The sequence below is a fragment of the Periplaneta americana genome, chromosome 3, assembly GCF_040183065.1.
Source record: "Periplaneta americana isolate PAMFEO1 chromosome 3, P.americana_PAMFEO1_priV1, whole genome shotgun sequence".
NCBI classification, from domain to species: Eukaryota; Metazoa; Arthropoda; class Insecta; order Blattodea; family Blattidae; genus Periplaneta; species Periplaneta americana.
Window position 1 is genome coordinate 180,850,351 of NC_091119.1, and position 1,126,192 is coordinate 181,976,542.

Here is a 1,126,192-nt window from a genome sequence, read left to right on the forward strand (position 1 = left end):
TAGCGATGCTGCCCCTTATATGGTCAAAGCTGGACAAGCATTATCTGTTGTATATCCTAAATTGACTCATTTTACTTGTGTGGCGCATGCATTTCATCGTGTGGCAGAAGTGGTCAGAGACAATTTCCCTAAAGTAGATTTGTTGATTTCATCAGTGAAAAAAGTATTTCTCAAAGCTCCCAGTAGAGTTAACGTGTTGAAAGAAATGTACCCTGAAATTCCATTGCCACCAAAGCCAATTTTAACTAGATGGGGTACATGGCTAGAAGCAGTTGAATATTATGCCGAACATATAGACTCTATTAACAATGTTCTCCTTGCATTGGACTCTGAAGATGCAGTCTCAATTGATACTGCGAAAACAGTTACCTGTGACATAAGTGTGAAGAATGACTTAGCTCACATTCAGCATACATTTTCATGCATCATAAAAACGCTCAAAAGTCTCCAAAATAGGCACCTTTCACTATCTGAAAGTTTTGAAATTATAAATAGTACTGTGGAACAACTGAATCGTGGTAGAGGTAAAGTTGCAGATGCAGTAAGAGCTAAGGTGGACACTGTACTTTCAAAAAACCCTGGATATGAAGAACTACAAAAGGTTGTTGCTGTGATGAGTGGTGAATCAACAGTGAAGATTAACTTGGACTTATCCCCAGCAGACATTGTGAAATTGAATTATGTACCAGTTACTTCTTGTGACGTCGAACGCTCTTTTAGTCAGTATAAATCTATCCTCAGAGACAATAGAAGAAGATTCACTTTTCAGCACTTGAAAGAAATGTTTGTAACCTATTGTTATGGTAACAGACAATAAAAATTGTGTTTTGTTGAAACTACATTGGAAGATAAGGTACGTCCATTATATTTTTTGTTTAGTTTGATTAAAATGTACCAATATTTAACGTACATAGTCATTTTTTTATAATTTTAAGTCCATATTTAATTCCATATTTTGGTAAAAATCCATATTTAATTCCATATTTTGGTAAAAATAACTACATATATATTTACATATTTCATATATTTTTAGTCCATATAAATCCGTTCCCTGATAATAATCATCATCATCATCATCATCCTTCACGAATTAGGCCTCTGTACCCCTGTTTCGGCCCCATCTAGCAGTCTTCTAACAGGTCTTCCTGGTCGACGATGTCCTCTAGGTTTATACTGCATCACAATTTTTGGGATTCTTGAATTTTCCATTCTTCTTACATGATCTAGCCAATTTAATTTGTATCTGTTGATTTTTTCTTCTACTGACTCTACTTCTAATTGTTCTAAAATTTCTTCATTCCTTTTTCGGTCTAAAAGAGTATATCCTGCTGTCCTGAAAAATTTCATTTCCGTTGCTTTGATTCTGTTCATGTCTTTTTTTCTTTAATGTCCAAATCTCGCTTCCGTATAAAAGGGAGGGTAATGTTAGTGTATTATATATTTTTATTCTTGTAGATTTTTGTACTAATTTAGCTTTTAATGTATTGTTTATTATTCCTAGGATTTTGTGTAAATTTGGTAATTTTCTTGTTCACATCTTTTTCATTTTTTTAAGATATTTCACAACCCAGATAATTGAAATTTTGCACTTGTTCGAGGCGTTGGTTATTGTGTATTATCTTACTTCTGACTGGGTCTTGCCCTAAAAATGCCATTACTTTTGATTTTCGTGCTGAAATTTCCATCCCAAAATCTTTTAATATTTTATTAAATTGTAAATTATCCTCTGAATTGGAAATTATGACTTGATCATCGGCATAGAGTAAGGTATTTAATGTTAGAGCTATATAATAATAGTAATAATAATTCGAATGTTATAAAACTTACACATCCTGTAAATAAAGGATATTAATAATATCTGTTTAAAACTGTCATATTGGCAAAACTTATAACCACTGAACTTTCGAAACCAAAGAGTTTTGTATTACTAACTTTACAAACTCTTTGATACCTTCTGCCACCCGACAATAGGCCTAATTGACTGTTCTTCACTCAAATTTCTTTCTCCTACAATAATAAACGTGTAGCATAAAATTGTAACAGTAAAATTTGAAAATATGAAACCAAACAATTGAAAATGCTTCATGACAACTTCTATGAGAACGAGCTTAATATTTAAAATTATAAAGCTGATTGTTGGTATCGTGAAGACATGACAATATTATATTTGGAACTGTTATCTAGAATGCCTAAATTCAATAAACCATTGAAAAGTAAACTTCATGCTAACGTTAGTGAATTTGGTGCCCATGTGTTTTCAACCCATGGAACAGTTTTGTAATTTAAGGTTTGTGAAAAGACAGTTCATCACGAAAAAAAGTCTTTTTAAGTCAACATGTGTCACATACGAAGTAAATATCGCCGTTTTTCCTGCAATAACTCCTATGTGACATATTTATCGATTTTCAGATTTTTGCTCTATTAAATAACTTAAATAGTGATAGAGCAAATAATAAAATCTCCTATATGTAATCATATTTCTTTGTTTCGAAAATGTAAGAATTCACAGTCTTCTATGTACGGCTGCCATAGGATGAAGAAATGTGTTTTTTCTTCCTACTGAAAAGTTTTATATTTTGCACATAGGAGTTACTGCAGGAACAACGACGATATGTGAGTTATGCTGATATAATTTAAATTTATTACTAAAATATATTATGCCTTTTTAAAATGTATAATGCCTTTTTCGAAGATTATTGTGCCTTTTTTACGTTTTTATTACCTTTTTTGCCTGCCTGTTTTAACTATTATAAATGCCTAAACATTCGGGCTGTAATGATAATAATAATAATAATAATAATAACAATAATAATAATAATGATAATAATAATAATAACGTAGTGTGGATGTTATAATAAATTTCGAAGGAATTCTGGAGAATAACAGCAAAACGGTTACATTAAATTCTTGTCAATTCTAATTGGAATTGTCTCTGCAATTACGAAAACAATGTTGGTGTTTATTCAGTAACTTCATTAACAAGCCCTCGTCAATTTAACCCGAATGGTTTATTACAATACCACAGGCATCATTCCAATTTCCTGGAACGCCATCTTATTACTAGAACAGCTAAATTAATGGTATTTTGGTAATTGCATTTATTTATTACCGCAAAACAGATGTAAGTGTTGTATTTCATGAGAATTAATCGTTATTTCGGCAGATGAAATTGTTGATTTCCTTATAAAATTGTTAATACTATGATTTTCAGACTAATAATGAAACTTTTTATTTTAATCTGACACCTATACAGATACATTGTGTCCATAAATTCATGATAGAGATTTAAATTATCGTGTAAATGCAATGAAACACATTAGTGATGTTAAACAGGCACTAAATACTCGTAATACCGAGAGAGTTGGCGCAGACGGTAGCGTTTTGTGACTCGTACTTGGGAGTCCCGGGTTCAAACCCCATGGCCGGCCAACCTGACTGGAGGTTTTCATGGTTTTCTTAGTCGCAAAGGCAAATGCCGGATTGGAAATTCATGATTCATCACTAGAGCCTGGATTTTATGTAATATGAAAATAAGAAATAAGTACCTAGCTAAATTCTCCATTCTGGTTGGATGATCGTCCACCTCTACTTCGGCATGTGGCCATGAGGCCAGCAGCTGGCTGGTCGGTCTTGGCCCTTCATGGGCTGTAGCGCCATGGATTATTATTATTAATATTTATTTCTAACAATTGCAGCGAAGAGCACAGGTATGGCTAGTTTAAAATAAAAATTTTGGAGAAGGTGGGCACAAAGTACCTCCCCCCCCCCCGTTGGTATTGCTAGGGATTTTAGAGTTACAGTTTTCAAAAACAATGATATCGTATTAAATAAAGAAATAAAAAAGAACAAGGTTAACTATTGTTAATGTTAATTAAAACAAACGTATATTAGTATTGTAATTTTACATAAAATATAATCGATATTGAAAGTTATATATGTTTCCATCGAATCAAGAATTTGATTATTTTGTCTTCGAAAATGAAGCTGATATATTGAAATTGCAAGAATTTGTGAACCTTGATGAACTATGTGAGGAATTTTGTGATAATAACATGCTTAGTCGTACTATACTACTGTATTTTAGACGTGGCGTATCTCCACAGGAGAATGAACTCAGGACATTATGCAGCGGTATTTCATGAAATAAGGTGATTAATATTTCCAGGCCCAAGCACAGACTCATACTGCCTTAGAAGGAAAACAATGATGTTAAATATCAACAGACGTGTTTCGAAAGTAAACAAGTTTGCGTAAGTACAATGTAAACAGTAGAATGAATGTCATACAAAGTCATACATAAACTTTGTAACTTCTTGAAATCTCGCCATTGTTATAACTAACATTAAGTGGATTATTTAGCTCGCAAATATTTATACAGGCGTGATGGAAGTGTAATTCTTGACACTTATCATAATATTCGGGAAACTGCTGAAAGAGAAATTTCCCTTCCTCCTCCCATCGACTAAACTAAACTAAAGTTAATGATGACTAGAATTCAGTATGCTTACGGTCGAAAACGCACGGACTTCATTTCAATGCAAGTTGCAGGCTATCTTAACAGAACATCAAAGATCGAAGATTGACGAACAAAATTTGCCGCCGATAATTGTAAATAATACATTTTGAATCCAGCATACTATAGTCCCGTCGCTCTAATTTCCGGCAGCCAATCGCGTTGCAGATCGGCTACATTTAAACATGTGCGTCTTGTGATTCGCTGATTCATTTCTTAAGGCTCGATAAATACTTAATATAATCGCCCGCCATTTTAGCTCTTTCGTTGGCGTTCGCAGAAAGCACACGAAGACATTATTTGCCGCTGAATTATTTGCTGAATTACAATGCGTTTGATTTATTATCATAGGAGCTACGACATGATAATGTTTAACGGTGTGGCAAAATAGATTCCTCGTATGGTAGCTCGGCAACGTAAGAACAAAAATGGCGAACGATACTACCTACCTAGACTTTATAGAGCCTTCACTTTCCAAGACGTAAGCAAAGAGGAGGAGTCACGCCGGAAATAACAGCGTCGGGACTATAGCAGAGATATTTTTACGCAACATAGAACATACATACATACTCAACAATGAACACAACAAATATGCAGACAACATAATATACTGGCACAGATACGTAGACGACAAACTCATACTATACAAAGGAAACAAACTACAAATACACAAACTACACCAATACATAAACAAATTACACCCAAAACTTCCATACACACTAGAACTTGAAAACAACAACTCCATAAATTTCCTAGACATCACCATAACAAAAATCGACAACAAACACACCTACAAAATATACAGAAAATCAACCACCATCAACACACACATACACAACACATCTAACCACCCCATACAACACAAACATGCTGCATTCAGGACAATGGTACACAGATTACTCAACATACCCACGAGCCAACAATACTACAATGAAGAAGTGAACACAATCAAATACATAGCACAAACATAATAGACAACATCATAAGAAAGGCAAAACAAAAACTTAACACAAAAACACGCAAAACACAACACAAACACAAGAACACAAGAAATACATCACACTAACATACGAAAACAAAAGCACACATAAGATCGCATCTTCATTCAGAAAACAGAAATACAACATAACATACAGAACAGAAAACACACTACAAAGACATCTCAACACACAAAAAACACAAACAAATAAATACGACCACACAGGTGTATACAAACTCACATGTAATAGTTGCGATAAGTTCTACATAGGACAGACAGGCAGATCATTCCAAACACGCTACAAAGAACACATTGAAGCAATAACCAGAGGACACAATACATCTACATACGCCGATCACATAACCAATGCTAACCATACATACAATAACATAAATACGGACATGAAAATCCTACACATACAACCCAAGAACCAAAAACTCAACACACTAGAACAATACGAAATATACACACTAAAACACACCCCGATCAAATTCTCAACACGCAGATCAATTTCAGTACACACACCCTATTTGACTCCACTCTTCAACACCTTTCAACAATCAAACACACCCACATAACAGGCAGAGAAGTTCGAGATGACGTCGTGATCTAGCAGGCTCTGAGGATGGTGCGTGAAGCACCGAAACAGCTGTAAGCCGCACAAATCTTACATAATTAACACGAGTAAGTCCACTAGTTAATCAATTAATTGTAAATAATATTACTATTCCATACAGGTCGACTGTGAAGAACCTTGGCATTTATACAGATTTTCACCTGGAATGGAACAAACAAGTAAATCACACTTCTAAAACAATATTTTCGATTATTCACTCATTAAAGCGACTGAAGCACTTTCTTCCTGATAAACTAAAATTAATCCTTGTACAAACACTCGTGATGCCACACTTCGACTACTGCGATATTATATTAAATAACCTAAATGCAAAATTTGAGCACCAGGCTATAACGTATGCATAATGCATGCGTCCGTTATATTTGCAATATTCGTAAGAATGATCATGTTTCCCCGTCTTTCCAAACTCTGTCTTGGCTAAGGCTAAACGATCGACGAGCCCTGCATTCTTTTATTCTCTTATTTCAAATTCTGCGCACTGCTACCCCAATCTATTTGGCTTCTCGTTTTCAAAATCTATCCGCATATCATCAGCTAAGTACCAGGTCTCATCATAACAATTTACAAGACATCTTTATATTCTTCATCCTATACAGTTTCAGTTGTTAGAAATTGGAACTCGCTTCCGAGTGATGTAAGGGGTTGTTGGACAATAACATCATTTAGATAAAAATTACATAAATTCTTGCTTAACATTATTACTGATTCATATTTGTTACTTATAATGAAACTAACACCTGTTCATTCTTATTATTGACATTCATTTCTCTAAATAGAATACAAAACCTCTAACGGCAAAATCTCATTACATTAATATTCTCATTATACCAATATATTTTAGATTTATATTTTTCTCCCTAGCATAGTTCTACTAAATTTTTATTAAATTAATTCTCATCATTTTAACCAACTAGTTATCTCAACTTATTTATAATTCTTCACATATTGCATATAGACTGAATTGAATTAGTCTCCATGCAACTATTAGCTCATAAATTGTTATTATTTTCTCTATTAGCAAAAAAAAAAAAAAAAAAAAAAAAAAAATACGGTCTCTACTCTCAAACAGCATTGGAAGTATGGAATTAATAATTGAGATTAGTAATTTCAAGAAAAAAATTGACAGTGGAATTTTGGTTTCGAATAATTTGACGTAAATACGCCTTCTATTAAAAACACCTTTTAGCCACAGTAACCCTTTGATACAAAAGTACTTATGTCAATAAATTCTCAATAATTATTATGGTTTTTGATGTTTGTCAATCAGATTTTGAACCACAATAATCCAATACACCCTATCAAATAATTTATTACGTACCAGTACAGAATGAAGTGAGACGAATTGCATGGAAAATCACAAGAGACGACATGGAATGTTGTTACGTATGTAGCCTACAAAATGTACGCGAAAAAATTACATATACTTATTTGTTAACGTAAAAATAAAAGAAAAACTATTGTAATTATAAGAAAAGTAAACTGCATATTATTAAAGGTCATTATTTTCTTATTTTCATTGCTTTATTTTACGATACTTTATCAACTGTAATGGTTATCTGCGTCTGAATGAAATGAAGGTGATAATATTAGCGAAATGAGTCCATGGTTCAGCGCCGAAAATCCAGGCCCGCTCGTTTCACGGTCAGATATGCTATAAACGTTATTCCACAGCGGTGGATTTATTTTCTTATTATTTTATGTATCGGTTATATTATCATTACACTATCTATTCCTGAGAAATCAACAGTCACATCACATCATTCACAGAAACTTCAATTAAATCTATTCACTAGAGTATTACTGTTTTCTACATGTTAACTGGGTGTCTAGGGAACGGAATTTACGTCTAAAGTTATTCCCTGTTCTGCCACATGATTTATTTTTCCGTTTGTACTTTTTTTTTCTAAGCAAGTGAAGTCAGAATACCGTGACGGAACTCGTTGCCGTTGTTAAGCAACTGATGTCAGATGTTGAAAATTATGTAACACATTATTGTTCACTTCACACTCGAACATAAACATTTCACGTTAAAACCTCCCAGCTTCTTATCTGAGAGTTTCGCTGCTGGCTCTTGGATTTGTTCTAGTATTATTTCCAAATACCAGGTTAGGTTATGAGCCTATTGATTTATTAAGTTGGCAATGGGAAAATAAACAAATAAATAAACACATAAATAAACGAATAGATAAATATATAGGTTAAGTAAATAATAAATAAACGGTAAGTAGGCCCTATCTATAAGTACTGGTTTTGATTTTTATGAAATTAATGTTTTAAATTTTTTATTATTATTCCTAACGTGGAAACAGAAAAAGTGAGCGGAAAGCAATTGTGGTTTAGATTTTATTATGTTCACGTACTTACGAATATTGGCCGATTGGAAGTAATGGTCAGTCATTTTATGTTTGGTGTTTATAACAGGACAGGAACCGTATCGCTGTAGCGCATGCGCTGAGCTGTCATTGAGTGCTGATGTGGCGTGATTTTTACGTGAATTTATTTTCATGTGTACATTCCAGATCAAATCAAGCAGTTTCCTTCGTGCTCTGGCTACAAATTTTGCATATACGAAGGTTAGGTTTGGTTAGTTTAGGTTTTTATTAACAATTCCGCGCAAGATTCTGTCTGGAGCCGAACGTGTATAAGTCGTTGATGACGCCACATTAATTCGATATTCGATTGTTTTCATTTTCTCTATGTCACTTTGACACTAGTTCTGGTGATGGAATGTGCGTGTAGTTCTACATCTAGTTGTTTGTGTGGAGGTTGCGGTATACGTGCTACGAACTTTATATGGTTATGTAAAGATGAAGAAGAGCTGCGTGGATTTTTGTTTGATCACATTTGTGTTTTGTGTGATAAATACGCATGTGAAAATTGTGGCTCAAGTTTGAAGGCAGATTGAAAATCTGCATTATTTTTCATGGAAGTGCGAAAAATGTATCCACCTCTTCATTAATGTAAGGTAAGTGATCGTAGTTATTTACTGAACTTTATCGTCATTGATTTAGGTTAGGTTAGGTTAGATTATAATTATTAGCTTAGGAATGTTAAGTGGATCGTTATTATAAATTGAAATGTAGTTTTGAAGTTGTCTATATTTAAAGTTTTTTCTTTTTTGTATTTTGAATTTACTTGTGAAAATTGAGAGTTTTCAGATTTTTTCTCAACTATTTCGAAATTTTAACGCTTTCCGTTAATTTTTTCTGTTTTCATTTTGAGGACAAAAATCGTTTTTTTTTATTTTTTATTTATTCATTTATTTTTTTGTCGAAAGGACAGAAGCTGTACTTGTAGAGATTTCCAAATAAATGAATAAATAAATAAATTAATAATGTGTTTTGTTGAGTTCTTGGCAATAAAGTCATTAACTCCCTTTCTGTCCATAGAAGAGTGATGTAGCAAGAAGTATTACTATTTTAAAGTAGGCACCATATTTGTATGTTATAGCGGTTATACTGTATCACCTACGTGCAACTCCCAAACCGTTTGGAAGACTACACCTGGCGTTGGTTAGCGAGTCCATATGACTCATTCGGAAGGATTGTGAGACAACTCCACCGACCATATCCCCTCCTCATACTTAGGGGACGTTTATATGCATGTCAGCGTGTTGAAATGTGACTCGGTCCCTAGAGCCTCGTTTGTTAAAAACAGGTTGCACCACGGGAAGGTGAGGATGGGATTTGAGTAGGAGAGGTTATGGAATGCACTTCACTACTTGCAACCAATAAATAAATAAAATATGTAAAACTAATGAATAAATAAACAAATAGTTAATTAAATAATTGATTAATTAAACTAATAAACAATTAATTGAATAAATAATTTGCTATATAATTGAATAAATACATAATTCAATAAATAAATGAAAAACGTCACTACAGAAATTATATAGAAATATAGAATATAGAAATTAAATAGACCTTATTTAATAGATACCGTAACATACAATAAAATAAAAAGTAAATAAAATATAAATATAAATAAACAAATAAATACATAATTAAATAATTGAATAAAATCAACGAAATAAATAAATAAATAAATAAATAAAATACTCTTTAAGTATGGCTCAAGCTGTAAAGAATATACATAGGTAGAACCCAAATCCGTTGAAGTGGTAGAGAACAAAAATATTCGGGGAGACTATATAATATAGATTAAACATTAATTTTTAAACTAAAATAATTTCATAGTGATATAATATTATTCACGTGAGAATACTAATCATCAAAAATAATATCTTCGATTTATGTTTCATACCAACAATCCACATTACAGTACCAATACTAACAAAAATGAAGAATAGAGGACAGACTAGGGCGGTGAAGTAGTGCTACCATCTGTTGTGAAGTTCATTAACTCGTTGCCGTGCATTTAACAAGCCGCATAAGCTACTAGAATAGCGATGCCAACCGTATAAAAAAAGCATTAGATGTAGGAATATTACATATTTCAACAAACTAGCTACTGTATTTAAATCAATTAATTTAATCTATAGTCGTGTGTTGAGCCTCGAACGAAAGGACAGAAAAAAAAAAACTGAAGATTAGTAAATATGACTATACAATATATTCGGAATAATTACTCCTGAAGCAAACACTTTGGCTAGCTTTGTAGATGATGTTATAAATTTTATCAAGTTAAAATGAGTAATGTCTTTAATCAGAGAATCAAGACGAGTATTTTCCTGGACCAAAATACTGTACTTTCCATTGCACAAAAAAATCGGCGCATGAAAAGGAATTATTTTTACAAACTTCTGTATACAGCTGGACTTGATTTCTCGCATGGTTTTTAGCTACTAATCTGTATTCTTAAGCCGTTCCTTCTTTATAAAAATTTTTACACGAATCCTGAAGGTGTATACTGATTATCTTTCAGGAACTTTGTTCGGTACATGTTGACTATACTGTGCATAAATTTATATTCAGTGTCACCAATCCAATGGTTTTCTCGCTAGATATGATGTTTCTCTGGGTTAATTTAGCAAGTAAAATTTAGCAAATGTGTGTTTCTCATTTAGGGATTTAGCGGCTTTTTATAGCATTCACAGCCGCAAAATAATCCCATTTTATAATACATCAATTTAGCGGCTATGGGTTATTTTGAAGCGTGTTTTTTAAGAATTTAGTTGGTGACACTGTTATGTTGATATCTGTGAAACGAAGGGATATACCAGATAAACAATAGTCTGGTCTTGTTTTCGTTTTCGATCAATTATACACTACTTATAAGTATAATGGAAAATACTTATATAACATGTTTATGTTTCTTCTTAGCTGTTATAAGTGGTGTAATTTGTGTAACTAGATCGGTAAGTTATTTCGTATTATAGTCCATGCAGTATAGGTTATGTGCTGACTTGAAGCGTTATAAGCTAAAGATATACTATATTCAATGTCGACAGTATGTAAATGTGACTATAAATGGAATAAAATTGCAAGAAATGTCGTAAGGATAGTAAGATATGTGAAGAAATTTGAGCAGAATTAGATATTAGGCGTGTATTTAAAGTAACAGAATAAAGCAACAAAGAGAAAATTGGCGACAATCAGATTCCAAAACAAGCTAAACTAGAGGTGAGGTAGTTCCCTTCGTACTCTATACATTTTGCATTTACTGGTATACGAATCTGTGACATTAAGTTTGGTTGTTTAGGCTTTTATTATGTCTTGCATATAAGATCAACTGCATCGCCACAAAAAAAAAATCCCTTATAAATTGAACAATTTTCACTTCCGAGATCACAGGAACTACCTCGGCGTTAGTTTCACCCAAAACAAATTGTCGATACAACCTACAAGTAGGACGACCGTAAATAAACCAAAGAAAATTTGGGAAGCAGAGTTCAACCCTTCCATGTAACCGGAACATGCAATACGACTTAATTAATGAAAAATGATTATGACGATGAGACTGGGGGGGGGGCGACAAGGGCTGATGAATTCGGGGTATCTTTGCTATATTTGTTTTGCAAATGGCATGGGCATTCTTACGTGAAATACTTAAGTACTGTTAAATGACAACTACATAAAGTTGTCCGACAGCAGACCAATTTTATTTGGATGTACTCTTGCAATAATAAATATTCACCATATTTTAAACTTAACAGACTGTATTATAATAATTTTTCGTGTTACATTTTAAAATACTAGGTTTACTCAAAAGTAGAGTAGATATAATCTGTAAATTAATGTTCTTCTAACACAGGCTGCTTTTAAGATTTTTTCCTGCTCCTATCTTCTTGGTTAATTTCATCTTATATTAGAAAAGAAGTATTCTCATCAAATGTAATGTTTCAATAGGGCATAAAATCTCACGTAAAACTTTAATACCGATTTCCAAAAGTTACGTCATTGTGAGCCAAAGTATTTTAAACTAATAGGTTAACGTTTCAGCTTATGTGCCCAATATTACACCAAAAATCGAGTAATTAAATTAATAGGACATATTGAAGTTCGAAGTAGGGTTATATGTGTGACAATGTGAAGCATTACCACGGGATTTTCACAGATAGTTCAGAACAATGACAACATAAAATATGCGTCCGTTTCAGAATATTGTAATGTATTAATGTATTGTGTTTGAAAACATACCTTTCGAATCAGGCCTCGAAGATGCAGACGACGTTTTAACAGACAGCTCGAAGACTTGGAACATTCGATCAGCTTGATTAATGCACTTTTTAATTAAAGCATGTAAGCAATTCTAGGAGTTATTAAAATCACTCTTAAGTTCACTTAAAAGAAAGTCACATAAACTACAAGTTTTACACATAAGACAAAAATTGCAAGCAGAATAACGCTGTATTATTGTTACACAAATATGTAAACACACAGTTAGCAAATTAATCTTAGCACAAATACATTTCTTGACTCCGACAATATTTCGTATAATCCCCATGTACCTGCATGGCGTCTGAAAGGTAATACAATTTTGGTATTCAACTATTTGTCGGCAACATTCAAAATTACGCTGTAATATAAACAGCACCTGTCGGCGTATAGTTAAACTAAAACAATAGGCGGGTAATTTAAATGAACTTGTTCATTAGTTGACTGTCCGAGCCTCCTTTGTAGTTCAGTGGATAACGCGGATATCTCCATTTCACGGGACTGGGTGTTCGTCTAGTCCTGCAGTTGTTCTGTGACGTCTCTGCGGTAACCTTGCATCGTGCTGACCACATGGTTACGGAGTGCAAGTCATTAAAAATCGATAGGTGCGTAGCTTTACTATCCTGCATATATTTACGTATAACTACGTGTGGATGCGATCACCTATCGACAGGAGGATAGAAGGGTTGACGAAAGCGCTCGAAATAAGGGGTATACGAGGAGAGCAAGAGGAATGCAGGGATAACAAAGGGGATTCAAGCAGTACAAAGGAAATACGAGTACAAGGGGAATACAAGGAGAACTAGGGAAATATAGGAAGAACAAGGGTAATTCAAGGAGAACTATAGGAATACAAGAACAAGGTGAATTCAAGGAGTACAAGGGTAATGCAAGGAGTACAATGAAAACACAAGGAGATAAAGTAGAATACAAGGAGGTAAAAAGGAAAACAAAGAAAACAATGGAACTACAAGGAGAGCGAGAAGAATAGAAGAGAACTAGATGAATTCAAGAAGAATACAAGGAGAACTAGGAAAATATAGGGAGAACAAGAGTAATTCAAGGAGAATTGCAGGAATTCAAGAAGAACAAGGGGAATTCAAGGAGTACAAGGAGAATACAAGGTGTACAATGGAAACACAAGGAGTTAAAATAGAATACAAGGAGATAAATAGGAAAACAAAGAGAACAATGGAAATAAAAGGATAACAAAGGGAATACAAGGATAATAAGGGAAATATAGAAAATACAAGGGGAATTCGAGTATTACAAGAGGAATACAAGGAAATTACAAGGAGTACAAAGGGAATATAACGAGAACAAGGGGAACACATGGAGCACAAAAAGAATATAAGGATTAAAGGACTACAAGGAGAATGCAAGGAGTACAAGAGGATACAAGGAGAACAAGGCGAATAAAGAATAAGGGTAATTCAAGGAGAACAATGGAAATACAAGGAACAGAAAGGGAATACAAGGAAAATACAGGGAGAACAAGGGCATTCAAGATGTACAAGGCGAATTCAAGTAGTATAATGAGAATAAAAGGAGTACAAAAGGAATACACGAAGATAAAGAAAAATACAAGAAGAGCAAGGGAAAGAGAAAGAGAGCCAAGAGAATGCAAGGAAAACACAAGAAGATCAAGGGTACCAGTAGTTGCAGTTTTATGTGACAATTTCCAAGTTAACCTGCCCATCCTAGTGAGGAAAAAGACGTAGTTCTACGTCAATATGAGGTTAAAACAGCATAAAGAAAGAAAGAAAGAAAGAAAGAAAGAAAGAAGTTGATTATCCGCAACAATCAACAGAAAAAAGAATGAATTTGTGAGAAATGCGACATATCATCACAGCTTACAGCTAAGAAAGAGTATCAGTGTACTGTTAAATTGTAGACTGCTCCTGTAGCTCTGTCTGATACATCGCTACTCAAGACCGCAAGTGAATTTTGAATGATTTTTTTATAGCCTATCCATGTCTATGTTTGTATATAATCCTATATTATACATTGCCAGTTTATTTCTTTAGAATAGGCTAACTAATACCGAAAAGTATATGTACCTACATGTCATGTTTTGTTTTTTTACATTCAACAGTATCCAGAAAATTTTGCTCGTGCAGGCCATACTAATAATTGGGCTGTACTTGTTGATACATCAAGATTTTGGTTCAATTATCGCCATGTAGCCAATGTCCTGTCTATATATCGGAGTGTCAAAAGACTTGGAATTCCTGACAGGTTAGTAAACTGAAATCTTTGTGTTATTCTAAAGCTGCAGTAAAAGATATAATAATAATAATAATAATAATAATAATAATAATAATAATAATACTTTATTGCTAGAACATAGATACATATTGTTTTCTATATAATAATCACTCTAATTTTAAGACATTTTATAAAATGACAGAATAAAAAGTAAAAAAAAAAAAAAAAAAAAAAATGAAAAGATAAAACAAATATTACAATAATTGGAACTTTAAGTGTTCTCTCTGAACAGTAATTTTTTAATTTGTTTTTTTTTTTTTTTTAATAAGGAGCATTAGCAAATTGTATGTTTGGGAATTTAGCTATTGCCATGTTAATTTGTTATAAAGTCTTGGACAGAAGTTCCTACTGTGATTTTAAATGGCTGACATTAGAGTTATCGAAATTCATTCTATATTTCAATTTTACATCAATTGTATGTTTTCAGTGATAGTTACATATTTGCATATCAGTTACTTGAAATCTGTTCCGATTTTCATGTTTCGCGAGTTGATTATTTATCAAGTACACATTCGAGTTGGTAATTACCACTTATTAGCATTGTTAATTTTTACGTTCAAAACTATCTTGTATAGCATACAAAATTTCTATTCGTAGCATAACAAACATTATATTGAAGTGATGTGTGTAAGTACATTCTGTAAGGCAGTCCTAAGTTATGGGTAGTTGGAAAAGATTTACCGTTTATTTTCATTGAAAATAGGTGAGTCAATGAGTTACAAATTGAAATAGTAATCTACATTTTTAAGTAAGCTGTCACATCTAGATGACAGTATTATTCAGGCTTCAAGATGATGGATCTGCATTCAAGTGGCACAAGCAAAACAAAGAAACAGTAGTTGCAAGATAGCGCCACATCTGTACAAGTCTATCATTGTCGAGCAGCACTCTGTTGTGTGATTTGCTAGGCAAAAGGTCTAGCAGCAAAGAATTTTCATAAAGAAATGCTACCCGGGGTGAGCTTTTCTAACTGCAGATTATGAGTGATCCTATCAACATGGTGGCAGTTGTGTAGAAATTCACCACAGCTCAGAGTAATGCTGCAGAGATTACAGTCTAGTTTCCAACTGTTGGCACTACACTGATTAGCGTCTTGTGTCTGTTTTTTATGTTAAACTATATATAAAATTGTGTTAAAACAGATCCATATTTAATCCAATATCATTTATTCAACTGACTGTGTGTTTTGATACAGCCAAATCATTCTGATGGTGGCAGATGATATGGCTTGCAACCCCAGAAATCCACGCCCTGCAACTGTGTTCAACAATGCTAACCAACATATAAATGTGTATGGAGATGATGTGGAAGTAGACTACAGGGGTTATGAGGTAAGTTTCTGTGAGTTGTGATTTCAGATGTTGTTGTTGTTTTCTAATGCCAGGCACTTGACAATAAAGTCATTTGACCTCTTGCACTCCAATATTTTTCAAAGATATTATCATGACCAGCCAATGAAGCACAGATTTTGAGGTGTTCCGAATCCATTTCTTGGTTTGAGTTGCACAATGGGCAGTTAGGGGACTGATATATTCCAATTCTATGCAGGTGTTTAGCCAAACACTCATGGCCTGTTGCCAATCTAAATGCAGCTACAGATGATTTTCGTGGTAAATCGGGAATTAACTGCGGATTTTGATGCAGAGAGTTCCATTTTTTCCCTTGGGATTGTGTTATCATATTTTGTTTGTTGAAGTCTAAGTATGTAGATTTAATAAATCTCTTCACAGAGTAATACGTAGATTTAGTAACAGGTTTGTAAGTAGCATTGCTGCCCTTCTTTGCTAAAGCATCCACATTCTCGTTTCCCAGGATTCCACAATGGGATGGTATCCATTGGAATACAATTCTTTTATTGAGTGATATTAATTGAGAGAGCATTTTAGTTATTTCTGCTGTTTGAGATGAAGGTGTGTGTTTAGAGACAATTGATAGAATAGCTGCTTTGGAGTCTGAAAATATAACTGCTTTCCTAAATTTATTGATGTGGCATAGAAGATTCCTGAGACATTCACTTATTGCAATGATTTCACCATCAAAACTTGTTGTTCCATATCCAAGAGATCTATAAAGTGAGAAGAGACAGCACGTAACACCTGCACCGGCACCTTGTTCTCTGGAGATCAAGGATCCGTCGGTGTATAAATGAAGCCAGTTTTGTGGAGGGTACCTAATGTTAATTGTCTCTAAAGACAATTGTTTCAGTATTTCAGTGTTTACTTCTGATTTCAGTATTTCTTCTGTTAAATGTAGATTATATTCTATATTTAATAGAGTTAAAAGATTTTGTTTAATTTGTAAGTTTTCTTTTAAATTCGGGATATTGATTTTCTGTTTTAATTCTTGAACAATGGATATGAAACTTTTTTGAGTTTTCAATCTACAGAGAGGACTGTATGAATGCCAATTGTTTCCTGGTAATCTGATAAGTTTTTCATATTGAATCAGTGCTTTTTCTTCTATTGTCATTTTGATGCTGTTAATATTAGTGAGGAATCTCATAGAATCTATTGGAGTTGTTTTGATTTCACCAGTAATGAGTCTGAGAGCTTGGTTTTGAACATATTCTATATCGTTTATGAAAGGTGAAGTAATTAAAATTTCTCCGCAGTATGTCAGCACTGGCTGTATAAACATTTTGTATGTAGTGTTCAAAGTATTCCTAGAGCATCCCCATTTCTTTCCTGCTAGTTTTTTTAGAAGGGAGAATCTTTTACGAGCTTTTTCAGAAATGAATTTCAAATGGTTGCTCCATGTTAACTTACTATCGAAAATAACTCCAAGATATTTGGATTCATAAGACCTAGGAAGGTGTTGGCCATTGTATTGGATATTGAATTCTCTTTCTTTTTTACCGAGTGAAAATATTTGGTAGTTACTTTTGATTAAATTGGGTGTCATCAAATTTGATGTATTCCATTTGTGTAGTTGATTTAGAGCTTTAAGAGCAGAATTTTGAATTTTGTCTCTATGTCTGTAAGATCCGGAAGTCCACAAAACTATATCATCTGCAAATAGTACTCTTTTCATGTTTGATTCCTCTAATAGTGAGGGTAAGTCATTTATATAAATATTGAATAAAGTTGTGCTGAGGACAGCGCCCTGAGGTAGACCTCGATATGTTTGTCTGTAACTAGAAAGTGAATTATTGAATTTAGTGGCAATGAATCTTTGACTAAGGAATTCTGATATCCATCTGAACATATTGCTGGAGATATCTAATTTCTGGAGTTTTAGTAATAATTTTGATTTCATATGTTTCCTAACTTATACAAAAAAAAAAAAAAAACGCTAAATTCCTTACGAAAGACTCTTATAGTACACACACTTCTTCAGATACCTTTAGAAAATAGATTGAAGTTATATTAGGCGACCAAGTGACCATGTGATTGATCCTCCATGTCCAAACCAGTTTCATGGATGTATCACGTTCAACCACTGGTCTGGATAGGATAGAATATTACGAATTTTTCTGTTACAATACCAGCTCAACTGTTACAGGCACCCAAAGTTGACAGCATGTTGTACAGTAAGGTCTGAAAGTCTTGTATGTTGATGTGCATCCATTTTGAACATGTCATAGCAGATGTATGGCAATGGTTGATACTTTACGTTCCAGCTTGTTTAGTGATCCAGAACATTAGTATGGGATCATCATTGTCGCGGCACAAAATGATGCGGCGCCATGTCCTGTGTGAAATTTTCCGCAGGAAAGGCGGTGTGCTTTCCCTGAATGCCTCCCTAACAGCTTGCTTCAAATCTTCAAATGTCTGGTATCGATGTTTCGAGACATGCTGCTTAATTATTCCCCACAGGGAAATCACACCGCCTTTGCTGTGGAAAATTTCACATAGGACATGGCACCGCATCATTTTGTGCCGCGACAATGATGGTGCCCATACTGATGTTCTGGATCACTAAACAAGCTGGAACGTAAAGTTGTTGTTGTTGTTTTCCAATGCCAGGCGTGTGACAATAAAGTCATTTGACCTCTTGCACTCCAATATTTTTCAAAGATAGTATCAAGATTAGCCACTGAAGCACAGATTTTGAGGTGTTCCGAATCCATTTCTTGGTTTGAGTTGCACAATGGGCAGTTAGGGGACTGATATATTCCAATTCTATGCAGGTGTTTGGCCAAACAATCATGGCCTGTTGCCAATCTAAATGCAGCTACAGACGATTTTCGTGGTAAATCGGGAATTAACTGTGGATTTTGATGTGGAACGTAAAGTATCAACCATTGTCACACATCTGCTATGACATGTTTAAAATGGATGCACATCAACATACAAACAGGGGGGGGGGGACAAGACTTTCGAACCTTACTGTACAATACTATTCATTTTGATGTACTCCATCATATTGTAATTTGTTCACAGTTGAGCTTTGCTGTATGGCTTGTGTGTCTTGACTGCTCCTAAAAATCTCATAACAAATGAGCTGTTCAGAGCAGAAGTGGTGTAAGTAAAAAATGGGTAATGAGGGTTAAAGTAAATATTCTGTAAAATACAGCGCAAAGTAGCAATTAATATTCAATTTATTTAAACTATTAATAGTCAGTGGATAGCAAGAAGGACATATGAATTGCTACTTTGCGCTGTATTTTACAGAATTTTTACTTCAAACCTCATTACCCAATTCTGACTTACACCACTTCTGCTCTGAACGGCTCAAATACTGATTTGACAATGATTTGTATTTCGAAAACTAAACATCACAGCTTTTTGCGTAAGTTTTATTTTGTTAAAACTCACATTATAAAATGCTTGTGCTGGAATTTTTTACTCACTCTGTATATGTTACTCTAATTTAAAACTGAAATTCTTAATGCAGGTAACAGTGGAGAATTTTGTGCGACTTCTGACTGGTCGCTCACCACCTGGTACACCTCGCTCTAAGCAATTGCTCACAGATGAAGGAAGCAATGTGTTGGTTTATCTTACGGGTCATGGAGGTGATGGGTTTCTTAAATTTCAAGATTCAGAGGAGGTCACAAGTCAAGAGTTGGCTGACGCTGTTGAGCAGATGTGGCAGAAGCGAAGGTATACTAGTCACTGTAAAAGAGAACTCATAGGTCGATTTTTAATAGTGCTGTCGATTGATCAAAATATTTAATTGATTAACTATTTGAAGTTAATCGATTAATCGATAGATTATTGTTAAATTTAACATATGTTCAGTGATAAGCATAAGTATTAAATGTTGTATATCTGTATATATTGTATCGTTATATTACAAAACAATTATTTTATTTACTTACATATTTATTATGAGGCTTATAATTTATTGTGTCAATTTCTCCGGGAATTTTTGAGACAAACATAAATAACAAAATGTATGAAGACTCACCTAGTTAATACTGCTTCATCCATGATTTTAAACATGTGAGTGCATTCACATGCTCTAAATTAAGTGCCGCTCTACATTTGGTAACAATGTTTCCTGCATCATTAAACACGAAAAAATTTTTTTTCTGTCAAGCGCTTGTCCACGATTGTTCAATTTAAATCCAAATGTTTCACCAAGTTTACCTCTCAAATTCTCATATGACATAATGGAGTTTACACTTTTCACAGACCACAGAAAACTGATTTTTTTTTTCTTTATCAAACTAAACACACAACCTTCATATACAAACTCAGTACAGAAACTGCAACTGCAAAAGTACAGCGGTCAAAACAGAAGACTGCCCCCTATTGTAATCCGAATTACCAGATTTTAGAAAAAGAAGAAGATAGTTACGCTCTAACTTGCACACAGTGTAGACATGGCTATTTTATAAGGAATGAGGGGGACGAATCCCAGAAAAGTATCTATTTCTTATGCTAGGAAGATGAGCTGACAAAAAGGTGGAAGTTTTCTTGGAAAACCATCAAACCTAATAAGGGTTTCGCATTATGTTTCAACTTTCAATAGAGGTTGACCAGGTCACTGTCCTCATATCTCCATCCCTTTCTGAAGTGTTTGTGCAAAGATTTTCCCTATGCTATCTGGTTTACAGTTAGAAAATAACAGTACTATTGTGCTTTTACGTAAGCAATTTCCGAGAGAGAAATAATGTCGGAATTTTTAATACGAGTTTGTATTAACAAAATAATAATTAATACCAACTACATTAATTTTAATCGACTTAATTATTTGATTAAATATTTTTGATCGATTAATCTTACAGCAGAAATTGATCGATTAATCAATTAAATCCTACAACACTAATTTTTAAGCTTTTTATTTTAGAAAATAAACTGAAGCAACATTATTAAAGGACTACATAATAATTTACTATGATGAACTGAAGTACACAATATATTTCCGTGCAGGAATTCTGTGTTACATTATGATGAAGGATGGATAGAACAGAGAAAAATTCTCTCCGGCACTAGGACTCGCACCCAAGTTTTCAGCTTTACATTCTGACATTTTATACACTAAGCCACACCGGATTCTAGTTCCGATACCGGATTGGAAATTGCAAGTCTTTATCCATATAAGTATTATCACAGTATCAGGTGCCATGAGTTAAATCACGGCCCCACAGATGTTTCTGTATATTGCATATAATTGGTTAACAGTAACAACTGAAAAGCACATTTCAAGAAAGAAGAACTGTAGACTTAATGCTACTTTGTTAATTCAGTAAAGTAATGTGTTGGAATTCATTTTACAGTAATTATGATGTGCCATATAAGTTGAATTTTTTATTTAATCTCTTAATTTAAATCTGATGGTACTTTTATTGCAGATATCATGAAATATTTTTCATGATCGACACCTGCCAAGCTGCTTCTCTATATGAAAAATTCTACTCGCCGAATATTCTGTCTGTGGCTAGCAGTCTGGTGGGAGAAGATTCTCTCTCAGTATGTTATTTATTGTATAAATAATTGAAAATTCATACAATAGCACGAAGAATATTTTCAGACTTGGTTTCATTTAAAGTTTTTTTAACATTTTGATAAAGTTAGAGACTGAGTTATACAAAATAGCCTATTTTGATATAACAATATAATATATTCTGTAAATATTTTCTAAATATGTGAAAGTGGACACCTGTCCGATTATTTAAACTAGCAGTGCCCACTGAAAATCAATGGGAAATTCGCAAAATAATATATAATATGGCATTCAGTGCTAGAGCTATCTTATGAAATGAGAAGTATAAGTGAGTTATTGCATTATAGCTCACAAGATCAATATAATTTCTTTTATAAATTGAGTTTATTCTGCCGAGATTTTCAATGGCCTCAGTATCCCTCTTTTTCTTTTCAAGTGCTTCGATTGTATTGTATTGTAGTAGTCTCTCAAAATGGAAGGTTTCTGTCCTTTAGAGCCTTTTTCTATGATCTGCCATTTTCGAAGAACAAGGTGGGATAAACAGACAGACACTTATTATCAGTGAGGGAAGTGGAAAGAAACCAGAGCCGGTATGCTACCCCAAGATTTTCCTCTGCCATACCTTGATTTTAAAAAAAGGCATACCCCCTCTCTTACAACAGACATAAATGATGTATACATTAAATTGTTTCGTGCAGTCAGTAACGCGAATCTTAGAAGCTTAAGCAACACATTAAATTTCTTAATAAAATAATTTCATGTTACTTCAGTTATTTGCTAGATTATTTTGCAATGTCCATTGAGACTTATCATTTAAAATAATGTTAAAACTTCAAAGTGCCTTACTTAATTATAAATAAAAAGCGCAACAACAAAAATGACACATTCACTAAATTGGCAACAATGGCCACCACAAGCTACAGACTACAGCCTTCTATACTTGAAATACTACCGTTGTAAGCATTCCAGGGGTTGAGCTTATCATATAAACGTGTCTAAATACACGTTGATTACAGTTCCAGAAGGCTGTGGTTTAGATTTACGAAGCAAACAGATAGTACTCTTTGCTGTGAAGAAATGTATAAACAAATTTTTACGATCACATTTTTTCAGTGACAGTATGTTATTTTTCACTATAGTCGCGATGCTGTTATTCCCGGCGTGACTCCTCTTTGCTTATGCCTTCAGAAGCGAAGGCTCTATAAAGTCTAGGTAGGTAGTATCGTCCGCCATTTTTGTTCTTTCATTGCCGAGCTACCAGACGAGGAATCTATTCGCCGCACCATTAAACATTATCATGTCGCAGATCCTATGATAATAAATCAAATGCACTGTAATTGAGCAAATAATTGAGCGGCAAATAACGTCCTCGTGTGCTTTCTGTGAATGCCAACGAAAGAACAAAAATGGCGGGCGATTATATCAAGTATTTATCGAGCCTTAGGAAATGTATAACGTAATCAGCAGCGAATCACAAGACGCACGACCTGCAACGTGATTGGCTACTGGAAATAAGAGTGACGGGACTTCAACAGTATGTTTTCTGGCCATAGAAACCAGTGGTGGTATTCCATACCGTCTCACTTCCCTCACTGCTTATTATACGAGGGGGATTCAGGAAATAACGACCGTTCGCGCATACCCGCCGCGCAGCTGACTCCCCTTCCTTGTTTGAAGGTCAACTGGCTTCCTTAACATGTGTTCTCATAATATTGTGAGTACTGGTTGCAACAAGTCGCCATTGTGCATTTTGTGTTACTTCAAAATGAACGACGTGATTGATAATCCCGCCGACTGTGAGGTGAGGTGTGTGATTCGATTTTTGAATGCCCGACATTTGAAACCTGCAGAAATTTACCGGCAATTGAAAGAAGTGTATGGTGATACTGTAATGAATGAAAGAAATGTGAGAAAATGGTGCGAAATGTTCAACAATGGGCGAACAAATGTCCACGATGAAACTCGACCCGGACGCCCATCACTCATCACAGAAGACCTGAAGACTAAAGTGAACGACAGAATCTTGCAAGACAGGCGCACATCACTCGACGAATTGCATATTGCCTTTCCTGACATTTCTCGTTCTTTGCTTGGTGAAATTGTGTCGCAACATCTTGGCTACCACAAAATCTGTGCCCGCCCGCACACTGCTGCTTCAACTCGAGAATTGCTGGATCAATTCGGTTGGGAAATCTTTGATCATCCGCCCTATAGTCCAGATCTTGCTCCTAGCGATTTTCACCTTTTCACTAAGCTGAAAGACTTTCTGGGTGGTATGCGTTTTGGAAGTGATGAAGAGTTGAAGAAGATAGTGAACACCTGGCTTAATGAACTGGCGGCAAAGGAGTATAACACGGGAATTCTAAAGCTAGTGAACAGATACGACAAATGTTTAAATGTAGGTGGTGATTATGTAGAGAAGTAAAGGAAGCTTCAGTTATGTAACAGACTTTGTTCTTTCAAATAAATATTTTTTTTTTAATTATTACAACAAAACGGTCGTTATTTCCTGGATCCCCCTCGTAGATGTGAGAATAAGTTTCCAATTTTATCTGCTTTCTCGTTACCCATTATATTATAATGCGTTGGAATGCACTGGAATGATATGTTTTTAGTTTTTTTTTTCTCTATTAATGTAATATATATTTCTTTAATTCTGAAATAGTAATCAGTGGGTGTTTATGGGGCTATTAATAACATTGAGTCTGTTAGGATGCATATTTTTTTATCATATAAATGCAGCATTAATTACTAGGAACTCAAATCTAAGTTTGAATAATGGATTGCATGGGATATATAACGTTCCCCCGAGCTTTGATCATAGTATCCTGCTTATGTCTGTCTTACAAAGGTCCAATGAACGTCTGTATAAATTTTGGTATGGTTACTGTAACTGGTTTCAGTGAATATTGTAATATTTGAATTAGCATTTATTTTTCAGCACCATGTAGACCCAGCCATTGGAGTGTACATCATTGACAGATATACGTATTACGCTCTTGACTTTCTGGAAAGAGTGGAGCCAGATAGTACAAAAACGATGGGGGAATTTGTAAGTAAACATGATTTCATTTGGAAAAAGAATCTCAATATTTTAAATCTCATATTACTAGGTATGTGAATTTTTAAGTCGAAATAAATTAAGTACGATTTCAAGATAGCATACGTCATTGCTAGTCTTTGATGAATGAACATATTTATAGTTGAATCTGTTATCCAATAAGGTATAAATGGATTGGGAGGCATTACAAAAACTGCTCTTTCTATTTTGGAGTAGGTACTCTTGTGTAATGTTTTATGTTTCTTTTTTTGTTAATGACTAGATAAAATAAACTTATGCAAGTTACAGCCTGTGAGTTCAATTAAACTCAAACTGATATTGCATACTTAATTTTATTCACCATTTTCTGTATCTTTATAAAACGTCACAATACTTCAATTTGGCAACATATATCCCACATCAAGATCTACAGTGACTACAGAAGATTGCATGGAGAGCTTGGTGTGCTAATGTGAGGTGTCATACTGTCGTACATACAAGGCTCACTAGACGATGTCTCAGTCACAACAATCTGATGACAGATTGACAATAAACCATTACATCACAGAATAATCTTATTGTGTGGTGTCTTAGCAACAGCATTCTGTCAAATTTGTGCATTGCAAATTCAAAATTACTGAATCGATTAGCTTCTTTTGTAATGAAATGGAGACTTAAAAAAAAAAAAAAGTTTGTACTGCAGACTGAGGCTTATTGTGCTTTAAAATTCATTCTTTTGGAAATGGTTGTTGGAGTTCGAATGGTCATTTGCTGTATCATCACTATACATCAACTTGCCCTTTGTCCAGTCTTGGTAAGTTACAATCTTACGTAGTTGATTAAATAAAAACTTGAGTTGTGTTAGATGAATATTATTTTTATGTAGTATATTTTATTTTTTATTTATTTATTTTATTCCTAAAAAAGAAAGAGAATTCAATATCCAATACAATGGCCAACACCTTCCTAGGACTTATGAATCCAAATATCTTGGAGTTATTTTCGATAGTAAGTTAACATGGAGCAACCATTTGAAATACATTTCTGAAAAACCTCGTAAAAGATTCTCCCTTCTAAAAAGACTAGCAGGAAAGAAATGGGGATGCTCTAGGAATACTTTGAACACTACATACAAAATGTTTATACAGCCAGTGCTGACATACTGCGGAGAAATTTTAAGTACTTCACCTTTCATAAACGACATAGAATATGTTCAAAACCAAGCTCTCAGACTCATTACTGGTGGAATCAAAACAACTCCAATAGATTCTATGAGATTCCTCACTAACATTAACAGCATCAAAATGACAATAGAAGAAAAAGCACTGATTCAATATGAAAAACTTATCAGATTACCAGGAAACAATTGGCATTCATACAGTCCTCTCTGTAGATTGAAAACTCAAAAAAGTTTCATATCCATTGTTCAAGAATTAAAACAGAAAATCAATATCCCGAATTTAAAAGAAAACTTACAAATTAAACCAAACCCTTTAACTCTATTAAATATAGAATATAATCTAAATTTAACAGAAGAAATACTGAAATCAGAAGTAAACACTGAAATACTGAAACAATTGTCTTTAGAGACAATTAATATTAGGTACCCTCCACAAAACTGGCTTCATTTATACACCGATGGATCCTTGATCTCCAGAGAACAAGGTGCCGGTGCAGGTGTTACGTGCTGTCTCTTCTCACTTTATAGATCTCTTGGATATGGAACAACAAGTTTTGATGGAGAAATCATTGCAATAAGGTAAAGTCTCAGGAATCTTCTATGCCACATCAATAAATTTAGGAATGCAGTTATATTGTCAGACTCCAAAGCAGCTATTCTATCAATAGTCTCTAAACACACACCTTCATCTCAAACAGCAGAAATAACTAAAATGCTCTCTCAATTAATATCACTCAATAAAAGAATTGTATTCCAATGGATACCATCCCATTGTGGAATCCTGGGAAACGAAAATTCGGATGCACTAGCAAAGAAGGGCAGCACTGCTACTTACAGACCTGTTACTAAATCTACATATTACTCTGTGAAAAGATTTATTAAATCTACATACTTAGATTTCAACAAACAAAATTTGATAGCACAATCTCAAGGGAAAAAATGGAACTCTCTGCATCATAATCCACAGTTAATTCCCGATTTACCAAGAAAATCGTCTGTAGCTGCATTTAGTTTGGCAACAGGCCATGATTGTTTGGCCAAGCACCTGCATAGAATTGGAATATATCAGTCCTCTAACTGCCCATTGTGCAACTCTAACGAAGAAATGGATTCGGAACACCTCAAAATCTGTGTTTCATTGGCTGGTCATGATAATATCTTTGAAAAATATTGGAGTGCAAGAGGTCAAATGACTTTATTGTCAAACGCCTGGCATTAGAAAACAACCAACTTAACTTTATTCACCATTTTATTTGTCTTTATAAAACGTCACAATACTTCAATTTGGCAACATATATCCCACATCATGTTCTTATATCAAGGTCTACAGTGACTACAGAAGATTGCATGGAGAGCTTGGTGTGTTAACTGTCGTACACACAAGGCTCACTAGAAGATTCCTCAGTCACGACAATCTGATGACAGATTGACAATAAACCATTACATCACAGAATAATCTTATTCTGTGGTGTCTTAGCAACAGCATTCTGTCAAATTTGTGCATTGGAAATTCAAAATTACTGAATCGATTAGCTTCTTTTGTAGTGAAATGGAAACTTAAAAAAAAGTTTGTACTGCAGACTGAGGCACAATAGCTTTAAAATCCATACTTTTGGAAATTGTGTTTGAGTTCGGATGGTCATTTGCTGTAACTTCACTATACATCAACTTGCCCTTTGTCCAGTCTTAGTAAGTTACAATCTTACGTAGTTGATTAAATGAAAACTTGAGTTGTGTTAGATGAATACAATGAAACCTCTCATTATGGACACTCCTCAAATACGGACAGATTTTTATGTCCCAACTGAAATAATATAGAAATAATGATAAATTTAACTCTCGTTTATGGACACTCTCAGACACGGACAACTGTTTCACAGTTCTAAAGCTTGCTTTACCTCCTGACTGCGGACAGAACTTGGTTTTCAAGATGTATTACAAAATGGAAAATTTAGTTTTGAGAACTGTACAGAAATTCCTTAACATGAAAGAAGACAATAAGGGTCTCGTAGGCTACCACTAGCCCAGCCGACTACCCCTTGTTAGCTGGAAGCGGGTGGATAAACGAAGTCATCAAATTTAACCTGTCTGATGAGTCCAAGGTTTCCGCTATCGTGAAATTATATTCAACACATGACGGGGTTAGTAGGATTATTCTCTTCACTTCAATCAGTTGTTTTGTTTCGAGAGACATGGTATCTGAACGTAAAGGTTAAGTTGAAAACTGTAAATTACAGTACTGCATAACTGCAGACCTAGAATAAAATTGCATGGCACAGTACTGTATTTTCCTTTTTCGGTCTTATCTACTGTAGTTCAAAGTTGCAACGAATTTACTGTAGTATACTGTATTTAGAATTAAACTACAGTAATACAGTTCATTTAAAGCTTGAAGGGATACATGAATCATATTATAAATTTACTGTTAGATTGGGGAGCCTCCCTCCCAATAAAGGACACCTCCCAGATGCGGACAGTTGTTAAGTCCCTTCAGTGTCCGTAAATGTGAGGTTTCACTGTATTATTTTATATAGTATATTTTATTTAAAAAATACGCCCATATTTTAGGAACTGTTATACACAAAATTATGCAAATTAGTTATTGCTATCACTACTGTGTTTAGTAAACAGAGGATGTTTAGGAACTAAAAGTTAAGGATGCTACTTAGTATATTACGTTTATGTGGTATCAGTTTAGAAGGATTTCTAGGCCTGGCTTATAAATTTCCAAAATCTAATAATACACAACTGAGTCATGTACAATGAAGCATGCGTCCAGTAAACCATACGCTGACGTGTATTAGTGACAGTTAAGATAACAAGAAGATATTGTCAGTGTTTTGTTTTGATACTGTTAACGATTTTATTTGCCACATACACATCAGTTCGCGGTTTAACAGATACATGCTCCAGTCCATGTGGCTGAGGTCTCTATTGTCAGTTTTCAAAGTCTTATGAATCAGATCTAAAATCCCTCCCAATGGACACTACATCTATTCTAGTATTGTTGTTATTCCTATGGCAATATGGGCAATTAATCCATCTTCTCTCCCAGTATACTCGCATCTGTAGCAAACCCTAAGCTACATGTGATGCTAAATGAGTAAGAACGAGACTATGGCGTCTGTACTAAAAGCCAGGTTATGAACCGACTAAATAGGAAGTAGTTGCATGGGCGAGAGGAAAGTGCAGGTTAGAGGGGTAGCCTGTGCAGCGATGACACGTTGAGTGTGGGGAGTGGAGGGAAGGAGAACGGAGCTTTTCATTGGACCTCACGTGAAAATGTCGTCTGCTAACGAAAATCTGGCAACGGGATCACGGAGACAGTGTAGCCAAACTTCCCAGTTCATTTGCAATACCACGTGTATTACGAGTCGCATTGCATACCAGTGTCATTAGCTCGTGCTTTCATCAAAACAATAATTTTAATTACTAATATTATTGATAGTGTTATCGATAACTATATACAGTAGTACTATAGAGTACTGAATTCTCCCGAATGTTACGATACAAAAAGAAAGCAGATTTTTAAGTCTGGAGAGAGAGAAATTATTTTTTTTATAAATTCGTATATTTGTTTGTTGATATATATGAGAATTAATAATAATAATAATAATAATAATAATAATAATTGAATATACATGACTCAATCAGTATAAACATAAAATTAAAATTATATCCATTTAAATTATTATTATTGATGTACAAAAATAGCCAAATAGTTAATTCGATTTATAACAACAACTCAAAATAAAATAAAAATTACTATAATATATGTTGATATAAATTATATAACACTATATTGTTATCGTTATTATTATTATTATTTGAATCGAATTGTTGTTCGTTAGTTTAACTGAAATGTTTGAATTCGTTGTATAATTCTTTATTAAATTAATAATTGAATAACACAGCTACGACAGTTATTTTAAACATATTGGTGACAAACGCTGAACACGCTTTGAAACTCGCGCCACTATGTGGCAACAGAGCTCAGAAAGAGAGCAACAGAACGTTGCTTCTGGTTTAGTCGGTTCATAACCTGGCTTTCTAGTATACAAGAATGCTACAGGAGAAGCATACAAACACTGCTCTTTTAGGACAAAGAAATTACTGTACTATACTCATTGGCATTCTTAACTTTTAGTGCCTGAACTTCCGCTGCCTAGTGATTAGTTATGGTTTCATAAACTTTGTGGTAAATGTTTTGATAAAATTATCATTTTGTTTCAGCTTGCTGTTTGTCCCAAAAGGGTCTGCATCTCTACAGTCGGTGTGCGAAAGGATCTGTTTCCTCGTGACCCACATAATGTACTGATAACAGATTTCTTCGGCTCTCTGCGGCCTGTGGAACTGACAGTCTCTGGACTGAATGTGACAGCCATATCAAGAAAGCAGCATGAAACTAACAGGTCAGGAACAAGTATTGCAAATAATTTATCAACAAGTCCTTTACTTCTATAACTGTAAATGAGATTGTTTACGAGGCGCATCCAGAAAGTAAGTTTCCCGATTTTTTCCCCTTGAAAGTACGTAATTAGTCGTGTCAATTGCGCATGCATAACAGATCTATGACATATCAATCATATGCCAGCCGGACAGGTCCCACCTGGTGCCAGTAGTGTGGCAGCAGTGGTCCGAAATGGAAGCTCTTATTCCTTCTCCCGCCGCCTGTGAGGTTCGGTCAGTGATAAAGTTCTTTAATGCACAAAACATTGCGCCAATTGAAATTTATCGGCAGCTCTGTCAGGTCTATGGGCCGAACATCATGAGTAAGCAGATGGTGCGTCGCTGGTGTAGGCAGTTTTCTGAAGGTTGTCAAAGTGTCCACGATGAAGAGCGCAGTGGGCGACCGTCCCTCATCAATGATGATCGTGTTGAGCTGGTGCGGCAGTGCATCATGGAGAACTGTCGCTTCACGATTACGGAGCTGAGCAGCCATTTTCCGCAGATATCGCGATCCTTGTTGCATGAGATTGTCACTAAGCACCTGCTGTTAAAAAAAGTGTGTGCCAGGTGGGTGCCGAAAAACCTGACACCCGAACACAAAATGCAATGTTTAGAAGCAGCACTGACATTTCTGCAACAGTATCACGATGAGGGCGACGAGTTCCTCGACAGGATCGTCACGAGCGATGAGACTTGGATTTCGCACTTCACCCCGGAAACCAAGTAGCAGTCAATGCATTGGCGGCATAGTGGATCTCTGGTCAGGACGAAATTCAAATAGATGCTGTCGGTACGGAAAGTGGTGTGCACAGTGTCCTGGGACAGGAAGGGCATTCTGCTCATTGACTTCCTTCCAAGAGGTGAAACAGCGAACGCTGACCGTTATTGTGAAACACTGCGAAAATTGCGACGTGCCATTCAAAACAAGAGGCGTGGAATGCTTACTGCAGGTGTTTTACTCCTCCATGACAATGCTCGTCCACATATGGCTTGGCGCACAGCAGCTGTTTTGACGGAATTTGGCTGGGAGTTGTTTGATCATCCACCCTACAGTCCTGATCTTGCTCCCAGCGATTTTCACGTTTTCTTGCTCCTCAAGAAATTTCTGTTCTCCGGTGAGCGTTTTGGCAACGACGAAGAGCTGAAGACGTCTGTCACACGCTGGTTCCATTCACAGGCGGCGAGTTCTACGACAGAGGGATACAAAAGTTGATCCCACGATACGACAAGTGTCTCAATTCTGATAGTGGCTATGTTGAAAAATAGCTGAAACATTGCTGTACCTGTTGTCAATAAATGTTTTCCTGAAAGTGTGTGTTCTTTTTTTTTAAAAATAGGGAAACTTACTTTCTGGATGCGCCTCGTATTTCCAGTAGTGTGAAATGTATTATATATGTGGTGTGTCTAAAAAGTTCGGTGAATGGTGCCATATCTGAACAGCAACATAGCGCTGATGCACGGGCATGCACATGGCTCTTCAGAGTTGTGGCTAGAAGTGCCACGTAGCGTGGAGTACACGTGATCGGCAGGATAAACCTCCTGCAGCTAGTAGAACGTGGTCAGTGTAAGAAGAAGTGTTATGGCACAATGAGAAACGTGTGAAGATCAAGTTCTGCTACAAATTGGGGAAAACAGAGTCGCATGAAATGTGGGTGCAAGTGTACGAGAGAGAAACTGTGAGCAGAAAATGTTTTACGAGTGGTTCATTTTTTTTGTAGGCTATTTTACGACGCTTTATTGACATCTTAGGTTATTTAGCATCTGAATGAGTTGAAGGTGATAATGCCGGTGAAATGAGTCCGGGGTCCAACACTGAAAGTTACCCAGCATTTGCTCGTATTGGGTTGAGGGAAAACCCTGGAAAAGAACTTCAACCAGGTAACTTGCTCCGACCGGAAATCGAACCCGGGCCACTGGTTTCGTGGCTAGACGCGCTAACCGTTACTCCACAGGTGTGGACACGCGTGGTTCAAATGCTTCTGCAAAGGGAAGGAAATGACAGGATGAGTCACATTCGAGTCGGCTGTCGACAGTCGACAAGCAGAACCCCAGACATGATCGAGCGAGTGCAACAAATGCTGGCACAAGATCGGCGATTGACTCCACTATTGATGGTGGAGGAATTGCATATTTGTAAGGACAATAATTTGGGTGAGCGCAACATCTGTTCCCAGTTTGTGCCGCACAAGCTGGCAGATGAGCAAAAAGCAAAATGGATGGAAACGTCTGGAGAATTCATTATTGTGTGTGACCATCATCCATCTTTTTTTCGCAAACCATCGTCATGGGGGATGAGATCTGGTGCTACCAGTGTTCACCGACTTCCCTGCGACCAAATAAGAATCACCCGCAAAAGTCAAAACACTGCTGATCACACTCTTCGACTACAACAGCATCATCCATAATGAATTCGTTTCTGCAAATCAAACAGTTAACGCCGGAATCTACCAGCAATTTTTTATCCAAATGCTACAATGTATCTGTCGCGTTCGGCCAGATTTGCACATGACTGGAAAGCGGAGGCTGCGAATTCCTAGCTCAGCACCAGGTGCTTGTTCCTGAGCATACACCATACTCCCCTGACCTGGCTCTAACTTTTCCTCGATTCTGTTATAATGCACCTACGATGCCTGTATTGCAATATACTATAGGAACATAGGACATCAACAACACATCACCATCAAACTTTGTTTCTGCTCATGCATTTCACTTTTTTTCATGTTTTCCTTATCTCTGATAATTCTTCATTGTAAATGTAAGAAGTTACTGTAACCAAATTCTCGGATAAAATTACGAGTATATTCTGAAATATTACAAATGAAAACTACTTTCACATTCTTCATATAGATGCTCTAATTGTTGCTTCTCTTTTTGACAGAATAAAATTGGAAGCAGAAATTCCTGAGAGAAAACTACAATATGCTAAACAGTTTCCGAGTTTCATATTTGAAACATGAAGGTGAATTCAACATAAGGGTACGTAAACAAGTGTACATTTGAGGAGTATTAGCAGAAAAGCTTAATAAATGTTGTAAAATTCAATAAACAACAAATCATATATATGTTCATGGGATGCTATGTTTGTTTACTGGCTCTCACACTGAAATTAACAGTTAACAGCTCTTAAGCTGCATCTACACAGTTCAATTTTCCATGTGCATACGCTTGCAATTTGAGAAGAATATCGAAAAAATCAAGTTTAAAATGCGCGTTCAATTGAGATGAATGAAGATTTTGTGTCTACATGGTGTGCTGTTTTGAATGTCACCTTCGCTACATGTGTGTGTACGTATATATATATATATATATATATATATATATATATATATTGAATATCAATCTTGTCTGCATTGCTTGAATGCGAAAATGTTGAATGAAAAATTGAAGCGTGTAGATGCACCTTAAGATGAAAATATAGCTTATATTACAACACACACATATGGCAGTAAAAATTTTTAATATCGATATAAAAAATCAAACTCAAAACATAAGATTATTTAAGGCCAAATTAAAGAAATACCTAATTTCTCACGCTTTCTATTCTGTAGATTAATTTATGACATTCGACATTATTTTCAGATGGCGATGTCACCAGCATGGGTGAAATGACAGAACAAAGTTTCCATCAGCAAGATTAATCATTCCGTTTCATATTGCTGCTCTGCACGTAATTTCTGTAGTTAAATACAAACATTCTAGTCATGTAATGATTTTATAAATAAATTTGTTATTAACAGTGGACAAGAATTGTGAATTAAAATACCTTCGCAGAATCCTCGCAAACTTTTCAAGAACTTTCTGTGTCATTGTACCCAACATTTACCATATTTACAGCTGTTTTGCATCAACCTTTTAGGCCCGTAACACACTTGCAGAGTTTTCGCCAGCGAGAAATGTGTTGCGAGAAAATTAAAAAATTGATAACATGGATTCAAATGGACGTCCACACACTGGAAGAGATTCTTGCTTAAGGCAAAAACCTCGCGCCAGTTTCTCGCCGGAATCGGTAGCTCAGCGAATTTTCTTGACACATTTATCAAAGATGTTTGACATATTTTATACTCTTTATGACGATTGAATGTAGAAAAAGATATCACAGGTGGCGGTGAATTGTATTGTTTTTATTTGAAAATGAGGAAAGATGGCTGATAATTGCAGTCAGAAACTTATCGAACTTGTTTGATGTCACCCGTAGGCCTATTTATATGATACACGGGATGAAAACTATAAAAAAAAAGAAGAAATCTGGAGACAAATATCAGATTATCTGAAAATAAATAGGGCTATTATTTTATTTTGATGAGATTTAATAGTATTGATTAAACATTTGAAACAATGTATCTATATGTCTTAACAGTTTACGTAATTTTAATCAGAATATAGCAAAGAATTCTCTATCATATCATGAATGGCAAAAAAAAAAAAAAAAAAAAAAAAAAAAAAAAAAAAAAACTGTGGTCCATTGAACCTGAAATAACGCCTAAACGTATCATCATTCAAATCGAAACCAGTGCCCAAAACTCGCCCTTATTTTCGTAAGATACAATGTGATTTTCAGATATTTCTGGCTTTAATTTTAGGCCTACTTCTGCTTTTCATGTAACTCCATTTCCTCATCATCTGAATACTCACATTCAACATAGCGTTCGTATGTAATTTGTAAAGTACGACAATATACTTACAGGTTATATATTTAAGTACGACAATATACGTAAATACATAACCTATAATATTTCCCCCAACAAGTGATTACTATAATCAGATAAATGCTTTCTGCATGAAGGCAGTGCATAGATGATCATAGCGAGGTGTGATCTGTGATAGCAAGAATTCGCCAAGTGTGTGGAGGAAGGCTCTTCGCCTCTTTCTCGCAACACATTTCTCGCTAGAGAAAAACTCAAGTGTGTTATGGGCCTTGGTGTTTAATAACCTGCTCTAAAGTGAGTGGCATTAAATTCTGAAACTGATTTGATACCAAGCTCCTTATATTATGTCTTTTGTTTTGATACTGTTAACGGTTTTATCTGCCACATACACATCACTATACAGCCATCAAAAATTAAACGACTTACGATTTCAATTTGATAATGACAATGCTGTGTGAGCAATACATGTGCAAGTCTTGAGGATGGAGCACAATGGAAAATTTGGTCAGATGGAAAATTTTCATGAAAAATATAAGGCTGTTATTGGTACCAGATAGTCATAAATAAATAAATGTACTAAAAACTATAATAACTAACTATGATACTCGGGAGGAAATTAAACACAGAATAAATATGGGAAATGCCTATTATTTGGTTGAGAAGCTTTTATCATCCAGTCTGCTGTCCAAAAATCTGAAAGTTAGAATTTATAAAAAAGTTATATTACCGGTTGTTCTGTATGGTTGTGAAACTTGGACTCTCACTCTGAGAGAGGAACATAGGTTAAGGATGTTTGAGAATAAGGTGCTTAGGAAAATATTTGGGGCTAAGAGGGATGAAGTTACAGGAGAATGGAGAAAGTTACACAACGCAGAGCTGCACGCATTGTATTCTTCACCTGACATAATTAGGAACATTAAATCCAGACGTTTGCGATGGGCAGCGCATGTAGCACGTATGGGCGAATCCAGGAATGCATATAGTGTGTTAGTTGGGAGACCAGAGGGAAAAAGACCTTTGGGGAGGCCGAGACGTAGATGGGAGGATAATATTAAAATGGATTTGAGGGAGGTGGGATATGATGATAGGGACTGGATTAATCTTGCACAGGATAGGGACCAATGGCAGGCTTATGTGAGGGCGGCAATGAACCTTCGGGTTCCTTAAAAGCCATTTGTAAGTAAGTAAGTAAATCTAGACGTCTGAGATGGGCAGGGCATGTAGCACATATGGGCGAATCCAGAAATACATATAGAGTGTTAGTTGGGAGGCCGGAGGGAAAAAAGACCTTTAGTGAGGCCGAGACGTAGATGGGAAGATAATATTAAAATGGATTTGAGGAAGGTGGGATATGATGATAGAGAATGGATTAATCTTGCTCAGGATAGGGACCAATGGCGGGCTTATGTGAGGGCGGCAATGAACCTCCGGGTTCCTTAAAAGCCAGTAAGTAAGTAAAAGCTATTCCTTTATTAATGTTATTTTACAACAGCTGTACATTAAAATTTCATAAGAATCAACAATTTGTTTATGTACAATATGATTCTTTGTTTATGGCCATTCGTAAGCATTATGCAGATGAAGTTTAGCAGTGTTGTAGTGTAACTATTTATGCTGCATTATGCCACACTAAAATTAGAACCATTCATGCTGGTTAGTTATAAAATATCAGCTCAATTTCCATATGCAAGCATCTGTGAAGCCTCTGTTTTCCAGGTTTGATTCCTCACTAAGAGAGTAGCTGGCTGCCAAAGTCAGAGAGTTGTCCTTGATGTTCTTAAAGGCTTGTCTTCCTGGGTCACCAAGCAGGACAACTTTTCCCCGATGACTCATATTTTTCAACCACTTGAAAAGTAACCCGGCAAACTCAGCATCATAGAACATATCACCAAGTAAAATGCAGTCCCATTTATGACAACTCTTTCCAATAAGGTTTTCAGTGCACACGTCTATACTGACAGAATTCAGAGCAGCATTCATCTTAATTGCTGTAGCAGCAACTGTAAATATGGAACAGACAGACATAGAAATTCAAAATGAGCAGAAAAGACATTGGAAATAAAAAAAATATATATATTTAGTGGTACAATTTTAATTTTTATCAGTATAACCATTTTTCAGAGATATATTTTTTTTACATTATTTGAAATATATTATATAAATGTTTCCACATGATGAAGGTAGAAGAATTTCACTTTTTAAAAATATGCATTTTATTCATTTTATATTTATAAAAATTTTGTCATATGGATTTGTTCAGTTCTTGTTAGTTTCAGAGGTACAAATTTTTTAATATGATAAATACTAATATTATTTATTTGTTTTCGTAATTTATTCATACTTATCTCAAATATAAAGAATACAAAAAATTCATATGATAAGTTGTTGTATTTTCTGCATATATATTGAAATTTTGAAGAAAAATGCTTTGAAACTCCATCATATGGAATGTTTTACATATTGAGAAATGTATTAAAAAAAACTTCGAAAAAACAAATTTTAAATTATAACTAGTGTTTTCTACATCTGGCATACCTGTGAATACTTTAAATGGTTACTAGGACGAAAATTAAACCAGATTTAGAATATAGAGAGATTGCACTTAATAATATAAAAACAAAAAATCACATTTTTTTTAAGTTCTTGGTCAAGTTTCACCTATGCCTTCCTTTAATTGCTTTTAACCCTAAGTAGCCTCCACTGACAGCGCTAACATCGTTTCTTACCAACATTCCATCACTGAATTTAGACTCCTGGAAATGGATAATTAACATGCGTGCTTTTGGTTTAAGTTGTTAGTCCTGGAAATACATTTTAATTTTAGTTACAGAATTCTTGTTCATGTCTGTTACACTGCAATGGCTGCACATATTAAATGTGAGTAAGCTGATTTCAGAAATAGGAAGAGTAATCACCCTACAAAATGTTTCTTCAAAATACCGGAAGATAGTGAAAGATGAGTTTTCATTTACAATATATAGCAACGTTATCACATAATACTAATTTGATATATTGGTAAATTTTCCGGCAATGAACCTCCGGGTTCCTTAAAAGGCATTTGTAAGAGAGATTGGAATACTGTCGTGTTACATACTTTCAAATATTTTACCGTTTTGAGAATGGTTTGATTTAGCATGGGTATTATTCTTATAAAATTATATTTATGCTTCCAAACATTCTATTATTTGGTTATTTAACGACGCTGTTTCAACTACGAGGTTATTTAGCGTCGATGAAATTGGTGATAGTGAGAGGAGGCCAAGGATTCACCACAGATTACCTGACATTCACCTTACGGTTGGGGAAAACCTCGGAGAAAACCCAACCAGGTAATCAGCCCAAGTGGGAATTGAAACCGCGCCTGAGCGCAACTCCAGATCGGCAGACAAAGTGCCTTAGCCAACTGACCTATGCCGGTGGCTCCAAACATTCTAATGTTGTGTTGTGCCCATGGAATATTCATGCAATAACTGTATAATTCTGTATATTATTTTAATGCACCGAAGTACATATGATATTTCCATGCAGATATTCTGCATCATCATACGATGAAAGAATAATGGAACAGAGAAAAATTCTCTCCGGCGCCGGGATTTCTCCGTTCCATTACTCTTTCATCGTATGATGATGCAGAATATCTGCATGGAAATATCATATGTACTTCGGTGCATTAAAATAATATATATGATATGCGTAAATCACTTCGTGATTTAAGACGGCGCTTATTCTGTCGGATCCCGGCCAACTAGTCACTCATAACGAGTGCACCTCAGCACAGGTGTGGACTTCGGTCCTACGTTCATAGACATCTATGACATAGTGCAGAGGGCGGCCACTAGAGGGAACCCAAGAGTTGGAACTTGATCTGAGACGATTCTGTCCGACACCGAGGTGGAATCCGGTGTGGCTTAGTGGATAAAGCATCAGCACGTAGAGCTGAAAACCCGGGTTCAAATCCCAGCACCAGAGAGAATTTTTCTCTGTTCCATTACTCTTTCATTATATAATTCTGGCCAGACAGTATCTATAATGTAATATACTGACTTTATGAAAGTAAATGGCCAAATTTTTCAACCACCATCCACCACTGCTAATGAGAAAGTAAAAAGATGGAGGACTGAAAAATGTTAAATATTATTCAACAGTGGTTAAATGTTTGGAATAAGTAATCAGGATCTGATTCAACTGTCATGAATCAAATTGTTTATGTTCAAATATGACTCCGGACACTACCATTCCTGTGAAACTGCATTACTGCAAGTACCTGGATCAATGTCATTTGCTGTCACTGTGCGTGCGCCACTCTTGGCAGCAGCAATGGCACAGGCTCCACTTCCACTGCCCACATCCAATACTCGCAGGCCACATGTCACTTGTGGGTTATCCAGCAGAAATCTGCAGAGGACAGGTGAAACTTTTGTACTGCAATCTTCGTTCAAACAGTAGGCTAAATAATGCCCCCCACATTTTATGTTTCATAAATATGACGCAAAAATGTTCCAAGGGAGAAAGCCATCTGTAAGAATCAAGAACAGAGGCGGCTTTAAGGGTAGTGCCCTCATGCCATGGCACTGACTAAATAAAATGTAATAAAATCTATTAAATCTTACAGTATTTAACTTATATTCAGAGCGCTATAAGATAGCAGCATATCTTCCACACTAGAAGATAATATGCAGCTCTTACAGTGGTGGTAAACATTTGCTCATTTCTCAGAAGATATTAATTTTAGGATCCATGTTTATACTTACTGGCTTGCCGCCCTCACATAAGCCCGCCATTGATCCCTATCCTGAGCAAGATTAATCCATTCTCTATCATATCCCACCTCCCTCAAATCCATTTTAATATCATCTTCCCATCTACGTCTCGGCCTCCCAACTAACACTCTATATGCATTTCTGGATTCGCCCATACGTGCTACATGCCCTGCCCATCTCAAACGTCTGGATTTAATGTTCCTAATTATGTCAGGTGAAGAATACAATGCATGCAGTTCTGTGTTGTGTAACTTTCTCCATTCTCCTGTAACTTCATCCCTCTTAGCCCCAAATATTTTCCTAAGCACCTTATTCTCAAACACCCTTAACCTATGTTTCCAATTCCTCATAGAAGCTATCCTTTATATGGTCATCTTTCTCTTCTGTAGGGGCATGAGCATTTATAACTACGATATCGCACCATCTACCCTTAAGTACTAAATACGATAACCTATCACTGATAAATTCGACCTCTTTTACTGCTGATTTTATTCTTTTATGAATAAAGAATCCTGTTCCTAATTGGTGATTATCGTTTCCTTCCCCATAATACAACAAATAATCTCGTATTTGTGTTATGCCGTTCCCATCTAACCTAACCTCCTGTATTCCCACAAAGTCTATTCTATATCTAGCTAGTTCTTTTGCTACTAATGTTACCCCTCCTGTTCTATATAGACTTGTGACATTCCAAGTACCAAATCTCAAAATCTTATTCCTTTGCTGTGGTCGTGCCAGAGAATCAGTCTCATTCTGAAGCTTATTTGAAGGATTCGTAACAAGCTGTTTTTTACGGTGATGGGTTGTTAGCCCATCGCCCAACCCCCAAGCTGGAGGACCACCCCTCATCAGCTGTCCGCGACTGCTTATTCAATATATTCACAGCTACCCTCCATATCTGGAGGCCGTCTCCTCGATCCGCAACCTGAGGACGCGTCATGCCGTGGTAATAGGGACCCATGTTTATAGGACTTTTATTTATTGTTTTGATGCCTCTCTAAATATTGGAACCTTTTTTCAGAACACCCTGTATACTCTCTAATTACACATTTTGTGTGTATTGTAATAAATTCTTTATTTCGTTAACAATGACATTTCTATTTGTAGTTTATTTTTTTGCTGCTTTGTATAAGATTGATAGCCTTTACACTGGTTGTCATTATACCTGGCAACAGCCTGTCCCCCAGGCCAATAAAAAGCCCAAAAAGGATCTTTAAATGCAATATTGTCGGCATTTGCTGTCCAAAGTTCACATGATGGAGTAATCAAATGAAGTTTGATTTCAGGAGTCATGTGGTCTGTAGAGATCACTGTGTGCTGCTTAATAAGTCTTGAAGTGGTGAAATGCACCAATGATCCACTCGCCATAGTTTTCATACTCAGTCTTCTCAAACTAAAACCAGAAATTAAATTTAAGAACTTAGAAGTTCAAGATACAAAATTACAGCTCGACCAAGTTAAGTCTGCAAGCCAAAAGGGGAAGTAGGAGGCAGTTCTGTAGTGAAAGGAGGCGGTAACGAGAGCAGACCAGTACAGTCTCATATGACAGCAAAGTTTTCCTACTGCGCTCCAGTTCATAGAGCGGTAACAATTTAAGACACTTTGAAATAGACTGTACTTCTACTTCTGCTTGACAGTGAGATTTGGCGTTCTGATTGGCAAGCGTGGGCGTAGGAGAGAAAGTTGCATGAAGGGGGAGGCTGGAGGCAGCGTAACTGTTGCCTTTATCCGAAGACATGGACAAAAAATCCGTGCGCTCCTTGCACACATTGAAATCTGAGCGTCAAGTGACCTATGTGGCAACTGTGTTTTCCCTCTACATTCCATCTCGATATCCCCACTCGCAGACTTAACTTGGACAAGCTGTATAATCATCATATGGGGTGACTCAGGACCTCTGCATCAAACTGGAGGGATGGTAGATCTCGCATAGAGGACCATTTTTTGTCAGACAATTCATTTTCTCTGACATGTCGTTCAGGAGGCATGCACCCAGATTAAAACGCATCACTACGTACATTGGTTTGAGTGGCAATGTTTGCAAAGTTCAAGGCTAGAAATCACAAAACAAGGCCAAAACATGTCCTTGAAATTTATTGTGCAACTGACTGGAAATTATAGAATTTTACGTATTAAAACAAGACAACCAAGTCTGCCGAGTTAGCTCTGAGGTAGTGCACCTGCCTCCAGAATAGCCGCCTGGATTCGATTCCTGGTGGAGCCAGAGATTTTCATGTAAAATTTCTACCTTGGGACTGGGAGAGATGGCGGTGCACAACTTCTAATCATTAGATTATGCACTAATATACCTGTGTTAAATCCCAGTCACTCTCCAGTGCATATGAAGAGAAGGTGTATGTCACTGTTGATAGTGATTCGTCTAATGGATGGGGTCATTAAGCCTGGCGACTCCCTTAGTGCTATTCGACAGGAGTAGGCTACATGCCGACACTGGATTTCCCCTTCTCCCTTCCTCACTTTCTTCATCATCATCATCCATTCCCTACACTACACTTACACAAACACTAACACACACTCACCCTAGTACACGACATACACACCTCTTAGTTTCGGAACTGGAATCTGGTGAGGCTTAGTGGATAGTGTGTCACCACGTAGACATGGATAAATATATAATAGGATGCGAAACTGTGGTCAGCACCATCTGACGGCAGGGGGATCAAATAAGATGATCAGCGCCCAAAGTCGTAGGTGGTGGACATTAGAACTACGTGTTGGGTACATTACCCAGAGTTCTCTATTTATCTGTTCGTTCGAGACATGGCTCGAAAAGACAAGATGGCAGCCAGAAACTTGCTAATAAGTGAACATAAAGTGAGACTACGTGTGTGTATAAGCAGTGTATGTTAAACAGTGATGTTTATGGATGTTGTAAAAATAGTGTTGTTTATTGTATTGTAAGGTAATAGTAATATAAATTGAACTATCTACTTAGTAGTAGTAGTTTTTGCAGACTCTTCCACTGTGCTATACACTAAATACCCAAAGAATACAATCCCAAGTATCTAACCTTTTGCTTTATTTTCTGTCTCTGTCTGGTTATATTTTAATTGGGTAGTGTAAAATAGATCGTCCCTTTTTATCTTCCTGTTGGCTCCGGTAAGAATTTTCAGTGGAAGATGCTGTGAGGAATAAAAATGTAAATGTTTTATTTTAAATTGGGTTAGTTTGTGAATAGGAATGAGGGAGGGAGGGAATACTTTCTACATAATTTAACATTTTCATCACCAGGTGCGCTGCTAAATACATGGAGTAATTAGTTCTTCTTTTCGCTACTTGGTGCACTGCTAGATGTAATATGTTCTCCACCGGCCAACAGACGGCAGCAATATCAATTTCTACATTAGTGCCTCTAGCATATGTTATGGGAAACTCGGTAAGTTTCGCATCCTATTATATAGACGTAGAGCTGAAAACCCTGGTTCGAGTCCCAGTACCGGAGAGAATTTTTCTCTGCTCCACCCATCCATTATATGATGATGAGAATTTCTGCACGGAAATATCATATGTACTTCGGTACATCATAATAATATGACATGCGTAAATAATCACTTAGTGATTTAAGAGGCGCTCATTCCGTCGAATACTGGCCACTTAGTCACTCGTAATGAGTGCACCTCTACACATAGTGTGGTGGACATTGTGCCACTGTCACACATCTGTGACACAGTGCTTGAGGGTTGGCCACTAAAGGGAAACTAAGAGGTGGCGCTTAAACTGAGAGGATTCAATCCGGTATCCGAACTGGAATCCAGTGCGGCTTAGTGGATAAAGCGTCAGCACGTAGAGTTGAAAACCTGGGTTCGAGTCCCAGTGCTGGAGAGAATTTTTCTCTGCTCCACCCATCCATCATATGGTAATGCAGAATTCCTGCACGGAAATATCATACATACTTTGGTACAGCACAATAATATAATGCGTCATTGGCCACTCTGTATGGAATTCTAAGTCTAGCTGCTCTAAATGCATTGGTCCTATATGGATCAACAATTTTTTAAGAACCTGGCTTTTCAACTTGTATCTTCTCACATGAAAAACACTTTGACAAGAATTGTCTGTGAGCTCTTTGTGGACACATCTTCATTTGTAGGGATGAAACGAGGCAGCATCAAGCTACACAAATATTCTAGACGTTATTTTTGCTCTTGGGGAAAAGGACAGAAAAGTGAAAGACACAGTTCAAATTATGGCAGACCAGTTTATAGTGAACATAGGAAGGATATTTCTATAGACGGTTTTTCAGCACCTTAAAACTATATCATGTACTTTTATTATAGATACTTTACTTTTTGTGTGTAGGAAAGTCATAATTTAATAGTACAGTAGAACCCCTATTATCCTTGGCAATGAAGGGGATTGACTGAACAGTTAATCGAAAAAATCGGATAATCCATACCATGAAATATTTTTCCAAATTAAGTGAATAACACTGAACTTTCGTCATTTTCTCTGTGGTCTTGTGTTTAATAAGCTTGGTAGTGAATCAGAAGTTCGCTAATTTAAGTTCGGTTGTCAACAACGTGCTTTAAGGGTAAGAAAACTTCTTTTAATGGCTGTCAGTGGAAAGATAGGAATACTGTATTAAAGGTCTCATGTTGTAGATTAACATACTGTATACCCTTTATCCTTGACTTTTATTAAATCGTGCACAGTTGTAACATCAGTCTCGTATTGTGATGCGAGATGACCCACAATTTCTCTATTCCCAAACCACTTAATTATTTGCATTTTGTTCGATACTTGGCACAACACTTTTTCTTTTGACACTCATGGAATTCATTTTATATAGAAGTCGTAGAGTACGGTAACTCGAACAGTGGACCAAAACTGTGTAAGTGTAAATGCTTGTAATAACACTCTGTAGAAAAAATATGTATACTAATATAACGTATAATAGTATCTATTTCATATTATGCTTCTGTAGCAAAAGGAAAAGGAGTGAGAGAAAGACAGTCGGATAATCTGCCAATCAGTTAATAGGGTAATGGATAATCGGGGTTCTACTGTATAAATGGTTTCATAAATAAATATATCTACAGTATTTATTTGCATATTAAATTCCTGGGGTAGTATGCAACTCCCATTACAACAAATGCTGTACCTATTCATTACCAGCAGAGGGTTACAATGCCTTACATGTAATTCTGCCTTATTTATTTAAACTTATGGTACACTGGACTGCAAAAAATGTGCCGAGTCGAAGTTGCTATTGATTTGAAATATTATCGTGTTACGAGGAATTTGCTTAGGAAACAATAGAAATAGAGATACACAGAAGACATTACAATAAAATAATTATACAAACACACTTGAACTGGCCTGAATTTTCTAAAGAGTTTTTATTCCGTGCAAAGGTGAAATGTGTAGTTAAATGTTTCAATTAGATTCAATTTTCAGTTCTGTATCTGTATTTATAATAAAATTGATTCTTTTTTTTTTTAATACAATATGAAACATAACTGGGTGTATACATCAATTGTAATAATGACAGCATCTATGGATAATAAGGAAGGCTGTGGAATACCATATAAACTGCAATTTCACTATTTTCGTGTAATATTCTTATTAATATTTTAAAATAAAAGCATATGAATTTTTCAAATCAATTCATATTAAATAATAACGTGAACATGTTATTTAAAAGTCGTATTGACATGTTTTTAGAAAATTGATCTCAGGAAAACTGCTTTCCACCTTGTCATGTTTGCTACAGTTCTCGGAAAATGATACAATTTCGTATTGGCATTTCTTATGACTAATGAACATCAATATAGCCAGTGATTCTGATTTAATAAGTAGGCAGAATAGGAAGTAAGAAGCAGTCATTTATGTATACTGGCATTTATTCAGACAGTTGAGGAAAAATACTGGAGTTCTTATTAGGGTAACGGTTGTTGAGACTTAATATCAATCCAATATGCCAGTAACTGATTAACCCACTTATGCTTGGTTACAATATATTGAAACACAGTTCAGCTTAAGGGATTATTATTTTATTCCGATATTTGTTCATATTATAAAACATAAATTAGTTTCTATTTTCATGCAAGTAAAATGTAATTAAGTTACTACAAAGCAATCATACAAGTAAAATATATTTTAAAAACAATATCAGTAAGTTTTATATCAAAATACACAAATAAAATTAATCTCAAACTTTTCAAAATACTTGATACATGATGTCATTTCATTTATGAGATCAAACAGGAGTTGCTTTTAAGTACATTATACAAAATACTGAAAGACAATGTAGGCTAATACAAATTCTATTAGGACTTCTTCTAAATATTATTATTTGTGCATAAAAAAATTAACTGACCATTATTAAATATTTTTTGAGTCTAAAAAAATGGTATAAAATAAGTAGGAACTTTCGTAATATTTCAGGTACATTAATCACATAGGTTCAGAGATCACGTTACGTAACAGGTACCTGTCTGAATTTCAGAATCATGTTCTGTTTGACTTTGGTAAAATTTTAGTGTAAATCATGTCGTTCACATTAAAGCAGTAAGCCTATTGTATCTTGAGCTGCTATACTTCTTGAAAATGCCAGAATTACATTGAACACGTTTCATTTCACTTAACATAAAATAAGAAATTGTTACTACTTTGTCAGAAGTGTAAAATCCTGTACGGCGTTCACGTGATTTCCAAATTTCTTTTTTCATTTTGTGTATCACAAGGGAAGAATACACTGCAGCCGCAGCTAGGAGCGAAGGACTTCTCATGGAAAACTTTATGAATCCATAAATAATGTCTAGCAAATAATTACATGTATAATATACGTTTTCATTCTCAATGTCCATTACACAAAGATAATATGACACAAATGTTAGAGGATTGACACTGTTGATCTTGAAATCTGATATCTTCAGCAAACTAAGTTCAAAATCAAATATCTGCTCTGCTGAAAAAATCCATTCTGCAAATTCCAGGAAACATGAGATGCTAGGGACTAGAGCTTTGCTGTCACTTTTCGTGGCCAGCCATAGAGCAGTACATGCTAGTGCCTGGAGTTCAGAGGCTTTTACATACATATTGCAGAGAGCTTTATCCATCAAACTAATGGCGGTGAACAGCACCCAGCCCGGCAAGTCAAGTTTGTGCTGGACACGGATAAGCCAGTTCACTACAACAGAATGGTTTGCAGAAAACTGCCTTTCAACAGACAAAGGGACACAAGTGTCTTCCTCTATTTTCTGCAAATGCTGTATAATGTCTTCACTATATTCGGACACGTAAAGAAAATCTTTAAGTACATTCTTTGATTTGATTTCCGAACTTTTACTTTTACATTCTTCTGTATTAATATCCTTTTTGTTTTCTTTAAAAACTGTAAAGGCTGAAGAAGCTTCTTTTGCAGACTTTACAGGTTTTGGCAATATTCTCCTGTTCTGTATAACACAATCTGCAATAATTCTATTCTCTTTGCCATTTCCTTGCAGGATTGAACATTGTTGTAGGTGCAGGGGTATGTTATTATCTAGTAATGCAAGTTGACGCTGGTGTTCATTTGATTTCTTCTGAATTTCTGCTCCTCTCTTTGTTCCATCTTCGAGATGATGGGTTGTTTTAATATGTCTGTGGGTGGAAATGAAGCTGTAGAATTACTGAAACCTACAACTAATACTACTTGTGTCATGTAATGAAATGCAACATATTTAAGTACAAATCGTGAACCGTGTCATTCGTGAAAGAAGGTAAAAAGTGAAAAATTAAAATGGAGTCTAGCACACTTTGTCATTATATAACTTGCAATAATTGAAACATTTTAAAATAAATATGCAGAGTGAACAATAAGTATGGACAATTAATATTTGAGGAGAAAAATTCGCTCCGGCGCCGGGGATCGAACCCGGGTCCTTGGTTCTGCCCTAGATCATATACGTAACAGATAACTCCTCGCTACGTTAAAATCGGCAGCATTTTGAAGAGAACAACTGCCAGGATCGCCACCCGTCCGCCGTAAACGAACACGAGATGGCAGCACAGTCGCTAATGCAATTCAAATGGGTATTATGACGTGACTCCTTACGTAACAACTAGATAGCAGTGTAGTAAACCCGACAAAAGTTATTAACCTCAAAGCCTATAACCCCGACATATCTGTTACATATATGATCTAAGGTTCTGCGTACCAAGCACTCTGACCACTGAGCTACGCCGAATTCAATCCACAGCATCGGACCGAATCTTCCCCCTTCAATGTTTCCCGTTGTGGCCTGACTCCAATTTAGGCATATATGTTGACATAAATGTCCAATGTCAACTGCCATTATATTAGGAGCGCACTCAGCTGAGTGACTTGTTTGGCTGGGATTCCGCAGTTAAGTGCACAGTAATCTGTACAGACATATGCACTGCTAGCTATGAGAATATTATAAATTTATTAATTTGTCCTACAGAATGATATCTGTAATATTGACAATTGATATTTGAGAATACAAATTCGCTCCGGCACCGGGGATCGAACCCGGGCCTTGGTTCTGCGTACCAAGCGCTCTGACCACTGAGCTACGCCAAATTCAATCCACAGCACCGGACCGAATCATCCTCCTTCACTATTTCCCTTTTTGGCCTGACTCCAAGTTAGGCATATATGTTGACGTATATGTCCAATGTCAACTGCCATTATATTAGTAGCACACAGCTGAGTGACTTGTTTGGCTGGGATTTTGCAGTCAAGTGCACAGTAATCTGTAGAGCCATGTGCACTGCTAGCTATGAGAATATGCTAGATTTATTAATTTGTCCTACAGAATAATATCTGTAATATTGACAATTAATATTTGAGGAGAAAAATTCACTCTGGCACCGGCGATCGAACCTGGGTCCTTGGTTCTATGTACTGGTTCTACGGTCCGGTGCTGTGGATTGAATTCGGCGTAGCTCAGTGGTCAGAGCGCTTGGTACGTAGAATCAAGGACCCGGGTTCGATCCCCGGTGCTGGAGCGAATTTTTCTCCTCAAATATTAATTATCAATATTACAGATATTATTCTGTAGGAAAAATTAAATCTATAATAAGTATGGAATATTGTTAATAATGCATTAAATTTTAATTTTACAAAAAAAAAAAGTTTTATACAAAAACTGTTGGAGATAAACCATACAATATTATGCCAGTGTTCAAATAGAGTTATTCAGACATACAGTAAACTAATTTTTTTAAATGGTACCCTATATTAAAATTTACATGTTCCGAATCTCCATTAAATTTTATGTATGAATGCATAGAAACTTTACCTATTCACTTGTTTCATGTCTTTTAACAATTTAATAAACTTGTTTCGTGGACTTCAAATTTGAGAGAAATAAGTATATAAAACCATGTTGAGTAAGCCATAAAACTAAAGAAACACTATAACCAAACTTTATCACATAACTTATACTTGAAATGAGAACATTCACAGCCAAAAAATGTCCCAGTCTATCAAGAAAATAGTCCATTGCCTTCCTCACAGTTATAAGACTATCTGTTCCATCTCGTATCTACAATGGACTGTTTTCGTGATAGATTGGGATATTGTTTAGCTGTGAATGGTTCTCATTTTGAGCATCTGTGATGAAGTTTGGTTAGTCATAGCGTTTTGTTTAGTTTTATGGCCTATTCAACATGATTTTACATACTTATTTGTCTCAAATTTGAAGTCCACGAAACAATTTAATAAATACAGTAATTGAGAGACAAGAAATGGGACAATGAGTAAAGTTTCTGTGCATTCATATGTAAAACTTAATAGAGATTCGGAATATGTAAATTTTAATATAGGGTGCCATTTAAAAAAATAGTTTACTGTCACACCATGTATGTCTGAATAACTGTTTTCGAACACTGGAATAAAATTGTATGGTTTATCTTCAACAGTTTTGTATAAAACTTTTTTTTTTTTTGGAAAATTAAAATTTAAGAAGTTATTAATAATATTTCATACTGATTGTTCACTTCGTATAACAAATTACACGAACATGTAAATGTGAAAACTTTGCCAAAGCAGTAAATAATTATGGCCATTGCGAGTATTTTCATATTTATCTGGACCACAAGTATGACAAAGCAAAATTTTCATTAATTATGCAGGAAGCATAGACCAGGTCAGCTCATATTGTAAATTATTTATGTAGGAAAGTCTCTCTCTCTGTAATGTTAACAATGAAATTATCTTCCTTCTTGCTTCCTAATTTTTTAATGTAAGTGATTTTAGTTTCTTCCATGACTAACATATCAGCTTTCTCATTATTACCATTCAGCCCACAGTGGGCAGGGATCCATTGAAAAATGTTTTTATTTAAATTTTGAATTTGTTTTACTATGCAATGAATTTCTTTAACTTTTTCCATTTAGGCAATATAATTAAACTGATAACCTGGATTGTAGATTAGAATTAGGAAAGCTATGTTTTTGCATTTGTATTATGTAGGAAAGTATGCACTCTGGACCTCTACTGCAGGAAGTAATAATTTAAGTATACATTTTTTAGTAGGTTATTTTACGACGCTCATCTCAAGTTATTTAGCATTTGATAATGCTGCTGAAATGAGTCCGAGGTCCAGCATCGATAGTTACCCAGCATTTGCTCATATTAGATTGAGGGAAAACCCCGGGAAAAACCTCAACCAGGTAACTTACCCCGACTGGGATTCGAACCTGGGCCACCTGGTTTCACAGTCAGACGTGTTAACTGTTACTTCACAGATGTGGACTTAAAGTACACATGCTTGTGAAGTACTAATATGCAGTAGTACACACATAAATGCTTGTATATAGGAATGAGAAAGATGGCAGCCTGGTCAATGCATTGTGCATAATTACCAAATTCGTCTTAGTACAAATAATTATGACGGCTGGTAAACTGATTTTCCAAGTTTCTGTACAGACCAATGATAAAACACCAAAGTAGCTTGCCAGTCATCATAATTGTTTGTACTAAAGGCGAAGATTACCCATCTGTTAATTATAAAATAATGATAATGATCAATTGGACGGAGTTACGCAATAATAGACCAACCAACAATTCGAAAAAAATAAAAAAATCAGTCCCCTAACTGCCCATTGTGCAACTCAAACCAAGAAATGGATTCGGAACACCTCAAAATCTGTGCTTCATTGGCTGGTCATGATATCTTTGAAAAATATTGGAGTGCAAGAGGTCAAATGACTTTACTGTCAAACGCCTGGCATTGGAAAACAACAACAATAATTTGAAAAAAATTAGGAATTTGCACAAATCTGTTGCTGGCAGGCTAATTTAACTCAGAAAAAAATCAAGAATGCGATATGTGAATTTTTCTGCCATTTGTAAACAAAAATTCGTTTATTGGATAAAATTCATTTATTTATTTTGCTTTGAAATATTAATTCAACTGCTGGTTTCTTATCAAAAATCAGTTAGCATTTTTTGGTATTATTTGTGCTATTCTTTTTTTGTAATAGTATAAATGTTACAATAACTCTTGCATAAAATGTTTGATAAAAAACAGATTTATTTCAATGGCCAATATCTAGAAACAGGTTTTTGGCAATTAGTGTCTTATTGCGCAACTCTCCAATTGATAGGATTTATATGCTTAAGAGCTTCAGTATATTTTCTCTGCCTAAATATTGACTTTCCTTCTAAGATGTCGATGCTTTAAGGCAGTGATGGGAGGATAATATTAAAATAGGTTTAAAGGATGTGGGATATGATTGTAGGGACTGGATTAATCTTGCTCAGGATAGGGACTGATGGTGGGCTTATGTGAGGGTGGCAATGAATCTCCGGGTTCTTTAAAAGCAATTTGTAAGTAAGTATTTGCAAACTAGTATTTAATTATGTATGCAAAATAAGTGTCTAGGTCTATGACTATCATCAAAACAAAAGCTAGAAATTTCCTTCAAATTGAAAATGATATCAAGTGTGTGTGTGTCGAATATAAAGTTCAGACTTAAGTTACTTTCTCAAAAAATAGGCAAATTTATCGCATTAATTATTTTTTACTTTGTAACTGCCAGTACTGAAACTGGCTTTCTACTGTGTAAACTTCGTCCTCAATTCCATAGATGAAACCATAAGTGCTAAAACATAACCTTTGTCCCATGGATAGGTAGAAAGAAAGAGTTTCCATAAGGCCAAGTTATCAGTGATAGGTTATGTATGATTAGTTCAGGCTTTTGATATGCCTTGCACATACGTATTTTGGTTGGTAGGTGGGTTGGTGCTAGAACGTAACAGCTTTTGACCCGGTATTACTCCCGCCATTCTTCGCCATAAGGATGGACTGTGCAGTGCCGAATTGCCGATACGCGTTGCATTTAATGTATTTCACACTTTCCTGTACTTTTAACACGCTATTTATCAAATTTACAACAACTTCTATGGCCCTGATATTGTGTTGGGTGCAATAACATTTAAACAGTCTTTAGTTCCAACTATACTGGATTACTATGTAAACCTTTTGGGCATTTTATTTTTTAGTTCAAAATTGTTTGTTTGTAAATGTATGTTTAAGACGTTTTTCTTTTATTTTGTAAATCACCTCGAGATCCCCCTCAGCTCTTTACACGACTCTCCAAGGGTTCGCGACCAACACTTTGGGAACCACTGCTTTAAAGGTACATAATAAATGGATCAGTTTCGGTCAGTTTCTATGGGTATTTCAGATTCTCTCGAGAGTTCTATAAACGTTTCAACCTCTAGTAACAGTTTGGAAGTATAATCATTTCACATTCAAAATAAAAAAAAAAACATTTAAGTTTTCTGAAACATCACAAGCACTTCAAGTTACGTTAAGTTACATTCTAAAGGAGTTTATCTACTGTAAAATGTGTGCTGAAAGATGCTGATAGCAATTTTTTATTTATCACGTTTATAAAGAAATCATGCCTTTGCGTCGAAAGTTTACTGAAAGACTGAAGGAACTAAGCCTATTAAATCAAAACATCAACACAAAATCATTTAATTATTAGCATATATTACCTGGCCATTATAAACATTCAACTTATTTTTTCACTGTTGATGAACCTATGAACTCTCACTACCACGGCTTCCTTTCCCTAGTGCTGCAGAACTGCTGAAACGTACAGCATGTCCACCAAGATTTACAATACTTCCAAAAACACAATACTCCCAACGCCATGTGCGTGACTGCGTGTACAGAAACAAATTCAGATCAAAGTCCCAAGCCGCCAAATTCACTACTGCAGTACCTCTCACGGCGAATTAATAAACTAATATACATTATCCACGGCCGACTTGATGCTCGCTTCGCTTCAAGTCGGCCGTGTATTATCATAACCTGATATGCATGCAGAGTAAAGTAAATGCACTAAATATCTTCAATTAATTCAGAATAATTAATTTATAAATGTGAAATAACTTGACTGCGTTCCATATTCTTGCAAACCGGTCTCTAATTTGTTTTCAGAAATGTAAATTAATTTTAAGTAAACTATCGGTCGCAAAACAGACCTCTGCCGGACCGGTCTACAAACCGGATCGAGGACATACCTTACAGTTTCAACACTAGATGGCATGGCAAAAAACACTTTCATACAGTCACTGCAATCAAACCCAACGAAATAAAATGATTTGCAAAATAATAACTGAACACTCCATGAGCACTAGTGCGATAATTTTCAGGTTAAAAGGTCCACCACAACGGGTTAGAAAGTTTCTAACTCGTTGGTCCACCATCACCAAACAAAAGAATATTCACGGCCACCTGAAACAATAAGCTGCTCGCTACATAATATTGTCGAACAAAATACGCACAATATACTCACCGGCATACAGTGTGCAATTTTCTTCATCTAGCAGGCTAGCGGGCAAAATTCATTTTTCGACTTGTTGATTTCACTATATATTTTTATGAATATATGTCCCTGAATGTACGAGGCATCTTATGAAAATACTGCGCGAAAACGCTTTATTGGAAGTCGCATTAAGGGCTAGTAAACTGTGTTTCCTTTTCTTCTTTCACATTTGTAAATCCAGGTATGTACTTCAGCATAATGTATAATTTAGCTAAATAACTTAATTACTAAATTAGAGTTCACAGTAGGCTTTTATTTGATACGAAGGACATTTATAGGCCTATATTTTCCCCCAAACTTGAGTTATAAAATACTAACTGCTGTGTGCTGTCAAAACAATTTTATATTTGAGGTGAACGGAAGAAACGTTGGGGACAGAAGAAGATATCAGGTGATAGACGACATTAAGATATATGGGTCATATGAAGAGACAAAGAGGAAGGCAGAAAATAGGAAAGACTGGAGAATGCTGGGCTTGCAATGAAAGACCTGCCCTTGAACAGAACAATATGAATGAATTCCGACGTCATTACCTGTATGAAATATTGTTTGCTTGGTTGTTGCCCCTAGGCAATATTTGGTGTCCAAACTTTGTTCCCTAGTCATCACTTAGCCGAATCAGTCAATCGGAATTTTCAAGAAAGAAAGTTTGGCAGCATGAAGCAAATATTACGGAAGCAACAGTGGACAGTCTGAAACGAAAGAACTTTCTCAATAGGAAACGCGTAGCTCCAGAACTAGAATGTGAAAGTGATATATCGAAAATCCTGTAACGCAGCTGATATCATATTGTAAAAGGTACCGGTATTTGTACAGATTACAATTGTGTCTGTGTTGCATTTATACCATTGTTTCAGATCTGAACTCTGATCCTTGGTATTGATTTTTTCACATTCTGTTTGGCGGGACAGAAAATTTGGCAAATTTTAGAAGGAAAAAGTACTCGTATCTTGTGAGATTAATAAACACTTTATATATAGAAAGAAATTTTAGAATTTATTAGAGAAATAGAATTAGTAAAAGCAAAACTTTGATAAAGCTGAGAATTTGATAAGGATGTCCCCTGTTTCCTTTACTTCTTAATAATAATAATAATAATAATAATAATAATAATAATAATGATATTGATGATGATTTATTTATACTGGCAGAGTTAAGACCATAGGACCTTCTCTTACACACTACCAGGTCACAAAGTATACAAGCAGTGAAAAGTTAACAAAAAGTTAAAGAACAGAATACTAACGTATTACAAAAAAATAATAATAGCATAACTAAATCGACACTAAACAACATGAAAAAATAGAAATAAAATAATATAAAAAGAAAGTAAAATACATTGGAATATAATAAAAAGCAACTCATTTAGTACAAATAGTTAATATGGAAAACGTAAGGAAAAACATAACAAAATGGAATGTAATAAAATAATAATAAAAAGAAAGAAAAGGAAAACGAAAATTAAATAAAATCCACAATAAAAAGGGTATGATAATAAATTCATCTGGTGATCAAGAGAACAAAAAAAGGGAAAGGAAGGAAAAGAAATATATATTTTTTTACAAAACTAACGCAGAGAAAAGGGCTTATAATTGAAAGAAATTTGAATTAAAAGAGTGCAATTTTAGTTTATTTTTGAAACTAGACAATATCCGACAGTCTCTGACATGTTGTGGTAATGAAAATGGTATTAATTTTGTTTTAGAAACGTTCAAACAAAGTAAGTGAGCATCCAGCCATTCTTTAATAATGTTAATACCACTATGAGGCAAAGTAACCACTGTTGACGGTTTCTTAAGTGTCTATTATCAATTTAATATTGCATAACTCGCGATTACAAATCAAAGTCGCGCAGTAACTGCCCTCGATGCCGAGATAATACTGACAGAGGTCGCGCGGCATGGCTAATTTTATACGCAATTTCGGCGCCCTCATGCCCGTAGGGGGTGAGGAGGTGGCGATATTTAAGATGGTCACACAAGTTACATTAGTTCATGGCCTAACTACTAATAACGTTAGGATTCGGTTATGGTTCATAGTGTTACCACAGTTTAGTATATACTCGTATAGTCACGAAGTTTGAGTTGATGAGGTTGCTAGGAAGAATAGACTTGCAGGTACTATTTCACATTGTCTTTAATGCGGCGACAGTAGCGATCCTAGTGGTTAGCAACTACCTATGGATGCATATTTATTACATATTGAGCTTCGTGACTGTATATACTAGACTGTGGTGAGCATTTGAAATTCTGCCTGTTTTTGTTTCACCACGGATCCCGGAACGGGTGCCCATACTCGGTGCGAGGAAAGGCGTACCTCTACTTCAAAAGAAGAAATTTACAATAACTCGAATTAACAATTAATATTAGATACCCTCCACAAAACTGGCTTCATTTATACACTGACGGATCCTTGATCTCCAGAGAACAAGGTGCCGGTGCAGGTGTTACGTGCTGTCTCTTCTCACTTTATAGATCTCTTGGATATGGAACAACAAGTTTTGATAGTGAAATCATTGCAATAAGTGAAAGTCTCAGGAATCTTGTATGCCACATCAGTAAATTTAAAAATGCAGTTATATTGTCAGACTCCAAAGCAGCTATTCTATCAATAGTCTCTAAACACACACCTTCATCTCAAACAGGAGAAATAACTAAAATGCTCTCTCAATTAATATCACTCAATAAAAGAATTGTATTCCAATGGATACCATCCCATTGTGGAATCCTGGGAAACGAGAATGCGGATGCTTTAGCAAAGAAGGGCAGCACTGCTACTTACAGACCTGTTACTAAATCTACGTATTACTCTGTGAAAAGATTTATTAAATCTACATACTTAGACTTCAACAAACAAAATTTGATAACACAATCCCAAGGGAAAAAATGGAACTCTCTGCATCAAAATCCACAGTTAATTCCCGATTTACCACGAAAATCGTCTGTAGCTGCATTTAGATTGGTAACAGGCCATGATTGTTTGGCCAAACACCTGCATAGAATTGGAATATATCAGTCCCCTAACTGTCCATTGTGCAACTCAAACCAAGAAATGGATTCGGAACACCTCAAAATCTGTGCTTCAGTGGCTGGTCATGATAATATCTTTGAAAAATATTGGAGTGCAAGAGGTCAAATGACTTTATTGTCACACGCCTGGCATTAGAAAACAACAACAACAACAACAACAATAACTCGAAGTCGCTTCTACTATCCGAACGCGGCAGTTTCCTCCAGTTTGGTTTCTCCGAGCTCGCAATGAAAGTAGATCATATCTGACATTTTGTTCTTCCTGTCGTGCGCGTGAGAGCGTTACACTTCTGTTATTAATTTTTTCGTCATTTGTTGCGCCATCTGGGTGGGTAAGAGGTTGTTGTGCTTGACGCAATCTTCAGATAGGACCGGTGCGGTGTTACGGAGAGCACTCATTAAGCAGTACTGTTGTATTTAACGTGTCTTCAGAACAGAAAAAATTAACGTGAAATAAATTTTGTCACAGTACTTGGACTCCTTTACTGTTGCTTTAGGTGCCTTATGTGGTGTTACACAATTACAGTTAGGCTGTACAGTTCAACTTGGTTATAGCGTCATTGCAAGAACTAAAGTAGGGATCCTAAAAGTCCCGTTTTACCCGGGACAGTCCAGTTTTGGAGTTTCGTCTTGGTGTCTCAACAAAGTCTAACCGAGACGCTAAATATCCCGTTTTTCACGAAGGAGCTGACTGCTTAATATTCAAATTCCCGCCACTCTCCAGGCCTCGTAAAAGACTGTGTCTATCATTGAATGATTTTTTGAGAAGAGAGAGAGAATTTTGCCTATGTTATTTTCTTACAAAGCCAGTTTATAACATTTTCAGAAGCTATAGCAAACATTTGGTGTTGAAAGCAGTAGAAAACCTATTTCATTCACTCATAGTGTTCTGTCAAAGTGCAGGTCTTTCATTGTAAACCCAGCATTGTCCAACCTTCCCTATTTTCCGTCTTGTATGTATGTAGGCTTACGTATTTATTTACACTCCAAGTGGGCAAGCGTCCGGTGGCAGTAGTACCGGTAACTTAAATACACACAATAAAAAATAATACACAATACAATTAAAGTACACAATACAAATAATACACAATAATTACATTAATAATAATAATAATAATAATAATAATAATACATAAATGACCTAATTAATAAGTGAACCTAATTTTCTTTTAAAACCACATATGTATAGGCCTTACTTAATTTTCACATTCATAAAAGTCTTCCTCTTTGTTTCTTCATATGATCCATATATCTTAATGTCGTCTATCATCTGATATCTTCTTCTGTCCCCAACGTTTCTTCCGTTAACCATTCCTTCCAGTGCATCCTTTTGTAGGCAGTTTCTTCTCAGCTAGTGACTCAGCCAATTCCTTTTCCTCTTCCTGATCAGTTTCAGCATCATTCTTTCTTCACCCACTCTTTCCAACACAGCTTCATTTCTTATTCTGTCTGTCCATTTCACACGTTCTATTCTTCTCCATATCCACATTTCAAATGCTTCTATTCGCTTCTCTTCACTTCGTCGTAATGTCCATACAATGCCACACTCCACACAAAGCACTTCACTAGTCTCTTCCTTAGTTCTTTTTCCAGAGGTCCGCAGGAGATGCTCTTTTTTCTATTAAAAGCTTCCTTGGCCATTGGTATCCTCCTTTTGACTTCCTGGCTGCAGCTCATGTTACTGCTCATAGTACATCCCAAGTATTTGAAGCTGTCCACTTGCTCTACTGCCTCATTTAGAATTCGCAAGTTTATCTTCTGTATTTTTCTTACTATGACCATGCTCTTCGTCTTATTTGCATATACATAGTTGGGACTGAAGATGGCTCTGCCATGACATTCCTTATTTCGATCTTGAACCGTACGGAAATCCGTTTAGGATTCTCTGGCCAGAATTCTGATCGGAATCCGGTCATGCGGACAGAGGCGATACGGCCAAGTGGGCGATGCTCCTTTTAAGGGGAGGCAGAGGTGAAATTTTCGAACAAAACTGAAGAAAAAATGAAAATTTGGTTTTTTCCATTTTTATTATCTTTATTTTGGTATTCCGATGTTAGTTTTTGATTTTGTGCCCTTAAAGGTATGAAATTAAAACCAAGATAACTGTAGCCTATTACCATATTATTCCCATAATAAACTAATACTTATCATTAATTATATACCTTCTCTGAACATATAAATAAAAAGAAATATTGAAAAATTTTACAATATGGTGCATGGAGTATTTTATATCAAACGATATAAAGTTTTATAAAATTATTCTTTTGCATTTTATATCAAACGATATAAGGTTTTATAAAATTATTAATATTTACAGAACTATTGTACTTAGAAAGTTGAAACTTGGTATGTCCATTACTAATAACATACTTAGTATCCATGATCAATTTCAAACAAATCGGATAAATTTTGTGGATTTTGAAATATTCATCTCTGCCTCCCCTTAAAATAGTGCAAAGAATAAAAATCCGAACGCGGCTAACGAATTTTTTCCGGTAAGTGAGCGCCTATACTTGTTTCTTTGAAAGATGGGACCATAACGTCTTTGGATGGGACATGACAGTTAAGCGGCCGAGCTTGGAACTACAGTGCTATGTTGCTATATGGACTACCATGCTGCCAGCTGATGGAAGCTAGCAATTGACGTTAAGATGGCTGACGTTAAAATATTCATTGACAATTGACGTGTAGGTAAGAAAACAATACAAAAATCGACAGAGAATCAAACACGAAACGTACCAATGCTAACATTGTGTGCACAATAAATGTCGCCAGAAGTGCTATTAAGCACTCACCACGTGGGAACGGTAAGTTTGGCATCTCAACTGTTGTTACCATAGCAACAGGGCTACCATGCTATGTGACATTCAGTTGTTTTTCCGATCGCAACGCTCCTGTCATGTCCCATCTTTCAAAAAAACAAGTACAGTGAAACCTCGGTAAGATGCTCTTCAAGGGAACGCATAAAAATAGCGTATTAAACGGGATCGCGTACTAGCGAGAATGGGTATTTTTGGATTTTTTAAACTTTAACACAAAAGTATGAATCAGCATAAACATTTGTGGAAGAAATTTAAGGATTAAATACTGTAATTGTGCAGGATAAAAAACGTTATTTTTTTTTTTTTTCCTTTCAGAAAATGTCAGAACAAATATACTGTATTATCAAATAAAGTGCTCCTTTATTTAAAAAAGTCAAAAATTATTTTCTGTCTTGCACTTGATCCAGTATTATGAATAAATTGCATTTTCCGCACGATTTAAATCGGAAGTCACATCAGTAATTTGACTACTAGAAACATTAACGGGTCTACGAATCACAGATACCGCGGCAAGGACTTCGTTGCGAGAAGGATTTGGAACGTCTACCGCTTCCACTTCCTCTTCTTCAATTCTTCACTGACAATGCGATTAAAAAACTGTCAGCAAGAAGGACAGGCTCTGAATACAGTAGTCTTGCAGGTACTCAAGGGTCATATTCCATTCTATTGTATTCACCAAACAAAGACTTCTACAAATCCTTGAATATGAGGACGCTAGCGGTAAATGTAAAAGTCCAAGAAAATTTTCTCAGTATCCTTTAAAGTACGATATTTTCGAATTTTCAGCAGATGAACGAGTGTATTAAACGAGATGATGAGCGCATTAAGAGGTGATTTCACATGGTTTTATATAGGAATATCAAGGGACCGGACAAGAGCGTATAATGCGGGATAGCATAAAGGCTCGTTCACAATGAAAATTAAACATAACGTAAGCGTTAACTTAACGTTACAGTAAAATCAAGAAGTCATACCATCCACAGTATAAGAAGAATCAGTAGGGACAACTCTTGTCGGCACCTTTGATGTTGTTGGTACTAAATTCAAGCTCAGTAAGGTCTAGTTCTGAATGAATCCAACTATGTCGCTAATATCAAACCACTATCAAAATATTAGTAAAATATATATTTATTTATTTTATTGGTCAGTAATACGAATAATCGTGTATGTATATTATCTAGCATTAATAGTCCACACCTGTGGAGTAACGGTCAGCGCGTCTGGCTGCGAAACCAGGTGGCCCGGGTTCGAATCCCGGTCGGGGCAAGTTACCTGGTTGAGGTTTTTTCCGGGGTTTTCCCTCAACCCAATACGAGCAAATGCTGGGTAGCTTTCGGTGTTGGACCCCGGACTCATTTCACCGGCATTATCACCTTCATATCATTCAGACGCTAAATAACCTAGATGTTGATACAGCGTCGTAAAATAACCCAATAAAATAAAAAACCTAGCATTAATATTATGTCGCTAGGAAGTCAAAATACTTGTATCCATTGTTGACGTTCATGTTCGCACTTCACCGCAACGGACGCCATGATGTATTATGTTGTACTTGGATCAGTTCTACCAACATAAGCCTCAAACAGTGACTTGAACGTTAGCGTCAATTAGTGAATATTTTCATGATGATTGCATACGGAAGTAATTATTATTATGGTTATATTGCCATTCCTTTGCCTCATGTCTTTAAAATTATCAAAAGATGAGTAATAAATGTTTTCAGTTAATATTAAATTATGCCAGGCCTGTCGTAGATGGAGATCCATCTGGTGGAGGTTCCAGATAATACACCCGGTTTCGTGACATGCGCACTCAGAATTTGTTCCCACGAAATGGCTTAGGTGTCTTTACTGTATGTTTTCTATACTGTGTACCATCATTCACTATGGGAACATAAACATAACAGCAAACGTACTTGGTAACCATGGAAACATAACAACGACGCCATTTCCTCATATTCTGTCGTATACTTCAGCGCTCCACGATTGTGTTCTGTTTGCAAATCACGTAAGCATAAGCATGAATGTTTGGAGTTTGCAAACTTTCATGTTAACGTCTTACGGTAATGTTTATGTCAATGCTTATGTGAATCATTGTGAATGATCCCATTTGGTAGCCTGGGCGCAAACTTCTGTGTTTATGTTACGGTTATGTTTAATTTTCATTGTGAATGGGCCTAAACAAACGGGCGTGTATTATCGGGGTTTCACTGTATAGCTTAACTCGGAGGAAGAGGAACGCCAATTCAAAGCTATCATCGCTGGCCTCGATTAATTGGCCACTTTTCTTCAAACCCACCGGAAGTTGACGCTGTCGCCCCAGGGACCTGCGCTCCTTGGACATCCAGTCCCCTTCACGAGGTAGCAGACAGATAATCTCTGAAGGGCTTACAATTAGTTGTAAACGCGGTCAGGAAAGACGTTGAACGTCTCCTCCGCATTAAGTATTCCATGGCAATCTTACGGCTCTCTTCGAAATTGAGCTTTAAACGGCGTGAAGTGGCTTGGAGAAAGTATGTCATTCTCTTATTTGGCAGTCTTATTAACAAGACTTATGTGCACTAATTGTCCAGAACCATTTCACTCCGGCACTACATTTTTGTAAAAGATGACTTCGTGTTATTTATAAGTTACAAGGCAATGGAAGTTTTCTGGGCACGACCTGATCATTAGCGTACTGTAATTAATCCAGGTAAGAGGAGTTTCTCTTAGAGCTGTGTAGCGAGTCGGTTTCCATTACGTCAATTTTTAATTTAATCAAAATAACTACAACAAATAATTGAGGCGGTAGCCGGAAAAAGGGCCCATAAGCAAAAGTCATGTTTCGAGAAAACAGTGATTATATCTGAAATAAAAAAAATATATATTATTACAACTAGTTTGCCACTGAGAAATAGGCAAAAGCTGTTAACTTGAATTTATTTGAAGCAAAGCGTTACTGGATTATAAGGTAGGCGATGTTTGGATCCTGTGTTTCAACTCTACTAGTGGCTTGTGCATCAAATGCTGCAAACTAAGTTCATTAGACATTTTTCAGATTTATTTTCAATGAAGAATACCAGACATTCTGAAAGTTATTTGCTTCCATAATATTGAAAGATACTCTCTCTCGAGCCAATACTGAAGAGAACCACGCATATAAATATCTACACCACACCGCCATTAAATATATGAAAACGATCCAACCCAACGTGATTAATAACTATAAAAATATTTGATTTTTAATAATAATAATATTATTATCTTACTTAAGTTTTATAGCTTTCAGTAGCATATACTATATATGCTATATATAGCAAATGAAATGTAGGGAAATACTGAAGGGGAGATTGACCAAGTAACAAAAAAGGTACATAGTGTAATTGGGAGTATTTGTGTAGACGTGTACTGCAAATAATGTGTTATTGTAATAATATGTTAATGGTGGCACCGGATACAGAAATGTGAGGTACACCATTACATGTAAAGAAGTGCTGTGTAGAAATATATCATATCATATCATATCATATCATATCATATCATATCATATCATATCATATCATATCATATCATATCATATCATATCATATCATATCATATCATATCATATATCATATCGTATCATATATCATATCGTATCGTATCATATCATATCATATCATATCATATCATATCATATCATATCATATCATATCATATCATATCATATCATATCATATCATATCATATCATATCATATCATATCATATATAATATCATATATCATATCATATCATATCATATCATATAATATCATATATCATATCATATCATATCATATATCATATCATATCATATCATATCATATCATATCATATCATATCATATCATATCATATCATATATACTATATAGCCGCCACTCAGTAAAATATAGAAATCAAAATCTAATTTAAGTTATTCTCTACATCTACTTATATAACCCCAAAACGTTCCACTTTCATATCATCAATATAGCATTAATATGTATAATTAATGAAAAATAGTCACATCATGGCATTAACTACAATAATATTTAATTTCTAATAGTAATAATGTCATCAAACCACCTCAAGTTTTGTAGTTTTTAATATGCAATACAGAGCTGTACCCAGAAAATTACACACCACAGAATCGATCCTGTAAATTATTTTTAGTAAGTTAAGTTTTTAATAACCAATTTAATTTGAGCTCTAAATATGTCAGCATTCTTGCAGATCATGGCCTTCGTGTAATATTGTTTACTGTAGTGTGTGTTTTGTTGTATTCTGAAATGCAACACGGCCGACTTGATGCTCACTTCGCTTCTCCTGAATGCAATTAGCTAGTTCTCAAAACTGACGACAGATGGATTTTGGAAAATAGGAAAATTATGTAGGAAAATTGACATTTCACTGAAAACTACTATTTTTCCGAAAAACATTGGGTTCCAAGCTTCAAAATGAGGGGCCATTTATTAAAATCCGTTCAGCCATTTTCCCGTAATTTCCATTACCAGTTCAAATTATATATATAGATACTCAATTATTATCTTAGCGTGTGCTCGATTACACTAACCTCTAGCGCTTGAAAGTGGAACTAAATGCCGGCACACAGAGAAACAAAACACAGGAAAATTCGCTCAGTCTCCATTCTTTATAATCCCTATTCGCTGGTCTCCCCTTAAAGTAAGGCTCTTTCCTCCACTCTGTATGTTCCATCCTAAATGTACTGATATTTGTCAACTTTTATAGTCTGTACATATAATTCCCTCGACTGAACATCTTGACCTTTAAACTTGACTATATATTGGTCGTCTGGTAAGTCACACTGAAGCAAAACGTCGTAAATTAATACTCTTTACATAGAACCAGCTTAATGTAATGTACGAAGAACGGTAAAAGCGAAGAACAGAACCTTGAACTTTGGCAAGAACACGCATCCAATTGGCGAGTGGTCACGTTCGTCCAAACAAACTGCAGTCCGGCTGTCGATGTCGGGGCGTTCCACAGAAACATACGAGTATTTTGTAATTATTCATAAATTTCAAGTTAAACAGCTCAGGCTAAAGTCTGACAAATATTTGCTATCGAGACGGCGATTTCGCAAATATGTTGTACCTCTATGATCCAGCCACATATTTAAAATCGAAGTACAAATTATGTTGCCATTATACACCGTGTTCGGGCTAGAGGGATTAAGAAATAATTGTTCACCATTTATTAACAGAAGGATATATTATTATTATTATTATTATTATTATTATTATTATTATTATTATTATTATTATTACTACTACTACTATTACTTACTGGCTTTTAAGGAACCCGGAGGTTCATTGCCACCCTCACATAAGTCCGCAAGATTAATCCAGTCTCTGTCATTGTATCCCACCTCCCTCAAATCCATTTTAATATTACCCTCCCATCTACGCCTCGGCCTCCCCAAAGGTCTTTTTCCCTCCGGCTTCTCAACTAATGCTCTATATGCATTTCTGGATTCGCCCATACGTGCTACATGCTCTGCCCATCTCAAACGTCTGGATTTAATGTTCCTAATTATGTCAGGTGAAGAATACAATGCGTGCAGTTCTGTGTTGTGTAACTTTCTCCATTCTCCTGTAACTTCATCCCTCTTAGCCCCAAATATTTTCCTAAGCACCTTATTCTCAAACACCCTTAACCTATGTTCCTCTCTCAAAGTGAGAGTCCAAGTTTCACAACCATAAAGAACAACCGGTAATATAACTGTTTTATAAATTCTAACTTTCAAATTTTTTGACAGCAGACTGGATGATAAAAGTTTCTCAACCGAATAATAACAGACATTTCCCATATTTATTCTGTGTTTAATTTCCTCCCGAGTATCATTTATTTTTGTTACCGTTGCTCCCAGGTATTTGAATTTTTCCACCTCTTCAAAGGATAAATTTCCAATTCTTATATTTCCATTTCGTACAATATTCTCGTCACGAGAGATAATCATATACTTTGTCTTTTCGGGATTTACTTCCAAACCTATTTCTTTACTTGCTTCAAGTAAAGTTCCCGTATTTTCTCTAATCGTTTGTGAATTTTCTCCTAACATATTCACGTCATCCGCATAGACAAGCAGCTGATGTAACCCGTTCAATTCCAATTCCAACTCCTATTATTATTATTATTATTATTATTATTATTATTATTATTATTATTATTATGTTTGACACGGGATGCAGAAACTCTCCAAGATTTTATTTTTATAACAACAAAGCAAGAAAATTGAAGAAAACAAAAAGGAAACGATTTGTCAATAGTAATGTCACATGAGGTGGATTTATTTGTGAAATCTCAGACCTCGAGTGACATTTATTAGGACTATTTCGTGAATAAAATAAAAATGTAAATATTATATCCTTAAAATTCGTTCACAAAATATTAATAATTGTATATTTATGAATACTTAACCTATTCGGACATTGTGAAGTCGAAATAGATGAATAACGATTAATGCAATAAAGAAATTGAATGTTATTCAGTAATACCAATTGAGAAAAGCGAAATACAGGTTTAAAAGTGTTAATTAAATGTACTGCGCTTTTCTCTTGTTATTATAACAGAAATACGTTTTCATTATCCGCTGAAATCATAATTTACTTTAAACATTTTATAGAATAATTACAAATAACCTGGTTAATACATTAATTAAATGAACAATATTGTTATGAAGGAGTGTCATTTTCTTTAAAGACAATGAACATGGACTTAGAAGATGAAGATGTACAGTTTCCCTGGAAAAGGATGAGACGATTGAATATTCCTAAGTCTCAGATGTAAGACACTGCGCATGATCGGAGACCAGAGCACCGATACACAAGATAACGAATATTGAGTTACTTAAATTCAGGCTATTTGGTTTGTTACTAGCATCGTTCCGAAATTCAATTAAAAAACTGCAAAAAATATGATAATATTACGTAAATAAAAGATAAATATATATATAAATCGTGTAGTTAAATCGACAATGGACCTTCATGACTAGATCGACACTCCGCACAGAAAAGAAAGCTTTCATGTCGTTTCCATAGCTCAGACGGTGAGACTTCTGCGTGTTGTGTAGAAGAGTGCGAGTTCGATTCTTAGTCTACACAACATTTTTTTTTTGTCTAAATAACGTTGAAATAGCTAAGTCACGTTGAAATATAGTTTTACAAAGTCCTGAGATTAAGTGTTAATGATCGCAAACAATACAAAATTACAAGTTATAATATTATAAACGTTACTCTAATGAATGCATTTATACACACACATATATACAATGTAAATGCATATATATTAAAAACTAACAATTAAAATGAAATTAAAAAAATATATAATAATAGACAAACTTTTACAAAGGTTTAGAGTCCTTAGGCTATGTCATTTGTTGAGTAATTATTACAATAGTTTATTAATAGCTTTCCCATATGTGTAAGAAATGCACTCGCACAAAACAATTTTTGTTAAAAGTATGGCTTTGGATTATTTCATTCTCACCCCTGCAGTTAATTTTAACTATTTTATCTACGTGTTTGCATTCAATTTTATTCATGTTATGATTGAATGTATAAGCACTGTTGCAGTTATTGACTAATTACATATATTAATAATAATTATTAAATACATCTGTTAAGTAACCAATTGCAGTATCTTTTGCAAAATCTTGAATGTTTAAGTTGTCAATAATATTTCTGTACTATATACTATAATACGTTAAAAGAATTTGCAATAGATTTGGGATCCTCTACTTTATAATCATTGGTTTTAATGAAAACATATTTTCTTTCTTAGGATATCTACAAGTTTAAATTTAATAATATTACGAATAGGTTTAATTGCATTATCTGAATTTTGTACTTTTCTACTCAAATATATGCTATTTCCCTCTTTCATAATTTTTGATAAATTACACTGTACTTCTTGCAGTATTTAAGAACATGAAGATCATTACATTGCAACTCATTACATATAGATTCTTCTTTTTAATACATGAGATTTTGAAGTCCCTGCGTTATCTACATGTTTTAACTTTTGAATTTTTTCACAACATTGAGTGGAGAACATCCACTGAAGTGATTATGAAATTAAGTGAAAAATTCAATACATTTACTCTTAATATCACTAGTACAAGTATCATATATGTTTTTCCAAGATTCATTTTGTAGACATAAATGTAAATAATCACTAGATACAGCAATTACGATCCTTTCTTAGTTTTTAAATTAATATTTTGAAATTGTTCAGTGACATTGGAAACACATAGGATTTGTTTATCATGGTCAGACAAGCCATTGATTATAGGTTGTGTCGAATAGGAATTCAGTCTAATTCTGTGTACAAAACGTTTATCAATGGCTGTGTTACTTCAGCTTGTATGCTATGGGAAAATGACCCTACGAATAAGGTTTCCAGTTTCAAGGAGTGAATTTAATTTACTTTTACGGAAAAGTTCCGAGAGATAATCTATGTTTATGTCACTACAGATCACAAATTCCATATGAGATTTCTAAAGTCTTTTCTTTACAAATTCAATGTTGGCTATAAATATTAATAAATAATGTAAGAAATATGAATGATTGTAGTTATAAGTCTGATTTACATTATAAAAAGCAAGAAGTTACATCCCTCGGCAAGATTCGGACTTTCGATGTTTGGTTTTCTCGTCCAACGCACAACCACGGACCTATTCAATGCTTATGTTAATAACATAGAATTTAGCTGTAGCAATGTGGTGTCATAACTTGGGGTTTGTTTATTTAATGTAATTAGATATAATTTGATTAGTTTCGCAACAATTGGACTTCCTGTTATATACTGTTATTTAGATATTTAATTTAGGATTGATTTCTTAACTCTTACTATACAAGATGCCTCTTATTTCAATAATTCTATATCATGTTAAATAGTCATTGTCTACACTAAAGTATTATCGTCATCTCTCATTTCTCATCGTAATGGCGAACCGACGTGACATGAGACAGCGAGTTATAGCTCTAGTTGAGGCTGGATATGGGGCTAGATCTGCTGGCCGTTTGGTCGGTGTTCCTGGAAGTACAGCCGCGAGATGGGTTCATCGTTACCAAAATTTTGGGGAGGTCGAAAATCGCCCTATTCCTGGGCGTCCGCGGATTTCTTCATTGGAAGAGAATGCTCTTTTATTCGAGACAGTTCGACAGGACCCCTTTCTGACTGCTAACGAAATAAGAGCAGCATCTAACTTTCCCGGCTCTTCACAGACTGTGATCAGCAGGTTGAGGAACCGCGGTATTAGGAGCCGGAGGGCTGCGCAAATGGAAATATTGGGGGAAGCACAAGCTGTCGACCGTCTTGCCTTCGCTACCAATCCAGTGGATTTCGATTGGAGAAATGTAATTTTCTCCGACGAAACAACCATCTCGAGTGATTACGAAGGTCCTGTCCGTGTCTATCGTGAGGATGGTCTCCGACATGATCAGCGCTATGTGCACCGACGTGAAAGATCGGGGCGCTTTAGCATATCGTGTTGGGGGTGGATGTCTTACGATGGACCTGGCGTTATAAAACGCATCGATGGCCGGTTCAATGCGGAAACTTACGAGCACATTCTGGAAAATATATTCCTTCCCTCCGCCCGAGAACGTTTTCCCGAAGGAACATTGCTGTTCCAGCAGGATAACCATCCCGTGCACTATGCTGCAAGCATTCAAAGATGGTTTCAAAGGAGACCCGAGATCGAAATCATTAATTGGCCTCCGAAGTCACCTGATTTGAATGTCATCGAAAATTTATGGGCGGAATTGAAAAAGAGAAGGATAGCCACCTATGCCCACCGACGCCCTCGAAATCGAGACGAATTGTGGGATCAAGTTGTTGACACCTGCGAAGATCTCGCCGGGGATCAGAACTTATTCCACAATCTCGTGACATCCATGCCGGATCGACTTAGAGCTGTAATAGAAGCTGATGGCATGTGGACAAGATTTTAAGTTAACAGGTCTCTTTTTGTTTCTTATGATTTTTGTTTGAGGAAGAATACTTTTAACTTCCAAGTAAGATTTATTTTTTTGACGAGGTTCAGCCCACTTGTAAGACCCAGAAATTGGGCATAAATTATTCCATATTTTTCGACAAATTAGACAGTCGAGGAACTCTGAACAAATTAATTACACCTCAATAAAAAAAAGTTTTACCTGGGATCGAACACGAGACGTTTCGGTTATACAATGGAACCGGCACGCTACTATATGAGCTACCGAGACAAGACAGTGATAGCAGCAGTCCAGAATGTAGATCCCTTAGCAGGCATTTGCCATTCGGTACAGTGAAGCAATGATATTTTGGGACGCGAGCTATGTTGTGAAATCCTGGCCTTAAATGGCAGTCTTCTTCGTGATCCTTATTCTGGTCCTTGTCCTTGTTGTGGTCCTTGTAACAATTCTTGTACTATCTGTCATGTTATGTATCCCTACGTCGATATCGAGTGAACCGCGCTGTAGAACTTTAACTTCCGACGACCAAGAATCGTCTCATTCTTTTTCAGGGTAACTGTACCTAGATGTGGAAGTAAGATTTCGCACTTTATTTAGTACAATGTATTCATGCTCATTGATTTACGTGGAAACAGTTGGCGACACTGACTAAACAAAAGAATGACCATGCGATAAATTGATAGTGATAAATCGAGCTGCAGAAATTATCGCGATGTATGACTGTGATTGGTTGGAATTCAAAATTTCGTTACACTTCACTGGCCGAAAATGGAATGACGTCACATAAACGATATAGTCATTACATTGGTGCATAAGTTCGTAGTGTAAGTAAATATTTGGTTGCTATGGAAACATGGACAGCAGATGAATGAAAGTACAGAAAAACGCTACGAACTTCTACACCAATCCATTATATCACGAATTACTAACAGTCAACATGTGAAGATGTGAAGAGTTTTCGTCAATGCGTTGCAGAATTTCAGACGCAAAATTTTGTCTTAATCTTCTATCTTTCGGCTGAATGCGGTGAAAAAGCTGAAGCTTGAGTCGTTTATGAAGAACGTCATGAACAGTTGGTTTGGGAATCTGTAACTGATGACTAGCCTGCCTAATGGACTTCCTTGGGCTCCGGTTGAATGCAGTTCGTATACGATCGACCGTTTCCGCAGTTATTTTTTTTCTTGGGATGTTTGCCTGTTTGTGGAATCAAGGATCCTGTCTCTTTAAGGCCAAATTGTATAAAACTCCCTGACTAAAGATCAACTTTGATCGAAGATCGGAAAGTGAACCGTGTTCAGACACTTCTTCTATTGTATAAAACTTTTCTGGGATCAAATTACCTTGGTTCAAATGCCAAAAAGGATTTGGCAACATCGCATAAACAGGTGAAATACGTGATGTGCGGACAGGTTTGTTCAGTGTTGCCAATCTAGCGACTTTAACTCTTTTCAAACGACAATTTCTTTTAACTTTTATATTGCTTAAGTAGGGATTTAGCGACCTTTTTAGCACCCCATAGTGACAAAATTTAATCTTTCTTTGTTATTAATGAGAAATCTAGCTACTTTCCAACTACTTTTTGGCGAATTTCCGTACACTCTGTTGGAGACACTGGTTTGTTTTGTGCAATGTAAATAATGGCGAACAATAAGAAGAAGGTTGACTGTTCACCAAGTTGTTATCATGTTATGGTGTTTGATACTGCTAAACATAATAAAGCTTTATAAAACGACAATTTTCGTTTAGTAATACAGTTAATTGAAAATTTATGAATGTACCTATCATATCCATTAATAATTAATGGTTGTTATAAACGTAATATAATTATAGGTTATGTTATTTGATACTGCTGAACACGATAGAGCCTTATAAAACATAAGATTGTGTATTAAGGCAAGAAATTGAAAGAAATATATATAAATGTACCTATCATATCTATTAACATTAATAATAATGGATATTTTATTAGCACAATCTGTCACTCGTATATTTCAAACAGAAAAGAAATAACTGAACTTGGATCATCTAACTTAATCGGAGAAATTTCTTCAGTCAAAGTTGTCTTTAGTTTGAGACAAATTAATCTCAGATTAGACTTTATACAACACAAAATTCCAAGTTCAGCTAGAACGAGGATCAATTTAACCTCTGATATAAGATTAAGGGATGATTGTATAAACCATTTAATCTTAGATCAGAGGTTAAATTGATTCTCGTTCTAGCTGAACTTGGAATTTTGTGTTGTATAAAGTCTAATTTGAGATTAATTTGTCTTAAACTGAAGTCAACTTTGACTGAAGAAATTTCTCCGATTAAGTTAGATGATCCAAATTCAGTTATTTCTTTTCTGTTTGAAATATACGACTGACAGATTGTGCAAATAAAATATCCATTATTATTAATATTAATAGATATGATGCCTCAAACTAGCAAGCTGTCTCGTTCGCGCAGGCGCATAGAGCACTTCTCCCCTATCACTGTCCGCCTACTGCTGTGCACTGTGGACTAGAACGGTACAGCTCAGTTCTAATAACAGTTGAGAAGGCTGCATAGGGAGGGTACATCTTGAATACATTGTCAAGAGGTCAACTTTTCAGATAATATGACTATGCCTGGGTATCGGAGCCTAGGTGGGCCCCCTCCGTTAGCTCTACTACTTCCCCTCTCCAGGCAGCTTCCTAGTTTGAGGCATCTGTACAGTTATATATATATATATATATATATATATATATATATATATATATATATATATATATCTTTCAATTTCTTGCCTTAATACACAAACAATCTTATATTTTAAAGGCTCTATCGTGTTCAGCAGTATCAAATAACATAACCTGTTTATAACAACCATTAATTATTAATGGATATGATAGGTACATTCATAAATTTTCAATTAACTGTATTACTAAACGAAAATTGTCGTTTTATAAAGCTTTATTATGTTTAGCAGTATCAAACACCATAACATGATAACAACTTGGAGAACAGTCAACCTTCTTCTTATTGTCCGCCATTATTTACATTGCACAAAACAACCAGTGTCTCCAACAGAGTGTACGGAAAGTCGCCAAAAAGTAGTTGTAAAGTCGCTAGGTTTCTCATTATCAACAAAGAAAGATTAAATTTTGTCACTATGGGGTGCTAAAAAGGTCACTAAATCCCTATTTTAAGCAATATAAGAGTTAAAGTCGCTAGATTGGCAACACTGAACAAACCTGTATAACATGGTCCACGCATCACATATTTCACCTGAGATGTTGCCAAATCCTTTTCACGTGAACTTAGATTGCATTTGAACCAAGGTAATTTGATCGCAGAAAAGTTTTGTACAATAGAAGAAGAGTCTGAACTCGGTTCACTTTCCGATCTTCGATCAAAGTTGATCTTTAGTCAGGGAGGTTTATACAATTGGGCCTAAATGGTTTATACAATCGGCCCCCAAAGCACGAACTTCAGTAGTAAGCTATTTGGCGACTACCAAAGTGTCGGCAAATCATAGGAGTTGATGGGTGTACTTAGTGCACTGCATGAAGAAGCATGTCTCTATCTCGGCGTGTAAATGTTTTGCCACGAAGAAAATAAACAGCGAAGACGCTGCCGACACGACATTCATTTTAAAGCCGCAACATACGTGAAGAACCAACGCCGGTAAGTGATATGACAGGAACACGTCGGCAATTTGCAATTAACGGCTTCAACACTGCGTGTGGCTTATAGAAGGCTGTCCACATGTTTACTCTCTGTAATTCATGGGGAGTAATTTCGAATTTGACAATAACTAACTGGGACAGACGCGTTCTATTGGAACGAGTTATCATAGATAAACGATTTCTTTCTCCTTACACCTGCCTCTTCGTTTCCGTCAGACCTCTGTTGATAGCCAGAGTGTATGGAATTTTTATTTCTTCTGCACAGTTAGCAAATTGTAACACAGACCATTACTCGACCCAACGCTTCAATTGGACATTTTGACCATTTTACATTGAACATTATGTAACAGACCTTTGTGCGAGATCGTGCGTATTTGCTTGGTTTCCGCACAAAACCAATCCTCTGAAAGTCTAAAATTCCACATTCAGTATTCCCAACCCAACACACATAACAATTTCCCTCTTCTTACCCCTTAAGTGACATATTGATTTTACTGCTTTAGGCTTTTAACATATTATTTTTAGAGACGTTCAATATAGAAACTTACCACTGCAATTTCACCTAAATTGCACTGTTAATTATTGTTTTTAAATATTTGCAAAAATTAAGTAAACTCTACAACTCCACTAAAGTTACTGCATTCGTGATGGAAGTAACATTAAGGAAGCCGTGAAAAAATCAAAAAGATTCCAGACTCATCATGGCGGCTACTTTGAACGAAGGAGATGTGGATCTTGAAGTTGAAGAAAATAGAAAAAAACTAGTGGAAGGTGCTCCAGTGACTCTGAATAAACTGCACAAATGTAACAATTAATTTCAATGTGCAGAATTAGATGTCAAAGATATTTTCCATTTCTAAACACCTCCTTGGCCGGCAAAATTAAACTTGCCGATGTTATTACTGCAATATGTTATATAAATAATATTGTTAAAATATTCAAATGAAAAATAAATTATTACATAATCTTACCGTTTGTTTTAAGTTCGCATTTATAGACTGGGGGGAAAAAAAAGACAGACGTATATCACGGCCTGCTGGAGTGTAGTAAACACAGAAAACATTTTAAAGCAACAATGTTGAAGATAGATATTTTTGTTTTGCAAATTTGCAGTCATTGAACAGAAACCAAGATGGAGATTTCATTGCAACTAATTAGAAATTCCTCTTTCAGGTATATAATAAACGATCTTCGCACAAAATAATGTACGATACACGAGCGGTATGTTTTCTTTCAATTCTCGTTTCGCTTTTTCAAACTTTTCCTCGAACATGAAAACTTCAACATACCGCTCTTATAACGCATATTACTATTTCAGTGCAATTGACCTTTTCGTACTCTGGACATCAAAAGTATATGGACATTTTCGTATGTTGAACCTTTCTGTATTGGACATGGTCAACCTTCTTTTTTATGATGTCCAATCACTTTTGTTTGTTAACTGAATTTAACAAAACTTGGGGTAGTACACGCGTTTTCATAATACAGAGTGGACCGCTCGAATGTACCTAATTTCAATTATATGTGACTGGTGAACAGTAGAAGATAGAACCTTACAGTAACGTTTATATGAAAGGAAAACTCAACAAGTTTCGAATCCTGTCGGTAGACACGGATTCTTTTCGTAGATTGTATCGATTGTCAAAATGACGACACCGCAGATGAAAGCGCAAACTGTGTTGTGGTATGCGGAGTTTAAATCAATTGTTAGAGTTCAAAGGGAGTTTCGGCGAGTGTTTAACCATGATGCTCCAACTGCTAAAAGCATTACGAAGAGGCACGATACATTTTTAGCTACAGGATCGGTGTTGAAGAAGCATGGTGGTGGTCGTAGAACATGCGACGAAATGGTTGCAAATGTTCAAGCCGCGTATGAGCGAAGCCCGCGGAAGTCATTAAGAAGAGCTTCGCGGGAACTTCAAGTACCAAAATCAACATTGCAGCGAATTGTCCACAAACGTCTCCAACTGTACGCATACAAAGTGCAGTTAATGCAACGTCTGAGCCGGATGACAAACCCAAACGAGTGGAATTCGTCAATACGATGCTAGACTGTCTCGGCGCTGATCCTAATTTTATGTCCAAGATTTTCTTCTCGGACGAAGCCACGTTCCATGCGTCAGATAAAGTAAACCGGCATAATGTGCAGCTCTGGGGATCGCAGAATCCTCACGCTATACAAAAGCACGTTTGTGATAGTCCCAAGTTAAATATGTGGTGCGGTTTGTCAGAGCAGCAGGTCATTGGACCGTTTTTCTTCGCCGAGAAAACTGTGTGGTACCACACATCATGTTTGAGCAGTTCTTCTTTCCACAAATTGAACATCTGTAGCCTAACATCCTTTTCCAGCAAGATGGCGCTCCTCCACGCTGGTTCAATGACGTCCGTACGACTTTAGACAACGTGTTCCCTGGCCGTCGGATTGGTAGGGGAGGACCGGTCGCTTGGCCCCCGAGATCTTCGGATTTAACACCTCTCGATTTCTTTCTCTGGGGCTACGTCAAAGATAAAGTGTACGTCACCCCAGTCAGAGACCTTCGTGATCTTCGGGAGCGCATCATAGAGGCTATTGAGAGCATTCCAGAAGACATGCTCCAACATGCTTGGCAAGAAATCGTTCATCGCCTCGATATCGTCACAGTGACAGCTGGACTCACGCAGAGATATGATGATGTGCGTATCGAAACTTATTGAGTTTTCCTTTCATATAAATGTTACTGTAGGTTTCTATCTTCAACCATTTACCAGTCACATACAATTGAAATTAGGTACATTCGAGCGGTCCACTCTGTAAACTAGTTCTCTTTCTCTTTTTACAAACGACCTAGCAATTTAATGCTCACAAACTGCAATAGAGAATGGAGCACGTGTGAATGGCGCTCTAGGGGAAAAACATAGGAAATTAATCAGATATAATTAAATATAATGATAAAATATTGAAATGAGGTTAAAAGTCACAAACTATACAATAATTATCAACAATATTATGACAAATCCCTAGTTTGGAACGATTTTCTTAGTCATAAACTACAGCAGCAATTGTAAGAAACTAAACGTCTCGTCAAATAACACGTTTCAAGCGTGCAATCAACACATATCACAGGAATTTAAAGCAACCTTCAAGTAAACAAGAAACACATAATGTAGCTTTCAGATTACGAAACGCCCCGACACAGGTGTTTCCAAGTTCCATCACATATACCGAGAGGCAGTTACAAGCAATTATATACACTGAAGTCATAATGATTGGAAAGATTGTTTAGCATCGAGCCGTAAATAAATTGTATTCGAAGTTCGCTTTTCGATCTCAGGCCAAACATACGCCATTCTGTCTGAAGTTATCCTCATGGTTTTCAAGTGTACTCACTAGTAGCTGTTCTTTGGTCAAGTGTTCAGAGAGCGCGAAAGGATCACTTAGCATAAAACCGGGCAAACAAAGATGCCATACTTCTAGTCTGCCCCACAATAACATATCCAGTTCCGGTCTGCTTTGTTGAGAGATTTTTGTTGCTTACATTTAAATACAGTTAGTTCTAGGCCCTATTCTATTTTTAATATATATTAATGACTTATTAAAAATTGACTTACAACAATACAATGGTGTTCACTATTCTTATGCAGATGACACAGTTTTACTTTTTGGCGGAAAAACCTGGTATGATGCATATAATAATTCAAATAATGGACTTAAATTAATAAAAAAATGGTTTGACATAAATTATCTTTCTATCAACGAAAATAAAACCATAATTATTCCATTCTCATTATCTGAAAAATGTAACAAACCTCCATCTATATTAAGTATTAAATTATATAATTCTGATTGTTGTCTTATACAGTGTAAATGTCCGATTATTAAAGAGTCCTCTGAAGTTAAGTATTTAGGCATAATTTTCGATAATCATTTAAAATGAAACCAACACATTAATTACCTTTGTAATAAATTATGTAAAATAGTATATTATTTTGTTTTATCGAGGAATTACTTGTCAATAAGTTTATTACGCACAATATATTGAACTTTATTTCAATCGGTAATTATGTATGGAATTATAGGATGGGGTAGCTCATTTAAATCTAATTTTAATCCACTTTATTTATTACAGAAGAAAATAATTAAAATATGTCTTCATAAACCTATTGATTTTCCATCTCAAAATTTGCTTTTAGACTTTAATGTACTTAACGTAAGACAAATTTATTATATTGTATTAATAAAATTCATACATAAAAATCGAAATAATTTTGAATTGTATTCTCATAGTTATGAAACAAAAGGTATGAATTCTTTAAAATTGTTTGAACCAAAATGCAACACTGTTACAGTATTTAATCATAGTAGTAATTTAGGCCCAAAAATATATAACAAATTTATACTTAAATATCCTAATCTTGCCAATTCTAATAGTTCTAGTATTAAATTAAAAAAGTTATGTATGGAATTTATGAAAATTAAAAAATTGCAAATTTAAATGTATACATTCTAATTGCATTGTAGACATAAGACAAATTGTATTGTATAATTATTAATTTCAATTCAGGAATCCGCCCCTGAGCACGAGTTCTACTCTTTCAGGGGCGAGCTAAAGTTTTTCTGTATAGGCTATATTATATTTTATGTTACAATTATTAGCAAAATAAATAAATAAATAAATAAATAAATAAATAAATAAATAAATAAATAAATAAATAAATAAATAAATACGTTTGTTTTAACATTATTTCCGTTCTCGTTCTCGTCGTTTCCGTTCCCGGTTTATTGTGAACCAGCCTTAAATGATATTTACCTAATATAAAACTCTGTCAGTTTTACTTTGGTGAGTTGCCAGAACTACAAATTTTCCCCGAAAATGTTAGCACAACCAATATCCAAGCCGGGAATGGACACTGATAGAAGCCATTACCTCCGTCTCAACCTGTTGTTATATAATATGGAATCACGTCTGGACAGATAGTGTCGATGCTGTTTGTGGTTCGTTTGTATCGGTCCGGTGAAAGTCTGTTCGAAGCTGGAATCCGGAACTACAGTCTGGCCGAGCGAGTAAGTAACGGACGAGAATTCGAAATAAAGTACAAGTATGTAATCTAAATACGTTGCCAGGCTCTGCCCGGAATGAGGAGCGATCAGTTATGAGACGGGCTGTGTTCGACAGACACGCGCGCCGGAGATTTCGTTCGGCCACTGAGATAATAACCGAGGTGAACCTGTATAATAAATTCTGTAGTTCTCATTTTAGGTCATGTCAAAACCGACATAACCTTTTTTTGGTGAGCTACTTTCCTATCTCTGTATTAGAATTTGTACTTTCGGTGTTCCGATAAATAAGAGTTTTGTAGAAATCAAATCACCTGCCAGTCGACTCAGAAATTTGGCTGACAGGCAAAGAAATAAACAGATAGCCATGTAACGCATTCGTTGCCTGTTTGGCTTAGGTGATTTACTTACTAGAGGTCTTATTAGCTGCTAGTTTTATATTTGGTTATTTAATAACGCTGTGGCAACTATAGTCCAGATCAGCTACTTAATACCTTTTTAAATGTCATATTAAGAGTTCAGATAAATTCGTGAATTATAATATCAATAGTGTGTTTTATTTTCAGTCTATAACTTACCAAGTTATGGCAGCAGAAGTAGATTCTGTTACATAAATTACAATATATTAATATGCATCACGAATATTTTCGACTTTTTTATGTAAGTCATTTACAATTGTACTTGTTTGTTAGTAAATCACATCACCTGAAGATTACTTACATAAAAAAAGTCGAAAATATTCGTGATGCATATTAATATATTGTAATTGATGTAACAGAATCTACTTCTGCTGCCATAACTTGATAAGTGATAGACTGAAAATAAAACAAACTATTGATATTATATATTACTTAATACCGTAAGGGTGAAACCTAACCATTCCCCCCCCCCCAATTACTAAAGATACCTAGAGAAGAATAAAAAAGTGTATGTAGTATTTGTGGACTTAGAAAAGGCTTTTGACAGAGTGGATTGGAATAAACTGATGGAGATACTTAAGAAAATTGGTGTAGATTGGAAAGATAGAAGACTGTTCATAAATCTTTATATGAAACAACGAGTGAAAGTCAGGATAAGAGAAGATATGTCAGAAGGAAACGAAATTGGGAGAGGAGTACGTCAGGGATGTCCTTTATCTCATAACCCTGTTAAACATCTACTTGGAGGATTTAGTAAAGAACTGCTTTTAGAACATGTGAGGAGTGATAGTAGGAGGAAGAAAAATAAAATACATAAGATTTGCAGATGATACGGCGTTGTTAGCAGAAGAAGAGATGATACTAAAGGATATGCTACTGGATCTAAATTACAGCTATGAACTGTATGGGATGAAGATAAATGCAAATAAGACGAAGAGCATGGTCATAGGAAGAAAAATACAGAAGATAAACTTGCGAATTCTAAATGAGACAGTAGAGCAAGTGGACAGCTTTAAATACTTGGGGTCTACTATAAGCAGTAACATGAGCTGCTGCCAGGAAGTCAAAAGGAGAATAGCAATGGCCAAGGAAGCTTTTAATAGAAAAAGGAGCATCTTCCGCGGACCTCTGGAAAAAGAACTAAGGAAGAGACTAGTGAAGTGCTTTGTATGGAGTGTTGCATTATATGGGGCAGAAACATGGATATTACGACGAAGTGAAGAGAAGCGATTAGAAGCATTTGAAATATGGAGAAGAATGGAACGTGTGAAGTGGACAGACAGAATAAGAAATGAAGCTGTATTGGAAAGAGTGGGTGAAGAAAGAATGATGCTGAAACTGGTCAGAAAAAGAAAAAGGAATTGGCTAGATCACTGGTTGAGAAGAAACTGCCTTCTGAAGAATGCACTGGAAGGAATGGTAAACGGGAGAAGAGTTCGGGGCAGAAGAAGATATCAGATGATGAACAACATTAAGCTATATGGATCATATGATAAGACAAAGAGGAAAGCATAAAATAGGAAAGACTGAAAAATGCTGGGTTGCAGTGAAAGACTTGCCCTTGGGGAGAACACTATGAATGAATGAATATACATTTTTATTGGGCACTATTCTCGGATACCTTTTCAATTTGAAGAAACTAAATTTCTTAATTGTCTCTCTTTAATTAATATTTACTTACTTACTTATTGGCTTTTAAGGAACCCGGAGGTTCATTGCCGCCCTCACATAAAAGCCCGCCATTGGTCCCTATCCTGAACAAGATTAATCCAGCGTCTTTTTTTCTCTACCATCATATCCCACCTCCCTCAAATCCATTTTAATATTATCTTCCCACCTACGTCTCGACCTCTCCAAAGGTCTTTTTCCCTCTGGCCTCCCAACTAACACTCTATAGGGGTCTATGCATTTCTGGATTCGCCCATACTTGCTACATGTCCTGCCCATCTCAAACGTCTGGATTTTATGTTTCTAATTATGTCAGGTGAAGAATACAATGCTTGCAGCTCTGCGTTGTGTAACTTTCTCCATTCTCCTGTAACTTCATCCCTCTTAGCCCCAAATATTTTCCTAAGAACCTTTTTCTCATACACTCCTAACCTACTTTCCTCTCTCAAAGTGAGAGTCCAAGTTTCACAACCATACAGAACAACCGGTAATATAACTGTTTTATAAATTCTAACTTTCAGATTTTTTGACAGAAGACTAGATGACAAAAGCTTCTCAACCGAATAATAACACGCATTTCCCATATTTATTCTACGTTTAATTTCCTCCGGAGTGTCATTTATATTTGTTAATATTTACATCACTTAATACCAAGGAGTGGACGCCAACTATAGTAACAATTAAAGCGTTATTGTCTTTTTTTTTCTCCCTTTAGTTTATCACTCCTACATTCACAGAATCTTTAAGTTGTTCTTTCTGGTTGAGGAAGAAGTGCTCTTGTAAGATAACATTCCAACCAGTTCGTCTGTCCCTTCTAATAGCTTTCGGACAAACTGGTCGACTTTTATGATCCTCTGTAGGGACGTCATGTTTTTGGAAGTAACTAACCACAGAACCTCAATATCGCGTGCTTTCGCCATGACCTCATGATGACCCCATAATTAGACCTGCGAGTTCTGCAATTATTCCTAATTACAGGTTTTCTAGACACTGACTATTTAAGATAGCTTCTGTTGAGCGAAATGATACGCTGTAATGAACTGGGTTTATTAAAAATCACTTTGAAAATTATTATCTACAGTAATCTCACTAGAGATTTTGATTCATCTAGAGAAAATCAAAACTCGAGTGGTATTTAATTGCCTATTACACGATTACAAGAAAGTATATAAAGATTACTTACTTACAGGCTTTTAAGGAACCCGGAGGTTCATTGCCGCCCTCACATAAGCCCGCCATTGGTCCCTATCCTGAGCAAGAATAATCCAGTCTCTATCATTATATCCCACCTCCCTCAAATCCATTTTAATATTATCTTCCCATCTACGTCTTGGCCTACCCAAAGGTCTTTTTCCCTCCAGCCTCCCAACTAACAATCTATATCCATTTCTGGATTCGACCATACGTGCTACATCCCCTGCCCATCTCAAACGTCTGGATTAGTATATAAAGATTAGAAGAAGTAAATTACTCTAATACAATAAAATATTAATTGACTTACTAAATACCGAAGTCTTGAAAATGTATTATTGTACTATCTCATCATTACAAATATTCCGCTAGATGGCAGTAGTGTCTTATGATCTGCTGTTCTCTTGTTAACAGTTGTGCCAATTACACAATCTTCATTGAACTCCATGGACGATTACTAGTCAAGAAGGCTTTGTTGATTCAGTTTCATTTTTATTAAAACAGTTGCATTCCACTTCAATTATCAATATTACATTAAACAATCTCTTATACGTGACTATCCATAATCTCATACAGCAGAAGCTACAATATAACCTAAATCAGCGTTTCTCAAACTATGGTCCGCGGACCACCTGTGGTCCTTCAAACAAGATAGAAGAAAAAATACAATTCAAACGAATTGCGTATCACACTATAGCTTAAAATCTCTGAGTATGGAAATGACACATGGCAATCGAATTTCACTTTTTCTCCCAGTACTGACATTTTATGAAATTTATTACCCTACCTGTCTATTGACTTCCCACTCTACTCTCAGCAACAAAAGAGGGATTTAAAGTACTATACACGTGGTGTTTCTCGCCATCTTTTCCCTGCACATCTGGCGCCGCGCCTGAAACCCACCCAGTGACCACTCAAATTCATAACAGAGGAGCAAAGTACCGAAACTTAATTAAATTTTAAAATATAAGCATACTGGTATCAAAATATGCTACGAAAATGATAAATTTTCTTTCGAAGGGAACAAGAGTAAGGTGGTCCGCGGAACTGTTCTGACTTTAAAAAGTGGTCCCCACTTCAAAAAAGTTTGAGAAACGCCGACCTAAATGATATAAACAAGATAAATAATAGAAAAGTTTTAATTAAGGGTTATGAAATAGACATGAATCATTTTAAAAGGTACAATTATTGAAAGTATAATGTTGGCAAACAAAGAAAAAATGCTAGGGAGGTGATAACAAATTTGTAGGATCAGAGCCATGATTAATAGAAACATGTCGTGGCTTCGAAAAATCATTACTTACTTACTTACTTACTTATTGGCTTTTAAGGAACCCGGAGGTTCATTGCCGCCCTCACATAAGCCCGCCATTGATCCCTATCCTGAGCAAGATTAATCCAGTCTCTATCATCATATCCCACCTCCTTCAAATCAATTTTAATATTATCTTCCCATCTACGTCTCGGCCTCCCCAAAGGCCTTTTTCCCGCCGGCCTCGCAACTAACACTCTATATGCATTTCTGGATTCAACCATACGTGCTACATGCCCTGCCCATCTCAAGCGTCTGGATTTAATGTTCCTAATTATGTCAGGTGAAGAATGCAATGCGTGCAGTTCTGTGTTGTGTAACTTTCTCCATTCTCCTGTAACTTCATCCCTCTTAGCCCCAAATATTTTCCTAAGAATCTTATTCTCAAACACCCTTAATCTTTGTTCCTCTCTCAAAGTGAGAGTCCAAGTTTCACAACCATATAGAACAACCGGTAATATAGCTGTTTTATAAATTCTAACTTTCAGATTTTTTGACAGCAGACTAGATGACAAAAGCTTCTCAACCGAATAATAACAGGCATTTCCCATATTTATTCTGCGTTTAATTTCCTCCCGAGTGTCATTTATATTTGTTACTGTTGCTCCAAGATATTTGAATTTTTCCACCTCTTCGAAGGATAAATCTCCAATTTTTATATTTCCATTTCGTACAATATTCTGGTCACGAGACATAATCATATACTTAGTCTTTTCGGGATTTACTTCCAACCCTATCGCTTTACTTGCTTCAAGTAGAATTCCCGTGTTTTCCCTAATCGTTTGTGGATTTTCTCCTAACATATTCACGTCACCCGCATAGACAAGACGCTGATGTAACCCGTTCAATTCCAAACCCTCTGTGTTATCCTGAACTTTCCTAATGGCATATTCTAGACGAAAAATCATTACGCTTTTAAATTTTTCATAACTTGTCTCCGAAGTCTTCAGGCTAATGTAATTCATAGGAAAACAGATAGATTAATTTTGAAAGCTTAAATAGCTTGTGCAGTATTTAACAATAGCTTTTTATGCTACTCAAGAGCTCGCTGATAGCATTTAAAAATCCATAGAGTAGGATGGCTTTCACTATGAAGTTGGTCATCGGGGCCCCTTGAATGTATTTCTCTTACTGATGACGTCTGTGAATTCCAGTTGAGCAGGCTCGTCAAGGTGAGGTGTTGTAATAATGAGGTTCGCTGTGACGGGAATACAAAGTAACAATTACGAGGCATATGGAGCAGCCGGCAGCCATGCCTGGCACAGTTCGTTCCAACTTGTTTCTTCACAAGATTTGTATGGAATCAGTAATGTGGTAAAAAAATTCTCAGAAATCATTGATACTTTTCGATTGACCAATAAAATTATTAACCCTTGCTGAATACATATCCAGTTTTACATCCGAGTAAATAGTGATAGTGATCGTAATAGATTTGGTGCGAGATCGTGCGTATTTGCTTGGTTTCCGCACAAAACCAATCCGCGGAAAGTCTAAAATTCCACATTCAGTATTCCCAACCTAACACACATAACAATTTCCCTCTTCTTACCGCTTAAGTGACATATTGATTTTACTGCTTTAGGCTTTTAACATTAGCGCGTATGGGCGAATCCAGAAATGCATATAGAGTGTTAGTTGGGAGGCCGGAGGGAAAAAGACCTTTGGGGAGGCCGAGACGTAGGTGGGAAGATAATATTAAAATGGATTTGAGGGAGATGGGGTATGATGGTAGAGACTGGATTAATCTTGCTCGGGATAGGGACCAATGGCGGGCTTATGTGAGGGCGGCAATGAACCTCCGGGTTCCTTAAAAGCCAGTAAGTAAGTAAATAAGTAAGTAGGTAAGGCTTTTAACATATTATTTTTAGAGACGTTCAATATAGTAATAATTATAAACTGGAAACTTACCACAGCAATTTCACCTAAATTGCACTGTTAATTATTGTTTTTAAATATTTGCAAAAATATGTAAACTCTACAACTCCACTAAAGTTACTGTATTCGTGATGCAAGTAACACTAAGGAAGCCGTGAAAAAATCAACAAGATTCTAGACTCATCATAGACTGTGGGAAAAAAAAGACAGACGTATATCATGGCCTGCTGGAGTATAGTAAACACAGAAAACATTTTAAAGTCAACAATGTTGAAGATAGATAATTTTGTTTTGCAAATTTGCCGTCATTGAACAGAAACCAAGATGGAGATTTCATTGCAACTAATTAGAAATTCCTCTTTCAGGTATGTAATAAACGATTTTCGCACAAAATAATGTACGATACATGAGCGGTATGTTTTCTTTCAATTCTCGGAAATTAAAAAAGCTCAACTACGTTTCGCTTTTTCAAACTTTTCCTCGAGCATGAAAACTTCAACATACCGCTCTTGTAACGCATATTACTATATTGATATTAGTTCACAAAAGTACAAACTTAATAATTACAAAAAAAAAAAAGATCTATATACAAAAGTAGTTGTACATAATAAATATACAAATTCCTAAACTAATTAATTTATCGCAAATCTCAGTAATTCATTGTTCAAACTTGCACTTACGTCTAGTTTTAGTGCATGTTTAAACCAATCGTGATAACTTTAAAACTTATTTATCTGCTCCTTTTCACAGTTTTCTACCATGAACATTTTTAAATTATTATTTTTTTCTTTTTTTTTTACTTTAAATATCTAAATTTATTCTATAACTTTCATATTTATGTTCAATTATAGGTTCACTTATGCCTATTAACTAATTCTTCCATGTCATCATACTGTATCCAGGTTAGCAGTTGTTGACATATAGGCAGCACAACATCCCAGTAAATCGTATGAGATTAATACAGAAAATTCCTACAATTGTAATATTATTTATATCAAGAATATTGAAGCAATATTTGAACAAATGTATCTATAGATAGAGATAGAGATAGAGAGATAGAGAGAGGAAGAAAAGTGTGTGTGTATAAGTGTATGTATGTATGTATCTATGTATGTATTTTTTAATTTTAGTAGGTTATTTTACGGCGCTTTATCAACAGCTTAGGTTATTTAGCGTCTGATTGAGATGAAGGTAATAATGCCGGTGAAATGAGTCCGGGGTCCAACACCGAAAATTACCCAGCATTTGCTCATTTTGGGTTGAGGAAAAACCCCGGAAAAAAACCTCAACCAGGTAACTTGCCCCGACCGGGAATCGAACCCGGGCCATCTGGTTTCGCGGCTAGACGCGCTAACCGTTACTCCACAAGTGTGGAGTATGTATGTATGTATGTATGTATGTATGTATGTATGTATGTATGTATGTATGTACGTACGTGGCTCAGTCGGTTAAGGCGCTTGCCTGCCGGTCTGAAGTTTCGCTCGGCGCGGGTTCGATCCCCACTTGGGCTGATTACCTGGATGGGTTTTTGCCGAGATTTTCCCCAACAGTAAGGTGAATGCCAGGTAATCTATGGCTAATCCTCGGCCTCATCTCGCCAAATACCACCTCGCTATCACCAATCTCATCGACGCTAAATAACCTAGTATTTGATACAGCGTCGTTAAATAACCAACTTAAAAATGTATGTATGTGTGTATGTATGTATGTATGTATGTATGTATGTAATGCTGCGTAAGCCAAACAAAAATTGTTCTTTCTCTTAAACCAAAAGAGGTAGTTCAAAACGGATTTCAATTTTGAATAAGTCACATTTACAAGTGTATGCAATTTCATAAGTGAGCAATGCAAAAATATAGACTACACAGCAAGCACAAATATTTTCTAAAATCCATTGTCACTTTTTTTAACGTAAAAGTGAATAAAGATTTTCACTCAAGTAACACAATAATTGAACAAATTGGCGAACATTTTATCAATGAGCGTGGTTTCGCTTTGCATGAATTATACTTGCTTTCCTTAAAGATTGTGCATGTATTAGATGATTAGATTCAATGACTCATAAACGTTTCTTTGATAATAACGGAGCAGTAAATTCTTTCGCTCAAGGCGGTGGACAGATGCTGGGGACTTTACACAATATTCCGCCGAAGGCATCGCCAATATTAACGATTGGAATGGAAATGCACTTTACTTTATGTAACCGGAAAGCGAACTCTGTAATTATTGCTTCTGTAATACAGGATATGCTATCGGTTACTAAGAAACAGATCAACCGGAAAAGAAAGGAATTTGCGGTGACTTCAATATCGCTATACACGTAACACTGCCCGAAGCTGACGTAGAATTTAACGTATCAAACCCCCTGGCCCGTCGTTACGGTTAAGAAATGGAAATCCAGGTCTTTGTAAACCTTTCTTCAGAAATGTTTCCCCGTAAGAAAATCAAATGACAATAAAACACAACAGAATTGCTGATTAACTTTACAACTTCTTTACTGTGTTAACATTTTAGGAAATTACTTGGGTGACCAGTTTCGAAGTGTTATCCGTCGTTGTCCAAAGCCTAGTGAAGGTCCCGTGCTATCTTCTGGTTTTCTGTTGTGGTGGGGTGTGTTCATGATTGTGTCGAAAAGGGTGTGTGTTTTGAAATTGACTTGAGTGTTCAGAACACGTACTTACTTACAAATGGCTTTTAGAGAACCCGGAGATTTATTGCCGCCCTCACATAAGCCCGCCATTGGTCCCTATCCTGAGCAAGATTAATCCATTCTCTAAAATCATATTCCACGTCCCTCAAATCCATTTTAATATTATCTTCCCATCTATGTCTCGGCCTCCCCAGAGGTCTTTTTCCCTCCGGCCTCCCAACTAACACTCTATATGCATTTCTGGATTCGCCCATACTTGCTACATGTCCTGCCCATCTCAAACGTCTGGATTTTATGTTCCTAATTATGTCAGGTGAAGTATACAATGCGTGCAGCTCTGCGTTGTGTAACTTTCTCCATTCTCCTGTAACTTCATCCCTCTTAGCCCCAAATATTTTCCTAAGAACCTTATTCTCAAACACCCTTAATCTCTGTTCCTCTCTCAAAGTGGAAGTCCAAGTTTCGCAATCATACAGAACAACCGGTAATATAACTGTTTTATAAATTCTAACTTTCAGATTTTTTGACAGCAGGCTAGAAGATAAAAGCTTCTCAACCGAATAATAGCAGGCATTTCCCATATTTATTCTGCGTTTAATTTCCTCCCGAGTGTCATTTATATTTGTTACTGTTGCTCCAAGATATTTGAATTTTTCCACCTCTTCGAAGGATAAATCTCCAATTTTTATAGTTCCATTTCGTACAATTAATACTACTACAACTAATACTACTAATACCACTACTACTACTAATACCACCACCACCACCACTACTACTAAATTTTGTGTTCTAACTTACGAATAAATTTCTTTCAAAGGTCTCAAACGGTAAGCAAGGTAGTGAGTGCACTGCGTGTGAGAGGTATCTGAGAAAGTGTAGAAAAACCATACATATCACAAGTGTATGAAGATTGAGGTTGTCAGCGTTTTAAATACCCAAAACAGAACAGAGGTAAGAGCATGAAATCACATGTCATCTGCATCCGAAAAGAATATAAATTACCTATTGCATAAGTACTGTAAGAAGAATGGAAAGCTGAGGACCTGAAAATAAAATTCACAGCACGTTCACCAACTAACGCTTGTTCATGCGCACTCTTGTTGGGAAGGAAAAAACTGTACCATTAAGACTCAACACTATAAATAATGCAGAACTTCCCCACCCTGTTGTCGCAAGGAACCTTTGACAATGTGCTGAATAATGACACGCTGCTTAATTTACATGTAATGTGTTCAATAGCGTAAGTACACAAAAGCGGTTCGCTTACTTGCGCGTCTGTTACGTCTTGAGAGCATAAAGGGAACTATCTTTTTTTTCGTCCCATTCTAGCAATTCGTTTCCACTCTATTACATATGGTCGTGAGATTTTGGCTTGCGAACTGTTTGTGGAAACGGCTTGGAGAGTGAAAGTTCTTGCGATGACGTTACACAATTCATATTTGAACCCTTCTACATACCTAAGCAAGAATGAATTACCGTCCTTGAGCTCTGATTTATAGCCCAACACTAAGCGCAAAGAAAATAAAATCTGTGTGTAACGTGTGTTGGCAGATATTTTGCAGGCATACGTTATGGTAAAATTCGCTACGTAGCTGTCGTTAATGTGGATGCCATAGGCGAAATCGTGGCTGTTCAGTTTTACGAACGGAGGTTACGTTGCCAAGATTTGTTCATATAACTCCGTTTGTGAAGGTGATAGATTCATGCCAAGTGGTCACCTTGTACTCTTAATGAGGCAATGGAGTAGATTGTAAAAGTCTGGAGGAGACATTTCCTTTCCTGCTTCCTTTTTCACAGTGAACGGTCGTTTTGACCAGAGAAAGAGATGCTCAATGGCAGAATTAATTATAGTAAGAGAGCGTAATACTATTGAGACTACTGGCTATGTGTCATATAGTCAACTACCTTCTTTTTTATAGCTACGTACAGGGTGATTCAGTGACTATGTTACAAAATTTTACGGGTGATAAAGGTCATCAACTTTCATATAGGAACTTATAGTTCGACAACTTCAAGTGAAACCCCGGAAAACACGCCAACTTCTGGAATCTCTCTCTTTCTTTCTTCTCTCTCCCTCGCTCCTCGTCATTCAGTCACCAATCACCACGTAAATATCTGAGAGGGTGTGTGTGGGCATCGCGACCAATAGAAGAACCGCTCTCCAGTATTACCACAATAACGGATTCTTCATTTTTGCCTCGACTGTCGGCTAGGAAGGTTCCATTACGCTAGCATTGCAGGCAACTAGTCAACCTTTTAATGCTTTTGTTAGCAGGTTTGACAAACTGTGAGTGGACCTGCAAGTACATAGTGCATAGTGCTCTCTCCCTTCCCCCCGTGCTTTCTCACTTGCTCCTCCCCAAGACAGCCAGCGCTCACGTGGTAACTCGGTCAGGGCTTCAGTTCGATTTGTCAATCTATATGTCCGGAAACGTTCCGTTTCGTAGTTACAAGTGTAGATATGTTAGTCAATATAGCCAGCTAGAATCAAACTGAAGGCCATCCTTTTGAAGTTTGCTTGCAGACGACCTGTTCCTGCAAACATAGGTGATTTCTCATAAACATGATATAAGTTAGTCGGCATAGTAAATGATATTTTGACCGTTGAAACCTTGCAAATTTCTTCCATTTACTTTTAGCCTAGATCATATATGTAATAGATAGGTCATAGCTATGTTAAAATCGTTTGCACTTTGAAGAGAACAACCGCCAGATCGCCACCCGTCCGCCGTAAACGAACACGAGATGTCACTACAGTCGCTAATGCAATTCAAATGGGAATTATGACGTGACTCCTTATGTAACAACTAGATGGCAGCATAGTAAACTTGACAAAAGTTAACTAATATTTTAGGAGAAAAATTCGCTCCGGCGCCGGGGATGGAACCCGGGTCCTTGGTTCTACGTACCAAGCGCTCTGACCACTGAGCTACGCCGAATTCAATCCACAGCACCGGATCGAATCTTCCTCCTTCAGTGTTTTCCTTTTGTGGTCTGACTCCAAATTAGGCATATATGTTGACGTATATGTCTAGTGTCAACTGCCATTATACTAGGAGCGCACTGAGCTGAGTGACTTGTTTGGCCGGGATTCCGCAGTTATGATGCACTGCTAGCTATGAGAATATTATTGATATATTAATTTGTCCTACAGAATAATCTCTGTAATGCTGACAATTAATATTTTAGGAGAAAAATTCGCTCCGGCGCCGGGGATCGAACCCGGGTCCTTGGTTCTACGTACCAAGTGCTCTGACCATTGAGCTACCGCCGAATTCAATCCACAGGCCAAAAAGGGAAACACTGAATGAGGAAGATTCGATCCGGTGCTGTGGATTGAATTCGGCGTAGCTCAGTGGTCAGAGCGCTTGGTACATAGAACTAAGGACTCGGGTTCGATCCCCGGCGCCCGCCCGAGCGAATTTTTCTCCTAAAATATTAATTGTAAACATTACAGAGATTATTCTGTACGACAAGTTAATATATCCATAAAAGTTGTTAACGTCAAAGCCTATAAGGCCAACATATCTGGGGTATAGGCTATATTATGATCTAGGCTTTTAGTTAGTTAGTTAATTAGTTAGTTAGTGGGGTTTAAAAAGAGCGCGTCAGCTACTATGGCTATTTGCGCCCTTATCTAAAATCCTTCACAAAACAGAAACACAATACAATAATCAGAATACTTAAAAGAACTAAAAAGCGTTGTCACGTTTAAAACGAGATTCACAAATGCAGTTTCAACAGGGTGATGCATAAAAATCATAAAAGTGAGCAGTTCTCAGACCCTAGTTAGTACCTAAAAGGAAATAATAAAATAATAAAACAAATGCCACCAGAAATAAATAATTATCTGGTGCATTTCTAAAATACTCCGATGTATAAGATCCGAATGTTAAGTTTATTAGAAACATATACGAGTACTAAACAACAAATGTAACCTCCGGATGTAAAGGGTCCGGAGGATAAGTAAAACGAGTCAAAAAAAAAAAACTAAATCATCCTGTCAAGTCTTGTATTCGATAAAAATCTCAGAACTGCATTTGTACAATTAAAATCATTTCCAAGAGCGTCACGTAGAGTCGGCCGAATTCCGTATTGCCTAAGGACTCGGTCATATTTTCTACAATGCAACTATTTCCTTTTGCTCTTCCATAAATGAAATGCATATCAGCAAGTTTCAAGGTTTAATCAATCAAAATATCATTTACGATGCCAACTAGCTTATACCATGTTTATGAGAATTCATCATCATTTACAGGAACAAGTCGCCTGCAACCAAACTTCAAAAGGATGGCCTTAAGTTCGAATCTAGCTGGTTACATTGACTAATATATCTTGGCTTTTTACTACCAAAGAAACGTTTTCGGACATAGGTTCCTATAAGAAGGTTGTTCATAATTATCTCCTCTATCATTGCTAAAAGTTTGTAACATAGTCACTGGATCATTCTGTATATCTTTCGGGTTATGTAGATCATATGAGTAGACAAAGAGGAAAGCAGAAAATAGGAAAGATTGGAGAAAGCTGGGTTTGCAGTGAAAGACCTGCTCTTGGGCAGAACACTGAATGAATGAATGAATCTTTCGTGTTGGTTATTCCTTGGAATTTATTCTTACGCACATAATTAAAGTCCGGTTTAATTTAATATAATTATTTTAATGTACCGAAGTACATATGATATTTCCATGCAGATATTCTGCGTCATCATATGATGAAAGAGTAATGGAACGGAGAAAAATTCTCTCCGGCGCCGGGATTTGAACCCGGGTTTTCAGGTCTACGTGCTGATGCTTTATCCACTAAGCCACACCGGATACCACCCCGGCGTCGGACAGAATCGTTTCAGATTAAGTTCCAACTCTTGGGTTCCCTCTAGTGGCCGCCCTCTGCACTACGTCATAGATGTCTATGAACGTAGGACCGAAGTCCACACATGTGCTGAGGTGCACTCGTTATGAGTGACTAGTTGGCCGGGATCCGACGGAATAAGCGCCGTCTTAAATTCGTTCCATTACTCTTTCATCGTATGATGACGCAGAATATCTGCATGGAAATATCATATGTACTTCGGTACATTAAAATAATTATATGATATGCGTAAATCACTTCGTGATTTAAGACGGCGCTTATTCCGTCGGATCCCGGCCAACTAGTCACTGATAACGAGTGCACCTCAGCACATGTGTGGACTTCGGTCCTACGTTCATAGACATCTATGACGTAGTGTAGAGGGCGGCCACTAGAGGGAGCCCAAGAGTTGGAGCTTAATCTGAGACGATTCTGTCCGACGCCGGGGTGGTATCCGGTGTGGCTTAGTGGATAAAGCATCAGCACGTAGAGCTGAAAACCCGGGTTCAAATCCCGGCGCCGGAGAGAATTTTTCTCCGTTCCATTACTCTTTCATCCGGTTTAATTATTTTTATCTTTCCTTTCAATTTATATATAAATTATCCCACAGTACAGTGACATTATTAATTATTATTATTGTTGTTATAATGCCAAGAAATATAACAAGTTCAGGACTGTCAGCCTGATATCACACTCGGTGAAGACTCTTCTGCAAATAGTGAATTGAGGTTTATATTCTAAGATGGAAGAACAGTTGGAAGAAGAGCAGTCTGGCTTCGGGAAGGGAAAAGGTAGGAGAGATGCAATTGGACTGCTACGAACAATCGGCGAAAGATACCTAGAGAAAAATAAAGACGTGTATATAGTATTTGTGAACCTATAAAAGACGTTTGACAGAGTGGATTGGAATAAACTGATGGAGATCCTAAAGAAAATTGGCGTGGATTGGAAAGAGAGGAGGCTGTTCAATAACCTTTATATGAAACAACAAGTCAAAGTCAGGAGAGGGGAAGGAATGTAGAAGGAAGCGAAATAGAGAGATGAGTAACTCAAGGATGCCCTTTATCACCTATACTGTTCAACATCTACTTGGAGGATTTAGTGAATAACTGTTTTCAGAACATGGGAGGAGTGATAGTAGGCGGAAGAAGAATAAAGCGCATAAGATTTGCTGATGATATGGCGTTGTTAGCAGAAGAGGAGATGATACTAAGGGATATGCTACCGGGGCTAAATCACAACTGCGAGCAGTATGAGATGAAGATAAATGCCAAAAACACGAATGTTCAGTGCAGTTGCTAAGACGTGACACCTGGCAACTGTTTCTCGAAATTGCCTATCTGTACGCTATACCTGAGGAACTGCAGTCTGCTCTCTTACTACAAGCTATAAAAGTTGTCACCACTAAAAATCGCACTGTAACTAACACACATAAACACTGATGTGTCTTTTAGATTGCCTTGTGAGTTATCATAACGCTGATTCAGAAAGCAATTATAATTTCATAAACATCAGCTGTCTCTGTTTTCGTTTCGAATCATAAACATGTCTCTAGGGAGTGCATGGTATTTCTCAATGGTCAGGGCGCTCTCTTTCCGCGATAATCGTCAGTAATTTGTGATGGACAATTTGAGGTTGAATCTCATGGTGTACTGTAATTCTTCAGCAGTTGGCGAAACTGCATAATTTATACTGGCATAATGTTTATATTCACATAAAATAATTGAAACATAATTAAATATTTTTCTTTTTTATCATATATTTACCCAATTTTTAGCACATAAAAATAAAAATTTTGTGAGCTCTAATTATCACTCGTATTATTATTGGAACAGATGCATTATAGGGGCCACCCATCACACATTATACGCAAAAAAAAAGTTAGCGGAAGTAATGGATCGATTAGCGTTTTTAGCATTCGATAAGCATTTATTGCTACCAAATTAAAAAATAAATAAATAAAAAGATTTAAACAGTTTGTTACTACTGATGTGATTTTAGTCACTTTGTTTATATTTTTGGTCCAGGGGAAATTTATTTTACTATCACTGCCGTTATTTCCATTTGAAGGGTAGGCGGGAATAACGATCTAGGTCCATTTTAGAAAGTTTCGAGAAAAACGAATTTTAAACTTTAAGCACTTAATAGTTAGTTATGTGTGTATTTAATAGAAATTGACGTAGTGGAATGTCAAGAACGATGATTTCTTATTACTAGCTAGACCACATGATAGTACTTACTTTCCACTATAAGATAGCATTCACTATTAACTCAATTTCAATTTTTGATGGACCTTGATCGTTTTTCCCTTGTACCCTTCATTTTTAAGTAGGCTACAAGTCAACAATATAAAACTGACTGTTAATTTAGAAGTTGGCAACATATTTTATGTCGATTATAACAACAATACATATCGATAGTAGCATTCATACCATTCAACCAATGAGATTGGCCCCTTTAATGCATCTGTATTTACTTACTTACTTACTTACAAATGGATTTAAGGAACCCGAAGGTTCATTGCCGCCCTCACATAAGCCCGCCATCGGTCCCTATCCTGTGCAAGATTAATCCAGTCTCTATCATCATACCCCACCTCCCTCAAATCCATTTTAATATTATCCTCCCATCTACGTCTCTGCCTCCCTAAAGGTCTTTTTCCCTCCGGTCTCGCAACTAACACTCTATATGCATTTCTGGATTCGCCCATACGTGCTACATGCCCTGCCCATCTCAAACGTCTGGATTTAATGTTCCTAATTATGTCAGGTGAAGAATACAATGCGTGCAGTCCTGTGTTGTGTAACTTTCTCCATTCTCCTGTAACTTCATCCCGCTTAGCCCCAAATATTTTCCTTAGCACCTTATTCTCAAACACCCTGAACCTATGTTCCTCTCTCAGAGTGAGAGTCCAAGTTTCACAACCATACAGAAGAACCGGTAATATAACTGTTTTATAAATTCTAACTTTCAGATTTTTAGACAGCAGACTGGATGATAAGAGCTTCTCAACCGAATAATAACACGCATTTCCCATATTTATTCTGCGTTTAATTTCCTCCCGAGTGTCATTTATATTTGTTACTGTTGCTCCAAGATATTTGAATTTTTCCACCTCTTCGAAGGATAAATCTCCAATTTTTATATTTCCATTTCGTACAATATTCTGGTCACGAGACATAATCATATACTTAGTCTTTTCGGGATTTACTTCCAAACCGATCGCTCTACTTGCTTCAAGTAAAATTTCCGTGTTTTCCCTAATCGTTTGTGGATTTTCTCCTAACATATTCACGTCATCCGCATAGACAAGAAGCTGATGTAACCCGTTCAATTCCAAACCCTGCCTGTTATCCTGAACTTTCCTAATGGCATATTCTAGAGCGAAGTTAAAAAGTAAAGGTGATAGTGCATCTCCCTGCTTTAGCCCGCAGTGAATTGGAAAAGCATCAGATAGAAACTGACCTATACGGACTCTGCTGTATGTTTCACTGAGACACATTTTAATTAATCGAACTAGTTTCTTGGGAATACCAAATTCAATAAGAATATCATATAATACTTCCCTCTTAACCGAGTCATAAGCCTTTTTGAAATCTATGAATAACTGATGTACTGTACCCTTATACTCCCATTTTTTCTCCATTATCTGTCGAATACAAAAAATCTGATCAACAGACGATCTGTTGTATCTAATGCATCTGTATTATTATTATTATTATTATTATTATTATTATTATTATTATTATTATTATTATTATTATTATTAGACACTGAGTGAGTGTAAAGATGGCTGAGTCACGCTTCCAAAGCCTTGGCCTCACTGCCCGATTTTATTGACAGAAATATATTCAGTGCCTGTGCTGCAATATCGCTCTTGTACTCCATCAATACATTACATGCATGTCCTATGAATCACTTTCATCGTATTAAACCAGCCTAGGCGGAAGGCAGCCTTGGAATGCGTGTTAAGATCGTGTCGTCGTAAATCTGGGAATTACAATCAAACAGGATAATAATGGGGAACAGAGCTGCGAATTTATGGAGCAGCACGCGGCATAATACGCCCAGCTATGTGCACGTTCTCAGAACTGCGTTTACTTTAACGAAGTGCCTCGCTAATGTGCTGCTGGTCTGGATGGCGATGACATCAACAGACGTGAAACACTAGTTAGGTACTTCATTTCATACAACGTGCATATCAATACTGTAATTGTAACCCTAGGCTACATACATACATACATACATACATACATACATACATATTGTCGGACCATCGGATCTATGCCCCTTCAGCGCTGTCGTCGTTCTTGGAAAAGTTAACGCCTCTACTCACCCCATTCCACTCGTTTCTCTCCCACTACGTCAAACAGCAGGCCACGAAACTTGCCGAATAGGGATGTTGCCAAACTTCCGTCAAACAGTGTCATGTCTCTTGAATATTGCTTATAATAATGTAAGGTTAATTATTACTTATTCATAATTTAATTTAAGTAGGTGTAATGACGCTGATTGACTTATGCAAAATGCTATTACTTGCTTAATAATATTTCTTTCACCACTCCGTGCTACAGTATTCATGTTGAGTTGACAACACTGGACTGCAAGTGCAAATAAACTGTCCCGCAAGAAGGCTCAAAATTGTGAGTAGTGGGGGAGAGAAAGAGAGAGGGATAGAAAAGAGAGAAATAGGAATACAGGGGGAGAAATGAATTGCCGAGGCTGAAAAGGAATTAAGGTTCAGTTCGCATATCTTACGGGGGCACAGATCCAATGGTCGGACTTTACATACATACATACATACATACATACATACATACATACATACATTACATTAGATTTCATATCACTAAACCCCATTTCAGTTTGGTTGATAGGCTTTCCCCTCTACTCACACTCCCTACCAACAGTGAAGGGGAAGATGCTACTGTCCATCTCACAAACGTTCGACTAATTAACTTTCTACATAGAGACAAATTTTATTTCTGAAAGTGTTTACCGGTACTCTATATTTCAAAAGTCCATACTAAGCGTTTATATTGAATTTTGTTGCTGTTTATATTTACAGGCACATTAAAAAGTTACTGACAACAGAAGATAAATGTTTTCCCCACCGCTAGTTGCTACTCTACAGCATACACAATGGAACTATCTGCACTGTGTCGCTCCGCTGACTTCATATTACAAACTAACATTATTTTGTTAATGTAATTAATTATTAATTGAAAATATTGTAAGAACGACACTAAAATATACTTTAACATGTAATTGTCAAACAACTGTGACACTATATTTTATATTCACTTATGTACTTTATTTTATCTGCTAGTGTGTACAGTTTGGGGAGTGCAGATATAAGAAGTAACAGCTACCAGTCTGTCACTGACGGACTCAGGGCAAGTAGAAGGGGAAAGAAATGCCTTCGCATCCTCTCAACTTGTATGAAATATCGTTTAGGGATGGAAATTCGGACACCTAACCTATGAAGTTAACTACGTCGCGTATTATACTAGTGGTGTGGTTTACTTAAACTCAGGGCAATACAGGGACTTCTACAGAGCAAGGCTATGCTTGAATCAAAACATTGCTCATTGGCTAAAACAAATAGAGTATAGCAAACATTTACGAATGCGACTTACTTCAATCTCTTCTTTGTAGAAAATGGTGATACATTTTAAATAAAAAATATGTGAAATGTCGCTTCACCAAAAGGTATATTCATTAAAGACAAATGAGCAAAAAATTTCATATAAACATGGGTCCTATTCTCACTATTTACAGAGCAGGCAGTATAAGCTACCATCGGATATATGGATGCGGGCGCAGGCAGGACGTATCTACCCATACTGTGCGTATAATGTGAGCCGATAGCAAAATTCACGTAACATTGCTGATCAGTGACTTCAAGTTCACGATCCTTTTACAGTAGTACGAATCAAGTTTAATCTTTCGTCCACGGGACTGAGTGTTTGTTCCCTGTCGTGTTGCTCTATACTGTGCTGACCACATGGCCAGAGAGGCCCGCAATGTATTGGTATGTAATGCTATTCAAATGACAAATCCTTCCCCTACATCGTATTTGATTGTAATTTCATATGAAAGAGCGAAGCAAGACATGACAAAGGAGAAGAAAGAGATTGTACTTACTTACCTACTTACTGGCTTTTAAGGAACCCGGAGGTTCATTGCCGCCCTCACATAAGCCCGCCATTGGTCCCTAACCTGAGCAAGATTAATGCAATCTCTATCATCATATCCCACCTCCCTCAAATCCATTTTAATATTATTTTCCCATCTACGTCTCGGCCTCCCTAAAGGTCTTTTTCCCTCCGGCCTCCCAACTAACACTTTATATGCATTTCTGGATTCGCCCATAATTGTTACATGCCCTGCTCATCTCAAACGTCTGGATTTTATGTTCCTAATTATATCAGGTGAACAATACAATGCGTGCAGTTCTGTGTTGTGTAACTTTCTCCATTCTCCTGTAACTTCACCCCTCTTAGCTCCAAATATTTTCCTAAGCACCTTATTCTCAAACACTCTTAACCTATGTTCCTCTCTCAAAGTGAGAGTCCAAGATTCACAACCATAAAGAACAACCGGTAATATAACTGTTTTATAAATTCTAACTTTCAGACTTTTTGACAGCAGACTGAATGATAAAAGCTTCTCAACCGAATGATAACAGGCATTTCCCATATTTATTCTGTGTTTAATTTCCTCTCGAGTGTCATTTATATTTGTTACTGTTGCTCCAAGATATTTGAACTTCTCCACCTCTTCAAAAGATGAATTTCCAATTTTTATATTTCCATTTCGTACAATATTCTCGTCACGAGACATAATCATATACTTTCTCTTTTCGGGATTTACTTCCAAACCTATCCCTTTACTTGCTCCCAGTAAAATTCCCGTGTTTTCCCTAATCGTTTGTGGATTTTCTCCTAACATATTCACGTCATCCTCATAGACAAGAAGCTGATGTAACCCGTTCAATTCCAAACCCTCTCCGTTATCCTGGACTTTCCTAATGGCATACTCTAGAGCAAAGTTAAAATGTAAAGGTGATAGTGCATCTCCTTGCTTTAGCCCACAGTGAATTGGAAACGCATCTGACGGAAACTGACCTATACGAACTCTGCTGTATGTTTCACTTAGACACATTTTAATTAATCGAACTAGTTTCTTGGGAATACCAAATTCAATAAGAATATCATATAAAACGTCTCTCTTAACCGAGTCATATGCCTTTTTGAAATCTATGAATAACTGATGCACTGTAACCTTATACTCCCATTTTTTCTCCATTATTTGTCTAATACAAAATATCTGGTCAATAGTTGATGTATTACGCCTAAAACCACACTGATGATCCCCAATAATTTCATCTACATGTGGAGTTAATCTTCTCAAAAGAATATTGGACAAAATTTTGTACGACGTCAACGAAAGTGATTTTCCTCGAAAGTTACTGCAGTTAGTCTTGTCCCCCTTCTTAAAGAAAGATATTAAAGCCTATCTATTTCTTAGTGACAAGGATTTTCTTCTCGTAGTGTAGTTATTTGGGATAAGAGTTACAGGTTAATTTTAAAGCAGTGAGTCGCCGTGTAGGGTGTACCCACAAGGCCAGCGGTCAAGATCGTTTGCGGGGACAAATGTGTGAGCTGTACCCAGTGTGAAACGCCCAACTGCGTAATGATGCATCTTTTAATTACTGTTATTTGCTCACGTGTGTCCATTAGCCACCTGAACCTTGAATGCAATCCCACAGATGTCATGTGCACCGACTGCAGTGGGCGTGAGCACTTGAGAGGCCAAGTTTGTTCCCTGTCGTGAGATGTTCAAGTCAGGAAGCCAAGCCAGCAAGGTCTTGTTTCATACATAGCATTACACATAAATAGAAATTTTTATATTTCAAATATTTACATTGAGTTCAGTTGTGACAATAACAAAGGTAGAAAATAAACACACATTCAAACCCACGACTACAGTAACTAGGGTTGCCAGATTCGTTTTGTAAAAATTAGGAAAATTCCCTATATGTGAACAAAATTTCGGGAAACTGGTATTTTAGTCATTTTAAATTTATCGCGCTGTTTATTATACTAAATTAGGCTATTCATAAAAATTAACGTCCTACTAACTTAAAAAAGAAAATTTATCATGGAAACCGAATGGCGAGTTTCATAAAAGAAAATAATATTTTTATTATTTACTTCAGTTTGATTCATTCATTCAGTGTTCTGTCAAAGGGTAGGTCTTTTACTGCAAACCCAACATTCTCCAATCTTTCCTATTTTCTGCCTTCTTCTTTGTCCCCGCATATGATCCATATATCTTAATGTCGTCTATCATCTGATATTTTCTTCAGCCCCGAACTCATCTCCCGTTCACCATTCCTTCCAGTGCATCCTTCAGTAGGCAGTTTCTTCTCAACCAGTGACCCAGCCAATTCCTTTTCCTCTTTCTGATCAGTTTCAGCATCATTCTTTCTTCATCCGCTCTTTCCAACACAGTTTCATTTCTTACTATGTCTGCCCATTTCACACGCTCCATCCTCCTCCATATCCACTTCTCCGTATTGAAACACTTCTATTCGCTTCTCTCTACTTCGTCGTAATGTCCATGTTTCTGCCCCATGCAATGCTACACTCCACACAAAGCACTTCACTAGTCTCTTTCTTAGTTCTTTCTCCAGAAGACCGCAGAAGATGCTTCTTTTTCTATTAAAAGCTTCCTGGGTCATTGCTATCCTCCATTTGACTTCCTGGCAGCACCTCATGTTACATCTTATAGTACACCCCAAATATTTGAAGCTGTCTACTTGCTCTACTGCCTCATTTTGAATTCGCAAGTTTACCTTCTTTATTTGTATATTATTCTTTGTTACCTTTTAGCTCCTTTTATCATTTTGGTGTAACGGTTTTATTCTTTTTTAACAATACATTAAACAGGTACACATAGTTGGCGTCCGTGGTCGTGTTGTCAGCACGTCGGGTCACTGTCCGAGCCAACACAAAACAGCACAGCTTATGACAAGTAACAAACGTGTTCATAATGTGTGCATACGATTCATCTGCAATACTCGTAAATTTGACCATATAACACCTTCCCTCCAGTTACTTTCATGGGTGCGTCTGAAGGAACGAAGAACAATACATTCACTGTCTCTTCTATTTAGAATCATGCATACTTCTACTCCGAATTATCTCTTATCGCGCTTTCAATTTCTTACAACTCTTCGAAACCGGCATCAAGCACTTCTTTCTATCCCTCATCATAGAACGTCTCTATACTCATCCTCCTACACTGCAGAAATACCACGTCTCTGGAATTCGTTACCTAATGACGTCAGGGACTGCCGGACTTTATCACAATTCAAAATTAAATTGGGTATTGCTAGAAGTGTTGACTTGTGTTTTTTACTCTAGATTAAAATCGCAAGTTTCTTGTTTATGTTACTTAATTAGGATACAATTAATTATACTTAATCACTCATTTAAAGTTTGTGTGACTGCAACCTGTGTATATTTTTGTGTGACTTTACTTTGTTTATAGTGTTTTTTTCTCTCTTTATTTCTGCTATTGTATTTGTATTTCTGGTGGTGTGGAAGAGAAGCCTGATGGCCTTAACTACACCAGAATAAATAAATAAATAAATAAATAATAAATAATAAACATCCAGTCTTGCGAACGGAAAATAAATATATTTCATTGTTCACGTCAGGAACAGAACCACAGACCGCTTGGATGAGAAGCGAGTACTCTATCCCTATACCAAGGCAGCGGTTATCTTTCTTTCCTCAAGAATGAAACAGTATCAATTATAAACTTTTAGTGTAACGATTTTAAATAACTTCATTTGATTACATGTATTTCGCGTGCACAAAAAAGTAATGGAGCTGTCTGTGTAATAAACTGACGTAGGCAATAACACTAATTACAAGGTTTTACTTTCATTAAACGTTGCTTAACTGCATTAGCGTTTAACGTACAGGTGAGTTGGAACTAACGCACGGAACATCAAGCACAGATCATTATCATTCTGTCCGGCTTGATGTACGCAGCGGTTAAGGAGTGGTTTCGACACTGCGAGCAAATCAAGGTCGTTAGTGCAAATTATATCGCTATAGCGCAGTGTTTATTCTTTGCCATGTGTAAAACCCAACGTCATGATTGTCATACGTTGTAACATTTCAACCGTGTGTTCAGTTATCACTGGTATGCAACCATTTTGCTACAGAGAAACTGTTTATATTTGAGGGGGTCAGAAGCAAAGGGGTACAAGTAACATTTCGAAGAACATGAGTTAAGTGCATCTAGGGCAAGTTAAAACATTTAATATTTTAGTGGCAAAAATATACACATTTTAACCACATCACATACTAAAACTGAAATAAAAAATTTCACGGAAATCTTAAGTACTTTCAACCACATTTTCTCACAAATAACTCAAATGCACTTATAGGCCTACCCCTTTGCTTCTAACCCCCTCATTTGTCAATTCCCCACTATGGATAGTTGCAAAGCCGATATATAGGCCTAGTCTCGTTTCATCATGTTCAATTTTCTAAAAATGATGTTCTTTTCTCTTTTCGAAATTCACAAAAATGTATAAATATTGAAATTAGTATATAGCCTTTGATAAACTTCTTATTATTATTACTAGTATTATTATTATTATTATTATTATTATTATTATTATTATTATTATTATTACGTTAAAGCTGGTAATTTGGACATAATGGAATCACTAAAACAAAACAACATAAATTAAAAATTATGAACAAAGTATCCCTAAAGCTACGGTTTGGTACAGCGTACATCGCCGACAACTATAAACGTCAGGAATGTTTTCTTTATCAGCGTACATCGCTGTCAATTCTCATTTGTTTTGCTACCGTAACATGGCCTTCTCTAATATCGATTATTGAATATGTATGCGGCGATGTGCGTCCTGAATTTGCTTCAGAAGCAACCTCCAGCGATCTGCGTCGCGTCCAACGACCTACGTTGGCGATCATCGCTGTAAAGAAACCGTGCGCATTCATTTTAACTGCTAGCAACTCCAGGCGACAATCGCCAACGATGATCGCCGTAAACAAACCGCAGCTTTAATTTCATTTTTCTTCCTTAATGTTCAGTGGCGGTTCGTGCCTAAAGTGACAAGGGGTTCACTACTTTTATGATATTACGAGGCGCGTCCATAAAGTAACTTTCCCAATCGTCCCACAGCTAGCAAACCATATGTTGACGTTATGTCCATAGTCCTAGAACAGCTGACGATCAATTTCAATCGGCGCTATGCCTTGTGCATTCGAAAACTTTATCACTGATCGCACTTCACAAGCGGCGGGAGCTGGAATAGGAACGTCCATCTTCTACCAATACCATGAAGCTACTGAGAGCACTCGGGAAGTTCCGCTAGCGCATGCGCCATGCCAGGACATTATCACGTACACGCAGTCGCTTCGCGCAACATATTGTTTACTAGGTGTGGGACGAGCGGAAAAGTTACTTTATGGGCGCGCCTCGTACATAGTTTTCCAACAATTAAAACAATAGATATCTCATTTCTGAAAAATGTATGTATGTATGTACGAGGCGTGTTCTTAAAGTAAGTTCCAAAAAGGTGTAGTAAGTAAACGGGAAGATATTTACAAACCATTTTTGTTGCATTGTATTCCCCACACTTCAATTACTTCTCAACATAATCTCCACCCTTATTAAGGCATTTATCGAGTCGTGGCACAAGTCTTTCTATCCCCTCATTGTAGAATTCGCCTTCGCCCGCCCACGATGCGAACCACTCCCGCACTGCTGTTTTCACTTCATCGTCGCCATCAAAACGTTGACCACCAAGGAAACTTCTTGAAGTGCAGGAAGAGATGAAAGTCACTTGGACCCAAATCCGGGCTGTTGGGGAGATGGTCACACACAGCTCGTGACACCCAAAATCTCATCTCGAAATTTGGCTGGGAACAAATTAACCATCCCCCTACAGGCCAGATTTGGCTGGCTCCAAGTGACTTTCATCTCTTCCTGCACCTCAAGAAGTTCCTCGGTGGTCAACGTTTTGATGGCAATGATGAAGTGAAAACAGCAGTGCGGGAGTAGTTCGCATCGCAAGCGGGCGAATTCTACAATGAGGGGATAGAAAGACTTGTGCCACGACTCGATAAATGCCTCAATAATTGTGGAGATTATGTTGAGAAGTAATTGAAGTGTGGGGAATACAATGCAACAAAAATTGTTTATAAATATCTTCCCGTTTACTTGCTACACCCTTTTGAAACTTACTTTAAGAACACGCCTAGTATGTATGTATGTATGTATGTATGTATGTATGTATGTATGTATGTATGTATGTATGTATGTATGCCTTTTTTTGAGCAGCATGTTCCATTACAAATGGAAAGTAATACTACATGCCTAGGTTTACCTTCAAGTACATAATCCATTTACATTATATATTATTATGTTGCCATTCTAGATTAAATATGGACTAGTGTAGTTCATCTACTATGTGTAACTGCCAAGATAATATTGGTACTTCTTAATCTAACTTATTTTCCTATTCCTAACCTATGAAGTACAAGAATCTATTTACATATTCTAGCATTTAAATATTTACAGTATTTACATATTTACTATCTCTTGATCAGCCTATTTTCAGATAAATTATACCCTCTAATACTGTAGCTTATTTACAGAATGTAATCTATTTTTGACCCTCATCACTTAATTCTGACTTTTAACCTATCTTCCCAAATAACTTATCCTTATATACTAGCCAGCCTACTGTAGTTGTTCAAAGTCTATACTATTTGCAAACTTTATAAAATATTTTACATAACTTTTCACTAATTTTGTCTTGTCCACAGGCCACTTTCCACCACATTTATGTATAGACTGGATTAGTGTTCTTCTTTCCTTTCCTAATTTCGTACAGTCATAAATGATATGATCCACTGTCTGATCCCCATCCCCACAGACACATGTCGCACTATTCTTGATTTTAAATCGATGAAAATATGCGTTGAGTCTTCCGTGTCCGGTCAACAGAGTCGTCAAGTTAGGAGTTACTTCTATCTTCAATTTCAATCTATCTTGGACACTAGGGAAGAACGCCTTGGTTAGAGTACCTTTGGAAGTAGTTGACCATTCACTTTCCCATTTTCCTTTGGATATGACCGCTAGCTGGTTCCTTACTTCACTCATCGGGACCTTGTCGTAACAGATCTGTAGATCGACGTCACTCGCTGCCTGCTTCGCTAGACGATCTGCCAGTTCGTTACCGTAGTTCCCCACATGAGCCTTGACCCATCCGAAGTCCACTAGCCATCTGTCGTTCTCCACCAGCCGTAGATTCGTTCGGATGCCTTCAATTAGGTTGTTGTGGTTGCTTCCATTCCTTAGAGAGTCCAGAGTAATTTTACTATCAGTGTAGATGGCTATTCGTCTTTCGTCTAATGGTCTTTCACCTATTGTTCTTAGTCGTTTTATATTGTCTAACGCTTTCATGATAGCAAGTTGTTCAGCTTGGTTATTTGAGCATTTATTGTCTAATCTGAATCTTAGTTGTTGGATTAGTTCATTACTCTGAAATATTGCTACTCCTGCTCCAACTCCACGTTCACTTTTACTGTATGTATGTATGTATGTATGTATGTATGTATGTATGTATGTATGTATGTATGTATGTATGTATGTATGTATGTATGTATGTATGTGTGCATGCATGTCTATATGTATTACTGGTATATATACAGTATATATATATATATATATATATATATATATATATATATATATATACACAGTAAGAGTTTTCTATTCTCCTTATACTATGCTATACTTCATACACGATCATGATATAAGATGTAATACACGCAGACATCCGACGTATTGTAGAATATACGTGTATTTGTGTCCTAACTGTAACCAGCAAAATTTTTTCAGCATTTTCCCTCATTTCGGTGTCTTTTTTTTTTGAAGTGTAGAATTATATTGAACTTTAAAAATAAGAGAAGAAATGCCTCAGGACTCTGGAGGCTATACATGCATATAACCTAGTTCCCGGTCATGAACTGCTTGTATAAAGTCGCTTTGCTTTTAATTGCCATCCCACAACTCACAATTCTGGAACGAATTCAAGTGAAATAGTTTAATTTACATATAGCTTTCAGTATTCGTTTTCCTCCAGGCTCTCTGTGCAACACCTCGGATCCATTTAATCTACTCTCGTGTGCTCTGAAGGACTGGCAACTGTGAGACTGCTTGATAGAGTGGCCTCCAGGGCTCTTTCCAGCAGGACTGCAATTGTTATGTATGCAATTAAATGGCTGTATACTGCAGTCTTAGCTACGGTAGCCTAAGTAATAACAGCTCGCCGAATTGGAGACATTACATCTTCGGAGTTATTTGATGAAGCGGAGAGGTCTAATTGGAGGACAAAGAGTGTAAACAAACCACGTCTTTCCTCACCCAACAGCCTTGATTTGTACCAATTATTTCAACAGATGGTTCCGTAGAGAGTAGTAATAAAACAATGATGCTGCAGAAACTTCGAAGAAAAACTTTCAAAGAAACCTCTTGACGAGGTCACGAAACAAAAAAGATTTACATTCTTGCAAGGCATTGTCGTTCACTATTTAAAATGCGAGGCTGCAAATCCAGGTGACTGGGGTTAGATTTCTGTTGCAGATTTACTTTCCTGTCAATCTCAGGGATTGAATGTGTGTTCCTTGCTTGTATTTCGTCCTGCAACGTCATAATTGCTAGCCTTGAGCTATTCTGGACACACGTCTAGGAACTTCCGCTGTAGTTGTGCATATCTAACGTGCTGTACTTGTCCTCACGGAAATGAGAACAGAGCGAAGCGAAGGGGTCCAGTCCTTCAAAGATGATTGTGATTGTGACAAAGTTAAGGATGACGAAGATGAGATGATGAGAGCGAGACTATGAGGATAATGAACATGACAGCCAAAACTATGAGGAAAACGAATATGAAAGTAATGACAATGAGGAGGATGATGACGATGACTGTCAGGAAAACGACTGTGAGAGTTATCACCTTGAGGACAAAGACAGTGAGAGAAATAACTATAAGAATTACTATGAAAGCAATGAATATGACGACAATGAGAGAGATGACTATCAGAACAACAAATATGAAAGCGACAACAATGAGAAAGTCGATGAGAGCGATGACCATGAGGACAACAATGAAAGAGATAACTATGTGGACAACGAATATGAGAGCCACAACTATGAGGAAGTCGATGAGAGCGAGGAATATGAGGACAGCGACAATGAGAGAAATGGCCATGAGGACGACAATGAGAGAGATGACCATGAGAACAACAAACGACAATGAGAGAGATGACTACAAGAACAATGAGAGAGATGACTATGAGGACAAAGAATATGAAAGTCGCAACTATGAGGATGTCGATGAAAGCGATGATTATGGGGACGACAACGAGAGATATGACTATGAGGATTACAAATATAAAAGCGACAACTATGAGGAAGTCGAACAGAGAGATGACTATGAGGACGACAATGAGAGAGGTGACTATGGGGACAACGAGTATGAAAGAAGACGATGAGAGCGATGACTATGCGGACGACTATGAGAGAGATGACTATGAGGACAAGGAGAATGAGAGCTATAACTATGAGAACAAGGAGAATGAGCGAGATGACTATGAGGAAAATGATAAGAGAGATGACTATGACGACATTGAGGGCGATAACTATGAGGACGATGAGGAGAACGGTGAGTATGAAAAACATAACTATAAGGTCCCTGAGCCAAGTAACGCCATGTATATCTTTAACGCCACCCTATTAAAATCTGTTAACGACACAAGTTTTCGGTAGTGCACTACTGTAGCCTGCATTCGCTTGCAATCTAGTGATGAAATGAGTTACTAGCTGCCCGCTGATATTTACGAGTGACATTATATTCCATCATTTTCCTGTTGTGTGTTGATAGTGAATGGCTGTTCTTATATCAAGGTAAGAGGCAATATTTTATTTTGTGTGTTGAGCAAATAATAACTATATTAAACTATATATTTTCGTGATCCTTAAACATTCTTCTATGTATAGAAAGTATTTGCCATCTATAAAATTTGAAAATGTTAGAGAAACAGGCATGTCATGTTATCAAGTACTCAGTAGCGCTTTAACGCCATGTGGCGTTAAAGTTCTACAGACAAAATTTTAGGTTATGTTAGTACTAAGGCTGACAGTACAGCATCAGTGTGAAAACATCAGGAAAATCACTAAGCTTTCAACTTACAAATGTTCAGAATGTGCAGTGATGATATTAGTTCAATTGCTTATCGAAATTTTTTTATTTTATTTTACATAACTTAATTTTTTTGTTTTACTTATTGGAAAACATTCATATTAAACTAAGGTAAATGCTTTTGTGTTTAATAACTTTCTACTGTGTCACATTGTCTCTTTTTTTAAAGTAAGGAGTCACTGGAAAATATGTTTTCCTAATCCATCTGGTGTTTCAGTTTCAGATCAAGAATCTTTCATTAGTATTGAGTGATTTTGTATCTTTTATTAACAGAAACTCAAATTTAGTCGCTTAGTTCTATGTGTGTTGCTTAGGAAAAATAGTTCATTAACAATTATAAGTGTATAGGTTACTAGAAAATAGGTGGCGTTAATTGGACGACCTGTTCCTAATAAAGCCAGTTTACAAAGTTTTCCTATTTGAGTTCTAATTCTTGTTCGGTATATAATGTATCCATTTTCATTGTGCTATTTTGTAAATATAAGATTACAGTTTCTATTTCATAATTTTCGTGTTTGTACATAACTTATTTCCAGAGCAAAAGTGACTGAAGTGTTAAGGTGGCGTTATTTGGTACGTGTACCTTACTATGAGGACGACGAAGACGAGAGCGACGACTATGAGGACGACTAAAATAAGAATGATGACTATGAGAACCACAATTATGGAGAGAGTTTACTATTAAGACGGAAATAATAAAGATGATCATGTTGACGAGGACGATGACAAGGGACGACTATGAGTACAATGACTACAAGAGCAATGACTATGAGGACTACAATGAGAACGATGACGATGACGACGATTATGAGAGAGATGACTATGAAGACGACAATGGCAATATTAAGAAGACATCAAAGATGAATGCTACGACAATAACGATGAAAAAAATGATGTTGAATTTGTTTTTCTTACAATATAACACCATTGTTGGTGTGGTCGTTAACAATCTCATCATCATCATCATCATCATCATCATCATCATTATCATCTCAGGGATCTCAACTAAAAAGGGACTTTCGGACGCAAGCCATTAAGATGGACTGTAATACAATACATGTACGTACTTTCTCTGGTAGAACTTTTAACTCAACCAGTTGCAGAAGATGTGACAAGCAAGAAACGCTTCCTCACGTCTTGGGTTTCTGCCATCATGGAGAATTGCTCCGAATCAACAGACATAATACGGTTCGTTCTCTCATCGCATCTTCAATCCGTCAGAATGCTTGCTATGAGGTTTATGAGGAGGTTGGGTGCGTCTCTTCTGATGGCTCTACTAGACGTGCTGATATCATCATAATTGATCGGCAGAAGGATAAGGGTGTCATTCTTGATCCCACAATCCGTTTCGAGATGCATGGGCAACAGCCATAAGAGGTGTGGCGTGAAAAACAAGTCATATATGAGGCTTGTTGTCAGCATCTCGGAGTACAATACCACATCATACACTGGACAGTTTTTGGGCTCATGTTCGGTACCAGTGGCACGATCCCTCTAGAAACTTTAAATAAAACTTAAACAATTTAAAATTTCTGTTGCAACGATTGATGCCATAGGATCTCATTTGTTAAAATCATCCTTAGCTAGAATTAGTAATCATTTATACCAAAGAAACTTTTATTGTAAATGATTTCCTATCTTTTCTCATTATTTATCTTATAATGTTTTTTTTTTTTCAAATTATTGTTCTCTTTTTATCTTGTCACATACCTAAGTGCTGAACTTTCTCAAAAACTTCAACGTGCACATAATGTCTGCGTCCGATTTATTTTCAATATCCGCCGACATGATCATATATCGGGATATTTTCTACGACTCTCCTGGCTCCGCTTGCAAGATCGACGTTTAGTGCATTCTCTTTGCCTGCTATATCGAATTATACATTATTCCACACCCAACTACCTTTCCTCTCGGTTTACTCTCCTAACTTCACATCATAATCGTAATACACGTTCACAGCACAATCTGTTGCTATCAATACCACGCCATCAGACATATCTGTACTCAAGTTCTTTCTCAATAGCCATGGCCCGCTCATGGAATTCGCTGCCGCTGGAAATCAGGGGTAGTCTTAGTCCTCAGTTGTTTAAAATTAGGTTGTTTAGAAATATGTTAAATGCACAGAATTAGTTTTTTTAGGTATAATTTTTATTTATTATTATTATTATTATTATTATTATTATTATTATTATTTTACACAGTCATTACTTTATTTTTCCATTAACACTTATATCTAGGTAATTGTCATTGTCTCAATGTAACACGTGCTATGCTGATCATACTAAATCTACTATTCCTTTAGTTGTTGTGAGATCATATGTATTACAGTGAAACCTCTCCTTACGGACACCCCCAAGATACGGACACTCCTCATATACGGACAGATTTTTATGTCCCAACTGAAATAATATAGAAATAATGATAAATTAAACTCTCGTTTACGGACACTCTCAGACAGGGACACGGACAGCTGTTTCACAGTCCTAAAGCTTGCTTTACCTCCTGACTGCGGACAGAACTTGGATTTCAAGACCTAATGTGTTACAAAAATGGAAAATTTAGTTTTGAGAACTGTACAGAAATTCCTCAACATGAAACATAACATAACAAAAGGTTCCGTAGGCTACCACTAGCCCAGCCGGCTACCCCTTGCTGGAAGCGGGTGGATAAAAAAAAAAGTCATAAAAGGGTTCAAGGTTTCCGCAATCGTGAAATTGTATTCGACACATGATAGGGTTAGTAGGATTATTCTCTTCACTTCATTCAGTTGTTTTTTCGAAAGACCTGGCACCTGAACGTAAAGGTTAAGTTGAAAACTGTAAATTACAGTACTGCGTAACTGTAGACCTAGAATAAAATTGCACGGCACAGAACTGTATTTTCCTTTTTCGGCCTCATCTACTGTAGTTCAAAGTTGCAAAGAATTTACTGTAGTATACTGTATTTAGAATTAAACTACAGCAATACATTTCATTTAAAGCGTGAAGGGATACATAATGTATATTATACATTTACTGTTAGATTGGGGAGCCTCCCTCCCAATAAAGGACACCTCCCAGATGCGGACAGATTGTTACGTCCCTTCGATGTCCGTAAATGAGAGGTTTCACTGTAATTCTTTCTTTTTTTTTTTTTTAAGTTAACGCTGTATACTAGAATGTATTTTCCTGTTTGTGATTTTGTATTCAGTATCTTTTTTATTATATATTTTTTATTATTGTTATTTTAAAGTTAATACTGATTGTTTATGTGTATTCAATCTCTCTTTTTTACTTAATTATGTTTATTATTATTTTTAAGTTAATATTTGTATACCGGTATGTATTTTTCTGTATGTGATTTGATCCTGGTTGAGTGGAAGAGAAGGCCTGATGGCCGTAACTCTGCCAGGGAAAATAAAACTATTATTATTATTATTATTATTATTATTATTGTTTTTAATCATTGTTCATTGTGAATGGATTAGTATGCCGATCTTTGAACCCTTATTTAGGGCGGCTTTTGTTGTTTTTTTTATTTTTTTTTTTATTTTATTGGGTTATTTTACGACGCTATTGATCAGATTTTTTGCATTCGACAGATAATGGAGAAAAAATGGGAGTATAAGGGTACAGTACATCAGTTATTCAGACTTCAAAAAGGCATATGACTCGGTTAAGAGGGAAGTATTATATGATATTCTTATTGAATTTGGTATTCCCAAGAAACTAGTTCGATTAATTAAAATGTGTCTCAGTGAAACATACAGCAGAGTCCGTATAGGTCAGTTTCTATCTGATGCTTTTCCAATTCACTGCGGGCTAAAGCAGGGAGATGCACTATCACCTTTACTTTTAACTTCGCTTTAGAATATGCCATTAGGAAAGTTCAGGATAACAGGCAGGGTTTGGAATTGAACGGGTTACATCAGCTTCTTGTCTATGCGGATAACGTGAATATGTTAGGAGAAAATACACAAACGATTAGGGAAAACACGGAAATTTTACTTGAAGCAAGTAAAGCGATCGGTTTGGAAGTAAATCCCGAAAAGACAAAGTATATGATTATGTCTCGTGACCAAAATATTGTACGAAATGGAAATATAGAAATTGGAGATTTATCCTTCGAAGAGGTGGAAAAATTCAAATATCTCGGAGCAACAGTAACAAATATAAATGACACTCGGGAGGAAATTAAACGCAGAATAAATATGGGAAATGCGTGTTACTATTCGGTTGAGAAGCTCTTATCATCCAGTCTGCTGTCCAAAAATCTGAAAGTTAGAATTTATAAAACAGTTATATTACCGATTCTTCTGTATGGTTGTGAAACTTGGATTCTCACTCTGAGAGAGGAACATAGGTTAAGGGTGTTTGAGAATAAGGTGCTTATGAAAATATTTGGGGCTAAGAGGGATGAAGATACAGGAGAATGGAGAAAGTTACACAACGCAGAACTGCACGCATTGTATTCTTCACCTGACATAATTAGGAACATTAAATCCAGACGTTTGAGATGGGCAGGGCATGTAGCACGTATGGGCGAATCCAGAAATGCATATAGAGTGTTAGTTGGGAGACCGGAGGGAAAAAGACCTTTAGGGAGGTCGAGGCGTAGATGGGAGGATAATATTAAAATGGATTTGAGGGAGATGGGATATGATGATAGAGACTGGATTAATCTTGCACAGGATAGGGACCGATGGCGGGCTTATGTGAGGGCGGCAATGGATCTTCGGGTTCCTTAAAAGCCATTTGTAAGTAAGTATCAACATCTAGGTTATTTAGCGTCTGAATGATATGAAGGTGATAATGCCGGTGAAATGAGTCCGGGGTCCAGCACCGAAAGTTACCCAGCATTTGCTCGTATTGGGTTGAGGGAAAACCCCGGAAAAAACCTCAACCAGGTAACTTGCTCCGACCGGGATTCGAACCCGGGCCACCTGGTTTCGCGGCCAGACGCGCTGACCGTTACTCCACAGGTGTGGACTTTTGTTGTTAATAAACAAATTTCTCCCCCAGGAGTGTTACAAGAATAATGAACAGGATTGGCTAACTGCAGACGTAATGGTTCTGATTTGGCTGATTTGTGAAACCGTGGTTCCAAATGCCTGTAAGGAGGACGCACGTCCCGCTTGCCAGCTCACTTCTCAGAGTTTCTCTCCGCAATGCGTCGTCGAATATAAAGGATTATGTGCAATATTTACTCGTAACTATCAAGTGTTCAAGCCTCGGGGAAAGGTCGATTGCCTTTGCTACATCACCAGACACAATAAATTGACGCTTTATCAGTAATAATCTCCCACTTTCAACGCCGTTAGTAAGCAAGTAACTTGCAAGCGGCACTTTCTTAAGAAGACCCATTGGAAAGCATTGTCTAGCCAGGTCAGCAGCGATGATTATGAAGGCGCATTGATGATGGTATTCCGACACTCCCCTATTTCTTCACACGTATTCTTGAATTGAAATTGCCTTATAGGAGCCGGAATTCAGGTTTCGAGGTTGCAATGCGTTGTGCATCGAGCCGACCAAAGCTCCTTTACCAAGGCGTAGTGTGTGAGTATTTACGAATATCTGAGCTACGTCCAACTCCTATGTGAAAGTGTCGCATATTAAATAAATTGGCAAGAGGAAACCTTGGCCCTCTGTACCCCTTCCAACCCATGATGAACTAGGGCGTGGATTCTTGACAAATAAAAGCGTGTTAACTAATATTTGGAAACAGGGACGTTGATAAATTTTTTTATAACGTAATAGTAATATACGTTACAAGAGCGGTATGTTGACGTTTTCATGATCGAGGAAAAGATTGAAAAAGCGAAACGTAGTTGAGCTTTTTTAATTTCCGAGAACATTTTCAAATTTTTAAAATTTCAATTTTATTTACAATTTACATTTGAATTGAATACATATGAATAGATACCCGAAATGAGCATAATGCTCGAGCTCGGGTACAGTCCAGTAGTCTACATAAATTTTACAGGGTTCAAATAATAATGCTGATGATATAAATAATAGTAACAACAACAATAATAATAATAATAATAATAATAATAATAATAATAATAATAATAATAATAATAATAATAATTGTGATAGAAATGATACAAAGATTGTAATAAAAATAATTCATTAATAATAATAACAATAATAATAATAATAATAGTAATAATAATAATAATAATAATAGTGATAAAACAAAAATATTTACAATAATAAAATAAATACTAAGACGGATAAAATAAAATATAAAACCACTAGCGAGAGTTAACACAACTTAAATAAGCATATAATAACCGGAAAAAATGCCAAACTCGAAAATCAACAGAAAAGTTCGTTGTATCGCAGACGACAGCAACCGCCGTATTGACATTGTGTTGTGCATTAATGGTAGTAGTGGGGAGCTGAAAGTCTACGTAACTGCCGTTCTCTTCGAATGTTCTCGTAAAATCATGGGAAGTTAATGCTGAAAAAACAAAATGTGTACGAGTCAAATTGTTCATTATTACCAGAATAAATATAAATAATACTGAAATATATTAATTGAGTTTCAGTTATAGATCTCTCCTTTTGTGCAAGAGGTATCATATCAAAATATTTTATGAATGGCGGGGAAAATATAAATTTCAATAACTTTCTAGTGACAAGTACAATCAAGTGTATCTGTGGCGATGCTAAGGAATCATTTATTGGAGATATACACTGTTATTAATTAAGAACATGAAAACAAACATACCGCTCGTGTATCGTACATTATTTTGTGCGAAGGTCGTTCATTACATACCTGAAAGGCGAATTTCTAATTAGTTGCAATGAAATCTCCATGTTGGTTTCTGTTTAATGACGCCAACTTCGGGACACCAAAATATCTTTCTTCAACATTGTTGCTGTAAAATGTTTTCTGTGTTTACTATACTCCAGCAGGCCGTGATATACGTCTGTCTTTTTTTCCCCCAGTCTATGCGAACTTAAAACAAACGGTAAGGTTATGTAATGATTTATTTTTCATTTAAATATTTTAACAATATTATTTATATAACATATTGCAGTAATAACATCGGCATCTGGAATCTCGTTGATTTTTTCACGACTTCCCTAATGTTACTTGTATCAGGAATGCAATAAGTTTCGTGGCGTAGTAGACTTTACTTAATTTTTGCAAATATTTAAAAACAATAATTAACATTGCAATTTAGGTGAAATTGCAGTGGTAAGTTTCCAATTTATAATTATTACTGTGTTAAACGTCTCTAAAAATAATATGTTAAAAGCCTAAAGCAGTAAAATGAATGTCGCGCTTAAGCGGTAAGAAGAGGGAAATTGTTATGTGTGTTACGTTGGGAATACTGAATGTGGTATTTCACACTTACCGCGTATTGGTTCTGTGCGGAAAACAAGCAAATACGCACGATCTCGCACAAAATACATTTTCCTTATTGGCTGTGTTCACCGAATATTTAATTTAAATTAAATCAAAGAGTTTAAAAAATAATATTTTCAATTTTGTTCGTTTAACGTAAAATAACTTACTTACTTACTGGCTTTTCAGGAACCCGGAGGTTCATTGCCGCCCTCACATAAGCCCGCCATTGGTCCCTATCCTAAGCAAGGTTAATCCATTCTCTATCATCATATCCCACCTCCCTCAAATCCATTTTAATATTATCCTCCCCATCTACGTCTCGGCCTCCCCAAAGGTCTTTTTCCCTCCTGCCTCCCAACTAACACTCTACATGCATTTCTGGATTCGCCCACACGTGCTACATGCCCTGCCCATCTCAAACGTCTGGATTTAATGTTCCTAATTATGTCAGGTGAAGAATACAATGCGTGCAGTTCTGTGTTGTGTAACTTTCTCCATTCTCCTGTAACTTCATCCCTCTTAGTCCCAAATATTTTCCTAAGCACCTTATTCTCAAACACCCTTAACCTATGTTCCTCTCTCAAAGTGAGAGTTCAAGTTTCACAACCATACATAACAACCAGTAATATAACTGTTTTATAAATTCTAACTTTCAGATTTTTCAACAGCAGACTGGATGATAAACGTTTCACAACCGAATAATAACAGGCATTTCCCACATTTATTCTGTGTTTAATTTCCTCCCGAGTATAATTTATATTTGTTACTGTTGCTCCCAGATATTTGAACTTCTCTACCTCTTCAAAAGATAAATTTCCAATTTTTATATTTCCATTTCGTACAATTTTCTCGTCACGAGACATAATCATATACTTTGTCTTTTCGGGATTTACTTCCAAACCTATCTCTTTACTTGCTTCCAGTAAAATTCCCGTGTTTTCCTTAATCGTTTGTGGATTTTCTCCTAACATATTCACGTCATCCGCATAGACAAGCAGCTGATGTAACTCGTTCAATTCCAAACCCTGTCTGTTATCCTGGACTTTCCTAATGGCATACTCTAGAGCAAAGTTAATATTATATATCACAAATAGTTTCTGAGAAAATTGTTCCTAAACTATAGTGATTTAACATTGCTTGTATAGGACGTACAGTCTTCCCTTAAAATTTTATAACTTGAAATAAGCATCATTATTGTTTACCTTCTCTAGAATATTCAATTGAAATGGGAATGTAGAAATATTTCTTAACATTTACAATTTACTTTGAAATAAGCGTAGGCTATCTTATTTTCTGTGTTCTTCGAACATTTAATTAAAATTAGGTTAGGTTACAGAGTTTATTTTAAATTTTCCAAGATTTGATTTAACGTGAAATGAGTGGTGTTAATTCTCAGCTCTCTAACACACTTCCAACACAAAAAGGGCATATCATCTGTATCTTCTCTTACGAGTTCAAAAACAATGTACCATGAAAATGACCTTCAACTTCCCTATTCAAAACAAGCCAGATGAAAGGGTTATTCAGAGCAACACAACCTAATGTGTACTCCCTACTGATTACAGCGTTGCACAATATCATAATTAATGTATTTTAAAATGCACATTTTTCTGTAAAACTATTCAAAACACAGCAAAATGTTATTTTACTTTTTTGTTGCTCTTTACCAAAGGAATCATCCACCAAAATTAATGGCATTACTTACTGTTCACTCTATATAATATAATCTGATTGGATTTATAGGTTACTAGCCGTACCCGTGCGGTCCGCTGCACATGTTACAAATAAATATAAAGTAATGACACAATTAAAATAGGACGTTTGATCCAGGGAACATTCGTGTTTGATAGAAGGATAAACCGTTTAATATGTTACTTAATTTAAATTGTATTTAAATAATTAAAATGCGGTCATTTTGGTCCAGAGCAAACTTTGGTGCAATGACAATTCCTTTAACATGTTTCTTAATTGTTATTACATGCAACCATAGTTTAATGAAGATTGACATATCATTTAGTTTTAATGTAAATACTTTATATTACTTGCTATATGTTTCAGAAGTTACTGTAATAACATTGTAGAAAATTATGTCCCTCTAGGAAATATACACTTTCCAATGGTGAAATAATAATTAAACAATTAATTAGCTTCCGATATTACTTCATACAAACACAGAAACATTCTCTTAGGCTATGTTTAATAGCTTTCGATTGTTGTTGTCCAAGGCCCCTTATAGACGAAGTCATTTGTTTTTATTTCAGTACAGCGCCTTAGATGGCGTTGTTATCGTAATTTTAAAACTCATTTATCTCATTAAATATCAGTCCTATAAAAATTTTGTGTAGAATAAAACTTATCGGAAATTATTTTTAAAGAAACTTTTGTTATGTAACTTTTTCATGAAAATCAATAATAAGGGAGACATTTCGATTTATTTAATTCAAGCCCCCTTATAACCCCCCTTTTAAATAAAGTATTTTGAATGCCATATAGTCTAAAATCTAACTTAATTTATATTCCAATTTTCATCGAAATCCGTTCAGTCATTATCGCGTGAAAAGGTAACAAATATCCAGACAGACAGACATACATACATACATACATACATACATACATACATACATACATACATACATACATACATACATACATACATACATACATACATACATACATACATACATACAAACAAAAATATCAAAAAAGCGATTTTCGGTTTCAGTATGGTTAATTATACATGTTAACACTAATTATTTTTGGAAAATCGAAAATTACCAGAAAAATTTTGGCTACAGATTTATTATTAGCAAAGATTAAGAACATGTCAGTTAGTTTGGTTAGACTCTGACATGCTTATAATTTTTAATAATCAACTTAGTAAATAATCAGATGATGCCTAGCAATATAAGGGGGAAAATCTTTTTTTAATTAAACATTACGTATTAATGATATGTTATTTGACGGAAACGTATTGTACACACAAGTCAATAATAAACATTACATCATACTGTCATATTTTCGAAAGTCTGAACTGCCTAGAACAATTTAAAAATCGGTGAATAAAATTCTTTCACTGTCATAGTGTGAGTCTGTCAAAATAAAATTTAGTGTTTGTGACTATTACAGTACACCTCAAGAAAACTGTGAATTCCTTCAATACTGACGATTTATTACCCAGATACAATTGAAGTTTACTCAAAGCTTGTGACCTATTAAGGCCTACATTCTGCATTCTCTCTAAGTAAACTATTGCACTTTATGCCACCATCTGACTTAATTATCAGGTAAATTTATTTCTTCCATATTGTAAGCCTGCGCATTACATAATTCCACTGTTGTAAGCTTTTGTTGTGAACCAGAACGCAGATTTACAATTGACAATGAGTCTGGAAGGAGGCAAGGAGATCTGGTTTATATAATTGTGTCAGGGAGGGGAAGCGTCTCGACTACATTTCATCATGTTCAGCGGAATGTCTCACATGCATTGTTTTTAACTAGTATGGCGTGTTTCTTACTCAAAAGGTTCATATGAGATCACTGGTAAAGCTTATACACAAGCAATCTTGTTACTACCCTACTTTCAAGAATAACAACACTCTTAACATTTTATATGCTAATAAAAAGACTGTTTCACACGTCTTCGTATGTGCAACATGCTTGCAAAAAGGAATACATGTGCATATACTGATGTTATAAGTGAGTTATTTTAATTCTAAGGCCCCCCTCCCTTTTGATTGATTCCACAATCTATAAAATAGGACACGAACATAACATTAAACTAGATTATACTATACTAGTGGCTTGTGCAGCAAATGCTGCAAACTAAGTTCTTTAGACGTTCAAATAAACATTTTTCAGATTTATTTTCAATGAAGAATACCAGACATTCTGAAAGTTATTTGCTTCCATAATAATGAAAGATACTCTCTCTCTCGAGCCAATACTGAAGAGAACCACGCATATAAATATCTACACCACACCGCCATTAAATATATGAAAAAGACCCAACCCCACTTGATTAATAATTATAAAAATATTTGATTTTTAATAATATTATTATCTTACGTAACTTTTATAGCTTTCAGTAACATATACTATATATATACTATATAGCCGCCACTCAGTAAAATATAGAAATCAAAATCTAATTTAAGTTATTCTCTACATCTACTTATATAACCCCAAAACGTTTCACTTTCATATCATCAATATAGCATTAATATGTATAATTAATGACAAATAGTCACATCACGGCATTAACTACAATAATATTTCATTTCTAATAGTAATAATGTCATCAAACCACTTCAAGTTTTGTAGTTTTTAATATCCAATACACAGCTGTACCCAGAAAATTACACACCACAGAATCGAACCTGTAAATTATTTTTAGTAAGTTAAGTTTTTAATAACCAACCTACAAGAAAATATAATCGACCGTTTGGAACGAAGACAACTACAATGGCTTGGACACGTGCAACGGATGTCAGATGAGAGGTGGCCCAAGAAAGTATTGAATTGGTCTCCACCTGGAAGAAGAAAAAGAGGACGGCCTAGATATATGTGGAGGGGAAGAATTATAGAAGCAATGAGAGCTAGAGGTCTGGAAGATGGATCCTGGAATAACAGAGAAGAATGGAAAAAGGGAATCCAAGGCAACCGCTTATAAAGTGGAGAAGCCTTTAAAAGTAAAAGAAAAAGTAAGTAATTTGAGCTCTAAATATGTCAGCATTCTTGCAGATCATGGCCTTCGTGTAATATTGTTTACTGTAGTGTGTGTTTTGTTTTATTCTGAAATGCAACACGGCCGACTTGATGCTCGCTTCGCTTCTCCTGAATGCAATTAGCTAGTTTTCAAAACTGACGACAGATGGATTTTGGAAAATAGGAAAATTATGTAGGAAAATTGGCATTTCACTGAAAACTACTATTTTTCCAAAAAACTTTGGGTTCCAAGCTTCAAAATGAGGGGCCATTTATTAAAATCCGTTCAGCCGTTTTCCAGTAATTTCCATTACCAGTTCAAATTATATGTATAGATTACGGTACTTTATAGCCTATTCCATAGATCTCTCGTCAGCACTAGCTTCGTGATGTGGAATAATTAAAAAAATTAAAAATATATAACTTATATACATATATTTGATGTGCAATGTCTCTGCTTACTCTGTGGTATTCGCTGATGACGCCACTTTCTTGACAAGTCATAGTGATATTAATGAATTGACAACAAATGAAGGCTGAAACATGTACTTCAAAGTACCACAAATGTTATTAACTCGCGAAATAAATCCTCTCGCGCTACGTGTCATCTCTAAGCCTACGATTTTAGGTTGCTAAATAAAAGTTCTTTTAGAACAACTAGGCCAAATTTCTCCTCTTTCGCATCCTAGTAATACCTCAGTTGCATACTAGGCGACTTTTGATACGATAAGCTTACCACTTGCCTCTCTGCTCCTGTCAGCAAATAAGAGTGACTAAATTTTACTGAAACTTCCATCAGGGGGTACCTATACTCTGATATTGGAACGATGTGTTAAATACATAGGCCACATACAAATATAAGTTTCTCTCTCTACCAACAGATTACGTGTCTGTCCTTTCTCCTGCTTGTCCTGTGTTGTCTTTAGCGGTGATTTACACCATGCTGACGACATAATCAAGGATTCTCAATAATTGTATTGAATATCTAGCGATGATTCTGTCCTCAAAAGAGCGGCAATGAATAGTCCGTGCGTCTTGGAGCCTTGGCCACCGAGTGAGGCATGGCCAACTGCATCGCATTATACCAACAAAAATATTAATTACATATTTAAATAGCCTACAAAGCGTGAAGAGGTTCGTAGCTCTGTGAATCCCTTTGTGTTTGGTTACGTCATTAATTGCTGTCTTGTGGAGTGATGCACACTGATGTTTCTTGGAAGGACATTAATGTTGCCCTTGCCTTATTCGTACCCATCACCCTGTGCATGTACTGTGAGTCATACGAAGTCTTCCAGTGGGCAGGCGAGCTTTCACTTGGGTGTCCTTTGGGATTTCGTAGGCCTCTATGTGAACGAAAATACAGTAATTAGATTAACAGATAAGCAACAACATAGTGAGTGAACTAATGTGTAGACACTAATCTGTATTCTCAATTTCTACTTTATTTCAGCATAAGATTTTGTCATTCTCAGAACATTTCTTTCCAAATTGTACTGGAGAAATCGGTGATATAGATATATATATATATATATATATATATATATATATATATATATATATATATAGGAAAAGGAAGAATAATATAAATAAATTTTGGTTCTCACCACTATTGCCAATTCACAGCTGTGAAGTAACAGTTAGCATGTCTGACCTTGAAACGAGCGGACCCGGATTCAAATCTTGGTTGGGATAAGTTATCTGGTTGAGGTTTTTTCCGGGATTTTCCTTCAACCCATTAAGAGAAAATGCTGAGTAACTTTCGGCGCTGGACCCTGGCCTCATTTCGCTCATTTCACCTCAGTTCCAGTCCCATCAGATGCAAATAGAAAGGATACAGAAAAGATTTTTACGTTATTTATATTTTTAAAAACATCACGTGTCGTCTTATTACAAGCAAATTTCATATAATCAGTTACTTTTTGAATTTAATTATAAAACTTTAAAATCTCGACGATTAATAAATAGCCAAATTTTACTCTATAAGACTGTTAACGGTGTATTGAATAACTGTGATTTTCTTAAATTCCTTCAGTTCAATATAAAAAGAACAGAATTACGTCATAGGCAACGTTTTATTATTCCTATTCCTAGAACTGTTTTCTTCAAGAACTCTCCATTGTTTGTTATGTGTAATACTTACAACTCTCTGTCTTTAAACTGTGATTCTCAATTGGATTTCAGTTTAACAATTGAAAAATTTCATACAATATTAAAAAGAATAGTATTTCCTTAGATATTTAAATTATGAAGAAGTGTACTGTAATGTTTTTACTCTAGTTTTTAAATAATTTTGCATCATTATATTGACATTTGGCACTATATTAACTGTAATATTATATTCTAGCATCTATTACCATTATGTGTTTTCTTTCTTTGGTTTGCGTTGTTTGTTTTGTTGTTTTTTTCTCTTATTATGTATTTTGTGTATATATCTATGTAAGCCACCTGTAATTGGAAGCCTGCTTCTGTTGGTGGTGGATTTACAATAAAAATAAAAAATTATCACCTTCGTCTCAATCAGAACCTAGATAACCATAGCAGTTGATAAAGCGTCGCAAAATAACCGATTAAAAAACTAATGGTGTTGCGCATTCAACCTCACATAAAAACTTAGTAACCATGGATTATGATACCAGGTTTAAGAGTAGATTAACTAGCTTATACTACCAATTATTTATTTATTTATTTATTTTATTTATTTATTTAACTAGTTAGCTAGTGAGTACAAATTAAATTTATAAAACAAAATTGTTTCTAGCCACTACCGTAATTTTTTTACTTGGTTATTTAACGACGCTGTATCAACTACTAGGTTATTTAGCGTCCATGGGATTGGTGTTAGCGAGATATTACTTGGCGAGATGAGGCCGAGGATTCGTCATAGATTACCTGACATTCACCTTATGGTTGGGAAAAACCTTGGAAAAACACAACCAGGTAATCAGCCAAGGGAGGATCGAACCCGCACCCAAGCGAAACTCCGGATCGGAACCGCCAATGATAAATTTGCATATTTAATGACTACTGAAGATGTACTATTGAAATGTTTAGAAGATTATGATACAAAGTGTCTATACTGACATAGATTTATCAAGAAATACGAATTGTGAGAAAGGTTTTGGTTTTTAATAATGTTGATTATATTTTGTTATTTTTATCTTTTTTTTTCGATAATACTGATATAGGCATATATCACTTAATGTGCCTCCACTTCATTATTGTATTATTGTCAGCATATGTTTAAAATTTCATCCTTCTACTATTTATAGTTCCTGAGAAAATGGAGTATTTGTATAAAAGTAACAAAATAAAATCAACATTATTAAAAACATTCAGAACTTTTTTTACAACTGTAAAACATCATAAATCTGCATAATCTTGCTTAGAAACATTATTATCTTTATCCTGTAAAAATTGCATTATGGTACTTTCAGTAGTTCCTGACATAATTGATAATTTTAAATAAGCAAATTTAACATTGACGCATTGGTGATTTAGGGTAGCTAATCGCCCCTTAAAAAGTAAACGTGGTTAAAATGTAATTTCGATGCACCATTTATAATCACCGGTTACTTACACATGTTTAACTGACACCTCATATAACCAGGGTAAAATCTGTGATGGTACACTGTTTCTGCAAAGTGACAGAAGGAGAGCATCCATATTTCTGTAAAGCTGAGTCAACGTCTGAAAACGACTATTCTTATTCTGTTCTACATCGAAAAGGGTATTCTATATTTCCATGTTACATATGGTTGCGCTGTTATGTCTCCGAGTTGCGTTAATTCAATGATTTCAATACTGTTAGGCTAAAATCTTACAAAATGAAAAATAAGAAGTGAAAATGATTATATCCCAATGTGAGTTTCATACAGGGTGAGTAAAAAGTATGGAATAATGCTTGTAAATTTCTTATTTCTAATTTTATGGAGAAACTATTTAAACAAAAGTCGTAGGGTATCAAAGAAGGAATATTTTGAACATGTTTTCAAATACTATACTTTTGATTTATAAAGGGTGTGCCAACGAGTATGTTTTTTTTAAATAGCACCATGTACTTATTTTTCCATTTTTGGGTTCTCCAGGTCTCAATACGTACAAAATCATACGTTTTTTTTGCCATTTATAAATTATTCTTTTGTAAAAATTACCTCTTTTGATGGCAATGCATGTGTACTCAACGAAGGAAAATTTTAATGCTTCAGTACATCAATTTGGGGAGGTTTTGGATTAAACAATTGCAGACAAAAGCTAATAGAAACAAGTGAAAAAACTAAATAACAATATTAATATTATTTAAACTTATAATTTAAAAAAAGACACTTTGTAAAATATGCAACATTGAATTTTAACTGTAATAGTAATGCAATACAGTACTTGGATTTTAAAGCAAGAAAACCCACTAAAATCAAAATTAGTATTGTTGTGTTGTATCACATGTTGATTTCAGTTCAAAAAAAGTGCACAAAATGGACCCTCTTTACTGCCAAAAATTCATAGGTAAATGTGTCTTTGAAATTGTTTAATTTTTAACCATTGTTATTCAATTGTTTTCTAGCTTTATTCACTTGTTTCTATTAGTTTTTGTCTGCAATTGTTTAATTCAAAGCCTCCTCAAATTCGTGTACTGAAACCTTAAAATTTTCCTTCATTCAGTACACATGCATTGCCATCAAAAGAGGTAATTTTTACAAAATAATGGCAAAAAAAGATATGATTTTGTACGTACTGAGACCTGGAGAATCCAAAAAATGGAGAAATAAGTACATGGTGCCATTTATAAAAACACTCATTAGCACACACTTTATAAATGAAAAGCATAGTACTTGAAAATGTGTTCAAAATATTCCCCCTTTGATATTCTACAACTTTTGTATGGACAGTTTCTTCATAAAATTATAAATAAGAAAGTTACAAGCATTGTTCCATACTTTTTATTCACCCCGTATATTGATACAATAAGTATATAATAGGAAATAAAAGAGAAAAGATGGATTATCCATAAAAGAAAAAGGAGAAAGCATAGACCACCAGAAGGTTAATAGGAATGAGTGTGGCATGTTAGAAAGTATAGTATTCCATCTTTTATTTTCACCTGATATGATGAACAGTTTTCGTGGAACTGTGCTACAAAATAATCTCTATATATTCGTAGATGTCAATATAATCGATTATTTCCTCGATTCGCTTTATATCCGCATTAGAGATACATGACGTCTTCAATTCAAAAATAAAAGCTTGTAAGTAAGTAAATATATCGCTCAATAAACTCCGAATATCATAAACTTGATAATAAGTGGTTCACCTCTTATAAAAAGCATTTCTTCTATTTAAAAAGTGTTATAAGTGTACATAAATATTAAAACTGTTGTTCAGATCCCTTCACGGCAAGAATTAAGTAACTAAATAATAATTAGCTTCGCTCGAGCAGCAACTGTTGCTTCGTATCTTGCTAATTCAGTTAATGTCAAACATAAACATTTCAAGTAACGGGGAAGTCATTCTGCATCCTGCTGGTGCCGGATCATTGCGCCCCACATGTTTAATGACTCGACCGTCACAGATCTCGAGCGATTGGTGCACCAGTAAGCCACACGTAATCCTCGGATTCGGGATAATGTTAGGTCAGAACTGGTCTCGTCAAGGTATTTAGTTCTCTAGGACACAGAGTGACAAACCGTGAAGTAGGCGGCAAGAATTATGACAAGGGGGTTTATTATTATAATTATGACCAACAAGGATTAGGACAAAGTCCTGTTTAGTCTGCTTTAACCTTTCCAATGGAGGACTAATGGCCTTTAGATCGAAGGACATATTAATAATTTTAACATCTTCATGACAGTTTAAAGCAAAGGAGACTCATGTCCTTTGCCTTGGAGCAATTGTGAATTAAAGCAGTGGCCCGGGAGATAGAATTCCCGCTCCCCGAATTCCCCCCCCCCCCGGAGATTTCAGACTTTTTTACTAAAGAATATAATTTATATAACATTATATTTTAATTTGATATTGGTTTGATTCAGTAACTAAAATGAACTCTATTATGTAGATTTTCAGGTAACTGTTTCCTTCCGATCTTGAGATCGGGACTGAAGCCGGATGGGCTATGGCGAGTCCTTGGCATCAACCCCCTTGATTAGATTACCCCTCTTTGATTTGATTACCTGGTTGGGTTTTTCCGAGGTTTTCCCCAACCAAAAGGCAAATGCCGGGTAATATTTTGGCGAATCCTCGGACCTCACCTCATCTCACTACATCTCGCCAAAATATTGTAAAAAATTGTAGAAAATTACTAAATTGTAAAACTATAAAAATTTGTAAAAATTGTAATTGTAATATTGTAAAATTTTGACTTGTTCCACATCTTAAAGCTTCATTGCTCATGTAAGATCTATGGAATAAAATAAATGAATGAATGAATGAGAAGCTCATTCCGTCGGATCCCGGCCACTTAGTCACTCGTAATGAGTGCACCTCTGCACATAGTGTGTTGGACATTGTGCCACTGTCACACATCTGCGACACAGTGCACGAGGGTTGACCACCAAAGGGAAACTAAGAGTGGAACTTAAACTGAGAGGATTCAATCCGGCATCAGAGCTGGAATCCGATATAGCTTAGTGGATAAAGCGTCAGCACGTAGAGCTGAAAACCCGGGTTCCTGTTCCGGTGACCGAGAGAATTTTTTTCCGCTCCATCCCTCCTTCATCACATGATAATGCAGGATTCCTGCACAGAAATATCATATGTACAGTACTTCAGTACATCACAATAATATGAACTATAAATGATTGGAATGCCCTACCTGCAGCGGTCTTTGAGGGCCGTCCTTCCTTAAGGAAATTCAGAAATAACTTTAAAAGTTTTGTATAAAGTGTACATTAAAAAAATATGTTACATTACTTAAGGTATTTATTTAGCGTGACGAGTTATTCCCTTGTTTTGAGTTGTAAATTAGTTTAAAATATTTGTAAGAGGGTCTTAGGCTAGAAATTTGTAGTTTAATGTAGTTCTATTTATAAGTATGATTCTACGGAACAGTAAAGGTGTAATTGTTTGTCCTATTTGAACTGCTGTAATAGTGAAGCGAGGTGAGTCAGTGAAGTTATGGTTTACTGTGACAGTGAATAGTTTCGATCAGTGATAATTTATAGTGTCAATGAAATGTGTTCTATAATGTCAGTGAAATGTGTTGTATAGTGTCAGAGAAGTGTGTTATAAAGTGTCAGTGCTTCTTTCTCTATTAGAATCTAACTACTATTTTTTGAGTTATTATTAAGTATAAAAAATGCGAAATATTCTACTGCATTGAAAGTCTACGTGAGCAACGCCTTCTCTGGGTTGCGTTTATCATGCGATGGATTGGTTAACAATTAGGAAGGAGGAGCTGAATAGTATATTGTATCACTCTTTAACATTGACGCATGCGCAGACCAACGGACTTTTGTAAGTTGTTCCCCTATAACAGTGGTCGTCAGCACTCGCTGAAATGTGCAAAGGGTAAGAGGAGCCGTCCCGTGTGCCCCGTCGTGCAGCAGGAAGAGGTAGAGAGCATACCCGCTAGCAGCTACGAGTGCATCATGGTGCCCATTTACAAGAGAAATTAGCTGAGCGATTTTGTCACGATTGAAAGCTTTTCTATTCAAGATATTGCTAATATAAATAGTACGGGTACATCTTGCGCCATGTTACAACAATTTTGTAGAAATTATGTTTTCATTTAATAGCCTCAAGTACGGATTTCTTCAGAGCTTTTAACTTTAGTTGAAGATTAACTCTACTAGAAGACGTCAATGTTGTGTCTCGAGGAACATCTTCCCACTTTCCAGAGAGATATGTCACTAAGTCTGTCAGTCGTAATTGGATTAGAAAGCAATGCACCTGCAGCCCAGCCTATTCATCTCTGCTACAGTTGCTTACTTCGAGCTAGTAAACTCCACGCCTTTCATCCAGATGGTCTTCGAAATTAGAACCGTTGCATCTTACCAAATGGACAGTCATTTGGGTTGCGTTCAACATGCGATGGATGCTTTCTCTCACTAAACCATACGTTTGTAACGGAGCATTTTATCTGAATGTCAGTAACTGCTTCCAGAAATTAAAAGCAGTGATAAGAAATCTATCTGCTGGTTCAGAACTACAATCTGGTTCCACGCTTGCGATTTGGTTTGCTTGAAATGTATCTTAATTGCTGTCTCTCACGTTAATGAACATTTTGGATAGAAAATTACCTGGTTTCTATTATCTTTTAGGTGTTATTTCTTGATTTGACTAGTGCTTCTTAAATGAAGTCATTTCTATTACAGGTCATAAAACCCAATAGTATAAAGTGAGGGATTATAAAAAAAAATAAGAATAACAAACTAAGTGCTCTGAGGATATGACCAAGGAGTCCTAGACGCTATATTACGCTGCTACATAGGTCGGCAGGCATTAACTATAAGAATACAAATTGGGAAACATATTTGTGCTCATTAGTTGGAAGATAGTATGACAGAATTTATTTATTTATTTATTTATTTGTTTATTTAATTAAATTAATTAATTAATTTAATTTATTTATTAATTTAATTAATTAATTAATTTATTTATTTATTTAATTTTATTTATTTAATTTATTTATTTATTTATTTATTTATTCTGGTGTAGTTAAGACCATCAGGCCTTCTCTTCCACAACACCAGGAATACAAATACAATAATAGAAATAAACAGAAAAAAATACACTTACAAAGTAAAACTACACAAGAAATAAAGAGAGAGAGAGAAAAAACACTATAAACAAAGTAAAGCCACACAATAGTAATATGCGTTGCAAGAGCGGCATGTTGAAGTTTTCATGTTCGAGAAAAAGTTTGAAAAAGCGAAACGTAGTTGAGCTTTTTTAATTTCCGAGAATTGAAAGAAAACATACCGCTCGTGTATCGTACATTATTTTGTGCGAAGATCGTTTATTACATACCTGAAAGAGGAATTTCTAATTAGTTGCAATGAAATCTCCATCTTGGTTTCTGTTCAATGACGGCAAATTTGCAAAACAAAAATATCTATCTTCAACATTGTTGCTTTAAAATGTTTTCTGTGTTTACTATACTCCAGCAGGCCGTGATATACGTGTCTTAATGAGTCTGGAATCTTGTTGATTTTTTCACGGCTTCCTTAATGTTACTTGCATCACGAATGCAGTAACTTTAGTGGAGTTGTAGAGTTTACTTAATTTTTGCACATTTTTAAAAACAATAATTAACAGTGCAATTTAGGTGAAATTGCAGTGGTAAGTTTGCAATTTATAATTATTACTATATTGAACGTCTCTGAAAATAATATGTTAAAAACCTAAAGCAGTAAAATCAATATGTCACTTAAGCGGTAAGAAGAGGGAAATTGTTATGTGTGTTAGGTTGGGATAAACTGAATGTGGAATTTTAGACTTTCCGCGGATTGGTTTTGTGCGGAAACCAAGCAAATACGCACGATCTCGCACAAAAATATATACAGGTTGCAGTCACACAAAGTTTAAATGAGTGATTAAGTATCATAATTAATTGTATCTTAACTAATTAACTAACATAAACAAGAAACTTGCAATTTTAATCTAGATTAAAGAAAAAGAAAAAGAAAAAAAAACACAAATCAATACTTCCAGTAATACCTAAAAAACATTAACTAAGACAAAATTTTCCAATTTAATTTTGAATTGTGATTAAGTCCGGCAGTCCCTGACGTCATTAGGTAACGAATTCCAGAGGCGAGGTATTTCAACAGTATAGGAAGATGAGTATAAAGACGTTCTGTGATGAGGGATAGAAAGAAGTGCTTGATGTCTGTTTCGAAGAGTTGTAAGAAATTGAAAGCGCGATAACAGATAATTCGGAGTAGAAATATGCATGATTCTAAATAGAAGAGACAGTGAATGTATTGTTCTTCTATACTATAAGGGAAGAGAATACAGGAGAAATACAAAATGAAGTGTTAAAGTAATAGTAATGTAAATGTAAGTAAATGTGGTGATGACACCGTAAGTTATACAGAAATATGAAGGCCATCACTACATGAAGATATTATATGAAACAGCTGTTGACATTCATATTCATAAACCATTATAAGAATTCTAAGATTACTGACAGTTAAGAGATCACAATGGTTTGAAGTTCTTCCCAGAACTCCTTGATTCACGTTGTTTGCGAGATCTTCGCAGAATCAGAGATCCTGGTGGTTCAATTACTTTATTGAGCACGACGACATTCCTGCAAATAAGCTGCCAAGTTCTATCGAAGGTCAACTACTACAGTAGAAATTGCGTTATTGAATATTACCAGTGCTGCCACAATATAAATTAACTCCTACCTCCGTACCCTGTAATCAATGGAGATATTGGATTTCAAGACACACTTTTGTTTAGCGAAATACAAAGCACGTAACTCCTTATTTAGATTTGGACCGCATACCAAAGAATGGTTTCTTCTCAAGCAGAACTAATGGTGAACACAAATTTGCTGGCTGTGCTTGAATAATGCAAATATTTTCACCTTAATGTACCATGATGCCATTCCATCTCCACGTCTAACCTTTCACAAATTAACATTATTTCAATATTTCGACTTCACCATAGTGTCTTCTGTAGTCCTACACTTTTTCTTCCATAATCTTTACATGAAACAACGAGACAAAGTCAGGATAGGAGAAGAAATATCAGAAGGAAGTGAAATAGGGAGAGGAGTACGTCAAGATGCCCTTTATCATCTACCCCAGTGGTCGTCAGCACTCACTGTCGTGCAACAGGGAGAGATAGAGAGCATACCCGCTAGCAGCTACGAGAGCCCTATAATGCACTGCGTTTTCCGCGGGTAAGAGAGGCTAGCCCCAGCGTGCTCTGTGCTGACGACCCCTGGTCTACCCTGTTCAACATCTACTTGAAGGATTTAGTGAAGAACTGCTTTCAGAGCATGGGGGAGTGATAGTAGGAGGAATAAGGATAAAGTGCATAAGATTTGTTGACATGGCGTTGTTAACAGAAGAGGAAATGATACTAAAGGATATTCTACTACAGCTAAATGAGAGCTGTGAGCAGTATGGATGAAGATAATGCAAACAAGACGAAGACCATGGTTATCGGAAGAAAAATAAAGAAGGTAAACTTGCGAATCCTAAATGCGGCAGTAGAGCAAGTGGACAGTTTAAAAAACTTGGGGCGTAATTAAAGCAGTAACATGAGCTGCAGACAGGAAGTCAAAAGGAGGATACCAATGGCAAAGGAAGCTTTTAATAGGAAAAAGAGCATCTTCTGCGGAACTCTGGAAAAAGAACTAAGAAAGAGAATAGTGAAGTCCTTTGTGTGGAGTGTAGCATTTTATGGGGCAGGAACATGGACAATAAACGAAGTGAAGATAAGCATTACAAGGATTTGAAATGTGGATATGGAAAAGAATTGAGCGTGTGATATGGACAGACAAAATAAGGAATGAAGCTGTGTTGAAAAGAATGGGCGAAGAAAGAATAATGCTGAAACTGATCAGGAAGAGAAAAAAGGAGGTTGGGTGACTGGTTGAGAAGAAACTGCCTACTGAAGGATGCACTGGAAGGAATGGTGAACCGGAGAAGAGTTGGGGGCAGAAGAAGACATCAGATGACAGACGACATTAAGATATATGGTTTCTTATGCGGAGACAAAGAGGAAGGCAGAAAATGGGAAATATTGGAGAAAGCTGGGTTTGCAGTGAAACACCTCTCCTTGGGTAGAACATTATGTATGTAGGTATGTAGCATAATTATCCATGCAAATATAAGAATCATATACTGTACTAAATTCTTCCCGAATTATTTGTAAATGCCTGTGGAAAATTTCACAATGATAGATTTAATACTTTTTGAAATGAGTGTAGGCCTACCTAAAATACAAAAAAATTTGTCATGAGAAATAAGCTTTTATAATCTGGCGTGGCATTTAAAGGGCCTTGAAACGCAGTCATTTAAAGACAACCAGGGACATTTAGAAATGTCGGAACGTATGAAGGGGTCAGAAGCAAAGGGGTAGTAGTCATGAGAAACAAGTTTTTTTTATAATCTGGCGTGGCATTTAAAGATCCTTGGCACGCAGACATTTAAAGACAACCAGGGGCATTTAAAAATGTCGGAACATATGAGGGAGTCAAAAGCAAAGGGGTAGTAGGCATGAGAAACAAGTTTTTTATAATCTGGCGTGGCTTTAAAGAACCTTGGCAGCAGACATTTAAAGACAACCAGGGGCATTTAAAAATGTCGGAACATATGAGGGAGTCAGAAGCAAAGGGGTAGTAGGAATGAGAAACAAGTTTTTTATAATCTGGCGTGGCATTTAAAGATCCTTGGCACGCAGACGTTTAAAGACAACCAGGGGCATTTAAAAATGTCGGAACATATGAGGGAGTCAGAAGCAAAGGGGTAGTAGGCATGAGAAACAAGTTTTTATAATCTGGCGTGGCATTTAAAGGTCCTTGGCACGCAGACATTTAAAGACAACCAGGGGCATTTAAAAATGTCGGAACATATGAGGGAGTCAGAAGCAAAGGGGTAGTAGGCATGAGAAACACGTTTTTTTATAATCTGGCGTGGCATTTAAAGATCCTTGGCACGCAAACATTTAAAGACAACCAGGGGCATTTAAAAATGTCGGAACATATGAGGGAGTCAGAAGCAAAGGGGTAGTAGGCATGAGAAACAAGTTTTTTATAATTTGGCGTGGCATTTAAAGATCCTTGGCACGCAGACATTTAAAGACAACCAGGGACATTTAAAAATGTCGGAACATATGAGGGAGTCAGAAGCAAAGGGGTAGTAGGCATGAGAAACAAGTTTTTATAATCTGGCGTGGCATTTAAAGATCCTTGGCACGCAGACATTTAAAGACAACCAGGGACATTTAAAAATGTCGGAACATATGAGGGAGTCAGAAGCAAAGGGGTAGTAGGCATGAGAAACAAGTTTTTATAATCTGGCGTGGCATTTAAAGATCCTTGGCACGCAGACATTTAAAGACAACCAGGGGCATTTAAAAATGTCGGAACATATGAGGGAGTCAGAAGCAAAGGGGTAGTAGGCATGAGAAACAAGTTTTTTTATAATCAGGCGTGGCATTTAAAGATCCTTGGCACGCAGACATTTAAAGACAACCAGGGGCATTTAAAAATGTCGGAACATATGAGGGAGTCAGAAGCAAAGGGGTAGAAGGCATGAGAAACACGTTTTTTATAATCTGGCGTGGCATTTAAAGATCCTTGGCACGCAGACATTTAAAGACAACCAGGGACATTTAAAAATGTCGGAACATATGAGGGAGTCAGAAGCAAAGGGGTAGTAGGCATGAGAAACAAGTTTTTTTATAATCAGGCGTGGCATTTAAAGATCCTTGGCACGCAGACATTTAAAGACAACCAGGGGCATTTAAAAATGTCGGAACATATGAGGGAGTCAGAAGCAAAGGGGTAGAAGGCATGAGAAACACGTTTTTTTATAATCTGGCGTGGCATTTAAAGATCCTTGGCACGCAGACATTTAAAGACCACCAGGGGCATTTAAAAATGTCGGAACATATGAGGGAGTCAGAAGCAAAGGGGTAGTAGGCATGAGAAACACGTTTTTTATACTCTGGCGTGGCATTTAAAGATCCTTGGCACGCAAACATTTAAAGACAACCAGAGGCATTTAAAAATGTCGGAACATATGAGGGAGTCAGAAGCAAAGGGGCACAAGTGACATTTCTAAGAACAAGAGTAAATGCGTCTAGGGGAAGCTAAAACATTTAAAATTTTTGTGGCAAAGGGATACATCTTTTAGCCACACTACACACTAAAATTGAAATAAAACATTTGACGGAATTTACGAAATTTTAAGTAGCCTACTTTCAACCACATTTTCTCACAATTACTTAAGTGAACTTATACCACTTTGCTTCTGACTCCAACGCATATACGTATAAAGCTGCTCAAAGTTTAATGGAAAATCTCATTTTATGGAATTCTGAGAAATGATATTTTGGTCAAACGGGCTGGCCAGTAAACTATGTTATCAACTAGACGGTGCTCCAGTACATTTCAAACTTCCAGTACGCCAATGGGTAGATCACCATTTTTCAGGTAGATGGACTGGAAAGGGTGGTCCCATTGCCTGGCCAGCCCGGTCTCCAGACCTAACACCATTGAACTTCTTTCTCTGGGGCTACATGAAGGAGAACGTGTACCAAACGGAGATAGCAAGCAGGGAAGAGCTTGTTGCAAAGATTAACACGGCTGAAATGGAGATACACCAGCATGGATTGGATAATGTGCAGCGAGAGGTCAGACGGCGTGCTGAAGCGTGTGTTCGTGCGAGAGGGGGACATTTTGAGCATCTGCTCTAGACAACTGAAAATCATTTTTGGAGGGGAATCCTTAGGTTGGCTTATTTACCGTAACTACAGTAATTTTAAGTTAATTTAAGTGTGATAAATTGTATTTATATAAATAAGAGGTTCGCTCAATTCAGATTATTGTGAAAGGGGTTCGCGAGTCTCAAAAGTTTGGGAACCACTGTTCTAGAACGATAAAATTCTGAGCATAGTTTCCTCCGGTGGTGAGGGACTGAAAATGGGAATCCTGTATAATGGATTTACGGAGCGTAAAAGAATTCCATCTCTGATGAAAGACACCAGTAAAATTAATTGGCCATTTCTCGCCCATGTTGAATTCCAACGCTGAAATAGAACATCTGCAGTTGAAAGCTGTGTTCAATGAAACACTACCTACCTAGCAGATCTGTCACCGAAACATGACCTTCCAGATCCGCCGCTGCCGCTGCCTTGGCAGATGAGGTTGGAGGCTTGTTTGTGTTTTGGAATAACTGCGACTTGTTGGTCGGTAGGAGCCTCCGGGCAGCGCATAACTGCAGCCTGAGTCAGCCCTCATTGAACCGCCTGCCGCAGAGGCTAATGAGCCAATTTGGCCACGCAGTAGCTACAATGTTTTGTGTTATTACAGATAATAGGCTTTCCCTAAATTGCAATGCAAGCCCGGTAGCAGTTCACGGTGACAATTCCAAGCGAAGTGACAGTCTCAAAGAAACTGAGCGGTTGGAGTACTGTGTGAAAGAGATTCAAGGTTCGAACACTGATGTGGTTTTTTTCATTAATCTTTGGCCTTTCTAACATGTTTTATATCCGCTAGGCTGTTCACATCAAGTTAAAAATCGGAACCCAATTCTAAGTTCTCGGCACTAATTTTGAAAATAAATACGGGGAAAAATGTTAGATTTGGTTGACCACCACTTGTCGAAAAAATATGTAGGAAACGAATTTCTAGTTCCATATCTATTTTGTTTCCTACGTCCTAGACGTACTAACCGGTATTTTTATTTTAAATATACGAAAAAGGCATTTTTCATCCACAAACATAGTTTTTAGGTATATGTTGGAATTTAAGGTTCACTTAGGCGTTTTAGGTCCTATAGAATTTTAATAGGAGAATCCTGTGTACATGAAACGTAGAGATATCTTAATAACATTCTCCATTTTCCCTTCTTCCTCTGGTCTTTCCTATTTTTCGTCCTCCGCTTCTTCCTCGCTTTCTTCCTACTCCTTTCTCTTCCTCATTTTTCTTCTCCTTTCGTCGCCTTCCCCATTTTTCTTCCTCTTCCATTGTTTTCTCTAATTTACTTCCTACTACGTTGCTTAACCACTTTTCTTCTTCCTTCGTCGCTTTCTCAATTTTCTCCCTCCTTCGTTATGTTACCCATTTTTCTTTCCCGTCTTCTCAATTTTCTTCCTCCTTCGTTGTCTTACCCATTTTTTCCCCTCCCATCGTCTTCTCAATTCTCTACCTCTTTCGTTGTCTTATCCATTTTTTTTCCCTCTCATTGTCTTCTCAATTTTTGTTCCTCCTTTGTTGTCTTACTCATTTTTCTTTCCCGTCTTCTCAATTTTCTTCCTCCTTCATTATCTTACCAATTTTTCTTCCTTTCTCATTATTTTCTTAATTTTCTTCCTCCTTCGTTGTCTTACCCATTTTTCTTTCCCGTCTCCTCAATTTTCTTCCTCCTTCGTTGTCTTATCAATTTTTCTTCTCCTCTTATTAACTTCTCAACTTCCTTCTTACTTCGTTGTCTTGTATGTATGTATGTATTTATTTACACTGCAAGTGGGCAAGCACCCGGTGGCAGTGGTATATACAATATTAACAATACACAGTTAAAATGATAAGCAATACACAGTAAAATCTACAATACATAATAAAATTTACAACACATATACAATTTTATACACAATACAATAAGAATACACAATACAATTTAATACAATAATAATAAAACATAAAATAAAACACCTAATTTTACAACACAACCTACATAATTATGTATAGGTCCTACATAATTTTCAATAGTCTTTCACTTTACTCTCATCTCATTCCCTGTAGTGGCACTATGACGCATTTCACTGACACTTTAGCACACATTTCACTGACACTCTGTAACACATTTCACTGACACTATAGAACACATTTCATTGACGCTATAAATTATCACTGATCGGAACTGTTCACTGCACTGTAAAACCATAACTTCACTGACTCACCTCGCTTCACTGATACAACAGTTCAAATAAGTCAAATAATTGCATTCTTATGCATACTTATAAACAGAACTACATTTAAACTAAACATTTCTAGTCTAAGGCCCTCTTACACGCTATTTTTAAATAATTTACAATTCAAACCAAGGAAGTAAACTCGTCAGGCTAGATAAATACATGCCACCTTAAAAAATTAAATGTTGAATGTCACTTTAATTTTAATTTTCACTTTATACACAACTCTTTAAATTATTCTTGAATCTCCTTAAGGAAGGACAGCCCTCAAAGACCGCTGCAGGTAGGTCATTCCAATCATTTATAGTTCTATTTAAAAATGAGAATTTACCTACATCCGTTTTCTGTTTCCTACATTTGATTTTAAAAACATGATCGTTCCTACCATAGTACGTTGGCTTTTCTAACCGAGCCGTTATGTCTACCCATGCTTTCTGACCTAGATGTGCTCTATACAATGATGTTATTCTAGTTTTCCTACGTCTGTTTTCCAAAGTTTCCCATTTAAGTTCTTTTATCGTATCGTTCCCATCTTCTCTTTTACCTTTAACAAATTTAGCTGCCCTATACTGGATTCTTTCTAAGGAATTTATCTGATATATTCTATAGGGATCCCAACACGTAGTTCCGTATTCCATTAACGGTCGCACTAATGTTAGATATGCTATTTCCCTCGATTTGGGGCTAGCCTTTCTCAAGATTCTCATAATAAAGTGAAGTGCCCTCCATGCTTTGCCTGTAACATTATCAACATGCTCTCCCCAAGAAAGTTTGGAGTTTAAATACACTCCTAGGTATTTACAACATTGTTCTTGCGGAATTACAACACCACTGAATTCGTAATTAAGACTAGTTTCCTCTCGGGTTTTACAAAATGTTATAGATTTACTTTTAGAACCATTTATTTTCATCCTATGCTTTAACGCCCAGTTGTAAATGTTATTCAAGTCTGTTTGAATAGCATCTACATCTGAATTATTTCTAATCTTTCTATAGATAATGCAGTCGTCTGCAAATAGCCTCACATTTGATGTAATATCCTGGCATAGGTCATTTACGTATATTATAAAGAGTAATGGACCCAGAACGCTGCCCTGTGGCACCCCTGAACTTATATTTCCAATTTGCGATATTTCATGACCTACTCTAACTCTCTGGGTTCTACCTTTTAAGAATTCTTGGATCCATAGCACCACTCTTTTATCTATTCCTAGCCTACTTAACTTATCTATTAATATGTCATGTGGCACCAAATCAAATGCTTTCGAAAAGTCAATCACAACTGCATCGATTCTTCCGCCTCTATCTACCTCTTCAGCTAGATCCTGAACCAGCGACGTAATTTGACTATCGCATGAGAAGCCTTCCCTAAAACCATGCTGGCGGTTGTAAAACCAGTCTTTCGCATTTAGAACATGACGAATATAATCCGATATCAAATGCTCCATGACTTTACATACGACAGATGTAAGGCTAATCGGTCTGTAGTTTCCGACATCTAATTTATTTCCACCTTTATGTATGGGTACCACTATAGCTGATTTCCAGTCACATGGAATAGCTGCATTGTTTATGGAAACATGAAATATACGCATTAAGTATGGAATTATGGCCTCGGAACCTAATTTAAGAATCTCTGTAGCAATACTATCTGGTCCTCGAGACTTCCGATTTTTTAATTTCGTTATTCTCTCTCTAACCCCTTTGGAAGTTATTTTGAAAGTCGAATTTGGTTCACATTCACGGTCTGTGACACAACCACTCCTATCAGCGGGATTATTATTATTATTATTATTATTATTATTATTATTATTATTATTATTATTATTATTATTATTGAAAACCGAAATGAAATAGGAATTTAATAAGTCGGCCTTTTCTTTGTCATCAGTTATACTTTCTCCGTTCTGATTTCGTAAAAGCACTACTCCTTCATTTTTCCCTTTTCTCCTGCGTACATAATTATAAAACTGTCTCCAATTGTTACTTTCATCTTCTTTTAAAATAGTTTTCAGAAAATTTTCCTGAGCTAACCTTTTTTCACACTCAAGTTTCTTAATTAATTCAACATATTTTTCCCAATGCTCATGGCTCCGTTTACGTTTGCTAAATGCGCGCCTTGTCTTTTTCTTTAAGTAGCGAATATAATTAGTGTAATATTCTGGGTCCGGATTTTTCTTAATTATTTTAGAAGGTACACATTTTACTAATGCCTCGAAAATTATACACTTAAATTTATGCCACACATTTTCCATATTTCCTTCAGTCCTTAGAAAGTCATCATGCTTTTGTCGTAGAAACGTTTGTAATTCATGGACATCGGTTTTGTTAAAATTCCAGACAGACACTGGACTTAACCTCGGATTTACTGTGTTTTCCCATAAGATTTCTAATAAGACGCTATTGTGATCACTTATTTTATGAAGACTTTCAGAGTTGACAAAGAGAGAGACAGGTCTTAGTAGGTAAACATCTAAGAGGGCATTGTCACGCGTCGGACCATTTACTACCTGCTTGAAATCTTTACGCCAGATCAATTCATTAACAAGGGACTGTGCATCTGAATTTGTACCTGAAATCCCGTTCCAGTTAATTTTCGGGAGGTTTAGATCCCCAGCAATTACTACGTTTCGGTCTTCTGATACTGTATTAAGATATTCATTTAGTTTGTGCAAAGTTAAATTGTTTAATTCACTGGGTGGTCTGTAACATGCTATTACGTCTAAGGTTGCCAGCCCATTTCTTATCTGAACATTCAATATTTCAACTTCCTCATGTATCCACAGAAGATTGCTACTTATTTCTATCTTAGTACAAACGAAAACTCCCCCTCCATTTTCACTTCTATCCTTTCTGAAGACTCTATAATCCGACCTAAAAATTTCCGAGTCATTTATGTCTTCCCTAAGCCATGATTCCGTCCCAATTATTACATCTGGATTATAAACATCGACCAAGTTCCAAAACGGAATAAGTTTATTTCTAATACTTCGGCAATTATCCCCGCTCTAACTGTTTTCTCAATTTTCTTCCTCCTTCTTTGTCTTACCAATTTTTCTTCTCTTCACATTGTTTTCTCAATTTTATTCCTCCTTCGTTGCCTTACGCATTTTTCTTCCCTATCATTGTCTTTTCAATTCTCTTCCTCTTCGTTGTCTTCCACAATTTTCTTCCTCTTCCGTTGTCTTTCCAACTTTTCTTCCTCCCTCATTGTCTTTCTTCTATGTCATCTTCTTTTTTCTTCGTCTTCATTTTCTCTGTATTTTTGTCGTTTTCCTCCTTTCCCTTCATTCTTCGTCGTTTTTGTCTCTTGTTTATTTTTAGTTTCTTGTTCCTTCTTTATGTTCCTCCTCTTCTACTTCATACTTCTCCTTCCATCCTCCTTCTCCTTCCTCTTTTACATCCACGCAGATATTGTCATTCGTACTCTCAGATGTGACTAATTGACAACCCCAGTTTTCAGTGAGAATCACAATAATTCGTGTCTAAATTATGTCAGTACCCAAGTGATTTAGCGCACGCACGCACGTACACATACACATTTGCCTTTCGATAGTTGCAGCCAGTGTGAGCTCGTTCAGATGACATATCTGGAACACAAGAGAAGTATTTCCCGGACGCGATCTCATTACCTTCCAGCCATGTGACAATGCAGTAATTGTGGGAAAGTCGTATGATTGAATTTCAAAAGAAATGAAAGGGAACGGACTTGGCCAAACGGAAATGCAAGACGCCAGGAGGTTATAGGATATCATCATCATCATCGTCATCATTTTATATTGTATTATGAAGTCATAGCCCTCAGCATTCAGCTTAGCTACCCTCCAGGAACACACGTGTCGGACATGCTTGTATGGTCAGCCTAGCTTGCGTTATTATCGATCTGTAACCTCCTGTGTACTTTTGCTCGTATAATTTCGATGAAAAATAGCATGCACACAGATATATTTTTTTTATAAGTTGTTCAAAGTGGTGTCCGTCTGCATATACACATTCCCAAGGTTTTTTTCTTTTCATGAAATTGTTATTCACATACAAAACTTCTAAGCATTTCCGAAATACTTTCAATTTCTCTTTTTATATTATTTCTGAGTTCGTATAGTTATTCCTGCATATTATATTTTTAGGGTTTCTTAAGGTGTACTTTTATTGCTCCGCGCAATTTTTAAGTATTGCTCCATATTTTCAATCTGACTACTTTCCTGAACCACGACCAACTTGATGCTCGCTTCGCTTCTCCTATACCAGGCCTGTACAAACGGCGCTCATTGAGCGCGACCGCTCCCCTGGAGCGGGAGAGCCGTCCAAACAGCTCGCCGGAAAAATACGTCGGAATGACATGCCTGCTATACTGGGTGTTCAGTTCAAAATGTGTCTTGGCTCGCTGTATGCCGTCATGTGGCTAGCTGATGAGCCTAGAGAATTCAATCTTCCTACACTTCCGCAGCTCAGGTGTATAATCTAAGAGGCAGAGAAGTTGGCTAGCAAGTACGGCGTTCATTCTGAAGAGTACGTGCCGATACGTACGGTAACGCCGGTAGTGGCAGGAATGTGAACTGTTTGGAAATACGTACTGTCGGGATATGGGGAGAGGGTTAAGACGATTACTTACGTATTTGTTGACATTAACTTCGACGGTCAACATGGACACGGAGCATTTGATTTGTGTTGTGGAATGTTACCGTACGCAACCGATGATAACAAATACCCTGCGTACGACTTGCCGGCGCAAAACACAGTTCGAAAGAGGTTATGGTAGCACACAGACCGTACAGACCGCCATCTGTTGCTACGACGTTCAAGTTATACCGTACACGTTCTCAAGTCAGATTGAAGAACGCCTTAAATAATAGGCAACTTCTCTAACATATAAACTGAAACTCGCTTCAAATCGGTGACCCAACAACAGTGACGTCATGACACACTTTGAAATGAACACCCAGTAGGTAGAGGACAGTCCACGCAGCTATCTGGTGTAGTGTGTATGATCAGTAGCTATTTCACTTTGCCTATCTACGGCTACATAATGAAGGAATCTAAAAGACGAAAAAATGATCATCAGGCAAATTCTTTCAATATTGCATGGGAAAATGATAATTTTTTCACAGCAAACGAAATCAATACTTATCTGCCACAAAAGTTTCAAAGAAAGAGGAAAACATAATATAATGCGTCATTACTAGTCCACACATAGAGATACAATGGTTTTGTTGGTTAAGATCGCAGTAAAAATGTTGAAGAGTTGAAAGTTGCTTTATTTCATGAGATAGGGTACGTTAGAATTTATTAATCTTCAACAATTTAAATATCTCTCTTCAGGAAAAAGGCCAGCTCATTGTTGATATGTTGAATAAATTACGGGATTTCAGTCGTAAACTTACACTTTTCGTAACTCAGTTTCGGGAAGGTAATATGGCTCACTTCCGAACGATAGAAACTGCTCGTGATGAAGCCATTTTAAGCGATTATGTGCAAATATTAATTGAAATTCAAAATGAATTTAATTCTAGGTTCCAAGATCTTGTCTTAATTGGAAAGAAGTTTAAAGTTATTATAATAAATTCCTTCAACACCAGATGAAACAGTGTCATACATAACATTTAATTGTGCTTAAATGCGACAGACTCAAAATTCCGGCACACGGGCGACGCTGATATAATCTCGGCAGTTGCGAGCGTCGTTAAATAAAACATAACATTTAACGATTTACACCTTGAACTTATTGATCTTCAATGTGACCTAAGGGCTAAAGACCGCTTGAATAATATACTGGTTGAGTTTTACAAGACTAAACCTTAGCAATAATATCCATGACTACATAGGCTGGCTGTGAAAGTGATTGCTATGTTTGGCTTAACATATATATTTGTGAGCAACTGTTTTCTATAATCAGCAATAATAAAGGCAGGCATCGAACATCTGTAACTGATGATTCATTGCGATCAGTAGGCCTACTGTTCCTTTCAGCTGCCAACAGCATAAAACTCCGTTTTCATATCCTGATAAATAAAAATATAACAAAATGATATTGTGCATTTAGGTAGCTATAGAATTTCTATTACTGTATTTCTGTAAAATAAATATTTTTTATTAATTAATAATAGTCCAAGATAGTTTTGGAAAGACTGAACGGGAATTCATTTCATGGACACCTTGTATACATTTTGTACGAGATCACCCCTTCTTCCAGTCCACCCTTATACAGAGCGCAGCCAATATCTGGATTCCGCTCATGACCTGTGAGCCGGCTCGGAGAGCGCAAACCTTGTGCAGGCCTGCCCTAGACTTTAAGTAAATTTCAAAGAGTGCGTGACTCCTTATGCCGAAGGGCAGAGGAATGCATTGCCATGAATGGACGTCACATTGACCACCTCCTATGAACAAGTGTTCAGTTCTCAGAAAGTATGTGTTGTAGGATCCATGTTTATTAGACATTTTTTCTTATTTTGATGCATACTAGCACCTCCTAAAATATTGGATACTTTTTTTAAAACCCTGTATGTTTTAGGATAGTCTCCGTATTTGGCATGTTGTAATTCAAACAAATATCGTAATTAAGAGATTGAGGAAGTGGCTTGGAGCACCTGAAAGCCGCTTTAATGACGCGGACTGCAAAGTGAATCACGGCTATAACCGTCTATGCTGTCTTAAGCCAACACGCCCACGGAAGTGGGGGCATCACAAAGGAATTATGACGACACTAATTAAACTCCGCGGTACCGCTCAAGTGTGCCTGCACGATATTAAGGCGGGAGCGGCAGGTCGTAATTCGTTTCCTTAACTTTGTTTTATATTTATTTCCATAGGCTACTGAGAGTGACCATTCTATCAAGACGATTCTGTTTACCTTTTAAATATCGGAACCCCAATATATAGACTGACAGTCTTACTAATAAACCGTGTATAGATTTTATACGAGACTTATGCAGAGTTGAGACAGAAAAGTTACTAATAAACCGTGAATAAGCTATGGACGTATAAACAGGTTGCAACTATACAATGGGAATTGCTTTGCAGTAGTTATACAGAGTGTTTCAAAAATACGGGGCATAATTTCAGGTATATATTTCCCACATGTAGACAATCAAAATAGTTCATTACAACATGTGTCCGGAAATGCTTTATTTCCGAGTTATGGCTTTCACAACATTGAAATTCACCGGAACATTTTTCTTTCCGCAGGTCGTTGCCGTCAAAGGAGACATTAAGAGGGCACTCTGACAGTTCATTCCGAGGCGAAGGTTACATTCAGTGTTGTGTAGGCGTTAGACTGTGCGACATGTATTCAAATCAAACAGACTTACGGGGCAGGCGTACACAAACTTCCTGGAAAACACCATACCTCATGTTTTAGAAGACACTCCACTGATCAATCGTCAACACATTCACTTCTTGCATGATGGCGCTCCTGCACACTTCAGTCGTACGGCTCGCCGGTACTTGGATCGAAGGTTTCCTGATCGATGGATAGGTAGAGGTGGCCCAATTGCTTGGCCTCCACGCTCACCTGATCTGAACCCTCTCGATTTCTACTTGTGGGGCCATTAAAATCATTGCTTTATTCGTCTCCGGTGCCTGATTTGGAATTCCTTCGGAATCGAATTGAGGCATGTTCTGAGGACATACGCAATACTCCTGGAGTTTGGGATCGTATTCGCAGGTCAATGAGACATCGATGTGAGGTCTGTATTCAAGCAGGAGGTGGACATTTTGAACATCTTCTGTAATGACAACGACCTGCGGAAAGAAAAACGTTCCGGTGAATTTCAATGTTGTGAAGGCCATAACTCGGAAATGAAGCATTTCCGGACACATGTTGTAATGAACTATTTTGATTGTCTACATGTGGGAAATACATACCTGAAATTATGCCCCGTATTTTTTTAACACTCTGTATACACGAAACCCCTTGTTTAAGAGTTGTATATAGGGAAAAAATGGCCGCCCCTTTAACAGCTGTTCGTATCGACTGTCATTTTATGATGATGTTTACCTTGTAACCACAGAAGAACAAAACAAAGATCATAGAATTATTCGAATAATATTGCTGTAGCTTGTACTCTTTGACCAAAATGTAGTGTGGTAATCGATTAGAGCCAGTTGTACTATCGATATTTAACACGCCACACTAGAGCGCTCTACCGGATCCAGTAGAGAACTTCAGATATTCTATTACCTTTCGTAACGAAGTAATGACGAAACTATGACGTAGCTGTGTAGCAGTTATACTGTTATACACGACGTATGTAGTGATTATTAGTAAGGAATTTACACACGACGTATAAACGAGCTACTCATTGTATAAGTATAAGACAGTTAAATGTCTGTATATAGAGTTTTTATTAGTAAGACCGTGAAAGTTTGTGAGGTCCCAGTAGTTCAGTATCGTTCTTCGTGTACCGTATACTGTGTGTTTCTTAACACAGCATCGAAATGTAAAGGAGAAACATTTTATTGTCTGCCAGTTCGTGTGTTGGTTTCTCCAGTCTCGCAGAAACGGGCTCCTGGACCGCCGTTTCTGCAATTCTATTTATTGCCACAGAGTGGCCGCATATGGCCATGGCATGCAGAATTGTGCCTGGCGGGACTTGGAAAGAAATGCGGCCAACAGACACGTCGTGTGTTTCGAGAGATACGGTATTCGTTCAACATTTCGTTTTACATTGGCGTATTTCAGTGCTTGGAATTCATTTAGGCAATCATTCTTTTTAATTATATTTCATTCTCAATAGAGGCACATTTCGTTCAATGGGTGGGTAAGAAATGGTTCCCGAATGTCCCAATTTACAACAAAGATTATCGTAATATAGGCTTAAATATTGTATTAAAAGTGGTACCTATGTCACACCTATACCGATGTTTTTAAGTTAAAATTTTACATAAAAGATTATCGTAATATAGGCTTAAATATTGTATTAAGGGGTTAGGTACAGCTTACAACAGTGCAATTTTTGGAAATATTAAACATTTTTCCTCCGTTATTGTATCTTATAGAATAATGAGAATTGGTATGTGTAAAACATTTATTTATTTATTTATTTATTTATTTATTTATTTATTTATTTATTTATTTATTTATTTATTTATTTATTTATTTATTTATTTATTTATTTATTTATTTATTCATTTATTCATTTATTCATTTATTTATTTATTTATTCTGGTGTAGTTAAGGCCATCAGGCCTTCTCTTCCACAACACCAGGAATACAAATACAATAATAGAAATAAACAGGAAAAAAATATTATGTACAAAGTAAAGCTACACAAGAAATAAGAGAGAGAGAGAAAAAAAACACTATAAACAAAGAAAAAGCCACACAAAAATATCCACAGGTTGCAGTCACACAAACATTGTCCTTCTGCTATATGAAAAAAAGTATTCTTACGATTAAGAAAAAACTATTTATATATATTTTTTAAATTCAAAATGATGCCAGTTTACTGTCCAGTGATGAAGAAACGTTTCCCTCATAACTCATAAACTTGTTAACTTTTTCATGTTCTCTCTCTTTTATTTTATTGCTGAAACTCATGTTTACAATATCATGTTCTTTCAACTACATTCCTTAATAAATAATATATATATTTTTTATTTTGTGTTAAAAGAAAATACTGCTGTTTGACTATTTTTAAATGAATTTATTTTTTATCAGACAACCTATCAAAGGTGAGAAGTGATCTTGCATCATATTGTAGATATGACATGCATAAATACACACAAACAATTTCAACACAGAATGATGGATAGTTTTTGAATTATGTGGGAAAATCTTCATCACTGCACAGTGAACTGAGTTTTGAAAAAAAAAATGTAAATAATTTTTTTTAAATCGTAAAACTATTTTTTTTCATATAGCAGAAGGACGGTGTTTTACACATACCAATTTTCATTATTGTACAAGATACAGTAATGAAGGAAAAAATGTTGAATATTTCCAAAATTTTACTGCTGTAAGCTGTATACTCTATTTTTTTCATGGACTACAGTTTCATAGAAAGGACTTTGCCGACAGACCTTCTACTGCCCCCTACTAATTGGTTGTCATAAAGAAATGTCTTTCTTACTGTAACGGAAATCTTGTCTTCTCCTGTCAGTAACCAATCACAACCCTTGTTCAGAAAAATTGATAGGCTCCCGTCAAATCCACGTGGAGGCAGAGTTGATGCATCTTTTCCGAATTCCAAGAATCCCGTCAGTCTTATTTCGAGGGTCACCAGGATTGTGGCAACTGTGCAATGTTGGGACGAGGGGGCAGGCTGGAATTGTCAGAGGTGTTTGTGTAGAAAGTCATAAATCTGTAAGTGGGTGTTCAAAGGAGCCACCGAATTGCACTCCTTGAAATAAAATAGAGTATACCTAACCCCTTATCTCGCATTAGCTGTATACCGCAACCTCCTTTAAAACCACTTTGAGCACTGCATTACACTGATGGAAATTGTCATACCGAATCAGTGCTGCTCATCGGAGTGACTACTACCGCGGAGGAATCGGAGATTACGAATAAAGCTCTCCACCGGTGATCTCCGGTACTACCGTAGGTGGAACAGGGGACATACGGAGGGATGCGGGTGTTCGGAGCGAAGCGACAGTTAGCTCAAGGACGACCGGCTCGTACGGACTCACGGTAGTTGTGAGTGGAATAAAATGGCAACAAATCGGATATCCGTCGCATGGAAATTCTTTAATTTAGTTGAAGGTAATAATAAAGTCGCACACTGTAAACTCTGTGGGCGAATTTACTCTAAGGGTGGTGGAACTTCGAATTTGTTAGACCATTTGAAGCGATCGCACAATCGCGAACTTGATGAAAACAATTACGCAAAACATTTGATACGATTTCTTTTTAAATTGTTTTAGTGCTATTGTTCCCAAAGGCTCACAGTCTAGGAAAGTCTTGAAATTTCTATAAAACTTAACTTTCGAGGCAATAAAAAACATATGAAATATTTACAAGACGACTTGAGTTATATTTTGTTGTTTAGACAACTTGAGTTATATTTTACTGTTTGGATGAAAATACTTCTGAATGAAGCTAAAGAAACATGTGGTAATAATATAATTACAATTATTCTTAAATTGATATCCGCTTATATTTATATTACAGAGAAAGAGTGGCGCGTTTTAGAAGAGGCAATTCAAATACTGACACCCTTTATCGCAATGATCACAATCCCGTCCGGTGAAGAATCTGAAAAAATTATGTTGGACAGTAAACTTTAACCCACTGATAGCCCACGTTTCTTTTGTTCCATTCTGAAGCTCCCTTAATATATTTTATGTTAAACTAAACCGATTAGAATAATAACTGACAAAACCTGTTTGCGATTAAACGAGAGTTTCTAGGAGAATTAAAGTATAAATGTTTACATTACCTACTGAAAAGCTTTACTTCTGCGTTAGTTTTGCAGTTAGATTGAATGTTATTAATTTGATCAATGACATAAAACTAATACGTCTTTCCACATATACTATGAATTTCAAAACTAGAAAAAAATCTGTCAGTTAACGTAGCACTTTAAGCAACACAAAAAAAGAGCCGAAGAAAGAGAGAGAGATTAACATAAAAGAGGGAATATACAACAACAAATTACAACTTATTTTAAAAGATACGCGGACGTCAGCGGACTCGAATCACTACCTGATCCGATTAAAGGAATGCTTAGCGGAAAGTGTATGTCTGCGCCACAGCACATATACAACCTGCGCGGCATCAATCGGAGGTAACCGGAGGTCTCCGATTGAAAGCGCGCAAACAACCGCTCCGGAGAAAACCTAATCATAAGCAGCAGCACTACACCGAATCCAGTTGTTTCGAACTCTGATTCCTCTGCCGAGCTAATGCTTGTCTAAGTTACACTACTATTTCGTAACTGCATAATTTCCAGTAGAAATAAGGAAAGTAGGCTACCTGCGACGGGCACTTGGTATGCATGCTTCTGACTTTGACATAATGAGAACCTCCTGGAGAACACGACAAATCACGTTGTTAGTACAAGACACAGAGGCCGTGTCTCCCTCACAGAATTATATACCTCAATTTAATTATTCAGATCGTGGCCACCAAGTCGAAGCCTCTCGTGACTGCTGTGGCAGTGGAATGTTTGACAGTCATGACGATGTCGCCTCACGCCCGTCCTTACTGAGGGTGCTGCACTTTCTATTTCGTGTCATACCCGCCAATTAAACGTTTTGTACAACCATAACCGTGTGTTATTATTTACTAAACACTGTGTAGGGTCCCTGCAGCTAGTTTCGTTTCCGATGACTACATATTGCACGACCTGGGTTTCATTCCTGGAAACAGCTGAAGGGAAGTCTGTACGCCGAATTTCGACACAAAATGAAATTTTGGTTTTCATCGTTTTTCGGTAGTTAATATGTTTAAAATGACTATTACACTTTTACTACGTCACACTACTTTTGACCAATAAAACGGTACGAAAGTACGTCTTTCAACCAATCATGGCTGCTTATCGCACAATTTTATCACGTCCCTAGCATTTGTTTAATTTTATCGCGTCCCTAGCATTTGTTTATTTTTATCACTACCCTAGCATTTGTTTCTTTGTTTGCCAACATTTCATACTGCACTGGTCTGGACGTCAAAAAAAACAGAAAATTACAAACTACTCCAGTCCATGCACAGCACTTTCAAATATGACTCGCATTGGCATTCAAGAACAAGAATTAATAAAGATCACTGGCCATAGCTATGCATCTTCCCTGAAACACTATTTAAAAATAAATGAAGAGCACCATTCGGAAATCCTGAATAAGTTGAGGAATAGACCATGTACATCACCGAGTTCACTTCTTTTACGCACACGTCCAATATAACATCAACTGAAGCACCAACCACTAAAACATTCAAATTTGAAAATTGTACCTACTTTCAATAATTGTTTCTTTTAAAATTATTCATGTTTATTTTTTTATTTCATCATCATTAATTAAAATGTTTCTTGTTTATTTCATCGTCCCTAATTGAAACTTTTCTAACACTCGTTTATATTATTTAGGTTATGTTATAGCTTCTGCTATATGATATTATGAATAGTCATGTATCAGAGATTGTTTAATACTAAGATTTATTGAAAATCATCTGTCAAGTGACGTTGATTACTGGGATCGGGATAATTGAAGTGGAATGCAACTGTTTTAATAAAAATGAAACTGAATTAACAAAGCCTTCTTGACCAGTAGCCGTCCACAGAGTTCAATGAAGATTCCATCGTTGGCATAACTGAATAACTGATAACAAGAAGACAGTTCATCATAACACACTACTGCCATCTACTAGCGTAATATTTATAATGTTGAGATGGTACAAATTTGAAGACAGTTTTGTATTTTCGTAACTCAATATTTTATTGTATTGGAGTACTTCGTTACTTCTTATATACTTTCTTCTAATCGTGTAATAGTCAATTAAATCCCACTCAAGTTTTGATTTTCTCTAGATAAATCAAAACCTCTAGTGAGATTACTGTTGATAATATGATTTTATTTCTTCTATTTTTCATCTTTTAGCCCTATCTTCAGCAAAAATATTCCAGTAATTTTAATGCAAAAAATGTTACAAATGATTTTTTTTTGTTAACTGCTGAGTGGAATTTTTAATCTATTTAACCGATTTTATACATATGCCCTATTTTTCCTATATTTCGTCGTTGTTCCTGCAATAACTTCTATGTGCAAAATATACAATTTTTCAGTAGAAGAAAAAACACATTTATTCATCCTATGGCAGCCGTACATAGGAGACTATGAATCCTTACATTTTCGAAACAAAGAAATATAATCACATATAGGAGATTTCATTATTTGTTGTTATTTAATAGAGCAAAAATCTGAAAATCGATAAATATGTCACATTGAAGTTATTGCAGGAACAACGACGATTTGTATCTTTTATCACTCCTGAGAAAAGTGCTCCAAAAAATGAGGGATGTAACAACTTCGACACCATATTTCTGCACTTTCATATTTTTGTGATATTGGTACACTTTTCTCAGAAAGTACTGTACAGAAGGCTGAAATTAATGCATAATATCAATGTGATGGCATTTCACACAGTAGGTTAAACAAATTAAGATTATTTCAATCTTCAGCAAAAATAAAAAATAATTTGTAGTAATTCTTCATCCAAAAATGTTATCAATGACATTTTTTTTTTGTTTTGAGAACCGCTCAGTGGAATTTTAAATGTATTTAACTGGTTGTATGCATAAAAATATGTTACGTATGCCCTATTTTTTCTACATTTGTACCTTTCATAATTTCTGAGAAAAGTGCACCAAAAATTGAGGAATTTAACATTGTAAGATATGGAAGTATAGACTCCCCTTAAGGGGACACTCAACTGAAAATCATTAAAATTAAAAAAAAATGTATTGGCTATTTCACTTCTTTATAATGTATATATTTCATACCTCAAATGAATTTAGTTCAATTCTAACCGAGAGAGGTGGATCATGCGTCCGCCAGAACTTTAAATATATCACGCAAATGCACCACCGTCTGAGCTATGCCGGTGGCATGTAAACTATTAAGACCATTGCTGCAGAAATCGAATATGCAACTACCATACGTCCATGTAGTAATTCATATTTTAAACATTTTGCAATATTGGAAGGTCACTGAACCCAATTCAAAATATTTACGATATCCATTGAACTGCCCAAGGATCAACGTACCGTTGCAACACAAATTAACGTCAAAAACAAGAAAGTAGGTGTATACATACGTGCATAATATAATGCTAGAGTGGACGATTAATCCTCTAGTTAAAGCCGCCATACTTGTAAATGTTTACGGTTTCCGTCGAAATGTTTGAAAATCAATGTTGCGTTGCAGCACTCCTGTAAATGTCATCGACAGTGGAGTGTGGCTATTTGAAATGCATACATATTGCAATGCAACCGGATGCTGCTATAATGACGTTGCGACATCTTTTAAGTCATTATAAAGACAAATAAAACGAAACAAGCAGGTATTTACATGAGATCATCAGTGCATATTTCAGTGTTGACACTTGTTTCTCTTAGAAACAGTTTACGTAAGGATTCAAGTGTAGGAGACTGAGGACAAAACTTCATAAACAGAAGAAAGAGAACCTTCCCTCAGCAGGAACCTGCCAGTTATTCACAACAGTGTTGCCAACTCAGAATTCCATTTACCGCTGCACAAGCTTAAAAAAACCACTAAACTGTAGTTAAAAAACTCCAGATTTTTCTTAACACATCATTTCCAAATTTGAAATACAAACTATATAGTTTTAGAAAATGGAGAATTTTAAGTTTTAAATTTAAAAAAAATTCTAATATTTATAATAGGCCTACTCTGGACATTGAAATAACACTCACCTCTGCCCAGAAGCTTGTTGTGAATGGCAATATTATGTTGTCGAGCAACAGGAAAACACTCGCTACTCTTTTTGTGTGCATAATTATCAGCATGGGTAATTAAATCTGAATATTTTGCATTTAATATCACCTTACACCATTTACACAGAGCTTTCGAACTATCACCGGTAACTTCTTCTACCCAATCTTTCAACACATTGTTTTTTTTAACACATCTCTAAAGTTTTGTACGTATGTAGTTTTATGCGGCACATTTCTTCAAAATTTAATGAAGTAGATCAAGAATCAGGGCCGCCGAGAAGGGGGGGGCAAAGGGGTCGAGTGCATATGGGCCCGTGAGCAATAAGGGCCCGTCAGATTAAGTGAGTCATTACTTTTTATTATCACGAATAATTATTCGTAGATACATACCGGTACTATAAAATTTTGTAAGAATATTTGTTACATAAATTTGACATATTAACTCAACGATAGTAGAATTAAAACAAATTACCACTTCATATGTAAATAATTGACTTTTGTATAATAGAATATCGGTTTCCCGCATTAACGTTCACCGACACGAGGGGCCCGGCATTTGCCTGAACTATGTTCCCGTCGCTTGTACTGAACACGTTCAATTCTTTATTGACTTGTCCTTTTTAACTACCAAACCCCCGCAGGCCCACCACAATATGCTAGTGGACTCTCTCAAACCGAAGTCGCAGGATGCGTTTCTCTTTCAGTACATTGTATGTTTCGTGTGGAAACTTTCGTCTTTTCATTATCGTTTGTCTAGTAAATTCTATTCATCAGTGTTACCGGTTATAGTTCAACTGCACGATGGACAAGTACAGACATAAGTCGGGAGCTGAGAAGCACAAGGAGAGACAGAAAAAATTGGAAGATATTAATATGGATGCTAAAATTAGTGAAAAATATTATGATGGCATTAACAAAGAGATCAGTGATGAGCCGAAATATTTAAAATCAATTCATGCCTCTAATGTAGGGCCAACCCCACTCAAACCTATGAATCTCCTAAATAGTCTGAGGGAATTAAAACTGGATACTTTATTTCCAAATATTTGTATAACCATTAGAATATTCTATACAATTCCTGTGACAGTTGCTGATGAAGAAAGATCCTTCAGCAAAGTGAAGGAAATAAAAAATGTATTCAGATAAACAATGTGTCAAGAACGTGAGTAACCTTGATTCTTTAGTCCAGAGAGAGATCTTGCTAGGTCTTTAAATTTTGATGACATTATTGATGATTTTGCATCATTGAAGTCAAGGAGAGTTGTCTGTTAATGTTGGATTGCAAGTTAGAAATTACAGGTGTTTAGGAATAATGTTTTATAAATGTAATATATTCTGCTAATGTGAAGTGTTGCTAAAAGTTTTCAACGTAATAAAAATGTATATTTTTAAGTTCGTATCTGTGTATGGGGTTATCTTTTATTTATTTTGCAAATAATTATTATGGTTAGAATAACTGGTAACTTGTAATTGTTACTTTTTTCAACGGGGGTCCGAGTACAGTATTGCATAGGGGCCCATAAATTCTGTCGGCGGCCCTGTCAAGAATATACTGGACACTTCGGAAATAATCACATTCACAATCACACCAGTCGGTTCGAAGTCGGATTTTACATTGAACTGGAGACGTGTCTGCTAACAATGAGTCTGGTTTTAAGTTATATGTATATCTGTGTCACATATATACAGAGTGTTCCGCTTATAAGTATAACAAAAGAAATAGCTATAACTTCTGAATTAATACAAGTATATAGTTGAAACCAACTGCTACAAAGAATGAAAACTGGGAATTTTTGTTACCTTATGTTCCATAAACCTCAACATGGCTTCCATTGGTGGCACGGGAAATATCCAACCGGTATTCAACCTCGACCCAAGTGTTATGAAGCATCTGTGGTGTAACATTGTTGACAGCAGCATAAATTCTTTCTTGTAAGTCTGCCAAATCACGTACTGGCGTCCTGTAGACCTGGTCCTTAACAAACCCCCACAGGAAAAAATCAGGTGGTGTTAGATCTGGTGATCTGGCAGGCCATGTGATGTACGGTGATCCTCTTCCGATCCATCTTGCAGGGAATTGTTCGTCTAAGAATGTGCGAACCATGTTGGCAAAGTGTGGTGGAGCCCCATCTTGCTGGAAAATTGCTCCATCTGGGAGTTGTGGCAAAGCATACAGTTGCAACATATCCAGGTACGTGTTTGCAGTGACTGTCTTTTCAGCAAAGAAATAGGGACCAATGATTCTGTCACGCATGATCCCACACCAAACATTCCATTTAGGGGAATCCCGTTGGTGTTCAATTACGACACATGCTGACTGACTAAAGATACGATACGAATTCTCTTATTTAATGATCTGCGCATGCGTGAGTCTTCTAAAAATAAGTAACAACAATGGATTAAAACTTCCCAATTTCCTCTTTACAATGGTACCAATCTTAACCCATTTGCATGCATTGTTATGAAATTATAACTATTTCTTTTATTATACTTATAAGCGGAACACGGTGTATATATATATATATATATATATATATATATATACATATATAATTTTAACTGGTAATGGAAATTACGGGAAAACGGCTGAACGGATATTAATAAATGGCCCCTCATTTTGAAGCTTGGAACCCAAAGTTTTTCGGAAAAGTAGTAGTTTTCAGTGAAATGTCAATTTTCCTACATAATTTTCCTATTTTCCAAAATCCATCTGTTGCCAGTTTTGAGAACTAATTTTATCGAATCACGGCCGACTTGATTGAATTTCAGAACAAAACACAAACTACAATAAACAACAGGCTATCACACGAAGGCCATGACCTGCAGGATTGCCGACATATTTAGAGCTCATTTCAATTTGTTATTAAAAACTGATTCTGCAGTGTATTAACAATTTTTTGAGTACAGCTGTGTATTGGATATTCAAATCTACGAAACTTGAGGTGGTTTGATGACATTATTATCATTAGAAATTAAATATTATTATAGTTAATATCATGATGCATCTATTTTTCATTAATTGTGCATAATATTGATGCTATATTGATGACATGAAAGTGAAACGTTTTGAGGTTATGTAAGTAAATGTAGCGAATATCTTAATTTAGATTTTCATTTCTATAATTTACTGAGTGGCTGCTATATATAACTACAAAACTTAAGTAAGATAATAATATTGTTATTAAAAATAAAATATTTTTATACTTATTAGCCCAGTGGGGTTGGGTCTTTTTCATTTACTTAATGGCGGTGTAGTGTAGATATTGATATGTGTCATTGTCTTCAGTATTGGCTCGACAGAGCGCAAAAATTACAGTTCCTAAGGAAAGATCAAAAGTTATTACTTACTGATAAAATAAGAGGCCTAGAAAATTTTGTAGTCTCCAGATCATTTCAGCAAGAACTCTTAGTAGGATAAAATGATTTTACGCTCTACATTTCAAGTTCTACATGCAGCAGCTATACGAAAATGCTATTGTTCGAAAGCTTAGCAAACCTGACATTTTTTTAACTTTCGCCTACATTCCACAATGACCTGAAATAGCTACTGCTATCGTCCCGACATTGATACTTGCGTTTTCGCGTTGAAACTCAAAAACTGAAGTTGGATAGGTTCAAGAGAAAGTATTTGGCCTAAAAAAAATCCATTCAGAGGGAGTATGTTTCATTATTATGGTAGCAAATAACTATTAAAAAGACAAGTATTCTTCATTGAAAATAAATCTGAAAAATGGTTATTTGAACGTCTAACGAACTTAGTTTGCAGCAGCATTTGCTGCACAAGCCACTAGTAAACTATAATGCGGAATGATAAATTAAGTAATAACCTATATCATATATCATAAATGAAAAATAATAATAATTCAGTTCATTATCTATTCTTTATGATTAAATACATCAATTCGTTTACAAAAACACTGCATACATTAGATTAAGAGGTTAACGAATGCGGAATACCTATTTGTACAACAACAAAGGATGAGGAATGAAATGGACGTGGTTGCACCAAATGGAGTTAACATAAAACGTTGATATTGTATACTCGCACAATGAAAAAGTGTGATAATACCATACTAAGCTCTGGTTTATGGTTAACTAACATTGTCCGCAAGTACATATAAAAAAATTATAACATCTTTACAGAAAAAGACTTAAAAATATCATCTCTCTCTGCCTGGAATCATAAAAAACGCCAAGTAAATAGCTAGCCGCTGACGGTAAAATTCTGTAGCTGACTATAGTCCTGAAAACACCAGATTTAGCTACAAAACCGCTGACTTGGCAGCACTGATTCACAATGTAACATTTATTCTAACATTATTAATATGTTCTTTATTGTTACAATTTCATATTCTTAACCCTTAAATTCGCAAAGAATCGTATAGGATACAACAGGTTAACAGGCTATATGCTATAATTTTAATGGAACAATAGAAAAAAATTGGTAGGAAAATTAAAATTTCACAATACTATAATATTGTACGACATATAAAATATGAACATTGCAATAGTTGTTTTCTTTACAGTCCGACACGGTTTAATAAACTGGTGTGAAAAATGAAGTTTTGCCAATTTAAGGGTTATTGACCTGTTAAAGTCTAATTAACTGTTAAAGTCATTTCTGATGCAACGATTGATGCCATAGGATCTCATGTGTTAAAATCATCCTTAGCTATAATTAGTAATCCTTTGTATCCAACAAACGTTTATTGTAAACTAGCCGTACCCGTGCGCTCCGCTGCACCCGTCAGAAATAAATATAAAGTAATTACATAATTAAAATAGGACATTTGATCCAGGGAACATTTGTGTTTGATAGAAGGATAAATCGTTTAATATGTTACTTAATTTAAATTGCATCCAAATAATTAAAATGCGATCATTTTGGTCCAGAGACCACTCATTGGTGCAATGACAATTCCTTTAATATGTTTCTAATTTTTATTACATGCAACCATAGTTTAATGAACATTGACATCATTTATATTTAATGTGTAATACTTTATTTTACTTGTTATAGGTTTCCATTGAATTATGGTAATATCTTAATTTTAACCCTTGTTTTCTACGTATTCAGTAAATGGCGTTTGGCCCACTGTGGTTCTGAACCCTTCAAATAACTTAAATTATATTATATAATATTACATTACATATATTATATTATAATATATTATATTATATTATATTATATTATATTATATTATATTATATTATATTATATTATATTATATTATATTATATTATATTATATTATATAAGAAGTTACTGTAATAACATTATAGCATTATGCCCATCTAGAGAAACTACACTTTCCAATGGTGAAATAATAATTAATTATACAAATCGGTTAATTTAGCTTCCGATATTACTTCATACAAACACAGAAACATTCTCTGTAGGCTATCTTTCATAGCTTTCGATTGTTGTTGTCCAAGGTCCCTTATAGACGAAGTCATCTGTTTTTATTTCATTACACGGCCTTAGATGGCAGTATTTTAATTTTAAAACTCATTTATCTCATTAAATATCAGTCCTATAAAACTTTTCAAACAATAAAACTTATCGGAAATAATTTTTAAAGAAACTTTTGTTATGTAACATTTTTCACGAAAATCAATAATAAGCGAGATATTTCGATTCATTTAATTCAGGCCGCCTTATAACCCCCCTTTTAAATAATGTATTTTGAATGCCATATAGCCTAAAATCTAAGTTACAACGAACATAATTTATATTCCAATTTTCATCGAAATCCGTTCAGCCATTATCGCGTGAAAAGTTAACAAACATACAGACAGACAGACAGACAGACATACAAACAAAAATTTCAAAAAAGCGATTTTCGATTTCAGGGTGGTTAATTATATATGTTAGGACCAATTATTTTTGGAAAATCGAAAATTACCAGAAAAATTTCGGCTACAGATTTATTATTAGTATAGATGATTTCCTATGTTTTCGTATAATTTATCTTAATGTTTTCTTTTTTCTTTCAAATTGTCACACAATTGGTTTTAATGATTATTCTTTATGAATTGGTTAATAGGCCGATCTATTCGAACCCTTATTTAGGGCAGCTTTTTTTTTTGTTACAAAAATCTTAAAATCTTAACAAGATTTAACAAAGATGTCTCATCAACTTCAGTGAAGGTTAGGCCTAACTACTGTTAAAATCTCCCGTTAATTTAAGTGCTGTACTTAAATTTAAATTACTGTTTAAAATGGCGGCTGGAGAACGTAGTTTCCAACCACGATTCAAAACATGAATTGAGAAACATCCCAAGTCCATTGAAGTAAATTGTTCAGGACAGCAAATAAATCATATAGACTTGTAACAGCTATAAGAATATTCAAAGCCATATTTGTATGATTTAAAAATATAAGTTAGACTTAGAGTTGGACTTAGAATATTCGTTTTACAGGATGATAGTCTATGCAAAACACAACATTGTCAGATAGGAAGTCAAATTTGATAAATTTTGGACTTAGAATGTTTGTCAATTCAGGTCTTCATTATTGTTATGTGCTGGTTATTTAAAGAAGGAATTGTGCCAAGAAGAAATTTTGTTAGTTTATATGAACAAAAGTTTTTGGAGAGATTTAGAATATATAAAATGGTTGCAGAAAGAGTTACAAGAAACAGAAAAAAGTGGAACAGAAACTAACAGAAACCTACCACTAACTTCAAAGCAACAATATTGCTCATTTGGTTTAAGATTTTATGCTTCAGGCTCATTTCAGCTTACTGCTGTTTTTCTGCGTACCATCCGACAAGAATAATAAAATTGTAACAAGTGACACTGCCCTAAAAGGAATTACATCGATGCCACCCGCAATGCATTTATTGGTTGAAAGCTTCATTTGTTTATTCATGGCTCAGGTTATGCGTCTACTTCAATATTGATCAAATGGAATCCGTAACCTTTAATTATTATATTGGCGGATCCACCTTATTTGTTTTTATATTTTAAGAGGTTATGTGCATCACAGGATTTCCTGAAATAAACCACTCAACCATCCGGGATGTCGTCCCTTTATATAGGTAATTTGAACATCAAAACATATTGATTAAAAAATGAATAACGTATTTCGATGCTCCTTTATTTCATTGATTTTTATCTTCATATAAGAGGCCGTGCTAAAGCAGTTGCTGTATAGATTTCGGCATCATGTGGAGTTGGAAAAAATTCACAAGAAACGTTTTTAACGTGTGAAGCCTAACGAAATAGTGAGGGGGAGGTACACCTTTCGCTAGCTATTACTTTATTAGTAATAATTCAACTTTTTTTTCCTAAGAATCTACTGCCCGTGTCTCACGTCCTGAACCGAGAGTTCCCTAGTGCTTATAACCACGCCTCTTAGGTCTGCTCGGACCGGCACGGGAGCTGCAGCGTGACGGCACGGCAGCATATTACATGTTCTGAAAACATTATCCTATGCCATCGCAGGGATCTTTAATGGTTATAATACTGGATACTCTAACCATGGTTACCACTATCGCTGTTATATCTGATGGCGATTTCCTAAAATGTGTGTACACACTAGGCCACTCTTTGTTCAGTCTGGACAACTGCTGCATTACCATAGAGCAGCATTTCTCAAAGTATGTTCTGGGGTTCCGTGAGACCTATATGATTTTAAATGTTATTTTAAGCTTTTTCACCCTTGGTTATTTAACGACATTGTATCAACTAAAAGGTTATTTTGCATCGATGGGATTGATGATAGCGAAATGGTATTTGGCGAGATGAAGTCGGTGATTCGCCAAGGATTACCTGACATTCGCCTTACGGTTGGGGAAAACCTCGGGAAAAAATCCAACCAGGTAAACACCCCAAGCGGGAATCAAACCCGCGCTCGAGCGCAACTCTGGATCGATAGGCAAGCGCCTTAGCCGACTAGGCTGCTCCGGTGGCTATTTTATACTTAGTGGATACTATAAAAATATATAAATGTTACGAACATATGAATCAATAATAACATGAAACCACCGATAATAGTAGTAGCAGTAATAATAATAATAATAATAGGCCTAATAATCTAAGAATATGCGTAATAATAATATTCCAATAATATGCGTAATAATAATATGTTTAATGAACATCTAAAACGGAAAATACCCATAATATTTATCACTTTCATCACTGGATTCTTTGCGAATGTGTTCACTAAAACAAAATATCGAAAAGACAAAATGCAGAAGTACAGTAGAAATGAGACTACAACTTTCCGCCATAAAACCAGATTGCAGGCTTAAAAACCAAATACTTTCGTCCCATTGAACAGAATTATTGAAATACTAGCTTTCACTTGTCTGTTAATTATTAAACACTAATAAAATATTACAAGGATTCCGCAGTTACACTTTAGATTAAAAGGGGTTTCGCGGTGGAAAAAGTTTGAGAAACACTGCCATAGAGGAAAGAGTTTACGGACGTGTACACATGACAACCGTAATCGCGATTAGGTCTATAATCTCGAGTAGACACTATAGTCTATAACTGGTATTAGTGTTTAGTTACAGGAATTGATGAGAAGAACATAATTTGTTTTGTGAGGGGATAGCTTATACATTCGCTTGTCCATGGCTGATCTTGCTCCATAGCTGACGAAAGGAATCCTGAAAAGGCCGATGTGTTGAACGTAGGGTAGTAGGCACATGCGGTACCCAGGACCTCCTACTCTCCCTCTCTGCGTCCCGCCCCGCTAAGAAACAGCTCAGGAAGTGAGGCACGGGCAGTATAGATCCTTCAGAAATAAAAATTTGCATACTTAATTACGAACAATTATGGAGTAGGCCTATTTTGTTCAGCCGGACGGCTTCTACATGACAACTAAAAAAGCACTAAGATAATTTAATGGAACTTCGCATACATGTATAATAGTTCCATGTGAAAGTACGGTACTCTGAAATCTTTACTGTAGAATGTATAGCTTGCTTTAAAAAAACAATATTAATCATTTTTAATTTAGTATGAAATCAATATTATTATTATGTCTCTCTATAATATCTAAGACAATGCAACCAGAAGTGGCCTACCTCAATGCATAATCCAGTAAAGCTTTGTGAATACAAGGTAACAGATTTTCCTTATTCCTCAGTGATAAAAAAAATATGTACATTATAAATTATACTACACAACAGTATATAATATATTATATAATTATGTATGAAATTTGTTTAATATCTACATAACTTAATATCTAAGGTTTTACTTACACAATTTTCTAGTTATTCAATGCTATCAAATCATTACACATTTAATTATTTATAATGAGACTAAATAAAGATTTTATGGTTTTTAGGCAAAATGGTAATAATATTGTTACTTACTTACTACTTATTTACTGGCTTTAAGGAACCCGGAGGTTCATTGCCGCCCTCACGTAAGCCCGCCATTGATCCCTATCCTGAGCAAGATTAATTATTTGAAGGATTCATAACAAGCTGTTTTTTTTTACAGTGATGGGTTGTTAGCCCTTCGCCCAACCCCCAAGCTTGAGGACCACCCCTTATCGGCTGTCCACGACTGCTTATTCAATATAATTTTGTTGGAGAGAAAAAAAGGATTTAGTGTTTAATCGATCCAGCTATTAGTATTGTTGTATTTAGTATTAAAAAATATTTTATTTATTTATTAAAGATATCAGCTCAAAGAATTGAGTGACCAAAAGGGTCCTGAATACAATAAACATATACGTTATATAATGTGATTTGAAACATTAAAGAAAAAAGAAAGTTAACTGCAGTAAAAGTGGATTAATTGAAATAGAGAAGATTTTTTTTTCAAAATTCAATTCAAAACTGTGCCAGTTCACTGTGCAGTGATGAAGCTTTTCCCTCGTAACTCATAAACTTAACTTTTTCATGCTCTCTCTCTCTCTCTCTCTCTCTCTCTATTTTATTTCATTGCTGAAACTCATGTTTACAATATCATGCTCTTTCAACTTTATTCCTTGATAAATAGTATTTTTTTTTTTATTTTCAGTATTATTATCTAATTATATTTTCTGTCGTATGCAGCACTAATATTTTGCAGAGCGCTAATTTGGAAGTTTTAGTGCGTTTATGTGGTTAAAAAGTAGCTGGACAGACCATTTCAATTTAGTAGCATTCCCACTTACAGTTGTCATGATCCATTATTATTATGTACTGAACTATACCTTTCGTAGCGTCCTGACGTAAGCATTTAGCGCCAGAGTTTGAACTCTGAATGGCCAGGATGTACTAACCGATAACTTCCCTAACTTGTTTGGGAACGAAAATGCGCTGTCTGTTGATAACGCTGACTCTCCTCTTCGATTACAATATAGTAGTTTAACGACACATTTCGGAAGATTTATGCACATACCACATCGATGACCTCAATGCCCATCCTTTAGCCGAGCTTTACTAAATTGACAAGGTTATACAGCCAAGTTTGGTCAATAACCGGTTTCTACGCACGAGCACACGTCCTTTCTTACACCTTACAATAAGAAGCGAGAGGAACAGGGATGTCCAAATATACAGTGGGTGATCCTATTATTATTAGGAACATCTGATATAAAATTAGGTTTTGTCAGTGGAGAGTCTAAAATTAGACTCGATTGATTCCAATTGTTGTCCTTTTCTTACTACGAGGGGGATCCAGGAAATAACGACCGTTTTGTTGTAATAATTAAAAAAATATATTTATTTGAAAAAACAAAGTCTGTTACATAACTGAAGCTTCCTTTACTTCTCTACATAATCACCACCTACATTTAAACATTTGTCGTATCTGTTCACTAGCTTTAGAATTCCCGTGTTATACTCCTCTGCTGCCAGTTCATTAAGCCAGGTGTTCACTGTCATCTTCAACTCTTCATCACTTCCAAAACGCGTACCACCCAGAAAGTCTTTCAGCATAGTGAAAAGGTGAAAATCGCTAGGAGCAAGGTGTGGACTATAGGGCGGATGATCAAAGATTTCCCAACCGAATTGATCCAGCAATTCTCGAGTTGAAGCAGCAGTGTGCGGGCAGGCGTTGTCGTGAAGAATCACAACTCCTCTCGGAAGCATTCCTCGCCTCTTGTTTTGGATGGCTCGCCGTAGTTTTCGTAAAGTCTCACAATAACGATTTGCATTGATCGTAGTGACTTTTGGCATGAAATCCAGCAAAAGAACAACTTTGCTATCCCAAAAGACAGTAGCCATGACTTTTTGTGTTGAGAGAGTCTGTTTGAATTTTCTCGGTTTCTTGGGTGATGAGGGATGATGCCACTGACGTGATTGGCGCTTGGTGTCTGGAGTGTTGTGAGACACCCAGGTCTCATCACCAGTCACAATTTGATCGAGAAAGGCGTCTCCATATGTGTGATATCGCATCAAGAATGTCAATGCTGAGGCCATTCTCTGAGTTTTGTGTTGGTCACTCAGTTGCCGTGGAACCCATCGTGCACGGATTTTGTGGTAGCCAAGATGTTGCGACACAATTTCACCAAGCAAAGAACGAGAAATGTCAGGAAAGGCAATATGCAATTCGTCGAGTGATGTGCGCCTGTCTTGCAAGATTCTGTCGTTCACTTTAGTCTTCAGATCTTCTGTGATGAGTGATGGGCGTCCGGGTCGAGTTTCATCGTGGACATTTGTTCGCCCATTGTTGAACATTTCGCACCATTTTCTCACATTTCTTTCATTCATTACAGTATCACCATACACTTCTTTCAATTGCCGGCAAATTTCTGCAGGTTTCAAATGTCGGGCATTCAAAAATCGAATCACACTCCTCACCTCACAGTCGGCGGGATTATCAATCACGTCGTTCATTTTGAAGTAACACAAAATGCACAATGGCGACTTGTTCCAACCAGTACTCACAACATTATGAGAACACATGTTAAGGAAGCCAGTTGACCTTCAAACAAGGAAGAGGAGTCAGCTGCGCGGCGGGTATGCGCGAACGGTCGTTATTTCCTGGATCCCCCTCGTAATTTCGGGTACTTGACTGTCCCATATGAAATAAGTTGTATACTCGTAGGACAGAGTCATTGACCAGAGTGCGCTACAAGAGGCTGGTCTACGCTACATCCACCATGAGATGATGATGATGATGGAAATATGTTGGGATGTTACAGGGGAACCGAACCTCCCGGAGACAACCCCTATGTTACCTGAACCATGAGATTGCCCAAGTTATAAATCGGGTATAGGCCTACAAGCTCAGCAACTGTGTTGGGCGACAGTAAAACAAAAATAATGTCAAATAGAACGCCAACACCAATCCCAGTACTAGGAACAGAGGCAGAACACGTGGACGATTACATCTACCTAGGGCAGGCTGTCTCACTTAACCAAGGGATGGAGAAAGAAATACAAAGGAGAATAACACAATCCTGGAAAGCCTTCTGGGCGCTAAAATTTATACTCCTTGACAGGTCCATAAACCGCAGACTCAGACTAGAGGCTCTTAACTCCTGTGTATTCCCGGTGCTAACATTCGGTTGCCAAACCTGGGCCCTCACAGAGAGGCAAAACGAACATCGAAATATGCCAAAGGAAAATGGAGAGGAAGATAGTTGGCGCTTCACTGAAAGACAAGGTCTCCAACACGGCACTGCAGAAAATTACAGCTTCTGAGAACATCACACAAAAAGCCCTCATAACGAAGTGGAAGTGGGGTGGTCATATAGCAAGGCAGCAACAAGGCAGATGGGCGCGAGAAACCACCATGTGGGACCCGTACATAGGAAGGAGAACACAAGGCAGGCCAAGAAAAAGATGGGCAGATATTCAAGCAGCAGCTGGGAGGGAACTGGTCAACCATCGCCCGCAACAGGAACGAGTGGAGAACAAACTCATATAGAACTAAAATTTGACAAACTCTAGTGTATTTCACATAGTGACTGTGAATGTAAATATTGTTCACGTGAAATAGCTCATCATGTGAACCACACCAACCGAGCTTCCCCTCCTGTAGGAGGCCCTAGCCCTTCATGGGACACAGTGGCTTCATTCATTCATTCATTCATAGGCCTACAACGGTGATCGAACTCGAGTTCACAGGTTTATAAGTTCAGCGTTCTAGCCACTAGATCACGATGACGGCTTGTTTCCAATTGTTAAAAGCGACATATCATTACTGAAATGTGTACTTCATGATATCCAATTAAAATAGGCAACATAATGCTATTGCCAATACTACTATCGGAAGATAAATTTTCTGATTTTCATCAAGTGGGCCTAATAATATGATCACCCACTGTATTCCTCATTGCGTCGTGAGTCGAGTTCCTCAGAAGAAACGATACGAGTAGGAGGTTGAGGTTATGTACAACGTAGGAACATAACTATCTGTAAAATAATATGACCAAAATGGCAAGCTATTTTCAATAATTGAGGCGTTCCCTGGAATAACATTATAACGTAAGTTATGTCGTTTTTCCTCTTCCAGTGTATCGTAGTTAATTTTATGAAACCTCCTATGTGACAGTACAGAGCATAATTTTTTTCAGGAGGAAGAAAAAAGTAATTAAATATCAATAGGCATACAGAAGAATATTAGACTATTTCGTTTATATGACGTCATTCCATTTTCGACCAATGAGGTGCAATGAAATTTTGAATTCCAACAGTCACATTTTGCGATAATTTTTGCAGCTAGATTTATCGCTATCAATTTATCGCATGGTCGTTCTTTTGTTTAGTCGTTGTCGCCAACTGTTCCCCCGTAAATTGATGATCATGAATATATTAAGATGCAACTACACGGTTAAACTTTTCTTTCAACTTTAAAGCAATGAATGCAAGATTGATATTTAATATTAATTAATATATTTACGCAGTGAAGACGACGTTCAAAACGGCGCACCATGTAGACACAAAATCTTCATGCATCTTAATTGAAAGTACCTTTTAAACTTGATTCTTTCAATATTCTTCCCAAATTGCACGCATACGCGATTGGAATATTGAAATGTGTAGATGCAGCTTTAGTTCCGTTACACACTACAGCGAGAATGCGTTTGTCGAGCTATAAAAAATGCTTTCGTGTAGCACTGATTGTGAGTAACGGTCGAAATAACGCACAGCTGACATTGGTCCTGCTCCCACAGGTAAGTTAACCTATATTTGTAACCTATAACATTTATATTTTGTGAATGAAATTAAAGAATTAATAGAAAGTCAGATGTTAAGATTTATGTAACATCATCACATATCAAACTCAAAGATCTTACATAGTAATAATAAGGTCTTTGATCAAACTGCCTTCCGTATGTCGTAATAAAACTCGTGTTTTAATTAGGCCTATCTATACAGAGATGACTTCACTGTGTAGTAACATGTCTCGCTGTGAATACATAAGCATTGGTATATAGCTGTCCCCACTGTTACTGTTAAATTAAATTATGATTTCAGCAGATAATGAAAATGTATTTATGTTATAATAATAAGAGAAAAGTGCAGTACATGTAATTAACATTGTTAAACCTGTATTTTGCTTTTCGCAATTGACATTACTGAATAATAACATCGAATTTCTTTATTGCAGTAATCGATATTCATCTACGAGTATTTCAACTTCACAATTTTGTGATCGAATTTTAGGGATGTATTATTTACATTTTTATTTTATTCACGAAGTAGTCCTAATAAATGCCACTCGAGGTCTGAGATTTCCCAGATGAATCTCAGACCTCTCGTGACATTACTACAGAGAATTCGGTAGTAAACGTTGGTGAATATGATGATATCATCGAGGATCAGTGTACGCCTGTTGAATTATAATTAATTCTTTCTTCCTCCTGAAAAATTATGCTCTGTAATGTCACATAGAAGGTTTCATAAAATCAAGGCAATATATTGAATTCTTAATGACACATCTCCCTCCTGACGAAATATATTTCCCCCCAACAAACACAGCACACTTCAAAAACATCCGATTGTCATTCTGTACCACACTCTTATACCGGATCTTAAATAATTGATGATCTGTATCTCAAATTCAAGATTTTGTAAATAAGTTCTTGTTCCAGAGAAAGTCTTAATTTATTTTTCACGAATTAAAAGAAAAGATGTTATGTAATTTTAAGCCTAGATTCTACAAATTATCTGTCAGAACTTTGGTATACCATAGCAAGGTCATTTTCTCTGGAATATTAACAGAAGTTTCTTACATATTACTTTTTAACAGTTCGGTCTACTCGTGATTAAGTCTTGTACTTCTAGCTTACAAAAACTGAAATTAATTTTTTCTGTGAATCACACTGTATTTTTTTTATTTTAATGGGTTATTTTACGACGCTGTATCAACATCTAGATTATTTAGCGTCTGAATGAAATGAAGGTGATAATGCCGGTGAAATGAGTCCGGGTCCGTCACCGAAAGTTACCTAGCATTTGCTCGTATTGGGTTGAGAGAAAACCCTGGAAAAATCCTCAACCAGGTGACTTGCCCCGACCGGGATTCGAACCCGGGCCACCTGGTTTCGCGGCCAGACGCGCTGACTGTTACTCCACAGGTGTATTGTTCGAATTGTCGTACTGTGTACCTTCTCTATGAAATGTTTTCTACGGATGTCAAAAGAACACTCATTTTGCTAAGAAATTAAAAAAAAAAGTGTTAATAATTGAGTGGTTTGGGGAAAGATGAACCGTGGCTCATCTCGCATCAGAATACTAGATTGGAGTGTAGAAAGTATACAAATCTATAACACGAGACCTCCAATACTGATATCTTTCCACAGACAGCCATTGTAAGGAGTTTCCTTGCCCCTTAAAAACCCATCGTTGATAACCAGACTTAAATTAGTGAACGTCTGATCCGCTATCTAGCATGTTAACGCAACACCAGCAAAACCACGAAGGGAATTACGAAAGTCTAAGTATTATTCACTAAATTTTCGAAAATCTTTCATGGTACGGATTATCCGACTTTTTCGATCAACCGTTTAGCCCACCCCCTTCATTACCACGGATAATAGAGGTTCTACTGTATTCTGAAAAAGTAAAAACTAATACAAATATTATATGATATGAAATATTACTGAAAAGCAGCCCCAGAGAAGGCAAGGCAAAAACATTTATTTGTGAGAATTTAGGATGCAGTCTTCGTCTCTGTCCGTGTTGCATCTTCTGCACAGAACTAGGTGGGATACAGTGAAGTGCAGTATTAGGAAATCACATGGAAGACGCTGAACACCAAGTCTTTATTTACTGCCGTACTCAAGCGCTGCACTGGATTTTACTATTACGACATCAATTCGTTAATGACGTAACTGTGTTTCCAGACGAGCGATCCACATGTTTATCATACAGAGCAACATAATAATTGTCTAATCTTTAAATCGAAGGGTATTCAAACCTGTTACCAGTAGGTGTGTCATCAACTTTCCTAGTTGCTTAATGAGGCAACGAATGTAATGTTTTGATTAGATCTTATGTTGATAATGTATGTTTACTTCTGAAATTCTAAATAACAGTTATTTACAGTACTGATTGTAACTTACGCTCGTGGCCTGTCAGTTACAGGAAACATATCGCAACGTGAGGCACCAAAACTTTTCCTTGAACAAATACACGAGAACTGTGAAGTCTGAAAGCAAAGCGGAGAAATGGCTGTGTATCAGTGATGGATTTAGGGAGTGGCCAGGAGAGGAAAATTCCCCCCCCCCTCGAATTCGAGGATATCTCCTCCCGGATATTTCAGACTTTTTAAACCACGAAAATATAATTTACATAATATAGGGCTCCTACAATAAAATAAACTAGCAGCATTTTACAACATAAATGCATAGAAACATTCATCTACGTCATAAATACTTGCAGTCATAATGTCATTCAGGTTGATTAATATTTGGTATAAAAAGTTGATGTATTCCTGGTGTTGTGGAAGAGAAGGCCTGATGGCCTTAACTACACCAGAATAAATAAATAAATAAATAAATAAATAAATAAATGTTGAACCAAGAAAAATAAACTTGGGGGAAAATTTATTCTCTTCCGCTACATTCATCAACTAACTTCAGGGAGCCAACTTTTGAACAAAAAGTTACTAGATTTATAATCAGAAATTTGTAAAGAATAATTCTCTGTTGAAAAAATTATTTAGACAGCTCTTTAAATGTCATGCCCCCTAACAGCTTTAATTTTAAAAACATTTTTTAACATTTTTGTAATCAGAATTGAACTAAATCCATTTGGGGTATGAAAACATACATTCTAAAGACAAGAAATGCCCAATAATATATATATATATATATATATATATTTTTTAAATTTTCATGATATCAGTGGAGTCTCTCTTTAACACACCATTTCTCTGCTCGGCGCTTTTCTGAGATCTGTGAACAGTAACACACTCCGAGGCTTCAGAAGGCATTTTTGTCGAATGCTGCATGCAGAACATGTAATTGTAGGGGAGAGTCGGGTAGTATCGGACATCGGGTAATATCGGACAGTGAGTTTCTTTCATCTACCACACGATGATAGTACCTGATTGACATGGTTACGTTTCTGTGATGTCGCATAGAGAAACGTAACCATGTCATTCAGGTAATACCATATGGTGGTAGATGAAAGAAACGCACTGTCCGATACTACCCGACTCTCCCCTATGCAGTATCTAACTTGGTTAGATTTAAACTAAATATGGCAGTATTTAACATTTTCGCGGAAAATAAAACGAAAAAATAAAGGAAAATAAAATAAAATAATAATAATAATAATAATAATAATAATAATAATAATAATAATAATACTTACTTATTGGCTTTTAAGGAACTCGGAGGTTCATTGCCGCCCTCACATAAGCCCGCCATTGGTCCCTATCCTGAGCAAGATTAATCCATTCTCTATCATCATATCCCACCTCCCTCAAATCCATTTTAATATTATCTTCCCATCTACGTCTCGGCCTCCCTAAAGGTCTTTTTCCCTCCGGCCTCCCAACTAACACTCCATATGCATTTCTGGATTCGCCCATACGTGCTACATGCCCTGCCCATCTCAAACGTCTGGATTTAATGTTCAATAATAGTAATAATAATAATAATAATAATAATAATAATAATAATAATAATAATAATAATAATACTTTAATTTATAGAGTGCATGTTTTTAAAAATAACAGGACATGTAGTGCTCTGAATATTCGCTGTAGAAGAATCGTAGCTTTAAATTTGAACATCTGTTAGTACTAAATTCGATGTGAGAAATGCTTTACTCAAAGATCTCTCTCACAGTCTGCAAAGTAAACTGCCTCAAGGCATTTGACAATTATGCCACTGTGGTCTTGCAATAGCTCCAGCCACACCTGAATCATGCAGTCGTCATTCACACAACATTAACAGGGATTATTTTCGCTTGAATTCACAGCGCGATATCCACGAAGAAAATAATACATCTGAGATTTTATTCACGGCCTCCTTGATATTTGCGTCAATTGTAGAAGCTATTATGCTTGGATATCATAACAATACGGTCGTTACTCGAAAAAAAAAAATCCCGCTTGTTATAGGAGAACCATTTTCTTCAGATTTTATATTCTGTTTCCTGCAATGTTCTATACTTTATATTTCCTGTTTTTCTCTTTATCGCTTTGGATGCTGTCCAGAAAAATAGTTGTTAATCCCTTATCAACCGATTATTTACTAGCCTAACTCCCCCAAGTAATGTATCTACTTTCAAAATAAGCTTTTATGGTCTATGACTAGGATATTGACATTTTTCTAGAAACGCAGTGGGGTGTGGTTACTTATCGTGCAGCGTTGTAAAACAGCTTCGAATAAAACAGCTTTCTATAAATTGCTCGAGAGTTAAGAAAAATATGTCTCTATAGACTGGTTAACGTGACAATTCTTGAGGTATTTCACAAGATCTGGAAGTATTCCTCGATGTAGATGGCTGATTTTACCCATAAATAATACAGTATGTCCCACTCTCTACCGAACCCGGAATTTATTTTAATAATTCCAATACTAATGGAGATATTGATCACTGCTGTGTGGTGCAACTCAGTGTTGCCACGACCTACTCACGAAAATCAGGAGAAAATCATCGAAAAAAAACAGGAGATTACAGTAGATTAATTAAACATGAATTTCCTCTTTGTATTATAATATTAATTATAAAACGGTGTACTGTAAGAAAGATGATACTGTTATATTACAATATGGCACATCCTTAACAAATCAAATGGAACAATTTTGCTAAATATAATTACTGTCATCTATACTCAGCATATGTAACTAAAGTCATGAAGTTTTGTTTTTACACAGTAATGTCTTATTGACAATGTTTCGCATTAATATATTAATCAGGAATTTTTCGTGTATTCACAAAATATTTTCGATACAACGAGATTTATTTTAAAGATTATATTAAATACAGTATTGAATTAGCTGCGACTATAACAGACGAAAAATTACCCCCTTTCTTGCTTTTACACAACTATCCTTTAAACTGTTCATCATTTTCCCACTCTGATTTATAATATTCTGGGAGTATTTACTTTTCTTTCTTTCTGGGACACTTTCACTCATTTTAAAAGATCACTGTGCAAGATATGAAACACAAAAATGCCATTACCTCTCACTGTTTCACGTGCACACAATCAGAAACAAACTTCACTACTGAATAAGTTTCGTTCTTCCTCTGTTCCCCGGGTCCCCAAAACAATAATAAAATAACTTAATTCTAAAAATCGCAAAAAAATTATAACAGACTTAAAATATTAACATTTTCATGGATCCTGAATGTATGTATGTATCCATAGTGATCTAATTAGAAAATATATATATATATATATATATATATATATATATATATATATATATATATGAACATTTTAATTTAACTTATAGTTTTTGCGATTTTCCAACACTTTATTTTCGACATGTCCCCTTTTTCAATTGTGTGTGTGTGTGTGTGTGTGTGTGTGTGTGTGCGTGCGTCCGTCTCTTCTCCCCCCCCCCCCTCTCCTTCCGTGGTAAGGTTTCAAACATTTGTTCTCTATCATTCTGTAATTACGTTTAGATTATCGAGTGGATTGGAGAGACCCATAACTCTGAGCTATGTGTCTAAAACATGTTCTTTATCTGCAGTGTGCTGATATCATAATCCGCCGCTGGCTCCAGGCGAGAGGCGACTCTTTGCTTCTTGTAAGCATAATTGTGGCGACGTGTTAAGAGCAGGGAGACAAATGAAAACATTGTTTGACTTGTGTATAAGATTAAAAAATTAGACATGAGTTGAAAATCCGAGAATAGAACTAGGTGACTGCAGCATGCCAAAAAGCCAGGAGAAATTCGGGCTTTTGACAAAAAATCAGTAGAGCAGTATATTCAATGGAAAAATAGGAAATCTTCTGCTAAATCAGTAGGTATGGCAACACTGGTGCAACTTGGAGTAGCAACAATGCGCTTGTCCGCTGGCTTATTTGTGATTGTTGCGTCGAGTATGTAATCATTGATTGTTGATTGTGTTTATTCGTAATTCGAGTGTAGTGGAAAACAGACTCAATACAGTTCAGTTCGTAGAAACACAAGTAGTGCAGTTGAAATGAATCGATATACTCTAGAAGAGCGTGTTTATTATTCGAGAGTATTGGAAGACAGACAGTTTATAAGAACAAACCACGAACCATAGACGCTTTGAAAGAAAACATCACCACAGAGATCCAGGCAATAAACGCGGACATCCTAGTGAAGCCATCCGATAATATGCTCCGGAGAATTCAGTCTTGCCTGGATGTAAATGGCGAGCACTTACAGCATCTAATATGTCACCATATTTCTCGCAGAATGAGGTAAATCGTAATTCCGGGTTCGGTAGCGAACTGTATAAACAATCCGGGTTCGGTAGCGAACTGTATAAACAATGTGAATCAAAATAATGCAACTTCTGTTCGAAGTTCACGAATTTATTATTGTAAGCTTATATCCAAGATGGGGAATTCTATGTTACCTGAAGGTATATTAGGATTATAATAAATATATTGTTGCAATTATTGTATAAAAAAGGTACACCAAACCCCATTACAGGTCAAATCGAGTCAGAGGGTGGGGTGAGGTTACTGTCAATCGGCATTAATGGTAGTAGGGATGTCAATCCTATGTGCCCGCCGCCTTTACTCCCAAGAAAAAGCCCCTGGTACTCATTTCTATTGGTGGCTAAGTAAATCTCAGGATCATAATGCGGCCGGAAAGATTAAATCAATGGAGAAAATCTATAATCCCATCGGGAATCGAACCCCCAGCCTCCTTGGCTTGCTACCGCGCGCATCCATTTTTTTTTGTGTATTATTACATAATGTTGTGTAGTCAACTGTGCGAAGACAAATCTGAACCACACACTTGAGACCAGTAAGACACCACTTGTGAGGCAAATAAGCCAGGAGATAATGGGCCACGGTGGTCAGTTCCTTCCCTCTATTATATAGTAATGAAATAAATTAAACCTATTATATGTGAGTATAATAATTTAGAAATAAGAATATATAATCATTTACTAAAACTATAAAAACAAAGCACTAAATTGCTATGTACACTTAATTGAATTGATACACTGGAGTTCTACACACATTGAACTGACCCACTGAAATTATTGTATGCACTGAATTTATCCACTCATGTTCTTTATAAGTAGACATCGGATTTTTAGGCACTAAAAATTGCAGTTTTAGGCGCCTAAAATAAGCAAAAAATTTGTAAAATTAGGCTCTATTTTAATGAAAATAGGCATTTTAGGCACATCAAGGTATCATACTTATTTCTTTCACTGAAATTTTTAGTTATACACTAAAATACGCACAAAAAAGTATGTTTAAACATTAAAAAAGAATACTATATTATATTTACAAACAGAGCTGCACAAATTTAATACATTGAAACTAATGAAATAATGATTATTGATATCAAGATTACTCATTTTAAGTTATTGAAATTCAGTTCCATGCTCAGACTTTATTATAATTATCTGCACAGTACACCACCAGAATTTTTTTCTAAATTCTCCACAGTTAACCTTTGCCTTTTGTCACTGAGAATCATTTTGAAAGCAGAAAAACTTCTTTCAACCGAAACTGATGTGAGAGGCGCAAATTTTAAATTAGGTACAATAGAAACATCAATACTTACTGGAACATTTACACTTTCCCCCGATATCACTCTTGATAGTATAGTATAGTATAGTATAGTATAGTATAGTATAGTATAGTATAGTGAAGCAAACTTTCCACTTTTTAAATGCCTTAAATTTCGCAGTGAATGCATGTATAAATTATAAAAAGTAAGAGTAAAATGCGAAACTTTACAGTGAGTTAGGCATTTTTAGGCGAATATTAACAAATTAGGCTCTAATAACCGTTTTAGGGCATTTTAGGGCACTATAAAACTCTTTGAATACCTTTCAATTTCCATGAAACACAAATATTAATAATTATTTTTACTTTTCTCCTAAAGAAATAAAATAGGCATTTGCCCTAGAATCCGATGTCTGTTTATAAGTTATACCAAATCGATCCATCTAAGTTATTCTACATTACACTAATCTTTCATGTACTAACGTACGCTGAATTTATTCACTAATATAAATGGAACTAATAAACAATCGGAAATTACTCTTGTAAAAAAATCCCCAGACGTACAGCATTTTAAAAACCAGAATAATTATTTGTTTGCTCGATTTCAAACAAAACAGTGTTCAATCGTGAGTACAATAAAGGCGTTACCTGGAATAACAACTTAACGTACATTACGTCATTTTTCCGTTTCCAGCATATATTGAATTCTTAATAACACATCTCCCTTTTTACAAAGTTATTTCCCTCCACGGATTCTGTTTCCCTCCAACAAAGAGAGCCCTCTAGAAACATTTGAATATCGTCCTGCGCAATTCCGTTTAATTATATATAAAATGTTTGAGGCTATCTAAAATTCAAGATTTTGCAGTTAACTTCTTTTACATTGTAGGTTACTTGGACAATATTTAACTTTGTAAATTAAAGCATCAGTTTGTTGTTAGTGTTTATGCAAAACAGACACTTTCAACAAATGTATCCAAGATCTAGAAAGGAAAGTGTTTCTTATTTTATTGATGGAACGACTGCAATTTGTTTTAGTATGCTAAACCATGTAAACGAGTTGCAATAAAATAATAAAAATATCTCAGTACTCAGAATGCAGTAAGTAAAATAGAAAGTATTTCGCTGAAACATTTATACGTCTTGTCGAACATCATTTCAGCAACTTTTTTCTACTACCCATATGTGGATAAAAAAAATCCTTTTAAAAGCAGGAATCGGTTTAATTTGTGAATGCCTTAACTAGGAAGAATTACTTCTGAGTCTCTCTAATTTTTCTGAAAATGTGGTTGCATATCATCATCATCATCACCATCATCATCATCGTCGTCGTCTTCACAGTCGTCGTCATCATCAAGGTAGGCCATTAAGGCCTATTCCACCTCAAAATAATTCAGAATAATATCGCAGTTTGAGTCTTTCAACATCACGACGTTTTTGCGGCGAGTATTGATGTATTTTTTGTTTACAACTTTCTATAGTTAAAAACGTTAAAAGTGTTAAAAATTTTAAAAGAAGGTACTGTACCTTTATGACAGACAGGTCCCGTTTCAACACAAGTGTAGTGTAATTTTCAGTGTCCTTCGAACTACTGTTTCTCTAACTGGTTTTGATCTCCAGCGTTTGCTTTCGTCATTGGTGAGGGTTGGAGTGTATAATTGTTTTTATAAATTCTAACTTTCAAGTTTTTGACAGCAGACTAGATGATAAAAGCTTCTCAACCGAATAATAACACGTATTTTCCATATTTATTCTGCGTTTAATTTCCTCCCGAGTGGCATTTATATTTGTTACTGTTGCTCCAAGATATTTGAATTTCTCCACCTCTTCGAAGGATAAATCTCCAATTTTTATATTCACATTTCGTACAATATTTTGGTCACGAGACATAATCATATACTTTGTCTTTTCGGGATTTACTTCCAAACCTATCGCTTTACTTTCTTCAAGTAAAATTGCCATGTTTTCCCTAATCGTTTGTGGATTTTCTCCTAATATATTCACGTCATCCGCATAGACAAGCAGCTGATGTAACCCGTTGAATTACAAACCCTGTCTGTTATCCTGGACTTTCCTAATGGCATATTCTAGAGCGAAGTTAAAAAGTAAAGGTGATAGTGCATCTCCTTGCTTTAGCCCGCAGTGAATTGGAAAAGCATCAGTTAAGAACTGCCCTATACGGACACTGAGACATTTTAATTAATCGAACTAGTTTCTTGGGAATACCAAATTCATTAAGAATGTTAGGCCTATATAAAACTTCTCTCTTAACCGAGTCATATGCCTTTTTGAAATCTATGAATAACTGATGTATTAATATAATACTGATATTAATTAATTATATTAGTATGTTCGAATTTCACTAGTTTCCAGTAATCGATTCAGAAATCTAGAACAATTTCAATTTTCAGAATTTGCACTGCCGGCAACAGCTGTTCCTGCTGCCAACATAATAATTATAAAATCACTACCAGTTCTAGTATTTCTCAGTATCGAAATTCGAAACGAAGTTGGCAAAAAAAATTCAATCTTCAAACTAGAAAATCACCATAATCCATTAGCATATGTAGTAATGAGGAAAAAAATGGTTAGGTTTCACCCTTAGGATATTAAGTAAGCTGATCCGGACTTTGTAAACCCTCTTGTTTCTTTCTTTCGTAAGGCACTGTGACTTTTATACTCGATTTTGTCACTATCTAGATTATTATTCAGAAATTTAAGAAACGCAACCGAATCGCTTCTATTTTTGGTTTTGGACAGTCCTGTGAGAGAACGTAAGAACATATTGCAATGATGAGTGTAGCCGATAGAAGGGTTGGGAACATTCTTACACTTTTCATTCTCTCTCTCCCTTCCTCTCATTCTCTCCCTCGCGCACTGAGCAGAGGAATGTCGGACCCTCGAGGCGATGTTCCAGCAGGATAACAGGTGTGCTCAACTTCTCTCCGTGTCTACTGCGCATGCGTACAAGTTCTCCCAAGACACCGAGAGTCCACTTTGGCGCCAGTCTTGTATGGAGTGTTGTGGTGAGGTGTTGGTGTGATAGTGGCTGTAGTGTTTCCGTAACCGAGAAATAGTGTTATAATTGTGAAGCAATCACTGAAGGATATTAACAAGAAAGGGGAGAAGCTACAAACCTTCAGGTAAGCCAACAACTTTGTATTGTCATTGTTTTCTAGCGGTGCAAATCGAAACACGAGTGCCAGATGTGCTATTCTTCGCGAAGGAGATTGTGTACCTGCGCGGCTGAGGTTATGTCGGCGAGAAGACAGACGTCAGACCGCATGGGTGACGTTTCTAAAGCCGGGAAAGATATGTTTTGTGCTCAGTAATTTGTGTGGAAGCGTATTTATGGCAGATATTTAGATATTTGGATAATTTTACTTACATTGTAGGTGAATAATATTGTATGTTTAATTTGTAACTGAAATTTATAGACAAGACAGTATGGTGATCTTATGTTTTAGAGGTGTAAATTGTGGGAGGTGTTTTGATATGCACAAAATCACCTTAATACGTGAGAAATCACCCAGAAGAATTAAATGTGGCAAAAAGCAATAGAAATACTTTTCGCATAGCCTAATTCTAATACTTACACTCTAGATGTGTCACTTCTGAGTAACTTTGTATTACGTAAAAAATGGCTTCAATGCAACGGAAATTACTGAGAAAAATAAAAATAGGCAAAAAAAATAAGGCATAAATGTTCTTAATATAATTGTAACGGTTATTTTAGTGGTGTGAATTCTAAGAGACGTTTTGGTAGGATATTTTTCAGAACACGGATTCCTTCCTTTCCCTCTTACTTCAAAATTCCAACCTTGTGCACACAAAATAAATTATTGGCACTGAAAAGTGCCTTTTCGTAAGTAGAATGATGCGCATTCGACAACCGCAGACAAATCTGCTCCTTTTAGTATTTTAAGATATAATTGTCAGTGAGGAATCCGTATACTGAACTTTACCCTTTTCGTGACGATGAAGTTTAACATTTAAGGCATTATACTTAAGTGAGCCACGGCAATATTTTCATGAAATACGATTTTTTCCTGGACCAAGAATACAATGCAAATGGAGTAAAATGGGTGTTTTTCCCTGGAAAAGATTAATGAAAATGGAGTATTTCCCTATAATATTTGTACTGAAACGGTTATTTTTATTATTTTGGTCCGCGATAAAATACTTTTCACTCCATTTGTATTGTTTTTTTTTTATCCAGGGAAAATACTTGTTTTTATAAAATTCACAGGCATTATTTTGGTCCGCGATAAAATACTAATTTTTACTCCATTTGTATTGGTTTTTCTTTATCCAGGGAAAATATTCGTATTTTACAAAATTCACAGCCATAAGTGACAAACATGTCTCACCGAAGGATAGCGATTATTTTAGCGAAGTCACTAAAAATACTGTTTGCTTACATGATAAGTAAATGTGTAATATTAAATAAAATAATTCATTTGAAAACAGTAAACAATGCTCTTTATTTAGTCTTGGATTCATAGTTTTCAATTGCTTCTTTTGTCTTCTGTACGTCTCCGGTGAAGTTGTTACATATTGTAATACAAGAATGCGCTTTACGAAATACAGAAATATGAAACAGCTGCATCAGCGTCTTTATGAATTATGCTATGATTTCATAATAAATTATGATTTCCCATGATGATTTTGTGCGTGTTTTTTTAGTAGTTAGGGTAGAGTAGCATAAATCGCACCGCTTCCTAAATGGCACCACTGCTAGTTTAAAACAAGTTACTGTAGTAATGTAGCATCTAGTGGTATTGTTACAATCTACCATATGAACTTCCACCACAGTCTACTATATACAGTCGCGAAGCTTGAGGTGTTTTTTTGCAAATCTCGTGATAAAGCGCTCCAAGCGGTTAGCAACTAGAAACAATAGACTGTCCATGGTCGACTTTGGACTGTGTCGTATTTCTATCGAGTGCTAGCTCGTTGCGTATTTCACATTGATGCTTGTGAAATGTTCGTTATTGGTTATAATGAAAATGTTAATGGCTAAAATATAATAATTGGAATAATAATATGGGACAAGGAGGAGACGTTTGTAGTGCTATAAATTGTAGCAACAGTAAGAGAAAGAGGCCAGAGTTATCCTTTTTCCGATTTCCGAAAGATTCAGAAAGGTTCCTGGGTTTCCACAAGAATGCTGTGCAGAAACAAAACTGTTAATTTGAAGTTCTTTGTGACTGTTAGAATACATTATATCCTTAAATTTCACAATGAAATGTTTCAGTCTAACCGAAAGGACATTAGATACCGGTTAAAGTTGTCACTTAGGCTGCTAAATTTCCAGAGAAATAAAGGTTAGGTCTACTTTTGTTTTTCAGAGGATATATTTTTAATTGTAGCTGTTAATTTTGTTATTATTTTTATGTGTTATTTTACTAAAGATGTAGAAAAATTAAGTTTGTTTTAACGAACTTTATTGATCACGTTTTATTTTCAATTCTGGTGGGATTATTATTGCTTAGGCCTACTTTTTTCTTCAAAGGATATGTTTTTTTAATTATAGCTGTTAATTTTGTTGTTATTTTTATTTATCGCTTTACTAGAGACGTAGAAAAAGTCTGTTACAATAAAATTTATTGATCACGTTTTATTTCCAATTCTGGTGTGATTATTATTGCTTAACCTCATCCAACTTTGTTAACTACGTAAGCCTACGCTACAAGTACCGGTACACGTAAGTTACTCCATTAATTCATATTTCCATTATTATTGTTGTAAAGAGAAATGCAAATTAATATTTATAGGTTTCATAGTTAATTATCGCTATAATCTTGAATGAGTGAAGCTATTATAGCAAATTTCAGTTCGTTTTGCACAAACAAAAATTATATTAACTTATTTCTTGCAGGTATCTTCGAGTTTATGGCGGAATTTAATATACTTCATTAAAATAATAAATTAACTTTATGCATTTAATATTTCAATAATGGAAGGAAGGTGTTAATTTTTCCAAAAGAACACGACAACGAAAGTGTAACATATTTTGTCGGCTGCTAGGAGAGAGATCTGCGATGATGAGGCGATAGTAGCGATCCTAGTGGTGGGCAACTACCCATTTTTGCATTTTTACTACATATTGAGCTTCGCGACTGTATATAGTAGACTGTGCTTCCACCATGTCACTTGATTTCTGCCACTTCTTTGTGCTAGCAACGTGGTGATAGAGTATTTAATATAATCGCTCAGGTGGATGTAAATTTAGCTAACATTTTGTAACTAAATAACGGATTTGTATGCAAAGGAATCCATAATCTTAAGATGTTATTGGTTAAAAGAAATATTAAAGAACATTTAACTTAGTACGATTTTCGAACATGTGGTGATTATAGGCTAGAATGAAGGAAATAATAACATATGACGTAGTTTCTTAATTCGCACCGGTGCGATATGAGCAACTGTAGCAATTCTAGCCATACAAAAGAAAGCCCAAAAATTTTAACTGAACGAGGAATGCATCAGGCGGGTGCAATATCAAGTGGTGAAAAGGGCGTTAATACAACCAATGTGTGTTGTACAAGCGCATCCAGATATTTTGTGCCACCTATGAAAAATTTTAAACGTCAAATACATTATCAGCTGGTGTTCTTCCAGGATCGTTATTTGTTTGCTCTGATTCAGGTTACATCAACAGTGAACTATTTGTCGAATAGCTCAAACATTTTATTTGCCACTCAAACCTGCCATAGAAAAAAGTGCTGCTTCTGTATGTCCACCTATACGAACCATTCCAAAAATTTAGAAGCTAGATTATCTCGGGAAAATGATGTGTTCCTATTTCAGTTTCCTCGTCATAATACTCAGAAGCCCAGCCTTTAGATGTTTCTATCTTCAAACCTTTCAGACAGCTAAATCATGAAGCAGTTCTTAGGTGGCTTCGAGATAATCGTGGAGAAAATGTGACGCAGTTTACAGTTTGAACTGCCTGGAGAAGCACATGGCAAATGTGTAGCAATAAAGAACGCATTCAGGAAGTTTAAATGTTAGGTAATTTATGCTCTATTTTTTAAATTTCATTTGAAGATGCGTTACTCTCTTTCATTAATTTCAATAAACTTGTAATTTGCATTTATTACATTATTCATATTAAATACTGTTCAATATGTTTAATATTAAAAGCTTTCCTTCATCATGTTCCCTGCAGTTAAAGAGGTGCGATTTAAGAAACCGCAGGTGCTATTTAAGAAACTAGTTGCCTAAATGGCACCACTGATAAGTGTTTCGAAAATGTCATTCTACTTCAAAAATATTAAATCAAAGTTAAGGATTCTTTTTTACATTAAAGGTAAATGTTCTGGGAATGTATTTCTTTAAAGGAATGCAGAAAATAAAAATTGTATTGTTCAATAAAAATTGTAAATGCTAAAGTGGTGCGATATACGGAACCTTACCCTACTTTGTCTTATAGGCTATAATACAGATGAGAAAAATGGATCTACGTCGCACATTGGAAATAAGAACTAAAATGTCTCCAAGAATATGCGGCCTACCCCTAAATCGCAAATGATTGTCAGAAACCAGTTAAATAATGATTCTAAGGTTTGAGGGAACATTCAAAATGGAGAGCTAAAACGTGTTTAAATTACGATGTTTTACCGTTCAAGTTTATATTTCTAAATTTTAATTCCTTGTAGGACTTTGTGTTTAATGAAATTTGTACTGTTAGTAGTAGTAGTAAACTGCTCCCCCCATTGAGGGTGGCCCTTACGGACTCAGTATATCCTCAAAAAATTATTATACATATGTAAACATAGATATTAAATTTTAAAGAAGGGAAACAAAGAAAATGGTGCGAAAAATTACAATTTCTATTAATGTGGCACCATATGATTAATTAGGATTTGGCAGGATTTTTTTAACACAATTATCACAATGTCATCCCTCAGAGATGTTGGCAGAGCAAACTGCCGTCGAAATTCTTCGAAAAAAGCTGGTGTAGTCCCTCGAGCACCTATGAGCAAGCCGAATATCTCAACGTGAATTAAGGCATATTTCAGCTTGAAATAGTTGACTGTAGGCTCATAGATCGACTTCTTCTCAAGGTGGACCTCGGCTGACTGATGACATTCTACTTCAAAACGTATCGTGGGGTCCACAATGATGCCCTGTTTAGTGTCAGCATTGTACGCTAAAATATCTACTCGTCTCGTTGACCCATTTTCAGCTAGACAGGAGATTTCTTCTTCTACTATCCAGCCCTTATTTCTTAATGCGGCAGCAATTTTGGGTCTTACAAGATGATGTCTAGAGTTCCTCAAGAGCAATCCCTGTTCACAGAATCCCAAGACGTGTGCTAAAGTTTCAATCTCCGGGCAGCCATGTCTGCACCGGGTACCGTCGAGAGATCTGCCGGGAACGGAACGAACAGCTGCTAAATTTGCTGTCATTTTCAGGCTAGGTATCCATTCACTAGTCGAAAGTCCTTTCTTGTTTGCAATCCAACTGTTGGCGGCTGTTACTTCGCTATACATCTCAACACCGGGAACCATTTATTGACAGATTTGTCAGTAACCAGTTAATTTATAGCACTCAGGCTGAATAAACATGCAATATGAAATTAATGTGTTCTTTTGGTCTATATTTCTCAATTTAAATTCGTGGTACACAATTTCATTTTAAAGATACCTGTATTTATCACATGTACCGTTAAAGTATGTAAGTTAAAGTTTTTTTTTATCAGTAATGAATTAAATAATAATTTGGAGATTGAAGAAATGTTTAAATCTTGCAGTTTGGAAGTTTTTTCTAGTACAATTCGTGGTACAACATTGTTTCATTTATACTTATTACACGAACTGTTAAAGAAACTGTTTGTAAACAGATCTAAGTTAAAGGCTGTCACTAACCATTTAATATTTTAAATGAAAAGAAACGTGCAAAATAAAAATGGATATGCATTTTGGGATGTTTTACTACCTACCCTAATACACATTTCTCAATTTCAATTCGCAGTACAAAGTTGCGTTTTTAGTCATTAATATCTGAGGAGAAAAATTCTCTCCGGCGCCGGGGATCGAACCCGGGTCCTTGGTTCTACGTACCAAGCGCTCTGACCACTGAGCTACGCCGAATTCAATTCACAGCACCGGATCGAACCTTCCTCCTTCAGTGTGGATTGGAGTCGGAGCCGGAGCGAATTTTTCTCCTCAAATATTAATTGTCAACATTACAGAGACTATTCTGTGGGACAAATTAATAAATCCATAATATGTGTTTTTAGTATATATTTTTATTGTTATGTCGAAAAGTAACATCTGCAACAAATGTCATTGTATTGTGTCCACTATATTTCACTATTGCTAACTCTACAAATAAAAGCGTGCCGGATTTTGTCTGTATTTGGGAATATCCAACCTCACATGATAGATACTGTTCAACACAACGCATAATATTAAAGATAAAAGGTTTTCAAAGTGAACTGAAACTAAAAAAAAAAAGTTTTTATGTACACAGATACCTGATTCAATTGTTAATAATTGCATGATAGAAGCTCTTTCCAAGATTTGAGCGCTACTGTCTCGATAATTCCAAGCGGGCGCCATACAGCCAATCAACCAGCTCATTGACACTCGACTGACCTATAAGAATCGGATTATACTGACTGTTACACTTCTACTACGTCATACTACTTTTGACCAATGAAACGGTACGAAAGGACGTCTATCAACCAATCATGGCTCCTTAACGCACAATTTTATCACTTCCCTAGTATTTGTTTGTTTTTATCACTTCCATAGCATTTGTTTCTTTGTCAATATTTAAAACTGCAATTTCTTTACGGTACTATAAAACATGCTTTGCGATCGTCATTTGTTTCCCGCCTAGATAGTCGACTGGTATAGATAGGTGGCTCCGTTCAAACGTTGGTGAAGGTAACATTAGTGAAATAGAATTTTAGAAAGTCAATTAATATCTACAGTATATTATTGTATCAGAGTACTTTATTTCTTCTAATCTTTATACTTTTTTTCTGTTTTTATCACCTCTCTACCATTTGTTTCTTTGTTTGCCAAAATTTAAACTACAAATTCTTTATGGTACTATGAAACATACTTTGCAATCGTCATTTGTTTACCTCATAGGCAGTCAACTGGAAATGGCGACTCCGTTCAAACGTTTTGGTGAAGCTAACATTAGTGAAATAGAATTTTAGTAAATCAATTAATGTTTTATTTTATTAGAGTAATTTATTTCTTCTAATCTTTATATACTTTCTTCTAATCGTGTAATAGTCGATTAAATCCCACTCGAGTTTTGATTTTCTCTAGATAAATCAAAATCTCTAGTGAGATTATTGTTGATAGCATGGTGATTTAAAATTAATAATAACCGATAACTTTTTTCTCTTACGTTCATTTGTTTATCCTACTTTTATTCTTTTTACCATCATCTCTGCTTCGATAGTAAGACTATACTCATGCATATTCCTGTTCAAGAAAATATCAGCAATCAAACGCTAACATATAACTCTCAACATGGAAGAGTTATTAATTACAATCAATTGTACCATTTTTTTTTTTTTACAAATAAGAGTTGATGAAAAAAGAGTTAATGAAATTATTAGGTCTATAACCCTAAGTTTATTGTTAAAAACCTATACTCATGCATATGTGTATAACCTCAAATGTTTAGTTTTCTTCTATAATTCATTTGTTTTATTCCTATCATCTCTGGTTCATTCAATTACGGTGGAGAAAACATGCATTCTGCTATTGATTAATGGCGGTTCATTATGTTGCTATGACCTGAAATGTTCAGTTGCTTTTAAATAAATTAAATTTCAGATATCCTCATTGTTCTCCTTGCAATAAAGGTAATAACATGTTTTGCGAAGATGAAAGAGTTAAATCACTGCCATGAACATGAACATTATGATTATGTTATAAAAATTCCAATCAAAATGGCATCTTTCTCGCATCGGAATTATCTCACTAAATACTAGTACAATTCGTGCTTGATATTTTCTCTGTGGTAATTTAATTGAGCTTCTAAACTCATGTATATTGTTATAAGATATATATATTTTTTTCGAGCTTCGGTCTCTAAAATAAATATCAAAACAACATACATTCGTTAAGCTCAATCAAATTATCGAGAAACTATCAGCAGTCGTTGTATTATAGAAGTTAATATAAAGTGCATGTAATTCCGAAACTTGGAAGAAATATCTCAACACTCGCGAACTATTTCAACTCAACCACCAAGAAAGCTTGGAACTCATATTATAAGAGAGCTAAATTAAAATGTTTTTAGAGTTTTATAAATACATAATTATTTTCTTTAAATGCAATAATATAATATTTACCAATGGTTTGATTCAAACAAAACACACAAAGAATATTATGCTGTCGGTTTCTTAGAGTCTTGAGTGGGATTTCTCGAGGCAAAGCAGTTTTAAATAGTTCTTCTCTTATGAATATAGCGAGGTCGTGTATGTATATTTACCTCCCATCATCATAAACATTACGATTCTATGCATAGTCATCAGTGTCAGCTTTGCATTGCCTTTTAGGTCATCCAAGGCTGGCAATTCTCTTGAAGGTTAAGTTACAACACTATTTAAATCTTCTCCGAGTCTTAAGTTATTTTAATATTGGATTCATGTCTCTTTGTCTTGAATTGACTTAAGTTAAGTCGGCTTAAGATACACAAAGCATTATAACATAATTTTTTACAGAAACGGTTAAAAACTTCAAAGTTTAAGAATTTCTAAAGGTTGTTGTTTGCTTTGTACCATGAAATCATCTAAAGGAATAATTGCAATTCTTTATGAACTTGGGCCACTTTTACTTCCAATTGTTATCTTGGTCACTGAACGTTAGAGAAGAGAGATCATTTTCTGAAACGGTTGAAAATCTGCAGAAAAAAATTGTTTAATATTAGCGTACCGTGAAGGCAAGGAAAGTGAAGGGTGCAATTAGTCAAGTCGGATGTCTAAGTCAGTCTTTCAAAGAAAGAAGAGCGTTCGTCTTATGTTGGACTGATGAGGAAAGCTTTTGTTTTAATGATAAGGAAAGGTAAATTGAGGAAGATACATTAATAAAGAGGTGACTCACGACTATAAAATCAGATGCAATCAGGATGTGATGATTCATAAAGATAAACGCAGAATACTGTTTCGCAAGCATTTCTAAAAGTATTTCTGGAATTCTTCTTGAAGATTTAAGTCACATTCCTTTGCTTTTCTTTTATAATAACAAGATATAGAGTCCACCGCTGTGGAGTAACATTTAGCATGTTTGACCGTGAAACCAGCGGGCCCGGGTTCAAAACCTCGTTGGGACAAGTTAAGAACAAATGCTGAGTAACTTTCGGCGCTGGACCCTGGACTCATTTCACTTTCATCTCATTCAGACGCTAGATAACCATACTGTTGATAAAGCGTCTTAAAATAACCAATTAAAAAAAAGACATAGTGAATGACAGTCAACTCCCATTATAATAATAAACTGGGAGCGACAACCCACGAAGGACCAAGGCCAACTGACAGACTGTGGCCTCACGTCCACATGCATCAGCAGAGGTGAACGATTACTCAACCAGTACAGGGTTGTCGTTTGATAAGCATAATGATCCCCCCGGTCGTTATAACTGGTTTTCTAAACCGGATTTCGCTGCCTAGTCTAGCTTCTCGAATTCATCAAGATGCTAGATGGGATCGGCCTCATACACTGAAAAAAAAAAATTCTTCACGCATCAAGAATCGAACCAGCGCTCATTTCGTAACATGAATCTAGGCCCGTCAACTTAGACCAGACGCTAAGAGGCGGGCCCAACTGGCTAAGGCCGACCAACAAACGCTGGTCTCACGTCTACATGCCTCAGCAGAGGTGAACGATCATCTAATGAGTATGGGGCTGTCGTGTGGTTAGCACGGTGATCCCCTCAGTAGTTATAGCTGGTTCGGGGAACCGAATTTCCATGGCAAGTTCTTGCTTCCTCTTAACTTTCATATTGTCCCAACGTTTTTTAATTTCATCTGCATTCCTCTGAAACAAACCCGTTAAAATTAAAAAATGACGCACTCACCCTACTTTCTAAACTAATTAAATGTATTTTCATAACATCTTTACTGATAATTATTTATGAAATTATGTAGACTAACCTTTTTGTATGTTGAGCATGATTATTGAATTAATCTGTTATTTCTTGACATATCCTTTTCTTTGACGCCACAGAAAAAATGCCAGATTTTTTTATTTTTCACTATTTCTTTGTATTTCAATACTAACTCTTTAATAAATATATTATCTTCAGCAGTAAAGAGAACTATTTTTTTCGTATCTACCATCGTATGCAGCTCTAAACAATAGTACCTACCACAGTCTAGTATATAAAGTCACGAAGCTTGAGGTGATGAGAGTACCAGGAACAATAGACTGTGCCGGTACTATTTCACATTGTCTGTGATGAGGCGATAGTAGCGATTCTAGTGGTTAGCAACTATCTGTGGATGCATATCCCCTACGTATTGAGGTTCGTTACTGTATGTATTAGACTGTGGTACCTACAACTATATTTCATAACAAACCACCGCCTTCTGGAAACGTACGCATGTATTTTGAAATATGTTACCAGAAGTTTGAGTAAGAAATAATCACAAAATAAATAAAACATGTAAACAAAGTTAACTATTTTTTTTCCACATATTGCTTTTGCATCAGTGTACTTAGCAAAGTATAAGATAAATAAAGTATAAGGAACGTCTATGAATACGGCCTACAATATTTTTAAATTATACCTTGTAGGCCTAATTTTTTAATATCTGAAACAACATATTTTTTCGGTATGCAATACTTCATTTGTTCTATACAGAGGCACTGTGGTTATGGTTATTGTGGTAACAATTTAGCTGTTGATATCTTGATGGAGAAATATATTTTTTTTAACGAAACTAATCCAAACCGGCGATCTACTTCTCAGGTAGAATAAAAGCAAAATTTAGGGAACATGGGCACGACACCAAATCCTATCACTAGGATCTCAATTCTCTCATTTTCTGTTAACATAATTTTTTATGTTGATTTCATCAATAGAATTGCTTTCATGACATATGGCTAACAAAATGTATCAAGAATTAAATTGCTACCATAGCAACCATAAAACAAATGTATTGCATAGCGATACAATAGTAATATGCTTTACAAGAGCGAAATTTTCATGTTCGAGGAAAAGTTTGAAAAAGCGAAACGTAGTTGAGCTTTTTTTAATTTCCGAGAATTGAAAGAAAACATACCGCTCGTGTATCGTACATTATTTTGTGCGAAGATCGTTTATTACATACCTGAAAGAGGAATTTCTGATTAGTTGCAATGAAATCTCCATCTTGGTTTCTGTTCAATGACGGCAAATTTGCAAAACAAAAATATCTATCTTCAACATTGTTGCTTTAAAATGTTTTCTGTGTTTACTATACTCCAGCAGGCCGTGATATACGTCTGTCTTCCCCCCCCCCCCCAGTCTATAGATGCGAACTTAAAACAAACGGTAAGGTTATGTAATGATTTATTTTTCATTTTAATATTTTAACAATATTATTTATATAACATATTGCAGTAATAACATCAGCGTCTGGAATGTTGTTGATTTTTTCACGGCTTCCTTAATGTTACTTGCATCACGAATGCAGTAACTTTAGTGGAGTTGTAGAGTTTACTTAATTTTTGCAAATATTTAAAAACAATAATTAACAGTGCAATTTAGGTGAAACTGCAGTGATAAGTTTCCAATTTATAGACTAATTATTACTATATTGAACGTCTGTAAAAATAATATGTTAAAAGCCCAAAGCAGTAAAATCAATATGTCACTTAAGCGGTAAGAAAAGGGAAATTGTTATGTGTGTTTGGTTGGGAATACTGAATGTGGAATTTTAGACTTTCCGCGGATTGGTTTTGTGCGGAAACCAAGCAAATACGCACGATCTCGCACAAAAATAATTATGCTCTTTCAGATTATGTTAAAACATGTACTATAGAGTGTCACTTAAAAACGCTTGCGGTGACGTCATAACTCGCACAACAATTCTTTTGTTTCCATATAGGCCTACTCGTAATATTCCTTCCTAAATATAAAGTTTGACGAGTCTCAGATTTTTGTTCAAAATTCTTTCATTAAATTTTAATTTAATTGCATTTACGCATTGCTTTTTGAAAAGCCACTCAATCAATTGGACCTAAAAATCCCCTGTCCTTTTTATTTACATTTTTTTTTTTTAATTTTGCGTAATATCATAATTTTCTTTCCCCCCCCCCCCCTCAAGTATGGCTGGTAATCCTCTGCTGAAATTTAAAATTATTCGCTATTGAGAAAAACATTCGGAATAATAACAGCCGGAAGGTTAGTACTATAGGTACATTTTGTGTATTTACATTATGAGAAAGCCGAGTGCTCATGTTTGTATTTGCTGTGCGGGTCTTGACAATCAGTAGCACATTGAGCTTCTCTGCCCAGCGGTGCCCCACAGTGCAGGTGTATTTCTTACACGGTGCTTGGTCACCGGGGAGAGCGTACTGATAATTCAAGTGTAAATATACATCATAAAACAAACTCGCAGTTGCGAGATTCTTTTCAGCGTTTCGAAGGCGTCTCGCTTTCACGTTGCTGTTTATGTAAATCTGCGCGCCAACTCTCTATCTCGTACCGAGGCCCAATTATGGTGATCATGCGTGGTGGGGTGGAGCCCCGTTCGGCTTTTACTACAATTCCGACGTCTCACCCTGTTATTCACTTTAAACTGTAATGCTAGCGGTGAAATATTTCAAATAGCTCAGGAGAAAATGCTGTACACGACTGAAGTTCCACACCGAAAATAAATTTTGTGCGAGATCGTGCGTATTTGCTTGTTTTCCGCACAGGACCAATACGCGGTAAGTGTGAAATACCACATTCAGTATTCCCAACATAACACACATAACAATTTCCCTCTTCTTACCGCTTAAGCGCGACATTCATTTTACTGCTTTAGGCTTTTAACATATTATTTATAGAGACGTTTAACATAGTAATAATTATAAATTGGAAACTTACCACTGCAATTTCACCTAAATTGCACTGTTAATTATTGTTTTTAAATATTTGCAAAAGTTAAGTAAAGTCTACTACTCCACGAAACTTATTGCATTTCTGATACAAGTAACATTAAGGAAGCCGTGAAAAAATCAACAAGATTCCAGATGCCGATGTTATTACTGCAATATGTTATATAAATAATATTGTTAAAATATTAAAATGAAAAATAAATAATTACATAACCTTACCGTTTGTTTTAAGTTCGCATTTATAGACTGGGAGAAAAAAGACAGACGTATATCACGGCCTGCTGGAGTATAGTAAACACAGAAAACATTTTATAGCAACAATGTTGAAGATAGATATATTTGTTTTCCAAAGTTGCCCTCATTGAACAGAAACCAAGATGGAGATTTCATTGCAACTAATTAGAAATTCGTCTTTCAGGTATGTAATAAACGATCTTCGCACAAAATAATGTACGATACACGAGCGGTATGTTTGTTTTCATGTTCTCGGAAATTAAAAAAGCTCAACTACGTTTCGCTTTTTCAATCTTTTCCTCGAACATGAAAACGTCAACGTACCGCTCTTGTAACGCATATTACTGTTCCAATGGACGGACAAACATGTGTTTCTGAGAATGTTAACGAACAAATTATTTAGTTGTGGCTCGATTGTAGTGATGGGAAAATTCCTGGGAACATTGTCATTGGGATTATTTACAGGAATATTCCCCGGATAATTTTCTCACCAAAATGAAAAGATTGTTAAAATTAAGTGGTATTATTGAAATCATACTGAGAATTTTGTTAGCTACAGACGTTTCTCAGATTATGTAAAACACAGGACACCATTAAGGAAATATTCACTTAACTTTCTCATTATTAATTGAAGACCTACCCGGAAAAGGATGCACGAATAATTTGAAATTAATTAAATATGTGACAGGTGGAAATAGTAATATGCGTTACAAGAGCGGTATGTTGAACTTTCATGTCCGAGGAAAAATTTGAAAAAGAGAAACGTAGTTGAGCTTTTTTAATTTCCGAGAATTGAAAGAAAACATACCGCTCGTGTATCGTACATTATTTTGTGCGAAGGTCGTTTATTACATACCTGAAAGAGGAATTTCTAATTAGTTGCAATGAAATCTCCTTCTTGGTTTCTGTTCAATGACGGCAAATTTGCAAAACAAAAATATCTATCTTCAACATTGTTGTTTTAAAATGTTTTCTGTGTTTACTATACTCCAGCAGGCCGTGATATACGTCTGTCTTTTTTTCCCCCCAGTTTATGATGAGTCTGGAATCTTGTTGATTTTTTCACGGCTTCCTTAATGTTACTTGCATCACGAATGCAGTAACTTTAGTGGAGTTGTAGAGTTTACTTAATTTTTGCAAATATTTAAAAACAATAACTAACAGTGCAATTTAGGTGAAATTGCAGTGGTAAGTTTCCAATTGATAATTATTGCTATATTGAACGTCTCTAAAAATAATATGTTAAAAGCCTAAAGCAGTAAAATCAATACGTCACTTAAGCGGTAAGAAGGGGGAAATTGTTATGTGTGTTAGGTTGGGAATACTGAATGTGGAATTTTAGACTTTCCGCGCATTGGTTTTGTGCGGAAACCAAGCAAATACGCACGATCTCGCACAAAAGTTATTTTGAAGCATTCATTTATAACAATTCAATAGCTGAATGAACTTGTATCCTTGATTAGTCAAATGGCTCTGCTATAAATATAGGTCTAACGAAATACGCCACTGAAATTATTTTCCTTTCTCCTGAAATCTGTATTTATATTGTTGGTTATATCCTTATTCTGGAGAGGTGTTCAATTGTTTAACAACTTAACAAAAATGTTCTTTTCTCAAGATTAGCAATTTTATTTCTACTTCAGGTTGAACTTAAAATACGCGGAGTAATACATAAAATAATATAGAGATCATTCTAAAAGATCTCTCAACAATAATAAACATGTTCAATATAATATATTATTACGATGTACCGAAGTACATACGATATTTCCGTGCAGAAATTCTGCGTCATCATATGATGAAAGATGAATGGAACAGACACCGACACCGGGATTTGAACCCGGGTTTTCAGCTCTACGTACTGACGCTCTATTCACTAAGCCACACCGAATTCCCGATGTCGGATTGAATCCTCTCCGGCGCTTACTCCGTCGGATCTCGGCCACTTAGTCACTCATAACGAGTGCATCTCCGCACATATGTGGACATTGTGCCACTGTCATACATCTATGACGCAGTGCATGAGGGTAGGCCACTAGAGGGAACCCAAGATGTGAGACTTAAACTGAGAGGATTCAATCCGACATCGGGATGGAAATCCGGTGTGGTTTAGTGGATAGAGATTCAGCACGTAGAGCTGAAAACCCGGGTTCAAATCCCGGTGCTGGAGAGAATTTTTCTCCGTTCCACTCATCTTTCATCATATGTTCAGTACACGTTCAAATTATGATGGATGGTTCATATTACAGAAGCAAATCTTGAGGTAGTTTTGGTCGAAGAAGAGAACTAGATTTTTTGCCAGTAACTTCATGAAGAAATCCACAGAATTGTTTCACTAAGCAGAATATGTATTCAGAAACAGGTTGAACCCCTAATTCTTCACGTAGCTGATTATTTCTAATAAACCAAGGGGCGTTTACAGCGAAAAAATGTGCTGTTCTGATGATAAATACTACTACTACTACTACTACTACTGCTAATAATAATAATAATAATAATAATAATAATAATAATAATAATAATGAATTTTCAACAGTTCAAAAATCTCTTGTTGGAACGCGGAAATAATTTATTATATTTGTCTTTGTTGTTCATTTTAACAGTTATATTAATATATTACAAAACTTCCTTCAAATTAAACGTTAAAGTGTTAAAAAATGTTAAAAAGGTAATATACCTTAATGACAGACGGGCCTATTTCAACACCTTTCGAGACACAGATGATGACACCAAACCGGTATTGAAACGAGCCCGTCTATCATTAAGGTATATTACCTCTTTGACATTTTTTTAAACACTTCTAACGTTTAATTTCAAGAAAGTTTTATAAAATAATTATGTGATTGTAGTCAATACTCACTACATTCTAAGTTTCCCTTGAGTTGTAACTTGTAACATTTGCTAAAGCAAAGAACATTAAGATATTTATAGAAGTAATAACTAAAGAATACACACTTGCACGAACAAATTATATCGATCACTGTCGATTAGTAGGGGTCAGCTATCTTTGAACGCTAGTGTACATGCTTAACTCAAGTTAGTAAATGATATGAAAATGATTTTTAAAAATGTAAATAATAGTATAAGACTTCTCACGCTAGTATAAGACTTCTTTAAATATTAAAATAAAAAAAAAAATGCAAAGAGTTGGTATGGGTGGTGATAACTCTCCACTTATCTGATGGAGAATTTACATAGAATACGATATGGTCGTCACTGGAGAAAAAAAAATTGTAATAATGACAAGTAATTAAAAATCCAACAGTGACAAATTAATCGCATTTAAAATTGGTGTCTCGTTATAAAAAGTAAGGCAACCATAAACGTCACTTGTTCACTTATTGTACAGCGTAACAGCTATTTAAATTAGTGCGATATGAAAGTATTCCCGGCTTTGACAACAAGTCGACGTTTAAATTATCTGTAGCGGAAATTCTGTTCGTTATGCACCGTGGCACATAGATTCCACGTTGAAGAAAATACTGCGGACATTTTAAACACTTCTTTCGTAGACAACGAATAATATGGAATAACTTACATAGGCCGTATCACAAACTAACACCAGTCAGCGAACAAGTTTATGATAGATAATGTCGAAAGAGGTATTCATTTTATCGACGGATTTACGAAAAAAAACCTTGGTTGCGAATAAAAATCAAAACATCCGACTGACGTTTTATTAGGACCATTTTTGCAAATAGAATAATTAAAAAGATAACGCTTATTATTTAATAAGATATTTATTTACTAATCTATTATATTTCATTGGCTGTCATGGTCTACTATATTCTTTAAAAAATAGTGAAAATATTTATTTAAAAACGTGACCAGAGCTGACTGTTTTTATTCAATAGTGCTAACTAACCCAACTAACTAGGCATACAGCTAATCAGAAGAAAAAGAATGAACAATGGAAATACTATAAACACAACGAAATTATTGTATAAACGCTATGAGATTAATGCATAGATATTATTTAAATACTTCCGCGTTTGTAAAAAAATTAATTTTACTTACAACTAGGCATGGCCTTCTAAATTTTTTTACGTAAGGAAAATAATTGCCAAGAACTAGCGATAAAAATCGATAATTTAAAACAATAATATTACAGTGATAGGTGGCTCTGATTGGTTGAGTCCAACAGAATCCGTGGATACCCTGAGAAGCGCAAACAGCTATAGGTATCCAACAAGGAATACTCAGTGCGCAGAAACCAGCGGGTGTGACTGTCTCGCGCAGATGACGTATGCTCACGATCCCAGCATGCTCTTACGCCTACCGCAGGGGAGTAAGAGGGGTATAGCATGCGCGCCGCGAGGAGTCCGAGCTGAGTTTTGTTTGTAGGATACCTATAGTCGGTCACCATTGTTATTCCAATTTCAACATGCTTAGATAAGAACATTTAAAATAAAACTCAATTTAGGCCATTGTCCGTGGCTCATAAAATTAAAAGTATTTGACTCTGATTTAGGCTACATCCATGCTCTATACAACTGTATATGGCAAATAGCGCGCGCTGGAATAACAATGACTGATTTGTCGACATTTCCGGTGCAAACGATTGCAGTACTCTGGATATCCACGGACTCTGGAATCCAACAGATTCTTACACTTCACTGGTGACTAGGTACAAGGAGAAAAAGGAATGCAACGAGGACAAGGAGAACAAGGGGACGACAAGAAAAATAACGGAAATATAAAGAAAACAATGAAATACAAAGAGAACAAGGGAAAGACAAGTAGAACGTGGTAAATACAAGAACAAGGGGACGACAAGGAAAACTATATTTCGTTCCATAATGTCTGACAGGAGAAGTAAACATTACCGGCAGAGGAAATATTGCTATTCAACCAATGGCATAGGTCTCATTCCACGCTTCTCTTGAAGTTGGGCGGATAGAACGCTTCAGACCGACAACTTCAAGTGAAGCGTGGAATGAGACCTCTACCATTGGTTGAACAGCAATTATACTTCTCTCCTCCTCTGTCGGTATTGTTTACATCTTCTGTCAGACAATATGAAACGAAGTATAGTAGATGACAAACAAAATAACGGAAATACAAAATTTGATCCATTCCGAATTGAATGTTTTTAGAATTGACCAAATTTATAAATACTCTTTAATGAAATTCTATCATAAAAATAGAATGAAATTTGTAGCTCAGCCACATGCTCATAATAAAAGACGAAATGAAATTCTTAAATTAGTTGAACCTAAATATTTCACATCTGCTGCTTTAATACACAGTACAAATTATGGTCCACGTCTATATAATTCGATAATAAAATTTCATCCAGAATTGACTACTTTGAGCAATGAAATTTTCAGATGCAGAATTAAAAAAATTATATGACAGTCTTCCCTGCATTATATTATGTACCATATACTGTAAAACAAGTTTATTTCTATCCTAAGTATATTTTTTCTATCTTATCTTGGTTACTATATTAACGTGACCTGTACTAATTATACTACTAAAATAATTTAATATTAATCCACCAAACTCAACATCGTCTCTTTTTTCACTTAGTTATTACTAGTATTATTATTTACTAAATTTATTATCGTCTTTATGTGACCTTTTTTCTTAAGTATTTTGTCTATAAATTATGTATATCTATGTAACGGAACTGTCCCCGAACACGAGCTTTGCTCTTTCGGGGTATTTTAATGTAACGTTTTTATGTATATCTTATTATTAAATAAATAAATAAATAAAAATAAACAAAGAGAACAAAGGTAAGACAAGGGAGAGCAAAGGAAATACAAGAAAAACAAGAGGAAGGGGAATATAAGAAGAGTAAGGAGGAATAAAGGTGAGAGAGAACTGTGAATTCCAAAGTTACTTTCCTTCCCCGATACTAAGTGAGGATGAAGTCGTATTTCTACGATAAAAAAAAGTTATAAATTTTCAATAAAATGTAGGCTATAAGTTTAGGTTACAATTGAATTACATAACTGAAACGCTGAATGAGCAAATTCAGGGTCACTGTATTCTTCCGTGGAAGATTCCAGTCGTCTGTACTACCTCAGACGTTTTATTTGATCAAAATGCTACTGTTCACATAATCTGCTTGAACCGTAAGTAGTATTTATACTAAACGAAGACAAATGTCTTACTTTTTGGAAAATAATAATTTTTGTGACCAATACAGAAAACGAAAGCATATGTTGCAATTTTGGTGAAAGTAGACTAAATGATTTTCGGAATATGTATGATAAGAACTTTCTTGTGTTAAATTTTAACGTACCTTGTTAACATGTTTCGACCTATTTTGGGTCATCTTCAGAACTGGTCGTTGTTGGTCTTGGCGCCTCTTGTTTCCTGTGAGGGTGCGTTCGTAGTGTAGAGTCAAAGAGTGTATGTGTTTTGAAATTGAGTTGTGTGTTGAGAATATCGTTGGGGTGTGTTTTCGTGTTATCAATTTCAAAACACATACACTCTTTGACTCTACACTACGAACGCACCCTCACAGGAAACAAGAGGCGCCAAGACCAACAACGACCAGTTCTGAAGATGACCCAAAATAGGTCGAAACATGTTAACAAGGTACGTTAAAATTTAACACAAGAAAGTTCTTATTATACATATTCCGAAGTGATACAGTGTTAAAAGTTGTGTAATCAAGATGTATAAATGATTTTATTTATGTATAGATAATTGAATCGTCTAGTATCAAAGTCAGATACATCCACTTTTTTTTAAATTGAGTTAATGCTGTATTTGCGACCTCTGTAAGTTTTTCTATAGATCTGTGAAGAGTTAAGTTGCAGAATGTGTATAATTCCGTTTAAATTGAGGGTTGATGTTCCCGGTTAGGTGCAGAGTCAGCTACATCCATTACATCCATATATGAAGATTTTCTGTGAGTTTTAAAGAAGTAAATTTGTATTTTTCTTTTCTTAAATTTAATTACTTGTATTGAACAAGTTTGTATTATCCATATGTTGTTTCACTTGAAATAATTAAGTAACTAGACTAGACGGCAATTCGGAAGGCGGACGGCTACTAGATGCGCCGTAGCCTGTATGGCATGTGACGTCACAAGCTTGAACAGGAGAACCAATCAGAATCAGTCAATAACAAGTGCTTCTCGAGTTACTTTGTTCACGTGTGAGTGTTTTAAAACATCGAATAAGTAAAACTAACATATACTGTGTATGTGTAAGATAAATAAATGGAAGGAGATACTATAAAAAGACAAGTACTGCACAGGCAGGCGCGGGAAATAGTGTTTAAGGTGTATAATTATTTTAAAAACATTAACGAACAGAACTCTGCCGGGCATCATGGTGCTGGCCGCAACTTTGCCAACGTGCAGGAGACGACTGCAGAAGCATGTGGTGTGGGTTTGCGAACCGTGCAAAGAATTGTTAGTGAAGGAAACAAATCTTTTAATGTGAGCGGAACTGCCACGTTCTCCTGGAAAACATCCTCGTCGTGAAAAATCAGTCTCTGAATTAGATGATTTTAATAAAAGTGTGCTGCGACGTACAGTATTAGATATGTACCTTCGAGAAGCCGACTCTGAAGAATCTGACGGGATTATGGGGGAATCAGCGACTTCGATTGAAACCAGGTACTGAATATTTATTAAATCGTAATTTATATTAAATTTATATTAAATGTGACAATATAACATGGTACTCGTAGTTATTGTTTTAGGGTATTTAAGTAGCTAAAATAATTTGCGCCTAGAAATAGACCTAAATACAATTTCTACTTAAATAAAGGATAATAGTTTGACATTTTGTGCATAATTACATTTTATCATTGCAAAAACAGCTAAATCCACAATGGGGGGGGGGGTTCAAAGCCAGCTACATCCAAATAAAAAAAATGTGTTTCCCGCCAAAAATCAGAAAGCTAGCAAATTCAAATTTCCGATATATGTTTGTCTATATCGTAACTTTATGGTGCCAAAGTAACGAAACTGTTTACGTAAAAGACGTTGTTAAAATTAGTTTTTTGTTTCTCCTGTAAAATTTTATAAAGTGGATGTAAGACTTTGATACTAGACAACTCATTATATCGTTTGAAAGTAATTCAAAGTAATAAACTGCAAACAGTAGTATCATTGGTAACATGATGAAGGATCTACATTGTTACGAAACGTGTCAAATATTTAATGAGAAAGTATATGTCATGTTCGTGACACTCATTTCATTCTCTGCAATCTTAGCTGGTCTCGAATTATCATTCTGTCAACATTCTCTGTTTAGAACAGATGTCCATGTCGCGCTCATTTCTTAAAATCTCGAATTATTCATCCTGTCAACATAATCTGTTGGCAACAATTGTGCATCTGGTACTCATTTTTCGAAATCTTTTCTGTAAACAAATGAACTGCTAGCGTCGTTTCTTATTCTACCCAAGAGTTTTTTTTTTCAGCAGTCGTTCGGAGAACCGTCAATCCGCAGGTTATTATTAAATAATTAAATACTTCTCGTTTTATTTTGTTCAATCTTGTTTTTGTACGCATATTATTCATGGTCGCATATACGTCTTCTATATTTCTACCTTCCTGATGATTTCATACGCTTATTAACTTTTAGTATTAGGCCTACATGTCTAAAATAGTTAGAAACAAAATATGTATCCACCGTGTTTCAAAATGTTGGTAACACTCATACATACTTATTACTAAGTAAGTATTAATGAAAAATTAATATGGTACACGTCATTTGATAGTCAAACTTTCAAAGTTTCAAATTTTAAATTTCGGAAAATGTATTATTTCTGTTTCTATGGAGAAACTGTTGAAAAATGGTAACTCCACAACAAATCGTTTTCCGTTTTGCAGTTTGCGAAAACAAATTTAGTAGCAATGGTATCAAACGTTACTGATCGTCTAGACCCATATCACTGGATTGGACGTGCTACCGCCGCTGAGCTAGCCTATCGCCCTTGGCCTCCTAGGTCACCAGACTTGACACCAAGTGATTTTTTCTTTGGGAATATGTGTATAATTAAATTTATGTATGGCCTCTATCTCAAAATCTTGAATAAGTAAGATATCGCATCATTATTGTCATTGCATAGACAGGTCTGAATCTCACAAGTGATACCAAGAAGGCAACACTTATGAGGCAACTAGGCCAGGAGATAATCGGATAGGGTGGCCAGTTCCTTTCCCCTTCCGTTGCATACATCGCCGACTAGCTACTTATTACACTAGTCAGACTTCAGATGCAGACAAACAATTGTTCTTTTTCTGACACATATCGTCAAGGAGATGTACTGCCTGATAATAGAGGTACATATCAGCCAGAATCTCAATCAGAGGACCGTTTCCAATTAAGTTTTCAAAAATGTATAATAGATCCGTTTCCAGCATGGTGCGAATTAAGATTTCTGATGAGGGAGGGATAGAGAATACCATACATAAAAATTATTATTATTATTATTATTATTATTATTATTATTATTATTATTATCATTATTATTGCTGTTGACATTACTGCGATGAAATGTAAACATTGGAAGTTAGAATAATAAAGTAATGAATAAACTCACCAATGTATCACGACTGGATCACACTTTTACGACTAAACGCTTCGTTGATTTTCTTGCATCTTGATCATAATAATAATTATGTCCATGAGCAGACTTAAGATAAAATGTGTAATTCCTAAGTTATTGATTTGTAAAGTATACTCGTATTAAAACAATTATATTTTGTGAGGGGGATAGAAGTTATCTCTGGCAGGGATGTTAATATGAATTTATGAGAGGAGAATAACTTTCCACCAGTGGGGGAAATCCTCCCCTCCCCTCCTCCGTTAATTCGCACTCTGGTTTTCAGACTTTGTACTAATTAACTTAGCGTTCTAAGCGTCATAGAAGTTCTTTGTCCTGCAGGCTATAGGATGGGATTCAGATACATGCATTCGTTTATTATGCGGAGTCACCTTGTATGGAATGAAGATTAGGCCTACATGTGGAGAATAATTTGATAAGAAAGAGTTTATTTTATTTTGAATACTGTTTTATTTCTCAGGAGACTAGTCTCATATTATAATTCATTCCAATCCTCTCCCCAACACGGAGTACGTTCCCCATATCCCGGAGGAAAACGTCTGAATTTAACATCGTTCATAATAAATTACCATCACCAATTATTCAACAATCTCAGTTTGCTGTCCTTAACAGGAGCCAAGATAGAAACTGGTTCTTTCGAAAGGATCAAACGGACAGAATTCGTGATTCAAGATCAGTGTGTGAGAGGCGGGTATCACAGATTCGTGCCACACACCGTTTTATGGCTGCTTCACCTCGCTGCAACGGATTATCCTTACTTGGAGGCCAGCTGTGAGGAGAGCGGCGAACACACGCTCGATCCGAGGAACGAAATATGTGAGAAAGTCAGCCCTACCAGTAATATATACACATGCAAGCGCATGTTCCTTTCTGTTTGCAGTGTTCGATCACTGACATATATTTCCTTATTGTGCGGGGTTTTTGTGTTGATTGTGCTTTTCTACACATTTCAAGGACGTATACTAAGTATAGAAATGATGCGAATTGGATACAGAATTTTCGAAACTTTTATGAAAGTAAATCTTATATTTTACCATCAGAATTGTTCTTCTGATGAGCAGAGATGAGATTCCATCTCCAATATTACTGCATTGTTACAGGACTCCTACACAAGACCGAGATTTTCATGTTCTATCTGCTTGTTATCTATTTTATATATTTATTTAGATAGAAAAGTGAGTACCTACAAATTAAATTTATAAAACAAAAATGCTTCCAGCCACTACCGTAAGAGCCAGGCTCGTGTATGGTGTGGTCTTAGCCAATAATATAACATAAAATTTTCAAAGACAGTTTACTAAATACAGTAACTTAATTCAAACCAGTAAATAACACACAAGGGCAAAAAAAAAGAACAAAGAGAAAAAGAGAGAAAAAACACATTTAATATAAACTAGCCGTACCCGTGCGCTCCGCTGTACCCGTTAGAAATAAATATAAAGTAATTACATATTTAAAATAGGACGTTTGATCCAGGGAACATTCGTGTTTGATAGAAGGATAAATCGTTTAATATGTTACTTAATTTAAATTGCATCCAAATAATTAAAATGCGATCATTTTGGTCCAGAGACACCCATTTGGTGCAATGACAATTCCTTTAACATGTTTCTTAATTTTTATTACATGCAACCATAGCTTAATGAAGATTGACATCATTTAGATTTAATGTGTATATTTTATTTTACTTGTTATAGGTTTCCATTGAATTATGGTAATAACTTAATTTTAACCCCTGTGTTTCTACGTATTCAGTAAATGGCGCTTGGCCCACTATGGTTGTGAACCCTTCAAATAACTTAAATTATATTGTATAATATTACATATTATATTATATTATATTATATTATATTATATTATATTATATTATATTATATTATATTATATTATATCAGAAGTTACTGTAATAACATTATAGCATTATGTCCATCTAGAGAAACTACACTTTCCAATGGTGAAATAATAATTAATTATACAAATCGGTTAATTTAGCTTCCGATATTACTTCATACAAACACAGAAACATTCTTTGTAGGCTATCTTTCATAGCTTTCGATTGTTGCTGTCCAAGGCCCCTTATAGACGAAGTCATTTGTTTTTTAATTCATTACACGGCCTTAGTTATTTTAATTTTTAAACTCATTTATCTCATTAAATATCAGTTCTATCAAAATTTTTCATGGAGTAAAACTTATCGCAAATTATTTTTAAAGAAACTTTTGTTATGTAACATTTTTCACAAAAATCAATAATAAGCGAGATATTTCGATTTATTTAATTCAGGCCCCCTTATAACCCCCCCCCCCTTTCAAATAATGTATTTTGAATGCCATATAGCCTAAAATCTAAGTTACAATGAACTTAATTTATATTCCAATTTTCATCGAAATCCGTTCAGCCATTATCGCGTGAAAATGTAACAAACATACAGACAGACAGACAGACAGACATACAAAGAAAAATTTCAAAAAAGCGATTTTTGGTTTCAGGGTAGTTAATTACATATGTTAGGACCAATTATTTTTGGAAAATCGAAAATTACCAGAAAAATTTCGGCTACAGATTTATTATTAGGGGAGAGTCGGGTAGTATCGGACATCGGGTAGTATCGGACAGTGCGTTTCTTTCATCTACCACCATATGGTAGTACCTGAATGACATGGTTACGTTTCTCTATGCGACATCACAGAAACGTAACCATGTCAATCAGGTACTATCACCGTGTGGTAGATGAAAGAAACTCACTGTCCGATATTACCCGATGTCCGATATTACCCGATTCTCCCTTAGTATAGATTCACAATCAGACAGAAGCTAGTGACATTCAATAAAACATGAATACAGTCGACAGAAATAGAAAGGTAAAAAATATACACATTTGTTAGTATTATATATCATTAATAATTTTATAAATTTCTTTTTCAAAAGGTTCAATTTTAAAATATTTCAAATTTGGAAAATGGTTTGTAATTTTATTATAAAGTCTTGGGCCGAAACTAGTACCATGTTCAAGAGTTGCAGTTGTATGATATTTAGGCTCAATTAATGGGAAAGTAGGCTTTTGTCTTCTAGTACGATATTCATGTCAATTAGATTTATGTTTTATTTTATTTCTGTGGTAGTAAGTTAGTAAACTATATTTATAAATTCCTTCAATAGTTAACACATTAAAATCTGTATAAGTTAAATTTGTTGGGTAATCCACATTTTTCGTCAGACAAATTTTTATTAATCTTCTGTGTAATAAAATTAATGGATTAAGTACAGATGATGCTACTCCACCCCAACGTATTATATCTTATTGCAAAAATGATTGTACTAAAGCTAAGAACATTATTCTCAGTGCCTCCTTAGTGATAAAATTTGGACGTATTATGAATTTATAAATTGTCTTTCTTATACTTGTACACATAAAATCAATTTATTTATCCCAACGTAAATGCTGATCAATAATAATTTCTAAATATTTGACTTGTGTGGAAGGTGTTAGATGTGGACAATTACAATAATTATTTGTTCATTTATTACATTAAATATTATGTATTACTAAGTGATAATAATTATTCATAGGTGGAGGTAAACCTTTCATTGTTATAGAAAATGGAATATAGGTAGTTTTATTATTATTTACGGAAAGGAAATTAGAGTCAAACTAATTTTTTCACTATGTTAATTTCATTGGTAGCATTTAAATAAATGTTATTCCAATTTTCCCCATTAAATGTTAGTACAGTATCATCTGCAAAAGAAAATATATTACCACCATATTTGTTTAGTAGTATTGGATTATAACTGTTTAAGTTTAAATTACCATTATAATATGTATTACTACTGCTATTATTACTATTCTCTACTCTGTAATTACATTTTTGAGCGGATTAAATAAATAAATAAATAAATAAATGGGCGGAAGAAGTATTGTTACATGTAATCTGCTATGAATGGTATCTGGCAAAGGGCTCTAAGACAGATGGCTTGTTTACCTAAGACTGAAGCAGCCTCTCCTGCTACTCGTAACTACAAATAAATATGTTAACATTACAAGGCATAGTAAAGTTACTGTATATTTCAATATTTCGCTGTCCAGTCCAAGCCGTTACAATGAGTAAAACAAGGCCACTGTGATGCTCTACTGAGTCCAGCTGACGCTGCCACCAAGTACCTGCAGTGTCGAAAATCGCTTAATCCGCAATAACGCCATCTTGCTGGAGATAATGGTGACAGTTGAAAGTGGATTCATGGCCTACTATTATAGAACGTGATGAATGGGAAAAGCTACTAGCTAAGAATTGAATAGCAGGAGTTTGATACTAGATTTTCTCCATCCTGCAACATCTGTGGACAATCTTGTATTTTATTTATTCTCTCTGCTTTACTGTCATATCGTACTATAGCATAAACGAAGTTATAATATATTCAATTTTTAACGCACAAATTTTGGCTTACTTTGACGGTGAACATGTTGTATTTCCCATCTATATTGTGGCGTTGAGATTTATTGCCAGTCTTATTTATTATATTTGCTTCGTGTATTGCAATTTCAAATGCTTTAAAATAATAGGCTTTATTGTAAATAAGTAAATAAATAAATAAATAAATAAATAAATAAATAAATAAATAAATAAATAAATAAATAAATAAGCAGCCAAGTAAATAATAATAAATCAATAACATAAAAAATGAATAAATCTTAGATTTATTGAGATATTTTTGGTAGAGCAGCTGGCTACGCACTGGAAGGTCCGGGGTTCGATCTCAGGTGGTGACAGGATTTTCTCTCGTTGCCAAACTTTCAAAACGGCCCCGAGGTCCACTCAGCCTCCTATAAAACTGAGTACCGGGTCTTTCCCGGGGGTAAAAGGCGGCCAGAGCGTGGTGCCGACCACACCACCTCATTCTAGTGCCGAGGTCATGGAAAGCATGGGGCTCTACCTCCATGCCTCCCAAATGCCTTCATGGCATGTTACGGGGATACCTTTACCTTTTACCTTTTTATTGAGATATTTTACACAAACTTTAACATTAAATGATTTATAATTAGCTCACAACCGGAAAAGCCAAAGTTTGTGCTCGAGATGTTCTTGGAAACTTAAAAAATAAAAATTATATACCTACAAGAGGCACATTAAGATAATATACAAATATGTATAAAACATCGTACACTACAAAACTAAATAACATTAATAATTATAGTGTAAAAATGCAGGAAATATTCCTAAGAGTCCATATTTAGGAAATATTTCTGACTGTCTTTCTAATACATAAAAGTTTACAAAAGTAATTTGTACACTTCCTTTGTAAAACAAATTATTAATGATACATCAGAATAATAATTATGAATAAAAGAAGTGTATAGTCTTGGGCCGAAATTACAGCTATGTCTCAGACCAGATTCGGTATTACACTTGGGTTCAATTAGTGGGAGAGATAGCGTTTCTTCTTGCAGAGTAAGTATGATAATTTGACGAGTACTTAGTTTTATTTTTGTGCTAATATGCTAATAATATATATTTGTAATTCATTTTAACGTCTAAAACTTGGAAATTTTTATATTTGAGATTTGTTGGATAATCTAAATGTTTGTTTAAACAAATTTTAGGGGGAAAGAAAATAGCCACCCTACCCCAGTATCTCCTGGTCTAGTTGCCTCATAAGTGGTGCCTTCTTGGCATCACTTGTGAGGTTCAGACCTGTCTTCGGACAGTTGACAAAACAACAACAACAAAGAAATTTAATTATTTTCTTATTAAGCTGATTCAGGGGGAACAAAACAGATTTTTCTATACTTCTCCAACCTATTATTCCATACTAAATAACCGACTGGACTAAGCTAAACGAGTATTAAATATCAGAAGAGATCGTAGCCGATAAAAATTTATATCTCAGTTTTCTTAATTTAGAGCATAGTTTTTGTTGTTTAGTGAACTGTCAGAAGACAGGTCTGAACCTCAGAAGTGATACCAACAAGGCGCTACTTACGAGGTAACTAGGTCAGCAGATAATGGGATAGGGTGACCATAAAAGTATTAATAATATAGAATAATGCCATTAATATGTGGGGGTTATTCTTTAAGATATTTCAAGCAAAAATGTTTAATACAATTTTGCTCCTTTATTTGTCTGTCTATTTATTTATTTATTTATTTATTTATCTATTTATTTATTTTTAGCATGAGTTCCTAATACAACGAAAACAATTCAACAACCTTAAAGATTAATTATTGTAAGTGTTTCTAGATTTATCTATAAACAAATACGTGTCAAGCACACGACGCATGCTCCGTCAAGATGTAGTAAGTTTTACAAGTTTAGCAACAACGCAATTCCTTTATCACGTTGAAAATAATATTATTATTCATAGTTTAGTACCTAGAAGACTGACCTTCGACCGACAAAGGGGAACTGAGGGCATAACAACTTTATATTTTGCTATGTTATTTCCAAATATTGTAATACTAAGTCAAAATCTATCATAAGACATATTCACATCAAAACCTCGAAGTTGAATACTTACTGTAGTAGAAGAAAGAGGCTACAAAAATGCCAGCGCTGTTACTCCAACATTATTGACTGGTTGGACGATCGATTACCACAAATTGCTCTATGTTATAGACCTAACGGTTTGGTGTCAAGGCAACAGTTGTAATGTCCGTGTGTTGAGTGACTCCCAACCGCATCTAAGTCATAAAGGACAAATACAATCGCAAATATCAGAGCAAAACTGGTGCAGCGTCCAAACTAAGGGTGCGTAGGCAGTCTGGTAACATCGGCACTGGAAGAACTGGCCGCGTGGCTAAATATGCTTTAACTTCCGAAGCGCAGACCGCTACGACAAATTCTTCATACCATACGTGAAAAATACACTCAGAAAAATTGCTATCAAAACTTGGAACGAACATCAGGGGACCTATACGAACGACTCTACAACATGAAGGTTTTTTTTTATAACCACGACAGCAGTTTCTGTCTGATCGTTAAAATATTATAGGATACTTTGAAAGATTCAAAATTAAAGTAGAAAATCATGGAATCTATAAATATGAGGCATCACCAGAGACTGTGGAATACATGCTTTTTCAGTGTTCAATGAATGGACGAAAAAGATACTCGTACAACTTAAAGGCATCACATTGTGCAGACTGTAGAGTGTAATTTCATCTACTGGGTGTTTATTTCAAAGTGTGTCATGACGTCACTGTTGATGAGTCAGCGATTTGAAGCGAGTTTCAGCTTTTATGTCAGAGAAGTTGCCTATTATTCAAGGCGTTCAATCTGAACTTGAGAACGTGTACGGTATAACTTGAACATCGTAGCAACAGATGGCGGTCTGTACGGTCTATGTGATACCATAACCTCTTTCGAACTGTGTTTTGCACGGGGAAGTCCTACGCAGGGTATTTGTTATCATCGGTTGCGTACGGCAACATTCCACAATACAAATCAAATGCTCCGTGTCCATGTTGACCGTCGAAGTTAATGTCAACAAATACGTAAGTAATCGTCTTAACCCTCTCCCCATATCCCGACAGTAAGAAAAAAGTCATCTCAGTACATGTTTCGAAACAGTTCACATTCCTGCCACTACCGGCGTTACCGTACGTATCGGTAAGAACTCTTTAGAACGAACGCCGTACTTGCTAGGCATATTCTCTGGCACATAGGTAATACACCTCTGCGGAAGTGTAGGAAGATTGAATTCTCTAGGCTCATCGACTAGCCACATGACGGCATACAGCGAGCCATGACACACTTTGAACTGAACACCCAGTACTGTTCTCTGCCTCGTCAAGTATTCAACAGAAACAGTTAAAGATACTTTTTTGAATTTCATATGTATTCAAACAGTTGCGAATACGATGTAACACATTTCGTGTTAGATTTTAAGTTGATTCCTAATTTATTAAATATAATCCTAGTATACACTTTGTAAAATAGGGTTATTAATATATTATCGGATATGCAATAATAATAATGCTTATGGCCTTTAAGGAATCCGGAGGTTCATTGCCGCCCCCACATAAGCCCGCCATCGGTCCCTATCCTGAGCAAGATAAATCCAGTCTCTACAATCATATCCCACCTCCCTCAAATCCATTTTTATATTATCCTCCCATCTACGCCTCGGCCTCCCCAAAGGTCTTTTCCCCTCCGGCCTCCAACTAACACTCTATATGTATTTATGGATTCGTCCATACGTGCTACATGCCCTGCCCATCTCAAACGTCTGAATTTAATGTTCCTGATTATATCACATGATTTTTTAGTTGGTTTTTAACGACGCTGTATCACTACTAGGTTATTTAGCGTCGATGAGATTAGTGATAGCGAGATGAGGCCGAGGATTCGCCATAGATTACCTGGAATTCACCTTGCGGTTGGGAAAACCTCGGAAAAAACCCAATCAGGTAATCAGCCCAAGCGGGGATCGAACCCGCGCCCGATCGCAACTTCAGACCGGCAGGCAAGCGCCTTAACCGACTGAGCCACGCCGATGGCTTATATCAGGTGAAGAATACAGTGCGTGCAGTTCTGTGTCGTGTAACTTTCTCCATTCTCCTGTAACTTCATCCTTCTTAGCCCCAAATATTTTCCTAAGCACCTTATTCTCAAACACCCTTACCATCTATCCTCTCTCGAAGTTTCACAATCATACAGAACAACTGGTATTATTGTTATTATTATTATTATTATTATTATTATTATTATTATTACTACGAGGAGTAGGAGGAAACAAATTGTAGAGTTTTATGGGTATGCACCGTATTTTTTGGTAAAATAAAATGGGTGATTTCGGTGTTAATCCAGCTACCATTTAGGTGGGTATTTCGTGAAATAAGTTGTCAATTGAACGTATTATGTTGTGTTTAAATAAATAAATAAATAAATAAACAAATAAATAAATATATCATATAATATAAAACTTCTTGTTACTTTCTTTTTTGTTTGTTTACACTTATCACATACCAGCATCGTCAAAATATAAACTAAGCATGATTTCTACTTTGTACGCATGAAATTTTCTATAATACACAACACTCTTTAATCTTTGCTGCAGAGATAGTAAAGTGAGTGTACACAATATACATAGAGAAAATACAGAAATAGTGGCGTTACCAAGTTACTGACAAATTGAGTGAAACAAAAGTTACAAACGGTTAGATAAAATTATTTTTGGTGCATATTTCGTAGTTTATCCTGTAGAGGCCGTATACTTCGTAGTTATTAACATATTTCGTACAATGATCCAAATTTCGCGTTATTTCGTGAGATTGTTTTGCTTAAATATGATATTTTAGATATCTGGAAGAGTAAATGTAACAAAGAAAGATACTATTATGTTGATTTGAATAACAATAGTTACTTCGATGTAATGTTAAATATTTCAGTCACTTCAGGATAATTTATCAGCATATCAATAACAACCTCATAAAATTACTTACAAAAAAACACTCCCAAAAATAATATACACTTATGAAAAAAAATAAATTAAAAATTATTTGACTTCACCGTTACAATTACACATATATAAAAACTAAATATGAACATTTACATAGAGATAATAAATTTTACGGAGAAAAAGTTCGTCCAAAGGGCTGGACTCTGGAAGAGTACCCAAAACGCTCATTGCATTTCCGCGTTGAATAGCAATACATAAGCGTTGACGCTTTTGGAACTACCAGGTACAGTATTAGTCGCGCGGATGGTAAACGACCCGATGGTCTCACCTTAATTCCATGGTCTAGAGGAAAATCTTTAATTTGGGACTCCACTTGCGTTGACACTCTAGCTCCATCTCACTTGCCGAATACCTCCAGACGCGCAGCATCTGCTGCTGAATTAGCCGTGAAGAAGAAAGTCAATAATTATGCTCATCTTTTAGAGGACAAAGAAAGTAATTATGGTATATTTCGTGAGTATCGCTATTACCAAAAAATAGGGTCCCTCTTTATGGGTCGGTGCTAAACAGTCATGACAACAACAATGACGGTGACGGTGACGATGACGATGACAGCGATGATGACAGAATTAGGCCTACTGCATTTAATCCGCTTTCCACACGTACCCGAGGTATACGTCCTTCACTGAAGGTAACATTCTTACTGAAACGTGGGATGGGCTTCCTGTGTGTGACGTTCTTAATATTTCCACATTTTACGTGGGTTTGGTATGTCGATATGGATGCGAGGAAATTATAATGCTGACGTCTGCACCTTATGAGAGATACGTTGTTCGTGTAATATTAATATCGTGATTTCACTAGACGGCTTTCAAGTTATTTCTCACTACAAGAAACATCGCAGTGTCTGGTCTTAGTGCAGTTCATTGTATTACATTCATCGCCATCAGCTTTCGGATATTCTATCAAAGTAAGTATTTTATTTTATGAACTGGTGATGTAGTGATCAATGCCTGCTGAATCGTATCTTATGGCTGCGTAACTGCCTGCTCATTCCTCTTTCTTAGCATTGAGTTTCGGGTGGAACATTGTTGTCAAGATTCGACGCTAGAGCGCGGCAAGTAATTGCCGTTGTTTTGGCTGTGCTAATTGTGCAGAGTAAATTATAATATTTTAAATTTGAAATATTAGAAGTAATTACAGTATATGCAAGTGATTGTTTATGAATTGTGTGTTTTTTTAATATACTGAAAGCAAGAAATACTCGAGTAAAAGTACGTTTCATTTAATGTTGTTTTCTAAACAAGATTTTTTTGTAGAAGATATAGAACTTGGATTCCTAAACATAACAATATTTATTATAATATATTTACAATGGTGTAACTTTTTTTCGTATTAAGATCTTAATTAAGCTAATTTCTTGTCATTTTAAGTGTAGCTTACCTGTCATCCATGATATTACAGCAACAAGAAGTGGAAAAGATCAGAATACAATATCTCGTAAAACACATTGAATTGTAACTCAATATTTCCAAAGGTATGGGGTAAATTATTTGTTTGCAGTATTTTACTCAGCATTTCTTTTCGGGAGGGGGGGGGAGAGGATTTTTTTTTTTTTTTTTTGATGAGCGCATAATTTATCACACTTCGAATGAGCCTTTTTGAATACAGTGGTTACTTGCTGGCAATATTGAACTTAATAAAACAGTAGGCCTTGGATGTGTTTGGATGTAGTATCGCTTAGATTATCGACCTAATTGCGATCGTGGTTATAGTGTGTCACCGTCCCGATCGCGGTCAGGAGCTAAATCCTGTTTCCAGAACTAGATAATTGCGCTGAGACACGGCCCATTTGACGAAAGTAACATTTTAGTAATCTTTGGTTTCGAATCACCTTGATTTATATTATTTAGGACGTCGTAATAGCTTCTGCTGTGGAATTTTCTTGCCTATTCCATTGTATTATATGAAAGAGAAACTAAAATGAATGGTTAGAAAACTACATTTGGCTGCTATTAGACGTATTGGAGAAATTTAATGCAGATGTGAGAAACATAAAAGGAAATATATTAACAAATGCCAGACGAATTATTCATATATAGAGGGCAATAGAAGGCTGCTGAAAGATGTTTCATTTCAATTAATAATGGATTACAAACTGGAACTGAGTTCTTTGTCAGATTTTTTATTTCAGTCTCCATTACGACGATATAATTGAGGTTAGGGATCATTTTAAAAATATGTTTTATTACAAAATAATATAAATCTTAGGCTTAATGATATAAATTATACAGGTTATAAAATATCTTTCCAGAATAATATAAATAGTAATTGTATAAATTGTGTCAGTTTACATTATAAAACATGTACAAATTTTAACAAATGAAGAGGTCGCGGGAAAAACGATGAATGTCACAGTTTTGTTAAGGTTGATGTCATTATCTGATTCAATGGATCACTACGAAATTTAATGTTGTTCTTATGAAAAATGGTAAAAAGGAGAATTATCACCACGAATACAGTAATCCTTTCCTTTATTTTCTATAGAAACAGCACTACATCTTGCAGTTATAGACTCAGATCATTACCTAATCCTTGATGCCGACCATGCCACCTCATTTTAGTGCCTACTTTATGTAAGCATGGATATCCACCTCCACGCCTCCATGCGTCTTCAAGGCTTCTAAAGAGGATACCTTTACCTTCTTTACACTTACAGAATACAAGACACTTATAGAATGCAATAGACATAATGTAGCCAGTGATGTCAATATAATATAAGTTATGATCTTTTTTTGATTTATTTTATTTTACGACGCTTAATCAACTGCGATGTTTATCTAGCGCCTGACTGAAATAAGGGTGATAATGCCAACGAAGTGAGTCCAGGCTCCAGCGCCGAAAGTTCCTAGTATTTGCTCTTAATGGGTTGAGGGAAAATCCCGGAAAAATCTTCATCCAAGTAACTTGCTTCAACCGGGATTTGAATCCGTTCTCGCTCGTTCACGGTCAGACATGCTAACCCTTATATATTATTATAATATACCGAAGTACATATGATATTTCCATGCAGATATTCTGCGTCATCATACGATGAAAGAGTAATGGAACGGAGAAAAATTCTCTCCGGCCCCGGGATTTGAACCCGGGTTTTCAGCTCTACGTGCTGACGCTTTATCCACTAAGCCACACCGGATTCCACCCCTGCGTCGGAAGAATCGTCTCAGTTTTAAGTTCCAAGTGCTCTACGTGCTGACGCTTTATCCACTAAGCCACACCGGATTCCACCCCGGCGTCGGAAGAATCGTCTCAGTTTTAAGTTCCAACTTGGAATCCGGTGTGGCTTAGTGGATAAAGCGTCAGCACGTAGAGCTGAAAACCCGGGTTCAAATCCCGGCGCCGGAGAGAATTTTTCTCCGTTCCATTACTCTTTCATCGTATGATGACGCAGAATATCTGCATGGAAATATCATATGTACTTCGGTACATTATAATAATATATATGATATGCGTAAATCACTTTGTGATTTAAGACGGCGCTTATTCCGTCGGATCCCGGCCAACTAGTCACTCATTACGAGTGCACCTCAGCACATGTGACATTCATCGTTTTTCCCGCAAACTCTTCAAATAATTTCCCATATCAAGCTGATGACCACTCGGAACCAAGCGTGACCTAGTGTGTCCACACATTTTCGGTAACCGTGATTGGAGATAATCGCGATTAGGTCCCGGGATAGCTCAGTTGGCAAGAGCGCTCAGTGCGCAAAGCTGAAAGGTTCCGGGTTCGATTCCCGGTGCCTGAACAAATTTTTTGGCCGGCCCGGATGGCTCAAGCGGTAGGGGCACGGCATGTCTCTATCGCTTGGTCCGAAGGGTTGTGGGTTCGAGTCCCGCCTCGGGCATGGGTGTTGTGTTTGTATTAGTGTAAGTAAAACAAAGGAAACAAATGAAAAACGAAAACAGAAAACAAAGATAACTTTGGTAAACTGTCTCTGGCCGGTCTAAATTAAAAAAAAAAAAATAGCGACTGTAGTCTGTCACTAGTATAACATTATAACATTATTCAGGATTAAAAATTCAAACATAACTTATCGTAATGATATGAAATGCAGCTGAAACCAACTGAAGTCCACGCTATGACCCAAAATGCTTACATGTGATGCTACATCTCCGGCTGGAACCGTATAGAGTGCAGTAAGCAGCCCACATACAGTATTTCTCAACAGAATCCGACTTCTGAACTGCACGCCACGCGTCCGCCTCGTAATTCATCCCGCGTTGTCAGCATTTCGGTAAGAGAAGGCTTCACTTCACTTCACGTAACAGCGGTCACGAATTTCTGCAGTTCATTATAATTCGCCAACTGCCCGTGCAATATTAAAGTTTACTTTGACGTCCACACAACTCGTTAGAAAATAATGATTTTATTCCTTTATTGTGAATAAAGTCAAGAATATAGGCCTATTATTTTTCTCGTGTCTAGACTTTCACACCAAAAGAGGAATACACCATACAAAATCACGGAACTACTAAAGACCAGCTGCTGCCATTATGTTCCGGGGCGAGTCCTGAGTCATTTCAGCCGTGCCTGGTAGGAGCAGGATCCTAGAGGTTCAAGAGTGTTTGTCAGCGTTCAAAGTCTTATGGCGAAGTGTATCAACATCGGTTAAAAACGCAGTAATCATAGATTACAAAACGACGGTTAAACAGTAACAGAGGTTAAAATGTAATTTCTGTGCACCATTCATAATCACCGATTACTTAAACATGGCTAGCTGACACCTCATTTAACCAGAGTAAAGTCTATGATGGTACACTGTTTCTACAAAATAACTAAAAGAAAGCATCCATACCGCTGCAAAGATAATAGTCAACGTCTAAAAACGATTGCGCTCACTCCGTTCTGCATCGAAATGAACGTATCCTACATTTTCGCTTTGCATTTGTTTGCCTTTGGGCGCTGTTATATTTGCGAGTTGCATTTGTTTGCTTTTCATGAATCTCCCTAATTAACAATTACATCTCTCCCCCCTCTTCGCAATTGAGCCATCATATAGCCAAATGGCTGGTCTCGAAATTGAGACAGATCAACAAGGCTCATGACCTCCTACATAATAGCCAAATTGGCTAGTCTCTTATATGAGACAACTCATCCTGCCTAAGGTATTCCGTGGTTTTCCTCAGGCGTAAGACAAATGTCGGGATGAGCCCTATAAGAAATGGGCCACGGACCTATATGCCCTTCCCCATATATACTCCACCTTTATTATAAATTATGTATGCCCTAGTTCAGATAATATTAATAGTCTATTAAACATACGAGGTCACTCAATAAGTCGCAAATTGAAAGGACAGGGACCTCTCAAATTGCAGCTTAGATTTCACGGCGCTTCTTCCGACGGCCTTCACCTGCTTGTCATCGAACAACAGATGACGGCGTCTTGCCATCCTAACGGCAAACACCAGCCAACTCCACCTCGCCCCGTTCAGTGATCAATTGATCAATCTCAGCCCCCCTCGCATATGTGGTACCTAAGAGGTTACGTCCAATTTCGGCTTCCCCTTCAAACTTTTCTAGAGCTCCTTCAGGGGAGCAGCGTAACCCGGAGTGAGACTAGTGGCCAACAGGCTTGGAGCTCACATATTTAGTTTTGTACAGCCCCCAACCCCTTGCAAGGACGCGTTTTGCGTACCTTTTAAATTTTCCTCCCAATTCTCCTTCGATTTTTCGATTTTTCGATGTTTGCTTTTCAGTGCTGTTAGGTTAAAATCGTACAAAATAGAAAATTGAATGCAAAAATGATTATATCCCAATGTGAGGTTGAAGTATCGATAGACTTAATTACTAGATTTGAATATATTATATATAAAAAGATGGAATATCTATAAAGGAGAAGGATGCAGAAGATTAGTAGGAATGTGTATACGATCCAGGACCCCATTTACACGAGGGAACTGTTCATTATCCTAAGATCCATCCATAACCTCTCTTTGTTCAGCCAGTGACATAGAGAAAGAGATATTAGAATATTCCCCCTTTTAGTACAGAAAATAACAGTTACATAGAATCGTAATATAAGCAGCCGATCCATAGGAGAAATATGACTTTTTGTGTTGATCCATTTGTAGATTTTGATAAACGAAATCCCTCCTGAAATTTTCTGTCACCCAATTCCTCGTAAGAATTCTCTCTTTCCACTAAAGAAACTTCACCATCATCTCTATCCAAGTAATTCAAGTACTGTACAATAATTATCGTCTTCGAAATAAACATCTGTGGCTTTGGCCGCCATTTTGCTTTACTTGCACTACTAATCACTGGTTATCTCCTTTAACCGCTCGAATATGGCCGGTTAGAGATTACTGTGGTTAACCTCCTATTTAAGTCGTAACCGAGATCGATACACTGTAAAAATGCTTAACCAGGGTTTAGGTGACAATTTTAACCGGTGATTACACTAACCGACGTTGATGCACGTGGGCATTAAACTTCAAGTGTTTACAATTATTATACTTCACACTCTACAGTGAGGAAGCTACGAAGAATTAAAGACGTTATTTGATTGTAATTTATAAATAACACTCGACAGGAAATTAAACGCACAATTAACATGAGAAATGCCTGCTATTATTCGGTTGAGAAGCTTCTGTCATCGAGTCTGCTCTCAAAAAACATGAAGTTATAATTTATAACATTTATAATATCGGTTGTCCTGTAGGATTGTGAAACTTTGACTCTCAATTTGAGAGAGGAACAGAGGTTAAGAGTGTTCGCGAATAAGGTGGTTAGGAAAATATTTGGGGCTAAGAGGGATGAAGTTACAGAAGTACGGGAAAAGTTACACAACGCAGAATTGCACGCTTTATATTTTTATCTAACATAATTAGGAACATTAAATTCAGACGTTTGATATGGGCAGAGCATATAGAGTGTTAGTTAGGAAACCTGAAGGATAAAGATCTTTGGAGATGATCGAGACGTAGATGGGAGGATAATATTAAAATGGATTTGAGTGAGTTGGGCTATGATAGTAGGGTGCTGGGCCCCGGACTCATTTCACCAGCATTATCACCTTCATCTCATTCAGAAGCTAAATAACCTAAGATGTTGATAAAGCGTCGTAAAATAACCTACTAAAATGTGATGCCAGGAGAGATCTTAAACCTAAACTTAACTTAATTTCCAGACCATGGACGAACACAGGAACATTCCCCTTTAAGGAAAAATTTCTGTTTTGTAACTGGGAATCGAACCCGGGACCACATGAACTGTAACCAGAAGCTCTGACCACTAGACCATGAAACTGGCCCTGTTATTATTATTATTATTATTATTATTATTATTATTATTATTATTATTATTATTATTATTATTATTATTATTATTGAAACTTAAATACATTATGAAATATGAAAAAAATTGCGACAATATAATTCTACACATCGTGCATTTTGAAAATCCTTGTTCCCATGTCGCTAGCAGGAATGGTTTAGAATATGAAATATTTAATATTTTGCCCGCCAGTAGTTAGATGGGCCGATAAACGTTACGCCAAAAATCACTTGTTCTGTATGAGGAATGTCGTAAACATAGTTCCTTGAAATTCTCGAAATAACTGTTTGCAACATTATGGTACTTTCTCTTTGCACTCCATGAAGAGAGAAAGTACAGACCACCTTTCTGGGTTCCGAGTTGTTTCATTTGGAAGAAGGGATGGGCTGCCGTGACGTAGGCACAAAATGCCTTCGTGTAATGGTACATGCGTCAACGAACCCAACAACGTACACAAAATGATTAGTGGTTTGCTTTCGTCAAGTGTTGGAGCGGACATGACTAGCGCGGTGTTACATTGTGCGTAAACTGCTGCAGGAAAGGTAGACTGTATCCAGTTCTGCGGTATCATATAAATGAAGGAAATACGTGTCGTCATCACAGAAGAAATAGAATTTCCCCAAACTTGCATTCTGCACTTCACTTTTTCTGAAGAATAGAGTTGTTATAATCAGGTTATTTCGCAGAAACAAATGTCGACATATTTCATGAGGTTTGCTAACCACACAGTAATAAAAGGGCGACCACATAGGTTACTTGGTAAATAAATTTCAAGTGATAACAAATTTTCCTTGTTGCCGAAGCTTCCAGAACAGCTCCTATGTTATGCCGCATTTCGATTATTGTGACGTTTTGTTAAGTGACCTAAGTTTTGAACTGTCAGTCAAGTTACAGCGAGTTCAGAATATGTGCGTCAGATACGTATGCATCATCCGGCGATACGATCACATATCACCGTCCTTCGCAAGTCTTTCGTGGCTCCGACTTAAAGAACGTAGAACCACAGTCTACTGTATACAGTCACGAAGCTTGAGTTTTGAGGGTGCTAGAAACAATAGACTGTAACGGTACTATTTTGCATTGCCTGTAATGAGGCGGTATTAGCGATCCTAGTGGTGAGCAACTATCTAATGTTTGCATATTTACTACGTATTGAGTTTCGCGACTGTATATACTAGACTGTGGTAGAACTTTACACTCCTTGTCATTGCTCTTTCGAATTCTGCACACTTCAACACCAAATTACCTTTCGTCTCGTTTCTCTTATCTACACTCTAACCACGACGTAAATACCAGATCACTTATCTGTGGCACGCTAAGTATACCTCTTCATAGAACATCTCGTTATTCATCATCTTTTACAGTATCCACCTAGCGACAATGGAATTCCCTGTCACAAAGCATTAGGGGCTGCAAGACAATAATCACTTTTAAAAACAGCTTAAAAGATAACCTTCTTAGCATTTCACTCCAATCATAGTGACTTGAACTATCACTGACTACATTGTTACACCTTCCTTTAGACATGCATCCTGATAGTGCTGTATTTTTAAATTGTCTCATAATAATCTCTTTCTATTATCTAACATTATTTGAAATATATTAACATTCTATGTACTTTAGCTTAATTCTGCTACATAATTTGTATTTCAGTGTTTAATTAATAGTTCATGGTATTCTGTTGTTTAATTCGTAAATAATTCTTGTATATATGTAACTCTTATCTAAATCAAATTGTTGAATTCTTTGTAAGTTGATACATGTATATGTATACTTTTTGCTGGTTGAGTGGAAGAGAAGGCCTTACGGCCTTAACTCTGCCAGCTAAAATAAACAATTATTATTATTATTATTATCATTATTATTATTATCATTATGTTCACTCAGATCCCTAACAAATTAAGTACCATATCTTTCCCCGTGGTAAAAGGCGGTCGGAGCGTGGTGCTGTCCACACCACCTTCACAGGGTTGCTAGATGTCCTGCATTTCCCAGGATTCTTATGGATTTTAATGGCGTGTCCTGTGTCGAGTTACATTTGTGCCGGAATGTCAGAAGGATTGGAAAAATCAATTTTTTTTACATAAAATTATTTTTTAAATTCCTTATTCATTTTTTCTAGACCCTTTCCAATTTATGTTCAACATCGTCGTCAACGCCACCTGGCTCTCCTTTCAGGCTCTATTGAAATATAAACGATAATAATACAGTATGTATTAGGTATTATACAGTATCTTTATTTTTCACTCTCTTTGGAAGTTGATTATTGATAAGGATTTAACCACTGTACCATGCATTTTTTCTGTAGAGATCACGCTGTGATATGGTATACGACTTTATTATTATTATTATTATTATTATTATTATTATTATTATTATTATTATTATTATTATTATTGGTTATTTTACGACGCTGTATCAACATCTCAGGTTATTTAGCGTCTGAATGAAATGAAGGTGATAATGCCGGTGAAATGAATCCGGGGTCATAGGCCCACTGCTTTCTAAGATGTTCAAAGTTTGACGAACTATTTGACAAGTTGAAATGATGACAGATTTCTATAGCTAGATATAGGTCAGGGCTGGGCACATTACGTGATTCTGAGAAATGAGCGCTGTGTGCTTTGAAGAGCGGTTCTTCTGAGAGCTGTAACGTATGCATACTGTACGTCATTCAATGTCGGTGCAGTGGTGACTCTGCAGTATGATGGCGAACTTTGAAGACGGAGCTTCCGCTCATACACTAAAGCGGTCCGCTGCTCCAAATGCTTTTAATGTATCATGGACGGAGGAGTTCTTTTTGGTAGAGAGCAATGGATTAGCAAAGTGTTTAATTTGTCATAAAGCACTCCAACTGATTAAGAAGTTCAATATCCAACGACATTATTCTTTACAACATGCTACTGAATATGACAAATATGTTGGTAATGAACGCCATAAATTAATACAACTTAAAGAAAATGTTTCTCAGGTACATTATATTAGAGTATCTATTTGATATTTACATTGCATTATAAGTTATTATACATTTAGTAATATATAATTTTAAATTATGCAAGTATTATGTTATATGATAGTATAGTATATTACAGTTTATGATATATCATATCATATAATATTATATTATATAAAGTTACATATTACATTATATTATATTACATTACATTATATATTATAGTAATCCTTTATTACATATGTCTATATTATTAATACCGTACCATTATGCCTGATTGTAATCCTTTATGTTTATATTATTAATAGTCTACCATTATGTAACCTAATTGTTAAAGCACTGTGCGTATGGGTTATGTAAATAAGCCTAATGATTTAGATGTGTGCATAGAGTGAAGTTTATTCCATTAAATTAATAAGAGTGTTATAACGTCTGTACTGTACAATGGATTGATGTAATATTCCTTATAAACTAATATGTACTGACAGACTGAATGACTAGAACAACCGTGGCTCTTGTTACATTAATGCAGGGAAGGTAGCTGTAATGTGAGTCCGCCACTGCGTGAGCGTTCTGCTCTGGCTTGCCATGCGGAGCGAGAGCAGCTCTGGCCGACTAAATGGAGCCGCTCTCATGCCCGGCCCTGATATAGGTGCTAAGAGGAAAGCTAATCCTCTGTTATGTGTCTTCTTGGGTATTACATTGGTGCTTTCAGAGGGTGAATGGAATCACTTCCGCGTCTTGATCTAACGTGAATTTCATTTCGTCTGCAAAATTCTGCTTTTACTTGGCGGAATTTTCAGTCCACAATAACTGAAAGTCGAGTACCTATATTGGCCACTGCTATAAATATTAACGAGCTACAGTGTTTCCCCTCAATATTTATCAGTAAAATTTATTAGCGGCCTCTGAAAATGCTTTTATTTGATTATTACGATGTTCTGTGAACTGTTATAACCTCAAAATTAGCCATAAAGCTACAACGTGCATTAGATTTATGTGCAACATTCGGAAATATGATCATAGTTCACCATACTTCGAACAGCTGTCGTGGCAGTAACAGACTAAATGAACACAGTACGAAGTGAAGAAGAGGAGAAGATAAGAAAAGTGGAAGGGACGTGAAGACATGTACCCACCTGCCCACGTCTAGCACAATGATTTGAAGAAAAAAAAACTTCTAAGAATAATATACCTCTGTTGAGTTCTACGAAGGGGCATTTTTTATCGAGCTTTGTTTTTTCGGCGTGGGAGTTTTCGTTTGGACACACGACTTCACAAAAAAGTTAATTGACAATTAACTCATGAAAGGAAACGAAAACAATTGTGAGTGTACAGTGAACTCTAAAGCACTGTCACAACATTATCTGTCAGCCCCTTTTGTGGCCATGACTCTTTGTGAACCTCCAAGAGTTCCGTGAAGAATGACAGATTAAGTTTGGTTACATTGCATTAGTGATCTATAATTCATTTCTTACATCTGGATTATTGTAAATACATTAAAACTAAAGTATGATAGCTGCTCGGGTGAAGACAATGTTAAGTGACATTTTCATTATTCATGAAAATAATGTTATGTCACATGCTCTTTTCAGAGCTATTTGTCTTTTGTATGTGAGACGTTTTATATTGAAGTTTCAAATATTGGTAATACATGTCAGTGCTACTTGAGCATGAGTTTTTCAAACATTAAAGTTACTGTTTTCAAAATGTAGTTTTAGTCATTTAACATTGTCTTCACCCGAGCAGCTCATATAATATAAGTCTCTAAGGCTTTACCAACAACCAAAAATGTATTTAAAATAGGCTTAAGGACTTTACTAATAGACGGTAATTATACACAGTATTTAAAGGGTGTAAATGATATTTTGTTATTGAAGTGTTGTATCAGTGAAGAATTATGTTGTGTCAGTGAAGTGTGTTGTGTAAGTGAAACGTGTTCCTGTCAGTGAAGCTTTATAGTTTATAGTGGCAGTGCAAAGTATTTGAACAGTGAAATGTTTTTGAAGTGTTAGTGAAATCAGGATAGAATCAGTGAAATGTGTCGTAGTTCCAGTGCAGTGAGTGAGTTGACAGCGAAATGAGTGTAATCTTGAAAGGTTCTTGTGCAGATATGAACATATCATACTCGTGGGTTTTAGTTCGAACTTAGGTTTAAGATACAAATTAGATGTATTTTAAATGTTATTTTAAGTGATCGTGCTTCATTTAATTTAGGATATTCCCTGTTATTATTATTATTATTATTATTATTATTATTATTATTATTATTATTATTGTTAGTATTAATGTTAATGTTATGTTTTATTTAACGACGCTCACAACTGCAGAGGTTATATCAGCGTCGCCGGATGTGCCGGAATTTTGTCCCGCAGGAGTTCTTTTACATGCCAGTAAATCTACTGACATGAGCCTGTCGCATTTAAGCACACTTAAATGCCATCGACCTGGCCCGGGATCGAACCCGCAACCTTGGGCATAGAAGGCCAGCGCTATACCAACTTGCCAACCAGGTCGACTTGTTAGTATTAATTATTAGTATTATTATTAATTGTATTTTTAATTAATAAATTTATTATTGTCATTATTGAGTGTAACTAGTTACCACTGCCACGGGTATATACCCATTGCAGTGTGAATAAATACATACACACAACACATAATCTCAAAAATCATCAACTCGTGGGAGCCTATTCGGACGCGAATTGCTTATCTTTGCAGGTAATATCCGACAATATTTGGGAGCCAATTCGGAGATGTATTTTAACTTGGGAGCCAAAGTTTTATTCAATAAGTTGTAACATACCCAAATTACCCCGAACCCTCCTCCCTATATCCTTGAAAATTTCGAAATCGATTTTTCTGTAGCATCACAATAAGTAGGCATACTTTCTAGAATAACAAAATAAAATGAATAGTTAATGAATCTTGACATGTAAATACGTACTAAATCGTAACGCATTTAAAGTCCTTCTCCTGACTGCAAGAAACGTGCTTTCCTATGGCAGTTCAGTGCTGTTTGAATTGTTGTGTGGTCAGCCCGAGTTAAGCAATGCTTATTATTTTAAACGGCTGTTGTCATGACACCAGCAACCCACACCGCATTGTTGCAACACTAGTTGCCAGTCATGTTCCACCCAAAGGCGGGGAGGGGCAGGGAGAGCCTGAACGTGGTTGTTGCAAAGTTGTATGATAGGGAATTCCACATGCGGTGATGCAGCTCTCACCACGTCTTGGAAACGAAACTCTCCGCTAATCCTTACGTAATTTTCTCCATTTACCTGTCAATTTCTTTTGTACAACTCATATCAGTACCGTCAAATAAGGTGATATCGGACATTAGTGATTTTTTGTGTTTCAGTGTTGGTAGCAGGCTGCTCCATGATGTAGATTTACTGGACTTTTGCGGGTGATTGTTGAAGTAATTGTATTTGATACGAGAACATTTTTTTTATTCTTTTTTGCCACAGAATATCCATATTGAGCGGCAAAACAAATGAGCCATTCAGAGCAAAAGTGGTGTAAGTCAAAATTGAGTAATGAGGTTTAAAGTAAAAATTCTGTAAAATACAGTGCAAAGTAGCAATTAATATGTCCTTCGTGCTATCCACTGACTACTAATAGTTTAAGTAAATTGAATATTAATTGTTACTTTGCGCTGTATTTTACAGAATGTTTACTTTAACCCTCATTACCCATTTTTGACTTACACCACTTCTGCTCTGAACGGCTCAAATCATAAAAGCCAATTATTTTAATTCTAAGAATACTTTCAAATGTGCACTCGCAAGCCAAAACACACACTTAATTTTTTGCTCTGGTATCCACATTTTACGTTCAATTAGAATGATTGATGTTGACTCTTAACAATTCGTGACATAAATCGCAATGACTATTTCGTTTATATGACGTCATTCCATTTTCGGCCAATTAAGTGTAATGAAATTTTGAATTCCAACCAATCACAGTCATACATCGCGATAATTTCTGCGACTCGATTTATCATTATCAATTTATCGCATCGTCGTTCTTTTGTTTAGTCAGTGTCGCCAACTTTTTCCTCCTAAATCGATGAGCATGAATCCATTGTACTAAATAAAGTGCGAAATCCTACTTCTACATCTACATCTTCATCTTATAATTCCATGTCCATTGTATCTAAAAAAAATGACACTCCTTCATAACAATTCTTCATTTAATTAATGTATTAATCAGGTTATTTGTAATAATGTTTAAATTAAATTATAATTTCAGCAGATAATGAAAACGTATTTCTGTTACAATAACAAGAGAAACGCGCAGTACATGTATTTAACATTTTTAAACCTGTATTTCGCTTTTCTCAATTGGCATTACTGAATAACATTCACTTTATTTATTGCAGTAATCGTTAATCATCTATTTCGACTTCACAATGTCTGAATAGGTTAAGTATTCATAAATATACAATTATTAACATTTTGTGAGCGAATTTTAGGGATATATTATTTACATTTTTATTTTATTCACGAAATAGTCCTAATAAATGTCACACGAGGTCTGAGATTTGCCGATAAATCCACGAGCGAATTGTGACATTACTATAGACAACTCGTATATATATATATTTTTTGTTTTCTTCAGTTGTCTTGCTTTGTTGTATAGATTTCTAGCATTGTTATAAAAATAAAATCTTAGAGAGTTTCTGCATCCTGTGCCAAACATTTTATATAATAGTAAAATAGCCTTCTGTTACTAAATGGTGAACAATTATATCTTGATACCTCTAGCCCGGACATGGTGCCTACTTTATCCCAATTTTGTGACGTAACAATAAAATGTTTTCATCATCTTGATTTAGCAATAAATCAGTTACATTGCAGACATAATGAATGTATTGAATACTGTATACTGTAGTTCATTAAGTAGTTTATAATTAATGAGATAATAGCAGGCAATCAAATTGATAGTTAATCGATGCGTCCTTTATGTAACTTCATGTTTTGAATTGCCCAATTACCTACCAAAAGCAGTAAAATTAACATAACCAGAATTATTGGTACTGCGCTGGGTCGTATGAATATAAAATACCCGCAAATTTGCATGATATCTCTATGATCAAATTTTAATACAGAAACGATAATGTTCATCTCATAATAAAATGTTGCATTCTTTTCAATTTTCGTCGTCTGAAGGAAAACAACTCTCGCCCTCAGAAACCGAGGGATCGTTAATGATTATATCAGCTGTTTCCACGTCCTGCCAAACAACATCATTTTTCGTACCATCGAAGACTTTTCGTCGACTAAACCTTACAGTTCATAGAACGTCAGAAAATAAAAGATTTTAGCCTCCGGCACAGCTCAGACAGTAGCGTGTTTGGCTGCTGATCCGGAGTTGAGCTCGGACATGGGTTCGATTCCCGCTTGGGTTGATTACTTTATTGGGTTATTTCCGTGGTTTTCTCCAACCTTAAGACGAATGTAAGGTAATTTATGACGAATCCTCGGCCTAATCTCGCCAACTACAATTTTGCAATCACCAATTCCATCTATACTAAATAATAATAATAATAATAATAATAATAATAATAATAATAATAATAATAATAATAATAATAATAATAATAATATGCAAATCTGGCTTTCAGGTAAAGCTCCCTGTGAAGCAGACTTTAGCACTTTCAAGAGAAAAATTGTTTCGGGGCCGGACATTGATCCCGGGACCATTGACTGAACGCACCAAAGCTTTTGAAACTGTTCAATAATAATAATAATAATAATAATAATAATAATAATAATAATAATAATAACAATAATGATAATAATAATTTTATTGCTATAATAAAGATACACATTTTCTTTTTATATATAAAATAATTCTAGTACCTCCAGAAAGAGTACATTCTCGTGATCAGGGGGCATTTCACAACATTTTAAAAACATGCATTTAATTAATTAACAAAAAATAAAAAAGTAAAAACAGAAAGAGAAAAGCACATATATTCCAGTAATTGAAACTTTATATTGTCTCCCTAAACAATAATATTTTATTGATTTTTTAAAATAAGGAGCATTAGTAAATTGAATGTTTAGTAATTTGGCTGTTATCTTGTTATAGAGCCTTGGACCGAAGTTGCTGCTATGATTATAAGCTGTAGTTGTGGTACATTTAGATTCTGTAAAGCATATGTTGTCTGATCTTCTAGTTTTATATTTATGGGAATACAAATTAAATATATTTCGGTTTTTATGTACGAAATTCAATAAGACATTGTTATAAATTTGATAGATATTATAAACTTTAAATTCAGAGTACAACAGTCCTGAGGGATAATCAAGAGGCTTATTAAGATATATTTTTATTACTCTTTTCTGTAGCAGTGTTATTGGAATGAGGGAGGTACTATAAGCACCACCCCATCCTATAATACCGTATTGCAATATAGCTTGTACTAATGCAAGGTAAATCATTCGTAAAATATAGACAGTCAAGGAATAATCCAGTAGTTGACATAGTGTCGTTAAATAATGAATTTAAAAAGTAAATAGCAGATTTAAAAATGATAGGATGAAATAAAAACAGAAAATATGATCCGGTAATCAAAATTAACAAAGGACCTATAACTTCCCTGTTTGTAGTGTTACTATGATCAGCATTGTCTTCTAAACAAGTTACCACTGTTCGTTGAATACTAAAGTGTAAAATAAATCAGTAAAATCCGAGCGCTGATAAAACATACACCACAGATCGTCAAGATGTTATCCTAGAATGTGCATAGCCTCATGACTGTGAACTCTTTCCAGGTCAAGTAGTTGGCAGTGTTTTCTGAACTGAACAGCCAGCATTTTGAGTCAGTGAACCCAAGTGTGCGCAACCCCACATTAGAGACTGATGAGTGCTTGCTGTCATAGCGGAACTGTGCACCGGGCGATACGTTTCAAGGAGCTCGCAGAAACTCCTCAATGGGTTTGTCACAAGGCTAAAGTCGTGCATGGAGTTGGGTTCAGGAACCCGAGAGGAACTTCCTGTTTCGTATTAGATAATATGCTGAGATAAGGCTAAACTAGTCCTGCGAGTAGGCAAATCAGCCTCGAGCGTCGATCAAAGATTCCTCGCGTACGATCAGTATGGAAGATGCGGTCTCTGGGGTAAATACACTCGGGATGTTTGGGACCACGTGAACATTTTGAAAATCTGAAACTTTTCAATAACGGACACCTTTCGGGAATTTACAAATGTCCGACATTGAGAAATGACCGCTACTGAGAAAATAAGAAAATGAAACTACCGTATTTTTATACATGTACCGTATTTAGTATTTTAAATTTCTTAATAATCGTGACAAGATTGACTACAGAATTTTTGTGCAGTAATACTTACATCTGAAGACATTGAATACTGTACAATATTTGCACTATGAAAAAAGAAAACCTGGCTGACGCTACAAATGGTTGTGCGGGCAAATGGCGGTCACATAGAGCATCATTTTTAATTTTGATTATCTGAAAGATTACTTATTATTATTATTATTATTATTATTATTATTATTATTATTATTATTAATTTTACCAACATTCAGTTTCTGCATTTTGAAGTAATAAATTGTCTTCAAAAACCACATTTTTCGCTTCATTGTATATTGAACTAACATAAGATTTTAATTGAGCCTCAGAAAAAAAAAAACATAATAAAAAGTCCTGCTCATCTTTAAAGTCTACTCTTTCCAACAGTGTATTCATTATAAATTAATGTTATGTATTTCCGAAAATAGAATATTTCTAATTTTGTGCATTTTATGGCCCACTGTGTATATAAGGATGAAATGTGTTTATCCCCTTAATACCGATATTTTAACATTCTGTGAACGGCAGGAAGAACTTTACAACTTTAAACAATGCCGCAATTATTTAATTTAAGAACGCAGCATTAGATCTGCAGGTTTAAAAGAGCAACAAGAAAAGTTGATCGCCTATGTGTCTCCCATGTGGAAATTCATCTGTGCTGGTTTGCCATCGTCGTCGTCGTCGGCTATTCATTGCACCTTACAAGAGCCTCCCTTAGAACAATGGAATTCCTTGCAATGTCATGTCAGCATACAAGAATTCCAGTGAGTCAGACATTTCTAATCAATTAGCAAGCAATACATAGACCTAAATCTGATTTAAGCTAAGAACGAAATATTCTATCTATATCCTTTTCGTTTTTAAGTCTATCTTCTCGATTTTCATGCATCTGATGACCGCCGCGTGTTTATCACGTTTTCCACAGCAGCGTTACTCGAAAGCGTACTGGTTTAGTTCTGTTTCTTTACATAAGCGTCAAAACAATAAGCCGGAAGTCTTTGGTAGGTTAGTTCTTTATTTTCTTGCAGACTTATCAAAGCGGTGAAATATTGGTGAGCAAAGAATTACAGAAGGCGGGGCGCTAGGAGGTCATGTCCTGAATGCTTTGTCAGGTGTGGCTTGGAATGCTTTTCCAATTTGCAGCTTCCAAAAGTGGGGAAAATGTAATGTAACAGTTATTCAAAGCACTGATTAGGCTACGTGCTAGGCTCGTAAAATTCCATCTTATGTACACAACATGCTGCTTTGTAATTACTACTTACATGTAAGCCTACTATATTATTATTATTATTATTATTATTATTATTATTATTATTATTATTATTATTATTATTATTCACAGATTTCAAAAAGGCATATGATTCGGTTCAGAGACAAGTTTTATATGATATTCTCATTGAATTTGGTATTCCCAAGAAATTAGTTCGATTAATTAAAATGTGTCTCAGTGAAACGTGCAGCAGAGTCCGTATAGGACAGTTTCTGTCAGATGCGTTTCCAATTCACTGCGGGCTAAATCATAGAGATGCACTATCACCTTTACTTTTTAACTTTGCTCTAGAGTATTCCATTAGGAAAGTCCAGGATAACAGAGAGGGTTTGGAATTGAACTGGTTACATCAGCTGCTTGTCTATGCGGATGGCGTGAATATGTTAGGAGAAAATCCACAAACGATTAGGGAAAACGCGGGAATTTTACTTGAAGCAAGTAAAGAGATAGGTTTGGAAGTAAATCCCGAAAAGACAAAGGATATGATTATGTGTCGTGACGAGAATATTGTACGAAATGGGAATATAAAAATTGGAAATTTATCCTTTGAAGAGATGGAAAAATTCAAATACATGGGAGCAACAGTAACAAATATAAATTATACTGGGGAGGAAATTAAACACAGAATAAATATGGGAAATGCCTGTTATTATTCGGTTGAGAAGATTTTATCATCCAGTCTGCTGTCGAAAAATCTGAAAGTTAGAATTTATAAAACAGTTATATTACCGGTTGTTCTGTATGGTTGTGAAACTTGGACTCTCACTTTGAGAGAGGAACATAGGTTGAGATAAGGTGCTTAGGAAAATATTTAGGGCTAAAAGGGATGAAGTTACAGGAGAATGGAGAAAGTTACACAACACAGAACTGCACGTATTGTATTCATCACATGACATAATTAGGAACATTAAATCCAGACGTTTGAGATGGGTAGGGCATGTAGCACATATGGGCGAATCCAGAAATACATGTAGAGTGTTAGTTGGGAGGCCGGAGGAAATAAGACCTTTGGGGAGGCCGAGGCGTAAACGGGAAGATAATATTAAAATGGATTTGAGGGAGGTGGGATATGATGATAGAGAATGGATTAATCTTGCTCAGGATAGGGACCAATGGCGGGCTTATGTGAGGGCGGCAATGAACCTCCGGGTTCCTTAAAAGCCAATAAGTAATTATTATTATTATTATTATTATTATTATTATTATTATTATTATTATTATTATTATTATACTTTAAGCAAGTTAAGAAATTGGTTTCGAAGTAAATCCCGAAAAGACAAAGTATATGATTATGTCTCGTGACCAGAATATTGTACGAAATGGAAATACGAGTATAAAAAATGGAAATTTATCCTTTGAAGAGGTGGAAAAATTCAAGTATCTTGGAGCAACAGTAACAAATATAAATTACACTCAGGAGAAATAAATATGGGAAATGCCTGTTATTATTCGGTTGACAAGCTTTTATCATCCAGTCTACTCTGAAAGTTAGAGTTTATAAAACAGTTACATTACCGGTTGTTCTGTATGGTTGTGGAACTTGGACTCTCACTTTGAGAGAGGAATAGAGGTTAAGGGTGTTTGAGAATGAGGCGCTTAGGAAAATATTTGGGGCTAAGAGAGATGAAGTTACAGGAGAATGAAGAAAGTTACACAACGCAGAACTGCAAGCATTGTATTCTTCACCTAACATAATTAGAAACATTAAATCCAGACGTTTGAGATGGGCAGGGTAGCAAGTATTGATGAATCCAGAAATGCATATAGAGTGTTAGTTGGAAGACCTGAGGGGACAAGATGTTTGAGGAGGCCGAGACGTAGATTGGAGGATAATATTAAAATGGATTTGAGGGAGGTGAGATATGATAGTAGAGACTGGATTAATCTTGCTTAGGATAGGGACCGATGGCGGGCTTGTGTGAGGACTGCAATGAAGCTCCGGGTTCCTTAAAAGCCATTTGTAATTAAGTATTATTGTTATTATTATTATTATTATTATTATTATTATTATTATTATTATTATTCATTAATCACATACAGTTGTGAATCTAAATATTTTATTATGTGTAAAGTGCAGCTTAAATAGCCACATACCTCTGTAATTAATTACGAAACTAAAGAAAGTTTTGTTGAACTCTGTAGCGTTGTGCGCTCATTTGTACTATCCTAGACTTTAATTAACTTTGGGCTTATTTTTATAATATTAAGTTACATTAGTATGTCAAGGCAACGCGTATAATTTTAAACTGAGACACCATTCTTCAAGTGAACAGGGCCATAATAAGGTAGTAGGAGTTATTAGCATGCTTTGAAACTGAATGTAATATAACTTCTGACCGTTTATAAACTGGGTAATATAATACAATTATTTATTTATCTTTGAGGATTTTACGTTACACTTCCATGCCCAAGGGCAAAACTAGAATTTGCAATATTTCCTATTTTATGCCTTCCTCTAAATCTCCGTATGCCTATATGTTTAATTATCTCAAAGTCTATCTAATATCTTCTTCTCCTGTTCATCATTCCTTGCAGTGCATCCTTTAGTAGACAGTTTTTTTACAGCCAGTGACAACTAATTCCTTTTTCTGATCAGTTTCAGCATAATTGTTTCTTCACCCACTCTTTCCAACACAGCTTCATTTCTTATTCTGTCAATTTCACAGGCTTTTCCATTATTCTCCATATCCACATTTCAAATGCTTCTAGTTTATTCTATACAATGTCTATACAATGCCACACTCCACACAAACCACTTCATTAGTTTCTTCCTTAGTTCTTTTTCCAGAGGTCCGAAGAAGAAGCTTCTTTTAATAATAACGGAAGTGCGCACAATGTGCAGGATAATATATTATTTTAGCTTTCGCTGCTGCAGAACTTGGTCAGTGAAACTAATCGGTTTTTACACTCCATCACATGGTATCTTCCACATAGTTCGTCACAAAGTAAACACATGCACTCTTCGTTCGGGTCGTGAAAGCTGGTGTTGCGGCATATTTTGAAGTGGAAGCCGTGGGTCGCGAATCTGGTCACCAGGTGTCTCTGTAGGTAGTTGGCCTCCTTCCAGTCCTCTCTGGCCATGGCGTCCGTGACGTAGAATTCCTCCCATATTTCTGCTTTCTTACGTTGGTGTTCGAAAGAAGCTTCTTTTGCCATTGCTATCCTCCTTTTGACTTTCTGGCAGCAGCTCATGTTACTGCTTATGGAAAACCAAGTATTTGAAGCTGTCCACTTGTTCTACTGCCTCATTTAGAATTTGCACGTTTGCCTTCTTTAATTTTCTTGCGATAACCATGGTCTTCGCCTTGTTTGCGCAAGGATAAACTATACTTACTTACTTACTTACTGGCTTTTAAGGAACCCGGAGGTTTATTGCCGCCCTCACATAAGCCCGCCATTGGTCCCTATCCTGAGCAAGATTAATCCAGTCTCTACCATCATGTCCCACCTCCCTCAAATCCATTTTAATATTATCTTCCCATCTACGTCTCGGCCTCCCCAAAGGTCTTTTTCCCTCCGGCCTCCCAACTAACACTCTATATGCATTTCTGGATTCGCCCATACGTGCTACATGTCCTGTCCATCTCAAACGTCTGGATGTAATGTTCCTAATTATGTCAGGTCAAGAATACAATCCGTGCAGTTCTGTATTGTGTAACTTTCTCCATTCTCCTGTAACTTCATCCATCTTAGCCCCAAATATTTTCCTAAGCACCTTATTCTCAAACACCCTTAACCTATGTTCCTTTCTCAAAGTGAGAGTCCAAGTTTCACAACCATACAGAACAACCGGTAATATAACTGTTTTATAAATTCTAACTTTCAGATTTTTCGACAGCAGACTGGATGATAAAAGTTTCTCAACCGAATAATAACAGACATTTCCTATGTTTATTCTGTGCTTAATTCCCTCCCGAGTATCGCTTATATTTGTTACTGTTGCTCCCAGATATTTGAACTTCTCCACCTCTTCAAAAGATAAATTTCCAATTTTTATATTCCCATTTCGTACAATATTCTATATAAACTATACAATTTTTAAATTAATTTGAAGAAGGTACAAAAAGAATATTTGAAAATAAAAGTGCTAAACAAATCGAGTCTTATGGAAATAATCAGGAGTAAGAAAGACTTGAACGCTGACCGCAGACGAAGGGCTTCCAGGCAATTAGCTGCCAGATGCAACTCAAACACATTAAACGAAGAACCTTGGTAGTTGTAGTTCTCCTCCAAGCCGAGCACCCACTAAGCAGTTATTTTCCATGTGACCGAATTCCGCCGTGGTTCGGAAACTTCTGTACCGTACAGTTGTGCCAGCGCTTACTCAAACCACAGGTGGAACAATGTTAAACGGGTGTGCAGTAAAACAACAGTTAACGCTACCTTGTGGAAGCGTGCGTTGCATTGTATAGGTGTTCTGCGCATGCAATGTTGTAACGAAGTGAACTTGCGAGCTTTACTGGCAAGTCCCTCATTTCTAAGATCTAAGAAAGTGACAGGGCGACGTCATTTTGCATTCGATCATAAACGTTGATGAAAAAAAAAAAGAGGGATCATTATTTGAAATCATAAACACATTTTTTTTTATTTAACACATGCCACATTTACAACCTGTCTACAAAGACAATAAGTAAATATTATAAAAGAATATGACATGAGTGGAGATGTTATCCCATGACAACACTCCAAAAGAAAAATAACAATGTTTCAAATAGCTGTATTAAAAATGAATGGAAGGTCAAGAGCATTGGTCCTTTTAAGTCTTCTTATGTTTGACTATTATCCAGTAAATTTAATGCATGATGATTGGGATGTTGATTTAATCGGTGCAGGTATTTTTACTGAATTTAGAGATTTCTTCTTTCACAGTTGAAATGTTGAGGTCACGATGAATGACATCATTACGTACATACCATGGTGCAGTGACAATGGAACGTAAAGTTTCAGACTGATACCTCTGCAGTATTTGAATGTTTGAGTTGCTAGCAGTTCCCCACAGTTGGATGCCGTATGTCCAGATTTGTTTTAGTATGACTTTATAAACAAGAAGTTATAAACACAATGGTGCTCAATTTATTTGAGCCATCGTCAAATGATTTTCTTCATGATTTGTCTATTAGCCTTACATAGAAGAAACTGATAAATAAGACGGATTACTTACAATCCTGCCTAGGACTCGCGTTACGGAATGCGCGCTGGTTCGAGTCCTCCTGGGGGAAGAAATTTTCTCATGAAATTTTGGCCAGTGTATGGGACCGGTGCCTACCCAGCATCGTGATGCACTTGAGGAGCTATGATAGGTAGCGAAAATCCGGTTTCGCAAACCAGCTATAACGGCTGGGGGGGATTATCGTGCTAACCACGCGATATTTCCATTCTGGTTGGATGACCGTCCACCTCTGCCTCGGCATGTGGACTTGAGGCCAGCAGTCGGCTGGTCGGCCTTGGCTGTAATGCCACGGATTTACTTTATTTTTACTCACATTGAACGAAAAAAATCTGTCTTCCTCATTACTACCATAAATAGAAATCATTTTATGTATGTATGTATGTATGTATGTATGTATGTATGTATGTATGTATGTATGTATTAACACTGCAATTGTGTATACACCCGGTGGCAGTGATATACTGTGTAACATACAATAACATTACAATAATTACAGCAATAAGTAATAGTAATATGCGTTACAAGAGCGGTATGTTGAAGTTTTGATGTTCGAGGAAAAGTTTGAAAAAGCGAAACGTAGTTGAGCTTTTTTAATGTCCGAGAATTGAAAGAAAACATACTGCTCGTGTATCGTACATTATTTTGTGCGAAGATCGTTTATTACGTACCTGAAAGAGGAATTTATAATTAGTTGCAATAAAATCTCCTTCTTGGTTTCTGTTCAATGACGGCAAATTTGCAAAACAAAAATATCTATCTTCAACATTGTTGCTTCAAAATGTTTTCTGTGTTTACTATACTCCAGCAGGCCGTGATATACGTCTATCTTTTTTTCCTCCCAGTCTATGATGAGTCTGGAATCTTGTTGATTTTTTCACGGCTTCCTTAATGTTACTTGCATCACGAATGCAGTAACTTTAGTGGAGTTGTAGAGTTTACTTAATTTTTGCAAATATTTAAAAACAATAATTAACAGTGCAATTTAGGTGAAATTGCAGTGGTAAGTTTCCAATTTATAATTATTACTATATTGAACGTCTCTAAAAATAATATGTTAAAAGCCTAAAGCAGTAAAATCAATATGTCACTTAAGCGGTAAGAAGAGGGAAATTGTTATGTGTGTTAGGTTGGGAATATTGAATGTGTAATGTTAGACTTTCCGCGGATTGGTTTTGTGCGGAAACAAAGCAAATACGCACCATCTCGCACACAAATGTTACATATGGTCCGTCCCATGATTCTGTAGAGTAGAAAGCCAAACCAAGTCCTGTGCGCAAGGTAGTATGTTGGAGGGCTCGGACCAATGGTCGCTCTGGGGGGGGGGGAGGTTTTGGTTGAAAGAAGCTAGCAATCGCTTGCAAGGAATGGATCATTTATACTCTACTTCTACCACAAGCATCTTACCCCTTAGCGGCCTCGAGCTGATGCTACCCGCAATGCATTCCGACACAGATAGACTCCGCCCCCATATGGGTGAAGTTACTCCACAGAATCCTGGGACGGACCATAGATAAATTAAACGTAAAATTAATTCTAACTATAAATATGTATATATCGGTACTATAAATAAATAAATGTAATAAACCTAGGACTATAAATAAAGACTATGTTATAAATAACGCCTACTATAAGCATACCTAAGCGAAAGTAAAGCTAACTTATAAGCATTTCTACAGAGTGATTTATATAGAACTGACACATTTCTTTCATTAATTGTTTCAAAACGAATTGTGCTAGCGATAACTTATTATACCTAAAATGTTGAAGGAATTTTGGGAGATTATTTACCTCTATAGCAAATGTTGAAAATGTCCTCCATCCTGCATAAGGCACAACTCAACACGTCGTTCCATGTTACTGGCCACTCGTTGGAGGACTCTGTTGTTAGCTTGAATCTCCTGTGTGATGTTGTGCTTCAGATCGTTCAATGTCTGGGGACGTATGGCGTAAACGCTGTCTTTTAAGTAACACCATAGAAAGAAGTCCGGCGTTGTCAAATCCGGAGAGCTCGGTGGCCACAGGTTCCTGGAAATTATTCGGTCGTCACATAACCGGATAAATGGAAGCATGCTTCATCTGTGAACCATGTAATGGACAATATGGCAGGATTTTGCACAATGAACGTCTGAAACCAACGACAATAATTCAATCTTTTATCCTTATTTGGTTCCTATAGCTGATGAACAACTGTAACCCTATATGGCTTTAGGCTCTCTGACACATTGAGTGGGTATACCCTGTCTCCCGCGACAAACGTCTTAATGATTTTTTGGGTGATTGCTCCAGTCGTGCTCTTACGTCAACAACAACCGTGGGAAGCCTAGATGAACGATGCTTGCCCTTTTCACTCACCAGAGATCCAGTTGTTTCCAATTTGTTTACCAGTCCCAGTATTGTGTTTCTTTTGGGAGGATTGCGAACACCAAATTTTCTCTGGTATGCCCTTTGAGTAGCTGTAATTGAATTCGTAATCCGGTATTGCTTCACAAGGAAGAGTCGTTGATTTCATGTGTACTGCATTTTCACGTTGACACAAAATGTCGAAAACAGCTGCCAACAATAGGAATAAAACATAAACATCTGCGCATCTAGTGCTGCCAACAGTAGGAATAAAACATAAACATCTGCGCATCTAGTGACAAGGAATCGAAACTCCAGAACATTCTGCTTAATTTCGTGCTAAAATTGGGTCATTGAATGAATTTACAACGGAAAAATTAAAGAAAGAAATGTGTCAGTTCTATATAAATCACTCTGTATTTTCATTTTCATTGTCCTACTCAAGGGCATATCTTTCACTGCAAACCCAGCATTCTCCAATCTTTCCTATTTTCTGCCTTAGTCTCCGCATATGATTTATATAGCCCATCTTAATGTCTTCTATTATCTGACATCTTCCTCTGCCCCGAACTCTTCTCCTGTTTACTATTCCTTCCAGTGCATTACATCTATCCTCAACAATGTTCAAGACATAATCAATCCCCCCCTACCTAAAAGCCAAATTGGCTAGTCTCTTATATGAGACAACTCATTCTGCCTAAGGTATTCCGTGGTTTTCCTAAGGCGTTAAGACAAATGTTGGGATGAGCCAGAGAAGAAATGGACCACGGACCTATATGCCCTTCCCCATTCCCCCTTTTTCTAACAAACGACGTAATGCCCTAGTTCAGAACCTATAAATAGCATATTTAATTTGCGAGGTCACTCATTTAGTCGCAATGCGAAAGGACAGGGAATCTTTCAATTTTGCAGATTCAGAATTCACGGCGTCTCTCCTAGCGGTCTTCACCTGCCTTGTCATCGAACAACAGACGACAGAGTCTTCTCGACTCCTCCTGCACTGCGAAATGACACAGTTCATTTCAATATGCAGATTTACACCAGCCATTTCTTCCTCGTCCCGTCCCGTGATCACTTTGATCACATTTCCGTTCCCTCGCGTTTGTGGTACCTAAGAGATTACGTCCATTTTCGGTTTTTTCCCCTTCAACATTTTCTAGAAATCCTTCAGTGGAGCAGCGTAACTCGGAGTGAGACTAGTGGCCAACAGGCTTGGAGCTCACATATTTCGTTTCTTACAGCCCCGAACCCCTTGCAAGGACGCGTTTTGCGTACATTTTAAATTTGTCCTCCAAATTCTCCTCTTTCAATTCAATTCAATTCAATTCCCCTTCCAGTGCCTCCTTCAGAAGCCAGTTTCTTCTCAACCAGTGACCCAGCCAATTCTTTTTCCTCTTCCTGATCTGTTTCAGCATAATTCTTTCTTCACCCATTCTTTCCAACACAACTTCGTTTCTTATTCTGTCTGTCCATTTTACACGCTCCATCCTTCTCCACATCCACATTTCAAATGCTTCTAGTCGCTTCATATAAATGTTTATTTTGCATCCGTACAGTATCAAAAAAAGAAGTCCAACAAGATAATTAGAGGAAACACCGACAAACGAAAGAAAACTCTAATCTTAATCAGTCGTTGGTGACTGTCATGATTTCAGAAGTATTCAAGCATCTCTGATTACGGCACAACAGTGTGGACCTGTTAATCTTTGTCTTGATGTTATTTGTCTTTGTCTTGCGCCGTTTCCATCAAATCCGTACTTAATGACATCTTGCTTGTTAATCACCGCCTTTCCTTTCGGTGCTGTACAATTACGTTCCACACTTCACACAATCAGCGGTAACATGTCCACTTTTTACCTGAATTGAATAAGCCGGTAAATTAACTAAGAAATTACTATTGTGTCAATGCGCACCGGTTCTTACTGCTTGTCCACATTATAAGATACAATGAGCTTTGAGTAATTCATGAGACTTTTTAGGGCTCCTTTGGGTAATTTAAGATGTCCGTGGGATTTCACTTTGGAAAAATTAAAATGAGAACATTATCGTAACTCATTTTCCTGGGAGAGAGGAAATGGGTTTTACAAACGAGCTTTTTATGCGTCAATTGTTTATTCTGTTCGTCTTAAAATTATTTATACGTTCAGGAGCCCTTTTTACAATGTTAACAAATTACAAATTAACAATTTACAAATCACAAGTAAAAGGTTACAAATGCTTGTAAACTGTCTTTCACAATGCAGTCTTATTAATTAATCTTTGCGACGTTTTATTCAGTGATCTCAGGATTGATTCCGCTCAGAAACTACAGCGTGTTCATAACGCGTGCGTCCGCTTCATTTGCAATGTTCGATATTACGATCATATCTCACCTTCTTTCGAGAAGTTATCATGGCTTAGGTTACATGAGAGGAGAAATCTGCACTCACTTTCTCTCTTATATCGAATTATGCACACTTCATCCCCTATTATTTATTCGCTCGTTTTCATACTCTCTCTCGCTATCATAATATTAATACTCGATCACAACGCGATAACACGCTAGAAATTCTACTTCACACATCATCTCTGTATTCCTCATCTTTCACTGTTGCTACCTCTCGCCACTGGAACTCTCTGCCGCCTGAAGTCAAGGGCTGCCGAATATTGAAATCTTTCAAATCCAAGTTAGAAAATTATCTTATGACGAGTTGCCAAACTAACTTACTATTACGACAAGTGTTGTATTGCATGTTTCCACGTATTCACATTTTGTTATGTTCTAGTGATATTTAACTTATTTTATATTTTTGTTTTCATATTTTCCGATAATGGTATATCTATAATGTGATAAGTTGAGCTATATATAATCATAATTTTCCTTACTGTGTGTACTTAAAATATTGTATTCATTGTATGCTTTGTACTGCGCTATTTTATTACTATTATTATTATTATTATTATTATTATTATTATTATTATTATTATCATTATTGTTACTAATATTCTTATTTTTTATCATTGTTATTATTATTATTATTAATTGTCTTATTATTTTTTTATACTTTATACTTTGTATGTCTAATTTATTTTGACCTGCTGTTCACATTTTATTATGCTTTTTTCTTTCTTTCTGTATGTTATATATTATACCTGATTTCTACTTACTTGTTGTTTACATTTTATTATTATTATCTTATTCAGTTTTGTGTGTAAAATTGTAGTGTACTTTGTAAATTTGTAGTGTTTTTTGTAACGCAGTTTTACTCCTGGTTGAGTGTTAGAGAAGGCAGTATGGCTTTAACTCTGCCAGGTTAAATAAATTATTATTATTATTATTATTATTATTATTATTAATTTGTAAAGTTTAACGGACTTTACAAAATCAGTTGAAGAAATTGCAAATAAGCATTATTGGTTAAGCAATATCGCCAACGACAGTTTACAAAAATATCATTAAGGAACAAAGTTAAAGTCGCTACATTTTTACCACTATTGGTAGACATGTTTATATTTATCCTAAAATTGATTATTATAAGCTTGCCGAATCATATTTCACCAAGAGAAAATATAAAATATTGTTAAGAAAAATTAAAAGTATCTAGATTTTTCTATATTGGCGACAAGGGAGTTTCGTTGGTGTGATTGGTCAAGTATATCAATTCGTTGATTGGCCTACAACTTAAATAACGACAGAAAGCGCCAAATTCAGTCAAATAACGGATTTAGTCCACGTGCAAACATGCAATTGATAGAATGGTTGCCATGTCTATCCACAAAATCAGCTTAATTTTGTGTTGGTCAATCAATATTTAGGCTAGTAACGTTCCATCCACAACCCCACAAAAATTAAGGAACCCAGCAACAGCATAAAAATCCTGTGCCACAGTAAGTACGTATATTTGGTCACTAGAACGGCTAAATAACATTACAACTGATTTAGTTTAATTGTTAATGGTATACAATTACTCAAATGTTAATTTAAGAAATGCATATTTAATTTGTTTATTCAGAATTTGTTTCAATATTAAACTTTACACAGCTAAGAACTATTGTAAGAAATGTATCACCTTTACAAGGAAAGATTACACATTTGTAAAATTACTCCTTGACTGTGAAACAAAACGCTTGTAAAGTGATCAAAATTTCATTTATAAATTAATATTTAAGGAGAAAAATTCGCTCCGGCGCCGGGGATCGAACCCAGGTCCTTGGTTCTACGTACCAAGCGCTCTGACCACTGAGCTACGCCGAATTCAATTAACAGCACCGGACCGAATCTTCCTCCTTCAATGTTTCCCTTTGTGGCCTGACTCCAAGTTAGGCATAGCCTAATGTTGACGTATATGTCCAATGTCAACTGCCATGTCCGGTGCTGTGGATTGAATTCGGCGTAGCTCAGTGATCAGAGCGCTTGGCACGTAGAACCAAGGACCCTGGTTCGATTTCGGTACCGGAGCGAATTTTTCTCCTTAAATATTAATTGTCAATATTACAGATATTATTCTGTAGGACAAATTAATAAATCTATAATATTCATTTATAAAGATTCGATTTTATTTGTAAAGTTCAACATTACAAACAAAGATTGTGAAACAGAAGTTTAGAATTTACAAACAAAGTTTACAGTTTACAAAGATTGTAAACATTGTGAAACGGGCCCATGGTCTGCCGCATTATGTCTTCACTTATTGTACTTTCCTGCGAGAAAGTCAAAACATAAAGAAGAAAACGATGGAGCAATGCACGCATGCACAAAATAAATTTTCACTCTCACTAATTTTTTTGCAAGAGTACATGAAGTTATGTCCTGCTTAGATAGTGATCCATACGTCATTAAAAATTTTTTTTTTCTCCCTTTCTGAGGAGGACCCGAACTCTTACACCGCAGCCTGAGGCTTATTATGCGGAACTCCTTATTGTGGGATGATTATTGAAGACCCTAGGATCGCATTCCTGTGAGTACGTGATTCACTGCTTGGTGCCACCTTATCGATTCAGCTACGGCATCTAGGTCTGATGAAGTCTCCCTATTGATATTCCGCAGCACAGATGGCATTATCGCGATTCACTGTGGTCTGCGTAGGGAAGCGTGCACGGGCCGGTTCGTACGCCGGCATACAACCGCTCGCCCACCCGACAACGTATTTTGTTAGGTATGCTTTGGAGTGGGTATATGATTATGTCTCGTGACGAGAATATTATACGAAATGGAAATATAAAAATTAGAAATTTATCTTTTGAAGAGGTGGAGCAATTCAAATATCTTGGAGCAACAGTAATAAATATAAATGATACTCGGGAGGAAATTAGACACAGAATAAATATGGGAAATGCCTGTTATTATTCGGTTGAGAAGCTTTTATCATCCAGTCTGCTGTCAAAAAATCTGAAAGTTAGAATTTATAAAATGGTTATATTACCGATTGTTCTTTATGGTTGTGAAACTTGGACTCTCACTTTGAGAGAGGAACATAGGTTAAGGGTGTTTGAGAATAAGGTGCTTAGGAAAATATTTGGGGCTAAAAGGGATGAAGTTACAGGAGAATGGAGAAAGTTACACAACACAGAACTGCACGCATTGTATTCTTCACCTGACATAATTAGGAACATTAAATCCAGAGGTTTGAGATGGGCAGGGCATGTAGCACGTATGGACGAATCCAGAAATGCATATAGATTGTTAGTTGGGAGGCCGGAGGGAAAAAGACGTTTGGGAAGGCCAAGACGTAGATGGGAAGATAATATTAAAATGGATTTGAGGGAGGTGGGATATGATAGAGAATGGATTAATCTCGTTCAGGATAGGGACCAATGGCGGGCTTATGTGAGGGCGGCAATGAACCTCCGGGTTCCTTAAAAGCCAGTAAGAAAGTATGGTTTGGAATGGGACCGATCTGCATGGGAACTCTCTGTATTTCTAAATACCTTGATGCTTCTTGGTTGAAAAAAATGAACTGTAAACAGTAGTATCGCCCGCACATGATAAAATAACTGAACTGTAATGGAATGCATAAAATGTACCAGAAAGTGTCATCTTCGTAACTTTCCCCCCTCCCCCCGAAAATCTTCTGTATGGACTTGTAATTCGCTAACGACCCGCGTTACAGCTTTGTCAGAGAAGTTGCCGATGCCACAGGATACTCGTGTGCTATGTGCCCAAATCGTCAGCAACGTTGTGCGTTGGCGGTGAACAGGTCGTTCCAGCACGTAGGTCGGCCTATAACACGCGAGATATTTCTGGTTTTCTTACACTTTACGACCGCAAGAAAACGACTTGGACAGGCCACATAACCCACCGAGTTTTAAGCTGGTCATGACATTAACTTATACAATCAATTTGCCTTCAATTCATCTTTGTCTTAAAATAGGTGATTGAATTTCTGCAATATTCATCAATCACGCTACTATTACGATGGTTAAAACTGGAAAGTTACTTTCTATATAATATACTATATACTATATTAACACTTTCAGCAGATGATGATGCTAATAATAAAAACAGTAATAAACAAATCTATTTATATACTAATATCGAAATATTTAAATTACAGTAGAGCTGCAATTGAGGACCTAACATTCTAAATATGCTAAGTGCCAAAAACAACTTCCTGGGATATTGAAGAAAAGGAATGTGAAATGCATGTTGAGATACCTACAACATCGTCTTTTGTCGCACGAATGAATCACTTACAGTTGAGCTACGACAAAGACAATTTAATATGATATTCTCATATGAATGTTCCGCCCTTAGATTGAATAAAATGAAGTTTGAAAAATTGCCACTCAGCACATTTAGAATGTTAGATCTTCAACTATCCTGACTGATACGATGACGTTCAGGTAAAGGGGGTTAAGTCATTTTTGTTCTGCAAATGAGTTTTGTTCCTCAGGTGAATACACAAGTTAATGTTAAGTTTTATTTAACGACACTCGCAACTACCAAGGTTATATTAGCGTCGCCAGTGTGCCGGAATTTTGTCCCACAGGAGTTCTTTTACATGCCAGTAAATCTACTGACATGAACATGTTGCATTTAAGCACACTTAAATGCCATCGATCTGTTCAATACGTTTCGACTGTGCGAACAATTAAAATTAATTTGTAATGTTGGCATGATTCGCTCCATTATATATTTTTACGCTCACCGTAGGCCTACTGCACAGCCACTTATGCAATAAGCGCCAGACATTAGAACTCCTTCCGTACAAGGCTATATTCCTCGTTAAATTCAGCGTGATAAAAATGCGAACCCAGCTTATCACAGTAGCAACTGCGGTCCAAGGTTCTATAACAAGATAACAGCTAAATTACCAACATTCAATTTACTAATTCCCCTTATTAAAAAAAACAATTACAAATTCTTGTTTACGGAGACAATATAAAGTTTCAATTACTGTAACATCCGTATTTTCCTTTTTCTCTTTTTACTTTTTATTTTTTGTTAATTAATTAAATACTTGTTTAATTTTTTTTTAATGCCTCCTGAGCACAAGTATATAGTCTTTCTGGGGATGCTAGGGTGATTTTTATATATGAAAAAAACAGTATGTACCTTTATTCTAGCACTAAAGGATTGTTATTATTATTATTATTATTATTATTATTATTATTATTATTATTATGTCTTTTTTATACTCTGTGTAAGTAGTCAGTCGTGGACGATATTGTTGAATAAACAAAAAGCTATATTTTTCTCTGTAAAACAGCAACTTTGCATGACTGAAGGATAATGCGTAACTGTACACTGTATTATAACTTCCCGTTGTTCAGAGAAAGGGAATATCATGAGATACAACTTATTTACCGTTCAAAGGAGTTCAAATACTGTACGTCGTGATAACCTGGGGATCGTCTGCGGGTGGATATTGCATTTACGTGCATTACCCGAAATCCGTAAAGTTTTATACAGAATCTTACACTAATTGGAGACTTATCGATGACACACGCATCATTTTTTTAATTGACTAGTATTCTGAAGTTAAAAATTTGTCGTGAATTACATAGTTGCTTCCTACAGATTTTTTTTTTCGATTTTTAACTACAAAATTACATTAATCTTACGCACTTATCACAACTGTTCCAAATCGTCTTGTCAACTCTTGAAGACTATTGCCCACGTGCATCAACGTCGGTTAGTGTAACCATCGCTTAAAATTGTCACCTAACCCCCGATTAAGCATTTTTACGGTGGATCGACCTCGGTTACGACTTAAATAGGAGGTTAACCATAGTAATCTCTAACCGGCCAAATATGAGCGGTTAAAGGATATAACCAGCGATTAGTAGAGCAAGTAAAGCAAAATGGCGGCCAGAACCACAGGTGATTATTTCGAAGACGATTATTATTGTACAGTACTTGAATTACTTGGATAGAGCGTGAGCGTGAAGGTTCTTTAGTGGAAAGAGAGAATTCTTACGAGGAATTAGGTGACAGAAAATTTCAGGAGGGATTTCGTTTATCAAAATCTACAAATGGATCAACACAAAAAGTAATATTTCTCCTATGGATCGGCTGCTTATATTACGATTCTATGTAACTGTTATTTTCTGTATTTTAAGAGAGAATACTCGAATACCGGTATCTCTTTCTCTATGTCACTGGCTGAACAAAGAGAGGTTATGGATGGATCTTAGGAAATGGGGTCCAAGATCGTACACACATTGCTACCAATTTTCTGCATTCTTTTCCTTTATGGATATTCCATCTTTTTATATAATACATTTAAATCTAGTAATTAAGTCTATCGATACTTCAACCTAACATTGGGATATAATCATTTTTGAATTCAATTTTCCATTTTGTACGATTTTAACCTAACAGTACTGAAAAACAAAGAAATGGAACTCACAAATATAACAGCGCCCAAAGGCAAACAAATGCAACGCGAAAATGTAGGATACGTTCATTTCGATGTAGAACATAGTGAGCGCAGACGTTTTTAGACGTTGACTGTTATCTTTGCAGCGGTATAGATGCTTTCCTTTCGTTATTTTGTAGAAACAGTGTACCATCATAGACTTTACTCTGGTTAAATGAGGTGTCAGCTAGCCATGTTTTAGTAATCGGTGATTATGAATGGTGCACATAAATTACATTTTAACCACGGCTATGTTTAACCGTCGTTTCGTAATCTATGATTACTGCGTTTTTAATCAATGTTGATGCACTTCGCCATATATATTAGAATACAAACTTGAACTGTAAAGAATCAAGTTCCTTGAAGTGATGTAATTTGTAACAATTGTTGTTTTAATTGCGTAAGAATAATGTAATTTCTAGTTAAACATTGAAGAAAAATGTACGAAGCAACTAAGGAATTAACAACACATTTTTAGCTTCAGAATAATAGCCAGTTAAAGAAATGATACTTCTGATTAGTTCATTCCAGGGTTTAAGCCACATTCGCATTTGTCGTATTTTGCTACTCGACTTCTAAAAATGCAACAAACTTTGAATGTAAATGTGCAAAAATGCTAAAACCATATTAGACTTCAGAAGCGAAGATGGTAATGGAGGAAATGAAATCAGAGATGTGTTTGTACTAATCTGAATTTAAATGAAATGCTAATGGCATGAGCAATGTTAGAAAAGGTATTGAGCAATAGATGTTCAGGAATTGATTTAAAAAATTTCGTGCAATTTATGTAAGTTAAGTGAACAATTTCTTCTAATTGATTTATATAATTCCATCGCGTACTGTAAATTGTGAGCGAGGATTTAGTTGCATGAATCTTGTAAAAACTGGAATTAGAAACCGTCTTTCAGTAAAAGAGTTAGCACTCTGCTAACAATAAATCTTGAAGGGCCTACTAGTAAAGAATTTCAATGTTTAGAGTGCCCATAAAACAACGCATTTTAATCTGATGTAAATTCAGCAGTAATTATTGATACTTATATAAGTATATCTAGAGTGTGATGAGATGCATTAAAAGTAATAAAACTTCAAGAAACAAATTACATAACTTTTTGTTTCTGCATACTTTATTAATTTTATCTTTCTGCACAATCATTTATAATGTTCCACAAGCATTTCGCAATTTGCACAAATATAATTTTTTTCGACAATGATTTATTTAATAATTTAAACCCTGGTTCATTATCTATTTGAAATATTCTTTTACCCTTAAAACTAAAGAAAAAATATATTTCATAAACAATTCCAAATTAGTGTAACTCTGAAAATGTTGGGAATAGGACCTATGTTTATTTGGCAGTTTTTGCTTAGAATGTCTTCGGAAATAAGCTGCGTAAGTAGCCGTAACTCCTCGTGACTCACTCTATATATACATAGGCTACTGTAATAATAATAATAATAATAATAATAATAATAATATTAATAATTTATTTATTTATTTATTTAATAATATTTAATGTACTGTACAAGAGTCTAGGGCCAATAACAGTTCAGCACAAGATAAAGTTAGCACAAGATTTACAGTGTACAAGGAATAACAAAAGTGCATACAAATAATTATGAAAATTACAGACCAATACAAATAAACAATAATGACAAAATGAATAGATAACAAAAACAATGCACACAAATAATTATTAAAATTAGTACAATGAGATAATTGAAATAATGGCAATTAAATAAAATGAATTACAAATGAATCAATGAAATCATATAAATGAAGACTGGAATCATATAAGTAGTATTACAAAGATATGCAATGAGAATCTTATGATACATATCTAAAAAAATAGCATAAGTTAATAAAACTGAGATAAAAACTCAAAAAGTATATAGTATAATAATAATAATAATAATAATAATAATAATAATAATAGTAATAATAATAATCATAATAATAGTAATAATAATATTAATAATAATAAGAGTAATAATATTAATAATAATAGTAATAACAATAATAATGAGTAATAATAATATTATTAATAATAATAGTAATAATAATAGGAGGAGTAGTAATAATAATAGCAATAATAATAGGAGTAGTAATAATAATAATAATAATAATAGTAATAATAAGAGTAATAATAATATTAATAATAATAGTAATAATAATAGTAATAATAATAGTAGTGTTAGTAGTAATAATAATAATAGTAATTATTTATTTACTAATATTTAATGTGCTGTACAACAGCCTGGGGCCAATAACAGTTCAGCACAAGATAATAATAATAATAATAATAATAATAATAATATTAATAATAATAATTAATTTATTTACTAATATTTAATGTGCTGTACAACAGCCTGGGGCCAATAACAGTTCAGCACAAGGTAATAATAATAATAATAATAATAATAATATTAATAATAATTATTATTTATTTATTTACTAATATTTAATGTGCTGTACAACAGCCTGGGGCCAATAACAGTTCAGCACAAGATAATAATAATAATAATAATAATAATAATAATAATAATATTAATAATTATTATTATTTATTTATTTACTAATATTTAATGTGCTGTACAACAGCCTGGGGCCAATAACAGTTCAGCACAAGATAATAATAATAATAATAATAATAATAATAATAATAATAATAATAATAATAATAACAATAACAATAATAGTAATAATAATAATAATATTAACAATAATAGTAATAATAATAATAATAATAATAGTAATTGGCGCAGCGCCCATCTTACACATTTTTGTGTATTACACTTCGTCTCCAGAGACCCTTCAAAAATGCTGCTGCAGAGTACAACGTAACAAAATTAACAGTCAAAGTTGAATGTCAAGAACCGGAAGAAAGTGGCATCATCTTCATAGAGTAGTCAAGCAAACAGACGTAAGGTCCTACGCACCTGCGGACTGAATAATATCAGGAAGGCCACGAATGCATAATTCATTTACTGTATATTGGGGGCAAAAAAAGTCGCCAGTCCTCATCGCGATGAGTTTACATGACTCTCCTGGGCACTGGGCCGCCCGCATAGCAGTGATGTCACCCACGACACCTGAAGGGTCGCCTACTCAAGTCTGACTACCGGCACAGCTCAAGAGAAATCAATGTGACGAGAGACGTGGCGGCGGAATTGATTAATAATCGATATTGAGACCCGTCACAGGCCGTCCTGCGGGATCGGAGTAGGCAGTGACGTGTTATGACGCAAACTGACCAGCTCAACACGGGCGGCGCGGCGGGCGCAGACTCCTCTCTGAATGCGGAAGTTGCGCGCATGTGAAGCGCTTCGTGACTCGTGCGCATGAGTTACAGGTGGTGCTCAGTCTGGAGATCGCGTACCTCTACAACTCCTTCCGCATTTCATGCTACACTTGATACATCAACCATTATAAACTATAATGTAGAGACTGAATATCGTCGTTGTTCCTGCAATAACTCCTATGTGACATATTTATCAATTTTCAGATTTTTGCTCTATTAAATAACTTAAATATGTCACAAATATGTCAAAATGGAGAAGGGACATGGTGAGGAGATAGTAAAAGATTTAGGGTGGAAACCTCTCAAGTCAAGGCGACGGAAAACCAGACTCACCTCATTGTTTAAGGCACAAATGGGGCACAAAGCATGGACCGATATCAATGCTAGATTAGCAACACCATCATACTTAGGGAGGATTGATCATATTAGGAAGTTTAAATGTAGAAAACAAAGAACGGACGTGGCAAAATTTTCCTTTGTTAACCGCACGATAGTAGACTGGAACAGCTTACCTGCGGCAATCTTTCAGGGTGGTCCTCTTAAAATCAATACATTTAAAGAAAGGTTGAGAAGATTAGACTGAAAATATAATTGGAGGTACAGTGTAATTATTTAAGTTATGTCATGTAACTAATTGAGTTGATATATAATTAATTAAGTTGATATGTAATTAATTAAGATGCTATGTAATTTAGTTGATATGTAAATAAATTAGGGTGATATGTAATTAAGTTGGTGTGTAAATAAATTAAGGTGATATGTAATTATTTAAATTGGTAATAGTTGGGTGAAATAGAAGTACTTATAAGTTAGATTTACGTTTGCTTATCGTAGGCGTTATTATAGAATAGTTTTTATTTATAGTCCTAGGTTTATTGCAACTAATATTTATAGATTTACGTTTATTTTATTTTATTTCATTTACGTTTATTTATTTTAATTCATGTAATTGTAATTATTGTATATTATATATCACTGCCACCGGGTGTATACCCAATTGTAGTGTTAATAAATACATACATACAAATAGCGATACAGCAAATAATACAATCTACTATATGTATTTATATTTCTTTGTTTCGAAAATGTAAGAATTCATAGTCTCCTATGTACGGCTGCCATAGGATGAATAAATGTGTTTTTTCTTCCTACTGAAAAAATTTATATTTTGCACATAGGAGTTACTGCAGAAACGACGACAATATTTAAAGCGTTGGGCCGAATAATGGTCTATGTTACAATTTTTCAAAATCGAGTTTTTAATGGAATAATGCTCTGTATAGTCTTTCCACTTTTGAAGAATTGGACATATTGAAAATTAATAAATACACAAGAACTATGGGCATTATAAATAGTGTGATGAAATCATCCTTGGTTCAGAAACACACTCGCATACGTCCCTACAACACATTGGCACGACCGATGCTCAGCTATGGCAGCAAAGCATGGACACTGAGGAAAGCAGATAAAAGCAGAATAACGGCTTGTGAACTGCGATTCATGCGAAGAACAGCGGGCTATACTGAATGGGATCTGAAAAGAAATTGTGAAATTTTAAAGGATATAAAAACTTAATCAGTTTTAGATTACATTGTTCAATATCAGTCTAATTGGAAACATCATTTGGAAAGAATGAGTAATAGTAAACTCCCAAAGGCAATTTATGATTATGTACCACATGGCCAAAGATCTGTTGGTCGTCTTGCTAAGAGATGGCGTGAAAATTTTATGTGAGGCCGTAACAGGCCTTGTGGCCTAACACTTGTCAGGCAGAAGAAGAAGATGCTCTGTATAGTCTTACACAGCTGTAACAAAAATTGTTTTTCAATATCTGTATCAGAGGCGCTTCTATACGAGTTACAACCACGAATTTCTTGGTTGGAACAACGGTCTATGTCACTAGTCAGTTCTAGCGTATCCAGTTGTTTACATCGTATCGCAATTTATTGCACGGGAGTTTGTTCTCTTTACGAATACTGGGTACTTGAACTCTGTGTATCAGGTTTTGATTGATCTATTGCGTAAAATGGTCGACTGCAAGACAGTGACGATTTCTACGGTAGATATTGACCGGCTAAATAAATCTAAAAAGGATCCAGAGAAATTAATATTAATTAGTGGAAAGATGTGTCACGAAAGTCGCTGAGAGGTAGTGGTCTTGAGTATACAACAAGGAAGACGAAGTCGCAAGTTAGTACGAAAGATCCCCGAAGTAATGTAGGTTCCTGTCTGTTATTTTGGAAGTATTTTATTAATTGCATTTTAATTTACACTTTCCCTAGTGTTAGTCGGTCTATGTTATGTATTGCCACTATAGTTTATCTTAGAACTTTATCACGGTATTTCGTTTCAGGAAAAGATTTGTGTAAATTCTTATAAGGAGATGTGCTCACAGCTTGCTCTTGATGTCAGGAAGGAGCTGTTTAAAATGTATTACTCTCTTACAGTCAGAATTTAAAAACTGTGATTGTTATTGTCTTCATTATTAATAAAATTTATACTTAACAGATAAGCCATTCTGTTGAGATGGATACTGTATATTCGGGACAGGGGTTCAAATTCCATCTCCCAACAATTTCTCAACTGTAATATTTAATTTTCTTTATTCATTTGTTATTGTTACAACTTTCATTAATTTAATGGTGCCTACATCGCAATAATGCACGTTATTTTTAATAATAGTGTTATTATGTCATCAATATTACGAGTATATGTTTATTCATAATATAAATTACATGGTGTTAATTCATATTATCTTGGAGCAACAGTAACAAATATAAATGACACTCGGGAGGAAATTAAACGCAGAATAAATATGGGAAATTCCTGTTATTATTCGGTTGAGAAGCTTTTGTCATCTAGTATGCTGTCAAAAAATCTGAAAGTTGGAATTTATAAAACAGTTATATTACCGGTTGTTCTGTATGGTTGTGAAACTTGGACTCTCACTTTGAGAGAGGAACAGAGATTGAGGGTTTTTGAGAATAAGGTTCTTAGGAAAATATTTGGGGCTAAGAGGGATGAAGTTACAGGAGAATGGAGAAAGTTACACAACGCAGAGCTGCACGCATTGTATTCTTCACCTGACATAATTAGGAGCATAAAATCCAGACGTTTGAGATGGGCAGGACATGCAGCACGTATGGGCGAGTCCAGAAATGCATAGAGTGTATTAGTTGAGAGGCCAGAGGGGAAAAGACCTTTGGGGAGGCCGAGACGTAGATGGGAAGATAATATTAAAAAGGATTTGAGGGAGGTGGGATATGATGGTAGAGACAGGATTAATCTTGCTCAGAACAGGGACCAATGGCGGGCTTATGTGAGGGCGGCAATGAACCTCCGGGTTCCTTAAAAGCCAGTAAGTAAGTTAATTCATATTAATATATAGCATTTAAAAATAAATGTCAAACATTTTGTTCATAATTTAACCATTTTATTGATTTTTTATATTTCATAATATTCTGATTGTATAAATCTCTTTATTTTCTGTATTCCCCAGTAGCATTTCTGTGGAGTTAAAAATATTACAAACTTCTATGATGTGTAATATGACTTTCAATAACATACAATCATATACTGCGCTTAGTGTACAAAACATATTGATGGAATAACGGTCTATGTTGCCCGTCCGATAGTAAATTTATGAGCGGAATTACGATGTAACATTTTTGTTCCTCCTGCACAGTTAGCAGATTGTAACATAGACCGTTATTCGGCCCAACGCTTCATTTATTAACTGCGAATGGATTTTCATCCAGTGGGAGTTACAGATAACAAAAACAGTTAAATAAATATAAGAATAAAAATAGCATACAAATCTAACAACTAATAAGTAACTCCAACTCCAGTTCTGTATAAAATCCTTCACAGAAAGAGCCAGCCTCTTTTGGTTCACCAAGGTTGCAGCGATTCAGGCGCACTAGAAAAAGATCCGGGGCAGGGCATGGTTGCGCGCCACGGTCAAGTAAGATGCAGCAGATAAAAAAGGGTCCCTGTTTTGTGGGCATAGTTGCGCCCCGTTCCAATCAGGTAGAGAAAAGGGGATGGCATAGTTGCGCCCCGATGAAATAGATAGAGAAAGCGACATTACGGGAACTCGACACTAGTAATCAACCAACCTTACTGATTTCTTATTCGATTTAATATTCATTATCGATACCGTTAAAATGAACACCATGAAGTTGGCAGTACTTTATTAACTGTTTTTCTACTGTCTATGCAGTGATTATCAATAGCCTACTGTTAAAATGAAAACCATGAAGTAGGCAGTACTTTATTAACTGACATAATTATTCAAATAAGTGAGCCGTTGGAATATGGGACCTTAGCAGTCTTGACATTTTATTAGTGATTTTCACACCGTCTGCGGCGTAGAGTGAAGTTAATTTAAAATGAATGTTAAGTTTAGTGAAAAGGGTAAAGAGTTAATAATTCACAATGGTTCTAAGTTTCGATTTTCGAAACCCTGTTCCGCAGGGTTAAGATATCGGTGAACAAACAAAAAATGCAGTTCACTTATTGTGTGTGCTCGATAAAAAAGAGTGTTATTTTAAATAGCAAAATTGATCATATGCTACCTGATTTCAGTGCAGCTACCACTATAATATTTTAAAGTAATTATTTATTTTATGACAATCACTTTCGTGTGTACTATGCCCATCGGGGCGCAACTATGCCATGTCCATTCTGCTACCTGATTCTTCGGGGCGCAACTATGCCATGTCCATTCTGCTACCTGATTTCTTCGGGGCGCAACTATGCCATGTCCATTCTGCTACCTGATTTCTTCGGGGCGCAACTATGCCATGTCCATTCTGCTACCTGATTTCTTCGGGGCGCAACTATGCCATGCCTAGGCCTCCCAATTGACCGCGGGGCGCAACTATGCCATACCGAAAGATCCATAATCACGACAGTACTACAAATAAGTACGGAGTGTTTTATAATGTAACATTTCGATGGTGTTGAACAGCAACGTCGTATGTAAATAGTACATTATGCAACGAGCCTATAATGAAGGTAATTAAGAAGTGAGTATGGATATTTATGAAACGAGCGCAAGTGAGTTTCATGATTTTCATACGAGCTTCTTAATTACCATTATAGGCGAGTTTCATACGACTTTTTATGCTCGACCATATTTCTAACTTGATATTATTAATTTTAATTGTATCTGACCTTCAGCAATGTTCTGTATGTTGTGAGTTGTGCGCAGACGCGAACGTATTGATTTTTTCCGAGGAACAGATATCCACATTGACCTTGCTAGGCCATAAGAACCTACAGAGATAACATTGAAATTAAATTAGACATTGAAAAACGAGATGACAAATTGAATTTATTTGAATATTATTTACAATTAACGCTAATTATTATAGTAACAGAACATAACCTTCTGCGACAGTATTGGATTTCCAGCCTCCGTGACTTTTCGCTAATTCTCTTTCGATTGCATATCCGAGAATAATCGATACTTGCGGTTTTATAACGGTAGAAAGCTGACCTGTCATTGGCTGAACAGTTGTAACCTGAGTCGTCATTGGCTGAAAGACCTGACCTTTAATGAGTAGGTGTACTTTAATGACATGCTTTAAAGGTCTGCTACCAGGTGTATAATTACTACGTTTCGGCATTGTCGAGCATAAAAAAATTAACACAATAAGATTTCACTTGATTTTAATTAAAGAAATTTTCCCGAAGCATCTGCAAACACATCGTAAGTCGAAGCATGGATAGAAACCAATAAGTCCGGGAATTCCGTATACCCGTATGTCTTACTAGTTTCTTATTAGTAGGGGCGGATGTTGATGAAAAGTCATCTTCTTATTTTTCGCATTAGGATGATGCCTATTAATATGAAAATTCGTTCTATGTTTATATCAACGTAATAGATTGGCATTAAGAACAGTTAGCAAGGGTCTTCTTCAACCTCCAACCATCACTCGAACTTGAAATACCGAGGGGGTCATGTCTCCCCCCCCCCACACTAGCACTTCCACCACTTTTAATTTGGGACGGTGCATTCGGATAAGCAGGACTTAACAAAGATGGAAAAACCTTTTCTGTGCCTCACATTATTTAAATTATTATGGGTGTGGGTTATTGCTAGTCAAGGTATGCGCCCGCATAGGCATATCCCATCCTTCACCTATTTTCCAACACTTCATCATTTACTAATCAAGGACAATTTTTATAATATTAAATATTAAATTTTTGTACTGATTAAGATATACGGAGTGATTCACGATAATTTGCCATCCGTCGATATAGGAGAAAGTCAATGTCTATCTACTCGTACATAGATATAACACGCGGAACAAGTCCTCTGCAATCGGCAACATCATGGTTAGGTACAGCTTAAAATCCTGGAATATTATGGACAATAAAAAATCGATCAAGCAGAAATGGATATTTAAGGGAAGACTCCACTGAAAATCATGAAAATTTTTCCAAATTTTTTTTTAGCTATTTCACTTATTCAGAATTAATATTTTCAAACCCTAAATGGATTCAGCTCAATTCTCATTACAAATACTCGTATTTTTACACTTTTTAAATTAAGGCTGGAAGGGGGCGTGGAATTTAAAGAGCTGTCAAAGTTGTTTTTCATCGAAGAATTCTTTTTTAAAATTTCTGGTTACAAATCTAGTAACTTTTTGTTGGCTCCCTGAAGTTACTAGATGAATGTAGCGGAGGAGAATATTAATTTACATATTTTTCTTAATGCTGCTAATTTATTTTATTAATATTTTTCTTAAGAAAAATATTAATAAAATAAATTAGCAGCATTTCTCACAAAATAAATGCATAGAAACATGCAGCTACCTCATAAATACTTGCAGTAAAAATGTCATCCAGATTGATTAATATTTGGCATAAGAAAGTTGGTGTTGAATCAATAAAAATGAAAACAGAAAAATAGATTTGAAAATAAAATGAATGTTTATGTAAATTAATATTCTCCTCCGCTACATTCATGTAGTAACTTAAGGGAGCCAACAAAAAGTTACTAGATTTGTAATCAGAAATTTTAAAAAAGAATTCTTCGATGAAAAACAATATTGACAGCTCTTTAAATTCCACGCCCCTTTCCAGCCTTAATTTAAAAAGTGTAAACATACGAGTATTTGAAATCAGAATTGAGCTGAATCCATTTGGGGTATGATAATATAAATTCTGAATAAGTGAAATAGCTAAAAAAAAATTGAAAAAATTTTCATGATTTTCAGTGGAGTCTTCCCTTAAGAGTTGTTAATTTATTACAAAAAGTGAATCTGATACAAAGTCAATACAGATTAAATTTGCTTCCTAGAATAATCTACCCATAAAATGCAATAATAATTAATGACTAAATAAATAAATAATAAATCAGGAAAGAACTAAATAAATAAATGAATGTCATTTACAGGCCTAGTTGTTACTGTTGTTCCAAAGTATTTCAATTTTTCCACCTTTTGAAACGATAAATTTCCAATTTTGATATTTCCATTTCGTATTACTATGTTCTGGTCACGAGACATCATATACTTTGTTTTTCGGGGTTTACGTTCCAAATTTATCTCCTTACTTGCTTCAAGTAAAATTCTCGTGCTTTTCTTAATCGTTTGTGGATTTTCTCCTAACATATTCACATCATTCGCATAAACAAGCACCTGAGGAAAGCTTACTTGCTTACTTACTTACAAATGGCTTTTAAGGAACCCGCAGGTTCATTGCCGCCCTCACATAAGCCCGCCATCGATCCCTCGATCCCTATCCTGTGCAAGATTAATCCACTTTCTATCATCATATCCCACTTCTCTGAAATCCATTTTAACATTATCCTACCATCTACGTCTCGGCCTCCCCAAAGGTCTTTTTCCCTCCGGTCTCCCAACTAAAACTCTAGGCCTGTATGCATTTCTGGATTCCCCCATGCGTGCAGTTCTGCGTTGTGTAACTTTCTCCATTCTTCTGTAACTTCATTCCTCTTAGCCCCAAATATTTTCCTAAGAACCTTGTTCTCAAACACCCTTAATCTCTGTTCCTCTCTCAAAGTGAGAGTCCAAGTTTCACAACCATACAGAACAACCGGTAATATAACTGTTTTATAAATTCTAACTTTAAGATTTTTTGACAGCAGACTAGATGACAAAAGCTTCTCAACCGACTAATAACAGGCATTTCCTATATTTATTCTGCGTTTAATTTCCTCCAGAGTGTCATTTATATTTGAAGAGTCCACTGCAAGAATGATGGATGTCATTTGGAATAAATTTTGCAGGAGAAGCAATTGAAAGTTTGAAATGCTTAGTGCTCAAAGCTTAACTGTGATTTTCCCATCATTACTGGACAATGACTATCAGTGTTAATGACATATAACTCTCTATGTACATTCTATATGTCTTAAGCTATGCACTGACAGTCTTGGTTCATTTTCGACAAGAAAGTGACATCCATCATTCTTGCAGTGGACTCTTCATTTGTTACTGTTGCTTCAAGATATTTGAATTTTTCCACCTCTTCAAAGGATAAATCTCCAATTTTTTATGTTTCCATTTCTGGTCACGAGACATAATCATATACTTTGTCTTTTCGGGATTTACTTCCAAACCTATCTCTTTACTTGCTTCAAATAAAATTTCCGTGTTTCCTCTAATCGTTGTGGATTTTCTCCTAACATATTCACGTCATCCGCATAGACAAGCAGCTGAGGAAAGCTACACTTGAAAATTAATGCCTCATGCTATTGCTTAATAACTCTCTGAGAAAGTACGCAAAGGAATCATTCATAAGCCACGGTACTGAAACTGAAAGTGTTGTCGTAGGAGGGACGGCAGAAGAGCTGAACGCCCTTCTTTGTTGCTGGAATCTAGATGTCGGCGGCCGCCTCTAGGGTTTGACGGTCGTTGACTCTGATTTCTCCCAAGACCAGCAGGGCCGGGCCCGACCTCTATTGAGTTATGTACCGCAACGGCAATGAGACAGGTGAAATCTCCGCGCGGTTTTCTTGATGCTGTCCCCATTGCTTGAAAGTTACGCCTCTGGCGCTTTGGATGGAAAACAATGTCTGTAAGGTGTGGCGATGCTACTCTGCCTGTCCGACGTGAGTCGAGATCCAAAATACTGCTGACATGCCTGTGAAGAATAGTCTGATGAATTTTAAGGGTGTTAACATCACTGCCGTGAGCTTAACATCGCCATCTAAAAGCATTTTTCTCTTTCTGCATCAAGGCAGAGCTTATAGTATTTATTGAGTTCTGTAGGCGAAATGAATTTTTATATCTCATTTTAGATCACTAAGCTTCATCTGATGCTGTGTATACCCATAGTATTTTTTTTTATTGCTCGAAGTAAACGTTCTTAGCATCCCCAATACACAACATTGATCTATACAGAATGAAAGATTTGAAAGACTTGCTGAAATGGGTATCGGGAGTATATCGGAATATATACAGTGATACAGAAGGGAGAGGGAGAAAGCATCCATAGCTGCACCAACTGTACCAATCAGTAGCTGCATTTGCCGCACCGTTAAACATTATCATGTCGCAGTTCCTATGATAGTCAATCAATCGCGCTGTAATTTTTAGGATTAATAGATAAATGCCTAAGGAAAGCATAGAAAAAAAATCGAAATCAAATTCGTTTTTGGTAATTGAAAGAAAGAAGTACTAACTTCGAAGTGACCTGTTCAAAATAGATATTGACACCCACAAAAGTTGATAAGCGGCAAACTTTTTTATTTTACACTTTAGATGGGAGGTCAAAGCGACAGAAATGTTTAGGAAAAATGAAAATTAATTTTAAAAGTGGTTCCTATTCAAAACCTTTACTATTTTCCGTGTTACGGCGAGTTAAACAAAGTATTTTCACCTGGGAGACTTCCGTATGCAGAGTGACTAAACTTTTGTCTGTTAGAACTGTGGATTCTCATGGCAATCATCGCGGTGATTTCAAATTTGTTTCCGAAATGTTTCCATTGCTTAAAATTTCCGAGTTAATCGTGAGTTTTGAAATTTAATAAAAATAATTCTATTGTATAAATAATACTTAAGCTCATTAAATTCCAGTATGGCATACTTTAAAATTCAGAAAAATGTCTTGTTTCAGTTTCCTGCCCTAGCACAAGAGCCATTCCACTTCAGACTCCTCAAGATTTCATATTGCGATCTCCAATTTTTTTTCGGGCACTTTAACTCTGAAATAAATTTGATCCGTGTATATTTTTTTTCTAGAAATCGATTTCGGCAGATATTAAATTACGGAATGTTCGAAAAACCGTTTGTACCAATTCCTGGAATCTATCTCCGACTCTAATCATTCATATTACAGTACATTTTAGTCTTGGGCTCAGATGAGAGGTAAAAATCCCAGTAAAATAATAATGTATTCTACGTATCATGATTTGTGGGTTGTCCACTTCTTTCACTGGACTCCTCAATAATTTCAGAACGAGATCTGTATTTTTAGGTTATTGCCATTATAATCGAGCATGCTGAATATTTATTAATTATATAAAACATGCTTATTTTAATGCATATGTAAACACGGCGTGCTTCATTAAACTATTATTGCCGACGCAATTTCTGGCACGAACGAAACCCTACCACTGGAATACTGTATATCCGCCAGCAACTATGGATGCACTAGCGTGTGCATCTCTTACCCGCGGGTGAGAGACGCTGCCCGAGAGTGTAATGTGCTGATGACCGCTGTCCTAGAGTAAATCCTAAGATAAAAGGAACAAATTTTTTTCCTTTTCCATTTTGCGTTAATTCTCCTTATTTTAGTTGAAAATCGACTTTGTTTCTAGAACTGATTATTATTATTATTATTATTATCATTATTATTATATTGCGCTGTTTTACAAAAGTTTGAAATCACAGAGATTCCAATTCGGGAGCTCCAGTTCCCTTGTGGCATCCAAAAAAATCTCTATCATCATCTCATTTCATCGCGGGTGTAGCGTAGACCAGCCTCCGATGTCGCACCCTGGGCAATTACTATTGGTAAATGGTCTGCACAACAGGCTTCTTATGGATGAATGACGAACAGTCAAGAGTTCGCCAATAGAAAAAAATAATTAGCTCTCAAATTTACATAACAAAGCTAAATTATACCGCAGTCATTAAAATATCATTTTTCTTTTTTTGCGAAAATCTCAATTAAAAGTTATACACAATAGGCCTACATCTTGATTACACAACTTCTAACACTATATCACTTCGGAAAACGTATTATGTGTCTTTCTTGTGCTAGATTTACATTACCTCGTTAACACGTTTCAACCAAAAAGCCAGAAATTAAACACACTAGAACAATACGAAATATATAGACACACAAAAACACATCCAAATAAAATTCTCAACACACAACTCAATTTCAGAATACACACACTCTTTGACTCCACATTACACTACACAAACACACCCCCACAGGAAAAACAAACAAAAGGCGCCAAGACTAGCAACAACCAGTTCTGAAGATGGCCGATAAAAGGCTGAAACATGTTAACGAGGTAATGTAAATTTAACACGAGAAAGACACACAATAGGTTTTCCGGCGTTATTCATAATGTTAAACATATACCGGTGTACTAGCATTTATATCGAGACTCCTCCATTTAAGTTTACGTCTTTAAGATCTTGCTTCAGGGATAGTAAATCCTTGGACAATGAACCAATCCACCCTGTTCTCCGCTACATCTGATCTGATTTATTTTAGCCTCAGGCTTTGAAAATAGACTGAATTCGCAATACGAGTATGTGCTTAGTAATAGAAGGGATGATATGAACAGGTAAGAATGAGATAGTCCAAAGCCACACTTTTAACAAAAATGTTTTTTTTTTGTGGGAGTTCATTTCTTACACATATGAGGAAGCTACTCTTAATATAATATAACAATTACTCAACAAATGACGTAAGTATACACCTAATAGCATTGGACTCTAAATCTTTAATACGCTGCCCTGTAAAATTTTGTCTGTGTGGTTTAGGACTACGTATATCATTCTCAACTCTTCAATTGGTTTCTGTTAGGAAAAGTTTTAAAGTCGATCGCCATTTTATCTTTTTGATTCAAAAGAGAGCCCCATTACTTTTTATAAAAGTTATATTTTATGTGCAAATTCCTGGATAAATTGACTCTTATACACTGAATATGAACAGAGACCGACCAATCTATAAGTAAATATACAATTTCCCAAAGATTGATATTTATGTAAAAAATATTGAATTTAATGTTCAAACCATATTTGAATATACAAAATTTTGAATGTACGGGTAATATTCAAACCTAATTTCGAGTGATTTCATTTTTAAATATAAAATAGAAATAACCTGAATATTAGGCCTAGTTTATGTTATCCACACACAGGATTGGAGACCGTTATAGAAATTCTCTACACAACATGTAAGCACCGATAGAAAAAACTGTAAGTATTGTTAAAATTTATAAAGTTGATGATACAGTCTTTGTACAAATAGTCCTTATACAGTAATGCATTTTGCACGACTAGAGTTAAAAAGTAATGTTTTTAAATGTGAAATAACACGAATTTATACTTTTTTGTGCGAAATAACAACGAAATTAAACAATTTTTTTTACCGAAATTTAAGATTTTCATTCACCGTAAAATAGAATCCCAATCTAAGAAATCGTTGTACACAGACGGGCTGTCCTGAAGCACTTTTCCGTTATCCTAGATGTTGAAAATGGGATTTTTACGCGATCAAATAACTTTCTCTAATACACTAATGAGAAAATAAAAGTTTTTTATGCTCGACCATGCCGAAACGTAGTAATTATACACCTGGTAGCAGACCTTTAATGCATGTCATTAAAGTACACCTACTCATTAAAGGTCAGGTCTTTCAGCCAATGACGACTCAGGTTACAACTGTTCAGCCAATGACAGGTCAGCTTTCTACCGTTATAAAACCGCAAGTATCGATTATTGTAGGATATGCAATCGAAAGAGAATTAGCAAAAAGTCACGGAGGCTGGAAATCCAATACTGTCGCAGAAGGTTATGTTCTGTTACTATAATAATTAGCGTTAATTGTAAATAATATTCAAATAAATTCAATTTGTCATCTCGTTTTTCAATGTCTAATTTAATTTCAATGTTATCTCTGTAGGTTCTTATGGCCTAGCAAGGTCAATGTGGACATCTGTTCCTCGGAAAAAATCAATACTTTCGCGTCTGCGCACATCTCACAACATACGGAACATTGCTGAAGGTCAGATGCAATTAAAATTAATAATATCAAGTTAGAAATATGGTCGAGCATAAAAAGTCGTATGAAACTCGCCTATAATGGTAATTAAGAAGCTCGTATGAAAATCATGAAACTCACTTGCGCTCGTTTCATAAATATCCATACTCACTTCTTAATTACCTTCATTATAGGCTCGTTGCATAATGTACTATTATGTGCAACATGAAAACCGAAAGCTCGTGATACTATTTGGGCGATTTATTTATTTTTGTTGCTTTTAAATGATAGCTCAATAAAATAAACTAATAAGAGTAGACATATTATTTACAAATTAAACAACTCAACATGTGAAACTTATGACGTGTCACTGGCATGACACCGCTTTTTATGCGTGTGTTAGGCCGCTGTTGCTCTCAGGTACACAGTTATCGAATTTCCTTAATGTTGTTTTTATGTCGACAGATGGGCACGTGTCAAGCATGAACCTTAACCAACGCTGTGAGGCCGTTCAAGGACACAAGCGTTTATTTAATTTACTCTTGTATGGTGCTAGCCGAAAATGACCTTTTGTAAACAAAAGACACTTCTTCTGACATTTCCGTCCTCGCTATCATACTTGTTTTCTAGAAACATCGATGTGAAACAAAACATGTGATTTTCTTCAAGAAATAAAATAAATTGGATTCCTGGAATTTGATTATATAATCAGTGTGGAAATATCAAACGTGATGGACATTGGACGTCGTTCACGGCAAACGAGAAAAGCTGACGGGAAGGAGTTGAGGAAGATGCGCTTCTTGAAGTGTTGAAATGCCTTACATATGTTTTTATTTTAATAAGAGGCTTATTCAGTGTGAAACCATGCTTCATTTCTGCCGCAGTAACGGTAACGGGTGTTTCAACTGCTTGGAACTAGTTTCACATCTAATTTAATAAACGTACGCTAAATTCTGCGATTAATTTCTGAGCCCGCAAATTCGTCATGTAGCGGTGTTGGGGGATTAAAACGCGAGCGGTCAGGCGGACACGAGCGCCAAATATGGCGATCCTCATTTAGGCGCATGAGGTTGCCTGCAGCCAGGTTTACTTGCAGTTATAGTTCGAAGATAGGATGACAGCTTGTGTGTACATCGTTAAACAGGATGGGTTAGTTTCAAGAGCATTTCGCGCCAACGTGAATCTAGCGGGACAAAATTAATATAATAACTTATATTTTTATGAAACTTTGTACATTAGTTGCAGGTAGTTTGTTTTGTATACAAATTCTCACTGTGTTTGTGTAAAAGAAACTACCCCATTATAGGTGGTGAATTTAGACTAAATTATCAACTTTTCTCCTATCTAACAGATTTTCATCAAACTTTATACCAGGCCTGCACAAGATTTGCGCTCTCCGAGCCGGCTCACAGCTCATGAGCGGAATGTAGATATTAGCTGCGCTCTATATAAGGGTGGACTGGAAGAAGAGGCGGATCTCGTACAAAATATACATACAAGAAAGTACCATTACGAGTGCTTATGAAATGAATTCCCGTTCAGTGTTTGAAAAACTATCTTGGACAATTATTAATTAGTAAACAAATATTTATTTTACAGAAGTAGCCTAATAGAAATTCTATAGCTACTTAAATGTACAATATCATTTTGTTATATTTTTATTTATCAGGACATCAAAACGAGGTTTTATGCTGTTGGCATCTAAAAGGTACAGTAGCCTACTGATCATAATGAAACATCAGTTACAAATGTTCGATGTCTGCCTTTATTAAAGTTGATTATAGAAAACACTTGCTCACAAATATAAATGTTGAGCCAAACATAGCAATCACAGCCAGCCTGTGTAGACGTGGATATTATTGCTAATGTTTAGTCTTGTAAAACTCAACCAGGCTAGTAATATTATTCAAACGATCTTTAGCCCTTAGGTCACATTGAAGATCAATAAGTTCGAGCTGTAAATCGTTAAATGTTATGTTCCGTCTTTTAGATTCCTCCATACTGTACTGTAGCAGTAGATAAGCAACGTGAAACAGTTACTGAGAATAGGCCTACACACTGCACTCCACTAGATAACTGAGTGGTCGTTTCCCTCTCCTCTACCTATAGCAAGTCTATGTCATTCTGACGTATCTCCCTCTCCGTTTCGGCGAGCGGTATAGGGAAGACCAGGTAACTTGATACCCTAAGGGTGAAACCTAACCATTTTTCCCCCATTACTACAAATGCTAGTGGATTATGGTGATTTTCTAGTTTGAAGGTTGAATTTTCTTTTGCCAACTTCGTTTCGAATTTCGATACTGACAAATACTATAAATGGTAGTGATTTTGTAACCGGTATGTTGGCAGCTGAGGCAAATATCGACAATATTTGCCGGTACTGGAGTTCCATGAAATTAAAATTGTACTAGATTTCTCAGCCGGTTACTGGAAGATAGTGAAATTCGAACTTATTAATAATTAATTAATATTAGTATTAATATTAATACATAATAGTTATGTTATGTGTTGCGTTGTGGTTATAATTCAAGAATAGTCAGATAAGTACGAATGAATATAATATACTTGGGCGTGATAATGCACGTGGGTAATGGATAGAAATATTATTTCAAATTTTAATGAATTTCTTTCGTGTTTAGATTTTTATTACTATGTCAAAAAAATGAAATAGTGTTGCAGTGACTCCTCCAAGGAAGAAAATGTGTGGCATTCAGAGTACGCTTCAGAAATCTGTAGTTCACGTGTATAATGAGTTGAAGAAAGAAGATAATGAAGAAGGAATTATGCTAACGGAGACAGCAATTACAACCAGAATAGGACAATTATTAGGAGTAAGTATTCTTAAGCATACATTTCAAAGTGGTATTCAGTTTTAGGAGTTTGCACTAATAATTTCATGATTGTGGTCAAACAAAACAAATTTTTAGGTTAGGCCTAATGTTTAATCAAGTCAGTGATTTTCATATTGCCAAACTAAATACATTTAAGATACTGTAATACTGCAGTAGGTGATAGCTTAAATACATTTACAAATTAGACGAACAAGTACGGTAATCAAACAGCACGAAAGTAAATTTCCAGTTTTCTCTTTTGGTATTAAATTAACCGTTCAGATCACAATTTACATGCCACATCGGCCGAAGAAAATACAAGTCATATTGTAATTATTAACTTGATATTGCAGCAAATATTACATGAATGTTGGCCTGTTATGGTGCTTAAAAATAATTCAGTTTTATATAATAACTATATAACATACTCTATAAAGCATAGGAACGTTGACTCTGGCTGAATAATTTATTCATGACTGGTCTAAGTAATATTAAATATGGTGTTTCTTCAGAAAAGCTACCCCACCCAAAGTACTTGTTAAGATATAACACTCGAGAGGACGAGGACGCACTACTGGGAAACTAACCATTTCTCTTCGTCCTGGACCTCTCGCATGTTATATTGGTAATTAGTAACAAGTTTGAGGGAGGGACTACAACAATGCATTAGAATATACAGGTAAGTGTCAAAGGATTTTTGTGCTGAAAGTATTTGTGGCTGTGCACTAAAACCACGTGTTCATCACTATGTAAATATCACAGAAATCAATTAAACAAAATAAAATTATGCCTTCTTTGGTGTAGCTTTTCTGGAGAATTACCTAAATATTAGCCTACTTAAACCTATCGTAGACCCAACCTAACATGTTGATCATTTTCTATTCATATAGCTGTAAATGTTGGTATTATGCATGAATTTTATGATATAACAATTTTTAGAAGTATTATGTTATTGTTTGTTATTACAGCTTGGCTTAACTACAGCCACGAAAGTGATAAATTCACACAAGGGGACCCCACTCGTGACACCAGGAAAACATAGACTACGTAAACATCCAGTGACTGATGCTGATGATTTTACGAAAGATGCAATTGCGAGATTTATTTATGACAAGTTACATAAAGGTAGGGAAGTTACAGGAATTATTGTGTTGATTTATGCAATGTAATTCTGATATTAGTCATAGGCCTATGTATAAAAATATGGCATAATTTTCATTTACTGTTACAGGGGAAGTACTAACAGCAGCAAAAGTTCTGAAACATATGAATGATGATTATGAAACATATTTATTTAGAGTATCCTTATCATCGGTGAAAAAAATTTTGAAAGAGATGAAATTTCTATGGAGCAAAGGGGATCCTTATACACATGTATGAGAAAGTGATGTTATTCGTTTTTAAGAGAATATATAAGAAATGTGGAGCGTGAGAACCCTAAACCCGTAGTATTCTTGGATGAGACTTGGATTTTTATGAATGGTAAATTTCAATGTATTGTGAGACATTGAGTGATTGAATTTTTTACTAACAAATAGATTAACACTTATGTGGAATATGAAATTGCAATTAATATAGGCTACTAGTAATGAATTCAGGTGGGAACAACATGTTTTGCAATTAATAGTTTCATATTATAACTAGAGGTCAGTTATAAAATTCTTGAACGGTTTTCCTGTCTTTAAAATTTTTGTGTCTCTTAGAGTGTCAATGTGAATTGCTTTTCTCTCTCTGTTTTTTTAAGTATGATCACCCACTTATTCATGAAATAAACCAGGTGAAGTTTCCAGTGACATGAATGGTGTTATTCATAGACCAACAAATGAGGGTGGAAGATTAGATGCCGGAACGAAAGGTGGATTTATACTCGGTAAGTTATATTGATTTATATTTTACATAAATTTGGCAAGAGTAATTTTTTAAATCAGGGTACAAAAATATAAAAATTGGTGACTAAATAAAAACGTGGGAAAGCCTTTCACCAAAGAGGATCTCATGTCATGTCATGTCATGTTATGTTATGTTATGTTTTATTTTCTTTATTTAAATGCTGTGAATTCATGTGACGTAATTATATGCCCAGGTATAATTTTTATTGCAGGTGCTGATTTAATTTTTTCATGCAATTGAAAGAAAAGTCAGGACTACCATAGTGCTATGAATAGCCCTGTAGTTGAGAAGTGGGTGCAAACACAGTTGTTGACCTGAGAACATTAGGGCAATGCGTTATTGTCATGGATAGTGCTGCATATCATAGCAGACTTGTGAAAAATCAGCCAACAACAAAATGGAGGAAAGAACAGCTACTGGTGATTGCAACTGAATATAATAGATTTGTGGTACTAAATGATAAGAGTTGTACTAAATGATAAGAGTTGATGGTGTGAAATCACCTTTTGATATTACATTGCAATATTAATTTCCATACTTTACAGTCATTATTATTATTATTATTATTATTATTATTATTATTATTATTATTATTATTATCTTTACTACTACTACTACTTATAGATGCTACTTTTTTCTTTCAGGTGAAATTGAATCTACATAAGAATCCTAAAACAACAGAGCCTTGCCAATTACTGTTCTGAAGCGGCCTTGTCTTATGTGTTGTGTCTATATACAATTAATTCTTTCAGTTTTTTTTCCCCTTTAATGTAATGAAGTTGTTGGTTGATTGATACCAAGTGTTCAGCAGTTGATGTCATTTATTATCTTGCACTCCAATATTTAACCAGATGATTGAAAGCTGTGTAAAGTTAAACAGTCAAGACAATGATCCATATCTTCATTGAGATTTCAGAAATGGCATGGGGAGATTGTGAAATATCAGTTCTTTGTAAATATTTGAGACAATCATGGCCTGTGATAATATGAGTACTGCCACTGTAGATTTTCATAGAAGTTCAGTTATTAAATTAGGTGTATTATTTTTACTATGTATTGTACTATATTTTTGTTTCGCTTAATTGATGAATTATATATGCTGTAAATTGAATAGTAGACTGTAGGTCTATAGCTTAACTGATGAATTGTATGTGCTGTAAATTAAATAGTAGGCTGTATACCACAAGTGATGAATTGTTTATGCTTGTAATGTGAAGTAATTTGCATGATATTTATTATCAGTTTCTGTATATTTCAACTGATTGAATTGTTTATACTTTTAAATTGAATTAACTTGCTTGCTATGTATTATATTTTATAGCTTAACTGATGAATAATTGTTTAGGTTTGTCAATTTAATAATCTGAGTGCCATGTACTTCATATTTTTAGTGGAGCCACCAATGTAGCTTAGTCGGTAGACTCGTTGGCCTGCAAATTCAGAGCTGCACTCGAGGGTAGTTTGGATCCCCCATTTGGTCTGATTAGTTGGTTTCTTCTGAGGATTTTCCTCCATCGTGGAGCAGATGCCGGATGGCCTATTGCAATTTTTTCATTTGCTTTAGAATCATTCCGATTTTTGTTACCACATTGTCATGTACTGATCTTGTTATTCTTTTAACAGTGTGGTAAGATGCAGGTATAGATAACCTTACAGTAATTTTGCTACCTTTCAGCTACCTCATTACCTCCCACTCCATAAAGTTCATGGATCCACGGAAGTACCAGTCGTCGATGTAATTCGACCATTTTGCTTAAAATATTAAAACACTGTAAAATATTGAGATTTCATGCTGTTACGTCCATTACTGCAGCAAGAACATCTGATTTTGAATCTGATAGTATGACAGCCTTCTCAGATTTATGAAGTCGATACTGGAGATTTTGTAAGCTTAAAAGTGTATCTAAATTTTCACTATCAAAATTAGTCAGTGTTTGAAGTTAGTTAGTTAGTTAGTTAGTTAGTGGCGTTTAAAAAGGGTGCGTCAGCTACTATGGCTATTTGCGCCCTTATCTAAAATCTTTCACTAAACACAATACAATAACCAGAATGTTTAAAAAGCTAAAAAGCGTTGTCACGGTTAAAATGGGGCAAACAAGTGTTTGAATATAATTCCCTGTAAAAGGGAATATACTGGTATTGTACTACAACACCACTACATCTATGGCTTGGTAAACAGGATCCATCTATAAAAAATACTGTATGTAGTCACTCACTGACCAGATCATTTATCGTTTCTAATGATTTTTAAAATGTCTGGAGAAGTATCACATTTCTTAACATCATCTGTTAAAGTTAACTTATATACTATTCATTTTGAAATAACTTGGGATTGTGTTTTATTAGTAAAGTTTCCCTTAATTGAGCAAGTTTGAGTTCTCCAAGTAGAGTCAAAAAGTCTGTTGGGATTTTGGCTCAGTTTATTAATATTTGTGGACTGTGATTTTTTGTTCTAGACAACCATATTATCTGCAAATGATGAGATTATCATAAGATCTATTTCTTTAGTTAGACCATCGACATTAATATTGGAAAATGTATTCCTGAAAACAACAATGTGGGAAGCCCAGATGAATCTGTCTCTATTTACATATTTGTGACAATGAATCAAATAATCAAGTCACTGACCCAGTGTAACACTTTATCATGGACACCCTAAGTTTGCAATTTCTTAAGTGATTTATATCTACAGAGCCATATGATCCTTGAAAATAAATTAAAATTGTTAAGTTGTTTTGTTTTCTGTTTAAAATATCTTTAATATCTTGACTAAAATTTAAAATCTGTCCATTTGTTGAATGCAATTCTCTAAAGTCAACCCAATAAAATGAAAGTTAGTTACTAGATTCCAGGAACCAATTCAATCTATGAAATCATCTCTTCCATAATTTTGGCTATCATACTAGTAAGTGGTATCTGTCGATAACTCGAAAAGATATTAGTTGAATAATTGCTTTTCAAAATTGATGTTATGATAGATTTTCTCCAGACAGATATTGTATTTTAGATGAGATTACAAGATAAAAGTAGTGAGTTTGCTTGTTTGCCAACATGTTTAAGAAAATCAGCATGTGTATTGTCTGGACTTGGAGATGTTTTGGGTCTTATGTTATTAAATTAATAGTAATATTCAGTTCTTGATTAAATATTGTTATATAAAGTAGATAGTAGATTTAATATTTCTTTCAGTTTTTCCTTAATAGTCTGACGTACACAGATAAAACTAACAACCACACCACCAACTAATCTAATAGAAATTAAAATATAATTAAATGTAGAAAAAGTAATTAAAATTATAAATACACGTAATAAACCATAACCCCCTAATTTCAACAATATACTATTTTATTCCCTTTTACAGCTTGTAGATAATTATTAATTATAGTTATTACTTATTAGCATAATATTTATTGAACTTATTGGCTATTTCACTTCGTTTGAAAGATGTTATTGTGTACAAAAAGCATTTTTTGATGACCGTTTCATGCTGTATGTTGTGTATAAATCTATGATTTCTGGCCATCTGTTCTGTGTAATCCATCTTTTGTATAGAATTAATAAAATATTCTTTTGGTAGTAATTATTTTATTAATTGAGTATTTAATTTTCACCAGCTCACATTTCTTGAATCATTTGTTTTTTCTTATTTAAATTTAGGACACAAGAGCCAAAAAGAGACTTCACAGTTATGTATCATACATTTTTTCAATGACAGACGTGGAGTTGCAGAAATAATAAGTGTAAGTGTAGCATTATTAAGCAATTTACAAACAAATGAAATCTTTAAAAAGGTATCTAGAAGTGAAATTACTTATGGCTTTTAAGGACCAAAATTATTTTTGTAAGTTGATTTATTATTATTTCAGTTTTAGCCTAGTTGTATTATCCATTTCCTTACTAATTTCAAAAGATAATCAGAAGTTCATTCGAATTCCAACCAAAAGTCAATTGGTTATTAATTTATCTACCTTTAGGAAGTACAGTATATGTACGCTGGAATCTTTGAAGTGAAGTGACAATAATTTAATTGGTCTTGGAACAGATTTGATTCTTGAATATTATATACTATACTTTGTTGTATATTTACGTCTAGTAACCTATTAATGCTAACACTAATAATAATGTAAAGGAATAAAAGAATAGAACATAGCAATACATTTCTCATTATTATTGAAACTATTTAGAATAACCTTCCAACATTAAGGTAAAGTACGGTGAGTAAAGAAGTCATTCAGTACATAGGATCGTGATTTTACTACATGTGGTGATATCTGGTAACAGTTGGCAACACTGACAAGGCGGAAATATTTGCTGTTTGGGAACTGAACTTACGTGATCCTCACTATAAACACCGTTCTCCCGCTCCGAAGGAGCGCGCGCGCTCGTCGAGCGCTGTTTGTGCAGGCCTGCTTCATACAGTAGTTACTAGTACAGATTTGTTTCCTATAAAACTCCCGTTATATTTGTGTAGAAGGACCTACACCATTATACAGAGTGAATGTAGAAAAAATTGTCAACTTTCTCCTATCTAACAGATTTTCTTGAAACTTTATACACTGGTTATAAATAACACATTGTAGTTATTAGAGGAGAAAAATTCGCTCCGGCGCGGCGTCGGGGATCGAACACGGGTTCTTGGTTCTACGTACCAATCGCTCTAACCACTGAGCTACGCCGAAGTTCAATCCACAACACCGGATCGAATCCCCCTCCTCTAATGTTTTTACCTTTGTCAGTAACGTCATTTAATCTATACTAATAATAAAACTGTAGCCAAAATTTTTCTGGTAATTTTCGATTTTCCAAAAATAATTGGTGTTAACATGTATAATTAACCACCCTGAAACCGAAAATCGCTTTTTTGAAATTTTTGTTTCTATATCTGTCTGTCTGTCTGTCTGTCTGGATGTTTGTTACCTTTTCACGCGATAATGGCTGAACCGATTTATATGAAAATTGGAATATAAATTAAGTTCGTTGTAACTTAGATTTTAGGCTATATGGCATTCAAAATACTTTATTTAAAAGGGGGGGTTATAAGGGGGCCTGAATTAAATAAATCGAAATATCTCGCTTATTATTGATTTTCATGAAAAATATTACATACCAAAAGTTTCTTTAAAAATAATTTCCGATAAGCTTTATTCTATACAAAATTTTGATAGGGCTGATATTTAATGAGATAAATTAGTTTTGAAATTACAATAACAACGCCATCTAAGGCGCTGTACTGAAATAAAAACAAATGACTTCGTCTATAAGGGGCCTTGGACAACAACAATCGAAAGCTATTAAACATAGCCTAAGAGAATGTTTCTGTGTTTGAATGAAGTAATATCGGAAGCTAATTAATTGTTTAATTATTATTTCACCATTGGAAAGTGTAGTTTCTCTAGATGGACATAATTCTACAATGTTATTACAGTAACTTCTGAAACATATAGCAAGTAATACAAAGTATACACATTAAAACTAAATGATATGTCAATCTTCATTAAACTATGGTTGCATGTAATAACAATTTAAGAAACATGTTAAAGGAATTGTCATTGCACCAAATGATTGCTCTCTGGACCAAAATGACCGCATTTTAATTATTTAAATACAATTTAAATTAAGTAACATATTAAACGATTTATCCTTCTATCAAACACGAATGTTCCCTGGATCAATCGTCCTATTTTAATTATGTAATTACTTTATATTTATTTCTAACAGGTGCAGCGGAGCGCACGGGTACGGTTAGTATTAATAATAATTTGTGGTCTGTTTCATTCTGTTGGGAATGCTGGAAAATGGAAATATACTTACATTAGAGCAGACTGTTTTCTTAAGAAATTGGCGAATCATTTGAAGGATATTTTCATACCATTTCCGTTATGTTTCCAACGTTATATACGTAAGTTTACAAATTAGTTTATTGCGCCTACATCCGGTTTCAGTTCTCATACGTAACACTTGTCTTGAATGAGAGCGTCTCATACAACACGTACTGTCTTTGCAAGTTATCTTGAACCTTACATCCCCTAAGTCTGTCTTTGGAACTGCTCGGTACGGCGTGTACTCATCAACGTAACGACACGGCAAGGATGCCCCTCCCTCGGGTAACGTGACTCTTTTCAAAAAACGTTGGTTCTTTTACTTTACGGCTCTCTACTGTAAAAGAACTTGGTTCAATACAGACATCAACTTCTCTCGATACTCCGGTTTTGAGAGGAGAACATAGTTTCGTAGCAAGCTTTAATTAACCTGTAATAAGTAAGTATTTAAAATATAATCGTGTGTACACTCTTCTCTCATCCGGGCTGAGGACCGGCATTGGAGGAGTTACTACAGCTACTTCTATACATTATATAGGCCTGCATGACTTACACCTTCAGCTAATATGTACATATTCTTATAACAATATTTTACAGGCTTATTATTCGAATTTACATTAATTTACAATCATACACAATCCATATCCCTATCATTGCTGCCATCATCGCTTGTTCCAAAATTAACTATTTCGTCAATGGCATCATCCATTCGGAATTATCTTCTTAATCGTAGGTACTACTTTCTGAATACGATAGAATTCTTCGATTGTATCCCGAATAACATGTTGATCGAAGTCGTCCACTTCAACTTTACATAAGTCTAATTCTGTAATGAAATAATATGTTTAGTAGAACTATAAGAAAATAATAACTTGCAACAGTAATTCATTATGTCGCTCTCAATACACACACTATTGTACATAACTATTATAGCAATAATTTCTAAACATTACATACCTATTCTTTCCCGGAGTAGTGTGAGGTTCACTCGGTTGTAATTCAATATTATTTTTAATCCTCTTCACGGAACTAATACTTTTGCCAGAATATTTAGCCGCTCTCTCATATTCCTTAGCAAGAGGTTCCAGCAAATATTTGTTTAATTTTTCCTCCTCGCAATGCTTAATTTTATTATATTTGCGATAATTTCTCTTTCTCGGCTATGGATAACAGCGTTACTTTTTCTCCGCGGTGGTGTGATTTCACCATAATTACTACCCTGTGGTTGCTGCTCCATGGTAACACTACTGGTACGCAGTGAAGGAAATAGTACAATGTTTCTTGACAAGAGATTATGCTGCGGAGCATGCGCAAACAACTCAGTCGGCTCCACCCACGTTACGCGCTTCCTTCCCTCTGCCCCTCTGTCCTCGCTCAGAAGGTTCAAGATAACTTACAATATCAGTACGCCCACTCTGATGTCAAGGCCAGGTTGTACATAAGATATTATTTTACTTTCTCATTATCTGAAGAACATTAGTTACCGGTGCTTTTATTTTTACGAGATTAACCTGGGTTGAATTTCTGAATTTCTGATTAATGGGGGTAACAAAAAGGATCTTGTAATATGAAATGCAATATGATGCCATAATTCTCGCCTTTCTTATAGATGTTTAAGTTATGGCGTTCCTCATTGTTTTGTGAGAACAATTTCGAATCATCAACGGCAAGACAAAAGTAACAACATGAAATCGACTATATTGCAGTGACGCTGACTGGTTGAAATTCAACGCACTCCTGCACTGCAGTGGTAAACTGGTAATAATCGCCCAAATGAGCATTTTCATTCTTCCTTTCTCTACTTTCTTTTTCTCTCTCGGCTGTTTTCATCAATCTTAACAAAAACAAGTTGACGAATGTCAACTTTTTAACGTTCGACGAAGAACTTCTCATTTCATTCATGTCAATGTTGACAAGTTCAGTAAAGGAATTTTCCCTCCAAACATTTAAACATTTCCAATCTTAATAAATAGAAAAAATTATCACTATTTCAAAAGCAGAATTCTATTATTATTATTATTATTATTATTATTATTATTATTATTATTATTATTATTATTCATTAAATATGTAACAATATAATAAGTTTCTTTGAAGATAATGGCCTAATAGAGCAGTAAATTCTCTAAAAATCATCAACAATATAACAATTGAGGCATTGACATGGGAAAGGTCGTAACTGCCAAAAATTCGAATTTTTAGGTTTTTCATTGAGGAGGTAGTAAATGGCCATGCCAATGGCACAGAGAAGGTAGTATGTCCGTATGTAATGAAACGAAATTGGAAACGTAGTCACTAGATGTTGTAAGTTGTATGTGCACAGCTGTTGGCGCGGAGAAGGTAGTAACTCCTTTTACAACATCAGAGTGTGTCTAGACAAAAATGGGCTGATAACTGTGCAGGGCAGAATAAGAATCGGATGATTCTAATGGTCCTGATTTACATTATTGCCAAGAAACATTTTGATTCAGTGGACTTGAAATTCCTGGTTTCAGAACATTCCTACATGCCATGTGATAGGGAATTCGGCATCATAGAGAAAAGAAAAAAAAAAAAGATGCAAGACCATGGTTCCAGAAGAGGTAAGGCCTAATAATGTAATAATGATGAAGGATGAGGATTTCTTCGACCTTTCTGCAGAATGTGACAAGTTTTTTAATACAACTCCTATCAAAATTAGCACCCTCAACTGGATTAGACTCTCAAGAGCTGATTTTCCTCTAATAAAAACAAGACAGTCATTTAATGACCTTGAAATGTGGACGGAGCACAGGATTTTTAAGAAAGGACAGTTATTCACGTCAATCACTAACTTGCAGTGCTTGCAACGCCTTGAAAGAAGACCAGTCGTTCCTGATGCCAAAAAGAGAGACTTGTTATCTATGTTAGACTTCCTCGATGAAAAGTATCATGCATTTTACCGAAAAATTTGTGCATAATGTATAAATAACGTTAATTCTCAGTTTGGCTAAGGAGTGATTTCAATGTTGTATTTTCATAAAATAGTATTTCACAGTTAAATCTGTGCCAGACATTTCAAATTTCATATGTAACACAAACATGAGTGTATGCCTTTCATTTAAAGCAGTTTCTGTAATAATGTAAGTGAGAAAGTGTTCATAAATTTGTTTTTTGCTTCCCCTGAAAAATTTTGTTTTTGGCAGTTACTACCTTTCCCATGTCAGCGCCTCAATTATTCTCCTTCAAAATACTGTTCAGAAGACGTCTAAAATCACTGACGTGAGTACAATTTTTAATTGTGCCGTTCAGAGCAAAAGTGGTGTAAGTCAAAATTGGGTAATGAGGTTTAAAGTAAAAATTCTGTAAAATACAGCGTAAAGTAGCAATTAATATGTCCTTCTTGCTATCCACTGGCTACTAATAGTTTAAATAAATTGAATATTAATGGTTACTTTGCGCTGTATTTTACAGAATGTTTACTTTAACCCTTATTATTAATTTTTGACTTACACCACTTCTGCTCTGAACGGCTTAATTCTTGAAGTAATTTATTGTGAATTTTCACATCTAAGAAAACGTGACCTTTAAAGATTTCGGCGACATACAAAATTACCAATTTTCGTTGACCTCTATGATCCTAATATAGTCACATAAAATATTCTATCAATATTCTGCTAGTTATATCAACGTCATTCATTTACTAACAGTTCACTAATCTATACTAATAATAAATCTGTAGCCGAAATTTTTCTGGTAATTTTCGATTTTCCAAAAATAATTGGTTCTAACATATAAAATTAACCACCCTGAAACCGAAAATCGCTTTTTTTTAATTTTTGTTTGTATGTCTGTCTGTCTGTCTATGTTTGTTACCTTTTCACGCGATAATGGCTGAACCGATTTACATGAAAATTGAAATATAAATTAAGTTCGTTGTAACTTAGATTTTAGGGTATATGGCATTCAAAATACATTATTTAAAAGGGGGGCCTGAATTAAATAAATCGAAATATCTAGCTTATTATTGATTTTTATGAAAAATGTTACATAACAAAAGTTTCTTTAAAAATAATTTCCGATAAGTTTTATTCCTTGAAAAATTTTGATAGGACTGATATTTAATGAGATAAATGAGTTTTAAAATTAAAATAACTGCCATCTAAGGCGGTATAATGAAATAAAAACCAAATGACTTCGTCTATAAGGGGCCTTGGTCAACAACAATCGAAAGCTATGAAAGATAGCCTACAGAGAATGTTTCTGTGTTTGTATGAAGTAATATCGGAAGCTAAATTAACCGATTTGTATAATTAATTATTATTTCACCATTGGAAAGTGTAGTTTCTCTAGATGTACATAATGCTATAATGTTATTACAGTAACTTCTGATATAATGTAATGTAATATAATATAATATATAATGTAATGTAATATTATATAATATAATTTAAGTTATTTGAAGGGTTCAGAACCATAGTGGGCCAAGCGCCATTTACTGAATACGTAGAAAACAAGGGTTAAAATGAAGTTATTACCATAATTAAATGGAAACATATAACAAGTAAAATAAAGTATACTATACACATTAAATCTAAATGATGTCAATGTTCATTAAACTATGGTTGCATGTAATAAAAATTAAGAAACATGTTAAAGGAATTGTCATTGCACCAAAATAAATGAGTGGTCTCTGGACAAAAATGATCGCATTTTAATTATTTGGATGCAATTTAAATTAAGTAACATATTAAACGATTTATCCTTCTATCAAACACGAATGTTCACTGGATCAAATGTTCTATTTTAATTATGTAATTACTTTATATTTATTTCTAACGGGTGCAGCGGAGCGCACGGGTACGGCTATTGTCGTAATATTTGTAATTAGTATTGCGAAATTCCGTAGATATTAAAAAGCATACTGAAGTGGCGAGGGTAAATTAGAAAAATGTTTTCACATTATTTGTTATTAATATTCAAAAGAATTGTGAAATAACAGTAAATATGCGCTTAGTAATTCAATAGAATATTTCCCGTTTTTTTTTAAATAAAAAATTCCATTTTCTCTCCAGGAATATGCATTTCCCGTTTTCCGAGAAATTTCCCTCCACTTGACAACACTGATTCATGTTCGTAATCTCTGACATCGATAAAAATCGTTGGAGAACATTACACGTTACAAATTTCGGTCATACGGCTTCCTCCCTTTTTTTTATTTGCCTTTGAAATCGTTATATAAGAACTATAATAAAAAATTAAGGAAAGCTGCGTGTAACATGTAGTTTCGGGACACTGCACAAGGCTAGGATCCCCCATTTCATGCATTGCAGTTCAGATAATCGGTGTGCTGCCTTGAAAAGAGTCGTTAAAGATCTAGCTAGAGCTTCATTGTTGTTTAGCCGTCAGAGGTACACGTCGCTAGCCGCGCAAACGAAAAGACGTTACCTGTGGAATTATGGCTGGGAGAAAGCGGCGTGGGAAAGAAATGTAACTTTCTTTGTTAATTTAATGCAAGAATATTCTTCTATAACATTTTTCACTGCCCCAGGTGGTACTGATTCTTGTTAAATTGTGATAAATTCAAGAAAATTGAACAACCCATAGGTAGCCTACATGCTGTCTCACGATCACATATAATCAGCAGTACAACGGAATATGTTTTTTATTGCAGCATTTATTATATATTTTTTGGAAATTTATCCTTCAAAGAGGTGGAAAAATTCAAATATCTTGGAGCAACAGTAACAAATATAAATGACACCCGGGAGGAAATTAAACGCAGAATAAATATGGGAAATGCCTGCTATTACTCGGTTGAGAAGCTTTTGTCATCCAATCTGCTGTCAAAAAGTCTGAAAGTTAGAATTTATAAAACAGTTATATTACCGGTTGTTCTGTATGGTTGTGAAATTTCGATTCACACTTTGAGAGGAGAACAGAGATTAAGGGTGTTTGAGAACAAGGTTCTTAGGAAAATATTTGGGGATAAGAGGGATAAAGTTACAGAAGAATGGAGAAAGTTACACAACACAGAACTGCACGCATTGTATTCTTTACCTGACATAATTAGGAACATAAAATCAAGACGTTTGAGGTAGACAGGGCATGTAGCACGTATGAGCAAATCCAGAAATGCATATAAGAGTGTTAGTCGGGAGGCCGGAAGGAGAAAGGCCGAGACGTAGATGGGAGGATAATATTAAAATGGATTTGAGGGAGGTGGGATATGATAGAGACTGGATTAATCTTGCTCAGGATAGGGACCGATGGCGGGCTTATGTGAAGGCGGCAATGAACCTTCGGGTTCCTTAAAAGCCGTAAGTAAGTAAGCATTTATTAATTATATTTTGGAACTTACTTACAAATATGAGAAATTCAATATGGGAAGTTTTAATGTGTAATTTTCTGTTTAGTTTCTTCAACTGAATTTATGAAACAATTATTCAGAGTTTCTGCAGACAGTAGAACTACAGGTTTGTTACTATCAGTATTTTTTAGTTTGTTTATTAACGACCAGGTAGTTCTACTTTTGTTACTAGAATTTTCTATCAGACTGATATTTTTATTAATTTTAGATTCGTTTACTTTCTCTCCATATACTAGTTTTCTTTGGACATAATACCTCAGCTTAGCACTTTCTGACAGTTTTTTTATACACATCGTAACTTAACCTAAGCATAATTCTGCTGATTAGATGCGTGTAGATTCACTCCCCTTTCCCCTGATTCGCGAGTTAAATTCACAGCAGAGAGTCTTGGGTTTACTTTGCTTTTTATAAGGAATTCTTAACATGAATCACAATGAAAGCTAAAAGAAATAAAATGCATTGTAAAATGATGATGCAGATGCATATGCAATTCCTGTTGTGCTGTAGCTCTTGGTACAGCAACGATGCAGACATGACTGCCGGAAGAACGCAACTTTCGAAGCTCGAAACCTTGCTCCTCGAGTCCGAAGTCCTTTACACAGCCGCGCTGGAAACGGGACGGGTTCGGGGTATGGAAATACTGCTGATCCGGGAGTGTCAAGTTCAACAGCCACTTAGCTGGTCTGGCGGGTTCTGAGCGCGGAGAGTTCCGGACATCACGCTGCAATTAACGCCCACCTGTGCGCTACAGCGCTCTAATTCTCGGCATCTGCGATCGATTTACAGTATTTACTGTTGGTAATATCATATATACTGTATCTTGGGCCAAGTACGAGTATGTTTAGTCTGTTACAGTCGAACTTCGATATCTCGAAATACTTTCGGAAATGGATAATGCTTCGAGGTATCGAATTAGAATTACAGGAGATGTAGCCTACTAAAAGGTCTCTATTATTATTATTATTATTATTATTATTATTATTATTATTATTATTATTATTATTAGTATTATTATTATTATTAAAGACAAAGTATATGATTATGTCTCGTGACCAGAATATTGTACGAAATGGAAATAAAAAAATTGGAGATTTATCCTTCCAAGAGGTGGAAAAATTCAAATATCTTGGAGCAACAGTAACAAATATAAATGACACTCGGGAGGAAATTAAACGCAGAATAAATATGGGAAATGCGTGTTATTATTCGGTTGAGAAGCTTTTATCATCCAATCTGCTGTCGAAAAATCTGAAAGTTAGAATTTATAAAACAGTTATATTAACCGGTTGTTCTTTATGGTTGTGAAACTTGGACTCTCACTCTGAGAGAGGAACAGAGATTAAGGGTGTTTGAGAATAAGGTTCCTAGGAAAATATTTGGGGCTAAGAGGGATGAAGTTACAGGAGAATGGAGAAAGTTACACAACGCAGAGCTGCACGCATTGTATTCTTCACCTCACATAATTAGGAACAGACGTTTAAGATGGGCAGGGCATGTAGCACGTATGGGCGAATCCAGAAATGCATGTAGAGTGTTAGTTGGTAGACCGGAGAGAAAAAGACCTTTAGGGAGGCCGAAACGTAGATGGGAGGATAATATTAAAAGGGATTTGAGGGAGGTGGGATATGATGATAGAGAATGGATTAATCTTGCACAGGATAGGGACCGATGGCGGGCTTATGTGAGGGCGGGAATGAACCTTCGGGTTCCTTAAAAGCCATTTGTAAGTAAGTAAGTATTATTATTATTCCATTGTTTTCTGTGTGGAAGAAGGAACAAAGTCAGACTTTTAAATGTTCTTTGGTCTACTATAACATAAAAATATTAATATAGTGGAATGTTTTTTGCTTCTCCTGAAAAGTTGTGAAAAGTGACTTAGTTTCTTTTAGCTCCGACTGATTCAATTATAGGAGTACAATATTATACAACTTAATAAACCTTAACAGGCTGAAAATTTATAATATTATCAAATTTAGCGATCCTAGACCAGCCTCCTCTGTGCATCACCAGCTGGTGATCAGAGGCTGCTATTTTATGGTAATAGAATAGAGATCGGAACACTGGGAAACTGAAAAACCTCGAGAAAAACAACTGTGTTCTTGTCTGTCGCTAGTGTTACATGGATTTTTCAATGAAAAACCTCAGACCTCACCTGGACTTGGACCGCCTGCGTAACAGGCTAATGGTCTAGACCAGGAAGTCACCGTAGGACAGAAAATATGCTAGATAAGACTTAAACATTAGTTCTTCGTTACATTACTAGAATTCTTACAAAACAATTCAAGTAATTTATAGGAGTTTTATCTCTTGAACACTATCTGAAGGCTGCACAAGTGAAACCAAGAGCATGCACCCTGGTGCATACAGCTACAGACCGTGGCTAAGGAGACGCTTGGCCGGACACGGGCAGTGCTGGCAACTTCATGCCTTCGCGGCCATACGTAACTAGTATGCATTCAAAGATGAGAGATGCATAACTGTGAGTGCTTATGCATTCGTAACGAGAAGACGCCGACTGAACACATCTATCAAACTTTCACTTCATTTGAAGATCTCGGAGTTACTCATGCGCTGCGACGATTCAAAGAAAAGTAGGGTCAATCAGACAGACGTTTACCGTCACGGTTCTTTAATTGAAATATTCTGTATTTTCACAATTAATTGTGAAGTATCGTTCTCGGTGATGTTCACTCTTGGATCCGATGTTAGCGTCTTCAGACTCGCGATACATTTTTAAGGATGACTATTACCTACACTTTTACTACGTCATACTACTTTTAACCAATAAAACGGTACGGAACAAAGTGTTTCATCCAATCATGAATGCTTATCCTACAAATTTTATCACCTCCCTAGCATTTAGTTTTTATCACCTCCCTACCATTTGTTTTTATCACCTCCCTAGCATTTGTTTGTTTGTCAACATTGTACGTTCATTAATTGTACACTAGTGACAAGAAAAATCGGACCGACGGAATAATCAAAGTCCCCGAAATGAGTCACTGCGCATGCCACGCCCATATTCACAAGATAGCGAGTAATCTATTGAAATTGTTGTAGTGTCGACTGCTGACGTAGCCCATTTCGAAAGCCATTAGAAAATAAATTGGTAAAATTCATGTTCTGGGAATAATAAGTTAATTAATAAAATATAGCTGCAATTGGGAATAAATTTGAATAAGGAACAAAAAGAAGTTTCCTTCCCAGGCATGATTCGAACCACGAAAGTCTTAGTTACCAGTCTATCGTGCTGTCACTGTGAACAAGGCTCTGAAATCAGCTGCAAGGGTCGGTCCGGTTTTTTTTTTTTTGTCGCTACTGTACCTTTTAAAATGATCCATGTTTAATTTCATCATCCTTAATTAAAACTTCTTTCATTTACCTTGTTTACATTAATTAGGTTATGTTATACACAATGATTTATATAGAACTAACACATTTCTTTCTTTTTTTATTTCAAAACGAATCTAGCCACAATTTGTTATACCTCAAATGTAGAGTATCTTTGGGAGATTACAGTACTAACCTCTATAGCAAATATTGAAAATTATTTATTTATTCGGCTGTCAATTCACTTAATGAGCAGTTTTAACGTCAAATTAAGCAGGAGTTTTGATTCCCTGTCACGAGATGCGCAGATGTTTATTCTTTATTCTGTATATTTATTGTCATAAAAATTATAATTCTTTTAGAGATGCAGTTGTTTCCAATTTGTTTACCAGTCCCAGTATTATGTTTCTTTGGGGGGCATTAGGAACATCAAATTCTCTCTGGTATGCCCTTTGAGTAGCTGTAATTGAATTCGTAATTCAGTAATGCTTCACAAGGAAGGGCCGTTGATTTAATGTGTAGAGTAAGGTTGCCTAATTCCGTGACATATTTAATAAAGTCTAAATTTATGCCAAAATTATAATAAAAATGTTCAAATAACACCTAAATGACGTTATTTGGACCTTCAGCTACAGTTTTTACAACATTCAGTGTCAACAGTTTCACAAGTTTGGAATATAATACTGTATATGATTCTTTATTGTTATACAGTGGCTCCTAAATGCGTGACAGGGGTCCATATTCCGTGATAGTGGTTTCCTAATTCCATGATACTAAAATAATCCTCATTAACTGCTCAAAAAACGAACGTGTATTTGGAAGAACACATTAAAGTCATGGTAGATTGTTTTAATATGGATTAAGCAAGAAATTACAACATAGAAAAAGGGCCTGAGTGACAAATTTCATAGAAAATACTTGTATAACTACAGGAATACATATTACGTGTTAATATATTATAAACAAAATAAACTGAAAGTTAAATTCAATACAAAATTAAGTTTGAATAAATTGAATTACAACACAATTACTTCTCATTATTTATATTCCTAACAACAACAGCAGTAATTAAGTTAAATATATGCCCTATTATTTTATTATAATTATAATTGATGCTTTCTATAACTTATTTCTGTTATTATTTCCACGAACTGTTTTCTTCCATAGACATTAATTTTCACAATTTAGCGTTGTCATCACTGGTCGAGTGGACTAGGAAGGAGAAATATGAAACTAAATCCGAAAATGGGAAAGCTCCTGTAGCACTGTTATTGTGTTATAATGTTTAAATATCATACACATTGATTCAACTGACTATAATCTAATTCTATAGTAATATATCATTTTTTTAAATGCTATATTGATTCTTACTTCAAATATAAAATGTTTCTTCAGGAGCGGTCACTAGAAAAAGAAAAAACTTACTGGTCAACCACCTTTCACTGAACAAAAGCTTCTGCAGTCGACTGCTTCTATTCAAAAGGCGGGTAGTCAATAGAATTGAAAAGATGATATCTCCTGGCATCTGTTAGGTATTTAAAAAACTTAAAAGTCAGAGACCACAACTCCATGGCAGTCAATTGAAATTTTATCACGGGATTAGGGATATCACGGAATTAGGCACCTTTACCCTACTGCATTTTCAGTGACTAAAACAAAATGTCGAAAACAGCTGCCAACGATAAGGAATAAAGAATCTTTGAATACTTTCTGTTTTAAGTTATACGATACCACAAGACATCTTTATATTCTTCATCTTATACAGTTTCAGTTGCTAGAAATTGGAACTCGCTTCGAGTGATGTAAGGGGTTGTTGGACAATAACTTCATTTAGGTCAAAATTACATAAATTCTTACTTAACAGATTAATTGCTGATTAATATTTGTTACTTATAATGAAACTAACATCTGTCCATTCTTATTATTATCATTAATTTCTCTAAATAGATTTAAAAAACCTCTCATGGCATTTACATTAATATTCTCATTATAGAAATATATTTTAGATTTATATATTTTTTTTCTCCCTGTAACATAGTCCTAGTAAGCGTATATTAAATTAATTTTCATCTTTTACTAGCTATCTCAAATATTAAATTAATTATAATTGATTTAATTAAATTAGCTCATAAATTAAGTTACTACTTTACCTTATAGGTTTATCTAAATTTAAATAAATATGTAGTCTACTAGTCGTTAAAACTGAAGAATATTGCTGGAGAACCTTTTAAGTGTAGTGTAAATATTTGTAATTTAAATATGTATTGTAGTGATTAAGGCAGGTTGAGTGGAAGAGAAGGCCTTATGGCCTTAACTCTGCCAGCGAAAATAAAACATTATTATTATTATTATTATTATTATTATTATTATTATTATACTTTGCGAAGCAGGGAAGTAAGAAAAGCAGCAATTCAAAGCAGCAGCATGAAGAGACCGAGGTCGAGCTCGGAAAAGATGGCCCACAGATACGAATTCTGAACAGGCTACAGCTCAAACCAAGCAGCAAAGAAGAAGAAAACAGTACCAAATTGGTACCTAATATTGCTCTCAGAGTTTTCGTTCTTGCATACAGAAGGAAAACGAATCTACAAATACGCTTTTTTTTTGTGACTATATTTACTTTAATAAAAACAACCAAATCATGAGTTTCAAGTCTAAAGCCTGTACACACCATGACATAACAAGACACAACTGAGAAGTTTCACACAGGGATCGATTTCGAGATACCTGATCCGTTTACATACAGTCCAAGAGTACATTGTGCTCTCAGGGAATGCCTGTCTACATACAATAAGTTGGTAAAGTTGCGATCGGCTCGATTTGAAAAGGTTGAGGTCCGTTCGCGTTAATAAAACGATTAAGACCACCTCTGTGGTGTTGGGGTCAACATACTGGTCTCTTACGCAGAGGGCCCGGGTTCGATTCCCAGTTGGGTTGAATTTCCTGGTTGAGGTTTTTCAGGGTTTTTCCTCAACCGTAAGGCAAATGCCAGGAAATTCGGGCCACAACATCCCTGAAAATCACCGGCCTCATTCATCACCGAAATCATATTCATAACAAATCAGTAATATATATATATATATATATATATATATATATATACACTCGCCATCTAGTTCAAAACAATAGAACCAGTCTCAGCAATGGTATACAGTGAAACCCCGATAATACACGCCCGTTTGTTACGCTATCTCGCATTATACGCTCTTTTCGTCCGGTTCCTTGATATCCCTATATAAATCCATGTAAAACCCACCTCCTAATGCGCTCATCATCCCGTTTAATACACTCTTTCATCTGCTGAAAATTCGAAAATATCGTACTTTAAAGGATACTGAGAAAATTTTCTTGGACTTCTACATTTACCGCTAGCGCCCTCATATTCAAGGATTTGTAGAAGTCTTTGTTTGGTGAACACAATAGAATGGAATATGACCCTCGAGTACCTGCAAGACTACTGTATTCAGAGCCTGTCCTTCTTGCTGGCACTTTTTTAATCGCATTGTCAGTGAAGAATTGACGATGAAGTGGAAGCGGTAGACGTTCAAAATCTTTCTCGCAACGAAGCCCTTGCCGCGGTATCTGTGATTCGTAGATCCCTTAATATTTCTAGTCAAATTACTGACGTGACTTCCGATTTAAATCGTTCGGAAAATGCAATTTATTCATAATACTGGATCAAGTGCAAGACAGAAAATAATTTTTGACTTTTTTAATAAAGGGGCACTTTATTTGATAAGACAGTGTATTTGTTCTGACATATTCTGAAAGGAAAGAAAATAAAATAACGTTTTTTATCCTACATAATTACAGTATTTAATTAATACTTAAATTTCTTCCACAAATGTTTATGCTGATTCATACTTTTGTGTTAAGGTTTAAAAAATCCAAAAATACCCATTCTGGCTAGTTCGCGATCCCGTTTAATACGTTATTTTTATGCGTTCCCTTGAAGAGTGTCTTACCAAGGTTTCACTGTATAGGCCTTCGGATTTCATAGTACAAATATATATATATATATATATATATATATATATATATATTTGTACTATATTACTAGACCTATCTATCGGATTTCAACCAAAGATTAACTCGCGATATGACCAAAGATGTTAAAGCGAGTATAAATAACAGCGGGGGGGGGGGGAGAGATAGAATCGTCAACCTGAAAAGCAGAGATGCTGTCTATAAACTTGAATTTCCATTGTTCCAAAATATATCGTAAGTTGTTTTCTTCTTTTGCCAATGTTAACTTTATTACACAATGTTACCGTATTTATCTCCCCTCCCCCACCCCAAAAAACTACAAACGTGGCATAAAACGAAGATCATGGTTATTGGAAGAAATGAAAAGAAATATAAAAATTTTATTTCAAATCCCAAACATCCCTACAATCCCAACCATGCTCACAATAAAGGCTCATTCACAATGAAAATTAAACATAACGTAAGCGTTAACTTAATAATATAAACGTTACGGTAAAATTAAGATCATTCACGATGGGAACATAAACATAACAGCAAACATACTTGGTAACCATGGAAACATAACAACGACGCCATTTCCTCATATTCTGTCGTATACTTTAGCGCTCCATGATTGTGTTCTGTTTACAAATCACGTAAGCATAAGCATGGAAGTTTGGAGTTTGAAAAGTTTCATGTTAACGTCTTACGGTAATGTTTATGTCAATGCTTATGTGAATCATTGTGAATGATTCCATTTGGTAGCCTGTTTATGTTACGGTTATGTTTAATTTTCATTGTGAATAGGCCTTAACTGAACAATTTCAAGGGAAAAATTGTTCCGGGGCCGGGTATCGATCCCGGGACCTCTGGTTGAACGTACCAGCGCTCTGCCAACTGAGCTACCCGGGAACTCCACCCGCCACCGTCTCAACCCTTCCCTTTATATCCACACAACTCGCGTGGGCTGACGAAACGCCAGAGACCCACATCGAGTGCACACAATCTCTGTGTGACTTGGAATTGTAGTTTTCTGTTAACGTACACAGTGACGTATATATTATGCAATCTAGTCTTTCAGGTAAGGCTCCCTGTAAAGCAGATTTGAATAATTTCAAGGGAAAAATTGTTCCGGGGCCGGGTATCTGAAAGACTAGATTTGCATAATATATACGTCACTGTGTACGTTAACAGAAAACCACAATTCCAAGTCACACAGAGATTGTATGCACTCGATGTGGGTCTCTGGCGTTTCGTCAGCCCACGCGAGTTGTGTGGATATAAAGGGAAGGGTTGAGACGGTGGCGGGTGGAGTTCCCGGGTAGCTCAGTTGGCAGAGCGCTGGTACGTTCAACCAGAGGTCCCGGGATCGATACCCGGCCCCGGAACAATTTTTCCCTTGAAATTATTCAAATCTGCTTTACAGGGAGCTTCACCTGAAAGACTAGATTTGCAGGCCTTAAGTGTCGCGAACAGCATAAACCTTTCACACAATTATAGAGATTCTATGAATAATATTTTAGTATTCAGTAATAACTTTCTGTGCTTTAGAAAGTGAAAGCAAAGCATTGCATCGCTGATTTGTTTGAAGGTGATAAAACTGCATAAGCCAGCCACAGAATGAACCTGTGGAATGCAGGCACGAGAGATGATGCGTTCTGAGCCACGTTCCTTGTTCTGTTGCAGTTGCCTGTGAAACCCCATGACGTAGTTACGTGTACAGTGACATGGCGCAGTGTTACCGGACGCTCTTGTTGGTGTCGTTGGCGTTGTGTGGTGTCGCACGAGCCCACGTTGCTCTGACGTATCCACCGGCGAGGAAATATGACCTCGACTTTCTGGACAACTCCAGGACCAAAGGACCTTGCGGCATGCCGAAAGGTAAGCCATGTGAAAGATATTGAAAACACGGCCACAATGATTTATTTTTTGTACTTCACCAAATGTTTAAAATCATCTCGATATTTTCACTTAATTAGAAAAACCAACGTTTCGAAGATTGGATATACTTTCGCCTTTAGGTGAACAAAATGGTGAGAAGGGTCGTTTCTCCATCTGAAATTCCTAAATTCAGTGACAATAATGCAAAACATGACTGCGTTATTTCGCCCGAAGTACCTACTCCAGAAAAGTCATACGAAAACTCTTCACAACTTATCTCGGTTATGTAAACCTGAACGTTCAAATACGAAAACAATAGTACTCCGCTCTCTTCAGGTTCCTTATATCATGGATCTATAAAATTCTTGTCATCTGAAACTTATGAATTCAGAGAAAATATTGTAATTTTACCTGGAGTGTTCGAGGAAAGCCTTATAAAATCTCATCGCAACTTGCCTGTTGTATATGAATCTGGAACTTTTCAAATATGGAACCAGTAGAATTCAGCTCTCTTTAGACCTCTTATTTTATGAATCTATAAAATTCTTGCTATCTCGGATTCATAAATTCAGTGCAAATATTAAAAAAATATGATTGCTTCATTTTGCCTGGAGTATTCAAGTAAATTTACGCAAAATCTTCGCACAATTTGTCTTGGTACGTATACCTATGAAATCAGACTTTTCAATACAATACCAATAGAACATAGTTCTCATTGGATTCCTCACATCATGGCTCTACGAAATTTTTGCCATCTGGAGCAACTAAGAGGTGGAATTTAAACTGAGAGGATTCAATCCGGCATCGGAACTGGAATCCGGAGTAGCTTATTAGATAAAGCGTCAGCACGTAGAGCTGAAAACCCGGGTTCGAGTCCCGGTGCCGGAGAGAATTTTTCTCCGCTCCACCCATCCTTTATCATATGGTAATGCAGAATTCTTGCACCGAAATATATGTAATTCGGTACATCACAGTAATATGATATGCGTATATAATCACTTAGTGATTTAAGACGGTGCATATTCCGTCAGATCCCGGCCACTTAATCACTCGTAATGAGTGCACCTCTGCACATAGTGTGTTGGACATTGTGCCACTGTCACACATCTGTGACACAGTGCTTGAGGGTTGGCCACTAAGGGAAACTAAGAGGTGGAACTTAAACTGAGAGGATTAATCCGGCATCGGAACTGGAATCCGATGTGGCTTAGTGGATAAAGCGTCAGCACTTAGAACTGAAAACCCGGGTTCGAGTCCCGGTGCCGGAGAGAATTTTTCTCCGTTCTACCCGTTCTTCACCCTATGGTAATGCACGGAAATATCATATGTGCTTCGATACATCTTAGTAATATTTTTGTTTGAAATATCTTAAAGAGCAACCCCCTGAAATTAATGACTAGGGACCGGATCTTTATGTAATATCAAGGTGTAAAATATGTACATATTTATGTAAGAAAAATAAGCTGAATATGTACCAAAATATGTAAAATCATGAAAATATTTAATATCAATATCTACGCTGGTTTGTATTGTTAAGCCTAGATATTTGTAGTCTGGTACAATTTTTAATTTTCTGTTCTTCATGACGATTTCTACTGTTTCTGGCGCTCTTCCGCGGTTTCTGAGTATCATCATTTCTGTCTTGTCCACATTTATATCAAATTTATTTCTATTTCACCATTTTACCATGTTGTTTATTGTTTCTTGTAACTTTGTAAGGTCTTTAGACCCTATTACTATATCGTCCGCTCATGCGTATGAGATTATTCCCTCCTTGATTTTTACAATACAACGTAGTTGTACGAGAAAGGTTGTTCACTCATATTTACAGTGGGCGGTAAGGGGTGAGTGCCTCTTTTACTTCCTGGAACTAAGATGTTATGTTTCGTCCCGAAATATATTCTTTCTCGAGTAGGTAAAAAGGCTTTTTAAATCTGTGTATTTCAAATTGTAAACTTCCCCAGTAGAAGTTTTCTTTTTCCTTTTAAAGAAGTAAAATGAATAAAACCCCTAAATATGTAGATTTATGTAATACCAAGCCATAATATGTAATGTGAGGTAAATATGTAAAAATATTTAGTATCAAATTTTAATATATTAATGGTAATTACAAGATTCGCAAAGATTTGTTATTTATATACGGTTAGGTTGAAAGGAATATAATATGTAATTACATAAAAATCCGGTCCCTATTAATGACATTACTTAAGATTCACCTTGTATGAATCCGAACTTTTCAAATACGAAGCCAGTAGGACATAGCTCTCTTTAGATCCCTTATAACACGAATCTTTAAAATCCTTGTCATCTGGAAGAAACAAGAAACTGCAACACGCAGAGTCCTATATATTGCAGCACAGTTTGTGAACCACATGTCATTGTTTTTAATGTTGCCGCAGCGTTTTACTAATAAAGCACCATTATGCGCCATGTAGGATGCTGGTTCAGAGCTAAAACGAACGACCCGTTACATGAGGGTATTTGCAACTTATGTTGCAAAAATTTACGATTAGTCCTAACGCAAGTTGCAGCTAGCTGGTCGCTCAAGACAACCGGTATTTAATATTGCTACAACAAGCGAGCGGTACTTCGCCTCAGCTGTCGTCGAAATATGATGCGGCGCCGTGAACTTCCTTGTTTTAAGTTCTTGAATAAATACTCCACCTCAATGGCGACTTGTCGTTATGAGTGTCTGAATGTTAGAACAACGTTAGTCAGTTCATATTTATATTTGTATTTATTTACATTTCCATAGTATTCGTACATTGCTTCAAAGCTGGAATATGGAACTTGTCAAAAAATCTTAATAGTAGGGGAGACTGTTGTACCTTTAGCATAGTGTACCTTTGAACATTTTTTGTTTTTTAATTTTTGCTGCTACCTAGAGGACTCAAAATGAAGTAGATTGTAGAGAAAGCCGCTAAATAGCTCTGTTCGTAGTTTCGGTTTGATTTACTGCAAAGTGTGAGTTCCGTGGACAAAAGAATTTTTTTAATACTAAAAGTAAACATTTCGTTCATTGATATATGTTTTATAACACAAAACCAGGTTGTATTTGTTAATATCTTTCAAGTACAGTGTGTTCCCTATATCTGGTGAGTAACTAATAACATATTTTAATTTCCATGATTTATTTGACTCTCTTAGTTTTCGGAGCCATATTTGTTTAAACGTGCACCCTCTTGTACCTTTGAACACAAAACATCTTGTACCATGGAACATGTTCCAAATTACACGATACTATCGGTTTTTGTTTTTCTTTTATTTTAAGGTCATATCACGAAGTAAGTCTGGAATTAAAGAGGTACCCAATTGATTCGGATGCCTTGAAGAAATATTGCTTCTCCAGGAAATAAAATCTAAATCAGAGAAGCCTGCTCTGGTTTTTGATTGCAAATACATTTTAAATATGATTGTCAGTTTTTACAGCTATATTCCCACCTATATTCCATGTGTTCCAACATACAGGAGTGTATGTTCCAAGGTTCATGATCCTGTTGTACCTTTGAACACATTACATATCCCTTCATTTTATTTTTTCCATCCTTAATAGATCTGTAAAACAGGAAAATACATACAGGAAGTTGAAAAGGAATCTTCAATAATTATTTCAAGCCTTTTTGTCATTTAAAAAATTTCATTTCCCAAAATTTAAAAAAATAAAACGTGAAAAGTGTTTAAAGGTACAACAGTCTCCCCTACTATAAAGTCTTAATTCATAGTCACTATCTAGTTGAAATATCCTGGAAATGAAATAGTCCTATAGATTGAAAGAGACGATGGAGTACACTTAAATGAGTAGATAACACTGCGTAACAAATTTTAACTTCTTTTTTGCGCTGGGCATGTGATACGTACATGTTTTCTATATAATTCGAACCTCCTGAATACGAATATGACAATAAAAAACAGTTGTTGGTTACGGTTTTTGAGAAATTTTCGAATTTATATCTATTCAAAATACTGCTTTAAGTAATGACAATAAACGATGAAGGATGAATGGAACGGAGAAAAATTCTTTCCGGCACCGGAATTTGAACCCGGGTTTTCAGCTCTACGTGCTGACGCTCTATCCACTAAGCCACACCGGATTCCCATCCCGTTGTCTCAGTTTAAGTTCCACCTCTTGGGTTCCCTCTAGTGGCCTACCCTCATGCACTGCCTCATAGATGTACAGTATGACAGTGGTACAATGTCCATACATGTGCAGGGCTGCTCTCGTCATGAGTGAGTAAGTGGCCGGGATCCGACGGAATAAGCGCAGTCTTAGATCACTGAGTGATTATTTTTCGCATATCATATATTATGTACTTCGGTACATTGTAATAATAAATGACAATAAAGTTAAATACTCACTTTCTTTTTTCTGCATTTTCTTTTATACTGGCCATCAGGTACATCACGATCTAAAGTTCAACAAGGTCTGACGTCTTCTGCTAAATAATTGTAACCTTTAGTCTGAAGGCTAATAGTTCAGCTTTAGATTTACTAAGCTCCAGATCTCTAACTAAATCGTTTAGACGAATCTGTTTCTCCCCCTCCAAATAGAATCGGAAAGGGCAATAAAACAATTTTCGCTTCTAGAAGTGGTTTTGACAGGGTGGTCTATTGCAAAATATAAACAAAATGGAGATACCATGTGAATGGGATGGAAGATGGTAGATTTCCCAAGTTAACTCTACAGTAGCAGCACAAAGGAAGACGGAAGCAGGGAAGATCAATAAAAAGATGGAGCCGGAACTGATTTAAAAGTGCAAACCGTAAAGAAGAAGAAGAAAATCACTTGTCTTCGGCTGGATTTGAACCCATGTGCTAAGGCCAGTATGGTAACCGCGAGACCATCTATTATTATTATTATTATTATTATTATTATTATTATTATTACCAGATGGTGAAGTCACTTTTTAATATGTTCCAAAAATGGGTGAAAACTAAAGAGGTTTAATTGAAGACAAGAGACATCCGTCATCACGTCCGTGCGCTACCGGTTGACACGCAGTCTTTATCTAGCGTGCAGACGAAAATTTTATCACTTGTCAAATGAACTCGTAGACTCATTCTATCCAATTTGAAAGTGAGAAATGAGCTTTGAGGTTTCGGTGAAAGTCAAGTCTGTGTAATTTTCGGTATTTAAACCGTATTGTTGTGAGGGATGTTTATGACTTCTCAGAAATCCATACAAGTTTCATCAACATAATGCACTGTATGGTCTCAGGGGTGTTGGCCTATTGCCAGCTTCAAGAGAAATCATACTCCCACCTATGTAGAAGCGCCCGAGATACACTGATGTCCTCTGCGTTTGTAATTTGCAAGGAAGGATTGCTTGTGGGAAGCGTCATGTTTTAATAGAATCCACATCAAGTTGTATTGTATAGAGAATAAATTAATTCCAACGTACTTACATTAAAATTTTATAGGGTTAATAAAAAGTCATGAAAGATTTTCAAGTCCTCTAACTTTGTTACTACTGTATGTAAGTTTACAGAAAAGTAATAATACAGTTTTGTTCATAAAAGAGAGGAGTTTTATTCAGGTACCCTGTAAGAACTAAAAGCGATGTGAGTTAAAACCAGGGTGCGAATTACGATTTCTGATGAGGGTGGGATAGAATCCTAGGTAGAGAATACCATACATAACATTATTATTATCCTCATTCGATTCGGCTCAACGCTTGGTCGCACTGAGTTGCTTGTCTTGCATCTTGATTATAATAATAATTATATCCACGAGCAAGCTTAAGATAAGATGTGTAATTCCTAAGTTATTGATTGTTGTCAGCTTGCCGGTGATGATAATACATCAATATTATTTTCTTTGCTTGCTTTATACTTTGTAAAATATACTCCAATTAAAACAATAAAATTATACAGTGTGATCCAAAAGTCCCTCCGCAGTTCAATTAGTTCTAGTAACCCTAGAATATAATCCTGTAGAAAGTTGGCACTCCCCCAATCATTCCGGTTTGACAACATCACACCTCTAGTCCATCATATGCTTAGCGGACAGTGCTGCCACTTGAATTCTCTACCAAATACACTTGAATTTTCTGCCTGGTGGATTCTCGGCTATACAAGCACTGCGGAGAGACTTCTCGATCGCACTGTATTCTGTGAGGGGGGATAGAAGTTATCCCTGACAGGGATGTTAATATGAATTTATGAGAGGGGGATAACTTTCCAACAGGGGGAAATTCTCCATCCCCCCCCCCCGTTAATCCGCATCCTGGTTAAAACACAGTAACCATAGGTTATGAAACCACGGTTAAACAATAACCATGATTAAATTCTGTAGTGCTCGGGAAAAGTGACACAAGTCAGTTTCCACAAACCTTGTTTGATAATTTATTGACAACTTACGGAACATCTGCTCGCATGGAAAAAAAAAAATACATAAGTATTTCTCCCATTACAATAATTCATTCAGAAAAAAAAATCAAATCGACATAAACCAGTGTAAGTTGTCAATAAATTATCAAAAAAGGTTTGTGAAAACTGACTTATGTCACTTTTCCCAAGCACTGCAGAATTGTTATTTCTGTGCACTATTCATAATTATTGGTTACTGAAATATGATTAGCTGTCTGTTATGATATACTGTTTCTACACAACGACGAAATGAAAGATAATATAGTCAAACGTCTAAAAACGACTGCACTTACCCCGTTCTACATAGAAACGAACGTATCCTGTATTTTCGAGTTGCATTTGTTTGCCTGTAGTAAGGTATTTCTTATTATGTTTGTTTGTGGGTTGTATTTCTATGTTTTTCAGTGCTGCAAGGTTAAAATCTTACAAAATGGAAAGTAAAATGCGAAAATGATTATATCCAAATACGAGTTTGAATAATGATAGACTTAATTATTAGATTTAAATATAGGGCCTATTATATAAATGGAATATCAATAAAGCAAAAAGATGAAGAAGATTAATATGTGTGTACAATCGAGGGCACCAAATACACCAAATACACTAGGATAGTATGCAATATGCATAATTTCTCTTCGTTTAGTCTGCGACGTAGGAAAAGAGATACTCGAGTGTTTTCTCTTAAAATACTGATAATATTAGTTACATAGAATCGTAATACAAGCAGCCGATTCATAGGAGAAATTAAAACTGTTCATGGGTTATGCCAAATGATCGATTTGTTGCAGCAGAAATGGCACGGTAGATTTTGATAAACGAAATTTCTCCTGAAATTGTCTGTCACCAAATTCCTCGTAAGAATTCTCTCTTTTCACTAATGAAACTTCACGCTCACCAATCATCCCTATCCAAGTAATCCAATGCAATAATAATTACTTACTTATGGCTTTTAAAGAACCCGGGTTTCATTGCCGCCTCGAATAAACCCGCCATCGGTCTCTATCCTAATCCAGTCCCTACCATCATATCCCATCTCCATCAAATCCATTTTAATATTATCCTCCCAACTACATCTCGGCCTCCCCAAAGGTTTTTTGCCCTCCGGCCTCCCAACTAACACTCTATATGCACTTCTGGATTCTCCCATACGTGCTACATGCCCTACCCATCTCAAACCTCTGGATTTAACGTTCCTAATTATGTCAGGTGAAGAATACAGTATATGCAGTTCTGCGTTGTGTAACTTTCTCCATTCTCCTGTAACTTCATTCTTCTTAGCCCCAAATATTTTCCTAAGCACCTTATTCTCAAACACCCTTAATATCTGTTCCTCTCTCGAAGTGAGAGTCCAAGTTTCACAACCATACAGAACAACCGGTATTATAACTGTCTTATAATTTCTAACTTTCAGATTTTTTGACAGCAGACTAGATGACAAAAGCTTCTCAACCGAATAATAACACGCATTTCCCATATTTATTCTGCGTTTAATTTCCTCCCGAGTGTCATTTATATTTGTTACTGTTGCTCCAAAATATTTGAATTTTTCCACCTCTTCGAAGGATAAATCTCCAATTTCTATGTTTCCATTTCTTACAATATTCTGGTCACGAGACATAGTCATATACTTTATCTTTTCGGGATTTACTTCCAAACCTATGACTTTACTTGCTTCAAGTAAAATTCCCGCGTTTTCCCTAATCGTTCGTGAATTTTCTACTATCATATTCACATCATCCGCATAGACAAGAAGCTGATGTAACTAGTTCAATTCCAAACCCTGTCTGTTATCCTGAACTTTTCTAATGGCATATTCTAGAGCACCTCTTTGCCCCAAATATTTTCCTAAGCACCTTATTCTCAAATACCCTTAATCTCTGTTTCTCTCTCAAAGTGTTTGCAGCAAAGATCTGTGCCCGGCATTACATCCCATAAGAAATATAATCGCGCAACGACAATATTGGTGGTAGAGTTTGCAAGTACAGTACAAGCGTTACTTATTTGTCTCTAGTTTTGCGCGGAAAATATGAATTCTCCTTTTCTCTCTTGTTTTTTTTTTAGTAGATTATTTTACGATGCTTTATCAACAACTTAGGTTATTTAGCGTCTGATTGAGATGAAGGTGATAATGCCGGTGAGGTGAGTCCGGGGTCCAGCACCGAAAGTTACCCAGCATTTGCTCATATTGGGTTGAGGGAAAACCCCGGAAAAAACCTCAACCAGGTAACTTGCCCCAACCGGGAATCGAACCCGGGCCACCTGGTTTCGCGGCCAGACGTGCTAACCGTTACTCCACAGGTGTGGACTTCTCTCTTGTGTTCTGGTAATGCCATGACACGATGGCACTGCCTCTAAAGCCGCCCCTGAAAAGCAGCGTACGTAATTACGTCACATTATTCTTTGTCAATGGTTTCAGTTCCAGAGTCCTTCCATCAAGATCGCTGCTGCGCTGTTTCCAAGGCCAGGGACGGCTGACACACGACCTCTTTGCAAGGCATTCCACTTTTTCTCCACGCCTAAAAAGAGACTAAAAATTGGCACGGCATTTAAAGTGACATGTTTTGTTTCCATTCTGTTTCTGCCACGTTCTTCGGTCCGCTTTCTGTTGTCGTTAATTTCACAAACTCTTGTTGTTTCATGGCTTACTGATTTGTTTATTTGTTTCTTTTTGTAGCAGACTCTACAGAATTGTTTTCTCAGTAAAAGTGCATCTGCACGCATGTACACCACGCCACGACACCCGTATTATTACTGAAGTCGAAGTGAAAGGCACTTACCGTCTTCACAGCTGTTACAATCTGTGCAGACTTATGGTTACAGATTGTAATTCTTAGGGCTTAATAGAAGCCCGTATTCCAATTATCTTTTATTTTGGAATAGTGGTGATTCATCTTAGGAAGCAGTGAAGGATGTATCCCCTAGGAGACTTAAGCCCTCTTAATTTAAAAAATCGAAATTAAATATAAAAACTCGTATACCTTTAATGGGTGCATGAAATTGTAATATACATTCTTTCGTTTGATTCTCGTTTACTTTTAGTTTAGCATTGTTTTTTCTAGTGCCATCAGGTTGTTTTTCGACATTTCTGGTTTTCCCTTCTGACAGTGGTTTGGGTGTAACCCACTTCTGAGGTTGGAGCTCCTGGAAGGCGGAGTTACACTACCCTGATGATATGATAGGATGATCATGATTATGTGGCGCCAGGAGAGGTCTTAAATCTAAACTTAACCTAAATTCCAGACCATGAACACACGACTATCCCTTTAAGGAAAAAATCCTGTTCTCTAACCGAGAATCCAGCTTATTATTATTATTATTATTATTATTATTATTATTATTATTGTACATGACATTGTGATTTTACTGTCTTTGGTCATATCTGGTATTAGTTGGCAACACTGAAGAGACGGCCAAATTAGCCTTTTAGGAACTGGTCTTACATGATCCTCACTGTAGTTTTTTTGCTTCGTTATTTAACTACGCTATATCAACTACTGGGTTGTTTAGCACTGATTTAAATGATGACAGCGAGATGGTATTTTGACGAGATGAGGCCGAGATTTCTCCATAGATTACCTGAAATTCGTCTTACGGTAGAGGAAAACCTCAGAAAAAGCCCAATCAGGTAATCAGCCTAAGCGGGAATCGAACCCACGCCCGAGCGCAACTCCGGAACAGGAGACAAACGCGCTACCGCCTGAGCCACGTCGGTGGCTGTTAGGTGTTCTTAGATCTGAAGCTACTCGCTAAGCCGACTCTTAACATTGACGCCGGGATACGCCACTGCACAGGGAGCAGTACACTACCTCCTTAAATCAAAGTAACTTACTTGTTAAAATAGAAATGACCTAATTTATTATATTAACGATAACACTGTTCAGTAGCATCTGGATGTTTTAAAAGGCATTCACTGTTGATGCCTGTAACATATGTTATCCGTTGTACACATGAGTACACAACAGTGCGTCACTACAGAGCAAGCGACGTTGTAATGAATGATGTTCCAAATTGCATGAAGAGGACAGAAACGCATAAGACTTGGAATACAGAAGACACTGTTTCCCTCAGTATTTTCTGCGCATATGTCTGTCTGTATCTTCATCAAGCTCTAGTCCAGGCATGTCAATTGATGCCCACAGGAGCAAGTGCGCGCTTTAGAGCCCAGGAGAGCCTGAGCGCTTTACAGCGGAAAGGAGAGAGACAGACGAAAGAGGTAGTATATGCCGCTTGGTCGAGGTATATTCAGGGATGCCCAGCACTGATTCAATAGATAAAGGGAAGAGAACTTATTAAAACTGTATCCATGTTAATTTTTAGATTTGCCTGAGAAGTATAAGTGCATTATAAGAATGTAAGTTTTAATTTTAATGCTCACGTTTCACAAATGTGATTTTTTTATTCAAAAGAAATATTTAATTAACTTTTCGTATAGAAAAGTGAAATTTTCAGGTATAGGCCTATTTATTTAGTAGCCTTACAGAATGTTTTCGTAAATTTAATATACCGTATATGCGTATTACTGAAGCTGGTGTATTGAAAATTTTAAAAATATTCGCATGGAAATTGTTTCTAAGGAAATGAATTAACAAAGCAACTACTGTTACATCATAAGCAAAAGATACGTGCCCATGTGTTTTTAAAATGTCAGCTCTATAGCTTCAGCAGATTTCGAGAAAATAATTTAATATTCTGATGATAGGAAGTTGCTCACAAATATCACCTTAAAAGCATAATGCGATAAGAGTTTTGTTATGTAATATTAGTTAGACTTAAAACAGATACAGTACCTAGGTAACCTTGCTTTGTACTGTAATATTGTTTTGATTAGTTTATTGATTACTTTTGTAAGGCTAAAGATACCATCAATATAAATTCCAACTTATCATGTCATACTCAATCTCTTTCTTTGGAATATCACTTTCTTTATGAATGATGTGTTTCATCCACTTAATACAATATATTATACTACTATGGAATTTAAGTGAATATTCCTTCTTTACTCTCTATTATGTTATTAAGATTTAAAACACAAGTGCAATATTAAGAAATCAGTGTTAGTACTTTTGTTTTACAGACAATATAGATAATATTAAACAGAAAGAAGCCATATAAAAATAACGACATAAAATGTCACGTTCCGTTTGAAGTTTGTGCATCACCGTTTTCTTAATCCAACAGGTTGCTTATTCATATACACAACCCTTCCTCTTTCCATACTTAGCGCTTGCTGCCCGCGCACGACGTCAACGTCAGAAAAATGCGCTTGCTTTGACATCACTGCTCTAGTCATTCAATATTGTCCTTGCTATGTAGTCGAATGTACACCTCTGTTTAGCATCTTTCAGAGATTAAATCCTTGAATAGTTTCAAATTGGAATTGAAAACTACGAGTAACGCAGGCAAAGAAGCGACTTCTGACGTCCCTAGTGAAGTGTGTGGAAGATACACAATCTGCCGCCTGTGGTACTAGAAAGGCGAGTGACGAAATCAGTTTCTGTTGGTTGCCCCAGGAGGGCAGTGGATAGAAAGGGATTCAAAAATAGACGTCTTGGAACTATTAGATGTTGGTCCTTTGTTTGCGTTAGCTTTAAGATCGGACACAATAAGACTGAAGCCGGATCATGATGTAAGCGAGAAGAAGACTATCAATTTAAAATTACATAAAACAAACGAAACAAAATACATAGGCTTACATCTAGTTCTTAAAAATTTCTGTATAACGCGGATTCATAAATCCAAACTGCAGGTCGTAAAGAACACTTTAATAATAATAATAATAATAATAATAATAATAATAATAATAATAATAATGATAAATATTCTTTATCAAATACGAACGTGTAAAACTTTCAGCTCATTTTTTATTTGTTCTCGAGACCTGGCTCGGGACCTCGAAGAATAAGAGTGATTGTTGAGTACTGGTGGAATGATGACAATACTGTGAAGGGAAACGGAAGACTCAAGGAAAACTCTCGCTCCCCCTTGGTCTACCACAAGTTCCTTCATGATCTAGACGGGAATCGAACCCTGGTCGCTATAATGGAAGGCAGAGGGGCTAGCCACTCGGTTACGGGCGAGCTTAATAATAATAAATTATTAATTTATTATCAACAGTAATCTCACAAGAGGTTTTGATTTATCTAGAGAAAATCAAAACTCGAGTGGGATTTAATTGACTATTACACGATTAGAAGAAAGTATATAAAGATTAGAAGAAATAAAGTACTCTAACAATAAAATAGATATTAATTGACTTACTATAATTCTATTTCACTAATGTTACCTTCACCAAAATGTTTGAACGGAGCCGCCATTTTCAGTCGACTATCTATGCGGGAAACAAATGACGATCGCAAAGCATGTTTTATAGTACCGTAAAGAATTTGCACTTTGAAATGTTGGCAAACAAAGAAACAAATGCTAGGGTAGTGACAAATATAAACAAATGCTAGGGAAGCGATAAAATTAAACAAATGCTAGGGAAGCGATAAAATTGTGCGATACACAGCCATGATTGGTTGAAAGACGTCCTTTCGTACCGTTTTATTGGTCAAAAGTAGTATGACATAGTAAAAGCGTAATATTCACTATAAACTGTAGTAAACTTATGAACGTGCCATATGCGGAGTGATCCGTAAGTGATGTTATTAATTTCGGGGGTTATTCTGCGAGGTATTTCAAACAAGAAGTTCAATACAATTTTGCTCGTTTTTGCTTCCTTTTCAAAATAAAATTGTTTTATGTTTTTGGACAGTTGACTAAACAACAATGAAATATTTCATAGCGTGTTTTGGTTATAGGCCCGGTTTCTTCAACCTTTGTTAAATTATAACAGTGTGTTATTCCATTTTAATTGTAAAATTAACAGCTGAAGAATTTCTTCAACTACTGTTAGTACTAATAGGCCGTTAAAACCCATGTTAATTTAACTGCTTAATTTCATGCAGTTAAATCATCTAACTCTTTGTTAGCATAGAAGTAGGCTATTCAATATGGCTGGTGCGTTAGATGCTGAACTCTTATATCTGGATTATTTAGAAAATGATATCCATGAATACATAAACAGAGCGGATGATTTCTGTGATTTGATAGACCAGAAGTTCATACAAAGCTAGTCTATAGGCTATTTTATGCCAAGCATCACTTTTCGCTTTCAACGTAGATCCGTTCGTTTATTTATTCTCAATAATTGGTTTATACTGCGAAATTGTTTCCAGTAGAAGGCTTCTCTCGAAGGAAGAGAAATAGTCCCATGGTTTCTTTTTGTTCCAGTTTTTTCCATTTCACAACAGCAATACCAACACGACAATACGCCGCTCCATTCTATTGTGATACAGACGATGGAAAGAAACATAAGTCAAACCTAAGAGAATAGAAAGACTTCTATCCTCTCTGAATCAAACAACGGAAACAAGCGAGAATCCCAACTGTCAGAGTTCAGAAAACAGAATTGGGTCTATACTTGGTTATAGGTTATGGTTAAATTCGAGAATCTCTGGTCCTAACAGAGTGTTAACAAACAATGTTAAAATGTGAAATGTAAAGTTGAAGAAATGCAATATTTTTAACAGCAATTTATACTTTTAACTTACAGTTAATTAACGCTATGTTAGGTGCATTTTAACAAAGGTTGAAGAAACCGGGCCATAGTTATATAAAGGATTTTATTGTGTGATATCAAAAAACATGGACAAATTGCTCTTAATCACGTCTCTGTTTTTGAAAGTGCTTCCGGGTTAGAAGTTGGAACCTGCCCAATTCCACGCATGATTGATAATTACGATACCAAAGTGTTCCAATACTCAAGGTCAGTTTTGTTCTCGGGGAAGGAAAAGAGATGCAGGGACCACTAGATGGACCTTAGGGCCTCCTATGCCCGGGTCAATAACACGTTAACTGACTTGTTGGCAACTAGCACCGGACCGGTACCTTCTTGCGATGCTTAATTCTAACGGAGCCTCTTCATCTTAGGACAAAACCAGATTCTTGAGGCCAGAAGCCTGCATACCGACCAATCCATGCATGCAAGTGTCCAACTCTGAGGTCAAAAGCATTCAAATCAGAAATCTCCTTCTGTTCCTCTTTCACCTCGTCTTTTTCTACTACTCTTCCTCCAGTTCTGTGTTAGATGAAACACCTGTTACGATTTCCACAAGTCGAACAGGCTTTCATTATGCACATTTAGCAAAGGGGTGAAGATGATTCAGATCAGGAATATAGTGCTTAGCTATACCATTCTTTAAACTCTGTGTGACAGGTGGAGCCTTAAATCCGGCAAAAATTGTCTTTATGTTACGTCTCATAGTTAGCGTTAAGGCTCATTCACAATGAAAATTAAATATAACGTAAGCGTTAACTTAAGAATGTAAACGTTACGGTAAAATCAAGAAGTCATACCATCATTCACGATGGGAACATAAACATAACAGCAAATATACTTGGTAACCATGGAAACATAACAACGACGCCATTTCCTCATATTCTGTCGTATACTTCAGCGCTCCACGATTGTGTTCTGTTTGCAAATCACGTAAGCATAAGCATGAAAGTTTGGAGTTTGCAAACTTTCATGTTAGGCCTAACGTCTTACGGTAATGTTTATGTCAATGCTTATGTGAATCGTTGTGAATGATCCCATTTGGTAGCCTGGGCGCAAACTTCTGTGTTTATGTTTAATTTTCATTGTGAATGGGCCTTTACTCAGAATCCGAAGAAAGACCTCCCAGTCAACAGCTCATAGTTTGTTTGCTGCATAATGAAAACACAATGCTATGATTGGTTACTTCCAAACATTTATTATTATTCACAGTTTTCTGCCAAGGGCAGGTCTTTCACTGCAGACCCAGCTTTCTCCATTCTTTCCTAATTTCTGCTTTCCTCTTAGTCTCCGCATGTAATCCATATATCTTAATGCCGTCTATCATCTGATATCGTCTTCTGCCCCGAACTCTTCTTCCGTTCACAATTTCTTCCAGTGCATCCCTCAGCAGGCAGTTCCTTCTCAGCCAGTGGCCCAGTCAATTCCCTTTTCTCTTCCTGATCAGTTTCAGCATCATTCTTTCTTTATCCACTCTTTCCAACACAGCTTCGTTTCTTATTCTGTCTATCCATTTCACATACTCCATTCTTCTCCATATTCACATTTCAAATGCTTCTAGTCACTTCTCTTCACTTCGTACTGTCCGCTTTTCACGAGAAGAACCGCGCAAGGAATTGGAGTTTTTCCCCCACTCTTATAACCTACCCCCACACGGAACCGGCCGGCCATTGACTGAGTCTTGTTTGTCCCAGCCGGCAATGACACCACCCCCATCCACCTGCTCCTTCAAGAACACTGAGTTACTGGCTTACTCTCTCCTCTTACCCCGCAAGGACCATACTCCCCTCGCAAGGATCCTGTCGTGAAATTTGGACAGTAATAATGTTCATGTTTCTGCCCACAAAGCACTTCACTAGTCTCTTCCTTAGTTCTTTTTCCAGAGGTCTGCAGAAGATGCTCGTTTTTCTATTAAAAGCTTCAATTAGCATTGCTATCCTTCTTTTGACTTCCTGGCAGCAGCTCATGTTAATGCTTGTAATACACCGCAAGTATTTGAAGCCGTCTACTTGCTCTACTGCCTCATTTAGAATTCGCAAATTTACCTTCTATAATTTTCTTTCTATGACCATGGTGTTCGTCTTATTTACATTTATCTTCATCCCATACTGCTCACAGCTGTCATTTAGCTCCAGTAGCATATTCCTTAGTATCATCTCCTCTTCTACTAACAACGCCATAACATGGACTTTATTCTTCTTCCTTCTACTATCACTCCTTCCATGTTCTGAAACCAGTTCTTCACTAAATCCTCCAAGTAGATGTTGTACAGGGTAGGTTATAAGGGGCTTCCTTGACGTACTCCTCTCCCTATTTCGCCTCCATCTGACATTTCTTCTTCTATCACCACTCTGATTTGTTGTTTCACATAAAGATTGCTGATCAAGTGATCAGCCACTATGTACAATGTGTGTTTTCACTCTCGACACAAATTTAGATTGCTCACAAATGAACGTGTTAATACGTACTATAAGAACAATGTAAAGCAGTTCTCTCACATTTGTTTCTTCCAGTATTATTTTCTTTTGCAATTTCTCTCCCTCTCATTTTTTTAAACACTCTTGTTATCCTTCGTCTAGTATAAAATTATGAGAGATCGTGTTACAAAAATGTTTCTATGGTCCCTGCAGGTCTGCTAATGGATTCTTTGCTTCACTGGTACCTTCTTATTCAAGAAACAAATACAGACTTTCCGTTAGGTTTTTTCTGTGAAAGAATCGCCTTTTTGTTCCATTCACAATGATAGCCGTTTTTCGAAAAGCTTAAAATACAGTTATTCTGGGCTGGTGATTGTCAATGGTTGAACTTTTACCTGCAGTATTTTAAAATATTTTTGATCGTATGGATAAGTCACATTCCTGAAAAACATGTATGTATCAGAGATAAAGAAAATGTTTTCCAATTTACCAAACAGCTTTAATGCGGTGGAAAGATAACATTTGCAATAATAATGCACTTAAGTACCTATATCGAAATCCTTAGATATCGAGGTGCCGGAAGTATTCGGACTAAATTCACTTTTGGAAGAAAATTTTATAGGAAGCGAAACATCCTTCATACATTTTATAAGGTTTCAAATGTTTTACAATTATTGTTTCTGTCTAGTGCAGATGGACTATGGCGGAAGGACAAACGCGTGTATAGCCAAGCATTATAACCGCAAAGCTGAAGGCGAGTAACCTACTAGTCCATCTTATCGCTTGGGACACTCATAGCAGTCCACCTTGCAGCAAGGTCGAAATCTCTTGGGTCATTAACACGGGTCGGGGTTTCCTCTGAACAACTCACTTGTCACATCTCTGCTCCTAATTGCACATCGAGATTGAAGCCCTGAAGGAATGAAGGGGCGAAGAGGGGAATTACGAATTTTCTGAACTCCCGCACGAAATGGTGATGAGTAGTTCATGATGCTCGTCTTCTAACTTATCATTTGATGTCCATTCAACTACATATTTTAGCTCTTTGGAACAAGTTGGATTATTTCAGATGAATTTAAACTATTTTAATCTCTTAATATAAACTTGGTGCAGTTAAGTCATTCTACCTCCTTATGACAAGTCTTAACACATTTCAGGTGCATTCAAGCTATTTTAACTGTTTATAACAAATCTAAAATATTTTAGGTGCACTTAAACTATTTTAGCTGTTTATGACAAATCTGAAACATCCCTGGTGCATTTAAACTATTTAAACTGTTTATGACAAATCTGAAACATTTTAGGTGCATTTAAACTATGTTAGCTGTTTATTACAAATCTGAAACATTCCAGGTACATTTAGACTACTTTAGCTGTTTACGATAAATTTGAAACATTACAGGTGTATTTAAACTATTTTAGCTGTTTATGACAAATCTGAAACATTTTAGGTGCATTTAAACTATGTTAGCTGTTTATTACAAATCTGAAACATTCCGGGTGCATTTAGACTACTTTAGCTGTTTACGATAAATTTCAAACATTACAGGTGTATTTAAACTATTTTAGCTGTTTATGACAAATCTGAAACATTCGAGGAGCATTTAGACTACTTTAGCTGTTTACGATACATTTGAAACATTACAGGTGTATTTAAACTATTTTAGCTGTTTATGACAAATCTGAAACATTGTAGGTGCATTAAAAATATTTTAGCTGATATGACAAATCTGAAACATACCAGGTGCATTTCGTCGTTGTTCCTGCAATAACTCCTATGTGACATATTTATCGATTTTCAGATTTTTGCTGTATTAAATAACTTAAATAGTGATACAGCAAATAATAAAATCTCTTATATGTAATTATATTTCTTTCTTTCGAAAATGTAAGAATTCACAGTCTCCTATGTACGGCTGCCATAGGATGAATAAATGCGTTTTTTTCCTCCTACTGAAAAATTGTATATTTTGCACGTAAGAGTTATTGCAGGAACAACGACGACTTGAACTATTTTAATTGTTTATGACAAATCTGACACATACCAGGTGCATTTAAACTACTTTAGCTGTTTATGACAAATCTGACACATACCAGGTGAATTTAAACTGTTTTAGTTGTTTATGACAAATCTGACACATTTCAGGTGCATTTAAACTACTTTAGCTGTTTATGACAAATCTGAAACATTCCACGTGCATTTAAACTATTTTAGCTCTTTTGACAAATCTAACATAATATTTCATGTGTTTTTAACTGTTTTAGCTGTTTATGACGTCTAACATTAAAATTTCAGATCCATTTAAGCTATTTTAGTTGTTTAACATAACGCAACATTTCAAGTATATTTCAACCATTCCAACTCTTTATAACACATCTAACATAACATTTTAAGTGCATTTAAAATAGTTCTGTTCTTTATGGGAAGTGTAACATAACATTTCAAGTTCATCTGAAGCAGTTTAAATCTTTATGACAAGTCTAATATAACATTTAAGGAGTATTTAAGAATTTATTTTAGCTCTTAATAAGAAATTTGTCATAAAATTGAATTAAAAATGAACAAATCCCTTATTTTCAGTCACATAATATAGAAGAACCGAACAATATTAACTTTCTTCCTTAGATAAAAATCTCTGCCGTACAGTGTTGCTAATTTAGCGACTTTGTCGCTAAATCTGGCGAATGTTAACTGTTTTTCGGCGACAATTTTTTTTAACTTTTCCATTACTCAAATAGGGATTTTGCAGCAACCTCTAGCGGTAAAAATAAAACTTCCTCTATTGATAATAAGGAATCTAGCAATTTTTGAATTCCTGTTTGACTTCTTTACAACACTTCAGTTGGCAACACTGTTGCCGTAGAAATAAAAAGTATGTAGATACTAATGAAGGCTATATCTTTAGTTAATTTACCTTTTCAACTTCAATAATGAAACGGTCTATCTTTGGCAAAGCGTGATATATAATATTAGGTGCGTATTTTTGTAATAATTACCATTGTAAATTGACAATAATGACTTTACTTGACTTCAGCAAAGCCTTCGATTCTGTAGACATTGACTTATTAATATGTAAACTCAGAAGACTACACCTAGAAGAGCACGTTGTCCTGTGGTTTGACTCTTACCTTAATGGCCGCCAACAAAGTGTGATAGCTGGAAATCGTTCTTCCCCTTGGCAGGCCGTAAGGTCAGGGATCCCACAGGGATCAGTTCTTGGCCCTTTACTATTTACAATTTATATCAACGACATATCAGAATCTCTAAAGTACTGCCGACACCATCTCTATGCAGACGACCTTCAAATATACATAAAATTCCACACTGACGAAATAAACGATGCAATAACTAAAATTAATGACGACCTGAACTCAATCTGCACATGGATACGGAAATTCCGACTTAAACTAAATCCAGAAAAATCACAGTCAATCATTGTGGGCCATTCACGTTTGTTAAGCACTATTACCATACCAAATTTGTCCCCGATTAAAATACACGGCACCGAAATTCCGTTCAGTGAATCAGTAAAGAATCTAGGTATTTATATGGATAAAAGTTTAAATTGGAACATTCAAGTTGCAGAAACCTGCAAAAAGGTATTTTCATTAATCCACTCGTTCAGACGATTGAAGAATTTTCTACCCCTTTCCATGAAAAAAATGTTAGTGCAAACACTCGTGATGCCCCACTTCGATTACTGTGATATTCTGCTTACTGACCTAAGCGTTACTTCGGCGCAGAGACTACAACGTGTTCATAATATGTGCGTCCGTTTCGTCTGCAATATTCGCCGGGCTGATCACGTAACACCATCCCTCGAAATGTTGTCCTGGCTCCGTCTAGAAGATCGTAGGAAAATCCACTGTCTTTCCCTTCTCTTTCACATATTACATTTCTCCACTCCTGTCTATCTTGCGTCTCGTTTTCAAAATTTATCCACCCATCATAACCTAGACACACGATCACAACACTCCTCAATATTATCCATTCCCTCCCACCGAACATCCTCATATTCATCTTCTTTCACTGTGGCTGTTCCTCGACTTTGGAATTCCCTACCGAGTAATGTCAGGGACTGTCAGACATCAAATCAATTTAAGAATAGGTTAACGAGATATTTTTCTAACAATTATTGTCAACAATAATAGCTGTTTCAGGTTTCTCAGTGTTTAATGGTTATATATATCACAGATAAATATATAAATTATCTCATTATTATTATTATTATTATTACTATTATAATTACCATTATTGTTATTATTATTATTGTTATTATTATTATTATCATTATTATTATAACTATTTCTTACCAGTGTTTATTATTGTCACACTAACATTAGTTATCCAATTTTCATCATTTACTTTCATGTTGTTTTATGATCTAGATATTAATGTAATAACTATGTAAGCAAATGTATTTAATTAGAATTAGAGTCTGGCTGGGCGGAAGATAAGGCCTACTGGCCTTAGCTCTGCCAGATTAAATAAATAAATTATTATTATTATTAACTTACTTACTTACTTACTTACTTACTGGCTTTTAAGCAGCCTGGAGGTTCATTGCCGCCCTCACATAAGCCCGCCATCGGTCCCTATCCTGAGCAAGATTAATCCAGCCTCTGTCATCATATCCCACCTCCCTCAAATCCATTTTAATATTATCTTCCCATCTAAGTCTCGGCCTCCCTAAAGGTCTTTTTCCCTCCGGCCTCCCAACTAACACTCTATATGCATTTCTGGTTTCGCCCATGCCCCGCCCATCTCAAACGTCTGGATTTAATGTTCCTAATTATGTCAGGTGAAGAATACAATGCGTGCAGTTCTGTGTTGTGTAACTTAATTACCATAACAGTAGTAGTAGTAGTAGTAGTAGTAGTAGTAGTAGTAGTAGTAGTAGTAGTAGTAGTAGTAGTAGTAGTAGTAGTAGTAATAATAATAATAATAATAATAATAATAATAATAATAATAATAATAATAATTGCCCTAATGAAAATGCAAATTATTTGTATGTACATCGCATGCCATCCAATGCCTTTTTGGTATTTTACTCCTAAAACATTATTTTATTCGAAAGTGCTCATAAATTCTACTAACAAAGAATAATAGAATAGCCATTATGCTTCGAATTACTCGCAAATGATGTAATCATCCACGCTTTGGCAACACTGGTAAGGACATGGCGGACCAAATGATTCAATCCTTAAGTATGTCATGGTATTGATGGTTACTTATGAGATGACTGAAAGACAATTTTAAGGAACATCAGTTAACAATAATTAATAAATTTGTGCTAAGAGATACTCAACGATGTTTTAGAGGTCATTTCTATGTGTTCCTTATAATACTTTAACTTCATTACTCATATCAACGAATGACACGAGTGGATGGAGAGAGTAAATTAGTCACAATTCATTAGTCATGTGTTATGCGGGATATAATAATAGGAGATGCTAATGGTTCTTGGGCGATAAGCGTAATGTCTAAACACTTTGTCTCTCAGGTCTTGTATTTTAAATCGTACGTCCTTCCTAGCAACGATTCTTTCATTAAGAATCTTCATCAAGTAGGCCGCGTCCTCGTACCCAAAACCTCAGCAATTAGCATGTTATCATTATCAACTATTGTATTTGTGAGGCATGCATGTATTAGCCACTTGCCTGGCACCACCCTTTCACTGTATGCTGATATTTCGGGTACTTGTTCGGAACGAAACAAACTATTGTGTTCATATTGTAGTGAACGGATACTTTTACGTTGAAACAAAGTGATTTCTCAGCGCTTTCCACAGGAAGTGGTGAGTCAGACCTTGCCCGAGACTGCAGCGGTAGAAGGGATATTAAAATATTAGCTACAGCCGATGGTCGTTTGCCTGCTGTTGTGAATGTAATACTGGTGACAGACTACAGTCACTAATCGCGATCGGGTTTGTAGTGTGTCACCGTCCCGATCGCGATCAGGAGCTACGAGTAAATCCTGTTTTCAGAACAAGATAATCGCGCTGAGGCACGGCCCAGTGGACGAAAGTAACATCTTAGTAATCTTTGGTTTCGAATCACCTTGATTTATATTATTTAGGAAGTCGTGATAGCTTCTGCTGTTGAATTTTGTTACCCCTTCCATTGTATTATATATGAAATAGAAACGAAAATGAATGGCTAGAAAATTAATTTGGCCCCTATTAGACGTAGTGGAGAAATTTAATGCAGATGTGAGAAAAGTAAAAAGAAATATATTAACAAATGACAGACGAATTATTCATATGTCATATATATAGAGAGCAATAGAAGGCTGCTGAAAGATCTTTCATTTCAGTAAATAATGGATTACAAACTGGAACTGGTTTCTTTTTCAGATTTGCAATTTTAGTCTCCATTACGACGCTATCGTTGAGGTTAGGCTTGATTTTTAAAATATGTTTTATTACAAAATAATATACATTTTTGGCATGATGATATTAATTTTATAGGTTATAAAATCTCTTTTCAAAATAATATAAATAGTAATGATATAAATTGTATCAGTTTACATTGTTAAGCATATAACAATTTTAACAAATAAATTCCCATATCAAGCTACACAAAAAAAAAAAAAAAAAAAAGAGGAAAGAAACAATGAACAAACATCAAAAGAAAGTATGAACTTATAAAGTAGGTGTTGTCCAGGAGGAAAACAAACATATACGTTTGTACATAGAGAAAATTGTTTCCTCTATGGTAATTCAGCTGTTGACCAGACGGGACCAAGCGTGACCTAGTGTGTCACCACATTTTCGGTAATCGCGATCGGATCTGATCGCTATAAATGCTAATCGCGATTAGTACTGTAGCCTGTCACCAGTATAACGGCTAAAGCTTTGAAGTTAAGGTATATCGACTCTAGAAATATCATATCTCTTCAAAATTCTAGTAGGCCTAAATAATATTTTTTCCTCATCTGGAAGCTCATTTCTTCTAGTTTTCAAAAAGATATAATTGTACGCATTATATCAGTAATTTCATAATTATTTGGACATGAGCGTATTATACTGCTATACTTTACGCGGCTTACGCCATCTTTAGTGTCTATTTTGTCCTATTTTACATTTTCCGACATTTATTATCCTTTCGACGGACAAAAAGTAGACTTCCATTTGGGCAAAAGACTTCAATTAGGTACCAAATTACTGTAAACATTAAACATATGGCTATGTTGTAAACTAAAATTATTATTTTCAATTGATTATAAATATTTTACCTAAAAAATATACAAATATACTTTTTTTTAAGTACTTATAAAATGTGGCATTCCTTTCGAATGGTTCAAAATAAATAAATAATTTTAGTATGTAACATTCACCCACCATATGTAAGAAATCATTTTGGTGAAAGACGTTTTTATCCTAGGCCAATTTCTTATGTAGTTCGGTCCAAAACTGTATTAATTTTTTTTCTGTCCTCCAAATTTGAGTTTCAAGTTTGAATTATATAAATTGCTTAGTTTACTCCCAAGAGTCATGTCAGCAATGTTTGAAAGACATTAAGGAAGAAATGTGCATTTTTATCCTAAGGGTCGATGTATACCTTAAAGTGCGTTAAATTTGACAACACAACTGTACAAACATATGAGTTTTGTTCATAGGCTGTCAGTGGTTGGGTTAACAATGACAGTGACAATAATGAAGTTCCAATATATGATTAAACCATTCACTGATGTAATAACAATGATTCACCGATGTAATTTCATTGTTTTTACTTTGAATAAGTAAAATATTAAAAGTTGTTTAGAGATTAAAATAAATTTGTACAGTAGCTATAGATGTTAGTTAACAATGACAATGACAATGAAGTTTCAATGTATGATGAAACCATTCACTGATGTAATAACAATGATACACTGATGTAATTTCATTGTTTTTACTTTGAATAAGTAAAATATTAAAAGTTGTTTGAAGTTTAAAATAATATTTGTAACTGTAGACGTTAGTTAACAATGAAAATGACAACAATGAAGTTTGAATGTATAATGAAACCATTCACTGATGTAATAACAATGATTCACTGATATAATTCCATTGTTTTCACTATGATTAAAAGTTGTTTAAGGTTTAAAATGACTTGTAACTGTAGATGTTAAGTTTTGAAGAAAACTCTTAGTTTTCATTAATTTTTTTTCTGACAATATATCAGACCAAACTAATTTTTCTTATTATATGTAACACATCTATATAATAATAATAATAATAATAATAATAATAATAATAATAATAATAATAATAATAATAATAAAATATATTTTTTTATGTTTCAAAAACACAAAACTTGCTTAATTTTGTAGTTGAGTTTTGTAAAACCGGTCCTCGATTACTTCTCTTATTATAGACAAATAATCTCCAAATGTAAACTGGAATAAAAATAAAGTATACAAACAACACAACTGTAGTTTCATTCCCGAAACTAGGTGACGTATTCTACGTGCCGGTGTCTGATACAGCGCAGTTTTTTTTTTTTTTTTTTTTTTTGGGTGTTATTTCAGGATCTGGGCTCTGCGTTTGGTACACGTAAGAGGACCTCAGTGCATGCCGCTTCCAAACAAGTTCCAAGAACGGCACTGCCTGTCTTTGCACCACGAAGTGTGGGAACTTATTAAACTCTAGTTGAAGCCGCTCATTAACTGTACCCTCAGGAGTTCCAAGTTGTCCTCAAATTCTATAATAATCACTTGTTTGAAAGTAGTTTTATGTTTTTAATTTATCGTAACGTTAAAATAATCACGCAGAGCCAGGCAGAACGAAGACCTGATATCATCGTCACCCATTATATCCCGTTGCTGTAAATTAATATAAAAACTGCGTCTTATTTGGCGTTTTTATAGATATGGCTAGTTTCTAAAGTAGTCGCATGTTTTGCTATAGCCTACTGTACAATAATTTGTTGATTCATTTTCTTTATTTTCTCTGATAGTAATCCCGAAACAGTGGCATCGCTGAGGATAGAGACTGCCTTCGGAATGTTGCAAAAAGTGCTGCAGTTTCGAACTTAAATTTGAGCTATATTTATTTTATTGGGTTATTTTACGACGCTGTATCAACATCTAGGTTATTTAGCGTCTGAATGATATGAAGGTGATAATGCCGGTGAAACGAGTCCGGGGTCCAGCACCGAAAGTTACCCAGCATTTGCTCGTATTGGGTTGAGGGAAAACCCCGGAAAAAACCTCAACCAGGTAACTTGCCCCGACCGGGATTCGAACCCGGGCCACCTGGTTACACAGCCAGACGCGCTGACCGTTACTCCACAGGTGTGGACAAATTTGAGCTGTAGTCTATGTCCTTATTCATATGCAAAAAGAAAAATAATAAATAGGTGGAACAATCAGTGGCTGTGCAGTACAAAGGGTTCAGTTACGTGAGAAATATTCTTTCCTAGCGTCGACACTCGCTTAAATAGAAACCAAATTATACCAGATTTTATATTAACACAATTTTTGTCGGGTCATGGAAAATTTGGGACTTATCTAGAACGATTTAAATTGCATAAGGACAATGGCTATTTATGTATCTGTGAGGAAGAGCAAACTGTGGATCACCTTCTGTTTCATTGTCCAGTGTTCGAAAACAAAAGATTTATTTTGGTCGGACATTTACATTTTTGTAATATAATACATGACAAACCACTATTCAATTTGTTCGCAAAAACGTGCTGCTATAAAGAGTTTTGTAATTTTATATGTAATATATTTAAGAACTTGTAAATAATTCAGATTGTTGTAGTAGATATAAGTGTTAATTTTAAGTAGCAAGACTGGGTTAGCCACGTCAATGTAAGTCTATATGTAATATTTTTAAGAATTTGTAAAGAACTCAAATTATTGTAGTATATATAAGTGTTAGTTTTAAGTAGCAAGACTGGGTTACCCACGTCAATGTAATTTTATATGTAATTAATTTAAGAACTTGTAAATAATTCAAATTATTGTAGTTGATATAAGTGTCAATTTTAAGTAGCAAGACTGGGTTACCCACGTCAAATGAATTCTCATCTATACTAATAATAAATCTGTAGCCGAAATTTTTCTGTAATTTTCGATTTTCCAAAAATAATTGGTACTAACATATATAATTAACCACCCTGAAACCGAAAATCGCTTTTTTGAAATTTTTGTTTGTATGTATGTCTGTCTGTCTGTCTATCTGTCTGTATGTTTGTTACCTTTTCACGCGATAATGGCTGAACCGATTTCGATGAAAATTGGAATAAAAATTAAGTTCGTTGTAACTTAGATTTTAGGGTATATGGCTTTCAAAATACATTATTTAAAAGGGGGGTTAAATAAATCAAAATATCTCGCTTATTATTGTTTTTTGTGAAAAATGTTACATAACAAAAATTTCTTTAAAAATCATTTCCGATAAGTTTTATTCTTTGAAAAATTTTGATAGGACTGATATTTAATGAGATAAACGAGTTTCAAAATTAAAATAACTGCCATCTAAGGCAGTGTAATGAAATAAACAAATGAATTCGTCTATAAGGGGCCTTGGTCAACAACAATTGAAAGCTATGAATCATAGCTCTGTAGAGAATGTTTCTGTGTTTGTATGAAGTAATATCAGAAGCTAAATTAACCGATTTGTGTAATTAATTATTATTTCACCATTGGAAAGTGTAGTTTCTCTAGGACATAATGCTATAATGTTATTACCAGGGAAAGGATTTATATGTAAATACATATTTACTTATAAAGCTAATATAATTTATATTTTGCATTATCTTTATGTTTCACAATGTGTAGGGTTGAAAAATCCTACTTTTATTTTCCATATTTTTCCATATTTTAGAGTTTAGTACATATTTTCGTTAATTTCCATATATTTTCCATATTTCATATAAAACAGTCCATATTATATTAGGTTTAACAATAAAACAAAACAAAATTCCATTAACTTTTAAAAATACATTTCAACAATAGAGATTTAAACACATGTTCAGTAATCCCTTTAACATCAGAGTTATTTGAAAATTAGCAGTCCTATCAACAATGGGAAAGTAAGTTACAAAACTGTATTAATTTAATTTAAAATTTTTAACAGACTTCAGTTGTGCAGCTCAACAGTTAAATGCCAGTCAGAGTACACATAGGTTCAGTTTTGTAAATCATACTATAAAGACGGTAAATATGCCAAAAGTACGTCATTCAGTCAATTTAAAATCAAAACTAACAAGTTACATTTCAGAATTTAAAGAAGATGGTTTATCAACTGACAATAAAATATTATTTTGTAATTTGTGTCAGTGTGCAGTATCATCTACACAAAAGTTCCTGGTGCAACAACACATTACAACTAGTAAACATCAGGCCAACAAACAACTAAATTCCAAGCAGAGACAATTGTTTTTAACACAACCAACAACATCGAATGTAAGATCTGAGTTTAACATCGACCTGTGCCGTTCTCTCATCTCTGCTGATATTCCTCTCTACAAACTAAAGAATAAGGTCTTCAGGGAATTCCTTGAAAAATATACTCAACATACAATCCCGGATGAGTCAACACTTAGGAAGACGTATGCTCCATCCATCTACGATGAGACAATACAGAAGATAAGAGATGAAATTAAAGATAGTTCAATTTGGGTTTCCATTGATGAGACTCCCGACAAAGAAGGTAGACTTGTTGGTAATGTAGTTATCGGTTTGTTAAGTGAACAATATTCTGAACGAATTCTTTTACATTGTGATGTTCTAGAAAAGTGCAATAACAAAACTATAGTTAAACTGTTCAACGAAGCTATGGGTATCCTGTGGCCAAAGGGTATTATGTACGATAATGTGTTATTCTTTATTAGCGATGCTGCCCCTTATATGGTCAAAGCTGGACAAGCATTATCTGTGTATATCCTAAATTGACTCATTTTACTTTTGTGGCGCATGCATTTCATCGTGTGGCAGAAGTGGTCAGAGACAATTTCCCTAAAGTAGATTTGTTGATTTCATCAGTGAAAAAAGTATTTCTCAAAGCTCCCAGTAGAGTTAACGTGTTGAAAGAAATGTACCCTGAAATTCCATTGCCACCAAAGCCAATTTTAACTAGATGGGGTACATGGCTAGAAGCAGTTGAATATTATGCCGAACATATAGACTCTATTAACAATGTTCTCCTTGCATTGGACTCTGAAGATGCAGTCTCAATTGATACTGCGAAAACAGTTACCTGTGACATAAGTGTGAAGAATGACTTAGCTCACATTCAGCATACATTTTCATGCATCATAAAAACGCTCAAAAGTCTCCAAAATAGGCACCTTTCACTATCTGAAAGTTTTGAAATTATAAATAGTACTGTGGAACAACTGAATCGTGGTAGAGGTAAAGTTGCAGATGCAGTAAGAGCTAAGGTGGACACTGTACTTTCAAAAAACCCTGGATATGAAGAACTACAAAAGGTTGTTGCTGTGATGAGTGGTGAATCAACAGTGAAGATTAACTTGGACTTATCCCCAGCAGACATTGTGAAATTGAATTATGTACCAGTTACTTCTTGTGACGTCGAACGCTCTTTTAGTCAGTATAAATCTATCCTCAGAGACAATAGAAGAAGATTCACTTTTCAGCACTTGAAAGAAATGTTTGTAACCTATTGTTATGGTAACAGACAATAAAAATTGTGTTTTGTTGAAACTACATTGGAAGATAAGGTACGTCCATTATATTTTTTGTTTAGTTTGATTAAAATGTACCAATATTTAACGTACATAGTCATTTTTTTATAATTTTAAGTCCATATTTAATTCCATATTTTGGTAAAAATCCATATTTAATTCCATATTTTGGTAAAAATAACTACATATATATTTACATATTTCATATATTTTTAGTCCATATAAATCCGTTCCCTGGTTATTACAGTAACTTCGGAGTGAATTGAGGACAGGTAAGATTAAAATAGCTTCTTATGCACAAACAACTTGATAGGCTATTCTGTGTATTCGTTTCCTGTATTTCTTAAAATAATGTTTATCTCAGAGAATTAACGAACCACAAGAGTGTAATGATTTAGTATGCAGTAATAATATGTTAGTTTAGCAATCCATTATTTTATAATCCAAATTTTAACTATGTTCAATTGAATCGTCTTAAATACATAAAATACATATGCATTAAATGCAATGCAAAAAAATTGGGTAATGAGCCAAGCAGATTATGTTGCGCTGTTGTAAAATAAAATTTGTTCCTCCTGAGATTCAAGAGCCCCCATAACAAATTAAAATCTTACTTATCGGTGTACATCCGTTATCAACACATTTTTATATAATATAATATAATATAATATAATATAATATAATATAATATAATATAATATAATATAATATAATATAATTTAAGTTATTTAGGTTATTTGAAGGGTTCACAACCATAGTGGCCCAAGCGCCATTTACTGAATACGTAGAAAACAAGGGTTAAAATTAAGTTATTACCATAATTCAATGGAAACATATATCAAGTAAAATAAAGTATACACATTAAATCTAAGTGATATGTCAGTCTTCATTAAAGTATGGATGCATGTAATAAAAATTAAGAAACATGTTAAAGGAATTGTCATTGCACCAAATGAGTGGTCTCTGGACCAAAATGATCGCATTTTAATTATTTAAATACAATTTAAATTAAGTAACATATTAAACGATTTATCCTTCTATCAAACATGAATCTTCCCTGGGTCAAACGCCCTATTTTAATTATGTAATTACTTTATGTTTATTTCTAACGGGTGCAGCGGAGCGCACGGGTACGGCTAGTTATAATAATATAAACTCAGGCTATAACTATAACCCTAATGTACTTTCGGGTAAAACAGGGTTCAAGAAAATGTATATTCAAATAAATAAAAGAATTTCGCATCCCTCAGAAATTAAGTACAGTCTACTAAGAAATGTTTTATTGAGCAGAACTAGACTCTTGCGGAACTTTCTAAATAATTTTAAATGACCAAGTTATTTTTTCTCCACTCTCTTCCCTTTTCCCCCCTTTTTATTATCTTGATATATTACTTAATCGTTTATATCTGTATGCTATATAGTACGATTTTGCTATTCAACTTTTTTATGTCTTTTAACCCACATGTATTCTCCTATTAGTATATTAACTGTATATTATATCTCAAGTATAATAAAGAAAGTGGGAATGGAAATGTAATGAAACTGTAGAAACTACTGCGTCTGAAAATATAAACATTAAATTAATGGGAATAAGTGGTCAGTGAACGTTAGTGATTCAAGTGAATAGATAAGTCAACAACTAAGGAAGAGTTCAACTTATGTAAACAGCGTTGGGAACAATTTATAAGGAATTGAGAGAAGTGATTGTTTGGTTAAATGAGATTAGTACGAATAAGATAGATAACTGGGAAAGGGAGGGGTAAATAGAAAAAGAAGGGAGGGAAACAGTGGTGAGAGAAGTGATAGAAAAGCGGTATGTAATAGCCGGATGTTTAAAAAAATATAAGCAGAATATTATTTATCCAAGGGAGTGATTGCACTGTATGCAGAAATGTAAAGGGCCATCACGACCGATGTAAGCTGGTGGAATAAATATATCATATCATATCATATCATATCATATCATATCATATCATATCATATATCATATCATATCATATCATATATCACATCATATCATATATCATATATCACATCATATCATATCATATCATATATCACATATATCATATATCATATCATATCATATATCACATCATATCATATATCATATCATATAATATCATATCATATATCACATCATATCATATCCATATCATCATTATCATTATCATATATCACATCATATCATATCATATATATCATATCATATATCACATATCATATCATATCACATCATATCATATATCCATATCATATCATATCATATATCATATCATATCATATATCATATATCATATCATATAATATATCATATCATATCATATATCACATATATCATATCATATCATATCCATATCATATATCATATCATATATCACATCATATAATATCATATCATAATCATATTTCATATATCACATATCATATCATATCATATCATATCACATCATATCATATCCATATCATATCCATATCATATATCATATCATATATCATATCATATCCATATCATATATCATATCATATATCACATAAGTTATATCATATCATATCACATCATATCATATCATATATCACATCATATAATATCATATATCATAATCATATCATTTCATATATCACATATCATATCATATCATATCCATATCATATATCATATCATATATCACATCATATAATATCATATCATATCATATATCACATATCATATCATATCATATAATATCATATATCATATCATATCATATATCATATCATATCGTATATCACATCATATCATATCATATCATAATCATATCTTATCATACAGCTCAAGTAAATTAATCGTAGAGTTTATCTCGAGCAGTTTGTGTCTTATAAATTGTAGCCTATATATTCCCCTTATATTATGTAACTGATTTTGATTATATGTAATTTTCTACTTTATTTTATATTCTCCTTTATTATGTAACTGATCTTGACTATTTGTAATTTTCTACTATGTTTCATGGAATCTCTAAGGTATTTTCTTTTGTGTTGTTTTGTATTGTTACATAATTTTGTATTTCATGTATATTATTAAAACCTGGTTGGGTGGAAGAGAAGGTCTTATGGCCTTAACTCTGCCAAGCAAAATAAAACTATTTACTACATTGGCCGATATTTCGCAAGAAATGTGTTCCTCCATCAGGACTGCGCTCTTCTCGCACCCCTAGTTGAAGGCACGACCCTTCGACCACGCTGCTACGTCGTGGAACGTGTTTTTCTATAATTAGCAAATATTATTAGCTTTAAAATCGAAGTTTTGAAATAACTAAACAGAAATGATTCGGAAGGAAACTATACAAAGACCTCACACTGTGAAAACAATCGCCACGGCAACATCTGGGATAGAATTCCGTCGTCTGCGATTAAAGCGGCAAACCGCCCATCTGCAACGCGCAACAAAGTAGTCCATCTGTTAATTGTTACACACATTCCTGACTTGCAACATGAGTCTGATTTCATTCTGCGAGGTCTCCAAACCTGCGTGACTTCAGTTAATTGGGATCTGCGATTCTAGAAATGATACGGTTGCCGTGATGTCTAAAAACAATTTGAAGCATCCTCGCAAGGCCACCGACTGCCTGAAGGATGTAAATGCACGATGCAGAGAAAGACGTTAAAATATGGCCGCTTCAGCCAACGAAGGTTTTTCAAGGATATCTGCAATACATTTAGTGGGCAGGTTTCTTGTTTACAGCATCGTATAAAAATGTGGTGAGATACCAGGAAGATGAGCATTTACATAAACATAATGGATTATTGCTCTTGTCAGCCTTGTGGGGACCACGTTTTAAATCCTACGCCTTGTACAGGTTGCCTAGGAAACTGACTTCACTCCGATCTCCTGCGTTTAATGGAAGGGAATTGTTTAATAAGCTATTGCTAGCACTGCCCATTAATAAATCAACGGGAAATTCGAGAACAAATAATACGCAACATGCCATTCTGCGTGGTAAGATTTCTGGGAGTAGTTAGGGTTTGGAGAGAAGCGATACCTCCACTTTATTTGAAGCATTGGTAGTGGACATTATTTCTGCAGTGCTCGGGAAAAGTGGCATAAGTCAGTTTCCACAAACCTTTTTTGATAATTTATTGGCAACTTACACTGGTTTATGTCGATTTGATTTTTTTCTGTAAGAATTATTGTAATGGGAAGAATACTTATGTATTTTTTTCCGAAGCGAGCAGGTGTTCCGTAAGTTGTCAATAAATTATCAAGAAAGGTTTGTGGAAACAACTGACTTGTGTCACTTTTGCCAAGCACTGCAGATTTATTGACATAAAACTACGCGTTTCTCCTCATTAGGGTATAGGGAATAACTTGGAAATTAACTGTCCCATAAAAAATCAACCCCATTTGTTTTGCTTGTATTACCCTTGTCTTTCTCATGTTTTTCTAGTATACTCCTCATTGCATTTTCCTTACATTTCCCATGTCCTCCTTGTATTCCCATTTTCGCCATGCATAGCTCTTGTTCTACCCGTTTCCCATTTTTCTCCTCGCATTCTCAGTGTTCTACGTGCATTACTCTTATTTTCATTGTCTTACCCTTGTATTCCCCACGTTCTCCTTGTTTTTCCCTCGTTTTACTTGTATTCTCCTTCTTCTCCTTTCCTTTTTTCTTGCATTCCTCTTTTTTGTATTTCCCTTGTTCTCATTTTATTCCGCTTTGTTCTCCTTGCATTCCCATTTTTCCTTCAGTTTCCATTTTTCTCGCAGTATTCACATTTTTCTTCTTACATTCCCTTTGTTCCCTCTGTATTTTATTTTGTTCTTCTTGTATTTTCCCTTACTCTCCTTGCATTTCCTTTGTTCTGTTTGCATTCCACCTGTTCTCTTTGTATTCCGCTTCTTTCCCATATTTTCCTTGTATTTGGCTTGTTCTCCTTGTATTGTCATTGTTGTCATTGTATTCACATTATTCTCCCTACATTCCTCCTTTTCCCCTCCTTGTCCCCTTGTTCTCCTTGTATTCCGCTTGTCTTTCCCATATTTTCCTTGTATTTTGCTTGTTCTCCTTGTATTGTCATTGTTCTCATTGAATTCGCATTATTCTCCCTGCATTCCTTTTCCCCTTCTTGTATTACCCTTGTTCTCCTTGTACTTTCCTTGTTCTGTTTCTATTCCCCTTGTCCTCCTTGTAGTCTATTTGTTCTCCTTGTATTCCGCTTGTCTTTCCCATATTTTCCTTGTATTTTGCTTGTTCTCCTTGTATTGTCATTGTTCTCATTGAATTCGCATTATTCTCCCTGTATTCCTCATTTCCCCATCTTGTATTTCCCTTGTTCTCCTTGTACTTTTCTTGTTCTGTTTGTATCCCCCTTGTCCTCCTTGTAGTCCCCTTGTTCTCCTTGTATTCCGCTTATCTTTCCCATATTTTCCTTGTATTTTGCTTGTTCTCTTTGTATTGTCATTGTTCTCATTGAATTCGCATTATTCTCCCTGTATTTCTTTCGCCGCCTTGTATTCCCCTTGCTCTCCTTGTGTTCCCCTTTATTTTTTTTTTGTTTCCCTTGCTCTCCTTGTATTCGCCTTTTACTCCTTGTATTCCCCCTGTTCTTGTATTTTGTTTGATCTCCTTGCACTGTCCTTGTATTCCCATTGCTCTCCTAGCATTCTCTTGCTCTCCCTCTATTTCTTCTGCTCTTCTTGTATTCCCCTTACTCTCCTTGTATTCTTCTTGTTTTCTTGTATTCTCCTTGTTCACCCAGTATTCCCCTTGCTCTTTTTGTATCCTCTTTGTATTCCTCAGATAGGCCTACTCCTTGAATTCATCTTGTTCTCCTTGTATTCCCCTTGTTCTACTTGTATTCCCCTTATTCCCCCCTATATTCCCATTGTTCTTGTTCCACGTGCTGTTAGTGAATCTTTCTACGTAAAGATATGCAGCATAAAACATGAAGCTTCCACCTGTCAATTTTTTTTAAATGATGCGTTTATTGCAACTAAACATAATAGTGACTAAAGCCTTGGTTTTTTCAGAACAGACGCATGCGACGTGGGAGATGCCAAGCCCGCCTCGCACAAATCTGGACTATAGTGACAGTCACATAAGAACAGTTCCTAAACAGCAAATATTGCCGTCTTGTCAGTGTTGCCAACTGTTACCAGATATCACACGATCCTACGTAATAATTGACTTATTTACTTACTGTACTTTATGTTGGAAGGTTATTCTAAATAATTCAATAATGTGTAACACATTTTCGTAGGCAAACTACACGGGAAAGGGATCAATATGTCAAGTATTTTGTCTGGCAATACGAAATTCATTGGTTTGACTAAACAATTGGCTCACGAGACCTAACCTAAAAATGTATTTTTTTTTTTGACCACATGAAATTATTAGTACTAACTCCGAAAACTTACCTGATTATAGTCTTGAATTATAACCACAACGCAACACATAAAATAACTATTATGTATTAATATTAATACTGATATTAATTAATTATTAGTATGTTCAAATTTCATTAGCTTTCAGTAACCGGCTCAGAAATCTAGTACAATTTTAATTTCATGGAACTCCAGTACCGACAAATATTGTCGATATTTGTTTCAGCTGCCAACATACCAGTTACAAAATCACTACCATTTGTAGTATTTGTCAGTATCGAAATTCGAAACGGAGTTGGCAAAAGAAAACTCAACCTGTAAAATAGAAAATCACCACAATCCACTAGCATATGTAGTAATGGGGGAAAAATGGTTAGGTTTCACCCTTAGGGTATGAAGTAAGCTGACCCGGACTATACACGAGAGATAGTGAGTGGTTTCTACAGTTGCGAGGTGCGCAGACCTCGCATCTCGAAGCTATAGAAACCACTCACCATCTCTCGTCCGGATTTGTGCGAGGCGGGCCTCGCATCTCGCACGTCGCATGCGTCTGTCGGTTCAGAAAAACCAAGGCTCTAAAGAAAGAATTTATACACTCCGTTCTGAAACTCTACGACCTCCACAGAGGCACGTAATTATTAAACAAGTCTGCGCCCAACTACTAAAAGATATCCTCAATTTGGATTCAGTATCCGGGTTCAATGCAAAGTTACGAGCAATTGCGACATTCTTGGCGCGCTCGAGTCGTTACATTCCGAACTCAGCAGGTCTAATGGGAGGCGAGCCCGCGTCACATTCCTCCGTCTGCAACGGTTCACGGCGTCACCAATATCAGACATGACTGTCGGGCTAGATCCCGAAAACGAAGCAAGCGGTCCGAAATAAGCACTATCCGACACAAGTCGCATTCATATCAGCAGACTTACGCTGAGTGGCCAGCCCTTCGGCCTATCATACAGGCGATCCGGGTTCGAGTCCCGGTCAAGCCAGAAAAAATCCAGTGATACTTGCGGCAGACAAGGTCGCAGTTGGGGTTCTTCTCGGAGCTCTCCCGTTTCTCCATATTAAGGCTGGTTCACAATAAACCGGGAACGGGAACCAGAATGAAAACGAGAAGCAGAGGACGTGAATATGAACATTTTTGATTCACAATAAACCGAGAACGTAGACGACTATGCATATCGATATGCATGTCAATGATGATATGTAAAGTCGATATTACGCATTCTGATGTTATTTGTGTATAATTGACCAATGACGTTCTCTCATGAGTACAAGGCAGCCAACATAAACACAGGTTAACCAACTTCGAAATTTCAACTGAAACATTTCATTATGTACGGTACTATAAATATGCCCATGCATCTTTATTATCGCAAACTATTTTAAGTCTACCATAACGTAAAATAATTAGAGAAGAAACATTTGTAATAGAACAAAAATGAACACAACAGTAGTTATTGAATTGAAGCATGAATATGTAGTGTGTAATACAACCAATACAGTAATAAAATATGATTCGCTTCCGATCGGTGTTCAAAGATGCAGCTATTGAAAGAGACGTATTCTCCTTCATTTTCTCATCTTTATACGAGGCGCGCCGCTTATCGCAAACGTGAGGATTTTCCTCAACACTCAATATTAGAATCTCATCAAATAAAACTTGCTCCATGATGCACAGCACAGAACAAAATAATGCATAGGTTATGTCACGGTCTTCTTGCTACAAAATATACGACGACAAAATAGCTTTTAAATGACAATAGAATGAATCAATCTAATGGGCTGTGATCGGAAACGTGAACGCCAAAGTTGCTTTTCGTTAATTGTGAATGGTTACATTTAAATGTACACATTTTAACAATTTTACCGTTTTCGTTTTCATTCCGATTCTCGTTTCCGGTTTATTGTGAACCAGCCTTTAGGCTCTATTTCCATTTCGTCATCATTCCATAGCATTGCCCGAATGCCGGTTGGCGACGCACGCAGGGGGCTGGCCTAGGGTCGAGTGACGTTGCCTGCTCGCAGCGAATCTAATCTGGTTCACAATAAACAGGGAACGGAAAGGACAACGAGAACGAGAACGGAAATATTGTTAAAATTAATGTATTTAAATTCGAGCGTTCACAATAGTTAGTTGTGAACGCTCACATTTAAATACATTTTAACAATATTTCCGTTCTCGTTCTCGTTGTCGTTTTCATGTCCGGTTTATTGTGAACCAGCCTTTAGTGTAGTCAGCCGGTGTGGGTTTGGAAATGCACCTCGCTTGAGGATTAGCGCAATAGATCTTGAAAGATCGCAGTGTTGTGTCGTAGTGACCCTTCTCTCGGAATTCAATTCAGTTCAAAACTTAGGCCTAAACACGTGGACTGAATTCTTTTTTGTCTTAGGAATGAAACTGCATGGAAATAAATGCACATAGCATTACACCCTGTATTAATGATCGTCTATCATATTTTGTTTAAACGTAAAATTTAGAAGTTGTGTGCAATAACAGCGTTAGCCTGTTAACGCTCTTATTGCATACATAGGCCCTATCTGTTCTTAAATATTATCAATCAATCAATCAATCAAACTCCTGTATCTCATGAAGAGCATAGGGCATTCACAAAGTGCCTCCATCGGACCCTATTTGTAGCCAACTTCTTCACTTCGCTCCATGTTTTCCCCTCCCTAGCAATTTCCTCCAAGACTGTTCTCTTTGGCCTTCCTCTTGTTCTACTACCCTGGGGGTTCCAATCCAAAGCCATTCTTTCTACTGCTCCATCTTCTTTCCTGATTGTGTGCCCTATCCAATGCCACTTTCGTCTTTTGATTTCTATTGTGATTTCTTTCTGATTTGTTATCTTTCATAGTTCTGAGTTTGTGATTATATCTGGCCATCTAATTTTTAAAATTCTTCGTAATCATCTATTAACAAATATTTGCAGTTTATTTTGTATAATTTTACTATTATACATAATAAAATCCCTAATTTTATTAATATATAACACATTAACATAAGATTAATTATTACCACATGTAAAGACCTCGTTCCTAACAATTATAAAATTTCGATCTAATTTTAGTCAAAAGTGATTTTTGATATTAACACTGTTCTTGCACACAATTAAGAGGTAAATTTCCTATCGTGTCATTGAAGCAAGACCGTTCTACCTCTGTGAAATAACGGTTAGCATGTATGACAGTGAAACGAGTGTGCCTGAGTTCAAATCCTGGTTTAGGTTTCTTTCCGGGATTTTTTCTCAAACTAAACAGAGCAAATGCCGAGTAACTTTCGGTGCTGGATCCTGGACTCATCTCGCTGGCATTATCACCTTCAGCTCATTCAGACTCCAGTTAACCATAGGAATTATTAAAGCGTCGTAAAATAAGCCATTAAAAATAAATGAATGACGAGATATAAAAAATAAAAGAATGATCAAGATAAGAATTCTGGCCAAACAAAACTATTTTTATCACTGGGAAGGTTCGGAATGTTAAGTAACAGAAATAGGCTTTAGAAATGAAGACCAAATAAGACAAACAAGGACAATGTAACTTACATATCGATGCATTCCCGCTAACAAGCCTGAACAGGTAAGGCTAGAAGGCCGACCTTCGAAATACATAGCAAACCAGAGATTTTGAAGAGCGGTATAAGCGACAGCTAAATAATGTTACCTTTTTGTGGATAAGCTTATACAGGGACATCATTTTATTTTTACTTGCATTTTTATTGTACCTGCATTTCTGAATGTACTTCATTCCCACTCCTTCACTAATGTCCATGCTCCTGTCAGACACACAAACTTACGGCCGCTGTTGCATTCGAAGTCTTCAAGCAGTGAAGTAAACACTGCAGTGTATAGTGTGTTTCAGAAATATGGTTCCGTTTTCTATAGAAGAAAGAACCTATATTAATAATATCGTACTAACAAATTATATTCAAGAAACGATAAATTCAATTTCAGAGAATATGCTTCAAAATGTTTTTAATAATATGCGTACTGAATTGAAGCCTGTATTGTAATGAACGGCAACCATTTTCAGCAACTTGTTTAAAAATTCAGATTAGCTTTTTTTGAATTGCGGTGGCTAGAAGCAAAGGAATGCTAGTGACATTTGTAATAACAAGAGTTAAGTGCATCCAGTTTAAGCTAAAGTATCTAAAATTTTAGTGGCAAAGGGATATTTTAATCGCATCACACATTAAAATTTAAATAAAAAATTTCACCGATTTTACGAAAGCTTAAATATTTAAACCCCATTTTCTCAAAAGTAACTTAAGTGCACTTACAGCCCTTTACTTATGACCCCCTCAATTTAAATGCACTCTCTATATTGTATGATAACATCAATAATTAATATGCTAAATAAAGTAGACATTACATAACGAACATAGCCGCCTGAAAAGTTGAGTTTTTGAAAAAAAAAATGTTACTACTCTACTGTATTTTGATAAATTCCGTAAAAGTGATGATCAAACTAAAAATCGTAATATCGTATTTCCCTACAACATAAATGGATACACTACTTTTCTCTCCTATAGCTAGTAAAATGATTTGTTTACATATTGCACTAGTAATACCAAACTCCTGTAATGGAAGGGGGCAACAGTGTTTCCGAGTATAGCCAGGTTAATGTTAAAAATGTTGCTAGAAATAAAGTGATGTCCCTGTATTTTTATACAGCGTACTGTTATAGGCAATTTGCGGATCGTATAACAACGTATTGTACGGTGTACATACTGTATATGTATTATACTCATTTCACTTTCTGTTATGAGTCATTACAGAAACGCTGAAAACCTCAAGTTCAGATATACTGCTAAAATACAAGATCCACATTTGAACTTTTCTATTCTTTGCAGAGAAATCTGTACAGTTATGTTGTACTTTTTTCAGTAAAATTGGATAGTAAATTAATTTATTTTATTTATGTTTTACAGTATTTAAAGTATATGATCATGTCTCGTGACCAGAACATAGTACGAAATGGAAATATAAAAACTGGAAATTTATCCTTTCAAAAGGTGTCAACCTTCAAGTACTTCGTAGCAACAGTAACAAATGAGCCGTTCAGAGCAAGAGTGGTGTAAGTCAAAAATGAGTAATGAGGATTAAAGTAAACATTCTGTAAAATACAGCGCAAAGTAGCAATTAATATTCAATTTATTTAAACTATTAGTAGCTAGTGAATAGCAAGAATACCATGTTAATTGTTACTTTGCACTGTATTTTACAGAATTTTTACTTTAAACCTCATTACCCAATTTTGACTTACACAACTTTTGCTCTGAACAGCTCAAATATAAACGACACTCGAGAGGAAATTAAACGCAGAATGAACATAGGAAATGCCTGTTATTATTCGGTTGGGAAGCTTTTATCGTCTTTTTTAATCTTCTCCGCTCCACCCATCCATCATATGATAATGCAGAATTCCTGCACGGAAGTAGCATATGTACTTCGGTACATCGCAATAATATGATATGCGTAAATAATCACTAGGGGGGGATGTTGATGACCTAAAAATCTACTTAAAATGATCATTAAAATTCCCTTATACTAAAGGAAAAATGACATGAAATTAAAAGAAAATGACATTTAAATATTATTCAAAGCACTCGCACCACAACTTCTTAAAAATTAATCACCTTGTTTCAAGGACTGCCCTGCAAATGCCAGAGAAAGGAGGCAACTTTCTGGAATTTGGCTAAGATAAAGGAAAGGGGCATGGAAAAAAATGAAGGCTTTAAGGGAAAACTATAGATTTTAATGAGGATTTACAGTGTGTTTCAATCAGTGGTGATCCATGTCATGCCTTCATTCTCCGCCCCCTCCTACGTCCGTTCTTCACTTTTGTTACCAGATCTTCCAGATGGGGGAGTGTGAATGACAAAACAAATTATGGGTGCAGCTTGCATTCTTGCAATTTTTGTGTTAAAAATACTGCCCCTTTCGTTCCATGGGGACACAACGTCCTGTCCAGTAACGGTGAAAGTTTCCCCCCTTCCAAACATAAATTCTAAAGACACCCTCGCACTAACAAAAGAACAGTAGCGGTCAAAGTCCTCACTTAAACTAAGCTCTTGTCAAGCATTTTATATTATTTCCTTGGTGTGAAGTGAAGCCTTCAAGTGTAATGAGGGATGGTCTTTGCAGTTTGTTTCAAACTATAAAACTCAAACTTCACTGTTATTCACTTATTCAGTAGGTAATTACTACTGACCTAATTGCTTAGAAAAAGATTTAACAGACCTATCGGTAAAGAAGAAAGTAAAATGCATTCCAAATTATCTGTAAGTTCTTCAAAGTATTAAAAATGACCAAAAATTACCAAAAATGCCGAAAAAAATATAAAAATGACCTATTAGTTAAAAACACAGAAAAAATGCAAATAAGAAATTAAATTTTTACGTTGACTATTACACTTTTACTACGTCACACTACTTTCGACCAATAAAACGGTACGAAAGGACGTCTTTCAACCAATCATGGCTGCTTATCGCACAATTTTATCGCGTCCCTAGCATTTGTTTAATTTTATCGCGTCCCTAGCATTTGTTTATTTTTATCACTACCCTAGCATTTGTTTCTTTGTTTGCCAACATTTCAAACTGCACTAGTCTGGACGTCAAAAAACAGAAAATTACAAACCACTCCAGTCGATGCACAGCACTTTCAAATATGACTCGCATTGGCATTCAAGAACAAGAATTAATAAAGGTCACTGGTCATATATGAAGAGCACCATTCGGGAATCCTGAATAAGTTGAGGGATACACCATGTACAACAACGAGTTCATTTCTTTTACGCACACGTCCAATATAACATCAACTGAACCACCAACCACTAAAACATTCAAATTTGAAAATTGTACTTTTAATAATTGTTTCCTTTAAAATTATTCATGTTTATTTTTTATTTCATCATCGTTAATTAAAACGTTTCTTGTTTATTTCATCATCCCTAATTAAAACTTTTCTAACACGTGTTTATATTATTTAGGTTATGTTTGTTATAGCTTCTGCTATATGATATTATGGATAGTCACGTATGAGAGACTGTTTGTTTAATACTAAGATTTATTGAAAATCATCTGTCAAGTGACGTTGATTACTGGGATCCGGATGATTGAAGTGCAGTGCAAATGTTTTAATAAAAATGAAACTGAATCAACAAAGCCTTCTTGACTAGTAACAGTCCACAGAGTTCAATGATGATTCCATAGTTGGCACAACTGATACCGGTAACAAGAAAACATAATCATAAAACACTACTGCCATCTAGCGTAATGTTGAGATGGTACAATAATACATTTGAAGACAGTTGTGTTTTCGTAAGCCAATTAAAATTTTATTGTATTGGAGTACTTTCTTACTTCTAATCTTTATATACTTTCTTCTAATCGTGTAATAGTCAATTAAATCCCGCTCGAGTTTTGATTTTCTCTAGATAAATCAAAACCTCTAGTGAGATTACTGTTGATAATAACATAGAAAGGATTTCTATATTAATAGGCATCGTCCTAATGTGAATAGCCTAATAAGATGATGGCTTTTATCAACATCCGCCCGCTAATAATCACTTAGGGCGCTATTCATAGACATTTCGCAGCACGCGCTACGAGCGTACTAAGCTAGCCCCGGCTATCCACTGGTTACTAGTACAGAATTCAAATCATATCCTATCGCTAACACTGGTTTATGAATACGAAAAACGCTGATAAGCTACCGAAAGCCCGCGCTAAAATGTCTATGAATACGGCCCTTAGTGGTTTAAGACTGCGCTCATTCCGTCTGATCCCGGCCACTTAGTCACTCGTAATGAGTGCACCTCTGCACATAGTGTGTTTGACATTGTGCCACTGTCACACATCTGTGACACAGTGCATGAGGGTTGACCACAGAAGGGAAACTGAGAGGTGGAACTTAAACTGAGAGGATTCAATCCGGCATCGGAACTGGAATCCGGTGTGGCTTAGTGGATAAAGCGTCAGCACGTAGAGCTGAAAACCCGGGTTCGAGTACCGGTGCCGGAGAGATTTTTCTCCATCCTTCATCATATGGTAAAGCAGAATTCCTGCACGGAAATATCATATGTACTCCGGTACATCACAATAAAATGAATGAATGCTTACACAAAGATACATAGGTACTGCATTCCGTTCTCGTAACCTAAAGGTACGTGTAAGAACTAACTACTGGGTGTTCAGTTCAAAGTGTGTCATGACGTCACTGTTGTGAGTCAGCGATTTGAAGCGAGTTTCAGCTTTTATGTAAGAGAAGTTGCCTATTAATCAATGCGTTCAATCTGAACTGGAGAAGGTGTATGGTATAACTTGAACGTCGTAGCAACAGATGGCGGTCTGTAAAGTCTGTGTGCTACCATAACCTCTTTCGAACTGTGTTTTGCGCGGACAAGTCGTACGCAGGGTATTTGTTATCATCGGTTGCGTACGGCAACATTCCACAACACAAATCAAATGCTCCGTGTCCATGTTGAACGTCGAAATTAATGTCAACAAATACGTAAGTAATCATCTTAACCCTCTCCACATATCCCGACAGTAAGAAAAAACTCACCTCAGTACATGTTTCCAAACAGTTCACATTCCTGCCACTACCGGGGTTACCATAAGTACTCTTCAGAATGAACGCCGAATTTGCTAGGCAACTTCTCTGGCATATACGTAATACGCATCTGTGGAAGTGTAGGAAGATTGAATTCTCTAGGCTCAACGACTAGCCACATGACAGCATACAGCGAGTAATGAAACACTTTGAACTGAACACGCAGTAGTAAATAATGTTTACACAAAATACTGAAACCCCTTAGTATTACGCAACCAGAGATGGAGATACGCTCAGCAGGTTGCAGTAATTCGAAGCATTTAATACAGAAAAGGAATGAGTCAAAACTGTTATGGGGAAAACTCGCTGCTTTCAACGCTATGTAGCTTTGTACTGGAGCGTCGGCGGATATGGGTTTATAAGGAAAAGTTGTTCCATTTGACACCACGTATCACATCTCAAAGCTTATCACACACACTCACCCGAACACTCTGTATAGTAATAGGTTTAATTTTGATGCCAAGGTAGAGTCGTTTTAATACAGAACCTGACATTTAACATTATTCAGCTTTAATTCTGGAACTAAGGTCACTTTATCATCTTTTTAACAATGTAAATTTAGCATGCTATTCTTTGTTGTAGGCTATAGGCTATATGAAAAACGATTAATATAAAGTATTTTCTTAAAAACACTGTACCAAATGTCATGAATAAAATCGGATTTCTCTTAGTTTATTTCTACCGCAAATCGCGAACGGAAGCCATTATGGTTTTACTAGTAATCTTGTGGGAATACATCACAGATTTCTAATCCTTTGAGTGAGTTCAGTGGAGCAAATCATGTAGCTTACCACTGATTGATTGATCGTTGTTAGGAGAAATACGAGACTTGGTTAAAGAATCGGCTCTTTTCTGCGAAAACTGTGCGAGATTTTCTCATACTCTGCGAGGAAACGTTGAGATTGTTCCCTAACTCTTTCTGGACCATTAGTTTCAACATAATGCCTGATTGTTAAAGCTAGGCACTAAAAAATAACTGTAAGTCCTATTTACCCAGCAACAACAAATTAGTACGGTTGAATGTTGTGTCAGGGAAAGGTACGAATTCAATCCGGGTAGGGGGAAAAGGGACTTCTGGACGTCCTACGAAAAAAAGGGATTTGGTGAGTATTTAATAATCGTGTCATGACAATATGATCTGCGTCCTAGCTGTATGGTCTAAGTCGTCATGCTTTGGACTATCGCACAGTAGTTCAAATCAGCAATTGGGCGGCCAAAAATCGATTTTCTGACCTACTCATAAAACTAAATAATTGTGCTGGCTATACTGCCCATTCTTCAGACTTCATAAAAACAAACAAGAAAAGATCTTGTGTTGCTTTGGCAGAACGTGATGATAGCATAAACATAGGGAAACTAACAGTGCAGCATGTTGAACAGGGTAGGAGATATAGGATATCCTTGTCGTACTCCTCCTCCTATTCCACTTCTCTTAAATATTTCTTCTCCTATACTGACTTTGACTCGTTGTTTGTATCAAGATTACTGAATACCTTCTTCTCTTCCAAATCCACACCAATTTTTTTCAGGATCCCCACAAATTTATTCCAATCCACTCTGTCAAAAGCTTTTTCCAGATCCACAAACACTACACACAATTCTATGGACCAGAAAAGAAGTACAGAGATAAGACAACAATTAAATATTTTAAAATTGACTGATAAAATAGAAACATGAAGCCAAAATTGGTACAAACACTTATTGAGAATGACAGATGACAGAATTCTCAAAAAAAAAAAACTTTTAACTACACACCAATAGGTTGTAGAAGGCAAGGAAGAGAGAGGCCTAAGCCTTGATGCAGATGATGATGATGATGATGATGATGATGATAAAGTTAATTAATTACATAGGCCTATGCAACACAATTATTATTTCTACTTTCAATTTTTCTATGCCTGTTATTATTCGGTTGAGAAGGTTTTATCATCCAGTCTGCTGTCAAAAAATCTGGAAGTTAGAATTTATAAAACAGTTATATTACCGGTTGTTCTTTATGGTTGTAAAACTTGGACTCTCACTTTGAGAGAGGAACATAGGTTAAGGATGTTTGAGAATAAGGTGCTTAGGAAAATATTTGGGGCTAAGAGGGATGAAGTTACAGGAGAATGGAGAAAGTTACACAACATAGAACTGCATGCATTGCATTCTTCCCCTGACATAATTAGGAACATTAAATCCAGACGTTTGAGGTGGGCAGGGCATGTAGCACATATGGGCGAATCCATAAATGCATACAGAGTGTTAGTTGGAAGGCCGGAGGGAAAAGACCTTTAGGGAGGCCGAGACGTAGATGGGAAGATACTATTAAAATGGATTTGAGAGAGGTGGGATATGGTAATAGAGAATAGATTAATCTTGCTCAGGATAGGGACCGATAGCGGGCTTATGTGAGTGCGGCAATGAACCTCCGAGTTCCTTAAAAGCCAGCAAGTAAGTAAGTACTTTCAATTTTTCTACTCGGCATATAATACAAAAATGCTGGCCACATATCTAATAGCAAAATCATCCATTTAAATGTCTGGTAAACCCGAAGTCACCTTATTGTAGCAAAACTAATACGGTTGTTACACAAAGGTAACTTGCAGCGTAACCGGTATTGCTTTTTCCACAGGTTCGTGACTTCCTACGCGTGAGATCCCTTTGTAATCCGAGAGCACACCCATCCCTTCCGTGCTTCGAGCAACACTTTCCCTGTATACAAAGACCACATCCACGTCTAGTTCCCGTGTAGGAAATCCTACGAGTGTCTTCATATCCCTTCAATAGCCCCACTTTGTCCATTACGTGTTTGTTTTCCTTGAAAGTAATCAAATAAATACACAGACCTTTCATATCCTTAGTACACCGCTCCTTCCTTCTGCGAGCATTACAAAATAATTTAGAAGAAAGCATAACTGAGTTCATAAGGGATAACCGTTGCTTATTGGATTTCCTGAGTATTTATAAATATTTACTAGAATTTATGTGGTAAGTAGCCTACGCACCATTCTTCAAAAGACGGGAAAACTTTCATATTATGCTTATTATAAAGTAAATATTAATGCTACAATGACGTGGCGCAAATAAATTGTTACAAAAACTCAAAATTTCTGTTTTATTGACGCGTTCCTACTTATGTCACCTGGGGAGACGGTGTGGCAAAATGGCGAATGCACAGCAGAAACATCTTCAAAACTAATATACTCTATTTCTGTAAAAAATTAAAAAAAAAGTCCCTATTCTCGGTTTTATCGCAGAAATGAAACAACAAATATTCGCGAAGATTCGCGGCAAATATACTGCCATAAATCAGTCACATTTATGATAGGCCTAAAACTTGCACGTACTTCTTGGTGAATCTCTGTGACAACATTCACTGCTAATAACAAAACAAGAAAGAAAGAAACCCTGCCCTGTAGCATTTATAACGAATGCGATAGTTATACTCAACATAAAGCAATGTTCAATAGATTAAAAATAGTTATATCTTATAAATAACTAGTGGCTTGTGTAGCAAATGCTGCAAACTAAGTTCATTAGACGTTCAAATAAACATTTTTCAGTTTTATTTTCAATGAGGAATATCAGACTTTCTGAAAGTTATTTGCTTCCATAATAATGAAACATACTCCCTCTGAATGGTTTTTTATGCCAAATACTTTTTCTTGAACCTATACACCTTCAGTTTTTTTAGTTTGAACGCGAAAACGCAAGTAACAATGTCAGGACGATCAGTCGGTTTTTCATGTGGGAGTAAAGCAATAACTATTTCAGATCATTGCGGATTGTAGGTGAAAGTTAAAAAAAAAAATGTCAGGTTTGCTATGCTTTCGAACAATAGACTTAGCATCTTGGTATAGCTGCTGCATGTTTCGTAAACTATCTTGAAATATAGAGGATAAAATAATTTTATCCTGCTAAGAGATCTTGCTGAAATGATCGCGAGACTACAAAATCTTGTAGGCCTCATATTTTATCAGTAAGTAATACCGTTTGGTCTTTTTTTAGGAACTCTAATTTTTACGCTCTCTCCAGCCAATAGCCTACTGAAGAGAATCACACATATAAATCGACACCACACCGCCATTAAATATTTGAAAAAGACCCAAACCCACTTGATTAATAACTACAAAAATATTTGATTTTTAATAACAATATTATCTTACGTGAGTTTTATAGTTTTAAATAACATATACTATATAGCCGCCACTCAGAAAATTATATAAATCAAGATCTAATTTAAGATATTCTCTACATCTACTTATATAACCCCAAAATGTTTCACTTTCATATCATCAATATAGCATTAATAGTATAATTAATGAAAAACAGTCACAGCATGGCATTAACTATAATAATATTTCATTTTTAATGGTAATAATGTCATCAAAGCACCTCAAGTTTTGTAGTTCTTAATATCCAATATACAGCTGTACTCAGAAAATTATACACCACAGAATCAGACGTGTAAATTAATTTTAGTAAGTCAATAACCAATTTAATTTGAGCTCTAAATATGTCAGCATTCTTGCAGATCATGGCCTTCGTGTAATATTGTTTAGTGTGTGTGTGTTTTGTTTTTATTCTGAAGTGCAATTAGTTAGTGACGACAGATGGATTTTAGAAAATAGGAAAATTATGTTGAAAAATTGACATTCCACTCAAAACTACAATTTTTCTGAAAAACTTTGGGTTCCAAGCTTCAGAATGAGGGGTCATTTATTAAAATCCGATCAGCCGTTTTCCCGTAATTTCCATTACCAGTTCAAATTATATATATAGATATCTCTGCATGTTGTTACATAGGCCTAAAAAATTGCATTTACACGAACTTCTGTGCCCTAGTGATAAATGTACGCTGCCACACGAGTTACAACGAAGAACGCAGACCATTTTAGTGAACGAAGTACTTGCTCTTCTTTGAAAGGGTACAACCGCCTCCGCAGGTCGTACCTTGACAACTTCCAACGGTTATGTTGCTCGAACCGGTATACCACGAGCCGCGCGTCTGCGGTCTCCGTAATCTGAATACTCCTACGAAATGGGAGTACTTACGGCACGGTGACAGAGTGAGTCACGATCGGGCCTTGGAGCAACACCTGCAGTGCCACGCGTGTTGCCTACCCGGAGCTGTGAGTCGTCATCAAGCATGCGTTGCCCTGGTTTATGGTTCTCCTATTCGCCGCTGGTGCCCAATTCCTCAAGGACGCTTATTAAAATTATACAGAACGCCAGAGAAATAAGTGAAAATATGTGTTTCACCTAAGAGCGCAAATTATAAGAAAAAAAATTCTGCGTTGTACAGTAAAATGTAATTACAGTAGAACCTCTATTATTCGTGGTAATGAAGGAGATGAACTGAACGGTTAATCGGAAAAATCGGATAATCCGTACCATAAAAGATTTTCGTGAATTAAGTCAATAATACTTACACTTTCGTAATTTCCTCCGTGGTCTTGTATTTAACACACTCGTTAGTGGATCAGAAGTTCTTCAAAGTAAATCTGATTGTCAACGACGGGTTGTCAAAGGCCAAACAAAGTCCTTGTTATGGTTGTCTGTGGTAAGATAGGAATAGTGGAGGTCTCATATTGTGAATTTATGTACTTTGAACACTTTATTCTGGATTATTCTCGAGCACAGAACAACTCTAATCTCATATTCTGATGCGGAATGAGCCACAGTTTCTCTTTCCAAATCACTCAATTATTTGCACTTTTTTCAATACTTACCACAACACGTTTTGTTTTAACATCCGTGGAAGACATTTTATATAGAAGTTGTAGCCTACAGTACGGCAACTCGAACAGTAGACCATATTGTGTAAGGGTTAGGACTTGTAATGACTAATAAATTAATAACACCCTCTACAAAAAATTACGTACTAATATAAAGTGTCATAGTACTTCATATACTGTATTTCTGTAGAAAAAAAAGAAGCGAAAGACAGTCGGATAATCCGCTAATCGGTTAATGGAGTGACGGATAATCGGGGTTCTACTGTATAACGAACGTCAGTATTACGAAACTATTTTTCTGTTCCCTTTCTCCCACATTATTTAGTGTTAAAATACAGTATTTCATTTAACAAATTCCTTATTTACAAAAAAAAGTAGTATAATGAAATAAAATTTTACTCCTTTGTCGAAAAAATCTACATTCTTAACGAAAAATATTTTAAATTTAAAGTACACTTCGTTAGCAAGTAGGAGCATATTTTATACTATAATAGTATTGCAATTGCATACTGACCACATGATCATTAAATAGGCTATCTGGCTGATGTAGGAGATGTCTCTGATTTTTAGTAGACTATTTTATGACGCTTTATCAACATCTTAGGTTATTTTAGTGTTTGAATGAGATGGTGATAATGCCGATGAAATAGTCCGGGATCCAGCACCGAAAGTTACCCAGCATTTGCTCATATTGGATTGAGGGAAAACCCCGGAAAAAACCTCAGTGAGATAACTTGCCCCGACCGAAAATCGAACGCGGGCCACCTGGTTTCGCGGCCAGACGCGCTAGCCGTTACTCAACGATGTCTCTGAATTTTGATCATTTTTTTTTTGTAGTTGATAGTTTTTTCATGCAGTTGTTCTCTTGTTCTACCAGTTTAGTTTCTTTCTGCCAATCACAGTTCACTAATCTCTCAACATGGCACCTCCAATCACAGCTCACTAATCTTACAACATGGCTTCCCAAACAACATTGCACCTCTTGTCCTACAAAATGTTGCATAAAACTTGAATTCTGTACCTTTCCTATGCCTTTCTTCAAACTTTTTCTTTTCAAATTCATTACAAGTTCAGCTTTTTGTTTTATTTAGGGATATCTTCCAGACCTAAATGCAAAATATGAGGAATTTACGGCGTAAGTCGAGATAAATGAACAGGCATGCTTGTTTTCTTTAGAAAAATAACTTATTTCGATATAGCGACATTTCACTATAGGCTAACTAAGTAATTTCAGAAAACCCTGGTATTTTACCGTATCAGGAATACACCGACAAGTAGAATACGTCACAGAGTGTATGGAATGAAACTACAGTTTTGCTGGTTTGGATGTCTTATTTTAGTTCCATCGCGATTACAAATCAAACGAGTGGTCGCACAAATCTGCAGTTGCTCTCGATGCCGAAATATTACTGACAGGCCGCGCGGCAGGCTAATTTTATACACAACTTCGGCGCCCTCATTCCCGTAGCGATGGGAGGTGTAATTGTGCGTAGACACACAAGTTACAGTGGTTTAGGGCCTAGTTACTAATAATATTAGCATTCGTGTGTGGGTCATATTCTTGTTACAAGAATTTTTTTTAGTGGGTTATTTTACGACGCTTTATCAACAGCTTAGGTTATTTAGCGTCTGAATGAGATGAAGGTGATAATGCCGGTGAAATGAGTCCGGGGTCCAGCACCGAAAGTTACCCAGCATTTGCTCATATTGGGTTGAGGGAAAACCCCGGAAAAAACCTCAACCAGGTAACTTGCCCCGACCGGGAGTCGAACCCGGGCCACCTGGTTTCTCGGCCAGACGCGCTAGCCGTTACTCCACAGGTGTGGACTGTTACAAGGAGCATTTTAATTTTGTCATTTTTATTTCACCACGAATCCCGGAACATGTGCCAGTACTCTGTGCAGGGAAAGACGTTTTATACATAGGCTAAACAGAACTCCTGATTCAGTTTAATTAATACATATCAAAATTCTAATATATTTTAACTGAAAAATTATTACTATATGTTGGAGTGCAGAAAGTTACACAACGCAGAACTGCACGCATTGTATTCTTCACCTAACATAATTAGGAACATTAAATCCAGATGTTTGAGGTGGGCAGAGCATGTAGCACGTTGGGTGAATCCAGAAATACATATATGTAGAGCATTTGTTGGGAGACCGAGGAAAAAGACCTTTGGGGAGGCCAAGACGTAGATGGGATGATAATATTAAAGTGGATTTGAGGGAGTTGGGATATGTCTGTAGGGACTAGATTAATCTTGCACGGGATAGGGACCGATGGCGGGCTTATGTGAGGGCGGCAATGAACCTCCGGGTTCCCTAAAAGTCATTATGTAGGGTAAAGGTTGGTAATATTGTGATATTAATAATATAATTATAGTTCTTTTTTAGAATTCTTTACAATTTTACTGAGCGAGAGGAAGATTTTTTTTGCGTCAACGTATTAAGGGAATGTTCGTGAACAAGTTTCTGCACAAAACCGGTCCTCTCGATCAGTAAAACTGTAAAAATTCTTAAAAAAATACTATCATAATATTAACAGTATCGTAATATTAGACCAACTTTTACCCTATATTACCATATGTTGACATGCCAGATACATGAACTGGGAAGGTTGATTCAGTGAAGGTCTTCAAAAGCCAGAAATCATTCCGTTTTTCTACAGGCAGGTTGATCTTGCTAGTGTTTACATGAAGAAAACGATGCTAACTTCATATACTCCAATGAAATCTATTATTATTATTATTATTATTATTATTATTATTATTATTATTATTATTATTATTATTATCATCATAGATACTTTTAAAATTCAAACAAAATCGCTAAAACAGCATCTTTTATGCTGTAATTTGATTGCATATACCTACTCACAGAATGCTCATCCTCTCTCATAATCTCATATAATAATATGCAGTCGTCTAAGACGCGTGGCCAATTTGTTTTCATTTGTTGCCATTACTTAAATTAACTGAATAAGTTTTAAGACTTAAGCCGGTTATCTTTGGAAATGTTTGCTTATAACTTAACCGACGTTTTGTCATTCAGAATTCCACTTGAACTATTTACGCCCTTCAGTTACGCAACGAAGCTGTACGACATATTATTCTTGGACGTAATGTAATAAAGAGTAGAAATTACCGGATGTTTTTCTTTGTTTGAATATGAAGGCTGAATTTTCTTTACGGATCGACGACTAGGTCTTTTCAAGCTTCTTCAGAGTTTGCTGGCTATGAAAATAGAAACTTCATTGTTCCTATAAAAGAGATTGACAACTTCCGTTTTGAATACACAAACACATTGACGGTATGCGAATTCGGAACGGATGCAGCTAACTTGGTCCAGGCAGCCTCTACCCATGACGTCACTTGCAAGGTATGGTGGTTGCTGAGGTGGGAGAGGAGGTCACCTTGAGTGGGCAATGAGGCGCCGAGCCTAGTGCGTGGGATGCTCATGTTACCTTGCTAAGGTCCCGTCTTCTACGACAAATAAATGCCGAAGCATCTGTGAGTTCAGGGACGGGATCAGACATCGTCCTGCTCGAGAAGTGGCAAATATTTGGCAATATTGGTAGCCAGTGCCAAAGAAGAACACCTAGTTCAGAATTATGGCGCTTCTATAAGAAATGCTTAGATATCCATGTTATTTTCGGAAACATAATAGAATATGGCATTTTAAATCTGATTTTCATTCATAGTTTTCTACCCAAAGGCAGGTCGTCTTTGACCGGTATAGCATAGTTGCGCCCCGCGGTCAATTGGGAGACCTAGGCATGGCATAATTGCGCCCCGAAGAAATCAGGTAGCAGAAGGGACATGGCATAGTTGCGCCCCGAAGAAATCAGGTAGCAGAATGGACATGGCATAGTTGCGCCCCGATGGGCATAGTACACACGAAAGTGACGGTCATAAAATAAATAAATTACTTAAAAATATTACAGTGATAGCTGCATTAAAATCAGGTAGGCCTAGCATATGATCAATTCTGCTATTTAAAATAACACTTTTTTATTGATAACACACAATAAATGAACTGCATTTTTTGTTTGTACACCGATATCTTAACCCTACGGTACAGGGTTTCGAAAATTGAAACTTAGAACCATTGTGAATTATTAACTGTTTACCCCTTTCACTAAACTTAACATTCATTTTAAATTAACCTCACTATACGCCACAGACGGTGTGAAAATCACTAATAAAATGTCAAGACTGCTAAGGTCCCATATTCCAACGGCTCACTTATTTGAATAATTATGTCAGTTAATAGAGTACTGCCAACTTCATGGTTTTCATTTTAACAGTAGGCTATTGATAATCATTGCATAAACAGTAGAAAAACAGTTAATAAAGTACTGCCAACTTCATGGTGTTCATTTTAATAAATATTAAATCTAATAAGAAATCAATAAGGTTGGTTGATTATGAGACTCGAGTTTCCGTAGTGTCTTTTTCTCTACCTATTTCATCGGGGCGCATCTATGCCATGCTCCTTTCTCTACCTGATGGGAACTGGGCGCAACTATGCCCACAAAACAGGGACCCTTTTTTATCTGCTGCATCTTATCTGACCGTGGAGCGCAACTATGCCCTGCCCGTCTTTGACTACAAACCCAGCATTCTTCATTTTTTTTTCTATTTTCTGTCTTTCTTTTAGTTTCCGCATATGATCCATGTATCTTAATGTCGTCTATCATCTGATATCTTCTTCTGCCCTGAACTTTCATGCCGTTCACCATTCCTTCCAGTGTATCCTTCAGTAGGCAGTCTCTGTTCAGCCAGTGGCCCTGCCAATAACACTGAACAACAAGAATTTTGTCCGACTTAAAACAATGCGTCTCTTATGGTTTGATGTTCGCTGAATCCGAAAATGCATCTCTTTTCTTCGTATCACGTAAGGTTTTTAAGATATAATATGATTTCACTTTTCGATAAGCGCTCCCCCAGGAAACATCTGGCGCGGGTTGGGGGTATAAACCAGAACAAAAGCTAATGCATTTTATGAGTTTATGACTTATTTCCGGTTTCTTATGATTGTTGGCAAGTTATTTAGTACTTCTAATAAATAAACAGATATTTGTCCCTCCTATTAAGTAAATTTCATAACAGTTCAAAGTGAGGTCTATGCAATGAACAAGCAAGGGTGTAGTTTTCAGTATTTAAAGGAAAAGTTTACCAGTTTGAGTGAAACAAAATTAAAAGAGGGCATTTTCATCGGTCCACAAATTCACAAATTAATGGCTGACCCTTTGTTTGAGAAAAAACTTTCCGTTACAGAAAGAATGGCATAGCGCGTTTTCAAAAAACGTTTGCTCAAATATCCTTCGAAATTCTAGGGTAGATAACTACATAGAACTGTTGTGGAAACCATGTTAAGTGCATGAGAAAATGGAGTGTAATATGTCTCTCAAAATATACTTTTTACATTCTTATTTGGATTATTTTCTTTCCTCCTAACTTTGGAGCAGTAAGCGACGAGTATGGGGAAAGATTTCATCAAGAAATATCTGAAATGGAAAGGCGAGATAAAGGAAGACCATCATTCAACATGCTTGCAGACTATTGTTGGTTGCTTGTAAAATACAGTTATAAACAAAAGACATCCAGAAAATTATTTTAAATGTGAGTTCAAATTCAGAGATTTTTCTCATTATACGCATGAAATACTTTTATTGTTTCTGTGTTTTAAACTATGTAACATCATTTTTGTATCCAGTACATATTTTTCAAGTATTACGAGGCATTTTGAATCTGTGGTGTGTTGTAATTTTATCAGTAGCAGTGAAAAATTAAAAACAAACAAGTTCTTTCATAAACAATTCAATTCATTTTCTCCGGAAAATGGTACGTGATGGGGCAATTTGGATTTTAAATTCAGATTTAGGCCACACATATTAGTAATATTCACCTATTTTTTATTTCGGCGCAAGACAAAAAGTAAAAATTTGTTGTTCAGTGTAATCGATGAAAATATTTTCAAGGATTTGTTTTTAAAATTCCTTTAACTATGATTAATGTATGATTTAAGGACGGGTAAGAGAGTTCAAGGACTTCGAGAATACCCACTTAGAAGATGAAGCAGTAATTTAATAAAATGTAATTAACAAATTTATTATTTCACGACGAGATCTCGATTTTAATCGTTTATAAATTTAAAAACAAATTCTAAAATTATGCATCTATGACTGAAAATCCATCAAAAACAGAAGTCGTTACTTAAAAATTATCTTCATTCTGTGTGATTAGAGCCTTTCACTGCTTTGAACGTGCAACTATACAATAGCGGTCTTATTAATAAAAACTCTATATACAGACGTTTAACTGTCTTATACTTATACAATGAGTAGCTCGTTTATACGTCGTGTGTAAATTCCTAACTAATAATCACTACATACGTCGTGTATAACAATATAACTGTTACACAGCTACGTCATAGTTTCGTCATTACTTCATTACGAAAGGTAATAGAATATCTGAGGTTCTCTATTGCATCCGGTAGAGCGCTTTAGTGTGCCGTGTTAAGTATCGATAGTAGAACTGGCTCTGATCGATTACCACATATTTTGATCAAAGAGTACAAGCTACAGCAATATTATTCTACTTATTCTGTGCTCTTTGGTTTGTTCCTCTGTGGTTACAAAGCATCCATCATCATAAAATGACAGTCGATACGAACAGCTGTTAGAGGGGCGGCCATTTTTTCTCTATATACAACGCTTAAACTAGGGGTTTCGTGTATATAACTACTGCAAAGCAATTCCCATTGTATAGTTACAGATTGTTTATACATCCATCGCTTATGCTTGGTTTATTAGTAACGTTTTCTGTCTCAACGCTGCATAAGTCTCGTATAAAAACTATACACGGTTTATTAGTAACCGTAGGAGGATATTTAAACAGGGAACACAATGTCTGGTTAACCACAGATTAAATTTCTCCTATCAAGACTTTTTCTCACTCAGACAATACATTCGACATTGGTCACATTGTTTCAGATCTCTCATTCTTTCATTTGCGTAATTTTATCTTTCATATCTTCTTCAGTAACCTGCGGCGTTGTACAAATTATAAATTCTCCTTCCATCGCGAACTTTATTGGCATGTGCAGAATTTGTCACAAGTAATAAAATATTACGAGACGATCTCAGATTAGTGGCAAATTTACGAGTGTAGAGATTGAAATTATCTAGGAAGCTTAGATCACAGTAGAATGGTATTTATTAGGACTACTTAGCCACCGGCGTAGCTCAGTCGGCTAAGGTGCTTGCCTGCCGATCCGGAGTTTCGAATAACCAACTAAAAAATTATGACTATATTAATATAGTACACAAACTTCAAACTCACAGTTATCAATGTTTAATCAGGCATTGCGATGAAAATCGATTCCTACAATTCGATTCACTCATCGATGCCAATTGAGGAAAACAAATTTGATGTACCTAATATATAATGATAATGAAATATATTTTGTTAGTTTGGATGATAATTGCGGAAAATATAATTTTCTAGTTCTTCAGCGCATGATTTTATTCGCTTATTACTTTGTATTTAGTTGGAATATTTTTGTGTTGGCAATTCCATCTTTACTTCCAGATCCACTGCAGACCCGGTTTTTTAAAGAATCTATACAGAAAAGTTCAGAATTGTTGAAGCACTGATTTTTTTTCTACGTAGACGAGCACGGATTCAAAAAATTGTATTCATCATACTCATTCTGTTCCTAGATTTTGTTTCAACATGGTTTAGCTGACGTATTTCGGCTTATGAATTCCACCAAGGAAGAACCAAACTCGACATTACAAATTCTGGTGAGTTAAATGAACCTTTAGCGGTTAAATTCTGTTTACATTTGTAATTTATATAGTTGAATATTACTAAAACACTACATTTGGACCTCTGTCACTGGCATCACGATAAATAAATAACTCATACCAAATCTGACACAATTGTTATTTAAATCAAAACAAAGAAATAATTATTTCAATTCAACAGCATTTTAGAGATGGTAGATTTCCCACTATCAATTAATAATAACAATAATAATAACTTACTTACTGGCTTTAAGGAACCCGGAGGTTCATTGCCGCCCTCACATAAGCCCGCCAACGGTCCCTATCTTGTGCAGGATTAATCCAGTCTCTATCATCATATCCCACCTTCCTCAAATCCATTTTAATATTATGCTCCCATCTACGACTCGGTCTCCCCAAAGTCTTTTTTCACTCCGGCCTCCCAACTAACACTCTATATGCATTTCTGGATTCGCCCATACGTGCTACATGCCCTGCCCATCTCAAACGTCTGGATTTAATGTTCCTAATTATGTCAGGTGAAGAATACAATTCGTGCAGTTCTGTGTTGTGTAACTTTCTCCATTCTCCTGTAACTTCATCCCTCTTAGCCCCAAATATTTTCCTAAGCACCTTATTCTCAAACACTCTTAACCTATGTTCCTCTCTAAAAGTGACAGTCCAAGTTTCACAACCATAAAGAACAACCGGTAATATAAATGTTTTATAAATTCTAACTTTCAGATTTTTTGACAGCAGACTGAATGACAAAAGCTTCTCAACCGAATAATAACAGACATTTCCCATATTTATTCTGTGTTTAATTTCTTCCCGAGTATCATTTATATTTGTTACTGTTGCTCCAAGATATTTGAACTTCTCCACCTCTTCAAAAGATAAATTTCCTATTTTAATAATAATAATAATAATAATAATAATAATAATACTTTATTGCTAGAAAAAAGATATATCGATTGCTTTTTTATATAAAACACTCTAGCAACTCCAGAAAGAGTAAGTTAATACTCGTGCTTAGGGGCATTCCACATAATGTTAAGACATTTTATTAAATAAAAAGTAGAAATTAAAAAAAAAGAAGAAAAACACATATCAGAATAATTGAATTTTAAGTTTTCTCTCTAAACAGCAAATTTTTTATTGATTTTTTAAAATAAGGAGCATTAGCAAATTGTATATTTGAGAATTTAGCTATTACATTGTTATAAAGCCTTAGACCGAAGTTGCTACTGTGATTATATGCTATAGTTGTGGTACATATAGGTTCTGTCAAGCATAATATGTTGTCTTTATATTATATTATTGTCGGACCATCGGATCTGTGCCCCCGTAAGATATGCGAACTTAACCGTAATTCCTTCTCAGCCTCGGTAATTCATTTCTCTCCCTGCATTCCTATCTCTCTCCCTTTCTCTCCCCCACTATTCACAATTTTGAGCCTTCTTGCGGGACAGTTTATTTGCACTTGCAGTCCAGTGTTGTCAACTTAACATGAATACTGTAGCACGGAGTGGTGAAAAAAATATTTTTAAGCAAATAATAGCATTTTGCGATGAAGAGAAAGAAACAGGTCAATATCTCTTTCCTATAAATATGGCAACGATAAAAGCAGCTGGGATCACTAGTAGGCTTATTTTATTTCAATTGATTACGTATTAAAATTACTTACTTAACTAATACTAATACAATATGTTATGTAGGTAATTTATATAGGCAGGTCATAGCGCCTAATAAAGAAAATCAGGAGAGAGGGAGTCTGTGCAGGAGAGATGAAAAGTTAGAATCACCAGGGAAGAACAGACCAAGGGAACCTTTAATTCTTGTAGATCATATAAACCGATGTATATTTTAAGAAAAAAGATACAAAAATTTTATACCTTGCAGAAAGAAGTTCCGACATTGAAGAAATTACTGAAGGTTGCGAGAGAAGCAATAATTTCCAAGGTTAGAGAGAAACGCTACGGAAAGTGATTCGAGACATGCGATTTAGGTTTAAAAAATGTAGAAATACAAGATGCATTTTGATTGAACGAAATGATATTGCAGCATGGAGGACCAGTTATGATAACCTTTGACGGAAGTTTGGCAACATCCCTATTCGGCAAAGGTTCGTGGTCTGCTGTTTGACGTGGTGGGAGGAAAGCAGGTGGAATGGAGTGAGTACAGGCGTTAACTTTTTCAAGAAAGAAGACAGCGCTGAAGGGGCACAGATCCGATGGTCCGACAATAAATAGCTATTTTCCCCAACTGAACCGTCATTTAAAGAAACAGATTTAGTAAGAAAATAAAATTGGCAACACTGAGTAAAGAGCGGCGTAACACAAACACATTTTATGGTAAAACAATTTGATACCGTTATTTATTATGCATTTTGTCCTTGACATATACACAGGAAAGGAATTTCTCACTGCCGAAACATGAGATCATACAAGTCGTGATTGCAGTTTGATGGCTAGGATTACACACGATGGACTCTGCCGGCAGCTGCTGTCATTGTGGTGATGACTGTATTATCGATGTCACAGTGTGCTAGAAAGCTGCGGGCGTCTTTCATAGTCAGTTCTCTATTAAGTACCCCTGCATTCAAATTATTTTCCGGTTTGTCCTCTCGCGTATATTGAAATAAACTTGTCGCGATGTTCTAATTCTTGTCGTAAGTGCTTCTGGACCCGATCACTGCGGATTCAAACCGTTATTTATGTTATATTGAATCGATCCATAATGTAGAACTTAATACAAAATAATGTATCCGATATCACATTTCACATGTTATAGTTACCTGATGATAAAATTTGTTTTCTTTAATACAAATTCAATACTGTCTTTCGATAATTTATTTACTTGCAAGAATCCATCACTGTCGAGTAACGGTTAGCATGCCTGACCGTGGAATGAGCGGACCCGGGTTCAAATCCTGGTTGACAATTTACCTGGTTGTGGTTTTTCCGGAGTTTTCCCCCAACCTTACTTACTTACTTACTTACTGGTTTTCAAGGAACCCGGAGGTTCATTGCCGCCCTCACATAAGCCCGCCATTGGTCCCTATCCTGAGCAAGATTAATCCAGTCTCTACCATCATATCCAACCTCCCTCAAATCCATTTTAATATTATCTTCCCATCTACGTCTCGGCCTCCCCAAAGGTCTTTTTACCGCCAGCCTCCCAACTAACACTCTATATGTATTTCTGGATTCGTCCATACGTGCCACATGCCCTGCCCATCTCAAACGTCTGGATTTAATGTTCCTAATTATGTCAGGTGAAGAGTACAATGCGTGCAGCTCTGCGTTGTGTAACTTTCTCCATTCTCCTGTAACTTCATCCCTCTTAGCCCCAAATATTTTCCTAAGAACCTTATTCTCAAACAACCTTAATCTCTGTTCCTCTCTCAGAGTGAGAGTCCAAGTTTCACAACCATACAGAACAACCGGTAATATAACTGTTTTATAAATTCTAACTTTCAGATTTTTTGACAGCAGACTAGATGACAAAAGCTTCTCAACCGAATAATAACAGGCATTTCCCATATTTATTCTGCATTTAATTTCCTCCCGCGTGTCATTTATATTTGCTCGCAGATATTTGAATTTTTCCACCTCTTCGAAGGTTAAATCTCCAACTTTTATAGTTCCATTTCGTACAATATTCTGGTCACGAGACATGATCATATACTTAGTCTTTTCGGGATTTACTTTCAACCCTATCGCTTTACTTACTTCAAGTAGAATTTTCGTGTTTTCCCTAATCGATTGTGGATTTTCTGCTAACATATTCACGTCATCCGGTTTCCCTCAACCTATTAAGAAGAAATGCTGGGTAACTTCTGGCGCTGGATCCTGGACTCATTTCGCCGGAATTATCACCTTCATCTCACTCAGGCGCTAGATAACCAAAGTAGTTGAAAAATTACATGCAAGAAGATTTTCCCCCATAAATTCTAAGAAAATAACACTAAAATACCAAAATCCTTTAAATATATCATAGTGTCACCAAGAACCTGTGAAAATGTCACAGAAGTCTTTAAAAAAATAAAAAAATTATTGAAAAATAACGCAAAATCGTTTAAGAGTAATTACTGGGTATGCTGTCAACAGTATTTAAATAAATATAAAAAATAAATACATATGAATATATGATTTTTTCCCCTGTTTCTGTCAAACACAGACTAATGTCCTTTGCTCCGTGTGAGAAACAAATGTTGCATAATATATACGTCACTGTAGGTACGTTAATAGAAAACCACAATTCAAGTCACACAGAGTTGGGTTTCTGGCGCCTTGTCAGCCCATTTGAATTGTGTAGATATAAAGGGAAAAAAACTGAGACGGTGTCGGGTGTAGTTCCTGGGTAGCTCAGTCGGTAGAGCATTCGTGCGCTAAGCGAAGGGTACCGGGATCGATACCCGGACCCGGAACAATTTTTCCGTTTAAGTTATTCAAATGTTGGTGAGTTGTGACCAGCTACAGAAACAAATTATCTTCCATTGCTTTAATACAAGAATGGCACAAAAAAGAGTGTGGGAAAAGTAATAATTTTATTGTTCTAAATTCAGGAACTATTTACTCAGTAACTACTTAAGATAAAGGGCTGGAATTTTGTATGCTAATGTAAACTGTACAGTTCTTCAAAATTAGTGTACCGCTATTTTAAAATTTTTAGTTCAAGTAGTGAAAATGTGAAGAGATATGTCATATTTTTATAAGACAAAATAAACAAATGTATGAAGAAGTACTATTTTTATTCCACTCACTGTCTCAAATAATATATTCTTGACATGGGGGGGGGGTATTTGAAAATTGTGAGATTAAAACGTTTTCTAACAAATGTTCCTAACTGTTCACAATCGCAAAACTTTTTTTTTCAATAGACTTTTCTTTCTGCCAAGCCTATATTAAAACAATGAAAGATAATTTGTTTCTGTGGCCAGCTCACAACTCACCAACATTTATCATACGGTGCAAAGGACATTAGTCTGTGTTTGATAGAAACAGAAGAAAAGAAATATTTTATATGTCCATATTTATAAGCGAAAATACTGCAAACAGCACTATCTAGTAGGGTAAACATTGGTAATTTCGTGGCAGTGGTTATTTCGTGATACTTTTTCTTTGCTCTTTTGTGAATTAACCAATGGTGTTACGAGATCCAAATTTCCGCCAAGGGATTGCATATATGTTGTCCAGTTTCCAGAAACATACAGCTAAGCTTTGTGTGACTATTGTAGTTGCTTCAGTGAGCTTTTATGTTTGGAGAGAGCAAGTTTGCGTCGTCTTCTCAGGCATACAAATTTTGTGGATGTTTGTAATTACATTACAGGCTTATTACTAAAGGTAAGCATATGATATTTGGTACAAAGATTTATTGTATCTTCATGAAATTTTAGGAAATGTTTTTGGAAGTTTAGATACATCTGTAGTCGCCATATAGGCTTAGCTTTACTGATAGAAATCTTAGCTGTTTGAGGCGAAATTTTGTTGAGCATTAAGTGTTACAATTTTTAAAATAGTATAAAATGTATTACAATAGGAATTTTAGAAATCTAAAGATAAGATGTGATAACAAAAAAGAAAACGGAGACGCAATGGGTTCAGTGTAGCTTCTGTTGGATTTGTTATCATGCTAACTGTCAATGATAGGTGCTAGACGACTTGCAAGAATTGTGACAGAAGATGGAACATGGCTCCACCATTTTGGACCGGAGACAGAGGCAGTGGCATCATGCAAATTCACCAAAGAAATAGAAATTCAAAAGTACACCTCCGGCAGGAAACGTTATGGCTACTGTGTTTTTCGATTCAGAAGGACTCTTGCTTGTGGGCATCATGCCACACGGAACTACCATTAATTCTGACGGGAATGTTGCAACTCTCAAGAAATTTCAAGTTCGACTGAGTCGTGTTAGAGACATCGGGAGAAGCAGGATGGTCTGTTATTGCACGGCAACGCACAGCCATATGTCAGTCACAAGACCACAGACCAGATCAGAAAATTCGGATAGACAACACTGAAACACCCGCCTTACAGTCCTGAACTGGCACCGTGCGATTACCATCTCTTTAGTAAACTGAAGGATCCCTTCGCGGAACGAGGTTAGAAGATGACTCCCTTGTGCACGCTGCTAAAGAGTGGCTCAGACGTGTTGGTCCAGACTTTTATCGTGCTGATCTACAGGCCCTCGTTCCTAGGTTACGTAAGGCAGTTGAAAGGAACAGGGATTATGTGGAAAAGTGACATTTTGTTCCTTAAGGATGCATTTACATTCTGTGAAAATAGCAAAGCTGTAGAATAAAAATATAATTTTTAAACAAACGTTATGCATTACTTTTGGAGTTACCCTAGTAATATAGGCTATAGTAAAATCCGTAATAAAAGTGTTCACCCTTTCAGGGCAAAGAAGATCCCTTTTCAATATCAATTTTATTTTGATTTAGTTCTTATTATGTGTTGATATGTATTTCTAGGTTTTCTTGCTATGAATATTAGACGGAATTACTATGTTTGAAGTCTTGTAACAATAAATGAGAATTTCATTTGACTTTAATGAATTTTTCCACAATTCTTCTACCTCTCACGAAATTATCAATGCAATATCACGAAATTACCAAGGTTATCACGAAATAACCAACCTTTCAGCTTAAGTTGTAAAAGTGGTTTTTGGCACATATTCTGGAACGTATCCAATCTTTTATGTCTCCATATTTGTACAGCAAGTTATCGTCTTTTAAATGAAAAAATCGGAATAAGGATATATTTACACATTTGCATTTTAAATTAGTTTTCATGAAATTATCACGAAATTACCAATGTTTACCCTACACTTAAAAGTAACATCGATTTTCACTAAAAAAAAAAAAAAAAACAAAACAAAACGAAAAACGCAGGCAAGTCCCTAGGTATAATAAATCAACACTGCTAAATGATGCTAGTATGTTTTACATGGACGACCAATTTCGTTTATGTTCCTTATAACATTTTATTCCCTTAAACATTTCAACCATCTGTGTACTATAGTTAAGTTTATTGAAGTCAACAGAGTCTTCTGCAAGTTTGCTCTACTTGCAAAATAATTGCTTGGGATTTTAATTTTAGGTTCTGAAAGCTACATAAATGGAGACACAATTTACAAATGGTTGGATGCACGTTGCATATTCACGAATACTGAATTGAACTTTCTTGCTATTCCATATATGGCGAGGCATTCATTACTGCAATTAAATTCTTGGATATATGAAGTGTAACATGAAGTATACGAACCGACAGTTCTCGGAAGAAGCATGACTCCTACTTACAGTTAAGCGAATTCGAACAGACAGCAATGCCGCGCTATTTTAAGTTTATAGTCACGTAATGAGGATATCGACCTAATTTCATTCCTCAACACAGATACACAAGCAACATACCTATGTGAACGAAGTTGAAGCTAGAAACTCTTTCAGGTTTCTGTAAAACCTCTATTCGCACCACATCACGCCAACATTAGTTAATGATCATATAAATTTGTTCCTAGTTGTTTCTTCCTTCCTCTATGTCTGTCTGTGTGTCTATCTCTGTCTCACAATTCCTCTCACTAATTTTATTTCTCATCTTTCCCATCCCAGTATAAACAAAACAGAATTTCACATTCTTTGCTGCTTGTTGTGAAGTCATACATTTGTGTACTTTTGGTGATGAAAATCGGGAAAATATTTACTTTTTGTGTGCTGAAACTCGAGAAAATATGTGACAAAAAAGGAAAAATATTTCATTATGCTTCAATTACTTCATATGAACACATCTGATTTATAAAATAAAATCATCTACCCTTCAATAAGGGTGACTACAAGGATCCAGAAAACAAATACATATATAAACGTTTACAATGAAACATTGAAAATAGTCTACATACAATAAATTTCAAAATAAAATTGCAATCAATCATATTATTTGAAATAGAGATGAAATTGCAAAATTTGAATTAAGTCCTTTAGAATTTCTCTAAGGATTTTCTCAAAATTGTAAAATGTGAATCTCTTTGATTTTAAAAGATTATAGGTGTATTTGGAGATGGTACCACGTATTCCAAAAAGAAGTCCGTGTGCTGACAATATGCTGTACTCATCAGTATAAATTATGCTGTCTCGCCAACTGCTGAAATCCAACTGCTCCCATAAACGCAACTTCGTAGGTTCAAGTCTCCTCGCCTCCCAAAAGGTAAATTATTACAAATATTTTCTAGAGCTCCTTCAGTGGAGCAGCGTAACCCGGAATGAGACAAGTGGCCAACAGGCTTGGAGCTCACATATTTAGTTTCTTTCAGCCCCGAAACCCTTGCAAGGACGCGTTTTGCGTACCTTTTAAATTTATCCTCCCAATTCTCGTTCAATTCAATTCAACTGCTGAAGAATTACAGTACACAATGAGATTCACCCTCAAGTTGTCCGTCACAGATATGACTGACGATTATCGGGGAACACTGCCTTGTACTGGGAAAAAGAGCGCCATGGTCATTAAGAAACAAATGGACTTCCTAGAGATATGTTTATAATTGGAAACGAAAACAGAGACAGCTGATGTTTATGAAATTATAATTGCTTCCTGAATCAGCGTTATGGTAACTTACAAGGCACTCCTAAATGACACATCAATGTTTATGTGTGTTAGTTACAGTACAATTTTTAGTGGTGACAACTCTTATCGCTTGTGGCGAGAGAGTAGAATACAGTTCCATAGGTCCACAGATAGGCAATTTCGAAAAACAATTGCCAGCTGTCACGTATAAGAAACTGCACTGAACGTTCGTATAATGATTAATCTGAAATGGGGCTTTTGTCCAAAATTATTTGTTGAAAACTTAATTTCTATGTGTTTTATGTGAATGTTTGAAAATATGTATTTACCTAAAAAATTCAAAATATGTGTTTTTATGTAAAATAAAATTTAAAATATATGATCAGGTGACCTTGTCCGAAACTTAAAACACAATTACGAGTTTCTATTACAGTGCAAATAAAATATTTATTTACCTAAGAATCTTAGCCCTAGTGACGTACAATTCCACCAAGTAACACTACCACGTGACTGCATGCGCAGAAACGCTGCAAAATGAATCATTCCTCCAATGTGATGGACAGAACATCACGAGTTGAGGACGTAATAATGGCGGACCTGAGATGATTTTGCCTTTATTCACAAAAAATGTCATGAACAATGAAATCTTTCACATGCAGTAGATATACTATTTGGAGACAACGACGGTACTGTTTCATCTGATGGAAGCCGCACTTCAGATGTTTCTCCTATTAAAAGTCCATCGACCTCTACACTTATCGAACCAGTATATCATAGGTCTAACGACGTTTTAGAGTTTCCAGTTTCTAAGTCAATCAACCTATCTAGTTATCGAACTCGCGTACCATGAGCCCAGAAGCAAACACGACGGCCATTAGACCATAGACAACAACTTCTCTAAGGAACGTTTTCTTGGCTGGTTTTTAACACGCTTTACCTTGCTGAGTAAGTTAACTGTTCGATCACGTCTCTTTTATCGCTACCACAACCTCCAGATTTTAAGTCGAAGGGTTTTCTCTTTGTGGTTTCGTGAAGGACACTGGCGTACAAATAAGAAATCATTTAGATCCATTGAAGCAAGAAATTTCAGTAAGAGATTGACGTCAGCAAACTGTAGTTAAAATTGTGAGCAATGTTAAAATACGACTGTCTGAGACCTTCGACAATAAAGGTGTACCAATAAGAGGAAATCGTGACCGAAGAAAGTGATGTGATATTAAATGAAACCAATAATTAATTAATTAATTAATTCTGGGTAAGAGAGCCAACGGCGCACCTGAGCCATTCATTCATAGTGTTCTGTCCAAGGGTGGGTCTTTCACTGCGAACTTAGCTTTCTCCAGTCTTTTCTATTTTCTGCCTTCCTTTTAGTCTTCACATATGATCCATATATGTTAATGTCATCTATCGCCTGATATCTTCTTCTGCCCCGAATTCTTCTCTCGCTCACCATTCCTTTCAGTGCATGCCTCAATAGGCAGTTTCTTTTCAGCCAGTGACCCAACAATTACTTTTTCTCTTTCTGATCACCTTCAGCATCATCCTCATTATTTTTTTACTGCACACATAGGTAATATCGTTATTTAATTCGAGAAAAATTCGTTCCGGCACCGGGAATCGTACCCGGGACCTCTCAGCTCTGCGCTGAGTGCTCTTTCCAACTGAGCTATGCCGGGACACGATCCACGGCGCCGGCCGAACTCCTCTCGTTGTAATGTTTTACGGCCTTACTACCTGCACTTTAGACAATGTAAGTCATACATGCAGGAGCGCATTTTTAAATGACTTTATGGCCATATTCAACCTCAGTTTGTGACAACTGCTAACAGTTAATACATCACATATTCATTATATATGAGGTCTCGCCTACCTCATTGAATATTACACGACTACTATGAAGTAGCCAATGTGTATTATCATCATTTAATTCGAGAAAAATTCGTTCCGGCACCGGAAATCGAACCCGGGACCTCTTAGCTCTGCGCGCTGAGTGCTTTTTCCAACTGAGCTATGCGGGACGCGATCCACGACACCGGCCGAACTCGGGTTCGATTCCCGGTGCCGGAACGAATTTTTCTCGAATTAAATGATGATAATACACATTGGCTACTTCATAATAGTCGTGTAATATTCAATGGCGAGACCTCATATATAATGAATATGTGATGTACACATAGGTAAATTTATTTCATGTTGGCAATACATCCGTTTTAAGATTGGAGATAACAAAAATATGATTTCTCATTTTAAACATGATTTGACGCATTTCATTTGCAACTCTGGTAAATAAAGAGCAATAATTCTAAAATCATGGGGGTTGGAGAATTCTGTGGTATTTGGTCAAAACATGATAGCTCCAGAAAACCTGTTCTGAGATACAAGCATTTTTATTTTCACTTTTCCTATACAAATCATAATTCCAGTTTACATACAAATGTGAATGAAAATAACATAAGATTAGATGGAGATATCACGGCTGTATCAAACGAAAGAGAACTGTTTTTTTATATAGGGCTGCGCTTTCAGCTAAGAAAAGGCCATTTTTGAAGTTATCATGTTCTGACCAGACACCACAGAAGTGATAAATTAACAAAAACACGGCGGCCAAATTACCAAGTCAAAAATTCAAATGCAAGTACAGATTGAGAATGGTCCATTTACCCCAAAATTCTGGACAACTGAGCCGCCGAAGTAATGGGGAAGGGGAAAGAGTGAAATGTTAAGATAGTCAATGTCATATCCCCCTGTACATGATTAGAAGTAGAATATTGTTCCAATGTTCCTTGATAAGTATTCCAAACATCTCCAATACGATATTCCCATAAGAACCCAATATTAGTAGCTGTAACCAGTCTAACACTATCAGTAATCAAAACATCTCCAGCCAATGCGTCACCTATTCCTTCCGAAGTTGCCAATGTATCCATCCACCCTAAGGTTCATACATCCTCGTCCTTTTATTATTTATTTAAACAAACGAATAGCCATTTCTCGATATGGAATCACAACAACACTGTCAACATCCGTGACCCACTGTGAATTATCAATAAATATAATAATAATAATAATAATAATAATAATAATAATAATAATGATGATGATGATGATGATGATGATGATGATGATGATGATAATAATAATAATAATAATAATAATAATAATAATAATATGGGACAAGGACGAGATGTTTGCAGTGCTATAAATTGTAAGAAAAAGAGGTCAGAGTTATTCTTTTTCCGAAAGATCCAGCAAGATGAGTTTATAAAATATACTATGCACTTCAAGAAAATAATAAATAAATCTTATGTTTTTAATATTTCAATAATGGAAGGAAAGTGTTAATTTTTCCAAAAGAACACGATAACAGAAGTATAATACATTCTGTCGTCTGCTAGGGAAGGGTTTGTGATGAGGCGATAGTAGCGATCCTAGCGGCTAGTAACTAAGTACCAAATTCAACTGTCAATGGATGCATATCCCCTACGTATTGAGCTTCGTGACTGTATGTACTAGACTGTGATATTACTGTTGATAGTAGGTACTGTACTTAGTTTGTGGTGAGATCTTTGGACAGTGCAGTTATGGAAAGTATGATACCATAAGGACCTACTCTAATTTCTTCCGTCGTAATTAAATTTTGGACAACATTTACCTGGTTCTAATTACATCATGTTATTTATGGCATATTGTTATTTCATACTGTTAAGTTTACGGAACTGATTGCTATTTAGATATAGTCCGAATGTGTTGTAATTAGTTTCGAAATGTAATTAAATTCAACGACGAAAATTACCAGACTATGTTCAGAATCTCCCTGTGTGGAAACGCATGAGTGACTTACCTTTCATGTCAAGTGCTATGAAACATTTGCACAACCCTTGCACTGTATAATTTGGAGTTCTTCCACATTGGTTGCCTAAGCCAATTTATCTATCCCTATGATTTTCAGACATTTATTTCACATTGAAACCATAATTTAATTATACACTTTAGTACATTAAATAATTTTACAGTCGCGCTGATCCCATTATAAATAAATAGTTCGTTACTTGAGAACCATTAGTTCACTGTATCTCTCTTTCTTCACAGCTTTATTGATTTTAAATATAGGTATTTGTGAATGACTTCAGGCGAAACAATTCACTAGAAACTAAATTCTTTCACAAATATTCACGGCCAGCTCATAAGACGTTTTGACTTATCTAGAGGAAATCAAAGCTCGAGTGGGATTTAATTGACTATTACACGATTAGAAGTAAATATATAAAGATTAGAAGAAATAAAGTACTCTAATATAATAAAATATTAATTGATTTACTAAAATACTAAACTCTTGAAAATGTATTATTGTACAGTGCGATCCATAAGTCTCTCCGCAGTGGTTGTGTAGCCGAGAATCCAATAGTCAGAGAATTATTCAAGTGTATTTGGTGGAGAATTCAAGTGGCAGCACTGGCCGCTAAGCATATGATTGACTGGGGATGTGAGGTTGTCAAACCGGAATGAATAGGGGAGTGCCAACTTTCTACTGGGTTGTATTCTGGAGTTACTAGAACTAGTAGAGCTGCGGAGAGACTTTTCGATCGCACTGTACTATCTCATCATTACAAATATTCCGCTAGATGACAATAGTATGTTATGATAAACTATTCTCTTGTTACAAGTTGTGCCAACTCTACAATCTTCATTGAACTCTATGGACGATTACTAGTCAAGAAGGCTTTGTTGATTCAGTTTCATGTTTATTAAAACAGTTGAAATAGTCACAGGTAATATTTGTAGATGATGCAAGTGTGATTACTTCAAGTAAACAATGTGATCTCTAGAGTTCTGCGTTTGAATACGAGTTAGGTTTACGTCGATCATACTAGCTTCGCTTGGTATGGAGAGCAAGTTGCGAGTCAACAGTTCACGTACGATCCGGTACTGTGTTTACATCTTTGCCGATCATGGTTTTTACGTTCGAATGAAGCTAACTTTATTTTGCATAAATGCATATTTTGAAGGTTTTTCCATTTTAAATGCAGCTATATTTTTATTTTGCATATTTAAATGCATATATTAACATCTTTCCTTGTTTTGTCCGATTTATTATCTAATTTCAAAACTTTTCTGTGATAAAACTAATAATAATTTCCAAGTTTTATAACGATTATGTGAAAAAAGAAGCCCTGCGACGAGCTCTCTTATGTGGCTGCCAACTTCTGCATGATAGAGAGCAGCATCATTATGGTGGAAAACATGGGTACTGCCCTAACAGTTGTGCAAAAGATAATGACTCACTGGAAGCAGTTCCTGGATCACAAGGTAAAGCACTAGCTGCAAAATTTAAGCGTGTGTTAGAGAATAATCCTGGTTATAAAGAAATTATCCAAATCGTTGTCATTGCCAGTGGAAAATGTGAAACAGTCAATGAAATTCGGAACATTTCTGCTTACAAAAGTGTAGGCCTAGCTGTCACATCATGTGTTGTAGAGAGATCGTTCTCGGCATTCAACTAATTCTGACAGATAAGAGATGTTTCACAGTAGAGAACCTGGAGAAATCGTTCGTTGTTTACTGCCATAATAATTACATGAATGGCAAAGAAAGTTTAAAAAAAAGTTGGAAATTTAATAATTTACCAGTTCAAGTACGTATGTATATAAAATTAGTAATTAATACATTTATGGAAAAAAATAGATATGATAAAAATTATTATGGTTTGATGACAATTATTAATTTAAATTATTTTCATTGATATCATATTATTAAACCAAGTAGATACCTAAAGTGTAATTTTTACTCCATATATTTATATTTTTAGCAGATATTTCAACAGTTTTTACTGCATAGTTGCATGCATATTTTCAGGTTTTTTACGGTCTTACTAACAAAAACTCTATATACAGACGTTTAACTGTCTTATACGTATACAATGAGTAGCTCGTTTATAAGTCGTGTGTAAATTCCTTACTAATAGTCACTACATACGTCGTCTATAAAAGTATAACTGTTACACAGCTACGTCATAATTTCGTCATTACTTCATTACGAAAGCTAATAGAATACCTGAGGTTCTTTATTGCATTCGGTAGAGCGCTCTAGTGTGGCGTGTTAAGTATCGATAGTACAACTAGGTCTGATCGATTACCATACTATATTTTGGTCAAAGAGTACAAGTTACAGCAATAGGCCTATTATTTTAATTATTTTATGCTCTTTGGTTAGTTCTTCTGTGGTTACAAGGCAACCATCATCATAAAATGGCAGTCGATACGAACAGCTGTTAGAGGGGCGGCCATTTTTTCTCTATATACAACGTTTAAACAAGGGGTTTCGTGTATATAACTACTGCAAAGTAATTCCCATTGTATAATTAAAGGCTGTTTATACATCCATCGCTTATTCACGGTTTATTAGTAAAGTTTTCTTTCTCAACTCTGCATAAAGTCTCGTATAAAAACTGTACACAGTTTATTAGTAAGACTTTTAGTGTTTAAAGTTCCGTGGTCTAGTGATAAAATAAGGTATTAATTAGGTAGAATTCGAACACGCGACCAGTCATATAGGCTAATATGCTCGTCTTGGCTATTGCTTACAATGCGATGGACCAGAAAAAAAGACGATATAATTATATTTTAAAATAATTATTGTTTTTTAATAAGTCGTAATTTAAGTCCTCTGGGTTTGCTGAAAGAACATTTTTAAATTAGGAAGATCGAACGTCTATGATTTAATTTGTCCAGGGCCAACAAAACACTTCTCTTTCATATCCTGATGCTTGAAAGACGCCCATAAAACTTTTCTGTCTCTCTTCAGAATCACACAACTTCTCTTCATTTGCAATTCTGGTTTGTGGCAGCATGTACTGAACGTGTTTAACAACGTGCTGCGTTCTCCAGTTCGCAGACCATTTCCTTAAATTGGCCGGATTTCCTCAAATTAAGCTTCGCCCAAGAGATGGCTAGCATTCAGATGTCTGAAGATACAGCCGTCAGACAATTGAATCGCGGCAAGTCTGTAAGTAGGTAAGCGGAAAGACAAGTGAATGAGTTGCTATTGGATTCAGCACGCACGTGCGTGGACATGGCTGAGAGAAAGTCGCGAAGGCCGTTTCTGGTTTTATTGACCATGTCTTTTATTTCATTTTGTTACGAGGTAGACTACCACCGTCCGTGTTGTATCCACTGCTACAAATAAATAGCGCAAACTGTGACGCAACAGGTCAGTGACATGCAAGAAGGAACTAAATGATTGTGTGCAGTCTGTGAAAGTTGAGATGGATACTTGTGGTAAGAAGAAACTATTTCATTCTTAACTTGCCCAACTATTAATAAAAATTAAGCGATATATATATTTTTTCAATTAACTAATTTAATTTTAACTCGTCTAATTTAATAAGAGTTGAGGCATATTTTTTTTTTCTAAATTAACTTATTCAATCTGTAACTCGTCCAAATTTTAATAAAAGTTAAAGAACACCTTTTTATGTAAACTAATTAATCGATCGTTAAATCTTCCAATTCCAATTGATAACAAACGTTAAGCAATATTTCTGCAGTGCTTGGGAAAAGTGACATAAGTCAGTTTCCACAAACCTTTTTTGATAATTTATTGACAACTTACACTGGTTTATGTCGATTTGATTTTTTTCTGTATGAATTATTGTAATGGGAGAAATACTTATGTCTCTTTTTCCAAGCGAGCAGATGTTCCGTAAGTTGTCAATAAATTATCAAAAAAGGTTTGTGGAAACTGATTTGTGTCACTTTTCCCGAGCACTACAGATTTTTCTTTAATTAATCCTATCTTTTTAAAAAATTTAACTAATATAGGAAATTTTTTTATTTAACTAATCCAAAGCCATCTTCCCAATTGTTAATAAACGTTAAGTAATATCTCTCTTTTAAATTAACTAATTCAACGTTAACTCTCCAACTGTTGATAAAAGTTAACCAATATTTTTTAATTAACTAATCCAGTCTTAACTTCTTAACTCACCCAATTTCTAATACAAGTTAAGCAGTTTTTTTCTAAATTAACTAATCCAATTCTTAACTCATCTAACTCTTGATAAAAGCTAAGCAATACATTTTTAATTAACTATTCCTTTTTTAACTCGCCCAACTGTTAATAAAAATCAAGCGATTTTTTTTTTCAGTTAACTAATCCAATCTTAACTTCTCCAATTGTTAATGAGAGTTAAGGAATATTTTTCTAAATTAACTAATTCAATCTTAACTCTTGTAGTTCAATTTGGTAATAAAAGTTATGCAATATTTTTCCTTAATTAATACTATCTTTTTTTTTAAGTTAAGTAATATATATTTTTATTTCACTAATTCAATCTCAACTCGCCCAACTGTTAATAAAAGTTAAGCAATTTTTTCATCTAAATTAACTAATTCAACGTTAACACTGCAACTGTTGATTAAACATTTTTTTTTTCTAAATTAACTAACCCGATCTTAATTCGTCCAAGTTAAGGAATATTTTTCCCAAAATTAACTAATCCGTTGAGCAATATTTTTTTTTATAAAGTAACTAATCCAATTTCGACTCTTCCAGCTGTTAATAGAAGTTAAGCAATATTTTCACATCATTTATTCAGCGTGGCGAATCCAGAAATGCATATAGAGTGTTAGTTGGGAGGCCAGAGGGGAAGAGACCTTTGGGGAGGCCGAGACGTAGATGGGAAGATAATATTAAAATGGATTTGAGGGAGGTGGGATATGTTGAAAGAGACTGGATTAATCTTGCTCAGGATAGGGACCAATGGCGGGCTTATGTGAGGGCGGCAACGAACCTCCGGGTTCCTTAAAAGCCAGTAAGTAAGTATTTATTCAGCGTAAGAAATATTGAACGAACGTCATAAAACTCCATAACAGGCTTGCAGAACTGGGCACCAATTACAGCGTTACGTCACTCATCGGAATAAGTCACTCACCCCTTCCTTCCACCCCCGCGTCATTGACTTGGTAAGGGAGGGGATTTGTATTCAGCGTCTGTCTTATGTGATTGCATAAGGTCCACAGACACGTCATTCAACGCAGCTGGACTGTGGATGGGAACCAACGCTTTCCCCATGCTTTCCACCCCTCTCTCGCCAGTTCTGTATCCCTGCTCCATACAATCCAAACTAAACCAGTCCAGGCTAATCTATAGCAACTAAGAAAGTCCTTGTTTGATTAAATTTATTTCTCACAATAATATTGATTTCATGCTCTATAATCTACGTTAAACGAAGCTATTGCTGTTGTTTCTTCTTCTTCTTCTTCTTCTTCTTCCATGGCGTGGCGCTACTGCCCAAATTGTGTCTTGGCCTCCTTGATGCTTCGTCTCCAGAAATCTCTGTCCTTTCTGACTTTTAGTAGGCTTTTTTTACTTCGTCTTCCCACCTGGCTTTCCGTTGTCCCATTCTCCTTTTACCATACTGTGTTTGCTCAAATGCCTTCTTTGGCTCTCGTCCATTCTAATCACATGACCAGCCCATTGCAACCTTTGTATCTTAATAAATGTTGTAACTTTCATTTATTTATACATTTTATAAATTTCTTCATTAGCCTATATCTGTTTCTCCATCTATCCCCATCTAATTTTGACCAGAAATTCTTCTCAAGAGTTTTCTTTCAAACTTATCCAGCATATCCATTTCTTTCTTTGCTAGCTAAACGAAGCTAGGATACTTCAAATTAATGAATAAATGTTAATTAAATTTGTAGAGATTTTGTAGATTTTGCAAAGATTTAACTAATGTTCGTAATGTAAGTTGTATATTTTTATTTTGTGATAAATTTGCCTTCAGAAGAGAAACTAATAGAGATGAAACAAGAATCTGTTTAATTCGAAGGGCGCGTCTTAACCATTAATTACATACCGATAATTGTCGATTAAACTAATAAAGACAAACTCTCAGGTTAAATGTCTCGCATCTAAAATAACGTCATGAGGTCAGCGACTATTTGCTAATACAAGAGGCCATTCATTTTCTACACATTTTTGAAATAGGTAAACAACATAAATCAAGGAACGAAATACTGAATTTCATGAGTTCACAATTATTTATAACTATAAGCCCGTATGGTATCAAAATGACATTGTCTTGACTTCAACCACAACAACATTATAGAATTTCATGAAAAAGGCATGCTGATGTTCTTTCACAGAACAACACAAATTTTCTGCATAGGCCTACTTGTTTTCCAGTAAAGATAAAAGCTTTGTGGAATCGTTCAAGCAGAACAAACATTTTTACCTGTGCAGATGTCTGCAGACGAGCTTTGTTCTTCTCCAGAATCGCTTCTTGTTTCACTGGCAGCCTTGGAAGTTACCTCGCGGTGGTTAATCTGCATGTTGGTCAGGTGTGACCCTCCAGGCACTCGTGGCCATCATCTGCGTGTTACAAAATTCATGTCAGATCTAACCCACAAATCAGTATTTTCTTTTATTTTTGGGGTTTAATCCAAGAGGTAAACCGTATTGAATGCAGTTTGTGCATTTAAATTACCTCGTACAACATATTGCCACAGTCTAGTCACGAAGCTTGAGTTTTGAGGGTGCTAGAAACAATAGACTGTGGCGGTACTATTTTGCATTGCCTGTAATGAGGCGATATTAGCGATCCTAGTGGTGAGCAACTATCTAATGTTTGCATATTTACTACGTATTGAGCTTCGCGACTGTATATACTAGACTGTGATATTACGTAGTTTTGTTTGATGAACATATTTTGTCTGAAGGTAAGGTTATTTTTGTTTTCCAAGAGAAAGCTCCAAGAATAATGACTAGGGACCGGATTTTTATGTAATATCAAGGTGTGAAATATGTACATATTTATGTAAGAAAAATAAGCTGAATATGTACCAAAACATGTAAAATCAGACAACATAACAGGTTGGTACAATATATATACATTTTTTTTTTCATAGTCAAGGGTTATAAACTTGCTCCTTTCAAATGTTACAGCGTTTTAATTCGTTTTATTCCTGAAATAAGAAACAAGAATGTGATATACTGTATCTGTAATATTAGAATATTATAAGCGCTTTCACCTATTTATGTAATAATATTAGCGTTATAAATGTATGACATTGAAGGTTGCCTTAATTTTATAAGACCACAGAAGTGCCAATACTTTTTATTTTTTGTGTATTAATTAAATATTTAACTTACCTGTAAAGGCGTGGTAGTCTTTATGACAAGAATAATGACGTCGAACACTGTTCTTATATACCTCATTTAACATTTACAACTAATGAAGCACCTAACATTTTCCCCATCAGCACGAAAGAAAAAAATTGCCTTCCATGCTTCTTGAAATATACGTTTTAGCGTATTTGTTTTCTGTCTTGAAAGAGACTTTACGAAACACACTATCCAACACACAGTAAGAATCTATTACAAGTGGACGTCCGCTGCTGATGTCAGCCTGCTTTGCATCTAACGAGGTGAAGGGGGTAAGCAAAGGGTGGGAGTATGATGTCATAAGTCAGTCGAAACACAACTTCTGGCGATTACTGAATTTTAAAGACACTAACCTACAATGAATTTAATGAATTTGATATCGTCATTGGCAGAATTTTGTCTTGACTTGAATTTCGGCGAATGTAGTCTATGCACAGACTATTCACATGAAATCATTTGACGAACGCATAATATTTTTATCTCGTTATATTAGCTCTCCGATTGTTGCTAGTAGAACTACTAGATATCTACTATCAGCGCTATCTTTTTGGCATTCAACAGTACAATAAAGTATTTTTCTAGTTTCGTAATTCTTGTATCTTGTTCCCATCACTCCTTCACGCTTCTCTAACAAAAGCTTTGAGATTCCATTGACTAATCCATATGATAGTAACAAAGCAACAGTGGTTGTCGGGGAGAGGATCTTTTACGTGCATTAAACTGAAACCATGTAAATAATTTTCTTTTACGTGCCGTAAACTGAAACCATGTAAATAATTTTATTTTACGTGCCGTAAACTGAAACCATGTAAAGAATTTTCTTTTGCGTGCCGTAAACTGAAACCATGTAAAGAATTTTCTTTTACGTGCCGTAAACTGAAACAAACTAAAAAAATTTCTTCTACGTGCCATAAACTGAAAACATGTCAAGAATTTTCTTGTACGTGTCGTAAACTGAAAACATGTAGGCTAAACAATTTTATTTTACGTGTCGTGAACTGTAACCATGTAAATAATTTTCCTTTACGTGCCGTAAACTGAAACCATGTACAGAATTTTCTTTTACATGCCGCAAACTGAAACAATGTAAAGAATTTTCTTTTATGTAGGCCTACCTTAAACCGGAACCATGTAAATAATTTTCTTTTACGTGCCGTAAACTGAAACCATGTAAATAATTGTCTTTCACGTGCCGTAAACTGAAACAATGTAAAAAAAAATAGCAACTAAAAATCCATCGTCTTCCCTCGTGTTACGCACTCGAACCCATTGGTTAAAATCGTAACTAATAGATCGCCGAAAACGGCATACAAGACAATCATTTTTCTTTTTTTATTAAATCAGTTTTCAGTCGTTCTTTTACTGTGAAATAGCTATGTTTGTAATACAGGGGTTCCCAAACTTTTTTTAGACCATGCCGTCTTTGACACATTTTTTTCCCGTGCGACGACTCTGTACCCAAAATTTAAAAAATGCCTAAATTCGATTTGACTGTATTTTTTTTTTAATAAAATAGTCATTTACACTACTAACTTGCATTCCTTTAAGTGTAAGAATACAAAATTATAATACAATTAGGCTATAGACTTGAATGAATTTTATTTTATTGGGTTATTTTACGACGCTGTATCAACATCTAGGTTATTTAGCGTCTGAATGATATGAAGGTGATAATGCCGTTGAAATGAGTCTGGAGTCCAGCACCGAAAGCTACCCAGCATTTGCTCGTATTGGGTTGAGGGAAAACCCCGGAAGAAACCTCAACCAAGTAACTTGCCCCGACCGGGATTCGAACCCGGGCCACCTGGTTTCGCGGCCAGATGCGCTGACCGTTACTCCACAGGTGTGGACAATTGAATGGATAAGAAGAAACTGATGAAGTAGGCATATTTTTCTCGTACATGACCTCTTGTGTAGAGTTTGTTCATAATGGCTAAACATCTCATCCTGTATTTTATGATGTATAAGTACAAGCGTCCTCAAGTCATTGTGTTCTATGGGTCTTGACAGAACGACCGATGTGTTTGAAGGAACATTGTAAGTGAGATGTGAACCGCTTTTGCATTGAAGCTACACAGGCTAACTAATGCACGTCTTCAATGCCGTGGGCTTCTTAGTACAATTGCTACATACACATTTGCCACACGAGCACTGTCCCGATGATTTACAACCCAATGAACGAAGGTCTCGATCAAAGGCCCCGCTCACAGAAGGACCTGCGGTGATAAAAAGCTGACAAGCCCCGACGAGAAGGGGCAATTAGCATGAGTTGTTGCTTTGTTCTTAATTCTGTTAAGTAGATGTAGAACTAGCCCGCCGTTGCATCTAGGTCTTCCTCGTCCTTGTTGACCTGTGGGTCAAACGAGGGATTTCCTTAATGAGTGGGAAACATAATTACGAGGTAGCGTACTTTTATGTACTGAAATTAAACTTTAGATACCTAAAATGCGCATTTAGGGTTTAGGGCTTTAGTCTGTGCAATATTGTACATACTCATTAACTTTAATATTTTCAATTTATTTATTTATTTATTTATTTATTTATTTATTTATTTATTTATTTGTTCTGCTGGAGTTAAGGACATCAGGCCTTCTCTTCCATACCACCAGAAATGTCTTCTTAAAATAGTGAAATATTAGGAAAAAATGTTCCTTTTTCATTGTCTAGTTGAAGAATTAGTCTACGCCTAATTTCTTGTTCTTCTCCAGTTGAAATTGCTCAAGTCAATGCATTTTAGGACTTTAGGGTAGTCCTTTTGTCTGTATTTCTAAATTACGTACAGTATGTTATGCTCCAAAGCTTCAGGAAGGGAAAAGGTACGAGAGATGCAATTGGACTGCTACGAACAATCGGCGAAAGATACCTAGAGAAGAATAAAGAAGTGTATGTGATATTTGTAGACTTTGAAAAGGCGTTTGATAGAGTGGATTGGAATAAACTGATGGGGCACGGAAGAAAATTGGCGTGGATTGAAAAGAGAGGAGGCTGTTCAGTAACCTTTATATGAAACAAATGTGAACACGCCCTGCCACGTAAGCGCAGCGGTCCTGTTTTACGAGTTATTTCCGCCGTTAATTGAATGTCGTTTAAAAGTCCATATTCTGGCCAGCAGGCAACCAATCTGCAAGCGATAGTAATGCCTGTTATTATTCGGTTGAGAAGCTTTTGTCATCTAGTCTGCTGTCAAAAAATCTGGAAGTTAGAATTTATAAAACAGTTATATTACCGGTTGTTCTATATGGTTGTGAAACTTGGACTCTCATTTTGAGAGAGGGTGTTTGAGAATAAGGTGCTTAGGAAACTATTTGGGGCCAAGAGGAATAAAGTGCCAGGAGAATGGAGAAAGTTACACAACACAGAACTGCACGCATTGTATTCTTCACCTGACATAATTAGGAACATTAAATCCAGATATTTGAGATGGGCAGGGCATGTAGCACGTATGGGCGAATCCAGAAATGCACATAGAGTGTTAGTTGGGAGGACGGAGGGAAAGAGACCTTTGGGAAGGCCTAGTCGGAGATGGGAAGATAATATTAAAATGGATTTGAGGGAGGTGGGATATGATGATATAGAGACTGGATTAATCTTGCACAGGATAGGGACCGATGGCGGGCTTATGTGAGAGCGGCAATGAATCTCCGGGTTCCTAAAAAGCCATTTGTAAGTAAATAAGGAAAAATGTAACAAAATTAAAAGTTTAGGCCCTATATAAATAATAGAAATACATAAAACGAATAAAATAAGCTGTATTGCAAACTGAATTAATTCAAATGTGTAGTCATATTAAGCTACGCAGTATCATAACCTGTCCTGATGACAAAATCTGGCAACCCTGTGTCAGAGTTACTGGAACCATGTAGACTTATTTCCAGGAAAACGTCAAAGTAGATTTTTCGTAGGATCACAATACTTCATTAACTATACTTGACGTACTGAGAAGTACATACATACACGCAGAGCAATTTTTTTGTGTCAGGAACTGCTCACCTGCTTTGCTTATTGAAGAGGAAGGGAATGACTTTTACATGAGATGTTTCCGTGTCCGAAATTCTTATGCATAGCTGACTAACGTTTCATTAAAACATGTCTAACCATGTTTCTGTAGTCACGGTCCATAAAATGGCAGCACGCAATTAGTACGTTTAATGAACTCTTGAGACTTCAACAGTGATGGATGTTTACTCATTGAAACACTTCTAGCAGAACATCTATGTAACCTACATTTTCTGCGCAGTCACACCTCGTTTGAAAGAAGCATCATAAACTCTGCAAATGTGGAAGCCATGTGATAAACCACCATTTATTTATTTTAAAAATTATACAAGGTGTATCTAAATTGGTGTCAAATATTTCGGGGATGTGTTCGTAACACAAAAACATTACAAAAGGTTCATATGAACATTGGTCTCAAAATAATTTATTTCAGAGTTACAAGACAAAATTTAATGTTACAAAAATTGCGCGAAATGGCTTCCTCCTGATTCGATGTATCTCCTAAACCTGCGATACATGCTCTGTCATACTCTGTTGAAAATTCCTGGAGTGTTTCGTATTTCGTGAAATCCATTTGTATACGTTCTCAGAATATCAGCATTAAGTACAGGAGTCGCATAAACCAGGGACTTCAAATGTCCCCAGACGAAGAAATCCATTGAATTCAAATCAGGCGATCGAGCAGGCCATGCAATGAATCCCCTTCGACCAATCCATCTTTGGGGAAATAGATCATTAAAAAAATTACGAACTATCAGACTGAAATGAGCTGGAGCAGCATCGTGTTAAAACACATTCGTTGGATGACGTCCAGAAGCACATCATCAATTAAATGATGCAAATTATTTCGTTCTGTTCACTCACAGAATACATTTTCTTCTGATTTCTTTGCTCTACAAAATACAAACAAACAAAAAACCATCAAACAAACAGCGGTCAATTAAGAGACAAATCCTTTAATAACTCCCTAACGAATGGATTTCAGATCCATGTTCATATTAACTTTTTTAATTGTTTTGATGTTAAGAACACGTCCCCGTAATATATGACACCAATTTAGATACACCCAGTATATAATTTAATGTAATAAAGCGAATAGATATAAATCCAGTACTTATTCTGGAGAAACCAGCAGCATCATCATAAAACTTAACCATGACAGACAGTCATAATCAATAAAGAAGATATAAACGAGGTGTCTTCAACGAAATTCCCTAATTTTATAGTGTACTCTTAGAAAGTAAGCAATAAATACAGGGTGTTAAAAATATCCAATATTTTAGGAGGTGATAGTATGCATCAAAACAAGAAAAAAAATTCTAATAAACATGGGTCCTACAACTCATACTTTCTGAGATCTGAACACTTGTTCATAGGAGGTGCTCAATGTGACGTCCATTTATGGCAATGCATTCCTCTGCCCTACAATACAGCAGACTGCCAGATAATCATACCGTAGTTGACAACCTTGGCATTGAATACTGATACGTCGCAAGGAATACTGAAAACAAAAGTGTGGTTGCGGATATGAGCTGGGTTCAGCAGAGATGGTGTTGTGAATTTTCGTAATCAGCATGTGTGGGCTGATGAAAATTCCCATGCACTTGAAGAAACAAGGCATCAGCACCGATTCTCAATCAACGTATGGGCAGGCGTTCTTTGCGATAGATTAAGGGCCATACGTGCTTCCACGGAGATTAACAGGGGCTCGTTATCAGGATTTTCTTATTAACGTATTGCCTACCTTGCTGGAGTATGTGCCATGTGAGCAAAGACTACAGATGTGGTTCATGTATAATTGCACACCAGCACATTTTTTCCGCAGTGAGCATGAACATCTGACGCTGACATTTCAGGACCGCTGGATGGCCCTACACCTTGGCTTGTTCGTTCCTTAAATCTAAATCTCCTAGACTTTTGGTTATCATGAACAACCAGGTCAATTTCAGAGTGCGTGATTCCTTACGCCGAAGGACAGAGGAATGCATTGCCATGAATGGACGTCACATTGAGCATTTCCTATGAATAAGTGTTCAGACCTCAGAAAGTATATGTTGTAGGACCCATTTTTATTAGACATTTTGTCTTGTTTTGATGCATACTAGCACCTCCTAAAATATTGGATAGTTTTTTCTTAACACCCTGTATATGAAAGCTGTATTAAGATACAATGGGTGCATCAATAGACTTGTATCGATAACATCATTCGATTATCTAACAAAATGAGTATTATTATCGGTTACAAACTTAGGTTAAGTTGTTGGATTGTACCTTGAAACGCGTTAAACATAAACTTTCATTATGTTCTGTCATTAATACTAAAAAACTAAGGATTTTCGGACATTACAGTATGTTTATATGAACTTTTTTTCTGGTTTTGGTGTGAGGAACATTTCCCCAAGGTTTGTCAAAGTATTTCTGAAACACCCTGTACACGGATTAATTGTTCTCCTGATGCACTCTCGTGTATTTACCTCCATGAGCATACATCAAGTGCAGGTTGTACGTCGATTCAGAGTGGAATCTTTCAGGACCATTGCGAGTGGATTGTGGAAGCTGTTCAAATGCTCACTTGCAGAAATGTTACAGCGAGCGTGGACAAATCGAATTTTAACTGGATATCCTAATTCCCATCTAATTAGTACAGTTATAGAACTCTACTGGGTGTTCATTTCAAAGTGTGTCATGACGTCACTATTGTGAGTCAGCGATTTGATGCGAGTTTCAGCTTTTATGTCAGAGAAGTTGCCTATTAATCAAGGCGTTCAATCTGAACTTGAGAACGTGTACGGTATAACTTGAACGTCGTAGCAGCAGATGGCTGTCTGTACGGTCTGTGTGTTACCATAACCTCTTTCGAACTATGTTTTGCGCGGGCAAGTCGTACGCAGGGTATTTGTTATCATCGATTGCGTACGGCAATATTTCACAACACAAATCAAATGCTCCATGTCCATGTTGACAATCGAAGTTAATGTCAACAAATACTGTACCTACGTAAGTAATCGTCTTAACCCTCTCCCCATATCCCGACAGTAAGAAAAAATCTCACTCCAGTACATGTTTCCAAACAGTTCACATTCCTGCCACTACTGGAGTTACCGTATGTATCGGTAAGTACTCTTCAGAATGAACGCCGTATTTGCTAGGCAACTTCTCTGGCACATTGGTAATACACCTCTGCGGAAGTGTAGGAAGATTGAATTGTCTAGGCTCATCGGCTAGCCACATGACGTCATACAGCGAGCCATGACACATTTTGAACTGAACACGCAGTATTGATTTTTTTAAAATTATACTGCTGTGTACTGGCCCCAAGATTTCACCCCAGTCCTTACCTATCGCAGATGAGAGGTGAAATGAGGGAGAGGTGGAGTTTGTTGCAATGAGAGAGGGAAACGGGAGTATTCAGAGAAAACATCTCTACAAAGTCTGCTTTGTCCATCACAAATTTCATCACGACCTAACCGGGGATCAAACCCGAGGCACCTGGAAGGAAGACCAACGCGAGACCGTCTCTGAACCACAGATGCGGGCATGGCGGAAACATTGATGCGGGGATGCGGCCTTTTATCTCGTACTCTCATCTTTTCCGGTCATGTTGTCATTGCATTACTATTTACGTTACATAATCTTAACAGATGGTACAAGGTCGACTATGGATCGTTTAAAGGAAAAGCGACATTAGTCATTAACCTTAGAATCTCTTAACCTAAATCGAATACACAGCACTGTCTTACTTGCCCATAAATCGAGTGTGTGAGAGGTGAGCAAGAGACCTGCCAGTGGGTCGAGGATATTCATAGTGTTTACTGCTTAGAACAGATTGTGGAGTGAACGCAACCCAGTTACGAAGCCAAGATTCCACCAATAATTTTAAATATATTCAATTTGGTAACAAACTTATAGTCGTGTAGTAACATTAAGGCCTGATTGTATAAACCATTTAATCTTAGATCAGAGGTTAAATTGATCCTTGTTTCAGCTGAACTTGGAATTTTGTGTTGTATAAAGTCTAATCTGAGATTAATTTGTCTCAAACTAAAGTCAACTTTGACTGAAGAAATTTCTCCGATTAAGTTAGATGATCCAAGTTCAGTTATTTCTTTTCTGTTTGAAATATACGAGTGACAGATTGTGCAAATAAAATATCTATTATTATTAATATTAATAGATATGATAGGTACATTTATATATATTTATTTCAATTTCTTGCCTTAATACACAAACAATCTTATATTTTATAAGGCTCTATCGTGTTCAGCAGTATCAAATAACATAACCTATAATTATATTATGTTTATAACAACCATTAATTATTAACGGATATGATAGGTACATTCATAAATTTTCAATTAACTGTATTACTAAACGAAAATTGTCGTTTTATAAAGCTTTATTATGTTTAGCAGTATCAAACACCATAACATGATAACAACTCGGAGAACAGTAACCTTCTTCTTATTGTCCGCCATTATTTACATTGCACAAAAAACCAGTGTCTCCAACACAGTGTACGGTAGTTGTAAAGTCGCTAGATTTCTCATTATCGACAAAGAAAGATTAAATTTTGTCACTATGGGGTGCTAAAAAGGTCGCTAAATTCCTATTTAAGCAATATAAAAGTTGAAAGAAATTGTTGTTGAAAAAGAGTTAAAGTCGCTAGATTGGCAACACTGAACAAACCTGTCCGCGCATCACGGATGCGATGTTGCCAAATCCTTTTCACGTGAACTTAGATTGCATTTGAACCAAGGTAATTTGATCGCAGGAAAGTTTTATACAATAGAAGAAGTGTCTGAACTCGGTTCACTTTTCGATCTTCGATCAAAGTTGATCTTTAGTCAGGGAGATTTATACAATTGGGCCTAACAGTTCTATCGCGAATGTTCCTATTTCTATACTAGGGTCAGAACATGTAGCCCAGTGATGTCAAAGCAAGTGCATTTTTCTGACCTTGATGTCGTGCGCGGGCACGACGGTTATTTTTATATGGCTTCTTTCTGTTTAATATTATCTATATTGTCTGTAAAACAAAAGTACTAACACTGATTTCTTAATATTGCACTTGTGTTTTAAATCTTAATAATATAATATAGAGTTAAGAAGGAATATTCACTTAAATTCCATAGTAGTATAATAGTATACTGTATTAAGTGGATGAAACACATCATTCATAAAGAAAGTGATATTCCAAAGAGATTGAGTATGACATGATAAGTTGGAATTTATATTGATGGTATCTTTAGCCTTACAAAAGTAATCAAAACAATATTACAGTACAAAGCAAAATTACCTAGGTACTGTATCTGTTTTAAGTGTAACTAATATTACATAACAAAACTCTTATCGCATTATGCTTTTAAGGTGATATTTGTGAGCAACTTCCTATCATCAGAATATTAAATTATTTTCTCAAAATCTACTCAACCTATAGAGCTGATATTTTTACAACACGTGGGCACATATCTTTTGCTTATGATGTAACAGTAGTTGCTTTGTTAATTCATTTCCTTACAAACAATTTCCATGCGAATATTTTCAAAATTTTCAATACATATATTCAGTAATACGTATATACGATATATTAGATTTACGAAAACATTCTGTAAGGCGTATACTTGAAAATTTCACTTTTCTATACGAAAAGTTAAGAAAATATTTCTTTTGAATAAAAAAATCGAACTTGTGAAAAATGAGCATTGAAATTAAAACTTACATTCTTATAATGCACTTATACTTCTCAGGCAAATCTAAAAATTAACATGGATACAGTTTTAATAAGTTCTCTTCCCTTTATCTATTGAATCAGTGCTGGCCATCCCTGAATATAGCTCGACCAAGCGGCATATACCACCTCTTTCGTCTGTCTCTTTCCTTTCCGCTGTAAAGCGCTCAGGCTCTCCTGGGCTCTAAAGCGCGCGCTTGTTCCTGTGGGCATCAATTGATATGCCTGATGTAGCCTATACTGTTCGCAAGCAAACCGGGTACACTGGATTCTGGTAGACCTCAAATATATTTTACCGTTATGCTAACATTTACGTGACAATTGGGGAAGTGTTTAAATGATATAAAATACACAAACATTTGCAAGTGTTATTTAAACACCATTTCCGGTTTAACCGGAAATTATCCTAACTTTCTTATTTATTAGCACATATTTTTGTCCCTCCCTAAAGAATTCAAATACATACAGTCTGATTCCGTTTGGGTATGGATAATATTAATTTATTTCTTCCTGGTTATATTATGATTGAAAGATGAAAGTTTCTATATATGACAATCAACAATGCATAATCTGAAAGGACAAATGGAAATCGTAGATGATTAAAATGGCTACTACAAATCAACAGCGAGCACAATGTTTTCTTTGGTATGCTGAATTTGAGAGTGTTAAAAGAGTTCAAAGGGAATTTCGATGTGAGTATGGTGTGTGTTATGCACCTAAATACGATTCCATAGTATTGTGGTAGTGAACATTTGTAGAAACAGGTTCTGTGTTAAAAATAACACGCAGGAGATCGCGGGCGAAACCCAGTATGAGAACTACTATCTTTTGGCTTGGCCCCCAAACTCCTCAGATCTAACCTCTCCTGACTTCTTCGTATGGGGTTTTGTTAAAGACATTGTCTATTCACAGAAATCCAGGGACATTGATGATCTGAGAGTAAAAATTACTCAAACTCTTCAACAAATCACCCCTCATATATTACAAGAGACATGGGCTGAATTGATCATCGTTATGAGTTGTGCATGGTGTGCAATGGGGGTCATGTTGAGCCCTGAGGAATCTCCCATCTTTCAGTGTTATGCACACAAAGTTTCAACAAATAAAGTTCAGAGGTAAATGTTTTACCATGTTTTTATTTTACCCATATCCAAACGGATCATCCTGTTTGAAGAAGATTTGAAGTGATAGTCTTTTGTTTAATTCAACAAACTGCAATACTCGTTACTATGGAATAACATTAAAACAAAACTTACATAGATTTTTAATATTAGGCCTAATTTATTGATACTTGAGTTCTTTACAAACAGCGAAAAAGATTTCAAAATAGTAATCCGGATAATCCAAAACTTCATGCGTGTTGCTCAAAATGTCCAAATGGATTTACCAAACTTTCCTTTGTTTCCAATCACAATCTTTCATAACGAGTATTGCAGGATACTGAATTAAACAAAAGATTCTCTCTTCAAATCTGGACATGTTATAGGCTACATCTTTGGATTTCTAATTTAGAGAGGGACAAAAATATGTACTAATATACAGGTTGTTCCATTTGAAATAAGAAAGTTAGGGTAATTTCCGGTTAAACGGGATATTGTATTTAAATAAAACTTGCAAATGTTTGTGTATTTTATATCACTTAAACACTTTCCAAAGTGTCACGAAAATGGTAGCATAACTGTAAAATATATTTGGGGTCTACCAGAATCCAGTTACACTCAATATAGTGGAACCAAGCTGTCAGTAGTATTGACGAATACTGAATTAAACGCCTTGACATCCTTTTTGGAATTGAACGGGTTACATCAGCTGCTTGTCTATGTGGATGATGTGAATATGTTAGGAGAAAATCCACAAACGATTAGGGAAAATATGGGAATTCTACTGGAAGCAAGTAAAGAGATAGGTTTGGAAATAAATCCCGAAAAGACTATGTATATGATTATGTCTCGTGACGAGAATATTGTACGAAATGGAAATATAAAAATTGGAAATTTATCTTTTGAAGAGGTGGAGAAGTTCAAATATCTTGGAGCAACAGTAACAAATATAAATTATGCTCGGGAGGAAATTAAACACAGAATAAATATGGGAAATGGCTGCTATTATTCGGTAGAGAATCTTTTATCATCCAGTCTGCTGTCAAAAAATCTGAAAGTTAGAATTTATAAAACAGTTATATTACCGGTTGTTCTTTATGGTTGTGAAACTTGGACTCTCACTTTCAGAGAGGAACATAGGTTAAGGGTGTTTGAGAATAAGGTGCTTAGGAAAATGTTTGGGGCTAAGAAGGATGAAGTTACAGGAGAATGGAGAAAGTTACACAACACAGAACTGCACGCATTGTATTCTTCACCTGACATAATTAGGAACATTAAATCCAGACGTCTGAGATGGGCAGGGTACGTAGCACGTATGGGCGAATCCAGAAATGCATATAGAGTGTTAGTTGGAAGGCCGGAGGGAAAAAAACCTTTAGGGAGGCCGAGACGAAGATGGGAAGATAATATTAAAATGGATTTGAGGGAGGTAGGATATGATGATAGAGAATAGATTAATCTTGCTCAGAATAGGGACCAATGGCGGGCTTATGTGAGGGCGGCAATGAACCTCCGGGTTCCTTAAAAGCCAGCAAGTAAGTAAGTAACGTCTTTTTGACAATCACAGAGTGTATGTGCAGAGGAGAAAACCTATTTGATCCATTACCAAGAGCTGTTCTTTCTCTGCTTTTTCTGATGATTACTGTGCCGATACATAACCCCGAAACATTGCATATATCTACATCTATGACGCGATGCAAACATCCAAAAATCTCGCAACCTTGGCTCCTTTGTTGAGAGTTTGGTGGGAATGGAGTTGGGACAAGAAGATGTAAACATGTGGCATTCCAGGATTTCGCACAGGTCGGCCTTGGGGACGGCGCCAGTACGCCTGCGTGCAGAATTCGCGACTCCAACAAATCGCACAGAGAGGCTTTAGCAGTACAGCTGAGAATCATTAATTACAGAGCCTAGAACGGTGCCGCGCTCCTGTGACACAGATTCCTTGACCGGTCGTTCACTGATGCAGTCTACATCACAAACAGCTCACGTTTCGGATATTTCCTCCAAAAATTCATGTGCCACTTGCTAGACGTCTGTTTTCACTTTCAACAGTTTCATTAATCGGAATTTATTCTCTTGTCTTGCTTTCGCCGTATCGTTTTCTTAGCCGTAAAATGCTGGATGAGCCGTGGCCATATTTTACTAGTCGCTGACTGTAGAATTGTCATTGTGAGGCAAGGGCATCGCTGTTCTCGTTAATATTTTCAGTAATAGGAGAACACTGAGCAGTGGAAAATAAATAAGTTGTAAGATACGTGCTTTTTTTACAGCTCTGTTCCGGTATCACCAGTTTTTTTCGCCAGATTTTAGGCGATTTTTTTTTCAAATTTTTCGTGAAAAATGAATAAGATATTGTATCTACTTGTAGTTAAAAATATGGCAGTAGTTTCGTGAAAATTTCGTGGTTATTTTTTTCCGCCATGTAATGTTATACACTCGTACACTAGCGTTCAAAGACATCTGACCTACGATGTTATTATGATCGTGTAAGCGAACTTTCCAACCTCGGGATAAGTCAGAACCAAAGATATAAAAAATTGACAAACTTTGAAATAGTTCTGCTAGTTCTCAATAGGCGGCACCATTATTGAGGCGGTTAAAAAGTGTCAGGAAAAAGATTATGTAAATTAAGTATAAATTATTCTCACATTGACAAAATCATCGGTTTCCAGCTAAACCCAGTGTTGTTTTACAATGAGTAGAGTGGTATGAAAAATTCAATTCTATAATGCGGGTATATTTATGTACAATTGGCAACACTGACTATTGTCTTCGCCATCTATTCATAGAAGTCATAATTAAAGAAGCCACACATCAACAAATTATCAATCACTATCGAGTTTTTATTTTATTTTATTGGGTTATTTTACGACGCTTTTTCAACATCTAGGTTATTTAGCGTGTGAAATGAAGGTGATAATGCCGGTGAAATGAGTCCGGGGTCCCGTAAAAAACCTCAACCAGGTAACTTGCCCCGACCGGGATTCGAACCCGGGCCACTTGGTTTCGCGGCCAGACGCGCTGACCGTTACTCCACAGGTGTGGACTTCACTATCGATTAGTAATGTCAATGATCTTATTTTGCAATGATCTCATACATGGCATAGTATTTGCAACATCCATGGCGAAATACAGTTGTTAATAATAATAATAATAATAATAATAATAATAATAATAATAATAATAATAATAATAATAACTGTAGCCTTTGTAAATTAGCCTTATTGTTACTTTAAACAGTTTTGTATTAAAACCTAGTCGTCAGTAGTCCTGCATAGAAAGAGAATAATAGAATTCCCTATCATTTGTGTCTTTATTCTTTTGCAGCTAACATTTTAAAACTAATATACAGTAGTGTATTGCTTTAAATTTAATTAAAAGGAACACTCTTTTTCGCTTTTATTGCATAAATGAATATTTTTCGCAGAAACAGTCAATTTTTGCAAAAATTCGCAACAAATTTACTTCATTTATACTTTTATACTTTTTGGCGCATCTCTGTCATATTTCGCGTTTGTCGCTAATAATAAAGGAACCAGATCCTGTATGTCACTGATGTACTTGAATAAAGTATTTTAAAACATTATTTGTACTATACTTTCTTATATAGACTATACCTTTCTGTAACAATGTAATATATATTTTGAACTACACTGGCATTCAAAGCTACCCCACTAATCGATGTGTGGCTTCTTTAGTTATTACTTCTACGAATAGATGGCGAAGATAAGTCAGGGTTGCCAATAGTATATAAATATACCCACATTATAGAATTCAAAATTTCATCCCTCTCTAATGATTATAAAAAGCTCTAGATTTAGCGAGAAACCGCTGATACTGTCAATTATAAGAATAATTTATACTTAATCTACATCATTTTCCCCCAACACTTTTTTACATGTTCCAATAATAATGTCATCTATTGGGAACTAGCGGAACTATTTCAAATTTTGTAAATTATATCTTTGGTTCTGATATCCCGTTCGCTTACAAGATCAGAAAATTCTAGGTCAGATATCTCTGAGCGCCAGTGTACAATGTATTCATCTGTGGAAATAGACCTAAGACTTATAATGGTTTGAAAACAATCTCATGTTATGGAACAATACATTTTCGCGGCACGTTAACAACTTTGCAGAAATCTTTCTACCAGTGTCAACGATATTTGTTTGTAAATAAGGACACGTGAATTCGCTGATATCAGAATTAAAAATGTAGTGAAGAGACTGTAGGTCTATACGCTTGGCTGGAAAACATCCACTTGAGTCAGAGCAGGGATCCATTAGGCCCGTAACACACTTGCAGAGTTTTCGCCAGCGAGAAATGTGTTGCGAGAAAATTAAAACGTTGATAACATGGATTCAAATGGACGTCCACACACTGGAAGAGATTCTCGCTCGAGGCAAAACCTCGCGCGAGTTTCTCGCTGGAATCGGTAGCTCAGCGAATTTATGTTTGTCATTTATACTCTTTATGACGATTAAATGTAGAAAAAGACATCACAGGTGGCGATGAATTGTATTGTTTTATTTTAAAATGAGGAAAGATGGCTGATAATTGCAGTCAGAAACTTATCGAACTTGTACGATGTCACCCGCAGGCCTATTTATATGATACACGGGATGAAAACTATAAAAACACGAAACTTAAAGAAGAAATCTGGAGATTATCTGAAAATAAATAGGGCTATATTTTATTTTGATGGGATTTAATAGTATTAATTAAACAGTTGAAATAATGCATCTATATGTCTTAACAGTTTACATAATTTTAATCACAACATAGCAAAGAATCCTCTATCATATCATGAATGGCAAAAAAACTGTGGTCCATTGAACCTGAAATAACGCCTAAACGTATCATCATTCAAATCGAAACCAGTGTCTAAAACTCGCCCTTATTTTCGTTAGATACAATGTGATTTTCAGATATTTCTGCCTTTAATTTTAGGCCTACTTTTTCTTTTCATTAACAAAAATGTTCATGTAACTCCATTTCCTCATCACCTGAATACTCAGATTCAACATAGCGTTCGTACGTAATTTGTAAAGTACGACAATATACTTCCAGGTTATATATTTAAGTACGACAATATACGTAAATACATAACCTATAATATTTCCCCCAACGAGTCATTACTATAATCAGAGAACTGCTTTCTGCATGAAGGCAGTGCATAGATGATCATAGCGAGGTGTGATCTGTGATAGCGAGAACTCGCCAAGTGTGTGGAGGAAGGCTCTTCGCCTCTTTCTCGCAACACATTTCTCGCTGGCGAAAACTCTGCAAGTGTGTTACGGGCCTTAGATTCCTTCCTTGTCGTTCTATTCGGCCGCTCGACCCAACATTCCTACCCCATACCTTGTTTCGGTTCGCGCCGTGTTTTTTATGCTGCTGGACGCAGTTGATAAGTACCGGTATATAAAACTGTTTTTATAGGCTTTGTTCCGATTTCTCCTCCAGCTCGGTTGCTAGGAGTGGTCATGAACAGCATTGCTGTGCTTGCTGAAGCGTGGTGATAGAGTTGATTTCATAATTGCTTCGAGTCAACAGAAATAATTTCTTTGCACCTAAATAACAAGACGACGAATCACGGAGTAAAATTGTTGATTTTTGTAAAAATCTTCGCGATACACTTCAACTCTCTTCAATGCATTTTCTTGGAACTGCCTTCAGTCTAGTCTTCACTCTCGAAAAACTAAGCAAGAAAAGACATCGAATGGGATTTCGGGAGGGGGCGTACGATCCAGTACTGCGACATTTCAGGATCTGTTGCGCTAATCCTAAAGCTAGGCGCATTCCCAAACCCACACTGGCTGACTACACGAAGGTTCGCTACGCATCCAGGATTCGAGTAGGCAATCCCCATCCGAGAACCCCGGCTGACAGTAACATTATATTCCTATTACAAAAAAGAGCAATTAGAATAATAGTAGGTGCCAAATCTAGGGGATCTCGTAGAACTATTTCCAAAAAACCACAAATAATGCCCACGGCTTGTCAGTATATCTTTTCATTAATAATCTTCCTCTTATGTAATCGTGAACACTTTGTAACTAATTCAACAATTCATAGCATAAATACACGTCAAAAATGACTTCCATACTCCATCGGCAAGTCTATCGTGCTATCAAAAAGGAGTGCGTTATATGGCAGTAAAATTTTTAATAGCCTCCCTATCGATATAAAAAATGAAACTCAAAACATAAGATTATTTAGGGGCAAATTAAAGAAGTACCTAATTTCTCACGCCTTCTATTCTGTAGGTGAATTCATGACATTCAATAACGCTTCATGAAATTGATACTAAAACTGTGTGTTGTACTAGTAGACTATATTGTAAATCTCTTCTGTATATATTTCATCTAGACCAGTCATGTCCATTAATGCCCACAGGAGCAAGCGCGCGCTTTAGAGCTCAGGAGAGCGGAGAGGAAAGGGACAGACGAAGGAGATAGTATATGCCGCTTGGTCGAGTTATATTCAGGGATGGCCATTACTGATTCAATGGATAAAGAGAAGAGAACTTACTGTATCCATGTTAATTTTTAAATTTGTCTGAGAAGTATAAGTACATTATAAGAATGTAAGTTTTAATAACTTTAATGCTCATTTTTCACAAGTTTGATATTTTTTATCAAATGAAATATTTTCTCAACTTTTTTTTATAGAAAAGTGAAATTTTCAGATATAGTCTATTTATTTAGTAGCCTTACAGAATGTTTTCGTAAATCTAATATACCGTAAATACGTATTACTGAAGATAGTGTATTGAAAATTTTGAAAATATTCGCATGGAAATTGTTTGTCAGGAAATGAATTAACAAAGCAACTACTGTTGCATCATAAGCAAAAGATACGTGTCCATGTGTTGTAAAAATGTCAGCTCTATAGCTTCAGCAGATTTCGAGAAAATAATTTAATATTCTGATGGTAGGAAGTTACTCACCAATATCACCTTAAAAGCATAATGCGATAAGAGTTTTGTTATGGAATATTAGCTACAATTAAAACATATACAGCACCTACGTAACTTTGCTTTGTACTGTAATATTGTTTTGATTGATTATTTTTATAAGACTAAAGGTACCATCAATATCAATTCCAACTTATCATGTCATACTCAATCTCTTTTTTGAGATTTCACTTTCTTTATGAATGATGTGTTTCATCCATTCAGTACAGTATAGTTGTTCTACTATGGAATTTATGTGAATATTCCTTCTTAACTCTCTATTATGTTATTAACATTTAAAACACAACTTCAATATTAAGAAATTGGATTAGTTCTTTTGTTTTACTGACAATATAGATAGTATCAAACAGAAAGAAGCCATATAAAAATAACAACATAAAATTTCACGTTCCGCCTGAAGTTTGTGCACCACTTTTTTCTTAATCCAACAGGCTGCTTATTCATATACACAATCCTTCCTCTTTCCATACTTAGCGCTTGATGCCCGCGCACGACGTCAAGGTCAGAAAAATGCGCTTGCTTTGACATCACTGATCTAGACTTTATAATAGTATTAAGTTTTTTGGCTTGTTCCATATTCTAGCTGTGAAGCAATGTATGAATACCATGGAATGTTAATAAATACAATACAATACATTTCACTCTATATTGAAATTTAGCAAGTGCTACTTTGGAAAGCACGGTAGCTTTCTGCCTTGACCATGAATCTAGATTCGCATGCTTAGTGAGTAAAAACTAGAACCGAAAAAAAGGCAATTCAGACGCTCAGCAGGAAGCCTCACGAATTGTAAATTACCTCCCAGGTGTCGGAATTTCGGACCGATTATGAGGCAGTTTTTGTGAACATAGAATAGAGAAAAGAGCGGACGGTTTCTTTTAAGAACGAGTGCTCCACCCTATTATAAAATAAAATAAAAATGATAATAAATGTAAAGCGGCGTTTCTCAGCAAGAGGAAAGTGAAGCACGCGTGATTCAGAGATGAATTACAGTAATCCCTCACACACCATTCGTTCCACTTGATACGTCAGATGTGGAACGCAGCCGCTATCGAGGGCAAGGAGGCGATGTGTTTTTCTCGCACTCTCGAAAACCAAGGTTCGAGTCTAAATCCTGTAACTGCCTTTTTACTTTCTCGTGTAAGCTATGTGTAGAGGATATATCCCACTCACTCTCAAACCCGAGTCACACGGGGATAGTTTACAGGAGTCAAGTGCTTGAAGTCTCTGAACTTGATGTTATATTTTGTGATCACACGAAGACATTAAACTTGAAACCATGCTTGAAAAAAAGCGCGCGCTGAATGTTGTATTCGTAGTGGTGTTTGAATGCTTGTATTCTGTTATAGCTAATAAAAATCAATAGTGAACTGGCATTTTTTGTTTGGTGAAACTGAAGATGCCACCAGCACATATTCAAGCCGAGCCCCTACCACGCTGTAGCGGAGAACTGAGAAGTATGTTCCCAAATTGAAGCAGCAGAAAGCCGCCATTTGTTTGTTAGAAAACGCGCGGGATTTCGAAACCGCTATTTCAATACGTGTTGTATTGCGTATCCGAAAGCTAAATGTTTTTGTTTAAAGGAACAATACTTCCTTTGCGATATATCTTTAATAACGTGTGTCTCCTGTCAGCAGAGTTGCTAGGTTTTCTGCGAGGGAGATCGGGATATCAGAAGCTAACTTAAGACATTATATTTATCATCACTTTATCAAAGAGATTTATAGTTGTTTTCTGCAAAGTAGTATTCGCGTGCTTTTAATGTAATATTCGCCTCCCTGAGAAACACTAAAATACGAAAGACACACAGTAGGCTACAGTGAATACTACAGGCTAATCGTTTTTTCTTTTATTAACCATGAATATGTTTTAACCATTCGCTACTAAATTAACTTTGCAACTTTTCTTTTACGGAACCGGTACTGCAACAGTACATCGACGATGAGTCCATGTTTAAACATAGTTCACTGCACTACAAAACGCAGCAATTGTATGTGTATGTTATTAGTGTAAAATACAATATCAAAACGCTCTTTTTTTTTTTTTTTTTTGGCACTCAACGCACCTAAAATACATAATGTTGATTACTTGCGAGAACAGCAACTAGGTACCGAAACGGATTAATCAACAATGTGGTAGAACTAGGGGAACTATTATCTTGCGAGTAGAGTTACCTTACGGCAATCAGCTGGGTTACCTCACAGACTTACTAAATTTCCGCGGGTTACCTCTATGTTTACAATGTAACCATCTGAGTCAATATATAAATAAAAATATCGGATAATAGGAAATGCAGACTAACTTGTTTAAATTGCGTTCTAGGCTATTATCCCTCAAATCGGGATTTTTATCAATCTCGATCCGCTTTATCGGGATTCAACCAGGCTGTCAGACTTGCATCATTTTCATAGGAACTCCGAATGTGAATATTCATAACCAAGGTTAATAATGTTTACTTTTTAATTTAATCTGTAGGTTAAACTGTTGTATAAAATCAAAAAGCATTATTATTTATTATTATTATTATTATTATTATTATTATTATTAGTAGTAGTAGTAGTAGTAACAGCAGTAGCAGTAGCAGCAGCAGTAGCAGCAGCAGCAGCAGCAGTAGTAGCAGTAGCAGCAGCAGTAGCAGTAGTATAAAAACTGTTTCATTAATCAGTAACTAAGACAAGAGTTACTTTCAATCAGGGATATTAAAAAATTAACTTTTTGTAGTTCATACAGTTTCTGTTGAGTTGTCCAAAGGAACAATGGTGTGAAAATTCCTTCCTCTAACAGGCTATGTGGCCTAATACTTGTTCTGGGAGATGAATTTGAAATGTGTTATACCATTACTTAATGAGTGGTTAGTACATGCAGTATTAATGAACATGTTTCAGCTTTTAGGCTCTGAAATTTGTTTATATATATTTTTTAAACAGGATCTATTTCTACCGTCCCGCGCCGTGGCCTGGTGGTCTAAGGCATACTGCCTAGGACTCGCATTACGGAATGCGCGCTGGTTCGAGTCCTCATGGGGAAGAAATTTTGTCATGAAATTTCGGCCAGTGTATGGGACCGGTGCCCATCCAGAATCGTGATGCACTTGGGGAGCTACGATAGGTAGCAAAATCCGGTTGCGAAAGCCAGCTGTAAAGGCTGGGGGGATCATCGTGCTAACCACACGATACCTCTATTCTGGTTGGATGATCGTCCACGTCTGCTTCGGCATGTGGGCGTGAGGCCAGCAGCCGGCTGGTCGGTCTGGGGCCTTCACGGACTGTAGCGCCACGGATTATTATTATTATTATTATTATTATTATTATTATTATTATTAATTCTGTACCTTCGAATTCGGCGAATAATTTTATTATTCATGTATGCACTGAAACAACAGCTGTTTGAAGAAAGGGAAGGATATGGAGTGGATGAAGGACAATAACAATGTATACGGTAATAACGTAGTTTGAGAGGTAACAACTATCTTCGAAATGAGTTGAAACACTGAATGATTCATTGTAGGGTAGAAATTCTCTCTGCGGATTGCACCTATCCATTTTCGGTTAGGGGAATCTTTACTCAGAGGAAATCTGAAGCACAAACAGCCGTATAAGTACAATAGTTTGTCTTCTGTAACATAATACGGGCCAAAAATATTGTAGAAATTAAAGATTAACTAATCAGTGAAATGTAACATTCCTTCCTTCTTTATCTTTACATCTGTGTGCATTGCTGCAATTAAAAATAGCACACGAACTAAACCTGTACTTATTCATCTCAACCAAGCAAATGGCCGCCCGTCGGCTGTCCAATTTGGGAGCATAACACTAGCGCCAGTGAGCGGTCTAGCGGTTATTTAGTAAGTCTATGATTCAAGCATGTGTGCAGCTAATTGGAGCCTTGTTATTGTATTAATTGCAAAATATTCTTGAAAAAAAGGAAAAGAGAACATGGGTTAAGAAATGGATTCGTAGAAGAATTGTGCACGGTGCATCTAATTACCTTGTTGAAAGAATTAGCTGAAGAAGATCCTGCAGAATACAGGAAACACCTCAGATTGAGTCCTGTTTTAAGGGTTTTTAACTTTTTTCGAACCACTTCTACGTCTATGTTTTCGAAACCTTGTTCCATGAGTTCACTGACTGGTTTCTGGAATAATAATTCCCGCTTGTTTTTATTGAGGTCATCTTTGTCACGTATATTCCATACAAGTTCATACTTCACATACACTTCCAAAAACTTTATGATATCGTTGGAATTCCACTTAGGGGCGCTCATTATTAATAATTATTAATTTACTTCGACAGTAGGCCTAAAACTACAAACTTTCTACTTGCCAAGTTGCTACAAGTTCGCATTCACATGCGGGAAGTGGTGGAGTCAAATTGGTCACGTGACGGGAAAGTGGACACAAAAGTTGACGTGTCGTCAACTCAAATTCTGCTTGACCGCCAAGTCACAACTTGACTGTCTCGACCATATCACACGGGGAAAGTTGAAGGAAAGTCGACTTGCTCCAAGAACTTGGTTCCTGTAAACTATCCCCCGTGTGAATTAGCCTTCAGATTAATTACTGGCAGACACGACGTCAAAATGTCCTGGCGAGAGTAGTAGTTTTTCTTTGTGAAGGAGGGGTTCAATGACTAGCACTGCAGCTCCGAATGGACTGTAGTGCTTTATCATTCCTTATGTTTATTTTAGTAGGAATTGTTTTTGAAGTCCGAGCGATCGTTTTCTTTGTAGATATCGTAATCAGCTATGTGATGCCATCTGTCGATTCAGCCATATAGGCTTAAGGTTCCGATGAAATCCCTGTAGTCTCTCCTCTAACGCCCCTTCGAAAGCGCAGTGTGGTTGCAGTCAAAAGTTTAACGTCGGCAACTCTTCGATACTCAAGTTTACACCGTTCATCGCGTGTTTAGCAATTTCTCACAAATAAATTATGAAACTTTAATTGATATGTTTCCAGTCATCCTGCCCTGTACGATATCAGTTCCAAAAAATACACAGATATCCATAAAAAGTAAATGTTATGGAAGGAACTGTAAGCAAGATTGACAAAGTATCTGTATTGCAACACAGGTTAATTCTATATGTATTCCAATACATTAGGAAAATAATAATTAAAATAATATCTATTTTTAAAAACAGTACTTATAAAAAAACTGAATTTAGTGTTGTTAGAGCAGGGACGTTTATACAGAATGTCCCATTTATCTTGTGCACCTATTATAACTTTTTTTTTTGGACAGGCATTGGAATTTTTGTTTTTGAGCGTTATGTTAGAACGAGGGCTAACAAGAGTGTGGAGATTTGGTGTATGTAACTACATTATGGTACAAGATACACGTGACATTTATAGTTGAAAATGTTTGTACCGTTGGCAACTCTGTTCTCGGCAGTAGCTGCTAGGCAAGTGGTGTAATTGGCGCTCGCTTCAGTTGATTAAACGTCATTCATCTCTATGGAAACAAGCGATAGCTGCAAGCACACATGGCTTATTAGAAGCTGGCATTAACGATCAATTTAAATTCCTGTGTGTAGAAAGTGCGTAGACCTGCAGTGGTGTACCAAGCACTGCGGACTGTTAGCGGCGGGGTTCGCTTTCACAGCGGCCGGGCCTCCAGCTTGAACTTTCACTTCATTTGGCGGAGTATAACACACAGCATTTCGTTTGTAACAGATAAACGTGTTCTGCAGTACACGGTATTAATTCCTTTGTATACTTTACCAACTGTTTTCTGAACATAAGAAAGTCGATATTACGTAGGAGGACGAAGAATGAAATGCATAAGATCTGCTGACGGTGTGGACTTGTTAGCAGAAGAGGAGACGATACTAAGGGATGTGCTAGTGGAGCTAAATGACAGCTATGAGCAGTACGGGATGAAGATAAATGCAAACAAGACGAAGACCGTGGTTATCGTAAGAAAAATAAAAAAGGTAAATGTACGAATTCGAAATGAGGCAGTAAAACTGAACTTCAGATACTTGGGTTGTACTATAAATAGTAACTTGAGCTACTACCTGGAAACCAAAAGTAAGATAGCAATAACAGGGGAAACTTTTAATAAAAAAAAGGAACACCTTCTGTCGACCTCTGAAAAAAAGAACTAAGGAAAAGACCAGTGAAGTTCTTTGTGTGGTATTGTATAGGATAGAAACATGGGCATTACGATGAAGTGGAGAGAAACGTCTAGAAGCATTTGAAATGTGGATATGGAGAAGAATGGAGTGTGTGAAATAAAAAAAATAAAATGACAAATGAAGCTGTGTTGGTAAGAGTGGGTGAAGAAAGAATGATGCTGAAACTGATCAGGAAGAGAAAAAGAAATTGGCTGGGTCTCTAGCTGAGAAGAAACTGCCTACTGAAGGATGCACTCAAAAGAATGGTGAACGGGGAAAGAGTTCGGGACAGAAGAAGGTATCAGATGATAGACGACATTAAGATATGGATCTTATTATAAGACTAAGTGAAAGCCGAAAAATAGAGAAGATTGGAGAGTGCTGGATTTGCAGTGAAAACCTACCCTTGGGCAGAAAATTATTAATATTTTACCGTTACCTGACAAGTGTAATATGTAGCTAGTCGGTGATGTATGAAATGGAGGGGGAAAGGAACTGGCCACACTACCCCATTATCTCATGGCCTAGTTGCCTCATAAGTGGTGCCTTATTGGTATCACTTGTGAGGTTCAGACCTGTCTTCGGACAGTGACTAAACAACAATCTAAACTTAGCCATTTTTCTCCTCTTGTCTATTTCAGTCATAAGTAGGGTGCCATTCGTGATTGAATTTCGAAGACAATCCTTTCCATTTTACTTCCATACTTTTGCCAGAGAATTACTGGAAGCATTTGAAATACTTAAGTAAATATAAAGAAAACATAGCAATAAAACAGTTGAAGTATTTAGGCTGATAAAAATGGGAGCGGCTATAACTAAGCAGGCGAAGAAAAGGATTCTTCAAACGGTAGTGTCAAATATACAGAGTGCATTAAATTTAATGGGTGGTAAATAAAGGTTTTTTTCTGACAGCTTAGGGTCAGTGTTGATTTCGACTAGCTGTATAATAACATTTAATGGAAGATCCATGACTTGAAACTTAAAAATTCTTGTAACAGTCTCGTAGCAATGTTTTAATGAGCAATATGGTACCTAGCAAAGGAAATACAGAAAGTAAGAAATGAAAATACTCCATTGTTTGTCCAACGTGGTGTTTCTTTTTCTTTCTACTATCTAAATTACTACAATTCTCACAACGCTTCAAAGTATGAAGTGACTTTTGAATTACTTATAGCCTATGAAGAGCATCATTTCAAATCGTACTATGTCCAAGGAACAAGTTTTTTTACATAAATTACGAAAAACTGAATAACTCGTAAACCGGACAAGTTTTCATTATTGCACACCCAAAAATATTTAAGCACTTATTTCGTCGTTTACAAATATGTCGACTTGAAACGAATAGACTTCACATCATGAAAGCTAAAGTAAAACAAGGCATCAAATTCAATTTTTTCCACCGATGGACTTCATACGTTTAGAAACGATATTCCTCACTGGGAGTAGGAAATCAGTCAACCAATAAATTCAGTTGGGTATATTACTATATATTAATATGAAGATCATGACTCGAAGGACTTTCGCGGCTGTGGCTTTGTGAATGGGGCGTGCGCTTCTCTGCCAAGTGGTCCGTACCGGTAGTTCGATTCTCAGAGTGGGCGACATTCATTTATATTCTATGGGACTGGTAATTCGTCCCTTATCTTGTACTTGTCCTGTGACGTCTTCGCGGTGGGTCTACCTTCGTATCGTGCTGACCACATGATAAGGAAGACTCGCAATTTAAGAAAATATAGTATTGGTCTAAAGATATATTCTCTCCTGCACCGCATTGGAGTGTAAATTGGTCCAGAAGAACGACAAATACTGATTTGTACCAGCATATATAGATAAAAACAAAGCATTATGTTTTCACTGAATAACGTAATCTAAACCATTTCTCAATTTCACTTCCTTACGAAAGCAGCTGTTGTTGTTCTTGCCGTTCCCAAGAAGATATGAATTTTGCTCTGATTAAATAACTTTAAATACGTTACAGATATGGCATGAGATCAGTTTGTTGCGTAAATAGAAAGTTCTGTGACAAGCATGGACATCATAGCTGATCTCTCACGGCTTAAATTGCACAAGAAAGTCGCTTAATGAATGACTTTGTTGCGTAACTCAGAAGAAAGTCCACAGCTGAATAAATGTGGGAAATACGCCATATCTGCTAATTACTGTAATTAAAGATGATTGTCAGAAAATAATTCTCAGGCCGACTTCGAGAAAGTGCAATTCTTGCGACAATTAAAAGTGGCAGATTTATTTATTCCTCGTGGTCATTGTGAACATCTGCAATCCGCATCTGGCAAGTCTAGGCAGCACGACCCCGTCACGAAGGCGCTGACGCCAAACTTAGAATTTTGAAACAATTTTTAACCAGCAGAAGTGCCAACTATTACGAATTCCCCCCCCCCCATTAGAGACATTGTTATTTTATTTTTCCGTAAATTTAGGCCTATTGCACTGGTCCAGAGCTTTATTTCCTTTCTGAAAGAAGACATGCCAAGAATTTGTAACTCCCTTAAAAATCCTTCATCAATCTGCCAATCTCTGATTGAAGACAAGCACGATAGCCACGTACAATTAAAGTGTTGTGCTATTATAAAGTATTTCAAGCAGTGGAAAACTGTAATGAAGTCTCTCTTCGTTATATGACCGTGCTTTCTCAATTCTGAGGAATATGAAGTGGTATGTACCTTTGTGTATATTATTTATTCAGTTAATTAAGTTCTTTATTCATTTCATTTATGTATTTATTCGTCTTATTTCTTTGTTCATTCATCTTATTTATTTATTCATTCATCTTATTTATTTATTTATTTATTTATTTACTAGCCGAATCCGTGCGCTCCGCTGCACCTGTTAGAAATAAATATAAAGTAATTACATAATTAAAATAGGACGTTTGATCCAGGGAACATACGTGTTTGATAGAAGGATAAATCTTTTAATATGTTACTTGATTTAAATTGTATTTAAATAATTAAAATGCGATCATTTTGGTCCAGAGAGCATTCAGAAGTTACTGTAATAACATTATAGCATTATGTCCATCTAGAAAAACTACACTTTCCAATGGTGAAATAATAATTAATTATACAAATCAGTTAATATAGCTTTCGATATTACTTCATACAAACACAAAAACATTCTCTGTAGGCTATGTTTCATAACTTTCGATTGTTGTTGTCCAAGGCCCCTTATAGACGTAGTCATTTGTTTTCATTTCATTACACCGCCTTAGATGGTATTGTATTTTAATTTTAAAACTCATTTATCTCATTAAATATCAGTCCTATCAAAATTTTTCAAAGAATAAAACTTATCCGAAATCATTTTTAAAGAAACTTTTGTTATGTAACATATTTCACAAAAATCAATAATAAGCGAGATATTTCGATTTATTTAATTCAGGCTCCCTTATAACCCTCCTTTTAAATAACGTATTTTGAATATCATATACCCCAAAATCTAAGTTACAGCGAACTTAATTTATATTCCAATTTTCATATAAATCGGTTCAGCCATTATCGCGTAAAAAGGTAACAAACATCCAGACAGACATACAAACAAAAATATCAAAAAAGCGATTTTCGGTTTCAGGGTGGTTAATTAATTATATATGTTAGGACCAATTATTTTTGGAAAATCGAAAATTACCAGAAACATTTTGGCTACAGATTTATTATTAGTATAGATTTATTTATTTATTTACTTATTTATTTATTTTTGTTCTGGTGGAGTTAAGGCCATCAGGCCTTCTCTTGCACACCACCAGAAATGCAATATAACTGCAAGAAAAAGTTTACTTGGTGTTGAAAATCGCTTCCATGTTATTTATATCCTCACTGTTTATGTAGACAGGAAAAAGGTGTCCGCGTCTAGACAGACCGCGCGAGCATCAAATATCAAACCTTACAGCTACTATGCCACATCCTGGTGTGACTTGGGAAGGTGAATGTCACACATCCGGTCGTATGCCTGTGGTAACCCTGTAAAACAGCTGTTCTCAACCACAATTCACGACATCCCACAATATCCAATTAAATTAACACTTCCGAGGCGGTCGTAGAAACTTTTGACGAAGAACTTTTGACAGCAGTAGTATAGGAAGTAGCAGTGGTACTCATATTAACTGTACCAATAATAGTAGGTCTATTAGTAACAGTAGCATTAGCAATATTAGTATTAATAGTAGTCTAGCATTTTTTTAAGAATGGAAAGTTCAGTTAATATTCCGAAGACAGATCTGAACCTCATAAGTGTCACCAATAAGACATCGCTCATAAGTCAATTAAGCCAAGGGATAATGGTATAAGGTGGCTAGTTCCTTTCCCCCCCCCTCCATTGCATATATCGTCAACTAGCTACATATTTATAATCAGACTCGAGATGCATACAAAAAATTGTTCTTTCTCTGACATACCGCCAAGTGAGATGTACTGCCTGATAATAGATTTACTTATTATTATTATTATTATTATTATTAATTATTAATAGTTATTTATTTATTTATTTATTCATTTACTTATTTACTTATTTATTTATTTATTTATTTATTTATTTATTTATGTATTTATTTATTTAATCTGGTAGAGATAAGGCGAAGGGCTAACAACCCATCATCGTAAAAAACAGCTTGTTACGAATCCATACAATAAGGCCGAGACGTAAGTGGGAAGATAATATTAAAATGGATTTGAGGGAGGTGGGATATGATGATAGAAACTGGATTAATCTTACACAGGATAGGGACCAAATGGCGGGCGTATGTTAGGGCGGCAATGAACCTCCGGGTTCCTTAAAAGCCATTTGTAAGATAAGGCCAATAATAATAATAATAATAATAATAATAATATTATTATTATTATTATTATTAAATAGAATAATCATTAATTAGGGTCAATTAGGGATGAGAATTTCATGTTTTAAAAAATTTGTAATATTCATCTGTTCTCAAGTACCCAAATATTATGAAAAATATTGTCTGATTAATGTACTATGCGAAATAACACTGGTATCTATGGTATTAGTGTTCATAATTAATTTTCGTTTCAATTATTTGTAAACTATTGTACTTGAAATAACATTGTGAGAATTCTCCGTATTCTCTTCTGAGAGTCTTTCTATTATTTAACATGATTTTAAAGATTGAGAAAATCCTCTCCACGTCCCAAGATGTCACTGGACACATTTTTAAAATGCGATGTACTTTGTTGCTAACTCAACTTCCACTACTCTCCATGTAATATATTTCATTTCCGCAGTCGGGCAACCTAGGCACAAGATGGCACAGCGTATGCTGTTGCTTTCGTTTTACCAGTCAAATGACTCAAAAGAGCAATAACTGTTATATCATCGCGTAATCGTTACATGTGTACAATATGAGCTTTACTTCCGCCACTGAAATAACCAGATAAGCAACCGAATGAGAAATAGTAAATATATAATTAAAAATTAATAAACACACAGACAAAACACTGAAATATGCACTTAAATTCTCTAACACATCAAATATTCCTATAATGGAACTATATTCTCTATGAAATTTTATATTCTAAAGCCAGAAGTGCTGTCATTCTAAAAATCAGCAACGTATGTACTCTCAAATAATATGTTTACATGTAAAGTTTTAATCCTTAATAATAATAATAATAATAATAATAATAATAATAATAATAATAATGAGATAATATCGTACCTTCTCAACTTTGGTTCCGGAATATCTCCTGTCGATAGGTTTCTTAAACCTTTAGGTGAAACGAGGATTGAGCGGATTCCGACGATTTTGCAATACAAAATGTTCGAATTATAAAGCGAATTTGATGGAATTTTTTGTGGAGATGCATTTTAAAACTTAAGCATTCTATTGGTAATTGTTACAAGTAAAATAACTGTAGAGATATGTGGCAAATTACCTGTGAAATGAAACGTCCAACGTAATGTGAGTGCAAACGTTCTGTTTTCTAGTCAGTGAAACGATTTTAGTCACATGAAACACACGATACGATGTAATGTGAAGAACGCTGAACTGTTATTAATTCAATACGCACTGAAAAACACTCCGCTGGAGCATATAATACTACAATAAACACATAAATTTCACAACTGAACTTTCTTTCGAAGCCCGCCATTATGATACACAATGACGTCCTTCAACTGCCAACGTAAAAAACAAAAAATCACTACTTCACGACAGCCACACTCAATCGCTTGCGTTTTCGATCAAATTCGTGCATGCACCGCTTTCCGGATCAATAAAGTTGAGGCTCTGGTTCACAGTCAAATGACGGAAATTGTTAACATCCAGGCCTTCATATCCCTTCCAGCATTCCGTCATTATTGTGGTTTGAGCGGCGACATGTTTCCGAATAACACCAAGAAAAGTATCTTTGTCCCTCTTATTATTCGGACAAATCTCCAATCGCACTTCCTTCGTCTCACGATCTATCATGCCCAAAACCCGAGAACCCTCCACAATACGACCACCAGCCTAAAATTTCCTACGTCCAATCTTGCATTCATCAATTTCTACTATATGATTCGGCCCTCCAATTCTAGGTTCGTTCTTCTAACGGCGATCCACATTGTCTGAAAGAAAATAACACTTATAGCAAATAAAAGCCTACAAAAACCTAAACTAACCTAACCTAACGCATCATAAAAGTCTAAACTAACCTAACCTATTTCACTAAACTCCAAAACTAACCTAACCTGTCAATAAAACCTAAACTATCCTAACCCAACATTGCACAGTTTCGTATATGCAAAGCATAACAAAAGCCTAAACTAACCTAACCCAACTTCTCAACAAAATCCTAAACTAACCCAACCTAACCTGTCACAGATTTGCCTACACAAAGCATAAAAAAGCTAAAACTATCTAACACATAACAAAAACCTAAAATAACCTAACTTAATCTAAACCCTAAACAAACCTAACCTAACCAAAACCCTAAACTAACTTAACCTAACCAAATTTCTAACCTAACCTAACATAAACAAACCTAACTAAAACCCTAAACTAACCTAACCTAACCAAAACCCTAAACTAACCTAACCTAACCAAAATCGCAACCTAACCTAATCTAAAGAAAACCCTAACCTAACCTCACCTAACCTATCCTAAACCCTAAACTAACCTAACCCAACCAAAATCCTAAACTAACCTAACCAAATTTCTAACCTAACCTAACATAAACCTAACTAAAACCCTAAACTAACCTAACCAAAATCCTAAACTAACCTAACCTAACCAAAACCCTAAACTAACCTAACCTAACCTAACCAAAATCGTAACCTAATCTAAACTAACCTAAACTAAAGAAAACCCTAACATAACCTCACCTAACCTATCCTAACCAAAACCCTAAACTAACCTAACCTAACCAAAATCCTAAACTAACCTAACCTAACCTAATCAAAACCCTAAACTAACCTAACCTAAAACCCTAAACTAACCTAACCTAACCAAAACCCTAAACTAACCTAACCTAACCAAAATTCTAACCCAACCTAACCTAACCTAACCTAACCAAAATCCAAAACTAACCTAACCTAAACCCTAAACTAACCTAACCTGTCACAGATAATTATGCTTCGTATCATAAAAGTCTAAACTAACCTAACCTGTCACTAAAATCCTAAACTAACCTAACCTGTCACTAAAATCCTAAACTAACCTACTTGTCACTAAATCCTAAACTAACCTAATACGTAACGCATCATAAAAACCTAAGATAACGTAACCTGTCACTAAAATCCTACACTAACCTTATCTAACCTAACCTAACCTAACCAAAACCCTAAACTAACCTAACCAAAACCCTAAACTAACCTAACCTGTCACAGATAATTATGCAACGCATTATAAAAGTCTAAACTAACCTAATATGTCACTTAAATCCTAAACTAACCTAACCTGTCACTAAAATCCTAAACTAACCTAACCTGTCACTAAAATCCTAAACTAACCTAACCTATCACAAATCCTAAACTAACCTAACCTGTCACAAATAATTACGTAACGCACCATAAAAACCTAAGCTAACCTAACCTGTCAATAAAATCCTACACTAACCTTATCTATCCTAATATTATTTCAATGTACCGAAGTACATATGATATTTCCATGCAGATATTCTGCGTCATCATACGATACGTTCCATTACTCTTTCATCGTTATCTATCCTAAGCTAACCTGTCAGTAAAATCCTAAACTAACCTAACCTGTCAGTAAAATCCTAAATTAACCCAATCTGCCATAACAGTTCATTTTCTTACCTCTACACACTTCCCTCAAGTATGAAAACCAATCCGTGATCGTTGATTCCGCTACATCTGGTACATTAGTCTCATCGCACTCCCTTATTGTTTGGGAGTACGAAAACTCCCCACAAAGTGGACACTCCATATTTGCGGGAAGCAGACCTTTCTCCCGGCACCACTGTTGCGCTTCATTTTCACTATTAATAATGCTCAGCTTTCTAATATTAATACGATCACCTACTGCAGCCATTTCCACAACTACGAATTCCCGCTCGAACATTAGAAACTAGCGCGAAACATTCGTTATGTTATATCGATAGCTATGAATTTATACATTTTAAATACCCGCGTAACCATCCCGCTGCAATATTGCAAACTAGCGCGGAACGTTCGTAATGCCTCGTAAGTTATGTTGGTATGACATGTAAGATGGCTGGAAGTGCAGGAAGAGAATACGCTCAATCCTCGTTCAACCAACCTTTATTCTAATTATTCAAATAATAATAATTATAATCATTATCACCATTATTATCAGCCATTATAATTGAGTCACTAAGCTATAGGTACTGAATAACAGCGGAGTGAAAGCGATATAAAACAACACAAAACAGATACTAGCCCTATAGGCCTGTAATTAGTGAAATGACCGCTCTTAAATTGTCTACAGCGCTCCATAATCAAGGCCTATGTCCTTGTCGACCGCCACATGGATAGTCTTGTAAGGTCTACTTGTTCCCTTAATGGATATCTGACCAACATTGCGATGCCCAACCGTTCACTGAGAATGAATTGCTGTTTGTAAACGGCCAAGTCACTCCTGCCACCTTGAGTGCAAGCCAGAAACCGGAAGAACAAGGTCGCGTCGCTGGTCATGAATTACAAGCCACATTGCGGCTGTGTTCGGATGCATATGTAAACCGGGAACACTACACATACATTATCGTTTGTGCGTTCTTGCATGTTTGTTATCGTTCTTAATATATTTCATTGTAGACTATTGTGTAGAGACTTTTTTTCTCTTTTTGTGTTTGTGATTAGGCCTACTTATCATTTAGCCATTGTAACACTTAAAACTGAATACTCGATTTCTGTTTCTAATGAGTACCTACTTTAATATGGAATGTATATTGTTCATATATTGATGGAATATTTTTCTATCATACTTAGACCTATATTACCATTTATACTTATATAATACTCTACTAAAATATAATATAATATCATAACGACGAACCTATAATCTGTAATAGATTGTAGGCCTACAGGGAATAAATAAATACAATACAATCATACACATATCTGTACTAATTTGCAATTCTGTTGCATATATTTTATTCTTTTCACTGTTTAATATTTTGTGTTTGTTCTAAGTCAGGCCTGCACAAGGTCTGCGCTTTCCGAGCCGGCTCACAGCTCATGAGCGGAATGCAGATATTAGCTGCGCTCTGTATAAGGGTGGACTGGAAGAAGGGGTGAATCTCGTACAAAATAAACACAAAAGGAAGTACTATTACGAGTGCTTATGAAATGAATTCCCGTTCAGTGTGTGCAAAACTATTTTGGACTATTATTAATTAATAAAGAAATATTTATTTTACAGAAGTAATAGAAATTCAATAGCTACTTAAATGTACAATATCATTTTGTTATATTTTTATTTATCAGTACATCAAAACGAGGTTTTATGCTGTTGGCAGCTGAAAGGAACAGTAGCCTACTGATCATGATGAAACATCAGTTACAGATGTTCAATGTCTGCCTTTATTAAAGTTGATTATAGAAAACAGTTGCTCACAAATATAAATGTTGAGCCAAACATAGCAATAATTTTCACAGCCAGTCTGTGTAGTCGTGGATATTATTGCTAATGTTTAGTCTTGTAAGACTCATCCAGGCTAGTAGTATTATTCAAACGATCTTTAGCCCTTAGGTCACATTGAAGATCAATAAGTTCGAGCTGTAAATTGTTAAATGTTATGTTCCGTCTATTATATTCCTCCATATTGTACTGTAGCAGTAGGTAAGCAACGTGAAACAGTTACTGAGGATAGGCCTACACACTGCACTTCACCAGATAACTGAGTGGTCGTTTCCCTCTCTACCTACAGCAAGTCTGTATCATTCTGACGTATCTTCTCCGTTTCGGTGAGCGATAAACAGCGCCCTCCCGTGCCGAAGGAGCGCGCGCGCTCGTTGAGCGCTGTTTGTGCAGGCCTGTTCTAAGTTACGTATGAATGTCTCCGCTTATATGCTGATAATAGTGATGCCATTGGTAGACCTTATGTTTGTGTATATTATTTGTTATGGTCTGGGAAATAGTTTTGTTATTATTATTGTAAAATTTACTAGTTTCTTTATGTGGTTAAGGTGTACTGTTTTTCTTCAACATTTTGTTCCAATATAATTCGTATGTTAGTGTAGGCCTATAAGTTGATATCAATCATGCGAGTCTTGTATCATATGACACATTAATATGTTTATGTTTAATGTTCTTGACCATATCAACATTTTTGTCACCAAAAACTACAAACTTTAAACATTAACTATTGCCTTGTACAGACAGCAATTAAGAAAATTATTAATAAATTGCTAATAGGATAACCAAAGCATGTAGTATTACTGTACATCGTGTAATGGAGCATGTTGTATGATAAATAAAATACATACATACATACACACACATATAAACACATACAGTCCACACCTGTGGAGTAATGACTAGCCCGTCTGGCCGCGAAACCAGGTGGCCCGGGTTCGAATCCCAGTCGGGGCAAGTTACCTGGTTGAGGATTTTCTGGGATTATCCCTCAACTCAATATGAGCAAATGCTGGGTAACTATTGGTGCTGGACCCCGGACTCAAGTCATCGGCATTATCACCTTTACTTCATTCAGACCCTAAATAACCTGAGATGTTGATGCAGCGTCGTAAAATAACCCACTAAAATAAAAAAAATACATACAGTAGAGGGTCGATATGGTTGGCGAGTTGGTATAGCGCTGGCCTTCTATGCCCAAGGTTGCGGGTTCGATCCCGGGCCAGGTCGATGGCTTTAAGTTTGCTTAAATGTGACAGGCTCATGTCAGTAGATTTACTGGCATGTAAAAGAACTTCTGCGGGACAAAATTCCGGCACATCCAGCGACGCTGATATAACCTCTGCAGGTGAGAGCGTCGTTAAACAAAACATAACCTTAACATTACAGTAGAGGAGGCAAGACCTGTCATTGTAACCGTGGAAAGACCATGACCTACCTTATTTCGAAGAAATGAAAACATGCTGCCCCCAAGGGCCTGTGTATTATATACATAAACTGAATCATAACATTTTTAGAGCCACGGTGTATTTCAAGCTATTATAATAATTCCTTAAACTTCTATGGCTGTGTGACTCTAAATATCGTTGCTTACGAGATTATACAAGCTGGCGCATAGCACGATCGAGAGTAGGTCTCTGAGAGTCATGACCAGGGAACGGATTTATATGGACTAAAAATATATGAAATATGTAAATATATATGTAGTTATTTTTACCAAAATATGGAATTAAATATGGATTTTTACCAAAATATGGAATTAAATATGGACTTAAAATTATAAAAAAATGACTATGTACGTTAAATATTGGTACATTTTAATCAAACTAAACAAAAAATATAATGGACGTACCTTATCTTCCAATGTAGTTTCAACAAAACACAATTTTTATTGTCTGTTACCATAACAATAGGTTACAAACATTTCTTTCAAGTGCTGAAAAGTGAATCTTCTTCTATTGTCTCTGAGGATAGATTTATACTGACTAAAAGAGCGTTCGACGTCACAAGAAGTAACTGGTACATAATTCAATTTCACAATGTCTGCTGGGGATAAGTCCAAGTTAATCTTCACTGTTGATTCACCACTCATCACAGCAACAACCTTTTGTAGTTCTTCATATCCAGGGTTTTTTGAAAGTAGAGTGTCCACCTTAGCTCTTACTGCATCTGCAACTTTACCTCTACCACGATTCAGTTGTTCCACAGTACTATTTATAATTTCAAAACTTTCAGATAGTGAAAGGTGCCTATTTTGGAGACTTTTGAGCGTTTTTATGATGCATGAAAATGTATGCTGAATGTGAGCTAAGTCATTCTTCACACTTATGTCACAGGTAACTGTTTTCGCAGTATCAATTGAGACTGCATCTTCAGAGTCCAATGCAAGGAGAACATTGTTAATAGAGTCTATATGTTCGGCATAATATTCAACTGCTTCTAGCCATGTACCCCATCTAGTTAAAATTGGCTTTGGTGGCAATGGAATTTCAGGGTACATTTCTTTCAACACGTTAACTCTACTGGGAGCTTTGAGAAATACTTTTTTCACTGATGAAATCAACAAATCTACTTTAGGGAAATTGTCTCTGACCACTTCTGCCACACGATGAAATGCATGCGCCACACAAGTAAAATGAGTCAATTTAGGATATACAACAGATAATGCTTGTCCAGCTTTGACCATATAAGGGGCAGCATCGCTAATAAAGAATAACACATTATCGTACATAATACCCTTTGGCCACAGGATACCCATAGCTTCGTTGAACAGTTTAACTATAGTTTTGTTATTGCACTTTTCTAGAACATCACAATGTAAAAGAATTCGTTCAGAATATTGTTCACTTAACAAACCGATAACTACATTACCAACAAGTCTACCTTCTTTGTCGGGAGTCTCATCAATGGAAACCCAAATTGAACTATCTTTAATTTCATCTCTTATCTTCTGTATTGTCTCATCGTAGATGGATGGAGCATACGTCTTCCTAAGTGTTGACTCATCCGGGATTGTATGTTGAGTATATTTTTCAAGGAATTCCCTGAAGACCTTATTCTTTAGTTTGTAGAGAGGAATATCAGCAGAGATGAGAGAACGGCACAGGTCGATGTTAAACTCAGATCTTACATTCGATGTTGTTGGTTGTGTTAAAAACAATTGTCTCTGCTTGGAATTTAGTTGTTTGTTGGCCTGATGTTTACTAGTTGTAATGTGTTGTTGCACCAGGAACTTTTGTGTAGATGATACTGCACACTGACACAAATTACAAAATAATATTTTATTGTCAGTTGATAAACCATCTTCTTTAAATTCTGAAATGTAACTTGTTAGTTTTGATTTTAAATTGACTGAATGACGTACTTTTGGCATATTTACCGTCTTTATAGTATGATTTACAAAACTGAACCTATGTGTACTCTGACTGGCATTTAACTGTTGAGCTGCACAACTGAAGTCTGTTAAAAATTTTAAATTAAATTAATACAGTTTTGTAACTTACTTTCCCATTGTTGATAGGACTGCTAATTTTCAAATAACTCTGATGTTAAAGGGATTACTGAACATGTGTTTAAATCTCTATTGTTGAAATGTATTTTTAAAAGTTAATGGAATTTTGTTTTGTTTTATTGTTAAACCTAATATAATATGGACTGTTTTATATGAAATATGGAAAATATATGGAAATTAACGAAAATATGTACTAAACTCTAAAATATGGAAAAATATGGAAAATAAAAGTAGGATTTTTCAACCCTACACATTGTGAAACATAAAGATAATGCAAAATATAAATTATATTAGCTTTATAAGTAAATATGTATTTACATATAAATCCTTTCCCTGGTCATGACAATTTCTGCCGCTAGGTTCGCCTCGCTGTACTAAGAAATGATGAATAGTTCCATTACTAAGCATTGTGTATCGTGAAAATAGTTTGATTAATTGTGCATTATTGATCGAGTACGAAAATTATAAATATGCCAAGCTTATTACAGTCTTTTTTGAGATTTATTGATGACTTGTTAAATATCAGTATGCAGATTTTCAGCGTCATTTAATGGAATTTACAATTTTGTTTCCCGAAAGTCTGAATTTGTTGAATTAAAATTTTGCTTCCAAACTACATTGTTCATATGGTTCATTTACTTTGGCAAGTTGATTGTTTTCAGTTCCGTGTTTTTCCTTCAGATTTCGTTCCCTCTAATTTGTTATAATTGCTGAAAGTGAACTACCGGTTTCTTCTACTTTCAGAAATTATTATTATTATTATTATTATTATTATTATTATTATTATTATATTATTATTATTATTATTACTTACTTACAAATGGCTTTTAAGGAACCCGAAGGTTCATTGCCGCCCTCACATAAGCCCGCCAGCGGTCCCTATCCTGTGCAAGATCAATCCAGTCTCCATCATCATACCCCACCTCCCTCAAATCCATTTTAATATTATCCTCCCATCTACGTCTCGGCCTCCCTAAAGGTCTTTTTCCCTCCGGTCTCCCAACTAACACTCTATATGCATTTCTGGATTCGCCCATACGTGCTACATGCCCTACCCATCTCAAACGTCTGGATTTAATGTTCCTAATTATGTCAGGTGAAGAATACAATGCGTGCAGTTCTGTGTTGTGTAACTTCCTCCATTCTCCTGTAACTTCATCCCGCTTAGCCCCAAATATTTTCCTAAGCACCTTATTCTCAAACACCCTGAACCTATGTTCCTCTCTCAGAGTGAGAGTCCAAGTTTCACAACCATACAGAAGAACCGGTAATATAATATTATTATTATTATTTTATTATTATTATTATTATTATTATTATTATTATTATTATTATTATTATCATCACCAAAATCAAATTAATATAGTTCTTAGCTTGTCTTGCCTTAAGGCAATCAGTAGCGTTATTCGAGGAAAAGAGTATGATTTACCATCATTTATAGTGGCGAAATATTCCACGACAATGGTTAATTATTACTGCTGAATATTGACACATATACGATTTGCATTATTTAGGATACAACATACGCAGCAATGCGATTTTAATGTTGAGCATGCCAAGTTTAGTGTAACGTACTCCCCTCATCCTCCAAGCCAAATCAAATATAATTACGACATTACGAGTAATAAATAAATAAATAAATAATAATTACTACAATTATTCGTTGTGATAAAGTACAATTATCACTGCATGGTGTACCGAAAATTTTACTTTACGTTTTCATTAAAATGACTTGTCATGAGTGACGACAGAAAACAGCTCAGGGGAGCGAGATTCAGATATTACTAAAAATGAAATGGGGATCTGGGAGAGCAGATAGATGCCCGTGTGCCTATGATCAGCAAATTCAAAAAAATATTGTCCTTGAGATTCCTGTTTATGTTTTGGGAAATGGTCAAATTCGAAAGCCATTTTTAATCACATATATTGCAATCTAACTTCCTAATTAATTTAATTCCAACTCCTAATTTAAAAACTGTTTACACACACTAAAATATCATAGCATTTGCTATTACTATCCACTACTGAATTAATCTTGCACAGGATAGGGACCGATGGTGGCGGGCTTATGTGAGGGCGGCAATGAACCTGGGGGTCCCTTAAAAGCCATTTGTAATTAACAGGTTAATCAGCAGGCCTATTAGATATTTATTTCACCGCTGCAAGTTGTGCAAGAAAAATCGCACATTTGTACTAATCATGTATTGTGACTGCTGTTTGCTTTAGTAAAAATCATGACACTTCAACGTCAATATATTTTAAAAAAAGAAAGAGATAAGTTAGGCCTACTTACATAAATTATGAAGTCAGGGAAATGGAAGATAATACAGTACCTTAATTCATTGGAATAATAATAATAATAATAATAATAATAATAATAATAATAATAATAATAATAATAAAAAGGTAGAGGTAAAAGGTAAAGGTATCCCCGTAACATGCCATGAAGGCACTTGGGGGGCATGGAGGTAGAGCCCTATGCTTTCTATGACCTCGGCACTAGAATGAGGTGGTGTGGTCGGCACCACTCTCTGACCGCCTTTTACCCCCGGGAAAGACCCGGTACTCAATTTTATAGGAGGCTGAGTGAACCTCGGGGCCGTTCTGAAAGTTTGGCAACGAGAAAAAATCCTTAATAATAATAATAATAATAATAATAATAATAATAATAATAATAATAAATGAATACGTGAAAAGGGTAGACTACAGTGTTCATGTAAAATACATTAAGTTTCTTTCATTATTTCCGAAAAGGTACGGTGTATGAATTGAACAACAGAAAGGTAGTACCTTAGTTTATAATATGTAATATCTTTTAATAACAAGAATGACAGCCTTTTATTGTAATATAATTAAGACGTAGAAGTTTGGAAATTACGTCTATTGTCCATAAAATATTGTACGAAGCATTTAATAAGCAATGGTGAGCCCTTTAAATGTCCCAAATGTCAATGTCATTTAAGTGTTCTGCTATGAATATTTAGTATAGAACAGCGCTCCGAGCGGCGGAATTGGCATTACGAGGGAACCACTTCAGACCCGTATTTCAAGCGCTATGCGCCAGGTTGTATAATCTCGTAAGCAACGCTAAATATGCTAGATTTGGCCATAAAATGACTAAGTTGGCAACACTGAATACGGTACAGTTACTCCACATCTCTCAGGTTGTTGGTTTGGAAACTCTTACAAAAGCCGGAACTAGCAAGCGGAAATGCGAGATGTGACGAATGTAGAGCACTCAGACAAACGCGTAAACAAATTAATGTGATATAAAGCGCGCATTTCTTCAGACGTCTGTTGTGATGCAATCACACGCTCCCAAGCGTGGAGCTCTGTAAATTGACCTACTGGCCGAGACGCCTTCCCGCTTGATGCTATCTTCCTATGGTCCGTGCTTCAAATACGTGTCTGGTCATGTGTTGAAGTTGCTCTGTCATGGTAAATTGCACATGGCTGAGACTGTAAGCACTTCTTACGCAGTGTTTCGCTGGACTGGTCTATTGTATGCAGTTTTCGTAACACCGGTACTCTAGAAAGAAACTTTAACTTCTTCCTGTTATCCTCTTCGAATCTTGCATCCGGATAATAATAGCTGATGTTTCCTGCCGCTAGATCTGATGTTTCGATTGATAACAAGCGCCTTTCCATATGTGGAAATTACTCGCTTTCTCCATTTCTTAGAAGTGGAGGAGTGCGAAGAGCACGGCGTGCCTCGTTTCAAGCGGCCTTTCTTAACCTGGGGATGTCCCTTTAGGGAGCACTGAACAAAAAAAATATTTTTCATTGTATGTTGTAGACAACAGGGAGCTGATGACAACACTGAAAACCGCAACTCGAAATATCAAATAGTTCTCAATATACGAGCAAAGGAATTTTGTCCGCCACTACTGCTCACGTCACGTTGTCGAACCCGTGGCTCGCTTAACATTTCTGCGTTGCGGTACGGCAGTATGACATCACTAGGGACCGGATTTTTATGTAATTACATACCGGTATCATATTCCTTTCAACCTAACCATATATAAATAACAAATCTTTGTGAATTTTGTAATTACCATTAATATATTAAAATTTGATACTACATATTTTTACATATTTACCTCATATTACATATGGCTTGATATTGCATAAATCTACATATTTAGGGGTTTTATTCATTTTTACTTCTCTAAAAGGGAGGAAAAATTTTCTGTTGGGGAAGTAGCGTTGCCTTCTTGCGGTAGAGTGGGACGACGACGACATGATTTGTCTCAAACTATAATTGTTCTGCACACATTTTTAACAAGCCGTTCCCATGCAATTTGCAACCTTACCCACCCTCTTCCTAATCCTTCCAGGGAAAATCCGTGTCAAGTTTGACATGAGCCGCAATAAAGTAGCCGACTTTTGAAAAGAAGCTGGAGTAAAGGAACAAACTGGAAATATGTTGAAAGATTTAAATAAATAGCTTTTCAGATTATTGCTTAACATATTTACTTTAAATTTAGTAGACCTATACGGAAATGGAATTTTCCGAGGAATTAGGAAGTATGGTTCTCGGCTGGAATAATCGTGAATGAGACAGGAATGTCACTTTACAAACAACAGTTTGTAAATGCCTATAGTTCGAGGTTTTATTAGGTACAGTACTTTGTTTTTTACAGGGAGCAGCTAAAATGCATGTGTCCCTCATCTCCTCTCATTTTCTCCTAATCCAGTAAAGCGAAACAGTGCTTGCAGTACTGTTGTGTTATTCAATTCACTCAGTTCTCTAGTTTTAGTACTTACAGTATAAACTGCAAGTGAGTTTATCTACTGCTTTTAACTAAATGAAATGGTCCCTGGATCTTCAACCCTAATGACAAAATAAAATCATGGATTGCGATGGATGAAGCTTTTACTAGAAATGGAAAAATAGTAATGTACGGTAAAAAAAAGTCGGGTGCTCTATGAAATCACAACTGGAGAGTCTTACCTATCCTATAGGCCTACCTACCAGGTATTGATATTAAATATTTTCATGATTTTACATATTTTAGTACATATTCAGCTTATTTTTCTTACATAAATATGTACATATTTCACACCTTGATATTACATAAAAATCCGGTCCCTAGACATCACACGCATCGCCAGCATCCACGTTTAGAGGTACGTTACTTGGAAACAATTCGTCGTAGAAAGGTCTAGTTTGCACCATTGTGTGTATAATTAAATGCATGTTGTTTAGAATATATCATCCCAGAATGTTATTTTTAGTTCAGTACCCCTTTAAATAATTATCAGATTCCAGGGAGGCCCGAAGTCCTGAGAGGGAAAGGAAAAGAGGCGAAAGTGTAGAATATGAATGAGAAAAGAGAGCAAGATGAGAAGAAGAGATTGTGAGGAGAAGAAAGAAGAAATTAGAAATGAAAGAAGAATAGTATAATTCAGAGAAGTGGGAGAAAGAGAAAATAATAAGAAAATGAAGAAAATTAATATGATGTTGAAGGAGGAAAAAAATTAAAGCATTTTTACAGTAGAAGTCGAGTAGTAAATGTGACTGCGGTTTAAATCCTGCGTACAACCGACCATATAATATACTGGACGCTGGTCTAGATGAAACTCTTGAAACTAGCCCCTCGTTGCTGTGAGCGTAGATTGGAGTGGCAGTCAGGCTTCTAGTCGCTTCCGCACAAAATGTCGAACATGTAACTCCCACACGGGACAGGGGCAGGTTGCATGCTGCGGTGAGGCAATTTAATTACGTGTAGCGGCTGGCTCGGTTGCAGAGCGTCACCCGTCAAACCCTCTGAGAGTGCGAGATCGTGCAGTCCGTCGTGATTGACCCTATAATCCAATGAAAACGAAACGCAGACTAGCCCTCTTGCCGCTGGCCTCTTTCCTGCTCCGACCTTTGTTGTGGGAACCGCGCGGCTCCATTCGGCCTTGGCGGTGTCTACTTCATTCTTCGACGAGTCGTAAATCATGACAAATCAAAATAAACTGCACTCCTTGTCTTTTACTTTCCTTCGTTCAAGTTGTGGCTAAAGAATTGCAAGGTTTGGTTCTGATTCATTGTTTATTCAATACATTTTATTGCATTCTCTTCTCTTTTTGGTAGTATAGTGGTTTCCATGCTGGCTATTCGCTCAAAAGTTCGCGAGTTCAATTCCGGCTGAGGACGATGTATTGTTCTCGCCAAGCTTGGACGACCTCACTCACACCATATGCTGATTCCTGCCTTACCCAAAACATAATAAATCATACGGTGCATGTATGTTACTAGTTATGCAGCGTTGTCACATTATGACCCTGAATTAACCCAGCCGCTGGGCTGAGGCAAGTACGATGCTTTTTTAACAGAGAAATTAGTAGTTATCTCTTGCGGCAAGATACGCTGACCTCTCTACTCGGGCTGATACAGTCTATGTTTGGCAACGCTGTTATAAGGGTCATTCCATGCAAAAAAAAAAAAGTATATTTTTGAACCATGATGTCTCAAAAGTTAAAAATATTGTAGTAGGTTATTTTGTAGGTTCTAAATATGAATTTCACGCAATATTATATTTATGTCCTTAATAGTTTGGCAGCAATCAGCATTTAAAATATTGGTTTAACAAAGAACACGGTTTCATTCATTGAAGTTTTCTTACTATGTAAAGAAAGATGGAAAAGTCATTTTAATGCAATTCAAAAAAGGAGAGCCTTGTTTATAAATGCCCTTCAAATGAAAAAAAATATATATAATTTTTAAATAGTTACCCACCGTAAAATAATTAAAAAAACATAGAACACGAAATGCACCTCATTTTACAGACGAAAAAACATGTGTTTAATTCTTCAGGGTATATTGATTCCACTGTGAAAATTTCAGAATGTAGACTTAAATAGCATGTCAGTTTTTAATAAAAATAACTCACCGAAACAAAGGAGCTCAGCAGATAGGCTCTCCCGTCGTATAGAACATTGCGCGATCAAGGTCAGGGAGACGGTCGTTTGAGATTACTCGTAGTTACGAAGTCTCGCGAACGCTGCGATTGCCACACACAGCAAGCGATTTTCGAAACAAAGATTAATAATTTTATTAATTTAATTATTCATAGGTTTTTGAGATTATGTCATAAAACTTGGGAGATGGATTAGGAATAAGATTTTCTTTAATATGAATGAAATTCGCATGAATTTAATTTGTTGCATTCGAATATAAAACTAATTCTTTTTTTTTCAATGAGGTGTTTTATGAGCATGCCTTAATATTATTCGGATTAGTCTTTAAGGTATTAAAATATGGTTATTCAGGTTTACAATGGCGTCTGTTTAGTTTCGATGACACTTCATATAGGGTGTCTAGAATGTTATAAATGATGAATAACATGTAACTGCCACCCATTTTTCAGTCATCCGTATAACTAAAATATTAATGATATGGCGGTCATAGTTGGCAGTTTAATTTATTTTCATAATAACATTATTATATTAAAAGCCCAAAAAAATTCATGACATCGCTGGCATATTCTTAAAATTTTGCATGGAATTATCCCACAGAGCAATTCAGTTATCGGACGCGGCCAACTACATAACATAAACATCAAGAGCATGTTGATGTGATTTCTTTCCTCTAAGCTGGGATCGTCGTTTGGCGAGTACGATATTTTAAAGGGCTATAGCAGTGATGCAGAATTGGGGGGAGAGAGAGGGGGGCGGGATGGAAGCATAGGGAAAGAATTTTCTCCTTCCACAGTCCACCGGCGTTGAATAACATCTCAGTGGATAAATGATGTATTTATATGGATAAATTATGTATTTATTCATGACTAGACACTAAATACAAACCGCCTCTACCCTACCATCTCAATAACGCTTGGGATTTTAGGAAGGGATGAGTGACGTATTCCGGCCTGTGACGTCTGCCACAACTGTCGTTTAGTTCTGCGTACCTGGGCTATAAAATACTCAGCATGACTTCCTTCGGAAGGGAAGTACAGTAAAGTAGGAGTTCCGTCTCGTAGATTTACGGCTCCAGCCAACATTCGTCGGCCAATTTTCGCACACGTTAAATCTCGACGATGGAGAACCTTTGCAGTTGAATGAAATACTATTGCTAACTTACTGCTACTACTATTGCTACTACTGCTACTATCGCTATTATTGCTATTACTGCCATTATTGCTACTACTCCTATTATTGCTACTACTGCTATTATCCCTGTTGCTACTACTACCACTGCTGTTTTTACTACTGTTATTACTGCTACTGCTATTATTGCTATTATTAATAGTATTAATAATATAATTACTATTAACGAAATGAAACTTATTTCGTTACTATATATTGGATTAAATCAAATCTCAATTCGAAAAATCTTAACTTATTCTTTAATTAACCGCCATAAACATTGGGGAAAAATTATTAATATTATAATTAATATTATTTTTATTTATAATTTCAATACGATTTTTATTAATGCCATCTCGACATTATATTTTATGAAATCAATTCTGTAGTGCTCGGGGAAAAGTGGCAAATGTTAATTTTACGGGAGAAGGAAAAAAACTGTCTTCACTCGTGTTTATGTCGATATAATTTTCTTCTGTATGAATTATTGTAATGAGAGAATTACTTATGTCTCTTTTCCCAAGCGAGCAGATGTTCTGTAAATTGTCAATAAATTATTAAAAAATGTTTGTGGAAACTGACTTATGCCACTTTTCCCAAGCACTGCAGAATTATTAACAACTCTACATACAGAATTGAAAACATTACTGCTACTGCTACTACTAGTATTAGCCTACTAGTACTGGAGCTACTACTTCTACTGCTAGTACTGCACTTTTCACATCTCTCTCTTCCCCTTCCGTATGCTAGCCGAAGTTGCCGGATTCAAGCCCTCCCATATTATGGAATTAGCATATAGGCTTCTTTTTGCCGCCATGTTAATAACTTATTCGCATATATCTTTTTACGAATGACACGTGCATTTGTTGACATCACGATAAAAATGGATTGTACGGCCGCAACTTAGTCTTCTGTTTTCCGAAAACGCCAAACACTTCCCGTGGTTCTTGCAGCTCCGATATGCTAATACTGTACATCTTATAATGGAAGATTTTATTTTGTTTTATTTTTCATCTTGGCGAACAGACGAAAGCTTTCTGGCTGACTGAAATTGTGGCGGCACTGCTGTCGGAGCGTGAGTGAAAATACTGACACACATTTCCAGGTACAATACCGGCGCGAATTCAGGGATCCGTTTCGCTTTACTGCCTACGGCCCGAGTTCTGATGATTCTTTAATTAAATTCAGTGGCCAGTTATGTCTCGTGTTTGATAATTTCTTAGCCCCCGAGCTATATTCAAAATCGCAGTTTCTACTTTGTTTCATCTGGCGTAATATCATGCATGATATTTGCTGATTTAAAATCCCTAAAGGTTGAATAACTGAACACTGATTTTGTGCACAAATTATATACCAGCAATTTACTTCCTGTCATTTATCTGGGTGCATCAGACATTCTTATTAGGTTGTGCTTTAGAAGCTTTCTGTTCTTTATTGAGAAGGTCAATTTGCTAAAGCAGCACAATCATAACACCTAACACTTCCTTCTTATCATGTCGCAGCACATTCCGTCTTAAAACACAATATTCTTCCACACGTCCCGTTACTAACCACTACGTCTGTTGACCAAACAATGTTATGATAACTTATATTTTCTTGACATGAGTGTCCCTCACCTGCAAGCATATCTCTTCCCTCTTCTCCTCCTATGCACGTTTGTGATTAAATTTATTTCTTATGATCAATGGTGGGCATTCCTGCGGCATTGTCGCAGTGACGTCAGACCTCAGCGAAGCATCAAACTTACCCCCTACCTTCCCCTTCCCCCACTCCATGAAAATACTGCGCGTGTACGTGGCGGATTATACTGGACTGCTGTACTTCGGAGCTTCATTAGTGATACAATGTCTTTCGCAGAAGCATATGAATCGAGATGATATCACACTTACAAAAAAAAGGCGGTTCTTTCATTTCTCATGTTTAGGATTAGTTACAAATATTCAGGACGCGAACTTAAATATTGTGAATTTATTTCAACTCAACAATAGGATTTTATTCTTCCAACAATAATTCCTTTCTACAATTCACCTTAAACGCTCTCGTCAACAATAGGATTTTCACTCAACACAGTATTCGTTATAGCACTCCACTGACGGCAATGGCAATTTACTTGGACTATTACGAACAACAATGAACTGTTAATCTTAACTAATATTTACAAAGCACTATTTACAAATCAGAACTATCAGTTCTCAGTTCACAGTTCTTCTAGCTCAGCCACTCGAGTTCACAGTATCTCGAACCACAGACCTTCAGAGACAGTTCACTGTACTCGAACTCGGGTCCCTCCAACTGCGGTCCACTGCACTCGAACTCAGGTCCCTCCAACTGCGGTCCACTGCACTCGAACTCAGGCCTTCGGATGCTGACACAGTTGCGGACGCACACTCGAGTCGAACTCCGGTACACAAGACTGGCTTGCTTGCTCTGGCTTACTCACTGACTGGCTGACTAATCAACTGAAACTGAAAAACTGCCCGAGTTCGCTGGCGTTTCTTCTTTTATAGCACAGCGACGTAGCCTAGAAAGTTCGAATTCGCGATCTTTCCACTTCGACGGACTTCTCGAAGAGTCGGGAGGGTCCGTCCCCCTTTACTCCGCGAGTAGCAGCTGCACGCGCACTCTCCCCTCGTCGCGTTGGCCCTTTCCCCTCTCTTCTCTCCGCCGCGCGCCGTCCCTCACTGCTCCGTGGAGCCCGCGCGATCTGCTCTCTTGCGGGACGCTGGTCGTGAGTTCGAATCTCACGTCGCTGTCACAATATGTACATTCTTAAAATAGATCACCTGTTATACGAGTTCAAAGAACACAGATTCAGTGATTTTCAAAGGATGGAGAAAGATTTCAATATTTTTGCCACTCCTTTTCATGTTTAAATTGAAAAAGTTATCCCAGAATGGATTTGCAGAATGATGGTTTCTTGAAAGCAGAATGTGAAGGTCTACTGGGGGCTAAAATTTTTTAAAAGACGTCCAGTACTAGACATATCCACTGCTTAGACAGTTTGCTTCAAAAATGAGTACCGTCATTTCCCATAACTATGGTCCTGGAACATAACTATTGTCCACGATACAACTATTCAAATTTTGCACTCCATAACGTAGTACCTCGTTTATCTATATTCTTGCTGTACTGTAGTTTGAATTCAAGTCACTGCTGCTATCAACGAACGGTCTATGTTACTTCTACAATGATCTTTGAATGGTTGTATCGTGGACCATAGTTACGGGAAATGACAGTATGTATTCATCAACCTACCAGTGCGAATAGCTGTTTTCTAAAATTAAATTTATAAAGTCAAGCCACAGATCCCGCTTAAGCGATGCTCATCTCCTTGCGCAACTGAAAATATCATGCGCAGATATGAATCCCAGTTTCGAAGAAATTGCTTTGAAAAATGATTAATTAAATATCACGTGAATGGACTATTCTAATTACATATGGTAGGTAGGAGTGTAGTGGCGCAACTGTCTGTAAATCCGTCACTGCACTGTAGAGTGCAACCCCTCTCACAGTATGTAGTTGCCATTTAAATCCTGTCTTGTGGGTTGCGTTCATTTTGCCCACCACTGCTTATGATGCAACACACAGTTCGCTCACTAGCCAAACAAGCAAGGAAAAGGGCCAAAATCGTAGAATCGATTTTCTTTGTGCATGAACACAAACCATCTACAACACACACTAGAAACAGGAACTCAACAATAGTAAAAACGGCCTACTGATATATTCACATACCCTAACACGTGATATGACCACAGATGTTAAAGCGTGTAAAAAAATAGTTACCGGTAAAAGAGTTTTTCAACAAAAAGTTCTGTTTTTCCAATAAAAGGGTTTTATATTTTTCAACAAAAAAGTTTTAGGGTGCTATTCATAGACATTTCGCAGCACGCGTTACGAGCGTGCTAAACTAGCCCCGGCTATCCACTGGTTACTTGTACAGAATTCAAATCATGTCCTGTCGCTAACACTGGTTTAAGAATACGAAAAACGCTGATCATCCACCGGAAGCCCGCGCTAAGAATGTCTATGAATACGGCCCTTAGTCTTTTTAACAAAACATTTCTCATGTGTTTCAATAAGAAGTTTTCAATTTTCTTAATAAAATATTTCTTAGGTTTTTCAACAAAAAATTGTCAGATTCTTCAACTGATTACGAAAAGATTTCGTGCTAAAGTTTTGCCTATCTATAAAATATATATAAATATCCGTAAATTTGTCAACATTGCTGTTCCGAGCGTAGGTATACTACGGGCTAAAAACTACTTTCTACTCTCTTCATAGTTAGATTGGAGCTCGGCAGGGTCGTGATTCTCTACCATCTGCCCCTCATTGTGTCCCGGTCGCTTGACTTAAACTTTCATTGTGCATTATTTGGGCACAACAAGAAAGGCTATTCAGGCACGTGGGAAAGTCGTGGCGGTCGTGTTTTTAGCAACTGTGAATCATATGAAGCATTGTTTATTGTGTGGTCCGCGACATCTCCGGCAACATGCGAAGACACTGTCTGTGTCTCGTTACCATGGGAATTCAGTAAGCCTAACGTGATGAATTAACAGAGCCAATGTCCGCCACATGACACTGCTCGACACTTATGCAGTAGATGCATAGACAGAGAAGACAACAGCTTTCCATTTCATTTTATACTCAGCGCATTTCGAACTGGCGGATCAAGGTCACGTACAAACCACGCACGAGTCACTGAACTGAAAACTATGAACTGAAAGACTGATAATCCCGGCTGTCCCAGCTGACTTCAGTTGAGGAGAATGGTCCAGGAATGGGGTAAGCACGCGTGACAAATGCAGTCCATTGCTTGACCTTGATCCGCCAGTTTGAAGTGCGCTGGCAATAGTCGCATCGATTTAACAACCTGTCCCTTTATCTCTCTTTCTCTCTTTGGCGTTACAGTCCTTGGAGGGCTAAAGCATGACTTACAACTGAAGACCAGCTAGTTGTTTCTGTCTTATATTCATCTGATTCTCGCCTTTTTCCTGTCATATGCTGCAGTGGCGAAGTAAGATGTAAATACTGGGTAGTCTGAAAAAATGTGCTTACCTTGTATCTTTTTATACAGAAGATGTTTCTCGACTTTTCTATCAAATCTTTTTGTGACGCACACCACAAGAAGATGATGACCATTCATTTTCATTCCCAAACAGAATACAGATAACCTACAGTATAACAATATAACTTATTTGTCTCAGAGCACCCTGTTAGCCAAGAATATTTCTTATACCACGAAAATTGAACATTTCTATTTTGTCTTCCTCCATCCGCTATTTTAATATGTAAATGTGATGTAAGCACATTCTGTTTCATGTGTCCAACTTGAAAACGGTTTCTCTTTTAATTCTACAAATTACAACCTCAATGTTCTCTGAGTATGAGTCATTTTGCACAAAATTATTATATAACACACACAAGCATTCACTTTTGATTAAACTAATATTCAATAATACACCAATACATGTAGCGAGATGTATTGTGACAGATGGCGTCGTCGAGGTTAAGAGAGGGAAAACAGGAGTGACGGACAAGATGACCGAAGCTGAAGAGGGTGTAATGTGAGGTTATGATGAAGAATAAGGAAAACTTTTAAAATTTGAAATGTTTTCCCCTCGTTCTAGGGTTAGAGGAAACAGGGTTGAGGCGATAGAAACTTATATTTTAGAAACTCGTCCTGAGACTGAGTTACAACAACAGTACGTGACCACCGCGGCCGATCCATCGTTCGGAAATGTGAGATTTATATGATACGCCACTTGTCTAAAATATACAGGTGCTCCGTCATGTTGGAAGGACATGCCCATCCTTGTAGCCATGAGGACTACAAACAGCTGTTTCTCTACACCCGTTATGAACAATTTTGATCTCAGACGATCTCAGAAAAGCGACACGTATTATTATTTTGTACGTAGTCATTAGTACGTAATCATTTGTCGTTCCTCCATATCATTTGTGAGGCTTATTATGCGTAACATCAAACAGCTGTATCCATACACTAATTGAAAATGGGACACATGTTTATATGAACTTTTTTACTCAGAATAGTCCATACTATCACCCCTACTATTCCTCCTGAATCACTGAATCACCCTGTATATTGTGAAGACTGTGGGATTTTGCTACGATAGCGAATCAAAAAAATGTGTCTTGGCAGGAAGACAAATTATCACCAGGCCTTGGAACTTAACATTCCTTCACAATAAAAACGTCGTAGATATTCTACTGCCATCCCTTTTATATTTAATGTAATATAATTTATATTATTATTATTATTATTAGTATTATTATTAGTATTATTATTATTATTATTATTATTATTATTATTATTATTATTATCCAAATATTGAAACTTTATTTTACCCTTTGGTATACCAGGGTTGTAGTTTGTTACATGTCAAATACATTATGTAGATATAATATTAGTACATTATGCAACGAGCCTATAATGGTAGTAATTAAGACGCGAGTATGTTTATGAAACGAGCGTAAGCTCGTTTCATAATTTTTATACGAGCGTCTTAATTACCATTATAGTCAAGTTTCATACGACTTTTTATGCTCGACCATATTTATAACTTGAAAATATTCATAAGTATTCATGTTATTCTTATCTATCTGAGGAGCGGAATTGACCTTATGCAATACCTCGTAAATTGTGAGATGTGCGCAGACGCGAAAGTATTGATTTTTTCCGAGAAAAAAATGTCGCGCTAGTTGTCTTTCGATTGCATATCCTAGAATAATCGATACTTGCGCTTTCATATTGCTACAATGGTATTTTCTGATTGGTGGAACACCTGAACTTTAATGAATAGGTGTACTTTAATGAGGTCCATTAAAGGGCTGCTACCAGGTGTATAATTACTGCATTTCGGCATGGTCGAGCATAAACAATTTTAAAGAAGTAGTAGTAGGCATGAGTCATAGTTACATATAAATACATTAATTAATTGACATTAAACAATACTAAATACATTATACAAAAATTACATTCAGTTAAAAAAAAATTAAATACATACTGTAAATTAAAAATTATAAACGAAGGTGTAATTTATTTTATAAGACAGTGATCATATTATGTTTATTGTTTCAGGTTCCATTAGAACAACGCTGCTGGCTGGATCGAGTTTCAATGTGACATGGCATCTCGCCTATCCACACAGGGTGAGTTATTCCCTTTGTATCTTGCACCTTACAAAATTATTGGTTGGAAATTTGTAGCATTCCATAAATGTTTATCACTTTGAATGGAGGTAATATCAAATGATCATTATTCTTCTATAACACATCAATGCTGCAAATCATTTTACTATGGTGCATGTTGCCCATGATGCACTGTGATTGGTGGATTTAGACTACACCAGGATGATGGTCAATGAAGAAATTGTGGAATGCCTTCAGGATAAAAAGTGCTTCGCGGAAACTGTCTTTTTTCAGCAAGGTTCCTCTTTAACTTGCAAGAATTTAAACCTAGGGTTTCGACGTGGAAAACCAAGTTCTAATCATTCCGCTAATGACGCAGCAAATTTCCATAAATGTCATTTATGTTAAAATACAAGTTAATAAGGTAATATAAAAAAAAAGTTAGATAGGACCATCCAGGATATCTTTTTCTTTTTTCATGGTTACTGTTGTCATGGGCTGTTTGTTACGTGTGACTTAATAGTACATTATGCAACGAGCCTATAACAGTAGTAATTAAGACGCAAGTATGTTTGTTTATGAAACGAGCGCAAGCGAGTTTCATAATTTTCATACGAGCGTCTTAATTACCATTATATGCAAGTTTCATACGACTTTTTATCCTCGACCATATTTCTAACTTGAAACTATTCATAAGTTTTCATGTAATGGTTATGTTAAGTGACGAACGGAACTGACCTGAATTGTGAGATGTGCGCAGACGCGAAAGTATTGATTTTTTCCGAGGCACGAATATCATTGACCTTGATATAACCTAGAGAACATTAGTCTTGATATAACCTGGAAATTGATTTAGAATTGAAAAACGAGATGACAAATTGAATTTATTTGAATATTATTTACAGTTAACGCTAATTATTATAGTAACAGAACATAACCTTCTGCGACAGTATTGGATTTCCAGCCTCCGTGACATTTCCCTAGTTGTCTTTCGATTGCATATCCGAGAATAATCGAAAACCTGAACTTTAATGAATAGGTGTACTTTAATGACGTGCATTAAAGTACTGCTACCAGGTGTATAATTACTACATCTCGGCATGGTCGAGCATAAAGTCCATAAAAGTAGGCCTATATAGTTTTAGAACCTTCGTTTCAATTGCCTAAATTCATAGTACCATGATTATTTAATATTTAAGAAATACCTAAATTTATTCAAGATTGACCTCTTCGTTGTAACAATAGAAGACATTAAATCCTTGAATAATTGAAGTTCGACAACTGTTCGATTATTTCATTATTAATTACTGTTTTACATTTCATATTATTTTAAAGGCTTTTGACAGAGTTCACTAGAATAAAGTTGTGAGAATCCTGAAGAAAATTGTTGTGCATTGGAAAGAATGGAGGCTATTAAATAATATTTATATGAAATGAGTGAAAGTCAGGATAGGAGAAGTGTCGAGAGAAGTGGAATAGGGAGAGGATGCTCTTTATCACCTACTCTGTTCAACATCTATTTGGAGGATTTAATGAAGAACTGTTCGCAGGACATAGGAGAGGTGATAGTAGTAGGAATAAGACTAAAGTGAGTAAGATTTGCTGATGACATGACATTGTTAGCGAAGAGGAGATGATACTAAGGGATATGATACTGGTGTTAAATGACAGCTGTGAGCAGTATGGGATGAAGATAAATGCAAATAGGACGAAGACCATGGTTATCGGTAGAAAACTAAAGAAGGTAAAGGTGTAAATTCAAAATGAGTCACTGGAAGAAGTGGAAAGCTTCAAATACTTGGGGTGTACTATACGCAGTAATATGAGTTGCTGCCAGGAAGTCAAAGGAGGATAGCAATGGCAAAGGAAGCTTTTAATAGGAAAATATCTTTTGCGAACCTCTGAAAAATAACTAAGGAGGAGACTGGTGCAGTGCTTTGTGTGGTGTGTGGCATTGTATGGGACAGAAACATGGATATTGCGACGATGTGAAGAGAAACGACTAGAAGCATCTGAAGTGTGGATACGGAGAAGAATGGAGCGTGTGAAATGGACGGACAGAATAAGAAATGAAGCTGTGCAAGAAAGAGTATACATCTTGATTACACTACTTTTAACACTATCTCACTTCGGAATATGTATTATATGTCTTTCTCGTGTTAAAGTTTACCGTACCTGGTTAACATGTTTCGGCCTGATATTGGCCATCTTCAGAATTGGTTGTTGCTGGTCTTGGCGCTTTTTGTTTTGTTTCCTGTGGGGGTGTGTTTGTGTAGTGTAATGTGGAGTCAAAAAGTGTGTGTTCTGAAATTGAGTTGTCTGCTGAGAATTTCATTTGGATGTGTCTTTGTGTGTCTGTATATTTCGTATTGTTCTAGTGTGTTTAGTTTCTGTGTAGGCATTTGTGTTATGTTGATTTTTTTGTGTAGTGTAGGTGTTTAATGTTGTTTTGTATGTATGTTCTAAACTAAACTAAACTAAACTAAACTAAACTAAACTAAACACACTAGTAATTTAAAAGGCACGATGAGACCGATAAGCTGAATTATTAATAATAACAATCAAGGTTTTATTTCATATACCGTCTATGCTTATCCTTTTAACAAATTTATTGGTTTTTCAATACTTTGTTACATATATTTTGAATTGAACGTTTTCGGCTCTATTTTGCCATCATTAGAACCATTTATGCCCATATGCATGATAAAGGTACACATATAATGCAATACAAATAGACCCAAATAATATTAAATAACATGATTCTATGTAAAACATTAGACTAAATACAGTATATGGCGGTATTACATTACTATATAAAACTGGCTATATAAGCCATATTCAGGTGTTAAAATATTGATGTTAAAATTATTACATGATAAGCTTTAAAACTATAAAACAATTGTAGTTATCGGGTTGATGTCTATGTGGAATTCCAAATTTGATAGTGGTTAGATGCGACAAAATGTTAACGACAAACAACTCAATTTCAGAACACACACACTCTTTGACTCCACATTACACTATACAAACACACCCCCACAGGAAACAAAACAAAAAGCGCCAAGACCAGCAACAACCAGTTCTGAAGAAGGCCAATATCAGGCTGAAACATGTTAACCAGGTACGGTAAAATTTAACACGAGAAAGACATACAATACATATTCCGAAGGAAGAGTAGCTGAAGAAAGAGTGATGCTGAAACTGATCAGGAAGAGAAAGAGATGGTCATTGGCTAAGAAGAAACTGTCTATTGATGGATGCACTGGAAGGAACAGGGAAAAATTCGGGGTAGAAGAAGATAATATCAGATGATAGACAATATTAAAATATATAGGTCGTATGTGGAGACGAAGAGGAAGAAGGAAAAGATTGAAGATTGGAGAATGCTGTGTTTGCGACAGAAAACTATGAATTAATATGATTTTTACCACAAATAGCTATTATTCGGTATTCTTAGTTCATATTTTAAGATGAAAACCATTTATTAGTTTCCCCACTTGATTCGTCATTTCATTGACGACAGAAAGCACTTTAATTCTTGCCAGTTGTCAGCTGTGCTATGGCTTGTCTACTTCTTATTCAACAGATCCGAAAATGAGTTGTAAGGTCAAGGATCACAGGACGTTCCAAGAGATTCGTCAGACCTAATATTTACCAAGTAGTTGGGGTACAAATTTGCGCAACTAACAACGAAGAATGCAGGCCAAAAATGTATGGACAATTCTTCCTCAACATCGTTTTTTTTAATAAATATTTCTCAGCAGTTCGGAGGTCAGAAATGGATTAACACTGCCTTTCTATTATTATAGCCCAGAGGCTGTGTATTCCAAAACACTTTCACCTTGTTAGCCTCTGTAGCCACATACGCGTTCTTCTTGTGTTCAGTACATCGAAATTAGTCGTTGCACAAACCAATGTGAGATAAAAAGCAGTCATGTTTATAGACAGTTGGAATTTGTGTCTTCATGCCTTATTCAGTTACAGGCTTTAAAAGGCGTATCTATTTCGTGTAATGTCTGTCAGACAAAAAAGAAAAAAGATATATCAACCTTACGTTGCGTAATATAAGATAATAAGTCCTCATTAATTATACCCAAGAATGCCGCCCATTTCTCAAGCATTTTGTTATTATGACTGTTATAATGCTTGAGTTCTATTCATATTTTAATTATGGGGATTGTCACGCCATCGCATCGTTTACAGATCCTCATCAACGCGACGTGGTTACTTAGAGTTTTGAAAGCTACACGAAGAAATAAAAAGATACGAACTAATAAAATGTTATGGTTGGATTATTTAGACGTCACGCATTAGTAAAGATAATTTTCGAACATTTTACGGCAGAAAGATGATGATCTGTGAATGTATTAAACGATTCGTAACACTTTCTTGCTCGTCTCATCTAAACAACCAAATAAGTTACAAGTAAAGTATACTAACAAACACAGATGATCATTCGTCTTGATTTCCCTCTCAATATTCTTCGAGGAAGATGTCCTTCGACTTCATTGTCTGAAAGTTAGTTAGTGGGGTTTAAAAAAGGGCGCGTCAGCTACTATGGCTATTTGCGCCCTTATCTAAAATCCTACACAAAACAGAAACACAATACGATAATCAGAATGCTTAATAGTACATTATGCAACGAGCCTATAATGGTAGTAATTAAGACGCGAGTATGTTTGTTTATGAAACGAGCGTAAGCGAGTTTCATAATTTTCATACGAGCGTCTTAATTACCATTATAGGCAAATTTCATACGACTTTTTATGCTCGACCATATTTCTAACTTGAAATTATTCATAAGTATTCATGTTATGGTTATCTAAGTGAAGAGCGGAACTGACCTTCTAAATTGTGAGATGCGCGCAGACGCGAAAGTATTGATTTTTTCCGAAACACGAATGTCATTGAGAATTACATGAACATTAGGCTTGATATAACCTGGAAATTGATTTAGAATTGAAAAACGAGATGACTAATTGAATTTATTTGAATATTATTTACAATTAACGCTAATTATTATAGTAACAGAACATAACCTTCTGCGACAGTATTGGATTTCCAGCCTCCGTGACTTTTCGCTAATTTTCTTTCGATTGCATATCCGAGAATAATCAATACTTGCGATTTTATAATGGTACAATCAGTACAAAGGTGATTTCTCATTGGCTGAACAACTGAATTATAATGAATAGGTGTACTTTAATGAGGTGCATTAAAGGGCTACTACCAGGTGTATAATTACTACATTTCGGCATGGTCGAGCATAAAATATATTACAAACAGATCAAATTTTAGCTCACTTCTGAAAGAGTAGAACTCTTTCTCAGGGGAGGGTTCCTGAATTGAAATTAAGAAGTATATAATACAATTTATCTTATATGTACTACACAATAAGGATATATAAATTTAAGTTTACAATTTTTCATTGTTTATAAAAAAAATGTAATACTAGAATTATTAGAATTGACAAGATTAGGATATTTAAATATAAATTTGTTATATATTCTTGGGCCTAAATTACTACTATAATTAAATACTGCAGCAGTGTTGCATAAATGAAGGATTGTGCCTGAGATGAAGGGACAAACGGCGACTAATTTTGCCACTGAGCACTAATGGGTTTAGTGAGATGTAACAGTCCCATTCTATTCCATTAAGACAACTTATATTAACCCTAAGAAAGTTATGGAATATGGATGTTTCTTATATTTAACAAAATGCAGGCCGCTTTACAGAAATCGCGTGTATTTCAAGAACCTGAGGGTCACATGCAACTCGCCGGTCATGTGGTATGTATCCCAGGCGTTGAGAGGGACGGACTCGTCACGTTTGCCCTATAGGCAAGAATTTCCCTAGCAGACGGCGAGGTCGGAGCCGCCACTGAAATGTCATTGCATAGGGCGCCGAGGTAGTTGACCAGCCTGACCCGTCGCAGAGACCGGAGACGCCCGTGCCAGAGGAGCTTCCGCACATCGTGACCGAAGGAGTGCGTAGGTGGCTGTCCAGACTTCCGCCGCGCTGCAAATTAGATGATCCCCACAATTCGATCCTTTAAGGCTTGACGATCAGTCTGCCTATCATAGCTTACAAGGAAATCCTCAACATCAGATCGAAACTCTCTTTCAGAGTTTGTACACCTGTAAGACTACATGCACAATCATCATCATCATCATCATCATCATCATCATCATATCATCATCATCATCATCCTTGCATGTATTGGGCATAGTGGCCCGTTACGGTCTCTTGCCAACGCTTGAACGGTCTGCCCAAGGATCTCTTGCCCACAAGATGGTAATTTAAAATTTGGCGTGGAATTCTGATGACATGTGATCTCCAGTTTTGTCTGTATTTCTGTAGGTATTCCGTAATCGGTTCAATCTGCAGTTCTTTCATAATGTCAAAATGTTTAATGTGATCCATTCTCGTGTATCCCGCTGTACGACGCATAAATCTCATTTCTGCCGCCGTTAATCTTTGTGAATCAATAATACGAATCGTCCAAGCTTCACTACCAAAACAGAGTATAGGTCTGGCCAATGTTTTATAAATTCTGGTGCGCGTGTGTTTTTGTACTAAGGCTGGTTTGAATATCTGATTAATTATCCCCATTGCTCTGTTGAATTTAATAATTTTCTCATTCAAATCCTTTTCTTCTTCATATGAAATTTGGTAACCGAGATAACTAAAATTTTTGACTTGTTCGATGATCTTATTATTGATGCATATTTTGCTACGGACTGGTTCCTTTCCTAAAAAAAAAAAAGCCATCACTTTAGATTTGTCAGTTGAAATTTCCATATTGAAACTTTCTGCCATTTGATTAAAGTTGTAAACCAAACATTGTAAATTATCTTCTGAAGTTGCCATAAACACAATATCATCAGCAAATAATAAAGTATCTATTTGGGACAAACGAATTATCGGTATACTTCCATGTGGTTTCAATCTCCATTCCTTAATAATGTGATTCATGTATATTATAGGCCTAAATAATAGAGGAGATAAACTACAACCCTGTCTCACTCCTTGATTTATTCGTTTCCATTCTGAATATTTGTTTTCAATCCTAACCTGTATATGATTATTATTATAAATATTGTAAATAGCTGTTATTAATAGATCTGGAATACCATCATGTGCTAAAATATGCAATAATTTGTTTCTATCTACTCTGTCGAAGGCTTTCTTCATATCAATAAATGCCAGGTGGGTTTCAATATTAAATTCTCTATGTTTTTCGATCAAAAGTTTCAGTGTAAAAATGCACAATAATAATAATAATAATAATAATAATAATAATAATAATAATAATAATAATAATATATTATTAATATTAATTAATAATAACTATGATTATTATTATCATTATTACTACTATCATTATAGTGTAACTCCAATTCCATATAAAATTCTTCATGTCTCTACTACGTCGTAATTAGAGACAAGAATTTCATGAACTATCAAGAGAAAAATACATTAAAATATGCACTTTCATTTTTGTTCCAAATATCTTATTTCACTTGACTTTGTTTTTGCACAGTTAACAACCTAACAACATTTCTAAATTTTATTTGTTTCTATGAGATTCCTGCGCTTGTCAGTCAGTATGTTTTTGTAGGTACAGAATGACCTCTCTACATCGCAAAAAGTTATGAGTGAAAACTTGAATGACCCTTTTTCTGTTATTTAGTTTTTTTTTTCTCTTCCTTCTTCAAATCTGATTCCTGAAGCTAAAATAAGGAACATAAAAATCGAGAAACTGAGGTGCCCACTCAAAATCATTAAAACATGCATTTAAACTGAATATAATGTATATTATATCGCCGTTGTTCCTGCAATAACTCCTATGTGACATATTTATCGATTTTCAGATTTTTGCTCTATTAAATAACTTAAATAGTGATACAGTAAATAATAAAATCTCCTGTATGTAATTATATTGTTTTGTTACGAAAATGTAATGATTCACAGTCTCCTATGTACGGCTGCCATAGGATGAATAAATGTGTTTTTTCTTCCTACTGAAAGATTTTATATTTTACACATAGGAGTTATTGCAGGAACAACGACGATATGCATTTTTAAGCTAAAAATTGCTTAAATATGCATTATGCATGTTTTTATCCACAAAAAGGCCGAAACATGCAAATATGCACGGAAAAAGTACACATATTTGGAACCAGAAAGTAATGAAATGGATAAGTACTAAGTTTGAGCTATGGCCTATGTTCCTATAGAAACATGCATTTGCATGGAATTCTCATCTCTAATCATAACAATATATTTTGTAAATTTATAATAGTCTTTTTACATATTTTAATACCAAAATAGCATAAAACGTATGTAACACGTGTATAATCTTCATTATACACACTAGTGAAAATTACCGCGCTCGCTAAATATTCAGTCGTACCATAATTACTAGTTACATAAATTACTATTTTATACCCTCTGTAACTTTTGCATATAAAGTTTCTTCATAAAATACTAAACAGAAAGTTACAAGCATTGTTCCATTCTTTTTATTCAGTTGGTATATATTGAAAGGAATAATATTCCAATAATCTGGAACTTTAATTCAATAAATCTGTCTCTTATTGATTATGAAATTATTTTAAGAGCCGTTACGACTGCCTCCGTGGTCTGTTGGGGGTCCCGGGTTCGATTCCCGGGCTCGGCTCTCGGTGAATTTTTCTTGAAGAAGAGAAATTCCCTGGGTGTGTAGAGTCTGGAAATTTGTATGAATGTGAGTGTGATTGTGAGTGTGCCCGGTTAATATTAATTAACCAATCATCACAAATATAAAAAATACATCAGGACTGTCGCTGGGCAGTAACCTGAACACACGTTTCAGCGTCACATTGTTGACAAGTAACTCCATCTGTTGGAACAACCATAAAGCATCTAATAGATGCTATAGAGTTACCAACAACGAAAAAAAAAAAGCCGTTATGATATTATAAACAAGAAAAATAGAGCTGGCTATGTCTTTCAGTAGGATTAAACCAGTGTTAATCGTGTAGTTGCTCATAAGAGTGCTATGCAGATTTTCAAGTAGGGAAAGTAGCATGCAAAAAAATGAAAGTAGATGAAAGGAGCGTCAAAGTTCTAATGCCAGTGACATTTGAATGAGGCGTGCCTGCCATGTAGCCCACAGCTGATTCAGGGCCCCAGAACCTCGTGGGAGACGAAGTTCATAGTTGCACTGCACCAAGCATTTACAAGATAAAATAATGAATTTATTTTCATAATAGTTACTGAAATTAGCTCAACTCATGGAATGCCATAATGATACATCTAGCATGCTACTTAAGGGGGGAGGTTCACATTGGCCTGCGAAAATTTAGTGAAATTCATTATATATATATATATTTTTTTTTATTTTATTGGGTTATTTTACGACGCTGTATCAACATCTAGGTTATTTAGCGTCTGAATGAGATGAAGGTGATAATGCCGGTGAAATGAGTCCGGGGTCCAGCACCGAAAGTTACCCAGCATTTGCTCGTATTGAGTTGAGGGAAAACCCCGGAAAAACCTCAACCAGGTAACTTGCCCCGACCGGGATTCGAACCCGAGTCACCTGGTTTCGCGGCCAGACGCGCTGACCGTTACTCCACAGGTGTGGACTTATATACATATGCAGAGTCCGTATAGGTCAGTTTCTGTCAGATGCATTTCCAAAGCAAGGAGATGCACTATCACCTTTACATTTTAACTTTGCTCTAGACTAGAGTATGCCATTAGGAAAGTCCAGGATAATAGAGAGGGTTTGGAATTGAACGGGTTACATCAGCTTCTTGTCTATGCGGATGACGTGAATATGTTAGGAGAAAATCCACAAACGATTAGGGAAAACACGGGAATTTTACTTGAAGCAAGTAAAGAGATAGGTTTGGAAGTAAATCCCGAAAAGACAAAGTATATGATTATATCTCGTGGCGAGAATATTGTACGAAATGGAAATATAAAAATTGGATATTTATCTTTTGAAGAGGTGGAAAAATTCAAATACCTGGGAGCAACAGTAACATATATAAAGTCCACACCTGTGGAGTAACGGCTAGCGCGTCTGGCCGCGAAACCAGGTGGCCCGCGTTCGATTCCCGGTTGGGGCAAGTTGCCTGGTTGAGGTTTTTTTCCGGGGTTTTCTCTCAACCCAATATGAGGAAATGCTGGGCACCTTTCGGTGCTGGACCTCGGACTCATTTCACTGGCATTATCACCTTCAGCTCATTCAGACGCTAAATAACCTAAGCTGTTGATAAAGCGTCGTAAAATAACCTACTAAAAAAATATATATCAGAAAATGCTGGGTAACTTTCGGTGCTGGACCTCGGACTCATTTCACTAGCATAATCACTTTCATCTCATTCAGACGATAAATAACCTAAGATGTTGATAAAGCGTCGTAAAATAACCTACTAACTAACTAACAAATATAAATGATACTCGGGAGGAAATTAAATACAGAATAAATATGGGAAATGTCTGTTATTATTCGGTTGCGAAGCTGTTATCATCCAGCCCTCACGTAAGCCCGCCATAGGTCCCTATCCTGAGCAATATTAATCCAGTCTCTATCATCATATCCCACCTCCCTCAAATCCATTTTAATATTATCTTCCCATTTACGTCTCGGCCTCCCCAAAGGTATTTTTCTCTCCGGCCTCCCAACTAACACTCTATATGCATTTCTGGATTCGCCCATACGTGCTACATGCCCTGCCCATCTCAAACGTCTGGATTTAATATTCCTAATTATGTCAGGTGAACAATACAATGCGTGCAGCTCTGCGTTGTGTAACTTCCTCCATTATCCTGTAACTTCATCCCTCTTAGCCCCAAATATTTTCCTCTTAGTCTCAAACACCCTTAATTTCTGTTCCTTTCTCAAAGTGAGATTCCAAGTTCCACAACCATAAAAAAACAACCAGTAATATAACTGTTTTATATATTCCAACTTTCAGATTTTTTGACAGCAGACTGGATGATAAAATCTTCTCAACCGAATAATAACAAGCATTTCCCATATTTATTTTGCGTTTAATTTCCTTATTATACAAAAGAAATGATTCGAGTGTATGTACTATTAAAATATCTACATTGTTCTAAAACTTTGACATTGTTTTCCTCAGAACATAGGTTTTGAACTTAAACTATTATTGCACTCAGCGCCTCAATTGTACATCGAGAAAATTTAGAACCGTAAACAACAATAATTGTCTTTTGTAAAACAATTTTTATAATCTGATTATGCCCACGCAACTATTTCTGTGAAGTCATAAGTTCACTTCACATCACACGTGTCAACGTAACCAGTGATGTTTGCAAATAAAGCGTGAAGAGTGCTTTCTCCAAAATTATCTACTCATATCTCTCTCTGTTTCACTCACTCACTCTTTCTCTTCCCCGATTTGGAAATAGATGTTTCGTACTTGCTGTGCCAGTCACAAGTGAAGGTTTGCGATTCTTCCAAGAACGTCTTTAATTATGGGAATCCTACAAAGCCATACATTAAAATTAAATTAAGGCAGAAGAAGCGTTTACGAACAAAATTCTCCCACGCTTTTACGGAAACTCTCAATGCAGATATACGCCTTACATGTAGCAAAATATCATCATTATCATTATCTATCAAGGTTTAGACCTCGACCTGTTCCAGCTTCGAACAAAATTCGTCTCTTCCTGGGAGTCCTAGATACTTCTTTGGTATTTCGTTTGCATTGAAATGTAGTTTTTGATATCTTGATTCTCGCAGTACTGAAATATACAGAGTGAACGGTAAGTAATGTCACTAATTTCAGGGGGGGGGGGCTGTTCTTTGAGATATTTCGAACAAAAAAGTTTAATGCAATTTTGCTGGTTTTTGCTTCCTTTTGGAGGTAAAAATTGTTTTATATGAAACATTTCATAGCGTGTTTTGGGAAAACCATTGATTTAATTCCCTACATGCTAAGTGAGTTTAAGAGAGCAATATATTATGATAATAAACTATTGAAAGAATTTCAGTTTTGTCCCTTAAATGTGCAGAAATTTGATCCGAACAAATGTAATTTTTCGTTCTGCAAAGAAATTTTAAAATGTAGCTAACAGGAGAATGTTGGAGACGTTTCTATCTTCCAATAATGTCTTCAAAATTTGTTTGTGGTCAATCGATTTTGTTTCTTTCGGCGGCCATGTAGTTCGGGAATCTGAAGAAGTTTCAAACCAATTTGTGTTAATTTGAAGAATTATTTTCTCTTTTCTACTGGACTCCTGCCACTTATTTTTTTAATCGGAGACAAAATAAGATAGCCTCTTATTTAAATCCGAATTCATATTTTCTGGGCGTTTAGTAAGTTTCTTCCACAATGCCTTCAAGAAACATAATTTATCTTCAATTTTTTTCTTGCCAGAATTTCTTATTACATAATGCAGGGTCCGCCTTCTTAATAAAAATCATTACAGTTTGATCCTTAAGAAAAATTCAAGAAAATAATACATTTAGCTAAAAATGTAAAAATTACTGACCAACACACGCTCTAAAGAAAGTATTATGCAGCGGAATTCCACGAACATACGCAAAATTTAGTACTGTTTTAAAAACGTGATTCATTTGAGTACCATAAAAAAATAACGTTTTCGTGTAAATTTAATTTTAAAAACCCCTAAATTCAAGTCAATGCACGAACGAGCGAGTGGGAACGTCTCGGTAGAATGCAACTTACGTACGGAGACTCACCGAGTTCGTTGACCTTTTACATCTGTATCACAAGTAAAGTGAATTAGCGACGATATTGCCGGACTGCTGAAACTTCAAACTTAATTTTCTAATTAACCGTTCATTTAATCACAAAATGTAATATAGGTTTTCTATTTATTTAAGTGTACCCTATCGTCCATTTCAAGCTGCAAGGTTATTTCACTTCCACCCTGTATAAAGTTTTTGTGATTTTATTATTTTTATATATGTCATTGTGTTAATTTATGTATTTCTTGTATTGTATTGTAATGTATTTATTTACATTCCATTATATTCGTATATCGCTTCACAGCTAGAACATGGAACATGTCAAAAAAATCTTAGTAGTACTACAAAGTCTTAATTATAGTCACAGTCTAGTTGAAATATGTAGGCCTACAGAAGGATTTTACAATATACTAGTACAACACAAGGGGTTAGTATCGATACTTAAGTCCACACCTGTGGAGTAACGATTAGCTCATCTCGCCGCGAAACCAGGTGATCGGGGTTCGATTCCCGGTCGGGGCAAGTTACCTAGTTGAGGTTTTCCCTCAACCCAATATGAGCAAATGCTGGGTAACTTTCGGTGCTGGACCCCGGACTCATTTCACCGGCATTATCACCTTCATCTCATTCAGACTCTAAATAACCTAAGATGTTGATAAAGCGTCTTAAAATAACCTACTAAAATAAAAATCGATACTTAATAAAAGACAGAACTATTGATGCAGCATTGTTGAATGTCATAAATTCACCTACAGAAGAGAATACTTGAGAAATTAGGTACTTCTTTAATTTGGTCCTAAATTTGATTTCTTATGTCCATAAGTTTGATTTTTATAATACATGGAACTACACCCGAACAAGAGCTTTGTTCTTATGGGTATTCCTCGTTCTTTATATATTTTATGTAATTTAATATGTATGTATTTATTCACACTGCAATGGGTATATACCCGGTGGAAGTGGTAACTAATTATACTCAATACTGACAATAATAAACCTGTTAATTAAAAATAGACTTAATAATAATACCAATAATTAATACAAATAATTAATACTAACAATAATTTATAATAATAATAATAATAATAATAATAATAATAATAATAATAATAATAGGGAATATCCTAAATTAAATGAAGCACTATCACTTAAAATAACATTTAAAATAAATCTAATTTGTATCTTAAATCTAAGTTCGAATTAAAACCCACGAGTATGATATGTTCATATCTGCACAAGTACCTTTCCACATTACACTCATTTCGCTGTCAACTCACTCACTGCACTGGAACTACGACACATTTCACTGATTCTATCCTGATTTCACTAACACTTCAAAAACATTTCACTGTTCAAATACTTTGCACTGCCACTATAAACTATAAAGCTTCCCTGACAGGAACACGTTTCACTGACACAACACACTTCACTGACACAGCACTTCAATAACAAAATATCATTTACATCCTTTACAAACTGTGTATAATTATCGTCTATTAGTAAAGTCCTTAAGCCTATTTTTAAATACGTTTTTGGTTGTTGGTAAAGCCTTTAGTAAGTCTGCAGGTAAAGCATTCCAGTCCCTGATAGTACGATTGAGAAAAGAAAACTTTCCAGTGTCCGTCCTCTGTCTTCTTTCCCTCAATTTATGTGAGTGGTCGTTCAAAATTTCAAATGTGCGATTTTGTTTATTACTTCTAATTAAATTCAATTACCTGTTTTCTTAACTTTGTAATTATCACATTGCTTAGGACTATGTTGTTGACACAATGAAAAGTCACGAAGATCCCATTCATTGTCGTTTTCATACGTAATACAAATCAGTATCTTTTTATTGCACTGCCTATTTCCTTGTTTCTTTACACGATTTCCCCTTGTTGTACTGTGCAGCGACGACAAGCATACAGCTTTGAAACCCGCTGCAGCGTTTATCACTTTCAAATAATAACACAGGAAGTACCTACTAGAGATGGGTAAAAAATAACACAACAGTTATTTTGGAACTGTTCCGGTCTCGGAACCGTTGCAAAAATGAACAGTAGGTCGGAACCTCCTGTTCCGAAATAACAGTGTTCCGACTCCGAGCTGCTCACTTGCCCAGCTGTTGCGGGCTCGCAGTACCGCGTTGCATAAGGTATGTTCCGACTCCCTCGGAACTGTTGCAAAAATGAACAGTAGGTCGGAACCTCCTGTTCCGAAATAACAGTGTTCCGACTCCGAGCTGCTCACTTGCCCAGCTGTTGCGGGCTCGCAGTACCGCGTTGCACAAGGTATGTTCCGACTCCCTCGGAACTGTTGCAAAAATGAACAGTAGGTCGGAACCTCCTGTTCCGAAATAACAGTGTTCCGACTCCGAGTTGCTCACTTGCCCAGCTGTTGCGGGCTCGCAGTACCGCGTTGCACAAGGTATGTTCCGACTCCGAGATAACAGTCGGAACGTCGGAGCTTGTTCCGATGAACCAACGACAGCTGCAGTTACACTGTTCTCGTTGTTCTTTATGTTATACTTGGAACTTCGTTGGATGAAGTTGGTACTTGAAACTCTCACGTGGTTGGAGGGGGGCGCATGGAAATTGAAATCCTTGCGGTGGCGCGAACTTTAATATCAACATTTGTAAGACTGGCCAATCATCTGTAATGTTATAGTAAGTATTTAATAATCTGTAATATTCATTCCCGCTTTATGGTTTATTTCACCATTAGTTGACTAATTCTGTTTTATAAACATTCTACAAAGTCATAAAGTACGCATACTATTATTGATCAGCTGATTCTATACAAAGGTTAAAGTCGTAAATGGTAATGAGTGGTTTAGTTACAATGTCTGTATGTCGTTTGTTGAGGTTAAGTCTGACAAGCACAAGTTTTTGTGCTATGTTCTCTGTTATCAAAGAACGACAAAAATGTTGTAGCATTATTTGTTGGAAACTACCCATATAAGTACTGATTTGGAGAGCGAGGTTTAATGCGAAGTTTAAATTACACTTTGGTAAAGATGCGATTCCAACATTTTACTAACCCACTGCGGGGTTTCCAGGTTTCAGTACTGCCAATATATATCTTTTTTATTTATGAAATTGTAATATATTATTATTATTATTATTATTATTATTATTATTATTATAACTGCATTAAGAAAAGTAAAAATAAAAATTAATGATTTGTTTTTTTTATTATGTAATAGAGAGAACAGAAATTACATACCATATGTTTTAAATGTTATATTATTTTTTTTTAGTTGGCTACCATGTCTTTATAACTTTATGTACGAAAACAAAGTGTTGTATTCTGTCCTTGTAGTCAACAGCTGTGTAATTACTAACATTAAGCTTTTGAGTTCTGTCCGCATGCACAGCAATTTTCCAAAATCGATTCGAATGTGCATTGCAGTGCCATCTATAGATAAGAATGTGTACTATGTCATGCCTATGAGTGCTCCAGTGTGAGCAGCATGGTGAAGAGGGAGGGTACTGTACCGTTCGTTTGAACGACTCAACGACTCCGACTCATCACCACTGGTGACTGTTATTTCGGAACTGTTATTTGGAACATAGTATTTTTTCGGAACCGGAACAGTCGGAACTGTTCCGGGAAAAGAACAACTTCGCCCATCACTAGTACCTACCTACCATTGTTTCGAAATAACGAGTTGGTCACGTGATAGCGGAGTCTTGTAAGGAAGCTGTAGCGGTTGTAAAGGAATTAAAAGGTCTCATCTCGCAACAAGCAGCGCAGAGGTGAAGAGCGGGATAATTGGTTAAGGAGAGAGACGCGGTGGCCCAATTTAAGATCCGTGAAGTAACCGATAAATGTGTAGCGATTTGCATACTGCGAGTGAGATCAACGACCGAGTAGGAAGGCATCTAATTGCCCACTGCATGCATGCGTTCTGGCTGGCTGGCGGACACGTCGGCGGTGCCCAACATTCTTTGGCAGTGGCTTACCCGCGAACGTGCGTTTTGTTTCCGCACTCCTTTATCATTTTTTTCTTTCTCCTTCTTAACCATTTTCTCTCTCTCTTCTTCATATTGTAGTTGTCGCTGTCTTCAGTGTTACCTCGTTCATTTAGAACCATCGCTGGCCACGGTGTTCACAATTTCTAAGCCCGGAAACTTCAATGTTTCGCTCAAGCCATGAACCTGGTTTCGAATACCGAATTCAGTTTAGAATATGTGTCCCTTGTCAATCTGATATTTTGTGTTGCCTTAGTCATAAACCTACGCCGTGTCGTACCTACCGACCTTTTTAGTTGGTTATTTAATGACGCTGTATCAACTACTCGGTTATTTAGAGTGGGTGGGAATGTTGATAGCGAGATGATATTTGTCGAGATGAGGCCGAGGATTCGCCATAGACTACCTAACATCGCCTTACTGTTAAAGAAAACCTCGGAAAAAACCCAACCAGGTAATCAACCAAGTGGGAATCGAACTCACTCCCGAACACATCTCCGGATCGGCAGGCAGAGGTGAACGGTCATCCAACCAGAACAGATGCATCTTTACCATCCCGAGACAAAGTACGCAACAACGCTTGGATCAAGTCGCCAATGACACACTCGTGAAGAGCTGCCGCCATCTTGTAACTGCTGCTTCTTTGTTACAGTTATGCGCACATCGATAATACTGCCATTTAGTGGTGATAGCTTCAGGCGTTTCATAAAAAATGTAGATCACTACTTCAATTTGTAACTTATTGACTCTCCCTCGTACGTACGTCCTACATACATACATACACACATACATACATTCATACATACATACATACATACATACATACATACATACATACATACATACACACATTATACTACATGCAAGCTGTACTTGGGCGTGTGTTTCGAATGTCTATTGAGCAAAGTACCTGGTTGACTTTTTTCTGTAAGACAACTGCGTTGTGTCCAGGTGTGTGAGATGTTGACGGATGTTACACAATATGGAAGGTAGTATTAATATTATTATTGTTGTTATTACTTACTTACTTACTTACTGGCTTTTAAGGAACCCGGAGGTTCATTGCCGCCCTCACGTAAGCCCGCCATCGGTCCCTATCCTGAGCAAGATTAATCCAGTCTCTACTATCATGTCCCACCTCCCTCAAATCCATTTTAATATTATCTTCCCACCTACGTCTCGGCCTCCCCAAAGGTCTTTTTCCCTCCGGCCTCCCAACTAACACTCTAAATGCATTTATGGATTCACCCATACGTGCTACATGTCCTGCCCATCTCAAACGTCTGGATTTTATGCTCCTAATTATGTCAGGTGAAGAATACAATGCGTGCAGTTCTGCGTTGTGTAACTTTCTCCATTATCCTGTAACTTCATCCCTCTTAGCCCCAAATGTTTTCCTAAGCACCTTATTCTCAAACACCCTTAATCTCTGTTCCTCTCTCAAAGTGAGAGTCCAAGTTTCACAACCATACAGAACAACCGGTAATATAACTGTTTTATAAATTCTAACTTTCACATTTTTTGACAGCAGACTAGATGACAAAAGCTTCTCAACCGAATAATAACACGCATTTCCCATATTTATTCTGCGTTTAATTTCCTCCCGAGTGTCATTTATATTTGTTACTGTTACTCCAAGATATTTGAATTTTTCCACCTCGTCGAAGGATAAATCTCCAATTTTTATAGTTCCATTTCGTACAATATTCTGGTCACGAGACATAATCATATACTTTGTCTTTTCGGGATTTACTTCCAACCCTACCGCTTTACTTGTTTCAACTAGAATTTTGTTATTATTATTATTATTATTATTATTATTGTTGTTGTTTTAATTGGTTATTTTACGACGCTTTTTCAACTGCTATGGTTATATAGCGTATGAATGAGATGAAGGTGATAATGACAGCAAACTTAGTTCAGGGTCCAGCGCTGAAACTTACCCAGCACTCGCTCTTAATGGGCTGAGGGAAAACCCCGGGAAAAACCTCAACCAGGTGACTTGTCCAACCAGGATTTGAACCCGCGCTCACTCGTTTCACTGTCAGGAATGCTAACCGTTATTCCACAGCGGTGGACTGATCGTTATTATTATTATCATTATTATTGGTCTATTATTATTATTATTATTATTATTATTATTATTATTATTATTACTATTGTGAGGGTGAAGGCGAACTCTAGCGCTAGGTTCATCCGAAAGAACTACGCTGACCCTCAGCAAGGCGCATTCCCAACCCACACCAATTGACTACGCTAAGATTCGCTGTGTATAGTCCGGATCAGCTTACTTCATACCCTACGGGTGAAGCCTAACCATTTTTCCCCCATTACTACATATGCTAGTGGATTGTGGTGATTTTCTAGTTTGCAAGTTGAATTTTCTTCTGCCAACTTCGTTTCGAATTTCGCTACTGACAAATACTACAAATGGTAGTGATTTTGTAACTGGTATGTTGGCAGCTGAGACAAATATCGATAATATTTGTCGGTACTAAATTGTACTAGATTTCTGAGCCGGTTACTGGAACCTAGAGAAATTTGAACATACTAATAATTAATTAATATTAGTATTAGTATTAATACATAATAGTTATTTTATGTGTGGAATTGTGGTTATAATTCAAGATTACAGTCAGGTAAGCTTTCGTAGTTAGTACTAATAATTTCATGTGATGAAACAAAATATATTTTTAGATTAGGTCTCGTGAGTCAATTGTTCAGTCGAACCAATGAATTTCGTATTGCTAGACAAAATACTTGACATGTTGACCCCTTTCTCGTATAGTTTGCCTACGAAAATATGTTACAAATTATTTAATTATTTAGAATAACGTTCCAACATAAAGTACAGTAAATAAATAAGTTATATAGTACGTAGGATCGTGTGATATCTGGTAACAGTTGGCAACACTGACAAGACGGCAATATTTGCTGTTTAGGAACTGTGACACTCACTATACCCAGGTTTCGAGCACACAACCTCTAGGCCAGCACTCTAGGTATATCGCAATGCTTTGGCGGACGGAAAAGGAAATGGAAATCGGACGGAGTGATGTTGCCCAACGTGGGGAAACGGGCGAACTCCGAGAAAAATATAAACTGCGACCTTGCCCGCCTCAAGCGCCTCCCATCCACCGCAGGGACAGTAAGGAAGGAGTAATACTGTTCAACACGACGATCTCGTGCATCTGAGAAGTGATCCTAGAGCCCGTCTCTCCATCTGAATGACTCGCTGTTTTCAGATGTTGTAACTCCGCAACGAATTAGCTAAAGAATGTTATCCGATAATTTAATCTATTTCGTATCAGTCTGTATTACTCACTGATGAAGAATGTAGACTCAGAAATTAATCAGCAGACAAAATTCCTTCATGTTAAATTCTCATAGCGAAGGTAAGTCGTTTTTCTGTGCTTTCAGTTATACTAGATGGTATGTAATCTTTGGAACTCCTGAACCACTGGAACAGAAAATATGAGGAATTCGTTAGCAGCCCCTGTGGGAACACACGCTTGCATGATCTAACTTTCGTGTTGGCCTATTCCATGCTCGGCGGAGGAATGCCATGAACATGTGTCTAATTACCAGTAGAGAAAGTGGATCGCTTATTGCCATTCTCTGCCTTCATCTTACCAAGCAATACGCGCTCGTACTGAACTATGTTCTTACTATAGAGGAAATTGGTAGACAGCACAGTTTATCGATTCCGATACCCCTTATAGAGCGTAGATACTTGATACAACTTTAACCCTTAAATCCGCAAAGTATCCTATAGGATACAACAGGTTAATAGGCTATATGCTATAATTTTAATAGTACAATAGAAAAAAATTTGTAGGAAAATTAAAATTTCATAATACTATAATATTGTACAACATATAAAATATGAGAAAATATATACAAATAAAATTAATTGGTATAATCATATACAAAGAATGGACCATAATTCTATAACAAAACAAGTTTTAAATTACAATCCAAAAGGTAGTATGTCCGGTAACCAGTCTCTGAGTCGGAACAGGCCATGAGACAGCCTACCATGATGATGATGATGATGATGATGATGATGATGATGATGATTAGGGCTAGGATTTTGATGAAATTGCATCTTTTTTCTAGTAAGCCAGAAACATTGCTGCTTTAGTATTTATATGTTATGTGAAGCAAGTAAAGCGATCGGTTTGGAAGTAAATCCCGAAAAGACAAAGTATATGATTATGTCTCGTGACCAGAATATTGTACGAAATGGAAATATCAAAATTGGAGATTTATCCTTCGAAGAGTTATATTACCGGTTCTTCTGTATGGTTGTGAAACTTGGACTTCCACTCTGAGAGAGGAACATAGGTTAAGGGTGTTTGAGAATAAGGTGCTTAGGAAAATATCTGGGGCTAAGCGGGATGAAGTTACAGGAGAATGGAGAAAGTTACACAACACAGAACTGCACGCATTGTATTCTTCACCTGACATAATTACGAACTTAAAATCCAGAAGTTTGAGATGGGCAGGGCATGTAGCACGTATGGGCGAATCCAGAAATGCATATAGAGTGTTAGTTGGGAGACCGGAGGGAAAAAGACCTTTAGGGAGGCCGAGACGTAGATGGGAGGATAATATTAAAATGGATTTGAGGGAGGTGGGGTATGATGATAGAGACTGAATTAATCTTGCACAGGATAGGGACCGATGGCGGGCTTATGTGAGGGCAGCAATGAACCTTCGGGTTCCTTAAAAGCCATTTGTAAGTAAGTAAGTGATAAACTGAGTGTTTTAAGACATATTTGTTAGGGCATTTTTTGCCTGTTTCAAGTCATAAGAGCATCTTTTGTTTTATTAGGTCATTTTCGTTTATTTTTGGCCATAAATCCTCATTATTAATGTGAAATAATGTTTATTTCCTTTGATATTTTCTTTACATATTTTGTCCATTAATACCCATTATTTTGTATAATATTTTAATCGTTTTTCTACACAAATATTGCCATTTTAACGTAGTACACCCCATGTAATGGACCAGTCCAACCACCCCTTGAATCTAAAGTCCTCTTCAGCCTACCTGCTAATTCCGAATAAGAGTGGCCTTGTGGTAGACTACATGGAAACTAAAAGTAAAGTAAATCCATGGCGCTACAGCTCATGAATGGCCAAGACCGACCAGCTGACTGCTGACCTCACGTCCATATGTCAAAGCAGAGGTGAACGATCATACATGGAAACTACATCAGGTAAAATAATTAATTAAGGTGTACTACTTAGAAAAAATTATATAAAATTTAATTCAATCACTAGTCTAAATATTAAGTAGTACAAAACCTCTTTTCCTACTAAGCCAATTATGTAAGATCAATTTTAGGGCGTTTTTGAAAGATTTTTAGGTCATGAATGCATTGTTTTTAGGACATTTTTTCATGATTTATAGGTCATCAAAATCCTAGCCCTAATGATGATGATGATGATATAAAACATGAACATTGCGATAGGTGTTTTATTTACAGTCCGACACGGTTTAATAAACTAGTGTGAGAAATAAAGTTTTGCCAATTTAAGGGTTAAGGGCAAGTATATTTGTTTGATAATTACTTGATTGCAGTTTTCTGCACCTTTTCGGTCAATTTCGTATTCTGAGTAACAAAGATACTTTAGCAACAGCGGTTGCAATCTGTTTGTTTTCGGCATCGGATATCTACGCTTAATAACACTTTACTAATATTATTATTCCACATCTCATTTGTTATATCTTATTTAAGAAACAGTTAAGGAATTACTTGATTTTAACTAATTATTTTTATGTGTAACGCATATATTTTCCTTACATTAATAGAAAAAAATGAAAGGATTTCGTGGAACAGAAATTACAATATGGTCGCCATGGAAATACGTCATATCCGATAAAATTACAATGTGAATAAGGTCATTCTAATACATAAGGGGAGTCTGCATATACAGCCTACAGCAGCCATCGTCAACTGGCCTGCATACTAGTTCGGAGCGCCGAGACGCTGGCTGAGGAGTAGTAGTGTGCAGTGTGTCGAGCCAAGCCAACGCATCCCATCACAGAAGCCAACTTTCTGACCATAATTTACAATGTCTTCTTCGATTGTGTTCTACACGAGCATTGACATCTAACATTAACCAGTTTGTGAGGGAAAAACGAATTCAAAAATCCAAGAAACCAATGCTAATGATCAGCGATGGTAATAAAATAATTTAGGCCTACTTCAGTCTTGTAACAGAAACAATAATATGTTTCATATGTTATACATAATAACAAATAATTGGTTTTGTGATACATAGTATCAGATAAAAAATGGATAATTTTGTTTTATTAACGACACTTCAACAAAGGAATAGGATGACATGATTTAAATATCAGTAATGGATTCGATTTGTTTAATATTTTGTAACAGTGAAAATGCATTATAGGTCTGTAAGTTCTCAATTACTTTAATATGAATAAAGAAAAACTACTTGCTTTCAAAACCGTTGCAATACATAACGAAAAAGTACAAATTGTTTGTTGTCTTAAACTGAAAAGCGATTTAAAAATCCAGGAAAACCAATGTTAATGAACAGCGAAAATAATTTTTATCATTTGTTATTTACATTTTAATAAAATAATTTACTTCAATCTTCTAACAGAAAAGATAATATGTTTCATATGTTATACATAATGAGAAATAATTGGTTTTGTTATATATATATATATATATATATATATATATATATATATATATATATAAGTAAAAAGGTAAAGGTATCCCCGTAACATGCCATGAAGGCACTTGGGGGGCATGGAGGTAGAGCCCCATGCTTTCCATGACCTCGGCACTAGAATGAGGTGGTGTGGTCGGCACCACGCTCTGACCGCCTTTTACCCCCGGGAAAGACCCGGTACTCAATTTTATAGAAGGCTGAGTGAACCTTGGGGCCGTTCTGAAAGTTTGGCAACGAGAAAAAATCCTGTCACCACCTGGGATCGAACCCCGGACCTTCCAGTCCGTAGCCAGCTGCTCTACCAACTGAGCTACCCGGCCATATATATATATATATATATATATATATAAGTATTAGTATTTAAGTATTAGTATTTATTTATTTAACCTGGTAGAGGTAAGGCCGTCAGGCCTTCTCTGCCCCTCTACCAGGAGATTCCAACTATAATATGAACAATAAAATTACAATTAGTATTAAATTTATAATTACAATTACAAATAACATTACAATTAGTATTAAATTTACAATTACAATTACAATAAAATCAAAGTACGAAAAGATTACCTCACTAATTAAAGCTAGATAATTTATCATAGAGAAACAAAGAATATTTTATATTTACTGAATTACAAATTAAATCTAGAATAACAAAATTGTATAGCGATTAAATTACTGAATATTGAAATATTTTGTGATAGATTAAAGAAACTATTTACAAGAAGTCAATTACTGACCAAGTGCCTAGTAAGTTTTCGTTTGAATTCCATTTTATTTCGACAGTCCCTAATGCTAGCCGGTAGCGAATTCCAGAGTCTTGGCAGGGCTATTGTGAAAGAAGATGAGTATGAGGATGTGCGAGGGGATGGTATATAGTGTCAAATAAAAAAATGGATCATTTATTTTATTTCATTGACAACACTTGAACAAAGGAATAGGACGATATGATTTAAATATTACTAATGGATTCGATTTGTTTAATATTTTGTAACAGTGAAAATGCATTATAGGTCTGTAAGTTCTCAATTACTTTAATATGAAAAAAAAAAAAAATGTTACTTTCAAAATCGTTAAAATACATAACGGAAAAAGTACAACTGGTTTCTTGTCTTAGACTGAAAAGTGATTTACTTATTATACAGTTCCTCTTAAAATAAATTAAGTACATGCTTCTTACGTATTTATTTTCATTATAATTATTAGAGACTGATTAAAAGGGTTGAACAAGTGAACGGACGCCACTGCCATCACCCGATTCCTTCCCCCCACCTCTTGCTGCACAGTTGATGTCTAAGGGATAGAACTAAGCTAGCGAGCAAACTGTGCCTGCACCATAGTGCACTGAGATGACGACTCCTGGCCTAGAGCTTTCGACTTCGATATGTATGTACAGCGTTAAAATAATAATTGTAGTTTAATCCCAAATAACATTTTTATCAATTTGTCATTAATTCCTCCTAAAACATCCTGTACACACACACACACACACACACACACATGTGTAAAATCCGAAGAGCTGTTTGACTTGAAATACTACAAATGTATCGTATACTCTAACGATATGGACTGAGATTTGAGCCGGATATCTCGATATGCGTGAACCAGAATTATGTACTCAGACTTCGTGCTGTTGGACAAGTGATATTTGTACTGGGGAGATCATTAGCATGTATGCAGCTTTCTTTGCGTGTAGAAAATTACCAATATGGAAATCGGCGAGAACTTTTAGTTTGTATTTACTGACTTTCATGAACTGGAATTCATATCGGAATTGTGGAAAAGTTGATCACTAAATACCAATTCATTTCAATCAACTTCATTCTTGGAAAGAGTGTCACGATGACGTGCTTAATAGCGCAAACATTCGGAAGCCAGATTCCACGTTTGACCCTTTCTGTGACATCATTAATTAGGAATGCACGGCACTCCGTTACGGTGCTCTGTTTAGCCTGACGCATACGCCAGCTGGCCACTTATTAAAATGAAATCAGTGTTGAAACCACTGTTCTCCAGAAGAAATAAACAAACACATCATGCGGATGAAGGAAGGAAATTGGCTGTGTTATAATTAGAGACCTGCGTTTGGTTGCTTTGAATACAAGTTACGTGTACATCGATCATAGGCCCTACTATACAGGGTGTAACTAAAATGTATGTCAATACTGTAGGACAAGTGATGTCAACTGATGCCCATAGGAGCAAGCGCGCGCTTTAGAGCCCAGGAGAGCCTGAGCGCTTTACAGCGGAAAGGAAAGAGACAGACGAAAGAGGTACACTGGTGACCATAATTCTGGAAACTTTTTGTTTTTGTACTGAATTATTATAACATTTGTATTAATTCACAGATTTATACAATTGAAAATGTTATTCGTGACTGACCCTTACTTATGAGGTTGTAATAAAGGTATTATATTAAATCCTGAATATTTTAACAATAAATGATCATTACTATGTGGGAAATTATGTTCTTGTAGTTTAAGATCTAAATATTAATTTCAGATTTCATTATAATTTCCCATTATTTACTGTAATAAAAATTGGTCCATTGTTGAGTTTAAGATTATTGTTGATCAGTAGAAGTATTGTTGAGCACTGATAGCATAAAATACTAAGTCAATTGCTGTGTAAAACTTCCTTTATCTCTTTAGAAGATTTCCTTCGATCTTTCAATGCTAATCGACAAGTCTGCCTCACATCCCTTGGACATACTTCAGGTTTTCTACCAGTCCTAAGCTTAGTTTTACAAGATTTTGTGGATTTATACTTCTGCCATACCTTCTGGACGCCAGACAATGCAGCACCATTACCAAGTTTTCTTGCAATTTCCTTGAATGTGTATCCTTCTTCTCGAAGTGTGACTGCCCTAGAAGGTGTTCAGTTCTTTCGTGGATCCATTGTGATAAAATGATCAATAAAGCTTGTTGTAAAGCAATCAGGTGTTCACCTAACGAAATCTTAAGTCAGACTAATGATAGAAACAAATTAATAATGTCCATATTTTATGCTTCCAGTGCTCAACAATCCTTCTACCGATCAACAATAATCTTAAAATCAACAATGGATTAGTTTTTATTTACAGTAAATATTGGGAAATTATAATGAAATCTGAAATTAATATTTAGATCTTAAACGATAAGAACATAATTCCCCACATAGTAATGGTTATTTATTGTTAAAATATTCAGGATTTAATATAATATCTTTATTATAACCCCATAATTAACGAATCAGTCACGAGTAACATTTTCAATTGTATAAATCTGTGAATCAATGCAGATGTTATAATAATTCAGTACAAAAACAAAAAATTTCCAGAATTATGGCCACCAGTGTAGTACATGCCGCTTGGTCGAGCTATATACAGGGATGGCCAGCACTGATTCAATGGATAAAGGGAAGAGAACTTATTAAAACTGTATCCATGTTAATTTTTAGATTTGCCTGAGAAGTATAAGTGCGTTATAAGAATGTAAGTTTTAATTTTAATGCTCATTTTTCACAAGTTTGCTTTTTTATTAAAAAGGAATATTTTCTCAACTTTTTTACAGAAAAGTTAAATTTTCAGATATGTTTGTTTAGTAGCCTTACAGGTACTAAAACAATGTTTTCGTAAATCTAATATATCGTAAATACGTATTACTGAAGATAGTGTATTAAAATGTTTGAAAATATTCCCATGGAAATTGTTTGTAAGGAAATGAATTAACAAAGCAACTACTGTTACATCACAGATATGTGCCTATGTGTTGGTAAAACTTCAGCTCTATGGCTTCAGCAGATTTCGAGATAATTTAATATTCTGATAACAGAAAGTTGCGCACCAATATCACATAAAAGCATAATGCGATAAGAGTTTTATTATGTAATATTAGTTACAATTAAAACATATACCTAGACAACTTTGCTTTGTACTATAATATTGTTTTGATTACTTTTATAAGGCTAAAGATACCATCAATATCAATTTCAACTTATCATGTTATATTCAGTGTCTTTCTTTGGGATAACACTTTCTTTATGAATGATGTGTTTAATTCACTTAGTACAGTATAGTTGTAGTTATTATGGAATTTGTGTGAATATTTCTTTTTTACTCTTTTTTATGTTATAAACGTTTAAAACACAACTGCAATATTAGGCTAAGAAATAGGTGTTAGTACTTTTGTTTTACAGACAATATAGAAAATAACAAACAGAAAGAAGCCATATAAAAATAACGACATAAAATTTCACGTTCCGTTTGAAGTTTGTGCACCACTGTTTTCTTACTCCAACAGGCTGCTTATTCCTCCTAGCATACCTAGCGCTTAATGCCCGCGCACGACGTCAAGGTCAGAAAAATGCGCTAGCTTTGACATCACTGCTGTAGGGACATATTCCTATCATATAGACTTATAAAATGAAAAAAATATTCTATGAACATTGGTCCTTGTTACAACCCTTTTCTACAACTCTGCTTACATTGTATGATACTGTACATTATGAAATAAAAATAGCATATCACATGGAAATCTGTGCTCAAAAAGGAGCCTATTAGCACGGTTACATGCATTAACCGGTCGCACAATGTGCAATTTTCCCAGTCTAGGTGGACAAAAATCAAATCTCGACTTGTTTAGGTAGGCATAGGTGAATATGGATTCATGTTCTTTAACATTTGAAGAATGTTGTGAGAAATAGTTTTTACTATTTTATCAGCGGCAAGCTGTATTTAGAAGTGTATGAACGAGTTCTTCCATTTACTACAAAAACGAATAATTAAAATTTGTTTGAAGAAACGTTTCGATTATCCAACTAAATTAATTTATTCTGAATTTAATGTATTTAATATTGAACAAATTTATAAGTATACGCTGTTAAAATTTTATCATAAAAATCGTAATAAGTTTGTATTACAGACACAATTATGACACAAGACGAAATATTAATTCAACATTAGTAGAACCTAAATGTCTCACATCTGCTGGTCTAAAGCATAGCATAAATTTTGGCCCTCGGTTGTACAATGCTTTAACTAAATTACACCCAGAACTTCTAACATGTAACCCACTAACATATAACAAGAAAATTAGAAACGTGTTAATATCTTCAATTTGATTAAATAAATTTATAGCCTATGTGTATGAATTAATCAACCTATATTATATTTGTATTCTATAATTTTGAAATATATATTAATCCTACTTTTCACGTGCGATATTATTCTTCTCTAGTGTTAATATTATATTATATAATTCCATTGCCGCTGTAATTATATTTTAGTTCCTATTTTATTTTACTTATTTATTTTTATTATTATTATTATTTTTTATTTTAATATTATATCGGTCTCAAATTTTGTTAATACTACTGTATCTTCTTTTTATATTGCTTGTATTATTTTATTTCTATTTCTCTTGCTTGTTTTGTAATTATATTCTTTATTCTGTGTATTTAAATTTAAATAAAAAATAAATTAAAAAAATAAAAAAATAAACTTCTCCCTCCGGTTCAGTCGTAGACAGAAAGGCTCACTATGCGAGTGAAAAAGAGCCAATTCTTAGTCAATTATCGTGTTGTGAGACATGGATTCCGTTCAGATAGGTACGTTCTTACTAATGTAACTTCAATTACAAATTTTTTAAATATTTTTTTTTTCTTACAGTACGGTTTAAACATTACAACTGAAAAAAATATATATGATTTTAAAGTTCTCTAAATATAATGTGAGTTTCAATATATCCGGTCACGTCCGGTTACAACAATTATTTATTTTACCTTCTAATACAACATTATTTAGAGTGTTGAATCCTTGTTTTGAAGTTTGCGCGTTCTTGCGCATTCATCAGTAATTATTTTTTTCAGTGGTGGGGCATACGGTAACTGTTTCATGTTTGGCTTAACAGCAGAAACGAATAATGAAGTAAGGAAGTTTTTTATCACTTACGAGTGTTTTAGGCCTGCAAAATTATTCACATGACATCGAAAATCAGGTTAAAAACACATTGGACACATTTTTATCTAATCTTAACAAACGCACAGTGAATCAGAACGCAAATCACTAGCTGAACAAAATTAATAACTTCTCTACATTCTAACGAATTGTTATGAAACTTTGTGCATGCCTTACAGGTGGCATACATGTTTTCTGTACAAATTCTGATTACTTTTGCACAAGCAAAACTACCCCTTTATAGCGGCTGCATTTAAACAAAATTAATAACTTCTCTCCTAACAGATTTTATGAAACTTCATACAGAAGTTACAGGTACAATATATTCTTTGTCTACAAAGTCTGATTATATTTTATAAGAGGAACTGCCCCTTTATAGTGGTGCATTTAGACTAAATTGATAACTTCTGTCCTATATCATATATTTTTTGTGAAACTTTGTAAAACAATTACGTTACAGGTAGCATAGAGATGTAATCAGAATTTGTACACAAAAATATATGTTGCCTGTAACTCCTGTACAAAGTTTAATAAAAATCAGTTACGTAGGAGAGAAGTTAATTTTTCTTAAGTGGAACCTCTGTAAAGTGGTACTTCCTCTATGGAACCTTAAATATAGTTTGTACACAAAAAATATATTCTACCTGTAACATACGTACAGTGTTTCATTAAAATCTGTTAGGAGAGAAGTTATTATTTTAGTCTAAATCGCCCCCTATAAAGGGATAGTTTCTCGTACACAAACGTAGTCAGAGTTTGCACACAAAGAATATGTGCTATCTATAAGGTCTGTACAAAGTTTCATAACAGTCCGTTGGAATGCAGAGACGTTATTAATTTTGTCCAGCTAGATTTGCGTTATTGCACACTGTGAATCCTAGATGCGCTAATGTATCGTTAGAGAATATTGTATTGTCTCGACTTCCAAAATACGGGCTCGAAGATTCTCTTCATCTTGCACCCCACGAAAGTGATAACACGACATTGTAGAATTTATGAAAAAAAAAAAAAAAAAAAAAAAAACTCACGTTCACTGGAATTCACATTTATAGAGAGTAAATTTTGGAAAGATAGCTCACAATTACCTACAGTACATTAATAAAACAATAATTCCGGGTTCCTCCGATCACGCATTGACCTTCATGTGAGCGTGAACGTAGTTGTTTTGCAAATCAACCTTCGGTCTCTATCCTGCTAGTCACCTCGGTCCATCAAATGAACTAAACCACATCGACGTCCGTGGATAACATCAGGAAATTCTGCAGATGGAGGGAAAAAACCTACTACCGTTGTTCATTTTACTGTCAGGAGCGGACAAGAAAGATTTCAGACATGGGACGCGTACTTCGTGACTAGGAATAAGGTCTTTTTGTACGTAATACGAGCGCAACGAACCCTGTACAGGAGAAGAAGAAATAGCCCCGACAAGATGGGTGAGAAAAGAGTGGTTTCGCCATTAACCGCAGACCATCTTTGTTATATGTAAAGAAATGTTGTAACAAACAAGCAACCGTTGTTAATACACCCATAGGATTCTATCACGTATAACTAGTGCTAGGAATGAATATGTTCTATCATTGCTATCCGAAGCATGTACGTTTAGGTATGGTTAGAATGTCTGACCGTGAAACGAGTGGACCCGGATTCAAAACCTGTTTGTTCCGGAGTTTTCCATCAACACATTAAGAGCAAATGCTGAGTAACTTTCGGCGGTCCACCGCTGGTGGAGTACGGTTGGCGGGCCTGGTTTCAAATCCTGGTTGGGACAGGTTACCTGGTTGAGGTTTTTTTCGGGGTTTTCCCCTAACCCAGCGTTTCTCAAACTTTTTTGAAGTGGGGACCACTTTTTTAAGTCAGAACAGTTTCGCGGACCACCTTACTCTTTTTCCCTTCGAAATCAAATTTATCATTTTTGTAGCATATTTTAATACCAGTATATTTATATTTCACTCTGAGAGAGGAACATAGGTTAAGGGTGTTTGAGAATAAGGTGCTTAGGAAAATATTTGGGGCTAAGCGGCATTAAGTTACAGGAGAATGGAGAAAGTTACACAACGCAGAACTGCACGCATTGTATTCTTCACCTGACATAATTAGGAACATTAAATCCAGACTTTTGAGATGGGCAGGGCATGTAGCACGTATGGGCGAATCCAGAAATGCATATAGAGTGTTAATTGGGAAACCAGAGGGAAAAAGACCTTTGGGGAGGCCGAGACGTAGATGGGAGGATAATATTAAAATGGATTTGAGGGAGGTGGGGTATGATGATAGAGACTGGATTAATCTTGCATAGGATAGGGACCAATGGCGGGCTTATGTGAGGGCGGCAATGAACCTTCGGGTTCCTTAAAAGCCATTTGTAAGTAAATATATTTATATTTTAAATAGAATCAATTAATTAAAATTAATTTAATTGAATTAATTTTATATTAGTATTAACTAATTAAGTTAATGTTAATAGAAGAAAATTCATTTTAGTTTTTTTTTTTAATAACTCGAAGTATTACAGTTTAGATAATCTTTAACTCATTAACCAAAAAAAAATAAATAAATGTTGATACTCGCATTAACGAGATTCTTGCACAATTGTTCTATGCTTGGATGTACGCTGGCAAGCTTAAGTCGGAGATCGTCAAATACATCAAGTCGATTTCGGTATTTTGTTTTTATTAGAGATACTGATGAAAACCCTTTATCACACAGATACGTAGAAGCAAACTGAATTATAATCTCTAAAGCACCATTGTACAGTTCACTATATTCTCTTTTCACTTGTGATGAGGTCCAGAAATTAACCACACCTTCCGCTTCAAATTTCATTTTAAGTCCTGTGTCATTCGAGAGTTCAATTAACTATTCTCTTTCACTCTATGAAAGTTTATTTTCAATATCGCAATGAAAGGGAACACGAATCCGTGGAAATTCGTCATATTTACTTGGAAAATAAGTTTCAAATTGTGACCTCAGAGTTGTATTATTGGTATACGACGTACAGTACGTGACCATTTCAATGTGCAGACTGGGTGTCGGTAAAACTATTAAAAAAGTCATAAATACATGAAAAGATTCGGTACTTTGGTCCTCTGTTATGAATTCGGGTGGTCTCTGGCTGGGTTACAGGAGCCAGATGTGCAGGGAAAAGTTGGCGAGAAACACCACGTTCATAGTGCTTCAAAATCCTCTTTTGTTGTTGAGAGTAGAGTGGGAAGTCGGTAGACAGGTAGGGTAATAAATTTCATTAAACTCAATACTGGGAGAAAAATTGAAAGGCGATTGCCATGTGTCCTTTCGAAACTCTGAGATTTTCAGCTATAGTGAGACACGCAATTCGTTTGAATTTAATATTTTCTTCTGTCTTTTTTGAAGGACCACAAGGGCAGACCTCGAGGACCACAGGTGGTCCGCGGACCATAGTTTGAGAAACGCTGGCCTAACCCATTAAGAGCAAATGCTGGACGCTGGACGCTGGACCCTGGACTCATTTCGCTGGCATTATCACCTTCATTTCATCCAGACGCTAGATAACCATTGCGTTGTAAAATAAAGCAATTAAAATATTGTAGATTTTATACTGAACAACAATGGTAATTTTATTATCTCAACAATAACTCTTCACTCTCTACAATTTAACTTCACTTCCGTCAACAAGGGAATTTGCTCTCCGCACAGCAACACAGCTTTCGTTATTGCACTCCACAAACGACAATGACAATTTACTTGGACTATTACGAACAACAATGAACTGTTAATTTTAACTAATATTCACAAAGCACTATTTACAACACAGAACTGTCAGTTCTCAGTTCACAGCTCGTTTGTCTTGGCTAGTTCTTCTAGCTCAATCACTCGCGTTCACAGAATCTCGAATCCCAGACCTTCAGGACGATCCGCTGCACTTCGAACTCAGGTCCCCCAACTGCGGTCCACTGCACTCGAACTCCGGGCTTCAGGCTCCACAGTTATGGACACAACTCAAGTCGCGCTCTGGTCTCGAAGCTGGCTTCACTGCTACACAAGACTGCCTGGCTTGCTCTCCACTGAGTTTAACAACACTGCCTTACTGACTGACTCACTAAACTACTGAAGTTCACTCGCGTTTCTTCTTTTATAACTAAACCATAGTTACGAGAAATTTCTACGGGTGTCCAGGGATAGCTCTCTCGAATTATCTGGATATCTCCACTTTGACGGACTTCTGGACGATTCGGGAGGGTCCGTCCCCCCCTTCACTCCGCACGTAGCAGTTTGCTTCCTTCCTCACTCGCCAGTAGCAGATGCGCGCGCAACCTCCCCTCGCCGCGTTGCCGTAATACACCCCCTCTGCCCTTCCTCCGTCGGTCGTGAGATCGAACCTCACTTGGCCGTCACGTGCCGGTGTATTCTAAGTGCCGGTGTATTCCTGATACAGCGCAGTTTTTTCTTTCAAGAGACATTTCGTTCTGATGACTTTGAAAGACTCCCTTGTTACGATTTTCAAACAACCTCGGCAGGGATCCAATCCGCGTACCGTGGACCCAGGGTCAAGCACGTTAATCATATACAGGGACATCATTTTATTTTTACTTCAATTTTTATTGTACCTGAGTTTTTGAATGTACTTCACTCCCACCCCTTTTATTAAAGAAGTTCAACCGTCCTCCACACAGATCCAAGACCGCATATACAGTCACAGTAGCCTTATGGTCATAGTAAACAGTACGTTCCAAAAATATGATCGTGTTTTCCAGTGACGAAAGAGCTTTCAATATTGAATCATTTTCGCACAGGTACTGTCGTCCATTTTGCCTACGTCGTGTCCCGGTTTCCCCCACCAGCTTTTATTCGCCAGTTAGTGGTTGGGCTGTCTTAGCTCTTTTCTGAGAACATTAATTTCTGTTAGAAATTGGACGTCTACGTAATATTATACAACTGTTCAAAATAGCTTAAATAAAAGGGCCTCGTTAAGTAATTGTCACGTGATTTCCTCCCTTTCTACGACCCTACGATATAACCACTTGGACGGACAGTAGATAATATGTCTGAGTAATTTTATCTTTTCGGATCGGGCAGAAGTGAAGATTGAATTTACAGTACGTAAGGTACTCTTTTATAGAGTAGGCACAGAATTATTCCAACATGACTTACTATAGTCCCGTCGCTCTAATTTCCGGCAGCCAATCGCGTTGCAGGTCGGCTACATTTAAACGTGTGCGTCTTGTAATTCGCTGATGAAGACGTTATTCATTTCTTAAGGCTCGATAAATACTTAATATAATCGCCCGCCATTTTGGCTCTTTCGTTGGCGTTCGCAGAAAGCACACGAAGATGTTATTTGCCGCTCAGGTCTAATCACATGTTCGTATCTTAATTAAATTTCATCACAGAAATTAAAGATCAATCTCGTCTTCTGAAAGAATAGATGACACCACGCTAACGAAGATAAGAGGAAGGTAACAGTGAAGAAGGCTCGTCAGAAGCTCTGAGCTCAATTCTGGCTGTAATTGAGTTAAAATTGCGGACATAAAGAAAACAACATTTGTCAGACGCCTGGGTGTATTACTACGCCTAGCAGACTATGAGTAGGAAGCATTGAGACAATGTACAAACTGTAAAAAACCACTCTCTCTCTGCCTTAGAGCGGAGGAACGGTACGTAACCATTGTATTCGAAAAAAAAAAACCACTAAGGAAGCTGCTTGATACAATGGAGGGTGCGTGGAATTCATTAACGGAGATGCAGTACGTAAGAAGTTATTAAGATTCCGATTCTGTTTTGTTTTTGTGATTAGGTGAAAGTCGGGGGGAATATTTTTAAGCAATTTGTCATTCCAATCTACCTAGTCATCTTCGCTTGCCGTGCATCTTTTGCCCACGTCTATTGTTTTCTGCACGTACACACGCCCTTTCTATTGCTTCATACATTCGCAAAACAAACCACGAGGAGTGTGCAAGTGAGTTTAATGAATGAGGGACGAATCTGATTTGAGTCGATATTTTTTCCTCTCTACATTTAATCAGCTTGACGAATGCTCGAAGTGAAACGAAAATTATGTCTCGGTAGACAATTAGGAGAACAAAGTATATTATTATGTCTCGTGACGAGAATATTGTACGAAATGGAAAAATATAAAAATTGAAAATTTACCTTTTGAAGAGGTGGAGAAGTTCAAATATCTTGGAGCAACAGTAACAAATATAAATGATACTCAGGAGGAAATTAAACACAGAATAAATATGGGAAATGCCCGTTATTATTCTGTTGAGAAGCTTTTATCATCCAGTCTGCTGTCAAAAAATCTGAAAGTTAAAATTTATAAAACAGTTATATTACCGGTTATTCTGTATGGTTGTGAAACTTGGACTCTCACTTTGAGAGAGGAACATAGTTAAGGGTGTTTGAAAATAAGGTGCTTAGGAAAATATATGGGGCTAAGAGGGATGAAGTTACAGGAGAATGGAGAAAGTTACACAACACAGAACTGCACGCATTGTATTCTTCGCCTGACATAATTAGGAACATTAAATGCAGACGTTTGAGATGGGCAGGGCATGTAGCACGTATAGGCGAACCCAGAAATGCATATAGAGTGTTAGTTGGGAGGCCGGAGGGGAAAAGACCTTTAGGGAGGCCGAGACGTAGATGGGAAGATAATATTAAAATGGATTTGAGAGCGGTGGAATATGATGATAAAGAATGGATTAATCTTGCTCAGTATAGGGACCGATGGTGGGCTTATGTGAGGGCGGCAATGAACCTCCTGGCTCCTTAAAAGCCAGGAAATAAGTAAGTAAGACAATTAGGAGATGAGTCTGAGGATTAACCATGGCATTACCCGACATTCCTCTTGCAGTTGGAGAAAACTTACGAAAAAAATCCAAAGAGATAAACACTCAAATCGGGATTCGAAAGCAAGGAACGCGAGTCTCTCTTTCGCTATCCCTAAACAATGCCTGAGGTTTCAAGGTTTTTTACAGATAAAAATTTGTAGGCCTTTGTAATCATGAAGTTATGCCTTATTTAAAGTATGGAGGGTCGTTCAAAGAAGCTGAGAGAAGTGTCATTATCATTATAAACTTCATCTTCATCATCATCATCATCACCATCATCATCATCATCCAATTAAGCACAAAGCCCAATGGCCTGTCACAGCCTCAGTGTCGAATTTTCAGCCCAGCTCTTTTGGACTGTCAAAGGACTTTTTCGTGTGTGAACAGAAATGAAGCATGGCATTTTATATTTTAGAAGGCTATTGAAAATAACTCATAACTATCATTACAATTGAACGAGGGAATTTTGGGCTAATAGCTTAGATACATTAAACCTTGCATTTATAAAGAGATGCTTTATGGAAACAAAATGTTTTTTGCGACTATTACGGAGTATTGTGCGAGTTATGACGTCATCGAGAACATTTCTAAATGACATCCTGTATTTTTTCAAATGTAATGTATATGTGTCCAATGCCTACTCACTTCTCTTGCGTGATTCGGGCTCCACATATTGGAGTTGCTATCAAACAGCATATTTCACGGCTATCAAACAGCATAGGCCTACTTCACTGGTGTAAAAAGGAGTTGCTATCAAATAGCATACTTCACGGCTATCAAACAGCATACTTCAATGGTGTAAAAGGAGTTGCTATCAGACAGCATACTTTACTAGTGTAAAAGGGATTTCTATCAAACAGCATACTTCAATGGTGTAAAAGGAGTTGCTATCAAACAGCATACTTCAATGGTATAAAAGGAGTTGCTATCAAACAGCATACTTCACTAGTGTAAAAGGGATTTCTATCAAACAGCATACTTCAATGGTGTAAAAGGAGTTGCTATCAAATAGCATACTTCATTGGTGTAAAAGGAGTTGCTATCAAACAGCATACTTCACGGCTATCAAACAGCATACTTACTTGTGTAAAAGGAGTTGCTATCAAATAGCATACTTCATTGGTGTAAAAGAAGTTGCTATCAAACAGCATACTTCACGGCTATCAAACAGCATACTTCACTGGTGTAAAAACAATTTGCTATCAAACAGCATACTTCACTGGTGTAAAAGAAGTTGCTATCAAACAGCATACTTCACAGCTATCAAACAGCATACTTACTTGTGTAAAAGGAGTTGCTATCAAACAGCATACTTCACTGATATAAAAGGAGTTGCTATCAAACAGCATACTTCATGGCTATCAAACAGCATACTTCACTGGTGTAAAAACAAGTTGCTATCAAACAGCATACTTCACTGGTGTAAAAGAAGTTTCTATCAAACAGCATACTTCACAGCTATCAAACAGCATACTTACTTGTGTAAAAGGAGTTGCTTTCAAACAGCATACTTCGCTGGTGTAAAAGGAGTTGCTATCAAACAGCATTCTTCACGGCTATCAAACAGCATACTTCACTGGTGTAAAAGAAGTTGCTATCAAACAGCATACTTCACTGATGTAAAAGAAGTTGCTTCAAACAGCATACTTCACTGGTGTAAAAGAAGTTGCTATCAAACAGCATACTTCACTGATGTAAAAGAAGTTGCTTCAAACAGCATACTTCACTGGTGTAAAAGAAGTTGATATCAAACAGCATACTTCACTGATGTAAAAGAAGTTGCTATCAAACAGCATACTTCATTGGTGTAAAAGGAGTTGCTATCAAACAGCATGCTTCATTGGTGTAAAAGGAGTTGCTATCAAACAGCATACTTCACAGCTATCAAACAGCATACTTACTTGTGTAAAAGGAGTTGCTATCAAACAGCATACTTCGCTGGTGTAAAAGGAGTTGCTATCAAACAGCATCTTCACGGCTATCAAACAGCATACTTCACTGGTGTAAAAGAAGTTACTATCAAACAGCATACTTCAGAGCTGTCAAACAGCATACTTACTTGTGTAAAAGGAGTTGCTATCAAACAGCATTCTTCACGGCTATCAAACAGCATACTTCACTGGTGTAAAAGAAGTTGCTATCAAACAGCATATTTCACTGATGTAAAGAAGTTGCTTCAAACAGCATACTTCACTGGTGTAAAAGAAGTTGCTATCAAACAGCATACTTCACTGATGTAAAAGAAGTTGCTTCAAACAGCATACGTCACTGGTGTAAAAGAAGTTGCTATCAAACAGCATACTTCACTGATGTAAAAGAAGTTGCTTCAAACAGCATACTTCACTGGTGTAAAAGAAGTTGATATCAAACAGCATACTTCACTGGTGTAAAAGAAGTTGCTATCAAACAGCATACTTCACTGTTGTATAAGTAGTTGCTATCAAACAGTATACTTTACTGGTATAAAAGGCGTTGTTATCTCTACAGCGATGGATCTTATGGAACTTCTGTCCGTAACGAATATTTACGCATTTCTGACCCATAGTTTTCTACCTTAATATGTCTCTTTTGATCCAATCTACCACCTCACAATGTTTAAAAGCAGTTTTTCCGCACTCTGTATAATAAACAAACTAGGAAGATTCGGACTGGAAGGGCTAGTTTCAAGATAATTTTTTCATCCGAACCAAGCCAATTTATGTAGATACTGGACAGCAGTTTGCCCACCCCTAGTCCTTGTGACATGGCCGTCTCCAACCCACGTGCGAGCTTGGCATATGAATGCAGATGTAGTTGGAACGGTTCTCGCTTCGAGCACCGACGCATTGTCACTAGCATACTAAAAGCATGGCAATATTCGGGCAGAATTTCCTGTCTTCTTGCTTGCAACTTAATTACGCATGACCCTCAATGAGCGCCACAATTGGTGCGGCGTGAAGCACGGAACTACATTTCATGCGACACGCATTGAAAAAGAATCACTGTGACGTAAGTGCGAGATCAGTAATTGCTGCTGGAAGCTATTATTGCAATTATTTATCAGACAGAGGAGCCAGATATAATACGCAGAAACTTTGAAAAGCCAATGTTTTTACTCAGAACTTCAGTGATGTGGAGAGCTGCGGTATCTCCAATTAGAAGGCAAAAATGTGCAAAATACGAGAAAACTGAAGACGACATTCAGATGTATTATCCTCTGGCTAATTTATACAGTTGAGCTTTTTGTGCGAATGAACGTATAGTAGGGTTCACGTCAGATTAGTTCCTAAAATGCTACTCAGTGTTGCCAACTGGTACGATACATAACAGAATTAGGTAAAATCACAACGCTATGTATGTATTGAACATTAGCAATAATAATAATAATAATAATAATAATAATAATAATAATAATAATGACTTACTTACCTACCTACCTAATTACCTACCTACTTACCTACCTACCTACCTAATTACTTACCTATCTACCTAATTACTCACCCACTCACTCACTCACCCACCCACCCACTGATTTATTTATTTATTTATTTATTTATTTATTTATTTATTTATTTATTTATTTATTTATTTATCAATATAATTCGCTAGTATACGTGGTAATAGAGGTGAAGTGATTATTTTTCAACCTTAGGCTATAAAGTATGTATGTATGTATGCATGTATTATTTTTATTGGGTTATTCTACGACGCTGTATCAACATCTCAGGTTATTTAGTGTCTGAATGAAATAAAGGTGATAATTCCGGTGAAATGAGTCCGAGGTCCAGCACCGATAGTTACCCAGCATTTGCTCATATTGGGTTGAGGGAAAACGCCTGAAAAACCTCAACCAGGTAACTTGCCCCAACCAGGAATCGAACCCGGGCCACCGGTTTCGCGGCCAGACGCGCTAGCCTTTACTCCACAGGCGTGGACACTGTATGTTATGTATGTATGTATGTATGAATGTATGTATGTATGTATGTATGTATGTATGTATGTATGTATGTATGTATGTATGTATGTATCGTCAGGCGTCCTTTCTACCAATATGTTCACGATCTTTTATATTAATTGGCATAAAATGGGTATTTAATTGACATTAGGTACGTACAGGGTGCCTGATTCAAGCCCTTCATAAATTGTTTTAGGCATCACGCACAACACGACTAGGGGTAGACACTTTTCCAGAGTGCTGCAGAACAGCGCTTAGAACCGGTTTATATTCGACCGGTTGTAGATCAACAGGCGAGGTTGGACATTCTTTCGAATATCCGACCTTGAAGCGGTTGCGCCTGGCTAGACAGATCCACAGATAAAGAGGACAGAATACCAAGCGCATTTCATCATACAGGAACTCTGATGACATTTTGTAACTACACAAATGGAGTAACAATTGAAAGAAATTTACTTTTCCTAATTAAAAAATGTGCTAGTTTGAAATTCTTATGAAAATATTTGCCTCTAAGAGGGATGAAGTTACAGGAGAATGGAGTACGTATGGGCAAATCCAGAAATGCATATAGAGTGTTAGTTGGGAGGCCGGAGAGAAAAAAAAAACTTTGAGGAGGAAGAAAGACATAGATTGGAGAATAATATTAAAATAGATTTGAGGGAAGTGGGATATGATGATAGAGACTGGATCAATCTTGCACAGGATAGGGACCGATGGCGGGCTTATGTGAGGGCGGCAATGAACCTGCAGGTTCCTTAAAAGCCATACGTAATCTAGCTTGAAATAGGATTATAATTGATTGCACACTTTGGTACATTTATCTTCATAACTAATATATGAATCAACTAATGGACACCGGTAACAACAAAGGAAATACTGTAAGCGTAATGCATAGATGAAATCTGGCATGTAAACAAATACAAGAATAAAATAAATTACAATTACTTACAAAATACAAGAGCACATATGTACACACTTACTATTGTAACGTTCACACTTTAAACTCAAAATACGTAGGCTACCTCTGAAAGAGTAGTTGTTAATTTAGCCTATGTCTTTTAATTATTCTAAGTGAATGTAGGCCCTATTATTATTTCTCTAATAAGTCGTTTTTAGAGGGATAAAAAGTTATTAACAAAAATAAAAGCACTCTCAAATCTAATGATTGTAGTTTCATGATGCGTGCCTCAATCAATGAGGAGAGAGGAGGCAATATCAATTGAAAGGTACACGATGATAATCGCGTCCTTGAAACTATTCTTTGAACTCCTGGACAGCTCAATATTATCGTCTTTCATGATCCAGAGCCGTCCACCCGAGTGCGACTCGGACATTCGTTAAACCGAACATTAGACTACTCCGCGAGACGCAAGAGCTTCGCATACTGTCTATAGCGCCAGGCGTTCAGTAGCAATATGTTTTTTCTATCTTTCGTAACCGGTTATGCAGGACTCTACACTTTTCGTCTTTGAAATTCTCTAACTTGCAGCACTGTATTTTAGTTTTAATAACGATTTAAAACAGCTAAAATAATAAATAGATATAAACGGACTGGCTTATTAATTTATTGATTCATACAATACGTTTGAGTAAAGAAACATTAATTTCTCAAGGTAGTTAATGGCTCTCAGATAGAGTAATGGGTTCTATGAATTTTTCTACTGTCTGTGAGGTTTCCATCACGAACTGGCTGCGTGGATGGAAGGCCAGCACGCTAGCACTTGTACCACAAATCTTAATTTGCCTTTCGGAAAAAGGAGGACCGAATGCACGGGACCTACATTTGTAATCTGCAGTAATTCCACGAGTGCTGTTTCATCTTACTGATAATTTCACGAGCCCGAAGGACGAGTGAAATTATGCTAATAAAATAAAATCACGAGTGCAGTTTAATAAGATTATTCAACGAATAAAATTAAATAACTTGCAAAACCGAATTACTTACGTAAATGATAATAACTATTATAAAACACAACAATAAGACTTATGTTTCCCTGTAATGAAGTTGAAAACAAACTGCTAGTGACGGTGCGTCAATAAGAGCACAAGAGCACGTGAACACCTTGTTTCCATTAATGCACGACTAGTTTTATTATTTAATACCGTATTGGCGTATTGGGAATGTATAATATCAGGATCGAGTATTTTAAACTTTCCGCATCTTGCATAAACTTCTTATGTAAACTTGGCAACATCCGTTCACGTACAAGCCGTGCTCTTTTCAAGAAGGTTACAGAAATTTCACGCATGCGCTGGAGAAAATTGTCTTTCGCTGGCCGCTTATGACTCGTCAAGAGGACAAAGTATTAAGTGAACAGTGAATCTATCCTACAGATGTCAGGTGCGTCGATGCCTATCGTTTACGTGCTATATCTCGAGGAGAAAATTTAATAAGTCTGTATTTTAGCCTGCAGGTGTCAGCATCTCACTGTTTGAACGTTTACTTTATGTGGATGTGTGTACAGTGCTGCGGCGAGAGTGTAGTTTGTGAATTACTATACTTCAGTGTCGGCATATAGCATAGTTTGGCTTTCAAAGACGTGCTGGCTGAATGTGATGGTGGTATGAATTTAAGTATCTGTATGGTGGTGTATATTATTTAAGAATAATATTTACTGACATGTATTTATAGACTACTAATCAATCTATGCGAATGGGATTACAGTACTGGTATAAGCTATAGTGTATCAGTGTGTTGTGAATCAAAATACTGTATATTACTGAACACACGCTTTTGTAAATTGTTTTATGTATTAATTTTTAACAAACGTAAACAATGAACTCTGTTCAAGTAATTTTGAAGAGTAAAGAACTGGGTAAACTGGCTTTCCAGGAAAAACTGGAAATAAAAAGACTAAGTTTCATTATTATTATTATTATTATTATTATCATTATTATCATTATTATTATTATTATTATTATTATTATTATTATTATTATTATTATTATATGTTGTTTTGAATTTATATACGGTTTTTTTCGACAGTGAAACATTGGAATTATGACATTTCATATTAGGCTAAAAACGTACGATTTCAAATTCTCTTCGATTCTGGAACACAAAATTGTGAACACACATAATATTTTATCACGAGCCGCCACTGAACTGCTATCTATCCCGGCATACTAAATACTATTGCGAACTACTCAGAGCGGAAATACGAAACAACAATGCTTAACCTCAAAAGTAAGATAAGCTGACATACGAAAGGTTTTTACAGACATTTATTAATTGAAGTTACAGTTATTGAAAATTTTCAAAGTTAAATTCTGTTGGCATTTCTTGATTTTCTGTGATTGACACTGAAGTATTGTACGAGGCGTCCTTTCAGATAAGACGCTTGGTTATTTTAAGGCGGTTCTGAAACGTTATTGGCCAATATCGCAGATTCATCCTATAAATTGAATAGTCAGAAAAAATTAGACCTACCCCTTGATGCACAATGCACATAATATGATAAGAATACTTATCAAATGGTTTTACTGTAAATCAGAGGTTTTTTATTAAATAAATCGCAACATTCACTATAAGCAAAGGTGGTATAACCAGTGCGTTTATGTTTACAGGGAGGATTCAAATTACACGTGCTGGACACGTTGCAGCGTCCGGTGCTTGACCTTACACCAGTGACAGCCGAGTCTGAATTCGTTAAAGATGACGTAACGTAAGTATCTGCTTTATACCACAGTCCAGTACATGGTCATGAAGCTTGAGGTGATTTTTTGCATTTCTCGCGATACAATGCTCCAAGCGGTTGGCAACTGAGAATACTAGGAACAATAATAGACTGTGCGATAGTAGCGATCCTAGTGGCTAGCAACTAAAGTTCAACTGTCATTGGATGCATATTCCCTACATGTTGAGCTTCGTGACTGTATGTACTAGACTGTGTTTATACTATAAATTACTTGATATAGGCCTACTGCAGCTGTGACATTTTAGACTACTTTCAGTAGAAGGCCGGGGCGGGGGGGATGAAATAAATATTTTATTATTAGGGCTAGGATTTTCATGATTTGACATTTTTTTTTTTTTTTTTGTAAAGTCAATGAGTTGCTAAAATATACAGAAATCCATTTTATGAAAAACTAATTAATTTAAGATACTTTATTAGAGCATACTTGTGTATATTTCACAGTAAAGATGCTGGGTTCTGTAAAGATGCTGGGTATGTATTTGGATCCTAAACTAAGATGGAATAGCCATGTCAGTTATGTATGTAAAAGAATTTCTAGAGTAATTTATCTCTTGAGAAGTATCATTTACAAGATTCCCAAACATTATTTAAAACAAATTTACTATGCATTATTTGAAAGTGTTATTAGATATGGATTACTTTTATATGGAAATAGTTCTGACCTTCCAAACATTCTGTTACTGCAGAAAAAGGCAGTTCGTACTATAATAATGTCACCACCCAGACTATCATATAGATCTCTTTTCATAAATGAAAATATTATGACAGTCTACAATCTATATATTTTTGAACTTTTAATTTATGTAAACAAGAATATTACTAATTACACAAGTATAGTAGATCTGCATCGCTATGAAACAAGAAATAATGATCAATTAAATGTACCACATGTCAGGTTGCAAAAAACACAATCAAGCTATGTAATTACTGCAATAAAAGTATATAATAAGATACCTACAAATATAAAGGCACTTAATGAAACACAATTTAAATTTCAGATTAAGAGATGGCTACAAAATAATCCCTTTTATAATATGAATGAATTTTTTGAAAATGATGTAGTATTTTAGTTAAATTTTATTATTTTTTACTCTTTTAATATTTTAAATATTGACACATTGTTTTTTATATTGTCACATTGACGAGGCCTCTTGTATTCTTGTACCTTCAGGCAAATAAAGAATATGAATATGAATATGTTTTATCCTCTTAGAGCATATTTTAATGATCTATTGGTCATATTCAACATATTTTTTACATTTTGAAGTTTTTTCATACACTTTTCTATATCAAACTTCGTTCTCTGAATTTCTTAGAAGTATGATCTTTCATTTTCCTCTGGTAAAATTCTAATTTTTTCCTCCTCCCCTATTCTGTGGAATGTGCAAAATGGACATGGCCCTGAATGTTATTGTTTCGAAAAATTCAAGTGAAGTTGAATAGAACAATGAACGAACCTGAATTTTTGGGGAGACACAAAATTATTTTTAAAATATAAAAAGTTCCGAATCCAGAACATAATTATGTTATACAAAGAATTCCTCCATCAAGTTAACTGATCTGAGTCATAAAGCACACAAGATAAAGCAGTCACTAAAGGAATAATTGGTATATTATAACAGATATATGTTCTTCTTTCTAGAGCGCAATCATACTTGGTGCAGCTGCCACCTGATTTCAACTGCAGCGACTGTACGATAAGATTGCTACGACAGGCTGAGGAATGGGGTAAATCCTACCGCTTCTGGTCTTGTGCAGACGTAGACATTCGTTCCAGTAAGTGAAACTCAATTATGAATATATTTCCATTTGGACGGGTTGGCTGCCAAGGGGTGTAAGTCACAAAAATTGAAAAAATGGACTAACACCACTCATAGTTACTAGACATCCAGTTCTTTGTATCCTACAAGTAGTGTGCGTCCAAGTTCAATAGTTCGCTCATAAATAACGCAGAATGTTATTACCAGGGGCGGCTCGTCCATAAGAGCTGCGGAGCTGCAGCACTCCCTGCTTTGACAGGAAAATAAAAATAATATTTATTTTAATTTTTAGAAGAATTGTTACAGCTTTTATTGGTAAATTTCTTTATATTTCATCTGGCCGGGAATATGTACTATTATCTTATGCATAATCTTTTTGCGCGTCGACTGTATTGGAATTGACACTGCATTCAAAGTCGTCCTGGGATCTGCAGGGTGGTCAGCTCATAGAGAGTGTGTCTTGCTTGGTCAGGGGTAAGAGAGGTGAAGGAAAACAGAGGAAAACTGCCGCTGTTTAAAACTCATATCTCCTTGCAGTGGCTTGCAGAGCCAGGCAACAAGGGATCTTTCCTCTCCTCCCACACCGCTATTGTAATGCTGCGTCAAATGGATTCTCTATTCCCTTGACACTTAATGACAAAATTTTTATTTTCTTTTCACATACTTATTGTTGTAGAATCTTATCGAGTTAATATAACGAAATTAATATTCTCTTTTGCCTTATTATTACGTATATATCCAGCCTCCAGCAGAACCTAATATTTGCCTTAACTCAAAATGATTCCACGAGTAGAATCCTTTTGATATAGCACGTAAAATACGAAAGAGACTTCTTTTCCAGTTTTATAAAATTGTTGACCATCAGTATATCTGAGTGTTGCTTTGGTGTGACGTCTTAATACCGTAACTTAACCAGTGCAAATGTGCAAGCATGAGTGTGTGTGAATTACAGAATATTAATTTTATTTTTCTCAACTTTCCCTTGCGGAGAATATTGATGTAATGAAGTGAAATTAAAGGGTCGTCCATTACCCGACTTAAATCTTACTTAAGCTTCATCCAGCCGAAATAGTGCATATATGTAAGGAAGTATAACAATGAAATTTACGCTAAGCATTTGTGGTTACGTGGATGTGAACAAAAAAAATATCTGTATTTTGTTTTCCTTGCCTCCTCTTCGGTGGTGATACTGCATGGACTAGGAGTGGTGTGACAGATTTAGGACATTTGCCCCTAAAAAGCAAAATGCACGAATCTTCGCAGTCTCACTTGAAAAATGTTGTTTCATTGGCTATGTTACGCAACTCATACTGCTGTGCAATTAAGTGAAACGAACAGAACAAACATTCTCAAACATAATCAAGAAGAGTCGACCTGGTTGGCGAGTTGGTATAGCGCTAGCCTTCTATGCCCAAGGTTGCGGGTTCGATCCCGGGCCAGGTCGATGGCATTTAAGTGTGCTTAAATGCGACAGGCTCATGTCAGTAGATTTACTGGCATGTAAAAGAACTCCTGCGGGACAAAATTCCGGCACATCCGGCGACGCTGATATAACCTCTGCAGTTGCGAGCGTCGTTAAATAAAACATAACATTTAATCAAGAAGTGATAAAAAATCGTGAAATTATTTAAAAAAATTGATTGTATCAAATCTTGTGGCCAATATGAACTTCTCCTTAGGGGACATGATGAAAAAACGATTCGAAGAACCCTGATGTGTTTCGTGGGTTGCTATAGTTCGTGAGTAATCTAAACGAGCCTCTCAAAAATCATTTGGAACATGTCACTGTTTAAGGTTATTCTAAGACAATTCAGAATGAACTGGTAGATTGTAAGTTGATTGTCTGCCGATCTGAAATTCAGACTGAAATCGATGGTATTAGTTTTTCTTAGGGATTAGCAAATGGTCCTACAGACATCTCCCAACTAAGTCAGGAAGTTTTGGTTTTTCGATATATAGTGCATTTATTTTTGTCCTATACTTATTAGTAATGGTATCAAGAAGTGAAATTTGTATGTACCAAAATCTACTGCAGCTCTCCCAATCCACAAGTTCACGAGCCGCCACTGGTTATTACACTGAACGAAACTGCTGAGCGCCTTGGCAGTCAAGTGGTGTTATGTCCAGGTGCTTCTGCCAGTGTTATCAGCACACAGATTCTGTACTGTCGCCGCCTGTGAACATTGTTTACTCTGTTGTGTTCCAAACATTCTTATTATTAGGTAAGTGTTGTTCAAGAATAAAATAATGTACTTGTGTGTGAACCATTCATATTAAGTGCAAGTTGTAGTCTGTATGTGAAATGGTTAAGTTCGAAGAGCTTGACTTGAGAAAAGGTCGTGGCAGTACTGGGCTCCCGTCAATGTGCCTGACTCAGCATCAACTTCAAACGGCTTACCTTGATGGAAGATTCGTCACAGAAGCAAAGAAAAAATATATAGGGGACCTATTGCAATTTGTACCCTTGTCACCATTCTTTTTTTCTTGGCTTAAATTCTAATCCTTGAACTGCTTCCAGTGACGATGAATAAGTTGATGATATCATGATATCATATGACATCGTATGAATTTCCATTTTGTTCTTTTCAATGTTCATTTTTGTTTGTATTTCTTAACAATAAACAACAATTCTGTTTTGAGTAGGGTTTCAACTTTTTTTTGATCCCATTTTCTTTCCCAATTTATTTTTGTTTCAATTAGAGGAATGCGATTTTTTTCTAAGATCATGACTTTGAAAAGTTCACTTTTGAGGTAGTCAAAACAGTTGCAAGATAGATTTATAACTTCTAATTTGAAAGTGTGTATGATCCACTTATTTCCAAGCCATTATTTACTCAAGACATATACAATTCTGAATTTGCAGTGAATTGCAAACTTTAATTTTGCTCTCCTGAAAACATAGAAGTTTGGACGTACACCACTTGGCAGCCAACCCGCCCATTTGTAATCTACTCAAATATGCCTTCATGTTTGATTCAGTTAATAGAAATATCTTAACTCTTTAATATTATTCATTTTAATTTACAGAAAAAGAATTCAAGGAAGATTGCAGCGGCCATGGACGATATTTGCTGTCAAAATGTCGCTGTGATCGGCTGTATTACGGGCCCCGCTGTCAGTACAAGGACGAATGCTTCGAGAGCAATGATTGTGGAGACAGGGGGAAATGTATTGATATTGACGCTACCACAGCCCCTCGGAGGCAGTGTTACTGTGAATTGGGTTGGTTTGGACCAGACTGCACGAAACGTGAGTTACAACTTATTGAATTTTAACTCAATACGAAGTCTTGATATTGTGAAATATGAGTCTTGTTTGAATTATAATATTCTTACAGAAAATAAAACAGCACTCAGAAAATGACATAGAATCTTAATACTGGAGAGTTGAAAGTTAGAATAATATAAATAGTAGAGTATTGAAACCTAAGAATTCCTTCTCTGCTTCTTAACCCTTAAATTGACAAAGTATCCTATAGGATACAACAGGTTACTAGGCTATCTTCTATATATATAATTTGAACTGGTGATGGAAATTTCGGGAAAACGGCTGAACGGATTTTAATAAATGGCCCCTCATTTTGAAGCTTGGAACCCAAAGTTTTTCGGAAAAATAGTAGTTTTCAGTGAAATGTCAATTTTCCTACATAATTTTCCTATTTTCCAAAATCCATCTGTCGTCAGTTTTGAGAACTAGCTAATTGCATTCAGGAGAAGCGAAGCGGGCATCAAGTCGGCTGTGTTGCATTTCAGAATAAAACAAAACACACACTACAGTAAACAATATTACACGAAGGCCATGATCTGCAAGAATGCTGACATATTTAGAGCTCAAATTAAATTGGTTATTAAAAACTTAACTTACTAAAAATAATTTACAGGTTCGATTCTGTAGTGTGTAATTTTCTGGGTACAGCTGTGCATTGGATATTAAAAACTACAAAACTTGAGGTGGTTTGATGACATTATTACTATTAGAAATGAAATATTATTGTAGTTAATGCCGTGATGTGACTATTTTTCATTAATTATACATATTAATGCTGTATTGATGATATGAAAGTGAAACGTTTTGGGGTTATATAAGTAGATGTAGAGAATAACTTAAATTAGATTTTGATTTCTATATTTTACTGAGTGGCGGCTATATAGTACATATAGTATATGTTACTGAAAGCTATAAAACTTACGTAAGATAATAATATTATTAAAAATCAAATATTTTTATAGTTATTAATCAAGTGGGATTGGGTCTTTTTCATATATTTAATGGCGGTGTGGTGTAGATATTTATATGCGTGGTTCTCTTCAGTATTGGCTCGAGAGAGAGTATCTTTCATTATTATGGAAGCAAATAACTTTCAGAAAGTCTGGTATTCTTCATTGAAAATAAATCTGAAAAATGTTTATTTGAACGTCTAATGAACTTAGTTTGCAGCATTTGCTGCACAAGCCACTAGTATGCTATAATTTTAATAGAACAATAGAAAAAAAATTGGTAGGGAAATTAAAATTTCACAATACTATAATATTGTACAACACATAAAAATATGGACATTGCGATAGTTGTTTTCTTTACGGTCCGACAAGGTTTCATAAACTAGTGTGAGAAATGAAGCTTTGCCAAGTTAAGGGTTAAGTAAGATTGAGTCTAGTAATGTCCCAAAACACATAAATCACAATTTTTCATCACACATTTTGAACGTTAATACATTCAACATATAGCATACATTTATAACAAATTAAGCGACTTCTTCCGTCAGGGACAACACTATTCAGTACTGACCCAGAGGATCCTGGTGTTCCCTTTTGGTTAGGTATTTGTGGGTTATGCGGTTCAATACTTAAGATTTGATTAATGAGATACGGAATATATCAATAAAGTGTAACAAAGTTTCAATGCTCTTTGAAGCATTTTATTTATTTATTTATTTATCTATCTATTTATATTTTAATAAATTTCTTTATCTATTATATATTTATTAAATTTATTGATTTATTTATTGGCTGGTATCTATCTATCTATCTATCTATCTATCTATCTATCTATCTATCTATCTATCTATCTATCTATCTATCTATCTATCTATCTATCTATCTATCTATCTATCTATCTATTTATTTATTTATTTATTGTGTTTTAAGTTTTAACGTTTACAGTTCAAGTTTTGAGTACATCGAGTGTTATATTGACCCATTTGTAATAAATAGTCGTTTCATATCTTATTTATTGTAAATGAGAGATGAGGTAAATTTATTGATGTATAGGTTATTCACTTTTGCTCCAGAAAATGTATTAAGACTTACAAATAATAAGTTATTTTCTCAAAATTTCTAAACATACCAAGAGAGAAACATCTCTAATACAGCTTTCAATGATGCCTCTTTATTTGAGATAGGCATAAACCAAAGTGATGGTTCTGAGAAAATTTGAAAGAGCATTTCAGATTTTTCACCTTAGGTGCTCTAAGTTACAACAGATTATTACTTTGTACGAAATATTTTAGTTTCGCATTACCATACCAACATTTGAAGCTACACATTGATTCTACTATTAAAGTAACGGATAGCTTCCTCATTCCTTTGTTTTTGGTTTCTTTCTCTCCAGGTTCTCCAATCAGGACAACAGAACTGGACTTCACGGCTTATAGTAAACGAGCTTTGAGCAACACATTTACCATCTACTGGAGAATACTAAAGGAACAGCAGGAACTGGAAGTTGTGATGGTCGTAAATGGTACAAGCTACGTTGGCCTAGGCTGGCGACCACGTCACCTAACAGCGTCCTGTCGCAATTTCCCTCACTTGGAGGATCCAGGAAGCAAAGACGAAAAGCAGAAATCTGAATCTGGAACCGCCACACCAGAACCAGGGAGTCATCCTGAGCCTTCAGGGAAGCCAGAACCAAGCAGCGAGCCTGAACCAACCAGCGAACCAGAACCAACCAGCGAACCAGAACCAAGCAGCGAACCAGAGCCGAGTAGTGAACCACACCCCACGAGCGAGCCTGAGCCAAAACCAACAGAGAAACCCAAGCATGGCAAGGTGTCTTCTCGGGAGACCAAGGACTATGACAGCTCGCCTCAGACAGACAAAGACGTGACAGTGTCAACCAGCGTTTCTTACAGGGTCAGCTCTTCTCAAGGTACGTCATTTATTTTCATTACTACATTATAGGGTAGAAATGTCATTTTTTTAGTTTGTTATTTTAAGACGCTTTATCAACTGCTATGGTTATCTAGCGTCGGAATGAGATGAATGTGATATTGCCAGCGAAATGAGTCCAGGGTCCAGCGCCGAAAATTACCCAGCATTTTCTCTTAATGGGTTGAGGGAAAAACCTCAACCAGGTAACTTGTTCCAGCCAGGATTTGAACCCAGGCCCGCTAGTTTCATGGTCAGACGTACTAACCATTAATCCACAGTAGTGCTCCAAATGTCCTTATAAAATGAGTAGGGCTATGATTTCCATAGTTCTAAATTAACGCAAACTTCAATTTAAAAGCGTGTTCGTATTTAGAAAATTGTTAATATATCTGTTGAAATAAACTATTAATTTAAGTTACTCAACTTTTATATTACATTTATCAAATACACAGCAAAAAATATTTACTGTACTCCAACCACGAGAAAGTCTCCAGGGAATGAAGGGAAGCGGGATGATGCTGTGAATGAATGTTGATGTCATAAGATGTCATAAGGTCACACACGTGGATATTCATATCTCTATTGGCTGTCTCTCAAAGCACAAACCATAACACATTTTTATACTACCCTAGTTACAAAATTAGATCACTGTTAATCTCTTGGGGTGCTATTCATAGACATTTCGCTAGCCCTGGCTACGAGCGTGCTAAATAGGATTTATATCATATCATATCCCTAACACTGATTTATGAATAAGAAAAACGTTAGTTCGCTGATCATCCACCGAATGCCCGCGCTAAGAATGTCTATGAATAGGGCCCTTGGTCTTTTAATCCCTCCATACAGGAAATAACATATGGAGGAGAGCGCATGATTTTTAAACTGACGTTATAACCCTAATATTATCTATCTACTTCGCTCCAATAGATGACGCAGTAGTAAGCACATTCCTTTCACGGTTTATCTCCTGGTTGGAGAACAGTACAGTAGGCCTAAAGAAGAAAAACATACAAAATAATTTAAATACCGGTATCTGATAAGTATAGATAATGATTAGGACATATTATGCACTTTCTTAATTATCTATTTTTCGTTTCCATTCGCGTTTTAATTCAGATTTTATCATATTTATTATCATCTTGAACATATGAGGGATAGGAGCCTTAATGACATGTTCTGACAAGGGAAACTTTTCATCACACCCCTTTCACGTTTTAATGGAACATAGCTCATTTTGAAGCTCATGAAAACGAGGATAAGAAACAACCTTGAAAATATGTCGAAGTTGCTTCTAAAGGGCGTAAATCCTAGTTGAAAGTAACTATATCTGAAGAAACCTTAAAATTTTATTTGCATTCATTCAGCAATTTAACATCATCTTTCACATATCTGAAGCAACCTTGAAATTTGATTTGCATTCATTCAACAATTTAACATCTTCCACATATCTGAAGAAACCTTAAAATTTGATTTGCATTCATTCAGCAATTTAACATAATCTTCCATACACCTGAAGAAACCTTAAAACTTTATTTACATTCATTCAGCAATTTAACTTCTTTTACGTATCTGAAGAAACCTTAGAACTTGATTTGCATTCATTCAGCAATTTAACATCTTTCACATATCTGAAGAAATCTTAAAATTTGATTGCATTCATTCAGCAATTTAACATCTTTCACATATCTGAAGAAACCTTAAAATTTGATTTACATTCATTCAGCAATTTAACATCTTTCACATATCTGAAGAAACCTTAAAATTTGATTTGCATTCATTCAGCAATTTAACATAATCTTCCACACACCTGAAGAAACCTTAAAACTTGATTTACTTCATTCAGCAATTTAACATAATCTTCCACACACCTGAAGAAACCTTAAAACTTGATTTACTTCATTCAGCAATTTAACATAATCTTCCACACACCTGAAGAAACCTTAAAACTTGATTTACATTCATTCAGCAATTTAACATCTTTTAGATATCTGAAGAAACCTTGAAACTTGATTTACATTCATTCAGCAATTTAACATCTTTCACATATCTGAAGAAACCTTAAAAGTTGATTTGCATTCATTCAGCAATTTAACAACATCTTTCACATTTCTAAAGAAACTTTTAAAGAAAGGTTAAAATTCCTAACAAACTGTAATTCAATTTTCATAAATTCATCAGAACTTTTGTTTCTTTCTTCTATCCATATAATATTATTAATATTTTTCCCAGTGTGAACACTGGATCCTGGAATATTCGTCACTTTCGCTAACCATGCCGAAATAAATTAATATTAAACGTAATAAACAGTGCAATGTACCCCTTACGACAAAGAATAGGAAGTATGCAAGCATTGCAATTTCAGCAACTTATTTTCGAAGACAGAACTTACAGGAGCAAGAGGTGTACATGTGTATATTTTTCTTACTTATGTTATTTATCTCTTTCAGTCAAAGAATTAATTATGTATATTTTACGTTTTACAGGTCGCAGGAAAAGAGAAACTCCAAAGAGAAATGAGACTCAAAGTAAGTAAATTTATTTTCTTAAAGCTAGTTTTGTGTGTATATAAGCCTGTTCCTATTAAAACATCGGTCTTATCTGGCATGAAATGCATGTCGCGCAATGCCTTATAAGATGCAAGTGTTTTTAATGGTTATGGATAGTTATTGTAAATAATTTTTGCTCTATGCCATAAGAACTAAACATATAGAACTGCTGTTTTCGTACCGTTGATGTAGATCAGAATGTTATTGGCATGTTTAGGTGTTATTTTTATATATAATATTCAGTCTCATAAAATAAATAAAATGAAATATTGTATTTCGCTTATTTAATAAGATATGAAAAACAAAACACACAAATATTGTATTAACAAGTTGACTGTAATTTAACTCGACTTCCTGAATTCATATATAATTACTTATATAACTACAGTCTTACTAATAAACCGTGTATAGTTTTTATACGAGACTTATGCAGAGTTGAGACAGAAAACGTTACTAATAAACCGTGAATAAGCTATGGACGTATAAACAGGCTGTAACTATACAATGGGAATTGCTTTGCAGTAGTTATTTACATGAAACCCTTTGTTTAAGCGTTGTATATAGGGAAAAAAATGGCAGCCCCTCTAACAGCTGTTCGTATCGACTGTCATTTTATGATGATGTTTACCTTGTAACCACAGAAGAACAAACCAAAGATCATAGAATTATTAGAATAATATTGCCACAGTCTAATATATCTATTAGACTGTGATATTGCTGTAGCTTGTACTCTTTGACCAAATTGTAGTGTGGTAATCGATTAGAGCTAGTTCTACTATCGATATTTAACACGCCACACTGGAGCGCTCTACCGGATGCAGTAGAGAACCTCGGATATTCTATTAGTAATGACGAAACTATGACGTAGCTGTGTAACAGTTATACTGTTATACACGACGTATGTAGTGATTATTAGTAAAGAATTTACACACGACTTATAAACGAGCTACTCATTGTATAAGTATAAAACAGTTAAACGTCTGTATATAGAGTTCTTATTAGTAAGACCATTACTGTATAATATACGAAGGAGAAAGCAACTGATCTGAAATAAATAGAAGTGCATCAAGAAGTAAATTATTTTCAATTAAAATTAGCGAAACTGGCAAAATTAACAATCGTGAAAGTAATAATATGACTATATAGCACCCAATATGATTAATTTCAATATTATTTAATTAACATCCAGATTATTAAACAATAATGCCGTTTAATATTTATTTAATTTCTGAGTATAAATTCTGCTGCTCTATTCAATTTCGTTTTATAAACCACAGTAGTTCCAAAGCGTTCTGAATTCTTTTATAAATATATATTCTTCAATATTACGATTATATATATTTAAATGTGTTGTAAAATGCTGTGTGCCCGGTTGGTTTTTCTTTCTTATGTAAAGATATTTTCACTTTCGTTACATCCTGTACTTGAGATAGTCATAGTGTGGTGCATTTCTTATCTATATTTCCTTTGCAAAAATGCATACATCGATATTGTAAATACTGTGTTAATTTTCTTAAAGTCTGTAATATTGAGAATGTATCATTTCAGGATTTTATAATTTGCATGGTTAGGCCTAGACTTTATGAAGACACTCTGTTTTATAAATGACAAAAGCATGAAAATACTAATTTCAACGTTTAAGCTAAGTCATTCCCACTGAAGCAGAACAAAATATTTTTATGCAACTTGAAAATGATTGAATTATGTGAGGAGATGATAATCACAATCTAATTTCAAATTGTTAATATTTTGAAATCAGATAATAATGCCACACATTACTATAAGAGATTCCTATCAAATTTATTATTTCAGTTGATGACAATACATACCCTAATTATGTTGTTTGTTTTATTAATTTATTCAAAAGACTTTCAATTGTAATTATTGAATATATGATTTCTTAACTGTTACCATTCATTAGTGTAGGAATTAAGAACATTGTTAAGTAACCGAAGTCCAAAAAATACTTAAAAACACTTTCTGAAACACTCAAATAATTATATTTTAAGTACTTTTAGGATTTATGAATGTAATGAGCTACGTAAAAATTGACCTGATAACATTTCAGTAACAGTTTATAAAATAATTTGAATTTACTCGACTATGAAAATTTATTAATTTGCTTCTGAAATTATTCTTGCTTAAATTTAATTAAGTTATCATATTTATTAATTATTTTACATTTTAGTAAGGTAGTGATAATGAAGTATGAGTTAAAAACCTGTCTCAAAAGTTTATGAAACACAACACAGAGAGCGGAGTTATACAGTAGTAGCTCTATACTACTGAAGTTTTATATAAATGTAAAATTAAATATTTTAATGCATAGTCTTTAAAACTGCGTATCCAGTTTATTAAACTTACTGAATTACGAAATTACAAATTGTAGGCCCTTATGAAGTTCATCCCAGAATTATTTTCCATTACCCCTCTCGTAAAAATTATGTGTGTTAAAAGAGGCTGTAATAACGAAGCTACATAATGTATTCATTGGGACATCTCTATAAAATATCATCGTAACTTCCATATCCTTGTGTATTTTTCACTTACATAAATGCAGAAGTATAATATTTGATTAATTGAGCATCGACTACTTTACAAATTAAATATACATAATATTAGCGGTAATTAACGCATGAACTTCCGCTAAATATCGAAAGTCGCTAATTATCCGCAAATTTTTTTTATCATTACTTAAAAGTCCAGTAAAAGTTACTATGGCAGGTTTAATTACTAAAATACACTTCAGAATCAAGTACAAAATGTAAAACAGTGCAAAAAATTGTTAAACATTGTAATATTATACAGTGCTGCAGTGGGATATAATCTTAAGAGAAGAAATGCAAGTTTTACAAAATATCACAGCAAAAATAATCTTTTTTTTTTCCTTCTTTTTAGAGGATTGTTCATTTTTTCTAATTTTAGATCGAAAATTTCTTAAGAGGTGAGGAAAGAGCGTAAATAGAGTAAAAACGGAAATTAAAACGTTACTTCGACCCCCTCCTACCACAAAAGGGATCGCAAATTACCTGCAAAACGAATTAACCGCATGCAAATTATCGGCAGTCGATTATTTATATTTGTATTTGTATAGCAGTGGTTTTCTAATTTGAAGTTTTCAAAAAATATATAAAAAATAAAATCCGATTATCTATTTAGGCCATGGAATAAAAACCGTATTTTTTTTAACTATCTAATAGATTCTTGCAAATAATTTATTCATATATATAAAAGTTTTTTTGATGTTTCAAATGTTTCATTGTACTAAGGTTATTTTTATTTTTGAAGCAAATTCAAATTTACTGCTTCATGGTACAGACTCACAAACAAAATTTGGGCCATCTGAATTTTGTTTCTGGGTCTGTAATAATTCATATGTATATAAAGCTTCCCAATGAGACACTTACTTTTGTCAATCTAAATAACCCCTAAAACTTGCTGAAGTTTGAAAATAATAGCACTAGGTAATTTAATTAGCCTATATGCCTAATGCCACGCTACAAATATGCTTTGCTTCCCGTAATTTTAATTTAGTGACATATGCGTTAGAGCTTCTGGAATCGAAGTAAAAGATGCTTTGCTTCGTTGTGGTGCAAGTAGAAATTCATACAACAGGGTATGAAACAAAGTTTTAACAAGTGCTAAATGCAGAAGACAAAAACGGGAGGAAGGGAGAGAGCTTTATTAGCTTGTTGCATCCTTAATCTTACAAGCAAACGTTCTGATGGGGGCAGATAAAAAAGTTAAATTTTTTTCTTCCACCACGTTAATAATGTCAAAAGAAGTGCTTATACAAATTTTGGCCACTCGACAGCAACTACGAGACCGTCCAGAAAGTGATTTTCCCTGGAGCCGTTTATAGAAAAAAGCAGAATTGCATGAAAATATTTATTGAAACAGATACAGCAATTGTTACGCTATTTGTCAACATATCCCCCGCTGGAATTCAGACTTTTTTCATACCATGGGATCAATTTTTGTGTCGTAGAGGTCAGCCGCCTCAGATCGGAACCAACGTTTGACTGCGTCTGCACCTCTTTCTGTCGATCCCATGATATGAGAAATGTCTCAATTCCGATGGAAAATATGTTGAAAAATAGCTCAACAATTTCTGTATCTGATCCAATAAATTTGTCCAATGAAATCGTGTTTTTTTTTTCTGTTAACGACCCCTGGCGAACTTATTTTTACGGCCTTCTTAATAGCGGTCGAGTGGTCAAAATTTTGACATTATTAAAATGGTGGAAGAAAAAATTTTAATTTTTTTATCTACCCCCATCAGAACGTTTGCTTGTTAGCACTGGGAGGTGTACTGCCAGCGCCAGGTTCATGCTATAGCCGTTTTGTACCCTGACAAAAGATGTTTAGTGGGTAAAAAAAAACTAGACAGTTCATGCAATATTTGAAGTGTATGAAGAAAGAACATTACTCTAACCACTCACTGTGGTAATTCGGTAAAAATTTTCAGGTCTGTAAGTAGCAGATTTTTTTAAGAAACTCAAATAGAAACATTTTAAAAATTCTAAGTGTTTGTATTCGTTGCTCTTCTATGCCGAAGTTACAATTCACCAAACAATAAATGTCGTTATACCACAGTCTAGTATACACAGTCACGAAGCTTGAGTTTATGAGGATACTAGGAACAATAGACTGTGTAGTTACTATTTCGCATTGTCTGTGATTAGGCGATAGTAGCGATCCTAGTGGTTAGCTACTATCTATGGATGCATATTGACTACGTATTGAGCTTCGTGACTGTATATATACTAGACTGTGGTTATACCATATATGAGACATACAGGGTGTTTTAAAAGTAATGGTAAAAAATTTAAGGATGAGAAGTAAAATCGAAGAGAAGCAAAAAAGTTCCAGTAAACATGAGTCCATAAATATAAGTGCATAATAAATATGTGTTTAATACATGTATACAAAAATATCTAATACAGAGTGTCTGGGTTAGAGGATCCAAAAATACACACATACAGTATATCTTAACATCTATATAAGGTTTATCAAATTTTTTTCCTATACCATACAAGTATCTCAAAAAGTATTTATGTATGTTGGTACACTTCAATGTGGACATCATTTGTAGCTCGACAAATAACGAAACGATACTCAAACTTTTTCCAAGTATTTACCATAATTTGAGACCTTATTAGCACAACTTCATCCAAATCTCAACCTTTCCTCCTCTATACAACATGTTCAATAAGGCTCCGTGAAAAAAGTTCGATGCTGTCACATCCGGAGATCTATAGGGGCCAGTCAATTTGGCCCCCTTCTTCTGATCCAATTTTTATGGAAAAATCTCATTCAAAATCCTGGTAACATCTCAATGGAAGTGCAGTTGCGCAACATCTTGCTGAAATGTGAAACGTGGGGGAATCTGTGAAATAGGGAAGTTCTGCTACATGTCAAGGTAGGTACATATATCCAGTCACTAGACTCCATGGAAAAAATGGATCAATGGCGCCGTTTTCGTGCATTCCTAGCCGGACACCGACTTTTAGTCTAACTCTTTCATGTATTTACCTTGAGACAACATAATGAATATTTCTCACATTATAAGCTGTCTTTTCAAGTAAAGAGATAGGTTTGGAAGTAAATCCCGAAAAGACAAAGTATATGATTATGTCTCGTGACCAGAATATTGTACGAAATGGAAATATAAAAATTGGAAATTTATCTTTTGAAGAGGTGGAGAAGTTCAAATACCTTGGAGCAACAGTAACAAATACAAATGATACTCGGGAGGAAATTAAACACAGAATAAATATGGGAAATGCCTGTTATTATTCGGTTGAGAAGCTTTTATCATCCAGTCTGCTGTCCAAAAATCTGAAAGTTAGAATTTATAAAACAGTTATATTACCGGTTGTTCTTTATGGTTGTGAAACTGGACTCTCACTTTGAGAGAGGAACATAGGTTAAGGGTGTTTGAGAATAAGGTGCTTAGGAAAATATTTGGGGCTAAGCGGGATGAAGTTACAGGAGAATGGAGAAAGTTACACAACACAGAACTGCACGCATTGTATTCTTCACCTGACATAATTTGGAACATTAAATCCAGGCGTTTGAGATGGGCAGGGCATGTAACACTTATGGGCGAATCCAGAAATGCATATAGAGTGTTAGTTGGGAGGCCGGAGGGAAAAAGACCTTTAGGGAGGCCGAGACGTAGATGAGAAGATAATATTAAAATGGATTTGAGGGAGGTGGGATATGATGATAGGGACTGGATTAATCTTGCTCAGGATAGGGACCAATGGCGGGCTTATGTGGGGGCGGCAATGAACCTCCGGGTTCCTTAAAAGCCAGTAAGTAAGTATACGCTGTCCTTTATGTATACCTCTAGCCCGGACACTGTGTACTAACATAATATTTTAGAAACATGATTTTAACTGCAAATATATAATTGAAGCTATAATTAAAAATGGGTGTGGCCGTGTTCCCTACACTGCCACACCCATGGGTTTTACGTGAATATACAGGGTGGAAGGTAAAGTAGTACATTAATTGACAGAAGCCATAGATCTCATTATTTAAAGCAGGCCTGCAGAACCCGTAAGTAGGGGAAATATGACGTCAGCCTCACTCCACTTCTATTGGGGATGATCGACTTCTGCGTAGAGTTGTTTACATTCTCTGCCGAGCGTAACTAGAACGCTATGACCGCACTGGTAGAAAAGATGGGTGGGGTAAGAATGGGTAGTAAGGCAGTCGCTCTGAGGAGCTACAGTTTGCAGGTCTGATTTAGAGTAAGTTTTGTAGAATATAACAAATTATAGGACTTACAGATAGTGAGATAATTACAAGTGTTTCGAAAGCCCTGACGGCAATTGCAAGATGTCTCAACGCCGCATAAGTAGTACCCCACATCCCATGCCGTCAGCGGCTTGAAGGGGGTGGGTTAAGTTCAACTACCTTTCACCGTGTACCTTGCAGCAGGTGAGGGGAAGGGAGACAGCAAACAAATGTACTGAGATTCGGTGCAATACTTTGCGAGTTAATTTGGGGATAAATCTTCGCACAAAAATGACCTACGTAAACTCCGGATAGGGACATAACTGTTATTTGTTTAGTTTATGTAATTTAATGTCAGAAAATGTAAATTAATAATCCGAATGAACAAAATAGCTCGTGTTCTGGCGCAGTTCAACAATAAATACAGAATTATCAACTTACAATGCAATATACTGTCTTCCTCCGACGAATTTAGCGCTGGGACCTGAGGTATTCTTGCCATCGGTGCAGGGGGTTGCAGGTAGATTCTTTTGTTGCTACAGACAAGCCGAGCCGAGCGGAATGGGAAGTATTAATCGTCCAAAAATATGCAGTCTTCAGTCTTCTCCCTGATGTTAGCTATGTTAATATTATACGAATTACTCATTAAATAGGCCTATTTCACCGTAGTCATTTTTAAGGAAATATGCTGTGGAAAAGTTTTGGTTTTATTCTCTTGGAATTTTAGAATATGTGTGATTGGTATCGTGAAAAACAGATTCCTATAATGTCATGTGAAAATCATTTGTTGGTGATATCTTAAAATACAAAATCAAGTAGTTATACTTCTCAACTGAGTTCAGCAGTATATTTAAATTGATTACTTTACAAATTTAATTCAGTTCTACTAATTACTAAATTTTATTGTACCGGTATGATTCTTCTTTTCATTTATATTGTAGTTGTAGGCCTATTATGATTTTTCTTTTTATTTATTTTATTGTATTTGTATTTCTGGTGGTGTGATGACCTTAACTTCACCAAAATAAATAATAAATTAGTAAATAAATAAATGAATAATAATAAATAAATAAATAAAATTTTCTACAATACTTTCATTCTCTGAACACGTAAGTACGAATGGTTGTATCTCTATCTCGCCAAAAATACGTTAGAAAACTAATAGGCATACTGCTCTCGTAAATTGGACGAATGTTTTCAGTATTATTGTACTTCCTTCCAGACTGCCGCTGTCACTGTTCCCTCCCACTCCAGTACCGCGCATTCCTCTCAGCACGAAACTCCTCAGAGGATGACAGTACTAATAATTCAATACTAAGTATGGCGTAATAATTTTAATGTAAGCAAGAAATAGTACAGTAATAACAAGAAATAACGTGAAAATCAGGAAATTATATCCAAGTTAGTGAAAACACCTAGAATTGAAGTTTCAGTTACAATTAATGAAAAAAGAAAACATGTAACTTTGTGAACAAGATGTAATTAACATTACAGTTTGCTGTTTTACGAATCACCAATTCTGGGCGTTAATACTAATGAAATAAAGAGTAATAAACTCTGTAAACCACATTCCACTCACATCTTACAGATGTCCACCATTAGCGTGCGTGCAGCTTTCACATCCTCTAGTCCAATTATGACGAACTCTGGCCAGTAGTCCTTCACCGTTCCGAATTTCTTCCGCGGCCTGGATCATGTCTAAGTACTCACGATTTGTGAACTCTGGCATCTCATAGTTTTGAAACAAACTAAACTGTATCGCTGTACGTCCAACTACGCACTAGTGCAATGTAAACATCACAACAGCTGATCAGTAGGGCCGTGACATCGGTATATTTGTATTAGTCCGAGGTGAACATAAGACGCCGCGTGCCGGTCAGAATGTAGTCGACGTTTCAAGTACAGGCAGCAGAAGCGAATTTGACACACGCCTAAGCAAGCACGTTCCGTGTTTTCTATACGATTATTGCGTATTATAAATCAAGACAATACAACTATTGTGTAACTAGCCGCACCCGTGCCCTCCGCTGCACCCGTTAGAAATACATATAAAGTAATTATATAATTAAAATAGGACATTTGATCCAGGGAACATTCGTGTTTGGTAGAAGGATAAATCATTTATTATGTTACTTAATTTAAATTGTATTAAAAAAATTAAACTGCAATCATTTTGATCCAGAGACCACTCATTTGGTCATAAAAATTATTTTAGGAAACACAGGAAACGAATATACAGAAGAGCCTATTAAGTTTTCTGTGCATAAGAAGCTATTTTAATCTTACCTGTCCTCTATTCACTCAGAAGTTATTGTAATAACATTATAGGCCTAGCATTATGTCCATCTAGAGAAACTACACTTTCCAATGGTGAATTAGTAATTAATTATACAAATCGGTTAATTTAGCTTCCAATATTACTTCATACAAACACAGAAACATTCTCTGTAGGCTATGTTTCATAGCTTTCGATTGTTGTTGTCCAAGGCCCCTTATAGGCGAAAGCATTTGTTTTTTATTTCATTACAACGCCTTATTTATCTCATTAAATATCAGTCCTATCAAAATTTTGCATAGAATAAAACTTATCGGAAATCATTTTTAAAGAAACTTTTGTTATGTAACATATTTCACAAAAATCAATAATAAGCGAGATATTTCGATTTATTTAATTCATGCTCCCTTATAACCCCCTTTTTAAATAAAGTATTTTGAATGTCATATAGCCTATAATCTAAGTTACAACGAACATAATTTATATTCCAATTTTCATCGAAATCCGTTCAGCCATTACTGCGTGAAAAGGTAACAAACATCCAGACAGACAGACAGACAGATAGATAGATAGACAGACAGACATACAAACAAAAATTTCAAAAAAGCGATTTTCGGTTTCAATACATGTTAACACCAATTATTTTTGGAAAATCGAAAATTACCAGAAAAATTTTGGCTACCGGTACAGATTTATTATTAGTATAGATAAGGATTAATATTGAAAAGGTCTAAAATGCTGGAGAGGTTGAGAATAATTGTTGGAACATATTTTTTTACAAAAAAAAAAAGCCGCCCTAAATAAGGGTTCGAATAGATGGGCCTACTGATCAATTCATAAAGAATAATCATTAAAACCAATTGTGTGACAATTTGAAAGGAAAAAGAAAACATTAAGATAAATGATACGAAAACATAGGAAATCATTTACAATAAAAGTTTGTTGGGTGCAAATTAATGATTACTAATTATAGCTAAGGATGATTTTAACACATGAGATCCTATGGCATCAATCGTTGCATCAGAAATTTTAAATTAAGTTGATTTAAAGTTTCTCGTGGGAAATTGTCATGAAGTGATAAAGCATGTCTGAAAAGATGTTTTTATTATTATTATTATTATTATTATTATTATTATTATTATTATTATTATTTAGAGTTTTGCATTATAGTTTTAGAATACCGAAAACGTATATGGCGTACAATTTTGCTTTCTCTATATTTAACTGTTACATTAATTTATTTATCACATCTATTCTGTACCTTACTTTTCTTGCATGTTTTTCGCTTAGTTTCGGTTGCTGCTGCAATGAACAACAACATTTATTATCAAAGTTTCAAATGAAAATGACTGTCGAGTGTCGGATAGTATAACCTTGTATGCGGAAAAACTGCGTTCAACATCGGCTGAAATCAAGGGCGCATATGTAAAATATTTCACATCATCAATTTCATTTCTACATCAAGTTTATAACAAACTCACTTGTAATTTTGCATAATGAATTGAAACCACCGTTTTTTTATTACTGTGTGATGTAGAAATGAAATTGATAATATGAAATATTTTACATATGCGCTCAGCCGATGTTGAACCCAGTTTTTCCTCATACAAGGTTATACTATCCGACACTCGGCGGTCATTTTCATTTGAAATTTTGAAAATGAATGTTTTTTATTGCAGCAGCAACCGAAACTAAGCGAACAACATGCAAGAAAAGTAAGGTACGAAATGGATGTGATAAATAAATTAATGTAACAGTTAAATATAGAGAAAGCAAAATTGTACACCATATGCGTTTTCGGCTTTCTAAAACTGTAATGCAAAACTCTAGATATAAAAAAAAGAAAAAAAAAACATCTTTTCAGACTTATGTTTTAACACATTTGTGACAATTTAAGTATGATTTCTCAACCTCGCCAGAATTTTAGACCTTTCCAATATTAGTCCATATTATACAATAATTTGTTTTGTCTTTATTTTATAATACGCAATAATCGTATACAAAACACGGACGTGCTTGCTTAGATTTGTCAAATTCGCTTCCGTTGCCTGTACTTGAAACACGTCGCCTACATTCTGTCCGGGGCGTCGTATGTTCACCTCAGACTAATACAAATATACCGATGTCACGGCTCTACTGATCAGTTGCGAGTAATACGCAAACTATATGCCGTCCCGACAGCGATGCCAGATTTTTAGACCTTCTGTACGTGACTCGACAATCAATGTTTCTTCATTCGTTTAATTCGAAATCTGTGAATTTTCTAATTAAAATACTGCTGCAACGTGAACATAACAAACGTTCTCTTCGTTGTTATACAAGAAATTAAATCGTATTTTAAACGGTATTCGTAAAATTCGCGATCGATATGTCAGCATAAAAGTATTATTTATCCAAAAACCTCGCAAAAACGAGCAAAATGGTATTAGACTTTTTTGTTTGTTATATTTTAAGGAATCACATCCTATAATTAATGTACTACCTTACCTTCCATCCTGTATATCAACAGATCTAGACGAGATATTTTGTTTGGCATCAAAATCAGGGTGCTAGCACATCGGAATCGCGAGATATAGACCTACTGTCCGGAAATTTTTGCGCACACCCAAAATGGCCGCAAGTTGCCCTGGGCCCCCACCATGTTCATGCTCACATTGTTATAGTATACCCGATCGAATGAGATCATATTTATTTCGATCGTATTATTAGTCACGGAGTTATGGTGTCAGAATGGATCGCCCTACGAACATTACATGATTACATCGAAGTTTACGTCATGGTACCCCATATCTCGGTCTGATTTTCAAGACGTATTTACGTCAAAAACTATACTATGGTATAGTTTTTTTTTTTTTTTTTTGAACTGAAGTCGAACTGTTTCCTTGTAAAGAGTGTATTTACTGCTGTTTTGTCACAAAAATGATATAGTTCTGAGACAGAGTTTCTAACACATATATTCGTTTCACGTGTAACTTACTATCTCCTTTAAATAATACATAGGTACTTGCATTTTGAGTACTTAACACTACAAAACATCTCAGTTTTGTTTGTAGTAATATGCCAAAGCTGTTTGAAGAAGTAATTAAAGCATATTAAGAATGAAGCTCTTGCATTGCTGCTCATAGTGAACAACTTAGTTTGGTGATTGGTTTTCTCTCTCGGCTGTGGCATGGCATTGTTTCTGTGTTTCGTAGGCAAGGCATCAGCAGCTGAACCGGAGCCGAGTTCAGAACCCGAGCCCAAATCTGAGCCAGAACCAAGCTCAGAACCAGAACCAGTCTCCTCCAAACCCAGAACTACTTTACCAATTCCCAGGTCAAATTCAAAACACGAGCCTAAAGCTGAACCTGAACCAACCTCTGAACCCGAACCGACGTCTGAACCTGAACCAAGTTCTGAACCCGAGCCTAGTTCAGAACCCGAGCCTAATTCAGAACCCCAACCACAGGCAAGGCCTGAGCCAACTTCTGAACCAGAACCAAAAACTGAACCTGAACCAAATTCTGAACCCGAACCTACTTCTGAACCTGAGCCAAATTCAAAATCTCATGCTGCTCCACAAGGAACATCAAAACCTGAAGGTACTGTGAAACTGAATGTTCGGATATTGAATGTGAAATGAACTAATGTACAGCTTCGATACAATCTTAAGTTCTTCTCAAGTTTCTCTACATTCTTGAGTCTTTATAGTGTTGTACAAAATTAGCAGTTATCCTTTACTTTGCATGACTTGTATATAACCTCAATGTTCATTGTTTTTTACTATAAACTATCAAATCTCAATGTTCATTGTTTTTTTTTTTACTATAACTATCAATGTTACATTTTAAATAGGTACTTGTTCGAAATTAATAAATGTAGTCGTAATTTCGTAGATCTTTTGTATGACTACAATAATCTGCACTTACCTTCATCGTTCAGCAATATGTTAGCTAGTTTTAGACATGAGATTTAAGGTGAGTCATGCAAGTTTGTTACAGTACTTTGTACAGAGTGTCCGACAAGTTCCGCATCATAGGCAACATCATAAAATTTGTAGTGTGCGAAATTGGCTCGACGGGAACTTCCGTAATCGGTGGATAGGATGCAGAGGATCCAGAGAATGGTCTCCAAGACCACCAGACTTAAACCCCCTTGACTTTGCCTTATGGGGTTATCTGAAAGAAAATACGTACGAAGTGAAGATTCATGATCTGCAATATCTACGAACAAGGATCGAGGAAAAGTGTCGTGAAGCCACTGTTGATATGTTACACCGCATTCTCAATACCATAAGTTTCGCCTCCAGACATGTTACGAACTAGGAGGCGCTCATATCGAGCACATATTATAATTTACCCATGATGCGGGACTTGTTGGACACCCTGTATTTCAGGTATAACTTTTATTCTGAAACAAAAGCACGTTTAAATAGAGGTAATACGGTATTATAAATAATACATTACTACGAGCATTCCTTAGGATGCTGTTAATATTCTCGTCATATATATAATTTTTCAGACCCAAGTGGTGTGACTTTCACCCATCCTTATGCACCGCGTCATGATTTCAATGCAATGGATTGCACAGACATTGTTATTGGATCTGCAAGAGGGACAGCAAGCCGTATCTGGGATTATTACACCCGAGACAGGTAATGAATGACAAGGAGGAAATTATTATACAACGCATTTTTACGAAAGTAATCTTTCATGCAAAATAAGTTACAGATTCATATTTTTATTTTTAATTTCATTGCAAATAACTTCACTGCGGTATCAGAGAAGTTATACTGGCATTTACAGAGCTTATTCCTGAAGTAATTTTGAGTTTTAAAATTTAGTATGAACAGGGGTCCGACTCTGAATAATCATATGCTAATATGTCATTTTAAGAAGTACTTCACTGTAAGCAAGATTTTGTAACTCCCCGCCACCAGAGAGCTTGTTAGACGTGTGTAATGTAAATAAGAGAATCAGCTTATTGCCTTCTTATTTCTGAAGGTTATATCAAAAGGCATTATTCACACGTGTACAGCTAGAAGCATTGAAGCAAGAATTTTATGCAGAGAACAATCATTATCAGATTATCAGACACAAACACATCGTTCAAAATATTGGTTCTTTTATATTCGATGAAAAAGACAAAAAAAAAAAAAAAAAAGATCCTTTTAAAAGTACCTAAATGAAAACAAAAAACTGTTCTCTTGCAGGTTTTTTAAAAGTTATTACCAATCTGCTCTTAAAGTTACCCTGTGATCTAGTGACAACTATAGTTTACTTACTTACTTACTTATTTATTTATTTATTTAAGATGTGAACATAACAGACCAACCAATTACAATGATGTTCATTTATAACTACAATATTAATTACTGGATACAAAAATTACATACCGTATTTGCTCGCGTAATTTGCGCACTTTTTAATTAACTTTGGCCACTGAAAAATTAGGGTGCGTAAAATATGCGGATTTTTCAAATAAGAGGTCCTGTTCTGAGTTTATCTCAATTAGTATATGTATAGGTAAGTAATTTTCTATACCGGTAACTTGTCTCTACCAAGGACAAGCATTGTTAAAGTAGCGGGACTTTGGGGTTTCTTTCTGAAGCAGGTACTTCAGTTGCTGGTGAATGACCTACGATGGACTGTAGGGAAGGAAAATCCCTACTACACTGAAAAAGATATGTACGTAATCCCTACTGCACTGAAAAAAATATGTACGTAAAATGTGTGCGCAAAATACAGGGAGCAAAGATAAAGTTCAAAATAATCCCTTAAAAAGTAGGGTGCGCAAAATACGCGAGCAAATACGGTAATATGTAATATTATATATATATATATATATATATATATATATAAAGTTATGGGAACAAAGACAATCTAATGATATAAATGCAAAATATAAAAATATAAAGATATACAGGAACAGAGGTTGAAACAACAAGTTACATAATTTGCAACCAAGCATTTCTGAGCCTGGGTTTCAATTCTCAAATGACTTCTTTGTTTTTTTTTTTTTTTTTTTTTTTTTTGTAACTCCCTCTACCAGCCCTTAAAGTTTATAACTTGGTCTCTGAAACACATTGTATATTATGTTATGATTTTCTTTAATTTTAATAGCTAATAAAATTATTACTTCTCTTATTAAAATGCAAATTGTTATAATATTATTTTTACAAGATATGTTATATATTTATTAATGTAACTACTACTTTCCTTCCTATTACTGAATTGTTACAGTATCATTATTATTGAGAATTATTGCGTTTGTATGTGTATTAATATTATTACATTTATTTATTTAATCTGGCGAGGTTAATGTCATCAGGCCTTCTCTATCACGCTTTTATTCTTTACTTATAAGCTTGTAACATTTGATAATAATAATTTTCAGGTCTACTCCACGATTTGACACATTCTGGGGAGGTAAAAATGATCTCACTGGTGCCATGGGTTTTGAAAAAGACGGCATAACAACTATTCTCTTCAGGAAGAAGTTAAAAGGTATGCATTGATGAATGGTTGTAATATTTACCTTCTGCACATTATTATCATTATATACAGTGAGGTTATTTAATATATCAGTGAATATGTGGCATTTGTTCTTGACTCAAGCCTATCTCATTTGTTGGTAAACACTGCAGCGAATCTTTAATATCGAAAAGTATATAAAGTCCAAAATGTAATCTTAATATAGACACTAAACTGACCACAGCAACTGTTAAAATGTTTCATATTCTTGGCATCATTTTAAGAAGTCAATGATCCTTCTAAGTTCTTTTACAGAAATCTTTGGAATATCTGCTCTTGTATTACGTTTTAAATCATGTGTTGTATGAGGTTTGTTCAAGACGTTTTTAAGGGCATAGGTACAGCTTTCAAAAATTGACCGCCTGAAATATTTTTCTTCTCACCGTACAGACGTTTCTGGGTCTGTACATAGCTGATACACAGTTTCAGTTTAATACACAGAAACCCCCATCTTCCTTTAATATAATAAAATAATTTTCAGTTTTCTAAGATGAACTTAAATTCATAATTTAATTATTCAAAATGGTGGCTAATGGCTTTGTCGGAAATCCAGATTAAGCTAGCTCAGCCAATTTTTAGCATGTCCATGTTCTGTTATTTTTATTTTAAAACGAAAATATAGCTACACAAGACTGGCCACACTCAGATTTCAGATTTTTTAATTTATGTTTAAATTATGTAACAAGTTTTCAAGATATTTCAGTTCAAAATTATTTTTTGTAGATAAAGCATCTAACAGAGTGGCTTGATTCCAGCCATTTTTTTTGTAGTTAATCTATATGTAAACATGCGTAAAAAAAATTTCATAAAATTCTCTTTAGTAGTTTCAGAATTATCATGGAAATGGATTTTCAAAATACAGTTAGCGGGAAAAGAGTGTTAAAGATATAATATGCAACATGGTACCATGTGCAGCATCTTACGTTGTACAGTAACACGAATATCTGGATATTTTGAGGAAAACATCTTACCTCTTTTACAGATTCTGTTTTAACATACAAATCGTATCGAAAACTTTTTGTTCAGTAGTTAATTGATCATTTATGTCTTTCCATCATTATCCAACAGATAAACGCATCACACAGTAAATATGAATTCCAATAGATATAATGTATGAGTCTGAAAGTAAGTTGTTCGCTCCATGAGATGGGATTTTAATGTGTGTGCAAGTGTGTGTCAACAGAAATAATAAGAAACTGGCATAAAGTAAGATTAATTAATGGAATTTAATGTGAGTAACTTGTATACAAAATGTAAAATCTTAATTTCAGCGACTGAACCAACAGACCACTCGATAGAAGACGATCTGATGCATGTGATCTGGGCTCAGGGCCAGGAGCAAAATCGCTACATTCACAGTCCTAAATCAGGATTAGAACGGGATCGTGCATCTGTGAAAGATTTCTACCGTCAAGATGAATTGAAATATCATGGCCATGGAGCACAAAGAGGACAGACCACAATTAATTTCTTTGGTAAGCATCAATACCGCAGATAATTCATGAGAAAATGAAGCTGTCAGATGTTACTTAATATTGGCTTACTTCTAAAACCTCGTAATTGTGTTTGAGGAATTTATACAGGAGAGCAAAATAACTTTTTCTTTTCATACCTTACCTAACAACTGTTATGCATTTGTTATTTATAAAATATAAAAACCTTTGTAGACTTCAGAGGTATTATCAGCAGACGCACTTTAAAAATATACACAGATTTCAATATTTGAGAAAAACTGAACTCACGAGCTTCCAGAAGTTAGATGATGATAATATTGTTAATAATTTAATGTGCTATTTTGTCTTTACAATACAAAGAGAGTATACTGTTAACTGAAGATAGATGAGATCAAATTCCTGAAAGTTCAAATTGACTTAGTGATGAATAAAAATTTCTGGGCAAGATTTCTTGGAACATTCCCGTTATATTGCTATCATTCCTACATTATTACTTATATAAATCTTTTCTTTGATTCCTGAAGAAGGTGTAACACTATCATCCAGCTAAATATATTTAAAACTGTTTATTGTACTATCTAAAACATTTATTATTACACACCAAAATACACAATTTTGTTTAAAATACAAACATTACAGGGCAAAATGGCGTGGTTTCTTGTTTTTATATGTATTTTAGGGAGAAATATTTAATGTACATAAGTTTAAAACATTGTAATTTATAAAAATATGTTCTTTTCTTTAAATGAAAACATATAACAGCCCTCTTTCAACCATACTTAATACAATGTAATAATTTCCAAATAATTTGTACTTCTGCATATTTTCTGAAATAAAAGTAATTAATAATGCATTCATTATGGACGGGGTGGAACTTGAATATGTTAAATATTAATAATTGATTAAAAATTTGTTGAAGAATTAAACTGAATTAAAAATGTATTGTAAATACAGCAGAACAATGGCATGAAACGATTCGTGACATATACAAAGTGAATCGTAAGTACCGGTAATGTAATTAATTTCAGGATGTTATTCTTTGAGATATTTCAAACAAAAAAGTTTAATACAATCTTGCTCGTTTTTGCTTCCTTTTCGAGATAAAAATTGTTTTATATGAAACATTCCATAGCGTCTGTTGGAAAAACCATTGATTTAAATGCCAATATGCTCAGTCAGTTTAAGAGAGCAGTATGTTATGAAGAATGATTGAAAGAATTTCAGTTTTGTCCTTTAAATGTGCAAAAATTTTATCCGAACAAATGTAACATTTTAAAATTATTTTTCATAACGAAAAGTTACATTTGTTTGGAACAAATTCCTGCACATTTAAAGGACATCATCATCATCATTGGCATTACGGCCCTTGTAGTTTAGCCTTAGCCTCCCTCAGAACATCCGACCAATCATTCCTGTCTAATGCTCGTGTTCTCCATCTTTTAATTCCAACTTTTGTTAGGTCAGCCTGAACATCAACCATCTCAATTTAGGTCGTCAGACTTTCCTTCTTCCTACTGGCAATGCATCTAGTAGAGCTTTGGGTATGCGATTGTTCTCCATCCTGGCTACTTGTCCCAGCCACTCTAACCTTCTGAGTTTTACGTTAACAACAATATTAGTATCTTCATATAATTCATATAACTCAGCATTTGTTTTGATTCGCCAAAACCCTTGCTCATAAGTAGGCCCAAAGATTTTCCATAATACTTTCCTTTCCCAGGCATTTAAGATCTTTATTGCCCTTTCAGTTAAAGTCCAGGTTTCACTTCCATATACTACTATTGGTTTAATAATGCTTTTATATATTCTTATTTTAGCTTTTCTTGAGATACACCTGGACTTCATAGTTTTATTCAATGCCCAAAGACCTCGATTCCCAGCTGCAATCTTCTCTTTTATATCAGTCATAACATCATTATTGTCTTTCACCGTGGAACCCAGATACTTAAAACAGGAAACTCTATCAAAATTTGTATCATTTAAATTAATCTTATTAGTATTGTCATTATTCATATTATACATGTATTTAGTTTTAGCATTGTTAATTTCCAGACCGGCTTTGATTGCTTCAGCTTCTATTTGTTTGAGTATTTCATCCATTACATTTAAAGGACAAAACTAAAATTCTTTCAATCATTTATTATCATAATACACTACTACCTTAAACTGACTCAGCATATTGGGAATTCAAATCATTGGCTTTCCCAAAATACACTATGAAATATTTCATATAAAACTATTTTTACCTCGAAAAGGAAGCAAAAACGAGCAAAATTGTATTAAACTTTTTCGTTTGAAATATCTCAAAGAATTACCCCCTGAAATTAATGACATTACGTACATTTAACCCTGTATACTTGACACATACAAAGAGTGAAGAATAAAGTGAATCTTTGCTAATCAAATAAAGTGCATAGGCCTATTCACTCTAAGTAATAGAGATACTGAGACAAGGTTATTTCGTCATTTAGAAATCAGCCTAAAATTAAAATGGACTTAACCCCTTCTTTCAAAGTACGAAATAATTAAAACCTGCTGTATCTCTACAAGTAAAGTATTTTTCTTCATGTATTATTTTTGTTATGAAAATATTTAAAATTAAAGTTTATGATAGAAAAAAATCTAAAATTCGATCACAAGTGAATATCTCCATGCTCTGTATTGCTCATATGTGACTCACGAGTCATTTGATTTGTGTTCCACAGAAGAAGAAGTCCGCCAATCAGAGACGTCAGCTGTTGCAGACCCTACAATATGCGGAGGTCACTGGAGAACACCAAGAAACTGTGACCCAGAACAACGCAACTGTGAATATTATGCCAAATGGGAGCATCTGCATAAGAAGGATGAAGTTCGATTCACCATCCAAACCAAACACACAACTACATGGACAGGAATAGCATTCTCAGACGATATGAAGATGGTAAGTAATAGCATGGCTGCAGAAAGAGATCAGTCTGATGTCTTAGACCATCTCGCGATCCACTCAGCTCTTTACATGACCCCCCAGGGAGGTTGCGACCCCTATTTTACGAACCATTGATACAATTTGAGGATATGTCCATGGAATCAACAAAAATCGTCTTCCATATTTATCTTCTTCTTATTAACCAAGAGACCATCGAGACCTGGGAAAACCAACACAAATCCCACTCTTGTAATTGTCTTTTTTTCATTCCTTCAAAATACTGCTGTGATCCTACAAATGTTTGTGTGTTATTGCAAATTAATGGTTTGTGTCGTTGTGTATTATACATGTTAAACATTTGTTGTTTGTTAAAATTATAATTGTGTCAGTATGATATGATCATGTTCATGTTGCGATTAATTCTAATGTTAAACTTCATTACACATATATGGTCTAAATAGATTGGGTCGGTGTCGGATAGAGTTCCCGGGTAGCTCAGTTGGTAGAGCATTGGTACGTTAAACCAAAGGTCCCGGATCCGATGCCTGGCCCCAGAACAATTTTTCCCTCGAAATTATTCAAATCAACTTTACAGGGAGTTATACCTGAAATCTTGATTTGCATAATACACGTCACTGTTCGTTAACAGAAAACCACATTTTAAGTCACATGGAGTTAGTGTGCACTCGAAGTTGGTTGCTTGATGGTTGTCAGCCCACTTTGAGGTCTGTGGATATAGAGGGAAAGATTGGGTTGGTGTCGGGTAGAGTTCCTGGGTAGCTCAGTTGGTAGAGTGTTGGTACGTTAAACCAAAGGTCCCGGATTCGATGTCCGGCCCCGGAACAATTTTTCCCTCGAAATTATTCAAATCAACTTTACAGGGAGTTATACCTGAAATCTTGATTTGCGGTCTAAATAGATGTTGGAAGTGGTTCAAATAGATCCTTCAACTTGGGTTGCAAATTAATTGAATAATGCAATAATTAACGCAACTATCATTTTATTTAATTTTCATGTATTGTTTTAATATGTTTGTTTTTAGATTGTTTAATTATCTATTTAATGAATATGCCAATACTAGTAACATTTTTCAATGTACCAAGTGAGATATTTGAACTTTTCCCTGAAGATGGCGAAATTGGCGAAAACGTTAGCAACATATTATTAAATTCAATGAATTATTTATTTGTCTAATGTATAAATATTTGTTGTTTTTTTATATTGATAAGTCATTTTGACGGAAAATTATTCAATAAATGTTTTTATATTATATTTGACTTATCTGAATATCACTACAATGTTTTCTAAGATGAAACTGTATGTTTAGTCCCAAACAGATGCCATATTGGGTTGGGTGGACCCTAAGAATGGACGTGCATTCTGTATGGATACATGGATAGGTGGCTATACCTCTCCATTGCTCGACACTTCTCAGGATATATACAATATGAGTGGGCGAATTCAAGATGGTGTCACAACGCTGAGTTTCACAAGAAAAAGATTATCTTCTGATCCTAAGGTAAGTTATACTTCGCTACATTAATGCCTTTATTTACTCGTATATAACAAACTGAACACTTGCGTACATTGGAATGTATTATTTTTATGCCTCATTGCCTCATGACCATACTCGTAATGTTATATTTACTGAATTTACTAAATCAATAATTTCAACAGGTCTTCATGTGTATAATTTTATGCAATATCGCATCTGAAAAGACAAAATATGTTACAAACATATGGTGGTTGTTTTATGTTGCAGGATATTTCTTTTACTGAAGACAAGTGCTTCTATTTCATGTTCCCTGTCAGGGGAGGTATATTTAATTCCGTTAATAAGAAGATAAGGAAGCATGAGGTAACCCCCAGTATCTCTTCTGATAGAATTTGCATCAAGCCATGCATCAGAGGTATGTCAGTATGCTCAAGCTCATAAAATGAAGACTTGAAGTAAATAAAGATGTAAGTGTGGTATTTGTGAAAATTATGTTTTTACTGGAACAGTAATTTATGTACCTAGCCCTATAACTTATGTACCTATAGGTTCAACATTCCAACATATATTCGGACTCATTTTCCTCGAAAGACTGAAATTGGCACCTAAATACTTATTTACTTCAAGTTTTCAAACACGTGTGTGTGTGTGTGTGCATGTGTGCATGTGTGTGTTTTTTTTTTTTTTTTAGTCAACAGTCTGGAGACTGGTTGGAACCTCATAATTGACACTAATAAGGCATCACTCATGAGGTAATTAAGCCAGGCAAATGTATATCTAATATTTATAATATCATAAAAACTTTTATTTCTGGAAGAACACAACAACAGTAAAATGCAGTTATTTAATCATTCATATTAAATTGTAGAACATACAAGACTTTCAACTAACTACAAATAGCTCAAGGCAGGTTTGTGATTGCAAACTCCAATTTAAAGTCACTGTAGATCAGCAGATTTTGTTCATGAAGATAGTTACTTTAATTTATTATTTAACAAAACTCTGAAAATATACAGAAGGATTTCATGATCCTTCTTGGTAAATGTTTTCATTTTTAAGCATGGAAAATAGTTAAGATATATTTCATATACAATTTCTGGTACTGTTGTTCAGAGTTCCGTTCATTGAGATTTCAGTGGAGTCAGTTTCTTTAGTCAAGTTGATCTCTTGTTACAGTGTCTTTCTAAGAAGACTTCGTATTGAATAATTGAGAAATTATTGCGTTTTGAGGAGTATTTATTTCAAAAACTCTACACAAAACGAATTGTCTGTCATATGAAATATCTTAATATGGGATTTTATTATTATGCATCCCATTCGTTCTCTCATTTCATTTGTTTGAATGAACTCACTGGGTATAAAACATATAGTTTGAAGTTTTTTAAATAAATATTTTACTATATTCCTATAGACACAGAATTTTTCTGTGTCTGTATCCATATTAGAAGATATTCATTTTTTAGTTTATGATAGAGCTGTGCATTTCTCTCTCTCTCTCTTTTTTTTTAATAGATGGTAATTATGAAACTGCTTTATTCAAATTGTAAATAAACAAATATTTTATTTGTATGCGCAGATTCAAGTACAGTGTTGGCAACAACAACTGCAGCACCTCCCCGGCTGTCCTACAATGTGGAAGTGAAGCTTGTAAATCTGGGAGAGAACTTCCAGATACCACAACCTGGTTCCCCTGACTTCGACATCCTTGCCAACACAGTGACCAGCGGTTTTAGTGGTGCTTTGAGGAAACTGCCTGGCTTCTCTCAGCTTCGTGTCAACCAGTTCCAAGAGTGAGTCCCTGAATACATGCCAGATACGATATAAAATTCCTATAAGCGACAGAAATGAATTTGAGTGTGATTGCAAGCTACAGGAAAATACACAAATATAGTTATGAAATGAGAAAGAAATTCACAATTGAAGACTGGACATAAAAAAAGGCTTAAGTGCTACTGTTATTGCAAGTTATCTTGAACCTTACATCCCCTAAGTCTGTCTTTCGAACTGCTCGGTACGGCGTGTACTCATCAACGTAATGGCACGGCAAGGATGCCCCTCCCTCAGGTAACGTGACTCTTTTCAGAAAACGTTTGTTCTTCCACTTTACAGCTGTCTACTATAAAAGAACTTGGTTCAATACAGACATCATCATCTCACGACACTCTGGTTTTGAGAGGAGAACATAGCTTCGTAGGAGGTTTTAAGGAACCTATAATGAGTAATTATTTAAATATAATCGTGTGTACAGTCCTCTCTCATCCGAGCTAGGGACCGGCAATGGCAGAGTTACTACAGCTATTTCTATACATTATCTAGGCCTACATGACTTACACCTACTGCTGATATGTACATATTCTTACAACAATATTTTACAGGCTTATTATTTTAATTTACATTAATTTGCAATTATACACAATCCATTCCCTATCATTGCTGCCATCATCGCTTGGTCCAAAATTAATTATTATTTCGTCAATGGCATCATACATTCGGAATTATCTTCTTAAACGTAGGTACTACTTTCTGAACAAGATAGAATTCTTCGATTGTATCCCGAATGACATGTTGATCGAAGTGGTCCACTTCAACTTTACACAAGTCCTAATTCTAGACTGAAATAGTATCTTTTGCAGAACTATAACAAAATAATAACTTACAACAGTAATTCATTATGTCGCTCACAGTACACACACTATTGTACATAACTATTATAGCAATAATTTCTAAACATTACATACCTATTCTTTCCCGGACTAGTTCGAGGTTCATTCGGTTGTAATTCAATATTACTCTTAATTCTCTTCACGGAACTAATACTTTTGCCAGAGTATTTAGCCGCTCTCTCATATTCCTTATCAAGAGATTCCAGCAAACATTTGTTTAATTTTTCCTCCTCGCAACACTTATATTATATTTGCGATAATTTCTTTTTCTCCGCTGTGGATAACAGCGTTACTTTTTCTCCGTGGTGGTGTGATTTCACCATAACTACTACCCTGTGGTTGCTGCTCCATGTTAACACTATTGGTATACAGTGAAAGAAATAGCTCTATATTTCTTGACAAGAGATTATGCTGCAGAGCATGCGCAAACAACTCAGTTGGCTCCACCCACGTTATGCGCTTCCTTCCCTCTGCCCCTCTGTCCCTGCTCAGAAAGTTCAAGATAACTTGCAATAACAGTAATATTATAGAAAATTAGTTTTTCCAAAAAAAAAAAAATTATGTTCCTGGTTCGATCCACTGAGAAAAATGATAGGTCCCATTTTAATTTTATTTAGAGACCTAGTTTCTCCTATAGATGTGCAAAATGTATGGTATTACATTACTACTTGCACAAGAAAGCTCTATTTTTTATGGTTTGCCTCTTTGGCACTTACAGCCTTTCTTATTTCCAGTCTTCAATTATAGATACAAATTGAAACTTTGGCTCATATCTTGGGTTCATGCTCATTTGGCGAAACTCTTCGTAACAGCAGACATCACAAGATCAGGTCTGAAATCGCAACATGCCTTAAGTCCAATGGCTACACTACCTATGAAGCAGTCCATGGAATAGCGGATACTGGAAGTCATCAGTGTATTGATATTATAACATTTAAACCTGGAGAGGCAAAAGGTTATATTCTGGATCCGACCATCAGATTCGAGACACATCAGAATCAACCCGATGTGGTTAATCCTGAGAAAAGAGCAATTTATGAACCAACTATCTCTTATTACAAAACATCATATAAACTCAGGGATACAGAAGTTATTGGATTAATGGTGGGCGCTAGAGGGACCATAACAAAACAATTCGTCTCATTCTGTCATAAATTTGGAGTGCCAATAACAACAATTAAGGAAATTTCTATAATAGCTTTGAAGGGTTCTCTGCAGATTTTATGGCGACACTTGTACTTCAATTCAAATTACAGTTGAATTTTCTCATTCTATTTTATTTTTTATCAGTTTTTTATTTTACTGCAAATTTTCATTCTTGTAAAACATTATCCACTGTAATGTTCAGTTTATTGTAAACAAACTTCTTGTAAGACATTTTTAATGTCACGCCTTAAATGTTACTGTTTAACATTCTTTATCTTTGGCAACCTCACCAAGTTGAGGAAGATTAGATATTATTATTACAGAACGAGTACAATTTTGTTCAAAATTTGATAAGTTTACAGTTATGTATTTTCAGCATTTATAGTTTATAATTTTACTCTTTAATTTATACATTGTGTCCACTTCAATTTGCAAAAAAAAAAAAAAAAAAAAAAAAAAAAATCCCTGACTTCCCCTGACCAACCAGTGAACTGAATGAAGAATAATGTTAAGCTCTCTGTTCTGGATGATTTTTTTTTCTGGCAGGAGGAAGGGGGGAGGAAAAGCAAGGAAGCCCAGTCTCCACCATCCCCATAGCTGACCTAGCTCTCTTCACTTCTTAGCTTTCACTTTTCTTTTTAATTTGTTTTATATTTATTTTAAAAACTTCGTGCAAATTACAAAACGATTTTTAAGTTAAAAACCAACACAGCAAAAGCTGAATGGCTGCCAAGAAAAAGACTACAAGTAACTTTTTTCAGGAAAGTGTTAAAACATGATAGAAAACATGTGATACTATGTCACCCCAAAAGTTTTAATTCTGATTTTAATAGTAGTCATTACTGAAGAGATTAGAAACACGGTAACTGGAAAATATATACTGCTTAACCATAATGGTATTGTTTCTCAAACTTTAACAATGAAAACCTAATAAAAAATGTTGTATAACTGAAGTAGAAGAACGAGTGCATTCATAGTCAAAGTGACGACATAAATTCACTTGCGTCACACATCTGAAAAAAAGATGCTACTATAACCTGGGTTACGGTAGGTTAGAGTATAAAGTTTTCCCCTCAAGTTTCATCATTGGCAAACATTTCCCTGACTTTTCAAGAATTAGAATGATATCCATGACCTTCCATGACCAAATTTAACTTCCCTGACTACCACTGACTTTCTAGAATGTGGACATCCTGTTTAATATTTGTTCACAAGTTTGAAACGATGCTTTATTCACAAGCAATGGAAATTCATGCAATTGGTGCAGGTAAACAGACTTAATTCGCGATGTGTGAGGATAATTTGAGCTTCTTGATTTATCTTCTATTTCTGATAAAATGTATTGTTTTATGTAAATTACACACAACATTCATTGTAATTTTCTATCTTACCAACAGGAGCAAAGGCAAGGTGATTGCCAAAATGAATGTAGTCATGGATAAGGCGCAATATGAGAAAGGAAGATCCCTGAAAGAAGAATCTAATCCTGTGGAAAGGGTACTCAATGAGACAGTTGTAACTGGTAGAGTTGGAAACCTTGCAGTCGACCCGGACTACCTTCTAGTGTCAGAATCACAAGGCTGTGAGTATAAGCAACTAGAAGAGAGTACTGGAACTGTTAAAAATTATGTTTGTTCATTTGTAAATTGTGAATTTAACATAATCTGAGACATACAAATAAACTGTGAATGATTACGGTTAAGGGCTCAGAATTTGCAGGTTTCACTGGTAATGCAGTGAAATACATGATATGTAATCTACTCGCAATATTTATGCAAATACATCTTGCCGCTAACAGTGGCACTATCTTTCAGTGATGTTCAGAATGAAGGAGGTAGAGAGAAAAAAAAATTTCTCCTTCTAACAATGCCGCAGACCAATGTCATGTCCTTATGTTGGCAACATTGTGTACTTAGTTTAATTTGGTAGTAACCATAATAGCACAGTTCAAAGCTACCATAGCAAATTCTCCAGTTTAGCGAAAACTAATTATGGAGAGGATCACGTAAGAGCAGTTCCTAAAAGTCTGATTTGACCATCTCTTCAGTATTGCCAACTAATACCAGATATCACCAAAGAGGGTAAAATCACAATGCTACGTATTGAAATAATAATAATAATAATAATAATAATAATAATAATAATAATAATAATAATAATAATATAGTGTTAACAATAACAATGTCTTGCTTATTTACCACATCTCATCTTTATGTTGCGAGGTGTTTCCTAAATGGTTCAATAATTTGTTTATGAAATAGTATATTTTCCTCTTGGACTTCTCGAATATTATGTTGGTAATTGGGATTAGTATGATCTAATATTATAATTTATTTTGTCAGGCAACATAAAATTTATTGCTTTGACTAAAGAGTTTACGATTCATGAGACCTAACCTAAAAATGTATCTACTTGCTTGCATTTTCATCAGTTTGCTTTACTGTAAATCGAAATCATTGCTGCCAACATAAGTTAGAAAATAACTGCCAGTTGTAGTATTTGTCAGTACCCGAAATTCGAAACAAATTGGTAAAAGAAAATTCAACCTGAGAGCTAGAAAGTCACTATAATCCACTAGCATATGTAGTAATAGGGGAAAAATGGTTAGGTTTCACCCTTAGGGTATTAAGTAAACTGATCCAGGCTATAGATCGACTTATACATTTATGATCAAAATTCAATTTTAGGGGCTGATTTGATATTTTGTTTTATGATTAGAAAGTATAAAGAAAAATGTTGCTGCAGTTGCAATATCGAAATATGGTAACTGCAGAAGTGAGCACACATAAAGGAAGCTTATATTAAACTGTATGATGGATCATGAGTAAAAATATAATTTAATTTCTTTCTTTTAGTGACGTCAACAATTCCTGTAGACGATGATTCTCAGAAAGGAGGCTTGCTTCTGTCCGCCACAAAACTGTACATTGTGATAGGCTGCATTGCCGCTCTGGTGCTCATAGCTGTTATACAAGCCGGCTGTACCATCTACAAGACCGTGCGAAACCCTTCATCTCATCATAAGGTAGGTGGCACAACTGTTATCAAGTTATGGGCTCTACATTTTACACTGTCAACTGAAAGCTTTTTACAATTCTTATAGAACTCAACCTTCCAAAATCAACATATTTGACGACATGTATTACTTCAAGTTTAAAGTATTAATTTATTGACTGTACTAGACCAGTGAGATGAAGATTTTGAATTTTACAACCATGTGTCGAGAAATTACTTCTCCTAACATTTCAGAACAATGTACAGGTTCCATAATCAGGATCGTAACTCCCAAGACCTCAGGGCTATTCCACGAAAGCATGGAGTTATATTTTCTTTTCCATAAAATAATAAACAAGCTCAACATAACTTTTACCCTAAATCATGTAATAAAAAAGGACAACATATAAAACTATACCAAATTTCTAGGTCTTTTTATAGACTCCAGTTTAACATGGGAAAAACATATCGAATATATATGCACAAGATTATCAAGAGTTATACATTTATTAAAGAAATTAGTGACTTGTGTTTCTCAAAATTATTTAAGATGTGCCTAATTTTCGTTCTTTCAGTCAATAATTAGGTATGCCTTAATTTTCTGGGGAAATGGTAGCAAAATTGGGAGTGTCTTGATTTTGCAAAAGAAAGCCATTAGAATTCTATGTCAATCAAACTATCTTGAACATTGTCGACTTCTTTTCAAACAATCACAGATATTAAGTGTCATAAATTTATATATATACGACCTAGTCCTTTACACTCGATAAAATATAGACAATTACTCATTAATAGCCAATATACATGATCATGAAATTGGAAAGAGTGAACCAATTAATATTCCACACTGTAGATTACATAAAACTAGTACAAATTTTTCTGTCATGGGGATGAAATTATATAATAAGCTTCCCAGTCAATATTATAAGTTACCAACCAATAGTTTCAAAGCTAGATTTTATAATTGGCTTCTAATTAATCCTTTTTACTCTCTAGATGAGTTTCTTAACATAAATTCATACGGAATTGTTTTTTAATAAATAAAGTTATTTATATGTGTATTTTCAAATGTATGTTTCCCCCCCCCCCACCTTCTGTATTGTGACGAAGCCTATCACTGTATGTTTAATACTTACTTACTTACTTACAAATGGTTTTAAGGAACCCGAAGGTTCATTGCCGCCCTCACATAAGCCCGCCATCAGTCCCTATCCTGTGCAAGATTAATCCAGTCTCTATCATCATACCCCACCTCCCTCAAATCCATTTTAATATTATCCTCCCATCTACGTCTCGGCCTCCCTAAAGGTCTTTTTCCCTCCGGTCTCCCAACTAACACTCTATATGCATTTCTGGATTCGCCCATACGTGCTACATGCCCTGCCCATCTCAAACGTCTGGATTTTAAGTTCCTAATTATGTCAGGTGAAGAATACAATGCGTGCAGTTCACTGTATGTTTAATGGCTTAATAAATTGAATTGAATTTAATTGTATATTAATACAGTAAAACTTTATTTATATGATTTTATGGGGGTCTGAGAAAAATATATAACTGAAATGACATTTAATAACATCGAAAATAGCACTTGAAAAGAACAGCTGAAGTCAATTTAGTAAAACTTTCACAACAGAAATTTCGAGCTTCAGAGTTAAGCCATTTCCATAACATAGTACTCAAATTTATACACATATTCTTGAAGAATGTAAGATTTGTAGGAAATCTTAGCTGCGTAGAGTCAAAGTTGGCAGATGTATTACATTTTAAACTCTAATCCAAAAAATTTATGAAATTGAATTATCTTGCAAATCAAGATTTCAGGTATAACTAACTCCCTGTAAAGTTGATTTGAATAATTTCGAGGGAAAAATTGTTCCGGGGCCGGGCATCGAACCCGGGACCTTTGGTTTAACGTACCAACTGAGCTACCCGGGAACTCTACCCGACACCGATCCAATTTTTCCCTCTATATCCACAGACCTCAAAGTGGGCTGACAACCGTCAAGCAACCAACTTCGAGTGACTTAAGTTAAGCTTTCGGAAATCTCAAGACAATCTCTTTCATTTAACGAATTTTGTTATGATTCTTATTCATGAATAAACGTTTCCCTTGAGTAACACAGTGGTTAACAAACCTGTGTATATTATGTTGGTGACAGGAGACAAACTAATATGACAAAATAAATAATTATATTATTAATATTGGATGTGTTTAAAAATTCTGCAGGCAAGGTATTATTATTTCTGAAGTAATTGCTGAACATTTTATTATGAACTCAAGTTTCGTGGTCACAAACATTTAATGAACAATTTTCTTCTGGAGAACTTTATATCTTAATTTACTATACTCTCTTCTATTCTTATATATATATTAGCATACCTACAGATCTGTTACACTGTTTTATTTCCATTCACTCTCCAGTATGTGTAGCAGGTGGTGGTATCTCTTGAACTTTCCTTTACTAACAAAGAACACTACACTCAAATGGTGCTTAGGTTCGTTCGTTCTTTCTTTCTTTCTTAGGGCATTATTATACTGTTTTGATAGACCATGTTATGTACGGAGAAAGTGTTGTGCCTAAGGACACATTTTTTTATTTTGATTAAACTTTAAAATCGATTGTTTTCCATACTCTTGACGACATTACGTGCAAAATAATTTCTTGATCTTATTTTTACTCACTATTTTTTATTTTTGACATGTCTTTAAGTGTTCTAAGGCAAAACAGGCAAAGTAAATTAAACTATTACATGTAAAATACCAACAGAAAATGAAAATTAAAACTATCACAGCAAATATCCTATAAAAGATATGAGGGATGTGTATTTTTCTGGTTTTTACAAACGAGAACCTTTCATTAGTCTATTTCCAGTTATTACAAAGATAATGATGCTTGAGGATAAAACTAAAATTGCGGGAGTTACATCAGAGAGAAAAAATAGTCATAATACGACATTATCTCTTTTAGTCAACAATAAATTCCTTTGCATCAGCTTTCTTTTCTCCACAAATATGGCTACGTTTATAATATTTAGATTTATATTGTATTCTTTTCCATTGCAGAATCATTAGAAGTTTTCACAAATCTCAATAAGCAAGATTCTGATACCTTAAAGTATATTACTGCTTCCAAAATTGATTTTCACCATCGATTATGTATTTATGGTAACTTCTACAATTTATTTACTTGAATGTGTTATTTTTTCTTTATCATTACTCCTCAGCATACTCAAAATTTGAAACAAAGCCTGAGTTATGTAAGAGTTTGTTAGACATTGCAGAACTTCAGATGTGTCCTCAATAAAAATCCAATAAATTTAATTAAAACGAAGAAATGCCAGAAGTGGAGGACTGACAACCATATTAGAATAGAGCTGATATATTACGTAACTAACTTATAAATTTCGCATGAAATAATTTTATTAAAAGAAAAGGTAAAAATATAAATTTTTATATAAAAACTGTTCTGAGAAACTTCGTTTACAAACAATTTATGATTAAAGCATTGCTATTTATATCAAATCTGGATTCTTTCGCACTGATAAAAAGTAAATGACGTGTTCTTATGTAGTTCAACCATTCTTCCTACATATTTTCATGGGGGCTTCATGTTAAATCCTTGCTTTCATTTTAGTTGTTAACGAAACAATGATATGAAATAAAACCAAGATAAGACTTAGGGGAATTTATTTTACAAATCTCAGTATTAGAGAAAATTAATTCCAATGAATTTACAATTACTTGTGAAGATTTTACTGTTCAATTCCGCAATTTTCTGTTACTTGTAACTGCCAACATACATTCACGAGAAAAAACATAAAATTAAGTGTTATCAAAATGTGTTGGAGTAATAACTGAATGCCTCTGGGGTTTGGGTGCTACACAAATGGAACACAGACACTAATCCGGTTCTCATTTTTGGGATCTGCTCTGTTGACTGGCATGCTGTACGTAGCGGGTGTATGCGATCCCGCTTGGGACCCCAGGCAATTTCCACCCCAGTGACCCTCCTGCACCTTACCTTTACACCGGTAACTGGACTCATGCTCGCCCGGAACAGCCCGGTTTTGTCACAGCTCGGAGAAATTGGTAACTACCGGGTGAGTGAAGTCAAGTTACTTCCTAACCTAACCTAACCTTACCTAATTCTTCAATAGCTGTCTTACATTGGTTTGGTGCCTGATTCTTTAGTTTTTGCTTTCGACAACTAATATAAAATGAATTTAATAATTTATGCATCAGATTATGGTACTTTCTAACAACAGAATATGATACCATTCTTCTTCAGTGTTATTTCCTTTTAGTAAAATACATGTATCGAAACTACCTTGCTTGCCTACTATTATTAATGCCTGCTAACAACAGAAGAAAAATTCGCATAGATTTTATAATTTTAACACTATGTAGTCGCTTTAAATATTAATGTTATATTAACAAAGACCTTTTTAAAGAGAGAAAATAATGGTGGTTTGCCATTTGAAAGAAGTTTCACTAGTGTAAAATAAATAAATTTATCTTCTCACCATTCATGAGCTGCCACAAGGGACAAAGAGTACTTAACCATAGAAATTTTTACAAGTTCATGAAAAACCATTGATTTTGTTTTAACAATGAAATTCCTACAAGTACATAGCTGCAAATAATTTGTTTGAGATTAGTGGAAATATACCTATTTTTAGAAAGGTAAGTGTTACAAAAAAGTAAAGAATGCTACTGAACTTAGTTTGATTTCGAATATAGGTGATTCTTCAGGAGAGCAATTGATCCTTTCAATGCAGCTGAGGTTACAATCGGAATAATAGATGTAGGTATTCCAAGCCTCTTAAACACATCTTTCATGAAGAGAGTAGCGGTACCTCTTGCTCCAACCAGAAGTCCGATTACTTCAAGCTCTTTTACTGCTGTGAATATGTGTGAAGCCATTGGCGTAGCTCAGTTGGCTAAGGCGCTTGTCTGCCATTCCATAACTGTGCTCGGGTGTGGGTTCGATTTTTGCTTGCACTGATTACCTAGTTGGGTTTTTTCCGAGGTTTTCCCCCACCGTAAGGCGAATGTTAAGTAATCTCTGGTGAATCATCGGTTTCATCACGCCAAATACCATCTCACTATCACCAATCCCATCGACGCTAAATGACAGAGTAACTGACATAGCATCGTTAAATAATGAGCTAAAATAATGTGTGAAAACACGATTTTGCGACTCTGTTATTGCTAACTCTTGAAATCTAGTGTTTTTTAACAATTGCTATATAAAAACGATGATTTTTATAGAATATAATAAATTACCTTTTTGTCTATCTTTACACACGTACATACACAGACATCTTTATTTAATTTCTCTTCTGTTTAAAATGAATTAATGCTTGCATGAAATCTTATTTTCGAGAGGTATCATGTAACACATAACTTTCTGCATTCTAATGTGGATAGTGGTACACTATAATAGTTTCGATGGAATGCCCCAGAATAGCATTCTGGTACTTTTTTGCTGTATTTTTCATCATGGAATCGATAAATGTGTTAATAATATTATAAGTTTAACATTTTTCTTTGAACTCCGCTTAAGCATTGAAAGTCTTAAAGTTGGACGAAAAGAAGGTTAAAAATGACAAAATTCCCATGCACTAGACAGTAATCATCTCCCCATCTGTTATAATGTATTTTACACAGTGTTCCACCACCATTTTCTCCAGAAGAAAAGCACTGGTTTCATCCACTACATAACCAATAATGATTCTAAATGTCTTTCTAGTTCTATATAATAAGTTTTGTCATGTTTTGATACAAGTTTTTATACACAAATAAAAACGAATGTATTCTACCACAATTGAATTATTTAAGAGAACAACAGAAAAGTACTTCTTGGGTAGCATATGTGAAAATATCAGTTGATCACGGATGTAAGTCACTTGGGTCCAGGTATCCCATAAGGGGATATTCAGAGCAGATTTTTGGTAGGTTCTCGCGTAACACTTACATCTATCTAAATCTAACTTAAACCAAGAACAACACAAACACATACCAAGGAAAAATCCCTTGGCAAAGTCAGGAATCGACTCCAAACCTCTTGATTAGGAGCCATCATATAGAGAGACAATCAATGCCTCTAGGATAATAGTAACATGAAATCTGGTATACAGTAAAATCCCTCGTATCTGGCACCCAAATAACCGGCAATGCCAAAACAACGGCAAATTTTGCTAGACCGAAAAAAAAAAAAGTCATTCATGCGAAAGAGACGATTCAGAGGAAGATGTGAGTGGTTTTCGTGGATTGCACATGTCTCCTATTGTTTACTCTTTACATTGTTTACGTGTGAAAACATAGACAGAAAACCCCGTTATGTCTTTGGAGTAGATCGGGTAGGATCAGTAAGCCGCTACTTGGGCCTCGCAAACAATGTGCAGAGGCAATATCTTTAAATTTACTACTTGAACTTGCCCGTTTCGAAGGGGTTTGGACGAGTTCTAAATAGGAAAGTGAGAAATTCTCTGTTCCTACAGTGCATAAAAGTTTAATTTGAGTGATAGATTGTATATATAAACAAGCAGACATTAGAGGCATGTTAAACAGGTTCAAATCATCGAGCACTACTTCATCGTCTTCATAGTTGCGATATTTGCTATACTGCTCTTCACGTCATGTGGCCGCTATTTAAAATTGTCATAAGGTTACGAAAAAGTTTAGTATTTTTTTATGCTATTATGTATTACAGGCGGCCGGGTAGCTCAGTTGGTAGAGCAGCTGGCTACGGACTGGAAGGTCCGGGGTTAGATCCCAGGTGGTGACAGGATTTTTTCTCGTTGCCAAACTTTCAGAACGGTCCCAAGGTTCACTCAGCCTCCTATAAAATTGAGTACCGGGTCTTTCCCGGGGGTAAAAGGCGGTCAGAGCGTGGTGCCGACCACATCACCTCATTCTAGTGCCGAGATCATGGAAAGCATGGGGCTCTACCTCCATGCCCCCCAAGTGCCTTCATGGCATGTTACAGGGATACCTTTTTTTATTATGTATTACAATACTTATGAACTGATGAATGTAAATTATCGTATTCAGTACTAAAAATAAACATTGTACGTATTTCAAAACTTTATTTTTAAATATCTATATGAAAATTGTCCTGCGCTGTAGCGTCGTGGTCTAAGGCATCCTGCCTAGGACTCGCACTGTGGAATGCACGCTGGTTCGAGTCCTCATGGAGGAAGAAATTTTCTCATGAAATTTCGGCCAGTGTATGGGACCGGTGCCCACCCAGCATCATGATGCACTTGGGGAGTTACAATAGGTAGCGAAATCCGGTTGCAAATGCCAGCTATAACGGCTGGGGGGATCATCGTGCTAACCACACGATACCTCCATTCTGGTTGGATGATCGTCCACCTCTGCTTCGACATGTGGGCGTGAGGCCAGCAGCTGGCTGGTCGGTCTAGGCCCTTCACGGGCTGTAGCGCCACGGATTATTATTATTATATGAAAATTACTAAATTTCAACATGGAAAAAAATGTTTGTGTAATACAGTATGTCTTTACATAATCTATAAACGTATTTTCCAATTATCTGGCACTGGCTTTGTCCCACAGTTGCTGGATACGAGAAATCTACCGTAATTTATAAATACAAGTAAAAGCTCAGATCAAAAAAATTATTCTTTTTAATGTACATAAATGCAGTGAAACGAATTAATCGATCCTTATGGGTTTCTTTTTTTTATATTCTTTTTTATATTAAAGAAAAACCACTACGGTATTTAATTCTTCTTTCCACTATCTCGTTTCAATTGTTTGAACATCAAAGTTCGAATGAATTTAGTTTTCTTTCTGTTTTTATACAATTTAATTTGTTTATTGCTTGTAGGATCACCTGATACCAAATTCGGCCTGGAAAGATTATTCTGCAGCCAACACTAACTATGCCTTCGAAGCATTTGAATCTGAAGAGAAGCCAACAGGACCATCAGGGACTTTACCCAGCAACGGTTCTTCTAGGGCACCAGGCGGGCCACACAAGCCACTTTCAGTTATGGCCCACAACAACAGTGGAGGATATCAGAACAACGGAGGGCACTACGCCGACACACGATCCCTGCAACGTCCACGAGGTGGCGGAGGTTACCAGGTGCCCGGCCCCATCGAGAGGACCACGTATTCCCTCCCTAGGACGGCGCATCAAGCCGGAGGTGCCGGCCCCCCTCATAATGGGTACTACACTCAAGATCGGCATCGAGGTCCCCCACGTCCACACAGCGAGCTGCAACCGGACTTCTACTTCATGCCTTCTCAGAGGAAATACTCAGGGGAAGTGGTTAGGGTATACGTGGACTATAACAAGTAAATGACTCTAGCATCTAATTGACGGCAAGAAAGAAAAGAGAGTGCGTGATAATGAAAAGCAGGCAAATTTGAGTGGTTACCAGACTCGCAGCAGTAAATGTTTCTGGTCACAGAAGCTTGTACAGAACATGCTAGGATCTAGAACACAATTTCCAGCATGTTTCTACCTCAGAAGGTTGAGAGGAAATCTGATGATTACTATAAAGTAATCAGTATTTTTACATCGCTACATTTCAGTGTCCATTGCCTCAGTTACAGAGCTGCAGTACATTCCCGAGAAAGTGAATTAATTCTGTGACCATACCATGTTCGGATTATAGACATATTCACCGCCACATACGTCCATTGAAGTTATACCCGTGGGGAAACCACTTCTCCCTTCGAATATTCTATTTCGAAGACTACTACTAACTTACAAAATTAACATATTCATTGCCAATGACAGTTCTCTTCTACCTATACCAAAGATTACCCCAGCGAATAGGGATTATAAAGAATGGACACTTCGCGTCGGTATCTTTGATGTAGCCGGACTGATTTCAATGACCTTCAAGCCAGCTAAGCATCAGATTCTGCTTTCTCCCTAGAGTTGGCGCTGACATCACACCAGCTAGCAGTCAACACAGCGGAAATATAACACACATAATTAATACATCTAGGTACATTATGTACTCAAAATAAATTGGATCCATAGAATAATAAATCCTTCATTAACTGCAATGTCTAGACTCTAGAGTTCCTTTATAATGAGAGTTGAGACATTGGGCCCAACACCAATTAAAATATGTAATTATTTGATAGCGCTGAAAATTGAAAAACAAAACTCTTACGAGAAGTAAAACCATATACTTATATTATATTATTATACAAATATTAAACGAATTCGATACTTAATTTTATAATGTATTATATTATTTTATAATATAATGTATTATATCTGAAATATAAAATATTATTATTACAACTAGTTTGTCACTGAGAAATAAGGAAAAGCTGTTAACTTGAATTTATTTGAAGCAAAGCGTTACTGGATTATGCAATAAAGTAGGCGATTTTTGGATCCTGTGCCTTAACTCTATTATCTTAGCGTATGCTCGATTACACTACCTCTAGCGCTTGAAAGTGGAACTAGCCGCTGGCGCACAGAGAAACAAAACACAGGAAAATTCGCTCAGTGTCCATTCTTTATAATCCCTATTCGCTGATTACCCCATGCAACAATATTCAAGGGTTGAAATATGTACTCTTTTCTAGATATGATATATAATTTCTACTTTGTTTAGATGTCTGGCAGGTCTTTAAAAAACACAAATTGTGTATAATTTGTAACACTGTTACTAGATGTATACACAACTAAAATTTATATTTACTGAATTGACCCTACAATTTAAATATACATTTATTATACGTTAGCTATGGATATATGGGATAAATCTTTTTATAACGCAGGGGCGTACTCAAAGGAGGGTTACTGGGTTTGACCCCCCTTAAACTTAAAAAAAAAAAATACGTACATATTTAGATTTGAGTATTTTTTATCCATAATTATTCACCTATCATTCAGAAATAACTGTTGACTAAATTCATATATGATTATTGTGTAACTGTAATAATGACACAAGCACTTTTTATTATACACAATTAAACAGAAGTTAAAATTTGTTAAAAATTGGAATGCTGTGAAAAAATTACGTTTCAAAGATTTTATAAGGATATTCTATTAGAACATACAGTTATATTAATAAATATACAGCAACATAATAATAATAATAATAATAATAATAATAATAATAATAATATACAAAATTTAAAATACCGATAATATAAATTGTAAACAATTTTAATAATGACTCCCCACCCCTTTGACAAAATTCTGCATACGCCACTGTTATAACGAATTACTGTAAATGCACGTAACCATATATTGCTTCTAGACACAATTTCTCGAATTCATCTTCGTTTTAATGCAGTCATTTTTTTTTATTATTTCCGAATATAAATTTTCTTGCATACAATGTATGTCCACTTTGAATACAATTCGATTCTATAAGATTCTATTTAAAAAATCACATTTTGAAGAAATGCGTATTTTGAAATTGCAAGACTCTGGACGTATTTTGGAAAGTCATTTGGCAATGAATTTGTTTGAAGTTAGTGAAAATGGGACTATGCAAAGTTTGTCATCTTAAATATTTAGTGTGACGCTAGGCATATTTGCATGTAACAATCACTTCTCTCGCATACTGAAAATGAATAACATAACTACTTAAATGTAGGCTATCAATAGAATAGATTGGTCATCCAGGGGCTTACTTGTGCCTTGAAATGAGCTTCTTATAATTACATATAAATTGTTTTGAAGCTTAATTGGAAATTTGTAGACATTCCTATAAGGTTGTAATTTACTTCAGATAAACGGAACTGACGGATTATAAATCAAACTAAATCTTCAACTTTTGTTTCTTCAGTAAGTTACCACTTTTCAAGTCCTTTCCTACAATTCACAACTGACTGAAACAGAGGGTTAACTGGAGTTTTCCCTTCATCTTTTGCTCAATGTAAGTCTTAATAATTTCACGAAGTAACTGACCGCAGTAGAGAATTATGTAATCAATGTTAACTTAAAAACTTCTAGAAGTATTAAAAATATCAATATTTTCATATTCTTCATCTGCACACTACAATTCGGACAGCATTGCTTCTTATTGATATGAAAGTCAACTGGACGAAACTGTCTTCATTATGTCGCCTCAGGCATTATCTGAAAATTCGAGGGTGCCCCCCCTCCAACCCGTCATATTTTGGTTCCCCTTTGACTAATTAACAGGCTTCGAGACTTTGGACCCGATACAATAAGCTTACTGTGCATGCACTAGGTTGTTGACTCGCTGCAGGTAGATAGAGATGTGTTGAAGTAACAACGTTGCTATTTAGAGTAGAGTGCGGTAGTATAGGGAACACATGTATGTACATTCTGAAAGTAAATATGCATTACACAATGATAATGTCAAGAGAATGTGAAAAGCATTTATTCTCCTGTCTTTTATAAGCATTTGTGTTTAATTATACACAGTGTTAATGGTGGAAATAAGCATGTGGCTTTTTTCATTTATCCTATTGGTCGTTTTTAGGAAGTTCAGTTAAGTACCGAAATGCAATGTACTACAAGATACATTTTCAGTGTCTCAAACGTAAATAGTTTTCGGTTATCTGCCAAAGTTTGTACTGTAGAAAGCTGCGCTCTACGTCGCATGACATGATAGGAGCAAAACGAAAAAACCTAACATCATTGCAGTCTCTAAGAGACAGTCCTTTATTCTCGGGTGACTCTACGTCCACTAATTTGCTGTTTATGTTACACAATGTTCCATATCCGTTATTTTTACTTAAATTTGATTTCCACTTCTGTTTTACACATTCAGTAACCGGTGTACTTGATGTCTCATTAATTCTCTGCATCATTTTCTAAATTAATTTGAGGGCTTCCGGCATCTCTTGCTCTGACTTTTCTAGCCGTGTAATAGTTTCAGACACAGTTTGAAAATAGGTTTGTATAAAAACCAAATTATTCGTCAGAACCTTCAAATTCAGAGCGTCTTCCTTTGCGTATTTGTTGGCATCCATTCTACAGTACCCCCACCCACTGTACGCTTTACCACTATATTCAGTACGCCGTTATGCGGATTTCCCACTGAACTGCTTTATTGGGTCCGAAGTCTCGAAGCCTGCTAATTAACAAGTAGACACATGCAAGTCCCCTCTTGCTTGTTAGGGCTACATAAACTAATATCACTTTTAGAATACATGAAAGAAAAAAAATTAAAACAAAACCAAAATGTTTATTAAATCAGGAAATGCCAGACATTTCAGTTGCGGGGGTTATCATGATGACTTAATGTCCATACTGAATGATGTAGCAAGAATTTCACTCTTCACAATTCCATAACAGCTTTGATGTACATATTGCCTATTATAAACGAGTTCTGAAAGGTTCTTCCCCTGGGGTAAAGCAGTTGATATATGAAATTCAATGCATTCCACCATCATATGTCTGAACCAGCGAGTTCTATATAAAACTGAAGGTAAAATTAATGTCATGTCTGAAAGGCTGGAAAACTCGATTAGTTTTATCTGGAAAATAGGCTTTTCAGTGCAATCTCCCATGTAGAGAGATATCAGTGGTCTGAACCTTCTTACATTCCATTACTTTTTATTCTCAAATGAATTAATAAGAACAGAGATAAAACTGTAAAAAATTAATCATGCAAATCTTCTTCAAACTTAAACATTCCCAAATTAAATTGGCAATAATTACGTTATTAATAGTGTAAAATTATTTTCACATCTCTCATCAATATCCTAGCTTCATATTCACTCTTCCTGATAGTTAATTCGGTTTACTTTTAAGTCACTCTTTAACAAAACATGGATTATTCAAAACAATTCCTTAGAACTATCTAATCATGAATTCACATGACCCTATACGCAATACAATTGAATTTTAATACAGTTGTGCGACTCTAATCAAAATAATAATTCCTAATTGCAGTTAAGTACAGAGCGTTCGCCTACGGGTGGGGCCAGGAAAGCGGCATGTACTGATACGCCGCTTTGTGCGTGCAGTTGTTGAGACACGCTCGACAATCAAGGACATCAAGGTCGACAAGTTATCAGTTGTGAGCCAGATGTTGCAGTATTTAACACGTACAGTGCAGTTTCTTGACACAGTTGCTTAAACATTCAGCGTGTGTGTAAAATTTGTTAACAATGCAAAACGCAAAATTCACGCTTGAACAGAGAGTTTTTATGTAAGATGCATATGTGAAAACAGAGTCACGTAGAGAGGTGCATAGGCAATTTGAAGTGGAGTATTCGGGTGCTCCAATTCCGGGTAGAGAAACTGTTAGACGTCTTCTTAACAAATTAAGGACAACGGGGTCGATAAATGCTACAATTCCTAAGCGAAAACAAAGAGTATTGACGGGAGAAAAAATTGATGAAATCAGTGCATAATTTACACGCTCTCCTAATAAATCTCTAAGACGTGTTTCACAAGAAGTTAGTGTTTCAAAAACATCAGTCTTTACTGCTACTAAACTTTTAAAATTAAAACCCTACAGAGTATAGTATAGAAAGCAAAAGCTTATGGATAGATGATTCCCACATGCGACACCGCAGGCAGGCCGCTTTCCTGGCCCCACCCGTAGGCGAACGCTCTGTATTAGTTTTATTTTTCCTAATTTTTAACAGCATGATTCCTGTATGTCACTGTTATTTCAAAACCATTTTGGGCTTAACGGTTGCAAAATATCGATCCTCAATAGCTTATGAATGCTTATAGAAGAATGAACAATATATTTTCCGCAAATGACAAAATACAAAATCACGTACACTGGAATGATAGCATACCTGTTAATACAAAAACTCGCAGCACCTCCTTACACTCCATTAATATTTTTGTTCTTACTGAAAAATGTTGTTTTTTGAGTTACGAGATTTTGGAATAACAGCGATGATACGTAAAAAATTACGTCTGCATTTAGAGAATATTAAATATTCGCAGATAAAATTCTTTCTACGACCAGAACCACAAAAATGTAACACAAAGAACACAAGATCATGGTGATGGTTGTTTTTAATCAACTGTCCGAAGACAGATCTGAACCTCACAAGTGAAACCAACAAGGCACCACTCATGAGCCAACTAAGCCAGAAGATAATGGAGTAGGATGGCCAATTCCTTTCTCCCTGAGATCATGGTAATGATAATAAAATGTATTAGTATATACCGGTACTGTATGTAGGTAAACACAGGTAGCCAAAGGTGACCAATGGAAACCATGTAATTTGGAAGGTTGGAGTGTACTGTCTTAACTATTACTCTGGAATCAAATCACTGTTCTTAAACAATTATACGTACTGATGTTGGACATAGCCAAGTTATCTGAAGGCAGATTTAAAAGAAGAGGAGTACTTTCCTTTAATAACTGTGTTTTTATTTAAGTACAGACTCAGGTGCTACAATGTAAATGTGTTCCAACATTTTGACATTCTGAATATTAGAACTCAAGATATCACACTGTTTGTTTATTCTGTAAAAATATCTACAGAACTTGAATTTTTGGTGTAGATTACAAAGTAAACGATTTAATCTATTTATTTCATAGCATTCATGATACGTGTAATTACAAATTGCTGATCAGCAATAAGGTTGACTTATTTATTTGTACCTATTATCAGGGTCTAATGCCTACACAAAATTATCTCATATCCACCCTTTTGTCGAATTACGCAAGTGAAGTTGGCAAGCAATGAATACACACTCTATGTCAATATTGAAAATGCAGCTAAACTTGTTTCAGAACACTTGAACTTAATTTACTCATTATTTAAATTATTGCTACATTTAGCTCACAATTTTTTCCTTAGCAATTACTTTATAGGTTCTCTTATCACTGTGAAAAAAACAGGCAATGTCCATGTTTGGGTATGTAGTTTAAACTTTCTTATTTTTGAATATTTGCACTCAATGTTGGTTGCTTGACGATTGTCAACCCACTTTGAGGTCTGTGGATATAGAGGGAAAAGTTGGATCGGTGTCGGGTAGAGTTCCCGGGTAGCTCAGTTGGTAGAGCATTGGTACGTTTCACCAAAGATCCCGGGTTCGATACCCGGCCCCGGAACAATTTTTCCCTCAAAATTATTCAAATCAACTTTACAGGGAGTTATACCTGAAAGCATGATTTGCATTTCTTATTTTTGTTTCATTTCTGTGTAGTACATACAAAGAAAATTGAGTTTAAGCTAATCTTATTTTAATATTAGAAACATCTCTTTTACTCACTAATAATTCACTCTCAAAAAAATGTTCAATGATGTGGAGCACAAGTAACGAGGGCTACAAGTGGCAACCCCACTGTTATAACCTGGAGCTCCTTGACTCATTATCAATCAGGCACATCCAATTCACCTCTTCCTTATATCAAGCAGACTAATATAAATTCTAAGATACAACAAAGAGTGAGAAAATGTATACAAATTTGAAAATTACGAAATTATGACTTCCCCCTGCTTTGCAGGAACTACTGCATGTAACTGAGAGTTATCTATCTCCTTTTTTAAACACATTTCTGAGAGAAAAAACTTCCATCACCGAATATTATAATGAATTTAGAGTATTTAAAATATAAAGTAATACATAGGTCTACTTTATCAAATATCTAATCTCATTAGGAAAGAATATCTTTCTATCTTCGTCAAAACCATAAATTCATCTCAAGAGCTAAATGAAGTCACTTGAGACTTCTTCTACATCAGAATCTGAGTCCTCATACGACAAATTTTCCTATGTACCATCAAGTGCATTACTAATGCCACACTTCTTTAATTTAACCATTGGCGCGTAACACATATCCTGTTTTTCAGACCCATTTTAAAAGAAAAAATAATACGATAAATTCTGCCCATCTGAATGTTTCCATTTCCCAAATTAAAAATGGTGGTGCCGCCACTGCCCATTATCATGGATGAATTCCAATAACGTTGCAGAATATCTAATATGAACTTCACGATTGCTGAAAGTAAGTTTTGTAATTACACTAAGCAGAATGTTAATCTTAAGTCCTAACTTTTTGTCGGTATGTATACCTGTTAAATTTTCATGGGGCATTTATAAAACTGACATATGACTTATTTTGATTCGACAGGAGAATTTCATAGGAAATGGTGTATAGCTGTGAATATATGTGATGGGGGATTACCTTCTGACAAGTAATAAACAGTAAATTACTATCATATACAGGACTTAAAGGAAACTTAAAAATCTGTAACAGTCCTAGCAAATACTCTTTTTCTTTCCAGCATAACATAATACAAATGTCCTCCACTTTCTCGAATAGGTACTTACGCAATGAAACATAGTTTCTTGTTTGTCATTACTTTACATTAAAATGAAGTATTTTTCATTAAATATGAAGAGCAATAAATTAAATATAGTACATACAGTGGTCACAGAACATCTCCGAGCCTGATAATGTTTCCATTCCTGGAAGTGGAAAGTAAACTTGCAGAAGAAGGGACAGGTCAGACGACGTTATCTGTATGAAAACAAATCATTCACACTGCTGAAATTAAAATATCTGCTCACTGTCAAACTCAATTAGATTAGGTTAGGTTAGGTCACGGTGGCTATGGGCAGGTTAGGACGACCATTTGCACGTCGGCCATACTGAGGCTATTGTATGGGATGAATGAGAATGAGGGTGTACCAGCCCACCGGCCGCATGTGACCCCTCACCCACTCACCCAAAGGGGGCCAAACAGCACAGGATCCATTCCAACGGCCCTTCTAAGGTGTCAAAGTGCCCTTGGAAGTGCTCTTAAGGAATGAATCCTGGCAGAGATATTGCGGAAGGCTGGGAACCCAGGAACGGTTGCAGAGAGGACGCTCCCTTCCATAAATGGATGAAGACACGTGTCTTGACCTGGATATATCTATTGAATGAGCTGAGAAAGATGAATGATATGATATTAAATCTAAATTCTTTTCTACCTGGGAGGGGAAGGGAAAATGGACCGTAGCAATGAAAATTCCAACCCGAAATTTGCCTAAATAACTGTGGAAAACCACGGGAAAACCACAGTCAGGTTGGTCGATCCGGGAAACGAACCACAGACCTCCCGAATGCGAGTCCCATGTAATATGCATGAGCCAACTCGCTCGGTATGTCAAACTCAATTACTTCACTGTAATAGAAGAGCAACATGTAGAGTGGTGAGTAGCCAATGTTTTTAGTTTTAACATACATGCATAACAATCCGCACTAAAGCATAATTTCTCTTTCCTCTGTGACTTCGACCAGTTTCGGAGATATTTTGCGTCCACTGTATTTTAATTTCACAAACACTGAATTAAATATTGCTGAGAGATAACAATATTTTCTTTCTCACAAGAAAAAGTGATAATTTCCGAAGTAACTACAACACCTAAGATTAATTATATTTGCACATAAGCCCACGTTATGTACCAGTACTTAAAAACTCTTGATTTCCACAGAAACTCTCATGAACTTCTAACAAACAACTTGTTAGGTGTGTGCAGATTGAATGTTGATATATCTTGCTTCTTATTTATATATTCTCCCTCATAGCCTTACAGGTAGTCCTCCTGTCAAAGGTGTGCACTTCACATTGTTATGCGAGTTGATTGATAAGTGTGATTCTCTGTATATAATTATGTCTGTACATTGTATATGTGTGAGATATAATGAATGTTCATAAGATGATGTATATGCGAGTATGAACGAATGTGTGTATGGTTTTTGTGAAAATGTCGTTTATATAGAAAAAGCTATGTGCTCATATAAAAGTTGTATCGAACTTAAGTGCTCTATTATATGCTCAGACCGACTTTGAAAAATGTTATAGAAGTATAATCCATATTAGAAAAAGGATGGGTCAGTACAAAGGTCAAACTTAAAATACTTACAAAGCTGCTTTGAGCATGTAATAAATCCTTACTAGTTAAAAATAAAAATAAATAATAATAAAAAAACATGAAGTATATGTAATGTATTCTTTTATACCAAAATACATTTATAGTAGAAAATAACACCCATAGATATCATATAATAAGAAATCAGTTTAAAAAAAATATTAACTACACGCAGGCCATTCAAATATTTATGATCAGTATTAATTTCATTCTTTCCTCTCATAAAATAATAACAATGCAAATCTCCACACAAATATCAATGATATAAAAGGATACTATCCTTGCTGACCGTTATGCAATTAAAATCTCCAAGCCTTGTAAGTTGCAGTCCAAGCAGTTACATGGGCCCAGTCAGGGTATTTTCTCAGAAATTGTTTAAATTCTTCTGAAATGTCCCCAGGACTGTTAATATATTGACCAATTACTGCAATGTCCACAACAGAAGCAGGTGTCTCTTGTGTAACCTACAAAAACCATTCAATAAATACAAATCAATAAATATTGTCATTTGTGCGTATATTTTTTTTTAAATGAACGACCACAAAGCCTTCCCTTTCTTCCTTGTTCCTTTTGAAATAAAAATAATTAAAAATACTTACATAAAATATAAAAATATACATGTAAATAAAGATTAAAAAACTGTAACTCAAAATTAAATTTTTGGGAGTTACGACAGTATTATTCTAGAGGTGCGATATTGTCATGACTTTCTTTATTTTGATCATGGCCCATACGGAAATCTGTCTACAATATTCTCTGGATGGAATCCAGTCATGTGGGCACAGCAATACAGCCAAGTGGGCGATGCTCAATTTAAAATAGTGCAAAGAATGAAAATCTGAACATGCCAAACACATCCGTTTCTGTAAGTGAGCGTTTACCTTTATGGACCAATCATAGAGAACAGTACATATTTGGAGAAGTTGCTATAATAGAGAGCTTGATCAAATTATAAAGAGAGAGGACATAGTACAATTTGTAAAATCCTAAAGGTCACAATGGCAGAATCACAAAGAGAGGAAAGATGATACTTTCATGCCTAAAAGGATTCATTCATAATGTTCTGCCCAAGGGAAGGTTTTTCACTGCAATCTTTCCTATTTTCTATCAGGCGCGGCTCCTTAAGGTTGTAGCAAGTTTGCGCTACACCTAAAAAAAGTACGGATATTTTGGTTTAAAATACAAGTTAAGTTATTGTGGTCTAACAAGTAAGTACACGATTGGTATGATCAGCTGTAGTAAGTTTCTCATCCAACTATAATCGTTTGTAGGAGCCTCATCGTTGACTTGCCAAAGTAAACGACCGTACTTCTTATGGAGACTGGCTTGATCTTGGGTATCTCTTCGGGGAGAGGGGATGAGAGGGGTGTTGTCCAGTGTGGATTTTAAGTTGTTGATAAACGAACAGGGAGCTTTGAAAATGGAAACAGATGGCAGTAGCTCACAGAGCTACTGATGAGTGACAATGAATGAGTCCGCCCTGCGACTGCAGTTAGGCGCGAAAACAAGTTTTTTTTTTTTTTTTAGAGTAGAGGGTGAGTTTGTATTTTATTGGTGTTTTTGCTTTCCATTTCACTGCAGTTAATTGAGTCGAGTTGGTTTGAGAGCACGTGGTGGCGCGTAAGAAGCTGTTTTAATAAATTGTGTTGTGTTATTCTACTATATTAAATAGACCCTATTTAAGATGAATACAATTCAATCTTTAATAGAACATCCATTTTCATCGCGCAGCTTAGAAGAGAAGTGTGAGATTACTTGGTAGGTCGACTCCGAATCTTGAAATTTCGCAGTGCGTGGAAACCAAAACCAGTTCGTTTAACAGAAAATTCAATTCTGATGCGTACGGGAAGTTTCAGTGGTTATGTGGCTTTGAAATAAGAAAATCTTTCTCCTTTTTTCCTTGTGTTTTGTTCGGAGAAGAGAAGGGAAAGACTTTTCAGCCTCTGAAGTCGTCATAGGGATTGTTAGTAAAATTTCTAGTAATTTTGTACACTCACCGAAAGTTGAACATAAATTGTCTCTAAAAAATTCCATTAGAGACATAAAGCCTGAAATGTTTCTCGTCAGTGCCATAAATAACTGAAAGTTCAGTGCCAATATTCCTTTCATTTATGAACGGATACGCTCTAATGACACTACGAAGAGATTCTTCTGGGAAAACATTGTGGAAATAAATAGATGAGTTTTTGCAAATTTTTACGGCTGTAGCATGATAGGGCTAATATTTTGTAGTAAGAAAGTAAACGAACAAAATTTTGAAGCATCAGCCGCCACTGTTTTCTACCTTCCTCTTTGTCTCCGCACATGATCCATATAGCCTATCTTAATGTCGTCTATCATCTGATATCTTCTTGTCCCCAACTTTTCTCCTATTCACCAATCTTTCCAGTGCATCTTTCAGTAGGCAGTTTCTTCTCAGCTGATTCCTTTTCCTCTTCCTGATCAGTTTCAGTGTCATTCTTTCTTCACCCACTCTTTCCAACATGGCTTCATTTCTTATTCTGTCTGTCCATTTCACATACTCCATGAAAGCCAAAATATATTCAGAAAGAAAGACGGGAAGACCAAGATTAAGATGGATGGACTGTCTATTAGAGGATTTGGAAATAATGAAGGTGAAAGGATGGTGGGAGATGATTAAGGATAGGAAGAGTATGGAGGAAGATTGTAAAGGAGATGAAGGCTCACCAAGGGCTGTAGCATCGAGTGGAATGAAGGCGCGAAAATACAATGTGACAACATGGCTGCTAATGGTGGAAATTTAGGTGTAAGTATGTTTTACTGATAAACTTATGTTCACTCTTGCACGTAGCACAGATGTAATCCACAAATGCTGGGGAAATATACACCAAGGCTTAAAGCTGGTTCACAATAAACTGGAAACGAGAATCGGAACGAAAACGGTAAAATTGTTAAAATGTATACATTTAACTGTGAGCATTCACAATTAACGAAAGGCTTGCCGGAGCCCGGGATCGGGAACGGAGAGTTGGCCAAGTTTCAACTTTGGCGTTCACGTTTCCGAACACAGCCCACTAGATTCATTCTATTGCCATCTAAAAGCTATTTTGTCGTCGTATATTTTGTAGCAAGAAGACCGTGACATAACCTATGCATTATTTTGTTCTGTGCTGTGCATCATGGAGCAAGTTTTATTTGATGAGATTCTAATATTGAAATCCTCACATTTAAAATAAGCGGCGCGCTGCGTATAAATATGAGAAAATGAAGGAGAACACGTGGCTTTCAATAGCTGCATCTTTGAACACCAATCGGAAGCAAATCATATTTTATTACTGTATTGGTTGTATTACACACTACATATTCACGTTTCAATTTAATAACTACTGTTGTGTTCATTTTTGTTCTATTACAAATGTTTCTTCTCTAATTATTTTACGTTATGGTAGACTTAAAATAGGTTGTGATAATAAAGATGGATGGGCATATTTATAGTACCGTACCTAATGACATACTTCAGTTGAAATTTCGAAGTTGGTTAACCTGTGTTTATGTTGGCTGCCTTGTACTCATGAGAGAACGCCATTGGTCAATTATACACAAATAACATCAGAATGCGTAATATCGACTTTACATATCGTTATTAACATACATATCTAGTCGTCTACGTTCTCGGTTTATTGTGAATCAAAAAATTTCATATTCACGTCCTCTGCTTCTCGTTTTCATTCTGGTTCTCGTCTCCGGTTTATTGTGAACCAGCCTTTACACTTACCCAGACCATTCAAGTTTTATTTTTCAGATTATTTTCACAAAGATCAAAGTATATGGTAGCATTGCAATTAAGGCATTATGCTACAAGAAGGAAGGTCGTGGGTTCAATTCCCAATGGGATCATGTATATTTCCCATCGATCTGATCTTTTCAGCCACACTATGGCCTTCAGAAATAAGTATGTAATAAATGTAGACAGCAGTTGACTTCGTCACTGAACTTGCTCATAAAGCAGTATTTCTTTTTCCGTTTATAGCTGATATTATTTATACAACTGTGATTATCTAATACTACATGGTTGTCAGTTTACAAATGTAGTCCACACCTGTGGAGTAACGGTTAGCGCATCTAGCCGTGAAACCAGGTGGCCCAGGTTCGATTCTAGGTCGGGGCAAGTTACCTGGTTGAGGTTTTTTCCGGGGTTTTCCCTCAACCCAATATGAGCAAATGCTGGGTAACTTTCGGTGTTGGACCCTGGACTCATTTCACTGGCATTATCACCTTCATCTCATTCAGACGCTAAATAATCTAAGATGTTGATAAAGCGTTGTAAAATAACCTACTAAAATAAAAAAAAAATAAAAATAAAAAATTTACAAATGTAACATCGAACGGCACATCCTGGAATCAAAATTGCACTCAGATTAAAAAAATTAATATTCAAAAAACAATTAAAAGTGCTACAGAATAAAACTGTTGTTATGTTTACAATTTAATAATTCAATTACCTTCAAATCAATCCAAAATTCAAATGGTGGTCCTGTTAAACCTTCAACATAATTAATGAAGTAAACAGGTCTATTCTGCCACTCGTAACCACTTTCAAACACACCACCATCGAAACTCCAGTTTTCAAGTTTCCGATATGGTGAAATTACAAATACCATACGATCTGGTCCTGCAAACAGAAATAACAGTCTGTACTATTTTCAAATAACACAAAACTGTCACAAATATGCTTTGTGTTATGAAGAAGATGCATGTCAACTATCTAGAATGACTACAAATCATGCAAAATGCGAAATATAGGCAACAATAATTCCAATCAGTGGCGGTTTCTCGCGGGAGGGAAGGGAGGAACATCCTCCTCACATTTTTCTTCTTTTGAAAGTAAATACCAAATGAAATATGTGCCTTGAAATTCGAGGAAGATTCGATGATTTTTAAGTTCACAGCTATAAGAAAACCTCAGTTAATCGAGTTTTAAATGACGCGCAATCATGTGCTGCTAGAAAACTGTGAGAAAAAAATCCTTTTCCTCCTTTACTGCAGTTAACACACATAGACAACAGCGCACTAGCGGCCAGAGAAAGAAGCAGAGTTTTAAAACAAGTGAATGAACAGTAAGGGAGGAGATCCTCCTCTGAATCAGCGCAAGGGCGGGAAATAAAACCAACTGGTCTTGCAACAAACTCGCTACCGCTGCCATCTAACGATGCTGCATTCAATCAGACTATAACACATCTAGGAGGAGGCACAATAAAAGCAGTTTTAACGCAAAGCTATGAAAGACACCGTATAAACTTTTTTTAAAATCATAAATCAAAATATATTATTCATTGCACTTTACATAAGCTACTACTCATGGTTTGGAACTTTCGAGGATATCTGAAAGTCGAAGTTAGATTTATATAACACAAAGAGGAAGTAGTTCTACGTTAGCATCGCAGATCTTTTTGGCCCCTGAAATTCACTTCCATTCATTGTCTACTAGATAGGACAACAGCCAAGTTGTCAGTTTTGTACAAATATATTTGAAATTGAAAGTACACCAAACTACAATATTTTTAACAAAAAAAAATAATCGGCCACCTGCAGCTTTGAGCAATAATGGTAATATGACTTTACAAGAACTGACATTCTTCAAAAGCATGTGATACTGAACTTGTAAAATGTACATGTGGCAATACAGACCATGCGAGTGGGTGCAGTGTTCTCGCTTTCCTAACAGATTATTTCTCATTCCCACAGTTCTGGTTATGTGTTAGTAGCTAGTCTCTACCAACACGTGTGATGCTGTAGTGTGGTACTAAAAATGCTGCGAGTTTGTGAATTTCCTTGTAATTGTTAATTTGTGCAATTATCCACCAATGAATGGAAGTGAAAACATATTTGGACAATTTAGGAAACTCAGTTTACAAGAACAGATTATTGCTATACGAAAGAGAAGGCCAACCCTAACACTATCTGGTGTTACATGTATGCATGTAGGCTAATTTGTAGCATGTTTCTCTCAAGAAGGTGTCATTTTTACGAGTTACCTTCTTTCCTCCTCTTAAGAAATATGCAGGAGCCGCCACTGATTCAAATAAAATGAAAATCAATTAATAATCACTTTATTCAGGCAACATGACTAGGACTCACAAAATTATTGTGATGTAAAAGCTCAATAATTTTCCTTTCACTCTTAAACTGCTCTGTATGTAAGTAAACATTTCATTACATTCCTGTGAACGTTATAGTAAAATTATCATTTTTCTTACTGTTAGGTGACATGGAGGATATCAATACTTTCCAGATATTTGGAATTTTATAATATTTTTACCCTTCCTCATATATTTAAAACTGACATACGAGGCCTGTCTAAAAAGTATCCGACCTTTAGCCAGAAAAAATATTTCAAATACCTGACGGGGTTGGGATCCTAATCCCCTTCAAAGTAGGCCCCTTGTGCTTGCACACACTTAGCCCACCGATCCTTCCACTGCCGGAAACACCTCTGGAAGTCTTCTTTTGGAATGGTGTTCAGCTCCGTCGTCACGTTCCGCATTATCTCTTCTCTACTCTCAAAACGGGATCCTTTCAGTGGTGTCTTCAATTTTGGAAACAACCAGAAGTCGCAAGGAGCCAGGTCTGGAGAGCAGGGAGGTTGGCGAACGGTTGTAATTCCATGTTTGGCCAAGAAAGTGTGGATCAATTGGGATGAATGTGCGGGGGCATTGTCGTGATGCAAGTGCCAGTTGTTCGCTGTCCACATGTCTGGTCTTTTGCACCAAACTGCATCACGGAGTCGCTGGAGAACATCGTGATAGTACTCCTTTGTCACCGTTTGTCCTTCCGGTGCGTATTCGTGATGCACAATTCCACGGACATCAAAGAAAACAGTCAGCATCACCTTGATTTTGCTTCGCACCTGCCGCGCTTTCTTCGGCCTTGGAGACTCAGGATGCTTCCATTGCGACGACTGTCTTTTTGTTTCTGGGTAGTACCCGTACACCCATGACTCATCTCCAGTTATCACGGTGTTCAGAAACCCAGGATCAGTGTTGGCGGTGTCCAGAAGGTCCTGTGCAACGTCACGACGGAGGTCATTTTGTTCCGGGGACAACAACTTGGGCACGAATTTCGCAGCCACTCGGTTCATGTTCAAATCATCACGCAAAATTGCATGTGCAGAATCTTTACTCCAACCTCTTCGGCAATCTCCCGCACGGTCAAACGACGATCTGCCATCACCAAATTTCGCACCCTCTCAACAACAGCTGCACTCCGAGCAGTTTGGGGCCTGCCACAACGCTGCTCACTCTCCGCTGATGTGCGGCCATCTTTGAATCGGTTGAACCACTCCTTAATTTGTGTTACACCCATCGCATCTTCCCCAAACACCTGCTGAATCTTACGAATTGTCTGACTTTGAGAATCACCAAGCTTTTGACAAAATTTGATGCAGTATCTTTGCTCAATTCGTTCAGTCATCTTGCGAGAAAACTAAATCCGACAAACACTTAGAACAGCACCTTACTTGGCGACCACCAGCCAGTGACTGGCACAACCGAATGCGGTGAAAAAATTCAAGCATGCGCAATATGGTTCCTCCTTCCACCGTGCACAGTGGCGCCACCTTAGAATCACTACTTTGCGCGGGAAAATTTAAAGTCGGATACTTTTTAGACAGGCCTCGTATTATACGTTGAGAAGAAAAATAAAGAAGAAAGCTACAACTCTATAAAGAAATTTACCTCCGATAGTGAAAGAAAACCTTGTGACTGTGTTCGATATTGTCTCCCTAGATGTAAGCTCTAGATTGGTTGGACGATGCACCACTGGAGTTGGGGCTGGAACCCAACTGGTAAATTCACTGCAATAAAAATTGTAAATTTTATATTATTCTGAATCAGCTCAAATTTCTCCTTTTATTTACAGAGAGGTTCAAATCTAAGAGACTGGCATTCCAGTCTGGCAAGAGATCTTTCACATAGCTAGTAAATTATTTATTTAAAGAAATGAAAAGAACCTTACATGAATTTTAGAGCAGTTGTTCAAAACGTCCACTGTTACTTTCTATACACATGTTGCAGTAATACTCGTATATGAAGTTCTGGGACACTCTATACACGAGGTCAGGAAAACTCAATCCATTAATTGAAAAATCCCCAGAGTCTAAGGTATACTGTTCCATCATTTGAGTTAGACCCTTATTCAGGGGAAGAATTCAATTGTTACACAGCAATCTCGCAGCTTGGCAAGAATGTCAGTAACTTATACTAGTTTTTTTGAAAGATGGGACATGACAGGAGCGTTGCTATCGGAAAAACAACTGAATGTCACATAGCGTGGTAGGCCTGTTGCTATGGTAACAACGGTTGAGTTGCCAAACTTACCGTTTCCAGGCGAGTGCTTAATAGCTCTCTTGGCGACATTTATTGTGCACACAATGTTAGCATTGGTACGTTTTGTGTTTGATTCTCTGTCGATTTTTGTATTGTTTTCTTACCTTTGCGTCAATTGTCAATGAATATTTTAACGTCAGCCATATTAACGTCAATTGTTAGCTTCCATAAGCTGGCAGCATGGTAGTCCATATTGGCAACAGAGCACTGTAGTTCCAAGCTCGGCCGCTTAACTGTCATGTCCCATCTTTCAAAAAAACAAGTATAGCTTTGCTTTAATGTCGACCCAGAACACAATGCATGGGTTTTCCTCATCAGTTGCTGCACCACCACACATTCCATTGTAAATCTCAGTCAGCTATTTGAACTCTAATGAGAATTATGTATTTTTAAACAAAGTTACATGCATAAGTGTAACAATGCATTTTCCTCTATTAAACATATCTGCTGAAGAAGAAATCACACTACTAGTATTCATTGGTCGAATTTGAAATAAATTACTGCAGTTCTGCATTGTGTAAATAGAATGTGACTCAATATTCAATACGTTTGAAAATGTTTGACTTATGGGGTTTTTCAAAATCTGGTAAAGATGTAACAAAACAATATCTTTATTTCATGAATGTATTGAAAATTTGGTTCAAAAATAATACGAATTTGATTCTCAAAACCAGTATTCAGAAGGTGACTTCATAATTTTTGTTTCATGTGAACGAATTTTATTCTAACCTGTATTTAATGTCACTAAGGACATAAACAATAAACTATGTAAGTTTCCATCTACTCAACACGTCACACGAAATTTAATTAATCTCATAAAATTTTCAATAACTCTTCATTTAAAGTCAAGTCATCAACTTAATGATAATACACATTATTTAATTTAATTACATAACTCTATTACTTCCATTTTAGATTGAAGAGCATCACCGTTTATAATGCACGTTCAAGTATATGCCGCAATTCAACATCATAAGACAGCCTAATATTGAAATATATCGTCGGATACAAAAGACATCCATAACAACTTTGAATAATTAGACTCAAGGCACAACCTCAGTCTACATATTATGACGTACATACATTAGAAGGTGAAAAAACGTGCAGTAATGATAAAACAAGAATACGGACACGAAAAAAATCAGCTAACATAGTTCAATTACTGTAACGCATCTCTTCACACAATATAGTATACAGATTTCATTTTATTTTTATTATTTTATCAGTGAAGACCTGCAAACATATTTGTATCAGTATTGTAATCACACGTGTGCTTTAATCATTTGACAGTAGGGTGTAGTCACACAAGAAAGACACATTTATATCCTAATGATGTTGGTTTTTATCATGTTTTTATCATATTATATGCTTATTAATATACAGAGTGTTTCGAAAATAGAGGGCATAATTTCAGGTATGTATTCCCCATATGTAGACAATACAAAAAGTTCCTTACAACATGTGTCCGGAAATGCTTGGTTTCCGAGTTATGGCCTTCAAAACAGTGATATTCACTGTAACGTTTTTCTACCCGCAGATAGTTGCCTTTACAGCAGATATTAACAGAGGACACTCTGACAGTTAATTCCGAGGAGAAGGCTACATTGAAGTTGTGTTTGGCGTTGTACTGTGCGACATGCACTCAAATCAGAAGCTGACAGAAGTGCACTTCATGTACGATAAGGCGGACGGCAATGCTGCACTGGCTCGTCGTTTGTACCAGCAGATACCCTGATCGAAGGATTGGTAGAAGTGGCCCAATCGCTTGGCCTCCAATCCTACCTGATTTGAACCCTATCGATTTCTACTTGTGGGGCCATTTTGGTGTATTCGTCTCCGGTGCCTGACATGAAATCCCTTCGGAATCGAATTGTGGCAGGTTGTGAGGAAATACTGAATACTCCTGGAATTTGGAATCGTGTTCGCAGGGCCATGAGACATTGATGTGAGGCTTGTATTCAAGGAACATCTGCTGTGGAGGCAACTGCCTGCGAGAAGAAAAACGTTCCGGTGAATATCACTGTTTTGAAAGCCATAACTCAGAAACCAAGCATTTCCGGACACATGTTGTAATGAACTTTTTGTATTGTCTACATATGGGGAATACATAGCCGAAATTATGCCCTCTATTTTTGAAACAACCTGTATATTGTATTTTGGTTTGTAGAGACATATGTACCTGTTAATGATGATATTGCTATATAGAATGTTGTATCTGATGATGTTGGTATGAAACCGACGAAAACGTTCATACAATATTAAACCATGTAATGTAAGGACTTGCACCTTACATATATTAATAGTAAAGTCGTTGACTGGAAATAAATATTCGTATTATATAAACAATAAAGTTCTGCATGAATTAATCTAATAGAATAATATTTTACACAAAAGACAACATTATTCTAACAGATCTAGATTCATTTTCCCGGCTGAGAGGCCGTGGTCTATTGGTTGGTTTTATACCAGACGTTTTGTCTGCAACTGCGGCAGACATCTTCAGTGGAGTGGTATCTGAGGTCACAAAACTCTTCTCGGCGTACCTGAGGCTACTGATCCTGTGGCTGAATGAATGAGGGGGGGAAGTGGGAGGAGAAACTTCAAAGGTACGTGAAAACACGGCCTTGCAAGGGGGGAGTTGGGGCTGTGAAAAACTGAATATGTGAGCTCCAAGCCTCTTGGCCATTTGTCTCACTTCGGGTTTCGTCGCCCCAGTGAAGGAGCGCTAGAAATTTCCAAGGGTAAGCCGAAAATGGACGTAACTGATTAGATACAACATACGGGGGGGGAGGGGCAGAAGTACAGCGACCTGTCCGGAGGAAAGACGCGATGGTACCAATTAGGAGGAGGAGTCTAGGCACGAAACGGTAATAGCCAGTTTGGCTGTTTGAAGATTCGAACGCGTAGGGATTAATCTTAACGGCAATAGCCAATTGGCTCTTTGATGACTCCATTGATCTCTACAAGGGGACGATTGAATTCTGTTAGGGCCCGAGTTCGATGTGTATAATCATTAATTTTGAGCCGTCACCAATGTCTAGGGAAGTGAATGCAGGTCCGTGGCCCATTTCTTTTAGGGCTCATCCCGACATTTGTCTTAACGCCTTAGGAAAACCACGGAAAAACCTTAGGCAGGATGAGATGTCTCAATTTCAGAGACTAGCCAGTTGGCTCTTAGGTAAAATGACTTGATTCGATGGATGTAGACTAGCCAATTGGCTCTATTACAACTCCATCGATCAGCAAAACGGAATTATTGGGGACGATATGTTAGCTCAAGTTATTTAATCATCATAACAGTATTAGCCAATTGGCTTTTTGATGGTTTCTGTCAGATCCGGAGTCTAGTCATTGACTCTTCACTCCGTAGACCTGTAAGAGGGATGCTGGTTGTGCGGGCGTATTTATAGAGCAACTAGCGGGCCGAGGCCTGTTGTCGCTGCGGTCCACGCCGCTTTGTTCGCTGCTCCCGTTCTGGGTTCCGTCCTTTTGTTGTAGTGGCTTTTTATCTGTTCTGTTTAGGACCGGGTACCAACACTTGTTTAGCTTTACGCCTTCTTCCTAGTGATTACAGTTGTTGTTATGTTTATATATTTCGATCGCTTCTCTATGTAGATGGGGGAAGAAGTGCGTCGTCGTGCTCAAGATGTCCGTGTCCTTGAATTGTATGTTGTGATCGCCCTCTTGATAGGCATGTGCTGCCACTGCCGATTTGTCGATCTGTCCTAGGTGGCAATTCCTATTGTGTTGTCAGTCTCGTCCTGACGCTCCGCTGTGTAGTACCGATGTAGACCTTCCCACACAAACACGGAATCCTGTAAACTCCGGTGGACAGCAGCTTATCTCGTTTGTCCTTGCTGCTGTCCGCCGGAGTTTACAGGATTCCGTGTTCGTGTGGGAAGTCTACATCGGTACTACACAGCGGAGCGTCAGGACGAGACTGACAGAACACAATAGGAATTGCCGCCTAGGACAGATCAACAAATCAGCAGTGGCAGCACATGCCTATCAAGAGGGCGATCACAACATACGATTCAAGGACACGGACATCTTGAGCACGACGACGCACTTCTTCCCCCGTCTACATAGAGAAGCAATCGAAATATATAAACATAACAACAACTTTAATCGCAAGGAAGAAGGCGTAAAGCTAAACAAGTGTTGGTACCTGGTCCTAAACAGAACAGATAAGAAGCCACTACAACAAAAGAACGGAACCCAGAACGGGAGCAGCGAACAAAGCGGCGCGGACCGCAGCGACAACAGGCCTCGGCCCGCTAGTTGCTCTATAAATACGCCCGCACAACCAGCCACAGGATCAGTTGCCTCAGGTACGCTGAAGAGAGTTTTGCGACCTCGGATACCACTCCACTGAAGATGTCTGCCGCAGATGCAGATGAAAAGTCTGGTATAAAACCAACCAATAGACCACGGCCTCTCAGCCCGGAAAATGAATCTAGATCTACAGACTCCGGCCGTGAAAGCCTACACTACAAGATTATTCTAACAAATCCAAAATTGAGATACAAAATAATTAATTTACCAAACAAACAGCTTAGGCTATAGTTTTGTTCATTCTGTGTCAGCCTTGTCACTGACTTATGGGCCTTCTCCATGAAATCTAATTTTCAAGTGTATATGTCACAAAAGAAATAGCATTTGACTTGTGGTATTTTTCTACAAAATGAACAGGAATTAGCATACACTCAGTTTTGTTAAAATTTGACTCACGAGGTTTCTCAAAAAACCAATTCAAATATACTCGTGCTTAGTGAATACCAGGCCAGGCAAACCAAGGAAAAGATAGCTTGATGACATTAGTAAGGGTGTGGAAGTACTGGGGATAAAGACTGGAGGAAATGTGCCCAGAACAGACATGAGTGGGTGACTTCTGTAAGGGATGCCAAGGTCCTAGATGGACTGTAGAATCTTGAGATTGACTGATATTAGTGAATATCAGTTTGTTACTGCTTTTCTTGCAAACTTGAAACTTGCCTTATTTGAAGAACTCTTGGTGTGAAGATTGGAAGACCACATACAAGCTCCTTTTCACACATCGGCTGTACTGACTGTGCAGTGGCAACTTCAGGAATCAGTGAAGCAACACTGCCAGGACTATGACGATCCAGATTCACAAGCCAGAATCCTGAATTTTGCAACCGAACATGTCCTGATAGGTCATGGGATACCTGTTCAGTATGCTGAAGAAATTTCCTTAATAAGAATTTAAGCATAAAAAAATACATCAAAAGTCAACTATCTATTTTCAAATACTGGTGCGATAGCCTGTTCCATCCTCTTTCTTGTAACAATTACATTATTATACTAGACATTCTCAAATAACGGAACCCTTCGGTGAAGTTCAAAGTTGCTGTTAGGAAGTAATATTTATTTGAATTTCCTATTTTCGGTACACCCATTTAAGAAACTCAAACTTTATGGAGAATATGATTAATGAACACATAAAGACTAATATAATTAACATTTGAATAACATTTAGGAATGAGAGTCAGTAAGTTATAAATTCAAGTAGGAACCTATATGCAGCACCTGAAGCTATCATTGCTAGATGGCATTATTATCGATGTGCGCACAAGAGAAACAAAGGAGCAGTTGCAAGATGGTGCGACCTCTGCACGAATGTACCATTGACAACTTGATCCAATCTTGCTCAGGATGGGGATTGACGGCGGGCTTATTTGAGGGCGGCAATGAACCTCAGAGTTCTCTAAAAATCATTTGTAAGTAAGTTGTTGTTGTTGTTTTCTAATGCCAGGCGTTTGACAATAAAGTCATTTGACCTCTTGCACTCCAATATTTTTCAAAGATATTATCATGACCAGCTACTGAAGCACAGATTTTGAGGTGTTCCCAATCCATTTCTTGGTTTGAGTTGCACAATGGGCAGTTAGGGGACTGATATATTCCAATTCTATGCAGGTGTTTGGCCAAACAATCATGGCCTGTTGCCAATCTAAATGCAGCTACAGACGATTTTCGTGGTAAATCGGGAATTAACTGTGGATTTTGATGCAGTGAGTTCCATTTTTTTCCCTTGGGATTGTGTTATCAAATTTTGTTTGTTGAAGTCTAAGTATCTGCAAAAGGGTATCTGTCGGATACGGGGGGAGAGCCATTAATCCTTCCCATTGAAGGCTTTAAGGAACCAACCTGGACAAATACCCAATGTCCCATCCCTACCTTCCCGTGGTGCAGCTGTTAGTAAGCATAATTTTACAACCTGAACTAAAGGGAGGGGCTACTCATCAATTAGCACTGGTCAGCTTGATGAGTTAATGACTGAATTTGGTATAATTTTCCTCTATTCAATACCTAATTCCCTCTTTACCCTTTCCTATCCAGTCCTCTGACTGAACTCTTACTTTCTTCGACCCCAACGGCATTAGAGTATTCGAGGCCTAGGGGTTCATTTCCCTTTCCTTCCTCCTCTTTCTACTTTTCTGTTCCTAGTGCTGACCTGCTATGGCACTAAAATCGTCCTTCAGTGGCTTAAGGAGGGAAAGCTGGTGATCAACAAGATCTCCCAGCTAGGTCCAGTGGACCCGTCGACCAACAGCAGGTGTGGTCCTCCAGATATTCTGGGGGTTATGTGTGAATGAAGTAGCCACCAGAACGTTAAAATATGGTGTTCACTTAAATCGGCTACAACTTGCCATTTTCACTCCAATATGAAATGAGTACCATTAAGGTAAAATTATCCAGAGGTAAAATAGTCTCCCAATCGGATCTCCGGGCGGGGACTACTTTAATGGTACAGAATCAACTGAATCAAGAAATGGATTCGGAACACCTCAAAATCTGTGCTTCAGTGGCTGGCCATGATAATATCTTTGAAAAATATTGGAGTGCAAGAGGTCAAATGACTTTATTGTCAAACGTCTAGCATTAGAAAACAACAACAACATGAACACTTAAAGACTGATATAATTAAAATTTTAATAACATTTAGGAATGAGAGTCAGTAAGTTATAAATTCAAGTAGGAACCTAGATGAAGCACCTGAAGCTATCATTGCTAGACGGCATTATTATCGATGTGCGCACAAGAGAAACAAAGGAGCAGTTGCAAGATGGTGCCACCTCTGCACAAATGTACCATTGACAACTTGATCCAATCTTGCTCAGGATAGGGATTGACGGCGGGCTTATCTGAGGGCAGCAATGAACCTCAGAGTTCTCTAAAAATCATTTGTAAGTAAGTAAGTATTTACTTAGTTTAACGATCAGTAGTATTTCACTTTTCACTTGGTATATTTTCCAGTTATTTTGTCTGTCCTTTTTCATTGGCATTCTGTGCAAGGCGTGTGTTATGATAGAATTCTACCTGCTTCAAGGGCACGTGACCCTGAACAGGATTTACCTTTATGCTTCCTGCCACTGTCTTCCTGACAGCCTGGCGCCTTTCACATTCAAGTGTTTGTTGTTACTGATGGCAGGTGTAACACGAAAACAAATCAGTTTGGAGTCTAAATTAGCAGAATTCAGTAATTTATATTGAGGACTGAAACAGACTGAAATGGCTAAAAGTAAGGGTATGCGCAGCCAACACTCGCAACATTCATAAAGAAATGCAAGGAAATAGAGGACAGTGTTGCAAGTGGTAAAATTAATCTTGAAAGTAATCAACAGTAATCTCACTAGACGTTTTGATTTATCTAGAGAAAATCAAAACTCGAGTGGGATTTAATTGACTATTACACGATTAGAAGAAAGTATATAAAGATTAAAAGTAACGAAGTACTCCAATACAATAAAATATTAATTGACTTACGAAAATACAACTGTCTTCAAATGTATTATTGTACCATCTCAACATTACAAATATTACGCTAGATGGCAGTAGTGAGCAATGCTTTCTCGTCGAGAAGTTCTCGATCTATTATACACGATGGCAATGTTACTAGTCAAGAAGGCTTTGTTGATTCAGTTTCATTTTTATTAAAATGCAACATTCCACTTCAATTATCCGAATCCCAGTAATCAACGTCACTTGACAGATGATTTTCAATAAATCTTAATATTAAACAATCTCTGATACGTGACTATCCATAATATCATATAGCAGAAGCTATAACATAACCTAACTAATATACACAAGTGTTAGAAAAGTTTTAATTAACGATGATGACATAAAAAATAAACATGAATAATTTTAAAAGGAATAATTATTGAATGTACAATTTTCAAATTTGAATGTGGTTGGTGGTTCAATTGATGTTATATTGGACGTGTGCGTAATAGAAGTGGAACTCGTTGATTTAGGCCTACATGGTGTATTCAACTTATTCAGAATTTCCGAATGAATAATTTTAAAAGAAATAATTATTGAATGTACAATTTTCAAATTTGAATGTGGTTGGTGGTTCAATTGATGTTATATTGGACGTGAGCATAATAGAAGTGGAACTCGTTGATGTAGGCGTACATGGTGTATTCAACTTATTCAGGATTTCCGAATGGTGCTCTTCATTTATTTGTAAATCGGATTTCAGAAGATGCATAGGTATGATCAGTGATTTTTATTAATTCTTGTTCTTGAATGCCAATGCGAGTCATATTTGAAACTGCTGTGCATCGACTGGAGTGGTTTGTAATTATATATATATATATATATATATATATATATATATATATATATATATTTGACGTCCAGACCAGCGCAATTTCAAACAAAGAAACAAATGCTAGGGACGTCATAAAATTAAACAAATGCTAGGAATGCGATAAAATTAAACAAATGCTAGGGACTCGATAAAATTGTGCGATAAGCAGCCATGATTGGTTGAAATACGTCCTTTCGTACCGTTTTATTGGTCAAAAGTAGTACGACGTAGTAAGAGTGTAATAGTCATTTAAAAATCACAGCAGCAGAAGATATTGACAATGCTACCTTGAACTAGTTTAAATATCTCTAGTACACCACCAGAATATCTGATTGTGTTCGAAGCAATAAGAAACACGTTTGTTGCTGAGTAACTAAAAGACACATTACAATTACTGGTACTGACTTCTTTGAAAAATATGCCAGAATGTTAAATTTATTTATTTATTTATTATTTTGCTAATAATTGTAACATAAAATATAATATATACAGAAAAAACTTTAGCTCGCCCCTGAAAGAGTTTGTATGTTTGAATTTGTATGTCAAGTAGGTTCATGTCACGCGTTACATTAGAATGGTGACAGAAGTTTTCACGAAGAAGATTATGGATCTGACCTGTGGAACATGTGACAATTAAACTGTCAACAAAGAGAACTTACATAAACATGAATTCTCTGCGGTGTTGGTGCAGAGGGATTGGCACTATATGGAAATCCTAATGGTGAAGCCACTATAGACAAAATAGTCAGTATATGGAGCACAGAAGCACCTCCTAATGTTCTCCATGGATTTTTCACCAGTATGATCAAAGGAGTCTAGAACAAAACACAGAAAAGAGAACCTTAATAAGAATATAATAATCTGTCACATTTATTAAACAAGTTTTATGCATTTGCACTTTGAAATCATATCTCAATCGAGTTTATGATTTGTTTTAATGTCGCATGCACACACACACAAATACAAACAAAATATTATAAACGTGGTTGAATCATAACTACTGGGTGTTCAGTTCAAAGTGTGTCATGGCTCGCTGTATGCCGTCACATGGCTAGTCGATGAGCCTAGAGAATTCAATCTTCCTACACTTCCGCAGAGGTGTATTACTTTTGTGCCAGAGAAGTTGCCTAGCAAGCACGGCGTTCATTCATTAGAGTACTTACTGATACGTACGGTAACGCCGGTAGTGGCAGGAATGTGAACTGTTTCGAAACATGTACTGAGGTGAGTTTTTTTCTTACTGTCGGGATATGTGGAGAGAGTTAAGACGATTGCTACGTATTTGTTGACATTAATTTCGACGGTGAACATGGACACGGAGCATTTGATTTGTATTGTGGAATGTTGCCGTACGCAACTGATGATAACAAATATCCTGCGTATGACTTGCCCGGCAAAACACAGTTCGAAAGAGGTTATGGTAGCACACAGACCGTACAGACCGCCATCTGTTGCTACGACATTCAAGTTATACCATACACGTTCTCAAGTTCAGATTGAACGCCTTGATCAATAGGCAACTTCTCTGACACAAAAGCTGAAACTCGCTTCAAATCGCTGACTCATCAACAGTGACGTCATGACACACTTTGAAATGAACACCCAGTATAAGCAGGGCTGGGCAAAATACTGACATCCAAGTATTTCAAATACAAATACAAAATACTTCAAAGAATAGTATTTGAAATACAAATACAAAATACTTTTAAAAAATTAACCAAAATACATTTGTATTTCAAATACTCAAAATACATTTCTATTTCAAATACCTGATACAATATATAAAGAAATAAGAATTTATTTATTTCTTTATTATTTTGCTAATAAATGTAACATAAAATGTAATATATACAAAAAAACTTTAGCTCGCCCTTGAAAGAGTAGAACTCGTGCTCAGGGGCGGATTCCTGAATTGAAATTAATATTACCGAAAATCTAAAATATTATATTAACATTAAAATTATTTTTATCTCGAAGTTTTATATAAACCTGTAACTGAACATTCTTCCTTTTCCCAGTCAACAATGACATTGTGCTACATATGAATAATTACTGCTCCCTTTAAAAAAAGCCAGTTTCTCAAAAAGTTCATCAGGTAAGGATCCCCTTGCTGGTGAATGAATAAATCCTACAAAACTAAACATTCTTTCTACAGGTGCAGGGGAACACAAACTTATATTATACTTTATAAAAGCTTGTTTCACTGTTGGGTAATTCTCTAGAGAGCACAGGGTTGTCCCTTTGCCATTGAAGAATTGTATGAGCTCATACTCCGCAGTAGACAAGTTCTTTTCTTTTTGCTTTTCAAAGTCTGTTGTACTTGAGTTGAAAACATAAAAATTGTTTTCATCGTCCTCATCGTCTGAAATGACCAAAGGTGTAGCGAGAACTGCTTAGCTGATTTCACACACATATTCTGTATCCTCTTCTTATCATTTGGTGAGACACTGTCAGGTAGCCATCCATCTTAAATGATGGGTGGAAACAAGCTGCCAAAATAACGCAATTTGCTTCTAAGGTCAGATCAAACATCGCTTTAAATCTTGATGAAAGCGAACTCATTAGGATTGGAGTTACTTGGAATAGATGGCGTAGATTACTAGATAACATAATATGTAATCTGTTTTTGAGGGAAATTAATGTGGATAGAAGTTGGCTGTAATAGCACGTCTTCTCATTTTGCATTAAATCAAGGGCTACGGAACTGGGTTTCTGAACTGCAAGGTGCTGGAACTCAACATCTTTAAAGGTTGGCAATCCCAGTTTTTCACAAACACTGTTTATATCATGTTTGAATTGCAATATTTGAGAGATTGAGCAATAAAGAGAAATCCATCGAGTTGGGCAAGGAAACTTTAATGAATATTTCAAGACATCTGATAAAATTTCTGAGGATTTGGGTCTTCTAGACGCATTCCATAATGCTGAACACTTAGCAAGTGTTGGGTGATGGATCCTTGATGCTGTTGGAGATTTCTTTATGGCATTAAGGAAATCAGTTGTGGCAAGAAAACTAAGTGTATGGCTAGCACATCTGAAATGGGTAGGCAAATAAGACAGAAGTCCATTCTTCAAATACAAATCCAGAACTTGAAGGACAAGAAGAAGAAGAAGAAGAAGAAGAAGAAGAAGAAGAAGAAGAAGAAGAAGAAGAAAGTATTTTGAGTATTTGAAATAAAAAAATACATCAATTTTATGTATTTAAATACAAAATACAAAATACTTTTTAGAATCCTTGCAAATTACAAAATACAAATGTATTTGAAATACATGTATTTCAAATACTGCCCAGCCCTGACTATAAGGTACCTATGGAACAATACATCGGAAAACTGTTACACAAGGGGCATTTGAAAAGTAAAGGCCAGAGGAATATTAACAACAGATAAGAGTTCCCAAAACGGGGATGTCAAAACTTTATTTGGAGGGCCAGTAACTACAAGAATGATTGGTCGTGGACCACAATATACTACATATAATTCCTCGAAGTATAAATAAATTTATACATACAATAATTTTCAGTAAATATTTCGCAGTAACGCTACTGTCATTTCTGGCAATAGTTAAAAAAATATTTTTATAGAACAGTGCATGCATGATTACTTAATGAGAAATGTGGAACTAGTTTTTCAAAGATAAAGAGATTGTTGATGTCTGGTTTCTGTTCTGTGCAGCAAGACTTCTTGAAGATGTTCGTCACGCAAGCGACATCGCTATTCACAGAATAAAATATCATTTTTAACACGTGATATTGTAAATAACTACTATTAATAGTTATTATTTCTTTTAGTTACCGTACAAACAAATTAATTTAGTGAAGATACTAACCACAAACGCTGATGATAATGTGCATAAAAGAAATGAAAATGCACCAATTATAAACTCTGGATTTTTATCAGGTCCTATTCTTCCTGTTATTGGTATAAAAAGGCCAAATGCCACAACCGTGTGATAGAAGACGAAAATGATTACTGGTATGTTACTGGTTATGTACACCAACAGCCAAAGATGAGCTGCAACAGAAAGAAATTATACGGATATAGAAAATGTGTGTCATACAGCTGACATTACATTCTCATTGAAATGGATTCGGAACACCTCAAAATCTGTGCTTCAGTGGCTAGTCATGATAATATCTTTGAAAAATATTGGAGTGCAAGAGGTCAAATGACTTTATTGTCAAACGCCTGGCATTAGAAAACAACAACAACATTCTCATTATACAAAAAGTTCTATATTATATTTCGCAACACATTCAGATCCTTTATCATATATGCAAATGATATTGTCATTTATAGTTTATTTTCTTGAATTATTAAAAGGAATAATTACTACATATTTAACCCTCGCAACTTAGCTGCTCTACAATTTCATGCTATTTATCTGGGATCTTTATCGACCACAAGAATATTTGTTGTTAATAGTTAGGATACTTTATAGCTTACTGCATTTTTATATACAGTATAAGCAAATTGAAAGTTTTTATTGAACCTACGTTTAAGCAATGAATTAATTAATGTATCTCATCACCTACTGCAGTAGAAAGAAGAAGAAGCTAATTTTACAAATACAAATAATTACTCTTGAACCTACAACATTTGACCCATAGCCCACATAGCAGTTTATGTTTCATTTGTTCACTTTTCAAAGTGTATGCTCACTTTTCTTATAACATAACACTATCACTGCGAAATAATTCTAACTAGAAAATAAAGACGTGTTCTATAGCTGGAGCCATCCACGAACCCAAGCAATAAACATGAAGGTGGCTCTTGTTTCTGGGTCTGTACATAATCGAATTAATCACTTCTACTAGAGTCTGAACTAAAAATGTTTTCTCCGCTCCACCCATCTTTCATCAAATGGTAATGCAGAATTCCTCCACGGAAATATCATATGTATTTTTTTTTGTAGTAGGTTATTTTACGACGCTTTATCAACAGCTTAGGTTATTTAGCATCTGAATGAGATGAAGGTGATAATGCCGGCGAAAAGAGTTCGGGGTCCAGCACCGAAAGTTACCCAGCATTAGCTCACATGGGATTGAGGGAAAACCCCGGAAAAAACCTCAACCAGGTAACTTGCCCCGACCAGGAATCGAACCCGGGCCATCTGGTTTCATGGCCAGATGCACTAGCCATTACTCCACAGGTGTGGACAACATAGTGGATTCGGATTGGGTAACCTTGCAGGGTATAGAATAGGACCTTCCTTTCTAATATAGTGCCCAGCAAATTTATCATCCAGACGATGGGAGACATCTACACTGAAGTGAGGTGATACTCCGTGATGTTACACCCTCATCCTCTCGTGAACAGTACATCCTCCAAAAATTCAGGCAAAACACTTTCCACGAACTACAAATACATGAGTAAATGTGGGATATTTACTTGCTAGTGAAAATAACTTGATCACCTTAAGCTGGCTTCACAAACCCCTACTTCCCTATCTCAAAATGTTTAGTAGAACATCCTTTATTTCCTGTTTAATTTTTGCATGCTTTTACTGAATCATTCAGTAGAACTAGACAGCAGTTACATCACATACATAACTGCGCTGAAATAAAACTATGAGCATATGTATAACGACAGAAATGTCACATTTACTCAATGAATGTTCACAAATAATAAGTAAAGTAAACCGAAATTTTAACATCACTTACTCTTGTTTCTCCAACGCGTCAGACTAAGAATTAAATTGCTCAGTGCAGGAAATATAACAATAAGCATGAACATGAAAGTTGAACGAATTCTACAAACAGTCCCAGCCAAGAGCAGCATGGTCCACAGAAGCTGCACTCCATTTACATAAAGCCGACTTTGTAGACCAGCATCCAAAGGAGACTGCAAAATACGAGGAACAAAGATTTGATATACATGGTGTTCTAGAAATACAGAGACTGTGTCTCATACCAAAAGCTTTAGTACTGTTATTGCAAGTTATCTTGAACTTCCTGAGCAGGGACAGAGGGGCAGAGGGAAGGAAGCACGTAACATGGATGAAGCCAACTCAGTTATTTGCGCATGCTCCACATCATAATCTCTTGTCAAGAAACATAGAGCTATTTCCTTCACTGCGTACCAGTATTGTTAATATGGAGCAGTAACCACAGGGTAGTAATTATGGTGAAATCACACCACTGCGGAGATAAAGTAACGCTGTTATCCACAACGGAGAAAAAGAAATTATCGCAAATATAATATAAGTGTTGTGAGGAGGAAAAATTAAACAAATGTTTGCTGGAACCTCTTGATAAGGAATATGAGACAGCGGCTAAATACTCTGGCAAAAGTATTAGTTCCGTGAAGAGAATTAAGAATAATATTGAATTACAACTAAACGAAGCTCATACTACTCTGGGAAAGAATAGGTATGTAATGTTTAGAAATTATTGCTATAATAGTTATGCACAATAGTGTGTGTACTGTGAGCGACATAATGAATTACTGTTAAGTTATTATTTTGTTATAGTCTGCAAAAGATACTATTTCATCCGGAATTAGGACTTGTGTAAAGTTGAAGTGGACCACTTCGATCAACATTCGGGATACAATCAAAGAATTCTATGTTGTTCAGAAAGTAGTACCTACGTTTAAGAACATAATTCCGAATGGATGATGCCATTGACGAAATAATAATTAATTCTGAATCAAGCGATGAAGACGATGACGATGATGGCAGCAATGATAGGGATATGGATTGTGTATAATTGGAAATTAATGTAAATTCAAATAATAAGCCTATAAAATATTGTTATAAAAATATGTACATATCAGCTGTAGGTGTAAGTCATGTAGGCCTATATAATGTATAGAAATAGCTGTAGTAACTCCTCCATTGCCGGTCCCCATCTCGGATGAGAGAGGAGGAGTGTACACACAATTATATTTAAATACTTACTCATTACAGGTTAATTAAAACCTGCTACGAAACTTGTTCTCCTCTCAAAACCAGAGTGTCGTGAGATAATGATGTCTGTATTGAACCAAGTTCTTTTACAGTAGAGACCCCTGAAGTGAAAGAACCAACGTTTTCTAAAAAGTCACGTTACCCGAGGGAGGGGCATCCTTGCCATGCTGTTATGTTGATGAGTACATGCTGTACCGAGCAGTTCGAAGGACAGACTTAGGGGATGTAAGGTTCAAGATAACTTGAAATAACAGTATATATACAGAGAGGTCTATGATATTCTCTACGGCACTTGGCAGCAAGCGGGCCTGGTGTCAGCACTTGTCATTCCCAGTGAATAGGGTCCGCTACAGTCACTAGAGTCAGCTACTAAAATTACAATATTCATATTGTTTACTAACTTGACTACAGAAAGTGTCGAAAATGATGTCCCTCTGCTGCAACACATTCCTAACATCTCCAAAGGAAATTGGCGTTTACACGTACAAGTTCATCTTCTGTAATTCTCCAGATTTCTTTTACAATACTGCCTTTTAACTCACGGATTGTCTTTGTATACTTTATTTTTTTTAATTTCCCCATAAATAAAAATCACAGGTTAACAAATCACGAGACCTAAGGGCCATAATCCTCTACTAATATAGCCCTGTCCTCGAATATTTCGCGTATCAAATTCAATGTTTCGGCTGCTTTATGGGCAGTTGCTGAATCCTGCTGGAAATAAGCACTCTGACACTCGATATCGGTTAACTGTTCAAAAAATGGATTGAGTATTTGTGTTCTGTATCTGTCACCATGGATTGTATCGTTAAATGAGCGTTGAGTGACTTCTTTTCCTATTGCGGATAAGCATCTTCAGCAGTCTTACATGTCGTACCAACATAACTTACGAGACAATACGAACGTTTCACGCCAGTTTGCAATGTTCCAGCGGGATAGAAATTCGGCCATTTTCATACCTCAGGGAAGTGTGTAGAGGTAAGAAAATGGGGGGTTATGATGGGTAAGGTTAGTTTAGACTTTTATTATGTCTTACGTACTTATCTGTGACAGGTTAGGTTAGTTTAAGATTTTAGTGACAGGTTAGGTTAGTTTAGGCTTTTATTGTGCTTTGCATATACGAAACTGTGACAGGTTAGGTTAGGATAGTTTAGGCTTTTGTTATGTCTTGTATAGGCGAATCTGTGACAAGTTAGGTTAGGTTAGGATTTTAGTGACAGGTTAAGTTAGGTTAGGTTAGTTTAGACTTTTATCCTTTGCATATACGAAACTGTAACAGGTTAGGTTAGGATAGTTTAGGCTTTTGTTATGTCTTGTATAGGCGAATCTGTGACAAGTTAGGTTAGGTTAGGATTTTAGTGACAAGTTAGGTTAGGTTAGGTTAGGTTAGGTTAGTTTAGGCTTTTATTATACTTTGCATATACGAAACTGTAACAGGTTAGGTTAGGACAGTTTAGGCTTTTGTTATGTCTTGTATAGGCGAATCTGTGACAAGTTAGGTTAGGTTGTGTTAGTTTAGGATTTTAGTGACAGGTTAGGTTAGGTTAGTTTAGGCTTTTATTATCGTCAAGATGAAGGTGAAAGCGATTGAGTGTGGCGCTCTTGAACAAGTAGTGATTTTTTGTTTTCTATGTTGGCAGTTCAAGTCAGTCGGAAGTCACTTAACGCTAGTTTCACCCGAAAAAATATAGAGGGCTATAATCCTATGTGCAATTATAGCGCACCATACGCTAACCTTCTCATCATGTGACTGAGATGAGGATTATCTGTACTCCAGTATCTATTGTTTTGCGTTATAGCATGGCCATGTAAGTGAAACCACGCTTCTTCTGTGAAAATAATTACTGTAGAATCCACAATGCAACACTCTGTAAAACCCAATTACAAAAATTCACATGACTCACAATATCCCTAGGCTGTAATTCATGCACTATTGTCTCTCTGTAGAACTTAAATTTAAGAATTTTAATGGCTCTAAATGCTGTGATTTTCGAAACACCCATTTCTTGTGAGAGATGGTGGAGAGATTTTCGAGGAGAATGTTCTAACTTTCTCCTATCTCATCGAGGTTTTCCCCAGTAAGTACACTTGAGTTTTTCTCTCCATGTTTATTCAGAAATGATCCCGTTTCTCTAAACTTTTTTTACGAAATTTAATATAGTCGTCCTATGTGGAATAGCAACATCAGGAAATTGCGTTGCAAAACGTCGTTGCATTGTTTCACAATTCCTCGTTATCAAGTAACACTCAACAAGATAAATCCTTTGTTGTAATGTGAGCTTTTGTGGTGATATAATAAGCCACAATCTTCAACCTTCAACCAACACATACATACATCAATACAAATATGTCAACAGAGCTTGTAGGCAGCTGAACAGCAGCTATCAGTTGCAATGTGACCATGTGCTGTGTCCTTGAAGGCAGGGAAAGAGAGAGAAGGCAGGGACAGAGAGACAAATATTGTAGCGTGCGACTGTAGCGGACCCCGTTCACCTGGAATGACAAGTGCTCACACTGGGCCCACTTGCTACCAAATGCTGTAGAGAATGTCATAGACTGCTTATATATATATTTTTTTTTTTCGATATCATTATGCATTTATTATATAGTATAGGTAATGCTACATACAAATGCGGACTCTATTCATTAATTAAATATTTCATGAATATGAAACATTACATCCTTTGAAGCCTAAAGGTAAGCGTTCACTACATCGTATCGCACTCCTCGTACGAATCGCATGCAATGGATATTTTAAGTGCAGTGCGTTCACTGTAACGGCTCCATCTCATCGCCTTATCGGATTCCCCTATCAGCTGTTTGAAACATGACGTCGTACGATATTGACATTGCTGAAAACAGAGGAGTTGAGGTTAAGTCTATTAATTATGACTGTTAGCGAATAAGAATTTAATTGCTTCATGCGTCTTAATTGAAGAGGAAGAAACGAAAGAAATATTGGTTACATAATATATATGTAAGAAATGACTTGATTACTGTAATGGGAACGCCTCAAATTATATAATTCTTCGCAATTTTCTACAAGCAAAATAAGTTTTCCGTCTGCCATTTTGGCGCGACACTGAACACGGCACAACATAATAGTAACAGTTGACCAATTAAAATTGGTTTATTAAAGAAGGCCATGATCGCACGCATCAGAAAAGTTGCTCGCCGAGAGACGATGCGTGCGATACGATGTAGTGAACGCGGTTACGTAACAATTACAGCAAAGATAGTCTTTTTCCGATCTGTGTGATTCGTCCGATACGATGTAGTGAACGCTTATCTTAACACACTACAACAGTTTCATCACAGTCTACTATATACAGTTGCGAAGCTCAATATGTAGTAAAAATGCAAAAATGGGTAGTTGCCCACCACTAGGATCGCTACTATCGCCTCATCATCGCAGATCTCTCTCCTAGCAGACAACAAAATATGTTACACTTTCGTTGTCGTGTTCTTTTGGAAAAATTAACACCTTCCTTCCATTATTGAAACATTAAATGCATAAAGTTAATTTATTATTTTAATGAAGTATATTAAATTCCACTATAAACTCGAAGATACCTGCAAGAAATAAGTAATATAATTTTTGTTTGTGCAAAACGAACTGAAATTTACTATAATAGCTTCACTTATTCAAGATTATAGCAATAATTAACTATGAAACCAATAAATATTAATTTGCATTTCCCTTTACAACAATAATAATGGAAATATGAATTAATGGAGTAACTTACGCGTACCAGTACTTGTAGTGTAGGCTTACGTAGTTAACAAAGTGGGATGAGGTTAAGCAATAATAATCACACCAGAATTGGAAATAAAACGTGATCAATAAATTTTATTGTAACAGACTTTTTCTACGTCTCTAGTAAAGCAACAAATAAAAATAACAACAAAATTAACAGCTATAATTAAAAACATATCCTTTGAAAAAAATTGGCCTAAGCAATAATAATCCCACCAGAATTGAAAATAAAATGTGATCAATAAATTTCATTAAAACAAACTTAATTTTTCTACGTCTTTAGTAAAATAACACATAAAAATAATAACAAAATTAATAGCTGCAATTAAAAATATATCCTCTGAAAAAAAAAGTAGACCTAACCTTTATTTCTCTGGAAATTTAGCAGCCTAAGTGACAGAACTTTAACCGGTATATAATGTCCTTTCGGTTAGACTGAAACATTTCATTGTGAAATTTAAGGATATAATGTATTCTAACAGTCACAAAGAACTTCAAAATTAAGAGTTTTGTTTCTGCACAGCATTCTTGTGGAAACCCAGGAACCTTTCTGAATCTTTCGGAAATCGGACATAGGATAACTCTGGCCTCTTTCTCTTACTGTTGCTACAATTTATAGCACTACAAACGTCTCCTCCTTGTCATATATTATTATTCCAATTATTATATTTTAGCCATTAACATTTTCATTACAACCAATAACGAACATTTCACAAGCATCAATGTTTAATATGCAACGAGCTAGCACTCGATAGAAATATGACACAGTCCAAAGTCGACCATGGACAGTCTATTGTTTCTAGTTGCTAACCGCTTGGAGCGCTTTATCACGAGATTTGCAAAAAAAACACCTCAAGCTTCGCGACTGTATATAGTAGACTGTGGTTTCATCTTGTATTGATTGTTCCGGTAAGCTGACTAATAAGTAATGAAAATTCAATTAGACCGTCTCTGCTTATCTGTATTACAACAAACATGTATTACATGTACGGGTATAGTATGTATATTCACACACTCTAAGACCACAACAATGTACCTATTGGCCAGGTTTAAATTTAAATATAGTATCATAAATACATCTGAAGATGGTACACTGAGGTACCAAAAGCATTAATGTAAGACATCAATAAATTATAATTGTAATACAGATAAGCAGAGACGGTCTAATTGAATTTTCATTACTCTACAACAGGCTTTCTGCATTCTAGTATTACCTGTTTGGAGAGGTACTTGTGAAAAACAGCAGGGAAAACCATTCCGCAAACAAGAATGGGGCAGTAGTAGAGAGTGAATATGAGGCCTGGTCTGGTGAACCAACTCATCGAACTGTTAAGTAGATCTATTATCATTGCCACCAGCAAAACATACATCAAGCCAAGCAGCCAACCCACGGCTGGAAATCCGCAGCCCAGCAGAAGTAATTTCCAGGGGGATCCAGCAAGACCGAGTCCTGAGATACAACAACATATTTAACTGCAATAATCTAATTAAATTGAGGTGAAATTAACAGTTTTCTTCTTCGCATTTTAATAAATTCGGAAGACTCTGATTTAGCCCCATATACACAATCAACGTCAAGCAATTCTCAAGACTTTCTCAAGATCGAGAATAAGTCAACCCTGGTCCCAGTCTTCATATGCAATGTAGCGTACTATGTCCTTCTTGGTCTTACGACAATCTTGAGAATTTTACTGAGAATATTTGCTTTGAAGGTGAATGTTTTCATACATTTATATCGTCATTGTTGAGAATACAAAAAAAATATCTTCTGTGTGCAAAGCAGAATATAATAGCAATTTATGGTACAAGAGAATATAGCAGGATTTTATTCATAAATGGAAAATTTAGCACCCAAGATGTAGCGGGAGAGTGAAAATTTTCACGAGAGAACAAAACAGACTTACTATCACAATGCACATAATATTTTATGCATTGTCTTTTAGTGAACTGTCTGAAGACAGATATATATATATATGTATATATATATATATATATATATATGTATATATATATATATATATATATATATATATATATATATAGCAAGTTGTGTTTCAGAAAGTTTAAAAGTTATGTGGAGCAAATTTCAGATAAAAATTGTGAAATTTGTAAAACTAGTGATTTTTCAAAATACATTTTAAATTTACAAAAAAATGTAATTTCGGACCAAATGACATGAAACTTTGTACAAAGGCTATTTTATACGCAGCATGGATCTCTACAAATTTCCAAGGATCTAACTCAAACAATTGAGAAAGTTCAACTTTCACTTCAGTGTATCCTTAAAGTCACATTTTGAAGAAAAATTAATTTGTGTAACTGTGCTTCAGTGGCTGACCATGACAATATCTTTGAAAAATATTGGAGTGCAAGAGGCCAAATGACTTTATTATTATTACTAGCCGTACCCGTGCGCTCCGCTGCACCCGTTATAAATAAATATAAAGTAATTACATAATTAAAATAGGACATTTGATCCAGGGAACATTCGTGTTTGATAGAAGGATAAATCGTTTAATATGTTACTTAATTTAAATTGCATCCAAATAATTAAAATGCGATCATTTTGGTCCAGAGATACTCAATTGGTGCAATGACAATTCCTTTAACACGTTTCTTAATTTTTATTACATGCAACCATAGTTTAATGAAGACTGACATCATTTAGATTTAATGTGTATATTTTATTTTACTTGATATAGGTTTCCATTGAATTATGATAATAACTTAATTTTAACCCTTGTTTTCTACGTATCCAGTAAATGGCGCTTGGCCCACTATGGTTCTGAACCCTTCAAATAACTTAAATTATATTATATAATATTACATTACATTACATATTATACTGTATTATATTATATATACTGTAATAACATTATAGCATTATGTCCATCTAGAGAAACTACACTTTCCAATGGTGAAATAATAATTAATTACACAAATCGGTTAATTTAGCTTCCGATATTACTTCATACAAACAAAGAAACATTCTCTGTTGGCTATCTTTCAAAGCTTTCGACTGTTGCTGTCCAAGGCCCCTTATAGAAGAAGTCATTTGTTTTTTAATTCATTACACGGCCTTAGATGGCAGTTAATTTAATTTTAAAACTCATTTATCTCATTAAATATCAGTCCTATCAAAATTTTCAAGGAATAAAAATTATCGCAAATTATTTTTAAAGAAACTTTTGTTATGTAACATTTTTCACAAAAATCAATAATAAGCGAGATATTTCGATTTATTTAATTCAGGCCCCCTTATAATCCCCCTTTTAAATAATGTATTTTGAATGCCATATAGCCTAAAATCTAAGTTACAACGAACTTAATTTATATTCCAATTTTCATCGAAATCTGTTCAGCCATTATCGCGTGAAAAGGTAACAAACATACAAACAGACAGACAGACAGACAGACAGACAAACAAAAATTTCAAAAAAGCGATTTTCGGTTTCAGGGTGGTTAATTATATATGTTAGGAACAATTATTTTTGGAAAATCGAAAATTACCAGAAAAATTTCGGCTACAGATTTATTATTAGTATAGATTATTATTATTATTATTATTATTATTATTATTATTATTATCTTTATTATTACGATTATTATTAGTATTGATTATTGTAATTATTATTACCAGTATTGTATTTTATTTGCATTGTTGTATTCATCTGTTTTTATATTTTATGTCAAATATTATCTCTTGTAATTTAGTGTACTATGTCTATTGCAACAAACTGTTACTCATGACATTAATAAACGATTGATTGATTGATTGATTGATTGATTGATTGATTGATTGATTGATTGATTGATTGATTGATTGATTGTCAAACGCCTGGCATTAGAAAACAACAGCAACATAATTTGTGTAATGAATTGCAAAGGCGAAAGCTGATCAAGAAAATAATGTTCAAATTTAGTGAGAAATAAATGTAAAATACTCCATATGTGAGGACATATGTCTAATATTTTGATGACTACAGATTGATTACTTGCTCACTGGTTATGAAGTTATGACTGTCTTCGCCTTCTCAACCAATCATACTACTCGCACAAAACAGCTGCTTCCTCTGAAAGCATTAACCTCTAAGCATACTTGTCTTCTCAATATTTTCAGAATTAACAAAGAAAAAAAATTCTAATTTATACTACGGCAAGCTACTGTGTTGCAATAAAATCAAATATTACCTGATTTAATAGTCAGGACATTCTTTATGACTGTATAAACAGACAGCAATACTGTGACCAAATTGAAGGTAATGCCAAATGCCTCCGAATAGTGAACCATGAAAAGACCTAGAACATCGAAATAGACAGCTTTCCCAGCTGCATATTCTTCCGTGTAAGTTAAAATATCAGATAAGGCTATTTTCTTGATAAGGGCAAGCAAGTTGTCTCCTGTATGTTGCAGGGTCCCTGTTGGAATTGCATCAAGATTGTCGTAGCTGGTGTGGTAAACATATCCATTCATTGCATGAGCAAAATCCAAACCTGGAAAATTTAATTACGTTATATGTTAAAAAAGCTCATTCAAGAACATACAGGCTATTCCATATGAAATCGATCAGTAAAAAACCTCGCATTTTTTTTATACCCTAATTTTTTCCCTATTTATATAAGGTGCTGAGGACAGTGCATTTGCAAAAATATACTATCGAAAGTCAAACGGTTTTCGTATTGTTGAGCGACAAATTTAGCGTATTTTATAAAAACAAGCCTCTTTCAGCGCTCAGAACTCTGGAACCATTTACTGCAGAACATTGAACTGGAGCTCATTTTGAAGCTGACATTTGGTAGGTTATGATAAGAAGTAATCCTTATTTTTATTGTATACAGAGAGACAGATAATCTGATTTTACTTACTTTTAGGCTTTTTGCCCATTTGTAAAAATGTAAAAAAATATTAAGAAAAAACCTTGCATTATTAAGAGGGATTCGGCATTGTTTGCTTAGTGGCTCGGCAATAAGTTTCAGGGGTATTAAATAAATTATTTTCACACGCCTAGACTTGAAAGGTGCAACACAGCACCACTGGCCGAGAAATGAAGATAAGCGGGCATTGGGCGTCATTTTACTCCTGTGTTTATGAAACCTGTGATAAAGCTAGCCCAGCTATGCGCTACTAGACGAAACATCACGTGTTTATGTCTCCTGGCCTTGCTTGCCTCGGGATAGCTCCGTCTCACAGTCAGCTGGTTAGCTCACGCGCGTACTATTTATTTTCTTTATTTGATATTTTCAATACTTTTTTTTTTCCTCGCTGTTATTTATACTCGCTTTAACATATGTGGTCATATCGCGAGTTAATCTTTGGTTGAAATCCGAAGGCCTGTGTACTATTGTTGAGACTGGTTCTATTGTTGTGAACTAGATGGCGGCTGTATATGTATGATTTGTTATGAATATGATTTCGGGTGATGAATGAGGCCGGTGATTTTCAGGGATGTTGTGGCCCGAATTTCCTGGCATTTGCCTTACGGTTGAGGAAACACCCTGAAAAAACTCAACCAGGAAATTCAACCCGACCGGGAATCGAACCCGGGCCCTCTGCGTAAGAGACCAGCATGCTGACCCCTACACCACAGAGGTGGTCAATACTTTCTTATCAACGTTGCACCAGTAAAAAATATGTGTTTATTTGTACTTTCAATGCGGAATCTAACCATATATTTTAAAAATATTTTTTCGTGGACAAAGGCATCTTAATGAAGAAAAATCTAAATTTCTCCATTTCCATAAAAAGTAAGAAAAACAGTTTATATGTCAATATAAACTTTAACTTCTCAGCATCAAAATAAACCATGATCTTTATCATTGGGTGAAAGGGTTTCGGAGCCACAACAGTTTAAAGTTGCTAATTTTATGAAAATACGATAAATTTAAAAAGTTGCTAATTTTATGAAAATACGATAAATTTAAATATTTTTAATTTAAATACTATTAAGTTCTGATGCCTCAAACTTTGCACAAGGCACTGTATCACAGTTGTTAACGGACAGAAAAAGTTTCATTGTATTTAAAAATTGAAAGGTCAATTTTCTCTATATTTCGGTCGATTTGAGATGGAATAGCCCATACACTTATACCATAGTGTAGGTATTAATACAGTATGGAAAGTTGGCCATATTTCCTACCAGACGAACATGCATGTGCACACAGCTAGCAATCCAAGTGGCAGAGAAGTTCGATTTTCTGCCCCTACGGTGAAATTCTCCATAACGTACACCACCACACAACCTGCTCTATGCTTGCTGAGGAATTGAAGGAGGTCGAGTTCAAGAGGTACAAGGATTAGCCACAGAAGGCAGTATTACACACATCGACATTATTGCCATCAAAAACAACTCGGCTTTCATTCTTGACTCCACTAACAGATGTGAGAAGTTTCAGTTTTTCATTATGGCATCATGAAAAAGCGGCAAAGTTGCATTAGCAAAATATGTCACAGCAGTGTGCAAGATCATTAAACCATATTAATAATTAACTATGAAAATCCAGGGATATCTGGAAAAAAATTATTAAATCTGGGGGGACATTCAGGGGACGAAATTTCTCTGGGGACAGGAAGCAAAATTCAGGAACTGTCCCCAGAAAACAGGAATGTCTGGTAACCTAAGCCTAATGGGCAGTCGTGATTATGTGCTGCATTCCTCAATGATCATCCATTTGTTTATCACATAATAGCACGTCATTCTTTGAGTGTACATAGCACACTTTGTATTGTTATAATCTTAGAATACATGCCAGTAGAGAAACAAAAACTAAAATGATTACAAATCAATAAAACTGTATCTCCACAGAAATTAAATGAATGCAAGGTAATTAAAACTGAACTGCACATCCACAAGTCGTAAGTCGATTATTGAGGTACCAATTGCTTCCATCAAAGAACAAAGAAACTATACTTTACAAAAGAAAATCAGAAATTAAAGATGTCCAATTATATTATACATTTATTAAAAATAGTATTTTGCTCACCTGGAACTTTTCCAAAGTCTCTGAATACTCTGAAATCTGTATCAGAGGGAATTAAACCACTCTGGAAAATATCTTCCGCCAAAACTTGACCATGTGGATAGGGCACCGATTCTGCATACATCTTCAAACACGAAGTTAACAAATATTTATGAAATAGTCTTAAAACATATTGTTAAACACTTTCAAGATCCATTTGTTCTTAGGTACTGTGTTCTATAATAAACTTCAAACCAGTCTTCTTTGCCTACTAGATTATATAAGTGAAATTCTACACAGACTGCCAAGTATTTTCTTCCTGAAAACTGAATACTGTGGCAAGCATATAAAACTATGAGAAGATTTGTCTAGAATGCCAATGTGAAACATGTCATGATACAAAATATAGTAATAAGCCCAGAACATTAATTTTTTTACATTCACACTAAAAACCAAATGAAATTCTCTTCTTACAACTATAAGGTGGCGAGACAATGTATACCCGTTTTAATTGTAGACATTTCTATCACAGATTCACTTTCCAGCTCAATTCACTGAAATAAAATTAACAAAACCCATTCTGACACTTGTTGACAAATAAATGGATGGATGGACTAGTAGAACTATTTCTTTTGAAAACATATTTTCTTCATAGTTTGCACAATGAAAATTAAAAGTACAGTATATAGGATAAAACTGTGAATGTAGACTAATTGTTTTTGTAAGTCTTGAAGAATGTTTTAGATTGGTGGTTCCCAAAGTAAGATACACATCAGGATGTTCAAGACTCAGAAAAAATACTATTATTGAGCAATTTATTTACAGTTACAACATATAAATTTGAAATAACAAAAACTATATTAAATACAAACATGATAATATGAAAGGTACAAATTATGGAAATGGACTGCCAAGTGGTATGCAAGTGAAAAATGTTATGAACCACTGTTCTAAATGAAATTTACCTCATGCCTTATATGAATAAGAATTTAGTACCTAATAATAAATTAATTAAATATTTTTTAACAGTGGACTGTTTGTAATTTAAATCCACGATATAGGCATGTAACTATTTTAAACTGTTAAATTTATTAATATATATATATTTTTTTTTTTTTTCAGCAGACACATCGTTTATTTTGTGAATAAATGCAGTAACAATAACTAATTTCTTTACATTAAGCACAGTTTGATTGTATTTTTACACTTGGCTAATACGAATTAAAGTTATTTTTCAAAAACTGCCAACAGATGGCTCTGTATGTATTAGCGGTATTATATATTATATTTATCACCTTTTTCTAACATACCTCATCAAATGTATCAATCAGGAGTTATTAATTCTTGAAAATAATTTGCAAATTTCATTCATAAGTACATAACAAGCTAATCTATTGCAATTTAAATTTATACATCAATCTTCTAATATTAGCACCTACAAATAACACCCGATTACAACAGAATCACACAACAAACATGCCACAAAACGGACAGTCCTTGTCTAGGAGAGCAAAATGTCCAATGATCGTCTAGTGAGGGCATTGTTGCTAACACCCTATATAACTAACGCATCCTGCATCTTATTGTAGAATGCAATTTTTGAAGCCCCCTTACTTTATAGGGGGCATATCACACCTGCTCCCATGTAAAATTTCACTATTCACTCATTCGTTATTTGAAGCTTTTCTGAAACATTACCTACTCAAAAGTGATACATATTTGTTTTAAAATCCTTGAATTATTCTGTACTCCTTGGATAGGATGTTTTAATTTATTATTTTACACAATGTGTCTTTTTGTTGTGGTAATAAATAAAATTATATACGGTATGCAACTTGTGTGTAGTGTGGTGTTGATATTTTAGTACCCTTTGCAATTTCATCAAGAATCTTTCCACTCACGCAAAAAAAAAAAGTTTCATTTTACACACAAATTACATAAATAACGATTGCAGTTTATTTTCTTGCTACCAAAGAATTTAAAATGGAATATGCAGTGAAAAAAACCAATAATATCTTTCAAAGGCACATACCCAGTTAGATCCAAAATAACTCTGGATAATGTGACTACAAAGAAAGTAACATAGTTCATATATTTAGGGTGTAATATCTCGCACCAAAATGAAGTTGACATAAATAACAGAGTACATAAATTTAACCACACAACAGGAACATTATAATACACACTTAAACACAAAGCAAAGAAAGACTCTATAATAAAACTTTATAAATCTATAATATCAACTCTTGCATATAGATAAAAAAAACATTGTGGTTCAAAATGAAAACTGACAACACATTTTGAGACTTGGCACGTGTTTTCCCAATTCTTAGATCCCAAGTATGTATCATTCAAGTTCCACTTTAGCTGCTCTATTTTCGCAACAGGTTGGGTTACTTTAATTTTGAAAATTGATTAAACTTTTTACTTTTATACACTTACAAGCAAACATTTTCAAGGGGGCAAGCGAAAAAGTTTTTTTTTTTTCATCCACCACATTAATAATATTAGAACAAGTGCTTATACAAATTTTAACCACTGGATTGCAATTATGAGGGCCCTCCAGAAAGTAAATTTCCCTGAAGTCATTTACAGAATAAAAAAAAAATTTCATGCGAAGATTTATTGGAATAGATACAGCAATTGTTGCGCTATTTTTCAACATATTCCCCACCACAACTGAGACATTTCTCATATCTTGGGGTCAACAGAGATGTGCAGACGACTGTCACACATTGATTATGAGCCCAGGTGGCAGACTTCTTCGACACAGGGATGCAAAAGTTGATCCCACGGTATGACAAATGTCTCATTTTCGATGGAGAATACATTGAAAAATAGCTCAACAATTGCTGTATCTGTTCTAATAAATCTTTCCATGAAATTGTGTTCTCTTTCTGTAAACAGTCCCAGGGAAACTTACTTTCTGGGTGACCCTCGTAATTGCACTCGAGTGGCCAAAATTTGTATAAGCACTCGTCTTGCCATTAATAACATGATGGTAAAAGGTAAAGGTATCCCCGTAACATGCCATGAAGGCACTTGGGGGGCATGGAGGTAGAGCCCCATGCTTTCCACGACCTCGGCACTAGAATGAGGTGGTGTGGTCGGCACCACGCTCTGACCGCCTTTTACCCCCGGGAAAGACCCGGTACTCAATTTTATAGGAGGCTGAGTGAACCTCGGGGCCGTTCTGAAAGTTTGGCAACGAGAAAAATGGAAGAAAAAATATTAACTTTTTTTATCTGCCCCCATGAGAATGTTTGCTTGTTAGTATACTTCAGATAAATGTGACAACTCGGTCAATGACTCACATGGCACATTATGGGCCAGGCGTCACTAAGTAGCAAAGCTGTAGGGGAGACTTGTACCTTTAGCATAGTGTACCTTTGAACATTTCTTGTTTTTTAATTTTTGCTGCTACCTAGAAGATTCAAACTGAAGTAGACTGTAGAGAAAGCCGCTAAGTAGCTCTGGTCGTAGTTTCAGTTTGATTTATTGCAAAATGTGCGTTCCTTGGACAAAAGAAGTTTTTTTTAGTATCAAAAGTAAACATTTCGTTCATTGATATATGTTTTCTAACACAAAACCAGATTGTATTTGTTAATATCTTTCAAGTACAGTGTGTTCCCTATCATCTGGTGAGTAATAACATATTTTAATTTCCATGATTTATTCGAATCTCTAGTTTTGGGAGCCATATTTGTTTAAAAGTGCACCCTCTTGTACCTTTGAACACAAAACATCTTGTACCATGGAAAATGTTTCAAAGTACACGATACTATCAGTTTTCTGTTTTTCTTTTATTTTAAGATCATGTCACGAAGTAAGTCTGGAGTTAAGAGGCCCCCAATTGATCCAGATGCCTTCAAGAAAGCTGTTGAAGCAGTTATTGCTCCTCCAGGAAATAAAAAGTCAATTAGAGAAGCCTGCTCAGGTTTATGATGGCAAATACATTTTAAATATGATTGTCAGTTTTCACAGCTATATTCTCACCTATATGGCATGTGTTCCAGCTTACAAGAGGGTATGTTCCAAGGTACACGAACCTGTTGTACCTTTGAACACATGGCTGCAAAAGGGTATCTGTCGGATACAGGAGGGAGAGCCATTAATCCTTCCCATTGAAGGCTTTAAGGAACCAACCTGGACAAATACCCAATGTCCCATCCCTACCTTCCCGTGGTGCAGCTGTTAGTAAGCATAATTTTACGAGCTGAACTAAAGGGTGGGGCTACTCATCCATTAGCACTGGTCAGCTTGATGAGTTAATGACTGAATTTGGTATAATTTTCCTCTATCCAATACCTAATTCCCTCTTTACCCTTTCCTATCCAGTCCTCTGACTGAACTCTTACTTTCTTCAACCCCAACGACATTAGAGCATTCGAGGCCTAGGGGTTCATTTCCCTTTCCTTCCTCCTCTTTCTACTTTTCTGTTCCTAGTGCTGACCTGCTATGGCACTAAAATCGTCCTCCAGTGGCTTAAGGAGGGAAAGCTGGTGATCAACAAGATCTCCCAGCTAGGTCCAGTGGACCCGTCGACCAACAGCAGGTGTGGTCCTCCAGACTTTCTGGGGGTTGTGTGTGAATGAAGTAGCCACCAAAACGTTAAAATATGGTGTTCACTTAAATCGGCTACAACTTGCCATTTAACTCCAATAATATCTTTGAAAAATATTGGAATGCAAGAGGTCAAATGACTTTATTGTCAAACGCCTGGCATTAGAAAACAACAACAACAACAACAACAACCTTTGAACACATTACATATCCCTTCATTTTATTTTTTACATCCTTAATAGATCTGTAAAACAGGAAAATACGTACAGAAAATTGTAAAGGAATCTTCAATAATTATTTCAAGCATTTTTTCATTTAAAAAATTTCATTTCCCAAAATTAAAAAAAATAAACTGTGAAAAGTGTTTAAAGGTACAACAGTCTCCCCTACTCCTTCCATGCTCAATCCTGAAGTAATACAATAGCACTGCATTCATTTCTTATTTGAAAAAATAAATAAATATGCAATAAAGTCTCACCTGTATTAGCCATGGGTGGTTTGGACCAGCTTGAAACAAAACTTCTCTGCCTCCAGCTCCACAAGCTTCCAAATTTATGAAGGCTTTAACTTCATGCGCCCATTTATGCTGTGTAATGAATCCATGTGAAGCCTACGCAAAACAAAACACGTTAAAATTTTAAAATATTAGAACATTATGCCATCATTAGTGTTTCTATACTAAAATGCATTAGGAAATGAGGGAGTGTGGTACAATCTGCAGTTATAGAAAATGGCAGAAACATTATACACAAACAATAGAAATCGAGTATTATCTGGACTTGGTTGAAGATATTGTGGCCACACTGCTAGAAACTTCTCGTTGCTTCGGGATTCGATCTCGCGACCGGCAGAAGGAGGACGAGGTCGGCGGTGGCTGGGCGCGGCAAATGAAGTTGCGCACGCATCTACTTCCTAGGGCATGTGCTGTGTGGTGCGAGGAAAAGGGGGGAAGCTGGAAGCCAGGCAAACTGATTGTTGTAACGAGAATGATCTCGAAATCGTAGTTTCTGGAAAGTATGCCTTAACTTATAAAAAGCGAGCAGCCTTCGAAGAAAGTTATAGTCCTGACGCTGTTATTTTCGGCGTGACTCCGCCTCTTTGCTTACGTTTTAGAAAGTGAAGGCTCTATAAAGCCATGTATGGTGGGTCCCTATCACCACGGCATGGCGCGTCCTCAGGTTGCGGATAGAGGAGACGGCCTCCAGATATGGAGGGTAGCTGCGAATATATTGAATAAGCAGTCGTGGACAGCCGATAAGGGGTGGTCCTCCAGCTTGGGGGTTGGGCGAAGGGCTAACAACCCATCACCGTAAAAAACAGCTTGTTACGAATTCCTACAGTAAGCCTCGGAATAGGACTGATTCTCTGGCACGACCACAGCAAAGGAATAAGGTTTTGAGATTTGGCACTTGGAACGTAACTAGTCTTTATAGAACAGGAGGGGTAACATTAGTAGCAAAAGAACTAGCTAGATATAGAATAGACTTTGTGGGAGTACAAGAGGTTAGGTTAGATGGGAATGGCATATCACAAATAGGAGATTACTTGTTGTATTATGGGGAAGGAAACAATAATCACCAATTAGGAACAGGATTCTTTGTACATAAAAGAATAAAATCAGCAGTAAAAAAGGTCGAATTTATCAGTGACAGGTTATCATATTTAGTACTTAAGGGTAGATGGTGCGACATCATAGTTATAAATGCTCACGCCCCTACAGAAGAGAAAGACGACTATATAAAGGATAGCTTCTATGACGAATTGGAACATACTTTTGATCAGTTCCCTAGGTATCACATGAAAATTTTATTGGGGGATTTCAACGCTAAAGTAGGACGGGAGGATATTTTTAGACCAACTATTGGAAAAGAGAGCCTACACGCAATTAGTAGTGACAATGGAGTTAGATTAGTCAACTTTGCCACATCGAAAAATTTAATTGTCAAAAGTACAACATTCCCCCATAAGGATATACATAAATATACTTGGACTTCTCCAGATGGATTGACACACAACCAAATAGATCACATCTTGATAGATAAACGGAGACATACTAGTATAGTAGATATTCGAACTTTCAGGGGTGCAGACTGTAATTCTGACCATTATTTGGTGATTGGAGAATTAAGAGAAAGATTATCAGTAGCCAAGCGAGTAGAGCAACAAGTTAATATTACTAAATTCAATATTTTGAAATTAAAGTACGAGGAAGCTAAGCAAAATTATCAGGTCGAAATTTCGAATAGGTTTGCCACTTTAGAAAGTTCCGACGAAGTTGAGAAAGAATTAGATGTTAATAGCGTGTGGGAAAATATCAGAGATAGTATCAAAATTGCAGCTGAGCAGAGCATAGGTTATTATGAAACTAAGAAAAAGAAACCGTGGTTTGATGAAGATTGTTGCATGGCAGTAGAAAGAAGGAAACAGGCAAAATTGAAATTCTTACAGGATCCAGTTGAGGAGAAGAGAGATAATTACTTCAATGAAAGACGGGAAGCAAGTCGTACACTTAGGAATAAAAAGAGAGGTTACTTGAAGGAAAAACTGAATGAGGTAGAAACAAATAGTAAGAATAAAAACATTCGAGATTTATATAAGGGTATAAAGGAATTTAAGAACGGATATCAGTCAAGGGTAAACGTGATCAAGGATGAGAATGGTGACTTGCTTGCAGACTCTCCATCAATCCTAAACAGATGGAAAAACTATTTTGCGCAACTACTAAATGTTCATAGGCCAAATAGAAATGATCGGGACGATATTGAAATACAAACTGCTGAGCCATTTATACCCGAACCCACGCTTTCAGAAGTCGAAATTGCGATAGAAAATCTGAAAAAGTACAAGTCTCCAGGTATCGATCAAATTCCAGCAGAATTAATACAAGAGGGTGGAAGTGCATTATATAGCGAAATTTATAAACTTGTACTTGCTATTTGGGAAAAGGAAATTGTACCAGAACAATGGAAGGAGTCCATAATTGTACCTATTTTTAAAAAGGGGGACAAAACCAACTGTGGTAACTTTCGAGGAATATCACTTTTGTTGACGTCGTACAAAATTTTGTCCAATATTCTTTTGAGGAGATTAACTCCGTACGTAGATGAAATTATTGGGGATCATCAGTGCGGTTTTCGGCGTAATAGATCGACTATTGATCAGATTTTTTGTATTCGGCAGATAATGGAGAAAAAATGGGAGTATAAGGGTACAGTACATCAGTTATTCATAGATTTCAAAAAGGCATATGACTCGGTTAAGAGGGAAGTATTATATGATATTCTTATTGAATTTGGTATTCCCAAGAAACTAGTTCGATTAATTAAAATGTGTCTCAGTGAAACATACAGCAGAGTCCGTATAGGTCAGTTTCTATCTGATGCTTTTCCAATTCACTGCGGGCTAAAGCAGGGAGATGCACTATCACCTTTACTTTTTAACTTCGCTTTAGAATATGCCATTAGGAAAGTTCAGGATAACAGGCAGGGTTTGGAATTGAACGGGCTACATCAGCTTCTTGTCTATGCAGATGACGTGAATATGTTAGGAGAAAATACACAAACGGTTAGGGAAAACACGGAAATTTTACTTGAAGCAAGTAAAGCGATCGGTTTGGAAGTAAATCCCGAAAAGACAAAGTATATGATTATGTCTCGCGACGGGAATATTGTACGAAATGGAAATATAAAAATTGGAGATTTATCCTTCGAAGAGGTGGAAAAATTCAAATATCTTGGAGCAACAGTAACAAATATAAATGACACTCGGGAGGAAATTAAACGCAGAATAAATATGGGAAATGCGTGTTATTATTCGGTTGAGAAGCTCTTATCATCCAGTCTGCTGTCCAAAAATCTGAAAGTTAGAATTTATAAAACAGTTATATTACCGGTTCTTCTATATGGCTGTGAAACTTGGACTCTCACTCTGAGAGAGGAACATAGGTTAAGGGTGTTTGAGAATAAGGTGCTTAGGAAAATATTTGGGGCTAAGCGGGATGAAGTTACAGGAGAATGGAGAAAGTTACACAACACAGAACTGCACGCATTGTATTCTTCACCTGACATAATTAGGAACTTGAAATCCAGACGTTTGAGATGGGCAGGGCATGTAGCACGTATGGGCGAATCCAGAAATGCATATAGAGTGTTAGTTGGGAGACCGGAGGGAAAAAGACCTTTAGGGAGGCCGAGACGTAGATGGGAGGATAATATTAAAATGGATTTGAGGGAGGTGGGGTATGATGATAGAGACTGGCTTAATCTTGCTCAGGATAGGGACCGATGGCGGGCTTATGTGAGGGCGGCAATGAACCTTCGGGTTCCTTAAAAGCCATTTGTAAGTAAGTAAGTAAGAAGGCTCTATAAAGTCTAGGTAGGTAGTATTGTTCGCCATTTTTGTTTTTACACTGCCGAGCTACCATACGAGGAATCTATTTGCTACACTGTTAAACATTATCATGTCATAGCTCCTATGATAATAAATCAAACGCAATGTAATTCAGCAAATAATTGAGCGGCAAATAACGTCTTCGTGTGCTTTCTGCGAATGCCAACATAAGAGCCAAAATGGCAACGATTATATTAAATATTTATCGAGCCTTAAGAAATGAATCAGCAAATTACAAGACGCACACGTTTAAATGTAGCCGACCTGCAACGCGATTGGCTGCCGGAAATTAGAGCGACGGGACTATAGTTGTAGTCGTTGCTAGTTTTTGGACAGCAAGCCAGTCAGTCTTGTGTAGCAGTGAAGCCAGCTTCGAGACCTGAGTTCGACTTGAGTGTGTCCGCAGCTGTGTGAGCATCCTGGCCAGTGGACTGTAGCGGGAAGTCCTGAGTTCGAGTGCAGTGGACCGCAGTTGGGGGACCTGAGTTCGAAGTTCAGTGGACTGTCTCTGAAGGTTCGAGATACTGTGAACTTGAGTGACTGAGCTAGAAGAACTAGCCAAGGCAAACGAACTGTGAACTGAGAACTGACAGTTTTGTGTTGTAAATAGTGCTTTGTGAACATTAGTGGAGATTAGGAGTACATTGTTGTTCGCAATAATCCAAGTGGATTGTCATTGTCGTCTGTGAAGTGCAATAACGAATACTGTGTTGCTATGTGGAGTGGAAATCCCATTGTTGACGGGAGTGTTTAAATTAAATTGTAGAAAGTGATTATTGTTGAAACAATAAAATTACATTATTGTTTTGTATTAAAGTTACAATATCAAGAAAAAGAGATATTCCAAAAGATGTCCATAGTAGATACCCTAAATGAAAGGCTCTATATTTTCACTGATGGATCTCCATGTCAACTTTATCATTTTCAACAGTTAAAAGAATAATCAACTCAAAATAGCAAGATATAATATATCATTTCCACGAAATTTCAAATATTAAAAGATGGAAGGGTCTCAATGTACAACGAAATATAATTTATGGGTATCAAAGAAAAAAGTGCAGTTGCATCCTTTCGATTACTCACAGGGCATGACTGTTCGTCAAAACACTTAAATAATTTTGGAATTATTTATTTCTTCACCACTTTGTCCAAAGTGCAGTCTTCAGGAAGAAATGGATCTGAATCATCTTCAGTGATGTCCAGCCCTTTCCTCTAAACCTGCTTTGTGTGAGAAATACTAGAGAGCAAGAGAGTTCATGATTTTATTGCAAAGAACTCAACATTAGCTAACAATTTCATATGTTTTCTCGTCCAAACAGATCGCCTTTATTTTCCTGCTAGAAAGTAAAGCAGAATTATTTAAATTATTTATGTCAGGTTCATCCAAACTACTTTTTTCTAGAACCAACACTTCAGAGAACACGTAAATAGTTTTATACATAAATTAGAAAAATATTTTCAAAATAATATGCAAGTTCTGTGGTGCACAGCTTTTCAACGTTATAATTTCCTAACCATCTCGACTTCAGATTTGCGAATTCTTGTTGCACACTGAAAATCAAAGGAGGAATTTTATATGACTTAAATAACAGACGGAAATTTACAACAGATTAAAGTAACTGGTTGACACTGTTAGGTTGAGTTACTTACAAATAGCTTTTAAGGAATCCAGAAGTTCATTGCCACCCTCATATAAGCCGGTCTCTATCTTGAGCAAGATTAATCCAGTCCCTGCCATCATATCCCACCTCCCTGAACTCTATTTTAATATTATCCTCCCATCTACGCCTTGGCTTCCCTAAAGGTCTTTTTTCTTCAGGTTTCCAACTAACACTCTATATCAGACGTGGGCATTTAAAGAGATGCGCCGTACTACTCTGATTGCTGTAACACGCATCACCTGTTAACGTAATACTCAGTGGTGGATCGCGTGAAGTATTGAAACATGGAACGTTAAGTAATTACGCAGGACAAAAAGATACACAGTTTTCTACAAATGTTATTTTTATGAATAATGACAATGAAAGAAAACAAATTTTCCAAAACAAATACAAACTATTTTACAAAAAGCTGAAACATAACTGTATTTCTAATTTAAACAATTACTGTAAAAACCTTATGAAATGATATAAAACGAACAATTCCACAACAGTTAAAAAGTAAGGCCATAATCTGAACCTATTTGTTTTGAAAGGGCATCAGTCACTAATTTGCATCCTTTGAAAATAAAATTAAGAAACTAAGGAAAAATAGATTCTTAACAAAATATCAAGCACATTACTAAGAAACAGAAAAACAACAATTAGGTTATTTTTTAAAATTCTTACTGTAGTTCTTTGTTGTTTTTGTCAATTTACGTCAATTGACTCATGCCCTTAAAAGAAAAGATTCGCTTATTCTTCTTCATCACGTAAATCAGCAAGTGTTTCGAAATTTGGAGTTATGTCAGACATTGCAATTGTGAGCTGATAGAATAAATTTTCGTCTGAAATGCGTGATCTTGATTTGGATTTTACAATGGCCTACTGAGAAAAAAACTGTTCACAAATAAAGGTTGAGCCAAACATAGAAGCAATTTTCATAACAAAACTCCGAAGATGTGAATATTTAACCTTGCAAAGTTGTTTAAGCTTATATACATCTAAACCAGCCATATTTGCGCACTTTCACTTGGGATTTCGCGGCCAGATGCGTTAACCGTTACACCACAGCTGTGGACTACTATTATTATAAAAAATAGAATAAAAAAATTGTTCCATTAAAACGAGTCTTTTCATAATGTCGCTCAACGTGCTAGAAAAATTTTGTAGCATAATAACCACCTAACGCTTTCACCTTCTTCACAACAAAAGAATTCATTTTCCCATTCTTTGTGCAAATAATATTTTTGGACTTTTTTACTTCAGGAGCTTCCTTAGAGAGCGACTTTTTTTTTAGTGAAATCCACCGCTGACTGCTGCTTCAACCGGTCGGACAGGTACCCCAGGTAGGGGTGTGGAGGGAGGAAGATCACGTCCTTGCGTTCGACATGTACTACTGATGCCCACGTCTGCTCTATATGCATTTCTAGATTCACCCTACGTGCTACATGCTCTGTCCATTTTAAACGTCTGGATTTAATGTTTCTACTGCTGATTTTATTATTTTATGAATAAATAATCCTGTTTCTAAATGGTGATCATTGTTTCCTTCCCTGTAGTACAAGTAATCTCCTATTGGCAATATGCTATTCCCATCTAACAGTCTTAAGCAAGCAGCTGAGTGTGGAGGTTCATTTGTGCAAGTCAGTGGAAGTAAGAGTAGCAGAGGCATTGACCTGTGTAATGAGTGAAAGAAGCCGGAGAGAAATGGAGGATATTGAAATGAAACAAGATTTAGCAGCATTGAAGGAGACCATAGCGGAGATGAGGAAGAAGATGGAAGTAATCCAACACGAAAATGAAGGTTTGAAAAGCAAATAGGAGCACTTGGAAGAGGAAAAGAGGAGAAAGAACTTGATATTTTTTGGAATAGAAGAAATGGAAAAGGAACATAGTGGTGAAACATACGAGAAGATAATAGGAGTGTGCTGGGAGTGTTTTGGAATGGATTTGAGCGACGGACAAATTGTGGATGTATTTAGAATAGGGAGAAGAAATCGAAATCGCAATCCAGATCAAGTTAGCCCTATTCTAGTGAAATTCAAGAGCATGTCAACGAAGGATACGATTGTGAGAAGCAGAAGGTTGCTAGGGAACACTTCCATCAGAATGGACAATGATTGGAGTTATGAAGTAAGGAGCAGAAGACGAGTTTTGGTCCCTTTCCTGAAAGAAGCTAGGAAAAGTGGTCAATTTGCAAGACTGTGTGGTGATAAATTAAAGATTAACAATTTGATCTTTAGTGTTGAAGAATGTCTCGAAAGCATCAAGGAGCCAGTAGTAGGTTCGGAAGAAATGGAGAGGAATAGGAGAGTCCTAAAGGAGAAAATTAGGGGATTAGTGTCGAGGAGCATTGGAAATGATATCAGCTCGGACAACATTCATGAAAATAGCAAGGCAAGCACGACACGGAGTTCATCAGACAGATATGGAATGCGGAAAGAAGCAACTTCATGCGATCAAGTAAAGCCTATGACGTCATCTGAGGAGGAAATATCAACACGTAGCAGAAATCTACAAACGCATCAAAATTCCTGCAATCAGCATTTTTGAGGCGATTCCAAGGCGAGTACGTGAGTTGCGGAGTCAGGGGAAAACAACGACAAGGCAAGTGAAGAAAAATGGAACGGATGAAGGAATAAAGGTGAATAGTAAAAAGAAACATTATGATTTAAGAAGTTGGTGTAATGGGGAAGTAGTGGGGGAAAATACAAGAAAATAGTAGGGGTGGGACAAGGACATCAATAGGAAGTGAAATGAGGAAATATAGATGGATAGGCCAGTGAAGGAGAGGTGACAAGATACATTTAAAGAGAGCATAAGTGAAAGAGACGGAAGTAAGTTATGACTTGCATAAATTTGCTATGTAATAAGGTGGATGGCACTGTATACAAATATGTGAAGTGCCATCTCACCGGGAGAAAGTGCTTAATGACAAATATATATCATATTATATTCCCATCTAACCTAACCTCCTGTACTCCCACAAAGTCTATTCCATATCTAGTTAGTTCTTTTGCTATTGTTACCCTTCCTGTTCTATAAAGACTAGTGACATTCCAAGTACCAAATCTCATAACCTTATTCCTTTGCTGTGATTGCGCCAAAGAATCAGTCCCATTCTAAGGCATCATAGTTTCGCAACAAGCTCTTTTTACAGTGATGGGTTGTTAGCCCTTCGCTTAACCCCCAAGCTGGAGGACCATCTCTTATCAGCTGTCTGCAACTGCTTATTCAATAAATTCGCAGCTATCCTCCATATCTGGAGGCCTTCTCCTCTATCCGCAACCTGAGGACGCACCATGCTGTGGTGATAGGGACCCACAATACACTGATTAGGTTGACACAGAACTAAAATAATACTAAAATAATTATTTTTTCAACTGTACCTGTAATGGACTTTCCTCAGCACCATTAAAAAGAAATATAACATTGTGTTTTAATTTAATCTTGGACCGAGAAAGTATTTCCAAAACTTCCATCATTGCAGCGCAATTCAAGCCATCATCACTACCACCTGGAAGAAAAAAAAAATACAAAAAACAACGAAATTACGTTATCATAACAAAGCAGTGGTCGAATGAGAACAAGTTCTATAGTCGTGTCGCTGTTATTTCCGGTATGACTCCTCCTCTTGGCTTACGTCTTAGGAAGTGAAGGCTCTGTAAAGTCTAGGTAGATAGTATCGTTCGCCATTTTTGTTCTTTCGTTGCCGAGCTACCAGATGAGGAATCTATTTGCTTCACCGTTAAACATCATCATGTCGTAGCTCCTATGATAAAAAATCAAACGCACTGTAATTGAGCAAATAATTGAGCGGAAAATAACGTCCTCGTGTGATTTCTGCGAACGCCAACGAAAGAGCCAAAATGGCGGGCGATTATATTAAGTATTTATCGAGCCTTAGGAAATTCATTATATCATCAATAGCGAATGACAAGATGCACACGTTTAAATGTAGCCGACCTGCAACGTGATTGGCTGCCGGAAATAAGAGCGACGGGATTATAGTATAAAAGAGTGAGAAAGATTTTTCAAAACCACTTCATTCATAAAAAAATTGCATAGAACATGCAGACATTTTACTAGAAAACTGTAATTTGATTGTAAGTTAAAAAGTCTGATAGATGACAATAAAAACACATAAAAATTAATGGAAAGTAAACACAAATGACTTTGCATTATTCTTTCACTTTTAGCAACTTACCTGGACTCGTTGGTACAGAATCAAAGTGACAATTGACTAGCAGACTTGATGAAGAGTTTGTATGTGAATGTAATTTAACAACTATATTCTGAACCTTTGAATAATAATTCGTACATCCATGTGGTTTATATGCTAATGCATATGAACCTGTACATTTCTGAATATCAAAGGAAATTTTTTGTGATGGGTTAGCTTGCTGCATGATGTATCTTATTCCAAATGTGAAGAACTCTACTGCAAGAACTTCATTCTCGTAACTGCCAACTGGTTTGGAGCCTAAGCTTGTCAGATGACGTAAATGACTCAAAGCTCTTTCTGCAATGAACCGATCAGGATGAGATGGTATATCTTTGATTGAGAGAGGAGTAGGTAATGAATAATGTAAAGCATATGCCAGCCAGAACAGTAAACATCCAAATATCAGCACAAGCAGAGGTGTGTAGGACGGAAGTTTGATGTCATTCTTAATATTTCTCAAATAACGACTTTGTTCTGATTGATGATATTCAGGTGGATCTTCATCTTCACCATTGCGTGATCGTGATCGTGACCGTAATCGTATATTTCCATGTTCCTGAAAAAGAAATTAACAAGTCTTCTAGACATATTTTTACATAACAGTCAAAGCTCATGTTAAATGTATTAGTGGTGGGGGTGTGACAACGTTTGGCATCATCAATGGAGAAGCTCATAAAGAGACTTTCGAAGGCTTAGCCTACCAAAAAAATTTGAGTTATACCTAGTAACAGTAGGCCTGCAAGTTCATAATAACGATATATCATAACACTTCCATAAATCAAGTTCACTGTTGGCAGTCATTCCAGGATGGAGAGTTCAGTGCGAGACTTATGGCAGAAGCCTCTAAAGACATGGCTACGACCTTGACTGGCAAGCTTGAAGGGGGACTGGGGAAGGGGTATTGATTCACTACATCTTGGTACAAAACGCGGCTAGCCTCACCTTCACAATATTACAGTGCACTATATTAGTGTTCTGTGAATGTGCTGCATTGCTGAATGTCAGTGTATGCGTATGCGTATGTTACATATTAATTATGTATAAAATGGCTCATACTGAGAGAACATTGAGGTCATTATTTGTAGAATTAAGAAAGGCACTGTTTTCAAGTTGGATGTATGAAACAAAATGTGCTTACAAAGATAGGAGATCGACACCACATTTACATATTAAAATAGCAAGTGGAGGAAGAAATAGAAATTTTCAGTTTTCATGGTATAAGAAATATGCTTGGTTAACAAGGTGCTTGAAGACAAGTAACTTATATTTATTTATTTATTATAGCCTATTGTTTTACTATATTCTGTTTGGGGATGAAAGTGAGTGGCCATCATCTTCTTGTGAGGTCTATGTCACGAAAAATGTTGATAGAAAAACCGAGAAACATCTGCTCTATAAACAGATATAAGGTAAGCAGATTTTTTCAGCCTACCCAGTATTTACATCTTACTTCGCCACTGGCTATCATAGTTGCGAACTGCGATAGCTGTTGAAAAATCGCTGTGACAAATAATAGAGATTTTCTCACAGTGTGAATGTTGTGTTTGACTGCAAAATGTTGCCGAGTTATCCCAAATATAACCGAATTATATGACGACACATAGTTTGCCATCATGAAACAAAAGAAGTTTTTGTTTATCATTCTTCTGCGAATTAGCATATTGGTGACAAGGTCTAAAAATTATATCGACAATACTGATTAGCATGGCAAGTAACAAACATGTGGTGAGTGGTATAAGCTTGAGTATCAAAGATTTGTCAAAGTTAACGTTTTGCTGTAAATTGAACTGAAATAAATTAACAAAGTTACAGTTATATGGACTAATATAAAACAGTGAAGTATGATTTCACTAAAAGTATAAATCATGACTTCAAATAACTTACTATAGTAGGTATTTGATGACTTCCCTAAAACTTAAAAATAGACTTTGATTTTTGGGAAAAGTAACAAAATTGAGAACAAATACCAGTAGTTTATAAAAGGCAAAATGAGTTATATAGGCCTACAATAATTTTAGCTTAAGAATAAGATACATTAAATTAACTATTTTATGAAATTATACATGTCTCCATCAATTAGGTGATTGCAAGACTATATAAAATAAGGTACGGTAACAGAGTTGAGAGAAAAGTTATCACCGATGAAAAGGAACATTCCTTATAAACACAGATTTATGGAATAAGGTAAAGCTAGTTAAACCTAGGTAAACGAGTTAAGTTTAGGTATTGTTATGCGAGATTATTACAAAAAAAAAAATGTATTTCGTGAAAAAGTTTTCAATTTTTATAAATGGTAAAATGTGTAAGTTATTTTAAAATGACCCTCATAGGCTATGCTTTTTGGTAGATAGGTACCGGTACTTAGATTTACCCTGGACCGAAGAAATTACTTTACCGCGTAGTGCAACATAATGGTGGTACCATTGGGTTACGTGATTTCGTGTGAAAATGTTTGAGAAAATCATCGGTCAGGTGTATAAGAAACTAAGGTAATAGTTCGGGAGGGCTGGATGGGTTTATATGATGTGATATGATTTATTGTCATTAAACAAAACATTCCAAGTGATTGATGGCCCTTCACATTTCTGTATTTAGGGACTCACTATCACTATTTACAGTTTTCTATCCTAAACTGTCCGATTCTCAAAATTATATTCCTACCACTAATTTAACACATTTCCAACCCTATCTATTCTAACGACCACTCTCCAAATTTCTCTAATATAGGCTATATTTCCCTATACCCCAAAGTAGCTTACTATCCTCCTCCATACATGTAATAACAATCATCACAACAATATTCACTCACTATTATTGTTCTTGGTCCATTTGGATGGGTTTATAGCTTTCGCAATGATCACATCGTACCTTTTTTTGAATGGTATACTACAATTTTTAGGTTATTTTCCATTATTTTAAATACTTTTCTTTCTCCTGTATGTTGTGCGTAGTGGGATCGAAATTTCACCTTAGATTTAATAGAAATTTATAGATAATAGAGAGTAAATATGCGAATAGCAACAATAGACAGAGCATAGTACCAGTTTACACTACCAATAAACAAATTTAGCCCCTTCAATTTTATTATAAGTATGTATTATCTAAATGTAAATGGGATATTAATTACTTAAATTTAAGGTAACAGTTCACTTCTTAACCAAAAAATTAATAAATAACCCAAATAATTGTTAATTATACCGGAAAAATATCTTACCATTATTACGGAAGCGTTAAGTCTGTACCTTAGATCATGCACTGTATTTTTTCTTTGGATAACGTGAAAGTTGTCGGAATATCGCAATGTGTTTATGGTAAATAAATCATCTTATCATTCTTATCATAAATGTTACGACATTATACTTGTATTTCCAGTTCCAACGCTTTCTAAGCTTATGCTATAAGACCAGTGTTAGCAATACACTGCAAGTGAAATACAGTATATTTTACACTTTTTTCTTAATGTTCATTTATACATGTGACCAACGCCACAAACAACAGATTTTGAGTTGACCGCTCTGATTGTATTGGATTCTAAAAAAATATTTGATCTCGTGGTCTTAGGTAAACATTGTACCTACTTGAATTTATGTTGCCAGACTGTAGGACGCGCGAATTTTAATTCATTTTACCATCACGAAAATGCACATAATTTTATGGGTAATTAAATTTATTTAATCGCGTAAGAGTGACTCATTGTTTTCCTTTTTAATTTAGGCCTAATCATGGAAAAATTGTAATAGCGTGTGCGACAAACACTGTTACTTTATAAACAAATCAGTTTATTGTCTCCCTATATATATTTCTTCTGTGGCGCGACAGCCCATGAAGGGCCAAAGCACGCTAGCCGGCTGTTTGCCTATTGTCCACATACCTCAGCAGAGGTGAACGATCATCCAACCATTATGGGGGTAATAAGTTCCCATATGGGGGTTGATGATGACTTCTCCGCCCCCCCGCTCCCCCAGCCATTATATGTAATAAACTATCGTGTAAGCCTACTATTTCTTGAAAAGATGTGCATTTGGGGGGGGGGGGGAGAGTGTCAAATGTTTTGAAATGCATAGCCTGTAGGACCAGGTAGTAGAATATGCAAACATCTACCTGATGACGGCAAATAATTTTATATAATTTTTCACTTAGATCAATTCCAATACCCCAATATTATTTAAACACAGAATTTTCTAATTGAGGACCGTTTTAACGAAACTCAACAAACGCCATTTTTTTCGAAATGCGGGTTTTGACGGATTCTGGTCAATTGTAATGAGAGGAAAATGATGCAGTGCTCATAATATCACAAAACTCAACATTTTCCGTTGAAAAGAGTGCCTCAATGTAGAGAGTTTTCACAAAACTCAACATCTCCAGTTCTTAAATTTTCACAAAACTCAACATATCCTCTAACTCAACATTTCACACTTCTATCCTGTTTCACAAGCTACAATATTTTACAATAATGTAATATATTTGCATTTTGACAACAGTGACACATTTCGGAGCTCAAATATTATATAATATTTTGTTGTTTCCTGCGTTAATTCAGTATAAATTTGGCCGCTGTTGTAAGTGCGTGTATTTTATGAATGCTGATGAAAATTGGATAAGAACCCTGAGTATTCTAAATCCGTTCAAGCTACTGAAAGGGGCAGGAAAAGTAGAAGCAGAGTACGTTAATGTAAGAGTAAGAAATATATAGTTGCGCCTAAAAATAATGACATACATCCAAACTAGACTGTAATCATTGAGAACAGGGAAAAAGAAAAACGTGCTACAGGTTCCTTCTGCTTAAATGATCTAATTAATTTTCGAGACAATTTATACAGAAGTAACACAAAAGTTGAACAGGATGATCTTTTTGCTAAGACATATGAATGTTGATCTACCTAAACGGCATAGAAGGACTTCAAAAAGCTAGAAAGATTTGTGTCTATTTCATATTTCGTAAGAGGTGAAAATGGAGAAGGTTTCCCAGTAGGCCTATGTGCTGCTACGTTTAGAAAAGTGACAGGTGTGTTATTACGACATTGAAGGATTACATAGGTAATTTAGAAAAAATGTTTACTCACAGAAAAATCCTGAAATTAACTCTTAGAGATTGTTTTCAGATTCTTGTGGGTCTCAGAATAAAAATTGCATACTGATTGCTATGCTTGTTGGTTATCTGGAAAGCTCTGAAGTTTTTAAAGAAATTAAACATTTCTTTCCTATCCGTGACCATAGCTATATGCCTCCGGACCATGTGTTTCAATTGATAGAGAAAGAGCTGAGAACACATGAATACATCATATTGGCATCAGATTATTATGAAATTATGGCAATGTTTGGGGACGTAAAACTTTTGGGCAAAGGCTGGCATACTTGTGATTTAAAATCGATGACAAAAAATATTGTAAAAGTCAAATTACCATTTAAATTATCTGAGATGAGAGTACTTACGTACCAAAGAACTTGTAAGAATCTTGTAAAGTGTTATTTACAAAACACAAATTTTTCTGCACCAATACAAGTTCAAGTGTTTAAACCAAGAAAGACAAGTGCTTCTGTAATGTCTAAAGCATCTGACCTTTCACTGGTGAACCATGTCAGCAAAAACAAAGCTAATGATATGAGGAAATTAATGAGTTACTTCCATAATGGTATTTCGGAGAGGGGAAGCAAGGTATTTTATGGTAAAGTTTTAAAGGGATATGCCAAAGATTCTGACAATAGAATAGATTATGATGAACCATTGCACTGAGATTATTGTGCACGATTTTGATCTTCAGTGATCTGTGTAATGTATTGCACAAATAGAAACAGTTAATTCGTGCAAATAAAGAGTTCTTGTAAGACAATAACAAATTTTGGAAAAAAAAAAAGCTTGAAATTAGGTTTCAGTGTGTTCAATTAACTGTTTTTTAATTCAGGAGTACTTAAGCAATATTTTAAAATTCGTATTAATAATTATGATGAGGATTTTACAGCTGCGAATGAAAAATTTTTTAAACATGTCTTTCACAGCAAACCCAGCTTTCTCCAATCCTTCCTCTTTGTCTCTGCATGTGATCCATAATATATCTTAATGTCTTCTGCCTCAATCTCTTCTCCTGTTTACTATTCCTTCCAGTGCATCCTTCAGTAGGCAGTTTCTTCTCAGCCAGTGACCCAATTAATTCCTTTTTCTCTTCCTGATCAGTTTCAGCATCATTCTTTCTTCACCCACTCTTTCCAACAACACTTCATTTCTTATTCTGTCTGTCCACTTCACACATTCCATTCTTCTCCATATTCACATTTCAAATGCTTCTATTCACTTTGTTGTAATGTTCAAGTTTCTGCCTCATACAATGCCACACTCCATGCAAAGTACTTAAGTAGTCTTTTCCTTAGTTCTTTTTCCAGAGGTTCGCAGAAGTTGCTCATGTTTCTATTATAAAGGAATACGGTGGCCAGTTCTTTTCCCCCTAAAGTAGGTACGAGGGGGATCCAGGAAATAACGACCGTTTTGTTGTAATTTAAAAAATATATATATTTATTTGAAAAAACAAAGTCTGTTACATAACTGAAGCTTCCTTTACTTCTCTACATAATCACCACCTACATTTAAACATTTGTCGTATCTGTTCACTAGCTTTAGAATTCCCGTGTTATACTCCTCTGCCGCCAGTTCATTAAGCCAGGTGTTCACTGTCTTCAATTCTTCATCACTTCCAAAATGATCCCAAAAGACAGTAGCCATGACTTTTTGTGTTGAGAGAGTCTGTTTGAATTTTCTCGGTTTCTTGGGTGATGAGGGATGATGCCACTGACGTGATTGGCGCTTGGTCTCTGGGGTGTTGTGAGACACCCAGGTCTCATCACCAGTCACAATTTGATCAAGAAAGGCGTCTCCATCTGTGTGATATCGCATCAAGAATGTCAATGCTGAGGCCATTCTCTGAGTTTTGTGTTGGTCACTCAGTTGCCGTGGAACCCATCGTGCACAGATTTTGTGGTAGCCAAGATCTTGCGACACAATTTCACCAAGCAAAGAACGAGAAATGTCAGAAAAGGCAATATACAATTTGTCGAGTGATGTGCGCCTGTCTTGCAAGATTCTGTCGTTCACTTTAGTCTTCAGGTCTTCTGTGATGAGTGATGGGCGTCCGGGTCGAGTTCCATCGTGGACATTTGTTTGCCCATTGTTGAACATTTCGCACCATTTTCTCACATTTCTTTCATTCATTACAGTATCACCACAGTCTAATAGATACAGTCACGCAACTCATACGTATAAAATATGCCAACATTTGACAGCTGGCGCGACAGTAGCCCTCTAGCGGCAGGCAAGTTAAAAGTGTGCACACGACATATGATAACACATCAGAAAACGGGTTTTGCGTAATTTATTTTATATTTTTATGCTATACAATAAGTGTATATGGTTCTTATTAATTCTACTTTAGAATCCTGGAAGAATTTCACACGCAGTTAATCTACAAGTTTCAGAAGCTGGGAATAAACGTAATTCTTTCTGCTCTTTACAACTGAATCATGGCCCTGATCACGTATCATGGTTTGAAATAATATAATTGTTCGTGCGTGGTCGGTTAATTCAATTCATTCCTAAATATATTTATGAATCATTGGAACTTTGTATTTCCTGTGAGAAGAGTAAAAATTAGTAGCTCCAAATTGTAGGGCATATCGCGTGGTGAACTCTTCTCCCTATTTTCTGAGAAATTAACGATTTTGCATACCGCAAATTGGGGTAAACTCGGCCGCTGAGATAAATTTGAAAATAAAGAAAAGGGGAGGATTTAAACATCAATATGAAGTTCATTATTTTTCCATTTCTTAAGAACCGGTATTTCCTTTATTATTTTGAGTCGCAAATAGTGCTGATGTATGGTTTAAATTTTTGTGTCAAGTTTACCGCATTTTTCATTACATTTCCAGTTTTCACACATAATGCCTAATTTTAACTTATCCTACTATATAATACGTAATTTACATGCACTTACTGTTAATATGACGTAGGTGAGAACAAATAAATGAACACACAATTTTGTTGAAAAAATTGTAACTTCAATTAACTCAGAAAATGTAGGCCTAATTTTATTTTCAGAGCAGAAGTGGTGTAAGTCAAAAATGCGTAATGAGGGGTTAAAGTAAACATTCTGTAAAATAGAGCGCAAAGTGGCAGTTAATATTGAATGTATTTAAACTATTAATAGTCAGTGAATAGCACGAAGGATATATTAATTGCTACTTTGCGCTGTATTTTGCAGAATTTTTACTGTAAACCTCATTACCGGATTTTGACGTACACCATTTCTGCACTGAACGGCTCAAATAATCACCGGGAATGTAAAATCAACACCAATAACAGTCATGCAAATTATTACAGAAAAGATTGCTTTTTATATTAAATTTAAAAAGGTTCTTTTATTTCTTGAGTACTTAATACGTCTGCCACATGAATCTACACCAACACATTAGAAATTTATCGACACAGTCTGAATTTATTCAAGAAGTGAATATTTTGCAAAAGGATTACTATACTCCATGAAATCTTGCAAAATTAACACCATGATACCTACTTGAATGCAATATAACATTCAACTTTTGAAAAATATAAAGAAAAAAACACGAATACAAAAATTATGGAATTACTTGCATTAAAAACTGTAGATATATTATCCAAAATCGGAATGGTTACACATTTACACATATGATCTCTGCAAAAAATAATACACTGTAACAGGTATTTACTTTGTTTTTATTTAAACTGTCCTTCCTAACATACAAATAGGTAACTGATAAATAATAAATGTTTTATAGAACACAATACGTAGGCTACCTACAACGTGGATTATTGGTTATGACTGAGTTATGATTTTCTCTTGGTCTTTAGGGAATCTGAAGAACGACAAATTCGGAGATTTAAACTTGTTGTTACTGCAATTTTCGTCATTGCACACATTGCCTTTATTCCGACGCATGATTAAAACGTTATTATAACATCTCACATCCCTTTAAGGCACGTGCTGGCTGTATCACCCCTATGACCAGTGCCTTGCCTGCCGCTTGGGCGCTAGTGTCGCGAATGTTGGCAAAAAAAGTGTTGAAGTAGCGCGACTGTATCTATTAGACTGTGGTATCACCATACACTTCTTTCAATTGCCGGTAAATTTCTGCAGGTTTCAAATGTCGGGCATTCAAAAATCGAATCACACTCCTCATCTCACAGTCGGCGGGATAATCAATCATGTCGTTCATTTTGAAGTAACACAAAATGCACAATGGCGACTTGTTGCAACCAGTACTCACAACACTATGACAACACATGTTAAGAAAGCCAGTTGACCTTCAAACAAGGAAGGGGAGTCAGCTGCGCGGCGGGTATGCGCGAACAGTCGTTATTTCCTGGATCCCCCTCGTATATTACCAAATCTAAACAGTGATACTTCATTACTGTATTTCTTTAATAAAATAGCCCAAAATTTTCTTTTGAATATTTTTGATCACATCTTTCTCTGGTAGCAGTGTCATGCTCGCTTAGTGCTGGGGATGGGTTTAGCCAGTTTGTGTAAACAATAGGACGTGTTGTTGCCCTTACACACAATTCTCTGACCTGCTTACTGAAAACTAATTTGTCTTTGGAACTACTTCTACTTGCGCATTTATTTTGCCCATAAAGTGTTGAAATGAAAAAGATAAATGTGAGGTACTGTACATTCTAAGCAAAAGTTTATATTTCATACACACTGAGCCGTGCCTACTACCACGGCCGTATACCTAGTACATCACTTCATCCGTCAGAGCGCTCTCAGACGGATCAATCCCTTCATTTGTTCTTTCCAAATAATCCTATTGGCCGGGTCATTACGTCTCACGTGGATAGAGGGGGAGAGAGTTTACCTGTTTTAATGGAGATACACGGAACGTCACTTGGGTTCCGGTACGCGGCAGATACACGTAACAAGATTTAGGCTCTCGTACGCGGGAGATATTCGGAAACACTTGGCTCAGATTCAAGCTCTCGTACGCGACAGAAACATTTAACAAGACTTAGCATTTTGGTACACGGCAAATATAGACGTGACTCGGGCTTTGTACGTGCTGGAGATAGATCAGTGGAGTAGTTATATTGCGTCGTTTGTGTTTGCGATTTTAGTGGATCGTAGTTTGAAATATCGCTTGCTAGTGATACGTCTTGGGGGCAAGTTTTAGTATTTGCATCGAGTAACATATTTGTGAGATATATGTGTTTGAGGTAAATTGTATTGGGAATTATGTAAGGAGATATGATTTGAAATGTGAGTTCATGTTCTGAGACGGTTAGAGTGATAAGGCAGCGATTACGGTCTCACATATGGTTTTAGTGTTTTCCCTGCTCCATTTTGATTGTTGCTTTCCTTCGCCGTTATCTCATCATGTGCGTCGAGTTTAGTTGCTATTTAAATGATCCTTGAAATTGGAATTATCGTCCGTTACTTATTACGTGCATCTGTCTCCATCCCTCTCTCTCTCCGTTGGGTATTCATTTTGTAAAGTGCAGAGATTTGTGTTAGTGCTATTTGCACAGTTTATGTGAACAATATGTGCAATGGATAATGTATAGTGATCTGTCATGTAATGCCTTATGCTGGGTAGAGTTTGTTTCTTATTGAGTGTACATGTATTTTTAGTTTGGTTAGTCAGACTGAGTGGTATCTATGGGCGAATGGATCATGTACTAAGTTAATGTGCTGGCTGGGTGTTGTGTTCAGATTCATACTCAGATAGTTAATACATATATATATATATATATTTAAAGAGTGGTTCATGAACATATGGTTAATAGGTTAGTCACTGATGGTCGAGAGACGGCCATATTAGATGGTTTAATCACATAAGTGTGTTGGCCTCAGCCTTGTGATACTTACATGATTTACATATCCTGGGGATATCATTTCAGATTAGTTTGTCCTATTTTCACTCATCTATTTCATGTTTATTGTTATTTAATTTTTCATTTATGTACATTGTTACTTATTATTGTTAATTATATTTGTTTTACAAATTCACACTATTCATTCTAAAAGTCTTCCACTGCGCACACCCAATCCTTTCAATGTGCCGTCCACCTGGCGAAAGCAGTCAATATAAGAAAGATAAAGAGGTGTGGATGATCGTACCACCGCCCTTACAATACAGTAGACTACTTTCTAAATGTTATTTGCAGATGATATAGTTTTGTGGACTTCCGGATCTGACAGACATAGAGACAAAATTCAAAATTCTTCTCATAAAGCTCTAAATCAACTACATGAATGGAATACATCAAATTTGATGACACTCAATTTAAGGCAAAAGTAACTACCAAATATTTTCACTTGGTAAAAAAGAAAGAGAATTCAACAATATCCAATACAATGGCCAACACCTCCTTAGGACTTATGAATCCAAATATCTTGGAGTTATTTTCGATAGTAAGTTAACATGGAACAACCATTTGAAATACATTTCTGAAAAAGCTCGTAAAAGATTCTCCCTTCTGAAGAGACTAGCAGGAAAGAAATGGGGTTGCTCTAGAAATACTTTGAACACTACATACAAAATGTTTATACAGCCAGTGCTGACGTACTGCAGAGAAATTTTAATTACTTCACCTTTCATAAACGAAATAGAATGTGTTCAAAACCAAGCTCTCAGGCTCATCACTAGTGGTATCAAAACAACTCCAATAGATTCTATGAGATTCCTCACTAATATGAACAGCATCAAAATGATAATAGAAGAAAAAGCCCTGATTCAATATGAAAAACTTATCAGATTACCAGGAAACAATTGGCATTCATACAGTCCTCTCCATAGATTAAAAACGCAAAAAAGTTCATCCACGATTCAAGAATTAAAACAGAAAATCAACATCCCGAATTTAAAAGAAAACTTACAAATTAAACCAAACCCTTTAACACTATTAAATACAGAGTATAATCTAAATTTAACACAAGAAATACTGAAATCAGAAGTAAACATTGAAATAATGAAACAATTGTCTTTAAAGACAATATTAGTTACCCTCTACAAAATTGGCTTCATTTATACACCGATGGATCCTTGATCTCCAGGGAACAAGGTGCCGGTGCAGGTGTTACGTGCTGTCTCTTCTCACTTTATAGATCTCTTGGACATGGAAAAACAAGTTTTGATGGAGAAACCACTGCAATAAGTAAAGTCTCAGGAATCTTCTCTGCCACATCAATAAATTTAAAAATGCATTATATTGACTCCAAAGCAGCTATTCTATCAATAGTCTCTAAACACACACATCTCAAATAGCAGAAATAAATAAAATGCTCTCTCAACTAATAACACTCAATAAAAGAATTGTATTCTAATGGATACCATCTCATTGTGGAATCCTGGGAAACGAGAATGTGGATGCTTTAGCAAAGAAGGGCAGCACTCCTACTTACAGACCTGTTACTAAATCTACGTATTCCTCTGTGAAAAGATTGATTAAATCTACATACTTAGACTTCAACAAACAAAATTTGATAACACAATCTCAAGGGAAAAAATGGACCTGTCTGCATCATAATCCACAGTTGATTTCCGATTTACCACGCAAATCGTCTGTAGCTGCATTTAGATTGGCAACAGGCCATGACTGTTTGGCCAAGCATCTGCATAGAATTGGAATATATGTCTCCTAACTGTCCATTGTGCAACTCAAATCAAGAAATGGATTCAGAACATCTCAAAATCTGTGCGTCAGTGGCTAACCTTGACAATATCTTTGAAAAATATTGGAGTGCAACAGGTCAAATGACTTTATTGTCAAATGCCTGGCATTAGAAAACAACATCTACTTTCTAAATGTCGAATAGATTATTAATATCTGGGCCCATCAAAATAATTAATGATTTTTTGTCTGAAGAATGTCTAGGTGCTAAATTTAATGGATATAATAACAATTAGTTTCTACGATTTCTATTGATATAGGAAATATACTAGGGCCTTATATGGTGCTAAATTACAAGAAACACAAATTCTGGTTCAATAATCAATTACAATTTCTTTTTCATCCAGGACAGTTGTCTCCTCAGCATCATGATCTAAGGCATCTTGCATAGGACTGTCATTACAGAATGTACAGTGGTTCGAGTCACAGAGTAAGACTTTTCTCATTAAGTTTCAGTCAATGTGGGGGACCAGTGCCCATCCAGCATCGTGATGAATTTAATCCTTAAATCGACAAAGTATACTATAGGATACAACAGGTTAATAGGCTATATGCTATTTAATAGAATAAAAAAAAAAAAATTGGTAGGAAAATTAAAATTTCACAATACTATAATATTGTACAACATATTAAATATGGACATTACTATAGTTTTCTTTACAGTCCTGTAAGGTTTAATAAACTAGTGTGAGAAATGAAGCTTTCCCCCCCCCCCAAAAAAAAAAAACCCACCATGCACACTTTTTCAATAAGACTTACACGATAGTTTATTACATATCAATACAAAAACTTTCACTTATTCTTTTGCAACATTCTTCATGCAATGCAACTTCATCCCATAAAGGACACTTCAAAGTCAGGAATGTCTGGGAATATTCCAAATACAAACACAAAATATTTTTGAACATTTTAATTCAATTTACATGCTTTACAAATCAGAATTTCTTGAAGCTTTTCTTTGTTCCTGTTCCTTTGGATACTTTGAGGACATTGAAACGGACTGTCTTGCTGAGAGGTCTGCACTCCCCAACCGTCACAACATCTCCGAGTTCCACATCCCTGAAATAAAGAATAGCAGCATATGTAATTTTAAGTGTTTTACCTGTTCATAGAAGTAGCCATTACTACTAAAAGGTTTTAATAAACTGTGTCAGAAACATGTATTTTGTCTTTCATATATTTCAGAAGACCGTCATGTATTTCATCATTCAAAACAGGAATAAGAAAAGTTCATAACATCTTCAACATCACAGAAAAATAAATCTGAATGATAGTAAATAATATACTGTAGTAATGTTGTGGAATGAGTATTTTGTGATTTTGTATGATTTAAGCTCGTAATAAAACCAATATTAGTTTGAGAAATGCCCAACATGATGCCTTGGTACAGAGAAATCCTCTGAAATAACATTCTCGATTCTTAGGAAACAATGGGAAAAATCGAAATGGAATATCATGTAACACATTTCTCTGTCGCCTTTTGTGATCGTGATGCCTACATCCAGACCCAAATAGCGCATTTTTCCTAGATATAGATATAGAACAGAACTGGGCAGCAAGGGAAGCCATATGATTTCTCTTCATCCCCCTTCCTTCCCCGCTGAACACCACATAGCGTTGATTCAGTGACGGATGAATATTAAGCGTCCCCGTTTAGAGTCTGGTTCCGCTCCCAATGCCTAGTCCTGATATAGAAGTAAAAAACTACAGGTGCACGGATTTTTCGAAATGAAGTTGACAACATTGCCCATTTTTCTTCATGCGCAACTTCCAAGATGATAGGACATGCCATTAACTTCCCACACGGGAATTTCAATTGTTAACACTATTAAATGGCGTTTTCATTAGCAGTACATGTGTGAGAATCAAGTTCAAGTGTGGCAAGTGTATAGTTTGAGAATCTTATATTTTCAATTCTGAAAATGAGTAGCACTAAAGGTATGAGATTTCGATCCTTCACTTGCACTTAAAAACTGAAAATTAACTGAACTCTATTTGTGTTTAATTGTTTTTAATTTGTTGTGAGGCAGCAATCCAATATACCAACAACAACGTCGACTGTTGCAGAACATCGCAGTTAGAGAGTGTGTAAATATGACCGATAGTACTATGAATTAATACAATTTTTTCTTTAAACGTATTTTAAACTTCACGTCACAAATTATTTAATAACATTTCTAAATTAATTTTAAGTTTGCTCTATTGAACCACAGAAGATTGTGGTAAGCTAAACAAACAATATGGTGCTCAACAATAAATTCTTTCCAAGTTACTGCATTGTGTCATTCCATACAATATGACCAGGGGCGAATGCTAGTCACGAAAGTTAGGCTTGCTCTTTTATTCATAGGGGAAGATGGGAGGATATAATAATTCATAATTAATAAAAATAATCAGACCCACATAAATAATTTATTTTATAATTATGAAATCATTATGAGTCTTGGATCATATTCCCTTATCAGATGTAGAAGTTCGATATAATATAACAAACATGGCCAACAAAACAGTTTATTTAGTTTTTTCGATCCTGCCAACCAATGCATATTGTTGTATTGAGACGTATTGAACGAGCGCACATATTCTCTATAATGTCTGTCTTCTCTTGAATAGTCCTTCGGGAAAATGGATTTAATAATGTTTCAATAACACACAATTCCGAACTCATTGCAATACTTCAAATTAATGTTTAAGAATTAATAATACATGCAGCAGCTAACACATCCATTCCGCTCATACAATTACAGTGCACAGCACATTCCCGCTGTCACTACTGCTCTGTGTAACGTTAAATAGTCGTTGGTGTAGCTCTCGGACCAGAGCTTCAAACAACACATAACAAATGCGTGTGCGCCTAGGACGTACTAAGGAGGAAGGCACTTGCGCGCGCATCATATTCTCGCTATTTCTAAGTCTTTCCTGTAGTTCCAAGAAATGAGCAAGCGTTGCGATACTTGCGGTGTGCAACCTGCAGATGGTATTACGCCTAAACAGTATTACAAAAATCAAAATAAATTTTAATGTACGTAACGCCATTTTGAGAAATACACATTCTACGAAAATAATGGGCTTGCGCAGCAAGCATAGCATGCCCTGATAAATCGCCCCTGAATATGACCATCACGTTATAAAGTAAAACAATCAGATGATTCATGCTGTGAATAATACCTGATATCCAGGCAATTTTTTTCATGGTCAGTCTACACAGTCCAAACATTGATCTTTCCATTCAAAAAATTAACTTTAAAATAAGTAGAGTACTTCAGTGCTAATTCTACATCCTAAAGCCATGGTTTCATCAAACCATTACTTAATATATAATTCTTGACAACACTACCTGAAGCACGGAGACAGGTGAACTGACATGTTGCGATGTCTCTTTTCAAAACGATTATATTTTCGGATATAATGCAGGTAGTCACGCCTTATAACAATAGTGCGCTGCATTTTCATTTTCTGGACAACTCCTGTCAGGATGCGTCCTCTGATGGACACATTTCCAGTAAATGGACATTTCTTGTCAATGTATGTTCCATCAATAGCCTGCGGAAAAAGACAAAAAAAACATAACAGTTTCTAAATATATAAAATAAATATTATTTTTTAATAAGAAAAGTAAGTGTCAGAAAGATACATTAATCATGGGTATCAGTAGACCGTCGTATATTTTCATCATTCAATACCACAAAGTTGCGGAAAAAAACACACCTTCACTATTCACTTTACATAAGCTGCAATTCCAAAGGAGAACATAATATGTAGCACAAATTTATTTACTGTACTATGCCATTTCCTGTGAAAGGTTACTGAAGTGAGAACATTCACATTTACATCACTTCACCACATAGGACTTCAGAAGCAGAGCAATGAATGGTGTTTGGGGGCAGGGGCAGAGAAATGTAAAGAACAATATTCTTTTTGATAATGTTTCGTGGTTTGGGACAGCCGATTTTCGAGAATGAATTTTTCAGGAATTTCTGCTAATTGAGTCAGAGAGTTAATTTTTTTTGGTAGACATGAACAAGACACATTCAATACACATTTTACGATTTTGTCGCGAATTTCGCTCGTTCCCCCCCCCCCCTTTTTTAAAGAATTTGACAATTTTTTTCATTAAACGTGATTTCTTTTACAAATATTGTTGAATTGTACATTCATCAGTCACGAAATTCCATTAGTTTATTCTCAACATTCTCAAGATATTTCTAAGTTCTTAAGTTCAAACATGGATCCAGCTGTCCATAATTATGGTGCTATAACAATTTGAAACTTGAGAAATCAATAATTTCTAATTTATGAACTGTGATAAAAAAAATACAAACTACAAAAACAAGATCTTGCAAATGTACTTCAGCTGATCACAAATACAGCCTATGGTTGACATACACAATTTTATGTGTTTTCTTGGGAGTGCCACCATATTATTATTATTATTATTTCAGACTGAAAAATTTTTGTTACATTATTTTACAGAGGATAAAAGAACAATCAGTGTTTTATCATGGTATGTAACTACGTAGTGGACCAATCAACTTATTTTCAAAACACATGCAGGTATGATAAGACTAAGGGGAAAAACTGAAAAGAATTAAAACTTCAAATTTTGATTATAATTAGACCTGATGTTTGTATTAGTATACTGACGATTATTTGTAGGTCAAAGTACAACTTTGTGTGTGGAAATACAATAATAATAATAGAATATATATGCTTTCTGTTAGTAGTCAAAACTTGGTCTACAGATATCTAATCTACAATTTACTTCTCAAAATAGAAAAATAACTGTGTAACTAATCTGAAATGACCCTGTGTTCATATTAACTTTTATGCTCGACCATGCCGAAATGTAGTAATTATACACCTGGTAGCAGTCCTTTAATGCATGTCATTAAAGTACACCTACTCATTAAAGTTCTGGTGTTCAACCAATGACAAGTCAGCTTTGTACCGTTATATCGATTATTCTCGGATATGCAATCGAAAGACAATTAGCAAAAAGTCACGGAGGCTGGAAATCCAATACTGTCGCAGAAGGTTGTTCTGTTACTATAATAATTAGCGTTAATTGTAAATAATATTCAAATAAATTCAATTTGTCATCTCGTTTTTCAATTCTAAATCAATTTCCAGGTTATATCAGAGTAATCTTCATCTTATTCTCTGCCAAGGTCAATGACATTCAGCATCGGAAAAAATCAATACTTTCGCGTCTGTGCACATCTCACAATTCAGGTCAGTTCGCACATAACCATAAGAAGACCTAATTTTAAATAATTTCAAGTTAGAAATATGGTCGAGCATAAAAAGTCGTATAAAACTTGCGCTCGTTTCATAAACAATCATACTTGTGTCTTAATTACTACCATTATAGGCTCGTTGCATAATGTACTATTTTCACTCACGCCACAAATAAGCACAATGAATGGCTGTACAATCTCGAAGTCAGCATAGCATGTCAGAAGAAGCATTACATCAACATTACAAGAGTGCAAACGTCACTGTAAAATATGATCGGATTTTACTGGTCTATGGAATTATAAATTTTACAAATGATGTCATGAAAGCAACTGTAACAAATGTGACAGCAAAATGCATACATGAATAATGTTATACCAATAGGAGAATTGGTGATGATGTCACCACAGTTTACAAATGAATACCTGAACAAGGAAACTCCATAAAAAAAAAGTAGTAACACATTGGAGAAATCTGTATTATTTTCTCCTATTGTATACACCTGCAAGAAACTGAATAATTTATTCTTTGAAACATATCACATAGATAATTACTTATGATGCAAGCTTTCCACATTCCAGCCACCTATGGGAGAAAGGGAGGAATCATAATACAATTCCATTCATGCAATAACCATTAAAGGTATGGTTACACATTGCTACTTGTGCAGCAACTCTAAAGGAGCAGCTACCAAACCAGCTGTTGGGCTACTTTTTGATACAACACACAGCTTGAAAGTAGTGACATGTGAACAGGGTTCTCAGGGTTACAGCCGCAGCATTTTTTATATTAGCTTTGTAGAAAATTTTGTAGTGGTTGCGAGCAATATTGCTGCCTAAATGTGACAATACTACTTTATATTATATTTTAGTGTTCCAAGCGATGGAAATAAGTAGCTTCTGGTAGTTGTTAAATGTACGTGTACAGAACATATACGATTTTTTTTTTTGTTGTTGGTAACTCTATAGCATCTATTAAATGCTTTATGGTTGTGCTAACAGATGGAGTTACTTGTCAACAATGTGACGCTGAAACGTGTGTTCAGGTTACTGCCCAGCGACAATCCTCATGCATTTTTTTATATTTGTGATGACTGGTTAATTAATATTAAGCCAGCACACTCACATTCATACAAATTTCCAGACTCTAGATACCCAGGGAATTCCTCTTCTTCAAGAAAAATTCACTGAGAGCCGAGCCCGGGACCTCCTGATCTGGAAGCCAGCATGCTGACCAACAGACCACAAAGGCCGTCAATATACTGGGATGAAAACATTTATTTGTTTAGACTTTCCGTAACAGGAAAGTTGTCAACAATGTTTAAGAAAATAGTGCAATACATTATTAAAAAAATATTGACTTTTTCTGATGACTTCATAACACAACTGTCAACTTTTAATACTATTCATAGTTAGAAACTGCCATGATGGTTCAGTGCATATAGCCAGGGGACTTCGGTTCAAATCCCACTCTACCCTGAATCTGTAACTTGCATTGGGCAAACTTGGAGTCCAAACAACACAGAGGTTTTCTCCAGGTACAATTCATCATCATTCATTGTAAGTGTAATGTGTAATGCCTGTGGTGTACTCTGGGTAGTCTAGGACGAACTAAATGGTCTATGCTTCTTGGCACTAGTGACATCTATGAACTTGCTTGTAGGGCTGAGGTGAATCACATGTTTAGGGCCCTGCCATTACAAAAAGAAAAAAATAGTACAGTACTGAGAAATAAATATCTAATAGATCTGAACAAAGAGAGTTTTTGTCATATAAAATCATTCATCCTCTTCACAATAATTCTCACAAAGGAGATTGTAACTAGACAATATTGTCTATTTTTATTCAGTTGTTTGAACTTTTTGTAGCACCACGTTTTTTCTGTGTTGTATAACTGCACAATAATTCTGATGGTTTGTGTGTGAACAAGACACACAAATTTTGTAATTTCATCAGAAAAGTTGCACAACAAAAGTAGCAACATATCACCATACCTTAACATTTTAACATGCAATGAACATTCATACAGCGAAATGTGAATACATTGTTCATTAGAGAACTTCATTTCATTAAACAGGAGAGAGAAATTAATAGCAATGCAAATTATTATGCTATTATATTACATTACATCAAAGTAATGATTTCCTGCCATAAACACATTTCACTTCATCAATCTGGAACAACAGAAATTAAGTATATTGAATATATCATACTATACCCATTATCTTATTTATTACTCATTTTTAGTTCCCAACTGCATGCACCTTGCTATAAACAAATATAGCAGCAATACACCTACATAAATTTAATGCAACATGCTATGTAAAGTATGTCCTTATGTGAATCCGTGCTATCTGGCAGTTAAAAGGATATCTCACAGCCTAATGGATGAACTTCCAGAAAATATACATTATCTTCTCCAATTACGTACCGGTATCCTACAATGTTATGTCAAAAGTTTCATAGCGGTAATATTACAAAGAAAACAAATCTAAGATCTCTTGACATTCAGATGAGAAGTTAAATTTGATGATAAAATTTAAAAGAATCCATCATATATATCCAGCATGTAAATTATCCAGCAATAAAAACTTCACTAGACCTTCGTTTTAAAATAAGAAAATAAATACTCTATTTCCAAATAATTTAATAATAATAGGAATTACATCTTTCTGAACTTCTTCAGCTTTACAGATAACTACTATTCAATAATAAACTGTGAATACTATTCACTGATGTTCATACTTTGCGGAGTGGCATTACGTATAAAACACTTGGAAGCATGGCTAGAGGCTCAAGATTGTGTGAATGTTAGTCACTGACGAGATATATATTTTGATATATAATCCAACAATAAGTTTGTGTTATTACATATATATCTAACAATGGTTAGCAGAAACAACACTATTTAAAATTACACCATACGATATTCAACAGGTTTCCACCATGTATGAATAATCGAATTTTGAGCTATGAAACACTTTTCTCTGTTGCAAACAACTACAACTGGTCTTTCTCCAGACATTCCACCCTATATTATGTACACAATGTAAACATAAACAAAATTACCATCACCTACATATTCTGCCATATTACTCCAGAATTACACCCCACCTACATTTCTGCAAAAAAGTACAGTCCACAACCAACTGAACAGAAATGGTGGTTTTGATACTACCTAGAGTCTTAATATGTAACTTCAGTGACTCCATCAATAAAAAAATAATCAAACAAGCTTCTATGCTCCAGCTCACCATAAGGAAACAATGGAAGTTGTATTAAACTACAAAATTTGTCTAAAATGCCTCTCGGAAACATTTTACTTACAGCTTTTAGAGAACCCGGAGGTTCACTGCCACACTCACATACGCCCGCCACTGGTCTCTACCCTAAGCAAGATTAATCCAGTCTCTACCACCATATCCCACCTCCCTCAAATCCATTTTAATATTATCTTCCCATCTACATCTCGGCCTCCCCAAAGGTCTTTTTCCTTCCGGCTACCCAACTAACACTCTATATGCATTTCTGGATTTGCCCATCCATGCTAGGCCTACATGCCCAGTGGCTGGATTTAATGTTCCTAATTATGTAAGGTGAATTTATTTATTGGGATATTTTACGACACTGTATCAACATCTAGGTTATTTAGCGTCTGAATGAAATGAAGGTGAAATGCCGGTGAAATGAGTCCGGGGTCCAGCACCGAAAGTTACCCAGCATTTGCTCGTATTGGGTTGAGGGAAAACCCCGGAAAAAACCTCAACCAGGTAACTTGCCCCGACAGGGATTCGAACCCGGGCCACCTGGTTTCACGGCCAGACAAGCTAACCGTTACTCCACAGGTGTGGACTGTCAGGTGAATACAATGAATGTAGTTCTGCGTTGTGTAACTTCATTCCTCTCAGCCCCAAATATTTTCCTAAGCATCTTATTCTCAAACACCCTTAACCTCAGTTCCTCTCTCAAAGAGTCCAAGTTTCACAACCATACAGAACTGGTAATATAACTGTTTTATTAATTCTAACTTTCAGCTTTTTTTAAAGCAGACTGGATGACAAAAGCCTCTCAACTGAATTTTAAGACATTTCCCATATTTATTCTGCATTTAATTTCCTCCCAATTGTCATTTATATTTGTTACTGTTGTTCCAAGATATCTAATTTTTTTTACCTCTTCAAAGGATGCATTTCCAATTTTTATACTTCCATTTCGTAAAATGTTCTGGTCACGAGACAATCATATACTTTGTTTTTTCGGGATTTACTTTCAAACCTATCTCTTTACTTGCTTCAAGTAAAATCTCCGTGCTTTTCCTAATAGTTTGTCGATTTTCTCTTAACATATTCATGTAATCTGCATAGACAAGCAGCTGATGTAACGCATTCAGTTCCAAACCCTGTCTGTTATCCTGGACAATGGAAAATTCTAGAGCAAAGTTAAAAAGTAAAGGTGATAGTGCATCTCCTTGTTTAGCCCGCAATGAATTGAAAAAGTGTCAGACAAAAACTGGCCTTATATGGACGCTGCTTTATGTTTCACTGAGACACATTTTAATGCACAAATCTTTTATAACAGTGACATTTAAATGTGATTAGAAGGCAAAAATAATAAGACATTTCTACACAAGAAATGCAGAAAGTTACAGCAGTGACCAAGCAAAAAAGGGGATTGACTCAAGAGTAAATGCCGTACTTTTTCAAGTACCATACTTTGCATAAAGTCACTGCATTAATTACTACCAATCTATGAAGAGACCTTTCCACTTTATTAATTACTGTACTTTTAATTCTCATTTTTGATTGGGAAACCTATCGAAGTTAATGAGGATAGAATGCTTGCTCCTTCCTTCTCTTGTATGGCAAATCAACATTTCTTTTATTTTAATTCATGTCAATCAATATTTATTTTATTTTAATTTACTTACGTATAGGCATAACAAACATTTTATCATCTTGTGTTGGTCAAGCCCGTGATCTAGGTAACACAGAGGTTATCTCTACAAGCTCTGGTTTCTAAATCTGTATCATATCTCAACACAGGTGTAGTGTAGACTAGAGCTGGGTCGATACGTGAACGAATCGTTCATTCAAACAATTAATAATAAAGAATCGTAAGAATCGATTCGTGGTATCAACGAATCGTCATTCAAAAGAATAGTAACGAATTGACATGGTATTATAACCCACGATTCTATTTACTTGTTTGATGTAACCTGTCAACGGACATTTCCGAACAGTGCCGAATACTCCCGAGCAAGAGTGAAATCAAAATACTGCATTTGTTAAGTATGGAAAATAATGAACACAAACCTGAAATTTGCATTGTTAAATAGAGATGTAATGCAAAAAATGTACTTCGTAATAAAGTTCAGTTGATAAATTATAATTTAGAAACATTATCTTGAGTAATTTTGTAGACTAATAGAGGTCATGCTGAATGGTTCCAGCCAATGAGAGACAATTCAATGTCTCGCCTCTTATGCCATCTATGCAAGAGATGTAGAACATTTTTGTTCTACGCGTGGTTTGCAAAGGAAAGTGTCCTGTAAGTCGTTTGTTGACGAATCGTTGGAATCGCAGAGTAGAAAGAATCGTGTACTCGTTGACAATTCAAAACAATAGTTGGAATCGCAGACTGAGAAGAATCGTGAATGAATCGTTAGAATCGATTCGTAATGTATGATTGAATCGTTGGAATCGACTTCTGAAAAAAGAATCGTATTGCCCAACTCTAGTGTAGACTAGCCACCTATGGCACACCCTGTGCAAAGACTCTTCGGTAAATTGGTCTACACAACTGCCTTCATGTGGGTAAACGACGAACAGTTAAGTACTGCCATTAGTATTTAAGTGTATAAAGTATTTATGGACATAGAAAAGGCGTTTGGCAGAGTGGATTGGAACAAACTGATGGACATCCTGAAGAAGAAAATAAGTGTGTACTGGAAAAACAAGAGGCTGTTCAGTAACCTATATATGAAACGAGTCAAACTCAGGATGGGAGAAGAAATGTCTGAAGGAAGTGAAATAGGGAGAGGAGTATTTCAAGGATGCCCTTTATCATCTACCTTTTCAACATCTACTTGAAGGATTTGGTGAAGAACTGTTTTCACAGAAAGTAGAAAGAAGAATAAAGTGCATAAGATTTGCTGATGATAAGGTATTGTTAGTAGAAGAGGAGACAATACCAAGGGATATGCTCCTGGAGCTAAATGACAGCTGTGAGCAGTATGAGATGAAGATAAATGCAAACAAGACGAAGACTATGGTTGTCGCGAGAAAAATAAAGAAGGTAAACTTGCAAATTCTAAATGAGGCAGTAGAACAAGTGAACAGATTCAGATACTTGGGATGTACTATAAGCAATAACATGAGCTGGAGCCAGGAAGTCAAAAGGAGAATAGCAATGGCCAAGGAAGCTTTTAATAGAAAAACCAGTATCTTCTGCGGACCTCTCGAAAAAGAGCTAAGAAAGAGACTAGTGAAGTCCTTTGTGTGGAGTGTGGCAATGTATGGGGGCAGAAACATGGACATTACGACGAAATGAAGAGAAATGAATAGAAGCATTTGAAATGTGGATATGGAGAAGAATGGAGTGTGTGAAGTAGACAGACAGAATAAGAAAAAAAAGCTGTATTGGAAAGAATGGACGAAGAAAGAATGATGCTGAAACTGATCAGAAAGAAAGAAAAAAAAAAAAAGAATTGGTTGGGTCACTGGTTGAGAAGCAACTGCATACTGAAGGATGCACTGGAAGGAATGGTGAATGGGAGAAGAGTTCGGGGCAGAAGAAGGTATCAGATGATAGACGACATTAAGATATGTAGATCATATGAGGAGACTAAGAGGAAGGCAGAAAATAGGAAAGATTGGAGAATGCTGGGTTTGCACTGAAAGACCTGCCCATGGGCGGAACACGTATGTTGTTGTTGTTTTCTAATGCCAGGCATTTGACAATGAAGTCATTTGACCTCTTGCACTCCAATATTTTTCAAAGATATTGTCATGGTTAGCCACTGACGCACAGATTTTGAGATGTTCTGAATCCATTTCTTGATTTGAGTTGCACAGTGGACAGTTAGGAGACTGATATATTCCAATTCTATGCAGATGCTTGGCCAAACAGTCATGGCCTGTTGCCAATCTAAATGCAGCTACAGACGATTTGTGTGGTAAATCGGGAATCAACTGTGGATTATGATGCAGAGAATTCCATTTTTTCCCTTGTGATTGTGTTATCAAATTTTGTTTGTTGAAGTCTAAGTATGTAGATTTAATCAATCTTTTCACAGAGTAATACGTAGATTTAGTAACAGGTCTGTAAGCAGCAGTGCTGCCCTTCTTTGCTAAAGCATCCGCATTCTCGTTTCCCAGGATTCCACAATGGGATGGTATCCATTGGAATACAATTCTTTTATTGAGAGTTATTAGTTGAGAGAGCATTTTATTTATTTCTGCTATTTGAGATGAAGGTGTGTGTCTAGAGACTATTGATAGCTGCTTTGGAGTCTGACAATATAACTGCATTCTTAAATTTATTGATGTGGCAGAGAAGATTCCTGAGACTTTCACTTATTGCAGTGATTTCTCCATCAAAACTTGTTGTTCCATATCCAAGAGATCTATAAAGTGAGAAGAGACAGCACGTAACACCTGCACCTTGTTCCCTGGAGATCAAGGATCCATCGGTGTATAAATGAAGCCAATTTTGTGGAGGGTACCTAATATTAATTGTCTCTAAAGACAATTCTTTCATTATTTCAGTGTTTACTTCTGATTTCAGTATTTCTTGTGTTAAATTTAGATTATACTCTATATTTAATAGTGTTAAAGGGTTTGGTTTAATTTGTAAGTTTTCTTTTAAATTCGGGACATTGATTTTCTGTTTTAATTCTTGAACCATGGATATGAAACTTTTTTGAGTTTTTAATCTACGGAGAGGACTGTATGAATGCCAACTGTTTCCTGGTAATCTGATAAGTTTTTCATACTGAATCAGTGCTTTTTCTTCTATTATCATTTTGATGCTGTTAATGGAACACGTATGTATGTATGTATTAGTATTAGTATTTATAAACAAAAAGTTTTATCAGAACAATTTTGTGGCATTAATACAACACTGCTGAACTCAAAAGTAATGTTAACAGAGCCAGAGATATCTTCTAAATGTAAAAAATATTTTCTACGTAATTCGTGTAAGACAGTTAATATACAAAGAATGTTGGTAAATAGTTCACAATACTTGGTGTATCAAAACCACCACCAATTAATGACTCGATTTAACATTTAACCAGACCAGATGCCCACCACTACTTCATTACTCCATTAATTTAACATTTAACCAGACCAGATGCATTTAAGTCCAAAGCAGGAATCGTCCCTGTAAAATAAAACACCACCAGCAGGACATCCTCTCCCCATCACCAGTCCACCAGCCACCGAAATACAAAATCATGGAATACACAAACCTCTCTGGGAGTTTTAAACCCAAGACCAACATTCCGGTGACGACGAAGTGGTTTCTTCTTCTGCCCGAACTTTCTGTTAAGGTTCAAATGTGGCTGCTTTTGGAATGCCCTTTCTGTCTACATACAAAAGAAAACAAATTAAACATTAATGATTATCAAAATAATTGTTATACTTATATCCCACCTACCTCTCTTGGAGTCTTAAACCCCAAACCAACATTACGAGTGTAACGAAGAGATTTCCTTTTTTTGGCACCAAGGCCTTTCTTACGATTCAGAAAAATTGTTGGCTGCTTTTGAAATGAACGTTCATTCTGCAAAACGAAAAATACATTAAACAACTGGTTTTATCACCATGCTAAAACGTAAAGAGGCGTGAACAAGTATTATTCTACTATTACTGCGATGTAACGAAGTACATATGATATTTCCATGCAGGAATTCTGCGTTATCCTTCATCATCCTCCTACTTTAAATTATTTCATCAATTTCTAATTGACGGTAGTTTATGATTAACATTACAAAATGGGTAAAAACATTATCGTCAAATTAAGATGTAAGTAGATATAACCGTTTGAAGAAACATTACCAAAAGCTGGATTTACAATCCGTTATGTATATTTTGGTATACATTTCAGAACACGGATACCTTCCTTTCCCTCTTACTCCGAAATTCCAACCTTGTGTACACAAAATAAATAATTGGCAGTGAAAAATGCCTTATCGTAAGCATGATGATGCCCCAACTTTTATTCTATTCATCATCAATGTTGCTACAGCCTATTTCAGGCCTTGACTGTCCAGACTGTCCCTACAATAGGTTCGTTCCAACAACAGTCAGGAACCGTCCGTAACCATCGTGAGCATGCGCAGTACAGAAAAAGCGTTCAAACACAATCCGAACCAGTTCTGAACCGGAAACATGTAGTGCAGTCAGGCGTTCCAACAAGCTTTTGACACGGGTTCGGAACGGTCAGAAATAGTCTGTGGATTGAGGCATGTACAGAAGAGTACGAGAGACGCGCATGCGCATAAGCTCACCAACGTCTCCTGGATACTGAAGAAAGACATGATCGACTGTTCACATCAATGAGGTTAAAGATGAAACGTGACAGTACAGACGAATAATAAAACTAGAGATTTAATTTAAATTTTCGCCAAAAAGAAAGGGAATGGAAATTATTTGGGTATTGAAATAGTTAATTACAATTTCAACATGCAGCTTTGATTAAAAGTATAATAAATAACGTACATACATTAATAATTAAAAAAAAAAGAACTATTTTTTAGATGAGAGTCCCCCAGTACACGACATTGAATTAGCGGAATTCTTGCCTTCCATATTTTTTGTCATCTTTTTATAGAAAATGATCGAAATTCTATTTTCTGCAATTAGAATTAGCTGCAAAACGATAATAATAAGCATCCCGTTCTTAGCAAAGATGATCACAGTTATAGCATCTCTGGATTTAGTACATAACGAACCGCGAAAGCGTTCCAACAGCGACCAGTCCAGTTTCAATCCCATAGCAGATGATCAATTAGCGCATGCGCATAAGATGATACAGGAACCGTACATGAACTGATCTATGAACCGCTTGTTGGAACGAACCTAATGCATCTCCATTCGTTCCAAACATCCACCTTTCTCATGAAGAGCCCCCCCCACCCTCCCATGACACGAAAATAGAAGTACATGGTGAGTTATTAATGATAAGAGGAAAATAAGTCCCATTTTATAAACAAACAATTAATGCCCAAAGATATATGGAAATGATTTTACGTCGCGGATAAATTTCAGAACACGGATTCCTTCCTTTCCCCTCTTACTTCAAAACTCCAACCTTGTGCACACAAAATAAATTATTGGCACTGAAAAGTGCCTCTTCGTAAGCATGGTGATGCGCATTCCACAAACGCAGACAAATCTGCTCTTTTTAGTATTTTAAGATATAATTGTCAGTGAGGAATCCGTATACTGAAATTTTCCCACGGCTGAAATAGTACTTTTTTTACGAAAATACTACTGTAGCTCACTGAATAATAGCGCCTTCATCTACCCATCCCTAAAAAAAAAAAAAAAAATCCTTACAAATTCGTGGGCGTTCAGCCGAAAATACTTGCCTTTCGTTCTCTGATTTTTGTGCAAGGGGAAGAACACTTGGGAAGCTGAACATTTATTTTTATCTAGGCTTCACAAATTCCTCTATACAGTTGGCCTTATTTCCTCGCAATGTTACGGCACAGTTTCTAAATAGTTAATTACTTGTATTCTAGAATCATATTTTGAAAATAGACAACCATGAGGCAGAAATATCCAAAATGTTCAATTTCCATAATATTATGGACATGATTGATTGTTCTTAATCCTGTACTCATAGGCCTGTCCAACAAGAAATACGGTAATTCTAGAGGAACCAGACCAGATTGAAGTAAAACAGTAGATCCAACTTTGCATTCTGTAATTGTGAAATACTCAACTCACTAGTGATTAATTTCAAACAATTTTAACGATATAAAACGAAAATACTGATTAAGTTAATATACTTGTGAGCTACTTTCTTCATTATGCATTTCCGTCTAAACAGTTTTCAGTAGAAATTTCACCATTAACCAAGTTTAGGACAGTCTCAGGTGGTCTGAAAATGATTTTATTAAACTCTTTGTTATAAAAATATGTATCATTAGAATGAAGTGCGAATATAAACAAAATACCTTCTTCCAGGCCAAATTCGTTTCCACGTGGAATGTGCTAACCACTAATATGGATAGAATAAACTCACCAGATCATTGAAATTCTTTATTAAAATTAATGCACTTGTTAGCGGAAAATGATAAATCAACGAACTAATGAAGCAAATCAAAATTCCATTGCATACTAATACCTAAATTTAAAACACATAAACTTCGATTACTTACTTGATCCGCCATCTTGGTCGGTGAAAGAACAGGAAATCACAGATCGACTGTAGCGTCTCATTTGCCATCGCGGTATCCTGCACAGATCGCAAACAGAGCCTCGATCTACACTCTTTGACGTGGTCGTACCCTACGTTCAAAAACACACACACCAAACAGAGAAGTAAGGTCATCGAAAGACACAGAGAACATAATCTGGTAGTACAACATTTTGTCACCATGATTAAACGTCGCTGAATGAAACTACCCAAGAAGAGTTCATACAGTCATAGTTTTCTGCCCCAGGTTTCTCACTGCAAACTCAGTATTCTCAAATCTTTCATATTTTCTACCTTCCTCTTTGTCTCTTCATAATGATCCACATATCATAATGTCGTCTATTCTTTGATATCTTCTTCTGCTCCGAACTCTTTCCCCATTCACCATTCCTTCATTGCATCCTTAGTAGAGTTTCTCAGCCAATTTTTTCTCCTCCTGATCAGTTTCAGCATCATTCTTTCTTCACCCTCTCTCTCCAACACAGCTTCATATCTTATTCTGTCCATTTCACACGCTCCATTCTTCTCATATCCACATTTCAAATGCATTCATTTCTCTTCACTTAGTCTTAATGTCCACGTTCTGCCCTGTACAATGCCACACTCCACACAAAGCACTTCACTAGTATTTTCACTTCTTTCGCCAAAGGCTCGTAGATGCTCCTTTTTCTATTAAAAGCTTCCTTTGCCATTGCTATTCTCCTTTTGACTTCCTGGCAGCAGCCCATGTTGCTGCTTATAGTACACATTTTAAGCTGTCTACTGTTTCATTTAGAATTTGTAAGCTTACCTTCTTTATTTTTCTTCCGATACCACGGTCTTCGTCTTGTTTGCATTTATCTTCATCCCATACTGCTCACAGCTGTCATTTAGCTTTGCAATTTTTCTTGGGAGACATAAATGCGGTAGTTTCCCGTTGCTTTCCGCACATCTCTCTCTCTCTTTCGCATTTTAAAAGATCACAGGAGGTCCCAGCATGAAGCTAAGGAGAGTGGATTTGACTAATTAGGCCCTCCAGACTTCGCCGAAATTCACCGCAGGGATTAAAATATTAGTTCTATCAGGGTTTTTGAGTCTATTTTGGTTTCACGTTAAAATGAAACACAACACAAGTTTTTGTAAAATAAATATCCAATCACAAGGAAAAAGAATTTGGAATGGAGTTAAGGGATATGAGAATAATATAAATATGCACGTACAAACACAAAATTTGAGTAATTATGATCGATTTTGTGGCTTTTCTTTGTACTGTTACATCAGTTCTAATGTTGGCAGACTGATCTTGACTAACCTAAAATCATGATGTTAAACTAAGCACGTAAAAATATATTCGTGTTAAAATTAATTTGTTAATAACGCTAAATAAATAAATGTACATGCATTTTACACTCCACTACTTTCAACAGACAACAAATTCAGAGCGTCTTCTATGTCATCAGAGGAATCATGGCCATTCCTTGTTATAGAAGTAATGAATAATGACTTGGGTTTCCCCATGTTTATTTTTTCGATACCATACTTTAAATAAAATTCTGAAAAACATGTCCTAAAAATCTTGGGGGGGGACTAGAAGTTTGTGCGAGTAAATACAGTATATCAATAGCTGCAGCCATTTTACTTACAATATAAATGTACCAACACATGTGGCATCAAGGACGATTAGCACAATTTTGACGTTAATCTAATTTAATGGTATTAAAAAATAAAAGTGATTAGTAGAAATTACGATAACTGAAGCTGTCCTGTATGCTGTACAGCACTTAGAAATCTCACTGTATATGAACGTCAGTTATTTGTGCACTACTTGCACCTATAGACAGTGTTTTCAAAAGGTATCGAATATTGCTCATAACTTCTTAAATTTTAATTTTACAAAAAAAAAAAAAATACCCTCTCTCTCTCTCTCTCTGTTGGAGATAAACCATACAATATGATACCAGTGTTCGAAAAAAAGTTATTCAGGCATATAGTGTGTGACAGTACACTATATTTTTTTTAAATGGCACCCTATATTAAAATTTATATATTCTGAATCTTCATTAAATTTTACGTTTAATTTCTTTTAAGTATTTATTGAACTTGTTTCGTGGACTTCAAACTTGAGACAAGTATGTAAAATCATGTTGAGTAGGCCATAAAACTAAATAAAATACACTTACTAACCGAACTTTACAACAGATATTCAAAATGAGAACCATTCACAGTCAATGTCCCAGTCTATCACAGAAACAGTCCATTGTATTTTTCAGTTACAAGACTGATTTGTTCCATCTCATATCTACAATGACATATAAATCTTAATATGAGGTATATATTATTTTAATGTACCGAAGTACATGATATTTTCATGCAGATATTCATCATATGAGGACACAGAATATCTGCACGGAAATATCATATGTACTTTGGTACAATAAAATAATACATATGATATGCGTAAATCACTTCGTGATTTAAGACGGCACTTATTCCGTCGGATCCCGGCCAACTAGTCACTCATAACGAGTGCACCTCAGCACATGTGTGGACTTCAGTCCTACGTTCATAGACATCTATGATGTAGTGCAGAGGACGGCCACTAGAGGGAACCCAAGAGTTGGAACTTAAACTGAGACGATTCTGTCAGACGCCGGGGTGGGTATCCGGTGTGGCTTAATGGATAAAGCATTAGCACGTAGAGCTGAAAACCCAGGTTCAAATCCCGGCGCCGGAGAGAATTTTTCTCCATTCCATTACTCTTTCATCGTATTAAAATGAGGTGCCATTAAAAAACAAAAAGTTTACTGTCACACTGTATGCCTGAATAACTTCTCTGGAACACTGGTGTGATATTGTATGGTTTATGTCCAACAGCTTTTGTTTAAAAAAAAATTGTAAAATTGAAATGTAAGAAGTTATGAGTAATATTCCATACTCTTTGAACACACTGTAAAATAAATAATGTCATGACGAAAAGAAGGGAAAATCTGAATCCTTTAAAGTAGTGGTCCCCTTTTACTGTAGCCTTTGCTGTCCTATTGTATTCCATTTTTCTACTTTGTTCATCAAAGAACTCCCGAGAAACACCGGACTTGGGTGATCCAGGATTCTTTTGTGTGTTGTAAATTCATGACACGAGGGTTCTAGTTTTATTTTCTTTCCGAAGAAGGGCATCCTAAGGATTTTTACTTGGTACTTCTTAAAAATCCGTCATTCTCAACTGGGCTGATTTCATGATAGGAGAAAAAATGAAAACTATGAATATTGAACACATAGCAAATAATGAAGTAACCCCGTAACTGAAGGAATACAAACCTTTATTACATATTCCAATGTTATACATGTCTCGTTCAAAAATATGGAAAACATGAAAATAGCATATTTTTGTTTTATCAAGGCATAAAAAAATATTAAGAAACATAAAATATTTAACTTCACAACTGAAAAAAGAAATTGTTAACTTCTCATATAAGATATTAGTGTTTTCCTCTGCCACAATAGTTACTCTAGAATTGGCACTATACACATATTTAGTTACATAGTTATATTCTTGTATGTAACACACTTAGTGCTTAATATCAAAGAATTACTGTGTCCCTGCAACAGTCTATTTACTTGGTACAATAGTAAATGTAGTTTATAAATGCAAGTCAGTCTTACAGAATATTAAAAGCAGCCTTCATATTCTAAAAGTTAAGACAACAATCAAAACTCAACTATTTTTATCATAATATGATACGTATATTGAATATAAGTATACTTTTAAACATTAAGTAATTCTTTAAGTATAAAAGAAAGTATTTATATTTCATTACACCTACCTACACCACAAAATAATCAATTCAGATTAATCTCTAATAAATGCAGCTCACTTATTTATCCCTGTTTAAGCATAAGTAAGGTCTTCAATAATATCAAAGTTACATATCGTAACCTTTCTACTGCTCTGTTGTAGACACAACTTCGAATTTCATGCCATGTTTCTCCAGTTCTTCGAGAAGGGAAGTTTTGGCAAATGCTGCTGCTGGAGGCAACACTCCACCTCTGCAATATGAATTAAATACATTTTATATGAAGATTAATTTATTTTTATTATTGTTATTGTTACCGTTTGTTATTAGCGGAAAAAAATTCGTTCCGATGCTGAGGTTAGACCTGCTGATGCTGTTGATTGAGCCTCGGCATAGTTCAGTGGTTAGAGCATCCAGTGCGTAGAACTGGGGTTCCTGGGTTCGATCCTCGGTGCCCGAGCGAATTTTTCTCCATTAATAATAAATACATTTATATAGGTTAACAGCCCAAAACATGAAAAACTGAAGTGAAGGGAAAAGAAGTCTTTTATACATGAAAACATTTTAATAGGTACAGACTTGAAAATATCACAATTGTGATAAATGCGATAAAAATAACAAGCATGCTTTTTCTCCATATTTCAGTTTTCTTTATATGAGGGTTGTTTGAAAAGTTCATATTCTCACATGGAAATTAAACTAGTATTATTCTGAAACAATCCTTATTTCTCAACAAAACACCCCCCGAGGTTCACCAGTGTAGCAATACTGCCTATACCCTCTTTGTACACACATTTCTCTAGGTCTGCAAGAAAGCCTCCTACTGCTGCAATATCGTCTTCATATGACGAAAATTTCTTTCAAACCAAGTGAGTTTTAAGTTTTGGAAAAAGAAACAAGTCTGAGGGTGTGAGATCTGGTGAGTAAGGTGGTTGTGGAACAATTCGAACCGTAGTTTGTGTGTTTAGCAACCATGAATGCAGACGTGTGAGCAGTTGCATTGTCATGATGAAACAAACACTTTTTCTTGGATATGTCACAGGATGTTAACACGAAAAGCACAGTACAGCATTGACACAATACTACAATACTGTACAAGGAGCAAACAGTAACAGAAACTGATTGACTGATCACCTTTCTCATCTCTTTGTTTGTGTTATGGTTTTGAGTGGTGATGCACCATTACAAATTCTCCTTGTTATCTTATCATGCCTAATTGCAATGGTCAGCTATCGACCCCACCTACAAATCACATTCTTTCGTTACAGCCTTAATTAGTTTTCCAACTGCTTCAAATATATTTCCTTCTTGTGTTTAGAAAAAGAGCAAGTCTGCCTTTAATACTGTGCTTCAAAAACATAAAACAGGTGTGTTTCCAGACAGGGAACTAATTAATATCTAGGTGTCATAAAGAGGTTCTTTGTCCTGCAGCCAATAGGAAGAGCTTCAGATATGTGCCATTTGTTTACATGCGGAGTTTTCTTGTATGGAATAAATATGCACCTTGTGTGTAAATCCTTTAGAATATGCCATTAGGAAAGTTCAGGATAACAGGCAGGGTTTGGAATTGAACGGGTTACATCAGCTTCTTGTCTATGCAAATGACGTGAATATGTTAGGAGAAAATCCACAAACGATTAGGGAAAACACGGGAATTTTACTTGAAGCAAGTAAAGCAGTCGGTTTGGAAATAAATCCCGAAAAGACAAAGTATATGATTATGTCTCGTGATCAGAATATTGTACGAAATGGAACTATAAAAATTGGAGATTTATCCTTCGAAGAGGTGGAAAAATTATAATATCTTGGAGAAACAGTAACAAATACAAATGACACTTGGGAGGAAATTAAACGCAGAATAAATATGGGAAATGTGTGTTATTATTCGGTTAAGGAGCTTTTATCATCTAGTCTGCTATCAAAAAATCTGAAAGTTAGAATTTATAAAACAGCTATATTACCAGTTGTTCTGTATGGTTGTGAAACTTGGACTCTCACTCTGAGAGAGGAACAGAGATTAAGGGTATTTGAGAATAAGGTTCTTAGGAAAATATTTGGGGCTAAGAGGGATGAAGTTACAGGAGAATGGAGAAAGTTACACAATGTAGAACTGCACGCATTGTATTCTTCACCTGACATAATTAGGAACATTAAATCCAGACGTTTGAGATGGGCAGAGCATGTAGCACAAATGGGCGAATCCAGAAATGCATATAGTGTGTTAGTTGGGAGACCGGAGGGAAAAAGACCTTTCGGGAGGCCGAGACGTAGATGGGAGGATAATATTAAATGGATTTGAGGGAGGTGGGATATGATGATAAAGACTGGATTAACCTTGCACAGGATAGGGACTGATGGTGCTTATGTGAGGGCAGCAATGAACCTTCAGGTTCCTTAAAAGCCATTTGTAAGTAAGTAAGTGTTTAAATATACTAGAAACAGGTACCGTAGGTTCGAAAACATGCTAAAACTGAAAGAAAGAGACAAGTGAACCACTCTGTGTATGTCAGCTCTTACTACAGGTATTCATTTAGAAGATAAAAATTACCAACTGAGGTGAGAGCTTAATTTACCTGCCAGGCATCTTGTTACTCTCTTTCAAGATAGTAATAGCTGTGAGCAGCAGAGATTTGGTGGTTAGTCCATATCCTGGATCGTTACCAGACACCTGTAACATATTAATTTCATAAAAAAAAAATATCCTAATAAATAAGTATATGCTCATGCCATGAACTGGCAAAGAAACTGAAATGCAGTTCTACACAGTGATGTCAGCACTATCTTGCTACAGTAACTAGCAGAATTATTCAGTCTCTTAAGCATTGAGGAAAGCTATTGCACTAACAAGGGAACCTCTCCAACTGAGGCACACCGATTGCAGTGGCGGCTGATTGACTGAGGCAAGTGAGGCCGGGCCTCAGTCACTTGGCTTAACTGAAATCAAATTTTGTGTTTTTATATAATGTATTAGTTATTTGAATGAAGCATATATCGCTGTAGAAGCATTTGAAAACTTTGTGATATATATATATATATAAAACTGTTTTGCAGTAAAATTTGCTCCTAAGGCCAGGATCGCTCGTGCCGGGTCTGGCTTGTGATGTATATAGATCTGTTTTGCAGTAAAATTTGCTTTTGAGGCCAGGATCGCTCGTGCAGGGTGTGGCTTGTGATGTATATAGATCTGTTTTGCAGTAAAATTTGTTCCTGAGGCCAGGATCACTCGTGCCGGGTCTGGTTTTAGCATTTCCTGTATTTTCGCGGGCTTTGAGCTTGAGCTTAAAACGTTGTAGCTGAGGCACAATTCGTCTGGCCTCGTGGCCTGGTCAGGTTTCACTCCTCCCATCCATGGGCCAGCCTCAGGGGTAGAGTGGGATAGGAATAGCAATGGTGACTTAAATAGGCCATAAACAACAAAAATTCCAGCTCTTTGGCAGGCAGAGACCCACACTACTCTCTCCCCTTATGTCTTAGTTTATGACTTAAGCGAGGGTGTACTTCGTAGTACAGTAGTGAATCTGGGCCAATGTTGTTATGCATTTCGGGAAAATATAAACAGAAACAAATGCGATAAATAATGCTGGTGTAGTTAATTCATTGTTAGTGTCCTTTTTCGAGAAGAAATAATATTGAAAGAAAGGAAGTTTTAAATAAAGAGAGAATCTACTGAGATACCTACGACATTGCTGACAATTTTTCTGACAGATAATCTTAAAACGCGAGTTTCTATTGCATCCTGGTATGAGCAACATAAATGGTTAAGTGGTAATGTGATGCAAAATAAACTTCTCTGTCGGCCTTGTTTGTTGCTGTCAAGAGAAAAAATAAAAAGAAAAGAAAGAAAGGGGATTTTCAACACATAACATGGGTTGCTTCATCAGACTGAAACAATCACTGAAACTCGCAGCATACCAGCTTATTTGGTGAGTGAAATTATTAGTTTTCATTAATAGTAGTAGTAGTAGTAGTAGTAGTAGTAGTAGTAGTAGTAGTAGTAGTAGTAGTAGTAGTAGTAGTAGTAGTAGTAATAATAATAATAATAATAATAATAATACAGTAATAATGATAATATAATAATAATAATAATAATAATAATAATCATCATCATCATCATCATCATAAATAAACATTTCCTATCGGAGGCCCTTAAACTAGTTGCATCAGGCCTCACCGAGGATTTTGATCACTGGCCACTACTGACTGATTGTAATAAGAAATTAACAACAACCTAATTTTGGGTCCACAAATGGCGTGGTAACAGTCATTCATTGCGCTTTTCTATTGTTTATGCGATGTTCGATTGTAATCACTTATTCTGTTTGTGCGCTACGTTAGGTTAGGAAAGCCATCTTACAGTTGTCGCTTCACGGCAAGAAACACACAGTGCACTGCCATATCTTGCTAGTGGTATCGATCAGTAGTGAATACCAGTGTCTTCCACATTCAATCTTGTTCCCAGTGTGTTTCCTTTGTTGCATTTTCGACTTCAGCAAATACCAATTTAACAATGACGTTCGTAAATCCTGTCAATATTGTGAATATTTTGAAGCAGGTGCAAGGTAAGCACAATGTTGTGAAAGAGGGACCTGATGATATGTTATTTGCAAGTGAGCTTTTAGGACTAAAAGGGTATCTGTCGGATACAGGGGGGAGAGCCATTAATCCTTCCCATTGAAGGCCTTAAGGAACCAACCTGGACAAATATCCAATGCCCCATCCCTACCTTCCCGTGGTGCAGTTGTTAGTAAGCATAATTTTACGAGCTGAACTAAAGGGAGGGGCTACTCATCAATTAGCACTGGTCAGCTTGATGAGTTAATGACCGAATTTGGTATAATTTTCCTCTATTCAATACCTAATTCCCTCTTTACCCTTTCCTATCCAGTTCTCTGACTGAACTCTTACTTTCTTCGACCCCAACGGTATTAGAGCATTCGAGGCCTAGGGGTTCATTTCCCTTTCCTTCCTCCTCTTTCTACTTTTCTGTTCCTAGTGCTGACCTGCTATGGCACTAAAATCGTCCTCCAGTGGCTTAAGGAGGGAAAGCTGGTGATCAAGATCTCCCAGCTAGGTCCAATGGACCCGTCGACCAACAACAGGTGTGGTCCTCCAGACATTCTGGGGGTTGTGTGTGAATGAAGTAGCCACCAAAACGTTAAAATATGGTGTTCACTTAAATCGGTTACAACTTGCCATTTTCACATATTGGAGTGCAAGAGGTCAAATGACTTTATTGTCAAACGCCTGGCATTAGAAAACAACAACAACTTTTAGGACTAATAAACAAGTGTAGTGGTGATATGTGGAGTAAAATATGCGATACACTGGGGATGGACAACGATACTTACAATGAAAATTATGATGTTTCGGAGAAGGTAACTGTAGAACCAAGTTCTTCCACAAGTGAATACGAACCATCAAGTCCCGAGAAAAGAAAGCTCCCTGCAGCGTTAAGACGAGAAGACAATAAGCAAATACAGGAGAATCAAAGATCCTGCCACATCTACTGAAAAAAAATTTAAATGTTCAAGGAAATATGTCTGTAAAGCTCCACAATATTTCAAAGAGCCTCCAAAACGGCATATTTTGAACATGATAAAATAGGAAATAGTACTGGAATTTAAAAGTTCTCGCCAACATGGTCTGCCTGTTCATGACTACAACCTGAAACAGTGGGCAGTGATGGCAGCAAAACAATACAACTGTCCTCTTCTAGTTTCGGAACATTTTCTGCATAATTTTAAAAAGGACAACCAGATAAGTTCCCAAAAGGTAATAAAATTTGTTTCGCGAAAGAACATAGAAGATGAATCTGATTTGATTGCGAAAGCAATTTTGTTAGAGAAACCAACAAACTTGTCACAGAAACCCCATATAGAGCTGATTACATATTAATAATAAAGGCCAGTCACACTTCGAATATGAGATGACTTCAGGCAGGACCTTATCAGATAAGGTGAAAAACACATGTTGGCAGTAGTACCTACAGTCAACACATTCCTACACGATCCAAGTCTATATGTCATCAGCTGCTATACTAGGCACACAACTTTATTTTTGCTTACATGAACCAAAGGAAGAATTTGGCCCAAAAATAAAGTCGTTATTGGAAAAAGAAACTCCGTTCAACATTGTGGTTGATACTAGTAGCTCCAGTAAACTGACAAAGGATCATGTCAAAAGATGGCTAGGTATTCATTCTGATGTTAAGAATGATACCCTTCCACTATTGGATTCCTGGAATGGCCAAAAGGATAGTGAAATTTTTAATAATCTGGAAATAGATTTGTTCACCCCTGGATATCTATTTCTTTCAGCAGTATAAAAATCGTGGTCGGGAGACTTGAAGAGAATTTTAGACACAAAATTATAACTGACAGCACTCCAAAAAAATTACATGAACATGATAAACTTTTTATCATGAAATTGCACTCTGTCATCTATTATCAATTGAGGACCGTTTTTGCAAAACTTGCTAACTGAAAAAACTAAATTTTACAGGAGAGACAAAACACTATAGTAAGCAAAATTTTGCTGTAACTCTCATATAGCAAAAAGCAAGTTTTGGAAAAACGATCACACTTTGACACACTACAATGAAGAGAAATAATCATATTTTACTAAGACGCCTTTAACATCATGTAGAGGCCTGCCTTATGTTAACGAACCCATCAAAATCTCAATTTTGCAAATTTTGCAGTTAGCAAGTTTTGCAAAAACGGTCCTCAATTCCACTCGCCGCTATTGAAGAATATGTTAACATACACGTCAGTAAAATGTGGTTGTATTGCAGACAATGAGATGCGACATTTTGTAAATGTCCTTCAGTCTATGCTCAGTGTTGAAAATAGTGTATGTGGCAAGGATGACTGTGAAGTTGCAGCCATTATAACTGCTTGTACTGTTCAGAAATGCTCTGTCCAGACTGTTTTGTTCTAAATCCACATTACCACATATAAAGTAGATCAAGTTATAATCAAGTATTATCTTAATATGATATCGATTTAGTGGAGCCAAAATAAAACCCGTTATCATGGAATACGATAATAGAGTGTAGTAGGGCACCCAAGGGGGAGGCAGGACACAACATGCTGCGAACAAGATTGTATATCGCATAAACAACAAAAAAAGCGCAACAAATGGCAGTTACCACGCCATTTGTGAACCCAAAATTAGGTTGTCAATTTTTTATTACAACCGGGGTGCCCCAGTTGAGGAGGTTTTCTTGTAAGTGCAATCTGCATTTGAAGAATATTTATTACATAATATAATTTCAGAAGAAATTATTCATATTTGTTTTTCCCACGAAGACAGTCTGGTACATAAAGCACAAATATCATACACAGTGAACACGACTATTTCGGTCTTGTAACTTAGGAACCAGAGCAATAAATACATAAGCACTTACTTTGACAACCATTTGTTTGTTTGGAGGCAAGTCATGCTGATCTGTTGGTTCTGCTAGTTTTTCTTTCCAACCTTCTCCGAACAATGTAATGGAGAAATGTACTTTTTTCCTATCTTCTTCAGATGGGCCTTCGTGACTCACAAATCCACAAGAGAAGAAGCCTGGATACTAGAATTAAGAATGAAACTAATTTTAAATTCGGAAATAGTGAAAAATATAACATATAAGTAATTTATTCTAAGGTTGTTTATAATTTGTGCATTTATATTCTGCTGCTGGACAAGTGGTTTGGTCTACATCCACAAGAGCTGATACTGAAATACGTGGAAGTAAAAGTATAAAAATTATGTGATTCGCAATTTTATAAAGTGGCATTGTTTTCTTCTCAGGTGATAATCAATGCTTCTAGGAATTACCAGTAGAAGAATAGCATCTTAAAAAGAGCTTCCAATGTAACTAAACTGAACTATCTTATGCACAGATCCTGATTATTGGTTTGTACTATCTCAATCCATTGAAATAAAGAGTTATTTTGAGTTGAAGTGAGTTTTATTTTAGCTGAAAATCGTGCTAAAATATATTTATTGTCACATATTCATTATACATACATTTTCGTAACAGATTTACGATCGACTCCTGATAATTTGAGTGTTGTTAATTAACTTTACGAGTAATTCACATACTTTTTTGGGGAAGGGGGCGAAGTAATATTGTCATTTCTCTTTTTACTCAATTTGCGCTTTCTCCCTCTCACTTAAAAAATTTGCTATATAAAATCAGAAAAAAAATAAAAATAAATAAAAATAATCCCCTACGAAATAAAGAAAGACGACATTATTTTTGTGAAACTAAAACTGTCTTATGATATTTTGTAAAACTTTTTTTCTTGGTTTCAAAATCTTTTGCACGGTTTCACATTTTGTCCTTGACTAAGAACAAGATACAATTGTTTGAAAGATCGTTTAAAATCATCTCATGCACATGACTGTGCGAGGAGATAGCACCCAGGTACAGTATATAAAAAAATTCTTAGATTATGGCAATGTTCAAAGTTGAAAATGAGAAAAAGTAGAGATACTGGTAGTACAAACCAATTCGCAAACACCAATTTATTGAACATACACTGTGTCCGAAATGAAACCTACCGATAAAGATACTAAATAATTTATTCCTTAATTATGACACACAAAAACAAATTAGGGGAAAATATTAATCAACTCCAGTTTATGTCATCATCAGTAAATCTTAACATGTCCCCTCCAGTAGCACGACACACATCTAATCTGTATTCAATCTCTCTCCAGGCATTATGGAACATCTGCGGAGTTACAGATCTTACTGTGTCGATAATCCTTTGACGTAACACTTGAAGGTTATCCACTTTAGCGTTGTAGACACAGTCTTTCACGAATCCCCAAAGAAAAAAGTTCAATGGTGTAACATCTGGAGATTGTGGAGGCCATGCTATAGGGTCACCACGACCAATCCATCATCCTGGGAAATGATTGTGTAAAGCAGTGGCTGTCAACACTCGCTGAAATGTGCAAAGGGTACACGGTGCTGTCCCGTGTGCACTGTCGTGCAACAGGGAGAGATCAAGAGCAAACCCGCTAGCAGCTACGGAATGCACCCTAGTGCACTGCATTTTCCACGGGTAAGAGAGGCTAGCCTCAACGTGCTCTGTGCTAACGATCCTTGGTGTAAAGTTTCAATGACTGGTCCCTAATAATGAGGGGGAGCTCCGTCTTGCTGGAAGGTGAACCTCTCTGGAATCTGGGGTAGCACAAAATTTTCAAGCATATCGAGATATACCACATTTACTGTGTTCTTTATGAAGAAAAAGGATCTGATTACTTCTGAACTGGTTAATCCACACCAAACATTTAATTTTGGAGGGTTACGTCCATGTTAAAAAATAACACGAGAATTCTCAGAACCCCAGATCCTGCAATTGTGGCAATTAACATAGCCACACATGTGAAATGTTGCCGCCACCATGTTGCTGAAAGTCTCCATTTTCTAGCAAATGTTTATGCCACTGAACAATGGCGTGTCCATCAGGAGCTGCAAGGCCGTATTTCTCACAAAATCTCCGCTGAACTTATACTCTGCTAACCAATAACAGCACTGCACTTTTTCTTGCAGTGTGAATGGAGCCATTTTGGAAAACAATCTCTGTATACACAACAATAGGAATAACAGGTTCGCCAATTTCACGACATAAAAACTTTTCGAGTTTCTCTACATTTTAGTGCAAGCTGGCCGTATGTAACATTTATGGATGTCAAGTTAGTTCATTTCTTTATCGGTAGGTTTCATTTCGGACACGGTGTTTATGTATGAAATTAACCCTATTCATATTTTCAGAAAAACAGATGTACCACTGGCTAATGACTAGTTCCGTGTTTTCATGTCAAACTTGATATCGCAAATTAATTCTATGAGGTGTGAACAATTTGAACATGCATTTTAGGAAAATATGTATAGTTTCAGCAACAGAGCATTTTAAACATTTTGGCATTTTGTAGTACTTTTATGTATTTTAAAAATATAATCTTTTACTTTATATGGTATCATTAGTTGATTTTCTGATGAATTGTGAATGACTGATTCATTGAAGGTCTTCAGAAGGTAAAAGATGTTAACCCTATTTGCTGAATTAATATTGCAAATCCTGTCAATCTACCCTGAATTTATAATTTGTGTTGGACAAGCCTATGACCCAGGCAATACTGGGGTTTTCTCCAGGTACTCTGGTTCCCCTGCGACATCCAAACAATTCATAATCGTTACGAGTGTAATGTAGATCCGTCAACTGTGGTGCACTCTGGATGATGAACGGTCTACAGTCCTCTACAGAGGTGGGTTGAATAATAAATAGCAAGTTAGGGTCCTCCCATAAAAAGACCTCTGAACTCTGATCATAGTGTTTCACTCTAGGACTAACGCACTAAGTCTTTCTCTCTGCTCTCTTCAATACTGACTCCGGTGCATCACAAGAGATGCTTCTACATCATATCAATATATGTTTTTATAAATAAGTACTTTGATTCAAAAGATGTATACCAGTATGCTTTATGTTCATGGAAGGAATATTGTCCTTAGTATTTAACAAAACTAATAGAATATAATATTACCTTAAGTAGTAAGCTCCTTCCAAACTTAAACTTGGAAAGCATGAAGAAGATTGCAGCTACAAATGTTAGAGCAAACACAGCAAAAATTGATTTTATCGTGAAGTAAGTTTGGACCTGAACAGGTCGAAGCTTGTCATGCTCGTAGAAATGTCGCTGAGAACGCTGTATAACAGAACGATCAGCACCAAGAAATGGTAAACACCATCCTTCAATAGACTCCCGCTTGTGAACTGGTGCTCTGAAAGGAAATTACAAACAAGTTCGAAAGTTGAAAGAAAATATCATGACTTAATTTTAGTGGTAAAAGAAAATACAAATTACAAAACGAACAGGAAAAAGATTATCATGTACACTGCAGGGGGGGGTATTTTTAATAATAATAATAATAATAATAATAATTATAATAATAATAATAATAATAATTGACGCGAATATGTTAGGAGAAAATCCACAAACGATTAAGGAAAACACGGAAATTTTACTTGAAGCAAGTAAAGCGATCGGTTTGGAAGTAAATCCCGAAAAGACAAAGTACATAATTATGTCTCGTAACTACAATATTGTACGAAATGGAAATATAAAAATTGGAGATTTATCCTTCGAAGAGGTGGAAAAATTCAAATATCTTGGAGCAACAGGAAAAAATATAAATGACACTCGGGAGGAAATTAAACGCAGAATAAATATGGGAAATGCGTGTTATTATTCGGTTGAGAAGCATTTGTCATCCAGTCTGCTGTCAAAAAATCTGAAAGCTAGAATTTATAAAACAGTTATATTACCGGTTGTTCTGTATGGTTGTGAAACTTGGACTCTCACTCTGAGAGAGGAACAGAGATTAAGGGGGTTTGAGAATAAGATTCTTAGGAAAATATTTGGGGATAAGAGAGATGAAGTTACAGGAGAATGGAGAAAGTTACGCAAAAACACACACACACACACACAAAAAAACACACACACACACACACACACAAAAAACACACACACACACACACACAAAAAAAACACACACACACACACACACAAAAAACACACACACACACAAAAAAACACACGCACACACCCCCCACGCTCTCTCTCACTCCCCCTCCCTCCGAAAATCGAACACCACTTTAAAATATGGTGTTTTTTTACTGAATGTCATTGTATTATATTTTATTCTGAAACAATTTTTTTTCATTCAATCAGTATTATTTATTACAAAAATACATATTAAATACATTAAAGAAGTATTATATACATGAAACAATATTGAACATATTAAATGTTAAAACAAAACAAAAAAAAATAATTTAACGAATTTACTCCTTGTATAAGCAAGTCTTGGGGATTCAAACTCCATTGTAGATAGCAGAAAGAAGAATAAAAAAATAAACGAATTTAAGTAATGAGAGTAGTATAGATTATAACTCGCTGCATGAATGATTGCTGATTTCGAGAGAGGCATTGGCACTGCGTTATATGATACGAGCCAGTGTTTATGCTTTAGTTTGCCTACTGACTGCCGGCAATCATTCGTGCAACGAGTAATACAAACAATAGCCCATATGATCAAATAAGTAATTATAATTGAAAGCGTTTATAACTAATATTCATAAGCAAATAACATTAATAATTAGGAATTATGTAACTCTATGTTAAGTTTTCTGACTACTGTAATTTCATTAATTCTAAGTTTAAATTTCATCATCCTTATCTTTTCTAAGTCAGAGTACTGAAATAGTATATTGCAATACAAGACGTGTGGTAAGTGTATTATAACTAAGGTTCGGATGTTTATGACCTAAAAAGTGGGAAATATGCAAGCAAATATGACCTCAAAAATAGTTAAGTATGAAAAAAAAAAAGACAAAATATGACCAAAGAAATGGATACAAATTTAATGAATATATGTAATTGCCACATTATTTGAATGGCATTGTTTTAACAAAAGTTTCATTTTCCCTTGTAATGGTTTGCTTCCATATAGAGGGCACAGTTTCTTCTATTATTCACAATTCTTGTTCCTGTAAAGCTAATACCTGTCATAATTACAAACGAAGTTCTAAGTACATACCTATTTTCATTCTCCATTCTGGCCTACTGTAACTGTAACATTAAAGACTTAAAATTCTACTGAAATAAGGGTAGGGGGCAAACAGCTACCTGTACCAGAGACGTCCCTGCACACTTGTCTAGGCTGTACGGTACTTCATTATTTCCTACAAGGCCACATTCCATTGACCATCAAACCAAAATATCACTTGGTAATTAAACTTGTTCTCAGAGTTGGTAATTCTCAGCAGAATATAGACATTTTAATATACCGAACATATTCCAACGTATCTGAATATAAAATGCGACAGGCTCATGTCAGTAGATTTACTGGCATGTAAAAGTAATCCAGCGGGACAAAAGTCCAGCACACTGGCGATGCTGATATGATCTCAGCAGTTGCGAGCGTCGTTAAATAAAAAATAATTTAAATTTAAGATTATGTCCGCAAAAATAACATAAATATGACTTTAAAACTTAAAAATATGCACAATATGATCAATGAGAAAATGACCTAAATATCCAAATATATGACACATCGAATATCTCTAAAAGTAATCATAAACGTTTAATTCAACACTATGACTGAAATGAAAGCCAGGAAAAAATATGACGTGTCATAAACATCCGAACTCTAATTATAACAGAATCGAGAAAAACACTTTGAAAAAACGAGACCCTCGTTTTTTCAGTTTCCAAGATTCTGTTAAGCACACATACATGTATCACACATTATTTTTTGGACGATCGTAATTTAAATAAATATGTTTTTAATTTTAAATACTGCATAAATTTGATTGATAAGTAAAAACTGTTTCTATAAGAAAGTTGTATATGTCCTTGCCACGGCAGTATGTAGGTATTTGTTTTTGTGCGAGATCGTGCGTATTTTCTTGGTTTCCACACAAAACCAATCCGCGGAAAGTGTAAAATTCCACATTCAGTATTCCCAACCTAACACACATAACAATTTCCCTCTTCTTACCGCTTAAGTGACATACTGATCTTACTGCTTTAGGCTTTTAACATATTATTTTTAGAGATGTTCAATATAGTAATAATTATAAATTGGAAACTTACCACTGCAATTTCACCTAAATTGCACTGTTAATTATTGTTTTTAAATATTTGCAAAAATTAAGTAAACTCTAAATCATTACATAACCTTACCGTTTGTTTTAAGTTCGCATTTATAGACTGGGGGGAAAAAAAGACAGACGTATAATCACAGCCTGCTGGAGTATAGTAAACACAGAAAACATTTTAAAGCAACAATGTTGAAGATAGATATTTTTGTTTTGCAAATTTGCCATCATTGAACAGAAACCAAGATGGAGATTTCATTGCAACTAATTAGAAATTCCTCTTTCAGGTATGTAATAAACGATCTTCGCACAAAATAATGTACGATACACGAGCGGTATGTTTTCTTTCAATTCTCGGAAATTAAAAAGCTCAACTATGTTTCGCTTTTTCAAACTTTTCCTCGAACATGAAAACTTCAACATACCGCTCTTGTAACGCATATTACTATTACTTAAACAACTAGTGTTATAACAGCACTGTGATTTCTTTTGTTTACATAGCAACCAGAACATTAGATATTGTCAACTTACGAAACATGTAAACAACAATGGTAAGTAAGGAAAAAACCTGAACGTCCAAAAAATTGATAATACTAATATTATTACCTAATTATTAATGATGTTCGAATTTCAAATAACACTTGCTTGTAACTTTCGTTTCATGATCATTGACAGCTTCTCCAAAGACAAATTATGCTGTCAACATACACAGTAGGTAAAAGGGCTTAACCCTCATTTTTTAAATGTGACTTTTTTGCTGTAATTACGTAAAATTTAATTACTAAAGTGAAGATATGTTTTTGGACAATTATATTTACATTCCTACACCTAAAGTAACTATTAATAATGTTTTAAAATTTAATTATAGTTGTTTCCGAGAAATTTTTCTTTTGTGGAATAAGTCCTTTTACCTGAACATCATCAATATGTAGTAACAGAGGGAAAACGGCGTGGTTTCACCTTTAAGGCATAAAATAAGAAGATTCAAACTATAAAAAGGATTACCTTTAAAATGCAAATAGTTATAAAACTCTTACAAAAATTTAAGAATTAAATTATTACCTTCGTTTCAATTTTGGAGTAAAGTTAGGCAAACGATCAGGAAATAACTTCCGACGAAGAGGTTTCAGACCACCTGAATTGGCAACTCCATATATAGCAGATTCCCAGGTACCATAATGTAAAGAAATACTCTGAAATATGAATAATATTTTCAATGTTTGCAATTATGCACAATATTAAATCATCCACATATTGACAATGGATTACATAAACCATAATAATGATCTTTAATAATAATAAGTTTGCTAACTTTATTGTTTGTTATATAAAAAACGAATATGTTTATTACTACTCATTGATTTACCTTACCTTTGAGTCATCAGATCCAGATCCACCCTGTAGGTAAGTCTCAACAGAATTAAGATCACCTAAAAATGCAAAAAGGAAGATATGCTATTTTTTAATATAAAACTTAGGACTTACAATTAAATTTACAGTAAAATGATTTCTTATTTATGGTGAAATTACAAGTATTTATGTCATATATATTTATGCATGCACATTGCTTGACATATTATACTGACATGCTTGGTCTAGATCAGTCATGTCAAACTCAATGCCACCATAAACCTGTACAGAGTACGGTACCAGACATGGGACAGATGTATGCAAACGACAAATTTTACGTGGTAGGTAGCATCATTCAGTGTTCTACGACCGATCACAGTGTGTAAAGGTGAGACCAAGGAAACTTTTAAATTACCAATATTGATATATTCAATAACTAGCCGTACCCGTGCGCTCCGCTGCACCCGTTAGAAATAAATATAAAGTAATTACATAATTAAAATAGGACATTTGATCCAGGGAACATTCGTGCGTGATAGGATAAATCGTTTAATATGCTACTTAATTTAAATTTTATTTAAATAATTAAAATGCGATCATTTTGGTCCAGAGACCACTCATTTGGTGCAATGACAATTCCTTTAACATGTTTTTTTTAATTTTTATTACATGCAACCATAGTTTAATGAAGATTGACATCATTTAGATTTAATGTGTACATCAACATTATTTTAAGAAATACAGGAAACGAATATTCAGAATAGCCTATCAAGTTTTCTGTGCATAAGAAGCTATTTTAATCTTACCTATTCTCGATTCACTCAGAAGTTACTGTAATAACATTATAGCATTATGTCCATCTAGAGAAACTGCACTTTCCAATGGTGAATTAATAATTAATTATACAAATTGGTTAATTTAGCTTCTGATATTACTTCATACAAACACAGAAACATTCTCTGTAGGCTATGTTTCATAATTTTCGATTCTTGTTGTCCTAGGTCCCTTATACACGAAGTCATTTGTTTTTTATTTCATTATACTGCCTTAGATGGCAGTTATTTTACTTTTAAAACTCATTTATCTCATTAAATATCAGTCCTATCAAAATTTTGCAAAGAATAAAACTTATCGGAAATCATTTTTAAAGAAATGTTTGTTATGTAACATTTTTCACAAAAGTCAGTAATAAGCGAGATATTTCGATTTATTTAATTCAGGCCCCCTTATAACACCCCTTTTAAATCAAGTATTTTGAATGCCGTATAGCCTAAAATCTAAGTTACAACGAACTTAATTTACATTCCAATTTTCATCGAAATCCGTTCAGCCATTGTCACGTGAAAAGGTAACAAACATCCAGACAGACAGACAGACAGACATACAAACAAAAATTAAAAAAAAGCGATTTTCGGTTTCAGGGTGGTTAATTATATATGTTAGGACCAATTATTTTTGGAAAATCGAAAATTACCAGAAAAATTTCGGCTACAGATTTATTATTAGTACAGATATGACAGAGAATAGAAGTTGGTAAGTGAAGAATATTACACTAAGATACAGTACAAGTGTAATAATAATAATAATAATATCATCATCATCAACACCCTTATCCTTCAAACTACAGTGTCAATTTAATAATCAATTTTATATTTTCTTGGGTTATCAAAATGCAGATCCTGGTCATTATTAACTATATTACTGGTACGTCATTTTTTACATATTAACTATAATTCTATGAAATAGATCTTTAGTTTCCTCTTACGATTGTACAACAGTATATAGGTTTACATGTAGTTAATTAGTGGGGTTTAAAAAGGGCGCGTCAGCGACTATGGCTATTTGCGCCCTTATCTAAAATTATTTAAAGAACAGAGACACAATACAATAATCAGAATGCTTAAAAGAACTAAAAAACGTTGTCACGGTTAAAACGAGGTTCACAAATGCAGTTTCAACAGGGTAATGCATAAAAATCTCAAACCTTAACTAGTATTTAAAAAGAGACAATAAAATAATAAAACAAATGCTACCACAAATAAATTATCTGGCGCATTTCTAAAATACTCGGATGTAAAAGGTCTGAATGTCAAGTTAAAATATATATATATATATATATATATGAGGATCATTTTTGCAAAACTTGCTAACTGCAAAATTTGCAAAATTGAGATTTTGGTGGATTCGTTAACATAAAGCACGCCTCTACACGATTTTCAAGTTATCTTAGTAAAATTGAATTATTTCTCTTCATTATAGTGTGTCAAAGTGTGATGGTTGCACTTATAACTTTATAACCTACTTGTCTCCATTCAGTTTTTTGTTTCTCCTGTAAAATTTAGTTTTGGAGTTAGCAAGTTTTGCAAAAACGGTCCTCATATATACTAAATAACAAATGTAACCTCAGGATGTAAGGGGCCCGGAGGACAGGCAAACGGGTCAAGTTTACATGTACTACCAGCAAATTTTATGAGCTTTAAAATTGTGCAACTACAGTAAATAGCATTTAATTTGTTAGACAAATAATTGTAAAATCTCACAACATCAGTGAACTACTTACATCACATTTATCCAATTTAGGCATTTTATTAAAGCAACTCGTTTTTCTCCATAAAATCCTTCATAGTCCACCTGGTGTTTTAACTCGTAATGTCGTTTTATATTGTACTTTATGCTCGACTATGCCGAAATGTAGTAATTATACACCTGGTAACAGTCCTTTAATGCATGCCATTAAAGTACACCTATTCATTGAAGTTCAGGTTTTCGATTATTCTCAGATATGCAATCGAAAGACGAGGGAAACATTACGGAGGCTGAAGGTTATGTTCTGTTACTATAATAATTAGCGTTAATTGTAAATAATATTCAAATAAATTCAATTTGTCATCTCGTTTTTCAATTCTAAATCAATTTCCAGGTTATATGAAAATTAGTTCTTGTTACATTACATCAAGGTCAATATCATTATTGTTCCTCGGAAAAAAATCAATACTTTCGCGTCTGCGCACATCTCACAATTTACGAGCTATGAACAAGGTCACTTCCGATCTTCTGTCAGATACAAATAAAACGAATACTTCTGAATAATTTCAAGTTAGAAATATGGTCGAGCATAAAAAGTCGTATGAAACTTGCCTATAATGGTAATTAAGATGCTCGTATGAAAATTATGAAACTCGCGCTAGTTTCATAAACAAACATACTCGCGTCTTAATTACTATCATTATAGGCTCGTTGCATAATTTACTATTTTTGTATAAAGAATTACTGTTTGCATACTATGCATTGTAGCTAGGTATATGATTTGCTACAAGCTCACATAAGAACAGATTCTCCCATTCTATATTAAAAAATCTGCGCAAAGTAGGGGATGCAGCGCAGATCAAATTATGGACTTAGATGCAGCCATTTCCTGGACTTTAAGTTCTCTGCCTGCCAAAGCACTATGCTAGCAGCTTGGAGGCTTGGTGCATGAGAGGCCCTGGGCCCCAGCTTGTGGCAAACCTGTGGCAGCTGCCAGCAGTGGAAGAGCTTGACATGACTGGTCTAGATGACCTAATATTAACTGGGTAACAACACTTCTCAGTTGCTGAAAATTATTGTGAGTAGCCAATAATCTCTTTGTAAAAGCAAAATTAAAAACTTAATAAATATAATTAATGTATGTTTCAAAATCTGTTTGATAACAGGAACCCAGCAATCAATTGAATTTTAAAGAAACTACTACCGGTACTATAAAACATGTCGAAGGTCACAATACAATTAAAATCATGAATGATATGATTGATCTGAAAAATGAAGAAACACTTAAAGAAATCTTTTTATTAAAAACAAACCTTCGAACTTCTTCATCAAGAATAATGTTCCAAGATCAGCTGGAATACTGTCAAATCCACAGGCACTTACAACATAGACTCCTTTTTCCTCAGCAGCTTTATGATATTCCAACTGCATTTTCTCCATATACTGAAATTTCGTAACAGTATTAAAATTATGAAATATATTGTTTTATAAATCTAGAACACAAGCATGTTAGCAGACAATGTTATTATTTCTTTCATAAATATACTACCGTGAGATCAAATATTTTCGGCCTTTTCCGCCAGTCAATTTCAATTAATGTCATCGCTAATGCAGAGCGAGTTTCTATGCACTGAGACCTCGACACCTCGTTGATGGGTAATTTGCAGTTATGATAGGATATGATATATTTCGTCACAACACTTCTTTACATGTAATGGTGTACCTCACATTTCTCGTATCCAGTGCCACCATTATCACATTATTAGAAGTACACGTCTACACAAATACTCCAATTTACACTATGTATCATTTCATTTGCTATTCTCTATTTGTTCATTAATCCTAATATATCTAATATTATATACTACTGTCCACCTCCCCTTTTTCCCTCTCTAACTAATATTCACTAAAATCTCAATTTCACTTTATCTATAAATTATCATATTGTATTATTTGCCCTATTTGTTCTTTGATCTTTACTATCTTTCTCTTATATTCATTTACTGATACAAAGTTCAAATATTAGTACTAATTTTATGCTGACACTTGTTCACTTCTCTTAACCCTTTCTATTATTTTCACTCTTTCCTATTTGTGCTCGCTTTCACTTTCTCACTATTCCACTTACACCTAATCCTTTCTCACTATTCTCACTTCCTATAAGTACTTATATTTTATCTCTACACATCTGATTATACACTTCCTCTCACCCCTATACTTCTCGATCTTTTTACAGATCCACATTTTTTTATCACATCCCACATATTTTAATCGCATCTAATACCTCTGACATTAAAATATCCATATCCTTAGCTGTCGCAGGTTCTGACCATTCTTCACTGTTCGTCTCTGCCTTATTTCTATTTCTTCTTTCCTTTCAATTTCATTATCTCTAACACTTATTGACTCTATAAATTGGTTATTCATGCTGGTACTGATTTGAATGGTTTCTTCTATTCCTCTTTTATCCCCCCCCCCCCAGTTTTCACTTTCATATTACTAGATTTCCACTTATACTCGCAGCATTATTCTTTTCACTACTTTCTTCCCTATCATTTCCTGACTCTTGGTTTCTCTTTTTATCCCCACTCGCCTTTTTTCTAGTGCCTGTGTTCCTTGTTCCATTATTGTCTGCATCACTAATCTTACCCATCATCATATGTAGACTAGGAATCCGCTTACACTGCATGATCACGTTACTGTTTTCTTCTCCTTGCTGTGTCATCATCTTTACACTTCCTCATACGTCAGTATATGGGTTCCTGAACTCACTACTATTCCCTCCTGTTACCGTGTGTTGATCTGTGACAGTCACTTGATGATAACTATTTTATGTTAGTAATCGATCATATTTTTAAATTCAGTAAATCGAGTATAATTTTGTTTGTAATTTAAACCTTAAAATTCCCTGAAATCAAGAAACTAAGTAGATTTCCTATATACGCCTATCTTGAATAATACCAGCACAGTAAGAAAAGTATGAGTAAATTCAGCATAATAAGTACTGTTATTGCAAGTTATCTTGAACTTTCTGAGCGGGGACAGAAGGGCAGAGGGAAGGAAGCGCGTAACGTGGGTAGGGCCAACTGAGTTGTTTGCGCATGCTCCATATCATAATCTCCTGTCAAGAAACATAGAGCTATTTCCTTCACTGCGTACCAGTAGTGTTAACATGGAGCAGCAACAACAGGGTAGTAATTATGGTGAAATCACACCACTGCGGAGATAAAGTAACGCTGTTATCCACAACGGAGAAAGAGAAATTATCGCAAATATAATTAAGTGTAGCGAGGACGAAAAATTAAACAAAATAAATGTTTGCTGGAACTTCTCGATAAGGAATATGAGAGAGCGGCTAAATACTCTGGCAAAAGTATTAGTTCCGTGAAGAGAATTAAGAATAATACTGAATTACAACCGAATGAACCTCACCCTACTCCGGGAAAGAATAGGCATGTAATGTTTAGAAATATTGCTATAAAAGTTATGTATAATAGTTTGTGTACTGAGAGCGACATAATGAATTACTGTTGTAAGTTATTATTTTGTTATAGTCTGCAAAACATATTATTTCATTCCAGAATTAGGACTTGTATAAAGTTGAAGTGGATGACTTGATCAACATGTCATTCGGGATACAATCAAAGAATTCTATCTTGTTCAGAAAGTAGTACGTATGATTAAGAAGATAATTCCGAATGGATGATGCCATTGACGAAATAATAATTAATTTTGGACCAAACAATGTTGGCAGCAATGATAGGGATATGGATTGTGTATAATTTGTAAATTAATGTAAATTCAAATAATAAGCCTGTAAAATATTGTTATAAGAATATGTACATATCAGCTGTAGGTGTAAGTCATGTAGACCTATATAATGTATAAAAATAGCTGTAGTAACTCTGCCATTGCCGCTCCCCAGCCCGGATGAGAGAGGAGTGTACACACGATTATATTTAAATACTTACTCATTACAGGTTAATTAAAACCTGCTATGAAACCATGTTCTCCTCTCAAAACCGGAGTGTCGTGAGATGATGATGTCTGTAGTGAACCAAGTTCTTTTACAGTAGAGAGCCGTGAAGTGAAAGAACCAATGTTTTCTGAAAAGTGTCACGTTACCTGAGGGAGGGGCATCCTTGCCGTGCCGTTGCGTTGATGAGTACATGCCATACCGAGCAGTTCAAAAGACAGACTTAGGGGATGTAAGGTTCAAGATAACTTGCAATAACAGTAAAACAAGTATTAGCTAAATGAAGTATGATCAGTGAAATTAACTAAACAAATTAAATATTAGGAAAAGTGGAAACAAAGTACAGTCTATTTGATTATTAGATATAATGATGGTGTCAGAAATCCTGATGAGTTTTGGTACGGTTATCACTGGAAGTTAAATGCAGTAGTAAACCCTTCTACAAGCCATCTGACGTAAGTTATAGTACAATATAACGTTGGTATACAAGCAAAACAGAGTAAGTAAAAAATATTACTTCTGAGAAAAAGGTGTATATAATGTAAAAAGCGTATGCGAATGAACTTGGAATTGGAAAATGAAATATACACTGAGAAACAAATTAACATTTTGTAGATTCAGTTTTGTGAAGAGCTTTCAAACGCCTTTTTCTCAGAAGTAATATTTTTTATTTAATGTGTTTTACTCGCAAACCGACAATAATATTGTCAGAAGTACAACATAACATAACTTGTGTGAAGTAGTATAAATGCGCATAAAACACATACAGCACCTATTTATACACAGAATTAACTTCCCGTGAGCTTGTAATCAAAGCTATGAATTAACAAATTATGTCCTTTTAAGTACAGCTATTACACATTATACTCAGACTCACCTCAGGCTCACCACTGACATCAACATGGTGAGCACCACTTGAAATACAGGCATTCACCACAGTCTCACCATAAAATCTGTATGGACCCACACAATTGACTATCACTCTAGCCTGCGAAGCCATCTGCTGAAGAGATGATGGGTCACTTATATCTGCCACCACAACATGGATTTTAGAAAGATCTTCACCTGTGAAATGAAATTAAGAACAGAATTTTCTAAGAATTAAACAATCAATTTCGAAGAATTACATTTAACGAATTAGGACTGACATAGAAAGTAATATAATGAAGCTTTTGTTAGATTTGAAATCATTGTTACCATAACAGATATACAGGGACATCATTTTATTTTTATTAACATTTTTAATATTAACCTGATTATACCTTTAGAGAACCGGAAACACAGTTTGATACCCCCCTTCCACGACTGGAGTTCGATGATACTGGCGTAAAACACAAACAAATCACTTTGCTAGGTACAAGAGGGAAGAAAAGTAGTTAATCCATTTACGTAAAGTAGGAAATATCGCGATTTTGAGTTTGATAATTTTCATTATGTTTTTGTTTAAACAAAATACAGTACTGTATTAACAATAAGTGTTTTTACTCACGAACTGAGTTATCCATGCGAACGTATTCATTATGCAGTGTATATTATACTGTCTACAGCACATTAGCGTATAATATAGAGAATGAAGTTAAATTGAAAAATATTCATAATATGGATATTTAAACACATTTTTGAAAATGGTGGCCGTTCATTTCGATATAGGCTTCAGTTCTAATGTGCATATTATCGCACTATAGTCTATTGCACCTAATTCCAATTGCCAGGTTCGTCCTTCGTACTAGTAACTCATGTTGAAATAATTCTGTACCTACTCTATAAAAGAGTACCTTACGTACTGTAAATTCAATCTTACTTCTGCCCGACCCGCACAGATAAAATTACTACTGTCTGACCAAGTGGTTATGCCGCAGGATCGTAGAAAGGGGAGAAATCACGTGACAGTTAATTACTTAACGAGGCCCTTTTATTTAAGTTATTTTAAACAGTTGTGTAATATTAGGTAAACGTCCAATTCCTAACAAATTAATGTTTTCAGAAAGAGCTAAGACAGCCCAGCTTTTACAGAGGGGCGTGCAGAAGCAGGTGGAGGAAATCGGGATGCGACGTAGGCAAACGGACAGTACCTGTGCGAAAATATGATTCAATAGTGAAAGCTCTTTCGTCACTGGAAAACGCGAACATATTTCTGGAACGTACTATACTCACTAACTCAGTGCTGTTTACTATATGCGGTCTTGGTTCTGTGTGAAGGACAGTTGGAACTTCATTAGTAGAAGGGGTGGGAGTGAAGTACATTCAAAATCTCAGGTACAATAAAAATTGAAGTAAAAATAAAATGATGTCCCTGTATAATCTTTACATAGATTCTTCGCCCAACAGTGCATATTACTGTGGAATCCCGGCCACCAACTCACTCAATTGAATGTGCTCTTTATATAATGGCAGTTGACTTAATATATGTCAACATACATGTCGAACTTGGAGTCAGGCCACAAAGGGAAAAACACTAGAGGAGAGGGATTCGATCCGGTGCTGTGGATTGAACTTCGGCATAGCTCAGTGGTTAGAACACTTTGTACGTAGAACCAAGGACCCAGGTTCGATCCCCAGCTCTGGAGCCAATTTTTCTCCTCCAATAATCGAAGTTTTAATTGTTACTTCTGAGAGTCGAAAAAACATATTCACATCATACTTGCTAACACGAGTTAGTATTTGCTGGTTTGTATCTTCACTCGAAAGTAGCTTACCTGTTTTTTCTTCCACCTCCTTCAGCACGGCATCCAATTTATTTCTGTTCCTTCCAGCAATTCCCCATGTGATGTTTTTCTCTTTTGCCAGTTTAACTATTTCGTACACAGCTACTTTTCCTGTATAGCCAGTTGCTCCAAATATTATGGCATCCAGCTTCTCACCACTACTGTTAGCCATTGCTAGGAGTGCTGAAAAATAAGCAATCATGTTGACCATGTCTTGTTCTATTGAACTTCCGCTTACCTCATCCATTTTTATGAATGATGGTACAGTTGGTCGTGACAGAGGAGTAATGAAGATATTGCTGTAAAATAACAGTAATGAAATATGCCTACCAAAAATGCCACTTTGTATTTCCAAGGTATGGTAAAATTCTGCATTTGCTTTATATGAATATACATAGTACAATAATGTTAAACTTAAAAAAAAAAAAGGCTAGTTCTACAGAGGGACTAAAGCAAAGGCAGCACCATTTTTTCTTAAAAAATTCCCTACTATGAACAGTACAGAGTACTAAGCACGTGCTTTTACTTCCCACAGAATAATATAGAATTATTTACCTATTATATGCAATAATGAATGTAATTAATTGATTAACTAGTGGACTTACTCGTGTTAATTATGTAAGATTTGTCCGGCTTACAGTTGTTTCAGTGCTTCACGCACCATCTTCAGAGCCTACTAGATCACAGCATCATCTCGAACTTCTCTGCCTGTTATGTGGGTGTGTTTGATTGTTGAAAGGTGTTGAAGAGTGGAGTCAAATAGTGTGTGTGTACTGAAATTGATCTGTGTGTTGAGAATTTGATCGGGGTGTGTTTTAGTGTGTTTGTATATTTCGTATTGTTCTAGTGTGTTGAGTTTTTGGTTCTTGGGTTGTATGTGTAGGATTTCCATGTCCGTATTTATGTTATTGTATGTACGAGGCCTGTCTAAAAAGTATCCGACCTTTAGCCAGAAAAAATATTTCAAATACCTGACGGGGTTGGGACCCTAATCCCCTTCAAAGTAGGCCCCTTGTGCTTGCACACACTTAGCCCACCGATCCTTCCACTGCCGGAAACACCTCTGGAAGTCTTCTTTTGGAATGGTGTTCAGCTCCGTCGTCGCGTTCCGCATTATCTCTTCTCTACTCTCAAAACGGGATCCTTTCAGTGGTGTCTTCAATTTTGGAAACAACCAGAAGTCGCAAGGAGCCAGGTCTGGAGAGTAGGGAGGTTGGCGAACGGTTGTAATTCCATGTTTGGCCAAGAAAGTGTGGATCAATTGGGATGAATGTGCGGGGGCGTTGTCGTGATGCAAGTGCCAGTTGTTCGTCGTCCACATGTCTGGTCTTTTGCGCCGAACTGAATCACGGAGTCGCCGGAGAACATCGTGATAGTACTCCTTTGTCACCGTTTGTCCTTCCGGTGCGTATTCGTGATGCACAATTCCACGGACATCAAAGAAAACAGTCAGCATCACCTTGATTTTGCTTCGCACCTGCCGCGCTTTCTTGGCCTTGGAGACTCGGGATGCTTCCATTGCGACGACTGTCTTTTTATTTCTGGGTCGTACCCGTACACCCATGACTCATCTCCAGTTATCACGGTGTTTCAGAAACCCAGGATCAGTGTTGGCGGTGTCCAGAAGGTCCTGTGCAATGTCACGACGGAGGTCTTTTTGTTCCGGGGACAACAACTTGGGCACGAATTTCGCAGCCACTCGGTTCATGTTCAAATCATCATGCAAAATTGCATGTGCAGAATCTTTACTCACTCCAACCTCTTCGGCAATCTCCCGCACGGTCAAACGACGATCTGCCATCACCAAATTTCGCACCCTCTCAACAACAGCTGCACTCCGAGCAGTTTGGGGCCTGCCACAACGCTGCTCACCCTCCGCTGATGTGCGGCCATCTTTGAATCGGTTGAACCACTCCTTAATTTGTGTTACACCCATCGCATCTTCCCCAAACACCTGCTGAATCTTACGAATTGTTTGACTTCGAGAATCACCAAGCTTTTGACAAAATTTGATGCAGTATCTTTGCTCAATTCGTTCAGTCATCTTGCGAGAAAACTAAATCCGACAAACACTTAGAACAGCACCTTACTTGGCGACCACCAGCCAGTGACTGGCACAAGCGAATGCGGTGAAAAAATTCAAGCATGCACATTACGGTTCCTCCTTCCACCGTGCACAGTGGCGCCGCCTTAGAATCACTACTTTGCGCGGGAAAATTTAAGGTCGGATACTTTTTAGACAGGCCTCGTATGGTTAGCATTGGTTATGTGTTCGGTGTAGATGTATTGTGTCCTCTGGTTATTGCTTTAATGTGTTCTTTGTAGCGTGTTTGGAAATCCTACACATACAACCCAAGAACCAAAAACTCAACACACTAGAACAATACGAAATATACAAACACACTAAAACACACCCCGATCAAATTCTCAACACACAGATCAATTTCAGTACACACACACTATTTGACTCCACTCTTCAACACCTTTCAACAATCAAACACACCCACATAACATGCAGAGAAGTTCGAGATGAAGCGTGATCTAGTAGGCTCTGAAAATGGTGCGTGAAGCACTGAAACAGCTGTAAGCCGGACAAATCTTACATAATTAACACGAGTAAGTCCACTAGTTAATCAATTAATTATATTCAAGTGTTAAAAGTAGTGTATGCAAGATTTAAAATGGAATAATGAATGGATGTACTACTGCCATACTATCCACACCAAAGAACAACAAGCAAACATATCACCATTTAAATGTAAAACATGATCGGTAATTATATTGAAATACAACCTCCTTCGACAATCTCTAACTCCACTGAGACAAATACTTTCTTGCGTGTGGTCCAGAACCTCAAACACCCACTGTCTAAAAATTAGCACCTGTACCTTTTGAGCAAACATAAGTATACTTAAATATATGCCTCATCAGCCATATTGACTAAATGGTTAATGCATCTGCTACAAGTTCCAGAGGATGATGAATCGAGTCTATGTTTAGAAAGTAATTTATAATAAACACTTGAAATTAAAAATATGCTGTGATTTCAGGAATATAACTGACACAGAAAGCATCAGAAGATACGACAAAGAATTACAAAGAACAAAAAACAGAGCCATCTAGTAACGAAATTTTTAAGCTAATCTCTCTTGGTTCAGACATCAAATGTGCACAGTATGTCGGCAATACATCCATTCATTACTACTTAAAACAGGTTATTCTGTGGAAAGTAAAACCACGTGTTTAGTATTCTATACTATTTGTAGTACGTAACTGTTACAAAATAAATTGTGCTTCCTTTGGTCAGTTCTGTAGAATTAAAAAAAATCTATCACGAAAATGACATTTTCTGTATATGTTTGACGTATTTTGCAAGAATTCAGTTTCTTAATTTTTTTTTAAATTTAATTTGATGTTGAGTATTTGACTTACGTCATTCACCCAAGTATCCCATCTGTAGGCAACACACTGAAGTTGTAGTTCTTTTTGCACCTATTTGTAATGATATTCCCATTTGTGGAGCTTGTTTCCAAAAGATACCAAATCCATCATTTTCGAAAAATGAGTTACAAGTGACAGTGCATATCTATTACGTTTCGGCATCTATATACGAAATAATTGTCAAAAAGTATCTAATCACGTAAATAACGATTGTCTAAGTTTACATTTTACAGCAGAACATACCATATCCGCATCAGCTTTCATAGCATAAAGTACCTACTCCTCTTTCAACGATGTGGCTGTGTGCTATTACGTCAATTTTCTTAAAATTTCAGTAATGACTTCCTTGTGCGTTTTGTGTTATTTTGTATAACATTTTTATGCTTCTTGTTATATCACTTTGTGGTGAACTCTTAAAAATGGGTCCTGATATTTGAGATGAATATGTCGATGTGCCAGAATGTAGGTGTACATTCTATGCAGTGACACCAATATGTACGCACAAAATGCTCAGAAATGGGATAAGACATGATTGTATTTTGGTTCAACTGAAAGAAATTCCAAACTGTAGTTATGTAAAACAAACTAAACAAAAAATGACTTGATATCTCTACTTTCTGTTAGGGGGTATGAATTATAGAAAATTTCACTTTACAAGAGAGTCGCGAAAATAAATAACATGGCATCAGATGCACCTTTATTAATGCTATTGACGTTCACTATTATGTTTGATAAGTTTTGCTTTTATTGCTGCTGAGACAAAATTTTATTTCTAAATGTTGTCTTATACATGAAAGAATATTGTAATTAATACTAAATGTTAGAAATATATTATTATTGTAAGTTATATAGTCATTAAGTGCACTGTATAGAAACCTTTTCGAAATTTTATGCCAAAACGTACCAAATTCAAAATTAAATTCCCAATAACTTTGGAATAAAATGTGGAATAAATTAAAATTTGCTATAAATATGTTAAAAGAGGTGCAGATAAACCCTAAATCAATTATTGGTATATTACAATAATTATTGTAGCTTCAGTACGTTTTTTTACTCTCCTGTAAAATTTGTCCAGTTGGATTTGGTACCTTTTGGAAACAAGCTCCACATTTATACTTTTCATTTTCAATTAATGTTGTGCCAGATTTTTAGTTACTTGAACCCAGTCCTAGATTAAAGACATCCAACATTTTGGAGCTACATGTCGGCTACATCAGCCATGTCAAAGAGTACTTACTGTAGGTATTTGTTTGCTCTAGCACTCCTTGTTCATAGGTGCACAGTTAATTTCCCCTTCCCAGGGACTTAGAGGAGCAGCAAGGGTCTTGTATAGCAGAGGTGAGAACACATTCACTTGTGGCCGACAACTTAATGGCAGTAAAAGTACGGTAGGCACTACAGTTAGATCTAGTTTCACGTCCATGATGAAACTTAATTCTGCTAAAAGTATTAAACCCAACACTGACATCACTGTCACCAGTAAAAAGGCTCTACTGAAGGAACATAAACTCACTAGGCTTCGGACAATGAGGGACACTACCTCGAAACTAGTCAGCCAGGTATTAACACAGTAAAGAAGTTATTGTTAATCGGTGATAAAAAAAAGTCTGATAATGGCCTTCATTTATAGCTAGAAACTCCAGACGTCAAAAAACAGCACTGACTCTTGGCACCCCTAAGTTAATTTCCATAACCTGTGTCCTAAATTAATTTGTTGTTCTAAGAAGTAGCCTAGTTCTTAAAAATTAAAGCCTTAATTTGCAAAAATTTGTAATAAGCAATACATTGAAAAATAAGTGTTGTTTTATTTATTATTACACTAGTAAACAGTTTTTGTACAGATAAACAGAATGTTGATTTACCAAGCCTGACATGCTGATTACGAATACACAATCCGATTTTGTCCATCACATCTGGTTTCTGAGTACTTTAACGAACTTATATTTTATCAGAACCCATATATAGGCCCTACATACAGTACTTCTTTGGTTTCCATCAATTATACCAAGTCTCTCTTCACTTGACTTATCTAATTTGCGATTGTTGATGTCTGGGAAGTTAAGAAGGTGACAGGTAATGTAAACAAGACATTCAGTTTGTATTTTGTTCAGTTGGGGTGCAGAGGTTTCGATAGTAGTGTGAGCTGTACTGTGTGAAATTAGGAAGAAACAAAGGAGTAAGTGTAAAAACTCTCCAAATATTTTTTATTATGTAGGTGGCGAGTTTACTCCGAAATCTCAGAGGCAGCCAATTTCTCAACTTCTGAAAACAGCCTATACATTTTACTTCAATTGCAGTCTTGAGGATCAGGATCATTCCTGGGCACCTCATGTAAGTTGTACAACACGTACCGGTAATGCAAGACTGCAGATGTTATTCCTTGATATAGAGGGCTGCATATTATCAGATGACATTTTGTCAAATTCCGATTCTTCTTGCCATGTAGCATGTGGAATGGGAAAAGGTAAATTTTCTCAATAAGGTATTGGTCTTATAGCTGAAGAAAGATTAAGATACTGAATCATTTACATAATATAATATGAAAAATACTTTATTTCCATTTTAACACCATTATAATATTTAAGCATTCTGCATTAGATATTAACAATGTGAAACTGTTTACTTAGTATAAACATTTTCAGAAGAGTAATAAGTACAATAACTGTAAATTTCAGGGTGCTGCTAAAAAACAGACGTTACATTTTCGGATTCAGCATGGATAATCACAATGTTTCATTTCTGTACAACAATAATACCTTAAAAAATTAAATGCTACAGAAGCCATTAGAAAACTAGAATTCATGTTACATTCAGGTAAATGTGGTAGGCATAATACCAAAAAGAAAGACATCAAGACCACTACAAAAATTGTACAGTTAAGAGATTTAAGTCAATTCTGCACAATTTGCATAAAAGTTACTGCATTCATATATTGTAATCATTTCTAATATTTTTCTATTTACTAAAATTGTTATTCAAAATAAATATAGTTAAGCATCTTATAATTTTATAAGCGTAAATTTATGCAGATTCGCATTAGTGTTCAGTATGACCCTTCTCATAAGTTGATATTTCTGTAAAACTATTGTCAGAAAATTTGTTCCCTCTAAAATAATCAATTTCTTAACTTACTGTGTGTGTTGTGTTTAACTGATATACCAAATACTGGACCATGGATATCATTGACCAAGGTATACTCTCTTGTTTTTAATCATTATGTCAACCCAAGAGAACTATAATAGCTCTCATGTCAACCATAATATATTACTATATATTACACTGATAAGATTACAATATACGGTATTCATTTTTTTTTCTTCATGAATACAAGTTATGTTTCAAGTTCCACTAAGCTTAAAATAAAAATGCTATGATATGCTGACTCATACTCCAATGTAGACGGATTGTTGTTTACCACTGAAATCTCCTGCACTCTTAAGTGTTATTTACATTCTTTCAGATAAATGTCACGTGAAGGGGAAAGGTGTATTCAAAACATGGCATGATGAAACAATAAAATAAATAAGGAAGCTGCTGCTCTGAATTACATATTGAATTCAGTGATGAAGACAATTCTTCCGACGATTATGAACACAATTTGAAATTAAAAGTTGAGATTTCTGTCACGAACTTCATACAAGATTGCAACAAAGCTACAGACTGTTAGAAAATTTTTTTTATCTAGAAACTCTCTATGACTTTCGGAGGATTCTTAATTCCCTAAATGGAAATCTTTTGCTTCTACAGAAGCCTACAAGACACGAATCAGGTCGTCCTGCTCTTTCTTTCAAGGGAAAATCAGAAAGATCAGAATATGGAGTACTGTACCATCAAAGCTAACTTCTTATCATCAACAATAGGCGGGTTTTATGGTTAAAGCTACAAGCATGGCAGCCAGATCAACTGGAAAATTAGATCTTGCTTTGGTGTTACGAGAAGTGAATGAAGCCATCTCTAAGCCAACTATTACTTAAAGTTAGAAAACTACTGTTTGATTCCAATAATCCATCACCTATACCTAAGTGGTGATGAGTGATATTTACTAGATAATGACTTAAATAAACAACAATATATCAACATCACATTAATAGGCTAGATAAAAATCAGAAGGCCAATGTTTTCCATTCTTATGAATTAGGGAAGCAAAATTTTCATGCAGACCTTGAAGCCTACAAGTTAGTGATACAAGAGCTGAAATTCCCTTAAATTTCTTACTCGAAGACACTGCTGAAAGATTAGTTTCATCTCAGAAGAAGTAATACTTCATGATATGTTAACAAACAATGCCGAATTTTGCAGTTTGGAACTAATCTGTACCTATGGATTTGACAGAAGTTCAGGGCGACTATACAAACAGAAATTCTCACCTTGAGATTTATTAAGCCATGGCGAATTTGAATCTACGTTGCATGCAAACAACTACAGTTTAGTTCATCATTAAATATTATTTGGAACCGAGTTGCTCAGATTCTGATGCCGTATAAAATTACAATATATAATACAACAAAAAGTGAAATGTCCTGCAAGAGGAAGCTAACATCGACAAGAACACATCAACGAGCTTAAAAAAGGTTGAAATGATAATCTAGCCCACATGACTTAATTGATGGGAAAATATTAAACACTCAAACAAACACGCAATTAACAAAATATGTCCGATTCGTGAAGCAAAACCCGTGCAATTTAAAAACATGAAAACTTTAGATTCATATATTTGTGCCTGAACATGAAACACAACATGGAATCAGCCCCCTTCATTTCTGGATTCGAATGTCTGAATGAATTATCTTATTGCTTACCGTGTGTGAGAAATGTTGAATAACAAGAGAGTTAATGGCTTTAATGCCAGCATTAGTTAACAATATTGCATATCGAATCGAAATAAAAACTTAGCAAATTACAGGTAATGTAAATATGTGAATAATAAACTGAGAGATCGCAAGAGGAAAATACAGAAAAGCTTTTGCTAATTTATGCACATACATGCTAAGCTCAAGCCAAATGAGTGTGTCTCAAATAATGATGGAATACGGCCTGACGTGCATTTTCTGAGACAAAATTATTTTGGAAGTTACTGAAGTTGATATAAAATTAATTGAAAGCTCTAGAGTTATTTAATAGCTCTGGCATGTCAGTAGTCTCGATCTTGATTTATACTACAGTACACTGAAACTGCTGAAGTGTACAAGAAGCTATCTCTTGGCTTAGCTGCCTCATGATTAATGCCTAATTGATGTCACGAGATTCAAACCTGTCTTTGAACAGATGACTAAATAATAATAATAATAATAATAATAATAATAATATAATAATAATAATAAAGTAAACTTCTAGTTTTATTTCTTCCTTGGAGGTAAAAAATACAAATTTAATCATTACATGACGTTGAAGTTCAAGGTACAACAGGCCTAAACGGGCAGTGCGAGCATGTGGATATTACCTCTAGACCTATCAGGTTTACAATTTCCCCCTCCAAAACTCTATTTAAGTGTATACATAATATGTAGCCTAAGGCAATTACGATTTGTTGCGGATGAAAAAGTCAACAAACAGTCGCCACACCCATATAGTCTATTAATGGAACTACAGAACAGAATACAACGCAAGTGTTAATAGAATCCAATAAAGAAAATATAGGATGGAAAAATTAAAATCGTTCAATGTGACAAAACTGAGTCTGAATGACAAACGAAACAGAAACAGAGAGAATAGGCGTGTCTTTCAAGCATTTCAAATAATGTGTCATATTGTTATACATTAGTCAAAAATATTTAGTTGTATGTTTACTCTTTTAATTCTCATGGCGCACGTCGCACTATCATAACATTACACAATTCTTCGGCACAATTAACTCTTTCAGTTTATTTGAAAAAAAACCACAGGAAACTTGGGATTCTAGTTTAGGAAGATGTCTTAATATTAAAGATTCACTAATGAATTATTTATCGGCCAGATATGAATCTAATACTCAAATTACATTAAATAATTACTGAAAGCTACATATTACTTTTTGTAATGGACTTTTCTGAATATCCTGAACAATTTTGCTTTTTATTTTAGTCCGTTCACTTTTGACTTTGACTAGTTCTTTTTTCATTTCATTTATTCCATTCCATAGATGTTACATTACGTTCTGAGGAACGTGTTTTATAAATAATAACGAAATTTGTGTTTGACAAAATGTAGGTACTTCCCATTATTCTTGTCCAAAATATTTAAAATATATTATTATTCAATGAAGTGTACCACACCGGTATTCTCATTGGAGTTTTTTAAGTAGATATATATATATATATATATATATGTTTAATAAAAGAATATATATTGTGGTTAAACGTAACAATAAGCCGCTTTAATACTTTATTACCTTACCTGTACAACGTTATACAATAATTACAGAAGATATATTGGTTACTCTTCGTTTTCCAAACCGAACCACGTCAAACTTCCTCAGCCAGACTCCTACAAACCGCCTCACACCCAAACCAATCGACGAATATGACAAATCACGATTTTTTTTTTATATCAAGGCCGGATCAAGAAGGCCATGGCCGGAGTCGAGAATTTTCGACGTCACGCGAAACGCGCTGTGGCAGAGACCATTGCTAACTTGAAACGCGACCGAACGCGATACCTGAGTGAAGTGAAAGCACAGATAATCACGACATTGGGATGATTTTATGCATTTCTCGCGATACTTACTAGCCGCTTGGAGCGCTGTGAGCACTAGGAACAATAGCTTGTCACTGTCATTGTGATCTATACTTGTGGATGTGGATATGTGAGTGGGCAGCACCAGCAGTGTAAAGAAAGGGAGCGCGTAGTTCGTCAGATGAATACAGTGGAAAAAAACGTGAAACGGAAATAAAAAGTGTAACAGCAGCATAGCGCGAACCACCGGGAAAGCACGTGAGTGTTCGTGACGAGAGGTAAACATCAACTATAAAGTTTGAAGCCAAAACAGGTTGGCACGTGAATATCCACGCAGGCAGCCATATTGTATACAAACCGGAAGTGATATCAAAGAGGAAGACCAGAGAAGATAAAACTAAAGATAAGCCGGAAGCCGCCATATTTGAAAGCACAGAACAAAATAAAGAGCACACCAGAGAACCTCAAGCGAGGACATAGTACCAACTATACAGATCACAGTCCACGACAGGATGACAGACAAGTGTGCCAAATGCGACGTAGCGTTCACCAAAGATGACAACACAGTGGGATGCGATGGATGCCCACTGTGGTTTCACAGCACCTGCACTCCACTAGGAATAACAGAGGCAAAGGCGTTAAATTCAAAGAAAGGAAACTTACTTTGGATGTGCGAAGTGTGCAGATACAGGCTACAAACTTACGGTCTAAGCAAGACCTCAGCAGAAGACACACAAGTTATATCCGAGAACAAGAAAAACTGTGAGGAGCTGAAAAACAAAATGGACCAAGTCTCTGAAACTCTGATGCAGAAAATGTCACTACTGCTAGAAACACAATTGCAGCAAACCGAAATCCTGACTACGATCACCCAGAGACCTTCAGTAATAAGAGGGAAAGCTCCAAACCCACCGACAACACAGCACAGCAACTCGGAGCACAACGATAACAACAATAATGGAACTAAACCACAGGATCAGATGCCAGAGAAGCAGGTTGAACACCACACCACGCAAAGTAATGGTAATGAAGAGCATACTTGGGTAGAAGTGGCAAGAAGGCCTCCACCAAGAAACACAGGCATCCAGGGAACAAGACCTTTCGACACAGCTTGCAACCTAAGAGCAGCGGACCGCAAAGCGTGGCTCTTCATTGGCAGACTACATCCGACAACAGATGCGGAAACACTTACTTTCCACCTCAAGGATGCAGGTATACAGGGAGAAATAGAATGCGAGCAGATAGAGACGAGGGGAAGAACAAAAGCCTTCAAAATAGGCATCCCTTTCGAGGACAGAGAAAGGGCAACGACCCCAGAAATCTGGCCGGAAGGCATACTAGTTAGACGGTTTTCCTTTCGCCGCCCCACCTTCGAGGGAGTGCGCCTTGGTTAGGAAAACACAAAGAAGTGAGAGCTCCTTGCGGACACTACTGTGGAACTCAGAGGGGTTGAAAAATGCAACATCACTACTACCACAAAATATATTCCACATATACGACCTAGTGTTCCTAACTGAAACTTTCCTCTTAGACGAATGGCATCAACAAGGTTTCTACTGTATAAACAACATGGCAAAGCAAGGCGATCGAGGTAGACCGAGAGGGGGAACATCAATATTAATGAAACCAAAACTATCACCTTTTAAAATTACTCATAAGTCCGATTTTGTCCTTATGGTAAAAGCCAATCTCTGCACAGCAATATGTGTATATTTCCCTCCGGATATGAAACAAGAAGACATCATAGCTGAAATAGGGGCGGCACTAACAAAAGTACCAAACTCAGAACCTCTCATACTGGCAGGAGACCTAAACACACGCATTGATTCTCAATCAAACAAAACATCAGCGGTACTAGACTACCTACAAGAAGAAGGACTATCCGTAGTAAACAAAGCAAGTGACAAAACATACTACTGCTACAATGGTAGTAGCACTATTGATCTACTCTTTGTGAACGACAGATTAAGCGCTACCTCCCAAAACATTTTGTACAATATTGTCATAAGGAAACATCTCCCAGTAGAGACAACTCTACTTCTGAAGAAGAACGGAAACACAAAACAAACCCATGAAACAAAGCTCGCCAGGAAGCTGGACACAGAGAAGTTAGGAAGAGCACAACTGTCAAACACCCTACAGAGCATCCAGACAGGAAGCATAGATTCAACACAGGAGGGCCTAGAAAGAATCATCACAGAGGCCATCCCCACTTTGGAAACAAACAAAAGAATCTCCAAACCATGGTTCAACACGCTATGCTACGCCGAAAGGAGGTTGGCCCTAAAAGCACTCCATATGACCAAAGAATTCCCAACAGATTCAAATCTACGCAATTACAGTGAGCTGAGGAAACAGTACAAGAAAACACTGAAGGCAACCAAAGAAGCCTACGAAATCAAACAAGAAATGGCCATGATAGAAGCGGCAGAAAGAGACCCTTTCAAAGCACTGAAACCAAGAAACCCAAAGTTCCCCAAGAACATCCCAATGGAAGTATGGATAGATCACCTCAGTACCACAATATGTGGAAAAGAAACAAGGCCGCCTGCTACCTACTCATCATCAGAAAACTTCCAACCAATCACAAAACAAGAGATTATGGAGGTAATAAGGACATCGAAAGACCAAAAAGCACCAGGCCCAGATCAAATCTGTAATGAACATCTTAAAGCAGCAGCCCCAACAATGATTGAAGCATGGACCGCCCTACTGAACGAATGCCTAAGACAAGGCCGTATCCCTACCAAATGGAGAACATCAAAAATCAAGATGTTGTATAAAGGAAAGGGAGACGCAGGCAACCCCAACTCGTACAGAGGCATTGCTTTAGAAAATACCCTACTTAAGGTACTCACCAAAATAGTAACACAGAGACTAACGCAACTGGTAGACGCAATGCTACCCGAGTTCCAGTTTGGATTCAGAACTGGAAGATCCACAATACAGGCGGTACAATGTCTAAAACAGGACATAACAGAAGCTCTGAGCCATGATAAAGGGAAATTATATACAGTCTTCGTAGATTATACAAAGGCGTTTGATCTCCTGGACCGAAGACTCATCATACACAAATTGGAAGAAATAATCGGCAGGGAACACTACATCACCAAGATAACAAGAGACATCCTACACAATAACAATATAACAATAGACAATGGCATCTCCATATCAAAACATATCCAACAAACCATCGGGGTTCTCCAAGGAGACCCCTTAAGCCCCTTATTATTCAACATAGCCACGGCAGATATATCAGAGATCATCACAAAGGAAGCAGTAAAAATCTATGTGTACGCAGATGACCTAGCAATATCCTCCACTTCCAGAGAAGAACTCCAAGAGACACTCGATCGGTTAGCAGTATGGGCAAGAGAAAGGGATCTCAAAATAAATCTGGAAAAAACAGTGTACCTTATATTTCGGAAAGGCGGTAGGACAGCCGCAGATGATACCTTAAAAATGGATGGAATACAACTACAAAAAGTAAATAAATTCAAATACCTAGGAATAACTTTTCAGACCCAGGGAACTGTTTTCAACACCCACATCAGGGACAGAGTAACACATGCCACAAGAGCAATGCAGGACATACATAATATCAACAAGCTCTCGCTCAACACAGCCATCAAGCTCTTCAAAATAAAAATCAACCCCATAATTACATACGGTCTGGAGATCATCTGGGAAGATCTAAATAGAAGCAATCTTAACCAAATAGAAAAAGTCAAGGCAACATACCTGAAAAGGATACTCTGCATCTCCAAATTTTCCCCATCGCGCCTAGCTTATGAGCTCGCCAGAGAGACCTTTTACATAGAGGACCTGCTCCACCAACTGCTACTACCGGCAACAGAACAATATGTGACACTACGATCGGAGCTAAGAAGCAAGAAAAACCAGATCTGGGACGATTTCTACACCACACATGCGATGACATCACACGACTGGAAGAGGGCATCCTACGATCTCAGGCATGTGACCACACGCCTGGCAATACATGGCTTCCACTTCAAGCTATGCAAAACCAAAAGCTACCATGATCCAAACCCCATGTGTATATGTGATCTTTGCGAGTGTTTCTGTGACAGATACCATGTGCTTACGTGCAAACAAAGGAAAGAATCACTGACACAATTCTGTAGTGAGTGAACGGCAAGACCAATGTGTCAGATTAAGTAATTTGTGCTACAGTGACATCTATGCACATTTGTGCGCAATTCTCTCTTTATTATTACTTGTTTTTTTGAAAGATGGGACATGACAGGAGCGTTGCGATCGGAAAAACAATTGAATGTCACATAGCGTGGTAGGTCTGTTGCAACGAGTTAGAAACCCATCTTTCAAAAAAACAAGTATACAGACCGTGGCAGACCATGTGACTCGCTTAACCCAAAGACGTTATAGTTACGGACGGTTCCTGACTGTTGATGACAAAAAATAAGAAAGCCAAGCATTCCAATAATTCAACATCGTGTACTGGGGGATTCTCATTTAAAAATAGTTTTTTTTTTTAAATTATTAATTTATGTACGTTATTTATTATACTTTTAATCAAAGCTGCATGTTGAAATCGTAATTAATTAAATATTTCAATACCAAAATAATTTCCATTCCCTTTCTTTTTGGCGAGAATTTAAATTAAAAATCTAGTTTTATTATTCGTCTGCACTGTCACTTTTCATCTTAAGCCTGGTTCAGACGGTGCGTGTTTCTATGATGGATTCCAAGGTGGCTAGCAGGCTGGGCGCCGTGGTGGCTACGGTGCTGGGTTTCGTGGTGGCTGCGGTGATGGTTTTCGTTCACACTGAGCGAGCTGCCTTGCATGCTGGATCCAAAGAGTTTGAAGTACTACAAACTCTTTGGCTGGATCCCAGTTTGGAAGTTGGAGATGCTGGCGCGGTACGATTTGTAAACATCAAATATGGAAGCTGTATGTGAAGCTGTCCGAAGAAGACGTTTAGCAGCATTTGCTGTTTTGCTAGCTTTGAACGCTGAGGAGACGGATCAAATTAAAAAGAGTAGAATGTGGAGCCGAAAATGGTTACTACGTAGAAATACGGGCCAAGATATCTTAACAATGCTGTTTGTATAGCATATAAACATGTTTCTTCTCTGTAAGCCTCAATTAAAGTTCTAACTTGGTCTTTGGTCCAACCGTGGGAATTCATAATCAAAATTTTCGACTTGCTCTCTTAAGGGGAGAGGATGGTATTTTTCAAAACTTTTTTTCCTATTTGGTGTAAATTATTAATTTTTTGTATGTAGAGCTCATAGCTGTGGCAACTCAACCAATTAAAAATATTTTGAAAAAAAAAAAAATGATTTGGGGGCCCAAATTTGAAAAAAAAAAAATATACCCAATGCAGGATTGTACTAAAACCGATATATCTAAACCGTTTTCAAAGATAGATTCAAACAGTTTTTGCAATGTATTTGCAAAAGTATGTTCTACAAACTGTCTGTAACAGAATTTTTATATTAGTCCCTACGTTGGTAAAATAAAGAATTAAAATTTAATAACAATTTTATGATTTCCTTTCTTGCAAACAAACGCACGTATTTTTAAAATGAAATCAATTAACAAAATTCTGTTACAGAGAAAAGTTTCCTAATAGTCTAAAGAATGTGTGTTCTAAATATCATGCATGTATCTTTAATAGTTCAGAAATTATATTAATTTTGTCTGGCAATGTAGCAAAAAAAAAAAAATGAAGTTACTGGAAACCAATAAACGCGGGCGTGTGATTTAAAAATCCATAGCGCAGGAAGTTTAAAAATGACGTCTCAACATCCGATAAGGGCACAAATACCCACAAAATGTTATGCAATGTATTCCACACATATCATAGGGTATTTTAAAGAAAAAAAAACAATTTTTTGAAAATTTAATTTACCGGAAACAATAATAAAAGTGGGCGAGTGATTTAAAAATCCATAATGCAGGAAGTTTAAAAATGGCGATTCACACATATCACAGAGTATTTTAAAGAATTTTTTTTTTTTTTTAATTTAGCAATTTTTCATAAAAAATTCCGTCCTCTCCCCTTAAAATAGTAGCTTCTGCTGTTCTGCAACCTTCCCGAGGTTGATCCACACTGTTGTTTTCTCGCTTCCAAGGTCCCAGAACAATCTAGATAACACTCATGATAAATAAGAAACTAACCATAAGTGGAAAACAACTAAAATTCTACATTAACAATAGTAGATGTTGCAACAAAGCGATTAAAAAAGAAGTTTAAAACAACTAAAGTTCTATATTTGATTATTCTATCCTTAGAAACTAAGAAATACATAAATAAAAAAGATTTAGTTGGAGAACAACTATTTTGGTGACACTGAACCAGCACAGAAGCACGCAGGAAAAATAGCAAGGAACCTACCCTCGAAATCCAGCAAGCTAGCCATCCACGGAGCCACCAGAGCGCATTATTAACGGTGAGTGACCACGCAGGCGACCCATCCGCGCAGCCACCTTGGAATCCATCACAGAAACACGCACCGTCTGAACCGGGCTTTAACCACACTGATGTCAATAGTCGATCATGTCTTTCTTCAATATCCAGGAGACGTTGGTGAGCTTGTGTGCATGCGCATCTCGCGTACTCTTACGTACATCAGTGTTGCCAATTCAGTGGTTTTCCCGCTAGATCTGGAGTTTTTCTGTGTTTGTTTAGCGGGTAAAATTTATGAAATTTGTATTGCTGATATAGGAATTTAGTGAGTATTTTTGGCACTCACAGAGGCAAAATAATTTCATTTTACATTGACAGGATAGCAATTTAGCGGTTTCTGCACTGTTTCACAGCGGTTTTTTAAGAATTAAGTTGGCAACACTGCCGTACATACCTCAATCCGCGGACTATTTCTGACCGTTCCGAATCCGTGTCAAAAGTTTGTTGGAACCAACGAGTTAGAAAGAGTTCTAACTCGTTGGTTGGAACGCTTTTTGTTTGTACTGCGCATGCTCGCGATAGTTACGGACGGTTCCTGAGTGTTGTTGGAACGAACCTCGTGTAGCAAATCATAACATGGCGGAATGCGTGTTTTGGTCGTTTGCAACGTTTATTATTGTTAAAATCGTCTAGTAATAATAATTCTATGTCATTATCATGGATGTCGAAACTATTTAACATGTTCAGTTCTTTTAAGGTTAAATTTATTACTGCAGTAATAAAAGCCAATATTAATTGTCCACCATTTTGCAGTCAGCTGACCTAATTGCTTTTTTTTTTTCTACCCTCATTTTGCTGCAGCAAAGGCATGAAGCGCTTAAAAAAACCTCACGGATTACACACCACCATTTTGAAACACGCCAATCATATAGTCACGAAGTCGAACTTCACCGAACGAAATGTCACAAGTACCAACGTTCTGAAATACAAGGTTACCAAGTGGCTTTCCCGTTGATGTTATTTCACGTTAATGTTGATGTCATTGCGATGTAATTTAACGTTAGGATAGTTAGATTTTTTTTAAATTGACCTTAGGATAGTAGGTTACATAACATTGGCGTTAGGATAGTTTACGTTTTTTTAACTTTGGGGTTATTTGGTTGGGTTACGTTTGCGGGGGTCCTGCTGAATGTCGTAGCGCGATATGAGCGCCCTGCAAAGCTACCTGAAAGGATAAAATGAAAGCTACAGATACAGCATCGTCGATGGCGGATGATTCAAATTTATTTTAATTTGTGCTTTAGTAGTATTATTTTTAACTTATGATTTTTGTGTTTTGTGTTAGTAGTAAGCGAATGCTTGTTATAACCTTAAATTTGTATTAATAAATATTGTGATATTTCACAACATAGGCAATAAAACTGAAGACAATTTCGAAGAAATGCATGAATTTAGTATATTGAAAAATTAACAAAAATTGGCTCTCAATATTATTCAGAAAGGCGTCTCTTAAAAATGAAAAAAAAAATTGTAATAAAACAGGAAAAGAATGAATATAATATAAATATTACATATAAAGATAAAAAATCTTAAATGAAAGCTGATGTTGAAAAACCAATAAATAATATTTATCAATTATCTCATATGCCTAAATATCCAGTAGTTTCCACAAAAGATTCCAGTTCTTGACTGCTACAGCTTCAAACGAGCTTTACATCCGAAATAAAAACATCTAACATTCCTACTACACAAGCTAAAATAAAGAAATTTCCACTCATTACCGTACATGAAAATTAATGGAAACTTTTTTTTTTGAACTGAAAAAACAATTGAATAAAATCATTACTGAGCAACTGATTGCTCAATACTGCCTTCAAGGTAGGTATTAATTAATTGAATATACTCCACAAATGACAATTTAAAAAGAAATGGAATGTATCTAAAAAAAACATGAATGATTAATTCTATATTGGGCAAATCGCAATATAGTGAACGTAGACGCTCCATCCACGACCCTTCCACTTTTCACTTACTAGCTCATCAGACACACTACGTCATAAGCGAGTGTTGTGTCGAATGCACATTTCATGTGGGTGGGAATAACTTCCCCTATTGGCGTTTGCTATATTGCGATTTATGCTCTATATTTTTCTGCATGTCTGTCAAAAGCCCATAAAATAGTCAATGGTTTGGTATATCGTTTGAATTGTCTGTTGTCAGTATGCAATGTAATTGTTACTCCCTCGGTTCCAAAATATGGTATAGAAAGATGTAATTAATTCTGTTCCAAAATATGGTATACATTTGTTAAAGTTCTCAGTAATATAATGTAACTTTAATACATCTTCTAGATACTTATTTGATTGATATATTAACATATGAAAAACATAAAAATTAGGTACATTTCATTCTGTGTGATGTCAAATTAATAAAAGAAAAAAACAAACATTGTTTTGAGAAAAGCGAATTAACATAAAAACTGCAATAAATTATAACCCCTTTTTGTACGACTGTCGTGCCTTAAATGTTCTATTCAAAATTGACTGGGTTAGTGTTACGTTTTCTGCAACAGGAACACCACAGCAGGTGCCCATTTGATTTCTGTTCGTATTGAAGTACTTAAATATTATAGTATTATAGCTTGATGCACTACAGAAAATTAGAAACATTAACAACTGCACTGTCTGATAGTCCCTTCACTACTGAACAGAATACCACATCGAGAAACATTTCGTGTGCACATGCGCAATAATCAAACTTCTTTCGTTTGTTACTATACCAAATTTTGGAACGGAGGGAGTATTTGTTATTCGGTCAGTGTTCGTTAATCTAATTGTAATCTCAATGCACGTTTCATTCTGTTTAGGGTAATTCCATAATTATGTCAACCAAATTGCCATTTTCTCAAAGTGGTTCTAGACAATTCTTGAATGCTATACCAGAGACTTTAATGTCTATATTTTATGAAATCAAAGATAATTGGCCGTATTTTTGCATAAATCATATGCTGGCAGCACTGTGAACTGAAGATGTTTGGAAGTGAAGACATATGACAAGGATGATACACTTCATGTAAAATTCCTTCGGCATGAGAGGAAGTCCAAGAAATTCTTTTCGCCTGCTATTGGTGATGAGGCTGATATTGACAAAAATTCTACCAGAGCCACAATTTGATAATAGGCTTAAACTAAATTTTCAACATATCTAGTTTGATAATGATGTTATTTAATTTGCAAATGCATGTAATTTTGTAAATCATATTTGGAATATGTAGTGTCTGTCACAGTTTGTATGTCGTGTCTGTCACGAGAATAGGGCTTAATATATACTTCATAAATGTTTCAAATGAAAAACTATCTGTAGCATATTAAGGAAGGATATTCTACCTTTCTATGATTATAGTACTAACAAAATAAGTTGCTAATATTGGAAGATATAGTACATTGTTGGACTTCCCTTTAATTTGTGTTCCTTTTTCTGTCGTGTCTGTCACAACATTACTTGTACTTAGATATCTGTAATAAATAGAGATTGATACTTGCTTCTTATATGAAAGTGTAGCTGTGTACATGCACTTTGTATCTGATATAGTTTAAAAGTCTGCTAATGTTATGTTGAAGTAGAAATAAATCTTTATATTTTTGTAGAGAGTCATTTGTCGTGTCTGTCACAAATGGAATTACCCTTTAGTAAAGCCTTTCAAAAGGTGTTAAGTTACATTTGAATTTTAATAAACAGAATTTTAGTAGAATGGAACTAAACCTTCAGCCAGCATAGCTTCAATGCAATGGAGACTTCGGCTAAAAACGTTCGAAGGATTTCTAAGAGCAGCAAAAGTCGCTGAAGAACAAAATAAACACACTCTGATCAAATTCTCAACACACAGATCAATTTCAGAACACACACACTATTTGACTCCACGTTTCAACACGCAAACGCACCCCCACAACAGGCAGCGAAGTTCGAGATGACACTGAGATCTAGTAGGCTCTGAGGATGTTGTGAAAGCACCAAAACAGCTGTAAGCCACAGTTGCTTATATAATTTAACACGAGTAAGTTTGCCAATCAACCAATCATTTACAATAAGATTTTGTTACATAAATAAATAATTAAATACAGGATATTCAAGTGGGAAATAAAGGTTAAATGTACGAATATATAAAATGAGAGAATAAGTTCACAATATAATATTATGACGTAATAAATAATTAACAATATGTAATGCATAAAAAACCGTAATAAAATTAATTGTATTAATTAATATGTAATACATTGGTTGGGTAACTGACAGAAGAAACTACCTACTGAAGGACGCACTGGAAGGAATGGTGAAAGGAAGAAAAGTTCGGGACAGAAGAAGATATCAGATGATAGACAACATTAAGATATGCGGAAACTAAGAGGAAGGCAGAAAATAGAAAAGATTGGAGAATGCTGGGTTTGCAGTGAAGACCTGCATTTGGGCAGAAAACTATGAACAAATGAAATCTCTTCTTACACACTCAACGTTTTTTCTAAGAAACCGAATGTGGATGAAAGGTGTTCCTTATTTCCCATCTCAAAAGCTGGCAACCCTAATGGTAATGCACAGATGCTTCATGTTGCAGTAGCCAGATGTTCAACTGTGTTGACAGTGGTGTCATTTTTTGTGGTAGTTCAGTCTGCAGAAAGCGCAAACACGCAGCACCTGTTGACTGACTGTAGCGTCTCTCTCTTCAATAACAATTATTATTGTACTTACTGTGTACCGTCAGGTGTCATCTGAGTGACCGATGCATGATAGCTTCGACATAATGTCAACTTGCACATCCCACAGTGTTGCCATATGTCGATAACAAAGCCATCACGGATATATGTTTATATGACAAAATATGTTTACATTGGAATATAGAATACTCTGCAATATTTTATAGTACACAATTACGACTCACCTTGTATGTTATGTTATGATTATGTTAAGAAGAGGGGAAAGTCTAAATCCAAGTAGTGGTCTCCTTGTGCTGTGGTCTTTGCTGTCTTATTGCATTCCATTTTTTCTACTTTTTGCACTAAATAACTCACGAGAAACACTGGCCTTGGGTGATTCAGGATCCTTTTATGTGCTGTAAATTCACAACATGAGGGTTCTAGTTTTATTTTTCCGAAGAAGGGCATCCGTCATTTTCAACTGGGTTGATTTCATGATAGGAGAAAAATGAAAACTATGAGGAACAGTTCTATGAATATTGAACACATAGCAAATAATGAAGTAACCCCGTAACTGAAGGAATACAAACCTTTATTACATATTGCAATGTTATACATGTCTCGTTCAAAAATTTGGAAAACATGAAAATAGCATATTTTTGTTTTATCAAGGCATAAAAAAATATTAAGAAACATAAAATATTTAACTTCACGACTGTAAAAGGAAATTGTTAACTTCTCATGTAAGATATTAGTGTTTTCCTCTGCCACAATAGTTACTCTAGAATTGGCACTATGCACATATTTGGTTACATAGTTACATTATTGTATGTAACACACTTAGTGCTTAATATCAAAGAATTACTGTGTCCCTGCAACAGTCTATTTACTTGGTACAATAGTAAATGTAGTTTATAAATGCAAGTCAGTCTTACAGAATATTAAAAGCAGCCTTCATATTCTAAAAGTTATGACAACAATCAAAATTCATCAACTATTTTGATCATAATATATTATACTTATACTGAATATAAGTATATTTTAAACATTAAGTAATTCTTTAAGTATAAAGGAAAGTATTTTTTTTATTACACCTACCTACACCACAAAATATTCAATTCAGATTAATCACTAATAAATGCAGCTCACTTATTTATCCTTGTTTAAACACAAGTAAGGTCTTCAATAATAAAGTAATGTATCGTAACTTTCCTACTTCTCTGTTGCAGACACAACTTCGAATTTCATGCCATGTTTCTCCAGTTCTTCGAGAAGGGAAGTTTTGGCAAACGCTGCTGCTGGAGGCAACACTCCGCCTCTGTAATATGAATTAAATATATTTATATAGGCTTACAGCCCAAAACATGAAGAACCATAGTGAAAGGAAGAGATGACGAATCATTACAAATTCTTCTTGTTATCTTATCATGCCTCATTGCAATGGTGAGCTATCGACCCCATCTACAAATCACATACTTTCGTGACAGCCTTAATTAGTTTTCCAACTGCTTCAAATATCATATACATAATAAATACATAACATTAACGTATCACAATACCAATACCAATACTTACAAAATTGCAACTTCATTCAGAAAAGTAAAATACAAGATAGCATACAAAACAAATAAGACAACACAGAAATATCTAAATAATCACATTAAACATTCAAATAAATATAATTCAACTGGCGTTTACAAACTAAAATGCAATAGCTGGCCACATTTTTACATAGGACAGACAGGAAGAACCGTTCATAGGACAGACAGGAAGAACCGTTCAAACAAGATATAACGAAGATATTAAAGCTATAACCAAACCCTACTTCACATCAAATTACGCAGAACATATTATCAACAATAATCATGACTACAATAATATAGAAACAGATATGGAAATTCTACAGATCACACCAAAAAGTCCACAGTTAAACATCTTAGAACAATACGAAATATACAAACATACAATAACACACCCACAACATATACTTAATACACAATTACAGTTTAACACCCACACATTATTTGATATTATGATACATAGCACACAAAAAACCTCCCCCCACCATAGGAGCAACACACCCCCACCCCTACAACTGACGAATGCAAATGGCAGAATGCAAGATCAACAGGAACAACAATAGTTTGTAAGACACTGAAGATGACGCAGCACTGGCGTCGAAATGGGCCATCTGTCTAAGGTACATAACCTTTTTTAAAAATTTTAACACTTTTAACGTGTCATTAAACAATTTTAGTTTTTTAGACAAAGTGTTAACGTGAATCTTAAAATACAGGAATTTACGTTTGAGAGGGTCAAGTCTTTTAAATATTTGGGATCAGTAATAACAGAAAACAATACCATGGATAGTGAAATAGGAGCTAGATTAATAGCAGCCAGTAAGAGCTATTTTGGATTAGCAAATATATTAAAAGCAAAGAATGTTCCTTGTACGATTAAAACTAAAATTTATAAAACAATGATAAGACCGATGTTGATATATGGAGCGGAGACTTGGACCCTGACAAAAAGAGAGGAAAATTCTCTGGGAACTTTCGAAAGAAAGATCTTAAGAAGAATATATGGAGCGATTAATGAGGGAGGAATATGGAGAAGAAGGTTTAACCGGGAATTATATCAGTTATATGAAGAACCGGATATAGTGGCGATTATAAAAGCAGAAAGGATAAGATGGCTTGGTCATCTCATGAGAAGAATGAGCGAAGACGAAATAGCCAAAAGGCTGCTTTTTAATGAAACTGGAGGGATAAGGAAAAAGGGAAGACCTAAGCTCAGATGGTTTGATGGCGTGACAGATGACTTGTTGGCATTGGGAGTGAGAAATTGGAGGAGGAAGGCACAGGAAAGACAAACATGGAAAAGAATTGTTGAGGACGCCAAGGCCCATGTGTGGCTGTAGTGCAGAGATGATGATGCTAACGTGAATCAGAATCAATAAATCATATTTCCTTCTTGTGTTTAGAAAAACAGCAAGTTTGCCTTTAATACTGTGCTTCAAGAACATAAAACAGGTGTGTTTCCAGACAGGGAACTAATTAATGTCATGTTCTAGTCGCCATAAAGAGGTTCTTTGTCCTGCAGCCAATAGGAAGGGCTTCAGACACATGCCATTTGTTTACATGCGAAGACTTCTTGTATGGAATAAAGATGATCCTCCTAGAAACAGGTATCATATGTTTGAAAACATGCTAGAACTGCAAGAAAGAGGCAAATGAACCATTCTATATAATTATGTCAGCTCTTACTACAGGTATTCATCTGGAAGCTAAAAATTACCAACCGAGTTGAAAGCTTAATTTACCTGCCAGGCATCTTGTTACTTTCCTTCAAGATAGTAATAGCTGTGAGCAGCAGACATCTGGAGGTTAATCCATATCCTGGATCGTTACCAGACACCTGTAACATATTAATTTCATAAGAAAATATTCTAATAAATAAGTTTATCTTCATGTCTTAAAATCAAAACTGGCAAAGAATCAAATGAAATTCTACACAATGATGTCAGTGCTGTCTTGCTATAGCAATTACTGGTAGTAGAAGTATTCAGTCTCTTAAGCATTGAGAAAAGCTGTTGCACTAATTTAAGTGGAATCTGCATTTAAAGAATATTTATTAAATAATATACTCATACAAGTATTCAAGTTTCTCTTACCCAGGAAGACAGTCTGGTGTATAAAGTACAAATATCATACACAGTGAACATAAATATTTCGGTCTTGTAACTTGGGAATCAGAGCAATAAATACATAAGCACTTACTTTGACAACCATTTGTTTGTTTGGAGGCAAGTCATGCTGATCTGTTGGTTCTGCTAGTTTTTCTTTCCAACCTTCTCCGAACAATGTAATGGAGAAATATACTTTTTTCCTATCTTCTTCAGATGGGCCTTCGTGACTCACATATCCACAAGAGAAGAAGCCTGGATACTAGAAATGGGAGTGAAACTAATTATTAAATGCAGACACAGTGAAAAATATAACATATAGGCCTACATAATTTATTCTAAGGTTGTTTAGAGAGAAGAATTCAAAAAGGATAGCTGCCCTTGAAAAAGGGGTACCGAGTGGTAACAGCACCTAAATTAATTGTAGATCAACAATATTCTATTTTAAATTAAAATTTTATTTTTATTTTATTTTAGTTTAATTTATTTTTGGGGGCCAGCTATCCTCGACATGAGTAATTTATTTTTCATATATAGAGCTGTACAGATGGTTATTTACAATTAACAAGGAATGTCTTAAAACATTAATGGCTATATCTTGAAGTTCCAAAAGATCGATATGGAAACGATGAAAGAAATTGATACAAAATCTTGATATAGTGCCCCTTGCACCAAAGAGCAAGCCAATTACTTCCCAGCGACAAACGGGTATGTGGTATTTCTCTTCCAGATAAGGAAAGCAGGGTTCATAATGTCTTTTCTTTTCTAGACCTACTTCTTGTGGTTGGAATTTGGAACCCTCAAATCTTATAGTGGGATCGATTATGAAGCCAATCTTCTGATTGTTATCAATTGCTATGATGCCGGCACGTTTGGTGGAGCCAGTGGATGAAATACAATGTACTTCTTCATAAATGTCAAACATTTGTACATTTGTACATTTAAATTTTGCTGCCTGATAATTTGTTTGGTCTACATCCACAAGAGTTGATACTGAAATACACGCAAGTAAAAGTTAAAAAAATTATGCGATTCTTAAATTTATAAAGTTGCATTGTTTTCTTCTGAGGCAATTAATCAGTGCCTCTAGGAATTACCTGCAGAGGAATAGAGGCTCAAAAAGAGCTTCAAATGTAACTAAATTAACTGAAAACTAAATGGAGATAGAACAAACTGAACTCTTATTCACAGATCCTGAGAATTGGTTTGTATTATTTCCATCCACTGACTCCTGATAATTCGAGTGCAATTAATTTACTTTACGGGTAATTCATATTATAAACATAATATGACATAAGTTAAGAATGAGGTAAATTAGAGATACCAGTAGTATGAACCAATTCGCAAGCAGCATACAGTATTAGGACTGCACAAATCTTTTCTGAACGAACTGGCCCTCCTCATAATTAAAGAGTCAGTCAAACTTTTACGGAACCACGTATATGGACTCTAATTCAGTGTATGGAAAAAAATTGACGCACCATTATCATTTTTCTTTTTCCTTCTTAGCTTTCATTGATTCTCTACTTGAAATTTTTTTTTTCTTCTGTAAACTGCCATTGTTTGTTTGTGTATTTGTTTGCCTTTTTCTTACTCTTTTAGCTCTCGTCTTCTATTTTGTTCTTGTATTGTTTTGTATGCTTTGTCTAATGGCAGCCTCTAATTTGAGGAAGCTCTGATAAAAAAAAAAAAATATGAAATTAACTCTACTCATATTTTCAGAAAAACAGCTAAAGATGTACCATTGGCCATGACTAGTTTCGTGTTTTCATGTCAAACTTGATATGCCCAAATTAATTCTATGAGGTGTGAACAATTTGAACATGCATTTTAGGGAAATATGTATCGTTTCAGCAACAGAACATTTTAAGTATTCTGGCATTTTTGTAGTATTTCTATGTATTTTAAGAAGAAATGTTATTTCCTTTTGGAGTTTTTTTTAAATTTACTTAAGTTAACTAACTGATTAACTAGCGGACTTACTCGTGTTAATTATGTAAGTTTGTGCGGCTTACAGCTGTTTCAGTGCTTCATCATCATTCTCAGAGCCTTCTAGATCTCGGCGTCATCTCGAACTTCTCTGCCTCTTATGTGGGTGCGTTTGATTGTTGAAAGGTGGAGTCAAATAGTGTGTGTGTGTGTGTGTGTGTGCTGAAATTGATCTGTGTGTTGAGAATTTGATCGGGGTGTGTTTTAGTGTGTTTGTATATTTCGTATTGTTCTAGTGTGTAAGTAGTCCGCTAGTTAATCAATTACTTATATTCAAGTGTTAAAAGTAGTGTACGCAAAATTCAAAAGGATACTTAAGTTAGTTCTTTCTGAATTGGAATAATTCTATATGCGTATAGGTTTGGTACATATTTATTTATATTAAATATAGTCCCCTTGGAGTCGGTAAGTATGCAAATAGATTTTTCAGAAATTTGAGTAACACACTGAAGAGCAGCATCAATAGCTAGCAATTCAGTGTCAAGACTGGAGGAGGATGAACATGGTATGAAATAACTTTCTTGATATTTTGGAATATAATACGGTACCCTGCTCCTGATGTCCCATTATTAGGATTTAGTAATATCTTTATCCAGTGCTTTTGCTTCAGTAAAGTCTCATTTTTTAAATCTATGGATCAACAATTGGCTCTTCTGACAAAGGAAAAATTTTACAGTCTGTACAAGAGAAACCAAATGACCTGGAAATGTACAAAAACTTGCCCAGACATGTTCAAACATTTTTAACAAGAGCCAGAACAGGTCACATTGTCACTCAATTGTACCTACACCGATTTCATATTTCTGATAATCCTACTTGTCTGTGGTGTAATAATCATGATAAAGATCTGGAACACATTCTTCTATACTGTCCATACATAAACCACAAAAGAAGTAAATTAAAATCATCAGTACCAGTTGCAGAAGACACAGCCCTGCAGTATATATTGACTACACCCCAACTCTGGCTATTAGCAACAGGCTCTAGAATGAACACCGATCAAAATACCCCTCATTTCTCGTGAAAAACAAAAACTGAATAGACTACAGTGGACTATAGTGGACTTTATGTTGTCAGCAAACAGCTGGATACATTCAGAAGATTAATTGATTATGTATTTTAAAAATACAATCTTTTACTTTATATAGTAATCGTAAGTTGACTTTCTGATAAATTGTGAATGAAGGTCTTCAGAATGTAAAAGATGTTAATCTTTTTCTCGGAATTAATATTGCAAATCCTGTCAATCTACCCTGAATTTATAATTTGTGTTGGGCAAGCCTATGACCCAGGCAATACTGGGATTTTCTCAAGGTACTCCGGTTCCCCTGCGACATCCAAACAATTCATAATCGTTACAAGTGTAATGTAGATCCGTCAACTGTGGTGCACTCTGGATGATGAACGGTCTCCAGTCCTCGGCACTAGAGGAACTTACAAGCAAGGCTCGTAGAGGTGGGTCGAATAATAAATAGCAAGTTAGGGTCCTGCCATAAAAAAACCTCTGGACTCTGATCATAGTGTTTCACTCTAGGATTAATGAACTAAGTCTTTCTCTCAACTGTCTTCAATACTGATTCTGGTGCATCACAGGAGGTGCATCTACATCATATCAGTATGATATGTTTTAGTAAATAAGTACTTTGATTCAAAAGATGTATACCAGTATGCAAAAACTTATGCTCTATGTTCATGGAAGGAATATTTCCCTTAGTATTTATCGATTAAACTACCAGAATATATTATTACCTTAAGTACTGGTGAACGAGGAAGCGAAATAAGTGTGGGGAATAGAAGGGGAAGTATTGAGTGTGTAAAGCGTGCCAGGAGTGCGAAAAGAGGGGGCAATAGTGGAGAAAAACCTGTCTATAATCTGAGGAAATGGTGCATCAGTGGGTTGAAATAATAGTAGATTCAGCTAGATAATGGATAAATAGAAGTGAACTGTTGTACTTTTTTCAGTGTTAAATCACAGTCTAGTATATACAGTCGCGAAGCTCAATACGTAGTAAATATGCAAACATTAGGTAGTTGCTCACCACTAGGATCGCTAATATCGCCTCATTACAGGCAATGCAAAATAGTACCGTCACAGTCTATTGTTTCTAGCACCCTCAAAACTGAAGCTTCGTGACTGTATATAGTAGACTGTGGTTAAATAGTGTTATAATTAAAGTGAAAACAATGTTGCTAGGATACGAGCGCTAATGTGTTGTGTGAGAAGAGTTTAGACAGTGAATGTAATAATAGTTCAAGTTTTTAGTGAAATAGTCTTATATATTAAATAAGTTATATGTATTGTTATTTAAAGTATTAAGTTAGTTATGAAGGTAGGAATGATTTTTAAGGGAACTGAGAATAAGAGAAGGGAAGTAGAATAGTAGTGGATAAAGTAAAAGGATGGTCAAGTGAAAGTGAAGGGACATGAAAGACATAGCAAGAACAGGCTTCAAGTGTCAAAATACGTCTTGTTTAAAGTTGTAAATAGTGCAAGTAAGGGAATGCTGGCCCGAATACAGAAATGTGAAGGGCCAGCAGGATCGTAGATTTTGAGAAATATATATCATATCATATTATTACCTTAAGTAGTAAGTTCCTTCCAAACTTAAACTTGGAGAGAATGAAGAAGATTGCAACTACAAATGTTACAGCAGACACAGTAAAAATTGATTTCATCACTAAGTAAGCCCGGACCTGAACAGGTCGAAGCTTGTCATGCTCGTAGAAATGTCGCTGAGAACGCTGTATAACAGAACGATCAGCACCAGGAAATGGTACACACCATCCTTCAATAGACTCCCGTTTGTGAACTGGTAACCTGAAAGGAAATTACAAACACCAGTGGCATAGCGTCAATGTAAGCTAAAAAGCTTAGCTTCCCCAGTTAATAATAATTTCATAATAAACCTGCAGTTTATGGACAAAATTATTTATTAATGTTAATAGAATTTATATTTACGCGTTAAATATTGTGATGCGGCAGCTCAGGATGATTTGTGATGCAGCAGTAAACAAGAAGCCTGCACACACCAGCTTCCAAGCAGACTGGTTCCTTCTGTGTAATCCACTCCGCAGATTTTCCATCCCTTTCTAACTAAGCTACCCTAGTCGCAAGGCTCGCAAAGAAGCTAGCTTTAACATTTAAAATAAGTAGTTTCCGAGTTATCCCTTTTCGTCAGTTGTGTTCAGTTGAAGTGTTAGTGTGCATTTGGCTGATATAATAAATAATGAGCGAAATAACAGTTCCTGACACTAATTTACTTGAATTTTTTTAGGACAATTGTATTATCAAAACTGACTTACGAACAAAAGTGTGATTTAAAAAAACAAATGACCGACTCCCTTGCTGTCAATGAAGGACACAACCAAAAAACAGACGCATACTTACGTAATGATACTAATATTGTGATTTCTCTAAGTATGACAGGGAGTGAGCTAATGTTATACGTATACGTGTCTATTTGTTAAGGGATATGTGTAAACCGTGAAATCATATTTTATTACGTATCATTTGAGGTCATGCCTTATTGGTGTTACTTACGATGTTCCAACCAATCTTCGACTGCTGACTTGAAATTGACTACTATTTATTTTAAGACTGTATTTTTGTAATACGTTTTCTCATATTGCATGAAAGACAACTTGAGTTAGCTTCCCCTGCTCAAAATTTCATGCTACGCCACTGACAAACACTCAAAAGGTGAAACGATAAGTTGGCAGTGTCGACATACTACATGGGTTGTTGAAATTTGACCTGGACTGAAGTAACATTTTTTCGTAATTTTATACAAGCTTATACCTGTTTTTTTTTTAAGATGGGACATGACAGTTAAGTGGTCGAGCTTGAAACTACAGCGCTATGTTGCCAATATGGACTATCATGCAATAAGCTGATGTGAGCTAGCAGTTTTTGTTAGATGACTGACATTGCTCTTTCGAATTCCGCACACTTCAACACCAAATTACAGGTACCTTTCGTCTCGCTTCTCTTATCTATACTCTAACCACGACGTAAATACCAGATCACTTATCTGTGGCGTGTCAAGTATACCTCTTCATAGAACATCTCGTTATTCATCATCTTTTACTGTATCCACCTCGCAACAATGGAATTCCCTGTCACAAAGTATTAGGGGCTGCAAGACAATAAACACTTTTAAAAACAGCTTAAAAGATAACCTTCTTAGCATTTCACTCCAATCATACTGACTTAAACTATCACTGTCTATATTGTTACTCCTTCCTTTAGACATGCATCCTGATAGTGCTGTATTTTCAAAATTGTCTCATAATAATCTCTTTCTATTATCTAACATTATTTGAAATATATTAACATTCTATGTATTTTAGCTTAATTCTGCTACATAGTTTGTATTTCAGTGTTTAATTAATAGTTCATAGTATTTTATTGTTTAATTCGTAAATAACTCTTGTATACATGTAGCTCTTATCTAAATCAAATTGTTGAATTCTTTGTAAGTTGATACATATGTATGTATACTTTTTGCTGGTTGAGTGGAAGAGAAGGCCTCACGGCCTTAACTCTGCCAGCTAAAATAAATCATCATCATCATCATCATTATTATTATTATTATTATTATTATTATTATTATTATTATTATTATTATTATTATTATTGAAACATTCATTGACACTTGACGCGAAAGCAAAAAAAAAAAAAAAAAAAAAAAAACCAGAAGAAAAATCGACAGAATGAAACACATGAAATGTATTATCTGCCTTTTATCTGTCTCTCTTGATGCAAACGCTAGCAGACTACTGCCTTCCGAATTGCCATCGACTCTAATGACGTTCGAATTTCAAATAACACTTGTCTGTAACGTTCGTTTCATGATTGTTGGCAGCTTCTCCAAAGATAAATGATGCTGTCAACATAAACAATTAGAAAGTAACTGTTAGTTGTAGGATTTGTCAGTACCGAAATTCGAAACAAAGTTGGCAAAAGAAAATCACTATAAACCACTAACATATGTAGTAACAGAGAGAAAATAGTGAGGTTTCACCCTTAGGGTATAAAGTAAGAAGACATGCAAAAAGTTATAAAACTGTTACAAAAATTTAAGAATTATATTATTATTACCTTCGTTTCAATTTTGGAGTAAAAATGGGCAAACGAACAGGAAATAACTTCTGGCGAAGAGATTTCAAAATATCTGAATTGCCAACTCCATATATAGCAGATTCCCAGCTACCATAATGTGAAGAAATACCCTGAAATATAAGAATATTTATAATGTTTGCAATAATGCACAACATTAAATCATCTACATATGTATTGAAAAAGCATTTATAATGGATTACATAAACCATACTAATGACCTCTTGGTTTTTAATAGTTCAATAAGTAACAACGTAGCACAAAGGTTTTATAAATTCTGTGAGTTAAGGGTTTCCTTGACAGTTACATAAATTTCTGCAGCTCCTATTTATGAAAAAGAATTTTATAAAACGTAATCTTTTGCATTAAAATGTAAAAATGGCTGTCTTTCTATGTAAATTCGCGAAGACTTCAACTGGGGTGAAAAGAAACCTGAACTAGATATTAAGAATTGTTTTTTTTTTTTAATTTGACAGACATTGTTTTATTCAGATAAGTTACAGTGCTGATAAATTAATTATATTAGGTTACTGTTCAGTCTACACTGATCACTTTTACACAATGAATTATGTCATTGAGTACAAATATATTTTATTTTATTTTATGCTCGACCACGCCGAAATGTAGTAATTATACACCTGGTAGCAGTCCTTTAATGCATGTCATTAAAGTACACCTATTCATTAAAATTCAGGTTTTCGATTATTCTCGGATATGCAATCGAAAGACAACTAGGGAAATGTCACGGAGGCTGGAAATCCAATACTGTCGCAGAAGGTTACTTTCTGTTACTATAATAATTAGCGTTAATTGTAAATAATATTCAATTTTATTCTCGTTTTTCAATTCTAAATCAATTTCCAGGTTATATCAAGACGAATGTTCTCTAGGTTATATCAAGGTCAATGATATTCGTGCCTCCGAAAAAATCAATACTTTCGCGTCTGCGCACATCTCACAATTCAGGTCAGTTCCGTTCGTCACTTAACATAACCATAACATAAAAACTTAGGAATAATTTCAAGTTAGAAATATGGTCGAGCATAAAAAGTCGTATGAAACTTGCCTATAATGGTAATTAAGACGCTCGTATGAAAATTATGAAACTCGCTTGCGCTTGTTTCATAAACAAACATACTTGCGTCTTAATTACTACCATTATAGGCTCGTTGCATAATGTACTATTATGACGAGTGCTTTCACCTTACGGCATCATCAGGTCTCATATGAACATAACAGCAACACATTATAAAGTATCTGGTTAACAATATACATTATGCATGAATTATAACATTGCAATGAAGACTAGAAAAACTGGTGAATTTTTTTAGGAGCATGTCAGAATGCATAAGTGATTTATGAGGCATTTGCACATTATTCTTCAATATGGAAGAACCAGAAATATACAATATTATGCACAATAGATATGTCTTAAATATTAGATGAAATAGTTAAAATACAATTAAAAAGAGTTGGAAAACATATGTTGAATAAATTAATTGTAGTACATAGTTGTCAAAATTACATCTGTGATATATGCTGACAATTGCTATCAGTTATCTAATCAGAGTTCTAGTAAACATGTATTTTTTAATTATGTGTCCAGCAGTGATAGTTACAGATGGATAACAACTTGGTCGCAATGTTTGTTGGTGGACGTTAGGATGCATAGAAATGCCTGAAACGAGATATAATGTATTTTATTTCGGAAAATGCATTAAGATGTATAATGTATTTTAATTTTACTTTTATTGAATGCAAATGAGATATAATACGTTTTAATTTTACTTTTACTGAATGCAAAGTTGTTAAATGTTAAAGTAATATGAAGTTAACATTTTTTAACATTTGTTCCACTATTAAAAAAAAATAAAAAATGGAAAGAAGTAACATGTATAAAAATTAGTTCCGTTAATAAAAAAATTAATTTTGTCGTGATTCGAATGTGGGCCCCAGTGACCACAAGTCAAAACGCTACTGAGTGCTCCACTAGAGTGACGTTATTTAAGAAGCACAACGAGAGGTTTATAGCCACTCTGCTTGAAGTAAATTCAGGGGCGTATTTTGCGGGCTACCGGCGGTAGCCCAAGGAAATTACAAAAGAAAAAGTTTATAATATAACATAATGTAATAATTTTGTATTATTAGTTTTACCATAGTAATTAAAATTAAAGTAATTGTTAGATATATTTTGTGTAATAATAGGGTCAGCGGTAGCCCAAACCCTTTAACCAGTATACGCCTCTGAGTAAATTGAGGCAGTGCACATAAAAACATACTCGTATAAATCACGCGTAAAAACTTCAACATTTCCATCAAAACTTTTTTCTAAGACTGTACACTATTTGTGATGTAGTATGCTGTGTTTCATAAAAAAAGTTGTGATATAGTTATGAAAAATTCATTGAATGTACTTATTTATCTGTAATGAGCCATTACTTACTGTTCATTAAATGTTAAGAAAATTTGATTGGTGAACAGTTCGCATTTTAGTGAATTGTTAAATATTTTAATGTTCACTAGTGACTATTTCATTTGGATTGATTTACTGAAGCTTGGTGAAACCGGCCCAAAGTCTTGTACAATTATTTATTTTTAGGGACAATTATTACATGTTAAAATTTTTACATAAGAAGTGAAGTTTAACAACATAATAATATGATCATGTATTGGGTTTGTGCATAAGTTCGTAGCGTTTTTGTTTCGCATGTTGGTACTCTGGTTACTATGGCTTTATTTATCGATTACCGTATCCTTTTTTATTTGAAGTTCAATTATTGTGCTTGTATATTATTACAATGTACCGAAGTACAATGTACTGTGATTTAAGACGGCGCTTATTCCGTCGGATCCCGGCCAACTAGTCATTCATTACGAGTGCAGCTCAGCACATGTGTGGACTTCGGTCCTACGTTCATAGACATCTATGACGTAGTGCAGAGGGCGGCCACTAGAGGGAACCCAAGAGTTGGAACTTAAAACTGAGACGATTCTTCCGACGCCGGGGTGGAATCCGGTGTGGCTTAGTGGATAAAGCGTCAGCACGTAGAGCTGAAAACCCGGGTTCAAATCCCAGCGCCGGAGAGAATTTTTCTCCGTTCCATTACTCTTTCATCGTATTGTGCTTGTGTTTACATACTGAAGTTTTCATTTTTGCAGATAGTGAGTGGAACCGTGGAAGCTAGAAAATGGAGTGTCAAGTGGAGAAAGTGGAACATTTCCGACATATTCTTCTTTTTGAGTTCAATAGAGGGGCGAAAGCAGCGGAGGAGGCCAGAAACATTTGTGCCATGTATGGGGACAATGCTATCGGAGAGAGCATGGCAAGAAAATGGTTTTCTCGTTTTAAGGAGGGTCGTTTTGACATTAGTGACACTCCATGTTCAGGAAGACCTAAGGGGTTTGATGAAGATCGTTTAAACACATTAATCCACAATGATCCACGTCAGTGTACTCAAGAACTGGGAAATGTGATGAACTGTGACTATTCCACCATCATGCGACATTTATTGCCACCAACTGAGACGTCTTGCACACGCAATCAAAGAAAAACGATCAAGAAGACTGCGTGAAGTGATGCTACTCCACTGTAACGCCAGTCTGCACTCTGCTAACCTGACACAAAACACTATTTTGGGAAGTCATTTCGCACTCACCTTATTCACCTGATCTTGCACCTTCAGAGTTTCACCTTTTCCACTCTCTATCGAACAACCTTCAAGGAACTTCCTTTCTGGATGAAAGTGCGCTCCGAACATGGCTTGACAACTTATTTAACTCAAAACCACGGGATTTCTACAGGCATGGAATCGAAAAATTACTCCAGCATTGGCAGACTGTTGTAAATAGTAAAAGAGAATATATTGTTGATGATTAACTTCTCTCTTATGTGTATCTGATGTGTTTAATAAACTTATGAAAAACCGCTACGAATTATGCACCAACTTAATATTTATTTACCTGTGTAGACAATTATGTTACTCTTACAACTACAAATAAACGTCTGATACATATTTTATAGATCTATCAAGACATATTACTTGTAGAAAGCATGTCTATTCAGAGAAATATCAAGTATAGTGAAAGACCATTGAATTAATCCAATGTTGGTTCAGTTTGTAAAAGAAAACCTTGAGAGATCTTTTTAATTTAACTGGACCCAACACACTCATGGCAGCACTCCCACGTATATGACTCTTTATGTAGCTCATTCAAAATACTGAATTACGTGGTTAGGGAACAGATAATCAACAGTTCTTTTGCATTCTCATTAGCGATATCCTGTAATTTAAGAGTCTACCTCCGTTGGGAACCAGTTTGTAATAATAATAATAATAATAATAATATCGCTTGTTATATAGAAACAGAAGATGTTTATTACTAGTTCGTTTGCTTGTTGATTTACTTTACCTTTGGGCCTGCTTTAGATTGTAGATAAGTCTCAACAGAATTAAGATCACCTAAAAATGCAGAAAAGGAAGATATGCTAATTTTAAACATAAAACTTAGTACCGGTACATATAATTAAATTTACAGTAAAATGATGTCTTATCGATGGTGAAATTGTAGGTACCAGTACCGGTACTTAATTGCACATGCGTTTAGTTTGACAGGTTTTCTGATATTATAGATTTATTAATTTGTCATACAGAATAATATCTGTAATATTGACAATTAATATTTGAGGAGAAAAATTATTAATTGTCAATATTACAGATATTATTCTGTATGACAAATTAATAAATCTATAATATTCTCATAGCTGCAGTGCATATATCTGTACAGATTACTGTGCACTTAACTGCGGAATCCCGGCCAAACAAGTAACTCAGCTGAGTGCGCTCCTAATATAATGGCAGTTGACATTGGACATATACGTCAACATATTATATGCCTAACTTGGAGTCAGGCCACAAAGGGAAACATTGAAGGAGGAAGGTTCGGTCCGGTGCTGTGGATTGAATTCGGCGTAGCTCAGAGGTCAGAGCGCTTGGTACGTAGAACCAAGGACCCGGGTTCGATCCCCGGCGCCGGAGTGAATTTTCCTCCTCAAATATTAAGGTTTTCTGATGCTTGGTCTATATGATCCAATATTAACTGCGTACCTACATTTCTCAGCTGCTGAAAATCATTGTAAATAGCCAATAATCTCTGTTTGTAAAGGCCAAATTAAAAACTTAATAAATGCAATTAATATACGTTTAAAAATCTCTCTTTAATAACAAGAACCCAGTGTTCAATGAAATTTTGAAGAAACTCTACCGTAAAATATGTCAAAGGTCAAAATAGAATTAAAATCATAAATGGTATGATAAAATTAGTTTGAAAAATGAAGAAACAGTTAAAGAAATCTTTTTATTAAAAACAAACCTTCAAACTTTTCCATCATAAATAATGTTCCAAGGTCAGCTGGAATACTGTCAAATCCACAGGCACTTACAATATAGACTCCTTTTTCCTCAGCAGCTTTATGATATTCCAATTGCATTTTCTCCATATACTGAAATTTCGTAACAGTATTAAAATTATGAAATATATTATTTTAATAATCTAGAACACAAGTAAGTTTGCAGACAATGTTATTTATTATTTCTTTCATAACCATACTACATTATGGTAGAAGCTGGGGAGATGACAAGTTCAGGCGATAATCATAAATTTGTATAAATATATATATGATCTAGTACTTTACACTCAACAAAATATCGACAATTACTCATTAGCGCCCAATATACATGATCATGAAATTAGAAATAGTGAACAAATTAATATTCCATATTGTAGATTACACAAGAGCAACACAAACTTTTTAATTATGGGGATGAAATTATATAATAAGCTCCCAAGTCAATATTATAAATTACCAATCAATAGCTTCAAAACTAGATTTTACAATTGGTTATTAAATAATCCTTTTTATTCTGTTGCTGAGTTTTTCAACACAAATTTGTATTTGTATTTTAATAAATAAGTTTAATTGCAATTTAGTTAGCTTTTTTTAATTTAAAAGTTTCAAATTATTTCATGTTTTCATTGTATTATTTAAATTTTACTGTTTCTTTAATTCTGACGAAGCCTAAAACTGTATGTCTAATGGCCAAATAAATTGAATTGAATTGATAACATGGTCCCTTAACCATTCCATTGTTGAACTATTCCTTTCAAACGTGCTGCATATCAGGTTCACACAGTCTTGTCTACGGCATATACTGTTCCACTTGTAGTTTGTGTCTTGATTGTGATTACCTTAGCAGCACATGAAGGTATGTTGTACTGATACTCATGTTTTCAGGAAAGGAAGTGCATGCCTAACATGGAAGGTGGTGGGAATTCTAGATTCATTTTTACGTCTGCCATCTCTTCAGCTCCTATCAACAAAAACGTTGTTTGGGGGGAGCTAAGGATGAAGAGCTGATTAACTTAGGCACTGATTTTATTTATTTATATGAAGGGGAGATTGGCAGGGCCACTGGGTAAGAAAAACTGCCTACTGAAGGTTGCACGGAAAGGAATGGTGAACAGAAGAAAAGTCTTGGACTGAAGAAGATATCAGATGATAGACAACATTAATATATATGGATCATATATGGAGACTAAGAGGAATGCGGAAAATAAGAAAGAATGGAGAATGCTGGGTTTGCAGTGAAAGATCTGACCTTGGGCAGAAACTCTGAGTGAATGAGGGAGAGCTTGGACGAAATTAAATTTATATTGCATGCATGATCTAGTGTCCTGCAATATGTATCTATAAAGGTCCTAGGAAAGTTTTGGAATAATTTAAAGTGCCGATAATAGATAACTAGAGTCTGAAGTCTATTCTAGTCCGCAATGTATAGCATTATGTCTGTTACTGCTGCGTCATGCATAAGGTACCTACACGTGCAGTCAACTCACAGAGACACTTATGCGGTAGGGCCTCAAGCTCCTAATTCTACCAGACAGATACGATGAGAGGAGATCCAACTCCCTTCCATTTATACCATAGTATTGTAGCGTAAGTCTTAAAATGTCATGTGAAAGGCAGTCAAAAGCTTTTGTAAGGTCGCATAACGTGATCTCAGAGTACATTTTATCTTCAAAACCATTGTATGCTGATTCCAGCAGTGATATAATAGCATCAACTGTTGTTCTACCTTTACGAAAACCAAATTGCGTATGACACAATAAGTAATTTCCTTCGAAATAATTTGCCAATTGAGTCTTCATTACACATTCTAACACTTTTCCGAAAATAGGAATAATGGATACCGTTCTATAACTACTTGTATCCATTATAATAAGACTTGAATACAATATATAACTTTCGCATGTTCTATTTAACACGTGAAAGTTATATACTGTACTCAAGTGATATAATAGCGTTAAAAGTTGTGTAACCAAGATGTATAATAAGACAAGTATGACTACATCCAACATAATAAGTACAAGAAGTGATATTAGCTGACTTGAGTATGATCAGTGAAATTAACTAAACAAATTAAATATTAGGAAAAATGGAAACAAAGTACGTCAGTCTATTTCATTATTAGATATAATGATGGTGTCAGAAATCCTGATGCTGATGAGTTTGAGTATGGTTATCACTGAGAGTCAAACACAGTAGGAAACCAGTCTATAAGTGTATGAATGAATAATGGGAAGAGAAACTTTAAAGGTACGCGAAAACACGTCCTTGCAAGAAAGTTGGGGCTGTGAAAACTGAATATGTGCGCTCCAAGCCTGTTGGCAACTTGTCTCACTTCGGATTTCGCTGCTCCACTGAAAAAGCTCTAGAAAATTTTGAAGGGGGAAACGGAAAATGGGCATAACCTATTAGCTACAACAGACGGGAGGTGGGGGGAAGCAGCATAACGAGCTGACTGCAGGGTCGGAAGAAGAAACACCAGAAGGTGTAAGTTTGCACACTGAAAGTCACTTAGTCCTTTCACTGTGCAAGTGGAGTCAAGGAAACTCGCTCGTGGAACAGATCAGGTGTTCGAAGAAGGTTGCACATTGAAAGGTGTGTCCTTTTGCAATGTGAGTTGAGTCGAGTAACCTCGCTCATGTAAATGGGTAATAAATGTTGGAATGTAAATGATTCTATAAGGCATTCAACGTACGTTATACTGGGTGTTCATTTCAAAGTGTGTCATGACGTCACTGTTTATGAGTCAGCGATTTGAAGCGAGTTTCAGCTTTTATGTCAGAGAAGTTGCCTATTAATCAAGGCGTTCAATCTGAACTTGAGAACGTGTACGGTATAACTTGAACATCGTAGCAACAGATGGCGGTCTGTACGGTCTGTATACTACCATAACCTCTTTCGAACTGTGTTTTGCGCGGGCAAGTCGTACGCAGGGTATTTGTTATCATCGGTTGCGTACGGCAACATTTCACAACACAAATCAAATGTTCCGTGTCCATGTTGACCGTCCAAGTTAATGTCAACAAATACGTAAGTAATCGTCTTAACCCTCTCCCCATATCTCGACAGTAAGAAAAAACTCACCTCAGTACGTGTTTCCAAAGAGTTCACATTCTTGCCACTACCGGCATTACCGTATGTATCAGTACGTACTCTTCAGAATGAATGCCGTACTTGCTAGGCAACTTCTCTGGCGCTAAGGTAATACGCCTTTGTGGAAGTGTAGGAAGATTGAATTTTCCAGGCTCATCGGCTAGCCACATGACGGCATACAGTGAGCCATGACACACTTTGAACTGAACACCCAGTAGTACAATATAATATTTTTGTCACAGTAAAACATAACCATTACCATTATTATATGTATTACTACTGTTATTTTTTTCTCTACTCTGTAATTACATTGTTGAGTGGATTTACTTACTTATTGGCTTTTAAGGAACCCGGAGGTTCATTGCCGCCCTCACATAAGCCCGCCATTGGTCCCTATCCTGAGCAAGATTAATCCAGTCTCTATCATCATATCCCACCTCCCTCAAATCCATTTTTTATTATCTTCCCATCTACGTCTCGGCCTCCCCAAAGGTCTTTTCCCCTCTGGCCTCCCAACTAACACTCTATATGCATTTCTGGATTCGCCCATACGTGCTACATGCCCTGCCCATCTCAAACGTCTGGATTTAATGTTCCTAATTATGTCAGGTGAAGAATACAATGCGTGCAGTTCTGTGTTTTGTAACTTTCTCCATTCTCATGTAACTTCATCCCTTTTAGCCCCAAATATTTTCCTAAGAACCTTATTCTCAAAAACCCTCAATCTCTGTTCCTCTCTCAAAGTGAGAGTCCAAGTTTCACAGCCATACAGAACAACCGGTAATATAACTGTTTTTTAAATTCTAACTTATTGTTGAGTGGATTAAATAAATAAATAACATAATTTGTGTGTAGTAGTAGAACTGCGCACAATACACATATCTATTTATACAATTAACTTACTGCAACCTTGTAATCAAAGCTACGAATTAACAAATTATGTCCTTCCTTTTTAAGTACAGCTATTGCACAATGTACTTACCTCAGGCTCACCACTGACATCAACATGGTGAGCACCACTTGCTATACAGGCACTCACCATAGCCTCACCATACAATTTATATGGACCCACACAATTGACTATAACTCTAGCCTGCGAAGCCATCTGCTGAAGAGATGATGGGTCATTTATATCTGCTACTCCAACAGGGATTTGAGAAAGATCTTCACCTTTGAAATCAAAATCAGAATTTTATAAGCATCAAACAATTATCATTTCGAAGAATTACATTTGACGAATTAGGACTGACATAGAAAATACCAGTGGCGGCTCCTGCATATTTCTTAAGAGGAAGAAAGAAGTTAACAGCACGAAATGAAACCTTCTTGAATGAAACATGCTACAAATTAGCCTACATGCATACATGTAAGACCAGGTAGTGTTGGGGTTGGCCTTCCCTTCTGTATAGCAATAATCTGTTCTCGTAAACTGAGTTTCCTAAATTGTCCAAAATATATTATGTTTTCACTTCCATTCATTGTTGAATAATTGCGCAAATGAACAATTACAAGGAAATTCACAACCTCATAGCATTTTTCGAGCACACTACAACATCACACGTGTTGGAAGAGACTAGCTACTAACTCGTAACCGGAACTGTTTTACGGAAATGGAAATGAGAATGGGAAATAATCTGAGGAAAGCGAGAACACTGCACCCACCCACGTGGTCTGTGTTGCCATATGTATATTTTACAAGTTCAGTATCACATGCTTTTGAAGAATGTCAGTTCTTGTAAAGTCATACTATCATTATTGTTCAAAGCTGCCGGTGGCCGATTAATTTTTTATGTTAAAAATTATGTAGTTTGGAGTACCTACTTTCAGTTTCAAATATATTTGTACAAAACTGACAGCTTGGCTGTTGCCCTGTCTAGTAAACAATGAATAGAAGTGAATTTCAGGGGCCAACTACGTAGAACTACTTCCTCTTTGTTTTACATAAACACGACTTTAACTTTCAAATATCCACGAAATTTTCAAACCATGAATAGTAGCCTATATAAAGTGCAATGAATAATATTTTTGATTTATAATTTAAAAAAAGTTTACATGGTGTCTTTCATAGCGTTGCGTTAAAACTGTTTTTGTTGTGTCTCCTCCTAGATGTGTTATAGTCCGATTGAATGCAGCATCGTTAGGTGGCAGCGGTAGCGAGCTTGCTGCACGACCAGTCGGTTTCTATTTCCCGCCCATGACTGATTCAGAGGAGGATCTCCTCCCTCTCCGTTCATTTACTTGCTTTAAAACTCTGCTTCTTTCTCTGGCCGCTAGTGCCCTGTTGTCTACGTGTGTTAACTGCAGTAGAGGAGGAATGGAGTGCCTTTCCTCCACACAGACAATCTCGCATCTTTCTCACAGTTTTCTACAGCACATGAGCACGTGTCGTTTAAAACTCGATCAGCCGAGTTTTTCTTATAGCTGTGAACTTAAAAATTATCGAATCTTCCTCGAATTTCAAGGCACATATTTTATTTGGTATTTACTTTCAAAAGAAAAAGTGAGGAGGACGTTCCTCCTTCCCTCCCCTGAGGAACGGCCACTGGAAAATACCGTAATCAGGGGCAGCCCATGTAGGACTTTAGCCCCCCCCCCCCCAGATAAATTTTGTATGTACTATTTATTATTTTTACTTCCCTTAGTTTTCAAAACACGTTCCGAGTTTCAAATTTTCCTCTGCTACACCAATCAAATAATGTCATTTCCACCTCTGCGAACTTCAAATTTCCTTCCAGTACAATAAGTCGAAGTCCATTCCTTGTAGGCTTTACGTAGGTCTTTGGTCTGGTTTGGTTAAGCATATAATGCCATTTCTTCTTCCTCAGAACTACTAGTACATTGCATCGTTCGCTTATTTTCCTTCCCCCTCCTCTTCCCACGATCCTGTTACCAGCTGAACTGACTGTCTGCAGAGTGACAAGTGAGTTGTATAAGTTGTATGTTTTAAGTGTGTGTCGAGTTGTATGTTTTAAGTGTTTTTCTAACGAAAGTGGATTTCTATTAGTGACGTGTTGCAACGGTTTTGTTAACGTGTTTTCATCTTTTGAACAGAGTGTGTGCTCGCTATGAATAATTCAGTGCAATATTTAAAATCTATACGATTTAGTACTAACACTGCACAAAAAATGTGAAATTAAAACACATGGGAGACCGACACCTATGTTGAATATTACACAGACAGCATCAAGCCGCCAGAAACAGTATACTAGAAGTTTCACTGCTGAAATTTACTATAAATATGAGTGGATATGTGGTTGTGAGGTAAAAAATACACTTTTCTGCTTTCCTTGTCTTTTATTTGGAATTAAAGATGACGCAGCAAATATAGCAAATATAAATAATTAAGTTACTAAGCTTTTTATCAATGCAGCCCCCCTAAGTATTAGTAGTACGAGCCGCCACTGAACATAATGAAACTTTTGTTGAAAGAAACAACTATTATGCTGTAAATAGTACACCTTTGGAATGCATGAATGGAATATGAATGTTTTTCAAAATCGAAATAATGTCTTCAGACATAATTTAGAACGGTTTTCTGGGCGCAAGGGATCTTCTCAATTTGCAATATCTTTTCTATTTCCGATATCGCAACGTTAATCCTCACCCCGCTTCCCCAACACGTGTTCAACTCTTTCTGTCCTCGTCTTCCAGGAACACAACGCAAGTCATAATTTAAATTTAGTTCTGAATGATTCCGTTAGTGACATTTCAGAAATAAGGGACTTTTACACAACTGCAGAGCAAGTTTGTGTGTTTTATTGAAATTAAGTATTGACACAATTCTTTTCACTTTTTAGTTATGCTTATGTTCCAATGTAAAATATTACAGCACATCAATACTGTTTCAAAATATTTACAAGAAACGTAAGAAATTAATTTATGGACGGCCACATCACTGTTAAAACAAGCCCGATAATATGATAGAGTTGAGGTGACAATTTTCGAGTACTGTTTCAAAGGAAGCGAAGGAAATTTCAAATTTCTGAAAAATAGATCCTGTTTTTAAAACAACACGGCAACAACGTATTAAGAAGTTCTTTGATGAACTGGCATTTGATGAACGATTATAGAACTTAAAAGAAAGTTTCCGAGTAGACTACCGGTATTTGTTTTTAATTGCTGCGTGGACATCATAATTCAACAACTTAAAGTATGCTTTGAAAACATGAACGACATCTCAGATAAATTCTCGCTGCTCCTGCCAGCACCTTAACCAAAAACGAAATGATCAAAAAAAGTCAACATACTGTGACAGCCGGGAATCGATCACGCGTCCCACAGAAGGCAGGGCGCGCGAGAACACAGGCGGTGAGGCGAAAGGGTAAGGAGGCTGCAGCCGTGCAGGTCTGGAGGGGACGGACGTAAGGGGAACGTCTGCATGCCGAGAGGGGGAAGAAAACCGACTGCGATGGACGTAAAGGAAGACTGGCTGGCGCGAAGCAAGAGGGGGAAGCTAGAAGTTTCGAAAAGTTACGCGACCCGATTGGTAACAAAACGTCTAGAAATCGAAAAGACGAGAACGTGTAATTTAGTAATAAATACAGGACGCGAAGAGAGGCCAGTTCAGTATTGGACAGCGAGTTCAGCTTGTGAATCAGCAGCGCCCAGGAGTCTAAGGTTCGACACGCGAGTGAACTTGAGCAGCGTCCAGGCAGAAGCAACGCAGTTGGAAGTCTTGAGTTCGAATGCAGTGGACTGTCTCTGGAAGTCTTGAGTTCGAGTGCAGTGGACTGTCTCTGGAAGTCTTGGGTTCGATATACTGTGAACTTGAGTGACTGAGCTAGAAGAACTAGCCAAGGCAAACGAACTGTGAACTGAGAACTGACAGTTTTGTGTTGTAAATAGTACGTTGTGAACATTAGTTGAGATTAGGAGTACATTGTTGTTCTCAATAATCCAAGTGAATTGTCATTGTCGTCTGTGGAGTGCAATAACGAATACTGTGTTGCTGTGTGGAGTGAAATACCCATTGTTGATGGGAGTGTTTAAATTCAGTTATAGTAAGTCATTATTGTTGTCAAATTTCAATGGTGAAATAGTGAAAAGTGATAATCTTGGTAAGAGTTTAAATGTCTTACAATATAATGTACAAAGTTTCAAGAAAAAGACGGAAGAGATGGAGGTATATTTGATTTCTAAATGCATTGATGTGTTAAGTGTTTGTGAGCATTGGATGTCAAGAGATGAAATTGAACTTGTGCATATGGACAGTTACAAACTTGCTAACAAATATTGTAGAGTTAATTCATTACATGGTGGTGTTTGTTTGTTTCTTAGAACAGATATTGATTTTAATATCATAGATTTAGGAAACATATGTCATGAAAAACATTTTGAGGTAACTGCAGTAGGGTTACCTACATATAGATTAGTAGTTATTTCAATATATAGAACACCTGACAGTGATTTTAAAATCTTTCTTGAATGCATTGAGCACTGCTTACAAATTCTGTCTTGTCAGTGGTTAGGATATAATATAATAATAGGTGGTGATATTAACATAGATATAAGATTGAACACTAAAAATTCTAGAGATTTGCTTAATGTGCTGAGATCCTATGGATGCTACTGTACAGTTTTTAGTCCAACAAGAGAAGCTGCATGCTTAGACAATATTATAACTAATATAAACTCTAAATTTGAAGTAGAAATAGTAGAACCCGGGTTATCTGATCATGTGGCAATCCTGTGGAAACTTAATCTGCCTGACAACCAAGATCAAAACATCTCAAACAGTTATATTTATAGAAGAGTATTCTCTCAAAAAGGTATTGAGTTTTTCGTTAGGGAAGTGAAGCACAAAGATTGGATTGCCAGTTTAGAATCTCACTATAGAAATTGCAGAGGCGGTGATTTATTTTATGGTTTTTTTCATATTTTTATTGACCTTTTTAACTTTTATTTTCCGGAAGAAGTGATGAAGATTAAAAGAACAGAAGTACGACACGACAAAAGCAAATGGTTTACAAAGGAACTGGAACATATGAAAAATAGGATGATACTACTGTCGTCCATATATAAATTTTCTGGGAAGGAAGAAGACAGAGTTGAATATAAGAAAGCAAGGAAAACTTACAAAGATTCATTAATAAAAACAAAAAAACAGAGAAATGCTATTTTCATTGAATCATCCAACAACAAATGTAGAGCTGCATGGAACTTGATAAAGACAGAATGTAACAAAGGTGTCAAAAATCAAAATATACCAATTGAACCCAATGAAATGAACAGGTATTTTCTTGAATCTGTGGAGCATATCATTTCAGAGATCAGTTCTTCACATATAACAGCAGAAGTTCTTCTAACAAGCACACCTTTGCAAGTGCCAGAGATAGGTTTCAAATGGCAGTATACGTCATGTGAGGATATAGTTAATATTGTGAACAAAATGAAAGCATCAAACAGCAAAGATATTTATGGAATATCCAATAATTTCCTGAAGCAAGTGATTAATTATATCGTATATCCATTGACAGTGTGCATCAACGATTGTCTGGAAATGGGGATATTTCCAAATAGTCAAAAATACTCGAGGATTTGCCCAATATACAAGGAAGGTGAGAAAGAGAATCCAAGTAGTTATAGGCCGGTATCTATTATTCCTATTTTCGGAAAAGTGTTAGAATGTGTAATGAAGACTCAATTGGCAAATTATTTTGAAGGAAATAACTTATTGTGTCATACGCAGTTTGGTTTTCGTAAAGGTAGAACAACAGTTGATGCTATCTTATCACTGCTGGAATCAGCATACAATGGTTTTGAAGATAAAATGTACTCTGAGATCACGTTATGCGACCTAACAAAAGCTTTTGACTGCGTTTCACATGACATTTTAAGACTTAAGCTACAATATTATGGTATAAATGGAAGGGAGTTGGATCTCCTCTCATCATATCTGTCTGGCAGAAAACAAATAGTAGAAATTCAAGGGATCAGGTCTTTTGAAGGAGAAGTGCAACATGGTGTCCCACAGGGTTCCATCATAGGACCTTTCTTATTCCTAATTATTGTAAATGATTTAAGTTATAACACTATGGCCAAATCAACATTATATGCAGATGACACTTCTTTCATAACATGTTCGACTAGTGCAGCAGAACTGCGTCAGCTAACCTCAAATACAGTTTTGGAAGCAGCAGAATGGTTCAGAGCAAATAAGTTAATTTTAAACGAGGAGAAGACTCAAAAATTAATTTTGTCATTGAAAAAAGAAGAAGGGTCTGAAGAAAAGGCAGTAAAGTTACTTGGTATCCATCTTGATACAAAACTAACCTGGGACTGCCACATTGAATACATCTCTCGGAGACTGTCCAGAGTCCTGTATCTCTTAAGAGGAATTAGAGATAAAATACCCGGGCAGTACCTAAGAAGTGTTTATTTTGCTTTTTTTCATAGCATATTGAAGTATGGAATCCTGGTGTGGGGGAAACAGCAATAAACTTATTGAAGTCCTGCTCATTCAGAAGAAAGCAATAAGAATTATCACACAAGAACCAAGCAAAGCACATTGTAAACCACTGTTCATACAGGAGTCCATCTTAACAGTTGTTAATGAATATATTCTGGAACTCCTTCTTTACATCAAGAAAAATCTTTATGGCTTCACCAGTAGGATGGATAAACATGAGTATAATACTCGGAATAAAGAAAAACTGGACATACCATTTTGCAGACTATCCAAAGTTAAAAGTAGTCCTAACATGTTGGGCTGTAGAATGTTCAACATGTTTCCACAGGAAGCACAGGAAGTGTCACTTGACATATTCAAAGTCAAAGTGAAAACGTGGCTTCTTAGAAACCCATTCTATTCTGTACAAGAATCTTTTGAATCAGAAAAGCAAGCTGTTGATATTTTTTAGGTTTCTTTCTCTGAATTGTATTATTATTCTGTAATATATTAGGAAATTCTCATAAATTGTTAATCAAATCAATATCTGTGATCAGTGTGTTACAATTTTCATCTAGATATTAGCCTAATTTTGATAATCTTGACTCTCAATTGTAAACTCTAAGGAGTATTTGTGATCATTTTGTTTTATGTTTAGTGTTGTAATAGAATAATTTTCATTTTTGCACTATAATTTCACACGTGTAATTTGACAATGTCATTAGCTTTTGCTATAACGACAGCTAATAAATACTATACTATACTAAAAGCAACATTGTTGTGTGAAATAAAAGTCACAATATTGTACTCTGAGAATATTATGCTACAGATTTATCTCCTACTTTTCCTCAATAACTGATTAGTTTTTCATCCATAATGAAAGAAGAGATTCGTAAACTTTCAACAATAAAGGAACTGGCCGAATTATTAATTGTAGAAAATACTGGTATTGCCTAGGCCTACAGAGTTTCTGATCTGTGTACAGTTCTACAACTTTGCCTCACTACAGCAATGACCAAGCGGCTATTCAGTAAGCTAAAACTATTGTCTACCACTGTGGAGTAACTGTTAGCACGTCTGACCATGAAACGAGCGAGCCTGGGTTTAAATCCTGATTGGGACAAGTTATCTGGTTGAGTTTTACTTCAACCAACTGAAGCAGAATTGCTGGGTATTTTTCGGCATTGGACCTCGGACTCATTTCGCCATCATTAATTAACACATCATCATCATCATCATCATCATCATCATCGTCATCATCATTCATACCATAGCCTGAGTTAAGTTGACGGTGTTGCATGCTGTACTTGTACAAGAGCGCGGCCATTCAGTTACCCAATCAGAGTTACCAGTAAGTAGGCCACAATAAGCCTCAGGCTGCAGTGTAAGCCTTCTGGTCCCTTCTCCATACAAAATAGAAAAAAAAGCTAAAACTATTACTTCCCTGAGAAGTACATTGTCGCAGCTGAGACTCAGTTCATTACTTGTACTCGCCATTGAAAGTGAAGAAAGCAGGAATATTGACGTTAAAAAAAGTCGCCAGTGAGTTTCTGTCCGTTATTACTATGTGGTAAGTTCAAATTCACCACTGAAATAATATGGAATATACAGTTGCGAAAGATACATTGTTAACACTGCAGTATAACAACTTTGGGCGTGGGCAGGAGTGAGAAGGGGACCCGATGGACATTTTTGCCAGGGGGGGGGTCCATGCTTTCTTAGCTACGCTACCGGTACTGTATTGCCCCCTTCAAATGTGCACAGTTACATCACTTCCACTCTGCATACTATATTTTATCTTAGTTATTTCTTAACAATTATCCCTTATGCCCAATATAATTAGTCCTCATTAATATGTTTATGCTTATAACTTAGTTAAGAAATCAACATAGTAATCTGAGATTAGATCCAGTAGCGGCTGGTGGTCAAAATAATGAGTGTGCTACAATCTCTATATCGGCCTACTATATACACTTATATGTATTTATCTTAATTTGAGTCTCGCCTAGTGATGAAATATGAAGTCCATACGACGTTCTTTCGTACTGCAGAACTTGTCATTTGGTGTTAAACCTCTCCATTTTGGACATCATATTCTTTTCTATTGACAGTATTGCAAGAGCAGTGAGACGATCCGGGACATAGTATTCCTTAAAAACGTTTTTATGCGTTTCAAGCAATAAAAACATATTTCTGGCTCAGCAGTGGTCATTGGTGTTGTAACCAAAATATTTAACAACTTCGTTACTTCACAGAATTAATCCTGTAAATTGCTGGAGACTATGTAGTGTAACAATTGAACAGCCATCAATATTTCGGAGTCAGGTCTTCCGTATAGAAATCCAAGTCGTATCTGGAACAAGAGGACTAATAATATTCAAGAGGACAGGCCTCTTGATCTGGAACACTCTTTTGTTCAGCATAGTATAGCTGTTGACAGCAACTTCAATGGGTAGATGGCAGCAGCAGTCGGACACTTGAATTACCAAATATATTGTAAATAGTTCCGAGTTCTTCCACAAACAAGCATTCTTTCGTTACGCTTTACTTTTGCAATCTCCAAGCTGTGTTGTGCTGAAGCTGACTACAGCACTTTTCCGCGTACAAATAGCCAATCAGAGCAGTGATTTCAGCTTCGCACATGCGCATAACTGTCTACATTCTCATGTAGAGTTTTGAGTAGCACAACGAACCCCCTGAGGCACCAAAGAGCGAAGACTAAACACTTTATAACGTGTCATGAACATAACCACGGGAAATTGTCAAATGACAGATCAAATACTATGGTATTACAAATACATTATTTGAGCAAAAATTATCATTGTGCTGTAGCACTGTAGCACATAAGGACGGGCCGCCCCTGATTAGATCTCTATAATAGAAAAGTTTTAATTGTTAGTTCTGATAGTTGGAAAAAACATATTCACTTCATACTTGCTAGCACATGAACTAATATTTGCTAGTTTGTATCTTCACTCGAAAGTAGGCTTACCTGTTTTTTCTTCCACCTCTTTCAGCACAGCATCCAATTTATTTCTGCTCCTTCCAGCAATTCCCCAAGTGATGTTTTTCTCTTTTGCCAGTTTAACTATTTCGTACACAGCTACTTTTCCTGTATAGCCAGTTGCCCCAAATATTATGGCATCTAGCTTCTCACCACTACTGCTAGCCATTGCTAGGAGTTCTGAAAAATAAGCAATCATGTTGACCATGTCTTGTTCCATTAAACTTCCACTTATCTCATCTATTTTTATCAATGATAGTACAGTTAGTCGGTCACAGACGAGTAGTGGAGATATTTCTGAAAAATAGTATTACTAGTACTAATGAAATACGTCCATCAAAATGCCACTTTGGTTTTGTATTGTAGGCCTATTGTATTTAAATAGCATTTATTTATTTCCTGTACAATCTATTATAGATTATAGGTTCGTCGCGCGCACGCCCACACACGTACGCATGCACGCACGCACACACACACACACAAAATAAGATTTTTAATATGAATTTAATTTTAATTTTAACATACTTAAATTCTTCAAAGAAATAGTAAAACTACAAAACATACAATAAATAACAAGATACCATATAATAAATTTCAATTTACAAAGACTTCTAAAAAATATATAATAAATAACATAGATTAAATAAAAGCAAGATAGATACCGGTAATGAGATTACATGAACTTATCATCTGAGGTGATTTCTTAGGAGAGCAATTGATCCTTTAAGAGCCAAGAGATTTTATCTTAGTTACGTATTCTGCATTAATTGTTAGGTAAAGAATTATGTGCAGCAGTAATAAAGGTGGGTATTCTATTTTATGGCTTTAATGTAAAAAAAATCAGTAATTTTGAAAGGCATGGACTGAAGCAAAGTAGTTTTACTCTGGTTTTGAAACAATCATAATTTAAACGTAATATCTCCAGGTATCTTGTTATATAATAAGATATCTGTATGCTAAATACTTTTAAGACTTTTGGTAATAGTATGACAGTTTATATGCAAGTTTTTCGCAGCTCTAGTGTTATGGTCAAGAATTTCAGAGTTCCTTTTAAAATAGCTAAGATTTTTATGAACGAAGCAAACCATTTCTAGAATGTAGATACAGGGAAGTGGTAAAATATTTAATTCTTGAGTCAGCCTGGGTAGCGCAGTTGGTATAGCGCTGGCCTTCTGTGCTCAAGGTTGCAGGTTTGATCCCGGTCGAGGTCAATGGCATTTAAGTGTGCTTAAATGCGACAGGCTCATGTCAGTAAATTTACTGGAACTTCTGTGGGACAAAATTCCAGTACACCGGTGATGCTGATATAACCTCAGCAGTTGCAAGCATCAAATAAAACATATTTTTAATTCTTGAAATTTTTTTTTTTTCCTTGAAGTAGGCTACATATAGCGACTTGTTTCATTATTTTTATTATTTTCTTTTGAAGTTTAAATATTTTTATAGCTTAGGAGGACATACACCAGGGCATTACACAGTTTTATTTCTAGGCTAAACAAGTTTACAGATTAAAAGTGAAAATAACTCACCATCTACACGTGTTGGCCAAATTTCTCGTAAAATATCACTCTCTTGAAAGTGGTTCTTGCAAACATTGCTGTATTTCGAGATTGTCAAATTTTGTCTTGACATTTCTTTTACCCACAGACATTTTCTTTCCTCTTTCAACGGGAATAAAAAAAAAGGTGTATATATTTCTTTTCTCTTAAAATAAAAATTACATCTTAGCACGGAGCAACTAATTGGTAATTTGAAATGCATTTTGGGAAAACCTGAGAACATTAAACAAAATTATTATACAATTAGACCTTCAAGAACAATCAAGGAAATATCAATAACAAGCACATTGTAGTGCAAATGTGGTATAGTTCTGACACTTTATCTGTCCATTCCAAAAAAACAGGAATTAGATTAGATTATTATATACATTGTTGGAATACAATTATTCATACACTAGCCATACCCGTGCGCTCCGCTGCACCTGTTAGATATAAATATAAAGTAATTATATAATTAAAATAGGACGTTTGATCCAGGGAACATTCGTGTTTGATAGAAGGATAAATCGTTTAATATGTTACTTTATTTAAATTGTATTTAAATAATTAAAATGCGATCATTTTGGTCCAGAGAGCAATCATTTGGTGCAATGACAATTCCTTTGACATGTTTCTTAATTGTTATTACATGCAACCATAGTTTAATGAAGATTGACATATCATTTAGTTTTAATGTGTATATTTTATATTACTTGCTATATGTTTCAGAAGTTACTGTAATAACATAGTAGAATTATGTCCATCTAGAGAAACTACAATTTCGAATGGTGAAATAATAATTAAACAATTAATTAGCTTCCGATATTACTTCATACAAACACACAAACATTCCCTGTAGGCTATGTTTAATAGCTTTCGATTGTTGTTGTCCAAGGCCCCTTACAGACGAAGTCATTTGTTTTTATTTCAGTACAGCGCCTTAGATGGCATTGTTATTGTAATTTTAAAACTCATTTATCTCATTAAATATCAGTCCTATCAAAATTTTGTATAGAATAAAACTTATCGGAAATTATTTTTAAAGAAACTTTTGTTATGCAACATTTTTCATGAGAATTAATAATAAGGGAGATATTTCGATTTATTTAATTCAAGCCCCCTTATAACTCCCCTTTTAAATAAAGTATTTTGAATGCCACATATCCTAAAATCTAAGTTATAACGAACTTAATTTGTATTCCAATTTTCATATAAATCGGTTCAGCCATTATCGCGTGAAAAGGTAACAAACAGACAGGCAGACAGACATACAAACAAACAAAAACTTCAAAAAAGCGATTTTCGGTTTCAGGATGGTTAATTATACATGTTAACACCAATTATTTTTGGAAAATCGAAAATTACCAGAAAAATTTTGGCTACAGATTTATTATTAGTATAGATTACCCAAGACTATAATAGTCCTCCTGCCACTGTATTGCATTTCCAGAAACTTCAGTTGTTCAAATTAAAAAAGAAATTGAACAACTTTTTATTTTTAAGTATAAGATACATATATTAGTAAAATATTTGGGGCTAAGAGGGATGAAGTTACAGGAGAATGGAAAAAAATTACACAACGCAGAACTGTATGCATTGTATTTTTCACCTGACATAATTAGGAGCATTAAATCCAGACGTTTGAGATGGACAGGGCATGTAGCACGTATGAGCGAATCCAGAAATGCATATAGAGTGTTAGTTGGAAGGTCAGAGGGAAAGAGACCTTTGGGGAGGCCGAGACGTAGATGGGAGGATAATATTAAAATGGATTTGAGGTTTTTTTTAGTTGGTTATTTAACGACTCTGTTTCAACAACGAGGTTATTTAGCATCGATGAGATTGGTGATAGCGAGATGAGGCCAAGGATTCGCCGTAGATTACCGGTACCTGGCATTTACCTTATGGTTGGGGAAAACCTCGGAAAAAACCCAACCAGGTAATCAGCCCAAGCGGGGATCAAACCCGCACCTGAGCGCAACTTCAGACCGGCAGGCAAGCGCCTTAACCGACTGACCCACACTGGTGGCTGATTTGAGGTAGGTGAGATATGATGGTAGAGACTGGATTAATAATCTTGCTCAGAATAGAGACTGATGGAGGGCTTATGTGAGGGCAGCAATGAACCTCCGGTTTCGTTAAAAGCCATAAGTAAGTAGGTAGGTATAAGATACATATTAAAATAAAATAAGAATAAACTAAGAAACTCTGAGAATTTATGAAGTACACTTTTCTCTTACAAATAGTTAAAGTCTTCTTCCGAAACCAATGCTAAGCATACATACTTGAACTGATATTTTTATTATGAGTTTTAGTGAAACTAGAGTTTTCAGAAAGATTTGAAAATAAATAAATAAATAAATGAATGAATGAATAAATAAATAAATAAATAAGGTACACTCAGTACTGATTAAAAAAATTAAGCTTTCGTGTATATTTTTCATCGTGCTTATCCATGTTGTCTTTGAACAGATTAAATAAATACAATTAAATAAAATTATATACTGTACTATTACTGAAAATAAAGTATTTGAAGAATAAATTGAACAAAATTTACTGAAAATGAATTTCCTACAACATAGGTTCACCTCAGAATACACTGTTATAAATACTTTTCTGAAGAATGGATTTCTTGTAACAATTGTTTCGAAGCATTAAGCCATGAAATGCAACACAAACTTTACTACAAAAAGATTTACAATAAACATTGATTTTATTGTCTTTATATGTAACTTCCTTTTCTCATCAGTCCACAGTGAATTCATACAGGAGAACAATCTTTCAGTCCACACCTGTGGAGTAGGTGGTCAGCGCATCTGGCCGAGAAACCATGTGGCCCGGGTTCGAATCCCAGTCGGGGCAAGTTACCTGATTGAGGTTTTTTCCGGGGTTTTCCCTCAACCCAATACGAGCAAATTCTGGGTAACTTTCGGTGCTGGACCCCGGACTCATTTCACCGGCATTATCACCTTCATTTCATTCAGATGCTGAATAACCTAGATGTTGATACAGCATCGTAAAATAACCCAATAAAATAAAATAAAATAAAATAAACAATCTTTCAAGGGGACACACATAATAAATCCTCATCACTTCCTTAAATTTGAGAGCTTCCATCAACACTTTTGAACAGACTCACCCAGACTTCATCTAGGTATTTTGATTTAAGAATTTCCTTCAATTCACTATCTTCTTTGGAATTAAGAACATTTTTCACAATTTTATTATGATCTCATCAAACAAATGAGATTCAACAGGGTTTGATCCGGTAGCAGTTTGTTTCATAGGTTTTTTTTTAGTTGGTTATTTAATGACGCTGTATCAACTACTAAGTGCTTCATAGTACGAATTATTGTTTTAAGAGCAACGTATACATTCAATGTCACCTTGAATGTTGCCAATGTAGCAAATTCCAATATCAACAACAGTGATAGAGATTAATATTTATAATAAAATAGTAGTTAATGTTTTCAGTTTTGTTTTTTCAGTCACTAACTTTTAGATATGCGACAAAAACGTGTAAAAGAATTGTACTGGTACTCCGGTACTTATTTGTAACTAGGTTTTAATTTTGAAATGAATTGTCACTATCAAGTGGGTTTAAAGTATTTGATTATTTCGTTTTAATAACTGTTCCAGCTTTGTAGAACACATTAATGACAATAAGTGAAGCTTTTCTGTAACTGATCTCTACTGTCAAGCACTTGATAATTAAGTCAGTGACTCATTTCACTTGTCTCAACCGATTCAAACAAGAGCTACTGCAATGTTGGTTTGTTTTAACTTAGTTTATACCATTTTCAATTTGTTTACCACTTCAAAATTTGTTGTAGTACCAGATCTCTTGTTTTCAACACAAGCTGTTACATTCAGTGAGTCTAAAGCAGCTATTACGCTATTACTGCTACTATAACAACCAATCTGTCACCTTAAAAAAAATATATATATACTGGGTGTTCATTTCAAAGTGTGTGTCATGACGTCACTGTTGCTGAGTCAGCAATTTGAAGCGAGTTTCAGCTTTTGTGTCAGAGAAGTTGCCTATTAATCAAGACGTTCAATCTGAACTTGAGAACATGTACGGTATAACTTGAACGTCATAGCAACAGATGGCGGTCTGTTCGGTCTGTGTGCTACCATAACCTCTTTCGAACTGTGTTTTACGCGGCCAAGTCGTACGCAGGGTATTTTGTTATCATCGGTTGCGCACGGCAACATTCCACAACACAAATCCATGTTGACCGTCCAAGCTAATCTCAACAAATACGTAAGTAATCACCTTAACCCTCTCCCCATATCCTGACAGTAAGAAAAAACTCACCTCAGTACATGTTTCGAAACAGTTCACATTCCTGCCACTACCGGAGTTACCGTACGTATCGGTAAGAACTCTTCTGAATGAACGCCGTACTTGCTAGGCAACTTCTCTGGCACATAAGTAATACACCTCTGCGGAAGTGTAGGAAGATTGAATTCTCTAGGCTCATCGACTAGCCACATGATGGCATACAGCGAGCCATGACACAATTTGAACTGAACACCCAGTATATATATGAATGGGTTATTTATGAAAGGGCCTAAGTCTTGAATACAAAATTGTTAGCAATTTAAGGAAAACTGCTTACCGGCCGAAATTTTGAAATTAAGACTGAAATAAAAATTGTATCATTAATTCTACTAAGCATTATAGAGTGTGAAATTTTGTCCTCTTCATATCTAAATCGATGTATCTACACCCAAAGAGCAGTATTACATTACAAACTCATTTTCACAAAATTAGCGACTTAGGCCCTTTCATAAATAACCCATTCATATATATATATATATTGTTGGAAAATTATGCACCATCTGCAGTGGCGTAGCATGAAATTTTGAGCAGGGGAAGCTAACTCAAGTTGTCTTTCATGCAATATGAGAAAACGTATTACAAAAATACAGTCTTAAAATAAATAGTAGTCAATGTCAAGTCAGCAGTCGAAGATTGGTTGGAACCTCGTAAGCAACACCAATAAGGCATGACCTCAAATGATACGTAATAAAATATGATTTCACAGTTTACACATATCTCTTAACAAATAGACACGTATACGTATAACATTAGCTCACTCCCTGTCATACTTAGAGATATCACAATATTAGTATCATTACACAAGTATGCGTCTGTCTTTTGGTTGTGTCCTTCATTGACAGCAAGGGAGTCGGTCATTTGTTTTTTAAATCACACTTTTGTTCGTAAGTCGGTCTTGATAATACAATTATCCTAAAAAAATTCAAGTAAATTAGTGTCAGGAACTGTTATTTCGCTCATTATTTATTATATCAGCCAAATGCACACTAACACTTCAACTGAACACAACTGACGAAAAGGGATAACTCGGAAACTACTTATTTTAAATGTTAAAACTAGCTTCTTTGCGAGCCTTGCGACTAGGGTAGCTTAGTTAGAAAGGGATGGAAAATCTGCGGGGTGGATTACACAGAAGAAACCGGTCTGCTTGGAAGCTGGTGTGTGCAGGCTTCTTGTTTACTGCTGCATCACAAATCATCCTGAGCTGCCGCATCGCATTATTTAACGCGTAAATATAAATTCTATTAAAATTAATAAATAATTTTGTCCATAAACTGCAGGTTTATTACGAAATTATTATTAACTGGGGAAGCTAAGCTTTTTAGCTTAAATTGACGCTACGCCACTGACCATCTGAAGAAGCTTAACAAAAGAATAGTTTTTCAATGGGTACAGGTACTGCTCACTGTGGGTTATCTGGTAATGAAGCTGCTGATCGTCTTGCTAAAAAGGTAAGTAAAATCTTAAAAAATCCCATGTCAACTTTATCATTAAAAGATTAATCAACTGAAAGTATCAGGATATAACATCATAACATTTCCATGAAATTTCAAATAATAAAGGTGTGTGTGTCTCAATGTAAAACAAAATATAATTCCCTAGCATCCAAGAAAAAGTGCAAATGCATCCTATTACTCACAGGGCATGACTGTTTGTCAAAAAACACTGACTTTATTCCCAAGAACTCAGCATTAGTTACCAACAATTTGTACAACAAGTATACGTGTGCTGGCTGGCATATATCATTACATACAGAAGGTTGTCTTATCTTTCTTCCTCTCTGATAGGACGACCCACATAATATAGTGTAAAACTAGTTAAACCAGGCCTGCAGTACTCATAAGTACGGGAAATATGACGTCAGCCTCACTCCACTTCTATTGGGGATGATCGACTTCTGCATAGAGTTCTCTCGTCGTCAAAGGTCCATCAGTGGCAGCATGTAATTATCAAAAAAGGATTGTAATAAATTCAATGTTTTTATAATGCATTATCTCGTTTCAAGATTACAATTATGCTAGATTTCCTGTCAGTAGTTTCTTTGCACTTAACCTGCTTTAGATTTTCGAAAACTTTCCTCCTATCATCACCTACGGAAACATAAATTTATAGCATATAAATAATGAACCTTGGAAGTCACTATTAATTTCAATTCAAAATGAGCACGAATGACGTCCTTAACAGTATATAAATAAATAATAATTATACAGTTCGTAATAATGAATTTACCCGGAAGTTTGTGCATTCCATAATTCTTAATATGGGCTTTGTTGAAATGTGGTTCAATATTGAAATGACGAGTAGAAATAAATTGGATGGGACACAGTAAACAAGCAATTCTTTCGTCTTCAACAACAAACTAATCATATTCCCATTTCCTTTGGAAGTAGTATTTCTTCACAGGTTTAGATTTTGCCATGTTCCAGTTCTCTGGCTACGGACTGGAAGGTCCGGGGTTCAATCCCAGGTGGTGACAGGATTTTTTCTCGTTGCCAAACTTTCAAAACAGCCCCGAGGTTCACTCAGCCTCCTATAAAATTGAGTACCGGGTCTTCCCCGGGGGTGAAAGGCGGTCAGAGCGTGGTGCCGACCACACCATCTCATTCTAGTGCCGAGGTCATGGAAAGCATGGGGCTCTACCTCCATGCCCCCCCAAGTGCCTTCATGGCATGTTACGGGGATACCTTTACCTTTTTACCAGTTCTCTTTAAACTGCAGTACTCTTATCTATTTATCTATCTATCTGTCTGTCTGTCTGTCTGTCCATCTATCCATCCATCCATCCATCTATTTATTTTATTTATTTGGCTGGAGTGCGTTACAATGTTGAATGACAGCATTGACATCCGATCATATAGCTATCACTCACTTATCAACAAACAATTTATTTATCGTTCTATTACTAGTAAAACCAGTTAATACCAGTAATACAAGTTTTATAAGAACAGGAATTAAAACTTTATTAATGCACGAAAAATCATAATAAATTCTTCAAATAAAGTAGTTGGTTTGTTGCCTGCAAGCAACATTTCGGACATTTCATTTTAGTGGAATACAGAGCACAGAAAGACAAGTCAGGGACTGTACTTAACTTATTTTACACAAAAAGTGGATTTAATTGGCTTTACTAGCAATAGGACGATATATACATAGGTATACTTTCTTACATTATATGCACACATACATTGTAAAATTTATTTTACATGTCTTTTAATTTATTTATTTCCCTCATTCATTTTTCTCTTACTTTCTAAAGGTATGTTATTAAGGATTTTATTATCTGTTCATTTGTAATTCTTGATAGCGTATTGTATACCTGCTGCCGCATTGATGCAGCCGACTGTAACTAGAACGTCATGACCGCGCTGGTAGAAAAGGTGGGTGGGGTAAGAAAGGGGAGTAAAGCAGTCGCTCTAGGGAGCTACAGTTCTGCAGGTCTGAGTTAAACCTATGTACATTATACAAGCAGTCTAGAGAAAAGTACAAGTTGCATAGTTTCTTCTTTATCTGCTCCTCTGATACCTTTCAGTGTGGAGGATACTCGATCTCCACCTGCTCCTATCTGCAGTTAAAATGACTGCCTCTCTCACAGACAGTCCCCTCTTCTGTAGCGTCTAATTCCATCTTCCCAGGTATTCCTGGAGTTTTCACTCCTTCAACCCTAACCTCCTTTATTAACTCTATCATTATCAAGAAATTTTTGTGACGTGGGTTACCAAGGGTGAGCAAAAATTATCCACCAAATTAAATTAAAATATATTATTCTAGTGTAATAAAAATTGAAGACATTATTACAAAAACAACCCTTGTCAAAATAGCTATTTTTTCAGGAGAACAATAAAAATAAATAGAACAACACATGTCAGCTGTTTCCGTGCAACTGGTGTTTATCCTTCTGGCTATTGCGCCTGGCAAGTGTCATTTTTGGAGTCTATAAACATTTGAAATAGTAGCAAATGTGTCCTTAACTCAATTTCATTAAAAATGACTAGGGCTGTTTTTGTAATAATGTCTTCAATTGTATTATGCACATGTTGCATCCTTCACCTGACATAATTAGGAACATTAAATCCAGACGTTTGAGGTGGGCAGGGCATGTAGCATGTAGCACGTATGGGCGAATCCAGAAATGCATATAGTGTGTTAGTTGGGAGGCCAAAGGGGAAAAGACCTTTGGGGAGGCCGAGACGTAGATGGGAGGATAATATTAAAATGGATTTGAGAGAGGTGGGGTATGATGATAGAGAATGGATTAATCTTGCTCAGGATAGGGACCAATGGCGGGCTTATGTGAGGGCGGCAATGAACCTCCAGGTTCCTTAAAAGCCAGTAAGTAAGTATTATGCACATGAGTTTTTCATCCCCATGATTCTACATAATTTTTTGAAAATGCTTCATCACACACAACTTTATTATCTTAATGTTTTTTTACATAAATTAAGCCCACAATTTCCACATATGACATTGCTTTTGATGGCTTTGTGAATAGATTTCTTGTTGACAGCTAGAACTTGAACTAGAATTTGATTCACCTTCACCAACAACTTCTGTATTATCTTTCTCACTGCTACTTTTATAACTATAAAAAAAAGTGTATGTGATGGAGGGGGGAAAAGAACTGGTCACCTTACCCCATTATCTCCTGGCCTAGTTGCCTCATAAGTGATGCCTTTTTGGTATCATTTGTGAGGTTCAGAACTGTCTTCAGACCACCTATGCCACTTGAATACAGAGTGGTTTGTTTTTTCTTGCAAAACAAATCGGTGCCTGAAAAAAGTGTAGATGATACTCGTGTCAACTCTGGAGGACATATTTTGAGGTGTGACCATAGCTGCAGACATCTGATGGATATGAGGGAAACCATAACAGAAGATAATTCCTACCCATTCCATGAGTGCAAGATGGAGAAACGAATACGAGAATTTTCAGTGTGGAGGTGACAGTGGCGGTTCCTCGGGGAGGGAAGGGAGGAACGTCCTCCTCACATTTTTCTTCTTTGAAAGTAAATACCAAATGAAATATGTGCCTTGAAATTCAAGGAAGATTCGATAATATTTAAGTTCACAGCTATAAGAAAACCTCAGTTGATCGAGTTTTAAACGATGCGCGCTCATGTGCTGCTAGAAAAAAGCGAGAAAGATGCGAGATTGTTTGTGTGGAGGAAAGTCAATCCATTCCTCCTTTACTGCAGTTAACACACATAGACAACAGCGCACTAGCGGCCAGAGAAAGAAGCAGAGTTTTAAAGCGAGTAAATGAACGGAGAGGGAGGAGATCCTCCTCTGAATCAGCACATGGGCGGGAAATAGAAACCGACTGGTCGTGCAGCAAGCTCGCTACCGCTGCCATCTAACGATCTTGCATTCAACCGGACTATAACACATCTAGAAGGAGACACAACAAAAACAGTTTTAACGCAATGCTATGAAAGACACCATATAAACTTTTTTTTAAATTATGAATCAAAAATATTATTCATTGCATTATATGTAGGCTACTATTCATGGTTTGAAACTTTCAAGGATATTTTAAAGTTAAAGTCAGGTTTATATAAAACAAAGAGGGAGTAGTTCTACTTTAGTATCGCAGATCTTTTTGGCTCTGAAATTCACTTCCATTCATTGTGTACTAGACAGGGCAACAGCCCAGTTGCCAGTTTTGTACAAATGTATTTGAAATTGAAAGTAGGTACCCCCAACTACATTATTTCTAACATAAAAAATTGGTCACCGGCAACTTTGAACAATAATGGTAGTATGACTTTACAAGAACTGATATTCTTCAAAAGCATGTGATACTGAACTTGTAAAATGTACATGTGGCAACACGTGGGTGGGTGCGGTGTTCTCGCTTTCCTCAGATTATTTCCCATTTCCATTTCCGCGGTTCCGATTACGTGTCAGTAGCTAGTCTCTTCCAACACGTGTGATGCTGTAGTGTGCTCGAAAAATGCTGCGAGGTGAATTTCCTTGTAATTGTTAATTTGTGAAATTATTCAACAATGAATGGAAATGAAAACATTTTGGAAAATTTAGGAACTCAGTTTACAAGAACAGATTATTGCTATACAGAAGGGAAGGCCAACCCCAACACTACCTAGTCTTACATGTATGCATGTTGGCTAATTTGTAGCATGTTTCATTCAAGAAGGTGTCATTTCGTCCTGTTACCTTCTTTCCTCCTCTTAAGAAATACGCAGGAGCCACCACTGGGAGGTGATACTTGTGGCTGTAAGAGGTAACCCTGCTTTATGTTTAGGAGCCATGTTTTGTACCCAAAACTGCTAAGTCAGGAACTACTGGTGACTATGCCTACTGAAATACTTTATCATGCTCTTATTGTAGTCCACATTTTCCTCAGAGCAACGAAAGTGAAGTAGAAATTGGTATTTGAGAATGTCCATAACTAAACGAAGTTACCACATTTTATCACTGATCTCTGTATTGCCACATGAACAAATGAGCCTTACTGATTTAGCGTGAGAAATTGAATCATTTCATCAAATCAATATACAGTAAAACTCTGTTATAACGACATCCAAGGGACCTTAAAAATTATGTTGCTATAAACGTGTGTCGTAGTAACCGAGTTTCATATTATCAGTCTAGTGAGATGGAAAATGAAAAATAACAAACTTAATTAGGCTTATTTTAGATTTATGTACGGTATTCACTTTTAAGCCTGCCATGAACGTAATAAAATACACATACAATTATAAATGCAATATTCTGTTTTAAAACAGTTTGTTCAATACTCACCAAACTTATTTATTTAGCAGTCAAGTAATCAGTCATTTTACTCTATTGTCTCCTGTTTTCCCAATACACACTTTCTAAATTACGTTCTATATTCATTATTTCAGTTACAATTTCACTGCTCCTTCCCCCAAGCTTCGATCCATTCTGTTCAAATGCAACAACAATTTTATCCTTGCTCTTCCAAATCATTTGTACTGTGCAATTAACTAGGCCAAACTCACGACACACGTCAGTTTTTTTAATTCCATTCTCAATTTGATGAATCAATAACTTTTCTTTTAATGGCCATACTGCGCTAAAATGCGTGCACTTAGTGAAAACTACCTGGCCGAAACTGATCGTACGCAAGTGCCGTTAATACGACATGAATTCGGGCGGGTTAAAGGAAATCTGCCTCCATTTCAGAAGTCTATGATAGAAAGGGACAATAAATAATTCGCCAGATTTCAACAAAATATTTCTTAAAATACTTCGGTTCTTAGACAATCTTATTCCAAACTGAGGTTGAAAATGACGTTATATGCGAGGTAAACGCATATACATTTGTCGTATTAAGCAAGGTAGAAAAGCATATGTCTTACGGGGAATTAGTTGGGACCACAGAATATTTGACGTTATAGGCGAGGTGTCACATAAAACGAGGTCGCTATAACTAAGTTCTACTGTAACTTCAAGAACTACAGTGGCTGATAGCTTTTGTAATCATTCTCAGGAAATATAGGGTTTATCATACCTGCCCATATCTCCCACGGCACGTCTACTGCATATGCCTGGCACAGTTGCTGCATCACAGCCCAACTTGTCCCCGCTGAGCTGTGCGTAAACTAAGAAGTAATGTGACTAGATTAAGCTTACCTTTAGTGATTATAGAAGGTGCTCAAAATGACGTCCCTCTGCTGCTAGAGAAGCCTGGCACCTTTTGAACAAGTTATTAACTCTTGACGAATTTTGGCTGATGAAATTGTTGAAATCACAATCACTGAAATGTTACATGAGGCAACGATTTTCTCGAACCTCTTTCTAAGGCCACTCCTATCTCGTCTAATTTTTCCTTCAGCTAGAATGCTTGATTTCTAGTTTTCTTTAGGTTTAACACGGATCCAGGCACTTTAAATTTTTCTAGTAATCTGCAGATCGTCGATTTATTGGGAATATGTATGCCGGAAAATTTAAGTATAAAAGCAAGCTGACATTCCACGTAAGACTCTGTTCTTGCATAGTTTAACACAATGAACACTCGTTGCTCTTTAGTGTATAACACAGTGAACGAAACTGCACACAATAAGAATGAACAAACGTGCACTCAATCACACAGACAATCAAACTGAACAAGGCTGAGTAATAAGCACTTACAGTTAAGGCGCCTGCAAGACTAATCTTGTTACGAGAAACGGAAGAGGCCACCAGTTGTGCAATTAGTGAGTGCTGCCTTCCTGCCAAGCTAATGCTTTCCAAGCAATGCTGGAGACCTCAAGTTGCATTGTACATGAGAAACCGTTATTATATTTGTATCTTGCAACTCCTTGTTTCTATAGTCTTTGATTATAGGTTTTACAATTGTTTGTAATCAATACTAACTACGGATTTTAAAATTAACAATAAAATCTTAAACACTACTGTTCGCAGATGATCAGACAATTTTTAGCGGTTCTGAAAATGATTTACAATTAGCAGTTTACAAATTAAATGAAATAGCAAAGAAATTCAATATGACAATCTCTGAAAGCAAATAGAAAGTAATGGCATTCAACGGAAAAGATCATATGAGATGTAAAATCAGCATTAATGACAGCATAATAGAACAGGTGAACAATTTTAATTATTTGGGATGCAACGTATCATACTGCCAGAAAGAAGATATTAATATTACATTAAATAAATTCTACAGAATGTGCAGCACTATAAAAAGAACACTGGAAAATAAAACACTACAGAGTACACAATTAAAATTTTATAAAGTGATGGCGGTACCTACCTTAACATATGCAAGTGAGAACTGGACTCTTAATCGTGCAGACAGGAGAAAAATAGGAACTGCAGAAATGAAGTTCTTGCGTTCAATAGCAGGTGTGACAATATTAGACAGGAAACGAAATGAAGATATTAGAAAAGACTTAAATATTTTTAATTTAACAAATAGAATCGAAAGCATGAGAAATGGCTGGTATGAGCACGTTCGAAGAATGCCTACAGACAGAATTCCCCAACAGTTACTACAATACAAACCAAGAGGACGTAGAAGTGTTGGACGCCCAATCACTAGATGGGAGGACTCATTAAATTTTGCTTGATGTGAAAACAGATCAAAAGGCCTAATTTTATGATGAAGAAGAAGAAGAAGAAGACAATTGTTTGTGCCCTCACACTTTCTGGTTCTTCTATAGAGCAATCATCTTCAGGTTCATTGTCTATTCTATCACTGTTCATCGAAACTGCTTTTGCTCCTATATAATAATAATAATAATAATAATAATAATAATAATAATAATAATAATAATAATAATAATAATCCGTTGTGCTACAGCCCGTGAAGGGCCTAGACCGACCAGCCGGCTGCTGGCCTCACGCCCACATGCCGAAGAAGAGGTGCACGATCATACAACCAGAATGGAAGTATCGTGTGGTTAGCACGATGATCCCCCAGCCGTTATAGCTGGTATTTGCAACTGGATTTCGCTACCTATCGTAGCTCCGCAAGTGCATCACGATGCTGGGTGGGCACCGGTCCCATACACTGGCCTAAATTTTATGAGAAAATTTCTTCCCCCATGAGGACTCGAACCAGCGCGCATTCCGTAACGCGAGTCCCAGGCGGGATGCCTTAGACCGTGACGCGGGATGCTTTTGCTCCTGCTTGAAGCTCTATAGATGTGACATTGTCTAACGTTCCACCTGCATCTTCTTCACCAAAGTCTTCATTTGACGACTCCACACTTACTTCAGGATGTTCGATAAATATTTTTGTGATGTGTACGATACTTCTTTCTTCTCAATAGGATACACGATTTCGTGCACAGACAATCCTCTAAAAAAAAGAAAGAAATGTTATATCAACAGTTCTGCCTTAACATACATGTATCATGCAAATCAAATTGGACTTGCGTAAAACAATTACTAGTTTCATTTTATGATTATTCTATATGATAAATCACAAGATATTTAACAATATATCTAAATAAATAGTTGTCAAAAAATAATTTATTGTAGAAGAAATAGCTACTTACTTGGTATTGTGAAACATAATGTGCCACAAAAACACATTCACTAATTCAAGTAGTTGCCTTCAGCCTGTGTTAGTTTACAAATGAAAGAAAACCAATGAGTTAATTTTAAATGCGCTCATTGTTGTCAAGGAAGAAAAGTGGGGAAGTGCATTTTGTTATATACTGGTATATATTACACTAGGCAGAAATGGGACATTTTATTGACTAATCCTGAGATAATTCCTCAAGGACCACATAAATATGCTGTTGCAATGTTCAGGTTGATAATAGGTCATGATTATTTGGCAAAATACCTACACAGGATAGGAATTTCCCATACATCCACCTGTGTACTGTGTGATGCAAGTGAAGAAATGGACTTGAAATGCATTAAAACATGCACACCAATGCTGCAAGATGACATCGTACAAAAACACTGGAGAGCAAGACAGCAAATGTTTTCATTGTCAAATACCTAGTCTAGGGTTCCCATTGTATTTTATTTGAAAACCAGGTCATTTGAAAAATACCTCACTAAAAACATGGAACGTAAAAAAAAAAAAAAAAAAATAGACACAAAAAAAGGAAAAAATTTCAACATTATGAGCTAATTAAAGTTTAATTATTAAATTAGTACACTAAATTAATAAACTAAAGTATCTACTACTGAACTACTTGTATTTTATTTTCATTATAGCATAGTAATTTTTAGCACCTTTTTTCACATACACAAATGTACGTTCTGGTGAAGTAGCTGCACAGACATTTTTTCCTGCTGAAGTAGATTCACAGTGAATATTATATTTACACGAACTGTGATTTGTTCATTACATTGAAAAATTCAACTCACATTAACTAAAATTGATTTTTACATACTACATAACAGATACTAGAACATATTGATCGAGACACTAACATCGCCATATCGATATTTGTACAAAGAATCGATAATACAGCGATGCTCAGAGATAATCGTGACCGAACACTGTAGCCTGTGTCTAGTATTTGGTAGGATACTCACAAGTACTGTCTTCCTCCGACGAGTTTAGTGCTGGGACCTGAGGTATTCTTGCCATCGGTGCGGGGGGGTTGCAGGTAGATTCTTTTGTTGCTACAGCCAAGCCGAGCCGAGTGGAGTGGGAAGTATTAATCGTCCAAAAATATGCAGCCTTTAGTTTGTAGTAGTGTGTGAATATTTCATATACATATTGTTTACCTAAGCCTATATAGTTTTGTTATTAATATATTAACTATATTGTTGCAATTTTTGCCCAAACATCTCCCTGATGTTAGCTATGTTAATATTATATGAATTACTCATATCAAATATTTCACCGTTACAAGTCATTTTTAAGGAAACATGCTGTGGAAAAGTTTTTGGTTTTATTATATTGGAATTTTAGAATATGTGTGATTGGTATCGTGAAAAACAGATTCCTATAATGTCTTGCAAAAATCATTTGTTGGTGATATCTTACAATACAAATCAAATAGTTTTACTTCTCAAGTGAGTTCAGCAGTAAATTGATTACTTTACAAATTTAATTCAATTCTACTAATCACTAAATTGTATAGTATAATCTTCTTTTCATTTAAATTATTGTAGTTGTATTATGATTTTTCTTTTTATTTATTTTATTCTATTTGCATTTCTGGTGGTGTGATGGCCTTAACTTCACCGGAATAAATAATAAATAAATAAATAATGAATGAATAAATAAATAAATAAATAAAATTTTCTACAATACTTTCCTTCTCTGAACACGTAAGTACGAATGGTTGTATATCTATCTTGCCAAAAATATGCTAGAAAACTAATGGGCATACTGCTCTCATAAATTGGGCGAATGTTTTCAGTATGATTGTACTTCCTTCCAGACTGCCACTGCCGCTGTCACTGTTCCCTCCCACTCCAGTACCGCGTTAGACTAGTTGGAACCGCATTCCTCTCAGCACTAAACTCCTCAGAGGATGACAATAAAGCCCTTTTTTGAGATCGAGAAAAAACGGAAAATTTTCCCATCCCGAAAAATGTTTTTGGGACAGTGAGATTTTTTTTATAAAAAAAAATGGGACAAATGGGATCCCTAGCCTAGTCATCTGACCAGCAGCAACAAAAAAAATCATACTAATTCAGGTTTGGGATGTATGAAGGAAACTGTATGAATGTGATTGAATGTTTTCACTAGTGAGCATTGAAAATCTTATATTATTTATTTCTGTTCTCCAGTTTGATTGAAGTTCCAACTTACTGACAAAACATAGGTTACAGCATTTTAAGAATCGAAATTAATGTAAAACTAGAAGCTGTATTTAACACTTGTGCTTACATTCTTTATTGACATGTTATTTTACAATGAATCTTATTACTTTTGCCATCTGTGCTACACACACATGAAAATATTCCAATTTATTTTTATAAAATATAATATTATAAATCATTCACAGTTATATGTATATACTATCAAATGTATGATTTCCTTCAAGAAAGATTTACTCCTCCATTTTTCTGTACAGGAATTAAACAACTCCAACTGACAGCAATCTAAACTGTGCATAAAAACTCCACTCAAGCTCATCTGGAAACCAAACTGAACTATTCACGTACATTCAGAGCGCCAATCCAAGCATTTAACTCTTCAGTTACAATAATGTTCCAAAAGCATGAACACAACTGAAGAGGCAGCCTAAGTCTAGTCTAAGAATTTAGGCAAACAAGATACATGATACCAATCTGATTCATAGTTGGAGAATTAGACAAAAGATGATAAATATGGAATATACTGTTCTGACAGTGAAAATGGAATGAAATGAAACTATTATTTAATGATCAGCCTAATGAAAGTTAATGTAGTACAAAATAGAAGTCAGCACGCTAAATAAAATAAAATGGACTGTACTAAATATGAAACACAAAAATGGCATAAGGTGAAGTTCTGGCGAGCTTACTACAGAAATGGAAGAGGTTCACATGGATTCTGTTAACTTCTTTGGCCGAAAACTGAATAAACCATTTCTAATGGTTTCTCAATCTTACTGATGATATGCGTAACAATGTTTCCAGAATCTGTGATCAGACAATAACTCATTCCCTTGATTAAAATGCAGTTAGATCATCTTCATGTGTAGCTGATGGCCAGTCACCTTCCAACGTCAAGTATCATATTAGACAGAATAATATTCTCATTCTGTTGTTTTTGCTATATGCTCTACTAGACTATCTCGTATTTTTCAGTGAAGAAGACAGTGTCCACTGAGTATCTCACTGGTGAATCATCATCAACCATTAGCACTTCGGTCACCTGTACAACATAAAAGCACAAATATTACTTCCAAGTTGTCTATAGAGCAAGTAAATACATGAAAATTCATATTCTAAATTACGAAGAAGTGGGAAGCAAAAATATTTACATTTTAAGCAATGTCGAATCTAAATCAACTGAAAAATGTTTCATATTTCATAATATTTCGACAAAGCCTTCATATTTTAAGAAAATTTTCGCATTTGTTTCAGATTTTTACATTTTCAAATATTTAGTAAATACTGATAGTTTACAAATATTTTCATTTCACTGTAACACAATATCATGAAGGATGGTTGGAGCGGTGAAAAATTCTCTCTGTCACTGGGATCCAAACCCGGGTTTTCAGCTCTACATGTTGACGCTTTATCCATTAAACCACACCGGATTCCAGTTCTGATGCTGGATTGAATCCCTCTCAGTTTCCCTTTTGTGGCCAACCCCCATGCACTGTGTCACAGATGTGTGACAATGACACTATGTCCAACACACTATGTGCAGAGGTTCACTCATTACAAGTGATTAAGTGGCCAGGATCCGACGGAATGAGTGCCACAGAATGCAGAATTGCCGCACAGAAATATCATAATAATATGTAACAAAATAATTTCTAGGGTTGTATTTATCAATGGTATATTTGCATACTTATGTTGGCGACATCATTTTGGTTGGCCCAACGATCTATTTCTCTGTTGTGTATGTGTATATTCATTATAAAGCTAGCTGTGTGGCGTTTGTATTGTATACATGGCCAGTTGAACAGATCTGCACCCAGAAGGTAGCCTTGCCTAGGCTAGTCACTCAGCGACTGGAAATCAGGTGATATGTTCCTGTATCTCGATTTAGTTTGGCTCTATAGAGTATAATGATTAGCGGAAGATTTACTTGTGTTAGATCAGTTTAAATTGTCCAAGAGTCTAAATTATACCAAGCTTGTTTCACTTCATTCTTTGTTTCAGCATCCATTTGATACAGTGAAGTTAAATTGGGTCGATCAGATTGAGTTCATTGCAGGTCTTCGCTTCCCTCAATGTCATCCGATTTACTATTAGGTTTCATTATGTGTACTGAACTTACGTTAATTCTGTTTCATTTACTAGCAGATTCGATCATATGTTATTTGTACTATCATAATAGAGTGAAACTGATTAAGCATTACTGTGATATTCCCCAGAATCTAATGCATCAGTTCTTGTTATGGAATCAATATTTCTTCTCTCAATTAATATTACTCAATAAAAGAATTGTATTCCAATGGATACCATCCCATTGTGGAATCCTGGGAAACGAGAATGCGGATGCACTAGCAAAGAAGGGCAGCAATGCTACTTACAGACCTTTTACTAAATCTACGTATTACTCTGTGAAAAGATTTATTAAATCCACGTACTTAGACTTCAACAAACAAAATTTGGTAACACAATCACAAGGGAAAAAATGGAACTCTCTGCATCATAATCCACAGTTAATTCCCGATTTACCACGAAAATAGTCTGTAGCTGCATTTAGATTGGCAACAGGCCATGATTGTTTGGCCAAACACCTGCATAGAATTGGAATATATCAGTCCCCTAACTGCCCATTGTGCAACTCAAACCAAGAAATGGATTCGGAACACCTCAAAATCTGTGCTTCAGTGGCCGACCATGATAATGTCTTTGAAAAATATTGGAGTGCAAGAGGTCAAATGACTTTATTGTCAAACGCCTGGCATTAAAAAACAACAACAACATATTTCTTCTTGTTAATAAACTTTATCTTAGAGAAACCTGACTCTCTTTTATCGGGCCTCTTGGGAGGGGGGGGGGTTATTCCAGCAGCTTCTATATTCCATCTGATCCCTTTCAATAATCCTTTTGACATTTATTTTAAGGTCGTGTGTAACGGTTTGGGGAGGGGGGGGGGGGGAGAGGAACTGACAAAGGGTACCCGGTACATGCCCATTTTACAGTTGGTTTTTGAGTTGTTCATGTGCTTACATTACATGCTATCATAGTGTTGGGAATAATAAAATAATTTTTATAATCGAATAACTATTCGATTGTAGAATTAAGTCTTTTGAATGTATGAATGAATTGTTCAATAAATGCAATATGATGTGTAGCTCTGGCTCAGATGGCACTTAGTAATGAAGGCATTAAGGATGATTTAGCCTATATCTAAGCTTATTTCGAGACAACACCAAAGATGACTGAGAAGTTGGAAGTCAACAATTTGATCCTTATGTCAGAAATTCAGAAGGCGGAAGATTTGAGGACCCAGGACACAAAAGCAGAATTATGTCAGAAAAATTTGAGTCTGTGCTGGACACAAAATAGGTCATACAGAGTACTGAGTGAAGAGAATTAAATTCTTGAATGTAGGACAAACATTATTCCAATTTTGGTCCCTCTAATCTCTTTTAGGACCAGTGCTTTTCTTCTGCAGAAGAAGGTGGCGGAACTCTGTGTAGAATATATTAGAGCAGATGGGAAGATTATTACTGTCCAGTGCATGGGAATTATGTCGTTTTTAACCTCCTTTTCGTCCAATTTTAAAGCTTTCAAAGCCTAAGCAAAGTTCAAAGATAAATCATGTTAAAAATGTAATTATTAACACATTTCTTGATTCCATAATGAAAATTACAATAAAAAAGTGAAGGAATGCCAGAAAAAAAAAATCACTGTTAAGGACTATCATGATTTCAAGTCAATGGAGCTGTTAACCAGGCTTCTGGTCTTGATTCAATAATTCAAAATTCGCTGATAGTGTAATTGCATATTTAAAATAAAATTTCTTCTTTATGATCAACTGTACTGTCTGTGAAGTGAGCTGGCATGTAGTGACAAATTAATTTTACTGTTGAGGACTGGTACTATTTTCAGAATGTTGCTTCATATGAGGAGAAAATATATTGCAAGCTCTTCATTAATTAGGTACTTCTCTTATCATAGACCCATACTGTCCATTTGTAAACCAAAGCAAAAATAAAACATTCAAATCAACAGAACTGCAGCAGTTCCATCCCCTAAACTGGATGATGTATTCTATGTGCCAGAGTATCCCCAATACAGTGCAAGAATTTATATGTAATGTGATAACAATTAGTGGTAATAATCAGTGAATATCAAAGAGATGCTTTTGCAACTATGTTGCGGGTTGCATGATGGAAGTTGGTAGTGCCACTATGGACAGTTGAAGTGTCACTTTGTGGTGAGTAAATTTAATACGCACATTTACACAGAGTTCAAGATGGTGAATGACTTCACTGTCAAGTAATGCCTACACATCGAACAAACAACAACTTTTAGAGCGTATTATCAATGCAGATATAAGTACACAACATTCAAGAATTATTAATCATCTGTTCTTTTTAATACAGAGAGTGAGCAATAACTAACTTCAGTCTTACCATCAGATTAGCATACGACTTCTTCGACAGGAAGTTGATCTGTAGAGGAAAGAAGTCACCGGGAAGTGCAGTGGCACTGAACTCCAAGGAACCAGATTTGTTACTGGCATCAATAATAGGTAATGTCCAAAGAAGGACATTCTTCCGAGGATCATGTGTATATTCGCCGTCACATTCATTCACAATTGGTGAGCTGCCCATACTGGGAAAAAAAACAAAACAGCAATTAACTTATTACGCAAGAGATCTGCGAACAGACGCATTATAGAACCCACCAGTATATTCGATAGTATTTCAATGTAAAGGACAATCAAATTATTCTGTTAGGGTTGCCCACCCTGCTCATTGCTTGAGTCATGTTACTACTGATATATATTTCCTTGAAACAACAACTTCATTACTCTTCAACCTTATTATTTATATATATTTTCTGGACCAACAAACTCATTAGTCATTACTAGACTTCGTTGAATTGCCACACGCAGCATGCAATCAGGTTGCCGATGTACAGTAGTATAGAGGAGCTGAGCGACCTCTCGGTCTCGTAGTATAAGCAGTTCATGTTAAGAGTTGTGACCGGTCCAAATAGAGCAGCTACAGCTAATGTATACCTATGTAAGCACTTGTTTTTGCAGTACTGTAATTGGAATAGTCAAAGCTTAACATTTGTTAATTGCAGACAAGAATTCAATCAAACATAATGCAATGAGAGTGTTGCTGTTCCAAATAATTGCCCCTGGATTACCCTTACCCCCGCAGCCAGTCTAAACTACAACTCTCAGAAGCCCTTAATATAGTGTATAAAGTATCACAAACAGTTATCCAAAATAACAATTCACTAATTTCAGAAAAAGTTAAACGTAAGTTGAGAAACATTATTGCTGAAAATTCTGCCTATTCACAACTTCGTATTATAAATTATTTACTATCAGGTCACGACAAGACGTCTGTAGTTGATGTACTAAACAGTAGTGACTTCCCGTTCTTCAAATATGCATCTATTACATTGTGTGATGTTGAACGTACATTTTCCCAATATAAAAAACTGTTTGAGTGACCATCGGAGGAGGTTCACTTTGCAGTCGCTCAAAATGTATGTAACTCTTCACTGCAATGCACATATTCAAGGATGATGTGAATAGGACTATATTACAATAAATTTTAAGAGTTAATATATCTCAATATAAAATAACTGTGTATTTACATGTTTAGACACTTCTTACTTCAATGACCATTCATTATATTTCTTGAATGCAGGATACAGGTTTTATTGTAACCGCAGTATACTGCTCAGTGTTTACATTAGAGGCATACTCCATCCATTGCACGTCCCCTTCTGATACAGTCTATACCGCATGCGCAGTAAACTTTGCGATTATAGTGGCAATTCCACGAAGTCTAGTCATTACCCTTGGACCAAAGTAAAGAATAATACAGCTGTGGAGAGGTGTGGGTGTGTGGGTGGTGGGTGGGTGGGTGTGTGTGTGTGTGTGCATGCGTGTCACTCAGCATTTGCACATCACTCGTCTAGACCATATTTTTATTTATTTATTTTTCCTCTTGTACTTACGGAAGGGGAATTGTGATGCAAACGTCATTGAGCTCCATATGGTCATGCTCCAATTCATACTCGATGTTGACATCACAGCCACCCTGACCATTCTCCGAGGGCCAACAGTTTACTGAAAATATATTGGTTTTAACAATTACACTGATTTCAAGTATCATAGATTAAAACTTCAACAGGGGAAATGAATTCTTTGCACAAAAATGAAGTAAAGTTTTCCCCAAAATGAAAGTAATGATAGAGTCCTGCATCACACTAAGTTTGTGATGAATAAAAAGCCTTAGAGCATTCGACCAATTAAGGAAATGCAGGAGCTATGAGATCTTTAAAGATTTTATTAATTTGTCCTACAGAATAATATCTGTAATATTGACAATTAATATTAACTAGCAGTGCATATTTCTGTACAGATTACTGTGCACTTAACTGCGGAATCCCGGCCAAACAAGTCACTCAGTTGAGTGCGCCCCTTGTATAATGGCAGTTGACTTGGACATAAAATGTCAACGTACTGCCTAACTTGGAGTCAGGCCACAAAGGGAAACACTGAAGGAGGAAGGTTCGATCCGGTGCTGTGGATTGAATTCGGTGTAGCTTAGTGGTTAGAGTGCTTGGTATGTAGAACCAAGGACCTGGGTTCGATCCCCGGCGCCAGAGCAAATTTTTCTCCTTAAATATTAATTGTCAATATTACAGATATTATTCTGTAGGAAAATTAATAAAATCTTTAATGAATAAATAAATAAATATTAAATAATAAATATAAAGGACAAAGTGTACAAAACAAAATCCATATCCTATATAAATTAAAGGAGAACATTCGCAGGAAAATTCATTCATTTACACAAAAGAAAATTAGATGTGTAACTGGGAGATGTCAAAAATGTGTGAATATCAGAGGTTAACATTTACGTCACCTTAATTTTGATACCAATTACTAAAAGCAGAGTATCAATACATTATGCGATAAAAGAGTAATGGAACAGATAAAAATCCTCTCCAGCACTGGGATTTGAACCTGGGTTTTCAGCTCTACATGCTGATGCTTCATCCAATAAGCCACACTGGATACCCATCCCGGTGTCGGTCAGAATCGTCTCAGTTTAAGTTCCAACTCTTGGATTCCCTCTAGTGGCCGCCCTCTGCACTATGTCATAGATGTCTATGAACGTAGGACTAAGTCCACACATGTGCTGAGGTGCACTCGTTATGAGTGACTAGTTGGCCGGGATCCGATTTTTCTCCATTCCAATACTCTTTCATCGTATGATGACACAGAATATCTGCATGGAAATATCATATGTACTTCGGTACATTAAAGTAATATATATATGATACGCGTAAATCACTTCGTGATTTAAGACGGCGCTTATTCCGTTGGATCCCGGCCAACTAGTCACTCATAACGAGTGCACCTCAGCACATGTGTGGACTTCAATCCTACGTTCATAGACATCTATGACGTAGTACAGAGGGTGGCCACTAGAGGGAACCCAAGAGTTGGAACTTAAACTGAGACGATTCTGTCCGACACCGGGATGGGTATCCGGTGTGGCTTAGTGGATAAAGCATCAGCACGTAGAGCTGAAAACCCGGGTTCAAATCCCGGTGCCGGAGAGGATTTTTCTCCCTTCCATTACTCTTTCATCGTATGATGATGCAGAATATCTGCATGGAAATATCATATGTACTTCGGTACATTAAAATAATATATACAATACATTATGGATTTGTATTGTATTACAAGAGTAATAGATTGTATTACCATTGACAGACATATCAGCTGCTGGCCTTGTATTGGCAGATGCAGAGAACAGAACATGAGAAATAATACATAAATAACTACAATTGTAATACTTACTTGACAATGGAATACAACTCTCATCCTGGGTTTGAAATCTCCACTTTAAGACACCTACATCAGTGTGAAGGGGGAATGGCTTTGCAGGATTCTTAAGTCCCACCTGCGATTTGGACTTGAACAGTTCCTTGTCCACATTTGGATGTGTCTGTGAAAAAGAAGATAGGAATTAACTTTAAGTTATTATACAGCTATGTAAGTTATGGTATGACGTCCTATGACAACAAGAATCTGACATATGAAAATATAATGTTAATTAAAAATGAAGTAGGTTCTAAACAGTAGTGATTCTACCATAAGGTCACATGACCTTCCAGTTTAGTTCTAAATTTTTTCATTCACACCCTCTTTCCTTTACAGAATCGAAAGTAAAGGAAAGAGGATGTGAATGAAAAAAATTCAACATTAAATTAAATCTGATCAATTTTATTTACAACTGGGAGGGCATGAGATGATGTGGCTTGATGGTAGAGCTGCTCCTGCCAGCTATAAGAATTGTTAGAATTTTAAAGTTTCAAGTCATGATTCTATTGTTCAGTTTTATGATACAGTTGGTCCAATGTTATTATGAAAGTAACAGGAGTCGTCTGAGAACTTGCTATTATGAAAGTAAAAGGAGTCGTCTGAGAACTTGAAAAAACAAACTCCAAAAGGAGTACAATCATTTGCCACACGATGGATACTACTGTATATTACACTGTGCCAAAATAAATTGTTTAAAATAGTTAACCTAGTACATATGGAGTGGGGAAAGATATTCCAAAGTTGTCCAGTCCTGGTCATAAATAAAGACATACCGCCAATTTAAGACCGTGGAGGTTAATGCGAGAATGGAGAAATTTACACAATGCAGAACTGCACACATTGTATTCTTCACCTGACATAATTATGAACATTAAATCCAGACGTTTGAGATGGGCAGGGTATGTAGCACATATGGGTGAATGCATATTATAGAATGTTAGTTGGAAGACCTTTGGGAAGACCGAGGCATAGATAGGAGGATAATATTTGAGGGAGTTGCGATATGATAGTAGGGACTGGATTAATCTTGCTCAGGATAGGGACCGATGGCGGGCTTATGTGAGGGCGGCAACGAACCTCCGGGTTCCTTAAAAGCCATAAGTAAGTAAAGAAGTTAATGCATGTTTCTTTAGCCAGTTTCTTTGTGAAATACTCTGAATGAGTCAAGTCTTACTATTAAATGACAAAGTGACATCTAGTTTTAATTAACAAGAATTATCAAATATACAATCAAGTGATCAATAATGTGGTTTTATTTGAATCAGTTATGAGTAAAAATCTTGTTTCAAAGTGACAGCCAATAAGTATTGTGGCACAAAATTAAGTAAAATATTTACAAAATGAAACTTTATGTTAAGAGGACAGACTTTTAGCAAAAGGAATTAGGGCTCCCAAAATCAGAAGTTAGGGATGAGTTTTTCTTTTTTAGTAAAATATTTACAAAATGAAACTTTATGAGGACAAGCTTTTATCAAAGGAGTTACACTCTTGAAAATCAGAAGTCAGGGGTGAGTTTTCTTTTCTCTTTCTCTTTTTTTTTTTTTTTTAAGTAACATGTTTACAAGGTAGAACTTTATGAGGACAGACTTTTAGCAAAAAGAGTTAGACCCCCAAAAATTTGAAATTAGGGGTGAGTTTTTTTTTTTTTTCAATTAAAATAATTATAAAGTAAAACTTTATGAGGACGGACTTTTACCAGAGTTAGATCACCCAAAATCAGATGTTAGGTGGTGAGTTTTCTTTCTTAAGTAACATATTTACAAGCTAAAACTTTATGAGGATAGACTTTTAGAAAAGGAATTAGACCCCTCAAAATCAGAAGTTAGGAGCGAGATTTTCTTTGATCTCCTGACTATTACATTTTTTTAAATATTTCTCTTTTGTGTCCCACCTGGTCCTAAAGACAAAAGCCATTGCTAATCCTAAAAATGTTGTTCTATATGTCTAAATACATGTATAACATGAATAATTCTGACTCCATAAAAAGAAACCTTAAAAGGTTAGGAAAATATTAAAACTTAGAAAAAATATATTCATTAAAATATTTTAATTGATAAAAGAATAGGTGCCATGAAGATGACACACACTCTCTCATACAGCTTATGGATTTTGCAATAACTCAATTCCATTTAACTCAACAAAGGGTTATTATCAAGTCCATGCATTGTTTGTGTGAAAGGCAAATCTGCTACTCATATTTACCTGAAGCTGAATTCCTCGAGTATCTTTATTTTCAAGCTGTACTCGGATACGACCCCACTTCTCATCAGCAATACGCAATGTTACAAGTCCATGCAGTTCAAAGTTCTGAAGTCCACCATCACGTCCAACTCGCAACATTAATCGCTCTTCTTGCCGCAAATGAACACTAAAAGACAGACAAAGCAAGATACACACTGTATCCTATGTTTAAGTGAATCACTTAAACAGTTATTTAAATGAAATTTCACATGAAAGTGAAAATCTGTCTGTTAATGGGATAACTCAGACATTGCATTTCTCCGAAATTAAAAGTACATGCACAACATTTTTAGTACATATTAGTTTTTTCACCTTTCTCTATAGTCATTTATTTTTCTTTTCATAAAATGTTACGTTTAGTTCACTTCAAATTTTCTTATACCCATATATATCTTTAAGGCTACAACTGGTCCCAAGAAATGAATTTCTGCTGTTCTGTGCCTTTCAATATTTTAAGTTGAATTTTTAGTTCCATATAATAATATTAGATGAGCCAATTAATATGTCATATGAGAAAACATTTTCTTTTTTATATTAAGTTTTATTATTGATCAATTTATAAGATGGAATAAAAATATAGCTTACTTATATAACAGACTCCGTAAAACTACTTATAAATTTTTCATCCTCCAAAATTATTTGCCCATTTATATTTTAAGAATTATTATATATTCAGCAATATTTGAGTCTATACTTAGGTACAGTACATTGGTTCGGAAGAAATTGCTAAATCATATCTTATTCTATTATTTTTGCCCCAAAAAAGAATGAATTGAAATTGTTATGTAAAAACCTGCTGATTACCGAACACATTTAATTTTTTCAGGACTTTTGTGTTTATAATATTGAACAAAGTTACAATTTAACTCTGTAGAACTTTTTTTATAAAAACTGTTATAAGTACAAAGACAACTTATAAACAATTCATTATACTAGGCGAAATATGTTACCTTTTTTACTTGAACCAAAATACAATATAAAATCTGAGCAAATTCATTCTGCATATTATGGACCAAGATTATACAATCAGTTTAGTAAAATAAATCCAGAATTAAGTGACCTTAATAACATTTTCAGTAAGAGAATTAAATACCGGTATATATTTTTTTTAATTTAAACCATCCATTATTAACTTTTTTCGTATCGATTTTTTTTTACTACTATTGTGTCTGAGTTTTTTTTTCCAGTTTCTATTTACAATAAATTTAATTATCACTTCAGTTCTTACATTATACTATGTAAATGGAACGATCTCAAGCATGAACATTTGCTCTCTTGGGTGCAAACTATATTATTTTAAATGTCATTTGTGATTTCAAGTTCAATAAATTCAAAACTTCAAAATTAAGAATTTGCCAAAAGTATCAATTTCACATAAGTACCATATTTCATCGTGTAATAGCCACCATCGCATAATGGTCGCACCCTTATTTATAGATAAACTGATCAGGACTTTTAATATTTCACTGCATAATTGTCACATGGATATTTCCGTTTATCATAGTCAAGAAGTATTTAAAAATAACTTACGTCTACTGCAACACAGAGTACTTTTACACTCAAGGTCGAAGGTGCGAGAAACAGTAATGGCTGCTAACGAAAGAGAGTTGGAGTGGGGGTGCGAGATGTTTGTACCAACCCAATAGCCATAAATGCCTTCGGTCCAGTACAATTTGGTTGTTATTTACGAGTGTTCAAATACTTTTTTTTAGGCTTAGACCAGTCATCTTTCTGCAGACTGATCCAGTAGTCAGATAATATGGACTTGAATGTATCAGATGTACCGATACATGTGATTCAACAATACCGTGAATGTTTTCAGTCAAAAAAAATCTTTTAATTCAATAATACCACAGTAATTTTTAATTTTTTAAGGTATTATTCAAGTAAAGGTTTCAGCATCCGACACTAAACGACATTTCATACAGGTTGAGAGGATGCAAAAGCATTTCTTTCCCCTTCTACTTGCCGTGAGTCTGTCAGTAACAGGGCAGTAGCTGTTACCTCTTATACCTGCACCCCCCAAATTCTAAACACAAAAAAATAAAATATTAAATAAACTACATAAGTGAATATAAAATACAGTGACACAGATGTTTGACAATTAAATGGCTGAGTATATTTTAGTATCATTCTTACAATATTTTCAACTAATAATTATAGTAAGGAATGTTAGTTTGTATTATAAAGTCAGGGAGGAGCGACACAGTGCAGATTGTCCCATTGTGAATGCTGTAGAGTAACAACTAGCGGTGAAGAAAACATTTATCTTCTGCTGTCAGTAGCTTTTTAATGTGCCAGTTGATATAAACACTAATAAAATGAAATACAAACGTATTGTGACAGCCACGTCGAGTGTCGATCACGTGTCCTACACAAGAGAAGACATGAGGCCCGATAGACGAAGTGAGCTCCGTGGAGCGCTGAGGGCGTGGCGCGGAGGGGAGACAAAACGTTGGTCGCTGCAGCGAGGCGCGACCTAAGGGGAACAATGACACGCTGTTCCACGGCAGAGAGGGGGAAGTAATGCGCCTGCGACTGAGAGAAGAGAAATCGAGAGGCGCCATCTTCTCTAGATTGATCGCAAAATCGTACTCTCTGGAAACTATGGTTTTGTTATAAAGAGGAGACGCAAGTGAGCTGCTGCAGTTAGTTAATTAGTTAGTTAGTTAGCTGCAGTTGCAGTCATTGCTAGTTTTTGGTCAGCAGCCAGTCAGTGTAGCAGTGAAGCCAGCTTCGAGACCGGAGTTTGACTTGTGTGAGTGTGTCCGCAGCTGTGTGAGTGCAGTGGACCGCAGTTGGGGGACCTGAGTTCGAAGTTCAGTGGATTGTCTCTGAAGGTCTGGGGTTCGAGACACTGTGAACTCGAGTGACTGAGCTAGAAGAACTGTGAACTGAGAACTGACAGTTCTGTGTTGTAAATAGTGCTTTGTAAACATTAATTAAGATTAGCAGTACATTGTTGTTCTCAATAATCCAAGTAAATTGTCATTGTCGTCTGTGGAGTGCAATAACGAATACTGTGTTGCTGTGTGGAGTGCAAATCCCATTGTTGACGGGAGTAGAATTAAATTGTAGAAAGTGATTATTATTGTTATTTTGAATAAAAGTTACATTATTGTTTGAAACAAAAGTTACAGTATGATATAGACTTTCTAAATATAGATTATAATATAATTTTTCACTATATTAAAAGTCAATTAGTCGAACGTTAGTAAGATGGATACTAGCATCTTCCCCTTCACTGAAGGTTGAGAGTGTGAGTAGAGGGGAAGGCCTATCAACCAAACCGAAATGGGGATTAATACCGGTTCCATTTCTTCCCCTCTCCTTTCTCCACTACGAATCATCATTCTTCACGTAATGGTCACACCATATAGTTTCACTCGGGGGGGGGGGGGGGAAGAGGCATTAAAAATGCGATGAAATACAGTATACAACTTCAGTAATTAATGTTTGTGGTCATTTTTTCGAGTACAGAATATACAATAATAAGTTCAAATCATAATTAATTTCAACTACCACAACTTACTCTTCAGTGTTCTCTATAGCAGTTGGTACTCTAGGCGTCGTGGCTGCACGGGCCACAGCTGGTGTCACTACATTCTCCCCTTCAGATTTCAACTGATCAACAAATGATTCCACATCTCTAGATTTGCTTCCCAATTTCATAGCCTTTGTACTTCCCGCAGGTTTCCTGAAACATGAAATAACATTAAATATATTATTGTTATTTAGGTACCTTCTTAAAGAAATGAGGGCAGGAATATGAAAATGATGAAACATGACTGGCATACATTCTAAATACTCTACCAATAACATAATAAAATTAGAGTAAAACTTCTTTTATATATTTTGCACTTACATTTTTCACACTTTTTTTTTCTGACGTCCTGGCAAAATTCCTATACTTTTCATGCTAATTTATTTCAGTTATACATTTCCTATACTTATACTCGTAGAATCATATTTTAAATCCCAGAAGATAGGAAATGCCATTTATATGTTCTAAATCAATTTTGCTCGAAATTAGATTTGCTGTGAAAATGTAAGAACGCGAAAATATATTAAGTATTTATTGTTAAGATGTGGCCCAGTTTTAAATTCGTGGATATTCCAAGCTGTTCATGCTTGCCTCCAGCAATCTTCTGTACTTTAATGACGCTGTTACTGCCTTAGAAACAGTGAATCATTTTGCAGCACACCATGATGTATGTATGAAAAAATTATGCAACAGTTATCAAAATTTGAAGGCGTAGTTTATTCCTTAAGGTACGGTCACACATTGCTACTTTTGCAGCGCAACTTTTGTACTGTAGCTGCAAAAGTTGCATGTTATGTTCACACGTAAGCCAAAAGTAGCGCGCTGCACGCTACTTTTCGTGCTATGTAACCCGAGTGCTGCAAAAGTTGCAACTGGAGGTTGCGAGTCTGTTCACACACAAGTCATTACTTTTGCAGCCACAGTCATGCTGCAGGTTTCCATCTCTGTGTTGACTTCTCAATATACATTTTGTGGTTATGTTCGCATTATTAAGAAACTCATGCGAAAGCTTCCTTATCTATTATTTGCTTTTCTGTCAAATCTAGTATTCAGAAATTGACATTATTTTTACTATAAAGCTTTTAAAAACGCCTATATACTTAAATGATAACCAACAGTATATTCACGTAATCAATGTTGGCAACCCTCCTGTTTGGAACTACGCTACGCAAAATTTAAAAAATGAATTATATCGTCACCAATTATGCTCAGACTGTGTTGTGTATTTAATAACTGTTACAAGTAATTTATTTTCATTACATTTAACATTAAAATATATCCAAACAATAAAAGTATCATTGGCACATTTGGGTGGTAACACTGGTTGCAATCGCAGGAAAAGTTTCAACAAAACCGATATAAAAAAATGGTGCGGCTGCAACCCTGAGAACCCTGTTCACACGTCGCTACTTTTAAGCTGCACGCAGCATGGAAAATTAGCGGGCAGCAGGTTTGGCAGCAGCTACTTTTCGGGTTGCACTGTTGCTCACACGTTGCAATACAAGAGTTGCGCAGTTTTTTATACTGCAGCATTGCAAAAGTAGCGACGTGTGACCATACCTTTAGGAGCATTCAGTCCAAATAAGTGACGTTTTGTAAAATAATCACATGTTATTAAATGAAGATCACACTGGTAAATGAAGCTCATACTGGAAGAAGCAAAATTTTTTGGAAAAAAAAAAAAACACATATGCATGCACATACACACAATATTGTGCGAAGACTTTTTTTTTTTGTAATTTTAATTTCACTAGTAATGAAAATTGATCAATATGTGAAATGTAAATTAATAAACTTAAGCTCATATTATTAGTGTTAGTTGGGAGGCTGGAGGGAAAAAGACCTTTGGGGAGGCCGAGATGTAGGTGGGAAGATAATATTAAAATGGATTTGAGGGAGGTGGGATATGATGGTAGAGACTGGATTAATCTTGCTCAGGATAGGGACCAATGGCGGGCTTATGTGAGAGCAGCAATGAACCTCCGGGTTCCTTAAAAGCCAGTAAGTAAGTAAGCTCATATTATTAAAAAATTCAACTAAATGTAAAATTATGTACTCACTGTATAGTTGTGAAACTTGGCTTATTAATATCTGCTGAAATAGAAGCGGAGTCACCAACAATTGGCGCTGGGGAGTAACCTGTGTTGCTGCCGAAGCCACCTCCACCAAAACCAGGACTCTTAACACCTTTCTTGTTCGCTTCCATTCTTTGCCGCTGTAACTCTTTAGCTTTCTCTCGCATCTTATTTTTAGCTTCTCTTTCTTGAGTCTGTTTTTTTTTTGTACACAAAATAAAAAATTCGTTAATTTATTTACACCATCATACCTTCAAAATCTGTTTATTTTCATACACAAAATAAAGTTATACACAAGTATTTAACCACTCTGAGTGTCCCCAGTAATCAAGTGGTAACTATATTTGCCATCAAATTCTAACCAAGAATGTAAAATCAGACAAGAGTGATGGACGTTTTAAAGTGACTATTACACTTTTACTACGTCACACTACTTTTGACCAATAAAACGATACGAAAGGACGTCTTTCAACCAATCATGGCTGCTTATCGCACAATTTTATCACGTCCCTAGCATTTGTTTAATTTTATCGCATCCCTAGCATTTGTTTATTTTTATCACTGCCCTAGCATTTGTTTCTTTGTTTGCCAACATTTCAAACTGCACTGGTCTGGACGTCAAAAAACAGAAAATTACAAACCACTCCAATCGATGCACAGCACTTTTAAACATGACTCACATTGGTCATTCAAGAACAAGAATTAATAAAGATCACTGGTCATAGCTATGCATCTTCCCTGAAACCCTATTTACAAATAAATGAAGTGCAGCATTCGGAAATCCTGAATAATTTGAGGGATACACCATGTATATCACAGAGTTCACTTCTCTTACGCACATGTCCAATATAACATCAACTGAACCACCAACCACTAAAACATTCAAATTTGAAAATTGTACCTACTTTCAATAATTGTTTCTTTTAAAATTATTCATGTTTATTTTTTATTTCATCATCGTTAGTTAAAATGTTTATTGTTTATTTCATCATCCCTAATTAAAACTTTTCTAACACTCGTTTATATTATTTAGGTTATGTTATAGCTTCTGCTATATGATATTATGAATAGTCACGTATCAGAGATTGTTTAATACTAAGATTTATTGAAAATCATCTGTCAAGTGACATTGATTACTGGGATCGGGATAATTGAAGTGGAATGCAACTGTTTTAATAAAAATGAAACTGAATCAACAAAGCCTTCTTGACCAGTAACCGTCCACAGAGTTCAATGAAGATTCCATAGTTGGCACAACTGATAAGAAAACAGCTATTTGTAACACACTAATGCTATCTACTAGCGTAATATTTATAATATTGAGATGGTACAAATTTGAAGACAGTTTTGTATTTTCGTAAGTCAATTAATATTTTATTGTATTGGAGTACTTCGTTACTTCTAATCTTTATATACTTTCTTCTAATTGTGTAATAGTCAATTAAATCCCACTCGAGTTTTGATTTTCTCTAGATAAATCAAAACCTCTAGTGAGATTACTGTTGATAAAAATATGCCATAATTTGGAAGGGAAATAAAACTAGTGGATCTATGTAATAGATATACAGCATTTAAGACAAAGTTAAAGGTAAACTTTTCTTTCTAGCAAGTTCTCTGATTTATGAGCCAACATTAGGGTTGCCAGACATCCTGTATATACAGGATTGTCCGCTATTTTTCCTTTTTGTCCCAATGTCCCGAAAAAGTTGGTTGGGATGCTTGTTTGTCCCATATTACATAAACATATTTTATTAATTTATTATTCTTCATTAGAGACAAAGCCAATTGCAAACCTGTTTCTGTAATGCAGAATTTCTTTATCCTGACTGGCAATGAGCCTGCCACCAAGCAATGAAGTTTCAGAACTGCCAGTAAGTAACAAAGCTGGATCAGAACAAGTTGTCAAAATGTATCATGCAGCAGAAGGCGGAGCTGGTGTACAAATGTGATTTAGAATCCTTAAAAGCTGAGCTCATTTAGAATTTATTTGTAAATTTTTTTCTAAATTGTTTGTTTGACTATGTCGAAAAGAAAGTGTACATTTAGCAGAGAGTATGGCAGAGAATGGGACTTAATAGGAAGGGTGAAAACAAACTTTGATGTTTAATACAAATTATGTAGGTTATGTAGCTCATGGCTATAGGTCTGACATAATAAAGCATACAGAAAACATAAACTGCAAGTTCCTTCGCCATTAAACTCTACAGAAGACTATTTCTTAAACAATAATTCTGAAGAAAGAATACGATTAAGTGCAAGCAGCTCAGTTAATGATGGCATGTCATGCTGTAAAACATCATCAGACCTTTAATATGAGTGACTGCACAAACTCTTTCATGAGATTTATCCAAATTCTAAGAACTTATTAAATATGGTAGCTATATCCAGTAGTATACATAATAATTCGTTAACTTAAAAGAGTAACTGTATTTTGTTTTTGAAATGTTGATTTAAAATATTCATTGATAACTTACTTGTCTGACAGCTTGATAGACTTTCTCCTCATGTGAATCCATCTCGACGAAAGTTCTGATCTGAGCTAAATTCACACTTTCTCGGTATCCTAGAGCCACAATCTCATCAAAGGCAAAGATTAAGTTGAATGCATTGTCTGCAATTTCAGACTCCTCCATACTGCGGCAATATTCTGGAATCTGGAGAGGGAAAAAAAGTTTATTAATATTGACAGAAGTGGTGTTATAAAAGTCTTGCATGGCCGGAATATCTAAACACTGCTTTATGTACAGAATGACTAAAAAAAATAGACTGACAAATTAACTGTGGCAGTAGCCACAGAGCATAGAAATATATGAGTGAAAACCTTTCAGTCCCATTTTAAATATTCAATTTATCATTCTGTGAATTTGTTAAAGCCCAGTTCCAATAATGAAAGTTAGACAATCTCTGATATGCCTAAAGAAGGGAAAGGCTATGTGTTACTTTTAGAAAAGACACTCTCGAAGTTTTTTTTTTTTTTTTTTCGCTCAAATGATTGCCACTGTTTTAATAGATACAATTACACAAATTCAACCTAACTCAGAGTGATTAGGCAGTGTATGGAAAGCTGTTCTGAACAGTCTGATGCCAGATAGCATGGATAAATATATAATAGGATGCGAAACTGCGGTCAGCACCATCTGGTGGTGGGGGGCTGAAATAAGATGATCACCGCCCAATGTCGTAGGTGGTGAACATTAGAACTACGTGTTGGGTACTTTACCCAGAGTTCTCTATTTATCTGTTCGAGATATTGCTCGAAGAACAAGATGGCAAACAGAAACTTGCTAATAAGTGAACATAAAGTGATATTACGTGTGTGTATAAGCAGTGCATGTTGAACAGTGATGTTTATGGATGTTGTAAAAATAATGTATTGTAAAGTAATAGTGATATAATAAATTGAACTATCTAAGTAGTTCTTGCAGACTTTTCAATTGCGCTGTACAATAAAGACCCAAAGAATACAATCCCAATTATCTAACCTTTTGCTTTATTTTTATTTTTTTTTTTGTCTGTGTCTGGTTATATTTTAATTGGGTTTTGTAAAATAGATCGTATCTTTTATCTTCCTGTTGGCTCCGGTAAGAATTTTCAGTAGAAGATGCTGTGAAGAATAAAAATGTAAATGTTTTATTTTAAATATCGATGAGGATGGGAGTGAATACTTTCTGCACAGTTTAACATTTTCGTCACCAGGTGCGCTGCTAAATGCATGGAGTAATTAGCTACTCTTTTTGCTACTTGATGCGCTGCTAGATGTAATAACGCCCCTCCTCCAAACAGGTGGCAGCAAGATCAATTTCTACAACAGCGCCTTTAGTATGTGTTACGGGAAACTCAGTAAGTTTCGCATCCTATTATATATTCATCCATGCAGATAGTAAACAAATGTCCAGTACGTACGTATGATGTACACCAATATACTGTCTAATCACAAATCGTGTTTATTTGAATTCTCAAGTACTATTTGAGCTAGGAGATTGAAACTTTTTTTAAAATTAATCTTTAAGAGCCGAACTACCACTATAGTGATAGGCTAGTATTATGGTCATGACGTAATATAATGTTATAAATAGTATATTATATATAAAATAAGTTGATATTCTTTAATTTTGTATAACATTAAGGACACTGCACTTGATTAAAATAACTAAAAAAAATTTTTGTAATTTTTTTCTTAAAAAAGAAGCAAAACCATTTCAACTGCAGTCAACTGAAACTCCGTCAGCTTCCATGTGTATATCATTACACTGATTGTTTTACTTGGGCCCTCTCCATCCTTTACCACAGGCTCAACTGACTGCAGTGGCCGGGACGCGAACCTGCGATCTCAGGTACAAAATGCTGGCCAGACATATCTTGTGTGCCTTAAACCGCTCAGCTAACGAACCCAACACGGATTTATTCGATTATGCAGGTATACGAACTCCTGCTTAAGGAGAGTGGGTAGTGATACATGTGCGATTAAAGAATTTTATACAAAATTTAGTTCAATATTTCTAGGCTTTTAATGTTCAGAATGGAATAAAAATTTCCATGGTTATACAATCAATCATTGTGAATTCTGTGGTATAAAAGACAATTAATTAGTTTCGTACCCAAGTGCAAAAGAAAGGACCTAACTGATAACCTGTTCTCTCACTTTGACAGAAGTACCTCATCCTTCAGGTGCACGTTACTTGCTACAATCTTCACTCATATACCTTGTATTTTTTTAAGTTATCAAGTAATGTGTATTGTAAATTCTAAAGCAAAATTTATTTAAATATTTCATTCTTAGTGAAACAAAAAAAAAATGTTACACTTTGATTAACAATTTTTTGCCGTTTTTTTTAAGAATATATACTTTTTCCTCATGTTAAGTGTATAGTATTCATAAAGCCGTAGGTCTACTTTGTGCAACATAGGCTATAGAAAACAGTGAAAAAATTTCATGTAAATAGATTCAATAGTTTCAGAGAAAAATGCACTTATTCGTAGGTTTGAAAAGAATCAACTTACGGAAAACTGCATTAACAATATAGCCTATGAATTACATGCGCAGCCAAATTTAAAGACGTGATTTGAAGGGCTTATCTGTAAAGATACCCTCACTATATTTCTTTAAAGAGCAAGTTTATTACTCTTGTTTGAAACACAAAATAAAAAATCAGATTTTTAACTCCTAATCACTACCCAGTTCTCTTAAGAGTTAGAAATTTGCATGCAATAGTGGTATAAGTCTTCCGGCTTCTAAATGTTAAAGTACATTCCAGGAATTTTTTTCTACTTCTTTTTTAGATGCTCTGTATAATACTGAATAAATGTAAATGTAAATAATATGAAGTGAGAATTACAATCCTGGAACAATATTTATCAATAATAGTTCACTTATTCAACATACCACTCGAGAGAAGAGCCTGAGTGTCTCCAAGTCCTCTAAAATGTTGCTTGCCTTTGTGGTTATAAGCAGCATATACAGTTTCTCTAAGGGTTGATAAACATATCGAACTGATTCTGTTTCAACAAAAGTGTGCTGCTTCCCAGTTGACATTAGTTTCGGAAATGCAGACAAAAGGCCTTCTATGCGAGCCTTTGTCATCTCCACAAACTGGCGGGAAACAATAGCTGCGAACATTGAAAAAGATTCGAAAATTTAACAACTTTTATCTTCTGTGACTGATGTTAAAAAAAAAGAAACACAATGTACAACAATTTCGTTTCCTATCTTTTCAATCTCATATACTTCCAACTACGCAGATTAAGTTTTTTTTAATGTCAGTAAAGTATACAAATTACGGGCGCGTGTTTTGTTTATAACAGACAGGTGAAAATATAGTGTATAGAAATTGGTATCAAATACTTTGAGGACATATTCCTAACAACGAAACATTGAAAAAATTTAATACAATAATAGCCTATACAGTGAAACCTCTCATTTACGGACATCAAAGGGACGTAACAATCTGTCTGCATCTGGGAGGTGTCCTTTATTGGGAGGGAGGCTCCCCAATCCAACAGTAAATTTATAATATGCATTATGTATCCTTTCACGCTTTAAATGAAAGGTATTACTGTAGTTTAATTCTAAATACAGTATACTACAGTAAATTGTTTGCAACTTTGAACTACAGTAGGTAAGACCGAAAAAGGGAAATACAGTTCTGTGCCATGCAATTTTATTCTAGGTCTACAGTTATGCACTACTGTAATTTACAGTTTTCAACTTAATCTTTACGTTCAGGTGCCATGTCTCTAGAAATAGAACAATTGACTGAAGTGAAGAGAATAATCCTACTAACCCTGTCATGTGTCGAATACAATTTCATGATCGCGGGAACTTTGGACTCATCAGACAGGTTAAATTTTATGACTTCATTTATCCACCTGCTTCCAGCTAACAAGGGGTATCCGGCTGAGCTAGTGGTAGCCTACGAGACACTTATTGTCTTCTTTCATGTTAAGGAATTCATGTACAGTTCTCAAAGTTAAATTTTCCATTTTTGTAACACATTATGTCTTGAAATCCAAGTTCTGTCCGCAGTCAGGAGGTAAAGCAAGCTTTAGGACTGTGAAACAGCTGTCCGTGTCCGTGTCTGAGAGTGTCTGTAAACGAGAGTTAAATTTATCATTATTTCTATATTATTTCAGTTGGGACATAAAAATCTGTCCATATATGAGGAGTATCCGTATCTTGGGGGTGTCCGTAAGGAGAGGTTTTACTGTATTTACTATCTTTGAAACAAGATGATAAAATACACGTATATTACCACATTGTATTCATAGGTACTAAACCTCTCCTTCAATACAATACTTGCTGAATCTATGAAGAAAGATACATATGTATGTACTTATACCACATTATAGATTATTTATCTTCAGTGTTAAAATGCATAGAAGACTTACTTTTCCCAGCTTTCGTACAAACAGCCGCTGCTATTAGAACCTGGCGAAAACAAAAAAATAAATATTAACCCCAATAATGGATACACTTATTTTCTTAAAGAAAAAAAAAACGTATATGCTAATGTTCAGAGCGGGAGACAGCGATGATGATGATGATGATGATAATAATAATAATAATAATAATAATAATAATTTAGATTAAAATGTTAAAGCATATTCAATTCTGGTAAATAATAAATTCAATTACAAAACATTACACACAAATGACTTGGCTCACTAAATACTCGTATATCTCAACATAAACAGTCATGGTTTATGGCATAAACACATTTTTACTTTCACACTAATGACTAAAGATAATACTGCTGTTTCCTTGGTGTTGTCCTCGATAAGACAGAGGTTACCACAACTGTCTGGACCCAAACATTGTGGGTTCAAATACGACTAAGAAAATCTAATGAATTTTTAAGAAGCAATAAAAATTCTAAACATGATTTTCTTCAGGAGGAAAAACCTGGTTCAAACTGCGCTTAGTCCAACAAAGTTCCTTTGTTTGTGGCCAAATATCTCGGTGGGCCATCTCGACTGAGAATGAAGATCAGTGGTTCTTAACCTTTTTAGCCAAGATTCAAAGTCAACTACATAATTGATCAACTTGCACATCTAATGGCTCTACACTGAAATTAAGTACCAATACTGTTAATGTATAATAACATGTAAATAAGTGTAGAAATGTAATGTATTATTATTATTATTATTATTATTAGTATTATTATTATTATTATTATTATTATTATTATTATGTAGTTGCAATATTTTCTAATCAGCAATTATACAATCTATATACTAATAATAAATCTGTAGCCGAAATTTTTCTGATAATTTTCGATTTTCCAAAAATAATTGGTCCTAACATATATAATTAACCACCCTGAAAACGAAAATCACTTTTTTGAAATTTTTGTTTGTATGTCTGTCTGCCTGTCTGTCTGGATGTTTATTACCTTTTCACGCGATAATGATTGAACCGATTTATATGAAAATTGGAAATATATATTAAGTTCGCTGTAACTTAGATTTTAGGCTATATGACATTCAAAATGCATTATTTAAGAGGGGGGTTATAAGGGGGCCTGAATTAAATAAATCGAAATATCTCGCTTATTATTGATTTTTGTGAAATATGTTACATAACAAAAGTTTCTTTAAAAATGATTTCCGATAAGTTTTATTCCTTGCAAAATTTTGATAGGACTGATATTTAATGAGATAAATGAGTTTGAAAATGAAAATACAATGCCATCTAAGGCGGTGTAATGAAATGAAAACAAATGACTACGTCTATAAGGGGCCTTGGACAACAGCAATCGTTGAAAGCTATGAAACATTGCCTACAGAGATTGTTTCTGTGTTTGTATGAAGTAATATCGAATGCTAACTTAACCGATTTGTATAATTAATTATTATTTCACCATTGGAAAGTGTAGTTTCTCTAGATGGACATAATGCTATAATGTTATTACAGTAACTACTGAGTGGTCTCTGGACCAAAATGACCGCATTTTAATTATTTAAATACAATTTAAATTAAGTAACATATTAAACGATTTATCCTTCTATCAAACACGAATGTTCCCTGGATCAAACGCCCTATTTTAATTATGTAATTACTTTATATTTATTTCTAACAGGTGCAGTGGAGCGCATGGGTACGGCTAGTGTACTCATAATCCCAATAGTGGAAAGGAATGAGTAACAACATTTTGTAGGACAAATAATATAAAGAGGGTGCCGAAATAATGTATACACACTTTGACAGGAGATATCTATTTAATAAATTTCAAAGTTGGACCGAAAAACAACAGTAATGTGTAGTATGATGTCATGTAAACAGATGAGATTCACATACATTATGCTAGCATTGCTGTGCGACAGGTCAATCAACAACAAAATGGAGCCAAGATTATTGTTTGAATAGTGGAAAGCAATATTTTGAAGTGGTATTGGAGAACGAGAATGTTGTTGAAGTTCAACGGTAATGGAGACGTGAATAGAGAACAGAACCACCAACACGATTAACAATTGCACGCATTTGTGACAAATTTGAGACTCATGGTACCGTATGCGATGTTTATAAGGGCAGATCTGGAAGACCTCACACATTAACAAGGCCGTGTCCTCGGCTATGGTTTTGGAACATTTTGAGCAGTCACCACAGAAATATATAAAGCAATGTGCATGTCAGATTGGGATTAGCAGAACCAGCATAAGTCGTATTATTAAAACAGCGAAGTTGAAAGTTTTGATCCCAAGATTTTTGCATGCATTAAATGAAGATGACCCTGATCGGAGAATGCAGTACTGTGAGTGGTTTTGGAACATGGTGCAAGAGGATGAGGCCTTCGTAGTAAAAGTTGTTTGGTCTGATGAGGCACAATTTAAGTTGCACAGAATTGTTAACCGGCATAACTGTGTCTCCTGGTGTGCAAACAATCCACATGTTTTTGTGGAATAGGCTCTTAATTTACCTGGAATTAATGTTTGGTGTGGGTTGTCATCTAGAGGTCTAATTGGACCATTCTTTTTTGATGGAACAGTAACTGGGCAAGTGTACTTGAACATGTATGCATATCCGTCTTACTTGCCATTTGTACACTCTATGGAAATGAGGAATTTTACTTCCAACCACCACATTACCACTGAGATGTATGTGTGTACCTTGATGACAATCTTCCAGGGCACTGGATAGGACGAAGAGGTCCAATTGAGTTTCCACTGCGTTCTCCAGATCTAACTCCATTGGACTTTTACCTATGGGGGACTCTTAAGAATGTTGTGTACTGTAGAAAACCAGCGACACTGGCAGCACTTTGGGAAGAAATTGAAATGGCATGTGCTGCAATCGCTAGGGCACTTTCGCAAACATTGCTCGAACAGTAATTCAACATATTCAGAAGTGTGTCGAGCAACTGTTGTAACTGTAAAGGTCTAAGATGATTAGTGCTCATCATTTTCTGTTTGTGTGAATTCGGTTTTGTTATGTTAACATAGTTTTTTCTTTGCTTGAAGTGTGTATATATTTTTTGGCACCCTCTGTATAATATAAATTCAAGCTTTTTATAAAACAATAATACTTATTTACAAATTGCTTTTAAGGAACCCGCAGGTTCATTGCGACCTTCACATAAGCCCACCATCAGTCCTTATCCTGTGCAAGATTAATCTAGTCTCTTATCATCATATCCCACCTCCCTCAAATCCATTTTAATATTATCCTCCAAACTATGTTTCAGTCTCCCCTAAGGTCTTTTTCCCTCTGGCCTCCAACTAACACTCTATATGCATTTCAGATTCACCCATACGTGCTACATGCCCTGCCCATCTCAAACGTCTGGATTTAATGTTCCTAATTATGTCAGGTGAAGAATACAATGCGCGCAGTTCTGCGTTGTGTAACTTTCTCCATTCTCCTGTAACTTCATGGCTCTTACTTACTTACTTACAAATGGCTTTTAAGGAACCCGAAGGTTCATTGCCGCCCTCACATAAGCCCGCCATTGGTCCCTATCCTGTGCAAGATTAATCCAGTCTCTATCATCATATCCCACCTCCCTCAAATCCATTTTAATATTATCCTCCCATCTACGTCTCGGCCTACCTAAAGGTCTTTTTCCCTCCGGCCTTCCAACTAACACTCTATATGCATTTCTGGATTCGCCCATACATGCTACATGCCCTGCCCATCTCAAACGTCTGGATTTAATGTTCCTAATTATGTCAGGTGAAGAATACAATGCGTGCGGTTCTGCATTGTGTAACTTTCTCCATTCTCCTGTAACTTCATCCCGCTTAGCTCCAAATATTTTTCTAAGCACCTTATTCTCAAACACCCTTAACCTATGTTCCTCTCTCAGAGTGAGAGTCCAAGTTTCACAACCATACAGAAGAACCGGTAATAGAACTTCATCCCTCTTAGCCTCAAATATTTTCCTAAGAATCTTATTCTCAAACACCCTTAATCTCTGTACCTCTCTCAAAGTGAGAGTCCAAGTTTCACAACCATACAGAACAACCAGTAATATAACTGTTTTATAAATTCTAACTTTCAGACTTTTTGACAGCAGATTAGAGGACAAAAACTTCTCAACCGAATAATAACAGGCATTTCCCATATTTATTCTGCGTTTTAATTTCCTCCCGAGTGTAATTTATATGTTCCTCCAAGATATTTTAATTTTTCCACACCTTCGAAGGATAAATCTCCAATTTTTATATTTCCATTTCGAACAATATTCTGATCACGAGACATAATCATAATGTCTTTTCGGGATTTACTTCCAAATCTATCGCTTTATTTGCTTCAATTAAAATGTCTATGTTTCCCTTAATCAATAATAATAATAATAATAATAATAATAATAATAATAATAATAATAATAATAATACCATCTCTGTTTCATTTCATTATGGCATAACGTAGGCCAACACAAATCAGACGTCAGTCCGTGTGTGGTGTGTAGCGAGTTCGAAGACTCAATAACTCTAGTTTAGGACACTTTCTTAGAGGTTTAGCAATGTTCCTCAGGCCTATTTGTGAGAAATTATTGCATTGCCCATCACGGTAAAAAAAAAAAAAATAAATAAATAAAAAAATAAGGCTAAACCAGCGCTGAGTTTGTTCCTCGTAAACACCTTCAAGAGTTCAGGAATACCAGCATAACTTCGGAGACAGTACTGGAATTCGGAGAACATAGGGAAAAAACATGGTATACAATATGACCCAATCAGAGAAGAAAGTATTAAACTTACAATAAAGCATTTGTAACATGAAGAAATTTTCTTCTACAAACACAATGTTACATACTGTAAGTTATTGCTTATTCTATTCAACTTTCCCTAATTCTGAAATAATGAAAGAGTCATAAGTACACACCCACTCAAATATTTATGTTCATGCCAACGTGTAGCTTATGATATAACGTTATATACCGGAAAACAGCTTACACGAAGTTACATGTTTGCACTTACTTTTCTAAGACTTTGCTGCCTCCCTATGTGAATTTATAAAGTAAAATTAACAAATTATTCAAACACATAATTAATCACGAAGCGTTTAGAAGTATACATAAATTTACAACATAGATACGTATTTATAAAATGTTACACTGAATAATTTATGTACTATAATTGTTAGTAGCAGTTTATACTCATTATTTAAATTAATTAATGAAATTTATATGAAGGCTCAGTATGAAATCCAGGTTAGTAAATTTACAAATCTCTGATTATTGCACTTTATAGAAAATATTCGCAATAATATATGAAAGGTAAAACAATGTACAACAATACTCACCATAATTTCTCGCTTTTTATTACTAATTACAACAATACAAAACAATCAACAATAACTTTTACATACATCACACCACCTGCAAAATAGCAGCTGGTGACGTGGGATTGAAGTTTTGTCATGAGAGGGCGCTTACGGAAACTCACGCGTATGTGACAAACTTGTTGTTATAGCTTGGATTCAACGTTACACATTTGTGACAGCACTCTCATGGTTCTCTTACCAATGTTAGAAATGTACCTACTAGAAGGGAAAATCTTGTGGAGGCAACCTGTAATAAAAATTAATATCGTTACGCAATTTGGCGTTCACTGTTTGGCGCGTTAATCAGTGTGGAATTGTGACATTGCTTTCTTGCCAAATTTCATCAAAATGTGGGATTCGAAAAGTGGGTACTTTACTTGATTAAGGAATATTGATAGCTTTAAAGCAATTTGATACATACACAATCACAACATGGAATATATAACCAGAAGAATATATAAAAACACAACCAGAAGTTCTAAAGTTCTCTTGGTTTTTTTTGCAGGTTATGGTAATGAACAAGGTGGATTTTTAAATTCTCCGTCACAGTTTGCATCACCAGCAGAAAAACAGGACAAGGTACTGATGGATATAGTGAAAATTACATTATGCGGATATTTCATTGTGAAATGTAGGTCTACTGATGCAGAATCAAATGGATGAACAGTAAACGTCACTTTATTTTTAGAGTGGAGGATAACTTGCACCACAGGGTAATTTGCTTGGAGACGTCTATGCATATAGACCACTTTTACACTAAATCTAAAATTTGTTTTTGCATGATATACTAAAACCCTAAACTGGCCTAACCTGACCTTTTCCTTAATCTGTGACAGGTTACGTTAGGTTAGTGTTTTAGTATACGTTGTATACACTAAGGTTAGGTTAGTGTAAAAGTGATCTATATGCAACGTCTCCTAGCAAATTACTAACCACAGTACTGCAACGAATTATGTATTCACTGTAAGGGAGAAATTAGCGCAAGGGACGTTCAGGTGATTATATTGCTTTTATGATTCAGGGGAAAATACTACCGTGGCTCACTGGAGCATAGCACCTTAATGTTAAACTGCGTCTTCAAAAGCTACGTTTTTCACTTCGAAAATCACCTGAGCTTCTCGTGTGTTATTTTAGCCACTGTAAGTACCATTCACATTATCGCAATGTAAAGATAAATGGACACATGGGGTTGCCAGAAATTTTTGTCAAGTAGCCTATATACTATTTTAAATGTATTTTGGAAACATGCAATCACATAGTACATTACCATGGAATTGTGGAGTTGTTCCACCTCGTATATGACGACATTCTTTACATTTCTGAACTGAATGAAAAACATTTTGTTTTCATTTATACATGTTATTGTATTGCTTTGTTTCAGCCCGCAAGACGAGTACAGAATACTGTTCCAGTAACAATTCGGCAGATTCTGGAAAGTTCTGAAGATGGTCTGAAGATAGGAGGCATGGATGTACACATGGTCAGGAAAACAATATTTATATTTTCTCATAAAATTAATTCCTCTATAGAACATAGTCCCGTATATCCTGTCAGATCCTGGCCACTTAAGTCACTCGTAATGAGTGCACCTCTGTACATAGTGCGTTGGACATTGTGCCACTGGCACATATTCTGTGACACAGTACATGAGGATAGGCCACCAAAAGGAAAAACTGAGAGGTAGAACTTAAGCTGAGGGAATTTGATCCGGCATCGGAACTGGAATCCGGTGTGGCTTAGTGGATAAAACATCAGAACGTAGAGCTGAACACCCGGGTTCGAGTTCAAGTGCCGGAGAGAATTTTTCTCCGTTCTATCCATCCATCATATGATAACGTAGAATTACTGCACAGAAATATCATATGTACTTCGGTACATCATAATAATATTTTAACTGGAACTAAAACAGGCGTAATATAGGCTATATATTAAAAAATATTATCTGAGTATCATGTTACTTTCTTGAGCTAGAGTAAGAATTTCAGTGTATCAATTAAGTGTCGTGTTATGCTGCAGCAAAAGATGTTCAGAAATCATTATATTATTTAATAATTGATTAGAACCGAATTTTGTTTACAGTTACAGTTGCCATATTTAAACACTATGCATATCTAAGCCAACGTTTAGTGAAAAAATTATGAAAATTTCATTCCAGTTTACAGTTGTTGCACTGGTACGCCGTGTTGAAGTCACATCAACCAAGGTGTCCTACCTCCTAGATGACTGCACAGGTGGCATTACTGGAGTTTTCTGGCTTGAGTCTGTAGATGGTGTAAGTGAGAAGTTGTATTTTACTTAGTTTCAAATACATTAACATTATGCGTAGACGGAAAATTTTTTATTAGCAATTATAATGGACTTTGAAATATAATTCATATCTGTTTCACAAGTGTAGCTAAAAGTATAATCCAAATATAAGTTATATCCACACAACTCGCGTGGGCTGACGAAATGCCAGAAACCCACGAGTGCACACAATCTCTGTGTGACTTGGAATTGTGGTTTTCTGTTAACGTACACAGTAACGTATATATTATGCAAATCAGTGGTAGAGTGCTGGTACGTTCAACCAGAGGTCCCGGGATCGATATCCGGCCCCGGAACAATTTTTCCCTTGAAATTATTCAAATCTGCTTTACAGGGAACTTCACCTGAAAGACTAGATTTGCATAATATATACGTTACTGTGTACGTTAACAGAAAACCACAATTCCAAGTCACACAGAGATTGTGTGCACTCGTTGTGGGTTTCTGGCGTTTCGTCAGCCCACGCGAGTTGTGTGGATATAAAGGGAAAAGTTGAGACGGTGTTGGGTGGAGTTCCCGGGTAGCTCAGTGGTAGAGCGCTGGTACGTTCAACCAGAGGTCCCGGGATCGATACCCGGCCCCGGAACAATTTTTCCCTTGAAATTATTCAAATCTGCTTTACAGGGAGCTTCACCTGAAAGACTAGATTTGCATTATATACATCTTGATTACACATTTTTATCACCAGAGATTTTTTTAAATTTGTTATATTATAAACAATTATTCTGTGTTAATTGAAATGAATATGGCATTTTATCTTAGTTCTGTAAGAGCTAAAATTATTTTTATCAGTTATTTTTTTAGCTATGTTGACTGTAATATTTTTAGTTATATATTATATGGTACTATAAAGAGGTTATTGAAAAATACTAGAAGAGAAACTAAATTAAAATTCATGAGATGATGATTGTTTCTATAAGTGGATATGACTGTGAATTTTGAACTATAACCAGAATATAAGCAAAACACTGCGTTCAGCCGGGACAGCGCTGAAATAGCAACAACATTGAACACCTTGCTGACCGACAGCTCTGAAATAGCGGCCACCATTTTTCATAGCAAACTTTTTTTCGCTGCAAGCCAGTGAAAGTGGAGGAGGTAGGCAACAACCAATGGTGTCTTAAATTCTGGAGTAGACGGAACAATGGCGTGTTTCTTTGTAAACACAGCAGACATTTTGCAGTCTGGTCGTTCAGCAACTCTCAGCTGCTATAACTCAGCAAAAATGAATAGCTGAATTAGTGCTGTCCCAGCTGAACGCAGCCAATGTGATAGAAGTAGTTGAAATGAAATTTTTAAGAATACAGCCTTTTCGACAAAAAAACTAAATGGAGATATTAGGAATGAATTAAACATTTTAAAATTAACAGACAAAATAAAGTTATATAAAGACAACTAGAAGGTCCATGTTGAAAGAGTGACTGAATACCGCATACCAAAAATAATATTTAATTATAATTCAGTATGTAAGAGATGTATTGGTAGGCCAAGATAGCAATGGACGTAACTCTTTAATTGAAAACTATGAGACCAGAATGAGCCTTAACAGCTCAACCTGTGAATTGCTGCTGATGGTGATTATTATTATTTTTTTACCTCAGTTAATGACTAGTTTCAGATTGATGTCTGCCATCTTCAGATTTCTAGTGAGGTCTTTGCTTGTTTCCAGTTTCTTCTTTTGGTGCCTTGGTGATGGATGTGTTGTGTCAAATAGCTGAAATTGTGTGTTGAGTATATGTTGTGGATGTATTTTTGTATGTTTGTATACTTCATATTGTTCTAGTGTACAGTAGAACCCGGATTAACCGTCACCCTATTAACCGATTAGTGGATTAACCGTCTGTCTTTCTCTCGTTTTTTTTTTTTTTTGCTGCAGAAATATATTAAGTGGTGCACATTGTATTAGCAAGTTATTTTTTTTCTAGAGAGTATACTACAAACTTTTTCCTTTACACAGTATGGTCTACTGTTCGAATTGTCGTACTGTATAAACTTATATATGAAAATTTAATTTAATTTAATGTTTTGTACGGGTGTCAAAATAAATCTCATTGTGCTAAGAATGGAAAAAAGAAAGTGTAAATAATGGAATGGTTTGGGCAAGGAGAAACCATAGCTCATCTCGCATCAGAATACGAGATTGGAGTGTATAAAGTACATAAATCTACAACACGAGTCCTCCACTACTCATATCTTTCCACAGACAGCCATTACAAGGAGTTTCCTTGCCCCTTAAAGACCCATCGTTGATAACCAGACTTAAATTAGTGAATTTCTGATCCACTATCTAGCATGGTAAACGCAACACCACGAAGGTAATTACGAAAATGTAGAAATTAGTCCTAAGCTGTCCTGTATTTAGTTTCTGGCTTTTCAGTTCAATATGTAGGATTCTCATGTCTGTTTCAATGTTGCTATAGTCGTGGTTGGTGTTGGTGATGTGTTCTGCATATGTGGAAGTATTATGTGATTTGGTTATGGCTGTGATGTGTTCCTTACAGTGTGTTTGAAAATATCTTCTAGTTTGTCCGATGTAGAAGTCGTTACAACTATTGCATGTTAAGGTTGATTCACAATAAACGGGAACAAAAACGACGAAAAAATTTTTGAACTAAATATATTTAAATGTGAGCATTTTTAAATTAACGAGAAGCTTGCCAAGCCCCTAGAACGAGAACTGATGTTTGGTTCTCGTTCCCTATCATAGCCTATTACATTCATTCTGTTGTCATCAAAAGCTATTTGGTCGTCATATATTTTGTAGCAAGGAGACTGTGACATAATTTCTTGTCCTTTCATTGCTTGTAACTAACGCAGAAATTCAATAGAATCATTTTCTATATATGCTACATGTATATGTGACCACACTACCACGTGAATTGAATTCTTAAATATTATTTATTTAACCTGGTAGAGATAAGGCCATCAGGCCTTCTCTTCCCCTCTACCAGGGGATTACAACTACAATATTAAGAATACAATTACAATTAATATTGAATTTACAAATACAATAAAAATCAAAGAACTAAAAGATTAACAGACTAATAAAAGCTAGACAGTTAATTGTAAAAATTAAGAAGAGAAAATTTTTTTTATTAACTAAGTAAAAATTAAACCTACTCTACGCAGTAAGAAAATGTTTAATAACCTAAATATTCCGTGTCTTAAATTTTGAAGTTGGTTAACTTGTGTTTATGTTGTCTAGCTTGTACTCATGAGAGAATGCCATTGGTCAAGTATACACAAATAACATAAGAATGTGTAATATCGACTTTTCATATCATTATTGACATATCGATATGCATAGCAGTTACATTTTCGGTTTTATTGAGCATAAAAAATCTTCACATTCATGTTCTTTGCTTGTTTCTCGTCCCTGGTTTATTTTGGATTAGCCTTAAATCTGGTCAGTGGACAGTGAGAGAGGTCATCCTTAATACATTTGTTTTATGGATCTTACATCGGTTCTATGAAAAATCGGTGTCTTAAGAGGGGTAGTCTCTTAATAGGAGTGGCCTTTCAGTGAGGTTTCACTGTAGTACTGGTACTTCATTTAATTTCAGATTGTTATAGTAATCTAATGTTTGAAAATTGGACCTTTGTTCATATGAAGTCAAATTGATCTCAGAAATAATTGTGTTAACTGCTGTCATGAATATCAGAAAACAGTTTGACCACAGTAGCCGACTTTTTAATTGTGTTTTGCAGGATGATCAACAATGCATTCCTCCTATAGTTGAGAACACGTATTGCCGTGTATATGGGTCTGTGCGAAGCAACCAAGGGAAGCGGCATGTGTTCATATTCAGGATTATGAGCCTTACAACCCTTGATGACCTTACTAGACATATTCTTGAAGTGATGCACTGTAATTTGAAGATTCAGAAAATGGGCAACGAGAGAGTAAAGGTGAGTTAATGGGACACTAAAGTTAATGTAGTAACTGATTAATGCAGATTTTTCTTCTCAGAGAAAGACATGAATATTTTTTTATGCTCGACCATGCCGAAATGTAGTAATTATACACCTGGTAGCAGTCCTTTAATGCATGTCATTAAAGTACACTTTATTCATTAAAGTTCAGGTTTTCGATTATTCTCGGATATGCAATCGAAAGACAACGAGGGAAACGTCACGGAGGCTGGAAATCCAATACTGTCGCAGAAGGTTATGTTCTGTTACTATAATAATTAGCGTTAATTGTAAATAATATTCAAATAAATTCAATTTGTCATCTCGTTTTTCAATTCTAAATCAATTTCCAGGTTATATCAAAATTAGTTCATGTTATTCTCTAGGTTATATCAATTTCAAGTTTGAAATATGGTCGAGCATAAAAAGTCGTATGAAACTTGCCTATAATGGTAATTAAGATGCTCGTATGAAAATTATGAAACTCGCTTGCGCTCGTTTCATAAACAAACATACTCGCGTCTTAATTACTATCATTAGAGGCTCGTTGCATAATGTACTATTAAACATACTTCTGCCATCTTTCTTTTAGGAGACGTCATATTCAGCAGACACCACGAATTTATCAAACTCCTTCATGTCAACTTCATCCATTAATCAGCCGGGTGGCTTCAGTCCTCAGCAGACTCTTGTCTACAATGCAATATTGGTGAGTGTTGTACAATAATTGAAGCGTCGGCTGGAACAACGTTGTAAGTTACAAAATTTTCATTCAGCATGTTTCCGTGTAATAATGTTGTATGTCATGTTACCTTGCTATACTTCTTGGCTTGCAACTGTCCATCAATGCAATACGTGAAATTTGTCCACTCAAAAGTTTGCTACCCTATAACAACAATGTTGTACATGTACACATTTTTTCATCTCCTGTAAATTTTACCAAATGTAACTTATAACGTTGTTCCAGCTGACGCTTCAATTGTCTCGTCTAATTGCTTTTCTAACCGCACGTATATGCACTATTAAAAACCTCTGAATTTTCCAGAATGATTTTGTTATGTAAACTGTACTTCAGTTCTAGCAAATTTTACGAACTTTACACATATTATGGATACAGACTGTAGGACGACTTCCTTTCTAAATTTTTAATGTGCATTGCTTCTGTATAAATTAGACTGGGCATATCTGTTGGAAAATCAATTTTTGAATATGTGAAAGACAAATCTGGTGCTTTTCTGAATTCAGAATTCCATGTCTGTATTGATGTTCTTCAAAAGAATTATATTGTACACTGGCGTTCAAAGATATCTGACCTACAATTTTCTGATTGTATAAGAGAACAAAAGATATAACAAATTGACAAACTTTGAAATAGTTCTGCTAGTTTTCAATAGGCGACTATATTATTGGGATGGTTAAAAAAGTGTTGGATGTAGATTTAAGTATACTTTATAATCATAATTGACAAAATCAACGATTTTCCGCTAAATCTATTAGAGGGGGATGAAATTCTGAATTCTATAATGTGGGTATATTTATGTACTATTGGCCACACTGATTGTTATCTTCACCATTTATTCATAGCAGTAATGACTAAAGAATCCACACTTACACAAACAGATTATAGATCACTATCGATTAATAGGGATCAGGTATCTTTGAATGTCAGTGTACAAGCTATAGTACTGTACCAGTTAAATATAATACCAGAAAATGAAACAATGTAACTGAATATCATACAACTGACGCAGGTAATTCAGCACTCAGTATGGTTCATGAGATCATCACAGAAGCAGACTACAATAGTCTTTTAATGTGAAATTATTTCTCATATGCCAGTCACAGTGAAACATGATTCTTTCTCTTAAGTAGGGATATACAGGTTTGAGCACTAAAAATAGGGAAATTCAATTCTCAGCAACTAATGACTGTTTCACCTTGCAATTTGACATGCTCAGTATTCACTGTTTCTGCAATTATAGACTGTTTTCAGATTTACTAAAAGTTCATGGCTATGAGTAATTATAACAAATAATTGGCCTTTTTGTACACTGATGTGCTGGTTTTATGATAATGTCCTCAAATATGAATATTTATGAGCCATTCTTTTTTCTATTTATTCCTGAATGTCAGATGAACAATATAAACTACAATTTTTTAAATGTCTACAATAGAATTTTTTTTTTAATTTCTTATGAGAAGTCAAATTTTTTATGTTTTTAAGGTAAACATTTTTTTAATAAACAATAAATGTTACAGGAATAATTGTTCATCTTGTTCACAAGCATGAAAGATTGTTGCATGCAAAATTTTACTGCAGTATCTTAAAAAAGTACCGAGTTATCACAATAACGGTATTGAAAAATACAAGTTATGAAAAATGAGCGTTAAATATACCTTATGTGTGGAGAGCTAAATAAGCACACGCTCTCATGTTTATGCTCATATCTATCAAAATACTGTATATATCATAAAAATCTCTTCACTGACAAAGATAAATGTCCAATCTTTATATAAAAAAATTAATGGAAAAATAACTTTCTTGACCCTCAAACCTAATCCCCATTTCAGTTTGGTTGATAGGCTTTCCCCTCTACTCACACTCTTTACCATCCGTGAAGGGGAAGATGCTACTGTCTATCTTACTAACGTTTGACTAATTGACTTTGAACATAGTGAAAATTCTTATTATTGAAAACGTTTACCGGTAATCTAGATTTAGGAAGTCTACACTAAGCGTTTAAATTTCATTTCATTGTTGTTTATATCAACTGGCACATTAAAAAACTACCGACAGCAGAAGATAAATGTTTTCTCCACCGCTAGTTGCTACTCTACAGCATAAACAACGGAACAATCTGCACTGTGTCGCTCCCCCTGACTTCATAATACAAACTAGCATCCCTTTATTTAATTAATTATTAGTTGAAAATTTTGTAAAAACGACACTAAAATATACTCAAACATGTAATTGTCAAAATCTGTGTCACTGTATTTTATATCCATTTATGTACTTTATTTAATATTTTATTTTCTTGTGTGTACAACTTGGGGGGTGCAGGTATAAGAGGTAACAGCTACCGGTCTGTTATACTGACCGACTCAGGGCAAGTAGAAGGGGAAAGAAATGCCTTCGCATCCTCTCAACTCGTATGAAATGTCGTTTATATATCCCTCCTTAACTTTTCAAATATCACACACAGACCTCTGGATTTACACAAACACATACATGAGTGCATGCTAAGGGCATGTGTAAAATTACCTGGCAACTCTTATATGAAGTCAATATTAATGAGGGAAAGATAAAGAGACAGTTCCCATTTTGTATTAATTCTGAGAGTAGATGATTTTATTTCAATACTTGACCTGAATGTGTGATAACTGAATTATCGAGCAAGTTGGCCGAGTGATTACATATTGTACTCTCATTCAGGAGGTCCCCAGTGCATACAAATTTCATAGAGGTTTTTGCCATAGCTTTCGTAAAAATGCCAGATTGGATGCCAGTTACCATGAAATAATAGACACAGCAACAGGCATTCCCAACACAGTAAACTACAGACAGTTGTGATGTGATCTAGGAGTTAAGGAGACTATAAACAAATAAATAAAAAGAAACAGAATTAAAGCAAAATTACAAACACAACGATAATATTTCCAATTTTTTTCTCCAACAGAAAAGTAGCAGTGATATAGGAGCTCACAGGGATGATGTTGTTAAAACATTTGCTGGCAAGCTGTCTCCAAAAGAAATAGCGTAAGTATTTAACATAGGTAATACAGTGAAATATCTATGATTTCCATTTTTGTTATTTTCTTGGATATGTTTAATTTCAGAAAAATTCCATATAAACAGTGTTAAATTGTGCTGTATCATGCCTTCAGAACTCTTGATCCTAAATGATAAATTTTCCTAGCACATTGGATTGTGGTTTGGAGAAGAGGTCGACTTTATAATCATGGTTTGCGACATGGAATATAGTGTAGTATTCAGCTATTGGCAACAGTACAACAAATCCCTATAGCATAATTCAGATACAGATTAACATAGCCAGTCACTGCAATTTGCTGTTACTCCACCAACCCTGCAGAATCTGCTCATGTTGCAATACTAATGGAAGGCTATATCGTTATACCCACATCCCCATTGTTCTAGCCATTTATTTTCCTTTTTACATCACTTTGTGTTATCACACCACACTAAACTTACTTTGCATTTTCCAGAGTGTTTTAATTGCTGTTAGTACTGCTATTTTTCTTATTGGCAGTAGTAGGGTTTCGTGTGTCTATTTTGTGATGAATAGTGTAAGATTGGTAACAAAGATTACAAAACTGGTCCAAAATACGACCAGAGTTTAATACTACATTTGAGGAAGTGTAAGGCCCGTAACACACTTGCAGAGTTTTTGCCAGCGAGAACTGTGTTGCGAGAAAATTAAAAAATTGATAACATGGATTCAAATGGACGTCCACACACTGGAAGAGATTCTCGTTCGAGGCAAAAACCTCGCGCGAGTTTCTCACTGGGATCGGTAGCTCAGCAAATTTTCTTGACACATTTATCAAAGATGTTTGACATTTATACTCTTTATGACGATTGAATGTATAAAAACATATCACAGGTGGCGATGAATTGTATTGTTTTTATTTGAAAATGAGGAAAGATGGCTGATAATTGCAGTCAGAAACTTATCGAACTTGTACGATGTTACCCGTAGGCCTATTTATAGGATACACGGGATGAAAACTATAAAAACACGAAACTTAAAGAAGAAATCGGGAGACAAATATCACATTATATGAAAATAAATAGGGCTATATTTTATTTTGATGAGATTTAATAGTATTAATTAAACATTTGAAATAATGTATGTATATGTCTTAACAGTTTACATAATTTTAATCAGAACATAGGAAAGAATCCTCTACTATATAATGAATGGCAAAAAACTGTGGTCCATTCAACCTGAAATAACGCCTAAACGTATCATCATTCAAATCGAAACCAGTGTCCAAAACTCGCCCTTATTTTCGTAAGATACAATGTGATCTTCAGATATTTCTGGCTTTAATTTTAGGCCTACTTTTTCATTTCATTAACAAAATATGTTCATGTAACTCAATTTCCTCATCATCTGAATACTCAGATCCAACATAGCGTTCGTACGTAATTTGTAAAGTACGACAATATACTTACAGGTCATATATTTAAGTACGACAATATACGCAAATACATAACCTATAATATTTCCCCCAACGAGTCATTACTATAATCAGATAAATGCTTTCTGCATGAAGGCAGAGCATACATGATCATAGTGAGGAGTGATCTGTGATAGCGAGAACTCGCCAAGTGTGTGTGGAGGAAAGCTCTTCACCTCCTTCTCGCAACACATTTCTCGCTAGCAAAAACTCTGCAAGTGTGTTACGGGCCTAAGTGAATTGTATTAGGATTCAAATTGACTTACTTTTTCTCTCCACAGGACTATTTTGGATTTCTTATGCAATGAAGGACACATTTATACGACAATTGATGATGATCACTTCCGCTGCACAGATAACTGAAGCTTTCAACAAGACTGACACTAGATTAAGGAACAAACAACAGAATTATGAAAAATCAACTTTATTTGTAAAACAGCAGCTACCTGAGTTTGAAATGCATTTTTGAAACGGTACATGTTTTTGTGAATCATACAAATGACCGATATTTGAAGAACAGTATGCTGAGTATAGCAACAATAAAAAAAAATAAAGTTAATTAGCAAAAATGAAAGTGTTTACAATATTTTGAAATAATTATATACACAGATTGTAATTTTGACAAGACATTAATCTGAACTCAAGTAATTTTTTTTTTCTTATACAAATGACCGATTTTTTAAGTACAGTATAGCAAAAATAAAAAAAATTAAGTTAATTAGCAAAATCATTACATTATATGCACGGATTGTAATTTTGAAGGATACTAATCATAATAAATACCTGTGAAAACGTAATCAGAGTTATGTCATTATACTCTATAATCTGTAAAAAATGGGGGAAGAAGGAAATTATGGCATTCAAGTTCTTCTCAGTATCTCTGAGTGACATGAGCTGACTCTATGTACAGATATTGAGGCAAAGTTCAAGTGTGTAAACAGCACAGTTACAGTATCTTTTGATTAAAATGATACTGTGAAACCTTTCCTGTAAAATTTCCCTTGAAACAGTTAAAAATGTTACGAGAGCAAAGCTGTACTCGGAGGGGGGGGAGGGATTCTCCAAGTACTTTGACTTCCCCTGCAACTCTCATTAGTATCTGTAGTGGAATTAAAACTGACTTGTGACATTTGAAGGCATCCAATGATTTCCATGGCAACCTTCTTTGTGGCCAATTCCCTCTTCTCTACAGATCGTAGGTGATGGGAAGAATAAGTGGTAGTATCTTATTGGCCACAAAGAGAGGGGAAGGAAGCTTGCCATGGAAACCCTTGGATGCCTTCAAATGTCATGTCGGTTAGGGCTGGAACAGATGTTAGAACTTTAACAATAAAATATATTCACATATTAGCAGTACCCGTGCGCTCCGCTGCACCCGTTAGAAATAAATATAAAGTAATTACATAATTAAAATAGGATATTTGATCCAGAGAACATTCGTGTTTGATAGAAGGATAAATCGTTTATTATGTTACTTAATTTAAACCGTATTAAAAAAATTAAAATGCGATCATTTTGATCTAGAGACCACTCATCTGGTCATAAAAATTATTTTAGGAAATACAGGAAACGAATGCCTATAAAGTTTTCTGTGCATAAGAAGCTATTTTAATCTTACCTGTCCTCGATTCACTTAAAAGTTACTGTAATAACATTATAGCATTATGTCCATCTAGAGAAACTACACTTTCTAATGGTGAATTAATAAATAATTATACAAATTGGTTAATTTAGCTTCCGATATTACTTCATACAAACACAGAAACATTCTCTGTAGGCTATGTTTCATAGCTTTCGATTGTTGTTGTCCAAGGCCCCTTATAGACGAAATCATTTGTTTTTTATTCCATTACACCGCCTTAGATGGCGTTGTTATTGTAATTTTAAAACTCATTTATCTCATTAAATACCAGTCCTATCAAAATTTTGCATGGAATAAAACTTATCGGAATTTATTTTTAAAGAAACTTTTGTAATGTAATATTTTCATGAAAATTAATAATAAGACAGATATTTAGATTTATTTAATTCAAACCCCCTTATAACCCCCTTTTAAATAAAATATTTTGAATGCCATATAGCGTAAATTCTAAGTTACAATGAACTTAATTTATATTCCAATTTTCATATAAATCGGTTCTGCCATTATCACGTGAAAAGGTAACAAACATCCAGACAGACAGACAGACATACAAACAAAAATTAAAAAAAATCGATTTTCGGTTTCAGGGCGGTTAATTATATATGTTAGGACCAATTATTTTTGGAAAATCGAAAATTACCAGAAAAATTTTGGCTACAGATTTATTATTAGTATAGATGAGGCCTCGCCAGCTCATTGAATAATCAATACTACTTTTTATAAGTAGTCGACATGTAGATATCTATTATTGGAGAAAAATTCGTCCCGGCACCAGGAATCGAACCCAGGACCTCTCAGCTATGCGTGCTGAACGCTCTTTCCATCTGAGCTATGCCGAGACTCAATTCACGGTGTCGGCCAATGATACAAAGGAGAAGTGTTCGGCTAGAGGTCAGTGCATATTTTAAATAACTTTATGGCCATTTTCGAAAACAGTTTAATGAATACTGTTAACATTGACATATGTATTCATATATGAGGCCTCACCAACCTCATTGACTAATCAAGACTACTTTCTATAAGTAGTCGACATGTCGATACCTATTATTGGAGAAAAATTCGTTTCGGCATCGGGAATCGAACCCAGGACCTCTCAGCTATGCACACTGAGAGCTCTTTCCATCTGAGCTATGCTGAGACCTGATTCATGGCACCGGCCAATGACACAAAGGAGAAGAGTTCGGCCGCTGCCATGAATCAGGTCTCAGCATAGCTCAGTGCGCATAGTTGAGAGGTCCTGGGTTAGATTCCCAGTGCCGGAACGAATTTTTTTCCAATAATAGCTATTTAACAATAAACTTAACACAAAAACCGTTTCATGAACAGTTGTTAACTTTAACAATTTCTGTATTCAATGCCTATCCACACCACTTGCGTGATTTAGGTCACTTCAACAATTTTATAAACTGTTTACATTAATATCAGACTTTTCTGTGTTAAAACCGTAACAAAACTGTTCAAATCTGAAGTATGGCTTGGGTAAATTAAGCTCTAGATGTAGATTTGCCAGCGTATAGGGAATTATAATTATGGACACTGCACGTCGGTACCTTTGATGTAGCATAGCAGTGACTGATTTCAATGACCTTCAAACCAGCTTTATCTGCATCAGCGGGAGATTCTACATTTTTCCCTAGAGTTGGCTCTGATATCGCACCAGCAGAAATACTTTTCAGCAGACTTGCCAGCAAATCAGGATTGCTGTTCCACCATTAGCGGGTGCTCAATTACACTGACCTCTAGCATTTGAAAGTGGAATTATACGCTAACGAAGCGCATGCGTGCAGAAAAATAGACCAGGAAAATTCGCTCAGCGTCCATTCTTTATAATTCCTATTCATTGGATTTCTTGTCTGATCTTTTAAATGTACTGTATGTCGTCAGGAGAGAGGTGTGTATGATTAATGATTTCGGAAAACTATCCCAAGACGAATTTTTACTGAGATATATGGCCAGTTTGTCCAAGTAATGTTTAATTTTGCTTAACGAATGTTAAATTAACAGTCTGTTTATTTTTAATGCTTTGTTAATGTATTTTCCATTTGTTCAACATAATTTTGTTTAAGATAACCAACACTTAACTATAACGTCTGTTAGCACTATTTTAACTACTCAACAGCAGTTGGTAATGATTGTACACATGTAAGACAATTTTTGGTTGACTAAAATTAATCTTTAAATTCTATATTATATAGCGAGTCATGAAACTTGCATAAAATGACAACCTGTTATAGTAGGCCACGCTCCATAAACAAAGAGTTGACAAATGAAAGTTGTAGGTGACGTGCTGAATAATAATTACAAAGTAAGGTTATATTTCCTCATTGGTATTATGGATACGAAATACGAAAGAAATAAAATAACACTGATGTATTTAAACAGTCCAAGTATTTTTTAAGTGTTATATTACCAGTCATATGCTAAACATTCCCTACAAAGAGACACAAAATATTAATTTCGCAACTTCTGTTTGAACAGCTGTGGGCACATCGGCCATATTTAACTAACTGCTAAACGAATTAACTGCCCGAAATCCTACATTTAAAATTAACAAACTGTTAACAATCTGTTAAACCAAACTGGTGTTGAATACAATTTTATTAATTAACAAACTGTTTAGAGTTTAACAGTCGTTAAATTTTCTAACAATACTTGGAAAAACCGGCCATTAGACTCTCTAAAACAGTTGCCAAGGAGATAACAGACGAAATACGCGAGAGGTTAGAATACACACCAGAAATATGACTCCTCCCCCCCCACCTCATGCTACAGGTATTACTTCAGTTTTTAATCCTACAGATAGCATGAAATGAAAATATGTAACATTTCTATCAATTGAAGAGTGGCCACAAAATGTTACATTGCGTAGTTCTTGTGGTAACCACCCCATGGTAATTTAATGCATTAATAATCCATACCCACTCATCATCTTTGGCTTTGATTTTCACACCATCTGATTTCTTGCATTTCAGACTTTGGTTACCAATAAAATTCTGTTGCTCTTTTACCCAACATCTGGCAAACTAACAAAGACTTTTCTGTATTAGTAAAATTGGATCCTTTTCATGGTTCATTTTCAGTAACCAATTGTCAAAGATGTCGTAATATTGCACTCATTTTCTCCTTTGTGAAGTGGGTGAACTGCATCTGGAAAAGCCTTTGTTCTGACACGACCTTCCTGATTCATACTATGACCTATTGTCGCGAGAGTTAACATACATCTGGAAATCGTTGGTGGAACCGAAATGCACAAAAAATTAACACATTTGTTAAAATTTTAGCATGTGTGAAACAACTTGTTAAATTATTTTTAACCAGTCCTTGCTGTTTTAATTCCTTTATAGTTACCAATGATGTCAATAAAAGAACTGTATTATATTACATAGTCTTATTAAAAAATCATAGAAAACAGATCTAGACTTTTTAATCAGAGATGACAGAAAGTGGACAAAATATTTAATATAATTTCATCTTATCAATGATATAAATTTCCAAACTCAGGTCGTGTTATAAACTGATGCATTAAATGTCAAACATCTATATTCTGTTTCATATATAATTATATTTGTACATACATGATTACATATGTATATGTAAACATATGTAGTACATCAGCCACCCTTAGATTTAGGTGGTGGTCTATACACACCAACTACCACAGCATGGTCTCTCTCATAAGGTTCCAGTGTTAACTGTTCCTGAGGTTTCAATTTGTCTGCTTGTAATTTTTTCACTTCCGATGCAAAGACAGCTTCGGGCTGAGCAGTAGAGTCTATGCAACTAGCCTGAAAATAAAATAAATATGATTAACACTTTCATGAAGAAGTAACTGTTTCAAAAAGTATAGAATCATTCCACCATCACATTACAATGTAACAACTCTCACCACACACTCTTAATATACACTTTCTGTTTTTAATTTTATATTTTCATATCATAAGGTATTTCATTTACAAAAACAGAAAAGCTGAAAATAGGTTTACAGTTGGGAAATCATAATTTATTAATAAGAAAAAACATTTTAACCCTTAAGTAGTCGCACAGCATGTTAGCAAGACCCCAGTCACATATATGGAGCTGTTAACTACATATTCTGAAACTTTCAGTACCTTTCTTAAAATTGGTAAGACAACAATAACAATATGAAAGAGCCACTTTCGTCAAAAGGTCACTTTGCAAAGTGGTGATGTAAAGTGTCGACTATAAATACCGGCCTTAATGTTACAAAGTTAGGCATGACTGCTTCAGGTTAAATGCACTGTCACTTACATTACAAAACAAGGTCATGGATTCTGTAAGCATACACAAAAATGACAAACTCTGCTCTTCTAAAAACTGGAGAGATATTGTTTTATTCTGTTGGACATCGCAATATAATGGTGATAACTGGGTAGGAATATAATTCCTTTAGAATATATTTAAATTATAAAAAATCTGCTACATATCTGTCACATTACTTGGTCTAAATTACTTAGTACAAAAATTATTTTGAAATACAATTTATGGTAAGAAGACATTGCAAATTATGCAATTTCTAGCATTAAAAAAATTGTATAATGCCTGTTTTAGTATAAAGTTGCTGATTATATTGTATAGCTCAGGGCTTCAGAGAAGTCAAATCTTAAAAGAGTTTACTTATATCATGATATAAGATAGGAAAATACTATCTTACAAACACTGAAATCTGCATAAAAAATCAAGCAGCAATTAAAAAGTGTGATCACAAAACTCACTCAGTCCATTTGGCCATTTCTATGATTTATTATGATTATGTCCGAGATATCTATCATTGTATTTTAAGCTCCTTCTCTTTCTAAAACAACGCCAATCCTTGTCTAACATTTTTGTGGTATTGTGCATGTCAGTTCAAAATTTGCTCAGTCCATAGACGAGTAGATAAAAAAACTAGCCAAGTTTCTTCATAAAAAATGGACTGATTGCATTTTGGAATCACACTCTTCAATAGATGACGATATCTTGATGCTCAGTTTCATAAGAAAAATAGTGTCCCACCAAAATATCCTTGTAAATAAGAAGTACACAATGTAGGCTAAGTAATGTTTAAAATAAAAATCCCACCTTGTTAAAACTTTGATGAAATGTCCCGCTCCTCATGGAATTACCCTATAGTGTTTCAAACTATAGTAAGCTTAACTGAATTTATATTCTTAAAGGTACGGTCACACGTCGCTACTTTTGCAGCGCTACTTTTATACTGCAGCTGCAAAAAGTTGCGTGTCGTGTTCACACGTAAGCCAAAAGTAGCACGCTGCACGCTACTTTTCGTGCTGCGCAACCCGAGTGATGCAAAAGTTGCAACTGGAGGTTGTGAGTCTGTTCACATGCAAGGCGCTACTTTTGCAGCCGCAGTCATGCTGCAGGTTCCCATCTCCATGTTGACTTCTCAATATATATTTTGTGGTTATGTTCGCATTATTAAGAAACTCATGCGAAAGCTTTCTTATCTATTATTTGCTTTTCTGTCGTATCTAGTATTCAGAAATTGACATTATTTTTACTATAAAGCTTTTAAAAACGCCTATATACTTAAATGATAACCAACAGTATATTCACGTAATCAATGTTGGCAACCCTCCTGTTTGGAACTACGCTACGGAAAATTTAAAAAATGAATTATGTCGTCACCAATTATGTTCAGACTGTGTTGTGTATTTAATAACTGTTACAAATAATTTATTTTCGTCACATTTAACATTAAAATATATTCAAACAATAAAAGTATCATTGACACATTTGGGTGGTAACACTGGTTGCAACCGCAGCAAAAGTTTCAACAAAACCGATATAAAAAATGCTGCGGCTGCAACCCTGAGAACCCTGTTCACACGTCGCTACTTTTCCATGCTGCGTGCAGCTTAGAAGTAGCGACATGTGAACAGGATTCTCAGGGTTGCAGCTGCAGCATTTTTGATATCGGTTTTGTTGAAACTTTTGCTGCGGTTGCAACCAGTGTTACCACCCAAATGTGCCAATGATACTTTCATTGTTTGGATATATTTTAATGTTAAATGTGATGAAAATAAATTATTTGTAACAGTTATTAAATACACAACACAGTTTGAGCATAATTGCTGATGATATAATTCATTTTTTAAATTTTCCATAGCGTAGTTCCAACATTGATTACGTGAATATACTGTTGGTTATCATTTAAGTATAGGCCTATACTTACTTACTTACAAATGGCTTTTAAGAAACCCGAAGGTTCATTGCCGCCCTCACATAAGCCCGCCATCGGTCCCTATCCTGTGCAAGATTAATCCAGTCCCTATCATCATATCTCACCTCCCTCAAATCCATTTTAATATTATCCTCCCATCTACATCTCAGCCTCCCCAAAGGTCTTTTTCCCTCCGGTCTCCCGACTAACATTCTATATGCATTCCTGGATTCGCCCATACGTGCTACATGCCCTGCCCATCGCAAACGTCTGGATTTAATGTTCCTAATTATGTCAGGTGAAGAATACAATGCGTGCAGTTCTGCGTTGTGTAACTTTCTCCATTCTCCTGTAACTTCATCCCTCTTAGCCCCAAATATTTTCCTAAGCGCCTTATTCTCAAACACCCTTAACCTATGTTCCTCTCTCAGAGTGAGAGTCCAAGTTTCACAACCATACAGAACAACCGGTAATATAACTGTTTTATAAATTCTAACTTAAGTATAGGCCTATAGGCGTTTTTAAAAGCTTTATAGTAAAAATAATGTCAATTTCTGAATACTAGATACGACAGAAAAGCAAATAATAGATAAGTAAGCTTTCGCATGAGTTTCTTAATATTGCGAACATAACCACAAAATGTATATTGAGAAGTCAACACGGAGATGGAAACCTGCAGCATGACTGCGGCTGCAAAAGTAGCGCCTTGTGTGTGAAGAGACTCGCAACCTCCAGTTGCAACTTTTGCAGCACTCTGGTTGCGCAGCACGAAAAGTAGCGTGCAGAACGCTACTTTTGGCTTATGTGTGAACACGACATGCAACTTTTGCAGCTGCAGTACAAAAGTTGCGCTGCAAAAGTAGCGATGTGTGACCGTACCTTTAAGCTTAGAACGATGAAGTAATACACAAAGAACAATAAATACCTTGATTGAGATTACAAAATGGCCGCCGTTCTTGAGGAAATACTGAGAATTGAGAGCTACTATTCTGGCCTGATCAGGCTGGGCGACATCGGCGAACACAGTATCCACCATGCCAACAAGCATCCTGTATTTGTGGGGATGACGTGCGTCTTCAATAATAGGAATGACATTAGTTCTTTTCTTTGCCATATTTAGTAGATCACGACCAGATCTGTGTGAGAACTCCACAGCATAAACAAGGCCTTCCTGGGGAAGAAAAAAACAAAAGTTTTATACATACTGCTCTTTCTGAATAATGTAACCTATGTGTAGTTGTAAAAATGTGGAAAAATTAAATTACGCAGTTGCAGTGTTCGAATTGAAGGATGGAAAGTCGTATTAATATGACACTGGTCTGAGTAACAGTATTTTCCCTGAAATTGCATTTCCGAAAACTGCGTGGCAGTCAAAACATTTTTTCTCTAAAATGAATTTGCTATAGTGAGCTCATTCTGAATGTCGTTTGTAAATTAATATCATTTTAATATCAATTCTTCATTTTAGTAATGCTTGTAGGTCAGGAATCTTCCACGACAGGTAACAAAGTCACCCCAGCATGTTTTCTCTTAGTAAAATGGTTGACAACCCAGCAGATTACGTATCACCATGCTTCTCTCTTGCTATTTTTCTTTCTCCAAACCGAACACTATGCATGAAATGACTACCGTAATTTCCCATAACTATGGTCCTGGCACCCAACTATGGTCCAAAACGCATTATGTACTACTTAGTCCCCCAAGAGTTCGGTGTCTGTCATTTAAGGCGCCCCTGTGATGGAATTATGTTCCCCATAGATGCTTCTATCTACCATTACACGTGGCAATGATATGGATGCTTAACAAGGTCAGTGTGCATCGTTCTATTGAATGTGTGAAGACACGAAATCATTCAGTTTGTGTTTGTCTGTTTTATTAAGCTCTCCTCTGTAGAACTGGTAAATTATAGATATATGATTGTTTGTACAATTAAATCTGGCTACATAGTGTCTACTTTCACGTAATAATTAGACTGGCAGACGTTAAGGACTCTGCGTGAAAAATGTTTAACCTCAAGGCTAAAAGTCAGTCCTCAACTATGTACCACAATTTTTCGTGGACCACAGTTGTATTTCATTTTGAAATATTTGTTTTAATGAAATATGAGCAATTTGATTATTTACTTCTGCAAATACGGTGTCTCAGTATATTCTAAAATACCATTTAACATTATAGTCCAGTAAATAAAGAAAAAGGCTGTTCCAGCATCAATGGTACTAGCACGAATAATGGTCCGGTAAAACGAAAACTTCAGGGTAGAAGGATCACAACCATCCCTGTAAGTGACTATGAGAGCGATGAAATTGAATTGGGTAGAGATTATGATGTTTCCGGTGTACTCTCCATATTTACAGACAGTGAGTCAGATGTGGAAAAGAAGACGAAATCTGTTAAAATAATGCTAAAGGCACATAGTTATATGGTAGTTACTTATGAGAAGGAATTGTGGCCAGGGAAAGTTTTGGAAGTGAAGAGCAATGGAGCTGTTGTTTCATGTATAGTAAGAAGCAGCAATTACTGAGGGGAGGCAATATCCGCTATTAGTAATATCTGGGTGGCCACAAAATCAGTTGAAAATTTGGAAGAAAATTGAAACAATTTGTAAGTTTTCACACCTTTTAATTATATCCATTGTTTGGCGTTGAAAATAATAGCGCAAGTAATAATAAAAAAGAGTTTTTTTTTTTCTGGGAAGCAATGTTTTCTTCATTTCATAATGGGTTTTCTGATTCTCACCTCATAAAAAAAAATTGAGAAACTTTAGGTGGCCCGGTATTTTTGCCGGTGAGTGTAGTTTTCATTATTGGAGGAAAATGACTTTCAGATTTCACTTGTTTATTGTATGTTTATGCAATGTGTACTAATAAAAAGAATCCATGTACTTTTCATTTATTTTTAATATTTCTGTGCTAGTTTATGTTTCTACCCTTAAATTAGAAACTCTATTTATTGATTTACAAATAATTACAGATCCAGCTATAGTCCATTCATACTTTCAAGTATGAATATATGAGTGGATCATAGTTGGGCAACTCAGAATAAAACTATGTACCAATGATTATTTTTTTTCAACACTTGTAATTAAATAATTTCAAACACATATGTCAATATTTATTTAATATACACTTACAAGAGTCTGAAGCCAAAATTTCACTTAATCTGGATGAATAGTATTGAATATACAAAGAAAAATGTGACAAATGTGGACCATAGTTACGGGAAACTACGGTACTGTTTTAGTTTGATGTGTTTATAATAGAGGAAAATAAATTTGATGTTTATATATCTGATATGGAACCTCCTCCGCTCCGGAATAATTTATTTGTTCATTAAAACCAATAAACACTACGCCTTTCTTGTCTGTACAACTTGCATTAAATTCTCGTTGTTACAAATAATATGCGTAAGGTATGTCAACTTACTGGTCCAACAATGTCCGACACGTGTGACACCGTAGTGCCAGATGCTGCACCCAGATAAAGAACCTTGCTACCAGGTGTTATATAGATCTGGTCAACACCACCAAGGATTGCTGCTGCCAGCTTTGATCGGAATGGATTCCACACACGATACTCTATTTTCTTCTCACCTTCCTGCAAACAGAAATTACAGTATATAAATATGCTGTACATTGCTATGTCTTTATTACACTCTACACTTTTCAATTTTAAGTTTCTCGAAATATTTTAGATATAGCGTAAATATGCCAAAACATTTTGTCCAACTTGAAAGATTCTATATACAGTAAAATCCCTCGTATCCGGCACCCAAATAAGCAGCAATACCAAAACAACAGCAATTTTGGCTAAGCCAGAAAAAAAAGAATTGTCGTTCATGCGAAAAGGAATTTTTCAAACTACCTTTAAAGTAAAAAAAAATATTTCTTTAGGTTAGTAATATGGAATATAGCAGCCTGCCTTTAAAAAGCAGTAAATTAGGAAAGAAAGTGGGTCTGTAGATTTTGTGTTGTGCCTCTTAATATTCTGTGCTTATTTACAAGGCTGCTGTAACAAATGTGTAGTTATACAGTATCATAAGAATTGGTAACAGATGGTATTTTGATAATATGGGCCCAAGAGTTTACTATGGGATTGCCTGATTATTTGACTTACAGTTGGGATGATAATAATAATAATAATAATAATAATAATAATAATAATAATAATAATAATAACAATAATAAATTCACTGCGGGCTAAAGCAGGGAGATGCACTATCACCTTTACTTTTTAACTTCGCTCTAGAATATGCCATTAGGAAAGTTCAGGATAACACAGAGGGTTTGGAATTGAACGGGTTACATCAGTTTCTTGTCTATGCGGATGACGTGAACATGTTAGGAGAAAATCCACAAACAATTAGGGAAAACGTGGAAATTCTAGTTGAAGCAAGTAAAGCGATAGGGTTGGAAGTAAATCCCGAAAAGACTAAGTATATGATTATGTCTCGTGACCAGAATATTCTACGAAATGGAACTATAAAAATTGGAGATTTATCCTTCGAAGAGGTGGAAAAATTCAAATATCTTGGAGCGACAGTAACAAATATAAATGACACTCGGGAGGAAATTAAACGCAGAATAAATATGGGAAATGCGTGTTATTATTCGGTTGAGAAGCTTTTATCATCCAGTCTGCTGTCAAAAAATCTGAACGTTAGAATTTATAAAACAGTTATATTACCGGTTGTTCTGTATGGTTGTGAAACTTGGACTCTCACTTTGAGAGAGGAACAGAGATTAAGGGTGTTTGAGAATAAGGTTCTTAGGAAAATATTTGGGGCCAAGAGGGATGAAGTTACAGGAGAATGGAGAAAGTTACACAACGCAGAGCTGCAAGCATTGTATACTTCACCTGACATAATTAGGAACATTAAATCCAGACGTTTGAGATGGGCAGGACATGTAGCACGTATGGGCGATTCCAGAAATGCATATAGAGTGTTAGTTGGGAGGCCAGAGGGAAAAAGACCTTTGGGGAGGCCGAGACGTAGGTGGGAAGATAATATTAAAATGGATTTGAGGGAGATGGGATATGATGGTAGAGATTAATCTTGCTCAGGATAGGGACCAATGGCGGGCTTATGTGAGGGTGGCAATGAACCTCCAGGTTCCTTAAAAGCTGGTAAGTAAGTAAGTAATAATAATAATCTGTTAAAATACTGGAATCCAGGAACCCTAGAGCACGCCACTGGTCCTTTTATCTTCAGTGATCCTTAAATAACAATGACATATTTATGTGGACTTGTACTTTGAACTTACTTCCACTGTTATTCTCTTTTCTCCGTAGACTGCTTCTCCTGGCACCATATTTAATGTAACAAGAGCATCCTCCTTCCCTCTTGCAATGAACACACCTTCATGACGATGAGGCTCAATAATCACATTTTTTCCTCCCTTAAATCCTGCAAAATCACAAGACACATTGAAATGAAGTACATGTTGCACATACATAATCATACCAAATCTAATTATAAAATTCAAACACAAAATTCCAAATTGATGTAGGGTGTGATTTTTTTGGTATTAACGATATGAGCGAAATGCAATTTTATGCATACAAAATGCAAATCCCTTAACGATGATGATGACTTCCAACACAGTGCCTTCTAAAAACATGTGAATTCGTTCTGTGCAATGCTGTTATTCCAGAACTAAAATATTTAATGCTCTATATCTCAAATTCGAGATTTTGTAGTTCTTGTTCAGAGAACATAATTATATACAATAAATCTGCAGATATAAAGCATAAATATGCTATTGCAATTATTACTTAATTCATAAAATCATAATTTCTTCATTGATTTCTCTGAAAAAAAGTGTCTCTGATAAACAATTTAAAAATAAAGATAAAGCTGAATAATTTCAAGGGAAAAATTGTTCTGGGGCCGGGTATCAATCCCGGGACTTCTGGTTGAACATACCAGCGCTCTGCCAACTGAGCTACCCAGGAACTCCACCCGACACCATCTCAACTTTTCCCTTTATGAGCTACCCGGGAACTCCACCCGACACCATCTCAACTTTTCCCTTTATGAGCTACCCGGGAACTCCACCCGACACCATCTCAACTTTTCCCTTTATATCCAGATATAAAGGGAAAAGTTGAGATGGGGTCGAGTGGAGTTCCCGGGTAGTTCAGTTGGCAGAGCACTGGTACGTTCAACCAGAAGTCCCGGGATCGATACCCGGCCCGGGAACAATTTTTCCCTTGAAATTATTCAAATCTGCTTTACAGGAAGCTTTACCTGAAAGATTAGATTTGCAAAGATAAAGCTGTTTCAAAAATTATTAAGCTAACAAGCAAACGTTCTGATGGGGGCAGATAAAAAAGTTAATTTTTTTTATTTCACCATGTTAATGATGTCAAAAGAAGTGCTTATACAAATTTTGGTCACTCGACCGCAATTACGAGGACCGCAAAAAAATAAGTTCGCCAGGGGCCACTAACAAAATAAAAACACAATTTCATTGGGCAAATTTATTGGAATGGATACAGCAATTGTTGAGCTATTTGTCAACATATTTTCCATCGTAATTAAGACATTTCTCATATCATGGGATCGACAGAGAGAGGTGCAGATGCAGTCAAACGCTGGTTCCGATCTGAGACGGCTGACTTCTACGACACAAAAATTGATCCCATGGTATCACAAATGTCTCAATTCCAGTGGGGGATATGTTGACAAATAGCTCAACAGTTGCTGTATCAGTTTCAATAAATATTTCTATGCAATTGTGCTTTTTTCTATAAACGGCCCCAGGGACAATCACTTTCTGGACGGTTTCGTAATTGCGGTCGAGTGACCAAAGTTTCTATAAGCACTTCTTTTGATAATATTATTAACATGGTGGAAGAAAAAAATTTAACTTTTTTATCTGCCCCCATCAGAACGTTTGCTTGTAAGAGATATTATATAAATATATTATTAATGTAGACATTCTTACCACCGCCACCACCACCTCGTCCACGACCTCCTCTTCCACCACCTCCTCCTCTGCCTCTACCACCAAATCCTCCGCCACGTCCCCCTCCTCGGCCTCCAGGACTCCTGCCAAAACCACCTCTTCCTCCGCCACTGTCCCTCCCACCACGAAAGCCACCCCCACCACGAGGAGTGAAACCTGAAACAAACAAATAAGATATAAAACAAAGGTGTGCATATGAGAAAAACCTAAGGAAGGCAACATTTTCTACATAAAAATATGAGAAGTTTAATACTATAGATGATTAGTAATGAACTATGGTTAAAAAGAAAAAAAAAAAACACGTTTTTATAGACAGTGAACTTAGTCAACTACAGACTTGCTGTATGTTCCGATACTCTGAGCTATTTCATAAATTATGATGAAAAAAACATTTCACGCTTCATAGGAAAGTGTAAGAGAAATGATGTAGCCCTATAATATTGATTGCAATACGCTCTTTGAAGCAGAGAGAAATAACAATACCTCACACTATGTCCGTATTTTTTAAGGATGGGACATGACATTAGCACTGCGATCAGAAAAACAACTAAATGTCACATAGCGTGGTAGGCCTGTTGCTATGGTAACAATGGTTGAGTTGCCAAAGTTAAAGTTACATGGTGAGTGCTTAATAGCTCTCTTGGCGACATTTATTGTGCACACAATGTTAGCATTGATACATATCGCCTTTCATTCTTTGTCGATTTTTGTCTAATGTTAATCCCATCAGCTGGCAACATAGTAGTCCATATTGGCAATATAACGCTGAAGTTCCAAGCTCGGCCGCTTAAGTGTCATGTCCCATGTTTAAAAAAAACAGGTATACTTAGTGTTGTTGATGAATATCAGGAAAGAACGATTAAATTTTGCAAATTAAATTTTTGCAGTAGCAAAATTCAGACTGCTTACAGAACACGATTATTTGGTCAAACACTTGAATAAAAAAGGAATTTACACAAATCCAAATTGCCCCCTATGCAACAAAGAAGAAGAAATGACTGAAGATCATCTACAAACCTGTGAAGTTCTACCTGATGGATCCACCACAGAGAAATATTGGAGAGCAAGAACACTAATGGCTTCGTTGCCAAAGCCCGGCATTAGATAACAATAACAAAACAACAACATTTTGCAAATTGGTATTTGATCAAGCAAAATAATTTTGTAATTGTAAAAAGGCTTTATACATCAACGAAAGAAACATTCTTGTTCTGCCAAAGTAACTTCCTATTTTAACTACAAACTGAAAAGCTTTTGCAGTATGTTGCATTTGATGATGTCTTGGTAGTTCAGCTGGTAGAACACTGATTTATGAGGTCTAGTATACATTCCAATACCAGACGTTGGAACTATTTTCTTATGTGATGTCTGTGATGTTGATGTATTGTATGTTGTGTTACATCATTAGTTATTCATTACTATGTTATAGGGTAGAAGTCTGTTAATTTAGTAGGCAGTGGAGTTGAGTTTTTACGTTTTCGATGTTGGTATAAGTTTTTTTTATTTCGGAATGAGTGGATTTTTGAATTTTGATTGCTGTGCTGTTCGAGAATGGCTTATTCGATACTGGATTTGACTAGTGGGACTGACGTCTGATTTGCGTTTCGTTATGGGTTAAATGAGGGGATAGCTAAGTGACATAAGACCGAGGTATGTGACAAGGTTAGTGGGTTAGTTGAGGGGATTATTTAAGTGATATGAGGCCGAGTAATTGTATAGTGTGGGGAGATAGCTACCGAAGTTTGTGTGTAGCATAGGCAGGCCTATATTATTACATTATACTGAAATTTATAATGAGTTTACTTTACTTATATATCATTAGGCTATATTTCCTTTGCATGTCCCAACCAAAAACCCCAGTTTCCAACGCGGATCCCCTACTGTCTTTTACTGGTGATATCGCCATCGTGTGAAGTCATAGTTTCTGTGTAATGCAGTTTCATACACGGGTATCGTAATGTATACTATTCCAAACAGAATCAGAGCTCTCTCATGCTATTTCAGGAATGCAATGGGCTGAAAAATACGGAGATCTTATAACGACTATGGACCTGAGTTCAATTCTCGAAAACTGTATTTAGAGTGGACAAGTCAAAGTTGTTGAGGATTATTTTCAAGTTATGCCAATCCATTTAAACATTTAATCTTCCTGAAAAACGACTTGTAGCTTTACTGATTGTGCCTTTCAATCTTCTTTGATTTAGTGTTGTTTCTTTTATGATACCCAATGTTACCGAGGTTTCATCTATGAGCTTGCTCGTCTTCCTTTTATCACCTTTTCTGTTAAATTCAGTTATTTCCAGTATTATGCCTAAGTTACATCTTTTTCCATTGAATTCCGTCTTTTCATGAAATAATCGAAATATATGTTTCCCTTTTATTTCTACTGATACTAGGGATTGTTTAGGCTCGAAATCTTTCAGGATTGATAAAATGATTCAATTTGTCCTTCCCAGACACTCAGCAGTCTCCATCATATCCTCCGTAAACATTGTCGTTTCTATAGTCTGAAGACCATTTTAGAGAAAGAAAGTTAGTTGCTATTTAATCTTATAAACTTCAGTACTGCGGTGGGATGAACTCAAAGAAGTAATAGTGAAAGACAGAAAAGAAAATGGCGTGTGCTTGTACAAAGAAAGAGTGAAAGAAAAAAAATGTGTAAACAGCGACGAGAAGGCAACGGCAAACCACCCTTGGATGATTCGTGCCCAGTAAATTCATGAAATGGATCACCTAGGAGTCTAACCTGACTCAAAGGACTCCTACCGCTATTTATCTTTTTTTATGGTAGTAGTATCATTTCTTTCTCTCAAATTGTTCTACCTTATTACAGAGAGAACACAACAAAACTCTTTTTCTCTCAATTTCTGCTCTACCATTGATGGTATGCAAATGTGAAAGAATAAATGACTGAAAAACAGGAACCAGTAGCACACTCATGATAATAACGCAACATTTCATGACTACTGATGACTCCAATTGTAAATCTTTCTATCGCGTCATATAAACGACAATTATCAACGCCCATTAACATGTAAGAAAGAAAAAAATATATACAAGAAAGCAACATACAAATTAATATGAGTTAGAAGAGGCTGATCTGTGAATGAACAATGTCGTATCGAGAACAGCTTACTGAGCTTTAGATACACAATTTAGCAATTCAAATTGATAATAGTGATTCACTTTATCTCATTAAACTTAATAATACATGTTCCAATAAAAGTGCACCTAATACATTGCTATAATTTCACATGCCAATCTTTGAACCGGTAAATCGCTCGAAGTGAGGATACTTGTTTCTGATGTTACTAGTAGGCAAACATGTAATAATTATAGTAACGAGTTTTAAAGCAATTATAAATACATATTCATCATCAAATTAAAGACTAACTTACCAGGTCTGCCCATATTTTAATCCCGATCAGCAACTCCAACCTCACAAAACACACAAGCTATCGCGTGGGCTTGGCACGCTGTTATGGATTCGCGTTGAAAAACAAGATACTTCCTCAGGATAATCAACCTAAGAACTGAAAAATCTCATTGAAGAACCATGTTATTTTACTTATATTACAAGGTATAAATCATAATTGTAATACATTAAAAAGAATAGAATAAATTAAATAAACGTAATAGTTTAATGAGCTATATAATGCCAAGAAAAATAAGAAATCCTAATACACCTAAATATGGATATGTTGGTTCCCCTGTAACACACGCACATCGCTTGTGAATTGTTTTAATATCATAGCCTACGTTATTGAAACAGGGCTCCATGATCACACGCAGTAATCAGAGATGCCGAGAGTGCTGCAAATTACATTTTATTGTTTACATTTGTTTTACTTGGTTATTTAACGACGCTGTATCAACTACGAGGTTATTTAGCGTCGATGGGATTGATGATAGCGAGGTGGTATTTGGCGAGATGAAGCCGAGGATTCACCATAGATTACTTGACATTTGCCTTACGGTTGGGGAAAACCTCGGAAAAACCCAACCAGGTAATCAGCTCAAGCGGGAATCGAACCCGTGCCCGAACACAACTCTAGATCGGCAGGCAATCGCCTTAGCCGACAGAGCTACGCCGGTGGCTTTGTTTACATTGAAAACAATACAGTACTCGTAATATAACAGACAATTTGATCCCGTGCCATAGCGTCGTGGCCATAGGTCGTGGCTCATGCCTCTAAATCGCGTTACGAAATGCACGCTGGTTCGTGTCCTCACGGGGAAGAAATTTTCTCATGAAATTTCGGCCAATGTATGCTTACAAATTGAGCTTTTTATACTATGGCAGACATAAATATACTTCTAGAACAAACAATATCATGATTATTGAAATACTTATTATAATAGTAATAACTTCTATATGGTATTATTTATACTGTAATTTGTCCGAGGAACCCTTAAAAAAAACAACAAAAAAAAAAGGTTAGTGAGACATAATCTGAATATTGGACTTCGTAAAAAATGGTACTATTATAATTCAATATAACGTCTTTGATTCAAATACGGAGTTCTTCCGCGATCCATGTGACAAAGAGTTGAACTAAAGCATCTCACTAACTTGCGAACGAACTCTTTAATAAAGTAGGCTATGATTTTTTTTTTTTTTAGTTACGGATGTTGACGTAGAATAACGTCATTTGAACGTCATCATGGGAATATACGGTGACTAAAAATTATCGAATTATGAAAGCGACCTCGCAGACTACTTGCAACTTCATGCACGTCAGGGATCTCCGAAGAACGGCACGTATATCAGCAAATCATGGCACTAAGATGATTGTGCTATTTAGTTATTTACTCCAATAACGTCGATTTACACATTCTACTGCAGTGTCAGTAACTGTGTAAAGAACATAATATTTATTTAACTCGACATACTGAAAATTAAACACTGTATGTCATTTTAAGAAGGGAAGAGTTCGACCTACTTTGCAATTTTAGAAAGTAAAATCAACAATATTTTGCAAAAATGAATAATCCGTTCATAAAACATGATATGCCCGAAAGAAAAGAAGTAATTAGAGTTGGTTCAAGGAAAAGTCAGGTAAGAAATCTATTATACTATGTTAAAAAAGAAATGTTTCAAGGTTTTACTTCTGTATTTACTTTCATTTTTCTTGCATCATTTAGGGAAAATCCCCTCGAGGGCTTGGTTGAAGAATACGAGTGTATAAATACCGCATAAGTACTCTAGCATAAACGTGATTTAATAATTCGTTTTGTTTTAAATATTTTAATTTATTATTGTAGTGTAATCATTTTTAAGATCCTTTGACCAGGAAGTATCTGTGCAAGACACTTCTCCCAAGACTCTTTTACTGATGCCTTTTAATTAAAAATATATTTTTATATTAAGAAATATTTATAACACTTCAGAAAAGATAGGTAACTGCACTTGTGGACCTTTTTATGTTGGTTTTATATTTTCATAGACTGTGATGATAATTTGAATTTATGTTGCATTGCTCAAGATGTAATAGGTGGGTAGAATTATCTGTAAAACACATTCACGATTTTATATGGCAGTAATATGAGAGGTAAAATTTCTTTTTTAATTTCAGTTGGCTCTTATACAAACCAAGCACGTTATTGAATGCCTGAAGGATTTGAACCCTGATAAAACTTATGAAATAGGTAGGTAATGGACTTGTTTTATGTTGTAACTGTGTATCGAATTACATAATGAATATTAAATAGCTAAATATTGCAGTATCTGAGAATTGATTTTATACATACTTATTTCATTTTATTCCAGTAAAAATGTCAACAATGGGGGATCAAATTTTAGATAAGCCACTACCAAAAATTGGCGAAAAAAGTTTATTTACAAAAGAACTGGAAATTGCTTTGGAACAGCAGGATGTTGATTTCGTAGTTCATTCACTGAAGGATTTACCGACAACATTGCCAGATGGCATGTGCATAGGTGCTATTCTCAAGTAAGTATATATTTATTGGCAACAGATTAAATTTTTCCCTATTGTGCATTTCAATTAGATAGACCTCGAAACGAGATAAAATTGGAGGTAATTTAGTAGGCGAATCTACCTTTTATATATGTCACTTTTCTGCTAGCTTAACCTCACAGGAAGTACTACTTCTTTTTGTGTTTTTAATTGGTTTTAATTCTGTTTTTTTATTATGCGCCAGTGGGGTCTTGGAGGCGACAGCGTACAAATGAGAGGTATGAGGTCCAAAAAGCACAAAATTATATTAAGAATTGGTTTGAGATACAGCTAACATGAAGTATTTTCCACTCACCTTACTTGCTTAAAGAAGTTGCCTCAGCTTCTATTTCGTCCTCTGTAATGTTTGGGAAGGGTTTTATTCTTCTCTTATGTACTTAATATTATTGTCATTTCAGTATCTGAACTAACTTTGGGCTGCAATATGATCCAGGCTTCTCAACTGACATTGGTATTCCATACCACTAAGTCTACACCCATTGACTTCCAATTCCACAACTGACTCTGAACAGTCTTACTAATACATGTGTACTTGCCTTGTCTATACAATTCCAATTAATTAAATGTGAGAACTGTGTGGGACAAAACAAATTTCCGTAACATAGATTTTGTAATCTGGGGCCATCTACTGATGTGTATTTGTAAACAACAAATAATATTAAGTGTTTGTTATCATATTAATTTTTTTTTTCTTTCGTTCTCCTGTAAAATTGAATATTTTGACATACTGGTTTAACACTCATCGATATTTTGAGTTTCTCGTTTTACAATGGTATATTATTTTTCTCATTTCTGAACAAAGTTTAGAAACAGTGATAACCATTCTTTATCATTTTCTGGAACTCGGATGTGCCTTATGTTATACTGAATTTCTGAAATTGTTCTATCCTGACCACTGTGGATTCCTACAAAATACATTTTCTTTACATTTACATTATACACAGTGTAAGGTGGACGTAATGCGAAGTATAAAGAGAACTGGAAATAATCAGTAGGCCTACAATGAACACTAATTGTGAATGTACTCAGGTACCATGAAATCTAATGGTTTTATTTAAATCGAAGAATTTGTTTTTGTTTGTTTTGTTTTTAAGTCCACCAACAAACTTCAGGGGGTGATTCCTGACTGAAAATGGAGCACAAAGGTTCATATCACCTTGTGTCCGGAAATGCATAGTTTCCACTGTAGATGGCACTCACAACATTCTCTCATAATTTGCAGTTTCCAAAAAAAGCTATTGGCTAGACCATTTTTATTTCTTTAGAATGTATATTTTCATACCCCAAATGGATTTAGTTCAATTCTGATTACAAATATGTTTAATTGTTTTAAATTAAGACTGTAAGGGGGCGCGGCATTTAAAGAGCTGTTAAAAGTATTTTTTTCATCAAAGAATTCTTCTTTACAAATTTCTGATTTCAAATCCAGTAACTTTTCGTTCTAAAGTTGGCTCCCTGAAATTACTAGATGAATGTAGTTGAGGAGAATTTTAATTTACATAAATATTCATTTTATTTTCAAATCCATTTTTCCGTAAGTTTATTTTTCTTGATTTAACACCAACCTTTTTTATGCCAAATATTAATCAGTCTGGATGACATTTTTACTGCAAATATTTCTGAGATAGCTGCATGTTTCTATCCATTTATTTTGTGAGAAATGCTGCTAGTTTATTTTATTAATATTTTTTCATGAATTACAGGAAAATAACATTTTTTAAATACAAAATTTTTCAATGTGAATAAATGAAATATTTCATAAAATGAATGCATAAAAATATTTCTCTATGTCTTATAAAAAAAAAAAAGCTTAAAAATTGAGATCTTCTACTAAAAACTTGGGTTTGAAAATATTTCTAAAAACAAGAGAGAAAAAAACAAAACATTTGGGGGTTCAAAATTTGGATTTTGTTAGTCCTTTACATAGTAAACATACTCTCAAAATTTGGTTGAAAAAAATTAATAGGAAAAGTTATCATTTTTAGTGGAGTGCCCCCTTAAGTTTCTGAGCAGATAATCACTTCATAAAATAAGTGCATCTTCAAAATGTTGCATTTTCAGTTTACACATTTTTACTCTCCCACATAAATACTGCTGTAATGCATTGTCATTAAACTAAAGCATAAGTTTCGCTGATAGTAAAACTAGTTTTGTCAAACAAAATATGTACTGACGCCAAAAATAGACAGTTTAGATGACACATGAACCATTCAAAAACAAGAAACTTACATTTAATATTTTATGTCTGTACTTTGAAATACCTTTACCTTTTTTTTACTTGAAGTAACTTATGTTGTTATCTTTAAAAGAATGAAACTACGTAACAACCATAAAAATTTAAGCATTCTTTCTAGGCATAAAATTATCTTTCAGGCATTATCAACAAACTTATTCTCATTTTAAACGAACCAATAACCACAGCAGTTCTGCATATTTAATACTTACATTATAATCACATTATTATTATTATTAATTATAAATAATGTGGCGGTATTCATTATCATCAGTATCTAATACATAACTTGTATTGCAAAATCTTTGGATCTCAAATATACAGTACATATACACATGTAACTATGAAATATATACCTTATGGAACATATTTGGGCATTTTATTCCCAGATGTACTTTTGTAAAATTTATGTAGGTAAGAAAACACGATGGCCTCTGCAGTGCGTCATATGGTCGTCATAATTTCAATGTCCATACTGGATATATGACTGAGCAACTTTTCATACTCAAAGCAGATCAGTATTATCTCAATAAAATTTGACCGTAATTTTATTTTAAGTGAGAGATAGTGTTAAGATTATTTTTAATGGTGACTTATGAATTTCATACTATATTAGGCCTTTCCTTTTTTCACTTAATCTTGTAGAATAACAATAGTTGCTTCTTTTGCATATTAGTTTATATCATTTCTATTTTTTGGTCGCAAGTTTTGACCAATAGCTCCGTTCCGAATTCAGAGTTTTAAATCATCTATCAAACAAGTTCTTGGTCTGTAAACACTCTATCTTCCTCTGGGTCCATAGTTGCGAATCACCTTCGACAATCTTTATTCTTTGAATGTGATGGTACCAATTTTGTTTTTTATTTTGTATTTTTACCAATTGCTGTACAAAATTACTTGCCTATGTCTACTAAAAAATGAAAAACATGTTTGTACTTATTATTATCATTGATTATGAAGCACCCAGAAATGTAATTAAATTTTAATAACATCTGATAATGATAGAAAGGAAAGTAATATTCATTCATTCATAGTTTTCTGCCCAAGGGCAATTGAGTATTTTACTTGGAGTACAGACCAAGAAGAATATTGGTATGTGAAAGTTGGAAAAATATATATTGTACATAATAAAGTTAAATATTTGGAAAAAGTATTAAAATACAGTATATTAGCTATTTGAAATGACGTCACCTGATAGATGCAGTATAGAAACAATATTACAAAATAACTCTCAAGGTCACATACATATCCCATATAACAAAAGTATTGCGTCAAGCATTTATCTTATCTGTAAAAAAAAACTGTTTTTGTACTTGCACTAAGAGTGTGAAAGTTCATAAATCTTTGATTATGTATTCATCAGCATATACTTTTATTTTTTCATGCCATAAATTTATTTATTTTTCTCCCTCTGGTAATGCTTTCAGCGTCATTTATCCAGCTGTGTAGAGCATTGTGACCTAAAATGCAGAACAGATTTGGTACTTATTGTGTGTTTATCTTATCTCATTCGCACGAATTGTCACAATTTAAGTCAAACGTAGTAATAGTATTTAGTAGAGATAATAACTATGTAAAAAGTGGAAAACAATGTAATGTTTCAATGCCAACATCCAAGTGAACAAACATGCAAAGTAAAGCCGAAAATTTCAGTCACCTTTGATGGTAAACAAATCATGATTGTTGCTGGACAATTAACTTCATACATACTGATAGACATTAATTGAAGTAATAATATTAATTATTATTCTATAATGATTAGCAATATAACTTTGTAAAGTGTAACAGTGACATGCAAAAATTAAAACTTGTTTCAGACGAGAAGATCCAAGGGATGCCCTTGTTTTACATCCTAAACATAAGGGGAAAACCTTGAATTTATTGCCAAAGGGAAGTGTTATAGGTATGCTATGTTAATTTATTTCCGTAATTAATTATTTTCTTCTATTGTGGTAAATTATACAAGTTAAACGTACATAATTAAAGCGATAATGTGTTACTTCTTTCAGGTACAAGTTCTCTAAGGAGAACAGCACAGCTCAATAGAAGTTACCCAAACCTCAAAGTTCAAAATATTAGAGGTAATTTAAATACAAGACTGAATAAGTTAGATAATGGCGATTCATTTGCAGCTATAATCCTTGCAGCTGCAGGATTGTCAAGGATGGGATGGGAGAAGAGAATAAGTCAGGTAACCTTTTTAGTATAACAAAAAATTTATTTTTAAAAAGTGCTAACATTGTTTTCTCAAATTTAGTGTTTTTTTTATACCATCACCAGCATATAGCGTTGTTGTCATCACTCACAATAAAAATAGTGTCCGTCTGAGTGGTTACATCACATCTCAGTTTCCCCCACCCATATCTGCTGGCCTCTCTTTAAAGGCTTGTGGCTGGACTGTCTTAGCTATTTCCTGAAAATATTTGTTGTTCGAAATTGGACTTCTACGTGATATATATATATATATATATATATATATATATAATAATAAAATAATTTAAAGACAAAGGTTCCGTCAATTAAGTAACTTTCACGTGATTTCCCCCATTATGATGAACCTGTGACATAACCACTCAGAAGGACAGCATGTGTTTAACAATTTATTAATTTTTGATGGAGAAATCGTTGCAATAAGTGAAAGTCTCAGGAATCTTCTATGCCACATCAATAAATTTAAGAATGCAGTTATATTGTCAGACTCCAAAGCAGCTATTCTATCAATAGTCTCCAAACACACACCTTCATCTCAAACAGCAGAAATAACTAAAATGCTCTCTCAATTAATATTACTCAATGAAAGAATTGTATTCCAATGGATACCATCCAAATTGTGGAATCCTGGGAAACGAGAATGCGGATGCTTTAGCAAAGAAGGGCAGCACTGCTACTTACAGACCTGTTACTAAATCTACGTATTACTCTGTGAAAAGATTTATTAAATCTACATACTTAGACATCAACAAACAAAATTTGATAACAAAATCCCAAGGGAAAAAATGGAACTCTCTGCATCATAATCCACAGTTAATTCCCGATTTACCACGAAAATCGTCTGTAGCTGCATTTAGATTGGCAACAGGCCATGATTGTTTGGCGAAACACCTGCATAGAATTGGAATATATCAGTCCCCTAACTGCCCATTGTGCAACTCAAACCAAGAAATGGATTTGGAACACCTCAAAATCTGTGCTTCAGTGGCTGACCATGATAATATCTTTGAAAAATATTGGAGTGCAAGAGGTCAAATGACTTTGTCAAATGCCTGGTATTAGAAAACAACAACACAACAATTTATTAATGGTTAAGTAACTACTATTGCTTCCAACATCAACAAAAATAAGTCCGTATTTATCCTTATTACCTGTAATTGATCAAGTCGTTCCTGCATAATGGCATCTTTGGTTACTCTCTTTGACCCAGTTGTTTCAGCTATCAGACATTGTGATTGAATAGTCATCCTAATGAATTCACTAAACGTTTATGAAAAGTTCTGTCAACATCAGTAACATCATTAGCAACAAACAGAGTTCTTCTGAAAAGCCTCCAACTACTCTGAAAATGCCATAAGAAAATCTTCAACAGACGCTAAAATATTCCCCCTTCGGCTATAGCATGTGATGGTTTCATATAGGACTGCCAACAATGACTGTAAATTTCGTATATCAGCCTGAAAAAAATTCATATAGCTCCTGTCACCAATAGTGCTTATAATCAGTTTACTAGAAGTTCGGATTTTTTTTCCTGCTGCAGTTTTTAAAAAATGAATTAATTATATATGTAGATATAGATATGTAATATGGGTAACTAATTACCCTAATCCTATGTAATATGAGCAACTTGTTAATTCCCTGATACACATGGGATATTTCCTGTTTGCTCACATACACACTTGCAGGAGAGAACTTTGTTTGACTACTTGACACTTTGTATCACAACAGTGCAGGAGTTCCATTCCTCCTTTCTTATTTACTTCCTTTTCATTATTATTATTATTATTATTTCGAAAGTTAAATTAAGAATTCAACTTAATTTTAGTGATTCTCCTTGCACCCGACAAATGACACGTCAAAGAAATGACTTTCATACTCCATCGTGCTATCAAAAAGGAGTGCGTTATATGGCAGACCATGGACGAACAGAAAGGGGATTATTCCTGTGTTCGTCCATGGTCTGGAATTTAGGTTAAGTTTAGATTTAAGACCTCTCCTGGCATCACATTATCATAATCATCCTATCACATCATCGGGGTAATGTAACTCTGCCTTCCAGGCGCCCCAACCTCAGAAGTGGGTTACAACTAAGCCACGGCCAGGAGAGAAGACCAGAAATGTCGAAAAGACAACCTGGTGGCATTGGATAAAAAAAAAAATGGCAGTAAAAATTTTTAATAGCCTCCCTATCGATATAAAAAATGAAACTCAAAACATAAGATTATTTAGGACCAAATTAAAGAAGACCTAATTTCTCACGCCTTCTATTCTGTAGGTGAATTCATGACATTCAATAACACTTCATGAAATTGATACTAAAACTATGTGTTGTACTAGTAGACTATATTGTAAATCTCGTCTGTATATATATTTCATCTAGACTGTGACTATAAATTAAGACTTTATAATAGTATTAAGTTTTTTGACTTGTTCCATATTCTAGCTGTAAAGCAATGTAAGAAAACCATGGAATGTTAATAAATACAATACAATGACGGCTAAACTTTGGCCAGCAGCCAGTCACAATTAGCCATAACATGTCACTTGTTTACACAAAGGTGAATAGTTATTTTGTATACACTATAATATAATTTTGTTTTTGTGACAAACTGTTAAATTTCCTTCTGTGTATATGCCAACGAATATGTCGAAGTTTATAAAAGCTGGAAATCACAATTGAAGGGTACACGGGAAAAACGAACAATGTCACATTTTCATTAAGGTTGAGATATTGATCTATTTCAGCATATTACTGCTAGATTTATTGATATTTCTACTTGAAATGAAGGAAATGATGAGTGTACCCGTGGTTTTAATTCTCCTTTACCACTTTTGGTAAAAATAACACGTTTGTTTGTAGTAATACAGTGAATTAGATAATGACATCACCCTTAACAGCATTGTGACATTGTTCGTTTTTCCCGTGTACCCTTCAATTCTGTATTTAAATCCTGTACAGTGCAAAAATGTATTGCATTCAAAGTCTGTAAGAGAGTCGTAAAACCACTGTTCTTATATGGAAACAAGATAAGAACTCGTCAGCTTAGAGTGTAAACCTGCTAACAGCCAAAAAGAACATTTTACAAGGAAAGCAAAAAACTGAGTTTAAATCAACTCTGAAACTTTAGGACCAGATCCAAAGTACAGGTACAAATGCCACCTGTACTTTGGATTTGGTCCTAAAGTTTGAGTTAATTTAAACTCAGTTTTTTGCTTCCCTTGTAAAATTTTCTTTTTGGCAGTTAGCAGGTTTACACTCTAAGCCCACAAACTGCTGGTTCTACATTTCTGGACTACGAAAGGATGTTTTCCGGCTTTATAAGTTATTTAATATTGATAGAATAATAATATTTCTTTGTAGAACTACAATTACAATATTTCTTTCTAGAGTCCATGGCTTTCTGCCAATGATGTTCAATCCAAAGGCTATTTAGTGAACCTCTTGACCTTTTGATTTGGCCTGTCAGATAATTTGATGTAATAAACATAATATATTAAAGTTGAAATCAAAATTTTGGAAGCTGTACCTGGACTGAAATATCTGTGCAGCTGTAGTAACAATAGTACATTGTTCTTGCAGAGACTGGAGGCAGAAGAACTCTTATATGCTGTGGGTCAAGGTGCATTGGCAATAGAATGTAGAGAAGATGACTTTGCAACTCTTAGGTTACTAGAACCGTTATTTCATGGAACTACAACTTTCCGAGTCCTGGCTGAAAGGAGCTTTCTCAGAACACTTGGTGGAGGATGTTCAGCCCCTGTTGCAGTTCAATCTAAACTTGATGGCCAGACTCTCTCTCTTAGTGGAGCGGTATGGAGCTTGGATGGCCAGAAAATGCTGAAACATTCATCAACTTGTAGATTGCAATATAGGGAAGAAGACGAAGATGGAGAACCTCCAAGGTAATAGTTGGTTAAGATGTGTGTGTTGGCATCTGTTGCTATATTTTAAGTATGAATTTGTTTAATCATCGGAAATTGTGAGGTAAGAGATGCTGTAATACCAGGGAGCATAAATGGCAACCGCTTATAAGTGGAAATACCATGAAAATATTCGCATTTACCATCTCATTAGCTGAAAGACTAGTATTTTAGCCTTTTATGCTGGAGATCTGGGTTCAAATCCAAACAAGTCAGAGTGGAATCTGTGGTGTATAAATATAGTTTTTGGAGCACAGGTACTACCATTTGTCCTGCCAGCATCCTTACAACAATGACATAATAATAATAATAATAATAATAATAATAATAATAATGTGTTGTAAATTAGTTTAAAGTCCTATGAGACACTAGAGACAATGTTGAAGATTGAAGAGGGATACTTTCAGATGAGATGTTTGACATCAGACAATTAATAATTGAAAGTATTTATATTGACTATTACACTTTTACTACGTCACACTACTTTCGACCAATAAAACGGTAAGAAAGGATGTCTTTCAACCAATCATGGCTGCTTATCGCACAATTTTATCGCGTCCCTAGCATTTGTTTAATTTTATTGCGTCCCTAGCGTTTGTTTATTTTTATCACTACCCTAGCGTTTGTTTCTTTGTTTGCCAACATTTCAAACTACACTGGTCTGGACGTCAAAAAACAGAATATTACAAACCACTCCAGTCAATGCACAGCACTTTCAAATATGACTCGCATTGGCATTCAAGAACAAGAATTAATAAAGATCACTGGTCATATATGAAGAGCGCCATTCGGAAATCCTGAATAAGTTGAGGGATACACCATGTACATCAACGAGTTCACTTCTTTTATGCACACGTCCAATATAACATCAACTGAACCACCAACCACTAAAACATTCAAATTTGAAAATTGTACTTTCAATAATTGCTTCTTTTAAAATTATTCATGTTTATTTTTTATTTCATCATCGTTAATTAAAACGTTTGTTTATTTCATCATCCCTAATTAAAACTTTTCTAACACTCGTTTATATTATTTAGGTTATGTTTGTTATAGCTTCTGCTATATGATATTATGGATAGTCACATATCAGAGATTGTTTAATACTAAGATTTATTGAAAATCATCTGTCAAATGACGTTGATTACTGGGATCCGGATGATTGAAGTGAAATGCAAATGTTTTAATAAAAATGAAACTGAATCAACAAAGCCTTCTTGACTATTAACAGCCCACAGAGTTCAATGATGATTCCATAGTTGGCACAACTGATACCGGTAACAAGAAAACATAATCATAACTACTGCCATCTAGCGTAATGTTGAGATGGTACAGTAATACATTTGAAGACAGTTGTATTTTCGTAAGTCAATTAATATTTTATTGTATTGGAGTACTTTGTTATTTCTAATCTTTATATACTTTCTTCTAATCGTATAATAGTCAATTAAATCCCACTCGAGTTTTGATTTTCTCTAGATAAATCAAAACGTCTAGTGAGATTACTGTTGATAAAATATTTGCATCCTTTCCTTCATGAAATATCAGCCAGTTTATAGAACCAGTGTCCACCCAGCATCTTGATGAATTTGGGGCGCTATGATAGGTAATGAAATCAAGTTACGAAAACCAGCTATAATGACTGGAGGGAGGGGAATCATATAATATAAATGTTACCCCCATTCTGGTTGGATGATCATTCACCTCTGCTGAGGCATACAGACATGAGGTTGTACCACAAATTTCTACAGGTATTGGGGGGAAAAAAAAATGTTTGCAGTGTTCATAAAAGATAAACTAAGGTCTTAATTTTATAATGTACATTATAGCTCCAACCAGAAGTTTGAAAATTGCTGAATTGTATTATGATAGACGATATATTATGAAATTTAATTTAATGTGATTTCTTTTGTTAAATAGGAAATGTCCATACCGGATGCCAAAATTGTTCTGCAGTATATCACCGGGTAATTTCACATACAGAGACTTGGAGACAGCTGAGAAATTAGGTGAAGATGTGGCATGTTACCTGATAAAGGAAGGAGCACTGGACATCATGAGCGAAGCAAAGAAACAGAACGAATCTTCACCAAGTTAGATAATGGAGGTACTGGACAATTCTTTCATTTAAATTTGATTTAAATATAGCAGTGCTATAAAATAGACATAGAACTGTTAATAGAAGTGAAGAGATGTGCACAGTGAGGCATGCTGGGGCATATTAGGTGGGCAGAAAGGACAAGCATCCTCAAGAAATCATACCCCTTTACTTTAAGTTCCTGCTGTTGGTTGTTTAGCCTGTGCATAACGCTGATCACTTGCATCTTTATTTTTTAATTCCTTACACCAACACAAGACAATAAACCGAGTGAGATGGCTCAAACAGTATTGTTTTGAGACTTGCATTTGGGAGGTCCCAGGTTCAAATAGACCAATCTAAGGTTTTCCTGCGTCACAAAGGCATATGCCACGATTGGATACCATGGTTCATCACCACCTTAATCACCAATATCATAATAGTACATTATGCAACGAGCCTATTATGGTAGTAATTAAGACCCAAGTATGTTTGTTTATGAAACGAGCGCAAGCGAGTTTCATACGACTTTTTATGCTCGACCATATTTTTAACTTGAAATTATTTAAAATTAGGTCATGTTATGGTTATGTGCAAACTGACCTGAATTGTGAGATGTGCGCAGACGCGAAAGTATTGATTTTTTCCGAGGCCGAATGTCATTGACCTTGATAGAGAATAAGATGAACATTAGTCTGATATAACCTGGAAATTGATTTAGAATTGAAAAACGAGATGACAAATTGAACTTATTTGAATATTATTTACAATTAACGCTAATTATTATAGTAACAGAACATAATCTTCTGCGACAGTATTGGATTTCCAGCCTCCGTGACTTTTCGCTAATTGTCTTTCGATTGCATATCCGAGAATAGTTGATACTTGCTGTTTTATAACGGTACAAAGGTGACTTGTCATTGGCTGAACACCTGAACTTTAATGAATAGGTGTACTTTAATAAGGTGCATTAAAGGGCTACTACCAGGTGTATAATTACTACATTTCGGCATGGTCGAGCATAAACATTAAAACAAAATCTAAATCAGTTACATGAATGCAAGTCATCCATAACACTCGAGAATATAAACAGAAACTCAACAGTCAATGACTTATTGATATACACAAAGATCTTACACATGAAATATGATCTAGATGCTAAAGCATTTGTAAATAAATGCATATAAAAAAAGAGACAGAATAAAGCATTTTGATGCGAAAAAAAATTAAGTTATGCACAAAAATTAAAGTGCTTTTCAAAATATATTGCACTGGGAACTCTGTGCTACAATGCATGTTTTATGTCTTACTGCTCACAATATTATAACACTACAATATTATTTTCTTTCATGTTACAGCATTTAATAGAATCCACAGAAGGCTGGCCTTCCAAACTGTGTGAGCTGGAGTGAAAATGCATCTGAGGAGTTCCATGATAACCACAGCCATTAAGAAATGTTCTTCAGTCCTTTACTGTTAACAGGCTGTGATGTTTAATTGTATGCTCAGTTTGCAAAACATATTACCAGTTTTTATCTAAAGTATATTACCAATTTTGATCTAAGTATACAGTTCATAAAGTTATTTTGTCTGCATCATTGTATAAACTAGAATTTGTATTTTTTTCATTTCAGTTGCATAAACAGTGCCCTGTGTGCGAAAATGAGTATCATATATTGTATATATATGGAAGTTATCTGTGCCATGCATAGAGATATACAGGATAAACGATTTTAATAAGAATCCGAATTTATAATTTTAATAGATAAATAAAGCAGACAGGATTACTTATTAAGACATAAGCATAAATTTATGCTTAATGTTTTGGAAGGTAGGAGGGCATAATAAAATGGTACTCAGAAATATGATTTTACAGTATTTTGAAATGTAACATTACAAGACAGAATCTAATTTATCACTTGTTAAATCATGACAATGCTGCAATTTGTAACTCTGTGGTATGAACAGATAACATAATACTAAGTATAGTTTGCAATCATGACGTCACATGTTAGAATTTCAGAGGAATAAAGTCTTGAATCTGCAGACAGAAGATGTCAGGAGAATTTAATCCTAGTAAAATTCTGAAACTTACCAGAGGTGTACATTTAATGTCAGATCTACAAGACTGTGTTTAAATGTTTATAACCTCTGGCTTTCTTAGTAACACCTTCCCTATGTAGTGAAATTTTAAACATGTCTTACTATAGGCATGTTGTAATTAGATACCATTTTTGTGGTCTTCCTAGATGAGTTGCAATAGTTAGTGATAGTTTATAAAAGTTGTATGAATGACTGAATTAAAAGTGTTCCAATTAAATAAAATATTGTAGTGTAGATATGGTTAAGGTTGATTTTTTCTTTTTAGTTACTGTGTTTATCTTATTTATGTTGGCATGGTCTGTTGCACAAGCCAATCAGTAGTTGTCACTATGACATGGCACATCTATTTTTAGGAAAGATGCAGGATTGATATCAGTATAGACAATGACTATGTTCATACGATTATGTTCGAGGAACATTTTTAATTGATACATCTCTCAATTTCACGTCATAACATTTTAGATGTTCTGTTATTTACGTGTAAATTATTTTTGTTACATGAAACATTTTGATAAAACTGAGATACGGATTCTTGTATGTTATAATTGTACAAATTGTTAAGCATCAAAATTGTATATGTGAAACACAATGTAATAAATGTTTATAAGATAATTGAAAGTATTTATTTATATGAACAAGCTACCATAGCAGTCCAGTGGCTAGAGCAATGGACTCATAATCCTGTGGACCTGGGTTCGATCCCTGATTTATGACTTGTGTTGGGCAAGTCCAGGTAACATGGGTTTTCTCCAGGAGCTCTGGTTCCCTGTGACATCCCAACAAAGCTCCATTATTATCTCATTGCAGGTATAGCATAGACTGGGCCCTCTTATGGCGTGTCCTGGGAATTCTGTCTGTAAATTGGTCTACACAACTGGCTTCATAATGGGTGAATAACAGACAGTCAAGTATACCCACCCTTAGAAAAAAAAATGAATATACATATCAATATCTCGGTATTGATTTATCTGAAAAGTCTTTATTGCCTTTTTTTTTTTTCATATTAGTGTACAATTTAATATTGTGCAGTTACTTTAGTTTGTCTGTTTTGTTATGGTGCTAGGTGTAGGTAGTTTGTTATAGTGCCTTAAATAAATGTTTTATATATATTACGTGTTTTAAGCAAAAGTTCATATTTCATTTCATTTCTTTGTTAATCTTTATAAAAGAAATGATACTTTCGTCCTGCATTCCTGTGACATATTTCATTAAGTTCAATACCAAAAAAAAAGTAATGGCTCGACTCTTGGAGGTTGCTTCATAGCATGACTCACACATAACAGTTGTTTCTATTGAATAATATTAAAATTCCATTGGAATTATTGCAACCTACCTTCAGTTTGGAATTAACAGAGGAAATAAGTAAATCAGACACATCAAAAGAAATACAAAAACTTCTAGCACTGGAAACGATCAATACTAGATACCCTACAGAAGAATGGCTACACATATATACCAATGGATCCACCACAGAAAACCTTACTGGAGCTGGAGTTACATGTACACATTTTTCCTTTTATCATTCTGTTGGCAGAGAGACAACAAATTATGATGGTGAAATAGAGGCTATACACATTGCTCTCTGACAATTATTAAATTTTCCCTTAAATAAATATAACAAGACAGTAATTCTTTCAGATTCTAAAGCTGCAATTCAGGGAATATGTTCAAATGCGACAGAAGTCAACAAAAATAAGAGAATGCTACAAAATGTTAACACAACTCCAAAAAGTTAATAAGATTGTCCATCTCCAATGGATTCCAGCACACTGTGGAGTCATGGGGAATGAAACCGCAGACACACTTGCAAAGAAAGGCACAACAATAAAACAAAAGTCTAAATTTAATTTCTCATATTCAATAAAACGCTTGATCACCACAAAATTTTCTCATTCATACCTACAAGAAATAGAATCAAATTCTAAAGACAAAAAATGGATTACACTACTTTCCAACCCAGATATAATCCCCCAGAGACCAAGGAAAACAGCAGTTGCAGCCTTCAGACTATTGACAAATCATGACTGTCTCGCAAGTCATCTCTACAGAATAGGTATCTCAGCTTCACCCATATGTGTCCTGTGTAATGATCTTCACTTGAAGACCTGTGAAGCATTAAGATCAGAAGAAACTACAGTTCAAAAGTATTGGAAAGCACGACTGCTAATGGCTTCATTGCCAGATGCAAAGCACTAGACAACAACAACAATATATTAAAATGGAGTTTTATAGAGTCCTGGGGCTGATGTTTCAGTTCAAAAAAAGTGAAATAATTAATAATTGCTACCCATCTCCTATTTAAATATGTAAATCGTGGAAGAAGTCTTCATTTAAACATGTAAATCGTGAAGAAAAAGTCTGAATTTCAACATGGAAATCATTTCTTATTGTGTTAGTGTGTAAAAAACCTAAGCATTATGCATTTGCAACATACATTTTAATTTTTCACAGCTGAGCATCCATGCTTTCCACATGATAAAACATGAAAGATCCATTTTCGTACTTGTTTTGAATGTTCAATTGTCGAAAATAAAATAATGGAATTTTGTGACCAATGAATGTATGATTCAGTAATATTCGTAAAAAAATCACATTTAACGAAAAAAAAAAAAATCAAATCAAATAAAATAAAAAAAGGGGGAAGAACAAACATAATTGGAATCGTAAAACGAGTTTGTGGAACAAGTCTTGTTAATATCTATAAAAATTTTAACTCTTGACTCATTTAGCGCGAAAATTGTGTCCCTAATTATGAGTATACTGGATTATTATTATAATAATGGGAGGTGGGATATGATGATAGAGACTGATTAATGTTGCACAGGACAGGGACCTATGGCGGGCTTATGTGAGGGCAGCAATGAACCTGCGGGTTCCTTAAAAGTCATTTGTAAGTATTATTATTATTATGTCTTGAACAAACTCCAATGATACCTGTTCTGGATCACATACATCAATATCAAAGCAATTGGCTCCAACATGTAAATCGAATGTCAAAAAATAAAATACCAAAAGCAATCCTGAATTATAATCCAACAGGAAAAAGGTCGTTGGGATGTCCTCAAAAACGATGGAAAGAAAACTTTGGTAGACCATAACAGTTCTTCAAAGAACTACAACCTATGAGGAGGATGATGATGATGATTATTATTATTGTGTAATTTTAATTTTTAATTTCAGAATAGCATTTACTAAAGACTTAGCATTTTAATGATAAAATAAAAGGCAATAACAGGTTAAGAAAACAAAGTCGAACTATCATTCTTTAATGTTGTAGAAGGCAATTTGGCAACTCATATCTTGAGCTGCCTTATCAAGTAGAATTATGTGCCAAGTCACAAGACAAAATATTACTGTCGAATATATTAAGTATATCAGCAAGGGGAGAACTAGTAATAAAATAAACATAGGAAAGTAGGACAGAAATATAAAATTATAACTACAGCAGTTCGTAGGTATCATGAAGACAGTACTAACAAAATTGGAGCAAAAAAAAAAAATCTTTTTGCTGTGTACAGAAATGTTAGTCACTAACTTGCTCAGGAAGAAGAGAGTTTTCGTTCTTATTTCACAAGATACTGATAAGACTTTACATTGTTTGTATTAGGGGATAATGCTTAAAATGAGATATTTTCAGCAAGTTCGATGAAACCTCAATGTTAGTATTTTGTATTCACTGCCATTGTAGTGCTAAAGGAACAAAGTGGAAGAAATCTTAAATATACAGTCAACTAACAGATGTCTGGAGAAACTGAAGAAAATCATTAAAAGCAGTTGAGATAACAGGAGTCCAGTTCGAATCTTTTTAATCTATTGATAAGGTTGCTATAATTATCTTCCACAAAATCAGAACAAAGATGACTGATAACATGTATTGGCGTCAGAAGATGAAATGAGTTATTGTAGATAACACTGTTTTCATTGTAAAGTATTGAGAAATGTCAGTTTATTAAGGTTTCTTAAACTATACTTTTCTGATGCAAGTGCTGTTACCAAACTTTCCTTTTTTTTTTTTTTTTTTCCAAGCACTTGCTTTGCAAAGTCCTGGCAACTTCTCTCATAATAATAATCTATGGCGCTACAGCCCATGAAGGGCCTAGACCAACCAGCCAGCTGCTGGCCTCATGCCCACATGCCGAAGCAGAGGTGGACTATCATCCAACCAGAATGGAGGTATCGTGTGGTTAGCACGATGATCCCCCCAGCCGTTATAGCTGGTATTCGCAACCGGATTTCGCTACCTATCGTAGCTCCCCAAGTGCATCACGAAGCTGGGTGGGCACCAGTCCCATACAATGGCCGAAATTTCACGAGAAAATTTCTTCTCCCATGATAATTCGAACCAGCGCGAGTCCTAAGCAGGATGCCTTAGACCACGACGCCACGGAGCGGGACAACTTCTCTCATACTGTACTGAAAACTGCCTTAGTCCACTAGGGCAGGCATGTCAAAACCCTGCACACTGTGCAGTCACGCACATTGTGCATAGTCTCTGTGCGATGTGCACTTTCTATTCCCCTACCTGGAGGAGGTGAATCACCTTGCAGGGGAACGCGACAGGGCTATACAGACCTGCAACAGCATATCAACTTTTCTTTCAGTAACTCAGTTTCAGTACGGGTACTGATTTGGCTGTCTGTGAATGAGTTATGATAAATAAAGTGAGGAGTTCACAGATAACGAAGAAGGGAAATTATGAATTATATAACACAATTGTTATAATGTTTTCCTCAGCCAACAATAATTATTTTAAAATGAAAGATTTTGATCAGCCCATGTTGAGATAATAGTGTTGTGACAGTTTAGATCAGATTAGTAAAGTTAATCAGTACTCTCACGGCAAAACGAACTTGACATTGGCGTTGCTTTAGAGTCTATACTAACACAGCCATCAAAAATTAGACGACTTACGACTTTCATTTCATAAGCTGGTAAGTGATGAGAATATTGCAAGAAATACATTAAGGCTCTCTTGAGGTTGTAAGGAGCGAAAAAAGCAACTATTTGCAAGGCGGAAAAATTTTCTGGAAAAATATGTGACAAATTTTTCTGCCTCACGTCACTATATTATGCTAATATACTTACATTAATAAATCTTTAAACCTGACATAAATAGAATATCGTCGCTTCACAGCTTGTGAACTTAATTTCTTTCAGTAACGCTTCCAACTTGTCGATACTTGCTCTTAACGTTTTCAAAATAAACTATATGTGAATTTAAATTCTAAGCTTAATTTATATCATTTATTAATATTAATGTTAATTTATATTGACATACAGCAAGGAAATTATTTCAGTGTAAAAACTTCACAATGTCCTACTGCATGTAATTAATTGGGAGTATATTTTCTTTAACATTTGTGTACCAATGGTCCCAATAAATAATAATGCTTGACGAACAATGAAATAATAGTCTATTATTTAAAATAATTAGTACCTACTATGTAAAATGAAATACTTGTTCGGTTTTTGTTGTTTCGAAATTACCGCAATATTCTTCTCTTCAAATACTATATAAAAATCATTTTAATAAATTATGCTTTACAAACCACTGAAGTATAACTGAGTAAGCCTAAAGTTTTTTGTATTGAAATTGTTAAATATAGACACTGATAATAACAGTGTTTTTTCCTTCTACTAAGTGTATTTATAATGTCCAAATGCCTATTTAATCCAAACCTAGAAGCGCAGAATAGATTATTGTACACCCCTCCAGCTAAGAACTGGTAAGAGCAACCCTCGAATGATGCAGTCCACACAGACCGGCGATCAGCGCACATAACTGCACATTCAGAGTCTGATTTCTGACATGCCTGCACTAGGGATTCCTGTACAATAATAATGTTCAATAATGACATGTTTTATAAGAGAAAATTAGCTATAAAGCTCAGAATGCTGTTCATCACAGGTATAGATTTGAAGGTTAACATACACTCGAAAGTGAAACTATTCAAAATCCTTAATCTCCAGCAAATTCAACAGCCATTATTCTGTCACTAAAACCCGAGACATTTCCAGTTTCCTGAGACCGACCTACCTACTTGTTGAATACAACGAAGTAATGATTCCTTTTATTCATTATGATGGGAAGGCACTAGATGACCACGCTATAGCTAGCTCGCTATAGAATGGAAGCAAGCATGCTATCTCACGTTAACATGTCTGCTACTATCATAAATCTTAACACAGGACAAATAAGACAACATAAAAACAATTTGGAGAATGTCTGCCAATCTGTTGAAGTTGTACGAAATGAGAAAAGTCTTGCATAAAAAAAGAAAGACAACCATCAACAGAATTGCAGAACAGTAACCCTCAAAATCAATGGGAAATTTAGTGACTAACCTCGAGATAATCCCCCAAAGGCCGCATAAATCTGCTGTTGCAATGTTCAGGTTGATAACAGGCAGTGGCGGCTGGTGGTTTGAAAATATGGTGGTGCATAATGGATATCGAAGAGGAGTTAAGCATACTTTACTTTAAAGTTTAAAACCGTGTATACCTGAGGGTGTATACATATAAAGCTAATTTATATGCAATTAATAAGTAAAATGACTAAATACAAGCATGCCTATTTATACAGAAAGTCCAAAAGTGGAAGAGATCATGGGCGGAGCTCTCTATATTGTGATTTACCCTCATGAAAAACATTTGAGCACAGAATCGTTATCAGAATGCTACCAAGTACCAAGTGCAACATTTTCGTTCATAAAATTCAAATGCAGCTTTCGTACGCTGTCGGGAGATAGCAGCACTTATTGTCGGAACGACAACTCTTAGAACTTTAAACCAAAATACAAGCTCCTTTATGTATTGTGCCGTTTGTGTGCATGTAGATTGAGAAAGTAATATGCGAAATATGCGAGTGTTCGTTGCACAAGCCGAATGAATACTTTTTCATGCTTATTGCTTCGGACAAATGTCTAGTTGAAACAGATACTTTCCCAGTGAATTTAGTTCCTTCTGCACTGACGTTGGTGTCCATGTCAGGGAGTGCGACAAACCATTCTCAATGAGGAAAGCAGTAGATTACACCTCTAACCCTCCTGTTCCCGCACTAGCCGAACATCTCTATAAACTACCTTCCCTAGGTTTTCAATGTCTTTACAAACCAAGAGGCCCGGAGGGTCCTGCAGATGTACAAAACAAGACGCCAGCTGCAGATAGTCATGAATGAAAATTGTAAAATAAAATTATATTTTTAATAGTAACAAAGCCGGGAGATTAGGAACATTACTGGGGGGGTGTACAAACCAGCAACCCCCTTGAGAAGCCGCCACTGATAACAGGTCATGATTGTTTGGCAATCCACCTACAAAAGATAGCAATTTCCCATACATCTGCCTGTGTAAAAAAAAAAAAAAAAAAAACCACAAACGCACGCGCACACACACACACACACACAGAGAGAGTGAACAATAAGAATGGAATACTGCTAATAAATTCTTAAATTTTAATTTTACAAAAAAAAAAAAAAAACTTTTATGCAAAAGCTGTTGGAGATGAATCATACAATATCATAGCATTGGTCCAAAAAAGTTATTCAGGTATACAGAGTGTGACAGTAAATTTTATTTTTTTAAATGACACCCTATGTTAAAATTTACATATTTCGAATTTCCGTCACATTTTGTAGAAATTTTACCCATTCATCAGTGTTATGTCTCTTAACTTGTTTCGTGGACTTCAAACTTGAGACAAATAAGTGTGTAAAATCATGCTGAGTAGGCCATAAAACTAAACAAAACACTATGACTAAGCAAACTTTATCACAGATGCTCAAAATGAGAACCATTCACAGCTAAACAACATCCCAGTCTATCACGAAAACAGTCCATCTAGATACGTGATGGAATAGATCAGTCTTATAACTGTGAGGAAGACAATGGATTATTTTCTTGATAGACTGGGATATTTTTTAGCTGTGAATGGTTCTCATTTTGAGCATCTATGATAAAGTTTGGTTAGTCATAGTGTTTTGTTTAGTTTTATGGCCTACTCAAGATGATTTTACATACTTATTTGTCTCAAGTTTGAAGTCCACGAAAGAAGTTTAACAAATAGTTAAGAGACATGAAACCAATGAATGGGTAAAATTTCTACACATTCATACATAAAATTTAATAGCTATTCTATCAATCGTCTCTAAACACATATCTTCATCTCAAATAGTAGAAATAACTAAAATGCTCTCTCAATTAATATCACTCAATAAAAGAATTGTATTTCAATGGATACCATCCCATTGTGGAATCCTGGGAAACGAGAATGCGGATGCTTTAGCAAAGAAGGGCATCACTGCTACTTACAGACCTGTTACTAAATCTACGTATTACTCTGTGAAGAGATTTATTAAATCTACATACTTAGACTTCAACAAACAAAATTTGATAACACAATCCCAAGGGAAAAAATGGAACTCTCTGCATCAAAATCCACAGTTAATTCCCGATTTTCGTGGTAAATCGGCAACAGGCCATGATTGTTTGGCTAAACACCTGCATAGAATTGGAATATATCAGTCCCCTAACTGTCCATTGTGCAACTCAAACCAAGAAATGGATTCGGAACATCTCAAAATCTGTGCTTCAGTGGCTGGCCATAATAATATCTTTGAAAAATATTGGAGTGCAAGAGGTCAAATGACTTTATTGTCAAACGCCTGGCATTAGAAAACAACAACAACATTTTAAAAAATCCGAGCTCTAATAGTTATATGTATTCGGTCCAGTTTTGAGCAATTCAAACAGAAAATGTGGGGTAAACTTCATTGAAATAAAAGAAAAGAAGAAAGCCAAAATTATCATAAATTCCTTTCAAGTATACTTGCCAACTACCTCTACAAAATCATGGTACCTCCTCTTCTGATATTGGGAATGTAACAACATATGATTTGCCATGATAGGAGTTTAAATTGTCAAGGAGTGATTGAAAATCAAAGCAGTTGTATTTTACAATCAAATTAATTTTATTGTGCTTAACGCACACAATAGCTATATTCACTACAATGTTAACAGATATTAGTTTCAATTTAATTGGCAGTATATTTATTCAATGCAATATACAGAGCTTCAGACATTTACTTCATGTAGATGCTCTGTATACCAACTAAATCAGCTCAAGGTACCAATTAGGTGCTTGTTTTGTGTTCCTGGGCATAAAACTGAACTGAACTGAACGTCCATTCAGAGGTTAAGAATTGCATGCACTTGTAAAAAGTTTAATGCAGTTAAAGCACTTACTAGCAAAACGAAATTGTGAAATGGACTTTCATGAAGAATGCCCACAGCAAGGTGGTCTGAGCTGTATAAGTGATTGGTTACTTACGGGCAGCAAGGTAATAGCTGTCATCTGTCTTAATTATGTTTTGACTAGAGCTGCACGTAAACAATCCATCAACCAGTTGGCTCAGCCTGCCATGCAACATGCGTCCTCATTAAATACCCTTTACAATAAATTAGACTTGAAACATTCTTCTCTAACAAAAATCATTTTAACATAGTGGTGAATATTTTGATCTTTCACTTAATTTTGAGACGAGACAATTTTCGTTAAAGAGTATTTTTTTTCCCAGATTTATCCGCATTTCATTTTATAATCAACTAATGTTATGGTTAATACATAGGTTGGATAAAAAGTAATGGCAACACTGCTGTCACGTGACGATGGTGCGTTCGAGAGTTGCCAGCTGTGTGGACATGAACAAGGACTGTTAGATGAGTTAGTGCAGCCAGCGGCGACAGTACTCCATCAATCTACTGCAGTGTGTAGAACGTTCACTTTCATAGGGATAGTGCGAGCACCCTAAGACCATCCTTACAAAACTAGAGCAACATTCCTGGATCAAAATTGAAATGGCACGAGGTCATAGTGCACAAGAATGTTTTCAGGGACTGCGTGAAGCATGTGGCGATGCAGCGTTGCCATATCGCACAGTTGCACGATGGGTTAAAGCGTTCCGGAAAGGCCTTGTTGCACTGATACCAAAGGGAAGGTGACGACTTTCTTGGACGAATCGTCGCTATGGACGACACCTGGACTCGCTCGTATGAACCAAACTTGAAATGCCAATCAAATGAATGGAAGCACCCCGTTCTCCTCGTCCAAAGAAAGTGCGCCCTACACAAAGTGCTGTGAAGGAGATGTTCATTGTGGCATATGACTGCACCACGCTGTACCTCCAAGGCAGATGGAAAACGCGGACTACTGGAACATCCACAGTACTCACCCGATATGAAAGAACCACTGCGAGGGACCCGGTACAACACCAGAGATAAACTTATCCGTGCTTTAGGGCGGTCAATACGGAACATCAACAAAGCTGGATGCGCTGATGGTGTACGACGCCTTCCAAACATTTGGCAAAAGGTAATAAATAAGGGGGGCGACTATATAGAAGGTACGTAAATGTTGTACCCCTGTGAATAAAGCCATGTCAGAAATATCAAACTGTTGCCATTACTTTTCATCCAACCCTAGTATATCATAAATCAAAGAAAGCCCGTATGTGTCTTTTGTTTGTCAAAAATTGTTCCACCACTGCTATAAATTAGATGGTAACATTTCTACTGCACATGAAGCATTTTTATGTGGCCACAAAATTAATCCTTAAAATTTTTAATGACTTATTTTATATATTATCTCCAGAAAATGGACATCTCACAGTCCATACTAGTATAAGACGCTATGGGCTTGTCAAACTAAACTTTTTATGTGATCCATTCCCCTTTCCAAGTTATTATTACATGCTCACTTGCTGTAAGAAGCTGAACTATTGGAATCATAAAAATATAAATGTACATAAACTTAATATAATACAAGCTTTACAACTTAACTTTATCCCTGATACCATGTAAAGAACTGTTATTGTCTATCTGAAGCTGGCAAATTAACGAACAGTATTACCAATACATGACGCAAAATCTAACATTCCTTTCATTGTACCAAACAGATCTAGTAAAAGCCATTTATAAATTTTATTAATGAAAATTACTTAAACCAGGAGCTATAATATAATTGAATTTTTATACTGTCATTATTACATGATTCATGTGGGAAATTACTGAAATGTAATGTATTGTGCAACATTTGATTTCATTGTTATGTAGGAAATAAAACTGTCCTTCTCTCTTTCTTTTTCATATATTTAATGAAATGTAAGCGACCATCATACCTATGTGCTAACTTTTTAACATACCTTCACATTCAAGATGCTAGTATTTCTTAAATTATTAAGGCTCAACGAGGACATATATGCTACAATATTCTGTTTATGTAACAAAGGCTCATTATTAAATGCAAAATTCATTTTGCAGATCATAATTTTATGCTTTATACCAAACAGTAATATCTTCGAAAATGTATACTTACATATTTATAATCAAATTTATTTGTATGTGCTGTGCGTTATACCCACCTAATGTGTCAGCATTATAAATTAATTTGCAGAGATCTTTTATATTTTTCCAGAGCCTAAAAGACGTCTAAAGAAAATTCTGTACCTCATATTTCGGACTATATCAAGGAAAAATATGAAGATCAGTTTCTTAATTAAAAAATAAAATAAACATTTGCGTTCATAATTATCAATGTACTATGTAAAAGAAATGACAAAATAACAGCATCGTTATATTTAAAAGACTAAAGTAAAGAGTATGATGAGACAAAAGTTACTTGGTGAAGAGATGGTATAAGATATTTTTCTACTAGCATTGTAATGTCTCTATATCACCAATGTTAAGAAAAGTAACATTCTATTTATATAGTTTGGTTTTCATCTATTAGATTAATTTCCTCATCTGCTCTTGATTTATATGTGAAACATTTTTAACTACAAATAAAGCATCCAATGTCACTGTAAGGATAGAAAAGTTTGTGCTGAAAAATAGTAAAAGGTGATAACAAAGCAAAACCCCAAAATCAACACCAGTTCAGCAAAATACTCCTATAATTATCTAATTCCAATTTCTTGGGGTTTTAGACATTTGTCATTTAGAAACAAACGATTTATAAAATATGTAACTAAATTCCTTAGGGTTTTAGACATATATGTCACTCAGAAATGAACGATTTATAAAATATGTAACTAAATTCCTTTGGGTTTTAGACATTTGCTACTTAGAAACAAACGATTTATAAAAGAAATAACGACATTTGCCACTTAGAAGCAAACGATTTATAAAATAAATAACTAAATTTCTTAGGGTTTTAGACATATGTCACTTAGAAACAAACGATTTATAAAAGAAATAACTAAATTCCTTAAGGTTTTAGACATTTGCCACTTAGAAACAAACGATTTATAAAAGAAATAACTAAATTCCTTAGGGTTTTAGACATATGTGTCACTCAGAAACGAACAATTTATAAAATATGTAACTAAATTCCTTAGGGTTTTAGACATTTGTCACTTAGAAGCAAACGATTTATAAAAGAAATAACTAAATTCCTTAGGGTTTTAGACATATGTCACTTAAAAACAAACGATTTATAAAACGAATAACTAAATTCCTTAGGGTTTTAGACATATATGTCACTTAGAAATGAACGATTTATAAAATATATAACTAAATTCCTTTGGGTTTTAGACATTTGCCACTTAGAAACAAATGATTCATAAAAGAAATAACTAAATTCCTTAGGGTTTTAGACATATACGTCACTCAGAAACGAACAATTTATGAAATATGTAACTAAATTCCTTAGGGTTTTAGACATTTGCCACTTAAAAGCAAACGATTTATAAAATATATAACTAAATTCCTTTGGGTTTTAGACATTTGCCACTTAGAAACAAACGGTTTATAAAAGAAATAACTAAATTCCTTAGGGTTTTAGACATATACGTCACTCAGAAACGAACAATTTATAAAATATGTAACTAAATTCCTTAGGGTTTTAGACATTTGCCATTTAGAAGCAAACGATTTATAAAAGAAATAACTAAATTCCTTACGGTTTTAGACATATGTCACTTAGAAACAAACGATTTATAAAAGAAATAACTAAATTCCTTAGGGTTTTAAACATATATGTCACTTAGAAATGAACGATTTATAAAATATATAACTAAATTCCTTTGGGTTTTAGACATTTGCCACTTAGAAACAAACGATTCATAAAAGAAATAACTAAATTCCTTAGGGTTTTAGACATATACGTCACTCAGAAACGAACAATTTATAAAATATGTAACTAAATTCCTTAGGGTTTTAGACATTTGCCACTTAGAAGCAAACGATTTATAAAAGAAATAACTAAATTCCTTAGGATTTTAGACATATGTCACTTAGAAACAAACGATTTATAAAAGAAATAACTAAATTTCTTAGGGTTTTAGACATTTGTCACTTAGAAATAAACATAACTAAATTTCTTAGGGTTTTAGACATTTGTCACTTAGAAACATTTATAAAAGAAATGACTATCACCATGAGAAAACATGTGAAAAAAAAAAAAAGAGTGCTTCATACATACAAAACTGCAGGGATGAATAGAGGCAACAAAAAAAAGGAAAAAGTTCCAATACACACAGTTCCGAAAACCAGCCATTTTCAAAATAATGACATTACTGGATCACAACTGAATACACCTCATTTCTTACCTGGCAGACTTAATAGTCGTGTGCACCTCCATTTTTTCCAACCTTAGTTACGCGACTTTTTGGATGATATGCCTCTTTTAGGAAAGGCAGCAGCTGTGGTAGATGCATGATGGAGCACCAGCTCAGTTTCATTTAATGCTTGAGAGTTCTTACACAAGCTTCCACAACAGGTGTATTTGGCCAAGGCTTACCAATACCATGGCCTCCTAGGTCCCCCAACTTCGATATTCCATAGAATATGTACAATATGCACAATTTTCGATGAGAAAATGTGCTTATCCCTACTTTATAATGAAAGGTGGTCATCCAATGTATATCGGATATTATGTTACCCCTGAGCACCTGTACTAATGAGACCTAATAAAACCCAATAGATTTCGGAAATGAATAGTTTCCAGATCTAAGTTTATTAGGAAATTTTGCCTTGTTTCATTGTCCTCGACTCACCTCTGCAGTTTGCATCTATAATTTTAAACACCCTGTATATATTGCTCTTTACAGAAGTAGAAGAGCATTCAGTATATATGATGAGAAGTTCTCAAATTAATTTGTACCTTTCGTGAGTAATTTCTTTGCTAACCACTACAATTTTTAATTATCATAACTTTGCTATGTTATAAATACATGCTTCTGTAATAATGGGGAATTAAATGTAACTATTTTAATCAAAGTTCATCTGATTGAAAAGAAAATTAGTCTGATGTATCCACTGATAAAATGCAATGGTTGAAAGAAAGTAATTGGGGAGGAAAGATAGAGAAAAAAAATCAGTACAAATTTTTGTGAGAGTCAAAGACAATGTGAGATAAAAGTGAGTAATTTACACTAAAATACCTGAAAGTCTTATATTTTCAGATTAGATTTCACACAAGCGCTCTACAATGTCAATTGTACACATGTCCAAGAATATCAAGATGAAAATTTTCTGCATACCTCTGTACTGTGGAAAAAATCTCGTATAACTTCTGCTTGAATTTAAAATTGTTTTATGGTAACAGTGATTTTAAATTAAAATTGTATAATGTAATTTTTTGCATACGCTCTTCACCTCACTCTTAAAAGAGTAATGATGAACAAGACACTATGTTCTTTTTAAAATGTCAAATCTGTAGAAAAAATAAATGTCTCAACGTAATACAATTTGAATGGACAAGAGGTTTTATTTCAATAACCAAAGAATAAGGAACAAATGATAGCAAAAGAAATACACAATAAAAAGTTTATGTATAATATAATTACTAAATAAAAAGCAAATTGATTTGATTGTACTTGACTCCTTGTAATTTGCTGTACTATACCTCTTGTGGGTGATTTTCTTATGACTGAGTATAAATGAAATGGGAGAATAAAATTATTATATTGGGCTTTCCAATTTAGACCTTACTTGTAACATTGGAATACCAAAATGTGTCATTTTTTCTTATTAGTTTGTCACAATTTCACCAGTAATCACTGCCTACTTCAACATTCAAATGTTGTTTTGTAATAATGAAACATCTTTGAACAAGACATGTAACACTGCTGTAACACAAAATTTCTTTCAATCTGTTATCTATGGTGCGCTACAGTGGTCTCTGGCAGGTGTTCATCCTTTCTTTATGAATTCACACATCAGAGATCAATGGGATGCATTACAGTACAACGCACTGCACATCACTAAAAATTTGTTCTTCACGCTACAATGATTCTCTTCATTTCAAAATATATATATTCTGTTATTGCAGTCAATTTTATGAAGTGAGGAAAAAATACCACAATGTACAAGTGTGCTGAATGACCCATCTGAACTATTCTGCCTACAACAATGCTTCTTACTCCACATCTTCTTCTGACATCACAGAAACAGATGCTGCATTCTGTGCTACAATCCTCTGTGAAAACACGAGACAAATATGTTATCTTCCAAAAAGTACAAAGATAAATATATCATATACTGTGTTCAAGCAATTGGGGGGAGGGGGGCAACAATAGTTTGCACTGCACTACGCACAAATGAGTAATCCCTTCAGTGTTCTCAATTAAAAAAAAAAAAAAAAACAACAGCTTGAACTGCTTTACAGGGAGCTACTACCTGAAAGTCAGATTTGTATAATACATTTGTTACTGGAGTACGTTAACAGAAAGCCACAATTTAAGGTCACACAGTATTGTGTGCACTCACAGTTGAGTTCTGGCATCTTGTCAGCTCATGTGAGTTGTGTGGATATACAAGGAAAAATTGTGACGGTGTCATGTATAGTTCCTGGGGTAGCTCAGTCGGTAGAGCGTTTGCGCGCTAAGCGAAGGGTCCTGGGATCGATATCCGGCCCCAGAACAATTTTTCCTTGAAATTATTCAAACCTACTTTACAGGGAGCTACTACCTGAAAGCCAGATTTGTATAATACATTCATTACTGGAGGTACGTTAACAGAAAGCCACAATTTAAAGTCACACAGTATTTGTGTGCACTCACAGTTGAGTTCTGGCATCTTGTCAGCTCATGTGAGTTGTGTGGATATACAAGGAAAAATTGTGACGGTGTCGTGTATAGTTCCTGGGGTAGCTCAGTCGGTAGAGCGTTTGCGCGCTAAGCGAAGGGTCCTGGGATCGATATCCGGCCCCAGAACAATTTTTCCTTGAAATTATTCAAACCTACTTTACAGAGAGCTACTACCTGAAAGCCAGATTTGTATAATACATTCATTACTGGAGGTACGTTAACAGAAAGCCACAATTTAAAGTCACACAGTATTTGTGTGCACTCACAGTTGAGTTCTGGCATCTTGTCAGCTCATGTGAGTTGCGTGGATATAAAAGGAAAAATTGTGACGGTGTCGTGTATAATTCCTGGGGTAGCTCAGTCAGTAGAGCATTCGCGCGCTAAGCAAAGGGTCCCGGGATCAATACCCGGCCCCAGAACAATTTTTCCTTGAAATTATTCAAACCTGCTTTACAGGGAGCTACTACCAGAAAGCCACTATTTAAAGTCACACAGTATTTGTGTGCACTCACAGTTGAGTTCTGGCATCTTGTCAGCTCATGTGAGTTGTGTGGATATAAAAGGAAAAATTGTGACGGTATCGTGTATAGTTCCTGGGGTAGAAGCCAGATTTGTATAATACATTTGTTACTGGAGGTACGTTAACAGAAAGCCACAATTTAAAGTCACACAGTATTTGTGTGCACTGACAGTTGAGTTCTGGCGTCTTGTCAGCTCATGTGAGTTGTGTGGATATAAAAGGAAGAAAGAAAAAAAAAAATTGTGACGGTGTCGTGTATAGTTCCTGGGATAGCTCAGTCGGTAGAGCATTCGCACGCTAAGCGAAAGGTCTTGGGATCGATACCGGCCCCGGAACAATTTTTCCTTGAAATTATTGAAACCTGCTTTACAGGGAGCTACTACCTGAAAGCCAGATTTGTATAATCTTTTCAGTAGCTTAGAACAGACTGAGGTGAACTGCATGCATGCAATGCTCAACAAACACTCTTGAATTTCGGCACATATAATAAGTGCACTGTGGGAGCAACGTTTCTGTACATTCCATATAAATGGAAAATTCTATATCCTATTCCTACTATTGCTAATCTCGAAATTTTAACTTTCTTTCTCATTGTAAATTTAAGTTAATGAGGATCTGATAGAACTAGCAGACCTAATTTCGGTTTAGGAATTAGAAAAGCCCACATCATCATTTGAAATTTAAGACATATTCTTCCTTTTAGTATTTATATTCCTTCTGCTCATTTATTCATTCATTCATTTAGAATCATCATTCTTATCCTTCCCACTTTAGGCCTCGTGGTCTGTTAAGGTCTTCATCATTCATTTATTTATTTAGTCATCGCGAAGTGCTTTCCTTTAGACTGGTGGGATAAAAGGTTATTTGGGTATCCTGTCATTTATTTATTTACTTAAATATTGAAAACAATAATTTTTAATAGCAACAACCTCGTAATAACAAATCGATAGGGACCAATGATGGGCTTATGTGAGGGCAGCAATGAACCTCCGGGTTCCTTAAAGGAAATAAGTACATGTCCTTTCTTACCTGACCTACAGCCGGAAGACGCTGAAGCAGAAGATGGAACACTTGAGGTGGAAGTGTTTGTTGCAAAACCTGCAGAAGCTGGTTTGGCTGTCCACATACTGCTACAGCATTACCCAGATGTTCTACACCACCCTCCAGATCCCCTTGTGCCAGTAGTTCTTCTCCAAGTTGTACCTAAATTATGATATGCAAATTAAAATACGAAAACTTTCTACCTTACAAACGTGATAGTGAGACAGTGAATGATGATGAATACGTTGGAATGGCCAGTATACGACTGTTTTGCATGCATATGTAGACATTGTTGTTGTTGTTTTCTAATGCCAGGCGTTTGACAATAAAGTCATTTGACCTCTTGCACTCCAATATTTTTCAAAGATATTAATATGACCAGCCACTGAAGCACAGATTTTGAGGTGTTCCGAATCCATTTCTTGATTTGAGTTGCACAATGGGCAGTTAGGGGACTGATATATTCCAATTCTATGCAGGTGTTTGGCCAAACAATCATGGCCTGGTGCCAATCTAAATGCAGCTACAAACGATTTTCGTGGTAAATCGGGAATTAACTGTGGATTATGATGCAGAGAGTTCCAATTTTTCCCTCGAGATTATGTTATCAAATTTTGTTTGTTGAAGTCTAAGTATGGAGATTTAATAAATCTTTTCACAGAGTAATACGTAGATTTAGTAACAGGTCTTTAAGTAGCAGTGCTGCCCTTCTTTGCTAATGCATCCGCATTCTCGTTTCCCAGGATTCCACAATGGGATGGTATCCATTGGAATACAATTCTTTTATATATATATATATATATATATATATATATATATATATATAAATGCACGTTTATAGCAATTCCTTTGTTTTTTTGAACTCTGAACATGTATTTATATTAGGCTACTGTCAAAGTGGCCAGGACTAGACCATGATAATCACGTGACTACAATATTTATGTATGTACAGTATGTATGTATGTATTCACACTGCAAATGGGTAAATAACTGGTGGTAGTGGTAACTAATTACACTCAATAATGACAATTAATAATAATAATAATAATAATAATAATAATAATAATAATAATATTAACAACGAGCATCTTAAATTAAATGAAGCACGATCACTTACAATAGCATTTAAAGTAAATATAATTTGTATCTTAACCCTAAGTTCGAACTAAAATCACGAGTACGTTATGTTCATATGTGCACAAGTACCTTTCAGCACTAAACTCATTTTGCTGTCAACTCACTCACTGCACTTGAACTACAACACATTTCACTGATACTATCCTAATTTCACTAACACTTCAAAAACATTTCAGTGTTCAAATAATTTGCACTAAATACATTTTCGGTTAATGGCAAAGCCTTTAGTAAATGTGCAGGTAAAGCATTCCAGTCCCTGATAGTACGATGAGAAAAGAAACTTTCCACCAGTGTTTGTCATCTGTCTTCTTTCCCTCAATTTATGTGCGTGGTCTTTCCTTGAAGAGTAATTTGGTGGCTGCAACCTGTTTTTTATTTTTCTCCAGGCAGGCTCACCTCTGTATGTTTTGAACATTCGCATAATCGAATTCGTGGTCTCCTGTCCGTGAGTGTGTCCCATTTTAATGCTAGATTATTGCGACAACGCTTGAGAGACCGTTTTTTAATCTTTTCCAATGTCTTAATACATTCTAACCAGTAAGGATCTCAACATGTAGCACCATATTCCATTACTGGACGAACTAGTGACTTACTTGCAATCTCTTTGGATTTATCAGAGTCTTTTCTTAGTACCCCCATAAATTTTTGTGTAAGAGAATCCAGTCAGTGCCGAACCATGTGGGAGACCCAGAAGAATATAATTTACTATAAAATAATTAAGTTGTGGATATCGAAGACTTTGAGAGAGGAATAGAGATTAAGGGTGTTTGAGAATAAGGTTCTTAGGAAAATATTTGGGGCTAAGAGGGATGAAGTTACAGGAGAATGGAGAAAGTTACACAACGCAGAACTGCATGCATTGTATTCTTCACCTGACATAATTAGGAACATTAAATCCAGATGCCTGAGATGGGCAGGGCATGTAGCACGTATGGGCGAATCCAGAAATGCATATAGAGTGTTAGTTGGGAGGCCGGCAGGAAAAAGACCTTTGGGAGGCCGAGACGTAGATGGGAAGATAATATTAAAATGGATTTGAGGGAGGTGGGATATGATGGTAGAGACTGGATTAATCTTGCTCAGGATAGGGACCAATGGCGGGCTTATGTGAGGGCGGCAATGAATCTCCGGGTTCCTTAAATGCCAATAAGAAAGTATATCGAAGACTTATAGTTAGTAATCAATACAGCAGAACTGAAAATACAATGACCTCAAAATAATACTCCATATTGTGAGAATTTCTATTTTCCTATGTTCTATTATAAATTACTTCTGATTGAGGTTCTGGCTGATACGCAGTCTTAGAAAAAAGTTTTGTCATACAGAAAGGCAGTGTGCATGATCAAAGGACGAGCAACCTGGTTCACAAGAGAACGATTAGTTGAGGTAATAAAATTAGTTTTGTTTCGTTGTAGCTGTCTGATCATGCACAGTGCCCCCTTTCTGGGACTTACAAAGTATCTGTGTGACAAAACATTTTTCTAAGACTGTACATCTATTATCTGGGGGTACATCTCACTTGGAGATAGGTTTGGAAGTAAATCCCGAAAAGACAAAGTATATGATTATGTCTCATGAGGAGAATATTGTACAAAATGGAAATATAAAAGTTGGAAATTTATCCTTTGAAGAGCTGGAAAAATTATAATATCTGGGAGCAACAGTAACAAATCTAAATGATACTCGGGAAGAAATTAAACAGAGAATAAATATGGGAAATGCCTGTTATTATTCAGTTGGGAAGCTTTTATCATCCAGTCTGTTGCCAAAAAATCTGAAAGTTAAATTTATAAAACAGTTATATTACCGGTTGTTCTGTAGGGCTGTGAAACTTGGACTCTCACTTTCAGAGAGGAACATAGGTTAAGGGTGTTTGAGAATAAGGTGCTTAGGAAAATATTTGGGGCTAAGAGGGATGAAGTTACAGGAGAATGGAGAAAGTTACACAACACAGAATTGCACACATTGTATTCTTCACCTGACATAATTAGGAACATTAAATCCTGAAGTTTGAGATGGGCAGGGGATGTAGCACGTATGGGCAAATCCAGAAATGCATACAGAGTGTTAGTTGGGAGGCTCGAGGGAAAAAGACCTTCGGGGAGGCCGAGACGTAGATGGGAAGATAATATTAAAATGGATTTGAGGGAGGTGGGATATGATGATAGACACTGGATTAATCTTGCTCAGGATAGGGACCAATGGCGGGCTTATGTGAGGGCGGCAATGAACCTCTGGGTTCCTTAAAAGCCAGTAAGTAAGTAAGTACATCTCACTTGAGAGGAAGAACAATTTGTTTGTATGCACCTGAAGTCTGATTAATGTAATGTGTAGCTAATCGGTAATGTATGCAATGAAGGGGGAGAGAAACTGGCCACCTATCCCTTTATCTCCTGGCCTAATTGCCTCGTAAGTGGTGCCATGTTGGTATCATTTGTGAAATTCAGACCTGTCTTGGGACAGTTGATTAAACAACAACTAACGGTATTATGTCATGTGAAAAATCTTTCAACATTAGTAACTAGGCTACTGTGATTAAATAGTTCTGTAGATCGCTCTGAAAGTATACTCACTTCTTGGAGGAAAAATTTCTGAACAGCTTCATGATCTTTCAAATCTGGAAGTTTGGTCCCCGCTGTCGACTTTGTGGCTGCTCTCCTTGCTCTCCTTCCTACAAAACAAGAAAATAACTCTTAACAGCTAGAAAAAAAATTTAATTTCATTCTGGCATAAATATTATAGTTTCACAGTAAGAGACAAAAATAAATGTCCTCAGCATTCTCTTCCTTCTTCTCAGATACACTTGCACAAGATAAGGTCTATTCAAAATTCACGGCGGTAATTTAGGTATACCGTAATGTACATTACACAACTCAACATATCTACAGAATAAACCCCTCTTTAACCACACGTAGAAACTAACCAAGTCTAATAATTATTATTATATTAATTATAATTACTGTGGTATTACTACATAATTACAAGCAATATAAAAAAATTCTGACATCACTATCCACAGGTCAACTATACTGAGATACGTAATCTAAATAATCACTGGAGTGTAATTACCAAATCCATTAACAGTTCGGTAATTCGGTAGAAAACGTTGGTCAATATGACGGACATCAAAGACATCGAGGATCAACAACAGGTTAGGTTTGGTTTATTGAGGTTTTTGTTTTGCCTTTCATATTATACGTTTTTGGTAGGCATACCAAAAACCTGAAGAGACCAAACCTAACCTATTACTGATCCTCGATGATGTCCGCCATATTGACCAACGTTTTCTACCGAATTACCAATAGTTCTAGGAATTATAAATTAGTTTACTGGTAAATTATTAATCAATCTTCTTATGTATCCAGTTGTTTTCGGACAATATAAAGTCCACTATAGTCCACTGTAGTCTATTCAGTTTTTATTTTTCATGAGAAATGAGGGGTATTTTTTATCGATATTCATTATAAATGCCTGTTGCTAGTAGCCAGAGTTTGGGTGTAGTGAATATATACTGCAGGGCTGCGTCTTCTGCAACTGATAGTGATGATTTTAATCGACTTCTTTTGTGATTTATGGATGGGCAGTAGCCTATAGAAGAATGTGTTCCAGATCTTCATGATTATTACACCACAGACAAGTAGGATTATCAGAAAGGTGAAATCGGTGTAGGTAGGCATACAAATTGTGTGACAATGTGACCAGTTCTGGCTCTTGTTAAAAATATTTGAACATGTCTGAGCAAGTTTTCATACATTTCCAGATCACTTGGTTTCTTTTGTATGGACTGTAAAATTTTTCCTTTGTCAGAAAAGAGCTAATTGTTGATCCATAGATGTATAAAATGAGACTTTACTGAAACAAAGGCACTGGATAGAGATATCACTTGAAGAGGTCTTGGTTGCAAATATGTTGCCTGTTTTGCTATGTTATCGACTTTCTCGTTTCCAGGTATACCACAATGACTAGGTATCCACTGAAATGTTATTTCCTTTTGGATAAATTAGGCTAAGTACGTGATGATTAAAAGTATGTTGCAAATGACAGAATATCGTGACAAATTTGCAGTTCAATTCACATTAAAATAAAAATGCACAAAGGTAAATGTTCTAAATGCAGAAGAGCATATTCTTAACAACCTAAATTTTACTGGGGTACGTGTTAATCTGAGAACTAGGGCCTAGTTTGTTGAATTTATAAATTTCCAGCACACTAAAATGTATTTTATATTGAGTTTTAGCTCAATCCGATGAGTATTTCCAATGATAAACCCTACAGTATTAGGCCTAGTATATAACACATGCAGAATAGAGAGCTCTAAGGGGGTCATCCATTCCAGCCTTTGGAGGAATTGAAACTAGGTTATAGTAATATTCTCATAAGCTAAATTAATTGTAAAATATACAACAAAAAAATAGTCAGTTTGCCCCTGAGGAAACAAATAACATTTATTTCAGTTCATGGTGTTTTAGAAGTTCGCAAAACTATCATGAAAAACAAAATATAGTAGACTCATACTCACGTTCTCTCAATTTCTTCTTGAAGTTCGGATCACTTCTTCGTTTCCTATCAAAATATATACAATACCCAATAAACAATGTTCCACATATACCCGCTGCAATACCGATAGCTGCTTTCGAAACCATGGCCATAATGATACACAAATTTTACAGTTCTTTATTCCTTTTCGTTTTGTACCCCTCCCATATCCGACATTAACACCTACACTCACAACTACCAACGACCAACGCCACCAACTGGGAGATGTTCCGTGTGCTTTCATAAACTTGATATTTATGTTTTGACCAAAGTGAAACTTTTTACAAAAAAAGAAAAAAAATGATACTCTTGTGCTGCGATCTTTTAGGGAAATTGACGAAGCATGTCGTTATATTCTCCTCTCGGTTCCTTGAAAATTTTTGTCCTCTGTATCTATAATCGATTATATATACATTCATAATATCCCGCAAAACTCAAGATTCTATATCCACAACATGGCGGTTAAAGAGAAAACAGAAAATGTTGTAGAATCCATAGAATGGAATGTAGACACAGAAGTGCAGTTGTTTTATGCAATGCATGGCCACAAACCAGTTGGTAAGATGCAGATTCATTCCCTTTATCTTAAGAATTTCGTGGTAGTGCAATATAATCAGTGCATTCAAAACGTTTCTAAAGCCGACTTCGATTATTGGAGTATGTTTTTCTCTTTTTTAGGAGTGAACAAATATTTCCAGATGGCGTGTATCTTGGAGAAATTCAGAAATTCTATTAACAGGGATGTAACATCGAAAGTAATATGGGATCATCTAGACACTATGTACGATATGCAGGCTTTGGTATGTTTTCCAAGTATTTATTTTAATATAAAGCTTTGCAAAACTCACTGCCAGTTATTAGACACTATAGTGGCAGTGTGACACTAACATTTTTCAATAGAGCACGTTGAAATTGTTGTTATAGTAATTTTGTTTTTGCATCTAACTGAGAATTTCAGTAAGAAAGTTCATTCTCCTGAAGTAACAGGAATCTTTACATTGTAAATTTTAAATACAAAATATCCAGTAAATAATTGAACACATATTCATATCTGGTAGATGTCTATCAAAACATAATGAAAGGGGCTGGTTGAAGTCTCTCAGTTTTTCACTTCCACTTTTTGTAATAGTGGTGGAAGAAACAAATGTTTGTGGAGAGATTGACGACATACAATGAACTTATTCATATTTCATACACATAAATGTAAACAGATTGCAGCTGTTCAGACATATCCAAATTTAAAAAAAAATCATTGATACACCAAGTCCAGAATGTTGGGGAAAATGTAATAGACCTGTTAAAATGGATTTCATCCCATTGCAGAATAGATGACAGTGAGAAGGGTGATATGTTGGCAAAGAGAGGAACCAAAATCACATAAAAACTACACAAAAGTTTTCTTACGAATCAGCCACCAGCGTAGTTCAGTCGGCTGAGATGCTTGCCTGCTGATCCAGAGTTTACTCGGGCGTGAGTTCGATTCCCGCTTGAGTTGAATACCTGGTTAGATTTTCTTTCAAGGTTCTCAACTGTAAGGCGAATGCCTGGTATCTATGGCGAATCCTCGGCCTCATCTCGCCATATACCAACTCGCTATCACCAATCCCATCAATGCTAAAGAACCGAGTAGTTGATACAGCGTCGTTAAATAACCAACGAATCAATTAAAAGAATTATACAAAGACACATTAATTATTCTACGAAAATGTGTACGAGAATTAAAATTCAAAACGGAAAATTATTATTCCTGTGTTACCGCGCAAATTTGCTGTTGCTATTTTTAAGAATTCTTTTTTTTTTTTCCTGACCACAATTGCCTGTCCAGTCAACTTTGTAAACTTGGTTTACTACTGGTACCAGCAGCACTAAGTTATTTTTATGTTCTGTATCAATTTTAATTATTTACTTTTCCTAACATCCAATTACAAAAATTAAGACTATGATTGTAATCTTGGAGCTCTAATTTATGAAATATTGGAATTGTGTATGGTTTTAGTTTCAATAATTTTGTTGCCACTCCTCCAGTAATTCCAGTCTCTTGTGCTAAACATATCAGAGATTAGCGAGAACTATGATCCAAGGATGCTTCAGTTTCATCAATTTTTTTTTTCCTCCGTAAGAACATAGTACTTTTGTCTTCTTTTTCTGTTTTTTTTTTTTTTTTAAAAACCTGTGTCATTGATTGTATCGAATAACCTTGACATTGCACATCTATATAGTACTGGCCTCATGATATTCACGTCTGAATTTTCGCCTGATTGCACCACTCGATTTCCTATTCTTTATGTACGTTTTGTATTTGTATATACATTTCCTTAATGGATATCTGTTTACCATTGCTGTGCAACTGACAGAACGACCTGTACCGGTACTCAGTCATAACCAAACACTGACTGTTGAATGCATGCTTTCCATCCTAGCAGCAGACATGTGGGAACCTATAGGATAACCACCCGACCAATTTCCTACTCTAGATGGCTCAAACACACTATACATTGATCTGTGGATGCTATTATTGGCAAGTACTTAAAATTTTACTACTTTATTGATATAAATACTTTGTAGCAAATACTGTGATTCTGGAAAAGAAAATTTTATTGCTCTATTCTGACGAAAATATGCTTTTAAGTAAGCCTATCACTGACACTGGAAAATAAATTAATAATAATAATAATAATAATAATAATAATAATAGGCCAAGGAACAAGTTGAGAATTCAGACAGTACAGCAGCACCGACCATGCTCGCCACTAGTCACCTGGCCATATTGAGCCATTCAGACAAAAGAGAATCGAATGTTGCTAGTAAAATGCATGACTGTGTTCTTTAAGAATTCACTGCACTAGTCAAGTCAAGGTTTATGGAGTATAACGAGGAAGTTGTAATGCACAAAAAGAAAATGCATGTTTTGGAAGATGATATAACACATTATCATAGCAACATGGAGGAGAAATATTTTGTCGTCCATGGAATATCGTTGAAATCCACTAATTTGAGAAACGAAAATATTGGTAATTTGCTAGGAGATGTCGTTGCAGGGTTAAATGAGGTATCTCCCCCACACTACATATGGGAGAGAATACATACTTAAATCATTGAAATCTTTTCCTCAGTCTCACGTCACATGAATATCCTGCAACTAACCCACTAGTCACATACTTCGGCCTCATATCACTTATCCCCTGATTAATATTATATCAAAGGGATAATGAAAGTGACATTCACTTGTGTCGTTTTTGCGTGAAGCATTTGTCACTAATATATCCCCTCACCAAATTCTACCTAGCCTTGTACATAATAGTATACAATATATATTATAGAACATAATAGTAAACACATTAACTGTAAATACTCTATATTTAATATATTCAATTAATTAATTTAACAAAATCAACTCCATTACGGTGAACAAAAAGATACATATTCTAAGATTATGAAATTCATATCTTTTACTATAACTGCCAGTAAAAATTAGTTTAAGGTAAGAAAATGTTCTTCCTATGTCACATAACATTACAGGAACAAAATAGGCCTACTAATAACAAAAATCAATATACAAATTATCAATATTTATATTTTACACATATACAAATAATTCATTTATAAAACCTATCCTGTTGCAGTAAACGAAAACATATATTCTGAGGTTATGAAATGCAAATCTTTTACGAACATCATATAAAATTTGTATAAACTAAGAGAATGTAGTTTCTACGTCATATGACTTTTGAGTGGCATAATATTTATAATACATTACATCATTATTATTTAATGATCCCATGCATACCTGCTTGCAATTCGACTTTGCTTACGCATACACGTGACATAATAGGTGCAGCTACCAGAAGAAACTACTCGATCCACTATATGTTTGGGAACTAAAATGCGCTGCCTGGTAATCATTTATTTCTGCTGAACTGTAGCAAATATGTCCCATTCCAGTCATAACAGAACCACACATCTCTCTACTTAGAATATCCACGCTTTACTGTATCATATACCCCTCGAGTCAATCGGGCCATATTTTAGTAGAATCGCCAAATAGTCAGTTGGCTAGTCACCAAAATTGAGGCAATTTATTCTGCTACGATAAATGTCTGGGCTTTCATAATTACCCCATCATATATTTCGGCTTTTTCCAACTTCATGTGTTCACAGATTGGAGCCTTGGTTTTCACGTGCCTTCATGGACTTCTGTATGGGCGAATTTCAGCCTTTACTTCCACTCAGTCACTTTAAGAGCTCGTGAGGATTGCAATGCTCATCTCTCTCTATATTTTAGTCGATTTTGTCCTGTTGCTGCATAACCTTGCTGTGGATAATGTTCTGCGACTTTGTTTCTCATTTAAAATGATATGTAATAGTTTACATCAATCTTTTGGCTTTTCTTCTTCAAAATTTGTTTCTAGGTTCCTTGCATGGAACAGCAACCCATGGAGACAAATGGGCTACTTGCTTCAGCTCTCAGTCTTTTCCCTAAATCATCTTTGAAGTATGCATGCTCACATATCCCCATTGTCATTGTTACTGAATTAATGGGCAGTAATGTTGGCTTATTTTACAGAATTACTATGAGTAATGGAAGTGGGTTGGATTCTTAGTGGTGCAAAAGAAAGAATGTATAGGGATTCACACAGCTTCTTACAAAATGAGTATTTAAGTTATATCTCTAAAGTAACTCATTTGTAGAATTGACCACTTACTGCCTTTTAGTGTTCTCATCAAGAAAATAGAACATATGGATTCAATCCTGTAAAGAGATAGAAAAACTTTAGAAACTGCATTCAGTACTTATGACATAATTTCTTCTTGGAGATGACAAGGTCTTAACAAATTGATGGTCCTGCCTTTCATCTGCTTATTTTATATATTTCACTGTGTTAAGGGGACCAGGAATCTCTCTTAACACTTGTTAAATTAGTGATATTTACAGTACCTTTTCTGTAAAACTATTGGGAGTAGAACAATGAAACTTTTATAGCTTATTTCTAACACACTTATAAGTACGTTATCTGATGGAAGGGTTTTAAAAAATAACAATATTTTATAAATTTATGAATTTTTTTCTGAATATTTAAATTTTTACCTCATTTTTTGCTATATTTTTCAAGAAATCTGCTTTAAAAATCACCGTTTTTAAAAACCCTGTGTCAATTTATGCCACAATATCAACTAAATAGACACAGAAATTTTGAAATAAATCTAACTACTAGAAGTTGAGATATAGAACACTTTGTAGAAAAAAATACAAAGTTACGGAAAATGGCTGCCAAAGTTATCAGAACACCTCAGCTGCATATTTCTCATCGTAAATAAAAATTTAAAAAATATATTTTCATAATAATAATATTGTGCATAAATGATATACCGTTGGAAAGAGGATTTTTCAGAAAATATAAATCGATAAAAAAAAACAAATATTGAAATTTTGACGATATTACAGGGTCCTGGCCCCCTTAAACTAAACTAGAGAGGTTTAACCTAAAGAAGCTAAGAAAATAGGCCTAGACTGTTTCTTGCATTAGCCTTGTATATGTTACAAAATTTATGTAACAAGTTTGAGATGTCCTTCGAAAAAAAATTGTTCTGAACAGTTGGATGTATTGTTATCTCTTCTTTTGGACAGAAAATGTCGCTATTATATTGTGATGTATTATCTCATGGGTAACTTTTTATGATCCTGATCATTATATTTCAAAGCAAATAAATTCCGTGAGAAGAATGTGATGTTATAATCATAAATCCGAGCAATTACGAAATACACTATGCAGCTAAACTCTACTACCCAATCTAAAAACGTTCCCCTTTTGGACTTTACATGATATAAAATAAACATCTGAATCAAACACCACATAACAACATGTACACTTGACTTGCATAAGTGAAGAGAAGACAAATCATAAAGCTACACCTAAGAAATGTTTTCAACAATGAAGTAATTGAACTGGACATGAAAGTCAGATATTTGTGACTTTGACATTAAAGAAATCTGTCACTTTAACTGTTGCCAGTAAGAATCAACCTAGTCACATGTGTCGATAGCACTCACCGCTTGCTGCTCTGAACAACATTACACTCTTAGAGAAGTTCTCTGCTTTGGAAGACAGTGCATAGTCAGGATTATTTTGGGGATGAAGGGACCAGATATTGAATTTCTTTGAACATGTTGATGATTCTGTAATGATAATATAATTATTATAAAATTTTCCTTAGTCATTATTGCTGTCAATTTGTTTAAATATGTATGTATAATATTGTTACAGGATGATACAGAAAACTTACCTTTTCCCAATGAGGAGAAAGAGTTCAGTCTTCCTGAAGCAGACTTCGCCAACATGATGAAAGAGAAACTAAAGCAAGACAGAACAGAGGCCAATGTTGAACATGACACGGAAATTAAACAAGAACAGAAGAAAGAATCTAATAAAAATGTGAAAGAAGTTCCAAAGAAGGAGAGCAATAAGGAAATAAAAGAGAATACACACAAGAAAGAATCTAAGGAAAATAAAGATAGCAATAAAGATAAAAAAGATAGAGAGATAACAAAAGAACCTAAGAAAGTTAGTGGAAAGGATGTGAAAGAAAGTAGAAGAGAAAGTAAAGATGGCAAAGAAAGTAAAAAGGATAAAAAAGAAGGTAAAGATGTGCCAAAGGAAACAAAGAGAGAACCTTCAGAAAGTAAGGAACCGAAACCAGCGAAATCTAGAGGGAGCATAAAGGAAAAAAAGGAAATCAAGAAAGAAGAAGAGAAGGAAGAATCTCTTGCGACTTTGTTAAATTCAGTTAAGAAAGAGAGAGTGAGGGAGTTGAGTGAATCGAAAAGTGACGATTATTCTCCAAAGCGTGGAGCTAAAAGATCAACAAGAGGATCCATTAAACCCGATGACGCAAGTTCAAACAAATCATCAAGTCCTGTAACAACACCAACACTTCCACCGTCTAAGAGAAGAAGAACATGACATGATGAACATTTTATTGTATCTTTTTGTGTGTATGTGTGTATATTAGAATGTGAGGACCCTGCTGTGAAATTTGTGTGTTGCATTAATTGTCTCTGTTTTTCAGTTACAGAAAGTAATATCATTCATGTCAGCAGTAACAGATGTGATTTCATAGTTCAATGAATTTTGTTGTATCCTCTCTCTCTTCAAAATAAAAGTACCTGGCTTGTTTTTTTAGATTTACTGTTTATGCTACATTGCTTTAATCAATTTTTGTATGTGCAACTAGAAGTTTATGAATAAAATTCTGCTGTGATGGTACCTTTTATTTATATTTAAACAAATAACTAAAATGATCTCTCAATTAATATCACTCAATAAAAGAATTGTATTCCAATGGAAACCATCCCATTGTGGAATCCTGGGAAACGAGAATGCGGATGCTTTAGCAAAGAAGGGCAGCACTGCTACTTACAGACCTGTTACTAAATCTACGTATTACTCTGTGAAGAGATTTATTAAATCTACATACTTAGACAACAACAAACAAAATTTGATAACTCAATCCCAAGGGAAAAAATGGAACTCTCTGCATCAAAATCCACAGTTAATTCCCGATTTACCACGAAAATGTCTGTAGCTGCATTTAGATTGGCAACAGGCCATGATTGTTTGGCCAAATACCTGCATAGAATTGGAATATATCAGTCCCCTAACTGCCCACTGTGCAACTCAAACCAAGAAATGGATTTGGAACATCTCAAAATATGTGCTTCAGTGGCTGGCCATGATAATATCTTTGAAAAATATTGGAGTGCAAGAGGTCAAATGACTTTATTGTCAAATGCCTGGCATTAGAAAACAACAACAACACACACACACACACACACACACACACACATATATATATATATATATATATATATATAAAAGTAATTTCAAAATTTAAATTTTTAGTGTCAATTTACTGTGGCTAGAGCAGGGAGATGCACTATCACCTTTACTTTTTAACTTTGCTCTAGAATATGCCATTAGGAAAGTTCAGGATAACACAGATGGTTTGGAATTGAACGGGTTACATCAGCTTCTTGTCTATGCGGATGACATGAATATGTTAGGAGAAAATCCACAAACAATTAGGGAAAACTCGGAAATTCTAGTTGAAGCAAGTAAAGCGATAGGGTTGGAAGTAAATCCCGAAAAGACTAAGTATATGATTATGTCTCGTGATCAGAATATTCTACGAAATGGACTATAAAAATTGGAGATTTATCCTTCGAAGAGGTGGAAAAATTCAAATATCTTGAAGCAACAGTAACAAATATAAATTACACTCGGGAGGAAATTAAATGCAGAATAAATATGGGAAATGCGTGTTAGTATTCGGTTGAGAAGCTTTTGTCTTCTAATCTTCTGTCAAAAAATCTGAAAGTTAGAATTTATAAAACAGTTATATTACCGGTTGTGAAACTTGGACTCTCAATTTTAGTGAGGAACAGAGATTAAGGGTGTTTAAGAATAAGGTTCTTAGGAAAATATTTGAGGCTAAGAGGGATGAAGTTACAGGAGAATGGAGAAAGTTACACAACGCAGAGCTGCACGCATTGTATACTTCACCTGACATAATTAGGAACATAAAATCCAGACGTTTGAGATGGGCAGGACATGTAGCACGTATGGGCGAATCCAGAAATGCATGTAGAGTGTTAGTTGGGAGCCCGGAGGGAAAAAGACCTTTGGGGAGGCCGAGATGTAGGTAGGAAGATAATATTAAAATGGATTTGAGGGAGGTGGGATATGATGTTAGGGACTGGATTAATCTTGCTCAGGATAGGGACCAATGGCAGGCTTATGTGAGGGCTGCAATGAACCTCCGGGTTCCTTAAAAGCCAGTAAGTAAGTGTCTATTAAATTTGTTTTATTTTTTTAATTTCCAAAGTATTTATTTTACCAAAAAAGAATGATACTGTTTCCTTAACCACAGTATATACAACATGCAGCAACACTTTCATGTTCTTACTATCAAAATTGCAAACACCTTTACATCTTGAAAATGTGTGAGAAAACAGCGTGTAAATTTTGCATCAAATTCGAATTCAAGAGTGCAGCCATTTAAATATGACGTGATTTTTATGCTTCCAAGTGCTGCACAGCACTGAAACTTGCTCAATATATAAATAAGAGAAAATGTGATATTTTACTGAAAATGACCAAAATTTTGCCTATCTCCCCTCTTAAAGACCTGTTGAGCACACGGCGTAGAGTTAATAGTCCGTATGTCCACTGCTCAACCACTGGCTAACTTTAAGTTGGAGTTCGGACTCATTTCGTCATTATTTATTCACATATCATCCATGCCATAGCCCGGGTTCAGTTCACAGTGCAGTGTGCTGTATTTGAACAAGAGAGCACACCCGTTCAGCTACCAAGTCGTTCACACAATAGGAGTGGTAAGCACAATAAGCCTCAGGCTGCAGTGGAAGCCTTCAGGTCCCTCCCATACAAGAGAAAAGAAAAACACTCTGTATAGTCGTGGCCCTCATGGTTCCATTTCAAGTTGGAGGCATCATGATCATCAGCTTTTCCCTATGTTGGGCCTAGTGACCCATTATGGTCTCCTTCCTTCCCTCATCCAAGGAAAGTAACTACAAATTTGCTGTGATATCCTGGATATGTCCATTCTGTTCGCATAGTGAAGCCAATTTTGTCTGTAATGCCTTAAGGCAGTGGTTCCCAACTTTTTTGACTGACGACATGCTTTACTGAAACCCACGACACACTTATTTGCTTTTATTAATAATAATATAATAATAACCAGTGCTTTTCTTCTGGAGAAAAATATGATGGAACTCTGCATAGAATATTTTATAGTAGACGAGATGATTACTGTTCACTGCATAGGGATTTTGTCATTTTTATCCTTGTTTTCGCCCAACTGACTTTCAAGGTCTAAGTGAAATTCAAAGAAAAATTATATTAAAAATGTAGATATTCACACATATTTCTGTTCCATGAAGAATGCAACAAAAAGTGTCAGAACGCTGTTCCAGCGCATTCCACGAGAAAATAATCACTGATAACTTTTATGTAGTGTTGGACATCCAGTGTTGTAGGTAGGTCGATGTTAACACACAAACGAAAAAAAAAAAAAAACAATTTGATTGGCATTAGAAAAAAAAAAACAAAAGGCTGCAGGCCAATCAGGAGCTAGTTTCTAGTCCCGACTGCCTGCTGCATATTCTGGTTGGTGGAAGCGGTGGCCAAGCAGGAGCTAGTTGCTGGTCCCGACTGCCTGCCATGTGCTGGTGGTCGAAGCGTATTGATGGCAGGTTTCCATGCTGTACTGAGCTGTAGACCCCTATCTCTGTTGAAATGATTGCCATCTAGCTGGATTTCGATGGCTTCCCTTCTGAGATCCATCACCTACGTAAGACGTTTCAACAGAACAACTTCGGCAACAGGGAAATCGGTTTGGCCCTCAGAAGGGCCTTCTTGGACAAACCACCTGCCGAGGAACAAGAGGAGAGAGACGAAGGGCATGAAATACATCCCGTTCTAAGGCCCCATCTCGGGCAAGATTCGCAGACTCCTAAGAAAACATGAGATTAAGACCATCCATAAGTCACCCACAAAGATCCAGAACTTGCTGAGACCAGTCAAGGACGACCTTGGTCTTAGGACACCTGGTGTCTACAAAATACCTTGTGAGTGTGGGAAATGCTACATTGGGCAGACGGGACGCACCATTATGGAACGCTGCAAGAAACATCAACGCAGCATAAGACTATATTACCCCGATAAGTCTGCAGTAGCCCAACACAGCCTAGAAACTGGTCACAAGATAGATTTCGGCGCCACCACCATCTTGGACAAGACATCAGGTTACTGGGACTTGGTTATCAAAGAAGCCATCGAAATCCAGCTAGATGTATGTATATGTATTTATTTACACTGCAAGTGGGCAAGCACCTGGTGGCAGTGGTATAAACAATACACAATACAATAAGAATACACAATACAATTGAACACATAATTACAATTAATAATAATACATAAAATAACCTAATTAATAAGTGAACCTAATTTTACAATACAACCTGCACATGTATAGGCCCTACATAAGTTTCTCATTGGTACTGATAATAGTCTTTCACTTTACTCTCATCTCACTCACTGTAGTGGCACTATGACGCATTTCATTGACACTTTAGCACACATTTCACTGACCCTCTATAACACATTCCACTGAAACTATAGAACACATTTCATTTACACTATAAATTATCACTGATCAGAACTATTCACTGCACCATAAAACCATAACTTCACTGATATAACAGCTCAAATAAGACAAATACTTACACCCTTGTGCATACTTATAAACAGAACTACAACAGAGTCGATCATTCAAGTGATTAAATTCGTTTATGGACAGAAATGAACAGAGATGGGGATCTACAGCTGAGTATAGCATGGAAACTTGCTATCAATATGCTTAGACCACCAGCACATGGCAGGCAGTCGGGACCAGCAACTAGCTCCTGATTGGCTACCACTTCCACCAACCAGAATGCGGCAGGCGGTCGGGACTAGAAACTAGCTCTTGATTGGCCCACAGCGGGAAGCCCTTCTGATGTATATATACCAGCTAGACATGGTCCCACATCACTTCATTCCCTGAAGAAGATGGCAGCTTGGAAGCAAATCTCCAACTCACCTGGCTGAGAACCCGACAAGAGTTATTCTACATCAAATGCCAGGAAAGGCTCAAGTCATACATAATTCTTCATGATTTTACGTAATTCATTTATTGCTATTTTAAATTCTTTCATTGTTGCTAGAATCACCTGATCAGCAAATAAAATTGTCTAAAATTACATGTCCAGTTTTAAAATGTTGTTTTAAGTTTTATCTGCGATGATGATGTGTTGGGTATGAACAAAACAAGTGATGTCAGGTCGTACAGTTCAGAGAATGGTGTGGAGCTGCTTAAATTTTAGATGTATAGCTAGTTCATGAGAGTATTTACCACGAATATTTTTTATATTCATTTATTTTGTTTAGTCAACTGTCCAAAGACAGATCTGAACCACACAAGTGATACCAAGAAGGCATTGCTTATGAGGAAACTAGGCCAGAAGATAATGGGGTAGGGTGGCCAGTTCCTTTCTCTTTCCATTGCATACATTGCCGACTAGCTACATATTACACTAATCAGACTTCAGATATGTACAAACAATTGTTCTTCCTCTGACACATATCGTCAAGTGAGATGTGCTGCCTGATAATAATAGATGTACAGTCTTAGAAAAAAGTTCTGTTGCACAGATATTTTATAAATCCCAGGAGGAGGCAGTGCACATGATCAGAGCACAAGTGACCTGGTTCAGAAGAGAACCACTAGTTAAGGTAATAAAATAAGTTTTGTTTCGTTGTATGTCTGATCATGTGCACTGCCTCCTTTCTGAGACTTATGAAGTATCTGTGTGACAAAACATTTTTCTAAGATTACGTATCAGCCAGGACCTCAATCAGAGGATTCATGTATATTAAAATATCGAAAATATCCCATCCCCCTTTTTTATGTTTGAATTTCAAGTTCGTGAACTTACAATTTAGCTTTTCTCACTGAAAGACCAGCAATCAAACAACATTTTCAGGATTCCCTCTATTACGCAGTTATTTTGAGTCAATATATGAAACTTAAATTTCAATTTACACTTTCGCATCAACCATGAAACACTATTCACATCTATTTTTTGCGTACCAATACTCCTGGAATTATGAATCACCACCGAAAATGCACCTGTTTAGCGCTAACTAGAGCTACAAAACAAATCAAATGGTTGCATACAGAAATCAACACACATGCGCCAGAAGCCAATGAGACAAAATAGAAGACAAGAGAACGTTTGTTGTGGGGCAAGAATGTGGCACATAGAGAATTGACTGCTGCACAGCAGACACCTTTGTGATTCCAGTGCTACAGCGCGAAGTTAGACTAGATTTAAAAGAATTGATAATTTATGTAAAAAAATGGACATTTATTGGCCTCTGAAGCTAGTAATCAGTGGCGGTTCCTCGGGGGAGGGAAGGGAGGAACGTCCTCCTCGCATTTTTCTTCTTTTGAAAGTAAATACCAAATGAAATATATGCTTTGAAATTCGAGGAAGATCCAATAATTTTTAAGTTCACAGCTATAAGAAAACCTCGGTTGATCGATTTTTTAACGACGCGCACTCATGTGCTACTAGAAACTGTAAAAAGGATGCGAGATTGTTTGTGTGGAGGAATGTCAATCCATTCCTCCTTTACTGCAGTTAACACACATAGACAACAGCACGCTAGCAACCAAAGAAAGATGCAGAGTTTTAAAGCAAGTAAATGAACGGATAGGGAGGAGATCCTCCTCTGAATCAGCGCATGGGCGGGAAATAGAAACCGACTGGTCTTGCAGCAAGCTCGCTACCACTGCCATCTAACGATGCTGCATTCAACCAGACTATAACACATCTAGGAGGAGACACAATAAAAACAGTTTTAATGCAAAGCTATGAAAAACACCATATAATTTTTTTTTTTAATTATAGATCAAAATATATTATTCATTGCACTTTATAAAAGCTACTATTAATGGTTTGAAACTTTCGAGGATATCTGAAAGTTGAAGTTGGATTTATATAAAACAAAGAGGAAGTAGTCCTACATTAGTATCGCAGATCTTTTTGGCCCCTGAAATTCACTTCCATTCATTGTCTACTAGACAGGACAACAGCCAAGTTGTCAGTTTTGCACAAATATCTTTGAAATTGAAAGTACTGCAAACTACATTATTTTTAACATAAAAAAATTAATCAGCCACCGACAGCTTTGAACAATAATGGTAGTATGACTTCACAAGAACTGACATTCTTCAAAAGCATGTGATACTGAATTTGTAAAATGTACATATGACAACTCAGACCACGTGGGTGGGTGCAGTTTTCTCGCTTTCCTAACAGATTATTTCTCATTCTCATTTCCGTAAAACGGTTCTGGTTACGTGTTAGTAGCTGATCTCTTTCAACACGTGTGATGCTGTAGTGTGCGTGAAAAATGCTGCGAAGTTGTGAATTTCCTTGTAATTGTTAATTTGTGCAATCATTCAACAATGAATGGAAGTGAAAACATATCATATATTGGACAATTTAGGAAACTCAGTTTACAAAAACAGATTATTGCTATACAAAAGGGAGGAAGGCCAACCCCAACACTACCTGGTCTTACATGTATGCATGTAGGCTAATTTGTAGCATGTTTCTCTCAAGAAGGTGTCATTTTGCGCTGTTAACTTCTCTCCTCCTCTTAAAAAATATGCAGGAGCCGCCACTGCTAGTAATACCTTTAAATAGACCTAAAATTTATTGCTGATATTAAAACAGCCTGGGTAGGTACTGCCTACCCTGAATGCACGCCACTGTTGAATATCATAACTTATTTATAAGAACATGTTAACATCCTTGTCATTCATTCTAAAAATTACTTTTTATTAATGCGCAATTAGAAGCGGGGTCACTATATATCAATAATTTGTCTAAAAAAGATAATATCGGCGATAAACATGTTATGAAAGATGCCAATTAGAGAAGTTTCTGTACTGTAAATATACACTTATCACTGGGAGACGGTCGTCATCTACTGTCCACTGAATACTTGATAGTGCTAGTGTTTTACTTGTGAATTTTCAAGAGTAAGTTACGGTAATTAAATTATCAAACTGTTACCAATAAAAACGTTAAGTTTCTACAATTACACGATGCCATATGTTTATTGTAGTATAAAATTAACATCTCAGCCATATAAATTACACTAAGCTGTTCAAATCAACACAGTTATCTTCACTAATGAGTAATGAAACAGTTATTACGTTTCTAGAATAATGAGTTAATTCTACTGATGACGAGAACCACTTTATTTACTAAGAAAAGAGTTATTACATTTCAATCGTACACATTTTCTGGTCCCTTAAAAACGTTTTGACTATTTGTGCAGTGATACTTTTTTTGTAACTCTTGTTTTAGAATATGATCATGAATAATTTGATATTATATTTATTTATACTAAATTAATTATTTGAGAAAAAATGGGAGTATAAGGGAACAGTACATCAGTTATTCATGGATTTTAGAAAGGTGTATGACTCAGTTAAGAGAGAAGTTTTATATAATATTCTTATTGAATTTGTTATTCCCAAGAAACTAGTTCGAATAATTAAAATGTGTCTCAGTGAAATGTATTGCAGAGTCTGTATAGGCTAGTTTCTATCTGATGCTTTTTCAATTCACTGTGGGCTAAAGCAAGGAGATGCACTATCACCACTACTTTTTAACTTCTAGAATATGCCATTAGAGAAGTGCAGGATAACAGAGAGGGTTTGGAATTGAATGGGTTACATCAGCTGCTTGTCTATGCAAATGACGTGAATATGTTAGGAGAAAATCTACAAATTATTAGGGAAAACACGGGAATTTTACTTGAAGCAAGTAAAGAGATAGGTTTGGAAATAAATCTCGAAAAGACAAAGTATTATGATCATGTCTCGTGACCACAGGTGGAGAAGTTCAAATATCTTGGAGCAACAGTAACAAATAGGAATAACACTCAGGAGGAAATTAAACACAGAATAAATATGGGAAATGCCTGTTATTATTCGGGTGAGAAGCTTTTGTCATCCAGTCTGCTCTCAGAAAACCTGAAAGTTAGAATTTATAAAACAGTTGTATTACCAGTTGTTCTCTATGGTTGTGAAACTTGAACTCTCACTTTGAGAGAAGAACAGAGGCTAAGGGTGTTCAAGAATAAGGTGCTTAGGAAAATATTTGGGGCTAAAAATGATGAAGATACAGGAGAATGGAGAAAGTTACACAACACAGAACTGCACACCTTGTATTCTTCATCTGACATAATTAGGAACATCAAATCCAGATGTTTGAGATGGCCAGGACATGTAGCACATATGGGCGAATTCAGAATTGCATATAGAGTGTTAGTTGGGAGGCCAGAGGTAAAAAGATCTTTGGGGAGGCCGAGACGTAGATGGGAGGGTAACATTAAAATGGCTTTGAGGGAGGTGGGATATGATGGTGGAGACCGAGTTAATCTTGCTCAGGATAGGGACCGATGGCGGGCTTATGTGAGGGCGGCAATGAAACTCCGGGTTCCTTAAAAGCCATAAGTAAGTAAATTACAGTAATTATACAAAGCATAAAAAATCAGAAACACTCGTATGGAAGCGCCACTTTTAGTGGCCGCCACAAGCGACAAAGCCAACCACTCAGAGTGTCTACAGAGCCACTATGCTGTGGCTGTCTGAAGGCCTTCATGTAAATGCATTATTCACAAGCGGCAGCACTTCTAAAAGTGGCCTTGTCTGAAGGGGCTCTTAAGGAGTAGTGAAGCGCATTCCATAACCTTTCCTACTCAAATCCTATCGTCATCTTCCTGTGGTATAACCTGTTTTTAACAAATAAGACTCTGGAGACCAAGCCACATAACTATAACTATTCCACCAAATATGGATGAACTGCCATTTCAGCGTGCATCCCAGAAATGGTGAAGAGAGCATATGGTTGGTGGAGTTGTCTGAGAATCCTTCCCACTTGGTTATATGATGTGTGGTCCTCCAAACAGTTTGGGGATTGCATGTAGGCGATATAACTGCCATAACATGAAAGTATGGTGCCTACATTAAAACGGTTATACTTTTTGCTACATCACTCTCCTATATTGGAGAGCAAGAGAGTTAATGGCTTTATTACCAAGAACTCAGCATTAGTTAATGACAATCGAAACAAAGAGGTGGTATGGGTTTTTATTGTTCTTAAAAATTGATTATTATCAGCAACTACGCACTTAAGCTCCAATGATTAAGAAGGTATCACAGTCTACTATATACAGTAACGAATCTTGAGTTTTGAGGATTCTAGAAACAATAGACTGTGCCAGTACTATTTTGCATTGCCTGTAATGAGCCGATATTAGCGATCCTAGTGGTGAGCAACTATCTTATGTTTGCATATTTACTACGTATTGAGCTTCGTGACTGTATATACTAGACTGTGAAGGTATCATGGAAGTTTTAGAGAAGAGTAACCTTAACATTTTTTACTTAAAACTTTCTTAGTTGAAACGTTAAAAGTGTTATAATTTTAAAGAGGTTATGTACCTTATAACAGATGGGCCCTGTTTCGACGCCGGTGTGGTGTCATCTTTAGTGTCTTTCGAACTACTGCTGCTCCAGCTGATCTTGATTTCTGTGTTTGTGTTCGTCAGTTGTAGGGGTGGGGGTGTGTTGCTCTTATGAGGGGGGGTGGTTGTTTGTGTGTCATGTACATAGGACAGACAGGAAGATCCTTTCAAACAAGATACAATTAAGATATTAAAGCTATAACTAAACCCTACATCACATCAAATTACGCAGAACATATTACCAACAACAATCACGACTACAATAACATAGAAACAGATATGAAAATACTATACATCATACCAAAAAGTCTAAGTTAAACATATGCGAAATATACAAGCACACAATATCACACCCACAGCATATATTTAATACTCATTTACAATTCAATACCCATACATTATTCGATAGTCTAGCCCAGACCTGCAGAACTGTAGCTCTTGAGAGTGACTGCTTTCCTCCCCTTGCTTACCCCACCCACCTTTTCTACCTGTGCAGTCACGGCGTTCTAGTTATGCTCGGCTGCATCAACATTCATTCTTATGGCGGAAGTCTGTCATCCCCAATAGAAGTGGAGTGAGGCTGACGTCATATTTCCCCTACTTGCGAGTTTTGCAGGCCTGGTCTAGCCTCATGGTCTAGTGGTCAGAGTTTCTGGTTATAATTCATGAGATCCCAGGTTCGATTTCCGGTTAGAGCAAAGGAAGTTTTCCTTAAAGGGGAATATTCCTGTGTTCGTCCATGGTCTGGAAATTAGGTTAGGCTTAGGTTTAAGACCTCTCCTGGCACCTCATAATCATCCTATCGTCGTAGTCATCATCATCATCATCATCATCATCATCATCATCATCATCATCATCATCGGAGCAATGTAACTCCATCTTCCAGATGCCCCAACGGCAGAAGTGGGTTACAAATAAGCCATTGTCAGGAGAGACCAGAAATGTCAAATGACAACCTGGTGGCATTGGAAAAAAAAATCGATATAATACATGACACACAAACAACCACCCCCTCCCAACGTAAGAGCAACACACTCCCACACCACAACTGATGAATGCAAACACCGGAAATCAACATCAGCTGGAGCAGCACTAGTTCGAAAGACACTGAAGATGACACCACACTGGTGTCGAAACGGGACTCGTCTGTCATAGGGTACATAACCTCTTTAAAATTATAACACTTTTAACATTTCAACTAAGAAAGTTTTAAGTTTTAAACAAGTGTTAACGTGAACAAAAAACATTGAATTAACATTTTTATTTACAGATGGAGGTGGTACCACATGTTGAGAGTGTGAGCACATTACCACCAGGTGTAACACTTCCACTCTCAGCAGCACCACAACAGCAACCTAACTTGCAGCTATTGTTGCTGCAAATCCTTACTCAACTACAGAATTTGGAGCTCGGACAGAATCACTGCAAGAAAAATCAACAAGAACTTAATCACATCACAGAGAAATATAATAAAGCACAACAGAGATGGAAAGAACTCGAGGAAGACCTAACTAAAGAAATAAATTCCCTCCGACAAAAACAATCAAACTTTCCTAATTTACAAGAAGACCTGCGACAATGTCGAGAAGAACTGAAACAAGCTCGATCAACAATAATAAATTTACAGCAGGAAAAGGACATAGTCACTTTGCAATTAGAAAAAGAAAGGTCTGCTTTACAAAATGAGAGGTGGAATAAAACTTTAAGTCTAGCAGAACGATTTGTTTATACTGTGGAAGAGAAAGGAAAATGTCTAGTGCTGGTATCTGATAATCTGACGGTGAGTAGTATATACAGTCATTAAAATATATAGCTGCCGCATATATGGCATGCACATCCTGGGGTAATGACACTGCACTGGGTCCACACCTGTGGAGTAACGGCTAGCGCGTCTGGCCACGAAACCAGGTGGCCCGGGTCCGATTTCCGGTCGGGGCAAGTTACCTGGTTGAGGTTTTTTCCGGGGTTTTCCCTCAACCCAATATGAACAAATGCTGAGTAACTTTCGGTGCTGGACCCCGTACTCATTTCACCAGAATTATCATCTTTATCTCATTCAGACGCTAAATAACCTAAGATGTTGATAAAGTGTCGTAAAATAACCTACTACATACATACACTGCACTGGTCCATAGTAGCGTTACACATTCTTCTCTACTATATTCCCATCGAATTTTTTCTCCAATTCTCCTTTCTTTTCATGTCTCTCCATTTCTTGATTGCTCTATTTTTTCTTTCTCCATTTCTTGATTTTTCGGTGCTTTCCTTCTTCATTTCTTGATTGCTCTGTTTCTTCTATTCTTTCTTGGTGTTTCTTTTCTCTTTCCATTTCTTAATTGCTGTATCTCTTTCCTTTTTTTGGTGTTCCCCTTCTTCCTCTATTTCTTCATTTCGCTATTAATTCTTTTCTTTCCTTTTCCATTTCTTGAGTGCTCTATTTCTTCTTTTCATTTTTGCTTTCTTTCTACATTTTCTGATTTTTTTTTTTTTCATTTTCCTTCTTTCTCAATTTTTTAATTCTGTGGTCTCAGGGTAAAAGTTCTTAAGTCGGTTTTGCCAAATTGAGTTAAGTACAGAAACTTTGAGGTAATTATATGTATTTTGTCTGAGTAAAATGACTCAAGGACTTAAGGAGGCGTCCTTTGACTTGAGTCACTTTACTCAGACAAAATATGTATAATTAGGTACCTCAAAATTTCTGTACTTAACTGAATTTGGCCAAAACCTGACTTAAGAAGAGACCACAGAATTTCTCAATTTAGTTTTCTATTGTCGTCTGGAAACCTGGATTGTTGTTATTGTCAGTGGTTGTAGGATGAATACAGTTTATTTTGGATTTCCTAAATTTAATTAAGCTGACTGAATTAAATGTTCAAAATGTACTCCACTGTTGGCTAGACAGTAATACAGCCTATTTCGGAACTTCTCTACATAGCATTGTCATAATATCAAAACTGTGCATAAACAATGTAAATCTAAACTCAGCTTTTATTATCTTCTATCCTGTTTTAAATTTTAAAACAACAGGTTTATAACACAAGCCATAATATTCCTTAAATTAGTTTGTGTTACTACCTGAAATAACCAGTGATCGAACTGGAAATAAATTACTGCCGGTATGAAGAGACTTGTCTTGTGATACAACTATTTTGGGGATTTCTTAAATAAGAGATAGTTCCCGCACGCGAACTAAATAACGTACTATATAAGACAACACACACTACTGCAGGAATGTCTATAAAGGCACGTCTCCACTATTAAACATTTAACAACATGTTAAATGTTAAATTGTTTACCGTTAACATCCTAACATGTTGATTGAATATGTTAACACTTTGTCCACACTGTTAAACATGTTAAACTTGACTTTCTTTGCGCAGTCCACAATAAACAGTCTATGAGATTTTAATATAGATAGTGTTTTATTTTCAAACCTTGGACAATGGACTCGGATGATGATCTGACTTTTGTAATTGCCTCTATTGCTTGTTACAAGGCTTTGAAAAGGAAGAAAATGAGAATGTGGATGCGGCAATATCTTAGTAAAAGACACCATGCAGGATACATTCTAAACGAGCTTAAAGTTGAATGCAGTATCGATTTGGATTCAAAAACTAGCTGAGAATGTCAGAACACGATTTTAATATAGTGCTGCAAAAATACTTCCTGTTACATCAAAGAAATACACAATTTAAGAGCAGCCATTTCATCTCAATTAAAAAAATTACAGTGCGATTGATTATCATTGGACCTATGACATGATAGATGTTAAAGGAGTGGGTAATATCGTATAATTATTCTTTCCGAAGTTTTACAAACGTTTACATCACCAAATACGACCATTACTGACGTCAATATAGCATTAACGTTTAGCGTACGAGAGTGCGAAAACTCTCTATTGTATTCTCGAGAACAATATTAAATAATAATTCCAGTTCTCTAAAACAGTCGGCCTTCTTAGTTTTGTCCGTGTATTCTTTTGCAGACACATCCCACAAACAAGGCCTTTCCATCAGTGCATTAATTTTATTCTAATGTATTTTCTTTCGTCCATTCCATTACTTCGAACAACTTACAGCCAACACCAAGGACCAATGAGAGTATAAAAATGATCAAGATACGTGCCACAAAATCGGAACTTGGTCGTTGCTATGGACACTGTACGAACTTTGCCAAACTGTACCGACGCTGCACGAGCAAATGAATTGACTTGACATGTTTTCCATTTCTGCTGGAAAACACGTCAAAATGTAAAAAGTGTTAAATTCAACATACTTAGTTAACATGTTAAGTCAATTGAGACTTGAAATGTCCATATACATGTTAAATTCAACATGTTATATTTAACATGTTGTTGTTAAATGTTTAATAGTGGAGACACACCTTAAGAGAAGGTACAAAGTATAACGATGCTTCACTAAATAACAACCAATTTTAAACTTTTACTGCCAGTATGCTTTTTGACATCTTATGTAAGTTCCAGTATGCCATACCGGCCCAATTGGACCACTGGAAATAATCTGTAATCAACAACAGTCTTTGTAGTTTTATTTTAATCAACAATAACAATCCAGGTTGCCAGACGACAATGGAAAACCAAACATGTCGAATAAATGAGATGTATAAGCAACTGAATACTCTTTCACAATAGGTTTGTTCCAGCATGGTTCAGAATCGATTCTGAACTGCCTGCTCATGTGCAGCAGTTCAATGTACGTTCCAACAAGACTAGAACTGATTCCAAACCAATATTGAACTCCCAGTTCCCTGTTCCAATGTGCTTTACAATTCGTTTGGAATGAGTGAAATTGGTTCTCAATAAAGACCAGAACTGGGAATTCTGAACTGTTGACGCATGCGCAGATGGTTTAATGCTTCGAGACTAGGTAAGGTAAAATAAAAGAAATAGTCCATCATGAGTGATTTGGAAGGTGACAGCAATATATTTTACGAAGAATTAAGTTCGTTAAATGAATATAATTTTAATATGAGAAGAAATTCCGAAGGCCGTAAAAGAAGAGTTCAAGAAACGTTCCAACAACGTAAAATCCCGAACTAGTTCTGACACTGTACACAACTGGTGCATGCGTAGAAAGAAATTTGCTATTAGTTCGGAATGCGTTCCGAATTGCTTGCTGGAACAAAACTATTTATGTATCATAATATAGGGATGTCATTTGGAATTTCAAAGTGGACTGGGGGTGAACCTAAAATGCAATTAACGCTCGTTTTAAACTTCCTCTCAGTATCTAAATTGGCTTTTGTTTTGTTTAAATTAAATTAAATTTAAATAAATGGTTATTCAGACTGGATAGTTTTGAAATGAAAGCTCTGTACGATGCTTCAGATGAAAAAAGTATTGATTTTAAGAGTTTATTCCTCAAAATGTTGCAGATAAATAATAATAATAATAATAATAATAATAATAATAATAATAATAATCATCATCCTTGCATGTATTGGGCCTAGTGGCCCGTTACGGTCTCTTGCCAACGCTTGAACGGTCTGCCCTAGTATCTCTTGCCCACAGGATGGTAATTTAAAATTTGGCGTGGAATTCTAGAACGAGGCATTCTGATGACATATGATCTCCAGTTTTGTCTGTATTTCTGTAGGTATTCTGTAATCGGTTCAATCTGCAGTTCTTTCATAATGTCAAAATTTCTAATGTGATCCATTCTCGTGTATCCCGCTGTACGACGCATAAATCTCATTTCTGCCGCCGTTAATCTTTGTGAATCAATATTACGAATCGTCCAAGCTTCACTACCAAAACAGAGTATAGGTCTGGTCAATTTTTTATAAATTCTGGTGCGCGTGTGTTTTTGTACTAAGGTTGGTTTGAATATCTGATTAATATTATCCCCATTGCTCTGTTGAATAATAATAATAATAATAATAATAATAATAATAATAATAATAAAAGGACAGAACTATGCAAGTGCCGGTAACTAATGGAAATAAAAACTGTTTTACTACAGAAATTATAAATACATCCTTGAAAGCAATACAATATTACATAATTGATACATTTAATTATGTACTTCCATCAGTTTCTGAAACAGTGGAAACAATTTTATTCTCCCATTTTCTAAACAGATTTATTTTCCTATTAAAACCTGCAACTCACGCATGTTCAATTGTTCCATCTATTACAATGAGTTATTTTTGTCATCTATTTAGACTGATAGTTCTACTGAAAGCTGGCAAGCAAAGGTCACAGCTCTACAGAAGCAAGTGGAAGAGAAACAGTCAAAAATTCAAGAACTGGAATCTGGAAAAATGAAAACAAAAGTAAGTATACTTGTAATTTAAAGATAAACAAGGCAGAGGGATAACAAGAGGGAAAATCATCTTCATATTGTGTTGTATGAATTAAAAACAGAAAGTTAGATTGGGATTGAAGTTAAACTTATAAAATTAGATTAGTTGTAATGAAAATAGTAATACCCATCATAACCTTTAATATTTACCTGTAGTGTAACAGAAATACGTATTTTTAACTCTGCATTTGTTGCACGCAAGTTACAGAACATCATGCGGGATTTTACAGATGTTATTTCATTTTTAAACGATTTGTGTTACCGGTATCTTACATTGTCATACACTATTGAAATTATTTTTATCCATTTTGAAATATTGAATTTATCACTTGGATATAAAACAATTCATGAATAGTTATTGATCATTTAATACTCCGTGAAAATAATAGAATTGGAAATAACCATAGAAGTAAACAGCTATCAAAGGGGTATAAGTGTGTTATTTGTTAAAATTAACGACACACTATATTTCGGTCGATTTGAGATGGAATAGGCCATACATACATAGAATTTAATATGCACCCAAATAAGATGAACTTTTATTTCTTGGATTATACACAAAAGACATTCTCTATAATCCCATTATTAAGACATCTCACTTCATTTATAAAGTGTGACATTTAAATCAGTGTTTGTCAACTGGTGGTCATGGACAATGAGTCGGAGGATCACCAAGGTACTTGACTTTGTCATTCACCTACATGAAGCCAGCTGTGTAGACCAGTTTATCGACAGTCATTGCACAGGATACGCCGAAGGAGGCTCGTCTACGCTACACCTACGTTGAGATGAGGTGATGGAGATTTGTTGGGATGCCACAGGGGAACTGGAGCTCCTGGAGAAAACCCCTATTACCTGGACCGCAGGCTTGTCCAACACAAGTCATAAATTAAGGATATACCAGAGATTGAACCCAGGTCCAAAGGATTGAGGCCAGTGCTCTAGCCAATGGACCACTGTGGCAGCTTATTAATTTTCATTATTATTTGTAAGGAAAATTTTATGGCAAATGAGGAATACTTACTTACTGGCTTTTAAGGAACCTGGAGGTTCATTGCCGCCCTCACATAAGCCCACCATTGGTCCCTATTCTGAGCAAAATTAATCCATCTCTCTCAAATCCATTTTAATATTATCCTCCCATCTACGTCTCGGCCTCCCTAAAGGTCTTTTTCCCTCTGGCCTCCCAACTAACACTCTATATGCATTTCTGGATTCGCCCATACATGCTACATGCCCTGCCCATCTCAAACGTCTGGATTTAATGTTCCTAATTATGTCAGGTGAAGAATACAATGCGTGCAGTTCTGTGTTGTGTAACTTTCTCCATTCTCCTATAACTTCATCCCTCTTAGCCCAAATATTTTCCTAAGCACCTTATTCTCAAACACCCTTAACCTATGTTCCTCTCTCAAAGTGAGAGTCCAAGTTTCACAACCATACTGAACAACCGGTAATATAACTGTTTTATAAATTCTAACTTCCAGATTTTTCGACAGCAGACTGGATGATAAAAGTTTCTCAACCGAATAATAACAGGCATTTCCCATATTTATTCTGTGTTTAATTTCCTCCCGAGTATCATTTATATTTGTTACTGTTGCTCCCAGATATTATAATTTTTCCACCTCTTCAAAAGATAAATCTCCAATTTTTATATTTCCATTTCGTACAACATTCTGGTCACGAGACATAATCATATACTTTGTCTTTTCGGGATTTACTTACAACCCTATCTCTTTACTTGCTTCCAGTAAAATTCTCGTGTTTTCCCTAATCGTCTGTGGATTTTCTCCTAACATATTCACGTCATCCGCATAGATGTAACCCGTTCAATTCCAAACCCTCTCTGTTATCCTGGACTTTCCTAATGGCATAGAGGAATACTGAAATTTTAATTTGTAGTGTTACATATTACATCAACCTAAGCTGTAATAAAATAACAGAACAATATTATCACTTAAATGATAACATTTCAGCGATGCATATGGAGGTCACACTGAAAGCTTTGCGAACTAATATATGTACAGCAATAAACTAGATTTCCTATTACTATGATGTACCGAAGTACATACGATAATTCCGAGCAGGAATTCCGCATTACCCTATGGTGGGTACTCACCTTGTCGTGGTGAGGGGGCTTAAACTTGTTGTTTAAGCTAACAAGTAACAAAGAGGTACCCACATAAGCTGCATTACTACCAAAGCAGTCCCACTATTTTTTTCACTATAGTCCCTCAATCGGATCTCCGGGTAGGGACTGCACTGAGAGATGCCAAGAATCGTACTAAAGTACTTATTTGGAACACCAAAAGTCACACCGTCCAGTCAATCAGAGCCAAATTTATATGTATGTATTTATTCACACTGCAATGGGTATATACCCAGTGGCAGTGGTAACTAATTACACTCAATAATGACAATAATAAACTTATTAATTAAAAATACAATTAATAATAATACTAACAATAATAATAATAATAATAATAATACCAGGGAATATCCTAATAATACCATGGAATATTGAAAAGAGCCATATAATGAGACAAAGAGACAAATATAATACTAAAAGGATTGAAGTATGGTGTCAGTCCAATGCAGAAGCAAAATCCATTCTCTGCAATATAAAAAATGAGGCTAAATACTAATATGCGTTACAAGAGCGGTATTTTGACGTTTTCATGTTCGAGGAAAAGATTGAAGAAGCGATGAGCTTTTTTAATTTCCGAGAACATGAAAACAAACATACTGCTCGTGTATCGTACATTATTTTGTGTGAAGATCGTTTATTACATACCTGAAAGAGGAATTTCTAATTAGTTGCAATGAAACCTCCATCTTGGTTTCTGTTCAATGACGGCAACTTTGGAAAACAAATATATCTATCTTCAACACTGTTGCTATAAAATGTTTTCTGTGTTTACTATATTCCAGCAGGCCGTGATATACGTCTGTCTTTTTTTTTTCCCCAGTCTATAAATGCGAACTTAAAACAAACGGTAAGGTTATGTAATGATTTATTTTTCATTTTAATATTTTAACAATATTATTGATATAACATATTGCAGTAATAACATCGGCATCTGGAATCTTGTTGATTTTTTCACGGCTTCCTTAATGTTACTTGCATTACAAATGCAGTAACTTTTGTGGTGTTGTAGAGTTTGCTTAATTTTTGCAAATATTTAAAAACAATAATTAACAGTGCAATTTAGGTGAAATTGCAGTGGTAAGTTTCCAATTTATAATTATTACTATGTTAAACGTCTCTAAAAATAATATGTTAAAAGCCTAAAGCAGTAAATATGGCGCTTAAGCGGTAAGAAGAGGGAAATTGTTGTGTTTTACGTTGGGAATACTGAATGTGGTATTTCACACTTACCGCGTATTGGTTTTGTGCAGAAAGCAAGCAAATACGCACGATCTCGTACAAAAGAATAAATTCCATGTCTCATTGGGTAGTACATTTAAAGACCGAGAATTAAAACGAAAAGGCAACATTAACGAAAAAGATATAGACACTCTAAACATTTTACGATATGGTGAAGGATGGTTAGAAAATTTCTCTCCGGCACCAGCACTGAACCTGAGTTTTCAGCTCTACATGCTGACGCTTTATCCACTAAGTCACATCAGATTCTAGTTCTGATGCCGGATTGAATCCTTCTCAGTTAAGTCCTGCCTCTCTATTCACCTTTGGTTGCCTATCCTCACATACTGTGTTACAGGATAAGGAGAACAGAGAGGTAGAACTTAAGCTGAGAAGATTCAATCTTGCATCGGAACTAGAATCCAGTGTGGCTTAGAGGATAAAGCATCAGCATGTAAAGCTGAAAATCCGGATTTGGGTCCCGGTGCCAGAGACAATTTTTCTCCATTCTACTCATCCTTCACCATATACATTTCTTATGTTCTATAATAAATGCAGTTCAATTTTCAAGACAACTGTTATTTATAAATCCAAAAAATATTTCCTAGTTTAGCTGCTACATATTTTTGAAATTAATATTCTATCAAATTAATAGACTTAATTCTACAAGACTTTCGGGCTATATTTTTAAGTCGTCATTAACACCAAAAGAAAAGCAACCAATGACTCAAAATGCCTTTAGAAATAAAGTACCATCAGCAAGAACTGTTTACGATTGGTTTGTGGAATTCAAAAGAGAACATACTTACATCTGTAACGATTTCCGCAAGGGCCGACTTGCTACAGAGACCAGAAATAGTAATAGCAATGCTGTGTGTCAAATGATTGAAGAAGATGATCGAATCACCTACACTGATTGAGCATTGGTATGAATGCAAAACAAAAGATCCGCCATAATAATCTTATTGTGAGGAAGCTGTATACTAGGTGGACTCCACATAATTTGACAGTAGCTGAAAAACAAACATGTGTTGATTGGTGTACAGAAATACTTAAAAAAAACTTCAACTGAGGCAGTCAAAATCCTTTTTTTGACAATCACTCAACATTAGATCTCTTGCTCAAAAATCAGCAAATATGTCAAAAGGCAAATTTGAAGATATTTTTTAAGGTAATGTTCGATCAAACAAGAAGCAAAATGAACTCTTATTTACTGCGTAATCCTGGTCCTCAAAGATACAGTTCTGAATAAGGTCATATTCCATCGAAACTGATATCTCCAGAAAATGCTGGATACATTCAAAATCTGGATGTGAGACTTTTCCAGCCACACAAGAACTATTTTAAATATACTGACACAATCATACCATTGCCTACTGGTAATTGAAACGTGTGCTATTAAGGCATTTTTATAAGGTATCGTTGATTCATTTTCAGCCTTGAGTTCCTAGGTTCAATCATCATCATCATCATCATCATCATCATCATCATCATTGGCGCTGCAGCCCTTGGTGGGCCTGGGCCTCCCTTAGTAATTGTCGCCATCTGTCTCTATCTTGTGTAGCAGCCTTCCAATTCTTGCACCCCAACTTTCTGGCATCCTCTCCCACTCCATCAATCCACCGCAAGTGTGGTCGGCCTCATCTTCTCTGACCTCCCGGATTTATTACAATTTTTTTGCAAGGTTCACTTGGGTCCAAGCATATTACATGTCCTGCCACCTCAATCTGCTAGTTTTAACTGTATTGATTATATTTGGCTCTCCTAGAAGTCTATATAATTCATAGTTGCATCTCCTCCTCCAGAGACCTTCCTCAAATGTTGGACCATAGATCCTTCGCAGAATCTTTCTTTCGAAAATCTCCAATCTTTTTTCATCTTTTTTGGAGATTGACCACGTTTCTGCCACATATGTCAAAACTGGTCTCACTAATGTTTTGTAAAGAATAATTTTTACTTTCCTGGATAGAGCATGCGAACTAAAGTGATATTTCAAGCCGAAATATGCTCTGTTTGCTTTCATTAATTCATTAGAGATTTCTTTGGACATGTTATTATCGCTAGTGACCACTGATCCTAAATATGTAAAGTTGTCAACTTTCTCAAAATTATAATCTGATATCTGCAGGCTGTCTATCTTGTCAACTATCTTTCCATTATCTGCCAACATATATTTTGTTTTCCTCTCGTTGATGCTGAGGCCTATTTCTTTTCCAGCCTGTTCCAAGGAAAGGAACACTTCCTTTACATATTTCATGGATCTGCCAATAATGACAATGTAATCTGCAAATGCCAATATTTGTGTGGATTTATAAAAAATGTTGTTCCGTGTTTGCACTTCAGACTTCCTGACGACACTTTCCAATCCTAGGTTCAATAACTTGATCAAATCTGCCTCTTTTCAATCTATTACACCCATCGATCATTGCATGCACATATGGTTGGCATGTGTAATGAATGAAGTGTAACTCAGTCTCTTTTCTTTGTTGTGCACATTGTATGTAAACGGTGTTTCCATGAAATCTTCGTTTCTGAATTAAAGTTACCAGTTCAGCAATTTATGCCTTCACTTTTGACTCGTAGGTACCATTTCTAAGTTCTGCACCTAAATTATGCAAGTAAAATCCACTATGAATGGTTTGGTTTTGTCCTTTAGAACAAGACGGACATACACATATCGCATATCTTGGCTAATATTAATTGTTAGATCGGAAGTGAGTGGTGCATGTATTACACTGATTTCTGCACTCGAGCACATAAGATATGGGATGTGATAATGATTCTAGTTTGAGGTACACAATCGCCAGTTGTTACTTTAACTCTAACTCTAGTCTATTTTTACCTCTGTTTGAAATTCTTGCTGATAAATCTACCAGGCAGTACATCTCACTCGACAATATATGTCAGAGGACTTACTTACTGGCTTTTAAGGAACCCGTAAGTTCATTGCCACCCTCACATAAGCCCGCCATTGGTCCCTATCCTGAGCAAGATTAATCCAATCTCTATCATCATATCCTACCTCCCTCAAATCCATTTTAATATTATCTTCCCATCTACGTCTTGGCCTCCCCAAAGGTCTTTTTCCCTCCGGCCTCCCAACTAACACTCTATATGCATTTCTGGATTCGCCCATACGTGCTACATGTCCTGCCCATCTCAAACGTCTGGATTTTATGCTCCTAATTATGTCAGGTGAAGTATACAATGCGTGCAGCTCTGCATTGTGTAACTTTCTCCATTCTCCTGTAACTTCATCCCTCTTAGCCCCAAATATTTTCCTAAGAACCTTATTCTCAAACACCCTTAATCTCTGTTCCTCTCTCAAAGTGAGAATCCAAGTTTCACAACCATACAGAACAACCGGTAATATAACTGTTTTATAAATTCTAACTTTCAGATTTTTTGACAGAAGACTAGATGACAAAAGCTTCTCAACCGAATAATAACAGGCATTTCCCATATTTCGTCGGTTTCTTGGTAAAAGTGACCAAGTCCAAAATGCAAAATTGTTGGAAAAGGGCCACTTAAAGGTTTAATGATCTGTCCAAAGATGACTGTACCTCTTTAGATGTTAGTAATAAGTTATTTTGAAGGTAAATGTGCTATATTATTAGTTTTTAATATAAAAGTACGTCTTAAATTTTCGTAATGCTTAGAAGCCTTAGAATGTGACTTGGTCACTTTTACCAAGAAACAGACGATTTATTCTGCGTTTAATTTCCTCCCGAGTCATAAATATCAGAGGAAGAACAATAAATTGTTGCATACATCTTTAGTTAGATTAGTGAACTGTTACTAGTCAGTGATGTATGCTATGGAGGGGGGAAAGAAACTGGCCACCCTACCCCATTATCTCCTGGCTTAGTTTCCTCATAAGTGATGTCTTATTGATGTCACTTATGAGGTTCCAAGCATTTTTTGGACTATTGACTAAACAGTATGTTATTTCTTTTGCAGCAACAGTATCCTGTAATTGGAAAAGAAAGTCTGTCCAGAGTCGTCAGATACTGTGAAAAGTGTAATATTATTCACACTTTATTTGCTGCAGTAAAAGCTAACAATGCTGATGTAACATTAGCTTTATTGACAAATGGAGTTGATGCAAATTCTGTAGATGGTAGTGGCCGCACTCCACTCATATGGGCTGCTGAGAAGGGTGATGTCGAAGTTGGCGAAGTTCTTTTGAAAAATGGTGCTAATACAGAGGCAAGAGTATTGGGGGATCATTCAAAGGCAGCCCTACACTACTGTGCTCAACACGGACATTTAGAGTTCTGCAGACTCCTGCTGGACAATGGAGCAGACATAGATTCATTGGAAGACTATAAACAGAACGCCATATTCTGGTCAGGGTGGTTTGACCATTTAGACGTTACTAAATTCCTAGTGGAACGAGGCTCAAACATTAAAATACGAAACACTGCAAATCGTAATGTTGAAGAGAATTCGAGAGCAAATGGAAAAGTTAATGTTGCTAATTGGTTGGCTACTCAAAGATAGAAAACTTATTTCCAACATACCCATACTTACCATCAGTTCTCATTTATGTAACAAACAGCCTCAACACAACATAACTCAAGGGTTCTCAACTTGCACTTAATTACATGCTGTTAAGGATTTGAACCAATAACACATTTGATATAATTTAGTGTCATGCACAGTGATTACAAAAATTACTTTCATAAAGGTAACAAATATTTTCTCACTATACATTTTATGCTTTTGTTAACAATTAATTAGATTTTTTATAACTGAACAGACACATACATGGAATAATTTAATATGCACTCAAATAAAAAGATGAACTTTTGTTTCATGGATTACACGCAAAAGACATTCTCTATAATCAGTGAGGAAAGTGGGAAAAACCAGAGGCGGTATGCTACCCCAAGAAAATGACATACCGTCATGAAAAAATGTGATCCGTAAAAATTTGTTTATACATTTCCTCACAACAAAGAGTACTATTTGTTTGCTTCGTAAATCTAAACCACAGTCTTCAGGAACTGTATTCAACATGTATTTAGACACGTTTATTTTGATAAGTCAACTTCTGGAATGCTTACAATGGTAGTATAGAAGGCTGTGGTCTGTAGCTTGTGGTGGCCATTGTTGGCAATTTAGTTACTGTCATTTTTGTTGTTGTTGCACTTTTTATTTATAATTAAGTGAGAAACTTTGAAGGTTTAACATTATTTTTAATTATCACTATTAAATACGAGAAAAATTCGTACCAGCACCGGGAATCGAACCCAGGACCTCTCAGCTCTGCACGCTGAGCGCTCTTACCAACTGAGCCATGCCGGGACACGATCCACGGTATGAATTTTTCTCGTATTTACTAGTAATAATACAAATAGACTAATTCATATTATCGTGTAATATTCAATGAGGTGGGCGAGACCTCATACATATGAATATTTGATGTAATAACTGTTAGCAGTTGTCACAAACTGAGGTTGAATATGGCCACAAAGTCATTTAAATATGCGCTCCTGCATATATGACGTGTATCGTCTCAAGTGCAGGTAGTAAGGCCGTAAAATAGCATTACGAGAGGGGTTCGGCCGGTGCCGTGGATCGTGTCCCGGCATGGCTCAGTTGGTAAGATTGCTCAGCGCTCAGAGGTCCTGGGTTCGATTCCCGGTGCCGGTACGAATTTTTCTCGTATTTAATAGCAATAATACAAATAGACTAATTCATATTAGTCGTGTAATATTCAATGAGGTGGGCGAGACCTCATACATATGAATATTTGATTATTTTTAATGATGTCTCAATGGACATTGCAAAATAATCTAGCAAATAACTTAAGTAACTTGAAATTATTTTATTAAGAAATTTGATGTGTTGCATAAGCTTCAAAGATTCGCGTTACTGACTGCACAAAACAATTTACTGTATACATTATGTAGGCCTATGTGTATGTTGTAAGGAAGGGGTATGCCTTTTTTAAATCTAGGTATGCCAGGGGAAAATTGGCCAGTTGTTTCCCATATGTGTAAAAAATGAACTCGCACAAAAAATCATTTTTGTTAAAAGTGTGGCTTTGGACTATCTCATTCTCACCCCTTCATTTGTAATTTAACAAGTCATTTTAAACTGTTAAATACGAGAAAAATTCGTACCGGCACCGGGAATCGAACCCAGGACCTTTCAGCTCTGCGCGCTGAGCGCTCTTTACCAACTGAGCCATGCCGGGACACGATCCACGGCGCTGGCCGAACCCCTCTCGTAGTGTTATTTTACGGCCTTACTACCTGAGACGATACACGTCATATATATGCAGGAGCACATATTAACACTACGAGAGAGGTTCGGCCGGCACCGTGGATCGTGTCCCGGCATGGCTCAGTTGGTAAAGAGCGCTCAGCGCGCAGAGCTGAGAGGTCCTGGGTTCGATTCCCGGTGCCGGTACGAATTTTTCTCGTATTTAACAGTAATAATACAACTGACTAGTTCACACTAGTCATGTAATATTCAATGAGGTGGGCGAGACCTCATTCATATGAATATTTGATATATATAAGTCATTTTAAATCTTTATTACACAGGCTTCATTACATTACTGGATTTCTTAATGTCTTCTGACCATAGAAACCAATGTGCGTGCATACAGTCTCACTTCTCTCACTGTCTATAATCCCATTGGAATAGTAATCTAGGACAATCCAAAGAGAACAGCTTCGTAAAAAAAGCTGAGACTAGTCGAGATCGAGAATGAAGATGCTCTGCTGCTGCCAGACAAGCTGTAATCCAAGCCAAACAAACATACTTCAACGAGTTTATATCCTGAATAAATTACAAGATGGCAAGAAAACATATCAGTTTTTTTTTAAGTGCAGAACAAACACAGTAACCCTACTAAACAACCTTTCATATTCGATATTAACATCCTTAAATCAGATTATGAAAGCTACTAGTAAAATATTATGAAAATTACTCAACAAATGTAATGACGTGTATATATGTTGAAGACATTATGATTAGGGAGCGATTTTTATGTGCTAAAAAATTTAAATATATTTATTTTTTATGTACTAAAATGTCTAATATGTACGAAAATATTTGCTAAATATAAAAAAAATATATATATTTTAAATATGACAAAAATACCTTACTTAACTTGAAAAAAAAAAAAATGTTACTAGGTACTCACCAATCACACTTGAGTATCAGTTGCTAGTAGTTGTCCGAGAATCACAGTGAACAACAAACGTCATTTCCAAATTCTCCATCACAAATGCATGCCCATTATCTCTGAACGATGACTTATACTGTGAAAACGATCTTTCCACATCACAGGACGTCAGACGTGCATATATAAAAAGAGGAATGTCACAAATACCTACACCGTCAATTTCACCTACAGTCACACCCTCCAATACTTGAGCAACTTTACACATTTTTTTATGTCCACTGTTTTGCCATGAATGCACACGTGAAGCAGCGGCAATGTGCTTGTTTCCAGACAAATGTTGGGTTACCTGAGAGCTCTGATCTGCACTTACTGATTTACCACATGGTTGGCAAAATAACACTTTTCCGCCGGTAGTAAAAATGTTTTTAAATTCATCTACATATTGTTGAAGACGCGATCTTAAACTCAATTTGATTTTAGGTATCTTAAGAGGCGTCTTAACGTAAAAAAAAATGTTTCTAGCTACTGACTGACAATGTTGGAGAAAAGCTTCCTATAGCGATGCCACCATGTCTACACTACGCAGCTTTTGCTTATGGTCCGATAATGGGGAATCACAACAATATGTATTTCCTCACTTCATAGGCATAAATGAGAGGCGAGAGATTTGTTTAAATTAAGTAATGTTTATACCCAAGCTCTTATCCGTTGTGTTTGACAAACAAAGCGCGGAATGAAATCATCTTCAGCAACAATAAACATTCCTAATTATGTGTTGCAAAATCTCTCCTTGTCCATGTTAATTTATTCTCATATAATAACACTGATATGCTGCCTAGCAGTTCTCATAACTTGAGGCGATACTATTACAAAAATGGATCACGGAAACACCACACAGCCCATAGAAACACGAAGCAACCAAGAATTCTTAAAAAGATAACGTATTTCTGAGTGATATAATTGATTTAGTTTTAAAATATTTAAAAGTTCTTGTAAAAAAATTCCAAGATTTATGTGTTTATAATAGATTTCCTGAAAATATGTATTTACATAAATTTTTTGTGAAAATATGTGTTTTTATGTGAAATAAAATTCGGGTTTTAAACTTGAAACTCGGAATGTTTAACTTTGGTAATTGTGTTTTATCACACGCAAGAAAAATATTTAATTACATAGGAATCCGCTCCTTAATTATGATACCGCACCTAATAGCACTGGACTCTAAAACTTTAATACACTCTCCTGTAAAATGTTGTCTGTGTGGCTTAGGACTGTATCATTCTCACCTCTTAAAATATGCATATTAATGATATCCATGCAAAACTGAGTTCATTTAGGAAAATGTATTTGAAGAATGAAGTAACAGTTTTCTGAAAAAGAACACAAAATATCATTTAATAGTTGCATATCTGTTTTATACATCAACTTTTATACAGTTATCTTACATCAAAACAAGGACAGTGATATCTGATGCATTTAAGATTCACATTCGCACAACAGAACTTTGCTTCCAAAACCTCGAAACTGAATAACATATCAAGGAATGTACAATGTACTCATCTTCACACATCAGGTACAGATGCTTTTCTTTCATTATACTTTCTTTTTAAAAAAAGAAGCTCGTAAATTACGAAGAGCATAAAGTGAAATAAATATATTACATCACACTGTAAATAAATCTGTACAGTTCATTATTTGCTATCCACAATATGAAATTTGAGAAAAAAAAAAAAATGAAAGACGTTTAAACTTCCTTATAATCAATTTAAAATGTGATAACAATTTACCCTTTCACCCAAAAAAGTGCATACAATCGAACCACCACCAAAATACTGTAACACAATTATGAATTCCTTAAGAAAAGTATGTGTGTGTTCTGAGTTTGAACACTTCAAATGAATGTCACAAAGATGAGTAGTTTCATATACTGACATGAACACGCAGTAGGTAGCTACTGGTATTTTTATTATACTTATTTGCCTTCATTTGTTTAATACTGTAACAATTCACACGGATTTCTAACTATTATACCAAAGAAGACTGTGATAACAATTTGGATTTGCACCCACTACGCAATGATTTCACACTGCGTTGCGTATTTTAAAAACAGAAGCGTGCTTAAGATAAAAATCTTCATATTGCTTCTATTGTGAGAAGTTCACCTACACTAATCTTATTTTAATGCATGGATGGCAGCAAACACACTATATGAGATATCAACATTAATAAAAATGTATGAGAAGTATTAATCTATAATGAAATTTTCTTAGCAAAGCTATCCATTATACCCAATATAGTGAATAAGTACTTGAACAAAATAATAACATATTCTCACCAACACACAAACCCACTTTCAAAAAAAAAAAAGCTACAGTTCGATAAAAGAATAAATAAAAAAATAGAGGGACTTAAAATGATGTAACAATTTTCCTACAATAATGTAATGACTGTAGCTAGTACTGCATAAACAGTTTAACAACAGTACTTACGTGAATAAATGATAATTCCTCTCTTGAACTTCCTTAAAACGTATTAAATTCTCATTTAAGTGTTGGTTAATTACTATCTTTTATTCTGTTACTCTATTTGTCAAAAAATTTTCATGTATCTTATTTTATGTAATATTTAGCAAATTAATTTTGTATGTCTGCGTTACATACATCGCTTCATTTTATAACCCCAATACAAAGAGCTTATGAACCTAATTCTCTACATGCAACTCAAACAGAGAAAAGAGACTAAGGTTGTAGAGAAATACAGTAATATCAATAGTAGGAGATAAAACTTCTGTGAAAAAGAAAAATTTCTCATAAGAATGAAATAAAGGAAAATACTGTACTTCTGAAATAATAAATAAAATTATACAGGGGCAAGAAGATCCCACAAAATTATACAGTCTTTCATAAGTAACTAAATGCTCGAAAAAATTGACTAATTTTTACGATTTCTGGTTGTATTGTACATCTTTGCTAATAAGAACCTTTCTCGGTGCCGTACACTTGATTTAGTTATGCGTTTGTCCGCCAGACGTCAATCCAATCAGATGTGTCCATCATAAAGTGCCATTTCTATTCCATGTGTGTTTGCATTGATATAACAAATGAGTGGCATGCATGAGATGTTCGAACACCTTGCTTAACGAAATGTTTCCTAACAGGTGGCTTGGTCGCATAGGTCCAATTGCTTGGCCACCACAATCTCCAGACTTAACTCCCCAGGATTTCTTCAGGATCATGTATTTGCAGATAAACCTCGCACCATTCCAGAATTGATGGAAAGGATTGTGGACACAATACAAATGCTCACCCTTGAAATGCTCTCAAGAGTGCACGAGATGGTTCATCATTTGCATTTGTGCATTCTTCGGGGCAGCAGATACGTTGAGAACAATGACTGAATTAGTGTAAGTTCATTGCAATTTATTATAATTTGTGTATTTTTGACACTAACCCTAAGTTTTAAACTTCATAGCAATAACTACTGAAGCTTTCCTGGCGACGTGATAATTCGAAATTTTCTCGGGCTTCCAGCCAGGTCATAAGTTGGTGATCCACCGACGTTTCGAGGATGTTCATCTTCCTCATCTTCAGGGTTAAATGATATCTGAGGGTACCTAGCTCCTTAATTTATAGTGCCAGAGGGAGTCAGCCGAGGAGCTGTGCGCCGATTGGCTGTTATTAGTGCGGACTGCGGCGAGAACGTTGCTGACGTGTCGTTTTGCTTTGTGCTTTCCGGCTGAATGACCTTGGGTCTCACGGTGGGCTCGGCGGACGAGTTCTCCTCGAAATGTCGGTGGATCACCAACTTATGATCTGGCTGGAAGCCCGAGAAAATTTCGAATTCATAGCAATAGTTTCATTCATCTGTACATACGAAAGTAGAGGAGATTTCTGGCAGGCAAACACGTAACTAAATGGAGTAAATGGCACCGGGAGAAGTTCTTACTAGTAGAGACGTACAACACAACCAAAAATCGTAAAAATCAATCAATTTTTCCGAGTATCAGTTACTTATGAAAGACTCTGTCTATATTAATGTATTATGATTTTATTTTAATATATAATTTACTGCAATAGGAGTATATGAACAGAAGTTAACTGACTGGGTTACACGAGACCACCAGTCTCTTATATTCATTTAAGTACAGTGTGCAACTTGTTATGCTTTTTTTTTTTTTTGTAAAGATAAGTATGCACTCTTTCGCAAATAATCAAGTACAATTGGACGAATTAAAAAACTTATTACAAACAAAAGATTTAAAAAGTGAACCTACCAAAACTTTCCCCTATTATCATGGACGTAAGCTTAAGAGTATAAAAGCAGGTTTTGAAAACAAAGTTGTGATGGAACTGAATTCAGTTCAAATAAAGGTACGTATGCATTAGAATTGTTGAGTGATGTATAGTTATTGCACCAATGCCACAAGGGCTATAATAAAATATCACTTCTCATTTATCACTATGTCCCACTTCACTATTAAACTTTTTTATAAGATTACATCTGAATCATATCCACAAATAAAAAAAAAAAAGAACTTCACAGTCTAGCATCATTACTGTTGGAATATGTGAAAACAGTGTACGTATGTTTGAGGATATAGAGAGATACAATGAGATTTGGGTGCATGTGAATTTAAAATTTATGTTTTGGGACCCTACTGACAACGAATTTAAAGCACGTTGAAATTAAATGCTTACTCAATGTTAGGAATATGTAGCAAAGAACAAATGCTACATACTTCCAACACAGTGGCCTATCATTTTATATTCAGTAACTATCTGAAACAGTTGAATGCTCAAGTTCGGAAATACACTCATAATTCCAGCCGATCAGCACACACGCACGCACACACACACTTCATTTTATCACTTCCACACATATAAATACACGATTCAATAATTGAAGAATATGAAATATCTACAGCTTTTCTGCCTTTTGAAAAAAAAAAATCTTCCCAAATTATACAAACTTTTTATGAAATATTAATACTCTCTCCTCCACTCCACAACGTGAACTTATGGCTACATATACAATGTTTACAATACAAATAATAGAGCTTTCCATCCATGTACACAGAGTTCATATTATGTACTTGCATGGAAACATATTTCTCTTTGTAAGGAACAACAAAAATGCTAATAATATCAATCATTCTAATCAACCCTAAAAAAAAACTATCTTCTTATGTAACGAAGAAAGCAGCTGAGCATCCCCTTTATTCCTGGTCCCTGATTACCACTATTAATCTGACAAGTTTGATATCCACACTTTGTAGCTTACCTTACCACAATGGAATGAAGGAACTTCATATAAAACACGACTCTGAGTACTTGATTTACTGACAAAGGATATGTGGAAATATTCACTATCTTGTTACATGAAATCCTTCACTGAAACAATTCAAACATAATGAATAAAATAACACACACTTAGTGTTCAGGTTAAAAAACCTCTACACAGATATAATTTTTTAGGGTTGATAAGACTATATTCTTTCTCCAATATTTACATATATTCTCTGTATTCCTGACTTGTGAAGCTTATCATTCATGAGTGTCTAACGAGGAAACATACCTTTCACAAACCCCAATACCTAATAAATGGCAACACAACAATGGAATATTCTAATCAATACTTTTCACTGTGTCTAATTAATCGTGGTTGTCTTTAGTTTTTTACTTCCTGGCCACTTTAAATACTTGCCTTTCTAATAAATAATTTACTCTAACACCAGATCTATTTGTAACACATAGGCATTTCTTTACAAATGCATGACTTAGGAAAAGATGCAATTTAAAAAATTTTTTGACACGGCTGTGTAATCAAAACTAGTATCTAATACATTATCCAGGAGTCTCCACTGATTAAGAGCAAACGGACCACTTTAAAAACCAATAAGAAGAGACAATACTAATTCCAGGCACAAACTGAAGTTCAGAATGACGAACTGTCCATGGATCTAGAATGCTGCTGATATGTTTAGCACATAGCCTACAGAACATAATTTGGCAAGAAGTCTCACATATACCTCATCCTTAGCTAAATGAATCATGGTAGTCAATATCGAATGCAAGCAAAACAGATTTCAAATTAACACATCCTTACTGCAGCACTCAAAAGCACCCTGCTTTTAAAGGTAACAGTTCATCATTGCAAAGGGACTTAAATCATTCACGACACATACATTTTTTTGACTATTTCAATTTTTATCCTAAAATAGTAAATTCTGAGTTTCCAAACAGCTCTTTGGTAATCTTTTCAACAGTTCTTACACAACGTTCTTAAATTACACTCATATAATCTTTCATCAATTTCACTACAAACACGACATGCTTCAAAGCAGAGAATTTTCGCCCCCAACAAAAGACAAGGCCATAAAGATAACGGTCATGGCTGAGTACAGCACCGCCATCTTCTTGCATTCACTAAAATCCTTACTGCCATAAATTGGTTGCCAGAGTATGGCCAGCACCTGCCGACTGAGGAAATGTGCCAATTCCCATACCTGCACCCCCTGCGTTAGGCATGGCAGGCGTCATGTTCATGCTCATCCCTGGTATTTGCATCCCCATAGGCTGAAGTTGCCCAACCATACCCTGTGGCTGTGCTGCCATCATAGTTGCTCCACCAAGATTCATCCGGGCCATTTGTTGAGGTAGCTGCCATAACGAATAAAACCAATCAGAAAAGTACAAACCAAAGCAATTACAGTGAAACCTGTTCAAGACGGAAGTGACATGGTCCTAATTTTTTTTCCGTTATGGAGAAGGTTTCCGTATTATTCAGATGTGTCATTAAAATGGAATATTTTTTATTCTATACATGAAAAACAAAATGGCATGCCGCAAACTGCAAGAAGTACAAAAATTCCGTTTAACACTACTCACATTAAATCAGCTTTCTGTCGCTTATTCCGTTGGTGAATCATCTTGATTAAAATCTCATTTTCTCTATAAATGTTATCGTAACTCAGTCATTAGTCATTAAACATTACTAAAGTTTACTAATCTCATTGAATTTAATATCTAACGGTATGCTAAGTTACTGTATTGTATATCACTGCACATTATTAATTAATTGGACTAGGAGCCATTTATTAGAAGCCTTGAATGCTGGTTTATTAAATTTCTTTCCTAGTTCAATAGCTTGCTTTGCAGAATAGATCCAGAAATTGGCTTGTTCTTTGAAAGGTCATGAAGAACCCACTCCCACAACAGTTCACTTATTTCCACATAAACAGTTGCTTTCTGGTTCCTTTTATGTCACCAATATTGGCCGCAAGCCACTCACTCATTATGATCTTTATCTTTAAAGTGTCACACCTGAGTTTTCCACAACTGAACTTCAACATTATTTCATGTACACTTCGTTTCTAATTTTCCTTTAACTCGATAACTTTTACTTCATCACTTAATGTTAATGCCACATTTTACGCAGTTTTTTTTTTACCTGGAAATCACTACACTCGCGCTCTGTTTAGCTACGACAGTATGCCGGTGTGAAGCATTGAAAATCTTTGAAGGGACTCGTCTGCCTAGTCAACAGAGTAATAAAATTTATGACCGACAGGCCAACACACTCTCGTACCCTCTAAAATTTTGCAAAGAAAACTTGTTTTTATCTTAGTGACCTACATATTTCGTATATTCCTTGAAATTACAAGTTGTTTCAAAATATAGCGTGTCCAAAATATTATTTCCATTTTGAACAGTAGCAGACAGTTTCCGTTTTATTCAGGAAAAATTATACATAATACATACAAATTTCGCTGGGACCAATAAATTGTTCCGAAATAGATAGGATTCCGGATTATTCAGGTTCCGATTTGAACAGATTTCACTGTATATGTTTTGTAAATAGAGTCCAGCAGTTGGTTCTGACGAACTTCAGCATGTTGTTCTAAGGCGAATGTAAGGTTTAGAAATACCGTATTTACTCGTATATTAGATCCCCTTTGGATGGGTTTGTATGCGCATATACAGAGAGAGGCAGCAAAACATTAGAGCACTATGCAGGGGACATGTTTGTTGAGCACATATTATTACGTAATGTTGCATTACTATACTTGTTACTGAACATTATTTGTGACTCCAAGCTTTCAGCTGTCTGCATATTCCATCTCCACCACTCAGGAATTTTAGGCCTACTGTAATGAAATTGAATGTCCGCCCATACTGTTACAGTTTAAGGCTGGTTCACAATAAACCAGGAACGAGAACCAGAATGAAAACGAGAAGCAGAGGACGTGAATATGAAAACTTTCGATTCACAATAAACCGAGAGCGTAGACGACTATGCATATCGATATGCATGTCAATAACAATATGTAAAGTCGATATTACGCATTCTGATGTTATTTGTGTATAACTGACCAATGGCATTCTCTCATGAGTACAAGGCAGCCAACATAAACACAGGTTAACCAACTTCGAAATTTCAACTGAAACATTTCATTAGGTACGGTACTATAAATATGCCCATGCATCTTTATTATCACAATCTATTTTAAGTCTACCATAACGTAAAATAATTAGAGAAGAAACATTTGTAATAGAACAAAAATGAACATAACAGTAGTTATTGAATTGAAGCATGACTATGTAGTGTGTAATACAACCAATACAATAATAAAATATGATTCACTTACGATTGGTGTTCAAAGATACAGCTATTGAAAGCTTATCGTAAACGTGAGGATTTTCCTCAACACCCAGTATTAGAATCTCATCAAATAAAACTTGCTCCATGATGCACAGCACAGAACAAAATACTGCATAGGTTATGTCACAGTCTTCTTGCTACAAAATATATGACATAATAGCTTTTAGATGGCAATAGAATGAATCTAGTGGGCTGTGATCGGAAACGTGAACGCCAAAGTTGAAACTTGGCCAACTCTCCATTCCCGATCCTGGGCTCCGGCAAGCTTTTCGTTAATTGTGAATGCTCACATTTAAATGTACACATTTTAACAATTTTACCATTTTCGTTTTTGTTCCGATTCTCGTTTCCGGTTTATTGTGAACCAGCCTTTACCAGTGAGTTGAGCAATGAATTGCAGGCAATCTGTTCCTCGACATCCTCTGCATAGTGCGGTAATTTTTTGCTGCCTCTCTCTGTATAAAAAAAAACAGCAAGGAAACAAAGTTCTGAATGACTGAACTTCAGAAATACGGTATGCAAAAACTGATACCATGGGTATTCAAAAGAGAATTTGTCTCTCTGTCTGTGCTTGCTATGACAATGGAAGAACTAACGGAACATAGATAGTTTGCCGATAAACAGACAAAGAGAGATAGTGTCAGTCTTTGTCAGTGCTTAGACAATTGGAGAAGTAAAAGGGACAATGGGGCAGAGGATGATTTCAGAAGTGGTTTTTACCTTGCAATCTTTCCATGAGCATTTGTGATTGATAATGTACATTACTGTGCAAGAGTCTTAGGCAGGAATTCAGAACCTAGAACCTTGTTTGTACATGTATGGGAGAGGTCTAATATGCAGATATTATATATATATATATATTTTTTTTTGTTCTTAAAGTAGAGGGATCTTATATGCTAGTAAATATGGTACCAAAATAAATTTCCAGATGGTAATAAAGTAATGTTTACTCTAAAGGATGGACAATATCTGCCTTTTTTTTAAACACAGATATGGCTTTTTTTCTTTATATGTAACATATACATTAGATCTATACTAACAAGAAAACAATGCAGAATTTTGTGGAACAGCAATTACTCCGTTTACAAGCAACTTTTTATGCTGTTCACAAATTATCTTCCCGTTTTTTAACCAGAAATTTAAAAATCATTTTGTACAAAACACTAATACAACCTGTACTATTATATGGATCGGAAACATGGAGCTTAACTAACAAGAAAAAAAAAAAAACAGTTTTCTTTAGGTGCTTTTCGTCATTACACAAATGTGACCTGTTACTCATCTTACAGACTGCCGTCATCATCATCATCATCATCATCATCATCAGGTATAGGAGCTTTAATGTCCTGTCTTACAGAATGTATTTCACTCAAAAAGGTGACGGAATAGAAATAGAAAAAATATGAACAAAGTGGAAGAAAAGTTTTAATATAATGTCTAACCTAATGATTTATAATTTTCAGTAAGTGTAACGTCAATTTAAAGCAATTCAATATTCTAAATAAGTCAAGATATTCTGGCACACTCTGCCTAGATAGAAAAATAATTTACAAATGTACTAAGTGAAAAATAGGTATGTAAAAAATGATTATTGGGAGAACTCACCTGTGACGATAAAGTTTGAGCATTATTTGATGGCATTCCAAAATCTGCCATCAAATCTTGGTTTGCAGATTGGGTTGCATGCTCCTACATTCCAAAACACCAAGCACCAAATAAAAACAAGTACACCAAAGTACAAAAGTGTAACAGAAACTAAATAAAATATAAAAAATAATAAAATATTTCTATAGAACTATTTCTGATAACCCTGAAATAGCGTTACTCATCAGCCTACACAACACAGACAATGCATCAATCTAATGTGATGTGATAAATATTTTATGTATCCTATGTGCGTCAGAATGTTCTTAAAAGCAGAATATTTGCACTGTCTTCTATTCCTTGAAAGTAATAATTATTCTATCTAATTTCCTTTAAATTTGACTGAAATCCAAGGATGGAAAGGAATAATGGAATTTAAAAAGTATTACATTATTTTACCGCAGACCTACAAATCAAAATAAAGTTGCTTCCTTATGCTACTAAATAATATCACGAAAGAATATAAGAAATTCAAAGCATATTTTATCAACGGTATTAACTATAAGAATCTCTATTCACTATATTACAAAAATGCGAGTTTTATTAATTTATTAATATTTATTAATATACCAGTACTAATATAGGTAAATACCGTGAGAAAATTCTTTTCAGAGAAAAACACAACAGACACCAAGCAGTTTTAATAATTAACTCTGCCTATTAAGTTTAACAGTTCATGTCATGAGTATTTTTTAATATTTATAAACAAAATCAAGTGTTCGTTAACTTTTTTACCTCGCTCATAAACAAAGTTTCGTTAACATTATTCTATGATTGAGCTAAAAGATTCTCCCTTCTGAAAAGACTAGCAGGAAAGAAATGGGGATGCTCTAGGAATACTTTGAACACTACATACAAAATGTTTATACAGCCAGTGCTGACATACTGCGGAGAAATTTTAAATACTTCACCTTTCATAAACGACATAGAATATGTTCAAAACCAAGCTCTCAGACCCATTACTGGTGGAATCAAAACAACTCCAATAGATTCTATGAGATTCCTCACTAATATTAACAGCATCAAAATGACAATAGAAGAAAAAGCACTAATTCAATATGAAAAACTTATCAGATTACCAGGAAACAATTGGCATTCATACAGTCCTCTCTATAGATTGAAAATTCAAAAAAGTTTCACATCCATTGTACAAGAATTAAAACAGAAAATCAATATCCCGAATTTAAAAGAAAACTTACAAATTAAACCAAACCCTTTAACTCTATTAAATATAGAATATAATCTAAATTTAACAGAAGAAATACTGAAATCAGAAGTAAGCACTGAAATAATGAAACAATTGTCTTTAGAGACAATTAATATTAGGTACCCTCCACAAAACTGGCTTCATTTATACACCGACGGATCCTTGAGAACAAGGTGCCGGTGCAGGTGTTACGTGCTGTCTCTTCTCACTTTATAGATCTCTTGAGTATGGAACAACAAGTTTTGATGGAGAAATCATTGCAATAAGTGAAAGTCTCAGGAATCTTCTATGCCACATCAATAAATTTAGGAATGCAGTTATATTGTCAGACTCCAAAGCAGCTATTCTATCAATCGTCTCTAAACACACACCTTCATCTCAAACAGCAGAAATAACTAAAATGCTCTCTCAATTAATATCGCTCAATAAAAGAATTGTATTCCAATAGATACCATCCCATTGTGGAATCCTGGGAAACGAGAATGTGGATGCTTTAGCAAAGAAGGGCAGCACTGCTACTTACAGACCTGTTACTAAATCTATGTATTACTCTGTGAAAAGATTTATTAAATCTACATACTTAGACTTTAACAAACAAACTTTGATAACACAATCCCAAGGGAAAAAATGGAACTCTCTGCATCATAATCCACAGTTAATTCCCGATTTACCACGAAAATCGTCTGTAGCTGCATTTAGATTGGCAACAGGCCATGATTGTTTGGCCAAACACCTGCATAGAATTGGAATATATCAGTCCCCTAACTGCCCATTGTGCAACTCAAACCAAGAAATGGATTCGGAACACCTCAAAATCTGTGCTTCAGTGGCTGGTCATGATAATATCTTTGAAAAATATTGGAGTGCAAGAGGTCAAATGACTTTATTGTCAAACGCCTGGCATTAGAAAACAACAACAATAACAACAACAACATGATTGAGCTATAAGAAATTAATGGAATTATTTTATAATAATTACCCTATTCTCCATGTCTGTGGAACCTAAAAAAATATATAAGGACACATAGGTCCTACACCAGAAAATATGTATACATTCAACTATCACAATAGTGATATTGAGATGATATTTGCGAGATAAGGCCGAGGATTTATAATAGATTACCTAACAATGGCCTTACAGTTAGGAAAAATCTCAGGAAAAACCCAACGAGACAATCAGTCCAAGGAGGAATCGAACCCACATCCGAGCGGAACTCTGAAGCACCAGGCAAACATGCAACAGTGACTACTAAATGTAGCCATCAATCTATCAACCTATGAGCGAAAAAGGGAAACTCAGGTAAAAGGTTCATGAGTGCTAATGTTCTTAGGACTTGTCTTAACATTTATGTGAGCTCCTAGCCTAAAGACCACCTGTCTCACAGCCCCATTTAAGGGATTTGAGTAAATTTTGCAGCAAGGACAGCCAAAAAGTATTCATAATATTAGAAGATATTTTAAATGTGTTTATAAAAAATTAAAAAAACGGAATAAATTTGTAAAAAAATTACAGCAACAGAAAACCATATTTAAATTTAGATAATTTGATAAAATGCCAATCTTGTGAAACAAAATTAAGAAATATAATAATTTTAAAATTTCCGACAAAAGATATAAACGTAGCTATGTCTGTTAGCCCAGCCATGATATAACCTTTTTCACACTTAATTCTGTCCATCTTCGTAAAATCTTTCTTTGCCACACTTTTCAGCAAGATTTAGTTTATCTATCATGTTGTAAAAAGTAACTAATACTGCACCAGATATGATTCTCGTCTTCCTCAGATTCATGTTATAAACATTTGATCTTAGTGTGGACTGAAAAGATAGGTATATAAAATTTATTAACTCACTACGGATGCACCTTAACACAGAATCAGAAAACTACATAGGTATTATTTTTTGTTCACTATTTATCTTGGTAATAGAAGAAAGAAGGGATGAAGATATGTGTTTCTTAAATGATTTCAAGGGAAAAACTGTTCCAGAGTCTTGGTGTGTTTAGTCAAAGGTCCCGGGTTCGATACCCGGCCCTGGAACAATTTTCCATTGAAATTATTCAAATCAGCTTCACCTGGAAGCTAGATTTGCAAGTGTTTCTTAGTTCCCATGAAAAATCGATAACTAAGATATAAAGAAATGAAGAGTTCTGAAAAACTCTTCTCCTGGATATTGTGCAGCTACATTAAAATTCCATGCAATACAATCATGCCTCCAAATAAACAGATACTAATGGCAAAATATTTTCAAAAGACAAGAACCTGAGACATTGCTGGGAAGCCCGTTGTGGTGGCTGCGGCATTTGAAACTGTAGTAGCACCCATGTTGAAAAATGGATTGGAAGCTAGGTTAGGCTGTTGGGGAGCCATGGCCGCTGTAGCATACATACCATTCTGTAAAAAGAGAGAGTGTGGTTCATTTGTTTATCAGAAGATGTCAGTTGTGTGTGGTGACAAATGGGGGCCATTTTCAGCAATGACAGTGAGCATGGTGAGTCCAAATTATTGAACATTTATAGTTAGTACTGTTATGTACTGTAGAAGTTCCAGAGAAACGGTTACATGATCGCCGGAAACCACGCTAGCAGTGGGCCATGAGTCACCCACATTTTTCTCGTCTCACATCATAATAAAGTATGCATAAGTAAAAAAATAAATAATAATAATAATGATAATTTCATTAATACCTGCATAACCTGTGCTCCTGCCATCATTCCATTAGGAATTCCAGTTGCAGAAGCTCCTGGCATTCCGTATGCCATTCCAGCTTGAGGATACCCTGTCGACTGAGCTTGTGCATAGACACCACCTAAGAAACCATAAAAGAATAACATGAGTTTTTATATTGTGATTTGAATAAAATCAATCAATCTTCTTACAGTCTTATTAATAAACCGTGTATAGTTTTTATAAGTCAGTTTCTATCTGATGCTTTTCCAATTCACTGCGGGCTAAAGCAGGGAGATGCACTATCACCTTTACTTTTTAACTTCGCTTTAGAATATGCCATTAGGAAAGTTCAGGATAACAGCCAGGTTTTGGAATTGAACGGGTTACATCAGCTTCTTGTGTATGCAGATGACGTGAATATGTTAGGAGAAAATACACAAACGATTAGGGAAAACACGGAAATTTTACTTGAAGCAAGTAAAGCGATCGGTTTGGAAGCAAATCCCGAAAAGACGAAGTATATGATTATGTCTCGTGACCAGAATATTGTACGAAATGGAAATATAAACATTGGAGATTTATCCTTCGAAGAGGTGGAAAAATTCAAATACCTTGGAGCAACAGTAACAAATATAAATGACACTCGGGAGGAAATTAAACACAGAATAAATATGGGAAATGCGTGTTATTATTCGGTTGAGAAGCTCTTATCATCCAGTCTGCTGTCCAAAAATCTGAAAGTTAGAATTTATAAAACAGTTATATTACTGGTTCTTCTGTATGGTTGTGAAACTTGGACTCTCACTCTGGGAGAGGAACATAGATTAAGGGTGTTTGAGAATAAGGTGCTTAGGAAAATATTTGGGGCTAAGCGGGATGAAGCTACAGGAGAATGGAGAAAGTTACACAACACAGAACTGCACGCATTGTATTCTTCACCTAACATAATTAGGAACTTAAAATCCAGACGTTTGAGATGGGCAGGGCATGTAGCACGTATGGGCGAATCCAGAAATGCATATAGAGTGTTAGTTGGGAGACCGGAGGGAAAAAGACCTTTAGGGAGGCCGAGACGTAGATGGGAGGATAATATTAAAATGGATTTGAGGGAGGTGGGGTGTGATGATAGAGACTGGATTAATCTTGCACAGGATAGGGACCGATGGCAATGAACCTTCGGGTTCCTTAAAAGCCATTTGTAAGTAAGTAAGTATAGTTTTTATAAGAGACTTATGCAGAGTTGAGACAGAAAACGTTACTAATAAACTGTGAATAAGCTATGGACGTATAAACAGGCTGTAACTATACAATGGGAATTGCTTTGCAGTAGTTATATACACGAAACCCCTTGTTTAAGCGTTGTATATAGGGAAAAAATGGCAGCCCCTCTAACAGCTGTTTGTATTGACTGTCATTTTATGATGATGGTTACCTTGTAACCACAGAAGAACAAACCAAAGATCATAGAATTATTAGAATAATATTGCTGTAGCTTGTACTCTTTGACCAAAATGTAGTGTGATAATCGATTAGAGCCAGCTGTACTATCGATATTTAACACACCACACTAGAGCGCTCTACCGGATGCAATAGAGAACCTCAGATATTCTATTACCTTTCGTAACGAAGTAATGACGAAACTATGACGTAGCTGTGTAACAGTTATACTGTTATAAACGACGTATGTAGTGATTATTAGTAAGGAATTTACACATGACTTATAAACGAGCTACTCATTGTATAAGACAGATAAACGTCTGTATATAGAGTTTTTATTAGTAAGACCGTTAATGTATTCAACTGTTTGCTGACAACATAAAGTCCACTACAGTCCACTGTGGTCTATTCAGTTGTTGTTTTTCACGAGAAATGAGGGGTATTTTGATGCCTGTTGCTAGTAGCCAGAGGTGGGGTGTAGTCAATATATACTGCAGGGCTGTGTCTTCTGCAACTAGTACTGATGATTTTAATTTACTTCTTTTGTGGTTTATGGATGGAGAGTATAGAAGAATGTGTTCCAGATCTTCATCATGATTATTACACCACAGACAAGTAGGATTATCTCGTGGCTACTCACCTGTCGTGGTGAGGGGGCTTAAACTTGTTGTTTAAGCTAACAAGTAACAAAGATTTATCCACATAAGCTGCATTACCACCAACGCAGTCCCACTATACTTTTCACTGTTTATATTCATGGAGTCCCTCAGTGTAAAATTCTCCGGAGGTAAAACAGTCCCTCAATCGGATCTCCGGGTAGGTACTGCACTGAGAGAAGCCAAGAATCGTACTAAAGTACTTATTTCTAATAAAATATATGTGTGAAGACAAGTTTCTTAGTTGCTTTTAACTTCTAAATACTAAAAAATTCGTTTTAAACATGCCACTGGCTGCCAATTCTAGCTCAGCTGCTCTCTCCTATAATAATGAGTATGAACCCAATCATTTCTTGGCACAGTCACTTAAAAATTCTTGGGTAAGAGAGGCAGAAATTCTGAAGGAACTATCTTGGGTTGAACAATTTCTTTAGTTTAAATTATGAGAATGTTGATCATCAAGGACAGACGTACAGCTGTTAAAAAAAAAAAGTGGCCACATTTGTGAACAGTGAATATTTTCTAAATCCACTTTGGATAACGGTGATGTTACACAATGCATGCACTTATAGAAGCAGTTTCGGAACTACGATGTTTAAGCAGAAGTCATTCAATACCTGTGTCTTGTAGAGCAGCGATAGTGTGTTCGTTTAATAATTCGAAGGTTGTGAGTTCGAACCTTGTTCAAGATATCATTTTATTTTATTACCATTCGTTAGTGATATAAATGATATTGAAGTTATTATTTGTATTCTGTTATCGTTTTTTAGCGATATAAATAACATTCAAGGTATCACTTATATTCTGTTATCATTCTTTAGTGATATAAATAATATTTAAGTTATCATTTAAATTCTGTTATCATTCTTTAACAATATAAATAATAGGAATTTAATGTTAGGTTTTGAACACTAGGCCTACAGCTGCATAATGCAAGTGTTACTTTTTTCTTCTTATATTATTACATTATACTATCCTGTAACACAATAAAATCAAAAGGAGTGACGAGGATTTGAACCTGAGATGTTCACATCTAAATTGAGACATTCTTCCGACTGAGCTACGGGGGCACATGTAAAGAAATATATGTGAAAAAATTGGCCCAATCCCTGCCAAGACATCCTGATGATTTGTGGAAGCTCATCCAGGATGCCTGGGATGCAGTGGCAGAACAGTCACTATTTGAAAAGACTAGTCAATTTCATGCCCATGCTACTGCAAGATGTGATCGAGATGGGAGAAAGAAGGGCTAAATATTGAATCGTGGGTTTTTTTTAATTTTCTAAGGCAGACGCCAGTAAATTTGTTTTGTTTATGCCACGAAAGATATTTTTGTTGGGAATAAAATCTTTCTTTCTTTCCATTTTCAGCCATAATGTCACAATAAATTATGCTAAAGTCATGGCATAATACACTCATGAACCTGATGTTAATTACTAAAACAGTCATAAAAGAGACAAGAGCAACTATATTTTCTCACTCTTAAAATAAATAAATAAAAATAAAAAGCACTGGATTCTGTTCGAACGCATGACCCCATTAATACCAGCCCAGAACACTACCACTATGCTAGAATAACATGCAGAACACTTCAATTATAACTGTAGATATCAGGGCACGTGGTCCAACAACATGTAACATCGCCTGTTCCCAAATGGTAGCGGAGATACCAAAAGGGAGCTTAGTTTCTAGAGAGTGGTCACTTTTTCTTTTGACAGCTCTACCAGTACATGACTTGACAAACATTACGATTAGCCGAATTTCGACCATCATTGAATTTAATGGTAAATGGTCGGTAGAAACAATTACAGACATTATAGTAGAGAACGATATGAAGTAACAGGAAGAAATTACGAAAGATAATGAGAAAACTGATGCTCATTACTGCGAAAGACAAACTGTACCTGGCATGCCAAACATGGAAGCAGGATTTCCAGCCTGTGCTTGTGTTGGTGCTGCAGAATATAGAGCCAATATAGAGTCTTTGGTAAGTTGTCGTTTTTCTTGATTGCTGGGTGCTGGCTGGTTAAAGAAACTCTCCTCCTCTGCAGAACGACCTTTACTAGTATCAGTTTCTTTCTTGTCTGGAGATGGGGAGGTGTTGGCAGCTGGAGGAGCTGCAGCTGGAGCACTCAGGAAATTACCAAAGAAATCTTCACCACCAGAAGCACCTGTGCCGGCTGCTGTTGACGAACTCACAGGTGTGTCTGTATAAGAGAAGAAATTGTATAAATTATGTATTGTACTGTACTAAATTAAACGAGGAAGGAAGTAAAACAGAGAGAAAATGCCTTTCTTACTCACCTAATCCCAACAAGTCTTGTGTGGCAGATTTGGCAGGTTTGTTTGAATCACCTTGTGTGCGTCCAGGCTTGGGGCTTGTAGAGCCCTTTGGCTTAGGCAGCAGTTGTGGTACTGCAACTTCGGGCACTGCTTTTCTCGTCTGTTGTTGTTGCTGTTGCTTTGCTTCCTTCTTCCGCCTTCGCTGTCTCTCTGCTTCTTCATCTAGTTCTTTATCCCAATTGACCTATGTAAATTAAATCATATGATACTATTTAAGGTCCACACCTGTTGAGTAACATGAAATCAAGTGGCCCAGGTTCGAATCCCGGTCTGGGGAAGTTAACTGGTTGAGTTTTCTTCCCAGGATTTTCCCTAAACCCAATATGAGCATGTGCTGGGTAACTATCAGTGTTGTATCTCAAACTCAGTTCACAGGCATTATCACCTTCATTTCATTCAGATAATAAATAACCTGAGATGTTGATACAGTGTCGTAAAATAACCCACTAAATAAAAAGATAGTATTTAAGCATATAAAATCATGCAAAAACAAAGCTGTCCCATTACAGTAGTGCAATTTGTAGTCTTATAGTCGCGATGCTGTTATTTCCAGTGTGACTCCTTCTCTTTGCTTACGTCTTAGGAAGTGAAGGCTCTATAAAGTCTAGGTAGGTAGTATCGTTCGCCATTTTTGTTCTTTCGTTGCCGAGCTACCATACGAGGAATCTATTTGCCACACCGTTAAACATTATCATGTCGTAGCTCCTATGATAATAAATCAAACGCACTGTAATTCAGCAAATAATTGAGTGACAAATAACGTCTTCGTGTGCATTCTGCAAATGCCAACGAAAGAACCAAAATGGCGGGCGATTATATTAAGTATTTATCAAGCCTTAAGAAATGAATAATGTCTTCCTCAGCGAATCACAAACGCACATGTTTAAATGTAGCCGACCTGCAACGCGAATGGCTGCCGGAAATTAGAGCGACGGGACTACACTATATCTTAGATGAATATCCTGTGTTGAGCCAACTACACATTTTGAGAGTTCTGTCATGTGCCCATCTAAAAACAAGTCAAGTCTCTGCAGTCTCGAAACAGCTTAGATACGTTATTAGGCCTTATATGCACCATAAAAAGAAGGAAAGGAAGATAGAAAATTAAATAAAGAATAAAAGGAGAAAATTACAACAAATAATGAGAAGAAAAAAAGGCAAAACAGGATACCAGTACCCGAATTGAGCCATTTCACTTAATACACACTGTACTGCATCGCCTAACACACATGTGCCATGTTTGCAAGAGTTCAACTCACAATGAAGCCACGCCCAGCCTTGAGTCCCCCACCTGTGAGCCCATAGCTGGCCGGACGGCTAAGAGCCGTGAAACCTATTCTGCTCTACACTGTTCACCCAGTACATGATTTATTGCTTGGTACCATCTTATCAATTTAGAATTTTGAGAAAATAAAAAATCGAGCTAAATACAAATTTTCGATAATTTCCTTCTTCCTGCTTTATATAGTAGTATAATTATGTAAAATGTGTGTTATATGCTTTTTTCTTTACAGATTGACTGTTACATGCCTAAGATTTGTATAAGTTTATTGGTGGGGGCGCAATACTTTTTTTTTTTTTGCCCGTGAGCATAACACTACCTAAATATTAAATATGGACCTGACTATGGCATCCAGGTCTGATGGAGTCAGTCTCCCTGTTGATATTCTGCAGCCTCCTCAGATAATAATATTTGTTCGCAAAGGAGAAGGAAAAAAAATCGGGGTATGGCTGTGTCGGGAACACTGCCATGGGTTTTACATTAATACATCTTGCTTAAACTGACAGATCTGGACGAGATCTTTCGTTTGGCACAGCTTGCTAGCACATTGGAGTCGCGAAATACACTGCCCGGATGTCCAAAATAAAATAATGGAATTTCATAACCAGCATTATTCATAAAAAAAAGTGATTAACACAAAAAAACAAGCAAATTCGTGGCAAATCTCGATTGTAAAACGTGTCTACAGAATGACTCTTGTTCTTACTTATAAAAATTTTTTTAACTCTCTGTATCATATTAGAAATTTCTGAAAAAATCATTCTTAAAAATCAGGTGTCCCTACTCACTGTCTACAAACAATTTAAGTATGCACGAATTGGACAAAGAAACTAACTACTTACAATAAAAAAAATGTCCTGGCCTAAACCAAATTCATTCGAAAATCATCAAACATTCTCGCAGATAATCAAAACGAAGCTTTAACCATTTATAATATGGCATGGGAATCACACGTAGCTGCTAAATGTAAGAAAATAAAATCCCAGTTTTGAAGAATGCAGATAAATTTAATAAAGTTTATACGATTTTTTTAAATTATTTTTATAACCTGCGTCCATTCTTCAAGTGAATCCCATATGCTATAATGAACGACTGAATGTACAGTATTTCTTGCTCGATTCTTTTTATGTAGTTCAAATGACCAGAATGTCTTTATCTTTTGAAGAATAACTCTTTTGAACTGAAGTCTGAAAAAATGCGTTATTATTTGTAAACAGTACATAACTTTGGTATTTGCACCAACTGGTCTACTGAAGTAGTAGTAAAAGCTCTTTAAGTATTCTACAAACACAGGCATAAAATCTTTAACTTATTCATAATTCAACTTAAAGGAAAAGCCAAACAGGAAATTCCATGTGGTTCAAGATAACCAACCACAAGTACACAACAAATTAACCTGGTTTCTTCTAAAGGCAAACATACCAGACCACAAATGAATTAAGTGAATAGATAATGAAGTCGAACCATACGCCTATATATATATAAATAAGTAAGAAACACAAGTATCCTGTACCAATGCTATCTTTATATTAAGGAGGAGAGGCTGCAAAAGGGCATTTGTCGGATAAAGGGGTGAGAGCCATTAATCCTTCCCATTGAAGGCTTTAAGGAACCACCTGGACAAATACCCAATGTCCCATCCCTACCTTCCCGTGGTGCAGCTGTTAGTAAGCATAATTTTACAAGCTGAACTAAAGGGAGGGGCTACTCATCAATTAGCACTGGTCAGCTTGATGAGTTAATGACTGAATTTGATGTACTTTTTCTCTATTCAATACCTAATTCCCTCTTTACCCTTTCCTATCCAGTCCTCTGACTGAACTCTTACTTTCTTCGACCCTGACGGCATTAGAGCATTCGAGGCTTAGGGATTCATTTCCCTTTCCTTCCTCCTCTTTCTACTTTTCTGTTCCTAGTGCTGACCTGCTATGGCACTAAAATCGTCCTTCAGTGGCTTAAGGAGGGAAAGCTGGTGATCAACAAGATCTCCCAGCTAGGTCCAGTGGACCCATCGACCAACAGCAGGTGTGGTCCTCCAGACATTCTGGGGGTTGTGTGTGAATGAAGTAGCCACCAGAACGTTAAAATATGGTGTTCACTTAAATTGGCTACAACTTTCCATTTTTTTCTGTGCTTCAGTGGCTGGTCATGGTAATATCTTTGAAAAATATTGGAGTGCAAGAGGTCAAATGACTTTATTGTCAAACGCCTGGCATTAGAAAACAACAACAACATATTAACCCAGATAAGACTGACGTCCTATATATAGGAACCGGACTTTTATTTTTTTAACATTGCTGTGTAAGATTTTCATAGTCGGCAACTATGATACCATAATCCTTATGTGTTATAAATTGCCTCCAATTTTTTTTCTTATATTTAGTCTGTCATAGTCATTGTTATTAACATATTTGTGTGCATCAAAATCCACAGTTAATTCCCGATTTACCACGAAAATCGTCTGTAGCTGCATTTAGATTGGCAATAGTCCATGATTGTTTGGCCGAACACCTGCATAGAATTGGAATATATCAGTCCCCTAACTGTCCATTGTGCAACTCAAACCAAGAAATGGATTCGGAACACCTCAAAATCTGTGCTTCAGTGGCTGGTCATGATAATATCTTTGAAAAATATTGGAGTGCAAGAGGTCAAATGACTTTATTGTCAAACGCCTGGCATTAGCAAACAACAACAACAACAACAACGACATATTTGTGTGAAACGTCCAGTGTCCTATTTGTAGGACATCAGTCTCATCTGGATTAAGGAGGAGAACCTACAGAAAATCTGTTCTCTCATATTATTTTAAGTAGAGTTTGTATTTCCCTAATATAGCTTCATATCAATGTATGAAGCCTTTTATATACAACATTTTCACTTTATAGTAGACACAAAAAAATGCAGTATTGTAAAGAAAATGCTATATAGTGAAACCTCTCATTAACGTACATCGAAGAGACGTAACAATCTGTCCGCTTCTGGGAGGTGTCCTTTATTGGAAGGGAGGCTCCCAATCTAACAGTATATTTATAATATACATTACGTATCCCTTCACATTTTAAATGAAATATATTACTGTAGTTTAATTCTAAATACAGTATAGTACAGTAAATTCTTTGCAAATTTGAATTACAGTAGACAAGACCGAAAAAGGAAAATACAGTACTGTGCCATGCAATTTTATTCTAGGTCTACAGTTATGCAGTACTGTAATTTAGTTTTCAATTTAACCTTTACATTCAGGTGCAATGTCTCTCGAAACAGAACAACTGATTGAAGTGAAGAGAATAATCCTACTAACCCCATCATGTGTCGAATACAATTTCATGATCACGGAAACCTTGAACCCATCAGACAGGTTAAATTTTATGACTTTGTTTATCCACCCGCTTCCAGCTAATAAAGGATAGCCGGCTGGGCTAGTGGTAGCCTACGAGACACTTACTGTCTTCTTTCATGTTACGGAATTTCTGTACTAAATTTTCCATTTTTGTAACATATTAGGTCTTGAAATCCAAGCTCTGTCTGCAGTCAATAGGCTACTATAAATCCAGGATATTTTCAATCAAGTTCCTATAGTGACTGGGACGTAAGTAACCTTTGCCAAAAGCAAAGAATGGAGTTTTTCTTCAAGCAAACAAGATATGATTTCTCTAAATTTTTTTTTGTTATTTCTTTATTACATTCGTGCTTGCTGTCGAAATCTGCTGGAATAATTTAATGACTATAATATATAATATACCTCTGATTGAGGTTCTGGTTGATATGTACAGTATATACCTATTATCAGGCAGTACATCTCACTTGATGTGTGTCAGAGGAAGAACAATTGTTTGTATGCATCTGAAGTGTGATTAGTGTAAATGTATCTAGTCAGCTATGAAGGGAGAAAGGAACTGGCCATCCTACCCCATTATCTCCTGGCTTAGTTGCCTCATGAGTGATGTTTTATTGATGTCACTTGTGATGTTAAAACCTGTCTTCGGACAGTTGACTGAACAACAATACATAATATGCTTCTAAAGCTGGGATATAAAATGTGGCCTGGGGCCTGTTTCTCAAAAATACTAGTTTAGTAGTTCACCAGTTACTAGATACCAGAGTATATTTCACCAGCTCTAGTAGATTCTGTTTCTCAAACTATTTTACCAGTCTAGTAACTTGTGACAATGTTTCACTAGTCAGCTGATTGAGTTCATTTGTTTATAGCCATTGGTAGGTATTGTTATTTGATATTAGAAGGCTAAGTTGTTTGTGTTTTGGTTTCTCTTTTCGGTTGAAATTCCATCAGTTGAAAGCAAATTAACTATACTCAATATGATTAATGAATCAAAGGATTATTATTCGGTGCTTTTTCAAGCATGTTAACAAAAAATGATGAAGTAAACGAATGGACAAAAAGTGTTGTAATGTGTGGGGCTATGGAACTGATACCTCAGAACAAAGATTATGCAAGTGTTGCAGGTCTAGGACAGAAAGACTAGACGGCATTGGAAAATAATCAACATCCCGATTTGTAGAGCAATTTGTATTTGAAGTTTTGCTGATAATGCAAGACTTCTATTTTTTTGTCTTGTTATGGCAGGTCCCACTTTATTTAACAACTTTTCAAGCTTTTCAGTACTTTACCTAAACTGTTCATTATATTTAAACAATGCTCCCGTAAAGGAATAATAAATGTTCTTTCTCGATATAGTTTTAGCTCTTCTCACAACTTCTTCATCACTTCATTTGGAATCACCAAACCAGATATTAAAAGAAAATAACTACAATATTTTGTTTTATCTGAGAAAGGTTGTCACTGGTAACTGATAATGTAGAAATCATCAGTCTTTAGAGTCTTGTAGGAATATTCCTGTTGAATACTAGTGTAATCAACTAGATTAGCATTTTGAGAAACAGAATCACTTATGAACTGGTGAAATCGACCAATATTACTAGTCTGTGAACTGGTAACTACTACTTTACCCTTGTAGTTTCTAGAAACACAGACTTGTACAATAAACTAATATTACTAGTGTACAGACTAGTATTACTAGTCCATGAGTTTTGAGAAACAGGCCCCTCGTAGTAGTGACGTTAAGTTATCTCTGGAAGGAGAGCCTACCCTGAAGCAGCAGGCACCGCACACCACTGATTGTAACTCTATCTTGGCGAAAAAGGAATCGTAAGTAAAAAGTGATGTTGTGAGCTGAAGACGCATTACATTCTCCATTACTCATCTCCACAAATGTACATTAGGAACACGGAACATGCAACACAACACCAAAAGCAGAAACGTAGGCTACATACACTAATATCACGCAATACAATATAAAATGATCTGATCCTTACAATACATAACATGCATCACATAAACGCAGAAAAAAGATTATAATAGGGATATCTTATGCGAAGTTTTATCGCTAGATGGCAGGAGCGTTCCATGCGGCGCAACATGTTGTAGGGCTATGTTATGTCATATGCTACAATTGATCATGTTTTCCCGCTCGATGGTTTTTTGTGCGTGTCAAAATTATATTTACAATTATTTTGTATAACCTGGTATAATTTAATATAATTCAATATTTTCTTACCTCGTAATTTAATTTAATTTACAATAAATACTAACGTAAACCTGTACCGGTATATAATATTGAGCGATTCCCCGAGATGGGTGGGGAAATCTGCAGTATGCAGCATATAGATGCGAGTAAATTGAATGGCCATGAACCTAAACGAGAACTTTGAGAACGAGGTGCACGAATAAAAAAAATAGGAACTATGTCGAAGGTGAATATTGCCCTCTTTAATCATTAGTATTTAAGAACTGTATGCTAAAAACAGGATATGGAGCCACCACTGTGTTTCTTTTTATAGGAAAGGGACTATCGAGATTGAATTCCTTGTATTTTTTTCTGTAGTTGCAGAAAGATCAAATGCAATTTTTAATAGGATGATATAATATGATCGCAGTAGTATCACGATTAGTCGTGCGTTTTGTAGGTTAAGGACATGCAGTTTTGAACACTACGTAGAATGATTTTGAAAATTTAAAGTTAAAACATGGTTTTAATAATTAGGGTAGAGTACATTAAAAACATTATTCACGAAATGGGTTCCACTACAGATCGTCCTAGATAATAAACATCCCAGTTTATCGAGAGTTTACTGCAGGCGTAAACTTCGGAGACTCCTACAACTACTGCATATAATCTAAGCTAACATAGCTCGCTGTTCAGGTTGCATATATGTTTTTATTAATTTTTCATTTTCCTCTTCCAATATGAAACTGTAGTCAACAATTCCTTACTTGAAGTAGTTACTTTTATTTAATAGCTAGCACTTTCGAGGCGCAATTTAATTACTTATATTTTTTAAGATTTAAAGCATATATTCAGAATATTTCGGGACCTGATTGAAGACAAAAACCTTTCCCTGGGGTTTACATATAGGAACATAACAAAAAATTTGCCATTTTTAGTTGTTTTTAAGAGTATTTAATATAGTAGCTAATACACTACGTATATCCTCAATGTTTATATACCGAAAAACAAATGCACACGCAAAGCACATCCCTCAAAGTACACGTGCACTATCTGTTGGTGCTAGTTCAGGATATCCCTATTTTCTCAACACGAAAATGGTGTGCCACTTTTATCATCGTATTTCATAACCTCAGCACCATAACATAACCTAGTACAGTATTACAATACAGCATCTGAAAACACCTCCACGTATAAATAAAATTCGTTGATCAATATTAAATAACTAAGTATTAAATGAAGATAATATATCAAAATGTCAATTTGCCACCGTCTCCATTTGGTACTGTGTCCTTAATTTTACGTATATATCAGAGCTTGGTATTTTCTTTTACCATACTACGTCAGCTATGACACCATATAAGACATTTCATGGGGATAAAGTGATGAGTTACAGTTATGTAGTATGAACAGTGTTGCTGACTTCAAAACCTACCGACTCCAATGGTAAGTAATTTCGTGTGTGTTTACAATGCATAATGTGAAAAAAGGGGAAGACAGTAGAGGACTGATGGTTGAAATGCACTACCATCTGTTAAACAAGCTTCTAAATTATTGTTCTCGTGAGCAATGTATGCATTCCGTCACTTTCAGACAGCAACAGCTCAGATCATTATGTGAATTCTAGATTCTTACCTAATTAAAAAAATAAAATAATTATCTTCTTTATATAAAGAAGCATGAAGAATGTGAGAAAAATACTTTGAATAGGCCTATATATATTTTACTGTTGAGAAAAGAAATCAGTTTTCGGTAGTTATAGGCCTAACTTAATATGGGAAGCAGGAACTAATGGTACAGGCTAAGAGACAGCTTATCAGTAAGTTAATATATTATTTTCTCGGCATTCAAGCAAGTTTCACAATGGTTAAGGTTTCAGTTCCCAACAGAATCAAATGGAAAATTACAGACCAACACAAGGCCAAAAAATGTAAAATATAACCTAGAACGGATCTTTCCACTTAAGCTAGCATTAAATGTTAAGCACTGTGCATGGTGTACGAGTATTAAAGTTTGAATGACAGGAGTGACTTCAACGCCATACCGTGGCCTAGCTACCCGTTTTATAAACTTCCAATTACACGCACGCATGCAAAACAAATGCTATGCAAATCATACCTTTGGTATAGGTGGTGGCACCCATTCCCTTGCGATATATTTCTTCTGTTCATATTTTGCACGAACGAAAGCTTCGAGTGATGAATCTGTTTGTGGTCGCCTAAAGTTGTCTGGCAGATTTGCTTCATACACAGCTCTAGCACGACTGTTTCCCATTTGTTGAAGACTCTGCAATATAAATAAGTGTGCTCAATGTATTCGTAAGATTCACATTACAAATTAAACTATCAATACACCTGAAAATCATCAAAGTACTGTAAGTTGCTTACTACAACTTGTTCTGGTGTCCATGTGTCCAAGTTCACTGATTTCACTTTGGAAATGTGGACACCGAGGTTTCGGTGTATTCCCGCACAACGAATGCACAGAAAAATTCCTAAATTCCAGGATGCCCATCTTGGACCTGTGCAACAATCACATTACAATCTCACAATTTTCTGATGTCAATATTATTAGTTATTCACCCCGCCATTTCGGTACTGCATTCCATTCCGTTAAAAACAAACAATTCAATTAAAACAAGAAACCAAATAAATCTAAAAAATATATAGGTTACAATGAAATTACGCTGTCAAAATTCTGACAATGCCATGCTTTCAGAATTTCAATTTACCTTTAGCATCACAATCCACACAGTATTTATTGTCTTCATCCCTTAACATTTGCGCCAGAAGTGTTTGACACTTCTCCTGAATTTGTTTCTGTCTATCCTTCTCTGCTTTTGTAGTCATTATTAACGTAATTTCGTTGTTAAGTAAATTAAAATTCCTACAAAAATTTAGAAAGACAGTATCCAACAAGATTCCGTAACTGCCCCCTTTCTGCAATATGGCCACGGGCACCATAAGCACACGTTACATTTAAATTGATATCAGCGACATCAACGGTAGAAATGACAAACACAAGTCATTTGAAGCCATTAAAGCGCTATGAGATTTATGAACACAGTTACTTCAGCGTATAGGGAATCCCTATTCGCTGGTTATTCCTATTTCGTTACGGGATACGTAGTGGAAAGACTGAGAATAGAAATGTCATCCAAAAATAAAAATAGTAAATTATATAGTAGCCCCCCTACTTAAAATAAACTTAATTCGTAATCTTCATGACATAAATAATAGATTGTCATGGTGTATTATACCAGCTTATTTTCAAAAGGCTTTTGCTTTCAAATTCGATACCGGCAGTAGAATTTCGAAGTTCCTAAAATAACCTTTAATAAGATTAACTGCATTGTACACAGTATAAAGAAGAATTCTTCTGTACTGTAGTTGAGTTGTTCTTGGATGAAATAAGTAGGCCTATCTAGCCATATACAGTATTAAACCATCATGATCGTGCTTATGCGAAGGGGAGAGGTAATTGCGGATTAAACCTCCACCCTCCTTTTATTTGAGAAGAATAAAAAAAACCCGCAACCCATTAAATTAATTAAAACCTATTAAGAATGGTATGACAGAATAACAAAAACTTCGAGCAAATGTAAAAATAATTTTATACTTCCAACCTAACACACCCTCCCCCCCTTAAAAGTAAAAAGTCTGCCCGCAGAATTATATAGAATGAACCGTAAGTAATGCCATTAATTTCAAGGGGTTATTCTTTGAGATATTTCAAACAAAAAATTTAATACAATAATTTTTCTCGTTTTTGCTTCCTTTTTTTAATAAAAATTGTTTTATGTGCAACTTTGAAAGCCATTGATTTAATTTTCCAATATGCTCAGTCAATTTAAGAAAGGAGTGTATTATGATAGATGATTGAAAGAATTATTTTGGTTTTGTCCTTCAAATGTGCACAAATTTGATCCTAACAAACGTTACATTGTAAAATTCCTTTGCAAGATGAAAGTTACATTTGTTCAGATAAAATTTCTGAATATTTAAAAGACAAAACTGAAATTATTTCAATCATTCATTGTCATAATACACTGTTCTCTTAAACTGACTGAGCACATTGGGAATTAAATGAATGACTTTCCCAAAATTGCTATGATATGTTTAATATGAAACAATTTTTATCTAAAAAAGAAAATAAAAATGATCAAAATTGTATTAAACTTCTTCGTTTGAAATATCTCAAAGAATAATTCCCTGAAATTAATGGCACGCATGCACGCACAGACACACACAATCTACAGAGTGTTAAAAATGATAACACCAAAGCTGTGTGCATTATTACAGTTACAGGGGTCATCTAAAAAAAAAAAAAGTTTCAAACATACTGGAATTTAAATGGTTTTATTATATACTTATTAGGCAGTTAAGGAAAATGACTCAGACATGCAGAGTTTACATCTCAACTGCGTGTCTATAAGGAAATTAAACAATTATGACGTTTTAGACAGCACTAAACTTCATTGCTTTTACTCCACTTCCGCCTTTCAAAGACATTGAGCTGTGTGGTGAATAGTAGACCTAGGGTCAAAGCTACCTTTACTCCTTGCCAATTTACATAACAACTTACTTTGTAGGTAATGTAATATGACTTCTGAACTCCATTTTTTGTTATCACTACGACTATTTGTGGTTGCTTGGTTTTCGATGTGTTGTTTACGCATTTAAGCCATTAACAATGATTGTAAATATGAAAAGCAGTATTTATTTATTTGGAGTTATGCAATGAAAATTAAATAAATTATTTTGATCATTTTATTGGTTTTTTTCTCTTGTATGGAGGAGGGACCCGAAGACTTGCACTGCAGCCTGAGGCTTATTGTGCTTACCACTCCTATTCTGTGAATGACTGGGTAGCTGAACGGCCATGCTCTTATGCAAGTACAGCATGTCATAACATGAACTTAACCTGAGCTATGGTATGGATGATGATGATATGTGAATTAATGATGGCAAAATAAGTCCGAGGTCCAACGCCGAAAGTTACCCAGCAATTCTGCTTCAATTAGTTGAAGAAAAAACTCTACTAGATAACTTGTCCCAACCAGGATTTGAACTCAGGCCTGCTAGTTTCACAGTCAGATGCACTAACCATTACTTCACAGCGGTGGATTATTACGTAGGTACATTAATTCACAAGCCACAAAAGATGTGAAAATGGAGAGTGTTAAAAATTATAATTATATTTATATATTGTGACAGCCGGGTGTCGATCGTGCGTCCCACAGAGGGCGGGGAGCGCGAGAGATGGGTGACGCGGCAGGGGAGGTTGCGCGCGCATCTGGTGCATGCCAAGAGGGGAAGAAAGCACTGCGGCGCGAGGCGAAAGGGGACGCAAAGCTGTAGGTGCTTCGCTGTGCGAGGTGAAGGGGGGGGGGGAAAGAAACCTCCCGAACAGACGTGCGGAAACAGAAGCCGCGAGTAAAAGGTGGAAGACACCAGAAACGGAAACTTCCAGAATCGTACTTTATGGAAACTGTGGTTTAGTAATAAATACAGCACGCGAGGAGAAGAGAGTTCAGTTTTTGGACAGCAAGCCAGTCAGTCTTGTGTAGCAGTGAAGCCAGAGTTCGACTTGAGTGTGTGTCCGCAATTGTGCGAGCATCCAGGCGAGTGGGTCGTATCCGGAGTCTGTGGTTCGACGTGCGGTGGACCGCAGTTGGGGACCTGAGTTCGAAGTTCAGTGGACTGTCTCTGAAAGTCTTGGGTTCGATATACTGTGAACTTGGGTGAATGAGCTAGAATAACTAGCCAAGGCAAATGAACTGAGAACTGACAGTTTTGTTCTGTAAATAGTGCTTTGTGAACATTAGTTGAGATTAGCAGTACATTGTTGTTTTCAATAATCCAAGTGAATTGTCATTGTCGTCTGTGGAGTGCAATAACATACCGGTACTGTGTTGCTGTGTGGAGTGGAAATCCCATTGTTGACGGGAGTGTTTAAAGTGTTTAAGTGATTATTATTGTGACAATAAAAGTTACATTATTCTTTTGAATAAAAGTTACAATATTATTTAATAGCGAGAAATCAAAATGACACAACTACTTTAAGGGGACAGGGATTTATCAACCATGCACTTTCACATAGTGAGGTCTCTCTCTTTTTATCATTCCCTCTCTCTTGGCATGTGCACAAAAAATATAACACCTGAAGGATAACATAAACACCAGTGGGGAGTGATGAAATAAACGAAGTATTTATTAGGGAATTCACAATCCATGCAGACGAACTTGTGTGAATAGCAGAAGCGGCATCTTTGGTGGTTAATCATAAAACAATTTTGAAAACTTGTTAAATTTATTAATATAACAAAGTATGGCTACATAAGTTTCAATTCAACGAAGTACCGTGAGTTCATGGATGCACACAGTTGTGGTAGCAAGGGGGACCTGCTGCTGGTTGGCCAACAGAAATACGAGGAATATTCACTTGGACTCACTGTAGAAAGAACAGTCAATAAACAACTAACATGGATTCTAGAATATGAAAATCTACTTAATGTCAACCAATTACACTTAAGACCATCAAGAAGTACAACAGATATTTTATATTTTATAGAAAATATATATTCTGGATTCAAAAACAAGGAAACCACCAGTCACAACAGACATGGAGGATATGGAGGCTGTCTTTGGCAGAGTTTCTCATAAGTTTATAATGCTACATCAATGAACATATGGATGAGGGAAAATGCTAAAATTAATTAACATGAAAAATACATATATTATCTTCTCCTTCTTCCCTTCAAGTATTAGGCCTATGGCTTATTATGATCTCGCGGTTGAATTTTCAACCCAGCATTTCATTGGACGACCTGGAGATCTCTTCCTGTTTGGACAGTAGTGAGACATAGCTTTTAGGGTTATATATATATATATATATATATATATATATATATATATATATATATATATATAATCCAATCTTCAACTTGGTGAGGTTACCAAAGACAAAGAATGTTAAACAGTAACATTTAAAATTACATTAAAAATGTCTTACAAGAAATTTGTTTACAAGAAACTAAAATTTGCAGTAGATAATATTTCACATAATGAAAATTTATAAAAATACAGATAAAAAATAGACTGAGAAAATTCAACTGTAATTTGAATTGAAATACAAATGTCGCCGTAAAATCTGCAGAGAACCCTTCGAAGCTATCATAGAAATTTCCTTAATTGTTGTTGTTGAGACTCCAAATTTATGACAGAATGACACGAATTGTTTTGTTATGGTCCCTCTAGCGCCCACCATTAATCCGATGACTTCTATATCCCTGAGTTTATATGATGTTTTGTAATAAGGGATAGTGGGTTCATAAATTCTCCTTTTCTCTAGATTAACCTCCTCAGGTTGATTCTGATGCATCTCGAATCTGATGGTCGGATCCAGAACATAACCTTTTGTCTCTCCAGGTTTAAATATCAATACGCCGAACACTTCCAGTATCCGCTATTCCATGGACTTCTTCATAAGTAGTGTAGCTATTGGACTGAAGGCATTTTGCGATTACAGACCTGATCTTGTGATGTCTGCTGTTACGAAGAGTTTCGCCAAATGGGCATGAACCCAAGACATGAGCCAAAGTTTCAATCTCACTGTGGCATCGCCTACAGTGGTTATTGTCTTGAGTTCTGCCTGGAACAGCTCGTACAAGAGCAACATTACCGGTCATCTTTAGCGCATCTCTCCACTCGGAGCTAGAAAGGCCTGTATGATGTCTGACCCAGCTGTATTAAATCATTTCTCACATCCCAGTTTCAAAAGTTGATGGTCTTACCAGTATCCATCCTGAAGTTTCCTATCATTCATGGCTTTTATTATGCCATCCAACCATTACCGTCTTCTTTATTGTGTAGGATCCCATTTCATAATTTTCTTTGTCCAACGATCTTTCCCCATTTGTTTTACATGTCCGTACCATCTTAGCTTTCTATTGTTCAATAAGTGAAGTGTCTATACCCATTCCTTCTCTAATTGTGTCATTCTTCATATGGTTTCCTAGTGTAGTCATGTGCATTGACCACTGAAGTCCTGTTCATTTTTGTCTGTGGGGTGGATGAAAAGCAAAATGTACAGAAACAAAGCATTATGAACAATGTTGCCTTCATAAAAGAACGACAAAACGACCTCACAGGAGCAACTTACTGTTGTCAAAAGAGCAGAAAGTGCATTAAAGCTGGTGCTGGAATGTTGGAACCATTATTTTGAACTGTTGAAATGTATGGATACACTGTAAATAACTAAAAAACCGTAATCATTAAGTAATTTGTCCTTCCTTCTTGCTACTTGTAACGCTTGTTATGCATAACATTGAAATAGATATATCTTCACACCCACTGAAAATGAGACACATGGTTGTATTAACTTTACTCAGAATAGTCCATACTATAACCTCCTAAAATATTTACTATTCTTCATGAATCACCCTGTGTATATATACATGGTGGAAGTATTTCACTGTGTTCTGCTTAGAGGGATCGAGAAATATGTGATAATTTCAAGTGTAAATAATGGTTTTAGAACATAACTTTTTACATAACGTGATGTAGTATCACGTTCGGAGAATGATCAATGCAACTCGATGTGTGCACTTAGAGTTACCCTGCAGTCATCTAAACAGTACTCGACCTCCTGCCAAGTGTTCTATAACATTTATGGAGTGACTAGCTCAGCTGCATTTGTAATGCATTGCCTCAGTTCTTCCAAAGCGTCAACTCTACCGCGTTGGTACACAATACCCTCCACAAAGGCCCAGAAAAAAGTCAAATGGAGGTCAGGTCGGGTGACCTAAGTAGCCACTTAGCCAGGCAAGGGGAATTCATCTTCCGATCAATCTATTGGGAAAGTTTGCATCCAAGAAGTCATGCAATGTTTCAAAGCAATGGGGTGGAGTCCCACATTGCTCAAAAACCGATCCTGGAGAGAGATGGTCAACAACATATCCAGATACACAGTCCCTGTGACTGTCGCTTCGATAAAGAAGAATGTTCCAATGACGAAATGTTCTACTTGTCTACTGAATGGTGCCAGGCTTGTTTCCGCATTAAACATTGGTGCGCATGCGTATGAATGTGTAGATGTTTTTAAACCATTGTTGCATAAACTTGGACTGTTTCTGCATTTTCATCATCATCATCATCATCATCATCATCATCATCATCATCATTGGCGTTACAGCCCAAAACGGGCCCTGGCCTTCTTGATTCTCTGCCTCCAATCTTCTCTATCCCGGGCTCTCACTTCCCATTCCTACACTTCAATAGCTGCTGGCAATCTTCCTTGATTGAGTCCTTTCATCTTTTCCTAGGTTTTCCAATAGGTCTTTTGCCATATATCTGATCCTGCATTGCCATCTTCGGTATAGTTGAATTGTCCATTCTCTGAACATGTCCAGCCCATTCCAATTTTTTGAGTTTCACTATTACTGAAATCTCCAAATCTTTGTATCTATTGTAAATTTCTTTGTTATATCTTATTCTCCAGATCCCATTATCTCTAACAGGTCCGAGAATTCTTGTTTCTGCATTTTGTCAGATGTAAATCACAGCAATATCTTTATCTGATTTTAAATGGTGAGCATTTATTTCTCGATCCCTCTAGGTGGGACACGTATATAACTGTGCAGATTTTAACATCTTATTCCTTGGATAGAGTACAACAAAAATTCTAATACCATATTAGTTCCACATCAATACTTTTCTCAGAAAAAAATAATTTTTCCCTAAATGTTAACATTGTTTTACTCAAGAAGTACTCTCCGTAGGATTCTGATTTTTACTCCTATCACTGAAGAAACTGATAATGAATGATTTATCCGTTTGCTGTTTAAAGTAAAATGGACGGTTTTCTTGCAAATTAAATGAAACAATCAACACATCATTATTTCCTGCCATTGGAAAGTCTGGCAACTCTACTGCAGTGACTAATGGATGGAACTCTGTTGTTCAGACCGGGTGTGTGTGTGCTCTGGTATGTGAGCCAATGTATTCCATTGCCCCCCTTCAATCTGCAAAGTTATATTATTCCCACACTGCATATACTGCCTACTGAAGGCTGCACTGGAAGGAATAGTGAATGGGAGAAAAGTTCGGGGCAGAAAAAGATAGGTATCAGACAACAGACAATATTAAGATACAATATATGAATCTTATGTAGAGATTTAGAGATTAAAAGGAAGGTAGAAAATAAGATATATATATATATATATATATATATATATATATATATATATATATATATATCGATGGTGTTTAGGTAAAAGGGTTTATCTCACAAAAGAAAGAAAGATTTTTCAGGAACAACAAAAATTAAATTTTAATACAGTATTATTAGTTACCTTATATGAAGGAATGTAAACATAACAGTCAAAAACATATGTTCACATTTCGTAATTAAATTTTAACTAATTACAGCAAAAAGATTTAATTAAAAAAACGAGGATTAAGCCTTTTTACCTAAACACCATCGACATATAGACACAAATGCACACCCATCAGGTGTGCCTACCCTATTCCATGCCAATGCATAATTCTTACAAGTAATTTGTCTGTTGTAGAACTGTCAAGGTTGCAACAAGACTATCAGTTTCTGACCATGTTCAGATTTCAGCTAGGATGGAAGTGTGGCAGTCGCCAATAATGGTGCAGAGATGGAGGAGAGAGGAGACACGCGACACTGATGTCAAAAAAAGGGGCAGGAGCAATTATATTTTCTCTCTCCCTTAAAAAAAAAACGTAAAAAGCATTAGGTTGTGTTTGAATGCACGACCTCACGGGTAATTAACATCAGGTTCATGAATGTATTATGCCATGACTTTATCATTATTTATTATGACATTATGGCTGCATATGGAAAGAAAAAAGATTATATTCTTTCGTGCCATAAACAAAACAAACTTACTAGTGTCTGCCTTACAAAATTCAAACAATTAAAAGTGCAAAAAACAAAACAAAAAGCCACGACTCAATATTTAGTCCATCTTCCTCCCATCTCGATCACATCTTGCAGCCAAGTGGGCATGGAATCGACTAGTCTTTTGAGTTCTCAACTACAGCAACCCAGGTATCCTGGACGATCTTCCACAAATCATCAGGACGTCTTGGAGGGAGATTGGGCCAATTTTTCCGAATAAGCTTCTTTACTTGTGCCCCCATAGCTCAATCGGAAGAACGTCGGAATTTAGATGTCAATGTCTCATGTTCAAATCCTCATCACTCTTTTTCATTTTATTGTGTTACAGGATTGTATAATGTAATAATATAAAAAGAAAAAACTAACACTAGTATTATGTAACTGTATTGTTTCAAATCTAACATTAAATTTATATTACTTATATCGCTAAAAAACGATAACAGAATATAAATGATAACTTGAATATTATTTATATCACTAAAGAACAATAACAGAAAATAAATGATAACTTGAATATTATTTATATCACTAAAGAACAAGAACAGAATATAAATAACTTGAATGTTATTTATATCGCTAACGAATGATAACAAAATAAATGATAACTTAAATATTATTTAGAACACTAAAGAACGGTAACAGAATATAAATGATAACTTTATATCACTAAAGAATGATAACAAACTAAAATGATAACTTGAATATTATTTATAATGCCAGAAAATGATAACAGAGTATAAAATGATAACTTGAATATTATTTATATCACTAAAAAGATAACAAAATAAAATGATAACTCTCAACCATCAAATCATTAAACGAACACACTACCGCTGCTCTATGAGACGCAGATGTGAATGACCCCTGCTTAAACATCTTAGTTCCGAAACTGCTTCTATAAGCACATGCATCATGTAACATCACTGTTATCTGAAGTGGACTTAGAAAATATTCGTTGTTCACGAGTGTGGCCACTTTTTTTTTTTGATAGCTGTACACACGTACACAAACTTATAAAAAGGAGATATACTTAAAAAGTATGTACTAATGACAATCCCTGGACCATATTAAGAACTGCAGATTTAGAAATGAAGTGTAGGTCGATAAAATATAATTCTGCAAATCTAGTCTTTCAGGTAAAGCTTCCTGTAAAGCAGATTTGAATAATTTCAAGGGAAAATTTGTTCCAGGGCCAGGTATCGATCCTGGGACTTCTGGTTGAACGTACCAGAGCTCTTATAAACTGAGCTACCCAGGAACTCCACCCAACACCATTTTAACTTTTCCCTTTATATCCACACAACTCGCGTGGGCTGACGAAATGCCAGAGACCCACATCGAGTGCACACAATCTCTGTGTGACTTGGAATTGTGGTTTTCTGTTAACGTATATATTATGCAAATCTAGTCTTTCAGGTAAAGCTTCCTGTAAAGCAGATTTGAATAATTTCAAGGGAAAAATTGTTCCGGGGCCGGGTATCGATCCCAGGACCTCTGGTTGAACGTACCAGCACTCTTACCAACTGAGCTACCCGGGAACCACAATTCCAAGTCACACAGAGATTGTGTGCACTCGATGTGGGTCTCTGGCATTTCGTCAGCCCACGCGAGTTGTGTGGATATAAAGGGAAAAGTTGAGACAGTGTCTGGTGAAGTTCCCGGGTAGCTCAGTTGGTAAGAGCGCTGGTACGTTCAACCAGAGGTCCCGGGATCGATACCCGGCCCCAGAACAATTTTTCCCTTGAAATTATTCAAATATAATTCTGTTTCATGTTGTATTACTTGTTTCTTTCTATGAACATAAATAATAACAGTCTGCTATTAATGTTTGTGTAAAAAATATTGCGAAAATTGAAATTCATATAGGTTTATTTCACATTAATACTTACCTCAAATGGTCGTAAAACAATGTAGTCAACTGTGAGACAAGCATTCAAACCTTGCTTGAACAGTACAAGAAAATAACCATTTAGTTATATAATAAAAATTTAATCCTGTTACTATCAAGTACAGTGTCAGCCTACAAATATGATAAAGCAATACATCTGTAAAACACACAAAATCAATTACTTTACTTGTCGTTGGCAGAATTTCTCATAAGGCATAAAAATGTTACCAATAAAATACGGTCTATTCTTGCAAATCACTGTGAACATGTTTTCCTCATATAAGTACAATATTTTTCATAAATACATTGCAATAGAATGTTCAATATTATATCACAATTATAAACTGTTATAATAAAATAATATTATATTAGAAAATCTGTATGTTACTATTGTTTACTGAGCTTTTAACCTATGTCATCACAAAACGAGAGTGTTCAAATTACTTAAACTTTGATTGTATGGTCTGTAATGCACTAATTATAACATATTTTGTAAAACTTATGAAACAATATTCAATGTAACATACGAAATGAAAATAACTCCAGCAATCTCATTCATTTCAGCTTTTCCTAACATAAAATGTGTTCATATATGTGCTTAGAAATAAATCTTCACAAACTAAGTTGAAATTATATAATTGGTTTTTAGTAGTATCAATATGCCTGCAAAAACTCAACATTTGCTGATGAAATGTATTTTATTTCTCTTTATGTCTTATATAAAGTAATACAATGAAAAGTGTCACTGCACAAGAATTCTCACATTCGAAATACTAGAGGCGAAAACAAATTAAAAACTGACAAAGACTTTAAGAAAATCCCAATGATTGCATGAAACGTCTACATTCGAATTAAAGCAACGAATTACAATATGCAGGCCTACTTTCTTTACACGAACACTAAAGTATATTTCATTTGATATTCATGTACATACTGTACATGACCCATATACCCAATATTTCGTTGACTATTTCCTGCACAACTGAATTTAGACTTTACTTATAGAACACTGTTCATTTTCCACTAGTTTAATACCTGTAAGAATTGGTTTGTGATAACTAAATAGGTAACATAGTTTATACAAAAGAATCAACACCTGTAGTAAACATTGGTAATTTCCTTGAAGACGATGCTCAACAGAGGAGAGTCCTCTATGACGTCATAGATTTTTATGTTTCATACTAGCAATGTTAGCATAAATTATGTAATATTTTTATTTTAGTTTTAATAATATTGATTGATATAATAGTGGTAATTGTGTCGAAACTGCCCACTTTTCATATATGCCACTTTACGACTAATATTACATCTCATAATAATAATAATAATAATAATAATAATAATAATAATAATAATAATAATAATAATAAATCTCATAATAATAATAATAATAATAATCACTGATAATCGTGTATATGTTTGTAATGTATTATGCCGGTTTTTGATGGTTTAGGTATAATATAGAAGGCAGCGAAAGTATAATGAGGGATTATGGAAGGCTTAAGCCCCCCATAGTATTGCATTTGAAATGGATATGAATATCGACTTTACAGGTAGAGCAAGTACTAATACACAAATATGACCTTTTCTTATCAGCTTTGAACTCTTTATAATAGCTCACAAGGTAGAGAACAGGTATGGGGAATGAAGAGGAGACTCTCTGTGGTCGAATTCTCCTAAAGGTGAGTTAATACAAATTAAAATATAATTAGAATATGTAAAAAAAGGTAAAGGCAAAGGTATACCCATAACATGCCATGAAGGCACTTGAGGGGCATGGAGGTAGAGCCCCATGCTTTCCATGACCTCGGCACTAGAATGAGGTGGTGTGGTCGGCACCACGCTCTGACTGCCTTTTACCCCCGGGAAAGACCCGGTACTCAATTTTATAGGAGGCTGAGTGAACCTCGGGGCCGTTCTGAAAGTTTGGCAACGAGAAAAAATCCTGTCACCATCTGGGATCGAACCCCGGACCTTCCAGCCCGTGGCCAGCTGCTCTACCAACGAGCTACCCGGCCGCCAATAATTAAAATATGTAACATTAAAAATTAGATATAAAATTAAGACAATATAAAATAAATGTGACTTAATTAGACACATAAAGAAGAGATCGGAAGAGAAGAAAGGAAAGAGGAGAAGTGAAGTGAAGGAAAGAAAGAGTATATTTTCACATATTTGTAACGGTTTATGATGTCACCTATGACGAAATTAGTTCCCCACCAAATTCTCTGCTACTGACGCTCTCTTCCCGTGAGCATCGTCTTCTAGAAAATTACTCAAACATCATATCAATACAGGAATTATTTCTTGTAGCACTAATCTGTAGATCAGAAATTAGGTCTAATGAAGAAGTGTCTTTCACATATTGCATAAATTCGTAATTTTCTGGTTTAGATACATCAACATTAAAATCACCGTACAACGGAATTGGCATTTCACGATATCTATCAGATTACATAATGTAAAACATATCACTAAACATTTTTGGTAAACAGACCCAAATTCTTTACCAGAAACTTAGTCTGTGTTGTAGCAGAAGTAGGGGAAAGATACACAAGACTCAACAAAGCACGTTTTCAGTAGGTCATGGATTATTTAAGAAAGGGACGTCAGAGTTTATAGAAAAACCTTTCATGTTAAAATGTTACAATTTTTTCACCTTGTAGGTCGAGTATAGATATTTCACGTAAAAAAATACTTTATATATTTTCGAATTCATAAATTAATTTCTTGGAATGCTACTATCCTAATAGTATGAAGGACGAAGTATTATGAAAAAGAAACTGTATAAAATGGAGAAGAGCAGGACTATGTGATGATGAAAGGGGAGCAGAAGAAGAAAAAGAAGAAGAAGGAATGCAATTATTTCACCACTGTATAAGAAATAGTTGGTCTGTTATCAATTTGGCTTTAAATGTTAATATGTTTACAATCTCTATATGTAGGAACAAATAAAATACAGTAGGACCCCGTTTATCCGAAATAAAGGAGACAGAGCCATTTCGGATAATGTGATTTTTCGGATAATCAATGAGAAATATTCTCGGTAAAAGTCTGAAGAAAGAGAGATCATTAAGCATGTAAATTATAAACAAAAATTCAATGAATTTAATATTGTACTGTAATTATCTCTTTCACAAAAGGGGATATCTATAACAAACTAGATTAATATATTTCAGTATTATTTGTATTTATCCTGGTAATAATGAACAGTTTGACTCGTAGACATTTTGTTTTTGCAGCTTTAACTTCCCATGATTGTACGAGAAGATTCGAAGAGAATGGCAGTTACGTAGACTTTCGGCTCCCCCCTACTACCATTAATACACAACACAATGTCAATACGGCGGTTGCTGTCATCTGCGATACAACAAACTTTTCTGTTGATTCTCGAGTTCGTCATTTTTTCCGGTTATTATACTTATTTAAGTTGTGTTAACTCTCGCTAGTGGTTTTATATTTTATTTTATCCGTCTTAGTATTTATTTTATTATTGTAAATATTTTTGTTTTATCACTATTATTATTATTATTATTATTATTATTATTATTATTATTATTATTAATGAATTATTTTGTATTACAATCTTTGTATCATTTCTGTCACGATTATGCTATTATTATTATTATTATTATTATTATTATTGTTATTATTATTATTGTTACTATTATTTCTATCATCAGCATTATTATTTGATCCCTGTAAAATTTATGTAGACTACTGGACTGTACCAGAGCACGAGCATATGTTCATTTCAGGTATCCATACATATGTATTCATTTCAATGTAAATTTTAAATAAATTTTAATTTGAATTTAGACATCAATTTTACATCCAATAATCATTTTACTTGACATTGCACTCGCATAACTAAAAAATAAGACATACCGATAACGCGATAACTGCAACCAATTAAAATAAATGAGAAACTGGAAACTTACCTCGAATGCACACACCATAATCCTGCTGTAATTCCCGGGTAAGGTGGGAGGAGGGGGGGGGGGAGCTAAAAGAACGTCTCACTTAACGGAACTGACCATGCCCAGTTACTATACAAAGTAAGTATTTGGGAGATGGAGGTGGAAAACAGATGTAACATTGCTGTCACGACATTGACACTTAAATTTGTAACAATGCTATAGGAGATAAACAAAATATCGCCGGGATAAATAAAACATTGGCTGTATTCTTTTTTTGCGACATTGTTTTGGATAAGCCAGATTTTGGTTAACAGAAGTTCGGTTAAACGGGGTTTTACTGTCGTAGAAAATTGTCAATAAATAAATACAAGAAACCGAAATAATATTATTTCATGCATTTCTGTAGGTATTTATATAATTTAAAAATAATATTACATTTAATAATACAGTATATGTAACCGCATAGTTAGAACAGCAGTACTGTAATACTCATCTTCATCACTTCCAGTTTTATGATTTTATTGCTCATTATCTGTTAACATTTTATTCTTGTTGCTGAAGAAAAAATTTAAAAACAAGTTTTATAAAACACATGTGTTTTTAATATAACCTATAATAGAGACTATAAGCTCTGGAGTCGGAAAGGAAGAAAAGTTTACTTATTTCCATAATTTGCAGATACTTATTTTTAACTGAGATGTTAACGATTAAGTTTTCAATAACCTGATGTGAGGTTATTTCTATTCTCTTTCAATGATTATCGCAAGTTAATTTCTGAAAATTTATTTAATTCTTAAGACCAAACTGATGGTTCATGATTTCATTTTCTCCAAGGAAATGCTAAAATATGCCTAAAAATATGTAGACTGTAATCACTAATCCATAACGACTTATTTTATTATAATTTTCATTGATGTAATAAATAAACAAGTGTTATCCATCGGTGGTCAAATGGTTCCTACGCTTGCTGTTAAACTCAAGGTACGAGAGTTTGAAAAAGTCTACAGTGCTGTATGTTATGCTTAAAATAGTTTTCTTCGAGAAGGAAGTAAAGCCAGAGTTTCGTATCGTAAATTTATATGTAGATTGAGAATCTGCATCAAAATTTATCGGCTATATCTTGCCCATGTTAAAATTAAACTCCTGTAGACATCATCCTAGCAGAGTTGAGAAAAGTCTTAATTAACTACGGTACCTATATTTGGAGCCACTCGAATTAATTAATAAAACTGTTACATTCCCTCTTAATTCAATACCCAAATTATGTTCAAAATAATAAAATATATTTCGTAGTGTGTAACTAAGATTTGTTTTAATTACCGGTACATAAAAAAACTTACTCATGGTGATGACAATAGGTTATGTCCTGACATTACAATGAAAATAAATGTCACTACAACTGCAGCTGATAAGATACTTGAACAAAACTGATACCATTCGTCAGATAATTACATTTACAAATACATGTTTATTGTAAATATAATTACACAGTACGTATTTCTCCATAAAAGGTGTTGATCTGTTGTGCCTGGCCAATGTAGTTTTAATTCAATAATAATCAATACATAAATAAATACGTCAGATTTTTATTCCTGCATCACTGTTCTCTGATGAAAGGGAGAGAGGAACTATTACGTTTATTATAGGCCTATTCTTTCTTTTTTTACATAACAGGGAACAAATTTATGCACAACATGAGATTATTAAATCAAATATTTTTATATTGTGTCTCATTCTTGTGATATGATGCACTTTACAACGTGTACTAAGAAGCTGATCTGCAACTGAAGATAAGAGTAAACACACTGTAACTGATATGATTGCTGTTACAAGGGACTGGCGTCATGAATTGCAGTATTGCCATTCATCATGGTAAATTTTCGTTTTTGGACATATGTTCTTCTGTCAGAAATCACTCTCTTTATTTGTCCTCACATTTTAAGTTCGCGCTGTATATATACACGAAACTGTTTAGAGCAACATTTCATTTAAAAAGGTCTTGATATATTGCATTTCTAATAAATTTCCCAATGATAGCCTACCTAACTAGGGTTTCTATTAAAGAAAAAATTGAATTAAATATAAATATTCATTTAGAATTGATTACGAGGCCGATTATTAAACCCTGGTTGGGACGGCTATCAACTATCTATCTACATCCTGTTTTCTTTTAATTTATGTTTCAAGCCAAAATACTGTTGATTACAAACCCCCAAACTACAAGCAACATTATTCTTGCATTACAATTTATAATACAAACTGTATATTGTTATTGTTATTATTATTATTATTATTATTATTAACAACATTATTATTTATTGGAATGTATTATTTATAGATTCTATATACAATAACTTTACTTCCATTGCAATTAAATCATTACTCTTCATACACAAAAACAAAATGGCATTTTAACCTGGATGTTTAACACAAGAGTAAATATTCGTAATAGTGTTCCCAATGCACACTTCCCTTTTTCATATAAAAATATACTGCTTCTAATCATTCTACACGGTTTGGAACATTAATAAACCCACAATAGGACGTGAAGGTAAAAACAGAAAAATCTATAGCCAGGAAGGGATTTACCATTTGCTATCCCAGATTACAGTCTAGGAACAGAACAAAAATGAGGTGCTGAAGTGGTAGAAGTGAGTAAGCTTGTTAATAATAATAATAATAATAATAATAATAATAATAATAATAATGGCAGACCCAAAATTGAGACCAGCTATATGTGCATAATATTGCTGCCCTCCCAATGTTGAAAGCAATAGATATATGCTAAGAAAAGACCAAACATATTGCTGGAAGCAATGCACTCGAAATGTTCCTCATCAGAAGACATCTGACGAAATATGTATACAAATATTAAGAACTACCAATGAAATAAAAAAAGATATTGAATGCTTTGTGTATGTCTGTAAATCACATAAGAGAATTTATCTCGAAAATGAAACCACAATGCAATTCACTATTTCCAAACTGTACTTAGGTACTTAGGAGTTAAAAATTATTTGAACGGCTTCAAATATTATATTTGATGATTTTTACAATTCAAGATTATATTCAGAAGGTGAAAAATGTGAGCAGTAACTTCTTGACCATTATTATAGCATTTATCAAAACATAATTATGTTACATCATCATATGAATACAATGAGTTCATTTGTTGTTGGTTATTAGAATTGTCACAAACTACTAGCAAGGATGAAAGAAGAGCCAGTGTTTAGTCTCGAAGTACTGGTATATTTTTTCCTTTGTGATACGTATATTCTGCTGATGTTCACTCAGGTGTATTCATATATTTATTGAAGTTAAATATTTATATGTGGAGCAGTAATGTCATAACCTTCTTCGAAAATATAATACAGGTTTAGAAATGTACAACAGGCGAAGACTACTACTGGTTATAGATGTGCTCTTTCGATAGATTCTACACAAAAACAGGTAATGTGTGTTAGAAATTTAACAGAAGTTTCTAATATTTATGACAATTTTGGATGATCAACGTAGTCAAATAATACTTCTCACTATACAGAATGAGAAATTTTAAATACTTCAAGATAAGGGAAAGCCAGTTACAACATTTCAATGAACTTCAAATAAAAAATTTTTCCTTCCAACTACACACGCAATGACACATGACAGAAGACTTACGAATTCTGTATTATGTTGAAATTATTACATTTTTCACGATAGTCTCAGTGGCTCTTATTGTCTGATATGGTCTTATACATTCATAATCTACCATGAAACACAATGAATCTTCAATACCTAAAGCAGAAAGTGAGAGAGTCACATATGCATATATGTTAAGCAACAAGTAATATGTTAGCAACAAACATTTAATTATAAATGTACCTTTGATCTTTATATTATTTAAATAGTAAAATTTTGGCATTTTTATTCACAAAACATCAATCGAATCTTCACGTTATTCAAATTTGTTATGTTATGAATATGTATACATATTACCTATACAAATATCTTTATATTTGTCCACTGCGATAGGCCAGTGTTTTTATCACTATTGGGAATAGAAATATTTACCGAAGTACATTTAGGATGGACAAGGCAAATCGCTATCCATGTACATTGTATTGTCAAGTCATAAAAGAAACTAAACTTGGTATAAACCTTCACATTCCCTTACTTAAAAAAAGTGTGATACTTTACATTATACAATATTGATATTTACATCAGAATAAAGCTGATATTTATATTATCAATAAGAAAGTTAAAAAAAGGTTAAAATAAAATTGTAAAATCCACTCTTTAATAAATACCTGACAGTTTGTACAAATGTAATAAGAAACTCACATTACATGAGGCAGAAGGAACAATACACTGAAGCAATCAACATAACAACAGTGAAACCAAGAAATACTTCAAGGGACAAATTTAACAATCCTTACAAAAATTTGTAATTAAATTAATTAATATCTAAAAGGAATCTCAGGAACTACTGTGCTGACACCCGCATAAGACAGAACATGTCATATACATGAGTAACATTAACTTTCAGACGTAGTCACGAAAATCTACATTTTTCAGTTGCATTATATCCACTTCATTCAATTTGCTCACACACTCTTACACAGCAGTACCAGTATAAATAGTACTGGACATTGTTCTGTACATTTCAAGCTATTATTAGAACATTCTCACATTTCAGAAAACACAAGTAGACATATTGAACTGCAGAATTCTTTCGTAAGGAGAAGGACCTACAGGAAATCTCTTCTCTCATATTATTTTAAGTAGAGTCTCTCTTTCCCTAACATAGTTTCATATCACTGTATGAAGCCTTTTAAATACATTTCCACTTTTGCCCTTTATGGTACAGACAGACATAAAAAATGCAAAAAATGCAGTATTATAAAGAAAATGATATGTCTGCTCTCAAGAGTATCACAGAATCACAAATAATCTTGTCTTAAATGAAAGCTAAAAGACTGCTAACCAATTTTGTTTGATAATTTTTAGAAATGGGTTGAAAGGGATAGTGAAGTGCATTCTATAACCTCTCCTATCCAAATCCCATCCCCAACCTGCCCGTGGTGCAACCTGCTTTGAAAGATGAGGCTCTGGGGACCGGGTATTGGCGGTATAACCACAACATCATATACAGAGGAAATGCTGTATAGGTGGGAAGCCCACCAATTCTACCCCTTAGGGCCGGCAACCCATTGGGCAGTAATTTCATAACTGCTTTCAAATCTCGCAATAAGATAGAATCCCAAAAGTCATGCTCCACTATCACCCAAACGGGAAGAGATCTCTCGGTCGTTCAAAGAAGCGATGGATTGAAAATTCAACTGTGAGATCGTAACAGGCCATTTGGCCTAACACTTGAAGGGAAGAAGAAGAAGAAGATTTTTAGAAATTATAATTTTTATATTTTTATTTTGCATTTTTATGAACAGAAAGAAAGATTTCACGTCTATTTTTTAACTTAATCTTTAATTTGTAATTTGACAATTTTCTCTTACAGAATTATTCATGTATAATGTGAGAATATGCCCTGAAAATTTTCTTTAATTATCTCTATTATTGTCTGAGATATTACATATTAAATGTTGAAAAATGTAGAATTAACAAACTCCGGATATTCAACGGAGAAGTCTGAGCACAAGTATACAGACTGGAGGGCAGTGACTATTTGAAAATGGTGTAAAAGCAATTATTTTCTTTCTAACGACCTTGAAATTTTGCTCAAATGAAGACAATACTATAAAGTATTTTTAGGCTAAAAATAATAAAAAAAAATGTTAATTTTGACACATATTTGGTCATTTCTGTAGGTCCTTCCCCTTAATAAAGTTAACTTATCCAGTGGCAGCTCTAGAAAAAAATTTTAGGTAATGCCTTATTCCAATTTAAAATAGTCTTGCACGTTCAGCTACTTATGCTGTAACAATCCTAATATAAATATTATAAAGTATAATAATTCATTTGAGTGTGTTTTTCGTTTCCTCATCTCAAGATATTCTAAATTTTTAGCAAACTCATTTGCTAAAACAACCACTGAACTCATTCCTCTATTACACTTCTTTCCATATAGAAATAGCTGAAGAGCTCAGTTTAGTAAACACATACCTGACATGTGACATGTGAGATTTAAGGCACTCACATTTAGTTACAATTTCAGAGATTTGGGTCTTCATAACAAAACTATTACAATTTATAACAGGGGAGGAAGGAAGGGGAAAAGTGGTAGTGCTCCAGTATAATTTAAATGCCTTTGCAAAAACTATATGAATTTTTCATTTAGTCACTTCGTGATCTATAATAAAAACTATAAAATGCTTATTTTACAGCCATTTGGAATGTCGAATTCTTCGAAATGTGTGTCTAATATGGTTCTTGATATGATCATAGTGTTACAAAGCATGGCAATACTATAAGATCGCAGAGTTTGCATATGTTATAGAAGAAAGATTACTGCAGTAGCAGCAACTGTCTCAGGGTATGATAATCGACCCCACCATCAGGTTTGAAACGTACAAAGGACAGCCTGAAGACGTACATGAGGAGAAACGAGCAATCTACGTTCCAACCATCGCGTATTATAAAGATAAATACCAACTTCACGATATCTGTGTTACGGGATTGATGTTTGGAGCAAGAGGAACGATACCCAACTTCTCTTGTAAATTCTGTAAGACCCTAGGACTGCACAAATCTTTTCTGAATGAACTGGCCCTTCTCATAATTAGAGAGTCAGTCAAACTTTTACGGAACCACTTATATGGACTCTAATTCAGTGGATGGAAAAAATTGACGCACCATTATCATTTTTCTTTTTCCTTCTTAGCTTTCATTGATTCTTTACTTGAAATTTTTTTTTTCTTCTGTAAACCGCCATTGTTTGTTTGTGTATTTGTTTGCCTTTTTTCTTACTCTTTTAGTTCTCATCATCTATTTGTTCTTGTATTGTTTTGTATGCTTTGTCTAATGGCAGCCTCTAATTTGAGGAAGCTCCGATAAATAAATAAAATGGAATCAATCAGTGGCGAAGCTCTTAAGAGACTTTTGAGGCTTCAGGCTGGTCCACAATAAACGTAGAATGGAAACGACGAGAACGAGATCGGAAAAATTGTTAAAAAAACATATATTTAAATGTGAGCATTCACAATTAACGAACTTGCCGGAGCCTGGGAATGTGAGACGTCCAAGTTTTTAACTTTTCCATTCTCATTTCTGATCACAGCCTACGAGATTCTTTCTGTTATGATAAAACTATTTGGTCATCGTGTATTTTATGACAAGGAGGCCATGACCTAATTTCTTTCTCATCCATTATTTCTAAATAACCCAGAAATTCAGTAGAATCAATGTCAATATATCGTATGCATATATGTGACCAAATTACCACGTGAATTGAATTCTTAGATATTATTCTGTGTCATAAATTTTGAAGTTGGTTAACCGTTGTTTATGTTGGCTGGCTTGTACTCATGAGAGAACGCCATTAGTCAATTATACATAGATAACATCAGAATGCGTGATAACGACTTTACATATTGTTATTTACTTGCATATTGATATGCATAGTCGTTTCCATTCTCGGTTTATTGTGAATCAGAAATCTTCACGTTCACCATCCATCGCTTTCCGTTCTCGTTCTGGTTGTCGTTGCTGGTTTATTGTGGATCAGCCTTTAGTCTACCCAAAAAAATTTGAGTTGTTATATATAGTAACAGTATAAGTTCGTAATAACATTGTATCGTAACACTTGGTTTCACTCTGATCCTTCCATATATTAAATTCACTGTTGGCAACCATTCCAGGATGAAAAGTTCAGTGTGAGAGGTTTGTGGCAGAAGCATTTGGAAGCTTGAGGGAAGCCCGGGAGGAGGGTATCAATTTGCTACGACTCAGTAGTATGAAACGTGACTAGCCTCAACATCGCGATATAATACGCCACATATTGATGATCTAGGAATGTGCTGCATTGTTGAGTGTTAGTTTAATCAAAAGTGCATGCGCATTTGTGTTACATGCTAATTTTGTGTTTAAAATTCTAAAAGAATTTTCAGTGAAATAAACTTAAGTGAACAAGACTTCATGTTGCTCAAATTCTTAACCTACGAAATATGAACACATTAACTGTATGAATGGAAACGCATTTTGGAGATGTTGAAAAGATGCAATCTGTTAGATTTCTAGATCAAAATAGCTTTGTAGGATATAAACTAAATTTTCCTGTGATAAACTAAATAATCTTCTGTCCACATCCATTTTTCAACAAAGAACGATCAGAAAATGAATTGGCTTTTGTACAGCATGTGACACTGAAACTTAAACCTTGCATTTTTCTAAGTTCTACTGTGTGGGAATCAGTTAGGTTATTTTAGGCTCTTGGTATGTCTTGCATATACGAATCTGACAGGTTAGGTTAGTTTAGGCTTTTGGTATGGTTTGCATATACTAAGTGAAGTGAAATGTGTGTTTCATGTTCATTTGAAGTGTTCTATCTCTTTATTTCAGATGTTAAATAATTACTTTCAGGTTACCTACAACAATCAATTCTTTCCAACCTTCACCCCATTTTCTAATATGTTTTCAAGTCAACTCACGTCCTAGATGAATTTTTCACATTTCAAACTACTTTCCTTTCGAAAATTTGACCATTTTGCAACTTTTTTCGCCAAAAAAAAAATTTCAGTGTCGTGTTATTCAAACCATCTATAAAGAGGTAACATGGCTTATGGAGTTGGTCTTGACACTCCCTGGTACTACAGCTTTCCCCGAAATGAATATAAGGACGCTCAAAAGGGTAAAAAAATCATCTTCGTAATTCAATGATGAATGAAAGATTAAGTTCTCTCAGTACAATCGCCACTGAAAAGAAATCGGTTAAACAACTTGCTATTGATCAGAGTTTCAAGGAAAGAGTAATTGACACTTTTGCAATTAAAAAGAATTGACTCCTGGACCTGCTGTATAAAAATATAAGGTAAGCAAATTTTTTCAGCCTACCTAGTATTTACACTTTGGTTTCGCCACTGGAATTAATAAAAGTAGTACAGATTTGTTTTTAATTGGGTTATTTTACGACGCTGTATCAAGATCTCAGGTTATTTAGTGTCTGAATGAAATGAGGGTGATAATGCCGGCGAAATGAGTCCGGGATCCAGCACCGAAAGTTACCCAGCATTTGCTCGTATTGGGTTGAGGGAAAACCCAAAGTAGTACAGAATAAAAGGTATAGGACACATATACCATTTCTGTTCCAGTGCTTCTCTATGTTGGAATTGCAGGACTAGAGAACTAAGTTCAGTTCAAAAGTTACGTCTAAAACAATGGATTAGGTAATTATTCCGAAAAAGTTCAACACCAGGAGGATATTAAAAAAAAAACAACAAAAAACAAACAAAATTAGGTCTGTGCGTTATTTCATAAGTTATTTGCGTAGTTATTTGCGTTTTATTTTAGTGAGAAAGACATGGACTTTTGAAATAACGAAACAGTTAGGCCTTTATCTGACCATATATCAGTGTACCTACTTACATGTCAGCTTCTAAGTTGCTCTTCAATGCATTTTTAATAGAAGCTCGTTTCAGAGGGAGAGAAATGGAAAATGAGTTAAGCAATGCTCCTTACACTATGATCATACTTTGCAGTATCGTTATTTTTAACAATAAATGTGCAGCTTTCTTCAGTTTGAGGCAAATTTTCTCGTATGAATATTGTGCAACAAAAAATACCAGTATCAAAATTTATACACTACATCTACTAGATAGAGTGAGGTACAACATTTTATTTTTTATTAATAAATATGTAAGTTGCCATATTTTCCTCTTTAAGTAATTGCCATTTAAATGTAAGCAATTGAAAAAATAAAACTGTAATAGAAAAAATATAAAATACCTCATCATGGCATGAGAAAGTGGAAGGTAAGTGCTCACAAATCATCAGTATGAACGATAATATCTATAACAGAATGTAATGTAAATTAAATATAGAAAACTCAGTTGAGCTTGTTTCTGCAATGTTCATATTTTTGTAATTAATTATTCACTTCAGTATCAGGATTTAATTTTTCAAACCCACATATTCATATGCAGTATTTCAAAATAAGTCCCTATCTTGTATAAGTATATGCACACAATGGCATAAAAATGACTTCAACATTCCTGAATGAAATGCAAACACTTCCTTACCACAATATGATACTAAGAAGCTAGAATCCTGCTCTTCCTCGTCTGTACTGAAGTTTCAAATATATTAATCAAAATTTTGCACAACTTTTCTCTTATGACTTCAGCTTAAAAATTTGTACCAACACTATTATACGATATGCAAATAAATGAATCAGAGATAAGCTGTGTATTGTAACTTTCACGAATAATTATAAAAAAAACGCACATATAAGTAATTCTCTACATATCTTGTGATGTACAGAAATAAGTTTAAATCTGTCACACATTAATGCACTACATTCACCTGAATTTATAACATAAACAATCAAATAATCATGACCACTTAAATATACAAAAACTCAATTCATGTCAATCAGCAACTCTAATTCGAACAGAAAACTATTTTTGCAGTTAAAGTATAGGCCTACCATATTTTCTTTCCAGTATACTGTACATTATATTTATTTATTATTCAAATTTTAAAATATACCTCTACCAGAAAAATAAATGGACGTTAGAGAGAACATATATACACCTTTTCTAGTTGTTCCAACTGAAATTTTGTGTTTTGGTACTTCGCATAAAGACAATATTTAAAATTTGAAAATATTTCCCTAGTTCTTCCAAATTTTCGAACACAACACCCAGTATATATACATTCAACTTTATCTTTGAAATACGTGACATTATTACAGAAGGTTTCAGAACCTTCTGTAGATATATTGGGTGTTCAGTTCAAAATGTGTCATGGCTTGCTGTATGCCGTCATGTGACTAGCCGATGAGCCTAGAGAATTCAATCTTCCTACACTTCTGCAGAGGTGTATAACCTATGAGGCAGAGAAGTTGCCTAGCAAGTACGGCGTTCATTCTGAAGAGTACGTACCGATACATATGGTAATGCCGGTAGTGGCAGGAATGCGAACTGTTTGGAAATACGTACTGTCGGGATATGGGGAGAGGGTTAAGACGATTACTTACGTACAGTATTTGTTGACATTAACTTCGACGGTCAACATGGACACGGAGCATTTGATTTGTGTTGTGTAATGTTACCGTACGCAACCGATGATAACAAATACCCTGCGTACGACTTGCCGGCGCAAAACACAGTTCGAAAGAGGTTATGGTAGCACACAGACCGTACAGACCGCCATCTGTTGCTACGACGTTCAAGTTATACCGTACACGTCCTCAAGTTCAGATTGAAGAACGCCTTAAATAATAGGCAACTTCTCTGACATATAAGCTGAAACTCGCTTCAAATCGGTGACCCAACAACAGTGACGTCATGACACACTTTGAAATGAACACCTAGTATTAGTATAAGGATTCTTGTTCATATATTCTTTAGAATAAATCATTTTGAGGGCAATATTTTTTATGTGCAAATAGTTACTTATGAAAAGCATAAATTAGTAGTAAAATATAAGAGAATGATGTAATTATTTTATAATATGAATGTTATGTCTTATCAATCATTACACTAATACAGAACACAAGTTTACATAATGTGTACATACTCAGAAGTTTAAAATTATTTACTCGTACTACAAACATAAGTACTACAATTCTATTATTTAATTTCAGAAATGATTAATTAATTAAATTATGCTTTGACCCGTTGGTATTTGAATACACATCCCTGATTACAATTAACTATAATTATAGCTCTACCAACATTTGAACACCAACTGGATCTCATGTTGCTGCTGGTATATTAATAGTGCAGTGAGATATATACTGTGATATCTGGTGTTTATATTACGTGCTAGTACAATACCAGATATTCCTTCTTTCAGCAACGAAAGCTTGGTTGATCTGTACAAATCATATTTCAACTTTTTGGTTCCACTTATACCCGTGGTTGCTACATTTTGAAAGTAATAGTTATATAAGGATGTTATTTTAGTTTATTGTTATGCAGTAAAATACCACTATAACGAAATCCAGGGGGTACTTTATTATTTTCGTTATACTGAAATGGATTCAATATGTTTACAAGTTACAATTTAAATGGGTCAAATATTCATCCATAACAAATATACAGAATGAATAAAAAATCTGGTCACATAAACTCCGTTATTAGTTGGAAATTCAAGGATATTACATGGAAAACTACATATTTCCAACAGCTTTCCCTTCGTTCCATTTTTGTCTATCTACACTAATAGCTGAGTCTGTCTATAGCTGAGTCTGTCTATGTCGCCAGACATTTGACTCACCCTGTATAGGTGATACAGTATACACAATACGTAGATTTAACAGAAAGTGCTCCAATGCAACAACAGAATATTTCCAAGCATTGCTTACGTAATTGGGACAAGCTGGTCTATATAAGGAGCATAACCAGGTCACAGAGTGTGATTATAATTTCTGCTGCTAGCTTAGCCCTGGCATACCACAAAATGCAGATCAGTTCAATTACTATTTCATGAAAGTTGTTTGATTAATTGTGCGTTACTGATTGAGTACAATGGAGATTATAAATATGTCAAGCACATCACAGTGTTGTTTGACATTTTCGTTGTTGATATGTATGCAGATTTTCCATTGTGCTTTAATGGAATTTACGTTTCTGATTCCTGGTAGCCTGAAAAGTTTGCTTTCAAATTACTGAAGCAACTGAAAAAAAAAAAAAAAAAAAAAAAAAAAAAAAAAACACACACACACACACAAAAACAGAAAAAACAAATTGAAAAAACTGAAAACCAACTTGCCAACTGTAATTAGCAGAAAAAACACTAATTTGGCAGCTTTAGGGTTGGTGGGTGTGTTGTACAGTCAACAGTTTATTCTACGTTGAAAAGGTAATTCTTGCTGTAATATCTTGTAATATCAGGAATGATAACCATTTATTTTAACATATTTGAGACACCGAAGTTGGAAAATGGCATTCATTATCAATAAATACTGTATGAAGCATTTAATAAGCAATGGTAAGCCCTTTAAATACCCCAAAAGTCATTCAAGCTTCTGCTACAATTTCGTGGTACAATACACCGCTCCTATTGGCAGAATTAACGTGACACGAGAACCAATTAAGAGCTACATTTTGTGTGCTATATGCCAGTTTGAACCTATTACATAAGCAGTGCATTCAAGTATGGTTGTTAAATTACACTTCTATCGCTATTATGCAGTACCTTCTACATCAACAAATCACAATCAGACAAAGTTAGCAACAAATTTACCTATGAAACTTTTGTTTGTTAGTACAACTACTGTAGAGTAGACCTACTCAATAATAATAAATGGCCTGGCATAAAGTAAAGTAATTTTTAACTGCTTGTTATACAGTAAAATGTCGTTATTACAAATGCCAGTATAACGAAATTAATTTCTGTCGCCAGCCTTCATTTCATATAATTTAATGTTAAAATATTTCAATTTAACGAATTTCGTTAAAAAATCAGTACAACGAAATAAAAATTTAGCTCCCTTGCCGAAAAAAAAAATATACTTTTTTAAGGAAATTAGGGACATATTTTTTATTATAATAATATTGTAATTGTACAGTGACCACGTGGTCATTAAATATCTAATTAATGTAGCACTGTCTTCTAAGATTCAGATGTCTCTAAACTTAATGTTGGTTTTTTCATGCTGTTGTCCCTTGTTCTCTCCATTTAGTTTTCTCCTATCAGTCATAAATAACTCACTAATCTCCTAACATGGCGCCTTCAATCACAGCTTACAATTTCACAACATGGCTTTCCAAACAACATGGCACCACTTATCCTACAAAGTGCTTATTAAAAATTGAATTTTGTACTTTTCCTATGCCTTTCTTTAAATGTTTTCTTTTCAAACGCAAGTTTAGCTTCCTATTTTATTTAAGGATATTTTCCACGCCTACATGCAAAATATGCAGAGTTTGCGGCATACATAGAGGTAAATGAAGCATCCTTTTTTTTTTTTTTCTGTGGAAAACTAAAGTATTTCGATATAACGAAATTTCACTATAACAAAGTAATTTCAGAGGTCCTTACAATTTGTTATGCTGGTATTTCACTGTATAAGAATTTCGTTATCCTGATAATTTTTATCACAGCAGAATGAATTTCTATTATGATAAACTGAAATTCCTGTTGTAATGCTATTCGTTAAACTGAAATTATTTAAAATAAAATACAGATAAATTGGCCAGATGCAGAAAGTAATTTCGTTAAACTAAAAAGCTAATTATATATACATTATTATTATTATTATTATTATTATTATTATTATTATTATTATTATTATTATTATTATTATAGTTAGTTTCCAATAGGAGATTCAGGTTGGTTTCTAATAACTGCCCTTGGATATTACTCCATTCACCATCTCTACTCTTTATTTTTATATTATTCATCCTGCATCCCAACACAGGCTTAGCCAAAGGAGACATTTGTGTATTATTATTATTATTATTATTATTATTATTACTACTACTATTGTAGGATGTAATACATGTAGGACGACATAAAAAAAAAACATTCATTAGGTTCAGTTCAATGCAGATAACATTTTAATACCAGAGGTGCTGGAAAAAAAAAAGTTTTATAAAACTTTTAAAAGCAATAAAATACAACTAAACGTCACTTAGTAAATCATTCGAATACTTGCTGCTAATGAATGCATAACAAGCATGTGCATACATTCCAGGACCGGCATCTGTTGTGCACCACACTAATGTTTCAAAATGAGATCCTGTTACACAATGAGTGTAAATATCAAATAACAGCCAATTCAATCAAAATTCTGCTCTTATCAGTCACAGATTTCTACAGCAATGCAATAAAGCTGCTCTCCCCTGCTTCAATTTGTACTTCAATATGTGTAGGTTCGTTCCCGGTCACTTTTCCCAATTAGTTTTTCCCAAAACAACAGTTCCCTATTCCCTTAGTTCCAATTTTAATTTCGTCCAAAACGTTTTTTCCCTGCAGTCATTATTTCCAATGAATTTTTTATTCAATTTATTTACTGACTGCCTCCGTGGTCTGTTGGTCAGCATGCTGGCTTCCAGATCAGGAGGTCCCGGGTTCGATTCCCGAGCTTGGCTCTCAGTGAATTTTTCTTGAAAGAAGAATTCCCTGGGTATCTAGAGTCTGGAAATTTGTATGAATGTGAGTGTGATTGTGAGTGTGCCGGGTTAATATTAATTGACCAATCATCACAAATATAAAAATACATCAGGACTGTCGCTGGGCAGTAACCTGAACACACGTTTCAGCGTTACATTGTTGACAAGTAACTCCATCTGTGAGCACAACCATAAAGCATCTAATAGATGCTATAGAGTTACCAACAACGGGAAACAAAAAAAAAAAAAAATTATTTACTGAAAAATCTAATTCCATTTTTTGACGTGATATGTAACAACAATGCAATCAGCTAATGTATAAAATATAGAAATTTTCTAGTTACATTTATAAAAAGAAGTTTGTTGTGAAATGTCTAGAGAAGCAATAATTATAATCTCTGGTAAAAAGCTAAACAGACAGTTGAATAATCGAAGAGATACCAAAGGAGAGAAAGATTACTGGGTTTGTGAAAGAAAACCTGAGTGTACTGCAATTGCAATTACTAGAAGCATTAGAAATGTAATAAAAGTACTGAAAGAAGGTCCACACGCACATGCATCGAATGTATAAAAAGTACAAGCAGAGATTCTTGTAAATAGAATGAAAAGAGCTGCAGGTGAAGATCCTGAAATTACCCCTTCTTAGTTGTTGCGTAATGAGTTCCATCTGGGATATCCCAGAGAGAGAGAAATTAAAAAGAACTATAAGTAATTGATTAACTAGCGGAACTTACTCGTGTTAATTATGTAAGTCTGTGCGGCTTACAGCTGTTTCGGTGCTTCATCACACCATCCTCAGAGCCTACTAGATCTCGGCGTCATCTCGAACTTCTCTGCCTGTTGTGTGGGTGCGTTTGATTGTTGAAAAGTGGAGTCAAATAGTGTGTGTGTACTGAAATTGATCTGTGTGTTGAGAATTTGATCAGGGTGTGTTTTAGTGTGTTTGTATATTTCATATTGTTGTAGCGTGTTGAGTTTTTGATTCTTGGATTGTATGTGTAGGATTTCCATGTCTGCATTTATGTTATTGTATGTATGGTTAGCATTGGTTATGTGATCGGCATATGTAGATGTATTGGTCTTCTGGTTATTGCTTTAATGTGTTCTTTGTAGCGTGTTTGGCATGATCTGCCTGTCTGTCCAATGTAGAACTTGTCGCAACTATTACATGTGAGTTTGTATACATTTGTGTGGTTGTATTTATTTGTTTGTGCTTGTTGTGTGTTGAGATGTCTTTGTAGAGTGTTTTCTGTTCTGTATGCTATGTTGTATTTCTGCCTTCTGAATGAAGATGCGATCTTATGTGTGCTTTTGTTTTCATATGTTAGTGTGATGTATTTCACACTATTTGACTCCACTTTTCAACACTTTTCAACAATCTAACACACCCACACAACAGGCAGAGAAGTTCGAGATGACGCCGAGATCTAGTAAGCTCTGAGGATGGTGTGATGAAGCACCGAAACAGCTGTAAGCCGCACAGACTTACATAATTAACATGAGTAAGTTCCGCTAGTTAATAATTACTTATAATCAAGTGTTAAAAGTAGTGTACGCAAGATTCATAATGGAATAAAAAGAACTATTAGGCGTGAACAGATGAGAAAACAATTAACTGATCCCAGGTCTACTGAAGAGCTTAAAGATATTCCAGAACAAAACGGACATCAAGTAATGATCAGTTTCTACTATATGATAGTTATGACCAAAGAGAACCAACACAATTTGGAATTACTGGACTATACTTTTATCCTGTAATTATGTACATTAAAAAAATCAGAGATTATAATTTCTTAAGGTTTCTGTTATTTATTATTTATGAGAAAGGGAAAATCTGTCACTGAAAGATGTGGATTGGTAAAAATTACAATATTGGAAACAAATGCATTGGGCGCAATATCATTGGTAAAAAAGTGTTTTGGGAAAAACTACTTTGGACAAAACGAATTGGGAAAAGTATCCGGGAATAGTGTAGGTTATGTTGGAACAAAAATGTATAAGTCACATTACAATTTGTTGCTTTTCATGTGACAAATAACACATTTTAGCAGAAATTCCTCATCTTCATTTCACTATTTACTACTCTCTGTTCTCATACATGATTTCATGTTAGCTATCAAAATATTGAGTGCATACCACATTTGCATTAATTATTGACCGTGATGCATTAGTGTGCCTGAATTCTATTGTCTACAAGTACAGATATAAAAAAAGATATACAGCTGATATTTTTATGTAATAAGATTATACTCAGTTCTATTCAGTTCTTTTTGTGTAATGTATTTCTATCATTTATATCTGTGGGAACAGTGAATGTAAATAATTTTTTAGATGGCAAAAAGAACTACAGCTTCGGCACATCACTTCTAGATGGAGAGGCTTGGGTGAATGATGCAGTGTCAAGTACCTGCCACTGAGGAAAAAAAAAGTTCTTACTATTATCACAGTCTACTATATACAGTCGCGAAGCTTGAGGTGATTTTTTGCAAATCTCGTGATAAAGCGCTCCAAGCAGTTAGCAACTAGAAACAATAGACTGTCCACGGTCGACTTTGGACTGTGTCGTATTTCCATCGAGTGCTAGCTCGTTGCGTATTTCACATTGATGCTTGTGAAATGTTCGTTATTGGTTGTAATGAAAATGTTAATGGCTAAAATACAATAATTGGAATAATAATATTTTACTAGAGATGTAGAAAAATTAAGTTTGTTTTCATGAAATTTATTGACCACGTTTTATTTTCAATTCTAGTGGGATTATTATTGCTTAGGCCTACTTTTTTTTCAAAGGATATGTTTTTAATTATAGCTGTTAATTTTGTTATTATTTTTATTTGTTACTTTACTAGAGACGTAGAAAAAGTCTGTTACAATAAAATTTATTGATCACGTTTTATTTCCAATTCTGGTGTGATTATTATTGCTTAACCTCATCCCACTTTAACTACGTAAGCCTACACTACAAGTACCGGTACACGTAAGTTACTCCATTAATTCATATTTCCATTATTATTGTTGTAAAGGGAAATGCAAATTAATATTTATTGGTTTCATAGTTAATTATCGCTATAATCTTGAATGAGTGAAGCGATTATAGTAAATTTCAGTTTGTTTTCCACAAACAAAAACAATATTAACCTATTTCTTGCAGGTATCTTCGAGTTTATGGTGGAATTTAATATACTTCATTAAAATAATAAATTAACTTTATGCATTTAATATTTCAATAATGAAAGGAAGGTGTTAATTTTTCCAAAAGAACACGACAACGAAAGTGTAACATATTTTGTCGTCTGCTAGGAGAGAGATCTGCGATGATGAGGCGATAGTAGCGATCCTAGTGGTGGGCAACTACCCATGTTTGCATTTTTACTACATATTGAGCTTCGCGACTGTATATAGTAGACTGTGCTATTATACCATCCTTTCAGTAGACGAAACATACAGTTATCTTACTTCAAGACATGTTATTTAAGCTTACACAAGCATGTTAGCATTTTATTACACATGTAATCACAAAGCCTTCTCATATGAATGTCTTTCTTGTTTTATCATATAAGAAAAGCGATCACACAGATTTTTCCAATGTGTGTATGTGTTATCTTGCAATTGACAGTCTTCTGTATATTATATAAATTGTGAACGAAACCTTCTTAATTGTAATTGTTCAACCTCTTCGTTGTTTTTCACCATGACTTCCTCACTTTTGTAATGTACATTTCGTCAAACTACAGCATGATATGAAAAATAAAATGTAGCATATTAAAGTATATACATCCGTGTGGAAGAAAGGAAGACGTGATACAAGAAGGTCTCTTATCTTCACTACAACAGTTTCTGATAAACCAATACCTTATGTTATACCTAGGTCGACATACACAGAAAAGACCTGTTCAATTATGGCTGAAGCAGTGCTTTTACATTGCCCACTCCCTAGTTCTATTGTTGGTCGCAACAAGTGCTAATCTATACTAATAATAAATCTGTAGCCAAAATTTTTCTAGTAATTTTCGATTTTCCAAAAATAATTGGTGTTAACATGTATAATTAACCATCCTGAAACCGAAAATCGCTTTTTTGAAATTTTTGTTTGTATGTCTGTGTGTCTGTCTGTCTGGATGTTTGTTACCTTTTCACGTGATAATGGCTGAACCGATTTATATGAAAATTGGAATATAAATTAAGTTCGTTCTAACTTAGATTTTAGGCTATATGGCATTCAAAATACTTAATTTAAAAGGAGGGTTATAAGGGGGTCTGAATTAAATAAATCGAAATATCTCGCTTATTATTGATTTTCATGAAAAATATTACATAACGAGAGTTTCTTTAAAAATAATTTCCGATAAGTTTTATTCTATACAAAATTTTGATAGGACTGATATTTAATGAGATAAATGAGTTTTAAAATTACAATAACAACACCATCTACGGCGCTGTACTGAAATAAAAACAAATGACTTCGTCTATAAGGGGTCTTGGACAACAACAATCGAAAGCTATTAAACATAGCCTAAGAGAATGTTTCTGTGTTTGTATGAAGTAATATCGGAAGCTAATTAATTGTTTAATTATTATTTCACCATTGGAAAATGTAGTTTCTCTAGATGGACATAATTCTACAATGTTATTACAGTAACTTCTGAAACATATAGCAAGTAATATAAAGTATACACATTAAAACTATGGTTGCATGTAATAACAATTAAGAAACATGTTAAAGGAATTGTCATTGCACCAAATGATTGCTCTCTGGACCAAAATGACCGCATTTTAATTATTTAAATACAATTTAAATTAAGTAACATATTAAACGATTTATCCTTCTATCAAACACGAATGTTCCCTGGATCAAAAGTCCTATTTTAATTATGTAATTACTTTATATTTATTTTTAACAGGTGCAGCGGAGTGCACGGGTATGGCTAGTTAATAATAATCTCCAATACCATATCATGTGTACAGTTTATCGTTACACAGGCTCACTATGAATGTGGGTGGCAATCAGCAATGTGTCAGCCACCCACGCTCTAAGCAGGTGGGTACACTGATATCAGCATTTGAAGGCCATCAAGTTACGTGCTAGTGATAGTTCACAACTAAGCAATGTGGAACACAAAATCAAGTCATTGTATAGTTTTATGAAGTAGTTATTTTCTTTTAAGTCACTTTGTACTGTTATGAAATACAGTGTGGAACAGTGTGTTTTCATATACAATTTTTTCATGAACCACATATTGTGGAGGAGAGTGCATAAAGAATTTTTGCTGAAAATATCCAGAATCTCCAGTTCCATGTAAGAGTACAATTAATTAAAATTCAGAAAAACAGATTCAGTTTTGGACAAAAACAGAGAAAGGAGATGACACGTGTTAACTGAGGGAACATTAGACAGCACAGAAAATAGAATATAAAACTTAAAAAAACTCAAAACTTTAAGCATTAAAATTGTTAAAAAGGTAATATACCTTGTATGACAGATGACACCATTTCGACATTAGTATCGTGTCTTCATCAGTGTCTCTTCGACTCAGGGGCATATGCAAGGGGGGGTTACTGGGTTTGAACCCCCCCCTTGAACTTTTTGGAAAAAAAAAATGACATTTCTATTTTTGAGTATTTCTTTTATCCATAATCGTTTTCCCTTCTCTAATTTTTCACCGTCAGAGTAACAAAATCTACATCGACATAAGGCACAGTCTTCTTACCCCTCCTTCAATATAATCCATGTGCTTGGAGCTGCGGCACATTTGAATTATAACAATGTTATCTTTATTATAGAGACCTACTGACTAATATCGACCTTGTAACAAAATGAAGCTGACACAATATGAAATTGAAAAGGTTGTTTTGATATTTCTGCAGTAGAGTTCTGACTTCATTGTGAAACGTTCTTTTAATGTTTTGTGCATTTGACAGTCCATATCTTAAATATAAACTTCACATTATCGTTCCGGGTTCCCTGATATGTCTAAGCGACCACAAAATTCAATTTTACAAATTTTTTTATCAAAAAGTCGCATAGTGATTCTCGCAAGGTCAGTGAAAATTTCACATTGGCAAATGTTTCTTTGCAGCCATAGCGTGACAATGTAGCTGCAAGCGTTCTTCCCAAAACTAGTTTCACATCCATCTGTGAAAACTCAGCTGATGATGACAATAATACACAAAATTTAAAATACCGATAATGTAAATTGTAAACAATTTTAATAATGACTAATGACCCCCCCCCCCGACAAAATTCTGCATACGCCACTGCTTGGACTATTGCCGCATCAGCTCATCTTGATTCTAGTTTCGGTGTTTCCTGTCGTCTGTGATGGGGGTATGCAAACATAAAAACTAGAAGACGAACTGATACAGTAATAGTCCAAGAAATGTTCATGAAGACACGATATCAGTGTTGAAATAGTGCCGTCCATCATACAAGGTATATTACCTTCTTAACAATTTTAATGCTTTTAAAGTTTTTTAAAAGCTTTATATTTTACAAAAAATGTTGAAGTTAATATCAAGAATGTCCAGTAAAATCTATACGCCGTTTAGTCCACCAATGTCTGTGTACGTCGCTACTAAATTGTTAAAACAAAAGCCCTATAAAAAAACATGTAGTACACACCGACTAGAAGAGCCAGATTGGCAAGACTAAATTATTGTACGTGGTTTCAACAATCAATACATGATGGCATTGTTGATCCTTAATTCGTCTTTTTTTACTGATGAGGTATTGTTCCATTTGAGTGCTTGTGTTAATAAGGAAAATGATCGTCTATATGGGAGAATGAAGTCCACATGGGTAAGGGAAAAAAAAACTCTCAGCATTTTACGTGACTCATGTACTTACTACAAACACAAAATAATAAATGTGTTTTAAATAAATAAGGGAAACAAAGTGGAGATGAAAACTAGCACAAAGCAGAAATCTGAGATAAATGGCCAGGTCTTCTCTATGGATGTAGGTCTAGATTATACAAACAATGTCGTGGAAGTAATGCCTCCCCTATTTTATTTTCTCATTATACAAAGTATAAAACGACTTCGAGATTTTCAAGGAAACACACGTCTTCAGCCTCCCTAATACAGAAACAGTGGTTTTGGACATGATATCTGCTGCAAATCAAGCTTTCAGGTATAACTCCCTGTAAAGTTGATTTGAATAATTCAAATAAACTTTACAGGGAGTCATACCTGAAAGCTTGATTTGCATAATACACGTCACTGTTCGTTAACAGAAAACCACAACTTAAGTCACACAGAGTTAGTGTGCACTCAATGTTGGTTGCTTGACGGTTGTCAGCCCACTTTGAGGTCTGTGGATATAGAGGGAAAGGTTGGATCAGTGTCTGGTAGAGTTCCCGGGTAGCTCAGTTGGTAGAACGTTGGTATGTTTAACCAAAGGTCCCGGGTTCGATACCGGCCCCAGAACAATTTTTCCCTCAAAATTATTCAAATTATTCATGATATCTCCTGTCTGCCTCTCTGTGAACAGTAAGATCTCCTAAACTATTCAAAGGATTCCATTCACATATAGCACCTACGTGTCAATTTATCTGAGAATAAAGCAAATGAAACAATAAATTTTAGTACACAATTAATGGATCTTTATTTGGAATCTAAAACACACAATATAAATTTACTTTAAATAAAATTCAATTATTTCTCTTTTTTTTGTATTGTGTAGAATAAGCTGTGTTCGAGTTATAAGTGAAGTGTGGGGGGCATTGTTTTTAAATACAGGCATTCATTATACGATTTATCTTTTTATAGTATGCAGGAATTGGGATAAGTCTGGAACATTTTCAAGAGAGAGTTCATTCAGTTCACTTCATCTTACAATGAGTTCGTGTGATATTCATTCCCTTTTTTACCGGATTTATAAGGAAACTTGATATCTGGTAGTTAGCACTTCAAAAAAAGAATTTTATTCATTCCAGTATTGAAGAACTCATGGAAAATTTAGTTACATACCGCATGATACAACAAATACTGAATTTGTTTTTGCAGACATGCAACTAAGTTTGCACAATTTTAAACAACAGTTTTTGAGTATTTTCCGAAATAAGCTCAAAACAATATTACGATAGTCACAGATGGATACTGAATCTGTTTTTAGATAGTTTCTACCGACTGGAAGTCCAAAAAAAATAATTACATATTAAGAAAGGCCCCTCATTTCTCACGAAAAACAAGAACTGAAAAGACTACAGTGGACTACAGCGGACCTTATGTTGTCAGCAAATAGCTGGATACATTAAGAAGATTGAATGATTGAAGGAATGATTCATTGAAATATGTACTTATTTATGGAATGTTGAAACTATACTTTTTTCGCACAGTGTAGACCAGTTTTGGATCAAAAGAATGCAAGAATACCTCGAGTTATCAAAAGAAGCTCATACAATTTTTATAGCATTTGAAACTTCATATTAATGCAAAATGTTTCTCATTTATGACTGCCATCAAAATGAAAGTGGGAAATTTCCTCGAAATTGAAAATATCACTGTATCAACTAGTAGGTTATTTAGTGTCGATGGGATTGGTGATAGTGAGATGGTTTTGGCGAGATGAAGCCGAGGATTTGCCTTAGATTACCTGACATTCACCTTACAGTTGAGAAAAATCTTGGGGAAAAAAAAACCCAACCAAGTAATCAAGCCAAGCGGGAATCGAACCCACGCCCAAGAACAACTACGGATCGGCAGGCAAGCATCTCAGTCAACTGAACTATGTTGCTGGCTGTGTGTATCTAATACAGAGTCCAGATTGAGAGGCTACTTTCTGAAAAACAGGAACATTTACCGCATTAATTGTTTTTTACTTTATAACTACTGAAACATTTTTTTTTTATTTTTATATCCAACATTGTTTATATTTCTAAATACAACATAAGTGTATGTTAATAAGGTGCTTTTCCTTTTATTTTGTAAATCATTTCTAGCGGTTGCGACCCACACTTCGGGAATCATTGCCTTAGATCATGATACTATGACGTGAAAGAAACTGGCTTGTAAATACAGTAGAACCTCTATTATCCGTGGTAATGAAGGGGGTGAACTGAACGATTAATAAAAAAAATCGGATAATCCGTATCATAAAAAATATTTTCGTAAATTAAGAGAATAATACTTGTACTGTCGTAATTTTCTCTGTGGTCTTACGTTTAACATGCAAGATAGTGGATCAGAAGTTCACTCATTCAAGTCTGGTTGTCAAGGGGCAAGGGAACTCGTTGCAATGGCTGTCAGCAAAAAGATAGCAGTAGTAGAGGTCTCATATTGTAGATTTACATACTTTATAGACTACACTTTATCCTTGATTTTTTTTTTTTCTTTTTTGTTATTAAATCGCGCATAGTTGTAACACCAATCTCGTATTCTGATGCGAGATGAACCAAACCACAGTTTCTCTTTTTCCAAACTGCTCAATTATTTGCATTTCGGTCGATACACGTTTTCTTTTGACATTGTGAGTACATTTTATATAGAAGTTGAATAAACCAAACTGTGTAAGTGTAAAGGCATGTAATAACACACTCTAGAAAAAATACGTATTAATATAACATAATGTAATACTTAATATCTTTCTGTAGCAAAAAGGAAAAAAAAAAAAAAACGAGAGACAGTCGGATAATCCGCCAATCGGTTAATAGGATGGCGGAAAATTGGGATTCTACTGTAACACATAAGAACAATATCCACCCAAGAGTTTAAGAGAAATCACTGCACACAGACAGACACATAGATATATGGCGTATAAAAAACTACTTATATATACTGTGTGTATATATATATAAAGGTAAAGGTAAAGGTATCCCCGTAACATGCCATGAAGGCACTTGGGGGGCATGGAGGTAGAGCCCCATGCTTTCCATGACCTCGGCACTAGAATGAGGTGGTGTGGTCGGCACCATGCTCTGACCGCCTTTTACCCCCGGGAAAGACCCGGTACTCAATTTTATAGGAGGCTGAGTGAACCTCGGGGCCGTTCTGAAAGTTTGGCAACGAGAAAAAATCCTGTCACCACCTGGGATCGAACCCCGGACCTTCCAGTCCGTAGCCAGCTGCTCTACCAACTGAGCTACCCGGCCGCCGTGTATATATATATATATATATATATATATATATATATATATATTGATTTCGTGCACCATCATACTTCCTCTTGATAAGTCGTATAATGAAGAAGTCCAGAACATAATGTACTTCAGCATGACAACACAAATTCCCACAATACATTCATGACAAGAGAAAGCAATGCAAGATTTGGTAACTCTGCTATATGTACATATAATTCCAGCCTTTCTCCATTAGACTTCCACCTACACTGTGCAGCATATGCAGCTTGCCAGCATTATAAGTAGTCGTAGCGAGCGGGTTAATCAGGTGATCCGACCTCTCTCACACAGGAGGAAAACGGATTGGCAGTGAATAGCGGAGATTTAGGGCTACAGTCCCATACATCTTTTGCAATTCTCTATTTATAATTTAATTCAACACTCGCCTGAATTCATTCTCCAGTTCTTTAAGAGTGTATGAATTATTCACATTATTTCTGTTTTATATTCTCCACTGATAAAAGTCACAAACCTTTTAATCCGAGGAACAAGCTGGTGAATCTCAGCAACTAATTACGGGATCATAAAACACTTTTTCTCATCTTCTAACGATATAGCAACTGTTTGTGCGGTCGAGTTATCCTGCTGGAAGTAAGCATACTGTTTTATATTTTCACCCAATATTAAAAAAAGATTGCAGTATGTCTCACACATAACACTGTGAGCTGACTATCGTAGAAGAAAATGAGGCCAATTACCCTGTAGTAATGTCACACTACATACCCACTTTCTGAACGTAAAGAGAAACCTCATGCATTAAATTAGGATTTTCAGTGTCGCTGCTTAAATGGAGGCAAGCTTCGTCCATCATTATTAATGGAGACAGATCGATAGTACCTTCATGAACAGACTGCAGCATCCTCTCACAAAAATTCACGTGAGTGGTTGGATCTCTTAGATGTAATCGATGAACCACTGTCACTCTATAAGAATAAAAGTGCAGCATTTTCAGGCCTCTTAATGCTGACCTTCGTGACATGTCGCATTCTTGTGCTAATCGGCATGAAGATTTCCTAGTACTCACAAGCAAACATTCCGATGTGGGCAGACAAAAAAGTTAAATTTTTTTCTTCCACCATGTTAATAATGTCAAAAGAAGTGCTTATACAAATTCTGGCCACTCGACCGCAATTACGAGGCTGTCCAGAAAGTGATTTTCCCCGGGATATTTTACACAAAAGAAGCACAATTTCTTGGGAAGATTTATTGAAACAGATACAGCAATTGTTGCGCTAATTGTCACCATATCCCCCCAATGGAACTGAGAGATTTGTCGTATCATGAGATCAATTTTTGTATCCTTGTGTCGCAGAAGTCAGCCGCCTGGGATCGGAACCAGCGTTTGCCAGCGTCTGCACCTCTTTGTCGATACTGATACGGCAAATATCTCAATTCTGGTGGGGAATATGTTGAAAAATAGCTCAAGAATTGCTATGTTTATTTCAATAAATTTTTCCAATGAAATTGTGTTTTCTTTTTGTTAACGATCCCTGGCGAACTTATTTTTTTACGTCCCTCGTAATTGCAGTCGGGTGGCCAAAATTTGTATAAGCAGTTCTTTTGCTATTATTACACGGTGGAAGGAAAAAAAAAAAACATTTTTATCTGCCCCATCAGAACGTTTGCTTGTTAGCTGTATTCTTGCCTGAATATCTGCAAGTTCCTCCAATGTAATTCTTGTATTCAGAAATATGGACATCATTTTCAACATATGCTTTGATAAAAGGTAGGATCAACATAACATTTTCTTCTTACTTCTTACCGGCACATTATTTGTATGAGACTACAGGTCTAAAGCACCACCATTCCCACTAAACATGCACAGTACAACTACTTTAGATGCTGTTAAGTTGTAGTATATGCTGCACACTGTATCTGGTCCAATAAGAGGTGAACTTCTTATCAAGGAAAGCATATCTCCAATACTGGATGTTGTAAGGGCTGTTAAGGGAAGACTCCACTGAAAATCATGAAAAATTTTCCAAATTTTTTTAGCTATTTCACTTATTCAGAATTTATATTTTCATACCCCAAGTGGATTCAGCTCAATTCTGATTACAAATATTCGTATGTTTACACTTTTTAAATTAAGGCTGGAAGGGGGCGTGGAATTTAAAGAGCTGTCAAAATTGTTTTTCATCGAAGAAATCTTTTTTAAAATTTCTGATTACAAATCTAGTAACTTTTTGTTGGCTCCCTGAAGTTACTAGATGAATGTAGCGGAGGAGAATATTAATTTACATAAATATTCATTTTATTTTCAAATCTATTTTTCTGTGTTCATTTTTGTTGATTCAACACCAACTTTCTTATGCCAAATATTAATCAAACTGGATGAAATGTTTACTGCAAGTATTTATGAGGTAGCTGCATGTTGCTATGCATTTATTTTTCTTAAGAAAAATATTAATAAAATAAACTAGCAGCATTTCTCACAAAATAAATGCATAGAAACATGCAGCTACCTCATAAATACTTGCAGTAAAAATTTCATCCAGATTGATTAATATTTGGCATAAGAAAGTTGGTGTTGAATCAACAAAAATGAACACAGAAAAATAGATTTGAAAATAAAATGAATATTTATGTACATTAATATTCTCCTCCGCTACATTCATCTAGTAACTTCAGCGAGCCAACAAAAAGTTACTAGATTTGTAATCATAAATTTTAAAAAAGAATTCTTCGATGAAAAACAATTTTGACAATTCTTTAAATTCCACGCCCCTTTCCAGCCTTAATTTAAAAAATGTAAACATACGAGTATTTGTAATCAGAATTGAGCTGAATCCATTTGGGGTAGGAAAATATAAATTCTGAATAAGTGAAATAGCTAAAAAAATTTGGAAAAATTTTCATGATTTTCAGTGGAGTCTTCCCATAAATAATCAATCCAGGTCAATGGTGATTTTTATAAGAGGAGGTACAAAGACATGTTAAATGCTTAAGAAAATGTATAAAACTTGAAGATGATTTGATGGAAAGTACTTAATAATAACATAAGTAAATTTAATTTCCCTACTTCCACTAATATTCGAGGAGTGGAAGGAAGGAGGCATTACTTTCACTCATGATACAATGTATATATTAACAGTAACATCACAATAAGATGTTACATCATACAAAAAAAACCTTATGTCACAACCTTCATTAGTAGTCATTTGCACAAGTTACAACTTAATAAAAATAATAATCTTACAAGCAAAGAGGAACCTACTGACAAGTGTAAACCTCAAAGAGTGTAGATAAAAATATCATAGAAATGAACACACATAAATAACTGCAATCTACAATGGAAAGTAAAATAAATATATCCCAGCTTAAAAATCATATTATGCAGTGCCGTGATCATGTAAAATGATCAACATTTATTAAAAGCACCAGTGGAACTTAGCATGTTAAAGCAGACTTAGCGATTTAATTTCATGGAATATTACTTCATTATTTGGAAAGTCCTATTAAATATTAATGGCACTTACCGCTACTCTAAATCATTTCACCTTTTTAAAGTTCAGGTGTGAGCAGTAATATCATTGAGATCTAGTATCTTCACTTCGGTCTTATCTTCTCATACATGAACTGTTGATTCTTGTCCGCCATACCTCCATCTTTAGTTGGCAGGGTTCTTTTCTTGGCATAATGAAACTGTTCCAAGGCATATTCATAAAGTTCATTCTCCATTTTCCAAATACGAGATTTTTGGATCTGGGCAACAGTTTCTGGCAACGGTTCAACTTTCTGTGATGTACGACGCAAGTGTGACCTATTACCTGATATGAAAACAGTTACAATAGTAAATCTTGACTGAATATAACATCATAATTAAGGAGCGGATTCCTATGTAATTAAATATTATTTTTGCGTGTGATAAAACACAATTCACGAAGTTAAAAATTCCGAACATGAAGTTTCAAGTTTAAAACCCGAATTTTATTTCACATAAAAACACATTTTCACAAAAAAATTATGTAAATACATATTTTCAGGAAATCTATTATAAACACATAAATCTTGGAATTTTTTTACTTAAATAATTTTTTACAAGAACTTTTAAATATTTTAAAACTAAATCAATTATGTCACTCAGAAGTACGTTATCTTTTTAAGAATTCTTGGTTGCTTCGTGTTTCTAAGCGCTGTGTGATGTATCCATGATCCATTTTTGTAATAGTATCGCCTCAAGTTCTGTGAACTGCTAGGCAGCATATCAGTGTTATTATTAGAGAATAAATTAACATGGACAAGGAGGAGAGATCTTGCAACACATAATTAGGAATGTTCATTGTTGCTGAAGATGATTTCATTCCACGCTTTGTTTGTGAAACATAACAGATAAGAGCTCGGGTATGAACATTATTTAATTTAAACAAATCTCTCGCCTCTCGCTCATGTCCATCAAGTATGGAAATATGTCTTGTTGTGATTCCCTGTTATCGGGCTTCGTCAATCGATATCCTTCAAGATACACTGAAAGATGGTTGTTTAAAAACCGATTTGGCTTTCCTATTAGCAAATCTAAGCTTTTTGTGTGACTCCATAAAAAACTCGAAACAGCCAAAAACCTGTTGTCTGAAACAGGGAGGTGCGTGGCGTGAAAATTAAACTAGACTCGCTACCAGGTTCAGAAGTACAAGTACTAAGGGACAAATTCCAGAATGTGTTTGGGAAAAACAGTGGATATAAAAAAATGTGTAAAGTTGCTCAAGTATTGGAGGGTGTGCCTGAAGGTGAAATTGACTGTGTTTGTGTTTGTGACATTCCTCTCTTTCACGTCTGACATCCTGTGATGAGGAAAGATCGTAATCACAGTATAAGTCGTTATTCATAGATAATCAGCATGCAATTGTGATGGAGAATTTGGAGACAACCTTTGTTGTTCACTGCAATTCTCGGCCAACTACTAGCACTCAAGTGTGGTTTGTGAGTACCTATTCACTTTTTTTTTTTCAAGCTAAGTAAGGTATTTGTCATATTTAAAAAAAAATATATATTTTTTTTTTATTTTTAGCAAATATTTTCGTACTTTTTAGCACATAAAAAATAAATATATTAAAATTTTTAGCACATAAAAATCCGCTCCCTAATCATAATGATGGAAAAATAGGAGAACTGTGTCTAAGACTATTGCCTTTGAATAAAGCTTACAATTTTCTTGTAAACTCTAATCATCCATAATATACATGTATAGCGCAAAAAAATATTCCTGAACAACCAACATTCTTAATTACTGAACACTGACGCCTCTATTGATCAATATAAAAAGAGAATATTCATTTCCGGAGTTGTGTATTTTATATTTAAGCAGGTTTTCAGGTCGTCAAGTTAAGTTTTATATGCCTGAAAGAGTCTCTAAAATTAAAAATAGGTCCTCAAACGTGTTAGAGAAAGATCAGCATTTAACCATATACTCTTTATTTAAATTACTTTTTAAAAATTGAACAAATATACATGCACATCATTATTCTTATTCATTTGTCAAAAGTTGTTGTTGTTGTTTTCTAATGCCAGGCGTTTGACAATAAAGTCATTTGACCTCTTGCACTCCAATATTTTTCAAAGATATTATCATGACCAGCCACTGAAGCACAGATTTTGAGGTGTTCCGAATCCATTTCTTGGTTTGAGTTGCACAATGGACAGTTAGGGGACTGATATATTCCAATTCTATGCAGGTTTTTGCCAAACAATCATGGCCTGTTACCAATCTAAATGCAGCTACAGACGATTTTCGTGGTAAATCGGGAATTAACTGTGGATTTTGATGCAGAGAGTTCCATTTTTTCCCTTGGGATTGTGTTATCAAATTTTGTTTGTTGAAGTCTAAGTATGTAGATTTAATAAATCTTTTCACAGAGTAATACGTAGATTTAGTAACAGGTCTGTAAGTAGCAGTGCTGCCCTTCTTTGCTAAAGCATCCGCATTCTCGTTTCCCAGGATTCCACAATGGGATGGTATCCATTGGAATACAATTCTTTTATTGAGTGATATTAATTGAGAGAGCATTTTAGTTATTTCTGCTGTTTGAGATGAAGGTGTGTGTTTAGAGACTATTGATAGAATAGCTGCTTTGGAGTCTGACAATATAACTGCATTTTTAAATTTACTGGTGTGGCATAGAAGATTCCTGAGACTTTCACTTATTGTCAAAAGGTTGCTTGTTTCTAATGGCAGGATTTGAGCTTTACATCATTTTCCTAGTATTTCGTTTACTTTTTCAATAAAGAAGTTATAAAACCTGTAGCTGCATTGCTGTTATTTCAGGCATGATTACTCCTCTTTGCTTATGTCTTAGCCCCGCTGTGTTGCTGCACATTCTATACGCCTGCTTGCCACCAAGCAGAACAATATATTAATTACTAAATGTGCCAGCAGTACTTACTTACTGGCTTTTAAGGAACCCGGAGGTTCTCTGCCACCCTCACATAAGCCCGCCATTGGTCCCTGTCCTGAGCAAGATTAATCCATTCTCTATCATCATATCCCACCTCCGTCAAATCCATTTTAATATTATCTTCCCATCTATATCTCGGCCTCCCCAAAGGTCTTTTTCCCTCCGGCCTTCCAACTAACACTCTATATGCATTTCTGGATTCGCCCATACGTGCTACATGCCCTGCCCATCTCAAACGTCTGAATTTAATGTTCCTAATTATGTCAGGTGAAGTATACAATGTGTGCAGTTCTGTGTTGTGTAACTTTCTCCATTCTCCTGTAACTTCATCCCTCTAAGCCCCAAATATTTTCCTAAGCAACTTATTCTCAAATACCCTTAACCTATGTTCCTCTCTCGAAGTGAGAGTCCAAGTTTCACAACCATAAAGAACAACAGGTAATATAGGTTAACTGTTTTATAAATTTTAATTTTCAGATTTTTTGACAGCAGACTGGATGATAAAAGCTTCTCAACCGAATAATAACAGGCATTTCCCATATTTATTCTGCGTTTAATTTCCTCCCGAGTATCATTTATATTTGTTACTGTTGCTCCAAGATATTTTAACTTCTCCACCTCTTCAAAAGATAAATTTCCAATTTTTATATTTCCATTTTGTACAATATTCCCGTCACGAGACATAATCATATACTTTGTCTTTTCGGGATTTACTTCCAAACCTATCTCTTTACTTGCTTCCAGTAAAATTCCCGTGTTTTCCCTAATTGTTTGTGGATTTTCTCCTAACATATTCACGTCACCCGCATAGACAAGCAGCTGATGTAACCCGTTCAATTCCAAGCCCTCTCTGTTATCCTGGACTTTCCTAATGGCATACTCTAGAGGAAAGTTAAAAAGTAAAGGTGATAGTGCATCTCCTAGCTTTAGCCCACAGTGAATTGGAAATGCATCTGACAGAAACTGACCTATACGAACTCTGCTGTACGTTTCACTGAGACACATTTTAATTAAGGCAGCAGTGGACGTCCATATGTAATCAGCAGCCATTGACAAGAAGTGCACGTTTAAATGAAGCCAAGCTGCAATGTGATTAGCTGCCGGAAATAACAGTGATGTGGCTATACATTCTTCTTTGGAAAAATAGATTCTATATGTATAGAAGTAAGAGAAGAGTATTAGAGGGTCCATAGATGAATTAAGATTTCACTTTCATTCTGAAATTACTTTCTCTGTAGAACACAATATTTCTGTCACATAATTTGGAAAATTTTTACTAACTAAGAAACAATGTTTCAGACATATCACTTTATTATTCTGATATTTCTCATATCGAATTATTACCTTACACCTCGGCTGCAAAAGGGTATCTGTCGGATACAGGGGGGAGAGCCATTAATCCTTCCCATTGAAGGCTTTAAAGAACCAACCTGGACAAATACCCAACGTCCCATCCCTACCTTCCCGTGGTGCAGCTGTTAGTAAGCATAATTTTACGAGCTGAACTAAAGGGAGGGGCTACTCATCAATTAGCACTGGTCAGCTTGATGAGTTAATGACTGAATTTGGTATAATTTTCCTCTATTCAATACCTAATTCCCTCTTTACCCTTTCCTATCCAGTCCTCTGACTGAACTCTTACTTTCTTCGACCCCGATGGCATTAGAGCATTCGAGGCCTAGGAGTTCATTTCCCTTTCCTTCCTCCTCTTTCTACTTTTCTGTTCCTAGTGCTGACCTGCTATGGCACTAAAATCGTCCTTCAGTGGCTTAAGGAGGGAAAGCTGGTGATCAACAACTTCTCCCAGCTAGGTCCAGTGGACCCGTCGACCAACAGCAGGTGTGGTCCTCCAAACATTCTGGGGGTTGTGTGTGAATGAAGTAGCCACCAAAATGTTAAAATATGGTGTTCACTTAAATTGGCTACAACTTGCCATTTAACCACTCTAATCTAAATTTAACAGAAGAAATACTAAAATCAGAAGTAAACACTGAAATAATGAAACAATTGTCTTTAGAGACAATTAATATTAGGTACCCTCCACATAACTGGCTTCATTTATACACTGACGGATCCTTGATCTCCAGAGAACAAGGTGCCGGTGCAGGTGTTACGTGCTGGCTCTTCTCACTTTATAGATCACTTGGGTATGGAACAACAAGTTTTGATGGAGAAATCATTGCAATAAGTGAATGTCTCAGGAATCTTCTATGCCACATCAATAAATTTAAAAATGCAGTTATATTGTCAGACTCCAAAGCAGCTATTCTATCAATAGTCTCTAAACACACACCTTCATCTCAAACAGCAGAAATAACTAAAATGCTCTCTCAATTAATATCACTCAATAAAAGAATTGTATTCCAATGGATACCATCCCATTGTGGAATCCTGGGAAACGAGAATGCGGATGCTTTAGCAAAGAAGGGCAGCACTGCTACTTACAGACCTGTTACTAAATCTACGTATTACTCTGTGAAAAGATTTATTAAATCTACATACTCAGACTTCAACAAACAAAATTTGATAACACAATCCCAAGGGAAAAAATGGAACTCTCTGCATCAAAATCCACAGTTAATTCCCGATTTACCACGAAAATCGTCTGTAGCTGCATTTAGATTGGCAACTGGCCATGATTGTTTGGCCAAACACCTGCATAGAATTGGAATATATCAGTCTCCTAACTGCCCATTGTGCAACTCAAACCAAGAAATGGATTCGGAACACCTCAAAATCTGTGCTTCAGTGGCTGGCCATGATAATATCTTTGAAAAATATTGGAGTGCAAAAGGTCAAATGACTTTATTGTCAAACGCCTGGCATTAGAAAACAACAACAACAACACCTTACACCTCAAGCAGGGAATTATAAATTAATTGTGATTTGAAATGATTGGGAATTTTCCGAATTTTATGATGGATGGGAGATAGAGGGGTGGAAAATTTTTTATAGAGGTAGTATCACAAGGTCCGAAGTCACTGTTCTCGCAAATTCTTTGGAAATGTCAAACGTGAAAAGTGGGAGGGATTGTTATCTATAAATTTACTTGACGAATTCATATGGCCTGAAATAAAATTTGTTGTATAATCATGAAGTAGTTACTTAAAATTAATGCACTGAAAATGTAGTGGGAATAATATCATAGACAGTAAGAAATTTCGTCCAGGGAGTGGTTTTAGCAAACATACCCACCACAATAGCAGTGTTACCTCGTTGAATGGCAATTCTTATACACTATCAAAGGAATTTGGTAGAATGCGGGTCTCCAGTAATGAACTTAAGTTTACTCCCAATATTAGATATAAGTAGCACTACTTTTTCTAATACTTTTCTTTCCTAAAGCTCAAATAGAAAGAAGTGGCAATTTTTTTTGCAGTAGGGTTATGTATATAAAAAAAATTTTATAAAAAAAATTCAGTAACTCCCTCTCCCCCTCCCTAGCTGTCTCCCCTTCTCTCTACCACTCCCCACTCCCTCTTCTTCTCCAATCTTTCTTCCTCTCCATCTATCTTTCCCTCAAAATATTATGAGACTGTTGGCTCATGTTTTTCCTTATGGAGATCTTGCAGTAGGCTCTTGCAAGGCTCGAAACAAATTACCACACACGTGTCCAAAGAATATAATAATCAACAATGTGCAACGTTAACCAATAACGAAATAAATAAGTTGACTCGAAATAAAAATAATATAAATTTTATCAAGGCACAAAGATAATGGTAGTATGGCCATATAAAACATATCCAAGAAGATAAATTACATAGTTAAGACGCTATATCTTAAGCACAAGAACAACTGGAAGACCAAAAAGTAGATAGAAATCATAATATTAGATTTGAAAGAAATAAATATATAATTATCTACATTTAAGCTTCATACAAGAAACATACAGGCCTTGAATGTGATCGTAACTTACAATGTTACTTGCATATTTTAGGAAAGAAAACTTTTCATGAAATAAAATCGGACAATATAAAATACTAACTTGTTTCATAATGCGCTGATGCTCCTTGAAAGAAAGAAGGTAATGATACTTCAAGCAACTTGATAAAGTCGCTTAGTTCCTCAGTTACTCCCACTAGAAAATAATGATCAATAAGGTTTTTCTTGGCTTCTGCAAGTGCCCATTCGTTCCCAGGAACCCTGAACAAAAAAAAAAGTGGTCTTATCAAACACACTGAATAAAATCGCGAAACAGTGTTCTTCATAAGCAATCACTTCGAACATTAATGAAATTAACTCTGAAATTCATAATAAAACTACTACATTTACTTTCCACAATACTTTACATGTTTGGTTCCAAAGTTAGTCATATGTAGTTGACTATTCATTTTCATATTGAAGGTATATTGTACTTTTGCTATCTAAACTGTCTCTGTCAACATATCTTTGAAATATTTAAAAAGTAACAGACTGAATGGTTTAGAAATTAAATTCGAATTCCAACAATCTTGACCATTACATCTCGTACCTTTGCTATTGTTATATCTATATAAATTCATTTGTAAATAATTTTGTAAATCAAATTGATTGAGATGCATTGTTAAGAGGTAGCCTTAAATTTCAAAGACGAAAAAAATTAAATAAATAAATAAATAAATAAATAAATAATAAAGCTCAGAGAACGCCATTTTTCTCTCATTATCTGTGGTGGAGAAATAAAATAGAAAAGTTCACATTTCATATAACTAAACATGACACAAGTCAGTTTGAATTAACATTTAAAAGATTAGTTGTAATGCCTTTAAGTTTCAATACTTGAATTCATAAAGAATTTAAAACCATAATTTTTTACCTATTCAATATATAGACATTACTTACGGGGGTATATTTACAACTCCTTGGGTCAGAAAATGAGATTCTTCAGTTTTATTATTGGATTTTTCTCGTTATTACAATAAATAAATTTCAAGATATCCAAAACCCTTTAAGTTACATGTGAAAACATACAGGGTGTATATAAATTCAATAATCAAATGTCTAGGGATGATACAACAGACCAAAACAAACGTTTTTTAATTAATACATCAAATATTCATATGTATGAGGTCTCGCCCACCTCACACGACTAATATGAATTAGTCTATTTGTATTATTACTATTAAATACGAGAAAGCATTACGAGAGAGGTTCGGCCGGTGCCGTGGATCGTGTCCTGGCATGGCTCAGTTGGTAAGAGCACTCAGCACGCAGAGCTGAGAGGTCCTGGGTTCGATTCCTGGTGCCGGTACGAATTTTTCTCGTATTTAATAGTAATAAAACGTTTTTTGTTAAATGACCATGGGTCAGAAACTATTATTGAATAACAAAACCAGAAACTGTACTATTGTCTCCTCAGGTTGAGTTTTGTCAATGGCACCTGCAGAGATGCACTAAGGAACCTGGTTTTGGACGGTTCGTGTTGTTCACTGACAAAGCATCATTTAAACGAGATGGAATACTCAATTTACATAACCAACACGTGTAGGCAGATGAAAATCCTAAAGCCAGCTTCATCTGTTCCCACCAACAACAATTTGCTGTCAATATCTGGGCAGGTATTGTTGGGGATAATTTGATTGAGTCGTACATGATTCCACTAAGTCTCAATGGTGACCTGTACTTGCGGTTCCTGTTGAATTCATTACCTGAGCTCCACCAAGATGTTACTCTTGACATTCGACATCAGTCGTGGTTTCAACATGTGGGTTTCCCTAAGTGTACAGTAACTAAAATATTTAGAATCTTAATGACATAATAGTTGTCATCAATATAACTTATGGTATTGGTAATTTTTTCATATTTTCTATATCTCGAATTTTCGATAACTCGAAACATTACCAGATTCAGGAAGCACTTCGAGATACCAACGTTCGACTGTAATTAAGTGATGAGGAATTATTAAATTCTAAAAGTTGTTTACAATAAATAAGTACTACACATTAATAACTTAGAATTACAATATTACAACGTTGCGGGATAATTAGCGATAGAAATTTAAAAGCAGTATTTTTATTAAGCAGAAGCTGTATGTTCTATGTATGCCCGTAACATTTCAAAGTTATTTTAAATACACTAAATAGACAAACTAATGTGTTAAAATGGTAATGTAGGGCACATACCAGCACTCGGCTGCATGACCACAAAAGAACGGTATCTGCAGCCACATATTCTCTGGATCACAGTCAGCTTGACGTAACTTCACACAATCATCAAATGTCTGTATTGGAAGAAATGTTGTATCATGTTCTGGACATACACAGGGATGTTCAAGTTACACATTGTAAATTGGAAAGATGGGACATTTACTAGTAATTCCAAAATTTAGATTTCAGAAAATAACACATTAAGATTACATTAGGAAACAGCCTCTCTCTTCTACACTAGATCTGAACAATACAGATACAGGTTTCTACACCATTATTGTGTTCATGCTTCTTTACTCCCTGAGAACTTGGCATTTTAATCTAGTATAATCATAATAAACACGTCATCGTTATCGTTAACAACTTGGCTTAGATTTATGTTGTAAGAATTGGTACCTTCATCTTATTAGCAGTTAAGGGGATCCAGTAGGCAAAATTTCTTGAAACATTTTTTTTTTTTTCGATTTTTATGCTATATAATTATACATTCTTTTCTGTATAATTTGACATATATATCATTATTCTATCTTCCCAATAACTATTTCTAAAACAAGTGCGAATAAGGCCCTGGAATGCATAATAAGTTTAGTGAATTCTCTAATGCTTGCATTTAAAATTTAATTTAAGTTATTAGAAAATTATTACTATTTTTATAATTATGCATACAAATAGAGATTAATTTCTTTCAGATTTTATTGTTTTTTATAGTTATCTTTGGAATGATCACTTCAGACTCAAAATTTTATTTTGCACTTTAAAGGCTAATATAAATAATATGATGGTGTAATCACACGAATAATGAGCAGACTTTGTTTAATTTAAATTAGTTTTGTAGCAAAAAATATTTTCTATAGCTGTTATTTCACTATATTTTGATCATATGTATTGATAATTTAACAGTCTCATTTAGTAGGGTTAGCATCTAACCAGTGACATGGAGAGGGTTTGAACCCCCCATTGATCGGTAAGCATGACTAGCCGCCCCTGGAGCGGACTACGGTCGAGATGGGACCGGTACCATGAAACGGCGTAGGCTCTGGATTATGACGGGGTTCGTTTGTACAGCCACAGGGAGCATTTTCCAATAATTGCAACTTATTTTTTTCTCTATTACAGTATTCAATATATGAAACTATTACAGTATACAATATATATGAAAAAAAAAGGTTTAATATTTTAAATGAAAATAAAAGTTTTAATATTTTGAATTATTTGAACGTTTTTCTATAAGTTTGTTTTTTTTCTTACAAAATGCAGTTTTTTTCAGCTTCTATTACACATAGGACTTTCAAATTTTCAGAGCACGTTGCCACAAGCCTTGTCCCTAATCTAACATTGGATTTTCAATAAATCTAAATAATGAAAATAATTATGTACTGATATATATTGAAAACTGTAGTTAAAATTTGGACCGGAACAAAAAAAATTATATTTAATGTACTATGCACTTTTCCTTCAATTGGCTATGTTAAATTCGGGTAAGTATATGTAACAATAACGTGTAAAAAAATCAAGTGCCTACTAGTAGCAGTTTCTGAGAAAAGCTACATGAAAAATAATGATTTTAACGTAGGCGAGATAGGACGTACTGGATCCCCTTAATCAACAGATTTTCTATGTAGAGATCGAAAGGTACAGTAAAACTTGATTTATATGCTTTTATGAAGGTCTGAAGTAAAGAGAGCTTGTGAGAAAAACGTGTAACTGAAATGACATTTAGTAAATTTGAAATAGCTATTTATTGAAGACTATTCAGGAAGAATGAGTTAAGTCAGTTTAGTAAAATTTCCACAAGAGGTGATTTTATAATACAGTACCAAATTTATAACACAAGTCACAAGTCATGCTAAGGAAGTTTAGGTTTATTGTAAAACTGGCCCTACAAATTACCAAAAGTATTGGACTATTTATTACAATGTCCAGCGCCATTTTTAATTTATACATTGGTGGTAAATATGCTGACAGCCTTAAGACCATAGCTGTAGTGACCAATTTTGTGAGGTTAAGATGTTACTTAAGGTAGGCGATCACTTACAGAAACAGATGTGTTCAGGGTGTTCAGATTTTTATTCTTTGCATTATTTTAAATAGAGCATCGCACATTTCGCCGTATCGCCTCTGTCCACATGACCGGATTCCATCCAGAATTCTAACCAGAGAGTTCTAAACGAATTTCCATATGGATCAAGAATCGAAATAAAGAAAGTCATGAAAATTAAATTGACTGCTAGGACTCCAATTGCTGTAATACTGAAGGTATAAAATAAATGGATGACGCAAAGCTTATTTTGTTAGTCTAACAGTATGACGAGCTTTACAATTTATCAAATTAGAATTATAGCAATGTAATATGAAAAAAGAAGAGATTAGGGAAATATTGAATAAACCGGGCATATTCTTCATAGGTTGAGTTACAGAGCTATTCATTTTATTTCCATATTCAGCTCAGAACACTATAATGAAATATGCTCTGATGATTAATTCGGAAATGCTGATAAGTGAGCAATACTATAATAAAAATCCGAATGCGTACAATAATTTTTTTCTGATAAGTGAGCACCTATCTTTATTGTAAGTATTTTAAATACTTTCTTATTTTATGAGTTTTATTAGTTCCATTAGTTCGTTTAATTCGTGGAATAGCCCTAACAAATATAACTCACAAAAGTCCGCTTGCTCATTTGATACCCAGGAGGCATCAAAGTGGAAGTCTTGGAAGCATGCTACCGTAACAATAAAGTGATTAATTCTCTGAACGTTAACATTTGGCATATCTTTCATTAATTTCATTATTGATTTGACTTTTGAAAATACCGTTGAGCATTCCTTTGTCATACTGTGCCAATCAGCATGTTGCCATCGCCAATCAGATTATGTCATTCTTTAGAGAAAGCTGTTAAGTCCACGTGGAGTCATTTCCATGTTGTCAGATTGTGTCTTAGCTATTATTGGAGCTCTAAGAAACAGTGTGTGTTCGATATAGTCTAAGTGATCTGAAAATCAAGAACAGAGTGTTAAAAGTGTCAATTTTGAATGAATTAGAGGAGTGTAATAGGAATTTAAGTATAACGAGAGAGATAATTGAAAATAGGTGAGGAGTCTGGCGGAGGAGGCTAGCTAGAATAGTAAGTATAATATGTAGAAAATTAGTGAGATCTGAAAAAGGAGATGCAAACAACAAACAGACATAATAATGAACTTATTGGACAATGGGGTTGTATGTTTTAGTAACAAGTATTATCAGAAACAGTATGTGTTCGATATAAGTGTACTGAAAATCAGAAACAAAGTCGTAAAAGTGGCAATTTAGAATGATCTAAATCAAGTTGTTAAGTTTTTAAAGGTGAGAATTTTTTAATGTTCTAAATCAAGTTGTTAGTTTTTCTTTTTTAAAGAAGGAAATAATGATCAATTTAAATGGGGTCTAAAGTCAAATTATAAGAGCGTCTATATAAGGTATATCTGTAATGAATGTAATTGTGGCACCGGATACAAAAATTGTGAGGTCCACATTACATGGATGTAAATGTTGGCAATCAAATACAATACAAATAAAATACAATACAATACAATACAATACAATATTGGAGCTCTATTTAAACAGTGTGTTCCAATTATCGCCGAATGGAAGAAAGGGAAGTAAAGGTAACATCGTCTCCATTTCCTGCGCTTGAAAATAGGTCAGACTTGGTGATTGTTAGTTCGTTTTGAGTCGCAATAAGAAGTAGTTCATTTATATTTTTCTTTATTGAAGTCATTGTGTCTTTATGTAGTGTCATGAAGTTCAGTGTTGAATAGCATGTTTTCATTTATGATACTTTTGCGAAGTGTAGAAATTCTGTCAAAGATATCCATCTTTGTAAGAGTATAGTTTATAACCTTATACAAAAATTCAGAAATACAGGTTCAGTATTGAAGAAAGAAAGGCGAAAACATGTATTAACTGAGAAACAATTACACGACATAGGGCATAGGTTGGAAAACAGTCCGGTAAAATCTATATGTTGTTTAGTGCAACAAGTGGGAGTATCACCAACATCTGTACATTCATTCAGTGTTTCGCCCAAGGGCAGGTCTTTCACTGCAAACCCAGCTTTCTCCAATCTTCCCTATTTTCTGTCTTCCTCTTTGTCTCCTCATATGCTCCATATATTTTAATGTCGTCTATCACCTGATAGGGGAACATGGGGCAGGACGGAATGTTTTTATTTGGTATCAAATAATGTAAATGTATGGGTTTTATGACATATATGCTTTTATTACACTGTAAACAAGTAAAAAAAATATGCACTTCGAGTGAAATCCGGTCTTTATAACCTTAAAATAAATTAGTTTTTCTAAATGTGTGTTTTGCCCCGTTCTGCCCCACATATAGGGCAAAATGGGATATCTATTTTTTTTAATAATTAAATGGCAAAAGTGACAAAAATTATATACTGAAAATGTGAATACTACAACATTTTACAAGTTTACTTGAGAAAAAGTCATTTGCAAAATACGCAAATGTGCGTGGCATCCTCATCTTCACTGTCTACTCCTGTGCAACAATTGTGAGCCCATTTCAGACATGATATGCATCTAATTCAACCTTCTTCTGACAAACAACAGAATGAACAACCCGTTACAGGAGGCAAAATTTAATTAAATATGACGTGGGGCAGGATGTACTGCCCTGTTATACCCCACCCCGTTTTGCCCCATAGTCACAATTTCTAAGTTATGAGGTATTGGCAGGAAAAATAACGCACGAAATTTAAGAAAGTTTCGGAATTAAAAGCCAGGTAAGCACTCTATAATATGACATTAAAATAGATTATCTAAATAAATCTCATTTCTACTTACGTGTGACAAGAGAACACTTTAAAGTTGCAAATGAATGATACAATATGATGCAGCAACCAAATAACATACAACAGATGCAAAGAATGGCAGTAAGTGTTGTGTGATGATATATTTACATGAGTTGAAGTTCTAAAAAAAAAATTCGGTAGATTGCACTACTTGTTGGGAAGATAAAGGCTATACCCCGTCCTGCCCCATATTCCCCTATTTTCTTTTGCCCCGGACTCTTCTCCCATTCGCCATTACTTCCAGTGCATCCTTCAGTAGGCAGTTTCTTTTCAGCCAGTGACCCAACCAATTCCTTTTCCTGTACATGTTACTACTAAATTGTTAAAACTAAAATCTTATAAAAGATGTGCAATACACTGACTTGAAGAGTGGAGTAGCCAGGCAAAGCTCTCCATCCAGTGACAATCAGAACACGAATTGACAATTACAGCGTCTCACCTTTCAAGTGCAGGAAATGGAAATGACTTTGCCGCTACTCCTCTTCTCCCAGTCCGTCCAGCAATGAACGTAACATGGTATATAATATATTAGGCACAGACAATTCTATTGTTTAATAATGAAGGAGAGGGATGTGACAACAACACATAACTAGAAACGCCCATCCCTGCAGTTGGAGTTAATTATTGAAAGAAAACCAGCTTCAATTTTCTCCACCGGCATTAACCTTTAAAAAATTGAATACTAATGCAAGGGAAACCGCCTGGGCATCAAATGGGCGAGCAGACTTTAATCTGAAATTTCTCTAGATATATCCGATCGTCACTAAAGTGACTCGTGGGTTTATCAATAAGTTCAACATCACTCATGTTATTACATATGATAATTGTGTTTAAAAAATCATTTTTATGTATTGAATATAACATCAAATTATTATTAATAATGATGATGATGATGATGATGATTAGTAGTTATAACTTGTAAGGATGAAACATAGAGTAAAATATTTAAAACTGTCATTAAAATTAAACACCAAATTTAACAGTTATTCATACCATTTTATCCCCATGCTTCCTTCTAATCAGATGAGGTCTAAAGTTGTCTCCATGCCGAAGAAAATAATAGTATGAAACCAAGCGATCTAGTGGCTTTCGTATTAAATTAATATAAAGTGGACGCTGACCCACTCCAAACCTAATAAGAAAATAATAAATCAGAGCATTAAAAACAATCAATGCCCATCAAAAAGCTCTATTAGTGATGTATCATTGTTCCGTGTTCGTACATTTTACTTCTAAGTGGACTAATTTTCAATATTTTTTCATGTACATTGAAATTATTTCATTTTAGCTATTATTTGGCTAGAATACAACAAGATAAAATATTATCATCAATAGTTTCATTATTTATATTTAAATACAGTAAAACCCCGATAAGACACTGTTCAAGGGACAGTGCGTAAACTGCGTATTAACTGGGACCGCGTATTAGGCGGGTATACTAATTTTGACTTATATACAGTATCTATTAGCATTTTTCTTTATTGAAATACATGATTCATGAAAGATAATACAGTATTACTCCATTATGTAATTACTGTACTGTACTGTATGTTAAAGACATTTACAATATGTATTGTACTTAATTCTTTCGAAAAAAAAAAGCCATTTATAGTTGTTTGCTGTGTGCGTGTTCTCCAAGTCCTCATGTTTACCACACTTCAGTTTCTGCGATTACATCCTCCCGTCGTAGCAGCTGAAGTGATTGAGTCGCGATTTTTTATTATCGTCCTTAATATCGATGATGGGATTCCTAATGCATCAGAGAGTTGTTTCTGAGTAAGAGTACTGTTCTCATCGTACTTTCGTAAGATTCCCAATTTTTCCGACAGAGAAAGGGCTTTTCGTTTAACACTCATTGTAATCACATTCACAGACACTTCAATACACAAAAGGACAACAAACTGCCCAGCAAAAATTTCCAGAATTTTATTACTGCCAAGTGAGGAATACTGTTTGAGACAGAAGGTTAGCAAGAGGCTGAGGTATTGTAACTGTATGTAGGCTTTAACCATGCAGATGAGTCGAATAAGAAAGTGTAACAAGAGGGTGGGGTATACTAAGGTATGAAGAATGAAGGTTTAAAGGCGCAGGTAAAGGGTCGAATACCAATACTTTTCAGGTTAATGGCACCAGTGAATTCAATGATCAAGATGTTTCATTGCTGTTACAGTACATTGATGAAAATTACATCGAAAATTTTCCACAAAACAGCGTATTATGCGGGACTTGAGCGCAACAAATGGGGTATTTTATAAAGGCGTTATATATGAAATGTGCAGGGACCAGACAAAAAAAAGCGTATTACACGGGATAGCATACTAAGCGGATGCATCTTATCGAGGTTTTACTGTAATTCAATAAATAGTCTTGGAAATTTACAAAGTTGAACAAAAGATGCATAAAAAAATCCAGAATATTCAGAGCTGACATAACAGATATATTAAATTGTTCTCTTCTGTGTAATTTACCTGGATATTCTTCATGTGAGAACACTAAAAATGGACATAAATTAAAAAAAAACTAAATGCAACCAAAGTACAAAAGAAAGTGACATTTTTAAAATGATTCATGATTAGTTCTTAATTTAAAAAATCACTGTTGCAAAGTAACATTAAACTATAATAATGTTTAAAGAAACGGACTATCCGCCATTTTTGGGTAACTGTCACCCCTTCCCATCCATTATAATGCATAACTGAGATCCTACTGTAGTTGCAATTGCCATAGCAAAGGAATCAAAAGGTTACCATACCCTTAATTCACCATCTGTAACTCTGTTTGTAATTCAAGTAAGTATTATACACTCCCAGTAGATTAATGGGCTTAATATCGAAGTCAGTACTTCTAGATGAAAGCACAATTTTTAATTTGTCACTTCACAGAACAGTTTAGTCAAGATAATGCGATCGTAACTTGTTTATTTTAGCTTTTGCAAACTGCTAGCAAATTCTGGAAAAAGATTATCAGACAAATGAACTACCAGCCAGCCCAATGTCATGCTTCTTAGAGCAAATCTGACAGATTGTCGAAATATCGAAGTTTGTCGAGGGTGATTCAACTGCAAACACATGAGTAATTTATTTATTTATTTTATTTATTTATTTAAATTTAAATATACAGAATAAAGAATATAATTACAAAAGAAACAAGAGAAATAGAAATAAAATAATACAAGCAATATAAAAAGAAGATACAATAGTATTAACAAAATTTGAGACCGAATGAGCAGCGCTCGTTCTCGGTCGCAGTTCAGATATAATATTAAAATAAAAAGAATAATAATAATAATAATAAAAATAAATAAGTAAAATAAAATAGGAACTAAAATATAATTACAGCGGCAATGGAATTATATAATATAATATTAACACTAGAGAAGAATAATATCGCATGTGAAAAGTAGGACTAATATATATTTCAAAATTATAGAATACAAATATAATATAGGTTGATTAATTCATACACATAGGCTATAAATGTATTTAATCAAATTGAAGATATTAACACGTTTCTATTTTCTTGTTATATGTCAGTGAGTTATATGTTAGAAGTTCTGGGTGTAATTTAGTTAAAGCATTGTACAACCGAGGGCCAAAATTAAAGCTATGCTTTAGACCAGCAGATGTGAGACATTTAGGTTCTACTAATGTTGAATTAATATTTCGTCTTGTGTCATAATTGTGTGTCTGTAATACAAACTTATTACGATTTTTATGATAAAATTTTAACAGCGTATACTTATACTTATTAAATACATTAAATTCAGAATAAATTAATTTAGTTGGATAATCGAAACGTTTCTTCAAACAAATTTTAATTATTCGTTTTTGTAGTAAATTTAACGCACTAAGATTAATTTTTGTACTTCCACCCCAAACAATTAAAACTGTATTTTAAGTGGATAAAGCTGTGTTTCTAAAAGGAAATGTTAACTATGTCAAAACAATTCTGTATCTGTGGAAGCATTTAAATCCCTGCATAGCCATGTGCTTACACTATCCAGCAATGACATTTTTCTGGAATGTAATATAAATTAGCAAACCAATACCATACTACTTACCGTGCAAAATCAACAAAAGCCAGGTGTCCATGATAAAGAGCAGGTTTCATTAAATTCCAGTGAGATACGTTCCAAACAAATTGAAACTGAAAGGCAAATAAAAGAATTAAAAATGTATCATATACAGAATGCTTCAGGAGAAATGTAAAATACTTCAGGGTAATGTAGTTTGGGTTAACCTACATCGATTTAATCTGATATATCTAAGACCGAAATGTAACAGTTGGGAGGTTACTGATGGGCGAATAGGCAAAGAAGGGGGCAAGATATTGAGGAATTACAACCAAACTACTTGAAATATTAATGTTATAAGAATAGGAAGGCAAAAAAGGAGAAAAGATATTAAGGAATTACAACCAAACTACTTGGAATAGCACAAGTCCTCCTAAAATTTTCCAAATTTTCCCTGGCTGGAAACCACTGGTTTAGATCAGGCCTGCACAAACAGCACTCAACGAGTGCGCGCGCTCCTTCGGAGTGGGAGAGTGGTGCTTACTGCTCACCGAAATGGAGAGGAAGATACGTCAGAATAACATAGAGGAGAGGGAAACGACCACTCAGTTATCTAGTGGAGTGCAGTGTGTATGCCAAAAATATAACAAAATGATATTGTACATTTAAGTAGCTATAGAATTTCTATTATTTCTGTAAAATAAATATTTCTTTATTAATTAATAATAGTCCAAGATAATTTTGCAAACACTGAACGGGAATTCATTTCATAAACACTCGTAATAGTACTTCTTTTTGTGTATATTTTGTACGAAATCATCCCTTCTTCCAGTCCACCCTTATACAGAGCGCAGCTAATATCTGCATTCCGCTCATGAGCTGTGAGCCAGCTCAGAGAACGCAAACCTTGTGCAGGCCTGGTTTAGATTATATGAGTGTGCCACGGAATTTTAAATTAGGCCTACACCTTTAGTGTGCAACATGTTGAAACAGGTTGAAAATCGCTGCTCTATGTGAATTCATTACCTGGTTCTTTAGTGATAATGCATGCATGTTTCCCGTAATGTTGATATGGAGCACGTGGAATCCATTTTGTTTGCATAGGTCATAAGCAACACCCACAAAACTTGTTGATCCAGTCTTAGGTACTCGATTGTAGATAACAACAAGATCTTGAGTATTTACATTTTCCAGGCGGCTTGAACCTCTGCGCTGATCAACTTCGCGAAGTTGCATTCGGGCAATTGCCAGTTCTAATAAATCACACAATAAAATTGCATAGATTCTTAAATATAGCTGAAAGAAACAAACATAAATAACTAAAGTAGGTCTAATTTTATACAAGAGCACTGCCAAAGGAAGACAAATTTTCAACAGAAAATGTTTGAGTTGAATGCACCATTATTCATATAAACATATTTAGGTCCAGGAAAATTCTTCGAAGGACCATGAGATGAATTCATAGACCTATGTTAGCAATGCTGCAATACAAGGTGGGAATGCATTTCAAGAGTCATTCAGTTCCAAATATGGCGTGCTCAGTAGGCCACATGAGGCTGTGTAAGTGTTTAGACATGAGGGCTGAAGACGAAGTAGTTGATTTTCAGTTCAAAATTGGTGTCGCCTCTCAATTTTTCTTTTGTTGTCAGTACATATAACTCGACTAAAAGTCAAGTAGATAAATAAATTATGCCTACCTTTGGTAGCTCTCTTTGTACAGAAAGCTATAAAATAAAATTTAGAATAAGGCAAATATGTTTCATGGAAATATTAGTTAAAATGTCAATTTGGTGTTTCTCTAGAAAAGCTACACCAAAGAAAGCACAATTTCTTTTGCTTAATTGGCTTCTGTGAGATGTATATAGTGATGAACACGTGGTTTTAATTCTCAGAAACAAATACTTTCAACATAAAAAGAGGTCCAGGACGAATTAGTGTTGCATCCTCGGCCTCTGGAATGTTATATTTTAACAAGTACAATGAGGGAGGGGCTACAACAATGCATTAGAATATACAGGTAAGTATCAAACAACTTTTATGTTGAAACTACAGTGACACCGTTTTGTTATGCCGCGGGGTTTTCATTTCCCGCGTTACCTGCACAGCTAGTGTGTTTCCTGCCTGTTTCCACTAACGAATGCCACGCCATACAGTGACAGTTGCGAGTTAATCATCTGCACTCGTGCGTGAAGGTTGAATCAGTCATGTTGTGTTGTGTGTGTGTGTGTGTGTTCGGCGTTGTTGCAATGCGATTTTCATTACGTGAACGTGTGTATATGTTTACTACGTACATAAAATACAGAAAATCTTGTGCGAGAACACAACAGAACTTCTGTAACAAATTTCCAAATAGACCCTTGCCTAATGCCACTACAATAAGAAGGTTAGCCAAAAAATTCAAACAGAGAGATTCAGTAAATGATCGTAAAATACAAAGGAGGAGACATGTCCTTACAGAAGAAAAATTAGACGAGATAGGACAGAGATCAGAGCACACTCCGCAAAAATCTCTTAAGCATTTGGCGCAGGAAACAGAAGTTACGAGTCCGCTCCTCAAGCAACAAAATTACTTAAATTAAAGCCATACAGAATTCCGGTATTTCAAAAGTTAAATGAACAAGATCCCAATAAGAAGTTGCATTTTTAATTGTATTTTAGAGAAAGTAAATTCTGAGGAAATTGATCCGACATTAATTTATTTTCCTGACGAGGCCTATTTTCATTTAAATGGACACGTATCCTCACAAAATCATCGGTATCAGTCAGGAGAAACCCATCTTGTGTTCGAAACACTTTTGTAAAGTGAAAAAAAAAAAATAGGCATGTGGTGTGCAATGAACAGACACAAAATTATTCAGCCTATTTTCATTCAGGGCACAATTACCAGCAGGCATTATGTGAATGAGATCCTTGACCCATTTTTAGACGGACTTATGGAGAACATTCCTCAGTATATTTCCAACAAGATTACGCTACTGCTCATATTGTCGAAGAATCCATGACAGAATTGCGTCGAATTTTCGGAAGGAGAATTATCAGTAAAAATTTGTGGGCCCCACGAAGTCCAGATTTAACACCATGCGATTATTATCTATGGGAGGCACTGAAAAATAAGGTTTATGGGAAAAATCCGCATGCAATAAATGGGCTTAAAGACTATATTTATAAGAGCTGAAATCGAGTCAATCAGTGAAGCTGAACTTCTTAAAGTAATTAACAATTTCATAAGAAGGTGTCAACAGTGTGTAGCAGTTGGTGGGGGACATTTTCAACACCTACTTTGAGCTGGGTAAGTACAAATTTCTATACTAAGGCCGTGTCTCAAAGCTCAAGTCCATACTACACACTAGTGACTAGCAACTAGGTGACTTGTGAACTACACACTAGGGAGCTTTGGAAATGTATGCTTGAAACATGGCCTTCTTCATAGATTATTTTTCTAAAAACCATGACATCACGGTGCAGTACTAAATTAAGAAGGCAGTGTCCTAATGCAGTTTCATTACGAATTATGTGGAAAAGATGAGGCTTAATATATTACAATAATGTTTAAAACATTGTACAGAAAGTACTAACAATGTCAGTGTTCAAAGTTAACGTGCTATTCCACATTATATTTACATTATTTCACTTCCAAAGCATTTTCAGATTTCATAACCCCAATTGCTGATGAGGTATCCATGTTTATTTAGTGAACAAGTCAACAATCAAGCAAGCATTTTCGTTTACTAGCTACTACGGACTTGATTGCTATGCACTATGTAGCTTTGGATCATAACTTCTGACGTCACATCCGGCTATTTAGTCAACAATCTAGTTCACTTCAGCTGAAAATGTAGCTTTGAGACACGGCCTTAATGTTTCAGTACCGGCAGACCGGATGGCTGCTTGGCTGATAAACTCCTAGCGGTGGGCGACAGGAAAATGAAAACCGCGCAGCTAAACAAAACAGTGTCACTGTATACATCTCACAAAAACCAGTCAAGAAAAAGAAAATTACTTTCTTTGGTGTATCTTTTCTAGAGAAATACCATAAATTTTAATGTATGGTTCGTCCCAAGAATCTGTGGAGTAGAGGCAGAGTCCATCTGGTGCTGGAGTGTATTGCGGGCAGCATCAGCTCGAGTCCGCTAAGGGGTAAGTTGTTCGTGGTAAAAGGTAGAGTAGAGTTCAGATAGAAATAATCCCCTCCTGCTTCGTTCAAGCAATACCTCCCCCAAAGCAGTGATTGGCCCAAGCCCTCTCACATACCACTTGCGCAGAGGTTTTGTTTCGTCTTTCTCCTCCACAGATCCTGAGACGGACTATAGTTACTATATTCTAAAGCTACTATGAAAATGACTAAGTTCTTAACATTCAAAAGTTCCGAGCAAACAATATTCTAAATCAGAAATGAACAAAAAAAAATCTCAGAACAAAATATATTAAGACCTCTACTTATCTGCTAATGCTTACATCAACCTCCAATGATTACTTAAATTTTTATGTTCTATAAAACATTCAGTTGAAACTCAATAACTGTTGCTGCTATCAATTCCCCTATAGTCACTCGTGTTGCGCGTTCGACACCTGGTAAAATAACATCCGCTAGAGTGTCTGGCGGAGGGAATGGTAGGCGGAGCTTCTCTACACCGGTCCTTCAGAGCCTCCGCTATATTTTCATGCAGAAAACAACTATAGCACAAACAGAATGCATTCAATATAGAGTATGAAATTACCAAGCTTACGTTTGCTGTCTTCCAGTTTCATTACGCGCATTTCAAAATAAAAGATAAATACAACACAACATAGGACCACTGCCAAGAACCATACTCGAGGAGCCAATGTGCGTAAAACCATGTCTTGGATATGTTACGATTACGTTTACTTATTTTTGTTACTTTTTTATTTTATTGTTACACCAAAGGCATGGGGAATTTAAAATTACAGTTTAAATTATTGGAAATGACAAAATACAGTAAGGTTAGTTTTGACATCAACAAATCACTAATCCCATACACAAATTCCTTTCTATAAAGAGAAGGCATATTTCACTACTGTTTCTTAAATAAGTTACTTTGATCACATACTACAAATATTTCCAAATCATTTTTCAGTAACTATTTATCAAAATATTAATTAACATCATGATCACATTACACAAATTTACATTCCTACAATTCCTACGCATTCCTATTGCCCGCAGTGCCTTGAAGCTACTGTAGAGGAACTGTATGCAGGGTTGCCAACTTATACACGAAGTCTGCTAATACTCGTGGGAAAATCTGCTAGAAAAACTTTTCAGTATTTAATTATATAATTCTGTGTACTATGAAGAATTAGTGTTTTGAGTCAGTATTATATAGTATTAAAACTGATAACTGACCATTTTTTATATAATTCACACATAACTCAGAAGATAAATTAAAATCCCAATCCCTTCTTAAGCCACTTTTATAAGCAATATGGCACAATTACCTCTTTTATGCATGAATTAACGCATAAAATTCCAGTCCACTCTATGAAAACTCTCTTGGTAACAATTTGTGGCAGGGAGATGTTATCCGCACCTCTAAATTGGGCTTGACATTTTGGGGACAAAGTGATCCACAAAACTCCGATTCCCAACAAAAGTTGGTGGTGAAGCTTTGATCCCGCTACACACAAAACACGGGAGAAAAAAAAAAGTACTTAAATCGTTGAAAATAAGCTCAAAGTTGTAGCACGCCACTCTAAAAACACAATGTGACCACTGTGAGTTATAAACCCACCACTTACAAATGGCTTTTAGAGAACTCGGTTGACTTTTCAGGATTTACTTCCAAACATAAACCCACTTGGAGTTGCCAGATTTTTAAGATATCAAAACGGTTGATACAGCGTCGTAAAATAACCCAATTAAAAAAAAATAAGAAAAACCTCTTCGGCCGAATGAAATCTACGCCCACGTAGAATTGCTTTCATGTGGGGAAAGAGAAAAAATTCGCATGGTGCGAGATCAGGTGAGTACGGAGGGTGTGGCAAAACAACGACTTGTTGCCTTGCAAGTTCCTCTTGGACAAGGACAGAGCGATGTGCAGGGGCGTTGTCGTGTAGCAACAGCCAATTCTTCCTACGCCAAAGCTCAGGACGCTTACGACGAATTGAATCGCGTAAACGGTCCTTGTAGCAAGTCTTGTTTACAGTTGCACTTCGTGGGATGAATTCCATGTGAACAATTCCATTTGAATCAAAAACAGTTCAAGCATCACCTTGCTTTTTGACCTGTCTTGTCGCGGTTTTTTTCTGTCGTGGCGATAATGGCGTTTCCCAGGTGGCGGATTATCGCTTCAGTTTTGGATTGTAAAGGGAACACCATGTTTCGTCTCCAGTTATGATCCGGTTGAGAAACGTTGGATCATCATCAGCACTACTGATCAGGTTACCACAAATCGTCATGCGACCATCACGTTGGTCTTGCGCCAGGATGCGTGGCACACTGTATGGGTAATACATGACATGTTCAGGTTATCAGACAGAACTTTGTAGCACGTACCATGGCTGACTCCTATTGCTGCTGCGAGATCGTCTACCGATAGGGAGCGGTTGGCACGCAACAACATTGCAACTTCTTCGATCTTGAGTTCAGTTCGAATAGTTTGTGGCCGACCAGTGTGCACGTCCTCCAAACTGTCTCTTCCTTGCGAAAAACGTTTGTGCCACATACTCGAGTTCCGACTCGCGCATTCAAATCACCGTCACAACAAAGATCGTAGTTCTGCTTACACTGTATGCACACAACTGTCTCTTGCTGGGACGAGAGACTGACAAGGTACCATACCATGGCGCCACCTATCTGTTCTAGTGCACCATACCGCCACTATGCGCCCAGTCTCAGAACTTAATGACTGTACCACGTATATATATTTTTTATTTTAGTAGGTTATTTTACGACGCTTTATCAACATCTTAGGTTATTTAGCGTCTGAATGAGATGAAGGTGATAATGCTGGTGAAATGAGTCCAGGGTCAATCATCGAAAGTTACCCAGCATTTGCTCATATTGGGTTGAGGGTAAACCCAGGAAAAAACCTCACCCTGGTAACTTGCCCCGACCGAGAATCGAACCCGGGCTACCCGATTTCGCGGCGAGAAGCGCTAATCGTTGCTCCAAAGGTGTGGACACCAAGTATATAGAACTTTTTATGATCTATTCTCTTGTTCGTTATATTATTTGCTGTCGTTTACTTTTTGTTCATATTCCTACTCTGTATTTCTTTTGTTCTTTTGACAGCATATCTTGTCTTATTATTTTCCCTATTTTTTCTTTATGTAGGTAACTTTTGCCGATTGTTCACAGTAGTCCAATTGCATCTCTCATACCTTTTCCCTTCTTGAAACTAAATTGGTCTTCTTTCAACTTTCCCAGTTTAGAATATAAATGTCGATTCGGTATTTATAGGAGAATCTTTGCCGAGTGCAATATCAGGCTGATAGTCCTGAACTCATTACATTTCTTGGTATTAGAAACAACACTGTGTCCGTGAAATCTTTAGGCCATTTGTTTTTCTCATGTATTTCGTTGCAAAATGAATTTCCTTTCTGTCTTCATCCAAGCAGCCTGCGTGCGTGTGTGTGTGTGTGTGTGTGTGTGTGTGTGTGTATATATATATATATATATATATATATATATATATATATATTTTTAGTAGGTTATTTTACGACGCTTTTATCAACATCTTAGGTTATTTAGCGTCTGAATGAAATGGTGATAATGCCGGTGAAATGAGCCCGGGGTCCAGCACCGAAAGTTACCCAGCATTTGCTCATATTGGGTTGAGGGAAAACCCCGGAAAAAACCTCAACCAGGTAACTTGCCCTGACCAGGAATCGAACCCGGGCCACCTGGTTTCGCGGCCAGACACGCTGACCGTTACTCCACAGATGTGGACTTCGATGCACCAAAATTTAAGAGGTGATACATGTTAAATATAACAAAACTTTTATTACATGGATTTGAAGGAGGTGGGATATGATGGTAGAGACTGGATTAATGTTGTTCAGGATAGGGAGATCGATGGTGGGCTTACATGAGGGCAGCAACGAACCTCCGGGTTCTCTAAAAGTCATAAGAAAGTCTTTACCCTTATCCATGATACAGGTACACGTCCCCCTTACTTATGCTTCCTAGAAAGAGGGTGTTTCAGCATTATGCCCTAGAAATCTGGCTCCCTGTTGGTCCACAGATTCTTACTACTGCAGCAATTATTTGGACCAATCTGTCATATCTGGTGGGATCCCCCATCCACCATCTAGGGGACGTACCGAACAGGTTACAAGGAAACACCAGAAATGAAATTCTTATGGCCAGTAAAAGGTTGTACTAGAAGAGATGGAATTTCTTAAGATATATGGATGGAACTGTAAATAACAGAATCAGCAGTCAAAAGAGTTTTATATATATATATATATATATATATATATATATATATATATATATATATATAATGACACGTACTTAGCTGTTCATCATTCACCCATGTGAAGCCAGTTCTGTAGACCAATTTACCGACAGAGTTGTTGCCCAGGGTTGCGTCATAGGAGCCGGGTCTACGATTAAAGATGTCCAGCGGTCTAGCCACTGGATTGCAGTAAAGGCTTGTTTAGAAATATAAATCCCAATGAATGTGTCATGTAAGCAGAATGTCAGATAAATGTATTCCAAAATAACTTCTTATAGACCACCAGAAGCTGGAAAATGCTAAAGGAAAAAGATTTTATTTTATAGGCACAGAGCACCTTGCATAAAAGCTAAAATTCTGTCCAGAAAGTATCCACTCATTTTGAATATATAGGGAACCAGTTGTGTGACATTAATGTAGCTGGGCATCTAGTAAGATAGGACCTCATGAGCATGTAAGAACAGATATTCTCCAGTGGGACTACTCAGTTAACAGTGAGATATCACTGAGGGAGTTTGTATTATGTGACAGTGACATTCACAATGACGGAGAAACATCTTCATGAAGGAGAACAACTCCACTGAAAAATATAGGGGGGGGGGGGGGAACACGCACACGCACCTCCCCCCCCCACACCAAGCAGATAGCAAATCTGTATCAAGTTTTGCTTTCAACTTTGACATTCATCTACAGAAACTATTCAAATAATAAAGAGGACTTTCAACAAGTGAAGTCCAGAAAAATAATGCTATCAATGCTACGAAGATGGCTGGGAATCTGTCTTAAGCAATCCACATCTTGCAAGAACTTTAACATGCACAACATATGACAATGTTGAATATGTGAGGGCTGCAATCAATGGAGATCAGTGACTGACAATACAAGAATTAGAAGCGCTGAAGATTAAACAAACTATTCTTTTAGAGATTTTCACAGAGGATCTTGACATGAAACATTTAGCAGGAGTTTTATCATAACAATGTGCCTGCGCATTCTTCATACATCCAGAAGAGTGCAAAACATCGCATTAGTCAGCACAGATTTGACTCCCTGAGACTTTTGGCTTTTCCCAAAGCTAAAATTACCACTGAAAGGGAGGAGACTGCAGACCTTGAATGATATTAGCTGAAGATGATCCCAAAAGAGAACTCTGCTGAATGTTTTGAAAAGTTTAGTGGAAACGTGAATAAATATGTAAAATTCCAAAAAGGAGTACTTTGCCAAGGAGACTAAACCATCTTGTTCTTAGAAGGCAATCTTTTAATATTAAATTACTGGATTTTTAAAGACATCTCGTATTTTAAAACTAAATAAATTTCACAACTATACTCTGTCCAGCAAAAGAATAAAGTGATGTAATCCACAGACTCTCACTTTGAGAGAGGAACAGAGTTTAAGGGTGTTTGAGAATAAGGTGCTTAGGAAAATATTTGAGTTTAGGAGGAATGAAGTTACAGGAGAATAGAGAAAGTTACAGAATGCAGAACTGTACACATTGTATTTCTTCACCTAACATAATTACGAGGCACGTCCATAAAGTAACTTTCCCATTCGTCCCATAGCTAGCAAACCATATGTTGCACAAAGCGACTGTGTGTACGTGATAGAGTAATGTCCTGGCATGGCGCATGTGCTAGCGGAACTTCCCGAGTGCTCTCAGTAGCTTCGTTGCATTGGTTGAAGATGGACATTGCTATTCCAGCTCCCATCACGTGAAGCGCGGTCAGTGATACAGGACGCTAAAATGTGCATGACAAGGAGCGCAGTGGGAGGCCAACCATCATCACAGACAACCTTGTGGAGCAACGCACCATCTGCTTGCTCATGACTAGAGCTAGGATTCGTATGTAGTAACAGCTAATAGTTTTAGTCGGTATAGTTTATAAACATGCAAGCCATGCCTCCCACTCCTCATACTTGCCATTCTTGTCATTCAGTACTTCCATTAGTTAGCGCTAAGGGCCTTTAATCCTCTTAACCACCACTTACAAACCAGCGGCGGGGTTAAAAGCTGCATTGTCTAGTCCTTGTGACTTTTCCTGCATTTCGAGTCTTGTCAACCAGGCTTAAAACCTTCTTAACCGGCATCACATCGACGCAACTATACTCAGCGTCATTCTTAACTCATACTACATATAAATCCTATAGTCCCGTCGCTCTTATTTCCGGCAGCCAATCACGTTGCAGGTCGGCTACATTTAAATGTGTGCATCTTGTGATTCGCTATTGATGATGTAATGAATTTCCTATGGCTCGATAAATACTTAATATAATCGCCCGCCATTTTGGCTCTTTAGTTGGCGTTCGCAGAAATCACATGAGGGCGTTATTTGCCACTCAATTATTTGCTGAATTACAGTGCGTTTGATTTATTATCATAGGAGCTACAACATGATAATGTTTAACAATGAAGCAAATAGATTCCTCATCTGGTAGCTCGGGAATGAAAGAACAAATATGGCGAACGATACTACCTACCTAGACTTTATACAGCCTTCACTTCCTAAGACGTAAGCAAAGGGGAGGAGTCACACCGGAAATAACAGCGACACGACTATAGGTCTACTCATAATGTTAGGCCCAGTTGACAGCTGACGATCAATTTCAATCGGCGCTATGCCATGTGTTCAAAAACTTTATCACTGACCTCACTTCATGCGGCGGAAGCTGGAATAGGAGCATCCATCTTCAACCAATGCAACGAAGCTACTGAGAGCACTCAGGAAGTTCCGCTAGCGCATGCGCCATGCCAGGACATTACTCTATCACGTACACGGAGTCGCTTTGCGCAACATATGGTTTACTAGCTGTGGGACGAGTGGGAAAATTACTTTATGGACGCGCCTCGTAAGAACATTTAAATCCAGATGTTTGAAATGGACAGAGCAAGTAGCACGTATAGGCAAATCCAGAACTACTTCATATGAGCCGTTAGAGCAGAAGTCAAAATTGGTTAATGAGGTTTAAAGTAAAAATTCTGTAAAATACAGCGCAAAGTAGCAATTAATATGTCCTTTGTGCTATCAACTGACTACTAATAGTTTAAATAAACTGAATATTAATTGCTACTTTGTGCTGTATTTTATAGAACATTTACTTTAACCCTCATTACCCATTTTTTACTTACACCACTTCTGCTCTGAACGGCTCATATAGTGTGTTAGATGGGAGCCCGGAGGGAAAAAGACTTTTTGGGAGGCCGAGATGCAGATGGATGATAATATTAAAATGGATTTGAGGGAGGTGGGATATGACGGTAGAGATTGGATTAATCTTGCTCAGGATAGGGACTGATGGCGGGTTATGTGAGGGTTCTCTAAACGCCATAAGTTATCCACAAAGCAATAGATCTGTTCACGTGGTAACAAACAGAGTCACTGGCAATTCAGAGATCTCAAGACCACGTGCTTACTATATCACTTCATCTTTTTGTTGGACAGACTTTACATTACCAGTCCTCTTTAAAGTTTGTGCAAGAAGCTATCTTCATCTGTTCTCATCTCTGACTGACTAGCATTTAAATTTACATACACCATTGCAAATGGTGATATGCCTTCTAATTTAATGGTTACACTATATTTATGTCTAATTTTCACTGTGAATGTAGTCCAAACACTGTTTCTTCATACAAAACTACAGGGACGTCACTACTTGGAACAGAACACAAAAACCATAACATATATTTAATTGCATACACAACTCTGTACAGTCATTCATCACAGAAGGAATAGACCCATTCATAGACTGATTTCATAAATTACATTAGGGGAAAATATACACAGTAACAAATTATGGAAAAGGGGAATGATACTGAAAATATGTATGAACACAATGCACAGAAAATGTTCAAGTTCAAGGAAAGAAGAAAAGTTTATACATTCAGTGATGTTCATTCATCCAGCCTTTAATAATTCATTTAAAAAAGTCTGCTGTGATCTATTTATGTCAAAACGAGGTACATGCTCACACCTATTTACTTCCACATTTTTAATATTCAACTGAGATTTAATTGCTCAAAATTTGAAAGAAGTAAAGTAGACCTACTATTGTAGCAAACTTTCATATTCAAATATGTAATAAATACTTCTGCATTAGCCTATTAATTAAAAATAAATATTTTCAAATGTTGTATACCAAAATTAATCAGTAATCAGTACAACAAATCTGAATTCATATCAACATCATTAGTAAATCAAGTAGGTGAGTAATGTACAAATACTTAATGTCGTACCAAAAAAATATTCATCTTTATAGAATGTGGCAGAGAAGGGTATTTCATTTTAATAGCAATCAAATAGTGATACAAACTTTAAATTTAATTGAAATGTAAATACAATAGTACATAATGCAATAAACAATTCATTTTGAAGAAATAATCTATATGTTTTCTGAATTTCTAGTCCCTTATAGGGTAAGTATATATTTATATATTATCCTCTTATACCAATGGTCTCAAGATTAAGCAATCCCAGTGCTTACTTAAACAGCTAACAGAGGGAGAAGGAGGTGAGACTTGCACATACGAATAATCTATCATTCAGGTGTCTTGATCTTTGCTACAGTATATATATAATACAATGTATGTACATCATAGTTCGAATGTTCAGTGGATGGTGTAAATATGGAGAGGGCAAATGTGAATCAATCTCAATGTGAAATCGGGTGGGGGAGAGGGGGGAAGTGTTTAGTAGAAGTATTTTATTTTTTTTAAATCAAACATAACTGTATACGAGCAAAATGTGTCATGACTAATCGAATCTAGTGCTGAATGACATCACACAAAGATAAATTATTTCCAATTTTCTCCTCTCATACACACGAAAGGGGAATCACAGAGTTGGCAATGCTTCGAATATAGTCTTTTGACACCTCTGTATTAAACTGATCCAGAGATGTAATTAAAAATTAATCTGTATGCAAATGCAGAAAATGTTTTCTATGAAATGAAAGACTTCGTTTACCATTTCTTTAAAGAAAAACCGTAATTATTATTATACACGTGACAAATTCACATGTTATTTTGGTGCGAAAAATGCCAGTATACTTTATGCATTTTTGCAAATTTTTTTTTGTTTATTCTGCTTCGCAATGATAGAAAGAGCCGATATTGAAGGATCAAAAAACGACATCGCTATGAACACTTGGCTGCCACAAGCCAGTGGTAACTTTTCTAACACATCTTGCTGAAAACTCTCCAAGTCAAAAGATCTGATAGGCCGTGCTTTCGCAGTCCCTATGCATACTGAACATCGGGATCAAGCCAGCTTTTGCCGTTTTGCTCCACGCGAGATTTCTGTCCTCGCTAAGCTGGCCTTAGGACACCCGCTGCATCATTCTTTGACATATGTACCATCCCAGTCAACATTTTTGCAAATTTTTTTTTTGTTTAAATTAACTTGTATGTAGGCAGAAACAAGCAGGAATATGTATTGCTTGGAAATACACTACAATAAATCCTCGATTTAACTGACTACTGGGTGGCAAAGGACTGTCCGTTAAATCACGAATTGTTAAAAACAATAATATTTCTTAATATAACACTACAATTTCAACATGTAAATGCTACATGTTAAACATACCATTTTTTTTATGCCGACATAATAATAACAAGTCACTACGTCACACAGAACTAATATAGGCTACCTACGTTTTAATCTCACTACATACTGCATGCTTTGGATTAAATTACAAAACAAAAATTGGACTAAATAAAAAACTAAAGATTATATACAATAAAAAAAAAAGTGAAACCAGGCGACTGATTACAATGATGATTTGCACTGTGTGAAATCACATCACCGTAACTCACAGGACTACATTTTGTCTCACTACATATGGCGTACTTCTGCTGATGACCACACGTAATAATGAATTAAAAAAGTATAATAATAAAAATGTCCGTTAAATCCAAAGACTGTTGAATGGAGGTCTGTTAAATCGAGGGTTTACTGTACTTTGCAGATCAGTTTCTGGACCAAATCCAGAAGTCAACTGTGGAAGTATTCAGACTTCAAATTAAAAGCAGTTAATCTAATTCTGACATGAAGATTACAGAGCAAATGAAAAATATGGGCAAATGACTGTTTCTAATGTCAAACATGAATACATGAGAGAAAATAAATCTGCACATGACTTTGTAGCAGAAAATATATAAATATTGCCTCACAAACTGTTACAAAGACTTCTAATTAATACCTGTTCACAAAACTTCAATTCAAACATACAATAAGGAAGGAGGAATGCAGAAAATCTGCATTAAATTATAATCCTACTTTGTCTTGGGGACAACACTTTCACTTCATATCACAGGAGCACTTGTACGAAAGTTAGGAGTTAAAATCAAACCCTACAATATGCCACATTCTTTTCAGGAGTTCTAGTTTAAATATATGATGTAAGAAGTATCTGCAATATTCAAAACCCTGGAAGAATGTTACTTAACCTTACAAGGTTTTGCATTTATACACTTAAGTGTAAGAGCAAATTGCATTGTGTTGTACTTGTATAGACTAGAGGAGGAATTTAAATGTTATCAGTCAGATCTGAACTTAATGGCAGGTACCTGACTGTTCGTCATTCGCCCATTAAATATAGAATAACTGCAAACAGTATGAATTACCGAACTGTATAACTGAGAGCAGCATGATACAAATTGTTTCACATGTAAGTTACGAAGAGATAGAGTGTAATTTATATCCCAGCTGAAATTAGAAAATGTTATGGAAGTAAATAACGTATTTTACAAGCAAAATAAATCTGATCTTACTTGTATTCACACTCTATATTGTCCTGATCTGCTGATTTCATTAGAATGAATTCACAGGTCCTTGAATCCCTCTACCATGAATAATCCCACACCGTTTTAACTCATGTTTCAACAGATAACATGACACATTTTATTTCTCTACTCAAATGGATCATATTTCATTCAACTGAAACTCAGTATATAAAACGATAGAACTGTATCAAATCTCATACAGTTTCTGTTATTGTAAATATACTCTAACACTCCAATCAATTTTCACTTCTGTCCATGGAACAGCTTAGCACACATTGCCATAAGAAATACCACAATTATGTGGTCAAATTAAGGTTCGAAACGATAATAAATGCACTAGTAACCAATGTTTTGTAAGCTACATGTGATGAAATAAACAGTATTTTTGATGTGTGCTTAAAGTGAAGAGACTTCAACAAACTCGTTGGCCTGTTTTACTGCAGAAACTGCTTACACTTTAGTTGGCATCAACATAGTCGACATATATTTTCACAGACGAATCTTCTTCGTATTCCGACTAATATTTGTGCTTATGCTTGTGTTTACGTGGAGGTGTTGACGGCGAGGAACCTCTGTGTTTGGATCTGGGTGATGAGGGAGATGTAGATCCTCGACGCTTCACACGCTGCGGTGTAGGGGGGGAACACCTCCGTTTCATCCTTGGAGGAGAAGGTGAAGATCCTCTGTGTTTTATTCGAGGAGGAGATGGTGGAGAAACTCCTCTATGTTTAAGCCGAGGTGGGGATGGAGATTGGCCTCGAGACTTTTTACTGTGAGGGGAGCGTGAACGACGTGAAGACTTACGACTTGAAACTGGACTGCGACTCCGTGACCTGAAAGCATAAAATTCACACAACATGTTATTTTGATTGCCGCTACTGAGCTCCTGAGACATCTTCTGTGTGTCTCTTGGTAACCTACTACCATGCTGGTTGGGGTTAGTTGGTTCTTTATTAACAAATAAAGTCCACATCAGCTTACTTAATACCCCAAGGGTGAAACCTACATACGCTAGTGCATTAGTGATTTTCTAGATGTCAGGTTGAATTTTCTTTTACCAACTTTATTTCGAGTACTGACAAGTACAACACATGACAGTTATTTTCTGTTACGTTTGCAGCAATAATTCTGGTTTGCAGTAAAGGAAACTGATGAAATTTATGAAATTTGAACGTAATTAATAATAATGAAGAGTTCGCGGGAAAAACGATGAATGTCAGTTTTGTTAAGGTTGATGTCATTATCTAATTCAATGGATCACTACGAAATTTAATGTTGTTCTTGTGAAAAATGGTAAAAAGGAGAATTATCACCATGAATACAGTAATCCTTTCCTTTATTTTCTATAGAAACAGCACTACATCTTGCAGTTATAGACTCAATTAGATCATTATCTAATCAAGAGAAATGTTTTTTTTTTTTATCCAATGCCACCAGGTTGTCTTTTCGACATTTTTGGTCTTCTCTCCTGGCCGTGGCTTAGTTGTAACCCACTTCTGAGGTTGGGGCGCCTGGAAGGCGGAGTCAACAGAAATGTAACATTCATCATTTTTTCCCGCGAACTCTTCATTAGCAATACTGGTATTAATATTAATATCAATATATAATTGAGTTGTGATTTCAATTCAACACTATATTTAGATAAGTGTAATTAAATAAGATATAACGCTAGATCATATATACCCAGATTGCTCTGCATTATAGGCTTAGACAGTAACAACTTTTGTCAGGTTTACTATGCTGCCATCTAGTTGTTACATAAGGAGTCGCGACATAGCTCCCATTTGAATTGCATTAGCAACTACTGCCATCTCGTGTTCGTTTATGGCAGACGGGTGGCGATCCTGGCAGTTGTTCTCTTCAAAGTGCAACCGATTTTAACATAGGAAGGAGCAACCTATATGTGATCTGGGATATAACTTATAGACCTAGTTGATATGAAACAAGTATGGGCTAATGGACAGATTTTTATTAAAATGTCCAAGAGAGGAATAAGCATGGTAGCGACTTAGAAGTATGTTACACATTTCAAAGTGGTATTCTGTTTTCGAAATTCGTATTAATCATTTCAAGTGATCAAAGAAAATACATTTTTAGGTTAGTCTCGTGAATCATAAACTGTTTAGTCAAAGCAAAGAATTTCATGTTGTCAGACAATATACATTTTAATATTAGATCATACTAATCTACTAATTACCAACATAATGTGCGAGAGGTTAAAATTGAACCATTTACAAAACATCTCCCAACATAAAGATTAGATGTGGTAAATAAGTAAGACATTGTTAATACTATATTATTATTATTATTATTATTACTTCAATACATGGCATTGTGACTTTATCTTCTTTGGTGATATCTGGTATTTGTTTGCAACACTGAAGAAATGGCTAAATTAGCCTTTAAGGAACTACTCTTACGTGATCCTCACTATAGCTGATCATAATTATTATAACTTGTGCTTACATTTGCACATGAACATTTCATTACATCCTCACACTGTTTGTGTGTGTAATTTGTAAGTAATTAAGGCTCACTGCTATTGAATTTCTCCTACAACTCACCTATAAGAACGCTTTGAAGGTAACGGACTCCCTGATGAACTGCGAGATCGTTTTGATTTCGATCTTGAACTTGACCTGTAACATTGCACACCAATATCAAAGAAATATTCCAGAGGTAAGCTAGAGCTCAATCAGATCTCCGGTGGGAGGACCACTGTAGGAGACAATAAAAAAAAAAATAGTACTGTAAAGTACTGGCATACTTACGAGTCTCTATCTGTACGATGATAGTAACTGTCATCAGGTGAAGAGGAACGTCTACTGCTGCGCTCACTGCGACTGCTATCACGATCTCCTCTTCTCCGCCTGTCCAGTGACGATCCTGAAACCTGTTGCCTATCCCTATCCCGTTCTGACGAAGATTCTGGCTGCGAGTCTTTCTCCACTTCGATTCTCTCACGTTCCCGCTCACTCTCCTTCTCCCGCTCTCCTTTCTCAGCCTTGCAGAAAATGTTAAATTTATTAATTTTATAAACATACTATCATGTGTCCATTATGCCACAGTTTTCAGTGAAGCTGTACTTATATTATTTGTTTCTCAAAAGTAAATCAATTTATATATAAAATAAGTATTTTTTTTTTTTTACTATACCAGAATTTTTACTCACTGGCTATCATGTATTACTGGTTGTTCTGTATGGTTGTGAAACTTGGACTCCCACTTTGAGGAACAGAGGTTAAGGGTGTTTGAGAATAAGGTTCTTAAAAATATTTGGGGCTAAGAAGGATGAAGTTACAGGAGAATGGAGAAAGTTACACAATACAGAACTGCACATATTATATTCTTCATCTATGTGAAACATAGTGGAACACGTGTTGTCAGCAAATAGCTGGATACACTACGAAGACAGATAGATAGTCTTCATCTAACATAATTAAAGTCTTTTATACTCGACCATGCCGAAATGTAGCAATTATACACCTGGTAGTAGCCCTTTAATGCACCTCATTAAAGTACACCTATTCATTAAAGTTCAGGTGTTCAGCCAATGACAAATCACCTTTGTACCATCGAAAGACAATTAGCGAAAAGTTACGGAGGCTGGAAATCCAATACTGTCGCAGAAGGTTATGTTCTGTTACTATAATAATTAGCGTTAATTGTAAATAATATTCAAATAAATTCAATTTGTCATCTCGTTTTTCAATTCTAAATTAATTTCCAGGTTATATCAAGACTAATGTTCATCTTATTCTCTACGTTGTATCAAGGTCAATGACATTCGGCCTCGGAAAAAATCAATACTTTCGCGTCTGCGCACATCTCACAATTCAGGTCAGTTCGCTACTCACTTACATAACCATAACATGACCTACTTTTGAATAATTTCAAGTTAGAAATATAGTCGAGCATAAAAAGTCGTATGGAACTTGCCTATAATGGTAATTAAGATGCTCGTATGAAAATTATGAAACTCGCTTGCGCTCGTTTCATAAACAAACATACTTGCGTCTTAATTACTATCATTATAGGCTCGTTGCATAATGTACTATTCCACGACCTTAAGCAGTATGAATCTATACTCTGGCAACGTTAAGGAACTAGGAATTAGGAACATTAAATCTAGAAGTTTGAGATGGGCAGGACATATAGCAAGTATGGGCGAATCCAGAAATGCATATAAAGGCCAGAGGAAATTAATATTTCTCCTATTTCTATACAGAGAACTTCGCAATTTATTTATAGCCTACCACAGTATTCAATCTCTAATTAAGACTGATAGAACTTCGCAATTTATTTATAGCCTACCACAGTATTCAATCTCTAATTAAGACTGATGTGCACAACTAAAGACACTACTTAAGCAATATGAAAAATGACAGGGCCCTTAACATGCCTTCATTTGCCCTGACTATGATGAATGGGATCATAGATGTTGCCAGTGCCGAGAAGCATAGATCACTTGCAATTTTTCGAAGTTGAGTGCCTAAGATGCAATGCGTGTCAAAAGAAATTTCATCTAAATCCTCTTAAGCTTCAGGAATATCCCGACAGGAATTATATAATACAATAATTTTTCCAATGAAATATAATGAAACATTCAATTACCAGTGTGCTACTAGTAATGAAATTACAGACGCTACTAGTAATGAAATTACAGACTCCATGAACATTCTTATAACAGTTTCTGGTGGATTCAACAACTTATTACCTTGCGTAACAGCTTCCGTCGATAATGCTCCACTTGTTGTTGAATACTCCAGCCACTTTTCAGTGTCCTCTGTCCACACTCCAACTCGTCCTGGTACTGCACTGCCTTCAGTTCAATTTCCCGTAAGCGTGCTCTGCGATCCTCGTTCAGATCCCTGTAGTCAACATAGGATGTTGGTGGAGGGAGGAAACTATCAATAGAGGCAATATGCAATTAGTAACGCAGAATCAAACAACAAATGATACCTTGGAACATTCACCTTGATGAACTTGCAGTTCGTAAAGAATCAATCATTTCAGCAACCTTGCACTGAACAATGTAATTTAGAATTTATGCATCCTGATACCAACATGGCACCACTTATGAGGCAACTAGGCCAGGAGGTAATGGGGTAGTGTGGCCAGTTCCTGAAGATAACAAATGTCATATGGAATGAAAATGGTGGTGGGGGGGGGGGAAATGATGAAAATGGCAGTGATGAAAATGTTGTTGAAGAGAAGGACAATATTTAAAATGTTACTGAAGTGATATCTCATCTAAATAATGTAATGTCTTGGTTGGAAAGTCAAAGTGAACCAAACAGTGTTCGTTTCCTCCATCTTGCTAATATAAAACAATACACGATGAAGAAATGCAGTGATTTAGTCCGCCAACAAAACTTACGGATTTTTTTAAGTCGGTGTAAAATCAGGATAGTTTATAAACAGTGAAGTGATCTACTGCTAAAAACAATACAATAAGAAGTTTTATGGAATAAACTGCATGACTGGTGAGTGTTTAATTTATATTACAGTAGGTATTACATTATTTAAGTTCATATCTATACCTTGACCAAAACTACTTCCGACTTGACAGTTTACAGAGAAGGGGGAGCAGTGTTGTCATGTTGTCCATCTTTCGTGTAAGCGAGCGCGCTGCCGATAGAGTGCAGTAATGAACGGCTGACATGAACACACATATTTCTAACCAATTTGTTGAACACTAGGCATTAAAATTTGTGTATGTTATTTTTATTAGTCTATTATCTATTATTATCTATTATTATTATTATTATTATTATTAGTAGTAGTAGTAGTAATATAAAGCGTCGAAAGAACTGTAAGCTGTAAAAACAGGTTTAAATTTAATATGAAGCCTCTACTTTTATGAGCGTCGCTATTCTTTTATGTAATATTGTTAGAAAGACGTTGAAAAAATTGTAAACTATAAATATATTGATGATTAAAAATCTGCACGGCCTTTTTCTTTTCCAATATCGATAACAGTGCTCTTATTAATTTTAACACAAGCACCAGTTCTCATTACGACTTGCGCCAAAGGTAAAAGAGGCCTGCTATTTTCTTTTTCCCTCTCAAAATACTCTCTTACACAATGCACCATCTCTCACGCTTGACTCTTTTTAACGGGACACCTTGTACAATATTCTTTGTTCTCCACCTGTCTTTCCTTCCTTCCGACATTGCACAAGTCACCTGTTTCCAAATTCTTGCAGAACTAGAAAACACACACTAACCACACACTCCACCAATGACAACGAAGATAATACGTGTAATAAAATTCAGACACAATAATTATCGATACACTAAAACAATAATACAACTAATTAATATTTTTAATTCACACAAAGCACGCGCTAACCAGCCAACTCAAAGTCATTCCGGGCTGTGGTATTCACGTGCAACTTGTCAACATAGACACGGCAACACCGTCCTGTTACCATGGTTACGCGTCTCTCGTGATTGGTTGATTTGAATGGTTGCCATGGTAACATGCTAAAGGCGCCATATGTCAGGTCAGAAGTTGTTTTGGACAGATCATAGAGTTATAATGCATTTAATTACCGGCTTTACCCATCTCCATTTGACTTGTCATTTCCTTAACGCATGGACTATAATCACTTTCGATATATCACATTTCAGCTATAACATGGGAGTTAAGTATGTCCTCCAACAAATACACTATATCACAGTTTAGTATATACGGCTGCGAAGCTCAATACTTACTAAATATGCAAACATAGACAGTTGAAATATGCATCCATTGATAGTTGCTAGCCACCAGGATCGCTACTATCGCCTCATCACAGACTCTTTCCCTAGCAGACGATAAAATGTATTGCACTTTTGATATCGTGTTCTTTTGAAAAATTAACACCTTCCTTCCACTACTGAAATACGAAATACATAAGGTTTATATATTATTTTCATAAAGTATATATTATATTTTATAAACTCACCTTCCTGGATCTTTCGGAAGAAGGATAACTCTGACCTCTTTTTCTTAGAATTTATAGTGCAACAAAAACGTCTCCTTGTCCCATATTATTACTCAAATTATTGTATTTTAGCCATTTATACAGTTATTACAACTGATAACGAACATTTCACAGTTTACACAACTTTTCACAACAATGCAAAATACGGCACAGTCAATGCCTTTTCGATCTAGACTAGGCCATAATATATGTTCGGGTTTTCTATTTCAGTATATGGAGCTCAGTGAATTATTATATTATAACTTTATTGCGTATCATAGCTAAGTTTTATTTAGTTTAATGGGTCCATAAGTTCCCTTTACCTCTGGTTGCATAATATGTTGCAGAAATAATTACAAAATTGTGTTATTTTAATGTGAAGAGAATTTTACATGTTAACATAATTTTTTCGCATCAACATTTTAAGTTTAGGATGGAAGCTATTTTGAGGTTTAATAAAAAAGAATTTATATTGTGATTTTAATATAGCACATCTACCTTCCTTGATAAAGACAGAAAATTTATCATACCACTCTTATGAAATTAGTGTACATACGATTGTTACTTTGTCTCTTAGGTAGAAGATAAATACAATTTTTCAATACTCAATTGTAGTATTAAAATACAGACAAATTGAATGTGTGCAGTATCATACATGATATTATGCTTAATTATAATGTATAATTGCGAATTTAGGAATATAAGATATAGTAAACATAACCTATAATATTTCCATATGAATGGCAGGGCACTGGAGACTACTAAAATTAGACAGAAAGGGGCAACTGGGACAGTAAACATAACCTATAATTTCAACATATCTAAATATTCGTGCGGTCAACTGAAAATTATTGAATCGTGCATAAATGAATGTACAATAATTTCACAATATTTAATCGAAATAAAGGCAGGTAGGTCTATTACACATACGAACAACGTAATTTTCACACCAAAAATAATATTACACCTTAACTCGCAAGGAATTATGTCTGAAGTGTCTCCTAATCATTGTTTTAAATTTTATTAATGCAATTACACTACATTTTAGAGAAATATATGTTACTCTTTATGCATTCCAATTAATTTATATGGTTGAAACGCCGCCCTTCGTGATCGGGTTAAGCGAGTCACATGGTCTGCCTTACAGCCTGTATTAGATCACGATGACAGTGACACAGTCTATTGTTCCTAATACACACAGAGCCCCAAGCGGCTAGCCACTATCGCGAGAAATGCAAAAAATCACGCCAAGCTTCGCGACTGTACATACTAGACTGTGACTATATCAGCTTTTACTGTATTTTATTTAGTAGTATATTAAATATAGACAAAACTATTAATCTATAAAGGCTTACTTTGTAAATAATTATGTAAACCTGCTCCAAATGGTTTAGGAATGAAGATATTTAGCATTCAAATATTAATTTCATATTATGGAAAAATTTTCTTCATATTGTGCTCATTTCTACTTTTGTGTTATGGCCTTTTTTCAACTCAAATCCAATAACTCAGAAAACCAACTGTCTACAAGACTCACCTGGCATCGTAACTCTGGTAGTCTCCTTCTTGTGAATCCTCTCCACCTGCACTATCTGGCTCCTCTCCTCTATCTATCTGGTCATGCTGATCTGTCTGTTCCAAGAGGTCCCACTTGCTGGTTGTCATTGCCTGGGCTTCTACCTGTTCTGGGTCCACAGTTTCCCACCGAGATGGAACAAAACCAGCAGGCATACTCCCGGCTTTACCCTTGCTACTACCAGCATTAGCACTTGCATCAGCCAATAAATCCTCCGACATAGGTTCACCATCAAGATCATCTTCCACTGTAACAATAAATTAGAGTGAAAATTCATTTTACATTAAATTATCACTAATTTTAAATGTACAATCTGTAAAATTTTAACATGTGTAAAAATAATGTAACTTTTGTATCACTCCTGACACAAGTTTTATAGCAATTTTATTTTTGTCTTCCCAAACAAATCAGACGGTATTATCAGATAAATGTTGCAAGTCTTTAAGAAGTTCTACACACTGACACAATTCAATGTAAAATTAACAATCAATAATTGAGCAATTCCTTGGAATAACAACTTAATGTACATTATGTTGTTTTTCTGTTGCCAGCATATACACATTTCCCACTTGACAAAATATTATTTCCCTCCAACAAACATAGTGCATTCTATAAACATGTTTAATGTCGTTCTGCATATTGTTGTTATACCAGATCTAAAATGTTTGATGCACTGTATCTAAAATTCAAGATTATGCAATTAAGTTTTTGTTCTAAAGAAAGTCTCAATTACTGTTTAAAATACATGAATACATGTAATTTGAATTCCATTGTTTATTATTGGTGTTGTGAAAGCATTCAATATTCTTTCTATTGAAGAATTATTTTAAATTCTTTATATACTAGAAATAAGTAAAAGTGTTTTGCTAGCAATTCTGTAGTTGTGATGAGAATGAAGTACTCTACAAACTTAATTTTTGCACAACTCTGCCCAAGAGTAAATTATTGAAACAATTTCAATTTGGCTCATATGCTGAGGTGCAGGATTGAATGGCTTTGCACCAATGTCATTTGATGATGCAACAAACATGTGAGACAAATTTCTATGAAATACATTCTTCATTCTTTTAATCTGATTTGGCATTTTCAACATTTTCGGCTGCTTTCTCCTAATCAGTCACATGATGACTTATGCTTATAAATCACTGTGCACAATGGCGTAGTGATTAACCCTCTGGGGGTTCAGGGTTTGCTCCCAAAGGCTGGCTATCCTGACTTAAATTTTTAGTGGTTTTTCTAAATTTCTCTTGGTGAATGCTGGGATAGTACTAATTAAAAAGGGGTAAGACCAACTTCATTCCCAATCCTACAACCTTTCATTCTCATATAATTCCATATGTCATCCCCCATAATCTGCTATAAACCAGCCATATGTCTGAGAAGTACGCCTATTGCAATTGGCTAAGTGTTGTTGTTGTTTTATAATGCCAGGCGTTTGACAATAAAGTCATTTGACCTCTTGCACTCCAATATTTTTCAAAAATATTATCATGGCCAGCCACTGAAGCACAGATTTTGAGGTGTTCCGAATCCATTTCTTGGTTTGAGTTGCACAATGGGCAGTTAGGGGACTGATATATTCCAATTCTATGCAATTCTTGGCCAAACAATCATGGCCTGTTGCCAATCTAAATGCAGCTACAGACGATTTTCGTGGTAAATCGGGAATTAACTGTGGATTATGATGCAGAGAGTTCCATTTTTTCCCTTGAGATTGTGTTATCAAATTTTGTTTGTTGAAGTCTAAGTATGTAGATTTAATAAATCTTTTCACAGAGTAATACATAGATTTAGTAACAGGTCTGTAAGTAGCAGTGCTGCCCTTCTTTGCTAAAGCATCCGCATTCTCGTTTCCCAGAATTCCACAATGGGATGGTATCCATTGGAATACAATTCTTTTATTGAGTGATTATTAATTGAGAGAGCATTTTAGTTATTTCTGCTGTTTGAGATGAAGGTGTGTGTTTAGAGACTATTGATAGAATAGCTGCTTTGGAGTCTTACAATATAACTGCATTCTTAAATTTATTGATGTGAAATAGAAGATTCCTGAGACTTTCACTTATTGCAACGATTTCGCCATCAAAACTTGTTGTTCCATATCCAAGAGATCTATAAAGTGAGAAGAGACAGCACGTAACACCTGCACCAGCACCTTGTTGTCTGGAGATCAAGGATCCGTCGGTGTATAAATGAAACCAGTTTTGAGGAGGGTACCTAATATTAATTGTCTCTAAAGACAATTGTTTCATTATTTCAGTGCTTACTTCTGATTTCAGTATTTCTTCTGGCTAAGTGTACTCCCCTCTGTCAAGAAGCAAAAGTGGAGCCGTGCAGAGATAAGTAGAAATTACTTATGAAAAAGTACCTTAAGATCTTCACTACTTACTTGGAACACCATCAAGATCATCATCAGGCGGTGGCAAAGGTCTACTGTGTTTCATAGCTCCTTTCAGTAATGCTGCCCCATCCAATGGCACTCCGTCTAGATCTTCCCCCTCTCCCTCTCCTCCTGACATTGGCATACCATCCAGCTCAGACTCTAGACGTACTTCAGTCTCTTCTTCTCCCTCACTTTCTGGATTCTTGGTATCAGACTGAAACAACAAGAATTAAATTCATTAACGGGCCTTAAAACATCATGCATAATTATTTTCTATTATAACATTTAATGCATCATCAAATTAGTCCATGATTTATATAGTTTCTGATTCAACAGTGACAGTAAATTTCCCCCAACAGCTTCTACAAAATATACAATTAATTAATGGCCCAACACACAAAGTTATATTTCTGCTTCACCTTTTTGTAACAGTGTGCGAAATGTGATAGACAAACGAAACTTGCGCTGAAATCTCATGGAAAAACTGGGAATGTTGATTAGGCCAATTTACTCTTTGAAGAGAACAATATGAGGAGCTCTTTAAAGCAATAAACTCAATATGCAAATTTTGTGCGTTGAGCCATTTGTGCGCTGAATGCCTTATAAATAGCTCTGCAGTATATTGGTTTGTATTATGTCAGGTTTTTATTATATGTTGACCTGAGGGACAGCATAAAATAGGTAAACACATTAAATAAACAGAAATAAAAGTTCAGAAAATTTATTAAAAAATTTGTTTCCTAAAGGATTAATTGACATGAGAGGAACAAATAATTTAATTTAATTTACTACTCTAAATATGAGGCTAGCGAATACAGTTTTAACTCTAAACATTCAAAGCACACATACATCTATACTGATTACTATAAGTAATTTCAACAACATAATAATTACAATGGTTCACAAACTGCCTGTTCATTGAATGGAAATTTTATCAAACTTACCGAACATGTCAAACCCAGGAAAGTATTTTGTAACTTAATAAGGAAGTCCTTTGGATAAACAGCCCACTCTTCCCAAGCGCGAAACATCTGCATTACTCGTAACTTGAAACCTTCAGCTTTAAGACGACTTTCCAGACTCATGTAAGCAGCATGAACATCTTGGAAGATCTGAAGCAATCTTGCCTCCAGCCTGGGGAAGAGAAATTAATACACAGTTTCATAATAGGGATTCCGTAATAAAAATATGTTCCTGAGCCTTGTGCTAGAAGAAACTAAAAAAGGAAACTTCTAACCAAAGCCAGTTTTTATGTCGGTTGTATCAGACTGAGGCACTCAAATGTTAGTGACATATGCCACATACATACGAGGCACATCCAGAAAGTAAGTTTCCCTATTAAAAAAAAAAGAACACACACTTTCAGGAAAACATTTATTGGCAACAGGTACACCAATGTTTCAGCTATTTTTTAACATAGCCACCATCAGAATTGAGACACTTTTCGTATCGTGGGATCAACTTTTGTATCCCTCTGTCGTAGAACTCTGCCGCCTGTGAATGGAACCACCGTGTGACAGATGTCTTCAGCTCTTCGTCGGAGGACAGGAATTTCTTGAGGTGCAAGAAAACGTGAAAATCGCTGGGAGCAAGATCAGGACTGTAGGGTGGATGGTCAAACAACTCCCAGCAAAATTCCGTCCAAACAGCTGCTGTGCGCCGAGCCGTATGTGGACGACCATTGTCATGGAGGAGCACAACACCTGCAGTAAGCATTCCACACCTCTTGTTTTGAGTGGCACGTCGCAATTTTCGCAGTGTTTCACAGTAACGGTCAGAGTTCACTGTTTCACCTCTTGGAAGGAAGTCAATGAGCAGAATACCCTTCCTGTCCCAGAACACCGTGCACATCACTTTCCGTACCGACAGCGTGTTTGAATTTCGTCCTGACCGGAGATCCACTATGCCGCCAATGCATTAACTGCTGCTTGGTTTCCGGGGTGAAGTACGAAATCCAAGTCTTATCGCCTGTGACGATCCTGTCGAGGAACTCGTCGCCATCATCGTGATACCGTTGCAGAAATGTCAGTGCTGCTCCTAAATGTTGCATTTTGTGTTCGGGTGTCAGGTTTTTCGGCACTCACCTGGCACACACTTTTTTGAACAGCAGGTGCTTAGTGACAATCTCATGCAACAAGGATCGCGATATCTGCGGAAAATGGCTGCTCAACTTCGTAATCGTGAAGCGACGGTTCCCCATGATGCACTGCCGCACCAGCTCAACACGATCATCATTGATGAGGGACGGTTGCCCACTGCGCTCTTCATCATGGACACTTTGACGACCTTCGGAAAACTGCCTACACCAGCGACGCACCATCTGCTTACTCATGATGTTCGGCCCACAGACCTGACAGAGCTGCCAATGAATTTCAATTGGCGCAATGCGGCAGCGGGAGAAGGAATAAGAGCTTCCATTTCGGACCACTGCTGCCATGCTACTGGCACCAGGCGGGACCTGTCCGGCTGGCATATGATTGATACGTCATAGATGTTACACATGTGCAATTGACACGGCTAATTACGTTTACTTTCAAGGGGAAAAAATCAGGAAACTTACTTTCTGGATGCGCCTAGTATTATGGTAATGGTTTACGAAATTCTCGCATAGGAGGGTGAAAATACTTGCCAATCACTAATTCCAGGTACAGCCATTTATATTGTATTTTAGTTCATGAAAAATTCTCGCCTTTTACGAAAATACGAAGATCATTTCATAAGTCATGGCAACTATGTTAGACTTTCCAAATAACCGAAAATGTGGTTAGTTCAGTATATACGTTTGAAAACCTGTTGTACACTGTACGGGATGCCACCACCAGATTGTGTATTGGTGGCTAGTTGACAGAACACACGAAAGTTAGTATTCTAGAGGCTGTGCTCCAAGATGGATGTAAGTAAAGTTGAACAGCGGTCATATGTGAAAATTGCAGTTCTTCATGGCAGAAATGCTCTTCACTATCATTCTAAACTACGAGAAGCATTGGGTGATAGTGCGTTGGAACATCCTCCCTACTCGCCTGATCTCAGTCCACACAAATTTGATTTCATTCCACAATTGAAGAAGACGCTGCATGGGAAGCGGTTTACAAATAGGGAGGCCTAGGGGTTCATTTCCCTTTCCTTCCTCCTCTTTCTACTTTTCTGTTCCTAGTGCTGACCTGCTATGGCACTAAAATCGTCCTCCAGTGGCTTAAGGAGGGAAAGCTGGTGATCAACAAGATCTCCCAGCTAGGTCCAATGGACTCGTCGACCAACAGCAGGTGTGGTCCTCCAGACATTCTGGGGGTTGTGTGTGAATGAAGTAGCCACCAAAACGTTAAAATATGGTGTTCACTTAAATCGGCTACAACTTGCCATTTAAATCGTCTGTAGCTGCATTTAGATTGGCAACAGGCCATGATTGTTTGGCTAAACACCTGCATAGAATTGGAATATATCAGTCCCCTAACTGCCCATTGTGCAACTCAAACCAAGAAATGGATTCGGAACATCTCAAAATCTGTGCTTCATTGGCTGGTCATGATAATATCTTTGAAAAATATTGGAGTGCAAGAGGTCAAATGACTTTATTGTCAAATGTCTGGCATTAGAAAACTACAACAACAAACAGGGAGGACATCTTAACAGTTTTCGACGAGAGGTGGTACACATAGATGAATAACACACAGTCCACACAGTCTATGGTATTCAACACCTGCATCATCATTGGCAAAGATGTGTGGAAGCCTTGGGGGATTATTTTGAAGGGTGTTAACTGTGAGTAATGTACTTTGTTCTCTTTTGTGTATAATAAAACAATGATTTCTATTGATACATCTTTCAATTTCCCCTTTACCCATTGCCTCCTGTACCCAGACTCAATTTGGTACTAGCATTATGAAGCACATTCCAGTGGCCTTCAATTGCATATAGTGAATTTCTATTCCTGCAGCTTTATTGGCTGATATAATATAGCTGCCATGACTTATGAAATGATCCTCGTATTTGTCTTTTTCTAGACGAGTATTTCCAATACACCAAAAAATCAATAATTCAGACTCAAGACAGAGCATGGCTGCCTAGCATTTCATTTAAGAAGAACTGGAATATACCAATCAAATCAATACACTATATGTAAAATGCCAAACTTAATCATGTAACAAAGAACATCTACTCCACTGTCCTAATCTTGATAGCAATCAACAAGAGTTCAAAAACACCCTTAAACCTTTCTTGGATATCAGAGCTATGTCGAGATGTCTCAACCATCTCTCACAGAAACAGCCAATCTGGTACTTTTACTAGACGTCCTACTCACTTTAGCCTTTTTGCTTTGATTTTTAACTATGTTGGGTTCCCTGCAAAGACTGTTAACTTCTTCGGTTAATCTTTTCCATGCTAAATGGCTACATCATAATACAGAACCATATATTTTCCTCAAAATTTTACGTTCAAAGATTTCCAGTTTCTGTTCATCTTCTTTCGTAATTGTTCAAGTCTCAGAAGTATAAGTCAGTATAGAAAGAATCAGTGATTTGTATGTATGCAATTTTCCCTGTCTTGGAATTTAATTTACTTTTCAAAAAGTTTAATGAAGTAAAACATCGATTTGCATTCTGAATTCTAATTCCAATTTCTTCTTTTACATTGCTAATCGAATTTATCTATACCCCTAGTATTTAAAATCACCAATTCTTTCAATCTTATCTGCGTGAATCTGGATTTTGAATAACTACTAGATATTTTACATTGTCAGTATTAATTTGTATTTTCCTCTTATTGTCAGCGTATTTTGAACTGGCAGATCAAGGTCAAGCTATGGACTGCATTTGCCATGTTTGCTTACTCCATTTCTGGACCTTCTCCTCAACCAAAGTCACCTGGGACAGCCAGGATTACCAGTGCTTCAGTTCACAGTTTTCAGCTCAGTGACTTGTGCATGGTTTGTACGTGATCTTCATCCATCAGTTCGAAATGTGCTGAGTATAGATATGTGCAAAGTATAAATTTAAAGAATGTATGTGGATCGTAACAAAAGCTTTTTGCACATATTTACAGTTTAATTCTCCTCACAATTACTGGATGGGCTACAGCCTTGCAGCCTTGATCGATGAACTGTTATTGTAGGTATACATTAAGTTTTTGTTTTACTCATGTAAATGAACAAATTTCATGTGTGAAGTTATTACCACTGCAATCAAATTTAAAGTGAGAGAATGATTTAGGAATATGTCTGGTATGATTTATATAATTTATTTCAAGACAAAATTTAAAAGGTTTGTAACTAATTTCCCATGCTAATAACTTACCCTTTTCTATAGAAGGAAGCATTTGTAATCTTCACACCACAATTGTGTAAGATATCAGAAATGAGGTAGAGACGAGCAATCTTAAACAGAAAAGAGTGAAAATGTCAATCCATGTATAAGGAAGATCATTTCAAACAAAGCACATTCAATTACAAACACACAAATTTTAGAACAAGAGGTTAGTTTATACAGAGATTTTTCAATAACATTACGGCCCGGTTTTTTCAACCTTTGTTAAAATGCACCTAACATAGCGTTAATTAATTGTAAGTTAAAAGTATGAATTGCTGTTAAAAATATTGCGTTTCTTCAACTTTACATTTCGCATTTTAACATTGTTTGTTTACTCTCTGTTAGGACCAGAGATTCTAGAGTTTAACCATAACCTATAACCAAGTATAGGCTCACTTCTATTTTCTGAACTCTGACAATTGAAGGGTACACGGGAAAAACGATCAAGGTCCATTAAAAATCGAAATTGAGTTAATAATGCTATCTTATAGTGGAAAGGAAGTACTATCATGTGGTCTAGGTAGTAATAAGAAATCATCGTTCTTAACATTCCACTACGTCAATTTCTATTAAATACACACATAACAATTTTATTTATTTTTTTTATTTTATTGGGTTATTTTACGACGCTGTATCAACATCTAGGTTATTTAGCGTCTGAATGAAATGAAGGTGATAATGCCGGTGAAATGAGTCCGGGGTCCAGCACCGAAAGTTACCCAGCATTTGCTCGTATTGGGTTGAGGGAAAACCCCGGAAAAAACCTCAACCAGGTAACTTGCCCCGACCGGGATTCGAACCCGGGCTACCTGGTTTCGCGGCCAGACGCGATGACCGTTACTCCACAGGTGTGGACCACACATAACAAAGTATTAAGTGCTGAAACTTTAAAATTCGTAATTCTCTAAACTTTCTAAAATGGACCTTGATTGTTATTCCCGTGTATCCTTCAATTGCGATTCTCGCTTGTTTCCGTTGTTTGATTCAGAGAGGATAGAAGTCTTCGTTCGAAAGAAACCTTCTGCTGGAAATTATTTCGCAGTATAAACCACTTAATGAGAATAAACAAACAAATGGATCTAAGTTGAAAGCGAAAAGTGAGGCTTGGCAGAAAATAGCCTATACCTTTGTATGAACTTCTGATCTGTCAAATCACAGAAATCAACCCCTCTGTTTATGTATTCATAGATATGATTTTCTAAATAATCCAGATATATAAGTTCAGCATCTAACACACCAGCCATATTGGATACTTCTATGCTAACAGACAGTTAAATGATTTAACTGCATGAAATTGGGCAGTTAAATTAACATAGGTTTTAACAGCCTGTTAGTATTAACAGTAGTTGAAGAAATGCTTCAACTGTTAAGTTTATAGTTAAAATGGAATAACACACTGTTATAATTTAACAAAGGTTGAAGAAACCGGACCTAAATAAATTTAGTTGTTCTACAACTATGTATGCCTATCAATCAGTTTTGTTGAATGAATGACTGTACAATTACCTTCTTGGGAATGGGTGTTTGGAGAATGGACAAGGACTCAGCAATACAATCACATATTTCTTCCGCAGCTTCACTGTGCTCTATGCAGAATACCATGGCCTCAGCCACCTTCAGGCGCTCAGGTGTCATATTTCGCAGCAAATCTTCCAGTCTATCCCTCTGTCTGTAGTTAAACACAAGACAACTATATTATGTGTCTACAACTACAGTATAACTCTAATATTAAGGTCAAAATTCAATAGAACAGACTAAATAAAGTTAAAACTGAGAGAGGAGTTTTGAAATATATTTACTCGTGTGTAAGTCCCACATTTTTTAAAATCAAATTTTGCCTTAAAATAGTGGTGGGGCCTATACATGAGATACTGTAAGAAGAAGGAACTGGAGATGTGGTACACTGCTTTGCTGAGGAAGCCAAAGAGATCGGGCCATTACAATAATATACAAGTCAAGATGGCAGCTATTTCTTTTGCTTAATGTATATTCCGTCTCCACTTCTACATTACTGGTATATTGTGCCATGAAACTCGAGAAATTAAGACTGGTATATCCTGTAATTTATTTTATGCTCGACCATGCTGAAATGTAGTAATTATACACCTGGTAGTAGCCCTTTAATGCACCTCATTAAAGTACACCTATTCATTATAATTCAGTTGTTCAGCCAATGAGAAATCATCATTGTACCATTATGAAACCGCAAGTATCGATTATTCTCGGATATGCAATCGAAAGACAATTAGCGGAAAGTCACAGAGGCTGGAAATCCAATACTGTCGCAGAAGGTTATGTTCTGTTACTATAATAATTAGCGTTAATTGTAAATAATATTCAAATAAATTCAATTTGTCATCTCGTTTTTCAATTCTAAATCAATTTCCAGGTTATATCAAGCCTAATGTTCATGTTATTCTCTAGATTATATCAAGGTCAATGACATTCGTGCCTCGGAAAAAATCAATACTCTCGCGTCTGCGCACATCTCACAATTCAGGTCAGTTCTGCTCCTCACTTACATAACCATAACATGAATACTTATGAATAATTTCAAGTTAGAAATATGGTCGAGCATAAAAAGTCCGTATGAAACTTGCCTATAATGGTAATCAAGATGCTTGTATGAAAATTATGACACTCACTTGCGCTTGTTTCATAAACAAACATACTCGCGTCTTAATTACTACCATTATAGGCTCGTTGCATAATGTACTATATTGTACTATCACACATGTATATCATGCAACTATAAACCTTGCATTTAGTTCTCTTTATGACTATACATGCTACACTTCTTATTGGAAAGAATGGAATACATGTATTTTTTTCCTCGTAGGACATCATAAAAGAAAACTTTACAGTATTCACAGCTATGACCTCTAACACCCCAAACTTTCAGCGCAACTTACGTGTTTGACAAGCTTCCTTTCCGAGGCTCCTTTTCTTCTCCCTCAACCAGTTCATCTGGCATTCCTTGTGTATAAGGATTCATAGGTGGAGGCTTCCATATTGAGCCACCTACAAGGTGAGAAAGTAGCCTACGTTGTCACTCAGGACTAATTTAAATTATTCTTAAAGCACCACACACATTGCATACAACATGACTCGGAAAATAAACTTACATTAAAATGTGAAAGGGGTGTGATGGAAAGTTTCCCTTGTAAGAAAAAGAATTTATCTTTTAAATTATCAACTTGCTTATTTGTGTCTTATATTGCCGAGAAAATTTAATGTAATTTATATTTTAAATTATCTTCAACTTGCTTATTTGTGTCTTATGTTGCTGAGAAAATTTAATTTAATTTATTTTCAACTCTTTAATTTATGTTGCCACAATCTTTCCGTGGGGTGACTGAAATGAATGTGAATGATGCACCTTCCAGATCCCGGTAACCGCGATATCAGTGATATGCTAAAATTCAGTAAAGTCTTGTTTGGTTCTCTTTGTATATACAGTATTTACTACTTTTCTGGAAAACAAATGTTGTGTTACTTTAGGTCTTCAGTAATTTCTACATTTAATTTCTCCAACACTTGCTAAATGACATTACTTTATAATACTCTGACCTTTGAACATTCGGAACTCTTGAGTCCGCCAACGTAACTGGAGATCCCCTTGTAATAGTGAGTACAATTTCCAGCGATAATAAACATGTGCTGGACTTTGGTTCTCAAAGAGAAACCTGTAAATGTCAAGATTACATTTCATATTACATGAAATAGAACAAAATACCGTCAAAATATGTATTCAATTCACGTAAACCTGAAAGAAGTAAGAACATGGCTTACCGAAACATAGGATTGTTGATCTCTCTATTCATTATCATTGCCTCAAACATAGGCCCTTCTCGGATCACAAATTCAATCATCCGATGTATCAGCATTAGCAGGTTTCTGTAATCCAAGCAGAAACAACACACATATTGCCTCGTCCCCCCTCCAAGAGGGGCAGGCAGGCTAATAGTCATCACTGTCCCTCACAACAAAAATAAATATAAAAAAAATAATATACCTTCATGCCAAGTTCTCCAATACATGTCCACTCTACACCAAATGTAAGTTGTTACAGTAGTCAGAATAGCTCTTGACGTTTTAGGCATGGCCAAACATGCCAAATTGTAATCAATACTGCCAACAGTAGTATATAATACATTGCACATTTTTTATTTCATCCACAATATGAACTACAAGATGGCAGCACTACAAAAATGTGTAGTTTGTTTAATAAAACCAAACGTCAAGAGCCATACACAATGGTTTACCAGTAGTTACCAGTGTACACTCAGAGTTTTTTTTTTCGTAATTTCAGTCTATGTATTTATTAATTAATAAAATAAAATTAGGGACCAAATAACGGCAGTAAAATACGTGGGAAGATCCACAAACACAAACATGATGCAAACTTCATTTTTCAACAATTTACAAAATGATACTTTATAAAGTTACAACTTAAACTGAATCGAAGTTCCTTTCATCATATCAGTATTTGTAAGATCTTATCCTTTAAAGTGCCACATTCTTTCTTACTCAATGTTTACAAGTGAACTAAGCAGTTGATAGACAGTGCTAATGAAATTGGTAAGTGTAAATAGCATGACAGAAGAAAATCAATTGCTGTTAATGATCATAATTCAGCAAAGTACATGCACTAACAATATTCTTAATGAAGTAAATAAGCAAAATGATAAGAGCTGATGTAGATCAATGTTTGTAATGTTTTTAGTTTACAATTTCAAATTTAGTTTTGTTAGATTTGTCTCATACCCTTTATTTCTACAAAATTTTCTTGGCAGATTATTCTTCATACTTAGCCTATTATTCAGACAATATGTTGAGATTAATCTCTGTACTTTTGATCACAAGATATAGATGAAAATGCCGCTAAAAACCATAACATGCTCGACTGTAATTAGGTTTCCTGTAACTATGAAACGTGCTTGTGTTCAAAATTAAAGGAATATTTCATCTAACAAATCTTTAATGTCTAAGACACACAGAGATTAATAACTAGTTCAGACTTCAGAAAAGTCAATTAACGCAGTACTATAAGAACACAAGCTCAAAAATGCACTATGAAAATCACTAACATTTTCAAAAATCAGTCTCAACTATGAAATGAATTTTTAAAAATTCTACATTACAGAATCAATTTTCAAATGCAACCAACTTCAACTACATCATTCCATCATAGATGTCTAAAATAAAATAAACATTCTGTAATACTTCAACGAATGTCTCAGCTTGATGAATGATGACAAAAATATGAATTTGTTTCACATTCAAGCAAATTTTAAACAGGAACAATTTAAATTTGAAAGTATACCTAATGCAAAACAGCATCACAAAATGCAATAAGTTGATAGGTCTACATTTACTTATATTACAAAACACTTATTAATAAAATTTCAATTCCTTTACTTAAAATGGAGATCTTGGCTCAAATTATAAAATGTATTCATTTCTGCTGAACCAAACTATATAACATAAACCCTCTTTCCAATATAATTATATAAACAGTATTTCTCTATACGCACAACTGGTTCTCCTTATGTTTTCCTAACAATTAATTTTGGTCTTTCAACGTAGGATTCCTAGACAGCTGATAATTACAATTTACTGATTTCTTCTGCATTATGGGTAACAATATATTTTGAATGAGGAAAATGTTTAATTATAAATATTTTCTGAATGAATAACGAAGTACACAAGAATAATGTATATGGCAAAAAAAAAACACCTATAGCTATTTCCTATGCATAGTTACAAATTGCTTTTTTTGTCAACATGAACTATGTATAATCAATCTCATGTTTTACTTTTAATATTACAAGAAACAGATAAAGAGAAAATGACAAAAAGAGAGAAAAAGAGAAATAAGTAATAACAGAAATTCAATATTTAAGAAAATTCTGAACTTAAAGGGGTCAAGTTCAAAATTGATTCTCTCTAAAAATATAAATTCCGAATTACACAGATAAAAGAAACAGAAAGAGAGCATGGTGTGCCTAATTTTTACAGGAAAATAATGAATTCATACCTGAATTACACACACTAAATAAAAACAAATTAAAATATATATATATATATATATATATATATATATATATAATATGATTTACGAAGAAAGGTCGTAACTTTAGAACAAGGTTCTTGAAACCGTTTTGAGTAAAAATAGTTTGTATGATCATGGGTCCAATTTCTAATGGTTAAGGAGCTATGGCCGGTCATTTGGTAAAAACGAAAGCATCACTATGATTTCCTGTAACATGAACTGGTTAAAACAAATAAGTCAGAACTGTATGAGAGATTCATCATTGCGGAGCAATGGTTAGCATGTCCAACAATGAAATGAGTGGGCCCGGTTTCAAATCCTGATAGGGACAAGTTACTTAGCTGTGGCTTTTCCAGAGGCTTTCCTCCTCAACCACTTGAAGCAGAACTGCTGGGTAACTTTCGGCATTGGACCTCCAACTCATTCCACCTTCATTAATTTCAACTTCATCTATCATCCTCAATAGTTTTATGTCAACCAGGAGACGCAGCAGACGTAACATCATGATTAGCCTACAGATGTCATGTGTCTGGGGGAGCTGCATAGATCCAGGAAGGCGGAGGGGCTTTTACAATGGACTACAGCAGACCAGGAAGCTACCAGAGATGTGTAGCTCCCTCGCACAGGTGATACCATGCTGAATCACAATATCAATGGTGCTCCAATCTTCAGGTCAATATAAGAACCAGCAGTACACAGTACGTGATTTGTGAACGATGTCATCGATCTGAGAAGGTTGTGGAATAACAGAGAGACTCTGTCAGGCCTGAATGTCGTAGCTGAATTGATAAGATGGCACCAAGCAGTGAATCATGTACTCACATAAATGTCCTAAGGACTTCAACAATCATCTCATAATGAGATCGACACAATAAGCATGAGGCTGCAGTGCAAGCCTTCGGACCCTCCTCAGAAAATAAAAAATCTTTAAATTAAGATAAGAGCTATGCTCGCATACTGCATACCAAGGTATAGGACAAACTAATGTTAATACTGGTGACACTACGAATACATGATACACATGCGAGTATAGAAGTGTATTGATGCAGAGGGTGGTACATTTGAAAATATACAGAGTGGGTCAAAAGTCGCTTTCCCCAATATTCATTCTTAGGTTTCATACTTTTACACATATACAGACGTCACAACTTGAATAAAAGAATAGCAGGTGTAATAAGTGGTGGGTTGACAACCAGGTTTGTGCGTCAACTGTTTTCTCATTGTCATGTCTTGAAAATAGCCCTCGTTTTGCCGAAATGCAGTTAATATGGCAACAGAATGGAGCACCCCTCATTTTGGTGAAGGAGTAAGTGACTTCTTGAACCAGTAATTCCATGAATGGAATGGCCACTCAGATCATGCGACCTGATGCCATGTGATTTTTTGCTATGGAGTATCATGAAAAATTACGTTTTTGCTCAGAAACCGCAGGATCTCCATCAGTTGCGACTGATGATTGAACAGTCATTCGTGAAAATCATGAGTTATGTTCTGCCATCTGTAAATCAGTGTCTAAACCTTATGAATTGTGTATCGAGAAACAGAGCCTCCATTTTGAGTAAAGCTGTAAAGGAATTTGAAGTCAATTGTAAGAAAGTGTTTGGGGAAAACGACTTTTACCCAGCTTGTATTGTAAACATTGGATTTAATACAATAGCAATATGTACATTTTTTGACTATCAGCATCTCTGATCGTGGTTTAGAGCTGTGAAAGTGTAGCGGTTTTTGTAACCACTCAAAATCAAGTCAATACTCATATGAACTTTTTTTACTTTCAAAAGTTATATCCTAAAGTTATGACCTTTCTTTGTGGATCACCTTATATAATAATGATAATGATAATTTTCCAAATTGTCTTTGTTGAAAGAATAAATTAAAATGACTCTTTTACATTGCAATAAATAATAACTTGTTATAAACACGCGTTTCAAGGCAAAGTTCAACACACCATGAAAGTTCTGTAATGCTAAAAATAGAGCAGAAAAAAAAAAAAAAGAAACAAATTACAACGTGCAAGTGGCTCCCTTTGAAAAAATGATACGATAAATGTCGTAATATTTTCATTTTCCAATTGTGCTATTTGCATAAATAGATGAACAGGGAACATTGAACTGTTCTCAACTTAACATTATACAACGTAGTTTTCAGACTGGAGATATGCCATTTCAATTACACAAACGACAATTTATTTATGAAATGAAGACTCGAAATTTGGAATCTCCAAAATTAAACTAAGTTGTATGTTCAAACCAAACTTTGTGTCACTAAAGTTACATGAACAACAATCAATTAACAAAATCACACAATGTATAATACTTGCCAATCTAATATATAAACTGTTGTGTTATTGTACACATATAATCTTTTCCATTAAATTTCTCTTTGTGTTTCGTTTTGTATCAACATCCCAATTCCATACAGCAACTGCCAATATGCTGTGATGACATCGTCCTTCTCTTCATCCATCTTCTAATAGTCACTGGAGTTGCCACTCATTGGCAACTCTTTATTACTAACCTTGCTCAGGATAGACTTTTGCAATTAATGAAAACTTTTGGAGAACCTTAAATATTTGACACAGCTTTGATGTTTCCATAAAAAAAAAAGCTTGCACTGAAAAAACTTCTAATGAAGTTGCTAGGAATATAACATTATGTGAATATATAAGACTGCTAATGTGTTCAATTAATATTTTCTAATTTCTATTAATGTACAGCTTTTACTCTGCAATTTCACAGAGGTACAGTACTTATAAAATGATCGAGAGCATTCTTGATAGTTGGTAGTACATATTTTTGAAGTCCTATTGAGAAATGAGGACAATATTTCTCAATTCACACCATAGTTTATGATACTTTAAATTTTTCTAATGTTAAGATAGAAAACTTTTTAGAACTTAAATGCTAAATAAATGAGCTACTAAGTACTTCTGAGGTCTAAAGATCACAGTAATACTGGCAGCATATTGCAATGGATACTTAATATTGGATGAGGCAGTTTTGTTTCATATAGTCCAATGTGATGACATTTAAACTCACTGTTATGAGGCTGCAGCTTACTGCATCAGACATTTGTTCCGGCCAACCACGGACCGTTTCAAATGGTCTCGAACAAAACAGCAATGTTACCTCAAGTTTCATTTGCTAGTGGACACAATCGGACACTTTATTCTGCACATGCGTGAAGTCTGCTCGCTCAACTTGATCTACTATATGTCCGTTGTGGGTTAAATTCAGCAGTATAATTCTTACATTGTAGTCCACTGAGTTAGCTCTGTAGCAGTGCATCTATCTTCAGACTACCCAGTCCGGGTTCGATTCCCGGCAGGGTCAGAAATTATCATGTAAAATTTCTACATCGGAACTAGGAGAGATGGCAGTGCACAACTTTTAATCACTAAATTGTGCACCAATATGCCTGGGTTTAACCCCAAATTTCTTCGCAGTGCAGGTGTCACTGTTGATAGTGATTAGTCCCTCGAATGGGGATGTTAAACCAGGCAGCCCCCTTGGTGCTATTTGACAGGAGTAGGCTACGTGCTGGCACCGGGTCTCACCTTCTCCCTTCCTCACCATCATCATTCTCACATATACCCTACACTTACACACATACTCACCTTAGTACATGACATAACTATTCACAGATACACATCCTACATAACGTGGTTCACCGAAGTGGTGTACAACTTGAAAATGGGGGTCACAGTCTTGCCATATATCAGCAATATGTGGAGGAAAAAAAAAACACACACGCACGCACGCACACACACACACACACTCTCTCTCTCCCCCCTCCACGTGCCTTCCCCAAGGGCTGTATTTAGGAGCATTTAACCCAACCCATTACTCTTCTCTCTTCTTGCCTCCCAGTAGAGACCACTTAGGTTGATTCTTGAAACTCGTTTAATTTGGGATCCTCTTATAGGTGTTTATAGTCCATTTTGATCCTTGTTTACAGAGGGTACACTCATCTGTTTCATACACTCCAATTTTCTGGACATGGGCAATGACAGTTGTTCCACGTCTTTCCTTGTGCTTGTTGACTACTTCAATATTTTTATTTTGCTTCCACTTTAGCTTTTATTGTGTGAGAGAGGAGAGGATATTTTTTTATTGGGTTATTTTACGACGCTGTATCAACATCTAGGTTATTTAGCAGGAGAGGATATGGCGACTTACTTGTATTTACGAGTATTTTCTAAGAGAATTTAAAATTGATGTACTGCAGAAATAGTTGTCTACGTGCATGTAAGGTCACTACTTTTTTTATTATACTTTGTAAAAAAAAAACATCATAGAAAGAACCTAGTAGATAAACTGTGGGAAGAACTTGCAAAAGAAATTAATGAATTTATAAATCCAAGCATATTTCTTTTTTCGTTCAGAGGATGAACTGAACAACTTCTATTTACATAATTTTTTCTTCTAAGCACATAAAATAATGGATAACTGAAATGATTTCATCATCAGTTGCCAACACGTAACAATTAAGAGTAGCAGTACAGGGGAAAACCAAATACATACTGTATGTCGTAGTGAAATTCTGTTCAAGACCATATGAGACAGCCCTAGGCAGACCACGACAGTCTTGTCTGGTGCATGGCATGCTGCCAACCTCAGAGCACAGAAACCAAAACTGTTCGGAAATCTGTTTCCAATGAAGTTGACAAACAGATCTAGTTGCTTAGGACAGTGTGAACATAGTTGGCGATGGTGTAGGGGTTCAAATATTATCATTATATCTTCAACATCTAACTCAAGTGTATATTATTTTAGTTTCGTATCTCGAAACTCCAAATTGTAAGGTTGAAGAAGAGAAGAAGCAAGCAACATAACCTCCAATGAGATACCATCTTAAATTTTAAAGACTGAAAACTGGATGGTGGCTATGATATATGAGGAAAATAGTGAAATATTGAAGTCTGAACAATATGTTCAGTGACGAAAATTTCACCACATATTTCGTATGTAGTAATTATCTCCTTATTTATGCATATTCCTTTTCAATATTCCCATCAAAGTATTTATTAAGGTTCTCCAAGTGGTAACAGAATTGTCTCAATAACACGTTTCTTTATGTAACAACTAAAATGTAAGTCAACAGAAATGTGTCTTTCAAGGATATCACATGGTTTTAAGAGTTTGTCATATTTACTAAATGGCTGCACTACAAAGTGAAGCGAAATGTAAAGCCATTCCCGATGTTCCTACATCTAATCTTTGAAATATATACGAGACATAGAGGTAAAAAAAGTTCTAAACTGTGACATGAAATATAGGAAATACATTACAATCACAGCTAACAACTTCAAAAATATGAAATGCTATTCATATCAATACATATTCCTTGGCAAAAATTTTCGTTTTTGTAATGTAAGATGTGTTAAAGCATTACAAATGTACTTCTTCAATTCTTTAATATTTAAACTCAATAATAATTGTAACTGCAAAGAAAACAAGTGTCACGAAATTAACAAAATTTCTCATTACAGTTTATGAGTTTTGGAACAGTTCAATCCTGTATTGTATTACTAACATTCCTGTCTGAAGCTTATTTACATGAACTACTATTCATAATGCATACTGAAATGACATATACTGTGCGTAAAAAAAAAAAAATCAACTTTCATTTTCTGCACTGCACAGAAAAAAACATTTGTTATTATTACAAAATACAAGATATCTGACTTCAGTAGTAATACTGTTTAAATACATGTTATTTATTTTGCACAAAATGCCATGATACAATTCTTTGTATGTTATTCATCAAATACTTCGCTATTTACAAAAACCAGTATTTAAAATCAATGAAACTGAAAAGGCATTAGTCATTTACAATAATATTCCAGCTTTGTTACTTGCAGACAGCAGATTTTTACCAAAAGCTTATACTTTTCCACTGCACATACATGCATTATTACATTTTTGTATTACGTTTTCCACTGACACTTAGATCAAAATAAATATGTTTTATATTGCATAAAATTGGGTATTTTGAAACTATTTCCTTTACTATTCTTCTTGTGCCATCTCTTAACATAGGTTAACAATCAATATTAGTATCAATTCTAACGTTATTGACTACCACACAGAAAAGTAACCTCGTAAACATCAATACTTTTTATTTATTTATTTTATTAGGTTATCTTACGACGCTTTATCAACAGCTTTGGTTTTTTTAGCGTCTGAATGAGATGAAGGTGATAATGCTGGTGAAATGAGTCCGGGGTCCAACACCGTAAGTTACCCAGCATTTGCTCGTATTGGGTTGAGGGAAAACCCCGGAAAAAACCTCAACCAGGTAACTTGCCCCGACCGGGAATCGAACCCGGGCCATAAACATCAATACAAGTCTCTAAAATTAAGGCAGGACATTCCCCTTATACAGGTCTTTGGTAACCTATTAAGTATTTGCCTTGCATCATGAGTTGTAAGATGTAAGATACAGTATTTCTTGCTGCACATATATTCTAGGTACCACAACTTCTGTCTCTTCATTGTCTCGTAACCTGAGTTGGTGTTCGTGTGTTACATAACTTCTACATTTTGTGACCCTATCAGTCCATGAGATTCACAGCTTGTCTGTAAGTCCACATCTCAAAGGCCTCTAGTCTCCTACATACTGACTGTTTAGTGTTCGAAGACTTAACACCACAGAATTCAGAGTAAGTTCCATGATCAGTTTTCTATAACATAGTAATTGCCTCATCTTAACAAAGATATTGCAAGTCTGTTCGATGAGAACATTATTCATTCAGCCAGCATCCTAGATATATGTATTTCTGCATGGGGTGTTCAATATTCTCGTTTTCAAGATTTTACTATTAGCACCCATTTTTCTGGTCTATTTTCAATCTTCTTTTACTATTTGTTTTATGTTTTTTTTCTTTTTGGAAGTGTTTCATACATTTCTTTACTCACTGTACTGCATACATTCTTCAAGACAGTTATCAACCCCTTCTTCTCTCCGACCTTCAGCTGTCAATCATTCTTTATTTAAAACTTTTAACTTTAACATGTGGTAAGGCTTCCATTATTACAGACGTGGACAAATTATTAACAAAATTGACGATTTTTATGATAATTCTGTTTACAAAATTTGACTTTTCAATTTAGATTGCAGTTGATTCTGCATATTTCCATCATTTCAGTAGACAGAAATATGCAAAAATGTCAACTGTAGTTTAAATTGAAGAGTCAAGATTTGTAAAAATATATAATAACATTCTTCAATTTTGCTAATAATTTGTAAATTAGCAAAAAATGTCAACTGCATTGAAGAGCCGAATTTTGTAAAAATATAAAATAAAAATCTTCAGTTTTGCTAATAATTTGGAAATATCCAAAATGTCAACTGTAGTCCAAATTGAAGAATCGAATTTTGTAAAAATATACAATAAAAACCTTCAGTTTTGCTAATAATTCGTAAATATGCAAAAATATCAAATGTAGTCCAAATTGAAGAGTTAAATTTTGAAAAATATACAATACAAATCTTCAATTTGGCTAATTATTTGGAAATACACAAAAAGGTCGACTGTAGTCTAAATTGAAGAATCATATTTTCTAAAAATATATAATAAAAATCTTCAATTTTGCTAATAATTTGTCCATGTCTGTATTGTCCAAAGAAAAGTGTGTTTATTGAAAGTCGAACAAACAGCCTTATGACAGTGGTGATTCTTTATGCAGCTGCACAAACGAACTTCTGGCTGTCAACAATTAGATTTCAAACACGAATCACAATAATCATCATAATTTTATCTGCCAACTTGGATAATACACATCAGATTGAAGTATTTGCTACTGGAAACAGTACTGTAATTCTGAAAATAATCACCTAAAGTCTCGTTAAGTCCTGAGTCATACCAGTGTGATCTAGTGTTCATGGAGGAAGAAATTTTCTCACGAACTTTCGGCCAGTGTATGGCACTGGTGCCCATCCAGCGTCGTGATGAATTTGGAATGCTACAATGAGTAGTGAAATCCAGCTTTGTAAGCTGGCTATAATAGGTAGGGGATAGTCGTGCTAATCCACCCATGACTTCAATTGGATAACCATTCACGTCTACTAAGGCATGTACACATGAGGCCAACAATTTCCTGATAGACTTTGGTCTTCCATGGGCTGTCACACATATTTACAATAAAGAGATGAGTACAATGTGTTTTTATTCCAATTTTTTAAATTTTTATACCAATCCTTTAAGATTATTACTGAAATGCTCATTAAAATAAGAGGAACTAACAATTATTAACAAAGAGTGAGATATTTCGTTGGTATTATTCCAAAACCTCGTAAATTCTATGATTGCTGAAACTGAAGTTTCAGGCTTAATGACTGCAAAATATCGATACTCAATGGTTTATGGACACTTTTATAAAAGAATGAATAATACATTTTCAGCAAATAACATGTACGCTGGAATGATAGCATAACTGGTTTTGTACAAAACTTCGTATAGTTAATGTTTGGATATGGGTTTTTGGTGCTTTATTCTGTTAACACAAAATCTGGTAAATGGTCAATGTGAGGTTTTGGTGAAAGCATTTGCTTATGCTCGATTAATATTTTTGTTCTTACTGAAAAATGTTTTATGGAGTTACGAGGTGTTTTGGAATAACAATTTAAAACATTTACTCTTTTCGGTTGTCCAGTGGAAAAAAAGGACCTTACATAATACTACCAAGTGTTCTGCTTAAAGCAAATGACTGAAAATCTAAAATTAAGTACCCATGATGCAAAGTTCCAAGACCTCATCCAAGAAATAAGGGTTTGGTGCTGATATGTCACGAATTTGTAGCAGCAAATATTCCACTGCAAACTATAGGAAACTCACATTTTAGAAATGTCTTGGAAAAGCACTGCCACCAATTACTCCCCAGAGTGGATGGTACAGAAAAACTATGTGTAAGCTGCATATGAAAAAGAGAGAATCTTGGAGATTCATACTTGTGATTTCTGCTGACAAAACAATGAAGATTCTTGGATAGTATCAAGTTACTTCTTGAGAAACTTAATCCGAATAAAACTCAATAGTTGACTAAAAATAATCAGAGACAGTGGCTCATTTTGTGAACACTACATTTCATCAATCCCAATGAAGACGAAGTTACAGTATCTGTAACAGACTCTGCCTCATACATTGCATCCTGCCACAAATGGGTAGTTAGGGGTGAAGAATTGTGCTACTGTCAAATTTTTCTGTGGATGTATCCATAAAAGCTCCATCAAGAGTGCGGGGTTTTTGGCAGAAAATTCCAGGTATTCCTGTCTCCCCAATCGCAGCATTTCTGAGTGTCAAAGCTGCATGCTTTAACCACTGTGACTGGTCACATCATCTCCCATTTCTTCAGTCAATGTGGAATGTCCTTTTCCTGCTTACAAACTAATTTTGAATGGCAAATGTCATAAACTCTCTATCGAAAATTTAGAAAACCTGTTTATTTATAGACAGATATGTCTATATTTTTTTGTACACATGTGTGTGCCCTTCTTATGTGAAATTTGTATTACACTTCCTTTCATAATAAAATATATAAATTCGCAGCACAGCAGACCATTAAGAGCCATGGGCCGACCAGCCAACTGCTGGCCTCACATCACAGGCTTTTGCAGAGGTGAACGATCATCCAACCAGAACAGAGGTGTGCCGTTTTAGTTTCGGCACTCTGTGTTTCTTTCTTTCTTTTCTTTTTCCTTCCTTATTTATGTCATTTTTCTTGTTGTTAGTTACCCTTACTTCTCATAGATGGCATTCTATTCTGCCATTTTAGGTCTCTTTCTTCCTTTTATAGATAGCTTGTTTTCTTTCCGCCATTCATGGTCTCTTACTTCTCACGTATAAGGAGTGAATTTTTGTTATCACATGACATGGGCTTTAGATTTTCATTGGCCTTATTCACATTAATTATTAATTAGCGTCGGTTCTCCTGAGAGGGACACTTGACGCGATGCAGTCTGGGGTCGGCGCTCGATGAGTATGGTTGTGTGACAGCCGTGGAGAGCTGAGGGGTTTTTCTGTTTAACGGCATTCTGTGATGGGATCACGGATAACCCAGTCCAGGCAGGGACGTGTACTGCTGTAGTCGGGGCTCGATCGGGGATAGTGTCTTACTACATGTAGAAGTGTGACCGAGCTGTAGTGTGATGTGCTGTGTGATAACGGAGACATGCGAGTTGAAGAGATTATTGTTGTTTGGTTTCGAGACTGGCCTACCAGGGATCATAACAGGTTTTTCTACATCGGTAATTGTATGTTTCTTTTGATTAGTAGAAGTAGATTTGATTTCATACAGAGTATTAGGTAATTCACGAATAAGCTGGCATTCGTCAAGTGTATATTTTACATTGGTTGTGTTTGGTTTCGTATCAGTGCTTTCTGCCACATCCGACAAGTTTGGACTTGTCTAGCAAGTTACTTATACTTACAATCTGTGGGTATAGATGGTGTTACTATTGTGTGTAATGGTGAATGCCAGTTGAGTGACGATTAGTGGCAAGCCAGTTTCGATGCATTGGTGGAGTTATAGGTGGCTGTATTTCTACTGCATCCATTTTGTTCATTTTCCAATTACCGGAAGTGCTAATTAATAAATGTATAACGGATAGTTGATTATTTATGCTGAGTGTTTTCTTTTGTACCACCTCACCCATGAGACAATCAACCCTACCATACGTTTGACGGCAGGGTAAAACTTAATTGTTTAAGTATTATTTACTTATTATTTATACCAACTATTCAAATTAAACAGAGGCCCACCATTGCAGAGGTATCGTGTGGTTAGCACGATGATCCCCTCAGCTGTTATAGCTGGTTGTCATAACTGGATTTTGCTATATAACTATTGTAACTCCCCAAATGCATCACAATGTGGATGAGTACCAGTCTCATACACTGGCCGAAATTTTATGAGAGGACTCAAACCAGCATGCATTCTGTAATGCGAGACCTAGATATGATGCCTTAGACTATGAAGCCATGGTGCCGGATTTCTTTCATAATATGCATGTTAAATAAAAGTTACAATTCCTTTCTTTATTATTTTTATACAGTGGTTTGTCTCGAATTATTAGGGACTGCATATTTTACCACTTCTTAAATGGAACAATTAGAGAGCCTATTTTAGGTACCTGAAGTAATCACAATGTAGTTTAGCCCTTAATGAATCCGCATATTTTCTACCTCTGTAGAAAAAATTTACTATGTTCCATTCTGAAACATGGCAATCTTACTTTTGGGCAATCTTTATTTGAAGTCATGCAACTTTCTTTTATATTATAACTCACACAAAAATTATTTAGAAACTTATGCTTAACATTAATGTATAATTAAGTATGACACAACATAATGCGATATTTCAGATTCAAACTAACTGCATTTGCCTATATTCTCGGAAATAACAGTCACAAAGAAATTTGTGTTGCTAAAGCCAAATATTTACCCATACACTATACCCAACAGAAGTAAAAATTTCTCCCTAACTGGTAAGCACTACTATATTTGAGAAAGTAAAGTATTACACTTTCAGAATCTCCACCATTCTCTTGAAAGACACAAAAATAATTAACCATCAGAAACAAGAAACAGTGTTACTGAGTCCTCTGTTACCAAAGCAAGCAAAGATCTAATAACTTACCTGTTGATAAGAGAACAAAGTGGGATATTCGTGACTGTGTACATTACCTTTCAGTCGGGATTACCACTTTGACAACAGCCTGGGATAAAATCTGTGAGGAGAGCAGCAGCAACATCAAAATACACCCTTCACATATAATACAAAACAACAGATATCTGCATCGGCACATCACACACTCCATGAAACTGGCTGCAAAGTTAATAAGTGTAACTCCCCCACACCAACTCTGTGATGCTGGATACCATCCGAAGTGTCAGGAAAAAGAGAGTAAATTTCCTCGTCAACACAGATCTTTTCCTCCCATGAAAAAGGTTCATTTCAAATAAAACTGTAAGAATAATATTAAAATCAAGCACAACAGTTCTCTTTGAGTGTTGGGTCTGCTACGTGTGCAAAGCACTACAGGCACAAAGCTGTACTAAAAGTTTGTGTATTACACGTGAGGATTCTGAAACAAAATCAATCAAGTCCATCTCCAATCATAACTGACAAGGGGAACCGAAAGTGTCCCTGACACTAAATTCATTGAACTTTATAAGTCAATCATTTTTTTTTTAAATAAATTTCAGATAATTAAATGAAGAAAATCTCATCGAGAGAATTGGCGTCTGGAAAGGTTCCCAAAACACTGGCTGCGTTCCCACTTTAGATGGCTATTCCTATTCGTTGCCGTAGGTAATTGGTGCAGTGAGGGTCTCCAGTAACAGTCACCAAACTTCTACCAATTTCGGAAACTAGGTCTTTTGCTTCTTTACACGAGGAGCCTATTGTTTCCACAGCAAAGACGATGAAGATGTAATTGTCTACTAGATGTACGTATTTGCGACGTTTATTGCGTACGGCAGATTCTGCTGCAGAGCTAGCGAGTTTGGAAGTTGACGGCAAGTGGGAGGGAGCTAAGGTATCCACACGTCGTATCCCACATTAATGATTTTCCTCTGCTCCATGGGACCAAGGTTAAGCCATCAGGGCGCTTACCATCCGTGCGACTAATCCCAGAGGGTTCTAAAATAGCGGGGATACCAGAAGATGTTAATTCTCTCTTGATTATTCGTTAATTGTTGAATGTCTATAAAAACGTCCCTTACTCTTGACACAGCTCAGAGCACGATGACCGAAAGTGTCGACAACTTCCCACATACACATTTATGTGGTACGCACATTTTGCATCCAAGACGTAGAGCAACTGCAGTCTTAAAGGACTTGTTGTTCATCAGCGTTCCAATATTTGGGGAAGGTAGAGCTTGTAGCCAGGAACCTATCTACAAAAATCTGAACACAATACTCACCAAAAAAATTCTGTCGAATGGGCTTCAGTTTTCAAGATATCAGCTTTTGAATTTCGTTATAGCGCTTTTCAAATGTAAAGTAAGGAGGTGTAGTTGTGTTGTTAGTCTAGTAGTGTAGCAGATAAGGTCCTGGACTGACATTCGAAGGGTTCATAATAAAAATCTCCCTCTCTCTAGTCATATTGTTTGTATTTTCTTTTTTAATTATATTTTTATTCTCATTTTTATTTCCTTCTATTTTTATAGTTACATTTTGTCTGTGGATCTACCGGCTGTGGTACATTCTGGATAGTTTCCAACGTATTAAGTGATCTTTGTTTCTCGGCAATCAGCACACTCGTGATATCACGCACAACTCGTAGAAGCTGTTGGAGATCGTGCTCTCCCATACAGAACTGTTGCAAGGTGGCTAGCAGCTTTCCAACGTGGATGAATAGCAAGTACTGACATGCCTCATACAACTGTTCATACTGATATTAGTGCTGTGATCACACAATGCTTAGAGAACGACAGACGATGGGCTCTACGGTGCTGAAGATGGAAAGTATTATACCATACCCCTACTCGCCCGATCTGTCACCATGTGATTTCGATTTGATACCAAAATTGAAAGCTCCATTGCATGGGAGACGCTTCCCTACACGAGAAGACATCACCAAAGCAGTGCGATGCGAGATTACCAGATTGGACAATGGAGCAGATAATGGCATTGATCGCCTTCATTGTTGGCAGTCTTAGGGAACAGAATTCAGTAATGGAACAAACACATTATTGCATCTCCTGTTCTTACATTTCCTCAAAATGAAGCCAATACATAGCTCTCAGACACTTGGTCATTAATAAATCTATGACTTATTTACTTACTGGCTTTTAAGGAACCTGGAGGTTCATTGCCGCCCTCACATAAGCCTGCCATTGGTCCCTTTCCTGAGCAAGATTAATCCAGTCTCTACCATCATATCCCACCTCCCTCAAATCCATTTTAATATTATCTTCCCACCTACGTCTCGGCCTCCCCAAAGGTCTTTTTCCCTCTGGCCTCCCAACTGACACTCTATATGCATTTCTGGATTCGCCCATACGTGCTACATGTCCTGCCCATCTCAAACGTCTGATTTTATGTTCCTAATTATGTCAGGTGAAGAATACAATGCGTGCAGCTCTGCATTGTGTAACTTTCTCCATTCTCCTGTAACTTCAGCCCTCTTAGCCCCAAATATTTTCCTAAGAACCTTATTCTCAAACACCCTTAATCTCTGTTCCTCTCTCAAAGTGAGAGTCCAAGTTTCACAACCATACAGAACAACCAGTAATATAACTGGTTTATAAATTCTAACTTTCAGATTTTTTGACAAGACAGACGACAAAAGCTTCTCAACTGAATAATAACAGGCATTTCCCATATTTATTCTGTGTTTAATTTCCTCCCGAGTGTCATTTATATTTGTTACTGTTGCTCCAAGATATTTGAATTTTTCCACCTCTTCAAAAGATAAATCTCCAATTTTTATAGTTCCATTTCGTACAAATAAATCTATGACGCAATATAAAAATTCAAATCCAAAATTTCGCGCAATGTTACCAAGTATTACTGAAGTCTAACCGAAATTATATACCAGATGTCCGGACAAAAACTACCAGTAAAAAATTAAATAACTCACTCAATAATTAATGGAAATTAAAAATTATGTTTTATTTAACGACACTCGCAACTGCAGAGGTTATATCAGTGTCACTGGTGTGCCGAAATTTTGTCCCACAAGACTTTTTACATGCCAGTAAATCTACGACATGAGCTTGTCGCATTTAAGCACATTTAAATGCCATCGATCTGGGCCGGGGTTGAACCTGTAACCTCGGGCACAGAAGGCCAGCACTGTACTGACAGTGCCACCAAGGCCGACATAATTAATGGCTGATAATGCTGTTTGCAGCAAATGACAGAGTAACTTCCAAAGTTTGGGATGGCTATCAATAAACTTCTAAGTGTGAATCTCTTGTAGCACGACAGATATCCAGATGATACTCACTTCTCTCCATGTGTTTTGACATCTCCAGAGTGACAGTTGCTGAAGCAGCTACGATTCCCCGACACACTGGAGTCCTGTAGACGTCTTTTATAGACTTGTCGCTGAAAACTATCTTCTGCAGAAATCGATTACCAATCTTTGACAGCATATCAATAACGAAAAGATGTCGAGAAGGCATGTCATTTGGTTTCAATTTTTGCACCGACTGAATCTTGTATGTCTGAAGATGTAACCTCTTATGCAGTAAATTGTGGACAGCTGACTTTGGAATTCCTAATTCCATGCTGGCACGATGAACGGACTTAGTTGGGCTGTGCTCAACAGCATTGATTTGCTGTTCTGACACTTTCTTCCCAAGCAGTCGTTTTTCTACAAGAAAATCGGTTTCAAGAAGGGGTTTTATGCCAAGCGGTCAGTGTATGTCTCTCTTTGGCAGTTACTTCTGAGGCCACTTTTGTCTAAATTTCCTCTCCTCTGTCACAGGAAACTAGAATCTGACAAGCCAATAACAGCACTGAATTTTTTGTTGTGCTATGAACGCCATTTTGACTATCAGCCATGTACACAAGCAATAAGCAATCTCCAATGATGCCAACATAAAATTTTAAAAGTTCCTCTTTCATTTGCTGTAAATGTCATTTTCATACTTGTATTAAACTTTCTTATTGGCGAATTTTATCTTGGATACCATGTATTATTGTAATATCTTTATTATTATTATTTTTACGGACACTTGACTTTTCGTCATTCACCCATATAAAGCCAATTGTATAGACCAATTTACCGACAGAGCCCAGGGTGTGCCATATGGGGCTTGTCTATGTTGCACCCATGATGAGATGAGCAGATAATGGAGATTTGATGGGATGCCACAGGGGAACTGGAGCTCCTGGAAAAAACTCCTGCATTACCTGGACCATGGATTTGCCAACACTAGTTATAAATCAGGAGTTACACTGAGGATTGAACCAGGGTCCACAGAATTGTAAGTGCAGCGCTCTAGCTACTAGACCACTGTGTCAGCTAATATCTTTATTATAAGTATGTAACATAAAACCTAAAAGCTATTTCACATAATAAAACAATTTCATGGGATGGAGGAAATGAATCTAATTCACAAAATTAACATCTATGTTTGTCAGGAGTCAAATAGTTGTGCACAATCAATGCATTTGCCATTTGACGAAATCTTTACTTTAACTCTGCAATGGGAAGAGGAAATAAGGCTGACTAGAGTACAATTCAAGTCAATATTAAGTAGGATTGCTGACAATTGAATTACCGAAAACTATACATCACTAATAAAAGTGATTTTATCAACACTTCAAATGGTATCCATGTAATTAAAAATTACACATCACTGTTTCCCATTTTAATCTCACTTGTGCTATCAAAGGTGTTCGTGTGTATGTTTACCCCAGTTCAAGGTCAGCATTTCGATTCAAAGCAGAATCCCTAACTCAGAAAATGAGCACTTTCAAAAGACACGAGTTTTCGAATATGACCGAACGCAATTAGAAACTCTGGATGTATGTTCTTTTCATTTGGAGAATTTTTAATTAAGTAGGGTTTCGAAGGAAGTACAATGCCGTGTAGACCCAAAGGCAGGGAAGTTGAGCTCCCATGCTACCAAAACCACAGCAATGGCAGAAGTGAAAAATCAGCATCACACTTGGCTGTTGAACCCTCAGATAAGAATAATGGACTACAATTAACAGGAGACTAAGTGGGCCCAAGAGCTGAACTAAAAGTTACAGCAAAGAGAAAAGCTCTTATCTCCACTCAAGACCGAACCTGTTTTCTTCAAGTCTATAGTCAATTTGTTCTACCAACTGGTTACCTCGACTCTCATGCAAATGGATATTTGACAAATTTAAAATTCATAACCAAATATCAACTCACACATGTGTACTTAGAACATCTCACAATTTTAAACAGTTCAATTTTATACAATTCCCATTTCCACCATATATCAGATGAATATATCAGTATGTCCTAAAGAACATAACTGATGATTTGAGGCAAATATAACTGTAAATACACCAAAGAAAATTTCTTCGGCATATTAAATGTACTTTTACACATTCCTCACTCTAAAACAAAAAAAAAAAAAAAAAAAAAAAAAAAAAAAAACAGGCTAGAAAACGCCTAAGAATTTGGGGTTGAATACAAATGGTTGTAAGATTTTAATAAAAATACGAAATACTGCAGTGTCGAGTTAAAGGCTGGGGACAGCATTCAGGAACTACAGCTTGGTACACATAACATACTCGAATATCATGAGAACCTGTTTCACCTGGCTGAATCTAACATTACGCTATTAAACCGATGTATGTGAAGGTACGTAATAAAAGCATGTCTATGTATATCCACATCATAAATTACAAAGCCAAATATTATGACAGAACTCTGCAATGTAACACAAGATCACAAAACTAAGAATATATGTGATGACAGTCCCACTGCACCAGAAGTGACACAAGTGATGAGCCTTGCCTGTCCTGCCAAGTTACCACAATCTCGTATGTGTTAAATATGTACAGTATACACAGGCACACATTACAGTTGTAAACAGGTAGCCCCAGGTGGTAAAATTCATGTCATTCATTTCGGCCTTAGCTACTAATAATTTAAATATAGTCAACTACATTCTGTGAGGCATTTACATAATGTCTCACTGAATCATAAATAACTGAACATTTGCTAAATTGTATTACAATAATATCTAAAAGGGGAAAGGCATAAACAGCATAACAGTCATTTTCGATAATCTACAAATATACAGATTAATTTCTTCTCTCCTAAGTGTGAAATTCTTGTTCATGGACTCTCATTAAGATTCCACTATGATTTTTGTTATTACAGTCTGCGTCACCATTTTTGGCGTGTGAAAAAAGTAATGGGAATGTTAAGTGCGAGTGTTTTACATTTGCCACAGTCAGTCTGACAACTGTGTTTGGTAAATGGCTGATGTGACGTGTATAGGAACTGGTACCATTCTCAGCTGCACTAGTAACATGCTCACAAACTGGGCAATATATATCTAGGACACACGCCAAAAACGCTGGTGCCAGCTGCACGATAATTCTTATATATCCATGGGGGATATGTTCCAAAACCTACCGTGAATAACAGCAAACCCTATAAGTTCTTTTTCGTTAACGTACATATATTATGATAAAGTAGTAGTAATTTCAAATGGCTGGAGTTTGATTTCACACCATTAGTACTCATGCTTCCCATCTGAGTTTTGCTACATCTTTTCGGTCTTCTTCCCTGGGTCCATGTAAAAGTGTTTCTTGTTTGAAGCTACATCTCTCCACACTGGGAGCACCCTATTCTTTATTCCTGAGACTATTCCCATTCTTTGAAGATTCATCTAAGCAGCCATGACCTGTTTACAATCTGAAAACTGCTACTGCAGTTCTTCATGGAAGGTGTTTAATCTTGTCAGCATATACTTACGGCTTTTAAGAAACCTGGAGGTTCATTGCCGCCCTCACATAAGCCCGCCATTGGTCCCTATCCTGAGCAACATTAATCGAGTCTCTACAATCATATCCCACCTCCCTCAAATCCATTTTTATATTATCCTCTCATCTACATCTCGGATTCCCCAAAGATCTTTTTCTCTCCGGTCTCCCAACTAACACACTATATGCATTTCTGGATTTGCTCATACATGCTACATGCCCTGCCCATTTCAAACATCTGGATTTAATGTTCCTAATTATGTTAGATGAAGAATACAATGTGTGCAGTTCTGGGTCGTGTAACTTTCTTCATTCTCCTGTAACTTCATCCCTCTTAGCCCCAAATATTTTCCTAAGCACCTTATTCTCTAACACCATTAACCTCTGTTCCTCTCTCAAAGTGAGAGTCCAAGTTTCACAACCATACAGAACAACAGTAATATAACTGTTTTATACATTCTAACTTTCAGTTTTTTTAACATCACCCCTGTTACATGAGCGAGTTTACTAGACTTCACTCACACTGCAAAAGGACAAAGTACATTTCAATGTGTAGACTTAAGGCCTGCTTCCACTTAGCAGAACCGAATCCAACAGACTTTCTGTTCACAATGTATTTAAATGGAAGACAGCAGAAAGCGAAGCATCGAATTGAATAGAATTCATGAGCTAGAATATTTATTCCACTGCCAGAAAAGAATTTCTTGTTTTGGGTATGATCGTATCTTCTCATGAAGCCTTCGTGGAAAAACAAATGAATGTAATTTGTTTATTGAAAGTTGGCTGTCTTGGTTTAACTTTTTGAGAGCAGACTGGATGACAAAAGCTTCTCAACTGAATAATAACAGGCATTTCCCATATTTATTCTGTGTTTAATTTCCTCCTGAGTCTCATTTATATTTGTTACTGTTGCTCCTAGATATTTCAATTTTTCTACCTCTTCAAAGGATAAATTTCCAGTTTTCATATTTCTATTTTGTACAATATTCTTGTCACGAGACATAATCATATACTTGTCTTTTCTGGATTTACTTCCAAACCTATCTCTTTACTTGTGTTTTCCCTAATAGTTTGTGGATTTCTGTGGTTTTCCTAAGGTGCTAAGACACCTTCCAGCATTTCTTCTTCCGATCAGCTTCTCCACCCCCTCCCCTTCCTCCCAGTTATGTGGTAGCTATTAGGTTACGTCCATTTTCGGCTTTTTTCCCTTCAAAATTTTCTAGAGCTTCTTTAGTGGAGCAGCGAAATTCAGAGACAAGCGACTAACAGGCTTGGAGATCACATATTCAGTTTTTCTCAGCTCCAAACTCCCTTGCAAGGACGCATTTTCGCGTACCTTTTAAAGTTTCTCCTCCATTTTCTCCCTTCTCATTCATTTGGCCACTGCAGATGGACACTGCTTAATAAGTAACATCATGCACGCACAACATGCATATTGCAAAACATATTCTTCAGATTAAAACGGTTGGTGCTAAAATACGTAAAAAAAAAATATTGCCAAGGTTAACTGAAGATTATTATGACTACAATTTCTGCAACTAATTAGGGATTACGATATTTTTAATACAATTAACTGCCACTCTTAGCATACACAGTGCTTTGAGGAACTGCTCTGATATTACATACAGGAGATGGCTGTATATCCAAGTCCTGAGCAAAGGTGCAAACAGGTGTAGCTACTTCTGAAGCTTTCAGTACAAAATACCAAGACATACTGATGTGTTTTTTTGCCTTGACCCTTACTAAAAACAAAAGCAAAAGCAGTTACCAAGGAAAAGCACTGTTGTTACTGTGCCGTTTTGTTTCGGCACACTTGGTTCATTTCTTTCTTTTTCCTTTCTTTCTTTCTTTCTTTTCTATTCTCATTATTTTCTTTTTAGTATTAGTTTACCTCACCTTTTCATAGATGGCTTTACTTCTCCATTTTTAGTCTTTCTTTCTCCTTTAGATAGCTTGTTTCTTTTCTTCCATTTTTACTCTATTATTCCGGACGTATAAGGAGCGAACTTTGGGATCACGTGACTTGAGATTGGTTTCTCATTGGCCATTTTGCTTTTGGCGTCGGTTTTGGGGGAGAATTTCGTTTTGAGTGCAGTTTCGGGGAGACTCTCATTGAGGAAGGTTGGACCACAGCAGGGAGAGCTGTAGGTTGGTGTTACGACTATCCGTGAGGGAACCACGGATAACCCAGTTCAGGAGGAACGTGGAGTGCTGTAGTCTGGGATCGACCGGGGTTCGTGACTTACTACGGGTGGAAACGTAACCGAGCTGCGGTGATGTATGCTGTGTGTATATAGAGGTATGAGTGTCGAAGAGAGATCATTGTTGAGTTGGTTTCGTGACTGGCATACTAGGAACCTAAACAGGGTTTTAAATATTAGTAAAGTTAAGTTTATTATGATTCATAGTAGGAGTTTGATTTCATAAGGAGTATTGGATTATTACGGAATAAGCTGGCACGTGTCAAAGGTTTTACATTGGTTGTGTTAGGTTGTGTAAAAGTGATTGCTATTATGTTAGACAAGTTGGGACTTGTCTAGCAAGCTGCAAATAATTACAAACTATGAGTACAGATGGCGTTACTAGTTTGTGTAATGGCGAATGCCAGTTCAGAGAACTTTAGTGACAAGCCAGTGTCGATGGTTGGTGAAATATCAGTGATTGTACTCTTACGGGAGACCTTGGTTCGTTTCCATCTTTCTAAAGTGTTATTAATAAATGTTGAAAGAGAGTGTTAATGTTTTATATGGAGTGTTTTCTTGATATCACCTCACCAAAGAGACAGTCGACCCTATCATACCTTTCTACGGCAGGGTAATACTTTATTGTTGTAGTATTGTTTACTCAATATTTTTACCATCTATACAAAGTAAAGAAGAGTGTTTTTTTGCCTTGACCCTTACTAAAAACAAAAGCAAAAGCAGTTACCAAGGAAAAGCACTGTTGTTACTAATGCTGAACTGTTTGCAGCAGAGCCATTAGTTGTATAGCTCTCCAATATTTTTTGCTTATAGATGTTTTTTCTAGTAATTGCCATTTGCATGCATATAACCCTAAGACATTCCTTATCAATATCTATCAATATTAATGCAATACAATTTGAAAATGTACAGTTATTTACAATACCCTACATTAACACACACATTGACAGCATATATTATGTACTCCTTTAACTGTCACATTACACTGTATGTAACTTTTGTAAAATAGTGCATAATAAAATTTATTAGGTACTGTACTTTTCCGTGTCTCACATTAATCAACAACACAATTTTATTATATGTCTTTCTTAAATTCATAAATGGCTAGAATATTAAGTCTCGATTAGATAATGTAAAATGTAACAAAATAACCACAATGGAGTTCTGAAAAGCATGCATGAAAACTCTCTTTACTGCAATAATATACAGACTTTTACTTTTTGGGACTTCTTGAACAATTGGAAGAAAAATCATTCATAAAATTACAATCTCCACAATGAATATTATCTTAGTAAAATTTTACTGTTGCGAAATTATTATGAAGACCATACAATACAAATCCACTCCATAACCCAAATATCAATCAATTTTCAAAAGTATGTCTCTGAAAACATTATCCTTTTTATTATTTATATTACTTGCATTCAAGCTATGTAACTGTGGTTATAGAGTCAATTTAATAATTGACTGAAAAGTACACTTTTTCTTTTCTTGTACAGAGGAGGGACCTGAAGGTTTGCACTACAGCCTGAGGCTTATTGTGCTTACCATTCCTATTTCGTGATGATTGGGTAGCTGAACGCTGCACTCTTGTACAAGTACAGCACGCTGAACTGAACCCAAGCTATGGTATGGTATGGTATGGATGATGATGATATGTGAATTAATGATGGTGAAATGAGTCTAAGGTCCAACGCCGAAAGTTACCCAGCAATTCTGTTTCAAACCCCGGAGAAACCCCAACCAGGATTTGAACCTGGGCTCGCCTGTTTCACAGTCAGATGCACTGACCGTTACTCCACAGCTGTGAACAAGCACACTCTTAAAATACTTCCCATATGCAAGAGCAGACACTAAGGGAAAGTAAAGAAAAGTCTACACATTCTTAATGGAAATTATACGCTTGACACAGTTATTTTCTTGGTCTGCCACCATATACCCAGGGCTACCACTTATTTTAAACTTAAGCAAGTCTCCGTAACTCATACTAACTGAAGGAACAAACATTACCTTGTCTAGTTCGTCCTTCTCCTTCGATTCTGTTGGATATGGATCATTTGGTCTCATATGTTGAACCTAGAATCAGATTAAAGCTTTTAACACACACTCCTAGCACTGAAATGAATATGCTCTTGGTTGCAAATGACTGTTTTCATGCCCAACGTTACCTTGTGCTTGTCCCTCTTGTTTGGCTGTGCATTGAATGGCAGTCCGGATGGTGGTGGAGGCATGGTAAGCTCAAGCATAGCAGGAGGAATGTAGATGGGATGCGGAGGTATTGGTACTGCTTTACCCCAGCCCAATTTCATTTCATATGCCATGACGTCCTTGCCTATAAATAACCAAGTACAAATCGTCTTATATTTCAGATCTATATACCACCTCAACTTTAAACTTTAAACTGTGCTAGAACTGCTATAGTTACGAACTATCCATTGTTTTACAATTAAAATCTTAAGGGGAGAGGATGGTATTTTTTAAAACTTTTTTCCTATTTGGTGTAAAATATTAATTTTTTGTATGTGGAGAGCTCATAGCTGTTGCAACTCAACCAAATAAAAATATTTTGAAAAAAAAAAAATTAAGGGCCCAAATTTGAAAAAAAAATATACCCAATGCAGGACTGTACTAAAACCGATATATCTAAACCGTTTTTAAAGATAGATTCAAACAGTTTTTGCAATGTATTTGCAAAAGCATGTTCTACAAACTGTCTGTAACAGAATTTTGATATTAGTCCCTACGTTTGTAAAATAAACAATTAAAATTTAATAACAATTTTCTGATTTCCTTTCTTGCAAACAAACGGACGTATTTTTAAAATGAATTCAATTAACAAAATTCTGTTACAGAGAAAAGCTTCCTAATAGTCTAAAGAATGTGTGTTCTAAATTTCATGCATGTATCTTTAATAGTTCAGAAATTATATCCATTTTAGTCTGGCAATGTAGCAAAAAAATGAAGTTACTGGAAACCGATAAAAGCGGGTGTGTGATTTAAAAATCCATAGTGCAGGAAGTTTAAAAATGACGTCTCAACATCCGATAAGGGCACAAATACCCACAAAATGTTATGCAATGCATTCCACACATATCAAAAGATATTTTAAAGAAAAAAAAAAAATTTTTTTTTTGAAAATTTAATTTACTGAAAACAACAATAAAAGTGGGCGAGTGATTTAAAAATCCATAATGCAGGAAGTTTAAAAATGGTGACTCAACATCTGATAAGGGCACAAATACCCACAAAATGTTATGCTATGCATTCCACACATATCACGGAGTATTTTAAAGAATTTTTTTTTTCTTTTTGAAAATTTACTCATTTTTCATCAAAAAATACCATCCTCTATCCTTAAGCTCTTAAAATTAAAAAGAATGGATATTCCATCTCAAGAAAAGAGATTTCAGAAATGATCTTTTCGAGAAATATGGACAAGTAACTGACCAAATAGAGAACATCTAAATATTGACAGTTGCACAAACTCACTTTCATAATTAAAAACAGCAACATTAATATATATAGTAAAAGTTTGAAATTATGTATATATACAGAGCAAGTCAACCTAAGTTACTGGTATTCTTATTAGGGAGCCATGAGGTTTCTTTTTAACAGGTGGAGGTTTTGGTTTTCCTGGCCTCTTTTTTGCTCTCTTTTTGATAGGTGGAGGTTTTGAATTTTCATGGCCTCTTTTTTGCTTTCTTTTTGATAGGTGGAGGTTTTGAGTTTTCCTGGCCTCTTTTTTGCTTTAAGTCCAGCAAAGGACACAAATGCATGAGTTTTCATCAGCTTTTGTATTAAGACAGTAACACTATTCTGTTGACACTTCACATTGTCAATTAGCCAGTTGTCTGGACTGCATTAGAAAATATGTATTTTTAACTGTTGTTAGATACACAGTACAGCAATGCATTTTTCCTAACTGAAACCCTAGATTATATATGTAACAGATAGGTCAGCCTTACAGGCTTTGACGTTAACAACTTTTGTCAGATTTACTATGCTGCCATCTAGTTGTTACATAAGGAATCACGTCATAATTCCCATTTGAATTGCCTTAGTGACTGTACTGCCATCTTGTGTTTGTTTACAGCGGACGAGTGGCAATCCTGGCGGTTGTTCTCTCAAAGTGCTGCCGATTTTAACATAGCGATAAGTTATCTGTTACATAATTATATGATCTAGGCTGAAACGCATCTATTGAAGAAGTTGTATGTGTTGTGTTTATGCAAGTTTTGAAGGTATTTTTCACAGGCTGTATAACCATCGAAACAGAGTGTTGTTAAATAATTTCATATTTTAGGTGGCAAGAAACAGGCTCTCTCGTCTGAAGCAGGGTCTAAAAGAACAAACATCTGAAGATATGTGTATGGGGATGGAATTGAGCCCAAGAATAAGTTAAATATTATGTTTTATTTAACGATGCTCGCAACTGCAAAGGTTATATAAGCGTCGCCGGATGTGCCGGAATTTTGTCCCGCAGGAGTTCTTTTACATGCCAGTAAATCTATTGACATGAGCCTGTCGCATTTAAGCACACTTAAATGCCATCGACCTGGCAAAGGATCGAACCCGCAACCTTGGGCATAGAAGGCAAGCGCTATACCAACTCGCCAACCAGGTCGACCCAAGAATAAGTACATGTCGCCTTACACAAGAATTGAAGAATATATGGTAATGTAATGTTCTATGGTAAGATGTTTGAAATTTCTTAAGTTTCATTTTTATAAGGTGTCTAGTTCATAAACTGATTCTAACTGATCCAGTAACATACATGAGCAAAATGCATTGCTGTACGACTGAGATTGAAAATGTAATCTGCCAGCAGAATTGTATTGACAGTGTAATGCAACTGATATGTAAACCCCACACATTGTGTACTTTGCCCGATTTAAAGCAAACAAGAAGTTGAGAAAATCAAATGTGTCACCCAACACAAAGCAATCTTGTGGCTCGGTAAAAATGTTTGTCACTTTTAGATTCATTTTGTATTTTCAGTACAGCTTTACTATGGTAATATTTCAAACATTCTTTTACATAATTACATAAATTAAATTAGGACAAGTTTTTCACTATGCCATAAATTATGAAATTAAATTAGAACAAGTTTTTCACTATGCAATAAATTATGAAATTAAATTAGAACAAGTTTTTCACTATGCCATAAATTATGAAATTAAATTAGAACAAGTTTTTCACTATGCAATAAATTATGAAATTAAATTAGAACAAGTTTTTCACTATGCCATAAATTATGAAATTAAATTAGAACAAGTTTTTCACTATGCCATAAATTATGAAATTAAATTAGAACAAGTTTTTCACTATGCCATAAATTATGAAATTAAATTAGAACAAGTTTTTCACTATGCAATAAATTATGAAATTAAATTAGAACAAGTTTTTCACTATGCAATAAATTATGAAATTAAATTAGAACAAGTTTTTCACTATGCCATAAATTATGAAATTAAATTAGAACAAGTTTTTCACTATGCCATAAATTATGAAATTAAATTAGAACAAGTTTTTCACTATGCCATAAATTATGAAATTAAATTAGAACAAGTTTTTCACTATGCCATAAATTATGAAATTAAATTAGAACAAGTTTTTCACTATGCCATAAATTATGAAATTAAATTAGAACAAGTTTTTCACTATGCCATAAATTATGAAATTAAATTAGAACAAGTTTTTCACTATGCAATAAATTATGAAATTAAATTAGAACAAGTTTTTCACTATGCCATAAATTATGAAATTAAATTAGAACAAGTTTTTCACTATGCCATAAATTATGAAATTAAATTAGAACAAGTTTTTCACTATGCCATAAATTATGAAATTAAATTAGAACAAGTTTTTCACTATGCCATAAATTATGAAATTAAATTAGAACAAGTTTTTCACTATGCCATAAATTATGAAATTAAATTAGAACAAGTTTTTCACTATGCCATAAATTATGAAATTAAATTAGAACAAGTTTTTCACTATGCCATAAATTATGAAATTAAATTAGAACAAGTTTTTCACTATGCCATAAATTATGAAGCAGAGATTTTCAACAGAATGCAAATTTATGAACACAAAATCTGTTATTTGAGTATGAAAGAAATGTTATATTGGACGAATACACATATGATTTACAACTGTGCTTTTCATAATTGAACTACAGTGAAACCTGTTCAAGACGGAAGTGACATGGTCCTAATTTTTTTTCCATTGTGGACAGGTTTCCGTGTTATTCAGGTGTGACGTTAAAATGAAATATTTTAAAAACAAAATGGCATGCCGCAAATTGTAGGAATTACAAAATATTCCGTTTAACACTGCTGACATTAAATCAGCTTCCTGTCGCTTATTTAATTGGTGAATGATCTTGATGAAAATCTCATTTCCTGTATAAATTGTATCGTAACTCACTCATTAAACACTATAAAGTCTATTAATTACACTAAATTTAATATCTAACACTATACTATAATACTTTACTGTGTATCACAGCACATTATTTAATTGGGCTAGGGGCCTACAAGTCTTGAATTCTGGATTATCTAATTTCTTTTCCAGTTCAAGGTTTGCTTTGCAGAATAGATCCAGAAATTGGCATGATCTTTGAAAGGGCAAGAAGAATCCACTCCCACAACAGTTCATTTATTTCTATGTAACCAGTTGCTTTCTGTTTCCTTTTATGTCACCATTATTGACCGCAAGCCACTCACTCATGATACGGCCTTTATTTTTTAAAGTCTTACATTACACCTGAGTTTTCCACTCATAAATTTCAACACTGTTTTTCATACGCTTCGTTTCTCATTTTCCTCTATAACTTTTACTTCATCAATTAATGATAGTGCAGCATTTTTACGCAACTTTTCTTTATCACGAAATCCCTAATACACTTGCATTCTACCCAGCTAAGATAGTATACAGGAGTGAAGCATTGAACATCTTTGAAGGGACTCGTCTGCCTAGTCAATAGGGTGATAAAATTTATGATCACCAGGCCAACACACCCTCAAAAATGTTACAAAGAAAATTTGTTTTTATCTTAGTGACCTACGTATTTCGTATATTCCTTGAAAGCACATACTGTTTCAAAATATAGTTTACACTAAAGTAGTGTGTCCAAAATATTATTTCCATTTTGAACAGTAGCAGACAGTTTCCGTTTCCGCATTGGACAGTTTCCGTTTTATTCAGGAAAAATTACACATAATACATATGAATTTCGCCGGGAAAAAATAAATTGTTCCGAAATAGACAGGATTCCGGATTATTCAGGTTCCGATTTGAACAGTTTTCACTGTAGTAATTCTGCAACATCAACAAGTTTTATCATATTATTCATTTGATAATTGAGGGCTTAATATCAAAGACAGACATCTGTCGTCTCCATAGTTTTGATCTAGAGGCATTTTTTAATTCACAGTGTTCTTTGTTTTATAGTATTAGAGTTTGCATATGGTTTCACTATAACTGGAAAGAACATGAAAAATTGTATAAAAAACCACAGCTGTCTAAATTTCGATTGAGGTCAGATGTCTGTCTTTGATATTAAACTACTCAATTATTCTTAAAGTAACAAATTACCATTAAGAAACTTGAGCGCCCGTTCACCATCCTTTCTATTCATGAAAGCCACAAAACCGCAATTTCTACCACGAGCCTTCTCCTCATCAGACCTGGGCCACATAATCTTAATGCTAGCCAGTGGACCATAGCGCCCGAACACTTCCATCAACTGCTGCTCTGTGATCTGAAACAAAATTAGTAAATGGCAAAATTTGTTGTAAACACCTTAGAAAGTTGTTAATTTCAACTGGCCAGTCATACTTACATACTATAATTAATCGACAATGTGCATAACTGATGGTTAGAAATAGATCACTAAATCAGTTAGTTATAAATGCTTTGTTAATCTATAAAGAAGCACTTATTGCAATCTAGTGTGGAGGGAAGAAAATAAAAGCTGATAACTGGTTGTGTTACCATGTTTACCTGAATCTTGTATGGCCTCATTCAGAGGAGCAATTCAATTTTTCGAACTGTTTTCTTCATTTAAACACATGAATTTCCTGTGCTACCTTCTAAAAATCAAATGTCATAGTGGTATTGTAAAAAAAAAAAATAATAATAATAATAATAATAATAAAATAAAATAAAAAATAAAGGTTTCACATCTCCAATCTTCCTTTAAAACTGTTCTGATCACGAATTTTCTGCAAATGCTGAAATCTTGCACATGTGTTGTCTTGATAGTCTCAAATCGCACAATATAATTCAAATACAAAAATATGCATACATAAGTAACTCCGTAACTTAAAATTAAGAAGATTACAATTAAATACAAGGAGTTACAACAGGATACAGAAGGCTTCACTTTTGTTGCACTCCTTACCTAGAATGATAAGACTGAACTGTTGGAAGCAAATCATGAGATCTAACAATCATTCATGCATATTAACAGTAATATTCAGTGTGACAGTAATTTAAAGATTCAAGTTGCAACATACCTTTGGATTCAGGTTCCCCAGGTATAGATTTGTAGTAGTTGGGTCTCCATTGTCATATGAGCCGTATTTGGACTCTTCTGCTGCTCACAAAAATAAATCTTATAATGCCATGATTCTCAAACTAGTCAGTTTATTGCATATCTATCAAATAAACATGGTAAGATTTCCACTTTCAACATGGGGAATGAAAATCGTCACAACTTTTAGTATGTCACAGGAAGAGAGATGGGCTGCTTGTAACCTCCACTTACACGTCTTTATAGCGGGCACTCCATCTTCTAATGTAGATTTGACAGCTCCCTTGTACTTATGTCTCTCCTCCCTTTCTTCTTGAATCCTGAAATATGTGTATTAAAGTATTTCAATTACCATTTGCAACATAATATACATAAAACAAAGAAAAGAATGCAGTTGCAAACAGTATTTTTTACGTGCTTATTTAACGACGCTGTATCAACTGCTACGTTATTTAGTATCGAGTCCACACCTGTGGAGTAACGGTCAGCGCGTTGGCCACGAAACCAGGTGGTCTGGGTTCGAATCCCAGTCAGGTAAATTACCTGGTTGAGGTTTTTTCCGGGGTTTTCCCTCAACCCAATATGAGCAAATGCTGGGTAACCTTCGGTGCTGGACCCCGGATTCATTTCACCGGCATTATCACCTTCATCTCATTCAGACGCTAAATAACCAAAGATGTTGATAAAGTGTCGTAAAATAACCTACTAAAATAAAATAAATTTAGTATCGATGAAATTAGTGACAGCGAGATGAGGTCGAAGATTCGCTATAAATTACCTGACTTCGCCTTACGGTTGGGGAAAACCTCGTAAAAACACAACTAGGTAATCAGCTCAAGCGGGTATCGCAAGCACCTGCGATTGAGCTATGCTGGTGGCTTGCCATCAATATTAACGAGAGAATTGTTTATGATCTCATGTCGAAACCTTCCTTCAAACTGATCTACACAGCAGATAGATAAATATAAAAGTGACAGGGGATTCATCAAATTTCTATGATATTAATGAGATTGTAAGGATGTTTGGGATTTGAAATAAAATTTTGATATTACTTTTCATTTGTCTTTATACTCCATTTAAATTTAACAAGGTGGAGTACCCAGACAATACCCATGTTAACTGGACCATGGGCTTGCCCAACACAAGTTATAAATTGGAAGTGGATCAACTGGGATTTGAACCTGGGCCCCTGGCTTATAAGCCCAGTTCGATAGCAATAAATTAAATCTCTCAATGTAAAAATGTTTCATCAATTTAAAATAATTCTGAGAGATAGGTAAAAAATGACTGGAACTGCACTATCCATTCAGAACTCTTGTAAATATAAACATAAATTATTTCAACAGTAAAACATCGATTATCCATTTTAATGGGTGGGACATAGTGAATGGTTAATCCAAAAACCTGATAATCCGTATTATTAATTTTTATGGACTCAGATGAAGCCACTTTTAGAAATGCAGCTAATGCACTGCCGCTCGTGAATAATGTATTTAAATAGAGGCTTTCAGACACAGCCACAACTACAAAATCAGTTGTGCTGCAAATGCTCTGTGTGGTTGGGTTTGCCGCTGGTGTGCAGAATGTTTAACAGATGAGTGGATAATCGAGGTCCTACTATACCTTACACAGAATGAAGAAAAAAATTCGCATAAAGAATTTAAATTAATATAATTTTTAATAATATAATCAATCAATACCTTTTTGCAACATTCCTTCTGTCAAAAACTAATTAAAAATTACATTAAAAAAAATTGTAAATTTTTTGTTTTCCAACACCTGCTTTTGGGACCATTTAACCATTTTGCTTAACTGTAAATTTTTCACGTAAAAAATTACATTACATAGCATAATTGCAATTTTTTCCACATGTATCTTGTCAGACAAGATATGCTTACAGAACTTCAGCTGCTTACATTTTCAGCTCTTCTTTGAAGAGTTCCAAGTTGCTTTTCTTTTTCTCTCTGTCGCGTTTCTTTCCTGGACGATCAGGTTTTCGGTCACCAAGCAGTCTTGCATATTCTTGTGCACGCTCTGCAGTTGTCAGTTTATCTGCCAGCTCCGTAAGACGAGATTGTGGTTTGTATAGTTTCCCTTTTTCTCTCGTGTCTTCCTCTGTAAAAGAAACGATTGAGAATGAATATTGTGACAGCCCCGTCAAGACTCGATCACGCGTCCCACAGAGGGCAGGGCACGCCTGGAAGGATCGAGCGACATGGCAAATGAAGTTGCGCACACATCTACTTCCTAGGGCATGTGCTGTGACGAAGGGAGAGGGGAGAAATCCAGAGAAGTCTAGATAGGCGTCATCTTCTCGGCATCTGTAGATTGATCGCGAAATCGTAATTTCTCGAAACTATGGTTCAGTAATAAATACAGGACGCAAGGAGAAGAGAATTGTCAGCAAGCAGTGTGTAGCAGTGAAGCCAGCTTCGAGACCGGAGTTCGACTTGAGTGTTTGTCCGCGACTGTGCGAGGGTCCAGGTGGGAGCAACGCAGTTGGAAGACATGAGTTCGAGTGCAGTGGACTGTCCCCAGAAGGCCTGAGTTCGAGTGCAGTGGACTGTCTCTAGAAGGCTTGCGTTCGATATACTGTGAACTTGAGTGAATGAGCTAGAGGAACTAGCCAAGGCAACGAACTGTGAACTGAGAACTGACAGTTCTGTTTTGTAAATAGTGCTTTGTGAACATTAATTAACTTCATTTTTGTTTTGTTACCGATAAGCTGCTATAATTTAATGTGTAACACTTTTATTAAGCCGCCAATGCTTATCTACTATAATAGTCATTTACATGAATAAGATTTTTACATGAACGTTTTCGATACCATTTTTTGTATCATCTTCAGATGCATTATAATTAAAATTAACAATTAACATTTGTAAATGATTGAAAACCTAGCCATTGGTGTGTGTGTTCTGTGAACTTCTTTTCGTGATTAAGTGTGTGATACATTTATGGATGTGGCTTGTACTTGTGTGTCTCTACTAGTAATTAGTGCTAATAGTAATACTAAGCTTGCTTAATATCACTCAATTTCTAAAATGCAATATAAAACTTATAGTATAACACCAATATAAAAACTTTTATACAAGAACACTTGTTTGGTCGTTTTTGCTATTCTGTCTTTGAGTTCTGTTGTGTCTTGCCTTTTAATGGGGCGATTATAACTGTTCTCTCTTTGTTTTTATATAAACTTCATAATACTAAAATGCTGAATCGTTGTGTAAGAAGCAATTTGTAGAGCAATTTGTAGAGAACAGTTATAATCGCCCCATTAAAAGGCAAGACACAACAGAACTCAAAGACAGAATAGCAAAAACGACCAAACAAGTGTTCTTTTATAAAAGTTTTTATATTGGTGTTATACTATAAGTTTTATATTGCATTTTAGAAATTGATTGATATTAAGCAAGCTTAGTATTACTATTAGCACTAATTACTAGTAGAGACATACAAGTACAAGCGACATCCATAAATGTATCACACATTTAATCACGAAAAGAAGTTCACAGAACACACACACCAATGGCTAGGTTTTCAATCATTTACAAATGTTAATTGTTAATTTTAATTATAATGCATCTGAAGATGATACAAAAAATGGTATCGAAAACGTTCATATAAAAATCTTATTCATGTAAATGACTATTATAGTAGATAGCATTGGCGGCTTAATAAAAGTGTTACACATTAAAAAACATTAATTAATTGAAAAATGAGTTCTATTCAGTCAATACTTAACATAAAACACAATAAAACATGTTATAATAACATTTACACAGATTTAAAAACAAACGTTTTCGCCAATTTTGATTGGCATCTTCAGGTCGTGTAGGTCGAATGGAACATGTTATAAAAAGTGAACACTTGGTATATGACGTTAAAAACCAAAGTTACAACTGTAATATCACTTAAAAACAGAGAATAGAACATAGCAAAAAGCCTCCACGATGTGTGAAGAATCACTGTGTTGAAAGAGGCGTGTGTGAACCAAGGAAACAGCAAAACTCTTCTGTCATTGCAGATACAGTTTTCAAGATAGATTTGAAGATCCTACGAACAGGTCGGTCGTGTGGCCGTTATGGAGAGCAGGAAAAATCCTGTAAATTGTAAGGATAGAATGAAAGAATATTTAGAAGCATTTAAGTATTATTTAAATCTTCTAAAACAGTACTTACAAAAAATGGAAGAACGTCTTGAAATCCATGAGGCCGGCGATACGACTGATCTTTACATTAAGTGGTAGCGTATGGCGAAAACTGTATATGTTGCACGACTATTGGATGAGTGACCATTACTTGCGTGTGATTTTAAACAGCGGGTTATTTGAATTTGGGTATTGTTCGTTTTTCATTTTTCAATTAACATTGAACTTAACGGAACCAATATGCCTTTGAAAAAACATTAAGATTAGCAGTACATTGTTGTTCTCAATAATTCAAGTAAATTGTCATTGTCGTCTGTGGAGTGCAATAACGAACACTGTGTTACTGTGTGGAGTGGAAATCCCATTGTTGACGGGAGTGTTTACATTCAATTATAGCAAGTGATTATTGTTGTTTTGAATAAAAGTTACATTCTTGTTTGAAATAAAAGCTACAATATCATCACGAAGTTTTTGAACTGTTTAATCAGTATCGAACTAAAGTATAGTGAAACACTTACGTCTTCTCCCAGCATCGTATGTACCAGCCTTCACCCACACTTTTCCAGCCTTACTAGGCGTTTCCTGGAATGTTGCCACAAATTCTTCAAAAGCCTGCACATAAAAACAATTGTGATATTAAAAACATCCGGTTTCAAAATAACTTACACAACAAATGCATAATTACTTAATACAGATACTTCTACTCTTTTAAAAGTAGGCATTTCTCTGCTCCCTCTAATAAGCAGTATGGATTACATCAAATGTACTAATTATGTCATCAACTCATCAGACTGTTTCCCAAACCTCGAGTATTAGAATTGTAGTGTCCACCCTAATTCCACATTAATTCTACAAGTACTTGTTTTTTAAATAAGGATATAGCAATTGCTAATTTAAAATTTAGTAGCAGATAACGTCAGTGCATCCTCCCCTCCCTCCCCCCAATGTTTCTTTCTAGAAAGATCTTTCTAACGAGTGTTTGTTATAAGTTACCTAGGGGAGACCCGGGCAAAATGAATAACCTGGGCAAAGAGAATAATGCCTATTTCTTAAAAACGCCAACAGGCAGAGCTTTCTTCTATGTTGGGGAAGAATCCCTACCAGATTTTGCTGCTGGAACTCACTTATCATCATTCTAGCTAGTAAGAGAAGAAGTCAGCGTGTGTTTAAAGAAAACTGACTGTTTTCTTAAAATATTTCAAGGTAAGAGAAACATATGTACAACATACAGTACTGCAGAAACTCTTTGTTATGTGATAGTAATATATAGGTGTTAGAATTAGTTCTAAAATGCCGTACTTACGAAGAAGATTATTGACGTTTATGTTTGTATAACCTTAAATGAAAAGCGAAGTGGCGTCTGCGGACAAAGTGGATAACTTATCCACTATATAAGTGTCAGCTGTATTTTTGTATATATTTGTCTATTGTAATAAAGCGTGTTAGATCATTTTACATAGTGGAGGCATTAAGTCACACTAATTAAATTATAAATCAGCAACACTGATCTTAATTTTTACTTAAAAAGGTCGTAATGTGTTTTCAGATGGTTTAATTTTTCAAGAGGAAGACGGAGCAAGCCAAATGGTCGGAAGAAGACATGAAGAAAGCACTTGAAGAAATAAAATCTTCCAATCAGTGGTTCTGCTATCTGGCCATACAACAATAATGTGTTTGTTGATGAGTTTGCTCTAGATGAACTTACAGATCACCCACTTGAGACAGAAATCAGCGAAACGACAGCTGGCTCAGATTTAACAAATTCTGCGGTGCCAGCTTCTTCAGCGGCTGAAGAAACAGTTAATGCTCACTCAGAATCAACCACCTCTGCAATGTCGGCATCTTCAGAGATTGACGAAATATTCAATACATCAATTACACTCATTAACATCGTGTTTATGTGTTGATTTAATTTTATTATCAGTGAATAGAAATTAAATAGAAAGATGAAAATGTTATAGGGATATTCACTTTGCCCGGGTTAATTATTTGCTTTGCCTGGGTACCTGGGCAAAGCGAATAATTAACTATATTTTCTTTCTTAAATCATATCACTCTCCGTAGGTACGAGAAACGAATTGCTGTTTTGTAGATATGTGGACAACATGTGTCACAACCAAAGTCATGAAGTTTTTATTTTGGGAGCACCAAAATATAGCCTGTGGCATTGTTTATTCTTAGCTTATCCACTTTGTCCGGGTTTCCCCTACCACTCTAGAATGATAAATAGATGTGTGTACACATTACAGACAAAATTGTCAATGTTTTCATTGTATTAGTAGGTATTATTGTTTTTCTATGTTACATTTCATTTACAGCCACTTTAACTGCGAAGGGGCATACTATGACAGCCTGTTAGAAATGGTACATTGAATTTCATTTTGTGTTGCCAACAGCAGCCAATCTAAGATATGTCCACCATCATCAACTCTGTGAAACAGTGTCTATATCTATACATTTACAGTTGAAGTAAAACCAATTCGACACAAGTCTTAAAAAAAAGTTCCCTAGTTATTCTATGATCCAAGTAAACAAAACTCCTATCAGATTGACCGACCCTGAAATTTGAACCCAGGACCTAATGCGAGCCCACTGTCATTATTACTATAAATAACATGTTCCCACTCATAAAACATAAGTTCATGAATAAGTGTAAGTATACTATACAATTCTTCAGTAAATCATTACTGAAGTGAAAATAGATTCGCAGTATGTGGGTAAATGTTTCAATTTAAAATTTAGAACACTTCTCCTAAATTTTAAAATGGAACATTTTTAAAATTTAGAACACTTCTCCTTCACTGTGGGCTGAAGCAAGTAGATGCACTATCACCTTTACTTTTTAACTTCGCTCTAGAGTATGCCATTAGGAAAGTCCAAGATAACAGAGAGGGTTTAGAATTGAATGGGTTACATCAGCTGCTTGTCTATGTGGATGACGTGAATATGTTAGGAGAAAATCCACAGACGATTAGGGAAAACACAGAAATTTTACTTGAAGCAAGTAAAGCGATAGGTTTGGAAGTAAATCCCGAAAAGACAAAGTATATGATTATGTCTCGTGACGAGAATATTGTACGAAATGGAAATATAAAAATTGGAAATTTATCTTTTGAAGAAGTGGAGAAATTCAAATATCTGAGAGCAACAGTAACAAATATAAATGATACTCGGGAAGAAATTAAATACAGAATAAATATGAGAAATGCGTGTTATTATTCGGTTGAGAAACTTTTATCATCCAGTCTGCTGTCAAAAAATCTGAAAATTAAAATTTATAAAACAGTTAACCTATATTACCTGTTGTTCTTTATAGTTGTGAAACTTGGACTCTCACTCTGAGAGAGGAACATAGGTTAAGGGTGTTTGAGAATAAGGTGCTTAGGAAAATATTTGGGACTAAGAGGGATGAAGTTACAGGAGAATGGAGAAAGTTACACAACGCATTGTATTCTTCACCTGACATAATTAGGAACATTAAATCCAGACGTTTGAGATGGGCAGGGCATGTAGCACGTATGGGCGAATCCAGAAATGCATATAGAGTGTTAGTTGGGAGGCAGGAGGGAAAAAGACCTTTAGGGAGGCCGAGACGTAGATGGGAAGATAATATTAAAATGGATTTGAGGGGGGTGAGATATGATGATAAGAGACTGGATTAATCTTGCTCAGGATAGGGACTAATGGCGGGCTTATGTGAGGGCGGCAATGAACCTCCAGGTTCCTTAAAAGCCAGTAAGTAAGTAAGTAGAACACTTCTCCTAATGGTTGCCAGGTTTCGAATCTTTCTTATACAGAACTATTTATGCATAAGCTTCTCTGTGCGAAATGAGTGATGTGAAGTGCTGAAATGCAGGTATTAACATATTACTGGTCATATACACTGCCCAACATTGAAACTGCAATAAGAAAGATAAATTGCTTTACAAAGCTTTATTAGACTCTCTCACAATGCAGGTCTCCTTGACTCTGTAGTCAGCATGATGCAGTCACCACAGAGACGTCACTGGACAAGTACAAAACAAGGGACAAAAAGTCAGTTCCATGGATGAAAAGTATCCATGATCATATCCTTAATTAACTTTTGCCCTCACCCAACTCCACTCGCCAAAATCTCAAACATCCACGACCGAGATTCTTTAGTTGCTCGAATTCCTTTACCATGAGTAATTACACCACATAACCACCCAAATAAACTACTCATTGAGACTGTAACAGGTCACTAGGCCTAAAACTGGAAAGGATGAAGATGATGATGATGATGAACAACCCACCACAAGCTTCAATCCAACTTTCAAGTAGGACTATAAGCTTGCATATATAGTCAGCAATCTGGATTTAAAAAATTTAGTCTACTAACGGATAAGAAATGACAATAGGTGTGTGTGTGTGTGTGTGTATATATATATATATATATATATATATATATATATATATATATATATATAAGAGATGCATAACCATAATAAGCCTACTTCCTGCATTACAACATGAAAGATAATATCACAGTCTACTATATACAGTTGCGAAGCTCAATATGTAGTAAAAATGCAAACATGGGTAGTTGCCCACCACTAGGATCGCTATTATCGTCTCATCATCACAGATCTCTCCTAGCAAATGACAAAATATGTTACACTTTCATTGTCGTGTTCTTTTGGAAAAATTAACACCTTCCTTCCATTATTGAAATATTAAATGAATAAAGTTCATTTATTATTTTAATGAAGTATATTAAATTCCACCATAAACTCGAAGATACCTGCAAGAAATAGGTTAATATTATTTTTGTTTGTGCAAAACGAACTGAAATCTACTATAATCGCTTCACTCATTCAAGATTATAGCGATAATGAACTATGAAACCAATAAATATTAATTTGCATTTCCCTTTACAACAATAATACAATAACAATAATAATGGAAATATGAATTAATGGGAGTAACTTACGTGTACCGGTACTTGTAGTGTAGGCTTACGTAGTTAACAAAGTGGGATGAGGTTAAGCAATAATCACACCAGAATTGGAAATAAAACGTGATCAATAAATTTTATTGTAACAGACTTTTTCTACGTCTCTAGTAAAGTAACAAATAAAAATAACAACAAAATTAACAGCTATAATTAAAAACATATCCTTTGAAAAAAAAAAAGTAGGCCTAAGTTGTCTGAAAATGTACAATTATTCGAGGAATCTGCTGATACAGACGTAGAATTAGTGCAAAGCTTTTGTTGCTCAGCTGCAGGTAATAATAGAACTGGTTTATTTGAAACATAAAATAAAGTTGGAACTGCATTCCAGATTGATTAATTTTTGTTTTCATTCATAAATTGTGTGTTTTCGAAATGAAGAGAGCAAAACTTTATATTATTATAAAGGAATGCTTCATTCTTTGTCATTAGATCTTCCCTCCACAAGCATCAATGCGAAATACGCAACGACCTAGCACTCGATGGAAATACGACTCAGTCAAGAGGAGTAGAATAGAATTCTACTCCTCTTGGACTCAGTCCACTCTAAATCCAAAGTCGACCGTGGACAGTCTATTGTTTCTAGTTGCTAACCGCTTGGAGCGCTTTATCGCGAGATTTGCAAAAAAATCACCTCAAGCTTCGCGACTGTATATAGTAGACTGTGATAATATGCAATTTCTTTGAAACAATCATTTTTGGAGACATTCATTTTCTTACACGTATAAAAGGTCAAGAAGAAAATCTGGTAATTACGTGATTCACGTTGCTCAAGAGGAAACTTTGGTAAATAGGAGTTTAGGGGACAGAGCATACTCGTGTTAGGCCTATTATGATTTTATAATTTCTGATACTACTGAAATAATGGTCTTATTCGTAATGGCCCATACCTATATTGCAATTTCTTCTAAGCTATTCTATTGGATGTCGCCTAGCAATGGTCTAATGTCACAGATTCGTATATGCAAGGCATAACAAAAGCCTAAACTAACCTAACCTAGCGTGGGAGTACACTAGAGTGAAACTTTCGTAATGGCACCTAAGTTATGTTGATATGACTGAGGAGAGAGCTCTAAACAATTGAATGAGTAAAAGCAGAGTATGAGGAACTAACTAGGCCTATATATTATAATGAATTAGCCTATACTCATATACAGTTTAAGATGAATCTATGAAATGATAAAGAGTCATGAACCATCATCAACACGAAATGTTGAGATGTATGGTAATGATATTACTACCTAATCATGTTTCAGTTGTAGACAGAAAGGAAAATGAAAATATCTATCAATGACGATCCACATTAAAATAACACATGATTAAAATTAACGCATTAAAATAACACTAACTTCAGAATATGCTTTTATCAATCACGCTTACCTGAGCTGCTGCTTCCTCTTGTTCCTTTTTACGCTGATCTTCCAATTCTTTCTTAGACATCTGTCGTTTCCCCATCGTGCCGATGGAAAATGCCTTTAACTTCTGCTCCGCTATTTGCTGCATTTTAAAATCGAAAAAAAAATATTGATATTAGGCCTATGTACTACAAACACTTGTATTCATGGATCGGCGATAGAACATAATCTAGTCTATAAGCCATGCGCATATAATTCACAATGAACCATTATGTGACAAATTATCAAGGTCGTAGTCTGATAAACCTTTATCAAATCACTATTTCTACTATATCGTTACAGCAATAAACAATTTTATGTTGTAATAAAATTCACCTTCATCAACGCTTTATCCGCCATTTTCTTTCAGTATAATGTCATTGTAGCCAACATATTTATAGGCTTATTAACTTAACCAATGTCTACGTGGGCAACGATTTTCACTAACGTATAAAATTTCCCTTTGAGCACAGAAAGCGTTATAAATAAAAATAGTAAATACTGATAGTGTTCTATAATATAAGGAGGAGCATTAAATCAAAACGCTTTTAGTCCATCCGTGAACGAATTTCCCCCCTTTCAACAGTGTTGAATCTATCTATGTTATTATTAATTTTCTTCGAAAAGCACTTTTTCTTTTGTATAAATTAGCTTCGAAATACGGCATCTGGTCAAAACAACTCGAATGCACCACTCCGTTGGGGACAAATTGCGTTTTGACAGAGGCACTAGAGATTGTATATTATTATTCAGCAAGTGTGGCGTATTTTTGTAACGGAAATTTGCTTACACTGCACAGCTGTGATGTTTTTCAACTCTTTGTTATATTTTTAAGTGAGGGGTCTTTAACCGCTATAAAGATGCATGGGGTGGTGGAGTTCCGTGATTCTTTGACAAAGGTCGGCGACGCGGTCCGTGCTTGAGATTTTCCCCAGACTCGTTTAATTTTCCTTGTAAGACTCGAAATATGACGCCTTGGTGGCTTGATCGTTAATGAGATGCCCCTCTTATCTCAATCAGGCATCAATTTGACTTGCCGGGTCTGTACTCAGCTCACTGGTGGCTCAGTATACCTCATTAGCAATGGTACTAGCAACTACAGTACGATTATTTAGTCCTGACAGTCGCCGGAGATGTGCGCGTGGGACAGGCAAGTCCATTTAGTTACGCCAAGGGGTGTTTGGGTTATTCACTCGCTTGCCTTACCGACCGCTTGCCCTATCTCTACTCCGGAACTCTCCCCACTCCTCCTATTATTTCTCCTCTTTCGCGTCGCTGAGCTGTCAGGACTAAATCGGTCTGTACGAACGTTAAATGTCCGTCAGAGGCTGTTATTTAAGACCCACTCCCAGGTCATTTATACCAGAAGTTCCTCATTATTATGCTGAGACCAGTGGTGTTATTCAACCAGTTCGCACGAACTGCTTGTTAAATTTGTCTCAGTTTGTAGAACCAGTTGTTTGTTTTAAGGGAAGACTCCATTGAAAATTATGAAAATTTTTTCCAAATTTTTTTATCTATTTCACTTATTCAGAATTTATATTTTCATACCCCAAATGGATTCAGCTCAATTCTGATTACAAATACTCGTATGTTTACACTTTTTAAATTAAGGCTGGAAGGGGGCGTGGAATTTAAAGAGCTGTCAAATTTGTTTTTCATCGAATAATTCTTTTTTAAAATTTCTGATAATGAATCTAGTAACTTTTTGTTGGCTCCCTGAAGTTACTAGATGAATGTAGTGGAAGAGAATATTAATTTACATAAATATTCATTTTATTTTCAAATCTATTTTTCTGTGTTCATTTTTGTTGATTCAACACCAACTTTCTTATGCCAAATATTAATCAATCTGGATGAAATTTTTACTGCAAGTATTTATGAGGTAGCTGCATGTTTCTATGCATTTATTTTATTTTAATTACTTCACCTTTCATAAACGACATAGAATAAGTTCAAAACCAAGCTCTCAGACTCACTACTGGTGGAATCAAAACAACTCCAATAGATTCTATGAGATTCCTCACTAATATTAACAGCATCAAAATGACAATAGAAGAAACAGCACTGATTCAATATGAAAAACTTATCAGATTACCAGGAAACAATTGGCATTCATACAGTCCTCTCTGTAGATTGAAAACTCAAAAAAGTTTCATATCCATTGTTCAAGAATTAAAACAGAAAATCAATATCCCGAATTTAAAAGAAAACTTACAAATTAAACCAAACCCTTTAACTCTATTAAATATAGAATATAATCTAAATTTAACAGAAGAAATACTGAAATCAGAAGTAAACACTGAAATAATGAAACAATTGTCTTTAGAGACAATTAATATTAGGTACCCTCCACAAAACTGGCTTCATTTATACACTGACGGATCCTTGATCTCCAGAGAACAAGGTGCCGGTGCAGGTGTTACATGCTGTCTCTTCTCACTTTATAGATCTCTTGGATATGGAACAACAAGTTTTGATGGTGAAATCATTGCAATAAGTGAATGTCTCAGGAACCTTCTATGCCACATCAATAAATTTAGGAATGCAGTTATATTGTCAGACTCCAAAGCAGCTATTCTATCAATCGTCTCTAAACACACACCTTCATCTCAAACAGCAGAAATAACAAAAATGCTCTCTCAATTAATATCACTCAATAAAAGAATTGTATTCCAATGGATACCATCCCATTGTGGAATCCTGGGAAACGAGAATGCGGATGCTTTAGCAAAGAAGGGCAGCACTGCTACTTACAGACCTGTTACTAAATCTACGTATTACTCTGTGAAGAGATTGATTAAATCTACATACTTAGACTTCAACAAATAAAATTTGATAACTCAATCCCAAGGGAAAAAAATGGAACTCTCTGCATCAAAATCCACAGTTAATTCCCGATTTACCATGAAAATCGTCTGTAGCTGCATTTAGATTGGCAACAGGCCATGATTGTTTGGCCAAACACCTGCATAGAATTGGAATATATCAGTCCCCTAACTGCCCATTGTGCAACTTAAACCAAGAAATGGATTCGGAACACCTCAAAATCTGTGCTTCAGTGGCTGGTCATGATAATATCTTTGAAAAATATTGGAGTGCAAGAGGTCAAATGACTTTATTATCAAATGCCTGGCATTAGAAAACAACAACAACATTCTTAAGTTAGATGCCATGGAACTAATCTGCAGCACATATAAGGATCACCTTCAAATTTAGGCTATACAGATAGATCTCTGTACCCTGATGATGGGATTTCAGGAGCAGGGTATTATATTCTAAAATATCAAGAAAGTTATTTCATACCATGTTCATCCTCCTCCAGTCTTGACACTGAATTGCTAGCTATTGATGCTGCTCTTCAGTGTGCTACTCAAATTTCTGAAAAATCCATTTCCATACTTACCGACTCCAAGGGGGCTATATTTAATATAATCAAATATGTACCAAACCTATACGCACATAGAAATATTCCAATTCAGAAACAAACTAAGTAAACTAAAAAGCTCCAAAAGGAAATAACATTTCAATGGATGCCTAGTCATTGTGGTATACCTGGAAATGAGAAAGTCGATAACATTGCAAAACAGACAACATATTTGTAACAAAGACCTCTTCAAGTGATATCTCTATCCAGTGCCTTTGCTTCAGTAAGGTTTCATTTTATAAACCTATGGATCAACAATTGGCTCTCTTCTGAAAAAGAAACCAAATGACTTGGAAATGTACAAAAACTTGCCCAGATATGTTCAAACATTTTTAACAAGAGCCAGAACAGGTCACATTGTCATACAATTGTACCTACGCCGATTTCACCTTTTTGATACTCCTACTTGTCTGTGGTGTAATAATCATGATGAAGACCTGGAACACGTTCTTTTATACTGTCCATCCATAAACCACAAAAGAAGTAAATTAAAATCATTAGTACCAGTTGCAGAAAAGACAGCTCTGCAGTATATATATTGACTACACCCCAACTCTGGCTACTAGCAACAGGCATCTATAATGAACACCGATCAAAATACCCCTCATTTCTCATGAAAAACAACAACTGAAAAGACTACAGTGGACTTTATGTTGTCAGCAAATAGCTGCTGGATACATTAAGGAGATTGATTGATTGATTTACACAACATCCCACATCATTTATGTTTTCAAGAAAAATAATTTTGTCAATATGACATTTTGGCATCAAGAAAATCCCAAATTCAAAATTTAGTATTTTTTTTTTTTAATTAACGACTTAAAAAAATAACTGCTCTATATTCAGGATCCTTGTGGTCACCCTCACTGAAGGTCTGATGATTTAATCAAATCCTTCTCTCAGAAAGGAAGAACATCAATTTAACAAGAAATTATCGAGCCTTTTAATATTCCAGAAAGCATAATTTAAATCAATGAAAATACAGTGATTATATTTATTATTACATTCTGTTTCCTGTCCAAGTGTTCAGGCATTCAGGACGGGAATATGATATGCCTGCAACCTTGCATCAACCCAATATTAATTAATACCGTATATGCTCACGTACTTTGCGCCACCACGTATTTTACGCACCCTAATTTTTAAAGGATTATTATGAACTTTAATTTTGATCCGTGTATTTTCCGCACACACTTTACATGCAATTTTTTTCTCAGTGTAGTATGAATTTTCTCTCCCTAAATTCCATTGCCATTACTTGCATTCCATGCCATTGTTCATTGACCAGTACCCAACTCAACTATCGGTACCCGTTTCAAAAACAAACCCTAAATAACATTACTTCAACACTGATGCTTGTTCTTGTAAATTGCCCATAAGGGCAATGCTGTGACAAGTTTTACTGATCAACAGGTATTGTGCAGCTATCACTGCAACATGAAAAATGCATCGATCAACCGCCTATAGGCCTATAAACTCGTACAATGTGCTCAATTAAAGACTTCCTATTGAGAAAGCTACGTCTGTTATGTACTTTGCATTCATTATGATTGTCATATACCCATTTAATTATTATTTATAATTCAAGATTACCAGTAGTCTTAGGTGACAAAAGTACTGTATTCTTAATTACTATATAGCCTACTTGAATGAAACCCAGATCAAGAAGTCTAATTAAAAAAATTCGCATATTTTACGCACCCCAATTTTTCAAACAGCCAGAATAGATTAAAAAGTGCGCAAATTACGCAAGCAAATACGGTATACCATAACATAATAGTAGTAGTAATAATAATAATAATAATAATAATAATAATAGTACACACAATTTAAAATACCGATAATGTAAACTGTGAACAATTTTAATAATAATCCACCTTGACAAAATTCTGCTACTTTAAACTAAATAGAAGAATTTCCATGTGTCGGATACCCACTTCAGTGCCATTTTATTTCAATGACAACAGCTATCACCAGTCCCGCCGGTCGATCGTCCTTGAGAACTTCGTTCTTCGATTGTCGCTTCCCTCTGAATCTCCACATCCCTCTGTATATTCCCTCTACCACCTACGGTAATACTGGAGATCACCGGAAGAGAGCTTTATTCGTAATCTTCACTTCCACTTATGAGACAATTAAGCCAGGAGATAATGGGGAAGGATTGTCATTTTCTTTCCCCCTCCTTGAGGAGATGATGAATAAAATTACACAATTTTACTTCGTGAAAAATTTTATTTTGACTAAACAACTTTAAAAAAGAGAAAAAGATACCGGGAAGAATTTTGCAAACTCGGCGGTCTCAGTCATGTCTATTACTTTTCTGCACCCCCAGACAATGAGTAATACAATTCTGAACATTCCTTAACGTCACAAAAAATAAATCAAATTCCTACACTTCTAGTTTGTACTTTGCTTATTGAGAGATGGTGCAATGCTTTACTACATACCTGCAGATGGAGTGCATCTGATATGCTCAGGCATTCTGGGGGTGTCACATGATCCTTTCTTATTATACAATGATATAACATCTTCATCAATAATACTCTCATAAAACAGATTTGGGAAGCCCCACAGAAAGAACAACTTGGCCAGCTCTTTTATTATTTACAGTTATATATATATAAAGCTGCACAAACTAGAGAACCAGAGGTTCTGAAATTCCCTAGAAGCACAGATTTATTTTTTCTATCATCGAAAGCTTCTAAAAGCCATAAAAATGTGCATATATTGGCCATTTATCATGCATTCAATTAATAACATCATAAAATATTAACTTTGATACAAAGAGGTGAACCTAAGACTGATCTAGAAATAAACTTTCTGACAACAGTGTCTTTCTTATTCAATGCTATGAGAACATGTGCTGTAGATTGTTAACAAATTCTTCATTCTATGCCACACTAACTACGGACCATTATAGCCATGAAGACAGGATTTTTTATCACTTTTTTTATGCTATATTACATATATGTTACTACAAGTTAATAAAAGGCAGTGTATCATTGTATCAGATTTAATTGATGTATTTTAATTACATTTTACTCACCATTTAAATGCTTATAAAACTTTTTAATTCCAAGTGCCATGTTCTAATTACAGGCGAAGATGTTACTCTAGAGATTTTTTCAGTCTCAATACTTTTATTTTGTCCTACATCCCAAGGTGTTACCAGTGGCGTAGCGTCAATGTAAGCTAAAAAGCTCAGCTTCCCCAGTTAATAATAATTTCATAATAAACCTGCAGTTTATGAACAAAATTACTTATTAATTTTAATAGATTTTATATTTATGCGTTAAATATTGTGATGCGGCAGCTCAGGATGATTTGTGATGCAGCAGTAAACAAAAAGCCTGCACACACCAGCTTCCAAGCAGACTGGTTTCTTTCACTCATTCTTCTGTGTAACCCAGCCCGCAGATTATTCATCCCTTTCTAACTAAACTACCCTGGTCGCAAGGCACGGAAGAAGCTAGCTTTTACATTGAAAGTTTCCAAGTTATCCCTTTCGTGAGTTGTGTTCAGTTGAAGTGTTAGTGTGCATTGTGGCTGATATAATAAATAATGAGTGAAATAACAGTTCCTGACACCAATTTACTTGAATTTTTAGGACAATTCTATTATCAAGACTGACTTACGAACAAAAGTGCGATTTAAAAGACAAATGACCGTGTCTATTTGTCAGAGATATGTGTAAACCATGAAATCATATTTTACTACGTACTATTTGAGGTCATGCCTTATTGGTGTTACTTACGAGGTTCCAACCAATCTTCGGACTGCTGACTTGACATTGACTACTATTTATTTTAAGACTATATTTTTGTAATACGTTTTCTCATATGTACATGAAAGACAACTTGAGTTAGCTTCCCCTGCTCAAAATTTCATGCTACGCCACTGGGTGTTATTTTCCTGAGAATATGATATGGTGTAACAGTTTCTATCAATCAAATGAATGAAAGACACAAAGAGGAAATCAAATACATATTAAATTAATATACCACTACATTGAGAACACCCCCAGTAGTTATGTCTATCACAAATATTACAGAAATTTCCACACACCAAACCATAGGCTCGGAAATGAGACGACCTTGTGTGACTATGAGTAGCCTATACTGCACTTACAAATTTGATGTGGAAAGTTAAATTTAAGTAACCGTGTCCAGAAAAGACTTGAATTACAGCTAGGTATGTGAAATTAGAGTAATTTAATTCAACTAAATAACGATTCCAAGAAAAGTCACATATTATGTTCAGCAGCAAGATCTGTGTTAAAATCGAATAATTCTTTGAATTACTTACAATGTGTACGAAGATATGAATTTTATTCTGTAATGGCACCATCTATAGAAATTATTTAATTGACATGTTAATACCAGTTTCATTTTATGTATCAATATATAGTAAATCATTTACAATGATACACAAAGTATCCTTGTTTCAGTTTAACACAGGAATGTCAAAACACAGTGCGAAATTTTTGCATTTAACACACACATGAAATTCTGTTACTATGTTATAAAAGCGGAAAATTAAAGCAAACAACATACAACTATACACAATAAAAGGTATAGTTCTTAAGCATCTTTCCTACCATCGAAGGTGGACACACAAATTTGCAATGACAAAGGAACATTTTTCTGACTTAGAACATATGGTACTGGTTTGAAAAATGTGTCCGCAGATTTATTGAACAGTCAAGAATTATTATGAACTTTTAGAATTATATATGTTCAGATAATTAAATGTAATATTTTCACTTACCAATAAAAAGTTACACACATTTCATGATTGGTTAGGACTTTAAATTAAAATTTAATTAAATCTGCAAACACACTGCCTCTTTCATTGTATTGAATTATTAAAATTTCCTACTCTATTTCTTATATAGGAGAAATAAGTCACTATACCAGCATTACAGATGTAAGGACTCAGTATGAATCCATTACACTCCCTTTTTTTTTTTTTTGTAATAGAATACTCTTGTTACATTCTCTGTGTGCCAGATTAAAAAAAAATGATTTACTGAAGTTTTTTTCACAAAACACGAAACCTATACACAAGACTACTGGGAGATTTACACTGGTTCGTTAACATCACAAGTATGTTAATATTATTAGTTATTAAAATAAATTACCTCTCCCGTTAGAACTGTAATTTTTAGACTGTAAACTGAATAACCAAAATTGTGATAGGCCTACTCCGAGCTTCATTCTATGCTCTCAAGGAAATGCTCAATTAAGAGACATTAATTTTCTGGAAACTTATTCCCATTCCCATTCATTATTATTATTATTATTATTATTACTATGTATGAAACCGAAATATAATAATATATTGATGTATTTAAGACAATCATACATGTAGGCCTATCGAGAATTATTCCATTTTGAATCTTGCATACACCACTTTTAACACTTGAATATAATTAATTGATGAACTAGTGGACTTACTCGTGTTAAATATGAAATATCTGTCTGATTAATTATTAATTAATCTTTATCAGCTATACAATTTGTATGTATTTTAAAAATGATTAAACAATTAGTACTCCATAATGTGAGATGAAAAAGTACAATGAAAGGGACTTTTCAATTAAGAAATTCGATAACTTCACTTTAAAGCCCAAAGTACGGTTTCTTGTTGCATTCACTATGCAAGGACCACAAATTTAAACGAAATATCCACCAAACTCAAGTTATGTGATTTTCTGATTTAATATAGGCCTAAATTAATTGATATTAATTTCCAATTAAATCAAAATAAGATAATACAAACACTTCTTTAACAGACTTCAGTTCGAAAATAACTCTAAAAGCTTTGTCTTACTACATTCAATATGCCAGATGTATTAGAAAGCACCATCACAGTCTACTATATACAGTCACGAAGCTTGAGTTTTGAGGGTGCTAGAAACAATAAACTGTGACGGTTCTATTTTTGCATTGCCTGTAATGAGGCGATATTAGCGATCCTAGTGGTGAGCAACTATCTAATGTTTGCATATTTACTACGTATTGAGCTTCACGACTGTATATACTAGACTGTGGCACCATAGACAAGTTTTGTTACAAATCGTAAAAGAGAGGAATATGGAAGAATTTTTCTTAATTCATTTTACTTCATTTTGAATCCCAACAGACAAGTATATAAGGTTTCGTGTCTGAATGAAATAACACACAACTAAAGAGTGGAACGGCTTTCCAAACATGAGGCTATAACCATCCAATTCAACATTACCCTGACCTGTTACATATATTAGATTGTCAGTACCCTTATTTCCAACATTAAATAAATATTTCAGCAAGTGTACAATTCTGTGAAGGAGCCACAATCAATAAATATGAACTCTTATAATATTTTAAATTAATTATCTGAATATATATTTTAATGAATCCCACTTTTGATATACTTAATGCAATTTAATAAAATGATTCAATACAAGAAATGAGAACTTACAAATGCAAGACGAGTAGTGTATTTTTCTTATAAAGTTGTTCAAATTAGAAAACAAAGTTTAATTTTCTTTTCTTCTTAGATAAGCAGTCACGATTTCTTCAACAAAATTAAACCTATATATAAAACGTATATAGTAACTCTTAAAGAGATAGGTTTGGAAGTAAATCCCGAAAAGACAAAGTATATGATTACCGGTATGTCTCGTGACGAGAATATTGTACGAAATGGAAATATAAAAATAGGAAATTTATCTTTTGAAGAGGTGGAGAAGTTCAAATATCTTGAAGCAACAGTAACAAATATAAATGATACTCGGGAGGAAATTAAACACAGAATAAATACAGGAAATGCCTGTTATTATTCGGTTGAGAAGCTTTTATCACCCAGTCTGCTGTCAAAAAATGTGAAAGTTAAAATTTATAAAACAGTTATATTAGTTATATTACCGGTTGTTCTTTATGGGTGTGAAACTTGGACTCTCACTTTGAGAGAGGAACATAGGTTAAGGGTGTTTGAGAATAAGGTGCTTAGGAAAATATTTGGGGCTAAGAGAGATGAAGTTACAGGAGAATGGAGAAAGTTACACAACACAGAACTGTACGCATTGTATTCTTCACCTGACATAAATAGGAACATTAAATCCAGACATTTGAGATGGGCAGGGCATGTAGCACGTATGGGCGAATCCAGAAATGGGAGGCCGGAGGGAAAAAGACCTTTAGAGAGGCCGAGACGTAGATGGGAAGATAATATTAAAATGGATTTGAGGGAGGTGGGATGTGATGATAGAGAATGGATTAATCTTGCTCAGGATAGGGACCAATGGCAGTCTTATGTGAGGGCTGCAATGAACCTCCGGGTTCCTTAAAAGCCAATAGGTAAGTAAATATAGTAATTCTTAATGATATGACTTGAATAACATTCATATAATCTGAAGAGACCTTCCTCATATTCTTCCATATCAATATGTAATAACAAGAAGTTTGCAGTATATTTTATATAAATCTGTGGTCCTGAAACAATTTTAAAACTATAGGCAATTTCACACACATTCCTGGTGGCCCCCTTGGTGCTATTCGACAGGAGTAGACTATGTGTGCCGGTACCAGGTTTCCCATTCTTCATCATCATCATCATCATCTTCATCACCCATTCCCTACACTACACAATCATTCACCCTAGTACTTGACGTAACTCTTCACAGATACACATCATGCATTACGCGGCCCACCGACCAACATTACTAATGCACAGTCTGAACGATCAGAAGAAATGATCTCACTGAAAAATATTTATGTACTTAAAAAAAATCAGTTTAACAATATTCTCTTAGTTATTAGTAACTGTTATTAAAAGTCAACATACCTTTATAAAAGCAGTCGTCTTGGACGGCCTACCTAAGTAAAATATTTCCCTTGAATAGAAACTTGAAATGTTTGTTCCACGGAGAAACACAGTTATTGCTTACCTGCTTACATTCAAACTTCATTTGAATAACATATCTGAAGAAAAATATGATGTTCCAATTCTACTCATCTACTAAACACTATCAGCAACAATAAATATCAATGGAATAAAATTATTCTAGATCATTATGATCATTTAGTTTAAATTTTCCAAGAAAAACTGATTTCTATTATATATAAATACCGGTATGTACTTAGTACAAATAAGATCAGTTAACAAGATTTTTTTTTTATTTTGTTACGTACATGGGATCTGTTTATAGAGAAATATTAAAAAGAAAAAGACTAACAACAGAGATATAATTTATACGTACAATGGTAGCTCACATGCACTCAAATTTAAAATAATGAAGTTAAAAATATAATATGAACAGTGAGTGTTATGTGAATATATATAAGTGCATGAATTTTAAATTATTTTCTTAGGTTATGTAATATTTTTATACACAGACGAATTCTCCATGTTCACTACTTTAATATAGAAGATCTGCATTGATAGCATTGTACATAAATCTTAATATTCAAGGTTTGTGAGAAACTACGATGCGAGGAAATCATAATGTCAAATTCAGAGTTATGTTACTTAAATATTCTCAAGTCTTTCACTAGTAAAATTTTATTTGCTCTAAGTACATAATTTCAAAATAATTCTTAAATACACCATTTTGTTACAGTACGAACTAAATTATCATTAAAGTAATTGTGAAAGGCTCCACGAATTTCAGTTACAAAGTGAAGAAGGAAAGGAAGATCTTTAATAAATACCATGAATGGTTTACAAAAATTACAACAGAGAAGTTTTGACAATGATGAATTTTTAATTACGAACATGTTTGAAAAAAATATATATTTAGTGGCAGGTACTAGACTTCCGTCATTCAGCTAGCATCCCCATCTGAAATGTAGTTCTTTTAGCCACCCACAGCCATGGTGCACCCTTGATGCACCATTGGAAGGTAGCTACAAAGCACCGTATGATGATTAAAACCAAGCACTATGTACCAAAGCCAAAGATAAAAAATGGAGCATTTTAATAAAAAAACCAGAAATTATTCCAGAAATCCCACGTAAATCTGCAGTAGCAAAATTCAGACTGCTTACAGAACACGATTATTTGGCCAAACACTTGAATAAAATAGGAATTTACACAAATCCAAATTGCCCTCTATGCAACAAAGAAGAAGAAATGACTGAAGATCATCTCATAACCTGTGAAGTTCTACCTGATGGATCCACCACAGAGAAATATTGGAGAGCAAGAACGCTAATGGCTTCGTTGCCAAAGCCCGGCATTAGATAACAACAACAACACAAAGCACCGTATGGTGATTAATGGAGCACTGGTGTATTATTGGTAGGGGAAATGGGAGTACCCTGCAAAAACTTACTGTCAAGCACAATTTTTGTACACCACAAATTCTAATTGAATCTGCCAGGACTCGAATCCAGGTTACCAGCAGGGAAGTCGATGCTCTAAGTCAGTGGTAGTCAGCACTCACTGAAATGGATATTGGGTAATGAGTGTATCAGAAAATGCACGGTGGTGCAAAAGGGAGAGGACGAAATCTTTCTTAGCTGTTGTGAGCCATCAGTGGAGGGTAATCTGTAGCTAGCAGCCGAGGACTCTATTTGCCGCACTGTTAAATATTATCATGTCGTAATTATGATAATCGCGCTGTAATTTTTAGGATTGACAGATAAATGTCTAAGGAAAGCATAGAAAAAATTCGAAATCAAAATATTTTTTGAAAGTGAGAAAAAAAATACTAACTTCGAAGTGTCCTGTTCAAAATAGACATTGATATCCTCAAAAGTTGGTAAACGGCAAAATTTTTTATTTTTCACTTTAGATGGGGGGATCAAAGCGAAAGAAATGTTCAGAAAGAATGGAAATTAGTTTTAAAATACAAGTGACTGCTATTCAAAATCTTTACTAGTTTCCGAGTTACGGTGAATTAAACAAAGTAGCATTTTTGCCTGGCGGACTTCCGTATGCAGAGTGACTGAACTTTTGTCTGTTAGAACTGCGGATTCTCATAGAAATCATCGCACTGATTTCATATTTTTTTCCGAAATCTTTTCATCGCTTAAGGTTTTCGAGTTAATCATGAGTTTTGAAATTAAGAAAAAAGTTCTATTACATAACATTTATATTGATTAAACACTAGTATGACATGATTTGAAATTCAGAAAAATGAAAAGAATGTCGTAAGAGTCTTTATAATAATAATAATAATAATAATAATAATAATGATAATAATAATTATTATTATTATTATTATGTGGACTGAAGCTGTCTTGTTTCAGTTTCCTGCTCTAGCACAAGAGGCATTCCACTTCAAACCTATCAAGATTTCATATTGCTATCTCCAATTTTTTTATTTTTTATTTTTCGGTCACTTTTAACTTTAAAATAAATTTTATCCGTTTATATCTAGAAATCTAATTTTGGCAGATATTAAATTACGAAATTTTCGAAAAATCATTTGTATCAGTTCCTTGGATCTATCTATCTACAGTTCTAATCATTCATATTATTTAGTCTTGGGCTCAGATAAAAGGTAAAAATTCCAGTCAAATAATGAGATATTCTACATATCATGATTTGTAGCTTGACTTCTTTTTCTTTGGACCCCTCAATTTCAGAAGACACATATTTTTAAGTTATTAATATTATAAACGAACATGCTGACTATTTACTAATTACTAGCCGTATCCATGCGTTCCACTGCACCTGATAGAAATAAATATAAAATAATTACATAATTAAACTAGAACGTTTGATCCAGGGAACATTCGTGTTTGATAGAAGGATAAATCGTTTAATATGTTACTTAATTTAAATTGTATTTAAATAATTAAAATGCGGTCATTTTGGTCCAGAGAGCAATCATTTGGTGCAATGACAATTCCTTTAACATGTTTTTTAATTGTTATTACATGCAACCATAGTTTAATGAAGACTGAGATATTTAGTTTTAATGTGTATACTTTATATTACTTGCTATATGTTTCAAAAGTTACTGTAATAAAATTGTAGAATTATGCCAATCTAGAGAAACTACACTTTCCAATGGTGAAATAATAATTAAACAATTAATTAGCTTCCGATATTACTTCATACAAACACACAAACATTCTCTTAGGCTATGTTTAATAGCTTTCGATTGTTGTTGTCCAAGGCCCGTTATAGACGAAGTCATTTGTTTTCATTTCAGTACAGCACCTTAGATGGCATTGTTATTGTAATTTTAAAACTCATTTATCTCATTAAATATCTGTCCTATCAAAATTTTGTGTAGAATAAAACTTATCGGAAATTATTTTTAAAGAAACTTTTGTTATGTAATATTTTTCATGAAAATCAATAATAAGCGAGATATTTCGATTTATTTAATTCAGGCCCCCTTATAACCCCCCTTTTAAATAAAGTATTTTGAATGTCATATAGCCTAAAATCTAAGTTACAATGAACTTAATTTATATTCCAATTTTCATATAAATCAGTTCAGCCATTATCGCGTGAAAAGGTAACAAACATCCAGACAGACAGACAGACATACATACATACATACAAACAAAAATTTCAAAAAAGCGATTTTCGGTTTCAGGATGGTTAATTATACATGTTAACACCAATTATTTTAGGAAAATCGAAAATTACCAGAAAAATTTTGGCTACAGATTTATTATTAGTATAGATATAGAATATGCTTATTTCAATGCATACATGAACATTGTGTGCTTCATTAAACTATTATTGCTGACGTAATTTCTGAAACGAACGAAACCCTACCACTGGAATACTGCATACCTGCCAGCAGCCACAGATGCACTAGAGTGCTTGCTGGTAAGAGACACTAGCCCGAGGGTGCACTGTGCTGGTGACTTCTGCTCTAGATGTTCAGGTAAAGGAGCGCCACTTGAAAATAATCTTACACAAAAAATGTATTATGACAAATAATCCTATGTTGCACAATTTTATGGTCATCTTTATCCAGAAAATGCTAACTTGTTTTTTATATGGTGTGGATTTGAGAGTTATTGCAAACGAAACACTCCAAGGACATAATTTTTAACAGACTTACTAAACATTAAGTTTGTAATCTTTGACACACACAACTGGTGAAAATATCTTAAGTATTATTTACTTTTCTCCATATTTTGACCATCTTGTTATGGAGTGTACATATATGCAATACACAATAGAGGTCATTCATGATAAAGACTACAGATACTGGTGGCAAAACACTAAATTTTTCTTAAAGGAAAGCTGAAACGAAGAGTTCTGACTGTAACTCATCTTATAAAATAAGAGTACAAACATGGATTGGGCCCCTTCAGTGTTTTATTCATATTTATGTACATATTCTGATTTTTTCAAACAGTAGCAAAATGACAAGAGGTGAGTACAATGCATATAAATACAACAAATAACATGCTTCAGGAATGTATTGTCAATACAACAGGAGCTATAGCTCCATTCTCTTATCAATACTTTGTTGCTATAAAATAATTTAACATCATAAATCACTCTTTCAACATCTGAAGACTTCTTAATTTAAAAGAATACTGACAACAGGATACAATATAAAACTCAAGAGTTTTACAATTGACTCTCTTCAGTTTTATTACCAATTAATGTATTTACTTACTTATATGCTTAATTGCTTAGTTATGGCTAATATTCCAAAGGGTACTCTACGGCATAAAAACTCTTATTTTGACTTTCCTATGCATGTTTATTCAAACACACATTGTTTACAATCAGTGCTATTAATCTCAATATTAAAACTAAATAAAAGATACAACGTAAAATATACAATATATTATATCGAATGAATAGTCATATCCTGATTAGTTTCAAGATTTTAAGTTCGATTTACTCATCAAGATGTCAAAAGAAACTTTTTTTTTTTATGTAAAGTGAGAAAAAATAATTGAAGTCATAATATTTTTATAAATGGCAGCCACTGTATTTAGTCAACTCACAATAATGGAATTTATTTTACATTGGCGATTGTGTGTTTTGAAAACTGAACAAAAGTTTGACTAGTATATATTTTGTGAAAAATGCGTTTTCATAATTTCCTTTATCAAAAATGTGAGAAAATAAAATTGCTTCCTTACAGTAAGAATGGAATGAATAAGGAAAAGTATGTGACAATCATACAACAGAAAAAAGTCCAAAGAATACTTACTTACTTTTAAGTTAATTTAAATAGCACTAACAATGTACATTTGAACAAACTCCATGATAAGGCTTATCATAGGTACGATTGGGAACAATTAAATATTAAAGTTAAAAATGGTATTCAAAAATTCATGGCCACATGACTTTAGGTACCACAGTAAAGTTTCAAAAAATTGAAAACCTAAATGGAGCAAGAAAAAAAAAGTATTTAATACATGTCAAAAGTCTACTTTCCTCATTGAAGTGCCAATCAATCTACTCACTTGCATATTAATTAATTATTAGTGGAAAACTTGTATGTAAAAGCTATTGTCAATTGTTTTATTCTTTGGTATTTTAATCTTGTTTCTCTTTTCATTACGAAGTCAGGAATAGTTGCATGAAACCACTTAGCACTCCTTCTTTTTGGAAAAGTTTAGGTAACATAACATTAATAAACAAATGGGAACAAATTTATTTGCAATCCAATATGAAAAGCTCACCCTACAACATCATGGGACACTTAAATCAATAACAATACACGAAAAGGCAAAGTCTTGAAAATCAAACAGTCACAGCACTTCACAATACTACGCATATTAAATAATGCTAACATGCAGGGGGAACCAATAGTAGGAAGAAACACGGAACAGTGAACACTACAAAAGGGAAAGGAATATTGCGAGGTAAATACATGAACTTTCCACAAATGATAGTTCCCGAAATTACATGAAGCTTAAAAAGGATACAGATAAAGTATTCTATGTGCATGTCATGAAGAATAAACGGCAATCTGGAACATGTAACTCGTAAGTTTTCATACAGGTACTCGGAGAAATTGGATGGACAGGCTTCGAGCAATGTTGTTCTAGTGTAAAAACATCAAATATTCATTTGACATGATTTTCAAAAGGGTCATCTGACATTTCTGGAAATCATGGCGAAAATAACACGGATAATAACAAAAACATTATTACGAACAATCTGTACATGAATAAAAAAGTTTATTATAAATTACACACTATGAATAATGTCAATAATTGCGATGTATTTGAAAACTGATTTACTGTGTAACTTTAGAATTTTATGCATAACAATGTTGATATGAGTCTGGGAATGGAGAGTTGGCCAAGTTTTAACTTTGCCATTCTCATTTCCAATCACAGTCTATTAGATTCATTCAAGAAGCTATTTGATAGTGGTATATTTTGTAGCAAGAAGGCCATGACATAATATTTTGTCCATTCATAGATTTAACCAACACAGAAATTCAGTAGAATCACTTTCCATAAATGCTACGTGTATATGAGATCTTAAATTTCGAAGTTGGTTAGCCTGTGTTTATCTTGGCTGGTTTGCCATTGGTCAAGTATCCATTATCCATTTATGAGTCCTGCATCCCTTATCTAAGTGAGAAATATAACATTCCCACTAGTCAGTGGAGTGTTTCTGGTCTTTTGTTTGGTGCACGTGGCACACTCCCTAAATTCACATGTGATATTTTAAAAGCACTCGGACTCCGATTTTTTGAAATTCAAAAAATTTTGTTGAATATTCTTAAGGATTCAATCCAAATATTACATTACCATTTATATTTTGGCCATTGATGATTGTGTTGGGTTTGCATTTCTCTGAATTTTTTACTAAACAATTCCTGTATTTCTAAATTATTCTGTAGTGCTTTTATTCTGGATCTTTATGGTCACCCTCATTGAGGGCAGATTATTTTCTTAAAAAAAAAAAAAAAATAACATCAGAATGCATAATTCGACTTTACATATTGTTATTGACAACAATGATATACATAGCTGTTTCTGTTCTCGATTTATTGTGAATCAAAAATTTTCACATTGACATTCTTCGTTTCCCATTTTCATTCTGGTAGTACTAATCAAGACAGATTGGTATAGCCTATTCCTAACAAAAGGCATGGAGATTCAGATTTCTCCCGTAATAACTAGATCGAGTATATGTCCCTTCTTGCTAATGTGTGTTTTGTGTTGCTTTATGTAGTGCTGTCCTTACATGACCAGGAAATTTCATTCATTTTTGTTGTTGGTACATTTTCCTGATGGAATGAACGGATCCAAAGGTGCAACCTAGAGAATAAGTAGATAGAGAGGAAAGGGGGGGGATGATATGTACAATTAAAACAATCATATATAACTTTGGTCCATTACAAGTCATTATGTGCTAAGTGGCTCCATACTATGGAATCTACCGTACCGATCTGAGGAGAACAATGATGCTCTCACAGACATCCCACACAACAGAAATCAAAATGGAAGACGGGATAATGTTCAGGTCTATGACAGCACTGACATCAACTTCTGGACCACGTTGAGAGGTCATCTATTTGATATGGATAAATATACAGCCAGTAGCATAATACAGTTGCTTGCAGAAAAAAAAAAATCAACATTAAATGTGCTAGCTAGCATTGGAGATTGACTGTGATTTAATTAGTAGTACTTAGCAGAGTTTACAAATCCTCACATTTTAAACTGTTCATTGCTGAACTTCGGCATATTAATCTATCTGTGGCTGTAGATTTGATTTTCACTGAAATATCATTCTCTGTATATTTTGATTTATGCGTATTTGTACTTATAATCCTGTTCTCACACAACTTTCTTACTTACTTATTACACCAATTCAAAAATCACTGCTATGACTCATCATTTTGTCTGAAGCTGGGAGTTTTTATGGATGCAACCACATTAATGATTTCCTTTTATCACATGTAACTGTCAATACTGTTGTAACTCTAGACTACTACTAAATAAAGAAGCCAAAAAATGAAGGCCAATCATATATTATATACTATAAATTTTGAAAATAACCACCAGTAATGAATTTCATATAATTTTCATTTCATGCTGCTTATCTTACTTCACTAAGAAGTCGTATATGCATTAAAAATGTATTTATTGAAGCGCATTAAACACAATATCAAGAATGCAACAAACTCCTGACGTGTTTATTCAAATACAAGTTTCTACAAGGAATCATATTTTGAAAATATATATTTCTACTTCATATGGCATTCTTGTTTTAACGCATACTTACATGCTCCAAGAAGAATCGTTTCCAAATATTTACATTCAAAACTACAAATTAGAATCGATATAAAGTAAAGGAATGTCAGTGGCTAACACATTATGGTCCCATAATATGTAATGTTCACACAATACTCTTCAAAAGCAAGTTGTGATTATTCCGGGACACAGGCTAGTTCTTATCAATATTCTAAGAAAATGTTAGTTTATGTGACTAGGAGAGAGAGATGATGTCTATACTTTGTATCTGAACATATGAATGAACTTTTCCCGTTATAGTCTGAAATCAATTCTGTTTCTAGTCATGTTTATTTCTTAAAATGAAAGACAATATCCTCAAATTTATACAGTATTCTATGGCAAGTAATTTCAAAAGAAAATACATAGGTTGGATAAAAAGTAATGGCAACACTGCTGTCACGTGACGATAGTGCGTTCGACAGTTGTCAGCTGTACGGACATGAACAAGGACTGTTAGATGAGTTAGTGTAGCCAGCGGCAACAGTACTCTGTCAATCTACTGCAGTGTGTAGAACGTTGACTTTCATAGGGATAGTGCGAGCACCCTAAGATCATGTTTACAAAACTAGAGCAACGTTCCTGGATCAAAATTGAAGTGGCACGAGGTCGTAGTGCACAAGAATGTTTTCAGGGACTGCGTGAAGCATGTGGCAGTGCAGCGTTGCCATATCGCACAGTGGCACGATGGGTTAAAGCGTTTCGGGAAGGTCTTGTTGGAAGTGCTGTGAAGGTGATGTTCATTGTGGCGTATGACATTGATGGGGTAATATTGCACCACGCTGTATCTCCAAGGCAGACGGTAAATGCGGACTACTACTGCAGGTTCCTGCAGCACCACCTTCGTCCAGCCCTCAGGAGAAAACGACGACTTGGGGGTACAGAACCCCATCATTCTTCATGATAATGCAAAGAGTCACACCGCTGCTGCTGTCAAGAACCTCTTGCGTCACTGGCAATGGGGGATTCTGGAACATCCTCCGTACTCACCCGATATGATCCATGCGATTACGGTCTCTTCGCCAAAGTGAAAGAACCACTGCGAGGGACCCGGTACTACACCAGAGATGAACTTATCCGTGCTATAGGGCGGTCAATACGGAACATCAACAAAGATGGACGCGCTGATGGTATACGACGCCTTCCAAACATTTGGCAAAAGGTGATAAATAAGAGGGGCGACTATATTTAAGATAGGCCTACGTAAATGTTGTACCCCTGTGAATAAAGCCATGTCAGAAATATCGAACCGTTGCCATTACTTTTTATCCAACCCAAGTGTGTACAGTAGAGGAGGCAAGATCTGTCCTGTGACCTTATCTGCCTGACTGTGAAACGAGCGGGCCCGGGTTCAAATCCTGGTTGGAACAAGTTCCTTGGTTGAGGTTTTTCCAGGGTTTTTCCTCAACCCAGTAAGAGCAAATGCTAGATAACTTTCGGTGCTGGACCCTGGACTCATTTCACTGGCATTATCACTTTCATATCATTCAGATGCTGGATAACCACAGCAGCTGATAAAGCATCGTAAAAATAACACACTAAAAAAACCTTATCATGTGCCGTGGTTATATCACTAATGGACATGAAGGAAGAAGATAAATTTTAGTCTGAGATGAACTTCCGTATAAGTAGATTCGTATAGTATTAACCATCTTGAAACAAACTCTCCTCTGAAAGCTCATTCTTTCCCCTCTCGCACACCTTACATGCCAGGTCTCGTCTTCTCATCTGTATTTTTAGGTAACAAGAACCAACTTAACTTTTTTTACACAAGCAATTAATATCACTTGAATTATTGAGGTGTACCTAATTACAGATATGTTTTCTGTGGTCCCAAAGCTATTCATAACAAGAAAAAATATCTGTTATTCCTAATGACAGAGATAAGATAATCAACAATGCCCCACACACGTCTTTACCTCAGATGAACCACATAATTTCTAGAATATTAAATACACAGTATGTAATTGAGGATTATATAATCAAGCTAAACAGTTTCATTTGATTGATTACTTTAAAGCTCTTCTGAGGTGCTCCGATTTAAAAAAAAAACAGTAAAATTTTAAGTAAACTACACAGTCCACATTTGACACTTTTGTGGTCCCGTCTGTAGTGCCACAATGTACTGTAAAATTATTAAAGAAACATACAAATGACTCTCAGGAACTAACAGTAAGTCTAATTCACGTTTGCCGAGGAGACAGAAGACAATATATTATTAATTGATTAACTAACGGACTTACTCGTGTTAATTATGTAAGATTTGTGCGGCTTACAGCTGTTTCAGTGCTTCACGCACCATCCTCAGAGCCTACTAGATCTCGGCGTCATCTCGAACTTCTCTCCTTGTTATGTGGGTGTGTTTGATTGTTGAAAGGTGTTGAAGTGTGGAGTCAAATAGTGTCTGTGTACTGAAATTGATCTGTGTGTTGAGAATGTGATTGGGGTGTGTTTTAGTGTGTTTGTATATTTCGTATTGTTCTAGTGTGTTGAGTTTTTGGTTCTTGGGTTGTATGTGTAGGATTTCCACGTCCGCATTTATGTTATTGTATGTATGGTTAGCATTGGTTATGTGATCGGCATATGTAGATGTATTGTGTCCTCTGGTTACTGCTTTAATGTGTTCTTTGTAGCGTGCTTGGAATGATCTGCCTGTCTGTCCTATGTAGAACTTATCGCAACTATTACATGTGAGTTTGTATACACCTGTGTGGTCGTATTTATTTGTTTGTGTTTTTTGTGTGTTGAGATGTCTTTGTAGTGTGTTTTCTGTTCTGTATGTTATGTTGTATTTCTGCTTTCTGAATGAAGATGCGATCTTATGTGTGCTTTTGTTTTCATATGTTAGTGTGATGTATTTCTTGTGTTTGTATTGTGTTTTGCGTGTTTTTGTGTTTGTTAAGTTTTTGTTTTGTCTTTCTTATGATGATGTCTATTATGTTTGGATTGTATCCGTTTTCTTGTGCTAGTATTTGATTGTGTTCACTTCACAATATATTAAATTTAACTGGCAGAATTATGAGGGTGATATTACTAGTTGTAACTGATGGAATTCTCTTCTATGTTACCATTCACTCATTACTTTATTAATTTGGGTATAATAAAAGTGTTTAAATTAGAAATCATCTTTATGATTGAGCTAACCAACAAATAATATTTGAAATGAGACAAAGAATTAAGTAAAAGTTCGAGCGCTTTCAGGTGACATGACTTGGCTCATTCCCTATGGAGAAGGAAGTTTCAAGAATATAATGTTATAAAAAAAAGAGAATTTCTCCAGCACTAACCTCAATTCGAAATGAATGGTTGAGATCACGAGCTGCGATATGGATGATAATAAGAACTTCATTGTAAATAAAATAGGTTTACTATACTACTGATAAGCAGTTCTGGTTTAGATGGAAGCATAACAATAGCACAAGTATTTCGATGATCTGCTGGTTACCACATTTGTCAATTTCTGTAATTTTGCAAACTGAACAATATATTAATGAACTATGTAATAGATGTCCAAACATGGTCAATGTTATTACTATTTAATACGAGAAAAATTCGTACCGGCACCGGGAATCGAACCCTGGACCTCTCAGCTCCGCGCGCTGAGGCTCTTTCCAACTGAGCTACGCTGGGACATGATCCACGGCGCTGGCCGAACCCCTCTCATAATGCTTTTACGGCCTTACTACCTGCATCTGAGACGATACAAGTCATATATGCGGGAGCGCATATTTAAACGACTTTGTGGCCATATTCAACATCAGTTTGTGACAACTGCTAACAGCGCGCAGAGCTGAAAGGTCCTGGGTTCGATTCCCGGTGCCAGTACGAATTTTTCTCGTATTAAATAGTAATAATACATATTGGCTACTTCATAGTAGCCATGTAGTATTCAATGAGGTGGCCGAGACCTCATACAAAATATGTGATGTATGGTCAATGTTGTTAGATTTTTTAAAGGCAATAGAATTCTTAACATTACTTTCTTTGTAAGGGAAGTAAAGCCAAAATTCGATATCATAGATATTATTATTATTATTATTATTATTATTATTATTATTATTATGGCGCACCATTAGCCAAATAGCTAGAGTGTCGGCCTTTCATGCTGGTAACCCAGGTTTGAATCCCAGCAAATCCTACTGAAATTTGTGGTGGGCAAAGAGGGTGCTTAATGATAGGTTTAGGTTTTCGCAGAGTGCTCCTATTTTCCCTACTGGAATTCTACCATTAATCCAATCATCATTGTATGGTGCTATGCAGTTCGTCTCCAATGGTATACTGACAATGACTAGGGACAACTAAAAGAACTACAACTTCATTGCATCACTCACTAGATGGATAAACTTGGGTGAATGACGTAAGTCAAGTGCCCACCATTATAAATTATTATTATTGTGCACCATTAACCAAATGGCTAGAGCACTGACTTTTCATGCTGGTAACCCGGGTTCGAATCTCGGCAAGTTCAATTGAAATTTGTGGTGGAAAAAGAGGGTGCTTGAAAGAACTAAAGTTTCGGTGCATCATCCACTAGATCAGGCCTGCACAAGGTTTTCGCTCTCCGAGCCGGCTCACAGCTCATGAGCGGAATGCAGATACTAGCTGCGCTCTGTATAAGGATGGACTGGAAGAAGGGGTGGATCTCGTACAAAATATACACAAAAGGAAATACTATTACGAGTGCTTATGAAATGAACTCCCGTTCAATATTTGCAAAACTATCTTGGACTATTATTAATTAATAAAGAAATATTTATTTTACAGAAGTAATAGAAATTCTATAGCTACTTAAATGTACAATATCATTTTGTTATATTTTTATTTATCAGTATATCAAAACGAGGTTTTATGCTGTTGGCAGCTGAAAGGAACAGTAGCCTACTGATCGTAATGAAACATCAGTTACAGATGTTCGATGTCTGCCTTTATTAAAGTTGATTATAGAAAACACAAATATAAATGTTGAGCCAAACATAGCAATCATTTTCACAGCCAGCCTGTGTAGTCGTGGATATTATTGCTAATATTGTCTTGTAAAACTCAACCAGGCTAGTAGTATTATTCAAACGATCTTTAGCCCTTAGGTCACATTGATGATCAATAAGTTCGAGCTGTAAATCGTTAAATGTTAAATGTTATGTCCCGTTTTTTATATTCCTCCATACTGTACTGTAGCAGTAGGTAAGCAACGTGAAACAGTTACTGAGAATAGGCCTACACACTGCACTCCACTAGATAGCTGAGTGGTCGTTTCCCTCTCCTCTACCTATAGCAAGTCTATGTCATTCTGACGTATCTTCCTCTCTGTTTCGGCGAGCGGTAAACACCGCTCTCCTGCTCCGAAGGAGCGCGCGCTCGTTGAGCGCTGTTTGTGCAGGCCTGCACTAGATGGATATACTTGGGTGAATGACATAAGTCAAGTGTCCACCATTATAAATAATTATTATCATTTTAAACCATGAAGATTTTTCACTGCAAAATAACAATACTGTGTCAGATTAATCTATCCAAACAAACATTTTTCCAATAAACTATGCCTAGTGTTTGCAAACTGTTCCCTTTGTAGCCTACGTATCTCATATGTGATCTTCCAGGTTGTATTCTTCCTGGCAATTTTTCTTCTGTGACTTTCCTGTAAGCAACACGTAAAAGAACTCCGTCCCTGAGTGAGAGGGCTTGGGGCACAATTTACCGGCCATATCTCAGCCATTTCCCTAATCCTTACCCTTGCTATCATCCTAAAATCAAAGAGTAACTAATTCTGGCTTAAATGTGGCTCTTTTCAGAATTGGAATTCTTCATACTGTTAGATTATGGAAAGGTCTATAGGACTACATCTCAAGGCGTCAGCAATTAGTCAATCAAACATATCAGTTGCTGAGAGTTTACTAGAAAATTTTATATTTTAGTCCTATATTTCTTTATACACAGTAATTGGTCCCTTAAAAAATCATATAAATAACCAGTCACTGTTATTCATTTCTTTAAAAATTGACAGCATTTTGTTAACAGCAAATGGTAAAAAGAAAGCAATTAGAAACAGATGTGAATTCAGAGAAACACTCGTGGCAGAAGTGGGGCCATATATATGTAAGCATATTCATATGTGTACAGATACTGAGTCGACATTTCCTTTCGCATGCAAGAGTACAAGCAAATAATACTATATTATGCTACTGGTAATAGCAGTTAACCTCACATGTGTTTCACCACCCTTTCTAATTCATATTCTGATCGATACGTTTTGGTGTCATAAACCTGAGCTAAAATAATGGGAACAGAAACATACAGAGAAGGATAACAAGCATGAATGCGTGTAACATTCTTGAAATAAGACAGCTTCTTCAAGAGCAAAGCCTCCTAATCCTCTGTAAAAGCCTCATTTACTTAAAACACTAAAGTTTATTCGAAAGAAAGCTACAGGTACGGCACATTGGTAATTACAATACATAAGCATTTTAAAATAACAATTATTATATTTAAATGTAAGCTCGCAAAAATTTGCACAAGAGTCAAATACTGCCATTTGTACATCATTTTCACCACCATATGAAAGAAAAACTATTATTTGAAACACACAAACAAAATCGTGTAATTTTGATTGTGTTTTGTTGGGAAAAATCTTTCGTGCACGTGAATCAAAATCAGTTAATTAAAATAATCCATGGATGAAACCTTTACAGATAAAAAAAACTCAAAATGAGGCAAGGTGATATCAGAAATAAGGTTATCACAGAAGTTAAGTTCAAATCTAACAATGTAGATTATTATACTGGGTGTTCAGTTCAAAGTGTGTCATGGCTCACTGTATGCCGTCACGTGGCTAGTCAATGAGCCTAGAGAATTCAATCTTCCTACACTTCCGCAGAAGTGTATTATTTATCTGTCAGAGAAGTTGCCTAGCAAGTACGGCGTTCATTCTGAAGGGTACTTACTGATACGTACGGTAACGCTGGTAGTGGCAAGAATGTGAACTGTTTCGAAACATGTACTGAGGTGAGTTTTTTCTTACTGTCGGGATATGGGGAGAGGGTTAAGACGATTACTTACGTATTTGTTGACATTAACTTCGACGGTCAACATGGACACGGAGCATTTGATTTGTGTCATGGAATGTTGTGCTACACAACCGATGATAACAAATACCCTGCGTACGACTTTCCCGCGCAAAACATAGTTCGAAAGAGATATGGTAGCACACAGACGGTACAGACTGCCATCTGTTGCTATGATGTTCAAGTTATACCGTACAAGTCCTCAAGTTCAGATTGAACGCCTTGATTAATAGGCAACTTCTCTGAAACAAAAGCTGAAACTTGCTTCAAATCGCTGACTCATCAACAGTGACGTCATGACACACTTTGAAATGAACACCCAGTAGTACAGTATAGATTATTATGCCCGAAAGCCTAAGAAAGTACAAAAATCTCAGAAAGTTGAGTGTGAGTCAACTGTTTATAAACAATTGTTCTGAAATATATATACGATGTGAAATAAGACAAAGGACTGAACTTTAAGACACATCAATGATCCAGATCTAGTGATCAATTTATAACAAGTTTTATAAATCTGAGATAGAAAGGAGTGTTGTAGAATAGAAAAGCTTTCTGAGAGTCAGGACAGCATGATATATAACCGAAGGTCCATGGAGATTTTAACACAAAAATAAAATTAACTGTCTTTACGTACCGGAATTTTGATGTTCATATTTCCTGCAAATAGGAGGCATTACTTTTGAGGACACACTCATCATTTAAATATTTTCGAAGCAAGATAACTTAACATTACCGGTAAACAAAAGCAGAGATGCACACGCAAGCATACAATATTTACAAATACACACAATCATTCCAAGTCACGCACACTTACTTGGATACATAACATGATTATCTGGTTCTGTTAACAACACACTTCATTCATTTATTCCACAGCTGCACAGTTTAGACAGACTATAAGACTGTACCACTTTAAAACAGCAATAAATGGAATTAAAAATAAATTAACAACTATAGATTGGAAAAACCCTTTTATAAAACACTATTATAAACAAGTATTGCATGAATATGCATTAACAAAAGCTTCTCTGACATTAAGATAAATCCACTTTTGCTTCCCTACTTGTAACATACACATGTATTATATATGTATATAAAGCTAATGATAAACATATGTATCTGACTAGGAAGGCATATTTTTTAACAATTTCACACACATGGAACTGAAAAGCCATACATAGCGCACTGAAGACTGGGGTTCCATAAGCCACAGTGGGTATTCCTTTAATCATTTCCCTATGCCACATTCGCACATTTATATTTTATGGGTACAAATTGTTATTGATGCAGTTAGATCTACGAACTTGGGGACCAGATCAGTGCATTCTCTTTATTTCTCTTGAATTTCTGCCAAGGTTACATATTATTAATTTCAAATGTATTAATTTTCACTATGAGCACTTGCAGTACTTGGTAAATGCAAGGGAAGTTTTTTTTGGAAGGTTTCAATATCACAGAGACCACAGACAACATTTAGTGTGTGAGAATGCGAGACAGTAACTTCTGTGTCTTAAATTGATAACATTCACCGTATTACTCGATTATAAGAAATAATAATAATAATAATAATAATAATTATTATTATTATTATTATTATTAGTAGTAGTGGTATTTAATTACTTGACCCCACAACCAAGGACACGAGTCATGATGATGATGATGATGTAATAATACTACTAGTAGTATATTTTAATGCTTCAGCAGTTAGATCTTTTTTTTTTCTTTAGTGGGTTATTTTATGATGCTGTATTGCTGTATCAACATCTCAGGTTATTTAGCGTCTGAATGAAATGAAGGTGATGCCGGTGAAATGAGTCCAGGGTCCAGCACTGATAGTTGCCCAGCATTTGCTCTTAATGGGTTGCGGGAAAAACCTCGGAAAAAACCCTCAACCAGGTAACTTGTCCCGGCCGGGATTCGGACCCAGGCCACCTGGTTTCGTGGTCAGATGCATTAACCGTTACTCCACAGGTGTGGACTGGATGATCTTCATTTGCTGTTGTGCATCCCAGTAGTATTTTGCCAGTTTCGAATTTGTTGGATCCTTCTGTCTTTCTTATGTTACAGCAGAGAGGAAGATGGTCCTTGTCCATGATTATGTCCATGTTATGGCACAGGATAGGTATAATGTGGAGATGTAAATATGAATAATATATGCCAAACAATCATGTCCTGTATGCTACCGAAAGAGAACTACAGCTTCAATGCATGGGGACTCAGGAATTGTGGTAATGTTGACTGTTGTCATGATTTACCTGCACTGGCAAACTGTAGGGATTCTTGTAAATGGATTTTCATGCTGTTTTTAATCAATCTCTTAGCTGACAAGAAGGAAATTGTAGAATTAGTTGAATATTTTATTATTATTATTATTATTATTATTATTATTATTATTATTATTATCGCCCCCCAAGGGAAAGAGATCTTTGAGCCGAAAAAAAAAACTGAGAATGACTCATTGTGACTGTAACAGGCCACGGGCATGATGATGATGATGATGATGATTATTATTATTATTGTTCACGTTCTAGGGGGTTGCACAACTAAAAGTTTGAGAAGCATTGCTATTTGGTCTTTGGTTTCTTCCGAGGTTTTCCACAGCCGTGGGACTGAAGCCGGATGGTCTATGGCGAGTCCTTGGCATCAACCCCTTTGATTTGATTACCTGATTGGGTTTTTCCGAGGTTTTCCCCAACCAAAAGGCAAATGCCGGGTAATATTTTGGCGAATCCTCGGACCTCACCTCATCTCACTACATCTCACCAAAATATTGTAAAAAATTGCACAAAATTGTAAAACTATAAAAACTTGTAAAAATTGTAATTGTAATATTGTAAAATTTTGACTTGTTCCACATCTTAAAGCTTCACTGCTCATGTAAGATCTATGGAATAAAATAAATGAATGACAGAAATGAATGAATGAATGAATGAAAGTATCATAGAAAGACTATTTTGGGAGGATGACAAATAGATTTCAGTCAACCTGAACACTGTGACGTAGACTTCAGATTCTGAAGATGGAAATGAGACAGAATGTGATGCAGAGAAAAATATTACTTTTTTTCCCACTCTTACAATAGTTTTACTCAGCGTATATTTGGCATGGGTGTATATTACATTCGATTATGTACCAGGGTATTCCAGAAATAATGGCAACATAGTTACTGTTTCACACTACATTTATTTAGATTATTTTTTGGCACCACACACTTCAAATATAGTCTCTTGCCACATCAACAATATGTTGCCAAATCCTTGGAAGACGGCGGACTCCATCTGCAGCATCATTTCTGGATCTCTATCTCAATGATTGATCTAAAGCTCTTTGGATGTCAACTCTTTATTGAAAGCAAATGCCTAGTCTCCACCCATCTTGCAATAGTTCGTTATGGTTTTGAAGTTCTCTTCCACAAGCTTCTTGTAATGCCGTAAAGCATTGAGTTGCACTTTTTCCTCTTGTAACTTGTATTTTTATGAAGCATCTTTGTTCATATCTACTGAACATTTTTAGGGCAGTATTACTTAATACAAATCAGAGACAGTCCTTGTATTCACAAAATATGGTTACTTAAAGATTTTTAATATTCTAAATTAATGAACAATTGCTCCTCTATTACATGTTAAAAGATTCCAATGCTCACTGCTAGGAGCGCTGGTTTTCAGTATTGTTGCCATTAATTATTGAATGCCCTAGTATTATGATCAAGTAAAAGTGGTAACTATGCATCAATAAAAGCATAATGATTGTGGTTCCATTTTTATTTTGCCCAATTTGTCAACTCTATTGTTACTAGTATTGCATAATAAAATAAGCATAAACTGTACTGGTATGTTACCTTTATCCTTCTTACTGTGACTTAAACCTGGTGGAGAAATGGTCTAAAGAATACCAACAGTGGTATCTAACAACATAACGTAAGTAGAATTAATTTGCATAATTTTTTTTTTTCTACAAAGCAGTTTTCTGTAAGTGAAACAAAGAATGAACATTGTGGGACAGACAATCAACATATTTCTCTGTAGGATATTTGTTGATATAGATATTTTCAAAGAACTGCAATCTAACACTTTATATTCTATTCAGCAAAGTGAAGATAAAAGCATATTTTAAAACATATTAACGTTAGTTTTACTTTCATATACATTGATCTGTATTATACTGCACTATGCTAAGGCTATTATTTATTGTTACTCGGTTGTTTCAGTATTTCGCAGGGAAGTAATACTAGTCAATTACAATGGAGTTCGTTATATTTATCAAATATATGATGAATTCTGCAACTAGGAAGATGAAGGTCTGTCCTCAATATACAGCTTGAGTATAAATGACTTCCCTGATTACGAAAATTATTTGTGAACGAACGACTGAACACAAAAAATTGTTAAATATACGAGTGTATGGAGAAACTCTCCAAGTTTTTAAATATACCTTATAGGTGCTCTATATGGGCTTCCCTTGTGACCCTGCAGACATCAAGCTGATAGTCCAATTTGTCTCACACACGGCTAAGTGTATCCACATATCGATTGCAACGATGACATTGATGATGCGGGCACATAGCTCTGGCAGATTTTCCGGTAATGGAGGTACAAAAACAGAGTCTTTAACATACCCCCACAGGTAGAAGTCACACGGCGTTAAGTCAGGGGAACGTGGAGGCCAGGACAAGAGATGTATGTCGTCTTTGCTGTTGCACTTTCCAAGTCCAAGGTGTGCGGCCCTTTCTTTTTTCTCGAATCCACCGTGTCTGGACATGTTAGAAGAGTGGCTGATGCCACAGCTGGAGAGTGATAGTGCTGATTTCATATATCAACAAAATGGCGCTCCACCTCACTTCCACAACGAAGTCCGGACATTCCTGAACGACTGATTGTCAAACAGATGGATTGGTCGCACGAGGAGAGACGACATGCAGCTCTTATCCTGGCCTCCACGTTCCCCTGACTTAACACCGTGTGACTTCTACCTGTGGGGGTATGTTAAAGACTCTGTTTTTGTATCTCCATTACCGGAAAATCTGCCAGAGCTACTCGCCCGCATCATCAATGCCATCATTACAATCGATATGGATACACTTAGCCGTGTGTGGGACAAATTGAACTATCAGTTTGATGTCTGCAGGGTCACAAGGGAAGCCCATATCGAGCATCTATGAGGTATGTTTAAAAACTTGGAGAGTTTCCCCATATACTGCTATATATAAAACTTTTCTATGTTCAATCGTTTGTCCACAAATAATTTTCATAATCAGAAAAGTCGCTTATACTCACGTTGTATATAAAACAAAAATAAATTAATTATTCATCACAACGCATACTGTATTCTAACAGCTTTCAATGCTACATTAGTGCTAAAAAACACATTTATCTGACGAAATACAATTCATTCTCAAAAGGAAGACATTTTGTGATAATGGTACAATAATTACTGCAGAAAAATATATTATGTAAAACTAATGATGTTAACATTGAAGCGACATGGCATCCATTAATATTACAGTGACTATTTCTAGACAACAATATAACGTACTTATATTTATAAATATATAGATTGCTATAAATGCTAATTCGGCATTATATTGCTAGATGTTGTAGCTATAACTTATTTCATGTGTTCTTAAAAACTGCTATAAAACGATAATTTTTCATAGTTGCCAATAATTATTACAATAAAAATCGTATCAGAATCTTTCATTAACAGTGAAAACATAGATTTTCTTTACTTCTCTATAAACTGCATACAGAACACCAATGTTACGAAAAATTAAAGATTGTATAATTTCTAACAAGTAATTTGAGAATGAAATTATTATAGTCGACCCAGCCATAACCCAGTCAGCCCATGAGTTCTCAGCAAAGGAATCTGGGTTCGATCCCAGGCAAATTCTACTAGATTTATGACTGACAGTGCCTGTGAGGCAGGTTTTCTAGGAGTACTTCGACTTTAGTCACACTCACTTTACCAATATTTCATTATCACTCAAAATTAATCTCATGAGCTCTGAAAGTATTGTGGTTTTCAAGAGATATTAAAACGAATTAATTTCGCTGATATACGAGGGCAATTCAACACTATGGTGGAAGTTGTATGAGTGAAAGAAAATGTAGCAGTGGGTAAAACGACTTCAAGAAGGCCGAACATTTGTCGTTGATGAATATTGCTTAGGCCACCCTTGCACAGCTGTCAATGATGTCAATGTAGCTTGATTGGACACCTTATTCACCACAACCAGGGCTGGGCAAAATACTGATATCCAAGTATTTGAAATACAAATACAAAATACTTCAAAAAATTGTATTTGAAATTCAAATACAAAATACTTTAAAAAATTAACCAAAATACATTTGTATTTGAAATACTTGATACAATATATAGGCCTAAAGAAATAAGAATATTACTGAAAATCTAAAATATTATATTAACATTAAAAGTATTTTTACCTCGAAATTTTATATAAACACTGAAACTGAACATTCTTCCTTTTCCCAGTCAGCAATGAAATTATGCTACATATGAATAATTACTGCTCCCTTAAAAAAAAAAAAAAAACAGTTTCTCAAGAAGTTTATCAGATAAGGATTCCCTTGCTTGTGAATGAATAAATCCTGCAAAACAGAACAGTCTTTCTACAGGTGCAGAGGTACACAAACTTGTATTATACTTTATAAAAGCTTGTTTCACTGTTGGGTATCTCTAGAGTGGACAGGATTGTCCCTTTGCCATTGAAGATGAGATGGCTATCTGACACTGCCTCACCAAATAATAAGAGGACACAAAATATGTGTGTGAAACCAGCTGAGCAGTTCTCTGTTACACCTGTTTATATCATGTTTGAATTGCAATATTTGAGAGACTGAGTCATAAAGAGAAATCCATCGAGTTGGGCAAGGAAACTTTGAAGAATATTTCAAGATATCTGATATAATTTCTGAGGATTTGGGTCTCCTAGACGCATTCCATAATGCTGAACATTTAGCAAGTGTTGGGTGATGGATCCTTGATGTTGTTGGAGATTTCTTTATGGCATTGAGGGAATCAGTTGTGGCAAGAAAACTAGCAGATCTGAAATGGATACGCAAATAAGACAAAAGTTCATTCTTCAAATCCAAATCTAAAACTTGAAGGACAAGAAGAAAAAAAAAGTGTTTTAAGTATTTGAAATACAAAATACATCAATTTTATGGATTTAAATACAAAATACTTTCGTAAATCCTTACAAATTACAAAATACAAATGTATTTCAAATACTGCCCAGCCCTGACCACAACAGGCGAATTTCTGTGGATATTGTTGTCACATTAATATTGTATCTGCATATGGCATTGTCCATGAGATGCTCAAATATCGTTATCTTTGTTTCAAGTGGGCTGACATAACTGACAGATGAACACAAGTATAAAATACAATCCATGGAATTGTGAATGCATCCTGCCAAGAAAATTTGAAGTTGGCACCCTCTACCAGGAAACTTGTACTGATATTGTTCTCGGATATAAATGGACCAATTCTTGAACACTATCAGAAAAAAAGGACAGCCAATCAACAGCACAAGGTACAGCATCATGCTCAAAGAGAAACTGAAGTCTGCAATTCACAGTCATTGCGAACTTCTGTCAAATGGTGTCATCTTCTCCGTAACAGTGCATGACCACACACTGTTGTTGCAACAGTTACCATCATCCAGAAACTGAAATTTAAGACCCTAAAGTATCTCTTATAGTCCAGAACTCACTTTATCTGATGCTTAAGAACGCATTATAAAGATGAAGATTTTCACAGTTACAATGATATGAAGGAGATGGCTTCAACAACAATTACAAATTTCGTTTTTCACTGGAATACAGAAGTTTGTCGAAAAATATGGAAAGTGCACTGTAAAGGGCAATGGAAAACGAAGTAACAACTTATTTGGGTATGTATATCTATATACTTATGATTTGCAACTCAATACAGTACAACACAATTCAGCATTGAAAACACAAAACAAAAAATAAATCCGTTGCGTGACAGCCCATGGAGGGTCAAGAACTACCAGCCTACTGCCGCTTCACGACCACGTGCTTCAGCAGAGGTGAACGATCATCCAACTAGTACGGGATTAATGTTTGGATAGCACGATGATCTCACCCCCCCTCTCACAGCTAGCTTTCGAAACCGAATTTCACTATTTACTGTAGCTCCACAAATTCATCACGATGCTGGGTAGGCACCGGTCCCATACACTGGTCGTTATTTCATGAGAAAAAAATGTCTTCCCTCATTAGGACTGGAATCAATGCTCATTCTATATCGACATTATGCTTTAGACTACATGACTAGTGCATAGAACTATAGAAAAAACAAGCATTAAACACTTAAATAATAATAATAATAATAATAATAATAATAATAATAATAATAATAATAATATATTAGCATAGAGTAAAGTTTATTGATCTTTTGAATTATAATGAAATAATTTTATGTGTTTCCGGAAGATACCATTAACTTTCAAAGTGTAACTTTTGTGCTTCGAAATAAAGATATTTGTGGGATCTCTACAATGACTCAGAAAACTGCATATCATAATGGATGGTATTAAAATTCGTACAAAATTAGAATTATTATATTCACTATCCTTACCATAAATTTTCTCATTGACCTGAAGAACATATTAACAAACAAAAGAAGAAACAAGCATTTGTATGGCATGCTGAAAAATATGCCTTCTACTTCTTACGTAATATTTTTAACAAGAAAATTATTTCATTTTGATATTCCCTTGAAATGAGATTACAAATATGAGAATCAGTCAAGTTCAGATTTTCCTTTTATTGTATAACAGCTGAGAATGTCGAGAGCAACTATTACGTAAAATTATTGAAAGTATGAGTGTTAACAATAGAGTCTGGATCTCTTGACTCTTGCTGTGATACACAACATTACAATGAGAGAAAAATAATTTTCCTCTTCAACATACATTTAGGCCACCATTAAACCAAGGGCAGTGTTATGTTTCCACTAACATGAATTGTGTGATACAGTTTAATAAAAGTAAAATAGCAATTTCTGCCAATGATTTGGACATTGTAGGCCTTGATGCAGTGAAATATCTATTGTTTTTGTTTCTATTTTCGTTTATACACAGTTTAATTTGTAAAGAGAATTCCTCTTAGGATGTTATTTTTGTTCATATGCAGGTTTTTAAATTAGGTTTTATTTAACGATGCTCGCAAATGCCGAGGTTATATCAGCATCGCCGATGTGCCAGAATTTTGTTTTGCAGTTCTTTTACATGCCAGTAAATCTAATGACATGAGCCTGTCGCATTTAAGCACACTTAAATGTCATTGACCTGGGCTGGATCAAATCCGCAACTTCGGGTACAGAAGACCAGCACTATACCGACTATGTCACCCAGGCCGACTTCATATGCAGTTGGTCGAGGTGGTGGAACCAGTATGAAAGTGGTATGTGAACTTCACGAAGAGGAGTTTCATAAAGTCCCACCATCAAAACAGACAATATTACTCTTAGTAAATTCAGGCGAACTGGCTCAATTTTGTATCAACGCAAAGGAAGAAGTGGGAGAAGAAAAACAGCTACAGACAGTACACATATGGGTATGATGTTTGACAAAATTATGAATTCTTCTAAGAAAAGACAGTGAAAACCAAAAAAAATTTTCAGTAATCTTCAGGACAGTTACAAAACATAGCTAAGGAATAAAGGAGAATTTTTACAATATACATTACTGGTTGATACTGTATGTTTATCCTCTGATTGAGGTTCTGGCTGATATGTACATCTATTATCAGGCAGTACACCTCACTTGACGATATGTGTCAGAGGAAGAACGATTGTTTGCATGCATCTGAAGTCTGACTAGTGTAATATGTAGCTAGTTGGCGATGTATGCAATGGAGGGGCAAAGGAACTGGCCACCCTATCCTATTATCTCCGGTCTAGTTCCATCATAAGTGGTGTCTTCTTGGTATCATTTGTGAGGTTCAGATCTGTCTTCGGACAGTTGACTAAACAACAACTGTATGTTTCTCAATTAAATGTCATGTCCTTTAGTTTCAGTGTACTTTATTCTGGGCCAACTGTATGTTGTTAAGGTAAGCGTTCACTACATTGTATCGCACTCCTCGTACGAATAGCACGCAACGGATATTTTAAGTGCAGTGCATTCACTGTAACATCTCCATCTCATCGCCTCATTGGATTCCCCTATCAGCTGTTTAAAACATGACGTCGTACGATATTTACATTGCTGAAAACAGAGGAGTTGAGATTAGGTCTATTAATTATGACTGTTGGTGAATAAGAATTTGTAATTGCTTCATGCGTCTTGATTGAAGAGGAGGAAACGAAATTATATAATTCTTCGCAATTTTCTACAAGCGAAATAAGTTTTCCGTCTGCCATTTTGGCGCGACACTGAACATGGCACAACATAATAGTAACAGTTCACCAATTCTTCTTCTTCGGCTTTTTCCCACTTATAGGTTCGCCGTCTTCAGTTTCCATATATATCTATCGTTCCAATCTCCTTCTTCCAAATTCCTGTCATCCATTATTGCTCTGACATGGGTTTTTTATTACTGAAGTACGTAGCGGTAAGATGTTTTTATAGGGCCAGGTTGCCAGCCTGACGTCAAACCCCCATACATGGAGGACCTGGGTTTTCTTTTAGGGTTTGCTCCCTTAGCTGACAGGTCTGTTTTAAGGCGCTGAGAACTCGCCTTCTGCCCTATCTTGTTAGCTATAGTCTATTATGACTACAGTCAGGGAGCACGACGAGAACGTAGGATTAGGGCTTGTTGGCAGAACTGCTAAAAAGTCGCAGTGGCTTTTCCCGAGATTTATTGGGGTATACATAAGTTCACCAATTAAAACTGATTTATTAAAGGAGGCCATGATCGCACGCATCGGAAAAGTTGCTCATCCGAGAAACATGGACGGATTTGCCGAGAGCCGATGTGTGCGATACGATGTAGTGAACGCGGTTACATAACAATTACAGCAAAGATAGTCTTTTTCCGATCCGTGCGATTCGTCCGCTGAGTGTGATACGATGTAGTGAACGCTTTCCTTTACACCATCACCAAGATATCAATATTCTACCACTTTAGTTTCTTTGACCATGAATACATCTTTCCTCACACCGAGTAGGGGCACTCCCATGGTGGAACAAAAAATGGCAGAATTTCAAATGCCTACTGTAACAATATGAGCCAGAGCCCAATGCTAAATGTTTTAGTAGTTAGGACATGAACCAATGTAACTTATGCAATCTTGCCCAGTGACGTCATCTCCCCTTGCTACGGGCATGAGGGCGCCGAAGTTACATATAAAATTAGCAGTGCCACAGTCTCTCTCAGTAATATCTCAGCATCGAGAGCAGCTACAGACCTGTGCAACCACTTGGTATTGTCAGACCATCGGATCTATGCCCCTTCAGCACTGTCGTTCTTGGAAAAGTTGACGCCTCTACTCACCCCATTCCACCCGTTTCTCTCCCACTACGTCAAACAGCAGACCACGAACCTTGCCGAATAGGGATGTTGCCAAACTTCCGTAAAACAGTGTCATGTCTCTTGAATATTGCTTATAATAATGTAAGGTTAATTATTACTTATTCATAATTTAATTTAAGTAGGTCTAATGACGCTGATTGACTTATGCAAAATGCTATTACTTACTTAATAATATTTCTTTCACCAGTATTCATGTTGAGTTAACAACACTGGACTGCAAGTGCAAATAAACTGTCCCGCAAGAAGGCTCAAAATTGTGAGTAGTGGGGGAGAGAAAAAGAGACGGATAGAAAAGAGAGAAATAGGAATACAGGGAGAGAAATGAATTGCCGAGGCTGAAAAGGAATTAAGGTTCAGTTCGCATATCTTACAGGGGCACAGATCCAATGGTCGGACTATAGATTTATAATCGCGAGTTCTGCAATACTAAAGTGAAAATAGACACGTTCGAAATACTTTGAGTGAACCATAGTGAAAAATTTTGTTGTGAGCTGAACTCATTTGGAATGTTACTTCATATGGAAAGAAAATATACTGCACACTCTCTTTTACCAAAAAACCAAACTCTCCATTTGTCAACCGAAACAAAGATAAAACATTCAAACCAACACAACTATACGGGTAGTATCATTCCTGAAAACATGCGACATATTCTACGTGCAGATGTATCCCTGATGCAGCACAGAATTTTTTTAATCTCATTTTCTGTGTTTGTATCATCTTGTAATATTGTTTTTGCCTAGTTTGAGAACAGTACTGCCAGTTGTAAGATTCTTTTTTATTCACCAAATGCATGATCTCGAGTGTTGATGGCTTGGTGGACGGTAAAACTGACAAACATCAGCCCAAATCACTGTCAGACTTTGCCAAAGATTATGATGCATTTAAGAAAGTGAAAACTTCTTTTCCACATATACACAACATTGACAAGAGATTCGAACAGTGTTTTGAAAGCAGAAGAAACAATATCTTCTTTGGAATGCAAAATTCTCACAAAATAAGTTTATTAGGGACTGTATTTGAGAAAATGAACGGGTTACATCAGCTTCTTGTTTATGCGGATGACGTGAATATGTTAGGAGAAAATCCACAAACGATTAGAGAAAACGCGGAAATTCTAGTTGAAGCAAGTAAAGCGATTGGGTTGGAAGTAAATCCCAAAAAGACTAAGTATATGATTATGTCTCGTGACGAGAATATTGTACGAAATGGAACTATAAAAATTGGAGATTTATCCTTCTAAGAGGTGGAAAAATTAAAATATCTTGAGCAACAGTAACAAATATAAATGACACTCGGGAGGAAATGAAACACAGAATAAATATGGGAAATGCGTGTTATTCTTCGATTGAGAAGCTTTTGTCATCTAGTCTTCTGTCAAAAAATCTGAAAGTTAGAATTTATAAAACAGTTATATTACCGGTTGTTCTGTATGTTTGTGAAACTTGGACTCTCACTTTGAGAGAGGAACAGAGATTAAGGGTGTTTGAGAATAAGGTTCTTAGGAAAATATTTGGGGCTAAGAGGGATGAAGTTACAGGAGAATGGAGAAAGTTACACAATGCAGAGCTGCACACATTGTATACTTCACCTGACATAATTAGGAACATAAAATCCAGACGTTTGAGATGGGCGGGGCATTTAGCACGTATGGGCGAATCCAGAAATGCATATAGAGTGTTAGTTGGGAGGCCGGAGGGAAAAAGACCTTTGGGGAGGCCGAGACGTAGATGGGAAGATAATATTAAAATGGATTTGAGGGATATGATGGTAGAGACTGGATTAATCTTGCTCAGGATAGGGACCAATGGCGGGCTTATGTGAGGGCGGCAATGAACCTCCGGGTTCCTTAAAAGCCAGTAAGTAAGTATTTGAGAAAAATAAAGTGAATACTGATAAAGACATTACAATAGCATTTTATATGCTTTTTATGGAGTAATTCTTTTTGCTCTGTTTTTTAATGAATTTCGAAGTTTCTACACAATTATTTTATCTCTCCCCCCCCCCCCCCCAATCCTTTGAAAAATAATACAGTGAATTCACTGCAATAATTCTGTGACTCATTGTTTTAGTAACACCTAATATGATCAAATTTATTCTGTCTGCACAGAACAATTAAAATTTACAATGAAAAATTGTGAAACATTTAACAGTGCCTACTGAATGCATGTGAACGAGGATCAGATGATATTTTTCTAAGTATATTCTATATAATTAAAAATTAGAGAATGAATGTGACCGAGAGCAGACATTTACAGTGAGGAATTCTTGATAAAAATATAAAGATTCACATTGTCTCAGTAAAGACGAGATTTTTTTTTTTTTTAATAACAAGAGAATTGAATAAATGAGATTCTTTTAAATTATAAATGCATAACAGTATAATGTTCCAAAATTGACACCAATTATAAACCATTTTGATAATATATAAATTTGCAAATATAACACTTAAGGAAAATGTGAACTTGATCACAAAATAACAAATATCTCACAACACAACCATCATGTTCAGGACGACATTAACTAGGCAGTTCTCGTCAGTACCAACACACAAACGTTGCTAACAATATATTCAAACTTGTAATCCAGTTACAGAAACTGAAAATCATACCAGGACATTATTCTTCTCTCTCTTCAGTAGCAACATTGCACAACTGAACTGCAAGGTGCTTAGTGAACAAAGGCTGTGGTGTTCATATTAACCTATTAATACAGCTTTCCCCATCACTCCACATTATCAAGTTTCATTGTGTCATTTTCTCAAGTATCAGTTTCATTCCACAATGAAAACTAATCCAATTTATTTTGTTTAATTTCATATTCTCATTTTTCTCCTTTCATGCATAGTATAAAAATGCAACAAATTAACAATCAGTAAAACAATAAAAACAAAAAACATATTGCAAAAAATATTATACATTTTATCTTAAGTTAAAGACACAAAAAGTGAGAACAATGTACTATGAATAAAATTTAAGAAAAGTAGAAACTCAAAAGGACTTGGCAATGACTTACATTAAGAAATTTTTTAGTTGTACAATACCTTCTTTTTTTCTCTTAGAAACAGGAAGTTCATTGCCTCTGTTACTAAGAACTCATTAATGAACCCTATCTGAATGTAGTTATCAATTCATATATCTTTTCACTGTTCAACATATTTCAAACACAGTAATCACCTCTCAATTGTGTAGGTAGATCAAACTGTAATATTTTAAAGTATGTTAAAAAAGTATGAGGAGAAATTTAAAAGAAAATGTCACGAGAGAAGTACCTTGTTCCAATAAACTGAGAAATGATTGAGATTGGTACTTTTAGGTTATCCTGCCATATGCTGAGATATGATTTCTCGGAAGTTTCGGAACTGTTTACATGTTTCATTATCAGGGTCATATTCTCCACCATCTCGAAGGAGTGCCTATTCTGTTGGTTGTATTATGCTTTGAACTAGTGTAGTCGATCCTTATAGGCCTCAAGAGATACTACCCTAATCTGGAAGGGTCACCTTTTCTGTTGGGTCTGTTATGCTTGAAACCAGAACAGATGACTTTTCTAAACCTGTTACTACCTTGAAAATGGAACCTGCAAATGGTTCCTAACTCCAGAAAAATCTTATTTCAACACACGGTTGGGCAACCAAAAGCTTCTCAATATCCCAACTATCATGAGAACTCGAAATTTCAGAATTAAGAAATGTTTTCTACGAAGGCTTAGACTGTCAGACTGCGTCTTTCCGTCAAATACGGAGAGTTGTTTCCGATCTCTGGAAACTAATTTGAATGACGTCATAAGCATCAAGAGCCACATGACAGCTGAACTATGGCGAGAGGTGACAGACCAGTAGTGAGTGATTTCATAGTCAGAGTGCATGGTGTCTCAGAGCAGCAATGCCCAAGAAAATCGAGCCTTTTTTTCCAATGCCAAGTACAGTTACGTGAAAATCATAGAAGTATGCAAAAAAAAAAAACGTGTTTTCGTTATTTCCAAGAAAGGCATCTTCTGTGTACTTAATAAGACTGGCAAAGCTCGGATGGAATTAATTTGTATCATCTCAGAGGATGCAACTTGTGGAAGGGGGGGGTGAATTTGCTGGCCTTTTCCCCTCTGGAATTAATCCCATCCGAACTTTGCAATGCCCAAGAAAATCGAGCCTTTTTTTCCAATGCCAAGTACAGTTACGTGAAAATCATAGAAGTATGCAAAAAAACGTGTTTTCGTTATTTCCAAGAAAGGCATCTTCTGTGTACTTAATAAGACTGGCAAAGCTCGAATGGAATTAATTTGTATCATCTTGGAGGATGCAACTTGTAGCGGGGGGTGAATTTGCTGGCTTTTTCCCCTCTGGAATTAATCCCATCCGAACTTTGCCAGTCTTATTAGGTACACACAAGATGCCTTTCTTGGAAATAACGAAACCACGTTTTTTGCAGGCTTCTATGATTTTCACGTAACTGTACTTGGCATCGAAAAGGGTCGCAATGTATTCCTCCCAAAAAGACTCGATTTTCTTGGGCACTGCTGCTGTGACACACCGTGCATTCTGACTATGAAATCACTCACTACTGGTCTGTCACCTCTCGCCACAGTTCAGCTGTCATGTGACTCCTTATGCACATGACGTCATTCAAAGTCGTTTCCAGAGATTGGAAACAACCCTACGTACTTCCTGTAATACTGATTTGTGAAATAAACATTCCTTACTACTTGCACAATACGAGAGGATTATAGATATTTCATTTACATTATTAAACTGAGTTAATAGAAAGTCATATCACCAATATATCTCATCTTCCGATTCCCAGCTGAAAAATGCCCTCTAATCCATCAGCATTCCTATGCATCAAGAACAATGGCAGTAATTTGCAGTTCATATTCAGTCACGCAACTTGTCAATCCAGCCATGCAATGCAACTACTGAGACAGGGACAGCCTCTTAGTGTGTACTGATGCCAGCATCAGCCAATAGAAACAAACCGTGTAGGGATGACTGTTTCTCAGGTATCAGGAGGTAGGAGCTAACATACCTCTACGTGGTGCTCACTCTGAAGGCAACACCACGCTGGACTTGCTGCCATCTTGGCTGCTGACTGACTGTGAGCTGCGGAGAGATTTTCTGCCAAATGGTTCCAGGTAGGCAGATGGGGCCCAGCCCTCTAAATGTGATCCTGGGTTCATCATAATAAAAAAAATACAAGATAATATTTAGTTAATCAGAAAGTACATGCACGCACATACACACTCACAAATTAATGACTTATACGGAGTGAGAAAAAAAAACACAGAGCCTACCACAGTAAGAATTGAAGACAGACTGACGTGAATTGTAAAGGATGGAAAGTCGATTAATTAAAAAGAAAAACATGTATTGGGAGAGCTCCTAAAAGACGGAGAAATTCAGGTAATCTGAAATAAAAGGTGAATAGAAAGAGAAAATGGGAAAATAAAAGAAAAAAAATTGTTATACTAGCGAACTTGAAGGCATAATGAACAGCTCAGATATATGAAGTACAACTAAACATAAGAAATCACAAATCAAATTCATTAACAATATTTCTCGATTAAATTACATTTGATTAAAGAAAGTTCAATTCACTTGCACTTAAGAATATTCTTGTAAGGAGAATTTAACGTTAATCTAGGTTTAAATTGGCGTGACCGTCTGTCAATTTTTACATAATTTATAACCACATACTCTATTATCATTTCAAATGTTTAAAATGAAATAATATTTTTAACAGTGCTACTACAATTTTGTAATGATCATTAATATTTTTGCTTCCCAATAATGTTGTGAAAACATTTCATCTGTGCCACTGGACTGTATTAAAGTACTACTTTGTCCACTATAATATAGAGAAAGTAACGTTTGTAAGAGCCTAAAAAAATATTTCTTAAAAATGTAAATCTGATTTTTAAAAACTCGTCTGAAAACTCACAAAAACTAACTACATAATTTTACAGAAGTACAACTTTTACTAACAGTGAAAAATGAAAAACATTTCTTTGCAAACACTTAGTTAAAGTGATATTTACACACTTCCAGGAGAATGCAAAGCTTATGTTTTTGGCTCAGATATACATGTGTTAACATTATTTCTTCTTCTAGGTGAATTCCAAAAAGAGTAACTATCGAGAAACACACATAACGCTACTGTTGTACAGTACAATCCTGCTAAGTGTTGCTGCTCTTTTATTAAAACAAGTCTTCAGGAGACAAAAGTTCTTCTTACACAATACATTTTTCATATTTTACCAAGTTTTACTTTCAATATCTCGTAATGTATGTATTAATTAATAGTATAAGGAAATCGAATGTGTTTTTAGTTACACAACCATTAGGGATTCTATTTTATGATTTAAAAAAATCTTGAATTTCGGTATAAACACTTGGTTAATTTAGGTTTTATTTCGCAAAAAATAAATAAATCAATCAATCGATCGATCGATCGATCGATCGATCCATCAATCAATCAATCAATCAATCAATCAATCAATCTTAATGTATCCAGCTGTTTGCTGACAACATAAAGTCCACTACAGTCCATTGTAGTCTATTCAGTTGTTTTTCACGAGAAATGAGGGGTATTTTGATCGGTGTTCATTATAGATGCCTGTTGCTAGTAGCCAGAGGTGGGGTGTAGTCAATATATACTGCAGGGCTGTGTCTTCTGCAACTGGTACTGATGATTTTAATTTACTTCTTTAAATAAGTAAATAAACGAACGAATAAATAAATAAATAAATTCTTAAGGTTCTTTGTATTATACAGAGAGCTATACCTGAAAGCCAGATATGTGTAACACACATTTATTGTTCATTAACAGAAAACCACAAATTTAAGTCACACAGTAAGTGTGCACTCAATACTGGGCTCAGATGTTCTGTCAATTCATTTGAGGTATGTGGATATAGGGGAATAACTGAGCCAGGGTCTGGTACAGTTCCAGAGTAGGCCAGTCGGTAGAGCATTGGTACGTTCAGCCAAAGTCCTGGGTTCGATACCCGGTCCTGGAACAATTTTTCCCTTGAAATTATTCAAGTCAGGTTTACAAGGAGCTATAACTGAAATTCAGATTGTATAACGAAATCTTGTACTTTTATTAAAAATCTATAAATTAATGTTCTATAGCATAGCTAAATTGGTAAAGATATATTCCTATTTACGCCATGAAGGTCTACAGGGTAGTGAGAGATTAAGGCTCCCATTTATTCTAGACAAGCAGTAATCAGCATTAGTAGTAACAGTGCTTGCTGCCTTTGCCCTTGAGGATATATTAATTTCTGTTAGAAGCAGAGTAAATCCCAGGACTAGAGCAACGCCAAAAGGATTGGATCAATGGAGAAAATACATGACCACATCAGAATCGAACCCGCGACCTTTAGGCTTTCAGAATAACGTCTTAACTGTGATGCTTCCGAACATCCCATACTTCATCTAGACCTTGCGAAATGGAGATAATAATCCGAAATGACACATACCTATCACTCTGACATACCACCAACCAGCACAGCCAACCTTGAGCAGTTCTACTGCATCGCCCTCATGCATTGACACTTCACTGTGGCCCATGGCACAGTAGTCGGCCAAAGCTGTGAAACGACCTCCTCCCTGAAAAGAAAATATCCCATGATCAATTTCACGAAAACAAATTCTTAATTTTATCATGAAGTTTACAAGACACAGCTCTCTATACAGAGTGGAGGATCTTTTTGAAAGATGATTCCTGAGCAAAGTATAAAGGTACGGTCACATGTCGCTACTTTTGCAGCACTGCAGTACAAAAAACTGCGCAACTCTCGTACTGCGATGTGTGAACAACGGTGCAACCCAAAAAGTAGCGGCTGGCGAACCTGCTGCCCGCTACTTTTTCATGCTGCGCGCAGCTTAAAAGTAGCGACGTGTGAACAGGGTTCTCAGGGTTGCAGCCGCAGCATTTTTTATATCGGTTTTGTTGAAACTTTTGCTGCGGTTGCGACCAGTGTTGCCACTCATATGTGCAAATGATACTTTTATTGTTTGGATGTATTTTAATGTTAGATGTGATGAAAATAAATTATTTGTAACAGTTATTAAATGCACAACACAGTCTGAGCATATTTTCTGACGATATAATTCACTTTTTTAATTTTCTGTAGCGTAGTTTCAAACAGAAGGGTTGCCAACATTGATTACTTGAATATGCTGTTGGTTATCATTTAAGTATATAGGCGTTGTTAAAAGCTTTATAATAAAAATAATGCCAATTTCTGAATACTAGTTAGGACAGAAAAGCAAATAATAGACAAGTAGCTTTTGCATGAGTTATTAATAATGCGAACATAACCACAAAATATATATTGAGAAGTCAACAAGGAGATGGAAACCTGCAGCATGACTGCGGCTGCAAAAGTAGCGCCTTGTGTGTGAACAGACTCACAACCTCCAGTTGCAACTTTTGCAGCACTCGGGTTGCGCAGCACAAAAAGTAGCGTGCAGCGCACTACTTTTGGCTTACGTGTGAACACGACATGCAACTTTTGCAGCTGCAGTACAAAAGTTGCGCAGCAAAAGTAGCAACGTGTGACCGTACCTTAAATGGTAAAGTCCCCCTATTTTGTTGCTTTATGCTTAGATTTTTCAGAAATAAATATATTATGTGATAATTTTTGATTCTATTATATTTCGAACACATTTATAAACGTCTTTACATTAAAGTTCTCAGTTTCAACAAATATTTTGCATAATGTACTGTCACATTACGGTTTAGGAGTATTTGAATACTTCAATTTTATTAATAAATTACTTTAAGTAATGGCGATGTTGTTACTGAAATGTAGATGTATGCTTCCCCCTAAGGTCTGAGTACTACTGGGTGTAGAGCGTGTAGAGTTGTGCTAGGATGTGGGTTTGATTCCCGCTTGGGCTGATTACCTGGTTGGGTTTTTTGTGAGGTTTTCCCCAACCATAATGTGAATGTCAGGTAACCTATGGCGAATCCTCGGCCTCATCTCCCTATCATCAATTTGATCAATGCTGAATGACCGAGTAGTTGATACATCGTCATTAAAAAAAATAACTAAAGTTTGTAGTAAAAATCAATCTCAAAGAACGTGTTCTTCCCGTGTACTCTTAAATTATTTCTAGAAACAAAGTCAATTTCACACTAAATAAAAATAAATAACGCAAAGTGGCAAAGAAAAATTCTGTTCCTTTTATCTTAAGGATTTACCCTGTGACATTACTTTTACTGAACACTTTTCACCCTGTACAGTCAAATTCTGTGTTGTTCTCAATTAAGAAATCTTTTGTTTAAAATGAAATGTATAGCATAATGCTCAGATGTGTACCTCGTTATGCTCAGTGTACGTGTCTTCATCCTCACTATTGCTGTAATCCGAACTCCAGGCCCCCCCTTCACCCTCCTCCTCGCCATTCTCCGACACTGTGTGCTGTGGCAGGGGATGAGAAGTGGGTCTTGTGATGGACTCACTATCTGTATTGAAGGCAGCCAGGTTGTTCGCTACTCCTGTGTGACTTTCCCAAGAACTAGTCTGACGGAGAGGCCTGTACAAAAGTTAATGTCATCATTATATTAACACACAAAAATTACAAGCCCATGTCTACACTTATGGACAGAAAAAAATACCAGTACAAACCAACCACATGCGCTCTCAAAACACGTCACATTTGCACCTGTACACTCTACATACGAATATGCCATACTTATGTACCGTAAACTGGGGTTACTTTGGACAGAGAGGAAACTTTGAACATTTTTTCAGAAAATCATATTTAGGTTCCTACATGCTGCACTTGTTATAGATGGAGTTAAATTATCATAAAAATCATTCTCATACCAAATTTACCTCCATCTAACAAGTGTAGCATCTAGAAACCTAAATATGATTTTTCTTAAAAAATGTTCAAAGTTCCCTCTGTTTTCAAAGTAACCTCAGTTTACAGTATACACGAAATACAGTAAAACCTCATTTTAACATTCCCGTTTTTAAGGAATAATCTGTTAAATCTCAATCAAATTACCATAAGAATATTTACTTACTTGCAAATGGCTTTTAAGGAACCTAGAGGTTCATTGCCACCCTCACATAAGCCCGCCATCGGTCCCTATCCTGAGCAAGACCAATCCAGACCCAATCTCACCTTCCTCAAATCCATTTTAATATTATCCTCTCATCTACGTCTCTACCTCCCCAAAGTTCTTTTCCCCTCCGGCCTCCCAACTAACACTCTATATGCATTTCTGGATCCGCCCACAAGTGCTTTTCATTTTGGGGTTTCGTAACAAGCTGTTTTTTACGGTGATGGATTGTTACCCCTTCACCCAAACTCCAAGCTAGAGGACCACCCCTTATCGGCTTTTCGCGACAGCTTATTCAACATATTCGCAGCTACCCTCCATATCTGAAGGTCGTCTCCTCTATCCACAACCTGAGGAAGTGCCATGCTGTGGTGATAGGGATCCACAATACACGAAATTACCATAAGAATAATGTAAATAATTCCCACTTCCTTAAAAGTGGGTATTCCTTCTCTTTTAAGGAATAGAAGTCGAGCGATTTCCTTATAATGAAGTCTGAAATATCGACTCAACTTTCAATAATCAACAGTACCGGCGTATTTGATAGCCCATCTCAATCGAAGGTAATGAAGCGTCATGTGGTGGTGTTAATCTTTATTGTTCTCCATGGTCTTGCTTTGTTCTCGCGAGTTGTGTGGATCCTGTTATGCTGTTTGTGCATTGTTATAATGGCGACTAAACAGAAGAAATTAACTACTGGACAGAAGTGAAAATAATAAGAGTGTTAAGGCTAATCCTAATCCTCAAATAATATTATCGCATATGGCAAGAAAGCATGGTTTACCAATTACTTCATTATGGGAAATAATGAAGAAGGAAGATGAAATTTTCAATGCCGAGTTTCAGTGTGGTTCAGGTTCAACTAAACAGAAAAACATTCGTGCCTTACCATTTGAAGACTTGGAAAATATTATAATGAATTGTACTGTAAATAACTGTAGGCCTAATTAAATGATTATAATGTTTGGTATATAACATACATGTTAGTACTACTTATATTAGCCTTTCCTTCCAATTTTATATAAACTCCTTTACAGAAAATCCCTATTTAAGGAAGGGGAAAGAAAAAACTCAAGAGATTCGTTAAAAAGCAGTTCTGCTGTACTCACATCACCCTCGCCTGCTTCTACGTGCTCATCCCACTTCCCCACCACGTCAACACATCAAAACATTAAATGGTTTACTGATCTCTTAAACATTTTTGTAAGATGTAATATCATGAGAATAAAATCTGGCACGCTGCAAAATTTAATTAAACCGTATCTGCAATTCGATATGCTATCTGTGAATTAAAAGTAAATACTGTATTTTTTTCTCTTTATTCTTCTATAAATCTGCCAATAATAACATGATATGTTGGTCACAGAAAATTCAGAGATCTATGACAAACTGGAGAAGGCTCTAAACTGAACGAAAATGTTTGATAGTTTACTAATTTAAATTGAAAATCTTTCTTTCCTCTCGTTGTGCATTGTCTGATTATGCAATCTATACAATAAAGGGAGAGAATATACTTCACTGCAAAGCTATATTCAAAATGAACCTGTGCAAAACATGCAAGAAGTCAAATGGAGCATCAGCAACCAACTACAGTAGAACCTCTATTATCCGTGGTAATGAAGGGGATGGACGGAACGGTTAATCGAAAAAATCGGATAATCCGTACCATGAAAGATTTTGTTATTTCCTGCATGGTCTTGTATTTAACTCGCTATGTAGTGGATCAGAAGTTCACTAATTTAAGTCTGGTTGTCAACGACGGGATTTTTTAAGGGCCAAGGAAGCCCTTTGTAATGACTGTCTCAGGAAAGATAGGAATAAAGGAGGTCTCATGTTGTAGATTTACATAATTTTTTACACTTTATCATTGTTTCTTTTTATTAAATCGCGCACTTGTAACTCCAATCTCGTATTCTGATGCGAGATGAGCCACAGTTTCTCTTTGTCAAACCATTCAAATTATTTCCATTTTTTTTCGATACTTAGCACAACACGTTTTCTGTTAACATCCGTGGAAGACTTTTATATACAAGTTATATTATAGAACGGCACTTTGAACAGTAGACAATGTTTTGTAACGATAAAGGCTTGTAATAACACTCTCTAGCAAAAACGTATGTAGAACCTACTTGCACAAAAGAGTACTTCATGTAAATTATTTATTTCTGAAGAAAAAAAAAGAACGAGAAATAGACAGTCGGATAATCCGCCAATCGGTTAATAGGGTGACGGATAATCGATCGGGGTTCTACTGTAATCACGTTCAAGTTGTATACTTTATTTCTCCTGTAATGACCTCTTCATTATGACTGAAATACAGTGATACATTAGGCGCAGTTTTTGTGTAAGTAATATAAATATAATTATTAATAAAGCAGTCACACCTGTGGATTGGTTTTCCTGTGCCTGCCAGTGAGTACTGGCGAATCTTTTCTCCTTTCAGCTCGGCAAGTTGCTCTAGCAGCACACGCTTGATCTCACAGACCCAAGCATCTTTCTGTTGTACTGTGAGGGCCTGAATTGTGTGCACCTCTTGACGACCTTGCAGCCACACCTCGAACTTGCGAGCGTCACCCTTTACAGACTCTGTGAGACCAATCTGAGACATCTGACAGAACATCAACATATCAAATATTTTGACTCTGGGTTCTTTTCTATTTTATTTAAGACTATAGTTCCAATCGTAACATGGCAAAATGATTTTCGTATTCAAATATCTATCTTTTTCGAATGTAACTTATAATTATGATAAATAAAACATGCATTGTATGTATGAGCTATTCCATCTCAAATCGACCGAAATATAGAGAAAATTGACCTTTGCAATTTTTAAATACAATGAAACTTTTTTTGTACGTAGAGAACTGTGATACAATACTTTGTGCGAAGTTTGAGGCATCAGAACTTCATAGTGTTTAAATTAAAAATATTTAAATTTATTGTATTTTCATAAAATTAGCAACTTTAAACTGTTGTGGCTCAGAAAACCTTTCACCCAATGATCAAAACCATGGTTTATTTTGATGCTGAGAAATTAAAGTTTATATTGACATATAAACAGTTTTTCTTACTTTTTATGGAAATGGAGAAATTTAGATTTTTCTTCATTAAGACACCTTTGACCACGAAAAAATATTTAAAAAATATATGATTAGATTCCGCATTGAAAGTACAAATGAACACATATTTTTTACTGGTGTACCGTTGATAAGAAAGTATTGAAAATATCAAATAAAGAAAATTAATAGTACGCGCGTGAAGTAACCAGCTGACTGTGAGATGGGAGCTAGCCGAGATAAGCAAGGCCAGGAGACAAACACGTGATGTTTCGTCTAGTAGCGCATAGCTGGGCTAGCTTTATCACAAGTTTTCATAAACACAGCAGTAAAATGACGCCCAATGCTTGCTTATCTTCAGCTCTCGGCCAGTGCGTGCGGTACTGCGCTGTTCAAGTCTAGGCGTGTGAAAATAATTTATTTAATACCCTCGAAACTTATTGCTGAGCCACTAACCAAACAATGCCGAAGTCCCTCTTAATAATGGAAGGTTTTTTCTCAATATTTTTTACATTTTTACAAATTGGCAAAAAGCCTAAAAGTAAGTAAAATCAGATTATCTGTCTCTCTGTATATAATAAAAATAAGAATTACTTCTTAACATAACCTACCAAATGTCAGCTTCAAAATGAGCTCCCGTTCAATGTTCTGCAGTAAATGGTTCCAGAGTTCTGAGCGCTGAAAGAGGCTTGTTTTTATAAAATACACTAAATTTGTCGCTCAATAGTACGAAAACCGTTTGACTTTCGATAGTATATTTTTGAAAATGCACTGTCCTCAGCACCTTGTATAAATCGGGAAAAAATTAGAGTATTAAAAAAAATGCGAGTTTTTTTACTGATCGATTTCATATGGAATAGCCTGTATGTACGCACATATTTGTACTTTGAGTGTACATGCATGTGTATCTCCAGTGAGTGGCCGCACACATATTTTAAAACTGTAACAGAAGAAAATCCAAACTTCGAGGAAAGTGTCTATAAGAAATATTGATATGACTAGTGTATACGAATTCTTATTTCATGTGTATGACTTATCAATCTGTAATGCAGAATTCATTGCCTCTTCTTGACAATGCTATGAGAAACCACCTTCATTTTTAAAACTTACCAATGTTTATTATTTTCATTTTGTTACAAAGCCATTACTTTCAGTTATACTGACAAAAATAGAACTATATTCTTTGTGTTCAGCTAACACAATTTTATTTTTTGTTAATTATTTTTCAGCCACATGTTTATGAAAATGTGAGCTTGAAACTCTCAAATAACTGACTTCTAATAATTATGTTCAGATATTCTAAAATTGCTTTTGTGGTCAAGTTGCTGAACACTTTTATCAGGGAGACCTCACACCACTCTGGTAGCTGAGACCCTCATCAACTCCCGTCACCAGGAAAATAAACATGGGTGCCCTTGATGGAAGATTTTCAAATTAACTCATCGATACTGGCGTTGATATGACTGTGGTAGGAATTTAGGATAGACATATAATTCACTAATATTTAGCGAGTTCAATAAAATTATTATTCACGTCATCTAGCAGCTGACTTGAAGGGGAGTAAATACAAGGGAATAACTTGAACAATCATAAGGTATGCAGAAAAATTTGGTGAAGTTAAGAACAGTAGTAATTTTGAATGGCTAACAGAAAAAGGAAGATTTTTTTAGTTGGTTATTTAACGACGCTGTATCAACTACTAGGTTATTTAGCGTCGATGAGATTGGTGATAACGAGATGAAGCCGAGGATTCGCCATAGATTACCTGGCATTCACCTTATGATTGGGGAAAACCTCGGAAAAAACCCAACCAGGTAATCAGCCCAAGCAGGGATCGAACCCGCGCCCGAGCGCAACTTCAGATCGGCAGGCAAGCGCCTTAACCGACTGAGCCATGCCGGTGGCTGACAAAGGAAGAAAAAGAAGCAATAACAATATGTTGTTGTTGTTTTCTAATGCCAGGCGTTTGACAATAAAGTCATTTGACCTCTTGCACTCCAATATTTTTCAAAGATATTATCATGACCAGCCAATGAAGCACAGATTTAGCAATAACAATATTTCGAACAGAAACGTCATACAATAAGAAAATCAGAACAGCAAAGAACAACAACTGCCTGCCAACTTGTGAAAGATTATTCCGAGATGACATATCTAGCAATTGTATCAGGATGATAGAAAATAAAAGGTTTAAAACATAGCTGATGACACTGGCAATAAATCGATGGTGTTTGGGTAAAACAAGATAAGCAAGTTTTGAGATAAATGAAAATTAAACTTCGTACCTTTATTGCAAACAATTTTCTTCATAAATAAAACACATTAAATGCTAGTGTTATTTCGTTTTTTGCACACCCACTTGTAGAATTTAACTTGTGTATTCACCCAGGGAGCAAATCTCCATTTCCACAAAAAATGACTTAACTCCCTTTACCCGAACAACATCAAATTTTTTTTAGCTCCTCCAACAGTTGTATAACCAATGCTTTTTTTCTGGAAAAAAGTTTACCGGAACTCTATCACTCGATCACATTATACAACAAAAACGTAGATTTAAAAATATTAGGCCTACATATTATTAGGCCTAATATTACTTTATATTACAATAAGTTCCAAACGGAGCTCATCAATTTTAAGCATAATGGAAATTTTGTGATTTCGAGCTATAGTTTCAGGATCAATAACGGAAGATGGCAGCATTATAGATTGCATGAGTTACTTTTGCACCAACGATAATAATGAGAAAATGTAAACTCTTGGACTCGGCAGTGGCGGCAATTTTAATTTTCAATTTCGCTTATAAAATATATCTCGGAATTTGTAATGACAAAAAGTTTACCGGAACGCGTTCCGGACCGTTCCGGCTGAAAAAAAGCGCTGTATATAACAATGAGGTGAAAATGCTGACGAACAGAATGAAATTTTCTAACAAAACAATCATACTTCTTTTATTTTTATTGCAGAAACTCACCTTGAGGTACCTTTTAAAGTGGTATGTATCTTTGTTATGAACCTCTTTTGCAGCTTTCTTGCAAAAAATCATGGCCTTCTGATACAAGAAAATGTGCCTCTGCATTGGTTTGAGTCTCAATTCTCGTAGTCTGTCCTTTTTGCTGTCTGTCCAGACTGAGAACGAACCTTGCATCAGCAGTTCGCCCTGGTCACACAACTCACCCTACAAATCAGAAAAAATTAAATTGCAACGCACACAAAATATTTACAATTAAACATCTGAATACTTTCTATTAACCAACTTGTACATATTTTGGTGTGTGTATAAGCTTCAGGGCTTCTACCGCGTTGTCTTGGTGTTATTGGCTGACGTTTCGACCGCCGTGTTGTGGCCATCTTCAGAGCAGATGGCAACAACACAGCGGTCGAAACGTCAGCCAATAACACCAAGACAACGTGGTAGAAGCCCTGAAGCTTATCCACACACCATGTACACCAGCTGCGGAAGCCTACGCGAACACTTGTACATATTTTGTTTAAAAATTGCAATCGTTAAATCCGATAAACTTGTTTTGGCTGCATACAAGTGTATGAGAGTAAACGCATTATTCTATAGAAAAACTAGCGACAATAAAGCATTTACAACACAGATGACTTACCCAGAAGCCTGTAATGGCAATCTGATGCATACTGTCATTCACACACTTCAGTACAACCAACATACAGTCCAAAGCCTCCTGTAGTTCCTTGCAGCAGTTTCTATCATCACTATATCGCAGAAGATCCTGTAATTCACACCATAAAAGTTTACAAAAGAACTGCAATACTCAACTTGAATTCAAAATGTCATCTGTCCCTGATGCTAAGAACTAAACTGAAGAAATTATGTTTAATTATCTTACTTTACTCAAGACTATCATGAATAAATAATTTGAGACAAAAGAAAAACAGAAAAAAAGAAAAAAGTTGTGTAATCAAGATGTATAGAAAAAGACGGACATCTGACCTCAATCGAAATTTAGAGAGCTGTGGTTTTTTATACAATTTTTCATGCTCTTTCCAGTTATAGTGAAACTAAATACAAACTCTAACACTACATTTATAAAATAAATTGTATTAAAAACTACAAAGGACACTGTGAATTAAAAAATTGCCTCTAGATCAGAACTATGGAGACGACAGATGTCCGTCTTTGATATTAAGCTACTTATATATATTGCCTATGATTACAAGTAAAATGTAACAGACTAGGCTTCGGACAATGAAGGACATCACTTCGAAGCTAGTCAGCCTGGTAAACTGCAAAAGTTAACACCGTAAAGATGATATAAAGTCATTCAGTGATTATAAGTGTTAAAAGAGTGTATCGAACAATGAATAAGAAATGGAATACTTCTACCTTGTACTGACTTAGCTTAGCAGACTTCAAACACAAAGTGAATACAGTTGTCTGCAATGTGAACTGTTAGTTTCTTAAACCAGCAAGTGAATGACAATTTTATTTTGAACATACTGTACTTTTTGTAACAAAAATAAATGGTTACAGAATGTAAAAAGAAATCATAAATGGAAAGAACATGTATGCAGAATGTATCAGCATCGATTGCTCAGTCACTACCAGACTAATGGACTGGGTAGAAAGAAAAAGTAATAGAATGAATCTCACAAGAAACAGCAGAATTAGTTTTAACCTTTAGAGTGCCAATCCATCGTGACTGTATAATTTTGCTAGAAGTGCCGGTCACAATCTAATTGTGATATAGTTCCCCTTATGTAAATTTACTTGGCATTTTTCACATAATACTACGCAAAGAAGGTCGGCACTAAGACAATTAATGGATAAATGGTGGAAACAGTACCCAATCCTTGAAGAGACGAAGAATTAGGCCTAATGACTGCATCAAAAAATCAAAAAAGAATTTATGACGATTAAGCAGTTAAATTACATTACTAGACTCGTTTATACTATGAAAATTCGAAATTGAGAAAGGAATATTATTGCAACTTCTATTCAATTTGATCTTAAAAAAAATGTTAAAGATATTCAATTAAAAGCACTTTTTTGCTCACCTTGAGCAGGAGTTGATATTTTGTTATCCTTTGCACTGGTTTAAGGAGATAGGCTGCTAGTGGAAGTTTATGACCAAGCTTCAGTTGGCAGGCCTGGAAGAACATATTCTTTTCTCCTACAGTCTCCCTGAGGCGTTCTGAACGGGGGCTATTTTGGCAGTAATAACTATATAAACGAAGGAACGCATCTCTCTATTGGGAACAAACACAACAAAAGTTATATTAGTAACATTTAACTATAATAATAAATAGAATGATTACTGTATTGCTATTATCATATACCGGTATTAGTGTTTTGAACGATATAAGTGTATCTATTTCAAAGGATATCATTTGTCATATTATAATATACTGCAATGCAAAAGAAAATACAGCTGAACTTGGGTATAGCATCACCAAATGGAGTAAAGAAATGTTGCAATAAACAAGTGTCGTACAAAAAAAATAAATACAATAAATAAAATTCAAGGAAGAATACATTCACAATATCATGTATTTTGTACACTACTATAATTTAATTTGTAATTTTATATAAATCTACACTACTACAACTTTTTAAAATACTTTATGCTCGACCATGCCGAAATGTAGTAATTATACACCTGGTAGTAGCCCTTTAATGCATCTCATTAAAGTACACCTATTCATTATAATTCAGTTGTTCAGCCAATGAGAAATCACCATTGTACCATTATAAAACCGCAAGTATCGATTATTCTCGAATATGCAATCGAAAGACAATTACCGAAAAGTCACGGAGGCTGGAAATCCAATATTGTCGCAGAAGGTTATGTTCTGTTACTATAATACTTAGCGTTAATTGTAAATAATATTCAAATAAATTCAATTTGTCATCTTGTTTTTCAATTCTAAATCAATTTCCAGGTTATATCAAGACTAATGTTCATGTTATTCTCTAGATTATATCAAGGTCAATGACATTCGTGCCTCGGAAAAAATCAATACTTTCGCGTCTGCGCACATCTCACAATTCAGGTCAGTTCCGCTCCTCACTTACATAACCATAACATGAATACTTATGAATAATTTCAAGTTAGAAATATGGTCGAGCATAAATAGTCGTATGAAACTTGCCTATAATGGTAATTAAGACGCTCGTATGAAAATTATGAAACTTGCTTGCACTTGTTTCATAAACAAACATACTCGCGTCTTAATTACTACCATTATAGGCTCGTTGCATAATGTACTATTACACCACTCTTGTATTTTTTATGATTATTTAAAAAAATTAGAACATTCTACTGGATTGTTGAACATAGTAACTACGGAATAAAGTACTAGAATGTACACTAATTAAAATACGTACAGTACTCTCAGTAATTAAGAATGTTGGTTGAAGAATTCTGTAATTTTTTTCTGCTTCCATTTTGCAAAATACTTCATCTTTAAATCATTCTCAATTCTTCCTTAATCAAACCAAATTCACGGCTCACATCACCTTTCTTTTTACCACTTTCGATTTGTCTTTTAACATTAACTTTATCTTTCATTCTTAAATTTTTTCTTTTGCACCCAGCTCCATTATACCGTATGTTAAACCTATATGCAAATTACAGTACAATATACAACTTGGCCTGCTATTGTTTGTAAAAGATTGTTGGCATAGACGAAGAAGTTAGAATTTGGGACCTACCTCACATTTTTTTTTTTTGTTAAAGAATTCCACTTCTTGGCTAATAAAATGCTTTTGTCACAGTAAGGAAAAAGGTATTGGTCACTAATGATATTTCCGGCTACCTGCAAATTCCTCTGAATAACAGTTTCTGTTTATGTACAATGAACTTCTGAAGCATTTACATTGTTGTCAAATGTTGCTATAAACGATTGTTTATTAAAAATAATAAGTCAGATATGTTTAATACAGATAAAACTCACATTTTTTAATGACTGTTGCTGTAGTTAAGGTGGAGCACTAACACTGGCCACTACAACCAAGTTAAACTGTAATGTTTCTACCCTCACCCTACTTCAAAATTCAATATAATCAGAAGTTACAATTTGTTTTATACATTACATAAATTTCTAATGTTAAAACAGAATTCTTTTTAAATGCTCAACGTAACTGTTAACCAGCTCATGTCGAAAACTCCCTTCAAATTGTTTATACTGTCAGATATCCAGAGCAGACAAATAGAAAACAATAACTACTCATAATGACTATAAGGTTGTGAAATTAAATATTAGCGAAATTATGAGTAGTCTCTGATGTTGAGTAGGTACACAGCGCTTGCTCAGCTGTTGAAGCACATTGACAAGGAAGGCTCACCAAGTGATAATAATTTTCACAATGATTGTTCTCCTACACGTTCCATTTTAAGTATGAAACCTCTCTATACATTTGTACATCCGGAGAAAGCCTAGTTTTCGACATATGATTTTTTTCAAATTCTCCAATCCAGCAGTGGCGTAGCATGAAATTTTGAGCAGGGGAAGCTAACTAAAGTTGTCTTTCATGCAATATGAGAAAACGTATTACAAAAATACAGTCTTAAATAAATAGTAGTCAATTTCAAGTCAGCAGTCGAAAGTTGGTTGGAACATCATAAGTAACACCAATAAGGCATGACCTGAAATGAGACGTAATAAAATATGATTTCACGGTTTACACATATCTCTTAACAAATAGACATGTATACGTATAATATTAGCTCACTCCCTGTCATACTTAGAGAAATCACAATATTAATATCATTACGTAAGTATGCGTCTGTCTTTTGGTTGTGTCCTTCATTGACAGCAAGGGAGTTTGTCATTTGTTTTTTAAATCACACTTTTGTTCGTAAGTCAGTCTTGATAATACAATTGTCCTAAAAAATTCAAGTAAATTAGTGTCAGGAACTGTTATTTCGCTCATTATTTATTATATCAGCCACAATGCACACTAACACTTCAACTGAACACAACTGACGAAAAGGGATAACTCGGAAACTACTTATTTTAAATGTTAAAGCTAGCTTCTTGGAAGCCTTGCGACTAGGGTACCAGTAGTTTAGTTAGAAAGAGATGGAAAATCTGCAGGGTGCATTACACAGAAGAAACCAGTCTGCTTGGAAGCTGGTGTGTGCAGGCTTCTTGTTTACTGCTGCATCTCAAATCATCCTGAGCTGCCGCACCACAACATTTAAAGCGTAAATATAAATGCTATTAAAATTGATAAATAATTTTCTCCATAAACTGCAGGTTTATTATGAAATCATTACTAACTGGGGAAGCTAAGCTTTTTAGCTTACATTGACGCTACGCCACTGCAACCCAGAGCTATAACAGCTAATGCAAACAGTGAATTAAATCTCATCTCACCTAGCTGCATACCGTTCCATCAAAATCTCCTTAAATAATGTAAGCTATGAAAATGGTACAGCAGATACATAATATTAATGAAATTGACTATAGAATAGTCTATGAAGAAATAGGTTTTTCCAATTTTGAGGGCAATGCATAAACATTTGGGGCCTTAAACATTTTCTTCTTCACTATGGCAATGGAGATATGAGACTTAAATGGTTGTCAAGGGATTATTTTGAAAAATCATATCTCGAAAGTTAGGCCTTCTCCAGATGTAGAAATTTATAGAGAGATTTCTTGTTTCAAATGGAAAGTATGGGGGAAAAATCGTTGTGAAAATCCATTATCACTTGGTGAGCTTTCCTTGTGAGTGTACAAAGCCATCTTGTATATCATGTGACAGCATAGGCATTCATGCCAGATGGCAAGTCAATTATCCTCTCCAAGTACATTCCGTTGTTTCCCAATGTCATATTCAAAGCAAGTTTTCACAGTAAGTTTTTAAGCAGCTAACTTTTTTTTTTATATTTGTCTATCTGCTGTGAATATCTGTGTGTGCAGTTTGAGGGGAGGTTTGCACATGAACTCATTAGCAGCTCCTTTGTGAAATACATAGACAGAAAATTATAAAAATATTTTTTCGCATTAATATATTAATTTTCACTTATTCATAACCAAGCTGCGTATTTTTAAGCACTAAAAACAGTTGAAATCGGCAGGCAAAATAGGCATTCAAAATTCTAAAATAGGCATTTAAAAAGCACTATCAATTTCTAATTCTTAATGACTAACACGATCATAGCATAGTATTACGTAGCATATACATTAGTTCCTATAGGAACGTCATTATGGTAGTCAATAACTAAATATTCCTCCAAATGTTGTAATGAAAATTGATGTATGTTGTAAGAATATTCTTAAATTGGGAGAAACTCCTCTCCACTTCACATGAAGTGATGGGCAATACTTCAGGGATCCAATCTCAGCTGGGGACCAAACCAGTGGGAACGCAGTAATGTCAATGTCATTTCCAATCAGTGCTTCTGATGTCTTTTGCTCTGGCATACCTCCACGGTATATTTCACATATTACAGCAGAAAACTCAACTCACAAACTCGCAAAACGAATACACAGTTTAAAACAACTACCCTAGTCAACTATCACCAGTGATTCAAACGGCTTTCGAAAAACATTTTTTTTGCTTTTGGTTGATTTTAAATTATTCGATTTCTTCACGTTATGGTGGCAGTAAAACGTAACACACACAATTATCGAGAGTTCTATAATGTCACTACCCTCTGCTGGATAAAAAAGAAAAAAATTACAGATTCAAAAAGTACAGATAGAATGGTCAATAAATTCAAGTATAATATATAATACGGATATTTAGGCAACTTTTAGGCATTTATAAGCAAATAGGCATTTACTAGTGAAATAGGCAATTATAGGCACTATATAATTCGCATATAATACTCACAATGCCTTAAAATGGATATGTAACCTAAAAGCTTGGCTCTTCAGGTTAAGCATTAAAATAGGCATATAGGCATAAATCCGCAGCTTATTCATAACATACTTACTCTCTGTGTAAAGCACAGTGCTACTAGCTCTGTGTTGGAGATGCAGTTCTCTAGGTCCCGCAGGAACACATCACTATGGAAAGTGTATATCTCCTCCAAATTTCCGAACAACACATCTGCCTTGCCTACCAAGGCTGGAGGGACCAGTGATTGCATTTCGCTTGACTGAAGCTCGCATTTATAACCCTGATAATAACACAAAGATAACAGTAAACATCTCGACAGTTACATGGCAGCTTTATATAAACTAAACAATATAGGTAGACTTGTATCTTCATTATAAATTAAAGTTAAAGGCTGTTGCCATGAAAAAGGGTATGTTGTTTGAGAAATAGTTACTCCATATTTGGTGATGAAAAGTTTAGCTGATCCTATATTGTATTTTTAAAGAAATTATGTCAGATAAACAATTTTGATAAAATTGAGCATCAGTCTGTGATGAACTATTTTTTATAGAGTTGTTTAGTAAATCTAGCAAGGTAATCTAAGTGTATATGGTGGATACGTTGAGGGATTATTATACTTCACAACCCACTATAAAAATTGAATTGTGGAATTTAATAGAGGAAGAATGGAGAGCAAAGACACCTTGCTAGACATACTAGACAACTCTTTAAAAAATAATTCATCACAGCAAATGGTACCAGTAACTTTCGTCCCAATTTTTTTGTCCCAGGGATGCTTAGTTCCCTCTTTCTTGTGTCTCAATTTTTTAGTCTCAAACTAAAGTTAAGGTAATTTGTATATTTTATGAAACTCTGATAAATAAATAAATTACAAATGATTTAAAAGTGTACTAGCTTTATTTAATTCAGGTACATATATCAGAATAAAGGTACGGTCACACATCGCTACTTTTGCAGCGATGCAGTACAAAAAAACTGCGCAACTCTCGTACTGCGACATGTAAACAACGTAGCGACGTGTGAACAGGGTTCTCAGGGTTGCAGCTGCAGCATTTTTGATATCAGTTTTGTTGAAACTTTTGCTGCGGTTGCGACCAGTGTTGCCATCCATATGTGCCAATGATACTTTTATTGTTTGGATGTATTTTAATGTTAGATGTGATGAAAATAAATTATTTGTAACAGTTATTAAATGCAAAACACAGTCTGAGCATATTTGCTGACGATATAATTCATTTTTTTAATTTTCTGTAGCGCAGTTTCAAACAGGAGGGTTGCCAACATTGATTACGTGAATATGCTGTTGGTTATCATTTAAGTATATAGGCTTTTTAAAAGCTTTATAGTAAAAATAATGTCAATTTCTGAAAACTAGATACGACAGAAAAGCAAATAATAAATAAGGAAGCTTTCGCATGAGTTTCTTAATAATGCGAACATAACCACAAAATGTATATTGAGAAGTCAACACAGAGATGGAAACCTGCAGCATGACTGCGGCTGCAAAAGTAGCGCCTTGTGTGTGAACAGACTCACAACCTCCAGTTGCAACTTTTGCAGCACTCGGGTTGCGCAGCACGAAAAGTAGCGTGCAGCGTGCTACTTTTGGCTTACGTGTGAACACGACACGCAACTTTTGCAGCTGCAGTACAAAAGTTGCGCAGCAAAAGTAGTGACGTGTGACCGTACCTTAATTGTCCTGAAACAGCATGTCCCAAAGTGCATAAGCACTGTGTAATTCCACCATTATCCTTACATTCATTATAACGACTTACAACTCTTTGCACCTAACAATCTACGGCTACATGAATTTTTGTTCTCTTCCTTGGAGATCCACCAACTTCAACACATAGGAGTTCTCTGGCCACTACAGATGCCTCCTTTTGTAATTTATCTAGGAACTCATTAATTGATGGGTGTGATTTCCTCATGATTTGATTTATTTTATTCCAACCTTCCACGAGGTTTGTCATTCTGGAAAGCCTAGCTACAGCATGTTCATAACTGTTCCAAATTCTAATGGGAACAGTGGTGGTCGATAACCTCTCCCTCTACACCGACCACAGAGGAAGTTGGATTCAACATGAGACAAAAGTGTTTCGCTTTGGTTCCAGTCGCGTGGTATGAACATTAATTTAATATAAAAGCTATTTGTGATTAAATAATTCCTGGGACGTAAGTGACTTGGATGAAACACTCGGGACGAAACATGTACTATGGATCAGAAACAACTCAAAAGTGACAATTTCCAAGTATTCCTGCTCAATGCTTTTTTCTGGTGGAATGTGCTGGAACAGCATTCCAGCATCTTTTTGCTATGTTTTTCATCATGAAACCCGAGAAATGTGTTGATAATTAATTTTTCTTTGAACTTGCTTAGTCTTTGAGTCTTAAAGTTCGGCGAAAGTGTGGTTAAAAATGACAAAATTCCCTTTGCTCTGTATTGGACAGTAATCATTTTCCAACTGTTATAATATGTACCGGTACTAAACAGGGTTCCACCACCTTTTTCTCCAGAAGAAAAGCACTGGCTATGCTGCTGTTTTGAAGAGGATTCTTCTAATTTTTTTCCGACAGTATTGTAACTATGGACGAAATATGGATCTGTTATTATTACACTGTGATTCTCCCAGTCCAAAGAAATTTCACATTCAAAAGTCGGCAGGAAAGTTGAAGCTCTGATGGAAGAGTATTTTTTTTTATTCTTTATTATTAACTAAGCTTCGGGAAAAAATTGTGGCATGATTCCCATAAGGTGTACTGTTCTTGCAAGGTGACTGCATTGCAGAAAATTGATGAAGGTGGCTTTGAATTGCTCTGGAATGAGAGGACTCGAGGCAAAAATTACCAATCATTTCTCGATTCCTTAAGACTGGTAGCACAATGGATGTTCATTTGCCCCTGCCCCTTCACCTACACTCAATTCATCCATTCAGCCTTCGGATTTAACTTAATTTATGCTTTCCCTTCTTAGGAGATGTTATGTACAATATATTTTCTTGGTTGCAGTGCAGGACATCCATTCATTAATCACCCTCTCCATATATGAAATTTCGAACTGTGTTTTTACAATATTTTCTATGTATAACTGACTTGTTTTGCAAATCTAGTCTTTCAGGTAAAGCTCCCTGTAAAGCAGATTTGAATAATTTCAAGGGAAAAATTGTTCTGGGGCCGGGTATCGATCCCGGGACCTCTGGCTGAACATACCAGCGCTCCACCAACTGAGCTACCTGGGAACTCCACCCGACACTGTCTCAACTTTTCCCTTTATATCCACACAACTCGTGTGGGCTGACGAAACGCCAGAGACCCACATCGAGTGCACACAATCTCTGTGTGACTTGGAATTGTGGTTTTCTGTTAACGTACACAGTGACATATATATTATGCAAATCTAGTCTTTCAGGTAAGGCTCCCTGTAAAGCAGATTTGAATAATTTCAAGGGAAAAATTGTTCCGGGGCTTGATTTTGATTTTATTCAGTTAGACTGACCTTAATCAAGGAACCAAGTTCTGTGACATACACCCTTTCTGTCTCCAACAGTTCTGCTAGGACGTGACCACGTTTGGTTTTCAACATCTCCATGTCCTGAGTTGAGGTCTCACTGTCTGGAGATGATCCTGTTGTATCACAAGGCTCAGCCTTGACAGCTTGGGCTTGCCACATCTCGGATGGCACTTCAATCTGTAAGCAGACAAACATGAATGCTCATGAAATAAATTCACAAGGCATCATCCTGTATTACAGAGTGAAATAGCAATAGGAGGTAATTTTCTGTTTTACGAATCCTTATTGACAACAAACACCCTATCTTGTTAATTTTATGTATTTTAATAGAGATATGCGAACACTGTTAATACTTTAATATATACCAAAATAATTTTCGAAAAGAGAGGGCAAAGGAGAGGGAGAAAACAGTGTTTCAAAATTTAAGTGACTAAATTTAACAAATCTTACAATGTTTAAAATTTTTCCGAATCACTGTATACACGAGCAAACTAAAGTTACGGTCACACGTCGCTGCTTTTGCAGGGATGCAGTACAAAACACTGCGCAACTCTCGTACTGCGACGTGTGAACAACGGTGCAACCCAAAAAGTAGCGGCTGCCGAACCTGCTGCTCGCTACTTTTCCGTGCTGCGCACAGCTTAAAAGTAGCGACGTGTGAACAGGGTTCTCAGGGTTGCAGCCGCAGCATTTTTGATATCGGTTTTGTTGAAACTTTTGCTGCGGTTGCGACCAGTGTTGCCACCCAAATGTGCCAATGATACTTTTATTGTTTGGATTATTTAAATGTTAGATGTGATGAAAATAAATTATTTGTAACAGTTATTAAATGCAAAACACAGTCTGAGCATATTTGCTGACGATATATTTCATTTTTTTAATTTTCTGTAGCGTTGTTTCAAACAGGAGGGTTGCCAACATTGATTACGTGAATATGCTGTTGGTTATCATTTAAGTATATAGGCGTTTTTAAAAGCTTTATGGTAAAAATAATGCCAATTTTTGAATACTAGTTAGGACAGAAAAGCAAATAATAGATAAGTACGCTTTCGCATGAGTTTCTTAATAATGCGAACATAACCACAAAATGTATATTGAGAAGTCAACACGGAGATGGAAACCTGCAGCATGACTGCGGCTGCAAAAGTTGTGCCTTGTGTGTGAACAGACTCGCAACCTCCAGTTGCAACTTTTGCTGCACTCAGTTTGCGCAGCACGAAAAGTAGCGTGCAGCGCACTACTTTTGGCTTACGTGTGAACATGACACGCAACTTTTGCAGCTGCAGTACAAAAGTTGCGCAGCAAAAGTAGCGACATGTGACCGTACCTTAAATACTGCAAGTATACATCTTGATTACACACTTTATATTACTTAGGAATTTAGTTGTAATAACCACTTTCATATGTTAAAATAAAAACTAAGTTGTAAATTACCTATGATCTAGCCAACTGGGCATGAAGCAATCTGTGGTGATGTAACAGGGCAATGAGGTGCATGTAACTCGTCTGGAGAATTTTTTGTCGTTATTGTTGTTAACTAATGTTGAGTTCTTGGCAAAAAAAGAAAAAAAAGCCATTAACTCTCTGCTCTCCTCTGGATTTAGAGGAAAGAGCTGGACTGAAGATGATTCTGATTCATTTCTTCCTGAAGACTGCACAATGGACGGAGTGGTGAAGAAATAATTCCAATATTTTTCAAGTGTTTCGACAAACAGTCATGCACCATGTGTAATCAACAGGATGCAACTGCACCTTTCTTTGGATACTCAGAAATTACATTTTGCAATACATGAGATACATCTTTCATTTTTTGAAATTGCGTGGAAATGGTGTGATATTATATCTTGATATTTTGATTTGATTAATTGTTTATCTGTTGAAAATGATAAAATTGACATGAGGTTTTTTAAGATATTATTTCCCTTCTCAGCAAGAGGTAGCAGCTTCATTGCAAGATAAACCATAGTGTGTCAGTACACTGAAAAACTATCCTTTTGTAAACTTCATCAGATGGTGTATAATTTTCCAACCACCAATTATTTTTTACTTTTAGGTGACAGATTGATTGTTATAACAGTAATAGTTGCTTTAGAATCACTGAATGTAACAGCTCGAAAATAAGAGATGCAGTAGAACAGATTTTGAAGTGTTGAATAGGTGGCTACAACTTCTCTATCAAAATTTGTAGCTCCATAACCTAAGAATTTATAAAACGGGAAAAGTGATCATGTAGCATCAGCACTTGCTCCATTTTGGTTGGACCACAGTATAGAGAACATACAGTAAAGACACTTAAGCCATTTCGTGGGAACAAATTCTGAGTGCGCATATCACGAAACTGGGTGTATTATCTGGAACCTCCACCAGATGGATCTCCATCTACGACAGGCCTGGCATAATTTAATATTAACTGAAAACATTCATTACTCATCTTTTAATAATTTTAACGACATGAGGCAAAGGAATGGCAATATGTTGTTGTTTTCTAATGCCAGGCGTTTGACAAAGTCATTTGACCTCTTGCACTCCAATATTTTTCAACGATATTATCATGACTAGCCACTGAAGCACAGATTTTGAGGTGTTCCGAATCCATTTCTTGGTTTGAGTTGCACAATGGGCAGTTAGGGGACTGATATATTCCAATTCTATGCAGGTGTTTGGCCAAACAATCATGGCCTGTTGCCAATCTAAATGCAGCTACAGACGATTTTCGTGGTACATCGGGAATTAACTGTGGATTTTGATGCAGAGAGTTCCATTTTTTCCCTTGGGATTGAGTTATCAAATTTTGTTTGTTGAAGTCTAAGTATGTAGATGTAATAAATCTCTTCACAGAGTAATACGTAGATTTAGTAACAGGTCTGTAAGTAGCAGTGCTGCCCTTCTTTGCTAAAGCATCCGCATTCTCGTTTCCCAGGATTCCACAATGGGATGGTATCCATTGGAATACAATTCTTTTATTGAGTGATAATAATTGAGAGAGCATTTTAGTTATTTCTGCTCTTTGAGATGAAGGTGTGTGTTTAGAGACAATTGATAGAATAGCTGCTTTGGAGTCTGACAATATAACTGGCAATATAACCATAATAATAATTACTTCCGTATGCAATCATCATGAAAATATTCACTAATTGACGCTAACGTTCAAGTCACTGTTTGAGGCTTTTGGTGGTAAAATTGATCCAAGTACAACATAATACATCATGGCGTCCGTTGCGGTGAAATGCGAACATGAACGTCAACAATGGATATAAGTATTTTGACTTCCTAGCGACATAATATTAATGATAGATAATATACATACAAGATTATTCGTATTACTGACCAATAAATTAAATAAATAAATATTTTACTAATATTTTGATAGTGGTTTGATACTAGCGACATAGTTGGATTCATTGAGAACTAGACCTTACTGAGCTTGAATTTAGTACCAACAACATCAAAGGCGCCGACAAGAGTTGTCCCTACTGATTCTTCTTATACTGTGGTTGGATAATATGCATCCATCAGTAAAAATATGAGAGCATTCTTTGTTAGGAAATCTACTATGAATAGTAACAGTAATTTAAGTTCAGAAGACTGAGATGAAATCATACATTGATTGAAAAGTGCGTTAGGAGAGGGGAGGAAGTAGCTTTTGAAAAACGTACGTCAGTCTGACCAGAATTCCACAAGCTTCTACCTAAGTAGTCTTAACCTTAGCCCTCGGCTTCTATACAGGTTTCAAATGCTCTGAAGTGATTCAGTGAGGCTAGATGGCTCCAGCAAGTGAAGTAGCAACTGATCACTCTAAAAGGATAAATGAAGAGTGTGTATTAGAGGCAGAGAATTTTTTTAGTTGGTCATTTAACGACGCTATACCAATTACTGGATCATTTAGCATCAATAGGACTGGTGATAGCGAAATGGTATTTGGCGAGATGAGGCCGAGGATTCGCCATAGATTACCCGACATTTGTCTTGCAGCTGGGGAAAACGTCAGAAAAACCCGACCAGATAATCAGCCCAAGCGGAAATCGAACCCATGCCCGGCAGAGAATTTCAGAACAGTCTGGAAAGATGGAAAAATTCCCGTAGCAACACTCTCTTCACGAGGGACAGCTGTTACAGTGACAAATAGACTGCTGACGATAAGAATGAGAAAGAAAGAGGTAGGACAAGTGACTGTACAAAAATCTAAGTGTGACACAGAGGTGGTTCACAGCAATCAAATCTAAGACACTTACTTTTGGCAAAGTGTTGGCTTTCTTGAACACCTTGCTGCTCATCTTGCCATGGTGATTGTGGGAATGGTGAAGTGCTCCACCTGGAGGCTGCTGTATGGGAATGGCAGGCTCTGGTGTTACTGTCTGAACTGGTCTTGGAGGCTTCAGTGTCAGACGTTTCAGGCTCGTCATTCTCTTCTCACACATCATTGAAACATCATCTATTCTTTGCAAAACCTGTAAAATATAAGTCAAGATTGAAAGTTAACTGATAAATACTTACTTACGGCTTTTAAGGTACCCGCAGGTTCACTGCTGCCCTCACATAAGCCCGCCATTGGTCTCTATCCTGAGCAAGATTAATCCAGTCTTTAACATATCCCACCTCCCTCAAATCCATTTTAATATTATCCGCCCATCTACGTTTCGGTCTCCCCAAAGTTATTTTTCCCTCCGGCCTCCCAACTAACACACTATATGCATTTCTGGATTCACCCATACATGCTACATGCCCTGCCCATCTCAAACGTCTGGATTTAATGTTCCTAATTATGTCAGGTGAAGAATACTATGCGTGCAGTTCTGTATTGTGTAACTTTCTCCATTCTCCTGTAACTTCATCCCTCTTAGCCCCAAATATTTTATTCCCAAAGAGCAGATCTTATGTAGGACGGACAATACAGAAGATAACATTCAAACATTTTTTGTACAACAAAAGAAACATGTATCATTACAGTGACAGAGGAGTGGTTTCAAATAATAATGTACTTCCATACAACATTCTAGGAATCTTTCAGAAATCAAATTTTAAAACAATGTACAGCATAAGTTTATGTCTAATGGCTTTTAAATCAATATAATACGTAAAACTGGTACTACCTATTCTGAAATGTCACCATTTTTCTACTTCTTTTTATATCAATCTAACGAGTCAAATATTGTCAAATTAAAAAATTATTATTATCTATATAAGTTTTAAAGCCTTAAAGATGTTTGTATTTAAGTATTAAAAACAATGTGATACTACAATTTTATAAGTTTCAAATTGCATGCTTTCACATACCTGCGTAACAAGAGCTTTAGTTTCTGGAGTAATTGAGTCTTGGAACAGGGAACGAAATTCCTTTGGACTGCTCAGTTTGAACTCCTCAGCACTGGCCACGTACTGCTGAATTTCAATCAGAGATTGTTCAGCAAGTTCTGGAGAGGTTGAGCACTTCTCAATATGCTGCGATGCCAGAAGATCTATTCCTCGAGTACACCATCTATTTGCCTAAGATCAAAAATGACTAATGACTTCCACTAGCTGGCTACAAATATAACATTGCTTACTCTAAGAAACTTTACAGAATTTTACTATGAAAACTAATGTGCACACTAACAGATGGAGAGGTAACTTCAAATTACTAACACACATGTACCCGAACAACATGGACATTATGACGAAGTGAAGAGAAGTGAATAAAAGCATTTGAACTGAAGATATGGAAAAGGATGGAATGTGTGAAATGGACCGACAGAATAAGAAACGAAGCTATGTTGGAAAGAGTGGATGAAGAAAGAATGATGCTGAAACTGATCAGGAAGAGGAAAAGGAATTGGCTGGGTTACTGGTTGAGAAGAAACTGCCTACTGAAGGATGCATTGGAAGGAATGGTGAACGGGAGAAGAGTTCGTGACAGAAGAATATATCAGATGATAGACGACATTAAGATATGTATATGGATCATACGCAGAGACAAAGAGGAAGGCAGAAAATAGGAAAGATGGAGAATGCTGGGTTTGCAGTGAAAGATATGACCTTGGGCAGAACACTATGAATGAATGTACCCCAAAACTTTCTTTGCTGGAAGAATTTCATGAAACACAGGATACGGTACAATAGATAAAGGAAGAATTATAAGAATTCACTTCATAATTACTGTACAGTTTCTTTAGTCTTGCTTTGACGAAAGTTAGGTTATGTTCTTCTTGTTTTGTTTTTAAGGTGCTTATTGTTTTGTGTTCTTGTCTTTTTATTTTGTTTATGTTTTTTATTATGTCTTGCCTTGTGTATTCATGATGTTGAATTTGTATATTTTCTATTGCTGTTTCTGTGTTTATGATTGTGTTCGTTGTCTTGTCCCTGTGTTGTTTTGATGTACATTGTGTTTAGTCCCTTTTCAAGTAATCTGGTTTCATTATGGTTGAATGTTATGTTGGCGCTGTTGAATATTCTCGAGTGGAATTTATGTTTCGTGCTGTATGTTGTTGTTTGTCGTCTCTTTAGCAGTGTTAGTTTGTTTTTGTATCTTTTTTTACTTTCTGGATTATTTGTGTTATTCTGTTTGTGTGTGGCTAATTCAGAAGATGGCTCCTACTAAGCTGAAACAAGTCAACTAGGTATTTACAAACTTAGTTTACATTTAACACATGAAAGTGATTATCATAAATATATAATATATATTAATTTTATTATTAAATCTATTCACTTAATCAAAAGTTAGCATTCATAGCACCATTAGCCAATAGAACAGAACATTGCGATGGCTAAGAAAGTAATACCTCGGATCTGTAAATTTTCAAGTGAATCAAACGATGGTTTTAAAAATTAATTTCTCTCAAAATAGGCAAAGTTTGTATATATGTTTCTGTTTTGCAAGAACCTCTACTTGGGGACAAAATATTAGTTAACTGTCCAATTTTGTGAACATAATAATAATAATAATAATAATAATAATAATAATAATAATAATAATAATAATAATAATAATAACAATAATAATAACAATAATAATAATAATAATAATAACAACAGTAGTAGTAATAATAATAATAATAATAATAATAATAATAATAATAATAATAGCAATGTATTAATATAAATAATAGTGTAGACAAACTAAATTACAATTTTTGTAGACACAGGCTATCACTTCTTAGCCACTGATTGGCTTTCTTTGCTAGACATCTGATAAAGTAAATGTTAACAAGTTCATGTCGAAACCTTCCCCCAAACTGTTCACATTATTAGAGATACAAAAAATTATTAATTGCTCATACTAACTGTAAGGTTGCGAAATTAAAGCTTGAATGAAATATTACCAGAAAACTGTGTAGCCCCCAGCCATAAGTAGATGGCACTCACTCACTCAGCTGATGAAGCAGACTGTACTTATGCACTGTATGCACATGACAGTGTAGACATGCCTGAAGGATGGCAACTCAACTACTCTCTTCAAGTATGCGCCATTGTTTCTTAATGTAACATTCTAAATAAGTTTTACACCCGAAGGGTAGCTAATTTTTTATATTTGTCTATCTTCTGTTGAGTCCAGTGTGCAGTTTGATGGAGGTTTCATGACTTCATTAAAAGATCCTTTGTGTATTCTAATCCAAATGAACTACAGTGAGATTTATATTGGATAAAAATAGAGTTATGGCAGGCTTTCTCAGAGTAGTGTCACATCCCCTGTCATTACATCACATTTCTTTAGAATTCTTCATCATTAATTAATGGTGAAAAAACAAAAGAGTATTACTCTGAGCGAGCTGGCACAGACAGTAACATTTGTGACTCGTATTTGGGAGGTATCTGGTTCAATCCCCGTGGCCGGCCAATCTGGCTGGGGTTTTTCATGGTTTCCCTCAGTCACAAACGTAAATGGCGGATTGGAAATTTATGTACCATGATTCATCACCGCCTCAGTCATCAATATCATAAACATCAATCAAAATCTAAAATCAGTTATATACACACAAGCCATGTACAACATACAACAGAAACAAGAACTCAACAATAATAACAATGGCAAAAAAAATACTACACTACACTAACACTCTGCCATACAGATGCTCCATCTACCTAACAATATTCTACTTCTCATGAATGGGCCAATATTGAAATATGAAACAGATACCTAGAATTTACCTTGTCTATTCGTTCTTGCAGATCTCTGCACTTTGCTAAAGTGATGAGGCGGCTTTCAAGACGTTCTGACAACAGATGGCACATTCGTTGCAGCTCTGAACACTTCGGCTGGACACAATCAAGTGCACAGTAATGGCGGCTATGCAGCAACTGCTGTCCTATCGATATTAATTCTTCTGCTCTCTCAATGTCATTCTGCAAACGAAATATAAGTTAACAGCAACTGATTTTGCAAAATTGTTATATTCTAATTTTGGTTGCAAAAGGGTATCTGTCGGATACAGGGGGGAGAGCCATTAATCCTTCCCATTGAAGGCCTTAAGGAACCAACCTGGACAAATACCCAATGTCCCATCCCTACCTTCCCGTGGTGCAGCTGTTAGTAAGCATAATTTTACGAGCTGAACTAAAGGGAGGGGCTACTCATCAATTAGCACTGGTCAGCTTGATGAGTTAATGACTCAATTTGGTATAATTTTCCTTTATCCAATACCTAATTCCCTCTTTACCCTTTCCTATCCAGTCCTCTGACTGAACTCTTACTTTCTTCGACCCCGACGGCATTAGAGCATTCGAGGCCTAGGGGTTCATTTCCCTTTCCTTCCTCCTCTTTCTACTTTTCTGTTCCTAGTGCTGATCTGCTATGGCACTAAAATCGTCCTCCAGTGGCTTAAGGAGGGAAAGCTGGTGATCATCAAGATCTCCCAGCTAGGTCCAGTGGACCCGTCAACCAACAGCAGGTGTGGTCCTCCAGACATTCTGGGGGTTGTGTGTGAATGAAGTAGCCACCAAAACGTTAAAATATGGTGTTCACATAAATCGGCTACAACTTGCCATTTTCATCAAGAAATGGATTCGAAACACCTCAAAATCTGTGCTTCAGTGGCTGACCATGATAATATCATTAAAAAATATTGGAGTAAAAGAGGTCAAATGACTTTATTCTCAAACGCCTGGCATTAGAAAACAACAACAACATATCCTAATTTTGTAGGGATGAGATAACTATGTCCCTTTGTAATTATTATAAGTAAAATCCTACCTATATAACAAATTAAGATGTAACATTCTAAATGTGCTAAGTGCCAATAGAGAGGTAGGAAGGGAGGGAGAGACAGAGGGAGACGGAAACACAGAGAGAGAGAGAGAGAGAGAGAGTGTGTAACAAATAAAACATTAAAAAATACATTAAAATCTGTAAATATTGAGAACCTGCCTGTAAGGGAATTTTTCCATGGTCCAATTACTTCATCAGTGTAATTCTATGTAAAAAGAACCTGCATTTGCAGAAAGTTGCTATATCAAGACTGTAATAGAGGTGCTAATATAAATCACATTGCCAATAGTCAACATCTAAAATTGAAAATCAAATCGATTTTATTTCTTTCAGAACATTTTCCGTAGTAAGAGGTGTGAAGTAACATTTAACTTTAAGGATAAATATTTTAGAAGAGATGCTAGTGTTTTATAAAGAACAAGATTCTTGGAACAGGGGTCAATGAGCCAAAATTACATGGTCGAAACCTACAGAATATTGTACATTTGTGAAGTTGGTGTACATGGCAGTAGCGAACGCAAAATTTATACTAATTGTATCCTCCATGTCGTCTGTTAGGATAGTACATCCTTAACAACATTTTCACGTGAGTTGTTTCACAACACCAAAGTGAGAGTAATTGAAGTCAGGGAAAATAAACTGTGAAACTATTTATGATCAAGTTTAAAGTTGTAAAAAATAAAGTCACTGGTATTATAACATTGAACAAGAGATAAAAAAAAATATGACTACATTTTAATGGTCCATGATCAGCAAATACATTAGGTATGCCCTATACAGTTTCTATAATGAAACTATGAACAGTGAAAACCCGCTTATAATGGAAATAAACACTGATGCTGTGGGATATTATTATATGCAAAAGTAACTGTAGTAATGATCGTTGATAAAATATGTCAAATAATTTTAAAATGAGACGAATTTGATTATTTTTGTATAAACAAAACTCACCATACACAGTTTCTGGAAGGCAGTTGCTTCTCTGATGAGAGTGTCCACTCTAGCTACAGTCTCACCAATTTCTGTCATTTCACACACTGTTTTCAGATGACTGTCAAAATTACCCTGGAAAAAAAAATTAAATTGTTAATAACATCTCTAGTACTGTATTATATACAGACGATTTGAGCATTATTTTCATAGAGATACAAGTTTCCAATAGACCTGATACAGCAAATTTGGTTTTGGGCATTCCATTTGTCTTTGTGCAATGATTTATTTACCCTGGGCTGATGAATGGATTTGTTCAAATGAAGTATCTATGAATCAATTCATTCAGGAATGCTGCATATGACATGTACCTCTTTGTAAAGAATTAATGGATCTTTATTTAGTATCAATAATGCACAATGGTGATTTACTCCAAATCCAAAGCAGCTATTTTATTCGTGAGTTTTGTATCACGTGCAATAAACTGACAAATTAAATAGTATGGTTCGCATCAAAATAAAAATTATGCCTCCTAAGAAATTACTTATTTATCTATATAATTACTTAAACTCTTGTCTGTGATTTCCATCAAACATCTACCATGAATAGTTCAGAAGAATCATCACAAAGACATGTGAAGGGGACAATCATACATCAAGTTGGCCTGGGTAGCAAAGTCAGTATAGCACTGGCCTTCTGTGCTCGGGGTTGTGGGTTCGATCCCAGCTCCAGTCGATGGCATTTAAGTGTGCTTGTTGATATAACTTCGGCAGTTGCGAGCGTCATTGAATAAACCATAATTTTTAAATCATACATCAATATTATTATCTGAGAAAGTCCAAAGCCAGAATGCTGCTCCTAAAAGTATTCATCACTACATGCATTAAATAAGCTTCTTAAATTGCTCCATATTGTGGCATAGTTCCATTTAATTATCCTTGGTAGTAGTTTTTTTTTTTTACTAAATATATTGGACCGACAAGTCAATACTAACAAATAAATGACGATAAGAACCTTCATTAGACGTAACAGAAAATCACTACCAGTTGTAGCATTTCTCAGTACCGAAATTCGAAACGAATTTGGTAAAAGAAAATTCAACCTTCAAACTATAAAATCACCCTAATTCACTAGCATATTGTGACAGCCCCGTCGAGACTCGATCACGCGTCCCACAGAGGGCAGGGTGCGCAAGGAAGGATCAGGCAACGTGGTGAAGCTGCAGCCACGCAAACTAAAGGGGCGCGACGTAAGGGAAGGACGGCACGCTGGTGCATGCCGAGAGGGGAAGGAAGCCAACTGCAGCGTGAGGAAGGGGGAGAAGAAGCAGAGTGACAGACTATTCTCGAAAACGAATTGTCCAGTAACGGAAACGTCCGGAAGGCCCGCGAAGCGTTGCCTAACAAATAAAAGGAAGCCAGCCTCCGAGAGGAGATCAGATTTGGACAGCAAGCCAGTTAGTCTTGTGTAGCAGTGAAGCCAGCTTCGAGACCGGAGTTCGACTTGAGTGTGTCTGCAGCTGTGTGAGCATCCTGGCCAGTGGACTGTCGCCAGAAGTCCGGAGTTCGAGTGCAGTGGACCGCAGTTGGGGGACCTGAGTTCGAAGTTCAGTGGACTGTCTCTGAAGGTCTGGGGTTCGAGATACTGTGAACTCGAGTGACAGAGCTAGAAGAACTAGCCAAGGCAAACGAACTGTGAACTGACAGTTCTGTTTTGTAAATAGTGCTTTGTGAACATTAGTTAAGATTAACAGTTCATTGTTGTTCTCAATAATCCAAGCAAATTGCCATTGTCGTCTGTGGAGTGCAATAACGAATACTCTGTTGATGTGTGGAGTGGAAATCCCATTGTTGACGAGAGCGTTTAAAGTGAATTGTAGAAAGGAATTATTGTTGTTTTGAATAAAAATTACATTATTGTTTTGTTAAAAAAGTTACAATATGTAGTAATGGAGGAATAATGATTAGATTTCACCCTTAGGGTATTAAGAAACCTGATCCGGACTATATCAGTGTCAGTAATGCCATTAGAGTATCTGTGTGAACACTCACTTGCTATCTAACCTTAACAAATCAATACATATACTCTACAATAAATTTCCTCTTATGTAATAAAGAAAATTTTCCAACTAACTCAGCCATACATAGTATAAATACCAGCAGAAGGAATGATTTTCACATGCCATCATCAAATTTATCATGCTTTCAAAGGGGAGTACGTTACATGGCGATAAAAATGTTCAATAGTCTTCCTGAAGACATTAAGAATCATAGCCAAAACCCTGCATTATTTAAGACAAAACTAAAAAATTACTTAATATCTCACACTTTCTATTCTGTAGATGAATTCTTGACATTTCACAGTACTGTGTAAATATTATAATAATATTAAATGGTAAACATATTACATTGTATAAAATATTATTGTTATTAAGGTATTAATTCTGTACATATTTCATATTTGCATTTTATATGTATTGCATTTTATTGTTAAACGTAAGAATTGGACATGTTCTTTATTCTATGCTGTAAAGCAAATGTAAGAATGAATGAATGAATAAATGAATGAATGATAAATGAAATGAAATGAAATGAATAAATGAATAAGTCTGTCTGTCTATCTGTCTGTCTGTCTGTCTGTCTGTCCGTCCGTCCGTCCATCCATCCATCTATCACACTTAAAATACTTTTCAGTTGCACTAACTTCTTTTGTTAAAGTTTCCCAATGAAGAAATATTCGAATATCCTCTTTCCCTCACATACATTATTTGTCTGTGTGTTTAATATTACAGACTAAGTTTATATGATGGTTAGTTAATAATTAAATCTTGGGTATTTACATTGTGCACTGCAGGAAAACGTCTGCAATATGTTCAATTCCTCACTTGATACATAGCTGAAATTATGTTACATGCACTGCTGTAATCAGCTGTCCTTCTAGAAAGATAACCGTCACGTTTGGGTCTCTTATTTCAAGTTGGCCTTGGTAATTAGAAACATTGGTGATAACACGTCATGCAAACCTGCATCACTAGCCTTGTTACTTGTCATTAATGTAAGAGTGTGTGCTCTTGAACAGAACTCTGTTTTGCACAAACCTGGAGCTCCTTGAAGTCCTGTTCAAACCTTCTTAATTCGAGACACTGACGTAATCTTGCTGAATGACTGAGCCAGAAATCATCAAATGTTCTCTCTGTTTCTTCAAGCTGAACCAGCAGCCTGTTTATTGTAACAGAATAAATAACAATCCTCAATATCACACATCAATACAAATTTAATTTTAAATGAAAGCTTTCATTTACGACTGGAGGTAAACACTCATATCCTCGTCCTGCAGGATTATATCACCTGGACCTAGCTAAAACAATGTTCTGTTCTTTTCTCTTACACTAGTATGTTACAGAAAAATAAACTGTTCTAATATTTTTTTTGTAATATAATCTAATAAATGTGTTCGTATGTTGGTTAGCTTCTAATTGCAAACAAGTGAAAAATAAGTAATTGGTCTTTCCCAATGTTCTCGAGCTCAGTTAATACCCATTTTCAAATTTTGAACCGGGTACTGGTATGTCAGTGAAATCGCTATACAGGGTAGAAGGGAACCTATTACATTAATTCACAGAGATAATAGATCAAGTCAATGTGAACAAGTTTTGTCAAGAAAATCAAGCTTTCAGGTATAACTCCCTGTAAAGTTGATTTGAATAATTTCGAGGGAAAAATTGTTCCAGGGCCAGGTATCGAACCCGGGACCTTTGGTTTAACGTACCAACGCTCTACCAACTGAGCTACCCGGGAACTCTACCAGACACTGATCCAATTTTTCCCTCTATATCCACAGACCTCAAAGTGGGCTGACGTCAAGCAACCAACATTGAGTGCACACTAACTCTGTGTGACTTAAATTGTGGTTGCTTGACGTTGTCAGCCCACTTTGAGGTCTGTGGATATAGAGGGGAAAAATTGGATCGGTGTCTGGTAGAGTTGCTCTATTGGTAGAGCGTTGGTACGTTAAACCAAAGGTCCCGGGTTCGATATCTGGCCCCGGAACAATTTTTCCCTCGAAATTATTCAAATCAACTTTACAGGGAGTTATACCTGAAAGCTTGATTTGCATAATACACGTCACTGTTCGTTAACAGGAAACCACAATTTAAGTCACACAGAGTTAGTGTGCACTCAATGTTGGTTGCTTGACTGTTGTCAGCCCACTTTGAGGTCTGTGGATATAGACGGAAAAACTGGATCGGTGTCTGGTAGAGTTCCCGGGTAGCTCTGTTGGTAGAGCGTTGGTACGTTAAACCCAAGGTCCCGGGTTCGATACCTGGCCCGGAACAATTTTTCCCTCGAAATTATTCAAATCAACTTTACAGGGAGTTATACCTGAAAGCTTGATTTGCATAATACACGTCACTGTTCGTTAACAGAAAACCACAATTTAAGTCACACAGAGTAGGTGTGCACTCAATGTTGGTTGCTTGACATCAGCCCACTTTGAGGTCTGTGGATATAGAGGGAAAAATTGGATCGGTGTCTGATAGAGTTCCCGGGTAGCTCTGTTGGCAGAGCGTTGGTATGTTAAACCAAAGGTCCCGGGTTCGATACCTGGCCCCGGAACAATTTTTTCCTCAAAATTATTCAAGTTTTGTCAACCAAGTTTTTTGATACGTCCAATAGTTTTGAGAATACGAAATGTAACATAGTGAAATGCTGCAAAGAGTAGCAGTGCTCCTTGAAGTTTTTGCTCTGCAGTGGGGTTGAGTGTAACTACAATCAACCACTCCGCAAGACTTCCTAGAGGAGAATGTAAACAAAAACGCACGTTAATTTTACAGAAACGAGGCATGGTGAAACAGTCAACTTTCAAAGATCTCATTAAAATTAAATGACCCGTTTTTTGACAAGTCGTTTGTGCTGATTTAAAGCAGCTTGGAGAAACCGACCATAAGTGTGTATATTATGTGAATGGAGACAAGTTTTGCGAGGAAATCTCAGAAAACATTATTAGCTAAATATCTAATCAATATAAATACTACACGTAACAAATTCTTCATGCCAAGTATAAAACACCAATGACAATAAAAATGAGCTAACCTCTCCACAGCTGTAACATTGCCCAACCTATATGGACAGACACGGTACAGCTCTAATTGGTCCTCCCTGCTGACACATGTTGAGGTAGTGTTATTACTGTTAACAGGACGTTGCCGAATACTATTCAGAAGATCTTCACCATGCTTGGCAGCATTCAAAATTTCTTCTTTCAGTTCTGAATATTCAATACCCTGAATGAAAAACAGTTCTCAAAATCTTGTATACTCTAAAACATGAAAGCAATGAAGATAATTTTATTAATATTAAATTTTTATTTCTAGAGCTATGAACTGTTTTAATTAGTCCAGTGAAGAATGGAAGGCACATCAGTGATCATACATACAAGCTTTAAACCTCCAGAAAGAAGCTTTTCCAATTAAAATAATACTTCAAAGATACGTAAATTAATTTTAATACATTTGTAAACATAAACAACTTACATCAATTAATATTAGAGGAGAAAAATTCGCTCAGGTGTCGGGGATCGAACCTGGGTCCTTCGTTCTACGTATCAAGTGCTCTCACCATTGAGCTACACCGAAGTCCAATCCACAGCACCGGATAGAACCCCTCTCCTCCAGTGTTTTTCCCTTCGTGGCCTGACTCCAAGTTGGGCATGGATGTTGACATTTTATATTTAATCAATTGCCATTATACAAGGAGCGCACTCAGTTGAGTGACTTGGTGGCCGGGATTCCACAGTAATATGCACAGTAATGTGTACAGAAATATGCACTGTTGCTAGAAGAATCTACGTAAAGATTATATTTTGGTCCTACAGAATACATCATAATTGTTACCATAACGATATATTCTGTAGGCCCAAAAATAATAATCTTTAGAAAATTCTTCTAGCAACAGTGCATATTTCTGTGGAATCCCAGCCACCAAGTCACTCAACTGAGTGCGCTCCTTGTATAATGGCAGTTGACTTAATATAAAATGTCAATATACATGTCCAACTTGAAGTCAGGCCACAAAGAGAAAAACACTGGAGGACAGAGGTTGGATCCGGTGCTGTGGATTGGACTTTGGCATAGCTCAATGATGAGAAAGCTTATAGTCCCGTCGCTCTAATTTCTGGCAGCCAATCACATTGCAGGTCGGTTACATTTAAACGTGTGCATCTTGTGATTCGCTTATGAAGACGTTATTCATTTCTTTAGGCTCGATAAATACTTAATATAATCGCCCGCCATTTTGGCCCTTTCGTTGGCGTTTGCAGAAAGCACACGAAGACGTTATTTGCCGCTCAATTATTTGCTGAATTACAGTGAGTTTGATTTATTATCATAGGAGCTACGACATGATAGTGTTTAACAGTGTGGCAAATAAATTCCTCGTATGGTAGCTCGGCAACGAAAGAACAAAAATGGCGAACGATACTACCTACCTAAACTTTATAGAGCCTTCACTTCCTAAGACGTAAGCAAAGAGGAGGAGTCATGCCGGGATTAACAGCGTCGCGACTATAGTATGTAGAACCAAGGACCCGGGTTCGATCCCTGGTGCCGGAGCGAATTTTTCTCCTCTAATATTAATTGTTACCATAACAGATATATTCTGTAGAACCAAAAAAATAAATAATAATCTTTATGTAGAGATTTACATCAAGTTCTCATTTGCTTCTAAATAAAGAAAATAATTTCACAAAATATGCGATTTTGTATTACTGTTTATTCTATTTTATAAATAAAACACAGAGGCTTTTAATAATTAAAATTGTGTGACTCAGTCTAATGTGTGACGCACATGGGGTTTCTCAATACCAGTTGGTTCCCAGTGCATAAACTGTGTTACACATATGCAATGTGTTTTCAGTCAGTCGAAGTCATTCAACCATTGTAACAAGACATGTGTGTTTTCAGAACGTAGCGTTTCTTAAAAAACTACATAATATGGCCGAGTTTATATTTTCTTTTTATAACATCATATGTTCTTACATGTTCATTTGCATCAAAATACCGGATTAATTACCTGTGAGTTAAGAAGCTGTTGTGTGGCATCCACATCATTTGGGAACTCTGTGTCCTGAAGACTCTGTGTGAAACTGTCTAGTGCAGCTGAAACCTCTTGTGTGTTGCAAGAAAACTTCTCCAATGCCTGTAACATTACCATCTCTGCTAAGATTACTTTTTATGGAGTCTTTCGGCTATTTATTGAATAGCATATATATGTCTCTACATATAATTTTTTATCCTTGATTATTTTAATGATTTATAGCAAATAAGATATTGTAGTTCAAAAAGATTGGCACAACCAGTGCTCACATATAGCAGTGAAGTGTGGACCATCCATGTTAAAAACGAGAAAAGTTTAGAAGTAAATGTGAAAAGAGATTTCTGAGCAGAACAGCATGTATATGAAAAAAAAAATATATATATAGGTATATCCTTCTGGACAATATAGATAACTGTAGCAATAGATAGAAAAATCATTTGTTAAGGGGAGAGGATGGTATTTCTTAAAACTTTTTTCCTGTTTGGTGTAAAATATTAATTTTTTGTATGTAGAGAGCTCATAGCTGTAGCAACTCAATCAAATAAAAATATTGTGAAAAAAAAATTATTTGGGTGCCCAGATTTGAAAAAAATATACCCAATGCAGAATTGTACTGAAACCGATATATCTAAACCGTTTTTAAAGATAGATTCAAACGGTTTTTTGCAATGTATTTTCAAAAGCATGTTCTACAAACTGTCTAACAGAATTTTGATATTATTCCCTATGGTTGTAAAGGAAACAAAGTTTAATAACAATTTTCTGATTTCCTTTCTTGCAAACAAACGGACGTAATTTTGAAATGAAATCAATTAACAAAATTCTGTTACAGAGAAAAGTTTCCTAATAGACTAAAGAATGTGTGTTCTAAATTTCATGCATGTATCTTTAATAGTTCAGAAATTATATACATTTTTGTCTGGCAATGTAGCAAAAAAATGAAGTTCCTGGAAACCGATAAAAGTGGGCGTGTGATTTAAAATTCCATAGCGCAGGAAGTTTAAAAATGACGTCTCGACATCCGATAAGGGCACAAATACCCACAAAGTGTTATGCAATGCATTCCACACATATCAAAGAGTATTTTAAGGAAATTTTTTTTTTTAATCTAATTTACCGGAAACAACAATAAGTGGGCGAGTGATTTAAAAATCCATAACGCAGGAAGTTAAAAATGGCGACTAAACATGCGATAAGGGCACAAATACCCACAAAATGTTATGCTATGCATTCCACACATATCACAGAGTATTTTAAAGAATTTTTTTTTTTTTTTGAAAATTTACTCATTTTTCACCACATAATACTATCCTCTCCCCTTAAGGAAGGACAACTCAAGATTTTCATGTTAAATTTTTTATTACTAATCTAAGATAAAATCATCATTAGGTAGACCTAACAAACGATAAAATGAGACCATAACAGGTCAGTAAGAGGCTAATACATGTCAGGATAATGATGATGATAATGTTTCCAATTGTTTATTTTTATTATTAAACTTAGTTAACAACATTAAAGAAAAGAATTGCAAACCAATTATTTTGCATCAGCCTTATATTCGTGTAACTGTTACAGGTCGCACAAAACTACAACTTACATTGTCTTTAAAACAGTAAAACTGCACTATTTGTTAGTAACAAGTGATTCATACACACCACACGCTGTTGGATCCATTCCTGATGGCAGTATGGGATCTCTCCACCAAGGTCAGCTGTAAGCTGACTTTTCTCCACATTCTCATGCAATTCTTCTACACAATTACACACAACCACCTGCACAAATAAATTCATTCTTAAAGAAGAATAGTTCTTAGGATTTAATATAAGTAGTAATAATAGTAAAACTATCATTCTAACCTGAGATCCAGTTTCTAAGATACCGAAAACGGTGCAGTAGAGAATATTTTATTCACATAATTCTACCACAGCCATTTATGAATTTCATATGGCACACACATAAAAACAGGGTAATTCATGACTAACGTGCATAATTTGAAGAGATAAGCCCTAGGTTATACTATGGTAAGAACATTTCCAGTAAACATGAGTCCAATTGCTAAAGATTTACGTTTCAAAGAACTGAATTTAAACGGGATTACAGATGTTGATATGTATATCCTGATAAATACAGAGTAAAGTCATCTGCAATTAATATAATACAGCTCTGCCAACAAGTCGTGATTTCTGGGCAATGCAGTTATTACTATAGCAGACTGGGAAGATGAAGGTGAACACCTTAAATCTGGGCCTTATCAACTAAGGGAGTAAACCCCTACAGAAAATCCTTGGTCCTCCTAAGTAAGGGGGTTGTACGTTCGAAGTTTTCACTACAGACAATTTGTTTTGCATGTGCATCTCTAGCGAGAGAAGCGTGAACTACGCAAAAAAAATGGAGCGCATGTTACTCTCATCAACTTGTGAAGAGTAGCGATCTAATATAGTCATGTTAATAGACAGATACAGATATCCACAGCTAGGACAAAATATATAGTTTACAGAACAGTTTTATATTGCTTTTATTAAAATGTGTCTTAGTGAAACTTACAGCAGAGTCCGTATACGCCAGTTTCTATCTGATGCTTTTCCAATTCACTGCGGGCTAAAGCAGGGAGATGCACTATCACCTTTACTTTTTAACTTAGCTCTAGAATATGCCATTAGGAAAGTTCAGGATAACACAGAGGGTTTGGAATTGAATGGGTTACATCAGCTTCTTGTCTATGCGGATGACGTGAATATGTTAGGAGAAAATCCACAAACGATCAGGGAAAACGCGGAAATTCTACTTGAAGCAAGTAATGAGATAGGGTTGGAAGTAAATCCCGAAAAGACTAAGTATATGATTATGTCTCGTGATCAGAATATTGTACGAAATGGAACTATAAAAGTTGGGGATTTATCCTTCGAAGAGATGGAAAAATTCAAATATCTTGGAGCAACAGTAACAAATGTAAATGACACTCGGGAGGAAATTAAACGCAGAATAAATATGGGAAATGCCTGTTATTATTCGGTTGAGAAGCTTTTGTCATCTAGTCTGCTGTCAAAAAATTTGAAAGTTAGAATTTATAAAACAGTTATATTACCAGTTGTTCTGTATGGTTGTGAAACTTGGACTCTCACTTTGAGAGAGGAACAGAGATTGAGGGTTTTAGAGAATAAGGTTCTTAGGAAAATATTTGGGGCTAAGAGGGATGAAGTTACAGGAGAATGGAGAAAATTACACAACGCAGAGCTGCCTGCATTGTATCCTTCACCTGATATAATTAGGAACATAAAATCCAGACGTTTGAGATGGGCAGGGCATGTTGCACGTATGGGCGAATCCAGAAATGCATATAGAGTGTTAGTTGGGAGGCCAGAGGGGAAAAGACCTTTGGGGAGGCCGAGACTTAGATGGGAAGATAATATTAAAATGGATTTGAGGGAGGTGGGATATGATGGTAGAGACTGGATTAATCTTGCTCAGGATAGGGACCAATGGCGGGCTTATGTGAGGGCGGCAATGAACCTCCGGGTTCCTTAAAAGCCAGTAAGTATATGCAAATGATGCAATAACAAAACAGAAACACTGGCTGAAACATATACTTCTGAATGCTCATATCAACAACATTCTCAAGCTGGCAGAACATCTTCAGAAATTGGATCAAAATATGAAAATGATGACTATACTTAGCAACAAGGCCCTAATGGTGATGGTCTGTATGAGATGTATGCGCTTTCAATATCAGATGATATTGGACGCATGTATCAAGAAGAAGAAGAAACATTACTACCACACGTGCATAAAACTCACCCTAAATTTGAACTCTTCTTTGAACAGTTTGTTACTGACTTCAGAGATGGCTTTCTGTAGAAATCCTGCTGGCCGCAGGACATAGGCTACATGTATAAGGCCAGGAAAGAAGCCCTACAACAAAACACACAATGTAGTAAAAAGGTGCATTAATAGGAATAGGAAGAGGGGAGATTTTCTTCATTTAGGTAGATATTTACAATGAAGCAAATTTCTGTGAATATAAGATCACTATATAAACAAAAAAAAAAGTGTTATACAAAAGCTGTTGGAGAACTATATAAACAAAATAAAGTAGACAGACTTTAATGTTTTAGTATTCAGTAATGTTTCCTTTTTGTTTTTACAAGGCAATAGTCAAAAACACAAAACAGACAAAAGAAATAGCTCTAACAAAGTAAACAAAAGACTAAATGAGAAAGAAATAGGTTTCACACAGTACTGCTACAGTATTAAAACCTAGTGGTATATTTTATTTATCCTTAGTCTCCTATTTATTTTGTTTTATGCTCGACCATGCCGAAATATAGTAATTATAAACCTGGTAGCAGCCCTTTAATGTATATTATTAAAGTACACCTATTCATTAAAGTTCAGGTTTTCGATTATTCTCGGATATGCAATCGAAAGACAACTAGGGAAACGTCACGAAGGCTGGAAATCCAATACTGTTGCAGAAGGTTATGTTCTGTTACTATAATGAGCGTTAATTGTAAATAATATTCAAATAAATTCAATTTGTCATCTCGTTTTTCAATTCTAAATCAATTTCCAGGTTATATCAAAATTAGTTCATGTTATTCTCTAGATTACATCAAGGTCAATGGCATTACTGTTCCTCGGAAAAAATCAATACTTTCGCGTCTGCGCACATCTCACAACTTACGAGCTATGCACAAGGTCACTTCCGATCTTCAGTCAGATACGAATAAAATGAATACTTCTGAATAATTTCAAGTTAGAAATATGGTCGAGCATAAAAAGTCGTATGAACCTTGCCTATAAAGGTAATTAAGATGCTCGTATGAAAATTATGAAACTCGCTTGCGCTCGTTTCATAAACAAACATACTCGCGTCTTAATTACTATCATTATAGGCTCGTTGCATAATGTACTATTATAGTTACATCTGTTTTTTTTTATTGTTACCATAGTGTGTTATGTTGGAGTCAAATAAATCTCTTGAATTTTGTTGCCATTTATACACACTTCAATAGATCCTATTCGCCTATTGTCAATATTGCTTGTGTTTCTGTTGAAAGTCGCTCAACCCATACTCTCCATAAGACTACAATGTCACGTGTTCCATAAGCTAACTCATCTCTCTTAGCAAACCATAATGGTGGATTTACTTTCCAGAATGGAGAAATTTTTACACTGACAATGGCAACTTTCTGACATGCTAACTGACATTTAAGCACGATAATGATAATCACGTTGGAATCATCACATAGTACTAAATAACTTACGTTCTTTTTTTATTTTCACCAAGCAGTGACAGACAATAAAAAAACAAAAGCGGTAAGTGGGAATCATTTAAGTATACAAATGACTGAGGAAAAATAAAATGTAACACTAAGTTCTAATATACATATGCCAGATATAAAGAGTGGTTTATGAGACTTACTGAGATTTTGAGCAGGACGGTCTTGACCGAATTCCACTTATCATTCCGACGATCTATCACCAACACAAAACCTGAGTCCGCCTCCTGCATTCTAGAGGGAACGAGAGAGAGAAAAAAGAAATTTATTTACAAAATTTTGTACGAATGTATTATCATCATGCTTCTACATTAATGGCGTCATGTACATAAAATTTCGTGGCATCAAATTAAAGGATTATAGCTTTCATAGTTCAACGTAAATAACCTGTATTTATCTACATAAAGCATTAATATCATACAATACAAATTAAAAAGTATTAAAAATGCATCACTTGAAATTATGTCCGAATTGAACATATTATCATCTACAGTGTTAAAAAAGACGAACTCTTAGACCCTGACATACATTCGGTTTATTATTATTATTATTATTATTATTATTATTATTTTTTATACCTCTGATTGAGGTTCTGGCTGATATGTACATCTATTATCAGGCAGTACATCTCACTTGACGATATGTCAGAGGAAGAACAATTGTTTGTATGCATCTGAAGTCTGATTAGTGGAATATGTAGCTAATCGGCGATGTATGCAATGGAGGGGGAAAGGAACTGGCCACCCTACCCCATTACCTCCTGGCCTAGTTGCCTCATGAATGATCCCTTATTGGTGTTTATTTGTATACCAATGTATTCTACAGTATTACAGTGATGTTTATTCTTGAATGTAATTTTTTGTACTCAGTGTGGCACCAGTGTATGGTATGAGCTCACATACGTAAGAAAGACTTGAGTATTCAGAGAATCAATTCACTTACAACTCTGGGACTGTCCGTAAATATAATATTAAAATAAAATTAATTCTTTCTGACGGAATTGCAACTGTGTCAATCTTAACCATAATAATTATATTATGGAATACTTAGAAGTTATAATCTAGGATTTGAAATAACATCTCAGTACAAACAATTACTTAGCTAATAATGTAAAATGAAATTATGGCAAAAAATGTGATGCCTACAACATTAAATCGACCTTTTATTACAGCAATATATGTTCTGGATTAACCAAACTGACTTGACTCAAAATCAGTTTTGCAACTTTGTCAACCTGTCATCTTATTCCAGTCTTCGTAAAATATTTGAAATTTCCCACACTAGCTACTACAGTGCATCTGGGCCATACGTCCACGATGACTGACGGCCGCGTACCCATAGGGAAGGCCGTGCTTTGCCGCTGAGACAGCAAGTGCGCTCATACAACTGAACTCGTTAAAACTTAGGTATAGATAATACATCATCATTTGGTACTCACCCTGCTCACAGAAAATGCTGCAGGTGATGTCCATTTCCTTGTATGCATATTTCATACCTTCTCAAGAAATTGTCAGTCAAGTTCTTTATTATTAACTTTTCTTAACACTCAAGTGCAAAAATAAAGCCTGCGATTGCATCTTTGGACTGTAATTCATGCCATGATGGAATTCTGTATAGTTTTAGTTTCAATAATTTTACTGGCACTCCCACAGATGCTTTAGGAATCCCTGTCTGCTGTGCTAAACATCTCACAGACTTGCATGGGCTATGCACTAATGCCACACCAATTTCATCCAGGTTTTCCTCTGTAAGAACACGGTGCTTTTGTCGTCTTTTTCTGTCATTCACAGAACCTGCTTCATTGAATCTATTAAATAACCTTAATATTGTTGTTTTAAAGGGTACTGGCTTGTCAGGAAATTTATGTCTTAATTTTCGCCTTGTTGAAGCATATGATTTTCTATTCTTTATATATGTTTTGTATATGTAAATACATTCCCTTAATAAATAAGTGTTTTATTTATAAAGTCCTAGTGTTGATATGAATGGAAGACCTTGACTAGCTGCACCAGCATACATGTCGTCTTAGTGGTAAAAGTGCGGCCTCTCACACGGCCGGTCCATCATCGTGGATGGTCAGTCATTGTGGATGTATGGCCCATATGACCCAGACGCACTGTATCTTATCAACAATATATGATTTGAAGGTTGAATAAAAAAAATATTGGTATATATAGTCGCGACGCTGTTATTCCCAGCGTGACTCCTCCTCTTTGCTTACGTCTTAGGAAGTGAAGGCTCTATAAAGTCTAGGTAGGTAGTATCGTTCGCCATTTTTGTTCTTTCGTTGCCTAGCTACCATACGAGGAATCTATTTGCCACACCGTTAAACATTATCATGTCGTAGCTCCTTTGATAATAAATCAAATGCACTGTAATTCAGCAAATAATAGAGCAGTAAATAATGTCCTCGCGTGTTTTCTGCGAACGCCAACGAAAGAGTGAAAATGGCGGGCGATTATATTAAGTATTTATCGAGCCTTAAGAAATGAATAATGTCTTCATAAGCGAATCACAAGAAGCACATGTTTAAATGTAGCGGACTTGCAACGTGATTGGCTGCCGGAAATTAGAGCAACGGGACTATAGTAAGCTATTCTGCATCTAATTAGAAAAACATTTAGTCTTTTTTAACCGAATCGTCGGCTTGGGTGGCGCAGTCGGTAGAGTGCTGGCATTCTGTTCCCAGGTCGATGGCATTTAAGTGTGCTGATATAACCTTGGCAGTTGCGAGCATCATTAAATAAACCTTTTTTTTTTTTGTTTAATTTTGTTGTTGTTTAGTCAACTTTCCGAAGACAGATTTGAACCTCACAAGTGATACCAACATAGCACCACTTATGAGGCAACTAGGCCAGGAGATAATGGGGTAGGGTGGCTAGTTCCTTTCCCCCTATTTCAGTCTTAAGGACATTTATGCTACAATAAATTCTCTCCTAGATCTTACAATAAATTAAGATACATTGTTCCCTATACATTTATTCTATTTATTTATTATGACAATTTTTTCAGTCATAAAACTACTAGAGAGATATTTTTAGAAGTAAAAATGCCTTTTAACACTTTTCTACAAGATCTCTAAATATTGGATACAGAACATGATTATTCCTTTAATAGCATCATTCTTCACCTGGATTCCAATTTGGAATAGTATGCTGTAGTACTTAAGTTATGCTGACACACAAGTATTATGCTGGAAAAGTCTCTGACACCATAAAAGTGTTAGGTATGTAATTTACTTACGAGGGCACTGAGGTCAGGTACTGAACAAGGCGCTGATACTCCGCATCTCCCAAACTGCAGAAGTTTCCGAGATCTGGAAATGTGATGATTGGGCACCCATCACGGGATTTTCCACCTATAATGTAAAAATTCATAAACGCAGATAATTTTGTATTTTAAGCACAATATTATATACAAAGATGTAACAAAAGGTAAGGTCAATCATTATGTAGGTGACAGAGGACCTAATTTGCTGCAAAAAAGAAATAAATAGATAAATAAATAAAATAAAAAGTTAACAAGATTTGTCTGAATTAGTCTCCGTTTTTGAGATGAACTATGACAAATGTTCCTTTGACTGTCATAGTCTGTACACCGATTTGTCGTTTTATTTCGCGAAGTATGCTCTCAGTTTAAGCTCCACTTCTTAGTTTCTCTTTAGTGGCCAACCCTCATGCACTGTGTCACAGATGTGTGACAGTGGCACAATGTCCAACACACTAATGTGCAGAGGTGCACTCATCATGAGTGACTAAGTGGCCGGGATCTGACGGAATGAGCGCCGTCTTTAGTCACTAAGTGATTATATACACATATATTGTGATGTACCGAAGTACATATGATATATCCCTGCAGGAATTCTGTGTTATCAAATGATGAACTGAGAGGATTTAATCCGGCACCGGAATTGGAATCCAGTGTGGTTTGGTGGATAGAGCGTCAGCACGTAGAGCTGAAAACCCGGGTTCGAATCCCGGTGTCAGAGAGAATTTTTCTCCGCTCCACTGATCCTTCATCATGTGATAATGCAGAATTTCTGCACAGATATGTATTATGTACTTCGAGATATTGCAATAACTTAAGAGATTCTCCAGCAGTATTCTTCAGTTAAGTTTAACGACTAGTACATGTTTATTTAAATTGAGATAAAACCTGTAAGAAAAAGTAATAACTTAATAGGACTTGAACCCAGGCCCGCTCGTTTTACAGTCAGATATGTTATTACTCCAAAGTGGTGGACAAAGGAACTATTTACATCTTGGAATCATTTGTGTTTCTGCATTATAATAAATTTTACTTCTAAAAAGTAATCGATTCTGTATTTACAACTACAATGAAACACGTGTGCATGAAGATAACAATTAGGACTGGCTAACAATCTTTTGGCTTTGATGTTCAAATTACGAATAAAATTGCGCGCAAGAACGTCTTACATTATGATTGCTTTAAAGTTCAAATTAGTACGATTGAGTCTAAAAGCATTCTCTTGTATGCCAATTTAATATTGTAAAATATTTGAACAACTTCATGTAGAAAAGTTCGTGTGGAATGGAATTATGGTTTGTGTTTACTTATAAATGTAATGTGAAATTACATTAATAATGTATTTTGATCTTCATATTAATAATCCGTATACTGTACCTTTGAAAACGCTGACGTAACAATGGCTAGTTATCGCAGCGCGAATAACAGCAATTGGTGAATGGCGGTATTGATAGTTGGTTCTCGATATAAATGAACTGGAGGCGAGAAGTTACTGTGGATTTCTGTTTCTATCGAGGTTCTTTGTTTTTTTCACAGTTTTTTTTAATAATATGATTGTGCACTCGTCCATATACTGTATTTATTAAATTATATATAACCCTTTGTCATGTGGCTTCAGTAGATATTTTTAGAAATTAAAACTAATAAGAAACTGTACGCAACTCGGTGGTACAAGAACTTTCGTCTTAGCTAACCTATGCTAAAGTGAAACGAGTACGCAAAAGAGCTTGGTGGAGAACTTTACTTGAAAGAAAGCAACTAGGAAAACGCGGTTCAATCCTCAGCATTAAGGTAAGTGCTATAAGACTAAAAGATTATCATAATTATTCATTTCTCCGACTACCATCTGTTAACGGTCACATAATTCTTACGTTAATGTTATGTTTTATTTAACGACGCTCGCAACTGCAGTGGTTATATCAGCGTCGCCGGATGTGCCGGAATTTTGTCCCGCAGGAGTTCTTTTACATGCCAGTAAATCTACTGACATGAGCCTGTCACATTTAAGCACACTTAAATGCCATCGACCTGGCCCGGGATCGAACCCGCAACCTTGGGCATAGAAGGCCAGCGCTATACCAACTTGCCAACCAGGTCGACTAATTCTTACGTCAAACGAAAGATAGCCTAATGTGGTTTAAAGACATTTACAACCAAAAAAAAAAGGGTTATCATTTTTTCACTCGCGAGGTCTTCAATGTCCTTATACAGTATGTATTGTAAGTTTGTTCAATTAGGTCAAATATGCAAGTAGTGTACTTGTGGCGCGCACGCGCGCACACACTCACGCGCAAGCGGGGGGATTCACGAGTTACCACCACTTAGACTAGGGAGCATATTTTGAGCAAAAAATATCATATAAACATGGATCCTATTCTCAATATTTTCAGAGTTACACTAAGTTAATTGAAATTAGTTTTAAGGGTAAAAGAATAGCCTATTACAGATAGAGAATGAACTATTCAGAAGTATCATTCCTTTAATTGGTTGATATTCTGAAGCTAAAAATGTGTTAATTCTATATTGTTGCTTCGTACATAAATATTTTTTTTTCGATTTTTAACTAAAAATTAGATTTTCTTAAGCACTTATCACACAATTGTTACAAATCATGTCACTCTTGTAAACTCTTCAGGAATGTAAATTAGGATGGACAATTGGACTGCAAAGAATCAAGTACCTAGAAGTCTTGTGATTTGTAACAAATTGTTGTGATAAGTGCGTAAGAATAATGTAATTCTTAGTTTAAAAAAATTCTGTTCAGAGCAACTAAGGAATTAACACATTTTTAGCTTCAGAATACCAGCCAATTAAAGAAATGATATTTATGAATAATTCATTCTCTATTTGTAGTAATTCTTTTACCCTAAAAATTAAATTAAAAAAGGTATTTTACTAATAAGTTCAAATTAGTTTAATTCTGAAAGTATTGAGAATGGGATGCATGTTTATATGACTTTTTTGCTCAGAATGCCTTCAGAAATAAGCTCCTTTAATTGCGGTAAATCCTCGTGAATCACCCTGTATATATTCGACAATCCAATGAAATGTATATAGGGCTAACATACAAATCAGGTACGTTCATTATAAAATGAAAATTAATTTCGTAAATAGGCCTGAATAATTTAGCTTATTTACATGTCAGCCTGTTAAGGGAAACTGTTAATGAGCTCAAACCAAAACATCTCCTCAAACTGGGCACATAGATCTTCACAACAAATAAAAAAAAAAAAAAACATTTCTGATTGCTCATCATGTAAAAAAAAAAGGTTACATTTACTGAACTTCAAATTCTGTTTCACAAATCTTCTTATAAATTCTACTGACAAAAAATTTATAATTAGGTCAGTCTCTCTTTCCTGCCACACGAATTAGAACAATATTTTCTTCTCTTATTTCTTCTAAATTCGCTCGAGCAATCAACTCTGTGTCATTTACAGTTAAAATGACATCATTATTATCATTAGCACTAACACATTCGACTTATCTGCAGTCTCTTCTGAATTATCTTCTGGAAACAGAACTTGTGGCTTCAACTTCTTCTGTTTCTGAAACTTATCCATCCTATTTCTCTTCCCACTCAACTTTCTTTTTCTTCCTTCTATTTCGGTTTTCTCTGGTGTATCTGTTAAAACGCGTACCTTTCCTTTTTCAGGATTATGAGTTATCCTTTTCCTGGGAGAAGTATAATTTAGCTTTGTAGGGTTCGTCTCTTGATTTTTAATTTGCTGCGATTGCTAGCAAAGCATGTTGAGAACACGATCTTATCTCGCATGTTACGTGACAGTGTGGGGGGTTCACATGCATGATAAGTATGATAACACAACTAGATACTCTCTCCAAATAAGCGCGATTGCTAGCAAAGCATGTTGAGGACACGATCTCATCTCGCATGTTACGTGACAGTGTGGGGGTCACATGCATGATAAGCATGATAACATAATTATCCTCTCTCGAAATTTAGCGCGTCTGGTAGCAAAGCATGTTAGGACACGATCCTATGTCGCATATCACGTGACAGTGTGGGGATTCACATGTATGATAACATAATAGAGATTGGATAAACTGTTCTTTTTAAGAAACAGTTTCGACTGTAACTGTTTCATGAACGAAACTGTTCCAAAATAACAGTTTCATAAGAATATGTTTACAACATCAGTGCCAACTGTTCCAACTGTTTGAACCTCTCATCTGCTTCGGGAACATGTTTCAAGGCCCTTGAATCGCCTTTAAATCACCTGTTCAGTGTACTATGACAACGAAAGATAGTTTTCGTAGGTTACTAAGTAAATAACTACAATTTAAAATAAATCGATTTTAGTAAAAATAACCCTAGGAGAGTTTAATATGGATGACAGCCGATGATATTTTTCGCGGTATATTAATAATTAACAGTATGTCAGGGCACCATGAACATATTCTCCATCAATGGACAGCTAATAATTAGGAGATTTATTAGGGAATTTGATTCGTAGAATTAAATTGCGCAGTCCTACATAGGCTACTGTTGCACGAAGGTCGTGTGGGACATGGATAATATTGTATCTACTTTCGATTGGAGGTCAATGATAGCGCTACACATGGCCTTTGCAGACAACAAAGAAGAGAAAAACTGTTTAGAAACTAAACTGTTTATCTGTTGGAACCATGTGGAACATTGAAGTTATTAACGGAGCAATGTAACACTCTTTGGAACAGTTGGAACAGGTTATATCGCGAAACTGTTTCGATATGAAACAGTTTCAAATAAACTGTTCCAACTTTTTTTACCCATCTCTATAACATAACTACTTTCTCGAAATTAGCGCGATTGGTTCTTAACGCAACTCATATGATTAATAAAAACTGATATTTTTTTTGTCTACCTATGTGAGTAGTTTGAGGAGCAGTTTCTACATGAGGTCATTAACAGTTTCCTTGTGATTATCAGACAACTCCGTTAACTCACCTGTAACAATGGCATACTGCGCATGCAAGAGGTCAGCAACGTCTCTCACTGCTAACTCTCCACCCTCCATCACATCATCTGAAAAATTAAGTTGCAAAATACTGATGATGAAACTAAACTGTTAGAGTCTAAAATATTCAGCAAGACGAATGATATGGGTTATCAATTGTGATTCTGTATGTTGGATGGGTGGGTTGCAATTTCCTCACGAAAGAACCTTCCAAAATAGTACAGAGTTAGGTCAAACTTCCCTTCAATAGCTGTACCTTGGTAGGCACTGTAAAATGGGATTAACTACAAAAATTAGCTGTCACTACAGGTACAAGTACGTATTAAAATGATAATGTTGTACAATCATAGCTACATTGTGTCTAACTAGTAGCCAATCTGTCTCTAATGTAATGCATGATGTGGTGCATCTGATTTACATTCATTAACATATAAAATGGTTATGCAAACATTGGAAGTACAGAACACTTCAGACTAAGTTATACCGTATTTACTCGCGTAATTCACGCAATTTCTTGACATAATTTTGTGTTCTAAAATGGGGATGCGTGATTTATGCGAGGAAAATTACAGAATAGCTAATACAAAAACTTACAAGGAAAAAATGGGCATCCTACACTGGATTTCATCATATGCTATTTAACTTTACAACACACACTTTTACCGATATTTCTATAGTCCGCAGGTACAGAAAATTCCCAAAATGCCTTACAGGGGTCAGAGATGTATTGTGTCTTGCAGTTGAGGACAATGCGAAATGGATTTTTTCGTGAGAGTATCGGCCATAAAGTAGCAGAAAAATCGGACTGGAGCCTCTCCACTGACACTAGATTAAGACCCTCAGTGTAGCAGGGAGCAATGCTAAATCGGCCATTCAAAGATATTAAAGGAAATTTCTCTCAGTATGGAACGTTCTTGAAAAAAAAAAAAAATATAAAATATTACCGGCCAATGCGTGAAATATTCCAGGATGTAATTTTAAAAATATGATAAAAATTCAGGTGCGTGAATTCTGTGAGTAAATACGGTAATACGAAATCTTGTGTTTCAGAGTTGGTACAGGAATTCCAATCTCGAACGACCCCACTGCTCTGGAAAATTCATATGGGGAGTTCACACATGAATCCCAGTACTCGGATGATCAGACTGACGCTGTACCTATCACACTATTCTGTATTTATCACAGTCGAGCTAAGTCTAAAACAAGTACATTGTGCAGTAGAGCATGTTATTAATGGATACTTGCTACTTATAAACAGAATCAATAGTGTCAATTTAAATTTGTGAGAAACTGTCTGGAATAAACATCTCAGGCCAGTCAGTTATAAAGAGATTTGTTTTAAGTTTGGCACTGGACAAGAAAGAAAATAGAAGAACTGTTTTAACAAAGGAGAAATTGAACGAAACTGAAAGACTATAGAAAGAAGTCCAAGAGAAGCATAGTGTGCCATTTCACGTGAATCCGCACATACAACTACAACATTACTGAAACTGTAACCATAGGGCTATAAGATTTGAGTAAGTCAAAGACTGAATAATCCTGATAGCAATGCTAAAATTCAGTTCTGTAATTGGTTTCTGCAACATATGGCGTTGTTAGCAGGAGAGGAGATTACACTAAATAATATATTACTGGAGCTAAATGACAGCTGTGAGCAGTATGGGATGAAGACAGATGCAAACAAGATGAAGTCCATAGCTATCAGAAAAAAAAAGAAGGTAAACGTTAGAACCATGTGGGAATACTTTTATAAATGGTTCCACATGTCGAAAATTAAAGAAAATCATGTTGAAAAAAATTCCTGCCCTTTATTGCATCTTAATAAGGAAACTTGTCACATAATTTTATTCTGGTGTCCTTGGTCTTTGAGAAAAAAAATGAAAACTGTTAGATTTAGTAATTTCACCTTGCGTTCCCTTAGGCTGAATTTATTTTCTAGTTACACAATGCACAATAAGTTTACAGTATATTCAATGATGTTATTTTCCTCCATTCCTCTTTCACAGCAGAAATATTTATATAGTTCATATAAGCCTTCTCTAGTTGGCAAGCCTTCATTTCTTAATTTAATCTCACAATATTCTTTTGTCAATCCCTCAAAACTATTAAATTTTGAAATGTAGAAGATCGTTAAGTAATTTCTAACTAAATCCAAAATGTTATTATCTGTTAGTCTTGAGAATGCATATCTGCCAAATTTGAATTGTTTGTTAATTCTGTGATTTTTCTATCTTTTAATAACTCTTTTCTTTTACAGCTATTATATCTGAAACGTTTGGACAACTTCAAATACTTGGGATGTACTATAGGAATAACATTAGCTGCTGCCAAGAAGTCAAAAGGAGGATAGCAATGGCAAAGGAAGCTTTTAATAGAGAAAGGAGCATCTGCTGCGTACTTTTTGAAAAATGCATCTTCTGTGTACCTTTTGAAAAATAATTAAGGAAGAGACTAGTGAAGTCCTTTGCGTGGAGTGTGGCACTGTATGGGGCAAAAACATGAACATCACGACGAAGTGAAGAAAATTGACTGCAGGCATTTGAAATGTGGATATGGAGAAGAATGGAGCATGTGAAATGGACAGACAGAATAAGAAATGATGCTGTGCCAGAAAAAGTGGTGAAGAAAGAAAGAATAATGCTGAAACTGATCAGGAAGAGGAAAAAATGGCTGGGCCATAGCTACGAAAGGACTTGCCTACTGAAGGATGCACTGGAAGGAATGGTAAATAGGAAAAAAAGTTCCAGGCCAGGCAGAAGAAGATATTTGATTTTCAAGTCTGAAACCAGCCTCTAAATCAATTTCTTCGTTATATTTTTCATGTTCCTTTACATAACTGTTAAATGAATATTGGTATCTTAAAATATGACATAAACCATTTTTCTCAAAGTCTTCCCATTGACTGCATATCAAAGGTAGGTACTAAGTTAGTTTTGCAGATTAACGAATTAGGCCTTACTTATTTATGGCTTCTAAGGAACCCCGTGGTTCATTGCCGCCCTCACATAAGTCCACTGTGGGTCCCTATCCTGAGAAGATTAATCCGTCTCTACAATCATATCCCACTTCCCTCAAATTCATTTTAATATTATCCTCCCATCTACGTCTCTGCCTCTCCAAAGGTCTTTTTCCCTCCCGCCTCCCAACTAACACTCTATATGCATTTCTGGATTCGACCATACATGCTACATGCCCTGCCCATCTCAAATGTCTGGATTTAATGTTCCTAATTATGTCAGGTTAAGAATACAGTTCTGTGTTGTGTAACTTTCTCCATTCTCCTGTAACTTCATTCCTCTTAGCACCAAATATTTTCCCAAGCATCTTAGCCTATCTCAAACACCCCTAACCTTAAAAAAAAAAAAAATAATACAAAAATATAAATTTCAAGGATTAATTCTAAATTTTTGGGTGCAATATAATTTATTTAACTTAACTCTCTTCTCTGTTATACAGCCACAGTGGTAAAGGTGTGTACAATGCTACAGCAATATTTTAATTATTAAAATATAACTTCTGCTAGCTTCCTGGTAATCAGTCAAATTCAATTACAACCGGGGGTAGTAACACACGGACGTCCTAACACATAGTTTTACTGAAAATAATGAAATTTTAAATTAAAGAGTGTAAGTTTGCCTATAATCTTTCAACCCTGAGGGCAGTTCTGTTTGAAGGTTCACGTGATAAGCACATTATTTGAAATAATAAATAGATTAGAGATTTAGTTAATTAAGTGCTCAAGCTATGTTTGACTTAAGGTGGGGTGTGGACCGTTACACATTATTCATTCTATGCCATCGTAAAATATGCACCGATGATTCTGAGGAAGACTGAAACTGACATTTGTTCTACATTTGGTAAAAACTATAGCCTGTCATAATGGCATTTTTTTTTATTTATCTTAAAAAAAATGGCCATTGGCTATTTCATGATTTTTCAAAACTCAAAATTACCGGTTCTGAAAAATGACGGAAAAAACAGTTTAAATTTCTAAACCTAAACAATACATCACAAATTTTAAAAATCACTAAATTGGGCAATTTCTACAGAAGAAAATTTTGTTTTCACAAACATAGCAAAAGTTATAGGCATACTTTTATTTGTATAACTACAATATCTACAAAACGCGTAATATGCAAGACTGTATATCATAAACTTGAACAAACCAAACCTGTCATTGACCTTCGACTTTAGGATAACTCGCTTTCTGTCCATCTACCAAAAGAACGTAGACTATGCACGGCACACCAAAAACCTGAACAAACCAAACCTAATGTCACTGATCTCCGAACTTACGAAAACTCGCTATCAAAAAGAGTATGTATGTATATGTATGTATGTATGTATGTAAGGCATACCAAAACCCTGAATAAACAAAACCTAACCTGGCACTGATCCTTGACATGAAAACTCGCTCATCCCACAGTTCCATAATATGGACCTCTGGGTGGTCAACAGAGCCAATATTCTATCACGAAACAGATAAAATTACAAAAAATCAAATAAAGACAGAGCAAACTTTTTACTTCTTGACTGACACTTCTTAATCATAATTATAGCCTAGGCCTAAATGCGCCTAAACCAGTGACAGAAATACACAATTATCCCAATTTTCACAAGGGAAGCCAGGCCAGTATTAGAGTGCAAATTATAATATGCTCAGTGAATATTCAATTTATAGGCCTAAATACAGGTGTAGGCATAAGTACAGTAACATTTGAATTTACAGATAGGATGTGGTTACTCGATATTTGTATAATACAAAAAGGTTTGAGCTTACGAATCTATTAGGCCTACCTTATAATCTGTATGTATCATATCAAAAATCGTAATACACAAACTGGAAGTTAATTAATTCTATAGCATTACCAGTGCTTGTCAAGCGTTTTTGTAACATTATGTACAAAAGAAATAATATTAAGTTCACGTAGCATGTGATTTGTACTTATTAACTTAATTTATTTCAGAATTTTAACTACAAACAATTACTACTGCTTACACGTCACCTTCCATGTAACTGTCACAAGACAACTCATGACCTTATCAGGAAGAGCGGGCAGAATGGGTGCTCGTCAAAACATATCAACAGCTCGCATGATTCATTTCCTGCATGTTCAACCGCATATGCAGCGTTGAGTAATGTATACGCTGATATTATCGTTTCTATTAATGTTTATAAGAGATATCTCGCAATTTTTCTTATTCGAGGAAGTAATACGACTCTAAATAAAATATGACTAATTTTGATGGAATGTCATACGCTATATTCAACCCTGAATCCGAATGTATATTTTTAGAAGAGAAGTCTCTGTTCTTGACGAGGCTTGGGGGCTAGGGTCTTAAATTCTTGAGCATTTTCTCGGGGTTCTCCCGTTTCCCTTCATCATTCTACTGTAACTTTCCACTGCCAATTTCAATAATATTTAATTGCAATAATATTCACCCAAAATAGTGTGGAGTGGCGTAGTATAATGGCGCTCACAGATGGCGAGATGGCAGCAGTTTGAGGAGGCACAATGCTTTAGATACGTCCCGTCATTATTCCATAAAAGCATTAATTGTCCCGTTTTATAAAAATTTAGCAATACCGGTAACCTAAGAACTGATTTCAAATTTAAGAGTTTTATTTGTAATACGATTAGGCTTATATTTTATAATTTTATACATTGTACAAGGATGGATAGGAAAGTAATGCACAATAATTTTCTAATACAAAAAATACACAAATGAACTCACATCTTCATGTCCATTCTTAAATTTTCTGCACCAGTCCCGTACAGCACTATCACTAATAATAAGTTCCATAAACACGACACAATCAGCAATAATCTTTTTTCGTGGTAAATCTGGGATGTTATTACCAGTACTATCTAGCAGAATGTTTCAAGGTTTACCTTCGCTTTTCTTCAGGAATTCCTGTTTACAAAAGGACTGGACTATGTGTTTGATCCTGATTTTTGAGTCATGAAAAGAGTTTGTATTATCCTGAGTTTGTCTGATGTTTGTTTCTTATTTAAAATATAAATGAATAGATTTTTCGAAGTTAGTTTAAAAAAAATATATTTTCTGATGTCCAGACCATAACAGAAGTTTTTTCTGGAAACAAAAATTATGGCTTTTTGTGGGTAATATTCTGCTTTAAGTAAAATTTGTGCAAAAAACTGAACTAATTGAAAGGCTAAGTGATATTACATATTTCGGATATAAGTTATCATTCTTTTATGAATTAGATTAGTGAGTCCCAAACTTTCTGAAGGCACGGCCCACTTTTGGACGAGACATTTGTTTGCGACCCCCCCCCCCCCACTACAATACTAGTACTTAATCCCATTTGAAAAATACATATCCACGTAAAATTGAAAACGACAATGCTTTTGCTCAAAATTAGTGGATACCATTATTTTACTGGTACCTGTAGGATGAGAAATTGGAATATGCAAAGCTATTTTCTAATTTTCTTTGGCTTCTTACATTGCTTTCCTGCTGTTATTTTCGAAAATTTAAACACTTTGAATAGTGGTTTGCAACATCCAGAGATAAAAGCGACGGATTTAAGAAGAAACTTGATTTCTGGTCAATATCATTTGACAAAAAAAAATAAAAAAAAAATTGATTCATTCTAGCGTTTTCAAGAAGTCATGGAAAATTTAGCTACCTAGGTATGATCCCACAAACACCGAGTTTGTTTTTGAGGACATGCAATTAAGTTTGCACAATTCTATGAGCTTTTTGAGTATTTTCCAGAAAAAAACTCGAAACAATTAAAACAGTCACAAGTGGACAGGCTACTGAATTCGTTTTTAAACAGTTGTGCTACACTCATGAATTATGTACAGTCACTCCAAAAAAAGACTGAGTGCATAATATTTTCAAAGTATCTCTTCGGCACATCTGCACATGCGTTATATCATCTCTATCTGTTCACACTATACGGAAAATAATATTGTGTTATTTGAAACCTTTCCCTCTGTCCTTAACTTTATTACATTATTCTGCTGAATGAAATGGTTGAATTTAATTGATTGACCTTTAAATTAGCTCAATTTAATCACATATTAAGAAATACACACATCACTTTTAATTAGGTATATCTGTCAACATTTAGTAGTATGATACACAGCAGCTCTACTCTTAAATGTGTAAGTTTAGCATAGATGGTTAAGACATAGAGAAACAAATCTGAAGATCGCGAGTTTGATTTCAGTCCATTACTTTTTTGCCCCCCACGTTCAAGATAAATTTTCCACTTCATCTCATAGATGACGTTTTTGGTTGATAAAGATAATATTTTGCGGTCCACACCTGTGAAGTAATGGTTAGCGGGTCTGGCCACGAAACCAGGTGGCCCGGGTTCGATTCCTGGTCAGGACAAGTTACCTGGTTGAGGTTTCTCCTCAACCCAATATGAGCAAATGCTGTTTTCCTCAACCCAATATGAGCAAATGCTGTTTTCCTCAACCCAATATGAGCAAATGCTGGGTAATTATCGGTGCTGGACCTCGGACTCATTTCACTAGCATTATCACCTTCATCTCATTCAGATGCTAAATAACCTAAGTTGTTGATAAAGCGTCGTAAAATAACCTACTTAAAAATATTTTGCGAAAAGTTAATTAATCTTAATGTTTAATTCTTTAGTGTGTATTATGAAAATTGAGCAGATTTCTTTTGTGTGTTCTAATGCAATGTTTGAATAACATTTAAAAACAGTGAAATTATAATCTTATGTTGTCATATTTGTCGCTAGATGGTGGCAGAACTATGTTTATGATCATTCCTGAAATGTGGAGCTCAGAGAAAGGTCAGCAGTTTTAGCTCTTGTGAGGGCAGCATTTTCGACAACTGAGGCCAGTCGGAGACATGATGTTCCTGTTTCTACAGCTAGGCAATGAGCCAAGCTTTATCGGAATAGTTCTCAGATACCAAAGAGGCATTCTACAGGCTGTCCATTCATCTCTAATAGGGAGCAAGATGAGGTTCTCTTGACAGCAGTTAAGGTGAACCCCTTTCAATCTGCTGTCAGACTGAGCTTTATCTTCATTTCCTGGTTCGGTACAGATTGTTTGTAACTGACTTAGGGAAGCAGGACTTAAAAACTACGTCACCGCTAGAAAGGTCTATTTGACAGATGCTCAAATATTTGATCGCCTCGCATATGCCATGGAAATGCTTAGCTTTGCATGTGAGGATGTATTCTTCACCATGTATACTGTGAATCCAACACCACGTATGATCCTAAATACATACTCACAGAAGTGGACGTTTTAGTATTCATTGCTGGAGTTGGATGACGTCTCACAGTGGAGGGATGCTACTGAGACTTCTGGAACTCTCAATGACGCGATATATCAAGACCTTCCAAGTCTTTGGTTGATTCCACTCTTGATCTAAATTATCCTCAAAGACAGTTTATTCACTTCCAACAGAATAACCATCCAGTTCATACATAATTTATGGTTCAGCAGTGATTTAATCGGCAGCAAAGTGACACCTTGGCCTCCGAATTCTCCTGACCTGAACCCCATTGAGAATGTCTGGAAACTAATGAAGAAGACTCTTCAAAAATGCTCTGGCCGATGGTACTCAGGCTTTGGGAAAAACTCGCTCTCAAAGAGACTTACTTTGAAAACCTCGCTGCTTCTATGCCCAATCGATTTCGAGAGGTCTTACAGCAGCATCTTATTAATTTTTTGTTTGTCTCGGGTAGAGACGGAACTCACGTCTTAAGACTGGCATTTATTTCCCCCCTCCTTTTTTTTTCTTTCTTGCATAGTTCTAGAGCCCACAGCCAAAAATTAAACTTATGAGTAAAGTATACTTATATTTATTATACTCTCTTTATATGGATCCACATCTCATAACGTGGAATGAGCTCAATTAAAAAAAAAAAATGTTAGGAAGATTTGAACCTACGCCAGTCTTCAACTGTCATCAGTCAATCCAAATCAGTATTGTACCTCTAACTGCGTAGCCATCACGCAGCTCTCCCACTTGTTCTTTATTTCTCTTTCTTTCATATTCGAATAAGGATCCTGTTAACATATAAACTTACCTGAAATGCAGAAAACGTGCTAGTGTGAATGCAGCATCAGGATTCTGTCATATGTGCTATCAAGAGCATGCTCTATCTTTTTTTTTTTGGAGCAACTATACCTATTGATGGAATGTTGAACCTATTGCAACCCACATTTTGGGAACCACTGAATTAGATATCTCTAATAAATTTGCAATTGCAGTATCATTACGAGAAAATTAAAACGTTCCCTGTTATGGCACAAAGAATACAATTATAAAAACATTTGCAACATCTTAACTATGTTACGGAAGTGAGGCATGGACAATGAGAAAGACGTAAATCGAATTACAGTCAACAAAACTAAATTTATGAGAGCAACAGCATCCACATAGAATCCCTAAAGTTGTGCTTCTTTATCATTACTGTCCACTTGGGAAGAGATTCTTGGACCGCCCAAAGAAGAGGTGGATTGAAAATTTAGCATTGAGACTCAGGCCATTTGGCCTTGTAGTTAAATGGATGATGATGGAATATGAAATGTAATACTTAGTTTGATATACAGTAGAACTTGGTTATAGCGACCTCGTTTTGTGCGACACCTCGCCTATAACGTCAAATATTCTGTGGTCCAAATAATTCCCCATAAGACATTTGCTTTTCTATCTTGCTTAATACGACAAACATATATGCGTCTACCTCGCATATAACGTCATTTTCTACCTCAGTTTGGAATACAATTTTCTAAGAACCAAAGTATTTTAAGAAATATTTTGCTGAAATCTGTCAAATCCTTTACTGTTCCCTCCTATCATAGACCTCTGGAATGCAGGCAGATTCCCCACCCCATTGTAATCCGCCCAAATTCATGCGGTATTAATGGTACCTGCATGCAGTCAGTTTCGACAGGAAGTTTTCACTAAGTGCACGCATTTTAACGCAGTATGACCACTAAAAGAAGTGAGTGACACTTTAGAAGTCATTAGAATTGTGAACATTTCCATGAAGCCAGAGGAGGGAGTATGAAGCTAGGAGAAGGAGCAGTGAAATTGCAACTGAAGTAATGAGCATAGAATTTAATTTAGAAAGTGTATATTGGGCAAGTAGGAGGCAACAGACTGATTACTTCACTCCTCAGTAAATAAGTTTGGTGAGTAATGAACAAACTGTTTTAATACAGAATACTGTATTTATAATTGTACATATATTTATTGTGTTCATGGTATGCTTAAAAGTGAATACATAAATCTAAAATAAGCCTAATTATGTTTATTATTTTTCATTTTCCACCTCACTAGACTGATAATATGAATCTCGGTTACTACGACACTCGTTTATAACAACATAACTTTCAAGGTCCCTTGGATGTCGTTATAACCAAGTTCTACTGTAATTTTATGAGACACAGCCTACATTTTCGAAGTCTTGTAATTACTGTTAAACATGAAATAATGGATGACTAAAATGATGTGTAAAAGATAGGTACTACGCAGTTCAATAAGTAATGCACATCATTTTTTTCTCATTCAAAGTTTGTTTTATTACAAATCCAAATATACCACATTATTCCCTAATTAATTGTCTACAAATACCAGTGGCGTAGCGTCAATGTAAGCTAAAAAGCTTAGCTTCCCCAGTTAATAATAATTTCATAATAAACCTGCAGTTTATGGACAAAATTATTTATTAATTTTAATAGAATTTATATTTAAGCGTTAAATATTGTGATGCGGCAGCTCAGGATGATTTGTGATGCAGCAGTAAACAAGAAGCCTGCACACACCAGCTTCCAAGCAGACTGGTTTCTTCTGTGTAATCCACCCCTTTCTAACTAAACTACCCTAGTCGCAAGGCTCGCAAGAAGCCAAGAAGCTAGCTTTAACATTTAAAATAAGTAGTTTCCAAGTTATCCCTTTTCGTCAGTTGTGTTCAGTTGAAGTGTTAGTGTGCTTTGTGGCTGATATAATAAATAATGAGCGAAATAACAGTTCCTGACACTAATTTACTTGAACTTTTAGGACAATTGTATTATTAAGACTGACTTACGAATAAAAGTGTGATTTAAAAAAGAAATGATTGACTCTCTTGCTGTCAATGAAGGACACAACCAAAAGACAGACGCATACTTACGTAATGATACTAATATTGTGATTTCTCTAAGTATGACAGGAAGTGAGCTAATGTTGTACTTATACGTGTCTATTTGTTAAGAGATATGTGTAAACCGTGAAATCATATTTTACTACGTATCATTTGAGGTCATGCCTTATTGGTGTTACGATGTTCCAACCAATCTTCGACTGCTGACTTGACATTGACTACTATTTATTTTAAGACTGTATTTTTGTAATACGTTTTCTCATATTGCATGAAAGACAACTTGAGTTAGCTTCCCCTACTCAAAATTTCATGCTACGCCACTGACAAATACCAATTTTTCCACGCAGTCCCATTCAAACCTGTGGCCCTACGTCATCTAGATGTTACAGTCTGTATGTCATCTCGGTATCATTCAGTTGGTCTTCCTCTCAGCCACGTCCTGAAGTCTCTTACGACTTGCTCATCATCATCATATCGCTTCCCACAGATCACATCCTTCTGGTGACCAAACAAATGAAAGTCAGATGGTGCGAGATCCGGACTGTAGGGCGGATGAGGAAGGACAGTCCACTCAAGTTTTGTGATTTCTTGATGAGTGCACACACTTGTTTTGCTTCGCATTGTCATGGAGAAGGAGAATTTTATTGACCTCTTTATGAAGACGAACACGCCTAAATCATCTTTTCAACTTCTTCAGTCTTGATGTAAACCTCCGAGTTCATTGTTTCACGAGCTGGCAATGTCTTAATCAGAATCCTTGCTTTACCACATTCTATCGCTGACACTGCTAACTCAACAACTGAAAGTACTCCTATCCACTGCTTGATCCCCATAGTCATGTTGTAAGTGCCTGTGTATGTTTTCAATTGTTTCCTGCTCCACAAAGAGAAATTCAATTACAGCTCTCTGCTTTGTACGTGTTTCACGTGCAGTCGCCATTTTAAAACTAAACTACATCACAGCCATCCAATGGAAAACGGCGAAACTATATTACGAAATGCAGAAAGTTTTAAAGATGATGTGTATAAAATTTCGTTATTTTCCATTGAAAGGCAGCAGAGCAAATAAATGATGTGCATTACTTATTGAATCGCCCATGTAGAATGTGAAACTGGCCACTTACTCACCTCCTATTACTGTAGTCAAAGTGGGCAGCTCTTTCTTCTTGCACCATATTCACTTTCACTGAATGTTTGGGAGCTGATTTTTATCTTTATTTTCATGTAAATACTTAAGAAGTCAAGCATGACAATCATTTGAAATATTTAATATTTTGGTATTACTTTCGTAGTTGCCATATGATCATTATAACATTATAAATTCATATATTTGAATGATGGGTGGAGCAGAGAAAAATTTTGACACTGGGACTCAAACTCAGGTTTTCAGCTCTATGTGCTGACGCTTTATCCACTAAGCCACACTGGATTCCAGTTCCGATGTCGGATTGAATCTTTCAGTTTAAGTTCCACCTCTTAGTTTCCCTTTTGTGGCCAACTCTCATGCACTGTATCACAGATGTGTGACAGTGGCACAATGTCTTGAATTTAAGACAGTGTTCATTCCGTTGGATCCCGGCCACTTAGTCACTTGTAATGAGCGCTCTGCACATACTGGGTGTTCAGTTCAAAGTGTGTCATGGCTCACTGTATGCCGTCATGTGGATAGTCGATGAGCCTAGAGAATTCAATCTTCCTACACTTCCGCAGAGGTGTATTACCTATGTGCCAGAGAAGTTGCCTAGAAAGTACGGCGTTCATTCTGAAGAGTACTTACCGATACATACGGTAACGCCGGTAGTGGCAGGAATGTGAACTGTTTCAAAACATGTACTGAGGTGAGTTTTTTCTTACTGTCGAGATATGGGAAGAGGGTTAAGACGATTACTTACGTATTTGTTGACATTAATTTCGACGATCAACATGGATACAGAGCATTTAATTTGTGTTGTGGAATGTTGTGCTACACAACCGATGATAACAAATACCCTGCGCACGACTTGCCCGCACAAAACACAGTTCGAAAGAGGTTATCGTAGCACACAGACCGTACAGACTACCATCTGTTGCTACGACGTTCAAGTTATACTGTACACGTTCTCAAGTTCAGATTGAACGCCTTGATTAATAGGCAACTTTCTGACATAAAAGCCGAAACTCACTTCAAATCGCTGACTCATCAAGTGACGTCATGACACTTTGAAATGAACACCCAGTAGTGTGTTGGACATTGTGCCACTGTCACACATCAGGGTTGGCCACTAAAGGGAAACTAAGAGGTGGAACCTAAACTGAGAGGATTCAATCTGGCACTGGAACTGGAATCCGATGTGGCTTAGTGGATAAAGCATCAGCATGTAGAGCTGAAAATCTGGGTTGGAGTCGTGGTGCTGGAGAGAATTTTTCTCCGCTCCACCCATCATACATCACATGGTAATGCAGAATTCCTGCACGGAAATATCATACGTACTTCAGTACATCACAATAATCAAATATTTGAACTCCAACAGAGGTTACTTTTGTGGAAGGGAAAAACCACCTGAGTGTTGTTGTCTAATGGCAGACTGCTGTATTCTGGGCCATCAGTCTTCTGGCTTCCCAATATAGCTTGGTCAAATTTACTGGAGGCTGTAGATGGACAAGTTTCATGCATTTCATAAGGTGATCCTTGTTCACAACTGTTTCTTTTTCAGTGCATATGGTGCAGTTACTGGAATTATAAATGCCTATTTTATGCAAGTGGGCCACAAGAAATTCATGACCGGTGTTAGGCAAAAAAAATAGCTGTAGACTCTCTTTTTGGTTTTTGTTCTCTTCCCATGTAGTTTGTATGTTATTCCAGATCTTGTTTTTTTTTTGTGTAGGAGTGTTTAAGGAATTTTTCCTGAGTATTTCACATGAAATATACCGTAAGTTAGGGTAATTCCAATATAGTATTATAATATCGATCATTTTGCTTTTTCGTTAAAAGATTGTACCTCTTGTTGTATTATATCGTGAGGTATGTCGGAGAATACGTTATTTACGAAGCTAACAATGTGGCTGATATGAACCAGCTGCGTGAAGGTTTGCAGCTGTATTAATTAAGTTTCATTTTCCATTGTTGATGCCAAGTCGTTTTCTGCTTGCTATAATATCCTTGTGTAACTTCAGTTCTATTGCTTCACTGGAAGGGTTTGTGACGTAGGTGAGAGTTAAAATTTGTTGTGTACTTAGTTACTTATATTATTCGTAAGTTGGATAATTATTAGCCCATACCTACTTGAAATTAATATAGGAAATGGAAAAGTTCCAGGGTAACACCGATCATGGGTGGACCTATACAAAAAAAATCGGGACCATTACAGAGATGTGGTAGATACAATCCAGTTCACTTGAATAATGCTGTTCGGGCAGTAAGGAATGGAAAATTGTCCATTCGGAGATTTCCCTTGAAGGAAGTGGATGTAAGAGATGTTGTTCAGGACTACTTGAGCTGGAAATGAAAAGAGGAGAAAAGATTTACGAATAATCGTCCTGGAAATGAGTGGTTTCGTGGATTCCTAACTAGGAATAAGGAGCTCTCAAGCAGAATGAGTGAAAACAGAAGCGATCCAGAGCATTCATAACGAGAGACACAATGAATCAATTCTTTCCTAATTTAGAAGAGGCCTTGAATGGAGTTCAGCCTTCAAATCTGATAAACTACGAACAAACTAATTTTTGTGATGACCTAGGGCAGAGTAAGATCATAGTTAAGCGAGGTTCGAAACATCCAGTGAAAATTTTGGACAGCTCTAAAACAAGTTTAGTGTTATGGTGGCGGCAGCTGCAGGTGGCCCTTTACCTCACCGTGTATAGAAGCACACGTCCCTATGATACCTGGACAGAAGGTGGAATTACTGGTGCAGAATATGGTCGCAATAAAAGCAGCTGGTTTGACCTAGGAACTTCTGAGAAATGGTTTTATAAGATGATTCTCTCCTACGCAAAGAAATTACAAAGGCCTAAAGAAACAATCGGCGTTAATTTATCTAGTTATCTGTCCATAAATATAATAAAGCTATGTGAAGAAAACAATACAAGATACGGTATGTGTTCTTGCCACCTAATACAATTCACTTATGTCCAGCCACTTGATGTGGCATTCTCTCATCCACTGAAGGCAGCATGGAGACATGTGTTGGAGCAGTGGAAGAAAACAAATATAGGAGTAATGCCAAAATCGGATTTCCATGATTTCTATAATTTGTATTCTTGAAAAATGCATGGTATATTGTTATTTGTAAGCCCTAAGATTAAAATAATTTTTAAACATTTTTTTAAACTTAAAATACTGATCGGTATAACACCTTCATACTCTAATAGTGATCATAAAGGAAACTTAATAGGTGATCAGTAATACCCCATTCTACCAGTTAACACTGATCACTGATTTTTCTTTAAATCTTTTTTAAAAATATAAATTATCGATCGGTAAAACCCCTTCAACAGTTTGATAGCGATCCTGAGGGAAATTAAATAGGTGATCGGTATTACCCCATTGTATAAGGTAACACTGATCACTGATTTTTTAAAAATAAAATAATTAAAATTAGTCAAATTATGAAAAATGTATCTACAGGTACTTAAAGACTGGGAGATAATTAATGGCTTTATTACGCACATATTAAAGAAAATGCTAATGAACTACATACCAAAATGGATTAAAAGTGATCGGTATTAGCCCATTTTATGGTACAACCAATTCTTCTGATCTTCCTTTTCCTTTCCCCAAGGCCACCTATGGAACACATATGCCAGCCAGCCATATTCTACATCTAACTCCTATCACAGGACTGTACTAAATGTATAAGTAACTGCTAGGTTTTCTTTAAAAATGTATTTGCATTCAACAATTATTAAACATTTCGTATGTTAAAAATCATTTACATGTACACAAAAGGATTTCTAATTTTGAACTGGTTTCTGGTAGTCAAACATCATGAACATTCGTATCTTTTACAATAATTTTTTTTATATTTACTTACACCTCCCCATCCCCTATCTCAACCACATTTAGGTACATGATTTCCAAATTACTTTCCTCACTTTAGTCTGTCCCTCCCTTCTCATCTCTTCCTAATAAAAGGAAAGACAAATGAGTAAAAAATAACATTAACATTTTTAAAAGAGAAATATGCTATTTATAAGTTCAAGATTTAGTGGTTAGTGTTGCATTAATATTACAAATTAATAATTAACTCTCTTTTTGAAATTTAGTTGCTTTTTGCTCGACTTTCTCTCATTTGTTCTCACAAACTAATTAAGCAAGCAATCCAAATTGTAAATATTTTCCAGCTGCTCTTACTTAAAAGTGGAGGTAAACAAAAGCAACAGGTACAAAACTCTACCACTGGCTACCGGAAAAGTATTCAACTAATGGAAGTGTAATGTATTTCCCATAATAATTTTTTTAAGCAATTTAAAGTTATATGATTCATGGTTGAAATATATTAATATTTTCAGTGAATGCCCTCCTGTTAATATTCTGTCAATAGCAAAAAGAAACAGATGAAATAAAGGACAACTGTTAAAAAGACTGGTTGATCCTCTCATAAGAAAGTACGATTAACCAATTTTTAGACAAAAAGTTAAAAATTAACTGTAAACGACCAACATGATTGTTTTTTCGGTCCAGGGAAAATATTGGTAAATTAGGAAAACACTCACACCTCTCACTTCATAGAATGCTGTACTGTATTTTTGTTCAAAGGAAAATAGTCATCTTTTATGAAAACACACATTTTTTGTCATACTTAAAAAACAATCAAATAATATTGAAAACAGAACAGATACAATTTATTTATTTAAAATTCACTTTTTTGCTACATTAAAAAAAAAAAAAACATAAATAATACTGAAAACAGAATGGAAACTATTTCTTTCTCCAAAAAAACAGCACTTTTAATATGAAATATCTCTGACAATTTCCAGGAACGTATTCATTAGGTTTGTTCCATTAAATTTGGATTGTTTTTCGAACATATAGTTGTCAGCTTTTTTTTCACCTCACTGTATGTTGAAAGTTTCACTTTGATATGTCGCCATATATATTCAATTTTATTGTATTTGTATGTGCACCAGTTTCTTCGACAAAAAAAAATAGAGTGGTTAACCTGAAGGTGACTAGGCTAGTCATTTTCAGAAGACCCAACAGTCGGAAATGATTGGCTTGTTACAATCCTTGACACAATTTATGAGGGTGACTTCAGTGCGATCTTCAAAAGCTATGAAGAAACATTTGCCTGAAACTCTCTATTCCTTCAAAGACCCCTGTCCCTCAACTTGGTGACCTTTGTGATATTTATGTTTCCCAAACTTTCTCACTGATTAAACAAATTACATTATTGCCTCCATATAATCCGCAATAACTTCACAAACGAAATTTCTCCAGTCACACACAGTTTGATTACTAAACCTGTACCCCCTGATTATATCTCCCGACTCAGTTCCACATCTCGTAAGTTAAATGCATGATTTCAGCAAATCAAAGTTTGCTATTGGAAAATCGTGAATTAAGTTTTACAAAGCTCCTAATTCTACATTAAAAAAATACACTTCCATCTTACTTTATCACTGGAAACTGATGACTCTTAAGGCACATAAGGCCTTTACATTTTGGACATTCCATTGAGCTTCAGATATAAGTCCAGAATCTTGTAAAAACTTAAATAATTCCCTAGAAGAAAAAAACAATGAAAAACTTTTTATTTGGAATTCCTGAAATTTCAATAATAGATCGACCAAAACTGTTCTCATATCCATCAAACATATTTCTCATTTCAATTAGATCCTGTAGGGTCTAATACGTGAGGGATATGATGATGATTTCTGTACAGCTAGCCATCTTTAAACTATGTTCTTGTTACTTACTTACTTACAAATGGCTTTTAAGGAACCCGAAGGTTCATTGCCGCCCTCACATAAGCCCGCCAGCGGTCCCTATCCTGTGCAAGATTAATCCAGTCTCTATCATCATACCCCACCTCCCTCAAATCCATTTTAATATTATCCTCCCATCTACGTCTCGGCCTTCCTAAAGGTCTTTTTCCCTCCGGTCTCCCAACTAACACTCTATATGCATTTCTGGATTCGCCCATATGTGCTACATGCCCTGCCCATCCCAAACGTCTGGATTTAATGTTCCTAATTATGTCAGGTTCTTGTTACTGAAAGAAATTAATAATCAAATCACGCACCACTCTTTTCCTCCCCTTTATTGATAGGCACTTATTTTTGCTCTGGCTTGGCACAGAATGATCACTAATGCTGTAACAGTTTGATTATCTGTATTCTAGGGTCTAGCTGGAAAATTAACCATATAAGGCCAACAGAAAGAAGAAGCTTGGGGAGAAATACATTAGCTATTAGTGCTTCTATTATCTCCACTTTTTAATAAATGTGGCAGGAAAATAGTTAAATAGCAAAATAAAGATATCTCATAAATCATAAAATACCGAAAAGAAGCCACATTAGCTCAAACTTATAAACTGCAAATGTGTTATAAGATGAAATTAAATAATCAAAGCATTGTCATTAATCATACATTAAATATTTTATATACGTCTTTTCTACATGTAGGTAAATAATACAAATTTCTTGACATTAATTGTTTCAACATACTTTTTTCTTAATCGTATCTGTTAAACAACACTATTAAACATAAAAGCTTAAATAATCTATCTTTAAAACACAGAAGCTTACATAATCTTCAATGGGTCCTAACTACAGCACAAAATAATGTTTGTGCAGGATACAGAAAAATACTTTCAACTATCCCAAGTAAAATACTATAAAGGCAGAAGACATAAGACGTTAGCTGCAGGTACTGTACAATACTGAAACGCTGATATGAACTATTCTACAGCGTTGTAAATCCATATGCATTTGTAGCAGTATTTGGCACCGAGGCAACGGTAACAACACCAGCTTGCGTCAGCTGTTGATGTGTTGTATAACTTCCAGGAGTTGCTGCAGTCAACTGATAAGATGTGTAAGTGCTATTGTCAGCAATAGTGCTGACACTTGTTGGAGCTTGTATTATCTGTGAAACTGGTGTGACAATGAAAGCCGTTTGCTGCTGGTGGGAGAGGCCACTTGCTTCCTGTTCGACAACTAGAGGTATTGCAGTAACTTGCTGTACTTTTCCTGTTGCTGTGATAATGGTGGTGGCCTGTGGGTCCTGGTGCGTTACTCCGGAAGTATCCTCAACAATATTAATTGTATCATCAGCACCTTGGAGCTTTGTTCCTTGTGGTGTGACTATTTCGACTTCAACACCTGCTTGATTGTTATTGTTTCCAGTTTGCTGTTGCTGCTGCTGCTGTTGGTGTTGCTGCTGCTGTTGATTTCCTGCATTTGACCCTGGTTTATTAATACCTCCTTCAACTTTACAAAATTTGACATGTGGAAACTGTTCTTTCATAAAATGCCTGAAAGTTGAGTAGCCCATAACTTTAATAGATGGCTCAAAATGTTCACAATATTCACGGTATGCATTGTGAATAGTTTTTCTAGTTATTTCTGCAGGAAGATAAAGAGGAGGAGTTTTAGTAGCTGATTTAGACTTATATTTTGTCGCATTGTTGTATGTTTGCTGTGAGACAGTGTTTTGACTCGTATTGGATCCAGGAGTATTGCGCTGGATGAAGTGACGTAAGAATGACGTAGCATGCCTATAAATGTCCAACGAGAATGTATTATGAGGTTTCTTTCCATGATTTCCATGAATCCGGGGAGCTACGCCATGAGTCATGACATGTTTTCGTATTCTTTTAAGCTGATAATGTGTACAGTTCTCAAGGTACAAGAATGCATCTAAGCAAACTCTTCTTCCTTGGAAAACATACTGTGCCCTAAGCCTACGCCTCTCTTTGTGTCTGACTGTCTCCTCAGGATTAGTGAGCACTGCCATTGTCACACCCATGAGATACATGTCGTGTTCCGCCTTGGTCAATTCTGCAATGTTCAACCTATGCCTATATACATATTCGGGGCTAAGACCTTTAAAGCAGTTTTCTTCCTGACACTCGCAACCCTTTTCAAATCTTTCTCGCACCTCTTGAGCATTTTCTTCTAATCTCGTTGGTGCCATTCCAACTGCTGGTGATACTGCCACCTTAGTCTTCTTTTTAGGTGTTTCTGTTTGTTTATCACCCTGCCGTCCAGCCTTCACGCCTTTCTTCTTTGGATCTGCCGATGCACCTGTTTCAGGCTGGGGTGGAGGTGGCGGTGGTGGTGGTGGAGGTGCAGGTGCAGGTGTGGCGTATTCTTTCTGTATTCCAGTCTGAGGGTCGGTTTGTGTGACTATGCTGATTGGCTGCTGTGCTGTCAAGTGTTGATGCTCCACCTGGATGGTGTGTCCTTGCCATATTACTGGCTCTCCAGTCAAAGTCGTGAACTGAGGGGTCACCTCATGCATGTTTGTAAACAAGGCTTGGTGCACTGTTGTAACTGGTGTGTGCCACTGGACCACTCCGGCAGCATCTTGAGCTTGCTGGTGTACAGAAGCATTACCGTTGTTATGGACTGCATTCACTGGGTCTTTTGAAGTCACTACCACTACCTGCAATATCATAAGTTATGCAATTAAATTTAAATCATAATTCTGATTAATTCAATTCATTACATTGTATTGTAAAATTAGGTATTTTATTTATGTTTTATTATAATTGTAATTATTGTGTTAAATTGTATTGTGTATTCTTAGTGTATTGTGTATATAATTGTATTGTGTATTGTTAATTTTACTGTGTATTGTTTATGATTTTATTGTGTATTGTTTATCATTTTATTTTGTATTGTTTATATTGTGTATACCACTGCCTCCTGGTGCTTGCCCACTTGCAGTGTAAATAAATAAATAAATACAAACAAGATTCTAAAATCTATAAAATTCACTAACTGTGATATAAGTACAGTGAAACCTCTCCTTACGGACACTCCTCAAATACGGACATATTTTTATGTCCCAACTGAAATAATATAGAAATAATGATAAATTTAACACTCGTTTACGGACACTCTCAGATATGGACAAGGACAGCTGTTTCACAATCCTAAAGCTTGCTTTACCTCCTGACTGCGGACAGAACTTGGTTTCCAGGACCTAATGTGTTACAAAAATGGAAAATTTAGTTTTGAGAACTTTACAGAAATTCCTTAACATGAAAGAAGACAATAAGAATCTCTCAGGCAGCTGGCTACCCCTTGTTAACTGGAAGCGGGTGGATAAACAGAGTCATAAAATTTGACCTGTCTGATAGGTCGAAGGTTTCCGCGATCATGAAATTGTATTCGACACATGATTGGGTTAGTAGGATTATTCTCATCACTTCAATCAGTTGTTCTGTTTCAAGAGACATGGTATCTAAACGTAAAGGTTATGTTGAAAACTGTAAATTGCAATAGGCCTACTGCATAATTGCAGACCTAAAATAAAATTGCATGGCACAGTACCGTATTTTCCTTTTTCGGTCTTATCTACTGTAGTACAGTATACTGTATTTAGAATTAAACTACAGTAATACATTTAATTTAAAGCGTGAAGGGATACATAATGCATATTATAAATTTACTGTTAGATTGGGGAGCCTCCCTCCCAATAAAGGACACCTCCCAGATGCGGACAGATTGTTACATCCCTTCGATGTCCGTAAATGAGAGGTTTCACTGTATTTCTGTACAGTATAGAACTCGAAATATTAATTTGTGTGTGGCTGGGAGGTAGTTGCCACTCCAATATTGCCAGATTTAAATTGTACGGTATACTTAACAAGCTTTCTACTAGTGTTATTAAGACAGACGAAATTTATATGAATTATAAGCTAAAAATGACATCAACTATATTTCGGTAGATGTGGTGTACATCACACTTGGTTTACAATGTTGCAAGTTTAAATCTTCTCTTCTTAATCTAAAGTCGCGACGCTGTTATTCCCGGCATGACTCCTCCTCTATGCTTACGTCTTAGAAAGTGAAGGCTCTATAAAGTCTAGGTAGATAGTATCGTTCGCCATTTTTGTTCTTTCGTTGCCGAGCTACCATACGAGGGATCTATTTGCCACACCATTAAACATTATCATGCCGTAGCTCCTATGATAATAAATCAAATGTGCTGTAATTCAGCAAATAATTGAGCGGCAAATAACGTCCTCGTGTGCTTTCTGCGAACGCCAACGAAAGAGCCAAAATGGCGGGCGATTATATTAAGTATTTATCGAGCCTTTTTATGTTCATCTGCGAATCACAAGACGCACACATTTAAATGTAGCCGACCTGCAACGTGATTGGCTGCCGGAAATAAGAGCGACGGGACTATAATAATAACTAAAGGAGGCAAGGAGTCACCTATTAGACAGCACGCTGAGTAGTGTAACATGCAAGTTACTGTTACAGCAGTTATCAAGAGACATGCTTAAATTTGTTTTGTATTTTCTAAAGGCTTCTATGATTGGACATAATTTGCATTGCTTTGCACATCACAGCTAAGTATCCAGAAATACTGATACCAGACGTATATGGGAGTGTGGTTAAATATATACAAAGTAGCAGTACTACTTACAATGCATATAAATTCCGTCTCTGGTTATCAATATTAGATTAGTTACTGGGATTTTAGCACTGATGTTCTCTGTTCAGTGAATGAAATATGAAACTATTCTTTTGTGATCACAGACTTTGCAACAACACATCCTAAAATTTTTACCTCTATTCCTGCAGACAATTACAAAAGTCTACAAAGTGATTACAGTCACAAGATTTTGAGAACTAGTTGATGAATTAAAAGCAACAAACAAAAAACTGAGTTGACTTATATTAGATATGTAGAAGAATACTTTTCAGAATAATAACAGGAGTTTCAGTATTAACAAGAAATTGAATATTTTTAACATATGATGATATAATTTTTTGGTTGCTTTATAAGCACATCCATATAATATTTCTGTTTGAACTGATAATTTCCTTAAGTTTTTTGAAGCAGTTTTTTCCAGTTTAGCTTCAGTTAAAATGACGGTTACCTGCACTTCTTGTTTGCAAGATATCCAGTTTTGTAAAATACTACATAAGTCTGATTATTGTGGAAATACTAGGAATTCTAGATTCCAGATATTCCCAACCAAACTCCACAGAACCACTAAAGAAGAACAATAATCGAAGTCCTGCTCTTTTCTTGGTTTATGAATTACTGTCACATCTCATGAGAAAAGTCACACACATTTTATAGATTGTTATATTGACATCTAGCAGTAGAAAAAAAAAATTGTTGAATAACGTATTGTACGATGTGAGTAACTTGTCGATCTCTCTATATTATGATACATCCGAATTTTCAATTGTAGAAATTATTTCGTATCATTAAGATAGCAACCTTCATTCAATCATACTTTTCCACCCAAAGGCAGGTCTTTCACTGCATATCGAGCATTCTTCAATCTTTCCTAGGAGTCATTTCATGTCAAATCAATCAATAAATAATTATTTCTGAACACTGACATCTGAGATTTTTATTTTATTTGGTACACGTGTTGGATCAGTAAAGCATATTAAAACTACAGAATTTAAATTTTTTTTCGAGTTGACAGTTTTTCAGAAATTATTTCTTGATAAAAATGAAGAAAAAAAAACAACTTTTCAGTGAAGAAGGTTTACAAAACATTCAGCATGTATATTTATTTTCTGAGGATATACTGAGTCCGTAAGGGTTACCCTCAATTGGAGGGGAGGGGGGGAAGGCAGTTTGTAATTAATAATGGAACTGTTAACGATAGAGAGCTCATCTAGGGTTCATTTTAAAACTCATTTAAATGGCTTTAATTTGATATATAACACATCCCTAATTCAAGGTCAATTTTTTGCCCTTCTTCAAAAATGTTATTTTTTAACATTTCTGAAACAGTACCTTTGATTTTACTGGAATAAATATGTTAAAATGTTATGTTTTATTTAACGATGCTCGCAACTGCAAAGGTTATATCAGCGTCGCCAGATGTGCCGGAATTTTGTCCTGCAGGAGTTCTTTTACATGCCAGTAAATCTACTGACATGAGCCTGTCGCATTTAAGCACACTTAAATGCCATTGTCCTGGCCCAGGGTCGAATCCGCAACCTTGGGCATAGAATAAATATGTTAAAAGGCATAGAATAAATATGTTAAAAGACATATTTTATGAGGGCCATAGTCAAATTTCATCATGGGATGGCAACAAGATCATGATACATCTGCATTTTTCTGAGTTTAGTACATAGGAATTTAATAATGTTGTAAGAAACCTATGTATGAAAGCAATGAAATAACTAAATCTGTGGCCCATGTTTAGAAATTAGCAGGCTCTGACAATATGTAAAACAAGAGAACATTATTCACTGTCGCTCAGTCAAAACCTGATGTTCATTTTGCCACCCAGTAACTCTCCAAGTCCTGAATGCCACTCAAATGTCATGAATGTCCTGGGGTATATGGACTGAAAAAAAAAAAAAAAATGAATCAAAGGTATGAAGAAAATTTTGTTGACTAAATTACTTACAAACAATGGGTTACTGTCGACTACTGCAAAATGAAAACAAATAAATAAAGGAGTTGATAGCTGTTTGTAGATATTTATTTTTTTATTTTATTGGGTTATTTTACGACGCTGTATCAACATCTAGGTTATTTAGCGCCTGAATGAAATGAAGGTGATAATGCCGGTGAAGTGAGTCCGGGGTCCAGCACTGAAAGTTACCCAGCATTTGCTCATATTGGGTTGAGGGAAAAAACCTCAACCAGGTAACTTGCCCCGACCGGGATTCAAACCCAGCCCACCTGGTTTCGCGACCAGACGCACTGATCGTTACTCCACAGGTGTGGACTTGTAGATATCAAAAGAAACTCTTCACACTCTTTACTACAATAATTCAACATAAACTACTTTTCAGATGGCAGTGCTGCCCAATATAAAAGCTATAGAAATATTGTTGATTTGCATAATACACGTCACTGTTCGTTAACAGAAAACCACAATTTAAGTCACACGGAGTTAGTGTGCACTCGAAGTTGGTTGCTTGACGGTTGTCAGCCCACTTTGAGGTCTGTGGATATAGAGGGAAAAATTGGATCGGTGTCGGGTAGAGTTCCCGGGTAGCTCAGTCGGTAGAGCGTTGGTACGTTAAACCAAAGGTCCCGGGTTCGATGCCCGGCTCCGGAACAATTTTTCCCTCGAAATTATTGTTGAATCTGTTTCAACAAGTAAGGACTTCTGCATAGATGCAGAGTGGCATTTTTTGCCATCTCTCTTGAACAGAGTGCTTGTGATGGATTAGGAGCAGCAGTCAAACTACATGCTACTAAAGCAAGTCTCCAACATCTTTACAATTATCATATTTTGACTCCAAGAGAGCTCTTCCGAGTTTTTAAAAAATTCAGTTGAGGATATTCATTTTGAATATACAACTTCAATCTAGTAGTAACAAAGAAACACAATTCCTCAATGTGCTCTTCTTAAGCCTTCTGCAGCTCCAACTGTTACTTTGGGTTAGGTACATAATAGCTGGCATGCAGTGTTGCTACATATAAGAATTAAGCTAAACCCAAAATCAATTTTCTACATTCCAGAGGGCATCTCCCTCTTTCACATCCTCAGGCATAGGACATCCCAGCAAATGCAGTGCTTACAAAAGTAGAAACAGTCACTCCAAATGGACGTGTTCACACTATGAATGAAAGTGAAGCTAAAAGGTTTTCACATCATTTATCATTAAGGCTAAAACTAGCAGTGTAAATTTCCAGTACTAATAAATGACAATTTCATTGCGATCTCCTTATGGTGAGTAATTTGCACTTTCAAAGTTTTTAAGAATCTAATCATGGGCTACTGTCTGTAAATGTAAATAAATACGAGAGTTGGGGCATAAGTCATGGCAACTATTTTTTTTGTGGGAATTCGAGCGTGGGTGGAAAATGTGAAATATACAGATGAAAGGACAAGAAATGGACGAAATGTACGGACATTTAACAATATACCAATATTTTGCTTCTCAAGTTTATTACGGTCGTTGCCATAACATTACAGGGTTCCTGTGGCAGAATCATTACAGCACACATACCCGTTCTGAAGGCCCTCAAAATAGCTACCCACCTCGCGACTGTCCGGTATGGAAAGGCATTACTTCCAACAGCTTCTACCAACTCACTGTGGCATTCTCTGGCATTTCTCTCATGGAGAATGGCTATTTTGATGTAAGAGCTACACTGACAACTGATTTAACATTACTCTCTGTGTCCTACAGAGCCATCTTGTGTTGTGAACACACGCTATGACTGCACGGCTTCCATGCGACATATGACATTTTGTGGTACCAACCCCTCACCTTTGAAAAAAAAAATAGTTGCCATGACAACCCTCGTATTTCCTTTAGTTCACAGAAATAAGGAGAAAAAAGTAAGTAAATAACAAAATAAAAAATAAAGTTTAAAAATAATAAGTTAAACGAAATAATCAGCATTTGCTATTTGCATTTTGAAATTTATAGCAGCGACATTGCAAGTAAAACTTTGTTTTTAATTATGATCCCAATGGTATACCCCACGATAAAATTTTACAGTCTCACTCATGAATAATGTGTCTTCAACATATATTAAAAAAATAAAAATAGTGTTTTAAACATGTTTACTCCCCCAGTTTGCAATGCTGTGTTATATATCAAATTAAAGTACATTAAAAGAGCTATGAACCCTGGATCAGCTCTCTAGCATTAATAGTTTCATAAATACTGGACGTTTTGTAATTTTTGTTCATTGAGAAATTGGCTTTTTTCCCCCCTGATTTAAATAAAATAATTTCGAAAAACTGTCAACTCAAGAAATGTTGTTGTTTTCTAATGCCAGGCGTTTGACAATAAAGTCATTTGACCTCTTGCACTCCAGTAACTCAAGAAATGTAAAATTCTGTATTTTTAATGTGTTCCACAGACACAACTCACATGTCAAATATCATGAAAATCTGAGACATGAAGGTTCGATCACCTGGTTGATTTGACATGGAATGATCCCTTTTTTCTGGTGATAATTTTAAAAGCTCATTGCCCAACTCTCAATATCTGCATCATCCCTTCCTTAAAATCTGAACTCGACAAGAAAAGATTTATACAAAGATGATTGGACTATGAACTGACGAATAATGAGAAACAAGACTGTGGTCATAACAAGTGAGTATAAATTGGCGAATAATGAGAAACAAGAATGTGGTCATAGAAAGTTTCAGGAATAAAAACCCCGATTTTTCTATTAAAAAGTCAACATCTTACTGCACAACTCTTTGGTCGAATTTTTAAGAAAGATGACACAAAGGAGGAAAATCTGACCAGCTTTGTGAGAAGTGATATGAAAGGAAAAAATATGATTAGCTTTGTAAAAGAAATTATGCGAGAGAGAAGAATGTGTATACTGACAGTGCACAACATGGCAAATCAAAATAAAGAAATATTATTTCACGTAACTTTTGGTTTTAACGTAATGAAATATGATAACAAATTAATCTAATCACCTGTATGCTCTGGCATTCTATTGCACAATCCATTCAATATTGGAAGTAGCTATTTTTCATCTATGTTCTCACACAATGACAGCTATGTCTCGCCTACCTACATCATGTATGACTTTGACGTTTTATATTCAGGTACCAATTATGCATTTTCTGAAGGTATCAATACCGTACATAAACCATAACATGTCAAAAGTAGTGGAAGTTATTTATTCGTTGTTACTAACCTGTTGTTGATGTTGAGTATGTTGAGGTTCTAGTTCATGTCCTTGCTTCTCAACACGTTCAACTGATAAAAGAGAATGAAGAACTTCACTTGCTTCTTTTTCAGCAGCATCAACCCTCTCCATACTATCCATAGATCTGTAATTTAATGTAATAAGTATAAAGTATTATTGAAAATGTAGGTATGTATATGTCATTCCAAGGAGTGTGGGGTATCGTATCTTTATTTGCTTCAAATAAGGTGGCATCATCACATTTAGTTAATTTGTACATTTTTATATAATATAACAATATTACATGCATATTGACTTGGTTTCAGTCAAGCTATGCTCAAGCCAAACTGTAATACTTTTCAATTTTGATCCTTATTGCCACGCAAAATGGTTCAAAATGGCAAGACACCGTCAAATGACAAACAAAATTGGGCTCTATGTCCGTGTAGAGATTATGTATCAATTTACCTGCTACCGTCGTTTGCTGCACTACTTCCGTCTTCAGTGTTGTTAAATATTTTCAGGATAAGTTTTTCTTATCTTAAATATAAATCGTATTATTTCTTCATCGTTAAAAAGGTGTTATTACGTGTAAATATATTCATTATTACAACGCCAATATGGCGTTTGTCGACGAAAAGGATTCCTTCGCAAATTCCATAGTTGGTTCATTCCACACATTTCAAAAATAAATTTGAAGACATTCATATATGAACCTAAAATATTAAAATACATTAAGCTCAGTTACAGTTTTAAATAACAGGCAAGTTACGCGATTACATATTAATTATTAAATCATTGCGCACATTCGCCTTCACTTTTTTTTTTATTCCTAGGTTCGTTCAACTTTGGCGTCTGTTCAATAACCTGAGTTACGAAGGCGCGAAAGCAGACTTACGTTTTGCTCGCTCTCGTAACTCAACCCGCGAAATTTAAAATCGCTGCATAATGAACATCTGGGGTGAACAAAATTTATAAAACGTACAATGTAAACATACCTGAAGTACAGTAACGGTGACATGGACAATGGCATCGTAATATTATCGGTCTGGAAATTTTCATTATTAGAGCTGTAAAAAATTTGTACGTGGTATTATCCCCGACTTCAGTTAAACATTTAATGAATCTTAAATATCTCCGAAAATACAGATGCAACAAAATAAAATATACGTAAAACTTCAGATCAAATAAAGTTTTTAATCACAGGTAAAATATAATTGTGTAAACATGTCACTCAAATGAAGGTGGCACATTCCCTATCATATTATAAAAAGAAAGAGACATACACAGCAAATTAGTTCACTATATTTTAAGTTCAGTTATTATTTTACAAGACCCGATATGCAACTCAGCGAGCGGAAGAAAGCACTTGCAAATCGATAAAAGGTCACGTTTCTGTCACTTTCCTGACAGAGGGTGTGAGTTTCAAGTCATGGGCGTTGGACATTCATTTTATTAATGCAAAATCTATTTTACTTCCTGAATTATATGAAAACTTTTGTATGCAGATGTATATATATATCATGATATTTAATTTAATCTTTGTGATCCGAGAAGAAACTGAAGGGTTGAAAAGTACTTGTTTATATTCGCATATCAGTTCAAGAGCGATCATTGTTATCCTTACTTCAGGGCCACAAGTGATTATTGACTTTCCCACCTTGCTGCATGCGACGAGGCCCCTTACAGAACATGCTCAATTCACTTGGTTAACAGAAATACACGTGGAAAGCGAATATTTCACCTAAAATCAATATCTTCTTAACCTATAATACAACAATTGTAGCGTTTTAAAGAAACATCTAGTTAAACGATTAGGAACTTCTTTTGAGATTATTCAATATCTTGTGTGTTTTCACGTCCGCGTGCTCACCTCAAGCAAGTATATCTATTATATTATATTAATTATTTTCTGCACTTACATTGCAGGTGCATTTTCCGAGCAACATAAACACTAGCGATCTCCATAATGCAATAGTTCAGTGGCAACCTCACAAACGTATGAATAAAATATCTTATGTGTAACACTTGACGGTCGCTTGTAAACACAGCGTGACACGCCTGCTCACTATTGTAGCTTCTTTTCAATATGTGATTATTCACTGGTTTAGCACTAAAAATACTACTTCTGCGAGATTCTGATAGGCCTTACCGGTCTGCAGATTGGACTCTGTGTCACACGACAATGCACTGATACTGCTCTGACTACGTTTTACTAATGTGGACAAATTACTACTTGATTGTTGTCGCTCTTCCATAGCGCGCACTGCACTTCGTTTAAACTGTTCCAAAAAACTGTCTATTTGTGTTTCCATATTGTTGGATTGATGGCCCGCCATCCTAGGTAATAAATGCTACAAGCTAATCACCACTGGATGACATTTCGAAAACAGTCACACCCACTGCAAACCGTGGAACCGCACATAGTGCACAAACACGGCCCGCCATGTTTGTACCGCAAAATCGAAGCACGCGCATTCCAGCGGGCCGTGATTACGAGAGATTTTCGACCTTCCACGACGGAAGAGTAAGGCGAATTTGTTGGTTTATTTTTAAAAGAGGTTACAAATAAGCATACACTTTAAAGATTTAAAACAAAACTAAGTTCCTTCCATATTACTAAAAGATCAAATGAAACCAATCTTAACAAGAACTGAATATTGGTTTCTAGATGCTCTTATAATATTATATTATATCAATAGACTAGGTCGCTTTTAAAATGTGTTCTGTCTACTATTACCGAAATCTGGACACTGTTGGACTTATTAGCCGTAAACTCATGAAGCCTGTGATATTTACTCCAGTTAGGATTTCAGGATTAGATACTTTTAATATTTTCTTTCGATGGACCTTTTTTTTCTTGTACGGAGGAGGGACCCGAGGCTTATTGTGCTTACCACTCCTATTCTTGTGAATGATTGGGTAGCTGAACGGCAGCGCTCTTGTACAAGTAGAGCACACTGCATTGTGATGATGATGATGATGATATGTGAATTAATGATGGCGACATGAGCCCAAGATCCAACGCTGAAAGTTACCCAGCAATTCTGCTTCAATTGGTTGTGGGAAAACCCCGGAAAAAACCCCAACCAGGATTTGAACCCGTTTCATAGCCAGACGTGCTGACCATTACTCTACAGCGGTAAACTCGATGGACCTTTACTTCGATTTCTACTAGGTTTTAAATTATTATCCTGTTTCATTATTCTGCTGCGCAATAGGCCATTTTCCTCTTTCCGCTCTTTCCAATTCCTTGAGAAACTTTTCTGTCACGTTGCGTAAGTAATTTTATTCTCTATGATCCATCGACCTACGAGAGAAATTTTGTAACGTTTTGGCAATGAGAGTTTACTCTGACGTCACTCGTGGTACCATGAAAACATGTTTAAACTTTAGTTAATGCTAAATAAGAGGAAAATAGCCACCGGCCTGGCTCAGTCGGTTAAGGCGCTTACCTGCCGATCTGAAGTTGCGCTCGGGCGCGGGTTCGATCTCCGCTTGGGCTGATTACCTGGTTGAAGTTTTTCCGAGGTTTTCCCCAACTGTAAGGTGAATGCCTGGTAATCTATGGCGAATCCTCAACCTCATCTCGCTTTCACCAATCTTATCGACGCTAAATAACTTCGTAGTTGATACAGCGTCGTTAAATAACGCTCTAAAAAAAGAGAGGAAAATAAACTGCATCAGAGCTAACGGTTTCAAAGTTGGGTACCTAAATCTATAGTCCCGACGCTGTTATTTCCGGCGTGACTCCTCCTCTTTGCTTACGTCTTAGGAAGTGAAGGCTCTATAAAGTCTAGGTAGATAGTATCGTTCGCCGTTTTGTTCTTTCATTGCCGAGCTACCAGACGAGGGATCTATTTGCCACACCGTTAAACAGTATCATGTCGTAGCTCCTATGATAATAAATTAAACGCACTGTAATTCAGCAAATAATTGAGTGGCAAATAACGTCTTCGTGTGCTTTCTGCGAACGCCAACGAAAGAGCCAAAATGGCGGCGATTATATTAAGTATTTATCGAGCCTTAAGAAATGAATAACGTCTTCCTCAGCGAATCACAAGACGCACACGTTTAAATGTAGCCGACCTGAGACGCGATTGGCTGCCGGAAATTAGAGCGGCGGGACTAGTGTACTAATTTGCAAATTAAAATTAAGACAGAGAATATGATGATACTCTCCGGCCTAGTTTCTTCTTAGTTTATTCATTCATCATTATAAAGTTCCTTCAACTGAACTGTGAGAAACGAAGCGAAACAGGTTTGGGGCTCACATAGATTCTTCCTCTCAGCCCCAAATTCCCTTGCAAGGACGCGCGATCGCGTACCTTTCATTGTTTCTCCTCCCATGTCTTCTTCTTTCATTGTGTCATTCCACACGGCCCGTCTTGCTTCATTATCTAGTTATTGGTTAAGGTTTACTTATCCTGCCTGTAGTAGCGTTCATTTAATCCTTTATCCATTCATATTAACCCAACAATTACATACCAAAAAAATATATATATCATGTTTCACGTAACCCAATGAACTCCCTTGTCACTTTTTCTCATAATATCATTCCTTTCGCAATCTTGGTAAAACCAGATAATAGTTTTTGAAAGAGTGACCTAAGTTCCGAACGTTATCACTTTTATTTAAAGATTATTCTTCAATATCATTTAATTGCAATCTTCTCTTTTCCTAATGCAATTTTTGCTTATATTTTATTGAAGTTTTTGAAATACTTTTTGACAAAAATATATAGGCTACTTGTATAATGCAATAAAATAATAATAATAATAATAATAATAATAATAATAATAATAATAATAATAATAATAATAAAAAAATGGATTTGAGAGAGGTGGGATATGATGGTAGAGACTGGATTAATCTTGCTCAGAATAGGGACCAATGGCGGGCTTATGTGAGGGCGGCAATGAACCTCCGGGTTCCTTAAAATCCAGTAAGTAAGTAAGTGAGTAAGTAAGTAATAATAATAATAATAATAATAATAATAATAATAATAATAATAATAATAATAATAATAATAGTAATGTCCCGCGCCGTGGCGTCGTGGTTTAAGGCATCCCGTCTGGGACTCGCGTTACGGAATGCGCGCTGGTTCGAGTCCTCATGGAGGAAGAAATTTTATAATGAAATTTCGGCCAGTGTATGGGACCGTTGCCCACCCATCATCGTGATGCACTTGAGCTACGATAGGTAGCGAAATCCGGTTGCGAAAGCCAGCTATAACGGCTGGGGGGATCATCGTGCTAACCACATTCTGGTTAGATGATCGTCCACCTCTGCTTCGGCATGTGGGCGTGAGGCCAGCAGCCGGCTGGTCGGTCTAGGCTCTTCACGGGCTGTAGCGCCACGGATTATATTGGTGCACAATCTAGTGATTAGAAGTTGTGCACCGCCACCTCTCCTAGTCCCGAGGTAGAAATTTTCGTGACCCCGCCGGGAATCGAACCCGGACCGGTTAGTCTGAAAGCTGAAAGCAGGCAGGCTACCACATACCTAATTCGGTAGCAACGTATAATTAATTGTTTACTGATTAATTGAAATCCTCTGTTCTCAAATGAGGTTAATCAAGCCGATTCATCCCATTCTCTTAGTAGTTAGGCCTACCAAACCTGCAGAGATAACTAAGATAAAGTGGAGCAAGAAATATAATCAAAATTATTGAGAATAAGCCGACAGAAACATGTGACTTTGGCAGGCCTATGAGCTATGGTGGTGCCATGGAAGTAGATGATGATTATGAAAACTCAAATGTGACGAAGAGTTCATCTTAGAGGAGGATGAGCCAGCTTTGTCAAGGGAGAAATATGTCATGAAACGTCTGCCCTGAACACGATTACAAGAATAGGAAAATGTTTCTGTCGCCCCATTAGCGTGTCGACCTTATCAATATATGGTGCAGTGAAGTCAAAAACGCTGCAGTGGCTTGGACTTGGTCCAATTCGTGTTGTACTTGGTCACCAGCGCAACGCAGCAGACTTGTGTACGTCTGGATTTTATTTGACTGTGTGCCGAGTCCTGTTTCAAGGAATTAATCTGCAGAATGTTGTGGTCAAAGATTGCTTACCTATAAAACGTCCGAAGGTGGCCTCTGATGTCAGAGGTCAGACGTTCTTGGCTATAATCTGTGCATTTCGAACAGGAGGATCAAGATCACTTACAAAAGTACAAACCACGCACGAGTCACTGAACTGAAAACTGTGAACTGAAGCACGGTAATTCCGACTGTCCCAACTGACTTTATTTGAGGAGAATGGTCCAGGATTGGAGTAAGCACACGTGGCAAATGCAATCCTTTGCTTGACCCTGAGCCGTCAGTTCGAAATGCACAGACTATAGTAAAGAATGTTAAGCTGTTTCGTTTGTCTAAAGCAGCGGTGGCGAAAATGTAATCGTGCGCCGAGCCACCGTATAACCTGCAATGTGCATAGCACCTATGGAGGGAGGCGGACACCCGAAGGGGAAGTGAAGCAACTGTCTGACTTATTAACGGATTTTCATTTTCCTTACGGCAAGCACTTAAATATAATTTTGTACAGTACAAGGCTACAAACTAATGTTTAGTACGTGTGACGAAGAAAGAAATGAACAATATCACAACCTAAAATTAACTGTCTTCAGAATGTCTTTGCGACAAAGTTTCAAAATCAGGAATTATGTCACTTACTGCCAGTCGTAGTTGATCACGAAGGTATTTGTCTGTCAGTCGTGATCTAAATTTGGTTTTGACTATTTTAATTGTTGAAAATAATTTTTCACAAACGTAAGTTGTAGCGAACATGGCTTCAACAGAGCAAGCGAAAGAACGAAGCTTCGGATATTTATTTTTTGGCAAAGATTTGAAAGTTCAACATTCGTCAATTCCTTACATCTAGCTTTTATTTGACATTACATAGTAAATTAGTGAGTTCAAATTGAAGAGCTAACCGCATTATTCGTACATCTGCTGAAAAAGGGTTGTTATTGGGTTATTTTACGACGCTGTATCAACATCTCAGGTTATTTAGCGTCTGAATGATATGAAGGTGATAATGCTGGTGAAATGAGTCCGGGGTCCAACACCGAAAGTTATCCAGCATTTGCTCGTATTGGATTGAGGGAAAACCCCGGAAAAAACCTCAACCAGATAACTTGCCCCGACCAGGATTCGAATCCGGGCCACCTGGTTTCACAGCCAGACGCGCTGACCGTTACTCCACAGGTGTTGACTTGAAAAAGGGTCGACGTACAGAGATGATGATGATGATGATGATGATGATGATGATGACAACAATAACACTTAACCTTTTAATGTTTCATCAGTAACATGTAATATAATGCTGTTTTATGTTATATAACCGTTTTCCTCGTAATACTTGTGAACAAATCATACATTTAATATTCTCATCATATTGACAGCAAAAAAAAATGCGTCCTCCCATCCTACTTGAAACTTTCGTACAATATGGTTTCGAGAGAGACATATGCTACTCGCAGGTCAGAGACAAATACAAATGGAACGGAGTTTGACTCCAGTGAGTGAGAGTGTGGGGGTTGGCGAAGGTTAGAAGCAAGCGAAATGCACAGCTATCACTGCGAGCCACAATGTCTCGCGAGTCACGTTCTCGCTACGGCTGGTCTAAAGTATGAAAACGAAGTTGACTTACAGATTTACATCAGTGGTGGTTCGTGGTATGGTAGCGTCTGAATGAGATGAAGGTGATAATGCCGGTGAAATGAGTCCTGGGTCCAGCACCGAAAGTTACCCAACATTTGCTCATATTAGGTTGAGAGAAAACCCCAACTCAACGAGGTAACTTGTCTCGACCAGGAATCGAACCCGGGTCACCTGGTTTCGCGGCCAGACGCGCTAACCGTTACTCCACAGGTGTGGACGGTATGGTAGATGTTAGCAGTTAATTTACCTACATTTATAAAGTTTACACTCTCAAAATGACCTTCAAACCATGCAACATAAATTTAACCTGGAGATAAAGAAAGTTTATTTTGATTAAGGCATTACTTTTGCTGTATATCTCAATTTTATTTGATTTTTTACATCATAACGGTTAAATTTACGTGAACATACTCTGAATTGTCATATTTACTGCAATGGTAAGCTTCCTAGCTATCATGTTGAAGTTTGTGAGTGAGGTCTGACTTGATCTTAATAATGGTAGACTAGATTTTTAATTTTTTAATCAAATGGCATGTACTCATTTACCCAAGTGTCACACTCACGGAGTTACTGGCTTTAAGTGTAAATCTTTTAGCCGCCGTAGCGTTGTTCTCGGTAGACTATGAGTGACGCTCTAGCTAGGCTACATACCACCGCATGGTCATGGTGGAATTCCGATAGAGGAAACAGGAGCATCCTGCTAAGACCTACAACCAAGCACCGTCCTTGCCTACCATAAATTTCAGTTGAACAAGCCGAGATTCGAACCCGATTATGAGATATTGTTGTTTGTTTTGTCTGAAGACAGGTTTGAATCTCATAAGTAACACCAATAAGGCATCACTCATGAGGCAACTAGGCCAGGAGATAATGAGGTAGGGTGGCCAGTTCCTTTCCCCCCTACAATGCATAAATCGCCGATTAGCTATATTCGACTAATCAGACTTGAGATGCATACATACAACAAGTGAGATGTACTGCCTGATAATAGATATATACATATCAGCCAGAACCTCAATCATTAATTATGTCTAAATATGTCAACAATTGAAGAGTGTGATCCTAAAACACGTTAAGTCCATTTTTATGAAAGGACTGATGATGGGTTGCAAGAAAATAGATCTATAAATAATGTATTCCTCCATTAGTTAGTGGACCTTTAAAGTCAGTGGATTGTCGGGTTGCAGAAGAGACATTTAACGGGCCACTAGTTATCGGATCGTTAAGCAAGCATCTTTGGATTTCACAAGTGACGCAATAAGACACGAATGAATAAAAAGTGAACATTGGCTGCTATACTGATGTGAGGCATTGCTTTATTGTTGTCAAAATTTGCAATAAATATAGACTAAGACGAATCAGAAAGAAATCAGGAACAGAAATTTCATTGAGAAAGATAAATATGCCTATTTGTTATTAGAAATAGCGCACGAGTGCATTAATTTTATAGAAAATAAAAAGACAGACTGAGCACATAACCTCGTCGTCAGACGATGAACTAGAATCTGTAATAAAGAAATAAATAATAACTTCGCTATTCGAAGAATTAATGAATAAATAAGTAAATAAATAAATAAATAAATAAATAAATAAATAAATAAATAAATAAATAAATAAATAAATAAATAAATAAATAAATAAATAAATAAATAAGTAATCAAATTAATTATCGTATATCGATGGCTAAGAAGAGATACCTCATATCTACAAAATTGGTAATTTAGTTTAACTACATTATTACTATTTAGATTAACTACATTATTATTATTATTATTATTATTATTATTATTATTATTATTATTATGTTCACAAAATTGGACAATGTACTAATATTTTGTTCTCGAATAGAAGATCTTGCAAAACAGAAACATATATACGAGTAAGTTTATCTATTTTGAGAAACTAATTTCTAAAACAGTTTTTTTTATTTACCTGTAAATGTACAGATACGAGGTATCATTTTTTTAGCCATCGATATGCAATATTGTTTTAATATTAAGTACTCTATATAGGTCTATTATAAAAAAATATCGCATTCCTGAATCTCATACAGGTAATATTACGATGAATCAAAATATATTAACTACTCGCCAATACACCAAATATACCTAAGATGACTGTCTAACGGATGAATAAATATTATTATAGGAGGGAAATCAGATCTGTAAGTTTGTGAATCCTTTAACGGACCAATAACACTAAACGTGTTTCTTGCAACGCATCTTTCGAACTTACTGGTCCGTTAGCAGCTAACGAAGGTATAAATGCGTTCTTGCAACCCACCATGAGTTTCTTTTTATCCATCGGTCTACGATCTAAGCTAATGTTCAAGAGACATGGACAATAACACAGCCTTTTAGAGAAGGAGTGGCGTTGTTTTGGAAAATAATAAACTTAAATATGGATAGAGGTCTCAAATATAATCATTACATATAGGCCTATGTATAAACCATAAAAATGGCCAAATGGATTCAGAGAGTTTTGGGATCACACGCTAATATTTTATTTAACGATACATTCAATTGCGGACGCTATTCAGTGTCGCAATCCAACGTGGGCAAGAAATGGCCAACAAATTTTGTCTGGAGCCCTCAATCAAGGACAGGTTCTTTTACTGCCGTGAATCTACGACACTGACCCCACAGATTCACTTTCCTTTCAAATGATGTCGTATTAAGTACTCTGTAATTAACACTTTTTGAAATGTCAATTTTTTTTGTAAAACTTACACCAGAAAAACAACAAAAATGGCCTTATCTGACAATGCACGAAGCTCTATGTTTTGAAACAATACTATCTCAAATTATTGTTTCGCTTGCTTTAAATAATCGACATTGAAGTGATAAAGCCGGGTAAGTGATCACGCAATGTGACGACGATGACCTTGCAAATTGACTTAACTTACGTTATGTCTTATGCAATTCTGGCTTTCAGACAGTAGCTCCTTGTAAAGGAGGTTCGAACAATTTCAAGGGAAAATTGTTCCGGGGCCGGGTATCGATCCAGAGATCTTTCGCTTAGCGCACGAATGCTCTACCGACTGAGCTGCCTCAGGAACTATTCTCGACACCGTTGCAATTTTCCCCTTATATCCACACAACTCAAATGGGCTGACAAGACGCCAGAACCCAACTTTGAGTGCACACAAATTCTGTGTGACTTAAATCGTGGCTTTCTGTTAACGTACCTCCAGTGACAAATAACAGAAAGCCACAATTTAAGTCACACAGAATTTGTGTGCACTCAAAGTTGGGTTCTGGCGTCTTGTCAGCCCATTTGAGTTGTGTGGATGTAAAGGAAAAATTGTGACGGTGTTGTGTATAGTTCCTGGGGTAGCTCAGTCGGTAGAGCATTCATACGCTAGCGAAAAGTCCTGGGATCGATACCCGGCCCCGGAACAATTTTTCCTTGAAATTGTTCAAACTTACGTTATGTTTCTTTCTTTCCTTATTTGATTTAAGCGAAGAGAGGAACGAGTCGTTTTGCAATGGAATTTTAAGGTTTGTTGTACTTAAGCGGCGTTTTCACTTACGCAACTACTCATGTAAAATTACACGCGTAAGAAACAGACGCAGGGGCTACGCAAAGCTCCCGTTGAGAAACGTGCGTCCATATGCAACTCTCCGGCTAGTGGTACTGGTACAAATTTTCAGTGTGATCTTGACTACCAGTTGCGGAAATGAAGTGGTCAAAAGAATTTCGATAGGCTAATGTCCACCCAGTCGTGCCTACCCTTCTGGCATCTAAACTCCACACATATTGAAATGACAAGTTGTTTCAGAGTATATAAAGAGTGAGTCAAAGAAGCGGAGATTTTTGAGTAGTGAAATGCAACTTATGATATTATATTAAATTGACTTTTATTATATGAAAATATGGAATATAGTATGCCATTTGCATGCAACCACTAGTCCTTGAAAATAACATCCTACAAATTGCCCCCCACCAACGTGCATACATTCTTGTAAACGTTCTTTGAAGTTTCTCATTACACTTTGCAAAATTTCGACTGCGATGTTTGAAATTTTTTCACGAATTGTTGTCTTCGGTTGTTCAATATTTCGCGGTGTGATTTTGTATACGGTAGGGGAGACTGTTGTACCTTTAGCATAGTGTACCTTCGAACATTTTTTGTTTTTTTAATTTTTGCTGCTACCTAGAGGACTCAAACTGAAGTAGATTGTAGAGAAAGCCGCTAAGTAGCTCTGATCGTAGTTTCGGTTTGATTTATTGCAAAGTGTGAGTTCTGTGGATAGAAGTTCTTCTTTTAGTACCAAAAGTAAACATTTCGTTCATTGCTATATGTTTTCTAACACAAAACCAGATTGTATTTGTTACTATCTATCAAGTACAGTGTGTCCCCTATCATCTGATGAGTAATAACATACTTTAATTTCCATAATTTATTCGAATCTCTAGTTTTGGGAGCCATATTTGTTTAAAAGTGCATCCTCTTGTACCTTTGAACACAAAACATCTTGTACCATGGAACATGTTCCCAAGTACATGATACTATCGGTTTTTGCCACGAAGTAAGTCTGGAGTTAAAAGGCCCCCAATTGATCCGGATGCCTTGAAGAAAGATGTTGAAGCAGTTATTGCTCCTCCAGGAAATAAAATCTCAATCAGAGAAGCCTGCTCTGGTTTATGATGGCAAATACGTTTTAAATATGATTGTCAGTTTTTACAGCTATATTCCCACCTATATCACAAGTGTTCCAACTTACAAGAGGGTATGTTCCAAGGTACACGAACCTGTTGTACCTTTGAACACATTACATATTCCTTCATTTTATTTTTTCCATCCTTAATAGATCTGTAAAACAGGAAAATACATACAGGAAGTTGTAAACAAATCTTCAATAATTATTTCAAGCATTTTTTCATTTAAAAAATTTCATTTCCCAAAATTAAAAAAAAATGAAACGTGAAAAGTGTTTAAAGGTACAACAGTCTCCCCTACCTTTAAAAAAAGAAAGAAATAACTTGCACTTAAATCGGGGGATCGTGCAGTCCAGGGATTGTGTCCATTTCTTGATGTGACATGATTCCCAAACAAATTTCGCATTTCCGGCTTAGAGATGGCTGCAGTAAGTGCTGTTGCACCCTCTTGCTGAAACCAAGTTGATCTGTTAACATTTTTAAAATAATTATCACATAACGAACTGTATTAACAGTTTGCGCACGACCATTGGCAGTTTTTTCTTTATCTGAAAGTTTATTTTTTTAGCGCTGAGCCTGTTTCTTCTTAATTGTGAACTCAGGTTTTAATCGCATATGAAGAGGGCACAGGATCATGACGACGAAGCTGAAAGTGGCGGCGAAACTCCCTGCAAGTAGCGCTCTGTGAATTGACCATTTAGATAATAAGATTTTACAGAAAATACTCCTTGCTCGTTAGTCCTATGCTACATGCTTAATAAACTGAAACAATCAGTAATGGAACAGAGAAAAATTCTCTCCGGCACAGGGATTTGAACCCGGGTTTTCAGCTCTACGTGCTGATGCTTTATCCACTAAGCCACACTGGATACCCATCCCGGTGTCGGACAGAATCGTCTCAGTTTAAGTTCCAACTCCTGGGTTCCCTCTAGTGGCTGCCCTCTGCACTACGTCATAGATGTCTATGAACGTAGGACTGAAGTCTACACA

General features: G+C 35.6%; 19 protein-coding genes, 1 long non-coding RNA gene and 3 other non-coding genes across 34 annotated transcripts; 9 read left to right on the forward strand and 14 right to left on the reverse strand.

Annotated features, from left to right (window-relative positions):
- Positions 1–11,226: 11,226 nt before the first annotated feature.
- On the forward strand, positions 11,227–34,293 carry PIG-K (Phosphatidylinositol glycan anchor biosynthesis class K). The gene is made up of 9 exons (XM_069822332.1): positions 11,227–11,449; positions 14,845–14,987; positions 16,213–16,348; positions 19,854–20,062; positions 21,760–21,877; positions 24,793–24,903; positions 30,305–30,483; positions 33,399–33,496; positions 34,100–34,293. The coding sequence occupies exons 1-8, from the start codon at positions 11,375–11,377 to the stop codon at positions 33,475–33,477; spliced, it is 1,050 nt and encodes a 349-aa protein (XP_069678433.1). The 5' UTR covers positions 11,227–11,374; the 3' UTR covers positions 33,478–33,496; positions 34,100–34,293.
- Positions 34,294–36,613: 2,320 nt separating this feature from the next.
- On the reverse strand, positions 36,614–364,064 carry LOC138696879 (electron transfer flavoprotein beta subunit lysine methyltransferase-like). 3 transcript variants are annotated; one of them, XM_069822339.1, is made up of 4 exons: positions 363,934–364,064; positions 41,092–41,319; positions 39,431–39,561; positions 36,614–37,166 (listed from the first exon to the last, which is right to left on the reverse strand). In XM_069822339.1, the coding sequence occupies exons 2-4, from the start codon at positions 41,301–41,303 to the stop codon at positions 36,835–36,837; spliced, it is 675 nt and encodes a 224-aa protein (XP_069678440.1). In that variant the 5' UTR covers positions 41,304–41,319; positions 363,934–364,064; the 3' UTR covers positions 36,614–36,834. The 3 variants fall into 3 exon arrangements, with proteins under 3 accessions (XP_069678440.1, XP_069678439.1, XP_069678438.1); XM_069822338.1 differs by lacking the exon at positions 363,934–364,064 and adding an exon at positions 52,906–53,171; XM_069822337.1 differs by lacking the exons at positions 36,614–37,166; positions 39,431–39,561; positions 41,092–41,319; positions 363,934–364,064 and adding exons at positions 45,958–47,531; positions 52,906–53,383.
- On the forward strand, positions 177,593–512,116 carry nahoda. Of its 3 annotated transcripts, XM_069822334.1 has the most exons (20): positions 177,593–177,732; positions 287,417–287,611; positions 417,530–417,600; positions 461,225–461,322; positions 462,998–463,131; positions 466,143–466,364; positions 468,723–469,259; positions 471,745–471,786; positions 484,024–484,410; positions 485,330–485,462; positions 487,205–487,314; positions 488,613–488,816; positions 491,501–491,718; positions 493,031–493,222; positions 493,466–493,613; positions 494,775–494,988; positions 498,405–498,589; positions 499,863–500,032; positions 503,958–504,102; positions 507,858–507,993. In XM_069822334.1, the coding sequence occupies exons 2-19, from the start codon at positions 287,458–287,460 to the stop codon at positions 504,093–504,095; spliced, it is 3,357 nt and encodes a 1,118-aa protein (XP_069678435.1). In that variant the 5' UTR covers positions 177,593–177,732; positions 287,417–287,457; the 3' UTR covers positions 504,096–504,102; positions 507,858–507,993. The 3 variants fall into 3 exon arrangements, with proteins under 3 accessions (XP_069678435.1, XP_069678434.1, XP_069678436.1); XM_069822333.1 differs by lacking the exon at positions 503,958–504,102 and having other exon boundaries at positions 507,858–512,116; XM_069822335.1 differs by lacking the exons at positions 484,024–484,410; positions 503,958–504,102 and having other exon boundaries at positions 177,594–177,732; positions 507,858–512,116.
- LOC138696875 (uncharacterized) lies at positions 264,992–270,351 on the forward strand. Its single transcript, XR_011331482.1, has 5 exons — positions 264,992–265,522; positions 265,629–265,879; positions 266,142–266,267; positions 266,499–266,706; positions 266,932–270,351. It is a non-coding gene; the product is annotated as an uncharacterized lncRNA (long non-coding RNA).
- Positions 512,117–514,307: 2,191 nt separating the features above from the next.
- LOC138696878 (endoplasmic reticulum metallopeptidase 1-like) lies at positions 514,308–570,715 on the reverse strand. The gene is made up of 14 exons (XM_069822336.1): positions 570,449–570,715; positions 567,217–567,790; positions 566,399–566,526; positions 557,459–557,590; positions 552,442–552,562; positions 549,652–549,954; positions 546,675–546,910; positions 540,457–540,637; positions 538,623–538,807; positions 535,454–535,609; positions 531,167–531,372; positions 525,521–525,639; positions 522,290–522,459; positions 514,308–518,290 (listed from the first exon to the last, which is right to left on the reverse strand). Exons 1-14 carry the CDS (start codon positions 570,449–570,451, stop codon positions 518,126–518,128), a joined length of 2,679 nt encoding a protein of 892 aa, XP_069678437.1. The 5' UTR covers positions 570,452–570,715; the 3' UTR covers positions 514,308–518,125.
- On the forward strand, positions 553,908–554,024 carry LOC138697203 (U4atac minor spliceosomal RNA). The gene has a single exon (XR_011331565.1). It is a non-coding gene; the product is annotated as a U4atac minor spliceosomal RNA (small nuclear RNA).
- Positions 570,716–580,823: 10,108 nt separating the features above from the next.
- On the reverse strand, positions 580,824–596,690 carry RpS11 (ribosomal protein S11). 3 transcript variants are annotated; one of them, XM_069822343.1, is made up of 5 exons: positions 596,552–596,665; positions 593,821–593,946; positions 593,633–593,749; positions 583,266–583,471; positions 580,824–580,987 (listed from the first exon to the last, which is right to left on the reverse strand). In XM_069822343.1, the coding sequence occupies exons 1-5, from the start codon at positions 596,561–596,563 to the stop codon at positions 580,864–580,866; spliced, it is 585 nt and encodes a 194-aa protein (XP_069678444.1). In that variant the 5' UTR covers positions 596,564–596,665; the 3' UTR covers positions 580,824–580,863. The 3 variants fall into 3 exon arrangements, with proteins under 3 accessions (XP_069678444.1, XP_069678443.1, XP_069678442.1); XM_069822342.1 differs by lacking the exon at positions 593,821–593,946 and having other exon boundaries at positions 596,552–596,690; XM_069822341.1 differs by lacking the exon at positions 593,633–593,749.
- Positions 596,691–600,366: 3,676 nt separating this feature from the next.
- On the reverse strand, positions 600,367–634,532 carry LOC138696881 (saccharopine dehydrogenase-like oxidoreductase). The gene is made up of 10 exons (XM_069822344.1): positions 634,394–634,532; positions 624,572–624,763; positions 622,753–622,940; positions 619,213–619,342; positions 615,395–615,453; positions 615,086–615,216; positions 610,905–611,142; positions 607,768–607,935; positions 602,933–603,027; positions 600,367–600,612 (listed from the first exon to the last, which is right to left on the reverse strand). Exons 2-10 carry the CDS (start codon positions 624,750–624,752, stop codon positions 600,507–600,509), a joined length of 1,296 nt encoding a protein of 431 aa, XP_069678445.1. The 5' UTR covers positions 624,753–624,763; positions 634,394–634,532; the 3' UTR covers positions 600,367–600,506.
- Positions 634,533–646,336: 11,804 nt separating this feature from the next.
- On the reverse strand, positions 646,337–683,050 carry LOC138696890 (saccharopine dehydrogenase-like oxidoreductase). The gene is made up of 11 exons (XM_069822355.1): positions 682,962–683,050; positions 676,966–677,208; positions 675,425–675,616; positions 666,028–666,215; positions 661,919–662,048; positions 660,959–661,008; positions 656,531–656,661; positions 654,010–654,247; positions 649,535–649,702; positions 649,078–649,172; positions 646,337–647,073 (listed from the first exon to the last, which is right to left on the reverse strand). Exons 1-11 carry the CDS (start codon positions 682,966–682,968, stop codon positions 646,968–646,970), a joined length of 1,548 nt encoding a protein of 515 aa, XP_069678456.1. The 5' UTR covers positions 682,969–683,050; the 3' UTR covers positions 646,337–646,967.
- Positions 683,051–693,472: 10,422 nt separating this feature from the next.
- On the reverse strand, positions 693,473–721,688 carry deltaCOP (coatomer subunit delta). Its single transcript, XM_069822345.1, has 11 exons — positions 721,527–721,688; positions 716,174–716,213; positions 714,672–714,895; positions 711,763–711,942; positions 709,274–709,482; positions 707,202–707,366; positions 703,631–703,796; positions 701,405–701,552; positions 699,547–699,658; positions 697,977–698,178; positions 693,473–694,585 (listed from the first exon to the last, which is right to left on the reverse strand). Exons 1-11 carry the CDS (start codon positions 721,527–721,529, stop codon positions 694,496–694,498), a joined length of 1,539 nt encoding a protein of 512 aa, XP_069678446.1. The 5' UTR covers positions 721,530–721,688; the 3' UTR covers positions 693,473–694,495.
- Positions 721,689–721,757: 69 nt separating this feature from the next.
- Positions 721,758–733,765, forward strand: RPA2 (Replication protein A2). Its single transcript, XM_069822350.1, has 8 exons — positions 721,758–721,911; positions 722,053–722,126; positions 722,929–723,027; positions 723,703–723,819; positions 727,563–727,763; positions 728,359–728,475; positions 731,444–731,523; positions 733,250–733,765. Exons 1-8 carry the CDS (start codon positions 721,896–721,898, stop codon positions 733,329–733,331), a joined length of 786 nt encoding a protein of 261 aa, XP_069678451.1. The 5' UTR covers positions 721,758–721,895; the 3' UTR covers positions 733,332–733,765.
- A 4,387-nt stretch (positions 733,766–738,152) lies between these two features.
- Fib (rRNA 2'-O-methyltransferase fibrillarin) lies at positions 738,153–751,308 on the reverse strand. The gene is made up of 6 exons (XM_069822347.1): positions 751,157–751,308; positions 747,738–747,914; positions 746,052–746,194; positions 744,214–744,384; positions 741,717–741,962; positions 738,153–738,395 (listed from the first exon to the last, which is right to left on the reverse strand). Exons 1-6 carry the CDS (start codon positions 751,167–751,169, stop codon positions 738,222–738,224), a joined length of 924 nt encoding a protein of 307 aa, XP_069678448.1. The 5' UTR covers positions 751,170–751,308; the 3' UTR covers positions 738,153–738,221.
- A 1,148-nt stretch (positions 751,309–752,456) lies between these two features.
- Positions 752,457–766,896, forward strand: Hmbs (porphobilinogen deaminase-like protein l(3)02640). Its single transcript, XM_069822346.1, has 8 exons — positions 752,457–752,817; positions 753,335–753,407; positions 753,529–753,712; positions 757,790–757,875; positions 757,982–758,163; positions 761,764–762,086; positions 764,025–764,211; positions 765,540–766,896. The coding sequence occupies exons 1-7, from the start codon at positions 752,743–752,745 to the stop codon at positions 764,200–764,202; spliced, it is 1,101 nt and encodes a 366-aa protein (XP_069678447.1). The 5' UTR covers positions 752,457–752,742; the 3' UTR covers positions 764,203–764,211; positions 765,540–766,896.
- An 8,332-nt stretch (positions 766,897–775,228) lies between these two features.
- On the reverse strand, positions 775,229–789,833 carry Tom20 (translocase of outer membrane 20). The gene is made up of 4 exons (XM_069822351.1): positions 789,586–789,833; positions 787,640–787,737; positions 783,918–784,091; positions 775,229–781,758 (listed from the first exon to the last, which is right to left on the reverse strand). The coding sequence occupies exons 1-4, from the start codon at positions 789,713–789,715 to the stop codon at positions 781,699–781,701; spliced, it is 462 nt and encodes a 153-aa protein (XP_069678452.1). The 5' UTR covers positions 789,716–789,833; the 3' UTR covers positions 775,229–781,698.
- Positions 789,834–789,926: 93 nt separating this feature from the next.
- On the forward strand, positions 789,927–796,864 carry LOC138696885 (MRG/MORF4L-binding protein-like). Its single transcript, XM_069822349.1, has 3 exons — positions 789,927–790,160; positions 790,281–790,402; positions 795,866–796,864. Exons 1-3 carry the CDS (start codon positions 790,058–790,060, stop codon positions 796,559–796,561), a joined length of 921 nt encoding a protein of 306 aa, XP_069678450.1. The 5' UTR covers positions 789,927–790,057; the 3' UTR covers positions 796,562–796,864.
- A 7,287-nt stretch (positions 796,865–804,151) lies between these two features.
- On the forward strand, positions 804,152–825,346 carry LOC138696889 (histone-lysine N-methyltransferase EHMT1-like). 2 transcript variants are annotated; one of them, XR_011331483.1, is made up of 5 exons: positions 804,152–804,272; positions 808,041–808,550; positions 812,954–813,064; positions 820,424–822,557; positions 822,907–825,346. XR_011331483.1 is itself a non-coding variant. In XM_069822354.1 (4 exons), exons 2-4 carry the CDS (start codon positions 808,041–808,043, stop codon positions 820,964–820,966), a joined length of 1,164 nt encoding a protein of 387 aa, XP_069678455.1. In that variant the 5' UTR covers positions 804,170–804,282; the 3' UTR covers positions 820,967–821,339. The 2 variants fall into 2 exon arrangements, 1 of the variants encoding a protein (XP_069678455.1); XM_069822354.1 differs by lacking the exon at positions 822,907–825,346 and having other exon boundaries at positions 804,170–804,282; positions 820,424–821,339.
- TRNAC-GCA (transfer RNA cysteine (anticodon GCA)) lies at positions 821,698–821,773 on the reverse strand. Its single transcript has one exon. It is a non-coding gene; the product is annotated as a tRNA-Cys (tRNA).
- TRNAC-GCA (transfer RNA cysteine (anticodon GCA)) lies at positions 822,807–822,883 on the forward strand. Its single transcript has one exon. It is a non-coding gene; the product is annotated as a tRNA-Cys (tRNA).
- A 2,366-nt stretch (positions 825,347–827,712) lies between the features above and the next one.
- On the reverse strand, positions 827,713–852,000 carry LOC138696888 (stromal membrane-associated protein 1-like). Of its 2 annotated transcripts, XM_069822352.1 has the most exons (9): positions 851,765–852,000; positions 851,421–851,554; positions 851,152–851,319; positions 842,185–842,407; positions 841,785–842,087; positions 837,805–837,926; positions 837,380–837,511; positions 833,874–833,957; positions 827,713–830,266 (listed from the first exon to the last, which is right to left on the reverse strand). In XM_069822352.1, exons 1-9 carry the CDS (start codon positions 851,994–851,996, stop codon positions 830,042–830,044), a joined length of 1,623 nt encoding a protein of 540 aa, XP_069678453.1. In that variant the 5' UTR covers positions 851,997–852,000; the 3' UTR covers positions 827,713–830,041. The 2 variants fall into 2 exon arrangements, with proteins under 2 accessions (XP_069678453.1, XP_069678454.1); XM_069822353.1 differs by lacking the exon at positions 833,874–833,957.
- A 27,783-nt stretch (positions 852,001–879,783) lies between these two features.
- Hs2st (Heparan sulfate 2-O-sulfotransferase) lies at positions 879,784–918,230 on the reverse strand. 2 transcript variants are annotated; one of them, XM_069822358.1, is made up of 7 exons: positions 917,207–918,230; positions 913,506–913,732; positions 912,528–912,613; positions 909,461–909,599; positions 903,594–903,691; positions 901,478–901,635; positions 879,784–894,870 (listed from the first exon to the last, which is right to left on the reverse strand). In XM_069822358.1, exons 1-7 carry the CDS (start codon positions 917,316–917,318, stop codon positions 894,650–894,652), a joined length of 1,041 nt encoding a protein of 346 aa, XP_069678459.1. In that variant the 5' UTR covers positions 917,319–918,230; the 3' UTR covers positions 879,784–894,649. The 2 variants fall into 2 exon arrangements, with proteins under 2 accessions (XP_069678459.1, XP_069678458.1); XM_069822357.1 differs by having other exon boundaries at positions 917,198–918,228.
- Positions 918,231–924,554: 6,324 nt separating this feature from the next.
- LOC138696895 (U2 snRNP-associated SURP motif-containing protein) lies at positions 924,555–990,115 on the reverse strand. 2 transcript variants are annotated; one of them, XM_069822365.1, is made up of 22 exons: positions 989,989–990,115; positions 989,639–989,755; positions 983,805–983,898; positions 981,053–981,251; positions 979,371–979,456; positions 979,120–979,199; positions 978,197–978,362; positions 972,766–972,929; positions 972,608–972,673; positions 961,652–961,695; positions 947,703–947,807; positions 947,481–947,596; positions 946,823–946,931; positions 945,417–945,579; positions 943,899–943,978; positions 939,552–939,741; positions 938,614–938,821; positions 936,186–936,471; positions 932,395–932,584; positions 930,449–930,681; positions 930,242–930,316; positions 924,555–928,510 (listed from the first exon to the last, which is right to left on the reverse strand). In XM_069822365.1, exons 1-22 carry the CDS (start codon positions 990,010–990,012, stop codon positions 928,195–928,197), a joined length of 3,111 nt encoding a protein of 1,036 aa, XP_069678466.1. In that variant the 5' UTR covers positions 990,013–990,115; the 3' UTR covers positions 924,555–928,194. The 2 variants fall into 2 exon arrangements, with proteins under 2 accessions (XP_069678466.1, XP_069678467.1); XM_069822366.1 differs by having other exon boundaries at positions 932,395–932,548; positions 989,989–990,113.
- Positions 990,116–1,032,439: 42,324 nt separating this feature from the next.
- On the reverse strand, positions 1,032,440–1,090,023 carry LOC138696892 (guanine nucleotide exchange factor DBS). The gene is made up of 22 exons (XM_069822359.1): positions 1,089,801–1,090,023; positions 1,084,994–1,085,071; positions 1,080,022–1,080,136; positions 1,076,922–1,077,012; positions 1,075,295–1,075,408; positions 1,073,155–1,073,271; positions 1,071,476–1,071,601; positions 1,069,499–1,069,689; positions 1,067,503–1,067,623; positions 1,064,427–1,064,540; positions 1,062,419–1,062,613; positions 1,059,572–1,059,781; positions 1,058,530–1,058,745; positions 1,054,283–1,054,474; positions 1,050,881–1,051,066; positions 1,045,992–1,046,183; positions 1,044,581–1,044,706; positions 1,043,941–1,044,144; positions 1,040,298–1,040,521; positions 1,037,162–1,037,378; positions 1,035,314–1,035,443; positions 1,032,440–1,032,999 (listed from the first exon to the last, which is right to left on the reverse strand). The coding sequence occupies exons 2-22, from the start codon at positions 1,085,061–1,085,063 to the stop codon at positions 1,032,872–1,032,874; spliced, it is 3,279 nt and encodes a 1,092-aa protein (XP_069678460.1). The 5' UTR covers positions 1,085,064–1,085,071; positions 1,089,801–1,090,023; the 3' UTR covers positions 1,032,440–1,032,871.
- Positions 1,090,024–1,103,666: 13,643 nt separating this feature from the next.
- LOC138696893 (uncharacterized) lies at positions 1,103,667–1,113,679 on the reverse strand. 2 transcript variants are annotated; one of them, XM_069822360.1, is made up of 3 exons: positions 1,113,343–1,113,679; positions 1,112,884–1,113,019; positions 1,103,667–1,105,701 (listed from the first exon to the last, which is right to left on the reverse strand). In XM_069822360.1, the coding sequence occupies exons 2-3, from the start codon at positions 1,113,013–1,113,015 to the stop codon at positions 1,103,998–1,104,000; spliced, it is 1,836 nt and encodes a 611-aa protein (XP_069678461.1). In that variant the 5' UTR covers positions 1,113,016–1,113,019; positions 1,113,343–1,113,679; the 3' UTR covers positions 1,103,667–1,103,997. The 2 variants fall into 2 exon arrangements, with proteins under 2 accessions (XP_069678461.1, XP_069678462.1); XM_069822361.1 differs by lacking the exon at positions 1,113,343–1,113,679 and adding an exon at positions 1,113,179–1,113,263.
- Between the last annotated feature and the right edge of the window lie 12,513 nt (positions 1,113,680–1,126,192).

Bases quoted from the DNA above. Each gene is read 5' to 3' on its own strand.
- LOC138696888 (XM_069822352.1), bottom strand. From the start codon at position 851,996: ATGGTGCCCGTGGCCATATTGCAGAAAGGGGGCAGTTACGGAATCTTG. The intron at 837,927-841,784 runs GTACAGTTTGTC...ATGGTTTCTTAG, and splicing joins TTCCATGTTTGGCATGCCAG to GTGGTGTCTATGCACAAGCT. The intron at 830,267-833,873 runs GTGAGTTCTCCC...TCGTTATGGCAG, and splicing joins CTCAAACTTTATCGTCACAG to CTACCTCAACAAATGGCCCG.
- RpS11 (XM_069822343.1), bottom strand. The intron at 583,472-593,632 runs GTTTGTGTATTC...CTTTTTCCGCAG, and splicing joins GGTTTAAAACTCCCAGAGAG to GCTATTGATGGAACATACAT. The intron at 580,988-583,265 runs GTAGTGTTGTCA...TCTTTATTTCAG, and splicing joins CACCTGTCTCCGTGCTTCAG to GGATGTGGAACTCGGAGATG.
- Tom20 (XM_069822351.1), bottom strand. From the start codon at position 789,715: ATGGCCATGGTTTCGAAAGCAGCTATCGGTATTGCAGCGGGTATATGT. The intron at 784,092-787,639 runs GTGAGTATACTT...ATCATAATTTAG, and splicing joins AGAAATTTTTCCTCCAAGAA to GTACAACTTGGAGAAGAACT. The intron at 781,759-783,917 runs GTAAGAAAGGAC...GTGTTTTCACAG, and splicing joins GTCTTCCGGCTGTAGGTCAG to AGGATTGTAGCACAGAATGC.
- Fib (XM_069822347.1), bottom strand. The intron at 746,195-747,737 runs GTAAGAATGTCT...GTGATTTTGCAG, and splicing joins ACGAGGTGGTGGTGGCGGTG to GATTTAAGGGAGGAAAAAAT. The intron at 744,385-746,051 runs GTAAGTTCAAAG...TTCTGTTTGCAG, and splicing joins AAAAGAGAATAACAGTGGAA to GAAGGTGAGAAGAAAATAGA.
- PIG-K (XM_069822332.1), top strand. From the start codon at position 11,375: ATGGAAAATACTTATATAACATGTTTATGTTTCTTCTTAGCTGTTATA. The intron at 14,988-16,212 runs GTTAGTAAACTG...GTTTTGATACAG, and splicing joins AGACTTGGAATTCCTGACAG to CCAAATCATTCTGATGGTGG. The intron at 21,878-24,792 runs GTATGTTATTTA...TTTATTTTTCAG, and splicing joins TGGGAGAAGATTCTCTCTCA to CACCATGTAGACCCAGCCAT.
- LOC138696878 (XM_069822336.1), bottom strand. The intron at 546,911-549,651 runs GTAATATTTGAT...GTTGTATCTCAG, and splicing joins TGTCCTGACTATTAAATCAG to GACTCGGTCTTGCTGGATCC. The intron at 518,291-522,289 runs GTAATTGAATTA...TGGTTTTTGTAG, and splicing joins AATTTTGGATTGATTTGAAG to GTTACACAAGAGACACCTGC.
- LOC138696889 (XM_069822354.1), top strand. From the start codon at position 808,041: ATGGAGGTGGTACCACATGTTGAGAGTGTGAGCACATTACCACCAGGT. The intron at 808,551-812,953 runs GTGAGTAGTATA...TCATCTATTTAG, and splicing joins TGGTATCTGATAATCTGACG to ACTGATAGTTCTACTGAAAG. The intron at 813,065-820,423 runs GTAAGTATACTT...TTTCTTTTGCAG, and splicing joins CTGGAAAAATGAAAACAAAA to CAACAGTATCCTGTAATTGG.
- LOC138696892 (XM_069822359.1), bottom strand. From the start codon at position 1,085,063: ATGGAGGGTGGAGAGTTAGCAGTGAGAGACGTTGCTGACCTCTTGCAT. The intron at 1,071,602-1,073,154 runs GTGTGTATGAAT...GTAATGTTACAG, and splicing joins AATGGATCCAACAGCGTGTG to GCATTGGAGAAGTTTTCTTG. The intron at 1,040,522-1,043,940 runs GTGAGTTTCTGC...ATGTTCTGTCAG, and splicing joins ACTTTAAAAGGTACCTCAAG to ATGTCTCAGATTGGTCTCAC.
- LOC138696885 (XM_069822349.1), top strand. From the start codon at position 790,058: ATGGCGGTTAAAGAGAAAACAGAAAATGTTGTAGAATCCATAGAATGG. The intron at 790,161-790,280 runs GTAAGATGCAGA...TCTCTTTTTTAG, and splicing joins GCATGGCCACAAACCAGTTG to GAGTGAACAAATATTTCCAG. The intron at 790,403-795,865 runs GTATGTTTTCCA...ATATTGTTACAG, and splicing joins TGTACGATATGCAGGCTTTG to GATGATACAGAAAACTTACC.
- nahoda (XM_069822333.1), top strand. From the start codon at position 287,458: ATGGCGCAGTGTTACCGGACGCTCTTGTTGGTGTCGTTGGCGTTGTGT. The intron at 463,132-466,142 runs GTAAGTGAAACT...TTTAATTTACAG, and splicing joins AGACGTAGACATTCGTTCCA to AAAAAGAATTCAAGGAAGAT. The intron at 485,463-487,204 runs GTAATGAATGAC...AATAATTTTCAG, and splicing joins GATTATTACACCCGAGACAG to GTCTACTCCACGATTTGACA.
- LOC138696893 (XM_069822360.1), bottom strand. From the start codon at position 1,113,015: ATGGATAGTATGGAGAGGGTTGATGCTGCTGAAAAAGAAGCAAGTGAA. The intron at 1,105,702-1,112,883 runs GTTAGTAACAAC...ATGATATTGCAG, and splicing joins ATACTCAACATCAACAACAG to GTAGTGGTAGTGACTTCAAA.
- Hmbs (XM_069822346.1), top strand. From the start codon at position 752,743: ATGAATAATCCGTTCATAAAACATGATATGCCCGAAAGAAAAGAAGTA. The intron at 758,164-761,763 runs GTAACCTTTTTA...TTGTTCTTGCAG, and splicing joins GGGAGAAGAGAATAAGTCAG to AGACTGGAGGCAGAAGAACT. The intron at 762,087-764,024 runs GTAATAGTTGGT...TTTGTTAAATAG, and splicing joins GAAGATGGAGAACCTCCAAG to GAAATGTCCATACCGGATGC.
- LOC138696890 (XM_069822355.1), bottom strand. The intron at 662,049-666,027 runs GTAAGTACATTG...ACGAAATTTCAG, and splicing joins ATGTCAGTGGTGAGCCTGAG to TATATGGAGAAAATGCAATT. The intron at 647,074-649,077 runs GTAAATTAAGCT...TTCATATTACAG, and splicing joins AGTAACAAGATGCCTGGCAG to AGGCGGAGTGTTGCCTCCAG.
- RPA2 (XM_069822350.1), top strand. The intron at 723,820-727,562 runs GTAAGTGAGAAG...TGTGTTTTGCAG, and splicing joins GGCTTGAGTCTGTAGATGGT to GATGATCAACAATGCATTCC. The intron at 728,476-731,443 runs GTGAGTGTTGTA...TTTCTCCAACAG, and splicing joins TTGTCTACAATGCAATATTG to AAAAGTAGCAGTGATATAGG.
- deltaCOP (XM_069822345.1), bottom strand. The intron at 709,483-711,762 runs GTAAGTTATCAA...AAAAAAAAACAG, and splicing joins TCTATCAAGCTGTCAGACAA to ACTCAAGAAAGAGAAGCTAA. The intron at 698,179-699,546 runs GTAAGTACAAGA...TTTTTTTCCCAG, and splicing joins TGCATCACAATTCCCCTTCC to TATGGGCAGCTCACCAATTG.
- LOC138696881 (XM_069822344.1), bottom strand. From the start codon at position 624,752: ATGGCTAACAGTAGTGGTGAGAAGCTGGATGCCATAATATTTGGAGCA. The intron at 615,454-619,212 runs GTTTGTTTTTAA...TTGCATTTTTAG, and splicing joins CTTGATGAAGAAGTTCGAAG to GTGATCTTAATTCTGTTGAG. The intron at 615,217-615,394 runs GTAAGGTAAATC...TTCATATTTCAG, and splicing joins CTGGATCTGATGACTCAAAG to AGTATTTCTTTACATTATGG.
- Hs2st (XM_069822357.1), bottom strand. From the start codon at position 917,318: ATGGTTTTACGCACATTGGCTCCTCGAGTATGGTTCTTGGCAGTGGTC. The intron at 913,733-917,197 runs GTAATTTCATAC...GTGATTTATTAG, and splicing joins AGACAGCAAACGTAAGCTTG to AACTGGCAATTGCCCGAATG. The intron at 894,871-901,477 runs GTTAGTATTTTA...TTTTCATATCAG, and splicing joins ATCAGCGCATTATGAAACAA to GTAATAGGTCACACTTGCGT.
- LOC138696895 (XM_069822365.1), bottom strand. From the start codon at position 990,012: ATGGCGGATAAAGCGTTGATGAAG. The intron at 978,363-979,119 runs GTATGTTGCAAC...ATTTTGTTTCAG, and splicing joins TGGGGAACCTGAATCCAAAG to ATCACAGAGCAGCAGTTGAT. The intron at 945,580-946,822 runs GTAAGTTGCGCT...GTTTAACTACAG, and splicing joins AAAGGAAGCTTGTCAAACAC to ACAGAGGGATAGACTGGAAG.